At 37.3% G+C, this 1,153,433-nt stretch overlaps 1 protein-coding gene and 3 pseudogenes across 19 annotated transcripts; 1 reads left to right on the forward strand and 3 right to left on the reverse strand.

Moving 5' to 3' along the window:
* Window positions 1-37,710: 37,710 nt before the first annotated feature.
* On the reverse strand, window positions 37,711-38,217 carry LOC110564953 (small ribosomal subunit protein eS10-like; annotated as a pseudogene).
* Window positions 38,218-83,656: 45,439 nt separating this feature from the next.
* Ralyl (RALY RNA binding protein like) lies at window positions 83,657-839,389 on the reverse strand. Of its 19 annotated transcripts, XM_060385768.1 has the most exons (12): window positions 839,257-839,292; window positions 838,398-838,492; window positions 682,442-682,519; window positions 585,739-585,849; window positions 531,538-531,816; window positions 275,068-275,143; window positions 229,576-229,608; window positions 192,520-192,567; window positions 183,783-183,946; window positions 149,712-149,825; window positions 137,793-137,965; window positions 83,657-84,083 (listed from the first exon to the last, which is right to left on the reverse strand). In XM_060385768.1, exons 5-12 carry the CDS (start codon window positions 531,791-531,793, stop codon window positions 84,066-84,068), a joined length of 882 nt encoding a protein of 293 aa, XP_060241751.1. In that variant the 5' UTR covers window positions 531,794-531,816; window positions 585,739-585,849; window positions 682,442-682,519; window positions 838,398-838,492; window positions 839,257-839,292; the 3' UTR covers window positions 83,657-84,065. The 19 variants fall into 19 exon arrangements, with proteins under 19 accessions (XP_060241751.1, XP_060241759.1, XP_060241756.1 ...); XM_060385776.1 differs by lacking the exons at window positions 682,442-682,519; window positions 838,398-838,492 and adding an exon at window positions 552,982-553,078 and having other exon boundaries at window positions 839,257-839,389; XM_060385773.1 differs by lacking the exons at window positions 682,442-682,519; window positions 839,257-839,292 and adding an exon at window positions 552,982-553,078 and having other exon boundaries at window positions 838,398-838,491.
* On the reverse strand, window positions 140,846-145,643 carry LOC132654739 (voltage-dependent anion-selective channel protein 1-like; annotated as a pseudogene).
* Window positions 379,903-380,047, forward strand: LOC132655007 (small nucleolar RNA SNORA17; annotated as a pseudogene).
* Window positions 839,390-1,153,433: the final 314,044 nt, after the last annotated feature.

The following is a 1,153,433-nucleotide window of genomic DNA, read 5'->3' on the forward strand; positions in this document are numbered from 1 at the left end:
ATGTCTGAAAGAAGTCAGTATTAATAGAGCATCAGAAGCCAGAGGTACTGTAGCAGACCAAGGATTCATTGCAATGAATATTTGCAGCACAGCAAATAAGTGTTGACAAATGGGTATGTTGTGGGACATACTCTGATAAACTACAGCCTCCACAATTAGAATTTTTTCTCTGTTGGGGGGCTGCAAAATTAGAGCGTGGTATGAGGGGAGGGAGATATGAGTGATATTGGGGTGCATGATGTGAAATTCACAAAGAACCAATGAAAAGTTTTTTAAAAGAAAAAAAATTACAGGTTAATACATTTGTGAGTTTTAAAAATAATCTGTTTTCAAAAATTGAAGGAGAAAAATGGAATATTTTCTCTAAATTAAAAACAAATAATATAGGCTTTAAAAATTTTAAGAAAGTGTTATATCTACATTAACATTTTTTGATCAAACTGAAAAAAACAGGCTAGCTTTACAGGTTTCTTTATAAATTCTATACCCCGTGTTAAACTAAGTTTTCCCAGTACTTTTCCAGAAAGCAGGAGGTGAATTGAGACAGGACCCACCTTGTTGCAAAGGAATGTGGAAGGTTTCCACCCCTGTGCACTGCTGAGGAGTGTCCAGATCTGCAGTACGAGATAACGTTGATTGGTAACCGGACCAGGCATCACAGCTCCCCAACCCACAGGGGCGGGACCAGATGGACTTGGCTCCTAAAATGAAGCAATCATTTTAAAAGTCAACTACTCTACCCAATCCCGTTTGCCAAGCCTGCAATCTCCGGGATTCCCACCCACCCTCCTTCCTTTAAAAAACCTCAGCCTTCTGTCTCTCGTGGCTGTTCCTCGCTGGTTTTGGGGGCGCAGCCACATTGCGCCATGGCTCAAATAAACCTCTTGCTGTTGCATCGATGATTCGGTCTCCTGAGTTCTCTTCATCTTTTCCTGGTAGTTAGGGTTCCCTGGGCCTAACAAAGCATTGCATTTCAACAGCATATAGACTGAATTTCATTAGCATCATGGTTTGTCATTTGGCAGTAGATTACCTAGTAGTATGTGTGTATGAGCCTAGGCTCAATGCATTTCTTTTTAAGTCTATTACTCTTCTATTAGATCATCTATTCCAAAAATGGAGATATTCTTTCCCAGACCTGGGAGCAGTGGGTCCCTTCTGTGGCTGAATCTGTTCAGAGTTGCCTGATGTAGTGTGTTCATTGTTTTTTTTTTTTTTGTTAGTCCCCTGCCCTTTGTTCCTTGGCTCCACCTCAAAGCATCTAATTTTGGACAGCTGGTGTCTCCAAATGCTACTATTTAGAAAGAAATGGAGTGTAAACAAGAAAGATTTTTTTCTCTAATTGATATTTCTTAAAATGGTTGTTTTAGAATGTCAGCTCATTTATAATTAGAAAGATGGTTCAGAAAGATGTCACAAATTTTTACCCTCTCACCCTCTCAGTCTACATATAGACTACAACATCATGTGCTATAATATTAATAAACATTGAAACTAGGAAACATATAAGAAAATAAATCAGAAAAATCTTACACCCAGAAAAAAGAAAGAGATGAAGGCAAACGTATTTTCAAACTTCATTTTCTGTTAACTGATATAAAATTAAACATTAAGAAACTCTTGAATAATCTCAACTCATATCTTACCTAGGGAAGCTGTATCATATCTGTTACTCTAGACTTTCCTAGATACCTGTTAGTATTGTCAAGATTCTTGAAGTGTGAAAAACATGTGGCTTATATTTATAGCATAATGTGATCCATGTGTTTTTCTCACAAGTATATGATCCTTCTTGTTTACTGATATTTTCTCCTTAACACAAATTTACTAAATAGTTTGTCTCCTTTTTAAATTACTCAAAGAGAAATGGATTTGAGAATGAAGAACAAGTTATTGAAGTATTTTAATGGTGAGAGTAAGGCTGTGGGACTAATGATGGAGGACTGAGTGTTCAAAGTCATTTTCAGTTGCATAATAATCTTAAGAGGCTGTTTCAACTTTTAATGCTGTTAATATCACACAAAAATTTTCGAGTATGAATTATTAGTAAGATAATTCTCTGTTAAAAGTTAAGGTCCCTCTATAAAACTAAGTTTAATTGAAAATATATAAAGAGTTGTAACAAATAAAATTACATAGATAATTCTGGTTCAAATTAATTCATTTCTTTTTCACATGAAAGAACCCCAAGGGTTGTCAGCTCTTTTTCTGAAATAGGGATTAATGTTAAGACAAGCTACTGATGTAAATATAATAGAGCTTTCCAATAAATATTTTTACTAGGTTGATCCCAGTAAAAATCTTTGGTTGATCTTCTAGGAAAATAGGGTTGCAAGTACAAAATGAGTTTCCATTAGTGTGTGAAACAGAAGAAAAACTCAGAGACTAATACTCGTGATTTTATATTAGGGATCATCATATCATGTCTGCTTCAATATTGATAGATGCCCATGATGTGCTCTTAAGTGTGATTTGAATATACTAAAAACATAGAGTTTTATTGAAATGGGCATTTTTGAAAAGATTCTTTAAGAAGCAAAGCAAGAAAGGTCAAAAATTTAAATAAGGAAACATACTATTTGTATAACATTGTCTCTCTTGTCTCTGTGCATGTCTGTCTCTATTTGTTTCTTTCTCTTTCTGTCTTTGTCTCTCTTTTTTATCCCCCTGAACACACAGAGTGTACCAGTATTAGGTCACTTATAATATATTAGTTTAGTTAATGAAACACAAAGAATAGAATCCCAAATTTGGAATGATTTTGTATCTACCAGGACAAAGCATAATCTATTTTATATATTGAAATATCTAATATTTATTATATTAAGCAGAAAGTAAAATAGTGATTTAGAAATTATAATTTGTATTATTTGAGAAATTTATCCATTTTAGGTTATTTTCTTTAAGGTATCTGCTAATGAGATCTTTAGTCCCTCTGAAATACTAGAGAAAGATACAATTTACCTTGACTACTCCTGAAACTATAAAATTATTGCCTTGGGATGTTCTCCATTGATTATATATGCAGATTCCTTTTCAACTGCCTTAATTAATACTTGGAATATTTCATGTCCTTGATAGCTTCACTGATTTTGAGTAAAGTCAGTAGAACATATACTTTTTAGCTAAATACAGTTCAATAGAAAAGCTCTCACCTTACATCAATTAGATTTCACTGAGAGTTGAAGATAATTCATTTGATATTATGTTGTAGATGGTTATTGATATTTACTATGGGTTTATCTTCTTGTAACACTGCTGTTAATCCTCAGCAGCTGTAAAACCAAATCACCACACAGAGACAGGGTTTTTAGTTAACCTAGATCACAATGCTGGGCAATATTTACTCCCTCCTAAACCTCCAAGCCCTCAGTTTCCTAACATTTAGATTTCCCACATTATACTTGCTTTTTGTGAAATCTTAGGTCTGGTTTGTGCTCCACATCCTCCAAGATCTCTCCTCCAGCTCTGTTCTCCTCATGCTCTGCTCTCCTGGAGCTCCTCCTCCTTTTCCTCCCACCCTTTCCTGTTCTCAAACTCCTCCCTTCTTTTCTGTCCTCTGGCTCCTCCCATTGCACAACATTGTATCTAGTTGCTTTATTTGTGTCCTGTTTACACAAGAGTTGAGACAGGATGCTTATAGTGGTATCACAATGCAATATCCAGATTGAAACCAGAGTTGGGGTGGGGAAATCAGCATTTGAATTAACAAGGATAAGGCATATACATTTTAAAAGAACATTATACCAACAATATTATATCTTGTTTCATTAATAATGAAACTAAGAAGGTATGCTAGATCTAAAATGAATTAAAATCAGCTTATAGGTTTTATTCTAAAACATATTCAGGTGTCAGTTCCACAAAAGTTTCAAGTGTCTTGACAATTATGCTAAACATACATCACATTATTCACAAAATGTTTACTGTGCTATCATTTTCTAGTAATTGATGATCTCAAAAAGTATTGAATAAAACCTATTGTTTATCTGTACCACAGTTTCATTCATTTGCTGATGGATATCTACGATGGTCCTATTTCCTATTTATTTTGAGTAGAGTAATAGTGAACATAAGCGTGCCAGTACCTTTTTTGTAAGGTATAGGTTTCTTTGAGTCTATTTTCAGTAGTGCACCTGCATCAAATATCAGTTCAGTTTTCACCTGGTAGATGAATCTTCACAGTTTTTTTTTATGGTGGCTACATTAGTTTATATTCTCACCAAGAGCAAATAAGGTCTCCCTTTCCCCTACATCCAATATTAGTCACTTGTTTTCTTTCTTTAAAAGATTTCTTTTTAATTATGTATATGTGTGTGCAACCATAAGTGAGTATGTACACATGAGTGAAAATGTCTAAGGAAGCCAGATGGCGTCAAGTGTCCTGGAATTATAGTTGTCGGGTCAGAAAACTGAATTTAGTTCTTCTTCTAGAACAGTATACACTTTTAACTGCTAAGCCATCTCTCCCCTAACTAGAGAAAGATGAAATATCAAAATAGTTTTAGTTTGTGTTTCTCGGATGCTAAAGACACATGTTGGGACCAATTAATGAATGATGAGGCTCACAGCAGATCTTTTATGAAAGAGATTTATTAGGTAGATATGAAGAGAGGAAGAGAAGGGAGAGCAGGACATGATGGGAAGAAAGGGGGGGGTGCCCCGATAGAGAAAGGGAGAAAGCCAAGAGGCCAAGAGAGACCAAGATAGAAAAAGACCAAGAGAGCAAGAGAGAAAGGACCAAGAGAGGAAGAACCAAGAGAAAGAGAGACCACGTGTCAGGTTGTCCCTTTAAGGGGCAAGGTAGCCACACCTCCCAGGTATGGCCACCTGGCCATCGACACATGATGACATCATAAGTTGCAAGGCAACCCAGAAGCAGGTTTTGTTCCAAAATCTTAACAACACGTAATTCTTTTTGGAAATTTCATTTTCTTTTGCTTAATTTCTTTAAGTAGCTAAAATATAATTTCTCTACTTTCTTTTCTTTTCTTTAACTCATCCTTTGTCCTCTTTCTGTAGCTCCTCTGTTGTCTTCACAGACATCACCTAGGATCCCTGTACCACAGATACCAATATGGCCTCTGTTGGCAGCACAGACCATAGACATGGACCATGGAAATCAACAAGGCCCAGGGCATCAGCATGGACCACAAACATCAGCATTTTCTCTAGCTGTAACATGAAAGACTGACATCAACATGGCCTCCAGGGGCAGTATGGACCATGAAATTTTTTCAAATGGGTCCAATCCAGAAAAATGGACTATTGCCTATCTCATCCTTTCATTGCTCATAGCCAGGTTAACCATGAGGCTGGGCAGCACATTCTGGGGCAGAGCCTGTGTGAGCTCCTGGCTGCTGCACACCACCTCTCTACCCTAATTGGCAATGACATGTTCCTGGATCCACCACAGCCTTCTCTCACACTTGTCATTACTTTTGTGTCTCTAGTTCTGCTTCTCTCCATGGCTCAGGAGCCATACAGTTCCTTCATGTTTCTCACTACTCCATCATATATTTGTCTGTTAAAGTGGCAGTGTAACCTTCAATGTGTCACACTACATATATATATATGTTTGTGTGTGTGTGTGTGTGTTTCTTTTTTTTCCTCAAAAAGCCTGGAAATACTCATTGCAATAAAACCTTGGTCTAATTCAAGGTTTTGGGGTTTGGAAGCACCACAAATACTGGAGCATTGCTGATCCTTGTCTTGAATATCCTGAAGTTGCTCAGAGGCAGGGCACGCTTGTGGGTAGGGCAGAATATCCAGGGGTAGGATACTTAAGAACTCTAGACCTTGACAAACAGTGGTGCCGGCCACCTCAAGGCTCACCCATTAAGACCATTAGGTTTGCAGTCTGCAGGCAGCATCCAGCCGTGTGACAGCTCCATGTTGTGGGCTCGTTTGAAGCCAAGGGACATCCCTCTTAAGTAATGACATGTTCTTTGTCCACTGCAGCCTTGCTCAGTTCCAGCCACAAGTGGAGCTCTGCTCCACCAGCTTTCCTTCTGGTTTTATGAGTTCACTTTTTAAAAGAATCTTCCCATAAAACCTGCATATTTTTAGTTGTTTCAAAGTTACTTCAGGCTCTGCAGACTCATCTTCTACCACCGTGCCTCCCCTCAGAGCTTTCAATGTCTCACAGGCTCCTCAGAGCTGCTTTTAGATACAGGTTGGGGGTTCATGCCCATGACGACAGCCATCTTAAGTTGATTCCTCCAAAGACGGTTCTTATTGTAGCATGTTGAGGTTAATGCAGAATCTTGTAATTGTGCCAAATGCTAAAAATAAGTGATAGTGGAGTGCTTGGACATGATAGGGAAACCATATCATTTTCTTCAAAGTTCAAAGTGTAAGTATTTAGAAACCTGCTTCTGGGTTGCTTAGCAACCTGTGATGTCATCCTGTCACTGGCCAGGTAGCCACACCTGGAAGGCATGGTTACCTTGCTACTTAAAGGGAGCGACCTGACATGTAGTTTCTCTCTTGCCTTCTCTCTTCCCTCTTGCCTCCTCTTTCCCTCTTGGCACTCTGCCCTCTCTTCTTTCTCTGTTGGGGTGCCCCGGTCTCTCTTTCTCCCATCATGTTCTGCTCTCCCTTCTCTTTCTCTCTTCATCTCCATCTAGTAAACCTCTTTCATATAAAATCTGTTGTCCGCCTAATAGTCATTATTTAATTTGTCCCCAACACAAAGAATGACTTGAAAGTGAGGGCAAAGAGAATGTAAGTACCAGAGAATGAAGATATATGAAGCAAGAAAACATCTTCCAGACATGAAATGCCTAATGCATTCATGGATTCATGTCAACTGTGCTCATCAGCACAAACCTGCATAAGTTGGAAAAATACATTTCATCATGGATACCATGAGCCATGCCCCCTAACTGAGATATTTGGCCATTAAATATTGCTTGGAGATGGATAGGATTTTCATCATTACTGTAGCCACTAATAAGTTTCTCTTTCTCCAGTAAATGACCCATACTCATGCAAGTAATTCTTTTCAAAGTCAGTGAGCCCAACACACAAAAGAAGACATGGAAGGAAAGTCTTGTTGAAAAGGAGGGTTTCATTGGGGTAGGAGGATGACAGAAAAAGAATCAAATGATAATGACTGTAAGTCATTATACAAATATACAAAATGGTCAAACAGTAAAATTTAAAACCCACAAAGGAAAAGATTTAAAAAAAAGAATAAAGTTGCTGTTTCCACAAAAGACTTATATACAAATAAACATTGCAATAAACCTTGACATGATGGAGTTATCTGCAGGGCTAAGGAGAGGGAGGGAAAGCTTGATCATTCAAAGCAAGGGGTCTGAGAACAGTAATGAAAGGGTGTTTTAGGTCTATAAGGAGAAAAAAAGTGTCAGGGATGACATGGTTGTAGAAGCAGCTGCTTGACACAATTCTGGTTGCTGGAGCACCATTGCCTTGGAGAAAACATCTCTGGATCACCAGTTTACAAATGGCATTGCTTTTTCCTCTATGTCTGCTTTGTTTCTTACTGTGACTCCATCTTTTTCAACCCTATTCAATGTAACTGGTAAGATTTCTAGAGGGACTGGGGGAGAAGGAAATGGCTCAGAAACAACCAATATGGAGGAAACATACCTTCTGGCTGTAAAAGCAGTGAACCCTGAATTATCTGAACAAGAAATTGAACTTATAGAGGCCTTTTGTGTTAATTGTTCCCTGAAAAACTTTAGTCAGCTCATGGATATCAAACAATATCAGGAATTGTTTGAGTTTCCACACTCAGCCCCCAGATTGCTGCAGTTGAAGTGAATTAGACCCTAGGGAAACTACTGGATTCATATTAACTTCCTTTTCTAAAAGACTTGATCACATGGACATGACTCCTTGGAATAGGATAGGGAGATTACAGGAGCTTTGTGTAGCTTATGAGGAAGGGGCTGGAGACCCTCTGAAAGGTCACTCCTATTGTAAAAGATGTTTACAAAGAGCTCAGAAAAACTTGCTCAGCTACAAACAGCAGCTAAGAATTAAGAATAGTCCAGTTTGCTTAGCACTTCTTTGTTCTTATGCTACTTATTGTAACTGCAAGAGATTACCCAAATAACCTATGATGTAGAGGTTTGTCTCAGAAAAGCACTGAGTTACTGATTAAATATGCTTGCTTGCGATGTAATCACTGTACCGTGTATGTAGAGGACAGCTTGCTATGTTCTGTTCTGTGAGTTCTTGGATACAATCACTGTGCCATTTACATAGAGTACAGCTTGCTAAATTCTGTTTATTCTCATTTGTGGGTTTTTGGGAAAAGCCACCATTTTGGAGAAAGACAAAAAGGTTTTTTATCATGTAGAAAAAAGTATATAAGGAAATGATTTAGCAATGAAAGACTGGGACTGACTCTCCGCTCTGAGGAAGAAAAGAACAAAAAGAAAGGAGAGGAAAAGAGAGTAGAAAAAAAAAACAGAGAGTGTGAGCAGGCACCAGAGAGACGGCCTCCCGAGAACAGTCTCTTGAAGTGAGTCATCCCTCAGCTTGTGCCTGCCCTCGTGTGTGAAATGATTTTCTCTTGTGTCATCCAATCCATTCCTCCCAATCTCCAGACCCACAACTGGCCGAGGCTAGTCCTTAGCAAAAAAGAAACACAGATTATGTGTTATATTCCAGAAAAAAAGTCAAGTCTGATGTACAGATTATGGTATATAAAGTACGTGCTGGATAATGATTTTCCAATATGTCCAGTTCAGCTGTGTGGACAGGGAGTTTGTAAAGTAGGGACCTAAGTGACAACCAACTATATTGCTGAAATGTCCTAGAGATGAGAAGGACTAGATTAGATGGGCCAGTAAGTGAAACGTTGCATAATTACTAGAAGCTCATGAAGTGTGGTCACACAATTAGTAACAGCTCCTGTGATGATCACCCGCAGAACAGATGAGCAAGCATTGTATGACTGTGTAGGTCTACAGTAGAGTTCTGACATACTGTTAGAACCCCACAAAAACTGTAAACCACCAGGTAAGTCAGAGTTCAACCCAAGGAAGCAGCATTCCTGACACATGCTACAGCAGATACTGGGAAACAACACGGAGCTCAAAGTTTGGTACCTGAAGTTTAAGTTGCTCTGTAGTGTAACAGAGTGTTTCAGAGCAATTGTAAATGTGAGTGTGTATGTGTGTTTAATGAGGCAATACTCAATGTGACTTTATCAGTCTGTAGTGATGGGGCAGGTGGAGATTTGAGGACAAGAATAGCACGGAAGTAAACTAGTACCTGTGTTTGGAAAAACAATGAGCTGCAATGGAAAAGTTTTAGACAGTGCTTCTTAAAAATTCAGATAAGCTGTTAGTTTAAGGATGTTTATAATGAAACCACACTCACTCATTTAAATGTGAAAAACCCTGTTTTCCAGAAACAAATGGAAATCATGAAACACTTCAGTGACAATGTCTCAGAAAATGTGGGCAAGAACGTAGTAGAATAGTAATGGCAAAACAGTTATAAAACTTTCAAAGCTTCTCATATGCAAAAAATTTAAGCATATATTAACAAGAATATATTTGAACAAAATTTAAAGTCACATGATCCATTTAAGTTTTTTTTTCCAGTTGCTGTAACTAGTTACCACAAACTGGAAAAAATAATTTAGATTATTTTTAGATTAGAGAGATGGCTAAGTCAGTAAGCACCTCCTCCTCAAGAAGGAAGACCTGGTGACAGTGCCCAGAACACATATAGGAAGTGTTCATGGTTGTGCACTAACAACCCCCACATAAGAGGAACAAATACAGGCAAATCGACAGAGCTCCCTGCAGGTACAAGGTTATTGTGTTATTCAAATGCTGATCTTGAGGAAGCACTATTCCTAATTGTCTGATAAAGCACCAGATTGATTTCCAAAGTGGTGTATGAGTTTGTATTCTCACCAGCAGTGGAGGAGGGTTCCCCTTTCTTCACATCCTCTCCAGCATGTGTTGTCACTGGAGTTTTTAATCTTAGCCTCTTCATGAGGCCCAGAGACATATGATTTCTAGTCTTTTCTAGCATCTAGAGACCATGTTTTCCTTGGTAGTAATCCTTTCTCCCTTTAAGTTCACCAATATCCTACTTTTACCACCTTATCTCTTACTTTATATCAAATCTTCCTGACAGAGACACTTAATTCACACAGATATTCCAGAACAGTATTTACTTTATGGTGTGTTCTCTGTAACTTTTTTTTTAACTTGAAAAACTGTTGGGTTTTAGAGCAGAAAGTAATTTAATTCATATAATATGACACAGAGAGAAGTAGAATTTAAGAGACTCTAACTAAACTTCAGTTTCAAAACTCTAATATACCAGTTGCTGCTTTTCCCAACACTCAGTTGCAGTGACTACAACATTGCTGATAAATAGAATCATCCTCTAACATAAGTGGCATTAATATTAATGTGGTTTTTACATCTTAATTATAGAGAAACAACAGGTTCTTAATATGTTAGGCTTTTTGTAAAAAAAAAAAAAAAAAAGAAATTACCCCAGTTAGAAAATGGGGTACAGAGCTAAACCGAGAATTTTCAACAGAGGAATATCAAATGCCAGAGAAACATTTTAAGAAGTGTTCAACATCCTTAGTCATCAAGGAAATGCAAATCAAAACGACCCTGAGATTCCATCTTACACCCATCAGAGTGGCTAAGATCAAAACTCAAATGACAACACATGCTGGAGAGGATGTGGAGAAAGGGGAACCCTCTTCCATTGCTGGTGGGAATGCATACTTGTTCAACCACTGTGGAAATCAATCTGGTGCTTTGTCAGAAAACTGGGAAAAGCACTTCCTCAAGATCCAACTATACCACTCCTAAGTATATAGCCCAAAGTTGCTCCACCATTCAACATTTACTCAACTATGTTCATTGCAGCTTGGTTTGTAATATCCAGAATCTGGAAACAACTCAGATATCCCTCAGTTGAGGAATAGATACAGAAATTGTGGCACCTTTATACAATGGAATACTACCCAGCTATTAAAAACAAGAAAATCATGAAATTTGCAGGCAAATGGTGGGAACTAGAGAAGCTCATCCTGAGTGAAGTAACCCAGAAACAGAAAGGCAGGGATAGTATACACTCACTTAAGAGTGGATATTAGCCATATAATATAGGATAAACATACTAAAATCTACAGACCTAAACACTAAGGAGAACCCTAAGGAGAATGCTTAAATCTCATTCAGAATGGCAAACAGGACAGACAGTAGAAGAGGTGGAAGAGAGGAAACAGGATGGGAGCTTACTATAGAGGGTCCGCTGAAAGGATCCACTCAACAGGGCATCAAAGCAGATGCTGATACAGCCAAACTTTGGGCAGAGCATAGGGAGTATTATGGAAGAAGGGGGTGGGGAGGGAGGAATGACATGAGGAGACAGGAGGCCCACAAGGAGACCAACAAAGCTAAAAAGTCTGAGCCCAGGGGGTCCTGTAGACAAAGATGCACCCACCAAAGACCATGCATGGAGAGGACCTAGATCCCCTACTCAGATGTAGCAAATTGGCAGCTCAGTCCTCAAGTGGGTGGCTGAATAAGGGGAGCAGGAGCTGCCTATGTCATGAAGTCCATTGCCTGCTCTTTGATCACTTGACCATGGCAATGTGCCCTTGCCAGGCTACAGAGGCAAAAGATCCAGGCAGTCCTGATGAGACTTGATAAGCTATGGACAGATGACAGAAGAGGAGGACTTCCCCTTTCAGTGGACTAGAGGAAGCAGATGAGGGAAAGAGGGAGAGAAGGTGGGATTGGGAGGGGTTGAGGAGGGGGCTACAGCTGGGATAAAAAGTGAATAAACTGTGAAAAAAATTAAATTAAAAAAGAGTGAAAAAGTGTTATATATATATCAATTATTTCTATAAAAATAAAAAATAAAATGTATTTCCACAAAAGACAGTTGATGTATGAATAGCAAAGGGGTTGAGCATAAGAGAAATAATTTTCAATTCTAAAAAATAAATATCTGGTTCAGGGAAACAATTTCAAAGACTATTATAACATATCTGGTGAAATTATGCATAAGAAAGAATTTTCATATTCAGAGGCAATAAAAAGTAACTTTCCAATAGATGTTACAATTGTATGCTGTATGTACATATATACATATTTATATAAGTATGCATTCTATACATATTCATAGTATGTAATTCTATATAAATATACAAGCCTCAGATTGAGAATATGAGAAGGCTTATTTCTACCTCTGTATCTCCATTGGAGTGACATCTTCCTAATTACCATCAGTATGTCTTTCTGGGCTCCTTTATGTGTTTAATGAAACCAGTTACTAAAAGTGAAGAGCTAGGGTCGGTAAGAGTGAGTTTGAATGAATAGATTAAGCTACAGAGGTTCCAGAGAAGGAATCAAATTGGGAACATCAGCTTTCAACCACTTTTTCCTGGATTGGTGTAGAGGCAGTCTCTTTCAGATTGACATCTTGGATGGCAATGCTATTCTTATTCAAAGCATTCCAGGTATGTCTCCATTTCAGAATCAGTTAACAGAACTTAGCTAATAATGTTTGTGGTGAAAAAGCAAAAACAATAACTGAGAAAAAGGGCTTATCAAAGGAAAAAATTATTAATCATCCTGTCCTAGTGAACCCACATTGTTTTTATATGAAGACTTTTTTGCCAATGAGGTAACAAAATTTGTGTCTAAAATATTTCCTTGATTTTTCTCCGCTTTTTTATTATTTAATAAATCTCACATATTGGACCTCTGAAAGATTCTACTGATTTAGGTATAGAAGCAGAGGCTGAGACTCACAGCCAAACTTTGGGAACCTTATGAAAGAAGGGGAGAACCTGGAGGGAACGAGGTCACTAGAGCTGGGATACAAACTGAATAAACTGTAACACATAATAAATAAACAAAAATATCTCATATGTACTCATAATGTAATGTGATTATATACATCTCTCCACTTCTCCCTCCAACTCATTCTTTTCTGTACTTTGAGCTGTTATGTGTCCCTGCCTTAACTGATGACCAATGTAAAAACAAGTCTCTTCGGATTGAGGGCAAGGTTAGAAGGAGTCCAAGTCCTAGGTTATATCCAGTCTACCTTCCACTAAGGTCTTATTATTATGTTAGTTAGTTTTTACTTCAAGTTCCTCAACATATTACAAAATGTTATGTATGTTCTCTAACATTCTTGTTACTGATCATAAAAGTAGTTGTCAGTCAAAACCCATAGCACTAAAATATTCATTTAGGTACAACTCAGTAGACTATGAAGCACTATTTACTACTGTTACAGATTGAATATTAGTGCTGTATAGATAATTATTTTAGACTTCAAGTTTAATAGTAACTTTTCAGAATATTCAAAACTTTATTCCATTGTTATTTTTACCCTGTTTCTGTTAAAAATAAAAAAAAAAAACTGGAAGAGAGTTTTACTTTTATGCCTTTGAAGTGTATCTGTCTTTTTTTATTTCTACATTAATATTTTCAGCATTTTAATGTTCTTTTAAGTTTATTGTGTTGGACTAGATGCATAAGTAGGTGTTAACTTTTATCTATTGAGCTGTTAGTTTCTCATATTTCCTTTCATTGGTATAGTTCATCAATGTGGTAATTTTTCAACTATGCATGCATCTTAGTGAAGACTTTTTGGGTCAATACGTTAAACACAGAGAAAGGAAACATGAGAAAGATAATTCTCAACAAGAGCATGTGCCACAAGTGAAGGATTCACAAACTGAACATGAAAGAGAGGTTAAAATTATTTACAAAGTTAGTGGATTTATAAAAAGGTACAGTTAGGTTATACTAACTGTTGAGACTGCTTAACTTCAGGGAGCAGAAAAGTTAATAAAATGATATGCATTTGTGTACAGTTTAGAATGTAGAACCTAAGTGCTTCCTATGACTTGCAAACAGACTTCCACAAAAGAAGTTAGAGACATGAACGTACAACTGGGGATAGCTACACTGTGCTTTTCACATACTTGGTTGGTCACTAATTCAAAAAATTTAACATATATGTGTATACTAGATTTTTTTTCTTTGCACTGGTGTCCAAGCAGGCCTTTTAATCTTGCCTTCCAAAACATCAGGTAACTTTTATTAATTAGGACTTGCAATAGAAACAGAACCAATAAGGATAGGCACATATACACAGGCTTATCAGAAATAATTGATATATTAATTTATGAGTGGGTGACCCATGAGAAGATCTTCAAGTGATTCTTCAAACTACCTGAATCACGACCTAGGGAATATTTGCATTTCAATTTTAAATTTATTCAAAACAGCAGCAGGAGTAACAACAAAACACAGTGTCTCAGTGTTTCCCAAATCCACTAGGGTGGGGATGTTGCTCAATGGAATTGTTTTTGCAAAGCATACCCAAGGCTTTGAGTATGCGAGGTACAGCACTGCAAATACCAAGCCAAATGAAACGAGCACGATTGCAGACTAAGACTTATTCCAGTTTTTTACAGTGCATCAGCATGATTTTATTATTATTTCAAGTAAATAGATTTTCATTTTAAAGTCAGAAGTGATTTTGCTCTTGTTTACATAGTATTTTTTTTCTGCATCTACATCATAATTTTCAATACATACAGTAACATAGTGATTCCCTCAACAAGAGAGTCTAATTTTACAACCAAATGACACTTTGCAGTGGCTGGAGCTGTTTTTCATTCTTACAACACACGCATTGTGGAGCTGTCACCTAATGGGTGGCAGCCTGGAATTTTCTTACACACCTGACATAGGTCGAGGAACAGCGTGGTCCCAAATAGCAACTCCAATGCAGGAATTATCCAGAGGATAGTTAGTTTTCAACATGTGCTTTTGAATATTTGAAGACAGTCTCACTGTTACTTAAAAAGAGAGCAAATGATTTCAAGGGCAAAAAATGTCAACAAACATCTAAAGTTGGCAGATTATTTTTAGTAAAGAAGAATCTTGAAGATGGTGACCTGAGATGCTTTCAGCTTTTCTGCTCAGATCATTTTTCCTTCAGCCCTGGCTGAATTTATTTCAATGTGATTCTCTGGATCTTCATTAAGCTCAGTGTGAAGGTTGGAAGTGTCGTCAGCCTTGAATAAGGAGTACTTTCCTCTTAATATCATCCACTGGGAAAACAGTTCATTTATATCAATTCTCATGTAGACAAGGAAACTTTTCAAGAGGATTGCCTGCTACCTCTTTTGAGTCACACCGAGATATCCAGCATGTTCTAAGGAGGCTACACAGTACTAATGCTCACATTCTCAATGTGTCTTTGCAGTTGAGGTGTCAGGTAAACGCTGGGTTCAAAGGCCTGAATTACATGTCTGTTGGTGTTCTTCAGGAGAGACATCGAAAAATGGTGTGATATGGGGTGCTGCTACATTCCTTGCCCAGACTACTATTATCGTCATTGCCTGAAATCCTGTCTCTACACACACATTTTAAAGGCCTCTTTTAGTAGTAGCAATGAGAAGGAAAGTATTTTGTACAAGACAGAACTATCCTTCTCAGAGTGATACTTTTAAAACTGTGTATTGGGAACATAAGTCAATTATTCTTTTCTTCTACTGCTGGGACCCAGCACCTTTAACAACTGGTCAATTTTCAGAGTTTGGTACAGATATTTTTTTTTTTCAATTTGGAGACAATAAGGAGAGCTGTAGAAGTTATCATGTAAGTCACTTATTTGTGTTAACACAAGGGTTCTACTAAAATGTAATGCTTTTGTTCTTATGTTTTGATCAAATAATCTCATTTACTGTTCTTATTTATGAAATGTTTATATGTAGATTTCTATGCTAGTAAGAAATACAGATGAGCAGGTTGTAAAAGTAGCAAAGGACTTATTTCAGAAAATACTATAAATATAGTACTTGGTCACCAATAAGATAAGGCTATATATAAATGACTCTTCCAAGAAATGAAGTCCTGTGGATTTTATAATGAAACTATTTCTTCTAACATCTGGCAGACCTCATTTTCACAAATTTTACTTTAATATACACATGTATTATTTCAGTACACGGTATTTTATTTTTATTGTCTGGGAGACTATAGCTTTTCTATCATTCTATGAAAGAGACTGCATAATATCTTTCTAACTTCAATGTACTCTTCAAACCATGGCATTAGTCATGCATAAAAGCACATAAATAACTTAAATAGCTTTAATTCAAAGGAGATATTGTGTTATAATCAGGTCATTACCTATGGTGGATTGGTCATTTTAACAGGAGAAAAAAATAATAACCTATTTTTTCTTTTTGCTCGTGAATCCATAGCTTAGATCTAGACAAAATAAATCAAGCATGACGAAATTCTTCTGATAAGAATTTTATGTTTTTTTTCTCTGGTTTCTAGTTTGATTTCAATAAATACTTTTCAGATTTATGAACTAATTGTTGATTTGGTTAGGACTTTGTTCTAATGAGCCTAATCTCCTTTCAACTTAAGCTATTAATGCTTCCTTCAGCTATAAAGAAAATATAGTTAGGAAACATGGAGTAAAGTGATAGAACTTGGGGGAAAAGTATACTGAGTAAGATAGCTCAAGCCAAAAGAATGCAAATGCTGCAAGTTTTCTTTCATATATAGATTCTAGCCATGACTCTTTAGTTTTGTGTGCTTTTCTTGGAATACTTTAGGCACCCAAGGGACTAGAAAGAGGAGAGTAGGGCAGGTGAGACAATTCCACATAAGATAAATGAAGATGGAGAGAGGTATGATGTATGAAGGAAAATTGAGATAAAGAAAGGAACATGGGTAGTAGAGACAAGGGAAGTGGGAAGGGATAGCTAAAACAAAGGAGGCATGAGAAAACCACTTTATCTACTATCTGGTGAATCAACTAACAAACATATAAGCATTTTAATGCAGATACCCTGCAATACCAGGCAATGTAGGTCCTAGAGATTAAACAAAACCCTAGTGTCAAGTATTGGACACCTCTGTAGAAGTCGTCGTTGGTCAGAGAGGCTCTGTTGGATCTCCAAACAATACAGGGTTTGACTTTCCTCTTGTTTACCCACAAGAACTGTATCAGTTTCTATTGTTGTTGACAACAGGCACTGTGGATACAAGATGTAGAGAAGTCAGAGGAAATTGAGCTAGAAACCCTTTACCTGCAGGCTGCCCTTCAAGGCACTTGATGGTTCTATGTAGGTGCATTGATGGTCTAACCTGGCTATAAACTCAGCAAACTACAATACTGACCTGTCAGAGAAGATGTGGCCATTTGTGTAATGGTGGGACAACTATTTGGGAGTAATTAACCACTCCATAATAAGAGATGAGCCTTTTGATACAAGAGGGATTTTATGCCTAAAGCTGTAAGTCTAGTGTAACACTTAGGGTTGAAGAGGCCATAGCTGATGGCAGTGCTGACCACTCAGGAATGCAGCCCCTAGTTCCAAACCCTGGATACCTTCTTGCTCACAGCAGCTAGTGGCACTCACTCTCACCATCCTGTAGTGAGAGACCAAAGAATTAAAAATCAGTGGCTATTGTTTCAAAGTTTAAAGCCTGAAGGAAGGCCAGCCAGGTTGAGACTTGTCCAGCCACCTGTGGGGAAGAACTAGCCTTAACACCCCAAGGGAAAGAATTAGCCTTACTGCATTCTTTTTTTTCCCACTAGACATAGAGTTGCTAGGAAACCAGGCCCTGTCCCCTAGGGCAGCCAAATAAGGGAAGATAGACATTTAATAGTTTGAGGGCCTTCCTATAGCCAATCAGTTAAAAAGGCAGCATCCCCTTTTGTGATTCAACCAATAGATACTTGCCAGGCAGGAATCCTCCTACTTTGGGCACACTGGGAAGGACCAGACTCTAATAAAATCACCCAACTAACCTGAGCATGAGGCTCTCACTGCTTTGGCCATGAGCGTGTGTGAGCCCAGGCTGTAGCTTGTAATAAAAAAAAAAATGTTCTCATGTATTTTGCAATGGACTCAACTCCTGGCGGTAGTCTTCTGGAGTCTTATGAATCAGGCACAACTAGAAGGAGATACCTTATAGTACTGTGGGGAAGTTTGACTCCATTTGCCTGCTTCAAATGATTCACCTAAGTCAGAATCAGCCATCACAGCACAGATAGTAAACACAGCAGAGCTGAGCTAAGTGCAGGACTCCATTCCCATTGTCCACCATCTTGAGGAAACATGTGAGGCACTGGAGCAGCTTTAGGCTCAGAGATCTTGCCACTTGCAGCCCAGCTGCCTGGCTTACTTGGGCCAGAAACAGCAAGGCCAGCACAGACAAAGAATCTAGCAGAGCTGAGGTAGGCCCAGGACCCAGCTTCCATTGTGCTCCTCCCTAAGGAGGTCTGTGGGGGCACTGGAGCAGCTCTTGGCTCCCCATCTGCCTGGTCCACCAGAGTCAGAAACAAGGATCCCAGCACAGCCAGTTAACCCATCAATGTTTAGCCAGGCACAGGACCCATTTTCCACCATCTCAAAGAAGTCTGTGGGGCACTGGAGGAGCTCTAGGCTCAGAGAACTTTCTTCCTGTGTCTGAGCTACCTGGGATGCCTGGGTCACAATAACTAGCCAGCAGAGACAGTGAATCCAGAAGAGACTACTTCATACTCAAGATGCAGGTGGACCCAGTCTGCAGTGCAGGCTCTTGGAACAGTCAAGGCTACAGACAACCAGATGGTTTGAGGCTGATATAAGAATACACGCCACAAAACCCAGGACATCAGGGCCTCTCTAGAATCTCCAAAAATGAATGGATATTCTAATAGAACTGAAACAAAGGAAAATGACCCTAAATTTATAATTATGCAGTTATTCAAGGCACTTAAAAATGAAACAAAGGAAAAAATAGATGCTCTCATGGACAGACAGGAATCCACAATCAAACAGGTGAGGGAAACAGTACAAGACATGAAAACAGAATTAGAATCAATAAAGGAAACACAACCCAAGAAAACCCTGGAGTTAGAGAACTTAGAGATCAGGAACCACAAAGGTAAGCATTACCAACAGAATACAAGAGACAGAGGAAAGAATCTCAGGTGCTGACCATACAATTGCAGAAATCAATATATCTCACAAAGAAAACATAAAAAACAGAAAAGTTCCTGACACAAACACAAGGGCTCCTGCATTTGTAAAAGAAACATTATTAAAGATTAAATCAGACATCGATGCCAACACCTTAATATTGGGAGACTTCAACACCGCACTTGCACCAAGGGACAGATCATTGAGACAGAAGCTAAATAAAGAAATAGTGACACAGAGGTCTTAAATCAAATGGCCCTAATAGATGTCTACAGAACATTTCACCCAAACACAAAAAGAGTATACCTTCTTCCCAGCACCACATGGATGTTAGCAGGGGATAAGGGAGAGGGCTACAGCTGGGATACAAAATGAATAAATTGTAAAAATATATATGTATATTTAAAATTGGATTGTAGACATACCTATAGGACATTTTTACAATTAGTGATTGATGGGGGAGGGCCCAGCCTAATGTGTGTGAGGCCTCCCCTGTGATGTGGTCCTGGGTTTGATAAGAAAGGCACAAAGCAAGCCCCAACAGATACAAGATTGCAGTAATTCCTGTATCATATCAGACCGCCAAGGTCTAAAACTAGACTTCAGTGATAACAGAAATAGCAAAAAGTCTACACACAAGTTGAAACTGATCAACTCTCTATTCAGTGACCACTGGGTCAGGGAAGAAATAAAGAAATTAAAAACTTCCTAAAATTCAATGAAAATGAATGTAAAACTTACCCAAATTTATGAGACACAATGAAACCAGTGTTAAGAGGAAAGCTCATAGCACTTAAGTGCCTTTATAAAGAAATTTGATCTCATCAGGACTGTCTGCATTGTCTTCTTCTGTGGCCTGGTAAGGCTGCCCCCACCCACACACTTAGGGAAAGGTAATCAAAGAGTCAGTCATTGAGTTCATGTCAGAGACAGCCCCTATTCCCCTTGCTAGAGAACCCACTTGGAGACTTAGCTGTGATGGACTACATCTGTGCAGGGGTTCTAGGATATCTCCATGAATGGTCAAAGGAAGACAATGCAGACAATCCTGATGAGACTGGATAGGCTAGGGTCAGGTGGAAGAAGAGGAGGAACTCCCTTATCAGTGGATGGGGGAAGGGGCATGGGAAGAAAATAGAGGGGGAGGGATGTTGGCAGGGGACAAGGGAGAGGGCTACAGCTGGCATACAAAGTGAATAAATTGTAAAAAATATTTTTTTTAAAAAAAAATGGACTGTAGACATACCTGTAGGACATTTTTACAATTAGTGATTGATGCGGGAGGGCCCAGCCTAATGTGTGTGAGGCTTCCCTGAGATGTGGTCCTGGGTTTGATAAGAAAGCAGGCTGAGCAAGCTATGGGAACAAGCCAGGAAGCAGCACTCCTTCATGTCCTCTGCTTCAGTTCCTGTCTCCTCTATTCTATTCCTTTAGCTCCTTTTCTTACTTCCTTTGATGAACTATGATGTGGAAACTTAAGCCAAATCAACTTATTCCTTCATGAAAAAACGAACAAACCAAGAAAGAAATTTGAGACATTTCATACAAGCAACATAAGGACACACCTGAAAACACTAGAAAAAAGACACAGACACACCAAAAAAGAGCGGACAGCTGGAAATAATAAAATTCTGGGGTGAAATCAATAAATTAGAAATAAAGAAAACAATTCAAAGAATCAATAAAACCAAGAGCTAGTTCTTTAAAAAAAATCAACAAGAACAAACCCTTAGCTAAACTAACTAAAAGGCAGAGAGACACTATCCAAATCAACAAAATCAGAAATGAAAAGGTGGACATAACAACAGACATTGAGGATATCCAAAGAAACTTACTTTAGGTCCTACTTTAAAAGCCTATAAAAACATAATTTGAAAATCTAAAGGAAATGGACAATTTTCTTGATAGATTCCATTTACAAAAGTTGAATCGAGATAAATAAATTAAATACTCCTATATCTCCTAAGGAACTAGAAGCTGTCATCAAAAGTCTTCCATCCAGCAAATACCCAGGGCCAGACAGTTTCAGCACATAATTCTACCATACCTTCAAAGAAGATCTAATGCCTATACTCTTAAAACTATTCCACAAAATAGAAGGAAAAAGAACATTACCAACCTCATTCCATAAGGCCAAAGTCACCTTGATACCCATACCACACAAAAAAAACAAGAAAAAAAAACAACAACTTCAGACCAATATAATTCATGAAACTTGTTGAAACAATGCTCAACAAAATGCCCTCAAACCAAATCCAAGAACATATCAAAGATATCATCAACCAGGACCAAGTAGCCTTTATCCCAGGCAAGCAGGGGTGGTTCAATATATGAAAATCCATCAACATAATTCACCATATAAACAAACTGAAGGGAAACACACACACACACACACACATGATCATCTCTTTAGATGCCAAAAAAGCATTTGATAAAAGCCAACATACAGATACTTGATTTTTGACAAAGAAGCCAAAACAATACAATGGAAAAAAGACAGCAACTTCAACAAATAGTGCTGGTCTAACTGGTTGTCTACATGTAGAAAAATGCAAATAGATCCACATTTATCTCCCTGCACAAAACTAAAGTGGATCAAAGACCTCAACACAAAACCAGACACACTAAACCTGTTAGAAGAAAAAGTTGGGGAGAGCCTTGAATTCATTGGCACAGGAGACAACTTCCTGAACAGAATATCAGCAGCACAGGCTCTAAGATTAACAATCAATAAATGGGACCTAACAGATACTTGAGGACATTGATCATTGATACTGTACCAATTTTGAATTTTGTAAGGTGAATATGTTTTTTTTGTCTTGTTTATTAAGACTGTGTGTGTGTGTGTGTGTGTGTGTGTGTGTGTGTCACAGTAGAATTTCTATTTCTTGTACCAGGTTTAGTAGATATGGGCTAAGGAAAAGATTGATATTTGACAAAGGTCAAGATGCTCAACTTCTTCAGGCCTCTCTTTTTGGTAATGACAGCCATTGTGTGTTCTTTTTCTTAGATATATAATATGTGATACATACATATGTCATAATATTTGGATCATAAAGTTAATATGTCAAAATTGTGAATGTTATTTAAAGTCCATAACATTGATCTTAATATACCCAAGGAATCAATGAACACAGCTCATTTAGCTCTTTTTGTTGTATAGAATTGTCTTGAGTCTGCCAGGCCCTGAACAGGTGAAATTTATAATAGCAGCAAAGAAGAAGTTTGAGTGCGTGGAATAATAATATGCTTCAGGTTCACTTAAGACTGTGATTAACCTGCTCTCCAACTGTATACTCAGCCTATTTAAATTTAATCTGCCATTAAAAGAAAGTTCTAATCAACAATGTAAGCTAAGCCTTTACTTTCCCTTACAACCAGTTTTTACAGTCTGTGCTAAAATTGTAACCTCAATCTTAACTTATGTATTCTTCTACTATGACTCGGAATAATGTATGTGTTTTAGTAACATATTTTTGTAAATTGCCAACAGGTTGAAAGCAACCTTCAACAACATATATCTACCATAAAATTTAGAAACAACCTGAGGTTTGTGTGGCATGTGGTAGTTTAATGTGTGATATACAGAATGTGGCATGTATAGTATGTGGTGGGAGATATGTTTGTGAGATATGTGTTTCTATCATCTATGATTTGTGGTAAAAGGGTATTGGTGTGAGATGTACGTGATTATGTAGTCTAGTATGATGTATGATATATATATGTGTGTGTATTGTGTGTGCAGAATGTGTTTGTATGACATGTAGTGTGTGTGGTGTGTATAAACTTAATTTTAATAAACATTGCCAGATTTCCTCCAAAGTAAGTAACAATTTACTTTGTTATGTTTAATTCACTTGGTGCTCCTAACTCCAAGGTTAATGTCAGGCTTTCGGGAGCCTCGTTTAAATAATCTATTCCTAACTACTGTGCAACTTTAAATTAATAAAGAGTTTTAAAAGCCCTCAACAGTAATGGAGGAGCGATAGGTCACTGATTTTATTTCCAAATAACATCTTCTGTGAGAAGAACAGGACTACATGGAGTAAGGACTGCTGTATTTAGCTAAAGGTATATGGATGTTACAGTTTAGTACAATTATCATTGACTATCTAAACAGAAATAAGGTGCAAAAATTCAGATTACCATGAAAACACCAATATTTATCGTTTGTATTTATTACTTAGTTTGAAATCATAGAGATATAAAATATAAGAACAGCCTGAAATATATTCTTCCTGTGGGAGTCTTTATTTCTGATTCTGTCTGTTCCAAACTTAGATTGCTAAGGTGACATTGGTGGCAGTCTTACCAGGGCATACATACTCTCTTGAATTCACAGTTATCAAATCATATTTAGGAATTGCTGACTCTGCACATCTAACTTGTCAGAAACTGAGAGTGCAGCACTCTTTTCTCCCACATGGCAAAGGGTAACAGGTCCCTTGATTGCTAGCTTTCTCTGTTTTGTTCCTTCTATTCTTTTTTTCCCCAGTGTGTTTGCGTTTTCTTTCTGCCTCAGACAAACACTACTGATGGAAGGCTTTTGGTATGCCCCATCTACAAATACCAGATTTCATTTATCGTACTATCACAGAGGAGAAAACACATAGTGGTTATGCCTTTCAGATGCCGGTGGCCACATCCAACAGTAACGTGTTTCTCAAATATGAAATTTCACAGCCAGCTCAGGACAAGCATGGAGGTGATGGAGTGCCTTTCTTCAGGGAGTATACTACATGTAACACTAGAGGATTGTACACAGTGTACTATCCCCCCAAAGGCAAAAGTTTGGGTCACAAAAGACAGGAAAGTAAAGGAAAACCCCACTTTCAGTCCTACCTAGCAATGGTGAGATGTGTGTTTTTTATGTTGCAGAGCCTCTGGTCAGAGAGTCAGTAATCATTAGGTAATGACTTGCATGGGAACTTAGTGTCCATGTAATCAGATGTAATAATAGGTGTTACTTTGAGAAGAGACTGGTCATGACCAGCAGAAGGTTGAGACTAATTTATAAAGAGGAATACACTTGGAAGCACCACACAAATTCCTTACATGTATTTAATTTTTTATAAACAATCAATAGCATAAACAATATAAACAATCAATAGCATGCAGCAATTCCAGACTTAAAAGCACTAATCACCAAGGGTCAGAGTCCTCTTCAGAGGCTGGAAATAAAGGCTGTGAGAGCCTGTTGAAGACAGAGATAATGGCTCAAAGGAATTTGCAATGAACCAAGAAGAAGGAGGATTAATTTCCTGTTTTCTCCCTCTTCCAATGACTGCCCCATTTGCCTTTCTGAATGAGGATTGACCATCTTACTCAGGGTCCTCCTTCTTGCTTAGCTTGTTTGGGTGTATAGATTGTATACTATATGTCTACTATCCACTTTTAAGTGAGTATATACCATGTGTGCCTTTCTGCTTCTGGGACACCTCACTCAGGATGTTGTTTTCTAGTTCTCACCATTTACCTGCAAATTTCATGATTTTCTTGTTTTTAATAACTGAGTAGTATTCCATTGTGTAAATGTGCCACAATTTCTGTATCCATTCCTCAGCTGAGGGACATTTGGGTTGTTTCCAGGTTCTGGCTATTACAAATAAAGCTGCTACAAATATGGTTGAGAAAATGTTCTTGTTGTGTACTTGAACATATTTTAGATATATGCCTAGCAGTAGTATAGCTGAATCTTGGTGAAGCACTATTCCTAATTGTCTGAGAAAGAGCCAGATTGATTTCCAAAGTGGTTGTACAAGTTTACATTTCCACCAGCAGTGGAGGAGCGTTCCCCTTTCTCCACATCCTCTTCAGCATGTATTGTCACTTGAGATTTTGATCTTAGCCATTCTGCTATGTGTAAGGTGAACTCTCAGGGTTGTTTGATTTACATTTCCCTGATGACTAAGGACGTTAAAGATTTCTTTAAGTGTTTCTCTGCCATTTGATATTCCTCTACAGAGAATTATCTGTTTAGCTTTGTACACCATTTTTTAATTGGATTACTTGATTTTTTTACTTTTTAACCTCTTGAGTTATTTATATATTTTGGATATTAGCCCTCTGTCAAATATAGGGGTGGTGAAGATCCTTTCCCAGTTTGTAGGTTGTGGTTTTGCTCTGACAACAGTGTCCTTTGATTTACAGAAGCTTTTCATGAGGTCGCATTTATTGATTGCTGCTCTTAGAGCCTGTGCTTTTGGTGTTCTGTTAAGGAAGTTATCTCCTGTGCCTATTAATTCTAGGCTCTTACCCAGTTTTTCTTCTAACTGATTTAATGCATCTGGTTTTATCTTGAGGTCTTTGAGCCATTTGGACTTTAGTTTTGTGCACGGTGATGAATATGGATTTATTTGCATTTTCCACATGTAGATATCCAGTTAGACCAACACTATTTGTTGAATTGCTGTCTTTTTTCCATTGTATGTTTTTTACTTCTTTGTCGAAAAACAAGTATCCATAGGTGTGCGGGTTTATTTCTGGGTCTTCTATTGATTTCCATTGATCCACCATTCTGTTTTTGTGCCAGTACTATGCAGTTTTTATTACTATTGCTGAGTAGTACAGCTTGAGATTAGGGATGGAGATACTGCCCGATGACTTGTTGTTCTACAGGATTGTTTTGTCAATTCTGGGATTTTTATGTTTCCATATGAAGTAGAGAATTCTTCTTTCCAGGTTTGTAAAGAATTGTGTTGGTATTTTGATGGGAATTACACTGAATCTGTAGATTGCTTTTGGCACATGGCCATTTTCACTATGTTAATCCTACCTATTCATACACATGGGAGATCTTTCCTTCTTTTGATATCTTCTTCAATTTCTTTCCTCAGAAATTTGAAGTGTTTTTCAAACAGGTCTTTCACTTGCTTGGTTAGAGTCACACAGAGACACTTTATGTTATTTGTGCTATTGTGAAAGGTGTTGTTTCCCTAATTTCTCTCTCAGCCCTTTCGTATTTCCTATACAGGAGGGCTACTGATTTTTTTGAGTTGATTTTGTATCTAGCAACACTTTGCTGAAGGTGTTTATCAGCTGAAGGAGTTCTCTGGTTGAATTTTGGGGGTCACTCATGTACACTATCACATCATCTGCAAATAGTGATTCTTTGACTTCTTCCTTTCTGATTTGTATCTCCTTGGTCTACTTTAGTTGTCTTATTGTTCTAGCTTGGATTTCAAGTACTATGTTGAAGAGAAATTGAGAAAGTAGGCAGCCTTGCTTTCCTCTTTTCAGTGGGATTGATTTAAGTATCTCTCTGTTTAGTTTGATGTTGACTATTGGCTTGCTGTATATTGTCTTTACTATGTTTAGGTATGTGCCTTTTATTCATGATCTCTCCAAGACTTTAAACATTAATGGATGTTGGATTTTGTCAAATGTTTTCTGGCATCTCAGATGGTCATGGAGTTTTCTCTTTTAGTTTGTTTATATGGTGGATTACATTGAAGGATTTCCATATATTGAACCACCCCTGCATATCTGGGATGAAGCCTACTTGGTCATGGTGGATAATATCTTTTATGTGTTCTTGGATTTGGTTTGCAAGTGTTTTATTGGGTATTTTTGCATCAATATCCATAAAAGAAATATGTCTGAAGTTCTCTTTTTTTGTTGGGTCTTTGTGTGGTTTAGGTATCAAGGTGACTGCGGCTTGGTTTGATAATGTTCCTTCTGTTTCTATTTTGTAGAATAGTTTGAAAAGAATTGGAGTTAGCTCTTCTTTGTAGGTCTGGTAGAATTCTGCCATATGGCCCTGTGCTTTTTTGGAAAGGAAACTTTTGATGACTGCTTCCATAACCTTGGGGATATAGTAATATTTAATCTACCTGATCTTGATTTAATTTTGTTAGATGGAATCTAACAAGAAATTTGTGTATTACAAATAGCTTTTCAAATTTTATGCAGTATAGGCTTTTGTAGTAAGATGTAATGATTGTTTGGATTTTCTCAGTGTCTGTTGTTATATGCCTCTTTTTGTTTCTGATTTTGCTGTTTTGGATAGTTTCTCTCTCCCTTCTAGTTAGTTTGGCTAAGGGTTTGTCTATTTTGTTGATTTTCTCAAAGAACCAGCTCTTGGTCTCATTGATTCATTGTATTGTTTTCTTTGTTTCTTTTTTTTTTTTTTCTTTTTTTTTTCAATGCAGTTTATTCAGGAACCTTGAACAATCATCTGACCCTGGGGAAAGCCAGCCCACAGCTTAAATAGCCTCTGGGTAGCCAACCCAGGCGTGCCACGTGGGCAATGCAGATAGGTCCACATACATGGAAGCAAGCCAGATCCTCAGCCTTAGCCAAATGTGGAATTGTTTGTGACAGAGAGCACTCACCATGGGGAAGGTGGAAGGCGGAAACCAGCTCCATCTTTAAGGCACAGCATTCCGCAGCTCTCTACAGTTCCCCCTTTTTGTTTTAGACGCATCAGGCAAGAGTAGAGGTCTGATCTCTGATATTAGAAATAAATTGGGACTTTGTACCGATGTTCATTTAGGTGTCATCCACCCAAAGAGCATCAGACCCGTCTGATACCTTTTTCCCAGAGGCGGGACCTGGGGTATCAACCCGCATGCAATCAGACATGCTTTTCTCTGGGTCCAAAGTGGCTGACCCTGAGTGCAGTGCTTAGCCTCGCATCCTGAGCGTAACATTTTAGCTTTTTATGGTATCCAACCATGCTTGTTTCTAATTCAATGATTTCAGCTCTGAATTTGATTATTTCCAATTGTCTACTCTTGGGTGTGTCTGCTTCTTTTTTTTTCTAGGTCTTTTAGGTGTGCCGTAAAGTTGCTTGTATGAGATGTCTCCAACTTCTTTCTGGAGGCACTCATTGCTGTGAACTTTCCTTTTAGCACTGTTTTCCTTGTGTCCCATGAGTTTGGGTAGGTTGTGCCTTCATTTTCACTGAATTTCAGGAAGTCTCTAACTTCATTTTTCATTTCTTCCCTGACCAAGCTGTTCCTGAGTAGAGAGTTGTTTAGTTTCTATATGTATGTAGGCTTTTTGTTATTTCTGTTGTTGTTGAGGTCTAGTTTTAGGCCATGGTGGTCTGGTAGGATAAAACAGATTATTTCAATTAGTTTGTATCTGTTGAGGCTTGCTTTGTGCCCTACTATATACTCAATTTTTGAGAGGGTTCCAAGAGGTGCTGAAAATAAGTATAATTTTGAGTTTGGGTGAAAAGTTTTGTAGACATCGATTGGGTCCATTTGATTTAGGACCTCTGTAAGTGTCATTATTTCCCTATTTAGCTTCTATCTACATGATCTGTTCCCTTGGTGAGAGTGGAATGTTGAAGACTCCCACTGTTAAGTTGTTGGGATCGATGTGAGCTTTAAGCTTTAACAATGTTTCATTTACAAATACATGTGCCCTTTATTTGGGGCATAGATGTTCAGGATTGTTATGTCCTCCTGGTGGATTTTTCTTTTGATGAAAATGAAGTTCCCCTCCTCATTTTTTGATTAATTTTGGTTGAAAATCTATTTTATTAGATATTAGGATAGCTACTCCAGCTTGTTTTCTGTGTCCATTTGCTTGGGAAACATTTTTCTAGTCCTTTACTCTGAGGTAGTATTTATCTTTGTTGCAGAAGTATATTTTTTGGCTGCAGCAGAATGTTGGATCCTGTTTCAGCAACCATTCTCTCTGTGTCTTTTTATTGGAGTGTTCAGCCCATTGCTGTTGTTAGGTAATAGTGACCAATGAATATTAGTTCCTTTTATTATGGAGTTGGTGATATTACTGAGTTTCTATGCTTATTTTCTTTTATTTTTTTGTTGTGAAGTTATCTATGTCCTATCTTTTCTTGGGTATAATTGTTTTCATTGGATTAGAGTTTTTCTTCTAGTATGTTCTGTATGGCTGGGATGCTGTGTAGATATTTAGTTTTGTCTTAGATCATTTTATTTTCTCCTTCTATGTGGATTGAGAGCTTTCCTGGTATAGTAATCTGGGTTGGCATCTGTGGTCTCTTAGAGTCTGTATGACATCTGCCCAGGCCCTTCTGCCTTTCATAGTTTCTGTTGAGAATTCTCATGTGATTCTGATATGTCTACTTTTATATGCTACTTGGCGTTTTTCCCTTGTTTCTTTTTATATTTTTTCTTTCTTCTGTAGATTTAGTGTTTTTACTATTACATGACATGAGGAGTTCCTTTTCTGATCTAGTGTATTTGGTGTTTTGTAAGCCTCTTGAATGTTAATGGACATCTCTTTATTAATTGGGAAAATTTTCTTCCATGATTTTCTTGAAAATATTTTCTGGACCTTGAAGCCTGAAATCTTATTTTTCATCTATTCCTATTATTCTTAGAATTTGTTTTGTCATGGTGTACTTGATTTCTTGAATGTTTTGTGTTTGGAACTTTTCTGATTTTACTTTTTCTTTGAGAGAAGTATCAATTTCTGCAAGTGTATCTTCAGCACCAGAGATTCCCTTCTCCATCTCTTATATTCTGTTGGTGATGCTTACCTTTGTGGTTCCTGATCTTTTCTATAAGTTCTTCAGCTCCAGGGTTTTCTCCGTTTGTGTTTCCTTCATTGATTCTAATTCTGTTTTCATGTCTTGTACCAATTCCTTCATCTGTTTGAATGTGGATTCCTGTCTTTCCATGATGGCCTCATTTTTTTTGTTTGTTTGTTTTTTATTTCCTCTCTACATGCACTAGTTGTGCCTCTACCTGTTGCCTCTATTTGTTTGGCTGTATTTGCTTCTATTTCTTTGAGAGCTTTGTTCATTTCCTCTTTATTTGCCTCCATTATGTGGCTATTTCTTTGAGAGATTTGTTGCTTTCTTCTTATGTGCCTCTGATAACTGGATAAGCATAGCTTTAAAATAATTTTCCTGTGTTTCCATTGAATTAAAATATCCATTGATTTTAGGGGTTGTTGGTGAAGCCATGATGTTCTGATTTTTGTTGGATGTGTTCTTACGCTGACCTCTAGCCTCATGCTTATATGTAACCTTTGCTGTTTGTTCCTTGATTGTGTACTTCAGGTGGGTCCATCTGCTTCTGGTGTCTGGAGTATTCTTTGGGAAGATGAGAGAGGTCCACTGATTTGAGAGTGTGTGTTGATGTTTCTGCTATAGAAAAGAGAGGAAGGTTGCAGGTGTAGATGCCCAAGTGAGGGCAAACGAGCGCGGGTGTGTGGGTGGAAGTGTGCCTTGAAGAACAGGGTGCTAGAGTGTGTAGATGCCTGGAATGTGGGGATTAATCACAGGAGGAGGTGTGGGTGCTGGTGCTGTTCTTAGATGCAATACTTCAGTGGCCTACAGGCCTGTCTCACTTTCCTCCCGGTATTCAGACCTGTCTGGGCACCAGGAATTGTTTGCCTGGACTCCACTCATAGACCCACAGAAAAGGGGCTTCAACGTTGGGAACACTGTCCAAAGAATCACTTTGTTGCCCATAGTCGGTGTGTGGGTAGGAGGGATCAGATGAGTGGCTGCTAGGGTATAGGGATGCTGGATCTTGGCTCTGCACACACTCACTTGAAGGTGCACTCCTCGAGAGCAGCCTAATAGAAAAGCACAGGAGATCCCCCTGCTCTCTACTCTCAGAGTTGGGCCAATTTCAGAGTTTCAGATCCTGTGCTCCTCAGATACAATGCATGCTGATTGCTACCATCTTGGATTGCTCCAGATCCTGAGTCTTTATTGGTAAAATAGAATGGTTGGGATTTTCCTTCTTTTAAACAACAGGTACCTGTGTTAGGGGAGTGGGGAAGGGGTACTTGAAAGAGTTCTACAGGACAAGCTTCACTATTACACCAATGAGAATTCACTGCTCAGATTTCCTATGGTCCATGTCTGCATGTAGGCCAAGCCAAGGCTACTCTCTGAGCAATGAGTTGATAAGGGTCTCATTCCAGTTTTTCCTGTAAGAATTCTTTATTTAGTGTCTTTAGCTTCTTTACTTCTTTCATTTGTGTGATATAACCTTTCAGTTATTTATTATAACTTTATAATAAAAATAAAAAACTCTTCCTTTTTTTTCTCTGTGTCTCTGTCTCTTTTTCAGTCTCTTTCTCTGTGTTTCTCACTCTCTCTTTTTTTTTACTCTCCACCAAAGCAAAGATTCATAACTCCATCATAATCTGATGCCTGTGACCTTTTATATACCTCCTCCTTTTTCTTCACAGCCAATTTCTTCGGTGAATCTTTGTCGTGTCTAACCTTGTGTTCAGGCCTACTTCTCAGGGGAAAGTAACTAATCCAAATTCTAATTAAATATTTTATAGTGAGATTGCACAAACCCTCAAAAGAAAAGCTGTATTTGGAAATCTGTTTGTGAAATTTTTCTCTGAAGCTTTGTTACACAGATAATGAGATTTCCAATGCAAAATTTAAGAGCCTCTATTCTCATGTAACACCCCTCAAACTGTTTACTATAAATTAAGACATACCATAAGGGAAATAAAAAGTTTCTGAAATTAATTATACTTTGAAATACCATGTTTGTTATTGTGAATATTCATGATGCATATTAGTGTGATAATGTATCTGTAAAGTTCTTTAGAAAAGAATCTTTTTCATCTAGTAACTCCCCCAAATACGTTGCCACAAGTTCTTCCCGCATAACAGTGATGTGTTTCAAATCCCCTTAGAAAAGAATACATTTTACAGCAAAAGGTACCACAGCCAGGGCAAAAACATAGTTTGTAGCTATAGTTGTAGTGACTTTCTTTGAAGGCAAAGATCATATAAATGATCAGCTTTAATCTTTTACCTTGTACCAAAAATCCCTAATTCATCTCATCTCTGTAAAGGCATTTCTATGTAAATAATATTTATTTTTTGACTTTACCTTCTCCATAAATATATTTCTTTTTATTTCTCATAAATATGTTGAATCTTTTACATTCTGGAAAAAAGAACCATATTTTGCTAAAAACCCATGTAACAAACTGGAAAGAGAGTAAGTGCTCACTAGACTTATTTTCTTCTTGTCACAGTCAACTGGTAACCCCAATGGAGATATTGAAAGTTATAATGAACCCCTAGTATGCTTTCTTTTTAAGATGTTCTTGGCAAAATTTATGAGTCCTTAATGATCTGTAGCTTGTTCGTTGTTAGTTTGACACATCATAAACCATTTTGAATAAATAACATGAGAACACTTTCTTCAGAACTTCAGAACTGTTTTTTGAAAACTAGATAAAACAGAAATTAAAATATCAACAAAAAATGTTCTCTGGTAGGGTGAAGTATCCTTTGGGTGTATACCAAAAAATGGTATCTTAGTCAATGTTCTGTTGCTGCAAAGAGACAGCATGACCTCAGCAATTCATATAAATAAAAGCATTTGATTGGGCTTGTGGTTTCAGAGGTTTAATCCATTAACAGCATTGTGGAATGCTTGGTGGTAGGCAAATAGACATTGTACTGGAGAAAGAACTGAGAGGTCTATATCCAGACCTGTATGTAGCAGAAAGAGGGACAGAAACTGGAATTTTGAAGCCTTAAAGCCCACTCCAAGTGATGCACTTCTTTAAATAAGACTCCTACCTCCAAATTCTTTCAAAGTAGTGCCACTTCCTGATGACTAAGTATTCAAATATATGGATTTATGAGGCTAATCTTATTTAATTACATTCTGTTTTCTGGCCCCCCATAAGCTTCTAGCCATGTCATAATGTAAAAATTCATTTAGCCTCAACACTATTTAAAAGTCCAAAACTCGAAGACTTTTTTTAATACTTCTGTCAGTCTCTTAACTGTAACTCCCTTGTAAAATCAAAATCAAAAAGCAGATCACATACTTCCAACATGTAATGGCACAAGCCACATTATCATTCTAAAATGGAGCAAAGGGAACAATGAAAAAATATTGGACTAACATAATAGCAAAAATCACCAGGACAAAATTCTGCATTCTCATGCCTGATGTCAAAGCATTCTTCCAGTCTACATCCCCATAAAGTTTTGTTGAATGAAACACCCTTCCTTCTTTAGGCTTGTTCCACATATGGTCTGTCCATGTGTCCCATGACTCAGATATCTCCAACACCTTAGGGTCTCAAAAGCAATCCATGCTTCAACTTCATAGCTTTACCTAGTGTCTCCTCAATTCAAGAATACCCGTGAAAACACAAGACCTGAGAAATTTTCCTTATTTGTAGAGGGAGATTCCACTACTCTTTCCTTGTATTGTTGACTCTACAGTCTGAACCATGTGGCCAAAATTGCCAGGTTATGTTGCCTGCTGTGGCTGGGACATGACACCCTCTTTCAACTACTTCTGTTTTAACTTTTTATTTTTGATTGTTAAATTTTTATTTAATTCTCTTTTACTGGTTGGGAGTTTAGCTAGGTGATGTCTTCCTGAGAATCCCACTGCTTTTCTTCCTTTTAGCACCAAGCTTTTCTTTAAACTTACCTCCTTAATCCATATATTTACCTCCATTTTACTTTCTCTTACTCCTATTCTATTCAAACTGTACATTTTGTATTTTCCTTGCTCATATTGTTTTTTTTTCATTACAGATCTGCAAAAGAATGACCACGAATATCTATGTGACAGTCAATATTAGACTATCTTAAAATTTTCTCTGGCAATGTTATTAATCCTCAGGCAGAATTTTTGGACAAGAACAGAAAAGAGCCATATTCTTCATCAAAATGTCACAAGAACAGTCTTTAGGCCACTTATTGTTTCTCTGAAATCTTTTGAGTTGATATGCCATCATATACATTGCTCTGAGCAACACTTTCTTCCAAACTCCTATGGCTTACTTAGCCCCACTAAAATATTCAACTGAATTCCTAATCCAAAGTCTAAATTCCATATGCCAACAATGAGAAACATGGTCAGGCCTGTCATAACAACACCTAACAACTGATACCAATCTCTTTCTTAGTCAGTGTTCTAGTGCTGCAAAGAGACACCATAACCACAGCAACTCTTATAAATAAAAGCATTTAATTGGTTTTGTTTATAGTTTCACAGGTTTAGCTCAGTATCAGAATGGGAGGAAACATGGTAGCAAACAGACAGCCATGGTCTTGGAGTAGGAGCTGAGAATTCTCCATCTGTATCCCAAGCAGCAGGAAAAGTAGGAAACACTAGACCTGATTTAGGATTTTGAAACATCAAAGACTACTCTCAGTGACAAACATTCACAAACAAGACTACTTCCACTCCAACAAGGCCATATCTAGCAATCTCAACCAAGTAGTGCCACTCCTTTTTGATGAAGCATTCAAATATATGAGCTTATGGGGAACTTTCTTATTTAAACCATTGCAAGTGGTATAGTTAAATTTTGAGTAAGATTTGCTTTCATCTTTCTGAGGAACCCATGGAAAGCCAAAGCTTATCCTCAAGCTGTGTACATGGAATGCTGCCTACATGGCAAGCTGCTTTGCTGTTGCGTGTTCAGTGAGGGGCATGTTTTCGCCCTGGCCTTTACCTTGAAACAGAAATAAAAGGAGGTTTTGCCAAGTTTCTTTAACTTTTCTGTGAGACCTTGGACCATGTCTACCATACAGGAATGTGGTCTAAGAAAACAATTTTGACTGTTCTATGAATGTCATCCTTATACTGAGGTGACTTGTTTTGCTTTCCCTTTAAAAATGAGATGTTGAATAAACTTAGAGCTTTCAGTCTTTCAGTATTGACTGAATGCTCTCCCAAAACTATCCTAAATTTTCTGTCTCTTTCTTTTAATCTGTAATTTCTTTCTTTCTTTTTTAAATATATTTTTATTAATTACAGTTTATTCCCTTTGTATCTCACCTGTAGCTCCCTCCCTCTTCTCCTCCCAATGCCACCCTCCCTCCCTCTTCTCCACCCATGCCCCTCTCCCAGTCCACTGATAGGGGAGGTCCTCCTCCCCTTCCCTCTGATCCTAGCCTATCAGGACTCATCAGGAGTGGCTGCATTGTTTTCCTATATGGCCTGGTAAGGTTGCACTCCCCTGACGGGGGAGGTGATCAAAGAGCAGGACAATCAGTTTATGTTAGAGACAGTCCTTGTTCTCATTAGTAGGAAACCCACTTGGACACTGAGCTGCCATGGGCTACATCTGTGTAGGGGTTCTAGGTTATCTCCATGAATGGTCCATGGTTAGAGTATCAGTCTCAGAAAATACTCCTGTGTCCAGATATTTTGGTTCTGTTGCTCTCCTTGTGGAGCTCCTGTCCCTTCCAAAAAGGGGTCTTTTTAACTCCCCCTTTTTTCATAAGATTCCCTGCATTCTGCCCAAAGTTTGGCTATGAGTCTTAGCATCTGCTTTGATATTCTGCAGGGCAGAGTCTTTCTGAAGCCCTCTGTGGTAAGCTCCTGTCCTAGTCCCTGTTTTCTCCCTCTTCTATAATTTCTTAATAGCCATTCTCTCTGCCATGTCCCAAATTACCTATGGCTAGTTCTGGCAGGAACCACCATACTGGTTTTCACAGTGATACATGAATCTGCATTCCAGTGGATAAGAGTTCCCCTTATTCCACATCCTCACCAACTGTAACTTGTGCTATTGGTCAATGTGGTTTTAATTTGCATTTCCTGGCTGTCTCAGGACAGTGACCATTTCTGTAAATGTTTCATGACCATTTGAGTTTCCTCTATCGAAAATTCTTTTTTAGAATCTGTGCCCCATTTTTTTTTTTCAATGCAGTTTATTCAGGAACCTTGAACAATCTTCTGACCCTGGGGAAAGCCAGCCCACAGCTTAAATAGCCTCTGGGTAGCCAGCCCCAGCGTGCCACGTGGGCAATGCAGATAGGTCCACATACATGGAAGCAAGCCAGATCCTCAGCCTTAGCCAAATGTAGAGTTGTTTGTGACAGAGAGCACTCACCATCGGGAAGGTGGAAGGCGGAAACCAGCTCCATCTTTAAGGCGCGGCATTACGCAGCTCTCTGCAGTTCCCCCTTTTTGTTTTAGACGCATCAGGCAAGAGTAGAGGTCTGATCTCTGATATTAGAAATAAATTGGGACTTTGTACTGATGTTCATTTAGGTGTCATCCACCCAAAGAGCATCAGACCTGTCTGATACCTTTTTCTCAGAGGCGGGACCTGTTTTTAATTGGATTATTTGAGTTTTGGATATATAGTTTCTCGAATTCTTTATGTATTGTGGGTACTAGACCTTTATCACATGTGCATGTGGTGAAAACCTTTTCTTATTCTGTAGGCTGCCAGTTTGTCTGATTAACCACACTTTTGATTTAAAGAACCTTTTCAGTTTCATGAAGTCTCGTTTATTAATTGTTGATTTTAATGGTGTGCAAAAGGTGTTATGTTCAGAAAGTCTTTTTCTGTGCCAATGTGTACAAGGCTATTCCCCATTTCCTCTTTTTATCAGGTTCAGTGGATCTGGTTTTATGTTGAGGTCTTTGATTCTATTAGAGCTGAGTTTGTGCAGGGTGATAGGTATGGATCCATTTAGTTTTATCATCATTTGTTTGAGATGATTTTTTTCTACTGTGTATTTCTGGCTACTTTATAAAAAATCGGGAGTCTATAGGTGTGGATCGATTTGTGTATCTTTAATTTGATTCCATTGATCACTTTGTCTGTTATGCTAATACTGTTTTTTTTTCTAGGATAGCTTTGTAAAATAAGTTGAAATTGAGAATGGTGACACCACTAGGAGTACTCTTATTGTTTAGTTTCTTGATTAGGGATTCTATGGCTTCAACAGAACACCATAATCAAAAAGCAAGTTGCAGATGAAAGGATTTATTTGGCTTGAAAATCTGTATATTAGGCAAAATAAGTTGCCACTTGTGTTATGGATTTTAGCTACTCTGACAGGTGTAAGATGGAATCTCAAAGTAGTTTTGATTTGCATTTCCCTGATAGTTAAAAATGTTGACCATTTCTTTAAGCATTTCTCCACCATTTGGGATTTTTCTATTAAGAATTTTCTGTATGGATCTATACCTCATTTTAAAAATAAGATTGCTTGGTTTGTTGATGCCTGATTGGTTGACTTCTTTATATATTTTAATATTAACTCCTTATCCACGTGGAGTTGGTAAAAAGTTTTACTCAATCTGTAGGTTCCTGTTTTGTCCAAATGACAGTGTGCATACAGAAGCCTTTCAGTTCCATGAGGACCTGCTAGTTAATTGTAGATTTTAGTTCTTGTCTTATTGGTGCTCTTTTTACAAAGTTGTCTCCTGTGCCTATGCATTCAAGGCTATTCCCTAATTTCTCTTCTATCTGGTTCAGTGTATCTGGTTGAATGTTGAGGTCTTAAAGTTTAGTTTTGTGGAGGGTAATTAACATGGATCTATTTGCATTTTTCTACATGCAGATGTCCAAATAGACCAGCAACCATTTGTTGAACATGCTTTCTTTTTCCACTGTGTGTTTCTGGATTCTTTATTTAAAAAACCAAGTACCTGTAGTTCTTTGATAGCAACCTATCTGTTTTGAAGCCACTACAGTGCAGTTTTTCTTACTATGGCTATGCAGTACAGCTTAAAATCAAGGATGGTTATACCTGCAGGAGTTAGGGGAGTTTTTTGTTTGTTTGTTTGTTCGGGATTATTTAACTTTCCTCTGTTTACTGTTTTTTTTTTCCATATAAAACTAGGATTGTCCTTTCAAAGTACATAAAGAATTGTATTGGAATTTTGATGGGGATTGCATTGAATTGTTTTGGTAGGATGGCCATTTGTTGTATGTTAATTCTACTGATCCATGATCATTGGAGAACTTTACATTTTCTGATACCTCCTTCAATTTTTTTTCTTTTCTTTAAAGTTTATTTATTACATCACAATCTCCATCTTCAGTGAGGTGGCTGACCACATCCAAGACCAACGCTGCCTCTAAACTGGAATCCTGTTGCTGAGCCAGCCCTAGTCTCAGCTTTCTTGTCAGCACCATGGGGCACAACACTTCTTCTGTAAGAGTGTCTGCCTGTCTTCCCTCTTCTGAATCTTGCAGCTTGCTCACTCTCTGGACCTTTGAGCCAAAGCCTTCCAGCTCAGGGTGGTTTCAATGCATGATGGTGGGCAGGATCTCTGGAGTTAGGTGGAGGTAATCTCAGAGGTATTGGATACTTTCGTTCATATGGTACAATAACAATGTCTTTAGACAAGCTGCTACATCATGTAGTCCTGAGACTGCAAGGCCTTCAGTAAGTGAAAGTTGGGCACATTCTTGTCTACCACGTCCTGTTGTTTGGACATATGGACATCTTTCTTGGCAACCATCATTCCTTCCTTAAAAAGGAGTTCATATATGGAAATCCTGTTCTTCTTAGTCATCAACATCATGGCAGCTGCAGAGTCCAAGGTGGAGGCTGGAAAGGAAGCATCTTCTTCAATTTATTTCTTCAAAGACTTGAAGTGTTTGTCATACAAGTCTTTTGCGTGCTTGGTTAAGGTTACACAAAGATACTTGATATTGTTTATGACTGTTGTGAAGAATTTTGTTTCCTTGATTTCTTTCTCAGCACATTTGTATATAGGAAGGCTACTGGTTTTTGTTTGTTTAGCAAGTATTTTCTAAAAATATTTATGTATTTGTTATTCATTATAATTTATTTACTTTGTATCCTATCTGTAGCCTCCTTCCTTGTCTCCTCCCAGTCCCACCCGTCCTCTCTCTTCTGCCTCTATACCTCTCTTTTAGTCCACTGATAGAGGAGGACCTCTTTCCCTTCTATCTAACTCTAGTTTATCAGGTATCATCACCTTCCTCTGTGGCTGGTAAGGCTTCACCCCCTGGGGGGAGGTGATCAAAAGCAAGGAGCAGGCCACTGAGTTTTCTGACATGAACTCGGTGGCTGTTTTTGTTGTTGTTGTTGTTTGTTTGTTTGTTTTTTTAATTTTGTATCCAACCACTTTATCAGCTGTAGGAATTTTGTCATAGGATTTTTTTTTCCATAGGTTTTTTTGAAGTCACATATATACTATCATATTATCTGCAAATAATGATATTTTGAGTTCTTCTTTTTAAATTTTTATCCCCTTGATCTCATTCAGTTGTCTTATTGCTCTGTTTAAATCTTCAAGTATTATATTACATAGACATGGAAAGAGTGGACAGTCTTGCCTTGCTACTGATTTTAGTGGAATTGTTTTGAGTTTCTCTTTATTTAATTTTGTATTAGCTATAGCGTTGTTGTAAATTGCCTTCATTGTCTTTAGGAATGTCCTTTGTATCCATAATATCTCCAATATTTTTATCATGAAAAGGTGATAAATTTTGTTAAAGACATTTTTAGCATCTAAGGATATGGTCATGGTTGTGTGCTTGTGCATGTGTGTTTTCTTAAAGTTTGTTTATATGGTGGATTACGTTGAATAATTTTCATATGTTCAGCAATCCCAGCATGTCTTATATGAAGCCTACTTGATCATGGTGAATGATCTTTGAGATATGTTCTTGTATCCTATTATTATTACTGTTGTTATTTATTCTTCTCTCATAAATTATATCCTAACAGCAGTTTTCCCTCCCACCTCTCCTGTTCCTATTCCCCTCACCTTCGCTCTTCCCCTCTTTCCACTGCTTCTCCATTTCCCTTTAGAAAAACGTAAGCCTCCCAAAAATAGCTATATCAAGTTGCAAGTACATCTCCTTATACTACAGTTGGACATTTTGTTGTTGTTGTTGTTAAATCTTTGTGCGGTTTGGGTATAGGGTTGACTGTTTCCTTATAAAATCTCTCTGTGCCCTAAATGTTTTATTCTAGTTACATACTGGAATAGTATGTCTGCTATAATCTGTCCACCATATTCTGAACATAGTTGCCCTGAAAAAAGGCAACTATCTCTGTGTGGAAAGGTAACTCAAAATTTCTTTATAAATAGTTGCAGAGCTTTATTTTTCCCTCTGCTCCTTAAAGTCTAATCCTCCAGTATTATAGTCAGCTTTGTAGCAGACCACCCACCTTGTCTTCCTTCCCATGACCCCATCTCCTGGGAATTACATAAGTAGAGAGTCTTTGTACAGGTGAAGGAGTTTCTTCTGTGCTGGTGCTTGGATTTGACAAGACCAATACGGGCAGCCTCCATATCTGTTTATCCATTTTTGCAATAATCCTTTGTTTGATCAAAGAGGAAGCAAACAAAAATTCTATCAAATAAGAGAGGAGGGATAGATGTGGGGGTAATGGCTTTTTCAATTGGCTCCTGGCAGCCTCTTATAGAGCAATTTCCCGACCCTATTTAGAGAGACTGTTTATTTTCAATGATGATTTCTTGAACTTCAAATCTCCATATGTAGGGATAACCTTGGACAGAAATAGGCAAGAGAGAGAGGAGGAAAAATACATAACCAACTCAGTAGGTTCGAACACAGCTCTTGTAGTGAGGCCTCATTTCTCTGGAACTGCAGACAAGGTTGTTGATCTCCGTGTCTTTTGGAGCTTGAGGGAGTATAGTCCTGTGGAGTTGATATGTAGGAGAGGGCATTATCTTGAGGAGAGAGGGTGAAAGGCTTGAGGTGGGATAGATGAATCCAGTGAGGAAAGCCCTTAAGCTTAGCAGCTGTGGAGGTCACAAGAATCACATTGAAAAGGCCCTGCCATTAAGGAGAAAGAGATGGGGGACTTTGGTTTGGAGGGGAGAGAATGACCTAGTCCCAATTTTAATAGGAGATGGACAGGAATTATTGTATGGCCATGGTAAACAATGGTCAGGAAAGACCCATAGAAGAGAATGGAGATGACAGAGTAAGGGAGTAAGTAGGTGGTCAGGAAGAGGCGAGGATTTAGCTGAAAGACCAGGAGTTAGGACTGGTCTCACATACATGAGCTCAAAGTGAGAGATAGATAGTTTTTTGGGGGAGAGTTTGTAGCCTAAAAAGGGCCAGCGGGAGGGGGAGGTTACCCAATTTAGGTGAAGCTCTTGTGATAGTTTAACAAAAGTATTTTTTTAAGGATCGGTTAGTTCATTCTATATTTCTTGACCACTGGGGATGGTATGGGATATGAAAACACCAAGGAATGTTAAGGGCTTTAGATAAGGTCTGGGAAACCTGAGAAGTGAACTCAGGACTATTGTCTGACTGGAGAGAGGTAGGGATTCAAAACGTGGGATAATCTTGCTGAGAAGGAGATCAGAAACTGTCTGAGTTCTTTTGTTAGTAGTGGGGAAAGCCTCTACTCATCCCGAGAATGTGTCCACCAAGACAAGGAGGTACCGGACATGTTTGATTGCTGGCATGTGGGTAAAATCAAGTTGCCAGTCAATCCCAGGGAGAGAGCTGCTAGCCTGGTGGGTAAGGAAAGGGGGGCTACAATATCCTGAGTTAGGATCTGAAGTCTGGCAGATCTTACAAAAGGCAGTAATAGTTTTTAGGAAATGTAAGTCCTCAGGGGTAGGCTGTAGGTAAGTCTTGACAAAGTTAGACAAGGCTTGACTGTTAGGATGAAAGAGCTGGTGTAGATAGGACAGAATCTGACCAGTGTCAGGAGAGGACAGGGGAGATATGGGTTGTAGTGTAAGGATGTCCTGTGGTGAGTGGGACAAGTCTAGACCTTTAAGGGCCGCAGCCTGAGCTCCCTCATCAGCCCGGTTATTTCCTTTGGAAACTATGGAACCAGCAGAGGACTATTCCGATGGCTGTAGGGAAGGTGGGAGGCTCCTAGCTTGGCCATAATTTGACTTGCATTGGTTACAGATCCTCCCTTTTCTGTAAGTAACCCACACTCTCTCCAGATGGCAGCATGGGAGAGAAGAATATGAAAGGCATATTTAGAGTCTGTGTAGATGTTAAGGGATTGTTCCTGGGCCAATTGGAAGGCGCAGTAAGAGCTACTAGTTTGGCCTGTTGATTAGTGGTGTGGGCATGGAGGGCTTGTGCCTCAATCACCTCAGTATCTGACACTATGGCATAGGCCGCTTTTTGGCTTTTTGAGCTCCCTCGTGAACAAAGGAGCGGCCATCTGTATACCAGGTATAGACAGCCTGAGGTAATGTGTCCTCCTGTATGGGTGAGAGGTGGGGCAATAGTTCCTCTAAAGTTTCAGTGCAAGAATGACATGGGGAGTAGTCAGAGTTAGGTTGAGAAAGAAGGTTTGAAATATTAAGAGGTGGGTATGGTTGGAAAGAACCGGTAGCTTCTATTAGAGCCACCTGGAGGGAAAGGACCCTGGAAGGAGGTAAAGTTTGTAAGCCTTTATATGTTAAAAGGTAGGACAGATTGTGAGAAGAGAAGGTAGTAATAGGTGACCCAAAAGTTAGTTTTTTGGATTCTTGAATAAGGAGCTCCGCAGCTGCCAAGGCACAAATGCAAGGTACCTATCCCTGGATTGTCAGGTCTAATTTTTTTGATAGGTATGCTTCAGGTGCAAAAGAGGGTCCCAGTTGGTGACCCAGGGCTCCAAGGGCATATCCCTCTTTTTCTGTTACGTAGAGGGAGAAGGAACAGATTAGGTTTGGGAGATGCAGGGCTAGGGTCTCAAGAAGAGCCTGTAGGAGCCTCCGAAAGGGCTTAGTAATGAGCTTAAAAAGGGGTTCATGTAAAAGGACTAAGGCTGCTTCATATAAGGGGCAGGCAAAAAGGGAAAAGGAGGGGACCCAGTTCTGTAAGAAACAGCCATTCGCAGAAACAATAAAATTTCTTCTTTATTAGACACCATATTAGGTCTTTTCTATCTAAGGTGATGCCCTTGTGGGTTGGGGTTATTGTTAGTCACAGGTAAGTGACCTCAGAGGTGGACAATTGGACCTTGGAGGGTGAGACCAGATAGCCCTTGCTGGATAGGCAATTTAGAAGAGCAGATGTGTTAGTTTGGCTAACTAGTAGGGATGGGCTGCAGAGGAGAAGGTCATTTACATACTGTATATGTTTAGATTTAGTGAGAGACAAGGAGAGTGGATCAGAGGCTAGGACTTGGTCAAAAAGTTGTGGGCTGTTCCAGAATCCTTGGGGGAGAACAGTCCAGGTAAGCTGAGTGGAAACAAGGGTGTCAGGGTCAGTCCAGGTGAAGGCAAAGATATTTTGTGACTGGGTGTCTAAAAGAATAGAGAAAAATGCATCCTTGAGATCCAGAACTGAGAAATGGGGGGTGCCTGAGGGGACAGTGGAGAGGAGTGTATAGAGGTTAGCTACAACAGAGTTGAGGGAGACAACTGCAGAATTGAGAAACCAAGGTCTTGAACCATGTGATAGGTTCCATGGGCTTTTTAACCACAAGTACAGGGTTCTTAAAAGGAGAGGAAGTGGGGTGGAGGAGTTTTTTCTTAGAAGGTCAGAGATAATAGGCTTAAGTCCCCTGAGGCTCTTCAGAGGAAGTAGGTATTGAGCTTGGGCAATATACGGGGTGGGATCCTGTAGCTGAATGACTACAGGGGAATGGTGCCTAGCCACAGAGGGGTTTTGGACATCTCAGACTTGGGGGTCCACTTGAGTAGAAGGGATGTTTCACAACTGGTAGTTAGAATAGCTAGGAGAAAAGGAGAGAAGATGTTGGCAATCTTGGGATCAGGCGAATAGGGGGAGTAAAGGAGATAGAGCTCCCACTTTGGCTAAAAAGTCCCTTTCCATTAAAGGAATTACTGGCATTACTAAAAAGGAATGAGTCAGGGAAACACCCCTGAAAAAAACAATTAACTGGTAGAGTCCCCCTTCCCCGACAATAAAGGAACTACAAGGAGAAGTTGATACCCAGTACTCCATTAGGACTGAATAAGTGGCTCCGGTGTTCACAAGGAAGGAGATGGCCAGTCTAATACAAGGAAGGAGATGGCCAGCCCCGATACCATGATGATTACTCATGGCTGTCTGCTAGTGATGGCAGTGGTCAAGTCAAGGGAACAACCTTCAGTTGTTCATAGTGAGGCCTAGGATATCAGCCAGAGGGTGATCTGGGAGTGATAACCCCATATCATGGGAGAAATGGTGGCAGTCAACACTCCAATGTACCTCTTGGTGGCATTTTGGACATGGCCCCTGTGGTTTGCGGGGATGGGGGGGGGTTAGGACAAATCCTGACCCAGTGACCTTTTTGACCACATTAGAAACAGGGACCCGGGGGTCCTCATGCCTTAGGAGTCAAGGGAGCCTGGGTAGTGGCTGAGACTGGTCGGATGGCCTTGGCCAGCGTTTGGTATTTTTGCTTGCAGGCTTTTTCATCTCTCCTGTGGTACACCTTAAGGGCCAACACTAAGACTTCTGTCTGTGGAGTCAGAGTCCCCTTTCCAAGGATTTAAGCTTAGCCCTGATGTCAGGGTACTTTGGTAGAAAAAATAGGTCATCAGAAGTTGCCTACCCTCTGTACTTTTGGGGTCTAGATTAGTATGTTGTAAGAGGACCTTTGTAAGGTGCTCTAGGAATTGAGACAGGTTTTCCTTTATGCCCTGAATGACATCCTGGAGCTTTTCATAATTAACTGGCTTATGGGCAGCCTTGTGGAGACCAGCCAGGGGGCAGGTTGTGAACTGATTTCTGGCTAAAATGCCTTCCAGAATATTTTAATCCTATTGTGGATCCTGGTTGGGCATTGCCTCAGCTCCACCAGATGTGAAACATTTGTTTGGTGAACCTCATCTGCATCATTCTAGCCTGTTCCCAAACTCACCTGTATTCCTCAGGTAATAAGTTATTGGTAAGAAATATATATATAGCATGGAAGGTGAGACTATAAGATTGAGGTATTGAAATTATTTAATGAAAGTAGAAGGATTAAAGATATAGTATCCTAATCTCTTTTCCATTTGAGAAAGTTCAGTTAATGATTAGGGGACATGCACCCTAATTAAGCCGTCTATACCGGCCACCTCCTGCAAGGAAAGAATTGAGGCTGGCTTATGCTGAGTAGAAGAAGGGGGGGTAGTTGCTATAGAGCAAGAAAGGGTAGCAGGGGGCCTAATAGTTGTCTATGGGGTGAAGGTGGGTGCCAGAGTAGGACAACTAAGACAGCCTGTTGCTAGGGAGGGAGGTGAGGATTCTGGAGAGGCCGAAGAGGAAGAGGAGGAAGTAGAGGAGGAGGGGAAAGACACTAGAGGTTGGGAAAACGCTGGCGGTTGAAAACGACAAGATGGAGGTTCATCTGCAGGGTCAAAGGCAGAGAACTCTTGAAGTCGAGACTCTATAGCTAGAAGAGGTTGGGTAGGAGGACAGGAAGAGCAGAGAAAGTTTAGCGTGGAGAAGAGAGAAAGCTTGAATATACGGAACATTATTCCATTTACCAGATCACTTACAGTAATTAAAAAGATCCTGTAAAATATTGGGATTTCATGTGCCGTTAATCAGCCAATTTGAACTATTATCTAATGAATATGTAGGCCAAGTTTTATTATAGGGGCGTATGAGCTTAGAAGCCTTTAACTCAGGCTCCATGTATAATGTTTTAAAATTCTCCAGAAGACATCCCAGTGGGGACGCTGGAGGAACGGATGTCTGGGCATTTCCTATTGGGAGGGTAGAAGTCCGTGACCTTCAAGAGGCATTCCAAAAGCAAGATATGGTACTACCTGATCCAATAGTTTATTAGCTTTTGGTCAGAGACCAGGGGCACAGCTGCCCAAGGAGGCACAGTTCATCTAGTGCTAGGATTTTCATAGGTGAGCATGGAGGTGGGAAGGAACTGTGCACGTAGGGGGAAAAATCTCTCCCAAGGGAAAGTGAAACCCTAAATGGAAGTCAGCAAGAAGGGTCAACTGTAGCCAATGAAAACTGTGGTTGGGGTACCTCTGTCTCAGAGGGTGTGGGAAGTTGGACTCTCAATGGTCAATCTTCCCTTACCCAGAGATACATTTATGCCGACCAACGTGGGGAACTCACCAATCTAGCCTGTGTTGAATGTAGCTGATGGTGATCTAGTTGCTAGAAAGTGGGTAGAGGGTGGATTTGGAATAAAAAAGGTTCCAGGAGCTCTGGTGGAGTGCAGGCAACCAACACGTAGTGTGGCCACTGGAGGCACCATTCCCGCCCAATGCACCAGTGCTGGGAGTGTGCAAAAAGAGTTACATGGCAGGTTCACAAATCACACCATTGGACTGGTTTCACATGGGAGGTTTATTAGAGGAAGGCGTCCCAGAGACCATTTCTGGACAGGGCAGGAGAGAAAGAGAGAGAAGAGGAGATTCAAGTTCTCTTATAAGGTGACCCAGAACATATGCAGGTAGGTTCAGGTGGTCTGCACGTGGTCTGCAGGTGGCCTCACAGATGCCAGATAAGCAGTTCATCGGGTACTTTGGGGCTGGCTGTAGAGGTGCCTGCTTAAGGATCCCAACACTGGTGACTCAGAAAATCTTCCTGGAATACTCCTGGACCCCCCTCAGAACCCACTCCAGTCCACCTGCACTCCTAAGAGTTGGCTCTCAATACCTAGAGATGACCAATTTACCAGGAAATCCAGCAGCCTCAACTAGCAGTATCCCACAATAATTTACAACCAGGCAACACACAGCTACTATCATGCTCTTGTGAGAACTAGAAACAAATAGAAACCAAGAAACAAAACACAGACCCCAAAAAGAGAAGACCAGATTCAGCATCTAGAATTTTAGTTCTCCAAACCAGTATAAATACATAATCAATAACATCCAGGACAATATGCTTCTACTAGAGCCTAGCACTCTACCACGTAGGCCTGGAGCATTACAACATAGCTGAAGCACAGAATAACAACCTTAAAACAGCTTTACTGAATATGGGTGAGTTCCTTAAAGAGGAAATGAATAAATACCTTAAAGAAATCCAGAAATTACTAACAGTGGAATGAATAAAATATTTTAAGGTCTGTGTGTGATATAGAACATTCCCTAGAAATCAGTACAAGACATAGCCAGACACCAAATTGTGAGCATAAATGAAATTGATTATCCTGGAGAAGCAAGTAGGAGGTGGGCTGAAAAGGCAGACAGCTAGCAAGCAAGCAGATGTCTTTTGCAGAAGTGACATTTTAAAGAGAAAAAGATGGACTCTGTGCTAGGGTGAGCTGATAAATCCTGATTGGACATGTTAGCCCAACAATGAATTTTAATTGTTAGACTTTCTTTCTTTCTTTCTTTCTTTCTTTCTTTCTTTCTTTCTTTCTTTCTTTCTTTCTTTCTTTCTTTCTCTCTCTCTCTCTCTCTCTCTTTCTTTCTTTCTTTCTTTCTTTCTTTCTTTCTTGGAATGAGTCAATGGCCAAATAACGGACTGGAACTTGGGGGCAAACTTTGTGAATGCAATCTAACAGTTTTTAACAAGTGAGAGGGAAAATGAGAAGGGAAAAAACCTGCTGGTGTCATATTTGCCATGTTTAGCTCCATGCTTACCATGCTCATACCTGCTCTTTATTCCCGTCTTTTTGTTTTGTTAATGGGTCTCTGTGTGTTGGGTAAGTGGGTATCATTCTCTCTGGCTGCTTCCTGTTGTCATTGGGGTGCCATTGTTAGGTACCCAAGGAATCTGGAATGTTTCTCAAAGTCAGGATGAATAAGCTGTGTCATTCAATGTCCAAGTTCTGCTGAATCATCTGCGGCAAGGGAAGTGCAGGCCATATTGGATTAATTTGTGATGCTGTACTATCTGGAGTTAGTTGTTTTCAAAGCTTTTTAAGATGCAGATTCTGAGGTAAAATCTGGAGCTGGTTAGTTGGTAAAGCAGCTGTAGTTGATTTGAAATCTGTTGGGACAGATAGACCCGGGGCAGAAGATAAAGAGTTTAGAGATTTCTTTTTTAATTTTTTATTTTTATCTTGAGTATTCATTTGAAACTTTTAGGTTCATGGTCCTGGTAGTTGGGGAAGAGGAGGAGTCCAAAGACCAGAGAGACAGGGATCAGAGAAAAGGGGAAAATCCCAGGGAAGTGGTGGGGATCTCACTTTCAGGAATAATAAGGTGGGAAACAGGCTGTTCATTGATAGGCATACTTACCTGGAGTCTGTTTGGCTTGAAACAGGTGGATCCAAGTTGATTTTCTGAAGCTTATTAAAAAAAAATTATAGTTTATATACAAAATAAAGGTTCATATATGTTAGCATTACCACTTTTTGTTATCAGAATTGAAATTTATATTGAAGAAAGAGTTTCAGATTTATGGTTTTGAATCATGGTAAAAGTTTGGGAATCCACACAATAGCATAGAGAGAATAAAATCGAAAGCTACTTTTTATATACCTTAAATTACTTTTTCAGATTCATAAATCACATTCTCAGACTCTCACAAGTTACTTAAGCTTTCATATCCTCAGAATTTAAAACATTTTATTATAACTTCCTTTTATAGACTTTTGCAATTATGCTTTTACATCTTCAGACCTTCATAACTTATATTTACATACCATAAAACATTTTATTAGATTGTCATAATTTTAGACCTATATAAGTTGGTGATTAAGAAAGGTTGGTGATCATATAGTGTCAATGGGATTAGTTTACTGACATGCAATGTAGGTTTAGGTTTGGTTCTAAAAAAAAAAAAACAATCTTATCTGCTGGGGTGAAAATTAGGTGTTCTTGAAGAAGGGAGAGAAGGGATTTAGTATCAGAGTGAAATCGTTTATATAATAACAAATAATGTCCTGTGCTGGGCAAGGGTTAAGTGTGTTGTTATCTGGGCTATGTAGTAGGGTAGCCAGGAGGAAAGTGAGATGAGTCATAAAGGACAAGAGAGCAAATTGGCAACTTGACTTCCTGTCATGTTGGCACTATTATTGTCTTACAGGTAAGAAACACATGAGGGGTATATATATATATATATATATATATATATATATATATATATATATGGTCATGGAAGGGACTGGAGTCCTTTTTAAGTCCTTTTAACTCCTTTTAGGAGTTGAGAGAAAGAATGGTGAGAATAAATTAAAAGGAAATCCTGGATTTGAATTGTTAGACTTATAGATGAGGAGAAAGGCTGCAGCAGGAGAATGTTGATAGGGAGATCAGCTTCAGACAGTACTGTAAATTTGGGAGGTGGAAAGCTGGGGTTGAAAGGAAATTTTTTTTTTAAAGAGTTGTTTGTTAATAGAAGGAATACACTTACAGGGAGACCTAGAAGCAGCTTTATAAAGACAATGTACTAAAAGTGAGTATCCAGAGACTCATGAGTGGAGGAAATTTTTCTTCTGCAAACAAAACAAAACAAAACGAAATGAAAAAACAAAGGCAGTGAAGTGGAAGTTTCTTTGAAGACTCAGTTTTGTCATGTGATGTTTTGCTGGAGGTTGGCTTGTGCGAGGGCGTGTGATGTTTTGCTGTGTGACTTTGGCCAGCTGAGAACATCTCTGAGTGGACTTTGAGAAGAGGAGATACAGAGGCCCACACCCAGTGAGGTTCAGCTTTTTGGACAAATATAACTGCTCTGATCTTTGTGGTTCAACATTTGACTTCTCAGGACAATCCCACTGAGTCTTGTGGCTTTTGTTGATTTGTCCTGCTGATTGGTGTTTGTACTTGGTGTTGGCCATTGGACTGGACTGTTGGTATCCTGATGACTGAGTTTGATAATCCCCTAAAGGTCCATTGACCTTAATCAGCAGGAAGTAAATATAAGAGATCTACAGTGTTTTTCCCTACTAATCTATCTGCGGTGAGAGGGCCGGTTGAAAGGCAGGAAAAGGTGTTTGTTGTTGTTGTTTTTGCTTTTCTTTGTTTCCTTTCTTTTCTTTTCTTTTCTTTTTTGAGACAGGGTTTCCCTGTGTAGCCTTGGTTGTCATGAACTCACAAAGATCAACCTGTGTCTGCCTCCCAGAGGGCTGTGTTTAAAGGCATGTTCCACCACACCTGGCTCAGCTAAAGGTGTTTAATAACCCTAAATAAAGTAGGTGTGTGAAAAATATAAGCCTATAGGCAGGTTAGATTTCGTTGAGGGCAGAGATAAGGAAAGGAGATAGGGAAGGTAGTCTAAAGTGAGGTGGTTTGAGGTCAGAGAGAATCTAAGATATGTGGCTTGGGTAGAGGAAAGTTGAGCATTGGAAGGTGAAATCTGGAACTACTGAAACTGAAGACACTTAGGAGTAAAGCAATGTCAGATTTGCTCTCAGAGAGGGAAGGAGTGAAAAGGAGGAGGTTATCTACATATTGTAGTAGCAGGGAAGGAAAAGGAGGAAGACAGGCCAGGTATTAGGGGCCTGGAAGGGGATCAAATGAAAGGGAACCATAGGATGTATAGTTGCCACACTAACTCCAGAGTGTATGTGAGCATAAAAATGTGCTATATAAGCCTAAAATTATGTTGCTAAGACGAGGAGACACGTTTCCTATGGGAATCAGCTCCTTGGAAGTCCCTGGATGTTCCCTCTGGCCATCTAAGCTAAAGAAACGTACTCTAGATATCCTGTTTTCTCACATGCAAGATTGGATTAATGAGCCTTTTGATTTTTCTCTATGATTCCTGGTACAACACAACTAACTATTCAAGGAAATATATCTTTGGTAGATTATTAAAAGCTTTAACAAGAATAGAATGGAAGAAAAAAATCTTAAAAGAAGTAATGAATCAGATTCAGTATCAGAAAGCATTACAAGACTAGAAAAAGAAATAATGAGCTCCTTCTTAAGAAAAAATAACATAAGCAAGTACAGCAGGCTTGAGCATGCCTCTCTTTGGCGTCTTGTTTCTAAGGAAGATTATAAATCTTTAGCAAGACATATGGGAGGATAGTTGACCAAGGTGTATTTAGACTTTAATGTAGAAAAAGACTTTGGCAGGTATTCGACTTGGAGGATTATTACAGCTCCTGACTTTCCCCTTCACTAATGAAACCACAGTTTGAAGTTTTTGTTTCTTGTTTGCGTTGATCAGAAAGTTCCTAGGCCAAGATTTCTTGTGGGCATTGCTTTACGCTTAGCTGCACTTTCCAGTTAAAACATAAACTTTATATCCTTGGTAAAAGTCTAAATGTTCTGGGAAGCATGCCAATTTTAAGGTGCTTCTTTTTGAAATCACTATAAAATTATTAGCTTGCCTTCAGTAAAATTGCAGCAGAATCACTCTTCGGTGTGGCCTCTGTCTGTCAACTCACCTGAAACTGTGCCTTCCTGATATCCAAACCTCTGATTCTCCCGAGGATGCAGGGGAACCCGACTGGGCTCGTCTGTGGCATATAGTGACAATGGCAGTGTTTATGGAGCAAATGTTTTGGACTAGGTGAAAAGTTTCGTTAGGCTTTTTTTTTTTTAATTGTCAATATGGGAGTGTTGTAGGGTGAAGAGGTGGGACACAGAAATCATTTGAGTAAAATGGATTGAATGATAGATTTGAGGCCTCAAGGCTGGTTAAGGTTATGGAGGTATTGGGAATAGAGATGTAGGTAAAATGGTTTTTTTAGTGTGATAAAGAGGGGTTGGTTTATGATGCAAGGGAAGGAGAGGTGGTGTCACATATAATAGGGTCGACTAATGAAGTAGGCAGAGAATAAGAGGGGTACTGGAATTTTAGAGCATTGGAGAGTATACAAGTAGAGGCCTAGGAAAGGAAAAAGAGGAATGTGTAGGATGGCATAAGATATTTTGGAATGTGCGTGCGTGTGTGTGTGTGTGTGTGTGTGTGTGTGTGTAAACATTAGGGAGAATTTTATAACAGGAGAAAAGAGAAGACAGTTTAGAACAGGATAGGTTTAAGTTGAGAACGTACCTGGGCAGAAGGAGGTGGGAAATGATAGGGCCATAAAGTATATTGCAGCTTCTGGAGAGAGGTGAGTAAAACCTAGAGAAAGGTGAGAACATAAGGGGAAAGAGAAAGAGAGCTAAGTAAGTGGGCTTGGTTTGGAGACACTTGGCTCTCAGCCACTGCTAGACACCTATGTGCATTTATCCCTTCCGGCTGGGATGGGCCATGCAGAGATGGTGGGTCCTGGGTGGAAAAGACAGAAGCTGAAGTGGGGGATTTGGTTTTAGGAAGACTGGCAGAGGCAGCCATCATCAATAATAAAACCAGCCAATACTGCAATGGAGAGAATAGGGTGGGACATCCTGGTCTGGAGGGAAGGAGAGAGAAATGAGGGAGAGGAGTCAGAGAACAGGCCCAGCAGGAGAGGAATTGGAACCACCAGGAGAGATGAACCAGACCTGAGATATGACTAAAAGCAAGTATAATGGGTAAAATTTGAATGATGAGAAACTATGTGGGCTTACAGGTTTAGGATGGAGTAATCTTTGCCCAGCATTGTGCTCTAGGTTAATTAGATAAATCCTAGTCTCTGTGTGGTGATTTGGGTATACACCTGGTTAAGGAATAACCACTGTTTAACTAAAAGATAAATCAATATTAAATATTAATAACCAACAACAGTTCCTCTTGCAGCAGATGGGACCAAATAGAGAAACCCATTGCCAGCTATTATTCAGAGAATGAGAGACTTTAAAACATTCAGCCCCAAAAGAGATGTTTCCACAAATTCTTCCCTTCAGGGCTAAGGGAATGCTGGAGAAGAGAGAGTAGAAAGAGTATAAAAGCCACAGGGGATGGAGGACATCAAAGAAACAAGGCTTTCTAAATCAATATGATTGACAGGCATATGAACTCACAGCAACTGAGACAGCATATACAGCGTCTACACCAAATGGGGTCCTAGAGCTGAAAGGAAAAGTGGACACATGTCCACATTCTTAATTCAAAAGCAGTCTCCTATTGATATCCCCTTGCGGTGAGATTCCCAAGGAGTCTCGCTATGGAAGCAAACCACTCTTCAGGCAGGGTAGGCTGCCTTCCCAGTAATACGTGGCCAACAGAGAATTAATTCAATGGCATCTTTGGAGAATCTTTTTCTCATAAGGTCATCTTAGGGCTGTTTTAGTAAGTAATTTTACATTATTATTATTTATTATTATTTTATTGTATATATTATAAATCTTTCTCTCTTTTTTAAATTTATTATTTATTACAATTTATTCACTTTGTGTTCTGGCTGTGGCCCACTCCCTTGTTTCCTCCCAATCCTAGCCACCTCCTCTCTTCTCCCCTTATGACTCTCTTCCAGTCCACTGATAGGGGAGGTCCTTCTTTCTTTCCCTCTGACCCTAACCTATCAGGTCTTGTCAGGATTGACTGTATTATCTTCCTCTGCATTATCACCCGCTCCCCAGGGGGAGGTGATTACAGAGCCTGCCACTGAGTTTATGCCAGAGATAGTCCCTGTTCCCCTTACTAGGAAAACCCACCTGGAGAGTGAATCTATGCGCTACATCTGAGCAGAGGTTTTAGGTCCTCTCCATGCATGGTCCTTGGTTGGGGTATCAGTCTCTGCAGGACCTCCAAGGGCCAGTTTTTTTTTTTCCGCTCTGTTGGTCTCCTTTTGGACTCCTGCCCCCTTCAGCTCTTTCTATCTTCCCCTTCTTTCATAAAATTCCCTGCACTCTGCCCAAAGTTTGGCTATGAGTCTCAGCCTCTGCTTCAATACCTGGATCAGTAGAGTCTTTCAGAGGATTCTATGGTAGGCGCCTTTCCTTTTCCCTGTCATCTCCTGCTTCCAGGGTCTATCACATTTGACTTCTGAATGAGAATTGAGCATCTTCCCTAGGATCTTCCTTGTTATTTAGCTTCTTTAGGACTATTGATTTTTAGTATGTTTATCCTATATTATATGTCTAATAACCACTTATGAGTGAATATATAGCAGGTGTGTCTTTCTGCTTCTGGGTTACCTCACTTAAGATGATCTTTTCTAGTTCTCATCATCTGCCTGCAAATTTGGGAAGGTAAACTTGTACAACCACTTTGGAAGTCAATCTGTTGCTTCCTCAGTAAATTAGGAATACTGCTACCTCAAGAATCAGCTCTACCACTCCTATATATCCAAAATATTCTCAACTATACAACAAGGACATTTGCTCAGCCATGGTTTTAGCAGCTCTATTTGTAATAGAAACAACCTAGATGTCCCTGAGTTAAATGGATACAGAAATTGTGGTACATTTACACAATGGAATACTACTCAGCTATTAAAAACAAGGAAATCTTTCTTTTTGCCTTAAAAGTTCTCTGCATATTTATTATGGCTTCCAGTTTAGTTTTTTTCTTTTTCTTTTTTTTTTTTTAAGTCAGATTCTTGAGTTTACGAATGAGTGGGTTTCTGTTTCTTGTGCCTTCTCTGGGCTCTTTTTCTTTTATTTGTGTGTTTTATCCAATTCTGGTGTGTTAGTTTTTGCTTTATCTTATTATATTTTATTTTATTATCATCCCATAGAATACTGTTTGCTTTTTAATGAAGAACAAATGAAGTGGATCAATATGAGAGGGGAAATGGGAAGGAGTTAGGAGGAATTGAGGGACCATAAACTGTAATCAGAATATAATATGTGAGAAAAAAACCCCAGGTCTCTGAGCTATCCAACTTCCTGTTCCTAGTCATCTAGGCAATGTCACATGTTGCAGGCAGGACAGGTGGAATAGGTCATTGGTTTTATAGCTGGGTGGTAGTTTTATCACACCACCAGGAACCCACTCAGCTTGCAGAAGATGGCTAGTTCAGGCTCCATATCTTCCATTACTGGAAGTCCTCACTAGGGTAATACTCATAGGTTCCAGGAAGTTTTCACTTCACTAGGTTTCCATATTGTCCTCCATATTCCCACTTATCCAAGTGTCTCTCCCTTCATCCCTCCTTCCTCCCTCTGTACCTTCCTATTCCCAACCCACCTGACCCCAGTCTTCCCATAACAACTATTCTATTTCCCCTAGACCTCTCCTCTTTATCTGACATATCTGAGTTAGATATGTGGATTCTTTATGGATTGTAATATTATTATCCTTTACTCAACAACTAATATCCACTTATAGGTGAGTTCATACCATATTTGTCTTTCTGTGTCTAGACTGATTGCTCACAATAATTCTTTTTGTAATCCCACTCATCTGCCTGCAAAATTTATGACATTGATGCTTCTAACAGCTGAAATAATATTCCATTATGTAAATGTACCACATTATCTTCATCCATTCTTTGTTGAGGAACTCCTAGGTTGTTTCTGGTTTCTGGGTATTATGAATAAAGCTATTTTGGGCATAGTTAAGCAAGTGTTCTTGTAATAGAATTAGGTGTCTTTTCAGTATGTGACCAACAGGTGCATAGCTGGGTCTTGAGGTAGATAAGATTTCCAATTTTCTCAGAAACTGCCATATTGATTTTCATAATGGCTGTGCATGTTTGCACTCCCATCAACAATGGAGAACTGTTCTCCTTGCTCTTTATCCTCACCAGCATGAGCTGTCCCTTCAGTTTTCGATCTAAGCCATTCTGACGAGTGTAAAATGAAATCTCAGAGATCTCAGAGTTTTTTTTATTTGCATTTCTTTGATATCTAAGTATGTTGAACATTTCTTTAAGTATTTCTCAGCTTTTTGAGATTCCTCTAATGAAAATTCTCTGATTAGAATTATACCCTTTATCTTAATTGGACTATTTTGTTTGTTGATGTCTAGTTTCTTGAGTTCTTTATATATTTTGGACATTAGCCCTCTATTAGATGTAGAGTTGCTGAAAATCTTTTTCTATTCTGTAAGCTTCCATTTTGTCTTATTGATGGTATTACTTTCCTTACAGAAAATTTTCAATTTCATGATTTCCTATTAACTAATTGTCCATATTTAGTGTCTGTACTATTGGTGTTCTGCTTAGGAAATTGTCTCCTGTCACAATGAGTTCAAGGCTATTCCCTACTTTCTCTTCTATCAAGTTCAGTTAGTCTGCTTTATTGTCAAGGTCTTTGATCCTCTTGGAGAAATATGAATCTATTTGCATTCTTCTTCATGCAGGCATCTAGTTAGACTAACACCATTTGTTGAACATATTTTCTCTTTTCCATTGTATATTTCTGGCTTTTTTATAAAAATCATGTGTCTATACCTGTGTAGATTTATGCCCAGGTTGTTATTTCCAAAGTGTCTGCTTTTATGCCAATACCTTGCAGTTTTTATTACTATAGCTCTGTAGCATAGCTTGAAATCAGATATACTGATACCTCCAGGATTTATTAAGAGCTGTGTCAGAATTTTGATGGAGATCCTACAAAAGCAATCTGTAGGTTGCTTTTGGTAGGATGGGCATCTTGAGTATGTCAATTCTACATTTAAAAATCATCCTTAGTGGATCTTTTATTAGGTTGGATATTGAAAACACAAAACCAATACAATGTTTTTGTCTTCATTCTCCAAAAATTTATGATCTGTAAAGGAAACAAACTTGCAGATACACAACAAAAACACAATGTAAGATTAAAAGTGTGAGGGAAACATCATAAGTTGTTTAGCTGGCTGATACTTGGTGTTAATGAGGAGAGGATGAGATGGAGCCTTGTGGAAGAGCTCACAAGACCAGCATCTAAACTCTATTTTGTTAATATTTGAAATTACATGTTGTGCATATTTGTGATAATTTTGTTTGACTGTGGTTTTTAATCTTTAATTCAAATAAAGTTTTATCTGTAAGTCATGTTCCTCAATTTTTTTAATTTATAATTGTTATCATTTATTATAATTTATTCAATTTGTATCCCAGCTGGGACCCCCCCCACCCTCCCTCCCTCTTTTCCCCATATGCCCCTCCCCTAGTCCACTAATAATGGAAGTCCTCCTCCCCTTCTATTTGACCCTAACCTATCAGGTTTCATCAGGACTGGTTACATAGTCTTCTATGGCCTGGCAAGACTGCATGCCTCCCCTCCCCCTGAGGGGAGCAGTGATCAGAGAGCCTTTGACTGAGTTCATGCCAAAGAAAGTCCCTGCTCCCCTAACTAGGGATCCCATGTAGAGACTGAGTCTATGGGCTACATCTGAGCCAGGGTTTTAGGTTCTTTCCATGCATTGTCCATGGTTAGAGTATTGTTCTCTTCTGGGCCCCCAGGGCTCAGATTTTATGGCTCTGTTAGTCTTCTTTTGGAGCTACTGTCCCCTCCAGATTTTTCTTTCCCCCCTCTTTTCATAAGATTCCCTGCACTCTACCCAAAGTTTGGCTGTGAGTCTCAGCCTCTGCTTCAATATCTCCATCAATTTTAATATCGGAATTTATAATTGGAAGGTCAATGTTAGTATTAAATGCTTAATCTTCAACTTACATGTTCATAGTTGTAGCTACTTTTTGTTGTATTCAAACACATCACATGCTGGACCCTTTTGACATTATCAGATAGCCACTGAGCTCTGTGCTAAAATGACAGACTTCCTTACTCTCCTGTATTTCCTCCTGATGTGGAGAAACTCCAGATCCTCCAAGTGTCACATAGCCCTCAGGGAATTTACAGGTCCAAACCTTTTCTCCATAAGAAACCCTTCAGTTTGCACCTGGGGATTCCTGGAAATACTCTCCATGCTAATAAGATGTCTTGGTACCTTAGCTTCCAGCTGATGAACTTTTTCCATACCCAAAGTTCTTCCCTCCTCCCACTCCCAATGCTCTTAGGATAATTAAGTACTGTGTTCTCCTTCTTATAATTGGACTGCACTGCTGCATGTAAAGGTAGTATCCCTAACACTCCAAGCTCCAGATAATCAAACATATTCACCCCCAAAGCCCCTCTCACTGCCCAAGGTTTATAATGGCCCTGATTTACAAAATAAACTCTATTTCACTCTCACTCTATTCCTTCACCATGACTGTTTGAGACTCATCATTTTTCAGGGGAAAGAAGCACTCCCCTTCAGCTGATGATCACAGAGCAGGCTTTGGACCTGTGTTCTGGCCATGAACTGATCAGGCATGGGCATTTACCCACACCCTCTGCCATTAGCTTGGTGATAATGAAGAATTTAAGTTAGCCTGGGTATAACTCCATTTTGAAATGAGAAGCCATCTTGACTGGGAGCTGAACTCAGGTACCAGGAAATATCACAGAATGTATACTTGGCAGAAAACAAAGTTAACTCTCCTTGCAACAGCCTTCTGGAAATATCACAGAATAGATAGAGACAATCTCCCCTGGCAGCAATCAATGATAATCAGTTGGGAATTGGCTGGGAAAATTCTCCCCAATGTTCCAGATATAGTTTAGAAGAATAGTAATTATATAAAATAGCAATTATAAATCGTGCTTATATGCCTTAGTAATTGTGATTATGTGCCTCAGAGAAGGTCACCTCACCCCTCTGATGTTTACCTAATCCTGTAATACCAAGGCATGTGATCCCCTGCTTGTAGTCTTTCCCTTTAAAAACCCTGCTCACTCAGGGCCCAGGCTCCCACTTCTCTACTGCTGTGTCAGTGAGACTTGGGTCCCTAGTTTGATGCCTCTCATAATAAAGCTCTCTTGCTCTTGCACTGAGTTGCTTCCTGGTGGTCTCTGAGGGTCCCGTGATCCTCTCATAAGAATGGCTTAACCAAAGTTTGCAACACTGCAGTATGATCACTGGCTATGTAACTCCTGAGTTTCCACTGCTGTCTGGTACCGACAATCTCATTAAAAAGAGCTTATTGCTGAATAGTGGAAAAACTCTTCTCCACAACCCTGGGGAGACAGGGAGTCTTGTGCACAGACCTCACACTCTTCAATATCTAGCCGTTGCCGAGGGAAGCAGAACCTTTGACTCCAAAGTTCTATTCATTTCTTCCAGGAAGCTGGAAACTCTTGGACCATCCCACAAAAGAAGTGTGTTCTTCCAGTGTGGCGTTCAGTGGTGGCATACCTGCAATGGTGGGAAATGCACAGACAGTCGCACTGTCATTTGGTGGTCATGTCACTAAAGGCAAAATAAAACAAGCCAGACAGTTAGTTACACACTGGGACTCTCACTTGTGAGCCAAGTCCCTTTTCTTGTTACTAAATTTTTTAGGTGTGGTTCATAGTTACAATAATCTGTCTGATATATTTAAAAGAAAATAATTGACATTTATTAAAATTTTATTTGATATTTTTCAGTAGAGTTATTCATATTTTGATATATATATAGTCTATTTGCATTTGTTTAGACTTACCTTGAAATTTTCAGACATTTATATGTATATATTAATGTTTTGTTTGATTGACATTTCCAATTTCAATTCTTCACTGTTGATATATGACAAAATTAACCTGTTTTGTTTTCTTAATTTTATTTCTGAGATTATAATATAATTGCATTTTTTAAAATTTTATTTCCTCCTTCCAAATCCTACTCACTTTCGAATTCATGGTCTGTTTTCTCACTAACTGTATTGCATGATAGATGATATATATATAGATAAGATAGATTATATACATAGAGATAGATGATATATAGATGTATAGATATATAAATATATAGTTATGTATATATATCTTAAATATATAATGTTTGTGTCTATGTATTTATGTTTGGCTATTTGACACTAGACAAGTAATTGGTGATCTTTTGCCTGTGAAAGAAAGGCCTTCCACCTTCTTTTTTTAAAAAGGTTTTTAAAAAGCAATTTTGCTCTTGGCAATGGGAAGTTGTACATTATGAAGGGTTAAGAAAAATCAAATTAGTGTGGTGATAGGCTCAGCCCTTATAAATCTCAGGAAATAATCTTGCTGATACCTGATCAATACAATCTCTCCACTTCCAACATTATCTTGCTTGTTAAAGATTATGAAGCTTTCTGACAAAGAGGGAGTCACAGCCAACAAACATTTGTATCCTCCTTTTTCCTGTAAAGTGGCTTTGTTATCAACAAAGTCTTAGAGATCTTAAAAGAAAAAAAAATAAAGTTGTTGGAACCTGTGGCGTTTGCTCCAAAAAAAAAAAGCAGTTTTACATTTATTGTAAACTTGAGCAATATATACGGAAATTCCTTATGTGCCTTATACTTACAAAGCCTTCTCCACTATCAACATCTTCTTCCAGAATGCTGTGTTTGCTGCAGTTGATTAATCCAAAGATAAGTCTATGTGTTCCAGCTGGAATGCACACATTCCATACACCTTTATCCTTCTGGCTGGAATACAGACAACCTTTAGTACATTCCTTTAATCCCAAACAAAGTAGGTAGAATTAGTTTGTATATAACATAAGCAGCCATGTTTGAAATATCTAATTGATGGACAGAGAAAGTGACAAATCAGAGGGAAATTTGACAGAATGAATGGAGATAAGGTATGTCCAACTTTCATGAGAACAGACAGGAAAGCCAGGCTGTTTAAGAACAATGCAGGAAGAGAGTTCTGTGCAGTCAGTTTACCTGAGTGGAGTTTATCAGTTCAGTTGAGGGGAGTTGAGTTTGTCAGTTCAGATAAGTGGAGTAAGTTAGAAGCCAGTACAGTTTGGCTCAAGTGAGTAAGTGAGTGAGTGAATGAATCAGTCAGTCAGTCAGTCAGTCAGTCAGTCAGTCAGTCAATGGAGTGTCAGTGAGGAGTCAGTTAAGTGTAAGGGAGTTGAGTTCATGGCAGTCCAGTTGGTGGCAGTTCAGTTCATGGACTTCAGAGACAATATTTCTGGGACAGTTGTACAGATAGAAATTGCAAAGTGAGGACAAGCTAGATACAGGCAAAGAGAGAATGAGGCAGAGAATGAAAAGGAGCCAGAAGACTAGAACATATTGCCAAAGTTAGTATGAGGCCAAGCAGAGTGATTCAGTCAGAAACAGAGAAGCCAGATTCAATCAGCTTGGATAGAAATTTGGAGCCAAAACAATTAAGTTGAACCAGCCAGGTAGAGTTCAGAAAGAACTAGACAGGGTGAGTATATTCGGTAGTTAACCTCATTGATGGCAATTCAATGAGGCAAATAAAAGTTACATTTACAGAAAATATGTAAAGACACGTATTAATCATATAGTGCCACCCAGAATGCTTTCACAGCTCTAAATACTCCCTGCTTCTGAAATGCATCCTTACCAAGTACCTCTGCACCAAGACCTGCTCACCAGGGATTTTATTTTTCCTCCATTGTCTGAGTGCCATACAGTTGTATCATGGAACACACTGCTACCTCAGGTGGCTTCTTTCACTTATCAACGCACATTTTAGTTTGTTCTATGTCCTTTCATTGTTTGGCACTACATGTTCAGGGTTGATATGCATTTTTGGAGGATTAAACTTGTACTTATTTAATTTTCTTCTTCATAATTGCCTTTGCTGTGTAGTCGTATGTCTGAAACCGATTTAGTAGATCCTGATTTCTTACTAACATCAGAATGATATGTTTTCTCTCTTCAGTTGATTTATTTTATATGTCTTTACATTTAAATAGAGTTTTTGTATGCTGTTTTTGTACATAGGTGGATCTTCATTTTTGACCTATTCCTCTTGATGGGTTTAAAATGAGAGAACTTCCATGGTATCACGATAAATGTCACACCTTGCCTTTCTAAGGAGATTTCTCTAGTCAAATTAAAACTTTTTTCTTTTAGGCCTGAAATATGAGAAACTTTAATAAATAGTCACCTTGAGGGCTGTTAAGTTTAAAAGAGGAGAAATCCATGAAAGAATGAAGTTTCACTAACTGGCCAATAGGTCTCAGACATGTCATACAGAAGTGAGCTTTAAGTAATTACTACAGGTTACTTATACACAGTGTGTATAATAGATTGTGACTCCAGAAGTTTCTGCTCCATAAAAGCTGATCAATCTTGGCTTTGATTCAGATATTCAGACTTCTATCTATCTATTTGTCTTTGTCTGTCTGTCTCCTGGCCCTTCTGTCTTTTAATTTTGAGATGGTGATTTTCTTTGTAAACACATTTTCCTTAGTAATAAAGGAAAACTTGATTTTGAGTTTGGTTAACTATTTCCTTATTTCAAGACATCAGTGATGACCATTAACCACTCTATTTGTCAGAGCTGAAGCAAGAAGTTCTCCAAGTCATCTTTTTTTTCCTAAGCACTTACACAAGGGAACTTAAATTTATCTGTTATGACTTAAAGGTACATGTTTTGTAATCTGCTCAACAATGACATTTCCTTCATTTATTTAGTCTTTCTTATGATATATTCCTATTTGACTACTACTATTAGCATTTTGTATAAATGAGTTCAGATGTTTTGTGGTAAGTATTTACATCTGTAGATACATACCTCTTTAGGTATGTATACTAGAAATAGGTCTTACATAAGAATGAGCAAATGTTCCTAAGCTGAAGAAGCTGATGGAGTTCTTTACTGAGTCACAACAGTTCTTTGTCTTGGGACTGAACTATCCAGACACAGCTAAGTTAGGGCTCACACTACTTCCAGCAGCTTATATGACAATGAGCTTGGTCTCTGACCAAGAGAGTCTTATGTCTTCCATTAGCATCAAGATAACAGGCAAATTAGTTAGAGTAAAATCTCAGACCTTTTGCAGTTCTGGATAGAAATAAAGCTTTAAAAAATTCTCTCCAAATATATTTTTTTAACAAGTTATTCCCTCAGTTAGTAATATACATATGATACTTTAAAAGTATGCTTTGAAGATAGAATATTGTAAAATGTAAAGTGTATTAACCTCTTTACAATTGAAATTAAAAACAGTATCAAATTTATTATGAGTTTATTAGACATAGATGTCTAGATGTGCATAGATAAGCCCTTGAGCTAGTGTAGCAGATGACAATAACTTATTAGTACTCAAAAAAACTCAGAGTGATATATTGCTATAAATTACCCTGTCTTTTTTCTCTCCTTCTGCAGCTACTCACAATATTCTACACGATTCCAAGTCTACATAGCAAATTAAAAAGTAGATTTATTTAATCCTACATGGCATTGTTCTCTTTAGTAAGCTGTTCAGTTTTCTTATTTTGTTTGTTTCAGAGTCTCTTCCTCAAGTCAATTAAAATCCACTTGTTTTTATATTAAGATAAAAATTAAGAATTCAGTTTATTAAGGCATTTGTTAATTCCTTGTAAGCCTCTCAGCAAATAAAATTCTTTTCATAAATGAATCCTTATTACTGGGAAAATAGCTACAGGAATTGAATGATTTGGAAATGACAATACTCTTTACTGATACATACTGTTAACTGTTTTTTTTTCTTATTTTAATACTATAAATAAGTTTAAAATATTTAAAGTTATATTAATTCTTATTAAAATAAAATATTTGTCTACATTAATGAGAATATGAATAAAAATAAAATCAAATCAAGGACCATGCATGGAGAGGACGCAAAACCCCTGCTCAGATGTAGCCCATAGACTCAGTCTCCATGTGGGTGACCTAGTAAGGGGAGCAGGATCTGTCTCTGGCTTGAACTCAGAGGAAGGCATTCTGATTACCTTTTCCTTTGGGGTAAAGCCTTGCCAGGACACAGAGGAAGATAATGCAGCTAGTCTTGATGAGACCTGTGTTGGTATAATGTTCTTTTGAAATGTATACACCTTACCCTTGTTCATTCAAATGCTGATTTCTCTCCCTGAGTCTCTGGTTTCAGTCCAGACATTGCATTGTGATACTTATTCTAAGCATCACCTGTCTCAACTTTGTGTAAACAAGCCAAAATAAAGCAACTAGCCCCAATGTTGAGCAAAGGAAAGGAAGCAGGAATAGAGGGCGGAGCCAGAGGACAGGAAGGTGGGAGGCAGAGGAGGGAGAAAGGAGGAGAGAGCTGAGAGAGAGATCTTGGAATGATGTGGAGAGATGGACTGGACCTAATATATCACTAAAAACAAGTATAATGTGGGAAATCTAAATGTTAGGAAACTATGAGGGCTTGGAGGTTGAGGATGGAACAACAATGCCCAGCACTGTGTTCTAGTTAATTAAATAAATCATGATCTTTGTGTGGTGATTTGGTTATACAGCTGTTTAGGACTAACAGCGGATTTAATAAAAGATAAACCAATAGTAAATATTAATCGCCACCTACAACAGACCTGATAGGCTAGGGTCAGATAGAAGGGGACACTTACATACCCTCCCTCCCTCTTCTCCCACTATGCCCCTCCCCTGGTCCACTGATAGGTGGGATTGGGAGGAGGTAAGGGAGGGGCAACAGCCAGGATTGAAAGTGAATAAACTGTAATAAATAATAATAATAAAATGCAAAAAATCAAATCAATGCTACACATTTATTTGGTATTTGGCATTTGCCAGATTTTTCAGTTTAAGGAGAGTGAAATAATAGTACAAAAAATTCTAGTAAGCTGTTTAATGCCACAGAACTTATGCATGGACATAGCTCACGTACACACGTTTAACGTTGTTGGTTGTTTTTTGAGACAGGGTCTTATTAGCCAGTTGAAGCTAGCTTCAAACTCACAATTTTCTTGGTTCAGCCTCTGGAGTGTTATGATTATACATTTACAGAACCACACTGGATTAGCATATTACCTCTTTAATTTTGTTCCTGTATAAAGGAAAATCAATCACTTATCATCCCTTCATCTTAAATTATTCAACAGCCTACTTCTTTTACACACACACACACACACACACACACACACAATAACATCACACATTTTTTTCTGCAATTACAGTATCATGTAAGTGAACACAGACATAGTGCAAACAATTATCAAATTCTTTAATACAAAAGCCAGAACAAGAACAAAAACAAGAACTCACACTGACTAGCAGGAGAAATAGTTCAGACAAATGTCAGATCCCAAACCTCCAGACCAGCTTCCCCAAACAACTACTGCTTATCTTTATGTATCTCTTCATTTGGTCTCCACTAAGTCATTATATGTACAAGAGATATATACTGTGTGTTTCACATTTTTTCCAAATTTTAATTTTAGGAAAATGTTGTGATATAACTTGTGACAGATTTTAAACATGGTTCAGGATGAGAAATATATTAAAAATGCTTTGCTCCCATCCCCACCATGTGCTCACACAGATCTTTCCAGCATGAAAGTTTGTATTCCTCAACGGTAATGCCTTGTTCTCTCTCCTCCTGACTTTATTTAACTGCCATTCTTTTTGTAGCTAAGAGCTCAAAATATTGAGTATCCTCTATCTTTCTATGAATAATGTTCTTTACTCTGCAAAAGGTCCTAAAGGCTCATTTATTTTCTCTGTTTTAAATTTTGCATGATATTCCACACCTGTCTATCACGTTTTCATACCTTCTCATCCCTCAGTAGACACTTGTGCCTTCTGCTATGAATATAGGTTTAACCATTCTATTCTATACTTTCGAAGTAGAAGTACTGATTCATGGTTACTCAAGTATTTTGCATACCTGTTAAGGTTAAGGTTGAGAACCTGTTAATTTGGTAATTCATGGTTTATTCAGCAGGGTCTGTGTTTCTTTGACTGATTTGATTCAGGCATAGGGGAAACATTCCATGTTGGATAGAAGCTCATTAAAACTCAGATGGTCTAAAGGAAGGTGAAACATTACATCTTGAAGGGAAGCTTTCTAAAATTCAGGAAGTAACCAATTCAGTAGCTTCAAAAAATGATCTGAAACAGTCCAGATTACCAGATTCACAAACCCCTCTCCCTTCAATCTTATATAAGGAAGAAGAACTGCTGGAGATGTTTTCAGAAAGGCCCAGCTGCTTGAAGACCCTGAGACTGTGAGAGCTGCCTGGAAAAGGCAGAAAACAATTGAAATGGCTGGAAAAGATATACTCCAGTTTGAGGAGATGCAGGCAAGCTGTTCACTGAGCTTCAAGTTTTCAGCTTTTACGAGCTGTCATGCTTGCTGAGGTGAGCTTTTAGTGATGCAGCTGTCTCTGAGTAATGTTTGCTTTCTCTGAGTAACTGCCCACCATTATTCCTAGAAGTTACCCTAATTAAGCTTTGGGTTCAGCAAGTTAGACATAGTAGTTATCCAAACTTTGTCCTATTGTTAATTCTGTATCTGGGGTAAGGAGACACTCGTCATGTCCTCCCAGAAATAGTGTCACATGACAGCATGAAAGATGACTGACACCAATTTAAGTGAAGCTATGTTAGTTTTGCCTAAGCCAGGTAGAAGGAAAATGGAAACAATCTCTGGATCAGTTAGCACCACTGACTACTCATCCTTGGCCCCAGGTATCCATTGTATGCTCCTGTGTGATTCATGTCTGCCTTCTGTGGTTTTCCTTGGAGTGAAGGAATTCTCCACTGGTGTGACTAACAGAGTTTAAGTTCAAAACTACAAAAGCAATTTAACTTTGTAATGATTATTTCCGTTGAACTGTTTAAAACTGTGATATTAAAAACAAACAAACAAACAAACAAAAAGGTTTTGTTTGGTTTTAGTCGGCAGTTATCCTGCGTAATCCATAAAGTCACATGACGCAACAGATCTCATGTAGCAGGTTTATTAGGAAAGGGGACACAGAGACACTGTGAATAGGAGAAGATGGAAGAGAGAGTGGGGTAAGGGAACAAGTCCCTTTATAAGGTGATGCAGCACATGCACAGGGCAGACACATGAGGCTCAGGGCAACAGTGGAAGTGTGTCACATCTCATTGGCTGATGATGATGAGTCCTGTTGTCTCCAAGTCCCTGGAGCTGGCCACGGAGGTGCCTGATTGCCAGCAGGTTTGTTTGATACCCTTATGCTCTTAATTCGTGATAGATAAACACCTATTAATGAGTGAATGAATAAGCAAATGTGTAATATCCTCTTTAATCTAGATACATTTCATGAAAATGCACACAACATTCCTTCCTTGTATTTTTTTTTCAGTTTAGTGTTATTCATATATTTCATCCCTAACACAGTTTTCCCTTCCCTCCTCTCCCAGCCTTCCCCTCAGCTAGATCCACTCTTCTCCTGTTTCCCTTTATAAAAGAGCAGAGAGGGTTTATATCTCACAGGGATGTCAACCAAACATGGTATAAAAAATTACAATAAAACTAGGTAAATAGCCTCATATCAAGATTAGACAAGGCAACCTAGTAGGAAGAAAAATGTCCCCCGAATAGGCAAAAGAGTCAGAGACAACACAAACTTCCAATGTTAGAGGTTCCACAAGAACACCAAGCTACACAGCCATAACATATATGCAGATGACCTAGGTCAGACTGATATGGGTTCTCTGATTGTCCATTCTGTCTCTGTGAGCCTCTATAAGTCCTTGTTAGTTGATTTTGTGTGGCATGTTCTTGTTGTGTCCTTGAACACTCTGTCTCTTACAATTCTTTCTCCACCTCTTCTGTGGGATTCCCCAAGCTCTACCTAAAATTTGGCTGTGGGGCTCTGCATCTGCTTCTTCAGTTGCTGGATGAAGAGTCTCTGATGATGATAATGCTCGGCTCCAGTCTAGCATGAGACTAGCAGAATATCATTAGTAATCACTTCATTGACTTTTTTTTCCAATTATGTTCGGTTTTATCCTAGGTCTCTGAGCTATTCTGCCTCTGCTTCATGGACCTCTTGGTAGTGTCAGGCATGTACTCCATCTCATTTGTGTGGGTCTCAAGATGAGCCAGTTGTTGGTTGACTACTCCCCAAATTTTTGCGCCACCTTTATCCCAAAACATCTCACAGACAGGACAAATTATAGCCACAAAACCTTTGGTTGGTGTCCCAATCACTTCACTGGAAGCCTTGCCTGGTGACAGTAGATGACCAGTTCAGGCTCCATATTTCCCAATCCTAGGAATTCTTATTGGGGCCACTTTTATAGATTCCAGGAACTTTCACTGCACCAGGTTTCCACACCTCCTCCCAAATTTTCTAGCTACCACACGCCCCACACTTTCAGCAACCCATGATTCCCAAACCCATCTACAACTACCCACATCCCAAATATATGAGCCTATTCTTTTTTCCCTTTCCAGGGAGATCCAAGTGTTCTTACTTTGAGTCCTCCTTGTTACTTAGTGTCTCTGGTCCTATAAATGTAGCATGATTATCCTTTATTTTACAGCTCATATCCACTTACAAGTGAGTACATTCCACGTTTGTCTTTCTGGGTCTGGGTTATCTCAGTCATGATGTTTGTTTTTTTCTTTTATCCATTTGCCTGAAAATACCATGATGTCTTTTTTTTTTCCTGCTGAGAAATACTTCATTGTGTAAAATGCACCACATTTTCTTTAGCCATTCTTTGGTTGAAGGATGTCTAGGTTGAATTCAGCTTCTGGCTATTACAAATAAAGCTGCTATGAACATAATTTGGTGAGCAAGTTTGCTTGTGGTAGGATAGAGAATCCTTTGGATATATGTGGAGGAGCAGTATTCCTGCATCTTGAGGTGTATTGATTTCCAAATTTCTGAGAAACTTCCATATTGATTTTGAAAGTTGATGTACAAGTTTGCATTCCCACCAGCAATGGAGGAGCATTCTTTTTCTCCACATACTCACCAGCATGAGCTGTCAATTATGTTTTGATCTTAGCATTATGATGTATGTAAGATGGAATCTCAAAGTTATTTTGATTTGCAATTCCCTGGTGGCTAATGTAGTTCAACATTTCTTTAAATGTTTATTGGCCATTTTTTAGTTGGATTATTTGGTTTGATGATGTTGAGTTTCTTGAGTTCTTTATATATTTTGGAAATTAGCTGTCTCTTAGATGTGGAGCTGGTGAAATCTTTTCTCATTTTGTAGGCTGCCTTTTTGTCCTTTGCATTACAGGAGATTTTCAGTTCTATGAAGTTCCATTTATTAATTCATGATATTAGTGCCTGTGCAATTGCTGTTATGTTCAGGAAATTGTCTCCTGTGTCAATAAGTTCAAGTCTAGTCCCATTCTTGTTATTACTGAGAACAAACAGAGAAAAAGAACATGACATCTCAAGAGCAACTAGAACATTTGCAGCCAGCATAAACATAGAATGTAAAAAAAGTCTTAATAGTTTAAATACATATTTAATTTTACTGAAATTGAAGAGTAAACTTCTTATTTTTCTAGTAGTATCATGCATAATGCATAAAGCAGAAAAATACAATCACGGGTGGGTATGTTGATCTCCAGTTATTCTGAACCTTACATTCTGTATTGGGTATTTTTCTTTTATTTTTTCTTTATTAATTACACTTTATTCACTTTGTATCCCTCCTGTGTTTCTCTCCCTCCTCCCATCCCAATCCCTCCCTTCCTCCACCCTCTGCCTGCATGCCTTTCCTCAAGTCCACTGATAGGGGAGGACTTCTTTTCCTTCCTTCTGATCCTAGTCAATTAGGTCTCATCAGGAGTGGCTGCATTGTCTTCTTCTGTGGCCTGGTAATGCTGCTTCCCCCTCAGGGGGAGGTAATTAAAGAGCAGGCCAATCACTTCATGTCAGAGACAGTCCCTGTTCCTATTACAGTAGCCCATGACAGTTCAGTATCCAAGTGGGTTCCATTGTAATAGGTATTTTTTAATAATGGAAATCTACCAAGTTTTAAAAGCATAATAAAAATTTTTTTAAATGGGGATATTGATGTAATTCTATCTATGTGTTGAAGATATTTATATGACTAAGAATCTGTACTGTATTTGATGGTAAAGCATGAATATAAATAAACTGAAAATAATGTACTGAAATTTTAAGAAGCCTTTACTGGTCAAAATGAGGTACTTGTAGCATAGTTCCAGTGAGCAAAGACTTTTAAAAGAGAGTTTCATTATAAATAAAGGGATGTGAAAACACATTAGATTCCTGGGAATTGTAGATAAAGGTTTTGATGCATTTTAGAAGATAAAGCTTTTTAAATTAACCGCAGATCTAATTTCATTTGGCTGCCTTGAATTCTATCATTGTCAACAAGGAACTTAGTGTGTTAATAAAAATAATTGAGAAAAGACAAAGAGAAAGCCTTACTTTCACGGTCTTATTATAAACTGTCAAAAACAATGAGAATGGCTATTTTTCTTTCTATTTGTTTGTAAAGAAATGAAGCTTTTTCCATTAACACTTAAAAATAAAAGTCATTAAAGTTAATAATATATTCTCTCAAGCAGAAAAGTAGACATTTTAAGGTACTTAAAAATAACATAAATTGAACGCATGCATATGTGAAAATTAAGACTCTAGCTAGAATTTCTATATCAATATTTTCTCCACTAGGACAAAAAATTGATAGTACATAAAAGGCCAGACAGTTTATGTTTGATATTACACTGATAAAGGTAGCAGGTATAACACAGCCAACATCAAGAATTCAATAGACCATGAGGCATCTAATTATGGTTATCATTGACTTAACCACTAATATCCACATATATAAGTAAATATATACCATATATGTTTTATGACTTTGAGATCCCTCACTTGGGATGGTTACATCTATTTCCCTACAGATTTTATGATGCCATTTTTTAATGGTGAAGTAATACTCCACTTTGTGAATGTAACTCACTCACATCTGATAGAGGGCTAATATCCAAAATATATGAAGAACTCAAGAAACTAGGCACCAAAAAAAAAAAAAAAAAAAAAAAAATCAAACAACCAATTTAAATGGAGTACAGATTTACACAATTCTTTTTTTTCTTTATTTTTTTTTTATCAGTTACATTTTATTAACTCTGTATCCCAGCCGTGTCCAGATCCCTCATTCCCTCCCAGTCCCTCCCTCCCTCCCTCATCTCCACCATGCCCCTTTCCAAGTCCACTGATAGGGGGGACCTCCTCCCCATTCATCTGATCCTGTTTTATCAGGTATCTTCAGGACTGGCTGCAAAGCCCTCCTCTGTGGCCTAACAGGACTGCTCCTCCCTTCGGGAGTGGGGAGACCAAAGAGCCAGTCATTGAGTTCCTGTTAGAAATAGTCCTTGTTCCCCTCACTTTGGGAAACCAATTGGTTACTGAGCTACCACAGGCTACATCTGAGTGGAGGTTCTAGGTTATATCCATACATGGTTCTTGGTTGAATGTCAGGCTCAGAAAAGACCCTGTGCCCAGATATATTTGGTCCTTGTGGAGCTCCTATCCTTTCCCCATCAGACTAACTCCCCTTCTTTCTTATGATTCCCTGTACTCTGCCAAAGGTTTGGTCATGAGTCTTTGCTTTGAAAACACTGCTAGTAAGAGTCTTTCAGATGCGCTCAGTAGACTCCTGTCATACGTTCAATGCACATCCCATCTGTCTTTCTAAACGAGGATTGATCATCTTACCCCATGTCCGCTCAATTGATTATCTTTTTTAGGTGTATAGATTTCATTATGTTTATCATATCTTATAGGTCTATATAAGTGAGTATATCCCATGTTTGTCTTTCTCCTTCTGGGATATTTCACTCAGAATGATCTTTTCTAGAATAAAGAAAACTTAAATGGTTGGGAAAACACTTAGAGAAATGTTCAACAACTTTATCCACAAGGAAAATGAAGATTAAAACTGTTTTGAGATTTCATCATATACCTGGCTAAGATCAACAAAATAAGTTAGAGGTTACACTGCCAATGATATGGACTAACAGGAACACTCAGACCTTGCTGGTAGGGCTGCAACCTTCTACAGCCACTATGGAAATCAGTGTAACAACAGTTTCTGAAAAGATGAAAGTCCATTTTCCTCAAGATCCAGCTTCATTACTTATGGCCATATATGCAAAAGACACTTCATTGTATCATGGAGACACTTGCTCAACCATGTTTATTGCTGTTCTGTTTGTAAGAGCCAATAATTGGAAGCAACGTAGATGATTTTTTCTTTTTTAACAATTTTAATAAAACAGTAAATTATTGTGTTTTAATAACAAAATAAAATACAAGATAACCCAAAAAGTATCACATTAAACTTAAGAAAAGTTGAAAGAGTGAGCATGAAATTAGGTGATAAAGCAAGTAAATATAGCAGTACATAAAAGCAGGAAGGAGAGTGAAAATGCCCCTCCCATCTTCTGGATTTGTGAGTGAGTAGGTAGTGTTACCATTCATAGATCACAGGGTGCTTCAAGTGAAACCGCAGGATTTAATTGGAGAGGAATATGTGGTGTCCAAGTGAAAATTCCCATTGAGACACTGTCTATAGATTGAGAGCACAAAACCCTTACCATACTTCTGCAAATCACCAGCATATTAAATGGTATTAAAATCCAACAGAGTTAGAGAGATCTCCGAGGCTTAGTGAAATTTCATGTTGAATCAGTGTGCATAGAATTAGCTTGCTTATAATGTTAAGTTTACTATATAAATCTGTTTGTATGTACAGAAACTTAAACCTTCTAGTCTATGATTAATATTTTGTGGTATTTGTAAGCATACTTTAAATTTCAATGTTAAATCAGAATATTGGAAAGCTGAGCACAGTTGATCTCTATAAGAAGAATGCACATTTTTTGAATAAGCAGATGTAAAGTTGTATTTGCTTAGATTTTTCAAAATTTATTCGTTAGGCTTTATTCTTAGGCAGCACTTGAACTTTGATGCTTGAAACATACCAAGCCCTCGTAGGCAAGAGAACAACAAGCTGATCAAAAGCCAACCTTTCTATTTGTATCTGTAATTTTCTGTACTTGCAGATAAATTGTCTCTTCCACAGTTGTGTAAAGGAAGGAGCTGATGGAGAGACAGAGGTGGATCATCCCTGTGGCTGTCATCTGTGCTTCAGGGCATCTCTTTTGCTCTGCTTTGGTCAGATGAACAAAGATAATTAAAACTTTGTCTCTGCATCTATTTCTATCAGCTGTAGGGAGTAAGAGTTTGGAATGCAATGCTTTAATGACATTTTAATTCTTTTTTTTAAAATTTATTTCTCAGAATTACTCACTGCAGTGAGTAGTTTGAGTCAGTATGTGCTCATCGACCACTGCAAGCTGTGTAAAATAAGCATGTGGGGTAGGGAGGCACCAAACAGGTGTTCAGTAAAGAACAATGCTTCCTGGTTCTCATCAGAGCAATCTACTCGCAAGCCGTGTTCATCAATTTGGATTAAGGGATTTCTGGATCATTTTTATTTCTGTGTTGTTTTTATAGTCCAAAATGATTCCTGTAACTCTGATTCTAAATGATATCAGATTCCTCTATTAAATCTTCTACAGTTTTCTAAACTACCATGAAAAAACACATAAAGTAGCCAAGAAACTCTCCACACTCAGGGAGGCAGAAGAAGGTAGATCACTATGGGTTCAAGGTCAACCTGATCTATAACACAAGTCCAGGAGAGCCAAGACTAAACAGAGAAAACTTGTCTCAAAAAACCAAAACAAGCAACAACAAAAACTCCAATAAACTATGAATTATTTCAATATATGACATCAGAAATCCTAGATTTTTTTAATCATCTCTAACTCTCCTTTCTCTTTGTTATTCCAGTCAGACTGTGTTGCCTTTCTTGCTGTTTCTTAGAGCACAGGTTATATCTCTGTGTCAAGGCATGCACTCATTCTTCCCTCTTCTCAGTAGGTATGCAGTTACACAGCTCATCACCTCACCTATTTCATGTATTCCTCAAAAATGACCTCAGCATAAAATTTTCCTAACCATTTTTTAAACACACAGTTCTTCTTTCTTCTCTCACTTGCCTTCCCATGTTTTTTTTTCTCATTTTTATATTCCATCTAGTGTGTCCACCTATTAATTTAACCCAGATTGATGCCCTCCCTCAGAAGAAAATAAGATATTAAAAAACAAGGATGTTATCCATAATTTATAGAGCCTTGTGGAGAACTGTATTGTAGCATAGCTGAGACTCAATAATGAATTAATGGATGAATACATTATCTGCGTCATTTATTTTTAAACTGGGATATAGAAATACTTATATTGTAATTTTCATGTGTGCTTTGGTGGTATTATATGTAAGATAATTGATTCAAAAATGAAAGCCTTCTCTGTTTTTATAACAAGGCAAGCTTGTAAAACATAACCTATTACGTATGTTTCCTAAGCTTCTGTGGAGAAATTGCCTGTTATGTATGATGCATCCATCATTTAATAAAGAAAATGTATAAATGTCTTATCTTTCTAATGTACTAGAAAAACACAGGGACTCCTTTTCCGTGCTCAAGAACCCCATGTTCTTGCAAAACCTACATTTTAATTCACAGAAAAATTTCAAACCCTCAAGTGCTGGTGGTAGCATGTTATAAAGAAGCATGAATCCTTTTGCACATTTCTCGTATATACATCAGATTTTGAATAGTAGGTGCACCTCCCTTTCTTGCAGTCATAACTCCTAAGAATCTCAAGAACTCTAGAAAAGATAACCACACAGTCACAGACTGCTGCTGGTGGGCCACAGATCCAGATGTCTACCTCCTCTGCACTATTTATATCATCCATTTCTGAGTGTCACTATTACCTCAGCGTAAACACTGAGATGCAAATTACATACTTTATAATTTTTAAGTATTTTCTATGTGTGTATATCTTATACCTCGGTGGGTACATGTGTGTGCAGTCATGCCTCGCTACGCACATGCATGGATGTGAGAGAAGGATATCCGATGTCGTCCTCTGCCAGTCTCTTTCTCTCCATCTTAATCTCTGGACCACAAGCTAGGGTGGTCCTAGCAAACCCCTGCGATCCTAATGTTTCTACCTGCTCTTGCCACTGTGTGGGGTTACACATCACCATATCTTAAAACTTTGAAAACATCATAGGAAACTACCACATATGTTAATATAATCATAATCTCAGTAGCTGTATAAAATCTTAGTATTTTCCACATGTAATTCAAATTATTTTCATAATATCTTAAATGTAACAGATATCATTGAACTCTTTTGCCCCAATATGTTATTCGTAACACTTTTGTTGATTATTTGTTAACTTCACATAAAATTAGAAATATCTGGGAAGTGAGAATGATAATTGGTCAAATGTCAGTATGGCTTGGACTTTGCAATAATCTCAACAGTGGGAGCAGGGATATCTTTGACTCTTGTCTTCTCTTGGGACTATTCTCTTCCGACTGGATTGCCTTGTCTCTCTGTGATATTAGGGTTTTTGATTTGTCTTCCTGTATTTTGTTTTGTCCATTTTGACTGTCATCTCTTTAAGGCCTGCTCCTTTCTGAAGAGAATGTAGAAGAGGAGTGAATCTGGAGAAAAGGGGTGCTGTGATGAGTTGAGGGAGGGGAAATCGTAGTTAGGGTGTGTTTGTATGAGAGAAGAATCTATTTTCAATAAGTAATTAATTTAAAATGATTAACCTGTAGGCAAAGTCTGTGGGTATTGTCTTGAAAATTATTGATATGGGAGGGTCCAGTATACCCTGGGTCATGCCACCCTGGGCAGGCGGTCCTGGGTTGCATGAGAGAAGATGAACAAACAATGAGGGACAGGCTAATAAGCAACAGTCCTATACAGTCTCTGCTTCAGTTCCTGCCTCTTGGTCCCTGTCTTCTGTTTTTGTCATAATTTCCCTTCATGACAGACTATGATAAGTACATGTAAACTGAAATGAGTGTTTTCTTCCTCAACTTGCTTTTGGTCATGGTGTTTTATCACAGTAATAGAAAATCTAACTAAGACACTGTTCTTTTTCTCTCTAGAGATATGTCCGTCTCTCTTGTGTTTTTATTGTTGTGATTTTATTTGGTAAATTTTTATGGTTATACCCTTGATATTAATCACATAGACACAGGAAGTACTGTCAACTGCACATTTGAAAACCCAAAACAAAACAGTAGCAAAATAATGTACTTTATTAAAACCTCTGATGACCACCTTCTCCTGGTTACTCAGGGAACCCAGGCAATCAAGGATTGTGTTGCTGAACAGTATGGTCACTGGTACTGTTGGATACTGGTCTTCTCAACTGCAGTCACTGTTAACTAAAATCAGTCTGAATTCTTTGTTTTCTATTACTTTTTAGGCATTTATAGACATTGTTACTCTATAGCCTTCCAAAATTCTTAAACCATAGCACGGTGTTTATTTTTATCATGTCTTCTATGTCATTTCTGTCTTTTTTTTAATTTCATGATAAATTTTACTTCTACAACTAATCTCTTGATACAGAGTTGACACTTTCCTCCTCATAGCAACCAGTGAGCAGTCAGTTTACATTCAAACATTGAGCCAAATTGTCTCTATTTTTCTTGAGCTTTATGTAGCAAGTGTTAGAACAGAGGCATGCACATTGCACATTTAGGACAGATCATTGACCTGAACCAGGTCATGACTTAGTACAACTCTCTCTGAGGCAGAGAGCTAAGAACTAGTTTGTGTGCTTTGTGTCCAACTACCAAGCTCCTCCTTCCTTGCCACATAGATTATATTGAGCTAAATTCAGTGATATAAAACTTTTCATTATCTATAAAGGGTTATGAAAAGTCAAATTTCTCTTTGTTTTGGGGACTGGTGGAGACTCCTCAGGAGAAATTCTCAGGGAACTTTTAGGAAGGCTGCTCTTTGAAGAGGCTCCTCTGCCATCCTACCCCCACTGGCCAACCTTCTCATTGTGGCTCTCTCACTTTCTCCCTATCTTTCTCTTAATTTGACTCAATAAACTTCCTCTCAGATTTTTTGTATTTATTATATACAAAATTATACACATATGTATATATATATATATATATATATATATATATATATATATATATGAGCATTTGCCTAAATATGTTTATGCTAGTAGCTTTGTCATCCAAATAAATTCCTCATTGAGATGAGGTAAGGACTAAAGAGAAAAGAATGATGTCACACAGGTCTATGGGAGAAGTAATACATCTATTATTGTTATATGTCTTAAAGGCTCATCTTTTTGAGAATATTTGATGATAGTGATGCAAAGTATCATATTTTCTATAATTTACAATAACATTAGATTTTAAATGTCATACTGGGGTACTATGAGCCAGACAACTCATCAATAGGGAGATAGAGAAAAGAGTGTTTAGGTGGATGGCTGCACATTTCACTTAAATATTTAAGAAGGCTGACTTTCTGCTCTTTCTTTTTCACCTATGTACTAATGAACCAAGCTGAATCCATTTTGAGTAAAACTTCCATTTTGAATAGGGGTCAAACAAAGTTTAAGTTCCCAAGACCTCCCTGGTAAGACATCCTGCCTGGCAGAGAGAAACATGTACATGGCTAACTGGCATCCTGCTTGGCACATTAAGACATGAATGTTAGGAAAGTTGCCCCATCACAGTTAAATTAACCAACCAATGGGAACAGGATAAATGTGTCACACACAAAAAAATGCTCTTAGGAAAGTCTCTCTGTCCCTAAATTTTGGTTGGTGGAAAAATACAACTGTAACTCTTCATAGATGTTTTTGGTTCTGAATATTGGCTGTTCTGAATCCTTGAGCAATCAGTAGTGGCTTGATTTCAATAAATGTTTGTTTTCCATATTTACCTGGTATTTGAATTGTGTTGGATCTAAGTGGATCTCATAACGTGCATTGTCCAGGAATCCAGTCACTTCATCCAGGTCTCTGGTTTGTAATCCTTCATATTCGGGGACTTCATTTTTTAAGTCCAAGACCTGCAGAGGTAAGCCTGTCTTGTTTCCTGGTTCATATCTTTCTGAGGCCCAAGACAGGAGAAATTGTATGTAATATTGCTCCTAGGGTCAAAAGAGAACGAGAAACATCCTGACTCTTCTCTGGTACCCATTGGGAGAATGCCTGGTTCTGGTTCTGGGTCCCTCTCATTGGCACATCTGGGTCTATTCCATTTCCTCCCCAACAATACTGGTTGTTCTTTGTATGCTGGTCTGTCCACATCTGTTAGTTTTTGTTTGTGGTTTCATTTAATTTGTTTGTTGCTCTGTGTTTCCTATTCCGAGAAATAGGCCACACTTCATTGGCCAGTCATTCACTCTTTCACTTAGTCTTAATTTACTTCAAAGATTTTCAGAAAAAAAGCAGCTGTATCAGAATGAAAGCCCAGCACTGCTGGCATAGCTTTGCTCTTCCCTGGATCAAGGTGGTAGCAAAACCAGGGCATGTTACTGCTGTAGTGAGACCAGAGACAGTGGCTAGTCCTATTACAGAGCTACTGTTTCATGAGAATTGGGTTCAGTATGTAAGAAGGCACTCCTCTTGTGAAATTACAGCTGGAGAAAATAAGGAATGCATTATCTGTTTATTTTAAAATGTATAAATTTATGTGGCCACTACATGTTTGTTTTTGATTGGTCTTAAGTGTATGAATTTACTATGTTCTATATGCATTCATTATAAAATATTGGCTTATAAGTTACTGGCTGTGTTTAAAAATTTGTAACATCTGTACCAAAACGTTAGCTTAAAACTTGTAATTTAGGGTTGAAGCAGTTCTCAGCAGTAACACAAGGCATGAGCCAACCAAGAAACCAGGTCTCCAAAGTTACTTTTAATCTGAGATAAGATTTTTATGTACTTCCTGTCCTGTCTTAAAAAATCATGTTTATAAAAGATAGAATTTAGAACAATGATTGTTTAATCAGGTACTAAACTATACCACCATACATTCGTATACAAGAATGCATCTTACTGACAGCCAAGCTTTATAACTTAAGAGTAATCCACTTGGCTTTGATTTTAAAGACACTAAATTATTTACACTGTTAATATCAGATATTGACATCTACAAATTATATTTTTGCTCTGTCTTTCCTCTTGAAAAAAATATACTTTATTTTGATATTTAAAAAAAATAACCCACACAATTGAGAGACTTTAAACTTACTTAAGTTTTGGAGTTTTACAAAACAATTAAAAACTAGGTAGTTTATTTTTATTTTTATTTTTTTAATTTTATTTTTCTTTTTAGTTACATTTTCTTAACTCTGTGTCCCAGCTGTATCCCGCTCCCTCATTCCCTCCCCAACCCCACACTCCTTCCCTGGTCTCCTCCCTGCCCCTTTCCAAGTCCACTGATAGGGGAGGACCTCCTCCCCATTCATCTGATCCTGTTTTATCAGGTATCTTCAGGACTGGCAAAAGTTCTAGGTTATATCCATAGATGGTCCTTGGTTGAGTGTCAGTCTCAGAAAAGACCCTGTGCCCAGATATATTTGGTCCTTGTAGAGCTCCTATCCTTTCCATATCATACTAACTCCCCTTCTTTCATATGATTCCCTGCACTCTGCCAAGGGTTTGGTTATGAGTCTTAGTGTCTGCTTTGAAACACTGCTAGGTAGAGTCTTTCAGATGCCTATTGTGGTAGACTCCTGTCATACGTTCAATGCACATCCCATTTGTCTTTCTATCCTCATTTAGAAAAACTAGATAGTTTTAAAACAGCTATTGAATGTTTAAAATTATAAGCGTATGAGAAATTTTAAAGTTTATCAGATATTTTATTATAATGTCTTTATTAATATATATGATCTTGATGAATAGGTAAATAAAAGACTAAAAATTAGGGCCACAGCTAGACACCAGAGACTGAAATTTTTCTTTTTTTATGATACAATAAGACAATGATTTTAAGAAGTCTGAAAAAGAACTTGGAACACTTTCTTTTTTTTATTTTTTATTTTTTATTTTTTATTACCAGTTACATTTTATTAACTCTGTATCCCAGCCGTGTCCCGATCCCTCATTCCCTCCCAGTCCCTCCCTCCCTCCCTCATCTCCACCGTGCCCCTTTCCAAGTCCACTGATAGGGGGGACCTCCTCCCCATTCATCTGATCCTGTTTTATCAGGTATCTTCAGGACTGGCTGCAAAGCCCTCCTCTGTGGCCTAACAGGACTGCTCCTCCCTTCGGGGGTGGGGAGACCAAAGAGCCAGTCATTGAGTTCCTGTTAGAAATAGTCCCTGTTCCCCTCACTTTGGGAAACCAATTGGTTACTGAGCTACCACAGGCTACATCTGAGCAGAGGTTCTAGGTTATATCCATACATGGTCCTTAGTTGAATGTCAGTCTCAGAAAAGACCCTGTGCCCAGATATATTTGGTCCTTGTGGAGCTCCTATCCTTTCCCCATCAGACTAACTCCCCTTCTTTCTTATGATTCCCTGTACTCTGCCAAAGGTTTGGTCATGAGTCTTTGCTTTGAAAACACTGCTAGTTAGAGTCTTTCAGATGCGCTCAGTAGACTCCTGTCATACGTTCAATGCACATCCCATCTGTCTTTCTAAACGAGGATTGATCATCTTACCCCATGTCCGCTCAATTGATTATCTTTTTTAGGTGTATAGATTTCATTCCAAGTAATCCAATTAAAAAATGGGGAACAGAGCTAAACAGAGAATTCTCGACAGAGGAATATCGAATGGCAGAAAAACACTTAAGGGAACAGTTGCTTGATCTATGAGTTACAACCCTTTGTGTGTCAAAAGACATTCATATAGGGTCAGCCTAGGATTGCCTTCAAGTCAGATATTTATTTTATGGTTGGGGTCACCACAACATAAAAAAAAAAACACAACTATGTTAAAGGGTTACAGAATTAATAAAACTGAGATCACTGGCATGAAAAAATATGTTGCTCCTTTCCTAAGGTCTATTCGGGTTAAAAGAGACTGATTTGTAGATACATGTCTAACGTTTTTTTTTTTTTACCAGCTAATAATCTGAATCATATGAGAGACTGTTGTGTTCTATGATGGTACACCATGTAGGGACCAGGAAAGTTCTCAGCCTCTTTATAGAGTACATTTTTGAATTAAATTTTTATTTCAGTACTAAAATAGCTTTAATTTAAAGTCGTCATTTTAGAGTTAAACCTAAGAGGGATCGAACATAAAGTCCTAGTCTTATACAAACTGCCAACTTACTGAAAACTGTTAAGGATAATTAAGAAATGCAAATTAACAGTCACTTTATAAAATATAAAATTCTTTAATATGGTCACAACTATGCTTATAGTCATGCTAAATACTATTGTAATTAATTAGAGAAATAAACCTTATTTAGCCTCCTGTATATGTTTTTAATGTATAGCCTAAAATAAATAACTAAAAACAGATAAGGATTGTTTAATTCAGTTATGCTTGGTTAATACCCGCTCTCAAAATGGCCAAAGGTTCCTTGAGCATGACATTTAAGATAAACTTATTTGAGAGATAGTGACTTCCAGGTCCTAGCAGTGTCCCCAAGATCTTCAAAAATACAGTGAACACAGCAGCAATGGACAACTCCACATGGACTGTGGTGGTGCTAATCGCTGGGCAAGGCTACTCCAATACTTTGCCTGTTGCCAGGGCTCAGCCCTGCAGACAAACAGGACACTGGAGTATTATTGATTGCATCGCTTTACCCAGATAAGCTGAAATCAGTCTCTCCAATGCTCCTCCACAGGAATGTCTCCAATGATGTCCCGACAGACACCTGTGCCCCCATCACCATGGAGACCACAGGAGCCCGGGATGAATGTCTATGTAACAGACTGTGGACTGGTCCTCCTTACTTTAATTGATATGCACACCATTTGGATTATATTCCTGCTATAATTTATCCTTTTCAGATCTCTGACATTGATATAAATTTGTCACCTAGATAACAGCAGACAATCATCTCCTTCTCCCAAGGCTAGAGTCACCTCGTTGGTTCATTAGTGCCAGGTACCTTCTTAAGAAAGGGCAGACAGCTTCGCCTTGCTCACACGCTTCATGTTAAAGGAAAAACGTGTTTCAGATGTAATTTTTCACCGCCCCCACTAATAACTACTCGTATTTCTGGTAAATATTTAGATAAAGAAACATTGGTTCAAAATGCTTCGAAAGTCTAAGGATATAAAAACTTAAATAAGTCCTAAGGTTCTAAAAAATAATTTAAAATATACATCGAAAAACTATAAAAATATATTGTTACAATTAGATTTCAAAGGCTCTAAATTTCAACATTCATAAATGGAATTCTGATAAACTGGTAGAATATTGACTACTTACTATCCATTTCCTCCCTTAAGGCCACAAACTGTTTGGCTGCATCTGCCCGTATTTATTTACAGATGGCCCTAATCTGTTTGACTTTATTTTCCTCTATTTCTTTACACTTTTTATTTGTTTCCTCCATCATCTTCTTCATAAGCATAGATGTAAGGTCATCTTCTTGAATTTCACTTATGATAGGGTATCCAGGGCTACTTGCCTCTGGATAACTAGGTCCTGGAGATGCCATATTGCTTTGCCTTTTGCTGGTTGTGCTTTTATGCTCGTCTCTACCCATCTGGCTGTCTTAGGTGTTGGCTGTTAGTCTCTAGTGCCTGCTGAAATACTGGCATGAGGAGAATTCCCGTGGTAGGAAGATGTTGTTCCTGAAAGAGGCCTCCTCAGCATTTTGGGTATAGTCACCAAATGGCCAGTGCTTCTCAGGAATTGCCACAGCTCACCTTGGTGTATGAACCTGTGTGGTAACTGCGGTCATTGGTAGTCAGGGCGGCTTTCACTTCACCAGGAGATGTCCTGGAGACAGCTGCCCTGCCACTGGGTTTCTTGCTCTGAATTTAGTGAGCTGCTGCTGCTGCTCTTCCACTTTGTTTGCTAGGCTCATTCCTCTGGAAGAACCAGGGAGTCCCGCAGTTTGTTCAATTTAGCTAGGAACACAGGCTGCTCCTTGGGACTTTTCTGGGGATTAACTGGGTATCCTGAGGTCAGGCCTGATGTTTCCTCTACTGTGGGTTTTCTTTCCAACAGGGAGACCCAGTCTGTGGTGTTTTGGGGTCCTCAGTTCTGTCTGGCATGGTTAGTAGAGCACACCAGCACAGGCGAGTGGCTCCCAGCTGGCGACTGGGCACCTGCAGGAACACGGGAGCTTCTCCTGAGAACTTTTCGGGTGGTGGGTGGGGGTTTGGCTGAGTGCCCTGAGGTTGGACCTGATGTTTCCTTCACCATGGGGTTTCCTCCCAACAGGGAAACCCAGTCTCTGGTGCTTTGGGGCCCACAGTTCTGTCTGGGATGGTGATTGGAGAATGCAGACATGTGGCTCTGGGATGACTACTAAGTGTCTGCTGGGACCTGGGAACTCTTCTGGGGTATAGTTGAGTGGCCCGAGAATTGACCAGATTGTTTCCCACAAGGTGGAGTTTCCTTTCACCTGGGAAACACAATCACTGGTGTTTAAGGCCCCAGGGATCGATCTGTTGGTTGCTGTGCTGTCACTGCTGTCCTGCTAGTCCGACACAGTGTCCTCTCAGTGCCATCATCCTTCTCCCAGAATTTTAGATGGAAAAGTTTCATTTCATTTGGTTATATTTAGACCATGAAGAATCAGTATAAAATAAACTATTTTGAAGACTTTGGAAAGGAATTTAACAAGAGCATATTGAACATCTGGTTCTCCCTGATTTTTTTGTGTTAAAAAAAAAGATGCTTTAATATAATCAAGCAGTTTAGGTACCAAAATTAATTTGGATGGATGTTGTCATGTGCACTTTAATGAAGACCTTGAAATTATCTAGCTACAAACTTTTGACTTGATAAAAAAACAGGACCTCCTGATGAGATAGATTGATTTATATCCTAAAGTACTTTATTAATCAGTACGGGGAAGAGTATGTGAGTACAAATCTTCAAAATAAATTTGGATCATGCTTTTGTCAAGAATGTAGAGCCTTCTTATTTTCTTGTGTACATCAAGTTAATGTATTCTCAAACACAAGCATGACGTGGATAGTATGGGGAACAGACTCAGAACATATTTCTGTGTAGTTGCACTGCTTTTATTATTGGACTTATTTTGACCCCATTATGGAGATGCATAATGTTCATGCTTAATATTAAAACAAATGCAACCCAAAGAAAAAAACACACACCGACTTTGTTTTAAAAGAACCAGTATTTATTAAGAAATTATGTGCTGAATGTGCCTATAGCCTGTGGGGATGGTCTCTCCCATTTCCACTGCACAAGACAATAGCCAAGAGTATTTGGAAAACACAATGCTTAGGACTGGAGGATTGTGAGGGCTTAGAGATGAGATGGAGGGCGTGTGCACTAACTGAAACGTTTGGATCCCAGGACAAGACAATCTTTTTCTTATCAATCTACTTCTCATCTGTGTGAGTACTGAACTGTCCACAGAATCTCAGTCAGACTCAAGTAATAGGTGATGATTGGATCATTTCAGCTCACTAGAGCCAAGCATGCTCACAGGTCAAACCAAAGTCCTTAAACTGTTGCATCACTTCTGAAATAACAGCATTCTTTATTAATAAAATGGTGCTTATAGAGGGCAGAAATATAGCTTTTCAAATAGTTTTCCTACTGGTCTAAGGTTCTTTAAATTATGAATTAAAATTAAATTATAAAAACTGGCATACAGTGTATATTTTTCTTATGACATTGTTGGAAACAAGCTCTAAATGTAGGATTGCAACACCACATGACTGTGTGATCAATGATGACACATGCTAATCATAAAAATAGCTTTTACAAATATACATTTGTGTACAGTGTCTCTCTCATCACTCATTAATGTCTTTTACAATGTAAGACTAAAAAAATAAGCAAAGGAGAAAACACATTTGCAATGTAAACAATAAAACAACAATTATACAGCTCGTAACACAGAAGAAACGGTAGTTTTGAAAGTGAACAATACTGTCCGTATGACTGGGGATTTTATATAAACTGAATCAGAGATGCTGCTGTGCATTGTGAAATCATCTTCCTCATTCCTCCACATGTCACAGTTTCACTTTTCTTCTTTTTCACTATTGGACACTACTTCAGATCACTTTATCTGTAGAAACTAAAAAAGAAAAAGAAAAAATTATTTTAAAAATGCAGGGATTTGTGCTTCATTGTATTTAGCATGTATTTATACAAGTTAGATCTGAAGAGTAAATAAAGAAAAAATTAAAGAAATAACTAAAACTTTAGGGTATATATATTTTAAAAATAATATTTTTGTTAATGCTTTAGGAATTGTATGCATGAATACAATGTAGTGATCATATTCATTCCTTACTTCTCCACTAAGTTCTCCCTGCATGCCCCACCCCATCCCAAACTGAAAAATTACTGCTTATCTACTGATCGGCACAGGACTATTCAACAAAGCATCTAAGACACAAGTTAAAAGAATGTATTAATCAGAGAACATTGATTAGAAGAGATCTACACCCTTCACTGGTCCCACATAGGTAAATGTGCGTTTCATCAAAACCCTATAAGTGCGTGGTACTGAATTATCCTTTGTAATATACAATTTCAAAGACTAGTTTATTGGAATATTACTAATAAATAAGCAACACAAATAACTATACACAAAATAAATTATGTGGAACTTCAGGAATGGCACAACTGGAAAGAAGTGTAATAATTACAGATACATTGTGTTAATCAGTGGTTCATACTGGATATAGATCTGGGATATGTATTTCTAATTTCATACTTGAAGATAAATGTTGCTGTGAAGCTGTTTGTGAGGGCTTATTGAAGCAGCAGTATGTAAACAAAAACAGTAGAGTATTTTTAATGAATCAGGTCAACTAATATTTTAAAGTGTTGAATTAATAACTGATTTGAAATGCCTTCCTAATATGTAACTAGTCTTAATTTTAGGTCATAGTTAATGAGCCAATAAAAAATGTTTTTGTCAACTGATGAGCTGTTCCAAAAGGCCCTTCATATATGGAAAACTAATTTCAAAATATTCTAAATTCTACCAGTTGTACCAAATAACATGTTCTATTTTTACCAAGTTTACAATTTTGTAAAAAAGATATATAAATAAAACCCAAAATTAGACTTACTATTCTCCTACAAACTTCAAAAGTCTCAAACTTTTAGATGAAAAAAAAAATGTGTCAATGATCAAAATCATGAGGTCAAGAGCAAGGCTAAGTATGGCAACTGGTGGTATTGGCTTCCCTGGCTGCGTGCAGAGGCTGGTCTCTGTCTTGCACACAGTCTTCTTTAAACTGAACTCAGTGGACCTGTGTAATAATTTCTCTTTCTCATGCTATTCATTCTTTATGCTGATGACTACATACTGAAAAGGAATGCTAGCCACATGAGATACTGTCCTCCTTAGTAAAAGCATACTTTTAATTATACAAACTTCAACTGTGTAGAAATATTTATTAGACTGTTAATCATGCTGTTAATGCTTTTATATTAAGGAAAAAAGTCTGTAAGTTTGTTCCCTTAAATACTTAATGTAGTGTAATGGTCTTGGGAATATATTATTTAGGATATACATGGAAAATATAACCGAATCGCAAGGTTTAGGTTTTTTTTGTTTGTTTGTTTGTTTTGTTTTTGGTGTGTGTGTGTGTGTGTGTTTTTGTGCATGTACGAGACCTTATTATGGATTTTATGTTGGAAATCTAAGAAAGCTAACTCACAATGAAATGTTTAATACATTAGGTGTGGGGAAAATTTTCATTTCAAAAAATTTATTTTAGAAAACGGACAGTTCTTGTAAGTAGGATACCAAATATGTTAAATTACAAATTATGTTAACAATGTTTGAATGCCAAATCATTAGTCAAGGATTCTTACAAGCGCCTTTTGGAGTTTGATAAATTTCCACTTACTGTAAAAAAATGCCTTAAAATTTTAATTTTTCAACTTCGGCAAATCTTACTGAATTAAGGCTTAACGAGTGTGAAAAAAATCTCACATATATATGTATCTATACATATATGTCAGATTAAAAAATGTGTTTTTATACTTTCTCTTCATTCTTTTTCTTTTCTCCTGTTATTTTTCCTTGCCCAACCTATACTATATACTTCTTAAACACAGTTTAAAATATATTCAGTTGTGTTCATTTAAGTCTAGGATATGCTCCTGTGTAAAGAAAGAATCAAGTTGACTCTAAAGCACAATGTTTTTAACTCATACTTTAAAATTCTATACTATTGTTACTGCAGAGTAAAGGAAGTCGTGTACATAATCTGTAAGTACATATCAAAATAAGCAATTATCATTCTGAAAAAAAATGTCTTAAGCAATAACAACTAGCAGCAGACAACGGCTGCTGTGTGGAAATCAGGCATTGGAGTATTAGAGTCTGGCTGCTAACACCTGCATGCAGAAAGGCTCTAAGGCAGCAGCTGAAATCACTGTAGCCATGCATTTACTTTGGAGTATGCATCAATAATTTTCTTACTACTAATGGAAAATGCTGAAGTTGCTGCTGTAGCTGTGTTTGTAAAGTTTGAAATTATTGTATTTCTCCAGGTTAAGTTCATGACACGACACTGATTTAGAATGAGTGCATGATCCTGCACATTTCAGCAGTGATGGGAAATCTAGTAATTATCTACTTTATTAAAAAGAAAAACACCAGGCTGTAGACTTTTTATTATCTTGCATTATCCTTAGTACAGATTTCTTTATTTACTCCTTTGTTCTTAATTATTAACAATTTTATAAAATGCTGATTTTAGGAAGAAGAGAAAGGATCTTGGAAATAATTTATTAAAATCCTATTCTTCATAGCTATAATACCTATATCTAGTATAAAAACAAGCTTTATTAATTTAACTTAGTGTTGTGATGTTATTATCCATATGGAAACATGACATGAATATAAAGTTCATTATCATCAAAAAACCAAAAATATATTCATATAGATTTCATAGAATTTTTAATGTGGGAAAAGGATTCCTCTTGGCTTCTAAAGTCCTGGGGAGGAGGGAACATTTTAAATGCCTTGATTCAGTCAATTATATTATAATTTTTTTTTTTTTAGAATAAGGTAAAACTAATTGTGCCCTCTTGAATAGTAATTCTGAATAGTAATTCAAGTAATCTGCTTGCTGTGTGGAATGTTGGATGGTTTTAAAATAAATTTGCTTAATTACAAATGTTTTATTAGCCCTCATTTGCTCTTATTTCTGAAAAACAACATAGGAGTCACTAAAAAAGGACTGAATCCTTTTACTTCCAATTGACAAAGATAAAGAAGACAGGCTAAATCACACTGAACGGTTGTTTACTTCTAAACTGCATGCATTCATATAAGTGAAATTAAAGCAGTACAGTAAATGTGGAATAACTATAACTTGATTACAGTTTTACAAAAGAAAATAGTACTCTTAAAGAGGTTTTATGATTTGTCATTTATCAAAAATATTTATCTTTCTAAGTTGAGGTATATAACTGATAAGAAATCAGAGAATTTTGATATCATATATTGTTTATGCATTATCCTTAGAAACAAAATGTTGAATAAATTTAAACAATACTGGAGACATTATAGCCATTTTATAAATACCTTACCAACTCTTCACCTTTCTCAGGCAATTACTTAGGCATTCACTTTTTATGAATAGTATAATTACATTGAGCTTTAATACAACTCCCATTACACATGAGATAAAATTTATCTTATCTTTTTAATAGCATTTACACAATCTATGTTTGTTATTAGTTGAACATATCAGTAAACTCTTGGGACCAAATTTTATTTTTCTCTTTTAGACCCACAAATCACTTCATGTAATTGAATGGAAACCAAGCTGGCAAATATAATTATTGAATGGCCAAAAATGGAGGCACATGAGACATCGTTTAGTTCTTGAACCTGAACAGTCTAGGCTCTTAGTTGATGACCATTGAGGTTGTTAGACAGTACACTAGGAAACATTGGTACAACATAAACAGGGGTAGCCAATTCAAAATGTGCAAATGAGTAGTTTAGTTTGTCTTCTTAGTCTTTAGTTTTAATTTATCAATAAGGGTAAATTATGAAAGTTCTGAAAAGAGGCAGCGGGCTTGTAGGCATCAGTGACATAGTTAAAATTTAACCAATGCTTGTTCAATCAGACAAAGAAAGAGAGTATTGATAATACAAACAGGAGAGTCCTGGGAGGAAACTTGATTGTGGCCACCCAAGAACTGTCTACAAAGTTGTCGTAGTACTAGACATGCTCCTGGTCTGTGACAGCATGCTACTACAGATAGATAGATACATGAACAGCTCAAGCATATTCAACCATAGCCAACTTTGTGTTAAGTCTATGTTCTCCAAGAAAAATATATAACCCTAATGTCTGAATTTTACGAACTGGAAGAGAAGGCTTAGGCCAGAGACCTGGCAGGTTTAGTTATCAGTCTGAAAGCAAAATAAGGAACAAACCTGATTTTTATGCAACTCTGTGCTAGTTTCCACTACTGTGACCACACCCTTGAGTAACATCCACTTAATGCAAGAAAGATTTATCAGCATATCTGTTTCAGTTTTGTGGAATTTGGTACATGGTTGGTTGCATTTGTAGAGTCAACCATTGCTTTTAAGTTTGTAGCAAGGTTGAAGTATCACAGGAGAATGGGATGGTGGAGGATAACTACTACAATCGTGGTAGTTAAGAAGCTGAGATAAAGAGGGGTAGGGACCAATTCTACCTTTTAAAACTATGCCCTAGTGACTGACTACTCCCACCAGACTCCACTTCTTGATCGCTCATTCAACTCTAAACCTATGAATGCATTCCTGAAATCCAATTACCTTTCACAATTATCATTGGCTGGTGAATAGCCTTTAATATATTTGCCTTTTGGGGAAACACATCTTATCAAAATTCTAACACAATTGATTAGCAAATAGCTAATTGTCAGTTGCCTGAGGTATTGATACTTAAGTTTTATGAGTCTGTAAGACTAGCCTCAGACTCTGGACTGTAGAGGAAGGTAATAAAACTGTATACAGATATGCCTGTCTGCTACCTGATCTTGTCTGGGTTTATGAAATTTGCTTTATGCATTTCCAAAACTTAATAAGAAAACATTTATGAACATGTCAATGCATATGGATTTTATTGAAATTAAACCAAAAGAGTGAGAAATTGTATAACTTTATTTTTATGTAGATGAGTGAAATATTAATGTTGAAAGAATTTGGGGGATAAGCCTTCGAAGTTCCTAAAAGCCCTATTCACCCTGACTGCTTTTAGGAATCTTTAGCATTACTTCTGGTCATTAAATCTGCTGAGCATCCTAGAACCCCTGCCCAGAGGTAGTCCATGGCAGCTCAGTCTCCTAGTAATGGGAACAGGGGCTATCTCTGACATGAGCTCAGTGGCTGGCTCTTTGATCACCTCCCCCTTATGGCAGGGCATCCTTACCAGGCCACAGTGGAAGACAATGAAGCCAATCCTCATGAGACCTGATAGGCTAGGGTCAGATGGAAAGGTAGGAGGACCACCCCTATCAGTGGACTAGGGGAAGGTCATGGGTGGAGAAGAGAGAAGGGAGGGGTTGGGAGGGGAGACGAGAGGGGCTACAGCTGGGATACAAAATGAAATCAATTGTAATTAATAAAAAAAATTTAAAAAATTTTCAAGTGATCTTTCAAAACTTAGATTGGTAGATTCTGATTTTCCTGTTCCAGTGCAAAGCCCTGTATTGAGTTTCCTCAACTTTTTCAAAACTTCATCTGGGCATCTCGGTCCTTGCGACCTGCTTCACTTCACTATTAGGAGGTAGTCCTTTGAGGGCCTTTGAACTCCTGCACATCTGCTGAGTGTGCTGTCACCCATCCTGACAGTTCTTTCCCCAAGGCTATGTCTCAGAGTTAGCCATTTAACTGACAGTCTTAAAAAAGTTAGGTACCTCATCTCAGTTTGGCATCATTTATTGCTGAAATATAATTCATCTCTCCCTGGACTTCTTACAACATGCAAAGCAGTTGGATTCCCTAACCTCACCTCCTGTTAGTGTGATGTGCCACACTACATGCAGTATCCACCTAGGCTTCCGTTTTGACTGTGGCTCTTGACTTAAGAAATGAGAGTAACACACTTTCAAAAGTAGTAAAGGTATTTATTTGAGATGTGACTAAATATTACCAGTGTTAATTAAATAAAAAAGGGGTATCGATAAGAAAACAGGAGATTCTAGGAAGGGAACTTGGCTGTGTCTACCCAAGAACTGTCCACAAAGGTGTTATTCTAGCCTGGCCTGTGACAAGCATGTTACTACAGATAGATACATCAGCAAGCATATTCATATAATAATGTAAAGCTATTCATACTGATTTAAATATAATTAGTAAAAGACCGTTATTACTCATGGTATTTTATTACCTCAAGTGTCTCTTGACAGCTGATAGCATCCATCTGATTTTTGCTGGCTAGATAGCTTTAGAGGAGACCCTGCTCATTTGAAGAAAAGCAAAAATCTGCCACATTAACTATAAATACTGGAAGCACTAGTTCCCATGAGACATTAACTGGAATGATTCTTGACAAGCCATGGTCCATGATTCTTTTTTTTTCCGATTTTATTATTATTTTTTTATCAGTTACATTTTATTAACTCTGTATCCCAGCCGTGTCCCGATCCCTCATTCCCTCCCAGTCCCTCCCTCCCTCCCTCATCTCCACCGTGCCCCTTTCCAAGTCCACTGATAGGGGAGACCTCCTCCCCATTCATCTGATCCTGTTTTATCAGGTATCTTCAGGACTGGCTGCAAAGCCCTCCTCTGTGGCCTAACAGGACTGCTCCTCCCTTCGGGGGTGGGGAGACCAAAGAGCCAGTCATTGAGTTCCTGTTAGAAATAGTCCTTGTTCCCCTCACTTAATCTTACCTGGTCCACTGTCTTCAGGGTGTGTTGGCTCATTCACTCTACTGCTTTCAATGTATCTTCATTCCACTTCCTCAGTGTGATAACCCTCCTCAACTACTTATTCTTAACTATACATCTTTACAACTCTAGCCAATTGTCATGTCCAATAACTCATATTCATTCAAGTTTTCATCAAAGAAATGTAAAAGAGACAATGGAGGTTTACATTATGGTGGATCATAAGTAGCCACTTCATTTAATTTTGATAGTCTATAAATCAATATTTTTCTACAACATCATAGAATTTGTCTGTGTAGAATGGCCAACATGCTTTGTTTCCTAAAATTGAAATAAAATATAAAACTATTAACATAATAATAAAAATAAGATAAGAGGAAAAGAATAATAAATTATATTTATTTAATTCCTATAAATATAAAATAAAGTACCAGTGATTTCCATCATTATGCTTCAGTTTAGCTTACCTTATGTGCTTGGCTGTTTGGAATAATATAAAATGATTCATACTGATTTAAATATGATGAATTAATATAGGATTATGATTACAAGTGTTATAGCTTTCCTGGGTAATTGGTTGGCATGTGAAGTACCATGTGATTTTTTTAAAAATATCCATTCAGAATTAATGATATCATTTCATCTATTTAATCACTGTTTTTGATAATGCTAACATTAGCACAGTGATGGTTTTTCTTTTAGATCCACAGAACCTATTTCATTTTTTTAGTACATTTTCTTTAATCAAAATAAAAAAAATTATTTTCTAGTGAAAAGCAAGTAGTGTTTTTCTTTTAGATCCATTATAGTAATGTTTAAGAAAAAATTAAGTGAGGAAAAAATGTACTGATAGATATCTTTTCTACTACAACCCCAGAAATTTGAAGACTCAGTGTGTCAGGGTAACTGAGGAGCTAAGAAATTGCATAAAGTAGTACCTAGGTATGCAGAGCACTTCATAACATCAAGGTGATGGCTGTGTGGCTGTCGTTCCATCTACAAGTGACATGGAATATTTCACCTCACAAGGCAGGTGTCTCTATTTGCAGATCCTTGTGATTAGACAAAAATTGTGATCCACCATCTACATTTTTAAATGCCCAAACAATATTATTCCTGAATCAACAGAGTGTGGGGACAATTCAGAGACTGACAGGAGTTATCAGGAGTAACTATTGAAATGTATAGACATATATAACTGAGGGACTCTCAGTCAGAGCCTATGAAACCATGCCAGATCATACAGCATGGCAGAAGAGAATAAGTTGGAGAACAACTCTAGAGGGTGTCAAGCTGCTTTTAGAATATTAAAATAATAACCAGAAAGGTAAGACTCTCATTCAATTGGTTTTGGCCACCGCATACATGCTGTAGAATAAAACAGGATCCAATCATTAGAAAAACCCTTAAGATGACCTCAAGAGGGTTAAAGCAAGAGCATGAGTAATAGCCTAGGTTTATGGGTGCTTTGGCTATATACTTAGTTCTAAATACAGATCTGCATTGTCTAAAACTTGAGTGAAGGTGTGAGAATGACACATATTCATAACTTTCACGTCTTCAGCATGGGGAAAGTTGTGAAATGCTTGTGTTTTGGGCATGGTTTGAGTGTGTGTCTGAGATTTGAATATTGTGGCAGTGTGCTCAGTGTGCTGTGTGAGCTTTTAGAGTTTTAGGAAGTGAAGCTATCAGAAGGTTCTGAGGATACCCAGCTGAAGGAGTTTGAGGCAGTTTCATGGGAGCCTGAGGTAACTCTTTCATTTATAGTTGTGGAAAGAAAAAGTACACCTCTTTCCCAATTACTTTGGCTACTTGTCTCACCATGTTTTTGTTTATTGTTTTTTTTTGCCATAATGCAAAAGGCTGTACTTTTCCTGTGACATCAGTCACAAGGCCTTTGCTGGATCTAGGTCTGAGCATCTGAGGCCATGCCCTAGAACCTTCATAATTGTGAACTAAATTTCGTTATAATGTTATTCCGTACTGGATATTTCTTAAGAGTATTGGAGAAAGAATAGTATGCTATATAAACATTTTCAAATTTGTTTTAAATTACAACCACTGACGCATATTTCAGTCAATCAATTATTTGATCTTTGCTCAAAATGCAAGTGTCTTGTCTACATTACACCCATGTCAGAGATTCTTATACTTTCCAGTTTGTGGGAAGAAGTCCAATGGGCACAGGTGATCTAAGTGTTCTCATGAGATTAGGAAAAAAAGAGAAGGGGCACAGGGAAAGCATAAGAACCTTGGCAGGACCTGCATCCTGGACTGATGTGCAGGCGTTCTGCAGGGATGTATGCATATTCATGCAAATGAATTCTTGCTGTAGGCTCATTCAAAAGCATTTATTTAAAAAGTTGTTTTAACAGTAAGATCTGGAGAGGACAGGAACTCCACAAGGAGAGCAACAGAACCAAAAAAATCTGAGCACAGGGGTCTTTCCTGAGACTGCTATTCCAACCAAGGACTATGCATGGAGATAACCTAAGACCCCTGCACAGATGTAGCCCATGGCAGTTTAGTATCCAAATGGGTTCCATTGTAATAGGAACAAGGACTATCTTTGACATGAACTGATTGGCCTGCTCTTTAATTACCTCCCCCTGAGGGGGAAGCAGCATTACCAGGCCACAGAAGAAGACAATGCAGCCACTCCTGATGAGACCTAATTGACAAGGATCATAAGGAAGGAAAAGAAGACCTCCCCTATCAGTGGACTTGGGGAGAGGCATGCATGCAGAGGGTGGAGGGGAGGAAGGGAGGAATTGGGATAGGAGGAGGGAGGGAACCATGGTGGGGGATACAAAGTGAGTAAAGTGTAACTAATAAATAAAAATAAAAATAAAAATAAAAATAAAAGGTTGTTTTAAACATTTATCTAAAGTATATCGTGTACAATATAGAACATTTTTAAGCTGAGAAAAGAAATAATAAAATTATCAATTTCAGTGTCAAAGTTTAATTAATTCAGTACTGAAAAGAACTTAATTATATTATTAAATCGTCTGATTTACAAGAACTTGGGAGTTCAGTTATACATACATTAACTCATTAACATATATATATATAGTTTACAAACTACATCTTAATAGTTTATGAAGATTGTGATTGTTGTGTTTGTTGTAGCATCACTAGCCTTCTCATTTGATGAGTAGAACTGATAAATTTTAGTAAATTATCTTTAACAATAATTTTATTGTTGAAATAAGTTGTTTTTATTCCAGGCCAAATGCTAACTAATGCTAAGATTATTAAGAACTTTGAAATTTCACACATAAGTAATTTTTATATATAACAGAAAAATGTGACTTAGAATTGGTTGTGTATATATATATATATATGAGCTTTTCTACAATTCTCATTTAATTAAATGTATTATTTACACCACTCTATAAAAGGATATAGTAAAATAGTTCTAGATTTAATATTGGAAAAAATAAATCTGAGAAAGAATTAAATTAAAGTGCAGAAATGTTTGTTACTGTTTTATTTTATGCCCTTGCTTTTATCTATGTATTTGGGAAGCACTGATTAATTTAAAAAAGTAAGCCCTCTAACTTTGGAATATTTTTAAAATACTCTGAAAATCCAAAATCTGCTGAATATATAGAATCTTGAATAATTCAGAAACAATTTTAGAGTCCTGCAGTACCATAGATGATGGTGATTATTTCCAAAAGGAAATGTAGAAAAAAAAATAAACATATGTGGTAACAATCAAAAAACAGGATTTTCTGCCTTATGACCGTGTCAGGTTCTTTGAAGGTCTACACTTTGAAAAATAACTTTATGAAACTAGTTTTGGACATTAAATGATTTATTTAGATTTTATTTTTTTTATTACACGGGAATCTAGCATTTAGAAATGGTGCTGGTCATGATTATCCTGCTGTGGATCAAAGTAAATAAACCCATGCAACATTTTAGTTCAATATACTGATGAAACAATTAGCTATATGCTGATTTTTTTCCCTTAAAAGGTGTCTGTGGACAAATCTTCGCACTAATGAGAAAACACACTTTTTATTTGAAGGGATGTTTCTTTATCATCAGTTTCTCCATTAAATCTCAGAAAGCTGCTCTTTCCTCTTCATCAAGATTTCCCTGTTTCATCCTAACCTGGATTGTGCTGAGTACAAATGAGGATGGGTTCTACATTTAGCTGGATGTAACTCATACTTGAAGATACAAATTATTCCTAATGCATTCACAGATTCCTAGGCTAATGAGCCAAAACGACACTCACTTGCCCAAAGGATCTACAGCAGTGGTAAAATGAAACCGGCATCAAGTTTAACGATTCTTCCCTTATTTAAGTCTAGGTTAAAGGTCAGGCAGGATGTGGTCTCTGGAATTCTTTCTCGGGGCTTTACAAGTTCAGTTTTGAAAGAGGGGAATGGTAGACATACCTTGCAAAGCAGATTGAGAACCAGGGATCACTCTACTCCACTAGCATAGTGACCAATGACAGCATAGAGAATTAATTTCGGCGTCAGAAAGAATTGGAAATATGACTTACATATAGACGAAAAGATAAGCAACTCTGAGTAAGACTTATTAACCTTCTTATATGTCAATGGGTGACACTTTTTAAAAGTGATTTTCTATTCATTTATTTTTCTTTCTTGCAACTAAGAAATTCATATTTGTTCTTTTCCCTGTTTCTAAAGAATTTCTTACAGTTTTTGAATAATGAAAATGATACAGAGATTTTTTTTTAAGTCCCTTTGATCTTACTTGAGTTTATGCTAACGACTTAGACTGGGGCCTCTAAACAGCCTGAGCATGGAATGGGTCAGCAGAGAGGCTGGAAGCAGACAGCATGTACTAGGCTTCTAGTCAAGGAGGGCTGAGGGTGTAGCTGATCACACTCTGAAAGCTAGTGAAGAATGGACTCATTGAGTCAGGAGGTTCATGTGGTCTAAATCTAATGGGACAGATATTTCCAACTTTAAAACCCACTCAGACTTCATTCTGGGGATAACTCCACCTGGCCTGTCCTTAGTCCCTTTTGCAGTTTAAAGAGTTACCCTAAGTTATACGAGCAAATTATCCAGCAGAAAGTCATTATAGGCCAGAAGTTTGGGTCATAACATAGACTTTGGAGGGTGGGAGCCTCAAAGGACTGGGCCCTACTTTATGTGTTCTGATACTGTATCCAGATTCATGGTGTAAAACAGAATTAGAGTGGTAGGCACTGTAGAGTCAAATGACTACATAGGGAACAGTCATAAACCTGCCCATGTTGTATGTATAAAGTCAGGGACAATACTACGTTTTCTCTAGGCATTCTCATAGCTCTACTAATTTCTGTGAACAAAATAGTAATGCCTAACATTGATTAATTTACTGTAATTGTCTCAATGACTGAACAAATTTGGAAAGTGAAAAGAAAAAAAAACAGTTCTATATCTTTAGGTAAATAAATACCATGTTTCACATAAGAAAACTATTACTAAAATATTAAGAACTAATTTATTTATATAATTTTGTGAAGAATTGTAAGAATGAAAGTTTTAAATAGTAAACATTACTTTAATAGGAAAAAAAAACTAGTTCCCTTTGACACACAGATAACGAGATGCAAATGACTGAAGATGTTCATGTGTCTTTTCTGTAATAAAGAATATTTTATTTATCTTTTCATTTTTAATTTTATTTACAATTTATTTATTATATATCCTGATTGAAGTCCCCTCCCTCAACTCCTCCCAGTCCCACCCTTCCTTCCCCTTCCTTCCTATTCCCTTATCCTAGTCTACTGAAAGGGGGAGTTCTCTTCATTTGCCATCTCTCCATAGCTTATCAAGACTCATCAGAACTACCTCTTCCTCTGTGGACTGGCAAGGCCTTATAGCCAGGGGCAAGTGATCAAAGAGCAGGCAATCAAGTTCTTGACAGAGACAGCCCCTGCTCTCCTTACTCAGAGACCCACATGGAGACTGAGCTGCCAATAGGCTAATGTAAGCAGGGGGTCTAGGTCCTCTCCATGTATAGACTGTATAGTCCTTGGTTGGTGCATCATTCTCTGCAGGAACCCCTGGGCTCAGGTTATTAGCTTTGTTGGTCTCCTTGTGGGACACCTGTCCCCTCCATGTCTATCTATGCCCTCTTCTCCTATAAGACTCCCTATGCTCTGCTCAAAGTTTGGTTGTGAGTCTCAGCCTCTGCTTCTTTCCACTGTTGGGTGGAGCCTTTCAGAGGACCTTTATGGTAAGCTCCCATCCTGTTCCCTCTCTTCCACTGCTTCTGTTGTCTATCCTGTTTGCCATTCTGAATGAGATTTAGGCACCTTCCCGAGAGTCTACCTTGTTACTCACTTTCCTTATGTATGTAGATTTTAGTATGGCTATACTATATTACATGGCTACTATCTGCTCTTAAGTGAGTATATACCATGTGTGTCTTTCTGTTTCACTCAGGATGATTTTTTTCTAGTCCCATCCATTTGCCTGCAAATTTCATAATTTCCCTGGTTTTAATTGCTGAGTAGTAATGTACCACAATTTCTGTATCCATTCCTCAACTGAGGTACATCTGGGTTTTTTTTCCAGATTCTGGCTATTACAAATAAAGCTGTTATGAACATAGTTGAACAAATGTCCTTGTTCAATGGTCAGGCATCTTTTGGGTATAGGCCCAGGAGTAGTACCATTGGATCTTGAGGTAGTGCTATTCCCAATTTTCTGAGAAAGTGCCAGATTGATTTCCAAAGTGGTTGTACAAGTTTACAGAAATGGTGCTGGTTTAACTGGATCTCTACATGTAGGAAAATGCAAACAGACCCATATCTATCACTCTGCGCAAAATTAAAATCCAAGTGGATCAAAGACCTCAACATAAAACCAGATACACTAAATCTGTTGGAAGAAAAAGTGGGGAAGAGCTTCAAACTCATTGGCAGAGGACACAACTTTGTGAGCAGAACACCAACAGCTCAGGCTCTAAGATCAACAATTAATAAATGGAACTTCATGAAACTGAAAAAGCTTCTGTAAAGCAAAAGATACTGTCAACAGAACAAAATGACAGCCTACAGACTGGGAAAAGATCTTCACTAACCCTAAATCTGATATTGGGCTGATATCCAGAATATATAAAGAAGTCAAGAAATTAGACACCAATAAACCAAATAATCTAATTATAAATGGAGTACAGAGCTAAGTAGGGGATTCTCAACAGAAGGAATATCGAATGGGTGGAAAAACACTTAAAGAAATGCTTAACATCCTTAGTCATCAGGAAAATGCAAATCAAAATGACTCTGAGATTCCACCTTACACCAATCAGAATAGCTAAGATCAAAAACTCAAGTGACAACACATGCCGGAGATGATGTGGAGAAAGGAGAACTCATGTGTTTTAAAAACATACATTTTATTTAAAGAAGTCATCGATGTTGTATAAAATTTCTATATTCTTTCTCTCTCTCTGTGTAAGCATATGTATGCATGTATGTATGTATGTATGCATGTATGTATGCTTCTTCCTAGCCTAGCCTTTTCACACAGTACAAATTTCAAATAATTGATGGACACATAATTTGCTTAATTTATATGTAATAATTCACAAGTGTCATGGTGGTTGGTTATTGGGTGGTATTGTAGTAGCTGTATTTGAGGTTCTTATGTTGCCTAAGATTATTTTGTTACTCTGTTAGCTCCTTGTAGCTCATTGTTGTTCCATCAGTATCAAGTTGAAAGGACAGATGTATCTTTGACAACACAGTTTTCTTTTTGACTCTGTATTTATTTTTTAAAACATCCTTACATCCCTCCTGATGCAGTGTAAAAAAAAACATGTTGTGTTCAGAATTCATAAAATTAATTTCATACATCAGCCTTGCTTGCTGTTTGAATATAATTTCAAGTGCCACATTTTTTTTCTTCCAGCCGTGGTAGTGTCTGCATTAGAGTGAATGTAGTTTGGTGCCTCTCAGCCATGGCATTGTGTTAACTACATATAGTCAAGGAGATGGACTTAATATTTTAAAATGTTAAGAAAATCCTCTGGGCTCATGAGATGGTTCAGCAGGTAAAGCACAGAAGCCTGACAAATTGATTTTCATTGCTGGAACCCACATAAAGGTTGAAAGAGAAATCCAACTCTGGAAATTTGTTCTCTGACCTCTACACATGCCCTGTTGTGGCACCGTAACACCTACCCACACATCATACATATTCACAATGACAACTGGAATTTTAAGCTAAGAATACATGGCAAAACTCCAAAATAAACCAAAAGAAAGAAAGAAACTCTGTAATTAGTGCTAACATGGATTATTCTGGAAAACACTATACCGAGTGAAATAAGCCTGGGCCAGAAGTATGAAACCTTCATGTTCTTTTAGTGTGGTGTAATGGCTGGTTTTGTGTCAACTTGACACAAGCTATCACAGAGCCTCAGTTAAGACTCAGTGAAGGAAATGCCTCCAGGAGATCAAGTTCTGAGGCATTCTCTCAATTAGGGATCAGTGGGTGTTGTCACCTCTGGGCTGTTTGGTGCTAGGTTCTAACAGAATGCAGGCTAAGCAAGCCATGGGGAATAAGTCAGCAAGCAGCACTCTCCGTGGCTTCTGCATCAGCCTCTGCCTCCAGGTTGATGCTCTGTTTGAGTTCCTGTCTGACATGCTTTGGTGATGAAAGGTGATGTGGAAATGTGAGCTGAATAAACCCTTTCCTCTCCCAACTTGCTTCTTAGTTAGGGTGTGTTGTTGCAGCAGCAGAATCCCTAACGAAGACAAGTCACAGATATCAAGCAGTGAGACTCCAAAACTGAGAGCAGCTTGGTGATTATTAATGTCTGAAGAGAACCAAGCAAACGCTTGTCAAAGGGTGGAAAGTTCACCTAGAAGGAATATTCTTAGCATGTGGACTTCCAACAGTAAGTCTGTATTTTATTTCAAAAACTGCTTGAGCGGTAAATTTCAGTCTCACCACGAAACTGTTAAGTAGCTGAAGTGATGACTATGTTCATCTTCTTTATTTGCTTGTTTTGCCTTGTTACAAAAGCATTAAGTAAAAGTAATACCAATGGTTTATAGATTTAGCAAAATCATGAATATTAGAAAATTTAAATTGGTTTAATTCGTAAAACAGTAGTGTAGTGATAATATGTAAGGCCACTAGATTTGTTGGCTTCTGCTGAATCTTTATTCCATATTTTATTAAAGACATGATTATGAGCAATTTAGTTGACTTTCTAAAATCAGTCATTTAGTAAACACAAACTCCCTAAAATTATTTCACTCATCATCAGGATGACATAAATAAAATTTCCCACATTGGGAGTTGAAAAAAATTTCCTCTCTTTCTCTGTATTCTTCCATTTTTGTACTGAGAAATAGACTCAGAGCTTTTACATGCTCTATTCCTGAGCTATATTCCTACTCCTTGTAGGTTTGTGCTTTGTTTCTACTATTTTTCTTTTTTATTATCATTTATTACAATTTATTCAATTTCTGTCCCGGCTGTGGCCCCCTCCCTAGTCTCCTCCCAATCCCACTCCCTCTTCTTCTCCTATACCCTTCCCCTAGTCCACTGATAGGGCAGGTCCTCCTCCCTTTCCATCTGACCCTAGCCTATCAGGTCTCATCAGGACTGGATTCATTCTCTTCCTCAGTGACCTGGTAAGGCTGCACTTCCCTCAGGTGGAGGTGATCAAAGAGCCAGCCACTGAGTTCATGTCAGAGACAGTCCCTGCTCACCTTTACTAGGGAATCCACATGGAGATTGAGCTGCCTATGGGCTACATCTAAGCAACAGGTCTAGGCAAATTGCCATGCATGGTCCTTGGTTGGAGTATCTATCTCTGCATACTCCTAAAGAAGCAGAGGCTGAAACTCATAGCCAAACTTAGTTTATACTTTTTACCTTGATACAAGGTCTCAGAATGTTGCCCAAGCTCGCTCTCAACTTCTGATCTTCCTTGCTTGAGCTCTTGAGTAAAGGGGATGATAGGCCTATGACACCAGGTGTCAGTTCATTATTTAAGCCAGTCAATATGGTCTTTGTACAGAACTATTCTAAAGATGGAGGCGCTTAGGAAAGGACCTTAGGCAGAGTTAGCTTGAGGTACAACATGACTCCAGCATTTGGACATTAATGAGGCAGAAACATAGCTTTGACTGTCTGAGTAATCCTTGGTGATGAGGGTATACAGTGCAGTGTAGGAGCATAAGCGGGCTTCTCTGTGCTGTGAATTTTTCTTGCAGACAAACTCTGTGTGAAGACATACCTTTTAGGATTTAACTTCTAGAACATGGAAAGATTTCTTAAAGGTCAAAACCATTAGCATGATAAATCTCCTTTCCATGGTGATATTATCTTGTGACATGAATAAAACTAGGAGAAAGCAACACAGTTTCTCTTCTTCATATATTTCTGAATTAATGAAATGTTTCAAATCTGTTCTCATTTCTTCTGCCAGGGATGATTAGATTAGAGTACTTCAGCAGGTATGATATTAGTTTCCATCAGAAATACTATTGTTAATGACCTTTTTAGTCTGCTCAACTAGAAATATCTTGCCCCGATAATTATCAAGTGAATGAGCCTTTGGCTCATTTGTTTTCGTTATTATTATTATTATTATTATTATTATGGTTTTTTGAGACATGGTTTCTCTGTGTAGCCTTTGCTATCCTGGCCTCTCTTTTAGATCAGACTGGCCTTGAACTCATAGAGATCTGCCTGCTTCTACCTCCCAGAGTGCTGGGATTACAGGCATGTGCCACCAGAGCTGGCTTAAGCCTTTTAAACATATATTATCTTTAATATGATTTAGATAGCCAGGGAAAAAAATAGTAAGCTCCTCCTATCTGTTACTCTGTGTGAAGTGAATCATCCACATTTGGGAGGTTTTAAAAACTTGATAAATATATTGATTTGGCAGACAAAATGACTTTGGAAAAGCAGTTAAAGTTCAGCATTTATAAGTAACTAACTTTCCCTGAAATGTCTATTTTTCTAATGCCTAGATAGAATGTTGAAAAATTAGGTATGTAATTTGAATATACTTTATGTAAAGTGTTATAAGAATGAATTGCTTGATACACCAAGAAAGAGCTTCTGGTATTTCCATATAGGACAAATTACTTGTAGTTTATTGTGGATTTAAGATAAAATAAAAAGTATTTACTAAGTGTCATTACAGATGTAATATTATAAGGACTGTTGTGAGAAAAGCACTGCTATTGTGGAGATCTGGAGTAAGATAAACCGAGATAAATTCTAGGGCTCTTTTGTGCCACAGTGACTATCCAACAGGACCACACTGCTCCTTAAACAGGGCGGAGCACATGGTGAGTGCTCTTCAGCACACATCTGCCTCGCTGTACTCAGTTCTCATTTTAGATACTTAGGAGTTAAAATGTCCCAAGAATAATGGATATGCTCACAGCATGACAGTGTGAACACAGGCATCATTAGAAACTACAAGGTGAACATAGGAAAAGTACAGTATGAATTTTATGTCTCTGGATGATATTTCCACATTAATGGTTATACTTTTTAAAAATAGCTTTAATCAATGCAATTTATGAAGTATTTACCATAGTTTTTGCCATAAACTCCAGTTATTTCTAGTTAAAATGATCCTTTAAAAGGCAAATGAGGCATATCTGCAGCTACTCAGCAATTGGTAAGTTATTTCCTTCTTACAACTGATTGAGAGAAAAATGGAAACACTTTCAAAATATACAGTAAGTTTTGCAAATATGATCATGAGCAAAGATTTGTGTATTTTGAAGTTATTTTGTTATAGAAATAAAATTATTTCTTATGGTGCTATCATGAATAGCAGTATGTGTTCAAATTATACATGGTTGCTGGTGAACACTGTAAAGCTATTAGCATTTCAAAAATAATGTTGTTTTCATCTAGTGTCCTCTGAGACATATAGAAAGCAAGAGTCAATTAGTGTTGTAGCAAAACTTATCTTATGAAAATATTTCTGTATGTTCTTTTAAAATATGTATTTATGTAATTTTTTAGTGTGTGTGTGTGTGTGTGTGTGTGTGTGTGTGTGTGTGTGTGTTTGTTTGTGGGAGTTCATGCGCAGGAGCTTTTGGATGCCAGAACATGCTGGATTCCCCTGGGACAGGTTGTTGTGAAGCACCAGGTGGCTGCTGAGAACTGAACCCATGTTCTCCTGTGAAAAAGCCATCTCCTGAGCCCCTGCCACTCCTGTGTTATTGAAAGTAGATTTTCTTTTCATACACTAGATTGTGCTTACAGTTTACACTCCCCACTGGCCCTATTATCTAGGCCCACTCGTTTTCTGTCTTGCACCTAACAAATAATAATAAAATGAGAAGCAATGACATAAATTTAAAAACAAACAAATGGAGTATGGCAAAACAAAAAAATAAGAAAAAGATTTTTTTAAAAAAGGCTAAGCCATCCAAAAAATGTTTATAGAAGTAGCGGCACACACATAACTCAGAGCAATCCCAGAAAAACCCAAAGCATTGTATTTTTTATTCACTGCCTTTCTCTGCAATGAGAATAGTGATAAAACATTGTAATTCTCCAACACATATTTATTCAATGACTTATTAAAATGTATTGTTTGACATCTGAACTTTATTGTTATAATTGTTAATTAAGTTATTAAAATTTCCAACACCTATCACTTCCACTAAATTTTATAATCTAATTTAAGGAGCAGATCCACAGTAGTGATCTCTTATGGGCAGTTCATTTGATTCAATTATCTGAATAACCTTGCAAAAACTTTTAAGAGACATCCTGTTTCATCTTTCTCAGAGACTGAAGCATCCCATCCTGTCTGGAAACTTCTTAAACTGGAAGGTAGACAATGCAAAACAGTTGCGGGAAGGCCTGGAAATCGGCCAGATTTACCAGGCTCCTCCCTTCCAAGAGTAAATAACAAAGACTGTGGAAGTCACTCTCAGACCAACCAAGCTGCAAAGTAGTCTTTGAAGACTGGATGTCTCTGATGAAGACCCAAATCATATGGAAAGGGCGCTCTCCAACCTGCTGTGCTCCTTGTTGGCAGGGAAGTGTGTCCCAGGCTACCATATTTTGTGAGCTATCTCCTGCGTTGGGGTCAGCATTGGTGATGCAGCTATCTTTGAGTCATTTCTGCTCTGTAAATCACCCCTCACCCATAGTCCTGCAAGTAACCCTAATAAACACATTGGTTCACCAAGTTGGACTTGAATGGTATCTGTATTTTGGCCTGTTAAGGGCTCCCTATCTAGGGTGAGTAGGTGTGTGCGTCACGTCTCATCAGGAAAAGTTTTGTCACATAGCTCGTGGCATGACTCCAAAGGATCAGCCACTTGCCTAAGGTCAAAAGTTTGCCTATCTGAACCTGAATCTCAAATAACTCTTCCAGAATTGAGTTAATAAATCTGTGTGTGGTTTGTAAGCATAAATAGAAAAGCTCATCTCTACTTACAGAAGAGGAGGAGTCTTGAACTTCTGCTTGGCCCTCTACTATAGTGTCTATGGAAGACCTATGAATCACATTAGGATTTAAGCTTGCCAGGGTTTTAGATATAGATAATATTCAAGAATGTGAATCAGATAACCTATAGTGATTATCTGGTTACTAAGCACCTACATATGGTGCTTAATTTTTTCTATTTTATTTATTTATTCTTTATTATAATTTATTCACTTTGAATTCTGGTGTGGCCCCTTCCCTCATCTCCTCCCTATCCCACCCTCCCTCTATTCACTTCCCCTATGCCCCTCCTCTAGTCCACTGATAAAGGAGGTCCTCCTCCCCTTCTATCTGACCCTAGCCTATCAGATCTCACCAGGACTGGCTGTACTATTCGCCATGGGGTGTTGATCATAAAGAAAAACATTTGTTCAACCATGTTCATAGAAGCTCTATTCGTAATAGCCAGAATCTGGAAATAACTTCGATGTCCCTCAACTAAGGAATGGAAACAGAAAATGTGGTACATTTATGCAATGAATGCAATGAAATATTACTCAGCAATTAAAAACAAGGAAATCATGAAATTTGCAGGGAAATGGATGGAACTAGAAAAGATCATCTTGAGTGAGGTAACACAGAAGCAGAAAGATACACATAGTATATACTCACTTATAGGTGGTTATTAGACATATAATACAAGAATACACATACTAAATTTTATGCTCCTAAAGGAGCTAAACAAAAAGGAAGATGCTCAATCCTCATTCAGAAAGGCAAATGGGATATGGCCCTTCATTTTATAAAAGCACCTGATTCTAGAAGAAGCCCTTGGTCCTGGGGGTTGGCTATTGTATGGTGTGACATCAGTAAGACTTATGTCAGCTTGTTTACTTCTGACAAGGCTGAACACAGACTCTTCAAATTCTTCTTAGCTTTTTCAAAATGATTAACCCAAGTGATTTTTCCCTGTTGAACACAAGAACCAGGTGCTTATTACTCAAAATTTGGTACAAGCTGTTATTTTGTCCAAGGATCACTTTAGCTCACTCTCATTGACCCATCATCGAATCTTTCCTTAGGTCCTTCCTGGGAAGTAAAGCCAGTCAGTTTCTGATCTGCTCTGCATCATGAGGTCTTCATCCATCCTCACTCAAAGCTCTTGCCTTTACTTTGTGTAAGAAGAAAACTCATCTCCCACCCCCCTTGTTGCCCTTGTGTATTCTGTAGCCAGTATGCTCTCTGTTGCTATGCCCTCTCCATTCTTACAATAACCACTGCAAATGAAGCCTTTTATTAACTGCTAAGTCCAGATTTTTAAAAAATTTGACAGCTCTAAGTGTAGAGTTCTGAATCCAATTTGGAGGTGTCTAAAGTTATATAGGATTCTGTCAAGAGCTACAGGTTTTCATCTCTTGGGAAGAGATAATTAATCTCTCATCTTTTGCTGTAGGAAATGTGTGAAATTTTTATTTCTCGGAGCTTGAAAAAATGTTATAGACAGATTTCTCTTTGACTTTTGGTCCCACTCTCATTCTTTTTAGAGCATTGGCTTTAGAAAACTTTAGAGTATACTCTTTTCATGTCATTTTGAGAGAAATATCTGTCCTGACAGATTTGCAGGTTTAGCAAGTCAGCAATGTCTGCCTCTAGGTGACTTTCCTTTGGAATGTGGCATTGGGAGAAATGGTGTACCTAGCTGTTAGTCTACGTAGCAGGAAATGGGAAGAACCCAATTTTGATAAGGAATAGTCAGTGTTGATAGCATAACCATCTTGACAAGCTTCCATCTAACATATCCCAGCAAATTTCCACTGGTTCACCAATTGCTTATGAATTCTGCCTATTTAGTTAGTGGAACTGAGTTACTCTCTTCTATTATAATAGCGGGCTTTTTTTTTCTTTTTTGCTATATGATGTTTTATTATAAAAACTTGCTACAGTTACTGTATTTACACACATTTACTTTACAGTGTTGACTCAGCGTGGGACAGTGGTGCATGCCTGTAATCCTAGCACTTGAGGAGGCAGATGCTCGTAGATCTCTGTGAGTTCAAGTCCAGCCTGGTCTACAAAGTGAGTCCAGGACAGCCAAGGCTGCATAGAGAAACACTATCCTGAAATAAAGAAAAAACAAACAAACAAAAACCCACTGTTGAGTCTTGTTGTATGTTTGTGAAGAGTCTCCCTCAGGTTCTTGAATTAAATGCTTGATCTTCTTGGGGAGGCTATAGAATTTTTATATGGGAGCCTTAGTGGACAGAGTATGTCACTGAGAGCTGGGTTTGAGATGTGATAGCCTTGCCAGATGTCTTGTTCATTCTCTCTGTTTCCATTGTGTGGTTAAGATGTGATTTGTCAGATGTTCTGTTCCTGCCACATGCTACTGTGTCTTCTCTGCCATTATGGACATCTGGTACTCAGAATTGTGAGTCAAAATAAACTTTCTTCTTTAGCATGCTTTAGTCAATGTTTTATCTTTGATTATTTTCATGAAAAAGTTTTTCTAACTTTCAGTATCATCTACCCATTCAGTTCTATCAGTTCGAAAATTGAAATGTCCTCCTCATGTTGGTGTGATCATATCTTTTGATTGTCAGCATGCTCTAACTTCTTAATCAAGTTTTATAAATATTTGGAATCCAATAAAACGTATACTTTACATCTGCTTTCTTCTAGTACCACTTCTGTGCTTCTTTATAGCATACTTGAGGCTTGGTTTGAGGTTGCCACTCATATACAAGAGATGTTAGGACCTTTCTGTCTTCTTTTAGAAACTTGAAAATGGTGAAAAGATTTCATTTTGTTTGGATTTATCTTCTAGATTCATTAGAATCTAGAATATTCTCAAGAATATTAAAGGCAGATTGAAAATATCATACATCCACAGACTTTCTCCTCTCTCTGTTTCTCCAGACCCAGTCTTCCAGTCTCATCCCTAGCGCTGAGACAGAACACCAGCTGCAGCTTTTCCTCTTTCCTGCTCACATCTCCTGGGAATCCCACAGACTGTTACCTTCTAACATGTCCACTGCCATTTGTTGCTTTGTCTGAGACCCCCAACTCCAACAGGCATCCCTACTAACGTAAAGGCTGTTTCTCCCAGGGCATTCAGTAGGCTGAAGGCAGACCCATACCTCTTCTCCTGCTCCTGAGAGTCAGAGTTCAAGTCTCTATAGCTGAAAACCTGATGTGGTCTCCCTTTCCTCTCTGTCTCCACCTTCAAGGGATCACAAACATGTTCTCCTCCAACCTTCCTTCTTCCAACTCATCCCAGTTACCAAGCCTTGAACTACAGCTGGCATCCCCATGAACACACCAGGTGAATAGGCCAGCAAAAGAGGCAACACTTATCTATCACACTGTCTTAAATTCCAGAGAGGAAACAAAAATCAAAAGAAACCAAAAGTGAAAAAAAAAAAACAAAAGCAAAACAAACAAACAACAACAACAACAACAAAAACCCACCTATCAAACAAAGATAAATCCAGAAATCAGCACCTGATCCTTTAATTATTCCAATCCAGTACAATATGTCTCCACTAGAGCCCAGCTACAGATCATATTTAGGCATACACAAAAAAGATTTTAAAACAGCTTTTAGGTATATGATAGATACCTTTAAAGAAGAAATGAAAAAATCTCATAAAGCAAGGTTCATAACCTTCCTAATGCTGCCCTTCTTTAATACAGTTCCTTATGTTGTGGTGATCTTCAACCATAAATTTGTTTTCATTGTTACTTCATAATTGTAATTTTGTTCTTGTTATAATATAAATATCTGATATAAAGGATATCTGATATGTGACTCCTGTGAAAGGATCATTTGACACCCAAGGAGGTTGCCACCCATAGTTTGAGAACATCTGCTTTAAAGAAATTCAAGAAAACACATATAGTGTAAGGAAATAAACAAAACTGCTAAAGAACTGAAATTGGAACTAGAATCGATAAAGAAAACCCCAAATGATGGAATTCTGAAAATGAAAATTTAGGAGTTCAAACAGAAACTACAGAGGCAAGCCTTACCAAAAGAATAAAAGAGACGGAAGAGGGACTCTGAGGCATTACAGATATGATAGAAAAAAAAAGATACTAAATCTAAAAAAAATTTCTAATCCAAAATATCCAGAAAATCTGGTACACTCTGAAAAGGCCAAACCTAAGAATAATAAGTTAGGGTCAAATGGTAAGGGAGGAGGACTCCCCCTTTCAGTGAACTAGGGGAAAGGGATAGAGGGAAGAGAGAGTAATGGTGGGACTGGGAGGAGGTGGGGGGGTCTACAATTGGGATATAAAATGAAAAAAAACTATGAAAAATAAAAATAAAAAGAATAATAGGAATAGAGAAACAACAACAACAATAATAATAAATAATTCACATAAAAGACATATAAAATGTTTTCATTGAAATTGTAAAAGATAAAATTCTAACCTCAAGATAGAAATGTCTATAAAAGAACAAGAAGCATGCAGAAAGCCAAATAAATTAGGAGAGATAAGAACGTCATTTAGGAGAGATAAGAACATCACCTAGGCACATAATAATCAAAACACTAGAGGAGCAGAACAAAGAAAGAATATCAATGGTCTTAATTCCACTTGATAAAGATACAAACTAACAAAATGGATGCAAAAACGGTATCCATTCTTCTGCTACATCCAAGAAATACACCTTGAAATCAAGGACCGAGTTAATGCAGGGTAAAGGATTGCAAAAAATAAAAACAAGAACAAAAACAAATATTCTAAGCAAATAAACCTAATAAAGAATCTGGTATAAACATTTTAATATTTAACAAAATAGATTTTGAATCAAAACTAATCAAAAAATATTGGGAAGGGCTCTACATTCTCATCAAAGGCAAAACAAACAAACAAAAAATTCGAAGACAACATCTTAATATTTCGCCTCTGTGCTCCAAACACAATGGTATCAAAGCTTGTAAAAGAAGCACTAAAGCAGCATAAATCACACATTGACCCACACGCTCTGATGGAGGTAGATTTCAGTACCCCACTCTCACCAATGGACAGATCATCCAGACAAAAGCTAAACAGATAAACTGCAGCTCAGACATTATAAAGCAAATGGACCTAACAGATATTTACAGAACATTTTAGCCAAACCCAAAAGAATATACTCTCTGCAACTCATGGAACTTTCTCTAAAATAGATCACAATCTTGGATACAAAACAGGTTTTGGCAGATACAAGAAAACTGAAAAAACTCCCGGAATCCTCTCAGACCACCATGGATTAAAACTGGATATCAACAACAATAGAACAAAACTGCTTAGGAACTCATGAAAACTGAACAAATCTCTACTGAATAAAAAGGAGTCAAGACAAAAATTAAGAAAGAATTCAATAAAATGAATACATAGCACATTCAAACTTATGAGACATAGTGAAAGCAGCGCTAAAAAGAAAATACACAGCACTAAGTGCCTACATGAAAAAATTGAAGAGATCTCATATTAGCAATTTAACAGCCCATCCTCTTTAGATATTTTCCAATATGGGGGAGAGAGGAAGGTGGCTCCAAACCCAGGTTCCTACTCCCATCATCCAGTGGACATCTTCTGGGTACCAATGGTTCTTGGCTTCAAACTCAGGGCCCACTCTTACCTGATACAAAACATCCAAGAAATCAAGGACATCATGAAAAGTAGAAACCTAAGAATAAGAGAAGATTTCTGGTTCCAATGACCAGAAAATATTTTCAACAAATCATAGAAGAAAATTTCCCCAATTTTAAGAAAAAGACACCTATAAGCATACAAGAGACCTACAGAACAAAAAACAGATTAGACCAGAAAAGAAAATCCTCCTACCACATAATAAAACACTAAATATAAGAACAAAGAAAAAATATTGAAAGCTGCCACAGAAAAAGGCCAAGTAACATATAATGGCAAACCTATCATAATTACACCTGACTTCTAACCAAAGACCATGAAAGCCACAAGGGCCTCAGCAGAACTGTTTTGCAGACCGTAAGGGACCACAGATGTAAGTTCAGACTATTATAACACAGCAAAACTTTCAATCAGATGAAGTAAACAAGATATTTCACAACAGAACCAGCTTTAAACAATATGTATGCACAAACCCAGCCCTGCAGAAGATACTAAAAGGAAAACTCCCACCGAAGAAACTTAACTACACCCCTCAAAAAAAACCTACAGGATATAAAAAATTTCACTACAGCAAAATCAAAAAGACAAGCACACAAACCTACTCCCCCAATTCACACCAAGATAAAAGGAATGAACAGTCATTGGTCATTAAAATCTCTCAACATCAATGGACTCAACTCTCCAATTAAAGAACACAGACTAACAGAATGGATGTGAAAACAGGACCCATCATTCTGTTGCACATAAGAAACACACCTCAGCCACAAAGATAGACTTTATACCTGAGAGTAAAGAGCTAGAAGATGGTTTTCCAAGCAAACAATCCCAAGAAGCAAGCTGGAGTGGCCATTCTAATATTGAACAAAATAGACTTTCAACCAAAACTGATCAAAAGAGATGGGGAAGGACACTTTATACTCATCAAAGGAAAATTCCACCAAGAAGACATCACAATTCTGAATGTCTATGTTCTAAATACAAGGGCACTCACATGTGTAAAAGAAACATTAATAAAGCTTAAACCACACATCGATCCCCACACAGTAATAGTGGGAGATTTCAACACCCTATTCTCACCAAATGGCAGGTCAACAAAACAAAAACTAAACTGAGAAATAATGACACTAACAGATGTCAAGAATCAAATGGACCTAACAGACATCTACAGAACTTTTCACCCCAAATAAAAATAATATATCTTTTTCTTAGCCCCTCATGGCACCAACACCAAAATTGACCATATAGTTGGACACAAAGCAAACCTCAACAGATACAAAATGATTGAATTAATCCTTTGTATCCTATCAGACCACTATGGACTAAAGCTGGACCTCAACAATAACAGAAATAGCAAAAATCCTACACATGCATGGAAACTGAACAACTCTGTACTCAACGAAAACTGGATCACAGAAGAAATAAAGGAAGAAAATAAAGACTTCCTAGAATTCAATGAAAATGAAGGCATAACATACCCAAACTTATGGGACACAATGAAAGTAGTGCTAAGAGGAAAGTTCATAGCACTAAGTGCCTTCAAGAAGAGACTGGAGACATCCCATACAAGCAACTTCATGGCACACCTGAAAGCTCTAAGGGCAGAGAAAGAAAGAAAGAAGAGAGAGAGAGAGAGAGAGAGAGAGAGAGAGAGAGAGAGAGAGAGAAAGAAAGAAAGATGAAAGAAAAAAAGAAAGAAAAAAAGAAAGAAAAAAGGAAAGAAAAAGAAGAGATGCAGACAAACCCAAAAGGAGTAGACTGCTGGAAATAAACAAACTCAGGGCTGAAATCAATAAATTAGAAAAAAAAATACAACATTTCAAAGAATCAATGAAACCTAGACCTGGTTCTTTGTGAAAATCATTAAGATAGAAAAATCCTTAGCCAAATTAACTAAAACGCAAAGGAAGAGTATCCAAATTAACAAAGCAGAAACAAAACAGGGGACACAACAATAGGCAGTGAGGAAATTAAAAAAATATTTTATTAGGTCTTATTTCAAAAGCCTGTATTCCACAAAACTTGAAAATCTAAAGGAAAAGGATGATTTTTCTGGATAGACTTCACTTATCAAAGCTAAATCAAGAAAAGGTAAACAAATTAAACAGTCCTATATCCCCTAAGAAAATAGAAGCAGTGATCAAAAGTCTTCCATACAAAACAAAACAATAACAATAACAGGGCCAGATAGTTTCAGTACACAACTCTACCAGAACTTCAAAAAGAGCTAACTCCAATTCTCTTCAAAATATTCAGCAAAATTGAAACAGAAGGAACATTACCAAACTCATTCTATGAGGCTATGATCACCTAGATACTTAAACCTACAAAGACCCAACAAAGAAAGAAAATTTCAGACCAATTTTCCTTATGAATATTGATGTAAAAATACTAAATAAAATACTTAAATTGAATCAAAGAACACATCAAATATATCATCCACCTTGAACAAGTAGGCTTCATCCCAGGCATGCAGAGAAGGTTCAATATATTGAAATCCGTCAATGCAATCCATCAAATAAACAAGCTGAAAAAATAAAAAAACGTACAGTATCTGGGTGTAACTGTAACCAAGTGAAAGACTTGTATGAAAAAAAATTCAAGTCTCAACCCCCCCCAAAAAAAAAAAAAAAACAGACTGAAGATGTCAGAAGATGGAAAGAGCTCCCATGCTCATGATCAGTAGGATTAACATAGTGAAATGGTCATTGTTCCAAAAGCAATCTACAGATTCAATGCAATTCCAATCAAAATACCAACACAATTATTTACAGACCTTGAAAAAACAGTTATCAACTTCATATGGAAAGACAAAAAACAATCCCATTCAATAAAAGATCTGGAGATATCTCCATTTCTGATTTCAAGCTGTACTATAGAGCAACAGTAATAAAAACTGCATGGTACTGGTATAGAAACAGAATGGTGGATCAATGGAATCAAATTAAAAACCTGAAAATAAGCCCCCACACCTATGGACACTAGATTTTTGATGAAGAAACCAAAACCATACAATGGGGAAAAAGATAGCTTCAATAAATAGTTTTGGTGTAACTGGTCGGCTACATGTAGAAAAACACAAATAGATCCATATTCGTCACTCTTTACTAAACTAGACACCAAGTAGATCAAAGACCTCAACATAAAACCAGACACTAAATCAATTAGAAGAAAAAGTAGAGAAGAGTCTTGAACTCATTTGCACAGGAGACAACCTTCTAAAGAGAACAATAACAGCTCAGACTCTAAGATCAACAATCAATAAATGGGACCTAAAGAAACTGAAAAGCTTCTGTAAAGCAAAGGACACTGTTAACAGAACAAAAAGACAGCCTAAAGAATGGGAGAAGACTTCATAAACCCTACACCTGACAGAGGAATAATATCCAAAACATGTAAATAACTCAAAAAATTAAACACCAACAAAACAAATAACTCAATTACAACAGAGGAATATTGAAAGGCAGAGAAACATGTAAAGAAATGTTCAACATCCTTTATCATCAGAGAAATGTAAATGATTCTGAGTTGCCATTTTACACCCATTAGAATGGCTAAAAAAAAAAAAAAAAACACAAATGACAACACATTTTGGCATGAATGCGGAGAAAGTGGAACAGTCCTCCATTGCTGGTGGGCATGAAAACTTGTACAACCACTTTAGACATCGATCTGGCCGGGTGGTCCAAGAAGGCGGTGCCCAGCAGACACCATATCTGAGGGGTACAGGATCCAAAATTCCAAAATTGGTGAGTGGACGGGCAGCTGAAGCCGGAACATCCACATTGAGGCTTCCTGGGTAAGAGGGGACAACCCATGAGCTGCGATAGTTTGGATCCAGGTCACCTGTGGAAGTCTCCAGGAACGGAGAGTGGCGAATATTCACCCCCGTCCCCAACACACACTTTGTCTTGTCCCAAGCATAGGCTTCCCTGCTTGGCAGAGGCCTCAGTGGTTGCCCCAAGCATGAGCTTTCATGCTCAGTGACTGAGATGGCACAGGTGGGCCTCCCAGACCTTTGGCTGCAGCAGGGCTGTGCGGGCTATTCCAAGCAGAAACCTTGCTGTGACTGAGATTGCAGAGGCAGCTACCCCAAGTATAGGCCTCCTTGCCTAGCAGCCAAACAGTGGACACCACTGAGCTGATGGATGGCTTATACTCTCATTTGTCCATGCAGGCCAAAATCTGAGAATAGAGAACAGGGGAACCTCTATGCTTTCTGATTAGACCTGCAAGTGAGTGCACCTTTAAGTGAGTGCTTGCAGAACCCCAAATCCAGGGTCTCTTTATTCTAGCAGACTCCCACCCACTCTTCTACTGTGGGCAACATAGGGATCTTTGGGAGAGGATTCTCAACATGGAAGCCTCTGTTCTCTGAATCTACCAGTGGAAGCTAGGCAAACAATTCCTGGAGCTCAGACAGATCTAAATACCAGAAGGACAGTACAACAGGCCTTTAGGCCACTGAAGTATTCAGGGCACCTGCGCAACAATGCACTCTGCACTACCTCAGAGTAAAGGTCTGGAAAAAAGATTTTCAAGCAAATGGACCCAGAAAATAAGCTGGGATAGCTATCCTAATATCTAATAAAGTAGACATCTAATAAAATAAAATTTCAACCAAAATTAAAAAAAAAAAAGATGAGGAGGGGCAATTCTTTCTCATCAAAGGAAAAATCCACCAGGAGGAGATCTCAAACCTGAACATTTACACCCTAAATACAAGAGCACCTGCATTTGTAAATGAAGCATTATTAAAGTTTAAGTCACACATTGATCCCAACACCTTAATAGTGGGAGACTTCAACACTCCATTCTGACAAAGGGACAGATCATCTAGACAGAAGACAAATAGGAAAATAAAGGCACTTACAGAGGTCTTAAATCAAATAGACCTAATAGATACCTACAGAACTTTTCACCCAAATTCAAAAGAGTATACCTTCTTTTCAGCACCTCATAAAACCCTCTCAAAAACTGACCATATAGTTCGGCACAAAGCAAGCCTCAGCAAATATAAGAAAACAGAAATAATTCCTTGTGTCCTATCATACCACCTTGGCCTAAAACTAGACCTTGACTAAAACAGAAATGACAAAAAGCCTACATACATATGGAAATTAAACAACTCTCTATTCAATGCCAACTTGTTCAGGGAAGAAATGAAAAAAGAAATTAGAGAATTCCTAAAATTCAATGAAAATGAAGGCACAACTTACCCAAACTTATGGGACACAATGAGAGCAATGCTAAGAGGAAATTTCATAACACTAAGTGCCTCCAGAAAAGTTGGAGACATCTCATACAAGCAACTTAAAGGTACACCTAAAAGCCCTAGGAAAAAAAAAAGAACCAGACGTACCCAGTAGGAGTAGATAATTGGAAACATTCAAACTCAGAGCTGAAATCAATGAATTAGAAATAAACTAAAAAAATTAAACTTAACTCAAAAATCAAAATTAACTAAAAAAAAAAAAAGCAGCCCTCCTGTATGGGAAAGACAGAAGGGCTGAGGAAGAAATTAGGGAAACAACACCCTTCACAATAGCCACTAATAACATAATGTACCTTGGAGTGACTCTAACTAAGGAAGTGAAAGACCTATTTTCCTGTTGAAAAAAATTTTAAGTCTCTGAAGAAAGAAATTGAAGAAGATATCAAAAGATAGAAAGATCTCCTATGCTCATGGATAGGTAGGATTAACATAGTGAAAATGTCCATCCTGCCAAAAGCAATCTACAGATTCAATGTGATTCCCATCAAAATACCAACACAATTCTTTACAGATCTTGAAAGAAAAATTCTCAACTTCATATGGAAAAACAAAAATCTCTGAATTGCTAAAACAATCCTGTACAACAAATGATCATCTGGAAGTATCACCATCCCTGCCTGATCTCAAGCTGTATTACAGAGTAATAGTAATAAAAACTGCATGGTATTGGCACAGAAACAGAATGGTGGATCAATGGAATTGCATAGAAGATCCAGAAATAAACCATATACCTGTGGATACTTGATTTCCTACAAAGAAGCCAAAACCCAACAATGGAAAAAAGATAGCATCTTCAACAAATGGTGCAGGTCTAACTGGATTTCTACAAGTAGAAAAATGCAAATAGATTCATATTTATCACCCTGCATAAAACTAAGATCCAAGTGGATCAAAGACCTCAACATAAAACCAGACACACTAAACCTGTTAGAAGAAAAATTGGGGTAGAGCCTTGAACTAATTGGCACAGGAGACAGCATCCTGAACAGAACACCAACAAAACAGACTCTAAGATCAATAAGTAATAAATGGGACCCCATGAAACTGAAAAGTTTCTATAGAGCAATGGGCACTGTCATCAGAACAAAACTCCAAGCTACAGAATAGGAAAGGATCTTCACCAATCCTCTATCTGACAGAGAACTAATATCCAGAATATATAAAGGACTCAAGAAGTTAAACAGCAACAAATCAAATAGTCCAACTTGAAAATGGGGCACAGAGACAGAGAACTTCCAATACAGAAATATTGAATGGCAGAGAAACATTTAAATAAATGCTCAACATCCTTAGTCACTAGAGAAATGCAAATCAAAACAACCCTCACATTTCACCTTACATCCATCACAATGGCAAAGATAAAAAACTCATGTGACAATACATGTTGGAGAGGATGTGGAGAGAGGGGAACCCTCCCCCACTGCTGGTGGGAATGTAAAATTTACAAACACTTTGGAAATCGATCTGGTGCTTTTTCAGACAATTAGGAATAGTGCTTCCTCAAGATTCAGCTATATTATTCCTAGGCCTATTTCCAAAATATGCTCAAGTATAAAACAAGGACATTTGCTCAACCATGTTTGTAGCAGCTTCATTCGTAATAGCCAGAACTGGGAAACAATCCAAATATCCCTCAGTTGATGAATGGATACAGAAATTGTACATCTACACAGTGGAATACTGCTCAGCTAATAAAAACAAGGAAATCATGAAATTTTTGGGCAAATGGTGATACTAGAAAAATATCATCCAGAGTGAGGTTACCCAGAACCAGAAAGACACTCACAGTATATACTCACTTATAAGTGTATATTAGCCATTTAATACAGGATAACCATATTAAAATCCACAGACATAAAGAAGCTAAATAATAGAGAGGACCCTAGGGAATATGCTTAACTCTTATTCAGAAGGGCAAACAGGATAGACATCTAAAGCAGTTGAAAAGAGGGAATAGGATAGGAGCTTAACATAGATGTTCTCTGAAAAACTCCACTCATAACTAGGGTCAGATGGAATGGGAGAAGGAACCTCCAAATCACTGGAGTTAGAGAGGGGCAGGCAAGAGATGAGGGAGGGTGGGTGGGGATTGGGAGAGACTGAGGGAGGAGGCTACAGCTGAAATACAAAGTGAATAAAGTGTAATTAATATAAAAAATAAAAATTAGAAAGAAACAACTCCACTCAGCAGGGGATCAGAGTAGATGCTGATATTCATTACCAAAATTGGAGCAGTGTTCAGGGAATCTTATGTAAGAATGGAGGAGACAGAATGACTTGGGGGAGGGAGGAGTTCCACAATGAGATCAACAAAGCCAACAAATGTGGGCCAAGGGTGGCTTGCAGAGAATGATGCACCATTCAAGGGCCTTCCTTGAAGAGGATCCATTCCCCCTGCTTAGATCAGTGTTCATATGAGTTCCCTAGTAAGGGGAGCAGGGGTTATCTCTGACATGGACTCTGTTACTTGTGCTTTGATTACTTTCTTCTGGTGGAGGAGCCGTGTCAGGCCACAGAGAAAGAGGATCCAAGCAGTCCTTATGAGGCTAGGGTCAGAGAGTATTGGAGGAGGCCTCCACCTTTCTGTGATCTAGGGGAGGGAGATAGGGGAAAAGAGGGAGCGAGGATTGTACAGGGAGAATACAAGGGAGGGGGCTATAACAGGGATATAAAGTGAATAAATTATGAAAATATATTAAAAAATAAAAAAGATAAAGTAAAACTCTTCCAACAACAGCAACAAAAATCCCATCACCAGATGGTTTTAGCACAGAATTGTACTAAATCATTAAAGAAAATTTAACATGAAAAATCTTCAATTTATTCCCCAAAATAGAAACAGAAGTTACATTTTGCAATGCATTTTTATGATGCTACAGTTACCCTTTTAGTGAAACACCATAAAGATTCATCAAAAAAAGAGAATTACAGGCCAATTTGCCTTATAAAACAGATGCAAAAATACTCAATAAAATAGTTGCAAAATGAATCCTAGAACACATCCAAACGATCATTTACCATGATGAAGTAGGCTTTATTCCAGAGATGTAGGGAAGATTCAGTGCAGGAAAATCATTAAGTATAATCCACAAAATAAACAAAGTGATAGAAAAAAAAATAAAAATATTTGATCATTTCCTTTGATACAAAAAAAAAGAACTTTGACGAAATACAATACCACTTCATAACAAAAGTCCTAGAAAGATTAGGAATAGAAGGGACATACTGGATTTTTTTTTAACTTTTTTTTAACTTTTTTATTAATTACACTTTATTCATTTTGTATCCCCCCATAAGCCCCTCCCTCCTCTCCTCCCGATCCCACCCTCCCTCCCCTTTCAGCATGCATGCCCCTCCCCAAGTCCACTGATAGGGGAGGTTTTCCTCTCCTTTCTGATTTTAGTCTATCAGTTCTCGTCAAAAGTGGCTGCATTGTCCTCTACTATGGCCCGGTAAGGCTGCTCCCCCCTCAGGGGGAGGTGATCAAAGAGCAGGCCAATCAGATTATGTCAGAGGCAGTCCCTCTTCACATTACTAGGTAACCCACTTGGTCACTGACCTGCCATGGGCCACACCTGTGCAGGGGTTCTAGGTTATCTCCATGAATAGTCCTTGGTTGGAGTATGAGTCTCTGGGAAGTTCCCTGTGTTCAAATTATCTTGTTCTGTTGCCCTCCTTGTGGAATTCCTGTCCTCTCCAGCTCTTACTATTTCCCACTTCTTACATAAAATTCCATTCACTCTGCCCGACAGTTGGCCATCAGGCTCAGCATCTGCTTTGATAGTCTGCAGGGCAGAGGCTTTCAGAGGCCCTCTGTGGTAGGTTCCTAGTTTGTTTCCTGTTTTCTTTTTCTGGCTTTTTTTAAATGTCTATTTTAATTTATAGCAAGCCTATAGCCAACATCAAATTAAATGGAGAAAAACTCAAAGCAATTCCAGGAAAGTCAGACAAAGCTACAGTAAAATCAACAAGGCAATGTTCAGTCTCTCTATATCTATTTGACATAGCACTTGAAGGTTTGGCTAAAGCAAAAAGACAACTGAAGATCAGGGGATATAAATTGGAAAGGAAGAAGTCAAAGTGTTATTATGTTCAGGTAATACGATAGCATGCATAAGTGACAGTAAAAATTCCATCAGGGAACTCTGACAAATGATAAACACTCTTAGTGAAATGTCTAAATAAAAGAAAGACTGAAAAAAAAATCAGTAACGTTTTTACATAGGAACAACAACTGGACTGAGCAAGAAATCAGGGAAACAGCACTTTTCACAGTAGTCTCAAACAATATAAACTATCTTGGGTTAACTATAACCAAACAAGTCAAATATTTATACGATAAGACTTGTACAACAAGACTTCTTCAAGCTTTGAAGAAAGACATTGAAGATGTCTTCTAATATCTTTCTGATCTTCTGAATGAAAATAGATCATATTTATCACCCTGTGCAGTACTCAAGTGCAAGTGAATCAAAGACCTCAACTTAAAATATCTGACCCTGATAGATGAGAAAGCCTTGAACATATTGGCACAGGAGTCAGTTTTCTGAACAGAATTTTGATAGTTCTGGCAATAAAATAAATAATTAATGAACAGAATCTCATGAAAAAAGCTTCTGTAAGACAAAGGGTATTCTCATTCAGAAAAAGTGGCAGTCTACACAATGAGAAAATATTTTTACCAACTCAACCTCCAACAGAGAACTAATATCCTATATATATATATATATATATATATATATATAAAACCCTCAAGAATCAAGATATAAAGCTACCCAATTAAAAAGTAAGTAGCAAAAAATTCTTTTTTTTTTTTTTTTTTTTGGTACTGGCTTTCTCTGTAGCCCTGGCTATCCTGGACTCACTTTGTAGACCAGGCTGGCCTTGAACTCACAAAATTTGCCTGCTTCTGCCTCTGAGTGCTGGGATTAAAGGTGTGTGCTTTCATGCCCAACCTGTAAAAATTTCTTTCTTTCTTTTTTTGAAGGCAAAGAGGACGGACATCAGAAGAAGGGGAAAATAAGGATCAGGAGAGGAGCCTGACACAGAGGGCCTCTGAAAAGCTTTACCCTGAAGGATATCAAAGCATATGCTGAGACTTATGGCCAACCTTTGGGCAGAGTGCAGGGAATCTTATGAAAGAAGGGGGAAATAGTATGACCTGGAGAGGACAGGAGCTGCACAAGGAGAGCAACAGAACTAAAAAATCTTGGCACAACAGTCTTTTCTGAGACTGATACTCCAACCAAGACCCATTGATGGAGATAACCAAGAACCCCTGCACAGATGTAGCCCATGGCAGTTCAATGTCCAAGTGGGTTCCCTAGTAATGGAAAAAGGGACTGTCTCTGACATGAACTGATTGGCCTGCTCTTTGATCACCTCACCCTGAGGGGGGATTAGCCTTACCAGGTCACAGAGGAAGACAATGCAACCACTCCTGATGAGACCTGATAGGCTAGGGTCAGAAGGAAGAAGAGGAGGACCTCTCCTGTCAGTGAACTTGGGGAGAGGTATGCATGGAGAACAAGGAGGGAGGGTGGAATTGGGAGGGGAGAAGGGACGGAGCTATGGGCGGATACAAAGTGAATAAAGTATAATTAATAAAAATTAAAATAAAAATATTTTAAAAAGTGAGTAACAAAAAAATAATAAAGTGAGTAACAGAGCTAAACAGAATTCTCAATAGAAGAGTATCAAATGGTTGTGAAATGCTTAAAGAAATGTTCAACATTCTGAGCCATAAGGACAATGTGAATCACAACTACTTTGAGATTTCATGTTTTACTTGTCAGAATATCTAAGATCAATAACCCAAATGACAGCTCATGTTGGTAAGGATATAGAGCAAGGGAAAACTCCTCCATTGCTCGTGGTAAAGCACGCTTGTACAGCTACTATGGAAATCAGTATGGCTGTTCTCAGAAAGTTGGGAATAAATCTACTTCAAGGCAATAATGCTCATTATAGTTTCATTCATAATATCCAGAAACTATAACAAACCATATGTTCCCAACATAATTGATAAAGAAACTGGGATATATTCTCACAATGGAGTATTATTCATCTGCTATAAAACAAAACAAACAAAAAAGAAGTGACATTATGAAATTTGCAGGCAAATGCAAGGAACTAGAGAAAAACCATCCAGAAAGAGGTAACCCAGACCCAGAAAGATAAAAATGTCATGTATTTACTATAAGTGGATAATAACCATTAAGTAAATGATAATGTAATGCCAGGTTCATGGGACCCTCAGAGACCACCAGAAGGCAACTCTATGCAATAGCAAGATAGCTTTATTACAAGAGTGATCGAACTGGGACCTAAGTCTCACTGACACAGTAGTAGAGAATTGGGACCCTGAGCTCTGAGTGAACAGGATTTTTAAAGGGAAAGTCTGTGAGCAGGGGGTTTCCATGGCAGCAAGCAGGGGGGCCTTGGCGTTACAGAATTGGGTGAAGTTTAGCAGAGTGGGGTGACCTTTTCTGAGGCACATAATCACAATGGCTAAGGCATATAATCACAATGGCTATTTTTCTAAACCATATCTAAAACATTGGGGAGAATATTCCCATCTGATTTCCAACCAATTCTCATTGATTATTGCCAGGGAATTTGTCTCTATTTTCTATGAAGCATTTATTCTGTTATATTTCCTGGAGGCTGTTGCTAGGAGAGTTAACTTTGTTTTCTGCCAGGTGCACATTTTGTGATATTTCCTGGTACCTGAATTCAGCTCTGAGTCAAGATGGCTCTTTACTCAGGATAACTATACCCAGGCTAACTTACTCTTCAATAACCAAAATATTATCCATAGACCTAGAGAGCTTAGGTAAAGAGAAGTCTAGGGATGACCCAAGGATCTCCCTGCATTGGGGTGTGTGAGGATGAATATGAAGAATCTGTTGGGGGAGAGATGGGGTGGAGGGAAATATTGTGGGAGTTGTATCTGGAAATGGGAACATTTCAGTGGAGGTGTAGAAATCTGGTGCCATAGAAACTTCTTAGAATCTATAAAGGTGACTCTAATGAGGACTCAGTATTGGGGGATAAAGAGTTTCGACTGGCCATCTCTTGTAGTCAACTAAGGCTTCCAGTGGAGGAACTGTGATGAATTAAATTGAGCTGTTGGCCAAGGGGGGTCCCATGGAAACCCCCAAACAATCTGGGCTGATGCTAAGACAAATGATTCCTCTCTGAAAACTGACAGCAGAGGCCACACTGCTGAGAACAACATCTACTCAACTCATTGGACATGGAAAAATCAAGCTGGCAACTACATGGAAATTTTACTCTTAAGTTCTAATCTATTTGGTGCAGAAATGTACTGTGCAGGTCACTGAGAGAGAAAGATCTACACCAACACAGCCATAAAATCTTTCTGTCCTGCCTACAAAGTATGCTAGGTCGATGGAGGCACAGAAGTTGTGGCACAGAACAAACAAATAATGTCTGATTGACACAAGGCCCTCTCTATGGGAAAGAGCGTGTGTCCAACACAGCTTGTGTAACCAAGAACCAGAGACTAGTTAGACAAGAGATCTAGGGTAAAACAAATCATTACTAGCCTAAAATAACTAAGTAGCTAACTAAGTAACTAAATTAATTAATTAAAAAAAGGAAAGAAAATGGCACATCTACCATATGTCAGCGGTCTTAGCCCTGAAGTCCATTTTTAAAAATTAATCTGAACCTATTGTTCTCTTATCTGCAGTGCACATCAAAGCATTTTCCTTATTCACCAGGGTACACTTTAGTTTGAATTTTCTAAGATCTATATTTGTGTACACTTGTGTTCTTTCACATGTGTGTGTTCTCTGTACTTTTTGCCTTTAAGCATCAGGAGTTAGAGGCAGGCTTATTTTCTGGCTTGCTTAGTTAAAATTCAGATTACTTCTTATTTGCATTTTTATCACTCTTGGGAGACAATTCTACAGCAGCAGTGAGTGTAAAGGAACAGAGCAAAGTCAAGACTACCTTCCAGGAGTTGCTGTTAAATCTCCCATTTCCCCTACAGTGCCTTCAAAAGTAAGGCTGTCTGTTGCCAGAATGTCCTTGGGAATGCAATAATAAAAACTGTTTGCTTCTATGCTTACATAATAATCCCCTAAGTCACAGAGGGAGTGATATAGAGTAGTAGTTGGAACAGAATCTAATCACAATTGACAGTAAAATATGCTTAAAATGATCATAATAATATGTGGGTGATTGAGGACAGTTTCTGTTTATTTTTCTCTTAGCATGGTATTTATTAACATTGATGTATGCTAACTATTACACTAAATAAAAATTCAAAATAAAATAAACCCTGAGATATTTGCAAATCAGTGAAGCCAAGAGAAGAAAAATAATTATATTTTTGAGTAGCAAGTTAGGTATGATTTATGTGCAGAGCATAAAGAAAAGAATAAAATCAATAATTATGCTCTGGGTCACTGCTCTATTCATGGACCAAGTGACCTTGACATGCTAAGATGGTCTTAAAGAGATGACACATATTCTAGACAGATAAAATAGACTGGGGTTAAGTAAGACCGAACAATGTATGTGGTGAATGCAAGCGTGACCCGGTGTGTCAAACAACATGCAGAATCCAGTACCCTTTTATTCTGCATCCCATACAGTCATAGGGTACTAAGCGGTTTACAACAGACTGGAGAGAAGAACCAGCCTGAGACCAATTTCCTGTCTAGAAGTGGCAGCTATGCTGCAGTGGATGTCCCAGTTGAGAGCTTGTGCGTATTATCTCCGATTGGCAACACCAGGAAGCTTTTCAGCAGTTGTAGGATTAGAGGTGGGTAGTGACGGATCCTCTCCAGGATAAGTGCAGAACTGTATTCTAGGAAAGTCAAAGCTTCCCCTAACTCACTTTGTTTGTTTGTTTACATGCAATGGTGCATTTCAGGTATTCACACTCATTCCTGTATGTCACAGCATCAATCAGTGGACACCATTCTCAGAAAGGAAGTCGCAGTGTTACCTGAGACTGTTTTCTTTTTCTTTCTTTCTTTCTTTCTTTCTTTCTTTCTTTCTTTCTTTCTTTCTTTCTTTCTTTCTTTCTTTCTTTCTGAAAGTACTGTTTTTAATACAAATTATCACATAATTCAAACTATTGCTCCAATCATGATTTAAAAGAATTTGAAGCTGAGCATACTGGTACATACCTATAATCCCAGTATTTAGAAGCCTGAAACAAGAGCATCATAACTTTGAGGCTAGCCCAGGCTTTGTAGCAAAACCCAACCTTCAAGTGAAGAAGGTGGGGGGCAACAAATGAAAAGAATGTATTTTAATCCCTCGCAAAAGGAGGTGGAGCTATTAAAGATTTTACAATTTACTTTAATATTTAATAAATTTCTCTTCTTACCAAAGTTACTTTTGAAATAAATCACAACAATAAATGCCAATAATAAATGTCTTGTCACCTAAAATGGTCTTAATGTAAAAACCTATCACTACAATTTATATTGAAAAATGGTTTATATAGTTATAAATTGTCTATTGACCAAATAAAACAGGTATTTTAGTTATTCTTTCACTCTTTTCTATTAGAAAAGGTAATGTTGAGAAGAAAAACACTGGACTGAAGGACTGGTGTACTAGTTAGGCTTAAACTAGTGGGAAGTGGGATTCTGAGATTTATGGTTCCCCCATATTATGGCTCACTACCGCTACAACTGTCCAAAATGTTTCCACATTTCCAATTCCTCTCATCTCTTTGAGAGTAAAAACCATTCCTAAGGTGTTTGGTTTTTTTTTTTTTTTTGCAGTTGTTTGAAGCAAGGTCTTACCACCCTGCTGGCCTAGTCTACTCAGCCTCCCAGAGCGCTGAGACTGTTTTCAGTTGGTATTTTCTAGAGCAGTGAAGTTGGTAGCAAAGTTTTCATGTGCTTACTGCACCAGAAAAGTAATCTGTTTGCCTTTTGGATTTTGTATTTGAGTTGTTGTACCCCGTGTTTGTTCACATCAGTCATGCATGAGAACATTTAAGTCCCACTTTCCAAAAGCTATCATCAATATTTTTAGGTACAGGTAGGAGCCCAAGTTTCCCTAGTTTCGGGTTTCTCAGACTTCAGACAGCAGAAGCCTCAGTTGGGATGCCTATTGGCACACAGAAGCTGAGGTTTATTTCTACAAAGGTTTTACCATGTGATGGTTCTAGTCCAGAGTCCCACTGCTTTCCTCCAAATAAACAATCAGCTCCCCAGTTGGCTTCCCTAATTCGTTCAAGTGTTTCTTTGTCCCATATTCTGTTCCCTTTTGTGGAGCCAGCCTTTAATAAACCGTGTAAGAGAAAAAAAAAAAGCCTTAGTGTTGTTATCTATGAAACGAGAGTATGAAAGCCATCTGCAGGGTTCTTGTAAGAGTAAATGAATTAAACCAGGACTGACTTGACTATCTTATCTGTGCAGATTTTTGTTAACTAAAGAAACGTGAGAACTTTGCTCAGGAGTTTTGGCTTATATTGGCATCTCATTCACAATGCTCTACTCCACAACTCAGGGTGAGTGGCCTGAAAGTGCTGCCCTCTTAGAGTCTGACTGTGGCTCTGGCTGCAGCATTCTCTGCTACTTAATCCAGGCAGAACCCAGAAATGACTGCCTTGTTTTCTGTTCTTTAGCAATTGGAAATACCTCGCCCTTTAATAGTTTGTCAGTATTTTGTTTTTGAAAAATGTTGTAGTTGTTATTTCCTTTAAAATTGTTTTATGGATATAGGTGTTTTTTCTGAGTGTGTGTCTGCAATTTATGGGCATGTATGGTTTCTGTGGATGCTTGGAAAGGGCTTTGGATTTCCCAGAATTATAATATAGGTAAGTGTGAGTTGCTATGAGGGTGCTGGGAATTGAACCTGAGTTCTCTAGAAGAAGAGTCAGTTATTAAAAGCTGAGCCTTTTCTTTAGTCCCCTGTAGTTGTTGGGTCAAAGAATTAATGACTAGGTGTCTAAAGAAAATGTGATATTCAAGGATTTTTGCATATTCAGATAATTTATAAAACAAACTTATGAAATTTGTGGTTAGATCAGAGAACAAATCTGTAGCAAAGATGAAATTGAAAATCATAAATCATTGCTGACTCTGGTTAATACTGTCCAAAAGACAAAGCACAGGAGAGGACTAAAGTTCTTTTGAGTTGAATGAGTTGGCAACTACTAAATGAAAGAAAATTTTAACAAGACAAAATCAAAATATATCTCTGAATACTATACGTATTTTCTGAGTGCATTCTTGTGAAATAAAAAGTAGTTATTTAAGAAATTTTTAACGTTCTATAGTTCCTTAAAGATATAGTGCCCTGCACAAAACTGGTTTCTGGAAATGCAGTAATGCCTTAGAAACAGCTTCACTTGAAGAAATATACTAGAGGTCCTACAGCTTCTAAATTCTCATAGTAATGGTATGATGAGATGTAGCCTAGGAAGGAATAAGTGTCAGATAAAGTAATGAGGGAGAGGCCATACAATGAACTGCTTTATGAAGAGAAAGAGAGAAATCTAAACCACCTGGTTGTTCTGTGCTCTGAATCACATAAAAGTTTTGTTAACATATACCACACATATGCTGGCACCATCAAGTAGGACTTCCTTTCTTCCAGAACTATATAGCTAGCATATAACTCATCCAAACAAAACTTATACCTTTATACATAATACAGCCTGCATATTTTGTTATAGCAACAAAAATGAACTAACCAATGAAATTTGCAAAAAAATGATAACAGTGGATAAAATTTTCTTGTTCATTTTGTACCAGTTTTTTTTTCTTTTTTGGTATCATTAATTTTACTTAACATGTTAAAGATTCTATTATCAGAATAGGTGGGATATATACCATAGCAAGAAATATAAAATGTTGGCTCATATTATAGTTATGTATTTAATGTTTATAGTAATCATTTATTACTAACTAAACCTTGATGTAATACCAATGCAATGAGTTCAAATTAATTTAGTGTGTAATCATGAATATAATTTTCCTAATATCATATTTGACAAAATATGTTAAGGCCAAGGTGAGTATTGTTATGAAAAACTTTCAGAGTTTATGAAATATTAAAGTATCTTTGTACCAGTTTTTTAATAAACCATATATGATCCCTTTTCAAGAGCACGATGACCTGACAAGAATATAGCTCACTGGCAGAGAACTATCCTAGCATGACGGATTGTCTGAGTCTGTTCCCTAGCATTAATTTCCCCCTCTTTTTCTCTCTTTAGCATTCCCTCTCTCTCTTTTTTCTCTCTCTCCTTTCTCTCTTTCACACACACACTGACAGACAAATACATACACAGAAACACACTTACAAAGACACATAGAGAAGCACACACAAGAATGTTATAGTAGAGTTCTTCTATTCTAATTTCATAATAATATCAAAGCTAGAAAGTTAAATAATGTGCTCAAAGATAGCATGCAATCTTTTCTCTATGGAGGTTATCAAATAAAAATCAGAAAATCAGTTGAATTTGAGGCTTTGAAAAAAAGAAAAAATTATGCTATAACCATGTTCCATGTAATACATAAAACATGATTCTATCACAAACCTGTTCATTATTATTCTGAAATGCAAATTTAACTATGAGATTTGCATCTGAAGACCCCGTGTCTCTACCACAAACATTTGCCCAGACCACCTGGTAGTAGTACATACTAATCTTCTCATCTATGCAAGCAGTTTCCAATTTGCTCACTTAAAAACTGCACGGCACCAAAGCCTTCCTGGCTCTGCCTTTCTTCTTGCTCCCACATTCTGTGGGGTATGTGTAGCAAGGCTGTGGGGCAGGTACCTGGAGGTCACGTGGCTGATGGAGATCATATGGCTGATGGGGGTTAAAGGGAGAGAAATAGGTGCTAGCCAGAGAGATGATTGCATCAGGTCATGCATGGTCTTGTGATGTCAGTGAGAACCTGCTTTTACTCTGAGCCAGGAGGTTTTTGGTGATGCTTAAGTAGATCCTACTGGCTGCCTTCAGCTTTACAAACTTAAATGACAGCTCTTCAGAGAACAATCTAAAAAGAGAGATTGCTGGACCCTGTGGCAGTAGCTCATGTTACTCTTCTTGATTGTAATTTTCATGACTCAGGCATCAAACCTGGGCTCTGAATGTGTTTGCAAAGTGAATTTAGGGGAGAGTCATCATTTTCCTAGATTAACTATGGAATATGGTATGGTTTCTCTGAAATAGTGAGTCTGAAAAGAACCTGGCAACAACTGCTCCCTTTGGATTCTGTGTCTTTGGATATGGGGGAAGCCATTTTGACTGGGGATTTCAACAGTGCTGCATTATCAAGAGACAAGCAGGTAGTGAGAAGATAACAGAAGAATTCACTTACACTTGATTCTGACTGCTGACTGAGTCACTTCTCATCCCCCAGGAACAGCTAGTGGAGACTCTGAGTGGGAGGAACCCACTGGGGCTGAGAAAAGGTTGATACACAGTCAGTGTTTTAATTATTAATGTGCTGTGACTAATGTTACTCTGTCAAAGTTTGATCTGGCTTGGTAACATTAAGGCTACCAAAATGAAAAGAAGTGAAAAAAGATAACAAAAGAAAACATTTTTTTTTAAACTAAGACTTAACTAATTTCTAATTGAATATCTTTGAGAGAGGGTCTCAAGACACTTCACTGCTTCCTCCCAGAAGCCCTTGATCAATTATGCAATTGTAAACTCGGCTTTACAGACAAAATCACTGAGCCTTGCAAAGTCTCAGATAAGCAGTGTCAATAGTCACGGAGGGTTGACTTCTTTTGCCAACCACTGCAGACAGGGGTCTTGGTTATGAATTACATCACCTAATGCCAGGGGTTACACAGAGTTCTTTAGCTGAAATTAAAACCATTCAAGTTATGTGAGATGCCAAGAATAGCAAGGCTGGAATTTCTGAAGAGCAGCCATTCTTATGGAGCCAGAAGAGCTCCCAGAGAGACAGACCCCAGGGTGAAAACCAGCAGTGAGAGATCACTTCTGTATTATTTTTCTGTTAATTTGTCAAGAAACAGCTCATGGCAGAAAGGGTTTATTTTGTTCACAGCTTCACAGTACAATCATCCTTTCATGGCAATGGGAACTCATCAGGGTGGATGAGAAAGCAGATTAAGGACAATGCTGTGCCAAGCTTGACTTTCAGTGTCTTCTGTTCGCCATTTTTTTTTTTTTTTTGAGAAAAGTCCCTCAGTGAGCCTGAAGATCTGAAGATTACCACTTGGGCTATACTGGCTGGCCCATTAGCTGAGACCTGTCTGTCTCAACTCTTCGGCACTGGAGTTACAGGGGCACATGGTCATGTTTTGCTTTTATGTGGGTCCTGTGAATCTGAGCACTTTATCCTTTGAACCATTTCCCTAGACTTACCGTTTTCCCCTTTTTTATTTACCTTTATACTACAGCTCATCAATTGATGCTGCCACATTTAGGATGTGTTTTCCCTACTTGGAATCAGCATCATAGAATGACACAAAGATGTGTGTTGTCAATACCATTAAGTATTTATTAATCCAATCAAGTTAAGAAGCAAAATTAACCATCAAAAGTCCTTACTTTGTGAACTCAACACCCAGACACATCACTTTACCTGTCCTCATATAGGCCCATTTACCTAGAACAGCCCAAGCCTCTCATCAAAAGCCAAACCACATCTCATTTCTGTAATGAAGGCCTAGTTAACTGGCTGCCAGGACATATGTATCTTGGCGTTTTATCCTATTCACGACACTAATCATACTTTAAGATGACTTTCCTTACTCTTTAGTCTTTAACTTAGGGAGAACAAGAGCTATGTAGCATGGACTAGACTGACAGGTTTCAAAGTAAGGGTCTCTGGGTATCAAAAATAAAAGTACCTAAGTTACATAGATTAAGGAACCACTTTTATACATCCTTGTGAGTTGTAATTCTAATAGGTTCATTTTCCTCTAGCTAGCGTTTTAATTTAAATGGCAACAAAGGAAATAGAAGCAAGGAGAACATCTTGGTGAAGGATTTCACCAGGAAAAGGAAAAAGAAGTTTCAAAAAAGAAGCTATCTCCAGGTTTATAAACAGAGGCAACAATATTGATCAGAATGCTTTATGCCTTTCCATTTTCAGTGATTTTACCACAATGCTTACTTTGAGTTCTCCTCAACTGCAGGATTACACTGTGGTCAGACTTTCCCAACAGGCATATAAATTCAATAGCTGGAAGACTCCTGAGGCTTAATGCTTAGTTGACTGCTTTGTTAAGTTCTAAAAGAGGAATTAGAAAATAGTGCTCAGCTTGCATGCCTAAACATCACATGCCTGGATAGGTAATTCTTACTAGTGTTGTCTTGATTAGGTTGCTTGTAGTCATCAAAGGAAAAAGTCATTGCAAATAGAATTCAAAAGAACTCAAATTCTCCTTAATCCATTCAAGTGCTTTGCTTATCTATAACAACTTACGACATTGATTACTTTGCTTTGTAGTTTCAAACCCCATTCTGATGCAAGTACTGAACCCTAGGCTGCTTCCCCAGATGCACTCAACTGGCTCTGTTAAGATGCACTAGGAATGAGATGTAAATTGCCCAGGAAAATGTTGGGAAGAGTGTCTTTGTAAAGCAGGAGAAAGCTAAATGTTTTTTATTATTTTTTTCTTAATTATTATTATTTATTACAATTTATTCACTTTGTATCCCAGCTGTAGAGCCATCCCTCATCTCCTCCCAGTCTCACCCTCCCTTTACCCCATCCCACCCTCCAATGTCCCTCCCTTAATCCACTGATAGGAGAGGCCCTCATCCCCTACTAACTGACTCTTGTCTATCGGGTGTTATCTGGACTGTCTGGATCCTCTTTCTCTGTTAGGCCACCTTGCCAGGGGGAGGTGATCAAAGAGCCAGCCACTGAGTTCATGTTGGACACAGCCCCTGCTCTCCTTACGAGGGAGCCCCCATGAAGACTGAGGTGCCCATGGGCTACATCTGAGCAGGGGGTCTAGGTCCTCTCCTTGCATGGTCCTTGGTTGATTCATTAGCCTCTGCAGGAACCCCTGAGACCAGATTCTTTGGCTCTGATGGTCTCCTTGTGGAGCTCTTGTCCCATCCAGGTCTTTCTATTTCTTGCTTCTTCCATAAGATTCCCTGCAAAAGTTTGTTTCTGAGTCTTAGCATCTGCTTAGATACCCTGCTAGGTAGAGTCATTCAGAGGCCCCTATGGAAGGCTCCTGTCCTGTTCCTTGTCTTCCTGTTCCTTGTCTTCCACTCTCGATGTCTATCCTGTTTGCCCTCCTGAATAAGGATTAAGTCTCTTCTCTTGGATCCTCTTTGTTATTTAGCTTCTTTAGGTGTACAGATTTTAGTATGATTATCCTAAATTATATGACTGTTATCCACTTATAAGTGAATATATACCATGTGTGTCTTTCTGTTTCTGGGTTACTTCACTCAGGATGATCTTTCCTAGTCTATCCATTTATCCGCAAATTTCAAAATTTCCTTGTTTTTAATTACTGAATAGTATTCCATTGTGTAAATGTACCTCAATCTCTGTGTATGTTCTTCAGTTGAGGGACATTTAGGTTGTTTCCAGATTCTGGTGATTATGAATAACGCTGTTATGAACATTAGTGTTTTTCCAGCTACTTTTACTTGTGATTATATTAATTTATATACGAAGAATATAAGTTTGGCAGAAGTAAAGAGAACGGAAGTATTTGAAAAGGAAACATCTTATCTGTGAATTTTTCTGTCCTGTCACATAAAAATACATTATCCACATTTTCTTTTTCTATTGTGTGTGTGTGTGTGTGGGAGGGGGTTAGTTTGCTGTATAAAGATATATATGTCCATGCTTGTGTAGAGGCCAAAGGAGGATATAAAATATCCTTCATTAATATTTTTTTTATCTTGTTCTCTTCAGAAAGAGTATCTTACTGAGCCCAGAGCAAGGCTGACACCAGCAGAGCTCAGCAAGTTTGTCTCTGCTTGAACACTAGGGTTACAGGCACATGCAATCATACCTGGCTTTTACATGAGGTCCGAGGATTTGAATTCAGGTCATCACAGCTTTGCAGCCAGTGGTCTCACCCTCACTAAGTCATTCCCAAAGGCTTTGAAAGTGTTTTCAGTTTCAGGTAGGTACTCATTAAAATTATGTAAGGACAGGGAAGGGTAATCAGAAAATTTTCTTTGACAGAAGCATTGCTTTCTTTTTAATTTGGCACCTTTCAAGGTAAAGCTCCAAGCCCTTCTACATGATTCTGTACTGACTGTTCTCAATGTGTGCTATTCTTCTCCTAAGACCTCTTTTCCATATGACTCTAACTGCTTTGCATTCTTTCTTATATGTTAGGCCTGTGGCCTTACCAATCAGCAAATGCTTATCCCTTTAAGAAATAAGATTTTCATTCATTTTTTTTTCTGACAGCACAAACTTGTGATATTCACTTAAGGAAACAGTGTAAATGTTTGCTAGTGGGTATATTTACAGGTAGGAATAGAATAGTGTTTTGATAGTGAGCATGCAGCACATTGGTATAGACTTTAATTTTAAATAAATTCTAATTTGCTTTTTAATAGTCTAATAAATTGGGGTAGAGTACTATAGCCATAAATTTTAGCTTTGGGTGGATTCTCATAAACAAATAAAGAGCAAGTCTGCTTTTCAATGCATGAAGGGAGTCTACCATATCTCTGACACTTAGCTACTCGAGACAAGAAGCCATATCCTTAGTTTCATAATTCCACACTTGAAGCAGTCACTAAAGCTATTTTTGCAAGTTGTGACAGTACCAAGTTCATGCTAAGTAGGCTTCTAATGCTATGTGATTAGACTGACACAGGGAAGTTGATTTCACTCCATGGATATTCAGTAGATGTTATTTAATAGCTAGTGTTCATGTCCTTGGCTTCTTCTTCACATAAGACCTGTCAGTCATCCCACTAGCTCATTGTGTTGGACCTTAGTTTGTTAAGATTAGATCCCTACTTCCTTGTTCATTCTCCTGGAACAAAGTTGTGCTTGAGTAATCAGCTAGGCATTTGGGAAACAGGTTATCTTTGATTTATGTCACCTACTCCATTGCATCATTGTGTCACCTGTGTGCACACTTATAATGTCCTCTGTTATGGCAAAAAAGAAAAAAAAATGTGCTTTTACTTTTTTTAAACATCAGGTATGAATTTTTTTCATGTGGTTGGAAAAGAAGATAAACAGTGTAAATAACACCAAGGAATGTCTCCTTGACTAATCACTAGGAGGAACAGACTCCAGTTTCTGTTTCTGTAGCAGGGACCAAACATTTAAATCATCCACAATTATTGTGTTCCAAATCCCAGAACAAAGTGAAGTACCATATGTAATAAGAGCTAATTCTTGGACTGGGGAGACATTTTAATGGTTAAGAGCATTGTCTGCTCTTCCAAAGGACTTGGGTTTCATTTCCAGTACCCACATGGAAGCTCACAACTGTCTGTAACTCCACTTCCACAGAATCTGACACCCTCACACCAACCAATGCACACAATGTAAAATTAAATAAATTATTAAAAATTACTTTAAAAAGAGTTAATTATTTTTTTCCCCAAGCTTCCAATTATAAAGCAAAGGCTCAGGGAGAAAAATCTTTGTGCTTCTAGACAGAAGGTCTCCTCTGATCAGGTGCTTTCTGATGGCTTGAGATTATTCACATGACTGCATGAAAGTTCTGTCCCATTAGACATGTGGCTTTCCTGACACATGGCCACTCAGAGGCATGGTAGAATGACATGGCTTTCAGATTTGGGCTGGAAGATACATGGCCTATAAAGTTCATGCCACATAACCATGAGGATCTGAGTTAGTTACCTTCAGCACCCATATGAGAAACTCAGGCATGAATAGAATATAACCCTAATCCAGGAGTGGAAATAGAGACAGGCAGATTTCTACAGTCCTCTGGCTAACCAATCTAGCTTTCTGGTGGGTCTCTGCTTCAGTGAGAAACTGTCTCATTGTAAACAGTGGACAGAGAGCAAAGAAGACAATATTGATCTTTCCCACCCACCACCAACTGTAGGCAGACTTCCACCTACACAGGTGTACCTGAACAGTCATGGGCTCACACACATAACAATGCACATCCATATGCACACATACACACACATACAGACACACAAATATATTTCCAACTTACTCTTTGTTGAACACAATAAGCTTAAGACTCAACAAAGTTATTTGTTTAATGAGTCCAAGGTGTCAGATCTGGAACTAAAACCAGACATACAACCTCTTATTTGTCAATTCAGAAAATGTCTTAATCCTTAGTTCTTAGAATAGTTGGAGTGATCTCATGATAGTTGAGATGATCTACTTCTCAGTTCTTGAGATTTTCATCTGTGGTGATTTTTGATCCTGATACTTCCTATTTGCCTCAGTTCCGTTTCTCTATTGCATAACCATGTTGGTCCTTTTCTTCCGCTTGTGCAGGTTCTTAGAAAGTGCTTTTTTACAAAAGCTATAATTCTTCATTTGGGTTTATGGTAACCAATGGCAGCAGAGGCCTTCCATCTCTGCATACATTTTCTATCTGTATTGACTGGATTACATCTCCACTCAATTTTGCACATATGTATATTAAATCTTGCAAGGAGTGTCTATCTCAAAACTGGTGATATCCAATTTATCTCATCCTCTTTGAGGGATTAAAGCAAAAAGTCAAGAATGACCAATGCATCTTACTGTCAGTTTTACAACATCTCTTTCTCTACATTCATTTGAAAATCTCCAGTCCTTGCTTTAAGTCTGAAGCCCTTTGGGTTCTAGGAATAGAAAAGCTTTTTAGACAGATAACTCTGTGTAAAGTTCTTTCTTATGTAGAAGCAAATATTTCAGGAGAACAAGACTCTCTTTTCCTGTGACAAGGATATCTCTAGAACTATCTTGAGGAACTAGAATAAAAGTAGCAACTAACAACACAGAGACCAACAACAACTGCTTAGCCACATACACCTCCCTCCACAAGTTTTCTTTTTATGTCAGGCAGAAGGGCATGCTGAATGCTGGGTTTCTTGCTTTCCTACATGGCATTTTGGTTGTAATACTTTCCTGTTATTTCATGCTATTTGATTCATCTGGGAACAGTGGACAACCAAGCCTGATAAAAATAGCCTAAAGGACGTCCTTGCTTCTTGTCTTTGATCAATTCATTTCATTGAGTCAGGGTATTTGCAGTGGGTGCAAAACTCACATTTGGCTGTGATATGGAGGCAAAATTAATAAGTAGCAGAAGAGGAGAAATAATCCCTTCCAATTTACTGTCATAATTTTGTGTATGGGTGACAGTGTATATTGAATGAGGAAGACTTAGAAAGACAGCAAGAAAAAAAATTAAAGCTACTCTGACCATTTAGTTTGAGATGTATATTGGATAGCAGCCTGGTATCCGTCAGGCGAATAGTAAGAGTACTATATCATTCAATTAGAAATACAAATGTAGATTAGAGGCTTTTAGTCTGTAGAAGATACTTAAAGCTCTGATATCTCTGAGTTCTACTTGGGAGGTGATAGAAATAATAAGTATCAACTACAATGTCCTGGCCAACTGGGCTACTTAAAGAAGGACTAGCTTTAGCTTACTAGACTGATAGTGACCAAATGGTGAATAAGGGGACTCTCAGAGAAAAAAAAGAAGTAGCTAGTTATACACAATCTTGCTGAGAAACAAATGAAGAAAAGCAACCGCTGGGAATAACAACATGACATTCTCCTGGCAAACCAATCAAAGAAATACTGAAAAAGATTTCAGATGAGAGCAAGTAGGGAAATTATGCTATTAAGTTAGGGCACTGAGAAACCTTTTTCCTTCCTTCGTGTCTTTGATAAAATCATTTCATTATAATTCTAAAACAGTGGGCAGACCTCACATTTTCAAAACCTCAATCTGAAGTAAAAGTTTGAAGGAAACATGGTAATTGTTGAAAGCTTATATTTGAAAAGCTTAAATGAATGCACCATGACATTTAAATAAAGCTGGATATTAAAAATGAATTTAGAATTCTGATATATTACAATTTCATTGAATTGGTCGAGAAGTTTATCACTATATCAAACAACAATGGTAATAACCATAACAAAATTACTTAAGCAACCATAGGTTTTAAAATAAATAGGAATATAATATTACATGGAAGAACTTGTTATTATATATTTAGTAAATATATATGTATATATAATATGTAAGATCATCTATAGATACAATTGAGAGTTAATCACATATACAACACACACCCAAACACACATTCTAACATACACATATTTATGCTTTCACACACCTTTACTAATTAAGTTCTTTGAGACATAATTTTTAATTTCATGGTAGCAACATGTTTTTACCAATTGTCTAGTGTAATTGTCAAGGAAAGGGTGCATGGAAGTGAATAGCACACTAATTCCAACATTGGGAAAATAAAATATTTAAGAATATGGTCTTAGGTAAATTCTGTAAAATAATATTTGGTCTTTTCTGAGACTGATACTCCAACCAAGGACCATTCATGGACACACACTAGAACCCCTGCACAGATTTAGCCCATGGCAGTTCAGTGTCCAAGTGGGTTCCATAGTAATGGGAACAGGGACTGTCTCTGACATGAACTGATTGGCCTGATCTTTGATCATTAGGGTTGCAGCCTTACTAGGCCACAGAGGAAGACAATGCAGCCACTCCTGATGAGACCTGATAGACTAGGATCAGAAGGAAGGGGAGAAAGACCTCCCCTATCAGTGGACTAGGGGAGGGGCAGGGATGGAGAATAGGAAGGGAGGGTGGGATTGGGCAGGGAGGAGGAAGGAGGTACAGAGGGGATACAAAGTGAATAAACTGCAATTAGAAAAAATTAAAAGTAAAAGAAATGTTCAAAAATTGGATTGTTCATACAAAAAATAATATTTGATTGTCAAGCAGCACTGACACTGGAAATGATGGGGTCATGATGGGTCACATACTAGTAGTCACCATGGCAGGCCAATTGTGGAGCTCATGGCTGGCCACACAGCTAGTGTGTGTGACTTTTTCCTTTCAGTAAAACTAATGATGAGATGGCTCGGTGAGTATGTGTGCTTGCTGTAAAGACTGACAACCTGAGTCTTCCCTGGCTTCTACTACCTACAAGCAAGTTATTCTTTGACCTGCACAGATGTGTTAAAGCATGTGTGCACATGTGCAGACAAAATAAATAAGTAAAGTAAATAAAAATTTAAAAGATTTTAAAAGAAGCTTCCATGTGTTTTATAAGAGATGATTTTTGTCACCACCATATTATATCTATCCACACATTTAACTCTACAAATGCAATTTTTTTTATATGATAGAGAATGTGAGGAAGAAAGATTTTTCATTTGGGACTTACCATTGTATACAGTACTTATATAGTTTATATTCATTTTCAACCTCATAGTTTATATTATTTAAAAACGAACACATTGAGCACTTGCTATGTGCAAAGCACTATATTGATGTTCCCTTAAATATAGTCATACAAGATTTTAAATGTGTCTCAAATTATTTAATTCTTACTTGAATACATTACTCAAATGCCATTGCTGTCACCCAACAGAGGCAGACAACGAATATTGCATTCCTACCAGCTCGTGACCCCCATCTTCATCGAAGTCCTCCTCTATCCCATCAGTCATCTCTCCTCCATCCGCTTCTTGCCCTCCTTCAGCAGGCTCCTCTATGGAGTGGTCTGCATTCTCTGACACACATTCGTCTTGGATCAGCTCTATACTCTCCTCCAACTGCTTCTTCTGAGCTTCTAGGGGGGAGAAAGCAAATGGCTACTACCTTGGGTTGCTAATAAGTCATTTGGAAAAACCATGAATAAACAGGGAACTCTCAAGAGGGGTGAGCTGTTAAAAGTATGTAAAAGATACAGATATTTTCAGTTATTTTTTATTTTACAATTACATGCATACATCTGTGTATGTTTACATGTAAGCACATTTATTTAAAATGAGATTATCAAATCTAGGGCCTCAAAATGGTAAGAATATATAAATAAACATTCAAATTAGCATGCTGATCTTCCTAAATGCTTGGTTTTATATGAGACTCTAAGAAGGGTAGTCTCTCAGTGAAAAACCCTGATGTCAGAGTACCTAGAATCACAGTCAGGATTTATTACTTAGTGGGAATGTGGTGCTTTACAAGGAAGAAATGATAGACCTGCCATGTACCTAGTTTCACTTCCCAAAGTGGTTTGCAAATAGTAAGTGCTCAATAAGAGAAACTGCACTCCACACTAACAGAATTCCCTCTAATTGCCAGGATTGGTACATTCCATTTGCAAAATTTCATACGTGGAAATAATGCTGAAAACAGTAGTTATTTCTCTACTTGTATGTCGTCTCCTGTGAACATTCCAAGAAATAATGGACAAATAAAATCATACCTTGTTCCTCTCTCTGCAGTTTTCTCCTGAGTTATCACAACTCCTAAAAGTTATGGTCTTTTCATTAATTTTGCATACTATTATTTTATTAAAGTAATCTTCCACTGTTAGATTTGAGCTTTAAATTGACTGGATTTTGAACTTACTAATCTTTCATAACAATAAAAACAATTTAGAAGTTAAAATCCAGGACATTCATTTTTTTTTCATAATGTGAGTTAAGAGGAAACTAACCATTGTTTTATAAATTTTGATGCACCACAATAAGCTTTAAAAAAAGTTTATTATAAAAATATATAGGTAACCTTTTCTTTTTTATATCTTATATATTTTTTAAATTAAAAATAAATTTTATTTATTACAATTTATTTACTTTGTATACCAGCTGTAGCCCCTTCCTTGTCCCCTCCCAAATCCACTCTCTTTCCCTCCCTCATCTCTGCCCATTTCCCTTCCCCAGTCCACTGATAGGGGAGGATCTCCTTCCTTTCCATCTGACCCTAGCCTATCAGGTCTCATCAGGACTGTTTTTCATAGTCTTCCCTATGGCCTCTTAAGGCTGCCCCCACTCTCAGAGGGAGGTGATCAAAGAGCCAGCCACTGAGTTCATGACAGAGACATTCCCTTTTCCCCTTATTAGAGTACCCACTTGGACACTGAGCTGCTACGGGCTATATCTGAGCAAGGGGTTCTAGGTTATCTCCATGAATGGTCCTTGGTTGGAGTATCAGTCTTAGAAAAGACCCCTGTGCCCAGATTCTTTGGTTCTGTTGCTTTCCTTGTGGAGCTCCAGACCCTTCAGGTATTTCTGTCTCTCCCTTCTTTCACAAGATTCCCTGCACTCTGCCCACTGTATGGCTATGAGTCGCAGCATCTTCTTTAATACCCTGCTGGGTAAAGTCTTTCAGAGTCCCTCTGTGGTAGGCTTCTGTCTTGTTCCTTGTTTTCACCTTCTTTTGATGTTTATCCCGTTTGCCTTTCTGAATGAAGATTGAGCATCTTACCCCACGGTCCTCCTTCTTGTTTAGCTTCTCATTGCTGAATATTATCCCAGTAATTTTTCTATAAATAATGGGTCTATTCATTCTTCCATTTCAATTCCCCAAATAAAAAATGTGGTTGGAGAAAAGGCAGAAAGGTGAGGTATTGTCCACCTATACTAGATGACAGGGTTCCAACACTCTTTAAGGTAGTTAGTGGTGACACTGTAGATATCAGGTTTCGTTCTAAGTTTTGTGATTACATCATATAAACACATGAAGTTTACTCTGAAGGTTAGCAATACGTATGTGGAAAGTATTTTAGAGACTGCTAGGATGGCATGAATATGTACAATGCATTAAAGTGGGACAGTGCATTCTCATTGTACATATATTCAAGCCTCAACACTAGCAACAGTATCAGTTTGGATCAGGGAATTATGGCTAAAAATGTTGTGACTATCAGGCCTTGTTTCAAAATAATTATAACTATATTAAATGATTATAGTAGGAATCTTTCAATGTCTTGCTTTTTGTTTAATATATCCACAGAACCTACGTATAACAGGTTTTTACTAACAATTTATCAGCTTCTGAGATCTCACAAAATGTAACCAATGTGGCAAGATTTCTGGTATGCTGGTGAAGCTATGGTAGTGTTTTCCTTTCCTCTGATGGCTACGTGATTTTACCATGAAAAGTCCTCTGAGGATTATGAAGCAGTTACTACATAAACTAACTAAAAGTCTCTTGTTTGATTTCCTAAATCTAGGTAACTCTCATCCAAATTAGGCTGCATCTTCTGTTGTGTTATTGATATATCAGTGTTTGAACTCCATGGGAAATATGACTATTTTCCTTTCAAAGTCATTACTAGGCCTGTAGGAACAAAGCAGAAGTTCATTGCAAACTGAGGATTATTTTCAGGCAATTAGTTGATATGCTCTGCTATTCTTATTTTATATGGCTTTTAAGTAGAAGGGATACTATAAGTTATTAGGATATAAGACATAGGGTATAGGGTGCATATTTCTGCGAGTTACTATTTCTATGAATTGCAGTTTTTGTCTCCAAAAGGTAAGTGAAATGTAATATTGAATTCCCAAAGCAGTTGTTTTCTTGAATGACAAAAAATGTGAATATATCTTTTAATTGCAGAGACCACACAAACTTATGAGTATAAAAGCTCAAAACAATTATAAAGTGTAACCTTTATTAAGTTAGATTATTATATAAGAATAATCCTTGTCAAAAATCTCCACACTTTAACAACATCCTGAAGATATAATTTCGTGTGTTCACTTTCACCCGGCCTTCTTATTTCTGGTTGAACAAATGAAAGAACTTAAGATACTCACTGTCTTTTGTACACACAATATGCATGCAATTTCTTTGAGAGTATATTTCAGAGACAACCGTGTATTGATACAGTTCAAGGCTGGGAAGAAAAACCTGTAAGTTATCTTTACATTCATTAACCTGAAAGCTTAAATGCTTAGGAGATATTATCTGGGTTGAAAATATAAATGCGTTAATTATGATGGTAATTGATTCATGGGAATTTAACAGAAATGAGGCCAGTCTACATTTTTGTAAGTTGTGGTCAGCATACACCATTGTCATTGGCACGGTGGGAGGTGTCACACACCCTGATAATTGTGTATTATCCACAAATACAACACATATGAAAGCTAAGTTGTTCATTAAGCTGTTGTTTTGCAGCTGAACAATCAATTTTGGTCCAAAAAATATCTTGCTTAAACTGAAGCAAAGAAACTAATCCTATTTTTTTTGAAGAATTTACTTATGTTAGAATGAATAACATAGTTTCATTTATTCTAAATTTGTAGCATTTGCTTTATCTGAATAATTCTCTTTCTGTGAATTTTGTGGGAAAATGAATAGGTACGTGTACACCTGCAGATGTGTGTACATTTATATTCAGTAGAGATTCTTTCGGGCAGAAATATTTGTATCCATCTTTTTTTTCTGTTGTCCAACTCACAGCCTTACATGCAAACATTTTCTGAATATATTCGTGAGTTGTGTAGAATCAAATAATAAAATCCTGTATCCATCAAATTATTCTTATACAAACAAAATGGCAGTTGAATTTAGCACCATAGTAGCAAACTAGAAGTTCTGAGTAGGCAAATAAGCATTCCTGCCACCTTCTGATCCTGAACCCATCACTAAGAAGATACTCTTAGAGGAGAATTTTTTCAGGTTTGTATAGACAATTCCTCAAAAGAAAAATAAATGTGGAGTATTCGTGTGTTCGGGAAAGGTGCTACCTTGGTGTTCTGTCTCTTGGAGCCTCTCCGTTGGGTTATTTATGTCAAAGTGATGGATTTCGTTCTGAGTAGAGAAGTGAGTTAGTACTACACTTTTTTTTTTTAGAAATATAAATGTGGACTGCAGCAGCACACAGTTAATGCCAAATATAAAATCCAGTGTTATCTAAATTATAAGGTTATTACAGAAGAAAAATATTTACAATGACCACAGTTGGTGAGGTAGTGAGTTTTTCTACAGTGCTGACCATGCAACAGTCATGAGCAAACATAATTCAACAAAGTGTTATTTTTTTGAGGTTTCAATATTTCATTCAAGTTTTAAGTGATGTTAATGACAGCATTTGAAGGAGGAGTTAATTCCACACAAAATGAAAGACTCTATAGTGTACCTATTAAACCACTAGGAAAGAGAAGTCAGTTTAGAGCCATAGTGTAGTCAGGGTGTGACCACAACCACCTGTCCAGGACAGAGCTGGGAAAAACAGAAACTATTTCATACTCTGGTGCAATGGCAAAATGACAGAGCCAAACGACAAGCAATAGACTGGGAAAGGATCTTCATCAACCCTATATCTGATAGAGGGCTAATATCCAGAATATATAAAGAACACAAGAAGTTAAACAGCAACCAACCAAGTAGTTCCAATTAAAAAATGGGGTACAGAGAAAACAGAAAATTCTTAAAAGGGGAATATATAATGGCAGAGAAACACTTAAAGAAATGTTCAACATCATTAGCCATCAGGGAAATGCAAATCAAAAAGACCCTAAGATTTCACCTTGCACCCATCAGAATGGCTAAGATAAAAAACTCAAGTGACAACACATGCTGGGGAGGATGTGGAGAAAAGGGAACCCTCCTCCACTGCTGGTGGGGATGTAAACTTGTAAAATTACTTTGGAGATCAATCTGGTGCTTTCTCAGAAAATTAGGAGTAGTGCTACCTCAAGATCCAGCTATACCACTCCTAGGCATATACCCAAAATTTGCTCAACTATACAACAAGAACATTTGCTCAGCCATGTTAATAGCAGCTTTATTCATAATAGCCAGAATCTGGAAACAACCCAGATGTCTCTCAGATTAGGAATGGATACACAAATTTTGGTAGATTTATACAATGGAATACTACTCAGCAATTAAAAACAAGGAAATCATGAAATTTTCAGGCAAATGGTTCGAACTAAACAAGACCATCGTAAGTGAGGTAACCAGAAGCAGAAGGACACACATAGTATATATTCAGCTTTATTTGTAATAGCCAGAAGGTGGGAACAACCCAGATGCCCCTCAGTTAGTATATACTCACTTACAAGTGGATATTATAACATAAGATAATCATACTCAAATCTGCACACCTAAAGAACCTAATCAAGAAGGAGGACCGTGAGTAAGATGCTCAATCCTCATTCAGAAAGGCAAACTAGATGGACATCAGAAGAGGGAGAAAACAGAGAATACGACAGGAGCCTACCACAGAGAACCTCTGAAAGATTCTACCCAGCAGGGTATCAAAGCAGATGCTGAGACTCATAGTCAAACTTTAGGCAGAGTGCAGGAAATCTTATGAAAGAAGGGGGAGATAGATAGACCTGGCGGGGACAGGAGCTCCACAAAGAGAGCAACAGAAATAAACAAAAAATCTGCGCCCAGGGGTCTTTTCTGAGACTGATACTCCAACCAAGGGTCATGCATGGAGATAACCTAGAAGCCCTGCACAGGTGCAGCCCGTGATAGCTCAGTGTCCAAGAGGGTACCCTAGTAAGGGGAACAGGGGCTGTCTGTGACATGAACCCAGTGGCCTGTTCTTTGATCACCTCTCCCTGAGAGGGGAGGAAGCCTCAGAGGAAGACAATGCAGCCAAGTCCTGAAGAGACCTTATAGGCTAGGGACAGATGGAAGGATAGGAAGACCACGCCTCTCAGCAGACTGGGGGAGGGGCATAGGGGGAGAAGAGGGAGGGAAGGTGGGGCTGGGAAGGGATGAAGGAGGAGGCTACAGCTGGGATACAAAGTGAATAAACTGTAATGAAAAAATATATAAATATAAACAACGAAGAAGAAGTAACAAGGAAAAGCAGACCACCCCGTAGTCATGACAACACAAGGAAGAAATAAGTCTTGAATGACTGGCTCCATCATTCCTGTCCATCCTAAAATGACACAAAAGAAATAGCTAACCACACCGTGAAGTCTACTTTGGGTGTAAACCAGGTAACTGATGGGCTAGGATGGGAACAGGGCATGACGATCTGGCTAAAAGTCCATTTCACATAGGTGTGCACATGCTTCCCAGCAATTAGGATCGGAACACCAGGGTTCGCTGCTCAGGAATTCACAATATCATCTGGGAACTGGATACAGACTTACAAAGGACCCGCACATTCCCAGCTTGCATTTGCTGGCTGGAATCTCTAGAGGAGCTCCTCCAAACCCACACCTACAGCTGAAGGACTGTGTTCAGAATGGGTTTTGTGCTGTACCTCTGAAATGGTAAACACCTTAAAGCCTGGAGGTCTAACGTGGTATTTATCGTTTCTCGAATCCCCAACATACAACATTAAAAGTACACTAAATCCTGAAGGTAGCCATGCTGCAAAATAATTCAAAATTAACTATTGTACAATATTCATTTATAATTGACATTCCAGTCCTTGACCAAGCTTATGGCCACCCTCATTGACGTTCTTGCCATCCGGCAGAGCTGACAGCATCAGTTTGATACCTGGCTTCAGGATCTGACTGTACCCTAAGGCAACCAGGCTAGAATTGTTCATATTGGCTGAAACGCAGACATCAGATTGGACCTGATACTTGGCCGCTATTCCAAAGCGAGTGTTACTGGTCCCTGCAGTCCAAGCGAGACTGAGAGAAGTCCCCGACTTCTTGTTCACCTTCTGGTAACGGAGCCTCCAAACTCTGTCCTATAGTTCACATTAGTAGGAAGCAGGAATTCATCTGTCTTGTAGTCAGCTGTGAAGTTGCTCTGGGTCACCAGGAACTTCCCTATCTCAAAATTCATCTGGTAGCTAGCCAGCCAGCCAGCCCTCACAGCCAAGCACTGGAGCACCCTGGATCGAGGGCTCAGTGATGCCAAAATTCACATCACAGCCTAGTTGATCTGCTCCCTCTTGTACCCAGCCTTGATTCTAGCATTGTTTTCCAGTGTTAGGAGAGAAGGATGAGTCGAAGGTCAGCTTCAGCCCACACATGAGCTGGTCTTTCACGGTGATCTCGGTGACCAGGGTATTGTCCTGTGCTCCACTTCTCTGTAAACGTCAGCCCGTCCTCAGTCCACCTGTACTTGGTTTTCAGGCTGCCTTTCACTCTGGTGGTCTCTGTGTTGGTGGAGCCTGAGCTGGTAAATTCCAATCCATTCTCCGACTTCGTTTTCAAATCAAGTCTTATTAACCCAAAGTCACAGCCCTTGATAAAGCCGACCCTGGCGAACTTGCCAAGATCATGTGTGCATACGTGGGAGGCACAGTCATTTTCTCAGAGGCTGTGATGGCAGGAGAAGGCGGGCTTATAGTTCGTTTTATACGCAGGGAAACTGAGGCATAAGTGAAACAAATAGGAGTAAGAATCCATAGGAGTACTTCTGACTTGGCAGGCTGTGCCGTCTCCTAATGCATCCCTGGAGCTTATCTTACATTCTGTGAGAGAATAACTCGAGTTTCTTCAAAGAGCGGATTATCTCCAAGTACAAGAATGAAGAAATCCATTCAGTTAGGCAACATATTTTAGCTACACAATGGCTATCAAAGAAATTCAAATGATTGGTATTTCAGATTAAGGGGAAATAATTTATGGCTTCAAATGACATGAAAAGAAATTATTTGATATTAAATTTTTTTCCTCACTAAAATATTTTCAGCATACCTAATTTTACTTCAAAAGCTCTATATGATACAGAAAACAAGTTGCAATTGGGATTTGGCATCAAAACGTTTTTATTAAATTGTGTTTTCTTCACAGTTATTGTTAATATGACTGAAAATTGGCTGAGGTGGCAATTAAGCTTTTTGACATGCTGGCTTAATTGTTAGATAATTTGCAGCTGTACTGTACTTACCAGACGATGGAAAATGTTGGTGATACAAAATCACTCTTATTATTTATTACAGCTAAGATAGTATTCTGAAATCAATATTTAACATACCAATATAAAACTTAATTTTTAAATATTTTATTTTAAACCCTTATATGAGTTTTATTTCAATAACTTAAAAGATGCTGCTGTGAAATTTTCAATTCATTACAGATGTTCTTACAGATAACCACATAAATTTCAGAAAAAAATTACACATGAGAAATGTATTTGATTAAAATACGAGTTATATGAATGAATTTTTAGAGAGGATAACCCCAAAGTTGTTCATGAGAAATAACCAATTTTAATGTAAATTATTTCTAGATAACAAAATATTATGCTTATTTAAATATTATAATTTTGAAGCAGATATTGTTTCTCTCATCTTGTAATTTTTACGAGGAATTTTCCCAATGCCCCAGAACTTGTCAGTTAGAACAAATCTCTATGAATTGCACACCTAATTTTGTCTCACTCTTCTCTGGAGTCTTTTGTTTCAGCAGTGTGAATCCCCTTGCCATATTGAAAATGAGCCGCACAGGAAACAACTAGTTTCTGAGGGAGTAAAAATGTCTTAAGTGAATTGTGGTGCTGTTTGCACCACCCAGGAAAATGACCAAGCCATTGGGTTATATTCTTGATGTGAAGTATCAGTGACATACATTCCAACAAGGTTATTAAAGTGCTGTGAGCGTGGGAGACTGTGATATGTATGTGGCATTAGATGACAAATAAAGAACGGCTAGGTCAGGTAAAGGCCAGGTACATCTGGACCTCATAAGGAGAGCTACCGAAGGGTTATTAGAGACAAATGTCAACAGTGGTCAGGCAGATGGAAAAAAAGGTGTGAGCTGAATGAACAACAGCATTAACTGAAACGTTGTTCTAGGAGTAGAGGTTTCAACCCTGAATAGCAGGGTTGAAAAATCCCATGCTTTTTCTAAGAAGTCCTATAGTTTGATTTTAACTTACAACCATTTTTGAACATTATTTTTTTAGAATGCCATGCTGTGGGAAAACGTATGGGCAGGGTACTTCCACTGAAGTTTGTGTCCTCTCAGATACCTCAGTCTAACTCTCAGTTTATCATTGTAACCATCCAGGCAAAGATGCTGCTCATGGATTAAGTGTGCTTTTCAGAATATACCTAGACCAGATAAGACACTAGCCTTTTGCATCAAGCTGTGATGGAAGTTCATTTTTAATGTAGTTTAATTCTGCCCATTGTGTGATGGACAGCCTCTACCTTTCCTTCGTGCAGTTTACCCTTTCTGGTTATATTATAACATAATACGAGCCAGCCATACAGCCGTATAAATTCTGTGGTGTGTCGGTATGTGTGTGTGTCTGTAAATTACATTTGGCTCTTTCTAAAGAATCATCCATGAATGAGATAAGTTATAGGCTAACCTGATATGAAGTGCTAATTGTTGTTTTCCATAATCTATGCATCCTTCAGAATTTGTTTTCTTAAGTGGAAAAAATATACACATAGTAGAATCATAGTAACCATAATTTTAACTGCTTGGTTATGCGCTGCAGGACAATATCCATTAGTTTAATTTAAAAGGTCTCAAGCCTGTCTACACACCTCATAAATGATAGTACAGTAAGGGAAAAGAAAATATAACCTTGTATTTAGAAAGATTATAATGTCAAAAGAAGAGACACTTAGAGATCTACTAAAAGCAGTTTATGTTAGACAGTCCATAATAATATGGCTATTTTGCACTGATTTTGTCTGAAAGTTTAAGAATTCATTTTGAAATCACTGGGGAAATGAACCCCGTGAAGATCACTCAGAACCTACCCCATATCACACTCAGTGCATGCTCTTCATCCTGTGGCATTTTCTCTCTAGCCATCTGTTTCCTCCCTCCCACTTCATTTATGTTGCAAACATTCCTTATTAAATGGCTAATACCAAGTAAGGGATGAGATATATAAAGAGCAATAATGAAGAATAAGTGTTAGCTACCAAATAATTAGCTTTCAGCTAACTAGGCATTAAAATTAGTGCCCCTGGATTTAATAAGGAGGCTTTGAGTACCCTTTAATGAATTTGAATGCATTTCACTCCTCTCTCCATAACATAAGCGTGTGTTAACTCTTTCCATATAACTCTGATTTCTTTCCACTGACAAAATACAGGAAATAAAGAAGAGGATTGTATTATTTCTATAAATATGGATGCTATTCAGAAGACAATTATGGGGATGATGAAGTTACAAATTAAATACTTTCATTGTCTTCATAGCATGTAAGAGGAAGAAAAAAAATGCCAACAGCAAGGACAAGAGTTGTCATTTTGAAAGTAACAGTCTCATGACTGGGAGAAGTTTAAAGATGAGCAAAGGCAAGATGACAGCTTTTATAAAAGGAAAATCAAGGCTTGAATTAGAGTATGACGTTTATAGATGATCTTCCAGCAAGATCTGTGGCAGGTATTATTCATTGCAGGAAACTGGAAGGTATAATACTCTGGAATAAGGATCACATTTTTCTCTTTGAGGTGATTTATATTTAAATGAGTTCTCTATAATCCTTTAAACTGAAGTGCAAATTGGTTATCAAAGTCTTTTGCTGTAAGGGTTGTTTTACATAATAATGAATTCTACAGAAATTCCTCAAAGGGAAATATTGACTTAGGCAACATCACAGAATATTTCAGTTATAGCGATGCTTTAGATTATGGTCATAGACAGTGCTCCAAAACTTTCTAAAACTCTAAAGTACAAAATATGTGCTATAAAAATTTCAGTAAAAGTTGTTCAATTTAATCTGTGATGTCTCTTTCATATTAACATGATGGAAGGAATTAATGATTGTTGTTATTTTTAATGAGATGTTTAAAAATATAGGTTGAATAGCCTTATTCTGAAGTGTTCTTGACTAGAAATGTCCCACAGCTTAGCCAGGGTTTAGGAAGGAGCCTGGATTTGATAATTTTTCAAAATTGTATTGTTCGTTGATTTGATTTTTAAGAACCGAAATTCTTTGAAAGTTAAGTCTCATGTGAGTGTCAGTACCAAACACACACACACACCTAGGTTTATTAACACACTCCCTGAAGCAAGATCTGAGAGAAGCACACACAAGATGTGTAAAACACAAGTATCCAAATGTGGGGCTGCTCTGAGTTCATCATAAATATCATTCTCTGTCATCTTAAAACAACATAAAGGAAAATATACACTGGCTAGGAGCTATGCTCACAGTTTAGAAAAAGCCCCCTGACTGGTAAATCATCAATAATTTGGCCTTTGGTTGTCAGGAAAATGCTGCAGGCTTCCAGGTTTTTGAAATTGGGGAAAGACATTCCACAAGGTGACAGGGAAGACAGAAGTTGGGCTTTGTAATAATCATCTTTAGAACTTTTTTTTACTGTTCTGTGATTAATTTAATGAAATATGAATATTATGTTATCCTGATAATACTATCCATTACTGGCTTGCATTTTCTTACAAAGTACTTAATACTAAGAAAAGTTTAATTGTGTTTCAACTATTATTGATTGTTCCACTTAAATACTATCTTTTTAAAAAGCAATCTTAGAAGTACTCATTCATCTTCTCCAAAAGTCTTCCCATTCCATCAGTGCAACTCTTGGCTTATAAGAGTTTTTTGAGGCTTTGTGTTAACGTAGTGACTCAGCTGATGTCTCTCTTGCCTGCATTCTATGATTGATGGTATTGGGCTAATTCCAACCTGGCTGTGGCCAAAGATTTCTTTCCACTTACCTGCTTCTGCCTTTTGCTGTTTCTCAATCTTCTCCAGGCGCCCTAGCAAGGAGTCAATTTTAGTTTTGATCTGGGTTAATTCTTTCTTGATTGTCAGTAACTCATCTGATTTCACTGAAAGGGGAAAAGTGGAAAGAAAAGAAGATATCAAAAAGACCACTTAGAACACAATTCAAGATACAGTGCTTCTCAAGATTGTCTCACACATTTCCCAATGAATCATCAGCTTTGTGTCACAACTAGTCATCCTGAAATAATGAAAGTCTTTGCTAATTAGAAAGAAGGATCTTACTGACATGAGAATCTGATACTCAATATTCTAACTGAAGGTCACATGAAAGAATAAATGAATCTGAAAGCATTTTCAACAGAACAATGCCATGTCTTGACTTTCTCAGCAAGTAAGAGAGAACAAGGCTTCATAAACACTCAATGTAAAACTGACTTGGTTTAAGGATTAGTGATAGCTCTTCTTAATACTACTTTGAATCATCATCTTGTGATATAAAATGTTTGTGTGTTTTGATTTTGAGATAGGGTCTCAATAAACAGTCCATAATAAACAGAACACTCCTCCATAGCCTTCATTCATGGCTAGTGAATAATTCAGTGAAAGATCAGTGAGATTTTTTAAGCCAAATCTTGGAGGATTGAATGAAACAAAAGTATAATACTTGTTATTGAGAGAATGTGCTATTTCATGAGTTTTTTCATATATAGCTCTTCTGATAAATGTATATCAATTTGTTTCAATTCTAGCTTTTCAATGTTTAATCTTATTTCTACAGAAAAATGGGGCAGAGGATTTAGTTCAGTGGTTCAGTGATTCACTGGAAAGAAAATGGTCTAGGTTTGCTCCCCAGCAATGGAGAAAAAAATGATTAAAAATCAAATAGGAGAGAAAACACATATTTTATTAATTCCTTGCTAATTTAATTAACCATGTGTTTTTTAAGAGGCTTAAGAAAACTCCTGGGCATATACCCAAAGGATGTTCCATCCTACCACGAGGACACTTGCTCAACCATGTTTATAGTAACTTTATTTGTAATAGCCAGAAACTGAGAACAACCTAGATGTCCCTCACCCATAGAATAGATAAAGAAAATGTGGTACATTTATGCAATGCAGTATTATTCAGATGTTTAAAAAAATGACATTATGAAATTTGTAGGCAAATGAATGGAACTAGAAAAAAAATCACCCAGAATAAGGTACCTTGGACTCAGAAAGTTAAACATTCTATGTGCCCAATTCATGAAAAAAAAAAAAGTTGTAAAGGATAATCACATTACAATCCATAGTCCCATAGAGGGTAAGTAACAGGAAGGGCTCAAGGGAGGCGGGAGGCAGGGATCTCTCTGGGAAGGGAAAATAAAATGTTTTGTGGATTGACTGAGGGCAGGTAGGGATGAGAACGGTAGGGATTAGGTGTAGAGGGCGGAGGGAGATAATACTGGGAAAGATAATAGGAATTGGGGGATATTTTGGTGGCAAGGTAGAGACCTTCAGTGGAAACAACTAGAAATTCAAGAGGTAACTCTAGCAAAGCCTCCTAGCAGTGGAGGATATAGCCTGTCTGGTCATCCTTTGCAACCAGTAAAGGCCCCAGTGAGGGATCTGGGATACCTACCCAGCCACAAAACCTTTCACCAACAATTAGTTTTGCCTGTAAGTTGTCCTAGGGTAAAAATGGCACAGAAATTGTTGGAGTGGTTAACCACTGACTGATCAAGCTTGAGATCCATGCTACCACAGGTAGCCTACCCCTGGCATTGTCTGGAGGGTCAGGAACCAGAGGCTGGTTTGCTCAGAGAGGAAGGAGAGAGTAAAACATGATGACTGACAGACAAAAAAACAAAACAAAACCCAAAGTCATTGAAATGATTCCTAATGATACTTTGTTATATTCTTAGACTGGAGTCTTACATAATAATCATTAGAGAGGCTTCCTCTAGCAACTGAAAAGAGCAGAAGCAGGGACATACAGTCAAACATTAGGTGGAGCTCTGGAAATCCTGGACAAAGAGGGAAGGATTGTAGGAGCCAGAGGAATCAAAGACACACACAAGCAGTGCCCGCAGACAATTAACCAGGGCTCACAGGGGCTCACAGAGATGACAGTCGGGGAGCCTGCATGGGTCTGAGCTAGGTCTTTTGCATATTTGCTATGACTGTGTAGCTTGATGTTCTTATGGTACTCCTAATACTGGGAGCGGGTCTGCCTCTGACTCTTTTGCCTGCTTTTGGGACCCTTTTCCTTCTACTGGGTTACCTTATCATCTAGCATTAATATGAGATGCCTAGTCTTGTTATAACTTGATATGCCATGTTGGGTTGGTATTCCTGGAGGCCTGCTCTTCTCTGAAGGGAAAGGACAGGGAGTGGATCTGGGAAGAGGGTATGTGGGAGGGCGGAGGGGCTGGAAGGCGAGGAGGGAGGGGAAACTGCAGTAGGGATGTATTATATAAGAAAAGAATAAAGAAAAAAGAAAAAACAATGACAATACCGTATTAAAATGATATTTATATATATAAGAGTAAAGAGCTGGGAAATGTCACCCACTGGGCATGACAGAGCTTCTGTCATCAAGAGCTTAAAGAAGCTGTACCTACTGCCATTGAGCCTATGAAAGACTTGGCTTGCCAACAACCAATCAGGGATTGTGAAGGACTCACAGGCTAGACTCCTCCTTGTTGGATTATGGGCTACTGGGAGTGGCAGTCATTGTCCTCAGTACTGTACCCACTGGTAATTTTCCTACAGTAATCTCATGTTTACACAGACCTCCCTGGTTAAACACAGAGGCTTGTAGAACAAAACCAAAGAGCATGAATGTGAAAAGGGACAAATAAAAGGGAGGAGGTTAATGGGGATAAGATGATGAGAAGAGAAGATGGAGAGTGAGAGTGACAAGACAAAGCTTATACAAGAATTAAGGATACAAAATATGATATTTTTTTTCTGAAAAATTCAGTGAATTGTCCTTAATTTACTTATCTGAAAAGCACAAGTGGTTTTGTCACAGATACACAATAGAGACCTTAGATTCCAACAGACTCACAATTCTTGAGCTTCATCAGGAAGGTAGTGAGGTCTCAATACAGACCTGTGATGCCTACCTGGGATGCACAAATTTTTTTTTTTTTTTGTGTGTGTGTGTGTGTGATTTTTACTTCAAGTTGATAATCACTCCAGCTTAGACATTTTTCCAGAATTATGAATAAATTAGTGTTAAGCTGAATTTTATATATTTGACAGTTCTAATATATGCAGTATGATACCATACATAATATAGTTGCTTGTCAGAGGATAGAAAGAGATATTTCCCAGTCTTAAAAAGAAATACTTTCATATTATTAAATCAGAATTCTAAAGTGAAGTTTTCTGTCTAGTGCAAAGTACTTTGTAAGATTAAAAACTGCAGGAAACAAGAGTCTCCTACAATTCCATGTTAGAATTGCCCAACTAAAAGGAGAATGCACTTTAAACAGTGACTCACTCTGGATGTCAGTTATTCCAGACATCAAAGTACTATTGTTGAATTGTAGCTAAATTTGAAAAATATCATCTGTCACTATGAGAAATTGATTCTGCTTTGAAGAATGATATTTATTTCCCATGGTAGAGGCATATTATATAGTTTTACTTTAACGTATCAGTTTTAATAATAGACAATATTTTATCAGATAAAAAGTTTCAATGATGGAAAATGGGACTGTTCTAGAATTAGAACCCATTTCTTAGGAAATAAGTCACTCTTTAGAGCTAATTGATTAATTTCAATTTATCATATTAGAAAAAGTAACTTGGTAAGTCACCAACATGTCAAATTATTAAACCCGCATTAAAATGCACCTAGACATTTGGGTTTACGTGAGAGGAACCTGTAAGTGTCCAGGGAGCCAAGGGTTGAGGTTTAGTCTTATACCAGTGTTTTGTAAGACCAGAGAATGACTCCATTAATATTTTTAATCTAATTAATATTATTGAAGCTTATAAAGGCATACATTCCTTAAAACAAGGAAAGTCCTGTCAGTTTTTTCAGAGCCCAACCATGTAATAACGAAACTAACCTTGTAAGGCTGCCTAGCTCCTCCTCCCATAAAAAGCATGAAGTGCTACCAAGGGGTTTTCCTGTGTAGCCTTGGCTGTCTTCTGTAGACCAGGCTGACTTCAAACTCACAAAGATCTACCTGCCTCTGCCTCTCATGTGCTGGGATCAAAGGCATGCACCACCCCTGCCCAGCACTAACAAGGGTCTTAAGAGCAGGCTGCATTAACAGTGTTTCTGCACCTCCTGTAGTCATAGAAGTCAATTCCTCATCTCAGTGCTGTGTGTGGAGGAAGGTCTGTGTCCAAGCCGAGGCAGTGAGCTTCAGTCATCATCTACTTTTCTCAGTCAGAGTCAAAGTCCCCATCCAGACAGTTTTGGTCTTTTGCTCTCATGACCTTTTCCTAGAAAGAAGTCCTCAGAGGAGGAACCTCTGTCCCTCTGTTGCTCTAATTCCTTTCTCCCTCTTTAATATTACCCCCTTCTCTGCTAACATTGTCTCTGCTGCAATATATTCCCGTACATAATGTAAGTTCATTTACTGAAAAAGGGGCACCTTTGCTATTCTGTATTTCTAGACTTAGAATTGTAGAATTCTGCAAAGTTGCTTCCTATGTTTTTCCAAAAGCCACATGTTAAATAAGAATTAAAGACAGCTGTAGGTCCAGTATTTTGGATACATGTTCATTCCTTCTTATTTCATTTTCCACTCAACTAGCCTCTTGTAGACAGTTCTCAAAATAATGTTTATAAATAATAAGCCTTGTACTTAACATTTCCAGAATCTCTCTCTTTTCTATAGCAAGGGAAATAAGATACACATTCTTAAACAGCGTTATTATATATTTCCAAATGTCTTCCATGTAACTTGCGTTTCCGATGATTGTGACCCAGCTGGTGGCACTCTTTCAGTAGGCTTCCTAACCTTTAGGAGATGAGCTATGACTGGAAAAAGTCAGTCCCTGAGCATGGTTCTCATGAATATGTTTGCCTTGTCCACTTCCTGTCTTGATCTCTTATGTTTTCGTTCTCTATGGTATGAAAGGTTATTCCCTTCTATATACTCACCTACCATGACCTTCTCTTCAACACAGTGGATCAAATCATGGAGAATCATGAAGAATCCTCTGAAACTCTGAATGAATTCAACATTCCCTGCTTTAAGTTGTTTATACAATAGGGTCACAGTACAATAAAGTAATTAATGTACAAATGCAATGTACAAATATACAATGGTATGTGGGATCTTCTGGAAGTGTATGTTTAACGTTCTACACCACATCTTCTCTAAGCTCACTTTTCATTAACAGAACAGCCTCCTGTTGAAAAGGAAAATTTGTTTCATGTGCCCTGGGGGAAGTAACCTGGAATGGCTAGGTGGAGTTTCTCTTCTTGTGTAACTTCCATCCCCTACCTTAGAGGAAATAAGTACAACCTTCTTAGTACCATGCTCAGAGCATCAATAGGACCAATAAGTGGGAAAAGGCGCTCTATGATTCAGGCTATTATTATACTGCATTATTGTATAAACATGTTTCTTCAATCAAACGCTTTTTCTGTTTCCAAACGTGTTTCTCAAAACCTATCCAGCATTTTAGGGTTTTCAGGTTTAGACTTGTTTGCATATGAATTCCTCTTTCACAAATCTGCTGAAGGGTAAGTCTCTACCTGTAATCTGTTTAATGGTGCCTCATATTTTCTGCTACACATTCACTGATTATTGACTTTTCTTTTGCATGTCTGTATTCCACAGTAAATGAAAAGTTTCTTGAGTGAATACCTCTTGATTAGACACTCTGAGAATTTCAACAGCCTCATTCTGTGTGTTTTGATAGCTCTCTCACCCTTTCACTGATTAGTGAGTTCCAACCTTGAGGTTTAGGCATTGAATCAGTCCTTGTTTATTTAAAAATGATTTTAGTGGCTTAAAAAGAGATGTTAAATCAGGTAAATTGCCAAAGAAAATTTTGTGTCTTTTCATTATAAATCAGATTCTGAAAACTTATAGGTAGAATTTGGGGCAGCTTTAGGCACAGGACAAATTGAGAATCGTACCCATCCTTAGACACTAGAACTAAAGTCCTTCTTTAGAGAGTGTGCCTTCAATTCTTTCTTTTCTGTTAATCACAATAATAATAGAACTTTTTCAATGTCTGCACACGGTAAACAGCAAACAATAGATAACAGAGAGTTGCATATATGTAGATATGGTAATTTCACACTAGCTTCAAGCAGGATGACACCTTTGTGTATGTGATAGGAATGGAAATTTATAAAACACTAATCTTAGGAGCTGACTGACAAACTGGGAGACAGTAAACAGCCAAGAGGTATAAAAATCAGTAAGTATAGCTGTGCCTTGTTAAAATTTTATGATAAAATAAAAAGAAAGCAAGATTTTTGGTAACTAACTTTTTGAATTTCTCTAATTCCTCTAATTCATAACTCCATATCTGAAGATACATTGTATAGAATACAACATCCTTTCTGTAAAAAAAACAAAAAACAAAAAACATTTATTTATTTATTTATTTTGTATCCTCCATGCAGCCCCTTCCCTCATCTCTTCTCAGTCCCATCCACCCATCCTCTATTCCTCATATACTGTTTCCCTAGTACCCTTATAGGGGACGACCTCCTCCCCTTCTATCTCACCCTAGTCTATCAGGTTTCATCAAGGCTGGCTGCATCATCTTCCTCTGTCCTCTGGCAAGACTGCACCCCCCAGGGGGAGATGATCAAAGAGCCAGCCACTGAGTTAATGTCAGAGACAGCCCCTGTAGCCCTTACTAGAGAACCCACTTGAAGACTGAGCTGTTTATGGGCTTGCTCAGAGCAGGAAGTCTAGGTACTCTCCATGCAAGATCCTTTGTTGGAATATCAGTCACTGCAGGCCCCCCTGGGATCAGGTTTTTGGCCCTGTTATTCTCTTTGTGAAATTCCTGTCTCCTCTAGTTCTTTTTATCTCCCTCCTCTTCCATAAGATTTCTGGCATTCTCCCCAAAGTTTGGCTAAAGGTCTCAGTATCTCCTTCAATTCCCTGGTGGGTAGAATCTTTCAGAGGTCCTCTGTGGAAGGCTTCTGTCCTGTTACTTGTCTTTTCCTACTTCCAATGTCAATTCTCTTTGCTATTCTGAATGAGGATTAAGCATCTTTTCTGGGGTCCTCCTTGTTGTTTAGCTTCTTTAGGACTATAGATTTTAGTATGTTTATCCTATATTATATGGCTAATATCCACTTAGCTAAAACAATCCTGTACAATAAAGCTCTTCTGGAGGTATCTTCATCCCTGTTCTCAAGCTGTACAATAGAGCAACAGTAATAAAAACTGCATGGTACTGGCATAGAAACAGAATGGTGGATCAATGGAATGGAATCAAAGACCTAGAAATAAAAGCACACACCTATGGAAACTTAATCTTTGACAAAGATGTCAAAACCATACAATGAAAAAAAGACAGCATCTTCAACAAATGGTGCTGGTCTGAATGTAGAAAAATGCAAATAGACCCATATTTATCACCATGCACAAAGTTAAAGTTCAAGTGGACCAAACCTTCAATATAAAACCAGACACACTAAATATGTTGGAAGAAAAAGTGGGGAAGAGCCTTTACCTCGTTGGCACAGGAGACAACTTCCTGAACAAAAACACAAACAACACAGCCTCTAAGATCAACAATCAATAAATGGGACCTTATGAAACTGAAAAGCTTCTGTAAAGCATATGACACTGTCATCAAAACAAAATAAGAGTCTACAGATTGTAAAAGGATCTTCACCAACTCTATATCTGACAGAGGGCTGATATCCAGAATATATAAAGAACTCAAGAAGTGAAAAAGCAACAAATCAAGTAATCCAATTAAAAATTGGGTACAGAGCTAAACTGAGAATTCTCAATAGAGGAATATCAAATAGCAGAGAAACACTTAAAGAAATGCTCAACACCCTTGGTCATTAGGGAAATGCAAATCAAAAGGACCCTGAGATTTCACCTCACACCCTTCAGAATGGTTAAGATAAAAATCTCAAGGATGATACATACTGGAGATGTTATGGAAAAGGGGAACCCTCTTCCATTGCTGGTGGGAATGTAACCTTTAACAACCACTTTGCAAATTAATCTGGCACCTTTTCAGAAAATTAGGAATAGTGCTTCCTCAAGATCCAGCTATACTACTTCTAGGAATATCTCCAAAATATGCTCAAGTATACAACAAGGATATTTGCTCAACTATGCTCATAGCAGCTTTATTCTTAATAGCCAGAATATGGAAACAACCTAGATGTCCATCAATGGAGGAATGGATACAGAAAGTGTGGTACATTTACACAATGGAATACTACTCAGGATTAAAAACAAGGAAATCACTAAATTCTCAGGCAAATGGTGGGAATTACAAAAGGTCATCCTGAGTGAGGTATCCCAGAAGCATAAAGACATATATGGTCTATACAAATCCTTTTTAATAAACTATGCATTAGTGACAATGGAGATTTTTTTAAAAATACTTAGTATTTTCAATCAACTTACTTTTGAAAAATTATGGTAAAATTATTTCACTAATAGATTGATAAATTAAATGTAACTATTAGAGATTAAAAATTTTATCATTGAAAATCTACAAATTTGTAACAATTATTTGTTTCATACATTTTCAGAGCATAAACCCTGCTCTCAACTGCTGCTGTTTTCTTTTTCTATATTCAGAAGCTGTATTCACAAATACTGGCCATTTCTTAAATGTGTCATGCAGTATCAGATTCATCTCTTTGACCTTGAGTAAATCATTCAATTCTGAAATAGTCAGATCAAACTTCCCAACACTAAGTGTATCTTCATCTCTAATGCCATCCTTCTGCAAGTCATCCTCTGCCTAACCTAACTTTTCTTATATAGTATTACTTCCATTTCTTGTTTCCTTAAATGCCTATCTGACAAGGACACAATTGTTCTAACATAAGCCTTTGAGGAATAAGTGAAAAATATTACTGGAAATAGATTATTGTAAGTTTTCTCCCAGAAGCTGCACATGCAGTATTAGACAGTAATAGAAATCCCCTAAATAATGAAACTCCTACCTTGGATGAAAGAAGGCATTATATAGAGATAAGACAGACGATAAGGAAGGACTGACTTTCATTTTAGATGAAGTAGTGGGAAACTTTTCAGCGACAACAGGATATTCCAACAGAAATCTCAGTGAAAGGAGAATCCAGGCAGAGGGAGATAAAGCCTGGTGGTTGGGGCAGATGTAGAGCAGAACAGTGCACACAGAGAATAGAGAAAGAGCACAGGCAGATATTTTTGAAAAGAAATGAATTTGGCTAGAGGAAAATGGATAAGTGAAAGGAGAGTATAAGATGTCAGTGAGTGAAGCAGAAAGGAGAGATGGACATTGGTTCTGGGTCTGATAGTGGAAAGGTGGACAGCCCAGAGTACCATGTTGAATTTGAATCTGTAGGATGCTGGGCAGAATCAGTGGATCACTGAGGCTCTGAGAATACTTTAAGGGAGACTGGTGGTTGATTGGATTGTACCAAGGCATTAGTGTTTGGGTTGGGTATCCAAGTACAGGCAAAAACTGAGAAGCTTAGTATCTGAATATAAAGAGGTAAAAGACGGAATGAAAGCTCTGGAGTTGACAGTAAGAGCTGGTACAATGAACCTCTCTTAATAAGTGCACATACTTGCTATATGTTACAGGGAATTTTAGGAGAATCAGGAATGACATGTCCAAAGAAGGACAGCATAAATTAATTGTCCAAAAATTATAAAACATTACAGAAAAATCAAATATTTTGTTATGATAAAACTTTTTCCATTTTAAATTTAATTATAATTTATTTTTGTATGTATAATTACAGTGCCTGAATTTGAAACTACTAAATAACATCAGAAGACTTGGAAATGAAATTAGTACTAGCTCATAAGACACATAGCTTTTGTGGAAGGAAGAATGACACTTGAGAAAGTAGAAGTTAGTTTCTATCATGCAAATAAAGCAAAGTATTTTCCTAAAGTATCAATGTAGGATTTTGTTAAAAAGGAAAGCCATATAGAAACAGAAAGGAGGATCAATGGAACCGAATAGAAGACCCATAAATAAAACCACACACCTATGAATACTTGCTCTTTTACAAAGAAGCCAAAACCATTCAATGGAAAAAAAGACAGCATCTTCAACAAATGGTGCTGGTCCAACTGCATGTCTACATGCAGAAAAATGAAAATAGATCTGTAATTAACACCCCTCACAAAACTAAAGTCCAAGTGGATCAAAGACCTCAACATAAAACCAGATACTCTAAATCAGTTAGAAGAAAAAGTGGGGAAACAGCCTAGAACTCATTGGCACAGGAGACAACTTCCTGACTTCCTGAACAGAACACCAAGAGCACAGGTTCTAAGAGCAACAATCAATAAATGGGACCTCATGAAACTGAAAATCTTCTGTAAAGCAAAAGACAATGTCATCAGAACAAAAAGATAGCCTACAGACTGGGAGAGGATCTTCACCAGCCCTATATCTGACAGAGGGCTGATATCCAGAATATATAAAGAACTAAAGAAGTTAGAAAGCAATAAATCAAGTAATCCAATTAAAAAATGGGGTACGGAGCTAAACAGAGAATTCTCTGTAGAGGAATACAGAATGGCAGAGAAACATTTAAAGAGATGCTCAACATCCTTAGCCATCAGGAAGATGCAAATAAAAATGACCTTGAGATTTCATCTTACATCCATCAGAATGGCTAAGATGAATAACTCAAGTGACAACACATGCTGGAGAGGTTGTGGAGAAAAGGGAATCCTCCTCCATTGCTGATGGTAATGTAAACTTGTACAACCACTTTGGAAGCCAATCTGGCGCTTTCTCAAACAATTAGGAATAGTGCTTTCTCAACATCCAGCTATACCACTCCTAGTCATATACCCAAAGTTTGCTCAAGTACACAACAAGGACATTTGCTCATCCATGTTTGTAAGTAGCTTTATTTGTAATAGCCAGAACCTGGAAACAACCCAGATGTCCCTCAACAGAGGAATGGATACAGAAATTGTGGTATTTTTACACAATGGAATACCACTCAGCAATCAAAAATGAGGAAATCATGAAATTTGCAGGCAAATGGTGGGATCTAGAAAAGATCATTCTGAGTGGGGTATCCCAGAAGGAGAAAGACACACATGGTATGTACTCACTCATATTGTCTTATAAGATATGATAAACATAATGAAATCTATACACCTAAAAACAAGAAAGAGGACCCAGGGTAAGATTATCAATCTTCACTTAGAAAGACAAATGGGAGGTGCATTGGAAGTAGAAGAAAACAAGTAACAGGACAGGAGCCTACCTTAGAGGGGCCCTGAAAGACTACCTAACAGTGTATCAAAATAGATACTAAGACTCATAACCAAACCTTTGGCAGAGTGCAGGGAACCATTTGAAAGAAGGGGGAGTTTGTATGACGTGGAAAGGATAGGAGCTCCATAAGGACCAAATATATCTGGGCACAGGGGTCTTTTCTGAGACTGACACTCCACCAAGGACCATGTACGGATATAATCTAGAACCTCTGCTTGGATGTAGCCTGCGGTAGCTCAGTAACCAATTGGTTTTCCATAGTAAGGGGAACAGGGAGTATTTCAGAGAGGAACTCAATGGCAGGCTCTTTGACCTCCCCATCCCCCAGGGGAGGAGCAGTCCTGGTAGGCCACAGAGGAGGACTTTGCAACCAGTCCTGAAGGTACCTGATAAAAGAGGGTCAGATTAAATGGGAGGAGGTCCTCGCCAATCAGTGGACTTGGAGAGGCTGGCAGGGAGGGAGGGAAAGGGTTTGGGAGGGAATGAGGGAGCGGGATACAGCTGGGATACAGAGTTTAAAAAATATAACTAATAAGAAAGAAAGAAAGAAAGAAAGAAAGAAAGAAAGAAAGAAAGAAAGAAAGAAAGAAAGAAAGAAAGAAAGAATAAATAAAGAAACAAAGAAAGGAAAAAAGTAAAGCCATATCAAATCATTGCAGATCTGGTTTTTTCTCTAGAGTACATTTATGATAAATATTTGTAATCAATATTACAATACATTTATGATAAATATCTATGATAAAGATTATTACCTTTTGATATAATCAATAAAATGATGATTTGCCTTTTTTGTAACATGAGTTCTGATCTATAAATGAAATTAGGCATGCAGGATGACACCATCTGTCTATGTGTGCATCTCTGATTTACGGAGTGAAAAATAATTTAATTTATTTTAATCACCTCTGGCTCCAACATATCCATAGACAAATAAAGAACCTGGAGATAAGTCTCTAGATAAACGATTCTTAATGGAGAGTGACTTTGCCCTGCAGTGGATATGCTTCACTAACTAAAGAGAGTTTGTACATTATAACCGGAGCGTGGTATCTAAGGGGCCCTTGATGTGTTGACTATTCTACAGTGCACAAATTGTCTCACCGTCATGCAAACAATTATTTTCAAAATAAATAGTAATAATGCTAGGCTTTGAAACTCTGGGTTTCAAGGTTAGAATATATATTTGATATTCCATGTTTAGTATTCATAATACTATAAATCTATTTTCTCTTCTTTTTGATATCATAATATAATTACATCATTTCATTCTTTCCTTTCCTCCCTCCAAATCTTCACATATATTTCTCCTTGCTCAGTTTCAAATCCAAGAGCTTTTTTTTCATTAATTGTTGTCATGTGCATGTATGTATACACACATACATATCAATTAGTAAATATAACTGGTTCAGTCTCTATCTATTACTTACATATATGATTTCAGAGTACAATAGTATTTGGAGGTAAAGCATTTTTGAAGTAGTGAGGGTTAGCTGAGGTCATGGAAATGGTGCCATTATGAATTGTGTAGAGTGTGGAACTCAGCAGTAAATACAAAGTGGGCTTGGGACACTGGTACAGTCTGTTGCCCTGCCGCACCAGCACCACATGTGATGTCAACTATTTAGAAAACTTATAAATGTTTGTAAGCATGTAAATCTTACTAATAAGTAGTATTAACTTAGGATACATTTTACTTCCCAATACTTTGATACAGTATTTAATATTCAAATAAGTTTGGATAGAAGTGAATTTATCAATCTTTTTGTGTATTCAGTTTTGTCAACATGAAGCCAGTGAATACTATTTTCATGACTTATTGGAATCTGATAACCTATCTGTACATATGGAGTTCAGGTTAAAGTCTCAGTCTTCTGACTATAAACAATACTAAAGTCACTGTTTGGTTACATAACGTTGATTAATATGAAAATGTAAGCTTCAGTTTAATTCCTTCTTTCACTATTAGTTAAGCAATCACAATATTTATTTCAGCTCCTTGACGAAAAATGATAAGTATTAATTTCCATTAAGTGAATTTGTGGAAATCCTACCCCTGACTTCATTTCATCTGCTTCAGCATCTGTATGTTTTTTTTTCCTTTTACTCATTTCTTTTAAGGTGATTCAATATACAAAGCCTAGTTTACCAGTTTTGCAAAGAGTTCCATAAACTGAACTTCAAAGAATTTTGATAAAATAAGTTGGAACAATTACCTTTTAATAATGATCATGATTTATAAAGCATGCAGCCTTGGAATTTCTTAGGAGAAATTTACATATATTATCCTATATTTATTCATAAGACTTATAACTTCATACATAAACACTTATTCTTTCTACATTTCTATAATGAGAAAAATAAAATGGCAAATTAGCTCATTTCATTCAATAACTGTCTGTTAATTATCTATTCTGTGCATCCATTCATCTAGCATTTCTTCACAAGATTCTTACAAGCAATTACAATTACGCATTATATTAAATAGTAAAGCATGTATTATTAAAATACTTTGTGAAAATGTATTGTAAAAATTACTTTATGTATTATAACAGAATATAAGAGAAGTAATATGTTTAGGATTACATTAAACAGAAGCAATGCCATTAAGCTGAAGGAGAAATGACAAGAACTATGTCTGTCTGAGTTTCTCTTTACCCCAAGCCATGAACTACTTATAGTGAGCTTCCTTCCTGGCCTCATGGGAATTATAGTTGGTAGGAAAAGCATGTAAACAACTTAATATAAAATATAAGAACATAAATGATAATATAATGAGATATACATTGAAAGCTACTATTAAATGACATTGAAAATTCCTTCTTAATACAATGTGTCTATCAAATCATAACCGTCTTTAATAAAGAACCATATTTAATTTTTTGTTATATTAGTTCCTCAGTGTCCTGTCTGTTTCATGTATGAAAATAATACTTATGTGGTAGGTGCTAATTACTTGAATTTGTGTCAAATATTGGAAAAATTAAATATAAATAAATTATTTTTACGAATTTTGATTATTAATTTTAAAAATGAGCATAAAATATTAGGCTCCTGAGCTAGGGCTAGAAGGCTCTTATAGATGTCAGAAAGAATATAAACCTTATTAAAAGAAGAGGCAGATCTTATTGCAGAACTTGAAAGTATATAAATGTCTGATTTCTTCTATCCTTTTAAGAAAAGGTCAGGGTTTTCCTCCTACACTCTCATTAATGAGGTATAGTCAGTAACTCACATTTGAGCATTGCCTAAGCTATGGTTCATATCTAGCTGTGGAACAAATTAATAACAAAGTCAAAATGCAAAAATTAAATATATTGGTAGCATGTTCCACAAATACTTGAGTAATATTATTTACTTAATACTATGCAATATTATTTAACTTAACTAAATTAAAACTAGAGGTTTTTATGTACACATTAATAATAAACATGAAGCATGGGGCTTCAGTCTCATAAATTGAGGCTGTACAACTGGTTTGAGTTTAGAAGACAGTAATAACCTCAAGCCATAAAGGTCTCAATTTGGTTCCAGGGTACTGCTACCTACACTGAACCTTGGAAATGGGAAAATTGGTTAAAATGTTTATTAGTGTATTTGTAATTTCTGGTAAAATATTTCTTAATATGAATAAACACTTTCAATGAGTGTTTTTAATTAGAAAACTTCGGATTCTAATTCACCTTAAAAAGCAAATGAAAAATGAGGAGGGGAAGCATCAGCTGATGCTCAAGGAGAAACAAAGATTCCGGATTTTTAAAAATTTTTTTATTATGATCATTTATTACAATTTATTCAATTTGTATCTCTCTGTGTCCACTTCCCTCATCTCCTCCCAATCCCACCATCCTTCCCTCTTATTCCCCATGCCTCTCCCTCAGTCCACTAATAGGGGAAATCCCCCTCCCCTTCCATCTGACCCTAGCCTATCAGGTCTCATCAGCACATACTGGAAGACACATTCTGTTCCTGGTCACTAAATGTGGGACCATAACTTCCCTGAGCTATGGAAAAGGTTCAAGCAAGTTTCAATCCTAGATATCTCAAACATGAAAAGGGCAGGAGTTAGCTACCTCCCAACCTGGCGCCATAAGACCCAGCACCACCACTATCAACCATACTAAGAACTTATTACACTGACAATTATCAGACTTTACTTGTTTGATCTTACAAGACTTTTCTTCAGACCTTACAGCTCCAGAGTATGAAAGTTAAGCATCTTCCAGCTCCCCTGCCCTAGCCAGTGGTACATAGTCATACAACTTTGCCCCAAAGGCATAAATACACCCATTCTGCCAATAAAACCAAACCAGTTATCTTAAGCAGTTCCAGTATTTACTGCCCTTACACCTCACAAAGACCCAACAATGAAAGAGAATTTCAGGACAATCTTGTTATGAACATTGATACAATATACTCAGCAAAATATTCTCAGAGCAAATCCAAGAACACATCAAAGATGTCATCCACTATGACCAAGTAGGCTTCTTCCTACGTATGCAAGAGTGATTAAATACATGAAAATCCAGCAATGTAATCCTTCATATAAACAAACTGAGAGAACAAAAAAACACACATGATCATCTCCTTAGATATTGAAAAGGCATTTGATAAAATCCAACACTTATTCGTGTTTAAAGTCTTGGAGAGATCAGGAACACAAGGCACTTACCTAAACATAGTAAAGGCAATATACAGCAAGCCTATAGCCAACATCAAACCAAACTGATAAAAACTTGAATCAATTCCACTGAAGTCAGGGACAAGAAAATGCTGCCTACTCTTTCCATATCTCTTCAACATTGAACTTGAATTCCTTGCTAGAGCAATAAGACAATTAAAGGAGATCAAGGGGATTCAAATCGGAAAGAAAAAAGTCAAACTATTTGGAGGTGATATGATAGCATACATGAGTGCCCCAAAAAATTCTACCAGGAAACTCCTACAGCTGATAAACACCTTCAGCAAAGTTGCTGGATACAAAATTATGTAAAAAAAAAAAAAATCAGTAACCCTCCTATATACAAAACACAAACGGGCTGAGAAAGAAATTAGGGAAACAGTACCCTTCACAATAGCCACAAATAACATAAAGAATCTTGTTGTAACTCTAACCAAGCAAGTCAAAGACTTGTATGAAAAAAAAAAAACCTTCAAGTTTCTGAAGAAATAGAAGATGTCAGAAGATGGAAAGATCTCCCATGCTCATGGCTCAGTAGGATTAACATTGGCAAAATGGCCATCTTACCAAAAGCAATCTACAGATTCAATGCAATTCCCATCAAATTACCAACAAATTTCTTTACAGACCTTGAAAGAAAAATTCTCAACTTCATATGTAATAACAAGAAACCCAGAATTGTTAAAACAATCCTCTACAATAAAAGATCTTCTGAAGGTATCTCCATCCCTGTTCTCAAGCAGTACTATAGAGCAACAGTAATAAAAACTGCATGGTACTGGCATAGAAACAGCATAGTGAATCAATGGAATCAAATTGAAGACCCAGAAATGAACCTACACACCTATGGACACGTGATTTTTGACAATGATACCAAAACCATACAATGAAAAATGTTAGCATCTTCAACAAATGTGCCAGTCTAACTGGAAGTCCACATATAGAAAAGTGCAAATAGACCCATATTTATCACCCTGCACAAAACTAAGATCCAAGTGAATCAAAGACCTCAATATAAAACCAGACACACTAAATCTGTTGGAAGAAAAGTGGGGAAGAGCCTTGAACTCGTTGGCACAGGAGACAATTTTCTAAACAAAGCACTCACAGCTTATGCTCTAAGATCTACAATTCATAAATGGGACCTCATGAAAGTGAAAAGCTTCTGTAAAGCAAAGGACACTGTCAACAAAACAAAGTGACAGCCTACAGACTGGGAAAAGGTCTTCACCATCCCAACGTCCAATAGAGGGCTAATATCCAGAATGTATAAAGAATTTAAGAAATTAAACAAGTAATCTAATTTTAAAAAATGGGGTACAGAGCTAAACAGAGAATTTTCAACAAAACGCCAAATGGCAGAGGCACACTTAAAGAAATGCTCAGCATCCTTAGTCATCAGGGAAATGCACATAAAAATGACTCTGAGATTCCATCTTACACATCAGAATGGCTAGGATCAAAAACTCAAGTGATATAACATGCTGAGAGGATGTGGAGAAGGGAGGGGGTCCCTCCTCCATTGCTGGTGGGAATGTAAACTTGTACAAATCAATTTGGTGCTTTCTCAGAAATTTGGGAATAATACTCCCTCAAGATCCAGTTATACCACTCTTGTGCATATACCCAAAAGATGTCCCATCATTCAATAAAGGCATTTCATAGCAGCTTTCTTTGTCATAATCAGAATCTGAAAACAACCTAGATGTCCATCAATGGAGGAATGGATACAGATATTGTGGAACATCTACACAATGGAATACTACTCAGCTATTAAAAGCAAGGAAATCATGAAATTTGAAGGCAACTGGATGGAACTAGAAGAGATCATCCTGAGTAAACACCCAGAAACAGAAAAACAGGCATGGTATACACTCACTTATAAGTAGATATTAGCCGTATAATATAGGACAGCCATCTACATTCTATAGAAGCTAAACACTAAGTAGTATGCTAGGGATTATGCTTAAATCTCATTCAGAATGGCAAACAGGACAGAATGGCAAACACTAGAAGTGGTGGAAGAGAGGAAACAGGATGGGAACCTACTGTAGAGGGTCCTCTGAAAGGATCAAAGCAAATGTTGAGAATCACAGCCATACTTTGGGCAGAGTACAGGGAGTCTTATGGAAGAAGAGGCAGATGGAGAAAATGGGAGATGGTGGGGACAAGGTCCCCTCAAGAAGACCAACAAAGCTAAATGATGGGAGCCCAGAGTGTCCTGCAGAGACTGATGAATCAACCAAGGACCATTCATGGAGAGGACCTAGAACCTGTTGAGATGTATCCCTTGGGCAGCTCAGTCTCCATGGAGCTTCCCTAGCAAGAGATGCAGGGGCAGTCACAGGCGTGTACTTGGTTGCCTAGTCTTTGATCAACTCCCCCTGGCAAGGTAGCCTTACTAAGCCACAAAGAAAGAGGATCCAGACAGTCCTGATGAGACCCGATTGGCTAGGGTCAGATAGTAAGGGACAAGGACCTCCTTTGTCAGTGGACTAGAAGAGGGATGTAAGCAGGGTTGGGGGTGGGAGGCAGAAAGAGCGGATGGGACTAGGAGAAAAGGAGGATGGGGGCTATAGCTGGGATACAAAGAGAATAAATTGTAATAAAAAGTAATAATAAAAGAGAAAATTCCACTTGATTTTAGAAAGGACTGCTAAATTAAATCAACCTATATATTTTAATGATAAATGTTAACCTTAGAATGTAAATCAGAAAATGTTTTGTGTTGGGGAAGAGTTTTTTTTCTCTTGTTTCAACAGGTGGTAAAAAGCTGTGGATTCCTTCAATGTTAATTAAGATTAGATTTGGTGAGTGAAGACCTCTTGAAAATCCTGACTGTGGACTTTGAAGAATAGACTCAGAAGAAGAACAAAACAGGTGATATGGTTGCTAATTTCCCTATGTAGGAACAGCTAGAGAGAATGGCTGAGACGCGAAAAATCTCTGCAGAAGCCAGTGAATTTTGGCTACTTATTATTATAAGTTATCCTTTTATATGGCACGGATGGAAATTATATTACAGTTCGGTTATTCAGCCCAAATGGACTTAAAAAGTTAACAGATTCCTTTTATCTACTCAAACATAGAGCAGAAAATCACCATTTGCTTGTTTGTGCACCAGATACAACACCTGATTGACAACTTTCAGTACAAGCTAGGCCAGCCAATGGTTTCTACCATGGACATTCTCAATTCTCTCCACTGACAGATTATCTCCCTAGCAGGAGTTGTTCTACAAAACTGGAGAGCTCTGGATTTAATGACTGCTGAAAAAGGAAGGATTCAGATTTTGTATGGGGAGCAGTGTTGCTTCTATGTCAGTAAATCTGGACTGGAGATTCATGCAAATGCTCAATTATCTCTAGTGAGATTTCCAGACAGACTGTGCATCTAGCACCCATACTCTATAGTAATCAAATCCTTTAATGGTTCCTCGTTCCTCTCCTTCCTAGCTCCCACATTGGCTTTTGGGACCTTGCTCTTCCTCCTGGCACCATGCCTCATCCAATTTTTAAAATACCAGATAATTAGCATTGGAAAAATCACTGCCAATCAAGTATTGGTCCAATACAGATGTAGTCTATGATGATATTGCCTGGCTGCTCTGAGGGAGAAGTGGACATAGGGCAGCACTGGACAGTCAAGTGTGTTATCTCTTTTAGTACTGCCTCCTTGAAAGGTCAGTGTCTGATTTTATTTTTCCAAACCCAGTAATTTTTATAACATTAATTTAAAATTATTCTAATAGCCTTTCTATAACTATGTTGCCTACCTGTCCTCACTGTTTTGGTAGTATCAAAATCTGTAATACTTTATCCTATATAGTAGATGGATGAGAATGCCTATTGTCACTTTGCCAAATATTAATAAAATTTTTGAGTGATGTTTATTTGCATCATAATTACATGCTTTTTGTAAGAAGGCTCAAACACAAAAGTCTTACCATTAAGAAAAGCAGTCAATAACCATTTCTTGTAGTTAATTGTGCTACCTCTAACTTCCTGTAGAGGCTTTGTTTCTTTTACAATAATCTGTCATTTATTTTGCCATTGATGTTCCATGAAGGCTATCAGCTCTGCTTTTTCTTTCCTTTCTGGCAAACATTATAATTTAACTTAATTGAAGATATTGACTAGTTGGCTCATTTTCTCTAGAGGAAATCTTTTTTGTTTTTTTGTTTTCACAAGAAAATGCAGCTAATGTGCATGGATAATTATGTCTGTAATCTTAAATCTTTATTTTATGTCTGTGGTAGAGGTTTGGGCAAGTTGGTCATAGTTTTAGTTTTAACAATTTGAAAAGAAACTGAAATACATATAGAAAATCTAATTTTATTTTGTTTTTTTAAATTATTTTAATTAAATTTGTTTTTAGCCAATGCACAGATAATCATATATATTAACAGTATAGAATAAGATGATATAGCATATCATCTTACGCATTATGGAAAGTCACTGAAGATAAATATTTCCACAAATATTTATTATTTCTTTATATTTAAATCATTTAAAACCCGTGTTCTCTCAAATGTATATCTCATAGTAATTTTACATATTACACAGAATGCACATATTTCATATACTGCATTAATGTGTATGTGCATAATCTCTGTCTCTACTCACTCTATTGTGCAAGGGTATACTATCAATACATATTATGTATTAAGCTTAAATGATATTTAAATCCGCAAAGGTGCAGTAATGGCACTTCTGTCTTGGGTTAAAGGTAACCAACAGCAATCTAATCAGATGTAAGGCCCACTCAATAGGAAGGAAATAATGCCTAGTACTGTAAACCCAGCTACCTACCCATTATTGGTAAAGACAAGGAACCTAGAAGAGAACCTACTTCTTCAGTTTACCAAATTCATTATTATCCTTGGCTGTGTTCTAAATGCTTATCCTGATGCCAATGCATAAGTGTATCTCTCACCCTTTATCAAAGAACGTCTTTTTGCAGCAGACAGAGAGCATATGTCATGTCGGGAAAATTCCATCCACAAAACATGAATGAATAAGCTTCTCTGAATAAACTGTAAACAGTAAGAACACCACTGAATATGCCAATACAGATGGACAAACTTCTTACAAGGGACCATCTCTAGATGAAGAGCTACTGTAGTTAATGACTACTGGCCTTCATCTAGCATGAACCCTCTAATTGGTTATGTAATACCAAATGGTCAGGCCTAAACACACACCCACATGTACATACACTCACACACATATATGTACATGTATATGCAACAGTGAATGGACTCAGCTGCTTGTATTTATATGTATATATGTATATACATATACTTCATAACATCTTTTCCATTCATTCTTGTTATATACATTTATATTTCTAAACACATGTGGGTCACCAATTGATGTTCTCTTCTCTGAGGAAGACTATGTCTCTCAGTCTTGACATTCCTTAGTTTCTTCTACTTCCTTGTTTGGGTTGAGGCTTTGTGTGCTTTCGCACATCCATATTAACATGTCTTTGCTATTCTTACAGATCAGGATTAGGCATTCACATTGGTGAGAATTTATGGATATAAATCCATTCTAGAAGACACAATCTCACAGGTAAACTACCTCATATTTCAAATCTTATGTTCTTTCACTGCTCTCTGCCAGATAATCCCTGAAGCTGTGTTGCAAATTTATCTTTTGGTACTGGGCTTTGGAACATTGTGTTTCGATTATTGTGGCTTTCTGTAATGATCTCTGTCTCTGGCAGAGAGAGGTTTCCTTGATGAGGGCTGAGGACTCTGCTTATCTGTACCTATAAGGACAAATACTTGCAATGCAGTCAGGGGTTCTTATGGTTTTGTGAAGTGGTGGTTGTAGGTTCTCCTCCAAACTGACTTAGGACTTTACCAGCCAAAGGGATGAACCTAGGGTTTCTGGACCTTGTGGGCATGATTTTCCTCTTGTTGAGTAGGTCTTACACTCAATTAGAGAGCACTAAGACCAGCATGTTATTACACCTTTAGGAATCGTGTTGTGTTTCATTGTTTAAAGAACTGTTGTTTATTTCTTTTTTGAGAGCTTTCATGGTGCCTTCTAGATCCATTAAGACTAGTCCTCAAGGAGGAGGGGCTCAGAGCGCTCTGGGCCCACTGTATGAAGTACATGATATCTTTAGCTATAGGGACTTACCTTCTACATCTGGAGGGCCATAACAATACCCTGTAGTATTTTCAGAGTCTCTTGGACAACCCTGACTAACAATTCAAAAGATGGCTTCTCATGCCTGGTGTTCTCAAAAAAATTGAAAAAAAAAAATAATAATAGTGGTAAAAAAACATAAAAAAAAAAACCACAGTCACCTTGGTACCTAAACCTCACAAAGACTCAACAAAGAAAGAGAATTTCAGGCCAATCTCTCTTATGAACATTGATGCAAAAATACTCAACAAAATACTCGCAAACCGAATACAGGAACACATCAAAGATATCATCCACCATGACCAAGTAGGCTTCATCCCAGGTATGCAGGGGTGGTTCAATATACAGAAATCCATCAATGTGATCCACCATATTAACAAACTGAAAGAAAAAAAACCACATGATAATCTCCCTAGATGCTGAAAAAGCATTTGACAAAATCCAACATCCATTCATGCTCAAAGTATTGGAGAGATCAGGGATACAAGGCACATATTTAAACATAGTAAAGGCAATATACAGCAAACCTATAGCCAACATCAAACTGAACAGAAAGAAACTTAAAGCAATCCCACTGAAATCAGGGACAAGACAAGGCTGCCCACTCTCTCCATATCTCTTCAACATAGTTCTGGAAGTCCTTCCTAGAGCAATAAGACAGTTGAAGGAGATCAAGGGGATACAAATTGGAAAGGAAGAAGTCAAATTATCACTATTTGCAGATGATATGATAGTATACGTGAGTGACCCCAAAAACTCTACCAGGGAACTCCTACAGCTGATAAACACCTTCAGCAAAGTGGCCCGATACAAAATTAACTCAAAAAAATCAGTAGCTCTCCTGTATACAAAAGACAAAAGGGCTGAGAAAGAAATTAGGGAAACAACACCCTTCACAATAGCCACAAATGATATAAGGTACCTCTGAGTAACCCTAAGCAAGGAAGTCAAAGACTTGTATGAAAAAAATTTCAAGTCTCTGAAGAATTAGAAGAAGATATGAGAAGATGGAAAGATCTCCCATGTTCATGGCTTGGCAGGATTAACATAGTAAAAATGGCCATTTTACCAAAAGCAATCTACAGATTCAATGCAATTCCAATCAAATTACCAACACAATTCTTTACAGACCTGGAAAGAAAAATTCTCAACTTCATATGGAATAACAAGAAACCCAGAATTGCTAAAACAATCCTCTACAATAAAAGATCTTCTGGAGGTATCTCCATCCCTGATCTTAAGTTGTACTATAGAGCAACAGTTTTAAAAACTGCATGGTACAGGCATAGAAACAGAATGGTGGATCAATGGAACCGAACTGAGAACCCAGAAATAAACCCACACACTTATGGACAACTGATCTTTGACAAAGGCGCAAAGACAATACAATGGAAAAAAGATAGCATCTTCAACAAATGGTGCTGGTCCAACTGGATGTCTACATGTAGAAAAATGAAAATAGCTCCATACTTATCACCCTGCACAAAACTGAAGTCCAAGTGGATCAAAGACCTCAACATAAAACCTGACACATTAAATCGGCTAGAAAAAAAAGTGGGGAAGAGCCTAGAACTCATTGGTACAGGAAAAAACTTCCTGAAGAGAACACCAACAGCACAGGCTCTAAGAGCAACAATCAATAAATGGGACCTCATGAAACTGAAAAGCTTCTGCAAAGCAAAGGAGACCATCACCAAAACAAAGCGACTGCCTACAGATTGGGAAAGAATCTTCACCAACCCTTTATCTGACACAGAACTCATATCCAGTATATATAAAGAACTAAAGAAGCTGAAAAGCAGCAAACCAAGTAATCCACTTAAAAAATGGGGAACAGAGCTAAACAGAGAATTCTCTGTAGAGGAATACCAAATGGCAGAGAAGCACTTAAAGAAATTCTCAACCTCATTAGCCATTAGGGAAATGCAAATCAAAACAACCCTGAGATTTCATCTTACACCCATGAGAATGGCCAAGATCAAAAACTCAAGTGACAACACATGCTGGAGAGGTTGTGGAGAAAGGGGAACCTTTCTCCACTGCTGGTGGGAATGTAAACTTGTACAACCACTCTGGAAATCAATCTGGCGCTTTCCCAGACAACTAGGAATAGTGCTTCCTCAAGATCCAGCCATACCACTCCTAGGCATATATCCAAAAGAGGCTCAAGTACACAAAAAGGACATTTGCTCAACCATGTTTGTAGCAGCTTTATTTGTAATAGCCAGAAGCTGGAAACAACCCAGATGCCCCTCAACTGAAGAATGGATACAGAAATTGTGGTACATCTACACAATGGAATATTACTCAGCAATGAAAAATAAGGAAATCATGAAATTTGCAGGTAAATGGTGGGATCTGGAAAGGATCATCCTGAGTGAGTTGTCCCAGAAGCAAAAAGACACACATGGTATATACTCACTCATATAGACATATAACCTGTGCATCTAAAGAAACTAAGAAGAGAGAAGACCCTAACTAAAATGTCCAATCCCCATCCAGAAATGCAAAGAGGAGGGACATCAGAAGAAGAAGAAAACAGGAAACAACCTAGGAACCTACCACAGAGGGCCTCTGAAACGCTCTGCCCTACAGACTATCAAAGCAGATGCTGAGCCTGATGGGCAACTGTTGGGCAGAGTGAATGGAATTTTATGTAAGAACTGGGAAATAGTAAGAGCTGGAGAGGACAGGGTCTCCACAAGGAGAGCAACAGAACAAGAAAATTTGAACACAGGGAAGTTCCCAGAGACTCATACTCCAACCAAGGTCTATTCTTGGAGATAACCCAGAACCCCTGCACAGATGTAGCCCAGGGCAGTTCAGAGTCCAATTGGGTTACATAGTAATGTGAAGAGGGACTGCCTCTGACATAATCTGATTGGCCTGCTCTTTGATCACCTCCCTCTGGGGGGGAGCAGCCTTACCAGGCCATAGTAGAGGACAATGCAGCCACTTTTGATGTGAACTGATAGACTAAGATCAGAAAGGAGAGGAGAACCTCCCCTATTAGTGGACTTGGGGAGTGGCATGCAAGCAGAGGGAGGAGGGAGGGTGGGATTGGGAGGGGAGGAGGGAAGGGCTTATAGGGGGATGCAGAATGAATAAAGTGTAATTGAGGAAAAATTTTAAAAAAAGGGGGAAAATAATTTAAGAACCTTAAATGACCTTCAAAAGTGGAGGAAAACATGGAGTTAGTCAACTTACATGGAGCACGTCTCGCCCCTGGGGGCAATGGTCTCCTGAACCTACTCAGACCTCAGACACCACCACTGCTAGTTCTAGAACTGATGCAGGATGTTCCAACGAGGGGGTTAAGGCTTCTCATAATATTTCCTATAAGCCCACACCTGTTTGTTTATATCTCCCATTTTTATTCATTATTATCCAGATAGAGCCAAGTGATTGTGGTGATGATACTTGCTTTTTTGCCCAATGCAGGAATGCTAGTGAATTTAGGTATGCCCTGGTTACTTGCATGCCTCGCTGGGTGCCTGTGCCCGTTGATGCCCCTCACGCTATGACTCTCTTCAGACAGAAAAGGGATCTTGGAACTACAGCCACCATTGTTACTGCCATCTCATTGGCGGCTGTTGGAACTACCACTGTGGCATTAGCCATGAGTCATACTGTGCAGACTGCTCAGACCCTGAATAATCTTTTAGCCAATGTAGCTCATGCCTTAGATGTACAAAAAGGAATTAATGCTCAACTAAAAGGAGGCTTGATGGTGTTCAATCAGAGGATTGACCTCGTGCAGGAGCAAATTGATACCCTATGGCAAATCGCTCAACCTGGCTATCAATGAAAGTATGCTGGACTTTGTGTCACTAGCATACAACATGAGAATTTTTCCTGTGCTGCAAATCTGTCTAAACAATTGTCTAGCTATATTTTAGGTAATTGGACTGGAGAATTCGACACTACGATAGAGCAGCAGAGAGTGGCCATTATCACAGTAAATTCTACCAGAGTGGACGCAGGACTAGCCACAGGATTATCACCATGGATTGCTGCAGCCATGAATCATCTGAAGGAATGGGTGGGCATGGGAGCGTTAGAGGCCTTCTGGTATTGGTCTCCTTGGTTTGCCTGTGGTGTATATGCAAGATCAGAGTCTCACAACAGCATAATGCAGCCATGATCATTCAGGCCTTTACAGCCATTGAAGCAGGACAGTCTCCCCAAGCATGGTTGGCTACCATAAAAAGCTAAAATGTTATGCTCAGGATACGAGGCTAAGCACTGCACTCAGGGTCAGCCGCTTTGGACCCAGAGAAGAGCATGTCTGATTGCATGCGGGTTGATGCCCCAGGTCCCGCCTCTGAGAAAAAGGTATCGGACGGGTCTGATGCTCTTTGGGTGGATGACACCTAAATGAACATCGGTACAAAGTCCCAACTTATTTCTAATATCAGAGATCAGACCTCTACTCTTGCCTGATGCGTCTAAAACAAAAAGGGGGAACTGTAGAGAGCTGGGTAATGCCGTGCCTTAAAGATGGAGCTGGTTTCCGCCTTCCACCTTCCCGATGGTGAGTGCTCTCTGTCACAAACAACTCCACATTTGGCTAAGTCTGAGGATCTGGCTTGCTTCCATGTATGTGGACCTATCTGCATTGCCCACGTGGCATGCTGGGGTTGGCTACCCAGGGGCTATTTAATCTGTGGGCTGGCTTTCCCCAGGGTCAGATGACTGTTCAAGGTTCCTGAATAAACTGCATTGGAAAAAAATAAATAAATAAAATGGTTGTCATTCACCAGTATTCATTTTGGGATATTATTAAATAAAATGTTTTTACTTTATATGATTTTTGTCAACAGAATTCTGATATATTAAAAATTTGGAAATGAGGAAAGCCTATTAATAAAAGGGTAAAATATATATATAGTTCAGTAAATATTTACTCAGATCATGTCGATATGAACAACATAATTTATCACTTTATTCAGATTTTTAGTTTGTGATTTACGTTTGTAAAACTTGATTATTCCTAGAAACCAAGTCAAATTTAATTATACAAGAAAATGTATAGAGCTGGAAATAATGACACTGAGTGAGGTAAGCCAGATTAAAAGACAAACATTGCACATTTTTTTTATCATTTGTTGATTTAAGACATGAATGATCATATATATATATATATATATATATATATATATACATTTCCTTCTGAATACTCACAGAGTTAACTTTACTAGACACCAGAGACTGATGATAGATAGATAGATAGATAGATACATACATACATACATACATACATACGTACATAGACAGATAGCTCAATGTGAGGAATGGGTTGCTCCTTCTTTTGGTATTATTAGCTGGTGAGGCCCTGTATTGCCCAAACCTTACAGCATATTGCCAATGCTCTTGATTAGCCTGCAGAGCCTGATGGTGAGAGCCACACTCCTGAGTCACAGGACATGAAGGAATTGAGACGCCAATCACCTAGAAACCATTGGTGGGTCAACATGCTTCAGTGGATGACTACTTTCCCATAAATATTTGGGGAAAAAAAGGTGTTCTTAATGGGGAACAATACAAATATTGGGAATGCTGGAAGGAGGGTGGATCTTGGAAAAGTTGAGCAAAGGAGAAGAATATGGTCAAAATCTTTGTAGGAAAATTTAAAAGAACTTTTAAAAATAAATAAAATTAAGATGGTGAGCTATAGAGAAAGACACCCCACATTGAACTCTGTCACACGTGCATACATACACACACACACACACACAGAGAGAGAGAGAGAGAGAGAGAGAGAGAGAGAGAGAGAGAGAGAGAGGGGCGCCTTAATAACACTTAAACAGGAGCAGTGGCAAATATGACCCAATTAAGAATGAGGAAAGTAGTTGATAACTTACTTAACTGACTACATGCAGAAGGGTTAACAGTATCCATAGAAATACACCTTTAATTGCACTCTTGGGACAAACTCAGGTGTATGTTGTTTTAAGGAAATACAAAAATGAATTGGTGACATGCTATGGGTTAAAATATATTCTACTTAAAGACACTTTGCGCTCTTATCCCTCAGACCTTGCAGATAATGTTAGTTGGGAGCTGGCCTTCGCAGAAGGAAATTAAGGTGAGTTAATCAGGTTAAACTAGTGGATTTCTGAGCAGAGAAGAGAGTGTATATAAAGTACATTTTTTCTGTATCTCAGTCTTACACATCCCAGATGTACAGCCTCTAATTGCTGCTCCTCTAGTCTGTGTAGCTTTTGATTGTTATAACTTTAGGAAATTGAAGCAGGAAGGAAGGCAGGAAAAAAAAAAAGTGAAATGTAACCCAAAGATCCAGATGGCAAGCACAAAATAAAGCATCACACAAAGTAAAATTCAAGGTTAAAATAGTAAGTGCAATATTACATATTATAACATTTACAGTTCTCTAGTTCAGAGAAGTTGTTGAAAGACACAAACTCGGACATTTATGCCATGCATCAGACTCTTAGGATGTGGCTTCTGCTCTGTTACTGATAACACTGTAACTTTCAGGATTTTTCTCAATGTTTCTGCCTTTTCACACCTGCAGAATTGGAGTGGTGAGAATATTAACAGGATATTCATGAATAATGAATAACTTATATGCACAGTACTTGAGGTTATAGCTGTTATAAATACTAAAATGGAATTATGCATTATTTTCCTCAATGTGTATAGAAACATTCACTATAAAAAATGAGGCAAACGCATGCTGCACAGTCATGAAAGCAACTCTAAAGAGGGTATGCATGTCCAATCTGCCACCTATTTACTGCCAAACATGGCTCTATAGGAGAAGACAGCCTGCTTATATGGGAATCATTGCTCCAGACATAAGAGAAACTCTTAGTAAGAGCTTGAAAGGAAGTTGACAGTCCTCATTGTCTCAATACAGCTAGAAAGTAAAAAGGAGAAAAATAAATAAATTCAAAATTAATAAAAGGAAAACAGAATTAACGGAATAATTTTAATGTTGAGACATTTGCTTCAAAAGAACTTTTTAAAGCTCCTGCTTTTCTCAGGTTCCTGCTGGCAGCACATGACAACTCAGCAGTTGAGTTTCAAAACGGTGCCCTTGTCACAAAATGGCTAATTTATAAGCCAAGCATGTTCTTAAATTGATTCCTCTAAAATCATCATCATCTTCTCCCAAGGGGACATTGGAAACAAGTGTGGCTGTCTTTACAGACTTTGTACTGTGCTTTATTGAACCATAGGGTTTGCGGTGAGGGATGAGAAGCATTCTGCAGAGTTGCGGTGAGACTCAGTGCTCAACTGCATAGTCAGAGGCCAGTGATGTGGCTGCTGATACATCACTTTACCAGTGGACTCTGGACAAAAAGTATACAGTAATTTTGATACTTCTCTTTTTTTTTTAAAGTTAGAGTGAAAATGATGCAAACCCAGAATGCAACTTGATCTTCATGTTTCCACAAGAGCCAAATCAGTAACTTTCCTAACTCTTAATGGCAACCTAAAAAACATCTTAGAATGTTTTGTTTTTTTTTTTATTTACTGAATATGAATTCTCTCTTACTCTGACTCAAAACAACATTCACACTGCCCATTTGCAGAATATATTTGATAAGTAAATGCACAGAGAATAGCAAATCTATATTTGCCAATGAGGTTGCATTAGATGAGACAATGTTTCAGTGAACTTAGCAAACCAAACTTGAGTTTCTAGAAAACATTTGTTGGTTCTTTTTGAACTATCCATACGACATTTTCACATAAAAATAGAATAATTTGTTGGTAAGTTTCTCTATTTCTGATGATGTAGGAGTAAGCATCATCTGTGTCTTGGAGTGAGATTCAAAGGCCTGGCTTCTAGTTATGACTATGTTTACTGTCATGTAGCTGTTCCCTCTGAACAACACAGTTCCTTTTGGAAAATAGTCCATTATAACTCAGAAACCACTGGATTCATATGAAGATGACGTAGTAGAGACAAGTAATATCTCACCTTACCAGAACTTTTTCAAAGGAAGGAGATGCCAAGTAGTGCTTTGAAACTTCAGACAACAGTCAAAACATAGCATAATTTTAATAGAAGCAGAAGCCAAATGTTGATCATTTGAATATACTCAAGGATGCCGCTGACATCAATATTCAATCATCTGCTCACTCATCCAGGAAGAAGGGGAGATCAGTTACTATTGTACTTAATTGTGTTCAACCAAACCACCATGTTACAAAAATAGCAAGCTGCCATAATAAAAAAATAAGGCTCCACTATCCAGCACCAGTTAGCATCATTTTACTGTCAAGCCTAGAAATGCCGTAGACACATCCAAACACAAGGGAGCAAAAGAACCACAGGACATGTACCAATGGGACCACCCAGTGGTTACAGAGTTTTGTATTAGGGATATTTCACTTTTTAAAAATGAGTTTTAGCTGATATTCATGGAGAGAATGAATGTGTAGAAATGTGCCACCAGTGAAAGGAAATCCTACGTAAGAATGTTTCTTTACATAGACGTGTCATACCATCCTTTAGGCCTTCTGCTGGAAAAGTAGAATCAAGTCTCAAAAAATGCCTTTTCAATTGTATACTCTAGTATGAGAGGTAGAGGACAGAACTGTATCATAACTGTGTAAATGCAAAATAACTTGTACCTGCTTCATGATATGCAGTGGTGAACGTGCTTTATCGGAGCTCTTTTTAATGATGTTGCTCAGAATGTTGACTTTCCAGATGATGATTGAGAAGCTAATTTAAAAAAGTGGTGCCAGGTACCACAAGAGTAACAGAATTGTGATGTTTTCTGGGAATTTGGTTTTTTTTTTGTTGTTGTTGTTGTTTTGTTTTTTGTTTGTTTTTGTTTTTTACTTTTTTAATGGAGTGTGCTGAATGTCTACAATTTTGTTCAAATGACTGCAGAACCTGGAAAACCTGTTGCTGCTATTGATGCATAGCATACTTCTATTATTGGTTCATATATATATATATATATATATATATATATATATATATATATATAATTTGAACTTTTTGGAAACTAGCTGTGCTCTCAACTTTGGAAAAAAGTATCACAGTTTTCCATGTTGAGTTGGCATTGTACAGAAATTAGCAGCCATATTGGTCTAGAAATGTTAAACTTATATTTTTTATTTTTCCCATTTGTACAGGGGTAACACACTGTATTAAGTATGCAAGGTCTTATCACCATGGGTTTGATTACAAAACTAATAAAGTATTCTCTAAATAATGAAAAGCAAACACTCAGGAACCAAACATAATACCCAAGTCTCTCGAAGGTTTTGTAGTTTATAAGCTACATAGCTGCTCCCTCCCCACCCATTCTTAAACAAGCTGTAGCTCTATCTATCTATCTATCTATCTATCTATCTATCTATCTATCTATCTATCTATCTATCATCTTCCTGTCTAAATAATGATCTCTCTACATATAGAGAGAAAGGAGAGAGAGAGAGAGAGAGAGAGAGAGAGAGAGAGAGAGAGAGAAAGTGAGGAAGAGGGAGAGAGAGGGAGAGAGAGGGAGAGAGAGACTCTTCTAGCTGAGGTGCAAACCATGAAGGGAGCTGCAGATGTGATCCTTTCCTAAATCATCACCTATGCTGGTGTGGGCTTTTTAGTGACCTGGGTGCTTATGAGTCAATATTCCTGTGAATAAGCATGCATCCATGCTTTCGTAGCCCTGATAAAATCATTGATTCACTAAGAATGACTTGGACAGAATTGCTCCTTTGGTCTCTCATTAGAGCCAGATCTGGCTTGAATAAATATTTGAGGATTTCTTTCTTTCTTCTTTCTTTCTTTCTTTCTTTCTTTCTTTCTTTCTTTCTTTCTTTCTTTCTTTCTTTCTTTCTCTTTCTTCCTTCCTTCTTTCTTCCTTCCTTCCTTCCTTCCTTCCTTCCTTCCTTCCTCTCTCTCTCTCTCTCTCTCTCTCTCTCTCTCTCTCTCTCTCTCTCTCTTTTATTTCATAGGAAAAGACACACATTTTTTATTTGGGTTGTGATATGCCATAAGAATAATCTCTACTAAGCTGCCTTGGCGCATGCTCTGTGTTCTTGTCTTAGCCACAGTCCCCCTCTTGCTCTTCGGGCTTCTGTGGCTTCTTTCTTTTTCTACTGTGACAGTTCGAATGTCTAACTACCATTCTTTGGTCTGCTTGGTCTGTTAAGAGTACATACTCCTGCTCCTCAGTTCCCTCAGGTTTCTGTTCAAGTATCCCTGAGAACAGACATTTGAAGGCCACTCTAAGAACCACTGCTGTCCTAGCTTCTTCATAGACACACCTTTTCATATACTAACAGTAAAACAGCATATATCCTACATTTTAGGTATTAAAATATAATTTCAAGGAAGACAGAAATTTGTGATTACTTTCTTTCTCAACTGTATCCTAATAAAAATGTAGAGATTTCTCCATCAGTCCATACGACATACTTAGAAAGCTGATACCTCTACATTTTACTGACGTGTGTGAAATTATATACAGTGCTTTAATTATTTATCAAATATATATATATATATATATATATATATATATATATATATATATTCAGGTACATATCTCTAATGACCTAGGTAATTGGTAAGTTATACTTTAGAAGCTTTATTGTACCATTTGTTCAACTTTAATCTTGATTATACTGAGTCTAAAGTATTCAAAGTACATATTATTCACGTTTCTCTGAAAAGAAAGACTGTACTCTTTACAAGTGACTGTATTTCCTTATTAAAGCAACACATTCTATTTCCTGACTTTACTATCACAAACCAACCAGGCAGAGAGCACAGTGTAATTTACAGTGATTAAATTACATTACAATCAGCCCTTGGTTACCTTTTTGATTGTCTGTCTACTCTATGCTATGTGGTAGAAATTAAAAAAAAACAAACAGGTAATTATTCATGTTGTTATACTAATAATTACCAGGTAACTATTCACTATAGGTCTTTTAAAAATATTTTTATTTTAATTTTTGTTAATTGCACTTTATTCACTTTGAATCCTCCTGTAGCCCCCTTCTTCCTCCCCTCCATCTCCACTCATGTCCTTCCTTAAGTCCGCTGATAGGGGAGATCCTCCTCTCCTTCCTTCTGATCCTAGTCAGGTCTCATCAGGAGTGGCTGCATTGTCTTCCTCTGTGGCCTGGTAAGGCTGCTCCCCCCTCAGAGGGAGATGATCAAAGAGCAGGCCAATCAGTTCCTGTCAGAGATAGTCCCTGTTTCTATTACTATAGAACCCACTTGGACACTGAACTGCCATGGGCTATATTTGTGCAGGGGTTCTAGGTTATCTCCATGCATGGTCCTTGGCTGGAATATCAATCTCAGAAAAGACCTCTGTGCCCGGATTTTTTGGATAAGTTGCTCTCCTTGTGGTTCTCCTGTCCTCTCCAGGGAATATTACTCAGCAATAAAAAACAAGGAAATCATGAAATTTGCAGGTAAATGGTGGGAACTGGAGAAGATCATCCTGAGTGAGGTATCCCAGAAGCAGAAAGACACACAGGGTAAATATTCACTCATCAGTGGATATTAGACATATAATATAGGATAAACCTACTAAAATCTGTACACCTAAAGAAACTATTCAAGAAGGAAGAATCTGGCTAAAATGTTCAATCCCCATTCAGAAAGGCAAAGAGGATAGACATCAGAAGAAGGAGAAAACAGGGAACAAAACAGGAACCTACCACAGAGGGCCTCTTGAAAGGCTCTACCCTGCAGGGTATCAAAGCAGATGCTGAGACTCACGATAGATCTTTATGTAATGAATTTATGTAGTAGATTATTCCTACTTTATTTACAGGGAAATAAACAGGGGTGTTACTTACACTTAGAGCCTGATGAAGATGACCCACCAACAGTAGATCTGGATCCCCCCTTCATGGAAAAGACTCCTTTTCCCCTGCGTGTGGTAGTGACAGCCACTCTGGGACGCTTTAGTGGGATGACAGCTCGAGGAGGCGGAGGCACACGCCCATGGTAATCAAACAACCTTCACAAACACAAATGGTTGACCGTTGGTAAGATGCTTAACCATTCCATGAAACAATTGTATTATGCAGAGAGTTTTCAGGTAAAATTTCATGGCAAGTATATTTTTGCTCTTGTTTACTATTTAGACAAGGTATTTATCAGCCAACTTATTTTTCAGAAAGCAACAACATTCGCTTTCTGCATGTTAGAATTTGACTCTGAAATTTAGTAAGATAGTTTCCTATCTTGCAGAATTATGAAATTTGCCTAACTCAGGCTGAATTTTGTCCTCTGATATATTTCTTTGTCTGAACAAACAAATTTACTCTAATGTTGATCATATATCTTCCTCTTACACATTGGAAACTTATATTTCCTTGAGAGTAGAATGATTACACAAAATCATGAACAAAGCAGCAAATAGATTCCTCAGTGTAGATAGAAAAAGTGGAGTTAAAACCAGATTAAGAAGAAAGCATAGGAACCATACCAGGAAAGCACCAGCCTCTCAGGGTGTTTAAGGTGATCATGACCCCCCTCTGACTGGGGATGGGTGTAAAGAAAACTGAGCTAGCATGAGGGTACAAATGTGTTGACCAAGGCACTAGAGGGAACTGATAATTAGAACACTTTGTTATTCTGACTGTTTTTCAGGTATGCAAATTGAAATAAGCTCATTTGTAGAGTTAGCTAGTAAAATTTTTTCTAACAGAAAAGAAAATCAATAAATTTCCTACTCTGACTAAAAGAAAAACTGATATTCTTCACAGCAGTGTATTTCCATCAAACAGTGAAAGGAATATAGTTATATAGATGTTTGCTCTCATATGGAACTATGCCATATAGACATTCAAATAATTCATATTATTTGTTCTATATATTCATATGCACCAACATTTATATGATAGCATATTTGAGAAAATAAAAGCTTAGAACAAAATTCTAGGTTACACTTATACATTTTTTAAACTACTTGCTAACAAATAAGATACATAATTATGTTACCCAGAACAAAAAAGGCATTATTGACTTATATTTATGATTGTTATATATTTTATTTGAATACCATTATATGAATTTTAATTTGGTAACTTAGTTAAAGCAGTCAATAAATAATTTAATATGAAATTCAGAGAATAAAACAATATGAAACTCAGAGAAGAGAAAGTAGAACAGGAAAAACATAATTAAAATTTTTCTGCAAGAAGTTTTTCATAAAAGTAAATCTTGTATACACATGCATCTGAAAATGTGATAATTTCCCTTTGGAAAATAATATATGAAACATAACAAAAGTCTATTTTCAAGAGTTTGTTAAAAATATTTACGGCTATTACATGACAATATAAAAGGACAATATTCAAGTTTAAAAATGAAACTTTTAATACAAAGATCATCTCCTACATGTCTAGAAAGGAAAGGAAGTCAAATATAGCAGAGGTCAAGAGGAACTCTATCTATCCTGTGTGAAATGCCAAAGTCCAATAGACCAAGGACCTGCTGTAAAAAAGGAGTGGATGCCCTCTGCCCAAAGTTTGGCTGTGAGTCTCAGCCTCTGCTTTGATACCTCGATCAGTACAGTCTTTCAGAGGCCCTGTGTGGTAGGCTCCTGTCCTGTTCCTTGTCTTTTCCTGCTTCCAATACAGAGGAAGACAATGCAACCAGTCCTGATGAAACCTGATAGGCTAGGGTCATATAGAAGGGGAGGAGGTCTTCCCCTATCAGTGGACTAGGAAAGGGGCACAGGGGGAGAAGAGGGAGATAGATTGGGATTGAGAGGAGAGGAGGGTGGGGGTCACAGCTGGGATACGAATTGAATAAATTGTAATAAATGATAATAATAATTTAAAAAGTAGTGGATGTCAGCACACCAGGGTTTTCTTCAAAGTCCACAGCTAGATGAAGCTGGAAAGGTTGTGAATATAATCCATATCAACAGAGAATAGAATATCAGAAGGGTCAAGAAAATCTCATTTCAATCACAAAACAAGATGTGCATTAGTTATAAGATGAATTCACAGACGACCCTAAGTCACTGGACCAAAACACGATACCAAGTCTATCAAGAAGAAGAAAATATGACATTTGGCTCATCTTCAGGTCAGAAATTACCATTTGAGGTAAATGGTTTCCTTAGCTTTTCATGTGCATCGAAGGGGTTCATTAAGCAAACCTATTAATTGGGTGAAGAAAATCCCCAGAGCACAATGAGATACACAGAGATGTAAGAACTGTATGAAAAATGCGTTGGGCAAATGAGCTGCCATATTCATTGTTATTCCAATTAAAATGCCCTTTAACCTTTTAACAATGCTTTCTAGATCATTTGAAACATTTGAAACATATTCTCCATGTTGCGTTCCAAAATCTTTGTCTGGCATTAGACTTTCCTGTTCTCCTCTCTCAACAGCAGGTGGCTTTCTCCAAAGCATCAAGTGGGATTTTCACCAATTCCGTATTCCAAAATTAAATTTTTATTTTTTAAAAATTGCTGGGCTGGAGAGGTGGCTCAGAGTTTAAGAACACTGGCTGTTCTTCCAAAGGTTCTGAGTTCAGTTCCCAGCAACCACATGGTGGCTTATAACCATCTACAATGAGAGCTGCTGCTCTCTTCTGGTTCTCAAGCACACATGCAGGCAGAATACTGTAGAAATAATAAATAAATAAAATTTAAATTAAGAAAATATTTAAAAAATTAATTACAGTTTATTCACTTTGTATCCCAGCTATAGCCCCCTTCCTCATACCCTCCCAACCCCACCCTCACTCCCTCAGCTCCTCCCTTACCCCTCTCCAAGTCCACTGATAGGGGAGGTCCTCCTTCCCTTCCCTCTGATCGAAGCTTATCAGGTCTCATCAGGACAGGATGCATTGTCCTCCTCTGTGGCCTGGCAAGGCTGCTCCCCACTCAGGGATATTGGTCAAAGAGCCAGCCACTAAGTTCGTGTCAGAGACAGTTCCTGTTCCCCTTACTGTGAAACCCACTTGGATCCTGAGCTGCCATGGGCTAGATCCGAACAGGGGTTCTAGGTTATATCCATTAATGGTCTTTAGTTAACTTACATGTTTTAATGATATTGTGACATACAAAACAAGATCAAAGGAGGCATGGGCACTTCAAATGTGAACAAAATTCTAATTTTTATAATATATAATGGCAGCAGAAGCTGTCTTAAATAGAACTGGGCACTCCTGAGTTTATTAGAAATACAAAGAAGGAAGCTGGGCATGGCTCTAATGCTTAAAATTTAACATGCCAGGTGTGAAAGGTTCAGTTTTTCTGAGCTTGGGAGATGGGCATGGGTTTCTAAGTGCAGAAGGAAGTTGCAGGGAAGGTTGTAAGAAAAGAGAAAACTTTTCCCAACAGAATTCACTCTACGGTAAATTAAATTAGTTTATCTCTATAAATAGCATTGGGAGTAAGGACAGCTCATTTAAAATTATAGGCTGTCTACAGAAATTACACCCAAGTACAATGGAATGGAATCGGCATTTCAAACTTTGATTCAAGTCTTTAAATGGCTTTTATTATCACTATATTAGTTCACTTATTCTTACAATTATATTTCTACTCTTTTCCTTTAGATGTCCTTAGTTTTCCATAATAGTGCTTATTCAGAAAAAAAAAATCCTTCTAATACTTGATGAATAGATAATTGTGATGATTATGAAGCCAAGCGTATAATCTTCCCTTTCCCAAAGTTAATTTTAAAATGAATGCTTGAAAAATCTTCCCTTTATTTGCCAATGAAATAAATTTAGTAAGAGTTAGTGTAAGTATAGCCCTTAGAAGAATTTAAAATATTTTTTAATTTCAGAAACATTTAAAAGTTTCAATTAAACTTTTTGTGTTTGACTTTTGTATGCTTTAAATAAAACTAGAGATTCATGATATTATATCCTAGCAAAAGTTAAAGGCTGATAATTTTAGCAACTGTTTATTTGATGAATTCGCATAGCTTGTCTCTTAGAAGAATCATTTTTTATCCCTTCTCCTCAAAGCAGGTGTGCTATGGATAAAAATAATTTAATACCATATTAACATAAACATAGAAAGTGAGTATGATCTTCATTACTCTGAGAATACTTTATTGCTAAGCTTTAGCAATAATGATGATTTGGGAAACACATGAACATATCTCCATATCTCTCAACTCTATACAAGTGGCAAATCCTGTAATCATCTGAGTTTTCCCTTTAGCCACCTATACCTTTTTCACATGAACGAAACTACAGTACATATGTAAACATGGATAAAGGTATGTCTACCTGCTGTATTAGAAATATTTCTTAGCCTTCCTAAACGGTTTTCTTCATGTTTAATTGATACTAAGTATTTATTTTTCTAGTAGGAGCTCTACTAAATCAATGCAAAGTTGGTATACTTGTTTTGCTTTCTTTGCTTGTCTGTTTGTCTTGACACTTATTTTTTGCTAATAATTAGTAAGTTTTCAAAATTTAAAAAATGATTGGACATTAAGATTGGACATTTAATATATGTATATAGTATATGACCAAGTAATAAACATTCAGTAATAACTTCAAGAATTTTTGATAAATATCTATTTGATCCTAAATTTCCCTCTTGAAAACACATTTCTTTTCTCTACTTATGAATCAGACCTGTTGCTATTGTTATTGTTATTGTTAACAAAATTTTCATTATGGAGTAGAAACTGCTCAGAGACTGTCTTCTCCCCACAGGACTATCCTTGCTATATCCTGTTTCATCTCTAAACTCTACTTTCCGTGCTTCTGACAGACTACGGTCCAGTAAACAAATTAAAATGCTCACTTCATGTATAAGAAGGTCTACATACAAAATCCAGACAAAATATTCTTAAAAGCTACTATCATGATATAGACAATTTTTATTGCTTTTACTTTTTTAATTATTAAACTTTTATAAAGTTTTCAGTTTGGTTCCCCACTTGTTTTTATGCAAATGTTTCTTGACCATGCTTGCAAAAAGAAATGGCTGCGAATTTGAATGAGATTTGTGCAGAGTGTTTACCTTAATGCAATCAACATTACTACCTGCTGAATTTTAAAATGCAACTTCAGATAATTAAACAATATGTCCAACTGGCCACTTGAGGCAAAAAAAATAAAATAAAATAAATCATGAAAATTGTTTAAGTCTACTTCTGACTTGATAAGGTTAGAGTTTTAAACAATTTTGCTCATGAAAGACAACAAAGCAATTTTCTCAAAATTGACCTGTTGGTACATTTGCAAATAAATATTAAGTTCATGTCTTCTCACTGAAAACCTTGTCCTTGCCAACTCTACACACACTTTTAAACTAGGAACCCATTCTATCATTTGATAACTTAAATTTGCATATGAGACAGATATTATTCCTTGCTAACAGACTTTCTTTCCGGATTTATAACTATGTGTGCTATTCTATAATTACTCATCAGAAACAATTTAACTATGACTTTTTTTTTTCACTTATGAAGCTGTTGCTCCTGAAGGGAGACTTTTCTTTAGCCACAGGTAGGGTTGTGATTCCCCCAAACCATGTTCCTGCTCAGTGAGTATCTGGCTTCTTCTTTGACTCAGAATGCTAGAATGAGGATTCAAGATGGATCAGGAAAATGAACATTTTATTAGGTTTCCCATATTATTATTACCCCAGCCTTGTTTCTTTGACCTGGAAATCACTATATATTCCAATAGCAGAAGGAGAATCTAGCTGGAAGGACTTGGAACGTTTGCTTCTTCACATGCCCTCCAATACCAGTAGCCTGTGTCTGCTCCTCAGCGACAGGAGTCTCTCAGTTCAACAGAGGTACAGCAGCACTGTCTGAGCAGAAACTCCTGTTCATAATTTTAGCTCAGCAAGGCCCTTTTTCTACAGCTAATTTTAATGTTGGCAAGTGCCCTGCTTATTGCAATTGCTAATTCCATTATGCTGTAATGTTTTTGTTTTGTCCTTTCAGATTCTCAAAGTTTTTTATCCAATTATCTCTACTAAACATACCTAGTGTCATTTCTTGTTTTTTGTTTGTTTGTTTGTTTTTCTAAACAAAGTAGCATGGTCTTAAGAAATAACAGAATGTTCACTATCTCTCTGCAGGAATGTTGAGCTACAACTGAAATGCCACTCAAAGGCATGACAATGGTCTATTATAGAAAAACTATTGAGCAACTATCTTATTACCCAGATATGTAGACACTGCTATATAAATAGCAGTGTAATACACATTTACCATCATTGTTAACATTGTTAATGCACACCAATATTTGATTCAGTACTAAAAACATTCTGGGAATATTGCTAGCTATTACAAAAGTTTATGAGTTAAAATAAATAATCACATAACAAATAGAAGGTTTTGAAGTACTAAGAAACATAACCCAGTTTGCAGTACTATACAAAATATTTGGGGAAAGCCCACATAAACTCCAGCTGAGGGTATCTTAGGCAGAATGATTGTGTTTAACTGCTGCTATGCCTCTGGGTCCATTTATCTTGTCTAGCCTTTCTTGGTTGATTTCCCTTTGTGGGATTCTTTGTTTACAGGGAGGTAAGCCACCAGTGGCAGATGCTTATGTCTTTCTTAGCCAAGTGTTTAAAAAGAGAAAAACTCATGAGAGCACATACTGTTCAGAGAGTCTGTTAGCAACAGAAACAATAATGGTCTATTGCACACTTAGAAGCCAACAGATTGTATATAAGACAAATAAGTAACATCAAAAATTGGCTGTAGTTAGTGTTTTTGTGTAGTAGAGAGTCCTCAAAAAGCTTTAGGTTCCATAATACTTTGACTGTGTAGGGTCCTGGGTCTTTGCAAAGTTAGGTCTATTTTCCACCTTCTGGTTTAGATAGCTATTTTTAATAAACAGTAAAATGGATATATCTTCTCTTTGAATTAACAACCTAATTAATTACCTTTTTTTTTTTTTTTCAATGCAGTTTATTCAGGAACCTTGAACAATCATCTGACCCTGGGGAAAGCCAGCCCACAGCTTAAATAGCCTCTGGGTAGCCAACCCAGGCATGCCACGTGGGCAATGCAGATAGGTCCACATACATGGAAGCAAGCCACATCCTCAGCCTTAGCCAAATGTGGAATTGTTTGTGACAGAGAGCACTCACCATCGGGAAGGTGGAAGGCAGAAACCAGCTCCATCTTTAAGGCATAGCATTCCGCAGCTCTCTACAGTTCCCCCTTTTTGTTTTAGACGCATCAGGCAAGAGTAGAGGTCTGATCTCTGATATTAGAAATAAATTGGGACTTTGTACAGATGTTCATTTAGGTGTCATCCACCCAAAGAGCATCAGACCCGTCCGATACCTTTTTCTCAGAGGCAGGACCTGAGTGTGTGTGTGTGTGTGTGTGTGTGTGTGTGTGTACATGAGAAGGAAGAGGAGGCATGTGCCACAATACATATGTTGAGATCAGAAGACAATGTTGTAGAATCAGTTCTCTCCTACTTTGTGTGTGTGTGTGTGTGTGTGTGTGTGTGTGTGTGTGTGTGTGTGTTGGGGGAAGGGGGTCCTGGTGTTTGAACAAAAGCTTCCAGGCTTACTTGGAAGATATTTTTATTGAGCAATCTCAGGAAGCCCTGTATCTTGTCTTTTCTTTAAAAATGACACAATCGCATATTTTATTTTTTTGCCAAGTAACAAGATTTAATGTCAAAAGCTAGGTTTCTTACCATATAGAACAAAATTCATTTAAATAGGAATTCATTAAATATACAAGGAAACACTACGAAAAGAGTCTAATGTAATTTTGATAGACCATTAGACAAAACACATTAATTGAAAACTTATTCAGAGTAATTAAAACAATGGTTAGCATCCTCAATAAATTCCAGCAGGAAATAGTTTTGAAACTACCAAAAATTAAAGTTTTCAAAAAAAATGTAAAAATTATTTCAGTGCTGTTTATTCTTAGGAGGGTATGAGATTATTTTAATACTGCCAGCTGTTGGCATTGCTTTCAGAGCACATTATTGTAGGATACAAAACTTTAAAAATAAAAACTAATATGTTGTTTAAATTATAAAACAATTTGAGGTAATCATTCTTTAAGACAAGCTTTTGTTTACAGGAGGAACTAGAGATAAGAGGTTTTATCCAGCACTGTGACATGTGTCCCTGTGTCTGGTTCCCTATACAGGTTTTTGGTACATTAACCACTCATATAACTTGGAGTTTTTCCCACTCTCCTGTGCATAGTCATATAGTCTATTGCATTGTTTTTTATTTTTAATTCTTCCTTCCTTTCTTCCTTTCTTTTGGAGTCCAAATAACTCTCAGTCTTGAGAATTCTAAGTTAACAATTGGTCTGGAAAATTATTAAATGTTTAAAATGTTATTCATATATTACCATGAAAATTTTTTTTGGCTTTGTCAACTCTAATGCACAAGTCTTATTCCAAGATCCACTGCATGTCAGTAAGTATAATAAAACTAAGAAGACCTATCTATATTACCATCACAGAAAGTTCATATTTTAAATTTATAGTCATAAAATTTTATTTAAAGCATTTTAATTAGCAGCTTCAGAAAATGAAGTGCATGACATAAAATGTGATACAGATTATGGAAAATAAGGTTGAAAGTTCACATACCGACTGTAGAAGTCATCTCTGTAGTAATCATAGTCGAAGACATAACCACTAAGGATGTAAAAAAAAAAGTAATAGTCAATGTGTGTTTAAGCCATGCTCATTTTAAATTCTTTTTATTTTACAGCAAGAAATTAATGTTACTTTATAGCAACACATTTTAATGTCATTAGTTTATAAATGGCATTGTAAGATAAGATAATGTTCAAATTAATATACTATATCAGGCTGCAGTTACAGATGGTCAACTTATGGTATAAAAATGGGACCAACACATGCATTTCAGTAATAAAGCCAATATGCCCAGCTTCCTAAAGAATATAAAATGAGAACCGTCACAAGTTAGGAGCCTGCCACAGAGGGCCTCTGAAAGCCTCTGCCCTGCAGACTATTAAAGCAGATGCTGAGACTTATGGCCAACTGTTGGGCAGAGTGCAGGGAATCTTATGAAAGAAGTGGGAAATAGTAAGATCTGGAGAGGATAGGAACTCCACAAGGAGAGAACCAAAAAATCTGAGCACAGGGTCTTTCCTGAGACTCATACTCCAACCAAGTACCATGCATGGAGATAACCTAGAATCGTTGCACAGATGTAGCCCATGGCAGTTCAGTGTCCAAGTGTGTTCCTTTGTAAGGGGAACAGGGACAGTCTCTGACATGAACTGATTGGCCTGCAATTTGATCACCTTCCCCTGAGAGGGGAGTAGCCTTACTAGGCCACAGAGAAAGACAATGCAGCCAATCCTGATGAGATCTGATAGACTAGGATCAGAAGGAAGGAGAGGAAAACCTCCTCTATCAGTGGATTTGGGAAGGGGCATGCGTGGAGAAGGGGGAGGGAAGGTGGGATTGGGAGGGGAGGAGGGAGGGGTTTATGGGAGGATAGAAAGTGAATAAAGTGTAATTAATAAAAATTAAAATAAAAAATATTTTAAAAATGAGAACTGTCTACAGCTATTTAGATAATGGTCTTTTGTGAGGCACTTTATATGCATTTTAGTTTTAGTTATCAAAATTACTCTGATGTATAATGTAACTACAGTATGGAAGACCGGATTAGTTGAGGGAATTCTTTTTGTTTGTTTGTATGGTTGGGTTTTTTTGAGACATTGTTTCTATGTGTGATAGCCCTGGCTGTTCTGGACTTACTTTGTAGACCAGGTTGACCTCAAACATGAAAATCCACCTGCCTCTGCTTCCATAGTGCTGGGATTAAAGGAATATAATCACTATACACAGCTTGAATTCTTATCACTACCAAGGGGAAGGGAGGAGATATGAGACCAAAACTGAATCTACATGTGGAGCCATTTTTACACCTTTCAGGATTCCCAACCATTACAAATATAAATTTTTGTAATTTGTGAAATACAATGTAGTTTTCATTGTGTATTTGTTAATTTAAATTTTCACTGCAGTAAAACACAAACAGAGCATGAAAATTATCACCCTAATAATTTCAGCTATAATTTGAATGTACCATTAATCATATGATTTTAAACATTTTCAGTACATAATTCAGTAGCATTAAATGTATTCATTAAGTTGTATAAAAATCATCACTATGTATTCCATAAACTTCTTTTTTTACTTTTTTATTGATTTATTATTTATTAAAATTATTCATTTTGTGTCCTGGCTGTAACCCCCTCCCTCATCTCTTCCCAGTCCAATCCTCTCTTTCTCATCTTCCCCAATGCTTCTCCCCTTGTCAATTGATAGGGAAGGTCCACCTCCCCTACTGTCTGACCCTAGTCTATCAGGTCTCCTCTGGACTGGTTGCACCCTCTTTTTTCTGTGGCCTAGCAAGGTTATCCCTCTCCCTCCGGGGGGGGGGGGGAAGCGATCAAAGAGCCTCCACTGAGTCCATGTTAGAGACAGATCCTGCTTCCCAAACTAGGGAACCTACTTGGAGACTGAGCTGCCTATGGTCTGCATCTGAGCATGGGGTCTAGGTCCTCTCCATGCATCGTCCTTGGTAGGCACATTGGTCTCTGCAGACCTCCCTGAACCCAGAGTTTTATGTTAAGGTCTTTGATCCACTTGGACTTTAGTTTTGTGCAGGGTGATAAATAGGGTTTCTATTTGCATTTTTCTACATGTGGACTTTCAGTTAGACCAACACCATTTGTTGAAGATGCTATTTTTTTTTTCATTGTATAGTTCTGGCTTCTTTGTTAAAAACCAAGTATCCGTATATTTGTGGATGTATTTCTGGGTTTTTGTTTCGAATCCATTGACCCACCAGTCTGGTTCTATAGCAGTACCATGCAGTTTTTATTACTGTTTCTCTATATTACAGCTTGATGTCAGGGATGGAAATACCTCCAGAAGATCTTTTATTGTAGAGGATTGTTTTAGGTATTCTGGGTTTTTTGTTTTTCTGTATTGAACTGAGAATTTTCTTTCAAGCTCTATAAAGAATTGTGTACTACTCAGCAATTAAAAACAAGGAAATCATGAAATTTACAGGTAAATGGATGGAACTAGAAAAGGTCATCTTGAGGTAACCCAGGACAAAAAGAAACACAAGGTATATATTCACTTACATACAAGTAGATATTAACCATACAATACAGGATAAACATACTAAAATCTATAGTCCTAAAGAAGCTAAATAACAAGGAGGACCCTAGGGAAGTTGCTTAATCACCATCCAGAAGGGCAAACAGTTTAGACACCAGAAGAAGGAGAAGACAGGGAACAGGAGAGAAGCCTATCACAGAAGGCCTCTGAAATCTGCCCAACAGGGTATTGAAGGAAATGCTGAGACTCATAGCCAAACTTTGGATAGAGTGCAGGGAATCCTATGGAAGAAGGACATAGAAAGACCTGGAGGGGACAGGAGCTCCACAAGGGGACCCAACAGAGCAAAAAACTGCTTGCTCAATTATTATAGGTGTTAGTGTCCGATGATTTTTTAGACTATGGTAAAAGAAAGTACAGTATATGCAATTGAATTGAAATTTAAATAACCACCATTTTATTGAGATTTCCACAATAAAATAAAATAGAAAGACCAAGCCAAGCATATTTTAAGTACTTTACATACAATGTGTTTATAAACCAATGACCTGGACAGGGAACCATTCTAATTTTAATTTATAGTCTTTGTAACTTTATGTACATAAACTCATTTAGTCTTCACTATACATAAATGATACAGTTATCTCTCCTCAAATTTTGATAAATAGCATGTCATCAGGAATGGAATGAGGCACTTGGGCTCAGAAGTAGTAATTTCTTTCTCAGACTGATTACAGTCTCGTTGTATCTAGATAACCTCAACATCCTGTCAGCTTCACTAAACTTCAGTCAGGTTTCCTGGTCTCCAGACCCATGACCTCTGTCTTTTGAGGAGGTTTTACTTTAGAAAACTTACATTGGTCAGTCTGGTTTTACTCCTTTGAGATGTAAATGCAAAAATATTCCAGCTTTAAAAGTAAGGAACAGTTTTTTGTTTGTTTGTTTGTTTGTTTGTTTGTTTTTAGGAACATGGGAGCCTTACCATTGAAATAAAATTATCAGTGAAAACATCTCCTGAATGGAACATTTCTCTGTCCTTATTTCCATACACACTAGCCTCTGCCAATCACTTTTATACTCTATATTGTTATGAGATTAACCTTTCTGTCTTGCAGATGTGAAAGGAGAAATAAACTGATATTCTACAGCAATTACACATTCTATCATGTTAATGTTTTCTACTTATAATCCCTTTTCAATCTAAAATATTTTTATGATAAATATTATAAATCAATTATTTGGTATGCATTTAATTTTTATTAAAATTAATTTGCCTGTCAATAAGATGCATGCTCACATTATCTTTGCCATATGAAATTAAATCTTGGCTGAATATTTCCTTTTGCAGGATGTTCAGTATTTTCAGCATTTTCTGAGGTGATCAATATTCAGCTTATACTTATCAATGTTAGAATGTAGATTCACATCAAAGTTACAGAAGCATGTTTAGGGTCATTTTAGATAGTTAAAAAAATTCTGTACTAAAACCAAAATGAATTTAATTAAATGACATTTTATTTCATGGAACTCATGTCATAAACTCAAGGGGCAATCTTTTGATCAAACATTTTTTTTTTATTTTGAAAATATTTTTTAAAATTATTTATTTTTGTTAATTACAATTTATTCACTTTGTGTCCCAGCTGTAGCCCCCTCCCTCATACCCTTCCAATCCTACCCTCCCTCCCTCTTCTCTTCCCATACCCCTCCTCAAGTCCTTTGATAAGGTTGGTCCTCCTCCCCTTCCAACTGAATGTAGCCTATCAAGTTTCATCAGGACCGGCTGCATTGTCTTCCTTTTTGGCCTGATAAGGCTGCTTCCCACTCAGCGGGAGGTGATCAAAGAGACAGCCACTGAGTTCATGTCAGAGACAGCCCCTGTTCCCCTTACTAGGATACCCACTTGGAAACTGAGCTTCGATGGGCTACACCTATGCAGGAGTTCTAGGTTATATTGATGCATGGTCCTTAGTTGGAGTACCAGTCTCAGAAAAGACCTGTGGGTCCAGATGTTTTGGTTCTGTTACTCTCCTTGTGGAGCTCCTGTCCCTTCCAGGCCTTTCATCACCCCCTTCTTTCATAAGATTCCCTGCACCTGCCCAAATTTTGTCTATTAATCTCAGCATCTGCTTTAATACTCTGCTGAGTAGAATCTTTCAGAGGCCCTCTGTGGTAGGCTCCTTTTCTATTCCCTATTTTCTCCCTCTTCCGATGTCCATTCCATTTGTCTTTCTGCATGAGGATTTTCTATCAAACAGTCTAAAGATAATATAATATAAAGATACAATACTTTGATGAATGCTGAGTAATGATGCTACAAAACTTTTGTTACTAAAAGATACTGAACATTTTGTTTTATAAAATTAAGCCATTATATTTCAATAAGTGTAATTGATAACATACGAAAAAAGTTTCAGATCTTCCAAGGTTTTAAGGCAGAATTTGCTGGTCAGGTGCAATGTCCTAGCACATACTGCTTAGAGTGTGCCTGCCATGCTTACAGTCAAGGCTGCACTGAAGTCACATTCTACTGCACAGGCAAATGCTGCCAAAATATCTCAAATTCATTGTGCATTTTATTTCAAATTACTAGTTGTTCAGAAACCTTCCACTGTTGCCAATTTTGTTCATGACTTCTACATTCAGTTTTGTGACTCCATATGAAGGCATAAGCATCAATTTGAGAAACTGTAGCAGGTTATGGCAATTTAGTTACAGATGAATCATGCCCATTTTAAATGAGGCAATGATTTGATCATTTTCACTACAAAGGCATATAAATGTTTGAGATGATGGACACATGAACAACCTGCTTTGACTGTAATTCATCCCATGTGTGTATTGAAATATCAAACTGTTATCTATAAGCATGTACAATCATTGTCACTTAAATAAGAGAAAGAAATTTCCACTTACTGCATATACATTTAACTTAAATAAAACCTAATTATTAAGTACAGATACCCCTGACTGCGTTGAGAGCTCCATTTTTTTTTTTTTTTTTTGCACCAGCTCACATCAGTTCCTAAGAACTCTAGGCCTTTGATTTGAGTGAGTTTGAGTTGATTTCTTTTTAATTTGTTTATATTGTTATTGATTACAGTTTATTCAATTTGCAGACCAGCTTTAGTCCCCTCCGTCATCCCCTCCCAATCCCACTCTCTGTCCCTCATCACCTCCCATGTCCCTCCCCAAGTCCACTGATAAGGGAGGTCCTCCTCTCCTTCCATCTGACCCTAGCCTATCAGGTCTCATCAGTACTGGCTGCATTGTCTTCCTCTGCAGCCTTGTAAGGCTACCTCCACCTCAGGAGAATGTGATCGAAGCTCAGGCCACTGAGTTCATGTCAGAGACAGTCCCTGTTCCCTTACTAGGGAAACCCACTTGGACACTGAGCTTCCATGGGCTACATCTGTACATGAGTTCTAGGTTATCTCAATGCATGGTCCTTGGTTGGAGTAGCAGTCTCAGAAAAGACCTCTGTGGCCAGATTTTTTGGTTCTATTGCTCTCCTTGTGGAAGTCCTGTTCCCTTCAGGTATTTCTATCTCCCACTCCTTTCATAAGATTCCGTGCATTCTGCCCAAAGTTTAGCTATGAGTCTCAGTGTCTGCTTTGATACCCTGCTGGGTGGAGTATTTCAGAGGCCCTCTGTGGTACAATCTTGTCCTGTTCCCTGTTTTCCCTTCTTCTGAAGTCTGTTCCATTGGCCTTTCTGGATGAGGATTGATCATCTTACCCAGGGTCCTTTTTCTTGCTTAGATTCTTTAGGTGTACAGATTTTAGTATATTTATCTTATATTATATGGCTAATAACCATGAGTATATACCATGTGTGTCTTTCTGCTTCTGGGATACCTCACACAGGATGATCTTTTCTAGTTCCACAATTTGCCTGAAAATTTCATGTTTTCCTTGTTTTTAATTACTGAGTAGTATTCCATTGTGTGAATGTACCACAATTTCTGTATCCATTCCTAAGTTGAGGGGCATCTGGGTTGTTTTCAGATTCTGGCTATTACCAATAAAACTGTTTCAAACATAGCTGATTTTTGTCACTATCTGCACTATACTACAAAATCTTCTTTGCTTATTTCTCAAAAAATGATCCCTGCTTGCCAGTTATTAGGTCTTGCATTTAACCACCTTCTCTTACATGCCTAAATCCCTCACCTAAATGGGATTATAAAACAATTCACTATATTAAGCCTGTTTTGTAAATGCACTACAATCATCCCACAAACAAAATCATCAGTCTTCATCGAGTTTCTATGATTTCTGTGTACGGTGATACATTTCTCAAGAAAACTGATCATAGAAATAAGCTTAAAATATACTCCTGGGTTACAAAGTGAATAAATTATAATAACTAATAAAAAATAATAACAAAGAACAGAAAAAATATCACTACATTATAACATAGGCTTTTCTTTTCTTGAGATACTAAGAAGGACCATTTTTAAAGCTTTTGATTAAGATAACATAAAAATTTAATTATAGATATAAAATTCAATTTCATAGTTACATATGTCCACTTTCACTTAATAATATCCCTGTGTAGTAAGCACATTCTTAGCTTCATTTTCCTGGTGATGTGTAGAATAAGAGTGTAATAATATTAATAAAAATAATTCCTATAGAATGATATTAAGCTGTTACTAATTCTGACAGGCTCCTTTGAACACTGTACACCAGACATGATACTAGAAATAAGAGATGAATTAATTTCCATTAGCTACTGACTAATGGAAAAACCCTTTAATGAAAATTCAGAAGGTTTTCAAAAGTTTGTGAAGTTGTTTCCAAATAATTTAAGAGAAAAAATTTCTCGGCAGAATGTTTTTATAGCTTTCTCAGTCTTTTTTATATTATCTTACTACAGAGAGTTTGATTATAACAATAATCTATGTGATACTAGGCAATTAATAAAGAAGTTATTAATACAGATAACAGTAATGATTGTATTTCATGTGCCTAATTCCTTTGAGAAATGCTTCAATAAATTAATGAATTTCTGGAAATGGAAAACGTGTGAGAATACAAATTTTATTTTTATCATTTGCTGCTTAAATTATCTTGTCTAATCTGCTTACTGTTTTTCCACCCTGACTGTAAAAAAACATGTGTATGATCATGCGTTAGAATGAAGTGTCCCACCATTTGCCATCATGAGCTCAATCTTACCATTCAAAATTAAAAATGGATAGAATGTACAAGTAGAGCTGTTTCAGTAATCAAAACAAATCTGCTTTTGTTTTAATGGCTTGACAGAGTGACTACTGACTGAGGTCCTAAGCCTTAAGATCACTCTAAATTTCCAAGAAAGAAGCCATTCCAAGGTTTGACACTAACTCTACATCTTAAAGAAGGCTAATATACAGAATATATAAAGAACTCAAGAAGTTAAACAGCAACAAACCAAGTAATCCAATTGAAAACTGGGGTACAGAGTTAAAAGAGAATTCTCAATAGAGAAATAGTGAATGGCAGAGAAACACTTAAAGAAATGCTCAGCATCCTTAGTCATCAGGGAAATGCAAATCAAAATGACCCTGAGATGTCACCTTACACCCATCAGAATGGCTAAGATCAAAACTCAAATAACAATACATGCTGGAGAGGATGTGGAGAAAGGGGAATCCTCCTCCATTGCTGATGGGAATGTAAACTTGTACAACCACTTTGGAAATCAATCTGGCACTTTTTCAGAAAATTAGGAATAGTGCTACCTCAAAATCCAGATAAACCACTTCTGGGCATATATCTGAAAGATACTCAACCATTCAACAAGGACATTTGGCTCACCTATGTTCATAGCAACTTTTTTCATAATAGTCAGAATTTGGAAACAACCTAGATGTCTCTCAATGGAGGAATTGATACAGAAATTGTGTTACATTTACTCAGCAATTAGAAACAAGGAAATTGTGAAATTTGCAGGCAAATGGATGGAACTAGAAAAGATCATCTTGAGTGAGGTAACCCAGAAGCGGAAAGACATGTATGATATGTACTCACTTATAAGTAGATATGAGACTTATAATATAGGACAAACATTCTAAAACCTATAGTCCTAAAGAAGCTAAACAAGGAAGACCTTAGGGAAGATGCTTAATCATCATTCAGAAAGGCAAACAGTGTAGACATCAGAAGCAGGAGAAGACAGGGAACAGGACAGAAGCCTACCACAGAGGGCCTCTGATATCTATCAGGAGGTATTGAAGCAGATGCTGAGAATCATAGACAAACTTTGGGTAGAGTCCAGGAAATCTTCTGGGAAAAGGGGGAGCTAGAAAGACCTGGAGGGGACAGGAGCTCCACAAGGAGACCAACAGAGCCAAAAAACCTGAGTCCAGGGGTACCTGCAGAGCTTGATACTCCAACCAAGGACCATACCTAGAGAGGACCTAGAGCCCCTGCTCAGATGAAGCACATAGGCTGCTCAGTTTCCAAGTGGGTTTTCTAATAAAGGGAACAGGACCTGTCTCTGACATGAACTCAGTGGCTGGCTCTTTGATCACCTCCCCTTGGGTGGTGAAGCCTTGTCAGGCCACAGATGAATATGATACAGCCAGCCCTGATGAGACCGGATATGCTAGGGTCAGATATCCCAGAAGGAAAAAGACACACATGGTATATACTCACTTATAAGTAGGTACTAGACCTATAAGATAGGATAAACATACTGAAATCTGTACAACTAAAGAAGATAAACAAGAAAAATGACCCTGGGTTAGATGATCAATCCTCACTTAGAAAGACAAATAGGATGGACATTGGATGTGGGAGAAAACAAGTAACAGGACAAGAGACTACCACTGAGGGCCTCCAAAAGTCTCTACCTGGCCGTGTATCACAGCAGATACTGAGACTCATAACCAAACTTTCAGCAGAGTGTGGGGAATCATAAGAAAGAAGGGGGAGGAAGTATGACCGGGAGAGGACAGGAGCTCCACAAGGACCAACTATATCTGGGCACAGGGGTCTTTTGTGAGACTGTATCTCCAACCAAGGACCATGTATGGATATAACCTAGAATCCTTGCTCAGATGTAGCCCATGTTAGCTCAGTATCCATGTGGGTACCCTAATAAGGGGAACAGGGACTATTTCGGACATGAATTCAATGGCTGGCTCTTTGATTCCCTCCACCCCTGACCTGAGGGAGGAGCAGTCCTGCTAGGACACAGAGGAGGACTTTGCAGCCAGGCCTGAAGATACCTGATAAGCTAGGGTCAGATGAAAGGGGAGGATGTCCTCCCTTATCAGTGAGCTTGGAAAGGGGTAGGGAGAAGATGAGGGAGGGAGGGTGGGAATTAGGAGGGAATGAGGGAGCAGGATACAGCTGGGATACAAAGTTAATAAACTGTAATTAATATTAAAAAAATAAAAATTTAATTAAAAAAAGATGTCGAATTCCTCCCCTATCACTGTACTATGGGATGGGCATAGGGGAAAAAGATGAAAGGAGGAGATGAGGATGGTGGCTACAGCTGGGATACAAAGTGAATAAATTGTAATAATAAATAAATAAAAAAGAAAAAAATGTTGCTTCTTGCCCTGGGTTTCCTCCATAACCTTCTACATCATTTCTCTACATTTTTCTTCCCTAGACTATGTTTCTTATTTTTTAAATAAAATTTCCCAATTTCAGCATGCTGTGGGCACCTCTGTTTAATGTTACTTTTCAAATAATGACAATCAAATTTGTAAAGTATTTCATGTATCATAAAACTGTATTGCAGAAAAATTTGGTCTTTCATTAAAAATCCATGCCAGCCCACATTACTTTTTTTTCTCTTGATGAAAATGAGGTATCATTTGGGATATTAATGCTTTAATCTGTGAAGGTTCATTGCATATATATTTATTAATCTTATAATATATAATTTATTAATCTTATTAATATATTTATTTTAAATTAAAAGTAAATTGATAATAAATAATCTTAAAATACATTCTCTCTAACTTAAGGTAAGAAATTTGGGGTAAGATGATCAATCCTCGTTTCGAAAGACAGATGGGATGTGCATTGAACATATGACAGGAATCTACTGAGCTCATCTGAAAGTCTCTAACTAGCAGTGTTTTCAAAGCAGATACAAAGACTCATAACCAAACCTTCGCAGAGTACAGGGAATCATATGAAAGAAGGGGAGTTAGTATGATGGGGAAAGGATAGGAGCTCCACAAGGACCAAATATATCTAGGCACAGGGGTCTTTTCTGAGACTGACATTCAACCAAGGACCATGTATGGATATAACCTAGAACCTCTGCTCAGATGTAGCCTGTGGTAGCTCAGTAACCAATTGGTTTCCCATAGTAAGGGGAACAAGGACTATTTCTAACAGGAACTCAATGACTGGCTCTTTGGTCTCCCCACCCCCGAAGGGAGGAGCAGTCCTGTTAGGCCACAGAGGAGGGCTTTGCAAGCCAGTCCTGAAGATACCTGATAAAACAGGATCAGATGAATGGGGAGGAGGTCCCCCCTATCAGTGGACTTGGAAAGGGGCACAGTGGAGATGAGGGAGGGAGGGAGGGATTGGGAGGGAATGAGGGAGCGGGACACGGCTGGGATACAGAGTTAATAAAATGTAACTGATAAAAAAAATAAAATAAAATAAAAAGAAATTTATGGAAATGGGTGCTTAAATTGTTAATACTATAGATAAGGAAACTTCAGAAATATAAAGACAAAAACTCTTGAGATTATTAAATGACCTGTATTCTTATGAATATTCAGTATGAACTAAATACAATTGCTGTACACACTTCAGGCCATTCTTTAAAGTTGAAAATAACATATATAAAAACAGATTCTATTTTTTATTTTTCCAGTTAAATATTTGGTAATATCCTGTAGACAAAACTCTTATAATCATGACCCAAATGGGACCTTGTTAAGTTTCAATCTTTTTTAAAAAAAAATATTTATTCATTCACTCTACATTCTGATTGAAGTCCCCATGCTCACATATTGGTATGCGTATACACTAATCTATTTAAGCGTATAAGAAAAGATCTTTTTTTCATATTTAATATCAGTAGTGTTGTGCAACAATCCAACCTCAGATGCCACTGAAAACAATATGATAGTGAATTAAATGTTTAGAGCACTCTAGGAAGAAAAGAAAAACAAGAAATGGAAAGGTTTTGTTTATTTGGGACCCTGGTCTCTATGGCAGGTAAGAAATGATGTGAATTGAATGTTTACGGTATTTAACATCAACAAACATTTCATGTTGCTTCCTCTAAAATCAGATATTCTTTTTTCTTGCTAATGTACTTTTAGTCTAACAGTTTAGATTTCCTCAAACTTTATTGGAAATTAGAATTGTAAATGTGATTGCCTAGACTCTTAAAGATACACTGTTTATTATTAGTGAAGATTAAGTGAGGACCAAAAAAGTTTCTTATAATTTAATTTAAACTTTATCACTTATAAAGGAATTTAAAATTAAATTGGTTTTACAATATATGCACCAGATTTAATCACTTTGAATTTATTTTTCTTTCTTTTTTTTTTTTTTTTTTGCCTCGCAGAACTTCATTAAAACATAATCTGAAGGCTATTGATAAACACCCTCATGTAAGCAGAATGCACATCACTGGTTTCTTAGCAGACATCCTTCAAATAATAAATCTTACCAATGCTTTCTCAATTACTCTTTCTGGCACCTAAATTGAATCGTCAGTTACTTATTTTAAGTCAGGAATATTAGTAGAGGTTGTAGATAATAATGCCTGGAGAACCTCAAGAAATGCCAGGCTAACTAGAAAGGCCTGGACAGATACACAGGAGATTGTACTCACAAGCAGAGTTCAGTGAGTGACTAGTCAGCGCTCTACTGTTGTGAAGAGACACCATGGCCAAGGCAACTCTTTTAAAGGGAAACGTTTAACTGTGGCTGGATTACAGTGTCAGAGGTTCAGTCCATTATCATCATGGTGGGGAGCATGGAAGCAAACAGGCAGAAATGGTGTTGAAGAAGGAGCTGAGAGTTTTACGTCTTGATTCATGGCAACAGATGGAGACTATGTGTCACACTGGGTGTAGTTTGAGCATCAAAACCCGCTCCACAGTGACCTGCTTCCTCCAGCAAGGCCACAACTCCTAATAGATGTGCTGGCACAGGCCTGTAACCCAAGCATTTGGGAACTAGAAGCAGAAGGATCAGGAATTCAGGGTGATTTTTCAGCAAATTGGAGGCCACTTTGACTTACAAAAACATCTGTTTCAAAATATAATACAAAAATAATACAAATAACAGAAGCAAAACATTCCACTCAGTAACAGAGACCTCATCTCCCACTTACTTGAGTCAACTATTCCACATACTCAAAAACTATTACTTTAATTGAAACATGAGCGATGTCATGTGAGAGGGGTAAAGGGTGCATATAAGTGAGAAGAAACAGCAAATAGTTTTTCTTTCTTTTGTCTGAGTTAGCATGATTTTGAGTTTGAAAGTTCTACCTTTAAAGAATATCAGTGACCCTTTGCTGTGCAATACTTTGCAAGGAAGATATTAAAACAGGTAATTCCCAAACTGCTGTGATCTTTCTCTGTCTTTGTGTGTGCAGTGTTTGAGAAGATATGTATACATATCTGACTTATGATTTTACATATACATGACTGTCTTCGTTATTCTTTTTTCTAATTGCAATGAGAATGAAGAAAAGTAGCATGCATATACCTGGTCAGAAAACTGCCAATGTGAGACAAGGGAAACCATCTGTAGCCATCTTGCTGGCCTGATCTAGTGATGTATGATCTTTACAGGACCTGCTTGTCAGGATCCCAAGAACTTCTACACACTCTGACCATCGTTTTTGTTGCTAAAACATTACACTATCAGCTTCAATAGCAGAGTGTTTAAGTTACTGCTCAAAATCTGTAAGATGAGGTACAGACTCTTCAAGGGTCAGGGACTGTCCTTCATGTAGCTCTTCCTACAGTTGTCCTCTGCCTCATTCAGTTGCTCAGCCTGTCAGCAATTCTCAGCACCTGCTCCTTTCCTGGATTCTCTCAGTCTGCTTGATACTGGTTCATATCTCCCATAGCATTAACTCCACTGATTGCTCACCCATAGATTTCCTGTTGTGCCCTCTATCTGCCAGCATATACCCTGTTTTCCTGCTGTTGAAAATGCATCCACTTTTAAGGGTGTAACTCAAGTACCACATTTTCATTTATAGACGTTATTAAGTTAACTTAAATTCCAATTATGGTACTATGCTGAGGTTCTAGTTTTTCTGTATTTATATATGACCCATTCTAGCCAGCACTCTGCTTTTCTTGATCCATACTTCATCTATGTAGATTCATTTCTGTCAGCCTTTCCCATCACAAGTCATCCCTTCCGTTCCATTAATCATTTTTGTCTTTTGTCTTTGAACTTAATTTAATTTATCTGGCTTGCTTGGCACTGAAGTTTTCCCCTAAATATTCTAGGAGAGCTCATGTCAAAATGTAAGAGAGTGCTATCCATTTTTGTTTCACTTGAACCTCATGATTAATGTGCAGGGCTCAATCTTATGGTTTCTTGTGCACACTTCTGTAGGAGCAGAAATTGCATTTGCCTATTTATAAAGCTGCCTCACTACATGATAAACTAAAAAGGCAGAGTCTTTGCAGCTAGCCAGGAGACCATTTGTGAATTCAGTGTTTTAATTCCATGGAACTTTCTGCTATTCTGCTATAATATCTAATTTTGAAATATTTGTACTCAAATGCTAAAGTACCTGAATATTGATATTAGAATTCTGACACCATTACAATCACCAATTTGGGATATTTATATCTCTTTTTCACTCATCAATTTATGATCTCTCTACATATTACTTTGTGATGAAGGGGCCAGGTTCCTCAATAATTTCTTCTCTTCCAGAGCACATTATCACATCTTGTCATCACAGAAACCCAGAGGAAGAGACCCAGAAATATAGGAGAGGCATGGACATCTGCTTCCAGCTCCCCTTGCCTTTTCCTCTTCCTGCTGTGGCATAGCTAACTGCAAGTGCCACTGACAATTACTCTCCCAACAGAGGCTACCTGTTCACCTGTTGGAGGCCAAAGGACATTTATCTAAATTCTCTACCATTCCACCAGCTGCAACTATATCCTCTCTAGTGAAAGATGAATCTTAGCTTCAGAATCCCTTAAAAGTAGCTCCTAGCATTGAATTTTTTTATTATGCTGATGTTACTTACTAGATTATATTACAGTGTGTGTATATATATTCCTATCATAAATAATTTGCATAGTTCATACCGTTACTATTTGATTATTATCATTTGATTTACTGGATTTTAATGTTTTTTTTTATCCAAAGTTTTTCTTCAAGGATAAAAACTCCCCAATTCAGTATCATGAGGATTAGTTTGAAAAATCATACAAATGCATTTTCTGCCTGCCCCCCATCTTTCTACCTCTCACTTCTTCCATAAGATTCCCTGCACTCTGCCCAAAGTTTGGCTATGAATCTCAGCATCTGCTTCAATACCCTGCTGGGTAGAATCTTTCAGAGGACCCCTGTGGAAGGCTCTGTCCTATTCCTGGTCTTCTCCTACTTCCGATGTTTATCTTGTTTGCCCTTCTGCATGAGGTTAAGCATCTTCCCTAGTGTCTTCCTTGTCACTTAGCTTCTTTAGGACTACAGATGTTAGTATGTTTATCCTATATTATATGGCTAATATGTACTTATTAATAAGTGAGTACCTACCATGCATGTCTTTTTGTTTCTGGGTTACCTCACTCTGGATGATCGTTGCTAGTTCCATCTATTTGCCTGCAAATTTCATGATTTCATTGTTTTTAATTGCTGAGTAGTACTCCATTCCTAGGTTGAGGGACGTCTAGGTTGTTTCCCGAATCTGGCTATTATGAACAAAGCTGCTACAAACATAGCTGAGCAAATGTCCTTGTTATATGGTTGAGTATCTTTCAGCTATCTGCCCAGGAGCTACAAGTGAGACTCTATGTGGGTGAAAGCCCCGTAGCATTTTACTTGAAATGACAGTCCACCTGGCCTTGACGAATCCACTTATGCCTCATGTAATTGCTCTTTAGCTCGCCCCCCCACCCCCACCCCATCAGGAAAGTGATTAGCTCATCTGTCTTTGAAATCGCCAATTCCATTGTAACACTCTGTGCACCTTTCTCTACATGCTGGCTAATTCTGCAGAATAACTGTTCTTTACTCATGCATACAACTCGAGTCTGAGCTCTTCCTTCAGTGATTCTTGGACCCTTAAACTCCTTTTTACTATTCTTCAGAATTTTACATTCTCGTCTCTAATTTCCCAGTTGGACTTTAGAAATGCTTATCTTTGCTATCATTTTTCTCACCATGGTCATTTTTGGCAAATATTCTCCCTTTTTGATTTCTTCAGTTAAAGAACTCAACTAATTGTTTGGTTCAAGAAGGTCACCTCTTACAAAGCAGTGCCCAGGGTAAAGAAAACAACACCATGAGCTGCATTTGCTGAGGTTTGCCTAGGCTTGGTGGGTGACAAAGCATATTTTGTCTTGATTACTTTCTCATTCCTTCACAATAAAAAAAATGACATTTCAGAACATGGGATTCTTGTGTTATATTTTTCCCTTGAGAATGATCCATTATTGACTTCATAGTGCTATACATCCCCAAGAAAACTGAGTTTGTTTGTTTGTTTGTTTCCATTTAATTTTGTGCCTCCACAGTCTCTTGCATTCCCGCTGGCCTCAAACCTCCTGAATGCAAGGACTACAGAGGCTGTCTTATTTTTGGTCTTAAAGTTAATCCCTTTTTTACGTAGTAAAATTATGTAATTCTTAACATTTCAAAATCTAAAAGAGTTATTTAAGGCAGGTTTAACTATATATAACCTTTTATTAATGATCCCTATCTGAAACTGTTCTCTTAGGAAACATGCTGATGATTTTCAGCCAATTCTTCTTCTTCTTCTTCTCCTCCTCCTTCTCATTTTTGTTGTTGCTGCTGGTGATGGTGGTAGTGGTAGCAGGTTGTATGTTTTTCTTCTTTCTCCTCTGTCTTTTTTTTTTTTTTTTTTACTTTTTGTTCTTTTGTTCAGTCTTCATTTGTCAAGTTTTCTCTAAATAAGTTTTCTCATTATTTGCTGCATTTTCCACTTGCAGCCTCAAATCTTCCCTTAAATGCTAGCAATGAGCATTGTATTGGCTTTGAATTTTCATTATGACCTACTTTTCCTTGCAATTGCTTTCCTTTGAGAATTACTGCATTAAGGGAACAGACTCCTTTTGTAATATTACTTTGTTTCTAGAATTAAAAAATATTCAGAGGGATGAATTCTCATAGAGACCCAGAATTGGGTTTGTTTACTCATAGTAAGAAATTCTTCCTATGCTTTCATGGTTTTCACTTGTTAATTCTCTACATTTTTGTTGTCAGCTTTTAGAAGTTATAGTGTCATGGATGTAATTTTCAGCTGTGCAATGGTTAAATTTCCTTGTTCTACAATTGCTTACTTAACACTGAAGTTCATGCGTTTCCGTGGGCCTGCTTAGTTGTAGGGACTCCCTTTGAGTCTCTTACAAAGCCTCCTATCTGGCTTTTTCCCACAAGATCACTTGCATCCATTTTATGCTTTTGTTGTGTTAGCTCAGTGACTGTGTAAAAAAGCCTTCAGAGATTTCTCAGAAAATGGTTATGAATCATTAGGTTTTGGAAAGAACTTGAATCTTTACTATTTTTGGATTCCTTCTTGTAAATTGAAAATGATTTATAATGGCCAAATCAATAATGGCATGGCTCCCTTAACCATCACCCATGTGTAAAAAACTCTCAAAGCCTCTGAGTTATCCGATAGCCATGATCCCAGCATTTGTTGATAAAAGGAGACATTCTGCTCCCTGCTTTAGACCATGGTGGCTTTTGGTTTGTTTAGAATTTTGTGCACTTGGACTGCGATGTGTGTGTGTGCGTGCGTGTGCGCGCATGTGCTAAAATGGCCAGAAGACTAGTGCTTTGTGGGTCTGGTTGAGGTATCTTAAGAAGGAAAGGCACACATGATGTGCTTCCTTCTCATGTGAGTTGTGTTAGTCCTGAATTCAAAGAGTGAGCCAATAATGCATTTTTTTTCCAAAGAAAGAAGTACACAATCAAGGTTATAACTCACTGGTTTAGGATTGGAAAACATAGAGGCTTGGAAAAAACAAGCCTCCCCTTCGAACATGTACCAAAAGTTGCTAATTAGGTGTTTGAAAAATAAAATATATACTTAAAGTACTGTACCAGTATTATACATTTTTCTTATTTACCAGATAAACAAAACTGTAACATTAATTAGGATAGTTGGAGTGTTACATTTCAGTGTGGTTCCTAGCACTTAACAAACAGTTCATTATTTTCCATTCCTATTCCAGAAACTTAAACTTTCTTTCAAAAAGTTCTGACAAGTTTCAGAACCAAGTGTAAGTTCATTCCTAAGCAGGTTCATCCTCTGGTTGGCGTTTTCCTCCCCAACCAAGAGTATTCTGACAAAATTACTGTTCCTCAGGACCATTGTTTCAGTGGCCTGACAGTCAAATGGAGGGTCACACATATGTATCTTTGAAATATCTTTACTTTTACCAGGTCAGTTACATTTCTGGTCTAGTGTTAAAATAAAGTTCCTCCACGAATAGTCCTTGGTTGGAGAATGAGTCTCTGGGAAGTTCCCGGTCTTCAGATTTTCTTGTTCTGTTGCTCTCCTTGTGGAGACCCTGTCCTCTCCAGCTCTTACTATTTCCCACTTCTTACATAAAATTCCATTCACTCTGCCCGACAGTTGGCCATGCCCATGGTAGTTCAGTGTCCAAGTGGGTTACATAGTAATGGGAAGAGGGACTGCCTCTGACATAATCTGATTGGCCTGCTCTTTGATCACCTCCCTCTGAGGGGTGAGCAGCCTTACCAGGCCACAGAAGAGGACAATGCAGCCACTTTTGATGAGAACTGACAGACTAAGATCAGAAAGCAGGAGAGGAGAACCTCCCCTATCAGTGGACTTGGGGAGGGGCATGCATGCAGAAAAGGAAGGGAGGGTGGGATCGGGAGGGGAGGAGGGAGGGGCTTATGGGGGATACAAAATGAATAAAGTATAATTAATAAAAAAATTTACAAAAGTTAAAGAAATAAAGTTCCTCTTCTTTAAATATTTTAAAATGTTTTAGTTTTGGGCTTTTGTTGGATTTTTGGTTGTTTTGTTTTGTTTTGTTTTCCTTTCCTTGTTTTTCTGTGGTTTATTATATTAATGCTTGACTTTTGCACATGACTGTGAAACAGGAGGGTGGGTTGGAGAGTTAGTAATTATTGTGGCTTCCAGTGCGATTAAAAAAATTACTTCTTGTAAGCAACTCCAAAAACAGTGAAGAAGAACAAGTGAAGCAAGACCAAGGAAGAATAAGAGAATGGAAGAAAAGACAGAGTTAGGGGTAAAATGAATTGGAGAAGAAACAAGTCAAGAAGTGGAGAAAAAAATAGAGAAAAAAAAGTTGGCAGAAAAGATTCAGGGAAACAAGAGGTGTAGGAGGAATCAAGGAAGAATGGAACAAGCTGGAATTCTGCCAACACTTTCCAGCGTACTTCAGGTGTTCATTTTTCAGCCTTTTCCATTCAGTATTTCCTGTAAGTTTCCTTTTGACCATACTATTGGTGCCAACATCTATATCCAGAATAGAGAGTAAAATTTCCTGGCTTTGTGGTCCATTGCAGGTTCACAACTCTTTATTAGCTCTCTTTCAGGAGTTACTAAGTAATATTTTATTGAAACAGGATTATAAAGACAGAGAATGAGGTTACGAAGATCCTAATAAGAAGAGCTTTATGAAATTAGCATATGAAATGAGCCAGTGAGCAAATAGGAAAGCTTGAACAAGGCCCCTGGGTCACCAATAGAGGCATTAAAGAATGACTGAAGGTGAATTGTGGCTCATTATAACAATGGAATGTTCATCCTTGGATAAAGAGTAAAGATGCTAATGAGACATGGAATAAATGATGTTGTGTGTAGAGCTACATGTGACAGCTACATGTTTACATGAAAAAGCCTGTATTATTACAAAAATGAAACAAAAATCTAATGTTATGCAAATAACCCTTAATGCTCCAATTAAGGTGACATAATATAATGTGATATAAAAATAAAATGCCTTGAACAAAGAGGGCTGTATGTAGTATGAAACTCTTACGACACACTAGCTGTTTCTTTCCTTGCACATGTATTTTTCTCTTTTTAACTAATACACTGTCCAACTTTTGCTAACACTGTGTCTCTGTGCAGGTTTTTCCCAATTTGCTTCACTTTGACCAACATAACTTCAGAAGATTTTGGCATTAATAAATGTTATTCTGAAATTTAGATCAAGAGTCTGTCAAAGACATTCAATTAGAATGAAATGAAGTGCTCATTGTGGTGGAGTGCAAATTTTCTGAAGCTTATCAAAAGGCAATAAATTCCTGGTGAACATGGCAGCCTGCCTGTATTGCTGGTCTCAGATCAGAGACAAGGGATCACTAGATCACACTGGCCAACAAGACTAGCCCAGGTGATGAATGAACTCTACCTAGGTGAAGAAAATGGAACAGCAGTGGAGGATAGTTTATACATCAACCTATAAACCTTCACAGGTGCACACACTTGTGTGCATGGAGGCCCAAGTACGTGCTAAAACATGCATATGTGAAAATATATCTACATGTACAATACATACACAAACATACACACACATGCATGGATGAAATGGCATAAAAATGACCACTTCTTATTTTCAAGCACTTCTTATTTTCAAAGGTTTGTACTTTGGAGATTTATGCGTTAAATAATTTTGACTCTTTCAAAAATAATATGAACTATAGAAAGGAGAACATAGTAGTACTTATCTAAGTATATTTTAGTATCATTCTTCTGATATTGCTAACAGAAATGTCTACAATCTCCATTAAATTCTAATGAAATAAGAGCTTTAGATTCTGATCTTTGCAATAAGGATATAAAGCTCTATGTATAAACAGAAAACAATTCCCTCTCCTGGATTGGTGTCAGCAGTTCCTATTGTCACTACGTGACATTTTAACACACTCAGTGCCCATTAAACAATAAATTGACACCCTTAATGAAATTGGATGCCTGTTCCTTGCACAAAAGCCAGCAACACTATCATGTCTTTTCTCTTGAGCTATAAACCCACAATGACCGCTAAAGAAACAGAAACAGGAAGAGTTACTTTGTTTTATGGAATATTTTCTTATCTGTGTCTTGGCAGCTGGAGTACTTAGCCTTCCTCAAACCTCCTGAGACTGATATGGACAATCCAGGCTTATGAGTTACAAATTTCCTTTAAAGTGATTTCCTAGAATGGCTCACTTTTAAAATGCCTTTCAAGATTTGTAGTAAGTAAGCGAGCTATAACACACTTCATTGGAATACTTTAGCCTGCATGATATGATAATTTAGCCAGGATCTGGAAGGAATATGTTATCAAGTGTTTCATCTTTCACATTTTTCTTATTGGTACTAAGGAGAAATTGTAGTTAAGAGTTGTCCATTGGTGCATTAACTCACAGGCATATTATTCATTTCAGAGTTGAATGTGGTCTGCAGCTCTTAATAACATGTTTTGAATGAGATCTAATAAAAATTTCATCCAAGAAAACAGGAAGGTTTCTGTGAATGTCTAAACTTCTATTTTACTATCTACCTCAGTGAGAACCTGCCAAAACTCAATTGATGAGTGTTCTCCCCAAGCCCTTCTGTGCATGTGTGTGTCTTAAGAAGTTCTGGAGGAACAAGTGGTTTTTGGGTTTGGCTAACATTTGGCAGCCATAGGTTGTACAAGAATAGCTAATTTGTTCTAGAGAATTCAGCAGAAAATGTTTTGAATAAAAAGGTATTTCTGTACTTTGAAAATGTCTGCTGAGACTCATAGCCAAACTTTGGGCAGAGTGCACAGAATCTCATGGAAGAACAGGGAGATATAAAGATATGGAAAGGACAGGACTTCTACAAGGAGAACAAAAGGATCAAGAAATCTGGGCCCAGGGCTCTTTTCTAAGTCTGATACTCCAACCAAGGACCATGCATGGAGATAACCTAGAACCCCTGCACAGATGTACCCCATGGCAGCTCAGTGTCCAAGTGGGTTCCCTAGTAATGGGAAGAGGAGCTGTCTCTAACATGAACTCAGTGGCTGGCTCTTTGATCACCTCCCTATCATAAGGGAGCAGCCTTACCAGGCCACAGAGGAAGACAATGCATCCAGCCCTGATGAGGCCTGATAGGCTACGGTCAGATGGAAGGGGAGGAGGACCTCCCCTATAAGTGGACTTGGAGAGGGATATGGGAGGAGATGAGGGAGGGAGGGCAGGATTGGGAGGGAATGAGGGAGGGAGCTACAGCTTGGTTACACAGTTAATAAACTGTAATTTAAAAAATTAAAAATTAAAAAAGAAAAAGAAAAAGAAAATGTCATTAACAGTACTGAAAAGGTCACGTCTTCAGATTGATGAAAGATCAGTCTTTTTGGTGGAATGAGTAAAATATCATTTGGAAATGAGGCTCTAACATTTTCTTAACAATTTTATAGTGAAAATATGTGACTCATAATGCCTTTAAAAACAGTCATTACCTAGAGAGGACAGGAGCTCCACAAGGAAAAAATATATCAGGGCACGGGGACCCTCTATGAGACTGTTTCTCCAACCAAGGACCATGTAAGGATATAACCTAGAACCTCTGCTCGGATGTAGCCCATGGTAGCTCAGTAACCAAGTGGGTTTCCCTAGTAAGGAGAACAGGAACTATTTCTAACATGAACTCAACGATTGGCTCCTTTACTTCCCCCCCTCCCTAGGGAGGAACAGTCTTGCTAGGCCACAGAGGAGGACATGGCAGCCAGTCCTGAAGATACCTGATAAGCTACGGTCAGATGGAAGGGGAGGAGGACCTCCCCTAGCAGTGGACTTGGAAAGGGGCAGGGAGGAGATGAAGGAGGAAGGGGGGGATTAGGAGGGATTGAGGGAGGGGGCTACGGCTGGGATACAAAGTAAATAACTTGTGATTAATATAAAAAATAAAAATTAATAATAAAAAACAAAACAAACAAACAAAAAACAGTCATTACCTTTCAATATGTGATTGTTTTCCTGAATGATTAACAGGACCAGTTAGACATTTATGATGCCTATGGAGACCAGAAGATTGCGTAGAACTTTAATCCAAGAAATTACCTACTCCTTCACAGAAACCCCAGGATAGGCTTCATGTCCTGAAACTGCAGATCTCTGTTTTCATGAATATTACCATATCTCCGCAGCTCAGTGTTACAACAGAAGAGCAATGTCAGGCATTTTATCTATGTCATTTTATCTATGTCAATGCTACTGAAAGAAAAGAACAACCGACCTTCCCTGTCCCTGTTCAGTGAGTGCTACTTATGTTGCTGAGAAAGGATTTATGTAACCAGGTAGGATTCAGATAGATATTTGGTTATAAATGTATTCTATGTTGTTCTGAAAGCAGGAGGAAGATTATGTTTTCCAATAAGCTTTACTATTTTTCTTTCCTTTAGCATGAGTTGAAGGTAGATAAGTGAATGACATCATATTTATTTCTCACTTCATCTCCCTGTGAATGAATATTTTATAGAAAATATGTGAAAATAAGATTTTATTTTTCAAAAGGACCAATTTCTCCATGTATTATTTCTATATATAATATCAAAATAAATTTATTAATATACAATATCTCTATCATTAAAACACTACCATTTCTAATGTGGCCTACTATTTTAAAAGCTCATGATTAGGGGTTGGAGGGGAAAGCTCATGAGAAGAACATTGAAAGACTATCAGCTCAATTTGTAGTACTCAGAAAAAACAAAAAAAGTAAAGCAGCTCAAAACCAAACCCACTAAAGACAACCCAAGACAGAGTACTGAGAGCAGTAGCAAAACAATGGTTATAAATTCATCTCGCCTTAAAGCTCTGAATGTTTTAAACTTGATTCCATAACACTACTTAATTGGTTCTCAAGAGTAAGATCTTATGCATTTTAAATCTGCTTTCTGTTTTTTTTTTATGCATGAGAATTTCATGTCAATAAATTGTGAATTGATTTATAATTGTATGGGACAAAGCACCCCTAGACCTCCACAGACTTCAAGGAACGTCCCATTATCTGTATTCTTTTAAAGTTCTTATCTGGTAAAAACTGTTACCAACTGGAATTCAGAAATTAAGTTAGATTTTTTGGCCGATGCTATTTATGTTTACAGTTCTGACAATATAGCCTATAATTCACTGGCTGACTTGGTAGTCTGAGTGGATTTTGTTATTGAATAGCTTCTCTCCGTCTCCCAATGATGAACAACAATCTCATCTGGATTTTTGTGAGGCAGAAGTTTGTATGATATATAACAATTCTCAAGAGATTCTCAAGGAGAAAGTAATATACATTATGACATTTGGGTTAATGTGACGTTTTATTATATGAACAAATTAAACAGTAGTGGGAATGTTGACAATACAGTTTTGAAACATCAACATTTATAAAATAGTACACCACTGCTCCGTTTACTGAAAGAACTTAAATAAATCTGTTTAATGATCCTATACATTTTACTCTCTCCATGTAACTGTTTTCCTTCCTGCTATAATCTGCAATTATTTCCTTTTCCCTGAGGAGAAATTTCCACCAAAGAAATAAAAGCCATTTCACTCACAATCAGCTTCTCTGTATCCTACAATATTTTTTTATTTGTAGACACTGAAGAAGACTCTTTAAGATGACTCTACTGAGTTTTATTACTGAAGAGTAATGAGTTACTGCAACTTAAAAAAGGGTCCAGGGGCTTATGTTTTCAAGACATTTCTGTCACAATATGCACATACATGATTGATTGCCCAATTTATTGGTAATATTTTATATGCCATCATGGTGCAGTTTAAATGATTTTGACAAGTACAGAAGAGTGTCATTGACAGGTGCAGAAATAAATGATGGGTTTAAGCTTTCAAATGTTTTTACAGCATTTCACTGAGTGGCAGGTTGATAAATTAAAATTACAGTTGGAGCATCAGGCCTGAAAGCACAACTGCTTTAGATGACAAAAATAGTGCTGCAGAAACTTTGTGTACTCTCCAGAGAAGTAGCCCGGAGGGTCTTGGAAAAAATGAAGCCAGTGCAGTTGCTAAAGAAATCATTAATTTTGTGGTAGTGTTGTTTGAGTCTATAAAACAACAAAAATGGATTTTTTTTAGGAGAAGAAAATTGGCTTTATTTCTTCACTCCAGTTTTCCTTGGAGATGTATAGAAAATTACAACCACACACCTATCAAAAGACAAGGATTGAGTTGTCCATCAGTGATTCTAAATGGTCATGTTTAAAACTTAAGGAGAATATCTTATTAACATTTTCTCAGTATCTATAGTGTACCTAGATCATAGCTTAGACTGTTACCATAGGCCAATAGAGGCCAACCAAGAAAAAAATTAACTATCACTTTGACCTTTATTTATTCTGATAAACTCAAAGTAAATGATTGCAACAGGCATTTTAACTGTTATATCATTCATTTCTATCTTACATTTTCAGGCTATCTCTAAAGTATTGTAGTAGGAACTAAGTGATTCTATGACAACGTCCTTTAAATAATGTCACTCTTCAGCTAAAACAAAAAGGAAAGCCTGTGATCATTCACAGCACAGTGGGTCCAATAATTTCTGCTAACCTTTGGTTTCTCCTGTCTTTGTATGAACCTTTCAAGCTTGCTAATATATCTGGGATTAGCACAATAACTTCTGTCTGCTGCCACCTACCCAGTGTTTTCTCCCATGAATGCCATTCTTAATACAACTGTACTAAAAGCTTATCTCTCTTTAAACATGAATGTAGCTTCCATTTGTGCCTTAAAAAATGTCCTAATAGCTGAGTCAAAATGGCAGAACAGTACTAACTTGAACATAAGAAGGAAGCATTTTATTAAGAAAGAAGTTTTTGCTCAATCCCCATCCTGAAAGGCAAAGAGGATGGACATTAGAAGAAGAAGAAAACAGGAAACAACCTAGGAACCTGCCACAGAGGGCCTCTGAAAGGCTCTGCCCTGCAGACTATCAAAGCAGACGCTGAGACTTATGGCCAACTGTTGGGCAGAATACATGGAATCTTATGAAAGAAGTGGGAAATAGTAAGAGCTGGAGAGGACAGGAACCCCATAAGGAGAGCAACAGAACCAGAAAATTTGAACACAGGGGTCTTCCCAGAGACTCATATTCCAACCAAGTACCAGGAATGGAGATAACCTAAAACCCCTGCACAGATGTAGCCCATTGCAGTTTATTGTCCAAGTGGGTTCCATAGTAATGGGAAGAGGGACTGCCTCTGACATAATCTGATTGGCCTGCTCCTTGATCACCTCCCCCTGAGGGGGGAGCAGCCTTACCAGGCCACAGAAGATGACAATGCAGCCACTCCTGATGTGATCTATTAGACTAAGATCAGTAGGAAGGAGAGGAGGACCTTACCTATCAGTGGACTTGGGGAAGGGAATTCGTGAAGAAGGGGGAGAGAGGGTGGGATTGGGAGGGGAGTAGGGAAGGGCTTATGGAGGGATACAACGTGAATAAAGTGTAATTAATTAAAAAAATAAAATTATGCATAAAAATGTCCTAATCCTCTGCTCAATGGTTTTAAGTTTTAAATACCAAAATCGGTAAAACTTCGTAATTATTAAATGATTAGCATACATTTGTGTAATTCTACTTTTACATTAGGCTGATCCTTGATAAAAACCTGAAATCAGCAGTATCCTGCCGTCCATGTTTCTTTTATAAAGAGTTTAATGACACTCTATACTATATAAAAATCTGATATATTTGTTCTGTCTTCATCTCTTTATGATGATGTTTTGTTTTTTCTTTACTACAGTCCCTCAGAGACTCTACACACACTATGAACAGTACTGAATAACCCTATGCTAATTTCATTCTTGGATGAACTTCTTTTCCCCTCACTGCCTCTCTGTAATAGTCACAAACTTAGATTTTATCACTTAGAATTTCTATAATTCAGTGAAACTTACCTCTTGGGGAAAGACTGATAACTTCACTGATCATTTCACAAAATATTAATAGAAATTGGTATTTACTTCCTATTTACTATTTTGTCAAATATTTTCTAAGCATGTGATGTAGATCTTATTGACCATAATTATATGGATTATAGACTGCCATAGGATGAAAAACAGATTCATGGAAGAGTTAAACCAGTTTTCCAAGTCATCTAAGAAACGCCAAGAAGGCACTCAGAACAAGAGAATCAATTCACAGAGTTTGTATTCTTTAAATATGCAGCTAATAGTATCACACTACATAAATGTATAGATTAAAGTTGTCTGTTACACTTGGAATAATATTCTTGGACTCAATAAGAATTTCATGGTTAAACTGAGTTCTTGTAATATAGAGCTATTTTGCAAAGAGCATCATTTAAAGAAAACTTAGCTCTTGGCTTCCTGTGAACAATTTCGGTAGAATGAGTTCTCCTATCCAAACATCATTTGGCCCTGCTGTTTAGACTTAGTAAAACAGCTCTCAGGTATCCTATGGGATACAGAGGTCCAGGCTTTGATCAGCTCACTCATACAGCTTATGATATGAAAGAGGTAGATACACAAACACTTGTATTTCTATCCCTGATGCATTGATGCATTGTTTTCCAACCAAGCTGAAAAATGCATAATAGTAGCATATTTTTTCCGATACATGTCACCATAACTTTTGGATTCTCCAGAGCATTAGAAATTATTCTGACTGGAGAGGTGACTCAGAGGTTCAGAAAATATTCTGACACAGTGAAATCGAAAACTTTATCCATCTAATAATCATGCTCAAAATAAAGATACTGGGGGGCGGAGCCAAGATGGCGACTAGCACACACAGTTTCTGAGCGGTGGGATACCTGATCTTCTGAGTTGGAGAATGGAAGGACCCCCAACCCAGGAAAACCACAGCGAGGCTTTCTGAACACCAGAGAACATCGCAGGAGGTGAAAACTTTGGCCTCCGGTCACCCGGAGACTTGCTTGGGGAAGGAGAGAAAAGATCCTTTGTTCTTGCTGTACTCCCTTTCCCCCAGACCTCCTTCCTCCTTGGCACAGAGGCACAGCGGACTCATCTTTCTCAGCGCAGACCTAACTGCCTGGGGTATACAACCGCTGAGACGGAGCCCCAAGCACTTTAGCGGCAGACAAAAGCCAGCAGTACGTGCCCCGGAGTCCCAGATTCGCGCAGCGGCTGCACCATCCTCCCAGGGCGCGAATCTGCTAGACACCATACTAGTTCCTCAGGATCGCCATCACTGACGGTACGGCCCGCCCAATCCCACAGTGACAGAGAATATGCTATATACTCACCGAAAAACCAGGCAGAAACTTCATACAACCTGGACACACCAGGCACTGGGTCTCCCAAGCTTGGAGAGCACAACAAAGAGATCCCAGGACTTCCCAGAAAGCATTGGGACTAGCAAGCTAGTCTCCAGTTACAGCGGGACGTGGCAGCGGAGCAGTACTGAACTGGCAGGGCACCACAGCCCTCCAGTTTAAGACTAACCAGGGCCAAACCAGAGAACAGAGAGCCTGGTTACCTCATCCCTGCTGAAGTGACCACCCTGAAATCTCCAGCTGCAGCAAGACCTCAGAACCTGGCAGTGACAGCAGCACAGAACTGGCGGAACACATCAAAGAAGCAGGGCCAAACCAGAGAGCAGAGAGCCCCGGATACCACGATCTCGGCCAAGAGACCTGCCTGTACAGCTAGTCCTCAGCACACGCTGAGAGTGCTCAGCTTCCTGAAGAACTCTCCAGACACCAGAGAGAGACAGCACCAGTCTGATCTGCAGAATCCAAAAACAAATAGGGAAGGTTTCAGATAAGCCAATGGCCAGAGGTAGGCGAAAGAACATTTCCAACATAAATCAGGACATCATGACTTAACCAGCAAACCCCAAAATCGATGGATACACCAATTCAGCAGAAGCACAGGAAAATGATGTTAAAGCCATGCTTGCCCAATTATTTGAGGCTCATAAGGAGGAAATAAACAAGTCTTTCAAAGAGATGGCCAGTCAATTGGAGGCAAAGAAAGAAGAAATAGACAATATCCTTAAAGAAACACAGGCAAACATAGCCAAACAAATAGATACACAAGTAGAGGAAAAATTAGTGGCATATAAGAAGGAAATGAAAAAAGAAATAGAGGCCATCGTAGAGAGACAGGAATCCAAATTCAAACACAAGAAAGAAATGGTGCAAGGCATGAAAACAGAATTAGAATCAATAAAGAAAACACAAAATGAGAAAACCCTTGAGCTGGAGAACTTGGAGAAAAGATCAGGAACCACAAAAGTAAGCATCACCAACAGAATACAAGAGATGGAAGAGAGAATCTCTGGAGCTGAAGACACACTTGCAGAAATGGATACTTCTCTCAAAGAAAAAGTAAAATCAGAAAAGTTCCAATCACAAAATATCCAAGAAATCAAGGATGCTATGAAAAGACAAAATCTAAGAATAATAGGAATTCACGAAAAAGAAGACTCCAGACTCCAAGGTCCAGAAAATATTTTCAAGAAAATCATAGAAGAAAATTTTCCCAACTTAAAGAAAGAGATGTCCATAAATATACAAGAGGCCTACAGAACTCCAAATAGACTAGACCAGAAAAGAAACACATCACGTCACATCATAGTCAAAACACTAAATCTACAGAACAAAGAAAAGATATTAAAAGCAGCAAGGGAAAAAGGCCAAGTAACATATGAAGGTAGACCTATCAGAATCACACCGGACTTCTCATCAGAAACTATGAAAGCCAGAAGGGCCTGGGCAAGTATCATGGAGACTCTAAGAGATCACAAATGTCAACCCAGACTACTATACCCTGCAAAGCTTTCAATCATCATAGATGGAGAAAACAAAATATTCCATGACAAAACTAAATTTACACAATATCTACACAGCAAACCATCCCTACAGAAGATACTAGAAGGAAAACTCCAATCCAATGAAAACAAATTCACCCAAGAAAACAGGGCATACAGATAATGTCCCAACAAAAATGAAAAGAAAACAAGCAATGAAACAGGGTTAGATCATCGACTCCATTACAAAAGGAACTAACATGCATTGGTCACTATTATCTATCAATATCAATGGACTCAACTCACCAATAAAAAGACACAGGCTAACAGAATGGTTAAGGAAACAGGATCCAACATTCTGTTGCATCCAAGAAACACACCTATGCAACAAAGACAAACACTACCTCAGAGTAAAGGGCTGGAAAACTGTTTTTCAAGCAAACGGTTCCAGAAAACAAGCTGGAGTAGCCATCCTAATATCTAATAAAATAGACTTTCAACCCAAGTTAATCAAAAAAGATAAGGAGGGCCACTATATTCTCATCAAAGGAAAAATCCACCAAGAGGACATCACAATCTTGAATATCTATGCCCCAAATACAAGAGCACCGACATTCGTAAATGAAACATTATTAAAGCTTAAATCATACATTGATCCTAATACCTTAATAGTGGGAGACTTCAACACTCCACTCTCACCAAGGGACAGATCAACTAGACAGACACCAAATAGGGAAATAAAAGCACTCACAGAATCCCTAAATCAAATGGACCTAATAGACGTCTACAGATCATTTCACCCAAACGCAAAAGAGTACACCTTCTTTTCAGCACCGCATGGAACCTTTTCCAAAATAGACCATATAGTGGGCCACAAAGCAAGCCTCAACAGATACAAAAGGATTGAAATAATCCCTTGTATACTATCTGACCACCATGGACTAAAGCTCGACCTCAACAACAACAGAAACAACAAAAAGCTGACACGCACATGGAAACTGAACAACTTACTACTCAATGACAGCTGGGTTAAGGAAGAAATAAAGAAAGAAATTAAAGACTTCCTAGAATTCAATGAAAAGGAAGGCACAACATACCCAAATTTATGGGACACATTGAAAGCAGTGCTCAGAGGAAAATTTATAGCACTAAGTGCCTGTAAGAAGAAATTCGTAACATCACATACAAACAACTTAATGGCCCAACTGAAAACCCTAGAAAAAAAAGAAGCAGATACACCCAAGAGGAGCAGACGGCTGGAAATAATCAAACTAAGGGCTGAAATCAATCAACTAGAAACAAATAAAACTATCCAAAGAATCAATGAAACAAAAAGCTGGTTCTTTGAGAAAATCAACAAAATAGACAAACCCTTAGCCAAACTAACTAAAAAGCAGAGAGAAACTATCCAGATCAGCAAAATCAGAAATGAAAATGGGGACATAACCACAGACATTGAGGAAATCCAAACAATTATTAGGTCATACTACAAAAGCCTATATGCCACAAAATTTGAGAATCTAAATGAAATGGATAATTTTCTTGAAAGATTCCATCTACCAAAACTAAGTCAAGATCAGGTAGAAAGACTGAATAGCCCTATATCTCCCAAGGAAATCGAAGCAGTCATTAACAGTCTCCCCTCCAAAAAAAGCCCTGGACCAGATGGCTTCAGCACAGAATTCTACAAGACCTTCAAAGAAATGCTAACTCCAATTCTCCTCAAGCTATTCCACAAAATAGAAACAGAAGGAACACTACCAAACTCATTCTATGAAGCCACAGTCACCTTAATACCTAAACCACACAAAGACCCAACAAAAAAAGAGAACTTCAGGCCTATCTCTCTTATGAACATTGACGCAAAAATACTCAATAAAATACTTGCAAACCGAATCCAAGAACACATCAAAGATATCATCCACCATGACCAAGTAGGCTTCATCCCAGGCATGCAAGGGTGGTTCAACATACGGAAATCCATCAATGTAATCCACTATATAAACAAACTGAAGGAGAAAAACCACATGATCATCTCCTTAGACGCCGAAAAAGCATTTGACAAAGTCCAACACCCATTCATGTTTAAAGTCTTGGAGAGATCAGGGATACAAGGCACATACCTAAACATAGTAAAGGCAATACATAGCAAGCCTATAGCTAACATCAAACTCAATGGAGAGAAACTTAAATCAATCCCACTGAAATCAGGGACAAGACAAAGCTGTCCATTGTCCCCATATCTCTTCAACATAGTACTTGAAGTCTTAGCCAGAGCAATAAGACAACTAAATAGATCAAGGGGTTACAAATCGGAAAGGAAGAGGTCAAAGTGTCACTATTTGCAGATGATATGATAGTATACATGAGTGACCCCAAAAATTCAGCCAGAGAACTCCTTCAGCTGATAAACACCTTCAGCAAAGTGGCAGGATACAAAATCAACTCAAAAAAATCAGAAGCCCTCCTATATACCAAAGACAAAAAGGCTAAGAAAGAAATTAGGGAAACAACACCCTTCACAATAGCCACTAATAACATAAAGTACCTTGGTGTGACCTTAACCAAGCAAGTGAAAGACCTTTTTGAGAAAAACTTCAAGTCTCTGAAGAAACAAATCGAAGAAGATATCAGAAGATGGAAAGATCTCCCGTGCTCATGGATTGGTAGGATTAACATTGTGAAAATGGCCATACTGCCAAAAGCAATCTACAGATTCAATGCAATTCCCATCAAAATACCAACTCAATTCTTTACAGACCTTGAAAAAAAGATTCTCAGCTTCATATGGAGAAACAAAAAACCCAGAATCTCCAAAACGATCCTGTACAACAACAGATCATCTGGAGGTATCTCCATCCCTGATCTCAAGCTGTACTACAGGGCAACAGTAATAAAAACTGCATGGTACTGGCATAGAAACAGAAAGGAGGATCAATGGAACCGCATAGAAGACCCAGAAATAAATCCACACACCTATGAATACTCGATATTCGACAAAGAAGCCAATTCCATTCAATGGAAAAAAGACAGCATCTTCAACAAATGGTGCTGGACCAACTGGATGTCTACATGCAGAAAAATGAAAATAGATCCATATTTATCACCCTGCACAAAACTAAAGTCAAAGTGGATCAAGGACCTCAACATAAAACCAGATACCCTAAATCAATTGGAAAAAAAAGTGGGGAACAGCCTAGAACTCATTGGCACAGGAGACAACTTCCTGAACAGAACACCAACAGCACAGGCTTTAAGAGCAACAATCAATAAATGGGACCTCATGAAACTGAAAAGTTTCTGTAAAGCAAAGGATACTGTCATCAAAACAAAACGACTGCCTACAGATTGGGAAAGAATCTTCACTAACCCTTTATCTGACAGAGGACTAATATCCAGTGTATACAAAGAACTAAAGAAGCTGAAAAGCAGCAAACCAAGTAATCCAATTAAAAAATGGGGAACAGAGCTAAACAGAGAATTCTCGACAGAGGAATATCGAATGGCAGAAAAACACTTAAAGAAATGCTCATCCTCATTAGCCATCAGGGAAATGGAAATCAAAACGACCCTGAGATATCACCTTACACCCATCAGAATGGCCAAGATGAAAAACTCAAGCGATAACACACGCTGGAGAGGTTGTGGAGAAAGGGGAACCCTCCTCCACTGCTGGTGGGAATGTAAACTGGTACAACCACTCTGGAAAGCTATCTGGCGCTTTCTAAGACAAATAGGAATAGTGCTTCCTCCAGACCCAGCTATACCACTGCTAGGTATATACCCAAAGTTTGTTCAAGTACACAAAAAGGACACTTGCTCAACCATGTTTATAGCAGCTCTATTTGTAATAGCCAGAACCTGGAAACAACCCAGATGTCCATCAACGGTGGAATGGGTACAGAAATTGTGGTATTTTTATACAATGGAATACTACTCAGCAATCAAAAAGGAGGAAATCATGAAATTTGCAGGCAAATGGTGGGATCTAGAAAAGATCATTCTGAGTGAAATATCCCAGAAGGAGAAAGACAAACATGGGATATACTCACTTATATAGACCTATAAGATATGATAAACATAATGAAATCTATACACCTAAAATGATAATCAATTGAGCGGACATGGGGTAAGATGATAAATCCTCATTTAGAAAGACAGAGGGGATGTGCATTGAACGTATGACAGGAGTCTACTGAGCGCATCTGAAAGACTCTAACTAGCAGTGTTTTCAAAGCAAAGACTCATGACCAAACCTTTGGCAGAGTACAGGGAATCATAAGAAAGAAGGGGAGTTAGTCTGATGGGGAAAGGATAGGAGCTCCACAAGGACCAAATATATCTGGGCACAGGGTCTTTTCTGAGACTGACATTCAACCAAGGACCATGTATGGATATAACCTAGAACCTCCACTCAGATGTAGCCTGTGGTAGCTCAGTAACCAATTGGTTTCCCAAAGTGAGGGGAACAGGGACTATTTCTAACAGGAACTCAATGACTGGCTCTTTGGTCTCCCCACCCCCGAAGGGAGGAGCAGTCCTGTTAGGCCACAGAGGAGGGCTTTGCAGCCAGTCCTGAAGATACCTGATAAAACAGGATCAGATGAATGGGGAGGAGGTCCCCCCTTATCAGTGGACTTGGAAAGAGGCACGGTGGAGATGAGGGAGGGAGGGAGGGACTGGGAGGGACTGAGGGATCGGGACACAGCTGGGATACAGAGTTAATAAAATGTAACTGATAAAAATAAAATAAAATAAAATAAAAAAAAAGAAAAAAGAAAAAAAAAATAAAGATACTGATGGAAAAACTCATCATTTAATACAGTGTCTCATAATAAAAGTCTTTTAGGAATGCCCGTGTCATTCAATTTATATATTTGTGTGTGTGTGTGTGCATGTGTGTGCGTGCATGTGTGTGTGTTTAATATTGATTTATCTTTTAATTAAACTGTTATTGCTAAACCGGCAGTATACCTAAATCACCACACAGAGACTAGGATTTATTTAATCAACCTAGAGCACAATGCGGGGCAATAGTTACTCTATCCTAAACCTCCAAGTCCACATAGTTTCCTCCCCTTCAGATTTCTCACATTATGTTTGCTTTTAATCATATCTTATGTCAGGTTCATCTCTCCTGGTGGTTCCAAGTCCTCTCCTGCTGATCTGTCCAATTTGAGTCCTCCCACTCACTTCCTTCTCCTCCTCTCCAGACCCGGATATCCCACCCTGTTCTCTCCATTGTGCAGCACTGGCTGATTGTTCTGTTGACGACACAGAGAACAAATGATGGCGTGTTTACAAAACCTTGAGACAGGTGATGCTTAGAATAAACATCACAATGCAATGTCTGCCTTGAAACCAGATAGTGAGGTAGAGAAATCTGCATTTGAATGAACAAAGGTAAATTGTATACATTCCACAAAACATACTAACATCTATACACACACACACACACACACACACACACACACACACACGTTATACTCTGAGTTATGCAGTGATAAATGATTGACTTTTTTAAGAGAACTTGTCATATATATCTGAAAATTATAAAAAAGCTAACATTTGTGAACAATTCATACACGCCAAGAATAGTATAAACTGCTCAATCCAAATATCTTCCTTAACCTTCAGTTTGCAAATGAGAACCTAATGTTGAGAGTTTAAGAAATTGTCTAAGTGAATGCACCTAGCAGTAACTAGCTGAGCTTAAGAGAGCCAAGGATACATTTTTGAATATATATTGACAGAAACTTTTACATAATGATAGATGATGAACTAAAGTATGCAACATTTGAGATTTTCTTTTTTTTTTTTTTGGCTAACATGATTCACATGGGTTTTATTGAAAGCAAAGTAAATACATGTGGGGCAAATTCAATATTGCATACCAATGTGTCAACCAATTTATCAACTGTAGACATGCATTTATTTGTTTCATTTTGTAACTGTGCATTAATTCATTAACCTGAATCTGTTTTTTTACAGACTTTGTTGTATCTGTTAGGTTTACAAGTATCTTGTGTTTATGAGATCTTATTAAATAGAGGCAGAAAAGAGTTACATGTATACTTTAGGACAATATTATTTAAAATAATTATCATTACAATGGAGATATTTATCTATAAACAGCAACATCCAATCAGCAGAAACATTTTACTTTTAAGACATATGAAGGAAACAGAAACACAGTGTCATACTAATAGTCCCATCTTGTGCACTTGCTGAGTTACACAATATGTTTATTAGGTATAGTTGGGTCTTGTTGAGCTCTAAACTCTTGATAAGCTTAAAATAAAGACTACTTAGGCTCTGCCTTTGTTCAAGAGAGGTGTACAATAAAAAGATGGATCCATGTAAAAGTAATGAGACCAGAAAAGGCTGCAAAGACATGTTATTAAGTCAGGCATGAAGCAAAGCTATTTCAGCACTCTTGATGGGAGGACAGACAAGTAAGCATTTAAATAAGATTTCCTTGTTGTTAGAGAGATTTATAACAATAGGGGCTGATCAAAGCAGGACCAAAGTGATCTGCAATGATTTTTTTTATATAAATCATCGGACCAACTTGGTCTTTTATTTTTCATGAAGTTCTCCAATAAAATACATCTGCTCCATTTTTCACCTTCCCTGACAATTGTTTTGATTTTCAAGAGCTGAAAGGCTCACTGAAAAAACTTTGATGAGTGGAAAAGAATTTGGAGCCATGTTGTTCAGTGCATAATGGGAGTAGTCTAGAACTGTGAACAAAGTGATTTAAAAAATTAAAGCTGATCTGAGGTTTTCAAAATTTATTCCCATCACAGGTGTCTGATTACTAAGCATGAGCACAGTGGCTGCAGCAATGTGACTTTTTTTTCTGAATTATTTATGACATGACAACAGTTTTCTACATTTTAATACATTCATCATAATACTGAGCATTTGCAATCCCTTTATAGGATATTCGCACAAATAAGCAAAGGATTATTCAACACACCAGAAAAGATGCAACAAAACTTATTCTTAGTTCTAACAGTCCAAGAATAGTATATGATTCTACTTACCAATATTATATTATTACTACAGCATGCAACATTGCTGATACAGTATCTCATCAAAGGCAAGCATTACCTCAGCATTATCTGCCTTAAGAGTTAACAGCTTTCTTAGAAGCTGTTTGTGTGGGAAGTTGAGAGGAATATAGTACAGTGAAGAAAAGAAAGCACAGTATATAGAGGTTAAGAAGAATATAGAAAGAACCTTAGGAGGAAAAATAAACACCTACTATAGTATACATATACAAAACAGGTACAAAGATTAGGAATGATAAATCTCTGGATCAGAGGAATTTCCAAAATCAATTTGAGCTTCTCTTTCCTGGATGGAAAAAAGAATATTCATCATACCTTGCACAACGTTAAAGGAGATAGAAGGCACTTTATGCAGCAGTTAGCTGAATGCATGAAGTCAGAAGCGTTTCAGTTAAATCTTTACGGAACAAAGGAGCATTTTCTTTCAGGATGTCACAAGCAACAATTTTAAAAATGATGCAAGATGACTAAAAATATCATTTATGTTGCCCTGCTAAATTTAATTTAAAACACCCAAATTTAAATATATACTCACCCAACAGACAGAAATGGCTCCTTTGATTCAAGCCTATAAAATATGAAAATGTTATCTTAATATAACAATTTAAAGACATATAATATTTAAAGACATTATCACAGTGAGAGTGAAATATAATTATTAAATACTCTTTGTATCCAGTTACTTTTGTTAATAGTGGCAGTAATTTGTTTCTAGAAGTTTTAATTTATCTACTTTTAATTGTAATATTAGAGTAATCTATAGTGAATTTGGTTGGATATTAGCTGAGTAATTGAAATCGAGGGGATATATTCTATAATAAGGGGGGGAGCATCTTCAACAAATGGTGCTGGCCTAACTAGATGTCTTCATGTGGAAAAATGTAAATAAATCCATATTAATCACCCTGCACAAAATTCAAGTCCAAGTGGATCAGAGACTTCAACATAAAATGAGACAAACTAAATCTGTTAAGAAAAAAAAAGTAGAGAAGTACCTTGAACTCATTGGCACAGGAGACTACTTTCTGAACAGAATACCAATAGCACAGGCTCTAAGATCAACAATCAATAAATGGGAAAAGCTTCTGTAAAGCAAAGGATACTATCATCAGAACAAAATGGCAGCCTACAGACTGGGAAAAGATCATCACCAACCCTACATTTGATAGAGGGCTAATTAATATGAGACACATATAAAGAACTCAAGAAATAAAACACCAACAAACCAAATAAAACAACTAAAAAATGGGGTACAGAGTTAAACAGAATTCTCAACAGAGGAATAGCAAATGGTAGAGAAACACTTAAAGAAATGCTCAATGTCCTTAGTCATCAGAGAAATACAAATCAAAATGACTCTGAGATTCCATCTCACACCTATCAGAGTGGCTAAGATCAAAACTCAAATGACAACACATGCTGGAGAGGATGTCGAGAAAGAGGAACCCTCTTCCATTGCTGGTGGGAATGTAAACTTGAACAATCACGTTGGAAATCAATCTGTGCTTTCTCAGACAACTGGGATTAGTGCTGCCTCAAAATCCAGCTATCATTGTCCTGGGCATATATCTGAGAGATGCTCAACCATTTGACAACTAAGTTCATAGCAGTTTTACTCATAGTGACCAGAAGCTGGAAACAACCTAGATGTCCCTCGGTTGAGGAATGGATACAGAAATTGTGGTACATTTACACAATGGAATACTACTCAGCAATTAAAAACAAGGAAATCATGAAATTTCCAGGCAAATGGTGAGAACTAGAAAAGATCATCCTGTGTTGAGGTATCCCAGAAGCAGAGAGACATGCATGTTATAAACTTACTTATAAGTGAATATTAAACATATAATAGAATATAAACATACTAAAATCTACAGACATGAAGCTAAACAAGGAGAATCCTAGGGAAAATGCTTAATTCTCATTCAGAAAGGAAAACAGGATAGACACTGGAAACAGTAGAAGAGGGGGAACAGAACTGCAGTCAGTAACCACAGATGTCCCCTAAAAGACACCAACCAGCAAGGGACCGAAGCAGATGTAGAGACTCACAGCCAAACTTTGGACAGAGCACACAGAGTATTATGGAAGAACAGGGATATAAAAGGACCTACAGGGGACAGGAGCCACACAAGGAGACCAACAAAACCAAAAATTAAAATAAAATAAAACAAAATAATGTAAACAGGGCATGGGGGCACTGCAGATATTGATGTACTGACCGAAGACCATACGTAGAAAGGAACGCCTGCTCAGATGTAGCCCATAGACTTCTCAGTCTCCATATGGGTTCCCGAGTAACAGGAGAAGAGACAGTTTCTGACATGAACGGAATTGCCTGCTCCTTGATCACTTCTTCATGGTGGGGCCACCTAGCCAACCCACAGAGAAAGAGGGTCCAGGCAGTTCTGATAGGGCCTGATAGACTAGGGTCAGACAGTAGGGAAGGAGGACTTCACGTATCAGTGGACTAGGGAAGAGGGATGGGAGGAAGAAGGAGAGAGGATGGGACCAGGAGATGTAGGAGGGGGCTACAACTGAAATACAAAATGAATAAATAATAATAATAATATAAATTAAAAAGAAACAACACAGAACCATTTTCAGATAATTTTCTTATGTCATATGACAACTCCACACATTTAAAAAAGGTCAGTTTTTAGATATATTTTAATTAACACTAAAGGACATTTGAGGCAGATATGTATTTTTGTTAGAAATTTCTTACACAATTTTTGGCTAAATGAGGTCAAGAGTAAAATGTTTTAACTAAATAAAGGCATTTCATGTTTAAATATATGGAAGCCAAACGAGAACCACTGATGTCATTCCTCAGGAGCCTGACATTTCAGTTTTTTGAGACATCAGATCATTGACAGAGAAGTCAGTGAGGACACTATGCTGCAAGCCAGCAAACTGCAGAACCACTGTGCTCTTCCTTACTCGGCACTGCCATCTCAGTGTGCTACCATGTCTGACTGTGTTTGTGTTGGTAGCAGGAACTGAACTCAGTTCTCACATGTACAGGATAAGCATTTCAGTGGATGAACTGTATTCCTTACCCCTACAAATATGTAATATATAAGTGATTATAAGTAAACAACACAAACTTAATTATATACCATTTACTGAATGGCAGTCATTTTTATATATTCTGATAGGTAAAGAAAAGAAATGACTGCGTCAAAATTAGACAGATTGTGTCAATTGTTTGCTTCCATATCATTTAGCATGCATCAAAAAATGACCTGCCAGAAATAAATCTCAGGGTGTTGTGGACAGAGCCTGAATGAACTCCTGACACAGACCATGATATCACAGCACAGAGGAATAGGTAAAAAGCAAGAGCCACAAACAACCACCAAGAAAGAGAAGCAGGTAAACAAGGGCCTTAGGGAAGAGGCTTAATCCCCATTCAGAAGGATAACAGGATAAACATCGAAAGTAGGAGAATACAGGATTCTACCATGAGGGTATTGTAGAAGATGCTGAGACTCGTAGCCAAACTTTGGGCAGAATGCAGAGAAAGAAGGGGGAGACAGAAAGACCTGGAGATGACAGGAGCTCCACAAGGAGACCAACAGAACTAAAATATCTGGGTCCAGAGAGTACTACAGAGATTGAAGAATCAACCAAGAACTGTGCATGGAGAGAACCTAGATGCCCTGCTCAGATCTAGCTCATGGGCATCTCAGTCTCCATGGGAGTTCTCTAGTAAGGGGAGCAGGGGAAGTTTCTGATGTGAACTCTGTGGCTGGCTCTTTGATCACCTCCCCCTGTCGAGGTGACCTTACTAGGTCACAGAGAAAGAGGATCCAGACAGTTTTGATAAGACCTGATTGGTGGGGTCAGATAGTAGAGAAGGAGGACCTGCCCTATCAGTGGGCTAGTCATAGAGGTGGAAGAGGGATGGAGGGTGAAACTGGGAGGAGATGAGGGAGGTGGCTACAGCTGTGATGTAAAGTGAATAAATTGTAATGAATAATAATAATAATTTAAAAGAACACAATAGTTGAGGTTAAGAGTTTAGAGATGTGTATTTATGTAGTCTTTTCCTTTGGGAATTTTATGTGTCCATGTTTATACCTTTAGGTAAACTAATGAACTCCTTTTATTTGTTTATTTTTTGTATACATTTGTGATATTGATAAGCCAACAGACATAGAAGTTATTGTGAAGATTAATCATGACACAGAACACTTTTCCTTAATTAGGCCTGTGTTTCCATTTAATAACACGGAGAAGCAGAAAACATATGGGTACTAATTGGATTACTTCTCCAATATTAGCCAATAATTTTAACCCAATGTTTTTAGGCTTCAATGTAAGCATGAGAACTGATTTTGTGAGGTGAAATGCCTCAGCTTCTATAGCATCTGCTTAAGAACTTCATTGAACTGCATTCCTTAAGAATGTCTTAGATAACCCAAATAAAAGCAAGGCTACCACTGTTCATGTACTAGCAATTATCTAAACACAAAGTTCAGAACATGTTTGAAATTGTTATTACTGATTAAATTTCCTTTTTTGGGGAGGGTTGGGGATATTTCAGATATTCAGCTGTTACTTTGAGACATTCAGGGATGTTACCTTACTGTCCTTAGGTGTCACAGCAGTTCATGTTGAATGATTCTCTGCTTTGTTACCATACACTCAGTTATGGGTTATCATGTTTCATTTAAGTCTCGAGCTTTGAGATGTAAGAAATACCATCCATGTTTATGGTTCCCAATTACATGAGACATACCAGTTCAAAGGTGCTATTGTGAACAATAGGAGACTGAGGGCTTGGAGCAGCTATTACAGTTCCTGTCATAGCTGGATTCACTCACTGGATGCTGTGTACAGGTCTATGCTAAAGACAGATTGCTGGCACTGAACACAAACTACCAGACTGTATAACAAGCTTGTTATAGTCCCGAAATCTAAAGAAACAATACAAAAGAAAAAAAAACATGAAAAAACATCCTTTCAGAAAAAAAAAATGTTTCTCAATTTAGGGTTTAGAAACAGGTATACACTGTGATATGTCCAGAGAGAACCTGACTATGAGGTTTTTATAAAGTAATTGTTTTGTGGAGAAGGGGATTGATTTTTATCTTTCCTGAGATTTAGTTTTCATAAGAAGTAGGTAGTGAATTTAATAATACATTATTAAGGACCCATTAGAATTTAACAGAAAAATAAAATAAATACAACATAGCCATTAGAAAAAAAGTGGGTAAGAGTCATCAAATGCTTCATAATCTGATCCAAGATGGCAGCGCCGGGAGGACACTGTGTCTGAGGAGCAGGACAGCAGTGTTGGCACAGCGATCAAGAGACTGAACTCTGGGACCTAAAACACCAGCATTTGTGATTGCCAGGTGAGAGGAAATCCTGCGGTGTGGAAATCAATCGGAACCGACCTCAGGTCACCCAGTCAATGCTTGGAAAAAGGTCCTAGGGACCGGTGATTGCACAGCCGCTGGCACAGATCTGAGCGCACAGCCTCCCACCCAGAGTGATGCCCCCAGCCACCATCCCAGACCGGGACACACAACCTCCGACCCAGAGCAGAGCCCTTAGTTGCCGGCCCAGAGAGGAGTGCAGAGCCTCCGGCCCAGAAGGGGACACTCAACTGTCAGCCCAGAGCCAGGATCACAGCTACCAGCCCACATTTGGGAGCACAGTCTCCGGCCCAGAGTGGGGCCTTCCGCCCGCTGGCCTAGAGCAGAGCACTCAGCCTATGACCAAGAGCTTGCTGTGCACTTCACTCCACTTCCCAGACATAACTCTGGGCCCCAGGGCACAGAGACTGAGCTTCCCTGTTGGGAGAAAACCTCACAGCTAGAGAATCAGCATGTTCTTCAAGAGGGCTATGCCTGGAAAACAGTGTAACAACAGCAGCAGCTCACTAAATTCAGAATGAGAAACCCAGCAGCAGGGCAGCTGTCTCCAGGACTTCTAGAGGTGAGAGGAGAGACCTCCTGACTAACAAAGACCACAGCTACCACTCAGGTCTATACGCCTGAAGTGAGCAATGACAATTCCTGAGAAACACTGGCCTTTCAGTGACCATACCCAAAAGGCAGAGGAGGTCTACTTCAGGAAAAGTCATCTGCCTGCCAAGGGGATTCTTCCTACCCCAGGATTCAGGAAGCACCAGAAACTAACAGCCAACACCTAAAATAACCCAATGGGTAGAGGTCAGCATAAAAGCTCAACCAACAATATGGCATCTCCAGAACCCAGTCATCGAGGGGCAAGCAACCCTGGAAACCCCAGCATAATTGAAATTCAAGAAGACCTTACATCTATGCTGATGTAGAGGATAATATAGGAAACAAATAAAATACATAAAGAATTAGAGGAAGATAAAATCAAACAGTTTATGAACATCCATAAAGAAATGGAGGAACTTAAAGACAAACAGATTATGGCCATCCATGAAGAAATGTGGGAAGATGCAGGCAAATAGTTCATGGCCTTCAGAGAGGAAATAATTAAATCACTGAAAGAAATGAAAGAAACAGAGGAATGTTCAAACAAACAGTTGAAGGAACTAAAAGAAAAACAGGAAAATATACTCAGACAGTTGAAGGAAATAAAACAACTCAAAATCTGAAGATAGAATTGGAAAAAATAAAGAAAACACAAATGGAGGAAATCATGGAGAGGAAGAATTTAGGGAAGAAAACAGGAACTACAGAGGTAAGCATAACCAACAGACTACAAGAGATAGAAGAAAGAATCTCAGGTGTAGAACATACAATGGAAGAAATAGATGTATCCGTCAAAGAAAATGTTAAATACAAAAAATTCCTGACACAGACCATCCAAGAAATTCAACACAATATGAAAAGACAAAACCTAAGAATAATAGGAATACAGGAAAAAGAAGATTCCCTCCTCCAAGGCCCAGAAAATATCTTCAACAAAATCATAGAAGAAAATTTTCCCAACTTAAAGGAGAGGCCTATGAGAATACAAGAGTCCTACAGAACACCTAATAAATTAGACCAGAAAAGAAAATCCTCCTGTCACATAATAATCAAAACAGTAAGTATTCAAAACAAAGGAAAAATACTAAAAGCTGCAAGGGAAAAAGGCCAAGTAACATATAATGACAAACCCATTAGAATCACACCTGACTTCTCAACAGAGCCTACGAAGGAAAGAAGGGCCAGGAAGGATACAATGCTGAACCTAAGAGAATACGGATGCCAGCCCAGGCTAATGTATCTAGCAAAGCTCTCAGTCATCATAGATGGAGAAAGCAAGATATTCAATGACAAAAACAAATTCAAACAATACCTACCCAAAATTCCAGCAGACTGGGAAAGGATCTTCACCAACCCTATATTTGACAGAGGTATAATATCCAGAATATATAAAAAAACTAAACAAGTTAGACAGCAACAAATGAAGTAATCAATTTAAAAAATAGGGAACAGAGCTAAACAGAGATTTCTCGATAGAGGAATATCGAATGGCAGAGAAACACTTAAAGAAATGCTCAATGTCTTAGCCATCAGGGAAATGCAAATCAAAATGACCCTGAGATTTCACCTTACACCCATCAGAATGGCTAAGATATTTAGCCAATGTAGCTCATGCCTTAGTTGTACATAAAGGAATTAATGCTCAACTAAAAGGAAGCTTGATGGTGTTCAATCAGAGGATTGACCTCGTGCAGAAGCAAATTGATACCCTATGGCAAATCGCTCAACTTGGCTGTCAATGAAAATATGCTGGACTTTGAGTCACTAGCATATAACATGAGAATTTTTCCTGTGCTGCAAATCTGTCTAAACAATTGTCGAGCTATATTTTAGGTAATTGGACTGGAGAATTCGATACTACGATGGAGCAGCTGAGAGTGGCCATTGTCAGAGTAAATTCTACCAGAGTGGACGCAGGACTAGCCACAGGATTATCAACATGGATTGCTGCAGCCATGAATCATCTGAAGGAATGGGTGGGCATGGGAGCGTTAGCAGGCCTTCTGGTGTTGGTGTCCTTGGTTTGCCTGTGGTATATATGCAAGATTAGAGTCTCACAACAGTGTGATGCAGCCATGATCATTCAGGCCTTTACAGCCATTGAAGCAGGACATTCGCCCCAAGCATGGTTGGATACCATAAAAAGCTAAAATGTTACACTCAGGATGCCAGGCTAAGCACTGCACTCAGGGTCAGCCGCTTTGGACCCAGAGAAGAACATGTCTGATTGCATGCGGGTTGATATCCCAGGTCCCGCCTCTGAGAAAAAGGTATTGGACGGATCTGATGCTCTTTGGGTGGATGACACCTAAATGAACATCGGTACAAAGTCCCAATTTATTTCTAATATCAGAGATCAGACCTCTACTCTTGCCTGATGCGTCTAAAACAAAAAGGGGGAACTGTAGAGAGCTGCGGAATGCTGTGCCTTAAAGATGGAGCTGGTTTCTGCCTTCCACCTTCCCGATGGTGAGTGCTCTCTGTCAGGAACAATTCCACATTTGGCTAAGGCTGAGGATCTGGCTTGCTTCCATGTATGTGGACCTATCTGCATTGCCCACGTGGCACGCCTGGGTTGGCTACCCAGAGGCTATTTAAGCTGTGGGCTGGCTTTCCCCAGGGTCCGAGGATTGTTCAAGGTTCCTGAATAAACTGCATTGAAAAAAAAAAAAAAAAAAAACTCAAGTGACAACACATGCTGGAGAGGTTGTGGAGAAAGTGGAACCCTCTTTCACTGCTGGTGGGAATGTAAACTTGTACAACCACTCTGGAAATCAATCTGGTGCTTTCTCAGACAACTAGGAAAAGCGCTTTGTCAAGATCCAGCTATACCATTCCTAGGTTATATACAAAAGAGGCTCAAGTACACAATAAGGACATTTGTTCAACCATATTTGTACTAGCTTTATTTGTAATATCCAAAATCTGGAAACAACCCAGATGTCCTTTAACAGAGGAATGGATATAGAAATTGTGGTACAGCTACACAATGGAATATTACTCAGCTATAAAAAACAAGGAAATCATGAAATTTGCAGGTAAATGGTAGGAACTGAAAAAGATCATCCTGAGTGAGCTATACCAGAAGCGGAAAGACACACACAGTATATACTCACTCATATAGATATATAATATAGGATAAACCTACTAAAATATGTACACCTAAATAAACTAATCAAGAGGGAGGACTCTGGCTAAAATGCTCAGTCCCCATCCAGGAAGGGAAAGAGGATGGGCATCAGATGAATTAGAAAACAGAGAACAAGTCAGGAGCCTACCATGGTGGGTCTCTGAAAGGCTCTGCCCTGCAGACTATCAAAGCAGATGCTGAGACTTATCTCCAACCTTTAGGCAGAGTACAGGGTAACTTATAAAAGAAAGGAGAGATAGAAAGACCTGGAGAGGACAGGAGCTCCACAAGGAGAGCAACAGAACTAAAAAATCTGAACACAGGGTTTTTTCCTGAGACTGATACTCCAAACAAGTACCATGCATGGAGATAACCTAGATCCCTTGCACAGATGTAGCCCATGGCAGTTCAGTGTCCAAATGGGTTCCATAGTAATGGGAACAGGGACTGTCTCTGACAGGAACTGATTGGCCTGCTCTTTGATCACCTCCCCCTGTGTGGAAAGCAGCCTTACCAGGCCACAGAGGAAGACAATGCAGCCCGTCCTTATGAGACCTAATAGACTAGGAACAGAAGGAAGGAAAAGAAGACCTCCCCTTTCAGTGGTCTTGAGGAGGGGCATGCATGGAGAAAGGGGAGGAAAGGAAGGATTGGGAGGGGAGAAGGGAAGGAACTAGAGCGGGGATACAAAGTGAATTAAGTGTAATTAATAAAAATTTAAAACAAAAAATGCTTCACAAGAACTGACTTATTTAAAGATTCTAATATTTGTTGAGGTATGAATTACTATTCATTTGAACAAACAAGACTAAAAGTCTATAAACGTGTGTCTTCCCTCAAGGTCACTCAATGAGTAAGTGATTGAGAGTTTGAATTCATGGGTTCTCCCTCTAACGTTTCCACCTGCAGTCCTGTGTGGTATGTTGCCTGGTAGCCCTCTACTTCATGGTTTGCCTTGTTGACACAACACTATGTCACTGTTGCATCTTCTCAACTTACGCTCTTTTGCTCTGTTGATAGATCACAATTGATCTCACATGCTACCTTGTAACTTTACAGATTCTGAGATTTGTGTCCTTTATATTGTTTGCTTCTGACACATGGCCAAGATAGTCCATCAAATATTTGCTAAGAGCCTCTAGTTAAGAGGTTCCAGCTGAAATTCATGGTGTCCCCTTTTTCTACTCTTCCTTGTTTATTTTCTAATCTGAACACTCCACCACTCAAGCCAATAAACTAAAAATATTGGATTTATTCTCAGAAGTACCTATCCAGTAGTACTCACTTCCAGGAAATCTTCATAAATTAGTTCATTAGTTCTGCTGCCAAAAGACTTTTTCATTATGTTCTTAGATCTCTTGCCTCAATATTCACTCTTAAAGTAATCCTCATTTCTCATATGAACTTTAGAAAAGCATCCTCAAAGACTTTCATCCTTCTCTATTCTTCAGAATAACCACATCTACCAGTAAAGCTGCCTTCTTGTGTCACTTCTTCCATTGGAGCACTATGAGCACATTTTGCAAGTCTTATTACAGGTCATAATGGTTTGTTTTCTATAATCACAGCAGCCTACCATCCTTAATCATATTTATTAACAAGTACTAGTGTGATTGCAAAGTTTCTTCCTAAGACTGTACTCCCAAGGACGATGCATGGACATAACCTAGAATCCCTGCTCAGAAGTAGTCCATGGCAGCTCACTTTCCAAGTGGGTACCCTAGTAAGGGAAACAGGGACTGTCTATGACATGAACTCAGTGGCTGGCTCTTTGACATGCCCCCGCCCCCCCCACACACCAGGGAGGAACAGCCTTGCTAGGCCACAGAGGAGGACATTGCAGCCAGTCCTGGTGAGACTTCTTAAGCTAGGGTCAGATAGAAAGGGAAGGGGACCCTTCTCTATCAGTGGACTTAGAAAGAATCAGGGAGGAGATGAAGGAGGGAGGATGGGATTGTGAGGGAATGATGGAGGGGGCTATGGCGGAGATACAAATTAAATAAACTGTAATTAATATAAAAAAACTTTAATTTAAAAATGTGAGCTCAGTATATTTCAAATATCTATAATAATGCCTTTATTTTTTTTTAGTTTTCTGAGACAAGAGGTTATTTTTTTCCTATGGGGTGGCCTTGAAATCATCATTCCCCTGCTTCCTAAATACAGGGATTACAAGCATGCAACATCATGTCTAACATATTATTTATCAGAGACTTGCAGGAAAGATTTGCCAGTAACCTTTCACTGCTTTGCCAGCTACAAATATTGTTCTTTAGTCGTAAAATAAGAGCCAAAGTCCTTAAAATAAATGACTTCATTCACAATCTATATCCAGTATAACTCTTTGTCCTTAGAGTTTTATTGTTTCTGTGCTGTGGTTTGTGCATCAGCCACAATGACCAGGCTGCTCATTGTCTAGGTGGTGTTTTGATTTCTTACCCTTTTATTGTGCTTTTATAGACACAACTTAAAGCAATTTAAAACATTATTGCTTTTCTAGGAAACTAAAACATTGTAGACAGACTTAGAACTATAAAATGAGTACTATAAATATGAAAAAAGTTCTTTTTATAGTAACATTATAGACAGACTTAGAACTATAAGATGCATATTATAAATATGAAAAATGCTGTTTTATAGTTACAGAACCTTACAATTAAAATGTCAAGCAAAAATACAGTTCACTAATATCTGAATCCATTCCACTAATATCTTATCCATTCCCTTAGCAACAAGAGCCCAAGCCTTAGTGCACAGTTATCATGCACTTGGTGAAAAACTGAGAGACTTATGTTTGAGAATCCATTTGCCTAACTTTATTCTGATTGTGTGGCTTTGGAAACAGAAAGAGCTTATCTTTGTAGCTCAGTTGTCTCATTCAGAAAATAAAAATAATGGTAAATCCAGCTGATAGGCCTGTTTTGATCAGGAAATATACACATGCAGTTACCAACTAAAGAACATGTGGACTGATGATAAGTACATGTTGTAAAACTGGACAATCACAGGACACTCCAAAGTCAATTAAATATTCTTTGCTACTCTTTGATGCTCTATGAAGATGAAAGAAACGAACATACACACACAAATGCCACCATGGCTGACCTTCAGTCAAGCAAGCCTTATAAGGAAGATAGTGGTGTCCTGGTCTTTGAATTATCCATTAGATGACTGTTAATTGTGGGATAATTTAATTTGTTAAAGATTTCTAAGGATGAAAGGGATCTTCTTTTGATATTTGAAATCTATGCTATGTATCATAATCTGTATTATAATCAATTATTTGTGGTCTATGTGTAGACCGTAGAAAACCTTCTTCATTTCAAAGAACTGATTTTAAACAAGCTTTTCTTTGTAAGTAATGACATGTGAGCAAATAATGATGTCTTATAAAAAGATGAACACCTGAAAAAATATTATTAATCTCTTCATCTTGTATATTTACATATTAAAATACAATACACTTCTATCAATCTACTTATTATTCCTTTACTGTCAAAAATAATTTTAAAAAGAAAAGCGTCTTCATGTCTCTACAAAAGGAAATCGTGAATAACTGTAGATACTGGTTATGAAATGCTGAAAGTTGAAATTTTTCTTTACTCTATTGAAACAAAACAAAACAGTCCCATGATACTGCACTAGCCATCTAGAACTTCAATAGCTAGGAGATAACAACTTTGGAAAGACAAAAGACTCTTTAGAAAATAACAAATAGCCTCCTTGATCTATAGCATGATCTATAGCATGAGATAAGACAAGCACTGACTTCACCATCTCTTCTTAGACATTGGTGTTCATCTTGTTAGTTGGTATCTTTCTTTGAATGAGAGTCCAAAGTACAAAATACAAAGTCGTGGCATAGGCACTCAGAGTTGATTCATATACCAACCACATCATTTCTCTAATCATGGATACCTAAAAAAAGGCATAGTGTTGAGATGGATTACAGGAATTACCCCTAGCATAGTCATGTCCTGTCAACAACACTGAGGAACTGGAGTCAGAGAAAGGTTCTGGATGAGACTGTGAGGATCATCTGGAAAGATGCAAACAAGAACAACCATCTCCGTAGAGTTGGCATACTCTAGAGCTGAGAGGTAAAAGAAGATCTAATTTTCTTGTTAGCTCTGATTAATTGATGATGGCTGCTGGGAAGAATGTGTTGACAAGAACTCTAAAACATTCTTAGGACCAAGAATGTGAGAGTGTTGTAATTAACCTGTGTCTGCTGCAGTGAGGAAGAGTAGAGAATGAATTATGTCTAAATATGTGTTTAACTATATTGTATTGACAGAAAACACAAACATTTATTCAGGTTTACAAAAGGAAGGGAGTGTTCAAATAACCTAGTATAACAAATTTACAGACCATGTGCCAATGTGAAAATAATGATACACTACATGTGTAACCTTTTTGTGTGCAAAATTGTCAACATTATCATTTCTATTTCACAAACAACATTTTTTTAAAAAGGGATTGTATATCTTTCCTCAGTTCTTAAAGCTAGAAAAACACAGGGAAGGATAAGTATAGAAAGCATGCCTCTAGCCTTAATATTTCAGTTTATTTTTCTGTACTTGTTTATTGACATTAAGTAACCAAACTAACCTACAATTCTGAAGAGAACCAAGCTTGTTCACTCCTGTGGTAGAATATCTCTCCAGTGCATTCAATTTCTTTGGAATAAAAGGTGGCTTTGCCCTCTTCTCCTGTAATAACATTTTCAAGGGCTTTCATGCCCAATTGAAATTTCAGCTAAGGGCTACCATCAGGCTTCATGGTAAGCTTCATTTGCAGTTACCACCATCTGCACTGCTGTCCTCAGGGACAGATTAATAGATGGCTGTGGGATCAGCACAGAAACTCAGTGAGGTTTCTAACACTCACAATCCTGACTTTTTCCTCATTGGAAACTGAGGCTGCGGGGCTCATATCCCTTAGACAGTTTATAATGTTATTTCATAATTCTGCCAGAGGACAGAAAGGAAGTGAGGCTTCAGAAGGACCTCCTGGCAAGAAATATCATTAGCCCTTGTGAGATTCTCTTGGGAGGCTTAAAATACATTATGCTTACACCTCAGGGGTCTTCAGTGGGAATGTGGAAGACACTTGACCAAAGCAGTTTGGTGGCTTGTTCTTTTTCTACTGTGACCCTAAGATGCACTTCATTGCTCCACAGTGGAAGTGATGCACACAGCTGGGCAGACATTCTTGTTAAAAAAATTTTTTTCCTAAAAAGAAAAGTGCTTTCAAACTCAATCGTTTTCAATAGGGTCTTTTCTCATCAGTGTTCTGAGCTTAGGTTGTGAGGAAAGAGCTATAAAGGAAAACAAGCCAGTGGCTTCTCTGCTGTCTCTTTCAGCTATCTTTAATTCCTTTCTAATGGATAATAAATCCTACAGATCAACTCTATCTACCGAGAGTGTCATCTGGGGAAGCAGACCATCAGTCACAAAGCTATCCAGTTTCAGATCTCAGTCCTCAGTCCTGTTCATTGTCCAATTACGGTACCTACTGTCATTATTCTACATTTGGACATAAAAATATTAGAGTCAATATAATTCTGTGTAGCCATGTGGTGACCATTTATGCTAAGTTATGGCATGCATGAATGATGGTCATTTACTAGGTATATTTTCAGGACACAGTAAGATGGGAGAATACCTGATATTTGCCTTCCCAGGCATCCAAACTCTATTAGCATTCATCTATATTCTCCAATTGTGTGCCACTGTCTCTCACACTGCAGACTCCAGATTCAACAATACTCTCTCCTCTCCTCTTAGCAAAGTACATAAGACTCTTTTATATCAAGTTGTGGCTGATATTTCATAGGGTGTTTGAAAATAACAGCACTTTTTATGTGCATTTCTTTTAGTTTGGCGGCTGTCTTCTTTCTCATGACAAGTGGTCTGGTAGATTACTCTGATTTCCTATATTACCCACTAACAGTTCTCTAAAAGAATCACCTAATGGCACTTAATTTCAGAATATGATGATCCTTAAATTTTTAATGTATTTATTTTAATGTGTACAGATGTTTTGTCTGCAGATATATCTGTTCATCATGTGCATGTGCTGCCTGAATTGGGCATCAGATCTTCTGCCACTAGAGTTGCAGATGGTTGTTAGCTGCCATATATGATGATGGGACTTGAACCTAGGTCCTCTGGAAGAGCAGCCATTGTTCTTTACCACTGAGCCAACTCTACAGCCTAGAATACAGCGAATTTTATGTTGATTAAATTGAGCAGTACCAATTATCAAAGGGAGTTATTCACCCATCATCCTGGAAGAAGACCCCAAATAATTGGCGATGCAAATAGATTACCTCTCCCACTGCAGCTCTAGCTGTCCTAAAGGCACATGGGTCTCTCACTCTAGGTTCCACTCTCTCCAACTTCTTTCTGTGTTCACTTACAGAATCTGGACAAATCTTTAAATTTGGTGAATATAAATTCTGGCTTGTTTTTTTCACAAAGATTTTTTTTATTGATCAAGTGGCTTTATTTTGCAAATATAAACATTGCTTACACTGACAAATTACAGAGTCCATTAATTGCATCTTATAAAAATCTTGATAAGAATTCCAGCAAACTAGGAGTACATTAAAATTCCTGTGGCGCATACATTATTGTTAATATTCACATAAAAATTTATATAATCATATATATGCAATGTTTACAAAAGCAACAATAACAATGTTTTTCTAATATCAAGATATTTATCATATCTACTGTTATTTTTGATGAAGCTGCCCTTTTTAGCTAGTTTAATAAGATTATAAGAAAAAGTAAGTCAAAAGAATTACAGAATACATTTCTCATGTCTGATATAAAAATTTCATGAATATTATAATATATGTTTATAAAATCTATATGCTGTCTACATAGAAACAAAAAGTAAATGTTCTCAAGTCTTTTTCACTTTTATTAATTACACTTTATTCACTTTGTATCCCCCCATAAACCCCTCCTCCTCCCCTCCCAATCCCACCTTCCCTTCCCCTTCTTCATGCATGCCCCTCTCCAAGTCCACTAATAGGGGAGGGCCCCCTCTTCTTCCTTCTGATCTTAGTCTATCAGATCTCATCACGAGTGACTGCATTGTCATCTTCTGTGGTCTGATAAGGCTGCTCCCCCCTCAGGGGGAGGTGATCAAAGAGCAGCCAATCAGTTCATGTCAGAGGCAGTCCCTCTTCCCATTACTATGGAACCAACTTGGACACTGAACTGCCATGGGCTACATCTGTGAAGGGGTTCTAGGTTATCTCCATGCATAGTACTTGGTTGGAGTATGAGACTATGGAAAGACCCTTGTGTTCAAATTTTCTGGTTCTGTTGCTCTTCTTGTGGTGTTCCCATCCTCTCCAGATCTTACTATTTCCAATTTCAAAAACTCAAGGGACAACACATGCTGGAGAGGTTGTGGAGAAAGGGGAACCCTCCTCCACTGCTGGTGGGAATGTAAACTTGTACAACCACTCTGGAAATCAACCTGGCGCTTTCTTAGACAACTAGGAATAGCGCTTCCTCAAGATCCAGCCATACCACTCCTAGGCATATACCCAAAAGAGGCTCAAGTACACAACAAGGACATTGGTTTAACCATGTTTGTAGTAGCTTTATTTGTAATAGCTAGAAGCTGGAAACAACCCAGATGCCTCTCAACTAAAGAATGAATACAGAAATTGTGGTACACCTACACAATGGAATATTACTCAGCAATGAAAAATAAGGAAATCATGAAATTTGCAGGTAAATGGTGGGACCTGGAAAGGATCATCCTGAGTGAGCTGTCCCAGAAGCAGAAAGACACACATGGTATATACACACTCAGATAGACATATAATATAGGACAAACTTACTAAAATCTGTACATCTAAAGAAACTAATCAAGAGGGAGGACCCTGACTAAAATGCTCAATCCCCATCCTGAAAAGGAAAGAGGGTGGAAATCAGAAGAAGAAGAAAACAGGAAACAAGTTAGGGACCTGCCACAGAGGGCCTCTGAAAGGCTCTGCCTTGCAGACTATCAAAGCAGATGCTTAAACTTATGGCCAATTGTTGGGCAGAGTGCATGGAATGTTTCAAAAATTTTAAATAGCTTCCACAATGCAGAATCTATAATAAATTGTAAGTTAAAATGAACTTTTGAGATCATTTGAATCAATATGTTATTACTGGAAACATTATTTACTGGTTTCCAAGTACTCTAAGAGGCTCACTAGTAGTTCTTTCTGAGTGGCTGGTTCATGAATTAGGAACCTAGTGCAGAGGCAGTCTATCTTTATGGCACAACTATTCTTTTTTAATTAATTAATTTATTTTTTATTTTAATCACAGGTCATTCACTTGTATCTCAGCTGTAGAACCCTCCTTCTTTCCCTCCCAATCCTCCCCTCCCTCCCTCATCTCCTCCCTGCCCCCTTCCGAGTCCACTGATAGGGGAGGTCCTCCTCTCCTTCCATCTGATCCTAGCTTATCAGGTATCTTCGGAATGCCTGCAATGTCCTTATCTGTGGCCTAGCAAGGCTGCTCCTCCCTCGGGGGCATGGCAGGGAAGCTCAATGAGCCAGTCATTGAGTTCATGTCAGAAATAATTCTTGTCCCCCTTACTAGGGAACCCACTTGGATACTGAGCTACCATGGGCTATGTCTGAACAGGGGTTCTGGATTATACCTATGCATGGTCTTTGGTTGGAAAAACAGTCTCATAGAAGACCCCTGTGCCCTGGTATATTTGGACCTTGTGGGGTTCCTGTACCCTCTAGGTCATACTAACTCCCCCTTCTTTCATAAGATTCCCTGCACTCTGCCGAAGGTTTGGTTATGGGTCTCAGCATCTGCTTTGATACACTGTTAGGTAGAGTCTTTCAGGTGCCCTCTGTGGTAGGCTCCTGTCCTGTTACTTGTTCTCTCCTACTTCCAATGTCGATCTCCTTTGTCTTTCTAGGTGAGTATTGATCATATTACCCCTGGTCCTCTTTCTTGTTCATCTTCTTCAGGTGTACAGATTTTCGTATGTTTACCCTATCTTATAGGTCTAGTACCCACTTATAAGTGAGTGTATACCATGTGTGTCTTTCTGCTCCTGGGATATCTCCCTCAGGATGAATTTTTCTAGATCCCACCCTTTGCCTGCAAAATTAACGATTTCCTTGTTTTTAATTGCTGAGAGTATTCCACTGTGTAAAAGTACCACAATTTCTGAATCCATTCCTCCATTGAAGGACATCTGAGTTTTTTCTGGGTTCTGGCTATTACGAATAAAGCTGCTACAAACATGGTTGAGTAAATGTCCTTGTTGTGTACTTGAACATCTTTTGGATATATGCCTAGGAGTGGTATAGCTGGATCTTGAGAAATCAGTATTCTTAATTGTCTGAGAAAGCACCAGATTGATTTCCAAAGTGGTTGTACCAGTTTACATTCCCACCAGCAGTGGAGGAGGGTTCCCCTTTCTTCACAACCTCTCCAGCATGTGTTGTCACTTGAGGTTTTGATCTTAGCCATTCTGAAGCGTGTAAGGTGAAATCTCAGGGTCATTTTGATTTGCATCTCTCTGATGTCTAAGGATGTTGAGCATCTCTTTATGTGTTTCTCTGCCATTCTATATTCTTCTAAAGAGAATTCTCTGTTTAGATCCATACCCCATTTTTAAATTGGGTTGCTTGAATTATTGCCTTTTAACTTCTTTAGTTCTTTATATAGTCAGGATATCAGCACTTTGTCAGATGTAGAGTTGGTGAAGATTCTTTCCTAATCTGTAGGCTGTCCTTTGGCACAACTATTTTTATTCCTATTCAAGGATTTGAATTTCATTTATACACAGTTGACCCATGCACACATTCAATCCAGACTCTTTTTCCTTATTCCAGAATTGAAACCCAACTCTCTACTTGACATCTTCACCCAGATGTCTCATAGACATCTCATCTTTAACATGTCACAGAACTGAACAATATTCACTTTCCGTGGCCGCCTCCATTGTCATTGTCTCACTAATGTGACTCCATATTTTTACTTGACTCTAGATTTTTCCAACACCTTGGAAGTATCTCTGGTAAGCAGACTGATCATCAGTAGGTCCTTTCTTCTACATATCAAATGAAGTTCATGTCCTTATAACTTACCCAAATGGAAAGAATGTGGCATTTCACAAGTTGAGAGCCTCCTGCTTCAGCTTCCTGATTGCTGGAATTCTAGATGTATGCCATGTCCAGCTTCCTTTCTCCTTCCTGAAGTCAGTCACCCCATATTGAATTCTGACTACTTTGAGTTCACCTTCATATGACAAATTCTTCACTAGTCTCAGGAAAAGGCTATGTGGAGAAAAAAGCTCAACCAGCACAGATGCCTGTAGTACTCTGGTTGACATAACAAAGGAGATATGTACCAGCCTTCTACTCACCACTCTGAATAGAGCTTTTCAATTAGACATATTTAAACCACCCAGTGTATCAACTTTATTAAAGGTAGCAGATTCAGTTATTGCTAACAGATGACAAAGTCATGCTCAATTCCATTCTTTTTCTTAGAGTCCACATCCAACATGGCGGCAGTTTGTTAGTTCTGCTTAACATGTATGCCTGAGGTATAACCAACAGGCATCTACCTCAGCAGTGTCACCCAGAATCTTGCTTGGTCTTGTGCATTCTACCTTTATTTCTCTGCAGAATATTCTCAACTTGTACCAACTATGACCCTTCTCTCTCTATATATATGTGTATATATATGTATGTACACACATACATATATGGTCTATATGTAATCTGTTCACCATTCCAAGTTCTCTATTTCACTTAGAACAAAACTGAAGTATTTCATAGGCCTCCAGACCCTCTCTCATTTGTTATATCTCCAATGTAACCCATATTCCTGTTTCTGTCTCTCTTCCAGAGACATTAGGATTCTGTTGTCTAAAATATGTGAATATTTCTATTCGATAAAATCATTTCCTAGCTATTCCCTTTACACAGAACCTGTGCTCCAGGACATGACCACTGTCTTCAAGTGTGCCCACCAATGTCTTGCCAAAGTGCCCTGTAAAACACTGTTATACTTCCTGTGGCTCACAATCCTTCCCTAGTTATACTTTTCTATGACTTATGCCATTTTCTATGTGTAACACAATTTAAAGGAAATATCAGGGAGTTTTGGCAATTTTGTTATCTGATATATAGTTGGTGACTAAAATAGGTAAATAAATCATGATTAGTTTAACTTTAAAACTTAGCAATTTTGTCTTGTATTTCCTACTACTCCATGGGCTGAGCAGATATCTTTAATATAAGGTGAAGCTGATCACTTCCTTGGTCTGCTTTGCTTACAGAAGACAAGTGATTTCCTCGGTTTCCAGTCCTCAGATATTATTATCCTCTCAAAATTGCTGGTGTCAGACCTATTTCTCAGTCTCCAATGTTTGACTATCTCCAGTGATGACTCATTTGAAGGAATTATTTGCTCATTCATCTTTCCATTGACTTGGTCTGTATCTAAATTTAGGCTGTGCATTAACTCCTGAGTACTAATGACTGTTGAAACAAGCTCTGTCATGGAGACTAGCTACTTGGATTGCCCAAAAGCCTCAGTCTTTTTTTTTTTTTTTTCAGTCAACATCTCTGGGCTGATGTTTGTTTAAGACCTTCTTCCATGCTTTTCTTCAGAGTAACTCCTTTCAGACAGAATGCCAACTGTCCAGTAACTGCCTATGTTTGTAATTTACTCATACACCTCATTTTCTTGTATCATCTTTTTTGAGTTGCATGTAAAAATACACATATGATTCTACATATCCTTCTCTAATTGTCTCACTCTCTTAGCTACATCTCTGCCCCTGGTTTAGTCTGTTGTCCTTGTAACAGAATTCAGGGAACCAACAACATTATGAATAGCAGCCCTAGCCAGAGTTCTGTCTCATTTCTGCTTATTTGTAATTTGTAGTAATTTTTTTTTAATAAATAGAAATTTACTTGTATTCCTTAAAATTTCAGGGACTGGCTGGTGAATAATTTTTAAAAGTCTCCAGGTGTGTGTGTGTGTGTATGTATGTGTGTCTGTTTACTGTTTGTGTATTTGCTTTGTTTTATTGTAGTTTGTGTTTTTATTTGCCTGTCTTTATTCTAAAGAGAGAAATAGTAGGCATGGTATTGGATAGGTAGGGAAGATATGGGCCTAGAAGAGGGAGGGGATACGTGATCAAAACATATTGTATGCAAATGATTATTTTCAATAAAAATAAATTAATTAGAAAGCCTTTATGCTGATGCCATGCTGCTATCTACTGACTCCCAAACAAACTGTTTCCATAGGATCTCCTTGTTCAAATGGATTCATGGCTATGCTTTGCATACCATGGCTACAACCAGGACTTATGCAGTTGTTACTTGTAAATATACATTGTATCCTCTCACAGTGGTGGGAGGCTAAAGAGTGGGGTCACAGATTTAGGATAGTAAGGGTCAGTTGGAGTTAGGCAGAAACACTGTCTCATTATTTGCTTGCTAACCTCAAGTCAGAGGCCATCTGCATGCACCCCTGCATGCTTCACTGCAGCACTCTAACAGCTAATGAAGTCTGACTTTTCCATTTCTGAGAATGAGATCACTCCAGCTGTTCTCTCCATACACCCTGTTCTGCCACTCTTTTTCACACAGGGAGACCCTTGTCCTATTCTGCTACTAACTGACTGACACAGCACTTCAGGCAGTTAGCTCTGACCATGACTTTATCTCCACATGGGCGGCTGGCCAGCACTGAACTGTGAGTCTAAAGTTAATGAAGTTGCCCTTTTAGAAAATTAACTTTTTCCAATAACCGTTGAGACTGGTGAAGATGTGGGGTTGTATGGAACATTAAAAAGAATCGTCACTGTTTTCTGCCTGAGTGCTTGGTGCATAATGCATATCATTTGTGACTAGTACAATATGCTCTTAAATGCATTTCTTTTGTTACAAAAATACCTCTAAGGAAATTTCAGTGTTAGCCAATAAACTTAGAAGAAAACATCACGTAAAGTCAATCACAGTTAATAATTTTGCTTTATTGTTCTTCACACATGCTTTAAGTATATGTGGTAGTTTCTATGAGACCAACCGTTGGTCCTCAGTTCATGGTGCTTTTGTGGGAAGTTATAGAATATTGTGAAGGTGCAATTTTGCTAAAAGAAAATCATAACTGGGCAGGCTTTGAAGGTTTACAGCCTACCCAGCTTCCTGAACTCTCTGTTTCCTATGTGTGGTTGATATGTAACATTGTTTTTACAGTGGATAAAAATAAGAGATAGCTTTGAATCTTAAAACAGATTTAGGACTTTTGGCTTTGGACTTCTGAGCAGGGTTGAGCCTAGAGCTTTTGAATTTTGACCACGTATTTAATTGTGTTATAAGCATGAGCCTATGTGAGTCAGGGGAGGATTGGTTTATAGGCTCAAGTGTTTGAATATTTGGTCTCCAGTTTGTGTGTTCTTTGGATGGGTTATGAAACCTTCAGGAAGTACAGCCTTGCTGGAGGAAGCATGTTACTGGGGCAGCTTTGAGGGTTTACAGTCTTGCCTCCATTGTCTACTCTATACTTTCTGTAAGGGATTGAAATGCTCTCTGAGCTTCCTGCTCTAGCCACATACTTTCCTGCCATCTAAAACTTTAATCCAAAATAAATTATTATTTTTTAGTTGCTTTTGATCATGGTATTTTATTTCAGCAACAGAAAATTAACTAATATTGTATGTTTAGTCATAAGTTTTATAAATTTTCTTTTTGTTTTTCTAAATCCTTTTCTATGTGACCCTAAATATCTTTTGAGTGTTTAGTATAATCAGCACATGTATATTATTGGTTCATATTTTGGTTGGACCATATTATTTTGTAATTTTAAACAAATCTGGAAAACACATTGGGAAAAAATTTAATAGTTTTACATTGCAAAAATATTTAATGTTTTCTCCTTAGATGTACTTCAATATATATGATGTCTTATAGAATATATATATATATATATATATATATATATATATATATATATTGCGTTATATAGTTTGAAATTAAATGTGAATAAATTCCACAGTGAAGCATGGAAGCCTGGGTCTTCTTTCAGATTAGAACATAAACAAGAGAGTCTGAGATCATTAGAAATGAGGATGAACTAAAAGCCGTGCTTCTGAGTCCTTCATTTAATGACAGGAAAATTACATAAAAGGGGTCAAATTATTTCTAAACTCAGAGTTGTTGCATGAGATTAGCCTCGTGGTTGCAGGTTCCTGACTTTCAGTCCAGGGAGTATTTCTGATGACTGATAATTCTGTCACGGAGTATATTCCTGCCTGAAGAAGGAATGTATCATGGAAATGTTAAAACACAAACTGTGGTATCTCAATGCAATTAAGTTTAATGGACCATGATTCTCCTGTATTGTAAACATGAACTAAACCGTCGCTAACTTAGAATCAGAGAATGTCTGGATATTCTGAAACACCAGTAAGATGGCTTAACAGTCACACTTAATTCCAATGGAAAGAATGCTTAGAAAGTTTAATCATTCACTTCCCAATGAAATGATGTATATCAAACATGGGAAATTGATAATCCAGAAGAGCCATTCTGCCTCTTCATCCTCTTCTGACCAAGCACAGTAAAGGAAGCACATTCAGGTTTTTTGTTTTGTTTTGTTTTGTTTTTGTGGTTGTCATCATTTTATTTTTACAGATTCAAGTATATTGATGCATCAGCCCAAAGTGTGAAACTGTGTGTCAAAGCAGATACTAAGACTCATAACCAAACCTTCAACAGAGTGCAGGGAATCATATGAAAGAAGGGGGAGTTAGTATGACGTGGAGAGGACAAGAGCTCCACAAGGACCAACTATATCTGGGCACAGGGGTCTTTTCTGATACTGATAATCTACCAAGGACCATGTATGTATATAACCTAGAACCTCTGCTTGGATATAGCCGGTGGTAGCTCAGTAACCAATTGGTTTTTCCCTAGTAAGGGGAACAGGGACTATTTCTGACAGGAACTCAATGGCAGGCTCTTTGACCTCCCCACCCTCCAAGGGAGGAGCAGTTCTGCTAGGCCACAGAGGAGGACTTTGCAGCCAGTCCTGAAGATACCTGATAAAACAGGATCAGATGAAAGGGGAGGAGGTCCTCCCCAATCAGTGGACTTGGAAAGGGGCAGGGAGGAGATGAGGGAAGGAGGATAGGATTGTGAGGGAATGAGAGAGTGGGATACAGCTGGGATGAAATGTAACTAATAATAAAAATAAAAGAAAAAGAAAGGACAAGCAAGTAATATGACCTGCAATGACTCTCCTCTTAATGAGGTGAGACCTAAACTCTAACGTCCAAAGACCGCGCCCGGGTTCGTTTCTTAGAGATAAATCAGAACTGCCTTTTAAGAGGAGCCAGATAATTTTCACAAGAGAAACATGGACTATTCCTAATCAAAATATTTTAAATCAATCCAAACTAAAATATTATAAACTTCAATTTTTGAAGGGCAGAACTATTATAATTAACCTTTAAAAACATTATAATAAAATATTTACATTACCTTGTAATTTATAAGAATAAGTTTCAAAATTTAATTGACCAAGACAAACATAAAGAACATAGAATAAGTCTAATTTTATAAACATAATTTGTAGGATTACTCAAAGTCATTCACATTGTAAAGATGAGAAATAATGACAGAGGAGAAAGGGTCATGCGGCTTGTCATCATTTCATCATTCATCTATATTTTTATGTATTTTAGAACTTCTGAAACCTCAGCCTACATATAACATTTTTCCTTTTAAATTGTATCATTTATGTATTCACAGTAATACAAAGCCTTACTGAAAGAAAATCTACACTGAGAAGATTCTAGCCTAACTACCTGATCATGTAGAAAAAAACAATTTGGAGGTGTAGTGGGGAAAGTTTGGAAAATTTTGGAGATACAGGCTAGAGAAATCCTGGAAACACTGATCTACTGAGAGATTCTGAAAGAATGAATGTTGACAGGCATGTAAAGAGAAAAAAAAGTTATTCAGGAAACTTCAGATGAGAATTATATTGAGAATTAGATTGCAGGCTATTCATGTTTTGGCAAGGAATTTGTCTATTTTTTTTTTCAAGCTTCTTTGCGAGGAACTAATTTAAAAGTTACAGGTTACTTGATTTGATGGAGAAACTGTCAACACTCAGGATGTTGGTATAACTGAATGCTTTTAGCCAGATTTACGTTAATAACTGTGAGTGAGGCACACAGTACTGGAATCTTGTAATTTAGTTTGAAAATAAGTGTGAATAATGTTGGGGCCAATGAATGTGTGGTTTCTAAAGCGATTAGCACCATCACAAAGAATCCAGGTGGTTTGCACATGAAAGGAAACGTGAGTACATATTAGAACCTGGCCAGATCCCACCTAGCCTACATCCAGGCATATAAAGAGATAGATCCTCCTAAATGACTTTGTTTTGAAAAGAAAGATGTAGGGTTCTTTGTTCACGTAGGTCCTCCTAGGAAAGTTTGTATCTGTGCTCACAAACCCAGTCACTTAGAGACCACTGAGGGAATGGACCACAGGTTTCTAGAATTTTCATATGCTGTGTTGATGATTGACATCAACCATGTGATATTGGATAGTCAGATATGCATAATAAAAGAGTTATAGATTCAGGAAGGCATCTCCCCCCCAAGTTTGAAAGAAAAACCTTGGAAGTCAGTTAATATGTAACAGAGTCATAGATTTAATGCAATTCCCATCAAATTGACAACACAATTCTTTACAGACTTGGAAAGAAAAATTCTCAACTTCGTATGGAATAACAAGAAACCCAGAATTGTTAAAACAATCCTCTACAATAAAATATCTTCTGGAAGTATCTCCATCCCTGATCTCAAGCTGTACTATAGAGTAACAGTTATAAAAAACTGCATGGTACTGGCATAGAAACAGAATGGTGGATCAATGGAACCAAACAGAAGACCCAGAAATAAACCCACACACTTATGGACACCTGATCTTTGACAAAGACACCAAAAACATTCAATGGAAAAAAGATAGCATCTTCAACAAATGGTGCTGGTCCAACTGGATGTCTACATGTAGAAAAATGAAAATAGCTCCATACTTATCACCCTGCACAAAACTGAAGTCCAAGTGGATCAAAGACCTCAACATAAAACCAGACACATTAAATCGGCTAGAAAAAAAAAGTGGGGAAGAGCCTAGAACTCATTGGTACAGGAGAAAACTTCCTGAACAGAACACAACAGCACACTGTATTCTTAAGAAATGCTAGAGTTGTAAGGAATTGGGACATTTGAAGCCGAACTAAATACTTTTGCAAATAAGGTGGACCTAAGCCACTAACCAAGGCTAGAACATGAAGCATGAAGGGGCATGAAAGGTCTCCCAAAAGTCTTATATGTTAGGATTTTGGAACAAAACCTGCTTCGGGGTTGCCTAGCAACTTATAATGTCATCACGTGTCGCCAGCCAGGTGGCCACATCTGAAAGGTGTGGTTACCTTGCCCCTAAAAGGGACCAGCTTGCCATGTGTTCTCTCTCTCTTGGTCCTCTTGGTTTCTTGCTCTTTTGGTCCTTCCGCTCTATCAGGGCGCCCTCTCTCTCTTCCCACTCATCTCTCTTTCCCACCCTCCTCTTTCTCCCCATCATGTCCTGCTTTCCCTTCCCTCCCTCTCTTCATATCCACCTAATGGGCTTGGTTGCCAATGTTCAGAGACAGGGATTTGGGGAAGTGATTCAATCATGATAGCTCTGATTTCATCAAGCTGTTAACTTATTATAGATTTTCAATTTGATGACATGATAGTTATGGGAAACAGTGGTTATTAGGTCACTTGAATGTAGCTGACATTTTTCTGCATCTCTGTTCCTTTAACTTATCATGAGGTAAGCTTTTTTTTTTTTTTTTTTTTTTTTTTTTTTACCAAGTCCTTCTATCTCACACCAGGGATACAACAATAGAGCTAGTGGATTCTCTAAATTCTGAGCCAAAATAAATCTTCTTTGTTAAAACCAGTTTGTCAAGGCTTTAGTCACAGAAATGAAAGGCAAACTAATACAGCATGTTTATAGGAGCCTAACTTCAGTGGGCACCCTGACCTGTAATAGCCAGACTCTCCATAAGACACAAGAAGGATGTTTTTCTTCTTCTAGAAATCAATTAGATAATAAAAATCAGGACTTTATTACCCAGTAATGTTAAGATGAATAGTGTTGAGTCCTATTATTTGAGTCTCGTTATTGAGTCCTATCTTACAAATGATTTTGTTTCAGTGTTAGCTGATTGGTTACAAATATGTGTTTTACTCTGTTTTCTATCTCTCAGTGACTGCTTGTGGTAAGATTTGCATTATAGTTTTAAGTTTTTTCCTTTTCTAGCATGTTCATGGACAGGATTCCTGGGATGGAGAAATAATTTTCATTTAATATCCTTTTTAATTTCACAGTGAAAAAGTAAAACCCTAGCATTAAGGTGTTCTTACTATTCAGTGTCAGTTTGTTACACTTAAGAATTTAAGCACATTTTCATTTCTTTCATAATCCCTCCCCCATGATCTATGGAAATATAATGACACTTAAATAAATGGATCACCACGCATGCTGACAATATAACAAAACAGGGCTGGGATAAAGTTTCAAAATCAGAAGTAACTGTCTGTGAGGCAGCCTTTAAAATTAAAAGGTAACTGACTTGTATCTCCTATAGGAAGCACGAGGCCCACAATATTTCACCAATGGCTATTCTGAAACAAGAAAACATGACACCAGATTAAAATGCAGTGAAAAAAAGCAAAAAAAAATGTATATATATATATATATATATATATATATATATATATAATGGTAAAGAAATTAAGTGGATTAACATAGTTGATAAAGAATTTTCAACTTATGAGAAATGAGTAACTTGGTCTTTGAGATATAATATATACAAAAGCATCTTCCTACCATTCAGGGAAAAGATAACTACCCCTATAACTAGCAGTGTACTCTCTGCGCTGTAACCTCAGTGCCCCTAATTTAAGGATAAAATAAACAGTTCCATGCCAGGAGCACACAGTGTTAGAGTCTATATGCAAGTCTTTTTGAGGAAATAATTTGGCTCAAAAAAGAGGATATATCTTCATGTTTGAAAAAAAAAAACACCTAGTTTCAACCATTTGAAAATAAGATTCAAGCTATAAAGTGAACCCTGTTTCTATTTTCTTTCCCGCCTACAGGCCAAGAGGATGAAATACAAATTCCAGCCCCTCCTGCATCATGGTAACTTTACCTTAGTCTATGTCTTCTTACTTCAAAGAAGAGGAATTCAGTAGCAGGTTCATTGTTACTGTGTAAAATCTGAAGATACCCAAGTGGACTCCTGTATTTTTATATATTTGAAGGATGGATCAACAAGGCATCAAGTGGTTTGTCCACTATTATGTTCTGTGTTTGGGAAATTTGATTTCAGGAGACCTTGAATTTTCAACCATCTGGAATTCTATTGTAAGAATTTTATTAGGTTCTAAATGTACCAGAGGATGTCACAGGATGAAAAATAGCCTTGAGTGAATTATAAAGGAATCTTTGATGGTTTCTTTGTGATAATTTCCTTAGTTGTGAGACTTCATGAGAAAAAGTGCTGCCAGCTTTTAATGGTCTCTCTTTCCCTTTCTTTCCCTTTCTCTTTTGATCTCTCTTTCTCTCTTGCTGTGTGTGTGTATGTGTGTCACTCTCACACACACACACATATATATACTATGGGTATGGACATACATGCTATATACTACATAAGATGATACTTGTTACATTTTTATATGATGTTAGATAAAACTTTATGCAATACATTTCTGCCGGACAAAGAACTAGAAAAATAAATTCCCAAATATTTGAGTACCTTCCTTTATTATACAGTTAGACAAATTATGATGCCCACATTTAACCATTGCCAATGAGAAATTTTGTAAAATTGAGTGCTCTCTAATCTTTTAAATTCTGTGTTCTGGGGTTCATCTAGGTAATTTTCATGGGCAATCATTTATGTGGGACTGGTCAGTTTGAAAGAAGACATACTGGCTTGATCTTTTATATTGTTTTAACTTTGTGATGAAATTTGAACATATGGGCTTCTTTTGCTAGTTTTAACTCAGGCTAAACCCTGGAGAGACAGCTGTAATCCTTTTTCACTGTACACATTTTCTTTCTTTCTTTCTTTTTTTCTTTCTTTCTTTCTTTCTTTCTTTCTTTCTTTCTTTCTTTCTTTCTTTCTTTCTTCAGTTTATTCACTTTGTATCCCAGCTGTAGCTCCCTCCCTCATTTCCTCCCAATTCTAACCTCTCTCCCTCATTTCCTCTCATGCCCCTCCCCAAGTCCACTGATAGGGGAGGTCTTCCTCCCCTTCCCTCTGACCCTAGCCTATCAGGTTTCATAATTGGCACATGAGACAACTTCCTGAACAGAACACCAATAGCACAGGCTCTAAGATCACCCATTAATAAATGGGACCTCATGAGACTGAAAAGTTTCTGTAAAGCAAAGGACACTGTCATAAGAACAAAACGACAGCCTACAGATTGGGAAAAGATCTTCACCAACCCTGTTTCTGACAGAGAGCTAATATCCAGAATATATAAAAAACTCAAGAAGTTAAACAGCAACAAATCAAGTAATCCGATTAAATATTAGAGTGCAGAGCTAAACAGAGAATTCTAAATAGAGGAATATCGAGTGAGCATTTCCTTAAGTGTTTCTCTGCCATTGGATATTATGTTGAGAATTCTCTGTTTAGACATAGCCCCCCTGTTAAGATGTGCCCATGACCAGCCCAGTCTCCATAGGATTCCCTAGTAAGGGGAACAGGGGCTATCTCTGACATGGACAGAGTGGTCAGCTTTTTGATTCCCCCTCCCCTAGTGAGGTGGCCTAACTAGGCCACAGAGAATGAGGATCCAGACAATCCTGATGAGACCTGATAGGTTAGGGCTGGGTAGTAGGGGAGGAGGACCTCCCTGATCGATCAGTGGACTAGGGGAGGAAAATAGGATGGGAAAAAGGAGGGAGAGGGGGACAGGAAGGAGATGAGGGAGGGGGCTACAACCAGGACACAAAGCGAATAAATTGTAATAAATCATCATGATCATAATCAGAATAATAAAATTTTAAAAATTGACCTCAACTCAAGCAAACAGACCCTGGGTATTTTAATTGTATGAATCACTAAGGTCTTAAAAAGATCCTTTGTGCTGTGGAATTACATGTAGTATTCCCTCTATGACTATCATGTCCTGCTCCATGGTCAAGAAGATAATAATAGGTATCTGTACAGTAAAATTAATCAGAAAATGGCAAATAGGCCGTTCTTTAACTTAGCAGAGAATTGCTTGCAGCAGAACTATTTTTATTGGCATTGTGTCAGCATTTGTTTTAACACTTTCAGTGAAAAGATCTGTAACTTACACTTGCTTAGCATTAAATTGTGAGGAATGCACAAAGCATTAAAAAACACTTTGCTTTGGATAACCAAGTGGCCAGCCCTGAAAGCATGCACAAAAGTAACATTCTACACAGTGAGCTTACTGAATTCATGTATTTAGTAATGTGTGTGTGTGTGTGTGTGTGTGTGTGTGTGTGTGTGTCTGTGTCTGTGTAATTATAGTTAATGAAGAAAAAGTTGATGAATTTGAAAAAAACAAAGGGGTTATATAGGATGGTTTGACAAGAGGAAGAGGAAAAGGTAAATGGAATTACCGTATAATCTTACAAAATAATAAAAATAACTTTTCAAAAATTATACAACAGCTATAAAATGTAATAGAGATCAACAAAAGCTGTTGTTCTGAGAAAGTATATGATACATTGACTGATTTAAGTTTATTGTAAGTTTATCAACACTATCATATCCAATTGTTCATCTGAAATACTGCAGCTTGTCGCTTTCTGTCCCCCTAGTTTCCCCATTGCATTCCTCATCTTCTCCATCTCCAGTTTGGAATGTGTATCCTTCATGAGTGTCCTTCATGATTCTTGTCCCTGAAGCTCCTGATTACTGTTCTATGTCCTCACCAGTGTCACTTTTCCTCGCTATTTTCCTTTAGTTCCCTTAAGGTTCACAAGTTTATCCTGATGATTACAATTCCTATGTTGCAGTGACATTGCCTTTTGGTAAAAGAAATCTGATTACTAATGTTGGGAGTGTACATTATACTTTTTAATGTCTAATTAAAGCCATTCTAGGTTTTAATAATTTCCCTTTTGTTTTTAAGTAAATATAGTATAATACTTAATATGGACCTTTTCCTTGAATAATCGTAAAAATGAACATAGCTAATATTTTATAACTATAAAAATTACAAGCAGGGGGCGGAGCCAAGATGGCGACTAGCACACACAGTTTCTGAGTGGTGGGATACCTGATCTTCTGAGTTGGAGAATGGAAGGACCCCCAACCCAGGAAAACCACAGCGAGGCTTTCTGAACAACAGGGAACATCGCAGGAGGTGAAAACTTTGGCCTCCGGTCACCCGGAGACTTGCTTGGGGAAGGAGAGAAACTATCCTTTGTTCTTGCGGCACTCCCTTCCCCCAGACCTCCTTCCTCCTCCTCGGCACAGTGGCACAGCGGACTCATCTTAACTGCCTGGGGTATACAGCCGCTGAGACGGAGCCCCAAGCACTTTAGCGGCAGACAAAAGCCAGCAGTACGTGTCCCAGAGTCCCAGATTAGCGCAGCAACTGCACCATCCTCCCAGGGTGCGAATCTGCTAGACACCATACTAGCTCCGCAGGATCGCCATCACTGACCATACGGCCCGCCCAATCCCACAGTGACAGAGAATACGCTATATACTCACCAAAACCAGGCAGAAACGTCATACAACCTGGACACACCAGGCGCTGGGCCTCCCAAGCTTGGAGAGCACAATGAAGAGATCCCAGGACTTCCCAGAAAGCATTGGGACTAGCAACCCAGTCTCCAGTTACAGCGGGACATGGCAGCAGAGCAGCACTGAACTGGCGGGGCACATCAGCCCTCCAGTTTAAAACTAACCAGGGCCAAACCAGAGAACAGAGAGCCTGGTTACCCCATCCCTGCTGAAGTGACCACCCTGAAATCTCCAGCTGCAGCAAGACCTCAGAACCTGGCAGTGACAGCAGCACAGAACTGGCGGAACACATCAAAGAAGCAGGGCCAAACCAGAGAGCAGAGAGCCCTGGATACCAAGATCTCTGCCAAGAGACCTGCCTGTAAGTGAGTGCACCCTTGAGAATCTGCAGTTCCCCAGATCCTGGGTCCTTCTAAATCAGAAGCCAGGCATCGAACCCCCCTCCCACCCACATACCCACTTTGGGAAACAGAGGGGCACTAGGGACATTGAAGTTCCTGCCCTGTGGGCCTGATTGAGGAGTTAAGACAGTTAATGCCAGAAATTGCACTGCGATCATCATTAGCGCCTGCGACATATACAGTGCAGAGCCCCTCCCACACACTCAAGGGTTCAACATTAGCCATCACTCTGTCCCTCGAGAAACTCATCCACGCACACTTACACACACAGACACACACATGCGCGCGCGCACACACGCTTGCATTTGCCCCTATTGCACCTGCGTACTTTCCTCCCAAAGGTACAGCTAGTCCTCAGCACACGCTGAGAGTGCTCAGCTTCCTGAAGAACTCTCCCTACACCAGAGAGAGACAGCACCAGTCTGATCTGCAGAATCCAAAAACAAACAGGGAAGGTTTCAGATAAGCCAATGGCCAAGGGTAGGCGAAAAAACACTTCCAACATGAATCAGGACATCATGACTTCACCAGCAAACCCCAAAATCAATGGATACTCCAATTCAGCAAAAGCACAGGAAAATGATTTTAAAGCCATGCTTGCCCAATTATTTGAGGCTCATAAGGAGGAAATGAACAAGTCTTTCAAAGAGATGGCCAGTCAATTGGAGACAAAGAAAGAAGAACTAGACAATATCCTTAAAGAAACACAGGCAAACATAGCCAAACAAATAGATACACAAGTAGAGGAAAAATTAGTGACATATAAGAAGGAAATGAAAAAAGAAATAGAGGCCATCGTAGAGAGACAGGAATCCAAATTCAAACACATGAAAGAAATGGTGCAAGGCATGAAAACAGAATTAGAATCAATAAAGAAAACACAAAATGAGAAAACCCTTGAGCTGGAGAACTTGGAGAAAAGATCAGGAACCACAAAAGTAAGCATCACCAACGGAATACAAGAGATGGAAGAGAGAATCTCTGGAGCTGAAGACACACTTGCAGAAATGGATACTTCTCTCAAAGAAAAAGTAAAATCAGAAAAGTTCCAATCACAAAATATCCAAGAAATCAAGGATGCTATGAAAAGACAAAATCTAAGAATAATAGGAATTCACGAAAAAGAAGACTCCAGACTCCAAGGTCCAGAAAATATTTTCAAGAAAATCATAGAAGAAAATTTTCCCAACTTAAAAAAGAGATGTCCATAAATATACAAGAGGCCTACAGAACTCCAAATAGACTAGACCAGAAAAGAAACACATCACGTCACATCATAGTCAAAACACTAAATCTACAGAACAAAGAAAAGATATTAAAAGCAGCAAGGGAAAAAGGCCAAGTAACATATGAAAGTAGACCTATCAGAATCACACCGGACTTCTCATCAGAAACTATGAAAGCCAGAAGGGCCTGGGCAAGTATCATGGAGACTCTAAGAGATCACAAATGTCAACCCAGACTACTATACCCTGCAAAGCTTTCAATCAACATAGATGGAGAAAACAAAATTTTCCATGACAAAACTAAATTTACACAATATCTACACAGCAAACCATCCCTACAGAAGATACTAGAAGGAAAACTCCAATCCAATGAAAACAAATTCACCGAAGAAAACAGGGCATACAGATAATGTCCCAACAAAAATGAAAAGAAAACAAGCAATGAAACAGGGTTAGATCATCGACTCCATTACAAAAGGAACTAACATGCATTGGTCACTATTATCTATCAATATCAATGGACTCAACTCACCAATAAAAAGACACAGGCTAACAGAATGGTTAAGGTAACAGGATCCAACATTTTGTTGCATCCAAGAAACACACCTATGCAACAAAGACAAACACTACCTCAGAGTAAAGGGCGGGAAAACTGTTTTTCAAGCAAATGGTTCCAGAAAACAAGCTGGAGTAACCATCCTAATATCTAATAAAATAGACTTTCAACCCAAGTTAATCAAAAAAGATAAGGAGGGCCACTATATTCTCATCAAAGGAAAAATCCACCAAGAGGACATCACAATCTTGAATATCTATGCCCCAAATACAAGAGCACCGACATTCGTAAATGAAACATTATTAAAGCTTAAATCATACATTGATCCTAATACCTTAATAGTGGGAGACTTCAACACTCCACTCTCACCAAGGGACAGATCAACTAGACAGACACCAAACAGGGAAATAAAAGCACTCACAGAATCCCTAAATCAAATGGACCTAATAGACGTCTACAGATCATTTCACCCAAACTCAAAAGAGTACACCTTCTTTTCAGCACCGCATGGAACCTTTTCCAAAATAGACCATATAGTGGGCCACAAAGCAAGCCTCAACAGATACAAAAGGATTGAAATAATCCCTTGTATACTATCTGACCACCATGGACTAAAGCTCGACCTCAACAACAACAGAAACAACAAAAAGCCGACACGCACATGGAAACTGAACACCTTACTACTCAATGACAGCTGGGTTAAGGAAGAAATAAAGAAAGAAATTAAAGACTTCTTAGAATTCAATGAAAAGGAAGGCACAACATACCCAAATTTATGGGACACATTGAAAGCAGTGCTCAGAGGAAAATTTATAGCACTAAGTGCCTGCAAGAAGAAATTCGTAACATCACATACAAACAACTTAATGGCCCAATTGAAAACCCTAGAAAAAAAGAAGCAGATACACCCAAGAGGAGCAGACGGCTGGAAATAATCAAACTAAGGGCTGAAATCAATCAACTAGAAACAAATAAAACTATCCAAAGAATCAATGAAACAAAAAGCTGGTTCTTTGAGAAAATCAACAAGATAGACAAACCCTTAGCCAAACTAACTAAAAAGCAGAGAGAAACTATCCAGATCAGCAAAATCAGAAATGAAAATGGGGACATAACCACAGACATTGAGGAAATCCAAACAATTATTAGGTCATACTACAAAAGCCTATATGCCACAAAATTTGAGAATCTAAATGAAATGGATAATTTTCTTGACAGATTCCATCTACCAAAACTAAGTCAAGATCAGGTAGAAAGACTGAATAGCCCTATATCTCCCAAGGAAATCGAAGCAGTCATTAACAGTCTCCCCTCCAAAAAAAGCCCTGGACCAGATGGCTTCAGCACAGAATTCTACAAGACCTTCAAAGAAGTGCTAACTCCAATTCTCCTCAAGCTATTCCACAAAATAGAAACAGAAGGAACACTACCAAACTCATTCTATGAAGCCACAGTCACCTTAATACCTAAACAACACAAAGACCCAACAAAAAAAGAGAACTTCAGGCCTATCTCTCTTATGAACATTGACGCAAAAATACTCAATAAAGTACTTGCAAACCGAATCCAAGAACACATCAAAGATATCATCCACCATGACCAAGTAGGCTTCATCCCAGGCATGCAAGGGTGGTTCAACATACGGAAATCCATCAATGTAATCTACTACATAAACAAACTGAAGGAGAAAAACCACATGATCATCTCCTTAGATGCCGAAAAAGCAGTTGACAAAGTCCAACACCCATTCATGTTTAAAGTCTTAGAGAGATCAGGGATACAAGGCACATACCTAAACATAGTAAAGGCAATATATAGCAAGCCTATAGCTAACATCAAACTCAATGGAGAGAAACTTAAATCAATCCCACTGAAATCAGGGACAAGACAAGGCTGTCCATTGTCCCCATATCTCTTCAACATAGTACTTGAAGTCCTAGCCAGAGCAATAAGACAACTAAAGGAGATCAAGGGGATACAAATCGGAAAGGAAGAGGTCAAAGTGTCACTATTTGCAGATGATATGATAGTATACATGAGCGACCCCAAAAATTCAACCAGAGAACTCCTTCAGCTGATAAACACCTTCAGCAAAGTGGCAGGATACAAAATCAACTCAAAAAAATCAGAAGCCCTCCTATATACCAAAGACAAAAAGGCTGAGAAAGAAATTAGGGAAACAACACCCTTCACAATAGCCACTAATAACAAGTACCTTTGTGTGACTCTAACCAAGCAAGTGAAAGACCTGTTTGAGAAAAACTTCAAGTCTCTGAAGAAAGAAATCGAAGAAGATATCAGAAGATGGAAAGATCTCCCGTGCTCATGGATTGGTAGGATTAACATTGTGAAAATGGCCATACTGCCAAAAGCAATCTACAGATTCAATGCAATTCCCATCAAAATACCAACTCAATTCTTTACAGACCTTGAAAAAAAGATTCTCAGCTTCATATGGAGAAACAAAAAACCCAGAATCTCCAAAACGATCCTGTACAACAACAGATCATCTGGAGGTATCTCCATTCCTGATCTCAAGCTGTACTACAGGGCAACAGTAATAAAAACTGCATGGTACTGGCATAGAAACAGAAAGGAGGATCAATGGAACCGCATAGAAGACCCAGAAATAAATCCACACACCTATGAATACTCGATATTCGACAAAGAAGCCAATTCCATTCAATGGAAAAAAGACAGCATCTTCAACAAATGGTGCTGGACCAACTGGATGTCTACATGCAGAAAAATGAAAATAGATCCATATTTATCACCCTGCACAAAACTAAAGTCAAAGTGGATCAAGGACCTCAACATAAAACCAGATACCCTAAATCAATTGGAAAAAAAAGTGGGGAGCAGCCTAGAACTCATTGGCACAGGAGACAACTTCCTGAACAGAACACCAACAGCACAGGCTCTAAGAGCAACAATCAATAAATGGGACCTCATGAAACTGAAAAGTTTCTGTAAAGCAAAGGATACCGTCATCAAAACAAAACGACTGCCTACAGATTGGGAAAGAATCTTCACTAACCCTTTATCTGACAGAGGACTAATATCCAGTATATACAAAAAACTAAAGAAGCTGAAAAGCAGCAAACCAAGTAATCCAATTTAAAAATGGGGAACAGAGCTAAACAGAGAATTCTCGACAGAGGAATATTGAATGCCAGAAAAACACTTAAAGAAATGCTCATCCTCATTAGCCATCAGGGAAATGCAAATCAAAACGACCCTGAGATATCACCTTACACCCATCAGAATGGCCAAGATGAAAAACTCAAGCGATAACACATGCTGGAGAGGTTGTGGAGAAAGGGGAACCCTCCTCCACTGCTGGTGGGAATGTAAACTGGTACAACCACTCTGGAAAGCTATCTGGCGCTTTCTAAGACAAATAGGAATAGTGCTTCCTCCAGACCCAGCTATACCACTGCTAGGTATATACCCAAAGTTTGTTCAAGTACACAAAAAGGACACTTGCTCAACCATGTTTATAGCAGCTCTATTTGTAATAGCCAGAACCTGGAAACAACCCAGATGTCCATCAACGGTGGAATGGGTACAGAAATTGTGGTATTTTTATACAATGGAATACTACTCAGCAATCAAAAAGGAGGAAATCATGAAATTTGCAGGCAAATGGTGGGATCTAGAAAAGATCATTCTGAGTGAAATATCCCAGAAGCAGTAAGACAAACATGGAATATACTCACTTATATAGACCTATAAGATATGATAAACATAATGAAATCTATACACCTAAAAAAGATAATCAATTGAGCGGACATGGGGTAAGATGATCAATCCTCGTTTAGAAAGACAGATGGGATGTGCATTGAACGTATGACAGGAGTTTACTGAGCGCATCTGAAAGACTCTACCTAGCAGTGTTTTCAAAGCAAAGACTCATGACCAAACCTTTGGCAGAGTACAGGGAATCATAAGAAAGAAGGGGAGTTAGTCTGATGGGGAAAGGATAGGAGCTCCACAAGGACCAAATATATCTGGGCACAGGGTCTTTTCTGAGCCTGACATTCAACCAAGGACCATGTATGGATATAACCTAGAACCTCCACTCAGACGTAGCCTGTGGTAGCTCAGTAACCAATTGGTTTCCCAAAGTGAGGGGAACAAGGACTATTTCTAACAGGAACTCAATGACTGGCTCTTTGGTCTCCCCACCCCCGAAGGGAGGAGCAGTCCTATTAGGCCACAGAGGAGGGCTTTGCAGCCAGTCCTGAAGATACCTGATAAAACAGGATCAGATGAATGGGGAGGAGGTCCCCCCTATCAGTGGACTTGGAAAGGGGCACAGTGGAGATGAGGGAGGGAGGGACTGGGAGGGAATGAGGGATCGGGACACGGCTGGGATACAGAGTTAATAAAATGTAACTGATAAAAAAAAATAAAAAAAATTACAAGCTTGTAAGCATATTTTCTGTTAGAAAATCATTATTTTCTTTCTTCTTGTGGCCAAAGAAGCTGAGTAATGAGAAGACAAGTCCATGTTGCCGGTCACACTATGGTTGCTAAAGGAGATGCTTTCTAACACTTCATTAAGAGTATCCACATCAAATATTGGAATAGCTTCAAGCTATCAATAAAGTGCATATTTGGAATCTGTTCCGATACAGAAGCATGACAACATTCCTAAGAGAATGTTCTAAAGTTTCTAAAGAATTTTCACCCTGGAGTACTCAGATGTATTACATTTTAAATGTAAACACTTTTTGTTATTTTCTCTTAACAGTTTTAGCAACTATGTGTCAGTAATTTATAGGCACAGGAGTACTGGAATAGGAGTAAACTGAAATTTCTACAAAGACCCAGTCAATATATAGTGGAAATAAACTAGGTATGTCTGTCAATGCAGGAATCCCATCCAGCTTAGGAAAAAATGTACACATATGGGGATAGGGAAAAGTACTTCCCTTACACACTTACATTAACCTTGAAGGAAAACAAGCTGCCTTTCAGGTGTTTCTATCTGACTAAAAAAAGAGGAATGGAAAGAAGCCTTTTCCAGAGCTGAAGGAATCTACAGAGGGACTATTAAACTTTGAAAAGTGAGTTTGTATATTTCTTGACTCTATCAAAGGAGACAGAAAGCAAATACAACAATCAAAAGCTACATGATGAACTCAGAGAGCTGAGGAAAAAAAGGTAGAGATGTCCAGGACACATCCTGTCCATGTTGATTTCATTTTAGCAATGAAAGAGAACTTAACATCCATAATTATATTTTCTACTGTCAAGATCCCGGAAAACATTCTGTGACTCCTGGGAGTGTCTTTTTTTTTCTTGAAATGTTGCAGAACCATTATGAAAGATAATAGATTCATGTTGACCTAACGAAAAATAAATAACCACACATACTTTACTATAGTCATTTTGCTTAGGGAGGTTCTGATTTTGATCATTAAAATAAGTTCCCTCACATAAAGTGACTTCCAGTACCATTGACGATTGGCTAAAAAGGATGATGTGGTACTACCTAAAGACTATCATTTTCTAATCTTATGAGGTCTGGAATTTTTCTTCATGATGTCTTGATGAACCAAGTATTTTGTGGTAAAAAATGACTTGTGTGATACCCACAATATTTGAAAACGGTATTTAATAACCTCTGTAAAATTAATGAGATAAATCCTTACATGTCATTCATGTTTTTTTAATTAAATTTTTATTTTTTATATGAATTACAGTTCATTCACTTTATATCCCTGGTGTAGCCCCCTCCTTCATTCCTTCGCTTGTCTCCTCCCATGCCTCTCTCCAAGTCCACTGATAGGAGAGGTCATCCTCCACTTCTGTCTGACCCTAGCTTATCAGCTCTCATCAGGACTGGCTGCAGCTCAGTATCCAAGTGGGTTTCCTAGTAAGGGGAACAGTGACTGTATCTGGCATGAACTCAGTATCTGGCTCTTTGACCAGCTCCCCCTGACGATGGAGCACCCTTGACAGGCCACAGAGGAAGACCAATGCAGTCATCCATCTTTCTAAGCTGTGTTCACTGTAATTCAGAGGCTGTTACTACTTGACTAGAAACATGCATTTGTTTAGCTCTGATGAACATTCCTTTGTTCTTTGGTATATTTGTTATTTCTACACAAGCCGGAGAGGAAAGGCCTGTCTGCCTTCTGAGCAGAAGCAAACATTCAAATAATTATTGTCATTTACTAACCATTTTGCATTAATTGGAACTTAGCATGCTCGAGAAGTTGCTTCCTAGGGGAGAATCATAATTTCAGAGCACCATAGGTAGTATGCAACATACACAGAAGATTTGAGGCAGCAATTTATTAAAAATTATAGTATTTCCCCTACAAAATGGATGAGCTATTCATGATTAGGACTAGGTCCAATATTTATGAAATATTCAGAAATGATTAATTATATTTCATTTACAAATGGACTCTAATGGGAGACATTTTTTATTTCAAGGGCTATTTTAATGAATTGCCTGTCTCTGTGAATTTATGTTCACAGAGAATAATTTTTTTCTCCTTTTTAAAGACATTACTTCTGAGATTTCAGGACTTAATCATGTCTTCCCTGTTTCTTCCGTCTCATTCTTATGATTGTTCCCTGTTTGCCTATGCTAAAAATCTTGGGCATCCCTCCCTCCCTCACATCCTACTCCAATCAGTTACATATGCAAAAGATCCCCTGTTGTCCACAGAGTAAAAGCCTAATGTTAATATCATGTGTAGAGGTGTTTACAGCCCTCACTAATATAACATTCCTGTTCCCCTGAAAGTTAAGCATTCCAGCTCTCACTGTGGGATCCTCCTTTGTCTCCTCTGGGCTTCAGTCCTTGCTTGTTTTCTTTGCTCATTGTACCTTTAGTTTTCTATTAAGTCCTTGCTTATTTAGAAGCCAGCTCTAGTACCCCTTTCTGTCTATAACTTCTAGAGACTTCACTTCCTTCTACCTAGGCAGAATCAGAAGTGAGACCGAATGCTCTCATTTATCTTCTTGAAGAGCATGCAGGCATCCGAATGGTCCTCCTTTATTTCAGCATCTAACTTGTGCATAGTACAGTAAGAGTATTTTAAGTCTCACAATTTATTTTTCTATCTACAGTGTTTACCATGTAAATTAATCATACAGGGGTACTAATTAATGAAAACTGTATAACTAAATTGAAAAATTCTCTGTAAATAAGAATTGAAAGCACAAAATTATGTCTGGGGGTATTTAGTGAGAAAAAAGAATGTGGCAGAAGATAGTGACAAATATGGTGGGCGGTCAGGGGAAGTGCAGTGAAGAGGGTTCTACCACGGATCAGCCACCAAGCCCAACAGAGCATAGTTACAGAGATGCAACAGTTTAACATCATAGAATAAAAGAGAAACTTCATATAAAAGTATATGCAGTAGCCTTTTATCCTATTATGCTCTCTTTTCTAGTTTTGAATTTCCTGTACCAGCAGCCCTTTGACTCCTGTAAGCATAGTAAATAAGTGTTCTGTGGATATATTAAATTTTGTGCACTAGTAAATGATTGAACAAGTAGAACTATGCTCTTTCATGAAGGTTAAAGACATAGACTCAAAGTTTCAAACACTAGAAAATATAGATTGAGCCACTTCCAAACTGGTATCTCTTCCAAGTGGAACAAATAATTTCACCTCAGCTACAGAGTTGTTTAGGCTCAAGAAAATTATGGCTTGGCCTCATGATATGGCTGTGTTTTTCTAGGAAGTTGGAAGACTGAGGCAGGAGAATCATAAATTCAATGTGTTATAATGTTAGTTCGAGGCCACTTTGGGCAACTTATTTGCAGATGTCTCAAAATAAAATAAAACAGTGCAAGAGATATAACCAAGTTGTATAACATGTGAAGGTCTCTGAATATGGTGTCAGTCTGGAAGAAAACAAGAATACAGAAAGGAAGGAAGATGGGAACCAGTGCACTAGGTAACTTGAAGCTAAGAATTTACCATGCACAAATAGATGGCAACTTTATTGTTCTTATGACATATCTAGTATATAATCTTTGCTCTTTCAACTGCTGGCATGGTGTTCACAGTAGAGATAAGATTGATTGTTGCTGTTAATGACTTGGAAGCCCTGTTTTGTATAACTTGTTTTTGTTAAGATGCTAGCAGGTGAGTGAAGCTGTGTTCTAGTGACAAGGTCACCGGAGTTAGAAGCTGAAGACCAGATTTCAGTTAGTAATCTTGCTACCTTGCATTGAAAAAATTACTTTTCTTTTCAAAACTTAGATTTCTCTTTTTATACAGCAAGGCATATAGTCTCAGCCTGCAGAAGTTGAATGTTGAATATATGAATAATGATGGTGGAAACATTTTCACTATAATAATAAAGAACAATAAACCTATGTAAGAATGGGAAAATATGTAAAAGAAGGGGGCTTTCTCAGCTGCACATTCATTTTTTTCTGTTCTCTTCATTGCTGTCTGTCAATTTCCATTGACTTCGACTTTAATTTTTCTTAAACAGATAAAAATAAGATAAGACAAATGAGTATTTTCTTACTGATGTAATTTATATACTATGCATCTTATTTAGACATAACTTGCTTGCAGTTCTTTTGAATGTATAACTCAATATAACTTGGTGGTAGAAAAAAATAACAGAAAGACATTAGTGTTTTGTTATGAGCTTTCACCTTCAGAAGGAAATCAAAACAATCCTAGAGCATAGAAAATATGAAAAGTAATGTTTTATAAAGACACAATTACTCTGTGATAAGAAAATAGAGAAGAAAAGCCTTCTGGGTTTGCTTTGTTAATAACTGAATACATGACTTCCAAGATTCTGTATTAGCAACAACTATATATGCACACATTTAAAATAAAACTAACTGAAAAATAATTTGCATTGCTTAGTTTTGCCTTAAACAAGGTGCAAATGTACTATGTGTTTGGGTAATGATTTCATCCCTTCCTCTTCCTGTCAATGAAAATTTGTTAATGGCCAATTATCAACATTTATTCTTGTTGCTTTCTATTTTGTATAAAATACTTTGTTTAGGTTGAGTATCCTGATTTACATATTTTCAGATTGAGTACATTGAAGCATCCAAAATAAGAAAATAAACTATTTTTTTTTCACAATAGCTTGAAAAATCTCTGATGACTATGTACTGGATACACTTGGGATCTTAAGTGTAAATAGTACCTTCCAAGAGATCTGTTTATAAACTTTATCTTTTTAGTTTGGAAAATGAGACTATAGGTCTGCTATTATTTAAGAGAATAAAAACAAGACAACAGCACTGAACCTCATGAGCACTTTTTTACCATTCTATCAGAGTTCAGTCCATGTGATAACATATTGCTTAATTCTGTTAACCAAATGATATCAGTGAAAGAGGAAGCCTTTCTCAACCCTTCTCTTAGTTCTTTTGCTGTGGATACTCACTGAATGATGAAGCCTATCTGGGAGAGTATCAATAAATTGGATGATAGAGATCTCAATAGCCTGGAACACCTTGCTAAATCTAACTAAAGTGAATTTTACAGAGACAGATGCAAACTCAGCACTTAAACTTAAAAAAGAAAAGTGCAGAAGTACATGAAGTGGAAGATATGGCTTAACTGCAGAGCAGTTTTTGTTGTTGTTTTCCAAAAGTAGTTGTTAAAGAAAAAATTAAAAATAAAAGCAGAGATAACTTAGAACCCCTGCACAGCTCAGTGTCCAAGAGGGTTCCCCAATAATAGCAACAGTGACTATCTCTGACATGAACTCATGGGCTGGCTCTTTGCTCTCCTCCCCCTGTCGGGGGAGCAGTCTTGCCAGGCCACAGAGGAAGACAATGCAGCCAGTCCTGATCGACTAGGGTCAGATGGAAGGGGAGGAGGACCTCCCCTATCATTGGGCTGGGGTAAGGGCATAGGAGAAGAGGAGGAAGAGCAGAATTGGGAGGGTAGGGGAGAGAGGGCTACAGCTGGGATACAAAGTGAATAAACTGTAATTAATAAAAATAAAATTTAAAACTAAAATAAAATAAAATAAAAGCAAGAGGCAGGCAAAACCTGTGAAAGTTCTGTGAAGTAACTTTTGGCTTCTTTCCTAAATCAACCACATTTCACATTTGTTAATAAGAATACATGCAGAGCAATTAAGGTCTGAATATAATCTACTTTGAAAATAGGTATAGACACTGACAAACAGATACAGAACTAGGAGAGAAAAATAAAATGCAAAATTATAGCCACCCATCATAGGACAATGTGGAGGTTTGAATGAAAAATGGCCCCTATGGGCTCACAGGGAATGCCACTCTTTGTAAGGATTAGGAGGCATGCCCTTGTTGAAGCAGGTGTGGCCTTGTTGGAGGAAGTGTGTCACTGAGGGCGGGCTTTCGAGTTTCAAATGCCCAGCCAGGCCCAGGGTTTCTCTCTTTTCCTGGTGACTGCTGATCCAGATGTAGAACTCTTAGCTCATTTTCCAGCACTATGTCTGTCTGCTTCCCACCAGGCTTCCTACATGAGGATAACGGACTAAACCTCTGAACTGTAAGCCAGCTCCGATTAAATGTTTTCCTTTATAAGAGTTGTTGTGGTCATGCTGTCTCTTCACAGCAATAACATCCCTAAGTAAGACAGACAGTGAAGAGACTGGATCATCTAGATTAGAGAACAATATTTGTCATTCTGAGAAAACAGGCATATGAGGAAAATAATTTAACAAAATAGGCAGAACCAGCTTATAATTGGAGGAAAACTGGGGTATGAAGGCTGCTGATATGGGCTTGGCTACTGGTACCTAGTTCACTAGTAGGCTGACCTGATTAAATCACTAAGAAATTTAACAACAAGTTCTAATCTGTTGTAGAGTACTGAAATAAAAACACTTCAAGTAGCATGCAGACACAGAACTTGACATACAGGAGACAGTCAGCAGTGCAGATCATTCATGGTACTGGCAACCCAGCTCATCCACTCAGTGGTACAAGGGGCAAGCATTCTTTACTTTTGTTTTTGTTTGATTGTGATACTGTATTTATTTTGTAACGCAAAGGTTTAGACTCATAGCTTTGCACATTTGAGGCAAATGCTATGTCACTGATGTACATCCTTAGCCTCTTTTTCTATAAGTGTATTCATTTATTCACTTCACATCCCAAATGCAGCCCCTATCCTCTCCTCCCAGTCCCACCCTCGCAACCTGTTACCCCTTCCCCTCTCCCCTTTTTCTCAGGAAGCAAGCATTCTTAACATTTTAGCCATCTGTCTAGTGTCATGGAATGATTACTGCTGCAGTTGGAATATGAACCACTCTTTTAAAAGCTTGTGTGCTTAAGCCTTTGTTTTTAGCTGGTAGTGCTTTTGAGATGGGATGGGATCATAAGGAGCTGATTTCATAAATGCATCAGTCTGTTGCCTTCATACTGGGTGGGCTGATCGAATGGGGGTCCAGTTGTAAAAACTTAAACACTGGAAACATGCTTCTGCAAGCTGTACTTTGATTCCTTTGTTGTCATCTGTTTCCTGTATGCCACAGAGGAGGCGGTTGTGTTCTTCCTTGATCTTTCTCAAAAGCAGACTCTATCATGATGAGCCCACTAACAATACAACAATGTATTGTTAGTGATACATTAACAATGGGCTGATAGAATGTATGTCTTCTTTTAAGTTGTTTCTCTAAAACGTTTTTTGTCGCAGCAACAGAACACAATTGGTTGGTATATAAATAAATATGAGACTATTAAGCACCTGCTATGTCTTCCATTTTATGTATGTGTTGCCACCAGAATTTAAGAGTAAAGACTGTTGTTTTAAATTAGGTAATTGCTTGCATATCATATTGTCTCATAAAATGGCAAAACTTTCATCTATGTAATGAGATGGTGTTTCTTACTTACCTGTAAAGAGCAGAAAGGGGCCTCTTGTTTCCAGGCTTTGGTCTGTACGGTTTGGGTTCCCCTGCCATATTAATATCTGAAAACACAAAATGGCATTGTTTAAAGCAGCTATTGATAAACAATTTAGAAGTATTATATCACGAAAGTGTTTTTACTTACTTTTGCATATCCTTTTCCAATTTTACTATAATTAATTGATATTGCATGTCTACATGTATTGTTTTGTATGCGGTACATTAATAAGTACTTATTAATGTACTTGCATGTGAGCACATACACAGGAGTACATGTGTGCACATATGTGGAAATCCTAGGGTCAAATCTGGTGTTTCAACTTGATCCCACTTTTATTTTTTGAGATAGTGTCTTACAGAAGATGAAGCTCATCAATTAAGCAAGGCTCTCCGGCTGAGCTTTGAGGATCTATCTCTACCTTCACAATAGTACTGGAATTATGAGAACTTACCTACCTCCCCAATCCTTTTATGTGAATTCTGTGGACTCAAACTCAGGTGTTCATTCATGTTTGTGTGGCAAATGATTTCCCGGCTAAGAAATTTCGTCCTATTTTCTTACATACATCTTGTATGCTATTCACCCTAAAATGTGTGAAAACTCCCTTACGTGAGACTCTGCGGGAATTGTCACACTAACATGAAAGGTTGGATTCTTGCTCTTCTGGATTTAGTAGCCTACTAGGGAAATGCAGATACTAAAAATGAATAAAAACAAATAAAAATGTATGTATATATATAACATATTGGAATAAAATATATATGTTATATTTTATATAAAATCTGTTGTGGGAAATGGAGAGAAGATTCAAGATGTGTGATGAAAGCAAAGATAATGTGATATCTTTTGATTATTAAATTTTTAGCATCTTCTCAACAATCACAAATATTTGTATGAGTTCCAGCTTTGTTCCTCAAAGGAGTAATTAATTTCTACCATTATAGTATCACAATGTTTGTAACATTTATTGAGAAAAATAAAATAATAAAACAAATTCTTTTTAATTGATTGATTGATTGATTTGTTAATATTTATTCACTTTGCACCCAGGCTGTATCCCAACACTCATCTCCTCCCAGTTCCACCCACCCTCCCTCTATACCCCTCTCCTAGTCAACTGATAGAGGAGGAACTCCTCTCTTTCTATATAACTGATATAGGAGGAACTTCTCACCCTATCAGGTCTATCAGGATTCATCAAGGCTGACTGCATCATCTTCCTCTATGGTCTGGCAAGGCTGCACCCCCCTTGGGGAGGTGATCAAAGAGCCAGCCACTGAGTTCATGTCAGAGACAGCCCCTGCTCCTCTTACTTAGAAACTGAGCAATCTATGGAATTCCTCTGAGGAGAGGGTCTAGGTCCTCTCCATGCACGGTCCTTGATTGGGTCTCTGAAGGACCCCATGGGCCCAGGCTTATTGGCTCTCTTGGTCTCCTTGTGAAGTTCCTGTCCTCTCCAAGTCTTTCTATCTCTCTTCTTCTATAAGGTTTCCTGCACTTTGCCCAAAGTTTGTCTATGAGTCTCAGGATCTCATTCGATACCCTGATGGGTAAAGTCTTAGAGAGGCCCCTTGTGGAAGGCTCCTCCTGTTCCCCATCTTCTCATACTTCTGATGTCTATCCTGTTTGTCCTTCTGAATGAGGATTGAACATCTTCCCTAGGGTCTTCCTTGTTGTTTAGCTTCTTTAGGAGTATAGATTTTAGTATGCTTATCCAATATTATATGGCTATTATCCACTTATAAGTAAGTGTATATCATGTGTGTCTTTCTGCTTCTGGTTACCTCACACAGGATGATCTTTTCTAGTTCTGACCATTTGCCTGCAAATTTCATGATTTCCTTGTTTTTAATTGCTGAGTAGTATTCCATTGTGTAAATGTACCACAATTTCTGTATCCATTCCTCAAGTGAGGGGCATCTGGGTTGTTTCCAGCTTCTGGCTATCACAAATAAAGCTGCTCCAAACATGGAAGGGCCAATGTCCTTGTTGTATACTTGAGCATCTCTTGGATATATGCTTAGAAGTGGTATAACTGGATCTTTAGGTAGCACTATTCCTAATTGTCTGAGAAAGCACCAGATTGATTTCCAAAGTGGTTGTACAAGTTTACATTCCCACCAGCAGTAGAGGAGGGTTCCCCTTTCTCCATATCCTCTCCAGCACGTGTTGTCACTTAAGTTTTTTATCTTAGCCATTCTGATGGGTGTCAAATATAGAGTTGGTGAATATTCTTTCCCAATCTGTAGGCAGTCTTTATTTTATTTTTTCTAATGACAGTGTCCTTTGCTTTACAGAAGATATTCAGTTTCATGAAGTCTCATTTATTGATTGTTGCCCTTAGAGCCTATGCTGTTGGTGTTCTGTTCAGGATGTTGTCTCTTGTGCCAAAGAGTTCAAGGCTTTTCCCTACTTTTTCTTCTAACAGGTTTAGTGTGTCTCGCTTTATATTGAGGTCTTTATATTTGGACTTTAGTTTTGTGCAGGATGATAAGTATGGATCTGTTTGCATTTCTCTACATGTAGATATCCAGTTAGACCAGCACCATTTGTTTAAGATGCTATCATTTTTCCATTGTATGGTTTTGGCATCTTTGTCAAATTTTTTTAATTCATTATTTATTACAATGTGTTCACTTTGAATCCTGGCTGTGGCCCCCTCCCTCGTATCCTCCCAATTCCACCCTCCTTCCCTCTTCTGTCCCTATGCCACACCCTAAAAATTATCAATTTCATCATTAATTTTAGATCTCAGTTAAAAGAATACAAATATTCAGTTCACATTTTTTAGACAGATAGACAGATAATATCCGGAATTGACCAGGTTTTGAAGAAACTGGGATGCATATACAATGTAGGCACACACACACACACACACACACATATATATATATATATGCATACATTTGTGAAGCTGCTCTGGAAATAATTTTCCAGTTTTAAATAAAATACAGTGTTTAAAATTGAATCATGTGTGAGGACTATTCTCCTAAAGAAATTATTGCATATGTGTATCATATGACTGGGAAAATTGGGTTTAGAGAGATACTCTTATGGGTAATAGGATAAGTATCTTGTACAAAGACATAATCTACAGTAGAAATATAAAGAGGAGTGGAAAGAGAATGCAAGTTACAGTCAATAACATGGTTCTGTTGATAAGCCCTGGAATCATAGTGCTGAATAAAATTAATGTTACTAAAAAACACTGACAATATCAATGTTTTTTTTTTCAATGCAGTTTATTCAGGAACCTTGAACAAGATGCAACTTGAAGGACTAAGTATAAATGAATTGTAAATGATTGGATTACCAAAAGGAATTTAGAGGTGAACAATGAATTCAACAGAGGATTACCTCTAAAAGGGTAAGTCTGGGAGGACATGAAGAACTTTGTGATCCATCATTGAGCACTGATAGTGGAAACATGGATGAGCATCACGGTATTATTCTTAGTTACAAATCCTTTATATATTTTATGGTAGGTAGTGAATAACTAATAGTATAAAAGGTGAAAATAACAATGATAATATTTACGTTGTTGCACAACTGGTTCAGAACAATCAGACTTTAGTAAACAAGCGGATCAATGGAAGCTGGAAGCTGGTGTGCAGGTTTGTCGAGTGGAAATGACAATATGTTTGGAGTGGATTATTGAGTATGAGAAAACCATTAGAAAGTTCAGTTAAAACTTTAAATCTGATTTGAACTGGCTATAATATATTGTTCTCAGAGGAGAATAAATCAAGTAGGTAGGGACTCTTGCACGATTTACAGTAAGGTACTGTTAGTGTTGAAGCCCTTTTTAATTTTTCATATGCAGTGTAATTGGAAAAATATAAGCGAAGACTGTGCTGATGGCAGAGGTTGCTTGTCTGTGAAAGTATAATGATATTCATTGTGCCTTTCTACTTTAGATATCATGACTTACAAAATGAAAATGTAAAATAACCCCCATTGGTAAATAAAATTATAAGACACGGCGGCCAATGACAAATATTGCCAGTATCCTTAATACATGTTATAATGTGCTGACAGAAATTATGAAAGTAGTTAGAAGTTGACAACATATTAAATCCAGAGAAAGCCTTTCATGACAGGCTGCTAAATCTGTATCTCCAGACATTATTAGCTTCTCATCAAAGATATTAAAAATAGATATGAGGGCCTGGAGAGTTGATTCAGTAGCTAAGAGCACTGTTGCTTTTGCAGAGGTCCTAGGTTTGAATTCCTAGCATCCACATGGCCATTCATAAGCATCTGTAACTCCAGTCTCTGGGGATCAGATGTCCTTTTCTGACTTCCAGCTCAGCTATTCATTAAGAACATAAAGGTTTGGCAGAGGATAAGTGAACCAGTCTTTCCTTGAAATGATCTGTACAGATAGAATATTTAATGATGTTAGGAGGAAAACCAAGCTATGTGGGAAGTCAAAGCTCAAATTCTTATGTATCAAGAGCTATTGTCGGAAATGAACAAATGGCATCTTGATTTTGTTGCAGAGACCACCTGTTTGCCCTATAATGTGCAAGGTACACACAGGCAGGGCAAGTGAAAGGTAAATTAACTTCAATTTATATCAACTCTGCTAAGGTAGGGACTTTGGAGTAACGTGTCTGGACATTGAAAATGTAAAAGGCCATTTCTTAGGCTCCCTAGTTACAGATTCTTTCTACTAATATTTAGAACTGTTCCAAACATGTCTAACATCTTAATTGGACATTGTCAACTGCAGAGTTCATGTTTTACAGCCACAAGTTTGAGTCACATATACACTAAAAAATGCAAAAAAAAAAAAAAAATAGGAAACTAAAAAAAAAAACACACAAAGTTTTGTGTGATGTGTTAATCTGTATTCATAATAAATACCGTTTAGACAGGATATGTCTTAAATAATTATCAGCAAATCTTCGGAAAACCACTAGAAAAATCAGGTAGCTTTTTTTGAGTGTTGATCAGGGCAGTGTGGGTGCATTTCACATGCTCTTGTTGGTATCCTCTCCCTCCATCCCTCCCAGCCATAAAGAGGAAGAAGAGAATGCAAGCTTTTCCTGTTTTTAGGTAATGGGGAGGGACAGATTGTCCTCACCTAGATATGTGGTTTTATTGCATTTTGTCATAAAATGAATTCTACAAGCATTCACCAAATGTCCAATAGAATAGATATGCCTTATTTTAATGCAACTTTGACATAATTATTGATTTTACATGAAAAACTGATATAGATAAGCTACCTTCCAAAATTATATTTATCAAGCTTCAGACTCAAACACCTTAAAAATCTCTTTTTGGGCTAGTTACAAGTATACCTTCCAATTATAAGCTAAACAGTAACAATATTAACTATCCTCAAAATTCCACTTTTTACTTGAACTAAATAAGCAGAACCATGCATGATACTATGGTAAAAATAGAGGTAAAGCTGAAAAGCTGAAAACAGTCAATGAGTTGAGACTAGGTTGTCTTGAGACACATGAGAAAGATTTTATTCTGAAGTGTCTTTCTCAGAAGCAAAATCCAGAAAAGGAAGATACATTCATCTAGAAACCCTTGGTAGAAAACTCCTATCACTTCTCCTTTCTTCATGGCTCTGATACTGAGAAGATTTCCTAAACATTACACCAACAGAATGGGTGGAATTGCCCCTGTGCACACCTATTTTAACTTTATTATTCTTCTTGCACTAACTACTGTTTGTGGCCTTAACTATGAACTTCTGAAGAGTTGTCATCATTTCACCCAACTGTGTTTTTCAATACCTTCAGAGCTTTTGCCCAAAGATTGCTCAGTAATTTTATTGCTGATGTAATGTACACAAGCAAAAGACATGTTTTGTGTGGAGCCTTTGACTCTCAGCAAACTATTTTAGCATATTTGCTAAAGTGATACTGACTTGAATCATGTTTTGATGATACAATTTTAGATGTTGCCAAATTAACTGGTCAATTTAAAATAATTTGGAAAAGTGTTATATTGTATATCTCATATTATCTTGGATAAATGTCTGCATATTAATAAATACAACCCAGAAAAAAAGCAAATATATTCACTCATGTTTAACTCAAATGTTCTGACGCACACGTACCTAGAGTATTTTTGAACTGCATACTTGTTCACATTTAGTATAACTATCACATTCCAGGTTTGTAAGATAGTTTGACAAATTTAGATTTATTTGTTTGCCAACAGTTCAATTGAACTATCCAGATTTTAAAGGTTAATATAATCTTTTAACCCATACGTTACTTTGGCTGCTGTAGCACACTGGCAATTCCTACTATCCCATACCACTTTCTGGATATTTAACCTTGATATAGGAGACATACATCATGTAACAGGACATTCCAGCAGACAGTGCTGCCTTAGGAACAATGTTTTTCTGGTGACTTACTTAAAAAGAAGATCTTTATTCTGACAGTCATTTTCCTCTTCTTTCCTAGGTTTAAATAGATATCTAAATATTTCAGCTATGGCATATAGACTGCCAAGAATAGTCATTCAGAGTATTTTATTGTTCACATTTAGAAGATTTAAGAACTCATTACCACTCAGTTAAATGAAAACTCAGGAGATAAAGAAAACAGTCTGTTATGTTTGACAAGGAATGGATATAACCATATAGTACTCAAGTATAAGCCCCATAGCACTAAAAAGCCTTTCTTTTCAGTCATTATTAGTTTTGACTCTGAGAACACTGTAAAATAAATAGAGCAGGAATGATTGTTCTCCTTTTATACATATAGATGTTTTAGATAGCAAGATATCAGTATCATTAGCTCTGCTTGCTACGAACATCTTTATTTCTGAGTATACTCCATGTTCAAAGCCTCCAACTAGGAGAAAAGGGCACACATTGCCTCTGCACGGAGAGATGACTATCTTAGGATTACCCTTGAAAAGGGACTGCACTAGACTTACAGAATGACATTGTGCTTACTGCGTCTCATGGCTGGTGACCAGGCTTTGAAGGTCACACTTTCTAGATTACCAAGGTACAGTTTGTCTGTGGAAAGCAGCCTGCAGAGCAATGTACTCTAAGTTGGAGGAGTCACAAGTAGCACCTCTGTGAGAAGCACTCTGGATTTCCCACAGTGCTGTTTGAGGTCCCTAGCCAGGTGAGTTTATGACCTTAAGCTGGGCTGCACAGAAATGCTTGTTACTCACAGGGGGAGACTGTACTGTGCTTGCAAATGATAAGTACAGTTACCCTGTGCCTTAAAATTTCAAGCATTTCAAGCCAAAACCTGAGAGTAAAAACAATTTTACATTGCAAAAGTAAATGGCTTCCTAATCTTGTTGTTTTTCCATTCCCAGAAACAAAGCTAGCCTTAACACTTGGAAAATATCCTTAATAGTATGTTAAAATATTCACAGTTATAAGAATGAAACTGTAGTCTAATTTTACTGTGCAGCCACTGAATTGTGACCACGTTAATGAGCCAGTGGACCTAGTTTCATAAATTAGTTCTGACACAGCACTATGGTGCATTGGCCTCTGGTTATTAGAATGCTAATGCAAAGATCACTGACTGGCCAGACTCCCATTTGTTACCAGACATACTCTGTGCTTGCTGGTTCTGTCTTCAAGGACAAATAAAAGTGGAAACTCGAACTTCTTACTAATCACCTGTTAAGTCTGATCCTTGTCTTTCACTTAATCCTATTCAAACTGATTTCTTCCCCAAGAGAAACTGAAGTGAATACCAACTGAAGTGAAAACAAACAAACAAACAAAACACAAAAAAAGTACAAGTGTCCAGCCTTATGATAGTTCTATTGTTTTTTAAAGTATACATTAAGACTTTTAATTTGTTTTTTAATAAATGCACACATCTTTTTGTTTATCTTCTTTGGGTGTACAGATTTTAGTATGTTTATTTTATCTTATAACAAGAAAGAGGACCCAGGGTAAGACAAATGGGATGGACACCGGAAGTAGGAGAAAACAAGTAACAGGACAGGAGCCTACCACAGAGGGACTCTGAAAAACTCTACCTAGCAGTGTATCAAAGCAGATGCTGAGACTCATAACCAAACCCTGGGCAGAGTACAGGGAAATCATATGAAAGAAGGGGAAATTATTATGACCTGGAGAGGACAAGAGCTCCACAAAGTGTCTTTTTTTGAGACTGTTTCTCCAACCAAGGACCATGCCTGGATATAATCAAGAACCCTTGCTCAGTTGTATCTCATGGCAGCTCAGAATCCAAGTGGGTTCCCTAGTAAGAGGGACAGGGACTGTCTCTGACATGAAGTCAATGGCTGGCTCTTTGACCTACCCCCCCTCCTGAGGGAGGAGCAGCCTTGCCAAGCCTCAGAGGAGACATTGCAGCCAGTCCTGATGAGACTTGATAAGCTAGAATCAGATGGAAGGGGAGGAAGACCTCCCAGATAAGTGGACTTAGAGAGCGGCAGGGAGGAGATGAGGGTGGGAGGGTGGGAGGGTGGGAGGGTGGGATTGGGAGGGAATTAGGGAGGGGCTACAGCTGGGATACAAAGTAAACTGTAGCTAATATGAAAAAATAAAATTTAATTAAGAAAATTAATAAATGCACACATGAGTACTGTATTTATATCAGTTATATGGGAGAGTATTTGGAGAGAGGAGAGAATAATTTTTTCCCCAACCACCAGAGACTAACAAAAACCCCTGTGCTAAGCCATGGGAAACCTCCCTTCAAGTTGTTCCTCAGTGTGGGAAAGTAAGCTGTAAGAAGAAAATGTAGAGAAGAAAAATATAGGCCATTGTTATTGCCTGTGGTTGCCTCACAGAACTTGATGGTCTTTTTGCAGAACACAGGACTTAGAGCACTTGAGCCTGAACTGATGTGGAAGCCTCTTCCCTGAAAACTAGAAGGTGCTTTGCAGGCTTCTAAGAGAGAAAGGCAGTCAACGGTCCTACCCAGTTTTGTAGCCTACCAATCACAATGACGTGCTTGGCAAGATACACCAGTATGTCAACAGTATCACTTTTATCTCAGCATACCCAATGATACCCAGTTGGACTTAAAGCTCACTCAGTAAAAGAGAATTCATATACCTTTTATTATAAATGTAACTAAGAACCTGTGGCTGGCAAGCCCATAAAGCACAATTGGTCAAAATGCAGAGAATAAGTGACCATGGGATGTCTAAACCCAAATTAGACATCTGAAATGTAACTTCTAAATTAAGAATTAAAACTATATAATCAACCATTATTTTCAATGATCAAATAACTGTTTAATATACAAAATATGCTGCAATCTGGGAAAGACATGAGGTGAATCCTTGTCCTCATGAGGGTGGAACAGAGAGCAATGAACCAGTTGCTCCCTTCTGTCTGTGATGCCTCTTATTGAAAACATCGACTTCACCTGAGCACCATGCCTCATTCTCTAGGTGAAAATGTGCTTCACAGTTCTTGGTCCATGAGATAATTTACTTCAAGATGCCAATCCTAAACTTAGAACTACATCTCTTAATGAGAAAGTCTTATCTATCTATTGAGTAGAGGTCACCAGTTTCTGCTCTTCCTTTTCTGTGATGTGCTTTTGCAATCAAAGCTCCTATCAGCCATGTGGTAAAATGTCAACCATTGACCTAAATATATTAATGAACTTGAAGCTGTGTGACTTTGGTATGAGTTTAACAATCACTGTTTCACTCTAAAAATACTTAGCAGAAAACACAGCATACTATTACACACACTGTAAAACAAACAACAAATGGTCATAACTAAAATAGTTGAGCATACTTAATTATGAAGAAGCGCAATTTGGTCTATTTTTCAATTATTCTGTATTTTAATTTTCTAGGTATGTTTTCAGAAGAAATATTTCAAATTCATGAACATCTTTATTTCTGTAAAGGCTGGATTAAAGACGACACATTTTTATTGAGATTAATGTTTTGGAAACCAAGTTAACCAACCACAAAATTTAGATTAAATATATGCTAGCAGTAACCAGATTGTGTTCAGTACTTTGACCTCAAAGAAACTGTTACAACCTGCTGGAGACTCATATCCATGTGGCCAAAATCATTTCATCATTAACTGAGGAGGGCTCATAGAGGCCACCATGCCTGACAGACTACTGACAGTACTTAGTTTCTGAAAGAACAGGAAGTTATTTTCTTCAGTGGTTTAACTCGTAAGAAGTCATCATTTTTGCTCATTTAATCAAGCTTAATTAATGCCAGTAGTAGTACACACACACACACACACACACACACACACACACACACATGCAAAGAGAGACGCATTTCCACACACACATACATACAGACTCACACACATACACACGTGTTTTTAGTGATTTATGGATTAATAGTGGAAACTGTTATGATAACCAAGAGAAACTATATGGCACAAAACCATTTTGGTTATGAGCCAGGAGTAGCCATACATGGTGAGACCCTGTCTCCCAACAACAACAACCCTAATTGGTCTTAGAGCCATCAAGAAAAGATACATTTAGCAATGTTGATTTCTTTGAGTGTATCATAGTTCTTTGTTTTCAAACATAAAGACAGACATTTAGACCAAATCCAATAAGAAGTATGGATTTCCTGGAGAATATTCAGTTTTTCACACTAGTGAAACAGAGACCAAATGTGATTTTTTTTCTCATCATTCATTTCTCTTTTTATCTGTGTACTTATGTATTTTTAAGTTGTTATTTGTTGCTCTATTTAAATATTCACAACAGCTTAATTGTTGTATTCTGCATTTTATAATTTACAAATAAAATGTTGAGAACAATTTTAGGAGCTAAATCTGACAGAGCATTTAGCAAACATGCAGATCTTCCTTGTGTAGAAGCCTGTCAGATTGCAGCATCCAGGTTTAAGGCCATCACAACCAATCACAGTCTGGTATTAGACAAGATGCTAGGTGACTGAAATACGAATTTCAGAATATGAAGCTACGGAATATGACATTTATCTTATGGTTACTCGGGTTTTTTAATTTGTTGTTGTTTGACAATTTCCTACATTTCGGTAATGAATTTTGGTTTCATTCTCTTCTTCTTTCCCTCTGTCTGCCCCTCCCTCTCTACTAGAGTCCTTCTTCCCAGAAATTCCCCTCTTACTTTCATATCTGCCTTCTGTACGTGGCCCACTGAACTTAATTAGAATTCCTTTCCCCAGCCTATGTAGGAAGTTGTCCACTTCAGCAAGATGACTAAACCATGGCTAAACCACTGGAAAAAAAAATGACACTCTCCCAAACAACCTTCAATTGCCAGTGTTTCCTTAGGAAAACGTGAGTCCCCATAACCCTTTTCCCTTCTGTAAAGTAATGCTGAGGAGTTGAGTCCTGTGCAATAAGTTCATGAGTGCTCTGGCAACCTCATGTCCAGAAGATGCCTGTCTACTGCATCTCTCAACAGTCTCACTCAGAATTTTTTTTCAGGTTTTCATTATTATTGTTGTTGTTATTATTATCATTTATTACAATTTATTCACCTTGTACACTATGTTTATCCAATATTATACGGCTAATATCCACTTTTAAGTGAGAGTATACCAGGTGTGTCTTTCTGTTTCTGGGATACCTCACTCAAAATGCCCTTTTCTAGTTCCATCCATTTGCCTGAAAATTTCAAGTTTTCCTTGTTTTTAAATGCTGAGTAGCATTCCATTGTGTAAATGTACCACAGTTTCTTTCTCCATTCCTCAGCTGAGGGGCATCTAGGTTGTTTCCAGATTCTGGCTATTATGAATAAAGCTACTATGAACATAGTTGTGTAAATGTCTTGTTATATGGTTAAGCATTTTTCAGGTATATGCCCAAGACTGGTACAGCTGGATGTCGAGGTAACATTATTCCTAATCTTCTGAAAAAGCACCAGACTGATATTCAAACACCAACAAATCAAGTAATATAATTTTTAAAATGGGGTACAGAGATAGAGAATTCCCAACAGAGGAATAGCGAACAGCAGAGAAACACTTAAAGAAATGCTTAATATCCTTAATCATCTGGGAAATGTAAATCAAAATGACCCTGAGATTTCACCTTACACTGATTAGAATGGCTAAAATAAAAATCTCCAGTGACAGCACATGCTGGAGAAATTGTGGAGAAAGGGAAACACTCCTACATTGCTGGTGGGAATGTTAACTTGTACAACCCAGAAATGTTTTAAAGGGTAAAATTTTAAATCATTTTGCAATGATATTATTCAGAATCTCGAGAAGAAAAAATAGCTTTTAAGGATATGCTTGAAACAGTTTTGCTAAAGGATTAGAATATAATAATGCCAGTGTAATTCTATCTTTGATGATTATAATAGTTGCTGTTATGTACTTATCATTTAATACTGAATGTATGCTCCTACAGGCACACAAATGTGCAATGTCTTTGTACTGTGGCTCTTACAATTGATTTTCCTTTAAAGGAGTTGAGAAATAATATATTATTCGTATATGACATTACTGAGAAGAAGTATTATCAACATTCCAAGTTCTTACTTAAACATTATATTCAGTACATAAAGCATAATTTTAATTTAAAATATGCATTGCCTAAAATGTATAAAATATGGTGTCAAGTGGCAATTATTTTGCAGCTTTTCATTTTAGAATAGATCATTTTTATTCTGCTAATTAGCATGTATAAAACAAAAAACTAAAATAAACCTCAATCAATTAATTAATACTTTGAAAGAGGGTTCCATGTAATCTAGATTCTTTTTTACCTAAATGTTGGGATTACAAACTTTGGTGGCAATTCTTATTCAGAATTTCAGGAGAACAGACTTTAAGAATATAAACCTAAAAGATAGAGCCAGTTATCAAATAAATACAAAATAGTAATTATCCTTACAAAGCAGGAGAGTAATGGACATACGATGTCTGAAAAGAGTCAAGCTAAAATAAGGATGAAAGCGTGTGAGATCCAATGAGATAAGGTTCATCAAGGTTCTGCTAATTCCAACAATGCGCTCTCAACAGGCTCCTATCTGTGTCCATACCACATGCTTAGCTAGTTCTTCCTTCATACCATCATCCCATATTTTTTAAAACTACAATAAACTGTTAGATTATAAAGCATGCTCTTCTATTTTATCCATTCTTCTTATCTTTGGCTTTATCTCCTCTTGATCTTTCTTAAATCAGTTCCTCTATCTTCTATTTCCCTTTCCTGTCATATCTGACTGTATGCTAGGGTGAGTTGTCATTCTGTCTCCTCCTCACTCAACCTCCTGCTTTAGGTATTATTTTCCAACTCATTTACCTCCTCTTAATGTATGACAATTTGTTGTATTTACTGTATTTTGTTTATTGTTATGACATCTGTCTCTTGCTCAAAGGAGGACAGGAATTTTTTATTTATTCATAAATATATTCCAAAGTATCTAGATTTATATCACAAGTATCTATAAGAAAATTTGGTTCTGCCATGGGGCTCCATAAGTTCTGAGCTTGGGGATAAATTAATTAGGGAATATCATTATATTACATGAGCTTCAGTAGCATTATAGCTGAGGAATGAACAAAACTAGATACAGGAAAGCCTTTGTGATCTGGCAACTAAGCTGATATTTTCTTAGGAAGAAATATCTTTTAACTATTACAATGCATAGATTCAAAAAACAAATTATTAGATTAATAACTTTGAAAGACACTAATTATATAAAATGTAACTAAATATTATTAAAATATTTTAATTCTTTTTTATTTTTAAGGCAACATTAAAAGAAACTTTGACAGGTTATTTTAATATTTATGGTGATGTAATGGAATATTTCTGTGTTTTAATTATTTTATTTGAGCTAGTTTTTTTTTTTTTTTACATAAAATGTGAGTGATTTTGTTTGTTTTGGGAACAGAGTATCACTGTGTAACCCAGTGTTGGTCATCTTGGCTTCAAACTCACAGAGATCTGCCTGTCTCTGCCCACTAGGAATTGAGATTAAAAGCATGTACCTTCATGCCTAACATATTATTCAGCTTTGGCAAACAAACAAAAAAAAGAGTATGTAATGTTGATTTTTCTTATTTGTAATTTTTATAAACTCTCTCAAAAATTTTTAGTATTGTATTTTTACCTTTAGTTATTTTGATACTATTGACACTTGCAAATGATTCTGAGATATAAAAGCATTTTTAATTAAAAGAAAAGTATTTCCACTAATAGTTGCTAAACCAAATTTGATAAGTAAAATTTCAATTTTATTTTGAAATGTGCAAGTACTTCAGTCCAAATATTTTATTGGTATTATGTTTTAACCCATTTTCACAGAGTTTTTGTGTTTGAAAATGAGACAAAATTTAGCAAAATTGACTGAATGAATGTTCTTCTCTCTTTGTAATTGTAGGTGCTGTCTAGCCACTGGCATTGACAATATACTCCACTCTACTGTACAAGATATATATTTAATTACAAGGAGAAAAAACAGAAAAAGGCTTTCCCTTTCTAAAATCAAGAAAATTTTAAATAATTAACATTATTCATGAAGAATCCACAATCACAATATAATATGTAAGAAAATAAATCTATTTTTAATACAATGAAAAATTAGAATCAGTAAAGGATATATTATAAGTGAGGGGAAATGAGGATGGGTTAATGATTTTAAGAGATTAGTTTGGTTGTGAGTATGTTCAAAAATTTTAAAACATAATAAATTTAAAACAGCCATGTACAGAATAGCAAAGGATTTTTATCAACTCTACATTTGGCAGAGGGGTAATTTCCAAAATGTATAAAGAACTCAAGAAACTAAACACCAACAAAATCCAAGTGAATCAAAGACCTAAACATAAAACCAGACACAATAAACCTGTTAGAAGAAAAAGTGGGGAAGAGCCTGGAACTCATTGGCACAGGAGACAACTTCCTGAACAGAACACCAACAGCATAGACTCTAAGAGAACAATCAATAAATGGGACCTCATGAAACTGAAAAGCTTCTATAAAGCAAAGGACACTGTCATCAGAATAAAACCACAGCCAACAGATTGGGAAAGGATCTTCACCAACCCTATATCTGACAGAGGTCTAATATCCAGAATATATAAAAAACTAAAGAAGTTAAAAAGCAACAAATCAAGTAATCAATTAAAAAATGGGGTAAGGAGCTAAACATAGAATTTTCTGTAGAGGAATTTGGAATGGCAGAGAAACAATTAAAGAAATGGTCAATGTCCTTAGCCATCAGAGAGATGCAAGTCAAAACGACCCTGAGATTTCACCTTACACCCATCAGAATGGCCAAGATAAAAAACTCAAATGACAACATATGCTGGAGAGTTTGTGGAGAAAGGCGAACCCTCTTCCACTGCTGGTGGAAATGTAAACTTGTACAACACTTTGGAAGTCAATCTGGTGCTTTCTCAGACAATTAAGAATACTGCTTCCTCAAGATCCAGCTATACCACTCCTAGGCATATATGCAAAAGAGGCTCAAATACACAACAAGGACATTTGTTCAACCATGTTCATAGCAGCTTTATTTGTAATAGTCAGAACCTGGAAACAATCCAGATGTCCTTCAACGGAGGAATGGATTCAGAAATCGTGGGTACTTTTACACAATGGAATACTACTCAGCAATTAAAAACAAGAAAAATCATGAAATTTGCAGGCAAATGGTGGGATCTAGAAAAGATCATCCTGAGTGAGGTATCTCAGAAGCAGAAAGACACACATGGTAAATACTTACTTATAAGTGGATCCTAGATCTATAAGATAGGATAAACATACTAAAATCTGTACACCTAAAGAAGATAAACAAGAAAGAGGACCCTGGGTAAGATGATCAATACTCAGTTAGAAAGACAAATGGGATGGACATTGGAACTAGGTGAAAACAAGTAACAGGACAGAAGCCTACCACAGAGGGACTCTGAAAGACTCTACCTAGCAGTGTATCAAAGCAGATGCTAGGACTTTTAACCACACTTTGGGCAGAGTGCAGGAAAGTACTGGAACGAAGGGGGAGTTAGTATGATCTGGCAAGGACAGAAGCTCCACAAGGACAAAATATATCTGGGCACAAGGGTCTTTTCTGAGACTGTTTCTCCAAACTAGGACCATGCATGGTTATAACCTAGAATTCCTGCTCGGATGTAGCCCATGGCAGCTCAGAATCCAAGTGGGTTCCCTAATAAGGCAAATGGAGACTTTTTCTGACATGAACTCAATGCCTGGCTCTTTGAACAACCCCTGCCCCAAGGGAAGAGCAGCCTTGCTAGGCCACAGAAGAGGATATTGCAGCCAATCTTGAAGAGATCTGATAAGCTAGGGTCAGATGGAAGGAGAGGTGGACCTCTCCTATCAGTGGGCTTAGAGAGGGGCAGGGAGGAGATGACGGAGGGAGGGTGGTATTGCAAGGGAATGAGGGAAGAGGCTACAGCTCGGATAGAAAGTAAATAAACTGTAACTAATATAAAAATAAAAATTTAATTAAAAAAAGATGTACAGATCTAAACAGAATTCTCAACAGAGGAATCTCAAATGAAGAGGAAACATGTAAGGAAATGTTCAACATCCTTAGCCATCAGAGAAATGAAGAGCAAAACAACTCTGAGACGCCATCTTAAACCTGTCAGAATGTTTAAGATCAAAACCACAAGTGACAGCACATGCTGGTGAGGATATAGGGAAATGGGGATACTCCTCCATTGTTAGTGGGAGTGCAAACTGGAATAGCTACTACGGAAATCAGTATGGCGCTTTCTCAGCAAATTGGAAGTCAGTCTATCACAAGACCTAGTTATACTATTCCCAGACAAATATCCAAAGGACAAAGCACTTTAGCACCAGGACACTTTCTCAACTATGTTAATAGGTGCTTTAGTTATAATATCCAGAAACTGAAAACAAATTAGATTTCTCTCAAGCAAAGAATGGATAAAGAAAACATGGTACATTTCCACAATAAAATAAAACTACATCATTAAATTTGAAGGGAAATGAATAAAACTAGGAAATCACCTTGAGTAAGGTAATCCAGACACAGCAAGACAAACATGACACATGTTCACTTATAAGTGGACATTGGCTACAATCCACAAACCTACAGAGGCTAAGAGAAAGGGAGTGCTCAAGAAGGGACACATGAATCTCCTGGAAAGGAAAATAGAAAAGATATCACAGGTGAGCTGGGATGAATAGGCACAGAAACAAGAGTGATCAGGTTGTGGGGAGGATGGAGGAAGACAGTACTGGGAGAGACAACTGAATTGGAAAGCATTTCAGAAGTGACAGAGATCTAGCAGTATGGAAACTCCCGGGAATCTATAAGGGTGGCTAACTAAGACTCATAGAAGTAGGGGATACAGGGCCTGAACCAGCCATCTCCTATAACCAGGCGAGACCTGGTGGGGGGATTGGGATACCTTCCCAGCCACAAAACTTTCAACTTACAATTTGTCCTACCTACAGGATATGCTGGGGTTAAGATGGAGCAGAAACTGTAGGAGTGGCCAGTCTGTGACTTACTCAGCTTGACACCGATGTCATGAGAGGGAGGCTACCCTGATACTTCCTGGAGGGCCAGGAATAAGAGGCTGGATAGTTCAGAGACCCAGAATTGAACCAAACAGGACATGTGAAAAAAAGTCAATGAAATGATTCCTAATGATATTTTGCTATATTTGTAAGTAGTAGCCTAGCACAATTGTCACCAGAAAGGCTTCATTCAGAAACTGATGGAAACAGAAACAGAGACCCACAGCCAACAGTCAGGAAAAACTCCAGGAATCCTGTAGAAGAAGGGAGAAGGACTGAAGGAGTCACAGGGGTTAAGAATCTCATGTAAGAGGAACAGGGACTGTCTCTGATAAGAACTCGGTAGATGGCTTTTGATTACCTCCCCCTGAGCGGGGAGCAGTCTTACCAGGTCTTAGAGGAAGACAATACAGCCAGTCCTGGTGAGACTTGGTAGGATAGGGTCAGATGGAAGGGGAGGAGGACCTCCCCTGTTAGTGGACTAGAGGAGGGGCATAGGGAGAGAAGAGGGAGGGAGGGCGGGATTGGGGATGGATGAGGCAGGGGGCCACAGATGGAATACAAAGTGAACAAACTGTAATAAATAAATAAGAATTCCACAGCTAACTAGCTAATACGAGTTCACAGAAACTGAACTGACAGCCAGGAAGGTTATATAGGTCTGACCTGGATCCTCTGCATACATATTATATTTGTGTAGCTTGATAGTCTGGTGGAACTCCTAATGGTGGGAAGGAGTGATATCCCTTATCCTTTTGCCTGCTCTTCCTTCTACTGTGTCATCTCATCCAACCTAAATTAAAGGGGAGGTTGCCTAGTGCAACTTGATAAGTGATTTTGGTTAATGTCCATGGGAGACTTGCCCTTTCCTGAAAGAAAATCGAGGAGGAGTGGATGGGGTAAGGGACTGGGAGAGAAAACTAGACAAGATGTAATATATCGGAGAAGAACAAATTAAATTAAAAAAAATACAAAAAAGAAAATCTCATATTTTGGAACATTCATTGTTTGAACATTGCCTTTCTGTAAGAATAAATTCATCTTTTACTTTATGAGATTTTTCTGAGATGTGGGATTTTTTTTTTTTTTTTTTTTTTTTTTGCTCTCAAATATAAAAAAAAAACCCACATCTCAGAAAAATCTCATAAAGTAAAAAAAAAAAAAAATAGCTCTGCAGCTCAAGATACTTACCATCAAGTCTGATGACCTGAGTTTTATCCTCAGGACCCTCATAGTTAAGGGAAAGAACTGACTTCCCAAAGTTTTCCTCTGACCTCCGTGGATAGATTCACAGATATAAGCAACATACATAAACACACATATCCGAATAAATGATAAAGGTACTACAATTTTTTTAAAGTAGACATTTGCCCCTTATATGAATATTTTCATTTAAGGTTTCAAAATGATTTCTAAATAAATATAACCTAAATTTAAAATATTTATTAGGTTATCCTTCAGAAGGCCAACATTCCAATAATACAATCCAGTGCACAGCTAGAATTTTCAATTTTGTTTTTTCGTAGAATATCCATAAAATATTGATAAATGTGATTTAGTACATCTTATATACATTATTAGAATATTTGAGTCTATGGATCCAATAGTGAATATTTGTACACTACAACCAACTCCAAGGACATGCTTGTTACATGGGTTCCCCAAATCGCTAGGGACAGTTTCACCACCATGCTGTCTTCCATCCTGTTTTGTGATCATACTATTTTTGAAAAATAATTCCATAATTTCACCTCAAATGTTGAATTTACAAACGTGTAATATTATCAGTTTTGTAAATTTTACGGTCATCTCCAGAAACACTAAGAACCCTTGATTTTATAAGAAATATGTGGCATGCAGGACTACATTAGCTTATGACCTGTTAGAGATTTCTTAATTAAATAACTCACTGATGCTCAGCGTCTCCTTTTTTTTTTTCAGGATTCTGAACATAAAATGTTTTTATTTTAGTTGCCGAGTCTTAATAATTGATTTTTCCTTTTCTCCATAGCTGTAAGAAAATCTGTTACCAAACTTTTTGTGATATAATTTTTATTTTTTTATATTAATTACAGTTTATTTACTTTGTGTCCCAGTTGTAGTCCTCTCCCTCATTCCCTCCCAATCCCACCCTCCCTCATCTCCTCCATGCTCCTCTCTAAGTCCACTTATAGGGGAGGTCCCTTCCATCTGAACCTAGCTTTTAAGGTCTCTCAAAGTCTCTTATAATAATTATTATAGACAATAACTGTCCACTAGATGGGAAAGCAGGATAAAATATGATCTGTTAAATCCTCCATGTTCTGGTCATTACCTGTCTCAGACACTCTAAGGGAAATCACTTTAATGTAATGTTGCTTATTAGTGACCAAAATATGTAAGATAAATTTAACATAATAGATCTAAACTGGCTTAATGGAGAATACTTTATAAAATTGTTGTTTGTCAAAATCCAAATCAATGATGATATGAATGATAGATTGATATGTATAATATCTATGCAATATCAATATTAATTTCTTGGTTTTATTGGTAGAACACAAGCAAGAGAATAATTTTTAGAAAACTTCAGAACAGAACCCAGATGAGAACTTGGTTTCTGACTACAGTGGAACTTTCTTTAAACCTCAACAATCCCATCCACATTAGTGAAAGGATTTTATTTTGTTTTCCTGACAGCTGTGAATGACCGAGAGAGAAAAGCATAGCTGTGTATCTCCACTAGATTCCAAAACAAGCGCAGGCAGCTAGTGCAGGCCCGATCTAGTGTTGATTAGATTTAAGTAAAAAATTCAGGACCATGTCTTAGGGTTTCTATTGTTGCAATGAAACACCAGAAAGCAAGTTGGGGAGGAATGGGTTTATTCAACTTACACTTCCAGATCATAGTCTATCATTGGAGAAGTCAGGACAGGAACTGAAGCAGAGCTGGTACCTGGAGGCAGGAGTTGATGCTGAGGCCATGGGGGGTGATGCTTGCTGGCTTGCTCCTCATGGCTTGATCAGCCTGCTTTCTTAAAGAAACTTGTACCACCAGCCCACAATAGGCTGTGTCCTTCCTCATTGATCACTAACTGAGAAAATGTCCTACATCAGAATTTCATTCTTCAACTGAGTCTTTTCTCTCTCTGATTACCTATGTTTGTGTAAAGCTGACATACCAAACCAGCCAGTAGAGAGCAAGATCCAGACAGAAGGCAGAGACATGCATAAACATGGGTGAGTCCGAGTCTGGTAACATGTTTTGGGAGACCTGTGCAAGTGCACATAGGTCACATTTACAGAGGCATGGCATTCATTCCTCTGAAAGTACTGGAGAGTTACTATTATGTAACTACATTTTTTGTTTCCTCAAATTTTCAATCATTATCTCCAAAGGCCTTACACATAGCTGAAACTACTGAGAGAAAGCTCGGGAAGTATAACCTGTATCAATTTTATAAATGGTTAACATATTTCTCTAAGGATACAGATCTTTAACATATTCATTGTTTAAAGATTTCTTGGTTTTTTTTAAATATCTCTCCAGTCTGTAGGAGTCTGATTCCGGCACTGCTCTGCACACTGATACACGTGTGTCCCAGTCTCTCATGTCCCCGCACAATGCAGAAATGTTGCCTATGCACATCCTATGTAGTACTGTGATATACCAGTCAGTTCTGGATTGCTTATTATAACTAACACAATATAGAAGTATAGAAACAGTGATCATTCCACATTCTTTTGGAAGCAGTGATAAGAGAAGCCTATACCAAATTATGAAACACAGTAGAGAAGAAATGAGGCAATAAAACCTGGGTGTCTTGGAGAAGGTGAGACAGGACTCTAAGGCTCTCTACACGGCACTTCTACTTGTTTGCAAGCAGTGGAAATTATGGCATGTGACAAGTTCAAGTTTGTATTTTTAGAGTTTTCTGGTAAATTTTTAAAATCTATTTTTTATCCACAGCTGGTTGAACCATCATACAGAGGAAGCTGCAGATACTCAGGGCTCAGTGCATTTCAGGTTTGAACGTATGCCCACAAATTATTTGACACTCATGGTAGGTAGATAAGTTCCCTGGAGAACTATGTAGTAAAGGGAAAGTAAACTAATTTCTAAAGGGCAGTATTTAAGTGAGTTATCAAGATAGACACAAAGGCAAAAATAAAAGCTTTATGTTAGGAATAAGGAAGAACAGAATACTACTATTGGTTTTGTGTATTGGAGAGGGTCCCACTAGTGAGGAAATTCCAAAACTTCTGGAAGCATGAAAGGATAAGAAAATATATTTTGTTCTCTACTTCCTCAGACCAACACTATCCTAACACCAGTTACATAACTCGGGTTCTCTGGAAGCAAAGAAAGAGCTCTTAATGTCTGAACCATCTCCCTAGTCAACATCAATGATATTTAAGTAATTAATTAATGGTTGTTTGCTACAGAAGCAAGAGAAACCTGATGCCATCTCTATCTTCTAGGAGAATGCCATTCACAACTGCCAATATGTTGGCTGCAATCAATAATTCTTTTCAGATAGATAGAACAGGACAAAAAACAGGATACTTTGTCCTAGATGGAAATACTGAGACTCATCTAGGGTACTCTTCTATTTACCCTGGAGTTTTCTATCCATGAAATAAAGCTTGCTGTGCTATGGAGAAACCACATGGTGAATAAAAATTAAGGATAAAGGGAAAGAGCATCCCCACCCAGCTATACTTTCATCTTTATGCTTCAACTGAAGTCATACTTGCAAAAGCTAAACAAGAACATATGAAGTGAATGCTGCCCCCCCCCAGATTCCTAGCACACACTGAAGGTAAAATGATAAATGTTGGGTTCATTTAGGCTCTGGTCTTTGAGATAACATGTTATGCACCAATAATGAACTACCTGAGTGGTCTGAAGGCTTTTATTTATTTACTAAAGAGAAATCTGCCCCCAAAGAAAACACTGCTCATTAGAAGAGTATTACTTTTTTCCTCTATATAAACTCTCCTGTGCATATGCATATTACATTGGAAAGTTATGAGAAAGTCATCCTTTATTTTAATATAACAATGCATGCTGACATTTCTACAAATATTATTTAGTCAGCCTTTACTCAAATCGTAAGTGGAATTAAAACCTTATTGCTGAGAATAAAATTTCTCAAAATATTAAATCTTAATAAAATACTTTATGTAAATTTTAATGGATATAAGCTGTCAAAATAAATGAGATCAACAAAGACAATTAAACTTTAATTTCCCTTCTGTTATATGTTTTTGCTATATTGCTTTCTCCTGGAATTTTGTAACATAACAAAGCATGTGCAACTTCAGTTAAGCAATTAGGTTGTTTTTTTTGTTGTTGTTGTTATTTTTCCCCTCTCTATAACAATGTTCTCTAGACTTCAACTTGAAGTATAATGATTTTAGGGTAGCATGTATCCATTGAACAAATAAAATAGCCATTCACATTATAATAGCATATATTAGGAAACAGGTTGAGTTGGTTATTGGCAGAACCCTTTATAAGTACAGTTGTTATTGACTAGACAAATATATATACTATCTACACTACATTACACGGCGCCATGCCCAAGCCTTCTCCTAATTTTCCGTATAATTGTATCAGTATTCTGATTACAAATTCATTATTCACAATCCTTTAAATGATTTTTTATCCAATTATTACTACTGTACAGTTGAAATGGTATTCAGTTTATAATTCTCCCCTCTACGTAGACACATAGGAAAGACAAAGACTGCACGTGGGGACAGAAGTTATCCCAAGAAAGTGAATGAAGTTCTGTTTCTAAACACTGTCTTAGAGAAAGCTGTGCTTTAATAGAAAGACGTTTTAATTATTTTCCTTGTGAAATGAGTCTTAGTTTATTCTTTTTTAAAGTAATTATTTTTACTTTAACTTCTTTATGTTAATTCATTTATGTGTGTGAGCATGTGCACCCATAAGTGCATGCATTTGTATGTATGTGTGTGGAAAAGAGAGAGAGAGAGAACAGAGAGAGAGAGAGAGAGAGAGAGAGAGAGAGAGAGAGAGAGAGAGAGAAATCAAGCGTGTGCCAAGTCATGTGTGTGGGGATGAAAGAACAATCTGTTGGTTCTATCATTTTACCATGTGAGTTCTGGGAAAGAACTAAGGCTATCAGCAATGCCTCTGCCAATCTTGAAAAACCTGCAACATTTCATTGGATATTGATCATATGCTTTTAATTTGTAGTCCTATATTATTATGGTGATAGTTTTATAATGATTCTCCTGAGTTTAATTAGCAGCAGATGGTTTATATTAAGAATTATAAAAATATTTCCAAGTTTTGTTCATACTAAGAAATAAACTAAGCCTATATTTTTGACATGGAAGAGTATAGAATTCAGCTTTGCAGAACCACTTAGCTTAAATTCTAACTTCTCGATTCAGATTCCCCTTTTCAATTTTGTTTTGAGACAGGAGCTCACTTTGTAGCCCAGGCTGTCTTCTAATTCATGCGTTCCTTCAGTCTTGGCCTAGCAAGTGCTGGGTAATAGACATGAGCCACCATACCTAGCTCCTATTTTTCTTGTTACAGTGTCAGTGTATCTGTGATCACCGTTATTGAAGAGAGAGACATAATACAGCATCAAAGGCAGCTTCAATAAGAAGACACATATCCAATGAATGGTTAACTTAAATTGAGTAAGACATTAGCAAAGAAGAAAATATTATCTCACCTTTTAAAAAGGAGAGCTATAATTGCTTTGCTCAAAGAGTAATCAAAATATGATGCCATTGTGCAGGCAAAATGCTCTCATCTGCAAATCAATTAGTTCTGCTAATGAAAACGTAAAACAGCATTTTAAAATGCAATCTTGATAATGTCTTTACCACCCATATAGAGTTTAGATAATAAATCATGACGAAGGATCATTATCAACAATGTGAATTTTAAAATATGAATATAACTAATTAGGTGTAACTTCTTCCTCCTGAGCAATGCTCCAGGATCAGCAGGGGATGTCGAATGAATCATCAGACTAACAACTTCCCCTGGAGGCTGGACGCTAGTACTACTAGTGGGCTCAGAAAATATGCACATAAAATAGCATGAGGTCATAGGCATTAATTATTAGAAAGGTGAATTTCAAATCCAGCAAAGCAAATATGTAAGTTTAAGTGTGGTTTGCAAAGAGGGGGTGTATTGCAAGTAGTAGCCTGAACTTCTGTTCCAGGAAGAAAACAAAACTGTGGCACCTCACTTCAGGGCCGGTGTAAGCCCATTCAGGTATCACCCATTTCTCAGGGCTTGTGTGAGTCTAACTCAACTGCTCTTGTTCTCACCGCTTTGATCTGTGCTTTCATCCCATAATCCTTTGTCTTTGTTTTAATGAATATTTAGAAATGCATTTTTTTTTTCGTTTTTGTTTTTTCGAGACAGAGCTTCTCTGGGTAGCCCTGGCCGTCCTGGACTCACTTTGTAGACCAGGCTGGCCTCGAACTCACATAGATCTGCCTCCCAGAGTGCTGGCATGCCTGGCTACAATTATTTCTTTTTTAAATGTATTTATTTATTTTATTAATTACAGCTTATTCACTTTGTAGCCCAACTATAGCCACCTCCCTCGTGCCCTCCCACAATTATTTCTTAACTGATTCATTTTGCTTACTTTCTTGTTTCTTTAAAATTAAGGGCCTTCATGCATGCCCACCAGTCGATGAATTCTATCGGCAAGCACATAGGACTTTACTTACAAGAAGCACTCAACTCAATAGAAACTCTCCATCTCTTTTTAGTTTTCATGAGACAAGAGGTCACTTTTGCAGCTCAGAACTAGTCTTAAATTTATGTGCTCTCTCTGACTCAACCTAGCAAGTGCTCGGATAGGAGCCACGAGCCACCACACCTTTCTCATGTCAATCCATGTCTCCAGTTCCCTTATTTGTTTTGTTTTGGAGTAGAGGGTGGATGCCACAAACTTGATAAGTGGCATATAGTATTTGTCCATATGAATTTATCTTGTAATTTATGGTTCAATATTTAATCTGATACATTTAGTAACATTGTAATCCCCTATGTTTATCCCCGTAGTGAACTCTGCAAGCCTTTCTGGCAAATCCTAGAATGACCAAATGCTGCCCATGATTAAAAGCTCTGTCCTTAGAATGTTTCACTTAATGGAATCGTGAAATGTCAAGAGTACACAGTAAAACTTTCTTAAAAGTCCATGACAAATTATGTTATTTTAATAATAATTGTTAAGTTACAAAACCTTTACCAATGAAGAGTGCTTGTACTTAGTGGATTAAAAACTTAATTGCAATACTATAGATCTAGAATCCTCCTGGGTTTTCCTGTGGCTACTTTGATTACTTTTCAGCTAATGTGAATGTATGCAGTTTCAGACTAGGAAGTAATATAAAACTGGTCGATGCTTTCCAATCTCTTAGAGATGCATTTTTATATAGATGCAAGGTTCATCTGCATACTGTAATGTGGAACTCACTAGGTCAGTCAAAACACTTTACCAGTGTTGTATAAGAAATATGTGGTCATCTTATCTTATGCAGCAATGACACACCCTCTCCAACAAGGCTAGAGCTCCTAATCTTTCCCTGAATAGTCCACCAAGGGACTGAAAATTCAAATACATGAGCCTGTGGGGCCTATTCTCATTCAAACCCACCACACTGATAAAGTTAATTATAAAGAAACAGATGTTAGATGAACTAAAGATTGCCCAAGAATGATGCAAGGAGACAAAGGATAAGGCACTGGGTCAAAAACACATCAAGATACAAATAACCGTGAATGTAGCCATGTTAATGAAAAAGGAGTAACATCTGATGAGATCCAACCCCTGGACAAGAACTACAACTAACAATGAGAGAAGAATTTGCCTTTCCTAGAGCTGAGCTCCCTAATTGGTTAGCCAATACAAAGTAGTAAACCCTCAAACCATATATATAGAAGCCACACTAAACAGCCCTAGTGTATTGTATTGATATATTTGTCTACTGTCTGTCTGCTCACGTAATAATAAAAAAAGCCATTAATTTGAGGAGTGAGAGGGGCTATTGGAAGAATTGACAGAAGGGAACATGGGATGTTTTGGAAGGAAGAAAAGAGAACCAGGGAAGTAATTTAATTATATATTAATTAAAATATGTTCAAAATACAATCAACAGGTTAAATAATAATTGTGCTACTATAAATACTCTGAAAACTTTAATTAGAATTACTTATTTATCACTAAGCATTTATATTCATCCAGAAAAGAATTACATGATTATGGTCAGTGGTCCAAATAATAGACCATTTTGGCGTTAAAATGCACAGTCAATCCAGGGCTAATTGGTATAATCAAGCAGAATGACAGTGGTGAAATTGAATGTTCCACTGTAATCCTTCTTTTCTTTTTCATAACAGCACTTACACATAACATAGAAATTCAGCTTTAAGAAAATGAGCTAGGATTCTCACAGATCATCTTAATTTTCAGAAATTTCCCAAAGATTAAAAATGCCAGAGTCTGAAGGGAAGTGGACTACCTCTTCCTTGTGAACAGTTTCTGTGCTAGCTTAGTTATCCTTCCCATAGCATCCACGCATCCTGATGGCTGAAGCTACAGAGTTAGGTATGTCATTCTTAGCACCCCACAGCAGTGCACCCCTCCCTACCTGTCGAATTCAGAAAAAGAGTCTGAAAACTAATTTGAAGAGAAGTTAGAATCCTTTTCTGTGATCAGATTAGAGGACTTGACTGCAGTAGAGCAGGTATTTATGTACAAACTGAATTCAGCCAAAGAATTCAATCTTCTTCCCAGCCATCTAAAAACGGGTTAAAGGGATTAAGATAAAATTTGACAAGTAGGACAAGTGATTCGCCAAGTTGTGAAAGTAATTCTCGGCTGAAATGTGTGGACTTGGTTTCTGCTTTTGATAGAACAGATAGGAATCAACAGAAAGAGAAGCCCAAGGACTGGGTTAGAATCTGGAAATGTGTGGAGAAAGGTTTTTCTCTGCGTTCATATATGATTAGGACATATGTGTCCAATCAGAGTCTTAACTTGTCATGTATCTTCCTTTTTGCTTAAATAGATTTAATTTTTTTTCAAAATATTTTACAGGTAGAAAAGTAAGTAAAATGAAGTCAAGTCAGCACTATAGTTCTGTCCAATTTTAATATATTTGATAGATTTAATTTGCAAATCAAATATTAACATAATTATTCCAAGTTGGTAACATCTACAAGAAGCACTTGAGTTTCAGGAAGACTGAAACTTCTGCATGCTACACTTATAATTCTTACCTTTCAGTAACTTAAAATATTGAAAGACATTCATGCCAGAAAATCAGGGTAGGCTAACTGCAGATTGTCACTTTTTTCATCTCTCCTTATCCCTAGCTCCATAATAGATGACCTGCTATGGCTTTATTCCCTCTCTGCCTCTACCTGGTGAGTGGTTCTTCCAAACTTCCTTCCCCACACTACAGCAGGTATTCCAGGAGAACCAACAAGCCACTCCAGCCAAGGAAGCAAGTAGGTAGCAAAGCATGTATTCTCTGTAAGCCTTGGTTAGTGAAAAGATACTGTTTAAATTTGGTTTTCTCATGGAATGTTTTGTTTTTCCTCTTTTTGAAAACAAGTCTCAAGCAGAAAATTGAAATTACACCCTGACTTTTATCAGACAATCATGGATTAAAGCTGGGTATCAACAAGAACAGAAACAACACAAAGCTTACAAACTCATGAACATTGAACAGCTCACTATTTAATCTAGCATAGATTAAGAAGAAATTAAAGACTTTCTAGAATTCAGAGAAAACAAATACACTATATACCCAAAAACCTTAAGAAACACAAATATGGTTCTAAAAGGCAAGTTCATTAACAACACAACTGAAAACTCTAGAACAAAAAGATAGGAATCATGGACAGAAAGAGACCTCCCCTACCAGTGGACTTGGAGGAGAAGGGGGAAGAAGGGAGGGATTGGGAGAGTAGGAAGGAGGGAGCTACAGGGAGGGATACAAAGTAAATAAAGTGTAATTAATAAAATAAATTTAAAATTTAGATTTTCCACACCAAATTGGAAAATCTAAAAGAAATGGCTACTTTTCTTGATAGATTTCACTTAGTACAGTTAAATCAAGATTGGATAAGCAATATAAACACACTTATAGCACTTAGTTATAGTATTATAACCAAAAAGAAAAAAAAAAGAAAGGAAACAACAACAAAACAAAACAACAACAAAAAGCCCAGGCTATATGGTTTTGCTATAGAATTTTACCTGACTTTCAAAGAGTTATTGTGAATACTCATTAAATTAACCTGCAAAACAATAGACCCCTGCTGAGAGGAAGCCCACAGGCTCCTCATTTTCCAAGTGGGTCTCCTAGTAAGGGGGGGCGGGCACAGGCTTTCTCTGTCATGAACTCAGTGACCAGGTCTTTGATCACCATCCCTATGGGGTGCATGAGCTGTCTCTGACATGAACTCAGTGGCTGGCTCTTTGATCACTTCCCCCTGAGGGGGAAGCAGCCTTACCAGGCCACAGAGGAAGACAATGCAGCCAGTCCTGAAGAGGCCTGATAGACTAGGGTCAGATGGAAGCGAAGGAGGACCTCCCCTATCAGGGGACTAAGGGCAGAGCATAGGGGGAGAAGAGGGATGGAGGGTGGAACTGGGAGAAGATGAGGAAGGGGGCTACTTTGGGATACAAAGTAAATAAATTGTAATTAATTAATTAATTAAAAATAAATAAAAGATAAAAAAAACAGAATCAGAAGGACCATTGTTGAATTCATTTTATGAGGCCACAGTTAACCATGATATTCAAGCTACATAAAGATCTAACAAAGAATTGCAGAAAAAAATTCCTTATAAACACAGAGGCAAAAATTCTCAATAAAATACTTGCAAACCAAATTCTTAAAAATACATCAAAAAGACAATTCACTATGATCAAGTAGGCTTCATGCTGGAGATACAGGGATGGTTCAACATACATAAATTGATAAATGTAATTTATCATGCAAACTGAAAGAAAAAAAAAACATGACAATCTCATTAGATGCAAGAAAGAAAGAGAGAGAAAGAGAGAGAGATAGAAAGAAAGAAAGAAAGAAAGAAAGAAAGAAAGAAAGAAAGAAAGACAGACAGACAGACCTTTGGTGAAATCCAACATCCCTTGATGATAAGAGTCATTGGAGAGATGAGGGATAAAAGGAACATACCTCAACATAATAAAGGTAGTTATAAAATCTTCATTAAAAACCAACATGTAACAATAACTTAGATGGAATTACCAACTTAGGAAGTAATTTTACTTTAAGGAACAATCAATAAGGAACAAGGCAAGGTTTTCTACTTTCTTTATACCCATTCAATATAGTACTTGAAGTCTTAGCTAAAGCATTAATGCAACTGAAAGAGATCAAGGAGATACAAACTGGAAAGTACATTCACACAATGGATTATTACTCAGCTGTTAAAAAAATTGAAATCATGGAATTTCCAGGTAAGTGGTAATTAGAAAAAAAAAGTCATCCTGCGTGAGGTAAACCAGAAACACAAACATGATCAATCCTTTGTCAGCTATCATGAGAAAATCTTCCTTCTGCAGATGAGAGCAAATATAGAGACCCACAGCCTGATTATGCAGAGTGAGAAACTTTGGAACAGTCAGTCTTAGTGGGATTGCTCCATCAAATCTCTCTTCTCAAAGCTTGGGGAATAAAATGTATAAGAACCACAGGGGAAAACCAAGAAACCTTTAAATCAAAGTGATAAAATCTAATATGAGCTCAGAGAGAATGAAGCAGCAAGTACTGGGCCTGCAAAGATGTACATCTGGTCCTTTGTGTATATATTACGGCTTCCAGTATGGATTTTTTTATGGTATTCCTGAGGGTGAGAAGAACTGGATCATGGTGGGAGGAGAGACAAAATGAGGAGGAACCGGGACAAGCAGAGGGAGTCAAACCATAATCAAGACATCTTGTGACAAAAGAATCCATTTTCAAAAGAAAAAAAAAAAAGAGGGAGAAGAAAAAGAAACAAAGAAAAAAAAGTTTCCTGAAGCTCTATTAGGGTTCCAACTGTTCAGTCACTAGATGCATTTTGAATCTTTGCTCTCTTTTGCAGCAATAGTTCATGATTTTCTGTTAACCTTTCCCTCACTATAGGAGGTAATTGGCCTTTTAAATCACTTTTTAATTCATGTATGTGTAAATATTCACACATACAAATAATTTTATCTATTATCATATATAACATATTATATAATATACAATAATATTATATATATTATATATTATGTCACTAAGAAAACAAGAATTTTTAATTCAACAGGACCGATGCACACAGAACCGCACAGAGAGTGAGGAAGCATGTACAAGGCCTCCAGGGGTCTGTATCAGTGGAGCCGAAAGACACTAACCAGATGCAGGGACAATCTCCAATTGATAGCCACTTGCAGATGAAAATTTTGTTTCCACCAACACAAGTCTCACTGGGGAGAAAAAAAAATACTCTTAAGTGTAGACTACATGCCCAGCAGTAAATGGCCAAAAAGCTCTGACACCATATTATCAGACAAGAAACTTCCAAAGATGCCATTTACTTTGTTTTCTGTCGGCTCTCTACTATTAGACAGGCAGCCTATACACTCATACACACACACACACACACACACACACACACTTGGGGGAAGAGGAAAGCCCATGTACTTACTGTGTGACCAGGGAAACCAACATGGAGATAGAGTGAGATCAGAATTAATGATCACTGCCTCCCTATTCTGTGCCTGAATGCCTGGTGCACCAAGTCTTGCTACACTCACCTCCAAAATTCTCAACAGTTACAGAGCCCAGCACCTGGAATTATACTATTTATGGAAATGAAACATTCCTGGAACCTCCCCAGCCAACGATGTTCACTCACCTGAAACCCCCTATCCACTTCCTCATAGGCTATGTAGGGTTTATATAGCCCTCACACTCCCCAGTAAAGAAAGCTGTATCCCTGGAAGAGATGTGTCACTAAAAGGGCTATATCACCAAAAGAACTGTACTGAAGAAGGTTCATTGGACTGGGATCTTGCAAACCCACTCATTAGCAGCTAAGCTTCATTTCTTTGGGGTTCAGCACCTGTATGGTTCAATGCCTGGACACTCCAAGGGGAAAAAGCAAGACTTGGGTTCTGGACCAACACACACACACACACACACACACACACACACATGACACGCTTGCTGGAATATCTATGTATATATGATAGATAGATAGATAGATATATAGATAGATAGATAGATAGATAGATAGATAGATAGATAGATAGATCACTATTCATTGTCTTCTTGGAAATTCTCCTTGTGAAAATGAGTGGGTCTTATGCCTTTTCTTGTTTTTTTTTTTTCTGTTTCTTGTTTTGTTTTGTTTGTCTAACTCTGATTTGTTTTTTGTTTTACTTTATATTATAATCCTTGAGAAGACTGTCGATTTCCTAATAAGAGTCAGGAAGTTTGGATCTGGATGGAAGGGAAAGTGGGAGGAATTAGAAGGGGTAGATGGCAGAAAACTATAATCAGAATATATTATATTATGTGAGTAAAAAAAAATCTATTTTCAATGAGTGAGAAAAAGAGATAAAATAACATTTGAGAATAAAGGAAGGATTCACTTCAAACTTTCTAGCCATGAAACCTCAGGGAACAGAGAGACAGGCACAGACCAGGTTCTTTTCTAGCTCCTTCTGGGGGAGCATGGCCAGGTTCATACCTTGAGCTTAGTTTTCAAGCTTCTAGAACTATGAAATGGTACATTTTTGCTGTTAACAACACTCATCTTGTGGGACTTCATTGTGGAAATCCTAGAAAACTAATACAACCATCTATGTCAAGCCTTAAAATAAATTAATATGCAAAAAATTATTCCCAGATGTCTCTTTCTAGTAACTGGGTAATGCAGTTCACTGTAATTACTGAATCACTTTGTCTATGATACAAGGTATTGTTTTGTGGCCTAAACGGGCCTTGAAGTCATATTTTATGATCTGAGCCTCCTAAGTGTTGGGGTTATAGGCATACACGACCATTCCTAGTTCCTAACCCAGTCCTGGATCTGTTTTCTTGTTATCATGTCTACTATTGCTACTTCATGACTTTTTGTTTTCTATCTCCTATTGCTCACACTTCTTTTTTAAATAAAATAAAATTTATTTAAAAAAATAAAAACATTGAAAGAAACAGATACTAATTTTGTACATGATGAAAACAATATAACTAGCTGTTTGAAATGAAATCAACACTATGGGATCAATGTTTTCATAGAGAAGTAGCCTGAGATTTAATTAAAGGACATGTAACTTATCTCTATGTCTTCACCACATATATAAGCTGATTCTAAAACACTGTGAGACAAATCAGAGTTCCTAAGATAATTAAATTGTAAAATGTGATTGAATAAATGAAATGTTAACATTTAAGTATGTTTGATATTATCGACAAGCAAAACTGCAATACTTGTTAAACATCTTAAACAGATGTCTCATATTTGGCTGGTAAGTAAATTTGAACTGTTCTTTTCTCCTTCAGTGTGCTTTTGTTGAAGGAAGGAATATCACATCCACTGCAACAAATTTTTCTATGGTCTTTCAACTCAGGTATAGAGCTAGGTTATTGATGTGGTATCTTCAGTGAATAATAGGTACAATAGGTACATTCGTTGTTTTTTTTTTTTTTTCAGGAAAAAAATAACATTTATTTTTGTTGCCTGCAATTTCTGAAGAAATCTGACTTTTTTGAGCCTAGCTTCTGATGATATAGTGTAATATGGCGAAAGACTAAGGACTCCTTTTTGTGGGTCACAATTGATCCCTTGTTTCCTTTTCACTGAATACTGTGCTTCAGTCTTGATTTGATGGAGAAACTATTGTGCCCTTTCCAAGGAAGAAAATTACTTTAGCAAAATTGTCTGACCTGAATTTCAGAACCTGAGGAAGCTGTCTTTCAATATATCACCAGAAGTTCAGATTCTTTCATGTTCAGTATCCCACTTTCATTTCTGATATGAAAAGAGGCTAATCCCTAAAGATTATGTTATAAACCTAATATTTATTGAACATATAATAATAAATTATTATGTCCATTTAATTTTCAGTAACTTTCCCATCCTGAGAAAGTTACCTATAGACTTTGTAATGCATGCAATTTGTACTGCAGGAACACAAGGGAAAATGAAACACGTTTTACATTTTACATCCAGAGTAGGAGTTTAGAGGCTGGAGGCAGAAAATAATCACAAAATCCAGGCATTTAAGAGATAAGGAGATTTCCTCCATCCCATTACCCTGGTGAACATCAAGAGATAACCCACAGACTCAATCACAGAAGCTTCTACATCCCCAAGCAGATAAGGTTCCACTAAGCTGGATGAACTGTGGGTCTGCTTGGCTCTGGAAAAGGAAGGACTGGCAAGAGAACTCCAAGCTAAAAAGATGTAGAGGTGGAAATCTTTTGCTTTGTTCTTCTAGGAGTGTGGGAAGAAACGGGACATAGTGTTAGGGATGAGCACCAAGATGCAAAAACCTTAGGTTCAACAAATGGATTGAAGGAAAGAGAAAATTACTCCAGTTCTATCTAGCATGTAGAAGAAGAGTTCAAAGAATATTTCCTTGCATGATGATAAGTGTCTATAGAGTAGAGTAGAAATCTCATAAAAGTACTGAGTAGCTGCAGAAAAACAAAGAAATACATTTTTCTTACACTACTAATGAGTAGAGCATGAACATGTGGCTCCAACTTACCTAAAACAGATATGTATTCGTTAGTTAAAACAGCCCAGGTACATTTAATAGCCCAGGTTCATGGGAGACTATGGCAAATGAACAACATTCAGAAATTCCGGAATAATATGACAAAAATTGGAATCAATTAAAATGGCTGAATGGCTTTACATATGTAAAACATTACTGAATACATAAATGCAACAATAAATCCCACTTTAGCTTGGAAATAGACCTACCATTTCCTTGGAAAATGGGTTTTAGGAGAGTAAGTACGCTTGTGATTTAATGAGAGATCTACAGGGAAGGTGGTCCGAGATCTTAAAGAACGGCATTTCAGATCCTGTGGGTCGCAACTTCTTTTGGTGTCACGTATTAGATAACCTGCATTATCATATATTTACATTATGAGTCACAACAGTTCTAAATGTACAGTTAAGAAGCAGCAATGAAATAATTTTATGGTTGGGGTCACTACAAAATGAGAAGCTATATTAAAGGGACACAGCATTAAGAGGGTTGAGAACCACTACTTTAGAAGGTAGAAACATCACAAACATGTGACTGAGATTACTAAAGAACCAAGTATTTGTTCAAGATTTAAGAAGTGTGTGTGTGCGTGCGTGCGTGCGTGCGTGTGCGTGTGTGTGTGTGTGTGTGTGCACATGGCTGTGTACTGTTATTTACATGGATTTAGGAGAAATGAACTTTCTGTGGCTGGGCTAATGCTTTGTTGAAATAAATTTATACGTCAGGAAACAGAAAATTCATAATCTGCTAACATTTTTTCATAGGCTATTGATTGCTGTGGATCAGACTTGGTTTTTCACAAGCATTCTCACAGTATCGCTGTTAGCTAAAGATTTTCCCATTTTCTTCTTATCTGTGTTGTCTTTTGAAAAGACAAAGGCTCTCAACAAGGAACTCTGACTCCATGCTTAAGCACTACAATCCCACAAATATGGTTCATTTTCTCACAGATGAGAAACATTTCTGGCATACAGTTGAGAGACTTTGGGCTTTCATGACTAGACTGGCAGTTTCCAAAATGTGTGATGCGCACGTGGGGGTCCACATCAAGAAATGACGTTACTCATTTTTAAAAGCTATCTCAAAGTCCCAATTTATTTCTAATATCAGAGATCAGACCTCTACTCTTGCCTGATGCGTCCAAAACAAAAAGGGGGAACTGTAGAGAGCTGCGTAATGCCGTGCCTTAAAGATGGAGCTGGTTTCCGCCTTCCACCTTCCCGATGGTGAGTGCTCTCTGTCACAAACAACTCCACATTTGGCTAAGGCTGAGGATCTGGCTTGCTTCCATGTATGTGGACCTATCCGCATTGCCCCCGTGGCACGCTGAGGTTGGCTACCCAGAGGCTATTTAAAGTGGGCTGGCTTTCCCCAGGGTCAGATGATTGTTCAAGGTTCCTGAATAAACTGCATTGAAAAAAAAAAAAAAGCTATCTCTTTCTTATGAAGGGCAACCACTCCCTTTATTAGGGAGGGAGCCGAAATGTCTTTACCTCTTTAAAATATATCTTTTTGCTTTGTTTGAGTGGAACCTAAAATGAAGACATGATAGCAGATTTATCTAGCTAGGTTCACCAGCACTTTTTAGGCAGTACAAACAGCTCCTGGTTCATATCTGGAAGTTAGGGGGTGAGCTCTGACTACATCCTTGTACCTGCTCAGAAAGATCAGGGTTCAAGTCTGCAGGTTGAGGGAATGCCAGGGGCCTATGGCCTCATATCAGGTATTTTATGTTATTAATAGCTAAAGAGTTAATCTGCTTTCTGTCTCCCTGCTCATCCTTCTCACAGTTCTCCAATATTGATCTTTCCTCCTATTAGCTTTTATAAAATGCTTTAGATTGTGGTAAAATATGCATAAAATAAGCTTCACAATTTTAATAATCACCTTTAAGTGGAAAACTGAGAGGGATAAAGTATACTCATATCATCCCAGACTCATCTCCAGCATTCATTTTCAGATCTGTTCCACCTTTCTAAATTTAAATTCTGACCCACGAAAAACTAAGCTTCCGTTCTCCCTCTAAGCTCTGCTAACTGTGCTTGTACACTCTGTCTGTAGATTTTACTGCCTTACATAGGTTATTTAATAAAATTGGAATGGTTTAACATTTGTCCATTTTTGAACTGAGTACAGTGTCTCTGAGGTCCATTGGTCACTAGTACATGCTTGAAATTCTCCATTTAAAAACCTGACTATCATTTTAGCTTTTTATGGTATCCAACCATGCTTGGGGAGAATGTCCTGCTTCAATGGCTGTAAAGGCCTGAATGATCATGGCTGCATCACACTGTTGTGAGACTCTAATCTTGCATATATACCACAGGCAAACCAAGGAGACCAACACCAGAAGGCCTGCTAACACTCCCATGCCCGCCCATTCCTTCAGATGATTCATGGCTGCAGCAATCCATGTTGATAATCCTGTGGCTAGTCCTGCGTCCACTCCGGTAGAATTTACTGTGACAATGGCCACTCAGGATGCGAGGCTAAGCACTGCACTCAGGGTCAGCCGCTTTGGACCCAGAGAAGAGCATGTCTGATTGCATGCGGGTTGATGCCCCAGGTCCCGCCTCTGAGAAAAAGGTATCAGACGGGTCTGATGCTCTTTGGGTGGATGACACCTAAATGAACATCTGTACAAAGTCCCAATTTATTTCTAATATCAGAGATCAGACCTCTACTCTTGCCTGATGCGTCTAAAACAAAAAGGGGGAACTGTAGAGAGCTGCGGAATTCTATGCCTTAAAGATGGAGCTGGTTTCCGCCTTCCACCTTCCCGATGGTGAGTGCTCTCTGTCACGAACAACTCCACATTTGGCTAAGGCCGAGGATCTGGCTTGCTTCCATGTATGTGGACCTATCTGCATTGCCCCCGTGGCACGCCTGGGTTGGCTACCCAGAGGCTATTTAAGCTGTGGGCTAGCTTTCCCTGGGGTCCGAGGATTGTTCAATGTTCCTGAATAAACTGCATTGAAAAAAAAAATACACTATATGAAATTCTCAAATGTAAATAAAATCATAAAAAATAAAAAAATTAAAAAAAATTAAAAAAATAAAAACCTGACTATCCTTCTGCCTAATTTCCTTTCAGTGCTTACTGAAAAACAGAACATATTATCATCTTGAGTATTATTATATGGGTCAGAAACATCTACCAAAGGTCATTGCTGAAAGCTTGGTTGCAACTGATGTTGTAAATGGGAGGTACAAGAATCTTTAGGAGGTGGGAAGATTAGAAGGGGTACGTCATTATGGTGTACCTTAGAGGACCACATTGAGAGAGCCATACTCTTTCTGCTTCCTGGAGGCTCTGAGGTTAGTACTTTCCTCCATTGTGTGCTTTCATTGATTCAATAATAAACCAGGGGCCTCAAAGTACCCAAAACTAGACACGTAACCTTGTGCTGAAATCTCTGAATGCATGAGACAAAATAAATATGCTTCCTTTTAGCATGTTCGTTTCAGGTACTTTGTCACTGTGGCAAAACGGACTCTCCTACTCAGTCTCTCTTAATGTGTTCTCTTTTATGTTCTCAGGCCTGGAATAAAATACGAGCAAACACTCCTTGTTGCTTTGCTTGCCCATGTTGAAATAAATCACTGACCACTTGACATACTTTTCTTCATAGTATCCTGACCCATTCAGTAAACTTCCTAGCAAAATTTGGAACTAAATTGTCAGAAACCTTTCCTTCAGTCAGTACATTTTCAAATATTGATCGCAAATGGACAATGTCTCTATATGAGGCTCTTTCAGCTTGATAGAGGAAGAAAATCAACCTGAATGATAAGTGACCTTCAGTCATTAGTTGCATCTTTCTTTGTGTGTGTGTGTTGGGGGGGCAATTCTTAGAGTCAAACACTGTTTGAAATGAACGTGGAAGAACTCAATATCACAATGACCTTTTGGTGCTGCAGAAAATATAGAGTGAAAATCTTCTCTATTTCTCACTATACCTTGTCAGGCAATCACTTTCTTGTTTTAGACTGCTGTCAATTCAAAGCTTTAAAATACATTTTAAAGAAATAATTACATTTATCCTAAAGTCTGTTTGTCTGAGTTAGCACATGTAACAAACAGCTAGCATATGTGCTTTGAAAATAATCAAATAGATCCTTAAAACTAATAGATACCATGACAGTAATTTATTCTCCTAAAATATCCAGGATATAGGCAAGGAAAACAACTCTATCAGGCAGCAGGACAAGAATGAGTAGATTGATTAGTGCCAAACTTAATGTCGGTCAGTGACATCACCTGGACAATGAAGAGTACTAGTGGCTGCTTAATAGGGCTGTGCATCTCAGGAGCTCCAAGCATCCTAGTCACTTCCTTTTATTTATTTTTTTTTATTTTAACTCTATCTATGCACACCATTCTGAAGAAAAGGCTGGCAGAGTCTGAAAGGTGGCCTGCCCTCCTATGTCCCTGCCCTGAGACCAACATGTGATCTATAATCCCAGAAATATCTCATTTCCCTTGGGGAGTATTCTATTCTCAGATTTTCTTAGTTTTAATTTTGGGGGACACATTGAGATCATTGAGCTGTAGCAGTGGTATCCACTCTCAGAATTCCCTAGCTCTTCTCAACACTGTGGGGACAGAGTTAGGGCACACGTCACTAAGGCAGAGAGCAGAAAAAACATAGATGAGGTATCTGTTATGTGGACTGACTGCTCTTTTTTCCCCACATGTAGTTACCTTCTTTATAAAAGTAAGTTCTCTTAAGTGTTACACACTGGTAAGTATTGGTAAGTATTTTAATATGTATTAACTTTACTAACTGTAGTAATGACTACCATAATTTTATTTGTTGCTTATTTATTAGTGAACACTTGTAATTATTTACCCTTTTCTATGGGTATTTCTCCAGAAAAATATGTTAATAGTCTCAAATGTTTTTGAAGACATAATTTGAATGAACAGTGAAGCCTTTTGTTGGCAATTTTAGTGATTAGAGATTCTAGTTGTTAGCAATTTTTGCCACTATATAAAATGTTAACCAATTATCCATGAATGCTTGATGTCACACAGACAAAAGGGAAAAACTGTAGTGTAAGTAGAACAGTTTGCTGCTGTTCTATTTAAACATTTAATAAGCAAGATTATCAAAGCATATCTAGGCACCTTCAGAAACTAATTTTTACTTGACATTAAAGCCATCTTTTGTAGAATTGTAGCTCTTCCTTATCTTTTCTCATTTCCTCTTACTCTACTTGTCCCCCTCTCAGCCCAAAGATTTAGGAGGGGATTAAGCAAAAATGAAAACTTAAAATAAGAGCCCTGAAATAAAAAGCTTGTCTAATTTCCAAATCTTGGTGCTATTGAACTACTTCAGTACAAAATGTTGTACATATTAAATTTTGTTAAATAAAACATTTCTTTCTGTGGCAGAGAGAGGGTTTTTCTGTGGCCTTGTGTATCTTTGGTTAATTATGATTAACCAAATATGTTCAGTAACATCCCTGTGATAAAATGATGGGTAGTTGGGAGCTCTGAGCAGTGCCCAGAAGGTGAAGGACATAGTCCTGAACTTCTTTGTCCCATTCCAGATGAGACACAGTAGCTTTTCTTTGTAAGCCTGTTCTGAGTCACAGGCAGAAAACAATTCCGATATTTCAGTGTGGGAGTGGGGTGTCTGCTTTCTCTATTTCAGTGTGGGAGCGGGGGTGCCTGCTTTCTCCTAGTGCCATTCACAAGCACTTTGTGGTAAATAGAGCAGGATGGCATGACTCCTTTTTCTGTTGCTCCTTAATAAAAGTATTCTTCTTCCCTCCTCCTTTTCTGCTTTCTTTTATTCTTGTCCCTCAAGTTCCATAGACCTCAGTGTGCACTACCTGTCAATATACATAATCATGATAATAAACTAGATTTGCTACTTCAGCCACACTGGGAAATAACCCTGTGTCACCTGAGCTTTCTAAGTGCTAAACCATCTAGCTTGATTGTGATACCCTTACATTCCTACAGTGCTGTTCCGGTGTAACACAGAAGGCTGCCATTTGTGTTGGCCATCTGCAGAAAAGACACTACACGATTTATTGATTTACTTTGGCTCATTTTAACTGCTAGGGTTCAGTAATATGTAGGTTCAGTAATACACTAATGTGCTGTGGAAATGTGGAAGCTACTACCCAGACTTTTTGGAAATGTCTCAGAAAGGTAAGAGCTTAGCATCTGGAAATATGCCTGTAACTTGTGCTCAGTTAAAACTACTTTTGTTGTACATAAAAAATGCAAGGGACTAGCTGTCATCTTCAGGCTCTTGCCTCCGTTACAATAATAAAAGTGTCCTCTAGAAATGACAGCTCTCAGCTTTAGAATGGATTATGCTCTGTAGAGTAATCTCCTTTCCGGGGTCTGCATTCCTTCTGACCTCTATGTGCCCCTCTTCTTCTAATTTTCAACAGTAACCTCCAGTACTTCCTTTTTCAACATTTGTTCCTCATCATTCACAGTTTTCGATATCTTCTCTTCGCAGGAGGACATTATATCCACTTGAGTGAGGTTCAGAGAACAGAGCCTGCCCTCCCAGTCCCTGGACACCTCATCCAGTTGCTCCCTTATAGACATCCATGGCTGTGCCTCTGCACAGCACAAGGCGTCGCTCTTGGGCTTCATTCTTTTCTACTCATTGTACTCTTCAGCTTAGAACTAAACTTCCAGGACAAGATTTTCCTTCTAATTTTACAAGTATCCAGTAAAACAAACTTATTACACACAGCATGCCACTGGGGTTGCCTGATCAATTAAATAACTGTATCTGAATTACTACTTATATTATTGTATTAATTTATTAGATTATCTCAAAATGGATTTTTAAAGATTGCTAGTAAATCATACTTCACCAATTTGGCTATCATTAAAAATGATTCAGCTGCTCTTTTTAAAATACTTTACTCTTTTTTGAGAATTTTATCCGAGTACTATGGCTGTTTCTTTTTAACTAAGCTACTTAAAATCATGTTTTAATTGCTTAGCTTATTACTGTCTTCCTGATTCTGTTGAAATTGTATTTAAATATTTAAATTTCTAGATGAAATATTCTTTTTACTATTCAACACTCAATAACTTTTACTATTTTTTTAAGACTTGTAAAATTTCCTTTGGAAACATTCCCTCTAATTCATACCTTTTCCTACACATATTTTGTATTTCTTTTGCATTTTATTTATTTTTTTACTTTATTATCTAATTTTTGTTTCTATTGCATCTTGCTTTTCCTTGTTTTTCTTTTATATTTTTTTTAATATTTTTTATATTAACCACAGGTTATTTACTTTGTATCCCAGCCATAGCACCCTCCCTCAATTTCCTCCCAATCCTACTCTCCCTGCCTCATCTCCTCCCTACCCCTTTTCAAGTCCACTGCTAAGGGAGGTCCTCTTCCCTTCCATCTGACCCTAGTTTATCAGGTATCTTCAGGACTGACTGCAATGTCCTCCTCTGTGGCCTAGCAAGGCTGCTCATCCCTCTGCGGGGGATGGGGAAGGAAGGTCAAAGAGCCAGCCATTGAGTTCATGTCAGAAATAGTCCCTGTTCCCCTTACTAGGGTACCCACTTGGATATTGAGCTACCATGGGCTACATCTGAGCAGGGGTTCTAGGTTATCTCCATGCATGGTCCTTGGTTGGAGAAAGTCTCATAGAGGACCCCTGTGCCCTGATATATTTTGTCCTTGTGGAGCTCCTGTCCTCTCCAGGTCATACTAACTCCCCCTTCTTTCATAAGATTCTCTGCACTCTGCCAAAGGTTTGGTTATATAATCTATTTAATTGATTAACAACCATCTTCAGAGAGATATTTCTTTCTTCCCAGTGATAATACACTGTCTAGTATGTGTCCTTTATTTTTGAATAATCAGAAGCATTTGATAATTCGTTATGAGCTTACAAAGAAAAACCATAGCATTAAATCTGAAATATTTTTCCAAATATAATCATTGAAATAATCCTAATTCTCAATATGAAATAAGGAAGTAGCAGCATATGAATTCAAAATTTATAAATTAAAAATATCCCTTAATTGAGCAGGGAGCAATGGCCAACACAGGTAATCCTAGAACTATGGGAAGCAGAGATAGGTGGATCTCTGTGAGTTTGAGAACAGTCTTGTCTACAAAGTGAGTCCAAGACAGCCAAGTCTACACAGAGAAATGCTGTCTTAAAAAAAAAGCTTAATCAAGCACATATTAGCTTTAAATTTCCATTATTTTATTTTAAGTTAATAATTTAAATATTAATTTTGAATTATTTTTCATGGGAATTTAATTAACATTGTAATGAATGATTAGTTTTAAAATAAATATATAATTTTGGAATTACACATTATCAATTAAGTAAATATTCAGTTTAAAACTTCACAAAATTTGTAAACACTTATTAATAAACCTATTAATTATAGTAAGTTTGGGCAGTTATTTTGAACTCTTTCCCTAGCATTTGGGACATTTCTGATAATATTATCACACAAATGTCAGTATGGTTCAGCATTATAACTTACAGTACCCTAAAAGTTTGAGCAGCTACTGTAGTGCCATGGTTTATAGGTATCTATGAAGCTCATATTAATAACAATGTATGATAGGATTCACCAAGACATAACTACCAGAACAGTAATTTATGTTCCCAAAGCCTTTTCCCATCTAGGAAGAAGATAAAAGTAAAAATTAAAAGTGTGAGCAAAATGTCTTGAAAACGTTGATGATGGTGCTACAGTCTATATCTGAGGATTATCTGTGAGAACTGTCACCACACCCTGCTGACAGTCTGGTAGTGGCCACACACGTTTATCAAGACTGCATTTGAAACTGTCACTTCAGCGTGGCAGTGAGTCACAGCCTATCTCTACCCAGTTTTAATTGCCATGTCTCTGACAGGTTTCCCATGTTTCTTTCCAGAGATCCTCTGATTTTGCCGTAGTTATTTCCACCCCTGTTTCTCCTTAATTCCTACTCTTCAAAGCTCAACTCAGAGATTCTCTACATCCTCTGATAATGTCTTCTAATGTGGTTGGCACCTTCTCGGTTTTCACAGGCTGCTGAGCACACTTCTGTTAAAGGATTAAAACAGTTTTATTTTTCTAAATATTTCATTATCTACAAGTTCATGACAGAGGAAATGTTTTATTTGACTATCTGACAGTACCAAGTACAAAGCATGTTGTTGTCTTGACCTAGACGGCTTGTGATTACTGCAAACTGAATCTCAATTTCATGGATGCTAGGAAGTCCAAGACCAAGGTGATAGCAGATTCAGATTATGATAAAAATTAAGTGCTGCTTAATTAGTGGCTAACTTTTAATTTGTCCTCAAATTATGAAGAATCAAGAATCATTCTGATGTCTCATTTTTAAGGATGTCAGTTCACATTTCACCCTCCATGCTTATCATTTTCCAAAGGCCCAATGCCATCACCAACACATTAGGGTTAGGATTCTTGATGGAGTGATACAATCAATCAGTCTAGAGAATACCTAGAAAATATAATCAAAGCCTTCTAAATGAAGATATGTAGTTGGTTTTATTAAAGTATTTCCAACAGTTACACTCATGAAAGGCACTGAACTTGGTAAGTATTCCTTTCTTCCCATGGCACTCTAGTCAAAATACAGAAATGTTTGGAATAACTTAAACATATTCATGCTAAAAATAAAACAAGCAATCTTATTCCATTTTGACTCCTGATAATATGTAGGGTACGACTATTGTTTTAAAGGTAACATAATATTTATATTTGTCAACATACTTTTTCAGTTAAAATTAAACTAAGCACTTTTTACATTTTAATTTTACAATGAAAAGTTAAGTATAAGTACTAAATTTAAAACTGAGAATTTCTTCATGTACCAGAAATTTAAAATGTATATTTCTTAAAATTGTGGGATTCAAAAAATTGAGTGCCATGGGATTAGCAGTCACACACCAAGCCTTGTCTACCACTCTCACACCTCTGAAGTCTTCTTTAACTGATGGGCCAGGTCATGGGGGAGTGGCATGCAAGCAGAGGGAGGAGGGAGGGTGGGATTGGGATGGGAGGAGGGAGGGGCTTATAGGGGGATGCAGAATGAATAAAGTGTAATTGATGAAAAATTTAAGAAAAAAAGGGGAAAAAATAATTTAAGAACCTTAAATGACTTTCAAAATTGGAGGAAAACATGGAGTTAGTCAATTGGCATGGAGCACGTCTCGCCCCTGGGGGCAATGGTCTCCTGAACCTACTCAGACCTCGGACACCACCACTGCTAGTTCTAGAACTGACGCAGGATGTTCCAACGAGGGGTTAAGGCTTCTCATAATATTTCCTATAAGCCCACACCTGTTTGTCTATATCCCCCATTTTTATGCATTATTAGCCAGATAGAGCCAAGTAATTGTGGTAATGATACTCGCTTTTTTTTAAACCCCAATGCTAGTAAAGTTAGGTATGCCCTGGTTACTCGCATGCCTCACTGGGTGCCTATGCCCATTGATGCCCCTCACGCTATGACTCTCTTCAGACAGAAAAGGGACCTTGGAACTACAGCCACCATTGTTACTACCATCTCATTGACGGCTGTTGGAGCTACCACCAGGGCATTAGCCATGAGTCATACTGGGCAGACTGCTCAGACCCTGAATAATCATTTAGCCAATGTAGCTCATGCCTTAGTTGTACATAAAGGAATTAATGCTCAACTAAAAGGAAGCTTGATGGTGTTCAATCAGAGGATTGACCTCTTGCAGGAGCAAATTGATACCCTATGGCAAATCGCTCAACCTGGCTGTCAATGAAAGTATGCTGGACTTTGTGTCACTAGCATACAACATGAGAATTTTTCCTGCGCTGCAAATCTGTCTAAACAATTGTCGAGCTATATTTTAGGTAATTGGACTGGAGAATTCGATACTACGATGGAGCAGCTGAGAGTGGCCATTGTCACAGTAAATTCTACCGGAGTGGACGCAGGACTAGCCACAGGATTATCAACATGGATTGCTGCAGCCATGAATCACCTGAAGGAATGGGCGGGCATGGGAGTGTTAGCAGGCCTTCTGGTGTTGGTCTCCTTGGTTTGCCTGTGGTATATATGCAAGATTAGAGTCTCACAACAGTGTGATGCAGCCATGATCATTCAGGCCTTTACAGCCATTGAAGCAAGGCATTCTCCCCAAGCATGGTTGGATACCATAAAAAGCTAAAATGATACGCTCAGGATGCGAGGCTAAGCACTGCACTCAGGGTCAGCCGCTTTGGACCCAGAGAAGAGCATGTCTGATTGCATGCGGGTTGATGCCCCAGGTCCCGCCTCTGAGAAAAAGGTATCGGACGGGTCCGATGCTCTTTGGTTGGATGACACCTAAATGAACATCTGTACAAAGTCCCAATTTATTTCTAATATCAGAGATCAGACCTCTACTCTTGCCTGATGCGTCTAAAACAAAAAGGGGGAACTGTAGAGAGCTGCAGAATGCTATGCCTTAAAGATGGAGCTGGTTTCCGCCCTCCACCTTCCCGATGGTGAGTGCTCTCTGTCAGGAACAACTCCACATTTGGCTAAGGCCGAGGATCTGGCTTGCTTCCATGTATGTGGACCTATCTGCATTGCCCCCGTGGCACGCCTGGGTTGGCTACCCAGAGGCTATTTAATCTGTGGGCTGGCTTTCCCCGGGGTCCGAGGATTGTTCAATGTTCCTGAATAAACTGCATTGAAAAAAAAAAAAAAAAAAAAAGAAAAGATCATTCTGAGTGAAATATCCCAGAAGGAGAAAGACAAACATGGGATATACTCACTTATATAGACCTATAAGATATGATAAACATAATGAAATCTATACACCTAAAAAAGATAATCAATTGAGCGGACATGGGGTAAGATGATCAATCCTCATTTAGAAAGACAGATGGGATGTGCATTGAACGTATGACAGGAGTCTACTGAGCGCATCTGAAAGACTCTAACTAGCAGTGTTTTCAAAGCAAAGACTCATGACCAAACCTTTGGCAGAGTACAGGGAATCATAAGAAAGAAGGGGAGTTAGTCTGATGGGGAAAGGATAGGAGCTCCACAAGGACCAAATATATCTGGGCACAGGGTCTTTTCTGAGACTGACATTCAACCAAGGACCATGTATGGATATAACCTAGAACCTCCACTCAGATGTAGCCTGTGGTAGCTCAGTAACCAATTGGTTTCCCAAAGTGAGGGGAACAGGGACTATTTCTAACAGGAACTCAATGACTGGCTCTTTGGTCTCCCCCGAAGGGAGGAGCAGTCCTGTTAGGCCACAGAGGAGGGCTTTGCAGCCAGTCCTGAAGCTACCTGATAAAACAGGATCAGATGAATGGGGAGGAGGTCCCCCCTATCAGTGGACTTGGAAAGGGGCACGGTGGAGATGAGGGAGGGAGGGAGGGACTAGGAGGGAATGAGGGATAGGGACACGGCTGGGATACAGAGTTAATAAAATGTAACTGATAAAAAAAATAAAAAATAAAAAATAAAAAAAATTATGCCACAAAAAAAAAAAAAAAAAAAACTGAGAATTTCTTCATGTACCAGAAATTTAAAATGTATATTTCTTAAAATTGTGGGATTCAAAAAATTGAGTGCCATGGGATTAGCAGTCACACACCAAGCCTTGTCTACCACTCTCACACCTCTGAAGTCTTCTTTAACTGATGGGCCAGGTCCTGATTTGAAAGGAAGAACATCATAATATAGGCCTAGTCATATAAGCATGCTATAAATGTACTGCCATTTTGGAATATTGTTATAAACTTTGCTGTCTTACAAATCTTACAAAGAAGTTGGTTATGTTTTAAGAAAGGAAAACAAACCCAAAGGCAATTAAAGTTGTTTGTGGTCTGTTAGCTGGAAAAGGGATAAACTTATATCTATCATAAACTATGACATGAATACCAATGATTTCTCAAAGCATCTAATTAAAGAATTTGTTAGATGTTGCAAGAAGCTGTGAAACACTTGATAAAATAAGGTCAAACTTGTGTGTGCACATGTGCACACAAACAAACACATACACACACTTATATATGGAGAGAGAGAGAAAAAGAGGTTAATTGGAGTTACACTGTAGGGTTGACAATGGCCCTACTGGACACTACAAGCTAACAAATACAATGGAAATAACTGCAATGTGGTATCTGCTTTGGAGTTGTTGGCCAGTGAGCCCTCATACACTCCCTGCTGCCCATGTTAGACCTTGCTACTAAAGGTACTACATACTTCAGTCATGCAACGCAGATATGTGAAACTGGTACTGACCTGGAAGCTTCAGCCCTAAGGCTAGCTTTCATCATGCTAGAAGCATAGTAAGTGCTGTTGAGAAAAGCAGTCATCATTGTTTCCAAGTTGTGAGCCCTAAGTGGTAAGACATACCTACTGGTGTATAGTGATATGAATATCATAAGTTTAAACAATCATCCTGTGATTGAATGTAAGGCCCAGTCATAACATAAAACCCTTATCTAGCAGCACTAGAGGGGGAAAAACAACCTGTGGCTTAACAGGTTATAGTGCCCTGAGAAAAACCTGTTGCTATCATTCTGCTAAGTGGCCACCTAATGACTATTTGTTACTCCCATAGATTAATGTATTTATCAACCTTCATCAGAAAATCTTCTGTTTACAGTAAGTAATTAATAGAAATCCACAATTTGTCTAAGTGCAGAGAGTAAGGGACTGAGGAATTATCATCTATAAATGGGATGCCCATCCTCCCAAGGCTCAAGGATCATTATACAAAGGTGGATAGATTTTACTATGTTTATCCTATATTATAGGTCTAATATCCACTTAAAGGTGAGTATATACCATGTGTGCCTTTCTACTTCTGGGATACCTTACTCAGGATGATCTTTTCTAGATCCCACAATTTGCCTGCAAATTTCACGATTTCCTTGTTTTTAATTGCTGTGTAGTATACCATTCTGTAAATGTACCAAAATTTTTGTATCCATTTCTCTGTTGGTGGACATCTTCGTTGTTTCCGGGTTCTGGCTATTATGAATAAAGCTGTTAAGAACATTGTTGAACAAATGTCCTTGTTGTGTACTTGAGCATATTTTGGATATATGCCAAGAAGTGGTATAGCTGGATCTTGAAGTAGCACTATTCTTGATTGTCTGAGAAAGCGCCAGAACTTTACACCTAAAGAAGTTAAAAAAAAAAAAAAAGAGGACCCTGGGTAAGATGATCAGTCCTCCCTTAGAAAGACAAAGGGGATGGAAATTAGAAGAAGGAGAAAACAAGAAACAGGACAGGAGTCTACCACAGAGGGCCTCTGAAAGACTCTACCCAGCAGTTTATCAAAGCAGATGTTAAAACTCATAACCAAACTTTGGGCAGAGTGCAGGGAATCATATGAAAGGAAGATTTAGTAAGACCTGGAGAGGACAACAGCTCCACTCCACTAGGAGAGCAATAGAACCAAAATAGCTGGGAACAGGGGTCTTTTCTGAGACTGATACTCCAACCAAGGTCCATTCATAGATATAACCTAGAACTTCTGCTCAGATGAAGCTCACGGCAGCTCAGTATCCAAGTGAGTTTCCTAGTAAGATAAGCAGGGACTGCCTCTGACATGAACTCAGTGGCTGGCTCTTTGACCACCTGCACCTCATCCCCACCCCCAAGGGAGGAGCAGCCTTGCCAGGTCACAAAGGAGGACATTGAAGCCAGTCCTGGTGAGAGTTGATAACCTAGGTCAGATGGAAGGGGAAGAGGAACTCCCCTATCAGTGGACTTTGAGAGGGGTATGGGAGGAGGTGAGGGAGGGAAGCAGAGTGGGATGTGGGGGGAAATGAGGGAAGGGCCTACAGCTGGGATACAATGTGAACAAAATGTAATTAATATAAAAAATGTAATTAAAAAAGTGGATAGAATGAGTGTTATAGAAGAGGGGATAGACTTACTGTAAAGGCTAGCGGCATTGGATGATTACAAGCAAAGATTATCTTCTAGACACAGCAGGACAAGTACACACTGGAACTTACATTGGTTATAACAGCATACATAAGACTGGTGCAAGCTCAAGCCAGAACAAAGGCCAGCATGGAGAAGGGGTATGGGCATTAACTCTCACACATAGCTAGGGAGCTATTAGCAAATGATAGTTACTGGAAGTGATGAGGTCATTTTTCTTTAATAGTGTAGCCACTTAATAAGTTAATCATGCTCTAGGGTATGGCTACACATCCAGGAATATATAAGAAGGACAAATTGGACATGATGGCTCTGAAGAAAAAATAAGTAAACAAAGTTGTGTAATTGTGCTTTGAGGAGGGAGTATGGAACTGGGAGAAGATGAGGGAGGGAGTACTTTTCCCATCTTATTTCTGGGTACTCTGACACACCTTAAATTGATTACCTCTCTGTCACTTCTCACAGTATGTGTTTACATTTATCCAGACCTTCAGCATTCACACTAATGAAAACCTGACACATTAATATTCCCATTTTGTACATAGTGTTATTTCCAGTTGGAACAGATATAGAGTCTGACTGTGCTGTCCTGTAATTGTAATCATCACACCTTTGCTGCTGTTCAGAACTGAATGTCACTACATCATAAACAGCGCTTTGGTATTCTATACAGAACATGTTTCTTGCAAAATTCTGCTTTTGCCAGCATTAATGACACAGACCTAGCATTAATGATATAGACCTAGCTGACATTTCTGTTCACAGAGCCAAAACTGGAAATCTTGAGAACTACAAAGTGGTGTGTGTGTGTGTGTGTGTGTGTGTGTGTGTGTGTGTTGGGCATGTGTAGGGCCAGAGGTCAACCTGAGGAATTGCTCTCAGGCATCTCACACCACTTGTTTCAGAGACAAGAGCTCTCACTGAAAGTGACCTCGATAAGAAGCCTAGAATGCCTGGCTTGCAGGTCTGGCAACCTCCCTTCTCTTCTCGGCTGCTGGAATTTCAAGTGCACACCACAAACCCCAGATCTTATTAGGGGAGTACAGGAGAGTAAATTCAGATCTTCATGCTTGCAAAACAAGCATTTTACCAGGGAGCTATTTCCCAATCCCTGTAGCATTATGTTTAATTTTGTAAAAAAGACAGTGTATAATAAGAAATGAGGAAGAAAATTTTAAAGATTTAAATGTGAGCTGAGTCTTCTTATTATTCCATTCTCATCTTTTCTTTCTCAGAGTAGAATGATCCCTTTACTTCCCCAGTCTTGTTAATTATTTGGGAAAAATTCACTTCAAACCAAGCAAACAATTCTCCACGGTCATTTTTTGCACACCACTTCCCAATCTGCTCCGAAGGAAGCCTTATAATTTCCATTATCAGTTTGAATCTTTAAGACAGTCAAAGATTCTTCAGACACTGGAATACGCAGTATATAAATTCAAAACTTTCTAAATATCCTGGATATCTGTCCTACAGGCAGGCTCTGATTTCTTTATGTTTCATTAATCCATAGGCTTACATGTTGACCCTGTCTGTCCAGAGAGGTCGCTTACGCTTACTAGTTTTTGTTGTTGTTTATCTTCTCTATTCTACTCCTCTCTCCTCCTTTGCTTCTTACAAACTTATTTTTCATTTTGCTGGAAGATGCAGTCAAGAAAGTACTATGTGCTGGCAGCGCAGAGTTCCATTTCTTGTCACTCCTCACAGCTCTTTGGTGCTCAAGTGCTGTAAAGCTTGCAAGGTAGGAAGATGGATATCCTGGGGATGAGGCTGCGTCCCCAACTGTTAGCAACATTGCCGTATCTCATAAGTAAATTACGACCTCAGCTTACTCATCTTAAATGTAGTGTGCTTATTTATAATATGGGAATTGTGGAATGATTTTTATATGTAATCGTTGAGAACAATCCCTGGTATATGATAATGTAAACAACTGTATGTTATGACCAATGTAAAGGAACATATATTTAAAAACATATCATAAATTTTAGTGTAACATCTGTAGGAAAAATAAACAAGCAGGGAATTCTAAGCTTGACAACTTTCCTAATCCTAGCTTCCTTTCAGGAAAAAGCAATGCCTACAATTTGACAACACCTCAGAGACAAATTAATTAATTAGTTAAAAATCGCAACTTGTTGGATAAGAGCAAACATCTTCAAATACCGGTATTTTGTTGTTGATAAATACTTCTTTATAATTTTCTTTATATTTAATCAGAACTTTAAAAATGGCATTTGTTATTTATTCTTTGAAAGTTTCATACATTTATGCAATCAGGACTATTCATTGCCATATGTTTTATTGTGGTACTATTGTTCTGCCTTCTTAGCAAAAGATAAGCTTCGGAAAAGGTTTCCTATTAGGTATTATAATGGTCCTGCTGCCTGAAAACAGGGCACTTTTACATCTCTAAAAAACAAGAGCAACAACTAAATGTTAACTAAAATATTATACAAACTGATACATATAAATTAAAGAGAGTTCATCAATTGGAATAAAATTATCTTAAGAGAAAGATAATAAACAAAGAAACAATAAAGGAAGTCTTGGTCTTATAATATATTATTTAATGAATAATGATATTTTCTCCTTGTAAAAATTATTCCATTTAGTAAATTAGTTTGTCAAAAATTTAAATTAAGTGGAGATATTCACAGCAGGAATAGAAAACAGAATAGAAAATGGAATTAACAATGGATGATATTCCAGTGCAAGCAGAGATAAATCTCCCTGCCCACTTGCTGTTCTAAACAGATGGCAGAAGGTTTATGTTACAGTTTCTGCGCATAAATCATGCAGGTTTTTACACAAAGTTCAAAATTCTTATTAACAACAGTATCTTGAAAAAGATTATATGAATTTTCTTTTTTTTCAAATATATTTATTTTTTATAAATTACAGTTTATTCACTTTGTATCCCCACTGTAGCCCCCTCCCTCATCCCCTCTCAGTCCTACTATCCCTCCCTTATTTCTTCCCATGCTCCTCCCCAAGTCCACTGATAGGGGAGGTGTTCCTCCCCTTCCCTCTGACCCAAACCTATCAGGTCTCATCAGGGCTGGCTGCATTGTCTTCCTCTACTGCCTGGCAAGGCTGCTCCCTGCTTCAGGGGGAGGTGATTAAAGAGCCAGCCACTGAGTTCATGGCAGAGACTGTCCTTCCCATTACTGGGAAACCATTGGATACTGAGCTTCCATGGGTTACATCTGTGCAGGGGTTCTAGGTTATCTCCATGCATGGTCCTTGGTTGGAGTATCATTCTCAAAAAAGGCCCCTGTGCCCAGATTTTTGGTACATTTGCTCTCCTTGTGGAGTTCCTGTCCCCTGCAAGTCTTCCATTTCCCACTTCTTTCATAAGATTCCCTACACTCTGCCCAAAGTTTGGCTATGATTCTTAGCATCTGCTTTGATACCTTGCTGGGTACAGTCTTTCAGAGGCCCTCTCTAGTAGGCTCCTGTACTGTTGCCTGTTTTCTCCCTCTTCTGATGTCCATTCCATTTGCCTTTCTGAGTGAGGATTGATTGCATGCATTTTCAAAAAACTATATTGTAGTGGAATTAACTCAGTCTCCTTTCAGTTCTTCAATTATTTTGTTCATTCTCTGTGAAAATGTAGTGTATCTGCTATTGACTCACTGTGTACTTGAAACCTGATCCCTAATTGGTCAGTGGTGGTAGGCCAGGTGCTTACTGGCTTATGACACTATAGCTGTCATCCATCCAATGTTCCATGAGTCCCATGCACAGCACCAATAAAGTTTATAGATTTATTTTTACTTTAAAATCCCATTACTCTCACTATTTTATAAATTGGAAAATATGGTATCACAGATTCAGATTTAAATCTCTAACTTAAGTTTTTTATTAATGTCATGCTATCAGTTTCTCATACCTACAACATATATGACTTAGTTAAGTTTCTCTCTTCATAACACACTATGCTATATCAGTTTTTCACTATATGTCTTTCATAAAGATTTTATAAAGGGACTTGATGAGATAGATCGGCATAAAGTCATGGATTATAGAAATGCTGAGAGATCCTGCAATACAGATAGCTTTCCTTCTTAATGACAGAAGGGAATCTAAATATGGCATAGTGTGGGAGAAAGTGTATACCGAAGATGGAAGAATGACAGGAATGAAGTGGAGTGCGTCAGCAGGTCTGCCTTCCTGGATGTAGCCTTTTCAAGCCTGGATCATTTGAGCGATTATCAGAATTGCCATTTGTTAGACGGTAATAAGCTTTAGCTTTATTACACAAAAATGATCACTTAATATTGCAGTGGTTCACAATTCCATGCTGATTGATCACTCTAAACTTCTCCCAAACTAGAATATGACTCTGTAAAACCAGTGTGGAATGTATATCTACTTTCAAAAGTACTATGTAATAATGATCATATTTATAAACTGTATCTTGTCAATTAATTTATGTATTACAGCCTTGTCAAACAAATTTGGAGGGACAAGTTCCTGTCGCCCAAGAATGTACATTAGTGAATGAGGGGCTAGATTTGAAATGCAGCCTGAATTTCTAATGATGTTTGCCTAATTAAACAACTAGTCAGTGAGTACTCTGTTGGATACAGGGTCTTGGTATGAAGTGAAAACACAGGATTCTTTCTCATGCTGTTCTTAAAAGAACAGGAGAACCAGATGTTAAACAATTATCACAGAAATAACACAGAGCATGATAATAGTGTTTGAAAATGGAACATTTATTTGTTCTGGGGATGAAGAAAGAATTTGGAGAAGATAACACGCAACCCCAGATCTGAGGGACACAAAGTGCATGTTAAACAAGAGAAGGGTGGTAATCCAGTTAAGACTGGAAGGTGTTTAAGGAGCATAACAGACTGAACAAAGACTCACTATGTTCCAGCTCAAGAACTGAAGCCAGTGTGAGACATAGCAGGAAAGCAGAATAGCAAGCAGACACAAAACAGCAAGAGCTACATTGTAGGGAAGACACAGAGAAGGGGGTGAATTACAAAACAGCTTAAGAGTGGTATAGCTGGATCTTAAAGTAGCACTACTCCTAAGTTTCTGAGAAAGCATCAGATTGATTTCCAAAATGGTTGTACGAGTTTACATTCCCACCAGCAATGGAGGAGGGTTCCCCTTTCTCCACATCCTCTGCAGCATGTATTGTCACTTGAGTTTTCCATCTTAGCCATTCTTAGGAGAGTAAGGTAAAATCTCAGGGTCGTTTTGATTTGCATTTCCCTGATGACTAAGGACACTGAACATTTCTTTAAGTGTTTCTCTGTCATTCAGTGTTCCTCTACAGAGAATTCTGTTTAGCTCTGTACTCTATTTTTTAATTTTATTACTGGATTTGCTGCTGTTTAGCTTCCTGAGTTCTTTATATATTATGAATAGTAGCCCTCTATCAGATATAGGGTTAGTGAAGATTCTTTCCCAATTTGTGGGCTGTCTTTTTGTTCTGACAACAGTGTACTTTGCTTTGCAGAAGCTTTTCAGTTTCATGAGGTCCCATTTATTGATTGTTGCTCTTAGAGCCTGTGCTGTTGGTGTTCAATTCAGGAAGTTTTCTCCTGTCCCAATGATTTCCAGACTCTTCCCCACTTTTTCTTCTAACAAGTTTAGTGTGTCTGGTTTTATGTTGAGGTCTTTGATCCACTTGGACTTTACTTTTGTGTAGGATGATAAGTATAGATCTTTTCTCTACATGTAGATATCCAGTTAGACCAACACCATTTGTTGAAGATGCTATCATTTCTCCGTTGTATGGTTTTGGCATCTTTGTCAAAAATCAGGTGTCCATAAGTGTGTGGGCTTATTTCTTGGTATTCTTTTCTGTTCCATTGATCCACCATTCTGTTTCTATGCTAGTACCATGCAGTTTTTATTACTTTTGCTCTATAGTACAGCTTGAGATCAGGAATGGAGATACCTCCAGAAGATCTTTTATTGTAGAGGATTGTTCTAGTGATTCTGGGTTTCTTGTTATTCCATATGAAATTGGGAATTTTTCTTTCAATTTCTGTGAAGAATTGTGTTGGTAATTTCATGGTAATTGTGTTGAAGCTGTAGATTGCTTTTGGTAAGATGGCCATTTTTACTATGTTAATCCTGCCAAGCCATGAGCATGGGAGATCTTTCCATCTTCTGATATCTTCTTCTATTTCTTTCTTCAGAGACTGGAAGTTTTGTTTTGTTTTCATACAAGTCTTTGACTTGCTTGATTAGAGTTACACCAAGGTCTTTTATATCCTTTGTGGCTATTGTGAGGGAGCAGCCTTACGAGAACACAGAGGAAGACAATGCAGCAGTCCTAATGAGACCTAATAGACTAGGGTCAGATGGAAGGGGAGAAGGACCTCCTCTATCAGTGGACTGAGAGAGGGGCATAGGAGAAGAAGAGGGAGGAAGGGTGTGATTGGGAGGGGACAAGGGAGAGGGCTGCATCTGGGATGCAAAGTGAATAAACTGTAATCAAAAAAAATTAAAAAGCAAAGCAAAACAAAACAAAACAGGTTAAGAAACAAGAATCAATGTTTGGTGATCAATTTTAAATGGAGGATAAAGGAGAAAGTTTCAGAGCTGGTAACTAAATTTATCACTCGCATACTAACTATATATACTATTTCAGACTGTTTCAAATAAAGATAAATAGAGCAGAAAATCTTAATTTTTGGTAATAAATTTCCCGGTTCTTATCTTTAAATAAGCACAGGAGTCCCTGCTCCTGCCATACAGCTGCTGTAAAGGGCAAATGAAAAACGATTCTGGTGTAATCCAAATCTCAGCTTTCTGTACTGCTGGTTCCAGGCCACGCACAAACTAGACTGTATAAGCTGTCATTTACTCTTGAATGGATTAGTTACAGCAGCTAACGCCTAAAGACATCATAAAAAGGTAAATGCAATTGTATATGTTGTTTGGCTAGCTGTTAATTTGTCTTTTATCAAATGTAATTTTCAACAAAAATATCTGTTCCCCTATTTTATATTCTTATGCATGTCTTCTCCCTTCTGCACTTCTCCTCTAGTGCCTTAATTTTCTCATATATCAACTTATCTATTCTTTTTTTGCTAACATCCTTCTCCCCATTTTTTTTTCTGATCCTTATTATTAATTTACTAACATGTTCCTGCCATCTCACCTTGATTTTTTAATTTCCTTTTTATATTAACCACTCTTTTCCATTGTAGTCTTCTAGGAGCTATTGGCATCTATTATTTTATCTACCTCACCCAAGATAAACTGTGTCATTCCTTTTTTTTTTTTTTCTCATGGCTTTCCAATCACTGGAAATATTACTGGCATATTAACATTCCTAAACCGCTAGAGTCATAATGTCCCAGCATCCAGTACGGGATCACTGACAGTGAGTAAAGTAAAGCATGACAAAGCCCCTGGCATGCAAAACTTATTTTTTGTTTTTCTCTTCTTTTAAAAAACCTTTTTCTTTATTATTGTTATTCACTTTATATCCTAGTTGTAGCCTCTTCCCTATTCTTCTTCTATGTCCCACCATCCATCTCTCCCCAACCCCATATCCCTCACCTAGTCCACTGATAGGGGAAGTCCTCCTTCCCTACTATCTGAACCTAGCCTATCAGATCTCATCAGGACTGGCTCAATCCTATTTCTCTGTTGCCTAGTTAGGCCACCTCACCAGGGTGGAGGATGTTCAAAGAGCTGGCCACTGATTCCACTTCAGAGACAGCGCACGTAATCCCCTTCCTAGGGAAGCCCCATAGAGGCTGAGTTGCTCATGGGTTACATCTGAGCACAGGGTCTAGGTCCTCTTCATGCATGATCCTTGGTTGATTCATCAGTCTCTGTAGGACCCCCTGAGCCCATTATTTTGGCTCTGTTGATCTTCTTGTGGAGTTCCTATCCCCTCCAGTTTTTTCTATCTCCCTAAGATTCCATAAGATTCCCTGCACTCTGCTCAAAGTTTGGCTATGAGTCAGCATATGCTGTGATACCCTGCTGGGTAGAATCTTTCAGAGGTCCTCTATGGTAGGCTCCTGCCCTGTTTCCTGTCTTCTTCTTCCAATGTCTATCTTGTTTGCCCTTCCAAATAAGCATTAAGCATCTTCTCTAGGGTCCTCCTTGTTGTTTAGCTTCTTTAGGACTATAGATTTTAGTATGTTTATCCTATGTTATAAGGCTAATATGCACTTATAAGTGAATATGTAACAAGTGAGTATGTCTTTCTGCTTCTGGGTTATCTCACTCAGGATGATCTTTTCTAGTTTCCATCTACGTGCCTGTAAATTTTGCAAGCCCACTTTCTATGATTTACTTAGGTACGAAATCATTCGAGCTTTCTGGTATCAAATACTTGAAAAAACAAATTAAAAGCAAAATTGTGTGTTTGGATTAATTGATTAAGGAGTTTCAGCACTTATGCCAGTGTTTATTATATATTTTTTGGACTGTGATAAACAAGACCATTATGGCAGAAGAGAATGGTGGAGGCAAGTTGGTCACCTTATAGCAGCCAGAAAGCAGAGAACAAAATAGGGAAGGGTGACTACACCAGTGACCCCCTTTATTCAACTAGGCATTGCTTCCTTCAGTTCCAGGATGTCTCAACAGTCTACTCAAACTCTTAAAATGATTGGCTAGGTCAGATCCTTCATGAACTAAGTGTCTCTGGGAATTCATGGTAGATGCATACACAGAGATGTGCTCTATTAACATTCTAGGGTCTGTTATTTCAATAAAACTGACTGTCAAGGATATCCAGCCAAAGCTATCATCAACCTTGATTGAACTGATTGTACATCTGGGAGAGTCAATGGCATATTCTAGAAAATGGAGATAAAAAGTCTCTTATAATTTGATTATGAAAACATTTTTAAAATTTACTCAAGACTCTCAGAAACATACTTTGTATTTAAATGGGCATAGCTAAAATATCACTACCAATAGACTGTGCATTTTAGTCAAACTATTGAAGATCTTCTAAGTCTGGTGTCTACTTGAATTAAATATCATAATTTTATTTCCTGCACAGTCTGGGAAATGCTAAGTTGATTTGAATTCCAATCCTTTATTATTATTATTATTATTATTATTATTATCATTATCATTATTATTATTATCTAAACACACCCAGTGTCCTTCTTTCCTTGAGACTATTTGTTTTCCTCATTACATTTATTGATAGTTGAACTGTCTGTCAGATTTTAAAAATACTTCAGAAAATACTCTGATTCTCTTGAGACCTAGTAAGACATTTTATTAATTATAAACTATGTTGTAATTTATTTCTGTAAGCTTTGTGAGGTCAGAGATTATCTTTATTTACTTTTGCCATCATCAAGTATTGTTGTATAGAAAAATCTTAATTCAATAAATGCTTACTAAATGTACTTGCAAATTTAAAGCTTTTGTTATTTAAAACAAAACAGAACAAAAATACTTGAGCTAGCTTCATGAAAGACATTTAGTAAATATGAAAAGAGCTAGCAGAATCCATCATAATCATAGATATTGGCTCTCCCACTAGAAATAATAATATAGAATCATCATGCATCCTGTGTGTGTGCTTATATACAAACTTAGTTCTGTGTGTATGTATACTTATATAAAAATGTAATTTTAATATATTATATGGTACTGCTATTTCTGTTTCCAAACTTGAGTGTATGCTAATTTTGCTTTACAGGCAGTTATTAAAATGGTATGTTGATATTTTTCCATTCTTTGCAAACACATACAGTGTTTGAGCCACATCATGTTCCTACAGCCTGTATTTTGGACTTTTCCAACAGTGAAGTAAACCTGCAGGACTACGCGACATAGGCATGCTTTGCATTGTTTCCCTGTTTCCAACACTTATCTGCAAGGCAGACATGCCATAAAATTTTATCTACCAAAAAATTAAGTAACTGCAATCTAGATCTGTTTAATTATCCTTTAGTGATTTTGTATGTGTATCCAACTATTATAAAAAATGCTGAAAGATTTCTTTTTTTAAGATTTATTTATTTTATGAATATGAATGTTCTGACTGAATGTATACCTGCATGTCAGAAGAGGGCATCAGACCCTATTACAAATGGTTGTGAGCCACCATGTGGTTGCTGGGAATTGAACTCAGGTCCTCTGGAAGAGCTGACAGTGCTCGTAACCACGGAGCCATCTCTCCAGCCTCCATGTTGAAGGATTCTTGATTTTACATACAATTTTCCCTCCATCTACATGAAACTGACAGAAATTCACTGATGCTCACATCTTTTATACAAAATGTTTCAGTACTTTCACACAATGCTCATAATCTTACATTATATGTAACTTTATACTGCTTGTACATTTTAGGAAGAGCAACAACACAGTAGTATTCACATATCCATCACCTAGGTAATCATCATAGGGTCAACTGCGAAGCAATAACCTGAAATTTGTTGAGTTCACAGGCGTGGAACCCTGTGCATGGATACAGAAGGTCAGCAGTATTCAAGCTGATTTAAGAGCATTTCATATACTTGTTTTTACTTTTTAAAAGTGCGTTTTTTCTATCTAGTTCTGTACGTGTCTGTGTATCTGTATGTATTATGTATGTATGTATATGTGAGTATGTGAGTGTGTGTGTGTGTGTGTGTGTGTGTGTGCCATAGCACACATGTGAAAGTTAGAAAACACCTCTGGGAGTCAGTTCTCTATTTCCATCATGTCAGTCCATGGCAATGAACTGAGTCCATCAGTCTCTGTGACAAATGCTTTCACCTTGGAGGCCATGTGCTTACTAAATATGAAATAATTTAGTTGTTTTAACTTTTGAGGAACTAGAAATATTTCATGGCTTAATATGAACAATGTAACTTTAGATGCTTCAAAAGTGTATTTTCATAGTCTTTACATCTAAGAGGATTAAATGATTTTAAGTAAGATTGCTAAAGGTTATTATGTTTGTTCTCCTTATATATGTTACACAAACATATTTGTACAGGGTATTTAATAGCTAGAATAATTTTCCATTATCTTTTGTGTGTGAGAAGTGCATGTGGGCATCTATAACATGTGCTATGAGTTTATCTATTTAGGTTCTAGCAACTGTATAAATTCTCATAGCAACTCAGGTTTCTACCCAGTGACTTGTAGAAACACATTATAAATATTCACACTCAACTAGAATATGACAAAGATAAAATGATTGTTATTAAAAGGAATGAAGTTAACAAAATTAATTTTTCCGCATGTGACAAATGTGTTATTTATTCAGAGACATAGTACTTTGATTAAAGCATGCACTAAACCAAGTAATCAATTTTCTTAGTGATTCCAATCTTATCTAAGACCCTGTTTAATACTAGCCATGTTGCTTGATCAACTGACTAGATTGATTGTGCTCATTGTTCAAAGTAATTAACTACCTTTATCACAAATCAAATTTCTCCAGCAACAGGCATAGCAACAAATGTGGCCTGTGTCACTTCTTTGGAGGCCCTTTGTCATGACGACAAAACCTCATGTACAATTTAAAAGCCCTGGCAACTGCGTTATATTTAAAAAGAAAAAAAAATCTTTCAGCCATTTCACAAAAACTGAAAAAAATTCTTCAATAAAATTGGAAGTGAAATAATTAAATTTAATATTGGACTAGGCAAATTCTAAAGCATAGAATAATTTGTAAAATATTCATGCAATATATAGAATTTAGCATGTATAACCTTCTTACCTGTGATAAAATACCTCCTATCTTAAATAGCAAGATGATTGCACATCAAAGCAAAATGAATGCTTCGTAATTAATGAATGCCTGTGATATAAAGAATTTTTAATGCTCACAATACTGTTACCATTATGAACAAAGTACTAAAGCTTCTATTAAAAGCCTAATTAAGCATTGTGTAGAGTAGCTGTTTTAAAGTTTAAATAAGGATTACTGATTCTTTGGAACTCCAAGCACAAATTTCAGAAAAATAAAGAATATGCATAAAAGATATTAAACAACTCACTGTGTACACACTGTGTAGAAATTGATGAAATATTATTCAGTGGACTGAAAATTTTCATTATTGAAGTGATAAAACACATATGTACTTCTTTGGCTTAGTTCTTGGTATTTAATTAAAACATAATTATAAAATTATCCTTTCATCTCCTTCTTTCTACCTTTCCCAAGCATCTCAAATTTGTGGGGCCTCCTCTTCTTTAAAACAATTTTGTTACATGTACATGTAAATTGTTCTGAACAGTTTTATGTTAGTTTGACATTAGCTAGAGTCCTCTGAAGGGAGGGAACTGAAAAAATAGCTCCCTAAAATCCAGCTGTAGGGCATTTTCTTAATTGCTGGTTGGTTAGAGAGGGCCCAGTCCATTGCAAGTGGTGCTATCTCTGGTCTGTTAGTCCTGGCTTCTATAAGATGGCAGGCTGAGAGAGCCATGAGGTACAAGCCAGTAAGTAGCACCCTTCCACGGTCTCTGCATCAGCTCTTACCTCCAGGATTCTGCCTTGTTTGAATTCCTGTTCTGTCTTCCATCAGTGATGAACTACAATGTGGAAGTGTCAACCAAATAAACCTTTTCCTCCCTGACTTGCTTTTTGGTCATGGTGTTTCATTGCAGCATTAGAAACCTTCGCTAACACAAGTTGGTAAGCCATTATGGGGTATTGCTGTGACAGACCTGACTATGTTGTTTTGGGGAGGATTGTGGAGGACTTTAGAACTTTGTGTGAGAAAAGACATTGAGGGCTCAAATGCTTGATGATCCATTCTTTAGGAGCTTGGAAAATGAGAATGTTGAGAACAATGCAGAAGATAGAGTCCTGGCTTGCAAAGTTTCAGGAAGAAATGTAAATACTATTGGGGCTATTTGTTATTTTGGATTAAGATTCTGTGGTTCACCTTAGTGGAGGCTAAACAATCAGCCTTGCCTTTCTAGGATACTAGATGTTGGTTGGCTTAAGTTAAAAAAAAATAGCTATGATTGCCATGATTAATAAGAGACAAGCATCACTGGGATTAAACCTTCTGGTAGGTGTTTTCTGAGAATCAGCACAAAAAAGCTGTGCTCCAGAGGTGGCCAAGGCTGTAGCTTGTGCTGGTGACCAGCTTGGTAGTCTAAGAGTCACCAATGTGGTAATGGTTTTGAAGGCATGAAAGGGCCATGGAGAGAAGCTGAAGCTGGGAGCAGCGAGAGGCCAGGAGAGGCCATTTGTGGAAGATGCAGCCTCACTGGTAATGAAGGCTCAGGATTGAAAGGGTCATGCAGACAAATTGAACCTTGGATCCATGAAGAGAGCGTAGGAGAGTCTTTGGAGAAAGTATAGGACAGTGGTAGCAGAAGATTCCAGCATTTTGGAATGTCAGTACCATGGGATGACTGCCAAGAACAGTAGCAGCAGTGACGTGGAACCAGCTAGAGCTTAGAAGACAAGCTGCATGTGCTGCAGAGACCAGAGCCAGAGAAATGAACCAAGCCCCTTGGAGAAGCCCAGAAGAGTTTGAATGAATACCAGACTATTGGACCTTTGAGTTATTTAAATTTTTAGAATTTGGTTTTGCTTTTATTTGATTGTGACTGTGCTCTGTTTCTTTCCTCTTTAAATAAGAGAGTATTTAATTTATTTTGACTTCATAGGAGCCCATGGAGCTTGAATTTTAAAAGACTGGATTTTAAGAAGTCTCCAAGTGGGGTCCCTAGTAAGGAGAGCAGGGGCGCTCTTTGGCAAAAACTCCATGGCAAGCTCTCTGACCACCTCCTCCTGGGAGGTGCAGCCTTGCCAGTCCATAGGGGAAAACAATGCAACAAGTTCTGATGAGACCTGATGGGCTTGAGTCAGGTGGAAGGGGAGGAGGACATCCTCTATCAGTGGACTAGGAGACGGGCATGGGAGAAGAGATTGGGATGGTAGGATTGGGAGGAGACTAGGAAGGGGAACACAGCCAGGATACAAAATGAATAAACTGTAATAAATGATAATAATAATAAAAACGACTCAAAAAAGTAAAAAAAAAAAGAAATTGGCTATTTTAAAGAAACTGAACTTTTAATGTGTTCGAAGTTATAAAGAATGTGAGATTTTTAAAGTTGTTTATATTTTTACTATGATCTTGGGAATGGACATGAAAGAAAACTTTATGGTTTAAAAGTGATGTGTTTGTGTGTCAAACTGATAATTATCCTGACTATTTTTATGTAAACTTGGTACAAGCTAGAGTCATTTGAAAGGAAGAGACCTCAATTGAGAAAATGCCTCTACGTAAGGTCCAGCTGTAGGGCATTTTCATAATCAGTGATGGCTAGGGGAGTGCCCAGCTCACTGAAGGTGATGCTATCCCTGGGCTGATGGTCTTAGGTTCTATGAGCAAGTGTGCCAAGCAAGCCATGAGAAGCAAACCAGTACGCTCTGCTCTTCCACGACCTCTTTATCAGCTCCTCCCACCAGGTGCCATTCCTGCTTGATTTCCTTCCTCCCAACTTACTTTTGATCATGGTGTTTTGCCAGAGTAATAGAAACCCTAGTATACACATAAATGAATACATATATCAATACAATATGATGAGTCTGTTCAGGGTGCCTGCTTGTATTTTTCAAGGTTTAACCACTTGGTATTGGATAACAAATTAGAGGCCTCATCCCAGGGAAGCCATTTCTCTCACTCTCAGCATGGTTTAGTTGCTCACAGTTCTTTGTCTAGGGTGGAGCACCTGAAGATTTCCTCCTCCATATTAGCATATTTATTATTGTACTTGCTCAGGTCTTATTTAAACAACCATATTGTTGAACTATGATGGTTATAGCTTCCCTGGTCATAGCTATTAGTCACAACATTACAGCACTCACCTTTGTTCTCTTGCTCCTATAACCATTCCACCCCCTCTTCTCTAATGTTTCCTGGGTATGGGTGTTGTATTTCAAAAGTTATCATTTGGGGCGGTGCCTCCCATCGTTAGTTAACTCTGGGTTTTGACTATCTGCTGTTTTATTAAATTGCCTCCTTCTACCATTAAAATAACTCAATGTACCCACTGTGATGGAGTGTGAGATCAGAAATTATCCTGGAGGAATAAAACAATGATTAGAAATAAGTATTTAGAGTGACGTTAGGAAAATATACTGGTTTCAGAAATTCTTATGGGAGGCTCCACTCTCAGGTCTATGACCTCTCAAGCTACAAGTAGCTTCTTTGGCACAGTTCTAAAATTATTTGGTTAAAAAAAAAAAAAAAAACAGGACAGGTGAGAATCAGTGCTTTAGAAGTGTTCAATCAAGTTTGTGGCTTGGGGCCAGAAGAAAATAAAAGATGAGTTCTGATGAAATACCAAAGATGAAATTTTAAGTTTGTCAGAAATTGGACAAGTACATTGGATCAAGAATATTGGAGATTTTCCACTAAAAAATTATAAACATAACAAGTATTAGATTATTAAAATTGTGTAATGTTACAATATACTCAGTATTCTAAAATAATGATTGAATTACAGCATATTGTTGGTAATTAGAAAATGAAGCCTGTCCTTTGTGTGACTTCTCAGAGAAAGAAACTGTGAGGTTTATAAACTATAAATTAGAGTTCTGATTAAGTAGCTATCACTGAGCATTTATGTTTCAGCCTTTATAACCACCTCCACTTCTAGAAGCTGCTGATAATATTGTGGATACCTCAGGTATAATACCTCAAAAGCAAACTTTTTTTCCAGGTGTAGATAGTTTAGGTTCTACTAGATTCTAACTGTATAAACTTAATACTAGTCAGAAAGAAAGTTAACTTGATTAAATTATGCTGCATTCAATAATTAAACTGAAACTAAATAATTCTTAACCAGACATTTATCTGTTAATTTTCATATAGACACGCACAGACACAAGAAATGCACGAAGAGCATCAGGTGAAATGTATACACATTGAGACACTAGGCATTATAGATCTAACTGGCCAGATGACCTGCCTCTTGCTTTCATTGCTGTCATGGGAACATGACCTTCTCAAAAGACATCCCAGGAGAATTATTTCTTTTTATTCTTTTATTTTTTTACATTAATTACCATTTATTCATTTTGTATGCCAGCTGTAGCTCCTCCCTCATACTCTCCCAATCACTCCATCCCTCCCTTATGTCCTTACATGTCCCTCTCTAAGTCCACTGATAGGGGAGGTCCTCCTTCCCTTCCATCTAGCCTATCAGGTCTCATTAGGACTGGCTGCACTGTCTTCCTCTGTGTCCTGGTAAGGATGCTTCCTGCTCAGGGGGAGGTGATCAAAGACCCAGCCACTGAGTTCATATCAGAGACAGTCCAGGAGAATTATTTCAATGACTTTTTTCTCAGGAAGAGCATAAATATCCAAAACTACACAGGATTCAAACCTGGACTTCAGCAATTTCAGGTAGTTTGGTGCTAGATCTAATTGGAGGTAGACTTTTTACATTAAATATTCAAAAAGATAGCATTTTATTTATAGTTCTTTATTGAAATGACTTATTACTAATAATTTTATAATTCTAAAATTATTTAGTCTAGAGAGTGAAAATTTTTGGAACTCTCAATCATCATTAGAAAGCAACAATAATTTATAGTTATCTATTCTGTTTTTTTGGTTTTGAGCCTAGCCTTTAACAACTGAACCACCTGCACATCCCACAGAGGGCTGATATCAAAAATAAAAAAAGAGCTCAAGAAACTAAACATCAACAAACCAAATAATTTAATTAAAATGGGGCACAGAGCTCAACAGAGAAATCTCTAAAGGCTTAGAAACACTTAAAGAAATATTCCTGATTTTTAGCCATGAGGGAGGGACAGGCAAATGAAAATGACTCTAAAATTCCATTCTATACCTATAAGAATGGCTAAGACAAAAAAACTCAAGCAGCAGCTCATGCTGGTGAGGATGTAGGGCAAAGTAAACACTCCTTCATTGTTGGTGGGCATGCAAACTTGTTCAACCACTTTGAAAATCAATTTGGAGGTTTTTAAGAAAATCAGGAATAGATCTACCTTAAGACCCAACTATACCACTCCTGGGCATATATATAACCAAAGGATGCTCTACCAAAACATGAGGACACTTACTCAACTATGTTCATAGCAGCTTTATTTGTAATAACCAGAAACTGGAAATAATTCAGATATCCCTCAGCTGAATAATGGATAGAAAAAAATGTGGTTTCACACAATGTGGTATTACTCAGCTATTAAAAATAAAAGCGAGGTAGTTCCTGGGCTCAACCTGTAGTCTCAGAGACCATTGGAGACCACCAGCAGAAGTGAGGTCTCTTCTGTGACCTCCACACACCAAATCCAGGACGCCAGCTCAGTCTGTGGTCTTAGGGACAGTAGCCATTGGAAACCACAAACAGCACACCAATTCCGTAGCACCAACTCAGCCTGAGGTCTCAGGGACAGCAACCATTGGAGACCATCAGCAGAGGTGAGGAACATGACCTCCACATGTCAACTCCTGGGCAGCCAGCTCTATCTGGGACAGAGACCATTGGAGACTGTGAGCAAAGAGGAGGCAGACAACAACAAGTACCAAAAGTGACAACCATCAGGGACTACAAGGGACTTCCAAGCCTACCAACACCAGAGACAAACAGATGACTAGAGTACAGCATAAAAACACACTCAACAAAATCCAGGGCCATACAGCACCACCAGAACCCACCTATCCTGATACATTAAGCTCTGGATATCCTAACTCACTGGAAGCTCAGGAGAACAAACTTAAATCTAATATCATGATGATATAGAAGCCTTTAAACAGGAAATTAATAAACCCTTCAAAGAAATACAGGAAAATACAAATGATAGGTGAAGGAAATAAGTAAATCCCTTAAAGAAATAGAGGAAAATAAAAACAAAAAGGAGAAGGAAATGGTTAAAACATGAAAAGGGAAATAGAAGGAATAAAGAAAACGTAGTCTGTGGCAATCCTGGAAATGAAAAACCTAGGAAAGAAAATAGGCACTGCAGATGCAAGCATCACCAACAGACTACAGGAAATGGAGGAGAGAATCTCAGGCAAAGAAGACATGATAGAAGCAATCGAAACATAAGTCAAAGAAAATGCTAAATCTAAAAAGTTTCTAATACCAAAACATGCAGGAAATCTGGAACACCAAATTACTAAGAATAGTACGAATAGAAGAAGGAGAAGATTGCCAGCTCTAGGCACAGAAAATATCTTCAACAAAATCATAGAAGAAAATTTACATACAAAGGCAGAACTATTGGAATTTTTTAGAATTTTTCTTTCAAGGTCTGTAAAGAATTGTGTTGGTAATTGGATGGGAATTACATTGAATCTATAGATTGCTTTTGGTAAGATGGCCATTTTTACTATGTTAATCCTGCCAATCCGTGAGCATGGGAGATCTTTCCATCTTCTGATATCTTCTTCTAATTCTTTCTTCAGAGACTTGAAATTTTTTTTTTTCATATAAGTCTTTGACTTGCTTGGTTAGGTCACTCCAAGGTACTTATGTCCTTTGTGGCTATTGTGAAGGGTCTTGTTTCCCTAATTTCTTTCTCAGCCTTTTTTTCTTTTGTATACAGGAGGGCTACTGATTTTTTTTTTTTTTTTAGTTAATTTTGTATCTAGCCACTTTGCTGAAGGTGTTTATCAGCTGTAGGAGTTCCTTGGTGGAATTTTTAGGATCACTCAGGTATACTATCAAATCATCTGCAAAAAGTGATACTTTGACTTCTTCTTTTCCAATTTATATCCGCAAGATCTCCTTTAATTTTCTTATTGCTCTAGCAATGACATCAAGAACTATGTTGAAGAGATATGGAGAGAGTGGGCAGTGTTGCCTTGTCTCTGATTTCAGTGGGATTTATTTAAGTTTCACTCTGTTTAGTTTGATGTTGGCTATAGACTTGCTGTATATTACCTTTACTATGTTTAGGTAGCCTTGTATCCCTGATCTCTCCAATACTTTACACATGAATGGATGTTGGGTTTTGACAACACTTCTCAACACAGATATGAAAAGCCAGAAGGGCCTGAAAAGATATTCTTCAGACCCCAAGAGACCAAAGATGCCAGCCCAGAATAATATACAAAGCAAAATTTTCAAACACCATAGACAGAAAAAGCAAAATATTCCATGAGAAAACCAAATTTAAGCAGTATCTTTCCACAAACCCAGGCTTACAGAGAATACTATAAGGAAAACTCTAACACAACAAGGATAACTACATCCAAGAAAACACAGAAATAAATAATTCCACACCAGCAAAAACAAAAGAAGGGATACACAAACTCACATTACCACCACCGATGCCAAAATTACAGGAATAAACAATCGTTGGTCATTAATATCTCTCAACATCAATGGACTCAATTCCCCAATAAAAAGACACAGGTTAACAGAGTGAATATGAAAACAGGATCCATCATTTTGCTGTATACATGAAACACACCTCGGCAACAAAGACATTACCTCATAGCAAAGGGATGGAAAAGGGTTTTCCATAGAAACAGACCCAAGAAACAAGCAAGAGCAGCTATTCTAATATCTAATAAAATAGACTTTCAAGCAAAAGTAATCAAAAGACATGAGAAAGGAAACTACATTCTCAACAAAGGAGAAATCCACCAAGATGACATCTCAGTTCTGAACATTAGTAAAAGAAACATCACTAAAGCTTAAACCACAATTCAAACCCATACATTAATAGTGGGAGACCTCACCACCCCACTCTCACCAATGGATAGGTCAATGATACAGAAACTAAACAGAGAAATAATGAAACTAAATGACACCATGAATCAAATGCACCTAACAGATATCTACAGAACATTTCACCCAGACACAAAAGAATACATCTTCTTCTCAGCACCTTATGGATCCTTCTTCAAATTTGACTATATACTTGATCATAAAGCAGGCCTCCACAGATACAAGAAGGTGAAATAATCCCTTTTATCTTATCAGACCACCATGGATTAAAACTGGAATTCAAAAGCAACAGAAACAAGAGAAAGCCTACAAACTCATGGAAACTTACCAACTCTCTGCTCAATGATCACTGGGTTAGGGATGAAATAAAGAAAAAATCCAAGTCTTCTAGAATTCAGTGAAAATTAATCACAACATACCCAAATTTATTGAGCACAATGAAAACAATACTAAGAAGAAATGGCAGAGAAACACTTAAAGAAATGCTCAACCTCATTAGCCATTAGGGAAATGCAAATCAAAATGACCCTGAGATTTCACCCTACACCCATCAGAATTGCCAAGATGAAAATCTCAAGTGATAACACATGCTGGAGAGGTTGTGGAGAAAGGGGAACCCTCCTCCATTGCTGGTGGGAATGTAAACTGGTATAACCACTTTGGAAGTCAATCTGGCGCTTTCTCAGACAATTAAGAATAGTGCTACCTCAAGACCCAGCTATACCACTCCTAGGCATATACCCAAAATTTGCTCAAGTACACAACAAGGACATTTGTTCAACCATGTTTGTAGCAGCTTTATTTGTAATAGCCAGAACCTGGAAACAACCCAGATGTCCATCAATGGAGGAATGGGTACAGAAATTGTGGTATTTTTACACAATGGAATATTACTCAGCAATAAAAAACAAGGAAATCATGAAATTTGTAGGCAAATGGTGGGATCTAGAAAAGATCATTCTGAGTGAAGTATCCCAGAAGGAGAAAGACAAACATGGAACATACTCGCTTATATAGACCTAAAAGATAGGATAAACATAATGAAATCTATACACCTAAAGAAGATAATCAAGAAAGCAGACACGGGGTAAGATGATCAATCCTCATTTAGAAAGACAAATGGAATGTGCATTGAGCGTATGACAGGAGTCTACCGCAGAAAGCATCTGAAAGACTACCTAGCAGTGTTCCAAAGTAGATACTAAGACTCATAACCAAACCTTCGGCAGAGTGCAGGGAATCATATGAAAGAAGGGGAGTTTGATGTGGAAAGGATAGGAGCTCCACAAGGACCAAACGTATCTGGGCACAGGGTCTTTTCTGAGATGGACACTCAACCAAAGACCATGAGAGGATAAAACCTAGAACCTCTGCTCGGATGTGACCCGTGATAGCTCAGTAATCAATTGGTTTCCCATAGTAAGGGGAACAAGGACTATTGCTAACAGGAACTCAATGACTGGCTCTTTGACCTCCCCACCGCCCAAGGGAGGAGCAGTACTGTTAGGCCACAGAGGAGGACTTTGCAGCCAGTCCTGAAAATACCTGACAAAACGGTCCTCCCCTATCAGTGGACTTGGAAAGGGGCAGGGAGGAGATGAGGGAGGGAGGGTGGGATTGGAGAGGGAATGAGGGATACAGCTGGGGTACAGAATTAACAAAATGTAACTAAGGAGAAAAATAAAATAAAAAAAAGAAAACAATACTAAGAAGAAAGTTCATAGCACTAAGTGACTACATAATGAAATCGGAGAAATCATATACTAGGAACTTAACAGAACAAAAGGAAGCAAACACACAAAAGAGGAGTAGATAGTAGAAAATAATCAAACCCAGAGCTTAAATCAATAACTTAGAATCAAAGAGAGTACAAAGAATCAACAATAAAAAATAAAAGAGCTCTGTGTGTGTGTGTGTGTGTGTGTGTGTGTGTGTGTGTGTGAAAATCAACAAGGTAAACAAATCCTTAGCCAATCTAACTAAAAGACAGATGGAAAGTATCCAAATTAACAAAATGAGAAATGAAAATGGGGGCATAAGAACAGACACCAAGGATATCCAAAGAAGCATTAGGTCGTATTTCAAGAGCCTGTTTACCACAAAATTTCAAAAGTCTAAATGAATTGGATGATTTTCTTGATAGATATGACTTATGAACATTATATCAAGATCAAGTAAAAAATATAAATTGATCTATGAACTCTGAGGAAATAAATATAGTCATTAAAAACCTCCCTTCCAAAAAAATGCCCCAGGCCAGACTTTTGAAGAAGAGTTAATATCCATATTTCTCAAACTATTCCACAAAATAGAAACAGAAGGAACATTGCCAAACTCATTCTATGAGGTCTGAGAGATAAACAACACAAATACCAAACATAAAAAGAAAATTCAGACCCATTTCTCTTATGAACATTGACACAAAAGTACCCAATAAAACATTTGCAAATCGAATCTAGGAATACATCAAAAATATCATCCACCATGATCAAGCAGGCTTCATCCCAGGGATGCAGGGACAGTTCAGTATACAAAAATCCATCAACATATTTCACCACATAAACACATTAAAAGACAAAAACCACATGTTTATCTCATTAGAGGCTGAAGAAGCTTTTGACAAAATCCAACTCCCCTTCATGTTAAAAGTCTTGGATGTTAAAAGACCATGTTAAAAGACCATGGATACAAGGCACATATCTGAACACAATAAAGGAATATTTAGCAAGCCAATAGCCAACATCAAGTTAAAGGGAGAGAAAATTTAAATAAATTCTGCTGAAATCATGGACAAGACAAGGCTGTTCACTTTCTCCATATTTCTTCAATATAGTACTTGAAGTTCTAGAAATAAGACAACTAAAGGAGATCAAGGGGTTATAAATCATGAAGGCAGAAGTCAAAGAATTGCTATTTGCAGATGATATGATAGTATATGTAAGTGACCTCAAAAATTCCGCCAGTGAACTCCTACAAACAGCTTTAGTAAAGTGCCTGGATACAACTTTTTTTTTTTTAATAATCACAGGTTATTTACTTTGTATCCCAGCCATAACCCCTTCCTTCATTCCCTCCCAATCCCACCTTCCCTCCCTCAGCTCCTCCCTGCCCCTTTCTAAGTCCACTGCTAGGGGAGGTCCTCCTCCCCTTCCATCTGACCCTAGCTTGTCGGGTATCTTCAGGACTGGCTGCTTTGTCCTCCTCTGTGGTCTAGCAAGGCTGTTCCTTCCTCGGGGGTGGGGGAAGGTAAAGGAGACAGTCATTGAGTTCATGTCAGAAATAGTTCCTGTCCCCCTTACTAGAGAAACCCACTTGGATACTGAGCTACCATGGGCTACATCCAAACAGGGGTTCTAGATTATATCCATACATGGTCCTTGGTTGGAGAAACAATCCAGATGTCCATCAAAGGAAGAATGGATACAGAAATTGTGGTACTTTTACACAATGGAATACTACTCACAATTAAAAACAAGGAAATCATGAAATTTTCAGGCAAATGGTGGGATTTAGAAAAGATCATCCTGAGTGAGGTACCCCAGAAGCAGAAAGACATACATTGTATATACTCACTTATGTAGACCTATAAGATATGGTAAACATAATGAAATATATACACCTAAAGAAGATAAACAAGAAAGAGGACCCAGAGTAAGATGATCAATCCTCACTTAAAAAGACAAATGGGATTGACATTGGAAGTAGGAGAAAACAAGCAACAGGACAGGAGCCTACCACAGAGGACCTCTGAAAAACTCTACCTAGCTGTGTATCAAAGCAGTTGCTGAGACTCATAACCAAACCTTCTGGCAGAGTGCAGAGAATCATATGATAAAAGGGGGAATTAATATGACAAGGAGAGGACAGGAGCTCCACAAGGACAAAATATATCAGAACACAGGGGTCCTCTATGTGGCTGGATAAAAACTAATTCAAAAAAATTAGTACAAATGACAAATAGGCTGAGAAAGAAATTAGGGAAGGAACAACAGTCATAATAAATATAAAGTATTTTGTTATAATTTGAACCAAGCAAGTGAAAGGCCTATATGACAAGAACTTCAAGTCACTAAAGAAATTAAAGAAGATATCAGAAGATGGAAAGATGTCCCATGTTTGTTGATCAGTGTAAGTAACATAGTAAAAATGGCCATCTTGCCAAAAGCAATGTGCAGATTCCCATCAAAATACCAACACAATTATTTACAGACCTTGATAGAACAATTCTCAATTTCATATGGAAAAACAAAAAACACAGAATAGCTAAAACAAACCAGTGCAATAAAAGAACTTCTGGAGGCATCCCCATCCATTATTTCAAGCTGTACTACAAAGCAACAGTCATTAAAAAAACTACGTAGTATTGGCATAGAAACAGATTGTTGGATCAATGGAATCTAATTGAAGACCCAGAAATTAATTCAAATATCTACAGACGCTTGATTTTTGACGAAAACCAAAAACCACAGAATTGAAAAATGATAGCATCTTCAACAAATGGTACTTGTCTAACTGGATATCTTAATGTAGAAAAATGCAAATAGATTCCTATTTATCACCCTGCAAAAAAAACTCGAGTGCAAGTGGATCAAAGAGCTTAACATAAAACAAGACACACTAAATCTATTGGAAGAAAAAATAGGGAAGAGCCCTGGACTCAGGCACAGGAGACAACTTCCTGAACAAAACACCAAGAGCTCAGGCTCTAAGATAAACAATTAACAAATGGGACCTCATGAAACTGAAAAGCTTCTGTACGGCAAAGAACACCTTCAATAGAACAAAACAGCAGCCTAACAAAGGATTAATATCCAAAATATATAAAGGATTCAAGAAATTAAATATCAACAAACTAAACAATCCATTTAAAAAGGGGGTACAAAACTAGAGAATTCTCAATAGAGGAATATTGAATGGCAGAGAAACACTTAAAGAAATTTTCAACATTGTTAATCATCAGAGAAATGAAAATCAAAATAACTCTGAGATTCTATCTTACACTTGTCAGAATGGCTAAGATCAAAATCTCAAGTGACAGCACATGCAGGCAAGTGTGTGGAGAGAGGGGAACCCTTCTCCATTACTGGTAGGAGTGACAACTTGTACAACCATTTTGGCAGCCAATCTAGAGGTTTCTCAGAAAACTAGGAATTGCTCTACAAGACCCAGCTATACTACTCCTAGGTATATAAGAAAAAGATGCTTTATCATACATCAAGAACATTTGTTCAACTATGTTCATAGCAGCTTTATTTTTAGTATCCAGAAACTGGAAAGAACCCAGATGTTTCTCAACCGAAGAATGAATAAAGAAATTGTGGTATATTTACACAATGGAATACTATTCTGCTCTTAAAAGCGAGGAAAACATGACATTTACAGGCAAAAGAATGGAACAAGAAAAGATCATTCTGATTTTCTAAGCCCCAGACTGATTTCCCAAGTAGTTATACAAGTTTACATTCCCATCAGCAATGGAGGAGTGTTTTCCCTTTCTCCACATCCTCCCAGCATGTGTTCTTCCTTGAGTTTTCCATCTTAGCCATTCTTATGCGAGTAAGGTATAATCTCAGGGCCATTTTGATTTGTATCTCTCTGATGACTAAGGATGTTGAGCATTTCTTTAAGTGCTTCTCTGTCGTTCAGTGTTCCTCTACAGATAATTCTCTGTTTAGCTGTGTCCCCTATTTGTTAATTGGATTACTTGATTTGTTGCTGTTTATCTTCTTAAGTTCTTTATATATTAGCTCTCTGTCAGATATAGGGTTGATGAAGATCCTTCCCCTGTCTGTAGGCTATTGTTTTGTTCTGATTACATTGTCCTTTACTTTACAGAAGGTTTTCAGTCTCATGAGGTCCCATTTATTGATTGTTGATCTTAGAGCCTGTGCTGTTGGTGTTCTCTTCAGGAAGTTGTCTCCTGTGCCAATGAGTTTCTTTCTAACAGGTTTGGTGTGTCTGGTTTAGGTTGAGGTTTTTTATTCACTTAGACTTGTATTTTGTGCAAGGTGATGAATATTGATCTATTTGTATTTTTCTACCTGTAGACTTCCAATTGTAACAGCACCATTTGTTGAAGATGCTATCTTTTTTCTATTGTATGGTTTTGGCTTCTTTGTAAAAAATCAAGTATCAGTAGGTATGGGGGTTTATTTCTGGTCTTCTAGTTGATTCCATTGATCTACTACCTCAATATCCAACTATACCACTCCTAGGCATATATCCAAAATATGATCAGCTATACAACAAGGACTTTTGCTCAACCATGTTCATAGCAGCTTTATTCATCATAGCCAGAATCTGGAAAAATACCAGATGTCCCTCAGCAGAGGACTGGATACAAAAATTGTGGTACATTTACACAATGGAATACTACTCAGCTATTAAAAACAAGGAAATCATGACATTTGCAGACAAAAGGTGGGAAATAGAAAAGATCATCTTAAGTGAATTAACCCAGAAGCAGAAAGATACACATGGTATATACTCACTCATAAGTGGTTGTTAGATATATAATATAGGGTAAACATATTAAAACCCATACTCCTAAAGAAACTAAGCAAGAAGGAGTACCCTGGGTAAGATGCTCAATCCTCATTCAGAAAAGCAAACAGGATAGACTTTGAAAGAGGAGAAAACAGGGAATAGGACAGGAGCCTACCACAGAGGGTCTCTGAAAGACTCTACCCCGCAGGGTATCTAAGCATATGCTAAGACTCATAGCCAAACTTTGGACAGAGCAGAGGTAGTCTTATGAAAGAAGGGGAAGATAGAAAGACCTGGAGCAGGCAGGAGCTCCACAAGCAGAGCAACAGAACCAAAATATCTTGCCCCAGGGGTCTTTTCTGAGACTGATACTCCAACCAAGGACTATGCATGAAGATAACCTAGAACCCCCTGCACAGATGTAGCCCATGGCAGCTCAGTCTCCAAGTGGGTTCTTTTGTAAGGGGAGGAGGGACTGTCTCTGACATGAAGTCAGTGGCAGGTTCTCTGATCACCTCCCCCGGGGGGGTGCAGCCTTACCAGGTCACAGGTAAGACAATGTAACCAGGCCTGATGAAAACTGATTGGCTATGGTCAGATAGTAGGGAAGAAAGACCTCCCCTATCAGTGGACTTGAGGGAGGACATGGGAGGGAGGGTGGGACTGGGAGGGGATTGGGGAGGGGGCTACAGCTGCCATACAAAGTGAATAAATTGTAATAAGCTAAAAGAAAAAAGCAAAAAAAAAAAAAGAAAGAAAGAAAAAATCATTCAGAGTGAGGTAACCTAGATCCAGGAAGATGCACATAGATTGTACTCACTTATGAGCATATATTGGAAAAATAGTATAGGATAACCATAATATAATTTATAGACCCAAACAAGCTAAATAACAAGTTCTGCCCACTGAGGAGGTGAAATAGGAAAGAGAGGGAACATCTTATCAGAGGGTTTGCTGAGGGAAAGGACAGAGGACTTGAAGAGAGGAAAGAAACCTTGTCCTGGTACATCCCTGAGAAAGACTGGAGACTATGAGAGGGTAGAATTTGGGGGTGACTCTAGCGGTTACCCCTACAAGCAGGGTCATGGAAGCTGAAGAGGATTCCCTCTAAGCAGACAGCTCTCCAAGTAGATGGAGGGGAACACCAATCCATCTACAGAAACTTCGACCCGAAATTTATCCTGTCTACAAGATGTGCGGGAATGAAGACAGAGCAGAGATTGAGGGAATGCCTGACTGATGCCTGGCGATACCACAGAGAAAAGCCAACACCTAACACTATTAAAGACACTCTGCTCTACCTGCAGACAGGAACCTAGCATTGCTGTCTGTTGAGAGTCTCTACTCAGCAGCAGATTGAAACAGATGCTGAGACTCACAGCCAAACATTCGGTGGAGAGCAGGGAGCCTTGTGGAAGAGTGGGAGGAAGGTTAGAAGGGCTCAGAAGGAAAAGGATCTCTAACTAATGGGTCCAGTGGCAGTTGTAGAGACGGAAACACCAACCAAAAATTATGTATGTACTAGACCTAGGCCTCCTACACATATAAACACAAAGGACAGCTAAGTCTTCATGTGGGTCCCGAAAGAAGAGGAGCAGGGGCTGTCTCTGACAAAAACTCTTGCATGCTTTGCAATCACTTCCCCCTGGTGGGGCTTCCTGGCCAGACCACTGTAGTAGAGGATGCATTCAGTCTTGATATGACTTGATATGTTGGGATGGATATGTGGGGGGGGGGGGGTCCCCCTTTCTGAGGTCAAGGGGAGGAGGGTATGCAGAAGAGGGAAGTAGGGTGGTTGTGCAGCTTGGTCTTCATGTGTGACTCCTAAGAGCAGGAACAGGGACTTTCTCTGACTGCATTGCCTGCCTTTGGGACTGCTTTCCCTTTCTGGTCTGCCTCTTCTAGCCTAGGTAGAAGACATTCCTAATCTTACTGAAAGTTGGTATGCAAGGCTGGTTGCATGGCCTCCAGGAAGGCCTCCCATGTTCTGAAGAGAAAGGAGGAAGATGAAGTAGATGAAGTGAGGAGAGATAGGACTAAGGCCTGGGAGGAGAGGAGGGAGGGGAAGCTGCTTAAGTCTGGACATAAAATAAATAAATTAATTTTAAAAAGAATGTATTGTGATGTCAAAACATTTTCGAGCCTTTGCTTGATTCCAATAGTTTCTTTCCACTTTTTCAGGTTTTAGGTTGGAATTATTCCAATAGTTAACTGTAACATTTCAGGTCTATTTAGTCTCCAGTCTTAGTTATTGAAAGAGATTCTACAGCCTCATATTTGAAGCACTGGAAGCCCTTAAAAAGCTTTCATCTGCAATGACTTTAAATGTTTTGAAAATAAGGTCACTTTTAGTCATAACTCAAGAACTTTCTGTTGATAACAGTGCAGAGTAATGGGAATATCGAAATGATAATAAAAATAGAGTAAGAAAGAAGCCAGTGAAATTATATTTCCATCCTAATTATAGTCCCAGATATCAGCACTACTGAATAAGCTAGGGACAATGATTTATTATGTATGGCATAAAGTTTTACCTTTCATAGTTCAGGTAGTATATACTAGACTTGGTTCAATTTATTCATGACCATCTATGTCTTTCAGATGTTGAGGTCTGAAGAAAAATCAATCACCGAGTTACTGCTTAGATTAATAGCTACAAATCTGTGAAGAAATAAACAATTTGTTTCTCTAACTGATGTAAAATTGATTTAGGGAATAATGAAGCTGAGCCACAGATCCAACCTTGGATGAGTTTGGAGAAAATAAAGTGTAGAAAATCAAGTTAAACTATAAATGAGTTATCAAGCCTTTAGTTTTTGAGCCACAATGAAACAATAATATAGACATTTTCATTTAACCAGAAACTGGTAAGTTGTTTAAGGATTAAACTTTAAGAAGTTCTTTGAAAAAAAGCCATCAAACTGATTTATTATTAGTTCTAATATATACTTTAAATTTGGGGCTATTACTTTTAAGTTACCAGGATACAATTTAAATATTTTCATGATTCCTCTGAACATTTCTCCAGAATATAATGTCTGAATATATTCTACAAAATATTTTGTGATTTTCTATTTTTGCTTTAATTGTGAGACAGCCTTTTATTATTTAGAGATAATTGGTTATGTACAACTAAATATTACAATATAGTTCTATGCATTTATAAATATCACATTCTGACATTTAAATTTAATTTATATTTAGTTATTAAACAAATTGTCAAAAATAATTTAATCTGGTAGTACAAGTAAAAGAGGCTAGGACTCTTTAATTAACACACAAATGAATAGAAAGACACTATTCAAGTGTGAGAAGAAAAATGGTACGAATGATTCAGAAGCGACGAGAAAGGTAACTTCAAAGTCAAAATTCTCATATCCCTTAAAGTCTATTAATAAGACAGATACTGGCAATTTAAAACAGAATGTGTGTTTACTTAAGGAAATGCACCCAGCTGTTCCTTTAAGGCAGTTTCAAGTTCACTAGGGTGTTAAAAATGTCATCCAATATAAAGTATAACATTACTCAATGACAAGTAGCCTAAAGCATGAGACATTAGCAAAATATATGCTGTAAATCATAAGAGGTTTAAAACAATGCATGGAGATACTGTCTTTATCGTGAATCTAGATGAAATTTCGTGTGTAACAGAAGGTCAGTGTTAAGAAACAAAGACACAATGTAGCACTGTATGAACTAAAGGTGTCAGAAACTATAAAATCAGACTGAAAGTCCAGTTCTAGAGATATTACAATTTCTGTAGTTTCAGTATCAGAAACTAGAAAACAAACAAACAAACAAAATAAACCAACGGTTTAAGACTCTACCCAGCAGTGTATCAAAGCAGATGATGAGGCTCATAGCCAAACTTTGGGCAGAGTGCAGGAAATCTTATGAAAGAAAGGGAGGATAGGAAAACCTGGAGGGGACAGGAGCTCCACAAGGAGAGCAACAGAACCAAAAATTTGGACACAAGGGTCTTTTCTGAGACTGATATTCCAACCAAGGACCATGCATGGAGATAACCTAGAACCCCTGCACAAATGTAGTCTATGGCAGCTCAAGTGTCCAAATGGGAAACTGGGGCTATCCCTGAACTGAAATCAGAGGCTGGCTCTTTGATCACCTTCCCCTGAGGTGGGAGCAGCCTTACCAGGCCACAGAGGAAGACAATGCAGCCAGTCCTGGTGAGAACTGATAGACTAAGATCAGAAGGAAGGGAAGAAGGACCTCCCCTATCAGTGGATTTAGGGAGGGGCATGGGAAGAGAGGAGGGAGGGAGAATGAGATTGGGAGGGAATAAGAGAGGGGGTTACAGCTGGGATACAAGTGAATAAACTGTAGTTAATATAAAAATAAAAATTAAAAAAAACTTCAGAAGAGTTGTAAACTGCAATCAATGCTCTCTTCCCCAATGTATTCTTGGTCATGGTGTTTCTCCACAGCACTTAAAGCCTTAGGACACCTGTTCATTGGCTCATGTTACAATCTAGCAATCACCTGAGTAATCGCTGCTTCTATAACTTTAACACTTTGAACACACAGAAAATTGAAATTTTGCAATATTTGTTCTATGCACAGTTTATTTCCCTTAGCACAGTAGCCTCCCAGTTTGTAATACTGTCCCAAAGAACTAAATTTGCCACTTCTTAAAACAGTGTAGTGTTCTATTTTATGTACATATCACATTTTCATTTTCTCTTTCTGTGTTGAGCGACACTTAGGCTTATTATTTAGAATTTGAAAAAAGTAAGGGCATGCAAAGAAATTTCTGAGATAACAGATTCTATCTTATATTTTGAGTATATATGTATGCATATATAATCTGAAAGTGAAATTGGTGAATTATTTGAAGTTCCACTTATCATTTTATAAAATAAAAAATTCCAACCTGTTTTCCTCAATATCTATACCCATTTGCATCTTTCTCCATACTATTTGTTACTCCTTATCTTTTGATAACTATTATTGTAACAGCTGTAAGTCAGCATCTCATTGTGGTTTACATTTGCATTTCTGTTATTATTGTTGACCAACACTTTTTGTGTATATCTGTTTTCTATGTGAATGTCTTCACTCAGGAATTATCTTCTGGGTCTTTTGCTCATTTTGTTCATTAGGTTATTTGTTCTCTTACAATGAGTTTTTTTTTAATTCCACACATATTTCTGACATTAAGAAGTTATTAGAAAGCTGAAATAGAAAAAAGCATGTATCAGAACACCAGAATATTTATCAAATAATCCCCATATTTATGAATAACTGGTTTTGACAAAGGTGCCAACAACACTCAAAGGGTAGAGGAAAATTTCTTCAATAAATAATATTGGGAAAACTTAATTTATACCAAGAATGAAGTATTTCAAATCTTGTGATTTCTGTCATTTAACATAAAAAAGTGTCAAGTGGATTACAAAGTCCAGTGTCAGATCTACATTGCTAAAACTATGAGAATAAAACAGCAGAGAAAGATTTCTTGACATTATTCAGTTATAGATTCTTAACATAACCACACACACACACACAAGCAGACAATAAATGCAAACCAGACAGAAGAGGTCACCCTGAGTTTAAAAAGCTTATGCAAATCAAGATAGTAAATAAATCCACAGAGAAAGAGATAAATATGAGGTGGGAGAAGATATTTCTGAACGATGGATTATAACTTGCTAAAGAGTTGGGTTGGTTTCTGCCTTTGCCAGCACTCTCATTTTGTCTTGTGCCTGGTTAGTTTCATGTATATAATTTGTCCTTAGTAAATACACATGCATACTATTTTTAACTATTATGTTCTTTGAATATATAAATGACATTCTGTGGAGACTGTGTACTTGAACACCTGGGGAAAGAACCAATGTCGTGATTTTTTTATGCAAATTTAGGAGTAGGTGCAGAACACAGTGAATAGGAACTTTTTAATTTTTTTATATCTTTTATTTTTATATTAATCACATATTAATTATATTAATTTACTTTGTATTCCAGCCATAGCCCTCCCTCATTCCCTCCTAATCTCACCCTCCCTCCTTCATCTCCTCTCTGCCCCTTTCCAAGTCCACTGATAGGGAAGGTCCTCCTCCCCTTCCATCTGACCCTAGCTTATCAGGTATCTTCAGGACTGGTTGCAATGTCCTCCTCTCTGGCCTAGCAAGGTGTGTGGGGAGAGGTCAAAGATCCAGCCATTAAGTTCAAGTCTGAAATAGTCCCCATTCCCCTAACTAGGGTACTCACTTGGATATTGAGCTACCATGGGAATTTTTTTAAAAAAGTTTCTGTATGAGACTTGAGTTGTTTTTGGACAACAGAGAGGAGACAATTTGCAAATGCAAAAAGTGCTTTCCTTCAACAAAAGCAATCTTTGTGTGAAGCATAGCTGAATAGGAAAAGAGAGAAAGAGAGGAGAGAGATTGGAAAGGAGAGGGAGAGAGAGAGAGAGAGAGAGAGAGAGAGAGAGAGAGAGAGAAAACCTGAATTAATATGGGCATAACCAGCCACGGGCTAAAGCCTATAAAGCCTGTGGTTAAGCATGAGGCAGACTATCTATTTCCACATAAGGTCAATCTGTATCAGGGGGCATATCAGTCGGCATTTGTACATCTCTACCTCATGGCTGGCATCTATAGTCCCAATGTGCATACTAAAAAGACCATCTTGATTTCATCCATGTAGATGTAATTCCATGTAGGAATGCATAAAGCTACAAATTCTCAATCCATACCAGTTATAGAGTTCATACTGAGAGGAAAAAATAGACTAGAAAAAAAATCAAGAATTGAATTTCACAGAAAAGGGTCACCAATCAAATCAATCAACTTTGTACTGTAAAAGTAAACATACTTTAAAACATAGATGATATCCTTAACTTAATGTGTAACAGAATGTATCAGTATTTGAGACATGAAATAACTTGAGAATTAATAGTTAATGAATCACCTAACCATCATAGTTAGAGATCATTAGTAATAAACATGTGTTTCAAATAATCTTTTTATCTTGTTAATTTATAATAAATAATTTCATGAAATAATTATGATAAATAAGCCCTTGTCTAAATTTAATGCAGCAATAAACACAGAACTGAAAGTTGTGGCGATTCATTTTCTAATGATAGTACACTTAGTGTACCAGTTTGCATGACTTGAGAATGGTGGCAGGCTTCTTTGACCCTTTAGGTAACGAAGACAGCTTACAACAGTTATACCAAGCTACTAATTCAGTTTTTATGATACATTTTATAGACAGTTGGGGTTAATATAGCAACAATACAAAGATGTTAATAAAAATAAAAATTTAAAATAACAGAAAATGCACCTAGTCAAATGATATATGTGTGTGTGACCTCTGGACATCTACAGTTGCTTGTAAAGTGCAAAGATAAACATATCTTTCGTCGTCGTCCTCCTCCTCCTCCTTCTCCTCCTCCTCCTCCTCCTCCTCTTCTTCCTTCCTCCTCCTCCTCCCTCCTCCTCCTCTTCCTTCTCCTCTTCCTCCTCTTCCTTCTCCCCTTTCCTTCTTCTTTTGGTTTTCTGAGACAGGGTTTTTCTTAGTAGCCCTTCCTCGCTGTCCTGGAACTTTCTCTGTAGACCAGGCTCAACTCAAACTCACATGCACTAGGATTAGAGGTGTGAGGCACCCCACTCAGCAAAAATATAATTCTGTTGATTGTTTATATTTTAAGACTATGGTTCGTTTTTTTGTGTTCTAGAAAGCTGCACTTCACGAGTCACTTAAAAGTAGATACACACTGTGTGTATCCAGTTAGAGGTAAGCTGCAATTAAATTCTGTTACTAAGTTTGTTGTATTTGTCCTATACTTCTGATACGTTTGACTTCACCTACTTCTTATAATTTTACTCAAAAACCTCTGGTCTTTCAATTATCCCACATTCCACAGGAATTCCCTTGCTTACATTGTTTCATATATCTTTGTACAGATTGTTCCATACATCCTTGCAGATATTCTGGAACTATAAAGAAAAAAGGAAAACTACTCACTGAATCATTTAAGTGATCTGGTTAAATGCTGTGCTACTCAGAGTTTCATTTCATAGCTATACTATACAAAACAAGTATCTCATCCCACCTTCTGGAATTCCTTTGTTTATTTCCATACCATATTTTCACATCATATGATTTGTACTGTATCAGCTTCCAGTGCACAGAAAAGCACCATGTCATGCATTGTTATAGCTCCAATCCTAGAGTAGTATCTGAATAGTAATACATGATTAAATACAAATATATGAGTGATTAAAATTCCTTGAACAATTATGCAATAAATGTGAACCAATTTTTTGAAAATACATTAGAGGTAAAAGATGGAGGAATAAAAAGATAATCTCATATGTACAAGAGTAAAGGAAAAAAATCATCTACAACAGTATTATTCAAAAAGAAAGTTATCCTAGAAATTATAGAGAACTCACTGAAATGAGAATTTAAGTGGCACTTTAAAAAAACAAGATATCTGCATATTCAAACATATAAACAGGAAGAAGTATGGCCAAGGCATGGAGACAGAGACTGAGTGTCAACTGTTAATAAAAAGATACATGGCCAAGGCTGGTTGAATTCAGGTTTAGATATAATCCTTTGGTCTGAAAAAGACTAGATAACATATAGGTAATTTCAGAAGGCAAATAGTGAGAAGATGATGGTTCTGTCAATATGTATGTCAATATCCATTTTCTAGTTCAGTGTTTTTAAGTTTTCTGCATATACATTTTTAAGCATTGAATTATAAGATGTGCCTAATTACAAATTTAGTATCAGCAAGTAATTTTTATCAACAAAGTATCCACATATATTTATGAATTGCAGTGAAACATTTTGATTATATATATATAAACACACACATATATATATAGTAGCGTTTATATTTATTTAATACTAACTTTAAATTCATTACTTCATGTTAAATTTATTTTAGAACCTAATGGTTACACACACACACACACACACACACACACACACACACACATATATATATATAAACATGCATGTTCATAGGCATACACTTTTGTTTCTTTCTTCATCAGGCAAGAGCCAACATTCATATGGATTCAAGAGTCCTTTGAAAAGTCTGTATGAAAATAAAACTTTCAGTCTCTGAAGAAAGAAATAGAAGAAGATATCAGAAGATGGAAAGATCTCCCATGATCATGGCTTGGCAAGATTAACATGGTAAAAGTGGATATCTTACCAAAAGTAATCTACAGATTCAATGCAATTCCCATCAAATTACCAACACAATTCTTTACAGACCTTGAAAGAAAAATTCTCAACTTCCTATGGAATAAGAAAAACTCAGAATCGCTAAAACAATCTTCTACAATAAAAGATCTTCTAGAGGTATCTCCATCCCTGATCTCAAGCTTTACTATAGAGCAACAGTAATAAAAGCAGCATAGTACTGGCATAGAAACAGGTTGGTGGATCAACAGAATAGAATAGTATACCCAGAAATAAACCCACACACATATGGACACCTGATTTTTGACAAAGATGCCAAAACCATACAATGGAAAAATGATAGTATCTTCAACAAATGATGCTGGCCTAACTAAATATCTCCATGTAGGAAAATGTAAATAGATCCATACTTATCACCCTGCATAAAACTAAAGTTCAAGTGGATCAAAGACCTCAATATAAAACCAGACACATTAAATCTGTTAAAAGAAAAAGTGGGGAAGACCTTTGAACTCACTGGCACAGGAGATAACTTCCTGAAGAGAACACCAACTGCACTGGCTCTAAGATCAACAATCAACAAATGGGACCTCATGAAACTGAGAAGTTTCTGTAAAGCAAAAGACATTGTCAACAGAACAAAATGACAGCCTTCAGATTGGGAAAGGCTCTTCACCAAAGTTAAACATCAACAAACTAAGTAATCCAATTAAAAATGGAGTACAGAGCTAAACAGAGAATTCTCAATACAAGAACTCCGAATAAAAGAGAAACACTTAAAAAAAATGCTCAACACCCCTAGTCGTCAGGGAAATGAAAATTAAAATGACCTGAGATTTCACCTTATACCCATTATTATGGCTAATATCAAAACTAAAGTGACAACACATGTTGGAGAGCATATGGCGAAAGGGGAATCCTCCTCCATTGCTAGTGGGAATGTTAACTTGTACAACCACTTTGGAAATCAACCTGGAGCTTTCCCAGACAATTAGGAATAGTGCTACTTCAAGATCTAGCTATACCACTCCTAAGCATATATCCAAAATATGCTCAGGTATACAACAAAGACGTTTGCTCAACCATGTTCATAGTAGCTTTATTTGTAATAGCCAGAATCTGGAAAGAACGCAGAAGTACCTCAGCTGAGGAATGGATACAGAAATTGTAGTACATTTACTCAATGGAGTACTACTCAGCAATTAAAAACAAGAAAATTATGAAATTTGCAGGCAAATGGTGGGATCTAGAAAAGATCATCCTGAGTGAGGTATCCCAGAAGCAGATACTTACACATGGTATATACTCACTTATAAGTGGATATTGGACATACCATGTAGGATAATCATACTAAAATCTGTACACCTAAGGAAGCTAAGCAAGAAGGAGGACCTTAGTCAATCTTCATTCAGAAAAGCAAATGAGATAGACATCAGAAGAAGATCAAAACAAGGAACAAGACAGTAGCTTACCACAGAGGGCCTCTGAAAGGCTCTACCCAGTAGGAGATTAAAGTAGATGCTGAGACTCATAGCCTAACTTTGGGCAGAGTGCAGAAACTCTTCTGAAAGAAGGAGGAGACAGAAAGACCTGGAAGGTTCTGGAGCTCCACAAGGAGAACAACAGAACCAAATTATCTGGGCCTAGGTGTCTTTTTAGACTGATACTACAACCAAGGACCATTTCTGGAGATAATCTAGAACCCCTGCACAGATTTGTTCACAGCAGCTTATTCTCCAAATGGTCTCCCTAGTGAGGGGAATAGTGGCTGTCTCTGACATGAACTCAGTGGCTGGCTCTTTGATCACCTCCCCTTGATGTGGGGGGGAGCCTTACCAGGCCACAGAGGAAGGCTATGAAAGACAATGATGAGACCTAATAGGCTAAGCTCAGATGGAAGGAGAGGAGGTCCTCCCCTATCAGTGGACCGGGGAAGGGGCATGGGAGAAGATTAGGGAGGGAGGGAACGAGGGACGGAGGGCTTGATTGGGAAGAAATCAGGGTCAGGGCTACAGCTGGGATACAAAGTGAAGAAATTGTAATAAATAAAAATTATATTAAAAAATAGTCCTTTGACATCTCTATGGTCACTCATGAATCTAAAGCCTGTGAGCTTTGAATCACCATGCCAGTCAGGGAGAACTGTTCAGTGAATGAGTTCAGAATGACAGTGCAAGGCCTATGTGGTAGAAGAACTAAAGAAAGATGGAAGACACTCTGGAAAAAGCTTCCTGCACAAGTTACAGAAGAAATCGCACCCTGCAGAAGTGATAGACAGCAAGTTACAATATTTAGAAGGAACTCTGGTGGTTGATACTCAGCTCTCCAAGTAACCACATCAGTTTATTCCCATGGTGTCTTAATCAGGATTTCTATTGCTGTGACAAAACACCATGACCCAAAGATGAGTTGGGAAGGAAAGAGTTTATTTGGCTTATAATTCCATTTCATTTTTCCTCATCAAAGGAAGTGAGGACAGAAACTCAAACAGGGAGGAACCTGGAGGCAGGAGCTGACATAGAGGCCATGGCTTATGCTGCTTACTGGTTTGTTCTTCATATCTTGCTCAACCCAGGGCTGGCACCAACCACAATGGACTGGGCCCTACCCCATTAATCGCTAATTAAGAATATACCTTACAGCTTGATCTTATGGAGGAATGTTCTCAACTCATGTTCCCTCCTTCCAGATAACTCTAGCTTGTGTCAAACTGATATAAGATTAGCTATACCATAGTAAAGACAATAAAATGGGTAACCCCATTTTATAACAAAATTAAAAATTAGAAAATCATATTTAAAAACAGGATTATCATGATCTGAACATCCTCTGTTACGTGCCAAGTGGGTTCTATATTCATTTTACTCTGTTTGCATTTCAAAAACACATCCATTTTTTTAAATATAAAACATATCCTTATATGTCTTTCAAAAGGCTCCCAAGATATTTTCTCAAGGTCATCTGGAGTTTCAGTAAGTGAGGTTAAATGTATTCCTTATTTACAGATAAAATGAGTTTTTCAAATTTTAAATTGTACATTTTAATAAATATTCATTTAGAAAATATGTAAAAATTATATGAAATGCAAAAGTAAAAGCCGTACATACTAACGATGTTTTCCCAGCAAACTAATTAAAACACACACACACACACATACACACACACACACACACATACACACACACACACAGAAACATTGAGTGTTAAACTTTCTTTAAGTGGTCTGTTTGGTTCCTGCAAAAATCTGTGCTTGACATACTCAACTATTTTCAAAAACCACTCAGCAAACATGTATTTGAGAGCTGTTTTGCATTTGTGCAGTAAGAAGTTCATCAAAGGAACAGTGAGTGTGGGCACTTTCCAATATAACTGTTCCCCAGAACTAGAGGTAAAAGTGCTTTAGCCATATCCTTAGCAAAAATTGTAACGAACTAATCCAGATGTGAGTGAATATTGAATTAAACATCCCACATGCATCTTCAAAGGCTTATTGCAAATTATATTGTAAATTCTCTCTTGCAAGATGTTTTGCTCTTCCAGTTTTTGAGGTTTTGACCCAGCCATATACAGGTCTCCATTCCTCTTGCTTGCTTCATTAAAAGGGGGTTGTGTTATTTTACACTGAAATATTTATAAAATCTTTAGAAAACAAGAAAATGAGAAACTTGATGTATGTGTTATCCTGATTTAAAAGAGATCACAAGAATACATTGTTTCCTACCAACATCAAATTTTCTTAAGTGTGCAATTATTGCCTTAATTGCAGTACAATTGCCTTAGGAGAAAATAATGTTTTCACATGATCAAACACACATATAAAAGATATGATAAGGGGAAATAGTCTGAAAGTTGGTTACATGGTGTTTTAGACATCCTCTAGATTCACTGGATCAAAAACAATCATTACATTATTCTCTTACAAATATTATTTGTGCAAGATAGAGATTCATTTAAAGATTCTATTAGCTTTTACTGCTGGGCTTTTTATACATTTTAATTTTATTATATTCATGGTGTCTGATAGTGTACATTATTAGAAAATAGAAGCAGTTAATAGAACATAATGCAGTTAACTGATACAATTGAACAAAAGTAACACCTTGGATATTTTTAAGCTACAGCATTTTAGTTCACCCTACTGTGTTCATGCCTGTATAATTATACATCTCCTGGTTTGCCTCCTGTAATTCACAATTTCCTCCTGCTGCTTAATCGCAGACTTCAGCAAGCACATTTTAGTGGGAGAAAGACTGAGTGTGATTTTTCTGTGAATCCTTTATTTGCTGTGTGCATTAAGGCAATGATTACCCTCAAGGGGAAAAATGAGGGGGTGTATAAAATATACAGGAGTGTAGAAGTGCGAGATGGGTTTCAAGCCCATGCATAATTTAGATTCATTCTTGTAGGAGGAAATCACAAGAAAATTATCAATATATTTGTAGACTTCACACCAACCATGTTTGTGAAAAAGTATAGCAGATTATGACATTATATCTTGATTGTAAGAAAGGGCTAATATCAAACGGATAGCCCTAGCACTCAGCGGTTCACATGGCACATGGAACTTCTCTGAACAAGGACAATGTTAGTTCTCAAGTCTAGAGTGACAACAGCAAATAGTAAACGATGAGACATAACACTGAATTTCTATCAGGTAATTTTGACAGATGAACTGCTACTGATAATCTTTCTGCTTTTGAAATAATCCTATAATATCTAAATATAGTAAGAAAGCACAGATCTGACTAAAAAAATGAGATGCCAATACAGGTATGAAATGGTAAACACAGTCAGTGATAGGTCATTTGTAGCTCACTGGTTATATTTACTTTCCATAACAGAAAAGATAACCGAGAAAGTTTGACTTCCTAGAGAAAGATGCAATTGGAAGGGTTTTCATAGGAGGTATATTGCTTTTCCATAAGACAGTTTTATTGCCAGTCTTTGATTTTCAGCTAAATCCTGAGGGTTTGGGCTCCATAATCGTCTATATTGTGGACTGAACTTCATTCCTTTTAGGTGAGAATCAGGAGGTTAGAGAGGCTTCCGGATGACTACTTTTAACCCTTTGAAATTGTGTCCATAGTGAATTATGTTACAAATGCGCTCTGGAACAAGAAGTTTGGCAGTGCATAGCCTGTTAAATATTCACCCTGTCATTCACAATTAACTATCCTCCCCTCCATTCTGAACTGCTTTATTTCCCTTGAGATTTTGTAAGTGAAGCTGAAGGCATAAATTGAAGTTTTACGCTGCCTTCCCAAACCTTCCAATAGACTTCCAAGAAAGAAAAATCTATCACTCACAGAGGAAGGAAGAACTGTCCAGCGCCCTGCATGAATGAAGGCTGCTGAGCTAGGCTGAAACTGCATTGGATCTGTTTTTCTGTTGATTTTGTAAACCTTTCCAAGGGTTACCATAGTAACAAGCAAATCATCCCCTCTCTCCTAACATCTTTCAAGCATGTAAGAAGGGTAAATATAAAGGTTACCGTTAAAAGAGCTACAAAATCTCTCCTACTACCAGCATATATCGGAAGGAGTCATGATTAGTCTTTTAAGAAATCAAGTATGTTTTTCTCACCACAGTCCAATGAGAAAGTTGGGTCAGCATGTACTTACATCTCTGATGTCTGCGTTTGCTCCTGTACATGGTCATTCTGAAAACAGAAATGCCGACTTTCTAAGAAGTAATTGGTTTGACCACGGAGACAAAGAGACGGGTTCTGCTCCTGCTTTGCAGTGAGGCTGTTGCTCGCTGACAGAAGGTAACCAGCAATCACACAGTGAAAGCCAGGGCAATACCATTCTCGTAAAATTACAGGGATGTGCCACTGCCTGTAACTACTCTGTCCAATGCAGTCTTCCAGAGAAAATTATAATTTTCTAATTCCCCAAACCAGTATTAGTTAAGTGTTTTTAATAAGATCTAGCCTACTAAAGTGTTATGCTCAAAGCAATGCTGAATTAAGAACCTATTCATACAGTTGGTGGAAACAGTAAAGCTGAAAATTAGAGTGTGAAACATGAAGTCCCTTGTTTGGTATTTTCAAATATTGAAAAGTATCCTATGAGTTCCCAGATCCTTTGGCCACTCAAAAACGCTGAGATTTGCATTTTTTTATCTTTAATAATCGTTTCCTTCGTTGCTCCCTCATGCATTTTGTATATTTAATTACTGAAGCAGTTATTACTTGCCCTTTTTTCTATTTCCTCAAAGAGTGTGTACTTTGATAACAAAGCAGAACTCCATCCTTAGCATTTGAAGCAAAAAAGCAGGGGACTACTACTACACAGTTGGAAATCAAGCTCAGAGAGCTCCTAACTCATGCTAGGCGCTATGCTGTTTCTTGCAGAAAGTTTGTCTAAAACATTCCCTCTCTCTGATGCCTCACTCCAGTGCCCAGTCCTCTGCTTTCACAATACTGAGGTGAAAACTTAACTAAGCATGTTTCACTGTCTCATCAGAGGGAATGTATGGCAGCCGTGACTCCTCATGTAGTGAACTCTATCCGGACAGCAATCTTGGACATCCAGCTCAGTGATAGGATTGGGCCAGATACTCCTGAGTATTTGTGAGTGTAAAATCTCTCTCAAGTGTGTTTGCTTATTTGTTTTGTTTTGTGGGTTTTCTTTTTTTGTTTTTACATTCAGGAGGACCCACACATAATAGAGGAGCAATTCTTGGTAATAAGACATGTAGATTATCTTTTCTGTCCCCTTCCATAAGAGAAGCACATGTGGCCATGTTCAGTTGTCAAATTTCTTCTTTAGTGAGAATTGGCAGGGAAAACTTCTTTGTGAGCCTTAACTGAAGGATTATTTGGGTGTAAAGACCATTTTACGTTCTAGTAATTAATGCATTCCATAATTGAAGATGTCAAGAATGTCCTCAACTAGGTTTTCAGGATTCTGTACAGCACTCTCTGCCTTTGACTAACTGCACTCTTCAGCAAGGCTGGTAAAGACCACAGCAATATATTTCCTCTCGAAGAACAGCTGCTCTCTCCACCCTACTTGTGTGTTCTAGTTTAGCACATTCTGACTAGTTTTCTCTATAATATTTTACAATTGCTTATGATGGTTCATATTAACTTGCTTTCAAATATCTTTTTCACTGGGACATTTGTTCCTTATCACAGAACTTTGTGTTCTTTAGTAAAGAGTGTCCAGAGCTCAGGCTGGCAACTGGTACAGACTAGAACTTCAACACATACTTGCATAATCCAAAATTTTAATAAATTATGAAGTCCATATAATCACAAATTATCAGTGCAGTCAGACAATAGGCAAATATTATAGTGACTTTATTAAATCAAATAATTATTTTTTCATACCCAGCTTTTGGTTCTGTGACTAACCTTAATATTCTCTGATTTCCATTAAGTTATATACTTAAGAGTTGTGAAAGTGTAGTTAAGCTTTACTGAATCCAAGAGACAATGAGTCCTTTACAAAAGTAACTAACTCCTTTCCTAAACACAATATCATGTAGACTGCTGACCACAACAAACTGTTTTAATCCAACAAAATTGGAAGATACTTTTCCAATGTATAGTATGTATGCATGATACGGAGAAAAGGAGTTAATGATTATTAAGTAGTGATAGCATAATGTTATAATGTCTGTCATCTTAGCATTACTCTAGAATTATATATGGTCAAAATGTAAATTTTCTGTCTAAAATAATAGTTCTCCATTTTTTATCATTACTATCAACTTGAACAATTTTTGCATAGACCACATAATTCATTTAGGCTTAACTCACATCTGAACAACAACTCCTTCCGCCATCATCACACCTGTTAAAATAAGTTGCTTTTCAGGTATTCACCCATGACTGAAATCCCTTATCAGATAAAATTTGCACCACCACTGACTTTTTCAGCATGCATGCAGGGAATGTATCTTATCAATATTTTCTAATGTTACTGTGCTCACATCATATAATATCATGCCTACACTCTTGAGTTTCATAGGTGAGCATTGAATGCTTTAGGTTGCAGTAATTGGTCCCTTTAGACATACCTGAGAAGGCATGACCAATAAGCATCTACCTTGGCACAGTCATAAAGGTCAGGAGACAAAAGGCCAGATGCAAATGAATGCATCTCATGTTCTAAGAGTAATAAGAGTAACCAAGTATTCTGTGTGGGGGGGGAGAGAGGGAGAAACAGAGACACAGACAGAGACATACAGAGAGGCAGACAGACAGAAAGTGCACTCATGTGTCAAACATATATGTTTTAAAATTTTGATTAGATATTACTGTCCCAAATTTGGAAACAAGGAAGCTTCCATAGTACGGTAACATGGGTAGGAACACTGTATATCTTATGCATTTGTACAGTGAGAATTTTATTGGGAACTACACCAGTAAGAATTAAGTCTCAATAGAGAAAGTGCTGTGGGTAACTTCTGGGGCTGTTTATTGAAGAATCCTCTAGGCTACTGGAAAAGAGATTTTAATGTTTCTGGACCAACCCTGAGAGTAAATGCTGTGTGGCTTAGTAAGACCTGACACTGAGAAAGTCCATGCAAGTTTCTAGACTTCCCTGTACTTTATGCAAATGACTCCATCAAATGCTGAAACCATCCTCTGAAATATGTGCTTCTATTACTGCCTTTACAGTTGTTATTTATCTTCACCCTTATTCTCAATGTTTCAGGAAAATAAGTCTCAGCACCTTGTGTGGTGTCTTGCTTCAAATCTGACTGAATGTACGTACAGACAGCGGGATACAGAATGCCTTGTAAAGTAGAAAGGATACTTTCAGAAGCTATTCCGGAAATAAGTGAGATTCTCCTTCCCCCCTAAAAATCATGCTCATTAACAGTTAAGAGAACTTGCAATTATTACATTCATTTATTGTCTTGCTACATATATCGAGTGGGGGATAGGGGCAGGGGCATTCAAGCATGGAGCCAGATCTGACTTTGTTGAGACAGAAAGTCTCCTCAGCTCTGATGTGATGCATATTTTCCTCTCATATATGCCCTCATCTGCCTTCTTTCTGTACCATGTATAAAATGGTAACTATTTCAAGAATATCCACAGTGGTAGATTATTAGCATATCACAATGTCCTAACTCCTTTTATGTTGTAAAGTACTAAAAGAATTATTTCCCCAAAGTTTCTATGAAGTTCAAGTCCCAAAATTTCTAAGAATTTTATCATGACACGAGTTAAACTGAGTGATACTACACTTTCAGAGACTTCCTAAAATAAAAAATAAAGCTGACATGATCCTTGGGCAGATGGCTGGTGTGTAACTGCTGTCACTTAAGAGCTGCTGATGGAAAAACTCAGAGAGAGTGATGTTGGTTACCTCAAGCAACTTGGACCATGGACTCCCATCAGAGATTTAAAATTGGGAGTTTTTCAAGCAACACAGAACATTTCCTCCAGAAAACACACCCTTGAAAACTATTTTTCTTAAGTGTCGTGAATTATCTACCTTAACTCTGCCCCCCTCGGTTCTTCTCAGGTTTGAAAAGCTACCCACAGCTAACCTTTGCTTTATGACATTCTTATCCTAAAAAGACAGGGATGCTAAGCTAGCTGCTCCCATGGTACCACGTTCTCTTCTCATCTTTCACATAAAAGCTTTTTTCTTTACTGAAGTATCTCTTCAGAAGTACAGTTTATGTTAGCTATTGACACCAATTTTACATCTGTTCAGGGTGACAACCAAATTACTTTCCACTGCTGTGTAAGATTCAATCTACCTTTTCAATAACTAGAAACCGAGTGTTCTGATAGGTGATAATCTGAAGACACACTAAATATACAATAAATATTACTTTAAGACCCATTTCTTGCCATTTCATCTGGAACCTCATTTTATTTTCTATACTAAGTTTATCTTTTTGTTAAGGAAATATAAGACTTCTTCTCAAGTTCTTTTGAAGTTTTCATTTGTAATACTGGCTCAGATAATACTGATTTTCAGAATAATGCTCTTTTAATCCTGGCTGTGGTCGAAGTAAAGTAAGAAAATAAATCAGATCTGTACTCCTAGTTTTTTTTTTTTTCATTAAATATTTTAAGTACATCTGGAAAATGAATTCTTTTGGTTTTAGAAAAACATAATTGGATTGTATTATGAAGTCTTTATTCATTTCTTCGGACTTTCTCAAGTTCCTTGTGCTCTTACATCAAAGAAGTCTTGAAATCATTAAGTTTTTGAAATGCTTAATGCTTACAAATATTAAGCAAAGCTAAATGTGTCTCCGTGATAACTCATCATACAATCGATATTATTTTCAGTCACTCTCATTAGTGGCAGTATGTCTTGAGCCTTTCCCCTGCTATTGCTTCCCCCTCTTTGTATGTTTTCTATGAAATCTTATTGAAGCTTCACATCTTTGCTTTAGCTTGTATGTAATTATCCAGATGGAGATGAATCATTTTCAATGTTTTCAGATGTATCATTTTCCATTTAGATTAATTTGAGGCAATTGAAGAACAGTAAAAGTCTCTCTTCTAACTGAATCTTTTGGATGTATCCACATACTTAATAATATACAAATAATTTAAAGAAAATAATACATATACATTTATAATTAATCCCAAATTTATTAAAGAGAATTATTAAAATATGAAATGAATTAGTTTTGTTTGCATAGAGATTTACTTCTTTTACATGTATTTTTAACAAGTCATGGTTCTGTCATAAAATGAAGGTGTAAAATAATCCTAGACTCAAAAGAAGCACAAGACGCTTTTGGGTAACAAGTATATTAAAGGACTATTACTTGAAATGAATTAACTCACAAACATATGAAAACAATAATATTTCCTGTTGCTGGTGTTTCTAATTATGACTTTTCAACCGAGTTCATATTTTGAAATGTAATGCTTACAGTGATGGTACTCGGGATGGGACGTTGTGGGAGGTGATTATGTTATGAAATAGGCTTTGTAAATGGGGCCTGTGCCCTCTCTACAAATATTTAGAGAAACCTTTTCCCTTTCAACGATATAAGGGTATATCAAGATACTGTCTTTCTTGAACTAGAACCAGTCCTTCACCATGGTTCTGAATTATCCGGGATCTTGATCTTGAACTTAGAAGCCTCTGGAGGCTTTTTATGTCCACTGGACTGAGTCAAGCAGCTTTCTGCATTACTTTAGCAGTCTACATAGTCTAGACAGGTGGACAAATCCATGTTACACTCTCTGTTTCAGAGCTCTTGCTTTTGTATATTGAGATAAAGGAGTTGCTGCTTTTACAGAGGAATTAAACACTGAAACTACTGTCTGTAAGCAGGGGCAATCTCTGGCATGAACTCAGTTGCCTGCTCTTTGATCACCTCCCCCTGGCAGGGTAGTCTTACTAGGCCACAGAGAGAGAAGATCCAGACAGACTTGATGAGGCCTGATAGGCTAGAGTCAGATAGTAGGGGAGGAAGACCTCCCCTATTAGTGGACTAAGGAAGGAACATGGGGAGGAAGAAGAAGAAGGGGAGAAATGGGAAGAGATGTGGAAAGGGGCTACAGCCTGGATAAATAAGTGAATAAATTGTAATAAATAATGATGATGATGATAATGATGAAAATTTGGTGCTATATTTTGATATCATGAAATTTATGAAATGATATGTATGAACCGTTTATCCTTCTACTAATATCTGTCTGTCTGAATATCTATTCATCCATCTATCCAACCAGTCATCAAATATATGTCCATCCATTACCTTCCTTTAAAAGACATAGAGTTGTTGACTGCTATGGTGCTACACTAAAAGCTTCTATGCCTTCTGGCTGCTGCTCCAGTACCCAGATAGTAAGAAAAGATCCAAAGAAGCCTGTATGGATTCAGAACAAGGATGCTGACCAGTAAAAAGCCCATAAAAAGCAGGCAGGCAAAATGTAGACAATTTTCATGGAGATATAAATGCTAAGTAAACTTTTAAACAGGTTTCTCACTTCCTAGGATTTTTTTCCTTTTCTTTCCTGCGTTTTCTAGGTAATTTTTAATTTTATTCTTGTCTGGACTTTCTTCTTTCTAGGCTTGAACAATACCATCATCTGTTTCATATTTTTTATTAGTTTTTGCTCTCTCCTGTGTTTTATCTACTGTCTAACTTCCCCACCACTAAATTCAATGTCTGCAAATTGAACACACTTTGATAAATTATATTTGAAAAAGATAAGGTATTTGCAATGAAAGTGCATAAAAGAACTCTTCTAAAAATGTAGGGCCTTTATTTATTTTTGTGTCTAGAGGAGTTAGTACTGTTGTGCACATACAGAGATCAGACTTGTGACAGATGGTTCTTTCCTTTCACCATGTCAAGGATCATATCCAGTCTGTAGGCCTGATGGAAGGCACTCTGGCCCATCGACCTGGCCAGTACCATATCTTATTCTTGCCATTAATTTTTAAACATATAACATTTCAAATCTTTAAAAATCTATATTATAATAGCTATTCTATATAGAGGAGAATTAAAGTATACCAGGAAATCAGTATACACATATGTAAATATTTTGCCATTTTGTGGCAAAATTTTATGAGGAATGTTAAGTGTTAACAGACATTGGTGTCCACAGGAGGACTTAGATCCAGTCCCCTCTGGAAAGCAAGGGACAAGTGCATGCAAATTTCTACTTGTACATATGCAATGTCTGGGGGTAATTTTTATGTATTTATTTATTTATTTTTATCAGTTACATTTTATTAACTCTGGATCCCAGCCGTGTCCCGATCCCTCATTCCCTCCCAGTCCCTCCCTCCCTCCCTCATCTCCACCGTGCCCCTTTCCAAGTCCACTGATAGGGGGGACCTCCTCCCCATTCATCTGATCCTGTTTTATCAGGTATCTTCAGGACTGGCTGCAAAGCCCTCCTCTGTGGCCTAACAGGACTGCTCCTCCCTTTGGGGGTGGGGAGACCAAAGAGCCAGTCATTGAGTTTCTGTTAGAAATAGTCCCTGTTCCCCTCACTTTGGGAAACCAATTGGTTACTGAGCTACCACAGGCTACATCTGAGTGGAGGTTCTAGGTTATATCCATACATGGTCCTTGGTTGAATGTCAGTCTCAGAAAAAACCCTGTGCCCAGATATATTTGGTCCTTGTGGAGCTCCTATCCTTTCCCCATCAGACTAACTCCCCTTCTTTCTTATGATTCCCTGTACTCTGCCAAAGGTTTGGTCATGAGTCTTTGCTTTGAAAATACTGCTAGTTAGAGTCTTTCAGATGCGCTCAATAGACTCCTGTCATACGTTCAATGCACATCCCATCTGTCTTTCTAAACGAGGATTGATCATCTTACCCCATGTCCGCTCAATTGATTATCTTTTTTAGGTGTATAGATTTCATTATGTTTATCATATCTTATAGGTCTATATAAGTGAGTATATCCCACGTTTGTCTTTCTCCTTCTGAGATATTTCACTCAGAATGATCTTTTCTAGATCCCACCATTTGCCTGCTAATATCCAGTATATACAAAGAACTAAAGAAGCTGAAAAGCAGCAATCCAAGTAATCCAATTAAAAAATGGGGAACAGAGCTAAACAGAATTCTCGACAGAGGAATATCGAATGGCAGAAAAACACTTAAAGAAATGCTCATCCTCATTAGCCATCAGGGAAATGCAAATCAAAACGACCCTGAGATATCACCTTACACCCATCAGAATGGCCAAGATGAAAAACTCAAGCGATAACACATGCTGGAGAGGTTGTGGAGAAAGGGGAACCCTCCTCCACTGCTGGTGGGAATGTAAACTGGTACAACCACTCTGGAAAGCTATCTGGCGCTTTCTAAGACAAATAGGAATAGTGCTTCCTCCAGACCCAGCTATACCACTGCTAGGTATATACCCAAAGTTTGTTCAAGTACACAAAAAGGACACTTGCTCAACCATGTTTATAGCAGCTCTATTAGTAATAGCCAGAACCTGGAAACAACCCAGATGTCCATCAACGGTGGAATGGGTACAGAAATTGTGGTCTTTTTATACAATGGAATACTACTCAGCAATCAAAAAGGAGGAAATCATGAAGTCTAGGGGTAATTTATATCAAGTTTTTTTTTGTTATTTTTATGTGTGAAGAAACAAATATATGATGCTGAAAATGGATGAGCAAGACTCAGATTACATGTTACAGTTTTCTGTCATCATTCCTAGAGCCCACCAATATCAGCTTTATAATGTAAACACTGGATTAAGTACATATGAGATGTTTTAATTTAAAATGGTTCACTGATTAGTTTCAGAATTGTAATGGAATCACAATCAGGAAGTATTCAAATTTTATCAAAGGTTTTATTCTTATTACATTAATCTTAAGTGGCTAAGACTCATCATCATATTTACAGATAATAGGATTGATAGTCAAGAGCCAAGATGACAAAGCTAACAAAAAAATAGAACAGAGCTAGGTAACATTCTCAATCACAGAAGCCATTTCTTATCCAAAAAAGAAAAAAATCCCTATGAATTAAAAAACTAATGCTGATAAAGCCAAATTCAGTAAAGATGAAAAAGAAGTACTACCAAATATTTTACCTTAATTTATATTTCTGAAGGCAAATATATTTATTTTATTTCAAAGCTTAAGAATAGAAAAGTAAATTTGATGTATTCATTGTTAATATGGAACATATTCTGAAAATCATCTCTCCCCATATTTCAGATAAATGATCTTAGGGACCCTCATATTATAGTTTTAAAGATAAAATTAATGGCAGAACAATGCATAAATCCTATTGAAATAGTGTATTTAAACTAAAGTGAATATTGTTTTTCAGGAATAGATACCATATAAGGATAATGCAGAGAAAATTTCCTACTAAAAGGAAATAAATCTAGGTCTGAAAGTTTCAACATAAAAAAGACATGCAAGAGAGAACAGCATTTTGAAAACATTGATTTGGGTATTAAGACATATACTTCATGGCTCTAAAACTAACAGTCCTACCCAGTTATGAAGCCTATAAATTAGAACAAGGACCAGCATGACAATATAACTTTAAGGTTTCAGCAGTGGCGCACATACTTGGCAGTAACTGACATCTCTCTTATTGGACTTGAGATCTGCTGAGCAAGAGGAAAACAATGTCTAATATTGGAAACCTAGACAACTACCCAGGGCCAGAAATGGGTGTTTCTTGAAGAGTAACCTACAACCACCACTTTACTAAGGCAGCATAATCCCTAACTATATTCTAAATATCTGCCCTTCTACCCACAGATAACGTGTAGTCTTAACTGTTAATCAAGGAAACTTGTGTTTGCAGCAAGTGGAGCTTATAACCATAAAGAGTCAAAATAGAGACTTATGGATCCCGGTCCAGTGGATACATTTACAAAACAACCCCTACACCTAAGGCTCAGGGAACACTGCAGAAAAAGGACAGAAGTACTGCATACACCAGAAAACAGAGAAGATTGCAGTGAGATTGAGTCTTCTAAGAATGTCAGAAGATACATCCATAAAGTCTATTTAAACATGAGCTGGAAAAGGACAACAAAATAGACATGATAAGGTATACAGAGGAAATCCCAAGAGGCCTTAACCCTACACAGAGAACTATAGGCAACAAATGAATGTTGAGAATGGGAGAAATAGTCTCCAGGAAAGAGCATACCAGTTAGTGATGCAATGGAAAATGCTCAGCTGTATGATCTCATACATACAGTACAGACTTTGAAGGTAATTAGGAATATATATATATATATTTCCAAGTAATATATGAGTATATACACATATATGTGTATGCATATAAGTGTGTGTGTATATATATATATATATATATATATATACACACACATATATGTGTATTCGTGTGTGTGTGTGTCTGTAGCATCAACTGATTTAAAAAAAGAGAGACCACGAATTTGAATGAAATCAAGAAAGAATATATTGAAGGGTTTGGAGAGAGGAAAGTACAGGAGGAAATGAGGTAATTATAATATAAAAAAATAAAGGAAATAATGAAATTTTTTATTTACTTCTTTATTATTTTTTTACAATTTATTCACTTGGTAACCCTGTGTAGTTCCCTCCCTCATCTCCTCCCAGTCCTACCCTCCCTCCCTCTTCTCCTCCTATGCCCCTTCTCCAGTCCACTCATGCACAAAGTCCTTCTCCCTACTGTGTGACCTTAGCCTATCAGGTCCCATCAGGACTGCTTGGATCCTCTTCATCTGTGGGCTAGCTAGATTACCCCATGGAGAAATGATCAAGGAGCAGGCAACTGAGTTCATGTCAGAGACTATCTCTTCTCCCCTTGCTAGAAGACTCACATGGAGATTGAGCCATCTATGGGCTACATCTGAGCAGGGGGTCTAGGTCCTCTCCATGCATGATCCTTGGATGATGCATCAGTCTCTCTAGTCTTCCCTGGACCCAGAAGTGGTTTTTTGTTATTGTTGTTGGTTTTTGTTGTTGTTTTTTGTTTTTTGTTTGTTTGTTGTTGTTGTTGTTTTGGGCTCTGTTGGTCTCCTTGTGGAGCTCCTGTCCCCCTGAATCCTTCTATATCCCCCGTCTTCCATTATACCCCCTGCACTCTGTCCAAAACTTGGCTGTGAGTCTCTTCATCTGCTTCAAATTCCTACAGAGTAGAGTCTTTTAGAGGACAACTGTTGTAGGCTCCCATCTGGTTCCTCTCTTCTACTGCTACTGGTGTCTATCCTGTTTTCCCTTCTAATAAGAATTAAGAATGACTGGCCTTTACAGCCATTGAAGCATGACAGTCTCCCCAAGCATGGTTGGCTACCATAAAAAGCTAAAATGTTACGCTCAGGATGTGTGACTAAGCACTGCACTCAGGGTCAGCCGCTTTCGACCCAGAGAAGAGCATGTCTGATTGCATGCGGGTTGATGCCCCAGGTCCCGCCTCTGAGAAAAAGGTATTGGACGGGTCTGATGCTCTTTGGGTGGATGACACCTAAATGAACATCAGTACAAAGTCCCAATCTATTTCTAATATCAGAGATCAGACCTCTACTCTTGCCTGATGCATCTAAAACAAAAAGGGGGAACTGTAGAGAGCTGCGTAATGCTATGCCTTAAAGATGGAGCGGGTTTCCGCCTTCCACCTTCCCGATGGTGAGAGCTCTCTGTCACAAACAACTCCACATTTGGCTAAGGCCGAGGATCTGGCTTGCTTCCCTATATGTGGACCTATCTGCATTGCCCACGAGGCACGCTGGGGTTGGCTACCCAGAGGCTATTTAAGTTGTGGGCTGGCTTTCCCCAGGGTCAGAAGATTGTTCAAGGTTCCTGAATAAACTGCATTGAAAAAAAAAAAAAAAGAGTGAGGACTAGCCCTACCAGGCCACAGAGGAAGACAATGCAGCCAGTCCTAATGAGACCTGATAGGCTAGAGTGAGATGGAAGGGGAAAAGGACCTCTCCTATCAGTGGACTGGGGGAAGGACATGGGAGAAGAGGGAGGGAAGGTGGGGTTAAAGGAAGGCGGATGGGATTGGGAAGGGAGGAGGGAGGGGCTACAGCTGGGATACAAAGTGAATAAATTGTAATAAATAAAAATAAATAAATAAAAAAAAGCATGGTGTATCCTGGAGGACACTATGTCAAGTAGGATAAGTAAGGTGCAAAAGAGCAAATATCACATGTCTCTTTTCATATGTAGAATGTAGAAAATGACAACTTGAAAGAAATACAAAGTGCAATGGTGTTTGACATATGCTTAAGGGGAAGGGGAAATGAAGAGACTCACCATGGCATCAGAGAGACAAGATAGGCTCCCAAGTTTATAATCAATATTAACTGATTACACGTTTCAAAAGTAGCTAGAACAGAGGCTTCTTGAATGTTTTATGCAAGGAGATAATTATATTTGAGGTGACTGCTGTCTCATTAGCTTGCTGTGCTCATTATGCTCATATATGTATGCATACTGAAATATCAATACTGCAACAAATGTGTACAATTGTGTGCGAATTAAAAATCAAAGTGGGAAAATAAAAAAAAAAAAAAAGAATGACTGGCCTGCTCTTTAATTATCTCTGAGGGGAAAGCAGCATTACCAGGCCACAGAAGAAGACAATGCAGCCACCCCTAATGAGACCTAATTGACTAGGATCAGAAAAAAGGAAAAGAAGTCCTCCCCTATCAGTGGACTTGGGAAGGGATATGCATGCAGAGGGTGGAGGAAGGGAGGGATTGGGATGGGAGGAGGGAGGAAACCACAGGGGGATACAAAGTGAATAAAGTGTAATTAATAAAGAGTTTAAAAAAAAAAGAATTAAGAGCACTTGGCTGCTCTTCCAGAGGTCCTGAGTTCAATTCCAAGAAATAATAAAAATATTTCTCAATGTCAAGATCAATTACATATTAGTCCGTACATACTGGGAAATCCTCGTCAGTTGTATACAATTTTGTAATGAATGTTGTTTTGTTTTACCCATTATTAGCCTCTCTCAGCCACTTAACTTTCCTGCTGAAATTCTTCTTGACAAGTCTGCCTGGCATTTTTATGTCTTATTTTCTGTGTGGCCCACTGAGTTTAACTAGATTCATTACCCAAGAATGGATGGGAAAATTTATTTGGAAGAGGCAATGGCACAGTTCCTTTAACAAGTATTAACTGTAAGTTATCCCTCAGGGAGGGGTTATAATAACATTAGCCAAATATAAATTTCTGAGCATAGGTTACATTAAGTAAAGTGTACTTTCTAATTGCAATGTTAAATTTACTCACAAATTCCAAACATTTTCAAAATAAAATGTGTATAGTAATATAACTGATTTTGGATTTTGTCTGTCTGCAAAAGTAGTTTGCATGGCAGCTCTGTCCTACAAGTTCCTCTATTCATATTATTTATAATTATCATATGATGAACTACTTCATCCTGCTGACTTGAACAGAATGCATGTCCAGGTATAATTTGGCATTGCACAACCTAGGGGTATTTTAGGATTCCATCTCCAATTTTCATTTTCTTTAGACTTATTTTTTTATTTTCTAAGGGGCTCAGAATAACATGGATAGTCATTGACCTCACACATGTGAGACAACTATTTGAATAAACTCTGCATTTGCCATTACCAGCACAGTAGTGTGTGAGCAGTAAATATGTAAATGCAATTCAAGAATCCCTTGCCATAATAAAAAACAACGTCACATATTTACTTAAATTCTCCTTTGTACAGGAAAAAGAATGAGAGAAAAAGAAGACTGAAATTTTATTTTCAAAACTGTCATTTAGTTTGATGAAAACTACATTTATGTTTTCTTTAAATGGCAACCTCAGGTGCTTTGGAAAACCATCTAAGTGCTTAGTAAATATTAACTGAGTCACTACAGTACTCCTATAATTCAAATAAAATATAACATGTGACAAGGTGATGATTCATTTAAAAATAAATTTCTATTCCTAAGGTCATTTAAAGTTGTTTTGTAAGAAAATAATAAAGCAACAATGAAGGAACCAATATTTTAGCTTGTAACTATGTGATCTTGACTAAATATAGTGTATTTGTGTTGAAATTATCTTGGGTTAATGTTGTGTCTTCTCAAATATCATAAACACCTCTTCCCACTTGGTTGAGATTAACCTAAGTCTAATAAATCCCATAATTTTTAATGAAATGTAGAAGTTCATATATGATCTCATTTGAAATTAAATAAATTTGAATTATTCTCTTTTTTAAATTTTATTATTTTTTATTAATTACAGTTTATTCATTCTGTATCCCAGCTGTAGCCCCCCCCTCCTTGATTCCCTGCCAATCCCGCCCTCCCTCATTTCCTCCCATGCCCCTCCTCAAGTCCACTGATAGGGAGGTCCTCCTCCCCTTCCATCTGACCCTAGCTTATCAAGTCTCATCAGGACTGGCTGCATTTTCTTCCTCTGTGGCCTGGTAAGGCTGCTCCTCTCTCAGAGGGAAGTGATCAAAGAGCCAGACACTGATTTCATGTCAGAGACAACTTCAGTTCCCTTACTAGGGAACCCATTTGGAGACTAAGCTGCCATGGCCTACATCTGTTCAGGGGTTCTGGTTATCTGTAAGCATGGTCCTCGGTTGGAGTATCAGTCTCAGGACAGACCCTCTTGCCCAGGTTTTTGGTTCTGTTGTTCTTCTTGTGGAGCTCCTGCCCCTCCAGGTCCTTCTTTCTCCCCCTTCTTTCATTAGATTCCCTGCACTGTACCCAAAGTTTGTCTATGAGTCTCACCATTTGCTTTGATACCCTGATGGGTAGATTCTTTCAGAGGTCCTCTTTTGTAGGCTCCTGTCCTGTTCCCTGTTTTCCCCCTCTTCTGATGTCTGTCCCATTTGCCTTTCTGAGTGAGGATTGATCATCTTACCCAGGGTCCTCCTTCTTGCTTAGCTTCTTTAGGGGTACAGATTTTAGTATGTTTATTCTATATTATATGTCCAATAACCACTTATAAGTGAGTATATACCATGTGGATAATGTGTCTCGGGTGTTTCAGTATGTGACATAGCAGAGAGATGCTATGCCTATGTTCAATGTTTTGGCCTATGAACATCTGAATGATTAATACCTTAACGTTCCGTGAAAAAAAGTGACCCTGAGATGACCACCAATCCTGTGCCAGGGTGCCATGATAGAGAGCTAGTCTGAGACAATTACCAGTGGGAAACCACACAGGCCCAGACAGGCTCCCAGGGCAGGGAGCAAGCTGGAAAAAAGAACCCTGCCTTTGACCAGGACACTGGGCAGGAATGAGCCCAAGACAGATGTCTCTGGCATGGTGCCACTTGAGCAAACCAAGGCAAGGAGTGAGCCAGAAATAACCACAAGACCAGCACCTTGAGAACAGGACAGGCGGCAAACCTAAGACTTTCACCAGTCTGATGTTGTGCAGAACATGCCCTAGATAAACTCTACCCATTGTCATGATGCATGAGTCGGGCCTAGCACTTCTGAAACCACTCCTGAGACAACCCTAGATACTCAGAGATCCTGGGTGCCACTAGAGGAGCAAATCAATGGTGGAGAAATAGAAGAATATGGGCATAATGAACAGAGGCAGAATTGGAGACTCCAGGGTAGTAAGGAATAGCCTGATGTGAGTGGCTGGTGTGGCTGGTCCTGGCCTGTGCTGTCACTGGGAGCCATATCTGGGTCCATGACCCTGAAGGAGCAGGGTTCTGTTGCCACCAAAGGCCAGGTGAATGTTTCCAGTCTGGGATGCTGCCCAGGGACATGTTGATATCTCAGGGCTGGGCAGAACTAGCTCCAACCTTCATCTGATCATCCTTGGAAAGCTGGTACAGAGAGATGGAGAGCAGGAGAGCTGACCCTGCCCCATACCTAGCTGCATTACCCAAAAGAGAAGGCCCAGCACATTGCAGAAGTTGCACGTTAGTCACCTGAGGATAAGAGCATTGGAGAGCTGGCCCTGCCATTCATCACCAATGAGCTGGTGTGGACTAGGAAGAGATACCCTCCTTCCCTGAACACCTGCAGCAGGTAGGAGATCTGGACCTGGGGTCATAAAAGCAGGAGAACTGTCACTGCCCCTCAAGAAATCAGGCCTTGCACTTGACCTGAGTAACACAGTACAGCTGACCCTGATGGCCAGGTTATGGGTAAACATGGGAGAGCTGAAATTGCCATGCTGTGATGTGGGAGAGGGAGAGATTCCAATCTCCTCTCACACTTTGCCACCTATGGCAGGTGGGATTTCTAGCCTTAGAGTCATGAGAAGAGAAAAACTGGCCCTGCTCCTCAGCTGCTGCAGTACTCGGGGAAAAGAGCCATTTCTCACCTCACCCAGGCAGCACAGCAGCTGGCCCTTGATGTGGGGGTTACAGGTGCGCCAACCCTAAGGGAGTGAGAGCAGGAGAACGGGTCCCACCTCTTGTCTGCTGGGCTTTAGAGGGCAAACATTGGAGATAGGTGAGCATGAGAGTAGGAGAACTGGCCATGTCCTTCACCAGCTGTAATACTTGATAATGCAAGCCCTGCACCTCACCTGGGAAGCAGATGGTGTGAGTCTGGGAGAGCTGGCAGGGTGACCAGCTCAGATACCTCTCAGGGCCAGATCCCATCGATGAACTGCTACAGTGGATGAACGAGCTGGTCCTACAGATCCAAAACTACAGGATCTCCATGACACAGGGCAACAACAGGATATCACAGAGGAGTCCCAGTGAGGATCCAGTATTGAGAGTGTAGCAGAAGCCAGAGGCCTCTTACCAGACTATGGTGTCATTGATATGAACATTTGTGGGCAAAGAAGTGTGGACAAAAGGGTATGTGGTAGATATTGCAAGAGTGGAAATTTGGGACAAGAGGAGGGGCAGGATGAGTGGGTTTGGGAGGCATAGTTAGAAATTCACAAGGAACAATAAAAAGTTTAAAAATATTAAATAAAAAATACAAACACTAATCAATTATCTCTGAATGAATACGTTCTATATAATCATAAGTAGGTTCTCTGAAAAAAAATTTTTTTTCTTGTGAAAGCATAAAATTACAGCCCTTAAGATTGAGGGTTTTTTGTCATCTCTAAGACTGAAACCACTTGATATCTATATTTAGATAGGGAGTATGGCCTATGCATTACCTCGATACTCCAAAGGGTAGTTCTACTTCTGCAGAAGTGGCTGCCAGTTGTGAAAGGATACCTGATAATTTAACAATGAATATGCCACAGGACACAGACCATTGCCACAGCACTTGGCACACTTTTGAGGCAACCGTATAAATCATTTCTCGCTTAGAAAGTACTATCGAAAATTTGAGAAAAAAGGTAGTATGCTCGCTGGTGACCATGCCATGAATGAATTAGTGACAGCTCTCCAATACAGTGGAAAAGCTGAACAAAATAAACAGCTAAAATGTACTAAGCCCTGATGGACAGCGAGTAACAAATATAACTTTGTAAAATGCGACTTATAAAGCAGTTATGAGAGTATCAAGTTATTTTTGAGTAACCGTCATTCTACTTGATGTTACTATATGATGATATTAACTTCTTCCTATAAACTTCATTCTTCTTCTCTGCTATGCTCATTATTTACTTCTCAAATTTATATTTGTACATCAAATATCTGTGTAAATTTCCAGTGTCAAATTAGGCAGATGCTAGAATTCTGGTGATTTATATTTCAGGTTCTAGAGGGAACACATTCAGTTATTTGAATCTAGTTCTGCTCTTCTGTGACCTGGTCCAGTCTGCCTCATAGTTTCATACCAGTTTACCTCACTGGTAATGTGTTCTCCTCTATTACATACTTCTAGATGGTTTGAGTATTAATTAATTTGAGTATCACTAAAAGTGATAAGAACAGTGTGAAAAATAGGTATTCTCTGTTGTCACTGAAATTGTCCTAATAGCTATCCTTATCATACATCTAATCCAATACTTCAAAAAAGCACATTTATTTCAGCGTTTCTGGCAGGATTAGAAAACACCACTAGAAACATCATCTGTTAATGATCTCTAACTAATTTTAGGTGGACTTTTTAAAATTACATACACACTCAAACACACACACACACACACACACACACACACACACACACACACAAAAGCACTGACCACTACCATGAAAAAATAATTAAATTCTTCCTCTGCTATTTTCATGTGTAATATTTATTTTTCTTGCTTATTTGCTCTGGCTAAAATTTCCAGATATAAAACTTCCAATACCTACGATATTACGTATAAGTGATAGTAGCATACTTCTTTATCTTGCCCCTCATCTAGAAAATACCTTAATTTTTCCACCATTGAGTAAAACGTTACTAGTAACCTTGTGATCTTGTTTTTTTTTAAATCTCTCACATATCACATCTCCATTGAAGTTTCCCATCTCTCCACTCCTCTATGTCAACCCCCAACCTTTGCCCCAGATCCACTCCTCTGTTTCCCTTCAGAAAAGAGCAGGCCTCCCACAAGTATCAACCAAGCATGGCATATCAAGTTGAAATAAGATTAGGCACCTCCCCTAATATTAAAGCTTGACAAGGCAACCAAAAGGAAGACACAGGAACCAAAAGTAAGTAAAAGAGTCTGAAAAAAACCCACAATCCTCCTCTCCTTCTTTCTGATCTTAGTCTATCAGTTCTCATCAGAAGTGGCTGCATTGTCAGGGTTCTAGGTTATCTCCATGAATAGCACAATCCAACTGTTAGGAGTCCTACAAGAACACAAAGCTACAAAACCACAACATATATGTAGAGGAACTAGCCCAGACCCACATAGACTTGCTGATTGTTGTTTCATTCTCTATGAGCCTCTGTGAGCCCTGCTTAGTTGATTCTGTGGGCCATGTTCTTGTCTGTCCTTATTCCTTCTGGCTCCTACAATCCTTCCTTTCCCTCTTCTGTGGGGTTCTCTAAAAAACTTTTCTTTTTTACTTATGAAAAGACACGATTTTGTGGGTTTTTTCAAACTGGATATCTGAATGTAGAAGAATACAAATAAATCCATACTTATCACAGTGTAAAAAGCTTAATTCCAAATGAATAAAATACCTCAATGTAAAACTAGATAAACTGAACTTGAGAGAAGAGAAAGTGGGGAAATAGACTTGAACTTATTTGCACAGGAAAGAAAAGAACGAGCATTATCACAGACTATAAGATCAACAATTAATAAGTGGAACCTCATGAAACTGAGAAGCTTCTGCATGGCAAAAGACACAATTATTTGGACAAAGTGACAGTCTACAGAATGGGGAAAAAAGACTTTTACCGATTTTATATTTGATAGAGGACTACTATCCAAAATATATAAAGAACTCAAGAAACTAGTTATCAAGAAAACAAATAACCCAATTTACAAATGGGTTGCAGATCTAAACAGAGAATTCCCAATATGAGAAACTCAAATGGCCGAGAAACACTTTTTAAAAAATTATCTATGACCTTAGCTATCTGGGAAATGAAGTCTGAAACAGCTTTGTGATTTCAGCTTACATATGTGATCAAAAACACAACCTCATGTGGACTGAAAGGAATACTCACACATTCCTGGTAGTAGTGCAGACTCACACAGCTACTATAGAAATAAGTGTGGCAGTTCCTAGGGAATATGAAAACTGACCTATTTGAAGATAGCACTCTTGTCCATGTACCTGAAGAATATTTCTTCCTACCACAAAACACTTGCTCAACTATGTTCATTGCAACTTTATTCATAATAGCCGGAAACTGGAAAAATGTAGATGTCTCTCAAAAAAAAAGAATGGTTAAAGAAAATGTACTACATTTACATACTGGACTATTTATCGACTATTAAAAATGTAATCATGAAATGTATATTGAAATGGATGGAAATGGAAAAAAAATGATCAACTAAAGTATGTATCTAGACCCAGAAGGAAAAAATATGATTAGTGCCATATTCAGCTATCATCAGAGAAACTTCCTCCTACAGTCAAGGAGAGTAAATAGAGACCCACAACCAGATATTATGCAGAGTGGGAGACCTTGGAACACTCATCCCAAAATGTGTTACCTCCATCAAATCCCTACCTCAGAGCTCAGGGAATCCCACAAGTAGAAGGCAGAAAGACCTAGAAAGGATAGAGGATACCACATTACAGCAACAAGAGCAAAACTCATATGAACTCACATGTCTGCACAAGATGCACAGGAATATTCATTATGGCTCCCAGTTTGGGGTTTTTAGGGAGGATTCCTGTATATAGGAATGAGTTAGTCTCTGATTTTTGTGCCTACTCTTGAGTTCTTTTCTTTTCATTGGTTTGTCTTGTCCAACACCAAAGTAATAGTTTTTGTTTTATCTTATTATATTTTAATTTGCTATATTCAAACAATAAATATATGAATACATAAAAGGATGAATGAATATCTAGCCTACTAGGGTAAGGTTGACAGCTATACTGTTAATTATACCTGCTGGGAGAGGAAAAAAAACAGTTTCCCCTAATGGAGTGATATTGGGTAAATCAACTGCTCTAGGACAAGGCCTTATGTTCAGGAGTAGTTGAAAACATGATGTATTCCACAAATTTGTTGTGCTTCTATCTTGTTACAGTTTGATTTTTTTCTTTCTTTTTTGGGGAAACATTTTTATTTATTTTTTTTCTTAGTTTGGGAGGGTTCGTTGTATTATTGGAGGTTTTTTAATTTGTTCTAGAAAAGAAACTCAGATTTGGCTGGTCAGGGAGTAAGGAGGATCTTATAGAAATTGGGATGGTGAGGAACATGATCAGCTATGTTTAAATTTAAAATTGCTTTATATAATATAATAAAAATTAAATAAATCTGAAAAAGAAAAAGAAAAGATTTTTTGTTTTTGTTTGCTTAATACGATAAATCACATTTGTTTATTCATTTTATCTACTCATTCTTGCATCCTGGTATTACTCAGTCATGGTCGGTCAGCAATTTATTTCATTCAGCTTGCTAGTGTTGTAATAAGCTTTCTGTTTGCATTTATATTCATCAATTCTATAGGTCTGTGCTTAATTTTTTTTTATCTAGTCTGGTTTTGGCTCCAGGGTAAAACTGGCCACATATGATGAGGCCGTTTAGTTTTTTTCATTTGATGCTACATTCCAATAACCAGCCCAGTTCTTGAAATACATGACCTGATCCTCAGCTACTTATGAAATGAATTAAAATACTAGTTTTCCATTATTGCTTTAAGGCAGAAATCATTATTATATTCCTGAGAATTAGAAATGTTAAATAAGTTATTGGTTAGACTATCCTCTACCTGTAATATAAATGCACACACATTACACACACATGACATGTATATGTGTTGTAAGTATGCCTGAGTATATATTTGCACACTATATGTATGCTGGTGCCCACAGAAGCCCAGAAAGGGCAACAGATCCAGTGGGACTACAATTAGAGGCTGTTGTGAGTTTCCCAGTGTGAGTCCTGAAAGCAAACCAACTCCTCCACAAGAGCAGCAACTGTTCTTAATGACTGAGCTATCTCTCTACTACCTTATCATATATTCTTTAGCAAAGTTCAGTGGAGAATCTGCTATTCTTTCCCAAATTCTTCAGGTAGTACATCATTTTTTCTCATAACCCCTACACCAAAGCCAAAGTATATCACTCCAATTGCTAAATATATATTATACATATTTTATATATGTATATAATGGGAATTAAGATGTCAGCATGTTTGGTTTGTTGTTATTCTGTCTACCAATAGATATATGTATATATGCATACATACACATGCATACACATATATACACACATGTATATATATATGTATATATTTTCAAATACTCTAGCACATTTATGATATAGAAAATACACGCTTTAATTTTTTAAATCATGAAAGCATGAATTTGAAGTTATAAACTCACCTTATCTCACTAATTCTAATGTCTAATATACCTTTCCATGTGTGGATCTCTGAAACTAGAAAATAAGTTGTGTTGATGATAAATAAGTTGTGTTAAAGAAATCCATGGGAATGAATCCAATGGATTAAATATAGTAATAATAAGATCTATAAATCAGTCTCTTCTCAAAATATTTTACAAATTTTGGGAGGTCATATAGTTCAGTTGTACAGGATGCTTAGCATGCACAAGAGTGGAGGTCATGATGAGCATATTCAGTTGTACAGGATGCTTAGCATGCACAAGAGTGGAGGTCATGATGAGCATATTCAGTTGTACAGCATGCACAAGAGTGGAGGTCATGATGAGCATATTCAGTTGTACAGGATGCACAAGAGTGGAGGTCATGATGAGCATATTCAGTTGTACAGCATGCACAAGAGTGGAGGTCATGATGAGCATATTCAGTTGTACAGCATGCACAAGAGTGGAGGTCATGATGAGCATATTCAGTTGTACAGCATGCACAAGAGTGGAGGTCATGATGAGCATATTCAGTTGTACAGCATGCACAAGAGTGGAGGTCATGATGAGCATATTCAGTTGTACAGCATGCACAAGAGTGGAGGTCATGATGAGCATATTCAGTTGTACAGGATGCTTAGCATGCACAAGAGTGGAGGTCATGATGAGCATATTCAGTTGTACAGGATGCACAAGAGTGGAGGTCATGATGAGCATATTCAGTTGTACAGCATGCACAAGAGTGGAGGTCATGATGAGCATATTCAGTTGTACAGGATGCTTCGCATGCACAAGAGTGGAGGTCATGATGAGCATATTCACACATGCACATACACACACGTGCATACAAACACACACAGTTTATAGTTTTACCTAGGAAAATGATGACTGAACACATAGCACCAAAAGTCCAGAAACTAAAGTCCAAAAACGACTTCTGTATGTACTACCATATGTATTAGTATTTATATTTAAGTGTAACACAAAGAAGTGCAGTGATGATACCTATAGAAACTAATACATTTTAAGTGAGCATACTATGCAATTAATACAAGAAATATTCTCTTCCTTTTTTTCAAATTCAGAACATACAAATTAGAAATGACAGCCAGAATTCTTGTGTTTGTCTTGTTTGTTTGTTTATTACAATTTATTCATTTTGTATCCCTGATGTAGCCCCCTCCTTCATCTCCTACCAATCTTCTTCTTTTATGACCCTCCCTTAGGCCACTGATTCCCCTTCTGTCTGACCCTAGTCTATCAGTTCTCATCAGACAGTCATCAGGACTGTCTGGATACTCATTCTCTGTGGCCTAGTTAAGCCACCTCACCAGAGGGAGGGGATCAAAGAGCCACTGAGTCCATGTCAGAGACAGCCCCATCTCCCCTTACTAAAGAACCCACATGGAAACTGAGCTGCCCATTGGCTATACCTGAGCAGGGTGTCTAGTTCCTCTCCTTGCATGGTCCTTGGTTGAATCATCAGTCTCTTCAGGACACCCTCAGCCCAGACTTTTTGGCTCTGTTGGTCTCCTTAAGGAGCTCCTGTCCCCTCCAGATTTTTCAATCTCCACCTTCTTCCATAAGATTACTTACACTCTGCCCAAAGTTTAGCTATGAGTCTCAATATCTCCTATCATACCCTGTCTTCTCCTACTTCCAATGTCTATCCTGTTAACCTTTCTGAATGAGGATTAAACATCTTCTCTAGGGCTAAATACAATGTGACCTGGATTCTTGCTTTCTGAAAGAGTATTCAGCTGACTTAGAGGTTAAATGGACAAGATCTTTCCTTCCCTACTATGGTGCAATGATTCATTTTAGTCAACTAAATATATTTGATACATTTACTTATGGGTTTTTATATCTAGTGATTTATCATTGATATATGTTGCCTAATCATGTTGCTTTTAAGTAAGACACAATATTTGTTTTTAAGACACAATATTTACATTTTTACATGGTAGTTTTTAATAATTTTAGTCTATGTATTTCCATGCTAAAGTATAGGATGAAATTATCAGCTTTAAAAATATCATGAAGGAATTTAGGATTGGGTTAACTTTATAGATTTATTTGTAAATAATTAATCTGTAATTAATCTAAGATCTTCAAATATTTACACAGGTTTTGAAAATTTCAGGATATCTCTCACATCATTTATTAAATTTATCCTAAAAATTTGAATTTTTAAAATGCCACTGTACATGTTTTCCTTTTAAAATGGATTTTTCTATATTTCTGTTGATATAATTGGCATATAGAAAAATGTTTTTATGTGCTGACATTTTGGAAGGACTAAACCATTTGTAATTGATTCAATTCAAATAGACTACATTGCTTTGGATTTTTCTGTATGTCTAATCAAGCAATTTATACACAAGGTTATTTATGTCATTCCTGTAACTCTGACCTTCTGTGTACTGAGTATCAAAGAAATGAGAATGAGCAGCTTGTTCTCATCCTTGTTTTCACAACAATTATTTCAATAGCTCTTTACTAAATATGAATATGTTACTTTACATCATTTTTTTATTTTCAGAACCTTCATGTTCCATTAAAGTTATTCTCTTCTATTTTAGATTTCCAAGAGTTGTTTTGTTGTTGTCTGCTTGCTTTTTTTAATCTTGATTGGATATTGAATTTGGTCACATGTATTTACTGCACCTCCTGATGCATTTTTTTTCTCATTTATTGAAATATATTTAGGTTTATTTTGAAATGCTTCATCAGATCTGCTTTTCTTGAACAAATTCCCAAGTGATCCTGGTGTTGTGTTCTTTTATGAATAATTGCATTTGATTTGCTAATATTTTGCTCTTCATTAGCATTCTCGGGTCTGCTCACATGAGAAAACTTAAGCTGTATTTTCTCATCGAGTGATTTTTGTATTATGTGTTTTGTGCCTACTTTAACTATGCCCACAGTACTATTTTTTTGCCTTTGCTCCAGGGAAGGGATACTTGCTCTCTTCTGTGTTTATACAGCACTTAAAACAGTCCTGTCCTACAGCTTTTACCACCTCCCCTGGAAACAAGGGAGGAAGGATGCTCAGTAACTGTAGCTTTGCACTCATTTAGTGATCTTCCTTAAATACAAAGTGCCTGTCCTATGCTCCTTGGAATTATAATCAGATAATGATTGGAAATCTCAGACTTGACTTTTGAATTTTATTAAATCCTTCCTCCAAAGTGAATAAATTTTGATAAATAAATAAATAATATAAATTTTTTAAATAAAATTTTGAAATTGAAAAAATCCTTCTTCAGTTCATTGTCATTCCATCTATTTAATGATAAAATTCACAGTTAAATTATGTTACAGCAATATTTAAAATGTTGAGACATAATCTATGCTTTCAACTAGCCAGAGATAGTAAGTATCCTAGATTCAATCTCAAGAGAGTCCTGTGGAGAAAGATAATAATCTTTGTATTCCTGAATGTCATACTTTATGTATGGCAGAAACCAGAATCCCTTTGGCTTTCCGTGGTAGCAGTTCATCACATGGCAATTTATCATTTTTAATTCCTTATAAAGCTACCCTGAGAAACACTACAAAATGTTTGCACTCCAACAAAAGTGAAAAAAGTCATTTTAATTTTAGGTTTAATAAATACCAGCCATTTGGAAATTCTACAAGCAGTGCTATGACTTCCCTATAAAATATTGTAACTGTGGAGTGCTGGCAAGAGTTGGATTTCTTTTCCTTTTGACCTCAAAGTAGTATGTAAAAGCAAAGAGCATTTATTCTGCAGAAAATCACAGCATGCTGGGGTCACCACCTTCAAAATGGCAGCGACCTCAAAGGCAGCTTGAAGTCCCCTTTTTTATGCCTCTGACATAATCTGATTGGCCTGCTCTTTGACCATCTCCCCCTGAGCGGGGAGCAGCCTTACCAGGCCACAGTAGAGGACAATTCAACCACTTTTGATGAGAACTGATAGACTAAGATCAGAAAGGAGAGGAGAACCTCCCCTATCAGTGGACTTGGGGAGGGGCATGCATACAGAAAGGGGAGGAATGGTGGGATCGGGAGGGGAGGAGGGAGGGCTTATGGGGGATACAAAATGAATAAAGTGTAATTAATAAATAAAAACAAAATGTACAATGTTTAATAAAAAATAAAAAATAATAATAATGATAAAAACAGAAAGGGAAATGCCTACTGTGACTATGTGACCTGGAGTGGGACTGGCGAGGCCCATGGAGACTATGTGAATCTGATGGGAATTGGCTGGTGCTTATGGAGGCTACATAATCTTGATTGGGATAGGCCAGGGCCCGTGGAGGCTATGTTACTCTGGTTAAGACTTAGCTGTTTTTGAAACCTGTAGTTAAGCAACCTTATCTTCCCCAGGTCAGATGTCTTGACTGTTTCTGGTTTTTTGACTTTTTCTGTGGTTTTTCCTGTAACTCTTAGGCCTATTCTGTCTAGCAAGAAAAATGAAGCCATTCGTGGAGTTGGTCAGGTTTATTTACCCAGACTTTCTCAACACCCAGTTTTGAGACTGGCATTTACTAGCCTGCATGGTAGTTATTTTTAATTTTTGAGGCATCCTCATGCTCTTTTCCATAATGGGTCTACCAATTAACATTATGAAAAGTATAAGCATACTTTTTCCACCTGTTCATCAATATTTGGTGGTTTGTTTTTGTTTTTACATTTGTCTCTCTGACAAGATTAGTTCTAACATGGCAATAAGAATGAGCAGATTTGGACATGCACCTTTTTTCTTCTGGGAAAAATATTTCCAGATTATTTTAAGGAACCCATTAATTTCCTTAATCAGTTTGTTTCCTTTATTCATTTATTTAAATCCCTTGTGAATTTTGAACAAGAGCTCATTATCAGATAGCTTCTCAATATTTTCTCTAATTCAACAGGCTGTCTTTTTATGCTATTAATTGGATTTTGTTTTCTGAACAGAAGAATTCCATTTTTCAACAGTGACAGTCATTTTTACCTTTGTTTCTGAGATTTTTAGATTGATGACTAGAAACAGCAATGTCCAAAGTAATATTAAAAATGTTAAAATTACTTTGAAAGTTTTAAGCCATGTGCCTAAGTCTTTAATTAATTTGAGGTGATTTTTATGTGCAGGATTATATAAGATTCCTTGGTATTTTCGTGAGCTCTTTGTTCACTAGTTGTTGTAATATGAATATGTGAATACAAATATAACTTTATATGTAATATGTATACATATGAATACGCAGTTATCCTACTTATTGAAAATCTTCTTTCCTGTAGGTTATAGCATATTTCAGTTAATCACATGAAGTTCTATTCGTTTGGATGCTTTTATGAACTTTGATGGACTATCTTATGCTTTAGTTGTTATAGCTCAATGGTGTATTTTGAAAACACCTCATTACTGGATTCTCTTTTGCTATTATCTGCATATTGTTTTTTGTCACCAAACATTGGTGTATCATGTTTCAAACTTCAGTTTTTCTGTTCATGAATATTACATTGAAAGGCCAAATAATTAAAAAATTAGTATTTTGGGATATTGGTTTAAAGTTTAAAGCACAGGCCTGAACAAAGGCCAGGTAGAGAAATGTCCAGCCACCTGTGGGGAGGAATGAGCCTTATTGCATTCTTTTCCTGCCCACTAGAGATACAGTTGTTAGGAAACAGGCCCAGATGGCTTTGCCAGATCCACTTACAGAGAGATACTGTCTCCTGGCAACCCACCCAGATGGCCAGGCCAGAAAGGTTTATGGAAATGGTGCCTAAAGTAAACCAATCATTTCAAAAGTCAATATCCCTCCCAGGCACACTCCTCCTCTTCAACAGGGAGGTTGCTGCGACCCAGGCTTGAGATTGTATTGAATAAAACCTCATGTCTTTTGCAACAGACTTGACTTCTGGTGATCTTTGGGAGAAGGGTGTCTTTGATGTAGGCACAACATTTTTGGAGTTCCCACCGAGATTCTGCAACACCTGCGGGACCCCAGAACCTCGATCTGGAGGATTCAGTACCAGCCAGTGAGTGTTTTTTTTTTTTTTTTTTTTTTTTTTTTTTTTTTTTTTTTTTTTTTTTTTTTTTTTTTGTCTAAGTGTCTCTGTGCAGTGTCCTGTGTGCATCTACTTTCTGTTCTCTATTCTGAAAAATATCATGGTGTCAGTATCTGTGAGGACAGCAAGACATGATTATACGAAGACAGGCCTGGTGTTCAAAGCCACTGAAGTCAGAAAGATGTTTTGGATTCATCAGTTTTTGTCGAGCACTCGGGTAGTGTACTGCCATCAGCAGGTGGTTCAGATAGAACCCATCCACTGCTCTGGGCTTCTGTGGCAGGGAAACCAGAGTGGGAATCTGAAGGTCTATAGGTCTGAGTTTCAGTTGTGATACGGCTACACAGCCACTCAGTCTTCATCTGTCTTTCTATTTTATTCCTTGTGTTTATAAACCTCTTTGGGGCAGATGTTTTACTTGTCCCAGAGAAGGAACCTGTTTCTGTTTTCACTGATCAAGCATTCAGTTTCATTTTTTGTCATCAGGCACAGAATTGTTACGTTGTGCATGTTTGTCTCTCCATTTTTTCTTATATTCATGAGTCTTTGGTGTATTGGACTGTGAAGGACGGTATGGGACAGACTTCTCCTAATCCCTCCCTGCTCTCCTTGACCCTTCCACCTGAGCACCATTGTTCCTCCCCACCTCCTGCAGCAGCAGGATTATCAAGTGTGGTGAACATTCTGGCTGGGGCGGGGGGAGGGGGGAAACTACCTCAGATCAACTGGTCTGGCAGAATGACAGGCTGACATTTCAAGCTCTGGTATAATTGGTGGAGATCTGATTTCGGGGCAGGCCACCCCTATGGAACAGGGTAAAGGGCTCACTGAGAGACGGGCCACTCGCCCTTTGGTTTCTCCTTCCTCTTCCTTTCTTTTTGAGTGCACTGTACTAGTACATTGTTTTCTTGTGTTGTCCTTTTATGGGTTTGTTTGGTTGTTTATGATGGTCTTAATAGGCAGGTGACCAAACAGCTGTGCATCATGGTGACTTTGCCTGTCCCATGCTCCAAGCGCTATAAGCTGGGGTAACTCTGGTCGTTGGTGGGAGCATGACTCGTGGCAGGACAGATGGAGAAAAGCCAAGAGCAGGGTGGGCAAAGCAAGCTTGCCGAGGCTGATGGGACAAAGTGCTTGAAAATACTGCTGGATGGAGTAAGAAAAGTTTTCTCTGTCTGTTTAAATGTATGTATGACCACTACATGTTTGTTTTTGACTGATCTTTAATGGTTAACATACTCTGTCTGTCTTGGTTATAGGTTAACACTTATTAGATATGTTAAAAGATTAAATTCAAACTCTTGTTTAGAATGTATATGTGTGCATATGTATTTGTAAGGTCTATAGAAGGACAGATGTTTTTAAATGGCAATCGTGTGGCTTGTCATGCCATTGATGTGACTCTGCCATCTTGAAATTGCCACGTGGTGTGGGACAGAACAAAGGAAAAGAAAGATTACAGAACCTCTTAGTTGTAATAAATTCTGTTTATCATCCTATTTCCTTCTGGACTAAGAAGACAAGTCTCATTTTAAATTGGTATTGATTTTAGAGACTGGATTGTTTGCAATGGTAAAGTTTGCTTTTAAAATTTGGTTTTGACTTTTAAAATTATGGTTATGGTTTGTTCTTTCACTCCTAAAAAGGGTGCTTTATTTTGATATTGCAAAAACAGATTTCTTCAAAAAAATGTATTTTAGGGCATGAAACATTTTAAAGTTTATCAGGCATTTTAAATAATGACTTTGGGCAATCTAACAAAGAACTTGGAACAGTTTCTCAACACTTTGGGGGAGGAAAAAAGACTTGGTATTTATTTTATTAATTTTACCAAATGAAACCAAGCCATACTCTTTGAGCCTATTAAGGAAATTGCAGTTTTTACAGTGCATCATGTCAGGGTGGTAAAACCCATGGAATGACTTAGTAAAGAAATAATGAGAAGTATTTTGATAAAAGTTTTTATGTTGTCTGAAAAGCAAGAGAGAAAGCAAGAGACTGGGGTAATAAAGAAAAAAAGTAGCTTGTCTAAAATAAAAATGTCTGGTTAAATGGAAGAACAGAGCTAGGAAAAGCCTAATCTGAAGGTATATAGAATGTTATGGAAAGTCAGAGTACATAGAAAAAGCCAGAGGAATATGTTGTTCTTCATTTAAAAGGCTGGGGCTACTTCAATGCAAAATGTCTTCTTATACTCTTTAAAGGAAGAAGAAGAGTACAGCTCCATGTTAGGTCAGGGTTATACAGGGTTGTATACAAGTCATTGTTAACCATTATATGAAATATATGCCTTACCGCCAGTTCCTGAGTGAATGGATTAATGCTGGCTTTTTTCTGGCTGATAGGTTTGGTGTGGCCAGAATACTTCAAGTACAATTTAAAATTGTTCTATACTATTCTGTTATACAGTTTGTTCTAAAACCTAACGTTGATAACAATGCTAGGACTTTTAGTTACAGGAAACTGTAAATGCACCACAGTGCTATACTGTGGGAGGCAGCAACACCATCAGTGACACCTAATGGCTGTTTTGGATTGCCAGCCACAGCCTGCGTAACAACATGTAGCTAGCTGCCATGTTGGTTCACGAATAAAGAAGATGGACCCATGGTTTTACCACCATGTTTATAGAGGGCTTCTAGCAGTCTTCAGTTCTCTGTTTAGTGCTAAGTGCAACTTTTGTCCTTTAAGCATTTTGCTGTTCAGTCTTAAAGCAATGTAATAGGATCAGCAATATTTACTAGCTCCCCTATGAACTGTATCTGATTGAAAGTTTTGCTTTGATTTTAGTTCAGAAAGAGTTTTACCTAGTCTTTTGTTTATGTTTTCAAGGTTAAGCCTAGGGTAGGTAACTATAGCATTTGCCTATGTAGATCTACTTGAATTAGATACAGTCCTAAAATACTTATTTATGGAATATACCAGAATTAGAGATTGTAGTATTCTATTTTGCAGTATGAAATTTAGAGCACATAAAGATAGACAAAGAGTAACTCATATACTGGCTCTCAAGCTTGTCACAGATCTGATGAATATGGCATTTTAACACATGTAAGCTTATTATGACATAGAGTCACAATGGTAGACTCTTTTTCAGTGAGGCTGTCTCTTCTCTCCCTGGGGGAATCTGGGATCCCCACGCTATCTACCTGAAGAATGTCTCCTAGCCCTTAGGGAAAGAACAGGTCAAAATCCTTTTCTCCTGATAAGAACCCATTCAGCAAGCACTTGGGATTCCCAGAATGCCTCCCTGTGTTAACAAGGTACCTCAGCACCTTAGGCTTCCAACCAATGATCTCTGCCCACCTTGGATATTTCCACTCTCTCTACAAAGTTCTATACGAGCTTCATTCACGTTGAATAAAATTCATCTGCTTCCATGAAGCTGATCCTGGATTGTTGTCATTCCATTTGAACTAACAGGACTTTCAAACTCCTGGCCTATAGCCCTTGATCAATTTTCCTTAGTGGATCTATATATCTAGAAGAAGTGATGACCAGACAAAGGAGTGTTAACCTGCATATCTTATGTATTTTATTCTCCTCTTTGTTTCTGTCTCTCTCTTCCTCTCTCTCTCTCCACATATACATGTGTGTGTGTGTGTGTGTGTGTAATGGGAATTGTATACAAATATACAATATAGTACATACATATATGAGAAACAGTGGTATTATCAATGAAAATATCATGACCAATGTGAATTTACTATCATTCTTAAATTATTCTTATCAGTTAAATGCTAAATTGTTTAAATGAGTGAAAAGGCAGATGAGGGAATGGAAAATGAGAATTAGAACCAAATAATGTATATCCTTGGATGATAGGACATATCAGGTTTACCTACTTGAGCAATTTCTGAGTTTACAGGAGGTATATAGAAAGTTCCAAAAATGCCCAGATTTTTGTGGAAAATAGATGAAGTTTTAGAATACTTTTGTAGAACAGTTTTGAAATCCTAAAGGAAACAATGACCCACTAATATTTTGAAAAGTTTGTATGAGTTTGCTGCTGATATAACATATTACCAGTTTTGTAGCACTTCTTACCTCAAGCACCTATTTCACATAATATTAATACTAGCTGTCTTGAAGCAATGAATGGCTAAAAATTTTGATTAGCACTCTCTCAAAAGCAAGAGAAAATGTATTTGATAACTTGTAAGAAAGATAGCCTATGTGTATCAGAAAATCAATTAATAAATTATATTTGCATGAAACAATAGTGCTTTCCTCTCTTTTCCATTCACTGTATTTATCCAGAGTGCTCTGAACTCACATATATGAACACCCAGGAAAGCATCAGGCACAAAATGTAAACTTAAGGACAGAAACCATCTTCCCTTCCCCATTACTTCTCTGTGCCCAGGTGTACAGAGGATATTATTTATTGAATAAATAAGTGTCCCCTTCACAGTGCCATGGTAGAAAGTATGATATTTAGCAACTACAATTATTTTATGTTTTCCTTTGTGCACTACTACTGGTTCAACACTACCCTTCTGAAGGAAAGAGGAAGGTAACAAAAACTCAAAAGACAGCTCCATCTCGAAATAGAGTGGACTTGGGGAAGGGCATGCATAGAGAAGGGGAAAAAAGGAAGGAATTGAGAGGGGAGGAGGGAGGGATCTAGAGGGAGGATAAAAAGTAAATAAAGTGTAATTAAAAATAAAATAAAAAAGAAATAGAGTCAAGTTACTGTCCTTCCCTCTTTGTAAATTCTTTTATATTGTTATTAATTCTTATACATTTTATGTTATAGTTATATAATTTCTCCTCCTCTTTCCTTCCTCTAAACCCTTCCATATAATCCCTCATTGCTCTCTTAAAATTCATGATTTCTTTGTTCACTAATTGCTATAATATGAATATATGTATACAAATATAATAAATTATATCTAAGATATATGTTAGAATATATATATACATATACTTTTGTAAATGAAACCCCCTTAGTCTAAATATTGTCACTTGTGTGTTTTGGGGGCTGACCATTTTCACTGGACAAGGGCTGAACAAGGACAACAGTTTACATGCTAAAATAGAAGAATTCCCAGGAGGCTTCACACCTACACAAAGAACTACCTGGAACTAAGGAATGTTAAGAGAGGGTAAAACAGTCATGTAAATTCTTAGTTGTTTACCCATTGTTTTTTCTGTAAGAAAGCTACCCTGAGCAGCTTACAGGACATCATTTGTACTGTAAGTACTTCATAAGGTTGGCAATTTACCCACTGCACTCAAGCTGTCCATTCTCATTGTTCAATCAGGATGTAGCTGGAAAGCTAATAAGGCCAAGAACAACAACAACAACAAAAGTAACAGATTTGGGGGGGGAATGAATGAACTTGAAGAATTCATCTGTAAAATATTTCATCTAGAGAATTTTAACAAATGATATGGAAACTTCAATCCTATGTGCAAAGCTGCAGAGAATTGACAACTGCCTTGAGAAAGGATGAACCCTTTAAGTGGTTATCCAATACCAAGTGGTCACACACACATACCACACCACATACAATACACTAAGCAGGTTGTATTTACATATTTATTCACACACATATAAAGCAACAACAATTCATGAATGAGATAAAATGAATTTAGAGGGAGTGGGAGGAGGAGATATGGAAGGAGTTGGAAGGAAGACTTGGAGAGGGGAAGTGATATAACTTTGTTTTAATTAAAGCTAATAAATTGAAACAAGAGTTCCCTTGTAGCTTTTAGTTTGAACATGAAATTCTGAACTAATAATTTTTTTTCAGTCTGATGATAATAAAAAAAAAAGCAATATTGTGTGACTTCACTCTGAAGCATACATTCTAAAAAATCTATAACTCCAGTAAGGTGAGGAAGTTCAACATCCTGGAAAACAAAAATAGAACAAGGCTTATTTTCCATTTGTGCTGTATGTATTTATTTACTGAAAAATGTCATGTGCAGAGGGAACGGGTGAAGTAGATCAGGCTAATAATTCAGGCTGGAAGAACATTCACTGAAGCATTGAAGTTCTTATAAAGAGTCATCTTGTACAGGAGAGCCAGGTTCACAGTGCGCTAAGAAGTCTTTCTTGCAAACAGCCTCTGCTGAAAAAGTACCTGAAGTAATTGCAGTTTTTATTTTTTTATTACACAAAATAGCAATAAATACTACTGGTTCTAAGCATTTTTATTCAAAAACAATATTATGGATTTTTTTTCTTGGTTTATCACCAATTTAAATTGTCCAATAGATTTTGTTTTAGATACATTTTTCTGAGATAAAATGTTTCAAAAAAGGACATATTTTTAGCATGGTCATTAATAGAGAGAATATTTTATTCTCAATATCGTAACACATGTTTTCTAATTAGGTAACTCATTCTTACTCTTAGTTATGCTTTCAATTTCCTTTTAAAGTATGTATATAGCAGATAGACCAAGTTGAGTTATTTATACAATTTCTAGTCTACATTTAATGTTCTGTGGAAACAATGTTGCAACTAATACAAATTTTAAAAATAGAAGTTGTTTTTTAGTCTATTTAATGAAGGTCAAGCCAAGATTAACTTTTATGTTACACAGAATACTGACAATTGGAGACAGATAAGTTAAACCCTCAATCTTAACACAAATGGCTATGCTTTGCTGAGTTCTTCTTGTTCTACCATTGCTTTAGTTCCTTATTTCTTCCTGTAACATGTGAAATTTCATTACTTATCCATGAATATGTAATCAAGCCCGGGAAAATGAAAATATTTTGAACAGATTACTACTTCTGCGTGTTTTTTGCCCTCCTCCATAATGCTAGACACAGAAACTTAAATAGCAATTTTCTTTGGGGTATAATGACGGCAAAGCTAGCTACTATTTAGTGTCTTATTATGCACAGTGCTATAGTACTATGAGAAGCATAAATTGTCGTTCGCCAGATTTTCGTCCTCAAATCCAGATCTGTAGAGGTATACTAAAGTGTCTCCTGGATTTAAGACTAAATAGGTTTGGTTGTGAGATCTGGAAGAACAGTGTGAATGAGAGGATACAGTCATGCTGCAACATCTTTGTTAGAAAAACACACTAGAACTAAGACCTTCCATTTTATATAACCCTGTACATAAGCAGAAGAACTATTCTGAAAAATAAGTTACTGCAGTAGGCTCCCATCCTGGTCCCTTTCTTCCACTGCTTCCGGTGTCTATCCCTGTTTCCCTTCTGAATGAGATTTAAGCTCATAAGATCCTCCCTAGGTTCCTCCTTGTGTTTTAGCTTCTTTAGGACTATGGACTTTAGTATGTTTATCATACATTAGATGGCTTAATACCCACTTATAAGTGAGAATATAGCATGTGTGTCTTTCTGCTTCTGGGTTACCTTACTCGGGATGATCTTTTCTAGTTCCATCCATTTGCCTGCAAATTTCATGATTTCCTTGTTTTTTTATATTTTTTAATTAATTTTTTATTAATTACAGTTTATTCACTTTGTATCTCAACTGTAGCCCTGTCCCTGTACCCTCCCAATCGCACCCTTCCTCCCTCTTCTCCACCCATGCCCCTCCCCAAGTCCACTGATAGGGGAGGTGCTCCTCCACTTCCCTCTGACCCTAGCCTATCAGGTCTCATCAGGAGTAGCTGCATTGTCTTCCTCTGTGGCTGCACCTTCCTGCTGAGACTCATAGCCAAACTTTGGGCAGAGTGCAGGGAATCTTATGAAAGAAAAGGGAGACAGAAAGACCTGGAAGGGACAGGAGCTTCACAAGGAGAGAGAGAAAAAAATCTGGGCACAGGGATCTTTTCTGAGACTGATGCTCCAACCAAGGACCATAACCCAGATAACCTAGAACCCTGCACCCCATGGAAGCTCAGTGGGTTCCCTAGGAATGGGACAGGGACTGTCTCTGACATGAACTCAGTGGTCTGCTCTTCGATTTCCTTGTTTTTAATAGCTGAATAGTGGGACAGGGAGGAGATGAGAGAGGGAGCTACAATCACGATACAAAGTGATTAAATTGTAAAAAACAATAAATAAAAAATGATGATGACGATGACAAAATCTACAAGAAAATAAAATATAAAAAAGAATAAGCTACATTTCAGTGAAATATTTTCTGTAACCTGTACTTATTCATATCTATATGCCACTGGTTCCTAGAATAGGGGATTTCATGGATCAAAAATTTCTGAAAGCGAAATATTCTCAAAATTAAGCTATAGTATCCCTTATCATCATTGAATTATGGAAAGATGATCACATAGTCAATGCACTATGATGAAAAGAAAGCATGACTATATAGGAAATGGGAAGCATAAGACATTTACTTAAAAAAGAAGATTTACGATACTACGATGGAGCAGCTGAGAGTGGCCATTGTCACAGTAAATTCTACCAGAGTGGACGCAGGACTAGCCACAGGATTATCATCATGGATTGCTGCAGCCATGAATCATCTGAAGGAATGGGCAGGCATGGGAGCGTTAGCAGGCCTTCTGGTGTTGGTCTCCTTGGTTTGCCTGTGGTATATATGCAAGATTAGAGTCTCACACAGTGTGATGCAGCCATGATCATTCAGGCCTTTACAGCCCATTGAAGCAGGACAGTCTCCCCAAGCATGGTTGGATACCATAAAAAGCTAAAATGTTACGCTCAGGATGCGAGGCTAAGCACTGCACTCAGGGTCAGCCGCTTTGGACCCAGAGAAGAGCATGTCTGGTTGCATGCGGGTTGATGCCCCAGGTCCCGCCTCTGAGAAAAAGATATTGGACGGGTCTGATGCTCTTTGGGTGGATGACACCTAAATGAACATCTGTACAAAGTCCCAATTTATTTCTAATATCAGAGATCAGACCTCTACTCTTGCCTGATGAGTCTAAAACGAAAAGGGGGAACTGTAGAGAGCTGCGGAATGCTATGCCTTAAAGATGGAGCTGGTTTCTGCCTTCCGCCTTCCCGATGGTGAGTGCTCTCTGTCACGAACAACTCTACATTTGGCTAAGGCTGAGGATCTGGCTTGCTTCCATGTATGTGGATCTATCTGCATTGCCCACATGGCACGCCTGGGTTGGCTACCCAGAGGCTATTTAAGCTGTGGGCTGGCTTTCCCCAGGGTCCGAGGATTGTTCAAGGTTCCTGAATAAACTGCATTGAAAAAAAAAAAAAAAAGAAGATTTAAACCTGTAACAGTAAAGAACAAATGTTCTCTATGATAATGCTAATATATGAGGCGTGAATATAATAAAATACCGTTTTTTAATTAAAATAAGAACTTAAAATTTTCAATTTGCAAATTAATTTTTTCTTTTTCATCCTCAACACAGTTCATTTACATGACAAAATATAACTTTTGCACTTACAAATTTTTATACATTTATTTCCAATGCTTTTTAGTATGCACTGAAATTGCAACGCTTTTTGCAAACCAGTGTTTTTAGACTAAAAAAATTTTTGTTATTCTTAAGAATTTTATATATGTGTGTAAGGAAATATGTCCTACTCCCAAATTTGCTCCTTTTAACCTCCCCATATCTGCCCCAACATGTCCTTTCTAACCCCCCTCCTTTTTTTTTTTTTTTTTTGGCTCGTTAGTTTGACTATGCACATGGTTCAGTTAGTGTTATCCATATGTGTAATATGTGTGTGTGGAAGGAGGAGTATTCAATGAAGGAGCTTAATGGTGGGCCTCAACCTGGGGAAAAAAAAAAAAGATTCTTTTCTCATTCAGCAACTCTTCCCTGGCTGCTGTTCCTCAGTAAGGGGTGGAGCCTGGATAGCCACATTTACCTAGGATTTAGCTAATCTAATATTTCAAATATTTTGATCTTATGTTAATCTTACACAGTTAACCACATCTAACTAATCACATCATTTGCAAAGGACAGCACCTTTCCTCACCCTATGAATGTTCTATGTACAAAATAATTTTTATAGTGTCTCAAAGTTTGAGCGATAAGTTTTATACCTTAAAACAAAATTTAAAATAATATCAGACAAAGTCCACTTAACTCCCTTATTAAAAAGCCATTTAAAATTTACCTATTAAAAGAATAGGATCAAAAATTACTATAGGAAAAAGTAAATAAAAATGATTTAAACTCATATAATTATTGAATTGATTAAACATCAATAAATATTTTTGAGGGAAGACATTTTTTAAATTAATATTACCATTTATATTATCCAATTTCATGATGCTAAAAAATAAGCAAAGCTAATAAAGTTGACATAAAAAAGAAGAGTATTTTTCAATTAATACATTTCAAAAAAAGTTTCCAAGAGCCATTTAAGTATATAAAATAAGAATAAAATGACAGTACTTCTTATATTTATTTTCAAAACTTTTACTTTAGTGTGTTAGTAAACAGTTATTTTTAAGAACCAAAATATTTAAAAATAGATAATAATGTCTTTATATTTTAATGTAAAGTTTGCCACATATTTTGAATCTACTTTTAATCACTAACAAGTATATGTATAAAAAAATTTAGCTCAAACTCTATTTTGCAGAAAATCTTGGAATGCATTTTAGAATTTTGGCTTTCATGCACTCAGGCTTACTGAGAAAGAATCCTGAATACACTAAAGACTGTTAGAAAACCTTTAATTGTCTTGACACCCCAGAATTGGGCATTTTTTTCAATAATTTTAAAAATACCTTTATTTTTTATTAATTACAGTTTATTCACTTCATATCCCAGCTGAAGACCCCTCCTTCATTCTCTCCCAATCACACACTCCTTTCCTCTTCTTCTCCCATGCCCCTCTCCAAGTCCACTGATAGGGGAGGTCCTCCTCCCCTTCCCTCTGACCCTAACCTCATCAGGACCAGCTGCACTGTCTTCCTCTGTGGTCAGGTAACAGGCATTTTTGGTGAAGCAAGCATAAGGGTTTCTTTTGCAATGCACATAGAGGACTTTGTCTTCATGTAGGCTGTATGATTTGAATTGTGGAGGAAGCAGAGAAAGAAACCTGAGAAAAAGAGTGCAACATCTGGGAAATGCTAATGAATGGGGGTAGAACTGGAGCATGGATATAGACAAGAAAATAGGAAATGTGCTTCTAAATGATCTGACAATTGTGCCATTCAGAAAATAGCCTCTTTGTAAAAGGCTCAATTTAATCCCCTGAAATGTATGGAATTTGTACTGTCAAATCTCTAAGCTCATTTCCAGTTCTATAAATCCAAAGCCCTTGTGATACCTTTGTGAATGGGCTAAATCAAAGTCTATGCAAATTCACACAGCAGATTTACATGAACCCATTGTAAGAAAACATAATACCTTATGGTATACACATTATAAAGCTCTCATTTTTTTATAATTATCATTAGAAGGCCTGAAAATTCTCTTCTGGTGTTTTTTTTTTTTTTTTTTTCCCAAGAGATATCATCGGAAACTATTAATTGCTTTCCAAGTATTGTACTCAAAAGGAGCTAAGTCAGGCCGAAAGGGTTATGGTAAATTCTTAAAATGCAAACAGTATAAAGAATTAGCAAGAGACTTTATACTTATAGGTTCAGTGGAAAAAACATTAGAACTGACCCTGGGCTGGATCCCAGTAGAATCCTGAATCCTGAATGTGTATGAATGTGGTGGTGGTGGGAGGAGGAGGTTGGTTTTTTTTTTTTTTTTTTTTGTGATATAGCTTGGTAACATGAGCACAACGGGCCTCAGTAATCATGCACTAAATACCTAAAAATGTACAGAGAAAGTGACATCGAGAAGGACATTTAAGCTCCATCAGTCTCCTGATACATGGCTTTCGTTTTCAGATATGTGATCTCTCATCTCATCTCTTCTTCCTCCCTCTCTCTGTCTGTCTCTCTGTCTCTCTCTATGTGCATTATATTGACTTTTCTGTTTTTTAATCTCGTGATGTCTACAGAATGCTCATCTGAGTGCAACCCTGAGATAGCCCACATTATCTCACCAGCACCGGCCATGCTGAAAGCTGATGGTTCTCGCTCATTCTTAGGAAAACATGACAAGCCTCATTATTTTATAAAATACAGGGAACAAGGCCAGTGGAAAACTGAACATTCAGCCTTGGTATCCCGTTTTCAAACAGAATACATAAATGTCCCACCCGATTTGACCTCTTAGAGGACTGGCTGTTCTGAATACGGGTCAACAAGGGTATAATGAACCAAGGAGGCTCTTGGAAATAACTCTGTCATGATTTTGAAAATCAATACCAGCTTATACATTCATCTTAATTGTCTGTTATCTACTGCACTTATGCGCGAGCAAGGCATTGACCAGAAAAAAAAAATCTACTAATAAAAATATATCAACTAAACTCAGAAGGAGAGTATCAGATAATCAATATTCTGCAGTTTGTGATGAAATATTGGATTTAGGTAATAATAAAAAATTATCTCTGAAAGTGTAAAGATGTTTAAACAAATGATCTCTGGGTAAGAGCACTTTATATTAGTTACTTGTATCCATGCTGGGATGAAGCATGTGACAAGCTCAACCTGAGGGAGGAAGAGCTGATTCTGAATTAGTAGTTTAGAGATACAGCTCATCATGGTAGGAAGTCACTGAGGCAGGAACTTTTGACAGCTGGTCATGCTGCTTTCATTTTCAGGAAGCTGAGAGTAACAAATGACACTGCTCTGTCCCTTTTTCCTTTCAATTCAATCCAGGATGCCATTTCATAGACTGGTACCCAAGGCAGTGAAGGTGTGTCTTCCCACGTTAGCTAATTGATCTAGGCGTTACTGTACAGGTATGTCCAGGGACAAGTCTCCAAGGTGATTTTTTAACCTATCAGGTTTCAATCAATATTAGCCATCACATAACTGGAGATAACGTGACACTTTCATTAAAGAGGTTTTGTTAAATGTTGATTCTGGACAGGTGTGGTGCCACACATGAGTAATCCTACCATTTGGAAGGCAGAGTCAGGCAGCTCAGGGTTACGTTCAAGACAAGTGTCTTCCTTAGGGTTTCTACTGCTAATGTGAAACACTGTAATCAAAAAGCAAGATGGGGAGGAAAGCATTTATTTGGCTGATACTTCCACATTGTAGTCCATCACTGAAGACCTTCTCATAAATAAATAAATAAATAAATAAATAAATAAATAAATAAATAAGTGGATGCCAGGGGTTGGTCTGGTGCTATGTACTCAAGTGCTAAATACTGGCCCCCAAGATCTGACTGCTGCCTAGATGAGTGCATTTTAGCTCTTTCTATGAATCAACCAACTTTAAATTGGGGAGAAAGATTTACACAACAAAGGCCAGTGTACCTGAGAATGCATTCATCTGGGAGGCAACCAGATCTTGGAGGCCAGTACCTAGCATTTGAATACATAATAGCAGACCAACCCGCAACAGATAGAGAGCTATTGCTGAAGGTTCTGACGTTAGCTTATCTCTGTTCTTTACATGTACATAGCATACAGGGGGAAATACCGCTTGCAAACACATGTGTACACACACACACACACACACAAACTAGTAACATAATTAACCTCAAAACCCATGTTTTTTTTTTAACTGAAAAATTACAAACATACACAAAAGCCAAGAGGTAAGTAGATGAACTGCCAAGCATCCATCATTCACCTTAACTTTCATCTCAGAAAACCTGTCCAAACTACTCTCTATCCACAATTATTTTGAACCAGGTATCAGACATTATAACATGTTTTCCATAAGTTTCTCATTCTTATGGGTAAATTTTAATTTTTCAAACAAGACACAATGATTTCATCACACCTTAACAACATTCACAGTTGCATGCTAACTGTTCATATCTCATTAGTAGTCAATTTTCCTAGAAAATGTTGTTTTCTTTAAAGATTATTAAAATACAGCTTCCAACAAGATATATAAAATAATAAGAGAGTTAAAATGTATATTAATGCAAATGTGGCGTAAAGTGCAAGAAAAGATGATTTACCAGCAAGGTCGCATAAAAACAAGTGTTTTTCTTGAAGCCTAAGTTAACTGGGAATTGTTGGGTTATCCTGAAAATGATGAAGATAATGGAAATATTTCAAGGATTCAATGACACTCAGGAAGACAATCTAAATTGAATGAATATAATGTGAGCTAGTAGAGAGTCCTACTAAAGAGTCATGAATAACATAGGTTTCATATTTTGGAATTGATGCATTTTATTTTCTAAGACAGTGGAAACTGGAGTTCTTACAAAATCATAAAAAAGTTGTATCAATGACTACAGAGACAAAAAACAAACAACCAATCAACCAACCAAATAACCAACCAACCAAACAAAAACAAACAAAAACAAAAACAAAAAGAAAAAAACAGAGAAAAATGTGGATATGATTAAGTATGGCTGTTTCCAGCTTAAGGAGAAGAAATGGGGTAAAGGATACAGAATTTTCTAGAAGTTGCCACATGTGTTAATCTAACACGAAAAGCTGCAAAACTAAAAAGTAAGTGGCTGGAACTTCCCTCCGGATATTAAAAGCTTTATGAAATAGAGAAATAATTGGTAAGAAAAAAGAAAAAATGTTACGAAATGAAAGTCTTATCTATATCAAAGTGAGTTGGTGAAGAAATTAAATATAAAATCACACCAAATGAAAAGAATACAGAAGCTGTTAGAACCCTAAAATGTGTTCAATTTGAAAACCAAATCATTCAGGCAGCACACATATTGTGCTACACAATCATACGGTAATAAAGATTTATCTTTCAAAATATCTAGAGCAAAACTGAAAGAAAAATGTCATCAGAATGAAACAAAATTCATCTTAGAAAAGCGGTGACTTCAGTGTGGTGTCTTAGTCCACAGCTGACCAAACAGGGCAAACATGGCAAGAATTCTATCTCAGGGTATAAAATATCAGAAATACCATAAAGCTTTTTAAATATGCACAAACATACAAAACTACATGATGAATCACATTAACTGCTTTCCATTTTTTTTAGAGAATATAACAAAACATGCACCCGAAAAAAACCCAATTATAATTTCAATGACTAACATAATTCACAAAAAATACATACATAAAAAAATAGATAACAGCTGATTGCTTGAGAAACAAAAGAAAAATTTACAGAGTATTAAAATTAAAATAATTCTCAACTCTGCCTATATGTTTAAAATTTAGAAGAAGTAACCTTATTCAGGGGTATGCCAAAATAAAGCAGAGCACACATAATGTCCACCCCCCCCACACACACACAAATGTAGAGTCATGCTTGTTTCTAATACAACACCCTCTTTCTCTCCTGGAACGTATCTTCTAGTACTATTCTTCTGTCCGTCTACTTTTGTCATCTGTCTGTAGCCACTGTACATTCCAAGAACATATTTCATCTTTCACTTCCTGTCACACTGATGATGAGGAAAGTTTCTAACTTCTGGTGTTGCCTTTGGGCATTAGTAACCCGACCTTCTCTTTTGTTTCTCTCAACCTTGAACTTGTAAATATAATTATCTGCAATTTAAAAGTTCTATTGTTAATGCACTGGGTCTTACAACTGTAGTCTTTTGAGTTAACAGGTATAATATAAGACTGAAAAGCAACATAGGGCACCCTGGAATGCACAATGCTGAATGATGTATTTCCTTTCTGGAAAAGTTTTTCTTAATCATCCTCTTCTCTTAGCTCACTGTATAGCATTCCTCCTTTTCCTCACAGCTGCTGCCTGTATCAGCTTTAAGCTTTTTTTTTTTTTCTTTTTTCTTTTTCACCCTTATGTCTCCTCTAAGGAAATCCTGCCTTCCCAATGGAAGTGCTCCAGAAAACTTGCCAGTCATTGGAAGATATCCACTTCTCATCCTGGGCACCCTCCTCAGAGGCAGAGCTTCCCATTGTCACTAGTAGATGACACCCTCACATCACATTAGCTCCTATGCTGGGACAGCCAGAGCTGTTGATGATTACTGCAGCCCATCTCTCCCTCCCAATCCTGCTTCCTGTCCCTCTTCGTAAAGGCACTGGTCCTCACCGTGGTTCTTAATATATATTTCACATCTTAATTTCTGCCCAGAATTTAAATCTTTGAAACCCAAACTGATTAACCTCTGTTAGTCTGCCTAGCATCTTTGCTAGCAACTTCGAAGCATGCCAGTGATCAGACCTCACCGCATTTAACCAGAGACCCTGATCTCCAGGGAGACATGCTTCACCTGAGAGTCACTGTGATAAGTAAGTTAGATGTCTACTCCAGTCAACAGCCAGAACCGGTCAAGCAATTGCCCATTATGTATGTAGTGTTCCCTCACAGAGAACATTTGTTCTGTTGATGCACCATATCCAGCTGCAGAAAAAAAGTCATAGGAGAATCTAATATCACAAGTGAACACTATTTCATGGCTGCTCATCACAGGATACCTCGTCTCTTCACTGCCATCTCTTGAGTCCTATATACTATGCCCATCAACAGTTTTAACTTCCCTTGTCCTTACTTTCATCTTTTTTTTTAAATTTAACAATTATAGTGGACACACAAAGAGCCTTCACTTCCAAATGCAACTCCTACCATCTATACAAAAATATGTGGTATATCCACAGTTTCCTGTCTATTCACATTCTTAACATCAAGAGTGGAAATGATATGTGTTTTGAGAGAAAAACATTCTATATTGTTAAGGTAGATACTAAATATTGTAGGAGAACAGTCTAGGCCTAAATACGGCCACCTCCACTGTTGGCAACACCCTCTTCCTGACATCTTCATTCCTCCAGCCTACTTTAATATTTGACGGGGCCCCCTCCAACCAGGACTGTGTGTTCCCTTTCCCTGCCATGGTCTCATCTAGACTTGGATTCCCAACTTCCCAGGTTGTTTTCTTCTCTCAGGAGTTTTTCCTCTTTTAGGAGGGGATCACCACATGATACCACACCTGACTCAGAATGGAACTTTCACTGATCTATTTTCTTGCTCAACTTTGCTCTGTCCAAATTTCACATAGTAGAATTAATTGAGGGCATGCCATCTATAGAAACCTGCTTACAACTGATACCGTCCCTGGTCCTTTTGCACTTGCCCTTGCATGATCTTTTAAGACCTATTTATAATCTAGTGCTGTAAGGAGAAACATGAATCTCTTTGTGATCTTATAAAGGGTGACCCAGCCAGCTTGCCTGGCAGCAGCACTAGGGAACTTGCAAGAAAGATATATTCCCTTTGCAATTATTTTTGAGTTCTTGAATGTCTTTGCCCTGGACAATATTTTTTTTTAAATAAAAGAAAATTAATTTAATAAGTGGACAAGTACTTCATCAACTACTTTATAATAGATAGGGCTCTAGGCAATTACTGTGGGTATAACATGCTGAGGAAAATTTGCTTTCAAACAATTCATAAAAGAAATTTCTATTGAGACAGCCCAGCAATTTCTGCCTTTTTTTAAATGTAAGTCTGTGAATGTGAATAGAATGTCAGTCTCTTCTTAAGCATACAGTGCAGACAATCTCTACACTATCAGTAGTGGAATTTTCTTTTAGTCTTCTAAATATGAGCTCTGGAATATTTTTAACATTATGTAAAAATCTGACTCAGCAGATTAACATGAGTTCATTTTTATCATGTAATTTTTTTTCATTGTTCCAGGTTTTAGCTACATATTCACAATTACAGTTAAGTAAAGCAGAAGACAGTAACTCAGGCTTCCATTTAAAGGGAAAATAGCCAATTGATTTGTCTTATATGGTTTCTTAAACCCAATAAATGTTAGGATGTAATGACTTTTGTTCATTTTATTTACATTTGAATAATATTTAAAATATACACAGTTCTTTTATTAATTTTCACAGTACATCAATTATTTTCATAAGTTTTGGGGCTCCCTTTCATTCCTTAAGTAGGATAATATTTGAGCTAGAACAGGGTGGATGGGATAAACTATTTCTGCCACAAATCAGGACACTAGTTTCTAGAATGCCTGCTTTAGTGTATTTTCTTTTAGTGTATTTTAGTGTATTTTCTTATCAACACTGTAACATTCAGATTAATATATGTTGGTGATCCCCAAGGAGAATAAACATCAAGTTTAGAATCAAATACAGTCGATTACTATGTTGCCTAAATTACACATAAAATGCAAACAAATAACAAAGGGAAGGTGAAATGACAGTAATGTTTATCTCAAGTAACTTAAAAGCACTTTCTCTCTTGTCTAGATTGTGACTTCTATTTGAGTCACATATAACCCTAACTGCTTCCTGGTCACTGTTATCATTTGAAGTTTGAATGACAAACACATGGACATTCACCCAAGTCATGCTCAGAGCATTGCTACCTATATCAAAGTGGACATGCAGGATGTGGACAGGGTGGAGAGAAGGTCAGGACAAACACAGCACAGGCACAACCACAACTCTTGTGATGTTGATGCTCTTCCTGGATCTCCTGTATTTAGTACATGGAATTAGCTAAGGCTCATTGTGCCCAGTAAGTAGGGGGCAGGGCCAGGTACCAAGAATCCTGTAGGTTTGAGGCAGACACCTCCTCAAGAAGTCACCCTTCCCTACCACATCTTTTGTCCATCACAATCTTTCCTGCTATGAGTCTTCAATGTCTTGGTGGTCTCTGTGATGTGTCATTTGCCGCCTGTTACTCCTCTGAACCTTCGCTCTTCTCTAGTGTAATTTCTTCACCGGTTACGTTCTCAGCTACTTCAGCAGCTACTTCAGCATCTGGATAGGCGCCGTTTTGTGAGTCTCTGGCTACTGTCACTAGAAACCCTTCTGAATTTCCTGGTGAAGTAGTCTGTATATTTGATCCTTAAAAAGTGTCACATGAGTTATTCTAATAATATTATATAATAATAGTGTTCTAATATTACTAAACAGAATAATAATACTAGTCTAACGATAATTTAAACAGACACTTTAAATAATCAGATGCTGTTCCCCCACACTAACTCATTCAGACATCAGGCATTTCACCTCTTTCAGCAAAGAATAAATACAGTCCCCATGCATAACAATGTGAGGCTTTAGAGTATTCCTATGCTAATTCAGCAAGTTACACAAGATTTTGAAAAGACTTTGGGAACTGACGTGCCAAGAAAGGCTCTGGCACCATCTATGGACAGCATGGCTTCACTTTCACATCAAGTCACATAAAACCAGAATTGAAGGAATAACTTTCCTCCCTGTTTTTTGGTAAATAATGAAAGCTTCAGCCATCAGCACTGACAGTGGTTGAAGCATCATATATAAATCTAGCTTTATGCTTTCCCAGGGAAGTCAATGTAGCTCCTCCTGGCTAATGGAAAGCACCTTCCTGTGTTTGCAACAGTCACATTGCTAAGAGATATTTGAGCTGAAATATCTCTCCTGAGGCCAAAAATGGTTTTTCCTGGAGTTTATTGGTTTTGCCAAGTGGGTTATTAATTTAAGATATACGAGAGGGTCATTAACATAATCTTCTGTGGTATTGACTTTGAAACCAGGACCCAAAAGTCATCTAGATTAAACAAAATAGCTAGACATTATAACTTACTGAGGTACTTTGTCTCCAACCATTTACCTTAATCTTTCCAACAATGTAAAAGTGTGAAACAAATAAACTTCTTGCCTTAAGCCCTTATGTATTACACATCTTTAATCTTAATGTTTTCTTTTCCTTTTTGAAACTGTTAAATACCCACAACAATTTTATTTCTTTATTAATATATCATAATCATCACTATAATATTCTGCATGTTTATTTGCAATTCTTATAATTTTGTTCTATGGCATGTAAACTCTATGACACCATATTCCATAATTTTTATTCATGAAAACCACAGAAACTGCAGATTACTAACTGATACACAGTACATATCCTCTTTGCATTTTTTAAGGATGAATGAACAAATAGTAAATGTTGCAGAAAGAGTTGACTCATGAACTAAACATACCCAGTGTACTTTAAATAGAGACTATGATATTTTCACCTTCTGTGCAACAACAACAAAAGTATGCCATTTTGGACATCAGGTTTTGAGTTTTCTTCTTTACTAAAAAGGATGTTTTTATTATTTGGTATTAAAAACACAGGTAAATGCCTTAAAATGTTTTAAGCAAATTTAAAGGGTTACTACAGTTCAACTGTTTTCTGCATCTCTAAGGGTTTGAGTGATTTGGAGCTAAGATAAAATATTTGAGCAGGGACGTGATAGTCCATGTCCTTAATCTTAGCAGAGATTAAGGGCCGATATCTATAAATTAGTTGCTCAGTAAATTCTAGAATTATAGTGAATGAGGTGGTGGTGGTATTCAAACTTAATCCCAACACTGAGGGGCAAAACTCAAATACAGTTCCAATCTGTATGTTCGCACACTAGAGCAATCACATGACATATTTACAGATTATTATAAAAAGCCTGCACAGATTACTACGAAGGTTGCTAATTCCCAATGGGAACAGGAACAAAGAGCAGCTTTTTGCAACTGCTAATATGCTCTTCTTTGTGCATGAAACCCTGACTGATATTCAAGCAGATGATAACCTAATCATGGATATCAATTATTGGTGAATTGGTAACTGGGGACTTTTCCACTAATATCTGCTTCTATTGCAAATGTTTTCCATATACAAAGAATAAATATTTTCTCTTTGAGAAACAAATCTGGACATTTTACATGGCATGGAGAAGCTTATTATTGCCAACCACCCTAAGGCCATAACGGTAACCCTTAGATGAATTGGCTCTATTGTAAGGCAGAGTCCTTCTCAGACTTAACCATGTAAGGAAAGGTATTGCAGCAGAATTAGTGCCTACCTGTATTCCTTCATGACCAAGATGTGGTAGCAAAGGAGTGTGTGCCTTACCTCACTGGGGAAATAGCTCAGTTGCCTATAATCGCATGCCTGAAGAGCTCACACGGGCCCCAAAAGAAGTACCTATTGAACTGTGGGGACCAACTGATGGTCACAACATTTGCCTAATGTGTGGTTTACTGATGGTTCATCAACTGCTGATGGTACCATAACTAATGGAAAATGTCAGCCTATAGGTCAGGGGATGGAATGGCCAATACTGAGGAAGTAACCACAAAATCAGTACTATTGGCTATGAGACAAACAACTAGGAAAGGAAAATATCTATCACCTCAATTCATGTTGGATGTCCAATAGTATAGCTATGTGGTCATCAAAATGGAAAACCACTAACTGAAATATAAATGACAAAGATGTCTGGTCATGGGAGGCATGAATGCAAATGGCAAAACCTAGCAAAATTTAGCAAAGACATCAAATTTCATGTACTCATACAGGTAAGACAGACAAAATGTCTGAAAATAATGAAATAGTGAAGAAATTGGCATCACATTTAATTAAGGCCAGAATTTTAAGATTTCAGAATAAATCAGCAAGAATGATGGCTTACACATTTGAAGACCTGGGAAGTTTACCTCTAACACTAGAAAATAAGGAAATGGAGGACCAAATTAAATCATACAACCCTATGAGAATAACTATTAAAAGGAATCTATAGTGAGGCAATAGTGGCTCACACCTTTAATCTTAGCACTTGAAGGTACTTGACTTTAATCCCAACACTTGGGAGACAGAGTAAGACACATAGGAACTTCAGTGGTTTAAATTTAAAAGCCACTTCAAAAGGCAAGCCAAAATTCAAAGTGAATGTCCTTTGTGATCTGAAAATAAATAGAGTTAAAAAATGAAAGCCAGCTCTGAATTTATACATAAGAAGAAAGGAAAATATAGGTATATTTATCCATACAAAGTAAGGTATATTTAATTTTAATTTTTTTTAATTTCAATTGAAAGATAATACCTTTTCTCTTGTGAAAGAACATTTTTTTCCCTAGGAAAGATATAACCTGCCAAAAAAGGAACCCCCAGGATTTAGGGTTTTGGCATATTCAAGAGAATATGTCCAAGAACAAGAGTAAATTAGTCAAGTGGTACTGCTGCCCTCTACAGACATAAGTGGCAAATGGTCTTTATGTGGTTGCAATTCGATTAAAACTAGAAGCTGACCCCTGCACAGATGTAACCCAGGGCAGCTCAGTCTCCAACTGTGTTCTCAGGTAAGGAGAACAAGGACTGTCTCTATCATGAACTCAATGTCTGGCTCTTTGATCACCTCCCCCTGAGAGAGGAGGCCACAGGGGAAGATGATGCAGCCAGTCCTGATGAGACCTGATAGGCTAGGGTCAGAGGGAAGGGGAGGAGGACCTCCCCTATCAGTGGACTTGGGGAGGGGCATGGGAGAAGATGATTAAGGGAAGGTGGTATTGGGAGGGGCTGAGGGAGGGAGCTACAAAGTGAATAACCTGAAATTAATATAAAAAAATAAATAAAGAAAGCTGGTTTGAGGGTTGGAGAAGGATCTCTCCTTCTCTAAACCCACTCATGCTTGTTAAAGGAAAATCCAAAATCTCTGTCTCATATCAGAAGAGCCACCTGGTATAAAACAGAGGTAAGCAAAGAATAAGTTACTATTCTGTTGCTTCTACTCTCATAATGTTTGGTTTTCATTTGACTCTTTAAAACATTTAAGACATAAATATTATCTCAAAATCTATAACATTACTATGTATATGTAAACTTTATGTCATGATACTAGTAGTCATACAGAGTATTAACTAATTCTAGAAATAAGCTTCATCTAGTTTCCTGTACGTATTTTCAGGTTCGAGTCTGAAGCAGGTAACTAGAAACAAAGTTTGTGTATCTCAGATTTCCTTAATAGATGGTGGTCCTCAAACCTGTCACACATCGGCTGAATATTGCATTTAAAATGTATAAATTTTGTACCATTCTTAACAGTAACCTTGGAGGTCTCCAGGAAGATGCTGTGGACCTGCAAAGAAAAATCCACCTGGATTATGGTAACATTACCACTGGGAAAAACTGCCCCATGCCTCTTCAGCTGCAAGGTTCTGCACAAACAATGGGCACCTTAGAACTGACTGCTATTTTCTACCTAGACAGGATTCCCAGGAAGCTAACAAATGCTACCCAAAGACAAGCTTCAGACAACAAACTTCTCAGGACTTTCAAATGATTTAGTTCATGAGAGACAGACAGCAACATTTTGCAGAACTTTGAACTCAAAAATACTGAATCCTCTAACTAAAAAATACAGCCAAGCTGTACATTATGGAAAGCTTGGCAGAAAAAGCTTCATTTATTGTGAGTAGTTTTACTGTGTTAGAGTTAAAATCTTTCCTTTTTATTTATAGAAAGTGGGGAAAGTATTGCAAGATATTTAATTACTCAATAAACCCCAAGATTGTGTTGTTTCCTGGGAAACCTGTTTCTTGGTAGTTTAGTTTTGACCTAGCACAAACCTTTAATCCAATACAGGATTAAATAAAGTCAATCCTAGGTCAAGAGGCAGAACAAGCAACCAGTTGACAGGAAGTGAACAGAAGAAACAAACAAAACAAAAACAACAACAACAAAAAACATTCAGAGTAAGAGGAAGTCAAGTCAGAAGGACAGATTGAAAGACAGGAAGTAGAATGGAAGAACATTCAGTTGAGGGTTTTGGTTTTTTCTGTTTTGTTTTGTTTTTGTTGTTTTTTTAGGGTATTTTGGGGAAAGAGAGTTTCTTTTCTTTGGGGAAGTAGGCTGAGGAGGTCAGTTGGCTATTTTCTCTGCCTCTCTGCACTAGCAGGCTTTTACCCCAGCACCTGCCTCCAGGAGTCTTATTGGTAAACTCAAACATTTGAGATTTTGTTAAACCAACATCTTGGTGTCCCTAGCTCAGAGGCAGTGCTGCACTCATCAGGTGGTTGCAAACCCTGAGCTCTGAGATTGTCTGTGTCCCCTGGGATTCCATACTGTGTTGTGATGACTACAATTATTCAGTTATTCAGTTGATGCTGAGTAATTTTATAGCTAGGAAGGATTGTTTTGATGACTTGGTCATGCAGTGATTTTTTTTTAAATTTATTTTCTACTAAATAAATCCTTGGCTTCTACTGGCATGGCTAATATTGGTTGACTCCCACAAAAGGGGTCAGCTTGCAAGTCACATAGTTACTTATTCTCCATCTGTACTGCTCCTGCTTTAAAATGCCACTTTTAAGACTGCTTCCAGTAATTCTCACTCACTCCTCATTGCAGCCAGTCTCTAGGCTTAACAAAGATTAATAGTTGTCAGAAGAAATGAGAAGACTAACTTATTCATTCCTTAACTTAATTTTAACTGTGTTATACTCCATCTGGACTAAAATACTGGGCCTGCTACACAGTCACACAGATATCTATTGGTTTCATTCATATTTAAACATTTTTTTTTCTATTCTTAAGGTTTGTAGCTATATTCTTGGAGGTAATGACTGCCAGAAATGTGGAACAGTGGACAGCAAGGCCTTTAGTTCAAACAAGCATTGCTCTAGTATCACTACTTATTACTGATGTCTGTGTACTCTGGGCATTTTAGTCCGTTATTCACAGAAATGTTGCAGTGAGCATACTGAGTACGAGAGATTATTATGAGCCATAGAGGATGGCAAGTTTAGCTACATATCAGCAATGCGCGTTCATTCGGAAGGCGCGAGCCTCGGTTGAGAAAGTGCCCTTATCAAACTGGCCTATAGACAAGTCTGTGATCTGTTTTCTTCCTTGATGATCTTTATTCGAGGACACAGCTCACTGTAGTGATGACACTTCTGGGTACATGGTCCTATAAGAAAGCAGTCTGAACAGCAATGTACCTATGATCTCTGCATCAGCTCCTGACTCCAGGTCCCTACCTTGTTTGAGATCCGAACCTGACTTCTTTCCATGATGGAATGAAATGTGGAGATGTAAGCAAAATTAATCATCTCGGACATGTTCTTCATTATAGCAATAAAAATCCCATCAAAGACAGCTCGTCTGGCTACAATATCAAAGTCCTCTAAACTGGGTAGTAGCATATACTCAAAGGAAACTTGTTCCTAACAGTTCTTGGGGTTAGGAAAAACCTACCTTCTGTTTCACTGATGGCTTGATCTAGCTTTGTCATAAAGGCTCTAAATGGAGAATGAATTGCACACAAGGGTACTAATGTCATTCATCCCCTTAATCACCTCCCAAACCCCTACCTTCTGATACTATATATATGCTTTCAATTTCAATACATATATTTGGAGTTTAGAGAAAACAGTCAGATCTTCTTTATATTAAAATTAATGCATAATGGAAATATGTAGTATCAGCTTGGATTATACATCAGTTGCCAATTTGTATATATAGACAATAGTTTTAATGTTTGAATTAATCCTTTATAGAAACTTCTCAGGATTTGGAAAATCTGAAAAATTCAGTTAATGCTATTATATGTTTATGTTTTATTTTATTTATGTTTAGCATTCTCTTTATGTGTTTGTGGGACTGTGCATGTGTATAGGTGCCCCTGGAAGCAGGAAGAGGCTATCAGAAGGCGGTAAATGCTATCAGGAAGCTCCCTTGGAGCTCAAATTGCAGGTGTTTGTGAATCACCTGACATGAGTGCTAGAACTGAAGTATATTCCTTTTCAAGAGTCACAAACACTCTTAACTGCTGAGTAAAACCTCCTTGCATATTTTCAACAAAGAAATGTTAGAGTCAAAATAATGACTATTTCCTACTGTGGGCCTTCCTCAAGATACTAACCCTGGCTTTCCTTTTCTTTAATACTCGTGAACCTCCTTTATCCTGAATTCTGTGTCTCAATCTGTCCTTACAATACAAATTTCCCATCTGCAAAACCCGTATATGTGTTTGTATATTATATATATAAATATACATAAATAATTATATATGAATATATTTACTCTATCTTCTGATGTTCCCATCTTGTCGACAGCATTTTCTTGTAAACAAGAGCAGCATAATAATAAGTGTTGCTGTGCTTTCTCCAAAGATTTTATATAATTTCTTTCCTTCTTTGACAACTTTAAGCAGTTACTGTTAGAGAATAGAACACTTGGTAACCAGAAGGTACTCGCTGGCTGGTGAGCAAAGTGTGCAGTCCTGTGGCTATACGCTGAGACCTTGCATGGGAAATCTGGGATGTTTTATGGGGATGAATCGATTAGCCATTAGAATTGAACCTGATTGTTCTCCTCACCATGAGGTCTTCTCTCACCTGGAAAACACAAATGCTGGTGTTTGGGGACCCACAGTTTGGTCTGTTGGTCGCTGTGCAGTCACTGCTGTCCTACTGATGAGATACAGTGTGGGATTGCTGCTGCCCTCTTGGAATCCTCTGGTGATGTGTCCGGCAATCCCTTTCAATATTATGCTGTAATGTCTCAAACTTTACAAAGTTCTGTGTACAAATTCACACATAGATATAACCCTGCTGTGTATGTTATGTAGCTCAGGCATCACCGCCTTCTGAGAGCTATATGTAAAAACGGTGTTTATGTCTCTATGACATTCTCATGGTCTTTCTGGTCAAGCTCTGGTCTTTCCAGGACAAGCTTAATTTGAGGACAAATAGATGTTTATGATTTAACAAGTACTATAAGTAAAATAAAGTGTCTATTGGTGATCAAAATAGAAGAACATAGCGACGAAGGTTTTTCTAATCAATTGTTACATAGTTATCATGGTATAAGGTAAAAAACTACATTTGGCAATATAAATTAAACTTTGCAGAAATGCACACAGAGTAAAATGTAGAATAAGATTATAAGAAACCACTCGTCAATTTTAGATGAGAAAAATCCTAACTTACAAAGTATATCTTAAGTCAATCACTATAAAAATAACTAAGTTTTAAGTAGTTTATACTTATTATTTTTTTTTCAGTAGTCTCAAACTTTGTCTAAAATAGCCCATGGCTGATTGTGAAGAACTAAGTTAAGTTTTACATTACCTCTCAAAGAATATCTGAAATGTTCAGGGGTCTAGTCTGACAATCCAAGTATCTGTTAATTCCATGTACCATTTCTTTGACTGAATTTTCTAAAACGAAAGCATGAGGAAATGTGAAGAATGGCTGCCATCATGTGGTCAAATCTAGTATATGCAACTCAGGCTGAGCATTGCAATTCAGACATTCAGAAAGGCGATGACAGAAAATCATTCGTGGCAGAACTAAGACAACATACATGCATCTGTCACATGACAGATATTGAATCTCCCATTTGTAGCCTAGGGCAATGTGCAAACCAAGGGCCTCTTTTCTCCCTACATTATGTACTATACCACTTAGAAAGCTTTGAACAGCTAAAACCATTTCAGCTTTTTTTCATTGACAATTATTTCTTTTCTACTTTTCATCCTAACCCACCCCAGCATTTGAACTATTGCCACATTCTGTAATTTTAAATCTTAAATATTTTTATGGCAAATTTTACTCACCTTTTTATGATGCTGTTATCCTCACTTGCATCAAGGCCATAGTCCATGAATTAACATCCAATCTTTGGCCCATTTCCACTCACGACATCCCCCAACCCCAACAGTAACACAGTGTCAGAAGGGAAATGCATCATAACTTGATTTTTAAGGCTGCTCATTTGATTCCAATCCCAAAGCCCCTGAAATCAACATCTCATGATCAATTCTTTAACCGGTACTCTTGTTGCTATTTCTCAGCTTAGGGTCCTCTACTCTTTCCTCCTATGCACTGTGATCAGACAGTGCTCAGAATCAGTGTAGTGTACGTTGTAAATGGAATCTTTGAGTTTATAGTCCCACGACCTCAGACAGTGGGTTTGCTATACTCTGTTAGGAAATCCCTTTGACCTTTATCTCTTTCAGTTCATGGAGCTAACAAAGTCATAGTACCCACGCCAAAAATCGTGGCGGTGTTCACATGAAGAACCCACACTGATGCAAACTAAAGCCTTTATTGCTGCTCACCGAAGTACGCTGCTATGCACTAAGTGAACCCAGTCTCTGGTGTTCCAGGCCACAGTGCTCCTTATTCTGTGCCTTCTCTAATTTAGAATGTTTTCCCCATCTAAACTCTATTGAAAGTGATTCGCTAAAGTTTAGCTCAGGTGGCAATTCAAGAAAAAGGTCTCATCCATAACTTTCTACCCAAAGCTACTCAAAGAGGTTTTCTCAGATCCTGATTATTCTATCATATCACTAACTTTAGCACATCAAATTCCTTTTGTCTACCTCTCCCAAAACCTTCTGGATGGATATTATTTCAGAAGACACCAGTAATACCTAATAAATGACTGTGGAATTGAGCTGAATTGAAATCAACTTATTAGAGAGAGTTTTATACCCCTGTAAATAATTATAATGTCCCTTTCTATCTGAATTTTTTTTAATTTAATTTTATTTTTTTAATTTTTTTTTTCAATGCAGTTTATTCAGGAACCTTGAACAATCATCTGACCCTGGGTAAAGCCAGCCCACTTTAAATAGCCTCTGGGTAGCCAACCTCAGCATGCCACGTGGGCAATGCAGATAGGTCCACATACATGGAAGCAAGCCAGATCCTCGGCTTATTCATAGAATAAAATGCATGCGTATAAAATTTTAACTGCTGTTCAGACTATGTATATATCTGGTGCTTACTTATGGGCCCCACATGTTAAGGACTTTGTAAGTTATAGCATATATTTCAAGGATGGTAGTGAGCATTCAAACAAAGGAACTGAACCTCACATAAGCATGGCTGGCAGAATACAGTGTTCCCAAATGCCCAGTTAATAATGCTTGGAGCATATGAATAGGTCATTTTATATGAAAAAGGCAATATTCTTAGATGCTGTTAAGGTTATGAACTTTGAGATAGAGAAAGATCCTGGATACAGTCTCCAGTGTAATCAGAATCCTTCTAAGTGTCCTATTAGCTTCCTTCTACATAAGTGTGCTATCTTGCATCCCTTTCATTGTGGAGCCTTCTGCCCCTTTCTGCTGTTGCTGCTCTTAGAGCCATCAGTTCTGATGCTCCTCCCATTACAGAGCCAATGCAGTCAGTCATTCAGCACAAGAGCATCCTGCAGATTATGGGACTCTGTTCCATGACCACTGTTTCCCCTGCAGGATACTTATGCTTACCTCAGCTTTGTAAAAGGAAAACTCTGTTTACAACATCAAGTTTCCCCCGTGGAAGGCCAAAGGCCTTTCTGCTCACCTTCAGAGAAAAGCCCTTCCCAGAGTCTGTTGTAATCCAGGTTCCCTCCAAACTCTTCAACACATTTCAGCTGTGAATATTGTCTCATTATCATTTCTCTGGGTCATCGATAACATCAAAATTATGCAAATATAAAATGAATTTCACTTGTTATTGGCGACTTGCCACTGGACATCCCAGAGCCTGAAGAAGGGATTGTTTTCAGAACACTGAGTTGAGGATTTATTAATTTCAAAATCATAATTATCCTTTCTTCTAACCTTCCTGTACAAATCAAAAAATAGCTTTTAAAATGATAATGGGAAGTAATCATTATTTTGTTAGGTGACCTGAAACAAAGCAGTGTTTCACGCTTTGAGATTCATTAATTCTTTACCTAGTGAAAATCTGTGCTCAATAAACATTTAAATAGTGAAGTGATAGACCATATCTGATCCTCTGTAAGGCTGAGGAATAAAAGTGAGCTCATCTTTGAGAATACAATAAAATAAAACAAGTTCTTTATTCAGCTCCATACTTATTGGCCAGCATTGAGCAGCATTCATTGAGGCTCATGCATGTCACAGATGACTTTTAGTTGGTTGTATCTTGCATTTTAAACATACTTGATAAGTCATATGCCTAAATAATAGCATTTTTAAGAATGTTGTTTTTAAAGTCATTAAAAACTTAAAGTTTAAAGACATTAAAAGTCATTAAATGTCATTAAAATTTTTATGTAAATATTCTAGAAAACAATCAAAACTTATTTTTCTCAAAAAAAATTGATCTTAGGCTAGTAATGTTTTTATAGGCAGTTTATCATGTGTGTAATAACTTCATACATGTATCTTAATATTGATGTGTTCCGCTTTAATATTAAAGCATATTTCTGATTTTTATTTATCTATTTCTTCATTTCTATTTGTGTGTGTGTGTGTGTGTGTGTGTGTGTGTGTTCATGAGAGAGGGAGAGAGAGAAGATTTTTCCTGGATGCACAGAACTTTCTATTGGCAAAATCTATCTCATACTGATGACAGCAGACTTCAGACACTTAGCAGGCTAAGGAATTCATACAAGGATTAATATTAAGGTTTCTAAGAGGGACTTCTGTAGAATAACTGTATTAAATTTAGTAGAGCATATACTGGTGCCCTAGACACACTAACCCTAGAGGCATTTTCCCCCCTTTTCCTCATGTTTTCTACTTCAGATTTTGAAAAGTGAAATAAAACTGTAACAGCTCCTCAGAATTCAGAATCCCAGATCATGTGTTCAAGTTTCAGTCCTGGAATACAGGCTGGTCCAAGTATTAGTTTTTGATAGTGTGAATTCTTAGCACAAAGAAAAACAGACATGGGATTTCACTGACATTGCAATAAAGTAAACCAGTCTACATTCTTCTTGGAGTGTTCAGAACATGCCATTCATACAGGAACATGAGTTAACAGTGAGTGCTAAACTTGGCCATAGAAAGTGATAGAAACTTCCCACTTAGATGTTTCAAGTCACAGTGACAAGATACACTCAGTGAGTCCTCTTTCACATTTGCTTTCCTTGTCTTTGCAGTTCTCACCAGTGAAGGTGAGTGTTAACTGTCAATCACCTGTGAAGGTGAGTGTTAACTGTCAATCACCTGTGAAGGTGAGTGTTAACTGTCAATCACCTGTGAAGGTAAATGTTAACTGTCATCTTGAGGCATCCTTATCAACTATTACATAAATTTCTAGGAATATCTGGGAAGGATTATTTACCTTCTAGTCCTGACTTTTAGGGATGATTTTGAATCAGCTTATTGATAAGGGAAGATTTTTCTTAACCGAGGAGGGAATCCTTGCCAGAGTGTATTAAATGGTGAAAATGAGCTGTGTATTCCCTAACTGTAGATTCAACGGAACCCTTTTAGCCTCTTGCTACCAGAGTTCTCTGATATAGTGGACTTCCTTCTTAAGCTGTGAGTTGAATAAATTCTTTGTCCCTTAGGTTGCTTTTGTTATGATATTATACTGTAGTTACAGGGAAGCAAATCATGTGCCAACCTTCATGCGCTTAGTAGTTTCCCCAGTGATTGCTACCATAATGTATTGCTCCTTCACGGGACCATGTAAACTAACTACATCAGACCAAGACCTTTATCACTGAGAAACATCAAACCTCTCGTTTTAAAATATAACTTCAGCGTTTCCTTACCATGGCAGAAAGGTAACCGTCAGAGCCTCCTTTGAGGCTTTGGTCAACCATAGTCTAAATTAAAACAGCAAACCCTGAACTTACTAGAAAAATATTTTAAAGAAGATGAATTATTTTTGCCAGCATTCATTTGCTTCATGAAATCTCTTTAGTGTGGTCCTTCCAGAACTTGTTGGCTTATGGTTTAGAGTACTGTTTAAAGCAGATCCATTTGCTACATAAACGTTAACACAAGGGGATGTTCTTTCAAGAGTACACTTAAACTACTGAATTAACCAAAGTAAACTCTGTGTAATAAAGTATAAGGAAAGAGGTAAATTGGGGGACCAGGGAAACCAGCCTGGTGCAAGAGTGAGGTCGAGACCTGTCCAAACCTCATCTTTGAAAATCTCATCTTTAGACTGGCTGGAACAAAAATCGCTCCCTCCCTTTTCTGGGCCTGCATGCCCCACTGCATGTACTCTTGCAGCCCGCATCTCTGCCAGCCTTGAGGTAGTCACATAGCCTGGTGGCTAGTTTTTGGGTTAAAACTTCCTATTTCCTTATATGGAACATGGCCAGCTAACACCTGGAATTTCTTTCCATGTAAATGAAGCATTCTCAGCACCCCAGCCCAGCTGAAGATGTACAGTCATCCCCCAAACCCCAACACATGTCTCCAAGGTTTACATAGCCCTTATTCCTCCCAATAAAGTGGATCTGTTTCACTGAAAAACAACACAGAGAAGGATTCTCTGCCATACCCACACTCACTGCCAGTCTGAGATCCTGCTAACACACTCATGCAACAGGGCTTGGATGCCCCAAGGCCAGAAGCAGAACCCGGAATGACCGTAAAGTTTATGTCATAATATTTCATCAAAATTTAAGAGGCCAGGGAAATTGGTTATTTGGCAAAATACTTGCTATGCAATCAAGAGGACATACGTTCTCATTCCCAATGCCCAAATGAAAAATTTGGGTAGAGCAGCTTTCTGTGGGGGTGGAGGCAGGAACATCCGTAGGGCTTGCTGAATTAGTGAGTTCTGTGTTCACTGAGTGACCATGTCTCAATAAATAAAGTGTGTTGGGGAGTGTTAGAGGACGACACTTGCTCTCAACCTCTGGGTCTATATTTATTTAAATGCTTGTGTGCTTGTGTATGCACACACAATGGCAGATGAATATATTCAAACATCTACACACATAAACATTAAGTCTCCTGTAACTTCATGAGAAAATACTCTTTGAGATTAAAATGTAGCTAATGTTGACTTATTAAATAATTTTTGAAATGTGCTTTAGGTATGAGGCACAATGGAAAAGACTGAAGTTATGATAGCAAACAAGGAAATAACAAATTTATGCCCATAAGCCATGTTTGTTTGTCAATAACAGACATTTTAAAAAGAACTTCTTCCCTTATGAAAGTCAGAAATACATGTGGAATTCAGTCACCATATTCTCCTGGCTAACTGGGGAAGTGGTTCTGTGGGTTCACATTATTTTATAAAATATCACATCATCAAATATATGCAAATGTTTCCAAAGAATAATATGCAAAACAGAAAAGAGGGGAAACAAGAGTTTTCCCCTCGTTCCTAAAGGGAATGGCAGACCCTACTTGCCAGCTGTCTATGAAAGGATGCATCCAGGATTTCTTAAGTTCTTTTAACTTTCTTATAGGAGTCAGTAAACCATGTATACTTAAGTTAAACAACCATTTATTGAAAAAGGCAGAAGGACATGGCTGGGCCCACCTGGAGAGACAGGGATAGTATACACAGAAGGATAAGAATCTTCCACTGTTTCTCTATTTTACAGAAACTTACAAATGTTGAAACTGAAATCTGAATGAAAAGACATCTTGAATCAAGATATTGTATCACATAGCCCAAATGGGGGAGGTGGCTGATAGTCCTCAAGTTCAGTGGAATCAGAAATCGTGAGTATACCTGCTTCAAGGGTCCTGAGATAAACTGTCCCTGAGTATAAAAATGTAGGAACATTTCTGACTACAAAAAATAACTGGGAACAAGCTAACAAAAGATCTGAATGGATATGGGACCTAAGAGGATGTCAGGGCTTCAACATGTAACTGTTATTTATGAAATTTTTTCCTTTCTAATGCTCTCACAGAGAGCATTAGCTCTCACAGAGCTCTCAACAGAGCTCTCTGCCAGTGGTACAAATGGGTCTCCCCAATTAATTACATTGAACTATCATGTCAAGTTTCACTGTGCCTAGAGACAACATACTTCCCCTTGACATATGAAAAATGAGGGTGGCAGCATTCACTCCTTCATTAAATTGGGGTTTCAATTAGTTACAGCATGCAAGGCACTAACAATACATTGTATTATTACTACCATCAGGATAGCACAGCTAAACAGTGTGACTGTACAGAATGGATTATTTCAAAAAAGAACTAGTTACATATTTGGGTTGGCTTATGCCCCCAAAATGATAACTTTTATGTTTTTCCTCTTTCTTCAACTGAGTTTACAGTACTTAACTTTATTAAGTATTCTCTTTTAGTTTTGATAAAAGTTGAAGATTTGGGTTTCATATAGTACTTCTGGAAGACAATTATGACTTTGCCCATTTAGATCCATTTACATTGAAACTTGGTTTGCCTAGATATTCTTAGTCATATTTAATTAAATTATTTACTTAAATAAGTCATAAAAGCTTAATCTTTTCAGAAGCTTCTCCTGACCATAAACCTAGATCACAAGCCAACATGTTTCAATCATCCTAAAGAGAAAAGGGAAGATAATCCATTTTTCACAGTAAATTTTACAACTGTAACTGAATTAGTATTTATTGGAAAGGACAAACAATTTACAATCAGTAGCTATTCTGTTGTTTGTTCTTGGCACAGTTCTACAATAGATTCATTCTCATGCATGTAAAAACAATATTAGCAATGCTGCATCAAGTACATTGAACAGAACTTGTTTCATTCTTTTTATTTCTATTTTATTCTGAAGACATTTAAATGTTGCTTGTCATTTTCCTTTCTGTTCTAACTGACATCAAGTCTAAAAGAAAATAGAATTGTGAATTTTCTAACTTCTCTGACAATTAAAATAAAATATTATTTAAGAGGATAAACTTTCGACCCAAAGAAGAGCATGTCTGATTGCATGCGGGTTGATGCCCCAGGTCCCGCCTCTGAGAAAAAGGTATCGGACGGGTCTGATGTTCTTTGGGTGGATGACACCTAAATGAACATCGGTACAAAGTCCCAATTTATTTCTAATATCAGAGATCAGACCTCTACTCTTGCCTGATGCGTCTAAAACAAAAAGGGGGAACTGTAGAGAGCTGCGGAATGCTGTGCCTTAAAGATGGAGCTGGTTTCCGCCTTCCACCTTCCCAATGGTGAGTGCTCTCTGTCACAAACAATTCCACATTTGGCTAAGGCTGAGGATCTGGCTTGCTTCCGTGTATGTGGACCTATCTGCATTGCCCACGTAGCACGCTGGGGTTGGCTACCAGAGGCTATTTAAGCTGTGGGCTGGCTTTCCCTAGGGTCAGAAGATTGTTCAAGGTTCCTGAATAAACTGCATTGAAAAAAAAAAAAAAGATTCTCTCCAAAAGGAGATGTTGGAAGATGCATTCCTATCACCCTTGCACTGTCTGAAGAGCAGATGTCTGCTGTCTTCTAAGTGGTTTGTCATTTCTTTTGCCCCTCCATTATCTGGAGTGCAGTGATGGTCTGGCTGTCTTCTCCATGGTTGATCCCTGAAGCAGGTGTTGGCTGCTTCCTGGCTTAGAAAATGAACAAAAGTAATAAACATCATATCTATAAGCATGATGCCTTCCAATTCAACTATGTCATTTTGAACAGTTATATGATGTTTGTCAACCTGGTAACTGATATAACTCTGTATATTAATATATACAATATATTTATAGTCAACATATAGTCATACAAGTATTTTTGATGCTGACATTCTGGCAAGTGAAAATTTTTAAGTTTCATTGATAATACTATATCATAGATAAAAACCATAAAGAAGTAAGAAGAAATTTGAATACTAGAAGTACACAAAAGTTCTTATTATAAAATTTCGTAGAAACAAATCAAAAGCATACTCAAAGAAAATATAGTTAGTTTATGCAAGAAAACAAGCTACTAGTCTTCTCTTTTAAAATGTTCTTAATCAAGCTGGTGTTGGTCAGAAAATTTCATCCCTACTGGCTAGCTTTCATTGTGCTAAAAAGTGCTAATTGTGACACCGGATGAGAAAATTCATCATCAGTCTTATTCAGTGCCTACTACTGTCACTCTGCTAATGAGACATTGTTTAAATCTGATTCCTAATGGGAAGAACAAATGCCACAAAATTACCTTTATGTGTATACTGTGGCATATATGCCTGTACACATATATAATTTGCACACAATAATAAGTGAAAATTTAAAAGAATAATTTGCTAAGTGGTGCTCTATATTGAAAGATTCTATCTATCTATCTATCTATGCATTTACAGATTTTATATATGTATATAAAATATACATATTATATATATAATATATATTAATATATATAATAATGTATATATAATTATATATATGTATATATATGTATATATACATATATGTATATAAAATATATACATATATAGATTTTATATATGTATATATAGATATATGTATTTATACATATACATATACAGGGATATATGTGTGTAGTAAATCTTGCAGAAAATATGTAACAAATATTCTGGAAAAACTAAAACATGTAAGTAGGTAATGTTTGGCTGTATCTCACTATAGTACTCAAATGTAATAAATTCATTCATTAATGAAATTAATCACTCTGTAATTTTCAGATATTTAATAAATGCTTCTTCTTAACTAGAGCTTTAGATGCTATGATGAAATGTTCAGATACAATCCCAACTTTCATACAAATCCTCATATGTACATGTAAACACCCATGCTTATGTGTATCTAATTTCTCCATGTAATGCATAATTATACATTTTCAGAGTCATGAGTCAGGTAGCAAGTTGTCAATGCTGGCCCTAAATTATTTTGTTTTAAATATGCATGTCTTAAATCTTAGAAACCAGCATGGTCTCATAAATAATAAATGGCTGCCATTCTAGGGAAAAAAGTTCTAAAAATTTTTTGTGTGTGGAGAATGTGCATATAAGCACTAATTTTCTATAAAATTAATCATTTTATTTCTTTAAAATGAATAATAACTCCTTAGAAGTTAGTGACATTTCTGTGATGAAGCCTCATGGCACCGGATGACTCATGTGAATAAAATATGTCCAGAATGCACTCAGTGACATTTCCTTGAAATATTACTTTAAGTAACATGAAGGGTAGAATTAACTATAATAAAAATAACACAGTGAATGTGGCCATTAAAATCCAACTGACTAAAAGCAACATAATTCTAGTAATGAGCACTTTTGGAGGCATAGATGCTTGCAGGAGGAACAGGAAGTAGATAGCATGAACCTGCTCCATCCAGCATTGCCGGATTGCAAGGAAATGTAATAATAATAGCACAGTGTGCTTGCTCTTGCTTGCTTTCTGATGGAGATGTGTCAAAATGCATAGGTATCAACCAGAAGTGCTCCTCATGCTCAACAATGGGATGATTTGAGCAATCAAATAAGACTGTTGCCCTGTAAGAGTGTAACTTAATACCTCCGTATTTATTTCTATAAGTAAATAATTGAGTATATTGAATATACTTATTTATACAAGTAACTCCAAATGAATATATTTATTCCAAATGTAAAAATGTATGAATTCCCTACTTCTTACTTGAAGGCTTTGCATAATGACCTCTAAAATTCTATGTAAGAAGCCCAACACGAGGAAGGACACAGAGGGCAGTGATTTCCAAAGAAGGAACCGAATGCTGGTTTCACCTGTCAAACAAGGTGGGTGTCAGCAGGTCCATCTTGTGCTCCGGATTGGATTTAAGTCTGTGGTGTGCCTTCCAAACACCCATTTCCAGGGAATCATAAGAAAAGTATAAATCAAGTTGTAATAGCAGAGATTTTTACAAGACATCTGACCATTTCTCCTCAAACTATCAATGCCATCAAAAACAAGCAAAGCCTGAGTAATGTTTAGTGTACAGAAAACTAAAAAGAAAAAAAAAAAAAACACATTGTGACATGGAATTATGAGGAGACCTCCACTAGAATAAAAGACTTCAGGTAAAAATGGGAAAATCTTCATGAACTGCACTTGGCTAATGATGCAAAGATATCAGTTCATGACTCATAGCACATGTGCCATGACAATGCACGGTATTGATTCTGAAGCTGCCCTGGGCTTATAGAATTGTAGATTACTCTGAAATATCCGAATTATAGTTTATAGCTGAGAAATCAAATTCCTAGTTATGATATCATAGTGAATTTGACATGACTAAGAAATACTGTTATGGTGGCAACATACAAACTGAAACAAAAGTTCAGCTAGAACTCTACAGCAGAGAGGTTAGAAACTCTGCTATCTGACTTTTAGCTATGTTTCATCAAGTCCTTTCTATTAAGTAGGTCAGGAAAAGAAAAAAGGATTTTATTTAATTAGTGGCTAAATAAAACACAAGGCACCATCAATGATAGTTTATATCAGGTTATCATCATCTTTATTATCCATAATTCTGATATATACATGGTTCCCTCTCCACAGTTTACTAAACTGACCTCCAGAAGTTGCATTGATCAAAGAGAGTTCTTTGTGATGCTGAAATTTGAATCCCCATCACAGCTGTTCTAGTCCTCAAGATCTCACATTGTCCATGCTGCTTATTCCTTAAAAAGAATTTATCAAGCCTTATAAAATCTCCTGACTCTGTATATTTTAGGCCTGTAGAGCATCATCTATAACATTTAACATAATTCAGAAATTTCTTCTAGCTTTATTACATGTGATAAAGAAGGATGAACTAGAAAGGTCAAAAACTCTGAGTTCGAGTCTGTCTGTCTGGAAGTTTTTTTTAATGTTTAATGTTTCTTTGTGCAACTTGTTTCAACCCATCTCTCTGAACTTCACACTCACCATCTATCAAAGGGCGAGCTCAGACTCTGGACTTTTTGAATGTGTGGGCTTGGTCTTGTCCAGAGTTGTCCTCTTTAGATTGTGAGCTATGTTGTGAATACATGTTTTCACCCTTTATCAAACTTTTTGTTTATGTGGAATGTATATGTGCAGACAAAATCGGTGTTTCTTAGGAAGACCCTACCACCAGTGGCATATCCTTTAAAGTTAAATTATTTTTATGCCTCTTAGGAAGATGGTTACATGTTTAACAGTCATTAGTATATGCTTTAATTAAATAGGAATCAACCAAACAATAAAATCTCTATTTTTCCTTAAAAACACCTCAAAGTGAGCATCTATATAAAGACTTCTGCTGGATGTAGTTTTAGAGAAATTAGAAGTCACTACATCCATGAAAAATGTATTTGCATGGCTTAAGATGGAACTTTGGAAAGTCTCAGAATCAGAAGCATTTAGGGAAAAATAAATCAACCTGATATTTTTAGTATACCAAGAAAAACGCATTCTAAGTTGTGTCCTCTGTATTATTACATTTCTCAGAAGTATTTGCATTTCATTGTCACAGCACTGTATCAAATAAAAGAATAGGGTAACGTCCTTATTATATCGACTTAATTTGATTAAGTTAGACATAATTCATAATTCAACAATGTGATAGAAACATATGGCCAGTGACCAACCCAGCTGTGACCTACTAGCCAGGCCAGCTGGTCTCCACTGCCAAAATGTTTCTTCTTAAAAGATTATTGTTCTAAATGTTTCCTGACTGTCCTATAAACTGGAACATAAGCGAGAGGAAAGCAACTAGCCATCCTTTACCACACAGTCAGCTTTACAAGCCAGAAATTTTGACATTCAGGTTGAATGACTCTGGAGCCATATTTAATTACTTTCCAACTAAATTGCCTTTACCACTTCCTTCAGTTTACTATCAAGTCTCTGCCAAAAACTACTGACAGTTGATTAGAAAGTGCAAAACCACAAAGCAGCAATGTGAGGAATAACACTTCTTTCTTGGATTTTATCCCTCCTATAGCATACAGGAAAGGGAGAAAAAGAAACACATGACAAAGAATGCAAACACATGCATAAATATAGCATAAAAGAAATAAGAGAAAAAAGTAACAGTGTTGCTCCAATTAAGTGAGATGTACAATTTAATAATCATCATAGAACAACTGAAGGAGTTGTTCTGAGTGGGAAAACATAGACTTCTTGATCTCTCCGAAGCTCTTTCTTTTCTCCCTCACCCCTTCTCCATTCTCTTGCCCCTCATTTTGTCCTCTTTCTGAAACACACATTCCTATGAATAGACAGTATTCATTACCCCATTTTCATGAAATCCCAGGACTAAAATAAAACAGTACTTAGTCACTATGTTAGCAAACCTAGAATTCAGTTCTGAAACTCTGAATATTTGCCTGTATCATAGACTGTTTTACCCCTATGGGGCGATTCTAAGCTCATGTATCTATAGTAGCCTATTCTTTGGTTATTGTATCATTTGAACTCTAGATGTAAACTTTAAAACCCATATCAGTACCTTTTATTTGCATACATGAAGAGGCTCTATAGAAATCACTGGCCATCAAGAACAGGTTGGATAAACACCTAAATGCATATAACATCCATTTTGACATTTGAACATGCAATTAAAATATTATAATTATTTCTGGAAAAATTTAAATATATTGGCATCTAAGGGATTAGAAAATAAATAATAATCAATTACACTATGAGGAACATTATGTTACCTTCCTTATTCAAGAATGCACAGTATGAAAATCTGTACACCTAAAGAAACTAATCAAGAGGGAGGACTCTTGCTAAAATGCTCAATTCCTATCCAGAAAGGCAAAGAGGCTGGACATCAGAAGAAGGAGAAAAGAGGGAACAAGTTAGGAGCCTAACACAGAGGACCTCTGAAAAGCTCTGCCCTGCAGACTATCAATGTAGATACTGAGACTTATGGGCAACCTTTGGGCAGAGGGCAGGGAATCTTAGGAAAGAAGTGGGAAACAGTAAGATCTGGAGAGGACAGGAACTCCATAAGGAGAGCAACAGAACCAAAAAATCTGAGCACAAGGGTCTTTCCTGAGACTGCTATTCCAACCAAGGACAATGCATGGAGATAACCTAAGACCCCTGCACAGGTGTAGCCCATGGCAGTTCAGTATCCAAGTGAGTTCCATTGTGATAGGAACAGGGACTGTCTCTGACATGAACTGATTGGCCTGCTCTTTAATTACCTCCCCCTGAGGGGAAAGCAGCATTACCAGGCCATAGAAGACGACAATGCAGCCACTCCTGATGAGACCTAATTGACTAGGGTCAGAAGGAAGGAAAAGAAGTCCTCCCCTATCAGTGGACTTGGGGAGGGGCATGCATGCAGAGGGTGGAGGAAGGGAAGGATTGAGATGGGAGGAGGGAGGGAAGCATGGGGGGGATACAAAGTGAGTAAAGTGTAATTAATAAAAAAATAAAATAAAAATAAATAAATAAATAAATAAATAACACCCCCCTAAAAAAAAAGAATACACAGTGTGGCACTGGGCTCTGAAATATATTTTCTGAGCTTATAAATTGAAGTCATACAAAAATATCATCAGCAATTACTAATTTTAAGACTGGAGATACATGCAATAAAACATTATACTTAGAAGTTATTCACAAGGGAAAGGTCAGTAGTAGATATAACTTTTTTTCTCAAATAACTAAGTATTTTTGCTGGTGATTGTTTATTCAATGTCTATAGTGGAGGAAGTTAATAAACTCTCCATTAAAGGTCAACTGGCCAGAGGAAGCTTGGTAAAAGACATTTTTTTTTTTTTTTTTAAGAAATAAAGTACAGGATGTTGTTTCCCTAATTTTTTTCTTTCTTTTTTTTTTCTTTTCTTTCTTTCTTTCTTTCTTTTTTTTTTTCTTAAGACCATTTGTCTTTAAAAACCAGCAATCAATAAATGGAATCTCATGAAACTGAAAACTTCCTGTAAAGCAAAGGACACTGTACTCAGAACAAAACGGCAGCCTACAGACTGAGAAAAGATCTTCACCAACCCTATATCTGACTGAAGTCTAATATACAGAATATATAAAGAACTCAAGAAATTAAACACCAACAAACCAAGTAATCCAATTTTTAAAAATGGGGTATAGGGGCTGGAGAGATGGCTCAGAGGTTAAGAGCACTGGCTGCTCTTCCAGAGATCCTGTGTTCAATTCCCAGCAGCCACTTAGTGGCTCACAACCATCTAAAATGAAACCTGGTGCCCTCTTCTGATGTGCAGGTGTACATGCAGGCAGAACATTGCCTATATAATAAATAAATATAGTAAAAAAATGGTGTACAGAGCTAAACCGAGATTCTCAACTTAGGAATATCGAATAGCCAAGAAGCAATTAAAGAAATGCTCAATGTCCTTAGTCATCAGGGAAATGCAAATAAAAACAATTCTGAGATTCTATCTTACACCAATCAGAATGGTTAAGATAAAAAACTAAAGTGACAGCACATGGTTGTGAGATTTTGGAGAAAGGGGAACAGTCCTTGATTGCTGGTGGGAGTGCAAACTTGTACAACTACTTTGGAAATTAATCTGGTGCTTCCCCAGGAAATTGGGAACAGCTCTACCTCAAGATCCAGCTATAGCACTCCTGGGAATATACCCAAAAAGATGCTCCACTATACAACAAGGACATTGCTCAACTATGTTCATAACAACTTTATTTGTAATAGCCAGAAACTGGAAACAACCCAGATGACCTTCAACCAAAGAATGGATAAAAGAACTGTGTTACATCTACACAATGGAATACTATTCAACTATTAAAAACAAGGAACTCATGAAATTTGCAGGCAAATGGATGGGACTAAAAAAGACCATCCTGAGTGATGAAACCAGATCCAGAAAGGCACATATGGGATATATACTCACTTATAAGTGGATATTAGTAATACAATACAGGATAACCATACTACAATGCAGAGAGCCAAAGAAGCTAAGTAAGAAGGAGGACCCTAAGAAGGGTGCTTAATTATTATTCACAAGGGCAGATAGAATAGACACCAGATGCTAGTGAAGAGAAGGAACAAGACAGGAGCCTTTTTCTGAAAAACTCTGAAAAACCAACTGAGGATCATGCATGGAGAGGACCCAGGTCCCTTGCTCAGATGCAGCTGATAGGCAGATCAGTCTCCATGTAGGTCACTTAGTAAGGGGACCAGAGTCTGACATGGACTCTATTGCTTGCTCTTTGATCATCTCCCTCGGGTGAGGCAGACTTGCTAGGCCACAGAGGAAAAGGATGCAGGCAATCCTGAAGAGACTTGATAGTCTCGTGTCCGTTAGTAAGAGGGGAGGACTCTGGCTTTCTGAGGACTAGGTAAGGGGATGGTGGGGAGAGGAAGGGAGGGTGGGGCTGGGGAGGAGACAAAGAAGGAGGCTGTGATTGGTATGTAAAATTAACAAATTAAATTTAAAAAGAAATAAAGTGGAGTTATTTGATATGAGAGGGAGCACAAAGGCATCCTGAATATAGGAAAGTAAATACCAACTGAATGTGATCCAGACCAGGTAACAATCCAGAAGATGTGGGCCAACGTGGGGCAAATGTGAGCTCATCAATATGTGGCGAACAGACATCCATGTGATGCTGCCTTGTGGAGGGAGTACATATTGGTTCACAAACCCTACAGAAGTCAGAATTGGGAGCTAGGTTCTTACCCAGTGTGGAACTGGTGTTCTAGGTTCCTCACACCCATTGAAACAACACTTTGAGATGGGGAACAGTTTAGCCAGTTACCTGGGAACTTCAGAGCGTGCCCTTGACAAGACTGACTTTGATTTGGAACAATGAAATTAGTAATGACCAAGGATGAATGGCAAACAATGAAATGAAGGCCACAGACAAGACATATACAGTATCATTTAAAATATCTAAAAGCTGAACTACATTCAGTCTGCACATGGACAACCATGGTTATATGAGGTAGTCTGCACAGAAGCTGTAGGTTGACATGTATGAAAAGCAGGTCAATTACGGACAACAAAATATTAACAGAGAGAGTTCTTCCCTGGAAGGAAAGAAGGAGGGAGGGAGTGCGGGGTAAAAGGAAGGAGGGAGGAAAGAAAAGAAAGGTAATATTGAGGAATTAGTAACACAAAATATGAATACAATGATGACAATGATGATGGTGATAATCATGGTAATGATGTTGGTCCTGATATTGATGAATACAATGACAATTAAATAAAGATTGTAACAGTGCATCACAGAGGATTTCATTGGATGAAAATATGTTTTTGTTTTTGTTTTTTTTGTGTGTGTGTGTGTGTGCGAATTTCTGAAAAAAAAAAATCCCTGTGAGATTCATTCAAGTTTGTAAGTAAATATAGAGGAACAATGCCTGTATGGTTACATTTGAGAGGTACCCCGGCCTGGGTTATATAGTGATAGAAATTTTGATAAAAATAATTGTTTGGCTCACAGACTATAGTGTGTGAAAATCTTATATACTTGCTGTTATTCTTATTTCACCTTAGAAAGGAGAGAAAGGAGGATGAAGGGGACGAAGAGGAGGGAGGGGAAAAAGTGAAGATGAGTAAATGTGCTTTGTCTGAAAGTAAAATACCATTCAAATCAATTTTAGAAACTTCTCTTATTTACTTTTATAATTAAAAAGCACATTTCAAGGGCAGTGTGACAGCTGGATTTTACGAAGGTAGAGGAATAAAACCTGTGTTTGTAAATAGAACAGAAAGAACCAAAGGCCCAATATCATGGCCAATATATCATTTTTACCACATGATGGCACCAAAGTGCTTTGCAAAGTTTACCTTCTGGCCTTCTGGCGTTTGATGCACTGTGTTACTTCATTTATCACATATAATAAGTAAAAGCTACAGAGCATTCTTCATCGCCTAAAAGGGAACAGGGAACCTGACAGTTGAGTTTCCCTGGGCAACAAATCCCGAATGTGACGCATCGATGGATTTCAAATCGATATGAGGTTAAGATAGGGAATAAGAATAGATGGAAAACAGCACTACTAAAATATAACACAATTTCAGAGATAATAAACTAAAAGAAACGGGTGTGGACTGCCTTTCTACAATTACAGTGTATTTAGATAAATTCTCTAAATTCAGAAATGCAAACTATAAGGAAGTAGCAACCCTCTTAAGAAAGATTGACTGGTATACTCTGGAGGCAGCTGCTCTGAGGGCATACTCTTTTTGGCAGTAGACATACAGTCGGCCATCGGTGCATTTCACAGCAACCTCGCAGCTACATTAAGAATATTTCTGGATCTACTAATGTTGTGCATTGCGTATATAAATAAGATTTAGAAACAATTAAGGTGAGAACAAGAAAGCCTAAAATGGAGATCCTGTATTGACAGCTTATAAGCCACATGTTGTTAATGACATCTTACTTTCCGGCAATGCAAAATAAACTGCTATTGTCAGTAAGGCATAGAAACACTAACATTAGCTATCTGAGCAGATTTGTTGACAGTTGTCATTTACAAACAGTAGAGACATCCATCTCATTTCCAATTAATAAGAGAAAGCCTTAAAGGAAGAAGAAACTTTGAGTAACGTTTTTATTTAATTCCTGGGTACCATGATGTTACTTACATAAATTATAGTCTGTGTTCATAAATTATAGTCACAGAAGTAGAAAAGTCCAGGTAGAGAGTAACACTATTAAAAAATTGAAAGAAAGAAAGAAAGAAAAGAAAGGTAGAAAAGAAGCAAACAAAACCTGAAGAGTGGACTTGAATTAGATGGTAAAATGAGTGCATAGAACATATGTTTATGAACAGCAATTTTAACAGATTTGAAAGTGATAGTGACCCACACAGATAAGGGATCAAACTGTAACAAGAGGATGATCTCTCCAGCTGTAGTGTAAATATTCATCTGTGTCAGAACAATGCGAGTCATTATTTACTTCAGTTTTTCAAATAAAGGATAGGCTGGTTTCTGAGGCTGCCAGATCAGGAGATCAAGGTGGTTCTTTCTATGGCTCACCTGGGGAAAGGAATTGCTTGTCCTCTGTCTCTCCCTTCTCATTCACATGCAGAATGAGAGTCTTTTTGTTTCTTGATCCAAGTAAAATCGCATTCAATAACAAGGGTCTTTTCCTTCTATTTTCTTCTGACTGTCTGAGGAATTCTTCAGCCACAGAAGATGACAGTGCAGCCACTCCTCATGAGATCTGATAGACTAAGATCAGAAGGAAGGAGAGGGGGACCTCCCCTATCAGTGGACTTGGGGAGGGGCATGAGTGAAGAAGGGGAGGAGGGAGGGGATTACGGGGGGGATACAAAGTGAATAAAGTGTAATTAATAAAAAAAATAAAAAATATGTAAATATAAAAAAATAAAAGGAAGCAGCCATGAAAAAAAAAAAAGCCTGTGCAGTATGCAAAAAAAAAAAAAAATAGCAATAGTAATTGTACAGTGTAATAATTCACTTACCCATTTATCCAAGAATCATTTATTAGGTTCTAATTATATTTTAAAACCTCTGAATGTAAATGTACTTTTATTATCAGAGTGTTTGCTAGACCACACACTATATGGTACTCTTCCTAATATGTTATACAGAAAAACAAATCTATAAGTTACCATAGAAATACTGCATCTTATTCTGTTGTTTATTATAGATATTATTAAAAATAATTTTAGATTTACCATTTGGTGAAGGGCACCTCATAACCAGTTAATCTCTGCATCATAACTCATTATGGAGTTGTTTGTGACAGAGAGCACTCACCATCAGGAAGGAGGAAGGCAGAAACCAGCTCCATCTTTAAGGCGTGGCATTACACAGCTCTCTACAGTTCCCCCTTTTTGTTTTAGACGCATCAGGCAAGAGTAGAGGTCTGATCTCTGATATTAGAAATAAATTGGGACTTTGTACTGATGTTCATTTAGGTGTCATCCACCCAAAGAGCATCAGACCCATCAGATACCTTTTTCTCAGAGGCGGGACCTGGGGCATCAACCCGCATGCAATCAGACATGCTCTTCTCTGGGTCAAAAGCGGCTGACCCTGAGTGCAGTGCTTATTTGGCTAAGGCTGAGGATCTGGCTTGCTTCCCTGTATGTGGACCTATCTGCATTGCCCACGAGGCACGCTAGGGTTGGCTACCCAGAGGCTATTTTAAGCTGTGGACTGGCTTTCCCCAGGGTCAGAAGATTGTTCAAGGTTCCTGAATAAATTGTATTGAGAAGAACAAAAAAAAAAAAAAAAACGATCAGAAAGAAGGAGAGGAGGACCTCCCCTATCAGTGGACTTGGGGAGAGGCATGCATGCAGAAAGGGGGGGGTGGGACCGGGAGGGGAGGAGGGAGGGGCTTATGGGGGATACAAAAGGAATAAAGTGTAATTAATAAAAGTTAAATAAAAATTAAAAAAAAGAAAAAAAAAAGAGAGTAGAATCTACAAGACACGAAAGCAAAAGGGACCCCTGCAGAACGTAGGATGACAGGGACAGCTCAGAGGGACAGAGCAGGGTAATGGAGATGATGACCAACAAACATTATTGACAACAATACCATAATAAAATTATTAATTATTAAAAAATAACTCATTATGGTTTTCAATAACATTCTTTCTTTGGTGCAAAGAGAAGCTATTGTGATGTCTGTGAGATATTTTGACATGAGCAAGTATCTTGAGTAAAGGATAAGTTTTAGAATGTAGTTAGAAATCATACAAGTCTAGTGTCTCAGGATTTTTGTTGCTGTCAACAGAAACCATAGCCATGGAAACTCTTATAAAGGTAAACATTTAATTGGGTCTGGATTTCAGTTCAGAGGTTTAGCCCATTGTCATCATGGTAGGAATCATGGTGACTTGCAGGTAGGCACAGTGCTGAAGAAGGAACTGAGTATTCTCCATCTGAATTGGCAGGCCACAGAAAGAAAGAATGACACTGGGCATGGCTTGACCTTATGAAATATCAGAGCCCACCCCCAGTGACACACTTCCTCCAAGAAGACCATACCCACTCCAACAAGGCCATAAGTCCTAATAGTAGCACTCCCTATGAGTATAGGATGTCATTTCCCTTCTGAGATACAGCCCCAGTGTCTTTGGCTACAACTCCTGAACTTGATTAAGAGACAGAAAACATCTTGGAAGAGAAAGAAAGAAGTGTAAGATTCAGAGGACCAGGATGGATGCTGTGAGATTGTCTACTAGAAACAATGTTCATTTCCTAGGAACCTTAAGGAGTCCCACACAGAGACAAAGAAATAAGGCCAACTAAGGACTGATGAGGGTGAGAATTAATCATCGATAGGGATAAGTCTTTAAAAATGTTATGCAACCTAAGTGGACAACCTTTAAATCAAATACACACAAGCAACATACAAGTAGGTTGCATTTTTATGTTTATGCATTAATGAAAATATGTAACAAAAAACTTTTTATCCTGCCATAAAAAAAGGAAAATGTGGAGATGTGTGAAATACCTTCCAGATATTTGACTTGGGAAAATGAATACACAAAATTGCAAATAATGAATGTTTCAAAATCGGAGTCATTGCTGGGAGTCATTTTTGCTGGAGGGCCATAGAATGCCCTGAAGAGTCAATTGCATGTGAAACCACAGTGAAGGTGATTTTCCCTGTGAAACTACGTGGTCCTGTGACAACATGCTGAATTGGAACCAGTATGCTGAAAAATTAAATGTAGCAAGAAAATATAAAATGACAAGAAAAGATGGTGGGAAATGCCATTGCTAAAATAAAGAACATTATTTAACAAAAAGGTAATATATCAGTCAATGAGTTTCAAAAGCTAGAATGGAAACAGTCCAAGAACAGGAAGATGAAAGCAGTTTTGGCAGTTTATATTCTACATGCATTTTGATGTTTACATTTTTGTTCAATAGCAAAAGACAGAAAATCCTTCTAACTAACCAAAATCCCTAGGGATTTCGTTCTCTCACTTAGAAGGTATAGTAGAAACAGATACTGGTTCTCTGTTTATTAATTCTTCTAAGGTAAGCTCTATCTCTGTCTCTTTCTTTGTCTCTCTTTCTCCTTCCTGCCTCCTTCCCTTCCTCATTCTCTCTCTTCATCTTGGCAAAGTGGTTGCAGTAATGGTAGCCACCACTTTTGTGTCTAAGGCAGGAAAAGGTTGCATGATTCAAGCAAAGCCATCTGATCTACATGTGATCTCCTATAAACCATGTAACAGAATCCTTGACATGGGAATGCTGAGAATGTGGGTGTTGCTCAGTATGAGCAAACTCTGTTACAGCTTCAGACATGGTGTCAAATTCTGTCTCTGCCTTTATTTTTTTTGAACTTTGTATCTTATTAATAAATAGTATAAATTTGAGGATTTGGACAATATTATACTACCAGATAATTTTCTTCATATCCTTTTACTTCAAAATGGGAGGATCTTGTTACAAGATAGATAATATAGGCTTTAGTGAATCCCAACTATACAGAATAAAGATATGATCATGATTACTATTAAGACTCATGCTCAATCTCTCTCGGTCTCTCTAAGTCTCTCTGTCTGTCTGTCTCTCTCTCTGTGTGTGTGTGTGTGTGTGTGTACTGTAGTGCTCGGTATACATCTGGAGTCTTATATGTCCAATTTGAAAACTATTCAGAGAAAGAATTTTATATTAGATATCTTTGCAATTCTAAGACTTTTTATAAACCTTGCTTTTTATACTGTACCACTTCATCAAGTGTTTTCTGAATTTGTGGATAAGTTAGAGGGCTTAATTGTTATTGGTGTTAACCAACAACACAATTATGTAAATAATTGAACAGAAACCATTAATATACTAAATCTAATATCTTTTCCAAACAGGTGGACATATCAAGAGTCACCGTTGTTTATTTCTAGGGACAGACTCTAATTTATCTCCAGTGCCAAATTGCAAGTGTGTTAGGTCAGAATCATGTTAATCCCAGCAATACACTTTGTTTGGGAGAAATACAATTACAGAAGCAAGTCTTCACAATTTCCTCTTCATTTTCTCATACCATGCAGATCATCTTGGCAAAGGCCTCTTTTAACAGATGGACTGAGCACAGAATCCCAAAGGCCTGCTGACTCAGATTGAGGGATCTGTAAGGAGAGAAAATGCCAGCCATGTTGCAGCCCTCCCAGGAGAATGTTCTTTTGGAACATCAGCTCTGCTTTACCTCCTATCTTAAAGGGCAGACTCATATGTAGTCTATAAAAGATCAGAAGGAAATTAAGAGAAAGAAAAGGCCGTCGCAATGTAAACATAATAAATAAAGCTGAGAAACAATGTATAATGTAACCAGATGTATGTTCCTAGTTGACAGTCAGTGCAAGTTTTGTGTGTTAAGAAAAAAAAAAAAAAAGCGAACAAACAAACTTCTGACCCACTGAAGAGATGCCATAGTTTTACAGGATTTAGGAAAAGTTGAGAATAAAATTTGGTGAATAAAGGATGAGCCCTGCTTAAGAGACAGAATGTAATTAAAATTATAGTAGCTTACTAAGTATTAGATTTACTAACCATATTTCCCTGTATCTTTAGTTCTGGTTGAAACTCCACCTACCTTCTCTCTCACCTCTCTTTTGCTTAAACCTTTATTTCCTCTTTCAGTCTCATACTCCAGGTCATTTAGAACCCTCTCCTCCTCATAAAGACATGAGCTTATATAAAAAAATTAAAAATTAAATAACTTAATTCATTTTAATTATTATTTTATTATTAATTTTCTCCTTTTTATTATTTCTCTTGTTTTTGAAATTACAATATAATTAAATCTTTTTTCTCTTCCCTTTCATCACTACAAACTCTCCCCTATACCCTTCTTTGCTCTCTTTCAAAATTAATGGTCCCTTTTTCCATTAATTATTATTGATATTGTTTTTAATCTTGCATACAATTCTACTTAAATATTTTTAATTAAATTTGCATTTTTATATTAATTACAGTTTATTTATTTTGTATCCCAGCTGTAGCCCCCTTCCTCATTCCCTCCCAATTCCACCCTCCCTCCCACATCTCCCCTCTGCCCCTTTCTAAGTCCACTGATATCCTCCCCTTCCATCTCATCCTAGCTTATCAGGTCTCCTCAAGACAGGCTATGTCCTCCTCTGTGGCCTAGCAAGACTGCTCCTCCCTTGGGGCCCAGTGGTCTTTTCTGAGACTGTATTTCCAACCAACGTCCATGAGTGGATATAACATAGAATCCCTGCCCAGATGTAGCCCATCACAGCTCAGTATCTAAGTGGGTTCCCTAGTCAGGGGAACAGGGACTGTTTCCGACAAGAACTAAATGGCTGGCTCTTTGAACTACTTAAATATTTTAAATGCTATTTGTCTATTCAATGATTTTCATTTATTTAGTACACAGTCATGGATTCATTACTAAGTATAAGACTGATAGCCATTAAGAAAAATAAGTAAAACTCCTTTTAATGTGTTAAAGATTCTGAATCCAGAGCTTATCATTCTAACAAAACAAACATTTATGTGTCATATCTTCATAAAATCACCTCTCCATAACACTGCAGAATAATTTTGAGTGGAGATAGTGTTAATTATTATTTTATTGAGAAAAAACAATTAATGAACTTCAAAAAAATAAGGTTTATTTTAGCCCACAATTTTGAAGAGATCGTCATCTTTATGGCAGGTAGGTATGGAAATACAAATGGCTTAGTTTATGGTGCTTGTGAGGTGATTGTTTACATGGTTACTGATGGGAACCAGACAGTGAAACCACAGACAGCTGCTGGCTAACCTTCAAGTAAAGGCCCCAAGTTACTTGCTTCACTGAGCTAGACATTATAACTTTTTTTAAAATTTATTATAATTTATTCACTTTGTAATCCAGCTGCAGCCCCCTCCCTAAATCCACAGATAGGGGAGGTCCTCCTCCTTCCCTCTGACCCTAGCCTATTAGGACTCATCAGGGATGGCTTCATTGTCTTCCTCTGTAGCCTGGTAAGGCTGCCCTCCCCTCATGGGAAGGTGATCAAAGAGCCAGCCACTGAGTTCATGGCAGAGACAGCCCCTGTTCCCCTTACAAGGAAACCCACTTGGATGCTGAGCTGCCATGGGCTACATCTGTGCATTGGTTCTAGCTTATCTCCATTTATGGTCCTTGGTTGGAGTATCAGTTTCAGAAAAAACAAACAAACAAAAAAAAAAAACCCTGGGCCTAAATATTTTGATTCTGTAACTCTCCTTGTGGAGCTCTTGACTTCTCCTGGTCTTTCTACCTCCCACTTCTTTTATAAGATTCCCTGCACACTGCCCAAAGTTTGGATATGAGTCTCAGCATCTGCTTTGAATTTTTGCTGGGTAGAGTCTTTCAGAGGCCCTCTGTGGTATGTGTCTTGTTCCCTGTTTTCTCCCTCTTCCAATAACGATCCCATTTGCCTTTCTGAATGAGGTCTGGTCATCTTATCCAGGGTCTTTCTTCTTGCTTAGCTTGTTCAGGTATACAAATTAGTATGTTTATCCTATATTATATGTCTAATATCCACTTATAAGTAAGTATATACCATGTGTGTCTTTCTGCTTCTGGGATACCTTACTCAGGATGATTTTTTCTAGTTCCCACCATTTGTCTTCAAATTTCCTGATTTCCTTGTTTTCAGTTGCTGAGTAGTATTCCATCATGCAAATGTACCACAATTTCTGTATCTATTCCTCAGTTGAGGGACATATGAGTTGTTTTCAGATTCTGGCTATTACAAATAAAGCTGCTATAAACATAGTTGAGCAAATGTCCTTGCTGTATATTGAGCATCTTTTGGATATACGCCCAGGAGTGGTATAACTGGATCTTGAGGTAGTGCTATTCCTAATTTTCTGAGAAAGAACAAAATTGATCTCCAAAGTAGCTGTACAAGTTTAAGAATCCAAAATCTCCTATAAGATAGGATAAACATAGTAAAATCTGTATGCTTAAAGAAGATAAACAAGAAAGAGGACCCTGGGTAAGATGATCAGTCCTCAGTTAGAATGGCTGGCTCTTTGACCTCCTTCCTCCCCTGCAGAGGGAGGAGCAGCCTTACTAGGCCACAGAGAAAGACATGGCAGCCAGTCCTGAAGATACCTGATAAGCTAGGGTCAGATGAAAGGGGAGGAGGACCTCCCCTATCAGTGGACTTGGAGAGGGGCATGGGAGGAGATGAGGGAGGGTGTATGGGAAAGGGAGTGTATAAAGGAGGGTGCTATAGCTAGGATACAAAGTGAATAAACTTGGAAAGGGGCATTGGGATTGGAAGGGAATGAGGGAGGGGGCTATGGCTGGGATAAAAAGTAAATAACCTGTGATTAATATAAAATATGATTTAAAAAAAAAATCCAAAATCTTCAAAATAGTCCTACAGGTTGAGGAGCAAACATTCAGACTAGAAGCCTGCAGGGTATATTTCAGTGTCAAACATCAACAAAGATCTAGAAAGCGACATTGGATGAGAACAATTCAGTTTTATCATAGAAAAGCAAACATTTAAGGAAGAAAAATGTGTGAGATTCCACAAAGAAAACAGAAACCAAGACAGAACATAGCAACATGGCATGTAGTCCAAGGCTTGGCTATTATGCATAGGAGACTGGGCTTATATCTTAGCTAGTGGAGTACTGATGACAGATATTGAGTAAAAAAGCAATGTGGTCATCTCCATGCTCCAAAGTATGGTTACTTTATCTTTCGGTCCACAAATGTTTGGGACTTTGTAGACCCTTAGTCTCTGTTCTCACTAATGATTTATGCTACTAGGGAGCTAACCCAAAGATCATGTACAAGCAAATGAATGTGTCTGTGTTTAAATAATTCATTGACAGACTTTGATGTTTGTGTTATTTTAACATTACAAAATATTACTCTTCTTAGAATTTTTGAAACGTTTATTTTAATTTTTATTAATTACATTTTATTCACTTTGTATCCCCCATAGCCCTCTCCTTCTTCCCCTATCAATCCCACTCTCCCTCCCACTTCTCCATGCATGCCCCTCGCCAAGTCCACTGATATGGGAGGTTCTCCTCCCCTTCCTTCTGATCCTAGTCTATCAGGTCTCATCAGGAGTGGCTGTACTGTCTTCCTCTGTGGCCTGGTAAGGCTGCTCCCCCATCAGGGGAAGGTGATCAAAGAGCAGGCCAATCAGTTCATGTCAGAGACAGTCCCAGTCCCCTTTACTAGGGAACCCACTTGGACACTGAACTGCCATTGGCTACATTTGTACAGGGGTTCTAGGTCATCTCCATCAACGATCCTTGGTTGGAATATCAGTCTCAGAAAAGAACATATACAAAAGAATACAGCTTCCATATTTGACTCAAGATGTTGTGAATTGTATAAAAATTACTGTGACCAAATCTCCAAAAACAATGATGAAACAAAACTGAAGGCACAGATGAGACCTTTTAAAAACAATTTCTATTCCTCAATGGTACTTTAGAAAAATATTTGTTGTTTTTTTTTTTCTTTCTATTTTGAAGTACTTCAGTTTCTTATTTAAACAATTTATATGCTTTTAGATGTGCATTTAGAGTGGTTCCTCAACTTGTTGAAACTTTTTGGTCTAAAGTCTCCTGTGTTCTGACTTTAATTACTTATTTTATGTTTTATTATGTTCCCACTCTGCTCCTTTAGTAATAGGGATCCTGAACTAACCATCCCCTTTTTGTATCATCTACGTCATCCAGCTTTTGTACCCATCACAAGCCCCAAGGAAAAGAAGGACTTGAATAAGTAAAAGAAAATCTATGAAAAAAGAAAACATGCCAGTCAAGCCAGACATTCTTGATATTTACACAACAATGTGAGTGAGAATTATTCTAGGGAACTGAGAGCAGGAAAAATAGACTGTTGGTATCAAATAGTCAGTTGGAGTAAAACAAGATTTCCAGGTAAATGGAAATCACTTCTGGTTCTGAAATTTGGACTGAGTTAATTTCACTGCTACCCCTATTCCCACAATCTATTTGGCCACAAGGGAAGTAGAAATAATCAAACAGTTAATTAAGGCCAGTGAATTTAAGGTTACTTAAATTGGAATTTCTTGGTAATAGGCAGGCATAGCTTTAAGAAAGCAGGAAAGTTGTTGGTTGCTAAGCAAAATTATTTATCCAAACCCTCCTAGACAGATAGCTCCTAGTCTGTCTCAGTGTGATTTAGAGGGACTCACATGATGACTTTTCCAGGGAGACATGGTTTTCAAATAACCACAGTAACTGAAAAAAAAATGTACAAAACTAGAAAAAGCCAATATACAAATGTACTGCCATACAGAAAGTGATACAAATACATAGAAGCACACTGTGTAATTTCTGGGAGCAGCCACATTAGTCGATATTCTTAAAACATATTAATATCTACTCTACTAAAATTGTCTCTGTATCAGAGTCAAAGTGTCTTGTTTACCACTTTCTTTTTTCCTTTATTGAGGCAGAGTAAAAAAAAAAGAAATTTAAAATACTGTATTTTTTTTAATTTTTATTTTTTTAATATTAGTTACAGTTTGTTAACTTTGTATCCCTGCTGTATCCCACTCCCACTTTCCCACCCAATCTCACCCTCCCTCCCTCATCTCCTCCCTGTCCCTTTCCAAGTCCACTGATAAGGTAGAACCTCCTCCCCTTCCATCTGATACTGGTTTATCAGGTATCTTCAGGAATGGCTGCAAAGTCCTCCTCTGTGGCCTAGAAAGGCTACTCCTCCCTGGGGGGGGTCAAAGAGCCCACCATCGAGTTCATGTCAGAAACAGTCCCTGTTCCCCTTATTAGGGTATCCACTTGGATACTGAGCTACCAAGGGCTACATCTGAGCAGTGCCTCTAGGTTGCATCCATATATGGTCCTTGTTTGGAGAAACAGTCTCATAAAAGACCCCTGTGCCCAGATATATTTGGTCTTGTGGAACTCCTGTTCTCTCCAGGTCGTATTAACTCCCCCCCACACACACTTTTTTTTTGGTTCCCTGCATTCTGCCGGAGGTTTGGTTATGAGTCTTAATATCTGTTTTGATACACTGCGAGGTAGAGACTTTCAGAGTTCCTCTGTGGTAGTTTCCTGTACACAACAAGGACATTTGCTCAACCATGTTTGTAGCAGTTTTATTTGTAATTGCCAGAACCTGGAAACAACCCAGATTTCCCTCAGTTGAGGAACAAATACAGAAATTGTTGTACTTTTAAACAGTGGAATACTACTTAGCAATTAAAAATGAGGAAATTATGAAATTTGCAGGCAAATAGTGGGACCTAGAAACGATCGTCCTGCGTGAGGTATCCCAAAAGCAGAAAGACACACATGGCATATACTCACTTATATAGTCTTATAAGATAGGACAAATATACTGAAATCTGTCCACTTAAAGAAGATAAACAAGAAAGAGGACCCTGGGTATGATGATCAATCCTAACTTAGAAAGACAAATGGGATGGTGATTGGATGTAGGAGCAAAAATATATTGTATTTTTATACTTACATTTTAGTTTATTTGATGGTAATAAAATAGGATTTAATAGGTAATAGAATTCTTTATATAAGAAATTCTCTCTTAAAAGTTGAGTTAGGTATAGCAAATGTGCCCTTTAGAGAGTCATTTTATTTCTATATTGCTTTAGCAAAGTAATTGTAATAAAATTTGTCCTAGGGCTCATGACCTCACTAGTCTCAGGTTTTGGTCATTTAGCAGTGTCAGGAATGGGGTGCATCTCACAGAATGAACCTTAAATCCAATTAAAAAGAAAAGAATAAGCAGTTGGTTACTCCATAACATTTGTGCCACTATTGCATCAGTATATCTTATAAACCAGTCTGTGTTGTAGGCTGAAAGATTTAGAGATGGGTGATATGGACGATTCAGTTTCTTTGCTGGTGGTGTCACAATACCAACCAACACCATGAATACTTGTCAGTAGTGTGAGGCTTAAAATGGAGAATCAGAAAATTTATCCATGTTCAATCACATAGCATCTTCAGAAGTATAGCTTTATGGTTAGGGTGTGGAAAGTAATCAGTAACCTTAGCCTATAGTGTTGGGAGGATCTGTGATACCTTTTTGACCAACAACTCAACAAGATGCAACCTATTTCTGGACTCAAAGTTCCATTCCTAACCAAGAAGGTATTTTGAATTGGTGTCTGTTGGGAAATGGAAAATCAGGGTTTTATTACAGATGGAGTGTCACTAGTATATCAACAACCTTCTAGGGCAGGCCACATGAGTTTGTCAACACGAAATGGAATCCATGGTTTTTTGTTTGCCTGTTTTATTGGTTTAATTTGGCAGTGTTTTGTCTTAGTTATTTTTTCTGTCTTTATTTTTATTTTTGATTTTTGTTTAGACAGACCAGATAGAAAGAGAGACCTTTTAAAAAAAAAAATTCAAAAAGAAACAAGGAACTAAGCTCTTAGTCTTTGTTTCTATATCCAAAGTATCCATACAATATATATGCCAGCTAATCAGGTCCTAATCAGCTCATTGATCTTTCAATAAAATCTTTAATTTCAGTTACAAGAATATTATTCTTATACTGTGTCAAATACCCAAGTGTTTTTTAATATTAGATTGATACACTATTGCGTATCAATCACAACACATTTTGTTATCTTTTAAAATGCTTAGTAAGATCTCAGTTTCTGTCCTGATATTTCTGTTGCTCCAATTAAATATTACCACAAAGCATTGGTATAATACATATTAGGCTTCCATTTTGTAGCCTAAAAGATGTATAAATGAAATCTTTGAAATGTAGTAAAGGTCGATGAAGTCATTAACATGAACCCTAATCCAGTATGAGTAGTGCCTTGTTAAGGATACAACACACACACATAAAGGGGAAGAGGGTGAGAGAACATTGTATGTCACAGGCATATAATGGCTTGTGCATTTTCCATCATCTGTTAGCCAAGGAACCCACCAGGAAACAGCAGCCAAGAGTGATTCAGCAGATTCCCCTTCCAAGACACTGAAAGAGCCAATTCTACTACCACCTTGATTTCTGACCTTTAAAACTGTGAGGAAATAAATTTCTTTTGTAAACCACCCAGTTTGATGTACAATGTTAGAACAGTCCTTGCAATCTGACACAGTGCCCGAAGGTGACATGTCTGACATATAAAATAAATTCACTGTGGCCTCAACTTTCTTTCCAGAGACCTTATTTCACCTTGAGAAGTCAGATTTACAGAGACACAGTATTCTAAACTATAGTACTGTGAATAGCCACCCTTTTATCCTGCAACTTTATTTTAACATTTAAAGAAAATAATAAATGCAAGCTTTTCTTTACTGAATAGAAAACACTTAGAAGTCAGAGAGATGTTTTCCTTTGTGTAGCATGGTCAAGGAGAAATATTTATAGATGTGAAGTTTCAGAGGTATATTTAGAAGAGGTATTTTTATTTTCAGAACCTCATCTTTGTAATCATCAGTCTATTCTGAGAATAGCAAAATTATTTTCTTTCCATGGGATGAACATAGGGGAATGTCATAATTCCAGAGAGAGTCACAGAGGAGTGACTCATAGTATTTAAGACACTCTGTTCTGTTGACTATGACTTCGGCTAGACGGCCATGAGTATAGTAGGCATGTGCGTAGTTCCTACCCCGTGTTATAGGCTCTCTACTCAAAGTACCCAATTCAAGAAAAGCAGCATATTTGGGAACATTTCATTTGGGAACATTTCATTTCATGTGAGGTTCTTAGAGTATTGGTACATCCTGTCATTAGTCATTGCGGGACTTTGCTAACATCCTGTTTTATTGATTCAGTTCAGGAGGTAAATGTGGGTTTCCACAAATCATACCTACAACCTTCACCAAAGACTAATAAAATCACATCTACCTATTCTTAAATTTGGAATCCCAGGTCCTCTAAGTAGCTTTTGTGCATTATTTCTTTATGGTAATGGATGTAGCTGCCTAATGCACCAGCGGATGAGTTCTAATGCTCTCTGTATGAACACTATACATTCCGGTAGAAAGACTTGGTGACATTTTTGACAAAGCCATACCAATTGATGGTTGCTAGGGAGAAAAATCAGTTTTCTACAGGGATGTGGTTCCTGAGAGGCTACCCACATGCCAGTAGATGGCTCTGCACTCATGCACATACAGGCTAAGTGTGCTCAGTGGTATTCACTCAAGAAGCATGTTTCAGTAATCTAAAAAAAATGTTCATGGTGTGCACAAGTAATAAAAATACTGTATACATGCATACATATATATTTGTTTGGTTTTGGTTTTCTTTTTTTGTCATTTATTCTCAAGACACTGATTAGAATTCACATGTGTTGCATATAAAACAACTACATTATAAAATGCTATAGTACAAAATTAACATTGAGCCATATAGGAGAAATGAGCTATTTGGGATTCAAGGCTTCTAGTCTTCCCAAAGAATAAAAGATGAACAATTTCAGTTTCACATTTTACAGAATTCACTGTATTGAAAAGATTAACGCATGAAGCCCTGTGGTTAGAGAGATACAGGACACATGTTATACAAGTGACACACTCTGCAAAAGTTATAAAATCATGGCGGACTTTAAAGTCCACTCATCATTACTTTCAGATATGAGTGTAGAAATGCTTTATGTGATCATATTTATTGAAGGACTTGTACAATTTTCATCTGGAAAGATTTGAATATTCAGCCTTGCAAAACAGCCATTCTGTTATTTGATATTATCTGTTATTTGATAAATATCTGTGGCCATGATATTTATTGATTCCATACCCCTCTGATGTGAATTCCTCCATTTCTCCTGCTTAGTTCTAAAATTCCTTCCTCAAAAGCACTCTACATGAACATCCACACATTTCACAACCCATCTCTTATGTCACATTTGAAGAAATGGTTATTTTAGTTAAATACACAAGTTGATATATACCTTTGTTGTATATCATCTTGCTGATTTTTAACCTTGAACCACAGCCTTTTGAAATATTTTTAGTGTTGAACTTGTGTTAATGGCAATGGCAATGCTCCTGTATCATATTCTGATCACAAGATATACTAAAGAAATTGCTGAATTTGTTTTTAAAATTAAATTTCAAACCAAACATATGCATATGGCTTATGGTTACTGATCATGAATATCAGTAATGCCCAAGTGAAGCCACTTTCACATCCTTTGCTGGCCCTTGTATAGATGTTGAATGTCTCTGATATTTCTCTTTTATTTTTAGGGAGATAATAAATTAATTATCTCATAGCTTTTTCTGAAAATCTGAATCTTGAAGACTATATATCTTCAAATGTGTAGAGGATAGGAATTAAACCACACAGAGTTCTGTGTTGTTAATGATAATCTATGGTCACTGGAGCTAAAGAGCTTTTACATGCCCTCTTCACAGCTCTCAGTAATTAGATCCTCTTATTAGAACATAATCCATTCATCACTTTCAATGTACAGATAATGAGGTGATTGATGTCTTTGTCATTGGCTACATGATATAGAAGATTATATATGACTTTTTAATAATAGGACAGAAAAAGACTGTCTACATTTATTTCAGTCATGTTCTTCTCCTCTTTTGTTATACTTATTTTTCTAAATTGGTATAGAGAATCTGTTTCACTAATTCTCTGATTCTGTCATTGTTACAGAAGATAAGTGAATAAAAATTAATAATATAATTAGCTTTTAGCTATGAATTGGGAAAGTAAGACATAATATTAGCAATTTCAAGATGTTTTTGATGCTTAGTATGTTATACAATCATATATATATACATACATATTACTACAAGTCAATTACATTAATATTTCATAAACTTCTATAAAAGCTATACAACAATATATTCCATATATACAACTTCCTTGTTTTTGATATAATTTATCAAAAATAATTATAACATGTTTTAAGGTTATTTTTTTAATATGAATATAATCATCTTTTAATTTAGGGTTAAGCTTGTTATCTCTAACTGGCTTTTGAGCAGTCTGAAAACTGTATGATAAAGGAAATGAAAACTGTATTGCTCCCTAATCTTCTGGTACAAGGTGTTATTAGGACCATCCCTCTCAGCTTGTTAAAATAAATTTCGGCAAGATCTTTTTACTTTTATGATGCTTCAAACAAGCTTCATAGCAAGGCAGAGTAGTAGGTAAACAAGAGCAAAGCCACAATCCCAGTGAATAACAGCTCCATTCCTGAGGAAGTCTGAAGCCACATTTTCATCCAGCAACCTCTTCTTTCCCCTTCATTTTATGTTTGCACTGGGACTCCACAACCCCAGGAAGGAGGGTCCAATTGTTTTGTTGTTACCTTCCTCTAACATTCTCTTCATACTTTTGTCTTTCTCAGGTAAAAACAGTCAAAGTCAGATTTGAGATGAGCACATCAGTCCTCTGAAGTTCCCACCTGGTTGGTGCCTCTGATCCTTAGCAGTACTGTGTTTCCCTCAAAGGCATCACCTACCACTTACTAATATACAATATATAATATATACATTTCATACTTGAATTATGTGCATCCTAGAACACTCTCCATTTCTGTCAACCATCGCTAGTGTCACCTCTTATCACCTTGACCTCTTGAATCACTTGATTCACCATAAACCCCAACACTCAATGTACATGGGAGATGTAGAAACACAGCTTTTTTTTTTTCTCCTTAGTTTTGCATGGGGCAAATACCAGGTTCGAATGTGTGAGTACTCCTTGCAGAATCCTCCTTGAAATGCATCTGTTGTTCTTACACATTCCTTAACTCAACAAGACACCAACCCAAGAGAGTAATACTACTCTGGATCTTCAAGGAGAACTTGACCTTGGAAAAGATTCTGTAGATTGAGAAGGTAGCAATATCTCTCTTATTTTGTGAGGTGTGTGAAGCTAGTACATACCCCAACATTCTTTAGAAGATACCACTATTTCAAATATGTGGCCATCCCTTGCAAGGGCTGAAAGCTGAGGGCCGAAGAGCTCTCCTGTATTTAATTCTTATTTCTGATGATTTCAACTAGATTATGGACACTCAGAGTCTATTGTCAGTTTAGAGTTTCAGTAGCAACATGACGTACATGGAAATATAAGTATCTAATTTAAAATTTAGAGAATAATCAGTATGATGCACAGATCATAGAGGATTTCCTGGAAAATCTTCAGCATTAGTATTCAATACAATTTTTTGTATATTATTTTTAGAAATACTGCATGTTACAATGTAACTTACAAAGAAATGTTCTAAGAAATATCAAAATAACATTTTTACATATTTTTTTACTCAATCTTTCCCTGATTTGTTAGAATTCACAACAATCAGGATAAGAGGATACACTCAGTCCTGATGCAACTTGATGTGTTGGGGTAGGTTTGTATGAGGCGCTGCCTATTCTAAGGGATAGGTGAGGGGGGATATGGTGAGGAGGGTAAAAGGGTGGAACCTGGAGGAGAAAAGGGAGGGGGACTACAATCGGGATGTAAAGTGAATAAATAAATTAATTAATTAAAAATAATAAAGTTAGTGGAGTGTATTAAAACAGCATGTTCATTGGTCATTTTAAAGGGTAAATCAGCTTTAATAATAGTTTAAAGTGAGTTATCAGTTCTTCAAGAATGAGGATTTTCTAGAAGAGAACCTTTCACAAGAAAACCTAAGATGATCAATCCTCACTTAGAAAGACAAATGGGATGGACATTAGAAGTAGGAGAAAACAAGTAACAGGTCAGTAGCTTACTGCAGATGGCCTCTGAAAGACTCTACCTAGCAGTGTATCAAAGCAGATGCTGAGACTCATAACCAAACCTTCGGTAGAGTGCGGGGAATCATATGAAAGAAGGAGAGTTAGTAGGACCTGGAGAGGACAGGAGCTCCACAAGGATCAAATATATCAGGGCACAAAGGTCTTTTATGAGATTGTTTCTCCAACCAAGGACCATGTATGGGTATAACCTAGAACCCCTGCTCTGATGTAGCCCATGGTAGCTCAGTATCCAAGTGGGTGCCCTAGTAGGAGGAACAGGGACTGTTTCTGACATGACCTCAATGGCTGGCTCTTTGACCTCCCCCACCCCGAGGGAGGAGCAGCCTTGCTAGGCCACAGAGGAAGACATTGCAGCCAGTCCTGAAGATACCTGATAAGCTAAGGTCAGATGGAAGGGAGGAAGGACATCCTCTATCAGTGGACTTGGAAAGGGGCAGGGAGGAGATGAGGGTGAGAGGATGGGATTGGAAGGGAATGAGGGAGGGAGCAATGGCTGGGATACAAAGTAAATAACATGTGATTAATATAAAAAATAAAAATTATTTTAAAAATCCCTATAAGCTAATAGAAACTATCATTTGAACGTAAACTCTCACAATAAGCTGAAAGGTTTGTGAGTCAGTTTTGTAATCAGAGTGAATGGGGGAAAGTTCCAGTTTAATTCCATAAGCTATGTTCTATAAATAGATGAAAGGAAACCTCAAGGGTGAACAAATGTTAACTGAACTCTTTGCGCCTCTTTGTTTCTCAAATGTAATGTTCCTTGAAGCCTGTGACAAAGTCACTGAATGCTATCTTTAATGGTACATTCAGTCCTGATCAATATTCTAGCTTTAGACAGTGGAGACACCAATATTGTTATTTAAACCAGAAATAATGAACCAAATTGAGCTATGTATTTTTCTTGCAGTGAAGCACTAATCATGAAATAAACTGTACAGTGTTCACAATGCTGAGTCAAAGAAGAAGAACAACAACAAAAGGCATGGCTCTGTGGTAAGCTTATTGTATAATGAGGACATTACAGTAGCATTTTAAAGGTTAAGAAGAACATAGAACATGTGTCTATTTGCATTTTTCTATATGTAGACATCCAGTAAGACCAGCACCATTTGTTGAAGATGCTGTCTTTTTTCCATAGTATGGTTTTGGTATCTTTGTCAAAAATCAAGTATTCATAGGCCTGTGAGTTTATCTCTGGGTCTTCTATTCGATTCCATTGATCCAACATTCTGTTTCTATGCCAGTACCATGCAGTTTTTATTACTATTGCTCTATAGCACAGGTTGAGATCAGGGATGGAGATACCTCCAGACGATCTGTTGTTGTATGGGATTATTTTGGCAAATCTGGGTTTTTTGTTTTTTCATATGAAGTTGAGAATTTTTCTTTCAAGGTCTGTAAAGAACTGAGTTGGTATTTTGATGGGAATTGCGTTGAATCTGTAGATTGCTTTTGGCAGGATGGCCATTTTCAGTGTGTTAATCCTACCGATCCATGAGCATGGGAAATCTTTCGATCTTCTGATATTTTCTTCAATTTCTTTCTTCAGAAACTTGAAGGTTTTTTTTTTTTTCCCCAAACAGGTCTTTTACTTGCTTGATTTGCTTGATTAGAGTCACACCAAGGTACTTTATGTTATTAGTGGTATTGTGAAGGTTGTAGTTCCCCTAATTTCTTTCTCAGCCCCTTTGTCTTTCATATACAGGAGGAATGCTGATTTTTTTTTTAGTTAATTTTGTATCCAGTCACTTTGTTGAAAGTGTTTATCAACTGAAGGAGTTCTCTGGTTAAAATTTTTGGGTAGCTCATATATACTATCATAACATCTGTGAATAGTGACACTTTGACTTCTTCCTTTCTGATTTGTATCCCCTTGACCTCCTTTAGTTGTCTTATATCTCTAGCAAGGACTTCAAGTACTATGTTGAAGAGATATGGAGAGGGTGGCCAGCCTTGTCTTGTCCTTGTTTTTAGTAGAAATGCTTTGAATTTTTTTCCATTTAATCTGATGTTGGTGATAGGCTTGCTTTATATTGCTTTTACTATGTTTAGTTAAGTGCCTTATATCCCACACTGCTTACTTTCAGAAGTTTGTGGAGAGCTATTCTGGTTCTGTAGGTGATCCATGGATGTCAAGTACTAGGACATTAAGTAGAACACGGTTACTAGAAGTATGCAAAAATCTGAAATGTAATATTTTTCAAAGAAAGAAATTATGATGATTTCCCAACTCCACTGTGCTATCTTAGGAAGAGGAATAACCATCTAATTATCAGAGTTTATGAATCTGAAGAAGATAACAATTTTTTAAAAGTATTTGACACACAAGCATTCTGGCTTGAGTTCATATCTTCAGGGCACAATAAAACAACCTGGCATGGCAGACAAGATCTAAGCCTAGTCAAGGAGAATAGCTCCTGGTGCTCTGAAGTGAGCCAGCCTAGCCAATCAGTGACAACTAGTTCAGTGAGAATAAAACAAAATATAACATGAAGAAGTACAGGGGAAGAAAGCTTATGTCAATCTCTGGATTTAACACTCATGTGCATGTGTGCCTACATAAACATGTGTCCATACATTTACCACACACAAATAAGTGAGTAAATAAATAAATAAAATATTAGTTTTTCTTCTTCTGTAGAAGAAGATACTATCAATAACTCAAATTATAGGTTTTTTATATAGTCATACCACCATCAAATTAAATACAGCTTCTTTAATGTAAAAAAAAAACTATTTCCCAGGAATCTAACTGTATTTCCAATTCTGTGAATTCTAAATGCACAGTTCTAAAAGCAAGAAATTCATTCATTCATACGAAGCACCTAGTCAATAAGTGATTGACTTTTCCTCAATTTTTGTTATGACTACTGAAAAATTAATCACAGATTACTTAAGGAAGATTTTTTTTTTCTTTGTGTGAAAACAAAACAAAACAAAACAAAAACCCAAGTATCTGCTGGAATTCCTTAAAGGTTCTCTAGCTAACACGTATTAATGCTTAGCATGGTTTGCAATCTTCCATAACCCAGAATCGGAATATTATGTTTTGCAATGCATTCTAGAAAGAGGTTTCCATACTTGATCTCTGAGTCAGACTGTAGGGCCCTGGACTGCAATTGTATACTTCTGTGTACTCAGCTTGAGAAGATAAAATACTTTCTGATTTCCCTTTCTTCAATATATAACTGGTTGCTCAAGATATTTAGAAGACTTCTTATCAAGTAAAAAAGAAAATGCTTTTCTGAATTAATGAATTTAAAGGCCATGGGGAAAAAAAACACAACTAGAACCAATACAGAGATTCATGGGTCTTAGGGAACCCAGGTCAGATGGATACAGATAAACCACAGTTCCTAGACCTATGGTTCAGGAATATTGCAGAAGAGGGGACAGAAAGATTGTAAGAACCAGACTGTTAGGGACTCTGCTATAAAACAACCTCTATTATAATTGCATAAAAATACTGAAATAATTTTAACATCAATAGACATGTTAAAATAGATGGGGAAAAATATCAACCAGTCCTAATTCTAATGATGGAACTATAGTCAACAAATGACTTTTGAGAGGGATAATTAGGCCTCTCCTAGGGATGAGCCTCCTAATTTTTTATCCACTGCAAAATTGTCAACCATGATTATATCACACAACTAATATGAGCTCATAAATCTGTATTTATAATTTGTGCATTCATATATATATATATCAATAATAATCAAAGAAAAAAGTTATAAATTTGGGGGTCACAGAGAAGTTTTAAGGACAGACTTTGGAGGGGATGGAAGGAGCAAAGAAGGAGGGAAAGTGATATAACTGTATTTTCAATAAAACGTATAAAAACAAAATAGCTAACAAAAAATTCGATGTGTGCTAGTGCTTGAATTATTTCAAACAATAATAATAATAATATTGAAGTATATTTAATATAAATGTAAAATTTTCACTAAATATCATGCCCATTACAATATGAGCATGGAAAATAATAATTCAATATACCTACATATATATGTACATACACATATGAGTATATCTTAATCTTTTTACATTCTCTTTTAGTTATTTTTAAAATTTATTATTTATTTCAATTTACTTACTTTGTAACTTCACTCAACTCTTCCTAGTCCAACCCTCCCCTAGTCCACTGATAAGAGAGGTCCGTTAGCTGTACTATCTTCATTAAAGAAAAGTTGTGTTTAATTATTTCCTTCCAGTAATTATTATCACTAATAATGTCGGCAATAAAAGCCATTAATAAATATTTACTAAGCTCATGTGATGACTGGATAATGCACACAACACTAAATCATACTTTTCCCCAATGCCTTCCCGTCTACATTCCAGAGCCAAACAAGATATAAACATGAAGAAATAAGGCTAATATCTGCAGGAATGACTGAGTAATATCAACCTTATATAGTAATACCTATCACTTAAGACAAATTGAAATACTATTAATTGCTTAACCCAGTTCCTGATTATTTCAAAATAATACCCAAAATAATCACAAGAACCCAAGTATACATTTAAGATTTTTATGTCAGTAAGTATCAGTATGTATGCATGCATCAATAAACAGCTGGTGAAGCAGAAACAAGAGGTGTCTTAGACTAGGCACTGAGTAGTTCACTACTAAACAAATGCAAGCCCCTCATAGAAAGCTTGGGGGAAGTGAAATGTCACAGGTATAGAAGTTACTTACAGCTCTGAGAAGCTTTTGGTTCTCTACCCAGCAGGGTATTGGAGCAGATGCTGAGGCTCATAACCAAAATTTGGGCAGAGTGCAGGGAATCTAATAGAAGAAGGGGGAGATAGAAAGACCTGGAGGGGACAGGAGTTCCACAATGAGACCAAAGGAGCTAAAAATTCTGGGACCAGAGGGATCTGGAGAGACTGATTAATCAACCAAGGACCATGCATGGAAAGGACCTAGACTCCCCTGCTGAGATGTCACCTATGAACAACTTACTCTGCATGGGGCTACCCTAGTAAGGGGAGCAGAACAGTCACTTGCATTAACTTGGGTGCCTGCTCTTTGATCAGTTACCCCTTGCAATGTGGCCTTATTAGGCCACAGAGAAAGAAAATTCAGATAGTCCTGATGAAACTTAATAGGCCAGGGGCAGATAGTAAGGGAGGAGGACCTCCCCCTCAGTGAACTAGGGGAAGGACATAGGGTGAGAAATGAGAGAGAGGGTTGGATAGGGTAATGAGAGAGAGGGCTACAGCTAGGATACAAAGGAATAAATTGTAACAAATAATAGTAATAATAATAATAATAAAGATAAAAGAAGCTATTGTTTACTGCTCTGTGAAATTCCCTATGTCTACTATATAACTTGGCCTGATAACATTTACATATATATATATATATATGTGTGTGTGTGTGTGTGTGTGTGTATGTGTGTGTGTGTACTCATACACATTTATCCATTATCAATCATCTACAATCATGTATTATAACCAAACACTAAACTTTTCAAAGTGAAGAATTCTGGTATATAACCGCAACATTTCTGAGCCTCCATTTTATTGATGACTCAGCAATTAATTGTGCACCAAGACTGCTGTGAGAGTTTAACAATGCAAGATAATGTAGCCTCTTAGGAATGTGTATCCTAGATCATATGATAAACCGCTAACTTCTCGAATAAATTTTGTGTAACATGGATGCTTCATTGCTCCAGAAATATAAAACACACTAAAGATCATTTACAGCTTCAAAGTAGATATGAAAAGTTTAAATTAAGCTAATGTTAGAGTAATTCATTCTTTTCATCTTCTCTAAATAATGCATTTTGCTGAAAATCTTCTACGACTCTCATTAATACATTACGTTATGAAACAGACTCTCACAGTTGTGGTGGTATTTTTAAATTAAATGAAATTAATTAAGAAAATGTTCTCTGAGGTGAAAAAGTTTACAAATAGTATAAACTTAACCACTGATTTGGGCCAATTAATTATAACACTGCCTCAGAAAGTATCACATATTCTTAACAATATAAATCAGAGAAATCATGCAGCTAAATGGTATCAGGGATTCTTCAACAAAGGTTAGATTTTACTGAAGAGGCAGATGAAAAGCTTTTTCTCCAATTACATTATGTAACTGAAAAATACTCTAGTTAGAAATAGCAAAAAAAACCCTGTTTATAATATGATATGGGTCTTTATAGATACCATAAAGGACAGTTTGCTGTGCTCAGAATATAATCCTCAAACTTAAACAAGGTCTTTGTTTTATATAACCATACTTGCATATAAATCCAAGCATTCTAATTTCAGGAAAAGTTAACCAATTTTAATTTCTGATTACAGTTATTGGAAGACAGAGCTATGTTTAAACATGCATGAACAGAAAATCCATCAGCAGTATCTTAACTGCACTCCAGTGTGTTGAAATACACACATAACATTTTGATGAAGCTTTGTTGTACATTAAAGTAAGGATCAGTCATGTAAGAAGACAACAGTATTCACAATTTTATTTATTTAGCTACAAATGCTTTCAATAGATGCCCAGTGAGCTGTGATATGAATCTATATTTTATTATTACAATAACACACATGATCTCAGAGCATCTTTAGAGTTTCTTCCCTGGGAGCACAGCTTCTTGTATATTAGTCTTGGTATAGACTAATCTTCCAGTATCTGAGGAGGCTGTGCACCTCCAGGAAGGGGGTAATCAGCTATTCGCAGGGGCACATGCAGTAATTAGGGAGGAAAGGAAGGCCTTCATGGGCCAGCCAGATCAAGCAAATCAAGCATGGTTATCAATACAGTGACAGGCACCAGATCCAGATCACTCTCACATCCAAAAATTATCATTTATATTAGTCCATATAAAAATTAAACTAGAAGATTCTCTGTTCATTATAATAGGTAACTGTTAGTAATTTGTGTTAAAATTTCAGGAAAATATGTATAAAGCCTTTGTTTATCGTGTTCCTCACACCAAGATATATTCTTTTTTATATTAGCATTTTTTATTTTTAAATAATTTTGTACATTCACTTGTATCCCAGCTGTAGCCCACTCCTTCTTTCCCTCCCAATCCTCCTCTCCCTCCCTCAACTCCTCCCTGCCCCCTTCCGAGTCTACTAAAAGGGGGTGTCCTGTTCTCCTTCCGTCTGGCCCTAGCTTATCAGGTATCTTCAAGATGGTTGCAATGTCCTTATCTGTGGCCTAGCAAGGTTACTCCTCCCTCAGTGGGGAGGGGAAGCTCATGAGTTCATGTCAGAAACAATTCCTGTCCCCCTTACTAGGGATACTGAGCTATCAAGGGCTGTGTCTGAGCAGGGGTTGTAGGTTATATCCATGCATAGTCCTTGGTTGGATAAACAGTTTTATAGAAGACCCCTGTGCTCAGATATATTTGGACCTTGTGCAGCTCCCTGTCGCCTCTAAGATATACTAATTCCTCCTTCCTTCATATGATTCCCTACACTCGGCCGAAGCCTTGGTTATGGGTCTCCGCATCTCCTTTGATACAATGCTAGGTAGAGTCTTTCAGGTGCCTTCTCAACCATGTTTGTAGCAGCCTTATTCGTAATAGCCAGAACCTGGAAACAACCCAGATGTCCAGCAACAGAGGAATGGATACAGAAATTGTGGTACTTTTACGCAATGGCATACTACTTGGCAATTAAAAACAAGGAAATCATGAATTTTCCAGGCAAATGGTGGGATCTAGAAAAAAATCATCCTGAGTGAGGTATCCCAAAAGCAGAAAGACACACATGGCATATACTCACTTATATATACCTATAAGATAGGATAAATATACTAAAATATGTACACCTAAAGAAGATAAATAAGAAAGAGGTCCAAGGGTAAAATGATCAATCCTCATCTAGAAAGACAAAGGGGATGGACATTGGAAATAGGAGAAAAAAAGTAACAGCATATATTCTTTTATATTCATAATTTCACTTAATAGCATTACTAATTGTTTCAAATTTTAATCTTATTTTTTATTAAATAGAAGCAGAGTGTGAGAAAATTCAAGTAATGAAGACAAGAAATGTACAAGTCACAGAGATTGAATTGAAATGATGACTTATCATTATTATGATAGTCCTCTAAGACACTATTAAAAATTATTGAACATGTCCAGGATGCTAAAGCCTCTACAAAGCTTTTATAATATCTTAGCAAATATAAATCTTTGAAGCTATGTACTGCACATACGATAAGCTTTATGTCAGGCTGCCTTGTACAAAATGGAATCTCTAATTTATGTCTGAAGACAGTTTACATCCATATGGATTTACTATTGTCAAAACAAAAGAATTCATGACTTCATGTGCATAATGAATAAATGAATAAAATGAAAGTGAAACTATAAAGTATTGTCTTATTCTCTATGTTAGTACCTAGCTATCTGTGACTATTGATCAAACTAAAATCCTTTGTGAACATCAAAATATCCTATAAGGAAAATCTACACAAAGTTGCAAAACTCAAAAGATATAGACACCTCTAATGCCTATTTTTAATGCTTAACCATTGAAATAATAACATTTTAATATCACTTCTACAATTTTGAATGGATTATATGTTAAAATGGAAGCAATTTAGGTAGTAGGTTAAATGAAATGCATTATCAAGATTATATAACTTAATGTTAGTTGTTTTTTCTTTATAGAATATCTAAGACTTCACCTCTCTGCCACATACCTTTATTTAAAAAAAAAAGCACTAAATTGAACTAATACTGGTTTAGGAAATTTATTAGAAGTGAATGAAATAAAAGAAGATAGAATAAATTTAGCAGTCTTCACTTGATAATTTAAAAAAATTGAAAAGGAAGATGAGTGATTTTAATTGATTCAGCAGTTTCTCTAGCCCAAGTATTGCAAATATGACTTTCAATTGTTTTTAATTTTACACTAACTGGGGAAAGCCTTGATGTTAGAAACAGTCTGCATGCAATAGAGGTGATGCATCCTATAAGCTGCCAAATTTTAGTGACGTAAGGGCATTACCTTTATTATATCTTACTGTTCTAGTTAGGGTAATAATTTTTAAACATTATTTACCTTTACACTTAAATATTACAAAGCAATATTTTCCACCTACTTTAATTTTCATTAACTTTATTTGCTCTATTTTCTGTTCTTTATCCTTAGAGCTTATTTTCTTTTATATTTTTCTGCCATTTAAAGCAAAGAGGAGCTTGGTAAAAATCCACGAAGTTTCATGATCTTTAGAAAAATTTCTACACTTTGGGGAATATTAATATTTTAAAATAAGAAGACTAAAAAATGTTATCAGTTTAAAACCCATGGCTAGGGAAGTCACAGGCCTGGAGGGAAAAACTATTGATTTTGTTTTTCTAAATAGCAGTGTTTTTCAATTGCCTTCTAAATATTTATGTTTATCCTCATAGGTTTTTGCTGCTTCCAGTCTTGGTCAGAGAAGCTTCTTATTGCAGTGGGTAGTAGTTAAAGCTAAACTGAGTTCATTCTTCAGTCCTCGATGGGACATCAAAATCAAGCTCCACTCAATGTTCAGGAACCATCTCTGAAGAAGAGCAAGAAGGGATGTTAAGCCAGAAAATAGGGAGAATGCTATGAAACCATGAACTCTAGACATGATATGGCGCTGCCTACATGAAGTGAGTGGCTGTGGTTGTCTGCACAAGTTGAAGCTAGTTAAATCTCCAGCATTGCAGCCATAGTTCCTGAGGGCCCCTTCATGGAAGAATGTCTGGCAGTTGGGGGCTGCGTGGAGAGTAAGAGCAATTTTTCCTTAACAGTGTAACTCCTGGTGAATTCCCATATTTCAATGGATGACACCCAGACCGTTGTGCATATCGACTCTATAGGTTAGATAATATAGATGCATGAATAAAAGTACAAAAGGAAAGCATGAAGTTCATATGTGGGGTTCTGGGCGGAGTTGGAGGAGGAGTTAGCAGTTGATAGAAGATTAAGATATATTGTGCACATTTATGAAAGTTTTAAAGAATATATAAAATTACAATAATAAGCAAACGAAAGAAGTTATTTCAGTAAAATTGTGGCTGTGTTTCTCTTAAGCCTTGAGCTGTTTTTATCAGCTCATATTAGCCCACAATTAGGCATTTCCATCCCTAATCTAACCTCTGACCTTTTCTGTTTTCTTCTTCTGCCACCTGACACCACCTTCCCACATTGCCCACCATTCCTCTGTCTGTTTTAATTCTAGACTTCACTTCACTTGCCAGGCTGCTACAGAGCTGCCACTGGGCTCATCTTAAAAGCCTGACATTTAGCCTTACCTCTTCAGCTTTAGTCAATCAACCATTTTAACTTCGTGGCTGCACCTTGCAAAAGAGGTGGATAGTGTCAGTCTGACTAAAACCTGAGAGATTGACTGTTTCCTTCCCTGGAGGAAGTATGTAATTATGCCAAGTGCAACTGTTGCCTTGCTTGTCTGATGGCCTTTCCTTCAGATGTTCTCCTCAGAAAGACCTGAAACCTGTCAGATAACAGCTGTGTGGAGCAGTTGGTGTCACCTCTGGGAAAACACCTGTCAGCTCCTATGTACAGTCACAAGTTCAGTGAAAAAGAGGACATAAAGGTGGCAGAATTGCAATGAGAAAAGGGACTAAGAGCTAGAAAGCTCCCTGACCAGGACTGCTGCCTATGACCACCAGCTACCACATCCTGCAGTCATGTGAATGTCTTGCTAAGGTTTGGGAGTTAGGCAAGCAAAATGCATTTGTAGAGAGGCCAGATGTTATTCCCACAGCAACAACTGGAAAGGTTAGAATATAAATTTCTTCCAGGAACTGTCTCAGGAGGTATCTACCATTCATCATCTCTCTATATATTTTTGTATACACACCTACATATATGCACATGAAATATACATTCCTTTATCCTTGACATAAATGCTATAAAGTGGAGACTAAAACTGCTTCCATTTTATACATAGGTAAATGATATGGGACCAAGACTAGACAGAAATCAAATACCAGGTCCACTTCAAGGTGCCTCTAGAAACCATGATCTTGCCCACAAACATTGTTTTTCTTAGTGCTGTGTCAACCTGAAGAACAAATCTGTGCCTGGAGGCATTAATTTGCATCACAAAACAATCATATCTGTCCTCTAAATTCACTACAGTCAAGCAAAATAAGACTTGGTACTACTTTTCTGAATTTCGATCATATGTTCTGTTTTCTGAAATTAAATAAAAATATTTAATTATAATATTCCATTTGTTTATGAAAATCATTATACATACTTTTAAAACATTTTTATGCTCCTAATTTTTACAAATTATTGTTTGTTGCTTATTTCTGGGATTTTATTTCTATTTCTGGTATATAGTAGAAAATAATAGAAATCTCACAGTTTACATTACATGAGCATGCTCACATTCATATCCAAAATCAAAACATTTTAAAGAGTGGAGTTTTTCAAGGAAATCATGAAATTTGCAGGCAAATGGTGGTAACTAGAAAAGATCATCTTGACTGAGAAACAGAAAGACATACATGATATATACTCAGTCATAAGTGGTTATTAGACATATAATATGGGATAAACATACTAAAATCTGTACACCTAAAGAAGATAAACAACAATAAAGACCCTAGGGAAGATGCTCAATCTTCATTCAGATGGACAAACATGATAGTGAAGCAGGTGATTTACAGGGAACAGGAAAGGAGCCTACCACAGAGGGCCTCTGAAAGACTCTACTGATCGAAGTATGAAGACAGAGGCTGAGACCCATAGCCAAACTTTGAACACAGTGCATGGAATTTTATAAAAGAAGAGGGAGTTAGAAAGATCAGGAGGAGACAGGAGCTCCAAAAGGAGACCAGCAGAGCCAAAACACCTGGGCTCAGGGACCCTGCAGGCACTGATACACCAACCAAGAATCCTGCATGGAGAGGACCTAAAAACTCCTGCACAGATGTAGCCCATAGACTCAGTCTTCAAGTTTTCCTAGTAAGGGGATCAGAGACTGTGTCTGTCATGAACTCAGTGGTAGGCTCTCTGATCACTTCCCCTTGAGGGGGGTGCAGTCTTGCCAGGGCACAGAGTAAGACAATGGAGCCAGTCCTGATGAGACCTAATAGGCTAGAGTCAGATAGAAGGGAAGGAGGTCCTCCCCTATCAGTAGACTAGGGCAGAGGTGTAGAGGGAGAAGAGGTTGGGAGGTTGGAATTGGGAGGAGATAAGAGAGAAAGCTGTGCCCAGGATACAAAGTGAATAAATAATAATAATTTTTTAAATGGAAAAAAGAGTGGAGTTTTTTTTTTATTTTTTTTAACCAGAAAGTAGATGATTAGAGAAAGGTGTGCCAATTTTTCCTTATAATAAATGACTTTATTATCAAATACATTATTCTCATAGGAAATTATTATATAATAATATATGTGGCACTTTTCTTCTGAATATTAATGACTGAATAAGCCATTATAAATGTTCTTGCTGCTTTTCAATTAAGAGAATCTATGATAGAATAATCAATGATTCTATATACAATGTTCCCTTTCTAAAGCTAGAAGGTAATCAAAACTGCAGCCAACTCCAATTATTAGCTCTCACAAGCAATTGCCAGAGTTAGACAGTTGAAATCACTCATCCAAATCTTCAGAAAGTGCAGTTAGAAAAAAAACATTCCTTGCCCAACCCTGACCTGATTAGTAGAAAGTGCCTGCCCCTGCCTGAGTCCATCACAGGGCACAGCTCTTACGGAAATACTTGTCAGTGAAGAAGGCGATCTCACCATATCAGCAAAATAAAGCTCAAAGCAGTAATCCTCTATTGATGAAACTGTCCACCTCCCAAACTACACCCAGCTCTCACAGAGCAGCAGCGAGGCCTTCCCATGCACCGTGAAATGTTTCCAAGAAAGTTCTGTTTTCAAACTAAACCAGGTTTAGTTGTAACTTAAAAACAAGCAATAGACATGAGCTTTTAAAGGAAGAGTTAGCACAACTGGAAAGAATAAAACAACACTCAATTTGTCTTATAGAATAAGAGGCAATGCTGTCATTAAAGACATAATCATTTTTTCTGTCTTATAATTCACTGTCTAAAGCTACATCATCTGTGCACGTGAGGGAGAGAAGAGCCTGAGACTGTTGAAGCACCAAGTGAAAACAAGAAGAAGCGCTTACATTTCAGAAGGGTTTACTTGATCTGATGCAGAAACAGCTATTACTGAATTATGGGAAAAGGAGCATCAAAAAGAATACCATGAAAATATTGAGTTTTATTTCAATAAATAAAATGAAGACACATCTAAATATTTAATATTGCTAAATGCTAGAGATATATTTTTTAAAAAGGAAAACATTACTACCACTGTTAGACATGGAAATCTTTTAAAATTATTTTTTAAATTTATTTTTTTATTAATTACAGTTTATTCATTTTGTATCCCAGCTATAACCCTTCCCTCATCCCCTCCTAATCCTACCTTCCCTCCCCCATCTCCTCCCATGTCTCTCCCCAAGTCCACTGATAGGGAGGTCCTCCTCCCCTTTCATCTGACCCTAGCCTGTCAGGTCTCATCAGGACTGGCTGCACTGTCTTCCTTTGTGGCCTGGTAAGGCTGCTGCTCTACCCCTCAGGGAAAGGTGATCAAAGAGCCAGCCACTGAGTTCATCTCAGAGACAGTCTCTGTTTCCATTACTAGGGAACCCACTTGGACACTGAGCTGCCTAGGGCTTCCGCTGACTAGGAGGTCTAGGTTCTCCTCTCCATGCACGGTTGGTTGGAGTATTAGTCTCTGCAGGCCACCCTGAGATCATGTTTTTTGGCTCTGTTGATCTCCTTGTGGAGTTCCTGTCCCCTCCAGGTCTTTCTGTCTCCCTCTTCTTCCATAAGGTTTCTTGCACTCTGCCCAAAGTTTGACTGTGAGTCTCATTGTCTCCTTTGATACCCTGGTGGGTAGAGTCTCTCAGAGGCCCTCTGTGGAAGGCTCCTGTCCTATTCCCTGTCTTCTTCTACTTCTGATGTTTATCCTCTTTGCCCTTCTGAGTGAGGTTTCAGACTCTTCCTTGGGGTCCTCCTTGTTTAGCTTCTTTAGGACTATAGATTTTAGGATGTAATATCCACTTATGAGTGAGTATATTCCATTTGTGTCTTTCTGCTTCTGGGTTATCACTCAGGGTGATCGTTTCTAGTTCCCACAATTTGCCTGCAAATTTCACGATTTCCTTGTTTTTATTTGCTGAGCAGTATTCTAATATCCTGCAGTTTAACAGCTGGCATATATGTTTTACACTTCATAGCGTACCTTTAGAATGTACCGTTTGATTTTTTAAAATCACTGATTTATTGGTAAGTTATATTAAGAAAAAAGATTAAATGAATTTTGGCTGGGATTGAAGCAAATCCTAATTACAGTGGTTTCTGAAATGACCTTAAACATACTTCTGGCATTTTAAAGACATATTTATGTGAGGCAGTGTTCTCAGCATCAGTAATTATAAAGTTCTTTATGTAAAGTGGACGAATACATCCATTTCATTATTGTATAAATTTGTTTTAATCTTTAATAACTGGTAGAATTAGAGGCATATCAAAGAATTATTTAAAAATCAATTTTATAGTATGTTATGAGTAAAAAAGGTTGACTTATATCTAAATAAATGAAAATAATGAAATAATAAAATGTACATAAAAGAACCAAGTCGAACACAAAAGAACCAGAAGGAAACAATTCATCAGAGGAGACTCCTGGTTCCATGATAATGCTGCAATGGCAAATACCTAAAACTTGAGCACAGAAGACAAATGAAAACATGGTATGAACTTCAGTGATCCAAAGATATGAATGTCAAGGTATTTAACACATATGAATTTCCATAGTCCAAACATTTTGAGAATTCTTATGATTAGGATTATCTGAATCCTGAAGAACTTTTACAGAGCCCAATCCCTTCAGGAAGTCTTTGAAAAGGATAAGGACATCTCTGTGACTATGGAAGTCATTAGAGAAGATGATAGTAAGCAATGGTATAATCAGTTCTCAGGCCACTAATCTGAGTTTCTTGAGAAGTGATTCTACCCTTATCCAGTATAAACACAGAATGGAAAGAAGTTTTCCTAGAATGTGAGACTGCTAGGTAAACAAACAAACAATAAATAAATAAAAATTACAATAGAAATACATGGGAGAAGCTGGCGGACAATGCATAAATATAGGAGCCTTGAAAATTGAATGTAATTGTGGATTCGAAAGCATTGGCTTACAATCTAGTTCAACTGCAATATTCTCAAGAGAAAGGGAAACAGGACATGAGTAAGTCCTTTAATTTTAGTTAAAAAAGGTAGCTTATTTCTCTAATATCTATTACAGTTTGTTTTTCATTATACTACCACTCAAATATGGGGTTACGTACTGTCAAAACCAGCTGCCTAACTGTATTCCTTCATTGCCTCAGATAATTAGACTAGAAATGTTTAAAGAGATTAAAAAAAGAAGCCTGTTTACAGTACCTCTTTTGTTTACCTTATCTTCTGAGTGGACATATACATTTTTAATAAGTAAACAGATGAGCAAATCAACAATACAAATAAACAAAGAGAAAACAAACAAACGTAAAGGCTCCCAAAATGTCCTACAAAAGCTAGGCAGTGAGTTAGAATGACCAGATGCTCTAGAAACTGTAAAGACAGAAAACAGATTCCTGGCTTTGTCATAACTTTTTAAGATAATTAGCCATTCAGTCTTCAATGCTGTTTCTAATTTTGGAAAATAGTCCGTTGATTTGCTTGTGTTTTTAGAGTTCCTACACTAGCAAACTTGTCATTTCACCACCCTTCTAAGCTGCAGAAGAGCACAGCATCTATAGGGTGTACTTTCAGAATACTCTTGCTGCAGAAACATTTTCTTAAGGAGGCAGAGAGTGAGGGCAGAGCATGAAAAAGCACGAAATGTTCTATGCAACTCAAGATCATCATTCTTTCTTATAAAGACATCCAAACGGCTTACCATCTAATGGCCCCTGTGAAAATACACACACCACGCTACCCCCATTATCGGTGGGCACTGGCTGCCAAATGCCTGCATTTTTCCAAATTCAGATAAATTGCTTTGTGTTCAATGTACTAAGGCACAAGGCAATTAATCCTTTTCATCTTTAATTACTTTGGGGGTAGTAGAGAGAAGAAAAAAATGAATAATTTTGTGTTTTGTTATGTTCTGTTTTATATACTATTTAATATCAACAATCCTCTGAGGTATGTAGATTCAATTGCATCCTACAGATTCAAAATTAAAGAAGTTCAGAAAGATTGCTTTCACTGTTTCAGATTCATAGTGTAAATACACTGCAAAGTTAAAAAAAAAAGCCTGAATTAGCAGGACTCTCAGTCATTTGAAAAATCATATGAAAATGCAGTGTTGTTGATTAATGAGTGTGTTCATTTATCATTTAACATAGGTGTTTTGAAACTCTAAACCTCAATATAGGACCTCAGAAACAGCATAGGTCATGATAATGTGTAGGGTAGGCTACTTATCTGAGTCAGACAGTGTTGAGACTCCAGAAGTCTCAACTGCTCAGGAAGGCTAAGATTTTTAAATTTTTAGGAAGGAATTTTGCATGCATATTGAAAATAAATTTAAGAGTGTGAAGCATGGCTGACTGCTTATACACTCCACAATTCTTTTGTTTGAAATTTCTAACCTCTAATGTGATGGTGACTGCAGGATGGTGTTTAGAGATTCTTAGGCCATGATGGCATCAATGTTCTCTCAAAAGTTTATCAAAGATGTTTGTTATACTCTGCTGTGCAAGTACACAGAGAGAGGATCTGCAACAGGCTGTCATCAAAAGCTGACAATGCCTTCACCCTCATCTCAGACTTCTGTCATCTCGCATTGTGAGAAGTTTTTGTGGCTAAGTCACCCAGAATGTGATGTTTTCTTATTATAAGCAACCCAATAAACAGTTTTCTTTTTTTTTGTTTCATATAGGTGTATTATATTTATGTCAGTCACCCTCCTTCTCCCCACTTCAACTCATCATGTGGTCCCCTAACTCCCTTCAACTTTGTGATTTCTTTTTCTTTAATTATTGTTATATACATACACACATGCATACATATTTATATATGAATTGTTACATAAATACATCATGATATGTCCATTTGGTGCTGCTCTTATGTCAGTTTTTAGGACTGTTCATGTGGTATTTGATAGAAAAATAGCTAGTCATCATTGGGGAAGATGGCTTCTCCCTCTTTCAGCTCTCATTAATTGCCTTTAATGCTTCATTTAGGAGTGAGGACTTGTGAAATTTCCCCCAAGTATATTGGCATGTCAACTGATGTTGCCATTATTCAGGTCTTCTTTAGGCAACCACAGTATTAAAATTTCATGGTGTAACTCCCCTGTCATTTATAGAAGACACAATTTCACAGCAGATGTTCTGGTCTTCTGGTTCCAACAATATTTCTGCCTCCTCTTCTGTTCTGTTTCCTGATCCTTAGGCATAGGGGTTGTGTTATATATTTTACAATTGGTAATGGGCACCCCATGGTCAGTTGTTCTCTGCATTAAGGATTGCTGTAGCCTTTTGTGATTGTCTCTATTTGCTACCTAAGAAAACATCTTTGAAGAGAGGTAAGAGCTACACTTATCTGATGGCAAGAAGATGAGCATTTAGCATGCAATTAGGAATTGTACTGGTGTAGGAAACGGCTGTGGTAGGTTCTTCTCTAAGTTACATAGCCTTAGTTACATACCAGTCATGAGTAGTTAACTAGATGTTTAGTACCAGACATGAATTCCTTCCCAGTGTTTGGATAAGAAAAAAAGTGCTACTACTGAGTTTCTGGGGATATCTTGCTGTGTTGCTTAGAGAAAAAACAGTGATTTGTCTTAGAATCACACTTCCTATGTTTAAAAGAGCGCAATGATAATCAACATAAACATCAAAGGAATGTGATACTAGCTAACACAAATTTATTTACCTTTTAGAATTTCTGATATCAAGATAAACTGAAATTATTGCATACCGCCATGGCATATACTAAACCTCATTTGTGTGCAGATCAAGGTCTCAGAGAGCGCAAAAACTATTTCTCAGAAAGAGTACCTGCCTGAATGATACAGTGTTATGTTCTACTAGAATATTGGCAAAAGCTCTCCATTGCTATTTTCTTTGTCCTGGATTTTCCAGTGTTATCAATGCACCTGATAGGTAAGAGGCATTTGTTGTGGGGAAGCTTAAATTGCCACAGAACTTTCTCACTGTCTTCTGTCCACTTAAACTTGTCACATGGGTTATTTTGAAAGCAGGTCAAAATACTGTATTCGGTGTATTACATGTAGTTGCATAAGTTCTAAAAGTAGTACTGTTCATTAGACCATCCTTTTATTATAATTAATATAACCACTTCAGTTTTTAGTATGTGGGTCTTTCATTCTTGCTAGTCAAGCATTTTTAGTACTGAACTACATTCCTAACCCTTACAACTAACCTTTATTCTTAATGTTTATTTCTAGTCTGCATTGGGCCCATATGTACTTCAATAGACTAATAGAAACTTTACTGAGATGACAGGATTCTGACTTGTTGTGAGATAAATAGCATATGATCTTAAGTGTAGTTTACTAAGATTCTTTAGTGAGGACAAACTATGAAGATTCTTTAAGCTATGCAAATGTAGCAGTCAGGAAAATCAGCCCAAAGCAAAATGACAAGGGGGTACAGCTGTACCAGCCAACTTCCAGACAGCTAACGAAAAAAACTGTCAGTTGCAATCCATGCTGTTTTAAAAATCATCATTTGTACCAATTGTGCCATAGAGTGACTTCAACCAGATATCTAATTTTATTCTGCCCATTTTTGTCTTACTTCCATAAAGATGAGGGAGGGGGCCACAGCCTGGATACAAAATGAATGAATAAATAATAAACAAAAAATTTTAAAAACTACAATTATCCAGGCAGTAGTGGTGCATGACTTTAGTACCAGTAATAAGGAAGTAGAGGCAGGCAGATCTCTGAGTTTGAGGCCAACTTGGTCTAAAGAGAGAATTTCAGGATATCCAGGGAAATTCTACCTCAAAAACAAACAAACAACAATACACAAAGCAAAACAAAAATTAAAAAATTCTAGAAGAGTTATTTTTAAGTAGATGCTTTTAAAGCCATTAGTAACTCTTCATAATTTATAATGGTTTCACAAGAATAAGGAAGTAGAGGCAGGCAGATCTCTGAGTTTGAGGCCAACTTGGTCTAAAGAGAGAATTTCAGGATATCCAGGGAAATTCTACCTCAAAAACAAACAAACAACAATACACAAAGCAAAACAAAAATTAAAAAATTCTAGAAGAGTTATTTTTAAGTAGATGCTTTTAAAGCCATTAGTAACTCTTCATAATTTATAAGGGTTTCACAAGATTGAGTTGTGATAAGACTAAATGATACTGAAATAAATATTTCCTATTTTGAAGCCAGAAACAGTGTATAAGTTCATTGTTACAGAATCTAAAAATCTTGATATTTTCCAATAAAGTTAATACCTTGTCCCTTTCCAGAAAAACAGGCAATATTAGAAAAAAAAAAAAACACACACCTACAAAAACATATAGCTTGGTAGAAGTGTAACTGGTGAAAGTCCTATATAAGCAGTGTTAGCTGATAAGCCTGTTTTACCATTATCGACATTTATGATGAATATTCTTGGCCTGAGATTGTTTGAAAGTACTTTAACACTGCTCCGTTCACAGCTCTTCAAAAAGTAAAAGACTTGACTCTGAGAAGGCTGCTAGCAGAAGGAGAGAGGGGGAAGAGAGGGTGGGATTGGAAGGAGATGAGGGAGAGGGCCACAGCCTAGATACAAAATGAATAAATTATAATAAATAATAAACAAAAATTTTAAAAACTACAATTAGCCAGGCAGTAGTGGTACATGACTTTAATACCAGTACGTAGGAAGTAGAAGCAGGCAGATCTCTGAGTTTGGGGCCAGCTTGGTCTAAAGAGAGAATTTCAAGATATCCAGGGAAATTCTGTCTCAAAAAACAAACAAACAAACCACAACACACAAAACAAAACAAAAATTAAAAAACTAAAAACCAAACCAAACCAAACCATCACTACCATCAACAACAAAAAAACAAGAGTGAAAATTTGCACTCTTATTAAAAAAAAAAACTACAATAAAATTGTAAGATAGTTTTATAAAGGGAAGTTATGAACATAAACTAACAAATGGACTCATGCTTTGAATAAAGCAAAGTCTTAATTTTACATTCAGATAATCAACTTGTATGGATATCACATAACACTTTTCAAAAATGTGAGCATGATTATTTTATGGAAACAAAACTGTAATATTTTGGTGTTTGAACAGCCATTTCAAAGCAAAATCAGATTATTGCTAAGCATCAATTGAATTTGATGTAGCTGGGAGAACAAGGTACCAAGAAATCTTCCTCTCATCCTGTCAATAGTTCAAAATACCTTTAGTAAGATACAATCGGTATTATTTATAATAGTTAATAAAATGTGAAGAAAAACTGATAAACAAAATCAAAATTATTATCAAAATGTTTGAAAGCAGAGCAGAGGAAGAATTGGTATGAACTGTGCCAGAAATAAAATAAAAAATAAAAAAGGACAGTGAGGAGTGTGTTAGCTCCCCTTTCTCATCACAATGACCATTTGACAGCAAGCAGCTCAAGACAGCAAAGGTTTATTTGGGCTTGCAGCTTGAGGGACACACCTCATCTTGCTAAAGAAGGCAGAGCAGTGAGCAGGCAGCTCAACCAGAAGCAGCACTGATTATCATACTCAAAGCTGCCCATAGTGACACTTTCTCCAATCTGCCCCAGCTTCTGAATGTTTTACACCCCTAAACAGTGCAATCAACAATCAGCTGAACACATGAGTCATCAATCATTTTACCTGTAAACTGTAGCAATAACAGACTTCAGATATCCAAGGTTATAATCACATGGCTTGTGCATATCTAATCTAAAAGATGATCATGGTGAACTTGAAGAAATTGGTTAGCATCAGAAAATGAGGACCAAATTGTAGTCCAGGCTTCAGTTTCAAATAATTGTACTTTGTTCTTGAAAGTGAGAAAAAAAAAAAGGCTGTCCTTTTTTGGTAGATATATACAGAAGTGTGAAGATGCTGAATATGAGATTGAACTAGAAGTGTTAAACATCTGCTCATTTTCTAAAATGTATCACTTTAATAGAGAAGTGGACCTAAGATGAATAGGAAAAAAGATTGTATTGGTATGACTGAGAAAAGTATAGCTGCTTAACAAGTTTTAGTACTAATTTTTGTATTAATTATGACAATACTGAAGCTATAATACATAGAAAAATAATTTTGGAAACATGGAATGTAAAAAGCAGGAAAAAAAACAGTGTTATAGCTCAGTTTATATGAAGGAATTCTTTCTGTTAATATGTGTAAGTATTGTTAAGGTCCAAGAATTGCTGAAGAAAGACCCCAGACTCAGTAGATTGCAAAACCGAAGAGAGTTTATTCTGCAGAAGTTACCAGCATGCTGGGATTACCACCTTTTAAAAAATGGTGACCCAAAAGTAAATACATATTCTCTTTTTTTAGACAATTAGAGACGTTGTAAGGTAACTCTTAAGCTGATTGTTTGGGAATGACATAAGGGATGAGGGGATTCAGGACTGGCTGATTGTTTAGCGATTTTCCCTAGTTACTGGGGACTTTGTTCACTCTTTGATGTTTGGCTTTTATTCATGCATTGACCTTTAATTTGACCTTTAATTTGACTAGGGTCGGCTGTGCTTTACTTTGAGAACAGCAAGGCCATGTATTCATAAACATAGCTTTTGGTCAACTTTACCAGTACGATGACTGGTTGTCCTAAAGTTGTGGCTTTTTCAGGAACTCTTTGTCTGAACTCTGAGGAACAGACACTCAGGCCTAGTCAGACAAAGTGAAGAAAAGAAGCCTGTCATTTCATCAGATTTACCAGACACTAACTCTGCCCCAGCTTTTTCAAATATCTACCAGGCCCAATCAGAATAGATCAGGACTTTCTGGGATGGTATGCCAGTAGACTCCAGAACCCTCATCTATGTGAATGCGACTGGGATTGCTTGTGTCAATGGAAGCTACATGACTCCGATTAGAATTGGCTAGCCCATTGGAATTGAGTCCTCTCAGGTATGTCCTTAGTTCAGAGAAAACATTACAAATACATTTTATATAAATTTGAAGTTGCAAAAGTATAAAAATTATAAGAGCTGAAGAGATGACTTTCCTTGCAAGCATGGTGACCTGAGTTAAAATCGTTACACATAAGTAAAAAGCTAGTTATGATTGGGAATGCCTATAATTTGGCAGAAGTGACAGGTAGATGCTCAGAGATGACTGTCTAGCAAGGCAAACAGAAAGCTTTTGTCTCAGTGAGAGACCCTGTCTCAAAGCAATGGTGGTGACAAAAGATACTAGAAGTCCTTCTCTGAAATCATATTACATTGTTACCATTATTCCTAAGAATAAAATTTAAATGAAATAAAACATATAATTTTATGAAATATATAATAAAATTTATTACCCAATACGCTGTCCTTTGACTTTCAACAACCTACAGACCATACATAAAGCATTCTCTTTATCTACAGCTTACAGAAAAGGTTTATTTCCAGCGAAGCAATTTCCTGCACATAAAAGCAACAAAGAAAAGCTCTATGTTCACTGCACCATATCAACTTCTGGGACTTAAGGGAGAAATGTTAACAAGTTTAACCGATCAGCCTTGCTTACACTGAAGTTCTAAGTCAGCCTCACACTAAAGATGTTTCTTAAAGCACAGCATTTCTCTCAAGGGCAAGACTTTTGACAAAATGGTTTCAGAAGACCAACAAAGCCAAAGGAGGGCCCAGGGAGTCCTGTAGAGACTGATGCTCCAACTGAGGACCGCACAGTGCATGGAGAGAAACTAACCCCCCTGCTCAGATGTGGCTGATTGGCAGCCACATGTGGATCTGTGAGAGAGGGGAGCAGAGGTTGCCTCCATCATAAACTCAGTAGACTGCTCTTCGATCATTTGCCCCTGGTGATGAGGCCTTGCTAGGCCATGGAGGAAGAGGATCAAGGCAGTCCTGATGAATCTTAACAAGCTATGAGCAGATGGCAATAGTGAAGAACTCCCCCTTTCAGTGGACTGGGGAACAGGGATGGGTAAAAGAGGGAGGGAGGGTAGGACTGGGGAGAATTGAGGAAAAGACCTTCATTCGGGATATATAATGAATAAATTTTGAAAAGAAAAAAGAAATGGAAAGAAAAGAAAAGAAAAGAAAGGAAAAGAAAAGAAAAGAAAAAAACAAAAGAAAGTCAGGCATTTATTCGAAAGACGGCATCTATCCAGAGCACTAGCAATGGACCTGTTTTCACCTCTCTATAATGTTTCATGGGATTCTGCTATAGTTTCCATTTAAAACAAATAGAGTTGGTTCATATTTGCATTGGGTTCATGGGTAAAACGACTGTGGTAAACATGGAATCTATGAATTTCTGAAATGTCTTCTAATTTTTAAAAAAACCTGTTTATTTTTTAAATCACTTATATTTGTGGTGACATGTGTGTATGTGTGTGTGCTGGGGTGTATGTGCACATTAATGCAAGTGCCTCAAAGGGACAGAAGGCAACATTGGATGCCAGGAGTTGTAAACATCTATAAGCCACCTGACGAAGGTGATGGGAGCTAATTAAGGTTATGTGTAAGAGCAGCAACAGTTTTTAAACACCGAGCCATCTCTCCTGCTTGGATCTCTACTTTTTATGAACTGATTTCTAACCCATCACAACGCCCCTCCATACACTGCTCCATTTTTTGAAATGGATATATTGACGTTATTGGGTTTTCTCTAACAAAGTCATCTCCACTTTTCCTCTAATTGAAAAAATAGATATCTTGACTGGGAGAATTCACATCCTAGCTTGACCCTAAGACAGTCCTTCTGAAGACATTTCCTATCCTTTTCTTCCTTTTACCCTGTAGGGATTTCCCAAAAGCTGAAGCACAAGAGACAGAAAGCTGAAGGAGGAGAGTGCCTCCGAGTACCTCAAACTGCTCCCATTGTCACCACTGTTCCCATTTCAAAGATAATAAAACTGAGACAGAGTGAAAATATTGTGATCATTGCCTTTGCACTTGTGCACATATTCTAATTTCTGAGAAGGTTTTTAGAAGCTAAATATAGTCTTTTTTTTAAAATATGTATCACATTTTTATTTTCCATTTACTTGTTGGCGGACATTTAGTCTGGTTCCAGTTCTTTGTTATGCTTTGTTAAAAGATCTGTTGGCGTTAGTTTTTATTTACATTTTTTATCTTTTTCTCCCTTCTCCACCTCAATCTCTTCCAACACCCCAACACAAAGTAGAAGAGAGAAAGGGATAGTGGGGGAGGGGCACAATTATTTTTTAGCCATTTCCTGCTGTTCAGAGTTGTTGGGTTCCTTGGAGTCAGTCCAATCCTCTTTTCAATAGATCTCCAACTTCTTTAACAAACGCAAACAGGAGCAGCAAAGGGGAAGCAAGAGCAGCATTGTTCTTTCTCAGCACTCCAAACTCTCTGGGCTCTGGCATTTTTTTCTCTCTCCAGAGTCCTCAGATTCAAACTACTGCAGCTGGTAAAGAGCACCTCTCAGAGCCTGCATGAGGCTAATAGTCTGCTGCTGTGGACCATCAGAATAAGTTCCATATGCCACACTGTCAAAGCAATGACACAGCACCTGGAGTCATAATTCTCTGATGTAAATTCCTGGATATCATGCAACTCTAAGATTTATTACTTTCCTTAGGGAAAGAGCAGAGGCGAAGGGTGTGGAGACAGGGTGTCTATCAATGGGAACTTTGAGTGCCTAGGCAGTGTCCCTGGCTCCGGTGGTCTCGTGACATCATGAGCAGAGGCGGTCCAGCCAGGCACAGATGAGAGACTGCTTCTGCTTCTGAGCTCAGATGAATCTTCCAATAGCTGGTGTCCAGAAATTCCCTTCAGCACCCCAATATTCCCGGCCAACGCACCATAATGTTAGGTCCAAGGGGGGACCTAGGGGACCCTAACTTCCTGAGGGGTTGAAGAGAACTCAGGAGACCAATCATCTATGCAATAGCAAGAGATTTAATTCAGCCATCGTACGATGGGGCTGCCCCCCAACAAAACCAGCAAGGAACAGCATTAAATATAGTCTTTATGCTAATGTTTATTTTTAACTGATACAACAAATCATTAAAGTTTGAAAAGCAGTGGGATAACACATTTTTAATATATATATATACATTGTAAAATATTACTGTCGGATTTAGCATACTTATTTCTATGTACCACTGCCCCAGAATGACATGTTTCCTTCTATTGCCTCTAAGTTTTTAATCTTAGAATATTTCTTTTCTGTGTTTTAATATTCTTATTCTTGTTATTTCTGGGTAATAAAACATATCAGTACCCCTTTATTTCCTTTAACTCATTGGCTGAATTTTTGTGTGTAACTTATTTTGCCATTTCAGTAAAAGACTTTGTAGAGCATATTCTCTTAATTGTTCTCTAACAAATGCTCATGGTGTCTGTCTCCCTATTTGTTTGTTTTCCTCTCATTCCTAAGTTCCCTTTAAAGACACTTTTAGGAAAAGTTTTTTATCTTTATTTGCAAGTGTACTTTGTTAAAAGAAACACAAAATAACCTGCTTTGATGCTCCTGTGACCTGGAATAGGCCAGAGGGGAAAACCAGGAAATCCTCCACCCAGGCTTTTGGGAGGTGTATCTGCTCCAGGTTTCCTTGAGGCATAGTCCAGCACTACCACACTGCATCTGTGAGACATCCTGATACCTGTGTTAAACAGTCAGTGCGCTTAGGACCATGAAGAAAATAGCGATTGCCATTGCTCTCCAGAATATGTTCTTCATTAGGCCAGTCTTTCTGTAGGGACACCAAGGGACACCATGTCATCACTTATTTTTTTGAAATCTTTTGTGTTGTTCCTCACAGTCTCTTCTCCAGTTTTAGGTCAAGAACTTTTTGAATCTATGAACTCTCTTGTGATTATTTGGGCTGCATACTAATAAAAAGTCATGTTATCATTGTGATCTGTAAGGCCGTTTAAACAGGTACCTCAAGAACTTTTTTGTATAACCAAGAGATGGCATCAAGCTGAAGAATTAATGTGTTTACAAAGTCATCAATGTCATTAAAAATGCTATTTATAAAGTCTAAAGATATCTGTATCTTACCAAATAAATAGCTGTTTAACTCATTCTCATTAAATCAATAAGCATGCCCTGGAGGAACATAATTTCCAAAGTATTCTACAATTAATTTTATCAGATTAAGGACTTTCTTACATTAAATGAGGCATGTATAAATTAAATCTAGTTATAGCATTCATGAAAGAAACACTCTCCTAATTATACCTCTCTGAAACAATCTGTAGTTGATCTCAATGCAGTGCATATTTGGTAGAAATATCAAATTGCCAATTTCAGTTGGAATAAGTGTTAAAGAGAATTATATGTGAAGGATATTGAAAATATTGGTATTTATGTTTCTGATTGAGAGCATTAAAAGCAGAGCATTGTAGCAGTCCACTTCAAGGAAGCTAAGGAGATGTTAAAGCTTTAACCTCACTGGCCAGAAAAGGCTCATTCATATAATGCAAATGACAATGTATTGAGTAAAATAGTAAGAAAATAAAGTCAGTGTCAGCTGGAGAGATGACTAAATGTTTAAGTGTACTTATTGTCCTTTCAGAGGACTAGGGCTTGATTTCTATCATATACATGGCAGCTCACAACCCTCTAACTCCAGACCCTAGGGATCTTAGGACCCCCTTCTGATCTAGGTTGCACCAGGCACACATGCAGTAATACACATATATAAAGGAAAAACACCAAAAATTAAAAAAAATAAAATTGATTTTAACAATAAAAATAAAATTACTTTCAAATTTAATTTTTTAAAATATTTTAATTCACTTTACATCTTTGTTGTAGTCCCATCCTTCCTCCTCTCCCTTCTTCCCCTTCCCTTTCTCTTTTCCTCAGAAAAGGGGAGCCCTCTTTCTCATCCAGTCCACCTCATTAAGTTATGTATCATCTTCCCCTGTGGCCTGACAAGGCAGTCCCACCAGGGGAAAGTGATCAAAACCTGACAAGTAACTTCATGTCTTATGTAGTCCCAACTTCTCTTACTAGAGGACCTACATGAAGCCTAAGCTTCCCTTCTGCTTCATCTTTGTAAGGGGCTTAGGTCAAGTTCTTGCATGGTCCTTGGTTGATGCTTCACTATCAGCAAGGCCCTCTGGGACCCTCGTTAGTTGGCTCTGTTGGTCTTCTTGTGGAGCTCCTATAACCTCCAGGTCCTTTTCTCTTTTCTTCTATATTTCCACAAGACACCGTATGCATCAACCAATGTTTGGGTGTGAGTTTAGTCATCTGTTTTGAGGCACTGCTGGGTAGAGCCTCAACTCTGTTAGGCTCCTCTATGCAGGTTTAGCAGAGTATCCTTCACAGTGTCAGGGGTTGGAACTCTCTGATAGGGTGCTTCTTCAATTGGGTCAGGCATTTGGACATTTTGTCTCTGCTCTATCTGTTCTACATTTATCCTTGCACATCTTGTAGGCAGTGCAAATTTTGGTTCAAAGTTTTGTGGGTGGGTTGGTGTTCCCCTCCCTCTCCTAAGAAACTAGTCTAGTTCAAGAGGGTGTCCTCTTCAGTCTCTATGGTCTCTGCTATGGAGTTTGTGCTTGAGTTCCCCTCATATTCCCCCAGTGTCTAGCCTGACTTAGGTCTCCAGCTTGTTACAGAGATTTCCCCACATTCTTTTTCTCTTTTCTCTACAGGCCTTCTGTCCTCTTGCACTTACTCTCCCCAGGTCTGATCTCCATCCTCTTAACTTTCTGAGCCCCCTCTCCTACCTTGTTCCAGCTCTTCAGCCCCCATCTCTACCTATTCTATCTCCCCTTCCAAGTGAGATTTATGCATCCTCCCTTGGGTCCTCCTTATTACTTATGTTCTTTGGGTCTGTGCCTGGTAGTATGTCTACCCTGTACTAAATGGCTAAAATCCACTTATTAGTGAGTTCATACCATGTGCATCTTTCTGAGTTAAATAGTTTTATAGTAAGAATAACTGAAATTGTTTCTTTGGCAAATTTCTATTATTTAATATTATTTACTATATTCTTCATGTTGAACATCAGATTTTTGAACTTATTCTTTCAACATAATGATAACTTTGTGTCCTCTGACTTACATTTATCTATCTTCTCTAACCACCCCCAATCCTGCTTCATCTGGTTGATCAGTATTCATTTTGCTTTCTGTTGCTAAGAGTTCAAAGTTCTTTGAGATTTACATACATGTCAGACTTTATCATTTATATATACATATATATAAATGCTGTCTCTCTCTCTATATATATATGTGTGTGTGTGTGTGTGTGTGTGTATGTGTGTGTGTGTGTGTGTGCGTGTGTGTATGTGTGAATAGACAGCATAATTATCACTCTCATGAGACCCCTGAGTTAGGAAGTCTTGGTTTCTAAGAGGTTAATACTGTTGAGTTTGGAGTGGGGAGGGGAGACCTTTCCAGAAGAAGAAAAAGAGAATCTTCTCAATACAATGATTTCCCAAGGGCTTCAGACCTTTCTCCTCACACTTCACTCAAAAGAGCATTCTTGTGCTGCTCAAGCACAAACCTGGGTAAAGGGAAAAAATGCTTCTGAGTAAAGTAAGCTGCTGAAGTAAGCTGATCAGTAAGCTGGTGTTCTTTTCATATGCACTTGCAGCCCTTCTTCTGGCACCCAGGTCACACACTGGTGCGCTGCCTCCATGCGGGGCTGACTCACACTTGCTGCATGTGCCCATTTCATTTTCTGTCTTTGTGAAAGCCGAATTCAGTTTCAGGTGTAACTGATACCATGTTGTTTTTTGCTTGTTTTTGTTTTTGTTTTTTTATTATTTTCTTCTCAGTGTTACTCTGAACCAAAATGTTTTTTACTTTAGGATAAAATGGAATCCAGTTGTGATATGATAGTTTTCTGGCAAAAGAAACCACTAGTTTTTTGGGGAAATAAGTTATGAAGAAAATAATTGTAACTGAGACACTGAAATGCTAAAGCACAGCAATGGACATGTCCTTCGTGAAGATGTCACTACGTTTGCAGCTAGAATGTGTCCATGGCTTGCGTCCCTTCAGAAGCAGTTTGGTAGTCACAGTCACCTCTCACAGCTTTTTCTTCTTGGTGATGATGATATTTGTGAGTATCGAGAAACATTTTGGTTATTTTTTGCTTTGAGAACCTGCCTATTATTTATGCAGCCTAGTGTTATTGGCTTCAGTCAAAAGTAGATAAGCTAAATCTTTAGACACTTGTTTGTTGAGATCAGAACCACTGCACAGAAGAGAAGGGAAATATGCTTCCTTTTTGTCCCGAAAGCAGCACTGTTTATTTGCTGTTTATTTACAAAAAAATTACTTCATATGCATCCCTTTTTATGTGTGTTCTGCAGTCTTGTGAAATTTACCAGCTCTCATTAAAGCTTCCAATAAGGAGTCTCTGCTAAGGTTGTCCAGGGTCATTGTACATTCCATGCAACTAGTTCCAAAATGTTTTGCCTAAAAAGAGCAACAAATGTACAAGTATGATGCTCTCTATTAAGTCTCTCAGCTCCTTCAACCTCAACACCCCTTGCTGGATTCTTGTTCCTTCACCTCTTGTCCTTCATAGTTGGTTGCCTTTAGCTTCATACTTTTACACGATTTCATCAAATTTAAACATCTGACCATTTCCTGGCCCTAGCCTGAAATGTCTAACCTTTCCCCACCCGACGCTTCTAAATTCCAAAATAAATCTTGCTATACTCAGTAAAACTTTTCAACAGCCAGCTCTTTGTACAGTTACCTTTCATTTAGTAATTATATATGATTTTCAGGTTATACTCTAGCATTTCCTGTGCTCACAATATTAACCAAAATTGTTCAGTCTAAGAATCTAAAGTCAAAGTAATTTAGATGAAAAATTAAATCAGCATGACATGGACATTTATTTCACCAGAAATATATTTCAAATAGCTGAGAGATTTATATTTTATTAATAACTTAAAATTAAAAGAAGGGATGAATTAAATAAATGGTGAAAATGGGATCATCTTTGCTTTTTGGTATTTTTATTAATGATATCCTATGGCTCTATAGAAGTTACATAAACTTCCTATTGGCTTTTCAAATAATTTTATTCTTACTTGCCTAAGTACAATTATTTTTATGTTTCACACTGAATACTTGTATGATTTTAGAATAATTCTTATGTTAAATAGTTTATGCCTATTCCATAAAATGATTAAAATAAAGTGGAAAAAAACCACTGCATAACTAAAACTACTCATATAAAAACATTATTATTTTTTCCAAGTAAGTAGAAAATATCACTTAATGACTTTTACAGAAATGTTAGGTGAAAATTAGTAGAAAATAATGTTCTGTTAATGGACACTTGATTATTTTATAGACAACAATAATGACATGAAACTATGATTAGTGTTTAATGGGATGCGTTGTATTATTTATGAGTTGCTGTTATTGCTGATTGTTAGTTTCTGCCCTCACCATCTCAGTACCATGCAGAGGGCAAAGGATGGCATTGCTCTTCAGAACGAGAAGAAGGAAGGACTTCTGTTGCAACTGAACTCAAAGCAGGGTGTCAAGGACAAAATCAGACAGTGCTAAAAGCAATTACTGAAGACAACCTGCATGGAAATTTACAGCATGTGTTGAAAACTCCATTCATGCCACCTAATTATCTCTGTAGGAAAACTTGCATCTCCAGTGACCAAAAATATTTAAATTCAAATTTCAGTCTATATAGGTCAACATAAAACCATGCCCTCCCCCCCAGAAAAAAGTAGAATTGAAAACCTGGGAAATAAATTAAACCTACAGACAGAATTTTGAGCCAATAGAAATAGTATATAAATGGTTCAGTTAGTAAAAATAAAAAATAACCTTCCATAACAAATCTATGAGAATTACTCAATTAAGGAACAAAGTGTGGTAGCTGTCTACAAACAAAAAAGATTATAGGCCTGAAACAGCCAGATAATTCACACGAAGTCACTTCTCACCTTTAAATGTCAATTTTTCACAATCTCTATATACTAAATATTTTTAACATGAAAAATATAGTAGTGACCTTTATTTTCATATTGTCCTGAGGCCCAGTACATTTATAAATTGATAGTAACAAAAATAGGCAAATTTATGTTTTGAAAATACTGTTTTGTATAGGAATTATGGATTTTATGAAGGAAAAAACATAATTCTTGCTAAGCTTAATGTTGAGGCATCTGATATTATGTTATTCAAATGGATTAACATGAATATAGCTATAAACGCTTTGTATGCAGCTTCAGTATAACACAAAACTAAATAGAAATAAAATGCTGATAGCAAACATTCAAAAGGCCAGCATTATTTTCATGTGATAATAACACATCATGATGTGAAATCCCAGATTAAAAGGTGAGTTTATAGTTGTCTTGTATCTAGAGCTGTTAAATATGACTACAGTATATATAATTATTATATTTAGAAGATCTTCTTTTTCTTTCAAAATGTAATTTTTAAGTCAGAATCTCAGGCTTCGCACCCTTAGTACTAACCTCTGAAAAAAATCAATGCTTCCTAAACCAGAGTTTTTACAAGAGTGACAGTCATATGATTCTTTTAATTATTATAAAATTTTGGGGAGGTTAGAGACTGAAAGTCTTATAACTTCTAATTTCACTCAGACATATCACTGTCCTCTTTTTTTTCCCACTTGTTCTTTCTCATTAGGCCAGGAAACTAGAGTGGTAATGTTAAATTTGTGTATAGAAACTTAAAATTCACTATTGAAATAAAAAATAACAGCAGAAGGTGGCGACACTGTTATCAACAACAACTTTACATGAGAAATGCAATTCATACATTGTCATTTACAGACCAGATTACTTCATGTGTCACTGAACAGACATAAAAGGATACATACTTATATGTTCATAATTAATGTGTAAAACCAAAGAAAACTTCTGTGGCTTTCTGTCTGTATGGGAAGTGATTCCAAGGGTATAATGAAGACACACAGCCCAGCTCCTCAGCCTGAAGTACCTTTTCCCGTGTTGTCAGACTCCCACCCTACCTCTGCTTTCCACCCAGCAACTACTGAATTCACTGGGTCCACCTGGGGCCTGCCCAATCAGGGAGAAAATTACTTTGATAAACACATGCACAGTAAACTACAGTTTACAAAAAGTAAGAACATGCAGGATAATTTATAAAGACTTCCTGCACAGAGAAAGCTATGATGCAAAAATAAATAAATATGCTACCTATTCCAAACATAAGGGCACATGTTTACCACTAAGCTATTGTTTATTGTTGGATGAGGACAGCAATACTATTCTGTACAACTGTCATCTGCAAGATGGAAATTTATTTCTAAAACATTTTTCTACAGTGACAAGTTTAGGCTTCTACTGCGAATATGTAGTTAAGGGTCACTATAGAGCCATGGTTACTGAGAAACGCCTGTTACAATGAACATTCTGCGATCACGATTTGTTTCAGTTAACCCTGAAATACCAGTGTCAGTACTTATTTCTCATCAGAATGATATGTACGGCAGTTCAGACGGGGTGTGTTTACATCAGGCAGTATTCACTGTTGAGAGTCGTCGTGGTCGGACTGAAGGAGTAACCTTGCCTAAAGCATGCTACAGTCAAAGCAAAACCCAAGGACAGAGAAAATTAAATATTATATGCAATTTGTTTTAAATACTTATATCGTGTTATTTATTTATGTGGGTGTATGTGTGCGCGTATGTGTGTGAATACGTGTGTGTGTGTGTGTGCATTTGTGAGCACTTTGTGCTCAGAAGCTCAGAAGACACCTAGCCAGGTCAGTTCTCTCCTTCCTGATTGTAGGTCCTAGGGATTAAACACAGACTGCCAGGCTTGGAGCTAGTCACCTTTATGTGCTGAGTCATCTCACTTGCTCTTATATGCAATATTAAAGCTATTTATCAAAATGGTACTTATCCAGACCATCCATACTTTGTAATCCCAAATGAGTTTTACATAAATTCTGACAGCAGTCAGGGAGAAATATTCCACCCATAAAAGTCATGACAAGCGTGTAATATACTGAGACTATTATTTAAAAAGTTACCAAAAACCAATGATTGTATCAAGTAAATAGCAATATTACTTTATCTGTTTATCCTCTGTTGTGGAATATTACATTAGACTCTAGAGGGCTTCTCTACCCCAGCTAGTTCCCCAATAATTAAGACAGAGACGTTTTGCTTTTGTAAAAGCTTTCAAGCACCATAACTGGGCAGTTGTCAATGGTCTTTTGCTCTTTCTAGGTCACACTCAAGTTACTTGCCATAATTGTCCCTGCCAGGACTGCTTCTGTTCTATCAGGCCAGCCCTCATGGCCACGTGTTCATGGTCCATTCTGTCCCATGGTGACTTCCCTCTTCCCTGATTCTCTCCTGGTACCTCTTCTCCTTGTGGTCCCCTCCAACCCCAAGCTCCGCTTACTTCACTTCTGCCCAGTTACATGCTCTTATCTAATTTATTTAACCAGTCAGAGAATATTGCCAATCAAAATTTACACAGCATCATTTAGTGTATGTGAGAATGTACTCCTCTGGGCAGAAGCCAGGTCTTGGGTTCTAGTAATCAGCACTAGAATACATAGCACCAGACCAAACCCCAACAGTCCTCCATAGTAGCTAAGAGCTTGTTCTTTGAAGACAAATTGCTTTAGTGATTCTCTCACTCTGAAACCATTTAATGGTTTAGTTTTGAGCAGCCCTTCTGTTTGTATGTCTTTGAAAACTAGTAAATTAAACATTCCTGTATGGCAGGGCATCCTTCAGCAAGGATCAAACTGTGAAACTGTAGCTGTTCCTTGAGAAGTCTGAATCTTCATCATGCACAGACATGTTTTTCATCTCTGTTCCATCATTTCTGCCCATTATCCTTTCATTTTATTTTATCCTGTAAAGAACTGGCATGTACGACTTAAATGTCCACATCACTAACAGTTAAGACCATGAATCACCCATGCTCTTATCAACGTAAAAGACTTTTATCGATGGCCAAATAATTCCCATATGTGTATAGGTTATGACAATGGTCTATAAAAAAAGAGTCTAGACAACACATAGGGACATGGTGAAAGGGGAAGCTCATCCCAAGCCCTGATGTTCTTTCTAGTACTTATGACTTATAAAAGCAAGCTACCTGAAAGAGTGTGAAATTTGAGCAATAGGCTGGCCTCTTCCTCATGCATCTGTCTACCTGTTATTACTTTATTTCACTCTAAAATTTCATCAGGCATAGATTATTGTTACATTCAGTTTTAGAAAAATGTTTTAAGGCTAAACGAGGGTCATAAACTAGAGAGATGATCTATCTATTCAGGGAACTTGTGATTATTTTCAAGAAAGTTTGAGAGACAAATTTTAGAAGCTAACTATATCAATAACAAAACAACTCATGGTGCTTTGGCTAAAATTAAAATAGAGATCTAGACTTTTTGCTGCAATAACATAGTTTATCAGACGTTCAGGCAGTCACATGTCCATTGTTTAGGAAAATTGTCTCCTACCATAAAACATTACTTCTGAGAGACAAGTGGGGAGCTTTCTGCACCAGTGAGTCTGTGGCATGCAATAGTCTGGTGAACCCAGCAAGACCCCAGCAAACAAACACAGGTGCAGAACAAGCTGTTTGCCAGCCAGCTATCAGGACTGTATATGGTACGTCAGACACAGACTGCACATACTGTCATGGAAATTACTGGATGAGTGTTGGGGAAATTAAGGGGTCTATATGCCATATAACTAGGCTATAAATTCAAGCACAGAAAACAATTCTTGAAAATTCCTCAAATTGTCTAAAGATACAGGTCTTACATTATTAAAGCTGACCTTATCCGTGTAGGGTTAAGACTCATCTTTTGGGACAGAAATATTTTGTGAGAACTCAGTACTATAAGCTCGTAATGCTGCCGGGGAGGCTGAGACACAATGATCAGCACACCATGCAGGACAGACTACACAGCATGACATTATCTTGAAAAATTGTTATTAGGCTAAAATAACATTTTACACCTTTTCTCTTGTTTTCCAGTCGTATTCATCTAGGGTTTTTTTATATAGAGTTCTTTTGAATTTGAGGGAATGTTGAATGAGTATGGGGGTGATTGTAATTTTATTTTGATAAGTGAACTTTGTTATTGCTAAGAAGCATAGTCGGCCCTGGTGGGTGACCAAGGCCCGTAAGAGCTATCGAGTGCTTAGAAAAGAACAGCTCAAACTGCTTGCAATAATGACACAGCATGTCCACAATCCCTTGAACACTGCTGATCAACATTCGCATACACTTTGGCTGGTTTATTTGAATATAACGAGTCAGGCACTTCACATTTGGGTTGACATGTATACATTTACGTTAAGAAATAGCCTGGCATTGTGTTACACGTTTGTAATGTTTGTAATCCCAGCACTCAGGGAGGCAGAGGCAGGTGGATCTCTGAGAGTTGGAGGCCAGCCTGGTCTACAAAGTGAGTCCAGGAGAGTCAAGGCTACACAAAGAAACCCTGCCTCAAAATATAAATTAATTAATTAACTAATTAATTAAAAATAAAATAAAAAATAGTATACAGTTAGTAGTTATTTAATGCTGTCATCATGGTGTCTTCTTTTTTTAACTTCAAAGGATATTTCCTAAATTTGAAAGATTTCATTTCACCTGACAAAAAAGAATTTTACTGGGTTAGGTTTCCAGATCCTTAAGTAAACAATCATCTAGTTTACTTAAAGAAAAAAATTCTCAACAGATTTCAGCTAATGAAAAGCCATTTTTCCTATCAACAGAAAGAAATGTCCTTCAATCACAATTACTTAAGTTTGCCAGAAATTTTGTTATTATAAACTACTATTGCCTCTTGATAATTAAATTTTTAAAAAAGGCCTATTAGGTTATATTAAGTAAGAGAATTTTTTAAAAATATGAGAAAATAAAGCTCTATTAAGGATGTGGTTTTGTCACACAAATTTCTCTGTTTTAAAAATTATTTCAGAGTTCAATTTAATATTCTAAAACATTTTAAAATGCTTGTATGAATGTGAAGGTGATTCACCCTACACCAAATGTTTCTACAGTAATTGCCTTTTCTGACTCTGTGACTTTATTTCAGTAGGCCAACAGAATAAAATATCTACTACCATAGATACACATATAAGAAATGGCCAGTGACAGCATAGGCCAAGTACATTAAGTTGGTTTAAAGGTCCACTCTCACCTATAGTGCGACTTTACTTGATTTTATTACCTAAGTTTCATTAAATTCTCGTTAATTTCCTCAGTTGGCACACAGGTCAAGAAACTATTAAGTTTCATTTGTCCTAAATACTTTAAGGAAGAATACCTTCTTCCGTTTAGAGGTTACTCAGTAGCTTATAAGTCATACTTTCTGGGACTCTTTTCATTTTCAATTATGTTTAATCATATTAAAATAGTATTAGGTACAACGGGGCCCCAGAACAAGGTCACTTGGGAAGATATCACAAGACAGGAGATGATTCTCCTGAAGACCTCTCCTTATACCTTTCAGTTCAGCTGGGCTCTCCTCACTAATGGCAAGAGGGAAAGAGGTTTCATTGTGTGTAATTACTATGAGTGCAACATTGTATAAAATTAATATATTTCAATACTTTAATATTTCCTCTGTAATAGTACACCCTTACCCTCTTCCACACATAAAATCTCTGTATGTGAGTGAGCATTTGTGTTTATGTGTGTCTATGTGTGTGAGAGAGTGAGACTAGGAATGTTTCTTCCATTTCTCCTTTAAGCCCTTTCTTTCCTACTTTGGTTGGTATTTAGCCATTTTATTCACCAACCAGTTCAGTTTATTTCATTTTTTATGGGGGGACTTGTAACAGCAGTGATTAATGAAGAAGTTGTGAGTATGAAAGAGTTTGAGAGTGACTTGGGAGGAGTTGGTGGAGGAAGAGGGAGGAGTGCAACTAAGAAACTGCAATACCAACACATAGAATTCTCAAAAATGGACAAAATGTGCAAGAATACAGGGGTAGACTGCTAGTACTTTCCTTCCCTTATTCACCCCCTCCCTCCATTAGGATTCCTCCATAGTCCCAGAACTGTTTGCCAATGAAAGCCATTTTCTCTCGGCCCGTTCAGTCCCTCTGGGGCTTGCCAGATCTACACTTGCCATTATTACACTTGACTCAGAGTTACAGAGTTCTGCAAGATGCCTAACTGGAACTTCTAGAGGCTCTTTCCAACTTTGAGACACAGTATCAGTCCGTACTGCCAGGGGTAACTTGTACCAGGTTCTTTGACCAAACTGCTAGAGGCACTTGACTCTAACAGGGAAATAGACAGCCTGTATACAAGCTTTGTCTCCAAATACCAACCAGAGTTAATTCAGATACAACCCTGCTATGAGTTGGCTCCATCTGAAACATGGTAAAATAACTCTGCTGAGAGAAGGAATGTGACTACTTGCAGAAAAAAGATAGAGATAGAGAGACTCAACCAACAAAGTAACTCCAGATGCACAAATCTCGATGCAGAGAATGAACAACATAAAACACCAAATAATGTTCTTCTTCCTCCTCCTCAAAAAAAAAAAAAAAAAATCAAAGCAATGACTCCCTTAAAAAAGAAACAGAATGATCAAACGGACAAAAGGATGGATGCAACTCATCTAAAAAGATTGACAGAAGGCCATAACTGTTCCTATTGTTGTTGTTGCTGCTGCTGTAGTTCTAAGACAGGGTTTTTCTGTGTAACTTTAGCAGTCTTGGAGCTCAGGCTATTGATTAAAGCTCTGCACAATCACTGACCTTAGTGTTGATGAATGCAGACTTACAGGTGAGAACGAGAGACTGAAGGCTTCTGTGAAATCTTTCTCCCTATCCTCCAAAAAGAAACAGTCTTGACATGAAGCTATTGAAGAGCACTCTTTAAGACTGTGATAGAGATTATGAACTGTATCTCTTTCCTGGGTGAGGGTGGGAAAGTTCTCAATTTTATTTAAGGGACTGTCCACTGAAAGTTTGACCATGTTTTAGTGAGTACATGGGCAACACAAATTGGACTTCGACTTTTTTTTTCCTTTTTCTTTTTCTTCTTTTTCTTTTTTTTTTGGGGGGGGAGAGTGTCACAAAGGTGGTTGGGTGGACCTGGGATGACTGGGAAATGAAAATGGTAATAAAAATATTATGCTAGAAAAGGAAGATTAAGACAAAGAAATGAATGAAATAAAGAAGTCAATGTAAGATGTTAACATGGAGTTTGAACTCTCTTTTAGAAAGACCAAACTGAACTAATGCTGGAAATAAATATAACGAATACTTAACAAAACAATTAGAAACCTCAGTGGGAAGCCTCACCTCTAAAGTAGGTCATATCAAAAACAGTAAGATGGAGATGGAAGACAAAGGAAAGAAATTGCATCATTAAATTAAAGGTCAATGAAAAATTAAAATTAAAATTAAGAGAGGAGAAATAAACAGAACAAAGTAGACACCATGAAAATATCTAACATCCAAATTCTAGACCTAGAAAAAGAAAACCACAATGAAGGAATAAAAAGTCAATCCAAGAGAGGATATGCTTATTTAATTATAAGAGACCTACAGAATACCAAATAAACAAAAACAGAGAAGAATATTTCCATGACATATTATATTTAAAACACAGAATAAAGGAATAAATGATATTGAGAGTTTACAGAGGAAAAGACTAGTCACTGATACAGATATGTCTATCAGAATAACATCTGATTATTTCATAGAAAACTTTAAAGCCCAAAGGCCTAAAAGGACATACTCCAAGTTTTGAAAGTCAATGTTTATTATACCAGAATATTATGCCCAACAAACCTATCTATTAAAACTGAATAAAATATAAGAACTTTCCATAATTTAATCAGATTAAAGGAATTTATGAATACAAATGCAACTGTAGATAGAATAATAAAAGCAATCCTTAAATATGAAAAGTATAAATACCAAACGGCCAATAGTAACAACAATGTTAGGATGGGGAACCAAAAGAGATCCAAGAAAGCATCACAAAGACAACAAAAATGACAAATGAATGTCTTTCAATAACAACTCTTAATGTTAAGGGTCTACATTGGCAAATAAATAGACACAAATTAACACATTAGACTAGAAAACATGATCCAGCTTTTCCCTGCCTCCAAGAAATATATCTTACAATCAAATATAGACTCTGCCTTAGGGTAACAGAATTAGAAACAGTATTCCAACAAAATATAACTAAAATATTAACAGACAGAGCTATTATAATATCTGACAAAACAGATTTTAAACCAAAAGTATTCAGAACACTTCATTTACATTAAAGGATAAGTCCAGCAGTGGGATATTACATTTTTAAAAGATATACAACAAATACAAGAGTACCCAGTTTCATTGTTATATGTAAAATCACACAAAAAAATACCAGCTAAATGAGTGGTGCCACATGATTTCATTACACAACACAGTTCATTCAGATATAAACTAACGTCAGAAATTCTGTGTCTTGCACATAGTATAGACTCACTTATAAGTGGATATTAGATATATAATATTGGATAAACATACTAAAATCTGTACACCTAAAAAAGCTAAGCAAGAACAAGGCCCCTGGATAAGATGATCAATCCTTACTCAGAAAGGCAAACTGGATGGACATCGGAAGAGGGAGAAAACAGGAAACAGGCCTGTGAAAGCCTCTACCCAACAGGGTATCAAAGCAGATGCTGAGACTCATAACTAAACTTTGGGCAGAGTGCAGGGAATCTTATGAAAGAAGGGGGAAATAGAAAGATCAGGCGGGACAAGACACAAGGAGAGAAAAAAAAATCTGGGCACAGGGGTCTTTTCTGAGACTGATACTCCAACCAAGGACCATGCATGGAGATAAGCTAAAATCCCTGCACATATGTAGCCCGTGACAGCTCAATGTCCAAGTGGGTACCCTAGTAAGGGGAACAGGGGCTATCTCTAACATGAACTCTGTGGCTGACACGAACTCAGAAGGAGACAATGCATCCAGTCCTGATGAGACCTGATAGGCTAGGGTCAGATGGAAGAAGAGGAGGACCTCCCCTATCAGCGGACTTGGAGAGGGGCATGGGAGAAGATGAGGGTGGAGGATGGGATTGGGAGTGAAGGAGGTAGGGGGCTACAGCTGGGATACGAAGTAAATAAACTGTAATCAATATAAAAAAAAACAAACAAATAAAGAAATTCTGTGTCTTCAAATCCTGTTGCTATAAAAACACCATGACCAAAAGCAACCTGGGAAGGAAATGGTTTATTCTCTTATACTATAAGGTAATAAGTCTATCACTGAGAGAAACCTGGGCAGAAAGCCAAAGCAGTGAGGGATCCTGGAGGCAGGACAGATGCAGAAACCATTGAGGAATGTTGCTAGTTTCAGGGCTTGCTCAATCTGCTTTCTTAAACTATCCAGGCCAACCCATCCATGTGTGGCACTGACCTCTGTGGGACGATCCTATCCACAACAGCTAAAAACACTCTGTACACAAAAATATACCATCATTTGGGCAAAGAGACAGTCTAATAAGAGGAAAAAAATCTTTACCAGAATTATAGAGTTAAATATGTCACGTATACCAGAACTCAACTAACCAAATATAGTAAAACAAATAACCCACCTTCACGAAACAGGGAGTAGAACTATGCAGGGACTTCTCAAAAGAAATATAAATGACTGGGAAATATTTTTTCAAAGGTTAAACACACTTATCAGGGAAACGCAAATTATAACTACTTTATGATTTCATTATAACCACATTAGAATGGCAAACCTCAAAAAGCAAATGATGACCAAAGAACACTGGTTCCTTGCTGATGGGAGTGAAAACTAATGTAGCCACTCTAGAAATTAGTTTGGAAGTTACGACAAAAGCTAGAAAAAAATATCTGCCCCAACCACAAGCAATGCTCTTGGCTACATACTCAAAGGACTCCATACGCTATTAGACATACCTACATATCCATGTTAATTGCTGTTCTATTCACTACAGCCAATGAAATGTAATAAGCCTAGAATCCCATCAGCTGAGGAATATATCAGGAAAATGCAGTATATCTACACAGTGGAATATTATTCAGCTCTTAAGAAGAATAAGATTATGAAATTTTTATAAGTGAATGGATGGAGCTGGGATCAACCATTCTAAGTAAAGAAATGCAGATCCAGGGAGACATATGCATGTTTCTTTTTCTTGTAGATGTGAGATTTGAATCTTCAGATATGTGTGCTACATTTGGAATATTCATAGAGATTAGTAAACTATATTTCTTTTGACATATCTCTTCTTATGGATTATTTCCTTTTTGTTATATTCTATTTGAAAGATACATTATGACTATTTTAGTTATGTGTAAGCATATGCATGTGCTCTTGGGAGAGCAGAGGATATGTACATATGAGTGTGGGTTCCTGCAAAGGCCAGAAGCATCAGATTACCACAGCACTAGAGTTATAGGTAGCTTTTAGACACCCGATATGAGTGCTGGGAATCACCTAAGGTCCTCTGAAAGAGTTGTTTAACTGCTTCACCATCCCCCAGCTCTGTCTTTATATTTTAAACTCAGTTTTGTTTGATGTGAAAATGCTGTTTTTTTTTTCAGTGTAATGTCTTACTTTAATAATTAGTATACATTAAATAGTCCTTTTGATATTTTCTGATATCAAACAACATAATTATATATTAAATATTTAATTATTAAGCAATATTAATTAATTGTTTAGTAATAATTAAAACAACTATTGGTAATTATATTTTAATTATTATTAATTAATAATTATTATTGTATATTTAATATTTTAATTGTTTTCTTGTTAAATGAAATTACTGATGTCTCTAAATATATTTAAACATTAGAAGAGGTGATAGTAATCAGGAATTGCTTTAATTTTCTCTTATATTTCTTCTCTTAGTATGTTAGGATACTAGTTATAGTGCTGTATATCAGTACATCTATTTGGTATTTGAGAAAGAGATTGGGAGTTAGAAAGAGAACAGAGACTTAAGGTAAATGAGTGCTGAATTTGTCAAGCATCTTTTTAGCATTTATTCAGATGAGACTTTTCTCTGCAAGTCTTTTAATTTAATATGCCGTAACTTATCAATGAAATCTATAATAATAGATATAATATAATAATATAATACACAGCATTGATTCAAACACCACACCTTTTAAAAATGTGTTAGCTATTGTGTTTTTATTTTTATTAAGAAATTATTAGGATACTTATTTTACATGGTTTTAACTTCAGTGAATTAATTTACTCTACTCTGTGTATCGTATTAATTTGAAAATAGTCCTGCTTCAAAAAACTAAAATACATTTTGGAGTCATGTTATGTTTTAAAAAGAAATTATGGTGGCTATCTTACCGAAAGCAATCCACGGATTCAATGCAATTCCCATCAACATTCCAACACAATTCTTTACAGACGTTGAAAGAGCAATTCTCAACTTTGTATAGAAAAACAAAAAAACACAGAATAATGAAAAAACAAAACAAAACAAACAAACAAAAAAAAAACAAAAAAACAAAACCAAACTTGTACAATAGAAGAACTTCTGGAGTATCACCATCCCTAATTTCAAGTTATATTACAAAGCAATAGTAACAAAAACTGCATGGTACTGGCATAAAAACACACAGGTTGACCAATGGAATTGAATCTAAGACCCAGAAATAAACTCACACACCTATGGATACTTGATTTTTGACCATAAAGTCAAAACCATACAATAAATGAAAGAAAGCATCTTCAACAAATGGTGTTAATCTAAACTTGATGTCAGCATGTAGAAGAATGCAAATAGATCCATACTTATCACACTATACAAACTTAAGTCCAAGTGGATCAAAAACCTCAACATGAAAGCAGATACACTAAATCTAATAGAAGAAAAAGGGAAGAACATTGAACTCATTGGGACAGAAGATTTCCTGAACAGAACACCAGCTCACGCACTAAGAGCAATAAATAACATGAAACTGAAAGACTTTTGTAAGGCAAAGGACACCATTAATAGAACAAAACAGAAGTCTATAGATAGGAAGAAGATCTTCACCAATCCTATATCATATAGAGGGCTAATATCAAAATACATGAAGAATTCAAGAAATTAAATACCATCAAATCAAATAAACTAATTTAAAAATGGGGTAGAGATTAAATTAAATACCATTAAAGCAATTAAACTAATTTAAAAATGGGGTAGAAAGCTAAACTAAGAATTCTCAACAGAGGAATCCCTAGTGCCCAAGAAGCACTTAAAGAAATGTTCAGTGTCCTCAATCATCAGGGAAATGCAAACCAAAATGACTTTGAGATTCCATCTTATACCTGTCAGAATGCCTAAGATCAAAAAGCCAAGTGACAGCACATGCTGGCAAAGATATGGAGCAAACGGAACACTCCTCTATTGCCGTTGGGAGTACAAACTTGTAAAACTACTTTGGAAATCACTCTGGAGGTTTCTCAGAAAAAAAAAAAATGGAAATAGTTCTACCTCAAGACTCAGCTGTATCATCCTTGGGAATATCCCCAAAAGCATGCTTTACAAAACCACAGGACTTATGCTCAAATATGTTCATAGCAGCTTTATTCATAATAGCCAGAAACTGGAAACAACACAGATCATCCTAAACTGAAGAATGGATAAAGAAACTGTGGCTCATTTACCCATTGGATTACTACTCGGTTTTTAAAGATAAAGACACCCTGAAATTTATAGACAAATGGATGCAAAGAGAAAAGGTAATCCTGGGTGAGGTTACCCAAACCCAGAAGGATACATACTGTGTGTACTCATTTATAAGTGGATATTATCTACAAACTACATGATAACCATGCTACAATCCACAGATCCAAAGAAACTAAGTAATAAGGAGGACTCAAGGGGGGATTCTTGAATCCCTCTAAAAGGAAATAAAATAGACATCATAGATACATGGAAGTGGAGGGAGAAAGAGAACTGTTTGAGAGACAGGATGGAGAGGAAAAGGGGAAATCAGCTGGAAGGAGAGCAAGGATGGGAAGCTGAGCGAATGGGGAGAATGGAAATCAGTGCTGGGTATCTCTGGGACAAGCTGGACACTTGGGATGAGGGAGGCTCCTGGGAAGATATGAGAGTTGCCCTAGCTGAGACTCCTAGCAGTGCAGGATTCTGACACTGAAATGGCCACATCCTGTAGCCAGACAGGACTCCCACTGGAGGGAGGGACACACTAACACACCCACAAAATTTGTCCTGCCTACAAGATGTACAGGGATAAAAGATGGAACAGAGATTGAGGGAATGGTCAACCAATGACTGATCCAACCCCTTGGAGAGAGACAACCCCTGACACTTTTAATTATACTCTGCCATCCTTGCAGATTAGAATCAAGCATAACTGTTTTGTGAGAGGCTTCATTGTTGTGGGTTGCCCTGGTGTTATGTATTCTAATGTTAATTACCGGCCACCCAAATAGTGTCCCTGCTCTGAAGAGCACATTCTTGCATAAACCTTTCCTTGTTGTGTAAACCTGCCTAAGTCATTATATCTGATTGGTTGATTAAACAGCATATACCTGGGCAGGCAGAATGGGATAGGTATGGCTAAGGTTCCCTGGCTTTTGGGTTTAAGAGAATCACATGAACATCAGAAGATGGAGAAAAAAGGGAACAGGACTGTAGCCTACCACAGAGGGCCTCTGAAAGACTCTACCCAGAAGGGTATCAAAGCAGATGCTAGACTCATAGCCTAACTTTGACATAGTTCAGGGAATCTTATGAAAGAAGGGGAAGATAGAAAGACTGGGATGGAACAGGGGCTCCATAAGGAGAGCAACATAACCAAAAAATCTGGGCACAGGGGTCTTCTCTGAGACTGATACTCCAACCATGCATGGAGATAACCTAGAATCCCTGCACAGATGTAGCCCATGGAAGCTCAGTGTCCAAGCTCAGTGTCTCCTAGTAATGGGAACTGGGACTGTCTCTGACATGAACTCAGTGGCTACTCTTTGATCACCTCCCCCTGGGTGGGGAGCAGCCTTACCAGAGCAAGACAATGCAGCCAGTCCTGATGAGACCTGATAGACAAGGGTCAGATAGAAAGGGAGAAGGACCTCCCCTATCATTGGACTGGGGGAGGAGCATAGGAAAAGAAGAAGGAGAGAGGGTAGAAATGAGAGGGGACAAGGGAGGGAGCTAGAGCTGGGATACAAAGTGAATAAACTGTAAATAATTAAAAAAAATAAATTAATTTTAAAGAAAGAATCAAAGGGACACAGATGGAAGGGGAAGAGCAGAAGAAGGAGGTTAGTGTGGACAAGAAAGCATGTGGGACTAGAGATAGGCCTCCAATGATGGAGTGAAAAGGCTGAGATAAAGAATAAAAGCAAGTACCGTGGGATTATGGATAAAAGACAGTCCAGATGACGATTAAGATGGGTGGCATTGGATGGGGATAGGAGATGGATGATGAGGATATTGAGCCAGCAGAGGGGAAATATCTGTCCTCCCCAAGGTTAAAAAGGCAATTATAGATCTAACAGGTGTCTGTGTCCTATTACTTGTGACCGCAGGTTAAATAATACTGCTGCAATAATTTTAGGGCTAATAATAAACATTATATAGCGTGTCACTCTTTTTTATTTACAACATTTCATCCAGCAGACAATGGAAACAGATGCAGAAGTCCACAGTCAAACATTAGATGGAACTCAGAGTGTCTTGTGGAAGAGTTGAGGGAAGGATTGAGGGAGATGGAGGGGCCAAGGACACCACAAGAAGACCTACATAGCCAACTAACCTGGGTCTGTGGGAACTCATAGACACTGAACCACCAACCAAAGAACAGACATGGACTGGTCCTAGGTCCTCTTCACAAAAGAAGCTGTTGGGATGCTTGGTTATAAGTGGGTCCTGTAACAATTAGAGCAGGGGCTGTCACTGATTTGCCCTCTGTTGCCTCCCTCTGGATCTCATTTCCCTAGCAGGGCTCAGTGAAAGAGGAGGCATTTAATCCTGATGCAACCTGGTTTACCAGGGGAGGTTGGTTAGGGTAGAGGGAGAAAAAAGCATAGGGGAAGTGGTTGGAAGAGTAGGAAGGGATGATAAGAGGGAGTAGAATTGTGATTGGGATGTAAAATGAACAAATATATAAATTAATGAAGGAAAAAAAAACAAATGACAAAAGTGGATATTAACTCTAAAATAAAGGATAATCCTGCTACATCAAAAAAAAAGAAAAAAGAAATGATGAAATACTCTAGGAAAACCTATTATTCATAAAGGTTTTAGAGGTTGGCAGACGGGAGGGAAAGAAATGAGACTATATGGGATTGGAAACCAGAATGGAATAGAAAAAGAAGGAAGGAGAAGGGACAGAGTTGGAAGCATAGGAGAAGGAAATTGAAAGAATAGATGGGAGGACAGGGGAGAATTAACAATAAAACAAAGTTTTAGTAAGCACAGTTTTGTTCAGTACACTGTCTGCAAATAGAAATACAATGCAGCCAGTCCTGATGATACCTGATAGACTAGGGTCAGATTGAAGGGGAGGAGGACCTCCCCTATCAGTACACTGGGGAGGGACATAGGAGAAGAAGAGGGAGGGAGGGTGGGATTAGGAGAGGAGGGGGAGGGGGCTACAGTTGGGATACAAAGTGAATAAACTGTAATTAATAAAAATATAATAAAAAATTTAAAAAGAAATAGTGTCACAAAATTTTTAATACAGAATTTATTTAAATCTAGACTTAAGTAAGCACTTAGATTAACAGTTTATTTCATACCATGTGCTACATTAGGGCTTCTTAAATGTTTTTTTCAGCCTAGATATTTTATTGGACCCTGGGCTTAAACATGCAATAAGCATTCAAGTTAAAATTTGCTGATTATAAGTAACTAAAAAATAAATATTTTTCTTATTCATATAATTTTGTCATTCAATATACATACAATAAAATTTGCATGATAATAGAATGGGCATGCTAACTTGTTTTAATACAAAGAATTATATTTTAGCTGAGTACTTCCTACTGCCAGATATAGAGCAATTGTCAATATTTTTTGAGTTGATTGACATTTTGGGTTATAGTCTTAAATGAGGAATACATGCTTCACCTAGAATAAAACGGCAGAAGTGTGTTATGGGCCATTTCAAAAATTGCTGAAAATTCTGTCTTCATCTCAAAACAAAATTCATTTAATGACTGCTTTTAATGAAACTGAAGTCACCAACTCAAAGAGGGATTTTCACAATTAATCAGTCTCATGCAATACAATTCAATCTTATATCAATTTTATTCTTACATACTGAGAAGTGATGGCAGAGAAGTAGTCAAAGTCCTTGTCTTCTGATATTAAACCATCATGTTTATAATAGAATTTCTTCACTTTGACATTGAATCTCATACATGAAAATTCTAATGATCAATTATAGCAACAAAATATTGATCTTTCTCATCTTTGGTGAACAAAGATAGATGTCACCATTGCTATTCTGCAATAGTATTCTTGAAGTTCTATAAGAAGTAAAAGTATAAATTTGCAAGGGACGCTGTTATAGACATACAGTACACCAAAATATTACAATAAATGCTTAAAATTCTTGAATGACTCTAGAAAAAGAGATGTAAATATAGTAATAAGGAACAAGTATAAAATGATACTAACATTTATTATGTCACTAGTCCTTACATAATATTGCAACATGTATACAGTTTAGTCTGAAATGAACTATACCTGCATATGTTTACTATCTTTTTATCTGAATAATCTATCATCTGTGTATCCATTCCTCTTTCTCACCTTACTGTACTGGTGAAGTAAACTGTTGTTTTTTGTTTGTTTGTTTTTTGTTTTTTTTTTTTGCATTGGAATGTATATTTTTTAATTTCATATATTAAAACAGCAAAAGTACAGGACAACCACACCCTGTGAAAATCATTTACATTGAACTTAATATGCAAAGTGTTTGTCTCTCATGTTTCGCTATGTTTTTTAAAGCTCCAAAGATTACAAAGGAGGTACAATTCGTATTAACAATGAAAGAAGATATCTGTGTGAAACTCTAATCAATGAGAGCAGGGTAAGGCAAATTGTCTTTTTGAATAGTTTTTGAATCTGGGAGAAAACCAAAATATATAAACACTCAGTTAACATGAAACCTGGGGAGGAATTCTTTCTTACTTTAGTTTTGTTTTACTATTGGGTATAATCCTACCCCAAATAATAGTGTGAGATGCGTCTATTATAAACATGGTCATAGCTTATGCAAATGATCCAATTTCTAAAAACTTATGCCAAGAAACAGTTTTTAAAAAATAAAAAGTACATAAATGAAACACCCAATAAAACTTACTTCATAGTAGCAAAAACAGGGAATCAGACACACACACACACACACACACACATCTTTGTAATCATAAATTATGATATATTTTAACTCCACAGAATGTCACAATACTAAAATACTAAAACTATCATTTTAAGTTTATGTGACATCATATGAAATCATTACGTAACAAGGGTTAAGGATAAATAAAAAAACGAAAGTATAAAACATGAATTGTAACTAAATAAAGAAGAATATTGCTATAGATTATAATACAGCCAGAGAATAAGAAATACTATTATTTTCTACGGGTATTATGCAGGAAATAAAAAATATTCTATGAACTAATCTTCAAGGTCTTACAGTGATTTATCAAATTCAATATTGTAATACTTCATTTCCAAATCTTTATTAATGTCAATATTGCAGCAGTGACTATTTTTGTCTTGATTTCTATTACTTCTCCTTTGTAAATTCCTCATATGTCACTTAGATTTTGAGGCTGTAACTTGTAACATAAGTCAGCGGCATTTTGCCATAGACAAGGGCTCATGACTATCTGAACATGAATGGCGTTATCTGTCTGCAGTCACTTGGGCAAAGACATCAAGAATGAACTACTTAAAAAAGGAGGAAACCAGTGCTTAAGGCTGTTACAGAACTTGACCCAGGCCCTCGGCACTCAGGATGACTCTCTTGAGTTGGATGCCTAGCCTAAACAAAGGAGACCCCTCCAAAAAAAATCAAAAGGCAAAGCAATGCAAAAGACCACCATAGAATGTGTAAAAAGGCTTTCTCTAACGAGAACCCCTGACAGATGCAGCTTGTCCCAAAAGAGACTATTTATTGTTAGAAATTTGATGCTCAAAAAGAATAAAACAGCAGTTTCTCAAAAACCTGTTATGTATTGAATTGATACTAAGAGAAGGGATCACATTGAATTTTATGCACTACCTAGAAGTCAACTCCAGATGTCTTAAAAACCGAATGCAAGTTGTAAACACACTCATTGACATGGTGTGTCCCCGCTGTACGGGTATACGGCCTCTGGGACTGAAAGACTGACTGTTTAGAGCCTCTCAAAGGAGGAATCAGGGTCCAAATAGGATAAATTTACGTTCAATCTCAATACAGTGAGATTGACAGTCTAGGACCAGGTTCCAGATGTTTTTAACTCATTTCTTCAGCAAGGTTTCAGCTGCGGAATGCTGCGCCTTAAAAATGGAGCTGGTTTCCGCCTTCCACCTTCCCGATGGTGAGTGCTCTTTGTCACGAACAATTCCACATTTGGCTAAGGCCGAAGATCTGGCTTGCTTCCATGTATGTGGACCTATCTGCATTGCCCACATGGCATGCTGGGGTTGGCTACCCAGAGGCTAGTTAAGCTGTGGGCTGGCTTTCCCCAGGGTCAGATGATTGTTCAAGGTTCCTGAATAAACTGCATTGAAAAAAAAAAATAAAGAAGGAAGGAAAGAAAGAAAAAAAAAAAAAAAAAGAAAAGGGGTCTAGCCCCTATTTCTCATGGATGTTTTCTGTTGTACCTTGGGTTGTTTTGAGAAAACTCTGTAATCCTTGTCTTTACCCCTATATTAAAATATACTTATTAAACTCAAAATATGGGTTATAAAAAGAAAAACAATTTGATGTCTAGTTCTTTGGGTTTCATAGCATTGTCGATTTTCATTAAAATACTATTTTCATTGTAACCATTTTACAGAAATTGATGATGCATCTAATCCCCAACAAAACCATCATATTGGCTCTGCTCTGAGCATCCCCAGTTCAAAGGCAATTGCAACATGCAGGCATTTAGTACAATGGTGACCAAGCTAGTAGCTGGGAAGCTGAATCTCTAACAGAATCCACAGTTTGCTCTGCAAACTTTCATGAATAAGAAAAGCTATAATTTTAATTTTTGTACTTTGGCACTATGATTGCAGATCCAAGACATTTTTCAAAGATGAATATTCATGTTTTTCACTTGCTACACATTAAGAAACAGCTAAATTAATAACTATATTTTCTAAATGGTCCAATTTTAGAACAGTGGTTTTTCAATTCTCACATTGCTTGATAATGTGCAATTCATGATATATTATCTTAAACTTTTTACATCCTTTTTATATATTGTTTAGAACACATTTGCCCCAATAAGACTTTCTTAAACATAGTCACAATTCTTTATCCTTTAATAGCGATCAAGTATTATATTTTTCTAACACATGCATTACACATTGATCATACATATGCCATCTACATTTACATACATGTTTTATTCTTGACTGAAAATATCACCAAGAATAATCATCATGATTCTGTTTCATGTCTCTCTTTATTTCATAAGGCAGGACAAGGTATTTTTGAAGCCTTTGAGAAATGTATGGTTGCTGAGCTCCTAACCTCATTCTCCCATGTAAGTTTTGGAAGAACAAATGCTCACGCCAGGGAAGCATTGTGAAAATGGCTCATGAACAACCTTCACACCCTTCCATCACCAGGATGGAAGACCTGAGAACTTGAAGTTTTGTTTTTACTTATCTTTATGTCTAACTTCTACTAGAGATTAACAAATAATTGCAACTCCTAAGGCTCTTTAGCCACTGCCGAAGAGGGTGCAGTCATAGTCATAGGGAAGAAACCGTACTCTCTGTCATTGTGTTTCCTCAATTATGGTCAGGGATGGAGTCAATAACCAATTTTAGAAACATAAAGCAAATCCCTCAGGATTTCTATCATATGTGAGGCCAAGGATTTTCCTGCCTGACAGAACTCCAGTTCTGTAACTTGCGTTGTTGTAGAAGTTTGCTAATTAGCATTTGTTTATAACATTTGAAGTAGCTCTGCTTAATTACCGGAAACTTGAAATGTGCTGTTTATGGTCTGCAGAGCATTGTTATTTTAACACTTATGAACTGATGGCTGTGAAGAATGAGGATAAGCAACTCTTAAATAATTACCAGATATTTTGTGAATAATTACCAAATATATTGTGTGAATTGTTAGGATAGTACAATGGAGGGTTAGATTCACTACTTTTGAGATGTTAGTAATAAATTCTATAATGCTTGTCTTGATGAAAAAAAAGTTAAGTTTGCTTTAACTTTTAGTGTATGTTTGGATTTCCTTATCTGTCAAATTAGATTAACTATATCTATTTGAAATGAGAAAAGAAAGGAAGATAACTTTTTAAAATATGCAACACTAAGAAAATGGATGAGGAAACTTTACATATAAATAAAATTTTATTACAAGCTACTAATGTGTAATTGTGACATTTTGTATAACTACAGAGAATAAAGAGTGATTTGTCCTTAAGAGTCTCTCACAATGAATTCCTTATACTTACTTTTATGCTTTTCAAGCTCTTTCACATTGTGTCCATAGATTTTTTTTCCCCAAAAGCAAAAGTAACTCTCATCTGTGTTTGGCATCCTGAAATTCATAATCACTTGGGATGTCTATATAATAATATAATTTAATGTAAAACTTATATTGGAAAATTGCATGTTTAAAGTACAAGGCTTCATTAGACAATTCTTTAGGGACAGAAAATTTTAGAATGATTTACTGATAGCATCAAAGACTAAAGCACATTTAAAGATATACTAGTTAAAATTGCATCAATATTTTTATTGCCAGGCGTGCTCAGATTAGCTGAAGGGTAGCTTTTTCATTTTTATCTTGAGAAGCTGAAATTTGTGAGCCCAATACCCTAAACAAACATCCTTGTAATACCGTCTTAAACATGAAATAAAAAGTAGAATTTTCTTTATTTTCTATCAGTCCAAATGGTAATAGAGTTATATAGTCTTGTCTTGCTAAAAGTGTTCTTTATAACCAGCAGCATTCTTTAGATCTTTTCTACAAGATTTTTGAGACTTAGACATTCCCACGGGGTTTGCAAACTTCTTCTTCAGGGGATAGCAATAGAATAATACATTTTCGAAAGTGATTATCTGAACTTGTCATTTCACCCCAGGCCTTCTGTCAATCTATCCTTACTAGATGTTCAAACTCTGTATCTAATTTGTTCCTGAAGGCATATGCTAGAAAATAGTATGTCCTCATATAGAAGAAGATGGTGCAAGGGAGGAATGAATAAATGTTCTAGGACATACAATACAAATGCCACAATTCATAGTTTTAAAAATTTAAAGTATTTAAGTGCTATTGACGAAGAATATTTATCTGAGATTAAGTGAGTGCTTGAATAATCTCAGAACTCACATTATTCTTTTTCATCTAAACACGTTGTGAATCTCTTTTTCTTCATAACTTTACATGGTATTCTGGTATGTATGCATGTAACAATTTAATGGGCAAGAAATCACACCTCCACAGGGTAATCTTCCAAAGGAATTATGAGAATAAGGGTTCTTTTACTCATTAGATTTTTAAAAAATAAAAATAACTATAAATTTTACAGGCAGACCAATTTTTATTGTTTTGTGTTTTTATGGATTAAAAAAAAACCTGTTGAGACAAAACATAGGCTACATTATAAATACATCAAAATTTCTCAGAGATATTTAGAGTTTTTCTTTTGGATACGTAGAATGATGTATTTTTACACTGTTATGACTTGTTAAAATAACACAAAACAATATTTTCAAATGGTTATATTGACTAAATATAAGATACTTGAAGATTTCTGAAAATAAAGTATTTATTTGGGCATTTAGTTTGGTTAGTTTAAGTCACTGATGATTTCAAACTGTGGGTAATTTTCTCTTGAGAAATACTAGGTAATTTTCAAATGTATTGTTTCTTATCACAATTTAAGAGTGGATGCAGCCGGCATATCACATATGAAAGAAATACTTCCAGATACCCTACAATGCATAGTATAGGCCTCCAGCTGTCAGCATTGCCAAGGCTGAGATATAATGTTCCAAGAACATGTGTATGGTACATGCAGTGCAGAGGAATAATTAAAGTATATATATATATATATATATATATATATATATATATATATACTCACTGTACTACCTAAGAAAGAGAGTTGGGATACTAAAAACTCAATAGAAAATTATTATAGCTATTTTGTGACACATGTCAGGAATTCTAGAACTCAGGACACCAACGAGAGAGGATCTCAAGTGCGAGGCCAGCTTGGGATATAAAATGAATTCAAGAACAACGTGAAGTACATAGTTAAACCTTTCTTGAGAAACCAAGGGTTTAGGATACATATGTTTATGATTAGAAAGCTCTCCTAGCATTCTCAAGGTCCTGCACTTGCTACTAAACAAGTCAATGTGGAAAAAACAGTAAATAACTTATACAAAGTAGGCTAAGTTTTTATTCCCCAAAAACTTCATCTATGCAGATGCCCTTTGCGAATTTAAAATTAGTAAATGAGCAAACAGATATATCAACAATGAGAGAAAACATTGTGCACATAAATGATACATTACAAAACGAAGAACATAATAGTCAAATAACAAGTAACCAAATGGTCATTTGAATCTTCATTATACTTAGGACTCTATTTCAAGCAGTTCCTAACATTTGGATTTAGATTTCAGACACTTGAACTCTTCATAAAATGGCACCAATTTTACTCTCTCCTCTTTCCTATAAGCTAGCTTATCCCACAGTGCTCCCTGTCAGAATTAAGACTATGAGTATAAATTTTCATCCACCTGAAACTACTTTTCTGTTCAATGCCATCCTTTTAAAATACCTCCTGCTCTGTAGATGGAGCTTCTATCAATCTTGTACCGATCTCATTTTCAAGTTATGCTTCTACCCACGTGACTTCCTATTTGTTGAACTTAGCATGTGTCTTAGTTACTTTCCATTGTTGACATAAGGCACCATGACCAAGGCAACCTATGAAAGAAAACATTGAACTTCAAGTTCATGTTTCAGAAGATTAGAGTCCTTGATGGTGGAGTAAAGGCATAGCAGCAGGAACACTGAGAACATACATCTTGACTGGCAATTTAGAAGCCGAGAGAAATTAATGATGCTGAGAATCCTTTAAAACTTCAAAGCCCATCTGCAATGACATACTTCCTAATCCCTTCTATCAGTTCTACCAATTGGAAACCAAGTATTCAAATATATGAGCCTATAGGAGCCATTCACATTCAAACCACGACATGCAGCACAGGATGATGTTGCCAAATCATGTAAATGTACGTACAGATTTTCCTAGCACTCTTTATCACTTCAGAGTCAGTACTTTCCATACATGACTCTCTTCAATAGCATATGTAAGCAAGTTTCCAGAATGTCACAGACATCTCAATCATATCTTATTCTCTATTACTGAAACACTGAGTTTTCATTTTGATGTCTAAAACAAACCCTAATTCTTTATTAAACACTTATCTTCAGTTAGTAGAGAAGTGAGTAAGCCATCTAACAAGGATTTTATTTGTTCTGGTCACTGAATGACCAGTGGAAACAGATTTGCAGTCCAGCTCTAGTAGATGAGGTTAGCAAATGTGAGCATGTGGAAATGATCCCATCTGTTACTTGAACTGCCAAAAAAGAGCTCTTCCTTCTGCTATATACATCCAGAAGAGGGTTTTCAGGGAATGATCGAACCATGAACATTCTGAGCTCATCATTGTGGTCTACTGATGAGGCTGCATCTTACTGGGTCATTGAGAGATAATAGATGCAGTAGAAGGAAGGATCTCCCTACTGGCATGTAATCACTGAGGTTGGGCTCTTTCAGGCTGTATTTATCCCTTGACTTTCACTTTTTGTCTTTCTGTCTCTGTTTTCCAATTGGCAGGATTGAAGTTCTTTCTAACACCACAATACACACACTCTCTCTTTGCTATAATCTTCTACCTTCTAGAGACAAAAAGTGATATCATCTACTCATGACCATGAGATGAAATCCCTGAAATTATTAAATTATTACACAAAATATATGCTTTCTCCTTCTTAGTCGTTTTTTTTTTTTTTGGAGGGAGAGGGCTGGGGTGGTTAATTACAGTGATAGAAAGATGACTAGTGCAGAAGGAGAGGGACCTGAAGACAGATTCTTCACTTACAAATGATGCCTACAGGAAGAAAAAAAGTTTTTGTGTTTGTCTCTTCTTACTATTTAAAGCCAACTTCCAAAATTCATAATTTCTGTTTACTTCAGGCAATGGAACAGTGAGATAATCTGAAAAGACAGACATTACAAATGTGTATTTATAGCCCATGAGTAATCAACCAGTGTAATCAGAGGATGCATCAAATCAGCACTGCTCTACTTCATTCTCTACCCTGATATCTGATACTTTTGTACAAAGTGAAACTTCACATCCATAAATGATCAGTGTAAAATATTTTAAACGTTTATTTACTTTTTAAGATAAAGTATTTGACAGAACAAATGTTCTCATGGTTATAATTAGATTTAAAGCATAATAAGCATTTTTATATTAACAAGTGTTAATATAAATATTAATATTTATTATATTAATAAATTAATAATTAATAATATTAATGCTATATTAATAAGTGTTAATATTCAATGAATATTAAAAAAAGTATGTCAGAATTGCACCTTAATACATTTAAATTTTATTCTAGTCAGTTAAACAACCAAACTGAGATACATTTTTATTTTATAGAGATATTATCTATTGTGAATTAATAAATTGGTTAGCTACTGTCTGATTTTTAAGATCTACTTAGTAATATGGATCATGGGGTATATCTTTTTCACAGTAAATTAAACAATCTTTGATTCCATCTCAGTGCCCACAATCCAGAGGGGAAAAATGGGCTATTATATTTCCAATGGGCAGCAAAGATGTGTTGAAATCGTTTTAAATTAATTAGTAATGAAATTAAAATATGACCAATATCCCTTCCTATATAATATCCAAAATATGATATTATGCATTGTTAAAAGGCAGCATTACCCAAATGGGGCTACTTTGGAGTTATTTTATGTAAATATGCATGATAAATATTATAGAGAAATTTTATTCCAGCAACATGGCTGCTCTGGCAAGGGCTCCTATCCAAAGGCAGTCTAGGTATATGTGATCAGCTGGAATGCAGACACACCACATATCTTTAATCCCTCTGCCTGGAATACAGAAATGCTCTTAGTACACACCTTTAATCCCAATAGGATGTGCAAGTATATGGTGGACAGATGGGAGAGAAAGAGAAGCTGAACCATTTGAGATTTTGAAGAGAGATGGAATGGAAACTCAAGGATGTAAAGAAATAGCTTGTTTTGGGTAGTCAGGCCTGTCACCTGAGGCCACTGTCAAATCCTAGCCCATGCCATCACTGACGGCCATGTCTGGGGTGGGGACAGGAGTCTATGTCAATGTCCATGGCTCATATTACTAAACAGCATGCATGTATCCTTAGTCTGTGTTGCCACCTGGTACCATGTTGATGTCCATGTCTGCACATGTTGATGTGCAGAGCTGCCCCTGCCCCTGCCCTTTATTGTCTCCAGCAATCTGGAGACCTGTATCCTCCTTCCACTGGCTCAAGCACTTGGGAGAGCATGCCTGACACCTCACCTGGGCAGCACAGTAGACCTGGCCTTGGTGGGGGAGGGGTGAGGGTGATGGTGAACCCACCTGAGGGCATGAGAGCAGGCTATCTGTCCCTTGCCAGCTGCAGTAATGGGTGAGCTTGCTGGGGAAATGCTGGAGAGATATCTTTGGTGTTGTGGATGCAGGAGAGCTGGCAGGCTGACCAAGTGAGTTAAACCCCAGGCCTAGATCCAAGGCTTTGAGGTGGTCCACTCAACATGTACCTCATGTATGAACTATCCACTGAAGAACATGAAACTGCTGGTCCTATAAATCCAAAGCTGTAGGATCTCCATGACACAGAACAACAACAGGATATCCAAGAGGAGCCCCAGTGAGGAGGCAGTATTGATGATATAACTGAAGCTGGAAGTCTTGAACCAGACTAATGACTGACTCATTGTAATGAACATTTGCAAGAAAAGATGTGTGGACAAGGGGTTGACTGTGAGACATGCCATGGCACACTACAACTTCCACAATAAGATGATTTTTTTAATGTTTTGCTTTGTTTTATTTTTTATTTTTATTTTTTTTAATTTTCTTTTGTTGGGAAGGTTGCAGTGGTGAAGGGCAGATAGTAAGGGGCAGGGAAATCAGTGGAATTGCAGTGCATGATGCGAAACTCACAAAGAATCAATAAAAAGTTTAAAAGAAGGAATTTTAGCTTGCTTCAAAACACACACATAAGCATACACACATACAATTCAAAAGAAGAAAGGTCGATAGTGTATATGTGAACAATCTTGAAACTGTCACAGACTGAAGAGATAGTCAGTGTCACTCAAAGGCTGCCTGAATGTACTTTGCTCTATAAAGCAAAGACACAGGCTTCAAAGGAAATAGAAATGACAGTTGAGGTAATGCCCATGTCACCACCAGCTCCAGGACATGTCTGACTTGTAGTTTAAATTATTTACAACCAATGTAATTTGAACAAATCAGATGAACAACTTACAGCTACAAAATCCCATACTTTTAAAATGCCACTAAACACCATATTTGTCATAATTTATTTATCTTAACATTAGTGTTGGGATCAATTTACAATTCAAACTTTATTGTGAGTATGAATTTGTTGGAAGAAGCTTGATACAAAGATCATTTAGTGCAATTTATGTGGTTTCAGAAATCTAATGGAGGTCTTGGAAAAATTCCCAAAGATAAGGAAAACTAATATAAATTTAAATGAAATAAAAGATAGAAGGAAAGACTGTCTTTATGGTTTAAACAACTAAGTATATTTACCTTTCTTTAATATCTCTGTAGTAATAAATACAGAAGGCAAACCCAAAAGAAAACACAACTCAAATTATTACTCTATATGATATACAACCTTAAAAAATGACTGTCAGAGAACTTTGAAGTTTCTCATTTTGAGAAGCTGCATGGACCACTGAATCAAATTCTGAATATGAATTCTCAAATAGGATTTAGTAATCTGAGGCAATAAAGTAAGGATTAAAAATCCAGAGATAGTAGTTAATCAAGATCAGATTGTGACCAACTGGCAAAATCCAAACTAAATTGAAGGTTGAGCTCTAACTTCTAAGGAACCACAGTTACTCCATTGCCAGTGATTTTAAAGCAGAATTTAATTCATTAAAAAATATGGTCTCCTTATGTATGAATTAGATTTTCTTTATTTGTTTATTTTATGTATTTGAATGCTCTAGCTACCAGTACACCTGCATGGCAGAAGAGGGCATCAGATTGCATTTAGATGGTCGTGAGCTACCATGTGGTTGCTGAGAATTGAACTCATGACCAATGGAAGAGCAGACAGTGCTCTTAACCTCTGAGTCATATCTCCAGACCTAAATATGAATTAGAAAAACATATAAATGATATCTTTATTCTGCATGTCAAAACCAGAATTGTATAACAAAGTCGTAGTAGATATTTTCACTGGGAAAACAAAAAACACGGTGCAAATAGCTATATGGAATTTGTGATGTAAAATATTCACATAAAGAAACCCATCCTGACCAGGCCTGCAACTTCTGGCTTTAAAGTATCGTATGGAACCTTTCTATCACACATAATTTTGTTGAAGACAGATAGTGCGACTTGGCTATATAAATGTTTTCTGCAATTCAGTGAGAATTGGACAGACAATCTTGACCTAGAAAAAAAAATCTTATCCTTGAGGTATCATAAATAGAGCATTTGTATTAAAACACTCACAACACATAAGACATAAATCATTCAAACATATAATATTGGAAGTTGGAAATCATCAGTAGTCTAGCACTGGTAACTAACGTACTTTATAGCTAAGACACGAACCATCTAACATAGAAACTTTAGAAAGATTATTTTTGTTAGTGCATTTTCTGCTGCTGCAATAAATTGTGTTAGTATCACTGCATAGAAAGGAGGTATTTTTATGGGACTGATTCTCTCACCAGATTTCAGCTTTAAAGTGAGAATTTTTGAGAATTGTTTCCACAATGACAGTGCTTTAATAGCTCCTCATTCCTCCCGTTTTCTTTCAAGCAACTTTTCTGACAGTATTCCTAAACCTGACTGAGTATGAACTTCCATCAGTGACAGTGAAATATTCCCGTTGTGTTGGGGTGAGAACAAACCAACACAGGACTATATTGTTGTGTTAAGTGCAAGCTCCTGAGGAGACAAAGACAGACAACACAACACGTGTGCAGAAATCCTGAGACTCTTTGCGTAAACTGACTTTGGACTGCTGGAGGCTGACCATTTAGAAGACACTTTTTTCTTTTTCATTTTTTAAATTTCAGTCCTTAGAAATATATGTGCTTTGCAGTGTCTTCAGTCTGCTGTAGAACAAACCTCAATAAAATCTGTGTGATGGTTAATAATGATTGTCAGCTTGACTTCATTAAGAATTACTTGGATAAAACACCTCTTATAGTCTTTGAAGACATTTTTCAGAAAGAGTTGATTTAGGATAGAACTCTAAAATGAGTGACATCACCCTACAGTCTTGGGCCCAAATTAAACAAAAGGGTGAAAAACAGTCTGAGTGTCAGCATTTACCTCTTTCTTCTGTGTTTTCTGTCGCAAAAAGAAGAAAACACAGCAGTGGCAGTGATGCCTACATTGTTTGGGGATTTTGTTGAACCAACTTCCCCATATTGAAGACCTGAAGAAAGACTTTCTTTGCAGGGCACTTTTCTGTTTTGTTTTGTTCATTGTTATTGCTCCTGATGCTTTGTTGTTTGACAGTCTATGGCTCTTTGCTATCCTGGTCCCTGTCTAGACTCCTTCTTCTCCTCCAAACCCCCATTTTGAGAAACAATAAGATGTTTTAAGGGAAGATGAATACATTCCATGCTGCTAGAAAACTCATGAAGCTTAGAAAATAAACAAATAAGTAGCTTCAGAGTGTCAACAAAACCAGATTCAGTAGGCCTCTCAACTTTCTTTTTTTTTAATTTTTCTTTTTTTTAATATTAGTTACAGTTTAACTTTGTATCCCTGCAGTATCCCACTCCCTCTTTCCCTCCCAATCCTACCCTCCCACCCTCATCTCCTCCCTGCCCCTTTCTAAGTCCACTGATAAGGGAGAACCTCCTCACCTTACAGCTGATACTGGTTTATCTGGTGTCTTCAGGACTGGCTGCAAAGTCCTCCTCTGTGGCTTAGCAAGCTGCTCCTCCCTGGGGTAGGGTCGGGGAGGTCAAAGAGCCCGCCATCAAGTTCATGTCAGAAACAGTCCCTGTTCCCCTTATTGGGGTATCCACTAGGATACTAAGCTACCAAGGGCTACATCTGAACAGGGGCTCTAGGGTGCATCCATACATGGTCCTTGTTTGGAGAAACAGTATCAAAGCAGATATTAAGACTCATAACCAAATCTCTGGCAGAATGCAGGAAATCACAAAAAAAAAAAAGGAGGGGAGGAGGTTAATATGACCCGGAGAGGACAAGAGGACAGGAGTTCCACGAGGACCAAATATATCTGGGCACAGGGGTCTTTTAAGAGACTGTTTTGCCTCTCATCTTTCAAGCATATAAAAGCAGTAAGGACTGGTGAAAGACCCTCCGACAGGCAGAATTGCCTGAAAGAAGAAGAGATCAGTCAGAGTCCCTGGAAGCAAGAGGCTCATTCCTCATAAGGTCCCTGGAAAGAATGCTACCTCACCTTTTCAGTCGTCTGCAGATTGTGCATCGATATCCATGTTTCTAGCTTTTTAAATTTGATATCCATATTAATTGTTGTCTTTTGGTGATATAGTTGCTTTGGATATTTTCTTCCCCTGCAAGTAACCCCTCATTCATGTTCCCTTAAGTAATGCTAAGAAAAACTCATTGGTTCACAAAGTTGGACTTTATAATATTTAGTGTGCTTATCCATATACTACTTAAGGGCTGATCACTTCAGACTGAAAATTTTTTCAGTGTAGCAGAGTCCTGTGGAGCACCAGGATATCTAAAATTCTAGTCAGCTTGCCTGATGAAGGCAAGTATCAAAGAAACCCTGCATTGGGAAGTGAAGGAAAAGACCAGGACACAGGCTGGAGTTTGGGTTATGGTGTAGGTTTGCAAAGCAGAACAACATAGGAGAGTAAGGCAGTCAATTAGAGTGGAGATAGGCAGTGGTAGGTGGAAGGACCATGGCACAGTGGACTCTAGTAAACTATGGGCTGTAGGGATATGGCAAATTCAGGAAAAAGTTTCAGAAAGTATATGCATACAAATCCAGAAAAAAAATTTGATTCTATTCATTGCAGGGCATTTTCTGTGTTTACTAGAAATCTTCTTTATAGAAAACCAAAGTTTTCTTCACCTACTCGAACTCCAACAATCTCTTCTCTTCCCATTCCATCTAGCCCACATGGTAAATGTTTTCATTCCTAAAGTCTTAGCATAATTTCTATTGAAGAATAATAATTATTAACTTTTGTTTAAACTTCTCACTTATTATGTAAGTTATCCTTACTAAAAAATGCTTAGTCCTGAACTCATACTTTTATACCAAAACATTTCCCAATGAAAAAAATCCTCTCATTTTACAGACTTGCAAGATTGTCCAACAGAGAATCAGCCCAGAAATATGGGCTTGTTCTTGATTCTTTTCCATTTTATTAACCCGTATGAAACTACTTCCTTACGTTTTAGCATGCTTACCTCTTTTCCTATTTCCATCCCCAAAATTTGGAACTTGAATTCTTTCAGTAGACTTGCATCACATACCAATGTTTGAACCATACTAATCCACCCACCAGCCTACTCACTGACCTTTTCACTTACTGACATTTCTGCATGGTCTTCCTAGCTTACAATTTTCAGTTTGTTCTTGCTCTTGCAGCATCCAGGTAATCCTATTATTCTTAAGTTTCTTCTTTCCATATTGTCCTTGATTTCTTGGATGGTTTTTGTAGAATAATAGGATTACAAGAAAAAGAAAATTCCCTTTTCCAAAGCCTATAAAATACAACACAATTATAGAAGAGAATTTCCCAAATTTAAAGAAAGAGATGCCTATAAGCATACAAGAGGTGTACAGAAAACCTAATGAATTAGACCAGAAAAGAAAATCCTCCTGCCACATAATAATCAAAACCCTAAGTATACAGAACCAAGAAAAAAAATACTAAAAGCTGAACGGGGAAAAGGTCAAGTAATATATAATGGCAAACTCATCAGAATCACACCAGACTTCAAAAGAGAAACTATGAAAGCCAGAAAGTCCTGGATAGATATCATGCAGACCCTAAGAGAACACAGGTATCAGCCCATACTAACATACCCAACAAACCTCTCAATCATCACACATATAAAATATAAAATATTCAATGACAAAATAAACTTAAACAGTACTATCCACAAATCTAGTCCTACAGAAAATACTAGAAGGAAAAATACAACCCAAGAAGACTAACTACACCCAGAAAAACATGAGAAATAAATAACTTGACAAGAGCAAAACTGAAAGTAAACAAGCACACAATCATGCTACCTCAAACAACTTCAGAAAAAGAGAACTAACAGTCACTGGTCACTAATCTCTCTCAACATCAATGAACTCAACTCTCCAATAAAAAGACACAGCCTAACAGAATGCTTGCTTAACCAGGACCCAACATTCTTCTGCATACAAGAAATACACCTCAGCCACAAAGATAGACATTACCTGAGAGTAAAGGGCTGGAAGATGATTTTCTAAGACCCAGAGGAAAGCATGAACAGCCATTCTAATATCTAATAAAGTAGACATTCAACTAAAATTATTCAAAAAGATGAGGAGGGTCACTTCATAATCATCAAAGGAAAATCCCACCAAGAAGACATCTCAATTCTGAACATCTATGCCACAAATACAATGACACCAACATTTGTGAAAAAAAAATTAATAAAACTTAAACCACAGATCCCCACACGTTAATAGTAGGGGGCTTAACTCCCTACTTTCACCAAAAGAAAGGTCAATGAAACAGAAACTAAACAAAGAAACAATGACACTAACAGAAGTCATGAATCAAATGGTCCTAACAGAGATCTACAGAACTTTTCACCAAAACACAAAAATTTTACCTTCTCAGCAACTGTCAGAACCTTCTCCAAAATAGACAATATATTTGGTCACAAAGCAAGCCTCAACAGATAAAAAGAAGATTGAAAGAATTATTTGTGTCCTATCAGACCATGATGGACTAAAACTGGACATTAACAACAAGAGAAATAGCAAAAAGCCTACACACACATGGAAACTGAACAACTGTCTGTGGGTTCAGAGAAGAAATAAAGAAAAAAAATAGACTTCCTAGAATTCAGTGAAAATGAAGGCACAACCCAAATTAATGGTACACAATGAAAACGTGCTAAAGGAAAATTCATAGCACTGAGTGCCTTCATAAGAAAATTGGAAACATACGATACAAGCAACTTAACAACTCACCTGAAAGCCCTAGAAGGAAAAAGAGACAGACACACCCGAGAGGAATAGATGGCTAGAAATAATCAAACTCAGGGCTGAAATCAATAAACTAGAAACAAAGAGAACAATCCAAACAATGACACCAAGAGCTGGTTCTTTGAGAAAATCAACAAGATAAACAAACCCTTAGTCAAACTAAACAAAAGGCAGAGATATACTATCCAAATCAACAGAATCAGAAATGAAAAAGGCGGACCTAACAGCAGACATCGAGGAAATCCAAACAATCATTAAGAATTACTTCAAAAGCCTATACACCATAAAATATAAAAATTTAAATGAAATGGACAATTTTCTTGATAGATTCCACATACCAAATCTGAATCAAAATCAGGTAAATAAACTAAATAGTCTTATATCCCTTAAGGAAATAGAAGCCATCATCAAAAGTCTCCTATCTAAAAAAGGCCTAGGGACAGATGGTTTCAGAATTCTACCAGACCTTCAAAGAAGACCTAATTAAAATACTTTTCAAACTATTCCATGAAATAGGAACAAAAGGAACATTACCAACCATATTCTAGGAGGACACTGTAACCTTGATGCCTAAATCACAAGACCCAACAAAGAAAGAGAATTTCAGACCAATTTCCCTTATGAACATTGACACAAAACACTCAATAAAATACTCGAAAACCAAATCCAAGAAGACATAAATTATATCATCCATTATGACTAAGTAGAATTCATCCCAGGTAGGCAAGGGTGGTTCAATTTATGGAAATCCATCAATATAATCCATCATATAAGCAAACTGAAAAGAAAAACACACACACACACACACACACCACACATACACACAAACACACACATGATCATCTCTTTAGATGCTGAAAAACATTTCACCAAACCCATCACCCTTTAATGCTCAAGGTCTGGGAATGATTGGGTATACAAGGCACTTACCTAAATATAGTACAGGCAATATACAGGAAGCCTATAGCCAACATCAAACTAAACGAATAGAAAGTTAAATCAATCCTGCTGAAATCAAGGACAAGGCAAGGCTGGCCCACTCTCTCCATATCTCTTCAACATAGTACTAGTACTTTAAGCAAGTGCAATAAGACAACTAATGGAGATCAAGTGGTTTCAAATTGGAAAAGAAGTCAAAGTATCACTATTCACAGATGATATGCTAGTATACATGAGTGGCCCCAAAAATACTACCAGAGAATGCCTACAGATGAGGGGAGCCAAGATGGCGAATCCGGGAGAGCACTGTGTCTGAGAAGCAGGACAGCACTCTCTGTGCAGCGACCAGGAGACTGAACTCTGGGCCCTAAAACTGCAGCAATTGTGTTTCCCAGGTGAGGGGAGGCTCCCACGGTGTGGGAATCGGTCAGGTCCACTCTTGGCTGCCCAGCCAGAACCCGGAAGAAATCCCGGGTAACGCGGGCTTTGGGTCTCTGGGCTGGAGCGGCACACCTGCGTGTCCAGCTCACTTTTCCAGGCAGACCGGTGGGCACAAGGGTGCCTGAGACTGGGAGTCCCAGTCGCAAGAAAACCCCACGGGGAAGCAAAGTTGCAAAGTTGCAAGTCTGATCACAGGTCACCCAGTCTTTCCCTGGAAGGTCTCTCGGACCACAGGCACCTGCCGCCATCACAACTGAGATCACACCATACGTGAGAGCTGCGAGCCCAGCTCACCAGTACAGACGAGCTGCGTGCCCCAGTGCAAAAGAGACATGGAACCCTGAGATCAACCCCCAGATACTGCTCCAAGGGGCAACCAGTTATCCCTAACAAAACCAACCAAACCATGGGACACACAGGTTACAGCAGCTGATCACTAAATTTACAGTAAGAAACCCAGAAGGAGGGCAGCTGTCTCCAGGACTTCTCCCAGTGAGAGGAGAGCCCTCTTGACTAATCAGGACCACAGTTACCACCCAGGTCTCTAAGCCTGAGGTGAGCTGTAGCAACTCCTGAAAAACACCGGCCATCCAGTGACTATACCCAAAAAGCTGAGAAGGCTTCCTTCAGGAAAAACCATCTTCCTGCCAAAGGGATTCTCTCCACTACAAGAGTCCAGGAACAACCAGAAACTAACTTCAAACAACTAAGATAGCCCAATGGGTAGAGGACAGCGTAAAAGTTCAACCAACAAAAGCCAGAGTAACATGGCATCTCCAGAACCCAGTTATCCAGAAGCAAATAGCCCTAGACACCCCAGCATAATTAAAATTCAAGGAGATGACCTAACACCTATGCTCATGAAGAAGATAACAGAGGAAACAAATAAAATAAGAAAAGAAATAGAGGAAGCTGCAGCCAAACAGTTTGTGGCCTTTAGAGAGGAAATGCTTAAATCACTGAATGAAATGAAATGGATTGTTCAAACAAACAGATGAAGGAATTGACAGAAAAACATGAAAATACAGTCAGACAGGTGAAGGAAACCAATAAAATAGCTCAAGACCTGATGATAGAATTGGAAAAATTAAAAAAAAAAAAACAAAAATGGAAGAAATGGTGGAGAAAAAGAACTTAGGGAAGAAAGCAGGAAGTACAGAGGTTAGCATAACCAATAGGCTACAAGAAATGGAAGAAAGAATTTCAGGTGTGGAAGATACAATTGAAGAAATATATGTATCAGTCAAAGAAAATGTTAAATCCAAAAAATTCCTGACACAGACTGTCCAAGAAATCCAAGACAATATAGAGACAAAACGTAAGAATAATAGGTATAGAGGAAAAAGAAGACTCCCTTCTCCAAAGCCCAGAAAATATTTTCAACAAAATCATTGAAGAAAATTTCCCCAACTTAAAGGAGAGGCCAATAAGAATACAAGAGGCCTATAGAACACCCAATAAATTAGACCAGAAAAGAAAATCCTCCCGCCACATAATAATCAAAACTGTAAGTATACAGAACAAAGAAAAAATACTAAAAGCTGCAAGAGAAAAAGGCTAAGTAACATATAATGGCAAACCCATTAGAATCACACCTGACTTTTCAACAGAGACTATGAAAGCCAGAAGGGCCTGGACTGATATCATGCAGACCATAAGAGAACACAGATGTCAGCCCAGGCTACTATACCCTACAAAACTCTCTGCCCTCAAAGATGGAGAAAACAAGATATTCAATGACAAAAACAAATTTCAACAATACCTACAAACAAATCCAGCATTACAGAAGACACTAGAAGGGAAAATACAACCCAAGAAAACTAGCTACATAAAAAAAAAAAACAGAGGAAATAAATAACCCCACTACAGTAAAACAAAAAACAACCAAGCACAAAACCGTATGACCACAGCCAACATCAAATTCAAAGGATCTAATAGCCACTGGACATTAATCTCTCTCAATATTAATGGACTTAATTCTCCAATAAAAAGACACAGACTAACAGAATGGATGCATAAACAAAAACCAGCAATCTGTTCTATACAAGAAACACACCTAAGTCACAAAAATAGACATTACCTGAGAGTAAAGGGATGGAAGACAGCTTTCCAAGCAAATGCATACAAGAAGAAAGCAGGAGTAGCCATTCTAATATCTGATAAAATAGACTTTCAACCAAAATTAATCAAAAGAGATGGAGAAGGACACTCCATACTCATCAAGGGAAAATTCCACCAAGAAGACATCACAAGCCTGAATATCTATGCCCCAAATACAAGGGCACCCACATTTGTGAAAGAAACATTGATAAAACTTAAACCACACATAGATCCCCACACACTAATAGTGGGAGACTTCAACAGCCTGCTCTCAATAAAGGACAGGTCAACTAAACAGAAATTAAACAAAGAAACAATATCTCTAACAGAGGTCATGAATCAAATGGACCTAACAGACATTTACAGAACCTTACACCCAAACACAAAAGAATTTACCTTCTCAGCACCTCATGGAACCTTCTCCAAAATAGACCACATAGTTGGTCACAAAGCAAGCCTCAACAGATACAAGAAGATTGAAATAATCCCTTGTATCCTGTCTGATCACCATGGAATAAAGCTGGACCTCAATAACAACAGAAATAGCAAAAAGCCTACACACACATGGAAACTGAACAACTTGCTACTAAAAGACAGCTGGGTCAGGGAAGAAATAAAGAAAGAAATTAAAATCTTCCTAGAACTCAATGAAAATGAACACACAATATACCCAATCTTGTGGGACACAATGAAGGCAGTGCTAGGAGGAAAGTTAATAGCACTAAGTGCCTTCAAGAAGAAATTTGAGACAGCGCATTCAAACAACTTAATGGCTCACTTAAAAACCCTAGAAAAAGAAGAAGCAGACACACCAAAAAGGAGTAGACAGCTGGAAATAATCAATTAGGGCTGAAATCAATCAATTAGAAACAAATAAAAAAATTCAAAGAATAAATGAAACCAAGAGCTGGTTCTTTGAGAAAATCAACAAGATCGACAAACCCTTAGCCAAGCTAACTAAAAAGTAGAGACACCACCCAAATCAACAAAATCAGAAATGAAAAGGGGGACATAACTACAGACACTGAGGAAATCCAAACAATCATTAGGACTTACTTCAAAAGTCTATATGCCACAAAATTTGAAAATCTAAACGAAATGGACAATTTTCTTGATCGATTTGACTTACCAAAGCTGAACCATGACCAGGTAAATCAACTAAATAGTCCTATATCCCCCAAAGAAATAGAAGCAGTCATCAAAAGTCTCCCAACCAAAAAGAGCCCAGGACCAGATGGCTTCAGCGCAGAATTCTACCAGACCTTCAAAGAAATGCTAACACCAATTCTCTTCAAACTATTCCAGAAAATAGAAACAGAAGGAACATTACCAAACTCATTCTATGAAGCCACAGTCACCTTGGTACCTAAACCTCACAAAGACTGGACAAAGAAAGAGAATTTCAGGCCAATATCCCTTATGAACACTGATGCAAAAATACTCAACAAAATACTCGCAAACCGAATCCAAGAACACATCAAAGATATCATCCACCATGACCAAGTAGGCTTCATCCCAGGTATGCAGGGGTGGTTCAATGTACGGAAATCCATCAATGTGATCCACCATATTAACAAACTGAAAGAAAAAAACCACATGATAATCTCCCTAGATGCTGAAAAAGCATTTGACAAAATCCAACATCCATTCATGTTTAAAGTATTGGAGAGATTAGGGATACAAGGCACATATCTAAACATAGTAAAGGCGATATACAGCAAGCCTATAGCCAACATCAAACTGAATGGAGAGAAACTTAAAGCAATCCCACTGAAATCAGGGACAAGACAAGGCTGCCCACTCTCTCCATATCTCCTCAACATAGTTCTGGAAGTCCTTGCTAGAGCAATAAGACAGTTGAAGGAGATGAAGGGGATACAAATTGGAAAGGAAGAAGTCAAATTATCACTATTTGCAGATGATATGATAATATATGCGAGTGACCCCAAAAACTCTACCAAGGAACTCCTACAACTGATAAACACCTTCAGCAAAGTGGCCGGATACAAACTTAACTCAAAAAAATCAGTAGCCCTCCTGTATACAAAAGACAAAAGGGCTGAGAAAGAAATTAGGGAAACAACACCCTTCACAATAGCAACAAATGACATAAGGTACCTCGAAGTAACCCTAACCAAGGAAGTCAAAGACTTGTATGAAAAAAATTTCAAGTCTCTGAAGAAAGAATTAGAAAAAGATATCAGAAGATGGAAAGATCTCCCATGCTCATGGCTTGGCAGGATTAACATAGTAAAAATGGCCATCTTACCAAAAGCAATCTACAAATTCAATGCAATGCCCATTAAATTACCAACACAATTCTTTACAGACCTGGAAAGAAAAATTCTCAACTTCATCTGGAATAACAAGAAACCCAGAATTGCTAAAATAATCCTCTACAATAAAAGATCTTCTGGAGGTATCTCCATCCCTGATCTTAAGTTGTACTATAGAGCAACAGTTTTAAAAACTGCATGGTACTGGCAATAGAAACAGAATGGTGTATCAATGGAGCCAAACAGAAGACCCAGAAATAAACCCACACACTTATGAACACTTGATCTTTGACAAAGATGCAAAAACCATACAATAGAAAAAAGATAGCATCTTTAACAAATGGTGCTGGTCCAACTTGATGTCTACATGTAGAAAAATGAAAATAGATCCATACTTATCACCCTGCACAAAACTGAAGTCCAAGTGGATCAAAGACCTCAACATAAAACCAGACACATTAAATCGGCTAGAAAAAAGTGGGGAATACCCTAGAACTCATTGGTACAGGAGAAAACTTCCTGAACAGAACACCAACAGCACAGGCTCTAAGAGCAACAATCAATAAATGGGACCTCATGAAACTGAAAAGTTTCTGCAAAGGAAAGGACACCGTCATCAAAACAAAGCGACTGCCTACAGATTGGGAAAGAATCTTCACTAACCCTTTATCTGACAGAGGACTCATATCCAGTATATATAAAGAACTAAAGAAGCTGAAAAGCAGCAAAACAAGTATTCCACTTAAAAAATGGGGAACAGAGCTAAACAGAGAATTCTCTGGAGAGGAATATCGAACGGCAGAGAAGCACTTAAAGAAATGCTCAACCTCATTAGCCATTAGGGAAATGCAAATCAAAACAACCCTGAGATTTCACCTTACACCCATGAGAATGGCCAAGATCAAGGACTCAAGTGACAACACATGCTGGAGAGGTTGTGGAGAAAGGGGAACCTTTCTCCACTGCTGGTGGGAATGTAAACTTGTACAACCACTCTGGAAAGAAATCTGGAGCTTTCTCAGACAACTAGGAATAGTGCTTCCTCCAAGATCCAGCCATATATCTCCTAGGCATATATCCAAAAGAGGCTCAAGTACACAAAAAGGACATTTGCTCAACCATGTTTGTAGCATCTTTATTTGTAATAGCCAGAAGCTGGAAACAACCCAGATGCCCCTCAACTGAAGAATGGATGAAGAAATTGTGGTACATCTATACAATGGAATATTACTCAGCAATGAAAAATAAGGAAATCATGAAATTTTCAGGTAAATGGTGGGACCTGGAAAGGATCATCCTGAGTGAGTTGTCCCAGAAGCAAAAAGACACACATGGTATATACTCACTCATATAGACATACAACATAGGACAAACCCACTAAAATCTGTCTATCTAAAGAAACCAAGCAAGAGAGAGGACCCTAACTAAAATGGTCAATCCCCATCCTGAAAGGCAAAAAGGATGGACATTAGAAGAAGAAGAAAACAGGAAACAACCTAGGAACCTTCTACAGAGGGCTTCTGAAAGCCAGAAGAAGAAAACAGGAAACAAACTAGTAACCTACCACAGAGGGCCTCTGAAAGCCTCTGCCCTACAGACTATCAAAGTAGATGCTGAGCATGATGGGCAACTGTTAGGCAGAGTGAATGGAATTTTATGTAAGAAGTGGGAAATAGTAAGAGCTGGAGAGGGTCTCCACAAGGAGAGCAACAGAACAAGAAAATTTGAACACAGGGAACTTCCCAGAGACTCGTACTCCAACCAAGGACTATTCATGGAGATAACCTAGAACCCCTGCACAGATGTAGCCCATGGCAGTTCAGTGTCCAAGTAGGTTACATAGTAATGGGAAGAGGGACTGCCTCTGACATAATCTGATTGGCCTGCTCTTTGATCACCTCCCCCTGAGGGGGGCAGCAGCCTTACCAGGCCACAGAAGAGGACAAAGCAGCCACTTTTGATGAGAACTGATGGACTAAGATCAGAAAGGAGAGGAGAACCTCCCCTATCAGTGGACTTGGGGAGGGCATGCATGCAGAAAGGGGAGGGAGGGTGGGATTGGCAGGGGAGGAGGGAGGGGCTTATGGGTGGATACAAAATGAATAAAGTGTAATTAAAAAAAGATATTCAAGTAAAAAATAAAAAAGAATGCCTACAGATGATAAACACCCTCAGCAATGTGGCTGGATACAAAACTAACTTAAAAAAATCAATATCCCTCCTACATACAAAAGACAAATGATCTGAGAAAGAAATAAGAGAAAAACACCCTTCAAAGTAGCCACAAAAAGCATAAAGTATCTTGGTATAGCTCTAATGAAACAAGTGGAAGAGTTGTAGGAAAGAAACTTCAAGTCTCTGAAGAAAGAATTAGAAGAAGATATCAGATGATAGAAATATCTCCCATGCTCATGGAATGGTAGGATTTACATAGTAAAAATGACCATCTTACCAAAAGCAATCTACAGATCTAATGCAATTCCCATCACAATTCTTTTTTTTTATAGAACATTTAATTTATTTTTTTAATCTCTTTTTTTCCCCTCCCAATCCCACCCTCCCTTCCTTATCTCCACCCTGCCCCTTTCCAAGTCCACTGATGGGGGAAACCTCCTCCCCATTCATCTGATCCTGATTTATCAGGTATCTTCAGGACTGGCTGCAAAGTCCTCCTCTGTGGCCTAACAGGACTGCTCCTCCCTTGGGAGGTGGGGAGGTCAAAGAGCCAGCCATTGAGTTCCCCAACACAATTCTTTACAGAATTGAAAGAAAATTTCTGACCTTCATATAGAAGGTCAGAATATATAAAACAAAAACAAAACAAAAAAACAGAATAGCTAAAACCATCCTGTACAATAAAAGATCTTCTGGAGTTATCTCCATCCCTGATCTCCAGCTGTCCTATAGAGCAACAATAATAAAAATGGCATGTTACTGGCATAGAAACAGAATGGTGGATTAATGGAATCGAATTCAAGACCCATATATAAACTCACATACTAACTGACACCTGATTTGATTTTTTTTATAAAGATGCCAAACTCATACAATGGAAAAAGGATAGCATCTTCAACAAATGGTGCTGGTCTAACTGGATATCCATGTATAGAAAATGCAAATATACACATTTCTATCACTTTGCACAAAATTAAAGTTGAAGTGGATAAAAGACCTCAACAAACCAGATACACTAAATCTGTTAGAAGAAAAAGTGGGGAAGAGCCTTGACCTCATTAGCACAGGAGACAACTTCCTGAACAGGACACCAACACCTCAGGGTCTAATCAGTAAATGGGATCTCATGAAATGGAAAAGCTTCTGTAAAGCAAAGGACACTGTCAACAGAACAAAACAACAGCCTACAGACTGGGAAAAGATCTTTACCAACCCTCCATCTAACAGAAGACTAATATCCAGAATATATAAAGAACTCAAGAAATTAGACCAACAAATCAAATAATCCATTGAAAAAAAAATGGGGTACAAAGCAAAGAAGAGAATTCTCAACAGAGGACTATCAAATGTCTGAGAAACTCTTAAAGAAATGTTCATAATCCTTAGTCATCAGAAAAATGCAAATCAAAACAACTCTGAGATTCCATCTTATATTAATCAACATGGCTAAGATCGAAGACTAAGTTGGCAGCACATACTGGTGAGGATGTGGAGAAAGTGGAACTATACTGCATTGCTGGTGGGAGTGCAAATTTGTACAACTACTTTGGAAATCAATCTGGTGCTTTCTCAGAAAATTGGGAATAGTGCTACCTCATGATCCAGCTATAACACTCCTGGGCATATAACCGAAAGATGTTCTATCATTCAACAAGGACATTTGCTCAATTCTGTTCATAGCAGCTTTATTTGTAATAAATCGAATCTGGAAACAACCTGATGTTCCTCAACATAAAATGGATACAAAAATTGTGCTACATTTACACAATGGGATACTACTCCTTCCTTGATACTATTTCCTTGTTATTGAAAAACAAGGAAATCATGAAATTTACAGGCAAATGGATGGAACTGGAAAAAATCATCCTGAGTGAGATAATTCAGAACCAGAAAGATACACATGGTACACATTTACTTTTAAGTGGATATTAGCCATATAATATAGGATAGCCATACTAAAAGCTACAGTCCTGAAGATACCTGATAAAACAGGGTCAGATGAAAGAGGAGGAGGTCCTACCCTATCAGTGGACTTGAAAAGAGGCAGGGAAGAAATGGAGGGAGGGTGGGATTGGGCGGGAATAAGGGAGCAGGATGCAACCGGGATACAGAGTTAATAAAATGTAACTAATAATAAAAATAAAAAAGAAAAGAAAAGAAAAAAGAAGCCAAACAATAAGTAGGACCCTAAGAAGGGTTCTTAAATCTCATTCAGAATGGCAACCAGGATAGATACCAGAAGTGGTGGAAGAGAGGGAACAGAAGCGGAGCCTACCATAGAAGTCGTCTGAAAGGCTCCACCCAACAAGGTAATGCTGAGACCCACAACTAAACTTTGGGCAGAGAGCAGGGAGTCTTATGACTGAAGACGGGGGGGGGGGGGAGGCGGTTAGAAGGACCCAGAGGAGACAGGATCTCCACAAGACCAACAAAGCTAAAAATTCTGAACCAACGGGGTCCTGCTTAGACTGATGCACCAACCAAGGACTATGCATGGAGAGGACCTAGACCCCCTGCTCGGATCTAGCCCATAGGCAGCTCAGTCTCCATGTGGGTGCCTGAGTAAGGGGAGCAGGGTTCGCCTCTGTCAGGAACTCGGTTGTCTGCACTTAGATCATTTCCCCCTGGTAATGCAGCCTTGCCAGGCCACAGAGAAAGAGGATCCAGGCAGTCCTGATGAGACTTGATAAGCTAGGGGCAGATGTCAGGGGAGGTAGAGCTCCCCCTTTCAGTGGACTAAAGGAAGGGTAGAGAGGGGAAGAGAGAGGGAGAGTGAGACCAAGAGGAGATAAAGGAGGGGGCTTCAATTGGGATATAAAATGAATAAACTGTAAAAAAATAAAAAGTGTTCATTTCCTGTAAGGTTGGAATCCTTAAAAAAAAAAAGATTGCTCTACAGAAGACATTTATATGATTAGACAGTATGTGTTTCACATCATACTAACCTGTCATTATGACCATCATCAATTCACTGCACATGGGACAAGTATAAACCGTTAGTTTAAGTAAATATGTGGAAATGAGCAAACAATTTACTTAGGGTGATGTTTTGCGAAAATCAACAAAAAAATGTGCCTGGTAATTGAGATAAAAGTGAGAATGCAGCACGGAAAGTTCGCACCACCTTACTGAGGAATCCACTCCACCTGGGAACAACTGGATGTCTTGCCTTTGCCTGAATTTTTAGTAATCAGGGTTAAGAGAGATGATTATATTCAGGTACTTGACCTGAAAAGCAAAGTTAATATTTAAATTGCAAAGCACCTGCATCTTAACAAAGTCTTCTCACATAGGCAAAAAAAAAAAAAAAAAAAAAAAAAAAAAAAAGAAAAAAAAAAAGTTAATAAACTAGGTTCCACCTAAATGAATAAGGTCTTTAGTATGGATTTGGATATAAAGTTTGATTAAGGCATATGTTCTTGAGATTATCCTGAAAAGAAATACCAAGACGAGGTATGGGTATGGCTGAGAATAAAAAAAAAAACATACCATATGAGGCAGCATTTAACTCTGCTTCCCAATGCACAGGGATCTGAGAACACCATTTTTATGCATAGACTTTGCAAACTTAAGGCAATAAAGTTGGAGTTATATTCCTGTCTCTTTGTCTGTTCAATGTTTTTAAAGATAGTGATCAGCTGGGTGGTGATGGAAAGCAGGACTCCAAAGAATTAACGCAGTTCAGTTCCAAGGGAGTCAGACTTAGCATTGACTTTACAATTGTAATCATTTTTAAAAGAGTAATAAACAAATGTGTTTCTACAAGGTCAGGCTAGTTTCACAGTAATAAGGATACAGGCAATAGACTGACCCTGAAATTATCTAGAATGTTGCTCTTAAGAAGAAATTTTTATTACAACACTTTCTAAAGAAACAAACAGCCAGAAAACTCCAATATCAAGGTACTGTGTGGGAACTGTAGTTATTAACGGAACCAAATGAGCACCTGGAAAACAGACTATAGTGTTTGTAAATATCATCTTTTTTTTTTTTTTTTTACTCTAATGAAAATGAACAATGAAGATGTAAATAAAAGCTAACATTTTGCATTATATATGTTTGGGGATTTATATCAGATATTATATGAAATTCATTTTACTTCTTCAAAAATATACTTCAGACTTCACTTACATTTCAATGAACGCCAGAGCTTTCCAATGTTTGTTTTCCCCTCACTGTATAACCAAAGGTGACTGGAGACTCTCCATCTTTGTACCTTAGACTCCTGTGTGCCAGGATTTATAGCTGTGTTCCACTATTCCTGTTAGCAAACATTTTCCTAAACTGTTACCAATTTAGGAACTTTGATAGTATAGTATTTTCCTGCTTGTCTCACTTGATTATTCAGTACATCTAATTGTTTCTTTAACACACTGTTTTGGCTTCATGCTTATGAACATAAAAAGGCAACATCATAAACTGAAATATCTCATGTAGATAGTGATGACAGTTATAAGAAATATAAACTAGCTAAATATTGATTGATTGATTGATTGCATTTTCACATGGGAAATTATATAAAACTTTAATGTTTCTGTCTCTTCAATAATTACAAAAGTTTTCTTCTAATTTTTATTTTACCTCACAAGGTACTATACTTTCTTAGCAAAACTTCAGTATTATTCCTTGGGCATGAAGCATAAGATGAACACTAGGGTGCATAGAGAACACGTAATATACATCATTCCTAACCTTTTAAGAAATAATGAGTTGAGATCCTTTCTAGTCTGCAAAATGTATTTCTTTTTACTATTTTTTAAACATGCTTCCTAAATAAAAAAGCATAAATAAGGAAAATGAATCATCCTTTCAGAACAAATCTTGTACTCCAGGTCATTGCACTCAGCATATGTTTCGTGAATGTCACACACTATTTCAAGTCAAAACTTAAATCAGATTCATGTATTGTGTTTTCCAGAATTGGTTAAGGAAGCAATAGATATTATGGAGTTGCTGACCGTTAACAAATTCAGCCATACAGCCAATGTGGATAGACCGGAATAAAACGCTCAGCTGAGCACAGCTTACCAAGAGGCTGGCCTGCGATGACCCTGGCATTTTCTCCAGCCACAGCAGCTCTTGCATGGCGCTCACTCATGTACTGAACAAAAGCATACCCTTTGTGAACGGAGCAGCCAACGATTTTTCCATACTTTGAAAAAATAGCTTCAATGTCGACTTTTTTGACAATGGCTGTATTTAAGTTGCCGATGAAAACCCTGGAGTTGATGGACTTGGGGTCATTCTTATTGGTAACGTTGCTGGTCTGTGTTTTGCCCGTCATGGTTGGCTCACCTTGTTTTAATCCTTAAACAAACAAACAAACAAACAAATCAGAAAATAATATAAATAAATTAAAGAGGTATTTCTGGCTTTGAACAGGTATCAAATTGTCACCTGGAAACAAATCCCTTAGTATGACTGATCATTTTGTTAAAAAGAAAATAGTAATATAAAGTAAATATAATTTAATAGAAAAGGACACATCACTTAACTAAATCCTGTTAGAAAATTCTCATAATTAATTACATGTAAATTTTAATGCCTCAATTTTGTTTACAATACCCAGTCCCCAAAATGACTGAATGCTTTGCAGTTGTTTTACTTTTAAGTATACCTACATTTGTTTCAAAAAAAAAAAAAAAAAAAGTAAGGAATAATCCAATTTATTCTGTGAAACAAACAAAAGAGCATGATGGTCTGGATGTCTGAGTCTAATGAAAAGGGATGAGTGTCGTGTAATGTCTGAACACAGGCAGTGTACTGCTATATGCTCATAACAGGCACACCGATTATCTGCATCTCCAGAAGAATCCTACAGGCAGAAGCCAACAACCTTTAATTCTATTAAAGGTTATAAAATGAAAAAAGAAAAGTTGTTAATATCAGGAGTTTGATAAAGAATTTTTTGCATAAAGAAAGAATGAGTAGTTCTTTTCTTGACAACAAGTTGAACCTATAATTTATTTTACCACAGGTAAATGTAAACAAAAAGATATATATACAGCCATTATTCATCAAGACTCAGAAAATATGCACAGTAGAACTGGGACTTTTCCTCTCTGCCTTGTGTTTTAAGTAAACTCAATGAAGGTTTTATTGAAGGCCTTTGAGTCCATAGCCATATTTATTGAGTGTTAATGTTTTCCCAGGCACCTCTCTGTTTAGACAAACCACTACATGAAACAATAAACTTAGGAGGCTTACACCTAGGTGGGGGCAGTCATTGCTGAAGGCCAGCCAATTGTCACATTTTCTTGGTGACAGTTACAAACATATTTATGTGAACACTCTATTTTAAACTATTTCAGCTAAAAAATAACAAATGCAGTAACGCTTAAGAATCATTTTAAACGACACTTTTCATTTACTTGCTAATATACTAGAAGTCTCAAAGCCACATATCATGTATGCTTAAAAACAATCATTCACTACACATTTAAAAGAAGTGCTCTTGAAATCAAGCACAATCTAAGAGCATTAAAATATTTCAAATAAAACTATTCATTGTTACATCTGAGGTTATTATAACTTTATTTCAAAATAGACTCTTATACATATCATTATAATGAAGGTAGATCTAATAAAACATTACACCATTTACATAAAAATTAAAGGAAATAATTAAAAGAGTGATTTTTAAAACTGCCTTATATTATTCTAGCTTGGCTGCATTTGACTTGTACTTTCATCGTGAAATATTCAAGCTAGAATTGTAGAAATTAAAACTACTATTCTTTTCTAATCATTAAATTATAGCTATTACATAACTCACAACAAATATTTGAAAATGCAAGAAAAATACTAAAACATCAACTTTGTGTAATCTAATGTAGATTCCCTTTCTTACTAGTACAGGTCAATATCACTAATACAGGCTCCAGAAAACACATTTTTATTTTATCATTGTATAGCAAATGTTTTCTGAAACACCAAATCTGTGATATAGTCAAGCGTAAGCAATCCTTACGGCTGACATTTATTTTGTAGTCAGGGACCTGCTGGTTAGGAAGCAGTCATGGAAACTCTTAGATGAGGTCACCTGGATGAGGTCGCACTAACGGTTTGTGGAGCGATTCAGAGTGAGGTTGCACTTTCACTCTGAGATCTCCTTATAGATGCCACTGTGCTATCTTTATACTTTTTTTTTTTTTACCAACTTTATGAATCTCAAGACAAATTTAAGAAACTGAATAGAGGCAGGCATAGTGACATACTCCTTTATTCTCAGAACTGGGGATACAAAGACAAGCTGACTTTTGTGAGTTCCAGGCCAGCCAGATAGAGCACATTCCTGACCTACATAGAAAAACCCTGTAAAAAAAATGATAATTTTTAGCATAATTGAGGGTACAAGGTACTTTGAAATTTGTAGGCTTCTATCTCTTTAAGAAAGCTTCGTAGAAAATACTTTACCTTCATGTACATGAGAATTCTGTTAAAATTATCTGCATTATCACATCAGCATTTTCTGAAATTTATCATTGAATCAGTTGCTATTCTCTTTTTCCTACACTACTACTGACCTATCTAACATATGCACCTCTATTATATAAATTTGTGGTCCACAACAACATAAAACCAAATGATGACATGGAAACCAAATGACTCAAATACCTATAAAACAGGTAAATATAAATCAAACATCTGTTACCTAGACAATACCTATGATTGACATTCATCTCTTAGGCAAAGATTTACTAGGTGAGATGCAAGAACAATTAGATTAAAGCTCAAGCAGTGAAGAGCTGTGACATCTGAAAGAAAAAGTAAGGCCTTGGTTTGTCTCTTTTGCTGCCTGGACAGGTAAACAAGGTACACATGCAATGAACAGTTGGTAGTAGGGGTTATTGCAAGCACACATTGTAGGCTCAGTGACATGAGAAGTCAAAAAGAAGACTTCAACGTTTCTGAAAAGGCTTCAAATGATGAGGTAGTCTTCTTGAGACAAGAGCTATGCAGAAAAAAAAGCAAAGTATGTTGGGAGAAGACCTTGAATCTATGCTGATAGCTAAGACTGCAAACAAAGGGGCAGATATCAGGTTATGATTATAACGCTGTTGAAAATTTGTGAGCTGGTGATATAAAAGGCTACAAATAACGGAGACTTCCAAGGAGCAGCAGAGTGCCAACATTGACTCCCGGGTCATTAAGATTGATTTGGAAGAACTGGGTCTTAGCATTGGGAACAATTAATCCCTAGAATTTTCATTGGGATCATCACTGCAAAATAAAATAAATATAAAACCACAAACATACAACAACAACAACAACATAATGGTCAACCTTTGTAACAATCCAAATGCATATCAGTAAAAGGCATACACATTCTTTAAAAAAATAGAGCTTGAATAACCAGACACATGAGACTTGCCATCTTAAGGATCCAACAAAAACCTCCTCCTATAGTTTCATCAGTTTAAGAAATATTACCACTTACCAATAGAAAAAAATTAAAGATGAACCTAATGTTACTTTTAAGATTTATTTATTATTCATATAGTTTTCTGCCTGCATGCCAGAAGAGGGCACCAGATCTCATTAACCATTATCTGGGAATTGAACTCAGGACCTTTGGAAGAATAGTCAGTGCTCTTAACCTCTAAGCCATGTCTCCAGTCCCCCTAATGATACTTTTAAAGGTGAAAACTCTTGTTTCTAAAGTTTGAAATATTTTCAATGAATATATATTATAGATGACAGGTCTCTGTGGAACAGATACACAAATTTAAAGCTGTAGAAATATGAAATATCCCAAATGTAGTAAAAAGGGAAAACACTGAGGAGAAAATGTAGTAAATAGCTTCAGAAAGCTGAGTGAAAAAGATATCAGGCTGTTTATCAAAAATATATCCAGAGTCCTAGAGGGACTTGAAGAAAATATTCAAAAATATGATGCCCCAATACTCCTAAATTTCATAAAAATGATAATATCAAAGATCTGAGAATCTGAATGTATCCTGAGAAGAAAAAAATACAAAGAGAACCACATGAGATACATCATAATCAAACTACAGAAGGCCAGTTCTGAGGAGCTGTGTAGGCAATGGAAGCCTGCCTACATTCTGACAGATATGGGGAGGAGCAGACAAAGATCCTGTGACTACAATAGAAACATTGAGGGAGGAATGAACTGTTTTCAAGAGAAGCCCTCTTGTTTGCTTCATTTTTAATCAATAAGTTTGCAGGGAACTAAAGGATTTGTGAAAAATGCTGTGAAATAATAGATAAGATTTAAACCACTGCAGCCCCGCAGAACTTTCTGTGGGGTCCATAGCTGCACTACCCCCAAAAAAATCTAATTAGTGTACCTGGATTCTGAGCACTTGAAATATTGCAAGCATAATGTGGGGACTGAATTTTAGACATTTTACTTAATTTAAAAAAGGTTATATTCTACTGGATCGATCCATTCTAAAGATTACCTCGATTTTGAACTTTAAATCATTTCAACATATATTCAGAAAAAAAATATTCTTGTGACTTAAAAATTTAGGGCTCTGGTGGTATTAGGTATATTTTAGACAAACAAGAAATAAAAAGTTCAAATACTTGCTATTAAATAAGTGCTAATTACTAATAATTTTCATTTTCAAAAAAGAGTGAGTCATGAATCCTCTAGAGATCGTAAATAGCAAGAATAAACATAGCCTTTTAATTTGTATTGGAAAGTCTTATCTTCGATTTTGGCAAGGTACATTAACTATAAATTAAAAGCAGCTCTAGTGTGGTATAGAGAAAATGTTTTCTTTGAAACAAAGTAGCGCACAGCGCTCTTTCCACAAGGTTTAGTGGGTCTTAGTTTTTCAACCAAAATTTCAGAGTCACTTAGATGTTCACTGAATAATGAGCAAACAGCAATAAAAGAACCAATAAAAAATTAAAAATTAAAAAAAAAACACAAATATTCAGGTACTCAAGAAAGTAACTTAACAATAGTAATTCAACTGACACTTAAGAATTCAGAAGTCCCAATTTATTTCTATTATCAGAGATCAGACCTCTACTCTTGCCTGATGCGTCTAAAACAAAAAGGGGGAACTGTAGAGAGCTGCGGAATGCTATGCCTTAAAGATGGAGCTGGTTTCCGCCTTCCACCTTCCCGATGGTGAGTGCTCTCTGTCACGAACAACTCCACATTTGGCTAAGGCCGAGGATCTGGCTTGCTTCCATGTATGTGGACCTATCTGCATTGCCCCCGTGGCACGCCTGGCTTGGCTACCCAGAGGCTATTTAAGCTGTGGGCTGGCTTTCCCCGGGGTCCGAGGATTGTTCAATGTTCCTGAATAAACTGCATTGAAAAAAAAAAAAAAAGAATTCAGAAAAGGACTGAGAGAATGCACAAGAATGAATGAGAAAGAATAAACTGTATTGTAGACCCTCACACAAGTAGTCTGTTGTCAGTATATCCTACAGGCACAACACAGCAAATACTGCAATAGAGAAAAACTAAGCATGTAATTCAGAGAATGGGAGATAGGGTAGGAGACAGATATAGGAAGAGAAAGAGAAAGGAGAGAGGGAGAGAGCACACACACAGAGGAGAGGAAGAAAGATAATATTCATTGGAAAATAAAAGAGATAAGGTCTTAAGGTAGGTAAAGTCAGAAGTGCTCATCAACTGTCAGCATCATGTACAATTTTGAAAAATGTATTTTAGTTTTCCACATCACTGACAATTTTTAAGTAACTCATAAGAAAGAAATTAATTAATATATGCGAAAATGGCAAAGCAAAATGTTTATAATACTATTTTATGAAAAAAATCTGCTGTTCTTTGGCAAAGGGAAGCTATTAGGTAGTGGCTCTGATATTCGTAAATATAAAGATCACATCTATAGTAAAGGATTAAGTCTTAAGCTTCAAAACGCTTTATGGAATATGCAATGGAATACTAAAAGCATATGTAAATTTTAGTAAAGATTTAGGGAAAATGTAAATTTGAAGGATTATATATAAATAGCAGAGAAAAATATAATCCCACTCTGAACATACGCGGAATTTACAATTTCATGTTTTATCAGTTTTAAATTCTTAGAAAAACATAAATTACAAAAAAAACTTTATTAAAATCCATATTTCTTGTATCATTGCATATGGTAGTTTAATTCCAGTGCTTGGGATCCAACACCCTCATCTGACCTGTGGAGATGGAGCATGCCAATGATGCACAGACATATGTGCAGGCAAAACACCCATACACAAATAGATAAGTAAATAAATACAATTTTAAGAAGGAAGAAATTACTAATGCAAAATGATTTATCAGTAACAGATTTGTATCTCTCAGAGCAATGTGAAACCAAACTTGAGAAAGCCCTATAATTTACATGAGGATCTCCGGTGGGCATCTGAATACTAGGAAGCTTACCTCACTGTAGTTTAGAGAGGGTTACTACTTACAGAGAGGACTTCTATCATTCATGTCATATTAAACAGACATAGCTTTTTTGCTTGATTCATTATTTTTGACACAATTGTCACTAAAGAATTTCAAAATAAACCCTACATATTAATTATTCTCAGAGCATACTGCTTTTTAAATTTTCAAGGATTATAACATGGAGATAAGTCACATAGTTCTAAAATAATTTCACTACACTCGATTTTAACTAAAGAAATTTAATTGCTTTGGCCAATAGGATGAACACAATTTTATAAATGAAGGTAAACTATTTGTACATCTGACTTTTAGATAATTATAGGGGAAACTGTATATCTATCTATTTATCTACCTATCTATCTATCTATCTATCTATCTATCTATAGCCACTGTTTTCAATGTCCATACATCCATACAGTGGAATTTAATGACTGTCAAAATAAAACAGCCAAAGATTCTGAAGGAAGAAAAAAATCTTTGTGGTAGGTTAACATTTATGAGAGGCTCTGTCATAACTCAGCCTTAGGAAATAGGTTTTTCCTCATTTTGTCAACTGACAATTTATTCCCTCTTATAGCTCTATATCAAGATTGTTTCTTTTTCTTCCTTATATACCAAGCTTGTAATGTCCTTTGCGTCATGAGCAGCTATCTAAATCAAGCACAAGAGCTTCTATATGCTGAAGAGGTGGAGATGCTCCGTCTGGCAGACATGATCATGTGTGCATGGAGAGTAGAAGCAGACTTGAGCATCAGAGAAATGCAGGAAACCCGTCACCATTACCTAACATGATCTGATTTTAAACTCCTTCATAGCTTTTGAGAACCATGTCAAAAGTAAAATAAGCTAAATACTAATTAAGACACTTACAATGCTTATTTCAAATGGCAGTCACTATTTGAAATGACATGCAAAACATTCATTCATTCAAAACATTTTATCACCTTTGTACACAATATACAATACAGGAAATTAAATGCTATTTAAAAATGAGCATGAAGCAGTTCCCTCTAATAAATGAAAGAAAATGTTTCATTTTGCCACAGCAGTTTCCAACATAATTGTGATCACTGGGTAGCTATTGTTTACTTGGTAGCTCTGAAATGCATTTGACAGAAGAAAATTGACTATCACTTAGGATCGTAAACACAAACTGCAATGACCTCAGCTTGAGAAGGATTTATACAGAAAAGCACAGGTGTGGCAAGTATGTGTGTACATTTTTGAGGCATGAAATGAACAAAGCCACATGATCCTTAGAGCAGCGCTGATGTTCTCTTCTATCTTCACATGCAGCAGGCGCATGGCTGACTAGTCTTAGTGCTGAAGTCTATGAAAAATTATAATTCTATTATATTACATATAATGGCTACTTCTTGGGCACCATCTGTTAGAACAGCTAGGGCTTTTGAGAGAATCCTCTCATCTATCATAATGCGCCTATGTGTTAAACCATGTTTCTTTCTGAAGCACCTGACTTGTGTATACCCCACTTCACACACAACAAAATGTCACCCAAAGCTTTGCTTAAGGGCATTCACTTACTATTCCCTTATCAAGATAAAACTGAAATTGCAATTATATATATATATATATATATATATATATATATATATATATAGCAATTTCACATGTTGAAACTTGCACCCCACTGTAATACCTTTGAATGTTGGGACCATTATGAGGTGATTAAGTTAAGGAGCATACCCTCATGAGTGTGATTAGAAACCTTACCAAACTGAACGGAGAGAAACTTAAAGCAATCCCACTGAAATCAGGGACGAAACAAGGCTGCCCACTCTCTCCATATCTCTTCAACATAGTGCTGGAAGTCCTTGCTAGAGCAATAAGACAGTTGAAGGAGATCAAGGGGATACAAATTGGAAAGAAAGAAGTCAAATTATCACTACGATATGATAGTATACCTGGGTGACCCCAAAAACTCTACCAGGGAACTCCTACAGCTGATAAACACCTTCAACAAAGTGGCCTGATAGAAAATTAACTCAAAAAAATCAGTAGCCCTCCTGTATACAAAAGACAAAAGGGTTGAGAAAGAAATTAGGGAAACAACACTCTTCACAATAGCCACAAATGACATAAAGTACCTTGATGTGACCCTAACCAAGCAAGTCAAATACTTGTATGAAAAAAATTCAAGTCTCTGAAGAAAGAATTAGAAGAAGATATCAGAAGATGGAAAGATCACCCATGCTCATGGCTTGGCAGGATTAACATAGTAAAAATGGCCATCTTACCAAAAGCAATCTACAGATTCAATGCAATTCCCATCAAATTGCCAACACAATTCTTTACAGACCTGGAAAGAAAAATTCTCAACTTCATATGGAATAACAAGAAACCCAGAACTGCTAAAACAATCCTCTACAATAAAAGATCTTCGGGAGGTATCTCCATCCCCGATCTCAAGCAACAGTTATAAAAAAACTGCATGGTACTGGCATAGAAACAGAATGGTGGATGAATGGAACCAAACAGAAGACCCAGAAATAAACCCACAAACACTATGAACACCGGATTGTTGACAAAGATGCCAAAACCATAAAATGGAAAAAAGATAGCATCTTCAACAAATGGTGCTGGTCTTCCTGGATGTCTACAGGTAGAAAAATGCAAATAGATCCATACTTATCACCCTTCACAAAACTAAAGTCCAAGTGGATCAAAGACCTCAACATAAAACCAGACACATTAAATCAGTTAGAAGAAAAACTGGGGAAGACCCTAGAACTCATTGGTACAGGCGACAACTTCCTGAACAGAACACCAACAGCCCAGGCTCTAAGAGCAACAATCAATAAATGGGACCCCATGAAACTGAAAAGCCACTTTAAAGCAAAGGACACCATCATCAAAACAAAATGACTGCCTACAGATTGGGAAAGAATCTTCACCAACCCTTTATCTGACAGAGGACTCATATCCAGTATATACAAAGAACTAAAGAAGCTGAAAAGCAGCAAACCAAGTAATCCAATTAAAAAATGGGGAATAGAGCTAAACAGAGAACTCTCTGTAGAGGAATATCAAATGGCAGAGAAACACTTAAAGAAGTGCTCAATGTCATTAGCCATTAGGGAAATGCAAATCAAAACAACCCTGAGATTTCACCTTACACCCATCAGAATGGCTAAGATGAAAAATTCAAGTGACAATACATGTTGTGGAGAAAAGGGAACCCTCCTCCACTGCTGGTGGGAATGTAAACTTGTACAGCCACTCTGGAAATCAATCTGGTGCTTTCTCAGACAACTAAGAATAGTGCTTCCTCAAGATCCAGCCATACAACTTCTAAGCATATATCCAAAAGAGGGTCAACTACACAGTAAGGACATTTGTTCAACCATGTTTGTAGCAGCTTTATTTGTAATAGCCAGAAGCTGGAAACAGCCTAGATGCTCCTCAACTGAAGAATGGATGCAGAAATTGTGGTACATCTACACAATGGAGTATTACTCTAGAACGAAAAATAAGGAAATCATGAAATTTGCAGGTAAATGGTGGGACCTGGAAAGGATCATCTTGAGTGAGCTGTCCCAGAAGCAGAAAGACACACATGGTATATTTCACTCATATAGACATATAACTTAGGATAAACCTACTAAAATTTGTACTCCTAAAGAAACTAATCAAGAGAGAGGACCCTGACTAAAATGCTCAATCCCCATCCAGAAAGGCAAAGAAAACGAGCATCAGAAGAAGAAGAAGAAAACAGGAAACACCCTAGAAACCTGCCACAGAGGGCCTCTGAAAGGCTCTGCCCTGCAGACTATCAAAGCAGATGCTGAGACTTATGGCCAACTGTTGGACAGAGTGTATGGAATCTTATGTAAGAAGTGGGAAATAGTAAGATCTGGAGAGGACAGGAACTCCACAAGGAGAGCAACAGAACCAGAAAATTTGAACACAGGGATCTTCCCAGAGACTCATACTCCAACCAAGTACCAGGCATGGAGATAACCTAGAACCCCTGCACAGATGTAGCCCATGGCAGTTTAGTGTACAAGAGGATTACATAGTAATGGGAAGAGGGACTGCCTCTGACATAATCTGATTGACCTGCTCTTTGATCACCTCCCCCTGAGGGGGGCAGCAGCCTTACCAGGCCACAGAAGATGACAATGCAGCCACTCCTGATGAAATCTGATAGACTAAGAACAGAAGGAAGGAGAGGAGGACCTCTCTTATCAATGGACTTGGGGAGGGGCATGTGTGAAGAAGGGGGAGAGTAAGGGAGGACCAGGAGGGGAGGAGGGAGAGGCTTATGGAGGGATACAAAGTATGAAGTGTAATTAATAAAATAAAATTAAATTAAAAAAAAAAAGAAACCTTACCAAAGAATTGAGTGGGCTAGGAACACGGTTCCCTGAATGCTTTTTGTACAAGCATAAGGACCTGAGTTTGGACACACAACACCAATGTACTGAAGAAGGGTCAGTGGCATGCACCCACCTTCCCTAATATAGAGAGGCAGTGTAGGAGAATCTTTGGAACCTGCTGGCAAGCTAGTCCTGTTGTATCTGTAGTTTCAGATTTGGTGAGGGACTTTGTCTCTTTGTGAACCTCTGTCCTCTTTACACACACACAGACACACACACACACACGTACATTTACACACATATACACACCCACGCACATGTGTGCACACGCACACACTTTTAAAATGAAACTGAATGTAAGTGGCTATTTTCCTGTACATGCGTATTTGGTTCCCAGGAAGAGGCCATGCTCAAAATGGGACTTGAGAAACCAGGCCAAGGACTTCTGAATAAAGCAAACTTATTAGAGCCTTGCTCATGAGCTTCTCAGACTCTAGAAACTAATGGCCACTCTTTATGTTACCTAGTCGCACACACTTCATTATAGAAGGACAAATATACAAGCCAGAGTCCCATTTTAAATAATTAGCATTTTGAGGCCTACAACAATGCAAAATCAAGAGCTTTGTACATTCAGAATTCTCATAATTCTGTAACAATTGTTATCTAAATGTATTCCATGTGGAAGCAGCCTTGTACTTTCTTCCTTCGCTAGGTTTCCAGGAGTCAGCCTAGTATACTGAAACCTGCATAAGCCTGAAGCTAAAGGTCTGTAAATAAAGCACACTGTAGTTCCTTGAAAAATTATTTATAAGTTACGTTTTATGTTTATATGACAATTTGAAACTCAAGCTGTGTCACTCTTGCTAATTTTCTGTGAGTAAATGGGCTGTACAGTAGTGGTACTGTTTCATAATGAAAACAACGAAGGTTCAAAGGTCTAGTATCATCCGTGATGGCAGGGCGAGTAAGCCCAAATACAGTTGACCTGACAGTACACTCTTTCAGTGTGAGGTGCATCTTTGTGTGCGGTTTGAACTCAGCTTTGGTCACAATGCAGTCTCTATAACTTGGTGGGAGAGTACTTACGCATGAATTCACAAATAATTTTCTTCTCCTGGTGTATTAGCTTACACTTTATATAATACAAGAACTTTACCCTGTGGGACATTAACTTCAAAAAAGTCAGTGTTTCTGAAGTATCTTTTGATGTGCCTAATGTGTTTTCCCTAAATTTTTCCTAGAACTCCTCTTTCTATTATGATCCCAACATTGCCCATGACACATCAGGTTTATATGTGCTCATGGAAATTCTTTGATGCTGGGGCAAAGGTGTCTAAGCCAGTAAAAGCTCCTTCTGTCAAGCCTGACTACTAGAATTTGATCCCCAGTACCTAAAAGGTGGTAGGGCAGAACTGACTGCCTCGAGTTGTTCTCTTATTTAAACCTGCCTGTGGCATGCACGCCCTCACAATACACAAAATAAATACATGTAAGTTTTATTACTGAAAACAAATACATAACTTGATGCTGACCCTTGTAAAGGTTACCCATTTTTCTATAGTAATACAAGGTCTTTTGAAATTCATGCTTACTTTTCCCTCTTCCTAAGGAATTTAATGATATGTGTATAAAGCATGAGCTTGGGAAACATCCACAATCCCCTTACGGGAAACTGTCAAATATACTGGTCTTACTCCCTAATAAAAACTACTCAAAGTGTAACAGCAAAGAAGCCGCATGTAATTTTCTTCATAAATGTTCACAGCTGTCTCCCATGTCTTACTCCTATGGCTTCAGAGGAGACCATTTTCACAGCGACTACCGGCTCTGCCATGGGAGGCAAAAAGGAACCTAAAATCATTATTCGGGCTCATCTCCCGAGTCACAGAGCAACAGGCACAAACACAAACTCTGTGCACTTAATGAGACTTGATGAGCCATCCTTGATAGCAAATTAATATACTTTGTACTTGGGTAGACCTTTTTATTTCCTCCTAATTACAAGACGCTAACCATATGCCACAAGCTAAATTGCAGAGTGAAATCCAGCGGTGGTTTCTCTGCAATGTCTCAATATAGAATCACATAGTTAAAGATTTCAAAATTGAGGCTGAAAAGGTGGCTCAAGTGTTAGGAGCACTAATTGTTCATCTAGACGACCTAGGTTTGATTCGTAGTACCTATGTAGTAGCTAAAATCAAGTTTCAAGGAATCTAATAACCTCTTAAGAAAGGCACGTGTTGCACAGATATACATATAAACACAACAGTTATGCATTGTAAAATTATATATTAATATAAAAAGTTTAGTCACTTTATAATTTAATAATCATAATTTTCAAGCTCCTTGTTACCCAATAATAGTGGTCTTAATTTTTAATGTATTACTTCAATTCTGTACAGCTCCACACACTAAGAAAAAAATCAAACAAGTCTTCATGCTCAAATAATTACATTTTTATATTTGCAGAATGAGTGGGATTTGAAGATAGCATCTTATTCATTGTAAACTTCCAGATATTGATGATTTTTCATTAAAGAGAAGATAGGACAAGTGGTCTGCAGAGCAGAAATAATAGTTCATAGTGCAGGATGCACTCTCATTAGTTAGCCAGGTCAGTGGAAATGATACCTAACTCTTCAGTGTTCTAGTCAGTGCTCAAAGAACACGTCTTCCCCTAGGCAAATGCTGCTACATTACAGTCAAACCCTGATTGTGTACTCATACACATTTTTTGTTATATGTTGTTATGTCTAGTCATGGGTTTCAGATGTAGATTTTTATACTGCCTGTGCTACATTCAGGAGACAGAATTAATATCTGCCATCCTGAAATTTTAACTGTCAGGTTGTTTTAGGCTAAAAGGATTCAATAAAAATGATTGTGAAATCTCAAAGTCGTTTTGATTTGAATTTTCCTAATGGCTAATGACGTTGAGCATTTCTTTAAGTGTTTCTCTGCCATTTCATATTCCTCTACAATATTCCTCTACAGAGAGTTCTCTGTTTAGCTCTGTTCCCCATTTTTTAATTGGATTACTTGGTTTGTTGCTTTTCAGCTTCTTTAGTTCTTTATATATATTGGATATTAGCCCTCTGTCAGATAAAGGGTTGGTGAAGATTCTTTCCCAATCTGTAGGCAGTCATTTTGTTTTGATGATGGTGTCCTTTGCTTTAAAGAGGCTTTTCAGTTTCATGGGGTCCCATTGTTGCTCTTAGAGCCTGTGCTGTTGGTGTTCTGTTCAGGAAGTTGTTTCCTGTACCAATGAGTTCAAGGTTCTTCCCCAGTTTTTCTTCTAACCGATTTACTGTATCTGGTTTTATGTTGAGGTCTTTGATCCACTTGGACTTCAGTTTTGTGCAGGGTGATAAGTATGGATCTATTTGCATTTTTCTACATGTAGATATCCAGTTGGACCAGCACCATTTGTTGAAGATGCTATCTTTTTTTCCATTTTATGGTTTTGGCATCTTTGTCAAAGATCAGGTGTTCATAGTGTGTGTGGGTTTATTTCTGAGTCTTCTCTTTGGTTCCATTGATCCAACATTCTGTTTTTATGCCAGTACCATGCAGTTTTTATGAATGTTGCTCTATAGTACAGTTAAGATCAGGAATGGAGATACCTCCAGAAGATCTTTTTATTGTAGAGGATAGTTTTAGCAATTCTGTGTTTCTTGTTATTCCATATGAAGTTGAGAATTTGTCTTTCCAGGTCAGAACGGCTAAGATCAAAAACTCAAGTGACAACACATGCTAGAGAAGCTGTGGAGAAAGGGGAACCCTCCTCCACTGCTGGTGGGAATGTGAACTTGTACAGCCACTCTGGAATCAATCTGGCATTTTCTCAGACAACTAGGAATAGCGCTTCCTCAAAATCCAGCCATACCACTTCTAGGTATATGTCCAAAAGAGGGTCAAGTACACAATAAGGACATTTGCTCAACCATGTTTATAGCAGCTTTATTTGTAATAGCTAGAAGCTGAAAACAGCCCAGATGCCCCCAACTGAAGAATGGATGCAGAATTGTGGTACATCTACACAATGGAGTATTACTTTGCAATGAAAAATAAGGAAATCATGAAATTTGCAGGTAAATGGTGGGACCTAGAAAGGATCATCCTGAGTGAGTTGTCCCAGAAGCAGAAAGACACACATGGTATATACGTACTCATATAGACATGTAATATAGGATAAACCTACTAAAATCTGTACATCTAAAGAAATTAATCAAGAGAGAGGACCCTGACTAAAATGCTCAATTCCCATCCAGAAAGGCAAAGAGGAAGGACATCAGAAGAAGAAGAAAACAGGAAACAACCTAGAAACCAACCACAGAGGGCCTCTGAAAGGCTCTGCCCTGCAGACTATCAAAGCAGATGCTGAGACTTATGGCCAACTGTTGGACAGAGCGCATGGAATCTTATTTAAGAAGTGGGAAATAGTAAGATCTGAAGAGGACAGGAACCTCACAAGGAGAGCAACAGAACCAGAAAATTTGAACACAGGGGTCGTCCCAGAGACTCATACTCCAACCAAGTACCATGCATGGAAATAACCTAGAACCCCTGCACAGATGTAGCCCATGGCAGTTTAGTGTCCAAGTGGGTTACATAATAATGGGAAGAGGGACTGCCTCTGACATAATCTGATTGGCCTGCTCTTTGATCACTTCCCCCTGAGGGGGGCAGCAGCCTTACCAGGCCACAGAAGATGACAATGCAGCCACTGCTGATGAAATCTGATAGACTAAGATCAGAAGGAAGGAAAGGAGGACCTTCCCTATCAGTGGACTTGGGGAGGGGCATGCGTGAAGAAGGGAGAGGGAGGGTGGGATTGGGAGGGGAGGAGGGAGGGACTTATGGGGGGATACAAAGTGAATAAAGTGTAATTAATAAAAAAAATAAATAAAAACTAAAATAAAATGATTGTGAAAATTAATGATCCCCAAGTGAGCAATTAAAAAATATCAGTACAGGATTTCCATTAGCACAGATTTGTAAAAATTTTATGTAACAATTTATGGTATATTTGAGTGACACTGGGGAGTAGTTCAATTGTGATCCCAAATAATATTGTTTACCTTGAATTTCACGTTTATAATTCCAATAATATTCAGATAAAAATTGTCTATTTCTAAAGGAAATACATCATTATCATAAATATATTTCTCAAAAACAAAACTACAGTAGTTCACAAAATATTTTTAGTAGTTTAGAATCCTAAAAATTTGAATTGTGAAGTTTATGATAATTAATGACAGAGCCCTCTTTGAAAATCCCATTAAAATAACAACATAATTATTTACAGACATTGAAAAAACAATTCTCAACTTCATATGGAAAAACAAAAAATACAGAATTGCTAAAAGAAACTGTACAATAAAATATCTTTTGAAGGTATCCATCCCTGATCTCAAGCTGTACTATACAGCAACAGTAATGGCATGGCACTGGCATAGAAACAGACTGGTGGATCAATGGAATAGAATTGATGACACGACACAGAAATAAATTTACACACCTAAGGATACTTAACTTTTGACAAAGAAGCCAAAACTATACAACAGAAAAAAGATAGCATCTTCAACAAATGGTGCTGATCTAACTGGATGTCTACATGCAGAAAAATGCAAATAAATCCATATTTATCATCCTGTTCAAGACTTAAAGTCCAAGTGGATCAAAGACCTCAACATAAAAGCAGACATACTAAACCTGTTCGAAGAAAAAGTGGTGAAGAGTCTTGACCTCATTGGCACAGGAGACAATTTCCTAAACAGAACACCAAGAGCACAAGCTCTAAGATCAATAATCAATAAATGGGATCTCATGAAACTGAAAGGCCTCTGTAAAGCAAAGCATACTGTAACTGAAAAAAAAAAGCCTACGAACTGGGAAAAGATCTTTACAAACCCTCCAAATTACTGAGGGCTAAATCCAGAATATATAAAAAACTCAAGTTAAACACCAGCCAACCAAGAACTCTGATTAAAAAATGGGGTACAGAAGTAAACAGAGAATTCTCAATAGAGGAATATCGAATTCCAGAAAAAAAACTTAAAGACATGCTCAACATCCGTAGTCATCAGGGAACTCAAAATGACCCTGAAATTTCACCCCCCACCCATCAGAATGGCTAAGATCAAAAGCTCAGTGTCAATACATGCTGGAGAGGATGTGGAAAAGGTGAACCCTTCTCCATTGGTAGTTGTAATATAAATTTGTACAACCACTTTGGAAATCAATCTGGCGTTTTCTCAGAAAATTAGGAAGAGTGCTACCTCAAGATCCAGCTAAACAACTCCCAGGCATATATCCAAAATACATATATGCACAATTATACATATATCCCAAACATATATATGCACAACTATACAACAAGGGTATTTACTCAACCAAGTTCATACAGGTCTATTCATAATATCTAGAATCTGGAAACAACCTACATGTCCTTCAACTGAGGAATAGATACAGAAATTGTGGTACATTTACACAATGGAATACTACTCAGCAATTAAAAACAAGGAAATCATGACATTTGCAGACAAATGGATAGAGCTAGAAAAGATCATACTGAGTGAGGTATCCCAGAAGCAGAAAGACACAAATGGTATATACTCACTAATAAATGGATATTAACCATATAATATAGGATAAACATACTAAAATCTATAGTCCTAAAGAAGCTAAATAACAAGGAAGACCCTAGGGGAAGACAGTTAATCCTCATTCAGAAGGGCAAACAGGATAGACAATGGAAGTTGGAGAAGACAGAGAACAAGACAGGAGCTTCCCATAGGGATGCTAGGAAAGACTCTACCCCACCAGAGTATCAAAGCAGATGCTGAGACTCTTAACCAAACTTTGGCCAGAGTACAGGGAATCTTATGAAAGAAGAGGGCGGTAGAAAGATATGGAAGGGACAGGAGATCCACAAGAAGATGAACAGAGCCAAAAAATCTGGGCCCAGGGGTCCTGCAGAGACTGATACTCCAACCACAGGCCATGCATGGAGATAACGTAGAACCCTGAACAGATGTAGCCCATGGCAGCTCAGTTTCAAAGTGCTTTCCCTAATAAGGGGAGCAGGGGCTGTTTCTGACATGAATTCAGTGGCTGGCTCCTTGATCACCTCCCCCTGGGGGATGCAGTTTTGCCAAGCCAAAAAGGAAGAGGATACAGCCAGCCTTGTTAAGGCCTGATTGGCTAGGGTCAGACTGAAAAGGAGAATAACCTCCCTTATCAGTGGACTAGGGGAGGTGCATTGGAGGAGAAGAAGGAAGGAGGGAGGGATTGGGAAGAGATAAGTAACTACAGCAGGGATAAAAACAAGTGAATAAATTGTAACAAATAATTAAAAATATAAATAAGTAAAAGAAAATTAGAGATATGGAAGCAATATCATTAAGAGTATAGGGCATAAAATACAGTGGTCTTAGTTTACATGTCGGAGAGCATTAGTTAGCTCCCTGAGTTACTCCACTAGCAACACTGGGAATGGAGTCAACATTTAGTAACACAGAAGTTGACACTTCTACAAAGCCTGATGTACTTGGCATCAGTGGCAACAAAAAGATCTGCTTGTTCAGAGGCAATGCTAAAGAAAATTGCTGAGGCTAAGACATAGAGCATGAGGTCAGAGCATGGGTGCTAATGTCACAGTCACTCTGATAAGGGTTGTTTGTCCCTGCTACCATCACCAAAGTAAGTGTGGGGCTCCGTGTCATAATAGGTTCGAAAATACAAAGCAGATTTAAAAAAAAAAAAAAGAAAGCAAGAAACTTAGTAAACTAAGTTTACCGTGAATAAATATAACTGTGCATGAGTAAAATTCCGAATAAAAGTCACTATGGTTTATGTAGCCAATGTTTCCTTTTCTTGATGAATGTCTGAAACATAGCATACTAACTAAAGAGGTTTGGGGGGGGGCTGTACCCTTTTTTGTTGTTGTTTTAGTCTTTGTTTTGTGTTGTTGATTTTTTGGTTTGTCTGATTTTAAAACCCAGAAATGTTTCTTTCACATACCTAAAGCAAATGCACTGCAGGGAAGGTGATCACTTACAGGATATACAGTCAAGGTTATAAAACCGAATCCCAAATGTAGAAAAGGATTGATTTGATCAAGTTTGACAGCCAGAATTGCCAGATTATTGTTTTATATCATCTTTTCATTCCAAACAATTAAAGTATGTATATGTGAGGTTGTATATTCTCAACTTAATCCTGTCAACAAAATTAATTATTTGACAGAACTAATTATTTTGAGATTCAAAAATCCACTCAGTGGGGACAGAAATTATACTTTTACATGCAAGCTCAGTTCCCAGGCCATGCAGCCAGAACACCCAGCCTCACATTTAATTTCCATTAGTGAGCCCTGTCATTACTCTAATATGATTACACAGTCTTGTAAAATGTCCCTTTTTATGAAAGGCAATTAATTTTCATTTAGTAACATTTCATATGCCAAATATTTAGAAGTGACTCTGAATAAAGCAGGTTTTTTTTTTAAACAAATGTTCACAGAAATACCCGCATGAGTATTAGGCTGGATATAAGAGCAAAACTCTAGACCTGGATTTGAAATGCCATTATTCCTCCTAAACTGATCAGAAATAGTGACATAGCAAAACACTGAGAGCAAAAGAATGTTTCTGGTTCGAGAAGTACAGGATGAGGTCTTACAGACTTGCCCTTTAAAACAGTGCGTTTAAGATATATCTATATAGATATGCAATAAGCATGTGGCAAGGCTTTCTCATCAAATCTGATTACACACTGATTGTAGATGCTCTAAGTTATTCAGCCTTGATTATCAGTAAAGTTTTCCAGACATCATAAAGTAAAAGGGCAGAAAAAAAAACTCTCCAAAATAAACACTCATTTTCAGAGACTAGGTCCAGAATTTATAAAATTAAATTTTTAGATAATTCTATTTTCATTTTATACAAAGTAGTCTGAAGCATTACATGCACAGTGATGTTTTATTCTGTCTTATATTGGCTTGCATGCACTACAAAAGAAGTAAAATCTGATATTATTTGCCAAGTCTTAAACCAAGAAAAAAAAATTGTTCTTTTCAAGAAACGTCAATGTGTCTTCAGAATCTTAGGTAGTACCTGGTGGATAGTAGAAGGGATAGACTCCTGATGAGTCTATCCCTCAGACAGAGCTCTGAATCTCACTGCAGAAGCAAAATGCCTATCTCCCCTCTGCTATTTCTACACAATGTTTATAAATGTGCTTGGCTTAATGCATTTAAAACTAATCATATTTCAATACTGACTTGTTTATAATCCCTAGTTTGCTTATTAAGAATGTTAATAAACTTGTGCAACCACTTTGGAAATCAATCTGGGGCTTTCTCAGACAATTAGAAATAACACTTCCTCAAGATCCAGCTATACTACTCCTAGGCATATATCCAAAATATGTTCAACTATACACCAAGGACATTTGCTCAACCATGTTCGTAGCAGCTTTATTTCTAATAACCAGAACTTGGAAACAACCCAGATGTCCATCAGCGGAGGAATGGATACAGAAATTGTGTACATTTACACAATGGAATACTACTCAACAATTAAAAACAAGGAAATCATGAAATTTTCTGGCAAATGGTAGGATCTAGAAAAGATCATCTTGAGTGAGGTATCCCAGAAGCAGAAAGACACATATGGTATATATTCACTTATAAGTGGTTATTGGATGTATAATGTAGGATAAACATACTAAAATCTGTACACCTAAAGAAACTGAGCAAGAAGGAAGACCCTGGGTAAGATGATCAATCCTTACTCAGAAAAACAAACAGGATGGACATTAGAAGAAGGAGAAAACAGGAAACAGGACAGAAGCCTACCACACAGGGCCTCTGGAAGACTCTACCCAACAGTGCATCAAAGCAGATGCTGAGATTCATAACCAAACTTTGAGCATAGTACAGGGAATTTTATGAAAGAAAGGAGAGATAGTAAGACCTGGAGAGGACAGGAGCTCCTCAGGGAGAACAACAGAATCAAAAAATCTGGGTGCAGGGTTCTTTTCTGAGACTGATACTACAACCAAGGACCATTCATAGATATAACCTACAACCCCTGCTCAAATGTAGCCCGTAGCAACTCAGTCTCCAAGTGGGTACCCTAGTAAGGGGAACAGGGACTGTCCCTGACCTGAACTCAGTGGCCTGCTCTTTGATCACCTCTCCCTGACAGGGGAGCAGCCTTGCCAGGCCACAGAGGAGGACAATGCAGCCAGTCATGATGAGACCAGATAAGCTAGAGTCAAATGGAAGGGGAAGAGGACCTCCTGTATCAGTGGACTTGGAGGGGAGCATGGGAGAATATGGGGGGGAGGGGGGATTGGGTGTGAATGAGGTAGGGTGCTACAGCTGGGATACAAAGTTTATAAACTGTAATTAATATGCATAATAAAAATTTAATTTAAAAAGACTTGTTAATAAATGTCACAATTTGTAAACATATTTGCATTCCCATTTCTCTCAAACCAGGATCCTACTGAGAATAAAATCAATGATCTATTTTGGGAAGTTTCCCTTCTCTTCCTCCTCCTCCTCACCCTCCTCCTCCTTCCCCTTCTTCTTCTCCTTCTCCTCCTTCTTGTCCTCGTCCTTCTTCTTTTAATACAAAACTTGTACTCCTGTCAACTTCATAGCTGGGTAAGTCTATTGATGAATTTTCAAACCAGCAGTGAGTAAATTCAAAATTATGTCTTTCCGCTACTTACCATAGCTGTCCTCATATTCTCCATGTACTATACAGAATTTTACTCCTAAACCTGGCCTCTTAGTTCATAAAGCCAGCAAATATGGGTCCAAGGGATCCTGCAGAGACCAATGTACCAACAAAAGACCATGAGTGAAGAGGACCTACACCCCCTGCTCAGATGTAGTCCATAAGTTGCAGTTAAAGGAAATTTCTTTTTTTTTTTGCTTTTCTTTAATTTAAATTTTTATTTTTATATTAATTACATTTAACTCACTTTGTATCCCAGTTGTAGCCTCCTCCCTCATTCCCCCCCAATCCCACCCTTTCTCCCTCTACTCCTCCCATGCCCCTCTCCAAGTCCACTGGTAGGGGAGATGGACCTCCCCTACCATCTGACCCTAGCCTATCAGGTCTCATCAGGACTGGCTGCATTGTCTTCCTCTGTGGTCCATCAGGCTGCACCCCATCAAGGGGAAGTGATCAAAGAGTCAGCCATTGAGTTCATGTCAGAGACAGTCGCTTTGGCAGCACATCTACTAAAACTGGAACAATACAGAGATTAGCCCCTGCACATAAAATAATTTTTAAAAATAGCAGTAGATGAATCAAAGGAGAAAGTGCTTGCACAATGCTTGTTAAACTGAGTCTTCACCATAGGACCTATGTCGTGGAAGAAGAGAACCACCTCCAGTCAGTTGTCCTGTGACCTTCATGCATACATGTTGTGTGCTACATGTGTGTATGCACATATAGCATATACACACACTCATATACACACACATACACACTAAACAAAAAAAAATCTAATTCTAAATTGATAAAAACATCAGTGAAACTTCATTTCCCCAATAAATAAAGCAAATGAGGTTAATGAACTACGTTAACTACGTTTCGGTCATGGTGTATAGCTTTTGAAATTTGGGGGAGGAGACTACAATATGTTTACATTTTTCTTAGGAAAATTCAAACTTTCGCTTTCATAATATTCAGCCTATAGTTTACTTTCACAATGTTGATAATGTATAAGATTTTTTCCTGAAGAATATTTATTCACAATTATCATCTTAGAATTCCCATTATATAGTTATATCTCAAAAATTCTAACTACTGAGTAAGATCAAGGACTTCTTTTCATACTTGGCACCATTTTCTGTGATTGATTTAAACAATAATCGTTATTTATAATCCCTTCTAATTATTGACTGATGATAGAACATCAATACAGATAGCACGTGCAATTGTTTCTTTTATTTTGTTAATTTTTGTTGATGCACCACAAATTTCTGAATGTAATTTACAGCTAGTATTTTAGTGGCTTTTTGACACTCAGAAGTGACAGAATTTTTAATTCTTACTGATGCCACTTTTAAAGTATCGTTATCATACATATTATCTTTATATCTTATGTCCTAATTATTTAAACTTGTTCTGAAACAAGAATCTAGTATTTCTTCCTCTAGTTGTGTCCAGTTGTACTTTGGAAACTATATACTTCTCAGAATCAACTGAGTGGTCTTCGCAGTTATTTGCAGTATGATGCAAGAACATCAGGTTTCTAAAATGAAGGGCAAGAGAATAGACTTCAGTGATGAATTAAATTGTCTTATCCATGCCCATTGAGTGCCGAAATGATCACACACACACACACACACACACAGAAAGAGAGAGAGAGAGAGAGAAAGAGAGAGAGAGAGAGAAAGGTAAGGGCTTCAGAAGGCCCTGGGGATAAAGGGTGCAAATCTCAGAAGTCTGCCTCAGAGACAGTGGAAGGTAAATTCTGATCTTTTTACAGCAATATAATAATGGCAGCAATGGGAGCCAGGATTATTTGAAAATGGAGATTTTCAAATCTCCGATATTCTCCCAATATGAGGCCCATATTCTATCTACAAGAAAGCAGATGAACACAGCAATTACAGATGTTGAGGACAAAACATACTAGTATTGATCTTACTAACATGGATAGAGATAGCTCATTCAGCTAATTGAGTAAGCACAACTTTCAGTCACTTTTGTGCCACCAGACTTGTGTAGACCTCATCCAGCTTGTGCAGAAACAGAAAATGTTTTAAATGTAATCATTTCCAGATATGAAGTATTTGTAACATAATAATATCTTTCCCTATGAAGTGAAGTTGTAAATCATATCATGATAAATTATTTCTTATCCTTCTACCATAAGTGGATCCTACATGCTATGGCATTTTCTTTGCTGACTGTATTGTAGTTCTAATATTAATGAAAAGCCTGTTAACGTTTCTCGTTCCCACTCCATGAACAAAAGCACGCCTCTTCTCAGTAGACTTCCCAGGAATTTTTATTTTTTAAAATTGTATCATGTGCCACATTTTCTTTCCTCCCTCTAATCTTTTCCATACACAACCCCCACCCCCATTCCCATTCAAGTTCATGAATTCATGGCCACTTTTTCTTTAATTGTGTGTGTGTGTGTGTGTGTGTGTGTGTGTGTACACCTGGATGTAAAAGTACAGCCTACTTCATCTGTTTAATGATACTTGCACATATATATTTTCAAGAATGTTTATTTGGTGGGTTTTTTTTTTTCTTGGAGAGAAATATACCTCCTGTTCTCAACATTCCTTAGTGCCTGTAGTTCTTTGTCTAAGGTTGAAGCCTTATGAAGTTTCTCCCACCCATGTTAACATTTCTATGAACATCGTGCTTGTTCAGGTCATGTTCAGGCAGCCATGTTGGTGATGCCTCATGGTGTGCTGTCTTTGATATCTCTAGGACACTCTAACAGCAAAAATTTAAGCTATGTTGGCTCATAAAATCTCTTCATAGTTATTTAAAAGCATTGTTTCCTAAGGTTTACTTCTCAGTGATATCTAATACTGTTTAGAAAAATTTAACTTAAACTTCAATATACTCAGTTCTTCTCAAAAAATGTAACAGAGAGTATGTTTGAAGATATTTGTGTAGGCACAGTTTGTTTAAATTCTTGGCCTTGTAGGTCATTAGATAGCTGTTTTTATCGTTCAATTATCCCTCAGTAGGAAACAAGAACATAAATGAATGAAAATTGATATCCCCAAGCAAAACATCATCATAAAACTACTGGCAGGGCAGGCCCTGCCTGTGTATCTGTGTTGTGTGAGCCCTGACATCTAGTCACACACTGAGTAATGGTTTAACATGCTGATGAAAACATAGGGAGGAATATCTCACTGAAAATATAATCAGAGAGTTTCTGCTTCTGATCACTTAGTTCTGAAGATCATGGCAGTTGGACCAACCATATCAAGGGAGTTACTGTGATCCTAGCGATTCTTAGTCTCAGGTTTCTTCTAATCATCTCACAATCCAGCAGCCTACTAATTGTGTAACAATGGTAGAAGTGCACAGGGTGCTACTATATCAAGTCTCAGTCAGTGAAAATATATTCCCTTCAGTATCCCTAAGTCTAGCCACGTATCAACAATACCATACTATGAAATAAGTATTTATAATTACAGCTGTCAAGCAGTCAAGCTATCTCACCCCTGAATGAAATGAAATTAGGATACAAAAACAGAAACAAACAAACAGAGAAAAAGTACTTGTATACCACGGTTACTGTGGCACTGTCCACAATGGCCAGTTATGTATTCAGCATAACTGTCTGTGTGTCAACACCAGCAGCTCATGCCTTAAAGTAAATAAATCAATAAAGGTCTTCATGGAACTAAAAAGCTTTTGTAAAGCAAAGGACACTGTCAACAGAACAAAAGGACAGCCTACAGACTGGGAAAACATCTTTACCAACCCTACATCTGACAGAGGGCTAATATCTAGATTACATAAAGAATGCAAGAAGTTAAACACCAACAAGCCAAGTAATTCAATTAAAAAATGGGTTAAGGGCTAAACAGAAAATTCCCTATAGAGAAATATCGAATGGCAGAGAAACATTTAAAGAAATGTTCAATGTCCTTAGTCATCTGGGAAATGAGAATCAAAATGACCCTGAGATTTCACCTTACACCCATCAGCATGGCTAAGATCACAAACCCAAGTGACAACAAATGCTGGAGAGGATATGAAGAAAAGGGAACCCTCCTCCATTGCTGGTGGGAATGTAACTTGTACAACCACTTTGGAAATCCATCTGGAGTTTTCTCAGACAATTAGGTACAGTGCTATCTCAAGATCCAGTGATACCACTTCTCAGTATATATCCAAAAGATGCTTAATCATATAAGAAGAATATTTGCTCAACTATGTTCATAGCAGCTTTACTCATAATAGTCAGACTCTGGAAACAACCCAGATATCCCTCAACCAATGAATGGATACAAAAATTGTAGTACATTTACACAATGGAATACTACTCAACAATTAAAAACAAGGAAATCATGAAATTTGCAGGCAAATGGATAGAACGAGAAAAGATCATCCTGAATGAGGAGGTATCCCACAAGCAGAAAGACACACATGGAATATTCTTACTTATTAAGTGTATATTAGACATATAATATAAGATAAACATACTAAAATCTATAGCCCTAAAGAAGCTAAACAACAAGGAAGATCCCTGAGAAGCTTAGTCCTCATTTGGAAGGGCAAACAGGATAGCCACCTAGGAGAAGTCTGTGAAGAGGACAGGAGCCTTCCACAGGGGAACTCTGAAAGACTCTACCCATCAAGGTATTGAAGGAGATACTGAATTCTAAACATTTTTTTTTTCTGGAAATAGACACTTTATTGATGTTTAAGGATGAGTAATGCTACAATTTTTCTCAAGATCTGTGTCATGGAGTCATTTTAATGCAGCATTTGTTACACATAAAATTTTTTTTATGTAATTTCAAACACAATTATCCCAAAGACAGTCACACAAGTTGTATTTTCTAAAACTGAAATACAAAATACCAAATGCATTTTTAAAATACATTTGGACTATCCAATTATTTATTTTAATATTATGTAACATTCCTGACTGATTCATTTTAAACCCTACTCTTTTACTAAACATGAATTCATTGAACTTCCTTAACACACACACACACAGGTGAGAATGCAGAAGGATATAAATACAACATGATGAGTCTAAAAAAAAAATCTGTCAATCTTACCTATCAGATTGTTTACTACAAAATAATAGAACATATATAATAAAATGTCAAAGATATTTTCTTTTTTGTTCTAAGAACAAACTTGCTGTACTCCTTGGTGAATAAGAATTCAGTGGCATAATATTTTAAGAATTTATAAACTACATTACCTACTTAATTTTTAGGCACTGAACTGTTAAAAAGAATAAGCCAAAGGTATCCTATTTAATGAAACCTTAAAAATTCTGCTTGAAATTATAATTCTAAACATTTTTAAATTTTATAAGAATCACAAGATCATTTCCCTTACCTATAAAATTGATTTAATATCACACAAAATATAACAGTTCTCATGGGAACTACTCCACTGGTCTATATAAAATACCAAGATATTATTGTTCACATTGTGGCTTTTTAAGGTTTAGTGCTTAATTTTTACTCTGTAACTTACAATATTTACATATATGTTGTCTATTCTTATAACAGCACAGAAATTATTATACTACCTCATACAACACTGTTAAGCTATGTTGCAATTCTTTTAATGGAGTAATCATATATATATACATGATCAGGAGATGGGACAAAGGCAGTTTAACATATATAAATCTTGGGTACTGGGAGACAACAGAGTGGGGAAGCTCTCAATGCACAAGCACAAGGACCCACGTTTCACTCCCTGAACTCATGGGGAAAGCCAGGCATAGTGATATGCTTGTGATTTCGTGATCCATGATAATGCCGGCAAATTTCCTGGCTTAGCTGTCTAGGCAGCATGGACTTGTCAGCTCCAGATCCTATCAACATAACCTCTCTTGAAATATAAAAGTAGAATCCAAAGCTAACAAATATCAAAGTAGATGGTGCTTAAGAACCACACCATAATTTCTATTCTTCTCCATACAAGCATGAGTACACATATGCACAGGCATACACACACACATGCACACATACACACATATGCACACATGTACAAACACATCCACACACTTGCATTCTCATACATGTACACACACACAGACATGCATTCACATACATGTACAAACACATATGTACATAAACAAATTAATTACCGTGCCCACTGCTAAAACCAGATCTTGTTAGTACCTACAGCGCAATTGTACAAATCTGTGTAGTCTTGCTGCCACTCATGATCATGTGGGCAGTTAGAGTGTACAGATATAGAACAATAGAGATTTTTAGTTGTTAAGTTGTTAAACGATCAGTAGATTGTGGTTAATTTCATAAGTTAATGGTATAATTTCCAATAGCTAAAAATGCCACTAATATAGTATTTATGGACAAATGCGTACATAAAATACCTCAAATAAATAAAATTACTACAGGCCCTATAACCAAATGTGGAAATAATGGTGTTACAAAAGATATGGAAGAAAAAAAATTAAGCTGTCATTTCTTTGTTCTCAATACGTTATCATCTTAGATTTTTCCTGAGTATTAAAATAAAGCAAAAACTGTTAACTGAATAATAGTTGCTTACTAAGTATAGTGCATCCCTTATTAGTATATGATTGACATGAGAACACAGTCACCACATAAATTTTTGTTCTTTTTCCTCTTTAAAATTAGTTATCATTTATATATGTTAAATGTATAACACCTAATTATTCACTTTCATGAAAGTTCACATTCATATTCATCTATAAAATACTACCAAAGAGACATGCAAGACATTTCTATTAACTATGAATAATATTCTCTTGTCAATTGATTGTCAACTTCCACATTCAGATAACTGCCTTTTTAATGTCTATCTTAATAAATTAATTGTACTTTCATAGTTATACAAACACAATATAATGTGAATACTCTAAGTCTAGCTTCTCATGCTTTACATAGTTTCTATAACTTACAGTATTGGACTATGTATCATTAGTTCTTTGTGTGTTGAATATTTCATTATGTGAATGACTTACTATTTTTTTAATTCATTCTTCTCTCATATATTACATCCTGAACACAGTTACTCCTCTTCCTCTCCCAGGCTGTCCATGCCTCCCATTCTGTACCCCACCCTCCACCCTTCATCCACTCCTCCTCCATTTCTCTTCAGAGAAGGGCAGGCCTCCCATGGATAGTAACCTAAATTGGAATATCAAGTTGCAATAAGACTAGGCACCACATCTGGTATTAAGGCTGGAAGAGGCAACCCGGTAGGAGGAAAAAGTTCCCAAGGGCAGGCAAAAAGAGTCAAAGACAGCCCCTGTTCCCACTGTTAAGAGTCCCACAAGCCCAAGCCACACAACAATAACATATTTGCAGAGAGCCTAGGTCAGATAGAGGCAGACTCCCTGATTGTCAGTTCAGTCTCTGTGAGTACCTCTGAGCCCAGATTCTCTGATTCTGTGGGGTTTCGTTGAAGTCCTTGATTCCTCTGGATCCCACAGTCCTTCCTCCCCTCCTTCTCCAAGATTTTCGAGCTTGGACTAATGTTTGACTGTGGGTCTCTGCATCTGTTTCTCAATTGCCAGATGAAGATTCTCTGCAATGCTATTTTTATCTACTTTGCTTTTTACCATTGTCTTCTAGATGGATATCTGAATTTTACCACGTGTTAATTATATAAATGTAAATTCTGTGGTATTATTCTGTGAGTAAAGTCTTTTAATTTAAACTTAAGAGAAATAAAAGAGAACTTCCTTAACATGATAAAAATGTTAGCTCTGTAACTTACAGCTAACATTAAACACAACGACGAAATCCTTCCCTGGATTCTTGTCTCATGAGAAAGAAGATTAGTGTGTGTGTGTGTGTGTGTGTGTGTGTGTCTGTGTGTGTGTGTGAAATTACTGCTTCCATTGTAACACTAAAACCCTCAGTCAGCATAATAATTCAAGACAAAAAAAAAAAAAAAAAAACAAGATGAATACAGTTTGAAAAGAAATAAACATTAGGCCATGACTCACAGACACTCATTGTTTATGAAAATTCTGTCATCACTGCTACAGCTACAGGAGAGGGCTGTGGCTGTGAGGATTCACCACTTGACACTGTAGTGCTTTATCATACAAGCAGCAGCCAAGCAGTAAAATGTAGGATCATAATTTAACAAGTACATGAAAATGCTCCATGAAATTACCTTCATCACATTCTACTTGTCCTTCGTTCAGCCTTATTTTGATCAAGACTCTTAGATATCCCTGTTAACATACTAAACTGCATCTCTGCTGTTCATTGCACCAATGCATATATTCTGCAGTGAATATATTCATAGACTTGTACTCACCAATGGGACTCGACACCACAGTAACATGATAACAACTAAGGGCTGCGGAAATTACCTATTTATTTTCGATACTTTTCTTAGTACTGTTATGTTACTAACTCCTCACCTTATTATATCATCTGTCAATGGCAGAGGAGATTATCTACAACAAAAATTATTGTCTGTCTCTGGCATATTTTCCTAGCTGTATTTCAGAACCATTACTCTGTAGAAATAAAAAGTAATTTCTGCTCTTACACTGCCTTCTGTCATGTGAAAGGATCTAAAGAAAATGTTTTTTTTTTTTTCTTTTCTTCTTTCCAGATAAACAAGAATGCCCACTCTCTTTCTTCTGAACCTTGGCTATCAGGACATTTATTATAATTTTCATCTTATCTTGACATATCTGCCTACAATCTAGAAATGTCTTGTCATTTTCCTTCAGAATGTCCCCCTCAGGCCTTTTTAGCTGTTCTTCTTGCTTTATTCAACCTAGGATGTGGACAGAAGTTTTTAATTACAAACCTGAGAGCCTTCACTAAATTGGGTTTCTCAGCAAAGACAACTGTATTTCTTGGGAAATCATATGGATAACTCTTAAAATAAAAATATTTTTTATCATTAAGGCAAGGTCCCTAGAAACACGTTATATAACAGTCTAATGCAAATTCATTTATTAAACATCCGTAGTTTCCCACAATGGCAATAAAGGGTAGGTCTTTATTTGCTTAAAACCAAAGTATGTTATCATATCCAGATATTTTAAATAATTGAACACATTTTTTTTAAATCACTGTTCATATTCATGTTCAAATAGCTCAAAAAAACCAAAGCCTATTTACTTAACAATTAAAACTGAGGATAAGAGGTGGGCTCTACTGTATGTGTTTGATAACTAAATTAAACACTATGGGTAACTATATTATTCAAGGCAGAGCTAGATTTTGAACTAATATTTACAAATTAATGACAACTTACAAAGAAACTTTCAAATTCCTAGTACTATATTCTCTCTCTTTTTCTTTCTTTCTCTTCTTGCAACCCCTTCTTCCTCTCTCTCAGTATTAGTTTACTTCAATCAGCTTCAAATTCCAAATCTTGCAAACATTTTGCAGAGGAGATCATAGTCACTAATAAAACTGGTGATATTAATTAGTTAATGATTCCAGCTATTTAGTGTATAAGGTAACCTCCCCTGTGGAGACTACACAGGAAAGCCTGGGTTGTGTTTAAATAAACTCTTAATATGGAACAATATTTTGAGTATATAAAAGCCAGATAAAAGGGATGGAGGAAACAGTATAAATAGCAGCTAGGATTTGGTAATAGAACAGTTTATTTTCTCTGTGATTCTGCATTCTTGTAAAATAATATTCATTGTACTCCAAACCAAACGTTAACCAAATAAATGAAGAAATCCAAACCGTCAACTCACCATCCTAAATGTATAAAAAAAAAGTAACAGTATTCATTGTTTCTAATGGGAAAATACTTTTAGCATGTCTACACTATGTAATCATAAGCATAGGTTCTAATTGTTCTAGAAAAATAACTATGTAGTATGTTTACAGTTAATAAAATACTTAGCAGAATAATCTTTCTAATATATAAATAAGTGTTTTGTTGTTCATTTTAAATTACATTATCTGTGGGAGAACAAAAGAAAAACTAACTTCTGCATTCAAAATTGGAGATAATTAAAGCACCTGACAGTAGCATTGAGTATATGATATGAGGATAAACAAGCAGTAACAGTTGAGTATGATTTTGATAAACTGTTCAGCTTTCCAGTAAGAGCAAGATGGACATAGGTGAGGGTAATTTAAATGAGCTTAATATATTATTTGCAGAGATATTTAAAATTAACTGCAACCAGTAAAGGCTATAGAAAGCTCTGCATCAAGGAGATACAGCCTGAGGAGGAAGATCTGATGAGAGCCACTCAACAGCAACTGTGCCAGAGAGACTGCCCAGGGCACATGAGGAGAGGCAACCTGCTTAAAATGCACATTAAAATAGCTCTTAGAGCTTTTCAAACCCTGTGAAGGAATGGCTTATATCCCCAGGAATCCTAGATTGTTTTCATTTATCATAGGCACAGACGTTTATTTTTAAGGTTGAAACTCTATAATTTTTGGTATATTAGCAGTATTTATGAACGGCTGCAGATTTTGACTGTGGACAAATTATCATCACAGGTTATGGTGCTGTGTTTTTGCTGAGTCATTTGACCACACTCGCTCTTCTCTTCACTCGGCTGACCTCATCTGTCACAGAGCATATATATTTATAAACTAATGACAACTTACAAAGAAACTTTCAAATTCCTAGTACTATATTTTCTCTCTCTCTCTTTCTTTCTCTCTCTCTCTCTCTTTCTTTCTTTCTTTCTTTCTTTCTTTCTTTCTTTCTTTCTTTCTTTCTTTCTTTCTTTCTCTTCCTGCAATCCCTTCTTCCTCTCTCTCAGTATTAGTTTGCTTCAATCAGCTTCAAAATTCCAAATCTTGCAAACATTTTGCAGAGGAGATCATAGTCTCTAATAAAACTGGTGATATTAATTAGTTAATGATTCCAGCTATTTAGTGGATAAGGTAACCTCCCCTGTGGAGACTACACAGGAAAGCCTGGGTTGTGTTTAAATAAACTCTTAATATGGAACAATATTTTGAGTACATAAAAGCATATATATATGCTCTTGTACGTTTCCCTTTGCCCATCTTTGTCTTTTCTCAATTGGCGAAAATAATTTTACTTCCTTAAAAATTTAGTAGTGCTCAATCAACTGCACTTAGTAAAAGGAGATGCAGACACAAAAGATACTTAAGTATTGCATATAAGAAATGCATGTACTAGTGCAAAGTCTTCAATTTCCTATTCATTTTCCTAATACAAAATATTAATCTATATTCTCAATACCAAAACATTTTGGTAGTCTCTTACTAACACCTCATTTTTAAACAAATTAGGGTTGTGTTTTAAATGTGAAAAAAAATAAACTAAGGAGTCCTTTTATTTCTGAAATCAAAACCACTTTATTCATTCAAGAAGTATTTTATTTAGCAATGTTATGTCAATGAACATGATACCTTAGCTATAAAATAGAGGGGCTATTTTTCTGATGCTCTCCTGCTCTATTTGATTAGTCTGATGGCATTTAAGCTACTGATTTGACAGCAATTGGATCTTCTTTTGAGTCTAGAATGGAGGTAAAGATTTCATTGGCAGTCACTTTTTGGAAAATATTGTTAGAAATGTTGCTAGATTTATACTTTCAAACTTACTAACTCCTCCCTGGAGTCTGTTCTCTTTTCTGGAAAACTGAAAATACAGCTCAACCTTCTCATTAGAGGAAATGATAGTTTGTAGATTAAGGAAAATCATAATGGTTATGGTTCAATTGGTATTTAGCAATGGTTCTATCACGTCAATATTATTAATTTGATCCTGGAATGTTGTAAAGGTACTTTATCTGTATTATTTTATTCCATATTTATTTATAGCTATGGCAAAGTAAGAAGAAAACTATTATACCAAAACTCATAAAAAGAAAAGAAATGTTGCTAGATTTGCTCTGAGACTCAAGATAAAGTGCTAAAAGTAACTTTATGTGCTAATTTTTATTTGATTCTTTTCACTAATGGTAACTTTTAAAAACTGCTACTTCTCTTGCCACTATAGGAATTGATTAATAATTCAGTTTAGACATATGGTGACAAGGCTTACAATGACAGAAGCTTTCACACAACAAGAACAATCTGATTAAAACAAAGAAGACCTGAGTGCCTGATATAAGAAGTGAGCTATGTCACAGTGACACATACAGCCACAATGCAGCAAGGAAGACAAAAGCTGAAATTTAATTTGGAACATAATGCATAGGTTAGGCTGACACTGTCTATATAGAAATAAATAGTACAATGAAGAAATGAGACAGTCTCATCCCAAAGCATGTGTGAGGATTATGGATTTCAGTTCAGATACTTTCTGTACAGATAATCTCTCCACATCACTGCCAAGTCTTCCTAAACCATTGTATTAGATTATTTTTATCATAGCTCTGACAAAATACCCCACAGAACACACATAAGGAAGAAAAAAGTATTTTAGATCACAGAGGATTTTCGTCCATCATGGTAGGGATGCCATAGCAGCTGGAGCCATCTGGTTTGGATCAGTGGAATGGAATGACTGGTCATTTCGTGGAAGGCAGGAAACAAAACAAGATATGAAGCACTGCCAGACTGTAAGTCTCCAAAGCTCTTATGTGGTGATCCCTTATGACAGTTAAGTTCTGTATTGAAAAGGGTACACAACTTCCAAAACCAGTTTGATCACTGGGGCACCAATATTCTAAGCACAGCAGCATAATTTCCATATAAATATCAAATGCTACAAAATCTGGTTAGCTAGGAATGTATTAACACTAAGCTGAATCATTTCACTCAGCTCCTGGGTTTCATCTAATTGAGAATACAACTATTCTAAATTAAATTAAACTAAATTAAAACTGCTGTTTCAAGTCACTTTGCTTTCTGTGTTTGTTCCAACAATGCATAGCAGTGACACTAAGTCAAAATAATTTACATATTTTGGAATGTAAAGTACAGGTATTTGCTATGATTCCAGGAAAACCTTTTTTCTTTTTAAAGTTTTCTTTTACTTCATGTGTATGGGTGTTTTGTCTGTTTGTATACCATGTGTATTCATTGTCTGAAGACTCAAAAGAGGGTAATGGAAACCCTGGGACAGGAGTTTCAACTGTTAGCCACCATAAGGGTATTGAGAATCCAATCCAGTCAGTACCTTCTCCAGTCCCTCAAGGCATATTATTTAAAATGTGGCAAGTATATTGTGTAGAAGAAAACTGGCAATAAAGGTATAAAAATACACACACATATATAAATATATATACATGAGGAAATAGTAAAGAGTAAATAGAAAGTAAAAAGAAAAATATTTAAATGCATGATTTGAAGAGAAGGGATCCTGGCAGCATCAAGGAGTCGAGTCAATGAATGAGGCTCTTAGAAATAATCTTCTGAGCTAGCCTCAAGAAGAAGCAGTGATGAAGCTATAAAATGAGGTTGACTAGAGAATACAGCCTCCATCCTGGCTTAGATCTCTTTAGAAACTGAGAGACATTTCCAATTCAAAATATTATTTTTGTGGTTGAAGTATTTGGGTATTTTGATAAATTGCTTATGGAACATAATAGTACTATCCAGCAATGATTCCATGCTAGCTTTTATTTGATATGCCCAACTAGATGTACAAAACACCATGAAATGAACTCAATTAGCATTTATCTCTTGCTACCTCTATTCAACTTTAAGTTCCATTTTCATCATTAACTTTTTATGTTGACAATTATTCATCCGGAACGTTCCATAGACTTTATCTCTGTAGCATGTCTGTCTTGGTCAATCAGGAGTTACAAGACCAAGTTCACTTTATTCTTTAATTTGCCCATGACTTGAAGAGAAGATTTAAATATGCTGAATGAGTACATGTTTTACCCTTCAACCTCTTAAGCTAATTTGTGAGTATATCTGAACTATTTAGTAGCTTTAATGTCAAACAAAAAATCTTCCAATTTATAATTTCTTAACTAAAAAGTTAGCAATTTTATTATATAAGGAACTCATTCTACAATATTCCAGGGTAACTGAATAATTTAGGAGTTTTATACGGACTTGCTCCACTCCATAATCAGGAGGAAATAAGTCTACAAAATCTGCAGACATATCTATGGCTGTTGCAATAGTTTAGTATTAAATATTTTATTTATTTATTTATTTTCCATAATTTAATTTTTCTCATTAGTTACATTTTGTTAATTCTGTATCCCATTGTATCCCTCATTCCCTCCCCAGTCCCACCCTCCCTCCCTCATCTCCTCCCTGCCCCTTTCCAAGTCCACTAATAGGGGAGGACCTCCTCCCCTTTCATATGACTCCCTTTTGTCAGGTATTTTCAGGACTGGCTGCAAAGTCCTCCACTGTGGCCTAACAGTACTGCTCCTCCCTTGGGAGGTGGGGAGGTCAAAGAGCCAGTCATTGAGTTCCTGTTAGAAATAGTCCTTGTTCCCCTTACTATGGGAAACCAATTGATTACTGAGCTATCACAGGTCACATCTGAGCAGAGGTTCTAGGTTTTATCCTCTCATGGTCTTTGGTTGAGTGTCCATCTCAGAAAAGACCCTGTGCTCCGATACGTTTGGTCATTGTGGAGCTCCTATCCTTTCCACATCAAACTCCCCTTCTTTCATATGATTCCCTGCACTTTGCCGAAGGTTTGGTTGTGAGTCTTAGTATCTATTTTGGAGCACTGCTAGGTAGAGTCTTTCAGATGCTTTCTGCGGTAGACTCCTGTCATACGTTCAATGCATAGCCCATTTGTCTTTCTAAATGAGGATAGATCATCATACCCCATGTCCGCTTTCTTGATTATCTTCTTTAGGTGTATAGATTTCATTATGTTTATCCTATCTTTTAGGTCTATATAAGCGAGTATAGTCCATCATCAAAACAAAACGACTGCCTACAGATTGGGAAAGAATCTTCACCAACCCTCTATCTGACAGAGGGCTAATATCCAGTATATATAAAGAACTAAAGAAGCTGAAAAGCAGCAAACAAGTAATCCAATTAAAAAATGGGGAACAGAGCTAAACAGAGATTTCTCTGTAGAGGAATATAGAATGGCAGAGAAACACTTAAAGAAATGCTCAACCTCACTAGCCATTAGGGAAATGCAAATCAAAACGATCCTAAGATTTGACCTTACACCCATCAGAATGGCCAAGATGAAAAACACAAATGACAACACATGTTGGAGAGGTTGTGGAGAAAGGGGAACCCTCCTCTACTGCTGGTGGGAATGTAATCTGGTACAACCACTTTGGAAGTCAATCTGGCGCTTTCTCAGGCAATTAGGAATAGTGCTTCCTCAAGACCCAGCTATATCACTGCTAGGCATATACCCAAAATTTGCCCAAGTACACAATAAGGACATTTGCTCAACCATGTTTGTAGCAGCTTTATTTGTAATAGCCAGAACCTGGAAACAACCCAGATGTCCATCAACGGAGGAATGGATACAGAAATTGTGGTATTTTTACACAATGGAATACTACTCAGCAATCAAAAAGGAGGAAATCATGAAATTTGCAGGCAAATGGTAGGATCTAGAAAAGATCATTCTGAGTGAAGTATCCCAGAAGTAAATATTTTATTTTTAACCAGAAATCTTACAACTACTAATTGTTTAATATTCTATCTGATGCCTTTTCAAAATTCACAATCTTTATAAAAGAAATTAACATTCTGCTTACTTAGCGTGTATTTGAATAACTATTATTTTCCTAATCCTTGTTGAATCAGGAGATATTTGCCGTCAAAGTTTTATGTTAGAGGAGATGGAGAGATGACGCTTGGGTAAAAGCACTGGTTGCTCCTCCAGGGGACTGGGTTTGATATCCAGCCACATGCTGACTCACAACTCTCTGTAATTCCAGTTTTACATAGTCTAAAACCCTCTCCTAGCCTCTGTGGATACCTCACATGGTACATAAACATACATGCAGTCAAAAAATCATACAAATAAAATAAAAATAAAAGTATCAAAAATATTATTAAAGTTTTATGTTAGAGATTTTTCCAATCTGTTTCAACTTATTTTCCTGTTTTTAAATGTCTCTAAAAGGGAAATGAGGTCGAAGGCACTCCAGGTAGAATAGTTTCCAAGCTAAAATGGCATAGTAGCACTCATAAAAGTGTTTCTATTGAGATATTTGCAATTCTAGTAAGTAGATACTGAGCCTATGGTTTCTGTATATAAATTAATCTAGTATATGCAATTCCATTTACTGTCAGATTAAATTTTTTTGTTTAAAAGAAAATAAGAATAGAGAAAAGGTGTTTTTATGTACTTAGTAAGCATCTGAAGGCCTTTACCAACCTTAAATCATTGCAATATCATAAAGTCAATCTTCCTTGTTCCGTTTATGGATGTAGGAATAGCAGTAAACAAAAATTAAAAGTTTAGTTCAACAAAATCCCAACAGTGTTAAGAGGAAATGGACAAAAATACCACCCCTAACCAAGAAGCTATTTGCAATTGATACCTTATGGGAAAGGAACAATCAGTTTTCTACAATTAAATGTCTGGCATATCAACCACACCCCAGTTGTAGTTGGCCAACACAAAACAGACTCCATGGGCTTTTTGTTTGTTTGTTTGCTTGCTTGCTTTTGGCTTTGTTTTTGGTAGTTTTTGCCTTATATTTATTTAAAGAGCAAGAGAACATGAAGTTGGATGATAGGAAGATGGAAACATTCTGGGAGGAACTGGGGAAGAGTAAAGTGATAAAAATATATTGTATGAAAAGAAATTAGTCCAACAATTATAATGTCTAAATGAGAAGATGATAGTTTGTTGTTGCTGTTACCGTTTATTACAACAACTATTTTAAATTCTGTATGCCTAAGTCAAGAGTAAAGTGGCATTGAGGAGAAAAAGAATCCTGAAATTCATATTGTTTTCTAATTTACTTGAAAAATTATAAATATACACTCCTTTTTAAATTAAAAAAAATGCATTTGCAACAAATTAGAAAAATGTTAATCCCAGGGCTGGAAATTTAGCCCAAGGGTAGAGTCCATGCTGGGGCATGCATAAAGCCATGGCTTTCATCTGTGACATCACAATGAACTGCTAAATAAATAAGCAAGCTCTTCCACCTAGTTTCAACTCTGCATTTTGTGACTTAATTCTGTATTGTGAAATAAGAGAAAATTTTCACTTCGCTGAAAAAAATTACATTTTAGTACATGCTGTTATATGGGTCCTAGTTAAGCAGCAGGGCTTCAAAGTGAACACGGAGAGCTCAAAGTTGGAGAAATGAGAAAGTGATGAACCACAGAAAAACAAGCTTTCTTTCTGATGCATCAACAGGTTCCGATGTGGTGACCTCTAAACCAATCATAAGGTATGTGTATTCTGCGGAGCAGGTAAGCTTCTATGCAAACGTTTGTGAGGAACAGTCAAGTCTTTATATGATAATAAGCCAAGTTTGGTTGTACATCTCTGTGGAAGTCATGCCTCTAGTATGTAATGACACACAATGGCAAGCAAATTAAAACACAAAACCAGGAAGGAACATGCAATAGCTTTCAGATACACAGGAGCAGGCAAGCACAAACTGCTATCTGTAGTCACACTGCTGGTAAAACATGGGAGCTACTCAAAAGGATAGCCTAGAGGTCATGGGAAAATAAGCACCATTCACATCCAATGAGCCTGCCAGTAGGCGTGCAGCCTAGAATGTCAGTAAAACATCACATTCCCAGCAGGATTTCATGTTGCTAGTAAAACTTGAAGTGTGCAATTACTTTAATTTTATACCTTTCCTGTTCAGCTCAAAAAGTCTTTTTTTGTCAACAGAAAAAAAAAATGTTACACAATCAATCACACATTGGGCTTTCAATCCAAGGGTTGCAAGAAAACCACTGTCTGTTTTTAATTTCATCTGAATCTACGTGAATACAAGCATTAAAAAGTTAGAGTTTTTGTAACTATGCACCAGAGAATTCAGTATCTTTCTGAAAAAAAAGTGTAAATATATTTGACAGTAAACATTTTCAGAGAATAATTAAATGCTGTTGCTTATATCACACACGAGTAGTTACCTATGTTCAAGTGATGCAAGCATTTAATAACTCATTTTGAAAATAAATCTGTTTTAATTTTTCCTCAAATAGTTGAAATGGATTTCAGTAAAGTTAAAATGTCTTATGCATTACAATAAAGGCACAATGAGATGGCACTAGAGATGGTCCTCAACTCAATTTTTTTTTTTCTCACAGTTTGGCAATTTAAAAATTTTGAAAAGTGATGGCACTTAGAGTTCTGAATTTTGTTCCTTTCCTTGGCTAGTGATACGCATGTTGAATGCACCATAGTGGATCTCTACCCCATAATTACATGGGTAGTTCACCAATACTCTGCAGAATACTGTGGCTACATTATGATATTCAGCATAATTTATATTTATATGATACATATTTTAAAAATAAAGTTTGGGGATATAAACTCAGATAATCAAGGAGAGTCTGCATTGATCTAGATGGTAAGATAGAAGAAAACCCATAGAATCATGTAAAGTGAAAAAAAACCACATCCAACCTGACTACATTGATATAATATTCCCAAAAGAGAAAAAAAATTAAAGGAACACTACTAAGCATATCAGTGATTGCCAGGGTTGCAATACAAAGAGGCAAATGGAGTTATTCTTTACCTGACTGAAGGATATATGACAATGTCTCTGCTAGCTGTGATGAACTATGCATTAAAAGATGTATTGTATGTAAATTACTCCTCCATAAAGCATACTTAAATTAATTGCCACATTTATTTTCACACTCATTTCCCCAAAACTTATTAGGAAACAGAATGGGCAAATATTTGCTAAACATTATTTTAGAGTCAGCATAAAATAATTTATGGATCAGCATTTGTTATGAAATGAATGCTCAATTTATATTGATAAATGAATAAATGAATGATTTCTTAGGCCACATAACATAGAAGTGGGTTGATTAGTTAAGTAATCTATATATCCCTCATTGCAGATTTGATGTCTAAGCTTCAGGAATAGTATGAAGAGTATCCTTCAATAAATACATGATTGGAAAACATAAGAGATCTTTTTTAAAAGTAGGTCATGTAGAAAGAAAATCTAGAAAGCACATTATATAATTTATGTATTTATATTTATATAAAGTATATTTATAACTTATAAATTATTAAAATATAATTTATAAAAATAGAAAACATGCTATATAATTTATGAATGGAATCAGAAAGCCATTTAACAAAGTAAGATACAAAAGTTTTACAAAACCAAGCCTCTTTGACAAAATGGTGGTAAAACTATGGGGGAAAAGCTGCTTGTAGGCACAGAAGTTACAGCCTCCACAAAAATTCACTCAAAAAGGATTGTAAACCTGTACATAAAATCCCAAACTTTCAAAGTGTTTGATGCACCCTATGAAATTGGGAGGGTGAAAAGAGCGAAGGACAATCTCAGAGGAATTAGGGATGGGAATAGATAATCAAAATAAACTGCATGCATATTTAAAAATAATAAGAAAAAATAAAGTAAATCTCTTGTTCTGTGATAGTGTATTAAAATGGAACAATTCATTAATTAGGAAAACATCTGAAAATGACATATCTAAGAAATGACTGGTTTCTAAAATATGCAGAAAAGCCTTAAAATTCAGTAAAGAAGAACTAAATCTGCCAATGAAGTACATAAAAGATCTGAACAATCTAATTAAGCAACATCCACAGATGATAAGCAATCATACAAAAATCTGCTTAACATTTTGCCATTAGGAACAACAGTGACATATTACAATGAAGCTAATAGAATGGCTGAAACCCAAAATAAGAGTGACATTCAATGGTGGCAGAGTTAAGAACTCTTCTTTTCTCCCCTCACTTCATGTAGAGAAAATAAGGAATGGTAGCACAACTTGGGGGCCATGCTGTGTCACACTGGGAGAGTGGATAGAAGTCACTGTGAATGTGTCACAACCACAAAAAGCACAAAACAAGTCAACCCTAATGGAAATAATGGACTTAATTACTATATTAATATTCACTCATCGATGGTAACAAATGCATCGTGGTATCATATTAAAATTGGTAATCTGGAAGGAGGTGAAGATCAACATGTCAGCAGTTCATGAGTTTTAAGCAGAATATTCAAAGACTCTAATTCAGATTATACTACATGTTAATGTCTGAAAGGAGATTGTAGAATTGTATAGAAGAGGAAGATAACAGGGATGAGAGATCGTGAGAAAAGGTATAAAGTCACTGAAATCAGATTGCACTGCATACATTTATGAAATTAAAATAAATTTAATAAAAATAATTTTTAAAGATGATTAATCATTCAGTGGAGTATATTTTTAATTTTTGTCTTTATTTAATGGTTATATTAACTTGTATACAAATACATTATCCTTGTAATTTTACATGAAACATTTAGTAAAACACAAGTTTACATAATTGCATAGTAGTGTTTTCTTCTTATGATAGTCTAGCTACGGTTAGGCATAGGAGTTTACTTTGGTAGTTCCAGCTACTCTAAAGCCTATAATATTTCTTCAGGCAAAAAAATCCAAGACCACTGGGGACACCAGAATGAGACCTTTTCTAAATAAACAAAAGAATAAATAAATAAAAGCCAAAGCAACACAAAACTCAACAGAAAAACAAAGAAACAAACAAAAAACATAGAGTTTAGTTTGATAGCACATGCCGATATGCCCAACCTACAAGTCTTCAGTGGAAGGTCACATGATCCTACAATTTGAGAACATCATGAGCAACCCTGAAAAGCACTTTTGTCTCAAAAAAAAAAATATTTAGAGTGGAGTAGGGAACTAGACTAACAATATTATAGTAAAAAAAAAAAATTCTCTAGGGTCTCCAACAGTCTCCAGCTATGAGTTCCTGCTTTATAGTACCTGGAATAAATTTTCTCCTATTGAGTAGGTCAAGGAGATGGCTGTTGATTTCTTTCCTATCAGCAAGCCATAAGTGACATTCTTTTACTATGGAGGAATATATTGGCTGTGCAGTAAGGGTTGTGGTACGGAGGTTTACAATTGTGTAAGACTATTAATAACGTTTTTCCCTTGGCAGATTGCATAAGAGCTTCAGTCACAATGAGAGCTAGCCACCATGGAAGAGGCTTCCAGGTCAGTACCACCTTGGTATTTCCAAAGCCTGAGACCAAATTGTGTGCAGTCTCAGCAGCAATACAGCCTTCCCATCATGTTCTGGCATGAAACCGAAAACAATGGAAGTAATCTATATGGTTTGGGGAGTCTCTTGGATGTCTATCTATTCACAACTTCTTCACCTACCGTTGAGGAAACATCGACTGGAGATGACAAAGATTGTAAAAGCCTGAAGATTAGGATGACATTAGTGACATAATGTCTTATAGACATGACAAAACTTTATACCATGAATGCTTAACAGTAGGTCTACCCCTGGGTCAGTAGGACTAATATACTGAGATTGGCAATCCAATCAAAAGTAACATACAAATTCAGTGCAATTCCCATCAAAAGACCAGAACAATTTTTTACAGACCTTGAAAGAACAATTCTCAGTTTCATATGGGAAAACCAACCAACCAACAAACAAAATACCAGCATAGCTAAAACAATCCTGTACAATAAAAGATCTTCCTCAGGTATCTCCATCCCTGATCTCAAGCTCTCTACATAGAGCAACAGTAATAAAAACTGCATAGAACTGGCATAGAACCACACGGGTGGATCAATGGAATAAAATCAAAGATCCAGAAATAAACCCACACACCTATGGATACTTGATTTTTGACAAAGATGCCAAAACCATACTGTGGAAAAAAGATAGCACTTTCAAGAAATTATGCTAGTCTAACTGGATTACTTCATGTAGAAAAATGCAAATAGAACTATATTTATCACCCTGCACAAACCTAAAGTTCAAGTGGGTCAAAGACCTCAACATAAAATCAGACATGCTTATCTGTTAGAAGTAAAAGTAGGGAAGAGCCTTGAACTCATTGACAGAGGAGACAATTTCCTGAGCAGAACACCAACAGCACAGGCTCTAAGATCAGTAATCAATTAATGAGACCTCATGAAACTGAAAAACTTCTGTAAAGCAAAGGACACTGTCATCAGAACAAAATGACAGCCTACAGACTGGGAAAAGATCTTCACCAATCCTACATCTGACAGAAGGTTAATATCCAGAATATATAAAGAACTCAAGTTAAACACAAATAAACCATGTAATCCAATTTAAAAATGGGGTACAGACCTAAATAGAAAATTATCTTTTTTTAATACTAATTTTTTATTTTTATATTAATCACAGGTTATTTACTTGGTATCCCAGCTGTAGCCCCATTTGTCATTCCCTCCCAATCCCACCCTCCCTCCCTCATCTCCTCCCTACCCCTTTCTGAGTCCACTGTTAAGGGAGGACCTCCTCCCCTTTCATCTGACCCTAGCTTATCAGGTCTCTTCAGAACTGGCTGCAGTGTCCTCTTCTGTGGCCTAGCAAGGCTGCTCCTCCCTTCAAGGAAGGGGGGTGGAAGAGCCAGCCATTGAGCTCATGTCAGAAATAGTTCATGTTCCCCTTACTAGGGTGAACTAGTATCCACTTGGATACTGAGCTACCATGGGCTATATTTGAGCAGAGGTTCTAGGTTATATCCATACATGGTCCTTGGTTGGAGAAACAGTCTCATAAAAGACCCCTGCACCCTGATATATTTGGTCCTTCTGGAGCTCATGTCCACAGAGAATTCTCAACAGTAGAATATCAAATGGTAGAGAAAGACTTAAAGAAATGTTGCAACATATTTAGTCATTCTGGAAATGCAAATTAAAATGACCCTGAGATTTCACCTCACACCCATCAGAATAGCTAAGATCAAAATCTGAAGGGATGACGCATGCTGAAGAGGATGTGAAGAAAGGGAACACTCTTCCATTGTTCGTGGGAACATAAAATTGTACAACCACTTTGAAAATCAGTATGGTGCTTTTTCAGAAAATAAGGAATAGCGCTACCTCAAGATCCAGCTATACTACTCGTAAGCATATACCCAAAAAAATGCCCTACAATTCCAAAAAGACATTTGTTCAACTGTGTTCATAGCAGCTTTATTTGTAGTAGCCAGAATCTGGAAACAACCTACATGCTCCTCAACGAAGGAATAGATACAGAAAGTGTAGTACATTTACACAGTGGAATACTACTCAGCAATTAAAAACAAAGAAATCACAAAATTTTCAGGCAAATGGTGGAAACTAGAAAAGATTATCCTGAATGAGGTAACTCAGAAGCAGAAAGACACATATGGCATATACTCACTTATATAAGTGGATATTGGAAATATAATATCGGATAAACATACTAAAATCTATAAACCTAAAGAAGTTAAACAACAAGGAGGACCCTAGGGAAGATGTTTAATCCTCATTCAAAAAAGCAAACAGGATAGACATTGGAAGTAGGAGAAGACAAGGAACAGGACAGGAGCCTTCCACAAAAGATCCTTAAAGACTCTACCCATGAGGGTATCAAAGAAGATATTGAGACTCATATCCAAATTTTGGGCAGAATGCTGGATACCTTATGGAAGAAGAGGGAGACAGAAAGACCTGGAGGGAACTGAAACTCCACAAGGAGAACAACAGAGCCCAGAAACATCTGTGCTTGGGAGGTCCTGCAGAGATCAATACCCTGACCAAGGACCTTGCATGAGGAGGACCTGGACCCCCTGCTCAGATGAAGCCCACTGCTGCTCAGTTTCCAAGTGGGCTCCCCAGTAAAAGGAGCAGGGGCTGTCTCTGAGATGAACTCAGTGGTTGGCTCTTTGGTCACCTCTCTCCCTGGGGAGACAGGGGTACAGCCTTTCCAGGCCACAGAGGAGGATGAGGCAGCCACCCTGAGGAGACCTGATAGGGTAGGGTCAGATAGAAGGGGAGGAGGGCCTCCCCTGGGACTAGGGAAAGGGCATGAGGGGAGAAGAGGGAGGGTGGGTGAGACTGGGAAGAGAGCAGGGAGGAGCCTGAATTGGAAATTTAAAGTGAATAAATTGAAATAAATAAGAAAATAAACAAAACAAACAAATAAACAAACAAAAAAACCTGGTATGTTTACTTAGCAAGACCTGTGATGACTCCTCCGGGTAACATGCAAATATGATGTATGAAAATTTCACAATGTCCCACCCTTATATAAAGTGCTACCAGCAATCAATTGCTATTGAATAAAGGAGAATCCTGTCCTCTTCAGGAATAAGTCAAACCCAATACATGTACATATGACGACACTAAGCGCACTCAAGATGGTTGTAAATATGTGCGTATGTACAAATACATTCACACATATTTCTGCACATAAATTGATAGAAACAACAACTTTAGGAGAAGAGGTCTTGAGGTCAAGAGGAAATGGGGAGGGCATAAGCAGGGTTCAAATGTTTTCAATATACTGTACTCATGTATATTCTCAGAAAACTAAAAATAAATTTAAAAAGTAACAAAATTACAGGAAGGTAAATGGACACATAGATTTTGGTCAATGGGTGCATTTGCTTATTCTCAGTGTTCCAATGTTTCTTGCCTTGTTTTTTCAATTAGTTGAAGACAGAAATGTTTAAGGAAGTTGTTAATCAAAGACACACACTTTGGCAAAATATCTGTTCAAAATGGTTTGAACCTCCTAGAAAGGCACCATTCTGCATTGAGACTGTGAAGACATGCAAGAATCCATCTACATTGAGTAGAAAGATATTCCTAAACATTTTTTTTCACAAAATGAGAAACAATTTTTCAAAGAATGAAGAGGCATTGTTGAGAATTAAAGAGGTTATTTCTTTCAAATTTAAAGATATTTTACTAATCAGTTTACAATCAGGTATCCAAATAACTTAAGCTGAGAAACGTTAATAATACAAATTTAAGATGGACTGAAATGCTAGTTGCAGTCTTTTTCATGGCTATCCATTTAGTAAATTCAGCAACTAGTGAAGAACATAGACGCATTTCTTAAGATACCAGCATAAGTTTATTAAAATTGCCAACTTATCCCAGAGATCTAAGATTCTGTGGACATAAGACCAAGACAGTTTCCCTGAACACTTCATGTAAATTCTTATTTATTTTCAATTATGTTTCAGTTGAAAATGTGAGTGCCCATTTATCCTTGTTGTGAATTAAGTCAAAACTGTGTCACACTTTATTAGTGCACTTCTGAAGCACCTTTTTCATATAATATTCTTTTAATTTAAAACACTGAAAAATTTTGTAACACAGACAAAAATTCTTAGTGAGTAAATCTGTGACTGGTCTTTGCTTAAAATTAAGATTATTACAGAATATACTAACATTTTCTTCTTATTATAAAAACAGCAAATCATGATCTCTACATTTAAAACAATCGAGTTTGTGGAGTTATCTGAGAGTAAGTTGTTTGGTTGTTGTTTATTTTTACGTTCTTTTATGCAGTCAAATCTATGGTATTTTTGCCCAATAAGGAATCATTTGTATTCACTTGTACATTCAAACTTCACTTTAACAAGAAGAAATAAAAACATTTTGCAATGCAATCTTACCACCTGTATAGGACAGTAATGTTTTCCTAAGCCTCTATTATACACACTTATTTTTAGGAAAATTAAATTATAGAAAATAAATTTGGTGAAGTTTCTTGAGATCATTTAATATATAAACAAATTATCACCAACTCTCTCAAATTTATTTCAGGTGTTATTCTTGATCTTTACTTGAATTCAGTAATATCTGCAAAAATAAATTCATTGTTTTCTCATTGTGCCCCCATAGTCCTTTCAGGTTTCATCCTTTGCTTTCCCCATGAATGTTTCACACTGCTAGGATTTGGATTCCTAATCTCTTCCCTCAATCCCATCTTCACTTCCTATGTGTATCCAAAATCTTGAGATTCATCACTTCAACCATTTCCAAAAACATTTTTTTTTTCTTTCTCATTACAACTCAAGCTTCAAGTTAACCCAGCAAACAAACATGCTTTCTATGATTTAGGGCATGACATTTTTCTTTGCTTCCCCATCAGTTTCCAATCAAAGAATGAAACGGTGTGATGCTGAGCCCCCACAACATGAATAGGAAACTGAGTGTAGCCAGCAATCACTCCTTAGACATTTATTCTTCATCCAGTTTCCCCTCAGATGATATTTTAAGTCTTCCCCACTTGCTATAAACACTGTAAGATACTCCCATCTTCCTCACCCACAGGACATGTTTTTTAGCACTTTATTTATAGATGAAAGAGAAGCCATTCAAGTGAGGATTCTCTCAACCCACTGCCTTCTCAACAAGTTCCAATTCCTCATGGCTACAGAAACCTTACCATCTGTACCCCAATTTGTCCACAGCAAAGAACAACAAGGCTGAAATTGCTGCTCTTGTTGGAAACCCTTCACTACTTTTGAGCTAGGCTACTGTGCATATCTTACCATGGCTTTAATGGTCTGATGTCTGTCTTTTGTTTGTATGTCTGTTCATTTTTATTGGTAGCTTATTCTCTTTGATGCTTACCAAATGCTGTTCTTAGGAGAATTTACTAATTGTCAGTTTGCTGACCATCTCCCTTACTTTCCTGGTCACTGTTTGAGAAAGAATTCATGCAATCTTTTCTAAAAAGCTCTTCTAAAGTTGTCAGTCATGTTGAAGTATCCTTTTTAGATGGTATCACTATCCTGTCTGCAATGCTACATAAAACTCTCTGTGTGCTTGGAATTCCTTGGGACATTTGCGAGTGAGACCTTCTGCCAGATGAAAGTTAAGAGAGGATAATACTGGGATAAAAACTGCAAGGAAAATTACTCCTGCATTTCAATGCATTTTGAAATTCCACAGTTTATGTTACAGCTGGGGTTACAAAAGTGCCATCTCTGTGGAGAGAGATGGCAGCCTATGAAACCATTTATCTAGTCTCTGAGTCATTGCTACATCACTTAGAGCTGGGCGAAAAGCAGCTCTTACTCCTTTTATTAATGGAGAGAAAATGCTACTTCCACAGTCCACATTCTGCCCTTTCTTCAGAACAATTGGCTTAAAATGCAATTCCAGAAATGTCATTGTTGCACTTGACTGTTAAAAAGAAAAAGAATTAGATTTTTTGAAATAAGTATTTGCATTGTCGAGATAAAAACAGATTAAGAATCTTTGTTTTCAGGAAGTTTTCCAACAGTTTTAGAAATAAATGCATTGATTCACAAGATATCTCTCATGCATTAAATCCATGGATATTTAATAACCAGTATTCTCTACAAAATATACAGTGATGTTTTTGCTAAGGTCATAGGCCTACACAATAAAGAATGATAAGTTTAGCTAATGCAATGGTATTTATTCTGAAATGATACATAGTAGACTGAAATTACCCATGAAAGAAACATCTGGAACAAATGAGAACTGGAAATACACTGTGGTCTTTTGACTCTCAGCCATATCATCAGAATATACACTATACATTATAAAGTCATCATTTGTAAAGTCCTAGTTACTCAGAAACAGTGGAAAATTATTAATTATTTTCTAAAGCAATAAACATAGTTATTAATATATACAGACAACATGACCAGGGAAAGTGAAGTTGTTCAGTGTTCTATTTAGTGCAGAGTCAATAATATACTGCCTTCATAATTAATTGTCTATATTAATGAAAAGTGTGCACTCTGGACATATGTCTAGATCTAGAGTTGCATTTATGCCACTTATTCTTTGTGTAAACATCAGGATATAATGACATCTTGCTTTTTGTTGGTAAAATGGAGACACAAATAATAAAGACCTCAAATACTATCTTTCCTTCTTTCTCCCATCTCAGATTCTTCATTACTCATCTTCCCAGCATGCACTATCTGCCTGATTGGACACTGTATTCAATTAGTACATTAATACGGAACTCAGAAAAGATGTCTGATTAGAACTTGAGAGACCATTCGTTACTATGTTTAAACCATTTGAGAGACTGCAATGGGTCAATATTTGTGCTCAGTACTAAGGAACAATGTTTTACACAGTCTGTTTCAAGGAGCTAAATATTTCTCTGTTTTGCTGGTTTTGTCTCCCTGAGTTTCAGAATATAAATTGTGTGCTAAGAACAAAGAGTCCTATAAAACATCATGAAAGAAGAATGAAAGCACGTTTGGACTGAGTTCTGAAGAATAAGATTTGGCTACTCATTACCAGAGAACACAGAGGATGAGATAGTGGTTCCCCCATCAGAAACAGCATGTAATCCAGACAGGAACAGAATATTAGTCAGGAAAATCAGAAATTAGAGATGAATATACCTTAGGTAAACAATGATTTAGGTCATTTTGGGGAAAATTAAATTTTCATGTGGTTATGTATTCTAGTAAGACACATAAAAATTATATCAAAATTGGCTCTAGATCAGCTCAATTTCCATTAACCTAGCCTTCCTATAAGAAAAAACTGCATAACTGAACTATATGCTTAATGTTTAAGAAATACATTTTTAATGTTTAAATATAAACAAAGATAAAGAAATGTAAACATTTATTTTTGTTTATCTTCTATCCTCTAAAGACTATTCATTTTCCTCATAACCATACAATTACACAATTCTTTGATTATGAATAAAATTCACCAACATTCCACATATTACTGTATTTTTCTCTACAAATTCCATAATAGGAGTAACTTTGAATACTTTTTTAGCAAAACAAAGCACTTTGGATAGACAACTAAATTAGAATTTCCTTCTATTTGAACTTTTTTTTCTTTCTTCTGAATAAAAGGAATTTTCTAGTCTCATAATGGACTTATTTTTCCTGCTGGAATAATCATACCGTTTCCAGTTTTATATTCCACATTGCTTTTCTTATCTTAAATGACAGACATAAATTGTCTTATCATGTCCTGATAAGCCATTACAGTTAGAAAGGGTTAACATGGAGAAAGCTGCATCTGTTTTGAAGTTACACTGCCTGAACAATCAAGGGAAGCCACTGGATTCTGCCAGAGACTTACTTGTGTAACAAGCCTCTACTTCAGAGCTGTCTTCAATCAATTCCCTTTAATTCTGTGAAGCAGATGGTTCGTGTTTTTTGTCTATTTTGCATGGCAATGCATCTTATACTATGTTAACTTAGACCAGTTGATGGCATAGACAATAACTTAATTCAGAGTTTATAAACTTTTTATGCCCTTAGTCTTTTAGAAACCATGACAACTTTTCTCTGCATTAGATTTCTAGTACGTAGAGAAATCTGCTATACACAATCATTGGCTTTTGTTCACCCATAAAGATTCGTGAGAAGCCGCACATGCCTGGCAATGCTGGGAATAGTGATTCCGCACTGAATGAAACAGTCAAGTCTCCACCGATATTGTGACTCAGTTATTGAGGAATAAAGAAATACCTAATAAATAATGCTTGCTAAATCGGGGCTTCCTGAAGCACTTGCTGTACAAATTGCTTCTTCACGAGGTGAGAAAGGCTGTTCCAAGGGATAGACAGTACCAGAGACAAGCAAAGATTCAACCCACTGATGCAGCCAGGTATGCCTAATGACCTCTGATTCAAGGCTCCCTTGCAGAAGAAAGATTTTACTTTGAATATAAGTCAAGCTACCAAATACAAAGTTCTTTGTAAGGCAAAGGGAGTCAACAAGAAAACTCTTCTCCCTGTACCTTCTTCCTTCTGTTCCTCAACTCAGCAAATGTTTTAAGTAATCCCTGAAAACCAAGAAGTGTGCATAGTAGTTTGTCTGAAAGGACAGTTATCTAGGAAGTTCCCTCACACATACCAGCATTTAATGTTTGTCCTATCTCCTTAGACAAATACAGACTTTACAAAATTCACAGTAGTAGTTCAGACTAAATAGTGTGTTCATTTTTATGTGATATCTCAGCATTTTAAACACATTTGTTTGATCACGATGTCTGGTTTTGACTTGTTTATGAATTATTTGTGCTTATGTTTCTTTTGCATTGATTGAACTGTGTAAAAATAAACTATGGTTTGATCTTGTATATAAGTTTTGGCAAGAAAATGCATTCATGATGTTTAGCTCACAAAAATGAACTAGACAAGTAAGTAGATGATATGACAGCATGTTGCAAGAGTTTTTGTCACCTCCACATTCAGTCCTCACACACCATGCTTCTATTGCTAACTAGCACAGTAGCAAATATGTCACCACATTTACTTTAAAAATAATGTCCAAAGAAGAAAAATGCTACCCTTGTACATTAGAATTCTGAAATCAGCAATTGGCCTAACACTCACATTAAAATATCTTAAATGTTTTAAACACACAAACACAAAAGAAATGTAATCTTGTATTTTGTAGATACTTTTATACAATGATAAGATTTTATATTTTATTTTTAGGAAAACAAAAATTCCAGAGTAAACTAGAGAAAAATACATGAAAATCCTATACTGAACTCAATAATTCTGTGTGAACAATGTAATTCTAAGAGCTGTGACTATTTCTTCTTAACCCTTAAAAATCTTTTTAGCTGAATGAGGTTTGTAATGGAAATATAAGATTTATAGTATCGTTCTTCTAAATTTTCTTCCAACTAATGATTTATTAATATACTACTTAATCTATATTGAAGATCAGTGCTGTACTTTTTACTAGTTGAAAGAAGACCAAATACTTTTTCTAATTATAGTCAAAAGATAGCATCAAGTTTCATAATTATAGAGAAAATGAAACCACATGTAAATAATTTAAAAGATTGCTGGTATATTTTTTGACATTTCAAATTTTCTTTTTATTTATTATTTACAGTTTATTCACTTTTTATCCCTGCTGTATCCCCCTCCCTCATCTCCTCCCACCTCCACCATCTCTCCCTCTTTTCCCCCTATGTCCCTCCCCTAGTCCACTGATAGGGGAGGTCCTCCTTCTTTCTATCTTACCTTAGCCTATCATATCCCATTAGGACTGGCTGCATTGTCTTCCTCTGTGGTCTGGCAAGCCTGCCACCCCACCCCAGGTGGAGGTGGTCAGAGAGCCAGCCACTGAGTCCATGTCAGATACAGTCCCTGCTACCTTCACTAGGGAACCCACTCAGAAACTGAGCTGCCTATGGGCTACATCTGAGCAAGGGGTCTGGGTCTTCTCCATGCATGGTTCTTGGTTGGAGCACCAGCCTCTGCGGTCCCCCCGTAGGCTCATATTTTTCGGCTCTATTGCTTTCCTTGTGGATCACCTGTCCCCTCTAGGTCTTTCTATCTCTCCCCTTTTCCAAAATATTCCCTGCACTCTGTCCAAAGTTTGGCTGAGTCTCAGCATCTGCTTCAACACCCTGCTGGATTAAGTATTTCAAAGGCCCTCTGCCGTAGGCTCCTCTCCTATTCCTTGTCTTCTATTCCTTTGTCTATCATGTTTACCCTTCTGAATGAGGCTTAAACATCTTCTCTAGGGTCTTCCTTGTTATTTAGCTTTTTTAGGACTTCAGATTTTAGTATGTTTAACCTATATTATATGGTTAATATCCACTTATAAGTGCGTATATATCATGTATATCTTTCTGGGAAATAACACCCTGCAAATAGTCACAAATAACATAATGTACCTTGGTGTGACTCTAATAAAACAAATGAAAGACCTGTATGAAAAATATTTCAAGTTTCTGATGAAAGAAATTGAAGAAGATATCAGAAGATGGAAAGATCTCCATGCTTGTGGATTGGTAGGATTAACATAGGGAAAATGGTCATCCTACCAAAAGCAATCTAAGTATTCAATGCACTTCCCATCAACATATCAACACAATTCTTTAGAGACCTTGAAAGAACAATTCTCAACTTCATATGGAAAAAAATAAACAACTCAGAATTTCTAAAACAACTCTGTATAATAAAAGATCTTCTGAAGTTGTCTCCATCCCTGATCTCAAGGTGTACTATAGAGCAACAATAATAATAACTGAATGGTACTGGCAGAGAAACAGACTGGTTGACCAATGGTATCAAATTGAAGACCCAGAAATAAACCCACATAACATACCTATGGATACTTGATTTTTTACAAAGAAGCCAAAGCCATACAATGGAAAAAAGACAGCATCTTCAACAAATGGTGCTGGTCTAACTGGATGTCTACACGCAGAAAAATGATAATAGATCCATATTTATCATCCTGCATAAAACTAAAGTCCTACTGAATCAAAGACTACAACATTAAGCCAGGCACACTACACCTGTCTTTAAAAAAATGGGAAAGAGCCTTGATGATATATCATTTTTTTAATATAAACAGTATTAAAACAAGCAGCAGAGAATGAAGTACATATTTGAAGACAGTTGCCTTGGAACCAGGCTGCACTGTATGGAATTAGAATCCTAGTTAGCAACTATGGTGGAAAGCATCAACAACATACTGGCTGACACCTTAAGAAAGCTGGAAAGGTCAATACGATGTTTTGATGGCTAGACAGACTGCCTTTGTGGTAAGCATTAAGGAAAAGAACTATGTACAGAAATAGAAGAGTCACTGTGCCTGAACTGTGGGGAACCATTTATTAAATGGGTCAAGAAACACATATTTCAAAGAAGACAGCTGGCAATAAAGGGCACAGATCCAGTGTGTAATAAACACCAGGCTGATGTTCATTGAAAGAGCTGTTAGGACTGCCCTTTAGAACACTGAGCCAGCACTGGAAAATACTGGCTGAGAACAATATAGCAAATACAAAGCTGAACCAAAGGAAAACAAGGAGCCCTGTAGAGAGTAAAGGGGACTGAAAGGCACTGACAAATACCCTTGTTTTAATGTGCTGTACCTCATAGTCCAAACCAAACATAGCAACAGTAAAGGCCGAAACACTCACTTTAAATATCAGAAAGATTGAACTAAGTTACTTACTGAAAGTTCTTTATTATTAAGCACGATGATGCAACTTTCCACAGCAAAATTGCTTGGTTTTGATCAGAGTGATGTTAGAGTAACTTTCTCTGTGTTATGCATAAATCAAACCTGAAAATGCAAAAATAATGCATAAGGCATTATTTTAGGTCAAGTCTTCACTCTCAGTATCACTCAGTTATTTGAAAAAGACATGTACTATGTACACAAATATATATATATATATATATATATAAATATATATAATTAAATTGATATTTGTTATATAAATTTCTCTCATTATTTTCTTCTGGCTAGAGATCTAAAAATATATTAGAGTCACTGAAACTTACTCTTTTTCTGTTTTCTTCCTCAAGGGAGGGAAAGCAGTTTTATTGAATCTGTTCTGGACCATATCCACTGAGGGAAACCAGCCTAGAGACCACGGAGGAGCGCTGCGTTCTGGCCTGTGTCTGTGGCTTGCTTATCATACATTCTTATAGAACCAAAGGCCACCTGCCCCGGGATGTCACCAGCCACAATTGGACTGCCCCCACCCCATACTAACTGGTAATTAAGTAAATGCCTTCTAAGCTTGCCAATGGCCTGATTTTATGGAGGCTTCCTATCAGTTGCGGTCCCCTCTTCTCAGATGGCACTAGTTTATGTCTCTCCCTTCCTTTCTCTACAGCCCTCTTTGTTTCTGTTCTCTATTTTTTCTTTTATATCACTATTTAAATACAGAAAACACTCTAAAGACTGATAGGAGTGTTGAACTAATAATCAATGCTTATAAATGATAAAAAGTACCCTGACACAGTACCATTTTTCTTTTTCTTAGTACAAAGTACTGGAGCAAGGAAGCTGGAATACCAAAGACTGGAAGTAGACTGAAGAAGGCCACCTTAAGCCCTCAGTAATTCAGATCCCTCTACAACGAGTGTTAACTTCAGCAGCCCCCTAAGGAAATCCCAGTCCTGTTCATTGGTCTCACAGATCCTGGTCTGCACACGTACCCACCAAGCAGAGCTAGGACACCTGCTCACAATGAAATAGTCCCAGGCATTGCAAATAAGATTATGGCATAAACCATATCCCACGAATAAGACAGAATTATATGAAACAGAAAGAATTAACAAACGTTCAATGTCTTTTGTTAGAATGTTGAATTTTGCAGCTTTTGAAAAGAATCATTTGATAGAATCCTTTAAAAAAAATCACCTACTCTATCTACAATATAGGCAAAATTAACCAGAATGAATAAGACTTAACAAGACACTGCTTTTCTTCAGTTTGAAGTTAAGTAAAGCCCATAAAGTACCTAACTTCTTCATGAAATACATGTGGAAAATGCAAGGATATTTGCTCTTTTATAGGCCTCCAAAAAAGCAATTTAAAATGGAATAAAACAGGGAGATATTATCTGAACTGTAGGTATTGTGAAAATTGTGCTGTGAAAATTAAAATACTAGTTTGCGCCATAGCCATAAATTACCAAACTAATTATCTAGTAGCAGGCATAACTGAATCATTCAAAGGGGTAATTAGCAATCAGACATAATGAGTACTGCTACTATTTCTTGTCATACTGTATTTAGCTTCCACACAGCCTGGGGGAACTGAATTATTTCCTATCCTTGCAGAGGGCATTACTGCTATATTGAGTGCATCGGCCCATATTATTACTCCCCGTAGTTTAATTCTTCACTGGACTGCACACTTCTGATTTCCCCTGTCAAAAGTTTCCCATTCTCCCGGGCCTTTTACAGCAGTCATCTTTCCAGCAATCATTCCTTAATGTATATGTTTAAACTGCATCGGAGTCATATTAAATATTTCCTTTAGTAGTTTTACAAAATTCAGATTCAGTAATATAGGCAGCGTCATTTAAAGCAGTATTTTTTAGACCAATCTCTATCATTTATAATTTTATGTGTCAATTAAAATACCTCTATGACATTTTACGTCTTAAACATCATTATTGTACTAAATGTCTTCTATGAGTGTAGACATCAGCCTGTACCCTGGGGAGGCAAGGAGAGTAAGAGACGTGCCTGAGGTGTGTCTGTCCTAGGGACTGACGTATTTGCTTCACAGTGTGATCAGTGCAAGACAGACAACCTAGATACATTAACATACAGCCCTGAGCCACATATTACCTTATCTTATTTTGGAAAAAAATTCGAAATATTATGCAGAATGAAAAATTAATTACCTAACTCTGTTAAGTGAGAGGGCAGATGTCACAGGAAACGATTAAATTATGTCTGCTATTTGTGCTCAGTTGGGGTTCTTTAAATGCCCGCCATATGAATATACACTGACATTTGAATCACAGCATCCAGGGGTAAGTTTAGAGTTTCAAATTTAGAATCTCTTAGGGGAAGAAAAATCTTCTAGACGCTGAGCCAAAGAGCAAACCCCGGAACCACTATGTACAGACACTGAAGTGCTACAGAGAGGACAACCTTTATTTAGCTGGTTTGGCAGAGAATCGGTAGGGACACTTATAGTGGAAGAATGGACACAGCCACCAAACGACAGTGTGAGAACTTGGAGCAAGCTTCACAGGCAATACCAGCCTTTCCTCCCTGGAAATCACGAGGGACATGACTCCTCCCCCTTTTCTGCTGCCTGCAGAAGTTGGTATGGCTCCATTAGAGAATGGAGCTCAATCCCTGCCCTGGCGTTGCCGGCACTAAACTGGTGATTAATTAACAGAAATAAATAGATAAATAAATAAATAAATAAACGAAAAACACCACCAACAAAAACGTATTTTAAACAAAGATCTCTAAGGATTTAATTTTCAGGCACCTCAGATATCACTTCGTGATTATCCTGTAATCAGTGAGACCAGCAAGAAAAATCTAAGAGATCTCAAAGCTCACTGCATGCTCTCATTCTGTCATCCTAGCTGAGCTAACCACATCTTAGTGACTGTACAACAGTAGAGGACACACAGCAGCGATTATGGCTAAGCATTCTGAGTTTCCTAAGAAATGATACAAAGCAGAGAGAAAGGGAAACTGAGCCTGGCCCTGACAGGGTCTGCAAAGGAAGGAAGCAGGAGATGCGGAAAGTGCTCGGACAGGCAGGAAGCCCCAGAAGCTCACACTGTCGGAGGTAAGCTCTCCCACTTTGAAAGCAGAAACTGCTGAATCAAGAAAGAAACATTAATTGTTCTTTGGTCTTCTTATGGGAGTTGTTGCATAACCAGGTCAAATGATGCCACAAATCAGATACACATGCAACACTCCTTCAGCTCAGTGCCCTAATGCAGAAGGAACCAGACCTGGGTGACATATTCTATTTTGACCATAGGATAGCACATCCCGATGATGAGATAATACATTTTATCATGTGAATAGCTTTATGTGCTCAGCATCTGTTCGTAAATTGAGCTTCAAGGGAAGAAAACATTATTATTTTTCAAATTAATACTTTATGTGTAAAATGTCAATGAGTGGCTCATCATTTCAAACACAACATCCAAACTGGAAAACTTGCTGACCGTCTGCTCCCACCAGAAGCCCAAGCATGTGTGTATACATGGCAGGTTTATCTGTGCTTGCACACAGCCACATAACATTGATGATGCAAAACCAGGATTTATGACAAGACACTGTTGTGGTTTAAATATAATTTGTTCCCAAGAAGCCCCTGATGAAGTCTGATCCCAGAGTGACAGTGGAAGATGAACACAGTACAACCCAAGTATTACAAAGGCATAAACTTTAACTGACATTTCAAAAATATATAATAACTCATATGAATCACAAAAAAAGTTAAGTCAAACCATCCTTTCTCTCCCTTACGTCCATAAACTTGGAAATTCAATGAATTCTAAATTATAAAAATATTAAATGTATATTGATCAAATATGGGCCCATGAAATATAGATTTAATTAAATCATAGTTCAAATTTAATACTTTATACATAAGATTATTTCTGAATAACTGAAAGGCCACAGAGATAAGTAGTTTGCCATAACAGTTTAGAGTCTTTTACTTGTCACAAGAGGGAGCCGATGGGTTTCAATTAATGCAAACATATCAGCAGTAAAGCGAAATCAATTTGATCCTGGGAGGTATAATTTTATAGTACAATTCATATTGATAACAAGATCTAAATTAATATTAAGTATCAATGGTCACAGTTTCTTTTCAATTCATCATTCTAAAACCATCCTTAATGGCTTATTTTCCCAAACAAAGCTAGCACAGTGATACACAGGAAGAAACTGAATTCACATTGCCTTTCTGAAGGCTAAATCTTCTTCATGTATAAAACAAAAATATGGAGTTATCTGTCAGCAAGATTGTGAGAATTAATGGATACCCTAATAACTAAGAATGTCCATCATTCTGTTGTTGTTTTTAATAAAGACAAATTCCTTTCATATTGTATAACAATTACAAACTATTATTCCTCATAGCAAATACCTTTTGTTTCATTAGTAAAATGAAACCCCTCTTTTGATGCTTCATTTCTCTTTCAGGGGTTGATCTACATTTTACCTATTGATTTTAAGTTTCTATTTCATTTTCTCTCTAAACTAAGATGTTCTAAAGTACAATATGTGTTGTTACCTATATATTCACACATCCAAAATTCCTCATAATCAATATCTAAGTAAATTCATGCTGCCAAAAATAAAAAGCATTTCCGTCCTTATGTAACAGGATTCTTTGGTGGTATAGGATTTCCCCTTGATGTTATTTCTGTTCTACCATTATCCAGTCTTCAGTGTGCTCACCTCTCTAGTGCTGAGTGATCACCAAAGCATCCTTGCTTCTTCTAGTTACATCTTCCTTCCTGTTTCCCTCTTGCCTCCAGGGAATAACACAGGTGAACAAATGAAGCTGCTAGAATCATCAATCTAGCATGCAAATCCACACATTTTTCTTTCCTGGTAAAAATACTCTAGTATTTTCCTCACCCATATACAGGCAATTTGCTGTATGGCAAAACTAAGCAGTGGTTCATGGAACATTCAGAGCATTTTTATTTCAGTTACTTAATAAAAATTGAGATAAAGCATAAAATTCCACTCCTTTTCCATTTTCAAGAAGAATTTTTGAAAAGATAACAATTCCGAGCCTCCAATAATAAGCACTGTGGCACAAGTACACAGCGAACTTGCCTCAGTCACTATCACTCTTTCAGACCACCTCACCAGCCTTTGATATCCCATTTATCACCACATGTGGGTTATTTTATTTACAAGGACAGAATTAAGAAGCATGTGAAACAGTCCTTCAAAAATGACACAGGTAAAGTACATAATATAGGCTTTTTAGATCGAGAAATTTTTTTAAAAAAATTCTGTGTCTAACCACCGAAAGAAATCTTTATGAAGTTGAGTCACTTGCTTCTTTCAGAGGCCACTGGACTGGATTCAGGAGTAATGTATACTCTGGTGCTCTGGGAGGACTCAAGGGTCCATATGCACTAAATAGGAGGCTAATGGACATCATGAAAGGAAACAGAGGGCGTAAGTAAATCTCATGTATTTCAAACTAAGCATGTGTAATGTAAGCCCCAATTCATAAGTTAGTCACACTACAAATGACCCCTTCTGCTGTTCACTGTTGGGTCCAACACACACTTTTAAACAGTGACTGAAAACAAAAGACTTTCTGACATGTTCCTACTTTCTCTTTCCTCACTTTGCCTTCATCTGGAATCTTTTACTTAATTGGAGTTAGTGATTCCTCAACCCAGAGTCTGAGGGACAATAGACTCCAAAGTCATTTCCATAGTGTGGAAAACATAACAACAGAAAAGGAGCCTGTGTTGAAACTTTGTCAATGGTAACATCTGCTTACTCCCTTTGGGATGTGAAGTTTGTCACATTAATTCCCTTAACTATGTGTTCACCTGTTAATTAGAGTATAAATAGCCACTCCATAAACTGATGTACTCAGTAATGGAATATGGTGGCCATCTGATACTAAATACTTACAATGTGGCAATCATCTTCTCAGCTTTATCAAGACCAGCCTTCATTCCTGCCTTATGAGGAAAGGCTCCTCTAGACTCTCCTTACAGATGAGGAAAATGAGGGGCAGTGTCTTAGTTACTTTTCTATTGCTGTGATAAGTCACTGTGACCAAAGCAAGAGTTTTTTTAAGGGCTTACAGTTTCAGATAGTTAGAGTCCATGACCATCGTGGTGGGTAGCATGGCAGTAGACAGGCAGGCTGGCACTAGAAAAATGGCTGAGAGCTTACATCTTGGTCTGCAAGTGCTAGGCATAGAGAGTTAACTGTGAATGGCCTGGGCTTTTGAAAGCTCAAAGCTTACCCCAATGACAGTCTTCCAACAAAGCCACATCTCATAATCTTTTCCAAACAGTGTCACAAACTAGAAACTAAATACTCAAATATATGAGCCTATGGGTGCCATTTTTCAATCAGTCTACCAGAAGGAGAGTAGGAACGCACACACAGGAATTGTGAGAGAACCAACAATGAATCAGCTAATTATGACCCCACAGACTAATGCATTTTACATTTGTCCAATACAGTATGATAATTCTTTTTTTTGTTTTTTGGTTTTTTTTTGGGGGGAGACAGTTGTTCATAATTTAATCATGAAAAATGTTAAATCCTCCCTGGGATCACAGGAGTAATTTTTTTTTCTTTTTAAATTTTTTTTAAATTTTTAAATATTAGTTACAGTTTATTAACTTTGTATCCCAGCTGTATCCTGCTCCCTCATTCCCTCCCAATCCCCCCCTCCATCATCTCCTCCCTGCCCCTTTCCAAGTCCACTGATAGAGGAGGACCTCCTCCCCTTTCATCTGACCCTGGTTTATCAGGTATCTTCAGGACTGGCTGCGAAGTCCTCCTTTGTGGCCTAGCAGGGTTGCTCCTCCCTCAGGGGCGGGGTGTCAAAGAGCCTGCCATTGAGTACATGTCCGAAATAGTCCCTGTTCCCTTTACTAGGGAGAACAATTGGATACTGAGCTGCCATGGGCTACATCTGAGCAGGAGTTCTAGGTTATATCCATGCATGGTCCTTGGTTGTAGAAACAGTCTCATATAAGAACCCTGTGTCCAGATATATTTGGCCCTTGTGGAGCTCCTGTCCTCTTCATGTCATACTAACTCCCCCTTCTTTCATATGATTCCCTGCACTCTGCCAAAGGTTTGGTTATGAGTCTCAGTATCTGCTTTGGTACACTGCTAGGTAGAGTCTTTCAGAGACCTTCTGCATGCTAAGTCTTACATTAAGGCACAGTTCAAATTCCAACGTGTGTGCTTTTCTTTTTCTTTCTTTCTTTGTTTCATTCTGTGTTCCTTTCTTTCTTTCTTTCTTTCTTTCTTTCTTTCTTATTTTTTTATTTTTTATTTTTTTTATCAGTTACATTTTATTAACTCTGTATCCCACCCGTGTCCCGATCCCTCATTCCCTCCCAGTCCCTCCCTCCCTCCCTCATCTCCACCGTGCCCCTTTCCAAGTCCACTGATAGGGGGGACCTCCTCCCCATTCATCTGATCCTGTTTTATCAGGTATCTTCAGGACTGGCTGCAAAGCCCTCCTCTGTGGCCTAACAGGACTGCTCCTCCCTTGGGGGGTGGGGAGCAGTATGATAATTCTTATGCAGTATGCCAAAGGTTCATATGGGTGTCTGCAGCAAATCATATGAGTTCTTCAGGAAAAACCGCAGGTTCCTTCCTTTACTCCTTGCATTGTTGTGTTCAGTAAAAAGTAGCACAGCGAATCCCTCCCTCCTCAATTTGCAGACACAAATGAGACTCATCATTTCCTCATGCTGAAAAGAGAGGAGAGCCTATGTTCTCATCCTTCAATGAAATTGAGAAATCATGAATTCAGCTTCTGTCTCTCACCTTCCCCAGAAGCCCAACGAAAATGTTTTTCCACACTTGAGAACAAGCACCTTAGGATTAGAAACTATGTTTCTCTTGGTTTTGTGCCTTCTTAGCTTCCCATGCTTCTTGACATGTTTGGTGTAAGAAGAATAAAGAAATTAACTTCCTACAAACTTTTGAGTACCAAGGAAAATCGAATATATCCATATGTATGTTATATGCATCTACATGTATATATAAATGGAATGTATGTATGCATATCTGTGGAATATATGCATATATACATATATTTCATTGAAATATGTATATATACACTTATGTATGTATATACATGGGCATGTATACATGTACACATGCAAGTATATAGTAATTTTAAAATTTGAAACATTTAATTAGAATCAAATTTTAAAAGCTAAAATGCATTGATCCTAATTTTAAAACAATATAAATAATTATGACTTAACTTTAGCTATGCCTCACCAAACCATCATCAGAGAAGTTTCCGATTGTAGTAGATTGTAACCCACAAATGGATTATTACCAGAAAATGAAAGATTTTGGAACACTCAGTTTTAACAGGAATATCTTCATCAAACTTTCCCTTCATGGCTCATGGAGTGCTGAGGAAGAGGAAAGACTATAATAGTCAGAAGGGATAAGGAAACTGTCTTCCAAACAGAATAGAAATTATATACCCATGAACTCAGAGACTGTGTCTGAAAAGGAAAAAAGTACATCAGAATGCACTGGACCTGGATAGGTACAAGCAAGTTAGAATCCCAGCACTCAGAGGAGGAAGTAGATATGGATTCCTATCCCTAACCAAGTTACTGGCAAGTGATACCCACTTTTCAAATATAGATTTAATTTCTTCAAATAGAGTCTCCATAAATATAGAAGTCATACTTAAAGGGGGGGCCTAAGGCCCATCTCAGTAGATGATGACCATCATAAAACAACCTCAATGGTAATTTTGTAGGCTTTTTGTGTCATAGAGCTATGTTTGGGCACTTTTTTTGTTGTTTTTGTCTTGTATGTTATGCTTATTGTTTGTATAGTATTGCTTGTGTATTATGGCTTATTGTATTCTGCTTTTATAGGTTTAGTGTAGTATCTGTATGCCTGCTTTGTTTGGTTTCTGAGTGTGTGTGTGTGTGTGTGTGTGTTGGTTTGATTTTATTTTTTGGCTGTTTGTTTTCTAAAGAGAGAGAAAAAGAAAGAGCATGGAATTGGCTAGTTGACAGGTGAGATGATTCTTGGAGGAGTATGGGGAGAGAAAGTTGTGGTCTAAATATACTGTATGAAAAAATAAAATGGATGTTTAAAATGTGGCTTTGTCATAACAAAGGTGTATATTTAGAGTATTTTCATATTTATACATAGAATTGAAAATGTATGGCACAAATTATATAAGGATCTGGAAAAGGAAAAAAGTACATCAGAAAGCAGCAATCATACCAAACAATTTCCATAACTCTCTCTCCATTTCTTTTATTTAATTTTTTTCCTGCTGTCTAATATCTAAATGCACATTGGTATTAATCAGAACAGCATCTGTTTCATGAACATTTCACTGTCCTCATACTTTATCTGTAGTGCTTCATGTGACTAAAATGGAATTTAGAAAAACTTCCAAAAATAAACAAAACATAATATTTATGCTTTAGCATCTCAGGAGAAACACAAATCCAAAATCAATCTGTCCTAAATGAAAAGCTTAACACCTATCATAGAATATGAGGCAGTTAAAGTGGAATAACGTCAAAAAAAAAACTCCTAATTTTAAAATGCAGATAAATTTAAAATATAATGACTTTATTATGTTGCTGATATTACATCATCCCAATATGAAAGAATTTATGATTTTATGCAGTACCCTGCTATTCTTATGAGTTCAGGCCTTCCAAATCCATATGTGTCCATGTCCCTGATTCTACAAATATGAGAGTTTTGTTGTTTTGTGTACACTGAGAGAGAGCACATAATACTTTAGCACCTGAAAATGATGGTAAGTTTGCATGTTCACACCTGGCCTTGCTAAGCTTTCCATGTCATTGCTGTAAATACATAGCTACTTGTCCTTTTTTGAATGGTTCTGAAAAAAGTAAAAGAATTCACCATTCTGATGGTAGTCTGAACTCTGAACTTTCATATGGTCTGAGTGTAGGAACCAACCCAGTGTTGTATATGATAATGAGCCTCTTCAAGGCAGAGTCTATTATCTAATTGTAAATGTGTAGTAATCTTAACTATCACACCAGACTCCCAGAGACTAAAAATAAGCATACAACCTTTTCCTTGGAAAGCACTGGCGGAAATGTGAAATTCTTAAAAAGAAATGTATAATTTGAATCCACAATGAGCCCAGAGTAATTTAATTGCTTAATAATTTTTAAAAATATATATATTTTCTGTTAAAAGTTTTTCTTCTAGTTTCTGTGCAAATAGGGTTGTCCATTTTTACCAGTTATAGTCAACATATATTGGAAATCTTAGTAGAAATATGAAACATTAAAAAAAATTCAAATATAGAATTGCAAAGAAATTAAAGCAGTCCTGTTGACAGACATGACCTCATATTTTGAAAAGAATACATATCCCACCAAGAGCTGATTATATCTCCCCCAAAAAATCACTACACTGGAGACTGTAAAACTAAACTCAAAAAACATGTAAATAACAACCCTTCTGAAAAAAGACAAAAAGACTACAATCACATTTATGATAGCAAAAACAATGTTTAGGCATTTATTTAGTCAAGAACTCAATTTCTTTGTTAAAGGATTGTGTGTCATGAAAGACAATGATGGAAACAAATGGAAAAGCAACCTACTTTTGTACATTGGTGGGAAGAAATAACATCATTAAAATGTACATTTGACCCAATAAATTTATGTATTCAATGTAATCCTTATCAAAATAACAATCACATAAATAAGGGAAACAACCCCAAACTTTAGGTGAATCCATAAAATGTTCCAATACTAAAAACTATTGAAAATACAAGACTGGAGTATCGTCCTCCATGCCTTTGAAGCTCTCTGCAATGTTAAAGTATCTATCAAACAAAGGAAAGACAGTGGAAAACCACAGATCAAACTCTCACACTGATAGCCACTGAATTTTGGAAATTCTATTCAATAAATAGTGCTTAAAGAACTAAAAGTGCCTATCTATGACTATAATCTAAATGGATAAAACAATAGGAAATGGGTATAAATCAACACACATCCTATTACAATATTATCCTGATTAAATTTCTTACAGAAATTTAAATTACTTATTAATTCACATATCATTATATATTACACTATTGTGAACACTTAAATCCATGGAAGGTTCCCGGCACACAGTAGTTACGGATCTTCAAGTATAGATTAATTGTAGTGAATCAAATGATTTTAATTATAAAGAAATCCAAGCACAAATACACATGAAGAAACATTTGTCTTGTGTTTGTCCATCAGCATCTGACAGAGTCCAACTGAAGAAAATGCTGACATGATGATCTACATTTTAATTAAAAAAAATTAATAGAAACGTGAATGAAACATATAAACAAAAAGAAAAAAAATCATCACTAACACTCTCCACAATGGAGAGAAAAATCTGATCACAGAGGTATAATTTTCAGAAACAAGGACCATCAAGAAATATGCTACAAAAGATAAGTTTTTTAAAATAACCATGTGTATGTAGAAAGACATGTCAATGAGCAACTGTAGAGTTTATTTTATTTAAACATTCATTTAATAAATTTGGATACCTCTAGGCTCACCTCCAGGCATGCTGAACGGAACAAGGCCTCACTGGCCATTGAATTAGGGAAATCATGTCAGAGAAAAGGGAGGAAGTCAAAGTCCTAACAATAGTGTCTCTATGACTGATAGAAAGAGGCTTTAAACCTTCAACAGACAGGATGCCAGAAGAGAAACATCCTCTTACCCATTTCTGTACTGTCTACTTTCTTACAGTAATGGGCATAGCTATAGTCTATTAGGATATCCTTTCTAAATAGTTTCTCTTCTATTCTTTCAAAAATTCCGAAACTACAAATTATTCTTACCATTTTTCCTCTTACAAAATGTCTGATCTGCACATTTTATACAAAATTTGGGACAGCTTCACCAATAACAAAAATAATAATGCTGTGTACAAGAGATGTTTTCCAGAGAAAGAGGTCATTTTCATCTTACAGACAAAAATTAATTTGCATTATAGGTAGCTATGCATCCTAATGTCTGAGCAGGCTGGAAGGCTCTGCAATGAGGAGTAGAGAGCAGGCTCCCAGCAGCTCAGAGCCCTGACAGTGAAACTTGTAAAAGCTGTCATTTTCTACACTAGTTTTCTTTCTCTTCAAAGTTCCTCTGAGGCCCAGCCTATCCTCCAAGTGGTTAATGTCAACTCAGTCCCCTGAATAGATTTGTGCAGTAGCAGATACCATGTTATCTTTGTGTTCAAACATCTGCTCAAGTATTCAATCGAGTTTTTCAACAAACTAAATTTTAACTAAAATAGTCTGAAGTAAGAAAGAAAACTGTTAGAAACCTTTTACCTTCTGCAAATTACCAGTTGACAGTAATAGTTTTCTTTGTTGTTGTTGCCTGTTTGTTTAAGCAGTGTGTCCTAGAGCCACAAAATAAACAAGCAAACAAAATAAAACAAACAAACAAACAAAACACAACAACACAAGACTGCTTGGAATTCCCTTTGTAGTTAATGACCTTGAATACTGCCCTTATCCTTCTGCCATACTTCTGAAGAACTGGTGTTACACCCATACCCTAACCTGCCCTGCTCTTACTGAGGATCAAGTTCAAGATTTCACACATTCTAGAAGAAACACCAATGATCTGCATCTTAGCACTCTTATTCTTTAAATTTTCTTTTAAAGAAAACTGTTAATTGCAGTTTTAACTCTTTTAGTATAATTGTACAGTAGACAAATAAATAGTATATATTTACTGCATGTAAGTTTGATACTTTGTATCTCTGTGTACTATTCAATAATTAAATTGATCTAATTAGCATATCCATCACTTCATATAACTACAGATACTTCTCCGGACTTCCTGAGTAGATCCTTCAAAGAGTGTGCAAACAAAACAAAACAAACAAAAATGTAACCCAACATAGCTGAGCTTTTTCCTTGGGGCTGAACTGAAATGTTTAAATTGGTATGTTCAGTTCTTAGCCACTAGAGCCTCAGTATGTGACTACAATTGAAAGTGGATCCTTTAAAGGGTAATTATGTTAGAATGAGGTCACTTAGTGTTGGCACTTACTAATATGACTACTGTCCTTGTAAGAAGGCATGAAGACACATGAAGGCACCAAGGGAAATCCACAGTGAAAATATGGCTTTTCTTAACCCAAGGAGGCAGTCTCCATAGAAATCAGTTCTGTTAGCACCTTGACTTTGCACTTGACCTTTCAATAATAGTGAAGCAATGTTTCAGTGTTTTAAGATATGCAATCTGTGTCATTTGATTACAGTCACCATGACAGACTTGAAAGCCTTTCTATAATCTTTTCTCATTTCTAAACCAACCAAGGTAGGAAACAACAAACAAATATCTGATGTGAATGCAAGAGACTATAAATACAGTTGTTGTGGTCACTGTTAGGATTTTGGAATTTTACCTGCTCCTGGGATGCCTAGCAACTTATATGTCATCCTGTCGATGGCTAGGTGGCCACAACTGTAAGGTGTGGTCACCTTCCCTCTTAAAGGGACTAGCTGGCCATGTGGTCCCTCTCTTGGTCTCTCTTGCTCCTGGCCTCTTCCCTCTTTCTCCCCCTCTTGCTCCCTCCTACTCTCCCCTTTCTCTGTCTGGACTCCTTTTTCTCTCTCTTTCCCCCCATCATGTCCCCCACCCCCGCTCTCCTTCTCCACCTAATAAACCACTTTCATAGAAGATCTCTTGTAATCATCCTGACTTAAATCATACCCGAACATTACAAAGGTATTTGAATATGTACTCCATCATAGATAAACACCATCCTGCTTTCAGTGCCTTGTCTCTTCCCCTACAGATTTCCAATCTAAATACAGGAAAAAAAAAATGCAACACATCTAAAAATAAGTGGTATAAGGCACCGTAGAGCCAAGAATCCATCCACGTGCCATAAATTATATGTGCTTTAAGAATAAGTGTTGGGTATATCTGCAATTCTGTTAAAGTGAATAAAAATTCCTGTTTTGATAAGGTTAAGGTGTTTCAAGGACAGCATGACTGTGGAGTTTTGAAGTTATTACATACAAGAAGAGTTTTATTTTTTAAAAAAATTCCATATACACATATTCCTATAGCATTAATGTATATGTAATTGCATTTGACCCCGGGCTGGGTGTGGTGCTGTTAGCCCTTAATCCTAGTCCCCAGGAGATAGGAATACTTCTAAAATTCTGAAGTCAGTCTCATTTACATAGTGAGTGGCTCCAGAATTGGTGTTAATAATTCTTCTCTGTATGAGATCCTCTTGTGTCCTTCAGTTTTTTTCATTTTTTGGAGAAGTGATATTACAGGCTATTCTTCTTAAAGCTCTTCTACATTCTACACATACTAATAGTGGAAGGACCTTGGGCAAATTGTCAGTCCAGGAACAACGTGACAAGCATTATTGCCTTATACATTCAGTAGATTCTTCTTGAAAATTCAGAGGGATTCAAATTTAATTATTGTATGTGAAGCCTCATGTGTCACAGCAAGAAAATGGGGTATTATGAGGATTGACTGATGACATGAGTTCATAGTCTAATCTAGAGATGTTAGGAACAGTGTAAGACCGGACTACGACATGACAGTGCTACTCTTTAACTGTAGTAATTCTGCACATCCTCTACACTGCACTCTATAATCTAATTTGGATTCTTTCAACAGACATCCTAAAGACCAGAGAAACAAAAGGAGTTTAAGGTGAGTGCCTACAAAGCATTTTTTATGTAATGTTCTAAAATGTCTTTTATAAAGAAGCCAGAACAAATACAGTCTTCATAAAAACAAACAAATAACAACAACAACAAAGCCCACAGCAAATTAAATGTTTACTTGAAATAGTAACTATCTAATGGGTTGATCATGAACTTAAACTCAGAACTGAAATGACAGTTTATGGATAAAACATGAAACTTTCAATTTTTAAATTTTCCTGAAATCACTGATGCTCACCAGTTCTTTCACAGCACCTCAACTATGTGGAAAAGACAGTGTCAAGTGGAGAGTGGGAATGTCTCCTTTGTTAAGTAAACGTCTTTCTTCTCTTGACACAAAGAAAGCATGGTTTACATTTGAATTTAACAACAGAATACAAAAATAAAAAGAAACTCCAGAACGCAATGAATATTCCCAAGTCAATTATATAATTTTCTTTTAATTACCTTCAAATATAGCTAGTGTTTAAAATAAATGACTCTGTGACTGAAGAGGAAAAAAGGTTTCGGGGTCAGAACTATATTGAAATTCTTGCTATTGTGACTGAGGAATTCTTATCAGTTTGAACTCTCCATTTCTCATTGTATAATAAAGCAAAGGTTATTTGGGGATTGAACTATATTCATGATAGAGGTAGCTAGGAAACTGTCTGGCAAAAAGAAACATTCAACGATTTTGTTTTTAACCTTCTGTGGCAAATTTAGCAAGGACAGGTAAATACCTGCATTGTATATCTCCATAGGGAACAAATCAAATCATTATCAAATGGTCCTAGAAATCTATTTTATATCTTTTGTTGCTCTTTTTCCTTTACTTTAGACAAACTGTTAATACTCAAAGAAGGAAATATCTGTAAGAGAATAAAAGTTTTGTGTATTTTCATGATATAATACGGGAGTACATAGGTATTGTGGAAATGCCAAACATGGGACAAGCCTTGAGCTCTCATTTGTGTAGAAAATACAATGGTTATTTCAAAATTTTGATGAGAGATTTAAGAAAATTCAGGAGCTTAACACCCACAGACATACACACACTTTAGTCTCCAAGCTTCCTCCTATGCATCAAAATATCTTTTGGATGCTTACAGTGTGTTATCAGCTCCATTTGCATGAAAGTCTGGGGATACAGGCATCTTCTAACATCTTAAGATTGGAAGATCAACAGCTTCGGCAGGAAACATGCAAAACAAACTAAAAATAAAGGTGTATGCCTACCCATACCTATTTTTCACAGAGAAGTACAATGTAGACTGGAAACAAAATCTTTTTTTTTCCCCTCTAAAAGCGTTTTAAGGTCTCGTTTATCTAAGCCTTCATTCAAAGTGTTGGTTCAAAATGCATTGGTGCTTTACTCAACAAAGAAATAAAGATCAAAACTCCAGCTACAATATCAGGTTTTTAAAGATGTCAAATCTCAACAGCACTAAACCAGTTCTTCATTGTTCCGCATGCTATTCTTATTTTGTAAGTACTCAAACAGCCTGTGCAATTCTTTCCTGCAATGATTTCCTTTTCAATGATTTAAGCAGTCTATTCTCAAAAGCAATGCTCAGAAATCCAATTACCATTCCAACACCACGCTTTTGTAAGCCCAGAGCATTAAACCATAGAATGTGCTTCTTCTTGCCCCTTCCTCACACCTCTCCATCAGGCACTGAGTTTTTTTATTAAAAGAGGTTTGGATTTTCTTTTGCACTTCTTAACTTTCTTGGGTAAGAAATCATGACCATAAATGACCTTAAAAACAATGAAAAAATACTATGATATTTTTTCATAGGAAAATAAATCTGTGTATGTAAGAGTGAAGGAGATCAAACAATAAGCAATGACCTCTTTGAAATGTTGTTAGTAAATTGCATCATAATATACTAATATGTATAACTAGAGCTTAGTTCATCTGATGTTAATATTGAGTATATTATTTTAGCTAGGAAATTGAGTAGAGTTCCAAAGTAATTATTTTGTAAAAAGTAGCCTTACTATCCAAACATTTTACATGACTTCCTTGATGTGTAGATAGATTGTATCTGTATATTTAACTGTGGGTTGATGAAAAGAAAGAGTATGCATTAAAGAGATAATGCATGCAAGTTATATTTAATTTATCAACATAATAGCCAAAGACACCAGAAAGGCAAAGACAAAGGGTCAAGGAATGGAGAAAATAAATCTTTAGTTGGATTGATGCTGGCTAAATCCATTTACAAGAACTTTGGAGGTAAGATTTTGTCTAACAATGAGTCATTCTTAAGCTGCTCTTCTCCACATAAGACATAAGAATGCAAATTATGTAAGTGCTATTTCAGAAATGAACCAATTTTCCATAGCTCCTGTTAGGATGAAGTCAAATACAGGCATAGCTCCTGGGGGCTGTGAACGAAAGTTTGTGATTACAAAATCAAAATTCAATGACCTATGACTGTCCACACTGATGTTTTTAGTCAAATGTGAGCAGTGAGGGCATAGGAAGGGTATTTTAAAGCTCAAAAGAAAATAATAACAGTGAATATATTCTATAAGCTCATCATTCTCAAATGGTTTCATTATAAATGTAAAATACATTTTTTTGTGTGTGTGAGAGAGATATGCTTTAATAAGACTTTGTTTATATAAAACTTTCCTCTAACATTCTTTACAGATGATGTATCTGAGATAGATTTTAAGACAGATCCATTGACTTGGCAATTGGCAATCATGGATTTAATGTCTTTTCTATGTAGGCAGAATACAATGCACTGGACTAAAGAGGTGACAAGTTTGCTTGATTTAGCAGACCACAGTTACTGCCATCATGCAGTAGATGAGGAAAGACTGAAAACAATGTACCATGTATGCAGGTCACAAGTACGATGAAGGGGAAGGTGAGTGGCAAATGAAAAGAATCATTCTTGTCAGGGTAAGTTGGTGAAATATTCTGAGAAGAGCAAAGGGGCAGATGTTCCTATGTAAACGAGTAACTTGTTATCATCAAAGACATGGGGTTAACATATATATATATATATGAAACAGAAGAGCTACTTGGGGATGGTCATTACAAAACTACTTCCTTATATCCAATTTATATCCAAATTTCTTCCTGTGTCATGTAGTGTTCTCCACGTGACCTTCCATAGAAATTCCTCTCAGTTTCTCAAGAATTTACTAATCAATGAAGAAAAACAATGATGATTGTCATCTTGATACTAGACTAAAGTTGATTAGTGTGTGTGTGTCTATGTGTGTGTTTCAAATATCCAAAACTGTTTGGGTATCATAATAAAGAGGCTGATCAACATGTGACTTAGGGAGCATAAGAAATGCTTAAATGAATTCTAGATAGTGGAACTGGCTCACAACATAGATACTTATATAATGTAGTCAAAGATATCCATCTACCCATATCTATATACTAGAGTCCAAAAATTGTTAGTATATCTAGGTTTTTATCTAGCTATCCAGGTTACTTAATTAAGTGACTTTATATAAGGACTGCCAGAGGGAAGTCATTCCCAGTTTGTCTACAGAGGGACCAGGAGAGAGTAGAGCATGTCATTCAGGACATGAGGAGAAAAGTCAGAAGCCAAGTTGGGAAGTGAGAGCAGTAGCTGAAGCAACCTGGAACCTTCCATTGCAGTTAGCTGATGTATATATTTAATCTTTTTTGTGAGCATATTTGATAGTATCTTTTTTGAATATTTGAGGTGAACATGTTGTGTTTTCTTAGAAATTGGCCAACTAAAGAAGTATAAAAGTCATGCTTTCTTCATAGTGTTTGATGCTAAAATAGAAGACCTTACAGGTACTTCATGTCATCATGTCAATCCCAATCAACTGCTCCAACTCCCTACTTGTTAGAGCTGCCCTGTACCAGACTGTGCCATACCTGGCACCTAGACCTGAGCCAAACAGAGCAGATGTTTCATGAAAACTAGCTGTTTCTTCTTTGAAACATAAAGACAAATCAAAGGAAAACACACACACACACACACACACACACACACACACAAATGTGAGGCAGGGAAGAAGGAAAGGAGTTTGCTATCATTTAGTAGCTCATTCTCTCAGAAATTCTGCAAACTGTGTAGAAGAAAGCTGTCCCTCCCCAGGGTATTCAATCTGTGTCTTGTAATTTTCTCTAAGAATTTATGTGCAATGGTAGCGTTTGTTTTAGGTATCTTTTGCTGCAAAGTGTATCATACAAATGAGAACACCTTTGAGAGTAAAGAGGTTGACAATTAATTCGAAAAGCATATACACTGGAAAGCGAAAGTAGGTCAAATCAGAATAAAAGTCATTCTGATTCTTTTATAACCTTTACCGTATAGAATACTTAAACCTGTACAGACACAAATAAAGTTATAGAAACATGAAAGTTGTTTCCCAGACATGTCAGTGTTTACTTTCTATTTTCCCTTCCTTTTTTCAAATCCTTGTGAACACCAGATTTTTCTATCATGTCTCTGCTGTGAGGAGACCTCTCTAGCTTATTTGTCCAAGTGACCTCTTGACACAGATTATCAGTGTAACCATGCCTGATCACATAGAATGAGTTTTAAAAACCAGTGCATAAATAAAAATAGAGAATAAATAAGTATATCTCCTTAATTGCCAAAGGGAGTAATTGCATAGGAAACATCAAAAATTTCAATGAATAATGAAATTATATACTATAAATCATTCTACAAATGACTTGACTCCCCCTTTACTGACCCTTCATCAGTTTCTTTCCTTGTCTTACAAAACACACAATTATCATTAAATAATGTTTCTGTGTAATAGCACTGATGGGTATGCTAGGGGCTTAACACTTGTTTAATGGATGAGTGACAGTTATTTTTCCCCAGGAACAAACTATTTTATAATTACCCTACATTGTGGCTCAACTGTGACAATTTCTGATACTCTAGCAATTTAGTTTACAGAACTGGATTAACATGTTTTTCTAGATTTCTCCCTTCCCCACCCTCACAGAGGATTCCTAGATAGCCTGACTGAAAACACATATATGTACTACAAGCTGCTCATCAGTTTTTGCCTTAGAACCTCCCTCTTTCTTCTGAAAAATGCAGTAGCCATATTCTGAACTCCCCTAACAGCCCCTACTGTGATGCTGTCTGCCTACCTATGGTACTAATAATTCTTTTAATAAATTTCTTGCCCCAAAGGATAGTATCTGTCCCAGTGTCTTCATTTCATTCAAGATTTGAAAACTTCCTATAGCAGTGTATTTTTTAAAAAATAATAAACATACAAAATTTTGTATTTGTACCTAAACATACACATAATGTAATTAAGTAGTATTTCTACAATAACTCAGTAACTTGGTTTAATTAAGTACAAAAAAAATTCAGTGGCTTTTTCCTTGATATGGTCTGTACACTGAATCCACAGTTCTGTTGTGGTACACAACTCTTTACACAATTTCAAAATGAGTAGCCTGATTTTAATCCCAAAATTTCCAGTAAGAAATTATATCACTTCTTTCTGGAATTCAGTGGAAGAATTATGTGGCTTTCATCTTACAGCCCATCATTAGCACTTACAACTTGTACGTCCATGTTTATTTTTATATTGAAAATAAACCTGTTTATACAATATATATTTTGATCAGTTTCACCTCCTGATCTTCTCCCATATCCTCCTCACCTCCCCATGCATCCAGCTCCACACCTTCTTTCCCTCTCTCTTTTGAAAACAAACAAGCAGGCAAAAAACAAACTAAAACAAAACAAAAACCCAGAATAACAAAACAACAAAGCATCACACACACACACACACACACACAGAGAGAGAGAGAGAGAAAGAGAGAGAGAAAGAGAGAGAGAGAGAGCCCCCAAAAAGACAAAATCAGAAACCATAATATACAGTAAGGTAAAACATGCCTAAACTAAGAAGTATGATTTTGGGTTGGCTTTCTCTGCTGAGCAAGGTGCATGCCCTTAAGTCAACAACCTATAACTTTTAAAATAGCACATTTCTTGAACCTGCCTTAAGTCCTGAATTTCAATGATGGTCTGATAAGTGCTCACAGGGGCCCACCTAATGACCACAGGGAAGAGAGCTACAGAATTTTCTCTTTTGAGTTATGTTTCCTATATTTTGTATATAGATGCACTGCAGGATAGACATCAAAACTCCCCTGCAAAGCAACATTTCCATAATTTTGAAGCAATAAAAGCCACAAACACCAGAAAAAAATAGAGAAAAAGGAAAACACATTAACAAATGAAACATTTTACAGTCTCAGGGATCTCACATGCAACTATAAATTTTGTGCTACCAGATTCTTTTTTTTTTGTTATTTAGAATATATTCTTTCTTTTTTATTTTTTTATCAGTTACATTTTATTAACTCTGTATCTCAGCCGTGTCCTGATCCCTCATTCCCTCCCAGTCCCTCCCTCCCTCCCTCATCTCCACCGTGCCCCTTTCCAAGTCCACTGATAGGGGGGACCTCCTCCCCATTCATCTGATCCTGTTTTATCAGGTATCTTCAGGACTGGCTGCAAAGCCCTCCTCTGTGGCCTAACAGGACTGCTCCTCCCTTCGGGGGTGGGGAGACCAAAGAGCCAGTCATTGAGTTCCTGTTAGAAATAGTCCCTGTTCCCCTCACTTTGGGAAACCAATTGGTTACTGAGCTACCACAGGCTACATCTGAGTGGAGGTTCTAGGTTATATCCATACATGGTCCTTGGTTGAATGTCAGTCTCAGAAAAGACCCTGTGCAGGGAATCATAAGAAAGAAGGGGAGTTAGTCTGATGGGGAAAGGATAGGAGCTACCAGATTCTTGATAGTAAATGTTAATATCTGAATCTTAACTATGTCTGCCCAGCTTATAGGCAAAAACATTTTTTTCTTAGAAGGTATAGAAATGCAGTCAAAGACACAAAGACATTATAGGTGGCTGGTGAACAAGTCAGTTAAAACTGCTTACCCACCTCTTCATTTACCTTTTCACCTGCCATTTTAAAACAATGAGACCTACTCATTTGAATCACAGCTGCAGATAAGCCTGTGGGACTAGTTACATATGACCAAAGCCTACTTTTAGTGTTGTCTCTCAAAGGAAATTTTCATTAGCAAAATATGAATAAAATATAATGACCACCAGAAAGACACCAACACTGAAAATTCCAAAAACAGTTGCCACTACCTCAGACAAGTTATTGATCCTGAGAGATGCATATTAACAAGTGAATTTGATTTTCAAGAAATTTTTACAAGCTTAAGATTATAAGAACATAATAAATCTAAGGGAGACTAAATGAGATTTTGTGACCAATTTTCTCTCAGACATGCAAACAACACACATTTTTATTGCCACTTATTTGGATTTTTCTACTTTAACAAACAAGTGTGATGTCACTTAAAGAAAAAACAAAATTAGCATTCTGTAATGATAGAGTCAATAGTAGAAACCTCCTTTGTCATTTATATCACAAGGATAATAACAAAATTCTAAACAGTAAAATATGCCAGCTGGCAAAATCTGTGCTAAGACTTCATGGTATAGAAAAGGACCTAGTTCATGACTTAAAATAGAAATAAGAAGCTGATCTTGATTACACTAAGAAAACCTTATGCTAACACTCATTTTACATGCAAATCATTTGTAAAATGATGATTATTCAATTCATCTAAAAACTAATGTATTTTTCCTTCACTGTGGGTAGAACATAAAGTAGAAATTATAGTAACTGGCATTTGTATGAATGTTTTAATTCCAGATTAGTGTGCAACAGCTTTTAAAGACTTTTTACAAAGAACATATTTTATAGGATCATCAAAAAATAAGATTAAGATAATTATTTTATCATATGCTAGACATATAGTGAAAAATGTTAGAATTTGTAGATAAACTGAAATGTCTATTGGTATCGCAAAACATTCTAATACATTGAGAATTTGTTTAGCAACATAGTTTTAGAGAATAAGACAAGAGGAATTTTTATTTCATCTCTCAGGGAAAATGTAGAAGATAATCAGAACATCTATTTTCCTGAGACAGTTTATTTCAAACTGTGCAATTTATGTTTGTATCTAAACAGTGAATATATAAATATATATTTTATAAATAAATTTTTTAATTTGTAAATTGCAGAGCAAACTTAACAGATAATTGAAAGAATTATAGTATTTAACTTTTTTAATTCCTAGAACTTGATGGCAGTTGACTTAAGTTATCAGGTCTTCTTATATATCAGCAAGTGATCTTGAGAATGCATTTTGAATAACAAAATGACTGGGCACAGTCACTCTTAGTTTCTTCTCTTTCCTTTTTTTAAGTTATTTTTTTATATTATTTACAGTTTATTCACCTTGTATCCCAGCTGTAGCACTCTTCCTCATTCCCTCCCTCATCTCCTCCCAGGCCCCTCTACAAGTCCACTGATAGGAGAGGTCCTGCTCCTCTTCCATCTGACCCTAGCCTATCAGGTCTCATCAGGACTGGCTGCATTGTCTTCCTCGTGGCCTGGTAAGGCTGCTTCCCCTCAGCGGGAGGTGATCAAAAAGCCAACCACAGAGTTCATGTCAGAGACAGTCCCTATTCCCTTTACTAGGGTACCCACTTAGACACTGAGCTACCATGGGCTACATCTGAGGAGGGGTTCTAGGATATCTCCATGCATGGTCCTTGGTTGGAGTATCAGTCTCAGAAAAGACCCCTGTGTCCAGATTTCTTGTGGAACACCTGTCTCCTTCAGGTCTTTCTATCTCTTCCTTCTTTCATAAGATTTCCTGCACTCTGCCCAAAGTTTGGCTATGAGCCTCAGCATCTGCGCTGATACCCTCCTGAGTAGTCTTTCAGAGGCCCTTTGTGGTAGGCTCCTATCCTGTTCCCTGTTTTCTCCCTCTTCCGTCCTGTTTGCCTTTCTGAATGAGGATTGATCATCTTACCCAGAGTCCTCCTTCTTACTGAGCTTCTTTAGGTGTACAGATTTTACTATGTTTATCCTGCATTATATGTCTAATATTCACTTACAAGTGAGTATATACCATGTGTGTCTTTCTGCTTCTGGGATACCTCACTCAGGATGATCGTGTCTAGTTCCTAACATTTGCCTGCAAATTTCATGATTTCCTTGTTTTTAACTGCTGAGTAGTATTCCATTGTGTAAATGTACTACAATTTCTGTATCCATTCATTGGTTGAGGGACATCTGGGTTGTTTCCAGATTCTGACTATTATGAGTAAAGCTGCTATGAATGAGCTAATATCCAGAATATACAAAACAAAAAAAAAAAACAAAAAAAAACCAAAAAAACCAAAACAAACAAACAAAAAATCCCTAAAACCTAAAACCCTCAAGAAGATAAAAAGCAACAAATCAAGTAATCTAATTAAAAATGGGGTACAGAGCTAAACAGAGAATTCTCAATACAGGAATATTGAATGGTAGAGAAACACTTAAAGAAATGCTCAACATCCCTAGTCATCAGGGAAATGCAAATCAAAAAGACCCTGAGTTTCCCAAAATGACAAACTACAGACTGGGAAAGGATCTTCACTAACCCTATATCTGACAGAAGTCTAATATCCAGAATATATGAAGAACTAAAGAAGTTAAAAAGGCAACAAATCAAGTAATCCGATTAAAAAATGTGGTACAGAGCTAAACAGATAATTCTCTGTAGAGGAATATAGAATGACAGAGAAACACTTAAAGAAATGCTCAATGTCCTTAGTCATCAGGGAAATGCAAATCAAAACAACCCTGAGATTTCACCTTACACCCATCAGAATGGCTAAGATCAAAAATACAAATGACAATACACACTGGAGATGATGTGGAGAAAGGGGAATTCTCCTTCATTGCTGGTGGGAATGTAAACTTGTACAACCACTTTGGAAGTCAATCTGGTGCTTTCTCAGACAATTAGGGATAGTGCTTCCTCAAGATCCAGCTATACTACTCCAAGGCATATATCCAAAATTTGCTCAAATACAGAACAAGGACATTTGCTCAACCATGTTTGTAGCAGCTTTATTTGTAATAGCCAGAATTCTTCTCTTTCCTTTCCTTTTCTTTTCTGTTTGTTTCCTGCCTATGTTTGAAGTTGTTGCCTCTCCTCTATAGACTGTAGGGCTTTGTTTTCACAACCTCTTGGTCTATTTGCCAATTACTGAGAGCTCCTTGGAATTTCAGGTCAAGGAACTTTAACTTTGAGCTACACAGCCCCACTTCTGTTCTACTCCTTGCATCAATTAGTACTGGAAGAGTGAAGCCATGTTGACCCTCAAAAATGAAGGTTTTCCAGCATATCTCAATCTATTTTCTCACTTAGGAGTTCAAGATCATAGCTACCTAATGGCTTTTACCTTAAAAGTTATTTAAAAGAGATTACTGAGTAGCTTTATCATTAATGTAAAGGCTGAGATGGACAGGAAAAGAGCATATAATTAGGAGGTTATGAGAGGAATTTAAATTGAACACCAGGATCCTAACTGCTAACATCACTTACAAAATGAGCACTACCATGACTCTCAACACTGATACAGATACAGCTCACAGGAAGATACTCATTGACCAAACATTTCCCTTAACAAGCAACATAACTTGCATTTATTTATCCCACACTTCTAAGTAAAGTCAGAGCAATTCAGAGCTCAAATAATCCAAATAATTGCTTTGAATAATCTATTTAATCAAGTAATGTAGATTACATACAGGTGACTGAGAATTCCATAAAAATATTTTTGTTCTGATATAATTTAAAATGTTAAAATGCTTGAATTTCGTTTGTATGAGACAGCACATGACCTAGTGATGAGTAGGCATGATAAGTATCCTATCACTGTGCCCTGTGGAAAATCAGACCTACATTTCCAATCATGTAATCAAGAGGTGATTGTTGCATGACTTTTTCCATTTAAACAGTGCTAGAGTTAATTATATCACAGTGTTAAGCACTAAAGGTTGACAAAACTGAAAACGTTAATTTAAAACTTCAGTACATGAAGGAAAGGTCTTTTACTTTTTTTTTTCCCTCACACAATATCTTTATCTGTCTGATTGTCAGATTTAAGAAACAGAGGCACAGAGTTAAAATTAAATTTCAAGTAAACAACAAATGATGCTTTAGTGAAAACATATACCAAATATAGCATTGGTACCCTACATTTTATCTGCAAGTTCTTCATTCTGACTTTAATGTTTTCTGACTAATGACCACTAATCAGTTTGGAACAAGGTAAGTGTATCTCAGTCTCAATGATGCCCATTATCTGTTTCACTCTTGTGTTCTGTATTTAATTAAACTAGACCCCAGAATGAAATCTATGACATGAAGATGTAGGTGTCTAACTCCAAACACTTTTATAAAGATGTTATATACATGGAAAGTACCATCAATATAAGCTCACATTACCGTTATGAAGAAATTTGTTGGACAGTATTTTTATTACTTTGGAAGTATGTGATTTTTGTTGTTGTTTGCTTTGTTTTATTTTTGAAACAAAGTTTCTCCATGTAGGCCTGGCTGCCCTGAAATTGCCTCTGTAGACAAGGCTGGCCTCAAATTCAGAGATCCACTCACCTCTGCCTCCCTCCCTGGGACTGCAGGCATGTATCACCACGCCTGGCTGCTAGTATGTTTTAATGAGCAGACAGATATTCTTCATGATGGATGTTTGCCCCCACTTTGGAGATATCTAGAATGCAATTTCAAATTTTCTCTTTCAAATTACTGAATCCAGTCATTACATGTCAAATAAGTGGTATATGCCATTTCCAATTTGTCCTATGGAATACTTTGCAAAATTTTTTGAGCTTCAAACATTTGTTTCGTGGCTGAAATACACAGACACACAAACACACACACATGCACACTACACACTAATTTTTATACTGAATGACAGAATTTAGAAACAACAAAGATGGAATGTTGTATAATTCTCTTTATAGAATATGGCTGGAATAGACAACTCTATGTGAAACTTTTTGATTATTGGATTCTTAGGACAGAAAGCCTGGAAGTCAGGAAGAGCCTAGTTGTTAAAAAGTATAGAATTTCTTTTTTAAAAGTTTCACTTATTTTATGTGGATGAGTGAATATGCTTCATGAATGTATGTGCATCATGTGTGAACAGAGATTGGGAAGGCGAGAGGAAGGGTATGTATCCTTTCAAATTACAATTATTTTGAGCCACCATGTGGGTCCTGAGGACCAAACCTAGAGCAGCCAATATTCCTAACGGTTGAGTCATCTCTCCATTGCCAGATTTTTTTTTCACAGAATGAAAGTGTTGAAAATCTGAATGAGATTAATATGCATTTGGAATACTGAATAACGCTGAACTGCATATTTTAATTTAGTAAGTAGTATTGGTAAATTATATTTTAATAAACCTAATACAAAAGGCCATGTTAAAGTATGCTTATGAGATTGAAATAAGGAAACAAAATGAAACTGAAATGTGCATTAGTATTTTAAGAAGAAAAAAATGTTATATGGAAAGGATATGTTATCTGTCATTTGTCTGTCTTCCAGTCTTCTTGTCTACCTGCTTATATATCTATATGTCTATGTATATTGATAGAGATGCAAATAACTTCGCAACCCAAGCCATGTGTCTGCATATAGAACACACACACAAACACACACACATACACACATATACCCCCCAGAGGCGGGAAGAGAGAGAGAGAGAGAAAGAGAGAGAGAAATACCACTAGCATTTCTGTGTTACTGTACACGATTTCTGTTGTATTTCTGGATGTTTTTAATTTTTTTAAATTATTTTTCCTATATCTGCACAAGCAGTACTTTGAAAACTATATTTGAGAAGCTGAAGCTTTAACAGTGCAAGCAACCATTATCTTTTCAATGCCAGAGAAAAAATTTCAGCACATACTGACTACACCAGGCTCTGTGATGACTTAGGATGCACTGGCTTTTTATTCATTTGAATATCCCTTATACTTTTGGGCACAGGGTACTAAAAATGTTTCCTGATTACATAAATGTAAGTATTCAGTTTTAATGTTTCTGGAAAAGAGCCTGTGTGCATATGTTAGTGTAAATGGTTTATTCTAAGTGGTGAAAAAAAAATATATCCCATGCCCAGAAGCACCACCTTTTATTTTTCACATACCCAGCACTTTATGATCAGAATATATTTGAATATATTTACCTAACATTATATTCCCAAATGCTATATATGTAAGGCAATAGAAGATAAGGTTTCTTTTCTTCATTTTTGCATTTATTTTCATCACTATTCTTTCCAACATTGAAACCCCTAAGATGGCTTCCCACTGAGATGCCGAATATCAAATTGGGTATATAACACAAGATCACAAGAGAAAAACAACTGTACTTCCCAGTTCCTAAAAGGTCACAATCTTTCATCAAAAATAACAATGACAATATATATAACACACACACAGACACACACGAATATACAATAGGTTCCCCAAAATATAAGTTTAGCTATTGAATACTCTTGTTGTCACTTTCCCTCATTTACCAATGTAGAAAATTGTCCAGAAAGGGAAAAATGTAAATATGATTCCAATAGTTCTTTATAACAATTTCTTTCTTGAGGTCATTATCTCCTTTTTATGTACTGGGCTTAAACAAAATGGTATGTCCCACAATCAGTATACACTAGGTGCTACAGTTAAATTCTGTTTTCTTATACAAACCAAATAATATGAAATTACATATCTTCATAATTTGTAAGATGTACAATTCCCTTAAACTCATGCCTAAATTATGACTATTATTTAAAAGGGATGAAACAAATGAGTGATTAAACTATTTAAACTTTAGAATATGTTTGTTGGTGTAAATACAAATGGTTATGTTATCTTTGATTTAAAATATGAGCCTACAAGAAGTGACCATCTTCAAGCAATTCTACTCTTTGAACTATTAACTCAAAGATATTATAGCTCTATCTTAGAGGACTTAAAATTCATAAAGAACATGTTTGCAAAAGCAGATATCAGAAATGATGTAAGTAGTGGTAATTTCATTACTTCCACATGACAAGAATGAATGTCTTCTATTCTATGGGAACAAATAAAGTAATTAAATTTGACTTGATTTACTGAAATGAAGTCCTCCTTGAATTTTAATGAAGGTGAGTCAGTGGTATTCATTTTTATTTCAATCAATGGGTATACAATTAAGCATAACAGATAACAAGCAGAGATTAGTGAGGAAAAGAAAGGAAAATATGGAAAATGCCTTAGCAACTAATACCTTCAAGTATATCACACCCGCTAAGTTTGTATTTCTTATTTTTTCATCATCATCATCATTACTACTATTATTATTGTTTATAATATATTCACTTTGTATCCCAGTTGTAGCCTTTCCCTCATTTGCTCCAGGTCCCACCCTCCCTTCCTCTTCTTCCCCTATCCCTCTTCACTGATAGGGGAAGTGTTTCTCCCCTACTCTCTGACCCTAACCTATCAGGTTCCATCAGGACAGCCTGGATTCTCTTCCAGTATGGGTTGGCTGGGTCATCCCACCAGGGAGAATTGTGTTAATAACAGTTTTGTTCATAATAGTCAGAATCTGGAAACAACCCTAGATGCCTCTCAACCAAGAGAGGATATAGAAATTGTGGTACATTAACACAATGGAACACTACTCAGCTATTAAAAACAAGGAAAACATGAAATTTGCAGCTATATAAATGGAACTAGGATGGATCTTCCTGAGTGAGGTAACCCAGAAGCAGAGAGACATGCATAGTATGTACTCACATATAAGTGGATATTAGCCACATTATATAGGCTAAACATACTAAAATCTACAGGCCTAAAGAAGCTAAAAGACAGGGAGGACTCTAGGAAAGATGTTTAACTCTCTTTCAGAAAGGAAAACAGGATAGACACTGGAAGCTATAGAAGACAGTGAACTGGACCAGAGCCTACCACAGATCTCCTATAAAAGACTCCAACCAGTAGGAGAATGAGGTTGATGAACAGATTCACAGCTAAACTTTGTATTCTTTCTGCATAGCCTCTCAAAATTAGAAAACTTCCAATTGATTAGAAGAGTACAAAGTATCCCTCATGATCTAACAAAAAATAAATTATTAAAAGAAACTACTGGATGTTTTATTGATTTTCATGACATTATTTTTGTACACTGGTACAAAAGCAAGTAAGTACACTGGCAGCAAGAATAGTCAACCTCTACACTGACATTTCTGGAATTTGTTGTATTACTGTTTTATGAGAGTGTGTGGAATGATGAGATTATGAAATATATTGAATTTGCTATTATTTGGATTTAAAATACTGCAGCTTCATGTGTTGAAAGTTTGGTCCACAAAGTAGCTATGTTTAGAGAATGGTGTTTAGGGATGTGCTTGACTCACAAGTGTCACTTGGTAGTTTTTCAACAAATTAGTAGTTTTCTATCTTTCAAAGGCTATTTGGAGGTATACAAACTTAGGAGGTGTGTCCTACTTAAAAGAGGTGGATCCCTAAGTTTCCGTGAATTTTATGTTGTTTCCTATCTTTTATGAGGTGATTAGCTTTATCCCAACTTAGGTCCCTGACATTTCATTTAGGTGTCATCTTACCATGGTATTGTCACTGTGAAGGACACTATATAATAGTCACTATTATATCACTATTTGCTGTTTCCCTATAAGAATAGCAGCAAATGTTAGTAAAACAACATAAAAGCAGTATGTCTTGAGGATTGTCATACCTTATAGGAAGAATATAAGGAAAAAGAAAACCACAAACCTCCTTTTCAGGTTGCCAATCCCTTGAGTGTTTTTTAAGACTGTGTTCAAGAAAGAGATAACATAAGCAAGAACCACCAAAACCTGGAAGATTTACACATTTAAGTTGAGACATTCGTGAGTGATTACATAAAGGAGTTGAGATCTGAGCCAAGCTTTGAAAAACAAGAGGGATTTTGATAGAGTAGCTATAAAGGTGCTCGGAAGAGAAGCGTAAGTTTTAATCATATAATGATTCCTTTTAATCTAGCACCTTGTGCTTGCCCACCGTAGGCTCACTCAAGTGTCTGAACTCTTGCCTCCCAGCTGGTAGCACCAATATTTTGGAAGATTGTGGAAACTTCAAGAGGGAGAGTAGGCTAGAATTATTGGTTTACTGAGGGTTTGGCTTTGAGGTTTTATGACCCCCAACCCATCCTGTCCAATCTTATTTCTCACTCCAGCTACCAGGCTTTACCACAATGATGGAGGTTTTCCCTCCTTCAATTGTAAACCTTTCTTTCCTTGTGTTTCTTCTTGTGATACATTTGGCTACAGAAATGAGGAGAGTAACATATCATGGCAGTGTTTCTTAGTAAAGATGCTATTAATATTTTATATTAATATTGTTTTGTGCAGAACAGGATGTTAATGACTTCCAGGCCTTATTACGACTAAATAATAATAACCTATGTTTATTACTTTAGCTATGGAGAAATTTAAAGAAATTCTCCATCCATTTTTAAATGCCCTACTGCTAAATAAGTCTTATAACATGTGCAATCACAATATTCAGTCAAATTTTTATTCATTTAAAAGTAATAGAAGAGGGAAAATAAAATAGGTAATATTGTAGAAGAAAAGGTTGCTAAACCATTAGAAACACTGTCATAACTAACTGTTGACCTGTTGAATCTTAGAGCTAAGAGGACTTAAACACAGCCTTGAGTTTTTAAACAGAATAAATTATCAGAATATTAAATTTAAAACATTGTAAATAACATAGACTGAACATGCCTCCACATAGAAAGAAACATGGATCTTAAGACACTTAACCCATTAAGCATATTTGCATAATTAAATGGTAAAAATGTAGAGGTTTCAGAGAAGAGGTAACAACTAAGTGTTCCTAGGAAACTGTTAATTCACAAGGCAGTGAGTAGGTCTTCATCAAACTTAACTTTTTCCCTACCTTTGATAGCTGACACCTAGACAATCAAAGGTTCTTTTATGCACTTTAGTGATGTAGAGAAACCAACTATACCCACAGAGCTCCTCTAGAGTTTTTCTCAGGAATTCTCACCATTAATATTTGATGTGTAAATTTGGAGACTTTTTACTAAGCTCTTTAAAAATGCCCGATGAGCGTCCTTTTGATGGTTGTTGCACTAATGTACAGACATAAAGCCTAATCTAGAACTCTGTCCCTTCAACCTTTCCTTAGACACCCCTTACAAACCCACACAAACATCATGGTCTCAGGAAATCTAATTGAACAAGCTGCATGTTGCTTTCCTTAGAACTCAGCTTTCCTTGGTATCGAATCTTATGTTTACTGTTCTTTGCTGTTTCCAGTGTTTCCCTCACACTCAGATGAGAAACTCCTTTCCTTAAAGAGCAAGAATATTGTATGCCTGGGTATCTAGGTGAGTCTTATCACCTGAATTATACAGTCTGAGGCAAATGACATAAAAGAAAAAAAAAAGATTGTTTCAAGCCATGGGTGGTTTGCTGTGTTGACTGGGATCGTGGCACACACTTTACAGGAGACTCAACTTAATTTCTACAACGAAAAGAGTAAGAGAAGAATGGCATTCCGAAGTCTCCCACAAAGGCACACCTCAGTGATCTATGTACTTCCACTACTCCACCACTTCCATAGTTTCACAAATCCTCGACTTGTGAGCACCTAGGGAAAACTTCAGACCCTAACTGTGCAGCCACAGAGATAATAACAAGACATCATGATTATAATATGACCATTAGGATATTCTATTCTCTATCTGCTATAAGAATTCACTCTCTGATAAAACTGACAGAAATAAAGTGATAATTGTGTGTGTCTGTATGTATACATATGAGTGCTCTGAAACCAGTATGCTTTATATATAAATTAAAAAACAGATTTTAGGGGCTGGAGAAATGGCTCAGCGTTAAAAGCACTGAATGCTCTTCCAGAGGTCCTGAGTTCAATTCCCAGCAACCACATGGTGGCTTACAACCATCAGTAATAGAATATGATTTCCTCTTCAGGTGTGTGTGAAAACAGAGCATTCATACACATAAAATAAATAAATCTTTAAAAAATACATTTTAAAACACATATACGCTTTAACATATGTATAGTTTAAATAAAAATGAGTGTAATTCAGAATCCCCCATGTCTTCCTCTACCACTCCCTGCTCTATCACACAAGGAGACATAGTGAGTCTGTGGTCTGATACCTGTTCTGAGTTGGCATTCTCTGGAATAGTAGTTAAAGGAAGGAATTTTATGTCTTTGAATTTCAGGACTTTGCTTATCATGTGATGTTTAGGCTATGGAATAGGGGTATCAGCAAAGTTACAGTGAGTCTTAACCTACAGAATGCATGTAAGAAACTGAGCTCAAGTTTAGCACATAGTAATTAGTGAATGCTGTGTGTATTATTCTTTTTTTTAAAGAATTATTTATTTATTATGTATACAATGTTCTGTCTGCATGTACATGTACAGGCCAGAAGAGGGTATCTGATCTCATTACAGATGGTTATGAGCTACCATGTGGTTGCTTGGAATTGAACTTGTAACCTCTGGAAGTCATGTGCTCTTAATCTCTGAGCCATCTCTCCAGCATGTCTTATTTTTTAGTAAACAAAACTGCTATTACTAATGATATTGTGTAAGAATAGGAAAGATGAACAAAATGTTTTCTTTGAAAGCATTTCTACCTAGGCATAATTTTCTGAGTACAATTTTTTGTTGACACCTTATAACAGAACTTCATTTAGCAAAGAAAATTTTAGTAAGTGAAAGAATCATAATATGAGTTTGGGGATTGGTTTTTAAATGTACTACATTATAGTGAACGAGTTATGTCTATTACCTCTGAGGCAATTCATTTTTCATGTGTACTATAGATCAGTTTTTCAGGAATGCATCAATGTTTTAAAAAAGAAAAATTAAGATATAGGATATAAGGAAGACATGACTACAATGAAAGAAGTAACTTATCTCAAGGTCATTAAGGTGAAATACCTCCTAGGTACAGGAGGTATTTCACAGGATTTGCTGAAAGGATTCAAAATTCTAATTTCACTTAATTCAAGGCAAACATAAAGGCTAATGTGGTTTTAGTGCTTGGCATATAATATCTAAAGAGTAATGGAGATTAATAAAACATTGGCCAGATTAGATAAAAATATGAAATTGTACCTTGTAAAACTCAAAAAATCTCCCACTAACTGAGAAGTGGATTAGAATGCTGGAATTGCTTGGGGAGCAAGTTTCCTATAAGCTCTGATTTATACAGTGGGCTTCATCTTTCCAGCCTACTTCAGAATGACAAATAGTTACTGAGCTGAAGCTGCAGGCAGCCGCAGAGCACTACCAGTGCCTTCCATCCTAACCACGGAGTCTGTGTCGTTCCTAACACTTAGCATTCTGAGCATTTAACACTTCTTGTTGCATCTAAATCCAGATACAAAACCCTTCAAATCAAACTATTTACCTCAAGTGAAATCTGCCTTGAATAATTCATAAGAAGGAAGAAAGATGGCAGTGAAGACGGCAAAGAGAGTTTTAATGAACTCTAGAGTTTGAAAAAGCAACAATGCAGAGTTCAATTCTCTGCTTGTGTGTGACTGACACATGAACAGCACACATTAGAAGGAGAGGCTCCTTTTTTGTGTGACAATTAAAAAAATCTAAAGTCTTTATGTTTCAGTGTCTTTCTCTCATGTTGTTTCTGAAAATCCCACTGTTAGCTGCAGATTCAGTTAGAAAGACACCAAAGGACGGGACGGAGGCAGGGGGATGGTTCAGTTTGTAGAGTGCTTGTCAGGTGACCATAAAGACAGGAGTTAATACTCCAATAAAAACCAGGCATGGGGCATGGTAGCTTATACCTGTAATCAATAGATAGAGGAGTTAGGAACAGGAGGATTCTTTCTGGAGTTTGCTGGTCAGAGCTGGTGCCTTCCAGGCTCAGTGAGAGATCCTCATCTCAAAAATAAGATGGAGAATAATTGAGGAAGATAGCAGATGTTGACCTCTATCCTTCAAATGCACAAGCATGAACATACGAATGTGTATACCAAAAGAGAAAGAGAGAGAGAGAGAGAGAGAGACAGACAGACAGACAGACAGACAGACAGAGAAAGAAAAGACAGAGAGATAGAAAGGTAGAGAGGAAGACACAGAAAACCAACAATTGCAGTGTTCTGACATCTATGCACTAGTGTTTACTTTGATGTTATTGGGATTTCTTCAAAGACTAGGTTCACACAATGGGCAGTTACCAGTTAGCAAACCCACATTTGTTAGTGGGTTTTACCACAAGACCACATTTGTTAGTAGAGTTTTTATCACAAAATATCTGATAAAAGAGATAAGATATATTGTAGGTTATGATTTTAGAAAGTTCATTCTATGCTAGCTGCTCTATTGTTTTGGAACAGTGGTAAGACAGAGCATCATGGGTGAGAGGGTATCAAATGGTGTGTCACAGAGTACCCACCTCATGGTAGTATGGAAACAGAGACATAAGAGAAGTTCAAGCATAGTATACAACTTTAAAAGTTGTGCCTCCACACTTCTTCAGACAATTAGGAATAGCACTACCTCAAGATCCAGCTGAACCATTCCTAGGCATATATCCAAAATATGCTCAAGTACACAACAAGGACATATGTTCAACCATGTTCATAGCAGCTTTATTCATAATAGCCAAAATCTAGAAACAACCCAGATGTCCCTCAGTTGAGAAATGGATGCAGAAATACTTAACCCAGCAAGATATTAAAGCAGATGCTGAGACTCATAGCCAAGCTTTGGACAGGGTGCAGGGAAGACTATGAAAGACAGTCATGATGAGACCTAATAAGTGAGGGTCAGAAAGAAAGAGAGGAGGTCCTCCACTATCAGTGAACCGGGGAAGGGCATGGAAGGAGATCAGGGAGGGAAGGATTAGGAGGGGACAAGGGTGGAGCTACAGCTGGGATACAAAGTGAAAAATTGTAATAAATAAAAAAATTATATTAAAAAATAAGTTTAAAAAGTCGTGCCTCCAGTTATCTTTTTCTTTCAACTTAAGCTCACTATCCACAGCTCCAACAACCTCTCAATAGTCCATTCTAAGAGAGTGTCCTGTTTTCAAAGATAGCATCCCAAACTTTACCTCTGTGCCACATCATGTTCAACTGCCCTGAGTTTAAAACCTCACCACTGGTCCATGGTACGAACCCAATGATTACACTGGGTAAGTGAAACTTGGCTGTTAATTCGGAAATCCTTTCCCTGCTACACATTTCCCTACCGCCACAAAAATTAGCACAATGCTAGGAGTACTTGGACATTATTCTATTTATAATAAAGTTCTAATAAACAAATTGTTTAACAGAAATGGATTTATGTAATAAGCCCCATATGACCAGAACTTTAAACAAAACCATCAGATGTTCATTATAACAACAATCTGTCTAGACTTTCCAAAGAAAAAAATTGGTTCTACTTTAAACCAAGCTTCAAAACATAATATTCAGACTTTCAAGAAAATTACTTTTCTGAGTAATATATTAATTAAAGAGAAGGACACCTTAGAATGATGGTTGAGAATGCAGTCAGAGGAACAGTTAGTTTTCCTTGTTACACCCAGTGATCTTCAGTTTGCCACAATTTCTTATACGCCCTTCCGCAGACGCAGAAGTCATCTAACCATTTCCATATGGAATTTTATACTGACTGAATTTATTCAAGTCAGCTCCTGGTGTCTTTATTTCTTTTTCTTTTGAGACAGCATCTAACAGAGGCCAGGGCTGGCCTCAAACTGCTGTATGGCTGAGGATGCCATCCCTGATCCTCCTGCCTTCCCGCCTGGGGTGCTGGAGTGCAGGTGTGTGCCAGCCTTCTCAGTTTATAGTCTGCCAAAGAGAAACCCAGCACCTTGTGCAAGCTAGACAACCACCTTTCCGCCTGAGCTGCATGCCCGGACCTCTTTCTATCCTTGTGACGCTTGTTGAACCACGTTGTACTTGGTCACTAGAGTTCATTCCAATGTATTTCCGTGTGCCCTCAAACCCCTTTTGTCTTGAATCTCTCTGACTGCATTTTCTGAAAACCATTGAAATGCTAAATTTATTTGATTCTGTTAGTGTAACCTTGTCAGTATATGTCCTTGAACATTACTGACAGGTACCCTTGGTTACATCTTTAAGCTTTTCTTTTCCATGTACTGTAACGTAATCACAGAGGTGCCCCAAAGTCAGAGACATGGAATTACGCCTACCACGATGATCAATGTCTAGATCTCTGAATTCATTAGACATTGATAAAGGATGATAGCCAATCCTAAAATACTGTTATTTTATATTTTCGATAGAGTTAAAAATGTTACAAAAACATATGTATGTTTATGTATGAGAGAGACATTAAGAATATCCAATAATATAAGTTATATTTTATTATTGGACTGATTGTGCATATCTGTGAATATACATAAATATACATATATGGACTATAAGTTGGCTCCCAATATATTTAAATGTTTGTGTTTTGACATATTGTGAATGTATGATAGCTATCATATGTGTGCACTGTTATTTTATTAGATATTAGGCTTCAGCTTATTTGTCTAGATATTGTGATAGTATTGCAATGAACACATTTATGAATAAAGTTTTGTTCAAATATTAATAAAAAAAATAAGGAGAAGGAGGTCCTTCCTTTTCAGGAGTATAGGGGAGTGGCATGGGAAGGGGAGGGTGGGTAGGACTGGGAGGAGACAAGGGAGGGGGCTAGAGTCGGGATAAAAAATTGTAATTAATAAATTAAAAATTAATTAATTTAAAAAAGCAGAACACTGTTGTCTTAATCTTCTCCCCTCCCCTGCGTTTGCCAGTCTTCCACTACTTGGACAGATTCGCCTTGTGAAACCTTACATCCATAGGCCACACTGTCCTGACCATGTTTAAGATGAATTTACTTTACAATACTGAACAGAAAATATTAGGAAGATAATCACAAAGTAGAAATTCAATTTATTATTAATAATGTGACTCTCCTACAATCATTAGTGAGTGATTTATGGTTGATAGTTTTAAAGTAGAATAATAATATTAATAAGCTATATTAAAAGCGATGTACTTTACCAACAGTCTAATACCATGAAGCTAATACCATGAAATCCTGCTTAATTCCCTTAGGTTTGTCAAACAATTGTGAAAATGAAAGAAAAGTTAAAAAAAAAAACAAAAAACTTGTTCCACATGGCTCCTTTTGTAATATATTTAATTTAATATATTGATATGATTTAATAATATCAGGACACTGAGAAAATGTTCTCAGTTCTATCAGTGTTCATTATAAATAAAAGTATGCACAAATCCCCTACAATTGGATATTTTTACTGTTTTCTTTAAAGGAAGAAATGCTTTCTATCATTTAAACTTATCTAGGAGTTAAATCACCTAACAATTTGGGCATATAGTATTTTCCTATAGTTTTACTCATGGAATGCTTCTTAGCATGTTAGCGTGAAAACTGTACCAGATACATACCATGTTCATTCACTGAGGGAAAATCTAGAAATGATTTTTGGTATGGATTTTTATGTTTATTGATAACAAAATATAAAATTTGAAATCACCTTTTTATACATAAGATTTCCTGAAAATATATCAAAACATCTTTTTCTTTGTAAATATTTCTTTCACTTCACATAAAAATAAAAATGTTAGATATTCCTAGTATCCATTTATGAAATAGAATAAAATTAACAAATATATTTCAATGAAAAGATAGACATATTTGATAACACATATGCTTGGTAACACCCAAGTTTCAAAGGAGATTATAAAATCACCATAGCTCATACATGTATTTCCTATATTTAATGTATTTTAGACAGATATCATGTCTACTATTTAGTGTTTGGAAGTTAGCATTCATAATTATAGTTTTAATTGTTTAATATAAGTGTGACTAATATTTAGACTTTAGATATTTTTGGGTTTCTCACTGAAGTCATTTTCAAATTTTCTCTTTATACTGCAACTTTTTTATTCTATTTCTAATAAGTCTCTTGAACGATAAGTTCAAGTGTAATTTTTATGAATTTTGGGGTATACTTATTTAAACATCTTAGAAATTTGAGTACAAAAATATTTGTTTTTTAATCAAATATTCATTAGGCTTAACAAATACATACATATATATGCATATATATGTATATAAAATCAAAATTACAAAAATTTATGAAATTTTCTTTTGCCGAAGAATATATTTGAACTGGAAGACAATTAGTTAAGTGAAGTAAATCTGACTCAGAAAAACTAATGTTTTCAAAAAGTCTATCTGAATGCAGAAGAGTTATTAATAGAATTTGGAAGGGGAAGGGAAAGGAAAACAAGGAATTGTGAATTTTATTAGCGTGCACTGTATCTAGAGCAACATAGCAATCCAATCAGTATCTGCTATATGTGGATGACTGTGTGTGTGCTATATACTGTGATATATATATAATATATACTGTAATGTGTATCTCTCACATATATATTGCATGTGTGCATATGGGGAATGCTTATGCTTCCCATTCAGTGATGTTTCCACATCACGTAGCGTACTACTCATGTTACGTAACCACCAACATAAATCTCAGTGGAGGGTAAAGTGTGTGCATACCCCACAAGAACCTAGGACCACTGCATACAGATGCTTTTTCCTTTAGAAATAAATTGTGAAACAAAATATTCAACCCTGGCAAATGTCCCTAGGATATGTAATAAGATGGAAAAGAAAAAAAAAAAAGGTTCTACTTTAAATCAAGCTTCAAAACATAATATTCAGACTTTCAAGAAAATTACTTTATTGAGTAATATATTAATTAAGGAGAACTGGATGTTTCAAACACAGTTAAGGGACACATATTTTATGTTATTGAATTAATACTTATATCTTAATACTGTATTATCATCTTTCAAAACATTGTTGTGTGTGTATGTTTGTCATTTGTCCCTGAGACTTTTTGATAAGGATGCATACTGAAAGAAGGAAACAAATACGTACTTCTTAAACGTTTATTGAATACATAAGTGAGTGAATGATAACTTAAGGCATTTTGGCATCTTTATTTTAAAGATAAAAGTATACTTTTGTCTTTTCAGCTGTATTGAAGCAAAATAATACCGTTAGTTGAATTTAATGCACAGTTCATATTCAATAACTTTTTAAAAACTTCTAATCAAATAAGAAAACGGATTTTGAGAGGTGATTTGTAAACAAAACTATTAGCTCTTGCTGGGATAACCACATGGATTGATTATATTATTGCTATATTTAATTTTTAAGAATTTTCTGCATGGAACACTTTATTTATCACAGTCCTAGCACAATTAAAATAGTACAGACTCCACAACAAAGCCCACCACCATAGGTTCACTGAGGGACAATGCTCTGTGAGAACACCATCTGAGAAATTTCAGCACAAAAAAAAAAAAAAAAAAAAAAAAATTGGTGAACTGCCCGCCCTCTAAAGGCCCTGGTGGAAAAGTGAGTACATCCTTGAAAGAGGCTTCCATTGAGTGCCTCTTTGCAGTCAAGTTGTTTCTCAATTTTTCCAGGCTAGTAAGTGTATTCTCATACTAGCTGCAGGCTTTCTAGAGCTCCATATGCAGAGAATTTGTTTTCAAATGTTTTCAAATTATGTTTGTGCTGCAAATGTACTTGAGCTAGGAGAAACATGCAGAGCAACTACAATTCAATTTAAATCATCACACAAAAGTTTATATGGCAACCTCACTGAAGGATTCAACAAACAAACATTTGCCTATAAGAAAATATTAAATATATATATGTATATATATGTATATATATATATATATATATATATATTTCCAAGGATACATTAATTAATCTTCAGTGGATTAACCTGACAGAGAAGATGGCTTTTCTATAACACCTCAACAATCCCTAAAACTTATCCAGACTTTTCTGTTCTGAGCATTGGGACAAATATAAGTGTTATAACTGCTCTGTATTAAAGTGTTCTGCAGCGGTCATTCATCAGCATATTTTAAATTTACAAACCAAAAGAAAGTTGAGGCTTTTGTGGCACAGAAAAGGACTTTATATATAAAGTTAAAATTCTCTAGATTTTCTTGCAAACTTGGCACTTTTAAATTGGTTCTCGTTGATTAAATTTTCAACTCTCAATCAGTCTGCTTTCAAAGGCCGGAATTTTGCTTTCCAGTAAGAGAAATGTAGCCATCCAGTAAAAATGTTGGAGGCATTTCCTTAAACATATACACTGGTGATGGATGGGCAAATAACATTGAAACCTACACAACAGAACTGTGAGACAGAACTCGGCAGTATACACTGCCTGCCTGGAAAGCAGCACTAGCTAACACTGAATTCCCACAGTTCCTCATTTAACAAATATTCATGGCGTTCTCAAAATGAGCCAGGCACTGCTTCAGCTACATTAACTGTTGTTTTCACTATGGATGGGGATGATGAATAGGCAGTAGCTCAAGTACAGGAGTCAACTTAGCACAAAGAGCCTCAATATGCCTACAATATAGTTTCCTGAGGTAAACACTTAAATAAATCCTCAAGATTTCCACAGCTATTTCACTCACCCTGCAGTTCAACTGCGAAGGATCAACCACACTAAAAAGTAAAAAGTGCAGTGGGTAAAGGATTAAATTTGGGATCAGAATATTTTTGATGTAAACCAGCTTTCATCTTTCCTAGGTAAGCCTTACAATCATAGTAAACATGACTTGAAGTGTTAGTGTATGCTGTGTATAAATAGATACTCCAAAACTAATCAGATGTGAAATAAGACTTCCTTTTGCCTCAGCTAAAACCCTATGATTAAGAACAGTAAGAGAAAGGAAATGAAGGGAAGTTACCAAGCATCTTCAAGGTGTTTCCATCACTCTAGCTAGCTAATGAAAGTAGAGCTTCAGAGGATATTTGAGAAAAAACAAACAAACAAACAAACAAACAACAAAACAACTGCAGGCCAAGAGACCCAAGGAAGGAAAGAATGGCAGTTTGACTTATCTTGGCTTCACATATGTTTTACCACCATCACCAATGAGGTTGCTCCAACAACTGTAGATGTTCAAAATATTCTCCCCCCCTGACCTTTGTAATGTTGAGGAAATTCAAGTTGACTTGTGGTCTTAAATTCTAGGAAACATGTAAACCCTGGAAGACTCATCTCCTGAAGAATAGGACGACTGGATAGCAGCTGGAGCAAGAAGTATGACTAGAGGACACCAAGAGAGGATAATAGACAGGGCAGACCTACATTCTATTTCCTGGCATGACATCATTGTTTACATGGCGCATGGTCTCCATGCATTCTACAAAAGGGATTCTACTTGAGAATGATACCACTGCAGGGAACCACATGTCGAAGGAAACGGAGCCCCTACAATAAGATTGCTAGACTTAGTCTTAGATTGAACTTTGTGTCCCACTGAAACACATGTCTTTTGTCTCAGGAATGAGGGACAGTGGTAGGGAAGGTGACTGTACCTACACACATCACTCAAGGTAGAATAATTCTGCTGAGGACAGAAAGTACAGATTTCTAAGTGAAACCAGAAAAGTGCAGTGAGGCCGAAAATTTTGTGCAGTGAAACTGGAGTTGAAGGGCACACCCAAACTGATGAAAAATTCTGAGCTTCAATTACATTTGCATTAGGGACAGCCTGAAAATTTTAATAACAGAAAATCAGTCTTAACTATTGCAATTAAGTTGTGTTTGTAACTGAAGATGTGACAATTATGATGTCTTGCTTAACATAAATCAAATGGTGGATCTGATAATGTGGTTGAAGAATAAAAATAAAGTACTTTTTGGCTTAAAGAAGAGGCTTTTCAATGAAATCGTTAGAAAAGATTACAGATAATGTCCATTAAGCTCCTACCACAGTGCCTGACACAGCGAATGATTTTAATAAATGTGAGATACTGTTAGCTTTATTACCATGTCACTTTTAGTTACTCTACTTACACATATTTCCACTCTCACACAAAAAAAAAAAATCTATAAGGTGGCCATTTTGTGCTTATTGTATAGGTGAAGTAAAAGAGGAAAGAGAGAGGGAAAACAGCAGCCTCCAGGTTAATCACAGGACAGCAGTGTACACTGCACCAACAGCTAATGCAGATAGTGCCAGGCATACTGGTTTCACCCAGCACAGACATGTTAGCTTCCAAAGATCTGCTCACCCAAAGAGGAAGTCCATCAGGGAAACCACAGGGCAGCCTTTTCAGATAAAGGGCTCGGAAAGGAGTTTAGAGTGTTTGGAAGGGCAGAGGAATCTAGAGATTCTTTGTGATCTTCCTTGATGATGTGCCCTGCAAACAACTTGGAGCAAAGGGAAAATTTTCATCAGGCATGTAGCCTTGGTAGAGAAGAAGGAGGAAGAGGAGGAGGCAGCATTAAAGAGGCCAAAGATATAATACTGCGTCTGTGTCCTTGGCTCATTGGTAAAATTTTTACCACAAAAAAACATGAAGACTTGTGATGAATAGGCCATTAGAACCCACATAAAAAGCCAGGCACGGTGAGTCCACATGGCCTAATTTTTAACTTAGTGGTTCAGAGGTAGAGTCAGACAGATCCCTGGGGCTCCCTTGGGCAGGCAATTTAGCCTGATCTACAAGTTCCAGGCCAGGTGAGAAGTTCTGTGGAAAATCCAAGATATCAGCAACTGAAGAATGATACCCAAAGTGGACAGTTGACTTTTGTACTCTACATGCGCAAGTACATAGACACACACACACACACACACACACACACACACACACACACACACACACACACAGAGTATAATACTGAAGTTTGAAGTTCTGAGAAGCAACATCAGACACTGGAAACTCTCACTCCAGTATCCTCAGCAATTCCCTTTGGTGTGCTAATCTTGGAAAGTGAAACATACCCTGGAGAACTCTATTGACATTCTAAATAAGGGGCTACATAAGTCATTTGCCTTGAGCTCAAAACCAGAAAATGATAGATAAAAACACACGATTTTTGTTAAATTTAAAAATTATGCTGGAAGTAGTTAAATTTCAACTTTCTGTTTTGTTTTGTATTATACAACCAGGTCAATAACTACACATTTTTTTTCTTTAGTGTTTGCAGTAGTGTACAATTTCCTAACAAGATTTCATAACTTCCGTTTCTAATATAAATTCCAACAAGAGTGAAAGAGAAAAGCATTGTAGGAACGTCAGGATGGAAGAGGGCAAAGGCTAACTATGGAGGCTCCTCTGGAGTTCCCAGAGTGGCAACAATAATTACAGGTTTGAGCTTCCAGCAATTACAGCATATTCTCAAGAGTAGTGTTTCTCTTCCATCTCTGGATCTGCGGTGGCTTGGTGACCTCATGCAAGTATCACACAGGACCTAGCTCTGACAGGATGCCCTCTTATCTAAGCGGATGCTTGAAATGATTTGGGCAAGTGCCAAAGATAGAAGGGGGAGGAAGTGAGTTTATTATCAAGGTGAAATATAATGAGGGCAACTGGAGAGGCGGCACAGGATCAACAGGGGAGCGCTGGAGCTCTTAGTCCTCAACATGCCCTCTAGACAGGCAGCGTGGTAGACCTGGCTAACAGATTTCAAACAGGGACATGAGCGGTCAGATTCAGGATCACGCACAAACCTGTTTACAGGGAGAGTTTCTGGAGTCCTCAAGGTTAGGTTTATGTCCCACGAAGTGTAGCCTGGCCATGTATAGTTTCAAAGCCACAATTTAGAGTGCCAGTGCTTAGAAACTTAACAACTCTTAATTTAAACTCAGAGATTGAAAGAACCAGTTGTTAAGGGAGGCCATGTGGAGAGTCCATGGGAAGAGGACAGGGCAGAGGGGACTGTACAATGTATGAAAACTACTGTGAGAACGTACTGCTCTTCACTTTTTCATCGAACTTAAAAGCTAGGAAGCATCTCTCCAGACCTGAGGGCTGAAGACACATAAATATCAGTGTTTTTGTCTTTTTTAAAAAAAACTTTTATTTTTATATGAATTCACTTTGTATTCCAGCTGTAGCACCCTCCTTCATTCCCTCCCAATCTCATCCTCCCTCCCTCATCTCCTCCCATGCCCATTTCCAAGTCCACTGATAGGGGAGGTCCTCCTCCTCTTCCATGTGACCCTAGCCTATCAGGTTTCATCAGGACTGGCTGCATTGTCCTCCTCTGTGGCCTAGCAAGGCTGATCCTCCCCTCAGGGTGGGTGATCAAAGAGCCAGCCACTGAGTTCATGTCAGAGACAGTCCTGTTCCCCTTACTGGGGAACCCCCTTGGATACTGAGCTGCCATGGGCTACATCTGAGGAGGGTTCTAGGTTATTCCCCTGCATGGTCCTTGGTTGGAGTATCAGTCTCAGAAAAGACCCTTTGTTCTTGTCTTTTTGGTCTAAAACTGTGCTTCACAAGTAGTGAGAACTACTGAAGGTGTTTCTATTCTAACTTCTGTTTTTATGTGAAAAGATCAGTTTTAAGCGTACTGTTGAAACAGCATCAAGTAGCTAGAATTTGATTTTTACCCAACCCTCTTTAATTTAAACCCACAGTGGAACTCTTTCTTGGGCTGCGACTATATTTAACTGCTTATGATTCAGATTCCAGTCAACATTTATTTTGTTGTCTAAGACGTTTGCAAAGGAAGATTATCCTACTACAGTAATTAAAGTTCCTGTTTCCCACACTAGAATCAGATGTCTTAGTGGAGAGTATGATTATTTGTATTCAAATAAAGTGCTAGAATACATACTGGTAATCATGATATCTATGTCAATGAGATTATGTCACTCTTTTGTTGTTATTATGTCAAAGGCTAAAACAAACCCTGTAGGCACTGCAGTAACACTGATTTAGTACAGGGATGAAGTAGGAATATAGAAAGCATTTAAAAACAGTGAAGACTGAGTGACTTAATACTCTTTGAGCTGGGTTCCTAACAATGTCTAATTTCCAGCTCCACTAGGTACAGAAACTGACACTTTCTCTTCTGTTTCATAACACCTTTGTTGTTTAGTTTGATTCCTATGACAGACATGTGCCATCACATGGAGCCCTTACATGATCTGTGAGCTGAAAATCGAAATTCAGAGGCTGAAAAAGATAAAGTAAAAAGAAAGAATGGGACTTAGGAGTTATGTTTTTATACTATACTTTTCCTGATGAAATAATCTCATTGTACCCATATAATATGTGGAAAAAGCAGCTACGAAATGAAAGAGATAGGAAAAAAAAAACCCTCAGAAGTATAATGGTCCTTGAAATGTGTATTAGGCTTCCTCCAGAGTTCAAAGAATATCTGTAATAGAAACAATATTATGCTTTCAAGAAAATGCATTTGTCGTTGATTAAAATAGAGCCCTATGATAAAAATCTTGTGGGACATGCTCTACAGGAATTAGAACAGTGACATGACAAATGAAAATGGAGAATTGTTCCGGGTTCACACACAGGGCATGGTAAAACTGTAATGGTGATAGCTCACATTTGTAAAGGTTTCTCAGTTTTTGAAGTGCTTTGTTATCCAGCATCTCTTCCGAAGCTTACAACAACATAATGAGCTAGGTAGGACAAAAACTCACAGCCTCATTTTAAAGAAAACTTTTTAAAAATCTTTTTTAAACAGATTTTATAACTACAGTGATTGTGTAATGTTTTGCTTTTCTTGGTATAAAGGGAATTAAAACCAGTTTAAAAAAATGAGAATTAGTGGAGATGGAATGAAGTTTGCATTATAAAAATTTCCTCAAAGAAACCAGCACAAAAAGATGGACACATTGAGAAGACGGTGCTGCATTTTCTGTGGTTGAAGAACACGGGAATGATTTTTGCATAACAGAGTTTAAATTGTTCCTTGTGTTTTGGACATTCTACACATTAATTACCTCTGAATTTTATGTCTATATCTCTTGCTCACTGTATTTAAACGGATTTGACGAACTTGACCTCAGCTGGCCCACTTCTCATTATTGAGAACAGTCCCTCTGCTCTTCTCCTTTGTGTCGTTGGTCCCTGTTAATCCAGGTTCCCACACTGGGTTCAGAGAGTGCTTCCGTTTGCACACTGTTCAGTTACCCTTGGATACTAAAAAGCACAACCTATTTTTCTTTTACTTATAGGCACTCATTATATTTACTTTCTAGGAAACTTGGTCACCTTTCTAAGCCCTCTGCATCTAAAAAGACATGCCACTCAATTTCCAAACTCACTCAGGCAGAATCCTCATTTTCCAGACACCTTATGTTCATTCCTTCCTCAGGTCTTAAGGTTTGGCTCAGCTCATGTGGAAAGAAGTTTCCTCTGTTTTTTGAAAATATTTTCAGTTTTATTTTAAGCACCATTTCTATTATTCTGACTATCTAAAGAATACCTACTTCATCATCCTCTGTGATGTCCAAATAGGATGTTAATTATGCATGTTTTACAGTGATGAACAGGATGAATCAGCATCTTCAGTTATGCTAACAACTTTGACAGTAGCCCGTGTGTTCTTATTTTCTCTGACATGCTAGTAATGAAGCCATTCCAAGACTGAGTTTATTTACTCAATAACTATATTTTAAAATAAGCTCATGTGTTCAGAGGAGGCAGTAATGTGAAATTCTGAGCCTGTAAGGTCAGAAAGTTCCCTTTGCTGCTACCCTTACTAAGCTTCTGATCAGTTACTATGGAGGAAATAAACTTCTTGGGGTGTCTAAAAACTCAGATGATCAATTAAAGTCACATTGACAAACAAAACAGGAGATTTCTTCCATTTTTACCTTGAAGGAATCTCTCAAATGAAAGAAAAATTTTGCTTCTTGAATCAGACCAGTTGGATGAATGTTGCTGTTTTACATATACACAGGGACCATGAATGCCTCATTACATGAAATATGAACAGGTGAGATGCTGGGCATTTCAGTTTGGCAGCTGGAGATGACAGCTGGAGATGGCTGCCTAACAATGACTGCTGAATCCTTAAGTTCCAACACCCTGTTCTCAAGAATCAGTGATTGCCATTGACGGTGAGATTTGAGGATGTGCTGGTTAGATTTTGTTTTTATCAAGTTTTGTTTTGTTATTTCTTTGCCAGCATGCTAAAGAATGTTTCTTAGATAAGAATGGTAGTTGCAATCCTAGCACTCAGGAGGCTGAAGCAGGAAGAATCTTAAATTCTAGGTCATGCTGGGCTGCCTAACAAGTGCAGAGCTAACCCAGGCTGTGTGGTGAGACTCTCAAGGGAAAGAAAATTAGCTGTAAAAGTCAATTGTATATGAAAAAGTACAAGACCTGACCTTTTTTTTTTTTTTTTTAAGATGATTTATAGGGTACTTTTTTTTTAATGCCTCTAAAGCACTGTGAATTTTACATAATCTACCTCTTAAATAAAAATGAATAAATGAATAATTACAATTATTCTAATAAGCATAAAAATAGTCTGTGCAACATTAAAATATTAGTTATCTGCAAACCGAACAAATAAATTATGTTAATTTTTATTAATTCTTCAAATTTATACAGCATTCTTGATTTTAACTTGCAAATGTTTGACAGTCCAACTCTTTATGGAACAAACTCCTTAGCCCTTCGTTCATGTTTCAGTAGTATACAAGTTCTTACAAAGGAAGCAGGAGTTTGAGAGTATTTGCTTAAAGAATGTGCATTTTAAAATAAAGATGACTGTTTCTAAAAGGTGTTTCTCACCAGAAATGCATTTTTGTTAGCTCACGTTTATTTTTTTTTCTTTGCTATGTGAAATTATTTTAATCATTACTGGAAGGAAGTGAATGCAAGGACAATATAAATAAATAAATATTAATGGTATCAATTTAATCATGACAGTTCAAAAGTATTCAATAACTATAATAGACAGAGATTATATTTCTCTTTTCTTTTTTCTTGATTTATTATTTATAATGATTTATTCACTTTGTATCCAAGCTGTAGCCCCTCCCTCATTTCCACCCTGTCCTACCCTTCCTCCCTCTTCTCCCACTGATTATATTTCTAATTATTATTAAACCGTGTATAATCTACAGTCTTTTGCTTTAATATTTTTTGAAGAAGATATATACTGTTTCTATGAACTGTGTCTTGAGTAGGATTAAAGGCAAGAAATAAAACCTCAAAAAATAATGATCAGGTTAATGGGAGAAAGCTGAGGAGAAGAATATCAAGAAGATAGCAAGGCACGTTAAATACACTAGCAAGAATAAATTGGATGAGGGATAGAAACAGGTTAATTGACTTAGTAACTAGGCCATGCTAAACTTCTGCAGTTTGAATACTGGAGGGAGTGAATTGAGGCCCTGGAGACCAAGAATTTGATGTACTTCAAGAGACTTAATAGAAATAAGAAAGCAGTTGATAAGTTTGATAGTGAATGAAAGCTGCAGAAATGTTGGAAACACAAGTACATTTCTATGCAGGGAATATGGAAGCAGTAAAGATCAGTATTTACCAAAGGATGCACACTGGAATGAGATTTTGAAGCCTGTAGCATGAGGATGCTGGATAAGAAAACAAATAGAGGTAACCTGCCCTTTCAGATAAAGATGAAGGCTGCAACAAGTTAGCTATCATATGCAAACTGGAAATTTCAAGGTCAACTACCCTACATATAGATAAAATACTTAAGCAATCCACAGTGGATTTAAGTCTTAAACTTAAATATCAAAATATAAAATTCATGAAAAAAAAAGGATAGAATCATGAAACTTCCATGAAGAAAGATGAACAAATGTTCTCACTGAGAGTGGAGGAACAGGAGGCCTCCAGAATCTAAACTTCCCTGTGAGAAGTTCCAGTTTTACATAGTCATTGGTAGTCTTCTTGTCTTACCCAACTTACCTCTTTTTCTTTATGATGCCATTAATCTTCTGTTATTAATGGTAGGACTTCTATTTTGCTGATTCTGTCATACCTTGATATTGGCATACTGGTATCTCTTCGGAACCAGGCCTCCACCAAGCTCTGGCCCCCAGCTTCTATTAAATAATTTACCATTGTAGAACTCTGCATCATTTTAGCTCTCTCTGAGACAACTAGGTTAGACCATCTTAAACATTTTGCAATCCACTTTCCCCATCTTTTCACAACCACTACTAATATCCCTGTATCAAAAGGAGTTAAAGCATTCTAGATACAAGCTGTATACTCTACAATTTTAGTTCACTTGGTAAATTCAGTTAAGAAACCACCAGGGGACCGGGTGCTTCCTTTCTTTTCTCTGTACTGCAAAGTGTCAGAATGAATCTTTTACCATCTAATGGGCATTCACACACATAGGAAGCTTCAAGTACGAAAAGTGTGATGCCTGTGCTGTGAAAGAAACTCACCCAGAAGGACCACCACAGTGGCTACTGACGTATAGTTATGGCATGGGAGGATCATCCATTATTATTGATTAAAGTGCAATTAAATAGCAGTGATTGCTCTATCAGAATATTACTAGAATTGTATCTTCCCAACAACTCCTACAGTGAAATCTCTTAAAAGTTAAAGTGCAAGGACTCAAATGTGTCCTTGTCCTAGACAGAACTTCTGATCTTAGTGAGGAAGGTTTTGGTAACATTTTCAGCTACAGAGCAGATAGAGCATACAGATCAGGGACACGCAGCTGACAGTAGCTGGAGATCACACAAATTATGCAGACTACATGTTTTTTAAGAATTGATTTTCAATGTGTGTTTGTGTGTGAGTGAGTGAGTGTGTCTGTGTCTGTGTGTGTATGACATATATGTGTGGGTGCCAGCGGAGGCCAGAAGCAGTCATTGGAGCTGCTAGAGCTGGAACTGAAAGTTTGAGTCTCTGGCCTGGAGACGGGAACCTAACTTAGGTTCTCTGCAAAAGCATACATGGTCTTCAGTGCTAAGATATTTGACCATCCTCAACTACGTATATTGTAAATGAGAAAATGTTGGGGTTCAGTTATCTTTCAGAATTGAGAAGAGAGGGAGGCAGGAAAACAGGCAGGTTTTTTTTTTGTTTTTTGTTTTCCTATTTCTCATATAAATAAACCAAAGCTTTAGACGAGATACTCAGCGTTTATAGAGGCATAAAGTCAGAACTCCAACACAGGGCAAATGCCAAAATGCATTTTCTTTTTACAGAAATATGTTATCTGGTATTTTGGGAATCACACAGAATAGCACCACTAAACTTGCTTGTACCTGATGATAAAACAAGCAAAACACACTCAACCAACATATTGAGAACTCAGGTTTTCTAAGAAAATTCTTGAAAACAGTATTAAAACTTACACAGAATTTAAGCACATTAAAATAATAGTTGCCTATCTTTAAGGAAAATAGAGTTTAAATCAAACTTTTTTCTTTATGAACATCATCACTGGACAATTTAAAATACTGCTAGATTGACTGATTTCAAGTTTCATGAATTATGGAAGCTAGTATTAGTATCCTAACTAAATATATTCTCAGGATAATATAAATGATAGAAACACTATTATTTTATTTATAAGCATGTTCATGCATGGATTAAATTACTACTGATCACATTGCATGTTAGTGAAAGTTTTACAAAGTGTCATAAACCCCTGTATTTACAAGTGTCAAAGCAATTAACTCTTAATTTAATCTTCATTCTTCCCATTGCTTTTATTGATGATGTGTAAATATTGTTTTTATTTTCTCATATGAGGGGATGTGATGAGAGCCATACCCAAGCTTTTCTCACACATGGCTTCGGCTGAACTCAGAGCGTTTCTGTGTAAATACTTCTAGGCCTAGGCCCGGAAGCTTCTAGCCTCCATACAATCTAATCTTCTGCAAGCCTGGATTTTGAACGCTTCGGATTCCAGTCTCCACCTGCTGACCTAGGCCTAGAATGTTTCAGCCTCTGAGAATTACTGTTGAATTAGCTCACATTTTTCACTCTTCCTGAATGCTGGCTGGCTGGTTCAATTCAGCTGTTATGGCTCAAAACTCCTCTCCAAGCTTACTGAGTTCTCTTCACTTTTCACTGAATTGTTCTTCTTGCAACAACTGTCTCTGAACTCCGCAAACTGAACTTCTCTGCACCAAACTGCCCTTGACCTCACTGCTGAACTGCAAGTGACTGTACTGTGCTGACTGCATGAACTGAGCTCCTTTTGCTTTCTCTGTTCTGCTCTTCAGTGGTTTCGCTTTGCTGTCAGTTCCTCCTGAGAGTTGGGTGTATCCTATCTCTGCCTCATTTTGTCAAATCTTTCTTTGATTCTTCACTTTGTCTGTCTCTCAACTAGATGCCGGTATTAGGTGTTAAAGTCGCGTACTAACGATGTGTCTCTATCCAGCCAGTGGGATTAAAGGTATTTCCACCAGATCACACAGACATAGGCATCTGGATGTGATCCATTGTGGGAGTAGCCATGTTGAAGGCTTAAAATTCCTCTACAATGATTAATTAAATAATCACTGTTCTCTAATCAATTAGTTGATTACTGGAATTGTATTTTTCCAACATCTCCAACATCTCCTCCAGTGATATTTCTTAATAATTAAAACATATGGATAGAAGCAGATTGTTGTTTCTTTGGATTAAATTAAAAAAAAATATTTCCTTGTTCTAGCAATGAAACTTGGTCTAACTGGGAAAGTGGTCTGGGACATGTCCATAGGCCACTGAGCATGGAACTGCAGTTGAAGGATATGGCAGTAATAAAAGCAAAGGACTAAGAACAGGCAGCGTCTAAGAGCAAAACTTATGTTGAAAACCAAACATTACTAGATTACTAAGGGGGCGGGAATGCAGACACTCAACTAGAACCTGTGGTCTGGCATGCTGAGACTTCCATAACCATAAACACTATGTTCACATAAAGCTGTAGACTGTGGTGCAAAATTAATCACAGTCAGATGAGGGCAGACTCAAAGCGGGCTGAAGGGTCATTCTCTTCTCTAGAGGGACATGAAACAGACAAAAGAATTGTCATGAGTAAATATGTTTCCTTTTAAACAAGACACATGAGGTGGATCTGTGGGAGCCATCTGATCCTCAGAACTCTGCATTCTTTCTTCCTCTATTGCCAAAGTGACCTTTGGGCACCTTGCATTTCACTCATTCTATCACTGAACAACTTCAGCACATAGCAAGGAATTCCTTAAGATGAGTCTCTTAATTCCAACATACAAAGAGAGATTCAGACAGCCATAAAATTTGATTTATCTTGTACAATTTTCTTCATACATGTTTGATATATACACAGTACCAAAAATTAAACATATTACATCTTCCAGTGCCTGCTTGCTTTGTTATTGCTTGAAGATCATTTCATTTATAAGCTTCATATACTGAGAAAGTTAAATATAGCCAATCATGTTCTGTGTTATTTAATTCTGTGAACTCAACACAAGAGGCGAAACTAAATGGTTGACCCTATGAATATAAATTAACTAAAGCATTATAAAATATGTTGTTGTTAAAGAGAATAAAGAAGTCATAAGTGAATATAAGCATAAATATTGCCTTGAAATGAGAAACATTAAGTGAAAATCTGGTATTTATCATAAATGTTTAGGAGAACTTCTAAAAATGTAGATCTTCTGTTCAGAAAAATACTTTAAAAACTAAAAATTTTTGAGAAAGAGGCAACTATATCAAACACTGCTTTAAATAAAAACATGGTATTAGAAGCTTCATTCAGTTAATCTTATTATTACTTTGCTTAATTCTTTAAATAAGTCACAAAATGTAGTTTCTTAATATGCACGCACAGTATTTATTTAAGACAGCGCACAGCAAATCCAGTTATGTCAGTAATTATGACTTGTTTGGATCTCATTACCCTTGTGGGGATTTATTCAATGTTTAAGGTCAGCAAACACTGGCTTTATGCATCTGGAGTTTTGATATTTGTTTGGAAGGATTTGCTCTGAATTGTCAATTGCTTATATGAAAATAATGCTATTTACTTAGACGAATGAGTGGGTGGATAAAGTGCTCAGACAACATTGAGAAGTATTAATATAGAAAATGACTGATTTTCATGTTCAAGAAAACAGAAACAAAAGCTGTTTCTAAGGATGTTATTTTCCATTTACTTGACAACAGCTTCCTTTCAAGTCTCTCATATTCTCTGGTCTGGAAAGATGGTGCTACCCACAGCGGGGGAAATGTATTGTGAGAAAACACAGTTGTTCTTAATGGTGATCCCCTAAATGTCTGATAAAAGCAGATATGCAACATGCCTCAATAATTTACTACAGACACAACTGGCCATACATTAAGTCAAACTGTTTAAAAATTTGCTTAATGATTACCCTGAACCACACTTTGAAGATGACAAAATTCATATTCAGACAATATATCTTGAATTTGCTGAGGCATGGGTTTGGAGTCCCATTTCTTAGGCAAGTCACAGCACTCATGAGACCAAGATGAAAATGTAAAGTCTACTGGTGCATAATTCTGGGACTTGGTCAGTCATCATCTCCAGCTATTATTTTATTATGTCTTATTACTAGAAGACTATCTTTTAGAGTATTTTCCATTCTTTTCTCTACTGTAGAATATTGATTTTTTTTTTTTTTTGGTGTGTGTGTCTCTATTTCAGTTTCACTGTAGTTAAAACAAACATATATAATATCCAAGTACTGTAAATTGACTGAAAGAGAAGGTCCTCCTTTGTACATAAGTCCATTCTTCACCTGAATCAATAACATGAAAACTGAGCTTCTATCTCACTCCAATGTCAGAAACTATCATTTCAAAACGAGATAGGAGACTTCCTTCAATATAAAAGGAATGAAGAAATTCACAAACACCAAGGTCAAATAATTCTACAGAGTCCTGCTCCAAACTTGGACTGTTTGTTTTAGGTTTGGCTTCTGGACTACAACCAAATTCTAGTACCTACGTTTCCTTCATTCCAGTAGTTTTGGAACTTTGTCTTGACACCATGCTGAGAACCCTGCCTCCTCAAAAAGAGAGGACATATCTTATGCACGAGCCAGCTTACCATTGCCTGGGTTTCTGTCATCAGTCCTCTCTACTAATTGTTGCCTTTTATGCAGCAGCCATACAGTAAAGTCTGAACTCACACACTCATTACCTTCCGAATCATTATCATGTATTTGCATGATAAAATTCTGACATGATTTTATTTTCTTCACTTGGCTCCATTTTAATATTTCGACATACCTGGAAATCCTCAGTATGTCTGCCAAATTATACATTTTACTGGCTACACACTTTCAGATCTTTTGTGAAATGAAAAATTAAACTGTTTCCAGCCTTAGTTTACATTTTTCCATCATAAAAATATCTGTTTTCTGTCCCCTTCCATTTTTGTTTGGATAAGTGCTGAGCAACATAACCATGTTATGCTGACTTAAATTTTAAATGGTCTTTGGTGTGACACCGATATGTATAAAGAGTTTTCTATATCTGTCAAACATATCATATATATTTTCTTTGTTAACACAATATTTACTCCTTTAAAAAAATAAAGCTTTTAAGTTTCTGAAATTGCCACCATCTCTCCATCTATCCTGTTTGTTGTACTTCATTAATTTACAGGGCAAGGGAAGGAAAGTAGAAGGCTTTCTGTTGATGCTGTGGCTTTCTAGCCTATGGTTGTCCACGGGAGCATTTATGGATAGAGTCTGATACACTTTGATGAAAGGGTTCTTATTTTTTACTTACTACTTAATATGTGTCAATCAATATTGCATAGTATTATCTTTAGACATAAATTTGGAAAATTAAGTGGAATGGGTATTACTAATTATTATAACATTCAGCATTTAAATAATTAAAGTTACTAGAAATTAAATTCATTCAAATATGGCATACATGATTAATATTTGTTGTTCCATTGTACAGCTTTGGTCAATTTTTATGAAAATGAGACAAAAGTTGTATCTATACATTTCTGTTAGAAATTTTACAGTACTATCGGAAAAATGTCTTCTTAGGAGCAAGGTTGCATTAAATTATATAAGAAATATCAACATCCTTTCTTTTTTCTTGCAAGAAGTGGTCGCTAAACATTACAATGTGCGTTCTCCCACATGGTAAACAGCTGAAGACATGGTGCATTATAACTATGGGCTTCAAGAAGTTCATTGTAATGACAGATCATAGGGTTCATTAGGATTTGGCTCACAGTGAAACTAGGACAAAATGTATCCACCAGAGAGGTCTGCTATTGTAGGTGGATTACGGTCAATATTCTAGTCTGCAAAAAATAGAAAATGACTCTTTATTTCTCAAGCAGAAAATGACCTTAATAGATGGGTAATGGGTACTTCATGGACTCAGTGGGAATGCAGGTGATTCAGGCTTGAAAATACTCAGCAAAAAAAGCGGGGTGGTGAGAACCACAGAAAAGATAACCACAAAGACATCCCTAAAACTGCCATCTCCGATTGCTCACACCTGTGCTTTTACTTACACGCAGCCACTGTTGTGACTACATAAAATTGGATATTAGACATTGTTTCCCTATGAGTGATGCAGTGACTCTGACTGGCTTAGTGTGGGCGAATCAATTCCCCTCCTCTGACAAACTTCTTAGGAGGCAAACACAAATCTTTCTAACATTAGCACTGAAACTGACACAGTAATTTCCATTAGATACTGCTCACCTGAACAAAAATAGTGGCTTTTCCAAGAGCAGTTAAGGATTACAACACATATTGTTTATTCCTCTTTTGTTAAATCTTAAAATCCTCTCACAATGTTTTCATATAAATTACTTAACTTGCTAGAGTCTGAAACATTTTACATCTTTTGAAAATAATAAACAGAGAAGACTTCATATTCTGGATAGACCTTTCTACTGCACACAGCAGTCATTAAATTAGCCAGGTGCAACACAGAATCATCATTATCTCCCACAACATGGGGTTCTCATTGTCTGCTGTTTTGTGAGGTCATCCTGGCTGTCTCACTATGTAAAACGAAAGAGACAAAACTACACTGGCATTTGATAACATTTCTTTTCTTTTCTTTTATGAAATCACTACCCATAAAGGCAGACATTTTCAAAGGATCTGTGTTTTAAAATAGAACACTAAATTGCTAGTGGATGTCTGCTTCAAATCTGGGTTGTGGGTCATGGTACCAAATTTCAAAAGATAGTCCTTGTTATAACATTAATTTTTTTTTCCATTCTTCTCAATCAAATTATATAATCAAACATATTAAGCATGTTAAGTGTTAAGTCAATATATATAATACTGCTAATAGCTTCCCTATTTTTACTAACTTTGAGATTCCAGTGTCACAAAAGATTCAGTGGAGATAATAAGATATACAGTAAGTATAAGTAATTGTTGGGCTTAGAGGAATGGCAGTTATGCTGAGAGATACAAATTACCACTAACATTACCAAATTCCTTCAAATAAATTCAATCTTTCACATTTACTCATTGTAATAAATAGAATGATACTAATGACTTTCAGCCAACATTAGTTACATGAGATAATATTAAGTAATCAGGCTTAGTAAAGCCTTCTCTTGACATATAGCAGGAAATAAATAAATGTGTATGGAGAGAATTTGCCTTTCTGTGGGGTATCAGTAGACATCTGTGAGGGTGAAAGGAGGATAAGGGACACAGCCCCTAATTCCAATATCACAGACCAGGCTGTAGGCCTCACTACTTCATCTTTCACTATTAACTCAACTTCAAGATTTTTTTTTTTTTTTGGTAACTGAAAGAACTTAAGGCATCTTGCAATCTTTGATAATGTTAGGCTCCTCTATTAATTGATCTTATAGCAACTCTCTCATCTTATTTACACAGAGTAAATAAATTGTAAAGTCCTCACATTAGTTCCAGGCTTCTACAGATTTGCACATTCATGGGTCTTACAAGGACTTTAGAAAGATGTCTATACAGAGACTATGGAATTCCTGAGGTTTTCATCACCGGTGCTCAGCTCTACTGAACCAAGTCTCTTGACTGATACTCATTTCTATGTATTACTTGTTACTTATATAAATTTTGTCTCTGTTGTTTCAATTTCTGTCCTTTAACATTTTAATATACTATACACTAAGTTGACTGAACAAATTGCCTTCTGACCCATTTTAAAGCTTATGACTAGTTATATAATCATATATAAAAAATACCACCTTGTTCATGTTTTACATGGGGTGGTATATATATGAGTGTGTGTTTATGATTTTTCATGGTAGTTCAAATTAATTTGGACTCCAATTTTTGTTCGAAGAAACTTCTTTTTCTGGACAATCACATTTTAGCCGAGTTTAGAATGTTAGGAAAATCAATTGAAATATCATAATTAAATCTTTACTCAATATCAAGATAAATTGGATAATTAGTATTTCCATTATAAACTATAAAACTAAAAATTCATTTACTTAATTTCTCTGTATTCTAGTTGAGAACTTTTCATGAGGTTTTAAAAAAAGTTAATCAGTTTACAGCCTGATATCGGCAGTCACCCACTCTCCCCCATTTCCCTGTTTACTTCTTTTCAGAGAAGGTGGAATCCCTAAAGGATACCAACCCACCCTGGCACCTCAAGTCACAGCAGGACTAAGGCCTGACAAGGCAGCCCAGCTAGGGGAAAAGGATCCAAAGGAAGGCAATGGAGTCAGAGGCAGCGCCTACTCCCATTACATACCCTTAGAAAGAATATATTTTAAAAAAAAAAAAAAAGCTTACCAGTTTGTAAAAGTTTTGTTGTTGGTTTGTGTGTGCATCTTATTGTGGTTAATATGTGGAACTGGTGGATTAAAATTACCCTCCCCCATTTTTACCCCTAGATGTTGTGAATAGAAAAGCAATGAACATAGCTCAACAAGTCTCTGTGGAGCAGAAAGTCCTTTGGGAACATGTTCAGAAACAGCATCCCTGGGTCACCTGGTAGATTAAGTCTTACAGTTTTTGATGGTTCTTCGTTCTGATTTCTAGAATTTCTGCACCAGTTTGCAATCCTTCAACAGATGAATGCATAACAAGAATGTGGGATGTGTACCCAGTGGAATAATATTCAGCTGTAGCAAAAAAAAAAAAAAAAAATCATGAAAATTCTGCATAATGGGTAGATCTAGAAATAATGAGAGGAGTAATGGACCAAGAGAAACAAGTGCCACGTGTTAAATTCCACCTGTAGTTTCTATCTCCAGATCTTTAGGTCAAGGCACACAATGTGGAGTAAGCACAGAAACCGGCAAAGCGTAGCTCTCAGCCCCATCAAAGAAGTGTCTGTTCAGTTCACGGCCGTTTGCTATGAGGCCATTGTGGAAACCTACAAGTAGACACAGTGTAGACAACGGCTGGGAAATGGTCCAGCCCAGCTGAGTGCATCCACACTTAGCCTTTGCTCTGGGGCTCAAGGAAGGCGGAAGGTGGAGCTGAAGGCTGGAAGAAACAAAATACCCGGAAGTCCACTGTGAAACCTTCTTTCCGAGAGAAATAAATAAGACTGAAAAACGAACAGCAAAATAAACCGACACGCTAACTAAAAAAGGGGGAAAATTTCATTGGGTTCCATGCCCTTGATAAAGAACTATAGGCAATCAGTGGAAAAATTTCTGAGAGGAAAATTTTGCTTCTTCCAGCAATGAGCCCCTTAATCGGTTATCCATTACAATTGGTCTGCTCAGAAACCACACGGACACAGTAAAAATGTACTCAGAAGCTTGTATTTATATATCTGTATACACACACACACACACACACACACACACAGACTAATCAAGAAAAAGAGGGTATCAACTTGAGATTTATGGTGGATTCAAGCAGCTGGAAGGAGGAAAGGGAAGGGAAAAACAAATAATTCAATATCACTTAAAACATATATTAAAAAAGAAAAATGCATATTGCTGATACTGTGTTCCCTTTGAGTGTTTTCTGTTTGAATATCTCCAGTACTCCATTTTTTAAGTAGTCAAAATAATGCTATATACTCACTGTCCTCCTTGAACAGTTATCTTTATGGGAATGAAGGGACTCATTAGAAATTTTAATGGTATGTTATACTGTAATAGGAAAACACTTTTCTATAGCTATTTAAAACATTGTGTGAGAGACTGGTATTTTCTTTTCACTTGCTTTGTTTGTTTTCGGTTTTCTTTTAGAAAACATCTATGTTTAATTTGCAGTGTTAATTTTTAAGTACGTAGACTGATTTTAAGGAAGTCAAAAGTAATATTCTTAAATTAAAAGAAGGTCAGTGTTCATAAAGCAAACAAATTTTATTCATATTTCAAAGTGTAGTGACATTGTCTCTGCCATGTTCTCTTCATTATCAGACCAGAAGCTATTTAGAAATCAACTGAACTGGGCTAAAAAGAAAACTCGCAGAAAGGAGAGAGCATCTGTAAAAATGAGGTTGTCAATCACAGTGTCTATGGACAGAAAACTGGAAGGCTTTGAGGTATCTTATGCTCAAGCTATGCCCAGAGTGACACAGTCTACTCCTTGCTGCCTGTGGACCAAGATGTAGAACTCTCAGCTCCTTCTCTAGCATTATGTCTGCCTGGTGCTGCCATGCTTCCCACAATGATGATAATGGACAAGACCCCTGCAACTCTAGGCCAGCCCCAATTAAATGTTTTTCTTCTTAAGAGTTGCCTTGGTCATGGTATCTCTTCACAGCAATAAAACCCTATCTAAGACACATCCACATTCCAACTGGGTATTCTGACCTTTTTTGAGTTCTCCCTTACAATGCTTTTACACACTTACAAGATGCATGCTTCCACAGTGATCATAAGTTGAGTCAAGTTGTCAACAAAGAGCAGTGTGAAGATACTCTCTGAAAACCATCTTAGATATATTATAGTCAAGTAGTAAAGCTTTATGGAGATAATTGAAGGAGATTAAATAGTTAATTTGTTATTTCTATATACTGCAGTAACAACAGAACATTATTACATCCTGAGTAACTCTGAGAGTTCATTCAAATGAACGTAACTGAAACCTAGCTCAAAGAATAATAAGTAAATGTATATAAAAGTTAAACATTTATTCACCTGAATATGTTAAATCCACAGCAGTCACAAAACTGTTAGAATAATGAGTGTACAAACAGGATCTTCACAGGACATGTCCTTCTAAAAAGTTTTATATATCCAATGTCTCCATAGGTCCCATTCATTTTCTGCAAGTGAGTTAATGCCATAAGCCAAGATGCATGGATCTGTGGCTGAACCTGCAATGGTTTTTCTTCACTGGGAACTTGAGAGGACTTAGAATTACCTAAGAGATTGCTAAGGCACACCTCTGGATGTGTTTGTAAGGGGATTTCTAGAGGGATGCACTGAGAAGAGAAACCCTAATCTTGAGAGTGAATGCCACCATCCCTGGAGTGATTAGAAACAGAAAAGAACTATTTCTGACAGGAACTCAATGGCAGGCTCTTTGACCTCCCCACCCCCAAGGGAGGAGCAGTCCTGCTAGGCCACAGAGGAGGACTTTGAAGACAGTCTTGAAAGATACCTGATAAAACAGGGTCAGATGAAAGGGGAGGAGGTCCTCCCTAATCAGTGGACTTGGAAAGAGGCAGGGAGGAGAGGAGGGAGGGAGGGTGGGGTTGGGAGGGAATGAAGGAGCAGGATACAGCTGGGATACAGAGTTAATAAAATGTAACAAATAATAAAAAATTAATTAATTAAAAGAAACAGAAAAGAGAGGGAGAGTAAGCTAGCTCAGACAGTCCCTATTGTCTTGTCCTATATTAGGTAAAGAATGTTTTCCAGTAAGAATCCACATAGCTATGATATGTCACATGCATGAAATGCTTGGGGGCTAAACAAGCATCCATCCATGGTTCTCTGAAAGTGAAAAAAAAAATCACCTTTTATTTTTTTAAAGTTTTATGTATCATATATTTTGCCACTGTGACAAGAAAAGTATTTTAAACAAAGTCTTTACAGAAAGGTTAAAAATCCCAAAGGAGAAGATGATTATTCCAACCAGAATTAAACAAGCCAGGTGAGTCACACAAATATATTCAAGAGAAACTGTGACCTGCAAACATGGCTCAGATTTAGTATAAAATATATGGTTACAACAAAAAGTAAATTCAAAATCTGTCCCCCCATAAGTGTGATTTATGTCAAAAGGACGCACAGGCAGATTCACAACACTTAGCTATACTCCTAGAGTATAGAAAACTGGGAACAAAAAAGCTAGTCTCCTAATTATTTCAAAGGCAAAACATGATTCCATATGAATTCAGCATTCAGACTTAGAGTGAATTTGATCGGTGGCTATTGAATTTGTTTCTTTGTGAATACTGAATACATTTAATGTAGAAATAAACTGGAACTTGATTGTGGGTTGCTTCCAGATGTCCTTGGGATATTTCTTAAAAACATACATCTATCGTATTACAGTTTTCTAAATGATATTAGAAAATATGTCTAAATAGTTTAGATAAATAATTGTAGAACAGAACTGTGACAGTGAAAAAATATAGATCCATAATACATACAGCCACAATAAAACATATACCTGTAACATATACACAGATCTGTAATATTGTCTTTATCTAAGAGAGGAAAATCATATCCCATAGGACATATTAATGCTTTTTTAAATATTTTCTTTCTCTCTTCAGAACCCAACTCTCAGCAGAAGAGTGAAGCACATCATAAGATACCAGAATAATTCAATTTTTGAAAAGTATGGGCTAGAGGCTGGTGACAGTTGGGTATTGTGATGGAATCTCATGGCTTCAGAAATAAGGAATCCTGAAAGTCATTTCAGGTTTCTCCTTCTTACTTAATAAGAGAATTTTGAAAGGTGACTTCTGAAGCTCAAGTAGTCGGTAGAATCATGGATCTGGAAATGTGTTTTTAAATATTCAGTCCATGAAACAGGACTCTAAAACTCTGTATGGCTTAAAGACTTTCAGTATTAGCTGGCTTCTTAGCTACCTTGCCTGCATTGGTAAGTGAACTACAAGGACAAGTTAAGATTAGAGTAGTCTTCCTCTGTGGCCTGGTAAGGCTGCTCCCCACTCAGGCAGAGGTGATCAAAGAGCCATTCACTGAGTTCATGTCAGAAACAGTTCCTTTTCCCATTAATAGGGAACCTACTTGGAGACTGAGCTGCTCTGGGCTACATCTGTGCAGGGGTTCTAGGTTATCTCCATGCACGGTCCTTGTTTGAAGTATCAGTCTCAGAAAAGACCCCTGGGCCCAGATGTTTTTGGTTCTGTTGTTCTCCTTGTGGAGCTCCTGGCCCCTCTAGGTCTTTCATAAGATATAAAGTGAATAAATTGTAATAAATAATTTTTTAAAAGAAAATCCTGTGCAGAAAAAAAAAAAAGAGTAGAGTAATACTCAAGAGATCTAGGAAGAAAGAGATTCTGGAAGTGCTGTTATTTTTTTCTTTTGATTTATCTTTATTATTGTAAATTATGTGTAGGTGAGTGTGTCAGCATGTGAATATGTGCATTTATGTGCAGGTTCCTGCAGAGGCCAGAAAAATCAGACACCCTGGAGCTGGAATTACACATGGTGATGGGTTCTGGGAACCAACTTAGAGTCCTCTGAAAAAGTAGGAAGTTCTAACCTCCCAAAAGTGCCATTTTTTTTTATTAGAATGGAAAATGTGGGAGAACCTAATGTGTTTAAACACAATTTGGTAAAATCCGAAGATTCTGAAAAAAATGTTCACACTTCTTTTAATCTTTGGATTTTTGATTATTTAAAAGGCAAGAATTTGTTTATATGTAAAGTATACAAAAGGTAATAATAAAGTATAAAAAGCAATAACTTGTTTATGATATATTTAAGGTATGCAAATCTGAGAATTTGTATTTTAAATGTTAATACCATATTTTAATTACACAAAGTTGTTATTTCATTATAACATTCCAGTATATGTATTTACTGTATTTTAATCATATTTATCCCCTATTAACCCTTTCTTTACCCTCTTGCTTGTTTTTAAAGTATATTTTTATTGAAATTATTTTTTCTGTAATGTATTCTGACTATAGTTACCCCTCCCCCAACTCTTATTATCTCCTCACTACACCTACTAACCCACTTACCCCCATGCCTTGTTTTTCCAGCTTATTCTGACATAATTTCTTTTCTTGGCTTAGTCCTTCCTAACTTCATGCTTTTTTTTTTCACATGTGTATATGACCCAATGAATTTAATTAGAGTTGCTTACAGTAGCATTGGGGGTGTGTGTGATATTTTTAGAAGCATGGACAACTTACCAGTGGTTATTACATTAAAGAAAATATTTCTTAACAGCCTATAAACCTCAGGGAAGGCTGAGGCCTCTTGAATTTCTAACCCCTCCATGATACAGTGTTAAAGTCCAATCTTGGGAAGACCTTACCAGAATAACATTTGCTGACAGTTTAGGAGTGCAGTGGCTACTCATCCTTCTAGAAGACAACCTTGCACAATTCTCTGCTCTTCCTTCCTCCAATTCTTACATTCTGTCCTGAACTCTCCTCTCTAATGTTCCCTTAGCCTTAAAAGGGTAGTGAAATCCATAAAAAAATTTAGTGGTATATATTTTCTTCAAGAGAATTTCTATAGCCTATATGTCCCCAAACTCCATAGTATACATTCTCTGACACTTGGTAGTTTTTTAAAACATTATGATGTTATGTAAGGTAAAGTCCATTTCCCAGTGTTCCACAATTTTCTCATCCATTACCACTCTTGGGAAACTTTGCCTAGCAGTTGTAAAACCCAGCTGTTCCTACCTGTTCATGACTATAAGCATCATGCAGATTCAGACCCCAGGAACCTAAGCTACCCTGCCAAACACTTCTAAGTATCCTCCTCTACCCATGGTTATTAAACAGTCTGAATGTTTTCTTTACACAGCCTTTCTCACCCCTACTGCTTCAGAGCCTCATTAGTTTTTGTTGCTGTTGTTTGCACAGAGTATGTACTTGCTTTTCCTGCACTTAAAGCATCTGACATTTTAGATAGACATTCTCCACTTCTCACTGAATGAGAAGCAGCAACTAAAGAAGCTGACTTTAGTCCTTCTCACACAAGGCCGAGTTTTAATGATGGGAATACAAGCATTAGTTATTTTGACACATGCGTCATCCTTCCATTGATGGGAAACTCTGCCTTGTTTTATGTTTTGCTTTGATCTAGGATCTTCTCTTTCACGGAAGAAGCAGACGATCTCAGTAAATTTCTCTCTCTACATTCAGATGAGAATATCCATTAATCTAGCTCAATAGTTAAATGTCATCATACGGCATTGTCAATCCAGGGCAAGTAATATAAAGAATGTAAGTCTTTTTTTTTTTTTTTTTCTGAATTCAAAGATATGCATAGGTGGTGGCCAGTTCCAGAGAAGTTTGCGGTATCAGAGTGAGGTCCTGTGTCTACAAGAGGAACATCATAGCAGGAATCACAGGTATGGGTTTCCTAGGTAGAGGCCTGCAGTATCTTAGCTTTTGTAAATTCCTGAACTTCACATTTTCCATCATGTTTCTTGGTTCTGTGAGCATTAGCTTACTTCTTCCAAAATTACTTATTTTCTCCTTGCAACCAAGAACACTGCTGAACCCAGGAATGGTACTTCGCTAGCACAGGCATTCACTGACCTTCACAACTTCATTTATCTCCCAACGTGTAACTCACCAGCTTGAGAAAATATATTTACTTCGTTTTTCTACACATTTTCAGTGACTGGGTTCACTGGCTGTAATTCCTTTTTAATTGTTCGTTTTTCCCTTTATTTATGATGTAAACTGTGCTATAATTACTCACATCCATTTTCAAAAATAGGTTATAGATTGTGGGGAATGTATTGACTTTTATGGCCAACATTAACTTTGTAGCACTGTAAATCTCTTCCAGGCTACAGATGGGAACTGAGTTATAGATCACTAATACATTGGAAAAGGAAAACAAATAGGATCTTAGAAGAGATGAGAAAGACATCAGGTGAATACATAAGTGAAAAATTTATGTCTTCAATATGTAAGAAAAGACTGATGGAAGCTCACATAAAATATAAAATGTATCACACCTATATGCCTCAGAACACCAAACAGCTATTTATTCTACATGCTGACTAGTGAACGATTTCCTATTGACTGGAAGAAACAGTAAATAATCCAAGGGTAAGGGTGATTCATTCACTGACTTGCACATTAATTTGTTTGCTCCACAATAAACAGTTACAAAGCATCATACATATGTCAGGTAACTTTTCTGCTTTATCACCCTTAATATTTCAGTACTCCTGGGCCTGGTGACTGGGCATGGTTTGAATAGGAACGGTCCCTATAGGTTCATATATTTAAATGCTTTGGGAATGACATTAGGAGGTATGGCCTTGTTGGGGTAGGTGTGGCCTTGATGGACGAAGTGTGTCACTGAGGGTGGGCTTTGCAGTTTCAAAAGCTCAAGTCACTGCCGGTGTTCTCTCTTTACCTGCTGCCTGAAGAGCCCAGATATAAAATTCTCATCTATTATGTCTGTCTGTGTGCTACCCTGCTTCCTGCCATGATGACAATGAGTTAAACCTCTGAAATGTAAGTCAGAGCCAATTAAATATTTTTCTTTATCATAGTTGACATAGTCACGGCATCTCTTCACAGCAATAGAACTTTGACTAAGACAGTGGCATGTGATTGCAATTTAGCTTTCTGGAGGCTGAAACCACAGGATTGCCATGGGACTGAGGCAAGCCTAGTTACACAGCAATACTGTGGGTAGAAAGCAACAAAAAGAAAGAAAGAAAAAAGAAAACCCAACAATTTACTGCTGCCTGTCATTGCACAGAATTTGCCATTGTAAGCTGCCTGGGAATGGAAAGTAGAAAGTCACAAAGTATTTAAAAAGCTATTGGTCCAGAGCTAAGAACATTAACTTTCTCTTTGAATGTGTCTATGACATGAAAAGTAGACTCTTCTAAGTCAATATTCCTTTCTCTTAAAATGTGTTCAGTTAATTCTCTGATGTGATCTTTTAGTGACAATAAAATGACTTAATCTGAACAATCCAGAGAAGATATGTTTAAAACCACTTTGTATACTGTTGTGTATTATGTGTGTGTTTAGGGTGTAGTGTGCAAGTCAGAGGAAAACTTTGTGGAGTCAGGTCTTTTCTTCCAGATTTATCAGAATACCAGGGATGGCACTCAGGTAATCAGGCTTGTAAGGCAACAAGTGTCTTTACATGTTAAGCCATCTTGCCCAGGCCAGGAGATTTAAAAAAAAATTAGAAAGCAAAGCCAAACTAAGGGAAATCTGGAAACGAAAATTAGGAATTCATACATGAATCTCAGAGACAAGCATCACCAACAGAATACAAGAGATGGAAAACAGAATCTCAGAAATTGAATAAACAATAGAAGAAACTAATATTTCAGTCAAAGAAAATGTTAAATCTAAAAACTCCTGGCACAAAACACCCAGAAATATCTGGGAAACTGTGAAAATACCAAACTTAATATGAATAAGAATAGAGGAAGGATAAGAAACCCAGGCCAAAGGCTTTCTACAAAGTCGTAGAAGAAAATGTTCATAACCTAAAGAAGGAGGTGTCTATCAAGGTATAAGAAGCACACAGACACCAAATAGATTAAGCCTGAAAAGAAAGAACCCTTGATACACAGACTAAGTAACATAAAAACCTGTAAATTAACACCTGAGTTTTCAGTAGAATCTCTAAAAGCAAGAAGGGCCTGGACAAATGTGTTGGAATTGGTAAACAGGCATCTCCACAGCCAGGCCCAGGGGACCTGAAGAGCGGTACATTAGACATCAGTGAGACCAAATCAGAATCAGTGGCTAAGTGACCACCTGCAATTACCTGTTCTGTTCTGTACATATACTGGGTCACCTTTTAAGAGGGCTCCTCCTTCCTTCTCTCTCTCCTTCCTGCCTTGCCCAGAGACAGTCTCTGTGAGTTTCCCTTTCCCTGACAAAACCTCCCATGTGAAACCTGTCATGTGGTGTGATTTATGAACTTGCTTTATGACTCTGCCACACTATCCTAACAAGAGGTATTGCAGATTCCAAGAGACAACAGATGATATTCCAGACTACAATACCTGTCAAAACTTTTAAACACAATAGAGCAAGGAAATAAGACATCCAACAATAAAACCAAATTTAAGCAGTATCTGCCTACAAATTCAGCCCTAGCAAAGGCGATAGAAGGAAATTGTCAACCTAAGCAGGGTCAAACACAATCAAGAAAAACATAAGGAATAGATAATACAAGACCAACACATCAAAAAAAGGGGAAACACACACCACCACAACAAAATAAGAGTAATACCAACCATTGCTCATTGATACTGCTCAACATCAATAGTCTCAATTCGCCAATAAAAAATTTTCAGACTAAGAGAATGGAAGCAAAAACAGACTCCATCCTCGTGCTGAATCTAAGAAGACCACCTTACTATAAAGGATATATATCACTTTGGGGTCCTGCAGAGACCAATAGTCCAACAAACAACCTTACAAGGATAGAACCTAGACCCCCTGTTCAGAAGAAACCTATAGACTGCTCGTTTCCAACTGGATTCACTAGTAAGGGGCACAGGGACTGTCTCTGACATGAACTCAGTGGTTGGCTCTTTGATCACATCCCCCAGGGTGTGTGTGTGTGTGTGTGTGTGTGTGTGTGTGTGTGTGTGTGTGCAGCCTTACCAGGCCACAGAGGAAGATGATACAGCCAGTTCTGATGAGACCTGATAGGCTAGGGTCAGATAGAAGGGGAGGAGGGGACTGGGAAAAGGGCATAGTGGGAGAAGTGGGAGGAAGAGTGGTACTGGGAGGAGATGAGAGAGGGGGCTGCAGCAGGGATACAAATAAATAAATTGTAAGAAAATAAATAAATGAATAAATAAGTAAAGTAAATTTTAAAAAGGATGTGAAAAGATATTCCAAGCAAATGTAGTAAGAAGCAAACTTGTGTAGGTATTTTAATGTCTGACAAACCAAACCAAACCAAACCAAAACTGATCAGAAAAGATATGGAAGGGTACTACATACTCATCAAAGGAAAAATCTAGCAAGAGGACATTACAATTCTTTTTTTTTATGACACTGTGGTTTAAATTATTTTTCTTTCTTTATTATTTTTATTCACTTTGTATCCAAGCTGTAGCCCCCTCTCTCACACCTCCTAATCCCACCCCCCTCCCTTTTCTCCCCTCATATACTTCCCCTAGCCCAATGATAGGGGAGGTCCTCCTCACCTTCCATTTGATACCAGCCTATCTGGTCTCATCAGGACTGGCTGTATTGTCTTCCTCTGTGGCCTTGGTAAGGCTGCACTCCCCCCAGGGGGAGGTGATCAAAAAGCCAGCCATTTAATTCATGTCAGAGACAGCCCTGCCCCTCTTACTAGGGAACCGACTTGGAGGCTAAGCTGCCTGCCATGGGCTATATCTGAGCAAGGTGTCTAGGTTATCTCCATGCATGGTCCTGGTTTGGAGTATTGGTCTTTGCAAAGACCCCTGTGCCCAGAATTTTTGGTTCTGTTGATTTCTTTGTGAAGCTCCTGTCCTCTCCAGGTCTTTCTGTCTCACCTTCTTTCATAAGATTCCCTGCACTCTGCCCAAAGTTTGGATATGAGCCTCAGCATCTGCTTGGATACCCTGTTGGATAGTCTTTCAGAGGCCCTCTGTGGTAGACTCCTGTCCTGTTCCCTCTTCCGATGTCTATCCTATTTGCTTTCTGAGTGAGGCTCTAGGGACCTCCTTCTTGCTTAGCTTCCTTAGGTGTACAGATTTTAATATGTTTATCCTATATTATATGACTAATATCCACTTACAAGTGAGTGTATACCATGTGTGTCTTTTGGTACATGTATGCAATGGAATACTACTCAGCAATTAAAAAGAGGGAAACCATGAAATTAGCAGGCAAATGGTGGGAACTAGAAAAGATCATCCTGAGTGAGGAAACCCAGAAGCAGGAAGACATTATAATTCTTAACATCTATTCCTCAAACATGGGTTCACCAAGTTTATAATAGAAACGCTACTACAGTTTAAATAATATATTGGCCCTCATACACTGATCGTGGGAGACTTCAATACCCCACTTTTGGAAATAGACAGGTCATCCAGTAAAAACTAAACAGAGAAATGCTGGAGCTAACTGATGTTATAAACCAAATGTTACTTACATATATTTACATATTATTTCACCAAAACAAGAAAGAATATACCTTCACCTCACCAACTATGGACCATTCTCTAAAACTGACCATGTATTCTTGCACAAAGAAAGTTTAAACAGAAACAAATAAAAAATAAAATCCAAAACAAATAAAAAGAAACAAAGAAAAAAAAAAGAAATAATATCCTGCATTCTATGTAAACACAACAACAGAAACAATAGAAAGCCTACAAACTCATGGAAACTGAATGAAAAATGGGCCAAGACAGAAATTAAAGACGTTTTATGAAAAAAAAAATTTAATACAAAACATACCCAAACTTGTGGGACACAATGAAGGTGATCTCATACTAACAACGCAAGAGCACACCTGAAAACTCTAGAACAAGAAGTAATCACACTCAAAAGGATTAGAAGGCAGGAAATAGTCAAACTCATGGTTAAATTCAATAAAATAGAAAAAACAACAGCAATAACAAATACAAAGAATCAATGAAACACAGAGTTGGTTCTTTGAAAAAAAAAATCAGTAAGACTGACAAACCTTTATCCAAATTAACCTAGAGGCAGAGAGAGAATATGCAAATTAACATAATTAGAAATGAACAGGTAGCTATAATAATAATAATAATAATAATAATAATAATAATAGACACTGTGGAAATCCAGATAATAATGCCGTATTTTATAAGCACATACTCCACTAAATTGGTAAATATAAAATAAATAATTTCATACCATTAGAATAGTAAAGTCAAGATAAGATAAAAATTGTAAACAAACCCCTAACACTTAATGAGGACCAGAGCTGTCAGATTACCCTAGTCTCCTGGTAGGGATGGTTTTGAGTCACTCTGCATAGGTGCTGGGAATCAAACTCTCTTATCTGCTGAGCCATCTGTCAAGTTATCATTTATGAGACAGAAATTTTATTATAATATACAGAACTTTTATTCTCATAAATAACTGGTCTAGGGGCTGGAGAGATGGCTCAGAGGTTAAGAATGCTGGCTGTTCTTCCTAACGGTCCTGAGTTCAGTTCCCAGCAACTACATGGTGGCTCATAACCATCTGTAGAGAGATCTCGTATGCAGGTACACATGCAGGCAGATAGCTGTATAAATGATAAGTAAATAAATCTTTAAAAAATAACTAGTCTATGTAATTTCATCTTTTAATGTATTGAACTGCTAGAAATTATACTTAATTCCAAGAAATAGTTGGCCTTCTTATTATAACTACATTCTTTTGACATTTTTATCATACATGAGCTACGAATAGAGAAGGATATGTATTAATACACATTTCCCTCCAACGAATAGATGAATTTTTACAATGTATTATATTATATGCAAATTCACTAAAATACTAAGTCTTTGCACTAAAAACTACGTATGTCTCTGTGTGTCTGTCTCTTGGGGCTTTTTTAAAAGCTAGGAGAATGGAATTAAATATTTGTTTTGAAAAGTCAAGAACCCATCAAGAAAAATTAGCCAAATCTATAAAACTGAACAAGAAGCAGGAGCTCTCAGTTATGCCTTACTCTTGCCAGTGGAAGCGGGACCCCAGCAAGCCTACTGGGATTTCCTATGCTCTCACCCCAGCACAGAAGGTCTTGTCCTCTAAATGAACTGAAATTCAGATCTCGTCTCTGGTGAGGTGGAAAACAAAAGCACCGCTGTGGCAGGTGCAGTAGGGCCCAGCACCTACCTACCTACCTACCCACCTATCATCTATCTATCTATCTATCTATCTATCTATCTATCTATCTATCTATCTATCATCTATCTATCTTTCTATCTAGAAATAGCTAGCTATTTATTTTCAGTGTCCAATATCACTAGATTTTACACAGTAAGAGACAGAGAGTGGCATCGCTTCTAGATCACCCCAGTGGATTCAGCTATGTGCACATCACCTCTAATTTACCTTCATTGGTCTCTGTTTCTCACATGGGTCCAAGCTCATTCTCCCTTTATCTGCTTTCTGTCCTGCTCTCAGGGTGACGTATACTGTATTTGTCCACCAACAGACAAAGAGTTGACAACTTCCTCACATCCTCCTCTCTGGGCTCTTTAATTTATGAATTTTTATAGAATATTTCCGGTACTTTCATTACATCTGGTCAACATTTCCTACAGCCACGTGAAGGTGAATTCAATAATAAATGCCTCAATATAAATTAGTGGGTTTTTTTCCTACTTAAACTGTTATAAGTCTTTAATATCTTGTTGGACGGGCTGGACTGATATTCAAAGATAAAGAAACCTCTCTAGAGAAAACAATTAAGATATTCCCAGATGGGGAGACTGCAATGATCCCAACAGAAACCTCCTCAGGGCCTCCTAAAACTTCCAATTTGAACCTCCCATCTACATAGATATACCTTCTACTCCTTTCTGCTCTGTTAATCGGCTATTGTGTGGACCCATAAGTTAAGGGTGCTACTTCACAGTCAGGCAATGAAAGACTAATAAACTGCTGACATCCTCTCCTCTCTCTGGCACTCTGCTATTTTGTATGAATTCAATATACACTTAGAGAATGAACAAAGGAATGACAAAATGACTCTGTGCTAAACAGACCAATAACCAAGAAAGGTTACAATGTGTTTCTACTGAGTATCAAGCACATAATTGCTCAGCATTGAACTATGACAAGCTGGAAAGTAAGAATTATTATTAGGTTTTACAGATGAAGATTCACAGCCAGAATGTGAGAATACCATGTACGTCTCTCACCCCAGAATATAAGTTGGTTGTTTTTTCATCAGGCTGCTGCATTAGCGTCACAGTTGTCTCAATTTCCTCACCTATTTGTTCCCTCTTGTTCCAGCATTACTTTTTTTTTTCACACTTCTTGTTTATTTGGTTGAGTATTCTAAAAACATGTCATCCCGCAGATTTCCAGTGCCCTAACTCCAGGTTTTGATTTCTGTTTCCCTTTACTTTTGCCTTGTGAGTGTGACTCACTCTCACCTGCTTCTGTTGTCCATTTTAAACGTGGGTAAGAGTTACATCATTGGGAAAAAAAAAGTTGCCATCGTCTGTTTTGAAGTGTCAGGCTTTGGGAATCTTCTTTGCTATAAAGGATACGTGACTAGAGGTTTGCAGCACTGACTCAACATTCGTCCTCCATGGTAGTGATCTCAGCTCTGACATCCTACGTTCCTCTGTATAATTTCTCTAGTGCATGGTTTCAGGCCACCTCCAAACTCCTTGGATCTCAGTGGCACTGAGCTGGACACTGGCAGTCTCATTTCCAGTACAGCCAAAAGCATGGATATTGGAGTGTTGGCGTAAATTCTACATGGCTTAAACATTAAACCTGTGTCATTGTGATAGAACATACCAGTAAAAAGTGTCAGCAGAAGCCTATGTAAAACTAACTATATTATTCAGGTGAGGACATATTTCTTATTTCATACTCATTTTCAAATTATAATAATACAAATTTCTTGAGATAGTGGCACAGGTAGGCTGCAAACTTCATTTGCGTAAATGCTTACGTTACAATGCAAATCATTCCATTTCTAGAGAGAAGGTAAAATGCTTATCTACCTCCAAATGCAGTTTCCTTTTGAAGTTTCTTAGTTATTATTATTTTTAATGAATATGGGTGCTTTGCCTGCATATGTGTCTGTATACCATGTGAGTGCCTGGTGCCCATGGGTATGAGAAGATGGCATTGGATCCCCTGGAAGTGGAGCTACAGACAGCTATGAGATGCTTTATGGGTATAGAGTACTGAACACAGCTCCTCTGCAAGAGCAGTAAGTACTGAGCCATCTCTTCAGCCCCAAAACATTACTAATTGACATGTCAAATAACTCACATTTTACACTTTCAATCCTTGTCTTTCTCATTCTTGGAAAGCTGTCAAATGTAAGGTAATACTTATTCCCTAATTTGGTGCTACCAAAACTAGCTTGAAACTCTGACACCCTGAATAACACAGTAAGAACTCTCCAGTGCTATTGACCGCAGGGTTATGACCTGCTGATGTGACACTACATTGCAATGAATCTAATTCATCTCCACATCCAAACCTGCAGGCGAATCACATGTTTCCCTAGGGAAGTCAAACAGTATTCTTAAAAGCCCCTTTCCTTAACCCAGAAGCTATCCTCAACTGATAACTGCCTACAAAGGGAGAATTAGTTCCTTCAACAGTCTCATTGTGTGTACAAACCAGGCTTCATGCCCAGCAAAAAAACCCCGCAAGGGCATTTTTAGGTGTGTTTGTTTGTTACACAGTGCTTTATCTGGGCTTTTTTTTTCCCTCCTTACAGAACTTTTGCTTATATATTATGATTTCTGAATCTCTTTTTATGTTTTTTTTTTTTTTTTTGTGTGTGTGTGTGTGCATTTATGTACCTCTCAGCATCTGTGTGCGTTTCTTTAGGGTGTTTGTTTGTTTTGTCCTGTTCTAGTTTTTTTAATAATTTTAATTTATTATTACTTATTAATATGCCAGTTTGTTTTCTAATAAGAGAAAAAGAGAGGGTGAGAATTTGAATGGATAGAGAAGTCGGGTGTTTGAGAAGGAATATGTTAAGGGGAAAGTGTAATCAAACTTTATTGCATGAAAATAATTTATTCCTTATAAAATTTTTAATATGAAATTCTACTGTTTAAATATTTCTAAAAATCCCATTGCTTCATTTAGTAAACGTTTCCAGTGGGTAATTGCTTTATCACTAAGAAACATTTTTTTAACTTTAAGTAAAGTCAGTTTGCCTAGAGCAATCCCAAGCCCTCTCCTTTCCCTGTGTGTCCTGCTAAGAGTCAAATTTAAGAATAAATCTTCAAAATAGTGCCCTATTTATTGAGCTGAATCTTTCCTTTATTGAACACCCCATTAAAATTTCCATGAGCATTTTACCAGTTTCAGGGTGTTTGACTAGTGTGAGTTTTTGATGGATACTGGGTCCTATAAGATTCTAAACATTTATTGAATTAATAAAACATGTTCATATGGATTGTGCTACAACATCATTTTTTTTTTCTACTCAACAGTTTTAATTCAGGTTAGCCTGTATTGTTTAGTATTTAGGAAGTTTAAAATAAAAGTTATAAACACTGCTATGAATTATTAGATGGTTTTAAATCTTCCACCTACCACCAAAAACAAGAGTTTTATGCTGGAATTATACCAATATTTGAAAGCTGACAAAATCTGCCAAGTTGGCTGCATTCCTTCCAAAAGATTCCTTTTCTCTGTGTATAATTTATTCACTTTACATCCTGATTGTACCCCCTTCTCTCAGCTCCTCCCTCTTTCCGCCTTTTCCCCTCCCGGTACTGTGCTCTTCCTCCATATTCCTCTCTGTCTGTTATGTTCCTGCTTCTTTCATAGCCAAGACCAGTATCCTGGCCATGTTCATTCCCCTAATTGCTCCTTTTGCTCTTGACTCTTCCAGATGGCTCTGGCTCTTCTTTCTCTCATATCTACAACAAAAACATCTGCCTTAATCATACATACGACTGAACGGTTTTAAGTTTAGCTTATTAAATTATGATATAAGAAATAATGACAGGTTATAATCATTATTCTTTTAGTAGTCTATTCACCTCATCCTTTGTTTCCTGATACTTAAACTATTTGAAACTTGTATGCATGTATATATGCATACATGCATACATATATATTTTAGAACTTATTAACCATTTTTCTAAGGTACCTGGAGGTTGCTTCACTGTGAGTTCCTTAATTGTCACTCTCCAAAATTGCTGCAAATATTTATATTATTGTTATTTAAAATGAGGACACTAATTCCCCAAACTCCTCATTAACCCTTCTGACATTCACGTTTCTAAACAACTCTCAGATTTTCAGCCTAGTCTTTTCTCAACATGGCCATTCTGCTTCCCTCTCCCTAATTTCTCACCTGCAATAAATGTCACCGCAGAATTCCAGGCTCTCATGTGCATCAGCTCCCTTGAACCTCTGCTGCAAACCACATTCTTCACGAGTAATCCACAATTTTCAGTTCTCACCTTCCATTTTGTACAATTATATGTATATATTCATACATATACAATTCATGTATATATGTATATATGAAACCTCACAGTTGTGAATGATATATCTTACTGGTCTCATGTGCAGAAATCTTTGTTACTCTGTGGGACACATACATACAAGCATGCCCACTATTCTGTCTGCCTAGCAAAACTCTAAGAGCCTGGGAAATTCTACAAATTTGACTGTAAGGTAGTTTGCCCCAATATTTGATTTTTTTCTTTATTTACTGTGAAATAATGGAGAGAAACACTGATTTATTTAAAAATTAATAAAATTCATTAAAATAGTGTATGTACACCAATAAAATGGCCATTTTGGGCTATATTGAAATTTTAAGAAAAATCAAGAGAATTAAAAAAAATATTATTAATCCAATGGGTTCACAAAAACTCTCAAAATTAAAATAATTAGGAAAGCACAACTCTCATTTGATTTGTTCCACAATATCTACTACTGTTTTCAACTTAACACTGTTTAATTTGGTGAAATAATTCCAATTTGCTTAAAATGCACAAAGTCCTTTTCTTTACAGAAGCTTTTCAGTTTTCGAGATCCCATTTATTCTGACAGCCAACAGACTGGGAAAGGATCTTCATGAACCCTCTATCTACAGAGGCCTAATATGCAGAAAATATAAGGAACACAAGAAGTTAAACACAAACAAAACAAGTAACCCAATTAAAAATGGGGTACAGAGCTAAACAGAGAATTCTCAATAGAGGAATATCGAACAGAAGAGAAACACTTAAAGAAATGTTCAATGTCCTTAGTCATCAGGGAAATGCAAATCAAAATAACTAATGAAAGAAGGGGGAGATAGTAATCCCTGAAGGGAACAGGAGTTGCACAAGGAGAGCAACAGAACTAAAAATACTGGGCACAGGAGTCTTTTCTGAGACTGATACTTCAACCAGGGACCATGCATGGAGATAATCTAGAACCCCTGCTCAGATATAGCCCATGGCAGCTCGGTGTCCAAGTAGGTCTCTAGTAAGGGAAACAGGGACTGTCTCTGACTTGAACTCAGTGGTTGGCTCTTTGATCACCTCCCCCTGAGGGTGGAGTAGCCTTGCCAGGCCACAGAGGAAGACAATGCAGCCAGTCCTGATGAGACCTGATAGGCTAGGGTCAGATGGAAAGGGAGGAGGACCTCCCCTATCAATGGACTTGAAGAGGGGCATGGGTGGAGACGAGGGAGAGAGGTTGGGATTGGGAGGGATTGAGGAAGGGGCTACATCTGGGATACAAAGCGAATAAACTGTAATTAATATAAAAAGTAAAAATAAATATTTAAAAAAAATTAAGCCTGAGATTTCACCTCACACCCATCAGGACAGCTAAGATCGAAAACTTAAGTTACAACACATGCTGGAAAGGATGTGGAGAAAGGGGAACTCTACTCCATTGCTAGTGGGAATGTAACCTTGTACAACCACTTTGGAAATCAATCTGGTGCTTTTTCAGAATATTAGGAATAGTGCTACCTCAAGACCCAGATATACCACTCCTAGGCATATATCCGAAATATGCTCAACTATGCAGCAAGGACATTTGTTCAACCATGTTTGTAGGAGCTTTATTCATCAATGCCAGAATCTGGAAACAACCTAGCATGTACCTCAGTGGAGGAATGGATACAGAAATTGTGGTACATTTACACAATTGAATACTACTCTGCTATTAAAAAGAAGGAAATCATGAAATTTACAGGTAAATGGTGGGAACTAGACATGGTCATCCTGAGTGAGGTAACCAAGAAGCAGCAAGACACACATGGAACTGTGCTCACGTATAAGTGGATATTAGACATACAATATTGGATAAACACACTAAAATCTATACTCCTAAAGAAGCTAAACAAGAAGGAGGACCCTAAGGAAGATGTTCAATCCACATTCAGATAGGCAAATGCAATAGACATTGGAAGTAGGAGAAGACAGGAACAGGACAGAAGCAAACCACAGAGGGCCTCTGAAAGACTATCCAGCAGGGTATCAAAACAGAGGCTGAGACTCATAGCCAAACTTTGGGCAGAGTGCAGGGAATCTTATGAAAGAAGGGATAGATAGAAAGATCTGGAGGGGGAAGGAGCTCTACAAGGAGACTAACAGAGCCAAAAAGTCTGGGTTCAGGGGTCCCTGCATAGACTAATATTTCAACCAAGGACTATGTATGGAGAGAACTTAGAACCCCTGCAGAGATGTGGTCCATAGACTGTGCAGTCCAAGTGGTCCCTAGTAAGGGGAACAAGGCCTCTCTTTGACATGAACTCAGTGGCTGGCTCTTTGATCACCACCCTCTGGGGGATATAGGAGGTTCCACTTAAAATAAGGGAAATCAACCTCTCTCCCTTCAACTGATTCTACACTTACAGTCTGACGAATGCTGTGTCAATTATGGGTTCTATTTCCTGAAATTTTGCTTGTTATAACATTAGGGATATCACTGATTTTACTAGGATCTTCTTGTCATGTGAAAGACAAAAGTGCCACATTATTCCTCATTGTGAATTAGTAGTGTAACTACTGCTTATAGCTTTCAGGAAGCATTGGGGAATATTTCAAATGATACCAGTGTGCCTCAATATTGCTGGAAATAGAGAAGTCTAACTATTGTCTCGTGACTCTAGTACATCACACATCTACTAGGTATGTACCAATATCCTTGGTGTTATTTTGCTGGGAATGCCAGCATACATTGCAACAATAATATCTTAATATCTACCTACTATTCTATCAATAGTCACAGCTTCTAATTGTCGCCATTTCAATGTGCCAAATACTCATTTTCTTATTCATAATGAGTATATTGCATGGGTTTAAGGTTGTTGGCTTACATTTGTAGTAAGTGATATTATATAGGAATCCATTCCTTATTTCTAAGTAAACCAGCTGTGTTGAGCACTTCTCTTTCAAACTGTAAACATTCATTTTATTCTCACCTTCAAACCAAATCTAACTAACCTGCATACAAAATCCATGTTCATTTTCTAAGAAAACCTCTTTCTAACACGTATGCTTGGTCACCCGACAGCTGTCCAGTCTCATGGACCATGTTCTGTCAGAATGTGTTTTACAACTCATCTTCCCTACTAGTCAACAGTTCTCAGTGGTTGGTTGACATACATGACATTATTTCTGGTTTCCTGCAGATCCCTGTTCCAGATGAAGCACTCAGTAGATGTTGGCAGAGTGGATGAATGAGCATTTGCCACTAAACCCTGCTCTAATGTTAGATATCACAATTGCTTAGAATAATATCCCCTTCCTAGGTTGCTCTCACAGAGAAATATACTCAGTATATAACGTAAAGTTGGTTCTTCTTTAACATATACATTTCAATAGTAATCATTATTCTAATTTTACATACTAGCCACATATTTGTGATGATATGACCTAGGCACATCTGTAGCATCCCGAATAAAACTTTGATCCATCTAGAACTGAAAGTTTTTCCCTGAAAGCAAGTCCAGCAAGTCATATTGTGAGTTTAACCATAGAAACTTTTATAATGAATCACTAACCAAAAGTAAATTGAAGCTGAAATCTCTCTGTTTTGTTAAAGAGAAATAAAAAAAAATCTGACTCCAGCTGTTGGCTAAGCAACCCCTTCCAGAAAGAAGACTCCCCCTCTCTCTGCTAGGATGGGAGGCCTATATGGCAATCAAGGTGGAGAACAATTAGGAGGCAAAAGTGATTTAAAGAAGACTGAATCATATGTCTGTGAACACAAAATATATAAAATATATGTACAAAATATATGTAAGGAATTCCTCAGTCACACAAATGAAGACTTTCATAAGAGTCTTTCTCACAACTAATCAGCATTACTCTTAATATAAAAACATATCAGGCAATCTAGTGACAAACATGCATTTATTTTAAAATTTATAATCTCATATTCCTGTGTGATACCCAAAACCATTCAAGTAGGAATGACATTGTACAGGAATGGGTACTGGAGAGATAAAGCAGTAGGGAAAGAAAGGAAGGAAGACCTGAGTCTGTGAATCCAAAAAACACACTGGAAAGCTGAGTATGGGGGTATGTGTAACTCCGGTGTGAGGAAGAGACAGATTCTTGCATTTTATGGCTAGCCAATCTACCAGGAATGGCAAGTACTGTGTTCAAAGAAGATATTCTATTTCAAACTATAGGGAAAAGGCAGAAACCAAACCAAACCAAAAACCATCTAATTTTGGCTTCTGGCCTCCACAGGTGTACGCTCAGGACATGATCTTGTACACAGGCTCACACGTGTGAAAAACATACATTCATATGCAAACACACACCAAAAATGATATTTTATGACCCTTTTCCAAATACAACTGTATAAATATATATGTCTCTACAGAAGGCTCATGCACATAAAATCATTACATAGTACTCACTGTTCAACCTTTTCATGGAAACACTGTTATCCCTCTAAATGGTTCTCATTCCTACATTTTCAGCAGTTTGAAATCATGTTCATGCCCTGTTTCACACCTTGCAATGTGTCTTAGCATACTCCACAACTAAAGAATGAATCACACATTCAGAGTGACTCATTGATTAATCACAGATTTGCATTTCTAAAAGTAGAAACACAATGAAAATTTCCAGCTATGGGAAAATTATCAACATTGTCACAGCTGGAGTCTATTTCAGTAGAGGAATAGATTTTAGGAAAGTACATGTCATCTGTCTGTGATTGAGGAAAGTGTAAGAGAATGTGTACATTGGGAATATTTGGGTGGTAGGTGGTATGTGGGTAACAAAAATGAGTCAAATGCAACTTTGATTTGCAGCACAAAAGGTACTAGGAATAGGCAAATGTAAGTGGGATATATGCACGTAAAATTAAGACATTACAAGAAGAAACTCAACAGAGCAAGTAAAATGATGAAGAAAAAAATTGCAGAAGTTCAGTTCAAGCTCAGAAGACAGTCTTGGAGGGGACAGGAGCTCCATAAGTAGAGCAACAAAACCAAAAAATCTGAGCAAAGGGGTCTTTTCTGAGACTGATACTCCAACCAAGAACCATGCATGAAGATAACCTTGAACCCCTGCATGGTGTAGCCCATGGCAGCTCAGTGTCCAAGTGGGTTCCCTAGTTATGAGAACAGAGACTGTCTCTGACATGAACTCAGTGGCTGGCTCTTTGATCATCTCCCCCTGAGGGGGGGGCAGCCTTGCCAGGCCACAGAGAAAGATAATGCAGCCAGTCCTGATGAGATTGGATAAGCTAGGGTCATATGGGGGGGAGGACCTCCCCTATCAGTGGACTTGGAGAAGGGCATGGGAGGAGATGAGGGAGGGAGGGTGGCATTGGGAGGGGAATGAAGGAGGGGGTTACAGCTGGGATACAAAGTGAATAAACTGTAATTAATAAAAAAATTAATTAATAAAAAATAAAAAGAATAAAGTCTGAGACATGGTAGATATTTAAAGAATGCTTGCCAAATTTATGAAAATTAACGGGGAGAACTATGCTTGTATGTACTAATAAGTGTACTTACCAAATTACTTACCATTGCAAAATCTAAAATGGTAGAATGGTTTTAAGCCTGAGCACTTCCAGATGCTGACAAACCCTGAGGAACTATAAGAAGTTCCAGCAGGTAACTAACCAATTGGAAACTTATCAGGTGGGGTTCTTGGAGATATTTTATTTGAAATATGTTTTCTACTAAAGTAATTTGCAATCTGTGTGTAGAATACAAGGTGTGGGTTTTCCAGTCAGCTAGGTGTGTCCAGGTGCTAACCTTGCTGCCTATGAGATAAGCAACATGGCTTACATTCTAAACCCATTGTTTCCTTTTCTGAATAGTAAGCGTCTAACCTATAGGTTGCGAGAAGCTGACAGTGTCAAATGGTAGTAGAGTACACATCGAGAAAGCTTTGCATCCATGGCTAGCAGGTCACAGGTTCCATAGCATGCGTTGATGACCACCTGATCATGTTTCATGCTTCTCAACAGAACACAGTAGTCCCCTTTCTACTTTACCAGCAGTTAAAAAAAAGTGTAAATGCAAAGTAGCTCTGTTTATCCTATTTATCTACTCTTCACTACCTGCTAGTAGAGAAATTATTTAAAAAATTTTACACTCAATTTTCTATCTTTAAGGTGTGCAATAAAATGGTACCAACATTAAGTGACAGTTAAAATACTCTAATTTTATTTGTATGCTGTTCTTGGGTTTTAAAGTGCGTTTAAATATTTTTTATGTCATTTATTAATTCTCATTGTTAATTTTGTATTCATCACTAGTCTTATTTTCTCAATATTTTCTGATTTTTTGTTTCATAGCTTACACTTCAGTCTCACTCTCACATACACCCTTTGCCCTTGTAACTTCTCCCCCAAATAAAAACAAACAAACAAACAAACAAACAAACAACTACATCTTGTCATGGAAGCTGTAGTGTGTTGCAGAGTGTTCCACAGTATACCCCACTGTCCACACATCTTCATTTGCAAATGTTCATTGGAATGAGTCAAATTATTTTCATAAGTCAGAAAGACAGTACTCAGTTTCACACCTCGCAAGGTGTGTAAGCATGGTCTGTTTTGAGGCCTCTGGCTTTGGCCACACCATCAATACTGGATCTTTATCGGGACTCCTCTCACTTATCCTGTTGCCCTGTGTCATGGAGATCAGTCAGTCTTATTTTTGAAATGAAGAGTGTGCAACATAAAAATGTCACTTGTGAAAAAAGCATCGTGGCTATTCAGAGGTTCTGAATAGTAAGGTTATAGCCAGGAAACAAATTACCCAATAACAAAAACAGGAGGACTTACTCCTTTACAATTTAAGATGATGTTTGTAAGATTAGAATTGGAATAGTAAATCAGAAATGGGACGATCTGCCCCATACCCCCATGAATAAAGAAAGAATCAATTTAAAAACATATTGGTGGGTAACAATTGGATAGCTCTCCCAATTTAACTTGCTTTAAGGTAGAAAAACCAAGTTCCCACACACTGTCTCCCTGTGGGTGAGAGTCACAGTAGTCCATATATCGCTGTTGAAATTAGCTATCACTGCATGGTGGGAAATTAACTTCTCTAGGTCACCTTGCAAGTGCTAACTCCCTTTCCATTCAGTTCCTAGGAAAATAAATAATGGTTTTATTTCTCATATAAACTGAAAATGTAACCAATGTATTTAAAATGCAAAAGGCTCTTGTGAATGTAGGAGACAGTGCACATGTCTAGACAATATAGTATTAGACAAACTATTGGCTATAGCTTATACACTGTTGGATGAAGTTGTGAAGATCCACATTATGCAATGGATACCAAGAGCAATGGAAGCCAAAATGACTACTTTGAGAAGAGCTAAATAGGTCAAGTCAAATGAAAAAAAAAAACTTATAAAACAGGGTGAAAATTACATTCATATCATGAGAGAGCATTAGAGAGAACTGTCTAAAGCTGAATTAGACTACATTCAGATATAGCCATTGAGTCAAATTCTAAGGATACTGTAGGCAATGTTTCAAGTGCTGATTCATTAACAATAGAGTAGAATGAACATTCTATATCACTAAGGACTGTAAATGTGATAAGTCATATGCTTCAAGGTTCCCAAATTCTGTAAGAATAATCTATCAATGATCAACTTTTGAAATGGAGATCCTCCCATTACAAAGTTCAATTTTAAAATAAATAACCTGGACATGATAAGCTAAGCCCTAAATGGGACATGTATGCTGTAATTCTTCCCACCAAGACGTAAAGAAAATCTCTCAAAAGAGAGGCAAAGATTGTAAAAGCCAGCAGTTGGGGAAGTCTGGAGCAAAACAGTGCTATTATTTGATTTTTGTTTGTTTATATATATATATATATATTTGGCCATGAGAGAATTTCTGTACTTACAAATTAAAACAGCTAAGGATGCCTGCATAAGACTTGCACAAGGTAAAGCCAATCGAAATTCTAGCATGTGTGGAGGAGGAAGAGGACCTTAACCCCACTCCTGAGTTGGACTGACATTTAATGGATGTTGTGGTTGTGTGTTATAATGGATGGCCACATAAATGGGCACAAAGGCAGCATTAATTGGTATTTTTAAAAGAAGACGAAGAAAGAAAATATTTAATTGGAAAAGGGACACTAGGGGCAAATCTGAGGGAAACTGTAGGGGAGAATGGTGGATGAATATAATCAAAATACATTGAATGCATGTATAAAATTCTCACTAAAAATAAAAATATACTGAAATAATAAATGTCAACAATAAATTGAGTAGGGGACTTAATATAAGAGCATAAGATCATTATTGATTTTAGAAAAATGACATTAGGGAAGTAAATTTATAATTCCTTTCTCCCTCAAGAGACAAGGCCTCTAGCCCAGTCTAGCTTTGATTTGTCTATGCATTAGAGAATGACACTGAACTTCTAAATCCTTCTTCCATTAATCAAGGGCCGGGACTACAAGTGTATACAACCACACATACTTTGTCTGCTGCTGGACTTGGGACCCAGAGCCTCCTGAACAGTAGGCAAGCCCTAATGGATCTCCAGCCCCATGCCTAATTAAACATTTCCTTAAAAAATAAGTAACTTATCATATTCAAAGTGACATTAAATAATAATTCAGTGTTCCATCAATCTCATGGGTCTAGCATAAATGAACATTCTACCTTATTGAAATACTACATCATACTTAAATATGAAAAGATGAATACCTGAATAAATAAAAGGGAATAGTTGGTAATAATTATTTTTCATCTTGTAATATGCTACTTAGAGTATACTTTCAAAGACCCCATACCTCTTTACAACCCTTAGCTCCACTGTTTATAACCAGTCATGCTGGCATGGTTCAGCAGAGGTTTTCAGAGCACAGATTTGCTTCTTCCAGAAGAAAAAAGAGGGCTAGAAAAAGCGATTTCTTCTGAGCATAGAAATAACTTGTATTCCTCTGCTTCAAAAGGTTCTCCAGATCCTGCTCCCAAATTATAATATTTCAGTCTACACAAATGTGCTTCTCCTTAGTTACTCTTCTCTATTTTATACTGGAGGGTTTTATTTGTATTTTGCTTATTTGGAAGTATTGTCACAATACTAATGACAAGGGGCTGCTTGTTATAATGAATGGAGTAGCACTTTCATTATTGTGCCTTTGTAACCTTTACTGGTGCTGTGCTTTGAAAGAAACATGCCCAAGGCTTGATTTTACTTATTTCCCTGCTGGTAGGTTTACTGAATTCTTTATTTTCATACCCAGCAGATGAATTTAGTATTATGTCAATTATAAACAATATATATTGCAAAAGATATTCTTTACAGCCACAAAAATAACTTGAATCTATAGACAAATGTTGTGACAACTTTCATTGTACAAAAAGCCTTGCAAAGTATTGATCAAAAGCAACTGCTTATAGTTAGATTTCTTTTTTTCTATTGAAGTTGAACTTGAAATCTGATAAGCATTTCAGACCACAGTGAATGAATTCTGGAGTAGACTGTGTAAGGGAAGGAATGTAGAGATCATGAGGTCTCAGGGCAGTGGCCACAGCTCATACAGGGCTTCATGCTATCAGTGCTTGGGTGCTTGAAAATAATTCTGAACACAAGATATAACATTCCCATGTTCTTTACACTATGAAATATAGGTGTGTGTTCTTGGCAAAAGAAATCAAATGCTCAATAAAGGGAGTTGTAAAAAGATACTTGTTGAAATAGCTTCAATTGTGTTGGGAATTCCAGGCAACTACAGGAGTGTCTGAGTACACAAGCTATGTAAAATCAAGTTCGTGATCAGGTTTCCTTCTAGGGTGTTGGGTGACTCAAACAAAAAACACTCTCAAACTGGTGGACCTCTCTCATCTTCCCTGAAGAATACTTCAGACAACAGAGAAAGATGGATCCAATTTGAAGTACAGACTCCAGGAACAAATAGTGAGGGTTATGGAGGAACAGATGATTAGAAGTTGGCTTAAGAACACATTTAACAAAAATTAGGACATCATGGCTTCACCAGCAACCTCCAAAATCAATGGATATTTTAATTCATCAGAATCATTGGAAAATAATTTTAAAGCTACGTTTCTCTAGTTATTAGAGGCACATAAAAAAGAAATGAACAAATCTCTCTAAGAAATAACTACACAGATGGAGGCAAATAAAGAGGAAATGAACAAGGCTCTCAAAGAAACACAGGCAAATACAGCCAAACAAATAGAGGCACAAGTAAAGCTACAATTAGTGGCATATAGAGAAGAAACAAACAAACAAAAAATGAAGGCCATCATGGAAAGAAAGAAAGAAATATACTTTCAAACAGGTGAAGAAAAAGGTGCAAGACATAAAAACAGAATTAGAATAAAAAAAGAAAATGCAAACAGAGAAAACCCCGAGGCTGGAGAACTTAGAGAAAAGATCAGGAACCACAAAGGTAAGCATCACTAATAGATTACAAGTGATGGAAGAGAGAATCTCAGGTGCTGAAGATAGAGTTGCAGAAATTGATATATCCGTCAAAGAAAAAGCAAAACCAGAAAGGTTCCAAACACAAAACATCCAAGAAATCAAGGATGACATGAAAAGACATAATTAAAAAAAGAATAACAGAATAGACAAAAAAAGAAGAATCCAGGCTCCATCGTTCAGAAAATATTTTCAAGAAAATCACACACAGAAGCAAATTTTCCCAACTTAAAGAAAGAGATGTCTATAAACATACAAGAGGCCTACAGATCACCAAATAGACTAGACCAAAAAAGAAACTCCTCATGTCACATAATACTCAAAACACTAAATCTACAGAACAAAGCAAAAATGTTAAAAGCAGCAAGGGAAAAAGGCCAAGTAACATATGAAGATAGACCTATCAGAGTCACACCAGACTTCTCAATAGAAACTATGAAATCCAGATGGACCTAGGCAGATGTCATAAAGACTCTAAGGGACCACAGATGCCAACCCAGACTACTCTACCAGATAAAGCTTTCAATTAACATAGATGGAGAAAACAGAATATTCCATGACAAAACTAAATTCAAACAATCTCTACACAGCAACCCAGCCCTACAGAAGACACTAGAAGGAAAAGTCCAACCTAACAAAATCAACTATACCCAGAAAATACAGGATATAGATACATTCATAACAAAAAATTAAAAGAAAAAAGCATTGAAACACAGTAACACCACAATAAAAAGAAATAACATTCATTGGTCAACGTTATTTATCAACATCAACAGATTCAACTCTTCAATAAAAAGACACAGCCCAACAGAATGGTTGTGGAAACAGGATCCAACATTCTGCTACATCCAAGAAATACACCACTGCAACAAAAATAAACACTACCTCAGAGTAAAGGGATAGAAAAACGTTTTTCAAGCAAATGGACCCAGAAAACAAGCTGAGGTTGCTATCCTCCTTTATCCTATCAGATAAATAAACTTTCAACCAAAATTAATCAAAAAATATGAGGAGGGGCACTTCATTCTCATCAATGGAAAAATCCACCAGGAGGACATCACAACTCTGAACATCTATGCCCCAAATACATGAGCACCTTCATTTGTAAATGAAACATTATTAAAGCTTAAATCGCACATTGATCCCAACACCTAAATAGTGGGAGACTTCAATACCCCACTCTCACCAAGGGACAGATGTTGGGAGCCTCTCCTCTGTCAGGCTGCTTTGTTATTTAGAACTCAGTGGAAAAATTGCTTTTACCCTGGCCTCAGTGGAGTCAATGATAAGCTGCTGAGTCTATCTCCTTTGGTTTGAGAGAGCAGTTGGTATGTCTTATTAAGTACACACCTTTTGTTTGTGTGAGGATCACACAGACAGGTGATCCAGGTAAAGAAGTTTTGACCTCCTTGTGAATTCATTCCTTATACTGAGTTGCTTTTGCTCAGACTCAACAAAGGGATTATTGAAATATAGCAAGACAACTACTGTCTACTAGAGCCCTCTAGGAAAGATCCCATGCGTTGTGTGTTGGTTTATTAATTTTTTCTTTCAATCCTCACTCCCAACTCAAGAACCATTCAACTCTGTATGGGGGCTCTGGCAGAAAGGTCATCTAGACAGAATCTAAATCGGGAAATTATGACACTTACAGAGGTCCTAAATCAAATGGACCTAATAGACTTTTACAGAATTTTTGACCCAAACTCAAAAGAGTATACCTTCTTTGGAGGTACTTCATCAGTACCTCATGAAACCTTCTCAAAAATTGACCATATAGTCTGGCACAAAGCAAGCCTCAGTAAATACAAGAAGGTCAAAATAATCCCTTGTATCCTATAAGACCAACATGGTCTAAGATTTCAACAACAAGAAAAATAACAAAATTAACACATGGAATCTAAACAACTCTCTTCTCAATGACTCAAACTCAAACCAAACTCTACTCAGTTTGGTCAGGGAAGAAATATAAAAAAAAAAAAAAGAAAAGAAAGAAATTAGAGACTTTCTAAAATTCAATGAAAATGAAGGTACAACTTACCTAAACTTATGGGACACAATGAAAGCACTGCTAAGAGGAAAATTCATAGCAGTAAATGCCTCAAGAAAGAAGTTGGAGACATCTCATACATGCATCTTAATGGCACACCTAAAAGTCCTAGGAAAAAAAAGAAGCACCCAAGAGGAATAGACAATTGGAAATAATCAAACTCAGAACTGAAATCAATGAATTAGAAACAAGGAAAACAATACAAAGAATCACTGAGACCAAGAGTCATTTCTTTGAGAAAATCAACAAGACGGACAAACTAACTAAAAGCCAGAGAGAAACCATCCAAATCAGCAAAATCAGGAAAGGGAGATATAAGGACAGACACTGAGGAAATCCAAACAATCATTAGATCTCACTACAATAGTCTATATGCCACAAAATTTGAAAATCTAGATGAAATGGGCAATTTTCTTGATAGATTCCATTTACCAAGATTAAATCATGATCAGGTAAATAAACTGAATAGTCCTATATCCCCCAAGGAAATAAAAGCAGTCATCGAAAGTCTCCCTTCCAAAAAAAGGCCTAGGGCAAGATGGTTTCAGTACAGAATTCTACCAGACCATCAAAGAAGAGCTAACTAAAATTCTCTTCAAACTATTCCACAAAATAGAAACAGAGGGAACCTTATCAAATTCATTGTATGAAGCCATAGTCACCTTGACACCAAAACCACACAAAGACCCAACAAAAAAAAAGAGAACTTCAGACCTATTTCTCTTATGAACATTGATGCAAAAATATTCAATAAAATACTTGCAAATCAAATCCAAGAACACACAAACAATATCATCTACCATGACCAAGTAGGCTTCATCCCAGGCATGCAAGGGTGGTTCAATATTCAGAAATCCATCAATGTAATCCACCATATAAACAAACTGAAGGAGAAAAACCACATGACCATCTCCTTAGATGCTGAAAGAGCATCTAAACATTTGACAAAATCCAATACCTATTCATGTTTAAAGTATTGGAGAGATCAGGGATACAAGGCACTTACTTAAACATAATAGCAACAATATACAGCAAGCCTTTAGCCACTATCAAATTAACGGAGAGAAACATGGGTTGGTGTAGAGGGATTATAATCCAGCAACCTTGCTACTCTGGCTGGAATACAGACATTCCTTTAGCACACATTTTTTAAAAAAATTCTTTATTAATTATATTTTATTCACTTTGTATCCCCCCTGTGGTTCCCTCCCTCCTCCCCGTTCCAATCCCTCCCTTCCTCCACCCTCTGCATGCATGCCCCGACTCAAGTCCACTGATAGGGGAGGTCTTCTTTTCCTTCCTTCTGATCCTAATCAATTAGGTCTCATCAGGAGTGGCTGCATTGTCTTCTTCTGTGGCCTGGTAATGCTGCTTCCCCCTCACAGGGAGGTGATTAAAGAGCAGGCCAATCAGTTCATGTCAGAGACAGTCCCTGTTTCTATTACTATGGAACCCACTTGGACACTGAACTGCCATGGGCTACATTTGTGCAGGGGTTCTAGGTTATCTCCATGAATGGTCCTTGGTTGGAGTATCAGTCTCAGGAAAGACCCCTGTAGCACACACTTTTAATCCCTCTGCCTGGAATACAAATATACCCTTAGTATACACATTTAGTTCAAAACAATGAAGGTAAAATTAGTTTGTAGATGGAAGTACTGATGTTTGATGTCTGAAAATGATATTTCATTGAAGGTCAAAGTGACAAACCAGAGAAAGATTTGACAGAATAAGTCAACGATAGGATATGCCCAACTTTCACAAGAAGAGCAAGGAGAGAGAAGATAATTGGGAGAGGAGGGTGTTAATGAGAGACAGTTTTATCAGGAGAGTTTTACAGAGGCGGGTTGTAGAGAGAACAAGCTAGACACAGGGAAAGACCAAATGAGTAAGTCGCAGATAACATTTTAGGCCCCTAGATTACGAGGAGGCTAGAAGCTTCCAGGATTAGCCCTAGGTTAGCAGACAGAGGCAGTAAGCCTCCAAGAAGACAGGCAAAAGGATACTTTTACAGAGTGGATGTGAAGTAACAAAGACATTGTTCACAGTGGAAAGCAGCAAAGATAGGTGTAATAAGTGATGGATAACTAAGGTAACAGATATGCAAATGAGCACATCTTTAATCATTCAACATTGCTTACCCATTCTAACATTATTGTGAACTGTATAATTATGTATGAATACAATTTATTAAAAAGTAAGAAGAGACCAACAGAGCCATAAAAACTGAACCCTGGGGACCCTGAAAACAATAATACCCCAAACAAGAACAATGCATGGAGCGGACGTAAAGCCCTGGCTCAGATATAGCCCATAGACTCAGTTTCCAAGTGGGTTCCCTAGTAAAAGGTGGGGGAACTTTCTCAGGCATGAACTCATTGGCAGGCTCTCTGATCACCTCCCCCTGGGGAGGGGGGTTCAGCCTTGTCAGTCCACAGAGGAAGACAATGCAGCCAGTCCTGATGAGACCTGATAGGCTAGGGTCAAACAGAAAAGGATGAGGACCTCCCCTATCAGTGGACTATGGGAGGGGTATAGTTGGAGATGAGGGAGTGAGAGTGGGATTGGGAGGAGATGAGGGAGGGGGCCACAGCCAGGATAGCCAGGAAACAAATTGAATAAATCGTAATAAATGATAATAATAAAAAGGAAAAACGTAAGATAAATTTAAGATACAAAATATGTCTTTAATATGTATACCAAAAGCAGTTTAAAGCCATCAGGATAACTGACGAGGCGCTAGGCGCTTACTCCTGCTGCCTCTGCCTTCCTACACAAAGTATTTAGAGTGCTGTATTTTTAATAAATCAACATATTTTTAAACAGAGAAGAAAAAAAATTATTAAAATTCAAAGTGAAATCATTCTGTCTCTAGCTGATATACAACAAAGTTGACCACCATCAACTCGGAGATTTACAACTACTTCTCTTCTGCCTTATTTTGCCCATACTTAATTATCATTGCTCTGGGATCATGGTTTGAAAGCAGTAGAAAACATGTATTACAGAGGATGCAACTTCTATCTCCCCCACCCACACTCTTACAGATGCTTCTAGAAATTAAAATTTCAGTTATTCAAGGTTGTATTAATGACAATACAATCTTTACGACAAACTAACCCATTCATATATATGTATATAAATATACATATAATTATAAATGTTTATATTTAAATGTAAATATACATATAAGTAAATATATTTGTATGCATAACAATAATAATTAAAGGAAAAGATGTCATGAATTTGGAAGGGAGAAGAAGGGGCACCAGGGGGTTTGGAGTCAGGTAACTGGTGGAGTGATATATAAATTTCTCAAAAATATTAAATTATAAAGCTTCTAAAAAGACATATTAATACAATTATTTTTAGCACTAAAAAGAATTATAAGCCAATTTATTTCAAATTAGACAAGTTGGGCCTTTTCTGTGCATCAACAGCTAAACAACTGCTGTGTCTCAGTGTTTGTCACCTCCATTTACCTTCACCCTTTTATTTAAGCTGTAACCTTGTCTTATCTTCAATTAAAAACAATTCTGGTTGTCGACAGCTTTCTTTTTATAGCGTTCTTCTAGCAATGGAGAATTAAGAAAAAGAAAACAATAATAAAGGGATGCAGAATTAGTTCACAGACAGCTTTACAATGTTCCTCTGTAGGATGCAAGACTGAGTACTCTGAGTGCTGTTTTTCCAGTTTTACATTATTTGGGTGAGTCATTGCTGAGCTAGGAAGAAAGGCCTCAGTGTCAGGACTGATAAATCTATGCTTTTCAAAGTGCAATGGATTTGTATCCAATACTCTCAGCAAGCAGAGCACAGCTTATCTGTGCTGGGGAAGGTCTGCTAAAATCCCACAGATTGTAAGAGGCCAAGAGAACTAATATATCATACCATTATGAATATAATTTGCTAGGAATATAAGCCTATCAACAGTAAATATCCTCTGTACATTTCTGTAAGGGGATTTTCTCTGAATTTCTGTACAGAGTAGTCTATAGAACTTTAAAATACACACCTTTGGCAGAAATTATGCCTTAACACCAGAATTCACAACATCAATATAATGATTCCCCTATTTATAAAATAATTTCAATTCTTTGCCTCTCTGATGACCACCACATGATCAATGTCTGAGTAGTCTATTACTTTGCATAGTTTCTGTGCACTTGAGGAAAACAATTTTGCATAATTCTGCCATGACTTCTAGTTCAGATTTTCAATAGTAGCCAAAGCTGAATGCTTTACTGGAACTGTGCTTGTCCAGAGAGTACACAAAGGAGCAATACACAGCCACAAAAATACGAATACCCACACACCAACCATTTATTTTTCTATGATAGACTGCTAGACCAAAGGAAGACAGAAGAATGTCCCACTAGACCTTACAAACTATCATTCAGGGATGCAGAGGAAATGCACAACGTCACATTTTCTGGCTAGCTAGACCCACTGTGCCAAAGTCAGCAGTGACTGGACTGGCAGCAAAACCAGGTGCTTGTCTATAACAGTGAGATGGAACAGAGGCTTTGTTTTTCACCATCACTTGAAAATAAACATCTACTGCAGTGATTTCTTAGACCTTAGAAACTCATTCCTCTTAATACTGAGGATTTCAGGTTGCTTCTAAAAATTTTGGAGTGGTGTGTTCATTATTACTCTGTTATCTCAAACAATATAGAACCCTTAGACAATTATTGGGCCCTATGTTTTACTGTGCTGACACCTCACAATTCACGAGTTAGAGCCTTGCTTTTCTTACAGTGGATGTCTTTGGGAAGATGGCCTTCAACTGAGTTATGAGCATTATTGCCTATGTTATTATTTTTAACTCCTCTCCCATTCTTTAAAGACCTCCACTCTGATTTGACACTCTTCCTTTTCACACACACACATACACACACACATTTAACATGATGGGTGTATGGTGCTCCTGTAGAGAAGAAAAAAAAAAAAACATTTAAAGGGGTAGAAGGATGGGGCAAGAGATGGGAAAGGAAGACTGCAAAAATGAATGACATACAGAATTGTTGAAATGAAAGCCATTACTTTCTATGCTTATTTAAAAATGAGTAAAATAAAATAAAAACGAACACCCCACTCTGTGGATTCTTGTCTATGTAACTTTCCTGATAAATAAAATGGAAATGTGGGCAAATTTTGTTTCATAAGGGTTGGTATAATATTCTTGTGGAATGTACTGTTGTTCATTCAAATGCTGATTTCTCTACCCAGCCATCTGGTTTCAATCCAGACATTGCATTTTGATGCTTATTCTAAGCATCACCTGTCTCAAGTTTGTGTAAACACGCTACTGTTTGTTCTCTGTGTTGTTAATAAAACAACCAGCCCCAATGCTGAGCAATGGAGAGAATAGGGTGGGACATCCTGGTCCAGAGAGGAGTAGGAAGCCAGTATGAGAAGGAGGGGAGAGATCTGTATACCAAGACTTGGAATAATGAGGAGGGTCTTGGAACCAGGAGGAAAGATGAACTGGAACTAAGATATGACTAAAAGCAAGTATAATGGGTAAAATCTGAATGGTAAGAAACTATGTGGGCTTGGAGTTTTAGGATGGAGTAACTATTGTCCAGCATTGTGCTCTAGGTTAACTAAATAAATCCTAGTCCCTGTGTGGTGATTTGGGTATATAGCTGGGTTTGGAATAACTGCTGCTCTTAATTAAAAGATAAATTAATAGTAAATATTAATATGCCACAACACCTATGACTATAGTTAATGCTTATATTTTTAAAAGTGTTAATAAAAGCTGTAAATGATGGAAGAGTTGAAGGTGTCATGCTATCCTTAAAATAACAAACTTTTTAGAGTAACAAACACAAACTTAATACTGACGCTGTTTATGAAATCCACAGCTTTCCCACACTCCTGTTTACAATTCTAACAAGGAATAGTTTCACATTTTCTTTTGCGCTCAAGTGAGTTGTGATAATTACCAGCTGTATATAAGTTATTACAGTACCCGCCATGACATTTGGGATTTAGCAAATGCTAGTGAATGTCATCCTTTCTTTATATTATCCCCTCCCCCCTTTAAGGAAAAGTTGATGGTGACATGTACAAAATCATACAGAAAAGAAAATATTCATGCATTTAAAAGGTGAGTGGGAAATCTTTCCCAAGCGTTTACCAGGTGTATCACATGCCTATTTACAAAAGTAAGGAAACTGTCAATTTGATGAAGTACAACTCACAACTCATTAGTGTTGAACACAGAAGAAGCATTCCACATCAAAAATGACTGCTGAAATATTCACAATTACCAGCTGCTCAGAAACCATTTTATATGGATAAAAAACATGTCACATTTAATTTATCAGATGCTCTCTGCTGTCATACTTTTCTTTCGTTCAATGTACTGAAAAGTTATAAAAACAATTTCAGTCTCACTGTAGCCATGTATAGACATTAAGAATAACACAAATCCATTATCCTCCACAATGTAATTGTGTCTACATGGATGAATAATCTTCTGTAGCTTCTTCTCACTCAATACTGAATTAAAAATTTCTTTAAAGATATTTGAATATACAACACTCAGTATCTCTGTTAAAAAAGAAAGAAAGAAAGACTACTATTTCAAATACAAAGCCAGGGAACCACACTCAATTCTGATGGTAGGTTCACTGAATGAGCTAGCATTATTAATGCAATTTCTATAGTAACTATAATAAGATGGAAACATCATCAGAAAAATAATGTAACTTTAAATTTCCTTACAGTATTGAACTAAGTCAAATATGCACTCAGACACTTGTGGAAATAACATGTGTGACGTGAATTTCAAGCTTTTAAGAAAAAGACAACTGGTCCCTCTAGCCACTGTCTATACACTTAGGTCTCATGGTGTAGCTCCAGAACCACCATCACGTTTCTGATACGCCATCTGTTTCAGCCTTTCTGTCTAGGCTACCTCCATTCTTTTGAGAATCCATCCATCACACATAAATGGAATATGGGGAGGGACAACTACCCTGAAGTCCTTTTGAAAAGCTACATAGAGACCTAGTATTGTAGATGCTTCTTAAAATATATACATATATGATAAGAATTTAAATGGAGGTGACATATAATGGGGGAGAGAATGCTCCAACCCAACATTGTTAAATTGGCCAAGAATCTGAGACTACATAGGTCATTGGCCCAAGGGATAAAACCTATGCTAATAGTCTGCTAAAGGAACATAACAATAAAATGACTCCCCTAGATCACTGTATATCATTCACCCCACATCAGAGAAGCTTCTTTTTTCAGTAGATGAAAATTAACACAGAGGTCCACACTTAAAATTATTTTGAAAGAGACATTGAAGTACTCAGCCAGAAATGACGTTTCTCTCACCCACCCTTCCCTGTTCTCAAGGCTCAAGAATATATATGGAAGAGGAATTGGAAAGATTAAGAGCCAGAGGTGTCAGATGACTGCAGTGAAACAACATCTTCCAGACATAACAAGGCTGATTCAGATCTGAGTTCATAGACACTGGGACAGCATACAAGTTCAAAGTAGACAAAACCCCATCACTGAAAAGGGGAGGTAAACACCAACTCCTACCCTTAACCAAGAAACTATTTTCAATTGATAGCTTCAGGGAAGAGTAAAGTCAGTTTTCTCCAATAGAGTGACACTGAGTGTATCAATTATACTCCAGGGAAGACCACATACGCAGTAGTAATTGGCTAACACAAAGTGGACTACATATTTTTCTGTTATTTTTGTTTTTTCATTTTGTTTTTGGTATATTTTTGTCTCAATGGGATTTTTAGTTTTTAAATTCCATTTTAGGCTTTTGTTTAAGACAGAGAACATGGAGTTGAGTGAGTAGGGAGCAGAAGAATCTAGGAGGAGTGATGAAGAGGTAAGAATAAAATAAAAAATATATTGTCTGAAAATTTTTTAAAAAATAAAAGTCTTAAAATGCACTAATTGATTGGATTGACCTTTTTCAAAATTTATCAAGCATAGATAATTGCTAAGTATATAGTAAAAAACCTAAATTAAACAAGTAGATAGGGAAGAGAGAGAGAGAAAGAGAAAGACAGAGAGAGAGAGAAGGAGAGAGAGAGAGAAGACAGACAGATGATAGTGATTGAATGTATGGATAAAACACAGATCCCCTCACAAGAAAGGATTATGATGTCAAAGACCAATCAGTGTGCATGTGTTAGCGGCTACATTTATCTCTCTTAACTTAGTGATCCTGTTTCTGTATATGAAGAACCTGCTCTCCAGAGCTCACCTAAATGGTAAGTGAGCATCATTTCTGCTCAGCTCTTCAGTTCACTGGCCCAGGCCTGTCATGGACTTTATAAAGGGCAGTCCTCACTGTCTGCACTCAGGGACAGCTGCTGCTGTGTTAGTGGCTCATTTTCAACTGTGGGTAGAAAATGTTTAGACATACAGAATAAAAGAGAGACACACTGGTATCATATCCCAGTGACAGAGTACTTACTAAGTGTTCACAGCAAGAGTGAAATGTACTTTTCTCCTTCTTTATCAGACTCTTCTCCTAAGGTGTTCAGAACCAAGACTAACAAGGAAAAGAGGAGAAGTAGAGGTAAGAGAATTTCCAAAGCACACAGTAAGTAAAGAACAGTCAGTATTCTAAATTGTTCCCTTTCCAACTGTAACATCCAGTACAAATAGGTACTGACAGTTGTATCATCAATGTCCTCAAACATCCCTGAAGTAAAGGCTCACTCTCCTGGGTAGCACCACTGGCTATAGGGGAACCCCTAAAAGGTTGGAGTTCACAGAGAGGTTGTCAGGTCATTGAAAACATGTCAGCCTAAACAATTGTTACTTCAGAATACAAATGATACTAAAAAGAACAAACTCTACATTAAAACAGTAATAATTAGAGGATAAAAGTGAAAGTAGGAAAGACAGAGTTAAAATATGTTTTGTGATACTGATAACAACAGAGAGCTTAAAAAAACTTCTTCTACATGGACCACATCTGTTACCAATAATCAATATTTAATTATTTATAAATAAATAAGAATTTTTCTGTCAGGCTTGATGAATTCACATGCATCATCTAAGAAGCAATTCAGTGTTTCTCAAAATCTGAGTGTCCTTATACTATTAAAAGCCAGCATAGAGATAACTGGTTCTAGAAAATTGTGGATAGATTAAATAAATACTTGCCTACTCGCCTACTGATGTCCACACAGAATCCATGAACTATAAAGCAAATTGAGGGCTAATGTGATGGGTCAGCAGTTAAGAGAATATGTGTGCTTCTCTTACAGAAGACTTAAGATTCCCAGTTCTTATACCAGGCAGCCCTCAACTGCCGCTAACTGTAGCCATCAGGTGAACTAACATCTTCTGGCCTCCCTGTGGAACCTAAATTTAACACACACACAAACACACACAGAGACAGATACACACATGCACGCACCACACACACACACATACACACACACACACAAAACACACAAAATAAGAGTAAAGAAAATAAGTTTTTAACACACACACACACACAAAAAAAAACCTGCTCAACAAGAGGAAAATCCTGCTCACTTAATAGTAGAAACCTAGGTAACAACCCATGGCTAGAAAAGTTATGTATCTTGTAGAGAACCTACAATCACCACTTTACTAAGACAGCCTAATCTCTAAAACATTAAATATTTGTCCTTATACAGATAAGTATAGTATCCAACCTTATCAAGGGAAGTTCTCTTTTCAACATATGGAGACCATTACAGAAGAGAACAACCAATCAAAATGCAGAGTTATGGTGCCTAGTTCCAATGGATACATCTACAAAAGAACCCCTGCACCTAAGCTCCAGGGAACACTGAGGAAGAGGGGGTGGAAAGAATGTAGGAGCCTAAAGATCAGGGAGTTTTCTTTGAGATGTGTCTTCTAGGAATCTTAGAAGCTACACCCATAAAGTCCCACCAACATGAGTGCATAAGCATTAACTGAACAAAGACAAGAACAAGAGATGCTAAAATGGATGGGGAGGGGCGGTGAGAGCCCCGCAAGGCTTCAATCCTACACAAATAACTATAGGCAACTAAGAAAGATGAAGAGTGAGAAAAATAGTCTTCCCCAGGGGTGAGAACACTAGCTGGTTATTTAATACCAAATGACCAACCCTGAAAACATGTACACAAGCAGCATTATACATATCAAGCAGGTTAAATTAGGAATACATATGTATGTACAATTACATATATGTTTATAACAAAAATTGATGAAAATAGAGACCATGAATTTGAAAGAGAACAAGGGGTGTATAAAGGGAGGACCTAGAGGGAAGGAAAGGGAAAAACAGAAAAGAAATGTAGCCTCGAACTTCCATATTACCTGCTCTGTAAGATCTTAAGAAAATCAATCTCATCTCACACACTGTGTGTCATTCCTGAACTTCTACAATATCCACCTGCATGAGAAGGGTACTCACTGCTGGTTCAACCAAACAGAATGAAAGGAAAATAGTTATGGGCTATTAATGGGAAACTGATAATTATTTTAAAATCAAAGTCAATAGATTTTATCTGAGCCCTTCCTACATTTTTTAAAAGTGTCTAAATGCATGTATTTTTTTTCATTGTTAGATTGATAACTTGCTAAGACTACATTCAATTTTCAATCAAAATAGTTGCCTTGGTGCCTAAAAATATTTGATTTGCAAGAAAACCAGTTCTATGACAGAGCATCTACTTCAGAGTTTTAAAAAAGTACTTTCACTATGTTGTCATTCATCATCACACCAAAGATGATCAGACAATGAACAGAATGCTGTTCAGTGACCAGCACATGCACAAAAAAGCTAGGTGTGAATGGTAATTTAGTTATGAGACTTTCCTTGGCAAAAACAAATGCTGCAAATTGGGAATAAAAAATAAATCAAAGCTTTTCCCTTAAGGTTCAAAAAAGTGAAAGTAGAAAGAGAAGAAAATACGCAACCAAACAGAACCACAATCTAAAGCAGCATGTCTGTTCTTCCATGTCATACTCACCACTAATTCTGCTGCTTATGCACATTTGGAAGTTCTGGCTTTCGCAAGAATTGAATAACAGTAGATCATCTATATCCATGACCAAGTACATTCAGGTATCATAGTAGATATCTGAATGTATCTACTATGTGAGGCAAACCACCCAGGAGTTTTTTCTAAGTTTTATGAGTCAATGTTGAGATATGGATCTCTGTCTAATTAGATGTCAACTTCCCTCTACCCAGCTCTCTTCTGAATGCTCAGAATGTCCTACAGGGATTTGTTTCTACTGCCATTATTTACACATACTCCAGTAATCTTTCTCTATAGTGGGATCCTCTACTAATGGTGACCAGGCAGATAGCACCAAGCAACATAGAAACAGAGCTTTAAGAATATGACAACACATGTTGGAGAGGATGTGGAGAAAGGGGAATCCTCCTCCACTGCTGGTGGGAATGTAAACTTGTACAACCACTTTGGAAATCAATCTGTCACTTTCTCAGGCAACTAGGAATAGCGCTTCCTCAAGATCCAACTATACCACTCCCTGGAATATATCCAAAAGACACTCAAGTATACAACAAGAACATCTGCTCAACCATGTTTGTAGCAGCTTTATTTGTAATAGCCAGAAACTGGAAACAACCCAGATGTCCCTCAGCTGAGGAATGGATATAGAAATTGTGGTACATTTATACAATGGAATATAACTTAGCAGTAAAAAAACAAGGAAATCATGAAATTTGTAGGTAAATGGTGGGAACTGGAAAAGATCATCCTGAGTGAGGTATCCCAAAACCAGAAAGACACACAGGGTATATACTCACTCATAAGTGGATATTAGACATATAATATAGAATAAACATACTAAAATCTGTACACCTAAGGAAGCTAATCAAGAAGGAGGACTCTGGCTAAGATGTTCAATCCTCATTCAGAAAAGCAAAGAGGATGCACATTGGAGGATGGAGAAAACAGGGAACAGGAAAGGAGCCTACCACAGAGGGCCTCTGAAAGGCTCTACCCTTCAGGGTATGGAGGCAGATGCTGAAAATCATAGCCAAACTTTGGGCAGAGTGCAGGGAATCTTATCAAAGAAGACCTGGAGAGGACAGGAGCTCCACAAGGAGAGCAACCGATCCAAAAAGTCTGGGCACAGGGGTCTTTTCTGAGACTGATACTACAGCCCATGGTAGTTCAGTGTCCAAGTGGGTTCATAGTAATGGGGACAGGGACTGTCTCTGACAGGAACTGATTGGCCTGCTCTTTGATCACCTCCCCCAGAGGAGGGATCAGCCTTACCAGGCCACAGAGGAAGACAATGCAGCCACTCCTGATGAGACCAGATAGACTAGGATCAGAGGAAAGGGGAGGAAGACCTCCCTTATCAATGGACTGGGGGAGGGGCACAGTTGGGGAATACATAGGAAAGGTGGGATTGGGAGGGGAAGAGGGAGGGAGCTGCAGGGGGGATGCAAAGTAAATAAACTGTTATTAATAAAAATAAAAATAATTAAAAAAAGAATATTAAACTTGAAGACTTTAAAAAGGGAGAGTCTTGAGAAGTAAATCACTATTAATAATGATCTTCTTTAAATGATATAAATATGAATATGAATAAGATTTCTCATTGTTACCTTGTCTCCTTATTGATAGTCTAGTTATTTGTTTTCTATTTTATTATTTTTTACATATACAAACAGGTAATTTTTCATTTCTAATTTTTACATTCATAAGTCCTATCCTATTCTGCATTTAATTTTGGATCAGAAACTGTGTGATGTATGAAAATGGTTTGAACCATTTATAACCCTTTCTTGATCTATGCTTTCTTTGACTTCCCTTTTACCTTTATTTTATTGAGAACTGAGGCTTGAGAATTCAATAAAATAAAGCTGTGTGATAGGAAACCAGGCATATGCATTTCAAAGAAGTGTTACATGACATATAAAAACGGCAGTTTTACAAACTGTCTTCTTTACACAGAAGTCCTTGCCTATGCCATGCTAAGATGAAGTATTACATGAAAATTTGTTGCTTGAAGCAGGCAGTGAGACAGAAAAACTCCCAAATGATACAGAAGGAAAAAACAAATCAATGTACGTGTGATCTAAGAACCCCAAATCATTGTTAGAATAGGGCTGTTATTTTGGGGTATGTATATAAACCACCTTTTTAAGTAATAATTTTTATTTTTATTAATTACAGTTTATTTACCTGGTATCCCCCCTGTACCTCCCTCCCCCCTCTCCTCCCAATCCCACCCTCCTTCTTTCCCATCCAGGCCCCTTCCCCAGTCCACTAATAAGGGAGGTCCTCCTCCTCTTCCCTTGATACTAGTCTATAAGGTCTCATCAGTAGTGGCTGTATCGTCTTTCTCTGTGGCCTGGTAAAGCTCCAAGACATGAACATTATTTCATATGATTTGAATAGACAGTATATGCCTGTTTTGCAAAGTCTATAAATTTATAAATTTCTCATGATTTGTATAACAGCAATGATGAAAGATATGAGTTTGATTAAGATATTTTGATCAATTAAAGATATGCTTTATTCATTTTACAGTTTCTATGAACATTGTTATTGTTATGGGAAAATAAATCAATTATATACTCTTGTATACTAACTTTATTCTATACTGCTTACTGAATTTATTTCAATAACAAGTATGAGAAAATGAATCAACACGGGCAATGAGATAGGATTTTCTTATTCAGAATGTCTTCTTAGATCCCTCTAATCAGACTGCTGGGAACATAACATTCGAACCTTGAAGACCAACTTTTATGAACTGTTTGAGAATGGCTTCAAGAAAGATATGTAGCTTTAGTTTACAAAATACTCAATGATAACCCAGCAGCAATTATTTAAAAATGTACCATTAAACTTTATTTGATCTAAATTATATGAGGATTAGTATATAAATTCAATGCTATAGTAGGAGTCAAGATATTCATAATTACATGTACAATTAGACAACATAAGAGTATGCTATTTCTAATCTCAAATATCATCTTATTGGTTACTGGCTTAATAATAAGGCCACACATTTTTTAAAGATTATAATATAGCATTTCTTCTTTCCCTGTCCTTCCTCCAAACCCTCCTAAATACCCTGCTTCTGTTATTGCATGCATATATGTCTATGGATATCCATATATTTTCTTACATATAACTTGTTCTGCCTGTATAATGCATGTTTTCAGAGCTGATCTTTTGAAAGTACTAACAGACACATCTACAAAACACTTTCACAACTAAGGTTCAGGAAGCATTGCAGAAGAGGGGATAGAAAGATTGAAAAGGCCAGAGGGTCAGGGAAAAAGCGTTGAGATTGTGCCTACTGGTAAAATTTAAAGCTATACTCATGGTCTCACCAGCATAACTGCCCAAATGTGGTCTGAACAGGGATGACATCAATGGACATGCCTAACTGGAAAGAGAAAGGCTTATGAGGCCTCAGCCCTACAAAAAGAACTACAGGCAACTTAAGCTGGGAACAGAAGAGGTGTTCTTCTTTAGGGGAGAACATATCAAATAATTTTCCACCGTTCTGATAATTTTTAACAGCATAGAGAGCTGTCCTCCAATATTCTCACAGGTCTCCAGTCTTAAATGAGTACAAATAAAGTTCAGTTTATAATTTCCTAGACTTCAATAAAATTCCTCAAGCGCATAATTTCTGATCTCTTATTCATGCATGCCCTTTGCACTAAAAGGGTTACTGGTTACTACCCATTGTGTGGATTTCATGCCACAAATAGATTATCAGCCACAATCTGAAGGGAAAGTGAGAAAGAAAATGAATGTTGGGTGAAACATTCACAAGTCTAATTGTAGGATGACAGCTTTCAGAGACACACAAAAATTAGAGCCTGGATATATATACAGTATGCTATACAGGAAACAAAGAAAATTGTAAAAATAACAAAATGCTATTATTTTTGTTATTTGTATTAACTGACTCATACCCATTGTATCATGTGCAGCACATAATATTTTGCCATTTCTCAGCTGATTTCTCAGATGATAATGTTGGTAGTTCCCGTTTTTATCATCAGTAGTATCAGCAGTGCTGTGATAAGGACATTTCTATAAGTATGTTTATGCTCTTGTTTCCTTTAGCATAAACTACTTCAAAATTACTAAAGTGAGTGTGATAATAGCATAATGCTTAAAATACAGAATATCTCTAGCCCAACCAGCAAGATGAAAGATTACACTTCTGTTAACAGGCTATACCAGTTTGGATTTTTTTAAACCCTAGAAATAGTGGAGATAGTGTTTATTCACTTTGCAGTAAAAGATCATTAGTGTGTCATAATACCTTGAATTTTCATTTCTTTTAGTCTAATGAGGCTCACATGTCTTCATGTCTTTATTAATCCTTGTGTCTTTACTCTGGAATGAATGTCCATATATTTGTTTAATTTTAGATCTCTTTATTCATGGTTTTCACAACATTTTTACATAGTCCTAAAAATAGCCCTTTTCCTGATTTGCTAGTTTGTTTTTCAAATTTCAATTATGAAGTAGTGCTTTTAAAAATCTGTCTTGCAGTAATTCAGAAAAATTAGGGCTGCATCTAAAAACATCTGATTAGATTATAATGCCCAAAGGAATGTGTACTTCTATAGCATAGTTGTCTTTTAAAACCCATGGAACTGATGGACAGTTAAGTCACTGTGGGCAATTTTGGAGTTCTAAGACAGTATGCTCATTTAATGAATCATAGTTTTTAATATTATACGAGAAATGATCTTATAACTATGAAAAAGAATTATACGAAGAAAACAAGATTAAAACATATTTTAGTAAACAATGGTAATATGAGAAACAGAAAAGGAAGAGTGTGGGAATTAAGGCATTATATCTCAAGAGCACATTTGCCAAGGCAAGAATTCTTTTTCCCTTTTCTTAAATCTACAAATATAACACTCCAAAGTGATTGTTGTTGACATGTGAAATTGGAGCTTACGGAGGACAAAAGAAATGCACTAGCCAGTAATTATTTGAAGCACAATGTGTGTCAGATTCATGTCGGCTTAATGAATGGTGCTCACTCTGGATGGACTAAGATCATATGACAACTTCATGAAGAGCTCCTCAAAAGCTTCTGGGTTAAGAGAACCTGAGATGACTCAGTTTTAAAAAGACATCATTTTGAAAACTGACAGATTACTAGTTCCAGAAATGATGAACCATCCTAGAAGTTTTCTGCAGTTGTCCAGCAATTCTCAAGGTCTAGAGGGCTGCCCTGTAACATTTCCCACTGGAATAGAATGACAGTCAATATAGACAGTGTAATTCCCCACAATCAATATTGGAAGGATGAGGCATAAATAAGACAGACGTAAGAAATTATTAAAACAGTAACCAAAGCCCTTGCAAATTGCCGTCTAAAAGTGTTGTTGTCCTTTCCCTCCTCTAGAAATACCTCTGCTTGTGATGGCTCTAACTTCCATTTTTAAATCACTTCTTTATTTAACTTTTATAGACCTAGTAAAAAAGAAAAAAATGTTGGAATAGGAGGTATCATAAGCCCAGTGAGAAAATGCAGTGTTGTTTAGTCCAATTTACAAGGCAACAAACTACATTCTAAATACGTTTATGCCCTCAGACAAATGCTGTTCTTAGCTTTCATCATTGAAGCTTTCTTCTACAAACTGAACAGAGGTAAGTACAGTGATTGGCAGTTGCTTAATATTCACAAAAGAAATGATGGTTGAATGCTTAGCTCTAAACAGGACATGTATACCACTCTTTTTATGGCTCACAGAACATGAAAGAAGAAGTAGAAGGAATGCAGATGTATATTATTCAAGGCAAGATGGACCCTGAAGAAACATTATTTTGCAGCAGTTTTTTTTTTTTTTTTTTTTTTTTTTTTTTTTTTTTGCGTGCACTAGGGTAGCTTAACGTTCAACTTGGCATTCCTTAGTCATTGATGGGGCAAGGGTTCATGGGCCTCTACCCTTTACTGCTGACCTATTACGTACTGATGGCTTCTAAAGAAGGGACAATCATTGTCCTCTGCCTGTGTTTATTGAAAAAAAAAACACAGTATTCCAATGGATACTTCTCTTAGCAGTTCACAAAACAAAACAAAAAGACATGAATGTGAGAAAGGAACTAGGTGGGGTAGGACCATTGGTGGGTTTATGAGGGTGAAGGAGATAACAGAGTATAGAGGACAAGAATAATTCACTATACACATGTTTGAAATTTATTTCAACAAAAGAACAAAACACATTGAATAATACTTTTGGGGCAACCCTTTTAATTTCTCCTTTGATATGCTTTTCTTGGTTGTGGTAAACAAACTATCACAGTGCTTGCATTCTAAAGTCTTTCACGTTCAAATCTCTAAGCATGGTCTATGTTAAAATAAGAATATAGACACATATGTCATCAAGATATAAAAAATAAGAAAGCTGCTGCCACTGCTAAAGGATTTCAATTGCTATGACATTTCCAAAAAGTAATCACTGTGGAGGAGGAAACTTTCTTTCTTTCTTTCTTTCTTTCTTTCTTTCTTTCTTTCTTTCTTTCTTTCTTCTCTCTCTCTCTCTCTCTCTCTTTCTTTCTTTCTTTCTTTCTTAATTTCTTTCTTTCTTTTTTTTTCCTGTGTAACCCAGGCTGTCCTTGAACTCTCTCAATAGACCAGGTTGTCCATGAACAAAGGACAGAGATCCTTGAACAGAGATCTGCCTCCTTCTGCCTCCCAAGTGCTGGGATTAAAGGCATGTGCCACCACTGCCTAGCAATAATTTCTTTTTATGAAGAGTCAGACAGAAATTCCCTTTTGCTTTGTGGGCCCTACAAGTCATGTGACAACTATTCTACTCTGTCATTGCCACACAAGTTAAATAAATAGATGTGTCTATGTTCATAAATGCTTTACAGAAAGAGACATCATATGGAGTTGACATTTTCCAAGACCAAAATTGCCCCTGGAATGCAGAAAGAAAAAATGTCAGAAGCCAGCAGAATTGAGGACATCAGAGGACTGAGCTTGGGACAGTAACACCATTCTAAGTAGTGATATAACCAGACAGAGGCTGTCAGGAGAAAGTACCTCACATAATCAAAGAAGAGAATAAATCTAAAATTCCACAGAAGAAATTAGCTAAGACATAAAGAACATTGGATAGTAGCATGGCTTGAAGATTAAAAGAAGACATAATGTTTTGATGGTGATAAATTTGGAATGAGAACTGTAACCTCACCTGACAATAGAAAAACCAGCAGAGGGGACTCTTCTACAGAAGAGCCCTACAGAAAGGTGACATGCAAAATATTAAAAGAAATAGCTCTCGTTTCCTACTGCCACAGCAATCCTGACACCACAATGAAAAGAGTGAAGGTTGGGTGAAGTACTTATGCACAATGTGTTTCAGTATAATGGAATCAAGATTACCAGAGGACATGTCAGAGTGACAGGTACAGAGTAACTAGGGCCTTCATAAGTCAGGGCATGTCCTGCTGAAATCACATTGTAAGCTATATGGTTAGGCATGTCAGTAATAGAATTTTGGATTCAACATCCATAATCAGGACAGCAGCCACAGTGGCTGGAAGCCAGAATCCCTGAGTGGGATATGCTCCAAAAGTTTGACTGTGCTCTCCTGGGAGTGAAAACAAGTAGCAGGGACTAGGGAAACTAATAATCCTGTAGCAGCCCCAGTGAATCAACACCCTAGCATCTGTGGAGTTGTTGGTGCGTCTGATTCTAAGCAAGGAAAGTAAGACACAGAATTGTTAAGAAATGACAGTAGCAAATGTCTCTGAGGTGCAAAACTACCCAGAGTTTGTTTTCTTTCAGGTATAAATCTGTATGTAAGCAAGCTTCAGTCACAAGACAAAAAAAGGTGAGGAAAAATTGAAAGGGGAAGGAAACGACTTAATTGGATTTATGAATTAAGACAATTTAGTATTAAAATGCTTTAGACAGTCACTAGTCTATGAGTAGTCTGTTTCTTTGACTATCACAAATCTACATCACAAATGCATGCAAACAGCACCAGTTAGTGGAAAAAAAAAAAGCCTTTTCATTCACTAGTCTTTGTTACTCTGTAGTGTTCTGGAGACCCTCTGAATAATACAAACACACACAAGAATCTGCTATAGCACTGTTTCATTGCTTCCTGTATGTTCTCAGAGATATTGTACAATCAAAACATGCCAAAACAGACACCGAGAAAGAAAATATTTGAGGACAATTTCCTCTGGTGCAGTGACAGTCTAGCGTCCTATAACACTTTCTGGTATTGTAACCCCATGCTTTCTGGAATAACTGCGCACTGAGTCACACTGAGGAATTCTTCAGTTATAAGATGGCATGTTTGACACTCTTACTGACAAAACACTTGTTTGATGGTGATACCAATCAAAACTTGAAAGAAACTTCTTTTTTTACCGTAAGAGGCCCTGTGTGGTCATAAACAATACACAATTATCCTCATTTGTCTTATTTAAACTATTTGATTTAGAAAATTACTTTCAAGTACTTTTACTTAGAAATTTGTTTGTTTATAGGTTTTACCTTCCCACTCTGTGTAACTTTTTTTTTTTTTACATGCCTGAAATCCCAGAATTCAGAGAGGCAGAGGCAGGTAGATTTCTTTGAGTTCAAGGCCAGCCTGATTTACAAAGTGAGAATACAGTGATTTTGTTGAAAGACCATACTCTGTTCTCAAAAATCCCCCACATTTATTATTTTCAAAGCCTTATTTGGAGTAACTAAGGAAAGTACAAATGATTAGTCTATAGTCATTGCTCTTAAGAAGTCTGTCATAAGAGACGCTTTTATTATTTTTATTTTTTTTCAAAAGTATGTAAAATATGTATTCTTTCTTGTCAGAACACAGTCCAATAATAGAGTCTTGTGAGGAGAATCCTGAGAGTTTCTAAGAAAACTCCAAGAAAACCCACACAATAGTATTGTGATTGCAGTTTCTCCAAAAACAGAAATGTTCTTAGAGTATTTTGAGTGCTTTACAGGTATAGCTGAGAGGAGTGGGTTTACTTCAGACTGTTCATCAAAACCGGTTATTATTGTTAATTTGCTTTTATGGAAAAAAGTGTTTTTCCTGCACTCAGTTTGTCTACCATGTCACATGTGGCTTACCCATGTAGTTATGCACTTACTCATATAACTCCTCTCAACCTTCATAGTATAAATTGTCTGATGCTTTCAATAAAGTTGATTATGGCATGAAAAAAAAGAAGACTTTCATATATGACTCTATTTTTGAGGATTAAAAAATTACTATGAGATAAAGACCATTTTTCTTTCTTTTTTTCTTCTCTTCTCCTCCTTCCAATTTTTTTTCTCTAGTTTGATTTTTTTTTTTTCAATGCAGTTTATTCAGGAACCTTGAACAATCATCTGACCCTGGGGAAAGCCAGCCCACAGCTTAAATAGCCTCTGGGTAGACAACCCCAGCGTGCCATGTGGGCAATGCAGATAGGTCCACATACATGGAAGCAAGCCAGATCCTTGGCCTTAGCCAAATGTGGAGTTGTTTGTGACAGAGAGCACTCACCATCGGGAAGGTGGAAGGCGGATTTTATATACCCATTCTAGTCATGCTAGACTAACACAGTTTCTAATTTATAGACAGATTCTCTAGTTTATCATGTTAGCCTTTTCATGTATTTTCAGTAGTGTGAATGATGGATTAAGGTAGCCAGTGAAGGCATCTGAGTGACACTGAACTTCTCTGTGGAGGAAAGCCTGTTATAGTGGCTGAGAGGAAGATGTGAGCATAGGGAATATCAGCTGAGAGTGGAGAGACAGCGGCTGATCAAAGTATTGTAGCATGGGAAGACATTTTGAGGCAGTGCTAACTCTAAGACATGCTCAGATAAACACTAGGTTTGACGATCCAGTCTAACCTCACAAAAACTGATCTCAGTCCTACATTTAGAGAGTCAAGAAAACAAAATTCTGGCTAAAGTAACATCTCAGGCTTTCAATGTTGGCTCTGCCACAGATTCCCAAAGAACTTCATTGCATCTGTTTCTTCACTTGTGGATGATAAGAAATGTCTAAACTGGATTAAATGTGATACTCTATGCAAAGATGTTAGAAAAGAACCCACATACATACAGTAAGAACAACTATTTTCTTCTTTTTCAAACACTTTCTTTTCTTCTCCTTGCCTATGGTTGTATTTTTGCTTAGATTATCTCTAGATAAATTTATGTCACATTCCCCCCTCCATGCAATGTTCTTTTTTTTTGGGGGGGAGGAGGAGGGAGAATCCAGAATCTTGAAGAACATTCTATGTGGTTTTGAAAAAAATGACCTAGTTATTTTATGAGGATCATACTAATATCCATTAAGTCAAGAAGGCTACACTGCTGTTCTCATCACTGATGTCCTCTGGTTTTTGGTCTTATGAGCATGTCCAATCTCTGTAGTACTTAAGATATGTGTGATACTCCAACTATAATAAGAAACTTACCTTTGTTATTTTCTTTTCTATTCGTTTTTATGGCACTTGTTTTATAGTTCTTAGGGATGTGAATATTAAGGATGGTTATGTTTTAAAGCATTTTATCTCTTATCAGTGAGCCATGCTTCTCTTTCTCTCGGATTTTCCCTGTTCTAATATCCATTCTGCCTAAAATTATAATACTTATTTCAACTTTCTCTTGAACTTGCCATATTTCTCTCTAATAAGTCTGTGCCTTGAAAGCCTTGCAGTCATAAATCACTGTTACTCATTGGATGTGCAGTGGCACAGTGGTGATGAACAGAGAGGGAGAAGATTGTAGTTATGATTAAATTTCCATACTGTGTCAGCCCTACACCCCTGGCTGCGATCTCCCCCTCTGTCTTTTAGCTTGAGTCTCATACCAAGAGGAATGGTAGAAGGTATGTTGAGTGAAGAACAGTTTATCCCAAGTGGGACAAGAAAGATCTGGAAAGTTATAAAGAATTTTCTGAAACTCTTTCTTAATAATTTTTCCTCTATCTCTTCAGAGACCATGAGCAACTCTGGAAGCAAAACACATGCAAATATGTATCCTCTTCCAAGAGTGCAGTTCAGGGAGTTTTTCTCTCTAGTGTTCTTCATTGGGATCCAATCATTTTAAAAGCCCACATTTTAAAAGTGTCTAGTAATTTAAAAGTGTCTAGTTCCAGTGGCTTCTACTTGAGGAGAACATATATTTTTGATGTCTCCTATTTAGATAAGCCAGTTTCTAAGATTTCAACACAGCAGTTGATATAGAAGGAAGGTCATTAATATTCAGAATGTTTGGCTTTTGCTCCTAGTATTTGCAAGAATTATAATTTATACATGTTTTACATGTGAAAGCTAATCTTATATGCTTTATTCCTGCCTTTCAAACGCCTGTGGATTTTTGTTGTTGTTGTTTTGTTTTATGTTTTTTTGTTTGTTTGTTTTTTGTCTTCACTGGCATTGTTTTTTTTACCCCTTCTTTTCTTACATCTATTACTATATTAAGTAAGAGCTTTCACTATCATGGAAATGATGGTATTCCTCCAAAAAAACTACTTTAAGAACTTTAGATATATTGAGATTTGTCAAAAATAAAAGAGGTATCATCGTAGAGTCACAATGAATCCACTTAAGAATTTGGTTTTTATTTTATTTCTATACATGCCTAAATTAGCCAGTAACTCGAATCTCTTTAAAAAGTAAGAAACATAGTAATCTTAGCTGGAAATATGAAGTATTTAGTATTGGGTTTTAACTTACTAACTTCAGTTCACATGCACCAATAAAAAAAAAAGTGAGTAGAATACCCAGAAAGACATTGAAAATATAGAAGACACTGAGCCTATAATAGAAAAAGTGTGCTGTACTCACATCTATAGCAGCTGTTGTAGTATCATTTGAAGATACAAATATCCTCCATTCATTTTAGCTTCAAAAGCAACTACAAATATAGATTAGATTTTATGTCTTTTGTATTTATGTTTAATTGTGTTCAGTATTGCATAGCCAATAGTCAACACACACACATACATACACAATCATATCTAGAATGAAACTTCACTAAATAAAATAAGTTGAAAACAGAATATATGTGTATGTCTCCATATCATTATTTTTGCATGTCTATAAACGGAAACATATATACATAGACATCTACACTTGTTATATACAAATTCACTACTTACAGAGGTCTGATATAAACGTATTACATATTCAGATGCATATAAAATGAAAAAAGGATGACAGGGGAAGGAAAGATGCACGAAGAAGATGCCTAGTTTATTGCTTGCTTTCTACTCCAGCTTTTGTTCATATTACTCTAGACAGTGCAGGCATTCAGTGTGACAAAACTAAGTATTGTTAATGTGAAAGGTCAAAAGACATGGGTAGATGCATGTTTCTTCTTAAGTTACAGCTATTAATGAAATTTGGAATTCTAACTGCATGCCCTAGAATTCAAATATATAGGAAGCATTTACATAGGGCATGTTTTATAGACACCAAACATTTTATTTAAGGGCCTACGTACACTGACATCATTTACATATTTCAAGTAAAAGACTTTTACATATATATCTTTTATATATATATATTATTTAAAATAATTTAAATCACAAAGAAGACAACAAACCTAGCAGCAAATTTTAATTCATTTTTCCTAAATGACTTTAGGGAACTTGTATTTATTCAAACAGATTTTTTTTTTAAGACTAACACAGCTCATAAGATACACCTCAGAAGTTTAGCAACAAGACATTCTGATACATTTAAGAGATGAAATGATAAAAATGTGTTCTTTTATCTTAAATAATTTCATTCTTCCTGGGGCTTTCCTGTACAATGGTTACTAAAAATATCAACTAAGGTTTTACTTATATTTGCCTAACCTTGGAATTTCCTAAAGATATACCATTTAGCTATGATGAGGAGCCCTAAGTGGAAAAGATGACCAGCAAGAGCTTGTGCACATCTGCGATAGCATTAATGACATCAGAAGTCAGACCCCCTCATGCACCACACAGCAGAGAAGAGTCACACTATGGAGTGTATTCATAGTCAAATGCAATTTGAATTTACTCTAAAAGATGCGCTAATATCACCTCTGAAGCAAACAGTATGATCCTTTGTCAAAACTGAGCAATTCTTTGACAAATTTTCTCAACTAATTTCAATACTGGAGCAGTTTCACGACAAAATATTAATGAATTCTCTCAAAGTTGGTATTATGAATCAATCTAATTCCTCAATTTTAAATATAAATGCAACTAAACTACTTAATCTGTGAAACTTCTTCAGTGTAACTGCATGTTCTCCATCCTGATGCCTCAGTAAATTGGGCTAAGAATGGGCACATGGCGAAGCCATAGGCAGAGCTCAAATTCATTTAACATAAGAGCTCTTGATTAACAATTAAAAAACAGAAGGGTTCAGTGTTTCAATATCCTCATCTCTGTTAATGATTAAATCAAACTCACAGTAACAGGCCACACTAGTGTCCAAAAATGAAGCCTACCATCTTTCTTCTAAGAGGAAAACATAATGAATTATGTTATTGATCGAATTTCAAATATTTACAAATAGGATTGATATGCTAGCTTCACAGAGTCTTCTAGTTAGAATATGCTGAAACCTTTCTGGTAAAAAGGGCTGTATTAACATATTTCCCACTCATTTTCCATGACCTCATTGCTATCGTACTGATGAATGTTCTCCAGACTATGTAACTGGCTACATGGTAGGCATTTTTAATCAACAAATAAATGTCTTTCATCTTCCTGATCAAATAAATGTCCACTGATAAAAAGGAAAAGGAAGAATAAAGTGTGCAGAAAGAGCTGAGGAGATGGCTCAGCGAATAAAATGCTCACTACACAAGTATGAGGACCCGAGTTCGTGCCCACATGTAGTATCTAGCTAATAATCCCAATGTCCCTACTGTTAGAAGAGAGAGGAAGACCAGAGAATCCCCAAAAGATCATGGGTCATTTATTCTAGTATGTGCAATGGCAAACAGCAATGGCATCTTGTTTCAAAGAAAAAGAAAGTTAGGGCTAACACCTGCAGTTTTTCTCTGACTCCACAGAAGCACTGGGATATGTGCGCAGAGATACTCACACAGCCGAATGCAAGCATGTAAAGCTATGCCATTCCCACACTCAAAACATACACAGAGTTCTGCTTGGAAATCTCTCTCTGCCTGTTCCAGATCTGCCTGGCCCACCTGGGACACAGACAGTGACCCCAAAGCAGGACCACAAGAAAAAAAAATACTTAGTAACATTCCATATACAAACAAGCTTTAAGCTGAGAAAAAAGTTAGCGAAACTATATCCTCCACAATAGCCACAAATAATAAATATATTGTATCTTGATATGACTCTACAAGCAAGTGAAAGACTTGTATCATAAAAAATTCAAGTCTCTAAAGAAAGAAATTAAAAAAGATATCAGAAGGTCTAAAGATGCCCCATGTTAGTGGATCAGTAGGATTCACATATTAAAAATAGCCATCTTACCAAGAGCAATCTACAAATTTGGTACAATCCCCATCAACATACCAACATAGTTCTTTACAGACTTTAAAGAATAATTTTAAACTTCATATGGAAAAAAAACAAAAAAAAAACTGTAGAACAACTAAAACAAGCCTATATAATCTATACAATAACTGAACTTTTGGAGAGATCTCCATCCTGATTTCAAGTTATACTTCAGAACAATAATAATAAAAACTACATAGAAATAAACTGGTTAATCAATGGGATTGAATCAAAGATCCAGAATCAAACCCAACCACCAATGGATACTTGATTTTTGACAAAATAGCCAAAACCATGCAATGGAAAAAATATAGCACCTACAACCAATAGTGAATATAAAAATAGACAAATAGATCCATATCTATCATCCTGCACAAAACTCAAGTCAAAGTGGATCAAAGACCTCAATATAACACCAGATACACTAAATCTATTAGAAGAGAAAGTCTGAAGAACCTCGAACTCATTGGTACAGGAGACACTTTCCTTAACGACATACCAACAGCTCAGGCTCTAAGATCAACAATTATCAAATTGTACCTCTCAAAATTGAAAAGCTTTTTGTAAGGCAAAGAACACTGTCAATAGAACAAAATGACAGTCTATAGACTGGGAAAAGATCTTCAACAATCCTACATCTGACAAAGGCTAATATACAAAATATATAATGAACTCAAGAAATCAAACACCAGTAAACAAAACAACCCAATGAAAAATGGAGCACAGAACTAAACAAATAATTCTCACCAGAGGAGTCTCAAATGGCCAAAAAACATTTAAAGAAATGTTCAACTTCTTCAGTGCAATGCAAATCAAAATTGACTCTGAGCTTCCATTTCACAATAGTCAGAACTGCTAAGATCAAAATCTTAAGGGACAGCTGGTGAAGACGTGGGCTCCTTTACTGCTGGTGGGAGTGCAAACTTGTACAACCACTTTGGAAATGAATCTGGTGCTTTCTTATAAAACTGAGAATAGCTTTACCTAAACACTGAGCTTTACCACTCCTGGGTATATACCCAAAGGACGTTCCACCATGCAGCAAAGACACTTACTCAACTATGTTCCCAGCAGCTTTATTCACAATAGTCAGAATCTGAAATAGCTTAGATGTCCCTCAATGGAAAAATGGATAAAAAAACTGTAGCACATTTACATAATGGAATATTACTCAGCTATTAATATTAAATGATTAAATGAAATAATGAAATTTGCAGCCAAATAGATGGAACTAGAGAAGATCATCCTGAGGGAGGTAACCCAGACTCGGAAAGACACACATGGTACATACTCTCTTACAAGTGGATTTTAGCCATATAGTTATAGGATAAGCATACTATGAGGCACAGAACCAAAGAAGGTAAATAACAAGAAGGATACAAGGGAAGGGGCATAAATCTCGCTTGGAAGGGGAGGTAGAATAGACAGTGATAGTGGCTGAAGAGAGGGAACAAGGTAGGAAAGGGGGCACAGAGAAATAAGAGGGTTGAGGTCAGACCTGGGGAAAGTGGGGCTGCAAGGAGAGAAGGTCTGTAGGGAAAAGAGAAACTTAGGGTGTGGATATCTGTGTGACAAACTGGAGACTTAAGTCAGAGTAAGTCCCTGGGAGGCTATAAGAGGGACTCAAGCAGACACTTCTAGTAGCAGAGGGCATAGAGACTGAAGAGGACAGCCTCTAATTAGACTAGCCTCCTAGCAGAGGGAGTGAAACACCAATCCACCCACAAAAACCTTGACCAAAAATTTACCCTTCTTACAATTTGTGCAGGAATAAAGACAGAGAAGATAAGAGTAGAGATTGAGGGAATGCCCAACCAATGCCTGGCCCAACCAAAGACCCATCCTATGGAAGAGTACCAAACCCTGCTGCTATGAAGGATACTCTTAAGCTTGCAGACAGGAGCCTTTCAGAGGCTCTGAGAGGCTCTGTCCAGCAATGCCTCAAAACAAATGCTGAGACTCTCAGCCAAACCTTGCAGAAAATGTAGGGAATCATATGGAAAAGTAGGAAGAAAGAAAGGTGCCATGAGATTCACAAGAAGACCAACAAAAGCCAACTAACCAGAGCCCATTGGGGCTTGTTGAGGCTGAAGCATCAACCATTCATGGACTGGACCTAGACTCCTCCTCCCCCCAAAGATGTAGAAGATAGGCAACTTAGACTTCATGTGGAAACTAAAGTAAAAGAAGCAGGGATTGCATCCGACACTGACTCACTAAGCTTTTTGTTCACTTCATCCTGGCGGGACTTCTTTGCCAGACCACAGGGGAAGAGGACATGCTCAGCCCTGATAGACTTGATGAGATGTGGTGGATGGGAAGGAAACCTCCCTTATTCTAAGGAACAGAGGAGGGGGAACTGAGAAGGGAGGAGGCAAGGAGGGTGGGACTTTGAGGCATAGAGTTATGGGGATATAACCAGCATGTAAAGTGAGTAAAAAGAAATAAAAAAAAACATACACACAAAGATTAAAATAAATATGCAAAATATAATTCCAGTTCTGAATAGTGTAACTTCTCTCTCTATACATAAAAAGAAGCACCGTATTATAGCTTTTCATAGTCAGGTTGGGTTTTAAGTGAATGTCATGCACACTGTGAACAGGAAGATCCACAGGGAAAGAGGCACAGGTAGAGAACTCAGGCTGTAAATGCAGTGGAATGGTGATAATAGAAACCAGTAAAGGAAAGCTGGCTGGAGCTCAGAATGCCCGGGGCGGGATGGGTACAGTATAGATGCAGCTAGACAATCAGGCTGATAACATTTCATCCAAGTCAAGAATTTGGCTCCTCATTTGAGGTCTTTCAGGGAGGGAGGACAGCTTACACCGCAGGGCTCAGTTCAGCCATAAAGAAGCCTGTATGTGTCCACAGGGCTGCACTTGCTTTAGTGCTCTGTGGTTGCCTTTCTGAAGATTTTCAACACAAGGTCCTGCCTGACTCCAGAACTAAGGCACTACTGACATCGTGAAGAAAGAGGAAAGGTCAGAGTGAAAGGGCAGCAAAAAGGCATGCCCCCCTCAGCAGCAGTCCCCCCTCTCTAATCATCAGCTGCCGAAATTCCAGCGGGCCTTCATAAAATTCCTTTTGTTTAATCCTGCTAGATTTCGTGCCCCTGAGTTTAGAGGCTGTTTCCTTTATCTCTGGTTGACCCTAGGATTTAACAGTATTCTCAGCCTCTCCACTGCATTTTGCGGTATGAAAGATGAGTTAATTTCGAAGCTAAAGATTTAAAGCCTCACAGGGCCGTGTTTGGTGCTGATTTTCATGTGCTTCTCCCTGCAGCTCTCACTAGGTTCCCTTTCACATTGGATTGTTATGTTGAGTAAGAAGTGGGCACTTTTGCTTCTATGAATAATAAAGTCTAGCTTGGGAGGGCTTTTGAGAATACCTAACCTAATTAAATGAAGTGTTATTAAATTTTAATTAATGTGTGCTATTCAGAATTAATCAGATCCATAACTGTATCTGTGCTTTGCAATGCTGTCAAAAGCAGCTGGAGCTCTCCAGGGACTCCAGTTACATTTTATTTTTAAAGGCTCAATGTATTATTTTTCTACTAAAATAAGAAAGAACCTTCCTCCTTGTTCCTCTCCAGACCAGTGACTAATAAGGTTCTACATGTGAGGAAATGCTATCTTCTAAATTTCCAGTTCTTGAAAGCTGCTTGGTTCAAACACTGACTCATAGATGCTGAACGGGAGCAAAGAGCTGGACATGCTGAGGCAAGAATAAAGAGACCCACCAGGGAAGCCACCACAGCTTGTGTGAACAATGGTGGTGCTGTTAGGCTACAGAAAAGATGTAAAGCAAAACAATAAACCACCAAGATTTAATCAGGACTACAAAATATTAGTGTAACAGGAGAATACCCTATTCTTGTATTTTGTCTAATATCTGCATCGACTAACATTTTAATACAATTGGTAACACAAATATTAACTTCCCTTAGCTTATGAAAGTATAATTTATCTCTCATTTTCAAGAACAATATTGTACAATCTTTTTTTTTTTTTGAGGGAAGCCTAGTAAATGATTTAGAGTTCATGAAAAGTCATTAGATAAAGGAGTCCCATCAATTATTTTCCATTTCTTTCACAGTCAGGATATCTGGAATGAATGTAACCTGTAAAGAAAAGAGTTAGGAAGGTTTTAGAAAAAGAGTTTAAAGAATAAATGAATCAGCAAAGATGTCACAGGTGATGTTTCCAGGAAGTGACAGTAAATATGGCTTTGCCCAGGCCTAAAGAAGCACAAACTTAAGGTCATCTCAAGTGTGTGATTACCTCCTTCTATTTAAAAGAAGCAAGTTAAGAGTCTTACACATATCATTAGTCACAAATATGTGTAATTTTCCTGAGAAAGGATAATAATTTGAGACAGTGTTAAATTATTATATTTCACTGAAGTACTGAGACTTAATATCAGATTTAACTTAAAGCTAAATCTTATTTGACTTTTTTTATGTACTGTGAATTTAACTGGAGGTTCTGTGTGTGCTAGGTCAGTGCTTTACCCCTGAGCTACACTGACGGGTCATTAAAGGTAAATCTGACCCTGACTTGTAATTAAGCATCTTTATCAAGGTAGTCTATAACTGTCATTAAAACAAAATATTCAAGGAGATAGCCACTGCACTTTTAACACCTGTGTTTGATTTAAGGAAGGACAAGGCAGAGTGACACTTTTTTTCCTCCAATTAAATATTCAAACTTAAGTATAACTTATGCACCTAGTATATCACCCTAGGCTTCCTGTGTTCCTACAGAAAGCCACAGCTGTCTGCAGTGTAATGTAGAAATATAATTAGCTGGTCTAAGATTAAAAAATAATTCAACACATTATTCATTTGTTTGAGCAATAGATATCTTCCTCAGGAAATAAAAATGCTCACATGGGTAAAATATTAGGAAATAGCTGGAGGGGGCCAAGGGAGGAGAAGGAGGAGGAAGAGGTGAAGGAGGATGAGGTGGAGGAGGAGGAGGAAAAGGAGGAGAAGGAGGAGGCCTTTAGAACACAATTCTTAAACTTAAAATTCCTCTACCCATAGACTGCAAACTTTCAGTTTTTGCCTACAAATTTACGTATTGTCATATACAAAGAATATTGGAATTTTGTAAAGATAATGCAAAATTTAACAGATTTGGCATGTAAGTTAGACTAACTGGATGATTTCTTTATGAAGAAGCTGTGCAATCATTTTAAAGCTTCCTATAATTATCTAATGTTGAAGAATATAAATTATACAGGTCTAAGTTCCCTCATAAGAAATTTCTTAGAAGGTATAAATTAAAACCAAGCTTTTTTCCTTTAGGGAATATTGAAGAACATAATCTTTGCTTCTAATTTGTTGTTATAAATAATATTGAGCAAGATTTTATTAACTTCTTCTTATACATATAATGCCTTCCATATAATAAAATTATTATGTATATGATAACTTCAATAAGTGTTGATGAACTTGCTGCACAGCTTTGTCCATCAGAGAATGACTTTCATCTTGTCCATCAGAGAATGACTTCAAGTCCATCTCATATGACTAAGAGCTGTTTGGATTTTGTGAACTGCTTATCTTTTGTCAATTTTTTTTCTTTTGACTTTTTAAAAATATTGTTCTTCTCAATTTACATACAAAGAGTGCCTTACATAAATCGTAGCAAAAAATTTCTTCAGCTTACTGTTTCATACTAGCTTCACTGTCTTAATCCAAATCACGCAGTTTCTGTGAAACTACGGCAGTAAATGGAAATTTTTTGATGCTGTGATGAAAACTGCAATAAAACACTCTGCCGTTTTTCCCGTTTCTCAGAGTACGCAAGGCATAGGGTCAGAAGAGGAATATTAATTTTTAGATGTATTTAAAATGAATTTATTTCCCCAATTATCTATGTTATAAAATAAACTCAGACAACACATGAAAAATTTGTAAAATTTAAAAAGTTATTTTCTTTTTAGAAATTGCTATTTCTTTTCTCACTTTCAAACAGTATAATTTATATAATATTTTTACATGCTCCTCTATATATTCTATTTGTAAAACTGAATTTTATCCTGTTTCCTAAACAACTTTGATGCCCCCATTTCTAGGTATGCTGTTTTATTTTATGTAAATGAGCATTATCTGGTGAATAAACATCAGCTAAATAACTAGATAAATGATTAAAAAAGAGTCAGTGGGAGCTGGAGATACATATAAACCCTTTATTATTCTCTGTTTAAAAAAAATTAATGAAAACCATTTGCCCTGAAACAAAAAAGCTTTCTGATTCAATTTTCACATGAACAAATGTGTACTTAATAAATATTGGTTACATGCTTGAATGCAGAAATGAATAAATGAGTATCTAACTTTTTTATAACCTAGTCACTCATGTGTTGCCAATATTTTGAGCTTAAAACAAAGAATTACAGCTGGCTTTTAGATCATCACATCAGGTTTTCACTCATTTAGGTGCAAGAAAGTTTTTGTGTTTGTTTTATTTTAATTACTTATTATTATTTATTACAATTTATGAACTTTGAATCTGTCTGTAGCCGACTGTCTCATCTCCTCCTTGTCCCACCCTCCCTCCCTTTTATTCCCCTATACCCTTTCCCCAGTCCACTGATATGGGAGGTCTTCCTCCCCTTCTATCTGATACTAGCCTATCAGGTCTTATCAGAGCTGGCTGCATCACCTTCCTCTGTATCCTAGCAAGGCTGCACCCAGGGGGAGGTTAGCAAGAAGTTTTAACTAACAAGAATGGTTCAATCGATGGTTCAATCTCAGGCATTCAAAGCAAGAAAAATCACATGTTGTGCATACAAGAATCCATTTTATTAGAGAAACTTAAAGCAATTCCTAAAAATCAGTAACATTATAAGGGTGCCCACTTTCTCTGCATCCTTTTTAATATAGTACTTGAAGTCATAGCTAGAGAAATAAGACAAGGAGACCAAAGGGATACAAATCAGAAAAGAAGACCATATATTGCTTCTCTCAGAGTATATGATAACATACATAAGTGACTCCAAAATCTATCAGAGAATTCCTACAGCTGATAAACACCTTCATCAAAATGGCTAGATACAAAATTAACAACAACAAATCAGTAGCCTTGCTGTCTACAAACAATCAATGGGTTGAGAAATAAATTAGAGAAACTACACCCTTCACAGTAGCCATAAATAATATAAAGTATATCTGTGCAATTCTGACCAAGCAAGTCAAAGACCTGTATGACAGGAACTTCAAATCTCTGAAGAAAAAAAACTGAAGAAGATATCAGAAAATAGAAAGAACTCCTATGTTCATAGATCGGTAGGATTAACATAGTAAAAATGGCCATCTTACCAAAAACAACCTACAGATTCTGTACAATTCACATCAAAATATCAACACAATTCTTTACAAATCCTGAAAGAACAATTTCCAACTTCATATAGAAAAATAAAACACCAGGAAAACTGAAACAATCCTGTACACTAAAAGGACTTCTGGAGTTATAACCATCCTTGATTTCAAGCTGTACTACAGGACAATAGTAATAACAACTGCATGACATTGGTATAGGAGCACAGAGGTTGATCAATGAAATTGAATCAAAGACCCAAAAATAAAAAGGCACTTAATTTTTGATAATGAAGCTAAAACTATACAATATAAAAAAGAAAGCGTCCTCAATAAATGGTGCTGGTCTAACTGGATATAAAACTACATATAAAAGAATGCAAAGATATCCATCTTTACCACCTTGCACACAATTCAAGTCCAAGTGGATCAAAGACCTCAACATAAAACATGATACACTAAATCTAACAAAAGAGAAAGTGGGGATCAGCCTTGAACTCATTGGCAAAAGGGTACAATCCCTGGACAGAACACCAAGAGCCCAGACACTAAGAACAGTAATTAATCAATAGGACCTCATGAATCTGATAAGCAAATGACATTGTCAATAGGACAAATCAGCAGCCTTCAGAATTGGAAAATATCTTCACCAACCCCATACCCGACAGAGGACTAATTCCAAAATATATAAAGAATGCAAAAAATTAGACACCAACAAATCACATACTCCAATCTTAAAATATGGTGTACAGAGCTAAAAGGAGAATTCTCAAAAGAAAAATTTTGAATGGTAAGAAAAAAAAACAACAAAACAAAGCAAAGTAAAACAAACAAAAACACTTAAATGTTTAATGTCCTTATTCATCATGAAAATACAAATCAAAATGACCCTTACACCTTTCATGATGGCTATGATCCAAAAGTCAAGTGACAGCACGTGCTGAAGAGGATATGGAACAACTCCATTGTTGGTGGGAGTGTAAACTTTGTACAAACACTTAGGAATTGACCTAGACATTTCTCAGGAAACTGGGAAACATTCTATCTCAAGACCCAGCTACACCACCTCTGGGCATAAACCCAAAAGATGCTCCATTATATCACAAGGACACTTGCTCACTTATGTTCATAGCATCTTTATTCCTAATATCCAGAAACTGGAAACAACCTAGATGTCCCTCAACCAAAGAATGGATAAAGGAAATTTGATACACAATGGAATCCTATTCAGCTATTAAAAACAAGTACATCTTGCAATATGCGAGCAAATGAATGGAACTAGAAAATATCATCGTGAGGTAAGCAACCCAAACCCCAAAAGACATACATGGTATGTACTCACTTATAAGTGGATATTAGCCATAAAGTACAGGATAGCCATGCTACAACACACAGCAAAGAAGCTAAATAACAAGTAGGGCCAAAGGAGGATGCTTGAATCTCACTTGGAAGGGAAAATAAAATAGACATTAGAGGTTGATGGAGGGAAGGAACTGGGTAGGGTTAAGGCATGGAGAGAGAAGCAAGTATGGAGACTAGAAGCAGGGTAGGGGGAAGGCAAGGTTAGAGAAAGGAAATCAGAAGTGTGGGGATCTCTGGGATTTGCCAGAGACCTGGATAGAGGAGACCCCAGTTAATATTTGGGTGTCACCCTAGCTGTGACTCAAAGCAGCAGGGGATATGCCACTTCCTGTACCAGGGCAGGATTTCCAGTGGAAGGATAAGGACAGCAAAGCACCTAGAAAACCTTTGACCTAATGTTTGTCCTGCAGACAAGATGTGCAGGGACAAAGATAGAGCAAAGATTGAGGAAATGGCCAACCAAAGATTCACTTACTTGAGATTGATCCTATGGGAAAGAACCAGTCCTTGACACTATTAATGTTTTTCTGCTATGCTTGAAGACAGGAGCCTAGCATAACTCCTCTGACCCAGCAGCTGATGAAAGCAGATGCAGAGACCCACAGTCAAACATTAGACAATAATTTGGGGAGTCCTTTGGAACAGTTGGCAGAACGATTGAGGGAAATGGAGGGGTCAAGGACTCCATAAGAAGACCTACAGAGTCAAGTAACCTGGACACATGTGGCTTGAAAGGGACTGAACCACCAACCAAGGACTGGTCCTTGTCCCCCTGAACACATGTAGCAGATGTGCAGCTTGGTCTTCATGTGGATCCCTCAATATTTGGAGCAGGGGTCCTCTTTGATGCTGAGGTCTACCTTTGGATCCCATTCCACTGACTAGGCTGCCTGGCCTGGCCTCAATGGGAGAGAGGATGTACCTGTCCTGGAGTTATTTAATGTGCCAGGGTGGGTTGGTATCCATGGGGGATCTCCCCATTCTCTGAAAAGAAGGAGACAGGAGAATGGGGCAAGGGGTGTGTGAGGAAGGGAACTGGGAGGAGAGGCAGGCCCTGCAGTCAGGATGTAAAGTGAATAATGAGTTGTTTTTTTTTAAGAAATCTATTTTATAAGGAATAGCACAAAAAAGCTGCAGACACACTGGTGATATCATATTCATTTTTAAAAGGGAATGTTAAAACCTCAATGAGCTAAGTGACTTTGTATGAATTTTATTCGACAAAGTAGTGAATAATTGAACAGAAATATACAAAATTAATGTGTATTAACTGTATAGCTTAAAATAAAAACATAATGATTTTTATATTCTATTAAAAGTTTTAATAAAAATGTGAAAACGTGACTTTAATTCTGTTATGCTATATTCAGAAACAAATAGAAATGCTCATACAGTCATTTGTGTATGTGTGGTACCTTACTGAAGCCAAAGGGCTGAAAATATTATTATTAATACAGAAATAGAAATTAAGTTTTAGCTGCTTTATCTGTGATAAGTATGAGATTATATCCATGGTCTTTGAAGCGCTGCCTTTACTGTGCTTTAGTTTCAGGTCACACATTTCTCTTTTAAATTTCTTAGCATGGTTTAATGAAAGACTCCTAAATGCCTACATCTCTCTCTGATTAGCTATCTTAGAAAACTAATTAAGTAATCAATAAACAGAAAGGGTATAAGTCAATAGAACTGCTGATAAGCATGCATGATCTTCAACCTACAGCAACACAGTTGTCAGCAATTACAGGGGAAGGTATATCTTAAAGTTCATTAAAGACACACTTGTAAAGCTATTAAATGTTATCTGGAAATGTTTCTATACAATTTATAACTGGTTTTTATTACTAAGTTTTAGCTCATAATTTATTTTTAAGCAAAATCATAAGCAACAAATATTATCTAACTCATTGTAACGTGATTAGAATAATAGCAAGCTGTGTCTGTCATTAATTTATTCATTGATTAGCATATATTTACATTGTTTATACCATGTTGCAGATGCTGTTCTACTCACAAATGCACAAACATAACAACACAAATGACTCAGCTCTTAGGCCATTGTTTAGTCAGACAGACTCAGAAAAACTTCTTTCATTATCATAAATTAATGTTGAATGCACCCTAATCTTAATGGGATGATAGTAATAATATAATATTTGCTTTAATATTAAAACAACCTAGTGTGTAGCTTTCCCACTGCATAAAGAGAATTAAAAGTTTTCATTAGGAGCCCGGTGGTGATGGCATATTCCATAATCCTAGTACTCAGGAAGCAGAGGAAGGTAGATCTCTTTGTTCAAGGGCAGCCTGGTCTACAGAGTGAGTTCTAAGGCAGACAGGGGTACCATGTCTCAAGAAACAAACAAACTAACTAACTAAAACAAATTAACAAACAGAAGAGTTGTTATGTTAAATTTTGAAACCACCTTCATCTTAAAAGAGAGAGAGACAAAGCTAAAGCTTCTGTCAGCTGGATGGTGGTGGCCCACTCCTTTAATCCCAGCACTCAGGAGAAAGAGGTAGGTGGTTCTCTGAGTTTTAGACCAATCTGGTCTACAGGAAGAGTTCCAGGGTTCCAGGATGGACAAGATCACACAGAGAAACCCCGTCTCAAAAAAAGAAAGAAAGAAAGAAAGAAAGAAAGAAAGAAAGAAAGAAGAGAGAGAGAGAGAGAGAGAGAGAGAGAGAAAGAAAGAAAGAAAGAAAGAAAGAAAGAAAGAAAGAAAGAAAGAGAGAGAGAAAGAGAGAGAGAGAGAGAAAGAAAGAAAGAAAGAAAGAAAGAAAGAAAGAAAGAAAGAAAGAAAGAAAGAAAGAAAGAAAGACAGGAAGAAAGAGAAAAAGAAAGAATTTCATCACAAGGTCTTTCTTTTTATTTCTGGGATAACTTCAAAGTTCTAACATTTGATCTTGGCCAACCACAGTTCACTCTGCTACAGATTCTTATAGATGACCACTAAGACAAAAGCACTGAAGAATATTCTCTCTGAAGTCATAATTAGCCACTCTCAAAACCTTACACTATTTTTTTCTGAAATGCTACAAACATGTACTCTGTCCGAATTCAAAACTATTAAACGGATTCCTATGTTGACATGTAAATATCCTTCCTCTGACTATGGGACAAAATTCATTTTCATCTTCCAAGATGTTCCCACTGAGCTTGAGCTCAAAATTGTCCAGAGTAACCAAATTATCAAGAGCTGCACAATGAAGGAATGGTGAGGAAACCAAGAACCGTATGAAGTTTGCAGAAATCAGAAGGGTAAGATAGACAGTTTAGAAAAAGAAAATAGAAGGAGAAAGGGCAGTCCTTTGTGGAGTGCATTCCCAAGGAAAAGTAACATAGAAGTATACCCAGAAGTCATTGGCTCAACAGGAAGAACAACTTCCTAATAATCACTATTTTAGTGACAATGTGCCATGTTTTTAAGGAAAATAGCATCAAATCTCTCATGTAATGAGATCGTAAACAGAGAAATCTCTGTTCTAAGTAAAAGACAGAGCTACTGGTAAGGCCCTTCAGTGTCTCAGCTGTATGGTTAACATTTTACCAACTCCAATATCACATTTTAAGTCATTCACTAGACAATAATATTACAAATAGTTAATGTTGAATAAACTGCATATTTTGGAATTATGTAGATTTACTTGAATAATTGGGCTTATAAATAAGATACAGATTTCAGATTTTAATTCTCAAGCTCCCAATTTAAAATGACATTTTTAGAGGGCTGGAGAGATAGCTCAGAGGTTAATAGCATTATCTGTTCTTCCAAAGGTCCTGAGTTCAATTCCCAGAAACCACATGGCTCACAACCATCTATCATGAGATCTGGTGCCCACTGGCCTGCTGGCTCACATGCTGGCAGAATACGGTATAAACAATAAAAAATAAATATTTTAAAATAAATGACATTTTAAATAGATAAAATTGGCTTTTATCTTTATATTTGACTTACATTTTAACTTATCCTTAAAAGATATTTATTTGTTTTATGTCTCCAAATGTTTTTGTCAGCATATATCTGTATCAACAGCGTGCAATGTCTGTCAAGACTAAACGATTGTATCAGATCTATAGGAACTTCAGTTACAGGTCATTGTGGGCCACCACTGGGTGCTGAGAACTGCACCCAGGTCTCCGCAAAGCAGCACGTGTTCTTCTAAGCCTTTCTTTCCAGGCAGAATTTCATAATTTTAGAAACTAATGTATTTTATTTTTAACTGTATCTGTGTGTATGTGTGTGTATGTGTGTGTGTGTATGCATGAACATGAGACTATAGGTGTCTGCACAATTCTAGGAAGTCAGATCTGTTGGAGCTAGACTTAGAGGTGGTTGTAAGCTGCCATTCATTGGTTTAAGAACCGTACTTCACTGAGTCCTTAATGCAGAACCCTCTCTTCTAGACCGTTATAGTTATCTCATGGGCTAAATAAAATTAATGATTTTTTTTTTGTTACAACCTTGAATCCTAAGTATATAAATTGTGTTACAAATTAGTAGAATTCATTGCAGGTATTTGAAAATTTTTCTGTTCATTCTCGCTTAACTGTACATCAAAACCACTAAGAATAGTGTCGTGGCCTTGGTGATGTATTAAAAATCTTCAGTGTCTTGTTTGGCTTAGTTGCAGATGTTAGCAAAGTTCTCTGATCTTCTTTTATGAAAGGTTATGTATTTCTAGTACCATGGTCCTCTTGAATGTAACTACTCTAGAACATTTAAAGTATGTACAGTATTCCTGAATATGTAAAACAAGTATGTTTTACTAGATTGGATAGGTTGCTATTGCATGCCTAGTTAATTATGTACATCTAGTTTGTTTAGATGTATGTATATACACACATCATAAATATATAGAGTTGAAACTTTCTTGAGTACACTAAGAGTTTTTTGCTTTTTCATTGTTACAACAGATCTCCTTGATTGTCCAGTGTAGAGTTTCTTTAGTCTTTTGGGGGCAGGTCTCCACAAAGAAGCACCTGCTCCTGACTTCTGAACCTTTCTCTCCAGGCTAACCTTTATAATTTTAGAAACTAATATATTTTAAATTTTAAGTGTGTGTGTGTGCAAATTAAAGTTTTTTTTTCTTTTCTATTTTTCCCTTACAATTTTTCATAATAAGTTAACACTAAATCTAAGTAATTTGACACTAAAATCTAAATTCGGGATTTTAAGCAAGCATTTCTTTCCTATAGGGAAGATTCTGAGTAATAGCACCTTTTTCTTTTATCACATCACAAAATAAAACATTGAAAAGCTTTAACCTAGTTGGAAGGTTGCTTCTTAGTCTTCTAATGAGCAGAACTTGCCACCACAATAGTTCATTTCAATACACTCACTGTCCAGAGTCTTCAGAGTACACACTGTCTATGATCCCATGCTGGCTTTCAGGCTTGCTCCAGGAAAACAGGTGTGCACCATGATCAGCAGGTACTCGGTTCACTCTGAGCTGGCAACGTGCCCCTCTTTGTTAGTTCTCACAGACTGTGTAGTGCAAGGTCCTGTGTCTTCTTTGTTTCTCAATAATAAAACTATCTGACGTGTTAGAAAACGAATAATCAAATAACTGGTCAACAAAGATGAGAGTATATGAAGCAAACAAGAAGTGACTTTTCTGTAAGGAAACTTCTCATCAGAAAGGGTCTGTTCTGTCGAGAAGTCAGGTGTGATTCTGATGGGTCTGAAGGTTTTAGTATTTTTTCTTTGCTCTGTATACTTACTGTTTTGATTATTACGTGGCAGGAAGCCAGTCCCAATGAAACCTGATAGACTAGTATCAGAAGGAAGGAAAGGAGGTCCTCCCCTATCATTGGACTGGGGAAAGGGCATAGGAGAAGAAAAGGGAGGGAGGCTGGGATTGGGAGAGGGCTACAGCTTGGATACAAAGTGAATAAACTGTAATCAATAAAATTTTAAAAAAATAAAAAGAAGAAAATCACAAAAAAAAATGAAGGCAATTTTGGGTAGAAACAGCTCAGACATGAATGTGGATCCTAGTTCCCCCCAAAAATAATTAAAAGAAACCTACACATATTTAAAGAAACCTCCTGAAGATGAACATACAGACAGAAATTAGGAAACTCGGGTAACAAAAAAGATGAAACTATTCCAGAGAAATGACAATGGCAAACAAAATTAAAGAAATTTCACATATATACAATGGTTACAAAAATATAATGAGTAAAATACTGGAACCTGATACAGGCTTAAAAGTCAAAATGAACATTCACTAACACTTAGAACAAATATTCAAGACAGTTTCTTACAAAAGAAGAAGATTACAAGTACTTTAAAACAGTAAAATTACACCTTAAATATACAGAGATCAAATACTTCCACAGTGTTGCTGATACTTCAGATATATATAATATATTATGTACCCCAAACATGACTTCTACTCTTCTTGATTTCCCACATAATTATTTTTCTATTTTTTGTTTTTTAATTTATTTGTTTTTTATATTAATTACAGTTTATTCACATTGTATCCCTATGATTTGAGCATAGGGATATCCATATGATTTGAAAATGAGCATATTTTCCCTCATTCCCGCTCAATCCCACCCTCACTTCCTCTTCTCCCATAACCCTACCCCAGTCCACTGATAGGGGCAGTCCTCCCATCTGACCCTAGCCTTTCAGGTCTCATCCTCTATGGCCTGGAAAGGTTGCTCTCCCATCAGGGGAAGCTGATCAAAGAGCCAGCCACTGATTTCATGTCAGGGATAGTCTCTGTTCCTCTTACTAGGGAACCCATTTGGAGACTGAGCTGCTATTGGCTACATCTGAGCAAGGGTTCTAGGTTATCTCCATGTATGGTCCTTGTTTGGACTATCATTCTCAGAAAAGACCACTAGGCCCAGATTTCTTGGTTCTGTTGTTCTCCTTACAGAGCTCCTGTTCCCTCCAGGTCTTTCTATCTCCCCTTCTTTCATAAGATTCCCTGCATTATGCTCAAAGTTTGTTTATGAGTCTCAGCATTTGCTTTGATATCTTATTGGGTAGAGTCTTACAGAGGCTTTCTGTAGTAGGCTCCTGTCCTGTTCCCTGTTTTCTCCCTCTTCCGATGTCTACCCTCTTTGCCTTTCTGAGTGAGGATTGATCATCTTATCCAGGGTGCTCCTTCTTGCTTATCTTCTTTAGGTGTACAGATTTTATGTTTATCCTATATTATATAACTGATATCCACTTATAAGTGAGCATATACCATGTGTGTCTTTCTGCTTTTGGGATATCTCACTCAGGATGATCTTTTCTAGATCCGACCATTTGCCTACAAATTTCATGATTTCCTTGTTTTTAATTGCTGAGTAGTATTCCATTGTGTAAACGTACCACAACTTCTGTATCCTTTAGTTGAGGGGCATCTGGGTTGTTTCCAGGTTCTGGCTATTATGAATAAAACTGCTACAAACATGGTTGAACAAATGTCCTTGAGCATATTTTGCATATATGCCTAGGAGTGGTATAGCTGGGTCTTGAAGCATTATTCCTAATTGTCTGAGAAAGGTCCAGTTGATTTCCAAAATTGTTGTAGTAGTTACATTACCAGCAATGGAGTAGGGTTCCCCTTTCTCAACACAAATTCCAGCACATACTGTCATTTGAGTTTTTGATCTTGGACATTCTGATGGGTGTAAGGTGAGATCTCAGGGTCATTTTGATTTTCATTTCCCGATGACTAAGGACTTTGAGGATTTCTTTAAGTGTTTCTCTGACATTCAATATTTCTCTCCAGAGACTTCTCTGTTTAGCTACATACCCCATTTTTTAATTGGATTGCTTATTTTGTTGCTTTTTAACTTCTTGATTTTTTTGTATATTCTGGACATTAGCCCTATGTCTGATATAGGGTTGATGAATATCCTTTTCCAGTTTGTAGGCTGTCTTTTTGTTCTTATTACACTGTCCTTTGCTTTACAGACACTTTTTAAATATATTTTGGATATTAGTCTTCTGTCAGATATAGGAATGGTAAAGATCCTTTCCAACTCTGTAGGCTGTTTTTTGTTCTGATGACATTGTCCTTTCCTTTACAGAAGCTTTTCAGTATCATAAGGTCTCATTTATTGATTATTGATCTTAGAGCCTGTGCTATTGGTTTTTTGTTCAGAAAGTTGTCTCTTGTGCCAATGAATTCAAGGCACTTCTCCAATTTTTCCTCTAACAGATTTAGTGAGCCTGGGTTTATGTTGAGGTCTTTGATCCACTTGGACTTTTTTGTTTAGGGTGATAAATATGGATCTATTTTAATTTTTCTACATGTAGACATCCAGTTAGACCAGCACCATTTGTTGAAGATACTATCTTTTTTCCATTGTATGGTTTTGGCATCCTTGTCAAAAATCAAGTATCTGTAGATGTATGGGTTTATTTCTGGGTCTTCAATTTTATTCCATTGATCCACCATTCTGTTTTATGCCAGTACCATGCAGTTTTTATCACTATTGTTCTGTAGTATGGTTTGAGATCTGGGATGGAGATACCTCCAGATGATCTGTTTTAACAATTCTGGGTTTTTCATTTTTTTCCATATGAAATTGATAATTTTTCTTTCATGTTCTGTAAAGAATTGTGTTGGTATTTTGATGGGAATTGCAGTGAATCTGTAAACTGCTTTGGGCAGGATGGCCATTTTCACTATGTTAATCCTATCCATCCATGAGCATGGCAGATCTTTCCATCTTCTAATAATCTTCAATTTCTTTCTTCAGAGTAGATTATTTTGCAAAACATAATCTTTCATAACTTTAAATGTCACAAGGCAGCTATAACATATTGTCATGGGTTTTAATGAGCCTTGCCAAAGTTTCCCTGCTGTAGTTTTTTAGTCTACTGATATACTCCACTGTTACCATAATTTTTGTCTTGTAACATAATTCTATACTTTAGAATTCCTTAAGAGTTTCATTAATGTATGAGTACTGTATTCACAAGATTCACATTTCCTCTCCCCATCCAACATGTTCTGTGCCCCCATTTCCTCTCAGTTTAATGACCACTTCTTTTAATTATTATTATCATACATATACGCATAGCTGAGTCCATTTGTTCTTGCTTGCATGTTCATGTGTTGGGGATGACCAACCAGGACCGAGTGACATCTCAAATGTATACTCTTGGAGAAAATTAAATTGTTCTGAGAATAGATACTGATTGCCTGTAGCTGTTATCTAGGGGTAGGAACCCTCTGGTACTCCCTATTCACATTACTGTGTCAAGGTGTGTTTTATCATGAAAGGCTTACTTAAATAATCATATGGTTATTATTTCATTTGTGCCACTTCCATGACATTTCTAGATGACCTATTTCTTCAATTGACATCTTAGTCATCTGGTTCTCTTTGCACCTCAGTTTCCACAGTTTTTCCTGAGCCTTAAGCAGGGTTACTGTTTTATAGATCTACAGTGAGGTGATGCGCTCCTCACTGTTACTTATTCTCTGCATTTTGACTAGCTGAGTATCTCTACAGACCTTGAAAGGACATTTCTCAAACTCATATGGAAAAAACGATAAACTCAGAATTTCTAAAAACAATTCTGTACACCAACAGATCATCTGCAGGAATCTCCATCCCAGATCTCAAGATTCAAGTACTACAGAATAATAGTGATAAAAACAATAGACTCCATCTGCTGTTAAAAAAAAAAAAGAAGAAGAAGAAGAAGCTCCCTTGATAATGTGTAATGTGTGAGAGCTACAATTATCTGTTGGTAAAATGTTTATAGTACAGTTAGAAATTATATTGGTTTAAGAAAATGTGACGATGAGGGTCTTCTCTAGAGTCTATGGCCTCTCTAGCCACAGACAGTTGGCTAAATTCATATTACTCAGAATCTATTCTCTCCTATTTTGCTGGGTTTTAGTTCAATTAGACAGCTGTGGCTACCTCAAGATAAAAAAACATTTTTGTAATATTGTGGAATATCTTGGGCTAGCCATTGCTGTGGTTCATGGACTTTACAACTGGGTAGGATTTCTGATTGCTATTTTCCCTGGCAGTTTGGATAGCCCATTCTGGGATTATGAGAGCTAGTACCTAGGATGGAGGCTTCTGAGTAAGCCCTAACTCAATTTTTCCAAGCACCTTGTCTGAAGTGTGGTGTCACCTCAGCAATACCGTCAAACCATCAGGTCTGGGGAAGAGCTGAGGGTAATAATGATAGCCTATACTGTTTTAGATAGCCTGCATTGTTTTAGGAGTCTCTTGGACTCTCCTTGTATACAACGCAAAGGGGCGTGTTCTATGTTCTGATACCAGGGCTTTTTTCAGATAGTCTATGGCTCTTGGGGAGTGTGTCCTCCTACTCAATTTAACGCATAGCTCAATTTAACACACAGGCACTCACACACTCCATATATGTCTTTTTAAGTAAGCTTACAAAACAACGTTTCTTTATGGCTTTTTCAAACATCCTTAGTGTTAATTAGCTGTCCTTTCCTCCCCCTCTGTACTACCTTGCATCTGCTATGTTTAGTTACGTTCCCCTCCCCCTCCATTTTTCTCCAATTCTTCCTTCATACCACCTGTAAACAGTAACATTTAAATTCTACTAATTTTTTCCATGAGTAATCCAGCTGGCACCTGATGATTTAAAGTTCATATTAAGGCCTTTTACTTGCACATGCACTCCAGAAAAGAACATCTTCCATATGTATAAGATTCTGTAGACAACCAATCAAAAAATAACTTTCTGTTGATTAACACCACATGTTCATTTACTGTTGAAGTACAGGTGTCCTTAACTGAACTTTGTATCCTAACTGTTGAATTGGATGATTTAAACCAAGAGAAAGACATATTTATCTCAGATTTGTATAGGACCAACTGTGACAGAGGAATTTTAAATTTCTGATGTCCCTACAGTTATACCTCTAAGTCAAATAATTGTAAGGAAATTTTTTTCTTTCACCCTTGGGATTGGGTGAAAGAGGTACTTTTATGACTCATAATATCATATCTTAGCATGCAGCTCTCTGCAAATGGGATAAGATAATTAACATATGGATCCTGGGGCATTTTCCAGGAAAAGAAAGAGAAATTTGATGAACAGGGGAAGACATCACAGCCATAGGGAGTATGTGCCCTGGGATTATGTGTATGATCTAAAAACCTTGCTGACTGAGATAATTCTGTTTGCCTGAGAATCTTTTAGCTTTGAATTCCATCATCTGCATTAGTTCTCTCATTTAAGTTTATTTTTAGGGGAATTTCCATGGATTGAATAATTATTAGTTCCTCAGGGAACTTCCATTCAGCCAAAAGCATATGCCAGAATATTACTTCAGAGGGTACACACCACTGATTTCCTTCAACAATATGTACATTAACAAGTTTGTGTTTCTTCTGCATTAATGAAAAATCTCTTGCTTCATAGACACTCTCAGGCCAATTACTCTTTGTCCTCTCCAAGTACACAATCTATATTGTTGACTATCCACCATTATCGCCACAACTTCCTCATCTAAGCAACTTGCCCTTATCAGCTTCAAATCTGATTTCATCTGAAGAAGCACAGTTCATGTCAACACATTTCAGATATAAACTTCATAGACGTGTTCCCATCCTGAAGATGTTTCCTTCCCTATTCCTCAAGACCAGACCAGATCAAAATGTGCATGATGCACAGATTCTCATTACTGCTACGGAAGAGAAAACATTCGGTAGAACAAACAGAATATGCAGGTTGTACTAGGAAGTGGAGGTTATACACAATTGTGATAAATTTCTTTCTGCAAATGAATGAATTTAGCCTTATTAGTCCATGTATAATTTGCAGGCTTCAATGTAGAAAATGGCATATAAACACAGCAAAAAAAGTTATGGTCCACATAGAATGAGGACAGAAACTCTATGGCAGTCATCTTGTCCATGGAAACAACTACCCATTATTGTCTGTAGTATTGTGTAATTGTTCCCTCAATCAACAATACAATGACTTTTAATTCTCAGCAGTCCCTTCCTCTAAGAATTTAATGTTCTCTGTGGCAACAATTTATTATAATGTCTTTATTGAGAAGAATCAACAAGCAATTGAGTCACCTCCATATCATTGACTTATTATTTCAACAAATTCTGGAATGTTATAGCCACATCCTACTCAATTCTAGTCAAGCTTTTCTTTTCTGAAAAACCTGCTGTAAGTTAAACTTTCATCATTTCTTGACAAATTCTAAGTTTAAGTCATCGGACTTTAAGTTCTCTGTTTGAAGATTCATTTAAGTACTCAGAAGAAAGAAATTCCCTTGGCTCAAATATGTAATGAATTCAGTTGTGTCATATTAAATGTTTTGTAATGTTTATGTAGGAGAATGTTTGTGACCATACTATCCTACAACACAATCTCTTCAGCCATTTTTCCACTAAAAGTAGGACTTGTTCATGCATAACCAACTCAACTGTATTTGTTATAGAACCTTGTAATACAACCACTAGAGATAGCTGCCCTGGAGTTTCTGCATGCAAAAAAATTCCAATGGTCAACAAACTGAAATCTTTCAGATTTCTTTTCTCCTCCTCTTTCTCCTTTATTTTTTCTATGTATAGGAATAGAGTTGGTAGCATACTTTCATAACTAGTTTTCCCTCAAGCCCTTAATATTAATAGAAATTGGTGAGCACCTTTCTGACCCAGTGTCAATGCCAGTAGAGTTCTGATACTCTTGGTATTTTTTTTTGAAACACTGAATTTACTTAGAATTAAGCACTCCTGAATATCATACCATTCACATGTAAGATTAATCCTCAATTCCTGTAACTATTATATACATAATAAAATATATACATTCATTTTCACTGTTTATTTACAAATCAAGCCATCATGTATTTACATAATCACAATTTACTCTTTCTACATCAGAATCATTTACTACAAAATTGTGGATTTCATCACCTTTTTTTTCACCCTTTTATATGCCTGTGATATTTTCTAAGTATCTGCTTTTGAACAAAACAAAATAAATAAAAACGGGGAAATAAGATTATAACAATTCTCATCATTCTTATACAGACAAAAGAAGGAGGCAACTCTTGCTATTCTTTATGCACTGTGAAAAGGAAACAAACAATGTACCTTCCAAGAGAAGTACATAATTTTTCCTTAGGGTGAATGACTACCCAAAGGCTGTTGCTTTAGTATAAAAAGCAAGAGCTTGTTTTAACAGAAAGAAATTGAAAATGGAATTTCATGTATCATAAAATCTGAAGAAACAAATAAAATCATGATGGAGGAAGCAAGTGAGGGAAGACTCTGTGCTTCCAGAGCAGATAATGAGTTTCAGCACTTGCCCTGAAATTTCAGGAAAGGAAGAAATCAGTGTCTGCTAAGAAATTACAACCTGTGAGAACTCCAGAGTGGGAATGAGACAGAGGGTTAACAACAGCAATCTAATAATCACCACATTCCGCAGTCCAACATGTTCTCATGTTCTAGGTGAGCTTACTCAAATGTTCAGACAATCCATGCTACATTCAATAGCTTTGCAATCATAAATAATTTGGTGAATCAAAGAAAACTATGTAGGTGTTTGAATCATGACAGAATACAGAAAAAAAATCAACACACTGAGAAATCAGTTGAAATGTTAAATCAGGCCGAGAGATTATTAGAGGAAATGCAGATCTTACATATTTCTTCAGAAAGAGAGGAGAAAGGATTTCTTTATTTAACACTGGTATGGAAACAGGCATAATCCTCAAGTGGATATTAATGGAAGACAACATTCAGGAGAGCAGAGAGCTAAGGAACCTTCAATTACTGACTTTTATTGATATATAATTCTGATATTGATTAATATATACCAACACCAGAATTAATTATTTATTTTCCCTTTCCTCCTTTTCTCCCACCTTCCAGGAAACCAATCTATCACAATGCCTCCTTCCCTTTCTCCCTCTGTTTTTCTCCTTCACCTCCTTTCTTTTTTCCATTCTCCCCTACTTGTTTCCCTCTTTACAAACTTCAAAGATAGAACATGTGTAGACAACAATGACAAAAGATGCATGAAAAGTTATTTCACTGGCCTCTGAGGCCAGCTATTTTATCTATATTTTCTCCATTAATCCTATTTTGGTAGTAAAAAAAAATCTGTGCAGCACCAACATCAATGCAGAAAATTAGAAAAACATTGACTTTTATCTTTAAAACCAAGATTTTAGGGATAACAAATTACAAACTGCAAACAATATAACTTTACATATATTTCACATACACGTATATCTCATAGATACTATAGATACATAATATAGTTCTGACCTGCGTATTGTATATAAAACCTCCATAGATTGCATATAAAACCATAATATCCTTTACTTCCTGGCTTTGAACCATTATAAATATAAAACATGATTTCAAGGAAACAACATCTCATCACAGACAGCACAATTAATTGTTTTCTCCCATAAGGCTCTACAAAGGTGCAGACATTTTGTTAATTATAAATGGAGGCCAAAATCACACTGTAAAAAAAAAGCCAGCCATAAGACACTTTTATCTGTTCTTCCTTCACATATTTGTAGAAGCCTTTTTCTGACATACTACTTTGAATCAATGTGCTAACAGAACTGTCTCACCTATAAGTACCTGACCATTCTTTCAGTCTGTCAACCAAATACAATAGTGCCTATATAGGAACAACAATTAATTATTTGTTAAGAGGTGGGAATACAGAAAAAGCACAGAGAAGAAAGTGATCTAGATGGCAGAAAAATCAAGAATAATACTGCTAAGATGTTCTGCTATTCAAGTAAGAATAATGTTTTAATAATGCAGTGATGGTCACCTTATTACAGATACAAATTGTAGTTCTGTATCTGTATAACGATCTGTTTATTTCTTCCTAGTAATAAGGTTCATATATAGACTTTCTCCTGTGATACTTATTTTTTTCTGAGAAATATCAAAGCTTTCATAATTTAATTACTATGCAAACACAAGCTTTGAAATATACATACAGTAAATGGATATAAAGGTATTAATAGCCAACAGTCTTAACAGATCCAGCTGGAACAGACAGCATTACATACTGTGCTGTTTAGTGGAAGAGTGGTGTGAAAGGAGGAGGCAGGCTCCATGGGTTAAGCTTCTCTCACTTTCCTGTAGTTCTATCAAACCATTTATTCTATAAACAACTATTTTTTTCTTCTTCCATAAGAGGGATTGTTCGTATACAATACAATACCATTGTTCAATATTTTACCAAAGCTATAGCTATCACATTTGTCTGAAGCCAAGAAGGGTAGAAAATCCCTCTCACATTCTCTTTCTCTCTCATACTGACCCACATTCTCTTACCACAGTTTCTCCTAATCAAAATTAAGAAGATTTGTGGTAAAAGTATAAAATATTTCTTTGGACCAAATATTCCCTAGTTTTTATTAGCTGTTTGTACACTGTGTGGAGTTTTCCCACTTCTAAACCATCAAATAAATACAGTTTATAAAGAGAATAAAAGAAACATTAAATTTTCCTAAAATGGCAACTTACTACAGAAGAATTACAGATAGACAATGCATGTGTTAAAAGTTCAATTCCATTGGTAACTGAAAGTGTGATACGGTATTCTTTACTTAAAAACTGGTCCACAAAACCAAAGTCAGAGGTATTCTTTTTTAGCAATTATACACTGGCACATAAACAAAAAACAAAGAACTGTTGTAGGCTATTTGCAGAGGTATAAATTTTAAAACACAGCATTTCAGAGAACAGTTTCCCAACATGAATTGACTATTTTTAAAACATTGCCTCCTAACGTAGCAAGTCACAACTTTTCTTGAAAAATGAACACAAAACCTACATTAAACAGAGCTTCTTATGTGCTCCCTTGGCCCAAGAAGGCCACAGGCATGCATGTTCCTGACTTGAGCCCTGATCTGCCTTTGCTTAGACACTGGTTCTCAATGTTCCTCATGATGGGAGGCCTCGGATACAGTTCCTCAGGATGTGGTGACCCCCAACTGTAAAATATCATTGCGACATCATAACTGTAATTTGCTACTGTTATGAATCTTAATGTAAATATATGTATTTTCTGGTGGTCTTAGTCAAAGGCCCCGAAGTTAAGAACCACTCCTGAGACCATGTAATTTCAGAAACTTAGTTTTTTATTCTCTCCATTGAGATTTAAATCTTTCATTTATTTGTTTATTTTGCTTTTTTTTTTCTGGTTTCACAACATGAGGATGTCTTTCTCAAGAACTTGGAAACTCTTCTTTAAATTTTTTTTCACATTTTTTAATAAAATTTTTGATTTTTTATATTAATTATAGTTTGTTCACTTTGTATCTCAGCTGTAGTCCCCTCCCTCATTCCCTCCCAATCCCACCTTCCTTTCCTCACCTCCCATCTTCTTCTCCAAGTCCACTGATACAGGAGGTCCTCCTCCCCTTCCATCTGACCCAAGCTTATCAGGTTTCATCAGGACTGGCTGCATTGTCCTTCTCTTTGGCCTGACAAGGCTGTTCCCTCCCTCATGGGGGAGTGTTGTCAAAGAGGCAGACACTGAGTTCATGACAGAAACAGTCCTGTTCCCCTTACTAGGGTACCCATTGCGATACTGGGCTGCCATGGGCTACATCTGAGCAGGGATTCTAGGTTATATCCATGAATGGCCCTTGATCAGAGTATCAGTCTCAGAAAAGACCCCTGTGTCCAGATATTTTGGTTCTCTTGCTCTTCTTGTGGAGCTCCTGTTGCCTCAAGGTCTAACTATCTCCTCCTTCTTTCATAAGATTCCCTGCACTCTGCCCAAAGTTTGGTTATGGGTCTCAGCAACTGCTTTGATACACTGCAGTCTAGGGTTTTTCAGAGGTCCTCTGTGGTAGGATCCTGTCCTGTTTCCTGTTTTTTCCTTCTTCCAATGTCCATCCTATTTGTCTTTCTGAGTGAGGATTGATCATCTTACCCACCGTCCTCCTTCTTGCTTAGATTCTTTAGTTGTACAGATTTTAGTATGTTTATCCTATATTATATGTCTAGTATCCACTTATAAGTGAGTATATACCACTGCTTTTGTGATACCTCACTCAGGATGATCTTTTCTAGAGCCCACAATTTGCCTGGAAATTTCATGATTTCCTTGTTTTTAATTGCTGAGTAGTATTCCATTGTGTAAAAGTACCACAATTTCTGTATCCATTCCTCTGTTGATGGACATCTGGGTTGTTTCCAGGTTCTGGCTATTACGAATAAAGCTACTGTGCACATGGATGAGCAAAAGTCCTTGCTGTGTACTTGAGCATATTTTGGATATATGCCATGGAGCTGTGTAGCTGGATCTTGAGGAAGCACTATTCCTAATTGTCTGAGAAAGGGCCAGATTAATTTCTAAGGTGGTTGTACAAGTTTACATTCCTACCAGCAATGTAGGAGGGGTCCCCTTTCTCCACAACTTCTCCACCATGTATTGTCACTTGAATTTTTGATCTTAGCCATTCTGATGGGTGTAAGGTGAAATCTCGGGTTGTTTTGGTTTGCATTTCCCTAATGGCTAATGAGGTCGAGCATTTCTTTAAGTGCTTCTCTGTCATTCTATATTCCTCTACAGAGAATTATCTGTTTAGCTCTGTACCACATTTTTTAATCGGATTACTTGATTTGTTGCTTTTTTAACTTCTTTAGTTCTTCATATATTCTGGATATTAGACTTCTGTCAGATATAGGGTTAGTGAAGATCCTTTCCCAGTCTGTAGGTTGTCGTTTTAGGAAACTCTTTTTTTAACACTCAACAGAAAGGATACTTCCAGATTCTGCTGAAGGGAAGCTGCATAAATTTTTCAGGAGGGGAACTTGTTCCAAATTAAACAATTACATCCTGCCACAAACTGGAAGAGAAATGTATTTCCTTCTTGGGAAAGCCAATCAGCTGACATCGATGTCTTCTGTCTCCTTTTCATTCCAGCACTAAAAAGCCTTCCTACCATGTCTTTCAGCAAAAATTCCTATTTCAGTAGCTATAAGTTTTCTTTGCTGTTCAAATGAATTTACTGCAGTCTTTACCTTGACAGCGCCAAAAGGCATGCATTACTGCATTATCATATAATCTGTGATAGTATAAAAGAAATGTTTTAATTGTCAAAATATTAACTACTAAAATTAGTTATGAATATTGAAAAACAAAATGCCCCAGAGAAAATAGCGTCTATCATTTTATGAGCCTCTACATGCAGATTTTTGAGGATAAAGAATTAAATACATCCTAACAGAAATATTTTGTATATTTCCAACTCATGAGGTCAACATCTTTGTTAGTTACTTATAGTTTGAAATGAGGCAAGAAAATGCAATGCAACAATATGCTAGTAAAAACGAAAAAAAATTAACAGAATGCATTACGACATTGCAAATCTACTGGTGCAGACTTCCATATAATTGATGGATGTGACATTCTGCAACTATTTATGAAGCAAACTAAGCCATTGAAAAATGAGGCCTTGTCACAGTTTGAGCAGATAAGAGCTGAAGAGGAAAGAATCAGCAATGATGACATGACAGATGCCTTCAGTGATATGAATAGCATAGGGCTAAGACAGCCCATAGGAAGGTGGCTCTCCAGCTTGGCTGCCATAGGATTCAGTCTCAGGAAGAATTTCACAAAGTGGAGCCTAGAATGCAGCCCAGAAGTAGACATTTCAGAGCTCCCAGATTTACAGAGAGCTTGGAGAACCATTGTTGTAACCAACATTCTGTTCACCTACATAATGCACAGATATCTGCTTTAATCACTCAGACTTGTACTGGAAGACACTGCCCACTGGAGCTGGGATAATCTGCCTCCTCTTTTCACTGCAGACTCTCGCTGCTTTTCACAGTTCTCTGAGAACTGATATTTTATGGTGATAGTATATTTTATGTCACTAAACACAGAACCAGATGGCATGATATTGACCATGATAATTCCAGAGTTCTGCGATTATCCTTCAATCCTAAAATGATTATTTTTCATTTTTCTAGATCCCTATCACCTGTCTTATATCCTAACTGTTAGGGAAAAAACAAACAAACAACAACAACAAAAATAAACAGTTATTACTCAAAGCCATTACTTCCCTGTCTTACTTAGCATCTCACTGTTACTTCCATAGACACACCATCCAGTGCTCTCATTCTAGAAATGTAAGCTAAAATCAAGGCCTTATGATTTAATCCTACAATTCCAGAGCTTTGCAGCTAGAGGTAGGAGGATCAGGAGGACATAGCATATTCACGGCTAGGCTTAGCCATCTGAGAGCTGTCTATAAATAAATCAATAAATCTAAGTCAAATGAATTACCACCCAGTAACTTCCACCCTCAGTAAAGAAAAAGGTTTTAGCACTATTTCACATGCCTCTAATTTACTTGAGCTCATTTATTGTGTGTTCTCATGACACTTTCCTCACTTCTCATTAGTGAATCACATCTCTTGGCCCTTTACCTAACATGTTCTGACAATTTTCACTCGGACAGCTTCATACTTGCCTTCAGGTTAGAGTCACCATCTTTTTTTTTTTTTTAGTGTTTTCTTTCTTTTTTTTATTAATTACACTTTATTAATTTTGTATCCCCCCATAAGCCTCTCCTTCCTCCCCTCTTGATCCCACCCTCCCTCCCGTTTCTGCATGCATGCCCCTCCCCAAGTCCACTGATAGGGGAGGTTCTCCTCTCCTTTCTGATCTTAGTCTACCAGTTCTCGTCAAAAGTGGCTGCATTGTCCTCTTCTGTGGTCTGGTAAGGCTGCTCCCCTCTCAGGAGGAGGTGATCAAAGAGCAGGCCAATCAGATTATGTCAGAGGCAGTGCCTCTTCCCATTACTAGGTAACCCACTTGGACACTGACCTGCCATGGGCTACATCTGTGCAGGGGTTCTAGGTTATCTCCATGAATACTCCTTGGTTATAGAATGAGTCTCTGGGAAGTTCCTTGTGTTCAAATTTTCTTGTTCTGTTGCTCTCCTTGTGGATACCTTGTCCTCTCAAGCTCTTACTATTTCCCACTTCTTACATAAGATTCCATTCACTCTGCCTGAGAGATGGCCATCAGGCTCAGCATCTGCTTTGATAGTCTGCAGGGCAGAGGCTTTCAGAGGCCCTCTGTGGTATGTTCCTAGTTTGTCACCATCTTAAGATAATCTTCCACACACTCTTTAACCTTCTTCAGTGTTTTCTTAAATATCATCTCCTCAGTAACATTTTATTTAGAATTGGAATTCCCACTCCAGTACCCCTCTCTTTTCTGTGCTCCGCAGCATATTTAGCTGCTTGTCTTCCTAACCTTCTCTCCCTAGGAAATACATTTAAAACATGGGTAGCATGTAGACCTTGGAAAACACTATCATTTCCCAGTTAGCCCTCTATAAATTACAGTTTAATAACTCAAATCACTAAATATTTTATGTCTGAAGAATATATGCTTAGATGATGTTTAAATATTTAAATCCATATAATTTCATATAGAGCTTTAGTTCCCTTTCATCATTCTTTTTGTCTCACATGGAAATGTAATTAACTTGAATGTTAGAGTTTGAAAACAGATATTCATTCAGTCTTTATGTTGAATATGTTCCTTTTTAGAAATGACACTAATTTTAGGTTTCCAATTATCATATCTTTCCCAACAATTAATATAATTCAAAGTGGATATTTTAAGATAATATAAAAACTACTGGTTATAAAGAATGAATGCAGCCCTGACTGTCCTTTGCTTTTGTAGAGAATATATAGCAATCTAGCAAATAAGTTTCAACCCATGCCTCTTTGCATATAATGAGTTCATGAATTCCTTTAATCCACCTTTCTCAATGGGATGTCCAGTATATTACCGATAACATATGAATCCTCTGCAATGAATATTGCTGTGAATTTCCAAACTGCCCTCACTGTAAACAGCTCTGTTATGGCTTGATGAAATGTTTTAAACAAAATTATTGGAAGCTTCTTAACTGATATTTATATATTTCTAAGTGATTTATTGCAAAATCAAGACATCTCAATATTTAGCAGAAAGTGTGTGTGTGCTTAACAGGAAACCAGTGCCACCCTTAGAAGAGAATAAAAATGAATTGGATATAGCTTAAAATCATGAATTTCTTTCATGTTGAACCACAAATTACTTTGGAAGCTAAAGAACAATCATTCAAACATAGCAATTTTCTGCATTACTGCTTGACTTTCTGCAAATAACTAACCTTTTACATAATAGAAAATTGAAAGAAAATAGGACTACCAAATAAGATATTTTCACACCTAGTCACCAGGATAGAGTAAGATAGTTTATTATCTATTATTTTTCTTTGGGGTACTTTCTTTAGTAACAATTTATCGTCATACAAGGGCAATTCCATAACCAAACCTTGAGCAGAGTGCAGGTAATCATATGAAAGAAAGTGGATTTAGTAAGACCTAGAGAGGACAGGAGCTCCACAAGGACCAAATATATCTTGGCACAGGGGTCTTTTCTGAGACTGATTCTCCAACCAAGGACCATGCATGGAGAAAACCTAGAGCTCTACTCAGACGTAGTATAACAGCTCAGTATCCAAGTGGGTTACCCTAGTAAGGGGAACAGGGACTGTCTCTGACATGAACTCAGTGGCTAGCTCTTTGACCCTCCCCCTCTCCCCAAGGGAGAAGCAGCCTTGCTAGGCCACAGAGAAAGACAATGCAGCCAGCCCTGTTGAGACCTGATAAACTAGGGTCACATGGAAGGGGAGGAGGACCTCCGCTATCAGTGGACTTAGAGAGGGGCACTTAGAGAGGGGACTTAGAGATGAAGGAGGGTGGGTGGGGATTGGTTGGGAATGAGGGAGGGGGCTACAGCTGCGATACAAAGTGAACAAACTGTAATTAATATAAAAATAAAAATAGATTTACTTTGTCAACTATCACCAGAGATTTAGACAGGTGTTCTATATTTTCCTTAGAATTGCAACAAAATACTCTTCTAGAATAGCTAATGCCAGTGCATGGGAACTAACTTCTATGCGCCCTGCTAGAAAAGAGAGAGAAATCCAAGAAGCCCTCAGATCACACAGAGTAAAATTTCTTGGAAAACTTAGTGACAGAAATACGATCCAGAGAATCAGCAGAAATAGTTAAATCTATAATTTTGGTTATAAAGAGAGTCATGCATATAAGTTAGGCCCACAGTGCCTTCTTCCTGGCAGAAAGGTACTTGGTGTAAAACAATGTCAAGGAAGGTGTGTCCTGGGAACCAGAGTCTGATTGTCAAGTCCCACATGTATTTTTCATAATCTTGTCTATTGTACTTCCAAGAAATTATATAGAAAAAAACAGCTTGGGTTACTAACCAGCAGTCTAGTTTATTAAAACTTAAAGATAGATGCAGTCATGGCAAGCTGATCCACACAATAAATGTGTGCTGAATACTGAGGGTTTTTTTTTTTCATTTTTTTAAATTTTATTTTATTTTTAATTACACTTTATTTACTTTGTATGCCCTCTCTAGTTCCCTCCCTCCTCCCCTCCCCATCCCTTCCTTCCTCTCCCTTCTCTCCCCATGCCCCTCCCCAAGTCCACTGCTACGGGAGGATTTATTTTTCTTCCTTCTGATCCTAGTCTGTTAGGTCTCATCAAGAGTGGCTGCTTTGTCTTCCTCTGTGGCCTGGTAAGGCTGGTCTCCCCTCAGGGGGAGGTGATCAAAGAGCAGGCCAATCAGTTTATATCGGAGGCAGCCCCTCTTCCCATTACTATGAAACCCACTTGGACACTGAACTGCCATGGGCTACATCTGTGCAGAGGTTCTAGGTTATCTCCATGCATGGTCCTTGGTTGGAGTATGAGTCTCAGGAAAGACCCCTGTGTTCAATTTTTTTTGGTTCTCTTGCTCTCCTTGTGGACCTCCTCTCCAGATCTTACTATTTCCCACTTCTTTCATAAGATTCCCTGCATTTTGCCCAATGTTTGGCCATAATTCTCAACATCTGCTTTGATAGTCTGCAGGGCAGAGCCTTTCAGAGGCCCTCTGTGGAAGGCTCCTAACTTGTTTCCTGGTTTCTTCTTCATCTGATGTCCATTCTCTTTGCCATTCTGGATGGGGATTGAGCATTTTAGCCAGAGACCTCCTTCTAGATTAGAATACTTAGTTTTTAAACTTTTCTGTATTATACTTTCTCTTTAATTGATATAGAGTAATACTCACTTTAATAAACAGAGAAACAACTTTGATTGCTTATCAGAATAAATATACAGTTCTTGATGCTACCCTGTAGAGGAATTTTAATCCAGGAATATGGCTGTCCTGGCAAAGGATCACATCCAGAGACCTTCTATGTCTATGTGATCCATTTGGAGAGCCAGTTTGAATCAGTCAGCTTGGAGAGAAATTTGGGCGAGAATGGGTGAGTTGAACCATCCAGCAAAGAGTCCAGAAAGAGCTAGGGAATAGCTCTCAATTCATTTCCTCATCTGACAAAATAAATCTGACAGTATTTACATTGTCCATTTCATTGACTCTGAAAATTATTTGGCGATATATATGCTATGAGTCTCTTCCTCTACGGAAATTCCAGACCCTTTACACATAATCCTCTCACTAGTCTACCACCTTCACGTGGTTATCCCAGTGAAACGCTTGAAATTGAAGGGCATAAATTAGATTAAAATAAAAACATTAAAACATTTTATTATGTTAATTGTGATGCAAACCATAGAACACTCTTATAAATAAAATGTCTCATTCTAGGGTTAATTCACTTATTATGTGGGACCTAGTCTCTTTTAACTCTCTGTAACAACATGTTGAAATTTCTTTCTCTCGTAATTGTTCACAATACGGACTCTTAACTGTTTAATTTTGGGCAAGCACAACAAATGAAAAACATAGATGTGCAAAGATTTGAAAAGAGTGGAGGGCAGTCCTTTGAATGATAAATATACCCCATACAGTCCGGCATTAGAACACTTGGTTCCCCACATTAGTGCTGTTTGGGGAGGCTTCCAAGGTTTGGCGTTCCTGGAGAAAACCTTAGTCTATTTTCAGGGCATCATTTCTGCTTCCTGCTCAGAATTTAAGCTGTGCTCTCAGCTTGCTGCTCCAGTTGCCAAAAGTGTCCCCTGCTATGTTTCCTTCTAAAGTTGTAATGAGCACTTACCCTTCTTGAGCCACAAACCAAAATAAACCCTTCCATCTGTAAGTTACCTTTTTCATGGTATTTTGTCACAGCAATGAAGAAGTACCCAATGCAGGGTACAGAACAAACATGAACACAAATCCAATCTTGTTCATGTTATTCAGAGGATTATATATCACAGGTAACAAATGTTATGCATGTATAAGGGTCTAGTACCAGCAAAACAAACAAACAAACAAACCAACACATAAATAAATATAAGAAAATACAGAAAACAATCCAGTCATCAGTATCCAGGGAAAACAACCAATAGTAAGCCAATGTAACACATTTATAAGCCAGATTCTACACATTAGTACTTGATTTTGATACTACTTCTTTTAATATGCATCTTTAATTGTGTCTTTTTTTAATTTTTATTTAAATTAGTTTATTCACTTTGCTGATACCACTTTTAAATCCCTATTCTAAATTGTTTTTATTGATGTTTTCTTTTTTATTAAATTTTTATCTTTTATATTAATTAAACTTTATTCACTTTGTATCCCAGCTGTAGCCCCCTTCCTAATTCCCTCCCATTCCCACCCTCTCACCCTCATCTCCTCCTTGCCCCTCTCTAAGTCCACTGATAGGGGAGGTCCTCCTCCCCTTCCATTTGACTCTAGCTTATCAGGTCTCATCAGGACTGGCTAAAATGTCTTCCTCTGTGGCATGGCAGGCTGCCCCTCCCCCAGGAAAAGGTAATCAAAGAGCCAGCCACTGAGTTCTTATCAGAGACAGTCCCTGTTCCCCTTAAGAGGGAACCCACTTACTAGGGAACCCAGTTTGTCTTCCTGAGTGAGGATTGACCGTCTTACCCAGGGTCCTCCTTCTTACTTATCTTCTTTAGGTATACAGATTTTGGTATGTTTATCTTATATTATAGGTCTAATATCCACATATAAGTGAGTATAGAGCATGTGTGTCCTTCTGCTTCTGGGATAGCTCACTCAGGATGATCTTTTTTAGAGCCCACCATTTGCCTGCAAATTTCATGATTTCCCTGTTTTTAATTGTTGAGTAGTATTCCATTGTGTAAATGTACCACAACTTCTGTATCCATTCCTCCATTGATGGTTATCTGAGTTGTTTCCAGATTCTGGCTGTTATGAATAAAACTCCTATAAACATGGTTGAGCAAATGTCCTTGTTGTTTACTTGAGCATCTTTTAGATATATGCCTAAGAGTGCTGTAGCTCGATCTTGAGGAAGCGCTATTCCTAGTTGTCTGAGCAAGCACCAGATTGATTTCCAGAGTGGTTGTGCAAGTTTACATTCTCACCAGCAGTAGAGGAGGGTTTCCCTTACTCCACAACCTCTCCACCATGTATTGTCACTTGAGTTTTTGATCTTAGCCATTGTGATGAGTGTAAGGTGAAATCTAGGGGTTGTTTTGATTTGCATTTCCCTAAGGACTAAGGATGTAGAGCATTTCTTTAAGTGTTTCTCTGCCATTCTGTATTCCCCTGCAGAGAATTCCCTGTTTAGCTCTGTACTGCATTTTTTAATTGGCTTACTTGATTTGTTGCTTTTTAACTTCTTTAATTATTCATATATTCTGGATATTAGACTTCTGTCAGATATAGGGTTAGTGAAGATCCTTTCCTAGTCTGTAGGCAGTCTTTTTGTTCTTATGACAGTGTCCTTTGCTTTACAGACACATTTTCATGTATTTTGGATATTAGTCCTCTGTCAGATTCAGGTTTGGTAAAGATCCTTTCCTAGTCTGTAGGCTGTCTTTTGTTCTGATGACATTGTCCTTTGTTTTACAAAAGCATTTCGGTATCATAAGGTCCCATTTATTGATTATTTATTGATTATTGATATTAGAGCCTGAGCTGTTGGTTTTCTGTTCAGGAAGTTGTCTCCTATGCCAATGAGTTCTAGGCTCTTCCCAGTTTTTCTTCTAACATAGTTAGTGTGCCTGCGTTTATGTTAAGGTCTTTGTTCCACTTGGACTTTAGTTTTGTTTAGGGTGATAAATATGGATCTATTTTCATTTTCTACAGGTAGACTTCCAGTTAGACCAGCACCATTTGTTGAAGAAGCTGTCTTTTTTTCATTGTATGGTTTTGGCATCTTTGTCAAAATCAACTATCCATAGGTGTGTGGATTTATTTTTGGATCTTCTATTTGATTCCATTGATACACCATTCTGTTGCTCTGCTAGTACCATGCAGTTTTTATTTACTATTGCTCTGTAATACAGCTTGAGATCAGGGATGGAGATACCACCAGATAATATGTTGTTGTGCAGGATTATTTTGGAAATTCTGTTTCGTTTGTTTGTTTGCTTGCTTGTTTTTTGTTTTTCCATATGAATTTGAGACTTGTTCTTCCAAGAATTGTGTTGGGATTTTGATTGGAATTGCATTGAATCGGTAGATTGCTTTTGGCAGGATGGCCATTATCACTATGTTAACCCTACTGATCCATGAGCACGGGAGATCCTTCCATCTTCTGATATCTTCTTCAATTTCTTTCTTCAGAGACTTGCAATTTTTTTCAAAAGGTCTTTCACTTGCTTGGTTAGAGTCACACCAATGTACTTTATGTTATCAGTGGCTATTATGAAGGGTGTTGTTTCCCTAATTTCTTTGTCAGCCCTTTTGTCTTTGGTATACAGGAGGGCTTCTGATTTTTTTCTTTTTGAGTTAATAATATATCCAGCTACTTTGCTGAAGGTGCCTATCAGCTGAAGGAGTTCTCTGGTTGAATTTTTGGGATCGCTCATGTATATTATCATAATATCTTCAAAGAGTGATACTTTGGCTTCTTCCTTTCTGACTTGTATCCCATTGATCTCCTTTAGTTGTCCCATTGCTCTAGCTAGGACTTCAAGTACTATGTTGAAGAGATATGGAGAGTGTGGGCAGCCTTGCCTTGTCCCTGATTACAGTGGGATTGATTTAAGTTTCTCTCCTCTAGTTTGATGTTGGCTGTATGCGTGCTTTATATTGTCTTTACTATGTTTAGGTATGTATTTTATATCCCTTATCTCTCCAAATCTTTGAACATGAATGGATATTGGATTTTTGTCAAATGCTTTTTTGGCATCTAAGGAGCTGATCATGTGGTTTTTCTCCTTTAGTTGTTTTCTAAATATCAAGAATTTAAGAGGCTACACTTATTGTTGACTCCAATCCTCTCTATATTATATCATTATAATGTCTTTAAAGTAGAAAGAAATTAATGGTCCACTCTTCATACCAGCCAAGAATAATGCACACTTCATACTTTTCAAAGGTTTTGCCCATTTTCTAAACTCCAGTGGTTCCTATAGTTCACATTACTTTTGAAAACTGAAATAGAAAAACCATTGTGTAATTTCCATTTGCACATTTGTTCTAGTCCTTAGGGACTCTTTGGTCTACTGTCCTAGTGTGTTTTCCTGTCACTGTGACAAGTGCCATAACAAAAAACAAACTGATAATGAAAGGGCTCACATGTTTGTCTACTTTTTCTGGCATAAGGTTATTTTTACTTCTTGCTTTATGATAAAAACAATCTTCTCCGTCATTTAGAAGACTATTATCCTTTAACCAATACCAAAGCCTCAGCAAATGGCAACTTAAAATATTAACAGAATATTGCATAGGACCAGCCAAGACATTGTACAGCTTTTAAAATATGATATTTAACCTAGGAGGTGCCTACCTTCCCACTTGTGTCTGCTTTTGTATTTCAAGTAAGTTAGAGTGCATATTTTGGACTTTATATAAATAAACAGTAAAAAGAAAAATGCTACAACTTCATTTAGTTACTAATTTCATCTAAATATACTTTATCAATCTTTAAACTATACTAACAAAAGCTAGACTATCTATGCAAGAGAGAAAAGATGATAGGCCCCTGGCTTGTGGAACACACAGCCCACTAAACACACCAGGTACACATAATGGGGAATAAATTTTTTCCAGGCTCCTGTGTGTGCACCATAGACTCCACATCAGTAAGGCTTACAAGAAGCAGCCAGCTAACACTCTTAGGGCAGACGGATCACCTATATGTATGTCTCACAAATCCAGTCCACAGAACAAAAAGACAGACCAATCAGAGCAGTGCAGAGGGATTTAAAAAGAGAGAAAATAATATCCAAATTCAGTAGGCTGCCAAATGTTAGCATGCTCAGAAAGTGGAAAGGATGCACACCTATGTAAACCTGGGAGCAGGGAAAGGGGAGAAGGTGGCAGGGACCAGGACAGTACCAAGGGAACCAGGCAGTTATTGAAGGCAATCAAAGGTGAAAATGTGTGTGTGTGTGTGGGGGGGGAAGTCATGTGTGTCTATATCATGTATGTGTGCACTCTTCTATGTCTTCTCATTATTTTCAGAAATGTGGATTTCTAGAAGAAAGGTTAGAGATTGCATCATTGAGAGAGGTTGCCTTCTGCCAACTCTTCCCAGGGATCCTTGTCAATGCATACACTGGAATTTGATGCTTATTCTACAAAAAGAAAGGCTAAAGTACATGTCAGAGACTGAAATTAAATAGTGGTATATCTGGAAGAAAGAATTGTTTAGATAGAGTTACATATAGTTGATATATAGCATTATTTATCTATGTTATAAAACTGAATTTTAATGTTTTTTAATAAAGCTTTCACTTCATTAACATGTTTAGTAAGCAAGGAAACATGAAATGCTCATCTCACTTTTCCTACAAGACACAGTCCTTAACAGATGGTGCACAGGGATTGGGGATTTATCTCAGTGATAGAGTACTTTCCTAACAAGCACAAGGGCCCTGGGTTTGGTTCTCATCTCTGAAGAGAGAGAGAGAGAGAGAGAGAGAGAGAGAGAGAAATGGTGCATATTTTTAAAAAATAATAAAACCAACACAATTCTTACTTTTGTTCAAATATCTGAAAACTATTTAAGATAATTTGAAATAGTCCAGTGCCCCAAAAGTCTTTAGAGAGTTGCACCACAGAGGTTCATAGCATAAGTGTATTTTTCAATTCAGAGTAACCCACTGAATGCAGGTCAAGAGTCAGGCAAAAGAAAGATTTCTTTACATGCATGTTAACATGTCTTTGGGTGCTAATAAAGGTGTTACATGGTATCAGTAAGCCTTGTTGGGGTGGCAACATATGTCTCCACACATCTCTTTGAGAAAACATAGGCTCAAACAATCCCAGTCTCAAAATTGAAAAATAAAACTAAGTGAACACATCAAGTTGAACTACACTCTCTTTTTAAATTTTTTTTACCTTTTTTTTTTTTTTTACTTTCTCTCTTTTTATCTCTTGGGATAATAATCAAAACTGTTATACCTTGCCAAACAATAGGTTATCATACTAACTAATCATATTAGAGGGAGAAATCCACCAATTTTCGAGTTTATAATATATACACATACTAATATACATAATTGTGCATAATTATACACATTCTTATATCTATATTTATGAATAAGGTACATAGTACATAAATATTATTTATTTGTATTTATTAGCATGTGAATGTATACTACTAAATCCATATATTCACCGAAGAAACACTATGCACATCCAGAAAGCACAGTCCTGGGCACTGTGCATTCAAAGCTGAATAGGCATTGCTCAGGGCAATGTCATAAATGTATAGTTATCATGGGAATCTTTAAGCACTAATGGAAAAGTCAGTACTATCCTTTGCATTTTACTGTGAAAATATTCTGACTTGTCTCATTTTAAGTTTCAGTGAAAAAAATTAAATATCCCTAAATATATGAAAAGAAATTGTTATATTGTTCTCTGAACAATAGAACTCTGAGTTCTAATCTTGGGACCTCAAAAACATCACTACCTGTTGAGACGTAACACAATTTTTTTTTTTTTGTCAAAGCCTTTCAAAGGAAGCTGAAGAGAATTAATTGTTATATATTAACTATGGATATATGACTACAATGAGGTATCAGTAGGCTCCATCATACCTGATGAAGTGAGACATTTTTGAGAGAAACCCACAGCAAAATGAGACAGTTCTTTCAACATTTAGATTCCATGTATACTGCTTTGCCTTCAGAAAATTTATCTGTGAACATTCAATGAGAAGCTAGCCTGACTATTATACCTTTACATAACTTTTAATACACTACTCTACACAACAGAAGAGTTTGCCCATGCAATCAAGAGTTGGAAAAAAACCTCTTAATTATCTAGGTGGATCCCGATATCTGTACTCTGCAATATTTACTGCAAGACAGAGACAAGAGAGTCAATATCTCCAGTCAAAGAAGTTTCATACAGATAACGGATTGGAGTGGGGAAAGAAAAACAAGGACTCTTTAGAAAGAAATGTGTGTACATGCCTACACATAGAAAGTCTCCATGAATAACATGAAGACGGAATAGCGAGACTAAGCATTATTGCACAGAATGTTCAATCCTTGTAATGATAACTTCTTTAATAAATGTCTAAACGTCACCAAAATCTAATGTTAAATATTCTTAACCACCCGCTACTACAACTTATTACTCTGAAGTTTCTGTAGAAGAATCCAAATTTTGCCCAACTTAGACTTTTAAATGCTCCATTTGGCTTATTTCCCCTCATTTTAGGAATCTTTCTTGAAAACCTTTTCACCTCACCATTGTGTGCTTACAAAGTCACTGATGCTGTATCATGTCTTGTTCTGAAGTCTTTTAGTGAACTTCCAAATGTATCTATGGGAACTCCCATTTTCACGTTTGTTTCATTTTTGTTTGAAGGCACGTGAGAAGGAAGAGCTTTCCCCCTTGTCATGGGGTGATACTGTGAGGTTCAAAATGCACAAATTAAAAAAAAAGTGCTTGATGAGATGTAAACCGCAGAGTGAAAAATACTCATTGAAGACACACACACACAGGAGCATCACATTCACTGAGCTCCACTACTTTTGGCAAAGGCACCTCATGTTTTGTGGTATGTCACGTTCTAGCAGCATGATTCAATGACATGAGGCTCAAACCCAGTAGAAAACTCCACATTCATTTTAGCTAATAAGTGGCGCAGCTGGGATCCAGCCTGTCTCCAAAACTATCTTTATTCCATAATATCATACATTATTAATAAAGAAACACAAAATAGCTTATTAAGAGTGGGCTCTTTGATTACTGAGGTTATTTTGCACATATAAAATAGTCTGTATAGTCATGAGTGCAAAGTTTCCTTTTACACTTTAAGAATAAAAACATAGTGATGGCATGATTCCAACTTCATATGCCATTAAGTGTAGGATTTATTTTATTTTATTTTATTAATTACACTTTATTCACTTTGTATCCTCCCATAAACCCCTCCTTCCTTCCCTATTGGTCCCACCCTCCCTCCCCCTTCTTCACACATGCCCCTCCCCAAGTCCACTGATAGGGGAGGTTCTCCTCTCCTTCCTTCTGATCTTAGTCTATCAGGAGTGGCTGCATTGTCATCTTCTGTGGTCTGGTAAGGCTGCTCCCCACTCAGGGGGAGGTGATCAAAGAGCAGGCCAATCAGATTATGTCAGAGGCAGTCCCTCTTCCCATTACTATGGAACCCACTTGGACACTAAACTTCCATGGACTATATCTGTGCAGGGAATCTTATGTAAGAAGTGGGAAATAGTAAGATCTGGATTGGACAGGAACCCCACAAGGAGAACAACAGAACCAGAAAATTTGAACACAGGGGTCTTCCCAGAGACTCATACTCCAACCAAGGACCAGGCATGGAGATTATCTAGAAGTGTAGGCTTTTTTACCAGTAGATGAATGAAACTATTTGTAAAGTTAGTTTTCCAAAATAAACTTATTTCTTTTTTTTTTATAGAATCAGATTCAAAGAATATCTCAAGGCCACTGAGACATACTTGCCTCAATTTGAACAGGACATTTTTAAAAGATGTACTAAGAAGTTAGAATAAATGTCTCACTGGATATTTCATTCTTTCAAGGCTACCTTATGAAAGAAATGAATGTCAACAGAGGGAAGGTGAGGGCAGTTTGGGGACTTTAGCTGTTGTTTATACACTTAAATTTAGCATTTAATATCACTATTCCATACATGTTCCCCACCACTTCCAAATACAGTTATGAGATGGTATCTCAGCAATTTCACTTGGATTTAATACACTTGCAAAATCTCCCCACCCCCGCAAAAAAAAAAAAAAATAGTGCATGCTAACTCTTCAAATGACAGCTCAGGGAGGATGTGGCATGCTTGCATTGCTTTCTTAGACTTCTCTTTTCCTCTTTCTGTGCTATGTTTTCACTGATGCACAGTGAATTCACAAGTTTTTCTTATTTGTATAGAACTTTTTATAGCATGTGTAAAAATAAAAATATTGGGCTTACAAGACAAGAGAGAGCAGATAGATCTCAAGATGTCTGTATATCATGCCTTCTGCTTGTCCTGACTGGTACAAGAAGAGATACCAGACCCAGTTACAGACAGGCACAGGGTCATTCTCAACCTCTTATCAGTGACTGACCCTAAGTCAGACACTTGGCCCAACCCTGTGCCATCAGAGTATGTCTCTACAGTGTGTGCCTGGGTGTTAGTGATGCTGATGGTAGACCCAGGACTCATGGAGGCTTGAAGACTGCCTCTCTTGTATACCACATGGTGAGAACCTGCAGTGAGAAACCAGTCTTGGCAGAATTAAAAACAGCCATCCAGCTCTGACTTGAAATCCTTTCTGTGGTAAAAAAAAAAAAAAAAAAAAAAAAAAAGTGTCTTCCAGTAACACAGTAACACTGCATTTTTTGCTGTACTGATTTGCATTGGATTTCTGTGATTTGTAGATATAAACTTCCTGGATTATACAAAATGTCACAACTAAAATAATATTCACTTTTATTACTATCACTAGTCAGAATTTTCTTTTAAGATCTGTTTGTTTGAACGCACATGACATGGAAGAGTTTTCTCCCTTAACATGGGATAAAATGCTGTGCTTTTAAAAATGCTGCATATTAATTGGCTGTATATATTTAAAAGAAAATTTAGGCACAAAACATTGAGATTTGGCTTTTACTTCAAAAGATGAAAACACTGTTTTTTTGTTTGCTTGTTTTGTTTTTACTTATTCATTGTCTCCTGTATCTTAGCTTCAGGGCACTAGGCACTTTGTATAGGCGGCATTCTATACTGCCATACAGCTAGACTACCATAACGTAAGCGAGGCAACATTAATGTCCTTTTTCTCTTGGTTATTATATCCTAATAAAACTCACATTAGATGCAAAGCAAACTAATGATATAGTAAATCAATATCATTAAAAATATATTACTAAGAAAGAAAAGAGGAAAAAATCGTCTTATTAGACTTGTCACATCTACCAGTGCCTTTCTAAACTGAGAATCTTCCACCTAACACCCACAAAGCCACTACAGTATTAAAGCATTATGGTATTATAGTATTCCTAAATTCACTTAAAATACTTCTTTAGATTTATTTAATTTTATGCATATAGTTGGTTTGTCTGCATGGGTGCCTGTGCACAATGTACCTATAGTCTCTCTGGCGATCAGAAGAGGATGCTGATGTCCTGAGACTGGAGTTACAGCTGCTGGTGAGCTGCAATGTGGGTGCTCAGAATGAAAGTCAAGTCCTCAGCAAGTGCAGTCATTGCTCTCAACCAATGAACCATCTTTTCAGTCCCTGAGTTTTTGACTTCTGAGATTTCAACAAATTTCAGTTCATTTCTCTGTTCATGATCATGTTCTTGGTGGAAATGTTTTGAATTTTTTTCTTATGGGTGGCTAGAAAGGTTAAAAAGGTTTAGAGCACCCCACAGGATTATCAACATGGATTGCTGCAGCCATGAATCATCTGAAGAAATGGGCGGGCATGGGAGTGTTAGCAGGCCTTCTGGTGTTGGTCTCCTTGGTTTGCCTGTGGTATATATGCAAGATTAGAGTCTCACAACAGTGTGATGCAGCCATGATCATTCAGGCCTTTACAGCCATTGAAGCAGGACATTCTCCCCAAGCATGGTTGCATACCATAAAAACCTAAAATGATACGCTCAGGATGCGAGGCTAAGCACTGCACTCAGGGTCAGCCGCTTTGGACCCAGAGAAGAGCATGTCTGATTGCATGCGGGTTGATGCCCCAGGTCCCGCCTCTGAGAAAAAGGTATCGGACGGGTCTGATGCTCTTTGGGTGGATGACACCTAAATGAACATCTGTACAAAGTCCCAATTTATTTCTAATATCAGAGATCAGACCTCTACTCTTGCCTGATGCGTCTAAAACAAAAAGGGGGAACTGTAGAGAGCTGCGGAATGCTATGCCTTAAAGATGGAGCTGGTTTCCGCCTTCCACCTTCCCGATGGTGAGTGCTATCTGTCATGAACAATTCCACATTTGGCTAAGGCTGAGGATCTGGCTTGCGGAATTCCATGTATGTGGACCTATCTGCATTGCCCCCGTGGCACGCCTGGGTTGGCTACCCAGAGGCTATTTAAGCTGTGGGCTGGCTTTCCCCGGGGTCCGAGGATTGTTCAATGTTCCTGAATAAACTGCATTGAAAAAAAAATAAAAAGAAAAAGAAAAAAGAAAAAAAAAAAGGTTTAGAGCACTTGCTCTTCTTGTACATGATCCAGTTCAGTCCCCAATACCCACAATAAGTGTCCCACAATTGCCATGCCTTCTGGCCTCCTCAGGTACTGCACTCAAATGAAACACATAAAGACAAGAAGACTCACACACATGCATACAAATTAAAAAATAAAAACAAAGTGTTGTCTTTCCAAATGACTAACCAAAACTTATGGGCTTTAAACAAACAAAGAAAGAGGAAGCAAAGAGGCAGAAGACAAGAAGAAAGCTATATTGCCTTTAAGATTATCTTCTCTGGAGGTTGCAGTACATCGTTCTCTCAAGTGGACCAGAGGTCAGTACCCATGTTAGGCATCTCACAACTCCTGAAACTCCAGATTCATGAGATGAGATCTCGTATTTCTGCTGCTCTCTTCAGGAACCCACAAATACCTGACATACATTCAAACACACACACACACACACACACACACACACACCTACACACACCTACATACATGACATACATTCATGAAGAAATATATATGCTCCCATATACACATGACATACACACATATAGACATAGTATACATACACATGCATACACACATACACACAAAAAATAAAACAAATGATTATCATCTCTTATTTTCATAGTTTTCAGCAAAATAGTTGCTAGTTAGGAAAAGCAACAATTTACAAGGCAGGATATGCAGAGGCCATGTGAATAATCCCATATGCTATCCTTTCCTTTTTTGTTTTTCTGCCTTTTCTTATGCTTGTTTGTTCTGGCTTTTAAGAAAAAGAAAATCATTATTCTTTTCATTTTTAATTAAAGAATCTTACATTTAATTCAGACTTTGTCAAAACTACATATTTTCACTATTAAGATTCTAAAGGAAGCTAGCTGCTAAAGCAAGGCTTCTCTAGAACACAATGTGATATGTGAATGTGATAGCTGTACACGGAGCTGACCTGGATGAACTCTCTATTCTAGCTTTTGCTATTGAGGTCTTCATATAATTGTGTCCCACTTTTCAACAACCAGAGAAAACCTGAAGCTTACCAGTGACTACAGGTACATGAACTTGGTAGAAAATTGCCCAAGTTAATGCCCCAGGAGAGCACTGGGTAGCTTAATAGCAGCCTATGAGAAGCCGTGAGACAGGCACCTTTGCAAAAGAGTCTTGCTCTGAGAAGTCAGAGAAATGTATAAGTTAGGGTGCCAAGCTTTACTGTTGGCATAGGCAATACAACAAGCTTGTCTTTATCTATAAAACACTATGATTAGTAGTGTTCCCAAATAAAGAAAAACCTAAGGTCTTACACATGACAAGCAAGTGTCCCACTGAGATATATCCTCATTTTAATGTGTTTTTAGCATGAAATAATGTCTCACTAAGTTGTCCAGGCTGGTCTTGAACTCACTTTGTTACAATAGCAAGCTCTGAGCTTGCAATCTTCTTAAATTAGCGTCTTCAAGAGCAGTGATGTGACAAGAGCTTTGGATGCCTGGCCAGGCGTTTTGTTTTGTTTTTGTTTTCCTGCAGAGTTTCCATATGCAACGCAGGTAATCTCAGACACATTATGTTGTGTGAAATCAAGGTTGAGTGCCAGGAAGAGTGAACACAAGGACTATCCACTCAGCCTCATTCTGTACTGCTCATATAAATGCCTTAAATCTGTGGTAGCTCTGTCTAAAGAAAATACCGCTACAAATGATAAAGAAGTATTTGATACAATAGGTACATTTTAAAATTAAACAAACAAATGCTGGATTATTTGTTTTTATTTCCTATTAAGATTCCTGGAAATAGTAGAAGCAAATATTTGAGCTCAAATTTTCTTGTGTCAGTGATCAATAAAACATGCCTCAATTATACTTCCACATTAACGACTTCTTTAAAAGACTTTGATACTAATATATTTGGAATTTTTTTTCAGTAATCTAAAGTATTAACTGTCATGTTTCCTGGAAAATGTTGATGAAGACAGTGAAACTATTTATCATAAATATAATACTGAATACTGAAACAATGAGTTAATGATTTTTCTTAAAAATGATAATTAAAAATGTTATTCTTTAAATGTACTACAGAAGTCTCTTTGATATCATTCAACCACTGCTAATTGGTATGAACTATTACATGAACTTAATGGGCAACATTTCCCTGTCACTGACAACATGTCATTTTAGTTTCTATAAAACGTTAAATTCAATAACAGAACTGAAAGCAAAATAACAGAAATTCATGTGACATAGATTTAAATCAAACAACAAATAATGTATTTTACTTGTTTCAGTCATAAATAATGGATAACCATAACAATAATATTACTCCATCTGTATTCATGGCAGGGGTCCCACCTCCACGCATCTGTCAACAAGTCCCAATATGACTTCTCTTGAAAAATGCAATTGCATACTGAAGCAGACACTTTGTCATGTCCCGAGTGATCATCAGTCCATAAATTCTAAACTAATTAGTTTTTAATATATCTGTATGCAAAAAATATAATGCGGCTCTGATTATGAGGCAGACTCACTCTTCAGCATATGGAGTTCATAATTCCTACTAGGTAGAGTTCGTGTCCTAAAAATGCTGATACCATTGAGAAAGAATGGGTTGTGAGGACATTGCCATCACCCAAAAGCAGAAACACGACACTTTATTGCTTTGGGATATGTGATGAGAGAGGACAATTTATTGAACACTGAAAACAGTATTCATTCCACACCACTTAATACAAAGTAATTTGTTTTATGGTTGTGTTTCCACACATACATTTCATGCTACTTTGTTCTTATTCATATGCCATCATCACTGTCATGGTCTAATTCTCTTACTTTCTTCTCTAAAAGCCTCCTTTTCTGTTCCTGTGTCATATGTATCCCATTGCACTCTCTTTTACCCCTGTCTCTCCTCTCTTATGATCTGTTCCATGTTAATACATGATTGTAACATGTTCAATCCTCCAATTGTCCAGAATATGATAATAAGACAATAATATAATTGTGATAATATAATAATTATATATAATAATCTGTTGAATAATATTATTTTTGCATTCAAATAAATATATGTGATGCAGAAAATAAAGAACATCTCTCAAGATGTGATGCATTACTGGAACCATCTCATTCAGTACACAAGAAACATTAACATTCATTCACAGAAAGTGCTGGGAAAGCTGGGGCAAGTAATGACTTGCAGGTTACTCTGTCCATACACTTTTCAGTTAATACTAAACGCTATGGCTACTCTGTTTAATTTGATTCGCCATCTTTGACTTTTAAAAGCTATATTTCTGTATTTTAGTAAAATAAAAACAAAAAAACTACACAATAAAACCAAAATTACACATTTATTATATTTTAGCCTCTTTAATATCATATATTACTTTATTTTATTACAATTCTTATTTCATGTTAAATCAGCTTTTCCCGAAGTATGGCTAGGTGGGAAGGACATTAGTATTTAAACAATAGGTGATGATTGTGGATGGTAGTTAAGAATGCAGCCAGTACCTGATAGCCTAATGAGACCTGATAGGCTAGTGTCAGATGGAAGGGGAGGTGGAACTACCCTATCAGTGGAGTTGGGGAGGGGCATGGGAGAAGATGAGGGAGGGAGGGTGGGATTGGGAGAGGATGAAGGAAGGGGTATAGCTGGAATACAAAGTGAATAAACTGTAATTAATATAAAAAATTAAAATTAAAATTAATTTTTTAAAGGAATGATGTCTCTCCTAGTGGCAGTTAAGGTTGTTAAGCTTGCATTTGTGACCAGAAGGGGCAGAAGGCAGGTAAGGAGATTCACATGATACCTATGGTAGCAGGGTCATGGCTGAAAGTATATGTGAAATAGCTGACAGTGATCTCCTAGTTTTCAACATACTGAAGCATTTTGCAAAAAGAAAAGGAACCTGTTTTTCTAACTTGCTCTCACATGGGTTAATTCCATCATCAAAGCTGCCACAAATTGCTTGGATTATTCTCATGGATCCTCAGAGTAATTTTCCTATACTTACCTGAAATGATTCTGATTAGTTACTATTATTCCTATTTTTTAATAACCTGGGAAAAATGAAGCAAGTTTGGTGCCAATGCACAGTGACAGTAGTGGTGGTTAGCACTGGGAAAGTAAGCTAACTGTGTGCTGTAGCTCAGGCTGCTCTGACTGTGAATTCAGCACAGGCAGCATGCTCACCTTTCACTCACTCCACACCAACTTCAAGGGCTGTAATTGAGATTTGTGAATCTTGAAGGAAAAGCTCCCTTTTTTTTTTTTTTGCCCCAAACTTATAACTTTTGGCCCAGTCCAGGATTGTAAAAGCTATTTTACATCCAGTGCTAAAGTGCCAGTTAACAGTCAAGAACAGTCAGGGTTTTTGTTGTTCTTGTTATTTTCTTTTTTTAAATATACTTTCTGAAAATTTCACATATTTATCATGAAGGCCTCCTGATCATACTGGTTCTATCTGTATTTCCCTCCAACTCTTTAGGATTCCTATGATGTCTCCCTCTCATAGAATTTCATGTTTTGATCAGATTCATCCTCCCTTCAGATCCATTCAGCTTCCCGCAGCCACCCAGCTATGTGGCCTTCAACACACCCAACCAAGGACAATTTGCATTGGCCTGAGATTCTCAGGTGTGGAGGAGCCTTCACCTGAAGCATAATCAGCTTACAGAGGACAGAGAAAATTGACCCTTCCAGTCCCAGTTGCTTACATCTGTCAACAGCTTCACAGCTGCAGGTATGACCTCATGCTCAATGCCACTCTCCAAGCTAGAGTTTGGTCTCACTTGAACTTGCACAGATCTTCTGCATGATCTTACAACTTCTGTGTGTTTATATGTACACCAGACCTGCTATGTTCAAATGACAGTTTTCTTGTATACAACCACTAACTCTGCGTCTTATATTCCTTCTGCCCCCTCACCCGTCTTCCATAACGATACCTGAGCCTACAGAATAGAGGGTATGGTCTATATGCTTGCTCTGTTTAGGGCTGAGCATTGTGTAGGCCCTTATTCTTTGTATTTTTTCCAGTTATTGTTCTCTATGATATTCACCCTCTACTGCAAATAGAGGCTTCTCTGGGGGAATCACTAATCTATGTATAAAAGAATTAGTTATTCACAGTCAGATTAATACTATGTCCATTTTTCAGAACAGTAGTGGGATTTATCCTGTGGTCTGTGGCATGCCTCGCCATAGATTCATAGCCAATTAATGGTGACAAGTTGGGGTTTCTTAATAGGACTGAAATCTAAGCAGACATATTTATGCCAGTGGTGCACCAGTGGGTAGCTACAAGGATTCACTTCTGGGTAAGATTAATGTGTCCTCCTTTTGTATTTTTTAATTTATTAATATTTCAGTACACTGAGTTCAGTTAGTGCTGAACAGCATTGAAGTTAAGAAACTATAATTAGGCCTTTAGTGAAAAAAGGTAATGGAATACAGTGAGTTTTTAAAGTATTGTCTGCTTGTTTGTACTTGGGTTTCTCAGGGTCTGCTGAAACAGTATGATCTTCTCAGTGATGGCTATTTTAAATGGCATTCCAGAGGAGGGGTACCCTCATATTCAGGTTAATTCTTGATTCATAGAAAGTGTTCATTGAGTAGGATGGCTCATACCTGAATGAAATTTTAACATTCAGAATACTGAGGCAGGAGAAATGTCACAGTGGGGTTATGTATTAATTCCAGGCCACTGTGGACTATAAAGTGTGATAGTGTGTCAAACAACAACAAAAACTAACAAAAAAGTGCTTAGTAACTCTCTGTGTGAAAACTGTGGTACAGACAGTTATACACACAACACAAACTATATAGTAGCAAGACCTTCATGGGAAATGATAATGTGAATGAAATGCTACAACGTAAGTGACTGTAACTAAGGGACAGTTTCTTCAGTCAAGTGTTCAATGTCAGCAGCACCTGCTTTTAGGTATAATGGGCCTCAAAGTTTCACAAGTTACAAAGACTCATATTTTATGGGACCAAGGACTGAGAATACAATCTATATATTTTTAGGAATTATCTACGATGCAATCAATGAGGCTGAAAGCTCAAAACAACAGTACAGAAGTTTTCATTCTTAGACAATGAAAAGAGTGAGTTCCTTGGCAGCATTGAAGGGAGCTCACTGTTATTGCCCTGAGAGTCTGAAGACCAGGTGCACAGCAGGTTTCCCACAATCTTGTATTTAAGGCTCTTCTTGTCCTTCTCTCAGCTACATACCAGTGCTGATCAGACAGATAGGAGTCCTTTTGTTTCTCACATCATCTGGAGAAAGTGGCATTTCCCTACTGAGACTATAATTTGATTTCACCAGGAACACTCAATCTCTGTTCAGGGAGAGGAATGAAAAACAAAGGGTCAAACACCCATTGCCAAAGGCCATCCTGATTTATCTGACCCAGCTTTGAAGTCTAGGAAGGGTGGATGTTTCAGAGTCCCATCTTCAAAATGGGAAAGGAAGATAATATAGCAAAGATTTTCTGACAACACATTTCATAAGGAAGAAAGTCTTATTTTCTCTGAAGTTTCCTCTTCATTGTTATTTGGAGAATAGAAGCACAATCTATTCTCTAGGTGAGGCATTTCCTAATTTGGAAAATACTGAAACAAAAAGAAGAAGGGTTTGAATAGGGAAAAGGTGCCAGGGAGGAGTTTATAGTGAAGGTGAAAGGAATGAGAGGCAAAATCACACTGGCAAAAACCCAAGAGGTATATTTAAGGGCTCTGAATGAGCCAACTTGGCCAGAGGAGATGATTTCTGTGGAAATATAATGGGATATGAGGCATAATAAATGGCAGTTGAAACTAGGCAGCAGAGTACCTTGAAAGCTACACCACAAAGAAGACTATAAACGTCAGGGAACCATTTGAAGTTTTTGACTCAGGAAAGCAACAAGATAAAAAGGGAGACTTAAAGGATCATTGTGGAGCTGAGTCTTACCAAGAGGAAACAAAAAAGACAGGCAAAGGGATGCTCACGCAGTTGAGAAATAGAGATGTGACCAGCCCAAGATCAGAACTGTAGTTAACAGAAAGGATTGAAGGGATGAAGACAGACACCGCATAAAGACTGCAGCCTCTGACCTTGGCGAAAAATTGAATGCTAACATACAGATATTTAGGGATGGGATAGCGTGTAATGCTGCTCCACTACAGGAGGGGAGGGCCTTCTAAAACTTGCCTAAACAATGAAAGAAAGAACTGTTCAAACTACACCAAGACCCTGGAACACGAGAAGAGGTATGCTCAGTCCTTTTATAATTCCTATAAACGATGCTGGACAAAGACACAAACATGTGGTTTTCTCCATGTGTTCGGGCATAAAAGAAATCTTGAGTATTCCTAAGTTTCTTTCCATCCTGTCTTTCTCCCTTCTTGGCTCATGATCTCTCTAAATACTCTATTTTGAAATCAATCCAACTGACTTTACTAAAGACCCCTTTCAAACAATATTTGTGTTTTAGTTATACTTTTGTTTTAGATATAAAGCGTTCCCTTAATTTATCTGGAGCTGTGCTAGAGGAAAGTTACAGCAGCACTGGTATTGCAAAGGGGCAGCATCCTCTTATCCTCAGGTCGAGGGTGGCATGGTCAGTTCTCTGCACACCTCTTCAAATTGTATGTTCCTGTTATCCTTCTCCAATTGCTACTTCTTTCTTCGTTACTTCATTTTCCACAGAGGCTAAGGATTAAGTCCTGATTTTCTGAATATAAAAAATATTACAAATTATAAGTTTTTCTGATTTTTTTCTTTCGTTTGCTAGAATAAAGTTTGATGTAACGGAGAGAACTTAATTGGCCAATTTACAATTACGCCAATGTTGGGGTAGTATTGATACATAAGACAGAATTTGTGTATCATGGGCTAACTTAGATTTCTATAATATTCAGTAAACTGTGGGGAGTCAAACATCTTTTGGACAATAACAGATTTCTGTTTCCAAGAACTGAGACAGAAGAAATATTACACTAATACTATATCCGATCTAGAAAATTTGACTTAGTGGCTTAAAGGCCAAAAAACCCAAACCAAACCAACCAACCAAAAAACAAAAAAATATTCCAGTTCACAGATAAGTCTGACCTGGATCTCACCACAGAAAAATCAAAGTGTCACTTGGATCTATTCCTTTCTGAATATCCCAGAGGGATTTATATCCTTATTTCTCCAGGTATTGACAGACTCCAGGTCCATGTGAGCATACTGCTGAGTTGTCCCTGTACTGGCTTTTTGCTGACGGTTGGTCTAGCCTTTGCACATTATCTGCATTCTTCATCTGGAGAGCCCTTCTCCCACCTGCGAAGTTTACAATGGTACATTGTATCTCTTACAGAGGCATTTCTCTCTGTGGTGGTACTCTGATCCCTGCTGAAGGATTCACTGCCTTTTCCCCACATATTTAATCTTGTCACCCAGACATTCTTAGAAAATTACTCATTTCAAAGCCCATATGCATAGTCATATTTTCAAATCAGTGTTGACTATAAAGTACAACTTGCACATTCTGAGTGCTGAGATTTTTGGGTAGCATGATTTTGTCTCCAAAAATGTCATTTTAGAAGGGGCTATTTCTTTATTGAAATAGAGAAGGTTATGGAACCAAGGCTTTATTAGCATATCTGCTTCAAGAAAGTAATTGTTACTCTGACTTTTCATTCATTCCCAGATAGATATATCAGAGAACCAACCTATGAAGGGAACAGCTCATTCTGCCTCCATTCCAGAGGCTTAGGTCCATAAACAACTACTGTCACTGTTATGGACCTTAAGCAAGGTAAAGCGTCCTGGTGACAACATTTAGGAGAACAAGACACTCCCTTCACAGTGAGCAGAACCCAAGCCCAGAAATAGAATACATTCCTTAAAGCAACAAAGACTTGCCCAGCCCCCATCGTCTGTTGATTCCATTGTGTCTCAATACAGATCACAGGCTGAGGATCTAGGCTCCAAAACATGAGCCTAGGAACAGCAAGCATTTCCTAGCTAGACCCCACTAGAAGTCTTCAGAGACATCACTGTAGGGCACATGACAATGGTTATGAGCATAAAGCTCCCCTCATACCATAATCCTGCTGTTCTCTAGCTCCAAGTTGAACCCAAAGGCAAAAGGTCACAGATTTTCAATATAATGTAACTAATTCATTATCCACTCAGACTCCACTGCTGAGAGCTTACAAACATGCTGATGGTCTGAGTCATAAACATAAATATGCATCATGAACTGCTAGCATTTCATAAGCATTTAATTTTTCTTCTCAACTAAAATGTTAGTTTCATGACAGAAGAATAATAGTAATCTAGAGTAAGGCCATTAAATGCATGATTGACCAGTCAAAAATAAAAAGGTATCTGTTTTAACATCACCTCAATGCCCTGATGATAACATATTAATCCTTTAAGCATATTATTAATCCTTTAAAACTAATGCTTTAAATTACATTCAGAATACAATAAAATAAAATGCATGTTTATTTCATATTTACTTTATCTTGTTTTTGAAGTACTTCACAGGATAATAAACTTTGAAAACCATATATATTATGTGTTAACATCACAACTGTTTCTATACTGTGATCATATTTATTGTTATGAATAAAATCTTCCTGTCATAATACTTCAAGAACCAAGAATCATGACAATTAATAATGATTCTGTGGTTATGAAGAATAAATAGAAATATGAGACATATCAGGAGTTCCAGACATTTACATATTGATTTAGTAATTATTACATCATAACCACACAACTTCTGAGTAAAAATGACCCAATCTTAAAGGAGTGAGTCATTCATCAAATCATAATTGCAGACACTAAACTGACTTGATGAAAATATCTGGTGATTTAGGTTTTATTTAGTTTGTTTTGTTTCATTTTTTTGATGGGCTCTTTCACCGTAGACTTGTCGAGCCTAGAACTTTCAATCCCGCTGCCAGAGTGCTGGGATTACAAATGAGCTTTACCAAATTGGCCATGAATTAATTTTAATCTTCTCTTTGAAAAACTAACAGATAGCTTTCAGATTGATCAACCTCAGATATACTTTATAGCAATGAATATGTTGTTTTTATTGTTAATTTGTTACAAACTAGAATCATCTGAGCAGGAAGATTCACCTGAAGAATAGCAATGACTAACTGATGTGGGAAGATGCAAGGCATTTATGAGCAGCACCTTCTGGTAGTGTAGAGATAAACGGGACAGCAGAAGGAAGATGGCTTGACATTAGCATACCTCATGCTCTTTCTTTTTTTTTAATTTTTATTTGTTATATTAATTACAGTTTATTTACTTTGTATCTCAGCTCTAGCTTCCTCCCTCATTCCCTCCCAACCCCACCCTCCCTTCCTCATCTCCTCCCTGCCCCTCTCTAAATCCACTGATAGGTGAGGTCCTCCTCCCCTTCCATCTGAACCTAGGTCATCAATTCTCTTCAGGTCTGGCTGCAATGTCCTCCTCTGTGGCCCAAGGCTGTTCCTCCCTTGCGGTGTGTGTGTGTGTGTGTGTGTGTGTGTGTGTGTGTGTATGTATGTGTGTGTATGTATGCTCAAAGACCCAGCCTCTGAGTTCATATCGACAGTCCCTGTTCCCTTTACTAGGGAACCCATTTGGATACTGAGCTGCCATGGGCTCCATCTGAGCAAGGGTTCTAGGTTATATCCATGCATGATCCTTGATTGGAGAATCAGTCCCAGAAAAGACCTCTGTGCCCAGATATATTTGGTCCTTGTGGAATTCCTGTCCTCTCTAGATATTATTAACTCTCCCTTCCTTTATATGATTCCCTGCACTCTGTCCAAGGTTTGGTTATTAGTCTCAGCATCTGCCTTGATACACTGCTAGGTAGAGTCTTTCAAAGGTCCTCTCTGGTAGGCTCCTGTCCTGTCCTGTTTCCTGTTTTCTCCTTCTTCCAATGTCCATCCTATTTGTCTTTCTAAGTGAGGATTGATCATCTTACCCTGGGTCCTCCTTCTTGTTTAGCTTCTTTAGGTGTACAGATTTTAGTATGTTTATCCTATTTTATAGGTCTAGTGTCCACTTATAAGTGAGTATATATCGTGTGTGTCTTTCTGCTTCTGGGATACCTCACTCAGAATGATCTTTTCTAGAGCCTACCATTTGCCTGCAAATTTCATTATTTCCCTGTTTTTAACTGCTGAGTAGTATTCCATTGTGTAAATGTACCATAATTTCTGTATCCATTCCTTCGCTGAGGGACATCTGGGTTGTTTCTTGATATTGACTTAATTTCCCATTTGCTGAAGATGCTGATTTAGTGGCTGAGATATGAATAAGCATTTCCAGGCTTCCAAGGTAGAGTTAAGATCAGCAACTTGTGAGGAACTTTCTAGGGTTTTGGACCAGATTGGGACTACTGACAGACCCAGCCTCAAGACTTAGAATCTCTTGTTTTCTCAGTCACTCAGGCTGACTCAGCTCTTGTTATTTTAACCTAAGCTGGCTTAGGAATTACATATGCATTTAGCTTTATAAATTATAATTATTTGTTATACATTTATACATAATTATATATAAATATATAATATATTTATATGTAATAATTTTATATAGAACACACACATATATGTATATATGTAAGTCCCATTGGTCCTATTTCTCTACAGCAGTGGTTCCCCACCTTCCTAGCTACTCTTTATGACTGTTTTTTTCATGTTGTGGTGACCCAAACAATAAAATTATTTCGTTGATATTTTCTAACTGTACTTTTGCTACTACTCTTATGAATTGTGATGTAAATATCTGGTATGGAAGATATCTGATATGTGACCTCTGTGAAAGGATCATTCAGCCACCATTAACATGTTGAGAACCACTGCTCTAGAGAACCCTGCCTCTGTGGCAGTAACCAACTACACATTAACAGATAAAATGAAAACAGTTTGTTGATGAAGCAACATCCCTTCATGATATGCCTCTATATTCTCCTACATTGTTTCCATTTAATTTTATTTTACATTAAAAGGTAATTTAACTTCCAAAATTGATTTCATGACCTCATTAATAGGTTGATAGATAGGAGAAATCTTATTCTCTAATATCTTATGCATTTTACCTAAAAAATTGGTAACATTTTCATCAATTTAAACATTGCTGGAAAAGAACTCATAATCATTTTATATAACAGAAAACAATGTATTAAACTATAATGAAGTATTCTGTTTTATCATTAAACATTTGTAAAACAAATTTTAGAGAGATTTGTTCATTTTTTGCTTTTATAAATATTACTAAATTAGGATTTTAGTCAATATTTATTTTGTTACTCCAGGAAAAAAATTGTATATATTCAGATGCACATATTGAAAGAGTGTCTATTTCCATTTTAATTTTGTAAGTATTATTTCCATATCAGAAGTTGAAGTGTTGTTTTAAGTCTCCAGTGTGAATCAGAACCAAATTCTTCTATGTATAAGATCTGCCATACAATACACGCAGTGTCTTTTTTTTTCCGTAGTGAAAAGATGATGGGTACCGGAATAAAATGTTCAATCAGAGAAGTAGACTTTGCAAACAAATGAATAGCATGTGCCAACAGAAAACCTTATTGAAAAGTTCTCTTCTGGAACTCTGACTCCATGTTTCATCAGTTTTGTAAAAGATTCTATTAAAGGACAATGGTTGGCTTCATTGCTACAAAATATTCATAGTATGATGCTGATGTGCAAAAAAGATTATTTTTCCAGCCAACCTTAAATTGGTTAAGTGATGTGACCAAATTTCCCCTGCCAAGTATAAACATTGTGTGACTTACACTACCAGGCCATGCATGTCTATGTCTCAGTGTATCTCACTCTGGGTTTAAAAGAGAGGGCCCCAAGGGCAAGGTGAACTTGGCTATGGCAAAGATAAACCACTTACAATCATCAATATAGCAATTTCAATGTCATATCAAAAACACAATGAGATGAATGTTAAAAATAAATTTGCAACCAGCTGCCTTAAGAAGTGAATAAATACCATGTGTGTCTTTTTGCTTCTGGGAAAGACACACATGGTATATACTCACTCATATAGACATACAACATAACCCACTAAAACCTGTGCATCTAAAGAAACTAAGCAAGAGAGAGGACCCTAACTAAAAATGTCCAATCCGCATCCGGAAAGGCAAAGAGGATGGACATCAGAAGAAGAAGAAAACAGGAAACAACCTAGGAACCTACCACAGAGGGCCTCTGAAAGCCTCTGCCCTTCAGACTATCAAAGCAGATGCTGAGCCTGATGGGCAACTGTTGGGCAGAGTGAATGGAATTTTAGGTAAGAACTGGGAAATAGTAAGAGCTGGAGAGGACAGGGTCTCCACAAGGAGAGCAACAGAACAAGAAAATTTGAACACAGGGAACTTCCCAGAGACTCATACTCCAACCAAGGACTATTCATGGAGATAACCCAGAACCCCTGCACAGATGTAGCCCAGGGCAGTTCAGAGTCCAATTGGGTTACATAGTAATGTGAAGAGGGACTGCCTCTGACATAATCTGAGTGGCCTGCTCTTTGATCACCTCCCTCTGGGGGGGGGGAGCAGCCTTACCAGGCCATAGTAGAGGGCAATGCAGCCACTTTTGATGTGAACTGACAGACTAAGATCAGAAAGGAGAGGAGAACCTCCCCTATTAGTGGACTTGGGGAGTGGCATGCAAGCAAAGGGAGGAGGGAGGGTGGAATTGGGAGGGGAGGAGGGAGGGGCTTATGGGGGGATGCAGAATGAATAAAGTGTAATTAATGAAAAATTTAAAAAAAAAGAAGTGAATAAATTAAAGTAAATTAATGCACAACCTAGACATTTAGAAGATTGTTTTCAGATTTTAAAATAGTGTGACATAGAAGAGAATGAGGAGGTTCTTTTACATCAATTTTGATATATAGGAAAAGACACTCAGTCACTCAGGCTGAGTGACTGAGTAGATAAGACTCTTGTGTTTGCTCAGATATAAATTCAATCAGCTATTTGTTATAATTTTTATATCAATTAAATATAACTGATTTCACCTAAACGAAGCTAAATAAACAAGCTAAATCTAAATGTTATATTTAAAAATCAATTACATGGAAATGGTTTATTTTGTTTATGGAAACATGAATGGGGCTAACTTTGTGTAAAACCAGGAGGCCACAACACATAGTAATCAGTATATGAGTAATATATATGGACACAAGTCCTTCCCAAGACTGAGTCTGTCAACAGCCTATCCTTTTACACCCTAATGAAATACACTGGACCACCAAGCTAATTAAGCGGCTAGCTAACTGACTAAAGATGAAAGCAGACTAAGGGACTAGGGAAGAAGTAGAAGGGAATGAGCACAAACAGGAGAGGGACAAGAAAGGATCATGGGGAAAAATATAATAAAAGCACAATTTATAAATGACATTCCATAATGAAAATGACTTTTATAAGTATTACAAAAGAGAGGGGGAAGGAGGGAATTATGGAGGGAGGCAGGAAGAGTGGGAGGGAGGAAGAGACTGAATTGGAATATAATGTTGATGATCTCCTGCCTATTAGGAAATGTATACTTACAGGGCTCCAAAGTTTTAAAAGGCAGCTATATAGATAAGTAAAACATAGCTATAAACCAGAACCAGTGTCAAGTGACTAGCACAAAGAAAACTGAGGTTATCATGAAAAATTTTAACCAACATGCTTCTTTGGTATCATTTTGAAATTCAGCAGAGAGCAATTCCAGGATTCCATTTCCACTGCAGTCTTGCATTCAGCCACTGTCCTGGTTGGTTACTATAAGGTGCTTGCAAAAGTAGCCACCAACAGTACCACTCCCACTCCCTGCCAACTCTTTTTATGTACAGTGTTCCTCTCCTCATATGAGGCAGGCTCCTTCTGCTTCCACATGACTTGGCCTTGTGACTTGACATGCATTGATTTACACAATGTAGATGAAATCATTGTTCTATACTTCAGAGTCTAGATGGAATGGAATCAGAAATTCCTACCTTCTCTCCCATTAAGTCACAGGCCACTGTGCTATGAAGGAAGCATGTGAGCCATCTCATATGTTCACATGGAGAAGAACCAAGTGACTCCAGCTAAAACTACAGTCAAATATCTTGCTGATGATTAAGAATGAGTGACTGACCATACATGAGACAAAAGGGATGAAGTCACAAGCACCAAGAATTTCAGTGTGTTGAGATATTATGCTCTATGATAGCCTGTTACATATGAAGAGGTAACAGAACCGAACATCTGACTGCCTTCATACAATTTCAAACTATCTCCAGGAAACATCAAACTTGTAAGTGTGATCTCACTTAAGCACTTACAAGATCAGAAACCATATAGTCTGGAATAAAAAAAAAAGCATATGACAGATGTTTAATTCAAGACAAATGTTTCCTTTCTATCCAGCTCTCTTAGTGAATATACTGGAGCCTTTGGCTCTGCCCAAATTGAATTCTACTAGGCTAGACCATCTTTTGGAGGTCTGGATCTGAAAAAGAAAGTAAATGCTCAAAGAGCAGGCAACCGAGTTCATGATAGAGGCAACCCCTTACTTGGGAATCCACAGAGACTGAGTTACCAAATGGCTACATCTGAGCAGAAGGTCTAGGTCCTGTCCATGTGTGGTCCTTGGTTGCTGGATTCCTGGGCTCAGATTCTTTAGCTTTGTTGGTCTCCTTGTGGGGATCCTGTCCCCCGCCACATCCTTCTATCCCCACCCCCACCTTCCCCCATGAGACTCCCTGCACTCTACCCAAACTTTGGCTATGAGTCTCAGCATCTGCTTTCATCCCATCCCCTATTGGATGGAGCCTTTCAGAGAACCCTGGATGGTAGATTCCCATCTTGTTTCCTCTCTTCCCCTGCTTCTGGTGTCTATCCTATTTGTCACTCTGAATGAGATTTAAGCATCCTCTGTAGGGTCCTACTTAGTGTTTAGCTTCTTTTTTTAATTTTTATTTTTTAAATATTAATCACAGTTTATTTACTTTGTAACCCAGCTGTAGCCTCCTGCCTCATTCCCTCCCAATCCAACTCTCCCTCTCTCATCTCTTTCCTGTCCCTTTCCAAGTCCATTGCTAGGGGAGGAACTCCTCCCCTTCCTTCTGACCCTAGTTTATCAGATATCTTCAGGACTGGCTGCAATATCCTCCTCTGTGGCCTAGTAAGGCTGTTCCTCCCTGGCAGGGAGAGGGGAAGTAAAGGAGCCAGTCATTGAGTTCATGTCAGAAATATTTCCTTTTCCCCTTATTAGGGAAAGCCACTTGGATACTGAGCTACCATGGGCTACATCCGAGCAGGGGTTCTAGGTTATATCCATACATGGTCCATGGTTGGAGAAACAGTCTCATTGAGGACCCCCATGCCCTGATATATTTTGTCCTTGTGGAGCTCCTATCCTTTCCCAGTCATACTAACTCCCCCTTTTATCATATGATTCCCTGCACTCAACCGAAGGTTTGGTTATGAGTCTCAGCATCTGCTTTGATAAGCTGCTAAGCAGAGTAGGTAGTAGATAGGTAGGCTCCTATCCTGTTTAGTTTCTTCAGGTCTGTAAATTTTACTATGTTTATCCTATATTATATGGCTAATATCCACTTATAAGTAAGGATATACTATGTGTGTTTTTCTGCTTCTGGATGGCGATGAGGCCTTACCAGGCCACAAAGGAAGAGGATCTAGGCAATCCTGATGAGATGTGAAAAGCTATGGACAGATGTCCACTTTTGGTGAACAAGAGTAAGGGGAGAAGGGGAGAGAGGGAGGGAGGGTAGCACTGGCAGTAGTTGAGGGAGGGGCTTCAATTAAGATATATAACGAATAAATTGTGAAAAAATTAAACTGAAAAACAGTGAAAAAAAGGAAGGGAGATTTACATATCTTCTATTTTCCTTTCCTAAAGCATAAAGACAAAACAAAATAGAACAAAAGAAAGAACATGCTCAGAAAGTTTGGATCCAGCCATTCTGTTCCATACCCTGGCATACTGGTATGGATAAACGGAGCATCTTAGCTGTGCTTTGTCATAGGTTCAAATTCTATACTATATATGTTTCAAACTGTTGAGAACTATTGACAAGAACAAAAATTGAAAGTGGCATAAAAACCACAAACAGTAGTTTCATTAATAAAACAAATTAAGCATGTATAAATTCATAATCTAAAAAAAACACATTTCATAGTGAAAAAATCAATAACTATGTTCCCTCAAATGTCAAAATAATAATTTTATATATTCCCTCTATAAATAAGTTAAAGAACTACCCTGAAGAAGATTATATTCTGGTCTCAAATTTAATGCTGACTGAGTATCCCTGTTCAAGTCGCTTAACTTCTTTATGCCTCATTTTACTCAGCAATTAGAATGATAATACCTTTCCCTACATGCACCACAGGAAATTGGTTCAAATAAGTGAGATAATATATATTGAAAGCACTTTTGAAGACTATCTAAGAGGGTTGTAAATGACACAAGAGAAAAATGGAAGACACAGAACACAAGAGTTGGAGGGGAACTCCGAGGTCAGGCTATGCTACGTTTCCCCTGCATTATCATCCACTTGTTCTTGACCTACATTGTAAAGGCAGGTCATTCTATTCTCAGACAGTTCTAATTATTAGTAATGAACTCGAATAATCTGTGCCCTTGTCATCACTTCGTTTTGACCCTATTATATTTTTTTTCTCTAGGCCCTAGGAGAACATTTCTATTTTTCCTCTTGTTCAATTCAGATCAAAAACACTGTAAATGACAGATGCTGAGACTCACTGCCAAACACTGGGCAATGTGTAAGGAGTCTTGTGAAAAAGTGGGAGGAAAGATGGAAGAACCTGGAGTTTCCAAGATGTCTACAAGAACACCGGCAGAGCCAACTAACCAGGGCTTGGAGGAGCTTGTGTAGACTGAAGCACCAACCAAAGACTATGAATAGAGTAGAACTAGGACCCTAACACAAGGTAGCAGATGGGCAGCTCAGGCTTCATATGGGTTCTCTTGTAAGGAGAATAGGGGGATGTCTCTCATATAGACTCTGTTGCCTTTTTTCTGATTATTCTTCCTAGTGGGGCTGTCTAGCCAGGCCACAGAAGAAGAGGGCTTGCTCAATCTTGAAGCAGCTTGATGAGCTGGGGTGGTTGGGGTTTCCCTTATCTGAGGAAAAGGAAGATGAGAGGGAGAATGGGACCCAGAGGAACTAAGAAAGGGGGCTAAGATCAGGATGTAAATTGAATAAATAAATTAATTAATTAAAATAATAAAATTAAAAATGTTGTTGATCACATACACACAAAGAAACTGTAAATGTTGTTTCTATATACTCTGAAGGGAGAAAGAGATGAGAGCCATACTCAAGCTATAAAAACACACAGCTTTGGCTAAGCCCAGAACATTTTTTTCTCTGTATTAACTATCCCTAGGAACTAGCCTTCATAGAATCTAATCTTTTGCAAACCTGAACTACTCGAAAGTTTCAGCTTTTGGCTTCTATCTGCTAACCTAGGCCTAGAATGTTTCAGCTCTGATACTTGCTGCTGGATAAATTTACTATTTTTAGCTCTTTCTGCACCTTTGCTGGACTGTTAAACTTCACAGTTCTGGACCAAACTTTTCTTCAAGCTGACAGATTAAAACTGGCATCTCTTGGCTTCTGACTGAATTGTTCTGCCTAGCCTCAAATTAATTCTGGCAATATGTTTTAATCTTCTGGCTCAGTCTCATTCTCTGCCTCATTTTTCTGTGACCTATCTCTGTAAAACTGTCAGAGTGAAACTGCCACACCCACCACCCAAACTACACTACTTTTTTTCCTCCTTCTGGGCTGCTCTTAAGTAACCTCTTTTTCCTGTTATGTTCTCATGAGAGTTGGGCATATGCATCTCTGACTCATTCTATTAAAGCTTTCTTTGACTCATCATTTTGGCTGCCCCTCCATTAGAGATCACTTTCAAACATGGGTGCTCCCTTCTACAAACTAACCTTACCTTCATTGTTTGGGATTAAAAGTGTATACTAAAGTTGTGTCTATTTCCAGTCAGATAATATTGTAATACAGAGTGTGTCTGCATTCCACATAAACCTAGAAGGTCTTTGGATGCAATCCCTTGCCAGAGGAGCCATGTTGCTGAATTAAAATTCCTCTACAAACACCTTCTCTGAAACTAAATGAAGACCTGATCATAGATACGAAAACATGTTAGTAAATTTGCATAGGGATGTAAGACATTTCTAGCAATAAATTAATGTTCTTCAATGCACCAAGTGTTCAAACAATAAAGACTGGGAAGAAAACAAAGATAAAATACACAAACACAAACAAAATGCAACCATTTTCCTGGGATCTTCGAGTTCCCAGACCAAGTTTCTCTAGAAATAAGCTTTGAAGGATGATTATGGGAGGTACATGTAGGAAAAAAATAGGAAGGAAAATTTTGAAAAAGGTAGACAACAATAGTCCATCAAAGACAGGGGCCCAGCATCATGTCAGTAAGAAGTTATTACCTACTGGCATTATTTTTATATTTGACAGCTTATTTATCTACTTCTAAGCCATCCAAACTGGTGTCATTTCTTAGATTTTGTCACAGATGTTGAGAAGAATAAAAGTAAAACCAAAATTAAGACAGAGAAGGTCTTTCTTCATGCAATCTGATTCTTTAGAGGCAGAAAAGAAGTTGTAGAGGGACTTAATGATATAAAACTCTAAAAACTAAAATAAGCAACACTCAGTTCAACTTTGAACTGGAAACTGTACAGCATGGCTACAGTGCATACTGTACAACTTAATTTAATATTTCAAGGTAAATATGGAATTTAATGTTCTTTCTTTCTTGCTTGCTTGCTTGCTTGCTTTCTTTCTCTCTCCAAGCAATAGTCCAGAGGTGAATAGAATGCATTAATATGTAATTTTTATCACAACATATATTACTTATCTCACTTTGTAAAAAGATATTTGGGATCCTGGAGGAAGGGAGAAACACATACTTTTTATGGGCTCATATAAATCAATGATTAGTTTCAAGTGTGTGTGTGCAGGAGGAGACCAAAAACAAACCCCAGTACCATGATATCCACATACTGAGCATCTGTTGAGCATAGTGTATGGAGTCTAGCTATCTTGAGTCACTTCAGGCAAGATGATGAAGCCACTGTCAAGGTTTCTCACTGAGTTCCCGAACTATTTATCTAGTTACCTACCAGTGTTTCTATACAGACGTAACAAGAATCCCAAACACATTGTAAGCAATGTAAAGGTGTTTGATGGGACTTACCTTTCAGCCTTTATACATCTACAGATTATTGACTCTCAGAATTGGGAAGTTATCAGTGTTATTAACATTTATAATGTTAATCTGCTTTTCTAGTTACTGTTTATCTTTCCTAGACTCTGTTCACCATAACATAATAATCTAGTAATGATAACTCAATAATTTTTTAAAAATACACCAAATCACTTATTTTAAGTACACAAAATCATGCAACCTTAAACATTCTTGTCTTTTTAGAATATTTATTGGATAAAAAATTTATTTCATAAAAAATCAGTCTCAGCTACTCTTCTGTTGCTGTGACAAAAATATCCTGACAAATGCCTATTAAAAAAGGAAGGGATGATTGTGACTTACAATTGCAGGGTATATATAATCCATCAAGTTGGGAAATTCAAAGGTATGGAACTATTAATTAAATAAAAAGTAAGGCTGGTCATGTTGCATAGACTGCTGTGTGTATTTGCTCACTACAATTTCTCCTTTTCATAATACAGGACCCCATTCCAGGGAATGGTGTTACCCACAATGGACAGGTCATCCTCCTTCAATCAGACTACCAAAGATAATCCTTCATAGGCATAACCATGGGATCATCTTCCAGGTGACTGAAGATCTTAACAAGTTAAAAATTGCCAGTAATAGGACCACATAGAAGAGCGCAGAGGTAAAGAGGAAATCTGTATTGGATGTAGCCACCCACTGCCTACCCTGCAATTACTTCCTACTAGGCAGTGGATGGCTACAAACCAAGCATGATGACATTTTCTGACCTGGTATCAGAAGGCATATGTTGGCACTCTCACAGTAATATTTATAAAAATTTATAAAACTAAATGGATTTCTTGCTAAGAACTTTCAGCATTTTTATGGCCACACTTGGAGTTTTCCTGTCCCATTAAATAATTAACAGGATCTTCAGTTCTTGAAAGTGTCACTGTCCCCAATATGGTCCTTCCACTCTCTGCCTACTCAGCTGAAACTCAAATTTCGGTGTGCAAAAACAGTGAAATCCTGAATAAATTTACTTCTGTAATTCTGAGATTCAATTATCTGTGACCTAATGTTCCATAAAATAACTCAAGTGTAGTGTGGGGCTTCAACAACTCTTTGAACATCTAATTATCTTTACTGGCCAGGTGATTTTTTTTTTTTTTTTTGGCCTACCAAGTGATCTTTATCTAGCATAGTTTTGATTTTATTCAAAAGTTAATTGTAAATTCTATACATTATAATTCTAAGTGAATTTACAAAGCCAAAAATCATTAATAAATATATGTTCTTTCAACTCCAAAAAGAATGCCCAGGAATTGTCAGTATTCCCTTGAAACAGGGAAAGAGGGGAAACCAAGGCCAGTTCCTAGGTTCACACACTTGCTGTCTAGGTGAATTTCTGAGAGTCACTTATTTCAGAGGATGGTGTAGTGGTCCTTTTCCCTAGATATGTACAAAAATTAAGCAGGTTGATTTATTTAAGGCCTTTAGAAAAACAAAAGTGATTTCAGACATACAAAGGTTAAGTCATTTGCTAAAAGTTGTTTGGTCAATAATCATCAGCATTCCATGAGTCAAAAGATTGTTGTGTTACTTGAGTCTCATTGAGTTCTTATTGTCTACTAAGCTGAAAATACTGTGTTATTTTAAGCGTAGAGTCAAGATGAGGAGGTCAAATAATGCTGAGTTCACTCTACAGGCTCTTAAGACAGGAAGCAGACCCCTCAGAAAACTTTTTATATGAAAAAAATGCCTCAGTTATTCCCGGTTGTTCCATAAAAATACCTTTACCTGGCATTTGATTGAAGAACATACTTCAAGTTAATAAAGCACAAGCAAAGCACAAGATTTTCCCAAAAATGATGAAAATTCTGTTCAAAACTAGAAATGTCATGCTTTGAATAAGAAAATTATGTTAGAATATAGACCTGAATATATTTTTATCCATAATTGCTATCTTGTTTGGAATATTTGGGAATTTTCTATTGACTAAAACTGAAAAGCCGATACCCAGGAACAGCTGACAGATGTTGGCAAACAGGTCAGCACCTCCAACCCTTGCCAACCTCAGCGATAATCACACCTTCCCAGGAGTCACACTTACTTTTCAAAGCTCTGACCTCAGAAAGACCCACGGTCATGGTAAATTGCTTCCTCTGCCATGACACTCACCAACACAGGATACTCAGTCATGCTTTCCAAAACAATTTAAATGAAACCCTACACATAATGATAATAATTTTGTTAAGTGTCATCCTTGGTTATGTTTCTGATTATAAAAAATAAATGGGAAAGCCTTCTAGTGCTGTCTGTGGTAAAATTACAAGCAATATTATATCCCCCATTTACATAAAAGTAGTTTTGAGAAATTTATGGGTAAAACTTAATATGGTGTACAGTTACAATAGGTTTTTCATTAATTTAGATTTACACAAATATTTTATTGAATGTTCTCTCTATGGGAGATTTTTTTCTGCTGAAGATAAATAAAGCAAAGGTTCTTTGTTTTTGTTTTGTTGTTTTGTTTTAAACAGATGTTTACAGAAAGTCTGGTCCCTCAGTTTGACTCTCAAAAGCCTTCACACATGATCTTTATTAGCCCTTTCTACATGGAAATAGCATGGTCTCTGTCAGTGATTCTAAGTTTTAGTTCCACAGTTCTCAGTTTTGAAATTACTTAACCCTTCTGTTGGTCATGTGGGTTTCCACAAATTCTGTCGCTTTAATTTAAATGCATCCTTTGATCTGAAATCCTCCTGACTCGAGTGTCTTAGAAAGGGTGGTGTGGGAAGCACTCCTCTGTGTATACTGCCTCATGGACCTACACTTCACAATTTACATTGCCTTCCTATACTGTTGAGACAGTTTTTATGAAGCTGTTTTTCTTATGCATTTTTGGTTGCTTTGTGAATAATTTTGTAATTATTTAGTATTTAATTTGCATTTGAAGCAAAATAATGTTTTCTAATATAATACTTTCTTGTCAATATTAAAAATATATCCAAAAGTGGGAGTTTAAATAAAACAAATATAAGTCATGATAAAAATGTGACTTCTTAATAATATCAAAAATTGTGATAGATAGAGGATTCTCTCAATGTTCATAAATATGGCACACCAGAATAAAACTGAAAATATAAAACTCCAAGCTAAAATATAGTAGTTTGTTTTATATGGTATAACATGATTAATATTTGTGAAACAGAAGAGTGAAAGCATAGGAGTGATAATTTTTTAATTTTTGTATATTAAATCAATATTATTATAGTTTTAATATTAATAGAACAGAACAGAGTTACTTTAAAAATATCTAAAATAAAATTGGTGGTATCTATAGAAAACATAAGATAAAAATCTGTAATTTTTCAGACTAAGTCATAAATGTGAGAGTGAGAGTAACCAGAAATCATCATATATATATAAATGTAATAAAAATTCTAACAAAATTTGCTGATAATAAAAAACTAGTTTTGTATACGTATACAATTAGGCTATTTACTCAGGAATAAAGCAAATTTATAAAAATAAGTAAAAAGAGAGAGAACGAAAATAAACTGCAAATTAAAATCAGAAAACATCCCTCTGCATGGGCTACATAGAGAGTGCAGAGCCTGCCCTACACAAAGTAAATAACCTGTGATTAATATAAAAAATAAAAATTATTATATATAAAAAATCAAGGAAAGAGTACTATGTTGAAGAGATACAGAGGGAGTGGGCAGCCTTGCTTTGTCCCTGATTTCAGTGGGATTGATTTAAGTTTCTCTCCATTGAGTTTGATGTTGGCTAAATGCTTGCTGTATATTGTCTTTACTATGTTTAGATATGTGCCTTGTATACCTGATCTCTCCAAGACTTTAAACATGAATGGATGGTGTAATATGTCAAATGCTTTTTCCAACATCTAAGGTGATGATCATGTGTTTGTTTTTTATTTTTTCCTTCAGTATGTTTATATCATGTATTACATAGATAAATTTTTGTATATTGACCCTCCCTGGGATGAAGCCTACTTGGTTATGGTGGATGATATCTTTTATGTATTTTGGGATTCAGTTTCCAAGTAGTTTACTGAGTATTTTTTCATCAATGTTCATAAGAGAGATAGGTCTGAAGTTCTCTTTTTTTGTTGGGTCATTGTGTGGTTTAGGTATCAAGGTGACTGTGCTACATAGAATGTGTTTGGTAATGTTCCTTCTGTTTCTATTTTGTGAAATAATTTGAAGAGAATTGTACATTTGCTCAATCATGTTCGTAGCAGCTTTATTCTTAATAGCCAGAATCTGGAAACAACCCAGATGTCCCTCAGCTGAGGAATAGATACAGAAATTGTGGTACATCTACACAATGGAATACTACGCAGCAATTAAAAACAAAGAAATCATGAAATTTGGAGGCCAATGGATGGAACTAGAAAAGATCATCAGGAGTGAGGTATCCCAGAAGCAGAAAGACATACATGGTGTATACTCACTTATAACTGGATATTAGACATAATATATAGGATAAACATACTAAAATCTGTATGCCCAAAGAAGCTAAGCAAGAAGGAAGACCCTGGGTAAGATGATCAATTTGCTCTCAGAAAGGCAAACAAGAAGGACATCAGAAGTTTAAGAAAACAGATAACAGGACAGGAGTCTTTGATACCAACCAGAGTATCAAAGCAGATGCTGAGACTCATAGCAAAACTTTGAGCAGAGTTCAGGGAATCTTATGAAAGAAGGGGGAGATAGAAAGACCTGGAAGGGACAGGAGCTCTACAAGGAGAGCAATAGAACCAAAAAATCTGGGCACAGGGATCTTTTCTGTGACTGATACTCCAACCAAGGACCATGATTGGAGATAACCTAGAATCCCTGTACAGATGTAGCCCATGGCAGCTCAGTCTCCAAGTGGGTACTGTAGTGAGGGGAACAGGGACTGTCTTTGACATAAACTCAGTGCCTAGCTCCGAAGAATCAGAGTTTTCTTCATTTCCTCTAAATTTCAAAACCTGCTTCCCTGGGATCTTTTGCAGTAGGGGCCTGTAACAGCTTTGGCCGGTGTATGCTGCATGTCTCTCTTTCCAAATGGCAGGTAAACCCCATGAAAGTGGTGACTACATGTTTTCCTCCATCGTATCCAACCTTATTCTACCACCTGGTACTTTTCATGCACTCAAGGGAATTTTGTTAGATGGACTTAACTATACCTAATTGTATCTTCCAACCTAACCCAGAGAGATTTCAGTGGGCAACAAGAGAAACGAAAATACAATCTAAATGCACACAATACAAACATAGCACATCACAAGTAAAAGCTTAACACACAGATAGTGTGGCCAGCCTTCATAAATGTTAGATATTTTGTGGCAGCTATATTGATTATTCCAAGTTGATTGTGTTAACTACTTTGATTATCACAAGTTACCACGCTGAAAGCACTATTTATATTAGAATTTTATTTTATTGGCAGTGAAGACAACGGGTTGTACAATAATAAGTCTACAAAATATCCTTTCCAGAGTCTTACACTAAATTTTGAAATCCTGGTCACTACAGTGTCCAAAACATGAAATTCTAAAGTGATGACATGTCAGCACGATTACTACTTATTACAATATCTAGCATCTATTTTTTGAGCAAATATGGACTTGGCCATGAAAATACTAGAAAAATTCAAAACATGTGAACTATCATTGAGCATTTTTTCCTGCATCCACTGAAACAGCACAGTGACTTCACAGGGCCCACAGGGCTCCTTGGTCCTCATTGGCAGCGTCGGTTCTGCAGCCTCCATAACACAAACACTGCATCCAAATGTCATTTGCGTAAGTTTTATCAGTTCTACAAAGAAAGCAATGTTACCTTCCTGCCTTACATCTTATGAGATTATAATGTGATAAAAATGGTGACCTCAGCAAATACTAACTCATAAATGTTTCCTAGTGCTTCCCTATCTGCCATCCTGCATAATGAAGACACTATTTCAACACCACCCTATTTAGAACATTAAGACTATATTTAGTGTTGAATAAGTAGGCAGCAATGGCCTTGAAAAGACAGCTCAGAAGCCACGTAACACGCTAAAACCAGTGTGCAAGGCCAGCCAAGAAATACACTGTTCTGAATTAGGACTTACACAAGGGTTATTTCCTGACACAAGAGGCTTTGAGATGGAGACCAGCATTCTTGGCACTTATTGCTTACAGTTTTTAATTAATTAACTAATTGGTATATCAGCAGGAAAAAACCTCTATGAGTGCATCAACAAGTTGAAATGTCCTGCTTTTCGTAAAGAGAATAGGCATGATAGCCACACTGAACACGGTGTGTGATTTTTATCACGATTCACAGCATGTGTATACATTTGTTTCTCCTTAGTTCTAAAGTATAAGCCCATCAACATTTCTATCTGTCTGTACAATAGTTAGCATAATTGCTTTGTATAATTAACATATTAATCAAAGATTTGCCCATAGTATTATAGAAAATGACTGTACTTTTTATTTATTTATTTTTTTATATTTTTTTATTTTATTTTTTCCATCAGTTACACTTTATTCATTCCCCCCATAAGCCTCTCCCTCCTCCCCTTCCAATCCCACCCTCCCTCCTCCCTCTGCTTGCATGCCACTCCCCAAGTCCACTAATAGGGGAGGTTCTCCTCTCCTTTCTGATCTTAGTCTGTCAGTTCACATCAAAAGTGGCAGCATTGTCCTCTACTATGGCCTGGTAAGGCTGCTCCCCCCCAGAGGGAGGTGATCAAAGAGCAGGCCAATCAGATTATGTCAGAGGCAGTCCCTCTTCACATTACTATGTAACCCAATTGGACTCTGAACTGCCCGGGGCTACATCTGTGCAGGGGTTCTGGGTTTTCTCCATGAATAGTCCTTGGTTGGAGTATGAGACTCTGGGAAGTTCCCTGTGTTCAAATTTTCTTGTTCTGTTGCTCTCCTTGTGGAGACCCTGTCCTCTCCAGCTCTTACTATAGAAAAACTCACTTAAGACTGGAACATAACATGGCAGTTACATGACTGCCAGTGTGAATGACACCACACAGCTGAACTTTTGCTCCATGCCTTATGATAATTTCTCATCAGAACTTGGAGTTAAATGTATAAGTGTACATATATATATATTTAAATAAAATGTGAATTTATATTTGATTGCCATACTATTAAAACCACCTGATGCCTGAAAATCTGTTTTCTAAAGTTAAAAATGTACCATAACAGAGCTTTCTAGATTTTTACATACTCTCTCTGATATTTAATAAAACAGCAAATGAGATGTTACTAAACATTAATTTAAAAAGATCAGACAATAAACTGTACACTATACGTACATAATTGTAAGCTCGTATTCATTTTTATTACCAACCTTTTTCATTTTTGATACTTTCCTTTCATAGATTGACTGTACACTGAAGAAAACCTTCTTTTATAAAATGCAGAGCAAATGTTTACCCTTAGAATTCTATTTTAAGACCTTTTACTTTCTCAGCTCATTTGTTGTTTTAGTGTGATGCTGGCTGTGAAAATAGAATTGGAGATGCAAAATTTAAATTTTTACTGCTTCTTTCAGAAATGATTTCATAAAGTTATGATTTAGTAAATTAGATATAAGAGAGTAACTGGGCGATTGCAATATCTTATGAAAATTTCATCAAGAATTATAATATTTTATTCTACTGAATGCTGAGCTCATGTAGGTTACTAATGAATATTTAAACATTCCTGTTTTCTTCAGGTTTTTATTATTTTTTAAAAGACATAACTGAGAAGACCAGGTACTTGTCAAACATCTGTCTCTCCAGTGCCAGGATTAACCCCAAGCCCCATCATTCATATAAATTATTGCACAGGTTGTATTTGTAGATTTTATACTGGTGGTAACAAAGCCCATTATGTCAGGGACATGTACTAGGAAGTATATGTAGCTGCATCCTGTTACAGATCATGACTCCTCAGGGGATAAGTAAAGAATGGGAGTCACTTTTTGATGTAATTTGCCAATGTCCAAGTTATTTCATTGTAAATCCTTATGTCAATGAGGTAAAATACGTTTTTGTGTCTTTGAGTATTTTTTGGTGTGCCCAAGATAACCCTAGCCTGGCATAACATCCCTGATACAAACCCAGACGCCAGGCTTGGGCAGCCCTACGATGAGCATAGAAGTGGCAGAGAGGTAGAAGAGAAAGAGAACAGTGTGTGCACAAGGGTAATGAGGAACAGCATCATGCAAACAGCCATAGATGCTACCTGAAGCCATGGTGAGGTCCTGGCTGGTGCTGCTGTTGAGGGAGAGCGACTTCATGGCCTGTGGCTTTGCACCAGTGGAACTCTCCTACCACCAAGCACCATGAGGACTTCCCTGGTCTAGTCTAGGCTGCCACCTAGGGCCATGTAAATATTGGAGGGCTGTGCAGAGCTAGCCCCTTTCCTGGGCATCATCAGAGAGCTGGCCCCAAGGGCATGGCATTGGAGAGCTGTCACTCCTCTGTATAGCAGTGGCATGATGACAGAGAAATGCCCTTTTCCCCCAACCCCTCACTGCCTGTGGCACGCTGGTGAGCTGTTTTACCCCTCAATGGCTACAGCACTTGGGAGACTGGGCCCTGTACCTCGCTACCTCGCCTGAATAGCACAATAGAGCTGGGTGAGTTAGCCACAAGGACATGGGGGGGGCTGTAGCTGGCACGGTCCCTTGCTGGTTGTGGCATTCAGTAAATTAGCTGGGACAGTGCTGGAAAGCTTGATCTGCTGCGGTGGCCACAGGAGAGCTGGCAGGTAGAGCAGCACACGAGTTACCTCAGCCCACACACCTACCCCACCTGTGAACTGCTGGAGTACATAAAGAGGCAGTTCGTGCTGATGCAAAACTGCAGCGTCTTCACAACACAGGGCAACAACAGGATAACTGAAAGGAGTCCTTGTGGGGATCCAGTATTGATACTGTAGCAGAAGCCAGAGGCCTTGAACCTGACAAATGACTCATTGCAATAAACATTTTTAGGAAACTATGTATGGACAAAAAGGTACAGGAGAAATTTTTGTTTGTTTTAAATTTTTATTTTTGTGCAGTAAGTTGCAAGAGCAGAGGGAAGATATATGAAAGGATAGGGAAATGAGTGAAATTGGGGTGTATGATGTGAAATTCACACAGAATCAATAAAAAGTTTTTTACTTTTTCAAAAGAAGTAAGCAATGGATAAGTCTACTGAAGCAGAATTAAATATTAAAAGAAAAAACAAAAAAGAATATATTATTTATCCTATTTTTTTTCTTGACCTGTTTTAGTGTTGTCTGCACAGCTTTTTATAGCTTCATCTTTTTTTTATCACAATGGAAAAATACTATGGTTTAAAAATATATCCCTTAATGATTATGAAATGAGCTAATATATAAAATGCGAACATGAATACAAAGTGACATTTTTTTCTTCCCACTTTGATAATCAAGCTGGATAATTTATGTTTGTATTATATCAAGCTAGTTTAAAAAGACTCAGTCCCTGAAGCTGAATTTGTTGATTATGTCTCCTTTATATTCCATAACTCAAGAGAAAAATGTAAAACTTTCCATAAAATGAAACTGCTGCTTCTTTATACTCTCATTTTGAAAGCATATAAATATGAGCATGACTTATGCAGAGATTTCTAGCCAACTTTCAAGATGATTGATGCTCAGCCCAGAATATCCAACGATATCAGAATAGATAGGAAAAGATGGGAATAAGAGGAAGAGTGTTTTCCCAGCTGCAGCATCACAATGAAAATGTACAGCCAGGAGGGTTTGGTCAGAAAATACAAGATGACTAAGAGTTATACAGGAGCAGACTACGTTTTCAACAAGCAGAAGGAGATTCAAATCACTGCTGGTATCATTTTGTGAAAACAACATTAGAACAATCATTAATGATGTATGATTGTGACAAAGGAGTACTCTCGGGTGAATTAAAATGTGCATATCAGGTGTTCTCCAGAGGGAAAAACATGGAATTGTTTACCTATCAAAAGGTTATTTGGCCCAGGCTTCACATAGTTGATGAACAGGAATATTACTGACTAATCTTCACTTCTAATTACCCCCATGAGCTCCCTAAACCATTACTCAAGCTGTAAGCCCAGACCTGGCCAGCTTCTTTATGTGCATCCTGAAGAGGTATTCGTGCCAGCCTAAAGTGCCCAGCAAAGCCTGATCAGGTGCTCTGTATCCAGCATGTAAATTAGTAAGCCTCTTATTTCTTCCTATTAGGTCTGTAAAGGATTCCATCCCCTGGAGAAAATGAAGAAAAAAATGCAGGTACGCCTGCCTTATATATCAGAATACTTATTATAAAGTCTGTAATTAATTATTTCAGCAAATGTTAACACATGAATGTTTTATGGTAAAATGCCTTTTCAACTAACAAAAGACTTTTATTAAATATATTCATTTGGTATAATACAGAAGGGGCACTTCTACATGAGTTCTATTTAAATTTAAATATATCTTTGAGGATTTCATACAATATATTTTGATCAAATCTACCTTCCCATTGTTTTCCCTGATTCCACCAAGATCTACTCACTCCTTCCCCCATACTCCAACTTCTCCTACTTTTATCCTGTGTTTTGCCTTTCTCTTTTTCAGTAATTGTTATTGTTATGCATATCCATACATGGTGTCATTTTGAAGAGTTGCAGATAAATACAAGGCTATGGTTGCTTGGGTGTCTCACTGTTATTTTACTTTCCGAACTGAAACTCTGACAGGCTGTTTTTAGTGTTGCTCCTGCCTAAAAAGCAAACTATGAGCAGATGGTGAGCTGGTTCACTTTGATTAGACACGTCTGGGCTATTACACCTGAAGAGGTACTTTATTAAAGGCTCTTGAAAAATAATAAAATAAATTCTTGCTAGAATGATATTTGGAATAACTAATGTTAAATCACACATTTGTTAAATAATTAGCTATTAATTAAAGTCTACATTCTATTATTTAGACATAATTTCCATGTATGGGCCAGCTTACTTAAAAAATACATCATTAAATCTTTGCAAGTGTTGCAAGAACATATCTCAAACATATCTAATACTGTCTATGGAACACTAATGATATCATAAGAAAAATTCAGTGACATTGTGTGTGTTGCTATTAGTCAGATATACATCCAAGTGAACAACATGTAAATACAGGAACAGACTTACAGCATTGAAAAACAGCAAGGAAAACTGTCACAGTCACCAGCATATAGGAACAGTTACTACTCTAAGGAGGACGATATGCAAAGTCTTTGGCTCTTATAGTACTATCCACCTAAGTTCTTAAACACTTCCTTAAACATGAACAGCATGCATTTCAAAAGACACTCTGTTGACTAAGTTATGAACAGAGATACAAATACTACATGATCTTACTCACATGCAGAATCTCAAAAAGCTTGTCTCGTAAAAGTAGAAGGTCAGGGATGTAGAGGAGAAGGGCTGGCTGAAGAGGCTAACCAACAGGTAAGAGGTTACAAGCAGTACAAGAAAAAAATCTGTTGTACAGTAGGGTAACCACATTTAATAATGTATTGGTATTTATACACAGTTGAACTGAAGATTTTTGAAATTTTTCTACAAAGAAATGACAAATGTTGGGATGTATATGCTAATGATGCTTTCTCTATCATCACAAAAATGTATGTACAATTTAAAATATAACATCTTAGCCCATAAATATGTACTCAGAGATTAAACTTTTTCATTCAATGTACTATAAAAAACTTTTGTCCTCTGCTGTGTCTTTTCATAAATGACCATCATGATTTTAACAGTATTTAAAACTATCAGATATTGCTGTACAGTTAATCTTTCAAATAGTGGATTTAAGGTCAAATTGTCCACGTTGATACAGGCAGTAAGGAAAGAAGCTAAGATGTGGACAAGATCAGGATTACTACTTATTACTATGATGTTTTCTGAGACCATAGATATGTGATGACAATTACAAAATGATGGTAGATAATTTATCATTTTACTTCAAAAAGTGGTCAGTTCTGGTAAATACTGTTGAAAAAATCCACACATGCCTTTTATTCTCCAGGTCTTTAGCACATATTCCATCTGGACCATGGCAGGAGGTTCAGGCCCTTTGCACTGACTTCCATCAATCAGATCTCCGCACAGAAGCTTGACTCAGCTTCTGGATGCTCCAACCTCAAATTAGGCCATGCCACTTGCCTGCAGGAACCTGGCTTCAGCCACACTGACCTTCTGTCAGTTTCTAACTGAGCTGAAGTCTTTCTCTTCCTCTCCTTCATGACAAGATTCTCTCTCTGTGTGTCTCTGTCTCTCCTTGTAAGGCATATTTGGATCTAGATTTTGGTCCCCATTCAATAATACTTTCCCTCATAAGCTATTTTTGTCTAGAAATCTAATTTCATTATTTTTCATAAATCTCTTCCTCCTTACATATTTTGTAAACTTGTGATTTAATATCAGGAGGATATTAAATGTTAGCAACATGTAAGTTTCTTGAAGGAAAAGATATAAATATTTGTGATCTGATATAACCATCTGTGTTCAGATCCGAGTAGAGTACCTGAGAGACATGTATATATTGATTTGATTAAAAACTATAAGGAATTAAAAGAAAAAAAACAGTAAAATAGAGAAGGAACATGGAGGAAAACACAGTTGAAGGAAGTAGGGAAGAGCTCATTTCTTGGGTCACTCTCCTTTGGCATGCTGAGTGCCTGGTGAGGGTAACCATCTCCTGGCCAGCTTACCCAGGCACATGAGCTTTACCCTGTCACTGTCAAATTTAAACCAAACAAGTGTAAGCTTCTCTTGAAAGAAGCTATTCTTCCCAGCGACCCACCACCACTTCCGTTTACCATCCATTGTTTGCTTTTGAGTCCCAACACGCAAAGGTGTTTCTAAGGGCTTAATTTCTCCAGGTACTTTCCTGTGACAGTACAGCCCTTCTCAGGACAGCACTTTCCATTTTTCAATTAAGATTCTCCACAGGCTGCACTTTAATTATTTAAAAGTTCTTTTTTGTGGTGAGAGTGAATTGGTTGCTTCATATCTCTATTCATTGATCTTGAGTCTGTATTCTGGGGCAGTTTAAACCTTCCCCTACCCACCTCGACATTCTTTCAGGTTATCTAAACATGGTACCATGAAAAACCCTGAGCCTACCTTTTCCAGGTAAAATGGTGTTTTTTTTTGTTTTTTTTTTTTTTTTTTCATGCTATTATATGTTCGGATGGAAATATGTCCTCCAGAGCTATTTAAGCATTTTTGAAGTGATAATTCATATCCATTTGTTCAACTAGCTCATGACAGTAACAGTAACAACAACATAGGAGGATGTGAAGGTATTTTTTTTGTTTCTATTAAACAATTTGAACCATTTAAGACTCTCCTACTTACAGCCTTTGCTGAATGAATGTCTCCAAAAGAATTTGTTTTTTTTTTTATTGACTCCACCAGCATAAATAAATCCAAATTCCACCTTACTTATTGCACTCTAGTAAGATTGTCATTGTTTCAGGCTACCCTCACCGATCAGGTTTTGAAGTTGCTGATTACTAGTGCATTTTTTTCATTGGTAGAATTTTCTCAATGAGGCGCTTTGTTTTGCTTTGATGTCCACGCATACGTTCCTGTATGCACGCATTTTTTTGATTGCTTATCTGGCTAGCAGAGACACAGGTGGTCTTTCAAGGTTTGCTTTTACTAGAGAACACTTGAACAGAGACCTAGTGTCCTCCCTCTCAGAAATATTATCTGTGCATTAAAGGATATAAAATTCCATATGTTCCATATGGTTGGCAGATACGTTATTTAAAACATAAACTCTGAAAGGAATGACACCCTTCTCTAAAAGTTAAGAATCTTGTGTTTTTGTGTTCCTTTATTTTTCCTGGAACCAACAGCAAAGTATAAGTCAAACCTTAAAGGTGATCACATTTGAATAGTAATCCTCTCATCTGTTACATGAGTGAACTCACAGGCTTTCTGGAAAATTTTAAACTAAATGAGATTCATAACACATCTACTTCTATTTCAACACAGCAGAAGAAAATGCTTGTTATGACCTTGCCTCCCCCACCTTATTGTCAAGTTGGTATTAAAAAACACAACAAAACAAGAGAAAAGCATTTTTTTTCTTCTCTAAATATTACAAAAGAGAATAACAAAGAAGGACCAGAGATTACAGTGATTGTGGTTGATAAGTTCTGATTACATCAATTGGGGGAGGAGTGTGATGGTGTGAATGGGTATGGCCCCCCACAGACTCATGTGTGTGAATGCTTGGCCCACAAGGAGTGGACTATCTATTAGGAGGTATGGTCTTGTCTTGTTGGAATAGAAATGGCCATGGAGAAATTGTGTCACTGTGAGATGGGCTTTGAATTCTTACATGCTTAAGGTAAGTAGGATACCTGAGGATCAAGATGTAGAACTCTCAGCTACCTCTCCAGCACCATATCTGCCTGCATGTCACTAGGTTTCTGGTAATGAAAATAATGGACTAATTCTCTGAATGTAAGCTAGCCCCTTATAAGAGTTGTTGTGGTCATGCTGTTTCTGTGTAACAGTAGAAACACTGCTGCCATGTAAGTCAGTCCTCAGAAGGCAATAACAAAGGAAGTGAATGTCCTTCAGACTTGTATTGTTCTGGAACTCCTATCCTAGAGGGTTACGTCCTAACTCTGCGAAACTAGACCACGACTTCTCTTGTCACTGCACCCTACAAAGGGAAGTAGACTCTTGAAAAATAACGTTTGAAAACGTTGGAGAATAAAATGGAGAAGAGAAGAAAAGCTGAATCATTAAGCGAAATGCTTAGAGTTAGGAAAGGAAGGGAAAGCAAAGTTGTGCCTGTGTAATACAAAGTTGTATTCTCCAGCTGTTTATACATAGCTTCTAGATCATACATACTAAAGGTCTCCCAGATAGAAAACTACAACATTACACTTGATGTTGTATAATAATATTGCAAAAAATATAAAGTAGTACAGAAAAATTTGGACCCCCCCATCCCATATATATTTCAGTCCTGGTCAGTAGTAACACTTTAGGAAACTCCGTGTCCAGATCAATGAAATCTCTGCATTCTCCAATGCTCGCAAAACACAGAGATTTCAGTGCTTTTCTCTTAAATATGAATGTGACCAATATTTTCAGTCATGATATAAAGCCTGCAATGTGAAAAAAAAAAAAAAAGAAAAGAACCAAGAGCAAGAAGAGACCATGAAGAGAGACAAGAAATCTCACTGAAATGTTAGGAAGCTTTTAGACAATGTATTCCACCATAAACTGTGGTTGAGGTGCATTGGGAAAAGGTACTTCAGCTGATGTGTAGCCATTGAGGTATACATATGTAGTTCCATGGATAAAATAATGTTTAGGACAATATAGTGTGCATCTACTACAACAATATATATTCAGCATGGTAGTAGACATACATTGTTTTAACATATGCAGATATGTATCAAAGTAAAAGCTAGAAATCTACCATTTATTATACAAACAGATAAACTGGCATTTGATTTTCTGATAAGGTTATTAACGATTTCATTTTTAAGGTATGGACATTTATCATTTGCTTGAAAGACATAATGCTGATTCACTGATATAGCATATGCATTTTTAAATTTTAACTTCTTTATCATTGGTGCATGCGAGTATGCATGTAGAGGCCAGAAGTCATTGTCATATGTCTTCCTCTATTTCCTTCTACATTATTTACCGAGAGAGAATCTCGCATTGAACCTGAGTCGAAATCTGATTCCACTAGACTGGTGGCCAACAAGACTCAGAAACTCTCCTGCCTCGCCTTCCTGTACTGGGACTGTGGGCATACATAGTAAGCATTTTATTGATTGAGCTACCTCAACAATCCCTGTCATACCACCTTTTCACTGTACCCTACTTTAAAAAAATGTTCCTAATTTGGAAAGACTTTTAAAATCACTAATTAAAAAGTCCTGAGAATTCCTAGTTCAAGCTTGTCTTCCTTGAGAACATGTTCATCAGGAGGCCAACTCCCAAAGTGCTTTCTCTTCCCTTAGAAATGTGGTGGCCTGCTCTTTGATCACCTCCCCCTGAGGGGAGAGCAGCCTTACCAGGCCACAGTAGAGGACAATGCAGCCACTTTTGATGTGAAGTGATAGACTAAGATCAGAAAGGAGAGGAGAACCTCCCCTATCAGTAGACTTGGGGAGTGGCATGCATGCAGAAAGGGGAGGGAGAGTGGGATTAGGAGGGAAGGAGGGAGGGGCTTATGGGGGGATACAAAATGAATAAAGTGTAATTAATAAAATAAAAGAAAAAAAAAGAAAAAAATTACCCTAGTACATTTGAAGCGTACCTTGCTGAAAATTTTTAAATTTTTATGCACTGCCCAGATTATATTATGCTTACTAAAACACAGCTTAGTGGTGTGGTACTATCTGGCTCCAGTGGAAACATCTCTTTTTTTCTTTAGATACATGGTAAACTACCAGATTATTCTTCTATTTAATCAAGGGCTAAGGTCAATGGCTGGGTTCCTATGGCCAAAAGTTGAAGCAACAGATCTGCTATACTGAAGATTTGGTGTGATCTTGGCTCTTTCAAAACCTAAAACTCTTTGAAAACAGAGATGTCTGTATAGGAGACAAAAAAAATGTGGTTTTGCTTCTTTGTTATTTATGTGGTTATGAATTCATGCCATCGCCTTGTGACATTCATTCTTCAGTCTTTAAACTTTCTTATCTATCACCAGCACTCTTCTCTGAACTAAGTTATTTATTAGAAACATCATTGCTCTTATTGGCACTCAAGCAATACCAGGTATTAGAGTTTATTGAGGCAATAAAGCCAAGATTAGTCAAACCCTGGATGTCAGGAAGTCAAGAGGCCAAGACCAGCAACTTCTGGTTGACACTAATTATAAATCTACAAGGAGCATAACTTAGACTATAGAGGTTTATATTCCTTATAAGGTACTACATAAAACATTTATTTTGTTACAGAATCCAAATTTCATATCACTTAAAGGTTCAATAATAATGTTGCATCAAAATGTAATCACTATCTAATTTTATGACTTTAGAATTTATTTGAAATCATAGACCAGCCAGATATTTTTCTAATATTTATATATCTCAGTTTTGATTTACCAAACATAGAAATATAATCTGTCTACAATACTAACAAACCCAAATAGATCATGTCAGAAAATTTTGCCAACAAAACAAATAATTCACCAGTGATCCTTTAAAACACCAGCTTTCTATTTTTGCTTTGTCATATTTATAATGTAAAACTGTTTTGAGGATATTAAAGACCATGTCTTTGGCAAAAGCGGGGAATATTGGCATCAATATTAGCTGAAAGATTTGGGGTAACTCATTAGTACTGCTGGGTCTCAGTTTCCTCATCTGCACCAGTAAAATAATTCCAGTCTTCATTCATTGTCAATGCCATTAGGATTTGTTGAGCTGACCCATGGAAAAGATAGGAGACTTGCCGGCCCTACAAAAAATGTAATGGCACCAGGTATTCATATAATAGTGCAACTACTTTGGGTCCTGATAATATTGAAAATGATCCTTGGACATGCAATTCATGAAGGGAATTGCTCCTTTTCATCAACAGAATAATGATGATCCATTAGTGAGAATGTGTTCTTTCCTATTAAAACATTTTAATTTTTTTCAGAAAACATTTTCATTTTGAAGGAAATGTTATTTATAGCTACTACATATGGCAGTCAGTAGGTGGATCTTAACCTTATTGACACTAAAAGTCTTTAAAACAGTTCTTCATTTTGTGGTGACCATCAGCCATAAATCTTATTTGTTGCTACTTCATAACTGTAATTTTGCTACTGTTATAAATTATAATGCAAGTATCTATGTTTTTTGGGGATATTAGATGACCACTGTGAATGGGGTCACTAACCACAGGCTGAAAAATGCTAAACTATGGAATGGACAGACCATAAGAAGCAACAGAGGTCTGATTGTGTGGCCTTCAGCCATTTGGATATGGGGTTCATTATCTCGTGTAAAGAAAAAGTTGCTGCCTCTCGGGAAGTATGTAGTCAGTCTTGCGATATAAGATGCCTTTAGCCTGATGTCTACATGTAGAAAAATGCAAATAGATCCATATTTATCACCCTCCACAAAACTAAAGTCCAAGTGGATCAAAGACCTCAATATAAAACCAGACACACTAAATAAGTTAGAAGAAAAAGTGAGGAAGAGCCTCGAACTCACTGGCACAGGAGACAAGTTCCTAAACAAAACAACAACATCACAGGCTCTAAGGTCAACAATCAATAAACAGGACCTCAGGAAACTGAAAATCTTCTGTAAAACAAAGGAAACTGTCATCAGAACAAAATAACAACATATAGAATGGGAAAGGATCTTCACCAACCAATTATCTGACAGAGGACTAATATTCAGAATATATAAAGAACTGAAGAAGTTTAACACCAACAAACCAAGTAATCCAATTAAAAATGGGATACAGAGCTAAACAGAGAATTCTCAATAGAGGAATATCGAATGGCAGAGAAACACTTAAAGAAATGCTCAACATCCTTAGTCATCAGGGAAATGCAAATCAAAGCAACCCTGAGATTTTTACCTTACACCTATCAGAATGGCTAAGATCAAAAACTCAAGTGGCAACACATGCTGGAAGGATTTGGAGAAAGGGGAAACCTCCTCCATTAATGGTGGGAATGTATACTTGTACAACCACTATGGAAATCAATCTGGCGCTTTCATAGAAAATTAAGAACAGTGCTACCTCTAGATCCAAGTATATCACTCCTAGGCATATATCCAAAATATGCTAAACAATACAACAAAGACATTTGTTCAACCATGTTCGTAGCAACTCTATAATAGCTAGAAGCTGGAAATAACCCAGATGTCCCTCAGTGGAAGAATGGATACAGAAATTATGATACATTTGCACAATGGAATACTACTCAGCAATTAAAAACAAGGAAATCATGAAATTTGTAGGCAAATGGTGGGAACTAGAAAAGATCATCTTGACTGAGGCATCCCAGAGGCAGAAAGACACACAGGGTATATACTCATTCATAAGTGGATAATTAGCCATATAATATAGGATAAACATATTAAATTTTATACTCTTATAGAAGCTAAACAACAAGAAAGAGTCTAGGGAAGATGCTCAATCCTCATTCAGAAGGGCATGCAATAGACATTGGAAGCAGGAAAAGACAGGGAACAGGACAGGAGCCTTCCACAGACAGCTTCTGAAAGACTCTATTGATTGAGGTATAGGAGATGCTGAGACTCATAGCCAAACTTTGGGCAGAGTACAGGGATTCTTATGGAAAAAAAAAAAGGCGGGGGGGATAGACCTGGAGGCGACAGGAGCTCCAAATGGAGACCAAAAGGGCCAAAAAAAAAAAAAAAAAAAAAAAAACTGAGCTCTGGGGGCTCTGAAGAGATTGCTAACCCAACCAAGGACAATGCATGGAGGGGACCTAAATCCCTGGCTTAGGTATAGCCCATAGACTCAGTATCCAAGTTGGATAACTAGTAAGAGGCATTAAGTTAGTGGCAGGATCTCTGATCACCTCCCGATGGGGGCTGAAGCCTTAGCAGGCCACAAAGGAAGACAATGTATCCAGTCCTGATGAGACCTGACAGGCTAAGGTCAGATAGAAGGGGAGGAGGACCTCCTCTATCAGTGGACTATGGGATGGACATAGGGGGAGAAGATGATGAGGGTGGGGGTCACAGCTGAGATATAAAGTGAATAAATTGTAATAAATGATAGCAATAAAAATAGAAAGATGGCTTTATCGTTCTGTAGCCTGAGGGAAGCCCCTTAAGACCTCAGCCATACTAATAGCAGGAAGCAAGCTACTACTACAGAGGGTCACAGAACTTACTGGATTTAGCATCTGTCACTAAGAGAGTCAGCAGCTACCACTATACCTGTTGGTTGTAATGTCAGTCAACACCCCTCTCTATCCTTATGTGTTGGCTTGACCATGAATTTGAAACATGAAACATTCTTCTTCCTGCAGGTATGATTCGGTGGAATAAATAGGCAGAGAACATTATCTGAGGTTCTTGGAGCCATTTGTTGCATCATAAAAGGTCTGAAAACAAAGTCGGTCCTCGAGAAAGTTGTAGACCATGGCAGAGAAACTAAACTATATAGTTTACATGCATTATATATAAACAGTGACATACAAGGGGTTGAACTCTGACTACTACCAGAAATGCTTTAAAGATATTTCTCTTGTGCCAATGAGCTCAAGGCTCTTCCCCATTTTTTTTCTAAAAGGTATAGTGTTTCTGTTTTTATATTGAGTTCTTTGATCGACTTGGACTTTAGTTTTTTGCAGACTGAAAAGTATGGATCTATTTACATTTTTCTACATGTAGACATCCAGTTAGATCAGCAGCATTTGTTGAAGATGCTGCCTTTTTTCCATTGTATGGTTTGGCATCTTTGTCGAAAATTAGGTGTCCCTAAGTGTGTGGGCTTATTTCTGGGTCTTCTATTCCATTCCATTGATTCCCCATTCTGTTTCTATGCCAGTACTATGCTGTTTTTATTACTGTTGCTCTATATAGGTATGGAGATACCTCCAGAAAATCTTTTATTTTGGAGGATTGTTTTAGCGATTCTGGGTTTCTTGTTATTCCATATGAAGTTGAGAATTTAAGGTCTGTAAATAATTGTGTTAGTAATTTTATGGGAATTACATTGAGTCTTCAGATTGCTTTTGGTAGAATGGCCATTTTTGTTATGTTAATCCTGCCAAGCCATGAGCATGGGAGATCTTTCCCTCTTCTGATATCTTCTTCTATTTTTTTCTTCAGAGAAGTTTGTTTGTTTTTTTTTATACAAGTCTTTGACTTGATTGGTTAGAATTACACCAAGGTACTTTATGTCCTTTGTGGTTATTGTGAAGGGTGATGTTCCCCTAATCTCTTTCTCAGCCCATTTGTCTTTTGTTTACAGGAGGGATATATATATATATATATATATATATATATATATATATATATAGTAATTTTGTATCCAGCTACTTTGCTCAGCAATTAAAAACAAGGAAATCATGAAATTTGCAGGCAAATGGTAGGAATTAGAAAAGATCATCCTGAGCGATATATCCCAGAAGCAGAAAGACAGACATGATATATACTCACTTATAAGTGTATATTAGACATATAATATAGGATAACACACTAAAATCTGTACACCTAAAGAAGCTAAGCAAGAAGGGGGACCTTGGGTAAGACACCCAATCCTCATTCAGAAAGGCAAATGGAATGGACATCTGAAGAAGGAGAAAACTTACCATAGAGCCTACCACAGATGGCCTGTGAAAGACTCTACCCTACAGGGTATCAAAGCAGATGCTGAGACTCCTAGCCAAACTTTGGGCAGAGTGCAGGGAATCTTATGTAATAAGGGAGAGATAGAAAGACATGGAGGGGACAGGAGCTCCACAAGAAGAGCAATAGAACCAAATACTCTAGGCACAGAGGTCTTTTCTGAGACTGATACTCCAACCAAGGACCATTCATGGAGATAGCCTAGAACCCTTGCACAAATGTAGTCCATAGTAGCTCAGTGCTCAAGTAGGTTCCCTACTAATGGAAACGGACTGTCTCTGACAGGAACTCAGTGGTTGGCTCTTTGATCACCTCCCCCTGAGGGGGAGCACCTTACCATACCACAGAGGAAGACAAGCAGCCAGTCCTGATGAGACCTGATAAGCTAGGGTCAGATGGAAGGGGAGGAGGACCTCCCCAATCAGTGGACAGGAGTGTGTGACTTGGGAGGAGAAGAGAGAGAATGGGATTGGGAGGGGAAGAGGTAGGGCACTACAGCTGGTATACAAAGTGAATAAAATGCTGTAATTAATAAAATAAATAAATTTTAAAAAGAAAATAGATATTTCTCCAAGTTTTTATTTACTGATGAATGCCAGAGTGTCTAGAAAAAATGTGTAGTATACTTCTGATAGTAGATCATCATAGGTTTTTGAAGGATAAACAATGCATCATATTAAAATATTTTGCTTTCTAAGGTATATATGCACCAATCTCAGATGAGGATCATGTGTATAATTAGTGTTTCTTCGTAGGACCACATTTTAAAGATATTTTCTGTTTAAATTTGTTTTGAAAGAAACTACTGGTTTTGGATTTTTTTCAGTGTGCCATTTTTAATTCTTGTTTCATATCCTCCAGTTTTTGTCTATTTTTGTGCTGAATTTTTAAATTTCCAGTTTGAAATACTCTTCTCATATGCAAATGATTGTTTAAAATGTATTTAATGTTACATTTTCTTTTCCCTAGGGAGAAACATTTTGGAAGTATCATCAGATAAAAATAGACTCTTCCATTTGTTTTCTTCTCATACCAACCTGGTTCAGATGTTGTCTAAAGGATCTCAGTTCCTTTGAGGTTTTCTTTGGATTTTCTTCACTACCATAAAATGGATGGAACACAAAAATCTGAAATGTGATTGTCATTGTCAAGAAGACCTTCATTTTGGTTTAATAAAGCATACTTCTTAAAAATTAGCAGCTGGCACAGAGAAGTGGTCAGATCATGTGGTTTTGTCTCTTTTTTTCTTTCTCTAATTTCCCAAATTGCTGTTTCTTTTCCTTCACTTCTGGGTATTCCTTGACTTCTTCCCTGAGAGGCACCGCCTTCCAATGACTGACCATTTCCTTCTACTTGACATCAAGGACCTTCCTCTCACCCAGTACTTGTTTGTTCCAAGTTCCTGCTTTTGCCTTTCCTTCCTGTTGGATAATGTCTCCCCATGCTCCCAGAACAGTTCATGGAAGTGGATCAGCAATTCTCCTACAGACAATTTTCCATTTAGAAGTAGTTTGAAGGACACAGTAGTTTTTTTTCTGGTTATGAGCATGTTTTGTTTTTGTTTTTGTTTTTCTCAAAGCTAAGTAAGCTTAAATACTAATTAGCTACAAACAAAGTATATGTACTAACCATGTATACAGTTGTTAATGACATGGAAGTGTTTCCTTTCTCCTGAAGAAAAGTGAATTTTCTTATCAGAATATCTGGCTGGCCCTGTAATTTAAACTACAATAAAATTTTGGAGAAACAACAACAACAGCAAAGCCTGTCAGCTTAATATCAAGGCTGGGAGGGCTTTTTCTTCTATGAGTAGGTGCCCTGTTGATGGCTGAAAGAGTCAGATCAGGACTTGTTTACACAACAGTTCCTGACCAATCAACTATCCTGTCTTTCTTGAAACTGATCAACTCTAAATTTGGGGAGGATGAGATGAAAAGAAAAGAAAAGAAAAGAAAAGAAAAGAAAAGAAAAGAAAAGAAAAGAAAAGAAAAGAAAGAAAAAAGAAAAGAAAAGCAAGAATAAGAATAAAGAAAGGGAACAAAACAACAGCAGTCATCATAGAAAAGATAGACTTTACTTTCCTCCCAAACATCATGGAAATTTGTCTGATTCAAGCAAATTTGACATTAAGGGGTTTCACCGAAAATCACACTTTAAGATTGTTGTAGCCTAGAATCTATTTCTACTTTATTACAGTTGTTATATATGTCATGGTTGAGCAGAAAACATTTTACATTGTACATAGTCTATATGTTATACGTAACAAATCATTGATTAATCTTCTCACTCTATATAGGAGATTATGTCACATTAGTCTTCTTTTCTAAAGGCAGAAAATGCAGAGCATTGATGTGTAAATAAATAAAATAGTAAACACTTGAAAAAAAAGTATATGATAGCATGGATTATTATATAAGTCTAAGAAACTGTTATGAAGAGTGTATTGAGGAGTAGCCCTGCTAGGCCACAGAGGAGGACTTTGCAGCCAGTCCTAAAGGCACCTGCTAAAACAGGGTCAGATGAAAGGGGAGGAGATCTTCCCCTATCAGTGGACTTGGAAAGGGGCAGGGAAGAAATGAGGGAGGGAGGAGATGAAGGAGGGAGGGTGAAATTGGGAGGGAATGAGGGATTGGGATATAGCTGGGATACAGAGTTAATAAAATGTAACTAATAATAAAAATAAATAAATAAATAAATAAAATGTATAGGTTACTAATATGCTATTATTTTATTTTTGTTCATTCCACAATAAATTTTATCCACAATAAATAATACAATTAAAAAGTATGTTATCTCTCATCATCTTCACATATTTCAACTGTTTGTGTCTTGTAATAATATTTATTTCAGATTTTTCTTTTGAAGTTTTAAAGAATCTCGTACTATTTTGCTGCAGTATAATGGTGTCACTGCACTGACAGCATGAAAATGCCGATTTGAAAGGTATTGTGAGTGGCTCTATTCTGGCATTTTTTGAGTGATCTGGGGAAATGTATTCTTATTGACTTCTCCTATGTTACTCTCCTTCTAAATCAAGCCCTAAATTCTTGTAGAGATGAAAGTAGAAAGTGAGTCACACAAACAAGGAAAGGCTGCTACTACAAAATTGCAAAGACAGCTGTAATGAGCAGAGGATTCACCTCTTCTCAAATTCCACTCAAAGACAATAAACCAACCCAACAGAACTTCCTGGACTTGGGTTATCTGGCCAAGACTGTGAAACTAGATTCTGTAGTCAGTGAAGAAACTCATTTTCACATGATTCCTCAATGTACCTAGCACAGACTTTCAAAACAAACTGTGACACCAAAGTGGTGTCTTAAACCTACAGTCCAGAATTTAAAGGCTAAGGCAGAGATACTATTACTATACTATACTATGTGGCCTGAGCCACATAAGAGGTTTCATGCCTGCCAGGGACAGATTGTAAATTCCTCAAACAACCCCCAGTGATTTCTGTATAGGGTTTCTTTACTATACTGAACCACTTTATATTAGTGGGCAAACAAAAATATATTAAAGAATTACTCACACATACCTGATAAATTGCAAGTATCAGCACCAGCTTTTTCATCTTTTTAAAATTCCTTTTTCTTCCTCTGTAAAAATGTACTATGTACCTGCCACAGAGGGCCTCTTAAAGGCTCTGCCTATTATGAGCAGATACAAAGTGAATAAAGTGTAATTAATAAAAGTTAAAAAATGTACTATGTGTAATGCATAATGTACTGTATTATTAAGGTTGACAAAATTTGGCTGGGGAGATGTGTCAGTGGTTAAGAGCTTTTCCAGCCATGCTGGAAGTCCTGAATTGGACCCCCAAAATCTGCACTAATGTCAAGTGATCATGGCAGCCCACCTATAATTCTAACTCAAAACACAGAGGCAGGGCATCTCATGAACAAGCTGGCTATGGAGACTAATCACATCTGAGGGTTCTATGTCTGACTGAGAGGTACTGAGTCAAGATATAAAGTGGAACAGCATCGAAATATGTTTCTTGTCATCAGGAATATCAGGGTTCCACATGCTGATGCAGAAACTCATTCATATAGCCACAGAGACATACAAGCAAATAAACACAAACACACATGCACACATACACCTACACACATAAGATGTAATGCTCGATATTGTACAATAAAGCTATTTATTAACATAGAAGATAATGCCAAGGGGATAGTTTCAGTTAGAACCATTTGGCAGCCTCTAAGAAAATTACCAGATAATATTTGTCTCTTTCACTAACTGAACTCCATCCTCTCTGAATTGATAATTCATTATTTACAAATATTCTGTTCATTATCAGATACTGTGTTAAGAAGTAAAAAAAAAAGCATCACTGATTAAGTTTAATAATAAGAGTAAAATTTTCATTTCTGCATTTCTATTATGATTTATACAACCTTTATATCAAAGTCCTGAAAAACATTGTGAAGTTATTTTCTGGTCATCATAACAATAACATAAAATATTTTAGTATAAATTGTAGTATAAACTTCAGAGAATAAGCTCCAGCTCAAAATGAAAGGCATCTGCCTAGCTGATGACCTTCCACAGGAGTCAGTGGACATTTGTTGTGCAATGGGACAAAAAGGCCAATTTCAAAACCTTGTGCTTTTGGGAAGAGGAGAGGAAACACACAAACCAGGTCACTTGGCTGACTTCATATGCACTGTGTGCAACTGAACATTCTGTCCCTCTCCAAAGCCTCAGATGAGAACGGAACATCATTACACTCAGCAAAGAGCAACTTTTCCATTAAAGTTCACTAAAACTTAATTGTGAAAAATGAAAAGGTCTTCTCTGGGAATTTCATAAAATATTCAAAACAAGAAAATGGCACAGAAGCCACGAAGAAAAGCGTAGACCCTGTGTCTCTAAAAGTTCAACTGTGTGTCCTTCTAAAAAACGGATGGTGATGTGTTTCAAATTGAAATGGCAGACAAGAAGGAGAAAATGTTCTAATGAAGGCAAATTGTCCAGCAATAACCAAGGCTCCCCAGAGAAGACAAATGAAACCTAAAAATCCGACCTGCCCCTGAGACTTACTGAAGTCAATTCATGACTTATTCTAGTATAGACTTTAGACAAATATGCCAGAAGATTTAATTGTAAAATCAGAAAAGATAAGGGCCCTCACACAAATCTGGCAACTGCGGTTGCAAATGCCTGAGATCCCCAAAAGCAGAAAGGTGATCAATGATTCAAGGACAGCCTGGATTACATGGTGAGACTCTGTTTCAAAAACTGGAAAATAAATTTGGAAAAAAAAAAAAAACCCAAGAAAATAAATAATTGCTTAAGTAGTAGCCAGAGATCCCAACAGTTACCAAGCTGCGTTAGCTACGAAAAGTGACTTTAAAATAAAATAATTCCTGTGCAATTATTATAGATCAAAGACTTACTTCAGTTCCCACGCCATTTTAAATACTTGCTTCATGTGTTCAACACTAAGGTTTTAGGTTGAAGATGCCTTGAAGGGTGGTACATTATCTAATAAAGACTGAATTATCTCATTGGACATATTAGATAAAGAAAGCAGAAGAGGGTTTTTAATCGTACTCTTAGAACAATAAGATTCTCCATTTTTAGATGACTCAAAAGACAAATGAGCAAATGGAACAGCCTGACAAAGCTAAGAAATGGCTGGGCTGAGTGGAATAATTAGCAATGACCAGACTTTTGAGAGTGTATGTGCAATTTAGCTGTGGATTTTTTCCAAAAATCCCTAATGCACTGAAAATTAGGGAGTTATCTGGCTTTCTTTTATGATAGTTCCTTTTATAATTTCTTTTATAGAATGAACAAAATGATGAATAGGTAAAAAGGAGCTGTGAATAGAGAATAGGAACTAAAGTCCAGAAGAGGATACAATCAGCAAAAGACGCACAGGGGGCCACAGCCCATGGGCAACAGCAGCTGAAGCACCAAGAAAACAGCTAACTCACTCAAAATGTGTCCCAGAAAAAAAGTACAAACAGTCCACTATCAACTATTTTATCCGTGACACTAAAATAGTTCAAAGAAAAAACAAAAGGAAATAAAAACCACTGGGAAATGGTTGCCTCACTGTACAAAATCCTTATTCTCCCCAGTGCGATGGTATTAATCCATAAGCCTAAACTCCTGAATGTTAGAGTTAAAGCGACTTCCTACGCAATGAGTGTGACTAACCAAAAGGAAAGTGCACAGGGAAACTGCTGGGAGTTTTGAGTGACAGGATGCATGAAGAGATGCTATACACCACTCCTTCCTTTCTGTTGCTAGAAACCTCCAAGTGCACCTCTGGTTCACTCAAACTAAACTAGTCCTTTTTGTTTAAAGTTGAGCTCCCTCCCCTACTGAGACTGTGAAAGTCTACAACACCCAGAGCCTGCCTCAGAGTGAAACACATCTAGCAAATGCAGCCATCTTTTCCTTATGAAAGTTTGATTTTTTTTCTAACTATGAAAATCTGTCCAAATAAATATTGAAAAGAAGAAAAGAAATAAATAAACTACATTTTACTAAGATATTTGTGTTACGGCATTTTCCCATGTTCAAAGATATTATTCTATTACATTTTAATGGCCCAGTATGCTATTCAACTGTAACAATGTATACTATACTCATAATGCAATAGTAATCTAACCATATATGCTTCTATTTCATAGTATTTCATTTCTTGATTTATAATGGGAAGTACAGTTGTTTTGAGTATGTTGATTTTTTTGGTACTGTACAAAATGTCATTGCTGAACAATATTTCATTAATTTTTTTATTATCTCATAAAGGTTCAATAAAATTACCAACATATCATATTTTTCAATACATATATTTTCAAACCTTTGTATTTCTACTACTAAGCTACTTATGATTATGCTAATTTATGCGCATGTAATAGAATATTACAGTACCCAGTTCACTATTTCAGGGCAACACTGAATATTAACTTTTAAAAGAGAGTTTTGACCAGATTACAAAAACGACATCTCGTTATCAGGTTATTTGCATTTTATAGATCATATAATATGAATACATTTGAATATTTTATTGGTCACATGAAATATTCATCTTGCATTTCATTTGAAACAATTTTCACACTTTTCTTTCAGTATGTAGTTATTTTTATGGTAGAGTGCTTTTCAATTTTAAGGTAGTACATTCACCCTTTCTTTCTGTCTTTGATATCTTTCACTGAAAATCTTTCCACACTATAAGCCACCTGATTTTGTGTTGGCGCTCTTATCTTTTCTGGTTTTACAATAAAAACATCTAGCATCTAACTCTGACGTGTAAACTAGAATAACTGATGAAACACTGAACTGGCTTTTCATTTCTCCCTAACGATTAGCTGCTTTAGTTGAGGTTGATCTCTGAGTGAACTGCTTTTCTCTGAAGAGCTGAAATGCCACCTTTGTCAGCTACCGAAGCCTCTGTTCCAGGCATGCAAAGACAGGTTGCTTTTTGGTGCATGTCTTTCTCAGTTTCTTGATGTGCAGTCTAATTTTCGGGACAGGCAGAGGAGCCCAACCTGAACCGTGAAGTCTTGGGGGCCTCTTCTCACTCAGCAGATCTGCAGTTGGAGCATTTGATGATGTTAGAGACAAACCAAATCCACTGAGATATTTTCAGATAAAGCTATAAACCCCATCTATGTGTAGGAAATAAACAGAATTCAATGAATTTACTTTAGAGCACTGAACCAAAGCACTATGCTTTAAAAGGAGAAAGGATTTTAAAATCTTTGTTGCCAATTAATAAATGGAACCTCATAAAAATGAAGAGTTTCTGCAAGTCAAAAGATACCATCAATATGACAAAACAGTAGCCTAGAGAATGATAAAAGATTTTTAACAACTTTACATTTGGCAGAGGGATAATTTCCAAATTATATAAAGAACTCAAGAAACTAGAAACCAACAAACCAAATAAATGGGTTTCAGACCTAAACAGAGAATTTTTAACAGAGAAATCTCAAATGGCAGAAAAGTACTTGAAGAAATGTTCAGCCTCTTTAGCTGGCAGGGAAATCAAAATTAAAATGACTCTGAGAGTCCATCTTATATCTGTCAGAATGGCTAAGATCAAAAACACAAGTGATAGCTCATGCTGGTGAGGATGTGGAACAGGAGAACACTTCTACATTGTGGGTGGGAGTATAAACTTGTACACCCACTTTGGAAATCAATTTTGTGGTTTCTCAAAAAAACTGGAAATCGATCTACCTCGCAACCCAGTTATTCTACTCCTGGGCATATACCCAAAGAACACTCCATCCTAATACAAGGACACTCGCTCAACTATATTCATAGGAGCTTTATTTGTAATAGCCAGAAACCGGAAATAATTTGGATGTCCCTCAACTGAAGAATGGATGAAGAAAATACGGTACAATTAAACCATGAAGTATTACTCAGCTGTCAAAAACAATGACATCATGACATTTTTAAGCAAATGGTTGGAATTAGATAAATTCTTCCTAAGTGAGGAAACTCAGACCCAGAAAGACAAACATAGTATGCACTCAGAAGTGGATATTAACAGCAAAGTAAAAGACACTCATACTACAATTCACAGATGCAGAGATAGGCTAAGTAACAAAGATGAGGGCTCAAGTTGGGGGGTGGGGAGGCGCATGGATATGCCTGGGAAGGAGAAATAGAATAGATATTGTGGGTGGGCTAGGAGCATGTGGGGATGGGAACTAGAGGAATCAGTTAGGGAGAGGATAGAAGGAGAGAATACTGGGAGAAACAACTGAAATTGAGGGCAATTCAGGAGCAAGGTAGAAACCTAAATACAATGGAGATTTCCAAGAATCTATTAGGGTGATCCTAGCTAAGACCTCTCATAATGAGGGATACAGAACCTGAACAGACCATCTTCTATAGCCATGCAAGAATTCCAGTGGAAGGTTTGAGACACCAACTTGGCCACAAAACCTTTGATCTACGTGCCTACCAGCATGATGCTCTGGAATGAACATGGCACAAAAACTGCAGGAGTGGACAACCAATGATTGGTCCAGCTTGTGACCTGTGTTGAAAGGAACAACTTGGAACTTCATTGAGAACTAAAACCATATGACCCAGAAGTCATGGCCCAGAAACCTAGGAGAAAACCAAACATGACTGGCAAAAAAAAAAAAAAAAAAAAAGTCAATAAAATGATGTCTAATGATATTCTGGTATATTCATATATTGGTGCCCAGGCCAATTGTTAACAGAGAGGCTTCATCTACAAACTAATGAAAGCAGGTGCAGAGATCCACAGCCAAACATTAGGCAGAGTTTGGGGAATTGTGCTGAAGAGGGGACGTCACAGGGGTCAAGGACACCACGTGAAAGCCCACAGAATCAAATAACCCGGGCTCATAGGTGTTCTAACTGGCAGTCAGGGGGCCTGCATACATCTGACCTAGGTCTTCTCTATATATTTTATAGTTGTGTAGATTGGTGTTTTGTGGGACTCCTATCAGAGGGAGTCAGGGCTGTTACTGATGTTTCCATCTGCTTTCGGGGCTTATATCCTCCTACTGTGTTGCCTTGTCCAGCGTTAGTATGAAGGGAGGTGTCTACTCTTACTGCAACTTAATATGCCATGTATAGTTGACATCCCTGGGAGGTCTGCTCTGCTCTGAAGGAGAACAGAGGAGGAGTGGATAGCAAGGGAGGAGGTGGAGGCTAGTGGTAGAGTGGAGGGAGGGAGAGGAAACTACATTTGGGATATAATATATGAGAGAATAATTTAAAAAGTCTCTCCATCAAAAGATACCATCTAATAATGAAAAGAAAATGAAAGGAAAGAAAGAAAAAGAACATCTGTGGCCTTAAGCCTTCAGTCACAGTTATCTTTCCATTCTTCTCTCTGCAGCCTGGCTCCTGTTCATGTCACTCCGTGACTTGTCTTTACTGTAAACTCATGAGCAATGCCCATGTGGGTATGAGAATGTTATGAGCACTTTGTACTATGTGAGATGAATAAAATCCACACAGTATGCAACCATATGCCTGGCTTTTTCTCTACCTATGCACTTGCCCCATACTTAGACTTCCCCCTGCTGTGTAAGGCTTCTTTTTTTTTTTATTCATTTTTATTTATTTATTGACAATTTATTCACTTTGAAACCCAGCTGTATCCCACTTCCTCATTCCCTCCCAATTCTACCCTCCCTCCCTCTTCTCCTCCCATGCCCCTCTCCAAGTCCACTGATAAGGAAGGTCCTCCTCCCCTTCCCTCTGACCCTAACCTATCAGGGCACATCAGGACTGGCTGCATTGTCTTCTTCTGTTGCCTGGTAAGACTGCTCTACACTCAGGGAGGTGATCAAAGAGCCAGCCACCGAGTTCATGTCAGAGATAGCCCCCTTTTCCCTTACTAGACACCCACTTGGAGACAGAGCTGCCATGGGCTACATCTGGGTAGGGGTTCTAGGTTATCTTCATGCATGGTCCTTGGTTGGAATATCAGTCTCAGAAAAGACCCCTGGGCCCAGAATTTTTGGTTCTGTTGCTCTTCTTGTGGAATGCCTGTTACTTCAAGGTCTTTCTATCTCCCCTTTCTTTCATAAGATTCCCTGTGTAAGTATTCTTAATCTTTTCTTAGATCCTGACAACTATTTCTTGTGTTACCAACCTGCCATATCCTTACATTCCTGCATTAGCTTGACTACTTCTAAGAAACCTTTTCCTGATGTTCCTAGGAATAAACAGTGTGACTTCTTTGATGCCCATGACTCTACTACAGTTACTGATTAAATGTCATCTTTTCTAGAGAATGTCTAGAAATTCTTGTATATATTGCTATCCTCAGCATCTTTAACGAGTTTTCGGATGTAAAGCCTCAACAAATATGCAGAGCGGAACACCACAGTGTGGCACCAAAACTCAAGGGCACTGGCTCTGAAATCAGAGAGGGCTATGGGAAAGTAAACCTGAACAATTTCATGGTGGCTTGGGTAGCACCCTGTTCTCCATGAGATTCTGTTTCGTCCTCTATAAAATGACAACAAATCCTCAGGAATACTATTAGAATAAAGAGAGATAAAGAAATCAGTCAACTGGAGTTAAGCAGGTGCTTTACAACTGCCAGCTGCAGGCAGGGAGCAAAGTGAGTGTCCACAGTAACCCTACCTGGGGATGGAAGTTGACAAAGGGAAGCGCTATTTCAACAGATAGTTAAAGTAGCCAGGAAAGATTTATGTAAATAAGTTTTAAACACTGGCAGTTGCTTCTCATATTATTCATAGAAACCATCAGAATCGCTTACATATTAGATTTCCAGATATGGAAGTACTGATTTTTCTAGTTACTGGGTTTGCCGTTATTGTCTTTATTCAAATTAAATGAAATCTATCTCCATAATTTTTCTGTAATAGTTATTATAAAATGAATTACTATATGCATGAATTTCATAGACTTTAAGTAATTTATTCAACAAAATACAAGTGTCCTTAATTAAATCAGGCACCACAGAAAATGATGTAAAGTCAGGCCAGTGAGATTGCTCAGTGGGTAAACCCTGGTGACTTAAGATTGCAACCCACAACCATAAGTGAAAGGAGATACCTGGCACCCCAAAATTGTTTTCTGATCTCCACCTGTACACAACATACAGGGCCATTCATGTACTTTCACACACACACACACACACACACACACACACACACACACTTAGAACACTGATTCAAAAAAATTATATAAAAGATTTATTTCATTACCAGGGTTTTGAGAGAATTTCTGTTATTGAACATCCTGCTAATAGAGCTTAAAAACAAATCCTGTGATTTGTGATTATATTTTTATTTAGATGTATATTATTTCTTTTTTATTTATATCTAAGACACTTACAAAATAATATGAAATGCATTCCAAATAAAATTATGTGTACACATTGGTCATTAACATTTATTTCACTGGCATTATGATGAAGTTCTCAGGTTTTAGTTCTGCAAATGGAATTATATAATCAGATTTCTTGAATGGGAAAGAATGTCACTGCAGGTTAGAAGGCACCTGTCCGGGACTCGGCTCAGCTTCCAGTGTCATGCAGCCTCTATGTAACATAGCATGTTTGGACAGACACTTTGGTCTGAGTTTCCCCCACTAGATTTACAGGCCCCAGAGTTGAGAAGTGATGCTCACTGACAGGTGCTAACATTCTACCTGACACTAGATGGCTAACGGGCTCTTTTACCACTGTGGAAAGGGCTTGCTGGAATGGCTTCTCCTGTTTCTCTGCTGGTTAGACATGCCACAGGCTTAATCTTCTTTCTGCCTTTCTGACTTCCTTCCAGTTAAGGTACAGCAGAGCCCTCTGGAGACACTGTTGCTAGAAATTTGATTTGGGGCTTCTTATACTCCAAAGCTGATTTTTAAGCCTAAAAGTTAACCAGTCTCAGCTATTTCGTTATAGTATCAAAAAAATAAAATAAAACACCACCACCACCACCACAAAAAAAAAAAAAAAAAAAAAAAAAAAAAAAAAAAAAAACAGAGGAAAACAGTAGAAAATAGTCCCACACTCATTTGCATATTTTTCCCTCTGGGATCCATTTTCTTTCTTGACTCTAAAGTCCTTCATTATTCATCAAGTACTCAGAATTTAAACTTGAGTCACCTTAACATTTAGTAAGAGATATGAACAGGTACATAAATAATTCTGATAGGAATGTAAAAATGGGGTTGTGAGTTAATATAGACTGTTCTTACAGTTAATGACCCTTGAGACTCCAAACGGAATGTTAATATTCTGAAACAAATAGTTCCAAATTCTGTCCCAGTGGAATCTCGAGAGCCTAGTCACTATAACTATCATGTATTTTTTTCCCTCTGTGAATGTAAATGTTGTTTGTTCTTTATTGTACATTTCCATGTTCAAATCCTTCTCATTATACTTCTTTTATGCAATTTTCCTATGTTTCTTACAAGGACGCAGAGCCACTTATATACACTTCTGTCATAACTTACAGAAACATTTTTTTTTTCAAGAAGAGTCTATACTTCAGATCTTTGTGCCCATCAAAGAAATCGGAAATAATCTTTGTCTGGTAAGTCCTTTGCCTTGAATGGCTGACATTGAATGACTGGTCAACTAAATAAGTTCATCATTTCCAGAAGAGTCTGAGATGATAAAACAATGAATGAATGGCTAATGTGAAATGTCAGAAAAAACATGGAACAATGATGATGTCTTAAGAAGTTCTTAGTCATATTGTATGTGTGCATGTGTGTGTACTGGTAAAAAATGTCAAACCCTGCACACTGAAGAAGCAAGCATGGGTGAATTTCTCCATGTATCAGTTTAGACATTTTTATTCTAAATATTGATATTCTTACTCTGGGTTGAGTTGGTAGGGGCTTTCCAGATATAGCTTTTCTTTCTGGGGTGAAACTTACTCTCAACACTCTAGTTCTGACTCACTCTTGTATGATGGAGTCTTTGGTCTGCAAAGCCATCTGTATATGCTATCGTGCTAATTATTCATGTGAGGTTTCACACACCCGATAGCCTCCCATTTGACCAGGTTGGAGCTCATATTTCATAACCTGGCTCATTCTTGCTACTCCATTTCACACCTCCCACTTCCCTATACCATTCTATTGTCTCTGACAACGCCATTAGCTATCACCATCATATATTTCTTTTGATACATTGTGCTCTTCCTTTATATCTCCGTTCAAATGGTGTGTTAGGACAAGGACACTTAACAGAAAATTCAACAACAGGGGAGTGTATCATCAGTCCCACCCTGATGGTTCAACATTGGACATCTTGTAGCCCTTGCCCTCTGCATTCTGAGGCTGTTTATCAGTTTGTACATTCCACTGCATGGAGCATATGCCGGGACATCTTTTAAACTGTCCTGGAAGGCACACATCAATATTTGACTAAAATTTTTCAAGAGTAAACAAGTGGCATATGTGATAGTTATAATTTAAAAATCAAAGAGAAAAATGTTTTCTAAGCCATCCTTATAAGAATGAAGCTAATTTGGAAGGTTTGATTTATGGTAGCTAATGATCCTTAACAATTGTAATTGTAATTAATGGTTATAAACGTTATGTAAATCTATTGCAGTGATAGTATACTCATGAGAACTAGTTGAGTAGGGAAATGCCATCACATAATGCTATCTAGATAGTGCTCAATAAGTGGCAATGAAATAGAAATATTAAAATACAAATAAATATGGAAGAGGATCACATAACCTCTGTTTGAAAATATTGCCTAAACGTAATACATTTTGGTAATACTCAGAAGCAAATATCAGTGAAATTGTATGGAATAAGGCTATCTTCATATTTGGTTAAAAAGAATTATACAGAATATTTTAATTTGTCTTTATCCTAGGCTAGCCTCAATCTCATGGTGTAGCCAAGAATACCCCTGAACTTTTGACCATTTTCCACCAATTTGCTAAGTGGTGAGACTACAGGTCTGCACCACTGTGCTCAGTATTATCCTGTGCTGGAGACACACTACAAGCCTTTGCACATGCTAGGCAAGCACTTCCCCAACTGAGCTACATTCTCAACTCCAGGCAAGATTTTAGTCACAATACCCAATATTTAAATGAAGAGACTTTTTAGAGCATTCGCTTTTTTTGATACTAAACAGAAAAATATGTGAAAGTGCACATATATAATGAAGGCTCACATTTGTATCCATACACACATGCCTATGTCTGGGAATGTGTGATGGTCCAAATTTATGGCCAGTTTTTGCTATGCAGATGTGAAATATTTCTTACCCCCTGAAAACACAGTGATCGTTTGAGCTAAATAAATAAGGAATCCTTGTTAAACATTTTTAATGAGAAGAAACATATTTTATATACTGCTGCTCACAGCAGTGGTTCATCTGTCATATTTGTTAGAGTTCCTAAAACCTTGCTTTTTATTTCTTCTCGGGTGATGTTGTCATTTTGATTTTGAAAGTTCCCCAAGGGTCTGTTAAAATTTAGCTCTAAAGGTGAGACCTGAGAAGGGTAAGGTCTAAAGAAGCGTGAGGCCTAGAGGGAGAAATACAGGTCACTGTGGCCCTTGGTGGAAGAGGCAGCAGACAACCATCCTCGCCTCCCATATTTCTCTCATTCAGTTTCTTGTCTGTGCTCAAATCATGATGTATTGCTACCTTCCTATGGTCATGAAGTAAAAGGAACCACAGAACAAAAACTGAGACCTACGAATGTTTGAGCAAGATACACACTTTACTATATTCTCATTTCAGATATTATATAAATGGAAAATTGATCACTACATTCATTTCTTCAAAATTTTATCATGTATATGCTGTGCTAGACATAAGACTGAATGATAAATACACAGGGAAAAAAAGGGGGTATGACTTCTGCCCCCATTGTCTTTCCATCCCACAGAAACTAACTGAAAGCAACCAGGAAAACAAGTATTTTTCATTCTAGACTGTTATGTCAAGGAATCCAGAAATGGGAGAAGATGAAGCTAGGGACTAGGGTTTTATCTACAATATAATTAATACAATATAATGTAATATCATATAACATAATAAAATATGTCTGTGTTTGTCTGTGGTATTTATATATTGATATGTCTACTATATATTTGCATATATGTATATATAATAAAATTTGTGCCATTAAACTTAAGAAGAAATAATAGTATCTAGAGCAAAGAAAAAGTATTATTTGCAAAAAGAGAGATAAAGACAGAGAGAAGGAAGGAAGGGAGAGAGGGAGGTAGGGAGGAAGAGAGGGAGGGAGGAAGGGAGGGACGGCAGCTACCAACATTCTGTACAGAGCTAAAGCTGCTTTTATGAACCAGAGTCTCTGTTGGTGGAATAGAAACATCATGAGACAGTGCATCAAGGCTGGAGAGATGGGCTAAAGCCAAACCAAGCTGGGCAATTTTAGCCACTGAAAAGATTTGGATTTTGTTCTAAGTATGCTGAAAAGCTGCTAAAGGACTAAGCCAACTGGTGACATGATCTGATTCGCATTTTTGAAAGATCATCACTAACTGCTATGTAGAGAAAGGATTAGACAGTGTAAATACAGAAGTCAGGCTAAGAGGCTCTTGCAAGAAATATTGAGGCAGAAATGGGATAAGTGTCCTGAGGTGACTGCCACACTGATGGAAAATGAATGAAAAAATTCATTGCATAGTCTTTAAGAGAGTCTTTAAGACTTTCTCCCATTGGAACGTAAAGGAGAGGCAAAGACAAACAAGGATAATTCTTTCTAGTTTCAACTGTGTGTATGGTGCTGCCATCAGTAAGAGCATTAGGTAGTAGCTCACCACCTTCCTAATGCTGAGATCCATTAATACAGTTCCTCAGGTTGTCCTGACTTCAAACCATAAAATTATCTCACTGCTACTTCATAACTATAATTTTGCTACTATTATGAATCATAATGAAATATCTGATATGCGGGATTTCTGATATGCGACTCTCAAAGTGGTGGAGACCCACAGATTGCGAACTGCTGCATTAGAGAACGACAGAATCATCCTTAACTCCGATAGGCCCCAGGATAGAGTCTAAATGAGGGTGTACAAACTGCATGTTTAGATATCTTAAAATTGCAAACCAATGTAGCAGCATATGAAATGATATATGATATCATTTTACCACATACCCTTGTAGTAAGCTATAATTTCATCTATGTGAGACAGTAGTGGAGCCAATTACCATATGTCCCACACCTCACATCTTAATTAGAGCCCATGAGCTTACTGTGTACCCTCACCCCCGAGAGCCTATCACTACATTCTTCAAGCCTTGCTTCTTAGACTCCATCACCATGCAGTCCTGCATGTTCACACCTCACCTACCAAAGCTCACCATGAGACTGTCTACTCCTTATTTCTGAGAGTCTATGACCATACTATCCACATTTCTCTCCCTGCTGCACATCACCATACTGTGGTCTCATCATTCCCTGAGTCTAATAACAACCGCTGAATGTCATCACTGTACTCTCCTCATGTGTATTCCTACAGACTATCACTGTCGTTTGTACACATTCCTGCAGCCTACCACATTCCTATCCGTAACTGGCTGCCTGCCAGGAGCCCATGACTTTCCTAGCCATCCTTTGCTCCCTGGAACCTTTTAGAAAGCACTTTCCTTTATATTAGAGTGCCGTGTCTCAGAAGGAAACTCCTAAGTCTTAGGAAATTTTAAAGGGAGACTCAAAAAATAAACAACTCATGTGTCTCAGAAAGTCCCTAAAACTTGCAAAAATCCCAAGATTACATAGTCATCAAGGACTGCAAAGGACAATAACTGCCAGTGGAAGTCCTGCAGAGGTGCGAGGTTGCAGCTTTATTGAGTTGTCACACGCCGCTGTGTGCTTTGGTGATGCAGCTTCCCCTTCAGTCACCCATGTCCCTGTGAATAAACCCACTCCTGTAGACGACCCTGTGAAGTCACTGTTGCACTGGGTTGGACTTTGGCAGTGACACAGCTTTGGTCTATTACTGGTTTTATACCTAAGGTACGTACACGCTGTTATTGTTGTTTTGTTTTGTCGTTTGTTGCTAATTTGTCCCCTTAGTGTGACACAATATTTCACAAGCCTCACTCCCTGGAGCCTATAACCTCAGTATCTACATTTTTTTCCTTAGAGCCCATCACTGTATTGTATACATCTCTCTCCCTGGAGCCTTTTACCACACTGTCCACACTTCAGTCCCTGGAGCCAATTGGCATAATGCACATCTCTTCAGTGTCCTGCGTTAACGATATTTTTAGCACAAACATCTGGCTGCCAATATCTCAAAATACAGTTGTGCCTACTCCACACTCTTTTTAAAAATTATTTTTATTTATTTATTCAATTTACATATCCACCATAGACCCCTTTCTCCTCTCCTCCCGATTCCACCCTCCCTCCCTCTTCTGTCATCCCCCCTCTCCTATTTCTCAGATCAGGGGTGCCACTCCCTCACCCACCCACCCCAGCTCATCAAGGCTCATCAAGATTGACCATGTCCTCTTCCCCTGTGCCTTGGTAAATCAGACCTACCAGGAGAGTATGATCAAAAAGCAGGCAAACAAGTCCATGTCAGAGAGAGCCCCTGCTCCCCAGGTACCCCAGACCCAGAAAGACAAACATGGTATGTACTAACTTATAAGCAGATTTTAGCCATAAAGTTTATGTAGTTTATAAAGTTATGTAGTATTTTTATATACTACAATTCACAAACCCAAAGAAGATAAATAACAAGAAGGACCAAGGAAGGATGATTAAATCTCAGAAGGAGAAAAAGAATAGACAGTGTAAATGGTCAAAGAGAGAACAAGGTAGGAGAAGGAACACAGAAAGAAATAAGGGTGGAGACTCGGACCTGGAGAGAGCAGGGTGTGGGAGGACAGAGGGCCTGCAGAGAGAGGAGAAACCATGTACATAATAAACAACTCTGACAAGCTGGAGACCTATGAAAAGGTAGGCCTCTGGGAGGATATGGGGGTGACTCTGGTTGAGACTCTTAGTAGCAGGGGTCTGAAGAGGCCACCCTCTAAATGCACAGCACTCCTAGCGGAGGGATGGGATCACCAACCCACCCACAAAAACAGGGACTGTCTCTGACATGAACTGATTGGCCTGCTCTTTAATTACCGCCCCCTGAGGGGGAAGCAGCTTTACCAGGCCACAGAAGAAGACAGTGCAGCCAGTCCTGATGAGAACTGATAGACTAAGATCAGAAGGAAAGAAAAGAAGTCCTCTCCTATCAGTGGACTTGGGGAGGGGCATGCATGCAGAGGGTGGAGGAAGGAAGGAAGGGATTGGGACTGGAGGAGGGAGAGAACCACAGGGGGGAATACAAAGTGAATAAAGTGTAATTAATAAAGAAAAAATAAACAACCTCAACAACAACAAAAAACTTCGACCCAAAATTGACCTTGCCTACAGATTGTGCAGGATTAAAGATAGAGCAGGGATTGAGGGAAAGTCCATTCAATGCCTGACCCAACCTGAGACCCACCTCATGGGAGAGTGCCAACAGCTGACACCATTAATGATACCCAAATAAGCTCACAGACAGGAGCTTAGCATAGTTTTCCTCTGAGTGGCTACACCCAGCAGCAGATTCAAACAGATGCAAAGATTTACAGTCAATCACTGGGAAAAGTATAGGGAGTCTTATGGAAAAGTGGGGTGATGTACAGAAGGATCTAGAGTTGACAGGAGCTCCACAAGAAGAACAGAGCCAACTAACCAGGGTCCAGAGGGGCTGGCTGAGACTGAAGCACCAATAAGGACCACACATAGACCTGACCTAGGCCCCACACACTCTACACTCTTAAAAGTAAGCACTCACTGAACCTTGAAGTGTATACACAGGTACTCTAGAGAGGAGCAGCAGAGCAAAGATCAGCCATGTACAGAGGCAGTCCCTAAGTTCTGTATACCTGGATCTTGAGTTATAAATGCAGTGCAATACTTTCACTAGAAGTACAGCTAGAAGAAATCAGAGAAAGCATGGACCAAGCCTCAGCTCTCCTTTAACATCTATGTATGGGCAGTACTAAGGAGAGAATGTTATGGGAAATCTGGTACCATATTATTTTGACTGCATTAATTAATTTTATGTGTGTGTTTACTTGCATGTATGTATGTGTACTACATATGTGTCTGGTGCCCAAAGAGTTCATAAAAATGCATAGAACTGGAATTGCAAGTAGTTAGGGGTTGTAATGTAGGTGCTGGGTACCAAATGTAGGTCCTCTGAAAGAATAGTAAGTGCCCTTTCCATGTCATCTCTCCAGCACACTATTATTTTAATCCTACACATTCAGAAATATGTCTTGAATAATTATTATTTGACACTCAAATGCCTCGTTTATAAGGTATACAAATCAGGAGATTTTCACAGCCAAGGTACTTCACCAAGATCCACCATGCAACCTTAAATTCCTTCAAACAAGCACTTACTCTTTTCTAACACCTACTAGGAACACCTTCATTGTGCAGATTAAGACTTCTTCATTCAAAAACGGTTCATGGTGCAACACCTGCTTCAAAATTCTTTCTGCATATAAATACTCAGCTCTTGTCTGTTTTAAAACAATCATTCACTCACTCATTCATTCATGTATTTATATGTATGTATGTGTGCCTAAATAGCTTCATGTGCATCAAGCGTATAGAGGTGACCACAGAGACCAGGAAATGATAATGGATCCCAGGAAAGTGAAGTTCTTAACAGCTGAGTCCCCAGGTCTTCTCCTTTTCCGAGTAATTGTTAGGCCAGAAGTTTTGGGGCAAAGGTAAGATGGCCTGGGTCCACAGGCCCCCGCCCTTTTCTTCTGACCAGGAGGAGCCCGTATTTCAAAAGTCTGAGCAAAACACTGGACAAAGCCATCCCCTAGTCCTGGATTCCAGAGTGACCTGAACCAAATACCTACCTACAGGGCTATAACCTATCACATCACAACCTACCCCTCAATCCCCTTTAAGAGCTCCTTCTTCTCTGCATCCTTTTTAACCACCCAGGAGAAAAATGTCCTTATTGGACTTGATCTCACTCTAAGTGAACAACAAAGGCTGGAGAAAAGAGGGATAGTTAGAGCTGCCTAACATAAGTCATTGCAGAAGAGAACATAAAATATCGTATTCTAATAATGTAGAATGTATCAAAATGACACAGGGATGGGAAATAACGGAAGGAGCAATGAAAGAGGAGAATATTCCCGCTTAATGTTTAAAGATACATCTTAATAGAGAAATTCTCCAAGAGAAATCACATCAGGCAAGGACACTACATGAACTGCTTTTCTGGTACCTCAGTTCAACCATGTTTTTGGAGGCATTATTTATGCTTGTTCCTAAACAGTGTGTGTGTGTGTGTGTGTGTGTGTGTGTGTGTGTGTGTGTGTTTGTGTGTACTAGGTTGTGTGCATCTGTGTGCATATGCAGAAGCCAGAGGCTGATGTCAGGTAGCTTCCTCTATTGCTCTATACCTTATTTTTGAGAAAGGTTCTTTCAATGAACTAATTCTACCAGACAAACTGGCCAGGCTGCTTCAGGGATCCACTAGTTTCCACTTTTGCTTAACTAGGATTGCAGGCAGGTGCAGTCATAGCTGTCTTTTTAAGTCTAGGTACAGGGAATCAAACTCGTGTCTTCATGCTTTCAGAATAAGGGGTTTACCATCTGTGTCATCTCAGGCACTTTCTCTCATTTGGCAAAGTGAGATGAATTGTTTCGCATGTCACTTAAATCTAACCTTCAGGTTTTATAAAACCCTGTTAAGATCTTCTGATATGATAATGTAGTTCCATTCCCAGGCTTCCAGATGCCACAGTTTCACTTACAGCATGTGTTTCATCCCTCTGTATTCCCATCCAAAATAAATCCACTTTTAGTTTGTGTGTGCATGCCAATGCAACGCAGACAAGTTATAAAATAGGTGCTACTGAATACATGCAGTTAGTTACAGAATTAATAGGATGTTGATATAACAGAATAATAAACATGCCATCAGGTATTCAATAAATAATTGATAATTTAATTAATTTACATGAGTGCCATTACCTACAATTGTTATAGAATTTACCACATATGTTGCAAGCTAACAGTTTACTTCTGCATAACACTTTTATTTCATAAAACACTATTTTAGAAATAAAACAAGCTATATATTTCTTAGAAAGTAATGATGAGACTGATGCTAATTTACCCATCATACAGATAAAATGCATAACATCCACTTAACAGAAAAAAAAATCAAAAATAGGCATAGTAGGCCAGAATGTACAATAAACACTCTAAAAAATTAAGGGTATTCAAAAATAGGTACTAAAGGCCATGTATGGAATGTAGCATTTTTGTCTATTGTGTGCTAGGAATCATTACCAACAGACTTGAAAGTTGAGCAGCATCTAATGTAGCTACATTTGCAGAGGTCCTACATCCCTGTCTGTGGCTCTTAAATCACAATAGGTGTTTTTCCCTCAATTTTAGATTTCTCTCCCTGTTATGACAAGATGGAAGAGAGAAGTAATTACGTTTCTCAGACATCTGATACTAATATTTCAGATAAGGTGTTTATTGCTCCCAAGAACATTTTACACACAGCACCTTAATTCCTTAGACATTCACTTCAGGGCTTTTGTTTTGTTTTGTTTTTATTCCATTTTATGTTGACAAAACCCACATTTAGGGAAGAGAAGTAATTTGTGTAGAATCTCACAACTGCTAATCAATAAAGCAACTCTGAGCTCAAGATTTCCCCAGAGTCCACATAATTAAGAAGCCCTGTATTCTGGCTTTACCGTCATCAAAGGTGTCCTACTCACCCCCATTTCTAGAAATAACTGAATTGCAGCTACTTGTCTCTTCTATGACCATGAAAATAATATTTATGTGTGGTGCTCATCCTCCTTGTGTGAACAATTTACATAGAGTACTTTCTATTTCCCTATAAGGTTAACTTATTTTTTAATGTTGTTTATGTTGGTACCAAAATCTCCCAGTGGAATTAATTAACTGATATTTTCTATTGCTTTGCAATATGCAAAGAAATAAATGCCTTTCCAGATTAATAGCTGAAGCAAATCTAAGGTACTTAATGAGTCTCAAAGCCCATTTACTGTGAGGAAATAGTGATTATTGTTCTTTTACAGTCAACCATATAATTAGAGGAAATACAAGAAAAATTATATTTTAGCGCACCTGAAATTGTTGGAAAAATATTTCTTTGAAGTGTTCAGCAAAATATATTTCAGTTTATATAGCATGAAGTATATTGGTAGCAAATTTAATTGATTTACAAATTGGAAATGTTTATTAATACAGTATAGTCTACATTAATAAAATCTGTTTGAAAAATAAAGCAGAAGAAATTTAAAAATTAGTCATAATAATGATCTATTAATCACTTATTGACAAATAATAGTTAATATTTCTAGACTGGTTAACAGATTCTAGACATCTTGTATAAATTAATTTTTATAAATTAAGTATAGTTGTATAACTTAATTTTACAAAACTCAGTGCAGAAAAACCTCAAATAAGTAGCTACTTCTTTATGGGAGTAAAATATATTTGAACATATGGAAACTCAAAAGGCTTTTATATGCACACAACATCCTGCTCTGATGCAAACATTAGGAAGACATTTGGAAATGAGTTGACTTGTTTTCTGTTATCACTTAGCATCACTCAATAATAATATGATAAAACAAAAACAGCATGTCAATGATTTTCAGGATTATCAATTTCTCTAGGTAGAACTACAGAACCTGAAAATTTCATACTGTTCTAGTCATGTAACTAGAAATAAGCCCCATTTCACGATGTGTATGAATATGCTTTTGATCTACAGAAAAATCAAAACTTTGTACATCATATCAAGTTAATTTGTTCATCACACTTACAAAAGACTGAATATACAAATATGGTACACTATAGTTCATGAAAATTTTGACATTCGTATGTATGATAAACAGATACAAGTGATAGGTGGTGCATTGTCAAACATTATTCTGCATAGTGCTAAAGAGCACATGCACAAATTTGACCATCAAGTTATATAAGTATAGGTTCCATTACCTTAGTCAAGTCTTCACTGACCTGATTAAGTTAGGAAAGTCATGCACCTTGGCATGGGATTTCTAAGTGAAGCCAAGAGAACCACTTCCTCGGTTTTTCTTCTTTTCATCATAAAGACATAGAAAGAGAATTTGTATTCTCCTGTATAATTAGTTCATTTTTGCCTATTATGCCTTCTGGCGACATTGCTTTTGGAAGGAAGCAGTGATCTTCTGATTCCAATAGCCTTATTTAATTATCATCTATATTCTACTTTTAATTTCCATTCTTTATTAACTTTCAGACTATTTTATTTCTTTTTATGCAATTGTAAAGTAACACACCATGCATCCTTTTATTTTGCTTCTAACAAATGTGCTTCCCTTACACTGTTAAGACACACACACAAGCACAAACACACACAGATACACACACACACACTGCATCTATCCAAGATAAATCTACAATGTAAGATCAGTGAAACTAAGCATATACATTATTGCACAAATACAAATCCCCACAGTTGTAAATTTAATGACCTCAACATTTTTTTGCCTTTACTATAAGATCACTATGATTTAACTCCAGACATTAATATATCATTGCATCATCCTAAAGCATGCACTAAATTTTCCACATTTCAGCATAATTTTGGGAATATTATTTTGATGTGAGTAAATCACCCCATTAGTCATCTTTTGGAAGGATTTAAAGGAAAACCGTCACTTGGTATTGTTGCTACTATATCACCAGTTCCTCTGTTTATTGTTCATTCATCAGAGTCACTTAGCACTAACCAACATACTGGGCACTATGCTACAAGCTTGCAAAGAGCTCTCAGATGTCCTCAGAGCTCTGAAAATTATGCAGTGGTACAGAAGATCAATAAATCGACTGCTGAGATAAGCTTCAGTGGCTTTGCACACACATTGTGGGAGCTCAGAGAGGGGTATTTGAATCAGGCTAGTGAGAAACATTCTTTAGAGGGAGTGAAATTCTGCTGGAATTTGTACCTCTAGGGCATGAATGTCTTGTCTGATTTCAGTTATTTACCAAATAATAATAATAATAATAATAATAATAATAATAAAGCACTAAGAGGATAGGGTGTTTTCTGGGTATATGTTTGTGAATTACTGTATGCCCAAATATTTTAGGCATTTATCACGTTTAATTTAATTAGATGTACTAGAAAGATCTTAATATGCATTTGAAGGCATGGCAATGCTGACTCAATAGCCTATTTCACCTTAAGAAAATACATCCATATTCAGTGGCACTATCAGTCTGATAATATCCAGTCTCTTATTTTTCAGGATATTGGCTGGCCAGTGCATCTTCTGGGACAGCAAAGCAAGCCCTGGCCGGTTGTCGCCAACTACCAAGGCTCATGCATCACTTATCCCATCATTATTTTAGCTATGGGCTCGAATTATTTCTTGAGTTTTCTGACCAGCTCATAATTCTCACATACACACACACACACACACAATTAGCTGAAACTTAATGCTCATACTTTCCACATGTGTAAAATTAAATGTTCCAAAGTATCTTTTAAAGGGATTTCTTTCCCCCACCCCAGAATACTAGTTAGAACAAATGACATATTTTAAAACTGCAAAAAGAAGCGATTTCAAATGCTGTTCCTTTGCTTTAAAAAAAAAAAAAAAGAAATTGTAGGTATGACGATAACCTTGTTCAACAATTTCATAATGTATATTTAAAACAGAAAAATAATGTAAAAAGGTTTACCTTTTGGATGAATTGTGAGAATTAGTTAATGAATGGACTGCCTTACAAGGACCCTATGCTTTGTACACATCATCACAATCATCATGTAGACTGATTGACATAAAAAGGTGCCTTTATGAGGACCAGGGGTACGATGATCAATCTTCACTTAGAAAGACAAATGGAATGTGCATTGGACGTAGGAGAAAACAAGCAACAGGACAGGCGCCTACCACAGAGGGCCTCTGAAAGACTCTACCTAGCATTGTATCAAAGCAGATACTAAGACTTATAACCAAACCTTTGGCAGAGTGCAGGGAATCATATGAAAGAAGGGGGTGTTAGAATGACATGGAGAGGATAGGAGCTCCACATGGACCAAATATATCTGCGCACAGGGGTCTTTTCTGAGACTGATACTCTACCAAAGGATCATGTATGGATATAATCTAGAACCTCTGCTTGGATGAAGCCCGTGGTAGCTCAGCAACCAATTGGTTTCCCATAGTAAGGGGAACCGGGACTATTTCTGACAGGAACTCAATGGCAGACTTTTTGATCCCCCCACCCCCCAAGGGAGGAGCAGTCCTGCTGGGCCACAGAGGAGAACTTTGCAGCCAGTCCTGAAGATACCTGCTAAAACAGGGTCAGATGAAAGGGGAGGAGGTCCTCCCCAATCAGTGGACTTGGAAAGGGGCAGGGAGGAGATGAGGGAGGGTGAGATTGGAAGGGAATGAGGGAGTGGGATACAGCTGGGATACAGAATTAATAAAAATAATAAATAAATTTTAAAAAGGTGTCTTTATGAAAAACTAGGTAGCAAGAAGAGTTTTTTTTTTTCCTACATGAAGCCATTTATAAAGTATTTTCATAGCTTACTTTTCAGCTGTTTTAAAGACTTCTCAGTGCAAAGGGACCACAGCCAGAAAAATACTTATAATAAGAATAAATGTGAATAATTATAAAAATCTTATGCTCCTAAGTTTATCTCCTAATTACTTTCCTCTCAGCTTTATTCTCAAGACCAACCATGAACTGTTGAGCGTACTCGGCTACTAAATGCGGTACTCTTTTGAGTATTTTGTTTAAGACAGTTGTATGTGCATGTACAAGTTAACACTAAGTTTTTACCAACATATATTATTTAGGTTAAATATTCTGATATTTGCTTACAAAATTAATCTGCTTCCAAAAAATTTAGCATGCATTTGTTATGTGAATTTTGTTTGGGAAACTGTAATTCTTGTCCTAATAAAAATGTCATTAAATGCTTTAACTATTTTGAAAGACTAAAGTTACAAATTAAAATTCAGCGTGTGCTTGCCTGGTAAGATTATTTATGGAGCAGCAAGGGCACACTAAGTGAAGGGCAGTTCTGAAAGCTTCTCTACTGAAGGCGAGAGCTGCATCACAATGCTATAGGAAGTTTGTACAAGTTCAAAGGCTAAGCTGGACTCACTGCCCTCATGCGTGAGCAGAGGCTGGCAGATGGGAGAAGCATTATAGGTGTGAAAAGTTAGTTTCACCTTGACTTCCTGAGTGAAGAAGCAGAAAGCATGGGCTCTTGGACCAGACGCTTGTCTGGTCCAAGTATGAATAACTCACATGGCTTGATGAGGGTGAGAATGGGCTTAGTATGAGGTGTAAGTTTTTGGTTTGTAGTTGAGATGTGCAAGCTAGTACTAACTGCTTATATGCATCTACTTAGATTATTTTAAAAAAAGAGAGCTGGGCCTTTATCCAGCATAAGGTACACTTCTCCTCTAACTCTGCACAAAGCTCATCCTTATAGTTTCACATTAGCATCCTTTCACTGAAACTTTCCACTCCACCTTAAACCTGCGACATTTTAAAATGTGATTTCTCCAACTTTCACTCGTGTGTCCTCATTGGGAACTTTGCATTTCCTTTATACTTCTGTAAAATATTCATTTAAAAGCAGTTATATTTATTCACGATCATGTGCTTTACAGTGCTATAACATGAAGTCCATTTCCTCACTAGCCTTATTATATGCATAATTTAGAAAATTTATAGTAAATAAAAAATGAGTGTTGGGCTTAATATTGTTTATTATTAGCTCTATGATTTTCATGGCACTATTATTTAACCTGCTATCACAAATAATAAAACACAGACACCTGTTAGATTTTATAATCGCCTTATTTACCTTGGACAGGGCAGATAGTCTTACCTATGCTGGATGAATCACCTCACCATCCATCTCCCAGCCCCCATCCAATGCCAACTTATTTAACCATTCTATCTTCAACTCATAATCTTATAAAGACTTGCTTTTATTCTTCATCTGGGCCTTTACATGCCATTATTTGGAGTCCTTTCTCCTGGCCCTACGTGGTTTCTTCTCCAGGCTAGTCCCTCGGGGCAACTTTCTTCTTCCTCTCTTCCCTTCTCTCTGTTTCCAGTGATCCTCTCTATCCTGCAAATCCCAGCAACCCTAGCTACAACTATCTCCTTCTGACCTGCCCGGGTATAGACTGCTGTTTAATCAACCAATCATGTATGTCTTAGGCAGGTTTACACAAACAAAGATGAGTGTATCCAGCAGGCAGTAACCAGGTCTTCAGGGCCAGTAATTAGCATTAGACCAACCTCCAACAAAAACTATTGGTTTTTTGTTTGTTTGTTTGTTTTTCAGCTAAGCATATATTAAGCTATTGTATAAAGCTTGGCAAAACTCTACAGGATCTGTCATCTTCAGCTTCTCAAGAAGCTGCATCCAGCTTCTTCATATTTATAATCTTCTATTAAACAAGCATTCCGTATTTACCCACAATGCAATTCAGATCCCAAATATGAGGTAGGCCTACAATGGCAGATCTGCACTCAACATGCATATAATTTTGCTCTTAAACAATGCAGTGTAGGAATTCATTTACATGAAATTTTCACTCTGTAAGGTATCTGTCTCTTCTAGTGATGACTGAAAGTAAATGGTGGGATGTGAAGAGGTTAAATGTATCCAACAATTTTGGTTATTGAAGGAAGCCATGGAACCACCTGCCCAAGGTACTGAAGAGCATTCTGAAAGCCTGGGGTCATTAAAGAAAAAAAAAAAAAACAAAATAAAACAAAACATGTGCAGTGTAAATAGGAAGCTCAAAAGGGCATGGGATCCTGAATATTCACTTTTCAATAATACTTTTGAACTGTGAATTCTAAAATGTTTCTATACAAGTAAGCAACCATAGTTTTTTCTAAAAAGTTAGTGCAATGATGAAAAGAAAGCTCTAAATTTTATCTTAGGTCTTTTTTGAAAATTTTATTACGTTGTCTGTCCTATGTATTCATTTTTTCGTTAAAAGGAAAATATATGTACACCCTCGCATTACACTCTCACACACACACTCACACATTTGTATATCATTGCTGTTTAAAGATCTTACTAATCTTTGTTTTCCTTTGTGCATTTTGAGGATAAATTGATATGGGTAGAAGAGCCCAGAAATCAAATCCTCCCCAACCATCCTCCTAGTTAGTCAGAAAAATATTGCCTGGCTCATGGACTTAAGGTTAACAAGCAGACAACAACATGTAGCAGTAGAACAAAAAAGGCATGAGTTATAGACAGAAAAATAAGACTATAAACTGTCACAGTGATAAGAAACAGGAAACATTTAAATCGACTCGTGCTTGCTCTACATGTTCCCCATACGGTTCTTTATCACTTAAGGTCCTTGGCATTATTAAGAAAAATAAATTTTAAGGGGGAAAGATTTTTTTTTATAAACAACAACAACAACAAAAAAATTGTGGTTAGTGCTGAGGACTGTTTCAATGAATGTTTTATTATTCAAATGTTAATGCCAGCTTTTGCATTTTCGTGTCAAAAAATTAAAGACATGACATTTACTCACGTATTACAGTTTCTAGCCAGGTTGATAATATAAAAACAAACTTCATATAGTCTTTGTGGTTAGGGACCATCTGAATCAGGATACAGATTATTCAGTATTTTGTAAACTCTGGTCATGGACTGATAAAATAAAATCTACTCGAATAATAAAATAAAGCAGGACACAAGAAAGGGAAATAAAAATATAGCCGACCCAGCCAGGAAGGAGTCCTCTGTGCTAGAGCCATTCCTAAACAGTCATTCTCATTCCCTTCTCTCTGGGGACCTCACACAAACATTAACGCGATGACTATTTTAGTAGTGCCAGTACATGAGGTGGGATATAAAATCTAATAAAAATGCCTGAAATAATTCTTATCACTTAGCTACACCAGGCCAGTATTCAACCACTGAGGTCCATTCCCAGACTCAGTTCAGGTATGCAAATGCTGCAAAGCCATGATGGCAAATAATATTCAATTACTTCTTCTAAATCTTCAAATTAGTGTCTGGCATTTTTCAAAATATGTAGGAATATAGAGCTGCCGGGGGTAAGTATGTCATTTATACATAATAAATATAAAGATATGAAAACAAATTTTACTTATTTAATATTTATAAATTTTATAGAACATAAAGGCACATTCCATCCATCTGTATAGTACATCAAAATCAAATTAGATCACAAAGCATTGCTGTGTTTCTACTATCAATTTTACGTAAAAAACTGCAAATTCCTTATGCACTACTGATCAGTTTTCATTATTCAAACTGGATTTGCATGTGGCCTAATTATCTTATTTTATCTTTTCCACCCAAGAGTATCAACTGTTCTATGACCTAATTTAGCATATTCTGTAAGTAACTAGCCTGCAGCGCGAGGTACAGGCTGCAGCAATTGATAATAACAACAGACCAGAGCCCTAGAAAGGGAGATTAGCTAATGATAAAACAAATCACAATAGTAATGATGTAGAAATGGAACAGGGGACATCAGTAATGATTTTTTATTAAATCTTATTGAGCATTTTTCTTTATTCAGCTCCCAAAAATATTAATAAAAAGTTAGTACTTTATCCATGGAAGAATTGTTTCTATAATAACAGGGTATACTGTGAGCAGTTATGGTGCAGAAACAGATAACTGTTTTAAGTAACTTCCCACATACATGTCAGTTTTGAGCATTTGAACTACATACTGAGAACAGAAGACAAATGTAATTACTTAATCACACATCTCAAAGTTCAATTAGTGGAAAATACATAACATTCATTTTGGAGTATTTTAATGTGTGTATGTGTGAGAGAGAGAGAAACAGAGAGAGAGAGAGACAGAAAAAAAAATACAGAAAAAGACATAGAAGAGAAAGACAGGAGAAGACAGGGAACAGTACAGGAGCCTTGCACAGATAGCTTCTGAAAGACTCTACTGATTGAAGTATCAAAGCAGAGGCTGAGACTCATAGACAAACATTGGACACAATGCATGGAATTTTATGAAAGAAGGGGGAGATAGGAAGACTGGAGGAGACAGGAGCTCAAAAAGGAGACCAACAGAGCCAAACAAACAAACAAACAAACAACCAAAAAAAAAAAAACTTGGCCCTGGGGCCCCTGCAGACACTGATACCCCAACCAAAAACAATGCATGGAGAGGACCTAAAACCTCTGCTTATATGTACCCAATAGACTCAGTCTCCAAGTATCCCTAGTAAGGGGGACAGAAGCTGTCTCTGGCATGAACTCAGTGGCAGGCTCTTTAATCTCCCCGCACCAGGCCACAGAGGAAGACAATGCAACCAAATCCTGATGAGACCTCATAGGCAAGGATCAGATAAAAGGGTAGGAGGTCCTCCCCTATCAACGGACTAGGAGAGGGGCATAGGAGGAGAAGAGGGAATGAGGTTGGGATTGGGAAGAGACAAGGGATGAGCCACAGCCGGGATACAAAGTGAATAAACTGTAATAAATAATAATTAAAATTAAAAATTAAAAAGAAACTTGATAATTCCTATTAATCAAAATATTTTGAGTAGATTTGAAATTTTGAGGGTATTTTTTGTAATTTGTTTCATTTAGAAAATTTATGTACAGATTTTAGTAAGCAGCTTTGGCTTATTACTTTTTACTAACAAAATATTCCTTCTGACAAGTATCTGCAGTTCCTTCTGAAGATTTTATGGAAGAAATTGTCAATAAAACAATTTTCAAATTATGCAAGGGGAACAGAAGAAAACATGGTTAAGAGTTACTGACGTCTGAAGTTCATATTTGTAAATTCAGAGTACTGTAGAAAAAAACTAAAACACCAGTCCCATTTTTATGGGACTATTTCCATTTGCACAGTGCTCAGTCACCTTATCTAACCTCTGCCTGATATCCTATGACAGTTCCGGCTATTATTACAAAACCTCATTTCCTGAATGATGTCTACAACTCTTTCATCGGAACTAAAATGATGCAACCAAATTTGAACTTCATAGATAATTTTTGTTCTTGGCATAAGCTCCAAATTCATTGTGTGGTGTTTCTTTTACTAATTATTGCATGTTTCCTGCTTGTTTGGTTTGGTTGATTGTTTTTTGTTTGTTTGTTTGTTTGTTTGTTTTTAAATAAGAAGTAGAAAAGGCACATTGTCTAGAAAACATGGAAGAGTTATGCTGATCTTTCAACTACAGGGAACATTTTCAAAAAAAATAAAACACACACAAAAGAGATAACACTATCATCTTCAACAAGATAGAATGTAGTATTTTAAGTAAAAATAATGAATGAGATATAATACAAAACAGTAAAATTTCCATTTATTTATTAGATAACACTATGTAATTGATAGAAAACATGAGTTATACAGTTATACAATGACTACATCAAGAATTATTGACCATTGTGCTTTAAACCTCCATGGAGATAAACCTGTTCATTTTACTCACCACAGGATTTTCTTTCACACACACCTTTTAAAGGGCAGCATTCACAAGACTAAAAGAACACGTAAAAAGAAACTCTCCAAATGACTACTCTGGATTTTCTACTGTATGATTGTGGTCTTACTTATTTATGCCTCAACTTCCTCATTAGTTATTGGTTCCATCACACATGCAGTGTGCTTAGAGTACTGCTGGGAAGCAGATAAATACTAATGTTTTGTATTATTAATATTATTAATGTTATTATTAATATTATTACACAGCTCACAGATTCTCCCCTTGGGATGATCTTCTGCTCCATATCTTTATTTTTCTACAATCCTAAATTTATTCTCCTGCAGTTATTATTGAGTACAAGCATTTATGTAGAGCCATATCAAATCATAACAAATCTTGGTGTCAGCCAACAAGCCATTGCCTGGATTTCATGGAACTCATCACCATTCATCAGTGTATAATTTTGAATCTAGGTAAAGACAGTTAGTGGATTAACCCAGAAACCATCATCAAACATGGAACAGAGAGTTGCTTATTGCTTAGAGTCGGGGAAACTATGCATGTTAATCATTGGCATTGTAATCTAATCACCAAATGATAAAAAGAACAAGGGAAGGGGCAAAATCTAAGGGCTGGATGTAATTACATTACTATTCAGCAGCTTGATGGAGAAGACAGGCAAGTTGTTACAGTCATTTATACAACCAACCACTCAACAGAACAGTCTAGGACCATGTCCAAGTTGTGACTGGAAAGCTAGTAGCTGTGCATTTCAAATCAAGGACAGTTGTCACAGAATTAACTCACTGGCTCTGAGAGCACTAATTGGGACTCTGATTCCTATGATCTTAAGGTGACAGTCACTCAGAAGCATAGGTTATTATTGTGTGTCCCATGCAAGAAGGAGGTCAGTACGCCAGATATGTTTTCAAATTTCTGAGCTGCTATCTGCTAAATGACCTGAGTAAGTGATCTAATATTTTTTGTTTCATTATATGGAAAACAGGTATCAAGAGAATCACTCTTCAGAGATTTTGTAAATATAGCAGGCCTGTACATAACCAGGATTTGTAATTATGGCTGTTTACATTGGTAATCATGCATGTTTTAAAAATAAGAAAGAAAGCAATAATCAAATATAGTGTAAAATACATTTTTACTCTGAAGACTTGGTTAATAATGTGGGAATTTTCTCACAAATTGGGTACACACAACCAGCTACTGTGATATGGACTCTCACAGTACATTCATAGAAACAGTGAAATGAACAATTAGCACATATCCAATAATGAATGTCAAATGTAATACGGAATATCAAATGCTAACTTTCAATGGCTCATGGCCTTTTAGTATATCATTAGTGAATAAAGCTTAAAAGAGTGTATATTAACTTTCTGCAATTTTCTCTGCTGGTTAAGGGAATGATCCGAAAGAGCAAGTGATGAAGGCTTTAATTCTACTTGGATTAATGAGTAAATTCTTGCACTAATGCCTTTTACAGCAAAGTAGATTTCTGATTTACTGGAGGGCAAGTAAATATGGTTTTGTGAAGGAACCTCTAACTGAAGAAGAGAAGCAGCAGATGCTGGACTAGTGCCACTGGGCCCTACAATGATGTAAGGACAAGCCATGGTTCAGAGAACACAGATGAGGCCCAGCGGCATAGCACAGGACAGCAGCCACACAACACAAACACAATGTAAAGCGCAGTTTTGAGAAACACAAACATATTTGAGTGAAAGTGTGAAATCCAATGTGAAGGTCCACAGTTTCTATTCTGAGTAGCAATAGTTGTCAGACATGATTAACTCTTCCGTGGTGGTTTAGATTTGCAGTATTTTACAATAAAGTTAAAATAAATTTTAAGATATTAAATAGGGGATTTTAAAATGTACAATGTACCAATACAAATAATAAAATATTTTAAATTACTTGAAAAGTAATTAAGAAAATGCACGTGTATTTTACATAAATACATACATATAAAGAAGTATAGATTTATTGTTTATAATTCTAAGGCTCCAACAAATGAGATTTATTTGAAAAATATCATACTATCCACCCTGACATATATATATCATCAGTACAGTACTTTTGACTTCATAGATATACTAACTCTAACGCCATTATTAATAACTGCCTTTGCTTCTGTGTGTTTCCCATATCAGAAGAGTAGCCACATTAATTTGTGAAAACACTATAGTACTTGCCAACTATGATGAAAAATACAAAGAACAATATCCTACAGAGTTTGGCAACTGCCACTTGGACTCATTTTATTAGAATGTACATACGTATAGTTGGTGTAGGGAATGGAAGGGACACCATCACAATTCTATGCATATGTTGATGTTACAGGATGCTTCTTACATGGTAGTGATTTAAGTAAACTGAGAAACATCCAACAGGTTTTTAACCAACAGTTAAGTACTAGTTCAGTCAGAGTCTTTCAGTGTTTCTAATAAAATTTCCAAATATCTATCAATTTTACTATGTATTTGCCACATCACTCAAGTTCTTGTTGGAACTTTAAAGGGTATAAAACCAATTATGTTTTGAGGGGAAAAGGGAAATTCTTGATAACATTTCTAACATTATAACACATATGACCTTTTTAGCTACAAAGAAAAGCCTGTATTTAAATTAGAACCAATAAGTAAAATATAAAAAATAATTTGACACTCGTAACTTTGCTTTCTGGTGATCATAACGATTTCTAATTCAATATTCTAAAGAAAAGAGCTACATGCTCTTCAGCCTTACTTAAGGAGTATCATGGGATTCATGTGAAATAGCACTTAAAGAATCTCAAATTGTTACCCAGAAAACAGTGGCTTTGATCAGTACTTGACAGCTGTGAACAAGATTTTGCAGCTGAAATTCTTCCCTCCTACTAACACTGTAATAAATTAGATGTTTTTATAAACTCTTCAAATAGCAAAATGAATTTTATCTTCATAAGATTTTTGCTCTCCACAGTCCCAGTGCTACTAAAGGATAGCTGTCTCATAGTAATTACATGTATTCATAAGTATGCAATATAATGTTTCGACATACACTGTGTAATAGTTGCTATAATCAAGCTAATTAACACAAACTTCAGGGTTACTATTTTAAGGGGCTAAGAGTGTTTACACTCTATTGTTTTGCAATTTCAATATAACAGCATACTGCGTTACCTTGATGCCCACCACACTACCCATTAGCCATCTAGATCATACACCCCTTCAGAACAGAAGTTTTATGCCCTTACCCCCACTCTTCAGTACCTAGAAGCCAACCAAACAATAAGTGAGACTATGGAGTATTTATCATCTGTGCCTGCCTTATTCTGCCTAATGTGATGTCTTCCATATTCATCCATATAGTCTGAAATATTAGGACTTGTTTAAATCTAAACTGAGTGTGTGTGTATTGTGTGTGTGTGTGCGTGCGTGTGTGTGTGTGTGCTTATTCATTCACCCACATCCTCTATACTGATTTCATCCATCTTTGGACACTTAGATTGCTTACATCTCTTTCCTATTCTTGAAAATGCTTTAATATAAATAAAAATACACATACCTATTCAACACCCTTATTTCCTTTGGAAACATACCTAGCAATGGGATTATGGGATGGTATGATATACTTCCAAGAGGGAGTTCTGGATCATGTGATAGCACTATTTTTAATATTTGAGCATCCCCCATTCTATTTTCTACAGTTATTTCATTAATTTCTATTTCATCAAAGTGGGCAAGTTTTCTTTTCTATCTATATTTTCGCTAGCATTTGCTGCCTTTGGAATTTAGATTAAAATTTAATTATAATATTTCTCTCTCCCCTTCCTCTCTCCAACTCTCCCACTCTTTCCCTCAATATATCCCTACTAGCTTGCCTTCAAATTCATAGCCTCTGTTTTTGTAATCAAAACCCAATGGGGTGTCACTGTGGTTTTAATCTACATTTTCAAGTTATGAGTGGTATTAAGGATTTCTTCATATTCTTTTTTTAACTTTTTTATGAACATATGTTTTCAAGATACAGACTTGATGAAATAATTACACATTCTAATAAGAAAAGTGCTCTTTTAACATAAACAGCTTCTGACTGAATGGATAGAGAATATGTGCCCAACTATTCACATGAGAGGGCCCTCTTCAAGCAACACGGAACCTTGCCAGACAACCTCACTGAAAACTGTCTTTTCCTACCAGGAAGGCGTCCTTATGGTAGTAGTGTTTACCCAGTGACCTTACCGCCAGCTTCCTTGACAGTTTGCCTTTTTTTGAGTCACTAATTTCAGTGTCACTCATGGTTAAACCAAATGCCACAGCACTTTCCTTCCCACAACCCCTTATGTCCACATACTTCCATTTTTGCTCCTGTTACCATGAACCTTCTTCTGTCAGGTAAGTCTAAAGACATTTTTCCTCCTCCAAAGCATTTATACTGCTTGCTGATACCTTCAAGTCTTCACCTGAAAGCCCAAATCCATATTATTCTCTAATTAAATTTACTTTTTCCATTAATTCAGTCCTTATTCATATGCTCTCACTGAACTGGTTTTTTGTGTGGGGGGGGATCTCATGTACATAGACTTGATGAAATAATTACTTTTGCTAATAAGAAAAGTGCTCTCTTAACGTGAACAGCTTCTGATTAAATGGGTAGAGAATACTTGCCTAACTATGCACATGAGGTGACCCTCTCTAAGTATCATAAGGGAGATGGGGACAATATACCAGGGGACACACACACAGCTGTTGGACACAGTCCCATGCAGAGCTCAAATTCCGTAAAAGCTTAATCCAATCTGTCCCCAGAGGACTTCCCACGCTGCTTAGAAAAGTTGCTGTTCATTACTTAATTGTATCTGCCAAAGGTCCAAAGGTCTTCTGTTGAAGCTCTAATCATAAACATGATTGCATTTCGAAATAAGCCTTCCAAGAGATAACGTGTAGACTTATAGACAGGTTCTACCCCATAAATGCCTGGAGTTTGCACAGTGTATATTTATGGGCGGGGGGAGGAAGGAGGAAGGGAGCACCCAGGACTCCATGAGACCGAAGACAGGGTAAATACATGAGGAATCATCAGTCATCTTCAGCCACTGAGTGGCCTCAGAACATTTAACTGCCAGTGTCCCTTCTAACCTGCCAGTGTGTCATTCTTTATGGTTTACATCTGTGTTGTTGCTGGGATACCCCGGAATGATGACATTACTAGATATTTATTTGCTGAATTGATTCAAATCAATAATTTCTGATTCTTTCTGCTTCTCAGACCAGGATTTTTTTTTTTTTTAAGTAGAATGCAAAAGACAGATAGATTGAAATTAGGGGATTACTTTTGTTTGGCTCATTGCTCTAGAAATCCACTGCTTATTTAACCTTCACTCCACTCCTCAAGACTTTACCTTCATTCAGCCAAGGAGCTTATTCCTGCAGATGAAGTACTTCAATTTTAAATAAAGAGTCACTGAATCACCAAGCCTTCTAGTAAAATACAAGCAATGCCCTCTCCTGTAGTTACTCTGTTCAGGAGTTGGAATGGATGGGCAGTATTTAAAGAATACAATAGTTTTGGATTGCTTTCTAATTCAAACTAAAACCAATCATGGATTCACCAGTGAACGGAAAGGGCTCCATGCATTTTGTGTTCAGCCAGGCGGCCTTCCTTATCTCGATTCAGTTAGTTTATATTATAAAACTAAAAACAAAATCTATACAAGGAGGGCCTCATGCTGTCACTGTGGCTGGCTTGAGCCATGGTAGAAAGTATTCTCAAACTGCCTTTTGAAAACATCACCTGAGGCCAATGGATCTGTAGACATTTGGGCATGTCAGTATGTGTTTTATTAGACATAAAAAATAATAGTCACTGTAAACTGAAGAGCAGTTTTGTAAGTAATCCAATCCTAGTTACCCTCATGTCTAGGATGAGATGATAGCAGTCCAGTGTGTCAGAACCAAGGCTGTTGGAGTCATACTGACCTTAAGCTTCCAATTTCCTGCTTGCAAGCCCTCTCCTTACAGACAAGCAGCTCACTCCCACTGAGCCTCCACATATAAAACATGTATAGCAGTAATAAACCTTTCAGGACTACTCTGAAAGCATATCAGCAAACAAACACACTTTGTGGGCCTTGACCAAGTAAGAACTCAAAATAATAGCTGCATGTCATTTTGAAACTATTTTTAGATTATTACACAGTCTTCGATTATTGAAATTATGTTGTAAGAGTGAATTATTTTAAAGATTATTACATTAATATTCACATTAGCTTCATGCAGAAGCTGGAGGCAGCAGGAAACATATGGCATGCACAGAAACATTTAAGAATTTCACCAGTGTTATAAAGAGGATAAGCATTACACAGGTGTTCAAGGACACATGCTAAGAATTTTTTTTAACTACAAACAAATGAAAGCAAGTGGACCACACAGCATAATGACTAGACACACACACACACACACACACACACACACACACTCACACTCTTTACATAAACAAATTAATACAGTTGAATTCTAGTTATGTTTACTGAATCTGCAAATATCGGCACAATTGCTCTCCTGTAGAGCTTTCTTGGAGATAGTGCACCCTTTCAGGATAGAGCAATCAGTTACATCCTATCCATCAGCGACTACGACTGCCCAGTCTAGGGCCTTGTTGAATGAATGGAGAGTGAATTAGTGAGCAATAGAATTTTATACACTCTAGAAATGACAAATAGCAGAGAGCAAAAGTCTGAGGCTTTTTCTTGTGGTTCCCTGGCAGTCTATGCAGAGACTTTTTTATTTCCAATCACTCACAAACAATTTTTATAGACTACAATAAAATAAATTATTTTTAAAATGTGAAGGCTATGGCACAAAAACATACAAGACATAAACATATTCCCTAACACTGCAATGGAAGTTGCAATTCCTTGCACTAAAGTAACAACCAGCACTCCATCAGCCAGTAGCCAAATGTTTTACTCTGAACATAAACAACATGATGAAGAAAAGTCCTTAAACCATGAGTGAGCAACAGGGTAGTGTTTTGGAAGGTTCCATTAAGAATAATCTCCTACTAAAATTACCATTTCTGGGTCTCCACAAGGAGAGCAACAAAAAATTTGAACACAGGGAACTTCCCAGAGACTCATACTCCAACCAAGGACTATTCATGGAGATAACCTAGAACCCCTGCACAGATGTAGCCCATGGCAGTTCAGTGTCCAAGTGGGTTACCTAGTGATGGGAAGAGGGACTGCCTCTGACATAATCTAATTGGCCTGCTCTTTGATCACCTCCCCCTGAGGGGGGAGCAGCTTTACCAGGCCACAGTAGAGGACAATGCAGCCACTTTTGATGTGAACTGATAGACTAAGATCAGAAAGGAGAGGAGAACCTCCCCTATCAGTGGACTTGGGGAGTGGCATGCATGCAGAAAGGGGAGGGATGGTGGGATTGGGAGGGGAGGAGGGAGGGGCTTATGGGGGGATACAAAATGAATAAAGTGTAATTAATAAAATACAATAAAAAAGAAGACAGTTTAGAACAAAAAATTTACCATTTCTTTGACAATTTTTATAGAATTTCGTTACCATTCACCCCACAGACAGAAACGAGAACTACACCAAAAGGCTCTCAATTTTCAGCACATTTTAGTGATTAGTGATTCCAGGCAACTCCATAGGATTTAAAAGGAAGCCCTGCATGCAGGACAGCATCCCTCTCTATACAAGGTTTACAAAAACAGGCATTCTCCTTGAGATAGGGAAGAAATTCACATCACCTGAGTGGCAAATCTGTGAGCATACTTCTTATGTCCATCTGTTCTCTTTTGCAAATAACTGACATTTGTTGAGTGCTGGAAATGACTAACTTACAACCACTCAAATACTGGACCTCAGCTCTCTTCTTATTCAACTTTCACTGCATGCTTGAAACTGCACTTGTGCATAAGACAATACTCAAAAAGAAGTATTTGTTCTAAAAATTAGTATTAACACATCATGGTTGCAATTTACACCAAAGTTTAAAAAGAGAGAGTTCTCAATATATTAGCTAAATGTTTATAGGCTACATACAATTTTTATTGTTAATCTGGGCTAGAATACAGGATACCATTTCTGAAAATAGGAAAAAGGTTACAAATGTCATGTATGAACTTTTCGGATGAAGTATGACTAGATAGCATAAACCTTCTTGGCTTGGTTCTGAGATATTCTGTAAATACATAAAATTGCTTATCAAATATTCTACTGTATCGCATATTTATATAGCATTATGTAGGCATTATGTGGGACTTAAATATTCTCTAGGCCAACTCACCAGGCATTTCTTCCAAAGCTGACTAAGACAGCAAAGCCTTTGCTGACTGGCTGAGTTCTAGAGCTATGTTTTCACCAATACATAATGAACTGTGTGAATTCAAGGAGACCTGGGAGATTGTTCAGAGATGAATAGAATTTACTTCTTTTTGCGAGAAATCAGGATTCAGTTCCCAGGACCCCTATGGTGGCTTACAAGCATCTATAACAAAACTAGTTCCAGGAATCCAAAGCCTTTCTAACCTCTGAGTGCTCCTGCCGACATAGGGTACACACACATACATTCAGGCACACATACACACGCATAAAATAACCATTTTAAAGGTGCATATGCCACTTACATGCCACTTATATCAGTGCGAAAACTAAGAACAAAATACCATACTTTTTTTTTCAAAAAATAACAAAGAGAAAATGATGAATGGAGTGAATAGGCCACAAGGTGAGAGGATGGTATGCAAGCATTGAAATCCTCCCTTCTGTGAGTATCCAATCTTGTTAAAATCACTTTAATTTAATATGTGTCAAAGATATTTTAAAGACAGAAAACAGCAGCAGTGTCAAATAAATGTGCCCCAAAGATTGATAACTACAAATATAACTTGATGCTTTGACAAGTAAGTACTTAAAACTCCTGTCCTAAAATTGTTCAAAATCAACTGATTCCCAAACACAGCCTCACAGACACACTCATGCTCTCCAAGGAACACTTTTCTTACCCGTTGAAAGGTTTGGAGTGAATGCTCACTAATTTTTTTACTCAGAATAATCAAGCAATGAGATATGAGTGATGGAAATCCAATACCCATATTTTCTTATTAAAATCATACTCCTTCAAGAATTTTATTCACAAACACTAAATCACTTTAATCTCAAAAAGCACAGAATTTATTTAAGAATTTACATACTTAAGGCACTTCTTTCTCCATATCACCTTCAAGTATTAGCTTTGCTTTATTTACTTCATAATGAGTCACATTTGTAGTTAAAATTTACAAAAAAATCCTTAAAATTAATAAAAATATAGTGTCACTTCTACCTTCAATTTTATTTCTACTTAGATATTCAAGATTGTATCAGCTTTCAGCATGATTACGTCCATTCTCCTACAATATACAATTTTTCACAACCTGGAAGGGTGAAAACTTAAATTTAAAAGATATCAAATAAATATATTATAGAGCCATAAAGGTTCTTACATAAGGTTACTTACTTAGCTAATAATTTGCCTTAATAAGGTTACTCACGAATGTAAAGTTACGAGTGTAAGTAACCTTATTAAGGCAAATTAATAAGTAAGTTCACATAGTTTGCGAGTTTATGTACTTCTTGCTAGAGAAACTTTGCATTCCTTGATGTATATAGTTAGAAATAACAGTTGCCAGCTGTGGCAATGACTCTGTTATTGTTGTTGTTTGGTTTGGTTTGGTTTTTACTTTCAGGTGCCATGAATAGAGAATTTACAACAGTCCTGAAAGTATCTAGAGAAGATTTTAAGTATCTGAAGCCATCAATAAGGACAATCCCTGATGCATAATCAATACTGAACCAAAGATCACAGTGAATGTATGTGCATCTGTGTGTGCACATGACACACTGTCGTGTGTACATATGTGATGGTATAAGTACAGGGGTCATAAGACAAGTCAGGTGTTGATCTCTTCTTTCCATCTTGTTGGAAACAGGGCCACCATGTACACCAGGCAAGCTCTCCATGTGAACTAAAAGGGCCTTTTCTGTCTCTGCATCCTGTATTGTAGTATGACTAGCACATGATAGTACAGGTTCATGCAACTGCCTGGCTTTGCAAGGGTGAATTCTCACTCCAGTCTTCATGCTTGTAAACAGGCAATCTAATCTTGGAGCCATCTCCTCAGCCCTTGGTTAGCATTTCTGTTATCACCATTACACCTGAAATCCAGGCTATGGACATGCTGTGTGCCTAGCCTCTTTATGGACCTCATCATGGATAAAAGCCTTTTAATGAAACATTTGAAAACATATTTAGCCGGGAAAGTCTCTTCTTTTTCTACATTTATGGATTGAAAAACAGGAAACAGGTTATGACACACAGAACATGCTATCTCCTTTCCAAATAAGTACTGGAACTAAGCAGTTAATGAGCACTGAACCTATTGTGTAGATTAAATTATTAAATGGATCATTCTCATTATAACACAGTGAATGAATGACTCTGCAGGACTCTGGACAATTCTCACCAGACCATAAAATTACACGGGCACATCCTAAAACAAACGCCTGTATGAAGATGTCCCTTCCTGGCAGCAGTTTCATTTGTTTATATGTAGAAACAAGTCATGAATGAATTGATAAAAAAAAAAACAAGCATATTTTGTAAAGGGTTATCTTGCTTCTAAAGAGCAATAACTATCGAGATAAATTTCATATTTCTTAGTCAACTGACTATATTTTGGAATTACTTCTTAGTACAAAATGAGTTTAAATGGATTTCAATTTTTATTCTTAATAAAAATTGAAAGTTAAAATTGAAACAATCAGTGAGTATTTTTTATATATATCTTGGCTATGCTCTGAAAACAAATAAGATGTCTGAATCAGAGTTTAAAATCATGACATAGTCCTGAGACTTTTCTAAGACCTGAGTCCTGGACTCTGTGAGAGCAACAGAGGTGTGTATATACACATAAAGTGTGTGAATCTCTGCACTTCAAGTATAATATAAAACCAATTTCAATGACAGGACAGAAAGTAGGGCAGGGCATGTTGAAAGTAATTTTGTAATGATGATATGTTGAAGTCATTTTTGAGGCTTTGGGTTAATTGGGTTAGATGGAACATAAAAATTAGATTCATCCATTTCATTTTACATATTTATCATGTCTAGGACATTTCAGACATGGAGGCCTTCTCCATTACTCACACTACAGTTCTACACTGTAAGGTTGAACTCCAGCATGCCTATCTTGAAGATGTGCTCTCTTCTGCTTCCCTGCCCACTCTTGCTTTTCTTTCTCATCTTAGCACCACACCTATTTTGGGTGTTAGAACTGTAGTATGTAAGAAACATCAAGTAATTCTGAAATAAAAAAAGACCAAAAATGTGATATACAGGGTTCTAAAGTGAAATAAAACAGAATTCATATTCACACTAGGGTTCATTAATTTAACTTAAATAATTAGCATAGCTATATTGCCAACCATATTAAAAATACAAAAAATATTTCTTAATTAGCTTCATTTAATTTATGCCACACATAAATTTAAATTCAGAAACTTTGAATTTTGAGTATTCTAAACACACTGCAAAAATTTTTTTAAACAATAGACCACGCATGGAAGCATAAAATGTATATGATATAAAGCAGAGTCATAAATAGTGTACTTCTTTACCCTGCCCTTCTTCTTTTCCTCATATTTCTACTGTTGCCTTTTTCATCATAATTTTACTCTCAAATTAGTGACTCAAAATTTACTCAACCATGTTCTTAGCAGTTTTATTTGTAATAGCCAGAGTCTGGAAATCTGGAAACAACCCAGATGTTCCTCAACTGAGGAATGAATACAGAAATTGTGGTACTTTTACACAATGGAACACTATTCAGCAATTAAAAACAAGGAAGCCATTAAATGGTGGGATCTAGAAAAGATTGTCCTGAGTAAGGTATCCCAGAAGCAGAAAGACACACATGGTATATACTCACTTATAAGTAGATATTAGACATATAATATAGGATAAACATACTAAAATCTGTACACCTAAAGAAGCTAAGCAAGAAGGAGGACCCTGGGTAAGATAATCAATCCTCACTCAGAAAGGCAAATGGGATGGACATCAGAAGAGGGAGAAAACAGAGAACAGGACAGGTGACTCAAAACTTTTAAGGTTGATGCAGGCATGGTGATGTACACCTTTGATTCCAACATTTACGAGGCAGAGGCAGGCAGGTCTCTGTAAGTTCAAGGACAGCTTGGTTTACAGAGAAAGTTCCAGAACAGCCAATTTTTACACAGATAAAATAATAATAACAATAATAATAATAATAATAGTTCATTCTCTTCTTCATCCCTCTGATATTCTTCCTGCTCATCACTGTACACTTTTATGTTACAGACTCTAGAATACCTCATAAAGGAAACATGTACCAGAGAGGTGCCTCAAGCAGCAAAAAATGATTTCTGGGAAAGCCTGCTGGCTGGGGTTTGATCTGGGATGAGGTAGATAAGACAATGACTCTACAAAGTTGCTCCCTGAGCTACACATGGCACTTTATGGAATGCTCACGCATACACACACACAGAGACACATAGACACACACACACACCAAATTATTTTGTTTAAAGAAAAGAAAACTGAACAGAAAAACATCTGTTGTAACAGAGAACTACAAAAACATCATGTTCTTAACAATCTTAAGTACTGTGCAGTCATCTTTGCATAATTATCATCTTTATGAACTTTTCCATTCCTTCCCAAGTAAGTTCACAGCTCAGAAGGTGGAGTACACTTTCTTCTGTTACATTTCACAACTTAAAAATAAAAAAAGCCTCCACCTCCCCCTGTGGGGAGCAGCCTTGCTAGGCCACAGAGGAAGACAATGCATCCAGTCCTGAAGATACTTGATAGGTTAGGGTTAGATGAAAGGGGAGGAGGAACCTCCCTATCAGTGGACTTGGAGAGGGCCATGGAAGGTGATGAGGGAGGGAGGGTGGGATTGGGAGGAAATGAGGGAGCAGGATACAGCTGGGATACAAACTGAATAAATCATAAGAATAACAAACTTCTACAAAATTACACTGCCTCAGCTATAAAAATCTTTCCCCAATATATACTATGTGAGAAATACTATGACCAAATAGAAAAATTGTAGAAGAATCTAAAAAGTAGTGGCCTTATCAGTCTAAGTGAAATCAATGTTCATTCTTTTTTAAAATATTTTTTATTAGTTACAGTTTATTCACTTTGAATCCCACCTGTAGCTCCCTTCCCCATCCCCATCCCCTCCCAATCCCACCTTCTCTCCCTCTTCTTCCCCTATGCCCCTCCCCCAGTCCAATGATAGGGGAGGTTCTCCTCCCCTTCTATCTGACCATAGTCTATCAATGTTCATTCTTAACTGTCTTCTCTATGTAGTGAGTCAATGTGAGACAATTAATGATGCAAAAATATTGTGTCAGAGAAATGTCAATAATTCATGCTCCAATCAAAGCTCCTCTTTTCTCTCTCTCCTAGATAAACCACAGGACTCCCTACTCACATTTTAGAATCAACAGGTTTTGTTTCAGATCTCACTGAGCAACTTTTTTTTTTTTTTTTAGCTCTGAGACATTTTGCTGGTTACCTATTCCCCAGTCCTCTCCTTGATTTGGATTGGGATAAAAACAGTGAGGAACAAGATACCCAAGTGTTAGCTCTCAGTGTGGTCCAGACTGTCAGTCAACGCACTGACTTGGGTGGGGATAGAGAAGCAACAAGACAGATAATACCCATTTATTCTGGAACCAAACTTATGACTTAATAAAACTAACATGTGAACTGCAGTATAAAATGTATTATTAGCAAATATTCCATGCCTTTATTTTCATCTAAATTGTTTTCATTGTATTGAGTGCATGTAATGGTAGCATAGCATATTAGACTTCCTGGTTCTGATCAATGACCTCTTTATAAGTGACTGACTACATTTCCACATCCAGTGATGATTTTATTTCTTTTATTACTAGAATGATATGCAGAATAAGTAAAAGGAACATACACACTGATGGCACAGCATTCTTTATATTGTAAAGAAAAAAATAGAAGTCACAGAAGGGATTAACTTCAGTGTTATAGGCTATAAACTTAAAGAAAAATTTATTGGTATTTTCTTACACATTTACAGCTTTACATTTTCTTGTTGTGCCACTATGATATTTTTTGAAATAGCTGTTGCACTGAGGCTGGTTTCACAGTAATTTAGCATATCATCTGAGTCTCTTCCTTAGCTATGTATAAGCCTTACTTTACTCAAGTGTGTTCATTGCTGTCTATATTTTATTAAAAACCTTGATGCATAAAATTCTCTTCTGAAGCCTGAAATCATTTTCATTGTGAGCCTCCAGTTCTCAAATCCTACCCTTCCTGCCCTCTTCATTCATAGAGTTGTCCTTGCCTCCTTGTCCAGACCAATCGTTAATTGTATCAGTCTACAGCACTTTGAATACCTGGATAATCCCACGTCTTTGTCTCACTGTTCTGCTTTGCTGATTTCACATGCTTGCTTGACCCCTTTGGTCACAGGCCTTTTTGTTGACTACAAGTGACCCAAATATGCATTTGGCTAAGTTCTCCCAGAGGTTCTGGTTAATCTTGACTTAACACTGTGTTTCCAAATATCTGAGAAGACAGATTAAGTCTTGGAATAGGAGTAAAACAAGTTAGAAGAGATGAACATGAGGTTTCAGGAACTCCACCCATCAGGAAGTCCCTTTCTCTAGCAACACTAAGCCCTTAACCTGAATCCATCAAGAAAGCTCCTGACATCTACGCAGTGTATGTATCTACCCAGCTAACAATGTGGGCTCTATTTACTCAGTGTGTGTAACTCACTTTATCTATCTAGGAAATCCTTCTCTTAGAAAGTATAGTGAGTTCATCCAAAAAGATAAGATATTTCATACCTTAGATTAAGTCATTGTTAGAATTTTGCCATTTAATATAGTTTTTTAAAATATAGTAACACTGTGGACTTACGTATTTTACTCTATTTAGTTTTTTTTTCCCTAATACATTATACTTGTGCTTTAATACAAAAATCAATCCAAATTTGGCAACTTGAAGACCCTTCAAACTATCTCAGGTTTACACTCATATAACCTATTCACAGTTGAGCATTTCTGTTGGTTTCCAGCATTCCCAGATTTGGAATCAAAGACTTGGTCTCCTTAGCTGGGGATGGTTCCCTATAAGCCATGATGTATTACCAGATGCATTCAGTGCTCTTGGAGGCAGGTGGCCTTGAAGTTTTTCCATCATACAGAGATAATATAACTATGATGCATGTCTTTAAAAGCTCCACAGTGCATTGTAACACTTAGATTAGCTTTTTCTTTGTTTACTTCTTTCTTAGAATAGCTCTACTTATTTTTGTTTTATTTTTCTACATGTAAAAAGTATATATATATATATATATATATATATATATATATATATATATATACATTTCCAGAAAATATCTCACTTCTCTTCCTGGGAAGACCATGTTATATATATAAATGCACACATTAACATATATACCATATACAAGTTTTGGAAGATATCTCTTTAAGATGTTAGTACTCATTACCCAGAAGACTCAGTCTCATTCACTTGTTCGATTGTATTATCTCTCATTTGTTTTCTGTTTTAAAATATTGAGTAATCTTAAACAAAGATTCAAAGAACTCTACTTTGTTGGTTCCTACGTTTCTTTGTGCCTATGCATTCGTTACCTCTATTGATTGCAACATACACTCTCTCTCTCCTTGGCAACATTTAATTTTCTACCTTTTAACATTCTCTTGTGCATTATAGTAGGAAAATGCAGGTATGAACTATGTTTTTGCCTGTCTTATCTCCTCCTAAATGTTTTTATAGACAGTTTTGTATTATGTCCTTCCAGACTTGAATATTCTACCTTTCAAATGCATATGACTTACTTCTTCCTAGGTTAATGCCGGGACTTCCAACTGGTATGGTGTGCAAAACTATAAGCAGTCTCTCATCCTCAAGTATGCAAAGCTATCCTGTACATATCATCTCAGCTCTTCTTTTCTTATGCCAATTTTGAAGGTATTCATATTCCAACATCAGATGGAAGTTTATAACCCTTAATTCACCTTGGCTTGTAAACTACTTACTTTGTTGACATGTACCTTTATCCTGAAAGATCTCTAAAATCCTTTCTTCTTGTTCATTCATCCTACTCTCGTTCTGCTTTGTGTTTCTCACTCTTCAGAATATTCACTTTCTTAAGCACTAAGGAAACTGTTGCATAATAGAAGTTTTTCACACATCTGACACAGCAATTAAACACAGCATCTTAAAATAGCATTTTGCAGCTGTATGTGTTTTAAATTATTAACAAACAGATAAAATGAGCTCAGAAAATGTCACATCCCAATAGGTGTAACAACAAACATCAGAGATGGAGATGAGTTGATGGTGACGTGTTGGCAGACAGAGGCAACACCTATATTTATAACCTTGCAGGGTGATGAAAGGAAAATATTTTTTGGTTACCTTGTCCAAAAACTCATTTTTTTCTTGTTATGCTCTTAGTTTGAAGTACAGATATTATATTCATATTTAGTAAACAGATGCTGAACATTTTTCATAGGGCTTCTACAAAGCAATTTAGACAAAGGACTGTCTATTCCATCCCAGTCTCAGATGCCCAGCTAAAATAGCTCACCAATTTACCTGTGCTTAAAGAGTCCTGCATACATGTGCGCTAACTTTCCTCTAGTGAGGTTCTTTAGTAATTCTCCATGTGATACTAATTATTGTTATTTCCAGCTTAAGTACCCACTCATGAAAGGTACTCCTTAATAAACACTTGTCAAACTGTAGTCTCTGTAGTGTATCAAGAGTAAACAACATAGACATGACTTTGTGCTAGGAACAGCAAAGCAATGCAAAAGCACATCTACACATAATTCACATACATGCAGAAGGTGGGCCAGGGGATGGCATCAGACTTCCCACATATTACCGGCCCTTCACCCCCTGTGTGAACTCTTGAAGTTTACTTATCTTTCAAAGTTAGCTCTCTTAGTGTGAAACAGCGATGCACTTTCTACTCAGTAGGGGAAAAACAAGTAGGAGTGTAATCATTTTGCACACTGCCATGCTGTTAAATAGCTAAAAGTCCTGTTCCCACTGTGTAGCCTGCACAGTGACTGAAGGCGCTACACATGTTGGAACAAACTGTCACCAATAGTCTCAGCTAACTCTGAACGCTGTACACAACAATAGTAACCAGTCAGCCAAAATGAACACACCAGTATAGCGGCAAGTCTGTTACGAGGGATGATGAATCACTTTCTGATTCGAGTTAATGCTCATAACCACAGTAGGGAATTTATATGGGATACTTTTAATACGGTCACAATATCACGGCTGGTGAGATCTCAGGCCCTTGTGGGAAAGCTTCTTCTGTTGTTTACTAAATACACAGGATGTTTTGCCCCAGTGGTCACTAGTGACTGCAGAGGCTCATAACTGATAAAAGTGTAAAAAATAAAGAGCTGTTAAATGCCTGTCCATAAATGACACATTCATAATATCTCCATAAACCCTTCCAAGGTACAGGGAACATTACAGAAAGGGCAGCAAATATAGAGCTGGGGGAAGGGAGATTGTATTTAACACTGATTTCCAGCTATAGACTAAAGACTTTAGTCTTGAACTCAGTGCTGTTATAACATACAGAAGTTCTCCACACTAGTGGGACTAGGTGCACTCTGTCCTGGAAGGGTGCCTCATGGGTTTATAGATAGATAATGGTTAATGGAAACAGATAGCAACTTTCTAGACTCAAAAGTAACTGGTAAGTGCCACTTTCTATAAACAAGTTATCACTGTGTTTCTTTTAACAAGCTGGTGAACTTAATGAGACAAACATATACATACACACACAGAGTAAGAGAGAGAGAAGGTAAGAGAAGAGGACGGAGATAAATAAGAAGAAAAGGGGACAAGAAAAGGTGAATGGACTGAATACAATTGAAATATATTTTATACATGTATGAAATGTCATAATATTCCCTATTACTCTTATTAATATATGGGTTATTAATATATGCTAATAAACAATTTCTTAAAAGAAGTGTTGGCTCTCTTTCATTTCTTTGTCTTTGACATTGAATTAGAAACAACCTTTCTTTACCCTGACTAATAAATTTCCAGACTAGCACAGGAATGTGGCTCCTATAAAATTTAAGCATGTAGTCATCAAAATGTATATAAACATTTTATCTAAAGACACGCAATATATATGAATACAAATAATTTCTACTGTGAGAATTTTAGTACTTAGCATCAGTCTAACAAGACAAAGAAAAACTTCACCAGCATTGTGAATGCAACAAAAGTTAACAGTAATTGAATTAATCTATGGCTTATGCAAATAAAATTTAAAAGACAGGGGAGACTGTGGCTGAGGTGTTCAGATGACACCTGCTGAGCATGTAAGTAGTTGCTGAAGCAAGATAGCACCAAAGGCTCTAAGGTTCTGCTCAGTGATTTCTCTTCTCATTGTGATACAATGAAACTGTTCTCACTGTCCCTATTAGGAAAGTTTATACTACTGATGTCGATTATTAAAATTCTCTTAAATCAAAGAATCATGATAAATTATGGAAATTTAAAAACCTTTTTACAGGTAACTGGAAGAAATAAATAAAAACAGTAAGAAGTTAATAACAGTTATGGGCAATCAGTGAGGATATTTTGTAAACTTAACTTTTTCTTGTTTTCTGGAGCCTTACAATTAGTAGGAAGAAAAATAATCAGCATTCCCCAGTTTTTCATAGGGGAGTGTATGTTTCTTAATTGTAGAAAAATAAAAATCATAACTAACCATTCTTTTGAAGAAACACATTTTGAGGTAGTTAATTCTTATTCTACAAGAAACTCTACAATTTCTTTTTATTGTGTAAATAATTCTAAATATCCATTTCATTTGTATGCCACCTCCATAATAGAACTTTAGAAGACTTTTAGGTCTCATTTTATTTGGTGTACTACATTAAAACTTACAATATCAGTTACCAAAACATGACCGCACCCCAGAAATCACGCTCAGCAGAAACCTTTCAAATACAAGGATGTTCTACGCTTTTTACTCCCTTATTCAAATAAGTATGCACTGCAGATGAACATTCTAGGAAACTTAACAAGTAGTTTTAAGTTTGTGAAAACTTCATCACAACTTAATCAGCAACCAGTTAATGCCAGCCCTCTTAGCTGGCAAACTCATTCTCTTTATATATATATATATATATATATATATATATATATATATGAGAATGTGTGTGTGTATGTATGTATATATAGATGTGTGTATATATATATATATATATATATATATATATATATATATACATCTATTAATCTATCTGTCTGTCTATCTACATATATCCCAAATTATCCAGGAAGAAAAAAAAGAATGATTAAGTTGATGAGAATTTTGCTGGGAAGCTTGGTCAATGAAAAAAGCATGTATTTTCCCATAGGAAACCAGTAGGCAATACCAACTCTAGTATTTTACCTCCCACAGTTTTAAACCCAAAAACTCCAGAAGAGGTGGTTATTATAAGGATTGCACAGTTCCTGGCTCAGTTAGTGGAGGCAGGAATTAGAATGATTTGGAAGCCACAGATAGAAATATAAAATAGATAGTTGATCTAATGAAAAGTCAACATTTAATAAATGAAAGCATAAGAGGGCAAAAGGCGTGTTCTTTATAGAGAGGGTTCCATTGCAGACTCCATCTAATCAGATAACAAGGGTTGGTCTCATGTGGAAACAATACAGAGCTGTGAATCACTTAGCCAGTCTAAGAAGAGAATATTCTGAAGTAGGGACAAAACCAGCCTGTTAATGGGTACCAATGTTTTCTTACTCAAGTTATTTCTTTCTTACTTGCTCTGCTCTTTTTATTTTGTTTTGAATTTCAAAGAACTAAAAAGTTTATCAGCATGCGACCTACAGAAAGTATTATATACACATCATTTTAAATGAACAGTTCCACGTATGTAAAACATCATAATTTAAAATATATTTTTAAAACAGAATATTGTAAATGACTTTGCACTGTATTTTGTTTGCTGTCTGGCCCATATGAAAGCCAATATTTGAGAAATGACCTCACTGTACAAAATAATACATCCCATATTTGGGTTTAGAGTCATAATACAAGCTTCAAATTTTAGAACTATGGTAGGCTCCTCTCTTGTTCTCTAGAGAGGCATAGGGGGAGAAGGAGGAGAGAGGGTGGGACCGGGAGCAGATGAGGAAGTGGGCTACAACCAGAATACAAAATGAAAAAATTTGTAAATATCTGTAATAACAATAAATTTAAAAAATTAAAATATTTAGAACTATGAACTTCAAACAATAGAGTGCTTTTTGCAGACAGTAAAACGATCTTTTTCTCATTCAAAAATGCAATGGGCCTTCTTGATAAATAGCTTCCTGTCCACAAAATAATGAATGAATGAATGAATTAATGAATAGTAAAACACACACACATATCTGCAACTTGCAAGAGTCTTAGCGTGGTACAGGTAAAATGCGTAATTTCCTTGATACGGCAATGCATTTTAAACTTCCATTGGAGTCCTTATTCTTTTGCTGCAATGCATAAAACACAAAACACCAAACTTTTCATGTCACAAGCTACACATACAGAAATTTTATGAACCTTCAACTTGAAAAAAAAAAAAAACTATAGAATAAGTTATTCATCCCTTTGGTATAGGTCCTTGTTTTTCTGGAGTTTTTTTTAGATGACCTAGAAAAATCTTAATAAGGTAAAAAGTAATTTCATTTAAATTTATTTTGTCATAACTCAAACAATGCACATGAGAAATTCAAAACTGAATTTCTCATTTGGCTGGAAAAGGAAGAAAATGAAAGGTTCAGACTCAACCTAGTTCATCCCCGGATTTTAAGATTCAGTCTATGTCTGTCTTATGTTTATTTGGGGACTGAATTCTCCCACAGATTACGTTACTGTGAAAAGTAGAATTTTTTTTTTTTTTTTTTTATTGCCTGCTAGTGCATCTCTGAAAAGTGTTGCTGAGTTTACTAGAGGCATGCAACAGGGCACTCAAACACCACAGAAAGCATTCAACACTCCAGCAACACTGGCCACCTTCAGTGGCCCTTTCCTCTACCCTGTCCTCAGGTTTGGCGAGGGGCCACCTGATAACCAGTATCAGGTGCTTAAGAGAGGAACCCTGTATTTAAATTAAGAAAGGATAATTTTCTACCTTACAGGCGTTGTCTCATGAAACCCAAGTGAGCACGGGCACAAGTGACCATTCCCTCTCCTCGGAAGACACCAGCAAGGGCTTAAAACCAATGCACTGGAGAGGGGGAAGCATGAGGAAGACAGCGCTGAAGATGTAAACCCGCCTGAGCTGGAGGAGCCGGCTGGGAAGGACCCACTGCACTGCCCAGGCAGGGCGCGGAGGCTAGAGAGGAGCGCTCAGGGACCGCTGCCATCCTAGAATCCTCCAGCTTCGGCCGCCTGGCCAGCAGCCAGCCTCTCGGTGGCCGCGGTCCCCGCCCCTTCACCTCTCCGTCTCTCTCGCCAGGATGGCCCGGCTGCCCCACAGCCAGCGCCCCGCGGGGCCCTCGGCTTCTGGCGCGGCGGGTGGCTCAGGCCAACTTGCCCGACCGCCCGCGGCGCCGCGGCCCCCCGCGGCCAGCACCAGCTACACGCCTCGCCGGAGGAGGGGGATGCGCGCGTCTTCAAAACAATCGCGGCCCGGAGAGCACTTTGGTTCTGCCTGCGAGAGCGGCTTTCCCCGCTGCGGGCTCGGCCGGGAATCGGCGCGCACACGCGCACACACCCTTGCACACACACACACACACACACACACACACACCCGCGCGCGCACAGACTTCTTGGCCAGCGTTGCCATCACACACCCGGGGAACGCCACCGAAGGGGCCAAGTACCTGCTCTCTGCTAGCTGTTGTGCTGTTCACTTCATCTTCCGTTGACAAGGAAACCAAACCGCACTTCATTTTTTTTTTTCCAGAAAAACCTTCCACTGCCATCATTTGAAAATTGATTTACGGGGAGGGGAGAAGGAGGAAGAAGGGATAATATAGATATCAGGATATCTATCATAAAATTATCTCGGTTTTTTTTTTTTTTAAATAAAAAAGTCAAATGTGCAAAAGCCATAGTTAATGTAAAGGAGGGAAAAAGCATTTGCTTAAAAATAATCCATTAACTACCTGCAAGAAAAGTTTCATGTTATCAACTGATATCAAAAACAGGAAGGGAAAAAACGAAATATTTCTCACAGGCTTCCAAAAAGGTCATAAAAATGCAAAATTAATGTCTTTGCTCAGTGGTGCGCATCGAATTGCAAGACGACAAACTTGTGAACACTGCTGGAAAATCCCACCTACACAAAAATGTAATTGGAAAAAGAGTATGTGAAAAAATAGTTAGAAACATGCTTTCTTATCTTTACAAAGGGGGAAAAAATAGGCACCATACTTCACAACGCTTTTTCCATAAAACCAGTTGCACATTTTCTGGACTTGGGAGCCGCTCGCAGCGAGCAACGCCACCGCGGACTCCCAGACACAGCGCCTTGTCTAGAGAACCATCGCATGCTAGGAAAACTTGATTCAGGAAAAGGCTCAAGACCATGCTCGTCGGCTTTCCCAAATACAAACAATAATCAAAGAAGTGGGAAGAAAAAAAAAAAAAGAAGAAGAAAAACAAAAACAAAAACAAAAACAAAAAGGACAAAAAAAAAAAAAAAGAATAGGACAAGAATGCCACTGAGAAGGTACTCACCGAGCGGGAGTAAAATGTTGGAATAAAAATGAGATTTAGGAAAATACAGTATGGCGGTGGAAGATGGAATGAAGCGCGTTTTTTTCTCAGTCTCTGCCTCGGGCACTGACACGTGACTCGGAGCCAGGCGGACTTGCAGGCGGCGTGGGGACCGCGGCTGCTGGGCGACCTCGGAGCCCTCAAAGCCCTGTGGGCCGCTCGGGCGAGCACGGCGGTGGGAGCCCGGCGAGGCGGCCTCCTCGGCGAGTCGGGACTAGCAGGTGCCGCTCACGCTGGGCTGAGCGCACGCACACGCACACGCAGACGGGCAGGGCGCGGGCTAGCAGGGACCGCGCGGGGCGGGCCGGAGGCGCGCAGCTGCCGCCGCCGCCGCCGCCGCCGCCGCCGCCGCCGCTGCTGCTGCTGGTGTCGCCGCTGGTGCTGATGCTGCGGGCGCTCCGCCAAAAAGGGGCAGCTTAAGGATGCTCAGCGGAGGCCTCAGAGGGTACCCAACTTGCTGCCCACTGCAAAGTTGCCGCTTGCCACTTGCTTATTTTCTGGCTGTCATCTCCAGGTAGTTTCCTGTGGAGAGCTCCTACCCCTCTCCCCAAGTTTCACTCAAGCCCGGATTAACCGGATCATTTTATTCATTTGATCTCGGAGTTCCTATTTCTTGTAAACTGCTTTGCCTATGTCACTTCCTCCCCCTAGGAACAGTTCCCACCTTGTGGTTCTTTGGGAACCTGGATTTGCTTTACGGGGCAGGGGGCGTTGTCACTGCAAAGCCAATGTCAATCCCTTTGGCTGTCTGGGAGTGTTCCCCATTTGAAAGATAAAACAAAATCTTTTCTTTGGAAAAATCCCATCCCAGGTTTCCTTTTGCTTGTTGCATGGAGGGTGAACCGGGGTGTGGACTTGGATAATTTATTCTTTCGTGGGCCAGGCATTGTTTGTTTTGTATGCTTGAGCAGCAGCTTTGACCTGTCTGGAAGGCTCTGCGGGGCCGTGCTCTGGGCAGGGTCCTTCCTGACTCCTGCAAGTTGTTTTCTCAGGCTGCAAGTCCAAGGAGAGGAGCGAGGGAAACAAGCGAGTCCATTGTGTGAGTGCTTGCCCGGCAGCAGGCACCTGGCGGATGGTCGAGAGGGGGAGACGTGCGCCACTCACCAGAAGGCAGCCAAACCTCAGCCATGAGCCAGGCGGCTGAGCAGTGCTTTGGAAGGTGGAGGCGAAAGTGGGAGTTCACTCAGCATCTGCTGCGGGATGCTCCTCGCTGGAACAAAGATGCCATTAACCAATCACTGACTGCTCTGAGATTCTTCTACTGATGCCTGTTGCAGAATCAGCTTTCTGGGTTCTGCAATGCATTAATTTTTCTTCATCTTTAATGCAATATTCATAGCAAAACCATTTCTCCATGTTGCTCTGAATCTGGATTGCACAAAATTAATTGCCACGTCTGCATTCTAAAATGAAAATAAAATACCGTTTTCTTGGCTCTCACATTTCTGCTCTGATCTTTCCAACGTTGATGTTTGAGATAAAATGTCTGCGCTGGAAGGAGTCTTGCCTGAACAGTCTCAACATTTAAGTACGCATTCATTATGGAGAGCTCCAGCCGCAAATGTGTCTCCAACATTCTAGGCAAAATTCATTGGCCAAACAAAGTATTAATCCACAATTTAAATAAAAGGTATTTAAAATAACCATTAAAATCGTTAAGTATTTATCTTGGTGAATTGCCAGCTGGACCCATTTATACACACTCCCCAGAGAGGTTGCAAAATGCTGACAGAGATGGATGGGTGCATCAAAGTGTATTCCAGAACTTAGGAAGCCTTGAGTTCTCTTCAGAAGCTGTTGGGTTTTCATGTGCGTAACCCAGAGCAAAAGTTGTGGGCTGTGTGCAGATCATGTTGAACTTCATTCTTTCTTTCTTTTTTTTAAATACATCCTTTCAGACATAGCTCTTTTCTTTCATGTTTTATGGATTTTGCTATTTAAACCTGAGTTTGTTACATTTTCTAAATTTTCTATTCCATCAAAATACACAGATCCAAATACGCTAAAGAGAAGTCTGTTCTAATGCATATCTTTCCCCATTAACTTATGGAGACATTGAAATGTGAGCAACTTCAGTTTAAAAATGAGTTTTGGAGCTTTGGATCAGGCCAGGCAATGTCTGGGTTTAGAGAGTTATTCAAGAAGAACTTTGAAAACCAAGCTGTTTAGAATGGCACTGCAGTAATGGCTGCCAGCCAATCACAGTGATTGTCAGGCTTTTATTATTCAATAAAATGACTCCCCTTTATGTTTAATGCAGCTCTGCTGAGGAAAAGCAAGCTATCAATATCCTCCTTGCGCTTCTTCCATTTACTTACATAATTGCAGACCAGTGCTTAAAATATTCCACCACTACTTATTTCCAAGATGCCATTCTCCTCTTTCTAGGTTGCATCACCACATTAAAAACAAAAGTAAACAAAGTCAGATTGAACAAACAGCACTTTCAAAGCAGAGACTGTTGTTTAATTCTTATACATCTCTGTGGCATAGGCATTGTTATCCTCATTTTGAAGATTTAAGAGAACAAAGTCAGAGTTTAATTCATCTGTGCAAGATTCTATTGCTATGGCAAAGAGAGATATAGTCGGACTAGACTTGAATCGAGTTTCACAGCTAGAATAAGGTACTTCAAAAACTACATTCAAGAAGCTAACTCTCAGAAACTGTTGTGGATATTACCTAACAGAAGTATGCTTTTCTAAAATTTAGTATATCCAGAGAATATTGTGGAATTAAGTGAGCTGCATTGTTCTCCCCAGGTAACAGTTATAGCACGTATAATTTTATTGGCATTTTTATTTCATGAAACAGAAAAAAGGACATAAATATTTAAATTATAATAAGTTTCATATACAATAATACAGAATAAAGCACAAGTAAAAAAAAAATACTTCAAAATGGTGACTGTTTAAAGTTTCCTAAGCAAAATGCAAGCAAGTTTCCTAAGCAAAAAATCTTCAACAGATGTGCTTATATCATCATGCTCTGCTCATGTCTGCAACAGTTAACCACAGAAGCTTTCTGGAGGTTTGAATAGACAAATGCCTTTTCTGATTCTGCTCTGAATTCAGCCATGCAGCACATGAAAGTATGAAGTATACTAAATTTCAGATTAGACCACTAAGCGATGATGCTAGAGAAAAAGTCTGTTTTGAAATCTAGGCAGTGCAATTTCAACTTTTTTTCAGAAACATTTCAAGACATATGAAATATTTATGGGCACAAACATATGAATATAGCCTTAGTTGGAAATTATTTATTATATAATAATACAATTTTAAATAGGCATGTTTATATTCAGTGCCCTTAAATCACTTTGAAAAAAATCTTGATTGGTAATTTTTCAATTTGTTCTTAACATTTTGTTGTTTTTCCTTCATTATTTGTTCTGTCCCTACTAATCAAGATCCATTTCAAGCTTTGATGGTGCCGTGTATGTTTCCCAATATTCCTATCTGAAGAAAGTACAATAACAATAGTAAAACCATCATGTGCCAGTTGCCCAAGATGCCCAGATAAAAATGAAAATATAGATAATACAGCACAAGTAAAGCAATACAGAAAGAAATATCTGGAATTATGTGTGATTTAGTTGTAAATATCTAACTCTTAACATAAAATAGTTTATTGAATTCAAAGATGTTCAGATGGATCTATAAAAGATAAACCAAATTGTTACGATTTATGTATTTATATATTAAATGAATAAGTATGTTTATTGCTAAGAAAGTACATAGAGAACAAATTAATATGTATACTGATATTATTCCTTGAATGTATTTATTGTAATGAAATACTTTGAGTGCACTTCTATGATAAAATAACCTGTGCACCAGAACCTACGCACACAAAACTGAGCTGATAGTTTCTTAATAAATACACTCGACAGAGAGGAGGGCAAGGCCAACACTGTGTTATTAGTCATTGGTTACTGACCTGACAGTCATTCACTTTAATGTGGATATAAAAGTGTCTCTTCATGCATTTAGAAACTGGGAATTTTTCCCAGATAATTCTTCAGATTTTTCCAGTGAAAATGAAAATGTTATGATGTTCAGACTAAACATAGGCATGTAAAAAAATTTAAATGTTAAGAATATTAGGTTTATTTTAAAATGCTTTAGTACAAATTAAGATAAGCAAATGAGAGGCCTTTGTGGATCATAATGGTGGAGAATATATATGAGGCAAAAGAAAATATGATTGAGAAAACTCATTAAGAAAATCATCTACCACTCAATATTTCATTTTTTTCTGATGCTTTACAAATATGATATCAAGAAGAACTGTGGTCTGGGTAGTGGTGATGCACTCCTTTAATCCTACCACTCAGAAGGCAGAGGATTTCCGAGTTTGAGGACAGCCAGGTCTAAATAGGGAGTTCCAAAACAGCCTGGACTATGTAGAGATATATTGTTTTAAAATAATAGAGAGAGAAGAGGAGAAAGAAAGAGACAAACAGGCAGAGAGACAGAGAATGAAAGAGAGATTGGGAGAGAGAAAAAGGGAGAAAGGGAAGGAGGGAGAAGGAAGGAAGGAGGGAAGAAGGACTCAGACAGAGGGAGGAAGAGAGGTCTTTATAATCAGAAACTGATGTTCTAAGAGACTTCCAAGATTGTCAGACTTTCCAGGTTATAGAGAGGGACCTTCCTTCTCTGTTGAAAGGGTTACAGACTCTAATGTGCATGCCAACTTCTGTGGCAATGCTCTCCTTACCAGTAAAATTGAGAAAGTAAAGGCTGTTGGAAGAAAGATTTTTTTTTCTTTAGTACCTGTGATATTATCAAATACACCCAACGTATTCTCAGTCTCGGTGGAAAGAAAAAAATGTTTTTTAGTAAAGAAATTTCTTTATGCATGTACTTCCTTTGAAACTGGCACTTTGGGGGCATGTAGGCAGGAAAGCAAACCACTGAAGGCTTGGAAAGTTCATAGCTGAACTGTCAACACGATGATAGTTAAGTTTTATCACCACTCATTTTCCCCTAAAGATGAAAACAGTGAAGCGCAGTGAAATAGAGTGGCCTAGGAGCCAGGAAACAATGGAGCACAGAGTCAAGTCTACAAGACACTGCAATCTGATGGCTAACAGAATGCACTTGACCCACCCTTTGTATCTGCCTCATGAAAAATTCTCATTAACTTCTCTGTGCTTCAATTTCTTCATCCAGCAAACAGAGAAAGAATGAAATCCTCTGAGTGCTGTGGAGCTTGTGTGTGCAGAGTGCTTTCAACAGTTCCACATATAGAGTAGACTTTGTTATTCTCATATGAGCCATGCTGTCCTATCCTGTTTCACACAGAGGAAAACAAATCACCTTAAGCAGAGCTGTTCAGAGCTGTGTAATACTTTCTGAGCAGCTTCCATTCTTCTGCAAATGCTTGAGCAAACAGGTCATTTGGTAAACAACCTGTGTCTTTGGACTGAAGAGATACAGTGAATTCTGGAACATGAGCCAATGATGATGAAAGAAAAGGAAGAGGGAAGTAAGGACAAGACAGAAAGGAGAAAAGGACGTAATGTAAGCCAAGAGCCTGTAAAATCCTACTGAGAACACCTAAAAATCTTCGACAAGCACAAACACTGGACAGATTTGGGTCACACAGATGAGTCCTAAACAGACATGTGACAAAAATATCTTAGAAAGACATTCAGACTTTACAGTGTGCTGTTTTCGTGAGTCTGAATATTGCCTAAAATCTCCACAAAATATTTCTGGCTGAAGTTAACAAAATTCTACCTTAAAAACTAACAATTATTTAAGACGAAAACCAGGAAGAGTTATCTTCATTTGTATCCCAAATTCAAGAGAGTTGTTGTTATAAGCAATCCAGTCTGATTATCATTGCAAAATTAGTTTTATTCAAGAGAAATCTTAAAAAATGATGTTTTCTGTTCTTTCTCAAGATCTTGAAAGAATGATGGTGTTATTTTATAAGGCATAATATATTACAGTAACTATTCTCCTGTTTGTTTTCCATGTTTATTGTTTAGTTGGCTCAGGTTTCAAGTATCTTTATTAATTTAATAAAAGTATAGACTGTTTATCTGCAAGTGAAGGATTACCCATTTGTCCACATATACTGGCCTCCAAGAGATGAATCCATGAATGAATTTGTTATTCTCAAGTTTATGTACCCATCAAGCGGAGCCCTTATTACTTTCATGCATTTTAATATACAGGTGAATTTTATTAATATAAATCTTACATCTTAAAAATGACATTTTCTTTTCATAACATAAAATTAAGGGATTTCAAAAGCCAGATAAATATATAGAACAATTTTTTGATGTTATGACATAATCTGGCCTGCAATTGTTTGTCGATAGAATTGGTTACTTAAATAATCCATATTTTCCCTTTTGTTGCTTTTGTACAAATGTAAGAAAAGCCATTTGGGCAAAATGAAAGTGTATACTAACTCTGCATGGTGGTATGTGTGGATATTAGTCTACCCTCCCTTTGCTCATCTCCTTGAAACCATATGAAAGTTTATCTCATATTCTTAATTTTCTCTGACATTCCCTACTCCATTTACTCTCTCTGGGAATGCATGCCAATCAAATCCTTCCATACATACTTAGAATATATGTATGTTTGAGGAGATAACGCATTAACACTCCTGCTTTTTCTTGCCTTTTTTTATTATTATCATTTATTACAGTTCGTTCAGTTTGTATCCTGGCTGTGGCCACCTCCATCATCCCCTTCCAATCCCATCTTCCCTCTAATTTTTCCCCCTATGCCTGTCCCTTAGACCTCCTTCATTCTATTTGATCCTAACCTATCAGGTCTCACCAAGACTGGTTGCATTGTCTTCCTCTGTGGCCTGGCAAGGCTGCACCCTCCATGGGGAGGTGATCAGAGAGCCTGCCACTGAGTTCATGTCAGAGAAACCTCCTGCTCCCCTTACTAAGGAACCCACCTGGAGACTGAGTCTATGGGCTACATCTGAGCCCATGCATTATTCTTAGTTGGAATATCAATTTCTCGTTAGGGTCCCCAGACCCAGCACTCCATTTTTGTTGTTGTTGTTTCTGTTGGTCTCCTTTTGGAGTTTCTGTCCCTTCCAGGTCTTTCTATCTCCTCCATCATTCATAAGATCCCCTGCACCCTGCCCATAGTTCGGCTATAAGTCACAGCCTCTGCTTTGATATCTCGATTAGTTGTCTTTCAGAGCCCTTCTGTGGAAGGCTCCTGTCCTGTCATTCCCTGTCTTCTCCTGCTTCAGATGTCTATCGTGCTTTTCCTTCTGCCTGAGGATTGAGCATCTCCCCTAGGCTCTTCCTTGTTGTTTAGCTTCTTTAGGACTATAGATTTTAGTATGTTTATCCTATATTATATGACTAATATTCACTTATGAGTGAGTATATACCCTGTGTGTATTTCTGCTTCTGGATTACCTCACTCAAGATGATCTTTTCTAGTTCCCACCATTTGCCTGCAAAAATCATGATTTCCTTATTTATAATAGCTGAGTAGTATTCCATTGTGTAAATGTACCACAATTTCTGTATCCATGTACAGCAAAGGACACTATCATCAGAACAGCCTACCGACTGGGAAAGGATCTTCACCAACCCTATATCTGGCAGAGTGCTAATATCCAGAATTTATAAAGAACATAAGAAATTAAAAATCGAAAAATCAAGTAATCCTTCTGCTTTTTAAATCATAAGAAAAATTCTTTTTCATGTATGTTTGACTAATTAGTAAAAAAAAATGGTAAGTACAAGTAGTGATATATATATATATATATATATATATGATAGACATATACATACATGTATACACACATACACATTTAAGTACATTTACTCTCCAACATACCTTAGGGCACATTGAAGAAATGAAGGCAGAAAGATTGAAAGAACCAGAGGTTAGGGACACCTGCTGTGATACAGTGTCATCTGGAAATGACACAGCCAGTGTACTCATGAACTCATATGATCTTTGGTTGCTGGAATAAGATTGAGCTAGTCAACCTTCAAGTAAGGTTCATAAGTTCATAAGGTTCATAAGGTTCATAAGGTTCACAAGTGAGACGCTCATAAGGTTCCACAGTTTGTTGAAGAGCTACCAGTGACTGATGGCCTCTGAAGGAGGGTGCATCATTTTATATACTTTCATTTATTTTTTTGAGATTATAAATGTTTCACTTCCCACCTTCCCTTTCATCCATCCAAAGCAGTTTTTCTCAACCTTTCTACTGTGACAACCCTTTAAGACATTTCCACATTTGTGGTGATCCCCAACCATAAAATTATTCTTGTGGCTACTTCATGACTGTAATTTTACTGCTTTTTTTGTTTTTTATTATAAATATCTGTGTTTTCTGATGGCTTTTGATGACCCCTATGAAAGGATTGTGACCTCTCCCACAGTTTGAGAACCGCTTATACAAAGGATTGTGGCCTTTGGTAGGTTGTCCATGCTTTAGTGGATAAACCTAAAAACTCATATGGGCAAAAGTAATTTTGCTCAGTGGGTCATGAAAAATAACAAGAACAAGAGATTAGGAGGGAGATATAGAGAAGGTTGGGAGGAGTTGGAGGAGTGGAATTAGGAGGTAAATGTAATCAAAATATGCCATGTGCATATATGATATTCTCAAAAAATAAATAAAAATATGTTTTTAAAAGCTTCACAGTACTGTTACATGCTAATGGGTAGTACTGTTGTGTAAATAATAGAAGTAATATAGCTCAGACATAATGTGGAGAACTTTCAGAAAGCCAACACTGATTTTCTTAGCATGTGTAATGCCAAGTTTAAACCTCAGCATAGTTCCTACTTGTCCTCCAAAAGACACTAATTGATGACCTTTGAGAGTAATATACATTTGGACAGTTCTAGGAATGTTTTGAGCTTAATACTCAGGCAAATCCTTAAATTTGTGATTCTGTTTAAAGTCAGTGTTGTTTTCACTGATCTGGTAAGTTGACAAAGTACACATTGAAGCATCACAGTATAGCCCCCCACTAGCCTTTATGAAGTGCAAATTGGGTGGAAAGCACCCAGAGAATGAGCTCTAAGACAAGCAATAAGTGGGTAGAGATATGGGGAAAAAATGAATCAGAACGGAGTGTGCACAATGAAGAGAGGTGGAACACCCTGATGTGAATAGATTGTGGGGTGATCTGAGGCCATGATGAGGTTCGGGACCATGCTACTGCCAAGGCCCTTGTGCATAACTGGCCTTCACTGGCTGTGGCACTAGGGAAAGCACCATACACCTTGCCTGGACAGCACAGTAGAGCTGGCTCTGGTTGCAGGAGAGCCGGCCTATCCCCTTGACAACTGTGGCATTGGGTGAGCTTCCCCTGTGCTTGCTGGGACAGTGCTGGAGAGCTGGGCACAGGAAAGATCATGGGCTGACAAAACTGGCCACGCCCAAATCCCTGGCTTCAAGTTGACTCACCCCAACGTCTATCCTATCTATGAACTGTGAAGAGTCTGGACCTGCAGATCCAAAGCTCAGGATCTCTATGTCAAAGGGTAACAGGATATCTGAGGGGAGTCCTAGTTGGTGAGTATCCACTATTGATAGTATAGAAGAAGCCAGAGGCCTCAAAACAGACTTTTTTTTTTTACCAAATTTTAAGATTATAGGGAAGTTATTGGATATTATTAAACAAACTGCATGTATTAAGTCTACTTTCCATCTGTTAAGAATATGTCCATTGAGTTAATTCATGATTTGAGTGTTATAGTTGGCAGTTAACTGCCACATCAACTGGCTTTTAATGTTGTTTATTAAAAAAATATATTATAAGTCACATTTAAATCATGGTTTGTTACAATGGACCATGCTTCACAAACTAATGCTGGTTCTTAGTCTAGCTTAAAAATAAAAGCTTAATTATCAAATACACTTAGCTCCAGTAAAGTTTTGGTCAGGTTGTAGAACCTTCATCTACTTCCAGAAAATTAAAGCATAAAATTAGTTCTAAATAACTTTTCTCTAAAAAATATCATGCTTGTACATACATAGGAAAATTTTGTTTTTGAATCAAGAATTTTACTTATAATCAAATTCTCTTGTTTTCTGTTTATTACCTTCAATTTAATGTCCTATAATATTTTGATAAAGAACTCTTAACTTTTTGTTTTAGGCCTTAAATTTTAATATCTTTTTATTGTGTTAAAAATATGAAAATAAAAAATAATATTTAGTAGTAGGAAAATGTACAAAGTTCAAAAATTAACCTTTTTATAGAATGTGTTACTGTTAAATTTTGGGACCTCAACACTTTTGACTTTGAGACAATTAATAAAACCTCTGCACGGACATATATAAATGTGCATTTATATGTATAAGATTATAGATATGCATATGTAAATTAAAAACTTTTGAAAAGCAAAAATATTGAAGTATATCAAATTTTTGTGACTAAGTGCATCTCAAACAATCATACTCATACGTGAGTGAGTTCTTGTAACCAATGGTGGACTGCATGGGTGGGATGAGAAAGTGGGCAGGAGTGGGTACATACTTATAAGTTTAACGTTTGAAATATTCATATCTTGCCAACTGGCTTGCTTGCTAGTAGTTCATTATATTTTATTTGGAAAGCTTGTGTTTGATCTTTGCTCTGGTTTTCTCTGGGGCTTTAAATTAATAAAACAACAAATAATTTATTGTCTTGAAGCCAAACACCAAGAGCCGTGATCTTCTCAGATCTTGAGGAGTTGAAATCAAGGACTGTGTGTGTGTGTGTGTGTGTGCATTTTATATATTTGAACCTGTTGGAAGGTCCAAGGTATGCTTCACACTTTGTTTTTTATTTTCTACACAGGGAAGCTGTTTCTTTCCCTCCTCCCTCCTCCATGTCTCTCTGTTCTCTCAGCATAAAATCTTGTCTCCTAAGTATGTCTGTAATAAAGCGAGACTTTGTAGAATAATCTGAAATGTTGAAGGGAAACATGAAGAAAGAATGTGAGTATTTACAGAGAGAGCAGGTTAAGAAGGAAGGTTATATTTGATAGGCTCAAATGAAAACCTCTATTACATAATTGGATATACCTGGTGTGCCAAGAGTGATCCGGGTTAAATATATAAACATATGGCATAGTTCCTATTATTATCCTCACTTCATGGGGAGAATGAAGCATTGGGAGGCTATGCCATTTGTCCATAGTTAAGCTCCATCTGTAGTGTGGCATCAAGTTCTTTGTCCCCTCCACAAGATAACAATATTGAAGAAGAATGCAAATGAGTTTCTTGAAGACCATGAAAACTAGGGCAGTTATGATAAGAGAGACATGTTCAGGACAGGCAAATGTTGCTTGGTGTTCAAGGGAGAGAAAATATTTTATGCTGAAGCAGATGACGGGGGAAAAATGCTAGGATGATCCTAAAAATATCTGATGGGTGGAAAGTACATCTAAGGACATCTGTAGCTATGAAGAAATGTATTACCTCTAGCATGCTCACCAGAATCCATCACAAGCACAGCTAAGGGGACAGATGAAATGTCTTGGGGACTGATTTTGGAAGTTAGGGGAGAAGATAATTTGATGTCATAGGCTCCCTGGAAAAATGAAGAAATTATTTCTAAAAAAAAACAAAACAAAACAAAAAAAACAAACAAACAAAAAAACTAGACGTTTTGGACACAAGTTGATGTAACTTTCTTGGAAAAAGTTATTAAGTTGGTTTGGGGACACATTGTGTAGCAGTGACAGGAAGATATACAAACAGAGCTGCTTGGTTGGTAATAAGAACTTAACTAATTTCCCAGTTGTCCTTTTAGAGTCTTGAGAGCAATTGGCATAGATTTTGTGAGTTGAAAGTGTTTTGGATGGATGAGCTCTACAGAGGAGATACCTGGAGGGAAGCACAGGGCCTAATGTGTCCTGTGTCCAGAGTTAAGGAAAAAAAGGGGGGGAGGGGAGAAAAGAGCAAGTGGTAAATGAGTTCTCAGAGAGTTGAAGTCCAGGGCATGCATTTGTCAGGGGACCTTTAGTTAGAATGTGCTCAGTGATTAGAATCAGTAGAAAAGTTCCATTATCATATTTCCCCGATTACACCAAGTATATTTTCATGTGTTATCATATTTGACTGTGTTATATTTCACAATTGCTTCCATAAAAATAATTTGTTTTCCCCTATTCTTGAAAATGTTTTACTAAATCTCATGTATTTGACACTATCTTAAGATTTTAAAATGTTATTTTTTTGATACTTAAAGCCCTTCATTTGTAATTTGTAAATATTTTGTCATCTTAAAGGAAAATGTTTGTTGCTATCTTTCATATAAAATCTGTTTACGTAGAGAAAAAGGAGACTGCAGTATTTGGGAACTTAAGGTATATTAATAAATTATTCAGGGCATCAATAGTAGAAAATAAACATCAATTCTGAGGTCAGAATAGTAAGCTGCACTGTTTATTTTCTCCATTTCCTGCTCTGCAAATATCTAGGAATAATATAGAGATAAATGCAGATAACTGCTACATGCAAAGTTAATACTGTCTGCATTTATAATGTAGGCAGGAATTAGGAATTATAATTATCATGAAGCATTTTAAAACAGGTTCAGGAAGAATTAGCCATAAGGAAGACACTGCAGAGATGCTTATGAAAGCTATGGAGTTGTCCCTTGTGATGGGCTTTGTCAGGCAGAACTAATTATCTGTGGATGATAAGAGAAAATATGGTGAAAAACAGCAGCCATTTCCCATGGCGGGAGTATCCATTTAAAACCCAACAACTCCCTGAACCATGAGATAATTGAAACAGTACCAAAGCCAGCGTGAATAACAAGGCATGCACTGTCTTTCGTAGAAAGTAACAGGGGCAGCTTGCAAAATTAACTTCAAATGCATTCCAGAAAAAGTACATTTTGCCTGGCTTGGTGGCACACGGCTATAATACCAGCATGTGGGGGTTCCAGGTATGCCTGTGCTGCCGAAAAAGCCCTGATCTCAAAAGGCAAAACCCAATCCAAAAGTACTAAAAAAGAATAAATATTAATTGCAAATGATCCAGTTCATTTAATTAGAATAAAAGAGGATTTTCTAAGTGCATCCAAAGCAAAAACTTAATTTATCAAAGTTTGCAAACAAGCAATAAGGCATTTAGTAGATCTTTGTGTATACAACCAGCATTCAAAATGGTTTAACTCAGCAAATATTTATTTTGACTTAGAGGAGATCATATGTAGGGACACTTAATGTTCTAGCAAAACATTAAAGTTCTATCAAAATCAGATGTTTCTTTCTTTTTTTTTTTTTTTTTTTTTTTTTTTTTTTTTTTTTTGCCCCTCAATGTCAGTAAAAATCAGGAGTTGACTCATGAGGGTTTCTCCTGCAATTCCCTCTAACACTTTTGGCCCCACCTATACTTCCCAAATAGGGGCACATCCCAAGATATTATACAGTCTTTCTTGATGTTCATACTATGCCTATTGCTATCTTACCAACAAAATTACTGCTGCTAGGTAGGAAGGAGGTTATCCTGTAAGAACATAGACTGTGTCTAGTATCATTTGAGAAAGTCAGTGTCTTAGGGTTTCCATTGCTGTGAAGAAACGCAATGACCAGGAAACTCTTACAAGGAAAACATTTAATTGGGGCTAGCTTATAGTTTCAGAGGTTGGGTCCATTATCATCATGGCGGAAAACATGGCCGTGTGTAGGTAGACACGGTGCTGTAGGAAGAGCTGATCCAAAGGCAGCAGAAGGGGTCTGTGTGTCACACTGGGCATAGATTGAACATATATAACCTCAAAGCCCCCCACCCCCCAGTGACATACTTCCTCCAACAAGGCCTCCTGATAGTGCATGTCTCTATGGAAAAGCATGCTAGCACATGACTCTATTGGGGCCATACCTATTCAAACCACTACAGTCAGGAATCAATAACTGTCCCTGGTACTTATTTATTTGAGATTTATTTATTTAAGGGATGATGATCTGAATATTGATGAAGACTTAAGGAGAGAAATGCAACAATATTCAGAAAAGATTCAAAAATCATTTTTAAAGGCAAATGAAGTAGAAATGAGTATGTAGGATATGAAGGTGACATTTGAACATTTTCCAATTAATTTTCTACTTTCTTTGTGAACATTCCATTGTAGGAGATAATAAAAATACTACAAATGAAAATGATGTAGTATACTGTATTGTTTACAAAGATGGATGTTATACAATTTATATTATGATTAAATTTTTAAAAAGTTATTTTTATGTAAATTTGAAAGAGTGAGATAATAGCAAAATTTTGTAGTCTTTCTTTTTAATGCTCTCTTCTTTATTCTTGCTGAATTCCTAAAGAGAAATGTAAGTCATCGTAAACTGCATTGATATTCATGTATTCCTGTCTTTTCTAGTGCCTATTGCCTATCTCAACAAAAAGACAGTGTAGTCTCCAAGTTTATAAGGATACCCGCATAATCTGTTTAAATGCAACTTGCAGAAAACAATATAAAATCAAGGAAAATGAGCAGGTTTCTCAAATCACTTCTTTAGAGAGAAATTCAAAAACAGAGTATGCATGCTATACAAATTGTACCTGGGATATTTGCAAACAGTAATAATATTCATATATTAAGAAGCTGTAGTAGGTATAGTACAAAATTGGCTATGGAGAATGACATGATTAAAATATAAATGCTCACATAATTCTCTCAAACAGGTAAATCTGCTCCTTTTAAATTTAACACTCATTCAAAATATGTTCTGTCAAGAGAAACTAATTGGCAACATATTTAGGTAAAATGTGACTGTAAAACTGTAATTACAAACTTTGCCACCTTATGAAAAAAATAACAAAACTGACTTCTAAAAAAGTCTAATGTTTCCCTCAAGTAAAAATTTTCAAACTACCTAATCACTGAAAACTATCAAGCTCCATAATATGATCTTCATATAGTAATTTAAACAAAATATCCACATATATTTTAATAGGTTAATGGGTGTAACTCATTTTGTTTTCTATATAACTTGTGTTAAAATGCTGAAAACTAATTACATAAGAGTAAAGTATACAGTGTAAACTCCACTGGTTCAGTTTTAAACTATCATATGCTCAAGTTGGAGTAAAGCACTCATCATAAAATGTCAATGACAAATAAGAATTTTTGTGTTTCTGGCTAAAGTTGTAACTATAATTTGCTTTGAGAGATTATCAATAATGTTAGGTGCCAAAATTATTTGTATATACAAACACATGCATATAAAATGAGTTGAAATTAATAGATAGGACTCCATGAAACTGAAAAGTTACTGTATGGCAAAACAAACAAACAAACAAACAAATAAATAAACCCACACTGCCATTTAGACAAAGCAACAGGCTGTAAAAAGGGAAAAGATTTTTTAGCAACTACACATATTATAAAGGGTTAATATTCAAAATATATAGAGATCTAAAAATAATGGATATGAAAAAAACAAATAACCCAACTAAAAATGTGGTAAAGATCAAAACAGACAAATCACAAGAGGAAACATTTGAAGAAATGTTCAATATTCTTGGTCACCAGATAAATACAAATCAAAACTTTTTAAAGATTTCATCTTAAACCCTTAAGTATGGTTATAGATCAATAAGACAAATGACATATCATGCTAAAGAAAATGTGGATTAAAGAGAACATTCATCCATTGCTGAAAACTTATACAGCCACTATGGAAATCAGAGTGGCATTTCCTCAAAGTGGGAAGCAATCCCCCTCTCTCTTTCTCTCACTCTCTCTCTACTGTACAAGTGCTTTGCATGTTCTGTCTTCCTGAGTTTTTTGTTTGTTTGATGTGTGTGTGTGTGTGTGTGTGTGTGTGTGTGTGTGTGTGTGTGTGTTTATGGGATTCCTGAGCATGGATCTTTGCATCTGTATATGTTTCTGGTGCCTTTTCTTGGACTCTTTTTGTACTGATTGCTTGTTTTGTCCATTTCCAGTGTGTTTGCTTTTGTTTAATCTTATTTATTTCATTTTGCTATTATCATTTAGAAGTCTGTTTTCTTTCTAATGAGAAACAGAAAAGGGATGCTTCTGGATGAGAGAGGAAATGGGGAGAACTTGGAGGAATAGAGGAAGTAAAAACTGTAATCAGGATATCTTAGATTCAAAAGAAATCTATTTTCAATAAAATAGTATTTAAACAATGGAGTGGAGAAATTCTGTGTGTTCTAGGCAACAGCTTGACAGAAGAGCGCTTCATATTCATTCTTCTATCATATATGAAAACTCCCTAGTGGTAATTAAAAAGAAAATTTGGAGGTTAGACCTAAGAGAAAAGTAGAGAAGAATGAAATATTTTGCTCTTGAGTTAGGAGTGTACACTCTACATAGGAAATTTCTGCCTGAGGAAAAGAAACCTACTAAAACCAATGGCTATTTGTTTTTGTTTGTTTGTTTTGCCTTATATGAATAAATATTCAAATATAAGAAAGAATTGCTTTGATTTTGAAAAAATGTTGATTAATATTATTTTTCTTTTTGTTTCCAATATTTTGGCATATCATCATTGTTCATAGTAATTGGTTTCAAAAAAATGTTCTCTTATAAGTATATCCTGTTCTTTAATTAAACTCCTTCCACCTAATGTCTCTATTACACAAAGAGATACTGCTAACATAACCTTTAAATGATATAATTTGTTGAATTTTTGTACATAGAAATGACATTCTATAGAAAAATGTTCTTTTAAAAAAAGTGGTTGAATATTTGGAAAAATAATGTTAAAAGAGATGGAAAGGCCATGATTCTTGGGGCAGGATGGCCTTCTACAGCACTGTAAAACTCAGCACAGTGGCCAGGCCTTAGAATCTTGTCCAGGATGACCAGTTTCCCACTGTTTGTTTTCCCATGTCTTAAAAAGATGTATATGCTGCTTTTGATCTAAAATACAGAAGCTTTTAAAGAGCCAAACTCAAGTAAAATCACATTCTCAAATTTTTATCTGAACAATAACAAAGAGCAAACTCTTATACAATGAATCTATTAACTATACATTGTAAGTGATTTCTGAGTTGCTTTGAAAATTCACAAGTCATAGGTAAGCAAATCTTCATTGTACTTGATTTTGGAGAATATTTCTTGGAGTTCTCTATGTATGCTACAGTTTGATTATAAGTCAGTGTTCATGAAATAAAGCACTGTCCCTCTTTACTTCTCCTTGCTACACATGTATGAAAACAGTGCACCCCTGGGTGTCCAAGCAGTATTGCATTTAATGGTCCAGTTCTCCAAAGCTGCTGTTAGAATATGATAAGTGTTTTGTCATCATAGATTTTCTGTTAATGGTCACTTTTGGAATTGCTGGTGGGAATGTAAACTTGAACAACCACTTTGGAAATCAATCTGGTGCTTACTCAGAAAATTGGGAATAGTGCTACCTCAAGATCCAACTATACCACTCCTAAGCATATGTACAAAAGATGCTCAACTATACAACAAAGATATTTGCTCAACCATATCCATAGCAGCTCTATTCACGATTGCCAGAAGCTGGAAACAACCTAGAGGTCCCTCAATGGAGGCATGGATACAGAAATTGTGGGTACATTTACGTATTGAAATACCACTCGGATATTAAAAACAAAGAAATCGTGATATTTGCAGGCAAATGGTGGGAACTAGAAAAGATCATCTTGAGTGTGGTAACCCAGAAGCAGAAAGACACACATGGTATATACTCACCCATAAGTGGATATTAGGCATATAATATAGGATAAACACACTAAAATCTATACTCCTAAAGAAGTTAGCAACAAGGAAGACCCTAGGGAAGATGCTCAATCCTCATTCAACATGACAAATGTAATAGACATTGGAAGCAGGAGAAGACAGGGAACAGGACAGGAGCCCACCACAGATGGCCTCTGAAAGACTCTACTGATCAAGGTATGGAAGCAGATGTTGAGACTCATAGCCAAACTTTGGGCAGAGTGCAGGGAATCTTATGAAAGAAGGGGGAGATAGAAAGACCTGAAAAGCTTTAATAACAAATACTTTAGATTTTAGAGTTTAGAACTACACTGAGTTCAAGAAGTTGGATGAAGCGACATTGACTAGTTCTACTGAGGTCTGGTAGAGTTTTAGACTGGGCTGGAGGAAGGGAAGGCCTGGGAATCAAATGCATGGGGGTTGACAATATGCCCATCAGAAGAAAAAATGGACAGGATGGGTTATCTGGTGGAAGGGAGAAGAAACTAGCATGGTGGGTGAGCATGGTGCTCATGGTAGCAACAGTGGTGGTTTGGGAAACAACAGTGAAAGAGGCAGAAATGTCAATTATGACTGTCTTGAATAGGTTATGATTTGAACTAAGTGATTTGTTTCATCAAATTATGTTATTTTCATCATTTATTTATTCTCAGCAGGCAGTTTGATACTTCTGTTCACACAAGGGGAAGATGTATGCTAGCATCGTAAGGCGGGAAAATGAATGAAGTTCTCCAAATGGTACAGCCCCTGATTACGATTTAAAATAACAGCATTTGAAGTGTGGCATAACCTGAACAAGTGAAGAGAAGCTGAAGCTTCCAGTGTATGACAAATGAACGATGTCATGACTTCCAGGAGAGAATTATCCCAACAGCATACTGATCTCAGTTTCCAATAATGTCCGCTTGTTTGTTTTATTTGGTTTCATTTCTATGAGGATTTTGCTCTGAGGCACAGGCAGACCTCAAGTAATTTCCGATTTCCCTGTCTCTGCTTCCTGAGTGTTTGGGTTATTGGTTTGCATTGTCATATGTTGCTCATTCCAGAGAACTTATGCAGAAAACCTGCGTTAGTGGGAGAAAAGGAGTCTCAGTACTGGAATACAGCTTTACATGATGCCTTTCTTTTAAAGCTTCTAGAAATGTGAAAAAAAAGTTAATTTTGTGATAGAGAAGCCTCACAAACACTACTTGTGTGTGAACAAGGCTCATATTAACAATGATATTTTATTTGTAGCGTAACCTGGCTGTGATACTTTTGTTCATCAAAGGTAAAATTTCAGTAAAAAGGAAAAATCATAAATGGTAATAATACATGTAATGCAAATTGAGTAATGCATGAAACATATACATACTCAAGAAACATCTAATTATTCTTTCCTCTTGTTCTCCCACTCCCCTTGATAGTAAAATGAAACAAATAGTTGTCCTTTCCTGAAATCAACATGTTTTCATTTCAAAAGTATCTTCCTTAGTTTCATCTCTATGTGTACATTAACTCACACATTCTAATCCACTCTGTTCACATCTCCACTGTAGATTAACTCAGCACAACTGACAAATGAGATCTAAGTTTTAATAACCAGTCAGAAATGATCTGCAATACAATGTTTGTTATATGTTCTAAGAAGTAAAGATAAATCAAAATGACTGATAATGCTTGTAGCCTTTGAGTTGTCTCACCCGTGACATTTTGTATGTAGCAGAGATGAACTTCTAACCTCATAGCGAGGGATTCCTCCTGGACCTGTTGTGCAGACTTTTTATATATAATCTCATCCTTGTTATCACCCTTTTCTTTTACAATGACTGTTCCAGGAAAATAAATTTAAGTTGCTGAGGGCAGTTATATTGCCTTTAAGGTATTTGTCTAAATCAAAAGTCTTGGTGCACTGTGATTTGGAAGCCTGGAGTAGCAACCAAAATAAATGAGTTGAACACCCCTTTGCTGCTTTTATTTCTGCTTCTAGTTCTGTTTGTGTCTTTCCATAAACATAACTAAATTCTCCCCGAGCTTCTTCACAAGCAAATATAGTTTTTTTTTCTTCTCACATATTTCCTTTTCTTTTCAAAGCAGTAGCATTTTCCCAGACTTGTCCAAGTCACTCAGACAAATGTGTACAAAATTAAGCTTTTCTGCTTTCTGATAATTTTTTTGGAATTTTAATACTAGTTCTCTTGGCAAGAAATTATTTTGATTAAGAAAGAAAATTACATAAGTAATACCACAAAAATATGATAATTTTACTAATATTTTTATTCTTTAAAATATTTATATATTTTGATCATATTTATTACCTTCCTCCAAGTTTTTCCAGATCTTCTACCTCCTTCCTGCCTATCTGACTTTATATTCTCCCTCTTACTTTTTAGAAAAAAAAAAGTAATCTAAGTTCAGTTTGTGTTGCCTGACTACTCCTGAGCATGGAGCTTGTGTTGGGGTTTCGTTGATATAACAGGTGTCACTCCATTAAAGAAAACTTACTCTTTCTTTCCCAGCAACTATTAATTCCCAATAGCTCCTTGGCAATGGTAGGATTTTTGCTCACTTTACCTCCTCCATTTTGGGATTTTATCTGGCTTGAACTTGGACAGGTCTTTTGTGTGCCATCACACTCTCCAAATTCATATGTACATTTGCCCTGTTAGGTCAGGAAAACAGCGTTTCCCTGGAATCATCCACTTCTGCTGGATCTTACCATTTCTTAGGTTCCTCTTTCACATAGAGTTTTGAGGGAAGAGATTTAAGAAAGGCATCCCATTTTGGAATGAACACAAAAAGTCTCTTAGTCTACCCATGATAAGCAGTTATGGATTTCTAGGTTAATAACCATCTACTGCAAGAAGAAGCTTCTCTGATGAGGACTGGGCAATATGTTGGTCTATATTATCGTACTATGCCATGAGAAATGTTATTTCTAGTCATGTAGCAGAATGATGTTAGTGAATTTTCCCCTATAGGACATGTAACTGTTTAATGTCAGGTTTAGAGCAGGTTCTTGGACTCACTCGCAGTGTCAGTTTCTCCTTTATTGAGTTTTAAATCCGATTTTTAAAAAATGATGAAGTGTTTGGTTACTTCTGTAATATTCATGCAATAATCCCACCAGAGGGCATATCATCCAGGCAGTTCATTATTGTAGTTCACAGAGTTGTAAAGTAGGTTACACTACTGACTACTTTTTTTTTCCCCCACTGGCAGTATTTCCAGCACTTTCCAGCACTATTAATGCTAGACAACAAAGGGTGATCCATCAGTAGAGAAGAGCTAGATTTCTACATATTCTATGATGTAAGTATACAGTGTCTTTACCTCTAAAGTATTACTGTCAAGTGCTGGATAAGAGTCCTGTACTATTTAGGAGGGTCTATGAGACCCAATTAGTCAACAGCTCAATAACACCTTGCTCATTACTGCTTCTGCCCATAGAATAAAATATGATAGGATAATTTTAAGGAAAAATGTTGGGGATGACTGCATAAAATCCTTCTGTATATGTTGCCTTAGTTTGGGTTTCTATTGCTGTGATAAAAAAGTGGTTGGCTACTCCCATAACTTGTACTGCTATTGCACCACTGAATACATGTTCTCAAGTTGATTGTTGTTGCTGCTCATCGGCTTCACAGACACGGAAGACACTTGATTAGTTTTCTCCCCCAGTATCATACACAGAACCCTCCAGTGCTATGAATACTAAACCAGTAGAAATGACATTTCAAGGTTGGCACCAGCTTGATTTCTCTGTCCTGTGACTCCATTAGGTGGTCATCATGTTCTGTAGGGTAACAAAGATCAATGGCTTGCATGCCACTGACCAACAAATAGAAAAGAGTTGACTCCTACCTGCCACTTGTAATGTTGTTTGATAGATCAGGATGTCTGGGAGAAAGATTGTTCCCTTATTGCTCAGTAACTAACAACTTTTACAAAAGTTGTTTGAGTGACTTTAGGACAATTGTAACACTGAAAAAGCAATACATTTAAAACCTTGATATTTTTATAGTATTTCAGAAGGATATTGACTGTTTTGTAACATTCTCTAGAATTAAAATGTATCATTTAAGTATCCTGTGATGATAATTTTTTTCCTTTTACAAGTTTTGTTCACATTTCATATATAAATCAACAAAAGAGATATAGCCTCATGCTATAGACTTAATATTGCTAGTAATTTAGTGAGTACCTACTGTAAGCATAAAGTATATATCCTATAGAATTCTCAAGTTCAAAGCCAGTTTGAGACAAGTAGGTTATCCAAAGGTGAGAAATACTTATATGACTGAGGAGGAGAATGGGAAAGTAGATATCACAGATCTCCTTTGTGTTTCCATCCCAGTGGCTATATCCAGATCAAAAGACCTCAGAGTAAAGGCTGAATTTTTTATAAGCATTGCTTGATAAGATGAAAAGCTAAGTTGGAGCCTTTGGCCTAAGGAATTCAATACAATAAGCATTATAGCGTCTATGTCAGGGTAGCCTTTGAAAAAATTAAATAAAATAATCTCTTTTTTTCTTTCTTTTTTTTATTAGTTCTTTGAAACTTTCCATATGTGTTTGATCACATTCATACTCTTCACAGACTCCTCTCAGGCTGATCTCTCTTTTCTTTCCACCAAATGTTGTATCCTTTTTTTCACCAAAATGGCCATTTTGTGCTGCCTAAATATTTTTGGATCTGAGACCTTCTACAGGAGCATTGTTGACTTAACAAGAGCTAAACGTTCAGAGAAAACTGACTCTTCCTCTGCAAGCAGCTAAGAATTAGCTTTCCAGCTAGGGGTGGAACTCACTGTTCAACTCTCCACGCAAGGATTTATTCTGATTTAGGCTTGCACAGGTCTTGTGCATGGTGACCCAGAACTGTTGAATTCATATGTGCATTTACCCTTCTTTAACATAAAGACAGAGCAGAGGGCGCCTACAACCTCTATCTCTTACACTCTGTTCTACCTCTCCAGAGATTCCTGAGCCTTTGTAGGAGGGAGTGAAATGTAAATACTCGCTAAAATTCTGAAGTCCCTTATTCTATGCATGTTTGTTTCCCTATTGATTATCATCTACTGGAGAAAAAGAAGCTTCTCTAATGAAGGTTGAGAGATATATTATTAAGTCTGTGGGAATAATGACATCTTAGAGGTTGGTTAAATACTATGTCATTTAGAAGATAATAGCAGTAGTTTTTCTCCTAGGATCTATGATCTGTCTACCCATAGGTTCTTGGCCCAATAAGTGGATCTGGCAGGGGTGTAATTTTGTGGAGGGGGACTTAAATTCAACCTAAATCTGGTTGTTTGCTCCCATAACATTTGCACTATTTTTGTACCAGTTGGTATGCCTTGCCACCAGTTCTTATTGTAGCTTACAAAGTTCATACCTTGGTAACACTGATAATTAATTTTCTCCTCCCATAGCTTACATAGCACCCACAAGAACTATGAAGTAGGGATGATGCTTCAAGGTCAGTAACAGTTTGGTCTCCGCAAGTATGTGATGTTCAGTAAGAGTCCTGCCATCAAGTTCTGGATGGTAAACGAGATCACTATAAATAGCTTACAATGTGCTTTGGGTCTATAGGAATCCACTCTCTTCACTCACCAACAACTAGGAATCAACCCATCCCTAGCAATTGGATTTTTCTTTGTTATGCTGTGGTGTCTACCACTGATGAGCCTTTTTGGCTCTTTATATGTGTGTATACAGATTTATTTTAGGAAGTTCCTATACGGGTAAGTTTCCACATGAATTTTTCAGTCTTTAGTGCTATTTGTCCCTCTTTTATTTATTTTTCCACTGTCAATTTCTATTTATTTTTAATTAATTTTGTTAGTCATTACAGATCATTCACTTTGTATCCCAGCTATAGACCCCTCCCCCACCCCCTCCAAATCCCACTCTCCCTCCAACATTTATTCCCATGCTTCTCCCCAAGTCCATGATAAGGGAGGTCATCCTCCCCTTCCCTCTGACCCTAGCCTATCAGGTTTCATCAGGACTGGCTGCATTGTCTTCCTCTGCTGCCTGGTAAGTGTGCTCCACACTTAGGTGGAGGTGATCAAAGAGCCAGGCACTGAATTCATGTCAGAGACAGTTCTTGTTCCCATTACTAGGAAACCCACTTGGAGACTGAGCTACCATGGGCTACAACTGTGCAGGGGTTCTAGGTTATCTCCATGCATGGTCCTTGGTTGGAGTACTAGGCACAGATTGGAGAGGGGAGCTTTTATTGATTTATTTATTAAATTTTTATTTTTTATATTAATTACAGTTTATTTACTTTGTATCCCAGCTGTAGCCCACTCCCGCATTTTCTCCCAATCCCACCCTCCCTCTCTGATCTCCTACCCTACCCCTCTCCAAGTCCCTGACCTCCCCTTCCATCTGGCCCAGATTTTTGGTTCTGTTGTTCTCCTTGTGGAACTCTTGTTCCCTTCAGGTCTTTCACTCTCCCCCTTCTTTCATAAGATTCTCTGCTTTGTGTCCAAAATTTGGCTATGAGTCTCAGTATCTGCCTCAATACCCTGCTGGGTAAATTCTTTCATAGGCCCTCTGTGGTAGGCACCTGTCCTGTTCCCTATTTTCTCCCTCCTCTGTTGTCTATCCTCTTGGCCTTTCTGAATTAGTAATGAGCATCTCACTCAGGGTCCTCCTTCTTGCTTAGCTTCTTTAGGTGTCCAGATTTTAGTATGTTTATCCTATATTATATACCTATTATCTACTTAAAAGTGAATATATACCATGTGTGTCTTTCTGCTTCTGGGATACCTCACTCAGGATGATCTTGTCCCTCTTTTATTAAAGACAGTACAAATAGTCACCTTTTTGAGCACATAGAAAACAAGGCTTCTCACCCAAGCTGCAAGTCACACCATTCTCAGCCAGAGAGAATCAAATGTGCCTATGCTGCCTCTGAACTTAGTACTCAACTTCCCTTCTAGTTTCTATTCTTATACAGTTCATAGCCCAAACCAGTACCACTCACAATGGATTGGTTCTTCTAGTAATCAAGACAACCCCTCCCCACAAGACCTGCCCAGAGGACAATTTGATATAAGCAACCCCTAAATTGAAACATTTTTCTCATATGATATATGAACAGTTAAAATTAACCAACATATCCACACACCCCAAAGTGTTAAGAAGAGTCTTAATGCATGGCCTGGTTCCATGAATTCCTAAGTAAGTTTGAAAAGCAATCTTACTAGCTGGTAAAAAATGAGTTTGGTGTCTTCAAAAGACACTTAAAATGCAAATTCTAAAAATGATTCAAGTTGGAAATGGGTTACTTGACAAAGTTCCTAGAACTCAAGATAGCATGATGATTACATGTTCAATGTTATGGCTCACTCTGTAAATGTGTTAAGTACCTCTGGTCCTTGTTGTAGTAAAAAAATTAATTAATTAAAATGAAAAAGAAAAGAAAACAAGGCTTCTAATTCAAGGCAGATCCATGTGGCTCCATGAAATACTGCCATATTTTCATTATTTTGTTTTGTTTTATTTCTGTTGTTATTGTTTTTGTTTTGTTTCTTCAAAAAACTGACTAATTCCATGCACTGCAAATGCAGTATCTTGTTCTCTAGTTGAAAAAAATTGTATTTGGTAATTGAAGATTATGCAATGTGACAGATTCTCTCTGCATGCTGTGGTCTGTAAGACATAATTCTAGTACACAGAAAATGACTTTAAACAAAATTTGCAGGAAAAATACAAACTCTAGGAAGAAGCCTTTCAACCCAGAAAGAATTAAACTGATTATATTTTTACTTTCTTTTCACACACTACCTTACATTTTGGTAAACTGTTTTTAATTCAAGATGTATGCAAATCATCTGGTGTTTTTGCATAGAGATCTCACCTATCACTAATAACCTCTAATATTTGTTGAATTTAAAAATTATTTCCTACATTTATTTTTCCTCCTACATTCTAACTTGTAAAGTGGAGAATCGTTAAGAGAGAATATCAGAAACTTAGCTACATAAGTTTAGAAGTCAAAAACACTGAAGCATTTTAGTATTGATCTATGTACAAGGAATATGCAAGAGCCAGTTTAAATATTAACATAATTATTTCCTCTCATAATACTAGAGTATTCTCTTTTACTATGTGCATATTATTTGACACAAATTTTTAGTTTGGCTCTTGTGTAGTTTATCAAATACTTCTTGTGACTATAATGTTTGTACATATATCTGTCTCTTTTTTTGTAAATGATGAAGGAGCTGACAAATGGCTTGTGCATGCTTTTTTTCAACATAGTATTTTAGGGCTTTGAAGGTGCATATTGTAATTACCCTAATAGAAATTTTCAAATATGCTTATTTTAATACTTATTTTTGTTTTTATTCTTATACTTTTGTAACATACACACACTGACATATATTCATGCTTGCACACATGTATATGCCTCTCTATGATTATGCTTATGGTAATAAATTAAAACTTTGACTATATGCACATGTATTCTAGCCACTTACTAATATTTCAGATATAATTTATTTCATTTTATATTGACAGTATAGAAACTAAAAAAAAATAAAGATTAATTCCACATGTATTCATAATGTCTAAGACTAGTGTAACAGTTACTCTGCAAAAGGTGATGCATGAAAAATTACCAAAGAATAAATGATAAATACTCCCACTGTGAAAAATAGTAAAATTTGAAGCAGAGCAAAATTAAATCCTTCTTCAAGGACATAAAGTCAGGATTTCAACAGATCATACAGTTCAAATTTATTGTAAGTGGTTACAACGTTAGTTTTTGGTGTAAATGCTAGATTAGTAAAGGATTCACACAATATTGCATTCACAGCGTTAATAGTAACTACCATATGTTAGCATTACTTTCCACTGACAGGGATAAAAGGACTTCTGTCTTCAGGATTCTCAATCTTTCTTTGGTCACTTCTTAACTCCCAGACCTTTAAATGCATCAATTTGATTGAATAATATTGTTTGACAAGAAATATTAAACTATAATGTGAAGAAAATTTTGATTAACTTAAGAAGGCAGTAACAACAGAACAAAAAGAATAAAGTCAGTAAGCAAGGAGAAGGAGAAGTCAGTGTGGTGTGGAGCCCACAAACACTGAAGGGTGTTGAGACTGTCACTGGACACTTGTTTACTACAGTCTTCAAGACAGGGTTTCTCTGTATAGCCTGATGTGATCCTGCACATATACATAGGATGTTCCTTATGTGATCATAAAGGGGTCACTCTAATATGCAAGATTAAGGCTTTCTTTTTAGATTTGAATTTCAGCCTCATATTCTGCGTACCTTATATGTATTTTATTTATCTCATTGTCATATTTTGCAACAAGCTTATAGAAAAATTTCTGTAAAGATTCTGTGAACAAGCCAGGTACATTGGCACACCTGTAATACCAACACTGGGCAGGCTGAGGCAGCCATATCTCTGTGAGTTCAAGAGTAGCCTAGTCTAAAAAGTAAGTCCAGAACATCCAAAGCTACACATAGACACCCTGTCTCCAAAACAACAACAAAAAGAAGATTCTGTGAACAGGAGATAAAGGCTTCTTATGTAATATTGGTACAGTGCTAATAGAGATTTTTGTGGTTCTAGTGATAAATAAATCCTTAGGATAATATTCATTGTTGGGTGTAATGGTACATGCCTTTAATCCTTTAGTGTCAGCACGCAGGAGGCAGAGGCAAACAAAGGCAGAGGCAAGTTTGAGACCAGCCTGTTCTACAGAGTAGGTTCCAGGACAGCCAGGGCTATACAGAGAAACCCTGTCTTGAACAAAACAGTCACACTCATCAAAGAAAAGGATCAAAATATTCTGTATGTATTGGGGTTAACATTGCATTGTTCACTTTATATAATCAGACAGCAAAACTACTATCAGTGTTTCCCTTAAATATTCTGGTTATGGCTTGCTTATGGAGACTTCAATCACAAAGTTGGAGACAAGGAAGACAAGACATCAAGATGTTATGATGGATACCCAAAACCTTGAATAAAGACCTCACAACCATCAATATTACTTCAGTATGACCAGACTCTATTGAGTCATCGTATTGTGAATACTTCCACAAGGACTAGCACAAAATTTGAGAGGACTGCTCTTTGGAATACTGAGATAAATTTGATTTTAAGAACTTTTTCTTTTATATTATGAAGACTCCTCTCATGTAACTTCTCCAATGACCTTTAAACTCCTTGGTTATAGAATACAAAAGAGTCTTAGGCATGAGCCCCTCACTTTGCCATGACCCCAGAAATATGTGCCATAAATCTTCCTCATTGATAGAGAATCAAATCAGAATAAAGCTGACATTTTTAGATCATTTATTATCTGCAATTATCTTATGAGTCATTATTTCCTTCCTGTTTGTTTGACAGGGCTATTTTTTGCTAGGGACAAAACATTGCCTCTCAATGACATACCCACATTTCTCTGGGAAAATAGTAGGAACTAGATAACAAGAGAGATTTTCTGCTCTTAGGTTGCACTGGTCATCGTAGATGAGCATGTAGGAACTGACATTTCTATGAGGCAATCTGACTTAAGACTTATCTACTACCCACATTATCACTGTAACTTAAACATAGCCAGTAGCCAGGCCTTGCAAGAGTCTCACTCATATCTGATTCAAAAATGGGTGTTGAATGAATGAGTCAAATTAATTATATGAATAATTGTCAATCAATATTCTATCTGCTTAAAAGTTTATTAAATAAATTTATACCAAACTTATTTGATAGTATCACATAAAAATTAAGTATGTACTTAAAGATTGATATTCTAAAGGATTCCATAGAAAAATAAATTTATAAAGTATGTTACCATGGCATATAAATTTATAAAAATTTTATTAATAAGAAAAAATACATGAATATATATTTTGTATATATGAACAAACTCTTATGAGGTAGAAATAAGCAAAATGCTCTCATATGACTATATCATTGTTCAAAGATAATGTAAAAAGCTAGAGAAAGTCTTATGAAAAAAATCATAAACATATTTCTACTAGTGTTTATAAAATATTTGTATTTTCCTGTTTTTTACAATATTTACTTATTTACCATATGGAGAGCACTTTTTTCCTCCCTCCTCTCTCTCAGTCCCTTCTTCTCTTCTTCCCTCCATTTTCATGTCCTCTCTTTCTCCTCAGAAAAGGCTCAGGAAGCATTCCATGGATACCAGCTTGCTTTGGCATATCAAGTTATAGTAGGATTATGCTCATCTGCTTTTGTGGCTAGGCAAGGCAGCAAAGTTAGGAAATAAAAATAAAATAAAATAAAATAAAATAAAATAAAAAGGGATCCCAATGCAGTCATCAGAGTCAGAACATCTCCTACTCCTGCTGTTAGGAGTCCCACATGCAAACCTAGCTAGATGAGCGCTACAGTGATGTATGTGCTGAGGTTTGTCCCATGGATGCTCTCCCTTGTTGGTTTGTTCTCTGTGGGCACCTATGGGCTTATGTAAGTCACTTCTGTATTTTTTTCTTGTGGTATACTTGACTTCTCTGACTCCTTCAGCCCTTCATCCTGCTCTTCCCTGAATTTCACCTGATATTTGTCTGTGGTCTATGCATCTGTTTCCATCAGTGCTGAGTGAAAACTCTCTGATGACAGTTTTGCTAGTTGCCTCTCTGGGAATATAACAGAATTTCATTTTTGATTAATTAATTTATTTATTCACTTTACCCTCTGACCTTAGCTCCCTCTTTCCTTTTCTCCTGGTCCTACCATCCCTCTCTCTTCCCATCCCTCTTCCTCTATTCCACAGAAAAGGGGGGCCCCATCCTACCCACCCACCTAGCCCAGCTCATCAAGTCACATCAGGACTGAGCTTTTCTTCTTCCCTAGAGGACTGGTCAAAAAGCATGGAACAAAGTCCATGTCATAGTCAGCCCAGGCTCCTTCTACTTGGTGACCCACATGAGTCCCAAACTGCTCATCTGCTAGAAGTGTCAGGAGTGGGCTCTCTCTCATGGAGATAGTCTCAAGTTGGGCCAACCATGGTTGTCAATTTCCTGATTTTCTGCTCCATCTTTAGCCTGCATATCTTCTTGGCAAGAGAAATTGTGTGTCTAAGGGTTTTGCAAGGTTTATACACCAGTCCCACCATTGGAAGACTTTTCTGGTTACAGGAGAGGTCCATTTCAGGCTCCATAGTCTCCATTGCTTTGGGATTAAGATTCTTTCCATTTAATTGGTGTCAGCCACCAGTTTGCTATATATTGCCCTCTGTATGATATAAGGTTGTTGAAGACTGTTTCCCATTTTTAGGCTGCTGTTTTGTCTGTTGGAAGACATCTTTTGACTACAGAAGCTTTTAAGTTTTATGTTCCATTTAATACATGTTGATCTTAGAGCCTGAGCTGTTGATATTCTGTTCAGGGAGTTGTCTTTTATGCCAATACATTCAAAGTTATTCCCCACTTTCATTTCTATGGGATTTAGGGTACCTGGTTTTATGCAGAAGTTTTGTTCCACTTGAACTTGAGTTTTGTACAGGTTGATAGATGTGGATCCATTTGCATTCTTCTGCATGCAGACATGAAGTTAGTCCAGTACCATTTGTTGAAAATGCTTTCTTTTTTCCATTGTACAGTTTTGGATTCTTTGTCAAAAATCAAGTGTCCATAGGTGTCTGGTTTTACTTCTGGGCATTTAACTAAATTCCGTTCATCAACCTGTCTGTTTTATGCCAGAACTGCGTGGTTTTTATTATTGTTGTTCTTACGACAGCTTGAAATCAGACTATTTTATTATACTGGATTATACAATAATTTATTTTACAGAATTTTATTACAGAAAGTGTAAATTATTTTGTACGGGATTGTATTAATTCTCCCAGATTATTTGCTTTTCTATATGAAGTTAAGTATTGTTCTTTCATGGTCTGTAAAAATTGTGTTGGGATATTGATGGAAATTGTATGGAATCTATAGATTGCTTTTGGTACAATGGCCATTTTTACTATGCAAATCTAATTCAGTTCATGAGCAGAGTTGATCTTTCCATCTTCTGATATCATCTTCACTGCCTTTCTTCAAAGACTTAAAGTTCTTGTCATGTAGTTCTTTTACTTGCTTGGTTAGAGTTACACTAAGATGTTTTATATTATTTGTGGCTATTATGAACATAATTGTTTCCCTAATTTCTTTCTCAGCCTGTTTATCTTTGTATATAAGAGAGATGATGATTTTTTGAGTTAATTTTGTATCTACCACTTTGCTGATAGTGTTTAGTGGCTGCAGGAATTCTCTGGTAGAAATTTGGGGGTCTTCTACATACACTATCATATCATCTGCAAACAGCGATACTTTGGCTTTTTTCTTCCCAATTTGTAATCCCCTTGATCTTCTTCAGTTATCTTATTGCTCTAGCTAAAATTTTAGGTAATATATTGAATAAATAAGGAGAGAGTGTGCATCGTGTCTTATCCCTGATTTTATTGGGATTACCTTAAGAGTCTTTCCATTTAACTGGTGTTGGCTACCAGTTTGCTATCTATTGTCTTTACTGTGTTTAGGTTTTGGGCTTGTAGCCCTGATCTCTATAAGACTTTTATCAACAAGGGGTTTTGGATTGTGTCAAAGGCCTTTTCAGCATTTAATGAAATGATCATGTGGTTTTTCTTTTTTCAGTTTGTTTATATGGTAGATTACATTGATGGATTTTTGCATGTTGAACCATCCCTATATCTCTGCCACAAAGCCTACTTGATCATGGTGGATGATTTTTGTTTTGTTTTGTTTTTAGGATGATGTTTTTGACGTGTTCTTGGATTTCGTTTGTGAGTATTTTATTGAGCATTTTACATCAGTGTTTTCAAACAAGAGATTGGTCTGAAATTCTCTTTTATTTTTGAGTCTTCGTGTGGTTAAGTATCAGTGTGACTGTGGCCTCAAAAAGAAAACATGACAGTGTTTCTTTTATTTTTAATTTGTGGAATAATTTGAGGAGTATTAGCTCTTCTTTGAAAATCCAATAGAATTCTGTACTAAAACCGTATGTATTCCATTGTGTAAATTCTTGAATTCTTTATATAGTTTGGATATTAGCCTTCTGTCAGATGTAAGGTTGATGAGGATCTTTTCCCATTCTGTAAGGTGCCATTTTGGCCTGTTGACAGCATCCATTGCCTTGCACAAGCTTTTTAGTTTCATGAGGTCCCATTTATTAATTGTTGTTCTTAGTGCCTGAGCTATTGTTGTTCTGCTCAGAAAGTTGTCTGTCTCCTGTATCAATGAGTTCAACGATATCACCCCCTTCCTCTTCTATTGTATATAATGTATCTAGCTTTATGCTGAAATCTCTGATTCACTTGGACTTGAGTTTTTTGAGGGTCACAAATTTGGTCTATTTGTATTCTTGTATAAGGAGACATCCAGGAAGACCAGCACTATTTGTTAAAGATGCTTTCTTTTTTTCAATGCATGGTTTTGGCTTATTTTCAAAAATCAAGTGTACATATGGGTTTATTTCTGAGTCTTCAGTTCTATTCCATTGATCTACTTCTCTGTTTTTATGCCAGTATCATATTTTTTTTATGACCTTTGCTTGGTAGTACACCTTGAAATCAGAGATGACTCCTCCAGACATTCATTTATTGTACAGGAGTGTTTTAGCGATACTGTTGTGTGTTTTTTTTTTTTTTTAATTTTTCTATATAAAGTTGAGAGTTTTTCTTTCAAGGTCTGTAAAGAATTGTGTTGGAAACTTGATGGTAATTGCATTGCATCTGTAATTGCTTTTGTTACTTGGCCATTTTTACTATGTTAATCCTATGGATTCATGAGCATGAGAGATCTTTCCATCTTTTGATATCTTCTTCAATTTCTTTTTTTTTCATTTTTAAATTTTTATTATTAAAAAATGTTACATATAAAAAAATAACCACATACTAAAAGTACCCAGACCAAAAGACAAGGGATTCTTCACAAGAAAAATGTAATTAATTGCTAGATGGTAGTCATTGTTCTAGTTGATGTTTCTGTCCTGGGCTGACATACTTAGTTGATTTTTTTTTTTAAGTTCGTGTCTCACATTCTTTTTTTTTAAATTCTTTATTAATTATACTTTATTCACTTTGTATCCCCCCTGTGGTTCACACCCTCCTCCCATCCCAATCCCTCCCTTCCTCCTCCCTCTGCATGCATGCCCCTCCCCAAGTCCACTGATAGGGGAGGTCTTCTTTTCTTTCTTTCTGATCCTAGTCAATTAGGTCTCATCAGGAGTGGCTGCATTGTGTTCTTCTGTGGCCTGGTAATGTTGCTTCCCCCTCAGGAGGAGGTAATTAAAGAGCAGGCCAATCAATTCATCTCAGAGACAGTCCCTGTTCCTATGACAATGGAACCCACTTGGATGCTGAACTGCCATGGGCTACATATGTGCAAGGTTCTTAGGTTATCTCCATGCATGGTCCTTGTTTGGAGTACGAGTCTCAGAAAAGACAGCTGTGCTCAGATTTTTTGGTTCTTTTGCTCTCCTTGTGGAGTTCTTGTCCTCTCCAGATCTTACTGTTTCCCACTTCTTTCATAAGATTCCCTGTACTCTGCCCAAAGGTTGCCCATAAGTCTCAGCATCTGCATTGATAGTCTGCAGGGCAGAGCCTTTCAAAGGTCCTCTTTGTCAGGCTCCTGACTTGTTCCCTTTTTTCTCCTTCTTCTGATGTCCAGCCTCTTTGCCCTTCTGGGTATGGATTGAGCATTTTTGCAAGAGTCCCCACTTTTGATTAATTTCTTTAGGTGTACAAATTTTAGTAGGTTTATCCTATATTATATGTCTATATGAGTGATCATATACCATGTGTGTCTTTCTGCTTCTGGGACAGCTCACTCAGGATGATCTTTTCCAGATCCCACCATTTTCCTGCAAATATCACAAGCTGGAGAGGTTGTGGAGAAAGGGGAACCCTCCTCCACTTCTGGTGGGAATGTAAACTTGTACAGCCACTCTGGAAATCAATCTGGAGCTTCCTCAGACAACTAGGAATAGCGCTTCCTCAAGATCCAGCTATACCATTCTTAGGCATATACCCAAAAGAGGCTCAAGTACACTTGCTCAACCATGTTTGTAGCAGCCTTATTCGTAATAGCCAGAAGCTGGAAACAGCCCAGATGCCCCTCAGTGGAGAAATGGATACAGAAATTGTGGTACATCTACACAATGGAATATTACTCAGCAATAAAAAAACAAGGAAATCATGAAATTTGCAGGTAAATGGTGGCTTCTTCAATTTCTTTCTTCAAAGACTTGAAGTTCTTGTCATACAGGTGTTTTTGTTGCATGTTAGGAGTTACATAAAGTTATTTTATATTATTTGTGGCTATTGTAAAAGATGTTGTTTCCCCAACTTCTTTCTCAGCCTGTTTATCGTTTGTATAAATGAGGGCTACTTTTTTGAGATAATTTTGTATCCAGCCACTTTGCTGGGGGTATTCATAAGCTATAGGAGTTCTCTAATATAATTTTGGTGGTAAATTATAGATACTATCATATCATTCTCAAATAGTAATACTTTAACTTCTTTCTTTCCAATTTGTATCCCCTGATTTCTTTTAGTTGTCTTATTGTTCTACCTAGAAGTTCAAGTACTAACTGGAGATATATGAAGAGAGTGGGTACTATTAAGTCACTAGTGTGTGATCTCTTCAACATCCCAAATTCTTCATTGTCACTAAAGTTTTATAAGTCACTCATCACAGGAAGACAGCTTCCTTGCAGGAATATTCACTTACAACAGATAGTTTGCTACACGTAGGGGTTAGCATTTCTTATTGAATGGTTGGTATATTCCCAGGAGTGGTATAGCTAGAGTAGTGCTATTCCAAATTTTCTGTCAAAGCACCAGATTGGTTTCCAAAGTGGTTGTACAAATTTGAACTCCTATCAGCAATGGAGGAGGATCCCTCTTTCTCTACATCGTCTCCAACCTGTGTTGTCACTTGGGTTTTTGATCTTAGCCATTCTGACTGGTGTAAAATGGAATCTTAGAGTAGTTTTGATTTGCATTTCCATGATGGCTAAGGACCTTGAGCATATCTTTGTTTCTCTGCCATTCGATACTCCTCTATTGAGAATTCTCTGTGTACCTCTGTACCCCTTTTAAGTTGATTACTTGGTTTATTGGCATTTAACTTCTTGAGTTCTTTATATATTCTTGATATTAGCCCTCTATTGGATGTAGGGTTGGAGAAGATCTTTTCCCAGTCTGTAGGCTGTCATATTGTTCTGTTGCCAGTGTGTTTTGCTTTACAGAAAAACTTTCAATTTCCCAAGGTCCCATTTATTAATTGTAGATCTTAGAGCCTGAGCTGTTGTTCTGTTCAGGAAGTTGTCTCTTGCATCAGTGAGTTGAAGGCCCTTCCCCATTTTTTCTTCCAATAGTTCTAGTGTGACTGGTTTTATGTTGAGATCTTTGAACCACTTATGGAAGTTTGATCAACTACTTTAATAGCAGCTTTATTTGTAAAAGGCAGAATCTGGAAACAAACTAGATGTCCATCAATGTAGGAATGGACATGGTGGAATGAAGCATCTACACAATGAAATACTACTCAGCTATTAAAAACAAGGAAATTATGAAATTTGCAAGCAGATGGAACTAGAAAAGATCATTCTGAGTGAGATAACCCAGAACCAGAAAGAAAGGCATGGTATACACTCAGGTATAAGTGGATATTAGCCATATAATATAAGACAGCCATCTACAGACCTAAAGATGCTAACCACTAAGGAGGATGCTTAAATAACATTCAGAATAGCAAGCAGGATGGACAGCAGAAACAGTGGAAAAGAGGAAACAGGATGGGAGCCAACTATAGAGGGTCCTCTGAAAGGATCCACCAAGCAGGGCATCAAAAGAGATACTAAGACTAAAGGCCAAACTTTGGGCAGAGCACAGGGAGTCTTATGGAAGAAGAGAGGAGTGGGGATAGAGGGACTTGGAAGGGACAGAAACCCCACAAGAAGACCAGCAGAGCTAAAGGATCTGAACCCAGGGGTCCTGCAGAAAGACTAATATACCAACAAAGCATGCCTAGATACCTTGCTCAGCTGTGGCCAAGTGGCAGCTCAGTCTCCTTTTAGATCTTTGAGCGAGGGGGGGAGGGGCTGCCTCTATCATGTACTTGGTTGACTGCTCTTTGATGATTATTCATCTCTGGTGATGTGGCCTTGCCAGGCCAAGGAGAAAGAGGATCCAGGCAGTCTTGAGATTTAGCAAGCTAAGGGCAGATGGCAATGGCAGAGAACTCTCCCTTTCAGTGGACTAGGGGAAGAGGTTTGGGCAAGAGAGAGGACAGGTGGGACTGAAGGGACTTGAGAGAGGGAGCTTCAATAAGGATATATACTGAGAAAATTTTGAAGAAAAAAATAAAGATAATAAATAAATAAATAAAGGGTTAGTATTTCAAGTTTCTTTAGAACTATTTTTATTTTATTTTAGTGCATCCTATAATGAATTCAGAATTACTCTTATTAATCTTTGGCCACTCAAAAATGTGAGATGACTGAATTAGTTAAAAGATGGATGTAGCATTTCTCAACTGACTTTCCCATTGTCATTATATTCATATTTTCAAACATGGACACTTTAGAATATTACTTATATATGATACTTTAGTATATGCTTAACTGAAACAACGAAACTCTTTTATCTTACTTGGTAAATTTCCCTATGTTTATAAAGACCAAATATATGAACAAGAAACTGAGAACAATTCCTGGTTGATAACTGAAGTCCTCCTGAGAAAACAAATACTTGTGAAAAAATGAATTATTTACTGTGCCTGATTTAATGCCATTCTGATAACAGATAGCTGCTTTCTCAATTAACTATTGAGAAATAGTTATTGTGAAAATAATTAAAACAAAATATTTTCTCAACTAAGAAAATTCCTTCAGAAAAGTAGTTGAGAAAGAGACATTTCAAATGTGCAGTAAATCTGAAGGCGCTGTGCATCATGGGTGTGTTGTGAGGTTCCAAAGACAGCGGTAAAGCCTTTGGTTACACAACATGACATTCTTGTCCTTGAATAAGAAAACTGGAAATCACCATTACAGATAGATCAAACTAAAACTGAGTTACCAATTATTTTATCTAATTAGTTTTAGCCAGAAAAAAAAAAGAGAATTCTGTCTTAAATCTGTATGCGAGGATAGTCTTTTAACTTGAAAGGTTCCCACTGAGTTTAAGCAGGATCCCGTTCTGATGCTTCTTTCGAAAGGAAGATATGGGTGATACTTCCCCTTTGATGTATGATTTTCTAATATGAGGCTCCCAGCATATCATGTGAAACCTATAGCTGGGTCATAAAGCTGACAAGAAAGAAGTCTGAATCTGTTTCAAAAGGATTTTTATACATTCCAAAGAAAGGAGAAAATACTTAAAAGTAAATGTTCCAAAGAAAAGGAACAGAGACTCATTTCTTCCCTTTTTTTCAATAAGGAAAGGGATGCTTCTCATTTATTATTAAGGTAGCATTCTGGAGTTATACTTTTCATGGATTCATATATACTCTTTTTAAATGAACAGTATGAGTTTTGGCAAACAATATCACCCTTTAATCTTCAGTTAAGACATGGATCATTTCAGCCAGTTCAAATTCTCTAGTTTGTTTTGTTGTTCTGGGATCATTATTCACCCTTCCCAATATTCTATCCCAGTCTTTATGCCTCCTTAAGATTTTTGCCCTGTGCCCAGATTTTTTGGTTCTGTTGCTCTCCTTGTGGAGCTCATATCCTTTCCAGATCTTACTATTTCCCACTTCTTTCATAAGATTCCTTGTACTCTGCTCAGTTTGGCCATAAGTCTCAGCATCTGCTGCAGGGTAGAGCCTTTCAGAAGCCCTCTGTGGCAGGCTCTTGTCCTGTTCCCTGTTTTCTCCTTCCTCTTTGCCTTTCTGAATAGGGATCAAGCATTTTAGCCAGAGTCCTCCTTCTTGATTAGTTTCTTTAGGTATACAGATTTTAGTAGGTTAATCTTATATGTCTAATATCCACTTATGAATGAATATATACTCTGTGTGTCTTTCTGCTTCTGGGATACCTCACTCAGGATGATCTCTTCCAGTTTCCACTATTTACCTGCAAATTTCATGATTTCCTTGTTTCTTATTGCTGACTAATATTCCATTGTGTACATATACTACAATTTCTGTATCCATTCCTCCGTTGAGGGATATCTGGGTTGTTTGCAGCTTCTGGCTATTACAAATAAAGTTGCTACATACATGGTTGAGCAAATGTCCTTGTTGTGTACTTAAGCATCTTTTGTATATATGCTTAGGAGTGGTATGGCTAGATCCTGAGGAAGAGCTATTCCTAATTGAGAAAGTGCCAGATTGATTTCAAAAGTGGTTGTACAAGTTTACATTCCCACCAGAAGTGGAGGAGGGTTCTCCTTTCTCCACAACCTCTCCAGCATGTGTTGTCACTTGAGTTTTTGATCTTGGCTATTTTGGTGGGTGTAAGCTGAAATCTCAGGGTGGTTTTGATTTGCATTTCCCTGATGACTAAGGACTTGAGCATTTCTCTACCTGTTTTTTGGCCATTTGATATTCTTCTATTGAGAATTTTCTGTTTAGCTCTGTACCCCATTATTTAATTGGATTACCAAGGACCATTCATGGAGATAACCTAGAACCCTTGCACAGATGTAGCCCATGTCAGTTCAGTGTCCAGGTGGGTTCCATAGTAATGAGGACAGGGACTGTTTCTGACATGAACGGATTGGCCTGCTCTTTGATCACCTCCCCCTGAGGGGGGAACAGCCTGTTCAGGATACAGAGGAAGACAATACAGCCACTCCTGACGAGACCTTATAGACTAGGATCAAAGGAAGGGAAGGAAGACTGCCCCTATCAGTGGACTGGGGAAGGGGCATACATGGAGAAGGGGGAGGGAGGGTGAAATTGGAAGGGGAGGAGGGAGGCAGCTACAGGGGAGATATAATGTGAATAAATTGTAATTAATAAAAATTAAAATTAAAAAAGAGTTTTGCTTACACTTCATTATGATAACTGACAACATTTAATATGCATTTGATATACATATGTATTATAAAATAATAAACATATTCAAGCCAGGTAATATATCTGTCATTGTTTTTACTGGAATCCAAGGTTTACAGTACAATGAAAACACTGATGACAGATTTTGTTGGAAGCATCTAGGTTTATTCAAAGCCACCATATCTTAAAGAACATAAGGAGACTTTCAATTTCTAACATCTTTATCTACAGGACACAGAGAACTTTAGTGAAGGCAAACACGAGAAAGAAAAAGGCCAGCACCTTCTAAATGAGCATGAGTCTTGTCTTGGTCATGTTAAGGTGTTAGTGATTTTTTGCCTGTAAGAACTTCAGAGTGGACTTTGTCTCCTGCAGCCAGTTAACCAGAGCCTGAGGAAGAGCTTCTCTACTGCCACCAGGGCTGGGGTGGGGCTGTAAGCAGAAGGGAGGGAGGAAAACAAAAGAGAGTTCCAAAGGGACCTCTGCTATGTACTCATGAGGCTGTGTGTGTGCTTGTGTGTGTGTGTGCGTGCGTGCGTGCTTTCTCATCTTACATGCATTTTCTACAAGTTTTACTTGTTATTGTATTAATCGTATGCAGCTTTCTTTCAGAATTATCAGGCTGATCAGAGTCAGCTCAGAGAATATCGAAAGTATTTCTGCACAAGAGCTTCTCTTTCTGTGTTCATTGTCTTCTCTTTGTCACACCAGCGAACAGTTACAGTGCTTGGGAGCTCTGATGCTGATGGGCTGTGGACTGCAGGCAACTTTCTCTTCTCCCTACCACACATGTTGCAAATGAGAATACATTTTATTTAAAGTGAGAACATATATGTTTATAAACTCATATTACATCTCTGGGAACTGGTGGTTAGGAGCTTCCACAACCTGAAGGTTTCTAGATTTCTGGTTTTTTGTTTTGTTTTAATAGAGCCATTGGTGTACAGAACTCAAGATCTGTACACTCAGCCTGTGGTGACCTGAGATTGTCTTTCCAGAGGTGACCACTCAGTTGAAGATGGGACTCTGGATTACCCTGCATAAAGAGAATTCAAAATGTGTTAACATGAAGTTGAGTTGGAAAGTAGTATAAAAAGATTTGAGATGGCTCGGTGGTTAAGAGCTCTGTCTGCTCTTCCAAAGGACCTGGGTTCCATTCCCAGCACCCACATGGCAGCTCACACATGCCTGTAACTCCAGTTCCAATGGGTCTGACACCCTAACACCAACATACGTAAAATAAAATTTAAAAAAATAAAAAAAAATGTCCTGCTTCAATGGCTGTAAAGGCCTGAATGATCATGGCTGCATCACACTGTTGTGAGACTCTAATCTTGCATATATACCACAGGCAAACCAAGGAGACCAACACCAGAAGGCCTGCTAACGCTCCCATGCCCGCCCATTCCTTCAGATGATTCATGGTTGCAGCAATCCATGATGATAATCCTGTGGCTAGTCCTGCGTCCACTCCGGTAGAATTTACTGTGACAATGGCCACTCTCAGCTGCTCCATTGTAGTATCGAATTCTCCAGTCCAATTACCTAAAATATAGCTCGACATTCTCCCCAAGCATGGTTGGATACCATAAAAAGCTAAAATGATACGCTCAGGATGCGAGGCTAAGCACTGCACTCAGGGTCAGCCGCTTTCGACCCAGAGAAGAGCATGTCTGATTGCATGCGGGTTGATGCCCCAGGTCCCGCCTCTGAGAAAAAGGTATCAGACGGGTCTGATGCTCTTTGGGTGGATGACACCTAAATGAACATCGGTACAAAGTCCCAATTTATTTCTAATATCAGAGATCAGACCTCTACTCTTGCCTGATGCGTCTAAAACAAAAAGGGGGAACTGTAGAGAGCTGCGGAATGCTATGCCTTAAAGATGGAGCTGGTTTCCGCCTTCCACCTTCCCGATGGTGAGTGCTCTCTGTCACGAACAACTCCACATTTGGCTAAGGCCGGGGATCTGGCTTGCTTCCATGTATGTGGACCTATCTGCATTGCCCCCGTGGCACGCCTGGGTTGGCTACCCAGAGGCTATTTAAGCTGTGGGCTGGCTTTCCCCGGGGTCCGAGGATTGTTCAATGTTCCTGAATAAACTGCATTGAAAAAAAAAATAGTCATAGGTTTCAGCTCAGGTGATAAGAAGGATAAAAGTATTTGAAGAGAGACAGAAAATGAGATGCTTAGGGAATAGCATGAGACATATACCAAATATGGGCACTGGCTTCTAAAGTGAGAGTCATATCTTTAAGTGTATAACACACACACACATACATACGTACATATACATAAAATTGTGCTGGTTTCTGAGTTAATCTCAAAGTATGGCTTAAGGTCTTATTACTCTTGTCTTTTTAAAGCCTTTATTATTTTCTTTAAAATTTAAAAAAAAATATGTTTTGGTCATATTCATTCAACTCTTCCCTCTGCTCTATTTCTTCCAAATTTGTGTCCTTTAAAAAGTGTTAACTAGTACTACCCAAATATTCTTGGATGTGTGGTCTTCCACTGGAGAACATGGGCAAATTATTAGACTGGCTTGTTTTTCTCTCCCCCAGCAGCTAACAATTGTCAATAGGATTGTGGTTAGGCTTGGGATGCCATGCCCAACTCCCTTTCTTTCAAGGGATTCTAGTGAATGAGATTATAGGCAGGTGCTTGCTCTCACAGGATTATAAGTGATAAGGTGAAAGAATGGATCATGAGAGCTGAATAAGAGAGTTAAACCTTAATTGTATGTTTTGTCTTAAAAATGTCTTACCACATTTCTAAGATCAATAAAAATATGGTATTACATTTAGAAAAAGTATTCAACACACAAACATGCACATGAACACACACACACACACACACACACACACACACACACCACATACCTCAAAAAGAATAAGAGATGGTTTATTCTGGAGCCAAATATGAGTAACCAAGGCCAAGGAACACAGTTACCCCTTGTTCCATGTTTCAATATGGAACCAATTTCCTAAAACTTTTTTATTTGCTTATTTATTTGTTTTTTATGGTAACAGAACAAAGAAAGTTATAAATCAAGGCATTTAAAAATACATTTTAAAAGCCTGGAACAGAGGCAAATGCCTATAATTCCAGCAATCAGGGAGACAGGGCAGACATACCTCTGTGAGTTCAAGGCCAACCTGGTCTACAAATAGAGTCCAGGACAGCCACGGCTAAACAATGAAACTCTGCCTAAACAAAACAAAACAAAACAAACAAAACAATAACCACAACAAAATCAGGAACATGAAAAATAAAGTATCCGTAGGTGTGTGGGTTTATTTCTGGGTCTTCTATTCGATTCCATTGATTCACCATTCTGTTTCTATGTCAGTACCATGAAGTATTTATTACTGTTGCTCTGTAGTACAGCTTGAGATCAGGGAAGGAGATACCTCCAGAAGATCTGTTGTTGTAAAGGATCGTTTTCTGGGTTTTTTGTTTTCCCATATGAAATTGACAATTGTCCTTTCAGGTTCTGTAAAGAATTGTGTTGGTATTTTGATGGAAATTGCATTGAATTTGTAGATTGCTTTTGGTAGAATGGTCATCTTCACTGTTAATCCTGCCAATCCATGAGCATGGGAGATCTTTCCATCTTCTGATATCTTCTTCAATTTCTCTTTTCAGAGACTTGAAGTTTCTTTTATACAAGTCTTTCACTTGCTTGGTTAGAGTCACACCAAGGTACTTTATGTTATTAGTGGCTATTGTGAAGGGTATTGTTTCCCTAATTTCTTTCTCAGCCTGTTTGCTAAGCAAGAAGGAGTACCCTGGGTAAGATTACCAATCCTCATTCAGAAAAACAAGCAGATATTGGGAAAGGGAGAAAATAGGGACAGGACAGGAGCCTACCATATAGGGCCTCTGAAACTCTAGCCACCAGATGCTCAGATTCATAGCCAAACTTTAGGCAGGGTGTGAGGAATCTTATGAAAGAAGCAGGAGATAAAAAGACATGGAGGGGACAGGAGCTCCACAAGGAAAACAAGAGAACCAAAAATTCTGGACCTAGAGTTCTTTTCTGAGACTGATAATCTAACCAAGAACCATGCATGGAGAGGACATAGACTCCTTGCCCAGATGTAGCCCATGGCAGCTCAGTCTCCAAGTAGGTTCCCTGGTAATTGTAAAAGGGACTGTGTCTTATATGAACTCAGTGGCTGACTCTTTGATCACCTCCCGCTGAGGAAAACAATGCATCCAGTCCTGATGATACTTGATAGCTTAGGGTCAGATGGAAGGGAAGGAAGACCTCTATTCCTGGACTTTGGGAGGGGAATGGGTGGGATTGGGAGGGAGGGTGCTAGAGCTGGGATAAAAAGAGAATAAATTGTAATAAATAAAAAATAAAATATCCTATATTCAAATTAAAAAAAAAAACATGAAAAATATTAAGTAGGCAGTTACACAGACAGAAGAATCCAAATTTTAGGCTTCAGATGCTATCTGATAGCATTCTTAGCCTTCCCATTGGTAGAGAATCAGGTTTTGTTAAGTTAATACATTTCAAGGATTTTTTAAAATGTGTTGCCAGTGTATTAATTTTGACACAAAAGTAGGCAAAAGGTAGCTTCTTACAGGACTAAAAATAGTAACCAAGGAACTGTAATTGGGCTACAAGATCAGGAACAACTACATGCTCCATTATCATTGAAGTTTTTGTAAGTTCACCAATCTATGTAGACAGTATCTTTTCAATTGTCCTTTAGAAAAATAAGGTCACACTGGAGAGTCAAGTACACTTATGTCTTAAGCATGAATCACTGTATTTTTAAGCCATTTTTATTTGAAATATGACTAAGTGAAAGGAATACTATATCTAATTTTAATAAATTTAGAGAAAGCATTTCGATTTTGCTGTGTTTCTTGCGTTTGGATTCCAATCCTTCACATATACCCTCAGTTGTCTCTAACTTTCTATCCTGCCTCACTTTTAATTTTTCTAATATTGAGCCAAACTGACACTTTATATAAATGGAACTATTTAATAATTGAGCTAGCTGGCATAAGCATGAGTTTGTGAAACAAGATACCTCTTCATATTACACTGTAATATTTTTGTATCTTACTTTTCAATTCAAATTCTATATTACTATTCATTTGTTTGTTTTTTGATAGTGATTTTTTTTGTAATCCAAGCTTACTTCAAACTTTAATCCCCTTGACTCTTACTTATTGTGATTATAGTTGGGCTGCAAGCTCTATAGTATTTTATTACATTAGAAAAATGAAATGGTTTAAATTTATTGTGCATCACATCATATTTTAAAGTATATGCACATTCTAGAATAACTAAATATAGGTAAAATTTACAAATTTACTGTCTTTAAAAATACAGTATGTTAAATATAGATACCCTAATGTAGAAGAGGCCCTTGGAACTTATTCCTGGTAACTAAGTGAAAATCTTTCTCTCTTTATTATCAAAATCCCATGATTAATGACTGTTGTTGTAGGTCCTAAGGGACAATGCTTAGTTATTCTTCCAATTAACCAAGTAAGAGACAAATGGTGGTAAGTCAGAGCAGAAATTATTCAGCATGGCCAAACTAGGCAGAAACAGAGCACCAGAAACTTTAGGGAAGGACTGTCATCCCTGTGTAATCTTTCTGTCTCTTAGTTATGTAGGAGACACACTACATAACTAGTTCAAAGTGAGGCAGCCTTAAGCTTATTTAGCATATGGATGGACAAAGGAGAGGCAGAGAAGAAGCACAGTCCAGCATTCTTGGTCAAGCGATGTTCTCCCATGGTCTCCTATAATCTTCTTGATCATCCTAGAGGTAGTCATGTTAATTTTTGCCTGAGTTAAGAAAGTTCTTGCTATCTGGAGTTTAGTGCTGTTTTACTACAGGGTTCCTTTATCAGAACTTTTATTTCTGAAATATAAGGTTTATTGCAGAAGAGAATGACTCAGAGAAAGCACAAGACAAAAACAATTTAAAACACATTGTCTCCTTCAATTTAAGGCCAGTGACTGAAACTAGGAGGGATGACTTTAGCCATTTTAATCAGGAATTTATAAAATTTGGTGTCATGATGCTGTCAGTCTTGAAGGAAAATTTCACCAACTTAGACAAATATTCCTTAAATAACTAATTTGCCTGTGTAGAGTAGAACATGAGTCTGACACAAAGTTTAATATAACAAAGAAGCAGGACAATTATAGACCCAAGTGAAAATACATCGTATGTATTCCTTCTGTGTTAGCCTAATGTACTGGTTAATGTTTTGTCAACATGACACAGCTACAGCTATTTAGAATGATAAAAACTTACTTGAAAAATATACTTTCATCACCTTGGCCTACAGCCAAGTCTATAGGACACTTTCTTGATTAATAATTGATGGAGGAGGGCTAGCTCATGGGAGAGAGTGACATCATAGGGCAGGTGGACTGGGTTGTACTAGAAAGCAAGATGAGCAAGCTATAGACAAGAAGCCATTAAGCAAAAATACTCCATGGCCTCTGCTTCAGTTCCTGCTTTGATGTTCCTGCTTTGAGTCCCTGCTTTGATATCTCTTCATGATGGACTGTGATCCATGCAAGTCAACCAAACCTTTCCCTTCACAAGTTACTTTTGGTTATGCTTTTTTTTATTACAGTAGTAGAAAACAAGTCAAAACAACAACAATAAAAAAAAAACAAACCAAATCAAAACAAAACAAAAAACAGAAAACCAAGGCACTCAACATCTCCTTACTGTTTTCTTTCTAAATTCATAGCCCCTGATTACCATCAGTTCCTTATAGTACATCAACATTTTAGCTTCTGTATAAGAGTAATAAAGTAGCATTTGACTTTATGTACATTATTTATTTAATTTAACATAGTACCTTACAACTTTATCCATTTTATCAAAAGTTTACAGGATTTACTTTATTAATATGAGTGAATAATAATCCATTATATAAATGTATCCTTTCTACTCATTTAATATATTGTATATACAACTGAGAAAGGAGTGCCAAGAATTTGAGATATTCAGAGCACTAGCCACAACCTTTGATTAAACTGACTCCTCCTTGCTTTGCAATTCATGAGACAAACCATCAATTCCTCTACTTTAAAACAACAATCAGTATCCTACCTCTTGCTCCTAGCATTCTTATAGCTTTGACATATAAAAGTCCTTTAGTTCCATGACTCACCACCATGTTAAAAATGGAGGTTTACCTCTCAGACATCCTAATTCTCTTGTGGGCTTTAGTCTTCTTCATAGCCCTCATCACCTGTAATATGATAGAGTTGCTGATTTGGATCTTTTTTTATTGCTTCTCTTGCCAGACTATAAATACCCTTGGCTAGAGACTGTTTCTTATTTGCTTGGAGTTGTGAATCCACTTCTGAGAAGAGCTCATCAGCAAAATAAATTTGATAAGTATAGAAAATTGTCTAAACAAAAATCCCTGTAGTTATTAAGTGGTGGATAAAAGTTTTTTACAGTTGAGCAGGTATTAAAGGAGAATATTGTGAAGGGAGAAGCTCAGATAAGAGGAGATGATGGGGAAAGACTAAGAGAAAATTAAATTATACTATATTATCCTTTATTATTAAGTTACTTAATACTCAATTTAGATAAACAGTAGGTCTCATTTAATCATAAATACAGATACCATTGGTCTTTGCAAATGTCCTGTATTGTGCTTGCTATGAAATCTGTTAAACTTTCTGCCAACGAGAAGTATTTCATGATATGTAAATGCAATAACCTAATAATTTTTCCAAATGCTTAAGTGTGTCTCAATCAGAAAACCACTTTAGCAATGTTCTTCTGTGCACTTCTGTGCACCTAACTGTAAGGATCCCAGAATGTGAGTCTGGAATCTTAGAGATTTTTCTCTACCATAACTATTAATACTCAATAATATTAAAATATAGGCAAATTTTAAGTGTTATTTTTTGTGTTTGTTAAATAATAGATGACTCTTTTTTGAGTAAGGAGAGAACATATTTATTTTGTAATGGAAAGTTTATATGAAATTTGCTTGAGTGTTATTTTGCAGAGCATTTGTCTATGAAATATAGTGAGCAATTTGTGCCATACCCAACTCCATCTCACAAATGTTTATGTCTAAAGAAAAATTATGGCCTATAAAAATGACCTCTCTAAAAAAAATATGGTATAGAATAGAGGGAAAAAAGCCCACTGTACTTTTTACTTGACTTAATTTTATATCCTTGCTTAGATCTGAGGTATTAGAGGCACCAAATGAAATACTGTTATTGGTTTTAGACAAGTTCACTGCTATTAGCTGTGCTTTGCATTTTATCTCATGACTTATGTTCCCTGTGGCATTTCCAGATGATTCTTATGTTTGATAATACACACAGAGTATTATATTTTTATTGAGCAAAAAAATAATTGTTTTTTTAACTTTACTAAGATTTATTTTTATTTATTATTATTATTTATAATTTATTCACTGTATCCAAGTTGTAGCCCCCTCCCTCATCTCTTCCTTGTCCCTCCCTCCCTCTTGCTCCCTTATTTCTCTTTCCTATTACACCAATGAGGAAAGTCCTCCTTCCTTACTGTCTGGTCCTAGCCCACCAGGACTGCCTGTATCCTCTTCCCTTGTTGGCTGGGTATGTCACCCCAACAAGGAAAAGTGATCAAGAAGCAGGCAATCAGAGACTGTCTCTTCTCCTATCACTAAGGAATCCACATGGAGACTTAGCTGTCTACAGCTTACATTCGAGCAGTGGGTCTAGGTCCTCTCTATAGGTGGTCTTTTGTTGATGCATCATTCTCTGCAGTCCCCATGGGTCCTGCTTTTAATTCTCACTTTTAAGTGAATATTAGCCGTATTATATAGGATAAACACACTAAAATATAGAGACCTAAAGAAGCTAAAGGACAAAAAGAGCACTAGGGAAAATGCTTAATTCTCATTTAGAAAGATAATAAGATAGACACTGGAAGCAGAAGAAGAGAGGGAACTGGACTGGAGCCTACCACAGATCTCCACTAAATGACGCTAACCAGCAAGGGATAGAAGCAGATGCAGAGACTCACAGCCAGACTTTGTATTATTGCTGCTTAGCTCTCAAAATTAGAAAACTTCCAATTGATTAGTAAATTTCAAGCAACACTCGTGATCCAGTAAAAAATAAATCATTAAAAAAACTGTTTGGACATTTTATTGATTTTCATGACATTATTTTTATACATTGGTACAAAAGTAAGTAAGTAAGTACACTGACAGCAAGACTATTCAACCAATAAAGTGACATTCTGGAATTTGTTATATTTCTGTTTTGTGAGTGTGTGTGGAATGGTGGATTATGAGATATATTGCATTTGCTATTATTTGGGTCTAATATACCACTGTTTCATGTGTTGAAAGTTTGGTCCACAAAGGAGCTATGTTTAAGAATGGTGTTTAGGGATGTGATTGACTCACAAGTGTCACTTGGTAGTTTTCCAACAAATTAGTAGTTCTCTATTTTTCAAAGGCTATTTGGAGGTAATACAAACTTAGGAGGCATGTCCTACTTAAAAGAGGTGGATCCCTAAGTGTTTCCTATCTGTAATGAGGTGATTAGCTTTAGCCCTACTTAGGTCCCTGACATTTCATTTAGGTGTAACCTTAGCATAGTATTGTCACTGTGAAAGGCACTATATAATAGTCACTATTATATCACTATTTCCTATTTCCCTATAAGAACAGCAGCAGATGTTAGTAATGCAATACGAAAGCAGTATGTCTTGAGGATTGTCCTACCTTATAGGAAGAAGATAAGGAAAAATAAACACAAACCTCCTTCTCAGGTTGCCTTGAGTATTTTTTAAGATTGTGTTCAAGAAAGAGATAACATATGCAAGAACCACCAAAACCTGGAAGATTTACACATTTAAGATGAGACATTCGTGAGTGATTACATAAAGGAGTTGAGATCTGAGCCAAGCCTTTAAACAAGAGGGATTTTGATAGAGTAACTAGAAAGGTGCTTGGGAAAAGAAGCATAAGCCTTAATCAGATAACGATTCCTTTTAATCTAGCACCTTGTGCTTGCCCACCGTAGGCTCACTCAAGTGTCTGAACTCTTGCCTCCCAGCTGGTAGCACCAATATTTTGGAAGATTGTGGAAACTTCAGGAGGTGGAGTAGTCTAGAATTATTGGTTTACTGAAGTTTTGGCTTTGAGGTTTTATGGCCCCACCCTATCCTGTCCAATCTGGTTTCTCACTCTGGCTACCATTCTTTACTACCGTTATGGAGGCTTTTCCTTCTTCAACTGTAAACCAAGATAAACCTTTCTTTCCTTATATTGCTTCTTGTGCTTCACTTGGCTACAGAAATGAGAAAAGTAATACATTGTAATACATTTCTCAGTAATACATTACTCAGTAAAGATGCTATTAATATTTTATGTTAACATTGTGATATGCAAAACAGAATGTTAATGATTTACAGCACTTATGATGACTAAATAATGATAAGCTATGTTTATTACTTTAGCTATGGAGAAATTTTCAATTGCCCATGGTGCTAAATAATTCTTTTAAATTCAGTTTATTCACTTTGTATCCCCCATGAACCCTCTTCCCTCATCTCCTCCAATTCCTACCCACCCTCTCTCCTCTCCCCTTATGGCTCTCTCTTAGTCCTCTGAGAAAGGAGGTCTTCCTTCCATTTTTTATGACCCTAACCTAATCAGTAATCATCAGGACTGGCTGCATCATCATCCTCTGTGGGCTGGCAAGGCTGTACCCCCCAAGGGAAGGTGTTCAAAGAGCTGGCCACTGATTTCATGTCAGAGACAACTCCTGTACTGCTTACTAGGGAACCTACTTGGAAACTGAGGAGCCTATGGGCTTCCTTTGAACAGAAGATCTAGGTCCTCTCCATACATGGTTTATGGTTAGAGTATTGGTCTCTGCAGGGCCCCCCCCCAACATGCTTAGTCCTCATTCGGAAGGGCAAACAAGATAGACATCGGAAGTAAGAGAAGACAAGAACCAGAACAGGAGCCTTCCACACCTCTGAAAGACTCTATCCACTAGGGTGTCAAAGGAATTAATGAGACTCATAGCCAAATTTTGGACAGAGTGTAGGGAATCCTTATGGAAGAAGAGGGAGATAGAAGACCTGGAGATAGAAAGACAGGAACTCCATAAAGAAAACAACATAGCTAAATAATTCTTATACCATGTGAAATCATAATATTCAGTTAAATGCTTTATTCAGTTAAAAGTAACAGGAGAAGGAAACTAGAATTAGATAATATTGTAGAAGAAAACATGTCTAAACCGTTAGAAACCATGCTTTTAAAATTTGATGTGTAAAATTTAGAAACTTTTAAAACAATTCTTATTTTTTATATTAATTACAGGTTATTAAATTTGTATCCCAGTTGTAGCCCCCTGCTTTATTCCCTCCCAAACTCACCCCCCCTCCATCTTCTCCTCCCATGCCCCTCTCCAAGTCCACTGATAGGGGAGGTAAAAAACGCACAATGTGTGTCCTTTTGATTGTTGTTGCAATAATATACAGACATAAAGCCTGATCTAGAACTGTGTCCCTTCAATCTTTCTTAGACACCCCCCCACACACACAAGCATCATGGTCTCAAGAAATCTAATGGAGCAAGCTGCATGTTGCTTCTCTCAGAACTCAGCTTTCCTTGGTATTGAATCTTAAGTTTGCTGTTGTTTGCTATTTCCACTGTCTCCATCATACTCAGATGAGAAACACCTTTCCTCCAGAGACCAAAAATATCATATGCTTGAGTACCTAGGTGAATCTTATCACCTGAATTGTACAGTCTGAGGCAAATGATTTAAAAAAAAAAAAAGATGGTTTCGAGACATGGGTGATTTGCTTTGTTGACTGGGATCCTGGGATCTTGGCACACACTTTACAGGAGACTCTTAATTTCTACCAGGAAAAGAGTAAGAGAAGAATGGCATTCCAAAGTCTCCCACAAAGGCCCACCTCAGTGATCTATGTACTTCCACTACTCCACCACTTCCACATAGTTTCACAAATCCTTGACTTCTGAGCATCTAGGGAAAATTTCAGACCCTAACTGTGCAGCCACAGAGAAAATAATAAGACATCATGATTATAATATGACCACTAGGAGAGTCTATCCTCTATCTGCTGTATAGGTTCACTCTCTGATAAAACTGACAGGAATAAACTGATAATTGTGTGTCTGTGTATATATATATATGAGTGCTCTGAAACCAGTATGCTTTATATATAAATAAAAAATTAGATTTAAAAAACGCATATACTCATTTACTATACTCCTTAACACATACATAGTTTAAATATAAATGAGTGTAATTAAGATTCCCCCATGTTTTCCCCCACCAAGCCCTGTTGCATCACAGAAGGAGACATAGTGAGTCTGTGGTCTGATACCTGTTCTGAGTTGGCATTCTCTGGAAGAGTATTTAAGGCACGGAATTTTATGTCTTTGAATTTCAGGGCTTGGCTTATCAAGTGATGTTTAGGCTATAAAATAGGGGTACCAACAATGTTATTATGAGCCTTAGCCTACAGAATGCATGTAAGAAACCCATCTCAGCTTTACAACATACTAATTAGTAAATACTGTATTATTCTGTCTGTATGTACACCTACATATCAGAAGTGGGCACCAGATCTCACTACAGGTGGTTTTGAGCCACCATGTAGTTGCTGGGAATTGAACTTAGGACCTCTGGAAGTCATGTGCTCTTAACCTCTGAGCCATCTCTCCAGCCTACATTATTCTTTAGTAAATGACACTGCTATTGCTAAAGATATTGTGTTGAAACAGGAAAGATGAAGAAAATGTTTCAAAGAAGAACTAATACCAATACTCCTCAAATTATTCCACAAAATAGGAAGAGAAGGAACATTACCAACCTCATTCTATGAGGCCACCTTGATACCTAAACCATGCAAAGACACAACAAAGAAAGAGAGCTTCAGACACATTTTGATTATAACATTGATTCAAAAGTACTCAATAAAATACTCACAAACCAAATAAAAAAACACATAAAATATTTCATCCATGATTACCAAGTAGGCTTCATCCCAGGCATGCAGGGGTCCGTCAACATAATCCATCATATAAACAAACTGAAGGAGAGAAACCACATGATCATTCTCTTTAGAAGCCAAAAATCATTTGACAAAATCCAACACAATTTCATGTCTAAAGATTTCGAGAGATCAGAGATACAGGGCACATTACTAAATATAGTGAAAGCAAGCCTATATCAAAATAAATGTAGAGAAACTTAATTCAATCCCACTGAAATCAGGGACAAGGCAAGGCTGCCCACTCTCTCCTTATCTTTTCTTTTTCTTTTTCTTTTTTTTTAAATTCTTTATTAATTACACTTTATTCACTTTGTATCCCTCCTGTGGTTCCCTACCTCCTCCCATCCCAATTCCTCCCTTCCTTCACCCTCTGCATGCATGCCCCCCCCCCCCAAGTCCACTGATAGGAGAGGTCTTCTTTTCCTTCCTTCTGATCCTAGTTAATTAGGTCTCATCAGGAGTGGCTGCATTGTCTTCTTCTGTAGCCTGGTAATGCTGCTTCCCCCTCAGGGGGAGGTAATTAAAGAGCAGGCCAAACAGTTCATGTCAGAGAAAGTCCCTGTTCCTATAACAGTGGAACACACTTGGATACTGAACTGCCATGGTCTACATTTGTGCAGGGGTCTTAGGTTATCTCCATGCATGGTCCTTGGTTGGAGTATCAGTCTCAGGAAAGGAACTCCACAAGGAGAGCAACAGAACCAAAAAATCTGAGCACAAGGGTCTCTCCTTATCTTTTCAAAATAGTACTTGATGTTTTAGACAACTAAAGGAGATCAAAGGGATACAAATTGGAAGTCAAAGTATAAATATTTGCAATTGATATAATAAATAGTATGCATGAGTAATTCCAAAAATTCCATCAGAGAGCTCCTTCAGCTGATAGACGTCATCAGCAAAGTGGCTGAGTACAAAATTAACTCAAAAATATCAGTAGCCCACCTGTATACAAAAGAAAAACTGGCTGAGAAAGAAATTAGAGAAACAACATCCTTCACAATACCACAAATAACATAAAGCACCTTGGATGACTCTAACCAAGCAAGTGAAAGACTTGTATGAAAGAAACTTCAAGTTTCTGAAGAAAGAAAATGAAGAAGCTATCCGAAGATGGAAAGATCTACGCTCAAGGATCAGTAGGATTAACATAGTAAAAATCTCCATCCTACCCAAATTATTCTATCCTTAATCTAAAATACATTAGTTCTCTTCTGGCTACATAGTTAATTACTTCTTTTTCCTTGTCTATTAAGGCAAGAATTATATGTAACTTAGTCTCTTATTACAGATTATTTAGTAATGCTTTGTTCAGAACTGGTGTACAATTAGTATTTTAAATTAAGTAATTAAAAATGACCCAATCAAAATTTCTCTGATTTTTCACCATTTTTTAGGAAATTGTATATTAAAAGGGGTAAAGTTTTAAGAGTAACTTGGAAAATCTGAGATCTAATAGTTTAATTCATTTTTGACTATTAATTTCCACATATATCCTCAAGATATTCTTTTTATTTCCATATGCTCTGGCAATCAGTTTATCTTAGTATAAGAACATCAACACACAAGTATATTGTGGAATGGAAAGCCAAGGTAAGTGAGGACACAGTGGTCTATTCAAAGGTTCACATTGTGTGTACAATACTGAATAATTACACTTGGACTTCACTGCAGAGCTCTTTATTTTTTTTTTAACTTTTATTAATTACACTTTATTCACTTTGTATTCTCCCATAAGCCCCTCCCACCTCCCCTTCTAATCCTACCTTCTCTCCCCCTTCTTCACGCATGTCCTTCCTCAAGTCCACTGATAGGGGAGGTCCCCCTCTCCTTCCTTCTGATCCTAGTCTATCATATCTCATCAGGAGTGGCTGCATTGTCATCTTCTGTGGCCTGGTAAGGCTGCTGTCCCTTCATTGGGAGGTGATCAAAGTGCAGGCCAATCAGTTCATGTCAGAGGCAGTCTCTCTTCCCATTATTATGGAACCCACTTGGACACTGAACTGCCATGGGCTACATCTGTGCAGGGTAGGTTATCTCCATGCATGGTACTTGGTTGGAGTATGAGACTATGGAAAGACCCCTGTGCTCAAATTTTCTGGTTCTGTTGTTCTCCTTGTGCAGTTCCTGTCCTCTCTAGATCTTACTATTTCCCACTTCTTTCATAAGATTCTTACCATTCACTCTGCCCAAAGGTTGGCCATAAGTCTCCACATCTGCTTTGATAGTCTGCAGGACAGAACCTTTCAGAGGCCCTCTGTGGCAGGCTCCTAACTTGTTTCCTGTTTTCTTCTTCTTCTGATGTCCATCCTCTTTGCCTCTTGGGATGGGGATTGAGCATTTTAGTCAGAATCCTCCCTCTTGATTAGTTTCTTTAGGTGTACAGATTTTAGTAGGTTTATCCTATATTATATGTCTATATGAGTGAGTATATACCATGTGTGTCTTTCTACTTCTGGGACAGCTCACTCAGGATGACCCTTTCCAGTTCCCACCAATTACCTTTCATGCACCATACACCCATCAGAATGGCCAAGATCTGCACAGTATGACTCATGGCTAATGCCGCGGTGGTAGCTCCAACAGCCACCAATGAGATGACAGTAACAATGGTGGCTGTAGTTCCAAGATCCCTTTTCTGTCTGAAGAGAGTCATAGCGTGAGGGGCATCAACGGGCACAGGCACCCAGCGAGGCATGCGAGTAACTAGGGCATACCTAAATTCACTAGCATTCCAGCATTGGGCAAAAAAGGAAGTATCATTACCACAATTACTTGGTTCTATCTGGCTAATAATGAATAAAAATGGGGGATATAAACAAACAGGTGTGGGTTTATAGGAAATAGTATGAGAAGCCTTAACCCCCTCATTGGAACATCCTGCATCAGTTCTAGAACTAGCAGTGGTGGAGTCCGAGGTCTGAGTAGGTTCAGGAGACCATTGTCCCCAGGAGCGCGACGTGCTCCATGTAAATTGACTAACTCCATGTTTTCCTCCACTTTTGAAAGTCATTTAAGACTGCTCAGACCCTGAATAATCGTTTAGCCAATGTAGCTCATGACTTAGATGTACAAAAAGGAATTAATGCTCAACTAAAAGGAGGCTTGATGCTGTTCAATCAGAGGATTGACCTCGTGCAGGAGCAAATTGATACCCTATGGCAAATCGCTCAACTTGGCTGTCAATGGAAGTATGCTGGACTTTGTGTCACTAGCATACAATATGAGAATTTTTCCCGTGCTGCAAATCTGTCTAAACAATTGTCTAGCTATATTTTAGGTAATTGGACTGGAGAATTCGATATTACGATGGAGCAGCTGTGAGTGGCCATTGTCACGATAAATTCTACCAGAGTGGACGCAGGACTAGCCACAGGATTATCATCATGGATTGCTGCAGCCATGAATCATCTGAAGGAATGGGCGGGCATGGGAGCGTTAGCAGGCCTCTGGTGTTGGTCTCCTAGGTTTGCCTGTGGTATATATGCAAGATTAGAGTCTCACAACAGTATAATGCAGCCATGACCATTCAGGCCTTTACAGCCATTGAAGCAGGACAGTCTCCCCAAGCATGGTTGGCTACCATAAAAAGCTAAAATGTTATGCTCAGGATGCGAGGCTAAGCACTGCACTCAGGGTCAGCTGCTTTGGACCCAGAGAAGAGCATGTCTGGTTGCATGCGGGTTGATGCCCCAGGTCCCACCTCTGAGAAAAAGGTATCAGACGGGTCTGATGCTCTTTGGGTGGATGACACCTAAATGAACATCAGTACAAAGTCCCAATTTATTTCTAATATCAGAGATCAGACCTCTACTCTTGCCTGATGCGTCTAAAACAAAAAGGGGGAACTGTAGAGAGCTGCGGAATGCTGCGCCTGAAAGATGGAGCTGGTTTCTGCCTTCCACCTTCCCGATGGTGAGTGCTCTCTGTCACGAACAATTCCACATTTAGCTAAGGCCGAAGATCTGGCTTGCTTCCATGTATGTGGACCTATCAGCATTGCCCACATGGCACGCTGGGGTTGGCTACCCAGAGGCTATTTAAACTGTGGGCTGGCTTTCCCCAGGGTCAAATGATTGTTCAAGGTTCCTGAATAAACTGCATACTGCATTAAAAAAAAAAAAAAAAAGAATGGCCAAACAAGATCAAAAACTCAAGTGACAACACATGCTGGAGAGGTTCTGGACAAAGGGGAACCCTCCTCCACTGCTGGTGGGAATGTAAACTTGTACATCCACTCTGGAAATCAATCTGGTGCTTTCTCAGACAATTAGGAATAGCATTTCCTCAAGATCCAGCCATACCACTCCTAGGCATATATCCAAAAGAGTCTCAAGTACACAATAAGGACATTTGCTCAACCATGTTTGTAGCAGCTTTATTTGTAATAGCCAGAAGCTGGAAACAACCCAGATGCCCCTCAACTGAAGAATGGATACAGAAATTGTGGAACATCTACACAGTGGGATATTGCTCAACAATGAGAAACAAGGAAATCAAATATATCCGGGCACATGGTCTTTTCTGAGACTGACATTCAACCAAGGACCATCTATGGATATAACCTAGATTTTCTGCTAGGATGTGGCCTGTGGTAGCTCAGTAACCAAGTAGTTTTCCAAAGTAAGTGGAAGAAGGACTATTTCTAACAGGATCTCAAGGGCAGGCTCTTTGACCTCCCCCCCGCCAGGGGAGGAGCAGTCCTGTTAGGCTACAGAGGAGGCCACCTGAAACAGGACAATGCAAGAGGAGGACTTTGCAGCCAGCCCTGAAGATACCTGATAAAACAGGGTCAAATGAAAGGGGAGGAGGTCCTCCCCTATCAGCGGACTTGGAAAGAGGCAGGGAGGAGACCAGGGAGGGAGTGTGGGGTTGGGGAGGGAATGAGGGAGTGGGATACAGCTGGGACACAGAGTTAACAAAATGTAACTAATAAGAAAAATAAAATTAAAAAGAAAAACAAGGAAATCATGAAATTTGAGAGCTCTTTAATTTTTATTGCATTTATTTATGTAGCATGCTTATGTGCATGTGTGGATGCATGTGCATGTATGTGTGTGTATGTGTACCAGCATATATGCATGCATGTTGTGCTTCTGCATGTGTCTTTGTATATGTCTGTGTGTATGTGCATTTGCATGAATGTGCATGTACATGTGTGTGGTGACGTGCTACATGGTTCACTCTAAATGTAGAAATCCACAGAGAACAACCTGTGAGAATACAACCAGCTTTATTCTTCTAACATGTGAATCCAGGAGATCAAATTCATGTTTTAAACCTTGCTAGTAGGTGCCTTTATCCTCTGAGTAATTTGCACATCCCTCCCTTGAAACAGTCTATAGCTTTATTGCATTCATATCCATATGTGGATGTGGAGACATTATTACTTTCCTCTGGACCAACATTGAAACAGGGCAATACAAGATCACTTTTCTTTCTTTCTTTCTTTCTTTCTTTCTTTCTTTCTTTCTTTCTTTCTTTCTTTCTTTTTCTCTCTCTCTTTCTCATTTATAAAAAAGAAATAATAAGTGTACATATGAGTGTTTTGCTGGCATGCATGTATGTGTACTCTTGTAGTGTCTATGAAGGCGAGATGAGGGCATTGTATCATCTGGAAGTGAAGCTATAGAAGGATATGAACCACTATGTGTGTGCTGAGAACTGAACCCTGGTTCTGTGAAAAAGTAGTAAGTGTTCTTAACAGCTGAGACTCTTTCTTCTGCATCCTTATTGCCATCATCACCATGGTGACCAGAATCTTCGGAGTTCCCTCTTATAGTGTGAATCCTTATACATATTTAGAAAGCTGACTTTCTTATAATTTGAATAGCTAAATGTATAAATAAAGATCATACTAATTGCCACTCTGAAATTCATTCATTGAAAGTGTCTACATGGCAGAGCCTGAGATTTGATTCATATGTTACTATGGAAATTCAGAAGCCTTCATCCAAAAGTACCAGGTGTTTCCAGTCCAGCACCATTAGCAGCAATGCTCTTAGCATAACAATGAAAGACACAGGGACACTAGAGGTGTTAAAAAATAGCTTATGTTCTGTTTTTCTTTTATTAATTAGAGAAATTCCCAAACATCTAATATGGCATTGAAATTCTTTTTTTTTCTTTTAGTGAAAGTTATCTGATTTTCCTTAATTTGTAAAATATTCTCAGTATGTCTGGGCATGAGTACAAGTTGTCAATAATATAACCGTATCTTTAAAATAAATTATTTATTATGCATTACTGCCTAGATTTATGTCTTAAGTGAATGACTTTGCTTAAAGCCTTTGGTATAAAAAAAACTAAAATTTTCAAATAATCTAAAAAGCATGAATATTTAAACCAAACACTTTCATGTTGAAAGAAAGAAAACTAACCTGTACAATCTATGAATGGATAGTTTCAATTTTCCATATTCAGTGTTCAAGTGGACACAGTAATCACAAAGGATTTGATGAATATTTTTCTTTTTGAATGTCTGCCTTAATGGGTAAAGGACAGCTTTCATGTAGATCTGGCCTTGAGTTTCAAGTCACCAGCTATTTGTAGCCAGGCAAGTCAAATAATGCTCCCCAGCTTCATTTTCATTGTTTGTTAAGCACAGGTGAGCATGCTGGTTTTTAGGAAGTGTCTAGATGGCCTGAGATGATGTCTTCAAGTGCTCAGCATAGTGCCTGGCACATGAAAACAGTAACATTTCTCTTTCCTTGAAAGAAATGACAAAATTTTCTATTTTATGTCACACTTTTCTATCTCCTATCTTAGTTTCTAAAAGTACTACATATATGATATTCTATAAGGAAATATTCCTGTCATTTAATATAAATTATAAAAAATCACTCTAAACTAAACATTTCAAGATTATATACTTTTTACAAATGTGTGTAATATTTCTCTCATCTGAGAGTCTCTAGTGATTTCAGGAGTTTATTGAATACCATTCTTCCTGCAGCTCATGTATCAAATACATCCATACTGGTGGATGTATTTGAGGAATGGGAGCCATTGACAAGGGGTGAGTTAAGGAAGTAACAGAAAACCTGACATAAAGGGATTTTAAAGATCCTTTCAAAGATCCTTCTTTTACCTCTAATATTTGGATGAGAAAAAAATGGAAGAAATTGAGGTGAGAAAAATTAGTCTGTTAACTGAATATTTTTAAGATTAGTAGACGTTCCTAGAACCAGTTCCCAGCCCATGCCATTTCTTTTTGTTTTTCTGTAAAATCTGTTTATGACTACACTTTGATTAATACTTTTTCTGATACACATTAAAAGGAAGTCATTAACACTTTCTTTGATTAAAAAAACTAAGTAAAAATATATAGCAACAATATCATTATCACTTAGAAAGCCCCTCTAAGAAAAGAAAGAGAAAAAGGAAGAAACTAATATTAAAACCAGGTGGTAAATGTCAGACAGCATAAAGTGCATTTTTCTGAAGATATTGTAAAGAGTTGATCTGTGTATTTGTAAATGTGGTAATTGATGCTAAATAATCAACATCTTTCAAAAAATGAATGTTCCTATCTTGAATAACAAACAGTTTAACAACATAATTGAAATAAGTATGTAGCAGACGAAGATAAAATAGCTCACTACATTCAGATCATTTTCCTAGTCTGGCTTCTTACATAATGAACAGAAAATTGGGCTTTATTTCTTTTAAGTTTTATTTTGTTTTCTTTATTTGAGACAGAGTTTGTCCTGTAGCTCACTATGCAGCCCTGGCTGGCCTTGAACTCAGAAATCCACCTCATTCTGTAGATGTGCTGAGGTTAAAAGCATATAACACCACACCCAGCCCTAAGATGTATGTCTGAGTTAATTTACATTAATATTGGGTGGAGGTGAGATTTGACAAGTTGCTACCAGAGATTCAGATAAAACTATGCCTCTACTCATCCCAAAAAGCCAAATGTAGTCACTTGCTTCAATCTCCAACTATAGAGACCAGTAACAGTAACAAGATGAGAAAGTGGCCAGAGGCAGAAGTAATAATGAGATTCAGGATTCAGTGACTCTGAGCCCATGTGTGGCAGGCTAAAAGTATGCATTAATAAGCACTCTTGGCAAAGGTGTGGTCTGGTTGATCATTGTTCCATTGTGTTTCTGCAAAAAAAATTCAAAGTTTTTAATGTTTGAGAACAGCTGGATTCCAAGATTACTCCTGCTTTAGGGGTGATCTCATCATGGGGTGATCTCATTATGAGACTATCTGTAGACAAGGCTCTGCTATTTCTGGAATCCAAAGTGGCTGCCAGTTTAGAGCAATGCTGGAGACATTTAGACGCTTTCTGGATGTCTAGAATAAACAGGATGTTATGAACACTAATTGGAAGATTTCTTAGTTGCTCTTACTCTTAATTCATTTATATTCCAGAAACTGAGAATAGAATTTTTCTCATATAATTTATCCTGATAATAGTTTCTCTCCCTATATTCCTCCCAATTTCTCCCAACCTTAGTTTCTGTAAAGAACCACTCGATTTAATTTTCTTCTGAGAAAATTAGGTATTTAAGTGATAATTAAAATAAAGTATTACAAAACAAAATCTAAAATATAGAAACCTAACTATAGAAGAAAGAGAGTCCAAGAAAAGTCACCAGAAAAACATGAAGGCACAAAGAAGCACTCAGGAATCCATAAACACACTATCCCATACACAAAGAACTTGTAGGACAAAAGAGAAAAATACACAAATAATAATAATAATAATAGTAATAAATTAAAAATAATATTAAGGAAAAAAGCCCTGACATGGCATTATGTGACAAAGATCATCCAAAGATTCCCTTCAGTTTATTTTCTGGTGGACATCTAGAGCTGGACATGCAGCCTACCCTCGAGAGTAGTTTGTTTCCCCATTGAGACTCTCTTAGAGAAAACTGAATTTCCATCTGCAAGTGATTATTCATTGGAGACAGCTCCTGGCTTAGGGAGGGGGTCACACATCCACTTCTTTCAGGTCTAGGGCCCCAGGTGCTGCACACTAACATAATTCCCAAACATGCTGCCTCAGACTCTGTGAGTTCATCTGTGCACCTATCCTGCTGATTTCAAGGGCTTGTTAGTGTCTTCCATCCCCTCTGACTCTTACACCCTTTCATCTCCTCTTTTACAGTGTTTCTGAGCACTGAAAAGCCATATTTTATGGAAACATGTCTTTTAGGTCTGAGTTTTCCAAAGTTTCTCTTTGTCTGCATTTTGTCTGGAAATAAGCCTCTGTATTTGTTTCCATCTGTTAAAGTTTCTCAGATGGCTGAGAAGGACACTGATCTGTGAGTACAGCAGAATGTCATTGGGAGTCATTTTATTGCTGTATTTATTGGGACATATTAGGATGATAGTATTGGTTTTAACTTAGGTGACTGGACTATCTAATCTCAGGTTCTTGGTCACTCAAGCAGTGTTAGGTATAGGTTCTATCTCTTGGAGTGGGTCTTAAGTCAAATCAGATCTTGATTTATTTCTCCCACAAGCTTTGTGTCACCATTGCATTAGCATATCTTACAGAGAAGACATCACTGTAGACAAAAGGTTTTGTGTTTACATCTTTCCTTTGGTAGCATGTAAAATATGTTCCTGTACCAAAACCACTGGGAAGGCTCTTTGCAAGCACCAACTCAACTTCTCCATATTCACTGAGTTTGTATAGCTTTTGTCATATGCAATAGTGCCTTGCTGTCAGTTTATGGGGACAATTTATACCCTTGGCAAGAGCCTGGGTTTTTGAAGGGTGAATGTGAGACTCCATTGGTCAACAATTAAATGTAACCAATGCATGGTACTGAAAGCTTTATTTGGTGACAAGAGATGTCCAGTTGGGGTTCCGTATTCCTCATTATTTGCCTTCATATATGTACATTCCTTAGGAACCAATATTAGGTTTCTGTTCTACCCTGCAAACAGCCTTTAACTTTAGATGGCTCTCTCTGTATTGCCTCCCTTATTTCCCTCTTTATTCACATACTGTAACTGATCCTCCAGTTTCCTTCTGCCTTCCCCCATCCATACGTAACTGTCTATTCTATTTCCCATTTCTAAAGATATCTATACATCTACACTAGTCTCTTACTTTATATCTAATCTCTGTGAGATGAATAAGACATATGATAGAGGTAAATAATAGAAAAACAAGAGACCAATTAAACAGCTATTTAAATAATATCTATAGGATTGAAGGTGAGAAAGACTACAAAAGACCAACTGAAAGATGATACATTGGGTATATTCATAGTTAATTACCTCCCTTAATACTCTACAAAAGTAAAAGAAGATATAACCCCACTGTTCTTGGGTTAATCATTAATAAAACATTAACACCTCTGAGAAACAGAGATTAAGCAAATCTTTTTTTTTAATTGCCAAAACTTTGCATGAAATTGTAGCTTTGATATGTATATTGCTATAAAATTTTTTATCTGTATATTGCTATAAAATTTTTGAGGTTAGAAGAAAAGTATGCTCTTTTCTTGTATATCAGAGTGTCTTCACAGATATCATCATATCTTACTCATGCTCTGAATAACCATGGTTTATCTCACATGTTTGAGATCTGTATACAAGGTTCTTAGAAATTTCTAAATTTTGAATTACAATTTTTATTCAATTATTCACTAGATAGTCAAACTATTGTTGTTGTTTTTTTTAATATACTTTTGTAGTATATTTCACTAGAAAACACTGGGATGAATACAAAGGAACTAGACCCATCTTTTACTTCCTAAAAGTTTGGGTCAAATGGAATAAATTAAATATATTCATAACCACACAAGAATGCCTATGTTCTTCATTGTTGTTCTTTGAACATTCACTACTAGCAAGAAAATACTATATATGGTCTTTTACATTCAGTTATTTTTATTTTCATCTAACTCAGGAGGATTCTAAAGCTATAAACAAGGATGACAAATATTTACTTTTGGTAAATCAATCCTTTTATAGAATAATAGAACAATAATAAAAGTAGCATTTTTAAACAACAGTGAAATAGTTAAAAGCAAAAAAATGTATTGCATATGTGTTTCTTTGTGTGGGGGGGGCGAGTGGATGGATGTGTACAACCCAGTGTTTCTTTGTCCGATGATTCTGTATAAACATTTTGAGGTCTTTTTGCCTCTTGAATGCTGTACACAATTATACAATAAAAAAGAGGGTACAAATATTACTTTATGATTCTAGTTCAAATTGTGATGGATGTTTGTGCAGAACTGGGATTATCGCACTTTGGGTGCATTTCATAATTTTGATTGTAATATTTTTTAAGTTTGTATATGCCTTTTAAAATAATAGTCATATATTTTTATTTCTATATACAACATTCAAACCACAGAAGCACAAAACTGTCAAATTTGTGGACAGAATACCGTGGTAGTTGCCAGTTTTGAGGGGAGGAAGGATGAGGAACGGTAGTGCAGTGAAAACATTTTAGTCATTCGGTAAAATGCATTGCAGAGAGCTCCTGTGTAACATGGTCCCTATATTTGACACTATAGCACAGTGAAACTTAAGTGGACATATGTCGTGTTTTGTTGTTGTGTTGCTCTTTTGTTTGTTTTGAGACTGTATATTTATGGTGTCTAGTTTGTTTTCCCAGAAATTCTCAAGCCTCCGTCTCTGGAGGGCTAGGATCATCCAGAGAAAGGACCTATAAGCCCTGCTCAGATGTAGTCTAAAATCAACTCAGTCTCCAGGTGGGTTCCCTCGTTCCCTCGTAAGGGGAGTAGGGCCTATCTCTGTTAGGAACTCATTTGTCTGCTCTTTGATCACTCTGGCAGGGGACCTTGCCAGCCTACAGAGGAAGAGGGTCCAGGCAGTCCTGATCAGACTTGAAAAGCTAAGGTCAGATGGCAAAGGATGAGGACTCTCCCTTTTAGTGGTCTAGGGAAGGGGGAGTCGGGGGAAGAGGGTGGGAAGATGGGATCAGGGACAATGAGGAAGGGAGTTTCACCCGTGATATCGTGATATATACATTCCCCCCACCACCCTTAGGAGGAGGTGGTCAAAGAGCCAGCAACTGAGTTCAGGTCAGAGACAGTCCCCGTTCCCCTTACCAGGGAACCCACTTGGAGACTGAGCTGCCATGGGCTACATCTGTGCGAGGGTACTAGGTTATCTCCATGCATGGTCCTTTGTTGGAATATCAGTCTCAGAAAAGACCCCTGTGCCCAGATATTTTTGGTTCTGTTGCTCTCCTTGTGGAGCTCTTGTCCCCTCCAAGGTAGAGGACCCTGGGTAAGATGCTCAATCTTCATTCAGAATGGCAAACAGGACAGACATCAGAAGAGGGAGAAAACAGGAAACACGACAGGAGCCTACCACAGAGGGACTCTGAAAGACTACCCAACAGTATATCAAAGCAAATGCTGAGGCTCATAACCAAACTATGGACAGAGTGCAGGGAATCATATGAAAGATTATTAAGACCTAGAGGGGACAGGTCCTGTTTATAGACAGTCAGTTAAGGAAATTCCAGGGTGAGTAGGTGAACTTTACCTTGATTGGTGGGCAGCCCGCCAAGGGGCATGAGGCCAATCCTATGATGTAACCATGTCTGGCTTAACATTGTGGCTGATATTGATTGGCTGCCCTTTCTCTGTGGTTTCTCTCTTTAGAAACCAAAACTAAACTCAAGCCTAGTCAGGTAAAGTTAAGACTAAAGCCTCTCATGTAGTCAGACTGGCCTCCTAGTGGGTCAGCTGGAATTTAGCTCTCTCAAAAGCAAATGCAAGAAATATATACTGTTTCATTCTGCTACTTTGTGCAGTTTTTATAAACATGGAAAAACAATATTGTAAATGTTTATTTGTATTTAAATTAACATTTAAAGTATTTCTATTATATTGGTATTTCAACTATTTTTCGAGATTATAATATAAATTCATTATTTCCTTTTTCTCTTTTCTCCCCCCAAACCTTCTCATAAACTACTTGCTCTCTTTCAAATCCATGGTCTCTGTGTTTTTTTTCTTCATATGTCGTTACATGTATATATGCATGTAAATATGCATATATGTCTATAATATGCACATACATAATACAATAAACAATATATGTAATATATGCATAATATTATATGTGTATTAAATATATTATATTTACAATATATACACAATATACATGTATATACAATATATAAAATATATTATATATACATATTACACATATTTATATATGTACTTATATATAAGTAAGATAATATACATATATGTTCACATATGTAGGTAATATATGTGCACGCATATATTACATATATTATATACTATATTATTAATAAATCTATATATTGTACACATATGTATATTTGATTTTATATATCTACATATACAATATAATATATATAATTGTATTATACCTGAATATATATATATATATATTATCCTAAATGTAACCTTCTTGGTTTGTATAATATTACTTGTGTAGTTATTTTCAGGGCTGAAAATGTCTTGTACATGTTTTTATTATGAATTTTAATCACAAGTTTAGAATTATTATTATATTTTAAATATAAGCATGATGAATGGGATTAAGTAAAATTTAAAAGGTAGCTCAGTGGGTATGGGATGACCAATTGGTGTACTCTTTCTATATTGATTAAGCTACTACCAAGTGAGTGGTATAAGTCAATGATATACAAGATCTGTTACAGTGTTTAGAATGGGCTAAAGTGTTGTTTGTAGAAGATTCAGGAGGAATTAGGTCACAGACAGCGATTAGGGAAGCCATAGGGGTATCTTTGGAAGATTATGGATAAGAGAAAAAAAGTGGGCTTATTATGACACTATATGTCAGAATAAGTGCTGATAGTTTAAGATATCTGAATTATTTCAGTATTTCACACATTACATTTTAGTGTTTTATTGATTTATTTACTGAATAACTAACTTAATAATTATCCTTGGCAGCTAAGCAAAGAGACTTGTGCATGCTTTTATCATGAACATTTAAAACCAGTTAAGAGTTGTTATTTAAAAAAAAATGAGTAAGATGAAAGGGATTAAGTACATTAAAAAGACAGCTCTTAGTAGTTAATTTATAGAACTAATGATAAATGTAAAATGTTTGGTGTCTCTAAGTAAACTCCATGATTTCCTAGTCAGAAGACTATTTCAGGGCCTCTGAGATTATTTTTATATCTAGTCTTACAGGTGATTAAACATTTCTCATCAAGGTATGATTTTAAATATAGTAATATACTCAATGTTGTCACAGATCATTGACTTTTTGTACTGGTCTAGGACTTTTCATAGGGATGACAAATTTTACTATCCCACACAGAAAAGTCTCTTTAAAAAATATTGATATTTATTTTATCTCATGTATGTTGACAATATGTAAAATTGGTGTAGCAACATTTAAAATGTAAACTACAAGGTATTAAAACTGCTTTATTAGTTTCTTGAACATAACTAATATTTAAACTTGAATCTAAGTTACAGTATTGATTTTGTCAGATTATTCTGTCTTGTCAAAAGATGTTATTAGCTGAGATCAATTTGATATTTTAAAATATTTCTTTCCTGACTATTAATATATAACACAAATATAATCATGTAACTTTAGAGTATAATAAACATATTTGCACATCGAATTGATAAGTCATTGAGAAATCAATGTATTAACAAAGATTAAGAAACAAAAAGATGAATTTAAAAGGGTTGAGGACAAAAAACTGTTAATTCTGGAGTATAAAGTCTTTGCCTTTTGCCTGCAATTTTCACTGTGAAAATGGAGTAGTTTCTGGTCTGAGCCCTTGCAAAATTTCTTTTCTTGGTAGGTCTTGTCTTTTTTTTTTTTTAATTTGGATAAAATACATTCTTTTAAAAATTACCTCAGTCAGAATCAGTGTTCATTTTGAATGAAATAAATTTCAATTAGAAAAAAAGTCAAAAAGATTTTACAAGTTTAAGTCAAATTACACTAATGTGTCAAAATGTCCATCACAAGTGATTCTTGGTGTTTTAATTCAGGTCTTTAGGAAGCATTTAAAAACTGTATTAGAATGTATTATAACAAAATAAGTGTGTTATATTTAGAATTTGTATTCATAAGTTTTGCAGAAGTCTGTTTTTTTTTTTTTTTAGTGTGTTTGTGTAATACATACAACACACATACTCTTAAACGCACAGGTACCATTCACATACTCACACAACACATATACACTCATACACACACACACACACACACACACACACACACACACATGAATCTAAACCTCCAGAAGGAACAATCACACCTATATTGAAAAGCTGCCATTTTTTGCAACTCAAATGGAGGTGATAGTGATATATTCCTGAAAAGGTGTCAGATGGTGTGAAAACTCACCTTTATTTTGACAAAGTCTCTGACATCAAAGAAACACATTGAAAGAAAGACTGCATTTTTCATAGCTGTGGAGAAAAGCACTGTTTTTAAAGAAACTTATTTTTCTTTTTTTTTTTTTCAATGCAGTTTATTCAGGAACCTTGAACAATCATCTGACCCTGGGGAAAGCCAGCCCACAGCTTAAATAGCCTCTGGGTAGCCAACCCCAGCATGCCACATGGGCAATGCAGATAGGTCCACATACATGGAAGCAAGCCAGATCCTCAGCCTTAGCCAAATGTGGAGTTGTTTGTGACAGAGAGCACTCACCATCGGGAAGGTGGAAGGCAGAAACCAGCTCCATCTTTCAGAAACTTATTTTTCAAATGATTAAGAATAACTGCAACGAAGAACAATTAGTATGATCAAAAGTTAGCATGATTTTTTTCCATCAAAATTCCAACTCTAAGTCCTCATGATGTCAGGAATTACTCAATTTTTAAACTTGTTGAGGTAAACAATCTTGGGTTTGCATTTAATTTTCACTTCATTACCTACTCTACATTTAATAATCACCAAACACTATTGTGATGATATGGTTTGAAGGTAAATGACCCCCATAAGCTTATGTATTTGCAGGCTTGGTCCACAGGTGGTAGAATTGTTTGGAAATGATTAGAAGTGGTGGCCTTGACAGAGGGAATGGTATTTGAAGTTTTCTTCTTTTTATATAGATTTATTATTTATTACAATTTACTCACTTTTTATCCTGACTGTGACCCCCTCCCTCCCTCTTCTCCTCCTATTCCCTTTCCCTAGCCCACTGATAGGGGTGGTCCTCCTCTCTGGCTCTAGACTATCAGGCCTCATCAGGACTGTCTGCATCCTTCTCCTCCTCTGTGGTCTGGCAAGGCTGTACTCCCGGGGGAGGTGATCAAAGAGCTGACCAGTGTGTTTCTCCAGGGACATGTTTCCCTGCCAGCTACCTTTCCCCCTTCCATGACAGTCAGAGACTTAAACTGTAAGCACCAAATACACTGTTGCTTCTCTACGTTATCTCTGCCATGTCTTTTTATTTATTTATTTATTTATTTTTTATCAGTTACATTTTATTAACTCTGTATCCCAGCCGTGTCCCAATCCCTCATTCCCTCCCAGTCCCTCCCTCCCTCCCTCATCTCCACCGTGCCCCTTTCCAAGTCCACTGATAGGGGGGACCTCCTCCCCATTCATCTGATCCTGTTTTATCAGGTATCTTCAGGACTGGCTGCAAAGCCCTCCTCTGTGGCCTAACAGGACTGCTCCTCCCTTCGGGGGTGGGGAGACCAAAGAGCCAGTCATTGAGTTCCTGTTAGAAATAGTCCCTGTTCCCCTCACTTTGGGAAACCAATTGGTTACTGAGCTACCACAGGCTACATCTGAGTGGAGGTTCTAGGTTATATCCATACATGGTCCTTGGTTGAATGTCAGTCTCAGAAAAGACCCTGTGCCCAGATATATTTGGTCCTTGTGGAGCTACTGTCCTTTCATAGCAATATGAAAGCAGCTAAGACAAACAATGAATATCAGTTGACAACTTGATTGAATATGGGATCAATTAGGAGACAAGCCTTTGGGTATATCTGTGAGGATACGGAATTGACTGAGGAAAGAATACTCATCAAAATTAGGCAGCAGCTCTAAGCGGTAGCCAGATATAAAAGGTGTGAAGCAAAAAACAACGCTTTTTACTTGCCTGTCTTTTTTATTGCTGTTGGAACTATTTGTTGTATTGTTGCTCCTTCTCTCCTTTGCCAACACCAGAGCACAAATTCTATGTACTTCCAATGTGGACTGAAACAGCTGTCCTACAATCCTAAGTTTTCAGTGTCAGAATAAGACTATTGGAATATCTCACCTAGTGTGAACAGCTGCTGGCTTTGTAACCTATTTAGCAAATTGGCAGCCATTGTTTTAATCCTTATCCTGTGTAATATCTGCTAACCTAATAAGTATCTTTTTGTAATATATATTCATCCGGTCAGTTGTATTCCTCTATAGGTCATTGACTTATGCACCTGCTGATCACACAAAGCATCAGGAAACAATGAAATTTCAACTTTCTTTACTATGGCTATCTCATCTGGGTCTAAGCTTTCTTTACATCTTTCTTAGGTGACTGTAGTAGGCTCCCTTGGGAGAGATTATCACTCCCAATAATCTAATATAAGATATCATCTTTTGGGATAGAAATAAGATTATAAAGCTGCTCAACAAAGTCTGTGATTGCCTATAGAGGACCTCATATGATTATAATTGATCTAGCATTTACTGTGATCCAGTGCATCCCCTAACTCTTTACCACCCTGGACTTACCAGATAATTATTTGCTCATGGGAAAATAATGAAACCCAAATTTCATATCTTAGACTTGGAATAAGTCAACCATTTAATAAAGTCTGACTTTTTTCTGGTTGGTAGAATAATATTTATATTTATTTATTCTTGTAATTTTTTGTGTTTTTATACACCTATGTGTGTATATGTCTTTTATGTGTGTGTATTCAAGTGCCTTGGCATATTTATGAGACAGTTTATAGGAGCTAGTTCTCTCTTTTATCATGTGGGTCCCCACATGAAACTTAGATTCGCAGGTTTGGCGGCAGAAGCCTTTACTTACCAAGGCACTTGGCAGGCTATTTTTCCATTACAGACATGGCATCATTACAATTTAGATTAATTCACAAGTGTTTTTGCAAAGGCTCCACCCATGTTTAGGGACACAGCTCATGAAAATTATTCTTTTTCTATGATAAGTCATTCTACTTGTGATAATGACCACAAATCTTTATTTAAGTGTTGTCTGTCATTTCGGTTGTCTAACTTGTTGTTAATAATAGATTTTAAGAGCGTTATCATATAATCGTTCATGAGCCCTTGAATGCTCATAACTTATTTTCTTCAAAATTTATGATAAAAATAATACGACTAGTTATAAAATCTGCATCATTGTTTTCCTCATTTCCTTGCATTACTTAAATATATATTATTTTCACCTCTGAAAAGAGTGCTTATATATTCACTAATTTAGTCTTCATTTCAGAAATAAGTTTTTCCAATTTCTAATACCATTTTTAGTTTTGACCACCATTATTTCTGTACTTTATAGTCCTTTTCTAATTTGGTGATTTTATTTTTCTTGTCAGTTATCTTGATGTGTTGAAGATTTGTAGACATTTCAAATGAACTGCCTTTCCTTTCTCTATAGATGAGATGGTATTTCTTTCTCTCTTCTAATGTCTCTTTCTTTATAAGAGTTTTATGTTTGTCACTCCTGTTGCCTTTTTACTTTTAGCTAACTTAATTTTATTCCAATGGCAATTTTAAAATTATAGATCTAAATTTATTTTAATAAGAAGTTAGTGAACTTGGTTCTTGTGATCTGGCTATTTCTCTTCCTGAATTTCTTGTAAAACTCCTTTTACTCACATTGTTTCCAATTTTGGTTTTTGTTTTAAGATATAGACATAGATTTTTTTTTCTCTGCAGACATTGCAAAATGATTAGAATACTTCCAGGTGTTCATAGAGAGCATTCTACACCTTATCTGACACTATCCTGTGTTCCCATTTCCCACTGGCATTTGCACTCTACCTCTCACCCCAGCTACTGTACAAAGTGACTGCTGAGCCTTTAAGTGACCTAGTGGTGGTTGTCTATTCTGGGATCTCAGGTTCATCTCAGGTGCATCCTTTAATTGTCACGTAATGATGCTGCAGACTTCTGTCCGCATCTTCTTGTGTCTTGGTAATTATAAATATGCCTTGTCAAACCCCTTCTGTTACCCATGACTGGTTTACTATCCCAGTTGTTCTGGATGTTTTGCTTCACCTCTTTCCCAAGTCTTCTTTTCACAATAATTACTTAATTGATTTTGTACAACTTAATAGCACTTGGTCTGGCCATGTTTGTTGAGATTTAGAGTTAGAATCCTAACAACTTGTAGCTGATTTTCACAGCAGTATATTTAACTGATACTACCCAGAGGAAGTATTTTGAGCCTTTGGCCACATGTTTTTTTGTTTTTGTTGTTGCTATTGTTGTTTTCTTTAACTTAGTGTCAGCTGAGCTCATGAAAGTAGCTTTAATCATATTCAAGCAGTCATTCTAATCTTGACAGAATTGACCTTCAGAAGGCATAAACTGCTGTAAACTGAGACTTTATAAACCCAGTGGAGGAAAGGTTGTAAAATAAAGCAGGGACTCTATTCCTACTGTTTAGATAAAATCCATGACAGAAAGAAATGGTACAAAGACAATGGCCATGTCCTTAAGTCCAGGAAGGACAATATTTTGTGCAGCCATGGGCAAGCCTCACATCATCCCAGGTATACAGGATTCTGAAGCAGCAAAACAACTGTAGGCCAGAATTCTGAATTCTGTGGTTTGCCAGTGGGAAATTTTTTTTTTCAATGCAGTTTATTCAGAAACCTTGAACAATCCTCGGACCCTGGGGAAAGCCAGCCCACAGCTTAAATAGCCTCTGGGTAGCCAACCCAGGCGTGCCGCGTGGGCAATGCAGATAGGTCCACATCCATGGAAGCAAGCCAGATCCTCAGCCTTAGCCAAATGTGGAATTGTTCGTGACAGAGAGCACTCACCATCGGGAAGGTGGAAGGCGGAAACCAGCTCCATCTTTAAGGCATAGCATTCTGCAGCTCTCTACAGTTCCCCCTTTTTGTTTTAGATTCATCAGGCAAGAGTAGAGGTCTGATCTCTGATATTAGAAATAAATTGGGACTTTGTACTGATGTTCGTTTGGGTGTCATCCACCCAAAGAGCATCAGACCCGTCCGATACCTTTTTCTCAGAGGCAGGACCTGGGGCATCAACCCGCATGGAACCAGACATGCTCTTCTCTGGGTCCAAAGCAGCTGACCCTGAGTGCAGTGCTTAGCCTCGCATCCTGAGCGTAACATTTTTGATTTTATGGTATCCAACCATGCTTGGGGAGAATGTCCTGCTTCAATGGCTGTAAAGGCCTGAATGATCAAGGCTGCATCACACTGTTGTGAGACTCTAATCTTGCATATATACCACAGGCAAACCAAGGAGACCATCACAAGAAGGCCTGCTAACGCTCCCATGCCCGCCCATTCCTTCAGATGATTCATGGCTGCAGCAATCCATGATGATAATCCTGCGGCTAGTCCTGCGTCCACTCTGGTAGAATTTACTGTGACAATGGCCACTCTCAGCTGCTCCATCGTAGTATTGAATTCTCCAGTCCAATTACCTAAAATATAGCTCGACAATTGTTTAGACAGATTTGCAGCACAGGAAAAATTCTCATGTTATATGCTAGTGACTCAAAGTCCAGCATATTTTCATTGACAGCCAAGTTGAGCGATTTGCCATAGGGTATCAATTTGCTCCTGTACCAGGTCAATCCTCTGATTGAACACCATCAAGCTTTCTTTTAGTTGAGCATTAATTCCTTTACGTACAACTAAGGCATGAGCTACATTGGCTAAATGATTGTTCAGGGTCTGAGCAGTCTGCCCAGTATGACTCATGGCTAGTGCCCCGGTGGTAGCTCCAACAGCCGCCAATGAGATGGTAGTAACAATGGTGGCTGTGGTTCCAAGATCCCTTTTCTGTCTGAAGAGAGTCATAGCGTGAGGGGCATCAATGGGCACAGGCACGCAGTGAGGCATGCGAGTAACCAGGGCATACCTAAATTTACTAGCATTCCAGCATTGGGCAAAAAAGCAAGTATCATCACCACAATTACTTGGCTCTATCTGGCTAATAATGAATAAAAATGGGGGATATAGACAAACAGGTGTGGGCTTATAGGAAATATTATGAGAAGCCTTAACCCCCTCGTTGGAACTTCCTACATCAGTTCTAGAGCTAGCAGTAGTGGTGTCCGAGGTCTGAGTAGGTTCAGGAGACCATTGCCCCCAGGGGCAAGACATGCTCCATGCCAATTGACTAACTCCATGTTTTCCTCCACTTTTGAAAGTCATTTAGGGTTCTTAAATTATTTTTTTCCCTTTTTTCTAAATTTTTCATCAATTACACTTTATTCATTCTGCATCCCCCCATAAGCCCCTCCCTCCTCCCCTCCCAATTCCACCCTCCCTCCTCCCTCTGCTTGCATGCCACTCCCCAAGTCCACTAATAGGGGAGGTTCTCCTCTCCTTTCTGATTTTAATCTGTCAGTTCACATCAAAAGTGGCTGCATTGTCCTCTACTATGGCCTGGTAAGGCTGCTCCCCCCCAGAGGGAGGTGATCAAAGAGCAGGCCAATCAGATTATGTCAGAGGCAGTCCCTCTTCACATTACTATGTAACCCAATTGGACTCTGAACTAACCTGGGCTACATCTGTACAGGGGTTCTGGGTTATCTCCATGAATAGTCCTTGGTTGGAATATGAGTCTCTGGGAAGTTCCCTGTGTTCAAATTTTCCTGTTCTGTTGCTCTCCTTGTGGAGACCCTGTCCTCTCCAGCTCTTACTATTTCCCAGTTCTTACATATAATTCCATTCACTCTGCCCAACAGTTGCCCATCAGGCTCAGCATCTGCTTTGATAGTCTGAAGGGCAGAGGCTTTCAGAGGCCCTCTGTGGTAGGTTCCTAGGTTGTTTCCTGTTTTCTTCTTCTTCTGATGTCCATCCTCTTTGCCTTTCCGGATGGGGATTGGACATTTTAGTTAGGGTCCTCTCTCTTGCTTAGTTTCTTTAGATGCACAGGTTTTAGTGGGTTTGTCCTATGTTGTATGTCTATATGAGTGAGTATATACCATGTGTGTCTTTTTGCTTCTGGGACAACTCACTCAGGATGATCCTTTCCAGATCCCACCATTTACCTGCGAATTTCATGATTTCCTTATTTTTCATTGCTGAGTAATATTCCATTGTGTAGATGTACCACAATTTCTGCATCCATTCTTCAGTTGAGGGGCATCTGGGTTGTTTGCAGCTTCTGGCTATTACAAATAAAGCTGCTACAAACATGGTTGAGCAAATGTCCTTTTTGTGTACTTGAGCCTCTTTTGGATATATGCCCAGTAGTGGTATGGCTGGGTCTTGAGGAAGCGATATTCCTAGTTGTCTGAGAAAGCGCCAGATTGATTTCCAGAGTGGTTGTACAAGTTTACATTCCCACCAGCAGTGGAGAAGGGTTCCCCTTTCTCCACAACCTCTCCAGCATGTGTTGTCACTTGAGTTTTTGATCTTGGCCATTCTCATGGGTGTAAGGTGAAATCTCAGGGTTGTTTTGATTTGCATTTCCCTAATGGCTAGTGAGGTTGAGCATTTCTTTAAGTGCTTCTCTGCCATTCGGTATTCCTCTACAGAGAATTCTCTGTTTAGCTCTGTTCCCCATTTTTTAAGTGGATTACTTGGTTTGCTGCTTTTCAGCTTCTTTAGTTCTTTATATATACTGGATATGAGTCCTCTGTCAGATAAAGGGTTGGTGAAAATTCTTTCCCAATCTGTAGGTGGTTGCTTTGTTTTGATGACGGTGTCCTTTGCTTTGCAGAAGCTTTTCAGTTTCATGAGGTCCCATTTATTGACTGTTGCTCTTAGAGCCTGTGCTGTTGGTGTTCTGTTCAGGAAGTTTTCTCCTGTACCAATGAGTTCTAGGGTATTTCCCACTTTTTTTTCAAGCCGATTTAATGTGTCTGGTTTTATGTTGAGGTCTTTGATCCACTTGGACTTCAGTTTTGTGCAGGGTGATAAGTATGGATCTATTTTCATTTTTCTACATGTAGACATCCAGTTAGACCAGCACCATTTGTTGAAGATGCTATCTTTTTTCCGTTGTATGGTTTTGGCGTCTTTGTCAAAGATCAGGTGTCCATAAGTGTGTGGGTTTATTTCTGGGTCCTCTGTTCGGTTCCATTGATCCACCATTCTGTTTCTATGCCAGTACCATGCAGTTTTTAAAACTGTTGCTCTATAGTACAACTTAAGATCAGGGATGGAGATACCTCCAAAAGATCTTTTATTGTAGAGGATTGTTTTAGCAATTCTGGGTTTCTTGTTATTCCAGATGAAGTTGAGAATTTTTCTTTCCAGGTCTGTAAAGAATTGTGTTGGTAATTTGATGGGCATTGCATTGAATCTGTAGATTGCTTTTGGTAAGATGGCCATTTTTACTATGTTAATCTTGCCAAGCCATGAGCATGGGAGATCTTTCCATCTTCTCATATCTTCTTCTAATTCTTTCTTCAGAGACTTGAAATTTTTTTCATACAAGTCTTTGACTTCCTTGGTTAGGGTTACTCCAAGGTACCTTATGTCATTTGTGGCTATTGTGAAGGGTGTTGTTTCCCTGATTTCTTTCTCAGCCCTTTTGTCTTTTGTATACAGGAGGGCTACTGATTTTTTTGAGTTAATTTTGTATCCGGCCACTTTGCTGAAGGTGTTTATCAGCTGTAGGAGTTCCCTGGTAGAGTTTTTGGGATCACTCACGTATACTATCATATCATCTGCAAATAGTGATAATTTGACTTCTTCCTTTCCCATTTGTATCCCTTTGATCTCCTTCAACTGTCTTATTGCTCTAGCAAGGACTTCCAGTACTATGTTGAAGAGATATGGAGAGAGTGGGCAGCCTTGTCTTGTCCCTGATTTCAGTGGGATTGCTTTAAGTTTCTCTCCGTTCAGTTTGATGTTGGCTATAGGCTTGCTGTATATTGCCTTTACTATGTTTAGATATGTGCCTTGTATCCCTGATCTCTCCAATACTTTGAACATGAATGGATGTTGGATTTTGTCAAAGGCTTTTTCAGCATCTAGGAAGATTATCATGTGGTTTTTTTCTTTCAGTTTGTTAATATGGTGGATCACATTGATGGATTTCCGTATACTGAACCACCCTTGCATACCTGGGATGAAGCCTACTTGGTCATAGTGGATAATATCTTTGATGTGTTCTTGGATTCGGTTTGCAAGTATTTTATTAAGTAGTTTTGCATCAATGTTCATAAGGGAGATTGGCCCGAAATTCTCTTTCTTTGTTGAGTCTTTGTGAGGTTTAGGTACCAAGGTGACTGTGGCTTCATAGAATGAATTTGGTAATATTCCTTCTGTTTCTATTTTGTGAAATAGTTTGAAGAGAATTGGTGTTAGCTCTTCTTTGAATGTCTGGTAGAATTCTGCGCTGAAGCCATCTGGTCCTGGGCTTTTTTTTGGATGGGAGACTTTTGATGACCGCTTCTATTTCTTTGGGGGATACAGGACTATTTAGTTGATTTACCTGGTCCTGATTCAGCTTTGGTAAGTCAAATCGATCAAGAAAATTGTCCATTTCATTTAGATTTTCAAATTTTGTGGCATATAGACTTTTGAAGTAAGTCCTAATGATTGTTTGGATTTCCTCAGTGTCTGTAGTTATATCCCCCTTTTCATTTCTGATTTTGTTGATTTGGGTGGTGTCTCTCTGCCTTTTAGTTAGCCTGGCTAAGGGTTTGTCGATCTTGTTGATTTTCTCAAAGAACCAGCTCTTGGTTTCATTGATTCTTTGAATTGTTTTATTTGTTTCCAATTGATTGATTTCAGCCCTGAGTTTGATTATTTCCAGCCGTCTACTCCTTCTTGGTGTGTCTGCTTCTTCTTTTTCTAGGGTTTTTAAGTGAGCCATTAAGGTGCTTGAATGAGCTGTCTCGAATTTCTTCTTGAAGGCACTTAGTGATATGAACTTTCCTCTTAGCACTGCTTTCATTGTGTCCCACAAGTTCGGGTATGTTGTGTCTTCATTTTCATTGATTTCTAGAAAGACTTTAATTTCTTTCTTTATTTCTTCCCTGACCCAGCTCTCATTTAGTAACAAGTTGTTCAGTTTCCATGTGTGTGTAGGCTTTCTGTTATTTCTGTTATTGTTGAGGTCCAGCTTTATTCCATGGTGATCAGACAAGATACATGGGATTATTTCAATCTTCTTATATCTGTTGAGGCTTGCTTTGTGACCCACTATATGGTCTATTTTGGAGAAGGTTCCATGAGGTGCTGAGAAGAAGGTAAATTCTTTTGTGTTTGGGTGTAAAGTTCTGTAAATGTCTGTTAGGTCCATTTGATTCATGACCTCTGTCAGAGACATTGTTTCTTTGTTTAATTTCTGTTTTGTTGACCTGTCCTTTGTTGAGAGTGGGGTGTTGAAGTCTCCCACTATTAATGTGTGGGGAGCTATATGTGCTTTAAATTTTATCAATGTTTCTTTCACAAATGTGGGTGCCCTTGTATTTGGGGCATAGATGTTCAGGATTGTGATGTCTTCCTGTTGGAATTTTCCCTTGATGAGTATGAAGTGTCCTTCCCCATCTATTTTGATTAATTTTGGTTGAAAGTCTATTTTATCAGATATTAGAATGGCTACTCCTGCTTGCTTCTTGGGTCCGTTTGCTTGGAAAGTCGTCTTCCAACCCTTTACCCTAAGGTAATGTCTATCTTTGTGTCTTAGGTGTGTTTCTTGTATGCAACAGATTGCTGGGTTTAGTTTACGTATCCATTCTGTTAATCTGTGTCTTTTTATTGGAGAGTTGAGTCCATTGATGTTGACAGAGATTAACGACCAGTGGCTGTTAGATCTCTTGATTTTGATGTTGGCTGTGGTCATACTGTTGTGTGCTTGGTTGCTTTTTGTTTTACTGAAGTGAGGTTATTTATTTCCTGTGTTTTCTTGAATGTAGCTAGCTTTCTTGGGTTGTATTTTCCCTTCCAGTGTCTTCTGTAATGCTGGATTTGTTTGTAGGTATTGTTGAAATTTGTTTTTGTCATTGAATATCTTGTTTTCTCCATCTATGAGGACTGAGAGTTTTGCAGGGTATAGTAGCCTTGGCTGACATCTGTGTTCTCTTAGGGTCTGCATGATAGCCGTCCAGGCCCTTCTGGCTTTCATAGTCTCTGTTGAAAAGTCAGGTGTGATTCTAATGGGTTTGCCATTATATGTTACTTGGCCTTTTTCCCTTGCAGCTTTTAGTATTTTTTCTTTGTTCTGTATACTTACGGTTTTGATTATTATGTGGCGGGAGGATTTTCTTTTCTGGTCAAATTTGTTGGGTGTTCTGTAGGCCTCATGTTTTCTAATTGGCCTCTCCTTTAGCTTGGGGAAATTTTCTTCAATGATTTTGTTGAAAATATTTTCTGGGCCTTAGAGAAGGGAGTCTTCTTTTTCCTCTATACCTATTATTCTTAGGTTTTGTCTTTTCATATTGTCTTGCATTTCTTGGACGGTCTGTGTCAGGAATTTTTCGGATTTAACATTTTCTTTGACAGATACATCGATTTCTTCCATTGTATCTTCTACACCTGAGATTCTTTCTTCCATCTCTTGTAGTCTGTTGGTTATGCTTATCTCTGTAGTTCCTGTTTTCTTCCCTAGATTCTTCCTTTCCATTATTTCTTCCATTTGTGTTTTCTTTAATTTTTCCAATTCTATCTTCAGGTCTTGAGTTGTTTTGTTTACTTCCTTCACCTGTCTGATTGTACTTTCCTGTTTTTCTTTTAGTTCCTTCAACCCTGTTTCTATCATTTCATTCAGTGTTTTAAGCATTTCCTTTCTAAAGGCCATAAACTGTTTGGTTGCAGCTTCCTCTATTTCTTTACGGATGGCGATATTCTGTTTGAGTTTATCTTCCTCTATGTCTTTACGAATCTTATTTGTTTCCTCTGTTATCATCTTCATGGGCATACTTGTTAGGTCATCTTCTTGGATTTCAGTTATGGTGGGGTATCCAGGGCTACTTGCTCCTGGGTAACTGGGTTCTGGAGATGCCATATTGCTCTGTCTTTTGTTGCTTGAGCTTTTACGCTGGCCTCTACCCATTGTGTTATCTTAGGTGTTTTGGGTTATTTTCTGGTGCTTCCTGGGGATCCTGTGGTGGAGAGAATCCCCTTTGCAGAAAGCTGGTTTTTCCTGAAGGATGTCTTCTCAGCTTTTTGGGTATAGTCCCTGGATGGCTGGTGTTTTTTCAGGAGTTGCTCACCTCAGGGATATAGACCTGAGTGGTAACTGTGGTCTTTGTTAGTCGAGAGGGTTCTCCTCTCACCCAGGGAAGTCCTGAGGGCAGCTGCCCTGTTTCTGGGTTTCTTGTTGTAAATTTAATGATCAGCTGCTGTGACCCAGTTGGACATCAGGCGCGCCTCAACTGTTTGTGCCTGTGTCTGGAGCACAGCTGAGTGCTGGCACCTCGGCCCCACTAGACTGCTAGACGTTTTCTAGGGAAGGATTGGGTGATTTAGGTCAGTAGTTTCCTTCCTTCCCCGTGGATTCTCTGGAGACACGGACTCCCAGTGTCTTTTTTTGCCCTGGTGCACACTGCTCAGTGTCCGCCAGCTGGCTGGCCGCAGTAACTGCCTGTGCCTGGAGCACAGCTGTGTGATGGCGGCTCAGTCTCTGCCAGCTGTCTGGTGCACAGAAACTGCCTGTGTCTGCCTTTGCGGCTTTTGGGAGCCTGAGTGCCTCCCTCAGATGGGTAATTTTCTGGGGATCTTTTCAGGTTGGGGGTGAGCTGAGTGCTCTGAGATCAGACCCGCCGTTTCTATGTCCGGCGGCGGATCAGGCGCGCAGGCAGGCAGGGCTCTGAGCTGGAACCTGGGTCCCCGGCTCTGGCTCCGGGCTGGTTCCTGGGGTGCCCGTGGAACCCGCCCGAGTCTTTTCCAGGGGATGTCTGGGTGACCTAAGGCCGGTTCCAATCGTTTCCTGTACCCTGGGGTTATCTCTCGACTGAAAATTCCAGTCTCTGATAGTGTGGTGCACAGGGTTCAGTCTGGGACCGTGACAAGAGACACTGGCTTGTGGCTCTGCGCTGGGGCTGGGGCTGGCGGCTGGCAGCCGGCAGCCGGCAGCCAAGCGTCTGGTGGAACCGGGATCTCTTCCGCGGTTTAGCTGGGTGAGTTAAAAGCTGATTGAATCCCCCACCGTGGGGTATCCTCTCACCTGGGAAACACAATGACTGTGTTTTATGGCCGAGAGTTCTGATTGCTGGTCACTGTGCTGATCCTGCTGTGCTGCTGCTCAGAATGAGAGTCCTCCCAGTGCCGCCATCTTGCCCCTCCCCCAGTGGGAAATTTTTAAGAAGAAAGCTAGGAAATTACTTTCAAACCACAAAAGGAGAAGGAATTCCATCGGCAGAGCAAATGATTTCCAGTACCAAGAATGAATGAAAATATTCACAGAAGATAGTGAAATCTCTCAGTTGTTACCACATTTCACATATTTCAGAAAAGCCAGCAGCACAGGGATCAAGGGAAAAAGCCAAGTTTATATATTTTTGTTATAAGACAGGGTTCTCCAATAAGATGTAACCCATGTTACACTGGTGGCAAGAAGATAAAATGCTAAATAGAATATCCATCTTAAACACCTCTAGCCCAAATCACCTTAGAATACCTTTATTCTCCCTCATACTTATCCTCTAGGCACTTTTATTTCCCATTCTCTACTGATTAAAAAAAAAGAGCAAATTTGTTTGGCTGGTGCACTTAGTGGAGAAAACTGCATGCTTGCTCTTCTGCTTTGTGAACTAACTATTGCTAGAGGTTATAGATTCTACTCTACTTTCCCATGGTATGCTATTAAGAAAATATCAGGCATGGAGAGACTTTAATCATCCACTTCTTACAACTGGAAAGGTCATTCTTAGAATACTTATTACCTAATAAACTACCACCATAATCTGTCATCAGATTTGTCAGCAATGAATACATGTTTCTTTAGCTCTCTCACTACTCTACATTACTGTGAAGTTGATTCTAAGTTGATGAGTAAAAGAACATTGTTGCATATTTTAGTCTCTCAATCACATCTTCTTTACATAAAGTGCTACACTGAAGTCAAAGGAAAGAATTTATAGAATGTCTCAAGTCAAGAAAAATGCAGAAATCTTAGGCAGTAGGAAGAAACAAAGTTCCTTTGTGTTTTCTATTTTATTGCCACTTGGCTTGTGGCTAGATCTTCATAGCATGCTGTTAAAATGAGTTTTAGGTGCTCTTGATTTTTACAGTACATCAGAAATCTGGCTTGTACTCATAGCTTTAGTTGATGTAAAAAACTGAAATAAGTAGACTCATTTTTGTTGTTACTGGAACCTCCCTTATAAGAAAGGGCATTTTACTTTAGGAAGAAAACAGAAAATTGGTATTTTTCTTGAAAGTCCTAACATTCCCTAACCAAGTCTATATTAAGATTTCAGTACTCTAGGCTGATATCCAGAAACATTGAGTTTTTTAGATTATGTGGCTTTTGTGTTCATTCTCCCCTGAGACTATATTCCTGAAATGATGGACAGAGGTTGTGAGAGTCTTAATACTCTGATGCACCTAGAACTCTGCTAGAGAAATTACTTCATGAAATCTCATCTGAAAATGCATAAGGCTTTTCATATATTAATAATCAAAACTGCCAAGTATCTTTTTGGTATTTACCTTTTGCTTGTGTATATACTTTGTTTGAGTACTGGAGTTATTATTATATTTCTTAATGCTTTCATCAAACATGTACATCTAATAGTGTTTCTTTATTGATTACTATTGCTGTCCAAACAGTCAAACAATTAAATATGTAAGGTTTTGGTTATTGTTTGTTTGTTTTAATTCATCCCTTACAGTCTCTAGGGGAAAAACTGTTTTCTGAAACTACTTTAATAAGTAGTTTCTCCTCTTTTTTGGCCACATATCCTACCATAAAAACAGATTGCAAAAAAAAAAAGTAATTTATATGGATTGCAAAAAAGGATTTTGATTGACTCATCACTGTCTCTAAAGGGAGAACGATTGTCTAAAATCTTGAAGATTTTGGTACCCCTCAAACTTAACTGTGAGTGAATTTGTGTTTTATTAGACACACAAAGATGTGTTATTATCATTGTAAAAAATACCGTCTAAAATTCAGTGGATACACACATTCCAGGCCACTTATCCTTCCTCTCTCTTACACTCTGTATGTCAGAAATAACCTTCATTAATTCTCAAAACTACACTTTTTGTTCACATAACAATGTAACCTCTTTCTCCTCCCTGAGCATCTACATAGTAACTGACCCTTTAATGTTTGTATCAAACATTTTCTCTTCATGTAGTTTTTTTTTCCCTCAACTTCATCACCAATGGAGGCTCTACACTGTCTGTTATGTTGTTATTTTGATTTTAGGAAATTGCAGTTCATAGATGAGGCAGGTGGAGAGTGGGTCAACTCAAAGCCCAGGATCTGGGCCTGCCAGCTCTCCCACACCCACACCATTCAGGGGAGCTCTCCAGCACTGCCTCAACTACCTCATCCAATGTCACAGCCCCGAAAGGGCAAGGCCAGCTCTCCTACTCTCATGCCCTTGGGGCTGGCTCACCTGCACCTGGAGCAATAGAGCCAGTGCTACTGTGCTGCCCAGGCAAGGTGCAGGGCCTGCAGCCAGTGGGTGGTGAGGCCAGCTCTCCTGCCTGACACTCTCCCTCACCCTTACCACCAGCCCTTGCGGCCTGTTCGCCAGAGCCTTTGCCATCAGGGCCAGCTCTGTTGAGCTGCCCAGGTGAGGGAGCACTCCATGTTCTTGTGTCACACATTCTTTTTTTTACAGTTTTTTTAATAATTATTTTTATTTTATTTTATTTTATTTTATTGTTACCCATATACCTGCACAGATTTATATACACACAAATTCAATAAATTCAATAAATTCATAACAACCATAAATGCATTCACATGTCCTTAGTAAAAACATCAAATATTAGCAATTAGATAATTGCCTAAAGATAACTAGTTATTATTTTTTTTATTAATTACACTTTATTCATTTTGTATCCCCCCATAAGCCCCTCCCTCTTCCCCTCCCGATCCCACCCTCCCTCTTCTTTCTGCATGCATGCCACTCCCCAAGTCCACTGATAGGGGAGGTTCTCCTTTCCTTTCTGATCTTAGTCCATCAGTTCACATCAAAAGTGGCTGCATTGTCTTCTACTGTGGCCTGGTAAGGCTGCTCCCACCTCAGGGGGAGGTGATCAAAGAGCAGGCCAATCAGATTGTGTCAGCATTTCTCCTGTTTCCTGCTAGTTTATGCATGATTATTTCTCAGTAGTGAGATTCTTTATGATATTTTATCTCTTCTGGATTTTTTAAATTAAATATAATTTATGTGTTAATGACACTGTGTCTGTTCTTGCCTGATGATCATATTTGCCATGTGTTCTTCCTGTTCCCTTTTACTTTGGCATGGAACATCTTACATTGCTGGGTCCCTCTCTTATTGCTACTGGCCACTCTATGATTGGTGTGTCACAGAAACCAATATCTTTATGGTGAGGTAATGATTCAACCTGCTTTCTAGTGTAAAGGTTTTCCATGACATAGGTGTGTTTCTGTTAAAAAAAAAAAACACAGGGAGAAAAAGTGAAAGGGAGAAAGACATGGAGCAAGAATGATTTTAAGATTCCTTCTTCACCACGTCAGAAAGGGCCATAGTTCTCATTATAGTGTGGTTTCTTCTCCCATGATTTAGTGATCATTCTCTTTCTGCCAATTTGACTTACATATTGGGTTGAAGGAAGAACATAAAGCAAGCAAACTTGCCTTTAAGTGTGTGCCACTTTTCCCAAGTAGACTTGTCTGCTAACATTATATCAACAGTAATTATCTTCTCATGCAGTTCTTGACCTCTATTCCTAGTGTTGTCCAGGAACAGGGATATCTATCAGTTTCATAGAGGGTGATAATTGAGTTTTGCTTCTTTCTCTTATAATAATTTTGAGTGATTTCTGATAAGGAAAGTAGGAGATGTCATCTTCCTTCTGCTGTATTCTAATAAAAATGTCTTAAAGTTATTAATTACTTGAGGATTTGATTTTATAGACTGAGAATCTTAAAGGTGAAATTTTTCATTTTATATTTTCATGCAGACTGGTGCTGCTACTCTGCTTTTATTTAATGTGCCTGAACTGAGGAATGGAAGCAGACAGGTAGCATGCTGATAGTATTACAAGTTGAATATGTGACAGCCGGGGGGGGAGGGGGAGAATCAAATATAAATTAAAATGTTCATGGCATCTACTACTGCATTCATTTTGGGAACTTGACTCAACATGATTTTACTTTTTTCTGTCTGATTAATTTTTAGAGTAACTTCTCTTTCCTTGTTTTGAAATTTATTTTTCTTTGACCCATTCATGTTTGATCCTTTTAGACACTGTACTCCAGCACTATGCTTCCTTTTTCAGATTTCCTTGAGTATAAACTTGTAAAATTGTTGTGTGTTGATGATGTCCATTTCCAAAGCTTATAGAAAATATGTTTTTTTTTTTCAAACCATCTTAAGGCAGGTAAGTTCCTCTGTTAGACTGAGTTTTAACAATCAGTTAACTGATAACTCCAAAGTGTCTGCATCACATTTTCCTCTTGGGTGGGGTGTTTTTATTTTTTGCAGTCTGTATAAGCAGACAACTTTTGCAGGCTGTATAAGCAGACAATTTGAGAGCAAGGCTCTCAAATTAAATGTTGGCTTCATTTAAGATCCTTACAGCTGATTCACTATAGGCAACCTTTATCTTAATGTTATTAAAATAGAAAAAAATTATTAAATACATTTATTTACATAATTTCATGTAAATAATAAACACTAGGATCATATAATTTTTCTAGACTCGATTATCTAAAAATCACTTTACTGTTTTACTCACAAGAATTTATTAAATCCAAGATTTAGTTAATTATAGAATGCATAGTTGAGACTGTAAAAATTTACAACAATAACAAACTTTTATTTTAATATTTCAGATTCTTCAGGGACTCTGTTCACCACATATTTTCTTCTGAAAACTCAGTACTGAAGATTCTGTCTAACACTTCCTTTATAGTGCACCATTTGGACAGGACATAACAGCTACAATACTTGAGCTAAAATGTCAATGAAAGTAAGAGAATAGTAGAATCTATTACCTAAAAGAGTATTTCTATGTCATCCATGTTAAAGTTTTGCATATAATCCTTACTGAAACCAAATTTGGTACTATGGTACATTAATAAGCTTACTTATATATACATTTCTATTACCGGTTCATCAAGAATTAATGAAAGTGCCTTATATATATATGTAAATGTTCATTTATTCTGATGTTGGTAATGATGTTATTAAATAATTTAGTGTGTGTGTGTGTGTGTGTGTGTGTGTGTATTCCTGTATGGAAATATGTAAGTGCACAAAGTATGTATGAAGGTCATAGAAAAAACTTAGGTATTGGTTCTCAAGCATTTACTACCTTTTTTGTTGAGGGGGGAGGAAGAAGGATTGAGACAGGATTTCTGTGTAGCCCTAGGTATCCTGGAACTCACTTTGTAGACCAGGTTGGCCTTGAACTCACAGAGATCTGCTTGCCATTGCCTCTGCCAGTGCTGGGATTAAAGGTGTGCACTACTGTGTCCATTTACTACCTCTTATTTGATGTACCCCTCTGGAATAATATCTCAGGCCCAGGCTAGGCAGTCTGTGAGTTTCCAATGATCCATCTCTTTCCACCTCCCACTTTGACATCACAGAAATTACAGGTAACCACAACCACATCTGACTTTTTGCCTAGAATTTGAGGTTAAGAACATAAGTCCTCACACATGCTAAGAATGCTTTTTACTAGAACCCCTATGTGATGACTTTATAAAAAGGTTATCTGACACCATTCTCAGACTGACATAAACAAACAGCTACTCATCCAACACAGGAAAAGTAAGGTCAGGTCAATATAACAATCCCAAAAATCCAACTTGATAAACTTTTGAGTTTTACTGAGGAAATTTATAAGCATTTGGGTGAGAGATTACTTACAGGAACAGAAATAATTAAAAGGCAGCTGCATCATCAAAGGCTCACCCATCATGGGTGACTATTCATGAAACCACCGAATACCTCAGGTAACCAGCCTGCCTTTTTGGAAGTTCATCTTCTCTAACGGAGTATCTCAGCCATCCTTACATCTTGTAGACTCTTGGGGACAAAGAAGTTCAGTATGTCTGGTCATTTTACAGGACTTCCTGAAGTTCCTGAGTTGTTTACTAACTGTCTCATAAAGAATAATTACTGCAAGATGGAAAGTTTCACTTTCTGTAGAACAGCTTTCATTTACAAGCTTTCTTCCAAGATGGAAAATGTTATATCAGAGGATAAATAAAAGATATATAATAATATCATAAACATATTGAATATATAGTAAATAAAGACATATAAAGCATGTGAAAATTTTACAATCTGCCATTTAAACAATTTTTTCATTTATTGTAGTTTTCATTATTTAAAACATTTTAAAAACAAGTACAATTTCATCATATTCTTCCCCAAGCCCATGTCCTTCCAGATTCTCTTCCCCTCCCTCAACTTTAAATTTTTTAAAACTCCTCTCACTTTAAATTCTTTCTCAAGGACAACCAAACAAAAAACAAATAGAAAAACAACTCTCTAAACAAGAAAACAAAATAAAACAACATCCAAACAGAAACAACAACAAAATAAATCAAATAAAAGCACACACAAAAAATTGGATTCCATTATATGCTAGCCAACAGCTCCTCAATATGATGTTTATTTCTCTCTCCCGCCAGGTATAAATGACTGCTCAGTTGTTAATCTTTACCCTAGTAACTACCTTTTATTTACTCATTAATTAATTCATTTTTAATATAAAAAAATAAAATATAAGATAAAATAAAAACTATCACAGCTAAGTTGGACAGGACAATCCAACAGAGGGAAAAAAACCTTAGAGAAGGCAAAAGAAATAGAGACTCACTCATTCACATACTAAGGAAACTCAAAAAAACACTAAATTGAAATCCATAACATAAGTGCGGAGGACCTGTGCAGGCCCTGTGTGTGCTGCTTCGGTGGGTCCATCCCCTCAGTTCTAACGCTTGTTTCCTCTTTCTCAGTGTTCCTTGAGCTCAGTGAAGAGGGATTTGGGGGGGCATCCCATTTATAGTTGAGTGTTCTAAGGTGTCTCACTCTCTGCATAATGTCTGCCTGTGGGTCTCTATATTTTTTACCTTCTGCTGCAGGAGCAAGGTTTTTTTACTATGGATGAACATCATCAAAACAAAGCACTGATCTATGAGTAGAGAAGAATATCATTAGGAGCCACTTTATCATTACTTTTGCTTTCCTTCCTTCTTTCATTTTTATTTCCTTTCTTCTCTCCTTCCTTCCTTCTACCCTTTCTTCCTCCCTCTTTCTTTTCCTTTTAAGACCAGTATTATTTGGATTTATCCTAGATCCCTGGGCTATCTAGTCTTTTCTTCTTGGTTCCCCAAGTAGAGTCAGGTACTGGTTCCCTCTCTTCTAAGGGGTCTTAAGTCAAATCAATTTTTGGTTGGTTACTCCCAACCAAGCTTTGTGCCACCATTGCCCTAATATATCTTCTGGTTAGTTCACCACTGTAGATAAAAGGGTTTATGGCTGGCTTGGTGATTACATTTCTCTTTTGGTAGCTTGGTAGTATTGTAGAATACCTTCCTATATCAAAGACACTATAATGTAGGGATGAAGGTTCAATGTAGGCACCAGCTCAAATTCTCCATGATCAATGAATTATGTAAGTGTTGTCTTCAAAATGGGCCTTTGATGTCAGTTTGGGTTGGGAGATATGTAGTCTTGGTAACAACCAGGGTGTTTGGTATACAATTGTGTCCCTTTTGCCAATAACCAAATTTAAATAACCAAATCTTGGCATGGGAGGCATTATATCATGAGAAGAGCTGACCAACTGGAACTCTTTTTCTCTGTTATTTGGTTATTTGATCCATATCAAATCTATATACATATGCATATACATTTTAGTAAATTTCTATTGCATTAGGTTTCCATACCACACTTTAAATGGATCTTAATTTTCACTCTCTTCCCATATTTCTTCTTAAATCCTCTCTTTCACCTTTCATTATCTGATCCTTTCATTCTATTCCCACACCTGTGCTTATCTGTTATTTTCTGTTCTATTTTCCTTTTCCAGTGAGTTTTATTTGTTCCATCTAGTTCCTTAGTCTGTACTTATATTCAGTGATTCTATCAATTGTAGCTTTTTTATCACTGACATAACAACTAATACCCACATATAAATAAATACATACCATATTTGTCTTTCTGTGACTGGGATACTTCACTCAGGATAAATTTCCCTAGTTCCCTCCAAATTTCATCATACCATTTTTTTAAACAGTTAAGTCATATTCTGTTGTGTAAATGTATGACATTTTGCTCATCTGTTCTCTTGAGTAACATCAAAGTTGTTTCTAATTTCTAGCTGTTACGATTAGAAGCTACAAAGCATATGGTTGAACAAATGTCATTATGTTAGGATGAAGAATCCTTTGGGGATATGCCTAAGACTGATATAACTGGATCTTTTTTTTAAATTCTTTATTAATTACACTTTATTCACTTTGTATCCCTCCTGTGGTTCTCTCCCTCCTCCCATCCCAATCCCTCCCTTCCTCCACCCTCTGCATGCATGCCCCTCCCCAAGTCCACTGATAGGGGAGGTCTTCTTTTTTTTCTTTCTGATCCTAGTCAATTAGGTTTCATCAGGAGTGGCTGCATTGTCTTCTTCTGTGGCCTGGTAATGGTGCTTTCCCCTCAGGGAAAGCTAATTAAAGAGCAGGCCAATAAGTACATGTCAGAGACAGTCCCTGTTCCTATTACAATGGAACCCACATGGATACTGAACTGCCATGGGCTACATTTGTGCGGGGAGGGGGGTGTCTTAGGTTATCTCCATGCATAGTGTTTGGTTGGAGTATCAGTCTCAGGAAAGATCACTGTGCTCAGATTTTTTGGTTCTGTTGCACTCCTTGTAGAGTCCCTGTCCTCTCCAGATCTTACTCTTTCACACTTCTTTCCTAAGATTCCCTGCACTCTGCCCAAAGGTTGCCCATATGTCTCAGCATCTGCATTGATAGTCTGGAGGACAGAGCCTTTCAGGGGTCCTCTGTGTCAAGCTCCTGACTTGTTCCCTCTTTTCTCCTTCTTCTGATGTCCATCCTCTTTGCCTTTCTGGATAGGGACTGAGCATTTTAGCAAGAGTCCTCCCTCTTGATTAGTTTCTTTAGGTTGTACAGATTTTAGTATGTTTATCCTATATTATATGTTTATATGAGTGAGTGTACACCGTGTGTGTCTTTCTGCTTCTGGGATAGATCACTCAGGATGATCCTTTCCAGATCCCACCATTTACCTGCAAATTTCATAATTTCCTTGTTTTTTTTTTTCTTTATTGCTGAGTAATATTCCATTGTGTAGACATACCACAATTTGTGCATCCATTCCTCCACTGAAGGGCATCTGAGCTGTTCCCAGCTTCTGGCTATTAAAAATAAGGCTGCTACAAACATGGTTGAGCAAATGTCCTTATTGTGTACTTGAGCCTCTTTTGGGTACATGTCTAGGAGTGGTATAGCTGAATCTTGAGGAAGCGCTATTCCTAGTTGTCTGAGAAAGTGCCAGATTGCTTTCCAGAGTGGTTGTACATTCCCACCATCAGTGGAGGAGGGTTCCCCTTTCTCCACAACCTCTCCAGCATGTCTCTTGAGTTTTTAGATCTTAGCCATTCTGATGGGTGTAAGGTAAAATCTTAGGGTCATTTTGATTTGTATTTCCCTGATGGCTAATGAGGTTGAGCATTTCTTTAAGTATTTCTCTGCCATTCGATATTCCTCTGTTGAGAATTCTCTGTTTAGCTCTGTACTCCATTTTTTAAATTGGATTACTTGATTTTTTGCTGTTTAACTTCTTTAGTTCTTTATATATACTGGATATTAGTCCTTTGTCAGATACAGGGTTGGTGAAGATCCTTTCCCAATCTGTAGGCTGTCATTTTGTTGTGACAATAGTGCCTTTTGCTTTACAGAAGCATTTCAGTTTCATGAGGTCCCATTTATTGATTGTTGCTCTTAGAGCCTGTGCTGTTGGTGTTCTGTTCAGGAAGTTGTCTCCTGTGCCAATAAGTTCAAGGCTCTTTCCCACTTTTTCTACTAGGAAGTTTAGTGTGTCTGGTTTTATGTTGAGGTCTTTGATCCACTTGGACTTTGGTTTTGTGCAAGGTGATAAGTGTGGATCTATTTGCATTTTTCTACATGTAGACATCTGCTTAGACCAGCACCATTTGTTGAAGATGCTGTCTTTTTTCCATTGAATGGATTTGGCATCTTTGCCAAAAATTAGGTGTCCATAAGTGTGTGGATTTATGTCAGGGCCTTCTATTCGATTCCACTGATCCACCAGTCTGTTTCTCTACTAGTACCATGCAGTTTTTAGTATTATTACTCTATAGTACAGCTGTCGAGTCTTGCTTTGTGGCCAACTATATGGTCTATTTTGGAGAAGGTTCCATGAGGTGTTGAGAAGAAGGTAAATTCTTTTTTGTTTGGGTGAAGGATGTCTGTGAGGTCCATTTTATTCATGACCTTTATCAGAGTTATTGTTTCTTTGTTTAATTTCTATTTTCTGGACTGCTCCTTTGTTGAGAGTGGGGTGTTGAAGTCTCCCACTATTAATGTGTGGGGGTCAATGTGTGGTTTAAGTTTTTTAAAGTTTCGTATACAAATGTGGGTGCCCTCGCATTTGGGGCATAGATGTTCAGCATTGCGATATCTTCCTGGTGGATTTTTCCCTTGATGAGTATGAAGTGTCCTTCTCTATCGCTTTTGATTAATTTTGGTTGAAAATTTGTTTTATTAGACATTAGAATGACTAATCCTGTTTGCTTCTTAGGTCCATTTGCTTGGAAAACTCTCTTCCAGCCCTTTACTCTCAAGTAATGTCTATCTTTGTGTTTTAGGTGTGTTTCTTGTATGCAACATATTGTTGGGTATTGTTTATGCATCCATTCTGTAAGTCTGTGTCTTTTTATTAGAGAATTGAGACCATTGATGTTGAGGGAGATTAATGACCAGTGGCTGTTAGATCCTTTGATATTGATGTTGGGTATGGTAGTGTGTTTGTTTGTTTGGCTACTTTTGGTTTTGCTGTAGTCAGGTTATTTATTTCCTGTGTTTTCTCGAAAATAGTTAGTTTTCTTGGGTTGTATTTTTCCTTCTAGAATCTTCTGTAATGCTGGATTTGTGTGTAGGTATTGTTGAAATTTGTTTTTGTCATTGAATATCTTGTTTTCTCCGTCTTGAGGACTGGGAATTTTGCTGAGTACAGTAGCCTAGGCTGACCTCTGTGTTCTCTTAGGGTCTGCATGATATCTGTCCAGGCTCTTCTGGCTTTCATAGTTTCTGTTGAGAAGTCAGGTGTGATTCTAATGGGTTTGACATTATATGTTACTTGGCCTTTTTTCCCTTGTAGCTTTTATTATTTTTTCTGTATACTTACTGTTTTGATTATTATTTTATGGGAGGATTTTCTTTTCTGGTCTAATTTATTAGGTGTTCTGTAGGCCTCTTGTATTCTTATAGGCCTCCCCTTTAAGTTTGAGAAATTTTCTTCAATGATTTTGTTGAAAATATTTTCTGGGCCTTTGAGGAGGGAAGCTTCTTTTTCTTCTATTCCTATTATTCTTAGGTTTTGTCTTTTTATGTTGTCTTGGATTTCTTGGATGGTTTTTGTCAGGAATTTTTTAGATTTATTATTTTCTTTGACGGATACATTGATTTCTTCCATTGTACCTTCCATACCTGAGATTCTTTCTTCCATCTCTTGTAGTCTGTTGGTTATGATTAACTCTGTAGTTCCTGTTTTCTTTCCTAGGTTCTCCCTCTCCATGATTTACTCCATTTCTGTTTTCTTTAATTCTTCCAATTCTATCTTCAGATCTTGAACCATTTTATTGTTTTCCTTCACCTGTCTGACTGTATTTTCCTGTTTTTCCTTCAGTTCCTTCAGCTGTTTGTTTGAACATTCCTCTGTTTCTTTTATTTTTTTTTTCAATGATTTATCATTTCCTCTCTGAATGCCACAAGCTGTTTGGCTGCATCTTCCTGTATTTCTTTAAGAATCACCATAATCTGTTTTATTATATCTTCCCCTAAATCTTTATGCATTTTATTTACTTCCTCCATTAACCTCTTCATAAGCATAGATGTAAGGTCATCTTCTTGAATTTCATTTATGTTAGGGTGTCCAGGGCTACTTGCCCCTGGATAACTGGGTTCTGGGGATGCCATATTGATTTGCCTTTTGTTGGTTGTGCTTTTTCGCTGCCTTCTACCCATCTCTTTGTCTCAGGTGTTGTCTGTTAATTTCTGGTGCCTGCTGGGTCCTGGGGTGGGGAGAATCCACTTGGCGGGGTTCTGAATTTCTCCTCTGCTTTTTGGGTATGGTCAACTGAATGGTGGTGCTTCTTAGGAGTTGTCACAGTACACTTCAAGTGTATGGTCCTGTGTGGTAACTGTGGTGTTCAAGAAGGCTTTCCTCTCATCAGGAGAGGTCCTGGTGATGGCTGCCATGCTGCTGGGTTTCTTACTCTGAAGTTAGTCAGCTGCAGCTGTTGCTTTAAGGTGTAAATGTTGGGTGCAGCCCTCTTGAAGAACCAGTTTTGTCAGTTTAGCTAGGGATAACTGATTGATCCTTGGAGCAGTATCTGAGGGCTGCTGTAATGGCTCTCTGGCTTTTGTAGGTCTGAGGATGGGGCTGTGTGCCCCTGTACCCTAGTGGTACTCAATAATGGTGGGTGATCACAGTGCTCATGCCTGCAGTAGAAGGCTAGAGCCTAGAGTCTAGGTGAATCCAGAAAGTCTTTTGGAGCTGGGTGTCCTGAGTGTTGGACCTGATGATTCCCCTGCTATGGGGTTTCCTCCTGACAGGGACACCCAGTCTTTGCTTTGGGGACAGCCATTCTGTCTGTGATGGTGAGGAGAACCCGCAGGCACAGACTTACATGGCTCTGCCTTTCTGCCTTTCTGGTGATTGGGTGCCTGGGTGTCTGCCGAAACTGGGTAATTTTTCCTGAGAAGCTTTCAAGGTGGTGGTATCGGCTGAGTGCTCTGAGATCAGACCAGCTATTCCCCTCCCTGTGGGTTTGCACTCGACAGAGAAACTCAGTCTCTGGTGCCCTGGGGCCCACAGTTCTATCTGGGGCAGTGAGTCAAGAGCAGGCAGAACGCTGTGCTGGTGCCTGGGTTCCCTGCTCTCGCTCTGGGCTGGCAGCTGGGTGCCTGCGAAACAACTGAGTCTTTTCCAGGGGATGTCTCGGTGACCTAAGGTTGGTCCCAATCATTTCCTGTACCGGGAGGTTTTCTCTCAACTAGAAATCTCAGTCTCTTATGTTGTGGTGCCCACAGTCCAGTCTGGGACAGTGATCAGAGCACAATGGCATGTGGCTCTGGACTGGCAATCAAGCACCTGGTGGAACCAGGATCTCTTCTGCTGTTTAGCTGGGTGAGTTACAGCTGATTGAATCCCCCACCATGGGGTATCCTCTCACCTGAGAAACACAATCACTTGTGTTTTAGGGACGCGAGTTCTGACTGCTGGTCACTGTGCTGATCCTGCTGTGCTGCTGGTCAGAATGAGAGTCGTACCGGCGCCGCAATCTTGCCAAATCCCTAACTGGATCTTAAGGTAGATCATCTTCATGAAGAATGGCCACAGTGATTTCCATAGTAGCTGAATGAGTTTAAAATTCCACCAGCAAAGCGGCTGACCCTGAGTGCAGTGCTTAGCCTCGCATCCTGAGCGTATCATTTTAGCTTTTTATGGTATCCAATCATGCTTGGGGAGGCCGAGGATCTGGCTTGCTTCCATGTATGTGGACCTATCTGCATTGCCCCCGTGGCACGCCTGGGTTGGCTACCCAGAGGCTATTTAAGCTGTGGGCTGGCTTTCCCCGGGGTCCGAGGATTGTTCAATGTTCCTGAATAAACTGCATTGAAAAAAAAAAAATTCCACCAGCAATGTATGAGTTTTCCTTTTACACAATATTTTCACTAGCATGAGTTGTCACTTGCTCTGTTGATCTTATCCATTCTGGAAGGTGAAATCTCAAAGTACATTTGGATTTCTCTGAGGTCTAACATTTCTGAACATTTCTTTAAGTGTTTCACAGACATTTTATTTTACATCTCTTGAGAATTCTGTTAGATCTCTTTCCCATTCTGGAGAGGACAAGAACTCCACAAGAAGAGCAACAGAATAAGAAAATTTGAACACAGGGAACTTCCCAGAGACTCATACTCCAACCAAGGACTATTCATGGAGATAACCTAGAAACCTGACAATGCAGCCACTCCTGATGAGAACTGATAGATTAAGTTCAGAAAGAAGGAGAGGAGGACATCCCCTATCAGTGGACTTGGGGAGGGGAATGCATGCAGAAAGGGGAGGGGAGGGTAGGACTGGGAGGGAAGAGGGAGGAGCTTATGGGGGGGATACAAAATGAATAAAGTATAATTAATAAAAGTTAAATAAAAAATTTTAAAAAATGGATTGTTTGCAGATCTTCCAAGACGGTGGGGACCAGCATGCTTGGTATCTGAGGGGCACAGGATCTGAAATTCTGAAATTGGTTAGTGGAGGGGAACATCCATATTGAGGCTTGCTGGGCAAGAGGGAACAACCTGTGAGCTGGGATAGCTTGGATCCAGGTCACCTGTGGATATCTATAGCGATTGAGAGTGGAGAATATTCAACCCCTGCACCTCTCCTTTCCCAAAACATGGTGTCCTGCTTGGCCGAGACTGCAGTGATTGCCCCAAGCAGAAGCCTACATGCTCTGTGACTGAAAAGGCACAGGAAGGCCTCTCAGAGCTGCTGCTGGTGCTGGGCAGCTGAGAGTCTAAATAGGACCCTCGTGCACTGTGACTGAGTTAACAGAGGCATCCAGCCATCCAAACAATGGACAACACTGAGCTGACAGATCTCCTTCACTCTCATTTGTGCCTGCAGGCCCAAATCTGAGAACAGAGAACAGGGGGAACACCTGTGCTTTCTGATTTGGCCTGTGAGACAGTGAGTGCACCTTTAAGTGAGTGCTTGCAGAACCCCAAAAACAGGGTCCCTCTATGCTAACAGCCACAAATAATATGATCCCTCCCACCCACATCCCCACTGTGGGCAATTTAGGGATCCTTGGGACAGCATTTTCAACCTTGAAGCCCCTGCTCTGTGGGTCTTCCGGTGGACTCCAGGGAAATAATTCCTGGAGCCCAGAAAGATCTGAATACCAGAAGGACAGTATAAAAGGCCTGTAGGCCACTGAGGTATTCAGGGCACTTGCTCATACTCATTGCAGTCACAGCGAAAGCACCCAGACCTCCTCCTCCACCCCCAACTCTAGCTCCCTTTCCCTCAAGGCACAATGTCACACACACTCCCCCACTTGTGCATATGCACCTGTAACTTTCCTCCCATAGCTACAGCTGAAACACCAACATCCACTCTCAAACCAGTGTACCTCTTCCATCTTCCTGAAGAATACTCCAGACACCAGAGATAGACAGACCCAGTTTGAACTACAGACTCCATGATCAAACAGCAAAGGTTACAGATAAGCAGATGGCTAGTGGTTGGCATAAGAACACATCCAACAAAAATCAGGACATCATGCTTTCACCAGACACCCAAAATCAACAGATATTTTAATTTATCAGAAACACAGGAAAATGACTTTAAAATTATGATTATCCAGATATTAGAGGCATATAAAGAGGAACTGAACAAAGCTTTCAAAGAAACAGGCAAATACAGCCAAACAAATAGAAGCCCAACTAGAGGCTCAAGTAGAACGAACAAAAAATTAGAGACCATCATGGAAAGACAAGAATCCACATTCAAACAGATGAAGAAAATGGAGCAAGGCATGAAAACAGAATAAGAATCAAACAAACAAACAAACAAACAACAAAAAAAAACAAAAACAAAACCCACAAACGGAAAAAAACCTGGAGATGGAGAACTTGGATAAAAGATCGGGAACCATAGAGGTAATATTCACCAATAGAATATAAGAGATAGAAGAGATAAGCTCAGGTTTGGAAGATACACTTGCAGAAATTGATACTTTCCTCAAAAAAAAAAAAAAAAAAAAAAAAAAAAAAAAGTAAAATCAGAGAAGTTCCAAACACAAAACATCCAAAAAATCAAGGACTCCATGAAAAGACAAAATTCTAGGAATAATAGAAATAGATGAAAAAGAAGATTCTGGGCTACAAGGTCCAGAAAATATTTTCAAGGAAACCATAGAAGAAAATTTTCCCAACTTAAAGAAAGAGATGTCCATAAACATTCAAGAGGCCTACAGAACATTAAGGAGACTAGACCAGAAAAGAAACTCCTCACATCACATAATAGTCAAACACTAAATCTACAAAACAAAGAAAAAATATTGAAAGAGCCAAGGGTAAAAAGCCAAGTAACATATAAAGGTAGACCTATCAGAATTACACCAGACTTCTCCATAGAAACTATGAAATCCAGACAGGCCTGGGCAGATACTATGCAGACTCTAAGAAAACACAGATGCTAACCCAGGCTACTATACCCAGCAAAGATTTCAATCTACGTAGAAGGAGAAAACAAAATATTCCATGACAAAACTAAACTTAAACAATATTTATACAGCAACGTGACCCTACAGAAGATACTAGAATGAAAACTCCAATCCAACAAAAATCAAATACATCCAAGAAAACACAGGATATAGATAACTTCACAAAAAAGAATTAAAAGAAAGCAAGCATGGAAACACACTATCACAACCAACTCCACAATAAAAAAACTAACATCCATTGGTCACTATTATCTATCAATATCAACAGACTCAACTCTCCAATAAAAAGACACAGACTAACAGAATGGTTGCAGAAAGAGGATCCAACATTCTGCTGCATCCAAGAAACATACCTCTGCAACAAAGACAAAACTACCTCAGAGTAAAGGGCTGGAAAAATGTTTTTCAAGCAGTCAGACCCATAGAACAAGCTGGGGTAGATATCCTAATATCTAGTAAAATAGACTTTCAACCAAAATTAATCAAAATGGATAGGGAAGGGTGCTTCATTCTCATCAAGGGAATAATCTACCAGGAAGATATCACCTGCATCTGTAAATGAAAAATTATTAAAGCTTAAATCACACATCGATCCGAAAACCTTAAAAGTGGTAGACTTCTTTAGGTGTACAGATTTTAGAAGGTTTATCCTATATTATATCAAGGGGGAGGACTCTGGCTAAAATGCTCAATCCCTATCCAAAAAGGCAAAGAGGATGGACATCAGAAGAAGGAGAAAAGAGGGAACAAGTCAGGAGCCTGACACAGAGGACCTCTGAAAGGCTCTGCCTGGCAGACCATCAATGCAGATGCTGAGACATAAGGGCAACCTTTGGGCAAAGTGTAGGGAATCTTATGAAAGAAGTGGGAAAGAGTAAGATCTGGAGAAGACAGGGACTCCACAAGGAGAGCAACAGAACCAAAAAAAAATCTGAGCACAGTGATCTTTCCTGAGACTGATACTCCAAACAAGCACTATGCATGGAGATAACCTAAGACCTCCCCGGCACAGATGTAGCCCATGGCAGTTCAGTGTCCATGTGGGTTCCATTGTAATAGGAACAGAGACTGTCTCTGACATGAACTGCTTTTTAATTACCTCCCCCTGAGGGGGAAGCAGCATTACCAGGCCACAGAAGAAGACAATGTAGCCACTCCTGATGAGACCTAATTGACTAGGATCAGAAGGAAGGAAAAGAAGACCTCCCCTATCAGTAGACTTGGGGAAGGGCATGCATGCAGAGGGTGGAGGAAGGGAAAGATTGGGATGGGAGGAGGGAGGAAACCACAGGGGAGATACAAAGTGAATAAAGTGTAATTGATAAAGAATTTTTTAAAAAGTGGTAGACGTCAATACTCCACTCTCACGAAGGAATGTATAACCTAGACAGAAGCTAAATAAGGAAATAATGGCTCTTATGTGGGTCCTAAATCAAATGGAACTTATAGATGTCTACAGAACTTTTCACTTCCTCATGGAACCTTCTCAAACATTAACCATACAATCAGGCACAAAGCAAGTCTCAACAGAGTCCAGAAGATCAAAATAATCCTTTGATCCTATCAGACCACCATGGCCATTAACTAGATCTCAACAACAACAGAAATAACAAAAAAGCCTACATACAAATGGAAACTAAACAAGTCTGTACTCAATGGAAGCTTAGTCAGGGAAGAAATGATAAAAGAAATAAAAGACTTCCTAAAATTCAATGAAAATGAAGGCACAACTTAGGCAAACCTATGGGACACAATGAAAGTAGTGATAAGAGAACAGTTCATAGTACTAAGTGTCTCCAGTTAGAAGTTCAAGACAGCTCATATAAGTAATTTGATGGCCCACCTAAAAGCCCAAGGGGGGGGGGAAGTAGACACACCCAAGAGGAGCAGATGATTGGAAACAATCAAACTCAGAGCTGAAATCAACATATTAGAAACAAAGAAAACAATTCAAAGAATCAATGAAACCAAGTGCTGGTTCTTTGAGAAAATCAACAAGATAGACACACCGTTAGACAATTTAACTAAAAGGCAAAGAGAAACTATCCAAATTAGCAAAATAAGAAATGACAAGGGGGACATAACAGCAGACACTGAAGAAATGCAAACAATCACTAGGTCTTACCACAAAAGCCTATATGCCACAAAATTTGAAAATCTAAATGAAATGGACAATTTTCTTGATAGAGTCCATCTACCAATATTAAATCAAGATCAGGTAAATAGATTAAATTGTCATGCAATCCCTTAGGAAATAGAAGTAGTCTTCAAAAGTCTCCCTTCCCCAAAAAAGCCCAGGGCCAGATAGCTTCAGAGCAGAATTCTACCAGACCTTCAAAGAAGACCTAACTTGATTTCTCTTCAAACTATTCCACAAAATAGAAACAGAAGGAACATTACCAACTTCATTCTATGAAGCCACAGTCTCCTTGATACTTAAACAGCATAAAGACCCAGCAAAAAAGAGAACTTCAGACCTTTCTCTCTTACAAACATTGGTGCAAAAATACTCAATATAATACTTGCAAACCAAATCCAAAAACACACAAAATATATCATCCACCATGACCAAGTAGGCTTCATCCCAGGCATGCAGAGGTGGTTCAATATATGGAAATCTATCAATGTGATCCACCATCTAAAAAAACTGCAGGAGAAAACCCACATGATCATTTCCTTAGATTCAGAAATAGCATTTGACAAAATCCAACACCCATTCATGTTTGAAATATTGGATAAATCAGAGATACAAAGCACATACCTAAACATAATAAAGATAATGTACAGAAAGACTATAGCGAATGTTAAACTCAATGGAGAGAAGCTTAATCAATCCCACTGAACTCAGGGACAAGGCAAGGCTGCCCACTCTCTCCATATCTCTTCAACATAGTACTTGAAGTCCTAGCTAGAACAATAAGACAATTAAAAGAGATGAGGGGGATACAAATCTGAAAGGAAGAAATTAAAGTATTACTATTCGCAGATGATATGATAGTATACATGAAAGACCCTAAAAATTTAACCAGAGAACTACTTGAGCTGATAAATACTTTCAGCAAAGTGGCTGATAAAAGAAAAATCCTGCTATATACCAATGACAATGGTCTGAGAAAGAAATTAGGGAAATAACACGCTTCACAATAGCCACAAATAAAATTAACTACTTTGGAGTGACTCTACCCAAGCATGTGAGAGACCTGTTTAAACAAAACTACAAGTCTCTGAAGAAAAAAAATTGAAGAAGATATCAGAAGATGGAAAGATATTCCAAGCTCATGGATTGATAGGATTAACATAATGAAAATGGCTATCCTATCAAAAGCAATGTACAGAGTCAATGCAATTCCCATCAAAATGCCAACACAATTCTTTACAGACCTTGAAAGAATAATTCTTAATTTCATATGGAAAAACAAAAAGCCCAGATTTGCTAAAACAAGCCTGTACAAACAGATTGTCTAGAGGTATCTCCTTTCCTGATCACAAGCTGTACTACAAAACAATAGTAATAAAAACTGCATAGAAACAGAATGGTGGATCAACGGAATAGAATAAAAGACCCAGAAATAATCCCACATACCTACAGATAATTGATTTTTACAAAGAAGCAAAAACCATACAATGGAAAAAACAACATCTTCAATAAATATGCTTGTCTAATTATATGTCTACATGTATAAAAATGCAAATAGATCCATATTTATCGCCCTTCAAAAAACTAAAATCCAATTGGATCAAAGACCTCAAAATGAAACCAGACACACTAAACCTGTTAGAAGAAAAATTGAGGAAGAGCCTTGACCTCATTGTCACAGGAGACAACTTCCTGAAGGGAACACCAACAGCACAGGCACCAAAGATCAGCAATCAGTAAATGGGACCTCATGAAACTAAAAATCTTCGGGAAAGCAAAGGACACTGTCCTCAGAACAAAGCGGCAGCCTACAGACTGGCAAAGGATCTTCACCAACCCAGTATCTGACAGAGGGCAAGAAGTTAAACAGCAAAAAGTCAAGTAATCTACAATTAAAAAAATGGGGTAAAGGGCTAAACAGAGAATTCTCAATAGAGGAATATCAAATGGCATAGAAACACTTAAGGAAATGCTCAACATCTCTAGTTACCAGGAAAATGCAAATCAAAACAACCTTGAGATGTTATCTCACACAGATCAGAATGGCAAGGAGAACAAATGTTGGAAAGGATGTGGAAAAAGGGGAACTGTCCTCAATTGCTGTAGGAATGGCAACTTGTACATCCACTTTGGAAATCCATCTGGTACTTTCACAGACAATTAGGAATAGTGCTTCTTCAAGATCCAGCTATGCCACTCCTAGGCATGTATCCAAAACCTTCTGAAGTATACAACAAGGACATTTGCTCAACTACGTTCTTATCAGCTTTATTTGTTATAGCCAGAATCTAGAAACAAAATAGATATCCCTCAATGGAGGAATGGATACAGAAATTGTGCTATATTTACACAATGGAATACTACTCAGCAATTAAAAACAAGGAAATTATAAAATTTGCCGTCAAATCGGGGGTTGTGGAAAAGATCATCCTGAGTGATCTATCCCAGGAGTAGAAAGACACACATGGCATATACTCACATATAAGTGTATATTAGCCATATGATATAGGATAAACATACTAAAATCTGAACACTTGAAGAAGCTAAGGAATACATACGGAGGACCTTGGGTAAGATGATCAGCTCTCACTCAGAAAGGCAAACAGGTTAGATATCAGAAGAGGGAGAAAACAAGTAATAGGAAAGGAAACTACCACAGAGGGACTTTAAAAGACACTATCCCACAAGGTACCAAAGCAGATGCTAAGACTCATAGCCAAATGTTCAGCAGAGTGCAGGGAATCTTATGAAAGAAGGGGGAGATAGGAAGACCTGGAAGGGACAGGAGTTCCACAAAGAGAGCAACAGCTCCAAACAATCTGTGCCCAGGGGTATTTTTCTGAGACTGATACTGCAACCAAGGAGCATGCATGGAGCTAAACTAGAATGCCTAGAACCCCTGCACAAATGTAGGTCATTGCAGCTCAGCCTCCAAGTGAGTTCCCTAGTAATGGGAACAGGGACTGTCTCTGTCCTGAACTCAGTGGCTGGCTCTTTGATCACTTTCCCCTGATGGGAAAGAAGCCTCACCGGGCCACAGAGGAAGATAATGTAGCCAGTCTTGATGAGACCTGATAGCATAGGGTCAGAGGGAAGGAGAGGAGGACCTCCCCTGTCTGTGGACTTCAGGAGGGGCATGGGAGGAACTGAGAGGGAGAGAGAGAGGATGTGACTTGGAGTGTATAAGGGAGGGTGAATAAACTGTAATTAATAAAAAATAAATATATTAAAACTTTTAATTTGTTTTGTTGCCATGTTATCTAGTATTTTTAGTTCTTTATATATTTTGGATATTGTTTGTCTACCAAAATCATAACTGGTAAAAATAATTTCCCATTCTGTAGGCTTCCACTTTGTCTGAACAACAGTGTCCTTTTCTGTGCAGAAATTTCTCAGTTTTATGAGGTCAAGTTTATTAATTTTTTATCTTAGTTCATGTACTATGTGTATTCTATTCAGAAAGTCTTTTCCTACTACAAAGCATTCAAGAAATTCCTCATTTTCAATTCTGTTAGATTTAGTGTATCTGGCTTCATATTGAGGTTTTTGATCCACTTGGAGTTGAGTTTAGTGCAAGTATGTAAATGTTTTCATTCTTCTATATGCAGACATCAGTCACTCCAGCACCTTTTGTTGAAGATGGTGTATTTTTGCATGACCCTTGGTTGGGGTATTGGTCTCTGCATGACACCCTGGGCCCAGGTTTTTTAGCTCTGTTGGTCTCTTTATGGAGTTTCTGTCCTATTGGGTGTTTAGGTCTTCTCCTTCCAAAAGGTTTCCTATGCTCTGCCCGAAGTTGGGTATGAGTCTCAGTATCTCCTCCTTCTTTATCCTCTGATGGATAGAGTACTGCTTGTTGTTTATCTTCTTTAGGTCTGTAGATTTTAGTATGTTTATTCTATATTATATCACTTATATCCATTTATCAGTGAGTATATACCATGTATGTATTTCTGTTTCTGGGTTACCTCACTCAGGATGATCTCTTCTAGTCCCATCCATTTGCCTGAAATTTTTATGATTTCCTTGTTTCCTCCTCTAATTTTTTTTTCTTTTCCATAATTTTATTTTTCTCATTAGTTACATTTTGTTAATTCTGTATCCCAGCTGTATCCCTCATTCCCTCCCCAATCCCACCCTCCCTCCCTCATCTCCTCCCTGCCCCTTTCCAAGTCCACTAATAGGGGAGGACCTCCTCCCCTTTCATATGACTCCCTTTTGTCAGGTATTTTCAAGACTGGCTGCAAAGTCCTCCTCTGTGGCCTAACAGTACTGCTCCTCCCTTGGGAGGTAGGGAGGTCAAAGAGCCAGTCATTGAGTTCCTGTTAGTAATTTTTTTTTGTATTTTTATTAATTACAGTTTATTTATTTTGTATCCCCCTGTAGCTTTCTTGCTCCTCCCCTCCCAGTTCCACCCTCTCTCCCTTTTCTCCACCCATGCTCCTCCCCAAGTCCACTGATAGAGGATGTCTTCCTTCCCTTCCTTCTGATCCTAATCTATCAGTGTCATCAGCAGTGGCTTCATTGTCTTCCTTTGTGGCCTGGTAAGGCTGCTCCCCCCTTAGGGGAGGGTAATTAAAGAGCAGGCCAATCAGTTCATGTCCGAGACAGTCCCTGTTCCAATTACTATGAAACCCACTAGGAGACTGAACTGTCATGGGCTACATCTGTGCAGAGATTCTAAGTTATCTCCATGCACCATCCTTGATTGGAGTATCAGTCTCAGAAAAGACCCCTGTGACCAGATTTTTTGGATCTGTTGCTCTCCTTGTGGAGCTCCTGTCCTCTCCAGGTCTTACTATTTCCCACTTCTTTCATAAGACTCCCTGTACTCTACCCAAATGTTGGCCATAAGTCTCAGCATCTGCTTTGAAACCCTGCAGGGTAGAGCCTTTCAGAGGCCCTGTGTGGCAGGCCTCTTGTTCCCTGTTTTCTCCTTCTTCTGATGTCCATTCTCTTTACCTTTCTTTTTATCTATCTATCTATCTATCTATCTATCTATCTATCTATCTATCTATCTATCTATCTATCTATCTATTTATTTTCAATGCAGTTTATTCAGGAACCTTGAACAATCCTCGGACCCTGGGGAAAGCCAGCCCACAGCTTAAATAGCCTCTGGGTAGCCAACCCAGGCGTGCCACGTGGGCAATGCAGATAGGTCCACATACATGGAAGCAAGCCAGATCCTCAGCCTTAGCCAAATGTGGAATTGTTCGTGACAGAGAGCATTCACCATCGGGAAGGTGGAAGGCGGAAACCAGCTCCATCTTTAAGGCATAGCATTCTGCAGCTCTGCCTCTGACATAATCTGATTGGCCTGCTCTTTGATCACCTCCCTCTGGGGGGGAGCAGCCTTACCAGGCCATAGTAGAGGACAATGCAGCCACTTCTGATGTGAACTGACAGACTAAGATCAGAAAGGAGAGGAGAACCTCCCCTATTAGTGGACTTGGGGAGTGGCATGCAAGCAGAGGGAGGAGGGAGGGTGGGATTGGGAGGAGAGGAGGGAGGGGCTTATGGGGGGATGCAGAATGAATAAAGTGTAATTGATGAAAAATTAAAAAAAAGGGAAAAAATAATTTAAGAACCTTAAATGACTCTCTTTACCTTTCTGAATGGGGATTGAGCATCTTAGCCAGAGTCCTCCTTCATGATTAGTTTCTTTAGGTGTACGTACAGATTTCAGTATGTTTATCCTATATTATATGTTAATATCCAGTTATGAGTGAATATATGCCCTGTGTGTCTTTCTGCCTCTGGCACACCTCACTCAGGATGATCTTTTCCAGTTTCAGTTTCCACCATTTACCTGCAAATTTCATTATTTCCTTGTTTTTTATTGCTGAGTAATATTCCATTGTGTAAAATCACCTTCCTTTTGTCCCCTAATTTTTTGGTGGTTGTTGGTTATTCATTTTCATTCAATCCTAGGAAGTCTTTAATTTATTAATTAACCTTGACCCATTTTTCATTCAGTAGATAGTTGTTCTGTCTCCATGGTTTTGTAAGCTTCTTGTAATTTCTGTTGCTGTTGCTACCTCACTTTATTCTGTAGTGGTCACGTTGAATGAAAGATGGGTTTTTTTTGTTGTTGATTTTTATTTTTTGTTTGTTTGTTTTGTTTTGTATATGTGGACACTTGCTTTGTGCAAGCACATGCTCAATTTTAGGAAAACTTCCATGAAGTGCTGAAAAGAAGGTATATTCTTTTGTGTTTGGTGTTTGAGTAAAATATTCTGTAAATATCCATTACATCCATTTGTTTCAATTAGCTCTAATATTTCTATTTTTGTCTGGATGATTGTTGATGAGTACTGGTTATTAGAGTCTCCACTATCAGTTTGTGAGGGTCTATGTGTGATTTAGTTGTAGTTTTGTTAATTTTACAAACCGGTTTCTTGTATTTGTGGCATTGATCTTAAGAATTACAATGGCCTCTTGAGGGATTTATTTTTTCCTTGATGAGTATGTAGTGTCCTTCTTTATCTCTTCTTACTAGTTTTAAAGTCTACTATTTTAACATTTTTTTGACAATTTCATATCCATTTGTTCTATCATGTCTTCACACCCTGAGATTTTCTCTTCCATCTCCTATATTCTGTTGGGGAATTTGATCTCTGAGGTTCCTGTTTCAGTTCCTAAATTTCCATTATCAGATTCCATTCTCCATGTTTGGGTTTTGCTTACTGATTCTGTTTCCACTTACAAGTCTTTAGTGGCAAGGGATGTTGCAGCAAGTATTCTGCTGCAGAGCTTAGATGAAAAAGGAGGATAGGATTGAAGGAGCAGAGAGAGAGGTCAAAATCAGCAATTATCCTATGTGCTTTCCAGACCAGGGGGGAACCTTGTCGGTTCTTAGAGTTTGTCTTCTGGAGTTGGTAGGTCCTGGAATAATGCAATGTGTAGGGAGAGATCGGTTGGAATGGAAGATCGATGGAATCCACTAGGGATGGGGCAGGGAAATACTACAGGTCTTCTGCTGCAGAGCTGGAGATAAGAATGAGAATTGGATCTGGAGGAACACAATAATAGGAGAAAATCTGCAGTCTTTCTACCTGCTTCTCTGACAGGAGTTGCCTGTGGGTTCTCAGGGACTTGGCCATTTATACTTTTTAATTTTTTTTATTAGTTACAGTTTATTCACTTTGTATCCCAGGTGTAGCCTCCTTCCTCATTTCCTGCCAGTTCCACCTTCCCTTCCTCATCTCCTTCCAAGCCCCTCTCCAAGTCCATTGATAGGGGAGGCTTTTCTTCCCTTTCATCTTGACCCTTGCTTATCAGGACTTGTCAGGACTGGCTGTATTGTCCTCCTCTGTGGGCTGGCAAGGTTGCTCCCATTTATACTCTTAAAATGAACTTCTTTCAGAAGCTTAAGCAAAACTCAAGACCAAATGTGAATCAAAAGGAATAGTGGGAAAAGGAAGTGTTTAAGTAGACCCAGTCATTTTCTTTTTATTTTCCTCAGAGCAATAGCTGCATCCTTGCCTGGCATTGTAGCTAAGGTCTCCTCTTAAAGGATTGGACTCCTTTCAGAGGATAGGATGATGCTTAATGCTGACTTCATGTGTATCAGGTTTAAAAAGCATCTGGTAACTTTGTATTGGCATGGTCAAAAGTTCAATTCAGCCGAGTACCCAGATAACAGGTGAAAATACGTGATGTATGGGATTCTTTTGAACTTAAATCTGTACTTGCTTCATTCTCAAACATTATGGGTAACTGTATTGTGTAAGAGCTGAGTGTAATTTAAAATTTCACTATAATTATTTTAAAATAAAATTATGCTCTAATGGAAAAGGTAATCAAACATTTCTTGTTGTATAAATGTTTGCAAATGTATCAAGGAAACCCTTGCTAGTCTATAGAATGGATATGCTTGTTCTCAGAACTTTTACGACAGCTTCATTACATTCACCTTTATTTTTAAAACACTAGTGATGGGAATTTGGTATAGATATTATAAATGCTAAGTGCCAATCCTTTTTGAGGCTTACTTATATGTAGGATTACAATACTATTTGTCCCTTCACTGACCCTGAGGAGTATCTTCTATTTCAGTATTTCATCTCATGCTAACTAATAAATCCAGACCCTCTTTGTAGTAGTATGAACAAGAATTTCCAGTTTCTTTTTATATCTGAGACTTACTCTTCAACAAAAGATACGATAAGGCGTTCTCTACTAACATCAAACTTTCTCCTTTCTGGGGTGTTGATTGGTTGTCTTGGGGCTACTCCCATACTTGTGATTTGGAAGTATAAAATGTCCTATAAATAAATTCAGTACATCTAAAATGTCATATATAAAATCCAATTGTAGAGTTCTTTGGTTTGTAGTAAGCAGAGTATTCTCTGATATAAAAAGCAGACCTTTTTCTTACTTAAAGAAAAGGAGTTGAAATTTGATAATACAAAATGTTCATAAAATAGATAAATCATATGCAGACAACGCATGCCATATACATATACTGGTCAAACTCCACAAAACGCACACATACAAATAAGCTATCTCTAATTAACTTTTAGAATATTCCTGGTACCCAGAATACAACCTATATTCCTTCCCGGAAGTTTCCATCCAACTATCAGTATAGTATTTATTAAAACCGATTAACTATGAAAGTTTTTGAAACTAACATAATCGTTATAATGTATATACTTTTTTAGTCATAATTATTATATCAATATTATATATCTGAAATGATTGCTTACCTCTTAATTAATTATAGGCTGTGGTCACCACATAGATTATTGTAATTTAAATTTTCAAGTCACTAATATAAAAGATTTTAACAAGAAGTTGTGATTCACTCTTCCTTATCTATTTCATAAAAGTGAATATAAAACAACTCAAAATGAATAGACCAATAGTAAAATTTGTTAGTAAAATTTAATCATCTTTATTTTGAAAAGTCTGTGCCTGCAACTGGAATTTAACAGATTTGATCTAACTAGAAATAAAAAAGATTCTGTGGGAAAATATAATTACCAACTTAAATACTATGTGTAAATATTTGCACTAAAATAAAAATTCAAATATTTATTTAGTCCTACTTAATGTTATTATTGCTGTGATGAAACACATGGACTAAAATTAGTATGGATTAGAAAGGGTTTATTTGGGATACACTTTTACATTTTAGTCTGTCATTAAAAGAAGCAAGGGCAGGAACTCAAACAGGCCAGAAACCAGGAGGCAGGAGCTGAATCAGAGGCCATGGAGGAGTGTTGCTTATTGGCTTTCTCCATGGCTTGCTCAACCTGTGTTCTTATGGAATCCAGGACCAGCAGCATGAAGGTGACCTTACCCACAATGGGCTCATTCTTCCTATGTCAATCACTAATTAAGAAAATGCCTTAAGGCTTACCTACAGGAAGACTTTATAAAGGCATTTTTATCAATAGAGGCTACCTTGACTCCAATGACTCTAGCTTGTGTCAAGTTGACGTAGAACTAACTAGTAAAGTATTATTATTAAAAATAAAAAGTATAATATTCAATTAAAAACTATAACATTCAATTAAAATTTCACAATGAAAGCAAAAAACTTGATATAGTAGTGTATTGTGGAGAGTTGCTTTTTGTTCAAACTGCTTAACAAATCAGGGAAAAACATGTTTTCACCCTGGCCTTCACCTTGAGATAGAGAAAAGAGGAAGTTTCTCCAAGTTCCTTAGAACTTGTCTGTGTGACCTTGGACCATATATGCTATAAAAAAGTAGTTTTAGAAAACAAGTTTGGCAGTTCCATGAACTTCTTTCTTGTATAGATGTGACTTGTTTTTGCTTTGCCTATAAAAAGAAATTGTGGAATAAACGAACTCTGCAGTCTTGCTGACAGCCCTCTTCAGCAATCCTGTGAGTTGTGTGAGTTTGCTTTTATTATTTCAATCCTCACTCCCCATTCAGGAACTGTTCACTCTGCAGGTAGGCTCCAGCAGTGTATCAGTAGAGGTTCTCTAGAGTGACAAAACTAATAGAATGCATTTCTCTATTAAGAAAGGGTATTTGTCTTCTCACTTCCCATGTCCATCCCATTTGTCTTTCTAAATGAGGATTGATCATTTTATCCTGGGTCCTCTTTCTTGTTTATTTTCTTTAGGTGACAGAGGGGGATACTTTGCAGCCAGTCCTGAAGATACCTGATAAGCTAGGGTCAGATGGAAGGGGAGGAGGTCTTCCCCTATCAGTGGACTTGGAAAGGGACAAGGAGGAGATGAGGGAGGGAGAGAGGGTGGGAATGGGAGAGAATGAGGGAGGGGGCTGGGATACAAAGTAAATAACCTGTGATTAATATTAAAAAATAACATTTAAAATAACCCTTTAAAAAAAAAAGGGATTATGCATTGTGGTTCACCTAATCTAATGGTGGCTATCTATGAACAGAAGCACCAAGAACCCAGAAGTTATTCAATCCATGAAGCAGAATGTCTCAGCTGGTCTTCAGTATAACTAATTAGTTAATTAATTAATTAATTCCACATACATTGGTTCTAATGCCAGTAAAAGTAAATGGATTTTTACTAAGGTGTGAGCCAGCCAGCTGGCATAAAACAAAAACTTCCTTTCCCATGTCCTTATATAGACTTTCAGCAGAAGGGGCGACCCAGAATATTGGTATGTCTTCCTGTTTCAAAAGAGCTGAGTTAAAGGTATGTCCTCCCACCTCAAAGATCCAGATTAAAGGTGTGTCCACTTCACAGATCAAGATTAAAAATTGATCTTCCCACTTCAAATTAAGCAAAAAAATCCCTCAGAGTTGTGCCCTTCCATTTTGGGGGTTTAGTTGACTACATCCCAGATATAGTCAAGTTGACAAACAAGAATAGCCACAGCAAGTAAATATACCTTTATTTATTCCCCCTTCTAATCTCAAATGTCTGTTTTGACTAATGGGATTTTTCTAAATTCTTGAAAGAAGAATTATTCACATGTGTTATTAGGCATAAACTCTTCTTTTATGTTCATTTATTTTAAAAGCTTCATTTAAGCGAGTAGAGTGAGGGTTCATCTGTTGAGAGAGCTTGATATTTTTGAAAAGGACTGCAGATGGTTTTCCAGCATTCATTTGATGGCCTTTGTGAGTACTCTGCAACACAGACACAGAGAAACAGACACACACACATACACACACCCAGACACATGAGAGAGACATAGAGAGAGAGAATAGACGCATACACACACAGAGAAACCATCACACTTTATGTAATAGAACTTAGATTCTTTTTTGTTTTTGTTTTTGTTTTTTTTTTTGCTCAACTATGTTCATAGTGGCTTTATTCTTTTTTTTTCCAGATTCACCTATAATCTTTAATAAATTATTTGTTGGATATGAAGTATAATCGAGATTTAGTTAATAAATTCTTTTGGGTTTACAGCCAGAATGAGATGACTAAATAATATTTGCAATGATTTGGATGTATTTTGGAGTATCAGATTTTGTTAAAGTTTAATCTTTTTTTCTTTTTTTAAATTTTTTATTAATTACACTTTATTCATTTTGTATCCCCCCATAAGCCCCTCTTTCCTTCCCTCCCGATCCCACCCTCCCTCCCCTTTCTGCATGGATGCCACTCCCCAAGTCTTAACAGGTATTTTCATTCTATGTTTTTCAAAAATATATGAAGGCACTATATTTAGCCTCTTTTTATGAATAAACTTTTTTCACATACAATATATTCTCAGCAGCATTTCCATTCCCTTTATTTCTCCCTGTTTTTTCTCAGATCCCCTCCCATCCCATCTAGAGACTCTTCCTGTCTCTTATTAGAAAACAACAGGCTTCTAAAAGATAACAACAAAGATAATAAAATAAAACATGACATGATAAAACAAAAACATCATATGGAAGTTGGACAGGGTAAACCAACAGATGTGAAAGAGCCACAAGAGAAAGCACAAGAATCAAAGACCCATTTGTTCAGAAACTCTGGAGTCTTGTAAAAGTCATAAACTGGAAGCTATAATATTTACACAGAAGACCTGGTACAGACCATGCATGCCCTGTGCATTCTGCTTCAGTCTTTGTGAGTTCAGATGAACTTTGCTAAGTTGATTTAGAGGACCTTGTTCTCCTGGTGTCATTCATCACCTCTAGCTCTTATACTCTTTCTGCCTTCTTTTCCAAAGGACTTTCTTGAACTCTAAGGGGGAGGGATATGATGGAGACATTCAATTTAGAGCTGTGTGTTCCAAGGTCTCCCTATGTAATGTTTTGCTGTGGGTCTCTGTGTTTTTTCCCATCTGATGCAGGAGGAATGTTCTCTTAAGATTTCTAAATATGACACTTATCTGTAAATGATGGGGTATTAAATGAAGGCATGAACTTAAATTTGAGATAACTGTGATGTTTGTGAATAATCAAGTTGAGTACAAACGTCTTCTAAAATAATTCACATGTCAGTGCACATACTACCATACTTTGCAGTTTGTGCAGTGCATGGTTTTATATTTTCTTTCCTTTTCTTTCTTTCACTTCCTACCTTTCTCTCTCTTTCAATTGATCTGTTGGTAATAGAGAATAAATCAGTCCTATAATCTCTACAAATGCTCTCTGGGCCTTGCATCTAACACCATCTGGCCACGAAGACAGCCTTCTATTTATTACATACAAAAGCCTGGATTCTGATAATGCATAATCAGTAATTAAAACACAAGCCAACCATGCATGCCAGTTCTGGTGAACTATCCTTTGAGCAACTTAGAGTTTCCATGCCATTGGGCTTATTGAGAAATTGGCTAGTGATTAAAGATTAATGATTTATGTCTGCAAGCAAGGTTCATTTGGTGCTTACTGAAATATGTTTGACAACCTCTTTGTGACTTCCCTAGAACCCATAGTCACAGAGATAATTATTCTTAAGACAATACCTCAGTTAATTTTAAATATGAGATGTCAAAATATATAATCACAGGTATTTCAACATTCATTCAGGGTAATAGCAGCCTCTTTCCCTATACACTTTTGTATAACTATGCTTATTTTCTTTGGTATTAAACATAACTCTTAAATTTTCCATATTGGAACAAACAGCCATTTAGAATTCTTTTTTCTACTTTGCCTTTGTAATTCGTATCTGCTCTGGCTGGTCACAGTCTCTGCTTAAAGCAATAGAACATGATAGATGAAAAAGAAAAACAATGGTGGCATTTACAAAAAAGCATGGTGGTACCGCTGGTTACTCAGCATTTTGCTTTTTAAGGTGTTCAGATTTTTCACAATTTGTTGATTCTCATGAGAAAGCAGAAGCTGGAGAGAATTACTCAGCCATATATATTCCACTACTCCTCCCAATTTCTCCTCACCTTCTCTCCCATTAGGATATACCTCGTTTCTGTCTCTCATTAGGGAAAAAAAAAACAGAAAACAGGCTTCTTGGAGTTAATAACAAAACATAAAAACATAACAATATAAAATATAATAATATTTAATAAAAATTATAATATTGCGGTTAGACATCACAGGCCAACAGAAAAAGAAAAGGGCCCTAAAAGGAAACACAAGAATCAGAGACCCAATTATTTGCACATCAGAAGTCCCATAAAAGTCCTAAACTGAAAGCTATAGTATAAATGCAGAGGAGCTAGTACAGACCTGTTCAGGCCCTGTGCATGTAGCTTCAGTCTCTGTGTTTGTATAAGCTTTGCTCAGTTGTTTTAGAGAGTTCTTGTTCTCCTAATGTCCTCTATCCCCTTTGTGTCCCCAACTCATTCTACCTCATCTCACATGGTGTTTCCCTAGCTCTGAGGGGAGGGATATGAGAAAGACATCCAATTTAGAGCTTGTGTCTTTCTGTGTAATGTTTTGCTGTGGTCTCTGTATTTGTTCTCATCTGCTGCAGGAGAAACCCTCTCTGATCATGACTGAATAAGGCACTCATCTATGAGGATAGCAGAAATTTATTAGAACTTATTTTATTGTTACTTCTTTCCATACCAGTAGTATATGGTTTTATCCTAGGTTTCTGAGCTATTTAGACTCTGGTCACTCAAACAGTATCTGGTATGGGCTCCATTTTATGGAGTGAACCTTAAGTCATACTAGACATTGGCTTGTTACTCAGACAAGATTTGTGCCACCTGTGTGGTACCGTTTTCGTTTGTTTGTTGTTGTTGTTGTTGTTTTGTTTTTCATGCTGGACCAATTGTAGATTAAAGGTTTCTGGCTGAGCTGGTGTTTACTTTTATCTTTTGGTATCCTGCACTGTACCTTTCTGAGTAGTAGACACTAGATTAGGAGGTGGTGAAGGTTCTATACAAGCAGTAGCTTGACCTTTCTATGTTCAATGAGTTGTGTAGGTATTATCTTTAGCAATGAGGTGCTTCTGTCAATTTGTGGTGAGCAAATTGTAATGGTAATAGCCTTGCTTGTTTCAGAATTTTCATGGGACATTTTTGGCCAATAACTTAACTGGATGAAACTCAATCCTGGCAGTAGAAGCTTCATGGGCATTAAGGGGTTTCCTTCCCTCATTAGTTGGAGACTTCATTAGGATTCCCTTCATAATAGAAAATTTCTGTTTCACTGGGGTTCCATACTGCCCCTCAAAATTTCCTTAAATGCTCTTCAGTTCTAGTTGTCTCTCCCTTAATTTTTTCTGTCATCTTCCTTCCCGCATCACACTTGATTCTCCCGTTCTTGTCTATCCCATCCTTTACTCTATTCCATCATCTGTTCTATTTCTCCCTCCCAGGAAGAACCATGTGTTCTCTCTAATTCCTTCCTCTATATGTCTAACCTCTCTGAGTCTACAGGTTGCAACTTGGTTATCATTTATTTAATGGCTAATATCCCGATAAAAGTAAATACATATCATATTTATTTTTCTGGGTCTTAGTTACATTGAAGGACAGCAGTATTTGTCCAGGTAGGGAAAGAAACCCTTACAGAGATGAAACTGAAAACCTAGTTCAGACTGACTTCATCAGTTTGGATCAGACTCCGGGTAATCTAATGCCAGGCAGGTCATTGTCAGCAAAATTAAAACAGAGCACAATCTGTAAAAAGGGTTTCAGGCAACCATAATTCTTTTTTTTTCTTTTTTATTTTTTTTATCAGTTATATTTTATTAACTCTGTATCCCAGCCGTGTCCCGATCCCTCATTCCCTCCCAGTCCCTCCCTCCCTCCCTCATCTCCACCGTGCCCCTTTCCAAGTCCACTGATAAGGGGGACCTCCTCCCCATTCATCTGATCCTGTTTCTAATTCTAGATGCAAAGTAAGCTTAAGGTGTGACTACATAAAAACCCCTTTACAAAATGCATCTTAGGCTAGAAGGCCTAACATCTAATGTGGTCTCTGACTGAAATAGCATAAAAGTCAGCAGGCCAGAGGTGCATTTGACATTTTCCCTAAGGATGGGTAGTGGTCTAAGGAAAGAATAGTCTGGGATAATCATTCTGGGGAATTTGGGTAGTCTGCCTCTATAGCAGTAGTTTTCAATCATCTTAATGCTGAACTCCTTTAATACAGTTCCTCATGTTTTGGTTACCCCCAACCATAAAATTATTTTTGTTGCTACTTCATAACAACAGTTTTGCTATTTTATGAATTGTAATGCAAACACATTTGTAGATAGAGGTTTGCCAAAAAGGTCAGGCCACAAATATTGAGAACTGGAGTTCTATAGCAAAAAGTGGGTGTGGTATGCTTAAATAGATAACAAAATGTCACTAGGTTTGTAACAATATCCATTTCCAAGGAGGTCCCAAGGGAGGATGTTTGAATCTCACTGAGAAAGCGAAATAAAATAAACACTGAGGTTGGAAGGAGGGAGGGAACTGGGTGGGAGAGTGGAGATTAGGAGGGGAACTGGAGTGGGTATCAGGTTTGCGGGGGCAGGGAGGAGAGGGGAAGGCTGTGAGAGAGCCTGTGAGAGAGACAGAGGATATCTAAATAAACCAGGCTTCTGTTCTAAAATCCTGGAGTCAGAGAAAGAGATGGTGCCTTTTAACTGTTGTGTATATTTCTCTTCCTAGTAAGCTATTTTTTTTCAGAGATTCAATAAACTAAAATTTTAAAGTAAAATATAAAGAATCTCCAAATATGCTGTTTCAACATTGTAATAGGGCTGATAACTTTATCACACACAATGGATGGTTTAGTATATAATGCACTCTTGGTGAAAGACACTGTTAGAGATTACATATCTTTACGTCTTTTTCATGTTTTTGTATATGCAAGTGATATTTTCCACTGATCTCTAATCTTCATCTACTATATTTGTTACTAAAATAATTTCCCTCCAGTTAAGCTACCAAAAATTATTTCCTTCACTAAAAAGCAATTTCCAGTTTCTTAATTCTTCAGTTGCTCTTTTATGTCCCTCAACAGTCTCATAATACTGACTCTCTTATGTTCCAACTCTGGGTTTTCCTTCCAGTGTTCAGAGGATAAACACCTTTCTCACATGGCAGACATGCGGATGGAATAGATAGATATTCAGGGCAAGAATACATTCTTTCACTTCTATGGGACTCATGGATCCTCGGTCAGGAATCACAGATGCCATTGCAACAGTTCTTACATTACTGTTCCTCATTCTCTGTTCTCATGCGAACCATTCTTAACTAGAATGATCTCCTGGAAAAAGAAATCACATTTTGTCAGTCTTTCCTAGGAAACATCATCAGAAACAGGTGAAAGAAAACTCTGTTCCCCTAGTTCCATTTGTTTCCAGTGCTCTAGCTAGTCTTCCTTACTTAGAGATGCTCTTGTTGTGAGATTTTTGAGCACATTGTTTCCTATGCAGAATGCTTTTACCTAAAAATACCCTGACCTGGTCCTAAAAATATTTCCTCATGTATTATGCTCACCGTGATGCCTTTTTTTTAAACAACTGAATTCAAAATGACATTTTTCTTGCCGGTAATGATTTTTCCAGTGTGTTTCATATTTTCCCAATAAGATAATTATCCAGTTCTAGCATGGAACTAGCTTGGATATTTTTGTATTGTTTTTATACCACCATAGCCTAGCATGCTTTAAAAGATATGAAGTTCTAATGCATCCTTCACAATCATCTTGATGACACATGGGCACTGTGAAATTTATCTTACCAAGAGGAAATTTTGTGCTAAATATATACAGCATGGTTTCTCAGGTGTAAGCCTGAACTGTCTTCCCGATTGTTCATGACGAGTTGACCTACTATTTGGAATACATACTCATTTTTATATCATCTACAAGAGAAAAAGGCACCAAGTACATGGCAGGAGATAAATTCAAATTGGGCCAAACTTTCTGAAAGTTATTTTGAATAGAAATACTTGATACATATCACATAGTTTATGACTAGGCAGCTATAATCTCACACATTTTAATAATAGACAATTTAGAGTAACTTCATCTTCTTCTAACTCTTATTATTCAACTATTACCAAATAATACAGAATACAACAAAAAGGCTCATTTTAAATAACAAGGCATACCATTAGTATTGATATTTATCGCTTCAGTAGCATAGCAAACAATGAATGATATTGGGGTTTGTACATTTAAAATGGATTGTTTCATTTAATTATTAAAAATCACATTGAAATTATTCATCTTAATCTTGTGTCATTGTATAATGCCAACCACAAAAATGTCAAAAGTATCTGTACTAGAATGCCAGGATAAGCAACAAGCTATTACGCTTTTCTGATAAAATGTGATGAAGTGAAAACTTGAGCACTCAGTACTCCATGTGAAGCCAACCACTCCAGGACAGACATCCAGGAACTTCTGAATGCACCTCTCCCACCTTCTTAATCTTAGCTGCAATTAATTATTCTTTCTGAAAATTAAGTAACACACAGAAAGAAGGTACTTATAACAGTTTACAGAGGAGAATTCCTGCAAACATTGCCCTGGCCAGGAATCAAAGATAACATTGTCAATTTGATAGCATGCTCTCTTAAAATATTGTGAGGCAAGAACTTCATTCTCATGATAATTCTTCTAGTCTTGGTCATCCATCAGAGAAACAGAACAAGCAAAAACTCAAATTGAGAGACATTGGAAACTTCCCACACTGTACTCCCCAAACCATTAAGGTTCCCCATGAAAGCTACGAAACTGCCACAGAATAGACAAAGAAAGCAAGATGATTAACTGTATTACATTATTCTGAGGCTAGTCCTGGAAGAGAAACAAACAAACCGTTACTGTAATGTTATATATGTTGAACTAATAGCAGTATAGCAGTGTTCATTTATTAGGCATATCAAAGGTAATATATGGTAGCACAGAGTGAGAATGGGATGGTTCTTGTCCCAACTCGGAAAATTGATCTGATTTTTAAAAAAAGGCTTATTACAAACATATTCTTGTATTTGTAGAGCAACTGACTGAAGGAATGAAGAACTGAAGGAAGGAAGGAAGGAAGGAAGGAAGGAAGGAAGGAAGGAAAGAGGGGAGAGAGGTAACTGAGATGAGATGAGTGAGAAGGGAGAGAAAAGGAGTGAAAGTCAGCAACAGAGAAATCATTAGCATGAAAACATGGCAGAAAAGGCAGAAATAGCTAAGTACTGTATTTTCTATTATTAAGTCGCAAATCACTAGTAGGCTGGCTTCAACTAGATACTTCCAGTGGATTTTATTTTGTTCATATATGTGAGTTAAGGTCTGGTTTTTATTTGTTTTCTCTTGAAAGAAGACTCATGATTTTGGTAGAAATGTTAGAAAATTTTTTTTTAATTTTTATCATTTATTACAGTTTATTCAATTTGTATCCTGGCTGTAGCCTCTTCCTTTACCTCCTCCTAATCCCACTTTTACTTCCTCTTCTCCTTTTATGCCCCTTCCTTAGTCCACTGATAGAGGAGGTCCTTCTCCCCTTCCATCTAACCCTAGCCTATCAGGTCTCATCAGGACTGGTTACATTGTCTTCCTCTGTGGCCTGGTTAGGCTGCAATTCCTGCAGGGGGAGGTGGAGAGCTTGCCACTGAGTTCATATCAGAGACAGCCCCTGTTCCCCTAACTAGGGACCCCACTTGGAGACTGAGTCTATGGGTTACATGTGAGCCAGGGTTTCAGGTTGTCTCCATGCATGTCCTTGGTCATTCTCTTCAGGGCTCCCAGGGCTCAGGATTTTTGTTTGTTTTGTTGGTTGGTTTTTTTATTTTTATTTTTATTTTTATTTTTATTTTTATTTTTATTTTTATTTTTATTTTTTGGCTCTGTTGGTCTTCTTTTGGAGCTCCTGTCCCCTGCATGTCTATCCCCCCCCGCTTTTTTCCCTAAGATTACCTGCACTCTGCTCAAAGTTTGGCTATGAGTCTCAGCCTCTGCTTTTGATACTTTGATCAGTAGAGTCTTTCAGAGGCCGTCTGTGGTAGATTCATGTCCTGTTTCTTATCTTCTCCTGTTTCCAATGTCTATTGCATTTCTCTTTCTGAATCAGGATTGAGCATCTTCCCTAGGTTTTTCCTTGTTGTTTAGCTTCTTTAGGAGTATTGTTTTCTCAGAAAATTAGAAATGTTCAAAGTCCTTAGTTATCAGGTAAATGCAAATCAAAACGACCCTGAGACTTTACTTTACACCCATCAGAATGGCTAAGATCAGAAACTCAAGTGACAACATGTGCTGGAGAGGATTTGGAGAAAGGGAAACCCTCCTCCATTTCTGGTGGGAATGTAGACTTGTACAACCACTTTGGAAATCAATCTGTTGTTTTCTCAGACAATTAGGGGTAGTGCTACCTCAAGATACAGCTATACCACACTTACCCATATATCCAAAATATGCTCAACTATACACCTAAGACATTTGCTCAAACATGTTGGTAGCAGCTTTTTTTTGTTATAGCCAAAATCTGGAAACAACCCAAATGTCCCTCAAAGGAGGAATGGATACAGAAATTGTGGTACATTTACACAGTAGAATGCTACTCAGCTATTAAAAATAAGGAAATGATGAAATTTGCAGGCAAATAGTAGGAACTAGAAAAGATCATTTTCAGTGAGGTAACCCAGAAGCAGAAAGACACACATGGTATATACTCACTTATAAGTGGATATTAGCCATATAATATAGGATAAATATACTAAAGTCTATACTACCATAGAAAACCGTAAAGGCCTATCCTTCCACCCAAAACAAATACACTCATTGCTGGTTTGAGATGGATTCCCTTTCCAGGTAATTTACACTTACAGTTTGCAACTGTTAATTATATGGATATTTTAGAGATTGTTTCAGGGAATTTAACATGAATGCTCAAGATAATTGTTTCAATTATACACATTACTTTTGTTTCTATACACGCACCATACAAACTTTTGGAAACACCTGGAATTCTCAAAGTCAAAAAAATAAATTGTCAATTTAATCAGTGTTGTGTGTGTGTGTGTGAGTGTGTGTGTGTGTGTGTGTGTGTGTGTGTGTGTTTGGTGGGTACTGAAGACTGTTGTAATTCAAGTTCAGGGAAACAACTGCTTGATTAATTTAAATTTTGCCCTACATTCATTATTTTTTTCTAAAATTAAATGTATAAATAGACATTTTAAATACATTCTTGAATAATGAAATAATTAGTGCAACATATAATTTTATCAATTTTTATATTCACAATTTTACTTTAAGTACAGTTTTCTGGCACTATGAACGTTGGTTCTTCATGTGTACAAACCAAACTCATCTTTGCTTCAGTTTTTCTTATGACAGTAGTAAAATCACACTGGCTTTTGTGTTAGTTTTGACTGAAACTCATAGGACAATGTAGGGACTGCATGCAGATGGCAAGAACTCCCAATCTAATGATAGGTTAGAAGAGGAACATAAGAAGAGTGCTTTGGAGAATAGGATTGGATGGCAAGTGGCCTACCCACAGGGTAGGGCCCTCCTTATCTAAGAATGCTGTGAGGAAGTGCAGAACTCAATTGCTAGTTTCCTTGGACCCAAGGACAAGGGATACAAAAGCTGACTTACAGGTGTCTCTGGAGTTTGAGGTCCATGGCAGACAAAGGCCTGTCTTGTGCATATTGGCAAATTGAAGGAAAAGCAGTAGGAGTAGAAATATCAGGACAGTGGGAAAGCCTTCAGGGGGTCTTGTTCACCCTGATTTTGGGTCCAAGTTGTATTGTTCCTGGGGTCCCATGTACAGTGGTGTCTAGGTCATTTGAGGTGGTTCTGGGGGAGATTTCTAGTAGCCTGCCAAAGAAAAGGCTGTTTGTTGTTCTGTCAGTTACTAACAGTAAAGTCCTAAGAGAAAGGAAATCTGCATTAAACAATAGCCCAGGTCTACAGAAACAGTTGTCACATCAGTTTGGCACTTTCCAATATGGCATCTGTTTCTCTTTCTCCAGCTTCTTTCCCCAGGTTTCCTCTTCAACAGTGGGGAATTCAGAAGGATTTCTTTTTTTTCTTTTTCTTTTTTTTCTTTTTTAAGTGTAACCAAGATTACCCTCCTCGCCTTCCTGCGTAAAGCAGATCATAGGCGAAGGACTCTGCCCTTCATATGACCTTTAGGATCACTCTCCCTAGCAATCTTACCTTCAACTTTCATGTAGTTTCCCAAGAGGAAGGACTGGGGGATACCAAACCTTGATTCTAACCTGGAGATTTACCTTTAAATGAAAGCTGAACTTTATTTTGTTATACAGGAGTGAGCAGAGCTGTTATTGAACCTGGAGGCCTTTTTTATTGTCTGAAAATGAGTGGAAAATCATAGAGCTTGTGCAAGATTTCATCTAAGAGGAGCAAATGAGCCTACTCCCACAAAGTGGCTTTGACTGGGCTGAAAGAACATGGAGTTTTCCTAATCCAATCTTACTCATTGAACATGCTAACTACTTAACTACCTTTCATGTAGTAAATCCTCCTTGGCTTATAGTATGTGCCGTTGGTTTTGTTTTTCTGCAATCCAGCATTCTACAGAAATGCTATGCATAATTTTGATCTTGTGGTACAATTGCTTATATTGTACATTATCGTTATGTTGTATATTACATTCATTATGCCATTTCCAAAGGCTGAACTGATCTTTAAAGTCTTATAAACCTCAGTTTGCTATTCTTCTGTTTCACTTGCTCTGTAGTCTTATTATACAATTGCTTATTCAAATCTGAGAATTTTTTTATAAGGTAGTGATTATGAAAATGTGTTCTTTCTTGCTTTCTTGCAACACAGCATTGTTAGTCTTTTTATTCAAAGCTGCCAGCACAAATCTCTGCCCTTTAGCCAAAGAAAGCTCACGGGCTTTAGACACTTTCTTTTGATAATTTTTTTTCCAGTTTTCTGTCATTGTTCACAGAGTCATCTCAAGGATTTGGGATATTTCAGTATCCATAAAATAATACTTGCATGAGGTAGGCCCTGTTTGCTATTAATATTCACCATTCTGAATTATTGTGCTTCTCTGTAATTGATGAATGTGAATGTGAGATTTCACCACAGGGTGTTACAGAATGAACTCTTCAAGGGTGGGCTTACCTCCGCCAGACAATGCAAATTTTAATCCGTGTTCTGTTTCTGGTTCTCATATCTGATTCCTTTCAGGGAAGAGGCTCATGAGCACAGGAGTCCTGGCAACTGTTCTGTGAATGAGGCCCCCCTTCTGTTACTGCACCACATTCATTGCCTTTAAATACATTAATTACTAAAGAGCTTTTAGAATGTCATTCAACTTCATGGTTCATATCAAAAATTTTAGCAGTCTGTGACTTTTTCTTAAAGCTGTTTTTTTTCATTTGTTATATTTTTAGCAAGTGCCAAAGTGGGTTTCTTTTCAGTATTTTCATATACACATATCATTGTACTATGACTGTATACATTCACCCTAGCCTCTCTTATAATAAAGCTCCTTCATTTGTTTTAATAATAATATGACATGAACTGTTTAGTGTCATTGTATTTTAAAAACAGTTATTTTATTTTAATTGTTTTCTAAATATGTTTTATTTGCACATTGCTTGAACTCTTTTTATTACAAGATTAATATATGAGACAAGGCATAAAATGTATGAAAAAAATAAATGCATTCTTATAAGCTTGAGAAAATTCCTATTACTATTTCATAGATTTAAAATTTTTATTTGCATATTGTACTATTCACGGAAAATCTTTGCAGCCTTTAATAAGTTAGATCATGATTTTAAAACATTAGCATTTAAAAATTTTACTGAGATTTTTGAAAAGGTTATTATTTTTTACATTATTTTTTGTGTATTGACCTATAGTAGAAAATATTTCTATTGAAATTATAAGCAACATTTAAAAATTCAAATATTTTCAATACTAATGAAAAGTAATATGTTCTTGGTATATTTTTAATTGTTTGTAACCCAATACTAATAATTATACTAATTTTAATGGTTACTTATTATTTAAAAAATCTCTCCTATTTTTATTATTATTAGGTTTGCCCTTTTCATAAAGTGTCAGATTTCCTGGATGTTTTGTGTCAGGAATTTTTAGATTTAACACTATCTTTGACCAATGAATCATTTTCTTCTATTGTATCTTCTATGCCTGAAATTCTTTCTTTCATCTCTTGTATTCTGTTGATGATATTTATGCCTGTAGTTCCTGGCCTCTTCTCTAGGTTTTCCAACTCCAAGGTTCCCTCAGTTTGTGTTTTCTTTATTGTTTCCATTTCCATTTTTAGGTCTTCAACAGATTTATTCATTTCTTTCACCTCTTTGATTGTATTTTCTTGTATTTCTTTAAGGGATTTATTATTTCCCCATTTAAAGGCCTGTGTGATTGTCATAAGATTGGACAAAAGGTCATTTTCTTGTGCTTTGGCTGTGTTAGGATATCCAGAGCTTGCAGTAGTCAGAAAGCTGGTTTCTGGTGATAGCGTATTATCCAGACTGTTGTTGCTTTTGTTTTTACATTGGTCTTTATACATTTAGGTTTTGCAGTTACAACAGGTTTAGATGTGGATTACTGCATTTATCTTTGTTATATGGGTATTTTTTTTAATGCCTTTCCCTTAGTTTTTTTTTTTTTTTTTTTTTTTGGCTTGAATGGCCTGGAGTTCTGGTAACTAGTGAGAAACTTCAAGTCCAATAAAGTGTCTCCTCTGGGTTATTGGGGCCTGTATCGCCTCTGGTACAAGTGTGGCCAGGGATATCCAGCTCTGGCAGACCTCTGGGAAAGTAGGTCATGTTGTGGGCTAGAAAATGGAGTCTAAAGGGTGGTGGCTGTGTTTTAGAGGAATATGTTGAGGTAGGGTCTTACTAGTTTGTCCCTTCTGTCCACAGGTTTCCAGAAAAGCAGGCAGAGTTGTGGGACTGGAAATGGGGTAGAGCACATGGGGTACAGTTTACCACTATTAGAGGTGCTACTCTCTGAAGAGGAGTTGGCAGAAATAGGAAGAAATAGAGGCAGTCAATAAAAAATCTCCCAACCAAAAGAGCTCTGGGCCAGACAGTTTTAATGTAAAAGTCCACCAGAATTCAAAGAGCTAATACCAATATTCCTCAAAGTATTCCACAAAATAGAAGCAGAAGGAATGCTCCCTAATTCATTTTATGAGGCCACAGTCACCCTGATAGTTAAGCCACACAGACTCAACCAAAAAAGAGAATTTAAGACAAATCTCCTTAATGAACATTGTCCATTCTCTCCACATACATTCAATATAATACTTGAAGTTCTAATGAAAGCAGTAAGTCAACTAAAGGAGATGAAAGGAAGATAAATTGGAAAAGAAGTCGAAGTACCTCTTTTTTGCAGATGATTTGATAGTATACATTAGCAACCTCAAAAATTCTACCAGGGAACTCCTATTGCTGATAAACATCTTCAGTAAAGTGGCTGGATACAAAATTTACTCAAAATAAATTTGTAGTCCTCCTATATACAAACAATAAAAAGGATGAGAAAGAAATTTGAGAAACAAGAATCTTCACAATAGACACACACAAAAAAAGAAAAAAAATAAAACATAAAGTATGTTGATATAACTCTAACCGAGAAAGTGAAAGACCTATATTGCAAGAACTTCAAGTCTCTAAAGAAAGAAATTGAAAAAGATATCAGAAGATGAAACGATCTCACAGCTAATGGATTGGTAAGATTAACATAGCAAAACTGGCCATCTTACTATATGTAATAATCTATTGATTTAATGCAATTCCCACCAAACAACACAATTCTTTACAGACTTTGAAAGAAAAAAAACTCAACCTCATAAGGAAAAACAACAACAACAAAAGCCCAAGATAACCAAAACAATCCTGTACAATCAAAAACTTTATGGACAGATGCCTACCATTGAGGCCATTAAAAAACTCTACCCAGCAAGGTACCAAAGCAGATGCTTAGACTCATGGCCAAACTTTGTGCAGAGTACAGAGAATCTTATGAAAGAAAGAGGAGATAGAAAGACCTGGAGGGGACAGTAGCTCTACTAGGAGAGCAACAGAACCAAAAAATCTGGGCATAGCGGTCTTTTCTGAGACTGATACTCCAGCCAAGGACCATGCATGGAGATAATCTAGAACCCCTGCACAGATGTATCCCATGGCAGCTCAGTCTCCAAGTGAGTTACCTAGTAATGGAAAGAGGGACTGTCTCTGACATGAACTCAGTGGCTGGCTCTTTGATAACCTTCCCTGAGGGGGGAGCAGCCTTACCAGGCCACAGAGGACGACAATACAGCCAGTCCTAATGAGACCTGATAGGCTGGGATTAGAGGGAAGGGGAGGATGACCTACCCTAAGAGTGAACTTGGGGAGGGGCATGGGAGGAGATGAGGGAAGGGGCTACAGTGGGGATACAGAGTAAATAAACTGTTATTTATTAAAAAATTAATTAAAAAAACTTTCTGGAGGTATCACCATCCCTGAATTCAAGATGAACTACAGAGGAATAATAATAAAAACTGTGTGGCTTTGACATAAAAATAGACAGGCTGATAAACAGAAGCAAGTTAAAGACACAGACGTAAACCCATATACCCATGGAAACCTGATTTTTGATAAAGAGGCCAAAAATATACAATAAAAAATAAAGCATCTTCAACAAATGTTGCTAGACTAGCTGGATGTCTGCATGTAGAGGAAAACAAATTGATCCTTATTTCTCTTTCTGCACAAAACTCAAGTTTAAATTAATATAAGACCTCAACATAAAACCAGATGAATAAAATCTGCTAGAAGACAAAGTGGGGATTAACCTTGAAGGCCTTGGCACCGGAGACAACTTCCTGAGTAGAACAACAAAAGTACAGGCACTAAGATCAACAATAAATAAATGAGACATTATGAAACTGAAAAGTACCTATAAGATGAGGGAGACCTTCAAAAGGACAAAATGGCAGACTACAGAATGGGAAAAGATCTTCACCAACCCAACATGAAACAAGCATGGTCAATCTGCACGTGTGCTTTATGTTTCTGTGGTAGGTGTACCTGAGGAGTGATGAAGGGTAATATCTGATTGAAGAAATAAGTATCTGAGGAATGAAGAATTCAGGCTGTACGTTGTTACTTTTAACTGCATAACTGTGGAATGAGAAAGAAGCTTGCTTATTTGAAAATGAAATTCACAGCATAATAGGAGTTAGGTAACTCAGCATGGGAGTGTAAAGAATAAGAATCCATGTCTAGGAGAGAATACGATGGACATTTGCTAGTCACCATTTGCTAGAGCTTAAGGTGGAGAGAAAGTAGCCATGTTTCTTTAGGCAAAAGACTCAACCAAAAAAAAAAAGAGACTTTTTTTTAATTTAGTTTTGAACACTGAAGCAAAAGTACTCAATAAAATATTTGCAAACTGAATTCAAGAATACATCAAAAACATCATCTAACATGATCAAGCAGGCTTCATCACAGAAATGACAACTTCTATTTCTTTAGGAGATATAGGACTATTTCATTTATTTACCTGATCTTTTTTAAAGTTTTATTAATTACACTTCATTCATTTGTATCCCCCCATAAACACCTCCCTCCTCCCCTCATAATCCCACCATCCCTCTCTCTTCTACAAGCATGCCCCTCCCCAAGACCACAGACAGGGGAGGTCCTCCTCTCCTTCCCTCTGATCCCAGTCTATCAGATCTCATCAGGAATGGCTGCATTGTCTTCCTCTGTGGCCTTGTAAGGCTGCTCCCCGCTCAGGGGGAGGTGATCAAAGAGCAGGCCAATCAGTTCATGTCAGAGGCAGTCCCTGTTCCCATTACTGTGGAACCCACTTGGATACTAAACTGCCATGGGATACATCTATGCAGGGGTTCTAGGTTATCTCCATGCATGGTACTTGGTTGGATTATCAGTCTCTGGAAAGACCCCTGTGCTCAGATTTTTTTGGTTCTGTTGCTCTCCTTGTGGAGCTCCTGTCCTCTCCAGGTCTTACTATTTCCCACTTCTTTCATAAGATTCCATGCACTCTGCCCAACAGTTGGCCATAAATCTCAGCATCTGCTTTGATAATCTGTAGTGCAGAGCCTTTCAGAGACCCTCTGTGGCAGGTTTTTAGCTTGTTTCCTGTTTCTTAAGCTGTACTATAGAGCAACAGTATCTGGGTTGTTTCCAGCTTCTGGCTATTGCATTTAAAGCTGCTACAAACATGGTTGAGCAAATGTCCTTACTGTGTACTTGAGCCTCTTTTGGATATATGCCTAGGAGTGGTATAGCTCGATCTTGAGGAAGTGCTATCTCTAGTTGTCTGAAAAAGCGCCAGATTGATTTGCAGAGTGGTTTTACAAGTTTACATTCCTACCAGCAGTGGAGGAGGGTTCCCCTTTCTCCACATCCTCTCCAGCATGTGCTGTTACTTGAATTATTCATCTTAGCTCTTCTGATGGGTGTAAGGTAAAATCTCACAGTGTTTTGATTTGTATTTCCCTGATGGCTAATGACATTGAGCATTTCTTTAAGTGTTTCTTTGCCATTCAATATTCCTCTACAGAGAATTCTCTGTTTAGATCTGTTCTCCATTTTTTAATTGGATTACTTGATTTGTTGCTTTTCAACTTGTTTATTTAACTGATCTTGATTCAAATTTGGTAAATGGAATCTATGAAGAAAATGAAGCTAAATAGATAAATAATGACAATTACAGAGATCTTCAATCAAACGGACTAAATAGATATCTACAGAATTTTTAACCCAAACACTAAACACTATATATACATACACATATATCTTCTCAGCACCTCAGGCAATCTTTTCCAAATTTGTCCATATAGTCAAGAACAAAGCAAGCCTCTATCATATTAGACCATCATGGTCTAAAACTAGACCTCAACAATAACAGAAATAGCAAAAAGCCTACCCATGCATGGAAACTGAACAACTCTCCACTCAACAACAAGTGAGCCAGGGAGTTAATAAAGAAATGAAATGACTCATAGAAGTCAATGAAAATGAATGCATAACTTACCAAAACTTATGGGACACAATGCAAACAGCGCTAAGAGGAAAATTCAAAGCACTAAGTGCCTTTTTAAAGAAATTCAACACATCTTATACAAGCAACTTAATGGCACACCTGAAAGCACTAGAAAGAAAAAGAAGCAAACACACCCAAGAGGGGTAGATGGCTGGAAATAATTCAATTATGTGCTGAAATCAAGAAAATAGAAACAAAGAGAACAATTCCAAAGAATCAGCAAAACCAAGAGCTGATTCTTTGAGAAAATCAACAAGATAAATAAACTCTTAGCCAAACTAACTAGAAAGCAGAGAGACATTATCCAAATCAACAAAATCAGAAGTGAAAGGAAGACATAATGACAGACACTTAGGAAATCCAAAGAATCATTATGTCCCATTTCAAAAGCCTAATCTGTTTTTATTGCTTCCTTCCTTTTTCCATGTAAGATATTGCTTTAGTATAGTATGACTGGTTTTCTCATGACACTCTTGTTTTATCTAATAACTCATTTTAAACACCTTCCCGCAAATACATAGTCTCTTAGGAAGACAAGGATATCTCTTCTATGTAAATGTGAGCAACACTCTGCTTATTGTCATCAGGGACTTTTGAGCAATCTATTCTAATCTAAGCTGTACATTCTATTCTAAGATATTTTGCCAAGTAATCTTGTAAAACTAAAGTACCCAATACAGAACTCTCTAGATATTTCAGAATGTTGCACCATACCAATTGTAATAACTAGTATTTTCCATTTATAAATGGTAACCAACATTTTACTATGTCTTGCTGCTTAACTTATTTTTCCTTGAGCTTATGATGCTCCTGCCTCAGTCTTGGAAACACTGGGATTTCCAGTGTGAGCTGTTATACATGGATGGAAAAGACAAAGTTTATATTTCCTTAAGAACTGTAGACTATAATTGTATTCTCAACTAGGTATAAATTTGTGACTATTGTTATACTGTTGCTGTTAATATGTTTTAAATAATGTTCAGTTTCTGATTACCTGCACAATTCTCAGTTGTTCATTCTGTGAAATGTTTAATATAATACTGGAGAGACATTCAATTTATAAGTTAATTGCCTGAAATTGTTTACAAATAATCTCAAATCTTTACAATGTTTGTTTCTTGTGAATTGATTTTAACACTTTCACTGTTTTTTTAATGAAATATGTACCACCAAGCTTTTTTTTTATTCTTTTTTTCATTTCTTTTATTTTTATATTAATTGCAGTTTATTCACTTTTTATCCTAGCTGTAGCCTCCCAATCCCACCCTCCTTCACTTATCTTCTCCCAAGCACTTCCCCAAGTCCACTGATAGGGGAGGTCCTCCTCCCCTTTCATCTGACTCTAGCTTATCAGATCTCACCAAGACTGGCTGTATTGTCCTCCTCTGTAGCCTGAAGAGGCTGCTCCCCTTTCAGGGGGAGGTGGACAAAGAGCCAGCCACTGAGTACATATCAAAGACAGTCCCAGTTCCCATTACTAGGGAACTCACTTGGCTGTGAGTTCCCTAGTAATGGAACTCACTGTGCTGCAAAGGGCTACATCTGATCAGGGGTTCTAGGTTATATCCATGAATGGTCCCTGTTTGGAGTACCAATCTTAGAAAAGATCCCTGTGCCCAGATATTTTGGTACTTTTGCTCTCTTTGTAGAGTTCCTGTCCTCTCCAGATCTTACTATATTCCCCCTCTTTTATAAGATTCCCTGTTTGTTTATGAGTCTCAGCATCTGCTTTGATAAACTGCTGGGTATAGTCTTTCAGAGGTCCTTGGTAGGCTCCGGTCCTGTTTCTGGTTTTCTCCTTCTTCCAATGTCCATCTCTTTTGTCTCTCTGAGGGAAGATTGATCATGTTACCCAGGGTCCTCCTTCTTGCTTAGCTTCTTTAGGTATATAGATTTTTGTAGGTTTATCCTATATGATAGGATAAAGTGAGTAAATACTGTGTGTGTCTTTCTGCTTCTGGGATAGCTCACTCAGGATGATCATTTCTAGATCCCACCATTTGCCTGCAAATTTCATGATTTCCTTGTTTTTAATAGCTGAGTAGTATTCCATTGTGTAAATGTATCACAATTTTCGTTTCCATTCCTCTGTTGAGGGACATCTGAGTTGTTTCCAGCTTCTGGCTATTACGAATAAAACTGCTATGAACATGGTTGAACAAATGTCCTTGTTTACTTGAGCATATGCCTAAGAGTGACATAGCTGGATCTTGAGGAAGCACTATTTCTTTCTTTCTTTCTTTTTTATAACCACTTTTCTGAATTCTTTTCCTATCTTATTTACATAGACAAAAAAATAGAAATGAAATTATGTGGGGAACTGAAATTAGGTAGTGATTGACCAGAAAGAGCAGGCACATGCATTCTAAAATACTTATTTTTTTTAATTTTATTTATTTTTTATCAGTTACATTTTATTAACTCTGTATCCCAGCCGTGTCCGATCCCTCATTCTCTCCCAGTCCCTCCCTCCCTCCCTCATCTCCACCATGCCCCTTTCCAAGTCCTCTGATAGGGGGGACCTCCTCCCCATTCATCTGATCTTGTTTTATCAGGTATCTTCAGGACTGGCTGCAAAGCCCTCCTCTGTGGCCTAACAGGACTGCTCCTCCCATGGGGGGTGGGGAGGCCAAAGAACCATAGTCCTTGTTCTGAGCTACCACAGGCTACATCTGAGAGGAGGTTCTAGGTTATATCCATACATGTCCTGGTTACTGAGCTACCACAGGCTACATCTGAGAGGAGGTTCTAGGTTATATCCATACATGGTCCTTGGTTGAATGTCAGTCTCATAAATGGGACCTCATGAAACTGAAAAGCTTCTGTAAAGCAAAGGACACCGTCATCAAAACAAAACGACTGCCTACAGATTGAGAAAGAATCTTTACTAACCCTTTATCTGACAGAGGACTAATATCCAGTATATACAAAGAACTAAAGAAACTGAAAAGCAGCAAACCAAGTAATCCAATTAAAAAATGGGGAACAAAGCTAAACAGAGAATTCTCGACAGAGGAATATCGAATGACAGAGAAACACTTAAAGAAATGCTCAACCTCATTAGCCATCAGGGAAATGTAAATCAAAACGACCCTGAGATATCACCTTACACCCATCAGAATGGCCAAGATGAAAAACTCAAGCGACAACACATGCTGGAGAGGTTGTGGAGAAAGGGGAACCCTCCTCCACTGCTGGTGGGAATGTAAACTGGTACAACCACTCTGGAAAGCTATCTGGAGCTTTCTAAGACAATTAGGAATAGTGCTTCCTCAAGACCCAGCTATACCACTACTAGGTATATACCCAAAGTTTGCTCAAGTACCCAGAAGAATGGGTACAGAAATTGTGGTATTTCTACACAATGGAATACTACTCAGCAATCAAAAAAGAGGAAATCATGAAATTTGCAGGCAAATGGTGGGATCTAGAAAAGATCATTCTGAGTGAAATATCCCAGAAGGATCAAGACAAACACGGTATATACTCACTTATATAGACCTATAAGGTATGATAAAGATAATGAAATCTATACACCTAAAAAAGATAATCAAGAGAGCAGACATGGGGTAAGATGATCAATTCTCGTTTAGAAAGACAGATGGGATGTACATTGAACGTATGACAGGAGTCTACTGAGCGCATCTGAAAGACTAGCAGTGTTTTCAAAGCAAAGACTCATGACCAAATCTTTGGCAGAGTACAGGGAATCATAAGAAAGAAGGGGAGTTAGTCTGATATGGAAAGGATAGGAGCTCCACAAGGACCAAATATATCTGGGCACAGGGTCTTTTCTGAGACTGAGGAAGCACTATTTCTAATTGTCTCCAAAACACCAGATTGATTTTCAAAATGGTTGTACAATTTACATTCGCACCACCAGTGGAGGAGGGTTCCCCTTTCTTTATATCCTCCCCAGCATTTATTGTCCCTTGAATTTTTGATCTTAGCCATTCATATGGGTGTAAGGTGAAATCTCAGGGTTGTTTTGATTTGCATCTCTCTGATGGCTAAGTACTTTGACCATTTCTTTAACTCTTTCTCTGCCATTCTATATTCCTCTACAGAGAATTCTCTGTTTAGCTCTCTACCCCATTTTTTAATTAGATTACTTGATTTGTTGCTTTTTAACTTCTTTGGTTCTTTATATATTATGGATATTAGCCCTCTGTCATGTTGGTGAATATCCCAATCTGTAGGCAGTCTTTTTGTTCTGACAACAGTGTCCTTTGTTTCACAGAAGCTTTTCAGTTTCATGATGTCCCATTTATTGATTGTTGATCTTAGAGCCTGTGCTGTTGGTGTTCTGTTCAGAAAGTTGTCTCCTATGCCAATGAATTCTAGGCTCTTCCCCATTTTTTTCTTCTAACCGATTTAGTGTGTCTGGTTTCATGTTGAGGTCTTTGATCCACTTGGATTTTATTTTTGTGCAAGGTGATAAATATGGATCTATTTGCATTTTTCTACATGTAGACATCCACTTTTAGAATATTGGTCATAACTGTATCTCAGGTCACTGCAGTTTTTTGTGTCCTGTTTTTCTTCTTGGTTAGTACATAAAACACAATGAACAGCCTACTGTACTACTTTTATTTTATACAAATTTAGAAGTTGAGTGGAGAACATTTTCTAAAGTAAAGTTTTCTCCTTTATGTTCTTTTTTTTTCCTGGTTAAACCATAGATTGGATTTTTTTATTTTTTAATTTATTGTTCTATTAATTAAAATTTATTCACTTTGTATCCCAGATGTAGCCCTCTTCCTCATCCCCTCCCAATTGTACCCTCTCTCCCTAACAGATTCATCTCCCTGCTTTCTATCAGTGAGATGAAATCTGATTTCAGAATAAATGCATTTTAATTTTTTTGCAGTGACCCAACACGTAAAATAATGCAATGGAAGAAAGTTTATGCACTCTGGTTGTCTGAGTATAAAGTGTAAATGTCCACAATGTATCACAAAGCATTTACAAACATTGTACTTTACCTTTTTAAAATTTATTTATTTATTATTAATTACAGTTTATTCATTTTCTATCCACACTGTAGCCCCCTCCCTCATCCCCTTCCAATCCCACTGTTCCTCCCTCTTCTTCTCCCATGCTCTTCCCCCAGTCCACTGACAGTAGAAGTCCTCCTCTCCTTCCTTCTGACCCTAGCCTATGAGGTCGCATCAGGACTGTTTGCATTGTCTTCCCCTGTGGCCTGGTAAGGCTGCTCCCCCTTCAAACGGAGCCAGCCACTGAGTTTATGTCAGAAACAGTCCCTGTTCCCTTTACTATGGAACCCACTTGAACACTGAACTGCGATGGGCTATATCTGTGCAGGGGTTCTAGGTTATCTCCATGCATATTCCTTGTTTGGAGTATCAGTCTCAGAATAGACCCTTGTGCCCATATTTTTTGGTTCTGTTGCTCTTTTAAAATAATGATCTAGATCTTCTTGATGTTTCCTGACTACTCTGGCTCTCTCAGTCCTTCCTCTAGAACTTTACCAATTGTTTGGCTGTGGGTCTCTGCATCTCTTTCCATCAGCTGCTGGATGAAGCCTCTCAGAGGACAATTATTCTAGGCTCCTCCCTGGAAGCATAGCAGACTAGCATTAGTAGTGTCAAGGTTGTCTCTCTCCCATGGGGTGGGTCTCCGTTTGGGTCAGTCATTTGTTTGCCATTTCCTCAATCTCTGCTCTATATTTTTCACTAACACTTCTTGTAGGGAAGGCAATTTTGGGTAGAAGATTTTATGGGTAGGTTAGTGTTGCCCTATCTCTAATGGAAACAGGTAAATTCAGGCTTTGTGTCCCTGTTATTGGGGATCTCATCTAATGTGACCTCGTAGACTCCCAGGGGCCACCCCTCTCCCAGAGATGTTCCTTTACCAATTGTTGTTCTCTCTCCATGTCCTCTTCCTCCCATCTCCACAACACTCAGCCCTCCCAAAGCTGAACACCACCCTCTTTAACTATCCCACCCCCTCTTCCACAAAGCTTTCCTCCTGTGTCTACTTTAGATGACCATTTTATTCAGGTGACCATTTTATTTTCTCTTTTGCATGAGCTTCAAGCATCAATCCTTAGTTTCTTTGGGTCTGTGGGTTGTAGCATGGTTATCCTGTACATTATGGCTAATGTCCACTTATAAGTAAATATATACCATGTGTGCTAGAGTAGGGTTAGGGTTAGGGTTTCCCTTTTCTGAAAAGAAGAAGAGAATAAAATGGGGAGGAGGGGAGTGTGAGAGGAAAGGAAGGGAATGGATCAAGCTCTACAGTGATTAAATAAATAAAAATAACTTGAAAGAATAAAATAAAAAGAAAATTCTTTTTTTTTTCTTTTTTTTTATTATTTTATTTTTTTTATCAGTTACATTTTATTAACTCTGTATCCCAGCAGTGAAATATCCCAGAAGGAGAAAGACAAACATGGGATATACTCACTTATATAGACCTATAAGATATGATAAACATAATGAAATCTATACACCTAAAAAAGATAATCAATTGAGCGGACATGGGGTAAGATGATCAATCTTCATTTAGAAAGACAGATGGGATGTGCATTGAACCTATGACAGGAGTCTACTGAGCGCATCTGAAAGACTCTAACTAGCAGTGTTTTCAAACCAAAGACTCATGACCAACCCTTTGGCAGAGTACAGGGAATCATAAGAAAGAAGGGAAGTTAGTCTGATGGGGAAAGGATAGGAGCTCCACAAGGACCAAATATATCTGGGCACAGGGTCTTTTCTGAGACTGACATTCAACCAAGGACCATGTATGGATATAACCTAGAACCTCCACTCAGATGTAGCCTGTGGTAGCTCAGTAACCAATTGGTTTCCCAAAGTGAGGGGAACAGGGACTATTTCTAACAGGAACTCAATGACTGGCTCTTTGGTCTCCCCACCCCTGAAGGGAGGAGCAGTCCTGTTAGGCCACAGAGGAGGGCTTTGCAGCCAGTCCTGAAGATACCTGATAAAACAGGATCAGATGAATGGGGAGGAGGTCCCCCCTATCAGTGGACTTGGAAAGGAATGAGGGATGAGGAAAAGAAAATTCTTAAAAAAATGGCTCTATATGTACCTTATAGTAGTGGAGAAAAGGCAAAAATTATTATTGTCACAAATTGGAAGAATTCTTGAATTGTGAATCAATCTATGCAGTTTTCATGTTCTACCCCTTAAATTATTTAGCAAGAACTAATATAAATCCTGAAATAAAGATTTTTTAATATAATTTCAATTTTATAATACACATAATTTGAAATTTAAAAAAATGTGCTAATTTGAGAAAAAGTACTTAACAATCCACCTTGACATTAAATTATTAAAGCATTAAAATAATTTTAACAATTTATCTCTATGTACTGAAATTAACTGAGTAATAATTGTTCATACAAATTGGAGTTGAAAACAAGTAAAGAATAAAAAAATTAAAATTATCATAGCATTTGCTTTGAAATTTCAAAGTCCATGAAAATCATTTCTTACATTTATTTGGCAAAGAGAAGGCACTGACAATAAAATATGTATCAGTCCCAACTGTGCTGTGAAATTCAAAGCTCTAAAACCCCATTGAAACCAGCCTGGTAAGGATTTGCCATACACACTGATCTGCATTGCTAGGAGATCTCTAACCTGCATCTCTATTTCTGGCACATCACCTTATTAAATAAGAATGAGCTGAGAATGTTAGCTTAAGTATTCATAAGGTTGTGGATAATATAAAGCTGACAATTATAGCAATACATGTTTTTTTTTTCTTCCAGATAATGCATACCGTATATATGTTCCAATTTGCTGTAGACTGTTGTCTCCAAAGAAAACTTTGGGTATCACAAAGCCAAAGCTATTTATATGAAGAAGGACAAATTAGTCACTCGAGGTAACTACAAATTCATATATGCATTCTGGGAAGGGAGCTGGTTAAATTAGACGAATGCCGAAGTCTATTAATCGAGACCCTCATCAGAAGTCATGAAGAAAACATTCCATACTTCACATCTTACAAGAAGCCTGGTTGCTTTGGGCTGCTTTGTTATTTACCTTTATAAATAATTCAGCACATGTTGCCTTTACCATACACTTACATCTCTTTCATTAACACCTGTGAAAGTTGAAATTTTACACTGAAGATAGAAAAATGTTCAGTTCCACTGGAACATTCTCATTTTTTTAGATCAGAGAAATTATGAATAAATAAGCTCTGTGTCTATAAGATAAGTAAAACAACATTTATTTACTTACTTACATGTCCTGAACAAATGAGTGGTTCGCTTTATTTTTCTTCTCAAAATCTTGTGTTTGTCCTTATTAAATAGGTGTGCTGCGTCTAGGTCTTCTGCACAGATAGAAAAGCATCCTTGAGGTAACTATAAACCTATGCAGGGGATCAGTAATGCTGCAGGTAGGCAATTTCCTCTCCTACCATGTTAATTGAGCCATTATCCACATTTACGAACACATTACATGTTTCAGAAACCCAACATTACTTGCTTCCACAGGAAACTTATTTACATTCTCTGCTACCAGCTGACATAACCAGAGAAGATGTAAATTACATGGCTCTGAAATATTAAAGGTTTAGCATTTATTCTCAGGTGATTTTTTTCCTCTTTCCCTTGTTCCCCATCTTCTTTTTTTTTTTTTTTTTCCTTTTAGGTAATTCCAGAAAACTCTTACGCATTTTTTGGAAAAGGAAAAGAGACTTCAAGAAAGTGGTGGATTTCTCCTGTTGTTGTCCACCTATCTGCCCACATTTTTCTGATATATATACAGTCATGAAAGTCTGAAAGTAAATGGATAAATGTTCTCTTATGATCATTTATAAATAAATAATCATTATGTAAAACCTTGTTTCTGTTCATCACTTTACTAATATACACTAAGTGAACAAGATTCAAAGAACGTTTTCTGTAAAAGGTCAGCTAGTAAATATTTTTTACTTTGTGACATGAAAAATGATAGTATTCAAGTAATATATCTCTTATTTTAGAAAAAACAGTTTTAAATTGTACATGTATAAATGAGTGGGGATTTATTTCAAAACAGTTTATTTAAGGGCACTGATATTTCCATTTTATGTAATTTTTACAAATCAAACATTTTATTTAATATATTCAATATCTAATAGTATCAAGCACTCTTAAGTCTCTGACTACACAAAATTACTTCAGACTGTATTTGCATCAATGAGTAAAACCCCAATATGTACATAATGGGTATCTTTAACAGCTTCTAGTTACACCGTGATTGTGGCGAAGAACAATGGCACATAAAAAAACTACTATACGGGAGGTTCTCCTCTCCTTTCTGATCTTAGTCTATCAGTTCTCGCCAAAAGTGGCTGAACCTCCCCTATCAGTGGACTTGGGGAGGGGCATGCATGCAGAAATAGGAGGGAGGATGAAATTGGGAGGGGAGGAGGGAGAGGCTTATGGGGGGATACAAAATTAATAAAGTGTAATTAATAAAAAAGTTAATAAAAATAAAAATAAAAAACTACTATATGAATATCATTGAGTCACAAAACATACACACATTCATAAATCCAAATGACTTATTTTCACATATTTCATGCTGTTTTACCACAGGTTTTTTTCCTTATAATGATTCCTTATAATCATGATACATACATTGTATACATAAATCATATATCTTAACGTTTTTTTCTTTTGCTGCGATAAACATCATGAGCAAAAGGCAATGTGGGGAGGAAAAAAAATTAATTTTCTCTTAAACTTCTAAGTGACAGTCTATTACGAAAGGAAGATAAAGCAACAAACTGGAGGCACACACTGATGCAGAGACAATGGAGGAACACTGCTCGCTGGCTTGTTAGATAATTTTTTTTTTGTACTGTCCCTGTCCTGAGTAATACTGGTCCCTTTCACATCAAATATTAAGAAAATTCTCTATAGATGTGCCTGCAGGCTTATATTCTGCAAGCAATTACTCAATTGGTGTTTCCTCTTCCCAAGTAACTCTAGTTTGTGTTATATTGACAAAAACTAAACAGCGCATAATATATTACATTTTCAGAGAATTAATAAAATGTTTTGAAGATATATTATGCAGGCAATATATGTTACATTGAGAGTTTTTGCCAAATATATTGTTTAATAATCTTATTGTATTATATGTTATAGTTTTTAAATTAAAAACTATATTATAAAACTAATATGCTTGATTTTTACAGTAAAATTATAAGTATCTTATCACCAAGGTTAAGAGATATTGCTACCTGACAGTCTAGATTTTCTTATGAAATTTCAAATATTTGCTTTATTTGGAACTATATCAGAATTTTTTTTCAGGCAGTTTATTAGATAATTTTTAGTTTTTGCAACATAAACAATAAAAAAATGTGAAGAATATTGTGATCACAGGCTCATAGGCTTATATTTCTCCCAGGAGCAATGGTTGAGTCTTCTCTAATTCAGTGTTTGCAGTGCCTTTGTAGAACATAACAAGAATCTAAGGTTCAGGAAGAGTCTAAGACAGTGTAATTTCTTTGACATACATAAAAATGTGCTGTTGATGGTATTTTTTATTGCATGAATTTTGGATGACCAGGAAAGTATTCTATGGAAGAACTGTAGTCATTGTAAGTGATGGAAAGGAATAAATGTAATTATCTAACCCTCTTGACCGAAAATAATAAGATGTCTGGGCATGATACTTAAGTTTCCCCTTCCACACTGTTTTTATGTCATACTGACCAAGGCATCTTTATAAATCCCCTCAGCCTCACAAAGTCTCAAGAGTGTTAATTCCTATTAGCCCATGCGCTCAGTTTTCTTAAAAGATTTGCTTTAAATACTCAAAATTGTATATTCTTTCTCTGCTCCTTTGAGATGCAAACCTTCTCACAGACTGTTGCCAGTTTTACACACTTGGGAATGCCTTTACCAATGACATGAGAGTGTTTTCTTTCAGCAGAATCACAAAGACCTCTACTTCTCTCTAGAAAGGCAGAAGGCAGACTCCATCATCACCAATTGGCAAAGGAGTGACATTCCCACCAATGTCCTCTACTTCTTTCTATAGTTTATTCCATCCCTTTAAAAATTTTCTGCCTTGTGTTTTGTCAGATTTTAGTTTAATCTCTCTCATTCATTTCTGTAGTCTTGAATAATTTGTCTATCACCTGTTTAACTTGTCCAGCACAATTTTTATTTAATATTCTCTTATATGAATTTCGCTTGAAGTAAGTCTGGAAGCTTTTTGGGGCAGACTGTAAAACCTCATTTTACACACATACTCACACTAGAAGATGGATTACCAAGTTGTTGTAATGAAGAGCTTTGGGCAGAACCTAGGGAGTCTTATGGATGAAGTAGAGTTGGGGTTGGGGGAAATGGAGGATAGAAGGACGCGGAGGGGACAGGAACTCCACAAGAAGATCAACAAAGCCAAAAAATCTGGGCCCAGGGGGGCCTGCAGAGACTGTTCAACCAAGGACCATGCATGGAGAGGATCGAGACCCCTGCTCAGATGTAGCTCATGGGCAGCTCAGTCTCCAAGTGGATTCTCTAGAGGGGGAGCAGGGACAGTCTGACAGCAACTCTGTTGCCTGCTTTTTGATCACTTCCTACCGGTATGAAGAGGATCCCGGAAGCCCTGATGAGATTTGATAGGCCAGGGTAAGATAGCAGGGGAGGAGGACTTCCTCTTTTCAGTGGACTAATGGGAGGGGAATAGGGAGCAAGAGGAAAGGAGGGTGGGACAGGGAGGAGATGAGGCAGGGGGCTACAAGAGGGAAATAAAGTGAATAAATTGTAAAAATAAATACATAAAATAATTTTAGTAAGACCTTTGGGTACCATATTACCCTAGGTTCCTCAGAAGATTGATAGATCTATAGCTAGACAAGAAGGCATGGATTGTGGAAACTGACTCACCTACCTGTGGGTGCTAATCCGTACAATCCAGCATGTTCAGGAGAGAGAATCAGGGAAGCTATTACACAGCTCATTCTAATGTCAAAGGCCTGATAAACCTAGAGTGGATTGGGCTGTTGCTGGGGAAAACCTCTAAAAGCCTGTCACAGAAATCCTGATGTTTATGGGTGGAAGAATAATATTGGCTAGGTTTGGATAAAAGAATGAACTGGCAGTTTTTTTCCTTTTTATTTTATCCAGGGCTTCAGTTCTGCTAACCGTTGAGTGCTATTAGGTGAGCACAGGTCTTCCTTGTGTAGTCTACTGTTTAAAATGCACGTTTCTCCTGGAAATGCCCACCATGCTATTTTTAGAACAAATTATTGACAAGCCCTTAACTCAGTTGGGTTAGCACCTCATCACAGGTGCTCATGAATCATGCCTTTTTTTTTTTTTCTCTCTTCTTTCTTAAAATTCCTCCTTGGGGGAAAAAAAATCATGCATTCACAAACTGCACATAACAGGAAGAGACAAACACGATTGCTCATTTTGTCAAAGCTTAACTCACTGTTGTTAGTTACAAGCCCTCCACACTTAAAATCACATACCGTTTGGAAACAGCTGCAGGTGTATTATAGCTTGCCTCTTGATGCATTGGGTCGGCTTGTTATGGCCATAAGAATGTTGAGTATAAGTGTGTTGATCTGTGTCAATGGCAAATAAAAAGAATACTCTTTTATTTGGCTCAGGAGGTTACAGAATTCAGCTGACTTGGGATGGGCTCTACTTACCTTTTAGCTCTTATTCGTGCTTACCCAGGTCAGTCGTGGGACACCTAGGCAGCTCTGTTGACCTTGCCTGGTGTTCCTTGTGCAACTGGTGGTCTGCCAATGATGCCCTCAGCTGTGTGTATTATTACAATTTCCTTTGTTTCCTTAGATACTAGTTAAGGCAAAGGGTCAGGAAGAAGAAAAATAATAAAGGGAAAGGCACCACAAATTCCCAAGCCCTTTTTAATGCTTTGTATTTGTTAACATACAGTATATTGACACCCTACAGAGAAAAGCAAGCTGTGCCACTAATCCAGATTTACAGTGACTGGAGGGTGAGGATGAAGGAAATCCTGAAAGCCACATCAGAATTTGTTTAAGTAAGGGACAGAGAATCAGGGCTACCCAAGTGAATCTACTATACTCAAAATATACTCTTTTCTACCTGTTGCTGCAACATTTTACTGTATATGGTGGCTTTCTTCAAGTACAGTGCTTAGAGGAAATCTACCTATAGTCTTACCAATGTGCTTATAAAAGCAATGTTAGCATAACACTTTAATCCAAAGTACACTGAGACCTATACTAGAGTGAATTGCTTTATATATAATAATTACATTAGTGATTATGTTTATCCTTGTTGGGTTTTTTTTTTTCAGTGTACTAGGAAACTTTACTAGAGTCAGGTTGTAAAATATTAATAAAGTTTTTGTTTAAGCATTTTAATTAAACTTTGAGTAGTTTTATAGTATATCCTTTTATATTATGTCTCACTTTGGAAAAATTAATAAAAAGGGCACATAGTGTTCATGGTTTATTAAAAAGTGAGGCAAATTTCAGTTGAAATAGGCATAAAGTTCATGCAGTGTTCTTATGTGAGCACAGTGCAACCATTCTCACTTCTCAGAACTCACTAGCTCAGCTCCTCTGAGAAGATTCTCTGTCTTTTTTGTATTCACAAACAAAAACTGCCACCTTATTGTTTATCTACTAGCTAAAATCATGCAGATGTTGGACCCTTTGTCGTCCACAGTTTTCTTTATTATCCTGTATTCTTGTGGGAGCAGCAAGAACGGAATGCTTTCTAATTGAAATCTCCCGAGTCAGCCACAAGCAGCTGGCAAAAAATAATCATTTTGTAGTCTTTGAATTTCCCCCTCTATTAGTTGAATTTACACACAGCACAGTGACAGCCACTCTAATAGGAAAACTTTCATCAAATAGGCAGTTTTCCCCAAACTTAGGATGCAGAGCCAGAAAAATAAAACCTTACAGAATCCTATTCAAAATATGTAATAATCTGTGAAAGGAGCTTCTAAAGCAATAATTCACTTTGTGGGTCTGTGGTGGGGGTGCTATAAAATCATTAATTACAATGTCAAAATTGCATTTGGGATAAATTAATTTTTAACCAAGTACTCGATGTGACACAGCTAATAAGGACCCCGTGGAAATACACTGCAGGCATGCATTTGATGTAGAAACCAGATGTAAGAGAAAACCCTTATGCACATACCTCTTTTTTTATTTATTAATGATATGCTTTAGTATGGGACACCATTAGTTTTGTATTGGGCAAGTTCTTTATACATTTATTCAAGTTTCATTCAAGTAACAAATGGCTCAATAAAAAATAATTGCCAGTTGAATAGTTGGCTATGAATCAGTCAGTAAACTGTGTATATTAATTCTTTATCTTTTTTCTTTTTCTTTACATTTTTATAAACTGGTTTTTTGTTTGTTTGTTTTTGCTTTTGTCACTGCTGTTTTTCTTCATTTACTTTTTAAAACAGGGTTTTTGTCTTTATCACAGTCTAACTCTGTCTATAACGCAGGCTAGCCTGGCGTTTGTGAATCTTCCTGCTTCAGCTTCCTGAGTCCTGGCGTTACACATGGCATCACAATGCCCAAATCTCAGTTCCTTACTGTGATATACCTTTCAGCCCACTGTGAGAATGTAGGTTCTGTTTCAGTATTTGATGTCCCTCTATAGCACTGTCATCCTCCTTTTGCCCTCTGGAAGCACAAAAATCCATACAATTCTGAAACAATTTTAGCTTTCTAATGTAGCATGCTTGAGCACACTGCACAGTAGCTCATCACAGAGCTTCTGTTCACATACGTGTGCAACCAGCTGAGCAGGTTTAATCTCTTGATAAATTAATAATCCAGTTGTTTAAAGATAATAGTGCATAATTAAATAGTGCATATAGTCTAGTGACTTTGATCAAAATGGTCAAAATTAGTCGAGAGTGGATTTAGAATCCATCCATTGATAAAGAGTGGTATTTAAAACTGTATTTTCTTTACACAAATTTCACTGAGGTTGCAGTTTTGCCTAAAAAAAGTAATTCTGGATATTTTCAAGTAAATTTTGGATTTTTATGTATATAAGATTTTTGGAAATTGTGCGTTATGATAAAAAGTAGGAGAGCTTAAATCATATTTTCCAGTAACATATTTACCTTTTTTGATGGCAGCTCAATTAAATTATATGGACTGATGAGCATATCAGCTTGCTACAAGTTATCTTTATGTTGCTGGAAATAGTCTGAGATAAAAGAAATTATTCACATTTTTGAGAATACTTATTAATTCCCATGGAATTGGAACTTGGTGAAATTGCTGTAAAATTGCCAGTTAGCAACATAACTTGATTTCTTCTACCCAGGAAGTATTGTGATCAGCATTGTGCACACATTATCACCTTTCAGAGGCTGGTAATATCACACACTTTTGTTTTTGTTGTTTACAAAAAAAAAAAAAAACAAAAAAAAAACTGCTTCTGTAGATAGCATCTTTGTTGAGCAGCAAGAGGTTTCAAATCAGTTTGAGTAAAGCAGCTTCAGTGCTGAGTGCATTCTTTATCATCCTATTAAAGAAGATGGAACACACAGGTATCCTTTATGGTAAATTATAAAATTCAAAATTTGGCCTTTAACTTTTAATGCATACCCAATAAAAAGGCTTGTTAACACAGACATATAATTCTAATGTTTTCTTTAAAAATATAAAGAATAATACATGCATGCATGAAATAGAAGCGCTAAGTAGTCATTGCTACTAAGCATAAAAAGGCAATTGTAATCTCACCTGTTTAGATACAAATCAGGCCATACTAAGCACTACTGACTACCCTGAAGTAAAGTAACAGACATGAACTATGTAATCATAAAGAAAAAATGAACAATTCAAAATAAGCATTAAATATTTCATGTGATAATGGGTTGTTTAAGCTAAATACTTCATCTACGTCTGTGCTGTTGTACTATGTTTATTTTATTTCCAAGCTATGATGTACTATGCTTCTTTCTAGTCTAGAACAGTTTGGATTCTCATGGTGGCCCCTCCGCCTTCTTTGTTTACAGGGGCTCTGAAACCTGGAACCTCATTCCAACTTCTCACACAAGCTACTGTACATCTTTGACTTTCTAGCAAGGCAGCCATTTTATCATTTCTTTATATTTTTCTATCATAATTAGTGACCCTAAGAGGAAGTCAAGATAGCATCTTGGGGATTAATGTAATGTTCTTTTGACATATTCAGTTATTTCTTATCAAATGGTGTATTTTCCTGTCCATACTTATCACCATTAATCCTGGACAGTAATGTAATGTACAGTACCGATGTTTACTATAAAATATTGTTGCATAACTCCATCATTTTATGGTTAAGCCAAGGTGTAAAGGTAGTTTGAATGTTTGTCATGGAATGCTGCTTTCTCCATTTTATTTTATTTATTACATTCATTTTAAAGATTGACTAAATGGCACAAGATTGGAATTATTTGTATATTTATAAACCTCAATCACTATGAACTAGTAAATGAATGTATACAAATGTACAAAATGTGACATCATATGCCATTAAAGTAAAATAAAAAGAAATATGGATCCCAGTCTAAGTCAGAACTTTAAAGTTGAAGGTGTTTTATCACACTGTGTGTTACACACTCACTGCTGAGATCCACAAGAAAGCTGCAGGTGTGGAAGAGTTAGTGTTTTAGGAGGTGATAATAATTTTACCTTCACAGATGAAACAATAGTGTAGGATGGAGAAGCATAGTAGGTCTTCTCAGACTTTTGACTTTCAAGTTGATGACCCCAATTTTATGTCTCCATAGACAATCTCATTCCCAATCAATTTCCAGTTTTGTGGTGCAATAAAGACAACTCTCCAAATGGAAGCTCTGGTGTTGACCATTCTTTGTGAGAGCCATATATGCCATATATAAGGCTGTCAGTCTTGCATAATTCAAATATATAAATCTTTTCATTTCCATTTTGTGTTTTAGCACACATACAATAATTGTGCATATTTATGAGTACAGAATTATGCTTTAACAATGTAAATATTCCAAAACTTTCAAAGGAGACATTCTTCACCTAAAACATTTATTATTTCCCCTGCAGTAATGACATTGAAAAATCTTGTTTTCTTGCATTTTGATCATGCGATGGGATGATATTATTTATATATGATAATGCCATTCCATTGTGCAATTAAACATTTGGAACTTATTTCTCATACCTAACTTTCATTTTCTAGCCATCGATTAAACTGTCTATATTTGCCCCATCATTCCCTTCCCAGGCTCTGGTAATGACTTCTCTGTTCTCTACTTCTATTTGTTCTCTGTCTGTTTTTTCTTGTTTAAATAAGATAACATAGGACTCATCATTTTGTGCTGACTTACTGCACATATCATAAATATATCCAGTCCTATTCATGTCTCAAATTATAGGGCTTCATAATTTTAATGGTCTATTATATATATATATGTATATATATGTATGTATACATACGTATGTGTATATGTATGTATACATGTGTATGTGTATATATGTATATATATACATGAAGAATACATATATATACACATATATATGTATATCATATTTTCTTCATCCACTAATTAGTTGATGGATATTCACACTGTTGACATTTTTACCTAGTGTGACTAGTTTTAAGCTAAGCATGGAAGTACAGACATTATTTAATATTGTATGATACAAAATAAAATCAGAACAGATCTACAATATAGCAATAAATAGTTTAAATATAAAATACCTCATAGTCACTTCAAAAATAATCCACGTATAATCAATATTTTACATCGTTGTGACTTTTCACCTTTGAATATAAATCCGGAATTTTGAGATAATAATCTTCATTCTTTTCACTTAAAGAAATGATGTAATCGTAGATGCAAAACAATGTTAATAAATGTACACATACATATTTAAAGAGTTATTTTTAAAATATGCTATATATGTACTATATGTAATGCAAATGATATTATAATACTAGTATATAAAACTGTCATGAGACCTGTTTTCAGTATGTTGCTGAGCAAAAACATTTGTGAATCTGCCTGATAAGAATTGTGTGCTTCAGGGGTTTTCTATGAGACTGTTTATCCAACCAAGGACAATGCATGGATATAACCTACAACCCTTGCTCAGACATAGCCCATGGTAGCTCAGTATCCAAGTGGGTTCCCTAGTAAGGGGACAGGAATTATTTCTGACATGAACTCATGAGCTTCCCTTTCCCCCTGAGGGTGGAGCAGTCTTTCTAGGCCACAGAGAAGAACATTGCAACCATCCTGAAGATATCTGATAAGCTAGGGCCAGACAGAAGTAGAGGAGGACATTCCCTCTCAGTGGACTCAGAAGGTTGCAGGGAGGAGATGAGGGAGGGAGGGGAGGATTGGGAGGGAAATAGGGAGAGGGCTACAGCTGGGATACAAGTGAATGTATAAAAGTATTTAAAAATAAAAAATATTAAAAAAATAAATAAACATTCTTGGCAGAAAGAAAAAAAGAACTGTGTGCTTACAGTTTTTATTACATTTATTTGTAATGTGTGAAGAGGTGCATTGTTTTATTTTTATTTTTTATATTAATTACAGCTTATTCACTTTGTATGCCAGCTGTAGCCCTTCCTCATTCCCTCCCAATCCCACCTTCCCTCCCTCTTCTCCTCCCATTCCCATCTCCAAGTCCACTGATAGGGGAGGTCCTCCTCCCCTTCCATCTGACCCTAGCTTATCAGGTCTCATCAGGGCTGGCTACATTGTCCTCCTCTGTGGCCTGTCAAGGCTGCTCCCTGCTCAAGGCGAGGTAATCAAAGAGCAAGTCACTGAGCTCATGTCAGAGACAGTCCCTGTTCCCCTTACTGAAGAACCTACTTGGACATTGAGTTACCATTGACTACAGCTGTGCAAGGGTTCTAGGTTATACCCATGCATGGTCCTTGGATGGAGTATCAGTTTCAGAAAAGCCTCCTGTGCCCAGATTTTTTTGGGTCTGTTGCTCTTCTTGTGTAGCTCCTGTCCTCTCCAGGTCTTATTATCTCCCAGTTCTTTCATACGATTCCCTGCACTCTCCCAAAAGTTTGATTATGAGTCTCAGCATCTTCTTTGATACACTGTGGGGTAGAGGTGCATTTCTGTGGTGCTCATTTGAAGGTCACAGAACTGTTAGCAGGAGTTCTCTCTTTCTATCCTGTGGGTACTGGGGCTAGAACTCATGTTGCCAGGCTTTCAGCAGAGGTTCTATCCACCTTTTACCCATGAGGCATCTCACTCACCAGTACACCTTTGTTCTATGAAATATATTCCGTACAATAATGGGTAAAAATTATACAGAATGGATGACTGCCATGAACAGAATTTAATGAAAAATTTTATTATCATGTCTTATACATATTTAAATGATTTTATTATTTGGTATACATGTATATTTGAGTTATCTGTAATAGCTTTACAAAATATTAAAATTATGCTAAAGACTAATCACTAGTCTAATGACAATTTATAATTGATATTTAATATCACTTTTTACATATAGATGCTTTAAAAAGTCACTAAGATTCAAGATTCTCCTAAGAATAATTTGCCTATTGTTAATGAATCCACTTATCTACAAATAAAACAGGAGTTGATTGGCCACCAAAACAGTACTGACTCTGAAAAAACTGGCTAATTCCCCAATAGACTGTGTAGATTGGAAAACCTACACAAAATAAGATGGGGCTGCCCATCTTATTTTGGTAAAATAAGTGTCTACTTCTAGATCAGGGCAACTCAAGATATGAAAAGTTTCTCTTGAGCTGAGGATATCAATGTTGTGTTTTTATGATGAATATTGCTCTTCTTCTCTCTATTCTAGACTATCTAAATGTTTAGGTTTTCTGTCTTATAGCCATAGTCACCTATCCCAACAAATTATTCCATTTTCTTAAACTTTTCTATTACATTTGACTGTTCTTCATCATACAACAACTTGAATTGATTCAGTTTCAATGCAATAAGCATTTACTTGTAAAACTTTGCTGTACATTTCACCTGAAAGTTCTGAGCAAGGAAATATATACATATTAATATATAAATTAAACGTATATATGTAAGACCAAAAGCTCTGTTCATAGTAGCATATACACATATAAAAGATATACTGTACTTGTGAGTGAAACTTGAAAAATTGATATTACAGTGCTTATAGACACAAATATATTTTACAAAAGCAAAATACTCTATATTTTTCATTATATTTTGCTGAATAGGCAAAGATTCAGAGATTTTCAGTCTTCCTATAAAAGAAATGTACCAACCTTGTTGTACACAGAACACCTCCCTGGATGAGATGACAGTTCTGTGAGGATGCGGATTCAGTCTGTGGCATCAACAGAGATTGCCAAGTCATGTACCACTTTGCCAACTGGCACCTACTGTGGTGTCTTTTCCCTTTATGATAATCGCTTATCAACTGGGAATTTTATTTATTCATTGGCACTACAAATGTAACCTCAGAGTATGATGCAAGCTCCGATTCCTTCAGAATTTCTGTCAATGAAACTATTGGAGATTTTTCATTAGACTTGTGTTTGAAAACATTGCATTGTTGGCTGATTTGGATCCTCTTCATTGCACTAATTGTTTATAAAAATTACACTCCATAAGCTTTTTGAGGGAACAAGTACGTTAATGAGTATACCATTTTAAAAATTGAGGATAATTTACATGCTGTGGAAACACAGATACTAGAAATTTCTCTCAAATTATTTTAAGCACATTATCTAATGAGCGTTTTCAAATTTGTTTTAAGTAAAAATCAGAAAGTCTATGCTGCTGCATTTTAAAACCTAAATGAATGAACTTGAATGACCATTAGAATAGAGCTAGAAACTTGCTTCTATACACCATGTCCAGTACTAAGCAATGTGCGAGATGGAAAAGGTTCTTCTAGTATATGTGAAGGCAAGGAAGTCAAAGAAAAAATTGTTTAGATTTAAGGTACTACATGTAATAATGTAGGTGTTCATTACCACTGTAATTAAAATAGGGTTGGGAAAACTTCTGTATTGCTTGCACAGAGAGTCTTCCTAAACATGAAATGGAAATGAAAACTCTTGAAATGGGATTCTATTACTGATGGACAGGTACAATAAGAGAGATTTTCTTTCTTCTGGAAAGATTTAGAAAAAAGATAAAGAGATAAAGGTCCTTTAAGAGACTAGTGTGAATAGTAATGAATTCCTCTAAAACCTCATATTCAACATATAGAAATGAATAATAGCCATCAACTAAGAAAATTTAAAAACACTGAAACTATATTATTTTTTCATTTGCATGAAGACTATATTTTAAAATCAATCATTTTCTTCTGATGTTTTAAATTAATTAATTTTTTACTGATAATAGTTTGTTCACTTTGTATCCCAGCTATAGCCCCCTCCCTCATCCCCTCCTAATACCACAATCCCTCCCTTATCTCCTCCCATGCCCCTCCCCAAGTCCACAGATAGGGAAGGTTCTCCTCCCTTTCCATCTGACCCTAGCATATCAGGTCTTATCAGGACTGGCTACATTTTCTTCTTCTGTGGCCTGGTAAAGCTGCTCCCTCCTCAAGAGGAGGTGATCAAAGAACCAGCCACTAAGTTTATGTCAGAGACAGTCCCTATTCCCATTACTAGGGAACCCACTTAGAGACTGAGCTGCCATGGGCTATATCTGGGCAGAGGTTCTAGGTTATCTCCATGCATGGACCTTGTTTGGAATATCAGTCTAAGAAAAGACCCCTTTGCCTAGATTTTTTGGCATCTCTGCTGAACTTCAGAGAGTGAACACTGGCCTCTTTGCCTGTAATAATAGCATGAACATATATACAAAAAATGTAGTTGTGCATATTTTAGGGGATAAATGTTTTCTTCAGTATATACTTTTTTAAATGTCATATTGTCTGTCTTTCAATAGAAACTGTGAGATTTTTAAAAAGCAAAAATCATAGTGGTATGACATGCTACTAAAAGGAGTGAAAATTTCATAGAAAACTTAAAAATAGACAACAAAAGGCAAATCTCAGGCAAAACAAGTGAGTCACAATGTTAGATAGAAACTGTTTCTTTCATATAATATATCTGATCATGATTTCCCCCTGCCAATTCTTCCCAGATTCTCCTTGCCTCCCTTTCACTTCAACTTCATACTCTCTCTCTCTCATTTTCTCTGTGTGTCTCTTCTCCCCCTCTCTCTACATACATAAACATACACATGTTTAAAAAAATAACCCAAACAAATAAAAGGCAATTAATGGAAATCTAAACAAACAAAAATCAATAATACAAAATTTTCAAAATACAACAAAATAAAACATGCCCTTTCTGAAAAAAAAAAAAAAGAAAACAGATTTTTTTTTTAATTTCATTTTATGTTTTATGGCTAAATACTTCTGGGCATTGGGGCCTGCTCTGATGTGATATATATGTATAGCATATCATGTATATTATATACACACACACATACGGATACTACATTATATAAAAGGAATTTCCCTTGTTAGCCGGTATCAGTTACAAATGGCTTCATTGTTAGGAGCAGGAGTCCATGCTTACTTGTGCTTTTCAATGACTGCGCCTGTGTCTGGCTTGAACCTGTGTAAGTTCTGTGAGTGCTGCCACAAGCACCATGAGGTCGTCTGTGTATAAATCCTTGTAAGACAGAAAGACACTGCTTCCCTGAGTCATTGTCACCTCTGATTTACAACATAGATCAGTGATTCTCAGCCTTCCTAGTGCTGTGACCATTTAATACACTAGCTCATGTTCTGGTGACCCCCCAACCATAACATTGTCCATGCTAAACTAACCACCTCCTTTTTTTATAGGTCCCAATTCATGAAATAGAACTCATACCTGTTGCTGATAAAGTAGCAAACAGCTTGAGATAACATAGGTAATGGGCCTCGGGGAAAATCTCCCATTGTTATTCTCCTAAAGGAACATAGCAATAAAATGACTCCTGATGGCATTTTGTTATACCCGTAGATCATTGCACCACTTCATCCTCCTCACAAAAGCTTTTTCTTTCCGTAGAGGGGAGTTAACACAGAGACCCATAACTAGGTGAGAACTTCAATAGAGTCACCAGTGTGATAAGTGATGTTAGATGAAAATATCTGGAGAATTTTAGCAGACAGATGAAAATTTTAGTAAAGTGTCCAAAGTCAGCAATAGAATGAGAAATCATGTCATGATAATAAAATAATTTTGGTACTTTAGAAATTTTTGAAAACAATCTATTCCTTTAACCTGGCAACAAGCACCTTCAATGTTATGTTCTAGAAGAGAAAATATCTGAAGTTGTGCTTTGATCCACCATATTTAAATACTTGTAAAGTATGTTCTCTATTTGCAAAATAAATGCAAAATAATTATTGAGGCTTTCTTATTTTAATATGTTAAATGTTAAGAGAAAGGCTGGTGGGCTTGCACAGAATGACTGGTTACATTGCTAGGAAGGCTCACCACAGTCTAGCCCTTGTGGTGACAGGTTCACATTATTTACATTCTTATCAAGAACAATGCATGTACATGTGTTTACTTTTATTTATTCATTCATTTAGTTTTGGGGCCAATACTATGTCTCAGGGTATGCATTCAAATTATACATCATAAAAAATAATCTAAAATCAGAGGCCAATTTAACCAGTTTCCAAAACGAAATAGAGCCATCATGTGGGCATGCATATTTATAGGATTTTGGCCAACACAAGCTACTGCCTTAAGCAGGTGTCTATTGGAAGCCAATTTCTGTGTAGAAGTTTGCTGTAGCAGGGAAAAAAGTCTTATGATCCAGATATTCATTGGCATCTGGATACAAGAGAGGTAGAGATGCCAGGGAAGCTGGTATGATTGAGTCATTGGCAAGAAAGCCATTACTTGGACAGGGCTTCTCTGCTTTCTGCCAAAACATGGCTCTCCCGGTTGCTTATTTTGTATGTATTTCCACTGCTGACATGGTTCTCTGAAAGAAGTATTTTTCCTATTTACTTTGGATCCTCTTTACATGTGATAATGCAACTTTGCCCATTTAATCTACAAAATGTTTTGTGATATTTTACAATTATGGGCCTCAGATCTTAATTTTGTATGAAGCTTCACAATTCGGCTCTATTGTACCCTGTGTACTTAGCAGAATTTGTTTTGATTATTAAGTAGTTTTTTTAATTTATTTTTTATTTTTTTAATTTTTCATCAATTACACTTTATTCAATCTGCATCCCCCCATAAGCCCCTCCCTCCTCCCCTCCCAATTCCACCCTCCCTCCTCCCTCTGCATGCATGCCACTCCCCAAGTCCACTGATAGGGGAGGTTCTCCTCTCCTTTCTGATCTTAGTCTATCAGTTCACATCAAAAGTGGCTGCATTGTCCTCTACTATGGCCTGGTAAGGCTGCTCCATCCCAGGGGGAAGTGATCAAAGAGCAGGCCACTTAGATTATGTCAGAGGCAGTCACTCTTCACATTACTATGTAACCCAATTGGACTCTGAACTGCCCTGGGCTACATCTGTGCAGGGATTCTGGGTTATCTCTATGAATAGTCCTTGGTTGGAGTATGAGTCTCTGGGAAGTTGCCTGTGTTCAAATTTTCTTGTTCTGTTGCTCTCCTTGTGGAGACCCTGTCCTCTCCAGCTCTTACTTTTTCCCAGTTCTTACATAAAATTCCATTCACTCTGCCCAACAGTTGCCCATCAGGCTCAGCATCTACTTTGATAGTCTATAGGGCAGAGGCTTTCAGAGGCCCTCTGTGGTAGGTTCCTAGGTTGTTTCCTGTTTTCTTCTTCTGATGTCCATCCTCTTTGCCTTTCCGGATGGGGATTGGACATTTTAGTTAGGGTCCTCTCTCTTCCTTAGTTTCTTTAGATTCACAGGTTATAGTGGGTTTGTCCTATGTTGTATGTCTATATGAGTGAGTATATACCATGTGTGTCTTTTTGCTTCTGGGACAACTCACTCAGGATGATCCTTTCCAGATCCCACCATTTACCTACAAATTTCATGATTTCCTTATTTCTCATTGCTGAGTACTATTCCATTGTGTAGATGTACCACAATTTCTGTATCCATTCTTCGGTTGAGGGGCATCTGGGTTGTTTCCAGCTTCTGGCTATTACAAATAAAGCTGCTATAAACATGGTTGAGCAAATGTCCTTTTTGTGTACTTTAGCCTCTTTTGGATATATGCCCAGGAGTGGTATGGCTGGATCTTGAGGACGCACTATTCTTAGTTGTCTGAGAAAGCACCAGATTGATTTCCAGAGTGGTTGTACAAGTTTACATTCCCACCAGCAGTGGAGAAGGGTTCCCCTTTCTCCACAACCTCTCCAGCATGTGTTGTCACTTGAGTTTTTGATCTTGGCCATTCTCATGGGTGTAAGGTGAAATCTCAGGGCTATTTTGATTTGCATTTCCCTAATGGCTAGTGAGGTTGAGCATTTCTTTAAGTGCTTCTCTGCCATTCAGTAATCCTCTACAGAGAATTCTCTGTTTAACTCTGTTCCCCATTTTTTAAGTGGATTACTTGGTTTGCTGCTTTTCAGCTTCTTTAGTTCTTTATATACACTGGATATTAGCCCTCTGTCAGATAAAGGGTTGGTGAAGATTCTTTCCCAATCTGTAGGCAGTCGCTTTGTTTTGATGACGGTGTCCTTTGCTTTGCAGAAGCTTTTCAGTTTCATGAGGTCCCATTTATTGATTGTTGCTCTTAGGGCCTGTGCTGTTGGTGTTCTCTTCAGGAAGTTTTCTCCTATACCAATGAGTTCTAGGGTATTTCCCACTTTTTTTTCAAGCCAATTTAATGTGTCTGGTTTGATGTTGAGGTCTTTGATCCATTTGGACTTCAGTTTTGTTCAGGGTGATAAGTATGGATCCATTTTCATTTTTCTACATATAGACATCCAGTTGGACCAGCACCATTTGTTGAAGATGCTATCTTTTTTTCCATTGTATGGTTTTGGCGTCTTTGTCAAAGATAAGGTGTCCATAAGTGTGTGGGTTTATTTCTGGGTCCTCTGTTTGGTTCCATTGATCCACCATTCTGTTTCTATGCCAGTACCATGCAGTTTTTAAAACTGTTGCTCTATAGTACAACTTAAGATCAGGGATGGAGATACCTCCAGAAGATCTTTTATTGTAGAGGATTGTTTTAGCAATTCTGGGTTTCTTGTTATTCCATATGAAGTTGAGAATTTTCCTTTCCAGGTCTGTAAAGAATTGTGTTGGTAATTTGATGGGCATTGCATTGAATCTGTAGATTGCTTTTGGTAAGATGACCATTTTTACTATGTTAATCTTGCCAAGCCATGAGCATGGGAGATCTTTCCATCTTCTCATATCTTCTTCTAATTCTTTCTTCAGAGATTTGAAATTTTTTCATACAAGTCTTTGACTTCCTTGGTTAGGGTGACTCCGAGGTGCCTTATGTCATTTGTGGCTATTGTGAAGGGTGCTGTTTCCCTAATTTCTTTCTCAGCCCTTTTGTCTTTTGTATACAGGAGGGCTACTGATTTTTTTGAGTTAATTTTGTATCCGGCCACTTTGCTGAAGGTGTTTATCAGCTGTAGGAGTTCCCTGGTATTGGGGTCACTCACGTATACTATCATATCATCTGCAAATAGTGATAATTTGACTTCTTCCTTTCCAATTTGTATCCCCTTGATCTCCTTCAACTGTCTTATTGCTCTAGCAAGGACTTCCAGCACTATGTTGAAGAGATATGGAGAGAGTGGGCAGCCTTGTCTTGTCCCTGATTTTAGTGGGATTGCTTTAAGTTTCTCTCTGTTCAGTTTGATGTTGGCTATAGGCTTGCTGTATATCGCCTTTACTATGTTTAGATATGTGCCTTGTATCCCTGATCTCTCCAATACTTTAAACATGAATGGATGTTGGATTTTGTCAAAGGTGTTTTCAGCATCTAGGGAGATTATCATGTGGTTTTTTTTTTCTTTCAGTTTGTTAATATGGTGGATCACATTGATGGATTTCCGTATATTGAACCACCCCTGCATACCTGGGATGAAGCCTACTTGGTCATAGTGGATAATATCTTTGATGTGTTCTTGGATTCGGTTTGCAAGTATTTTATTAAGTATTTTTGCATCAATGTATTTTTGCAATCAATGGGAGATTGGCCTGAAATTCTCTTTCTTTGTCCAGTCTTTGTGAGGTTTAGGTACCAAGGTGACTGTGGCTTCATAGAATGAGTTTGGTAATGTTCCTTCTGTTTCTATTTTCTGGAATAGTTTGAAGAGAATTGGTGTTAGCATTTCTTTGAAGGTCTGGTAGAATTCTGCGCTGAAGCCATCTGGTCCTGGGCTTTTTTTGGATGGGAGACTTTTGATGATTGCTTCTATTACTTTGGGGGATATAGGACTATTTAGTTGATTTACCTGGTCCTGATTCAGTTTTAAAAAGTCAAATCGATCAAGAAAATTGTCCATTTCATTTAGATTTTCAAATTTTGTGGCATATAGACTTTTGAAGTAAGTCCTAATGATTGTTTGGATTTCCTCAGTGTCTGTAGTTATATCCCCCTTTTCATTTCTGATTTTGTTGATTTGGATGGTGTCTCTCTGCCTTTTAGTTAGCTTGGCTAAGGGTTTGTAGATCTTGTTGATTTTCTCAAAGAACCAGCTCTTGGTTTCATTGATTCTTTGAATTGATTTATTTGTTTCCAATTGATTGATTTCAGCCCTGAGTTTGATTATTTCCAGCCGTCTACTCCTTCTTGGTTTGTCTGCTTCTTCTTTTTCTAGGGTTTTTAAGTGAGCCATTAAGGTGCTTGAATGAGCTGTCTCGAATTTCTTCTTGAAGGCACTTAGTGCTATGAACTTTCCGCTTAGCACTGCTTTCATTGTGTCCCACAAGTTTGGGTATGTTGTGTCTTTATTTTCATTGATTTCTAGAAAGACTTTAATTTCTTTCTTTATTTCTTCCCTGACCCAACTGTCATTTAGTAACAAGTTATTCAGTTTCCATGTGTGTGTAGGCTTTTTGCTATTTCTGTTATTGTTGAGGTACAGCTTTATTCCATGGTGATCAGACAAGATACAAGGTATTATTTCAATCTTCTTGTATCTGTTGAGGCTTGCTTTGTGACCCACTATATGGTCTATTTTGGAGAAGGTTCCATGAGGTGCTGAGAAGAAGGTAAATTCTTTTGTGTTTGGGTGTAAAGTTCTGTAAATGTCTGTTAGGTCCATTTGATTCATGACCTCTGTCAGGGACATTGTTTCTTTGTTTAATTTCTGTTTTGTTGACCTGTCCTTTGTTGAGAGTGGGGTGTTGAAGTCTCCCATTATTAATGTGTGGGGATCTATATGTGGTTTAAATTTTATCAATGTTTCTTTCACAAATGTGGGTGCCCTTGTATTTGGGGCATAGATGTTCAGGATTGTGATGTCTTCCCGTTGGAATTTTCCCTTGATGAGTATGAAGTGTCCTTCTCCATCTATTTTGATTAATTTTGGTTGAAAGTCTATTTTATCAGATATTAGAATGGCTACTCCTGCTTGCTTCTTGGGTCTGTTTGCTTGGAAAGTCGTCTTCCAACCCTTTACCCTCAGGTAATGTCTATCTTTGTGTCTTAGGTGTGTTTCTTGTGTGCAACAGATTGCTGGGTTTAGTTTACGTATCCAGTCTGTTAATCTGTGTCTTTTTATTAGAGAGTTGAGTCCATTGACGTTGATAGAGATTACTGTGGCTGTTAGATCCCTTGATGTTGATGTTGGCTGTGGTCATCAGGTTGTGTGCTTGGTTGCTTTTTTTTTTTACTGAAGTGAGGTTATTTATTTCCTGCGTTTTCTTGAATGTAGCTAGTTTTGCTGGGTTGTATTTTCCCTTCTGTAATGCTGGATTTGTTTGTAGGTATTGTTGAAATTTGTTTTTGTCATTGAATATCTTGTTTTCTCCATCTATGAGGACTGAGAGTTTTGCGGGGTATAGTAGCCTGGGCTGACGTCTGTGTTTTCTTAGGGTCTGCATGATATCCGTCCAGGCCCTTCTGGCTTTCATAGTCTCTGTTGAAAAGTCAGGTGTGATTCTAATGGGTTTGCCATTATATGTTACTTGGCCTTTTTCCCTTGCAGTTTTAGTATTTTTTCTTTGTTCTGTATACTTACAGTTTTGATTATTATGTGGCGGGAGGATTTTCTTTTCTGGTCAAATTTGTTGGGTGTTCTGTAGGCCTCATGTATTCTAATTGGCCTCTCCTTTAGCTTGGGGAAATTTTCTTCAATGATTTTGTTGAAAATATTTTCTGGGCCTTGGAGAAGGGAGTCTTCTTTTTCCTCTATACCTATTATTCTTAGGTTTTGTCTTTTCATATTGTCTTGGATTTCTTGGACGGTCTGTGTCAGGAATTTTTTGGATTTAACATTTTCTTTGACAGATACATCGATTTCTTCCATTGTATCTTCTACACCTGAGATTCTTTCTTCCATCTCTTGTAGTCTGTTGGTTATCCTTACCTCTGTAGTTCCTGTTTTCTTCCCTAGATTCTTCCTTTCCATTATTTCCTCCATTTGTGTTTTCTTTAATTTTTCCAATTCTATCTTCAGGTCTTGAGTTGTTTTGTTTACTTCCTTCACCTGTCTGATTGTACTTTCCTGTTTTTCTTTTAGTTCCTTCAACTCTGTTTCTTTCATTTCATTCAGTGCTTTAAGCATTTCCTTTCTAAAGGCCATAAACTGTTTGGCTACAGCTTCCTTTATTTCTTTACAGATGGCAATATTCTGTTTGAGTTTATCTTCCTCTATGTCTTTGCGTATCTTATTTGTTTCCTTTGTTATCATCTTCATGAGCATAGTTGTTAGGTCATCTTCTTGGATTTCAGTTATGGTGGGGTGTCCAGGGCTACTTGCTCCTGGGTAACTGGGTTCTGGAGATGCCATATTGCTCTGTCTTTTGTTGCTTGAGCTTTTACGCTGGCCTCTACCCATTGTGTTATCTTAGGTGTTTGGGGTTATTTTCTGGTGGTTCCTGGGGATCCTGTGGTGGAGAGAATCCCCTTTGCAGAAAGCTGGTTTTTCCTGAAGGATGTCTTCTCAGCTTTTTGGGTATAGTCCCTGGATGGCTGGTGTTTTTTTCAGGAGTTGCTCACTTCAGGGATATAGACCTGAGTGGTAACTGTGGTCTTAGTTAGTCGAGAGGGTTCTCCTCTCACCCAGGGAAGTCCTGAGGGCAGCTGCCCTGTTTCTGGGTTTCTTGTTGTAAATTTAATGATCAGCTGCTGTGACTCAGTTGGACATCAGGTGTGCAGCAACTGTTTGTGCCTGTGTCTGGAGCACAGCTGAGTGATCGCGCCTTGGCCCCACTGGTCTGCTTGACTTTTTCTAGGGAAGGATTGGGTGATTTAAGTCAGTACAGTTTCCTTCCTTCCCTGTGGATTCTCTGGAGACATGGACTCCCAGTGTCTTTTTTTTTTGCCCTGGTGCACACTGCTCAGTGTCTGCCAGCTGGCTGGCCACAGAAACTGCCTGTGCCTGGAGCACAGCTGATTGATGGCAGCTCAGTCTCCGCCAGCTGTCTGGTGCGCAGAAACTGACTGTGTCTGCCTTTGAGGCCTTTGGGAGCCTGGGTGCCTCCCTAAGCTGGGTAATTTTCTGGGGACCTTTTCAGGCTGGGGGTGTCGGCTGAGTGCTCTGAGATCAGATCAGCCTTTTCCCTCCCTGTGTGTTTGCACCAGACAGTGAAACTCATTCGCTGGTGCCCTGGTGCCCACAGTTCTATCTCAGGTGGCGAATCAGGTGCACAGGCAGGCAGAGCTCTGTGGTGCTGGAGCCTGGGTCTCGGACTCTGGCTCCGGGCTGGCTCCTGGGGTGCCCGTGGAACCCAAGTCTTTTCCAGGGGATGTCTGGGTGACCTAAGGCCAGTCCCAATCAGTTTCTGTACCCTGGGGTTATCTCTTGACTGAAAATTCCAGTCTCTGATAGTGTGGTGCGCACGGTTCAGTCTGGGACCGTGACCAGAGACCCTGGCTTGTGGCTCTGGGCTGGGGCTAGGGCTGGCGGCTGGCAGCCAAGCGTCTGGTGGAACGGGGATCTCTTCCGCGGTTTAGCCGGGTGAGTTAAAAGCTGATTGAATTCCCCACCGTGGGGTATCCTCTCACCTGGGAAACACAATGACTGTGTTTTATGGTCGAGAGTTTCTGATTACTGGTCACTGTGCTGATCCTGCTGATCCTGCTGCTCCTGCTCAGAATGAGAGTCCTCCCGGCGCCGCCATCTTGCCCCTCCCCGATTATTAAGTAGTTTTATTCTAAAAATTATTCTAAGGATCTGATTCATTTATCTGCAACATCATTTAAATTTAATAGCCACAGTAATATAAACAATATTTTTCCATTTTAAATACCACTATAACAATATGTAAGATAATACATGACTTAATCTCATTTTATTTTTAATAACTGAAGATATAAAATTTATAATTTTAAAACGTGTTTTTATTTACTTCTAGCATACTTTAATACATAAATTAATGAAATCTTGATATAAACTTTTCAATTGCATTTTAAAATGTGAAAAGAAACATTTTTAATATTTTTTATTTTAATTTTTATTCACTTTGTATTTCCCATCAACCCCTTCCTCCTCCCCTCCCAATCCAACCTTCCCTCCCCCTTCCCCACGCATGCCCCTCTCCAAGTCCACTGATAGGGGAGTTCTTCCTCTCCTTCCTTCTGATCCTAGTCTATCAGATATCATCAGGAGTGGCTGCAATGTCTTTATTATCAAGAGAAATCTTTGTGACAATTAGCATTTTTGTTTTTAAAATGTAACAAAACAAAATTCAATGATGTCTGAAATCTTATAAGATGAATGTGGAAACTTTTCCCTTGACACAATTTGGTTTAAATAAAAATGCTAATTATTCAGATTTTGTTGGGGAACAACTGATATTTGTAAGTTTTCTTTCAAGGTCTTAATTTAATACTTGTTATCACGTGGAATCAAAACATTAAAATGAACCACAGAATTTTATACTATCAGTAGGTTTGTTAACTAATTTTGTCTTGCTTTCTATAATAAAATTTCTGTATAACCTAAGATATTCTAATTGTGCAAGCTCAGATCCCATCTCTGGCTGTCACAGCCACAGCAAGTCCAGTTTAACTTCAGAGTGGTCCTTGTTAAGTAGTGTAGTGATATGAATGAGAAAGCCCAATACCATTTGGTTATATATTTGAATGTTTGGTCCATAGTTAGTGGAACTGTTTTGGGAAGAACTTCAGAATGTGCAGCTTTGCTAGAAGATGTGTGTCACTGAGGGTGGGTTTTGAGGTTTTAAGAGCAGTCTTTTTCTCTCTTGCCTCTAGATGTAAGATTCAGTTACAACTCCAGCAACATGCCTGGTAGCTTGATGCCTTGCTCCTGTCTGTGATGGTCAACGACTCACTCTCCAGAATTGTAAGGAAGCCCCCAATTAAATGTTTTCTTTTATATATTGCCTTGGCTGTCGTGTCTCTTCACAGCAATAGAACGATAACTAAGAATCAGGGACAAGAATATTCGGGGGACAGCTCAATATTTAGTATTTGTTTAAAACATGAAAGGCCCATCCTGGGCTGGATTTCCAACTACTAAGCAAAACCATTAAAGATTAACAGGAATTAAGAGATTTCTGCTACTATGTTGATCCATTCAGTTAGGAGTATAGACTGGAAGGAGAATTAGTAGGCAATCTTTGTCAGAGCAGAATGGTTTTGCTGGGGTACAATTTAAGAGATAAGTTTTAAATATAATGTTAGAACATTTCAAAGAGAGAATTGCAGAATGTGTGAGTAACACCTGAAAATTATACATGAAGATGAGGAAAGAATAAAAAAAACCAGGATGTTTCAAGAATCAAAGATGAAAATGTTAACAGTAGACTAGAGATACAGAACAGGTAGGACTGGAAACAAACTGAAGAGAGAGACTTGGGTTCCTCTTTCTGCTATACCTTTTTGACATTTACTTAACACTTGAATATTTTTGTAATGAGTGTTTAAATTTTCTTGACAGTTTTGTGCTCCTCACAATGTTTTGTGATCATATCCACCCCTCAATAGCATAACATATCTCATTCTCTTATGACTCCTAACTGAACTCTTTTTACTCTCATTTTCTTCCTTCCTTTCCCCTTTCTCTCTATTCATTCTTCATTCTCTTTTCTTCCTTCTTTCCCTCTCAATTTCTCTTTTTTTCTTTTTTCTCTATTGATGCCCTTGTGCATGCAGATGGACATAGCTTCATTGTGTTCATCGCTGCAATTACCATGTCATATCAAGAACACAGTATGTCACTTCATTTCTCCTCATGCATCACTCAACCAGTCCTTCATCTTCTCCTCTATAATGTTCCTTCAGACTCAGAGGAGTTGACAGCAATGTTTTGTTTAAATCTAAATACTGAATGGTCATTTATTTTTTAGCATTTTACTATAGGAGTCCTTGCTTTGACATTATCAAGTACCAAAAGAGGCTTCGCTGACAATGTCTGAGAATGGCATTAAGCTATAAGTATCAACATACTTTCAGAAGGCAGTTTAAATACATGCTTATTTAGCAAAATGACAGTATTAGATTACCTCATAGGCCCATCACCTACAGTTTCCTGCCTATGGCGTGAGCCTGAGAGCCAGTCAACTAGAACTTGGTTACACCAGGTCATCCACATCACTGTTGCACCACTGCACATGCCTTGCTATGGAGTTCATTACAATACTACATAGGATTATGTAGAATGGATCATGTGGAAGACAGAATATCAATACATGGAGACAAAGCAGAAGAATTGAATCGCTTAGACAAATAAGATAATGGTTTTTTTAAATGCAAGAAAAGATATAAACATTTTTACTTAGATGTATAAGCATGTAGAAATCTTAGCTGAACTAAAAGTGACTTCCAGAGACAAGTTTTTTTTTAAAGACTTTTGAACTACAAAGAACATTGAAGATTCAGAAAAGGGATAAGAATCTTACATATACCATAACGTAAAAACCTTCAGACTGTTTTCTGATCAGATGGAATGGCTACACCATTTTAGAAGCTTGTATTTGAATATTAATTAACAAAGAATACAGACACTGAAGACCATAAGGGTTCTAGGAGCACAGGAAATAAACAAATGTCGTGGAGACAACTGTCTTCTGGCTTATGCTTCATGGTTTTTATATATTGCAAAATGATCACACCTACAAGTGGCTAGACACTGAATGCTAGACTTCAATATGACCAAACTTTGTTAATTTCTGTTTCCTGGTTTCTTTTGGTAGTGGTGGTTTGATGCTGTTAAGTGGAAAGTTACAGAGGCATCAAAGTGCTTAATAAATTCTGACCTATAGAAAAGAAACTGTAATAGGAACTAGATCATTATCTTTATGATTAAATAGAATATACTTTGGAGTAATGAAGATAGGGACATGTAATGATTAATCTTTATTGTCAACTTAGCTAGATTTAAAATTATCTAGACACATATTTCCAAGTGATGATAGTGTTTTCAGGGAGGCTTAAGTGAACAGGGAAGGCCAGTTTTGAAATGTAGCTGGTATCATCCCATGGGCTGAGCTTTAAAGTAAATAAAATGTAAAAAGATGAAGAAGAAGAAGAAGAAGAAGAAGAAGAAGAAGAAGAAGAAGAAGAAGAAGAAGAAGAAGAAGAAGAAGAAAAGAAGAAGAAGAAGAAGAAGATATCTGCTTGCATTTTTATTGGGCCTTGAAGAGGTAAAGATCATTATGCTTCCATCATTGGTGCAGTTTAAATGTGAAATACCCCCATAGACCCAAAATTTATACTTGTTCCTCAGTTGGTTCCATTGTTCTAAGAAGGTTGTAAACTTTTAGTGGATGTAACCTTACTGAAGGAAATGGCTAAATGAAAGTGGACACAGAAAATGTGTATGTCAGATTCACATTCTCTGTATTCTCTGTTTCCTGACTGCAGTAACAGAATGACCAGCCACCACATTCTCCCACCACTGTCTTCACTGCAATCTCCTTTTCTCATCATAATGGAATGCAACACTTCTTACATAAAGAGCCCAAATAAATTCTTCCTTAAATATTTTAGTCATAGCAGCAAGAAAATATACCCAATACACCTACCATGATGTACTTCAAACAATGAAACCAAACAAACTCTTGTAAGTGGCTTCCCTGTTGGATCATACTGGCAAAGAACTAGCATTTTAGATAATTTGGAAAGTTTCCTGGTAGCTCAATAACCAATTGGTTTCCCATAGTAAGGGGAACAGGGACTATCTCTGACAGGAACTCAATGGCAGGCTCTTTGACCTCCCCACCACCCAAGGGAGGAGCAGTCCTGATAGGCCACAGAGGAGGACTTTGCAGCCAGCCCTGAAGATACCTGATAAAACAGGGCCAGATGAAAGGGGAGGAGATCCTACCAATCCATGGACTTGGAAAGGGGCAGGGAAAAGCTGAGGGAGGGAGGGTGGGGTTGGGAGGGAATGGGGGAGCGGGATACAGTGGGGATACAGACTTAATAAAATGTAACTAATAATAATAAACAATAAAAAAAGAAAGTTCCTATTGCCTGGTATGGCTTGGCGATCAATGCCCTGCAATTCAAAAATGAGACCAATGTGTATAGTCATGGGAGCTTCAATAATAGACTTAATTTTTGTTTCCTTTGTATTTTAAAAAGAAGAAAACATAGGCCAAAGAAATCGTTTTTATTAAGACACTTAAACATTCTGGGCTTCTGCAGTAACAGTAAGTTTGCAAAATAAAGGTTTTATTTATTTATTTATTTTCTGAAAATTCCATGATACATTGTTTTAGAATTATAACTATTCAGATTGGTCTTTTAATTAAACTCCATTGTTGTAAGTATTTCATTATTCACTTTTTGATTACCTATAACAAATTTAAGTACTACATTCTGTTTTACTTTGTTTACAAGATTTCCAAATGTGTGAGTGTTATCAGATTCTTCACAATAAATGACAAGATCAAAACCTAACTTAATGCCATCTGTAATAAGAAACTTCTTTTCATGTTACTTTGGATATGATTTTTATATGTCTGATGTTCAACGAAAGGGGCAAACTTTAAAGAGAAAGGACTAAATACACTTTTTTTCATGTTTGTAGCAGCTTTGTTTGTTTGTTTACTTTCATGTCAATCTGATTTAATACAGACATTGGGTTTATGAATGGTTTCCTTTTTTAATATATTTTTAAATTATTTTTATTTTTATTAATTACAGTTTATTCACTAAGTATCCACCCTGTACCTCCCTCCCTCCTCCCCTCTCAATTCCACCCTCCCTCTTCCCTATCTGTGTCCCTCTCCCAGTCCACTGAAAAGGGAGGTCCTCCTCCCTTTCCCTCAGATCCTAGTCTATCAGGTCTCATCAGTAGTGGCTGCATTGTCTTCTTCTGAGCCTGGTAAGGCTGCTCCCCCTCAGGGGGAGGTGCTCAAAGAGCAGGCCAATCAATTCATGTCAGAGACAATCCCTCTCTCCATTACTATGGAGGACACTTGGATACTGAACTGCCATATATTACCTCTGTGCAGGGGTTCCACGCCATCTCCATGAGTGGTCATTGGCTGGCGTATCAGTTTCAAAAAAGACCCCTGTGCCCAGACTTTTAGGATCTGTTACTGTCCTTGTGGAGCTCCTGTCCTCTCTAGTTCTTACTATCTCCCACTTCTTTCATAAGATTCCCTGTACTTTGCCCAAAGTTTGGGTATGAGTCTCAACATCTGCCTTGATTAAGCTAGGTTTTTCATAGTTTCCGGTATAAATGAAAATGAAAGAAGACAATGAAAAACTATATTTCAAGACTGTAGCCTTTGAACATAGATTCTAACACTCTTCTTGTCTTTTCTGATTTTGCTCATAGATTTGGTTGTCTATGGCATTTCATTTTATTTACCTCTACTCAGTAACTATGTAAGCAATGCAACCAATGTGTATTTTTCTTTTTTTATTTTAATTTAATTTTATTTTTAATTACACTTTATTTACTTTGTATCCCCCTCTAGTTCTCTCCCTCCTCCCTTCTTCTTTTTTTTTTAGGATCTTTTTTTCTTTTTGAATTTTATTTTTTTCTTATCAGTTACATTTTGTTAACTCTGTATCCCAGCCATGTCCCCATCCCTCATTCCTTCCCAGTCCCTCCCTCCCTCCCTCATCTCCACTGTGCCTCTTTCCAAGTCCACTGATGGGGGGGACCTCCTCCCCATTCATCTGATCCTGTTTTATCAGGTATCTTCAGGACTGGCTGCAAAGCCCTCCTCTGTGGCCTAACAGGACTGCTCCTCCCTTGGGGGTGGGGAGGCCAAAGAACCAGTCATTGAGTTCCTGTTAGAAATAGTCCCTGTTCCCCTCACTTTGGGAAACCAATTGGTTACTGAGCTACCACAGGCTGCATCTGAGCAGAGGTTCTAGGTTATATCCATACATGGTCCTTGGTTGAATGTCAGTCTCAGAAAAGACCCTGTGCCCAGATAGATTTGGTCCTTGTGGAGCTCCTATCCATTCCGTATCAGACTAACTCTCCTTCTTTCTTATGATTCCCTGTACTCTGCCAAAGGTTTGGTCATGAGTCTTTGCTTTGAAAACACTGCTAGTTAGAGTCTTTCAGATGCACTCAGTAGACTCCTGCCATACTTTCAATGCACATCCCATCTGTCTTTCTAAATGAGAAGTGATCATATTTGAGAGAACTAAAGCGTAGTTAATGGATGATGTTACTTTAGTGGAGACTATTGTTCAAGGTCTATCCACAGCCCTTTTGCCTGGATGAGGAGAGACTGATGTGAGATAAATGCTTAAGTAAATACTGTTTTTCTAGTAGTTTAATTCACTGACACCAACATAGTTGAGGGTAATTCAGGCAATTCTAGCAATTATGTGTATGGTACCACTCCTCAGAATGAAGCACCTTATAATTTTTTTCCTGCTTACTTTATATTTTAAGAACAAATAGTGAGTAATTTCATTCTAAGAACATATCCAACAATTAGCAATTGCAGACAAAAGCATTGGAGATATTTCTGAATTGCTTGGAATGTTTCCATTCTGGACTAAATTCTAGTAGAAGAGCTTGTTTACATCTTTGAGGGGTAAAAGTGGGGGTGGGAAGAGAGTTCTTGCCTACTGCTCTAAAATACGACAGGAATCTCAATCACTTCTCAAATGTTTTTTACTAAGGATGATTTTCTCTTGAAGTTTTGGAACATTATCATAGATCCTGTTATGAAATGGTAGAAAGCCTCTACTCCAGGGAGGTACTGGAAATTCCCCAAAACTTCCTGCACTCTTCCAGGGATGTAGCTTAGACTATCCTATCAATATTTTTTTGCCCTGAAACAAAAGAGAACAAGGAGTTACAAAGATATCAGATATCAGATATCATAAAAGAAAAGATATCAAGTGAAAATGATGGAAGGAGTGGCTTCATCAAGAAAATTTATAGATTTTAAGTAGTTTCCTAGTACAACTCAAGTAGACACACACACCTGTTTACTAGAGAACATTTAGTGTGGTCAACAGTCACCATGGAATAGAATAATAATACAATAATAGGATTTTAATTTGATAGCACATGTAAACTGGAATGAGAAGCATATCAAGACTCATTGCAAAAGGAACTGTTCGATGTTTTTCTCCTGAATGTAGAAGAGAGTTGTCAGCATATAGGCAGCCTGCCTCTAGGGTACTGTTATGTCATCATTTGTAGCAGGCATTAGGGCCCAAAGAGAAAAGAACCCTGTCTCTTCCTCTCCCTTTCCCATTTTCCTCCTCCTCCTCCTCTCTCTCTCTCTGCCCCTGTGATTCTGTCTGTCTCCCTCCCCATTCTGTATTCTCCAACCTTTTCTAAGCTCTCCTACTGTCTCTTTCTAGCCTTTCTGTAATAAACTTTCTTGTAAGTCAACTTTTTTCGCAGCATGAAATATATACTTCCCGTCATGTGTTTGATCACTCTGGCAAGAAACTAGCATTTTAGATGATTTAGAAAGTTCCCTCTTGCCTGGTCCCGCTTGGAAATCGATACTCTACAATTAAAAAATGAGACTAACCTGTATAGTCATGTGAGCTTCAATAATATGCTTACTTTTGGTTTCAACATGTGGCTCTCTTCACAGGTGGACCTGCTCTCCCCTCCCCACTCCTACAGCCAGCCAACCCAGCCAACAGGATTCCAAAAGTGCATACTCTTCCCAGACCCTTTCCATAACTGACTCTTTTATAAAAATGCTTTAGTTTCTTTTTCTCCATTCCAGTCTCAAAAAAAAAAATTTTCTTTATTAATTACACTTTATTCACTTTGTATCCCCCCTGTGGTTCTCTCCCTCCTCCCATCCCAATCCATCCTTTCCTCCACCCTCTGCATGCATGCCCCTCCCCAAGTCCACTGGTAGGGGAGGTCTTCTTTTCCTTCCTTCTGATCCTAGTCAATTAGGTCTCATCAGGAGTGGCTACATTGTCATCTTCTGTGGTCTGTTAATGTTGCTTCCCCCTGAGGGGGAGGTAATTAAAGAGCAGGCCAATCAGTTCATGTCAGAGACAGTCCCTGTTCCTATTACAATGGAACCCACTTGGATGCTGAACTGCCATGGGCTACATCTGTGCAGGGGTCTTAGGTTATCTCCATGCATAGTCCTTGGTTGGAGTATCAGCCTCAGGAAAGACCCTTGTGCTCAGATTTTTTGGTTTTGTTGCTCTCCTTGTGGAGTTCCTGTTCTCTCCAGATCTTACTGTTTCCCGCTTCTTTCCTAAGATTCCCTGCACTCTGCCCAAAGGTTGCCCATCTGCATTGTTAGTCTGCAGAGCAGAGCTTTCAGAGGTCCTCTGTGTCAGGTTCCTGACTTGTTCCCTCTTTTCCTCTTCGTCTAATGGCCTCTTTGCCTTTCTGGATAGGAATTGAGCATTTTAGCAAGAGTCCTCCCTCTTGATTAGTTTCTTTAGGTGTACAGATTTTAGTAGGTTTATTTTCTATTATATGTCTATATGAGTGAGTATACACCGTGTGCATCTTTCTGCTTCTGGGATAGCTCACTCAGGATGATCTTTTCCAGATCCCACCATTTACCTGCAAATTTCATGATTTCCTTGTTTTTTATTGCTTAGTAATATCCCATTGTGTAGATATTACTCTAATTTTTTTAAACTGTAAACCTTAGGATGACCACATGATATGAAGCAACACTTATAAAACTTCTTAGTCATAATTAACTCTGTTTATTTTATCTCCTTTTAGACTAATAAAGCAACAAGTCTCATTTTAAATTGACATGGATTTTTATGTACATTCAAAGTTATATGTTTTATAGCATACTGTATATATGATTCAAACCCGGTTCAAAATAATTTTTATATGATGCTGAAAGTTCAAAGTTATAAAAGTCTATTCAGATTAACAAACTAATTTAAAATGTATGTCCAACTACCTATGTTTTTTACTAGTTCTTGGATGAATAAATTAATATTATTTCTTTCCCATCAGCCTACTGTGCTCTGGGTTCACATGGCTTTCTGGCCAATAAATCTTGTGCAGTAAATTCAAAAGTAATTTTCAAATTGTTTTATTCTCTTCTACTGTATTGCTCATTCCAAAGCTCATAAGGCAGGGTTACTACATAAAAGATTTTGCCTAGATACCCTTAAACTATGGAATAGAATATCTATTTCATAGGTATTCTAAAATTGAACATATTAATTTTAGAGATACTCCCTTGTTTACAATGTTAGAACTTGGTCATTATGTTCTATCTTCACTCTCAAAAAATTAAATTAGAAATGTGTTTAGTCTTGTTTTCTGAATATGGTAATTAATGTACAACATAGCCTTAGGCTTTTATAAGCTGTAAGCCTTTTATAAACTACTTCAAACAAAAAAAACTGTTATGCTGTCTTTATGGCTATGCTTGTTTTTTTGTTTGTTTGTTTGGCTCTAACTTAAAAGGGATATAACCTAAAATCTTAGTCTTTAAAATTAAGGTAAGCTAAAGACCTTTTGTTTACTGCAGGATTAAGTATTTAATGTTTAGATTTATTTAAGATAGACAATGACCTTAGACACCTATAAACATGACATAATCACATATCATAGCATTCTGTTTTATGTTTGCAAGGTGTAGGTTAGAGCAGAAAACTAAATACAGACATAGACTGCTTACTTCAAATATGCTAGCCTTCAGACCTGTCAGATCTGGGATCTAACATGGGATTTAACACGTTTCAGCTTATTATGACAGAGAGTTCCAAATGCTAGCAATTGCTCCCCAGGATCTCTAAGAAGATTTGGGGACAAATTCAGATGACTTCAACTCTTGATTGTGATATGCTAACCGCTGGGCAAGACTGTCCTCAAAGCCAGCCTGAACTGTGGACTAACTGGACATCTGGATAGTTATTGGGGTGAGGTCAAACTGTCACATGTTCTCCTTCCACAAGAAAACCACAGGTCTTCTGCACCTAGTGCTTAGACTTTTTGCCCATGTTACAATGGAGACCTGGGACAACTGTCTAGGTATTGGGCTATAACTAACTAGTTATCCCCGTCATTTTGATAAATACACAGATTCATTTAAATAACAATTTAGCTTCCTCAGGTCTCTGATCATGGTGACAGCTAAGCCCAGGCCTTAAGTCTTTCTCTTAGAGCTGCTGCTATCAGGTCTAGACACAGTCTACTTTGTTACCAGACTAAAAGAAAAAAGCAAGCAAACAAACAAACAAACAAAAAACAGTTCTCAGATGTAATATAGAGAAAGAAAGAAACAAAAGAAGGAAGGAAGGAAGGAAGGAAGGAAGGAAGGAAGGAAAGAGAAAGAAAGAAAACATAACCTTACTTTACTATCACTTTTCACAACAGTCTCATGTTTGTCTCATGGTAAATAGGAAACCGCATAAGGATACAGAGGTTTAAGTTATGAGGATGTAAGAAAATGTTTGAGGGTCTAAAAAGATGTTTTAAAGTTGGTAAATTAAAGTTATGGAGGAAACCTTCTAAGAAAGTGTTTGAGGGTCTAAAAAGGTCTTTTAAAGTTGGTAAATGCAAGTTATGAAGGTTGGAAGGTCTAAGGTGATTTAAGGTATCCTTAAGAGATAAAAAATGCTTCATATTTCTACCTCTTGCTATGCTACTGTTGTATTAACTGTCTAGAGCTTTGGCATTTATCACTGGAGCTCTGATTTATTAATAATCTAACTCTGATAAAACATTCCACTATATGCTACACCATCATAACTCCAAGCTCGAGATTTTAAATTTCCTTTGGTCTGTCTTTTAAGAATAGACTTAAAAAGTTTTTTCTAACTGTGCTAGATTTGTGTACATCCAGTCTTCTGGATAAAGAAAGAAGTCCCTTTTTCATGGTATGTAATCACATAAAAAATCAAGATCAAATGAGCTTTTGCTCCTTCTACTTCATAGAAGGCTTCTGCCTTTTCAGAGCTCACATAAAAAAGTGTTTATGCTGTTAACACAAAAATGTATGTCAAAAAAAGTGTATGTCTATTGCCTTTTTCTACAATGTATATTTCACTGCAAATTAAATTTTTTTATGTGAACATGTCTAAATCTTCTTTATAAAATTAAAAGAGATTCTTGCAAGTTACAGGGACTCCACCTAAATCTACCTCTCAAGTCAAATGGAATCCACATAAGTACTGCCAATTAACAGCCTAAGTTTTCCACCTATTGCCTATTACAAAGTATGGAGTTCCTCCCTTTCCCTGGTTTTGGGACTCCCCTCCCCCAACTACTCCAACACTAAGTTTGTACACCCAACACTGGTGATTGGTGAGTCTTCCCTTCTGGTTCGTATAAAGGTTTCTTGACATTTCTCAACAACATGCATCTAAAACCTTTAACTAGGACATTCTCCCTTGAGTGAGATCCTCTCCAGCACTGCAGAGCATAGCTGGAATACTCTACCCTCTACCCTGATCTTTCCAGGGCAGGCATCACCATATAATCTGGATATTTTGGTGCTTCTACACACACACACTTTCTCTCTCTCTTTCCCCCTTGCACAGTGAGGAAGAACTGCTTCCAATGAATCTTTATTTATATAATTTAACTTGTCTTGCATGAGAAGCAGTCCAATATATTCATTCTGCTTTGCCACCTGTTCTTAGCACCTAATGTATTTTTTTGTTGTTTTTTGTTTTTGTTTTTGTTTTTTTAATTATAGGAAAAGGGAGGGATGTTAGCATATAGGCAGCCTGCCTCTAGGTTGATTAACAACCTGTGACATCATCATTTGTCTCTATCACCTAGGACCAGGGATTAAGGACCCAGGTCTCTCAGGTTTCTCTCTCTCTCTCTCTCTCTCTCTCTCTCTCTCTCTCTCTCTCTCTCTGCCTGTCCCTCTGTTTGTTTCTTTGATTCTCTGTTGTTTTTCTCTCCATTCTGTATTCTCTTCTTTCTTCTAAGCTCTCCCAATGTCTCTGTCTTGTCTTTCTATAATAAGCTTTCTTGCACCATAAAGTGTTGCACAGTATGTAATTTATATCATAATAGTTGTGAAACATGGGATTGTATATTTTGATCTTTTTGGCCTCATTAGTAGTAAGTTATATCAAAGTTATTTTGTCATAAAAGGAGTCCTTCTATAAATATTGAGAATGTATTACTATTTTGGAAACATTATCCTAAGAAAAATTCATGTTAAGCAAAATTTTTATCTAAATCAGAGATATTAAAATTTGAAACAGTCAACTTCTAAGTAGATTCAAGTATTTAAAATGGATGTCATGAATGAGTCGAAGATTTCATTGTAAGCTATATTCTAGTTCTATCAGAATTTTCCTCAGCTATTAGAAAAGAGCCAATTATTCGTGACAGAGAGCACTCACCATCGGGAAGGTGGAAGGCAGAAACCAGCTCCATCTTTAAGGCACAGCATTCCTCAGCTCTCTACAGTTCCCCCTTTTTGTTTTAGACACATCAGGCAAGAGTAGAGGTCTGATCTCTGATATTAGAAATAAATTGGGACTTTGTACCGATGTTCATTTAGGTGTCATCCACCCAAAGAGCATCAGACCTTCCGATACCTTTTTCTCAGAGGCGGGACCTGGGGCATCAACCCGCATGCAATCAGACATGCTCTTCTCTGGGTCCAAAGCGGCTGACCCTGAGTGCAGTGCTTAGCCTCGCATCCTGAGCATAACATTTTAGCTTTTTATGGTATCCAACCATGCTTGGGACGAATGTCCTGCTTCAATGGCTGTAAAGGCCTGAATGATCATGGCTGCATCACACTGTTGTGAGACTCTAATCTTGCATATATACCACATTTGGCTAAGGCTGAGGATCTGGCTTGCTTCCATGTATATGGACCTATCTGCATTGCCCACGTGGCACGCCTGGGTTGGCTACCCAGAGGCTATTTAAGCTGTGGGCTGGCTTTCCCCAGGGTCAGATGATTGTTCAAGGTTCCTGAATAAACTGCATTGAAAAAAAAAAAAAAAAAGAAAAGAAAAGAGCCAATTAACTGAGAGTATTTGCCTTCTTTAAAATTTTCCATAATATTTTTCAAATATTTCTAAAAGCAGTATAATTCCTCTGAGTGGCTTCTTCCAGTAGTTGATTTAGTGTGGTTGGGGATGGTGGGTTGCCACAGAAACAAAACCATCAACCAAAGAGCATGCCTGGGCTGGACCTAGATCCCCTACACATATGTAGCAGATGTGCAGCGTGAGCAACATCTGTGTCCCATAACAAATGGAGCAGGGGCTGTCTCTGAATCTGTTGCTGGCTTTTGGATTCCTTTCTCCTAGTGCAGCTGCTTTTGTCTGGCCTCAGTGAGAGAGAATGGGCTTAGTCTTGCAGCAACATAATGTGCCTGGATGGGTTGTTACCCACGGGGCTCTCCCCTTTTCTAAGGATAAAAGGAGGATAGAATGGCAAAGGGGATTTTGACCTTGGGACTGGGTAGAGAGGAATGAAGGAGCTGGGGTCTGGCAAAGTGATTATATAAATAAATTAATGGAGGAAAAAAATCCCCTACTTTTCCACTGACATATTTACTGATGAATAGCAAAATTTCCAACATGAAAGATATCCATGAAGAGTGAGAAGACAACAGTAGACCAAGTGCTGTAGAGAGCAGACAACCACCTTGTTGATGCCCCAGGTCCCGCCTCTGAGAAAAAGGTATCGGACTGGTCTGATGCCCTTTGGGTGGATGACACCTAAATGAACATCAGTACAAAGTCCCAATTTATTTCTAATATCAGAGATCAGACCTCTACTCTTGCCTGATGCGCCTAAAACAAAAAGGGGGAACTGTAGAGAGCTGCGGAATGCTATGCCTTAAAGATGGAGCTGGTTTCCGCCTTCCACCTTCCCGATGGTGAGTGCTCTCTGTCACGAACAACTCCACATTTGGCTAAGGCCGAGGATCTGGCTTGCTTCCATGTATGTGGACCTATCTGCATTGCCCCCGTGGCACGCCTGGGTTGGCTACCCAGAGGCTATTTAAGCTGTGGGCTGGCTTTCCCCGGGGTCCGAGGATTGTTCAATGTTCCTGAATAAACTGCATTGAAAAAAAAAAAAAAAAAAAAAAGAAGCAAGTAGTGTCCTGGGAGAATATAAGGAGTACTCAAGCAGAGATTCCTAGTCGCAGAGGCTACAGACACTGAAAAAGAGGATACATTCTAAACAGACTATCCTCCTAGTTGAGGGAGAGAAACTCCAATCCACTCACAAATACTTCAACCCGTATTTACCCCGTGTACAAGATAAAGCATATAGAGTAGATGGAGCAGAGAATGAGAGAATGTCCAACCAATGACTTACCCTATGGGAGAGTGCCAACCCCTGTCACTATGAACTATGTTCTACTAAGCTTGCAGACAGGAGCATGACAGAGTTGTCCTCTGAGAGACTCTACCCAGCAGTGCCTCAAAATAGAGGCTGAGACTCAGCCAAATGTTGCTTAGGAAGTCTTGTGGAAAAATAGGAGGAAAGAAAAAAGGACCTGTAGGTGACAGGAGCTCCACAAGCAAACCAACAGGGCCAATTAACCAGGGTACAGAGAGGCCTGTAGAGACTGAAACACCAACCAGGGACCATGCATGAGCTGGACCTATGCCCCCTACAAAGATGTAGCAATTCCCTAATAAGGGAAGATGGGACTGCATAAAAGAAGGACTCACTTGCTAGCTTTTTGATCACTTACCCCTGGTGGGACTGCCTTGCAGGCCAAAGGGGAAGAGGACATGCTCAGTCTGGATGCTGGGTGAGCTGGGGTAGATGAGAAAGGGAGCCCCCCTTTTTTGAGGATAGGTGGAGGGAACTGAGAGATAAAGAGCAATGGGGCTACAACCAGGATGTAGAGTGAATAAAAAATAAAGAAAAAAAAAAGAAGTGTCTGTGGTTCCTTGCTCCTCACACTTTTCTAAGAAGTGAGGAAGGACTGAGGCTTCAAACAGAACAAAAGCATACTCCTTTCTAAGAAACAAAACTACAGGGTTCTAAGCTGTATTGTAGATGTTAATGTAATACATTACTTTTGAAGATTCTTTTTGTTCCTATCGACAAAATTTGAGTAGGAAATTTACTCTTTGGTGAATTTTAACTTGCTAGTAACTAGTAGTGGAATCTAAACATTTTAGAGAACAAAATGTAAGTTGGACCTACATTTCTTGACAAAAGTTTCCAGCTACCCCGTTGATAAATTTTATGATTATAGAAGGCAGAAAGCCATTCTTTCCATGAGACATTTTAGTATCATCCTATGAGGTCCCAAGTGTGCAGCTATGGAATCAGGAGGCAGCAAGAGAAAGGAAGGCTAGTTTATGTAGCCCATTTTTTCATTCACAGGGAACTTTGCTTAAGCAGCTCTGTGTGGTGAGACATCCATTCTCTACAGTGAGATATCCCACCATTCTTTCTTTGTCATCTTCCTACCTTGCCAACTAAACTAAATTGTTCTGGTTCTGCTTTTCCCTAAAATTAAAAGAGGGAGAGATAGAGAGAGAAAAGTTGCTGCTAACTATTGTTATCCATGTACTTAGGGTCATTCTACTTATTTAACATTTCTTTCTCTGACCATGACAGCAGGCTATTCCTTTGAGTTAGAAAAGTATTTCTTATTATATCAAACTTCTTCCCTTCCAGTTAGTTAGTAAGCTTAAAATGATACGTTTTGGTTTGGTTATGTCTAGTCATTTTCTCTAAAGTTAAAAAGTGCCTATGACTCTTGGAGAATGATTTTGGACTGAATTCTATGATTAACTCAACAATCCTATAACCACAGTATGTGATTCTCCTGATTAATGATGTGTTTTGATGTCTCTGGGCAGAAGATGGGTACCAGACATATCTAGTTGTTGTTTCTCTCACCTTGGTGTTGATTGGTCATGTCTAGAGAATTTTAAAAACACCATTAAAAATTAATCTCAGGCTGAGCCTCCTAGCAGCAGGAAACACGAATTAAGGAGGCAACTTTTTAGCAAGAAAGGACCTATAGTGTTGGGAGAGGAACTCCAATCCACCTATAAAACCTTTGAACTAAATTTATCCTACCTGCAAGATGGGAAAAGATAAAGATAGTGACTGACAGAATGACCAACAATGTCTGGCCCAACCTGACACTCTCTCAATGCGAGAGAGCCAACCCCTGACACAATTAACAATACTCTGCTACATTTATAGACAGGAACCTAACAACAATTCTCTGAGAGGTCCTGACCCTCATCAAATCAGATGCTGAGACTCACAACCAAACATCAGGTGGAGCTCCAGGAGTCCTGTGGAGGAGTAGGAGGGAAGAATAAAAAGATTCTGAAGGGACAAGAAGACTGCAAGAAGACCAACAGAGTCAACTAACCTAGACCCATGGGGGTTTACAGAGATAGAAGCACCAACCAAAAGCCATACATGTACTAGACCTCGGCCCCATTCACTTATGTAACAGTTTGATCTTTCTATGGGCTCCTGAGTGATATGAGTGTGTACTAAGACATTGACTCTGTTGCCTGCTTTAGATCACTTTGTCTTAGTGAGGCTGCGTTGCCTTGTGTTAGTGGAGGAGGAGGAGCTTAGTCCTGATGCAACCTGATTTGTTGGGGTGGGTTGAGGGGGGGACCCACCTTTTCTGAAGACAAGGTAGGGTATAGGGTGAAGAAGGTGGGATAGAGGGACTGAGAGGAAAGAAGGGAAGGAGCTATGATCAGGATGTAAAGTAAATATATAAATTAATAAATTTTTAAAAGTTACCCTCAAACATAGTTAATTTAATATTAGGCACGGATATAAGCTTAGTGTGATTTAATTTCTTTAATTCTCACTGAATCCTTTAAGTTCATATTTTTATGTATGAAGAATACATAAAATTTGAATACAAGTAGGTACATTTTTTTTTCTCATGGTTACTAGGACTGATACGTAGTAGATATAGCTATAAAACTTGTCTGAGCCTGGCATGGTGGCACATTCCTGTGATTGCAGCACTCAGGGAGGCAAAAGCAGGCAAATTTCGGTGAGTTTGAGACCAGCCTGGTCTATACAAGTGAGTCTAAGACAACCAAGGCTGCATAGAGAAAAACTTGTCTCAAAAACAAACATACAAAGAGACAAAACAACAACAAAGAAAAAAAACAAAACAAACAAAAATAAAATGTCTTTCTTTAGCAAGAAGTAGAAATGTTCTGAATCTAAAGATGCGAAATTCAGCTTTAGACCCCAAATACATTTACAATTCCTAGAAATATTGGAACAGAACTTATCCATTTATGGATTGATGAAGAAACATCATTTATGATATGTTGAAAGAATATATGTAAAAATGTTTAGTTGATAAAACTCAAAGACAAATTTATTCAAATATTTAAGGAGTTCTTACTCATCAATAATGTCTCTATGAAAATTTAAAAAAATCAATCTTATGAAACGAGTTAATGAAGACAACCAGAAGTAATGGACCTACAACATGGATCTCTTTCTTTAGCTAAAACTAGCTCTCATAAGCTGGCACCCTCAATTACTGGATATGCATAATATACTTCTGTTACTTATAAAATAATATAAGTGTTTATAAAGTAATTTTCAAAACACACATATAGCCCCTATTTAAATTATCCTCTTGAAAACATTATATGATCTAAAATATGTTTTTATGTTGAATCATATGTGTCTATAAAGATAATAAGAACAAGCATGGCAATATTCATTACAACTTTTTTTTTTTCATCAAAAGCCTGGTACTTAGAATATATAGAATGCTTCTTTGGTAGCACACTATCATTTTCTTCAATATTTTAAGTATTTTCCAAAAACAAAGGCTTTTTTTACTTCTCAAATAGGCTTTACCAACTAAAGAAATTAGGCAACACTTCTCGCTTTTGGAGCATCAATAACTTCTTAGATAGCCCTGGCTGGGCACAAACTCATGATGTTCCTTACTCAGGGTTGCAGTCTAGGACTATAAGTAAAGAATCCTTGTTCAAGGCAAAGACTTGATTCCTCTTTGGCATACAGATTTGTGGGCCAAATGATATCAGTGTATTAAAACTTCTTGGGCAGTCATTTCTCAAAATCTGAATTCTTAGTGATAAGTTTGTCTTATTTAAATTAGATGCTCCTAGCCAGCTCATGCTCTCTTTATAAATTTCCTAACTGAGGTGTGCATTTTTTCCTTTAATATTTTATTTAATATATAATTTATTACCTTCTCTATATATTTATGTTTTATTTATACATGTAAAAGTTGTTATATTAATATTTCATGAGTGGTTTGTTTTCTGCCACCAGAAGGTAAGTTTTACATGAAAGGAGAGTTCCTTTGTTCACTTTTGAACTCTCAGTGCTTAGAACAGAAGAGATATTCAATAGATTCTTATAAATGAGTAAATTAAAGCTATGTCAGTACTGTATAGACTAACTTCCCTGCTTGAAATCAAAATTAAAAAAAAAAAGATTCTATAGTTTCTGTGGGGAGGAGGGCAGGGGAAGGGGGTTTATTTAAAATAGATTATTTTTCATACAATATACCCTAGCCAGAGTTTGCCCTTCTCCATTTCTCCCAGCTCATCTGAGTGCCCTCTCTCCCAGATCTATTCCCTTTCTATTTTTTCTTGAGAAAAACAGGCCTCTAAGAGAAAAAAATAAAACAAAACAAAACAACAACAAACAAACAAAGACACAATAAGACAAGAAAAAGCCTTCATATCAAGGCTGGACGAGGCAACCCAATAGGGGAAACAGTCCCACAGTTGGGAATCTCACAAAAACACCAAGTGAATAGTTATAACATAAATGCAGAGGGCCTGGTACAGACATATGCAGGCCCTATACTTGTGCTTCAGTCTCTGTGAATTCATATGAGCTCTGCTTAATTGGGCCATATTTTCCTGGTGTCTTCCATCTTCTCTAACTCCTACAGTCTTTCTTCCTTCTCTTTCCCTAGTCTCTGAGTAGACGTACCTGATGGAGATCTGCAGTTTATACACTTTCTCTATATAATGTCTGACTTTGGTCTCTGCACCTCTTTGCATATGCTGCTGGAGGAATCCTTTGTAATGATGATGGAAAAACCTTGATCTATAAGTATAGCAGAACATAAGTAGGAATCACACACACATACACACACTCATATATGTGAAATCATTTCATGTATGTGTGTATGTGTGCATGTGTGTATGCATATGCACACATACATGTACAAATATTCTCCCTATCTCTAACTCAACTATCATTGCTCTATCTCTATTTATATCTATATCTATCAAAATATCCATCTATCTATCTATCTATCTATCTATCTATCTATCTATCTATCATTCATTTATCTATCTATCATCTACCAAACATTGGTTGACCACTGCAACAAGTTCTGTGCCACCATTACCCCAGCACATTTTGCAGGAAGGACAGACTATAGATGAAGATATTTGTGGCTGGGTTGATGTCCAGATTCCAATTTCTGTGGCCTGAAGAATACTTTTCTACACCAAAGAGGTGTAGAATACTTTCCTACACCAAAGAAGGTAGTGTGAAGGCTCCATGCAGGCACCAGCTAGATCTCTTCAAGTTCAGTGAACTGTGTGGATGTTATCCTTGTCACTTGTGTCCACTGCCTGTTTTCATAGAACACATTTCTGAACCTAGCCTCATCCTTGCTTGTTTATGAATCTCCATAAGACCCACTTAGCCAACAACTCAACTAAATGTTGAGTTCCACTGCTGGAAGCTGTGTCTCACTAAAACAAGCCAGTTTAGAATCCGTTCTAATGTCTATAGGTGTGTGGATTTTTGTTTGGGTCTTCAGTTGGATTCTAGTGATCAACATGTCTGTATTTGTGCCGATACAATGCATTTATTTTTTTTAATTTATTGCTACAGCTCCATAGTACAACTTGAAATAAGGGATGGTGTTTCCTCTAGCTGTTCTTTCATTGTTCAGCATTGTTTTAGCTATCTTTTTTCTAATTTGTTTTGTTTTCCATATGAAGCTGAAAATTGCTCTTTCAAGGTCTGTAAAAAGTTCTGTTGGAATTTTGATGAGGATAGCATTGACTCTGTAGATTGGTATTGGTAATATGACCATTTTTACCATGTTAATCTTACCAATCCTTGAACATAGGATTCTTTCCATATTCTGATTTCTTCCTCAATTTCTTCCTTTAAAAACTTGAAGTTACTGTCATACCATTCTTACACTTGCTTGGTTAGAGTTACACCAAGATATTTTATAGTAATTGTTGTTATTTTGAAGGGTGCCAATCCCTAGTTTCTTTTTCAGTCCCTTTATCATTTGTCTAAAGGAAGGTTATTGATTTTTTTTAATTTCTTTTTTATTCATTTTACATCCTGGATGTAGCCACGTCCCTTCTATCCTTCCAGTCCCACTATCCCTTCTTTCTTCCTCCCCCCTATTCCTCAGAAAAAGAGAGTCCCCTTTTCCATCCACCCCAGCTCATCTGGTCACATCAGGACTGAGCATGTCCTTTTTCCCTGTGGCCTGTGAAGGTATTCCCTCCAGGGGGAAGTGATCAAAAATCTGACAAAACAGTCCCTGTCAGATAGAGTCTTCACTTCCCTCATGCGGGGACCCACATGAAGCCTAAGCTGCCTATCAGCTACATCTTTGTAGAGGGGTCTAGGTCCAGTGGGTGCATGGCCCCTGGTTGATGCTTCAATCTCAGCAAGCCCCTCTGGACCATGGTTAGTTGGTTTTGTTGGTCTTCTGGAGCTCCTGTCACCTCCAGGTCCTTTTCTCTTTCCTCCAATTTTCCCACAAGACTCCCTATGCATCACCCAATGTTTGGCTGTTAGTCTCATTATCTGTTTTGAAGCATTGCTGGGTAAAGGCTCTCAGAGGACAACTCTGATAGGTTCCTGTCTACAATCATATCAGAATATTGTTCATAGTGTCATGGTTGGGCCAGGCATTAGTTGGAGATTCACTCAATCTCTACTCTATCTTTATCCCTGCACAGCTTGTAGGCAGGACAAATTTTGAGTCAAAGTTTTTGTGGGTCAGTTGGTGTTCCCCTTCCTTTACTAAGAGATTTGCCTAATTACGAGGTGTTCTATTCAGTCTCTATTGCCATTGCCACTAGAAGCCTCTGCTTCAATCAACCTCATATCCTCCTAGGAGCCTACCCTGATTTAGGTCTCCAGCTTGGCCCAGAGAATCCCTACCCTCAGTTTCTCTCGATGCCTTCTCTTCTCTTGCCTCTGCTCGCCCCAAGTCTGATCTCCACCCACATATTTCCTTGTCTTCCCTCTTCTACCTTGACCCTCTCTTAAACCACTACCTCTGTCTATTATATTTCCCCTTACAAGTGAGATTTATGCATCCTCCCTTGGATCTACCTTCTGACTTGGTCTCTTCATTCTGAACTATATGGCTAAAATCCACTTCTAAGTGAGTACATACCATGTGTGTCTCTATGGGTCTGGCTAACTTTACTTTGGATGATGTTTTCTAATTCCATTCATTTTCCTGAAAATTTCATTATTCTTTTGTTTTTAATAGCTGAGTACTATTTCATTGTGTAAATGTGTCATGCTTTATTTACCTATTCTTTGATTGAGGAGCATCTATGTTCTCTTGATTTTGACAAATCAAAAGTTGTTTTGATTTGTATTTCCCTGATGACTAAGAAAGTTAGTCATTTCTTTAAGTGTTTTTCAGCTATTCGAGATTCTTTTGTTGAGAATTCTCTGCTTAATTCTGTGCCCAATATTTTTAATTGAGTTACTTTGTTTATTGGTGTTTGATTTCTTGAGTTCATTATAATTTTGGAATTTAGCCCATTGTCAGATGTAGGATTAGTGAAAATCTTTTTCCAATCTTTAGACTGCTGTTTTATTCTATTGGCAATGTCTTTTGTCTTGCAGAAGCTTTTCAGGTTTAAAAGGTCCAATTTATTATTTGTTCATCTTAGAACCTGAGCTGTTGCTGTTCTTTTGGGGAAATTGTTTCCTGTACCAATGAGTTTGAGGCTCTCCCCCACATTCTCTTCTAATAGATTAAGTGTATCTGGTGTTTTAATGAGGTCTTTGATCCACTTGGACTTGAATTTGTGCACTGTGATAAATATGGATTGATTTGCAATTTTCTACACATAGATATCCAGTTAGACCAGCACCATTTGTTAAAGATGCTGTCTTTTTTCCATTTTATGGTTTTGCCTCCTTTGTCAAAAATTAAATGTTTGTGAGTATGTGGGTTTGTTTCTGGGTTTTTGATTCAATTCCATTGATTAACCAGTCTATTTCTATGATAGGTCCATGCAGTTTTAATTATTGTTGCTCTGTAATATAGCCTGAAATCAGGGATGGAGCTACCTCCAGTAGTTATTTTATTGCATAGGTTTGTTTTAGCTATTGTGCCTGTTTTCTTTTTCCTTATGAGATTTAGAATTGTTCTTTCAAGGCGTATAAAGAACTTTTTGGTATCTTAATGAGAATTGCATTGAATCCTTAGAGTAATTTTGGTAAGATAGCAATTTTTACTGTTAACCTTACCGATCCACCAGCATAAGACATTTTTCCATCTTCTGATACCTTCTTCAATTTTTTTATTTATTTAATTTTAGAGACGTGAAGTTCTAGTCATACAGGTCTTTCACTTGCTTAGCTAGAGTTATTCCAAGATATTTTATATTATTTGTAGCTATTGTTTGTCGTTTGTATACAGGAAGGTTACTGATTTTTTTGAATTAATATTGTATCTATCCACTTTACTGAAGGTGTTTGTTAGTTGTAGGTGTTCTCTGATCTACTTTTGAGAATCACTTACATATACTATCATATTGTCAGCAAATAGTAATACTTTGATTTCTTCTTTCCAGATTTATACCTTCTTGATCTCCTTTAATTATTGTTGCTGTTTAGTCTGATGCATGTTACTGATCTTTAGATCTGGTTACACCTATCTTTGTTTTGTAAACTTGCCTAAAATATATCTGATTGGTTGTTTAAACACCCTATACATGGGCAGGACAGAATGAGGTAGGCATAGCTAAGCTTCCTGTAATTTGGAGGACAGAGAGGTTCAAGGGAAGAGAGGAAGAAGGAAGATGCCACTATGGGTTAGTGCCTGAGCCCGCCAGCAGAGTTGAATGATTCTTGAGTCAGAGTGAGGATTGAAAGAAAAATTAATAAATTAACACACAGTACATGGGGCCTTTCCAAGAGACCTCTAGTACACACTAGTCACCTGTTTTTTCCAGTTAATCCTTTTTAAGTCAGAGCAAAAGCAACTCAGTAAAATGGATGAATTCACAGGGAAGTCAAAACTTCTTTACCTTGACCACCTGTCTGTGTGATCTTCACACACAAAAAAGGTATGAACTTAGCAAGATATCCCAACTAATGTCTTAAAAGGACATTTGCTCAACTATGTTTGTAGCAGCTTTATTTGTAATAGCCAGAAGCTGGAAACAACCCAGATGCCCCTCAACTGAAGAATGGATGCAGAAATTGTGGTACATCTGTACAATGGAGTATTACTCAGCAATGAAAAATAAGGAAATCATGAAATTGGCAGGTAAATGGTGGGACCTGGAAAGGATCATCCTGAGTGAGTTGTCCCAGAAGCAAAAAGATAAACATGGTATATACTCACTCATGTAGAAACACAATATAGGACAAACCCACTAAAATCTGTGCATCTAAAGAAACTAAGCAAGTGAGAGGACCCTAACTAAAGCGTTCAATCCCCATCCGGAAAGGCAAAGAGGATGGACATCAGAAGAAGAAGAAAAGAGGAAACAAACTAGGAACCTGCCACAGAGGGCCTCTGAAAGCCTCTGCACTGCAGACTATCAAAGCAGATGCTGAGCCTGATGGCCAACTTTCGGGCAGAGTGAATGGAATTTTATGTAAGAAATGAGAAATAATAAGAACTGGAGAGGACAGGAACTCCACAAGGAGAGCAACAGAACAAGAAAATTTGAACACAGGGAACTTCCCAGAGACTCATACTCCAACCAAGGACTATTCATGGAGATAACCTAGAATCCCTGCACAGATGTAGCCCATGGCAGTTCAGTGTCCAAGTGGGTTACATAGTAATGGGAAGAGGGACTGCCTCTGACATAATCTGATTGGCCTGCTCTTTGATCACCTCCCTGAGGGGGGAGCAGTCTTACCAGGCCACAGAAGAGGACAATGCAGCCACTTTTGATGAGAATTGATAGACTAAGATCAGAAAGAAGGAGAGGAGAATCTCCCCTATCAGTGGACTTGGGGTGGGGCATGCATGCACAAAGGGGAGGAAGGGTGGAATCGGGAGGAGAGGAGGGAGGGGCTTATGGGGGGATACAAAATGAATAAAGTGTAATTAATAAAAAATTTTAAAAAAGTTAAAAAAAATTTAAAAAAAAGAAGATAACACTCAGCAGCTTATCACTGACTCCAGTGAAGGCCCTGGTGAAAGGAATCTTTCCACTGAGATCTAAATAACAAAGCAGCCTGGCAGACCAGCAGCTCCCAACAAGTTAGCAAGGAGAAAACAAACAAACAAACAAAAAAGCCCCACAAAACAAAAGAAAAATGTGGGACGATGAAGATGGACTTCATTAATTGCATGAAAAGGCCCAGATGAAGAATAAAAGCAAGCATTTATAAGGTTATGGATGAAAGATGGGATGATTAAGGAGGATGGCATTGGGTTGGGGGCTGGGCAAAGAATGGTGGGGTGATTTAGACAACATAGGTAGGAGTACCTGCCAGGCTCAAGGTAAATATGGCAATTATAAAATCTAGCAGGCATCTGTGTATTAATATTTGTGATTGAAGGTTAGATAATATGACCGTGACAATCACTGGGCAAATAATAATAAACATTATATAACACAACACTCTTATTATGTTATTTACTAAAACAATTTGTCTTTTTGTTCTAGCTAAAATTCAATAACTATATTGAAGACATATAAAGAGAGTGGGCTACTTTGCCCCTGTTTTTTGTGGAATTGCTTTGAGTTCCTGACCATTTAATTTGGCATTGACCATTGATTGCTGTATATAGCCTTAATTATATTTTTGTATGGGCCTTTTATTTCTGATCATTCCAAGACTTTCATCATGAATGGGTATTGTATTTTGTCAAAGGTTTTTCCCTGCATCTAATGAGATAATCATGTGACTTTTTTTTTCTTTGAGTTTGTTTATATGGTTACTACATTGTGTATTTTCATATGTTGAACCATCCCTGCATCTTTGGGAGGAAGCTTACTTGATCATTGTGAATGATGCAATGATGTGTTTTTTAATTCAGTTTTTGAGTGTTTTATTGAGTATTTTTACATCAATATTCATGAGTAAAATTGGTCTGAAATCCTTTATATTTACTGAGTCTTTGTGTGGTTTGGGAATCAGGGTGACTGTGGCTTTATAGAATGAGTTTGGCAATGTTCCTTTTGTTTCTATTTTGTGGAATAGTTTCAGGAGTATTTATACTAGCTCTTCTTTGAATGTCTGGTAGAATTCTGCTCTAAAACTATTTGGTCCTGGGTTTTGTTTTGTTTTGTTTTTGGATGGGAGATGTTTGATGATTGCTTCTACTCCTATTAGGGATTATAGGAGTGTTTAACCTGTTTACCTGATTTTAATTTTGGTAGGTGAAATCTATCAGGGAAATCATCAGTTTTCTTTAGATTTTCCAGTTTTGTGGAATACAGGCTACAGGCTTTTGAAGTAACACTTAATGATTTCTTTTCTTTTCTTTTCTTTTCTTTTCTTTTCTTTTCTTTTCTTTTCTTTTCTGATTTTTAAAATTTGGATACTCTCTATCTGCCTTTTTGTTAGTTTGTCGATGGATTTGTCTAGCTTGTTGATTTTCTTGAAGAGCCAGCTCTTGGTTTCATTGATTCTTTGTGTTATTCTCCTTGTTTCCAATTAATTGATTTCAGCCCTGAGTGTTTTGGATATAAACATGTTTTATTTTGATCCCAGGTATATGATGTGGGACTGATTCAGATTGTTCACAACAGCAAACTATTTTTCTGGTACAGGCTTTGCTAGGGCCCCTTTTCCAGCTGCAAATGGTTTAAATCTGAGTGCTCTGGAGAGGCAATAAATGCCAGGTCCCAGAGCAAGTGTTCAGGATCTCCAAGAAAGAAGGAGACTGCTGGTGCTTCCCCTTGCTCTTCCTGTTCTCTGTTGATGTAGGTGAATGAGAAGTTGAAGATATCCTGAGATCAAGATTGGATTTGACCTTAGAACCCTACCACACTAACCAGCAGGAAGTAGCTAAACAGAACTCTGTCCCCTGGTGTTGCGGTATTAGAAGACATTGGGTTGGAGAAGGGAGGAAGAGTATTAGGAAATGTAAATAAAATAATTTTTAAAAGTATGCCGCTACCTGGGTTTGATTACTTACTGTTGTCTACTCCTCTTTGGTGTGTTTGCTCTTTTCTTTCCTAAATCTTGCAGGTGTGCTGCTAAGTATGGGATCTTCCCAATTTCTTTATGAAGGCACATAGTGCTATTAAATGTCCTCTTACCACTGCTTTCATTTTGTCCCTTAAATTTAGGTATGGTGTGCTTTCATTTTCATTGAAAAGTCTTTAATTTCCTTTTCATCCCTGACCCAGTGGTCATTGAGTAGAGAGAATTGTTCAGTTTCTATGAGTTTGTAGGCTTTCTGTTGTTTCTGTTGTTGAGTTCCAGTTTTAATTCATGGTGGTCTGAAAAGATGCAGGGGGTTATTTCAATCTTCTTATATCTGTTGAGGCGTGTTTTGTGACCAAGTATATGGTTGGTTTTGGAGAATGTACATGACATGCTGAGAAGAAAGTATATTCTTTTGTATTTGGGTGAAATGTTCTGAATACATCTCTTAGGTCCATTTGATTCATGACATCAATTAGTTGCTTTGTTTTCCTGTTAAGATTTTGTCTCAATGATGTGTCCATTGGAGAGAGTGAGATGTTGAAGTCTACCACTATTAATGTGTGGGGATCAATGTTTGATTTATGCTTTTGTAATGTTTCTTTTATGAAGGTGGATGCCCTTGTTTTTGGGGCATGGATGTTCAAAACTAAGACATCATCTTGGTGGATTTTGCCTTTGATAAGTATGAAATGTCCTTATTCATTTCTTTTGATTAATTTTGATTGGAAGTCTATTTTATTAGATATAAGACTGGCTACTCCAGCTTGCTTCTTGGGCCTGTTGAAATACCCAGATTGCGAGTTCCCAAATGGCTGACAGGCTTTTAGTCAATGTAAAATACATGAGGGTCCTTTATTACAACCTCGAGCTGGGTGGCTGCCCTTTACAAGAACAAAGGGGCAAGCAACCCCCAATTGTATTTTCTACACTTGCAAATTTCTCTTCCATCTCTTGTATTCTGTTGGTGATGCTTGTGTTTGTAGTTCCTTTTCTCTTCCCTAGGCTTTCCATATCCAGGATTGCCTTAGATTATGTTTTATTTATTGCTACCACTTTTAGGACTTGAATAGTTTTATTCATTTTTTTCTCCTGTTTGATGGTATTTTGTTACATTTCCTTAAAGGGCTTATTCAATTCTTTTACCTGTTTGTATTTTCCTGTACTTACTTGAGGAATTTATTTTCCTCAAAAGCCTCTATCATTTCATAACCTCAGATTAAAAATTTGTTTCTTGTGCTCCTGGTGATAGTATCTTTCCCACTTGCTTTGGTAGGACTTCTGGTTTCCAGTGGTGTTATATTGCCTTAAATTCTGTTGCTTGTAATCTTAAACTGGACTCTGGTTGTCTCTGGTGTTAGCAGGTCTGGTAGTCCTGTGTCCCATGTGGGCCAGGCAGATTGGGAGCAAGCAGTGAGATCTCCAAGCTAAAAGATGACCACACAGTCCTCCTTAGGATGGGGGACAATGGGGTTTGTAGCCAAAATCCAGCTTGCTTCCACTGGGTTCCCGTTTGTGTTTGGTGAGAATTACCTGTTTTAATGCCTTGCTAGGCTGCTGTGTTCATGGGGAATGATTAAGGAAGGGTTATAACTTAATAGTGATGTATTTGTGTGTCAAGTTGACAAAGGGTCAGTTGTATTAGGTGGTTTTGTATAACTTGACACAAGCTATAGTCATCAGAGAGAGAAAGAGAGAGAAAGATAGAAAGGAAAAGATTAAAAAAGTACAAGATAATTTTTCAGTCTGTAGAATCTGCTGTGCTGAGCTGACTTCTGAAATCAATTATAACTATGTGTTCTTCCAACTGAAATGTTGCAAAACCTGATCATATGGATGTGAAAATGCATAGAGTTAAATTAAGTGAGGCTGTGATATTCTTCATGGATCCTAATTTTAAAGACTCCTACAGCAAGGAAGACATTTATGATGCAAGCATAGCTTTAAGAAGAAACTGATGTTTATGGGAGAGATGTTCCTGGGGTCATGAGAGCAGAAAGGCTGTCCCTATCCCTCACATGCTGCATCACTGGGGAGAGCAGGCCTTGTACCTTTCCTGGGCAGTAGAGTAGAGTTGACCATGGTGGCAAGCGTTGACAGTGAGCTGCTCAAGGGTGTGAGAGCAAGAGAGGAGCAGGCTGACTAGCTCAGATACCTCCCTGGCCCAGATATAGGGCGTTGAATTGGCCTACCACATCTATACCAGTTATGAACTGTTGCAGTGCATAAAGGGAACAGTCTACAGAACAAAAACTACAAGATCTCCATGACACAGGGCAACAACAAGATATCCACAAGGAGTTCCAGCAATAATCCAGTATTTTTTTTATGTTTTACTTTTTTTTGTTTTGTTTTGTTTTTTTATTTTTTTTTTAATTCAGTATTTTTTATAGTAGAAGAAGCCAGAGGCCTTGTACCATACTAAGGTAATTCAGTGAAGATTTACAAGCAATGAAATTTGGACAAAAGTGTATACTGTCAGGCATTGCATGACACACTATAGCTTCTACAACAAGATTTTGTTGTCTCTGTTGATAGAGTAATGGCAAGGGTGGAAGGTAGTCATAAGGGGAAGAGGGATGAGTGGGATTGAGATGCATAATGTGAAATTTTGCCAGTCTGCAGTACAGGCTCCAGAATAAACAGCAAAGGCTACTGACAATCAGGTGGCTAGAGGCAGGGTAGTTAGGACTTCATGGCTTCACCAGCAACCCCCCAAATCAATGGATATTTTAATTCACTGGAAACACAGGAAATTGAGTTCAAAACTATGCTTATCAAGTTATTAGAGTCATATAAAGAAGAAATAAACAAAGCTTTCAATGAAATAGCCACATAAGTAGAGACACATGAAGAGGAGATAAACAAAGCTCTCAAATATAGGCAAATAAATCCACACAAATAGAGTCATATGAAGAGAAAATAAATTAAAAAAAAGATTTCATCATGGAAATACACATTCAAATAGGTGAAGAAAATAGTGCAAGACATGAAAACAGAATTAGAATAATAAAAAAAAAAACAACCAAACAAAAAAAAAAAACACATAAAGAGAAAAATCCTGGAACTGGAAAACTTAGAGAAAAGATCAGGAATCACAACAGAATACAAGAGAAGGAAGAGAGAATCTCAGGTGCTGAGGATGCAAATGCAGAAATTGATACATTATGCAAAGAAAAAATAAAATCAGAAAAGATCCAAGCACAAGGATGCCATGAAAAGACAAAATCTAAGAATAAAAGGAATACACCAAAAAAGAAGATTCCAGGCTCCAAGGTCCAGAAAATATTTCCATGTAAATCACAGAAGAAAATTTTCCCAACTTAAAGAAAGAGATGGCCTTACACATACAAGAGGCTCACAGAACATCAAATAGACTAGACAAGAAAAGAAACTCTCATGTCTCATAATAGTCAAAACACTAAGTCTACAGAACAACAAAAACAAAGATATTAAAAGGAGCAAGGGGAAAAGGCCAAATAACAGACAAAGGTAGACTTACCAGAATCATACCAGGCTTCTCAACAGAAACTGTGAAAGCCAGAAAGGCCTGGTCAAATGTCATGTAGACTATAAGAGACCACAGATGCCAACAAGACTACTATACCTAGCAAAACTTTCAGTCAACATAGATGGAGTAGACAAAATATCCCATGACAAAACTAAACTCAAACAATATCTACACAGCAATCCAGCCCTTCAGAAGATACAAGGAAAAGTCCAATCCAACAGAATCAAGTACACCCAAGAAAACACAGGATATACATAACTTCACAACAAAAAAGTTAAAAGAAAAGCATAGAAATACCATAACACCACCAACTCCACAAGAAAACAAACTAACATCCATTGGTCCATATTATCTGTCAACACCAACGGACTCAACTCTCCAATTAAAAGACACAGACTAATAGAATCGTTGTGGAAATAGGATTCAACATTAGGATTCAACATTTTGCTGCATCCAAAAAAAAAAAAAAACAAAAACACCTCTGCAACAAAGATGAACACTTCCTCAAAGTAAAGTAAAGGGCTGGAAAAATATTTTTCAAGAAAGTGGACCCAGAAAACAAGCTGGGGTAGCTATCCTAATATCTAATAAAATAGACTTTCAACCAAAATTAATAAAAAAGAAGAGGAGAGGCACTTCATTCTCATCAAAGGAAAAATTCACGAGGAAAAATCACAATCCTTAACATCTATGACCCCAATACAAAAGCACTTGTATTTGTTAATTAAACATTATTAAAGCTGAAATCACACATGGATTCCAACACCTTTATAGTGGGAAACTTCAACACTCCACTTTCACTGAGGGACAGCTCATCTAGACAGAAGCTAAATAGTGAAATAAAGACACTTAAAGAGGTGCTAAATCAAATGGAACTAATAGATGGCTACAGAACTTTTCACCCAAACTCTAAAGGGTATATATCTTCTTATCAGGACCCCATGGAACATTCACAAAAATTGACCATATAGTAAAACACAAGCAAGCCTCAACAGATACAAAAAGATTGAAATAATCCCTTGTATCCTATTAGACCACCATGCCTAAGAATAGAATCCAATAACAACATAAATAACAAAAAGGCTACATATGCATGGAAACTAAACAGCTCTATACTCAACTACAGCTGGATTAGGGAAGAAATAAAAAAAAAAATAAGAGACTTCCTAAAATTCAATGAAAATGAAGGCACAAGTTACTCAAATTTATGGAACACAATGAAAGCAGTACTAAGATGACCGTTCATAGCACTAAGTTCCTTCAGAAAAAACTTTGAGACGTCTCATACAAGCAACTGAAAGCCATAGGGGAGGAAAAAAAGAAGCAGGCACACCCAAGAGGAGCAAACTCAGGGATGAAATCAATATATATATGAAACAAATAAAACAATTCAAAGAATTAATGTAACCAATAGCCGGTTTTTGGAGAAAATCAATAAGATAGACAAAATCTTAACCACATTAACTAAAAGGCAAAGAGAAACTATCCAAATCAGCAAAATCAGAAATAAAAAGGGGGACATAACAACAGAGACTGAGGAAATTCAAAGAATCATTAGGTCTTACTTCAAAAGCCTATCTGCCACAAAGTTTGAAAATCTAAATGAAATGGACAATTTTCTTGATAGATTCCATTTACCCAAATTAAATCAAGATCAGGTAAATAGATTGAATAGACCTATATCCCCCAACGAAATAAAAGCAGTCATCAAAAGTCTCCCTTCCAAAAAACACACAGGGCCAGATGTTTTCAGCACAGAATTCTACTAGACCTTCAAGAATAGCTTACACCAATACTCCTCAAACTATTCCAAAAAGTAGAGACAGAAGGAACATTGCCAAACTGATTCTATTAGACCACAGCAATATTGGTACCTAAACCACACAAAGACCCAACACCAAAGGTGAATTTCAGACTTATCTTACTTATGAACATTGATGCAAATATACTCAATAAAATACTTTCAAACCATATCTAAGAACACATAAAAGATATCATCCACCATGACCAAGTAGGTTTTATCCCAGGCATGCAGGGGCGGTTTAATATACAGAAAATCATCAATGTAATCCATCACAAAAACAAACTGAAGGAAGAAAACCAGATGATCATCTCCTTAGATGCCAAAAAAATCATTTGACAAAATCCAACACACATCATATTTAATGTTTTGGAGAGATCAGGGATACAGGGCACATATCTAAACATAGTAAAGCAATATAGAGTAAGCCTATAGCAAAAATCATACTAAATGGAGAGAAACTTAAAACAACCCCACTGAAATCAGGAACAATGCAAAGCTGCCCACTCTCTCAATGTCTCTTCAACATAGTTGTTGAAGTCCTAGCTAGAGCAATAAGACAACTCTAGGCATTCAAGGGGTTCAAATTGGAAAGGAAGAAGTCAAAGCATCACTATTTTCAGATGATATGATAATATACATGTGTGACCCCAAAAATTCAACCAGAGAACTCCTGCAGCTAGTAAACACACTCAGCAAATTGGCTGGATACAATATTAACTAGAAAAAAAATCAGTAGTCTTCCAGTAAAGAAAAGACATAAGGGCTGAGAAGGGAATTAGGGAAAAAAATACCCTTCACAATAGTCACAAAAAATATAAAGTACCTTGGTGTGCCTCCAACCAAGCAAGTGAAAGACCTTTATGAAAAAAAAAAAAAAAAAAAAAAACCTTCAAGTCTCTGAAGAAAGAAATTGAAGAAGACACCAGAAGATGGAAAGATCTTCCATGATCATAGATCAGTAGGATTAAAACAGTGAAAATTGCCATACTGCCAAAAGCAATCTACAGATTCAATGCAATTCCCATCAAAGTACCAACAGAATTTTTTATAGACATTGAAAGAAAAATTCTCAACTTCATATGGAAAAAAAAAAACAAGAATTGCTAAAAACAATCCTGTTCAACAACAGATCTTCTAGATATATCTCCATCCCTGGTCATATTGTACTACTATAATGCAACAGTAATAAAAACTGCATGGTTCTGGCGCAGAAACAGAGTGGTGGAGCAATGGAATCAGACAGAAGATTCATAAATAAACCCCCACACATATGGAATAATTGATTTTTTGAAAAAGATGCCAAAACAATACAATGGAAAAAAGACAGCATTTTCAACAAATGTTGCTGATCTAACAGGATGTTTACATCTAGAAAAATGCAAATAGACACATATTTCTCACCCTGTACAAAACTAAAGTCCAAGTAGATCAAAGACCTCAACGTAAAACCAGACACACTAAATCTGTTAGAAGAAAAAGAGAAGAACCTTGACCTCATTGGCATAGGAGACAACTTCTGAACAAAACACCAAGAGCTCAGGCTCTAAGATCAACAATCAATAAAGGGGACATCATGAAACTGAAAAGCTTCTATATAGCAAAGGACACTGTCATCAGAGAAAAAAATTGCCTGCTTACAGATTGGAAACGATCTTCACCAACTCTATGTCTTACAGAGGGCTAATATCCAGGATATATAAAGAACTAAAGAAGTTAAAATCCAGCAAACCAAGTAATCCAATTAAAAGATGGGTTACAGCACTAAACAAAGAATTATCAATAGAGGAATATTAAATGGCAGAGAAATATTTAAGAAATGTTCAATGTCCTTAGTCACCAGGGAGATGCAAACCAAAGCAACCCCATGCCCATCAGAATAGCTAAGATCAAAAACTTAAATGATAACACATGTTGGAGAAGATGTGGAGAAGAGGTAACCCTCCTTCATTGTTGGTAGAAGGGCAAACTTGTACAATCACTTGGGAAATCAATCTGGCACTTTCTCAGAAAATTGGAAATAGTGCTACCTGAATTTCCAGCTATGAATCTCCTATGCATATATGCAAAATATGCTCAACTATACAACAAGGACATTTGCTCACCCATATTTGTAGTATCTATATTCATAATAGCCAGTATCTGAAAACAACCTAGATGACACTCAACAGAGGAATGGATACAGAAATTGTGGTGCATTTACACAATGGAATACTACTCAGCTACTTAAAATAATAAGGAAATCATGACATTTACAGGCAAATGGTGGGAACTAGAAAAGATCATCTTGAGTGAGGTAAACCAAAAGCAAAAAGACACATATGGCATATATACACCCGTAAGTGTTTATTAGGCATATAATGCAGGATAAACATACCCAGGTCTATACTCCTAAAGAAAGCTAAACAACAAGAAAGACCCTAGGGAAGATGCTAAATCTTCATTCAGAAGGACAAACATAATAGACAACAGAAGCAAGAGAAGACGGGAAACGGGACAGGAGCCTACCACAGAAGCCTCTGAAAGACTCTACTGATGGAGGTATTGAAACAGAGGATGAAACTCATAACCAAATTTGGGCAAAGTGCAGGGAATCTAAGGAAAGAAGGGGAAGATAGAAAGACCTGGCAGGGAGAGGAGCTCCAAACGGAGACCAAGAGAGCCCTTGGGCCCCTGAAGAGAATGATACTCCAACCAAGAACAATGCATGGAGAGAACCTAAAACCCCAGATCAGGTGTAGCCTGAGTCAGTATAGACTCAGTCACCAAGGAGGTTCCCTAGGAAGGGAAGCAGGGGCTGTCTCTGGCATGAACTCAGTGGCTGGCTCATTGATCATGTCCCCCTGGGGAGGGGGCAGAGTTGCCAGGCCACAGAGGAAGACAATGCAACCAATCCTGATGAGATCTGATAGGCTAGAGTCTATAGAAGGGGAGGAGGACCTCCCCTATCAGTGGAGTAGGTGAGGGACATAGGGGTAAGAAGGTGGGATTTGGAGACGATTTGGAATGGGGCCACATTGGGCTACAAATTGAATAAAATATAATAAATGATAATATTTTTTAAATAATTAGATAATGATTTTACTAAGCCAAAAACCCTTAAAATTGTTCAAGTGAAGTTATCTTTTGAGCTATTAATTAATGTAATAATAATAATTTATTCACATTGCATCCTAATTATAGCCCCTCCCTCCTCTCCTTCTGGTGCTACTCTCACTAGCTCTTCCATCTCTACCCCTGCCCTACTCTACAGAAAAGGGTCCCCCCTCTACCAATCAACCTGAACACATCAAGTTGCAGCAGAACTCAGTGCATTCTCTTCTCCTATTGCCTGGTGAGATAGCCCCACCAGGGAGAAGCAATCAAAAAGGAGGCAACAGAGTCCATGTAAAAAAAAAATTCCCTCTTCTTTTTACAAAGAAGACCCTCATGAATACTAAGCTGCCCATAGACTACATCTGTGTAATGGTCCTAGATCTAGTCCATGCATGGTCCTTGGTTGGTGCTTCAGTCTCCCTAAGCCTAACTGGGACATGGTTAGTTGTCCCTTTTTGTTTTCATGTGTTGCTCCTGTCACCTCCATCCTATTCTTCCCGCCACTCTTCCACATGACTCCCTATGCTTTGCCCAATATTTGGCTGTCAATATCAGTACATGTCTTGATCCGCTGTTGAATGAAACCTCAGAGGACAGCTATGCAAGGCCCCTGTCTGCAAGCATAGTAGGGTATCACTAATAGTATCAAAGGTTCTCTCTCTCTCTCTCTCTCTCTCTCTCTCTCTCTCTCTCTCCCATTGGGAAGGTTTTAAGTTGGGCCAGACATTGGATGAATATTACCTCAATCTCTGTTTTTATCTCTGCACATCCTTTAGGCTGTGTAAGTTTTGAGTCAGAGTTTTTGTGAGTGGGTTGGTGTTCCCCTACCTCCACTACAGTCCTATTTAGTTAGAGCATGACCTCTTCCTAACTCACTTCATATAGTGTAATATTTTCTAGTGTATGAACACAGCTGAGAAGCTACATTGAAGTGAAAAACCTGAGAGTATTGTGTTTTACTTTAGATTGTATAATTCTGAACATTGAGGTTTAGATTCCTGAGTGTACCATGGAAAGAAAAGAGAGGGTCTGCAGATAGATAAAATTAGCACTAATGTCTCTGGCTGTCTTTCAAGTCCTCACATGAGACATTCTACTGTTGAAAAAGGGACACTGTGTTTAATTAGCAGCATTGCAATGAATGCGTGCTCACAGCACTGCAAATTGTGCTTTGTGACTATTATTTATGTGCAGTCCTCACTTTAATAATTTTGTTCATTTTTAAAAATTATTCACTTGTTTGATATTTTCATGCATTTATATAGAATTTTAGTATTTTTCATGTCTCATTATTTTCACCCTTTTTTTTTCTACTGGAATTATTTTTTCTACCTTTTTATAAATAAATCTTCTTTTTATACTGATAGCTTTTTCTCTGTGTGATCCTATGACTTTAATTAGAGTTTCTTACCTGAACATTTGTTGAAGGACAACTTATCAGTGGCTACACCACTGAAGAAACTGACACCACCTCCTGCAATAATCATTTAATTCTAATAGTTCATCAAGGAAGGATGGGTCTCATGAGCTACTTCTTGTGCATGATAAAATGTTGTGGGGTCTAGTCTTGTTTAAGTCTTATGCAGATAACCACAGCTCTTTTGATTTTTATGGTTGTAATAGCTATATCTTATCCACAAGACTTTTCTCCATTGGTTGTACAGCTTTCTCACTTTCAGGCTCTTACATTCTTTTCTTCTCTTCTTCCTGTGTGTTTCTTGAGCCTTGGAGGCAGTGACACAATTATTCCCTTTAGGATCTAGCACTCTATTATTGGTTATTCTTGAGGCTTCCTTCCATTATGGTTTTAATATTAACTGCCTTGGCATAGTAGAAAATGTTTCTGATAAAAGCTTGATGTTTCACACTTGTGTCTAGATGTCAATTTGAAAATATAACCATACAGCTAATCAATAGTATTAGGTTCCCCATTAGGAACTATAACCTCTTCAGCTATGGGCTGTTGATCAGGTTTATAGAACCAGGCCTGAGGTCTCTCTTCCTGAGTGGGACTCATGTCTAATCATATAGTGATTGGCTACCCAGTCTTAGTTTTTATAGTCATGATGGTAAATGACAACAAAGGCAACTTAGAGAAAGGGTTTATTGTGAGCTCACTTATAATTTCACAGGTTTAGAGTCCATGAGCCTCATGGCAGAAAACATGGCTGAATGCAAGCAGGTATTTTACTGAAGCATGTAAGCTGAGAGCTTACATCTTGGTTCATAAGCACAAGGCATATTGGGGAGAGAGAAAGAGAGAGACAGAGAGAGACAGAGAGAGACAGAGAGAGACAGAGAGAGCTAACTAGGAATGGTATGGCTGGTTGAAACCTCAGTGCCCACTCAAGTGCATACTTCCTCCAGAAAGGCTATACTTTCTAAAACTTCCCAAATGGGAACCAAGCATTCAAACATATCTATATGTGGGGATCTTTCTTTTTCAAACTATCATACTCACATACCAGCCACACCACTGTTGCAGAAAGTGAGATACTTTGAAGTACTGAGTCCTAAATGGGAGATCTTCATCAAAGCTCTCCATAGCAGACTCAGAGATGTACACACAGAAGGAGGCAGTAAGAGTGTAAGATCCAGACGTGGTAAATGACTCCAAGAAAACTGTCTTCTAGACATAAGAGGACAGAGGTCTATATCAACTTATAGAGACCCTGAAAGTATACACAAAGCACTCACAGGTTCAAGCAATACAGGGTTCTGGCAGTGAGAGGAAGAAGCAGCTATGGATTCCTACACTAAAGAAGCTACCTGACAGCAAAGAGAAAATCAACTGCATTCTAGAGCAAATCCCTGAAATCCATGTTTTTCATTTTGGTTCCATTTTCTTGTGTGTGTGTGTGTGTGTGTGTGTGTGTATGTGTGTGTAGGGAAGAATGTAAACAAAGTAGGATGGGTTGACAGGGGAGAAAAACCAAAGAAGATGTGGGGGAAACATGATCAAAATATATTGTATAGAAAATTATTTTTAATTAAAAATCAATTTTATAATGTCTTAAAAGTATTCATTTATATTGTTAAATGCAGACTAAACATATCAAAGAAGAGGGAAAATACAGCTCATTTGCATTCAGCATAAGGACAATTCATTCTCACCACTCAGACTGGCAGCCTTACATCTTCTAACAAACACTGGGTTCTCATTTCTTTCCAGATGATTAATCATGCCAATAAAAGCATACTTATACAGCATGTGCTATTCCAGTGCTGAGGTGCAAAGAAAAATGTAATAATATTTTTATTACATCAATATAAAGCATTAAACTAGTTTTGTGAAGGCTGTTGGAAGAAAATGTCCTATTTCAATTCTGTTTAAAGTGATTTTCAGAGGTGGATTTATAGAAACCAAATAAGAGTACTGCAAAGAAAACGACTGTTTCAACCATCTAATAGTAGATGACATTGGCTGCTGTTGATATGATTGAGAGATCAACATCTATCAGTATGATAGCCCATATGACCAGAAAGTAAAGCCAGCAAGTTATCTTCTGTTTGGGAGTCAGCTGTACATTTGTGTGTGAATATAACTGTTTTCAGTTTACTTGCTTTTATCTAGTAGGAACCTCAGTATGACCATCAGAGCTTGCAACTCTGTAACCACATAGGGAGTTAGACCAATGACAGACTTTCTGAAACTGTCATTGTTTTCAACATAAAGGAGTGAATACACCAAAATTTAAATATGCTTTTCTGCTGAATATATTAGCACACAACTTTAATCCCAGCACTCAGGAGGCAGAGGCAGGAAGATCACTCCGAGGTAGAGGCCAGCCTAGTTAGCTACTTAACAAGCTCTAGCACAGCAAGGACCACATAGAAAGACCCTTTCTCAAAACATAAAAAAAGCCAACCAAACAAACAAAGCACCAAATTAAAGTAAAATGTTTTTTGACATTTGTAGACCAATAATTTTCTTAGTAGTTTTAATTAGAACCTATACTTAACAAAACAAAATTATACAATACAGTCATTTATGATAGATAAATCTAAAAGCATACTTATATACTTATATGTGATAATTCAACTTTTGGAACTAAATCAGTGAATTCCAGCATTATTTGATTTTTCATTATTATAAGCATCTCAAATTCAGAGACATTTTGGTGAAACACATAAAGGTTTTTAATATATCTTGCAGTCTGACATATGTGGGAGTTAAGATGTCACAAACGATGTGAATATGACTACATGTTTATTTGCAGTGTCATTGTCCCATGCAAAGTGGCAGAGAAAACTGATGATCTGCTAAGATGTCAAATGCTGGTGTGATTCTTAAAGAATTTCATGTGTTCTTGGGCTGACCTTTGCACTTTCATTTCTAACAGTGTGTTTCACAGAGTACAGTGGAATAATAAATCTCCTAAGAAAGTGAATTGCAATAATATAATACTGTACACACTCCATTGTCTTTTCTTACTCAAAAGGGCCAAAAGTTTCAGCAAATTCTAAGCTTCAGAAAGGACGACAAATAGATCTTTTTAGTTTATTGGCTGAATCCAAAACCTGTTTAATTAAACAGAATTGTTTAGAAAATAACTGCAGAACACATTTCAAAACAATAAAAACATACTGATACAAAGAAAGTTCTATGTTGTCATCTAGAAAAACAAAAAGCTTATGTGTCAATATTTATGGGCCTAGACTATCATGGCTTATAAAGTATTAAAATAATTTTTAACCCTGAAATAAGTTTTGGAATCTTTTTAAACATTCTATCAGTTCTTCTTCCAGCACATCTTTAAGTGTCTTATGATGTGTAACTCAGAGTGCTCAGTGAAATTAGCCTGTTTTTTTTTTTGTTGTTGTTTTGTTTTGTTTTGCTTTTGTTGTTCAGAGACATTTCTAAGTCTCAATTTGGTGTTTCTGTAGTTGAGTCATAACTTATTTCTCTGCAGCTTGCTACTCACTCATCCTAAGCCCACTTTCTGTTCAAAACTAGTAGTGATCCAAGATAGAATTCACTCAAAATAATGGATCAATCTGGTTTCTTAACATTTGTGAATTGGGAAGAATTGGGAAGAAGGGATGAAGCACTCCTGGGATAAATTATTAAGATTTTTTTCTTTTTAAAAAAATTTTATATATTAATTACAGTTTATTTACTTTGTATCCCAGCTGCAGCCCCCTTCCTCATTCCCTTCCAACCCCACCCTCCCTCTCTCACCTCCTCCCTGCCTCTCCTTAAGTCCACTGATAAGGGAGGTCCTCCTCCACTTCCATCTGACCCTAGCTTATCAGGTTTCATCAGGACTGGTTGCAATCTCCTCCTGTGTGGTCTAGTAAGGCTGCTCCTTCCACGGGCAGTGGGGAGGTCAAAGAACCCACCACTGAGTTCATGTCAGAGACAGTCCTTGTTCCCCTTATACTAGGGTACTCACATGGATACTGAGCTGCCTTGGGCTACATCCAAGCAGGGGTTCTAGGTTATATCCATTATTATTAGTATTATTAGTATTATTATTATTAGTAGTAGTAGTATTAAGTTATACAATATATTTTCCCACTCCAAATGCAAATGAGCTATCATAGTCAGGGGCAGCATTCAGGGAAGAGAGAAAAAGATGCTCTTTCCCTAAGTATGTTTCCCTAGGTATGCTCTTTCCCATAAGTATGTTTCTATTATAAAATCGTGATGGTCCAAAAGTAGTTCCCATGTGCCCATAGCAAGTGGCTCTATTAGGAGGTGTGGCCTTGGTGGAGTAGGTATAGCCTTGTTGTTGGTAGTGTTCACTGCCTGTGAGCTTTGCGGTTTCAAATGCCCTAGCCAGTTCCAGTCCTGATGGCTTTTTATGTCCTACTGTTCCAGATATAGAACTCTTAGCCCCCTCCCCAGCATCATGTCTGCCTTCCTGCAACCATACCTCCTGCCATGATGATAATGGACTAAACCTCTGAGCTGTAAACCAGCCCCAATTAAAGGTTTTCTTTTATAAGAGTTACTGTGGTCATGGTGTATCTTCATGGCAATAAAACCCTAAAACAAAAATGCTCAGGATTCCTTTTAGGTGCTATTTTTTCTAAACCTAACATAATTTTATTTGACCTAATTTAACTTACATTATTTTTTCTAGGCAAATCATAAGTCTATCATCCTTATATTTTGATTTTTGTTCATGAATCTCTAAATCAAAATAAGAACAGTTAGCATTAATCCTTACATAATCTGTATTCCATGCTGCCTTAAAATTTCTTCCACAAAATTAATTAGACAACAGCCTTTAAAATTCAGCTTCATGCAAAGCCTCAGGGAACAGGCAAAATATAGACGCCTTGTCATTATGTCATACACATGACCTCTAGTGCAATTTTTAACTAGAATTCTCATTGCTATATGAAACCTTGTGAGCACAGTTTTAACAATTTGCATTTTTAGTGACCCAACTGGAGACTTTCCCACTGTCCACTGCTTACAGCATGCTAAGGACTCTTCGGCTTCCTTCCTGAATCTTTTCCAAAGTTCCGGCCACAAAAATGATCCAAGAATTTAGGGACACATGGTCAGCTTTATTTGTAGCAATGACTATACTTTTAATGCTTATGCTAATTTCTTTGATCACTGGTAACTCAGATCACAATACCCAGCAGAGGAAATTTAAGGAAGACAGGTATATCTGGCTCCTATCTTCAAAGATTTTAGTCTATGGTTATTTGGCACCATTCTCTTGGAAAGAATACCATGAAAGTGGTATTGTGTAGGAGAAGAACCTCTTCTTTTCATGACAAATAGGCAGTGAATAAGAGAACCAGGTGTAATATTCAAAGTCAAAAACCAAGGGACCCATTTCTTCCAACTAGTCCTTCCCTGATAAAGTTTTTATCTCCTCTCAAAAAGTACTACCAGCTGGAAAACAAGCAGTTGATCCACAAACCTGGAAGGTCCAGTTTCAAAGACCTTTCAAAGAATGATGTTTCTGTGCATTTCCCTTATATTTCACATTAATATAAATGCTTTATTTCTAAAATTTCTTAAAACCTTTACAATATTTCAATTTCTTTGGTATTCTATAAAAATTGCATCCCTTGCTACCCACTAACATTAACATTTCAGAAGATAATATATATATATGCTCAAATAAATATTTATATAAATCCAAACTGTTCTTTTCTCTCATCATAGTGTATACTCATAGCATCATAAATGACCGACTAGAATGCTTGCATTATTCATTTAGTGGATAGGTGATTGTCTGACAGCATAACAATCAATCTTTCATACATTTAACTACTAACTGGAATGAGAACCACAGATGCGCACTCAAAATTCTATTGCTTAACTCAAAGGTTTAATAGACAGATTTTCTATATTCCTAGTAAATTTCAGTAACCTAGGGAGATTTGATTTTCCTGTGGCTGACCCATTCAATGACATCTATACTTTTGAAGTTACAGTGATAATAATTATAATGGTGATTTAAAATAAATAGATTATTTAATGTTGAGCTTCAAACAATGAAATATTTAATGGGAAGATAAAGTGATGATGCCACTATTGGTACACCACAAGTGATAGCAAAGCCAAAAGTATGGCTTATCTCTAATAAAGTCCTGGTGATAACATTTCAAATGGTGATGCGCAAGGACAGTTGTATCTGTAATGGTGGTCCATGAGTAATAATACCTCTAATAGTAAATTCCAGGTAATGACATTAATAATACCACAGCAAAAAATCCAAACCTACTCCATTGATGCAGCCAAGGTAATGATAACTCATAGGCAAATTATAATTCATCATTTTTCCAACTATAGGGTCATTCAGTGGTATATCTAATTGTGAAACTCAGAAGGAAAAGGATATCTATGATGAGTTTAAATTAATGATATCTTCAGTGTTAGTGTCAAGATGATGGGAACCACTGAAGGCGGGGTTCTAACTTTGATATCTGTAATGATTAGTTCTAAGAGATGAGACTCAATAATGTTCAAGCAATGGAATCTCTAACAGTGACACTGAGACAATGACATCAGAGTGGGCCTCCAAAGTTTTAGAAGTTCATCCTGCCCAATGTTAATTTTTCTATTGTCTATGGATCAGGCTGTGATTCTCATCTACTTCTCAACACCCTGCCTGCCCACCTGCCTGCCTTCCTGAGAAACTTCATACCATGCTGATTATGAACTAACGCTCAGAAATTTTAAGCACACTTCAACTAGATGCTTTCTTTTATAAGCTGTCTTGGTCATAATATCTCTTCACACCATAGAATAATAACTATGACAGCATCTTTGTCTTATGTAGACCATCACATCTAGAACTGTAGTGTGCAAACCATGTCATCTCTAAAGTGAGTTTTAGCTGATAAAGTATATGTTTTATGACCAGACAAATGAAGATGCCTCTATTGTCTCAGTACAAATGTCAGCGTTTCAAATGGAACTCTCAGTTTAATGTTTCATTGAATCCTGACTGTGATATTACACTTGACTCAGGCTATACTATTAACAATGATCCAAGGGAGTGGAATCTATAATGGTGATATAAAGATGACAGTATCCCCAACAATATTGTCCAGATAATAATAACTTAAATGGGGAAGTGTACAACAATGACATCTGCAGTTGTAATGTTTGGATGATAGCACCTCTGAAGGATTGGCCCAGATGATAATATCTACAATGTTGAGGCCCAGTACCTAGTTCTTCCAGTGGTAGAGCTCAGCTTTTTGTATTTCTGTTGCTGAAGCCCAATGAACTCTTAAACAATGAAGGTCAAAGCTGTCAAATCTTTAAAGATTGGTACACGTGTTGACATCTCTGATGGAGTGACCCTAGCAATGGGATCTCAAACAATGGTGCTCAGGCCATGGTATCTACAGTATTAAACTATAATATATCACCTTTCCAAGTGGGTCATTCAATAATAGATCTAAAGGTGAGATCTGGGACAAGAAAATTATTAATGAACCCAATTGATGATATCTCTTATGTTGAGGTCCCAAGCACTGGTATCTTCAATAGCAAAGCCTAAGTGATGGCATCTCAAGTACTGATAACCAAGCAATTTAATATTCAGTGTTCAGATCTAATAGATGTATTTCCCAGTGATAGAGTTCACAATTTGACATCAGCAATTGTGAGTCCAGGAGATGACACTTTTACAGTTGCTTCCAGGCAGCATAATCACTCATGATGAGGCATATAAGATGGTGCTTTCCTATGATAGACATAGGCTTTTTCATCACCAGTGGTGAATACTAGGGTACCTCTGCTGATGCAGATCTGTTGATATTGTTTGTACTGAGCTAGGTGACAGTTTCTCCAGTGCTGAGGCATAGTAGATGGTTTTCAAATGGTAATATCCAGCATACAGCATCTGTGATAGTGGATCCCAACTGATGGCATCTATCATGGTGTCGGCTATATGATGACAGCTCTAATCATGGAACCCAGGTGATGGCATTTCTCAACATGTGGACTGGGCAATGGCATTTCCAATGGTTCTACATAGTAATTGGCATGTAGAACTGTGGGGCATAGATGATGATATCAGTAATGGTGTGGGCCAGGAGATGAAGTCTAATTTTGAGGCCCATGTATTGTTAATAATACATGGACCAGTCAGTGACATCTTTAAATATTTGACCATAACGTGGCTTTACAATGCAGGTGCTCACAGGAGCTAGTAAAGGGCTTCAAAGTCCTGGAGCTGGTATTACAGATAGTTGGGAGTGTGTGTGTATGTGTGTGTGTGTGTGTGTGTGTGTGTGTGTGTCTGTATGTGTTTGTGTCCCAAGGCCACAAACTTCCTACCACTGGTATATGTCAATCCTTATTGTTGGTTTATATAGATTCTATGAATTTAAAATTGTTCTCACTCTCATCCATTACCATTCAATCTATTTTTATTTTTTTTTTACTTTTATTTGTTTGAGACAAGGTTTCTCTCTGTAGCCTTGGTTATCTTGGACTCAGTAGACTGGGCTGGCCTCAAATTTACAAACATTTGTCTGCCTCTGCCTCCCTGAGTACTGAGGTTACAAGCCTATGCTACCGTGCTTCTGAGCTCTCCATTCAATCTAAATTAGTATGAAAGTGTGGAGAAACAAAAAAGCATAGGTAATATTAATTTACTACAAAGATCTTAATGTATTTGTTTACTTGAAAATTTTCATTAATTTTTCTCAAAAGAACAAATATCATAAGAAATTCAAGTATTCTTCCAAGTGAATAACTTCATAAATAAATATCTAGTTTAATCACACTGAGAAGTAATCTGTGATAAGAATAGTCTTGCATAAACTTCTACACTTCAAAAAAAAAGAAACATATAAGTAAAATGCCTTATAAGATAATTAAAAAATAACTTCCTCCAAATTTGCTGTATAGGAAAAAAATACTATCTCCTAATCTTTCCAAACATACTGAAATGATCACACTTGAATTCCTAACTTCTTTATACAACCACTAATCTGACTCTGGGAAATTAGTAACAAAAAATAGAAGGAGAACATGAGGCTCAGAGAGAGGTGGGGTGGAAGCAGCAGAGGTATTTAGAGAGAGGTAGTGGTAGATGGATATCTTCTATACAAATTGTATAGACATATGAAATGTTCCAAGGGGAAAAATTATTTTAAAAGCAGTGAAAAGTAAAACTACACTGACAAAATATAAGTCTACATATTAACCATGTCCTTACCTTATTTTCATTCTCAAATATCAGATCATTATGAAATAAAACATTTTCTCCCTTAAAAAAAAGAAAATGTTTATGAATTTTAAAGCAAATGAGTGTAATCTGAAAATATGTGTGTGTGTGTATTATATATATATATATATAGTGGTAATTAGTGGTGTACTTCTAAAATTTCAGCACACAAGAAGCTGAGTTAGAAAAATTAAGGTTTTCCTAGCCTGGAGTTTTACATTTAACAGTGATAATAAAACAAGTATTTAATACATACAAAAAAAAAAAAATCAGATCATTAGTTTTGCCTTGACTGAATTCTCTCAGTCTTGTCCTTGGATGTTTTTGTTTTTCTTTTTATCACCAGTCTCCAGGTTTTTGCATCTCCATGTCTCCTTATAACTGTCTTTGGCTTTTATGTATATGCAACTGCACATTTATGGCTCTGTGCTAGGAGTGTTTCATTCATCACCTGTAGTGACATAGTTTTTTTTTTTCCATTTATAAAAAAACTAATGTAGGTACTTTTAGCGTAGGTACTTCTGATCTGATCTTCACTTTTAAAGAATCATCACCTTTGTCAGGCAGAGTCTGTCTGCATCCAGAAAGTACTCAAGAACCATGGTGACTGAAATTTCTTTGATTTTATTTGAGATATAAACTTGAACAGCAACATCTAAATATGGTTAAAATATTTAGATTCACATTACAAATCAATCTGCACTTTCTCAGAAAATTGAAAATAGCTTTACTTCAAGACCCAGCTATACCTCTCCTGCATATATACCCAAAAGACTCTCCACCATACAACAAGTACTTATTCAACTATGTTCCTAGCAGCTTTATGAACAATAGCCAGAATCTGGAAACAACCTAGATGTCCCTCATTGGGAAAAAAAAATAAAGACACTGTAGCACATTTACTCAATGGAATACTACTCAGTTATTTAAAACAAAGAAATCATGAAATTTTCAGGCAAATGGATGGAACTAAAAAAGATCATCCTGTGGTGAGGTAACCCAGACATAGAAAGACACACATGGTATGTACTCACTTAGAAGTGGATTTTAGCCACGTATTATAGGATAAACATATTACAAGGAACAGAACCAAAGAAGATAAATAACGGGAGGATCCTAGGGAAGGAGGCATAAATCTCACTTGGAAGGGGAGCTAGAATAGATGACAGAGGTAGTAGCTGAACACAGGTGACAGATAATTAAGCAAAAGCAAGTAAGGATTCTGATAAATATACTGTGTTTCTGACAATATAAAAAATTCACATATGAATCATTTAGAACAAAGAATGTAGAAGAAAAATTATTATGATCAATAAAACATCAAATATGGATTGATATTTTGACTTAATAGTTAGTCGGCAGTTATTTATGTGAAATGTACTTGAATTTTATCTCTGCTTACTTTCAAGTTGGTTCTGATGTTATTCCGAGTCCCAAAAATATTATAAACTTTCTTAACATTTTAAAAATTAGTTATTTTTGCAAGTCAAAAATAAAATGAAGTCCCAAAAGATCAGTACTAAACAAATAATCCATTTATCGTGCACTGACTTTGTGTTTTAATTAGTTTTCTATTTAGTGAACTTTTCACCTATAGAAACTTTTTTTCCATGTAATTATATTGTGCTTTAATTTTAGAGAAATTTAAGTGTATCTTGCACGTTACTGTTTCCCTAGTTACAAATGCTATCAAACAATTGTCCTTTAAGCAACCATGGAAAAGCTGGCTATTCTCCAACTTAATTTGGAACATTTTAATTATTTTTCTAATAAAACAAGTAAGCTGTAGTCACCAAAGATAAGCTAATATGAGCTTCATGTATAAACCTTTCTCTAGTGAGTAATCAAGGCCACCAAGCCAGGTCTACCAAAGCAGAAAACAAAACAAACAAACAAACAAAAGAGAACAAAACACAACAAAAACAGCAAGGAACATCCTCTTCTGGGAAGGATGAACTCACTTCCAGTATGCTTCTTATTAGAGCTACTAAGACACAGTGTATTTTAAACATTCTGTAGATTGTTCTCTGATTGATCCCACCCCTGTAATTTAAAAATTGATTTTGGCTGGTCTCTCAAGAGACAAGAGGATTTTTGGAGCCATCAGTTTATTCCCTAACAGAGTTTGAAATTGTTTATAACCTGAAATTGCTTCAATATGCAGAGAAAGGCAATTTCTCTTGAAATTAAATGATATCAAAACAATCTTGTAAAGACAAAGGTCCATTGCTAAGAATGCCTGGATAGAGTAATACGAGATACTAAACATAGAGAATTTGGCTTTTTTTTTTTTTTGTAAGTGTAAACACGTTTGGAAAAAAGTAAGTTATTTTACCAAGCCATTATTAGATAATAAAAAGACAAAATAAGATTGCAATGATTTTTGATACTTGAAAGATATTACAAAAATATGAAGAATTTGAACTAGTCCACTGTCATTCTTACCCCTGTATTGTAGTGTCACTGCTGTTCCATATGCATTGATATATATATATATTATTATATATATATTATTATATATATATATATATATATTAGTTATCTTAATATATACAAGTTAATATAGTCTAGTTAGTGGTCATAAAAATTTGACCTTTTCATAGCACCTCGCCCCCTATGTAATTCTGCTTTCTGACCCCAACCCCAACCCCTTCTCCCCCACATCACTCCCACCCCAGCCATGGTGCTATTTTAATTTGCTAGTTTTTACTGGTTTTGCCAAGTTGTAAATTCTCTTCTAAGGTTTTGAAGCTAGGATCCACAAATAAGATGTTTGTCTTTCTAGGTACGGATAACTTCACTCAGTATACTTTCTAGTTCCATACTTTCACCTAAGCACTTCATTGTGGGTCCAGGGTATTGTGGAATTGGGAGGAGTTGGACTGGAGCAGGAATGGGGTTGAATCAGAGCCCAACTTCAGATTGAGAGTGGTAGGAGAGAGGACCACTCCCTCCCTTGCCCTTGGCCTGCATGTTCTGGTGCACATGATCTTGCACTCCTTCCCCTACATACTTTTGCATCGACCAGAGGAGGTCTCTTGGTCACAGACAAGTTAAACATCCCCTCTCATAATAAGGTCATGTCCATCAAGCACCTGAAATTTCTTTTCATGCAAATAAGGTATTCCCAGCATCTTAGCCCTAGCCAATGATGTACACTCACCCCCAAAGCTTTACTCACTCTCCAAAACTTTAAATAACTTTGTTTTCCGCCCCCAACCCCCTTTAAACAAGCTGCTAAAGGAAGCCTGCCTCCCAGGAAGTCTCTTTCTTCCTGAGCTCACCCATAGCCTGAGGTCTCCATCACACCTGCCCAGCCATTCCTGCCTCCTACTTCCTGCCCTCAGGATCTGCCTGACTTAGCTGCAGGTCAACATGTGGGAAAGGGTGGGAGAAGCAGAGCCCTAATGGCACTTCATTACTTCATTTATTTTATTTTAAATAAAATTCCATTGGTATAATTTCACTCAACCTCTGTATATAAGTTATCAAATCTAAGTAGTCATTTCTAAACACTTATAAAATACTTATAAAATGGATTTCATAGGTTAAATTTATATGTACATATGTATGTAACAATAATGAAAGAAGACATGAATTTGCGAGAATAATGGGTATAAGAGTTGGAGTAGATAGAGTGTGTGATGGAAATACTGTAAATATAGTACCCATGTATGAAATTCTTAACAAAATAAAAAAAAATTAAGTTGAAAACAAATAGGATGTTGTTAATTAAGTGATGTTAAGTCTTAGATAAATATCTTTGAACCTCACAGTTGTGTCTTCAGAGAGCATAAACTGACAGTGGACAAATCATGTACTTAATCTTGATGTTTCCTACCATTGACTAAAAAGAGATGCTGCCAGCTAACATCTTTTTTAAGTAATTCATTATTTAATTGTTACAACTTATTCACTTTGTATCCTGGCTGTAGCCCCCCTCCACTCTTCCCAGTCCCACTCACCCTCTCCCTTCTGCCCCTATCTCCCTCCCCTAGTACACTGATAGGGGAGGACCTCTTCCCCTTCCTGACCCTAACCTATCAGGTCTCATCAAGGCTGGCTTCATCCTCTTCCTTTGTGGCCTGACAAGAGTGAATGCCTCCCCCCCCCCCCCCCGCCCTGGGAGAAGTGATCAAAGAGACAGCCACTGAGTTCATGTCAGAGACAGCCCCTGTACCCCTTACTGAAGAACCCTGGAAACTGAGCTGCTTAAGGGTTTCATCTGAGTTGGGTTTCTAGGTCCCCTCCATATATTTTGCTTTGTTGGAGTACAGGTCTCTGCAGGACACTCTGGGGACATTTATTTTTTCTTTCTCTGTTGTTCTTCTTGTGCAGTTCCTATCCCTTCCAGGTCTTTCTATCTCCCCCTTCTTCCATAAGATTCCCTGCACTCTGTCCAAAGTTTGGCTATGATTCTCACCATCTCCTTCCATACCCTGATGGGTAGTCTTTCAGAGGCCCTCTGTGGAAGGCTCCTGTCCTGCTCCCTGTCTTCTCCCACTTCCTATCTCTATCCTGTTTGGCCTTCTGAATACAGTTTCAAACTCTTCCCTAGGGTCCTCCTTGTTGTTTAGTTTCTTTAAGACTATAGATTTTAGTATGTTTATCAAATATTATATGTTTAATATCTACTTTTAAATGAGTAAATATCAGTAAATTCTGCTTCTGGGTTACCTCACCTCAGGATGATCTTTTCTAATTCCATTCATTTGCCTGCAAATTTTATGATTTCCTTGTTTTTAATTGTGTAAATGTACCACAACTTCTGTATCCATTCCTCAGTTGAGGGAGATCTAAGTTTTTCCAGATTTTGGTTATTATGAATAAATCTGCAATAGCTGAGCAAATGCCATTGTTGTATGGTTGGGCATCTTTCTGATATGCACAGTTGTGGTATAGCTCTATCGTGAGGTAGCACTATTCCTAATTATCTGAGAAAGCACCAATTGATTACCAAAGCGCTTGTACAAGGTTACATCTACCAGCAATGGAAAATGGTACCCCTTTCTCCACAGCCTCTCCAGCATGTGTCATCCCTCGGGTTTTTGATCTTGGCCATTTTGATGGGAGTGAGGTGAAATCTCCATGTCGATTTGATTTGCATTTCCCAGATGACTGCGGACATTGAACATTTCTTTTAGTGTTTCTCTGCCATTTGATATTTCTCCGTTGAGAATTCTCTGTTTAGCTATGTACCCCATTTTTATTTGGATTACTTGATTTGTTGGTGTTTAACTTCTTGATTTTTCAATAAAATATGGATATTAGTCCTCTGTCAGATGAAGGCTTGGTGATGATTTTCACCAGTCTGTAAGCTGCCATTTTGGTCTTTTGACAGTGTCTTTTCCTTTACAGAAGCTTTTCAGTTTTATGAGGTCCCATTTATTGATTGTTGATCTGTTAACTTCTTCTACTTTCTTCTTTTTCCTTTCTTTGGGAAACAAATCTATTTTCTGACTTTGGAATAATGATCTGGCAATGAACATCTCTGCAGTCTTTACTCAGGACTTTTTTTTTGAGTCAGTTCATTCCTGATTATTCTTGGCAACAAGTGGAGGTAAATTAAAAGCAAGTGAGGAAGAATTCTGAAATTATCTGCATCATGTGTTGATAACCACATCTCTGCCTATTGTCTGTCCTGGGACTCAGTAATAGGATGCTCAGTATTAATATTTTATTAGAAAAACATAGGAAAAGTACTTTGGAAATATCCATAAATATATGCTGCATGAAAACTGGACACACAAAACTGTATGCTAGTGTTTAATGTGCAACACTGCATTATTATTGAAAGAAAAGGCACAACACTTTGCTACTCCATAGTGTAGCTTCAGTGCTGGGTGGAGATCACCAATGCCCTTTCAGTTGGTGACTTAATATCAAGCACAATGACACAGTGTTTATAAAACTTTAGACTTTAATAGTAAGCAAATACCATTATCTTAAAATATTAATAAAGTGGAAGCAAAGAATATGTGATTTTTTTACTAAAATCATATCTGATACCATAGACCACAAATTGTCAATACTAAAAGAGCATGACCCCATCTTCAATCTCATCTTTAGGCATCATGACAGGGGCAGAGTTTGAATGATGAATTATACAAAAATAGCCTTGAGATTTTTTTCTCACATATTATTTTTTATATTCTTTTTTAATGTTAGCATTAAGTATTTTTTTTAATTAGTTCCATTTTTTTGTGTGTGTGATTGTCCAGATGGTTAGAACAAAATCTTCAGTTTGGATTAAGGACATTATGCTAATAAGTAAATCTATTTGAACAACCAGAAAAAGAACTTCCAAGTTGCTAATAAAGTGAAAGATTTTTAAGAACAACACCAGAAGACGAAGGAATTGAGTTGATGCTAACCTCTGTTAACTTGCTAACTCCAGAAGAAATGACTAAGTGGTTCAAAGGCTGAGTGAGTACAGGTCCTTTCCAGCTGACAGCTGAATCTCCCAAGTGATAAGACGGATGTACTGTCAGCTGAGGCAGGAGAACTCTGGAAAAATAATTTGGCTTTCTTTTGGCAGGAAAAAAAGAGCTACTTAAGTGTAAGAAAATTAGAAATAATTAATCTTTCAAAATGACTGAAGCTCAAGATTGAATTCTCTGAATTCTTGATAGACAACAGTAGGAACATAAATGTTCCTTGGAAAAGATGGTTATCAGGAAGAATTTGAAAAATGGGCACATTACAAAGTAATACTTCTTAATAAAGAGAGGAAAATGTGGTTGAAGTAGCCTTGGGGAGTGAATGTTGATGTAGAATGGATGTTCAGTAAAGCACACAAAGAGGGAAGTAAAGAGCAAACTATGTTGATCAACGGAAGCTATCCAAGGTGGCATATCAGACATTTCTTTTTTTCCCATTTTTTTATTTTATTAATTACACTTTATTCATTTTGTATCCCCCCATAAACCCCTCCCGATCCCATCATCCATCCCTTTTCTGCATGCATGCCACTCCCCAAGTCCACTGATAGGGGAGGTTCTCCTCTCCTTTCTGATCTTAGTCTATCAGTTCACATCAAAAGTGGCTGCATTGTCCTCTTCTGTGGCCTGGTAAGGCTGCTCCCCCATCAGGGGGAGGTGTTCAAAGAGCAGGCCAATCAGATTATGTCAGAGGCAGTCCCTCTTCTCATTTCTATGTAACCCACTTGGACACTGAACTGCCATGGGCTACGGGTTCTAGGTTATCTCCATGAATAGTCCTTGGTTAGAGTATGAGTCTCTGGGAAACTCCCTGTGTTCAAATTTTCTTGTTCTGTTGCTCTCCTTGTGGAGACCCTGTCCTCTCCAGCTCTTACTATTTCCCACTTTTTACCTAAAATTCCATTCACTCTGCCCAACAGTTGCCCATCAGGCTCAGCATCTGCTTTGATAGTCTGTAGGGCAGAGGCTTTCAGAGGCCCTCTGTGGTAGGTTCCTAGTTTGTTTCCTGTTTTCTTCTTCTGGCTTTCAGAAGCTCTCTGTAGAAGGTTCCTAGGTTGTTTCCTGTTTTCTTCTTCTTCTGATGTCCATCCTCATCAAAACAAATTGACTGCTTACAGATTGGGAAAGAATCTTCACCAACCCTTTATCTGACAGAGGACTCAGATCCAGTATATATAAAGAACTAAAGAAGCTGAAAAGCAGCAAACCAAGTAATCCACTTAAAAAATGGGGAACAGAGCTAAACAGAGAACTCTCTGAAGAGGAATATCGAATGGCAGAGAAGCACTTAAAGAAATGCTCAACCTCATTAGCCATTAGGGAAATGCAAATCAAAACAACCCTGAGATTTCACCTTACACCCATGAGAATGGCCAAGATCAAAAACTCAAGTGACAGCACATGCTGGAGAGGTTGTGGAGAAAGGGGAACACTTCTCCACTGCTGGTGGGAATGTAAACTTGTACAACCACTCTGGAAATCAATCTGGCGCTTTCTCAGACAACTAGGAATAGCGCTTCCCCAAGATCCAGCCATACCACGCCTGGGCATATATCCAAAAGAGGTTCAAGTACACAAAAAGGACATTTGCTCAACCATGTTTATAGCAGCTTTATTTGTAATAGCCAGAAGCTGGAAACAGCCCAGATGCCCCTCAACTGAAGAATGGATGCAGAAACTGTGGTACATCTATACAATGGAGTATTACTCAGCAATGAAAAATAAGGAAATCATGAAATTTGCAGGTAAATGGTGAGACCTGGAAAGGATCATCCTGAGTGAGTTTTCCCAGAAGCAAAAAGACACACATGGTATATACACACTCATATAGACATACAACATAGGACAAACCCACTGAAACCTGTGCATCTAAAGAAACTAAGCAAGAGAGAGGAACCTAATTAAAACACGTCAGATATTTCTATTGTTGTTGAGTTCATATGTGAACTGCCAACTTTTACAGATATCAGTGTCAATATGAATTAGCTAATATACTATGGTTTTCAAACAAATATTACCCAAAAGAATACAGAAGAATGTTTTCTATATTTGTTTTAGAAAAAAAAAATTAAACTACTTGGATGAACTTGTAGCCATAGTTCTCATTGTTCATTTAGGCAAATATCGTATTTTTGGAGCCATGTTTCCCCCTTTGCTTAGGTTTCATGTACCCAAATGAGCACACATTGATCCTGAGAAGCAAATCTCTTAACTAGAAATACCATGCGGCACAGGCTGTTTCACCAGCCACAAATAGAAAGGCTCTTCCACATTCTGCTCTATATCTGGTTTGGAGAACACTTACTCTTATCTTTGAACATGTCCAAATTTATTATTATTTTTTGATCTCATTTAGTTGCTTTGTACAGATTTCCAATCCAGACCTATGAACTTCAAATTGCTCTCATGTTTGCCACATATATTTCTATGCTTTTTACAATTAATTAATTATTACAATTTATTCACTTTGTATCAGAGCTGTAGGCCCCTCTCTCATCTCACCCACTCTCCCTCTTCTCCCCCTATGCCCTTTTCCTAGTCCCCTGATAAGGGAGGACTTCTTCCCCTTCTATCTGACCCTAGCTTATCAGGTCTCCTCAGGGCTGGCTGCATCATCTTCCTCTGTGGCCTGGCAAGGCTGCATCCCCCAGAGGGAGATGAACAAAGAGCAGGCCACTGAGTTCATGTCAGAGTCAGCACCTTTACCCCTTACTAGTGAACCCACTTGGAAACTGAAGCCTATGAGCTTCCTCTGAGTAGGTGGTCTAGGTTTTGACACATAAAAAGACTCAAAGGGCATTAAAAGAAATATCCAGAATCACTTTTCCTTGAACAGAAATTGTGGCCATCCTCTCAAATTTAATGCAGTTAAATTTCAACAAACACAATTTGATTAAACTGTTATTAAAATAAAACAGATTAAAAAAAAAAAAGCAAAATGGCATATGAAGACAATGTTTGGTATTCTCCAAAACAATAGGTGTAACAGTGTTCATTGAACTGCCAAAAGTTTTATAAAACTCAACTTAAATAAATGAGGGCTGAATAAGAGTTCTCTTTTATTTATTTTTATTTGACGTTTAACTTTTGTACAGTAGAACTTCTGAGTCAGTGACATTTTCCTCTCATCACAATGCTGCTGCATCCTTTGCAGAAACATTTTCCTCATCCACCAGGAAACAATGTAGGCATTGCAGATTTTTAAACACAAGGCATACTTTAAAAGTTTCCTCAAACATTGTCAATGCTTACTACTTTGGATGCTGATTTTGAAATATTATTTAAATAGTTTTGTAAACATTATTCTTTGGAAATTTGTCTGAATTTGATGCTGCCATAATAATTTTGACTTTTCTAATGTAGATATATGATTAGTAATTTTTAAAAAAGATTATTTTTCTCCTATTGGATAGGTTGATGGCATCATGTAATGATGAAAACTTTTTTATTGATATTCAGTCTCACACCTCGAGATGAGCTATGCTTATCATGTTAAGGACAAATTTTAAAATATATTAATTATCATCTTGGAAAATATTGAAATTTGGTTTTCTTATGATAATTAACACAATTATCATAAGAACAAAAAATGTTGCAGTGGCAACATGAAGCAGATTTTATATATGATGTGCTGTTTATGATATTTTTAGTCTTCAAAAATAAACAAAACACTAATGTTACCAAAAAGGACTTAGAGAAGACAAACAAAAAACTTAATATTAATAATTTATTAAAAAAGAAAAAACTAAAAAACTAGTAGCAAGGCCAAAACAGGGAAATGCATTGGATTTGACAGCCAATTGCTGAACACTTATAGAACTGTTTCAGGGGCAAAGACCATTTTTTTCCCCACCTTGTAGCTTGGAATGATTTCACACTTAAACATGTGATTAAAATTCTTTCATAAGATGCAGTTAAAAATAGTAGCTCTTTTAAAAATACCAGAACCAATAATAGAAAATTTATTTCAAAACACAGCTGCCCCAGCACTCATGCCGATTGCTTATGATAATGAGAATGTATATATCTCCTTCCCTGAACTACAACTATGCTGCATCTAAGATTTAGTCATAAATTGAAGAAGAGATAACACACAGTAAGAAAATGAAATATTTAAACTATGGAAATAAAAAAGTATATCAGTGACTATTTTAGATCAGCAATAGTTATGAATATAGCATTTAACAACTACAATATTCTCTATCGAGTTACTCATTCCATCTAGACAAGACTCACAATGACAGAAGGAGGGAGAATCTATATTTGAACCTAAAATACACAGCCCAGGAGAATATCCTGTCAAATATAAGATGACAGATAATTCCTCTTATACCAAGTGCATGTAGTAATGAGTTTAAATCTGACTGAAATAGGACCATATCCCAAAATAGTTACAGAATCTGTAGCAAGAAAAGGGGTCAGCTATAATATTTTATACTTCTTTTGCAGATTGGAATCTATGATGTTAGACTAATGAACTATTAACTCTATGTCTTATTTTTAAGTAATAATTCTATTGATATGCATTTATCAATAATATCATCTATAATTCCAAATAATAATCTGGAGTTTTTGCATATAAGTAAAATATATATATTAAATTTTTCTCTTTCTTTGAAACTACAAAGTTTTTCATATTTATTATAAGGAGAATTTTAGAAAGATCAGTTTTGTTATATCTATGAAAGGCTGAAAATTTCATTTAGTTAGTCTAATATCATGAGAATTATCAATTGGACCAGTCAACATAAGGTATTTATTACTACAGATTTGCATAAAGGGTAAAGATTAAAGTTCTTAATTTTTTTCTTTACAGATAAGAAAATTACTTTTTCAGTGTTTCAAAATTTATTTATATTTTTATAAATTACACTTTATTATTCATTTTGTATCCCCACTCTAGCCCCCTCTCTCATCCCCTACCAATCCCACACTCCATGCCTCATCTTCTTCGATACCTTGCTGCATAAAGTCTTTCAATGGCCCTCTGTGGTAGGGCCATTTTCCCCCTCTTCTGATGTCCATCTGCATTGCCTTTCTGCATGAGGATTGATCATCTTACCCAGGGTCCTCTCCTTGCTTAGCTTCTATAATTGTATAGATTTTATTAGGTTTATGTCATATTATATGTCAAATATCCACTTATAAGTGTGTATATACCACGTGTGTCTTTCTGCTTCTAGGTTACCTCACTCAGAATGATGTTTTCTAGTTCCCACCATTTGCCTGCAAATTTCATGATTTCCTTGTTTTTAATTGCTAATTATTATTCCATTGTGTAAATGTACTTCAGTTTCTGTATCCATTCCTCAACTCAGGGACACCTGGGTTGTTCTTAACTTCTGGCTATTAAAAATAAAGCTGCCAAGGACCATGTATGGATATAACCTAGAACCTCCACTCAGATGTAGCCTGTGGTAGCTCAGTAACCAATTGGTTTCCCAAAGTGAGGGGAACAGGGACTATTTCTAACAGGAACTCAATGACTGGCTCTTTGATCTCCCCACCCCTGAAGGGAGGAGCAGTCCTGTTAGGCCACAGAGGAGGGCTTTGCAGCCAGTCCTGAAGATACCTGATAAAACAGAATCAGATGAATGGGGAGGAGGTCCCCCCTATCAGTGGACTTGGAAAGGGGCACGGTGGAGATGAGGGAGGGAGGGAGGGACTGGGAGGGAATGAGGGATCGGGAAATGGCTGGGATACAGAGTTAATAAAATGTAACTGATAAAAAAAAATTAAAAAACAAAAACAAAAAAAAAAAATAAAGCTGCTATGAACATGGTTGAGCAAATGTCCTTGGTGTATACTTAAGCATCTTTTAGGTATATACCTAGGAGTGTTATAGCTGGATCTTGAGAAAGTGCTATTTGTTATTGTCTGAGAAAGCGACAAATTAATTTCAAAAGTGATTGTATAAGTTTGCATTCCCATGAGCAATGGAGAAGGGTTAGCCTTTCTCAGCATCCTCTCCAGCATATGAGTTTTTGATTGTAGACATTTTGGTGGGTGTAAGGTGAAATTTCAGGGTCGTTTTGATTTGCATCTCCCTGATGACTAAGGACATTGAACATTTCTTTACGTGTTTCTCTGTCATTTGATATTCCTCTATTGAGAATTCTCTGTTTAGCTCTGTACTCCATTTTTTAATTGTATTACTTGATTTGTTGCTATTTAACTTCTTTAGTTCTTTATATATTCTAAATATTAGCTCTCTGTCAGATATAGGTTTGGTGAAGATCCTTTCCCAGACTATAGGCTGTTGCTTTGTTCTGATGCCAGTGTCCTTTGCTTTACAGAAGCTTTTCAGTTTAATGAGGTCAGATGTATTGATTGTTGATCTTAGAGCCTGTACTGTTGGTGTTCTGTTCAGGAAGTTGTCTCCTGTTCCAATGAGTTGAAGGCTCTTTCCCACTTTTTCTTCTGACAGATTTAGTATGCCTGGTTTTATTTAAGGTCTTTGATCTACTTAGACTTTAGTTTTGTGCAGGGTGATAAATATGGATCTCTATGCATTTTTCAACATTTAGACATCCATTTAGATCAACACCACTTGTTGAAGATGCTGTCCTTTTTTTATTTTTTTATTTTTTTTATCAGTTACATTTTATTAACTGTATCCCAGCTGTGTCCCGATCCCTCATTCCCTCCCAGTCCCTCCCTCCCTCCCTCATCTCCACCGTGCCCCTTTCCAAGTCCACAGATAGGGGGGACCTCCTCCCCATTCATCTGATCCTGGTTTATCAGGTATCTTCAGGACTGGCTGCAAAGCCCTCCTCTGTGGCCTAACAGGACTGCTCCTCCCTTCGGGGGTGGGGAGACCAAAGAGCCAGTCATTGAGTTCCTGTTAGAAATAGTCCTTGTTCCCTCACTTTGGGAAACCAATTGGTTACTGAGCTACCACAGGCTACATCTGAGTGGAGGTTCTAGGTTATATCCATACATGGTCCTTGGTTGAATGTCAGTCTCAGAAAAGACCCTGTGCCCAGATATATTTGATCCTTGTGGAGCTCCTATCCTTTCCCCATCAGACTAACTCCCCTTCTTTCTTATGATTCCCTGTACTCTGCCAAAGGTTTGGTCATGAGTCTTTGCTTTGAAAACACTGCTAGTTAAGAGTCTTTCAGATGCGCTCAGTAGACTCCTGTCATAGGTTCAATGCACATCCCATCTGTCTTTCTAAACGAGGATTGATCATCTTACCCCATGTCCGCTCAGTTGATTATCATTTTAGGTGTATAGATTTCATTATGTTTATTATATCTTATAGGTCTATATAAGTGAGTATATCCCATGTTTGTCTTTCTCCTTCTGGGATATTTCACTCAGAATGATCTTTTCTAACTCCCACCATTTGCCTGCAAATTTCATGATTTCCTCCTTTTTGATTGCTGAGGTATCTCGATTCCTGATCTCAAGCTGTACTACAGGGCAACAGTAATAAAAACTGCATGGTATTGGCATAGAAACTGAAAGGAGTATCAATGGAACCGCATAGAAGACCCAGAAATAAATCCACACACCTATGAATACTCGATATTTGACAAAGAAGCCAAATCCATTCAATGGAAAAAAGACAGCATCTTCAACAAATGGTGCTGGACCAACTGGATGTCTACATGCAGAAAAATGAAAATAGATCCATATTTATCACCCTGCACAAAACTAAAGTCAAAGTGGATCAAGGACCTCAACATAAAACCAGATACCCTAAATCAATTGGAAAAAAAAGTGGGGAACAGCCTAGAACTCATTGGCACAGGAGACAACTTCCTGAACAGAACACCAACAGCACAGGCTCTAAGAGCAACAATCAATAAATGGGACCTCATGAAACTGAAAAGTTTCTGTAAAGCAAAGGATACCATCATCAAAACAAAACGACTGCCTACAGATTGGGAAAGAATCTTCACTAACCCTTTATCTGACAGAGGACTAATATCCAGTATATACAAAGAACTAAAGAAGCTGAAAAGCAGCAATCCAAGTAATTCAATTAAAAAATGGGGAACAGAGCTAAACAGAGAATTCTTGACAGAAGAATATCGAATGGCAGAAAAACACTTAAAGAAATGCTCATCCTCATTAGCCATCAGGGAAATGCAAATCAAAACGACCCTGAGATATCACCTTACACCCATCAGAATGGCCAAGATGAAAAACTCAAGCGACAACACATGCTGGAGAGGTCGTGGAGAAAGGGGAACCCTTCTCCACTGCTGGTGGGAATGTAAACTGGTACAACCACTCTGGAAAGCTATCTGGCGCTTTCTAAGACAAATAGGAATAGTGCTTCCTCCAGACCCAGCTATACCACTGCTAGGTATATACCCAAAGTTTGTTCAAGTACACAAAAAGGACACTTGCTCAACCATGTTTATAGCAGCTCTATTTGTAATAGCCAGAACCTGGAAACAACCCAGATGTCCATCAACGGAGGAATGGGTACAGAAATTGTGGTATTTTTATACAATGGAATACTACTCAGCAATCAAAAAGGAGGAAATCATGAATTTTTTTTTTTTGATTGAATGGTTTTGGCTTCCTTGTCAATAATCAAGTTTTGTAGGTGTGTGGGTTTGTTTCTGGGTCTTCTATTCAACTCCATTGATCCACCATTCTGTTTCTATGCCAGTACCATGCAGTTTTTATTTTTATTGCTCTGTAGGAAAGCTTGAGATCAGGGATGGAGATATCTCCAGATGATCTGTTGTTGTACAGTATTATTTTAGCAATTCTGGGGTTTTTTTCTATATGAAACTGAGAATTATTCTTTCAAGTTCCGTAAAAAAAATGTGTTAGTATTTTTTCTTTTTCTTTTTTTAATTAACTTTTTATTTTTTAATTAGTTACAGTGTATTTACTTTGTATCCCACCTGTATCCCCCTCCTTCAGTCCCATGCAATCCCATCCTCCCTCCCTCACCTCCTCCCATACGCCTCTCCAAGTCCACTAGTAGGAGAGGACCTTCCCTCTTTCCCTTTGATCCTAGCTTATGAGGTTTCATCAGGACTGGCTGCATTGTCCTCCTCTGTGGCTTGACAAGGCTGATACCCCCTCAGGGGTTTGTGGTCAGAGAGCTCACTACTGATTTCATGTCAGGGATAGTCTCTGTTCCCCTTACTAGGAAACCCACTTGGATACTGAGTTGCTATGTGCTACATCTGAGCAGGGGTTCAAGGTTATATCCATGAATGGTCCTTGGTTGGAATATCAGACTCAGAAAAGTCTCATGTGCCCATATATTTTTGTTCTGTTGCTCTCTTTGTGGAACTCCTGTCCTCTCCAGGTCTTACTATCTACCACTTCTTTCTTAGGATTCCTTGCAGTTTGCCCAAAGTTTGGTTATAAGTCTCAGCATCTGCTTTGATATACTGCTTGATAGAATCTTTCAGAGGCCTCTGTGGTAGGCTCCTGTCCCGTTTCCTGTTTTCTTCTTCTTCTAATGTCCATCCTGTTTGTCTTTATGCTGATGGCAATTGCATTGAATCTGTAAATTAATTTTGGCAGGATGCCTATTTTCACCATGTTAATGCTACCAATCCAGTAGCATAGGAGATCTTTCCATCTTGTGATGTCTTGTTCAATTTCTTTCTTCAGAGACTTGACGTTTTTTTCAAACAGGTCTTTCTCTTGCTTGGTTAGAGTCACCCCAAAGTACTTTATGTTAATTGGTGGCTATTGTGAAGGGTGTAATTTCCTGAATTTCTTTCTAGGCCCTACTGTGTTTTGTATACATGAAGGCGGTGATTTTTTTTTTTTTTGAGTTAATTTTGTATCTAGCCACTTTGCTGACATTGTTTTTCAGCTAAATGAGTTCTCTGGTTGAATTTTGGGGGCCACTCATGTATACTGCCATATCATCTGCAAATAGTGATAGTTTGACTTCTTCCTTTCTGATTTGTATCCCCTTGATCTCCCTTAGTTTTCTTATTGATCTAATGGGACTTCATGTATTATGTTGAAGAGAAACAATGAAAGTGGGTATGCTTACCTTGCCTTGTCCCTAATTTCAGTGGGATTGATTTAAGTTTCTCTCCATTTAATTTGATGTAGGTTATAGGCTTGCTGTATATTGTCTTTACTATGTTTAGGTATGTGTTTTGTATCCCTGATTTCAACAAGACTTCAAACATGAATGGGTATTGGATTTTGTCAAATGCTTTCTCAACATCTAAGGAGATGATCAGTTTGTTTACATGGTGGATTACATTGATAGATTTCCATATATTGAACCACCCCTGCATGCCTGGGATGAAGTCTACTTGGTTATTATGGATGATATCTTTTCTGTATTCTTGGATTCATTTCCAGGTATTTTATTGAGCATATTTTCATCAAAGTTCATAAGAGAGATACGTCTGAAGTTTTCTTTCTTCTTTTTTTTTTTTTGTTGGGTCTTTGTGTGGTTTAATATCAAGGTGACTGTGGCTTCATAGAATGAGTTTGGTAATGCTCTTTCTGTATCTACTTTGTGGAATAGATTGAAAGGAAATGGAGCTAGCTCTTCTTTGAATTCTGGTAGAATTCTACACTGAAACCATCTGGCCTTGGTTTTTTTTTTTTTTGGAAGGGAGAATTTTGATGACTGCTTCTATTTTCTTGGGAGGATATAGGACATTCCATCTATTTAGCTCATCTTGATTTAATTTTGTTAGATGGAATCTATTGAGAAAATTGTTCATTTCATTTAGATTTCCAAATTGTGTGGCATACAGGCTTTTGTAGTAAGACCTAGTGTTTGTTCGGCTTTCCTCAGTGTCTGTTGTTATGTCCCCCATTTCATTTCTGATTTTGTTGATTTGGGTGGTGTCTCTCTGCCTTTTAGTTAGCTTGGCTAAGGGTTTGACTATCTTGTTGATTTTCTCAAAGAATCAGCTGTTGATCTCATCGATTCATTGAATTGTCTTACTTGTTTCTAATTAATTGATTTCAGCTCTGAGTTTGATTATTTCTAATCTTCTACTCTTCTTGCTTGTGTCTGCTTTTTTTTCTAAGTCTTTTAGGTACCCCCTTAATTTGCTAGTATGAGATGTCTCCAACTTCTTTCTGGAGGCCCTTAATACTATAAACTTTCTTCTTAGCACTGCTTTCATTGTGTCCCATAAGTTTGAGTATGTTGTGCCTTCATTTTCATTGATTTTTATGAAGTCTCTAATTTCTCTTTTTATTTCTTCCCTGACCAAGCTGGCATTGAGTAGAGAGTTATTTAGTTCCCATGTGTAGTGTAGCTAGGCTTTTTCTTATTTCTGTTGTTATTGAGGTCTAGCCATGGTGGTGTGACAGGATACAAGAGATTATTTCAGCCTTCTTGTATCTGTTAAGGCTTTCTTTTTTTTTTTTTATTTTATTTTTTTTGTCAGTTACATTTTATTAACTCTGTATTCCAGCCGTGTTAAGGCTTTCTTTGTGCCTGATTATATGGTCAGTTTTTGAGAAGGTTCTGTGAGTTGCTGAATAGAAGGTATTCTCTTTTGAGTTTGGATGAAAAGTTCTATAGAAATCTATTAGGTCAATTTGATTCAGGAACTATGTAAGTGCCATTATTTCCCTATTTAGTTTTTGTCTAAATGATCTGTCCCTTGGTGAGAATAAAGTGTTGAAGTCTCCTACTCTTAAGGTGTTGGGATTGATGTGTGATTTAAGCTTTAATAATGTTTCATTTACAAATGCAAGTGCTCTTGTATTTGAGGCATAGATTTTCAGGGTTTTGATGTCCTCCAGGTAGATATTTTGTTTGATGAGAATGAAATGCTTCTCCTCACCTTTTTTGATTAATTTTGGTTGAAAGTCTACTTTATTAGGTATTAGGATAGCTATCCCGGCTTGTTTTCTGCGTCCATTTGCTTGAAAAACTTTTTTTCTAGCCCTTTACTCTGAGGTAGTATTTATCTTTGTTGCAGGGGTGTGTTTCCTGGATGCAGTAAAATGTTGGATCCTGTTTCTTCAACCATTCTGTTAGTCTATGTCTTTTAATTGAAGAGTTGAGGCCTTTGATATTGAGAGATAATAGTGACCAATAAGTGTTATTTACTTTTATTGTGGAGTTGGTGGTGTTACTGTGTTTCTATGCTTGTTTTCTTTAATTTTTTTTTTTGTTGTTGTTGTGGGAAAGTTATCTATATCCTGTGTTATCTTGGGTGTAGTTGATTATGTTGGATTGGAGTTTTCCTTCTAGTATTTTCTGTAGGGCTGGGATGCTGTGTAAATATTGTTTACGTTTAGTTTTGTCATGGAATATTTTGCTTCCTCCATCTATGTTGATTGAAAGCTTTGCTAGGTATAGTAGTCTTGTTGGAATCTGTGGTCCCTTAGAGTCTGCATGACATCTGCCCAGGCCCTTCTGGTTTTCATAGCTTCTGTTGAGAAATTTGGTGTGATTCTGATAGGTCTACCTTTATGTTACTTGGCCTTTTTCCTTTGCTGCTTTTAATATTTTGTTGTTCTGCAGATTTAGTGTTTTGACTATTATGTGACTTGAGCAGTTTCTTTTCTCTTCTAGTCTATTTGGTGTTCTGTAGTTCTCCTGTATATTTATGGATATATCTTTTGTTAAGTTGGGAAAATTTTCTTCATTGATTTTCTTGAAAATATTTTCTGGACCTTGTAGCCTGGAATCTTCTTTTCGTCTATTCATTTTTTTATTAATTTATTTTTTTCTTATCAGTTACATGCCATTAACTCTGTATCCCAGCTGTGTCCCGCTCCCTCACTCCCTCCCAATCCCACCCTCCCTCACCCATCTTCACCGTGCCCCTCTCCAAGTCCACCGGTAGGGGGGACCCCCTCCCCATTCATCCGACCCTGTTCCATCAGGCATCCCCAGGACTGGCTGCAAAGCCCTCCTCTGTGGCCCAACAGGACTGCTCCTCCCAGCTGTGTCCCGCTCCCTCATTCCCTCCCAGTCCCTCCCTCCCTCCCTCATCTCCACCATGCCCCTTTCCAAGTCCACTGATGGGGGGACCTCCTCCCCATTCATCTGATCCTGGTTTATCAGGTATCTTCAGGACTAGCTGCAAAGCCCTCCTCTGTGGCCTAACAGGACTGCTCCTCCCTTGGGGGATGGGGAGGCCAAAGAGCCAGTCATTGAGTTCCTCTTAGAAATAGTCCTTGTTCCCCTCACTTTGGGAAACCAATTGGTTACTGAGCTACCACAGGCTACATCTGAGCAGAGGTTCTAGGTTATATCCATACATGGACCTTGGTTGAATGTCAGTCTCAGAAAAGACCCTGTGCCCAGATATATTTGGTCCCTGCGGAGCTCCTATCCTCTAGCCATCATACTAACTCCCCTTCTTCCATATAATTCCCTGTACTCTGCCGAAGGTTTGGTCATGAGTCTTTGTATCTGCTTTGAAAACACTGCTAGTTAGAGTCTTTCAGATGCGCTCAGTAGACTCCTGTCATACGTTCAATGCACATCCCATCTGTCTTTCTAAATGGGGATTGATCATCTTACCCCATGTCCGCTCTCTTGATTGGTTTGAGAGTGGATGCTGGTGTTTCAGCTGTAGCTAAGGAAAAGGTCGCAGGTGCATGTGTGCAAGTGGGGGCATGTGCGTGGAAGTGTGCCTTGAAGGACAGGGTGCTTCATGTAGATGTATGGGAGGATAGAGTTTAAGTGCTGGTGTTGTTTGCACATGCAATGCACTTCTGCAGGTGCCTTGAATACCGCAGGACCTTAAAGGCCTGTAGTACTGTTCTCTTGGTATTTAGATCTGTCCGGGCTCCAGGAATTCTTTGCCTGGACTCCACTGGTAGAACCAAAGAACACGGGCTTCAACCTTGAGAACACTGTCCCAAGGATCCTTATGTTGCCTACCATGGGTGTTGGTGGGAGGGATCCGATGTCTAGCTGCAAGGATAGATCTGTGGCTCTGCAAGCACTCACTTGAAGGTGTACTCATTGGCTCACAGGCTTAAAAGGAAAGTACAGGGGATCCCCCTGTTTTCTACCCTCAGATTTGGGCCTGTAAGGCCAAATGAGAGTGGAAGAGATCTGTCAGTTCAGTGGTATCCACTGTTTGGCCACAGGGTGGGAGACCCATACTTGGTACTGCATTAGGTGATTCTTGCACGACTAGGTATCAAATAAAGTGATGTTTCTCAATATTTAATGTACTGACTATAATTAGCCCATGGGAGCCAAATCAGTCAGTCAGTGGCATTAGAGCAGAATGAACCGCCCAATATGTAACCTTGACATGTTTGCTTCTTACAGCAACCACTAAATTTGTATTTAAGATGTATCAGCACTCACTTATGTGTTATTTCTAATCATAATGACACTTAGATTATGATTTCTTTTTTTATAGTATGATGTAACTGGAATCAGGAATTGGCTTTAATTTTTTAATTTGTTTGGGAAGTAACTATTAACTAGCTTGATTCAGGTATGTCCCTTTGGTGAGGATTAGAGGACAGTGAAATAAACACATAGGAACTTTGCTCTCATGGAGTTACAACTAGTAATAGTGCTGGGCACATCCAACAAAAAAGGGTTCAACTTCCAGCTATCCATTTTTTCTCAGTGAGTATCTTTTACATAAGCTAATGAGAGTGCTTATTGCTAGTTTCCAAAGCTATTGGTTATATGAACATCTTTAAAATGTTACCCAGGACAAAAAAAAAAAGTGTGCAAAAAATGAACATGTTGAGTAGCATTAAAAATTTTCTGAGAATATGTTCTGGGCTATCAATGTTTAACTGAAGATTCAGAAAATCATACTAACCATCACTGGTGAGGAAAGATGAAAAAAAAAAAAAAGAAAAGAAAAGTGCCTCATTATATCAGAACTTATGTGAAATTTAACCCACCTCTACCACCTTCATTCCAACCCATCATATCATTGCAAATATTCTTTCTTTTGCCTAATTCTGTCCTCATTCACCTACTTTAGAATTTCACACTGAAGAACACACGCTGAAAGCTTGCTGTGTCCCATCACTGAACTTGGATGAAGCACAACAGAGAATGATGTGGACACTTTTTCTGTGGGACTGAACTTAGTCCCCAGAAACATGACTCCAGGACCATGTTCTCCTGCTTATGCAGTCCACTCTGGGCAATTTGTGCTTCCAAACGTCTTTGTAGCCATTTTTCTGAACCGATCTACACATGCGAATTTTATTTTTGTCTTTAAATATTACTGGGTATGTGAGCTCACAGTGGACTTTTTGCCATACAAGTAGGAAGGTTAGTTTCTGGATCCATTTGAATAACCTTTTCTTCTCTCTTTCTCTCTCTCTCTTCTCTCTGTCACTCTTTTCTACTAGGGATGACACTAAATCCTCATGCACTAGATAAACCTCCAATGCATTCTACCACTCAGCTACATCAACAGCCTTCTTTCCCATATTTTATCTCAAAACAACTTCTCACAATCTTACCCACGCTGCTCTCACACTCCCTCCCTTGTCCCAGGCCTTGGCTCTTATGATTCTCATGCCATTGCCTCCTCAGTCATTAAGATTAGAAACGTGAGTTACTAGTCAATCTTCCATTCACAGAATAGAAGTTAAATTATTTTTTCTCATAATTTTATTTAATATCTAATTTATTGACCAATAAAATGAAATAAACAAACCAAACAAACAAACAAACCAAAGTATAAAACCTCCTTCTTCCCATCAACACAAGGTGGTATACATTCTAATCTTCAGGCAACTTCCAAGATCACCTTTAATTGATGCAACTCCTTGCACTTGCATCTCTGGTATCTATAACTTTTTTTTTCCTGAAAGTACCCTATCACATATTTTTATATTGTTCTTCCATAGCCTTTTAAAATTTTGAGAAAAAAAAAAATCACAAGAAATAAAAGAAAAGATCCAACTGAAGCCAAACTAATTTTTTATTTCAAATTTGATACATTCAAATAAACAAAGCAGAGTGTTGATGGGGATGAATGTAATGAAGGAAAGGAGCAAGTCTATGGCTTTTGCACATGGGACCAAGCAGTTCTTCCTGAAACCCTGACCCATGGACTGAACATCTTTGGTCATATGCCAGTGAACTCCAAACCAACAGTTCTGGGTGTCTGAGGAGAGAGTCAACTTTATCACTCAGTCACCAGTACCATCTTGCAGATCAACCTTAAATATCTCTGGCAGTGAATTGCTTGCAGAAACATCACAAGTTAGTATCTACCAGGATACAAACACCACAGCTTCTGCTAGGCTCACCTTTCCTTGCGGATCAGTGTCCATTGTCTCTATCAGCAAACTTCACACAAGTGTGACATTTGGAAACTCAGGGAGAAACAGGCTAACCAAGAGAGTGAAAATGGATGATGAAATCTGAACACCAGACTTCCAGCTAGAGAAAAACACTTCCTAGACTGCCTTGACCAAGTGAGTTACACTAAAGTGCTGTGATATAGATCCCAGTAATGTGATGGCACATAGGAATGCTCCAGTGGGGGGCTACTCTGTATTCCTTCAGAATGGGAACCACTGGAAGCTCTGTCTGTGGAGAGATCCAACTCTAATTCAAAAGGTTCAAGATTATAACTTTCTGGGGGAGTAGGGAAATGCAGGGCCAAACTCAGCACAGCAACAGCAGCAGCAACAACAAACAAACACATCAAAAAACAAAAATCACACCTAGGAAAAACCTAACCAAGGATGTCTTTCAGAAAGGTCTAAGACACTGAGAAAAGAAACTGAAGAATTTACATGACAGATAGAGATTTCAGGTTCCTGGAGAAAAATGAGTGCTTTAACTATACAGGATTTTATGTTTTTGTGTTGTGGATGGAGGTAGGACAAAACATTTTTAGTATCTATTAATGTGTTTAAGGCACTAAATATAATTCTTAATTACGGTCATTTTAAATGTTGAAAATATGTTGTATTTTTAAAGTTGGTAATTTTAAAGGCATTGTTTTAAACAGGATTTTATCAGATGTTCCTCTATTTTCTAGGAACTTACTACCCAAGTGTATGGATTGCATATTAGATTCTTCATAATTTATTGATGGATTATGAATATTACAATATTTCAAAATTTAATATCTATTACTTTAAAGCAAAATTTCTAAATGGCTTAAGTGAGACCTATTCATAATCTATCATTCATCTGTGATGGCAAATACTCCATGAAAGGGCTAATTATTTTATTTCTAATGGCTGGTTAAAAGCAGATGTATACATTTTTAGCTGTAGGGTAGAAATTGGGTTCCACATGTTATTTACTTATTATTTTTACTTATTACACAAGCTTCTTCTTTGAATCCCTTTGAGGATGTGCACACAAACAAAATTCACCCAACGAGACATTCAATCTACAAAACTAATTTAAAATCCTTCCTCTCTAATGGAAAAATAGAAGCAGCAGCACAAAGGCAAATTTTTCCTCAGATCCTGGCATGGGAGAGTTCGTTGTTGGCTGTGCCAGATTGGGGATGTGCAGAGCAGTTTGCTCTTCCTTTTAGCAGTCACTGTTCATCACCAATCTTGTCAGTGTGGACAATTTCCTTAATTCTTTGATGTAAAACACCTGCAGCTGAACTGTCATCATTACACATTGGCCTGAAAGGTCTAAACTGATAAATGACACTGAGTGGTTGCCCTAGAGCCCTTGTTATACATATTTCTGTCACTTACTCATCCCTTAGTATTGGCCATAGGTGACACCTCTGAGCACCCGTGGGAGACGAGCTAGCTTGTTCCCCTGTAGAGATACAGTTCTGCATGTTAAAGGATTGTGATGTTGAGGTTATTGAATAAGATTTACTGGCCTGTGAAATTTGTGGTAGTTTGGATGGAAAAAAAGATTCTTTCTCTGTCTACAAGCCACTGTCCTTCCCTACTTATTTCCAATATTGGGATTTGTCATACAAACAAAAATAATGCTGCTGTTCTTAAGTATATCCATGTCTAGTGAATACTGTATAGTACTCTTATGTGTACTGTAATAAGGAATTAAAAAGAGCTAAATCATCGTTGCTTTTTAATAATCAAAGTACTACTCAGCAAAAGTCCAACTAGACTCTGGAGCATTAATACTGCACAGGTATATGAAAATGCACCCACTGTCCTACTCTTGCTTTGAAGTAGACCATAATTCAACAATAAGATAAAGAAAAAGTGTGCAGTTGTAATATCTGAGAGTACTGAACTATATTATAGTTTATGAATGAATACCAAGCCTTCCATAAATGACAGGATGACAATGAATGATCACTCTTTGATTTCATCACATCTATGTTCACTCTCCACTGTAATACAGTTCTAAAATATTCTATCATCACATCATCTAGGCTTTGAAAGCTCACAATTAATATTGAATATTGATGCTTGGCTTAATGACTGGCTCACACCAAAATAATTCTCAGAAGCCTCACCAAAATATTTCTTGCTGCAAGAATATAAATATAATTTAGAAATCTGAATACTGTATAGATATTTTATTCTTTCTCTGCCTCTGTCTGTCTTTATCTCTCTGTGTATATCTTTCTCTGTATTTCACTCTGTCCTTCTATCTGTCTCTGAGAAAGAGCAGTATGTTGGGTAGACATGTGTACACTTTGTCTGTGAAGTTCAGAGGAAAGTTTGATGTTTTGTTCCTCAAATAGAAAGGCCTCTCTGGCCTGTAATATACCAAATAGGCTAGGCTTGCTACAGAGTAATGTTCTTATGTAATTTTAAGAAGGTATATATGAAAAGCAGTAATGTTATAGTGTTATACTTATCAGTTTGTGAGTTAGAGAAAGTAGATGAACATATTCAATTAAAATGATTCACCTTAAAAATTATCCATTTGACTATCTATGAAGAAATATTGCAACTAGTAAGAATTATTAATTATATTTCATTCATAAGATTTTCATATTGATAAGTGCAATTATTAATGGAAAAATTATAGCTAGGGATAAGGGGAATATGCAGAAAAAGGTGAAAAACGCCAGAAAGATTAAAGGAGGAAAATGATTTAGATGTAGAAGGAAAGAAGGGGAAGAGGGAGAAAAAAATAGAAAGGGAGGTAGTAAGAATGTGGATTGGGGAAAAGAGAGAGGAAAAACTAAAGAGAAGACGAGAGGTCAGGGGAGGAGAAATGGTAAAGTAATGAGGGTAGGGACATAAAGAATGCAAGGAAGAGAATGCTGTGGTGGTATAAGTAGGCTCATAGCTTCATGTGTTTGAATGTTTGACCATAGAGAGTGTCACTATTAGTAGTTGTGGCTTTATTGCAAAAGGTGTAGCCTTGTTAGAGGAAGTGTGTCACTGTGAAGGTGGGGCTTTGAGGTCTGAAATACTCAAACTACTCTTAGTGTAAAATCCAGTATCTTCCTGGCTACCCTCCAATCAAGATATGGAACTCTCAGCTCCTCTAGTACAATGTTTGCCTTCAGGTTGCCACGGTAATTCCCATGATGCATGATGAGAATGGACTAAATCTCTGAAATTGTAAGCCAGCCCCAATTAAATGTTTTCCTTCACAAAAAGGAAAAAGAAAAAAAAAGGAGAGGATGAAGAAGGAAGAAAGATGGAATAGAGAATAGAAAGAGGAGGTTGCAGGAAGGGAAGAAGAGGAAAAGATAAAAGGTAAAATTGATAAAAAAAATTATAAATACGGGAAAGAAGGGAGAGAAAGAAGTGGCAAATTGGAAAATTTTAGAGTGAAGAATAAGAACAGAGAAAGGAGATGGAAATGGATTTTTAAAAAATTTTAATTTACTTTTGCATTGAGTTACTATGACTCATCATTGCTGGATCAGGGGAGCACCTCTAGATTTCCACCCAATGTTGCAAACTAAGAATCATTTTATCAATTGTCTGATATACATTTCTTTCTACCATTACAGAAATGCTGGTGAAACTGTGCTGTACTTAAGTGAAGCTTAAAAGGCAGGACCCTGGATGTATGCTTCATAATTTAATACATTAGTCAGTTTTCTTGGATTCCCAGAGTTGTATTTCTTAGTCTAATCTTTTGCTCTCTTAATCTTATTTAATGGAATAGCTACACATTGGGTAATAAGGAGTCTTTTCCCACTGACATTCAGTAATGTTACTGTATGTAAATTTTTCCCTCTCACGCTCATTAAACTACTGATTAATTCATTAGGAACTAATGAGCTTTTCTCAATTTGTTAATTTGACTTCCTGTAAAGAAACACTACTACTTAGCTGTACAATTAAATAATGTTTTTATTATACTGCATCTTTTTGTATTATTAAATGAAACATGAAATAAGACTTCTATGTTTTGATTCAGAGAAAATTTCTAATGTATTTTCTGTTTTATATATAATTATCTCATTTTTATATTCTTTCCTTTAAACTACATATTACTCCTTTCAGTTATAATTTATTACCAATTATTAAGAAAAATAATTTAAAATAAATTTGTATCATTTAAGTGTGTCAAACTTTTATAGGAATGGATTACAAAGAAGAGAAAGCATCAATGTATTTATACTCTGAGAATCATTCTAGAACATATTCAATCTCATCAACAAGTGTGTTCTATGCCCCCAAGGCTAGAAGGCAACAAATCAACTATACCTGGAGTTACAGATGTTTGTGGACCACCATCTGAGTGCTAGGAGTCTAATCAAGATGCTCTGGAAGAACAGCTTGATACTGTTGTACTCTTGTACTCTAAACTCTGGGTCATCCCTCCAGTTCCATATTACATGATTTTTTTTTAATTATTTTTACTTTATGTGCATTGGTATTTTGCATGCGTGTGTACCTGTGTGAAGGTGTTAAAACTCCGGAGAGAAACTTAAAGCAATCCCACTGAAATCAGGGACAAGACAAGGCTGCCCACTCTCTCCATATCTCTTCAACATAGTTCTGGAAGTCCTTGCTAGAGCAATAAGAGAGTTGAAGAAGATCAAGGGGGCACAAATTGGAAAGGAAGAAGTCATATTATCACTATATGCAGATGATATGATAGTATACGTGAGTGACCCCCAAAACTGAACCAGGGAACTCCTACAGCTGATAAAAACCTTCAGCAAAGTGGCAGGATACAAAATTAACTCAAAAAAATGAGTAGCCCTCCTGTATACAAAAGACAAAAGGGCTGAGAAAAAAATTAGGGAAACAACACCCTTCATAATAGCCACAAATGACATAAGGTACCTCAGAGTAACCCTAACCAAGGAAGTCAAAGACTTGTATGAAAAAAAAATTCAAATCTCTGAAGAAAGAATTAGAAGAAGATATCAGAAGATGCTCATGGCTTGGCAGGATTAACATAGTAAAAATGGCCATCTTACCAAAAGCAATCTACAGACTCAATGCAATGCCCATCAAATTACCAACACAATTCTTTACAGACCTGGAAAGAAAAATTCTCAACTTCATATGGAATAACAAGAAACCCAGAATTGCTAAAGCAATCCTCTACAATAAAAGATCTTCTGGAGGTATCTCCATCCCTAATCTTAAGTTGTGTTATAGAGCAACAGTTTTAAAAAACTGCATGGTACTGGCATAGGAACAGAATGGTGGATCAATGGAACCGAACAGAGGACCCAGATATAAACCCACACACGTATGGACAACTGATCTTTGACAAAGATGCCAAAACCATACAATGGAAAAAAGATAGCATCTTCAACAAACGGGGCTGGTCCAACCGTATGTCTACATGTAGAAAAATGAAAATAGATCCATACTTATCACCCTGCACAAAACTGAAGTCCAAGTGGATCAAAGACCTCAACATAAAACCAGACACATTAAATTGGCTAGAAAAAAAAAGTGGGGAATACCCTAGAACTCATTGGTACAGGAGAAAACTCCCTTAACAGAACAGCAACAGCACAGGCTCTGAGAGTAACAATCAATATATGGGACCTCATGAAACTGAAAAGCTTCTGCAAAGCAAAGGACACCATCATCAAAACAAAGCGACTGCCTACAGATTGGGAAAGAATCTTCACCAACCCTTTATCTGACAGAGGACTCAGATCCAGTATATATAAAGAACTAAAGAAGCTGAAAAGCAGCAAACCAAGTAATCCACTTAAAAAATGGGGAACAGAGCTAAACAGAACTCTCTGTAGAGGAATATCGAATGGCAGAGAAGCACTTAAAGAAATGCTCAACCTCACTAGCCATTAGGGAAATGCAAATCAAAACAACCCTGAGATTTCACCTTACACCCATGAGAATGGCCAAGATCAAAAACTCAAGTGACAACACATGCTGGAGAGATTGTGGAGAAAGGGGAACCCTTCTCCACTGCTGGTGGGAATGTAAACTGGTACAACCACTTTGGAAATCAATCTGGCGCTTTCTCAGACAACTAGAAATGGCACTTCCCCAAGATCCAGCCATACCACTCCTAGGCATATATCCAAAAGAGGTTCAAGTACACAAAAAGGACATTTGCTCAACCATGTTTGTAGCAGCTTTATTTGTAATAGCCAGAAGCTGGAAACAACCCAGATGCCCCTCAACTGAAGAATGGATGCAGAAACTGTGGTACATCTATACAATGGAATATTACTCAGCAATGAAAAATAAGGAAATCATGAAATTTGCATGTAAATGATGGGACCTGGAAAGGATCATCCTGAGTGAGTTGTCCCAGAAGCAAAAAGACACACAAGGTATATACTCACTCATATAGACATACAACATAGGACAAACCCACTAAAACCTGTGCATCTAAAGAAACTAAGCAAGAGAGAGGACCCTAAGTAAAATGGTCAATCCCCATCCTGAAAGGCAAAGAGAATGGACATCAGAAGAAGAAGAAAACAGGAAACAACCTAGGAACCTTCTACAGAGGGCTTTTGAAAGCCAGAAGAAGAAAATGAAACAACCTAGGAACCTACCACAGAGGGCCTGCAGACTATCAAAGCAGATGCTGAGCCTGATGGCCAACTGACTGTCAGAGTGAATAGAATTTAATGTAAGAAGTGGGAAATAGTAAGAGCTGGAGAGGAGAGGGTCTCCACAAGGAGAGCTACAGAACAAGAAAATTTGAACACAGGGAACTTCCCAGAGACTCATACTCCAACCAAGGACTATTCATGGAGATAACCTAGAACTCCTGCACAGATGTTGACCATGGCAGTTCAGTGTCCAAATGGGTTACATAGTAGTTGGAAGAGGGACTGTCTCTGACATAATCTGATTGGCCTGCTCTTTGATCACCTCCCCCTGAGTGGGGAGCAGCCTTACCAGGCCACAGAAGAGGACAAAGCAGCCACTTTTGATGTGAACTGATAGACTAAGATCAGAAAGGAGAGGAGAACCTCCCCTATCAGTGGACTTGGGGAGGGGCATGCATGCATAAAGGGGAGGGAGGGTGGGTTCAGCAGGGGAGGAGGGAGGGGCTTATGGGGGGATACAAAATGAATAAAGTGTAATTAATAAAAATTATTAAAAAAATAAAAGAAACTCCTGGACTTGGTGTTACTGACAGTGGTGAGCTGCTCAGATGAGTACTGGCATTTCAATTTGGGTCTTCTGGAAGAGTACCCACTGTTTTTAACTACGGAGCCATCTCTTACTTATTTCATTTATTTCTTTGTTTATTTATCCATCTATTTATTTATATATCTATTTATTTATTTATGGTTTTTCAAGACAGAATTTCTCTGTGTAGCAGAAAGCCCTGGCTGCCCCAGATTTACTTTATAGATAAGGTTGTCCTCATACTCACAGAGATCCACCTGCCCCTGCCTCCCTCAGTACTGGGCATAAAGACTTGTGCCATCACACCTGTCTTACATGATTCTTAATAGGAGGATACCTCCATTATTTTCTTATTTGAAAAACGAAGATATCAATAATAAGAGAAAAGAAATCTTCTTTGTCACATTTCACCTCCCCTCGGACCCTGTGGGCATTACCCTCATACTCATTTCAAAATGAGAGACATTTACTAACTTAGAAGACAAAAGCAGGAAAGCCACCTTGTGTTTGGTGTCATAAGTAGACCTTGCTTTTATGCTCTTATTAAAGAAAAATTAATATTTAGAATTTCAAGTGATATTTACTCATTTTATTTGTAATATCCAGCATAAGAAGTTGAAGACAATGCTGTCTAAGTAATCAAGAAGAGGAAAAATGCCCAGTGTGTACAGGTATGTGGCTATATATCTGAGTGAAATAACTTCAACAGCACAATTGCCACTCTGCTGATAACTGTGAAATATTAAGCAGCCATAGAAATAATGACAGGTGATTGAACATGGATTAATTTTGAAAACTTTACAGAAATTTAAACTAGCATAGTGCCAATGTTGCAGGATCCCAAATATCAAATGTATTGAAAAGGAAAGTATCTAATGTCTTAAAGTCTATCATTGTTTCTGAAGGGCTTAAACTGGACAATAGGGAGTGGTTGGTGGCTACTCAATATAACGTTTATTTTTTGGGAAGCAAAATTGCCAGATAGAAATGATGGTTCTAAAGTTCTTTACACACATGTGATGTTTTTACAAAGCCTCATACAATCATCTTAATTTTGTTCATGTTGTGAAACTATTGAATACAATAAGACAAAATATCACAATTCACTGTTAGATTTTTTTTTCTTAAACAAGGAAAAAGAAAGAATCCTATAGTAATGAACAGTTTGTGCATCTGAAAATATTTCAGACTCCCACGTGGAAATGCAGCTAGACTAATTTGAAATGGTTTGAAATCCTCTAAAAGTGATAGATATTTTTTGTTTAAAAGTTTGGCATAAGGCTATTTGTATAATTATTAAAATTGATGCCTAAAACTGCTCTGAGTATGTCATGAAAAATAGCCCTCTATTTGCCGAAGGCCTAAGAAGGATGCTAAAGAAACTGTATGTGTGTGTACACAGTTACACTTCAAATGCAACTGCTTCCTGGAGAACTCTATATACCCTTAGTGTAACTGTCAGCTAGCAAACCATGGTGGAAAACATTGTGTAGTCTTCTTAAAAAATGAAAAGTAGAATAACCATATGGCCCATCATTGACTACTCTTATAAAGGAAATAAAATCAGTATGTTAGAGACTTAGCCACACCCCCAGGTTTCTTGAAGCATATAGCTAAAATAATCAAACTATTTGCAGACTGGATACTTACCCACTGCCAGGGCCAGCAAGAGGAAGGAAAGAGAATGCATGTGAAGACTCATTAAATGAGGCTCATTCCTGGTTTAAACTTCTAGTTTGGGCTCTTTCAAAGTCAGCTCAGGGTTGAATTGACTGGATTTAGCTTATTATATTATGTGGGGCATGGGAAAATTCACATAAATCAAAAAAGAAAAAAAAAACCCTGTTGACCATGTATCCTGAATTTATAGTTATGTTCTCTGGTAATTGATTCAAAAATATGATTTAAAATTCAAATACAAATAAAATAATAAATATAAGACAAGATGTAAAAATGAGCTACGAAATTTAATAAGAGAGGTTAAAGAAGTTAGTTTTCCTTTATCTGATGTGAAAGCTATTTAAAAATGTATTCAGTCTATTAATCATGATATCACTTTCCCCTGATACAGACATGTGGCACTGACTTACTTTAACCTGTCTTTTGCTAATGTTATAATGGGACAGAGTACTGTAACTTGTTATCAAGATACCTGAAAATTAAGGAATGCATTTGTTGTTTTAGTTTTCTTCCTAATTACTTTGTATTCTTTTTCATTCTTGTACAAGTTATTCATTATTCAATGAATTCTAATAAATAACAAGGAGATTCATGCCATGCCACAGACAATGTCACATTAATACTCATACTGTCTTCCAATAAAAGAAATGGAACCAAAACATGAAATACAATGAGACAATACTGAAACCAAGCATGGACATGAATTTATCAACCACTGATAATATTGACAGTCTTAGCAGCAAAATAACCTAGGACTTTTGATAACTCTCCACAGTCGAATTTTTGTGCTCTTATGATGATGGGAATTTATTTTTTTGAGACAGGGTTTCTCTTCGTAGCCTTAGCTGCCTTGGCCTCCCATTGTAGACCAGGCTGGCCTTGAACTCATGGAAATCTCCCTGCCTCTGCCTCCGAAGTGCTGGGATTAAAAGCATGTGGAAACATGTCTGGTGATGCTGGAAACCTTTAAGCATGATACTTAAAATACTTATTTCTAGAATTCAAAATTACACATCATGTTTAAAAGTAAAGTAGCTACCATTAGCCAATAAATAGAGGAAGATAAAAATAAATATTCTAATTTGTCAATGAACATTGATGATGCCTGCAGTAGTTTCTCTTTTAAATTTAACAATGTTATGTAACCTTTAATTTAAAGCAAAGCTCTGAAGTTATTTTTTAGTAAAATTTTATAGAACTTCATCTTTTAATGCCCACTCAGTTAGGAATTCTTATTGAGACTATTTTGCATAGTATTTGAAGTCACCCATTTGTCTAATTGTATGTTTGTGTGCTGTTCCTCAGAATATTTTCTATTCTCCACAACAAGATCTAATCTTGTATTATGAGCTTTCAGTCCTGAATTTGCAGTTTGAAAGGGTCTTCAAAATGTGGGTACTCTCTTCAGAAAGCCATTTGCTAAGTAAAGCCATTTCAGCTGCAAATTACCTATTATGAACAAAGTGAATGCACCCTTTGAGTCAATAATGAACGCACAGAAATAGATCTTCCTGAGTAAGGATAGCTATTTTACACAGAGTGTAAGCATTGCTTATCAAATTATAACTGTGTATACAATGATTTTTCACATCTAATTTATTTTCCTGTACTTAACATTGAACTTCACTGGAGATCAACGTCCAGAATTGCAGATGCCAATGAAGAGGTGAGTGTCTGTTTTGTTGCCATACAAAAGTCTACCATTTCATAGTCTATTGAGTAATGAATTTGAATTTCTATCTCAAGAAAACATAATTTTATTCAGGCACTAACCACAATTTTTCTGTTACTTGAAGTACCCAGATCAAACTCTCACACACTTCTTAAAATATATTCTGTGCCTTCATGTTCATATTAATAAGATGACATTCATTTGGAAGAATTTTTAAAGACTTGTCTGTCAAAACCAAACATTCCTAAAAGAACCCAATAAAAAATGCTCTCAAAATAATTCATTCCAAGTTGCAGATTCTATCAGCTAAGAGCCTAAGCATGGCTTTATTGCCTATAACTTTTTCCCTTACAGCAGTCTACTTTCTTTCTTGTACACTGTGTGAGAATAGGAACACCTCTGTATGTCTGCTCTGAATCACCTCTCAGGCAGCTTTTTATGGCACCCTTTTCTAATCTACAATTTTTCCAACTCCATTTCCTTTAGGGGATTGCACTTCATAAGAGCTGGGGATATTGTTTATCTCCTCATCTTAGTGCAGAAATCACTGAGAATTTTTTTTAGCGCAGACTGGCCCCACATTTTCTGTGTGATCAAGATTGACCTTGAAGTTCTGATCCATTGCCTTCATCTCCCTATGATCAGAATTGCAGGTGTGTGCTGGTGTCACACTGGGTTCATATAAATGCAGGTCTTCCACCATGCTAGTTAAGTAAGTACTCTGCTAACTAATATACACTTAAGAAATCACATTTTTATTTAGATACTTGCTTGATTTAAATAGCCTTTGATTATTTCCATGAAGAACACTCGTGCTTGTTGGATAAAACCCACAAACTTTGGCAAGAGGTTTTACCTAGGTCTTTGAACATTTTTTTTCAGTACAAATTCCAAGCAGTTCCACATTCAACTATTGACTTGGTATCCTAGGTATACTCTTAATTTCCTTAAGACATTTTAATATAGTATACAACATCAAACAGTCTGAAAACTCTTTCTTGACATCCACCATTTCTCCATTTGACTTATGCTTTCCTTACCATTTGCATGTAAATGTCTACACACTGTCTCTGACACAACACCTTAACAGTCTGTTAACATTAGTTTATTCTGTGCCTTGTCTTTCATTTGTTCTCCTCTTGGTATGTGTCCTTACATGACATTTGTGCAGTTTTTTGCAGATGAGCTAAATTTTATATCTAGTCATATGATTTATTGTATGTGTCAACATAAAATGTAGTGGTGGAAAATAATAAATTAAATGGATAAAATCTGTCTAAATGGTTTTACCTTATTTTTCTTTTGTAGAGAAGAGAATTCAAACAAGTGAAATCAAATGAACAATAATAACCTCATTAAGTACAGGGCAGTAAAGCAGTTAGAGGGCTGTAAAGGAGAAAATGAAAAGTGAAGAAACTGGAAATAGAGAAGATGAAGTGAAGAGTATTAAAGTGTAGGTGTTATAGCCATGCAGGCTCCCCAATGAACATATCAGCTTCTGTGAGCCAACATTTGTTGATTCGGTAGGTTTTCTCTGTAGGTTTTCTTGTGGTGTCGACCCATTTAACCTCTACAATCCTTCCAACCCTTCTTCTGAAGAGTTCACTGAGTTTTCCTTTATATTTGGCTTTGGGTCTTTACATCTGTTTCCATCAATTGCTGGATAGCGTCTCTTTGATGGTGATTATGCATATACATTGCAACTATGTAGCTTGGTGTTTTGTGAGACTGCTAACAGAAGAGCAGGGGTTGTTTCTGGTGCTTTCGAGAACCGTGTCCTTCCACTCTGCTGCCTCATTGAGCCTAGATATGAGGGGAGGTGCCTTAATTTTATTGCAACTTAATATGCTATGTTTGGATGATATCTGTGAAAGGCCTACTCTTTCTAGTTTGGGGGGGGCAAATGGAGGAGAAGTTGATGAGGGCAGAGACTGGGAAAAAGGAGTGGGGAGGCTGTGGACATGAAATATATGAGAGAGGTAATTAATAAAAATAAAAAAGGAGTAGGATATGAAGAAAAGTTAGATAAGAGAGAAGAGACAGGAGGAAAAGAGAGGAGCAAGATAGGGGAAAGGGAGAGGAAAAAGTAAGGAGAGGGGAGATGGAGAAATGGTCCCTATTTAGCTTCTGTCTAGATGATCTGTCCCTTGGTGAGAGTAGAGTGTTGAAGTCTCCCACTATTAAGGTGTTGGGATCAATATGTAATTTCAGCTTTTATAATGCTTCATTTACAAATGTAGGACCTCTTGTATTTGAAGCATAGATGTTCAGAATTGTGATGTCCTCCTGGTGGATTTTTCCTTTGATGAGAATTAAGTGCCCCTCCTCGTCTTTTTTGATTAATTTTGGTTAAAATTTTATTTTATTAGATATTAGGATAGCTAACCCAGCTTGTTTTCTCCGTCCATTTGCTTGAAAAACATTTTTCCAGCCCTTTGGACTTGGAGAGGGGAATGGGAGGAGAAAAGGGGGGGTGGTAGGGAGGGAGGGAGGGGCTACAGCTGGGATATAAAGTGAATAAACTGTAATTAATAAAATAAGAAAGAATAATTTCCTTCTTTTTTCAAAAAAAAGAATCAGGGCAGGAAAGAAAAAGGTGAGGGGAGAGGAAAAAAGAGGTAAATGGATAGAATGGAAAAGACAGAGGCAAGTAATCCTAGAGGGAGGAGGAAAGAAGAGTGGGGGGAAAGAGTAAGAAAAAGTAGTCTGAAATGGGTTATGAGGCCCAGGAGGTACTTCACCTCAGCCATTGAACTCGCTTTGTGCTGGCCTTGAGTCTGTTCCAAGCTTGGGCAAGGGAGGCATCTGCCCACTCTGGGCATCTCCTGCCCAGTATGCCCACGCGTGGAGCCCTGCTCTCTGGGAACTCAACTCCCCACTCGGGGACAACAAGGTTAGGGCCGCTGGAGGCCCAAGTCTCAGACCTTTCCAAGGGCTGGGCAGTGACGAGCACTCGAGCACTCAGCGCATGGACCCATTGATGAGCTTCCCCTTCCGTAAGTTGTCCTTTTCTTTTATCTTTTTATTAATTACAGTTTATTCACTTTGTACCCACCCTGTACCTTCCTCCTCCCCTCCCAATCCCACCCTCCCTTTTCCCTATCTGTGTCCCTCTCTCAGTCCACTGAAAAGGGAGGTTCTCCTCCCCTTCCCTCTGATCCTAGTCTATCAGGTCTCATCAGGAGTGGTTGCACTGTTTTCTTCTGTGGCCTGGTAAGGCTGCTCCCCCCTCAGGGGGAGGTGCTCAAAGAACAGCCAATCAGTTCACGTCAGAGACAATCTCTGTCCCCATTACAATGTAACTCACTTGGACACTGAACTGCCATGGGCTACCTCTGCACAGGGGTTCCAGGCCATCTCCATGAGTAGTCCTTGGCTGGAGTATCCGTTTCAGAAAAGACCCCTGTGCCCAGACAGGACATTGGATCTGTCAATGTCCTTCTAGAGTTCCTGTCCTCTCCAGGTCTTACTATCTCCCACTTCTTTCATAAGAAGTTGTCTTAATCTGAGAGCTAAGCTAATTATTTACAGCAGTTGGGAGACTGACTTGCATGTGCACGTGACCCTAGCCCTGGGTGTAAACACTTTTGTACAGTGCTTTCCGCTTATATAAGAGTAATGTTTATGCGACTGGGTAGGGAAGCGTTAGAAGAGTGATCCAGGAAGACTGGAAAACTGTGCTGTTGCTGCCCCTCCTGACAGTGTTTTAAAGGCCCTTGAAGTGCAGATAAGCAATTCCTGCCCTAGCAGAAACTAAGCTTCTGGGGGTGGGGGTAGGGGCGCTTACCTGATTGTCACACAGATGTACTGATGGTGGATCTGCATCTGGGAGAATCTCAGCTTCACAATCTGATCATCATCATTGTAGTTTTACTGCCCCCTCCGTTTATGGCTTATTTACGACTTGAATGTGACAAAACCGCTGGAAACTCAATGTGGTTGATAACCAGCTGCCATCACCATTACGTATATCTATAAAAACCTCTTTAAATTCCAGAAAAGAGAAGTTCATGCGTTGTCCTGCCATATTAGTAGCACTCCATTCACAGTCTCTCCCTGGACTACGAGATTCTTTTCTAAATTAATGTTGGTTTAACACTTTCCACCAATGATACAGGAACCACTGAGGAAGCATCACTCAGTAGCATTTACATATGCAGAAATGAAGCATCTCAACATTTACATTTTTTCTTTTAGATTTATTTGTTTGTTTATTTTATGTGTATATGTGTGAATCTGTGTGCATATATGTGGATATTCAAACTTCAGATGTCAGGGGACCCGCCCCTTCCTGTTCACTCATATTAGTTGTTGGCAATTCTGAGCTGCCACGTGAGCACTGGAAACTCAATCACTGCCTGTGTCAACTCTCCAGCCTGCGTATCTGAGTTTTCTATAACCAAGATCATTTACTTTGATACTTTATTTAATAAAGCAAAGTTTTTACTTGGAAAGAAATATTATCACCTATTTTTGTTCTTTCAAACTCCTCTAGATCATAAGTGGTAAAGCCCAAACTGAACCCTAGCACAAGCGTTTTCCCATCTTAAGTGGCACCAAGAAAATGATCTGGGAGGCATGTCCTCACTGCCTGTGCAGCTATTCGTTTGGCTTTATAAAGGATACATTCTCAGCTCAGCTTTATAACAGGTTCTTCGTGGCTCTAGGGATTTACCTGACTTTTATTAGAGCACTTACAGTAGAAAACCCTCTATTGTGTATGCTTCTCTGATGCAGAAATCTTTCACCAATGTCTCATCAGTTCTATAACCAAGAATTCACTCTTTCAAGAACCTGCTAGCTACCACGTTAAAATGTAGTTTTCAGAAAGGCAAAAGCCCTACTTCCCACTCTCTGCTGGAACACTGCAGCCTAACTCAAGTAACCTGGCAATATGCACAAACAGATGGCCAAATCACGCTGACAACCTTTCCAGCTAACCTCAGTGGTGAAATGTTCTCTTTATGATTATCCAGAGATGAAGGTCAGCCTTTCTCTCCTAGAGCAAAAGCCTTCAGTGAAGTCTTCTTGACTGCTTAATTCCATCCAATGCAAATTCTCTTTGATATGCCTCATATTCCAAATATCTTAGAATAGTAAACCTGCATATTTAATGTTACAAACCATTTTAAGCACATCATCCACACCTAGAAAATTGTTCTATTGTAAATAAAATACCTACCTGCTCCTAAATATGTGTGTGTGTTTGTGTATGAATGATAGAATGAGGTTTTGTGTACTTTTAAAGGCTATAATATTGTATTAAAAAGAAGGAATCGTGCCTATGATGCCTTGATTAAATTGCAAAGCAGTGTTTTTTTAACATTTTTTGTAAGTTTTCAAAAACATAGGGTTTTTGTTGTTGTTGTTGTTTGTCTCTTTGTTTTACAAATTATAGTACTTTTATTTTTTTCTAAAATAGAATATGTGACTTAATACATAACAAATTATTTTTTATGATATTCTGTAAGTTGCATTTGCTCAGAAAAGAATGTCAAATGATTACTTTATCAGTTAAAATGTCTTAGAAAAAAGAACCTATATTATTCCATGGGTTTAGGGGATAGCTGCTGACTGCAGTAACAAAACAAAATAAGTTTCTGTTCTTTTGAATTAAAGTCTATTTATGGAGATACATTTTGCAGTGTGAAATAAAGCTATCAATCCATCAGTTTATCCTTATGTATTTTTTTCTTTCAGCCAGTATCAGGAGATAGAAATCCAAAGCTTTCTGCTAATGGTTTCTTTAGTAAACCTCTGTCTACTTGCGGTGCTAATCTCCAGCTTTGAATTCAGGATGTGATCTACTTTGCTTGGGATTTGTTTCCATCTAAGTTTCTTCTCTTCTATTTTTATTTTAACACTGTGATGGGTAACTATAAGTAAACCTGTTAGGAAAGCATCCCCACAGTCACTTTCCCCCCTAGCAGCCATTTTTATGTCACATTCCATAAGAGTACTTATTTATTTTTAGCTCCTTGATTGGTGAGATTTCAAGATAATAAAATTCAATAAATAATCTAAATATTTTTCTGTGTGTTTTATTTTGTGAGTGACTAGTTATCAATAGAGCAATATACTAATCTAAATTACAGATTTCCATGTTATCATATACAACTATTTTTGTACATTGACTTCTGTGGATAATTATAGAATCATCTGTAATTGTATCTTCTAAACTTATATTGTTGGATAAAATACACCAATTGATAAACAGCTTTTAAATTAGGAATTTGAAATCATTTACTTTTGATTAATGAAACACTACAGCCTGAAATTGTATCATGTTACTAACTTAATCTTTCTTTATTATGCCTGTACATGGTCCAAGAAACTCAAAAGCAAGTCAAATATGTGCCTTCTGTAAGGGTCTACCCAGAGTGGTCCCCTCCTATTCTGTAAGTTAAAATTGCCTAGGACACTTTGAAGTCACTATGGCCCTTCTCTTAGATGATGACGATTGATTAAAAGCAAAACAAAAGGCATTCAAATAATGTGCATACTTGTCTTAGTTCCATTATCTCACAGCCTGAAGCAGAGGGCTAGTGAGTGAAATGGACTGTAAGGTAAGAGCTTGGGAATATTTTCAGGTAAATGGCGACAGGAATATGGTGCAGATATGGGAAAAAAAAACCTAAGGAGATGTTGAACAAAACTCCTCAAAAGACAGCCAGGCTCATAAGAAATTATTACTCACCTGTTAGCCCTTAGAATGCTCTGTTAGTCCTTTTGCATTGTTCTTCTGGGATTGCCAGAGGAGCTGATGGCGAGTCACCAACACTCAGTGAGCTCATTTTATACTGCGTGTTCAAGTCCACATCGACAAGGAAAGAAATAGGAGAAAGGATAGGAAGTCACAGGCTGAATAGTCAATTTCTAGAGTTGCCCAGAGGATAAAATGTTAAAAATCCAGATAAACAACAAATTACTCCCCCTGCTAATTGTATCTTCTTACCCAGCCCAAGTTAGAGGTATGAACCGCCCTTGCAATCAAAGTGTTTGCTGAACAGATGTAATGGTGCTAGGGATACACTATCACTACTGATGTTTTAACCACTATTTAACCTGGTGGCTTCATCTGCCTACTCAGTAACGCACTTTTCTTGAGAAATCAGACACATATTTTTTAACTTTATTCCTTCCAAAAATAACTAAGGAAAAAAAAAGTAAGCATTCAAATTTACAATGATAAAGAGAATCTGATGAACAAAAAGAAAAGAAATCATTCTTCATACATTATTTAAAAAATTGAGGAGTGGTTTCTAAGAAAGTCCGTGAGACAGGTTAGGCTAAGTAACAGCTAACAGGTAGAAGATCTGTTTTATGGATGGGGCAGGCTCTGAAGTGCCACCTTAACAGTAGGAATGAAAGGAGGAGGATTAATTGCAAATCAATAGGTCTAAGGGTGGCTAGCCACTTCTCTGCATTGCAGACATTTAAGAGCACCTGCTCATCACCACAGACGCTGAATGCAGTCTCTGAAGAGAGGCAGGCTAGTCAATATGGCTGCCTAGTGAGTTGATTAGTATGGACTGGGAGCTCACAGTGCCTTCCAATTTTAAGGCCCCAATGTGTCTTGAGAACAAGCCAAGTACACTGCTCACATATTAATCTGGGTTCTTTACTGTCACCTTAGGACTGAAGATGACCAGCATTTTGACAAAATTTGTAATGTGAAAAACCCAATATTTAACACTGAAATATAAAAGTTGTCTTTGTAATATGTTGTCTTTGTATGAAAATTAAAAAAACTGAAAATAAATTTATCATCATAGGAAAATTTTGACATATTAGATCTTTACAAAAAATGAAAACAAAGCAACAGAAATGAAGCTACCAGCAAGTGCTTAGATGATGGTAAACAGTGCTGAATGCCTAATGTGGGTTCAGAATTCAAGGTTCCATCAAACAGTTAGAAAACAAGGGAAATATCCCACCAAAATACAATAAAAATCAGGCAATTTTGGAACTTTAAATAATAAAACTATGGCAACAACTGTTATCAACCCAAATGAAGTTTGATGAAGGAATGACCAAGAAAACAAAAGACTGGAATATTGTAAAGAAAAATTGGGAGAATTTTCCATGCTAAGGGGCAATATTTTAACCAATCTTGGTAGATAAAAGTCCCTATTCAGCATGTTAGGAAGGGAGGATTGCCAAGCTGTAAGGTACTAGAAAGGTTCAAAGTGAAAAAGCAAAATTTTTACATGCCTGGAAAGGAGGTAAATTTGACCAGCTTTAAAACTTTAGAATAAACAGTGCCTTTAAATATCTATAGTTCCCCCCTCCCCCCGATAAATCTCTGCCTGGCACAGTAGCCATCAACATAGAATGAAGACCTTGGGTATTTAATAATCACATTGTTTCTTGTCATGTATCCTTAGAAATTTGTGGTAGCAAATAAGAAAATAAAAAAAAAACCTCAAAAATTGCACTTAAGCCAGAAAACTGCCAAGAGAGAACAGAGAGAAACTGAAGCCCAGAAGCATAGAATAGAAACTGTCAATGAGTTGGTGTTGGGAAGATTTGCACAGACTCAGAGGTAGTAAAGGCAGTAAACAAAACACAGATGGAAAGAATAAACTAGCACTAAAGAGCTGACTGTTAGTTGAAACAGTTAGATTTTCTAAGAACTGATTAAGATAGTGTCATTTTCAAGGTTGATGTAATAAAGATTTGATATTCCTAACAGCATATCCAACACACTGATTTCAAAAACATACCATCAGTTTAAAATCAAAAAGCACAGGAACTAATTTCCCTGAGTGGAAATGCCCTTGACAGTGTGATTGTACACAGGACAGAGCTATATAGTAACAAGAGAAAAATACAACATAAGTTTAATATTAGATATTTTAAACTTTATGTTTATAATCAAAGTTCTTTTTTCTAAATAATAGAATAAAAATAAAATGAGAAGTTGTTTTATGTGCATTTAAGCAAACTATTCTATGTGGCATCTAACTCTGTCAGTTCAATTATACTAAACACAAAAGATAAAGTAAATTTGATTGCATGCATAATATAGCTTTTTAAAGAAACGCCTTCTTGATTTCCACAGTAGCTGCATCAGGCTTCACACTCCCACTAGCAGTGTATAAACATTCCCTTTTCCCTACCCATGCCAATGTTTTTGTTGTTGTTTGTTTGTTTGTTTTTGTCTTTGCTCTTATGTCTCAGATATGTTAAAATCTTATACTCTGAAGATTCAGGGAAAAAAGCTAGAGCATGTTGGAAATACTATGTCTCTTAAATCTTTTTAAAGAAATCACACAAATTGTAGGTTGAATATGAAGTATTCCACAAGTGCAAGTTTTAAATAACTATCCCCCTAATAGTGACAGTGTCTGGAAAGCTATAGAAAATGAAAGAAGTACATCTTAGGTTTGAGACGTAGTGTTTCAGTAGCTGCCTCTCGCTGATGGATTATACTTTTCATGCACAATCTCCTTCCTGTGTTCTGAGATCTACATATTTCCCTCCAACCTGTGCTCATGGCTCTTGCTCATACCCATGGGACCATTCTAGTATTGACTGAACGGACTCCTAAAATCAGAATCAAAATAAATTTTTCCTCTCTTAAATTATTTCTGCCAAGTAGTTTGGTCACACAGGTGAAAAGTTAAGAATGTTACATGAGAAAACCTGAGTTGTAGAAACAAAAATCAGAAAAAGTGTGAAAAATTATGAAATCTACCACATTAAATTAGAATAACACTATTGTTTTTTATTGATTTTTTTTTAATTTTGTTTTTCTTTTTAGTTACATTTTGTTAACTCTGTGTCCCAGCTGTATCCCGCTCCCTCATTCCCTCCCCAACCCCACATTCCCTCCCTGGTCTCTTCCCTGCCCCTTTCCACGTCCACTGATAGGGAGGACCTCCTACCCTTTCATTTGACCCTGTTTTATCAGGTATCTTCATGGCTGGCTGCAAAGTCCTCCTCTGTGGCCTAACAGGACTGCTCCTCCCCTGGGGGGAGAGGTCAATGAGCCTGCCCTTGAGATCCTTTTAGAAATAGTCCTTGTTCCCCTTACTTTGGGAAACTACTTGGTTACTGAGCTACCACGGGCCACATCCGAGCAGAAGTTCTAGGTTATATCCATAGATGGTCCTTGGTTGAGTGTCAGTCTCAGAAAAGACCCTGTGCCCGGATATATTCGGTCCTTGTAGAGCTCCTATCCTTTCCATATCATACTAACTCCCCTTCTTTCATATGATTCCCTGCACTCTGTCGAGGGTTTGGTTATGGGTCTTAGTGTCTGCTTTGAAACACTGCTAGGTAGAGTCTTTCAGATGCCTTTTGTGGTAGACTCCTGTCATCCGTTCAATGCAAATCCCATTTGTCTTTCTAAATGAGGATTGATTATCTTTGCCCTTGTCCACTTTCTTGATTATCTTCTTTTTTTTCAGACTAGATAATTCAAGACTTTTAATAAAACCAATACTATTGTTCTAAAAAATTGATGCTTAATTATATTCTGCCATACTCACAGACCAGTCCCTTATTCAGTCTCCAAATCAGGAATCTCAGACCCATCCATGTCTATATTTGGTACACTGCATATATGCTATACCATCCAGTTTAGCACTTTTATTTGTACTCCTGAAAGTGTAAACAAGTGAGTCTTTGATTTCTCTGCCCTCTCTTGAGGCTTTTACTTTTCTTTTTTCTTTCTTTCTTTTTTTTTAAATTTTATTTTTCTCATTAGTTACATTTTGTTAATTTTGTATCCCAGCTGTATCCCTCATTCCCTCCCCAATCCCACCCTCCCTCCCTCATCTCCTCCCTGCCCCTTTCCAAGTCCACTGATAGAGCACCTCCTCCCCTTTGATTATCTTCTTTAGGTGTGTAGATTTCATTATGTTTATCATATCTTGTAGGTCTATATAAGCAGGTATAACACTATTGTAACTACAAGTGCATAAAAAGAATGTGAAAATTCAGCCTTCCCAATGGAATGGCGCTTCAAAGAACACCTAGTGTCTCAAAAGCATTTGTTGTGAATGCTAACTTTTTCTGGGAAGAAAATTTTTTTATAATACATCAAATTTTCTCTAGTGTGTCATGTTTTATAATCGTTTGGTTTCTTTGTCATATAATTTATATTCAATAAGTTATAATGAAACAATATAAACATATATGTGAAAAATAGAATATCTTTATTTTTCACAATACTTCTGTATGATTTCAGTCTATTCCACAGCATTGAAATCTAGCTCCAATTCATAATTCCTCTCTTCCTTCACCATGAGATCTATAAACAAAAACCTAATGATATGTGTATGAATTGAGTTTAGATGACAAAATTATTTTATTTTTACTGCTCAAAGATACCTTCATTATTCGATAGTTTGATTTTATTTATAAATGGGTTTACACAGAGCAGGACTATTTTGAAGTGAGTTTGTTTGTGTTTCATTGTTTGTTTGTTTGTTTTGAGGCAGGGACTCCTCACTATGCAGCCCTGGTTGGCCAGAACTCATCAGCTAGAGCAATCTGGCACTGGACTCAGGGATATCCTCCTACCTCTGCTTTCAGAGATGAGGTGTAATTTTATATAGTATCAATAAAACATATATACACATTTATAATGTACTATTTATCTTTGACAACGTATGTTAGCTAATAAAATATATGAGAAACATCTAAGCATTGTATTCCTAAAAAATATTACTATATTTGAAATAGAAATCAAATTATGCAAACATTTTTAGGTTTATACTAAAATCTGAGATTTATATATTTCTTTTTATCCTACTATAAGTATTTTACTAGTTACCTTTTATTTCATATGCATGAACATATTTAACCAAATTTTTTCTTTTGGTTTATTTATTGTTTATTACATTTTATTTACTTTGTATCCCAGCTGTGGCCCCTTTCCTTTCCTCCTCCCAATCCCATCCTCACTCCCTCTTCTCCCCCTATGCCCCTCTCCTAATCCACTTATACCAGAGGACTTCCTCCCCTCCCATCTGCCCTAGCCTATCAGGTCTCATCAGGACTGGCTACATTGTCTTTCTCTGTGGCCTGGCAAAGATGCAACCCCCAGGGGAAGGTGATCAAAGAGCCAGCCAATGAGTCCATGTCAGAGACAGCCTCTGCTCCTCTTACTAGGGTACCCACTTGGAGACTGAGTCTATGGTCTGAGCAGGGGTTTTAGGTCCTCTCAATGTATGGGTCTTGGTTGAAGTATCATTCTCTGCAGGGCCACTGGGCCCAAATTTTTGCCTCTGTTGGTCTCCTTATGGAGTTTCTGTCTTGTCTAGGTCTTTCCATCTCCCCCTTCTTTCATGAGATTCCCTGAACTCTGCCCAAAGTTTGACTATGAGTCAGGATCTACTTTGATTTACAATCAGTGGTCTTTCAGAGGCCCTCTATGGTAGGCTCCTGTTTGCCCTTCTGAACGAGGATTGAGCAAATGGTCCATTTGATTCCAAATGGTCCTTCTTGTTTAACTAATTTAGGAGTATAGATTTTAATATGGTTATCCTATATTATATGTCAAATAACCACTTATGAGAGAGTATATACCATGTTTGTCTTTCTGCTGTTGGGTTACCTCACTCACAATGATAGTTTCTAGTTCCATTCATTTGCTTGCAAATTCCATGATTTCCTTATTTTCATTAGCTTAGTAGTATTACATTGTGTAAATTAACCACAGTTTCTGTGTCCATTCTTCAGTTAAGGACCATCTAGGTTATTTCAAGATTCTGGTTATTACAAATAGAGCTGCTATGAACATGGTTGAACAAAGAACAATTCTCAATTTCATGTGGAAAAATGAAATCCCAGAATTGTTAAAACAATCCTGTACGTTAACATATTCTGGAGGTATCTCTATTCTTGATCTCTAGCTAAACTGTATAGCAACAGTAATAAAAACAGTATGGTTCTTGCAGAGAAACAGACTGGAGGATCAATGGAATTAAATAGAAGACCCAGAAATGAACCTGACACCTAAAGATACCTGATTTATGACAAAGAAGCCAAAACCATACAAAGGAAAAGATAGCATCTTCAATAAATGATGGTGGTCTAACTGGATGTCTACATGTAGAAAAATGCAAATAGATCCATATTTATCACCCTGCACAAAATTTTCTTAGTAAAAATATTAGCTTTGGAATATATAAGCAAAATTTAAGTGAGATTCAAAAATTAGTATAATTAAGATACAGATTTTGAGGATAAATGGAGGAAAACTCAGGAATTTTAATTTTTTTAAATTGACTATTATGTCTCTTAGACTATGAAAAATGAGAATTAAAGTAAAACATCAGAAAATGATGCATGTATCTTTTTATTTTTAATTTTTTCATTAATTTTTTATTTTTCATATTAATTACAGTTTATTCACTTTGTATCCCATCTGTAGCCTCTGTCCTCATTCCCTCCCAATCTTGTCCTCCCTCCTTCATCTCCTCCCATTCCCCTCTCCAAGTCCACCGATAGGGGAGGTCCTCCTCCCCTTCCATCTGACCCTAGCTTATCATGTTTCATCAGGACTGGCTGCATTGTCCTCTTCTGTGGCCTGGCAAGGCTGCTCTCCCCTCAGCAGGGGTAGTGGTCAAAGAGCCAGCCACTGAGTTCATTTCAGAGACAGTCCCTGTTCCCCTTACTAGGAAACCCACTTGGAGACTGAGCCATGGGCTACATCTGAGCAGGGATTCTAGGTTATATCCATGAACGGTCCTTTGTTGGAGCATCAGTCTCAGAAAAGACCCCTGTGCCCAGACTTTTTGGATCTGTTGCTGACCTTGTGGAGCTCCTGTCCTCTACAGGTCCCAATATTTCCCCGTTTTTAATAGGATTCCCCGTGCTCTGCCCTAAGTTTGGTTACGAGTCTCAGCATCTGCTTTGATACACTGCTGGGCAGAGTCTTTCAGAGGCCCTCTGGTAGGCTCCTGTCCTGTTTCTTGTTTTCTTTTTCCAATGCCTATCCCATTTGTCTTTCTTGGTAAGCTTCTTTAGATGTACAGATATATGTTTATCCTATATTATAGGTCTAGTATCCACTTGATGCATGTATCTTAATGTCTGTATTTTCGTTCTTACCAGGTCAGTCTGCAATACAGAGATTCCTTTCTAGGATGAGAGCTTTTGTTTATTTACTGTGTCTATTTATGTTTCAATATATTCTAAAATACATTACATATAAATGATAAATGTCTCTTGATCACTTATGGCAGCAAAAGCTAATTTTCACACATGTGTGTAGTTGATCTCTGGTGATCACTCTCACAGCTCTGAAAACACATTTTTCTGGCTCAGCATATGGGGCAGATACTAACTAGGTAAGTCTCCAAAGAAGGCGCACAGAAGCTGGAGCTGGAGGCATAGTATGGATCTCTAAGCTCTTCAGGCATTGTGTTTCACATGTAGTTATTTCATGATTTATCCTTTCCTAGGAAAGAATAATACAGAAACTTGAAAAACAATACATCCTCTGACAGTTTTCTTGCCATCACATTATTCTCTCTACTTTCTGTTTATGGTTAGTCTTCCCTGCATCTCTCAGTGGGATAAAACCTCAATAACAAGTTCCTTTCTCTTTCTTGCTAGACTAATAATGCAAGGGTATAGTCCTGTAGTCACTCTGCACTTTGGAAAAGAAGATAATGACTGCAAGATGTGTTTTATTTATTGTGTGGTCTATGACATTTGCCAAGTATCCACTAATCACAGCCTTGTTACAACCTCATTTTATTTCAAATCTAAACCTAGCCCTAGCTCTGGTCATCTTAGCCCTTCACATCTCTGCACCAAGAAGATCTCACCTGACCATGCCCTTTCTGAAACCTGCCCTGACCCTATCACAGCTCAGGCAAAAATGTATTTTTATAATAATTAATCATTATACAGCCTATAAAAATAATATTTACATCCAACAATGAACTATTGCAATGTCCATTGCAATTACTGTTCATTCAATCTGGTAAAGAGGTCCTGATTACCTCTCATGAATAATTAGTTTGTCATTTACATAATTCAAGAAACTCACTACATTTCTTTAGGAATGTTTACAACGTGCATGGTTTGACATAATTTATTTACTGCTCTTCTTTTTATGTTATTTATTATTATTTTAATTATGTTTGTGTTTGTGAGTATGTACACATGAATTAAGGTGCTGCAGAGTCCAGAGGCATTAGATATCACTGGATCTTTTTCAGGAAGATTGTGAGATGCCTGATTTGGTGCTGGGAATCAAACTTGAGTCTTCTGCAAGAGCAGTGCATGATCTTAACTGTTGAACCATCTCTCCAGCTCTAGCAGTATATTATTCTAAGAATATAAACATTTCCCTATGATTATACTCAAAGATGCCAAAAAGTTATAATATGACTATAATATGACATTCTAGAACAGTAACAAAAATCACATTTGAGTCACATTTTTAAATTTTTTTTCAATTTTCTACCACAGTATTTCTTTACTTTCTATGATTGAAATGCTAGTGATTAATGAGCCAGCAAAAAACAAAAACAACAGGAATTAGAAGATGATTATAATAACAACCTGTACTCATGCTGTAGAGGCAGCCTCATGAACAAGCTGAGACCATCACAGATTTTTGTCTTTGATCTCTTTAAAGGAATACTAAATAGGAAATCATTTTAAGTTCCCTTCATGTGAAATTCACTGACTGCTTAACAAAAGTATCAGCAACCACCAAAATAGGATAGTTCATACACTTAAAGGAAATAAATGTGGTAATAAATATTTCCACTTCTTTTTCTCACCATTGCAAACAGCACAGAAGAAAGAAATAAAAAAAAAAAAATTAAAACCTCAAGCAAAAAACAAGCACTTCAAATGAAGGCACTCAAAAAGTTTTAGTCACAATAATTTTCATAAAGTGACATTTACATGAATTTCTCTGATCTTTCAATTTATACATCTTTGTCCTAGGTTCTACACAGCTTTTCCTGTTTATTTGACAGTAATATCAGAATAAATAGTATACTAATGTATGTTAATAACTATAAAAATGGAACTACTTTTAACATTTGAATATTTATGAAGAAAAATAAAATCTACTATAAAATTTTGCAACTAGCATTCATAGGTGACATAGATGCATGCTATTTCAATGTATAAGTGTTATGAAAGACTAATGCTGCCTGGCAAAGGGAACTTTGTGTTATTTTAGGTTAAATTTCAGGAATTCTTCACAAAATCTACTTAAAGCATAATGAGAAAAAACCAACTTGGAATACTGTTGAAATAATTTATGCTTTGCTTTAATTTGACACGTCGGGAGTCAAGTCTTAATATGTTACCTTGCAATACATTAACCAGTCAATGGCATCTAAACATAATTTTATAAAGCTGGGGGAAACCTTGATAATACATAAGAACTCAAAAGCTGGCACAATTATTCAATTGTAGGGTCAATGACAAATTAAACCTGACAGAGTAGAAACAAAAGTAACATACTTTGAAATAAAACATGTTCATTCTAATGGCTTAATTTCTGCCCTTACCTACCATCTTTTCATTTCAGCAACAATGAAGGGACATTTTAGTGGAGGTGTGTGAGGCGGTAAGCTTCACTACGTTTTGAGTTCACTGGTGTGACTACTGCTGTTACTTCTCCCATCAGAGGAGCCAGTTTTAAAGATCTCTGTATTTTCAGCATGGATTTATTCAGATCTTATCTAAAAGTCTCAGTTTAGCAGTAGTGTCAAATGCAATAGATTTATCTTTACTTTCATCTAATTGAAACTTTATTGTCTGTGCAGGGATAAGATAGCATCAACCTGAATTCCATTTATGTCTCAAGCTTGATGCACCTTGTGTTCAAATGAAGTCTTTAAAAGCATATAGGAAAAATTCTCCTTTAAATTTTATATTGTATATGTAATAATACTTATGATTTGTGTAAGTTTTATCATGGGAAGAACTTTTTCTGAGTACTATCAATTATTATAAATGCCCATAATTTTTATGAAAACCTAAGAAGAAAAATGTTTACTTTGATTTTTGGTGAATTTGTAGTTATAAATAAGACTAGTATCTATTTGTCAATAATCTCTCAATTATTATCATAACTCCCTAAAGATCATTTTAGTTGATTTAATAATACTATACATGAACATAATTTATTAGAATGGTTTACAGACTACAATCTGAGTAGTCCAGCAGTGGCCAAGAATCTGGTAAGTGTTCAACCTGCAAGACTGTTGCTTGAGTTACAGGAAATCATAAAATTCTGCCAGTTTTTAGTGTATATTGGAATCCCAAAGATATAGATTTGAACACCATGGATGGGGTGGCTTTATTAATATCTTTACTGGATTGTTTTTAATAAAATCCCCAAGAGAAGCTGCACCATCACTTTAGTCTTCCTCAAAGCTGATTAATTGATTGCAATTTCAAAGACTGTTGACAGATTAGGATAATAGAGGCCTGACTCTTTTTTAATGTTTATTTTTGCATTAAAAGAGAATTTTCTTCTAATAACAATATATTCTGGTTTCCCCTTCCCCAACTCCTACCTTCCCATCCAAATGAACACCTTTTCTTTCTCTCTCTCATTAGGAAACAAACAAGCATTTAAAACATATTAATAAAATAATTTAAAATAAAAGCAAATCAGAATGGAACAAAACATAAAATGGGTTAGAAAAAAAAGCACAAAAAAGACATAGGCACATACAATTGCAAACACAAAAATCCCACAAAACAAAGTTAGAAACCATAATATATACATAAATGACTTATAATGTTTTTTTTTAAAAATAATGCCCTGACAAAGCATTATAAGAAAAAAAACCCATCAAAAATGCTATTGAATATATTTTGTGTTGGCTATCTACTATGAAGCCTACTGAAAGGCATGGAACCTATCTTTAAGAGTGGTTTGTACATGGCATATAATCAGTTATAAGTGGACATTAACTACAAAGAGTATTTGCTGCTTCTTTTATGAAATTTAATCTTCTTAGGTTTCTGATAGCATTGGTGACAGCAACCACACCTTCAAATGCCATGTGAGTTCTTTATATATATTGGATATTAGTCCTCTGTCAGATATAGGGTTGGTGAAGATCCTTTCCCTATCTTTAGGCAGTCATATTGGACTGATGACAGTGTCCTTTGCTTTACAGAAGTTTTCAGTTTCATGAGGTCCCATTTATTGATTGTTGCTCTTAGAGCCTGTGCTGTTGATGTTCTGTTCAGGAAGTTGTCTCCATAGCCAGAATCTGGAAACAGCCCAGATGCTCCTCAGTTGAGGAATGGATACAGAAATTGTGGTATATCTACACAATGGAATATTACTCAGTGATAAAAAAAAAGCCAAGGAAATCATGAAAGTTTCAGGTAAATGCTATGAAATGGAAAATATCATCCTGAGTGAGGTATCCCAGAAGCAGAAAGACACACATGGTATATACTCACTCATAAGTGGATATTAGATATGTAATATAGGATAAACATTCTAAAATCTGTACACCTAAGGAAGCTAATAAGGAAGGAGGACTCTGACTAAGATGTCCAATCCCCATTCAGAAAGGCAATGAAGATGGACATTGGAAGAAGAAGAAAACAGGAAAAAGGACAGGAACCTACCACAGAGGGCTTCTGAAAGGCTCTATCCTGCAGGGTATCAAGGCAGATGCTGAGACTCACAGCCAAACTTTGGGCATAGTGCGGAGAATCTTATGAAAGAAGTGGGAGATAGTAAGACCTGGAGAGGACCCGAGCTCCACAAGAAGAGCAACAGATCCAAAAAGTCTGGGCACGGGGGTCTTTTCTGAGACTGATACTGCAGCCAAGAACCACTCATGGAGATAACCTAGAACCCTTGCACAGATGTAGCCTATGGCAGTTCAGTGTCCAAATGGGTTTCATAGTAATGGTGACAGGGACTGTCTCTGATATGAACTGAGTGGCATGTTCTTTGATCACCTCCCCCTGAGGGGGGAGCAGCCTTACTAAGTCACAGAAGAAGACAATGCAGCCACTCCTGATGATACCTGATAGACTAGGATCAGAGGGAAGGGGAGGAGGACTTCCCTTATCAGTGGACCAGGAGAAGGACACTGATGGGAAAGAGGGATGGTGGAATTGGGAGGGAAGTGGGAGGGAGGTACAGGGTGGATACAAGTGAATAAACTAATTAATAAAAATAAAAAATATGTAATTAAAAATAAAAAAAGTTTAAGGTCTGAGGATATGAAAGCTTAATTTGTGAGGATCTAAAAAACATTTTAGTGTTTAAGAAAGTAATTGTACGTCTGGAATTAAGATATAAAAACTTAAGTAAGTCTGAAGGTTTGAGAACAAAAGTTGTTTCAGATTTCTTTCTTCTACTCTTTGCTACAGTTTAGGTCCCACTCACTGCTCTCCCTCACCCATAGTTAGACTACACAGCCACTCCTCTGGTTACTCCTAGACTTTTCCTTCAACTTGTTCCCTTCACAGCTTTTTTTCTGCATTCCCTCAAGTCCTATTCCCCAACTAAGAAAGAGTGCCCTCTCCTGAACTGTCATTAACTTTGCCTTTCTCTCCAACAACAGCTCCCAGAACACCACACTTCCATCTACCCTCACCAGTCTCTACCTAGCCCTCAAACCTCTCATTTCTATGTTAGAACTCTTCACCCTACAAAACTTTCCTACTAACAATCAAAAACTTAGAGGAACCTTCCACCAAGTATAGGACCTTTGCTTCATTTACTCTTGTCTCTTTAAACCCTTAGGTCTCTAACCCTTATGCCATCCTCTCCATTAACCTGATGCCACCTCTCATTTTTCAGTCTTAATTCTTGAAGATGCTTTCTTCCCAATACTCCTGGATGGCTACTCCTGAAAGCGTTCACATATATTGATACTCAACAATCCTGACAATTGACCTGAACTGTTTGCCTGCAGAGATTCTGAGAGAGCCCCTACCTTTTTGGCCCCACACTCACCTCAGACCTGGCTTGTCTTCCCACTTTCTCTTAGCACCTTCTTTAAGGGTATAGATGACTTCCTCCTTTACAGTCCTCAATTCTCTAACAGACTATCTGGCTGACACAGCCTCACTACTCAGTTTCCTCAGCTTCAAAGTTACTAGCTCTGGCTACCAAAGCTTAACTTTTTTCAATAAGTAACCTCTTAAATTTTCTCTCATGCCAACCTATAAACTTCCCACTCTAAACCAGCTTGCCCATCTCTGTTCCTTAGTACTATTCTCATAGTTAAGTTCCTCTCCTCATGGTTCACTAGACACTGAATCCTAGTACATTTTCTATATCAAACCTCTTCTAGACTTCCTCCTTTCTTCTATTCACAAGCCATTCCTTAAACTTAAAACATTATTTCTATTTCAGCACTCCACCTCCTAGATCCATATAACCTTTTCCATCTTTACACTTCCAAAATCCATCTCAGATTCCATCCACCCCAATTTCTCTTATGGAAAACTCATCACTCATATTTCTTACCTGTCCTCACTTCAATTCTTCCACACTTATCCCTCTGCCTCAGTGTTCCCCAGTTCCTCTATATTGCTTTCCAAAAACTCTCAAAGACCCCATCTCATTCATATCACTCATTCATAAAGTATCATTTAGCAACTTCTGCCTACACTTTTTATATGTATGGCAACTCCTTCTTGTCAAATGGCCACATCATACTGACCCCTCCATCATCTGTAAAGACAATAATTGTGCTGATACGACAGCCTATCAAGTTGCCACCCCACTTTTATGATTCACTTCACTTTTATTACTCAACCCACATCCTTCCATGATATCCTACTGCATAAACCAGACAACATGTTTAACCCTCCTCCAACACAGAATACACTCCCAACCTCAGCTTTGTGTATTCATCCTCATCATCCAGTTAGTATTACCCTCAAGATCACTAGTTTTTCAAAAATTTCATCTCTCTTCTCACACTCCTACTTTTCTTCTGTTGAAATGATTGCCTAACATTTATAACACCAACTGTGTCACTTATATACAGATGTTCTCATATATCAGTTACAAAGAAGACCTTGTGTTTAGTTATGTTTTGTAATTGGGAATAAAACATAACTAAACACAAGGTCTTCTTTGACTCACACACACACACACGCACACACACACACACACACACACACACACACACACATTCTCACCGCCAAACCCTAACACTCACTTGGGTCAAGGTCATCCAAACTCTCTCTCTCCTCCACTTCACTGATACTTTCTTCCACAACTCCTACTGCTTTCTTTGTGCATCTCTTTAAAGTCCTCCATTGGCCAAAATTCCTCTTGCTCCCAATAACTCGATCACCAATGCCTCACTCCCACTACTGACTGCCTGTCCGCTTAACGATATAAGTCTCTCTTTGGGAAATTAAGCCACATTCTCTCAACCATTTTATACACTGATCCTAAGAACCTGTTACAAATCTTTATCTCACCATTTTCCAAGAGCCTCCCAAATCTTTTATGTAGGGAAACTATTGACTAGGAAAAAATATTTTATTTTTATTTTTATTATTAGTTACATTTTATTAACTCTATAACCCAGCTGTATCCCGCTCCCTTATTCCCTCCCAATCCCACTCTCACTCCTTTATCTCCTCCCTGCCCCTTTCCATGTCCACCTGATAGGGGAGGACCTCCTCCCCTTTCATCTGACCCTGGTTTATCAGGTATCTTCAGGACTGGCTGCAAAGTCCTCCTCTGTGGCCTAGCAGGTTTGCTCTTCCCTTGGGAGTGGGGAGGTCAAGGTGCCTGCCATTGAGTTCATGTCAGAAATAGTCCCTGTTCTCTTTACTAGGGTAGCCCACTTGGTCACTGAGCTACCACAGGCTACATCCTAGCAGAGGTTCTAGGTTATATCAATGCATGGTCCTTGGTTGGATATAAAGTCTCAGAAATGACCCCTGTTCCCAGATATATTTAGTCATTGTGGAGCTCCTATCCTCTCCACGTCATACTAACTCCCCCTTCTTTCATATGATTTTCTGCACTCTGCCGAAGGTTTGGTTATGAGTCTTAGTATCTGCTTTGATACACTGCTAGGTAGAGTCTTTCAGAGGCTTTCTGCAGTAGGCTCTTGACCTGTTACTTGTTTTCTCCTACAACCAATGCCCATCCCATTTTTCTTTCTAAGTGAGGATTGATCACCTTATGCTGGGTCTTCTTTCTTGTTTAACTTCTTTAGGTGTATAGATTTCATTATGTTTATCATTTCTTATAGGTCTATATAAGCGAGTATATACCATGTGTGCCTTCCTCCTTCTGGATACCTCACTCAGAATGATCTTTTCTAGATCCCACCATTTACCTGCAAATTTCATGATTTCCTCGTTTTTGATTGCTGAGTAGTATTCCATGGTGTAAAAGTACCCCAATTTCTGTATCCATTCCTCCATTGAGGGACATCTGGGTTGTTTCTAGGTTCTAGCTATTATAAATAGAGCAGCTACAAACATGGTTGAGCAAATGTCCTTGTTGTGTATTTGAGCAACTTTTGGATAGATGCCTAGGAGTGGTATATCTGGGTCTTGAGGAAGCACTATTCCTAATTGTCTGAGAAAGTGCCAGATTGGTTTCCAAAGTGGTTGTACCAATTTACATTCCCACCAGCAATGGAGGAAGGTTCCCCTTTCTCTCCAACTTCTCCAGCATGTGTTGTTGTTTGAATTTTTTATTTTAGTCATTTTGATGGGTGTAAGGTGAAATCTCAGGGTGGTTTTGATTTGAATCTCTCTGATGGCTAAGGATGTTGAGCATCTCTTTAAGTGTTTCTCTGCCATTCTATATTCCTCTACAAAGAATTCTCTGTTTAGCTCCGTATCCCATTTTTTAATTGGATTACTTGATTTATTGCTGGAAAAAAATATTTTGACATAACAAAAGCCTCTAAAAATGTATTCTTCCCAACACAACCAGACCTTGTCTTCAGATAACAGTTGCTCCCCAATCTAACAGTCAATCTAAATTTTTCTGGATCCTCTTAAAAACTCTCAGACACCTAAATGTTTCAAATATTCATCCAAGAAAAAAATATTTCTAATCCATTTAATTTTAACTCTGTCTCCATAGATTTTAAATCAGTTATAGACTACTCTAGCAACTCCAGTGGTGGCCCCTGATGATTCTTCATAAGCTACATCTTGGTCCAGCCTCACAAGCCGCACTTTCCTAGCATCACATGGTCCTGTAGAACCTGGATGTCCATTGACACAGCCTGCTCTTCCTGATCATGACAATTAAACAATTTCCTTGGGTTCACTAACAGCAATACCTGCCCCAGTTTCAGCCAGAAGCAGTGAGAGAGAGAGAGAGAGAGAGAGAGAGAGAGAGAGAGAGAGCAAAGCCCAGTTATCCAACACTCAGTGACCTAGTAATAAAACAAAAAGTTAGAAATGAAGGAATTCTGTCCAGCTTGAGCATGGAAAGCATAACTCCAGTGGGCCTTCCCCTTCTCTCACATTCCCTTTACCTTGCTAAAAAACATTAGACTATATTCCTAAAGGTAGCCCCATGGTGTATGCCCTTATTTAGTCAGTCCCTTCTACTGAGGTTTACTACCAAGGTCCAACTATCAAAGAACCAGAAGGTGAGGATGAATACACAAAGCTAAAATTAGGAGAGTATGATGTGTTGAAAGAGGGTTAGGTGTGTTGTTATCTAGGTCATATAGTAGGATATCTTGTAAGAAAGTGTAGTGAATAGAAAAAGTGGGGTGACTCATGAAAGTGTGGATGCCCAGCTATCAAAAGCATCCTTTGTTCCCCTAACTAACATGTCCAATTAAAATTAAATACCTCATCCTCACACCAGCTTTCCCCTTTACTGTTTCAAACTACCAGTTCTCTATGTACCACATCTGTGTCCTGTCTAACCTGAGACTGTTTTTTGTCCCTGTAGGACAAATTTTCCCTACCCCCTTTCTTTTTTCTTTGCCCTCTTTCTCTCCTTTGTTTTTTTCCCCTTCTCTCTCTTCCTCTATCTCCCATCTTTGTCCTTTATCCCGGTCCTCTGGGACAAATAAATCTCCTTTATTTTGAAAACTTTATCTGAGAACTTTGTCCTGGGAGTCCTGAGCTCCTGAGCTGATTATATATATATATTCATTATTTACTTCCTGTTAACATCACCAAGCACAGACTGTAAATGGTGATAGTGATATTGATTTTGATGACTGTCTGTACATGACTAACTCCACGTTTTCTCCTCTGTTCTAACAGTCACAAATATGTACTATGTTTCATAGTATCACCAAAAAAGATGGAAGCTGTATTATCTGCACTACTCTGTGAGACAAATAAACATGGTTGGTATGTTCAGTCCCAATATTTTAAGAGCTGTTGTGTATACATGCTTTCTGTTGATGTTCCTGTCCCCCTGCCTCCTCTGGTAGCTGGAAGAAAGATGACAATGTGTTCCTACTACCATAGGAAGTAGGGAAGGTTACTGACGCTTAACACGTTTGTCCTTTAGCATCTACTTCTTATAATCTTGTATAGTTTTTGGTGATTTATGTAGCTCATAAGAATAAAGAAATTATTGTTGGATGTGAGGGTTTTCCACATGATCATAACACTGGCTATCTGGTTGCAATGCAATGCAACAGTTTTGGAAGAAAAAGACATACGGAAACTGTGATATGGGACTGTGAAACAGATGATAAAGCTGTCATTTTCAAAAACTTAGGAGATATCATGTTTTGAACTTTTACATTTATAGGAATTACTTGATGAATATATTAGAAGTTCACTGTCCTTGAGTTGTTGTCTACAGTTTTTATCAAGAGATCATAGGAGATAAAGTTAAATTCAGAGCAATATTGAAATATAGACAATGAGAAACCTTGATCTGTATATTCCTAACTTATTACTTATTTATTTTTATAGTGGAGCCATTATTTAATGAGATGAAAATTTAACCATCATCAGAACTCATCAAAACAAACAAACAAACAAACAAACTAACTAACTAACTAACTAAACAGCAGTGAGCTGGACTCTTATACACTAGTCATCAATCAAGAAAAATACTCCACATCATTGCCCATAGCCAGTCTATTGGTGGAATTCTCTCAACTGAGATTTTGTCTCCTAAAATAATTTTATCTTGTGACAAGGTGACATAAAAATACCCAACACAACTGATTTATTGTCAACTTGATACACAAACACATCATTGTTAACCATAACTCATTTTGTTCATCCCCAAGATCTCCTATTAATATTAATATGACAATATAAAACACTCAAGTGTTTTAAAGCTACAATCGTTAAAAATTCTAGCATTTATAATTCAGTCTCTTTAAGACATTCAAAGTTCAAGCCTCTTGAAAATATTCCAACTCTCTAAAATTAACATACTATCTAAAATTTCAAAATCTGTATAAAGCTCTAGAGTATGTTGGAAATTTTGAAGTTTCTTAACTGCAGACTTCTGTAAAATAAAATTAAATTAAATGATTTTTTTCCTCCAAGAAGGAAGAACTAAGGTTTAGTCACAAACACACAAAAGCCAAACCAGAATTCATCATTTGGAAAAGTTCAGTGTTTGATGTCCCGAATTCACTTACCATCCACTGGGTTCCAAATGCCTGGGCAGCTGGCTAGACTTCCCTGGCCCTCCAACCACACATGCTGCTTTTCTCCTAGGCTCAGGTCAGTTCCACCCCACAGCTGCTACTGTCCTTGGCAGTCATCCAGTGGTACCAACATCTTAAAATTCACGGGGTATGAGCAATTCGGCTACTTCTTCACCAATAGCTTTTCCTTCATCTCTTCAGGTGCTCTGATTGTGCCGCATCATATCATGCCTCACCTTCTTTCTGTGAACCAGTCAATACTGGGACTTCAACTGCAACTTGAAGATGGGCTGTGTCTTCTTTTTCAAGGACACACCGTGCCAAATGTCAGCTCCTCTCCTTAACCTCTTCAGAACTTCAGTGACTCTTACACTACCTAGTTCTATTGCCAGCATGAAGTAGAACCTTGGCTCTTTCTCTGTACTGACCCTGAAGAAACACCTCACAAATTTTTTTTCCTCAGTTATGCAGGCCTCTTCTTAATCACATTTGACTCATTATCCCCAGATGACAATTCAAGGTTTTACTTTAGAATGTTTTTTTTTTTTTTTAGAAAGTCTAATAAGAAATAACAAATGACCCTAATTCACTCTTCAGAGGATTCTCAAACTCATTCTGCAATATTGCAAACCAAGCCTCCACTATCTGCACTGCTCTCAGAATTGTCTTCTAAGTTCCCACAATATCTTATTGAGTGCTGAACACTCAATATTTCTAGCACAAAGTTCTCCCTCAACTCTCCCCAAACTTGGTCAGTTCTCTGTCAGAGATAGCCCGTGACCTGGCACCATTCACGCTTTGGTTATGGTTTCTTTTGATGTGGTAAAACATCTTGACCAAAAGCAGATTGGGGTAGAAAGGGGTTTATTTCATCAAACACCTTATAGTTCATTATTCAAGGAAGTCAAGACGGGATCTTAATGAAGAGAATGATGTAAAGAGCATGGATCAGTGCTGCTTACTAGCTTGTTTTTCATGGCTTGCTCAGCCTTCTTTTCTTTAGAGTGCAGAATCACCTGCCCAGGGGTGGCACTGACTGCAGTGAGCTGAGCTCTCCTATGTAAGTCAGCAATGAAGGAAATGCATCACAGGTTTGCCAACAAACCCAGTCTAGAGGATGTATTTTCTCAATTGAGATTTTCTTTGGCTTGTGTCAAGTTGACATAAAACTAGCCTGTACACATGCCAAACATTCTGAAAACAAAGTATGTAAGCCAACTACTGGGCTTTGAGATAAACTTATTGCTAAAAAAATTATGATATTTGACTGTAATACTTAGAACTGTTCTTGAATTTATATTCATGCTACTAAAGTTATACTCCTGGTTGGAAACTGGCACTGCAAGGTAGCCCCCTACATTCCACCAGAAGAATATATTTTAACATACATTTTAAATTTATGACCATGGAGTAGAAGATTCATGAAACCAAGAGAAAGTGCAAGAAATTACAAAATGAGAGCCCAGAATAACTGTGGACAGATCATAGACTTGTATTTCAGTGTGAATTACATGCTGGCTATGTTGGTGGAAAGCATGGACTGTAAAGGAACCTCAAATAAATTGAATTTTAACTTATTTTAAAGGAGTTGTATTCTGAATATGGGAGATGACATAGATAGAGTGAAACTGAGCTACTTCTAAAAATAATCTAGGTTGAGACTATGTTGTTTTATGAGAAGCAGACAGGGTGAGCAAATCTTAGAGTTTCTTGTTAAGATGGAATACAAGAGACATAGTTATGAATTATATATGGGATATAAAAATTAAATAGTTCTTCTCAAGGAGGCAGAGGCAGGTGGATCACTGTGTGTCCAAGCCCATCCTTGTCTGCAAAGACAATCAAGGACAGACAAAAATACACGGAGAAACAGTATCTCGAAAAACAACAAAAATCTTGTTTTTTTTTTTCATTTTTTTATTAGTTACAGTTTGTTCACTTTGTATCCCAGCTGTAGCCCCTTCCCCAACTCCTCCCAAGCCCACCCTCCCTCTCTCTTCTACTCCTATGCCCCTCCCCCAGCCCAATGATAGGGAAGGTTTCCTCCCCTTCATCTGAACATAGTCTATCAGGGCTCATCAGGACTGGCTTTCTTGTCTTCCTCTATGGCCTGGTAAAGCTGCTCCCCCCTCAGGTGGAGGTGATCCAAGAGCCAGCCCATGAGTTCATGTCAGAGATGGTCCCTGGTCCTATTATTGGGGAACCCTCTTGGATACTGAGCTGCCTTGGGCTACTTCTGTGTAGGCATTCTAAATTATTTCCATGCATGGTCCTTGTTTGGAGTATCAGTCTCAGAAAAGACCCCTGTGCACAGATTTTTTGGTTCTGTTGCTCTCCTTGTGGAGCTCCTGTTCCCTTCAGGTCTTTTTATCTCCCCTTTCTTTCATATTATTTCTTGTACTCTGCCCAAAGTTTGGCTTTGCATCAAGTATATATCTTGATACCCTGCTGTATGGAGTTTCTCAGAGTTCTTCTGTGATAGGCTCTATCCCGTTCCCTGTTTTCCCCTCTTCTTATGTCTGTCTCATTTGCCTTTCTGTTCTCGGAAAAATAGGAATAGTGCTATCTCAAGACCCAACTTAATCATTCCTAGGCATATATCCAAAAAATGCTCAAGTATACAACAAGGACATTTGCTCAATCATGTTTGTAGCAGCTTTATTTTTAATAGCTCGAAGCTGGAAGCAACCCAGATATCCCTCAGTTGAGGAATGAATACAGAAAATGTGATACATTTATACAATGGAATACTACTCAGCAATTAATAACAAAGAAATCATGAAATTTGCAGGCAAATGGTGGGATCTAGAAAAGATCATCCTGAGTGAGGTATTCTAGAAATAGACACACAAGGCATATATTCCCTCATAAGTACATATTAGACATGTAATATAGGATAATCATACTAATATCTGTACACCTAAGGAAGCTAATCAAGAAGGAGGACCGTGGGTAAGATGTTCAATCTTCACTCAGAAAGGCAAATGAGAAGGACATAGGAAGAAGGAGAAAAATCTTTTTAAATTATTAAACTGTTAAGCATTATTATTTTAGAGTGGTATTGACTGAATAAGGTAATTGAGCAAGTTTATATGGATACCAATACATCTATTTTAGACATGGCCAAATAGTAATTAAGAGTTACTTTTCTATTGCTGTGCTAAGATACCAGGGCCAAAGCAACTTACAGAAGCACAGGTTACTGGGTTTACAGTATCAGATAAGTCCATTGACTTCTGCGTTGGAGAGTATGGTAGCAGGCAGGCAGAGCAGGCATGGCACCAGAGCACTAGATGAGAGCTTACATTTTGAGACAACAACCATCAGGCAAAGAGTGTCTTACACTTTTATTTCTGTGAAGGGAAAACATGACCACAGCAACTCTTATAAAGGAAATCATTTAATTTGGGACAGGTTTACAGTTTCAGAGGTTTAGTCCATTATCATCATGGCAGAAAGCATGGTAGCCTATTGGCAGACATGGTTCTAGAGAATCTGACAGTTTTCCATCTTGATCCACAGGCAGCAAGGCGGAGAGGTATCACTCTGGGCATAGCTTGAGCATAGGACACCTAAAAGCCTGTCTCCACGCTGACATACTTCTTCCAACAAGGCCACAGCTACTCCAACAAGGGCACAACTCCTAATAGTGCCACTCCCTATGGGCCAAATATTCAAAAACACAAATCTATGGGAGGCAAGCCTACTCAAAGCATCACAATCACAAAATTTGGTTTAAGAAGTAAAGACTGATAGCTGGTTTCCGCCTTCCACCTTCCCGATGGTGAGTGCTCTCTGTCACGAACAATTCCACATTTGGCTAAGGCTGAGGATCTGGCTTGCTTCCATGTATGTGGACCTATCTGCATTGCCCACGTGGCACGCCTGGGTTGGCTACCCAGAGGCTATTTAAGCTGTGGGCTGGCTTTCCCCAGGGTCCGAGGATTGTTCAAGGTTCCTGAATAAACTGCATTGAAAAAAAAAAAAAAGAAGTAAAGACTGAAGTTGAGCTTGTTGACGAAAGCATTCAGTCTCAGCAATGGGGACACAGAGTCAGGATGATCTTTGTGAGTTTGAGGCCAGCCTTATCTACAAAGTAAGTCCAGGTCATCCAGGTCTCTGTTACACAGAGAAATCCTGTCTGGAAAAACAAACAAACAAACAAACAAAAACAAAAAGGTAAAGAATTAGATAAAGAGATGATTTTAGAAGTTTGAATTGGTTGCATAGTATTGATTTATCAATACATGAGTCATATTTTAATGCAAGGATCATATCAAAATTACCAAGGGACTAAAGATGACTGTTAAAGACAGTAAACTTAAGGAATGAGTTCTGGAAAGGTCCCAATTCAAGAAGTCAAAGAAAATGTCTGGAAAGAAAGGTCAGCAGCTAAGAGCACTTGCTGCCCTTGCAGAAGATGTTCCCAGTGACCACATCAGGCTGGAACACAAATTGCAGGGGGTCAAACACCATACCCTGGCCTTTCTGAACACCCACAGGGGTTCAACACCATCCTCTGGCCTTTATGAATACCCATAACTATTGCAGGTACAAATCTGTACACATAAAAATGTTTTAAAATTTGAAATATAAGAGAAATAAATGAGAAAAGAAAACGAGTATGAGTAAAAATAATTATCTAAACTCAAGACAGTTCTGGGTCTCAGGATCTTGTTGAATAGTCTAGAAAAATCTGGGGAGGGGTCAGTATCATTGTGGCAGCACCAGTGTTGAAATAAGAGTAGGAGATCATGCCTAGGGGAAGCTTCTCCACTAAGTTAACCCTTGTAGCCTAATATATTCAAACCCAAGTCCTTCCCTAAAGGACTTGCCCCAGAATTTTTTTTTCAACTGATACACTTGTGGTAATTTGTCCTCTGGCAACAAAAGAAACATACAGACTATTTAGGAAAAGCAGTAGTATGTTATTTCTACAAATACAAAATAAATTCAAAGGTTACACAATTAGTCAATGTTCATACTTGTATAGCATTTTTTAACCTTTTTCATTATTATCATTTACTACAATTTATTCAGTTTGTATCCCTGTTGTGGCTCCCTCCTTTGTCTCTGCCCAAGCCTACCCTCCCTCCCTCTTCTCCCCCTATGCCTCTCCTCTAGTCCCCTGATAGGGGAGGTCCTCCTCTCCTTCTATTTGACCCTAGGCTATTATATCTCATCAGAACTGGTTGCATTGTCTTCCTCTGTGGAATCAGGACAAGACTGGGAATAAGATAGAAGGAGCCTACCACAGAAGACCTCTGAAAAGCTCTACCTATCAAAGTATCGAAACAGAGGCTAAGACTCATAGCCAAACTTGGGGCAGAGTGCAATGAATCTTATGAAAGAAGGGAGAGACAGAAAGACATGGAGGGGACAGGAGTTCCAAAAGGAGACCAATGGAGCCATAAAAACTGAGCCCTGGAAGCTCTGAAAAAATAATGGTCCAAGCCAGGACAATGCATGGAGAGGACCTAAAACCCTGGCTCAGATATAGCCCATAGACTCAGTCTCCAAGTGGGTCCCTAAAAGGGGAGCAGGGAATTTCTCTGGCATCTCAGTGGAAGGCACTCTGATAACCTCCCCCTGGAGGATGTAGCCCTGCCAGTCCACAGAGGAAGAACATTTAAGTAAATAATTTTATTAGAGAATAAAACAAATGTATCTCATTTATATAGTAACTTAGCCATTATCTACCTATCTTATTATGTATCTATGTATATAATATGTATGTAAATATATTTCATCAATCATCTATCTATCTAATGTATGTATTTATCTGTGTATCTATGTATTTATGTATGTATCATCTAACATGTATGTATATATATATGTATGTATCTATCTATCAATCTTCTATTTTAAATGTATATTTCCATTATCTATCTATCTTCTATTTTAAATGTATATTTCTAATATTCTATTTGTACATCCATTCAAAATCTACTGGTTTAATCTGGGAATATGTTCATATTGAATTATTTTAAAATGTAGCAATCCTATCTTAACCATTAACCGAAAATTCTTTCTTTCCAAGTGTCATTGTGTGCTGTACTTTTTTCCCATGAGTCTGACAGTTGCAATAGATTTTCATCTACACCTCATTCAAAAAAGAATGAATATAGCTCAGAACAAAAAGCTAGGGGAATTTCTGGTTTTTAAAACTTATAAACGAGACAATAGGCTTTCAATACAAAGCAATTTTATTCACAAAAGCTGAAATTTTAGAGTTAGAATTAGATTTAGTGCTTAAAACTTGGTAGGAATTTGATCTGTAAAGAATAAAGTTGAGAAAAATAAAAATAAGGTGAAATACCATTTTTATTTCACACTGAGAACTTACAGATGTCTGTGCCCTCAGAAGGAAACTTCAAAAGAAATGAAGAAGAGAATCCAAAAGCACAAGTGATGTTTGGTATCATATCTTAGCAATTGATGGGCCTAGGGTGTAATGATTGCAGAAGATATCATGATCTTTAGAAAGGTGATAATTCTGTCATGAAACTATGAGTAGCCAAAGAAACAAGACACCGAGGCCTGAAAACAAACTTATTCCTTGTTCATTCAATGTGTATACAGAAAAGTGCCCTAAATTTTAACGTTTCTAAAAGAAAAAAATAAAGTAATTGGGAGTGAATAGGAAAATCCCAGGTTACAAAATGTGCTAAAACGACTTCTGTAGACATGCTAAAAGACATATATACAACTTGCTAAAAGCAGGTACAGTCAGATGTAAATTTCTATGACCATGTGGTGACCAGAGCTGGATGGCTCCTCATAAGCACATCATAAGCTTCTCATCTGTATCACCAGGGACAATAGATGAGTAAGAAATGAAAGTGAAAAGTAAACAATTAGTAGTATGATCCTGACTTATTAATTAACCAAAAGAAGATTAAGCAGAACAATTTTGGTATCTTCAGTAAAAAGTAAAACTCCTATGACAAATTAACAAAAATAGAGAATGCTTCTTCACAACTGAATTTTGTGAATATTATAAGGTTATACTTTTATTCTATTACAATACAATAATATAAGTATAGCAAATACCTTACAGTGTTTCAGTATTGAACATTTATATGCCTTTTTCATTCTATCCCTGTGGAATAGTTCCAACAGCCAACAACTTAAACTGAAAGATAAGAAAACTTTCAAATCACTTGCTGTTTCCATGTAATACATGTAATTCCATGATCATAAAAACTGACTCCAATAATTCTAGTTTTTAGGAGTGAAGGTCAGTGTGAAGACATGGCTGCAAGTCCATGTCTCAAAATTAGAAACAAACAAAAAAAAACATAAAAAATAAAAAGAAAGAAAAAAAACTACTGAAATTCTTATCTGTGATAAAAACAACAGTTTTACTTTATGTTCAAAATAAGATTTCTTACACAGTATGTTTATCCTATCTTAAAGGTCTATATAAGTGAGTATATACCATGTGTATCTTTCTGCTTTTGGGATACCTCACTCAGAATGATTGTTTCTAGGTCCTACCATTTGCCTGAAAGTTTCATGATTTCCTCGTTTTTAATTGCTGAGTGATATACTTGTGTAAAAGTACCACAATTTCTGTATCCATTCCTCAACTGAGGGACATCTGGGTTGTTTCCAGGTTATGGCTATTACGAATAAAGCTGCTACAAACATGGTTGAGCAAATGTCCTTGTTGTGTACTTGAGCTTCTTTTGGATATATGTCTAGGAGTGGTATGGCTGGATCTCGAGGAAGCACTATTCCTAATTGTCTGAGAAAGCGCCAGATTGATTTGCAAAGTGGTTGTACAAGTTTGCATTCCCACCAGCAATGCAGGAGAGTTTCTTTCTCCACAACCTCTCTAGTATGTGTTGTCACTTGAGTTTTTTATCTTAGCCATTCTGGTGGATGTCAGGTAAAATCTCAGGGTCATTTTGATTTGTATCTCTCTGATGGCTAAGGACATTGAGCATTTCTTTAAGTGTTTCTCTGCCATTCTGTATTCCTCTACTGAGAATTCTCTGTTTAGCTCTGTAGGATAAACATACTGAAATCTATACACCTAAAGAAGATAAACAAGAAAGAGGACCCAGGGTAAGATGATAAATCCTCACTTAGAAAGACAAATGGGATGGACATTGGATATAGGAGCAAACAAGTAATAGGACAGGAGCCTACCACAGAGGGCCTCTGAAAGACTCTACTTAGCAGTGTATCAAAGCAGATATTAAGACTCATAACCAAACCTTCGGCAGAGTGCAGGGAATAAAAAAAAAAAAAAAAAAGAGGGAGGGAGAGTTAATATGACCTGGAGAGGACAGGAGTTCCACAAGGACTAAATTTATCTGGGCACAGGGTTCTTTTATGAGACTTTCTCCAAATAAGGACCATGTATGGATGCAACCTAGAGCCTCTGCTCAGATGTAGCCCTTGGTAACTCAGTATCCAAGTGGGTACCCTAATAAGGGGAACAGGGACTGTTTCTGATAGGAACTCAGTGGCAGGCTCTTTGACCTCCCCTCCCCCTATCCCAGGGAGGAGCAGCCCTGCTAGGCCACAGAGGAGGACTTTGCAGCCAGTCCTGAATACACCTGATAAACCAATATCAGATGGAAGGGGAGGAGGTTCTCCCCTATCAGTGGACTTGGAAAGGGGCAGGGAGGAGATGAGGGTGGGAAGGTGGGATTGGGAGGAAAAGAGAGAGTGGGATGTAACAGTGATACAAAGTTAACAAACTGTAACAAATATTAAAAAAATAAAAATTAATAAAAAAAAGAGAAAAAAGATTTCTCACACAGAATAGTGACATCAATCATAGCTATCCGTACAAGGAAGGACACAAGCAGCTGTTTTGCCATCAGAAACCATGGGTTATATATTATAATAAATACTATAATACGTTATGTTATGTTGTCATAACAACTGCTAAGTAAGGAGTGAAAAACAAGGTTTTAGTAACAAGTATGAAGATAATAGTCAAAAGTGACAGAATTCTGATATGCTAGGTTTTATAGAACTCACAATAAAATGAAGTGAAGAATAATATAAAAAAAGCAAAATAAGTGACTATTAAACAACATGTCCACTCTAATTTTAATAATTAAACAATGAAGGAACCAGGAATGCATACATGTTCACTTTCCTATGAAATTAGGTATGTGGTTACAGAGTAACAAAGGAAAATAGAAGTCTATGATGTAGCAGATAGATTGCATAACACAGTTTTTGAAATGCATTATATACTCTTTTGTTAATCAAAATTTATTTTGGATGAAGGCCAAAAACAAGCCAGGAAGTTGGTGTTGAATGCAGCTTTTAGACTCCATCTGAGTATTACATAATGTGAATCTGAATGTAAACTTATTTCCCAGATGATTTGTGTATACATTCATGTTCGTGAACATAATATAATTTGTATTAAAAACAATTTTTTTTCTCTCTCCTGTTAAGGATGGAATCCAGATCCAAAAAGGTAGACAGGTATGCTATCACTGAGCTAATGTTTGTCATGTACTCTGCCTTTCTAAACTAAGTTCCCAGCATGCTTCTAGCCTGTTACCATCACATTACTTCTTTCATTGATTACCCTCATTCTCTCTGAAAGATAGTATTCATGTCCTCTCCTATGTTAAGCCATTCCAGACTCTAATTGAAATTTACTGTTCTTGTTTGTGTTTATATGATTTTGTGACTTGAATTTACTTAAGAAATTCATGTTAACAATTCTGAAAATAGATAGGATGATTAGAACATCTATGATTGTAGACTATAGAGGTAGCTTGGTCATTGAGGCCCTTAATGCATAATTCAAATTGGATTCCAAAACCTACCTAGAAACCTAGACTTGATGGAAGACCCAGAAGCATTTGCAAAACCCTGTCCTTGTTTTGAAGGATATAGATGGTTCTTTGTGATTCATTGGCTGAGTTGCTTAGTTAAATCACTGAGTTTCAGGGCTGTATCAGAGATTCTGTCTTTAAGACAATGAGGATATCCATCTTGGGGAAGAGCACCAAAGAGGACTTCTGAGTTAGCATGTACACACACACACAGGCATAGAAACCTTCATACATCCATGCACTGGCCTAAACCTGAACACCCACATATACATGCCCACACACTCACACATAAATGTTACCAATCAAAAGAAAAACTCATGACTGGTTCTCAGTATATTTGTAGCCTTTTAACATTCACCTCTGTACCTGGCTACCTGTAGACTACCAGATAAAAATTTTGGAATATATTTTTAACAGACTACTACTTCCCACCAGCCCAAGAACTAAAACTATCATCAGAGTGCAATTGAACGCGGTAGTAGAATATCACCCCTTTCTTTACCTGCCAACTTGATAGCAGTTTCAATGAATTGTGACTTTCTCCTTTTCTGTGACCATTCATGTTTATATCAACTTCTCTTCAAGAACATGAATTTGGAACATTCTAAAATCAGGTTCCTAAATCATGGTCAACCATATTTTTCTCAGAATAAACAATCTTATTTTGCACAAGTAAAGAAAATAAAGACATATGATTTGCACCAATAACTACATAAGTAGCACTGTCAAACTTAGTGCATTGGATTGGTTGTGTTTTGGTTGTTTTTAATCTGAATTGTTTCTTTCTAAAAAAAAAAAAAAAAAGATATAGACCTTTCCAGAAGATAGTATGTCTGTATCCTAATCTCTGCTCAGCACGGACACACATTAATAAATGCTTTAAAAAAAAAAAAAAAACAAATCCATTTCTTAAGATTTAATTATCTTCTCCATAAATACATCTCTCATTAATTTAATCATATGATTATTTCTTTGGTCCACATATTCTTTTTGCAAGGAATCTTGGTAGAAAACTAGGTTTCGTCCTATTACTTAATGAACTCACATATTGAATATTTCCTTTAAATGAATATGAAATACATTTCAGAAATTTTTCCCTAGACTTTGGGGTCATTTAAATTGCATTTTCAGGAACATGGACAGCTTAGTCTTATAAACTGAAAAGTAATATGAATTGGAATAAACATTTCTGACATCACTTCTTAATATGAAACTAAAGTCATGATGCTTCAGGCTTTACAATGGGACTAGGATCCAAACATATCAGAGAAAATATAATGTTCGTCTTTTTAAGTGTGGGTTACCTCTCTTAGTATACAGTATTCTCCATAAGCCAGGGAAGCAGAAAGGGACCCTAGCAGTAGAATGGAGTGAAGGAACTCTAAAGAAGAGGGCAGTAGGGCACAGACACTATGGAAGTGAAAAAACTTTGGGGACTTCAACTGGGGAGAAGAGAGGTATGATGATACAAAATGAGAGGAGGGGAGCAGTGATGAATAACAAGCATGTTTGAAAACATGTTGGGAAATATATTTTATACTTACTTAAAATATACAGATAAGTGCATGCTTGTACACATATACACTGAGAAAAAGAGAGAAACAGATTGAGAATAAGTGATGAGAATGATCTCTTTAATGCTACAGATTATCCTTTGTGCCAGGGACAGGAAGCCTCTCTTCCAGTTGTTGGTAAGGGCATCCACGAGACTCCCAAACATTATAGTCTATTATTAACCTTTAAGAACCTGAAGACATCTTCTGGATATATGCCCAGGACTGGTATAGCTGCATCTTTAAGTAGAACTATTTCCAATATTCTGAGATACCTCCAGATTGAGTTCAAAAGAGATTGTACAAGTTTGCACTCCCACCAACAATGGAGGAGTGCTCCTCCTACTCCATACCCTCACCAGCATATGCTGTCACTTGAATTTTTGATTGTAGCCATTTTGATTGGTATGAGATAGCATGCAGAGAGGGGGCTGTGATCAGGATTTAAAGTGAATAAATAAAGAAATTCTTTTTTGAAAAGGAAGAAACTTTAAAAAAAGGAAAAAGAAAGCATTTGGAAAGTAATTTCCATTTCTTTTTCCTTTTCTTTCTTTCTTTTTTTTTTTTTTAGAATCAAAATCAAGGAATGTGAAATAAAACTTTACTGATGAGTAAGAAAAAAAAAAGAACTTGAAAACACCCTTCTGCTGAAGAAATTACATTCTTCAGATGTGGGAGTTAGAGGAATCAATATGAAATTGGAAGTCACCTTACTGCAAACTACCTTTCTCATAGCACTTGAAGGTGCTATGTGAACAAACAAGGTGGGAAGCAATTAACAGTCTTTTTCAGCTGTAAAGTTCAAGAACTACAACAATGACTAGCAAACAAAAGATATTTCTATTGGTATAGTAATATCACTTTATCATGCAGGTAGCCTACAGCTATTAAATTGGACTTCATTTACACATAACAGGAGGTAATTCATAACTAGTACTGTAAAACTAGTCAGCTACCCATTGCTGGAGAGATCATAGACATTTTAGGACAATCTATTACCACCATTTTCTTAAACCAATGTGATTCCTACTGTATTCTTTTTATCTTTACACTCACAATAATTGTAGCTCTCATTCATCATCAAAGAAACTTTCTTTTGCACAGATGTTGAGTATTGCATAAATCTACAATTGTTCATAATACAAAGAAGAATGGATGTGGTATACCCATCACTAAATGATACATACATTTGTAAGCCAGTCTGTATACTTCAGGCTTAGGGAAAGTCATAGAACTGGGCATGGATGTATTATAAAAGCAAAATATCTGGGATGTTTGCTAGGTAATATATACTAGAGAAGACAGAAAGCTGTGCTCATATAATTCCAACAACACGCACATATTAACAAGATCTGTATTATAGGAACACAGGTGTCTTGACAACATAGATAGAAATTTCATAATTTCTCACCTCTAGATGAAGATATATTGGTAATTAACTGCTGGTGATAGAGTGAGATTCATTTTCTCAAGGGATAAGCCCCTGGGGCTAACCAATTCCAAGTGGTCAGCACTACAGGCACATACAAGTAACACCAAATAAACTCATATATATATATATATATATATATATATACACACATATATTTCATATACATACATTCATACATATGTAACAATAAAACATTAAAGAATAAGAGGTCATGAACTGGAGCAGTGTGGAAGGAAATGTTTAGGAGTAGGAGAAGTTGACATGATATAAAAATCTAAATAAAAATAATTATTCACCCCATCTTCTACATTAAAAGCTAAGAGGATTAATAGACTTCTACATTTATTGGTAGGTACAGATAAAAGTCAACATTGACAAAATTATTGATTCATGTTTCAGGTGCTTCCTTTTGCCAGTTTTTTGTTATATATAATGGACATAGTTTTTCAATTCTTTCGACTTTGTTCCTTTTAATGACATATTTATATATTTATTTTTAATTAATTTATTTATTCACTTTACATCCTGAATGTAGCCTCTCTCACTGCTCTACCCCAGTCCCCACCTCACACCTCCTATTACCACATTGTTACCTCTCTTAATTATCAGAAAAGGAAGCAGCCCCCATGGGTAACAACCCACCCTGGCACATACAGTCACGCACCACGACTAGGAGAATCCTTTGCCACTGAGGCCAGACAAGGCAGCCAAGCTAGGGGACAGGGATCCAAAGACAGGCAATCGTGTCAGGACATCCTGTGCTCCAATTATAACGGATCCACATGAAGACCAAGCTGCACATTTGCTACATATGTGTAGAGGCCCTAGGTTCACCATATTTGTGCCCTTTGGTTGGTGATTCAGTTTCTGAGAGCTCTTGTTGGCCCACATTCCTTGTCTCCATTGGCCTTTTTGTGTTGTCTTTGAATCCTCCAGCTCCCTCAATCCATGTTCCCCAAAATCTGCCTAATGTTTGTCTGTGGATCTCTGCATTTGTTTCTACCATCTTATGGGTGAAGCCTCTCAGAGGACTGTTATGCTAGGCTCCTGTCTGCAAGCACAGCAAAGTATCATTAATCCTGTAAGGGGTTGTCTCTCTCTCATCTGATGGGTCTCAAGCTGAGCCAGTAATTGGATAGCCATTCCCTCAATCTCTTTTCCATCTTTACCCCTGCATATCTTGTAGGCAGGACAAATTTTGCGTGGAAGGTTAGTGTTCCCCTGCCTCCACTAGAAGCCCAGCCTGGCTACAGGAGATGGCCATTTCAGGGTCCACATTCCCTGCTGCTAAGAATCTCAGCTAAGGTCAACCACATAGACTTCCCCCCCTCTTGCCCCCGCAGGTCTCTGTCTAGTCTCAGAGATGCCTGAAACGGTTTCTCTTCCCATTTAACTCTTTCTCTCTTTCCCCATCCCTCCCCCACTCCATTTCCATCCCCACCCCCTCTCGCACCAATTTTAAAATACAGCATTAACATTATTTTACACAGTAAATAATGAGATCATTACTTTATATTAAGGTGTCTGGTTTTTGTCCTGCCTGTATTTGTCTTTCTCTCCAATGGAGATTTTACTCTAATGTACTGTCATGAAATTCACTCACACTCCTTAACCACCACTGCTGGTCTAGGACCAAAGAAGGACTCAGTGCACATTACTGAACCAAGTAACACTGCACTGATAGTTAACCAAATTTCATTAATTAACTTAATTTTACATTTGGCTTCAAATACTATTCTTAGAAATTATTTTTTTTTCTTGGTCATTTTATTTATTTTGTTAGAGACACATGTATAGAACAGTCCCTTAAAATCACAAATCAATTACATGAACAGTTATATATAACAAGGTGCTTTGCTTTGAAATACCTTAAGAGATTGTTACAATCTTCTGTGACATGCCTGACATTTAGATCTTACTGTTTTCCTTGCTCACTGTATTGAAATTGTATTACAATTTCTTTTTTTTTTTAGTAAATCAAAAATTTTAATTCAATGTGCCTAGAACACAGATTTTAAATATTCTTAGAAATTATAAGGAATATCAAAACAGTGAAATGTTTTAGCAGAAACTTATAATTAAGTTTTATTGTTCATCCCTTTAAAAATATACCTTAATGCAGTAGTTCTCAACCTGTGAGTTTCTATCCTTTGGCAGTTTGAACGAACCTTTCAAGGAGGTTAACTAAGACTATCAGAAAACATAAATATTTAGATTACAGGAGCAAAATTATACGTCTAAAGTAGCAATGAAAATAATTTTATGGTTAAGGTTCACCACAACATTAGGAACTGTATTAAAGTACAGCAGCATTAGGAAGGTTGAGAACACAATGTCTTAATCCACAACCAAATAAACTTATCTTTCAAGCTTTGAAATCTTGTTTCTGTTCATGCTGAAAGTATTATCAGTCCTTAAAATACAGTCTAAATGATGCTAAAGACAGAATATTTGCAACAGAGCTGCCATGCTGTGAAATGAAATTACAACACAGGGTGCATTTATTCTCTTTCATTTTCTAATTTGTTAAAGAAACCCATAATTTAAAAATGTAAGAGGATTAATAGCTAATGCTATTATTACTCAGACATAACACAAACTCAATTGCAACTATTTAAACAATAGCACTAATGAAATACAGCATTAATTCTGATCTTTTATATTTGAAACTTGAGTTCATGTCATGTCATGTTTCTGTTATTGTCCTCAGTAGTTAAAGGCGAGTGGAGCTCTTTAAAAATAAATGGTGGCAGAATTAAGGAGCACCTATAGGTATAGGACAAGATACTGGTTATAGAAAAAAAAATCCTCAGTCACATACATTATACTAAGTTACACTGTTTTTGTTTTGGTGTAGTTTAGTTTTCCACTAAGTACATTCATAGTTAAATTTAGTAAATGATATCATGTGGCTACTACTGTATTTGGCAAGAACCATGTATTAACACACGAAACTTTAAAATAAATTGGTAATATGTGTTTTCCTACATGTTACATTAGAATGCCAGTGTCCAGCCTCGGGTGAGGACAGGGCTTGAAGTCAGTGAATGCAAAAGCAGCGAGGGAAGAATGAGAAACAGGAAACCTCTTAGTTTCATCTTACATGAGAAGGACAGGGAGGAAGCATGTCTCCATTTGGCTTGACCTGCCATGACAATCTGTGTCTCACACAGGCTTTATTTATACATGAAATCATTTCCTCAAAAACTTCAATCAGTGATTACACAGCCTTTTAGGATACTTTTTTTTTTCTAAAAAATCTTCCTTGATTACATAAATATAATGAAATAAAAGAAACAAAGCAAGCAAACAGCAAATTTCATGAGAAATAAAAGTTAACAGTATGATAAAATAATTTTCTTTTAACTCAATGACTTTTCTTTAAGATTGATGCTGTAAAGCCTTGCAGCTACAGAAATGCTAGGCAAGATGTCTTTGTCATAAACCCTTGCTTAAATATAATTTCTATAGTTATTACAATCTTTTAAGTGATAGAGAAACATCATGATCCCGAAAATGGCTTAGTTTGCATTCAGGAAGGTACCAAGGTTTGTCATTAATTGTATAATCAAAATCTTTTCCTGTCCATTCTAGTTCCGTGTTTCTGAAGCTGGACATGAAAACCTAATGTTTCAGTTATAGTTTGCCAGCTTGTAAAATTTTCCTAAGTTTTTCTTCTTTAATAGTCTTTCTCGGATCTTCTGTCATATGCTTACTGATACCACCTATTAATGATTTAAAATATGTGTCTAAGTAATAGCTTCTACGGAAGAATCCATTTTCTGCATAGTTGTTTTTCCTAGGGAAGTACCATTAGTTTTATTCTCATTAACACCAGCTTTTGTTACATTATTCCAGCTCTAGATTTTGGTGAAAAGCCTTTAACAGTGAAGAATACAAGTGCAAGCAAAATTTTGTAGTGAACTTCCACCAAGGGCAGTGAAGTGTCAGTCCAGATCATGTGAGCACTGGAACTTGGTCATACAGAACCTTAAGGACTCTTGGCATCTCTATTGGAAGACACCAATGTTTGAAGATGTCAGGTTTGCTGGATAGTTTTGTTTCTGCATGACATCAGCTTGAAAACACACACAGTGAATTTGCTTGTTGTCAAGCACTGAGTGCATTTTCTTGATTGATGATTGATAGAAGAGGGCCCAGCTCACTATGGGTGTTGTCACTCTGAGATAATAGTCCTGGGTGCCACATGAACACAGGCTGAACAAGCCATAAGAAGCAAGGCAACAAATAACATTCCTGCAAGGCCTATACATCAGAATCTGTCTTGAGTTCCTTCCTTGATGATGGCTAATAATGTGGAAGTATAAGCAAAATAAATCCTTTTCTCTGCAAGTTGCTTTTTGGTCATGGTGTTTTAGTACAGCAGTAGAAACTGCAACTAAGTCATTAAGCAACTGCCAAAGATTACCCCGCAAGGAAACACAGATTTAGAAAGAAGGCTCAGGCCACCCTGTCTGCTCTCTTCACACTTGTAAGAATTCAGGACCTAGGCTCCCTGCTCAGATGTAGCCAACAGGCAGCTCAGTCTTTATGCAGGTTCCCTAGCAAAGAGAGCAGGGGCTGTCTATGACATGGACTATGTTTCCTGCTGTTCGATCACTTTGCCATGTTGGGGTGGCCTTGCCAGTCTACAGAGGAAGAGGATGCAGCCAGTCCTGATGAAACTTGACAGGCTGGGGACAGTTGGTAGGGGAAGAGGGCTCTCCCTGGCTCCCCTTTCTGAGTACTAGGGAAGGGGGATGGAGAAAGAGAGAGGGGCCATGGGATCAGAAAAAGAGAAGGGAGGGGGCTGCAATTGGGATATAAAGTGAATAACTTTTTAAAAATATAATAAATTTAAATTTAAAAAACTAATTCAGTTCAACCAGTAAAGGTTGTTCTCATTCATTTTGTCATTCTATTTGACAAAAGAGTCCACTTTATTATTCTTAAGAGTCTAATAATTTCACCATGCCTGCAAAAGCACAGTGAAGAAGCTGAATAAAATCAAAGTTGAGAGGATAAGAAATTATAATTACTAATAGATTCAGAAATCCAGCTGGCTAGGTACCTTTATAGCTACTGTGTCATGGGTTTTTCATAAGAAGGTTGTTGGCACAATGCAACTCTGTGATGACAAGGGAACTTGGGTGCTAAATGAGGTGGGCTCCGTGTATCCCAGTGCTGTTATCTTGTAATTAAAGAAATATCAGCCGCAAGTGGTAGGGATCAAGTCCTTCTAGAATTGTTAACCTCTTTTCTTTGATTTTTGGCTAAGAACAAATAAAAAATGTTTGCCAGAACAAATTTTGGACAAATTGTTGTATTAAATTAAAAAAGAATGTTGGGTTTATAATGTTTATTATTAGCCTAGTTAATATCATGGTGGTATTATCTAACCCACTATTACAACTAATAAGACAGGGACACCTGTAAGATTTTATAATTGCCTTATTTATCTTGGGCTGGGCAGACAGTTTACATATACTGCTTTGGTAGTCTCACCAGTCATCTCTCAGCCCTGTCCAATGCCATCCGCCTTAATACTCCTCAACTGGTCTGTCGTTTATCCATAATCCCATGGTACTCGTTTATATTCTTTTTTTATTATTATTATTAGTTACATTTTATTAACTCTGTATCCCAGCTTTATCCCGCTCCCTTATTCCCTCCCAATCCCACCCTCCCTCCCTCAGCTCCTCCCTGCCCCTTTCAAAGTCTACGGATTGGGGAGGACCTCCTCCCCTTTCCTCTGGCCCTGTTTTAACACATATCTTCAGGACTGGCTGCAAAGTCCTCCTCTGTGGCCTAGCAGGACTGCTCCTCCCTTGGAGGGTGGGGAGGTCAAAGAGCCTGCCATTGAGTTCCTGTCAGAAATAGTCCCTGTTCCCCTTACTATGGGAAACCAATTGGTTGTTGAGCTACCACGAGCTTTGTCAGAGCAAAGGTTCTAGGTTACATCCATACATGGTCCTTGGTTGGAGAAACAGATTCAGAAAAAACCCCTGTGCGCAGATATATTTGGCCCTTGTGGAGCTCCTATTCTTTCCACATCATACTAACTTGTTTATATTCTCTTTATCAGAGCTCTTTTCACGCCGTTATTGTAGTTCTTCCTCCAAGGCCACGTGGTTTCTTCTCCAGGCTAACCCCGTCATGGAGTCTTCCTTCTTCCTCTCTTCCTGCCCCTCTGTTTCCTGTGATCCTTTCTGTCCTCCAAAGCCTGGGAGCCTTAGCCACGCCTACCCCATTCTGCCCTTCCCAAGTATAGGCTGCTGTAACCAGATCTTAGGAGTCAGTAACATGCATTAAACCAACCTCCAATAGCCACTTAAGAACACAAAAATAAGCTGAAAATCAAAAGGAATGTTGAAGGACAAGCTGAATGAAAGTGTTAGAAAAGACTGCATTTTATTGGTTGTATACTATTTTATCCCAGTCTTCAAAATTGTAAAATGTCTCAGTATATGTTTGCATGATTTCAAACCCTATCTGTTTGCCTATAAACAGAATTTAAAACAATTAAATTATTTTTATGCAAGGACTATAGACCTTTAAGTTCTAGCATTGTGCTAAAAGGGGTGGTAAGCATGTTGTAACTGTCTCAAAACACCTGACACTCGAGGAATATTCATGGAGATAACCTAGAACCCCTGCACAGATGTAGTCCATGACAGCATAGTATCCAAGTAGGTTCCATAGTAATGGGTAGAGGGACTGCCTCTGACATAATCTGATAGGCCTGTTCTTTGATCACCTCCCCCTGAGGGAAGAGCAGCCCTACCAGGCCACAGAAGATGACAATGTAGCCATTCCTGATGGGATCTGATAGACAAAGATTAGAAGGAAGGAGAAGAGGACCTCTCCTATCAGTGGACTTGGAAGGGGTAATCGAGAAAAAGGGGAAGGGAGGGTTGGTCTGGGAGGGGAGGAGGAAGGGGCTTATGGGGGGATACAAAGTGAATAAACTGTAATTAATAAAAAAATAAAAAAATCTTTAATAAAAATAAAACACAAGCAAAAGTAACAACAACAACAAACAACAACAACAACAACAAAAAAAAAACACCTGACACTCATGGCAGGTGTTAGAGGAACAGGAGAGAGACACAGAAGCCACACTTATAGCAAGAAAGCAGAACACATGTTGTTGTCGTCTCAAATTCATATTTCTCCAGTTTTTGGATTCCCCCAAAAAACATGTGTACCATATTTCTTAAAATACAGAAGATTGCAGAGTGAGTTTATCAGTTGAAAGGTGAGTCTAGATTGCAGATCTATTTTGATATGTCTTAGAGTAGAGAATATCTAATAAAAGTTTCAATGAAATTGCTATTTTTAGGGGGCAGAAGGATACACAGATGTTTGTTAATGGTAATTGAGGAAATGTAGCAAGCAAAGAATCAGGTAAGGTGATAATCCTGAGCATAAGAAAAGCAGTGAGGTAAATTGTACCTTAACTGCAGACCCCTCCTGGGGCTGATAGTCAGCAAGAAATGACTTAGTATAAAGTTAAAGCACTTGAAAAGGCAATGTGTGAAAGACTTGATTGTTATCACTCAAATTTTAGATTCCGTTCACTAAAAGCATTTGAAGTAAATAAGCAACATGATGTAGCAACAGCCATTAAACACAGGAAAACTTCAAGATGAAGGACAAGATAGCCTAGGACAAAAGTCAATGTGGATAGATACCAACAATGATGCTGTTGTATTTTATGTTTACTATTGTCATGACAAAACCATCATGATCAAAAGCAAGTTGGGGACTAAAGAGTTTATTTTGACATCATAGTTATTAGTGATGGAAGTCAAGACAGGAACTCAAACAGGGTTGCAACCTGGAGGCAGGAGTTAATGCAGAAAGGTGCTGCTTACTGGATTGTTCCTTATGGCTTTCTCGGCTGCTTTCTTATAGAATCCAGGCCCATCAACCCAGGGATAACTCACAATGGGCTGGGACCTACTACATCAAACTCTAATTAAGAAAGTACTCTCCAGCTAGATCTCATGGAGGAATTTTCTCTTAGATGAGGTTCCCTCCTTTCAGATGACTTTAGCTAGTGTTATATTAACATAAAACTAGCCAGGACAATTTACTTCTTGTCAACTTGACACACAAACACATCACTATCTTAAGCCATAAGAGTTCCTCATTAGCATCACTATGACAATGAAACTTTGAAAGTCCCAAAGTCTTTAAATATTCAGTATCTTTAAAATTCCAAAGTCTCTTTTAAAACTCCATTTATGGAGATAACCTAAGAACCCCTACTCAGGTGTAGCAGATGCCAAGGCTCACAGTTAAACTTTGAGAAGAGTGCACAGAATCTTAGGAAAGGAGAGGGAGATAGAAATACCTGGAGGGGACATGACTTCCACAAGGAGAGCAACAGCACCAAAAAAAAAAAAAAAATCTGGCCACAGAGGTCTTTTTTGAGACTGATTCTCCAACAAAGCACCATGCATGGAGGTAACATAGAACCCCTGTATAGATGTAGTCCATGGCAACTCAGTGTCCAAGTGGATTTCCTAGTAAGGGGAACAGGGACTGTCTCTGATATGAACTTCGTGGCTGGCTCTTTGATCACCTCCCTGTAAGAGGGGAGCAGCCTTACCAGGCCACAGAGGAAGACAATACAGCCAGTCCTGATGAGACCTAATAGGTTAGAATAAGCTAGAAGAGGAGGAGGACCTCTCCAATAAGAGGACTGGGAAAGGGGCATGGGAAGAGAAGAGAGAGGGAGGGTAGGATTGAGAGAGGATGAGGGAGGGAGCTACAGCTGGGATACAAAGTGAATAAATTGTAATAAATAAAAAAATTAAAAACTCAGTCTCTCTTCTGTTGGCTCCTATAAAATTAAAAATAAGGTACTTTGTTATTTCAACAAGGGAAAATTAGGGTGCAGACACAACCAAATCAAAGCAAAACTAAACTCAAAATTGTAAATAACTTAACATTCAATGTTTGGGATTTACTCACAGTTTTGGGTCAGTTCTTCAGCTCTGCTATTTGCAGTGCATGCACAGAGCTTTTCTTCTAGGCTCCAGCTGACTCTATTCCACTGTTGCTGCTGTTCTTGATGGTAATCCCATGGTACTAGCATCTCCACAATGCTGGGGGCTTCTGGAGCAACTAGGCTGCACCAATAGCCTCTCTACACCTGTCATGATGCCAACTGTGGGCTGCTCCTCATGAGCAGCCTTCAAAACCAGTAGGCCTGGATGACTTTTATACTACTAAATTTGGTTGCCACCAAGAGGTACAACCTTGCCACCTCTGCAATACAGCTTCTGTGTGTTCTTAGGAAACACTTTCCAGAAGAGTGCACCTCTACGATGCTAGCTTCTTCTTAATCATTGGTAACTTCTTAGCTCCAGCTAACTGTCATCAATTACCTTAGTAGACAAAAGTTTTTCTTTAGTGGTTCTCATCTCTTGTTAATCATAGCTGATTATTCAGCTTCAGCTGGCAAAACACCAGAGATATGACATACAAAAGGCTTGGTAGAATCTTTGCTTCTTTCTAATGTCACAAGCCAGGCTTCCATTGTCTGTTCTAATCATCTTCCAAGATATTATAGAAAAGCCTAGTGAAGACCTTTTAAATTTTATTTATTTATTCACTTTACATCCAGATTGCAGCCCTGCTCCTCTCTTTCCAGTCCTTCCTTATACACCCTTCGCCCTCATTCTCCCCTCTCCTTCTCTTCAGAGAATAGGATGGTCCCCCATGAGTACCTTGCCCTTGCACATCAAGTCACTACAGAACTAGGCACATCCTTTCCCACTGAGGCCACACAAGGCAGTCCAATTAGGGGAATGGGATCCTAAGAGAGTCACCAGAATTAGAGAGGGCCCCTGTTCTAGTTGTTGGGAGATCCACATGAAGACCAAGCTGTGCATCTGCAATAAATGTGCTTGGGGGCCTAGGACCAGTCCATGCATGCACTTTGGTTCGTGGTTCAGTCTCTGTGAGCCCCCATGTGCCCAGGTTAGTTGAATCTGTGGGTTTTCTTATACAGTTCTTGCTCCTTCAGGTTCTTTCAATCATTCTCCTACTCTTCCCTTGGCTATGTCTAATGTTTGGCTGTGGGTCTCAGCATCTGTTTCCATCAGCTGCTGGGTAAATTTTCTCAGAGGAGTTATGCTAGCCTATAAGCATAGCAGAGTAACATTAATAGTGTCAGGGAATGGTTCTCTCCCATAGGATGGGTCGTAAGTAGGGCCAGTCTTTGGTTGTTCACTCCCTTGATCTTTGCTCCATTTTTGTCCCTGCACATTTTGTTTTCAGGAAAAATTTTGAGCCAAAAGTTTTGTGGGTGTGTTGGTGTCCTTATCCCTTTATTAGATGTCCTGATTTGTTACAGGAAGTTGCAACTTCAGGCTCCATATCCTGCAAGACTGGTAGTCTCAGTTAGGATGACCCCTGGAGACTTCCTGGGGCCTCCACTATTTCAGGTTTTTGGCAAATCCCAAAGAAGCCTCCCACCTCTGATATCCTTTCTCTCACTGGATCCTCTCCTCCTACTCTTTCTACTCCTAATACCCATGCCTGTTCTGAACTCTCCATACCCTCTACTATCCAGTTCTCTTCTCCATCCATTTGCAATGCTATTTTTCCCCCTTCCTGAGTGAGATTCAAGCATCCTCCCTTGGGTCCTCCTTACAACTTAGCTTCTTTGACTCTGTGGATTGTAGCATGGTTATAAGTGGCTAAAATCCACTTATAAGTGAGTACATACTATGCTTGTCTTTTGGGGTTTAGGTTTCCTCACTCAATTTGGTTGTTTTCAAGTTCCATCCATTTTCCTGCAAATTTCAAGATGTCTTTTTTTTAAAATAGCTGAATAGTATGCCATTGTATAAATGTACCACATGTTTATCCATTCTTCCACAGAGGGACATCTGGGTTGTGTCTATTTTTTGGCTATTACAAATAAAGCTGCTTTTAATACTCAACGATTTTTTCAGCCCCAAACAACATGGTCAGGTGTGCCACAAAAATACTGTACTATCCTGGTATCAATTTGTCTTAGTGAGATTTACACTCGCTATGATAAAGCACCATGACAAGAAGCAAGCTGGGACTGAAGGGTTTATGTGGCTCACACTTTCATATCATAGCACATAACTAAAGGAAGTCCGGGCAAGAACTCAAGCAGGGAAGAATCTGGAAACAGGAGCTCCTGCTTGCTGAGCCCCTTGCTTATAGAACTCAGGACCAGAAGTCCAGGGATAGCACCACTCACAGTGGGTTGGGTCTCCCACAACCATCAGTAGTTAAGGGGGAAATGAAGCCTTCTACAACCACTTTGGAAATCAATCTGACCCTTTCTCAGAAAAATTAGGATTAGTGTTACCTCAAGATCTACCTATACCACTCCTAGGCATATATCCAAAAGATGACCCACTATTCAATAAGGACATTTGCTCAACTATGTTCATAGCAGCTTTATTGGTAATATCCAAAATCTCAAACAACCTAGATGTCCCTCAACCTAGGGATGGATACAAAAAGTGTACTATATTTTACATGATGGACTATTACTCAGCAACTAAAAACAAAGAAATCAGTTAAATTTGCAGGCAAATAGTGGGAACTAGAAAAGATCATCCTGAATGAGGTAACCCAGGAACAGAAAGCCACATATGGTTTACATCCACTCATAAATGGATATTAGCCATATAATATAAGATAAACCTACTAAAATCTATAGTCCTAAAGAAGCTAAACAACAAGGATGACCCTAGGGAAGAGGCTGAAACCTCACTCAGAAGGGCAAACAACATAGACATTGGAAGTAGGAGAAGACAAGGAACAGGACAGGAGCTTTCCACAGAGGACTTCTGAAAGATTCTACCTCCAGGGTATCAAAGGAGATACTGAGACTCATAACCAAACTTTGGGCAGCGTGTAGGAAACCTTACAAAAGAAGAGGGAGATTGATAAACCTGGAAGACATAGGAACACTACAAGAAGACCAAAAAAGCCAGAAAATCTAGACCCAGGGGTCCTACAGAGACCAATACTCCAACCAAAGACCATGGATGGAGAGGACTAAGATCCCCTGCTCAGAGGAAGCTCACAGGCTGCTCAGTTTCCAAATGGTTTCCCTAGTAATGGGATCAGGGGCTGTCTCCGACATGAACTCAGTAGACTTCTCTTTGTTCACCTCCTTGGGGGGAAAGTATGAAGCCTTCCCAGGCTATAGAGGAAGATGATGCAGCCAGCCCTGATGAGGCCTGATAGGCTAGTGTCAGATAGAAGGAAGGATGTCCTTCCCTATCAGGTACTAAGGAAAGGGCAGAGGGGGAGAAGAGGCAGGGTGGGTGGGACTAGAAGGAGAGGAGGGAGAGGGCTACAGTGGGAAAACAAAGTGAATAAAATGAAATAAATAAATAAATAAATAAATAAATAAATAAATTAAAAATGAGAATACTCTACAGCTGAACTTATAAAGGCATTTATTTTTTCAGTTGAGGTTCCCTACCTCTCTCATCTCCTCCCATGCCCCTCTCCAAGTCCACTGATAGTAGAGGTCCTCCTCTCCTTCCATCTGACCCTAATTTATCAGGTCTCTTCAGGACTGGCTACATTGTCCTCTTCTGTGGCCTGGCAAGGCTGTTTCTCCCATGGGGGGGGTGGACGGTTGGTCAAAGAGCCTACCACTGACTTCATGTTAGAGACAGTCCCTGTTCCCTTACTAGGGACCCCACTTGTATAATGAGCTGCCACGGGCTACATCTGAGCATAGGTTCTAGGTTATATCCACGAATGGTCTCTGGTTGGAGTATCAATCTCAGAAAAGACCCCTGTGCTCAGATATTTTAGTTCTATTGCTCTCCTTGTGGAGCTCCTGTCCTCTCCAGGTCTTATTATCTCCCACTTCTTTCATAAGATTCCCTGCACTCTGCCTAAAGTTTGGTTATGAGTCTCAGTATCTGCTTTGATACACTGCAGGGTAGAGTCTTACAGAGGCCCTCTGGTAGGCTTCTGTCCTTTTTTACTGTTTTCTTCTTCTTCCAATGTCCATCTTATTTGTCTTTATTCTTCTTATCCCACATTAATTTCTTTTAAATTTATACTATAGTGCTTTTAACATTTAGTCACTAGGTTGTTTTAGTATTTGAACCCTTTACTGAAGCATGAAAAACCAAACCATGTAACCTAACATTTCTATTATGTACAGTAATAAGGGTCACCAATAAATGTGTCAAACATACCACTGACTGAATTATTTAATGGATATCATTCAGAAAAGGAGGAGGTTGGAATCACTGCTTGGAATGGAACAGTCTTTATAAGAAGCTTTACCTGCAAAGTAAATAGGTCTAATATAGAGAAACCATAAGGGGTTGGTACATAGGCAGAATCTGATCTGTGGACCAAAATTTTTTGTATGTTTAAAACACTAATTTTAAGAAATACTTCACCATTAGAACCTTATGCATTCCAAAAATGTTAACAGATTTTCTGTGAAGTTTTTTATAGAATTATCTGACCAATGTCATATATGGAACGTTGCTATGTCATCTTCACAAATATTTCTCTTGAAAAATGATTTTGCTGTACTTCAAATACTTGTGTACTGAGACTTTATTGCACTTGTTATCAGTGTTTCAACATAGCTGCTGCTTGAATTTTGTCTCTTTTTAATATTAGTTACAGTTTATTAACTTTGTAGCCCTGCTGTATCCTGCTCCCTCATTCCCTCCCAATCCCACCCTCCCTCCCTCATCTCCTCCCTGTCCCTTTCCAAGTCCATTGATAGAGGAGGACCTCCTCCCCTTTCATCTGATTCTGGTTTATCACTTATCTTCAGGACTGGCTGCAAAGTCCTCCTCTGTGGCCTGGCAGGGCTGTTCCTCCCTTGGGGCGGGGGGAGGGGGCAAAGAGCTCACCATTGAGTTCATGTCAGAAATAGTCCCTGTTCCCCTTACTAGGGTACCCACTTGGATACTGAGCTAGCATGGACTACATCTAAGCAGAGGTTCTAGGTTATATCTATACATGGTCCTTATTTTGAGAAACAGTTTCATAAAAGAATCCTGTGCCCTGATATATTTGGTCCTTCTGGAGCTCCTGTCCTCTCCAGATCATATTAACACCCCCTTTTTTCTTATGATTCCTTGCACTCTGCTGAAGGTTATGAGTCTTAGTATCTACTTTGATATACTGCTAGGTAGAGTCTTTCAGAGGACCTCTGTGGTAGACTCCAGTCCTGTTACTTGCTTAATCCTACATCTAATATCCATCCCATTTGTCTTTCTAAGTGAGGATTGATCCTCTTACCCCAGGTCCACTTTCTTGTTTATCTTCTTTAGATGTACAGATTTCAATGTTTATCCTATCTTATATGTCTATATAAGTGAGTATATACCATGTGTGTCTTTCTGCTTTTGGGATACCTCACTCAGGATGATCATTTAATTTTGTCTTTTAATAGGAGTGGGGGAATAAAAGAATATGATAAATGATGTATGAAGTGCTCAATGAATAAATACAAATAAATTTTATTGTATGTGCTCTCAGTTATTAATAATAATAAAAATAGAAAATGATGAATGGGATTATTTTTTATTTATTTGCTTTGTTAATTTGCTGTTTGTTCTTGTTTTTTGTTTTTGTTTTTGTTTTTAAGACAGGATCTCTCTACATGGCCTTGGCTATACTGGAACTGAGTGAGTATGTAGATCAAATGGCCTGAACTCACAGAGATCTGCCTGCTTCTGCTTCCTCAGGGTTGGAACTAAATGCCTGGAATCACACTATTTTTTTTTATATGTGTGTGTGTGTGTTTGTAAAAGTTTTTGTGTCCTGTGTGCAGGCAAGGATCCCATGATGCAGAAAGATGGTGTCAGGCCCCCTAGAGCTAGAGTTACAGACAGTAGTGAGCTGCCATGTGTGTGCTAGGAATTGAACTCATGTCCTCTGGAAGAACAGTCAGTGCACTTAACTTTTGAGCCATCCCTCCATCTTCTATTACATCTTTTATGACCTAATTTCATAAAAGCAAGGCCAATTGAAAGTGTTAAATATAAGTTTAACTGGAACTGATACTTTGATGTTTGTAAGGAATTAATCTATTTAATTTAATAAATTTAATAAATCAAAGCACTAATTACCTAGAAAATTAAAAATTAACAAAATAGGACCGTAATTATTAAGTAAACTAATATTCTGCTTGCTATTGATTTCCAATCTTGTGTTGAATACATTTTCATACATCATAATTATCAAATAAACGATTAGTGGTGGCTAAATGGATAGTGAGTAGTTTCAGTTGAAACATTCCCTGCTAGGGGTCTGACGAAAACTCACAACACTAAAGAGAAACTTAGAAAATTCAAGACACTCATGAAATTTACAAGGCTCACAGGCCTTTCACTGTGGTTTGAAAACAATTAGGTAAACAATTACAGTGTTAGAAGAGATGCTAAGAAGGAATGGCCTGCAGTTGGAGAAGGAAACTTCAGTGATGCAGCTCTTTTGAAGCATCCTTCGTGCCTATGTAGAGCTTTTGGATAAACAGTTTTCTTAGAGGCACTCATTCTCATGATAGTGTTTCTTACTCATGTCCATTGAGTACCCCTATAATCTCATTGCTCCCCCATGTTGGAATCTGTTAAAATTGTTTCTTTGGTCTGTCATTGCCACCCTATGTGGAGTAACTTAGACATTTGTCTCCCCAAGAAAATTCATACTAACTCTGAATGAATGACCCACAAAGATTATTTTTGAACTCACTTCCAGCCACAGAAATAGTCATCTGATATTTTCTAAGTCTAATAAACACTTTGTGTAGCTTAAAGATTGTTATCTCACTTCAAATCTTCTTAATAAACATGACAATTTATTTGTTTGAATGTTGGTTTACATTAGTTTACTACTCCAGTCATTATTATAAGATATTTACCTGAATATATTTATTTGTTTCTACAAAGTCTTATGAAGTATATATTATCGTCTACAATTTTATAAGCTGGAAATCAGGTATCATAAAATTAAGCATTGAGGCAGGTCCGTTTGTATAATTTTAGTATAGTGACAGGTTTAGACAACTGCAGTCTTCCTTTCCAGTGCACATGTGCACAAGTATGTTTGTGTCTAGCACCAAGGCAGTGAACACTGGCCCAAGGACTAGCTTTCGTAAATAATGAAAGCAACGGGTCAGTGTAATTTTCCTGTTTTGGAAGCTGTGCAATGAGTTTATTTGCAAATCAATATAAATTCTATGGAGGGTGAAATTGAAACTTAGAGGTTAAGTCGTGTATTCACAAAAGGATATTAGTGTGACTGAATTTGTACAACCCTGATCTTTAGGCATCGTCTTAAAGAAACATGCATATTCACAATTTTATATATTAATCAAAAGTTAAACATGTAAACATAAATTTTTGTTTTCGTGTAGATATTTGGCAAATTTTACTTTTTAGAAGGACTTTTCCACTTACAATTTTCAACTTACTTAAAAATATTCCTTTGATAATAAAGAAATATCTGCTAGTATTCAATAATTCAGGGAATTAAAAAATTGCAGATTACTATCCACTTTTACTCATAGTAATTTCAGTTTTATATGAATGATAATGCCACCATTTGTAGAGGAAGCCTGTAATCAACACTAAGGAGTGTAAGAAGACAGTAGAGAAATAGAAATAATGAAATAGAGATACCTCAAATGTCCAGAGTCCAATTGGGTTACATAGTAATGTGAAGAGGGACTGCCTCTGACATAATCTGATTGGCCTGCTCTTTGATCACCTCCCCCTGGGGGGGAGCAGCCTTACCAGGCCATAGTAGAGGACAATGCAGCCACTTTTGATGTGAACTGATAGACTAAGATCAGAAAGGAGAGGAGAACCTCCCCTATCAGTGGACTTGGGGAGTGGCATGGAAGCAGAGGGAGGAGGGAGGGTGGGACTGGGAGGGGAGGAGAGAGGGGCTTATGGGGGGATGCAGAATGAATAAAGTGTAATTGATGAAAAATTTTTAAAAAAAAGGGAAAAAAAATTAAGAACCTTAAATGACATTCAAAAGTGGAAGAAAACATGGAGTTAGTCAATTGGCATGGAGCACGTCTCGCCCCTGGGGGCAATGGTCTCCTGAACCTACTCAGACCTCGGACACCACCACTGCTAGTTCTAGAACTGACACAGGATGTTCCAACGAGGGGGTTAAGGCTCCTCATAATATTTCCTATAAGCCCACACCTGTTTGTCTATATCCCCCATTTTTATACATTATTAGCCAGATAGAGCCAAGTAATTGTGGTAATAATACTTGCTTTTTTGCCCAATGCTGCAATGCTAGTAAATTTAGGTATGCCCTGGTTACTCGCATGCCTCGCTGGGTGCCTGTGCCCATTGATGCCCTTCACGCTATGACTCTTTTCAGACAGAAAAGAGATCTTGGAACTACAGCCACCATTGTTACTGCCATCTCATTGGCGGCTGTTGGAGCTACCACCGGGGCATTAGCCATGAGTCATACTGGGCAGACTGCTCAGACCCTGAATAATCATTTAGCCAATGTAGCTCATGCCTTAGATGTACAAAAAGGAATTAATGCTCAACTAAAAGGAAGCTTGATGGTGTTCAATCAGAGGATTGACCTCTTGCAGGAGCAAATTGATACCCTATGGCAAATAGCTCAACTTGGCTGTCAATGAAAATATGCTGGACTTTGAGTCACTAGCATATAACATGAGAATTTTTCCTGTGCTACAAATCTGTCTAAACAATTGTCGAGCTATATTTTAGGTAATTGGACTGGAGAATTCGATACTACGATGGAGCAGCTGAGAGTGGCCATTGTCACAGTAAATTCTACCAGAGTGGACACAGGACTAGCCACAGGATTATCATCATGGATTGCTGCAGCCATGAATCATCTGAAGGAATGGGCAGGCATGGGAGCGTTAGCAGGCCTTCTGGTGTTGGTCTCCTTGGTTTGCCTGTGGTAAAAATGCAAGATTAGAGTCTCACAACAGCGCAATGCAGCCATGATCATTCAGGCCTTTACAGCCATTGAAGCAGGACAGTCTCCCCAAGCATGGATGGCTACCATAAAAAGCCAAAATGTTATGCTCAGGATGCGAGGCTAAGCACTGCACTCAGGGTCAGCCGCTTTCGACCCAGAGAAGAGCATGTCTGATTGCATACGGGTTGATACCCCAGGTCCCGCCTCTGAGAAAAAGGTATCAGACGGGTCTGATGCTCTTTGGGTGGATGACACCTAAATGAACATCGGTACAAAGTCCCAATTTATTTCTAATATCAGAGATCAGACCTCTATTCTTGCCTGATGTGTCTAAAACAAAAAGGGGGAACTGTAGAGAGCTGCGGAATGCTATGCCTTAAAGATGGAGCTGGTTTCCGCCTTCCACCTTCCCGATGGTGAGTGCTCTCTGTCAGGAACAATTCCACATTTGGCTAAGGCTGAGGATCTGGCTTGCTTCCATGTATGTGGACCTATCTGCATTGCCCACGTGGCACGCCTGGGTTGGCTACCCAGAGGCTATTTAAGCTGTGGGCTGGCTTTCCCCAGGGTCCGAGGATTGTTCAAGGTTCCTGAATAAACTGCATTGAAAAAAAATAAAAATAAAATAAATTAAAAAAAAAAAAGCTGTTTCTACAGGGTGGGAATGAGTGTAAATATATGTTCTATACAATAACCTCATATATATAGATGTTTTGTATAGACATATATTATATATTATATATTAAAATATATATTATAAATATACATGCCCAAATATATGTACACATATTATATAATTTTATATAATATAATATAAAATATTAATTATAATTATATAAATATAATTGCATACAATATATAATAATATATTACATATATAATGATGTTTTATATGGACATATATTATATAATATACAATATATAATAATATATAATAAAATATGTAATGTGTAATATATAACATTTTAATATATAACATATAATATAATAATTTATAATTTATATATGTATACTTAAATATATATCTAAAGAAGGGCCAAATATGAAATGAGGGGTTTTTTATGACCCCTTTGAATAACAAAAGTACAATAAACCTATTTTACATAACAAAGTAATAATGTAAAGAAACTGAAATTCAAAAACAGAAACAAAAACAGTTTATCTCTCAAAGTTAAACTAGCCAAATAGTGAGGTAAGAGAGTCAAGCTTGTGTGTATATTTTTTTTCCAGAAATTCATGGTTTAAAGGAACAAAATGAAGGCTGAAAAGTGACCCATTTATTTCCACAGAATAACTTAGAAGCTTCAAGCATTTGGTAGTACTATAAATTTGGGTAGTTTGATTGTTGCTAGAATTCTGATTAAGAAACAGCAGGACATTCAAATATCCTTCTTTAGTTCTTAGAAATAAGCAACCTTCTCTCATCCTTCCTGCTCAGTTAACAGACTATCAATACAGTGTGATAATACTTATTAAAGAAAATTTTTCCATAGTAAACCATAGAGTGAAAAAACTATTCAGCAATAAAAGAGGTGGAATTGTAATGAATATATCAGTGTAATACCAGGATCACTGGACCCTCAGAGACCACCAGGAGATGACTCAATACAAGAGCAAGAGAGCTGTATTACGAGAGTGATCAAACTCGGGACCCAAGTCTCACTGACACAGCAGGAGAGAAGTGGGACTCTGAGCCCTGAGTGAGCAGGGTTTTTAAAGGGAAAGACTGTAAGTAGGGGGGTTTCCATGACAGCAAACAGGGTAGATGTTTCCATGAGAGAAAACAGGGGGGTTCATGCATTGACATTACAGAATTGGGTAAAAGCCATAGCGGAGAGGTGACCACCTACATAATCACAATTGCCAAGGAGATTGTCTCTATTTTTTACTAAACATTTATTCTGTGATATTTCCTGGAGGCTGTTGCTTGGAGAGCTAAATTTGTTTTCTGCCAGGTGCACATTCTATGATATTTCCTGGTACCTGAGCTCAGCTCCCGGTTAAGATGGCTCTTTATTTCAAAATGGAGTCACCCAGGCTAACTTAAAATCTTCATCAGCATGGAAAAACTTGGAAAGTAAGGGTGAGAAATGGGACCATCCCAAATTAGAAAGAAAAACAACTGGACCTTGAATAAGGGCCAGCTAAGAAAGAAAAACAAGTCAGGCGGTTTAGGGCTACTAAATCTGAGAGATGGGAAAGATGGGAGGACTGTCCTTGAAGCTGTAAGCTGCCAGCTACAGAACCGAGAGATGGGAAAGATGGGAGGACTGTCCTTGGAGCTGTAAGCTGCCCGCTACAGCTGCCAGCGCATAACTGCTATCTTTTCTGCTGACTAATCAATGTAAAGGCCTGATTTTTTAAGTATAAAAACTCTGTGCTTTGTATGCTCGGGGTCGTCTCCTGCTTTGAAGGGACGACCCCCATCACGATCCGAATAAACTGCCTCTTGCTTTTGCATTGAACCGCGGTCTGTGAGTCTCTTTGGGGGAGGGAGCGGTACAGAGACCCTCCACCGGGAGTGCAGGTTTTGCAAGAGAACAAACATATATTAATATGAAATGGCCAGTGTGTAGTAAATATTGAGAGCATATTAGCCTTATTAGGATTTGAAGAAGGAGAAAATAAGTAGTGTGAGCACAGCATATAACATTTATTTTGAAGGAAACAAAAGCATTCTAAATTCGTGATATAGTTATACAATTTTATATATGTAGTGAAAATTATATTGAATTGAATAAGTTACGTGGGTGAAAAGGTGCTATTCAAATTATGTCTTCTAATATTATCTTAACAAAGCATGATCCCTGGGTGTTTATACTGTAGAGAAAATGAAGCCAAGGATTTCTGCTCAAAGACAGATGAGGTAAGGCTTTGGATTACACAGCCTTATTGGTAAGAAGTAAATTGTATGTTTATACATTAAAGTTCAATTTGTTTTGATTTCTGTTTTTAATCATTTGCATTAAGTATACTGAAATCAACTCTTGAAGAATGTCCTTTCCAGGGAATCTGACCATCCTAAAATAAAATTTCTGGACAGAAATGCAAAAATATCTTTCAACTCTAACTAACTAGAAGCTCTACACACAATCACAAAGTAAGTATAGATCACCAACATGGTAAAACATTTCTAGTTGCCTTTTGTTTACCCGAAAGAAAGAAAGAAAGAAAGAAAGAAAGAAAGAAAGAAAGAAAGAAAGAAGGGAGGGAGGGAGGGAGGGAGGGAGGAGGGGGGAGGGAGGAAAAGAAAGAAAGAAAGAAAGAAAGAAAGAAGGAAGGAAGGAAGGAAGGAAGGAAGGAAGGAAAGAAGGAAAGAAAGAAAGACATGAAAATGTGCTGTTTTTCTGCTTCTGGTGGGAGCCTGGGCTCTGGCCCCATTCACCACCGAACAGGAAGTGCATACTCCTCTGCTAAAAGAGGGATACTTTGGTTTCCAGGAAAGAAAAGGATGAAATACAGAATGAGAACCATAGCCCAAGATATCTGGTTAGGCCAGAAAGGTAGGAGATGACTTATCTCCACTGCCAAGTGTTACAATTTTTGGAAAAATTATCAGCAAGGTTAGAGTAATTCTAACCCTCTCCATTGTGCAGAGAACGGTCACAGCCCTTTTGCTAAGCTGCCAGCCCCAGGCAGGGAGCTAGGATCTCCTGAGCCAATCTAAGAGGCTTTTGGAGCCCAGCTTGACTCAGGCTGAGTGGCTGCATTGGAAACAGCCAGCAACCAACTTTCTCAGAGTAACTGCAGCAGGTGGTGAAGGAAAGGAGACAGAAGCTCAGAGACACTCAGATAGCTTCAGAGGAGGTTATGGGGCAACAAGAATAAAGCCTGTCTGGCAGTAGCAGCAGAGGCAGGAGCTTGCAACTGGAGTAAGCCTGGCTACACCGGCAAATTGGAGCAACAAAGCAGCAAGTCTCAGATGGTCATGGTGGAGGAATGGAGTGAAACTTTATTTTGTGAATCAAGGGCATTGTAAACCTTGGGCAGTAGGAGGAGTTTGGGGTGTGTGTGAATGTGTTTGATCCATAGGGCTAATAGTGCCAGGGTACTTCATTTACCTGCAGTAACACAGTCCTATCATAAGAAGGGGAACATAGTACTTAATTATCTTATGGGCATCCGGGGCTTGGGGTAGAGCTTCAGGTACGTGTACAGGTATGGGAAAAGGCTGTTAGTTTAAAGCTAAGGTACCAAGACATCTCATGAACATGGGGTGGGTATTTTCAGGAATCCTTAGGTGCATACTGAATGCATTTCTTATTGAGAAGGATTTGGGTCTGTAATCTCCTTGAGGGCTTTGTGACACTCCTTAGAGATCTGGGTGTTCCCAGATCATTCAGAGAGGAGTAAACCTAGATGAAGAAGGGGGGTCCATCATTTAACACTGAGCTCAGGGTCTTTCTGGTAATGCCAGACTTAGAACTGAAGTGGAAATTTCTGGTTTTCTTGAAGACTGAGTTTTGTCATGTGATGTTTTGCTGGAAGCTGGGCATGTGATGTTTTGCCCAGGTTGGCTTGTGAGAGGGCATGTGATGTTTTGCTGTGAGCTCTCATGTGCAAGGGGCATGACTTTGGCCTGCTGAGAACATCCATGGGTAGACTCTGAGGAGAAGAGATACACAGAAACCCACACACAGTGAGACATTGCTTTTTGTATTGACATCGCTGTGCTGATCTTCCTGCTTTGACAATTTGCTTCACAGAGAGGAATATTTCAAAGAGCTTCTCCAGGCAATACAACTGGGTCTTGGGAGTTTAGTTGACTTTGTGTCACTGTTTCATGTTGGATGGGCCTGCTCATATCCTGACATCTGGGTCTGGTAATACCGAAACAACCCATTGACCCTAATCAGCAAGAAGAAGATAAAAGAGAACTACAATCTTTTTCCTTTACTAATTTCCTATCTAAGTTTGTGGGAGGTGAGGGGGGGGTGGAAGGGAGGTAAAGGTGCTTAAGAACCCTGAATAAAGTAGGTTTGGTGAAAATCTAAGTTGCCATAGACCTTAACAACGGGGTCTAACAACATGCTACTCATATTTCTGCTTTTCTAACAACAACAACAACAACAAAAAAGAATCAACATATAGTGAGATTTTTATTTGAATTATTTTTTACTTTCATGACATAAGAGTTTTACCATGTAGCTGTGGCCATCCTTCTACTTGATATAGTATTCTGGCTGGTCATTATCTCCGGCCTCAATCTCAGAGTTCTAGGATTATAGGATAAGACCTCCAAAATAAAATCCTGCAAGGAGCCATGTTTTACAGTCCTTTTCATGGATACTAGCTGTGATCTCCACTAGTCTCAACTCTTAATGATCCACCATGTTCAATGGCACTTCTTTGGGGAACAAGCTTTTAATGGATGAGCATCCAAAGGACTTTCAATAGCAATCAATATCATTTGAATGTCCACAGAACAAATTGTTGGTAAATATTCTTGTGGAATGTATACAATTTACCCTTGTTCATTCAAATGCTGTTTTCTCTCCTCCACTATCTGGTTTCAATCCTGACATTACTTTGTGATGTTTATTCTAAGCATCACACGTCTCAAGTTGGTGTAAACATGCCACCATTTGTTCAATATATTTTTAGTAAAACAACCAGCCATTGCTGTGCAATGAAGAGAATAGGGTGGGACATCCTGGTCCAGAGGGGAGGAGAAAGAAGCAAGGGGGAGAAGTCAGAGAGCAGAGATCAGGAGGAGAAGACTTGGAACCAAGAGAGATGAATCAGACCTAAGATATGACTAAAAGCAAGTATAATGTTGGAAATTCTGAATGGGAGGAATCTAGAAGGGCTTGAAGGTTTAGGATGGAGTAATTGCCCAGCATTGTACTCTAGGTTAACTAAATACATCCTAGTCTCTGTGGTGATTTGGGTATACAGCTGGTTTAGGAATAACCGCTGGTTAACTGAAATATAAATCTATAATAAATATTAATAACCCACAACAACAAATAAATACATAAAGCTCTTAGGAAATATACACAGGAAAGCAAATTAATGATGAAAAACAGACAGACAAACAACCTGGAAATAAAGAGATTTCTCAGTGCAGGTATCACTGTTCTAGTGGAATCAGTCACTTGACCTCCACAGGTGCCTGTAAACACACACACACACACACACACACACACACACACACACACAAACATACACACACACAGAGAGAGAGAGCAGACAATACATATGGTAACAGTCAGTGCTCTCTCAGTAATGCTCAGGACAAACCTGTACAGAAATATGCATATCCACAGCTTCATGTATAAATGAATCGAGAATAAATCTAACAAGTTTTCCTTTCATTACTTATTACAGCTTTCTCCTATCCAAATGTGTACTTCTCTGTGATACGCCAATATTTCCATGAATTGCTTTGTCACTGATAAACACTTAAGAAATAACCTTTGGAAAGATGACTCATTAAGGCAGTCTGGGGCAAGATTTTATATAAAATTGTATCATCACAACCGATATTGAGCTGTCTTTTATTCTGGACTTTTAAGCGGGGATTCCCATAACTGGTAAAGGTATTTGTTCTTCGGTTGCTAGGATACAAGTCTACATGGAGGAAATAGTTGTAGGTTAGAGGAAAATAAGTGAGAAGTTTACCAGTCCTGTAAATAATCAAAGATGGGTAACACTGGAGTGATGCTTCATGGGAAGAGAGCTTGAAAATGTGGGTGAGATGGAGAACAGAGCAAGGGCACTGTGTGTGGATGCCGTAATAGAAGAAGGGCAGAGCCTGCTCTATCCTCCTCAACCTTATATTTGAAACTAAATGCTTGCTCTTTGAGCTTTAAAAGATGGACGGATATGGTTGAATGTACTGACATAATTTCTATGATCATTTTTTTTTAACCTTTAGTTTGCTTCGATTAAGAAAAAATCTGCTTCAATTTTCATTCTTTGCTAATGGACCAACTTCTTTTTTCATATAAACCCCCTTTTTTCCCTCGGAACAAACTGTACTTTTAATTTCATAAAGTGTGGCAATTGTAATAAAGAATAAGGAAATGAAAATCACAGTTGTACTTAGGCAAACCATTATTATGCTCATAAAATAGAAGAAAAAATAAAATTTTATGAGTTTTATCATGAGTATTATCACGAGTTTTGAGCATACAAAATATAAAGCTTAAACGTATTAGAATCTAATGATTTAAGAAAGGTGTCCAAGATACAAATATTCCTGACTCTGATTTTCCAGCACAGCAAAATACAACAGAATCCAAAACAGAAGAAACCAACTAACCAAAGCTGAAATAATTCGCATCTGAAATATAGACATGGTTATACATTTTTGATATTGAAAATTTGAATGTGACATTACTTCATTTTGATATTTCATTTTCAATAGTAAAAGATAAATTTCAGTATATAAAACACTTCTACAAAGGACAATGGCTCTGGCATAGGTTGGCCAAAACAGTCTCCCCATCTACCAATGATTAAACACTAAATTTGGAAATTGCTTACTTTAAAAACTCCATAAATAATTGCTTTGCATTAACTTTGATAAAGCTATTGAGTCACTGTTGATTTTTTTTATTTCCCTATAAAATGTGGCTCAAAATATAAACCTGCTATTTAAAGCTGGATGATGCTTCTGATTTGTGCTTACAGAAGACCCATGTGAGGATAATACCCAAGAGGGCACTTGTGTAGGAAGAATGCTAGGGACATGCTCACTGTGCACCCTCCCATCTCCCTCACTTTACCTAAGAGCTTGTCCACCTGACTCTTATGCACTATGTATAGTCTGCAAATCTGAAACTCATGATAATACAAATCAACCCTTTTCCATGTAGGAAAATAAAATAGAATAAGAAAAGTATACAACTTGAGAGAATAAATGAATCCACACTGGGTCTTATCGCCTATAATTCTGAACTACTTGCTACCGTTTTAGGTGTACACTGGTTATAGCATGAAAGTTGCTTACTTTCCTATAACAGTATGTTACAGTCAAATGGCCTTGGATAAACTGGATCTTATTTTTAAAAATTATTTTTTATATTTATTTATCTGTTTCGTACTCACATGGCAAAGCATGTGTGGGGAGGTCAAAGGACAACTTTCAGAGTCAGTTCTTTTCTTCTATCACAGGGTCCTAGGGCTGCTGGCCTTTACCTACCTGCCAGGCCATCTCTCTAGCCCTCATTCTTATTTCTTTAGTGAAGTACATTCTCTGTAATTCAAGGCAATAGGCCTAAGCCAAAGTGCCTTACTCTCATTTAAGCAACAATTTTTTATTCCAGACTCAAAAAAAAAAAAAAAAGCTACAGCTTTTTCAACATGAAAGGGTTAAGAAAAGGAAACTGTAGACAGAAATATTTAATGTCAGTATACGTTAAAGGGAGGGTTCCTTCTACCTCACAGCTGTATGATTACATTTGCGTTTTTCTGTTTATTTGGCCACATGTAGAATGTATATACTAGGAAAGAGCACTGTATACTTCAAAGAATGTTTTTGTTAAAGCCAAAGACTTCCTTTTATTAACATTAATTAAAGTAAAAAATAATTTTGGAGGCAAACTGCTAAAGAACCATAGAGGGCACTTACATAATAATAATAATAAGGGAATGAGACTATGATAGGGAAAGACCCTTGTAGCCACATCCTGTAACAAATGGATTAAGAGATTAATATCCAGGAGAGTAAGAAACTTTTTTTTTTTAATTTAAACACAGGGTTTTTCAGTGCAGTTGCAGGAGACCTTAGAAATAATGATGTAGCTCAAGCTGGCCTTGAACTTGGGTACTTCTGCTTCGGCCTTTAGAATGTTGTGGTTATACAAGCTTGCCACAATACCTACCATGAGGCCAACTTTTGAAGACAATCATAAAAAGACTTGTGGTGGTTTTTGAATGAAAATGGCCCACAGGCCCACAGGGAATAAGACTGTTGGGAGGTGTGGCCTTATTGGAAGGAGTGTCACTGGGGATGGGTTTCAGAAGCTCATGCTGGCCCAGGGTCCTTCTCTTCCTGCTGCCTGCTGATCCAGATGTATAATTCTCAGCTCCTTTTCTAGGACCATCTCTGCCTGTGTGTAGCCATGCTACCTACTATGACAATAATGGACCAAACCTCTGAACTGTAAGCCAGACCCAATTAAATGTTTTCCTTTATAAAAAAAAAAAAAAAAGAAACCACAAACCTTGAAATAGATAGAGAATAATATAAAAAGAAAGCAAATATCTGCTATTCAAGCTGATGATAATTTTTTAATATTTTATTTTAAATATATTTTTAAACATATAAATATATTCATGTATATATGTAGGTCTTTGATATATTTAGTTCTATAGCCTCAGGATGTGATTTAGGGTTGTATTTTAGAGATATTTTCTCAAATTTTCAGACTTCTAAAAGATACTTATATGGCATAACATTAAATTTTGTATGAATCCATAAATTCTCCCTATTGCAATGACTATGTAAAATATGTTTCTCATGGGCATAATCACAATATGATGGAAAAACTGCTGTTAGCTTTGTATTTCACAGATAACATTATAGGTTGTGTATATTGGGTGTGTATATTTGCAACAGCTGGCTGAGGCAGCTTACCCATGTACTTTCAGTCCAGTTTCTACATTTCCGGGATACAGCATGTAGCCCTCACTTAATTATTCGAGGTTGAATGCTTCCCTATCAGCTTCACAGAAGACACATTCATCTGTCTTACTGCTGATCATTTTGTTATTATGAGTTACAAATATGTATTCAGCTAATTTTCCCATTTTATTTTTATTATAATATAGTTACATAATTACTCCATTCTCTTTCCTCTGATCAAACCCTCCTGTATCCTTCCCCTCACTCTCTTGTTTGCTTCAGTATTAATATATGCCTTACAGCAGAAAGCTAGCTTCGGGAATTGAGAAAAATTATACTATATAAAATTCATTCCAAAAATTCTTTTCTTAGGCTTGGAGTAATAAGCTTCAGCAAAAGTCGGAGACTGTGGCTCTGTGGATAGCCTAAGTTTTTACAGAAATTTTCTACTTATTCCACCATGCGAAATTAATTTAATGTCTTCCAACTCCATGTGCTGCAAAACCTATACCTGCAGTCAGATTTGCAGAAGGGATAGGCTGGAACATAACATGGAAGCAGCAGATGATGATGGTTATGATGATAGCTGATTATCATCTGTGGCGAGTAGGCCTACTCTCTGAAACTCTACATCAGATCCGTAACAAATGGGAGCCAGTAAGAAAATATAGTAAAATGACGAATGGTTTCCATAAGGACGGTAATGAAATCATTTTATATCATCATTTTATATCAGATCTCTCTTCTATATCTTATTCATCAATAGCGAAAGACACAGACAATTTTAATTTTATATGGGCCTCATGAAAGTAACAACTGATGATTAGCAAACATTGCCAGTGATTATCGTGGACTTCATACAGACTATTGGAAGTGAACTTCAATTCTTTGTTTAGGATCGGCAGGAGGAACATCTGGGTATCTGTAGAGCCTCCAGGTAGACTGACAACATCCTCTGGAGTGGCTCAGATAGACAATGACACCTAGTTCTTTCTCTTTTTAGAATACAAGGCTAGTATTATTAATCAATAGGTAATCTATCAGCTTGGACTTACTGGGGAGAGTCCTGTATTATGAATTAAGCTTTCACATTAGAAGAACAAGTGTGTAATCGAATGGCTGTTTTCTTCATTTTCCCTAAAACATTGATGAATTTGTGCAGTGTGATTTTTGTGGCTGAAGCTGCTATCAACAAGTGCAATTCAAATAAAAATAAGGAGAAATTGCTTAAGTAAAAGTGTATGCATATTTAATTTTCTTAATACAATAAAATTGGGCACACATAAATATTTGAGAAAGAAATCATAAATTTTTCAGCTTTAGTTAATTAAAAAACCATTAGTTTCTAGTTCAGTTAAATAGCATTAACACAGAAATGTGTCAGAGCTCAGATGATAGGAAACTAGAGAAATAGCGTTTCTTCTCTCAATTTGTTGTGGCTTCTGCATGATGAAGCCAATGCACATCTCTCATCCAGAGGATACTGCTAGTTCAAATAGCAGAGGAAAGGGTAGCAGCTACCCTGTTCTTCAAAGGAACTTCAGTCTAAAACAAAGCCATCTTGTGACATCTTGTGAATCTACTGACATATTTCAAATTTACATGAAAAGGTAAGACTTTGCTATTGAGGGACAGACTAAATAGGTAGATACACAGATACCCACAGAAGGAGGGAGGGAGGGAAAGAGAGAGAGAGAGAGAGAGATTTTTTCATCACCTGTATTATAAAGGATTCATCCTTATCAAGAGAATATCTTCATGTTTAAAGTGATCTAATGATATTTTCTATAGCGTTTTGGTCATATGGAATTTGGCACATTGCATACAATTAAGTATACCTCAATAAAATTGTAGATCTTATTCCATGTATAAAATTCTGTAAAGATCTAAAATATTCTAAAACATCTGTTTTATTATAAAGAAGTCATCTTAATTCTGATACTATTTCTTTTAAAATTAATGTTCTTTAGAAAGTTAATAATAACAAAGTCTAAAATCAAAGTAAGGTTAAATTTTCTTAAAGTTCTTTAATAAAGAACTAATGTATTCATGCATAAGTAATTTACAGGTATTACTTTATGCCAATCATTTTTCCAAATAATGCTCATTGATCCAAGGGAGGAGCAGCCTTGCTAGACAACAGATAAGGACATTGCAGCCAGTCCTGAAGAGACCTGATAGGCTAGAGTCAGATGGAAGGGCAGGAGGGCCTCCCCTATCAGTGGATTTGGAAGGGGGTAGAAAGGAAAAGTGGGAGGGAGGGCAAGATTGGGAGGGAATAGGAGAGGGGCCTGTGGCTTGAATACAAGTGAATGACCTGTGATTAAAATAAAATAATTAAAAAAAAAAAAAACAGTGAGGACTGGCTGCAATGTCCATATCTGTGGCCTAGCAAGGCTGCTCCTCCCTTGGATCAATGAGCAAGTCATTGAGTTCATGTCAGAAATAATCCTTGTCCCCTTCACTAGGGAACCCACTTGGATACTGAGCTACCACGGTCTCATGAGCAGGGGTTTTAGGTTATATCCATGCATGGTACTTTGTTGGAGAAACAGTCTCATAGAAGACCCCTGTGCCCTGATATATTTGGTCCTTGTGGAGTTCCTGTCTTCTCCAGGTCTAACTCCCCTTTCTTTCATATGATTCGCTGCACTCTACCAAACTTTTGGTTATGAGTCTCAGCATCTGCTTTGATACACTGCTAGATAGAGTCTTTCAGATGCCCTCTGCAGTAGGCTCCTATCCTGTTACTTGTTTTCTCCTACTTCCAATGTCAATCCCCTTTGTCTTTCTACTTGAGGACTGATCATCTTACCCCTGGTCCTCTTTCTTGTTTATCTTCTTTAGGTGTACAGATTTTAGTGTGATTATCCTATCTTATAGGTCTAATACTCACTTAAAAATGAGTATATACCCTGTGTGTCTTTTTTTGCTCCTGGGATACCTCACTCAGGATGATCTTTTCTAGATCTCACCATTTACCTGCACATTTCATGATTTCTTTGTTTTTAATTGCTGAGTACTATTCCATTGTGTAAAAGTACCACAATTTCTGTATCCATTCTACCATTGATGGACATCTGGGTTGTTTCCAGCTTCTGGCTATTACAAATAAAGCTGCTACAAACATGGTTGAGCAAATGTCCTTGTTGTGTACTTGAACATTTTAGATATATGCCTAGGAGTGGTATAGCTGGATCTTGAGGTAGCAGTATTCCTGATTGCCTGAGAAAGCACCATATAGCTTTCCAAAGTGGTTGTACAAGTTTACATTCCCACCAGAAATGGAGGAGGGTTCCCCTTTCTCCACAACCTCTCCAGCATGTGTTGTTACTTGAGTTTTTTATTTAGCCAGCTTAAATCTCATGGTCGTTTTGATTTGCATCTCTCTGATGGCTAAGGATGTTCAGCATCTCTTTAAGTGTTTCTCTGTCATTCTATATTCTTCTACAGAGAATTCTCTATTTAGCTCCTTACCCCATTTTTTATTATTATTGTTTACATTTTATTAACTCTGTATCCCAGCTGTATCCCGCTCCCTTATTCCCTCCCAATCCCAACCTCCCTCCCTCAGCTTCTCCCTGCCCCTTTCCAAGACCACAGATTGGGGAAGACCTCCTCCCCTTTCATCTGGCCCTGTATTATCAAGACTGGCTGCAAAGTCCTCCTATGTGGCCTATCAGGACTGCTCCTTCCTTGGGGGGTGGGGAGGTCAAAGAGCCTGCCATTGAGTTCCTGTCAGAGATAGTCCCTGTTCTCCTTACTATGGGAAACCAATTGGTTATTGATTTTTTAATTGGATTGCTTGAATTATTGCCTTTTAACTTCTTTAGTTCTTTATATATTCTGGATATCAGCCCTTGTCAGATGTAAGGATGGTGAAAATCCTTTCCCAATCTGTAGGTTGTAGTTTTGTTCTGACAACAGTGTCTTCTGCTTTACAGAAGATTTTCAGTTTAATGAGGTCCCATTCCGGTGCTGATGGTGTTCTGTTCAGGAAGTTGTCCCCTGTGCCAATGAGTTCTAGGGTATTCCCCACTTTTTCTTCTAACTGATTTAGTGTATCTGGTTTTATATTGAGGTCTTTGATCCACTTGGACTTTGGTTTTGTGCAGGGTGATGAAAATGGATCTATTTGAATTTTTATGCATGTAGAAATCCAGTTGGACCAGCACCATTTGTTGAAGATGTTGGGGTGGTTATTTTTTTTGTTTGTTTGTTTGTTTTTTTGTTTTTGTTTTTGTTTTTGTTTTTTGGTTTTGGCTTCTTTCTCAAAAAACAAGTACTTATAGGTGTGTGGGTTTATTTCTGGGTCTTCTATTTTGTTCCATTGATCTAACTTTCTGTTTCTATGCCAATACCATGCAGTTTTTATTACTATTGCTCTGTAGAACAACTTGAGATCAGGGATGGAGATACCTCCAAATGATTTGTTATTGTACAGAATCATGTGGGAAATTCTGGGTTTTTTGTTTCTCCATAGGAAGTTTAGAATTTTTCTTTCAAGGTCTGTAAAGAATTGTGTTGGTATTTTGATGAGAATTTTATTGAATCTGTAGATTGCTTTTGGCAGAATGGCCATTTTCACTATGTTAATCCTACCAATCCATGAGCACAGGAGATCTTTCCATCTTCTGATGTCTTCAATTTCTTTCTTCAAAGGCTTGAAGTTATTTCAAGTAGGTATTTCACCTGCTTGGTTAGAGTTACCCCAAGGTATTTTATGTTATTAGTAGCTATTGTGAAGGATGTTATTTTCTTGATTTCTTTCTTGGCCCTTTTGTCTTGGGTATACAGGAGGGCTTCTGATATTTTTGAGTTAATTTTGTATCCAGCCACTTTGCTGAAGGTTTTTATCAGCTGAAGGAGTTCTCTGGTTGAATTTTTAGGGTCACCCAGGTATATTATCATATCATCTGCAAATAGTGATACTTTAATTTCTTCCTTTCTGAGTTGTATCCACTTGATCTCCCTTACTTGTCTTATTGCTGTAGCTAGGACTTCAAGTATTATGTTGAAGAGGTAGGGAGAGAGTGGGCAGCCTTGCCTTGTCCCTGATTTCAGTGAGATTGATTTAAGTTTCTCTCCATTGAGTTTAATTTTGGCTATAGGCTTGCTGTATATTGCCTTTACTATGTTTACTTATGTGCCATATATCCCTCATCTCTCCAAGATTTTAAACATGAATGGGTGTTAGATTTTGTCAAATTATTTTTTGGCATCCAAGGAGATCATCATGTGGTTTTTCTCTTTCAGTTTGTTCATATGGTGGATTACATTGATGGAATTCCATATATAGAAAGACCCTTGTATGCCTAGGAAGAAACCTACTTGGTCATGGTGGATATCTTTTTTGTGTTCTTGGATTCGGTTTGCAAGTATTTTATTGAGTATTTTTGCATCAATGTTCATAAGACAGATAGGTCTGAAGTTCTCTTTTTTTGTTGGGTCTTTGTGTGGTTTAGGTATCAAGGTGATTGTGGCTTCATAGAATGAGTTTGATAATGTTCGTTCTGTTTCTATTTTGTGGAATAATTTGAAGAGAATTGGAGTTAGCACTTCTTTGAAGGTCTCATAGAATTCTTTGCTGAAACCATATGGCCCAGGACTTTTTCTGGAAGGGAGACTATTGATGACTGCTTCTATTTCCTTGGGGGATATAGGACTATTCAATCTTTCTACCTGATCTTGACTTAATTTTGGTAGATGGAATCTATCAAGAAAATTGTCCATTTATTTTAGATTTTCAAATTTTGTGGCTATAGGCTTTTGTAGTATGACCTAATGATTGTTTGGATTTCCTCAGTGTCTGTAGTTATGTCCCCTTTTTCATTTCTGATTTTGCTGATTTGGATATTTTTTTTTTATCCTTTTAGTTAGTTTGGCTAAAGGTTTGTCTAGCTTGTTGATTTTCTCAAAGAACAAGCTCTTGGTTTCATTGATTCTTTGAATAGTTTTATTTATTTCTAATTGCTTGATTTCTGCCCTGAGTTTGAGTATTTCTACCCTTCTTCTCCTCTTGGATGTCTCTGCTTCTTCTTCTTTTTTTTTTTTTTCCTAGGGCTTTCATTTGGGCTATTAAACTGCTTGTATGTGATGTGACAAATTTCTTCTTGAAGGCACTAAGTGCTATAAATTTTCCTCTGAGCACTGCTTTCATTGTGTCCCATAAATCTGGGTATGTTGTACCTTCATTTTTACTGAATTCTAGGAGATCTTTAATTTCTTTCTTTATTTCATCCTTAACCCAGCTGTCATTGAGTATCAATTTCTAAGTTTCCATATGCGTGTAAGCTTTTTCTTACTTCCATTGTTGTTGAGGTCCAACTTTAGTCCATGGTGGTCAGATAAAATACAGGGAATTATTTCAATCTTCTTGTAATTGTTTAGGCTTGCTTTGTGACCAACTATATGGTCTATTTAGAAGAAGGTTATATGAGTTGCTGAAAAGAATGTATACTCTTTTGAGTTGGGGTGGAAACTTCTCTAGACATCTATTACTTCCATTTGAATTAGGACCTTTGTAAGTGCCTTTATTTCCCTATTTGGCTTCTATCTAGATGATCTGTCATTTGGTGATAGTGGGTTGTTGAAGTCTCCCACTATTAAGGTGTTGGGATCAATGTGTGATTTAACCTTAATAATGTTTCATTTACAAATGCAGGTGTTCTTTTATTTGGGGCATAGATGTTCAGAATTGTGATGTCTTCTTGGTGGATTTTTCCTTTGATGAGAATGTAGTGCCCTTCCTCATCTTTTTTGATTAATTTTGGTTTAAAGTCTATTTTATTAGATATTAGGATAGCTACTCCAGCTTGTTTTCTGGGTCCATTTGCTTGAAAAACAGTTTTCCAGCCCTTTACTCTGAGGCAGTGTTTATCTTTGTTGCATAGGTGTGTTTCTTGGAAGCAGCAGAAGATTGGATCCAGTTTCTGCACCCATTCTGTTAGTCTGTGTCTTTTTATTGGAGAGATGAGTCCATTGATGTTGATAGATAATAGTGACCATTGAAAGTCAGTTCCTGTTACTATGGAGTTGGTGATGTTACTGTGATTCATTACTTGTTTTCTTTTAATTTTTGTTGGGAAATTATCTGTATCCTATATTTTCTTGGGTGTAATTGTTTTTGATGGATTGGAATTTTCCTTCTAGTATCTTCTGTAAGGCTGGTTTACTGTTTAGATATTGCTAAATTTAGTTTTGTCATGGAAAATTTTGTTTTCTCCATCTATGTTGATTGAAAGCTTTGCAGGGTATAGTAGTCTGGGTTGACATTTGTGAGCTCTTAGAGTCTCCATGATACTTGCCCAGGCCCTTCTGGCTTTCATAGTTTCTGATGAGAAGTCCAGTGTGATTCTGATAGGTCTACCTTCATATGTTACTTGGCCTTTTTCCCTTGCTGCTTTTAATATCTTTTCTTTGTTCTGTAGATTTAGTGTTTTGACTATGATGTGACGTGATGTGTTTCTTTTCTGGTCTAGTCTATTTGGAGTTCTGTAGGCCTCTTGTATATTTATGGACATCTCTTTAAGTTGGGAAAATTTTCTTCTATGATTTTCTTGAAAATATTTTCTGGACCTTGGAGCCTGGAGTCTTCTTTTTCATGAATTCCTATTATTCTTAGATTTTGTCTTTTCATAGCATCCTTGATTTCTTGGATATTTTATGATTGGAACTTTTCTGATTTTACTTTTTCTTTGAGAGAAGTATCCATTTCTGCAAGTGTGTCTTCAGCTCCAGAGATTCTCTCTTCCATCTCTTGTATTCTGTTGGTGATGCTTACTTTTGTGGTTCCTGATCTATATATCACCCAACTAACCTGGGCACAGCGTGCTCGGCTCCCACCACTTTGGCGGTGGGGGTGTATGGGCCCAAACTGCAGCTTGTAATTTACAATAAAAAGAACCTCATGTATTTACAGCGGTCTTTTGGAGGTCTAGTTATTCCTGGTCTTTTGGAGTTCATGAACTGGGCAGAACATGGAACATTTAAGAGAAATGTTTAAGCCTCTATTAGGTTGATTTACATTATAGTTTGAATTAAGAATCTAGCTGGGCATGGTGGGGCACGCATTTAATCCTAGCACTTAGGAGTCAGTAGCAAGTAGACCTCTGAATTGAAGGCCAGTCTGCTCTACAGGACAGCCAGGGTGTTATAGTGAGACCATATCTCAAAGGATAAAATTAATTCCTCGGCTTTGGATAATCTTGGATTGCAGTATCATTTAAATCAATAAGAGACCAGCATTACTGAAGTGAAAACTTTGCTTTGTGGAGACAATCAATCAATACTGGTTATATGGAGCTGGAAAATCAAGTGTAGTTAGTAAGAGTAACAATGTCATCATTGAGGTAACATCTTGGAAATATTTTTTTTTCAGGATCAGCGCATAGTTGAGGCCAAGGATACTTCTCAAGCTAGAAGTTTTGTAGTATGTAAGTCTCATCTGGTGCTAGTTTCAAAAGCATTAAGGGGCCATGAAGACAAATTGGAATTTGTCACATCAAGTGACCAGGAGAAGCCACTGGTAAGCATGCAATCTCAGTTGCCATAAATACCCCATAACCTTGGAGGCACAAGGACTGTGGGTTGTATGCCAAGGAGAGAAATAGAAGTAGAGTGAGCAGAGTTAGATTAATCATAGATGACAGGATGTACATGCTGCAAACTGCGGTCAGAGAGGTAGAGTTACCCAATCCCTTTGAAGCTCAGAAGACTGCAATGAGCTCCACATGTGGGACCCTGAGCTTTTTATACTCTTGAACTTTTCTTTTGTCTTTGTTCTGATTTTAATTGTGCTCTGGCTTTCCCTTCTTAGAATTATAATGTATGTAAGTTATTTTGAATTTTATAGGAGCCATAACTTAAGAGAAGTTGGATTTTGAAGAACTTAGACTTTAAAACCCTGATTTTTTTAAATATTCAGGGGATTTTAAAATTTAGACTGTATTTTAAATTGTGATATTTACATGTGGTCTTTAATACAAGCAGAAAAGGAGTGATTATGCCTGACCATCAATGTGTTTGTGGGGCAAGCTAACAGGAGGTCAATTGTGTTTGTTAACTTCTGTCAATCTGAAACAGATGAGTCACCTGGGAAGTAGGAGCCTCAGTTGATATATTTCCTTTACTAAACTAGTGGCTGAGTAAGTCTATGAGAAGTTTTCTTAATTGTTAATTGATGTATGAAGACCAAGCCCACTCCGTGCAGTGACAAGGCTTGAGCAATATAAAATACAGTGGAGCAAGCCAGAGGAAGCACACTAGTAAGCAGCAGTCCTCAGTGGTCACTGCTTCCATTCCTGCCAGAGGTGCCATCAATGACAGCTTGAAAACTGCAACTCAAATGAACAGTTTTCTCTCTGAATTGCCATTGGCCTAGGTGTATATCACAGCAACAGGAAATTTACTAGGATAACATTTAAGTAAAACACCACATAATGTATTAATATACTTTCATTAAAGTGAATACCTCAAATTACCAAGTTATCAAGACAAAAAAAAATCCATTTGACTTCCAAATTTTGGGATTCCTATCCCTGATCTTTTTAACTTATTGTTTTGGAACTAAAAGGGATGTATCATTTTATGGTAAAAACATTGGTCTCAGAAACTTTCATCAAATGGCCAAGAGAAAGAAGACTGGCATCCATAACCTTTATCCAAAGCTGACCCTCAGAGGCCTAACCCTGCCTAACAGGCTCACCTGTCAATGTTTCCTTATCTTCTTTGGCATGGCTTTGGGAACTTTAACTTGTGGCCCCGGGGGAAGCTCAACATCTGAACTTTACAAAACACACATTTTAAGTTCAAAGAAATGAATGGGTTAAGAATGGTAGGAAATACTAATAACATCAAAATTAAGGTGATATTATAAGGCTAGCCTGGGCTATACAGTGAAAACTTGTTCAAAAACCGCAATGGGGCAAGAGAGATTTCTCAATTGTTAGTACTCCTGGAGGACCTATATTTTAATTACAGAATCCACATGGCAGCTCACAACTGTATGACAATTTCTTTTGTCTTCTGTGGGCACCAGGCATATACATGTGCACAGACATTATGCAGGTAAAATACATCTAAAAGGAAATAATTTAAAAAATAGCAAGAACAACAAAACACAAATTGGACTTTTCTCATATCTGTCATTAAAAACCTATTTCACTGGATAATTTAAGCTGTGGGCTGGCTTTCCCCAGGGTCAGATGATTCAAGGTTCCTGAATAAACTGCATTGAAAAAAAAATAAATAATAGTAGATCTGTAGATTTTAGTAGGGCTACCGTATATTATAAGACTAATATCTGCTTATAAGTGAGTGCCATGCATGTCTTTCTGTTTCTGGGTTACCTCACTCAGGAAGATCCTTTTTAGTTACATCTATTTCCATGCACATTTCATGATTTCCTTGTTTTTAATAGCTGAGTAGTATTCCATTGTGTAAATGTGTTGCAATTTCTGCATCCATTCCACTGTTGAGGGACATTTAGGTAGTTTTCACAGTCTGGCTATTATGAATAAACATGCTATGAACATAGCTGAGTAAATGTCCTTATAAATGGTGGGGCATCTTTTGAGTATATTCCTAGGGGTGGTATATCTGGATCTTGAGTGCTATTCCCATTTTTTTTTGAAAAGTTCCAATTTTGATTTCCAAAATGCTTGTACCAGTTTACATTCCCACCAGCAATGGAGGAGGGTTCCCCTTTCTCCACATCCTCTCCAGCATGTGTCGGTCAATTAATTCTTTGTTCTTAGCCATTCTGGTATAACCTCAGAGTTGTAAGCTAAACAACAAGGGGGACTCTACTGAGGCTCCTCATTAAATCTCATTCAGAATGGTGAACAGGATAGACACCAGAAACAGTGGAAGAGAGGGAACAAGATAGGCACCTACTATAGAGATTCCTCTGAAAGGCTCCACCCTACGGGAGACCGAATCAGATGATTAGACTCACAGCCAAACTTTGGGCAGAGCACAGGGAGTCTTATGGAAGAAGGGTGAGATCTAAGGATGTGGAGGCAACAGACACCCCACAAGGAGACCAACAAAGCTAAAAATTCTGAGGCCAGGCATTCCTGCAGACACTGATGAAACAACCAAGGACCATGCACAGAGAGGATATAGACACCCTGATCAAATGTAGCTGATTGGCAGCTTACTATCCACGTGGTTTCCTGAGTAAAGGGAG

This window comes from Meriones unguiculatus, chromosome 6 (genome assembly GCF_030254825.1).
Source record: "Meriones unguiculatus strain TT.TT164.6M chromosome 6, Bangor_MerUng_6.1, whole genome shotgun sequence".
Taxonomy (NCBI): domain Eukaryota; kingdom Metazoa; phylum Chordata; class Mammalia; order Rodentia; family Muridae; genus Meriones; species Meriones unguiculatus.

Excerpts from the sequence above, each read along its gene's own strand:
- Ralyl (XM_060385769.1), bottom strand. The coding sequence starts at position 531,793 with ATGACGGGCAAAACACAGACCAGCAACGTTACCAATAAGAATGACCCC. Across the intron at positions 275,144-531,537 it reads CATCGCAGGCCAGCCTCTTG|ATATTAATATGGCAGGGGAA; the intron begins GTAAGCTGTGCT and ends TTGTGTTTTCAG. Across the intron at positions 149,826-183,782 it reads ATCTTCATCAGGCTCTAAGT|TGAAATCAGATGAGTTACTG; the intron begins GTAAGTAACACC and ends TTCCCCTTTCAG.